The 1153433-nt window shown below is 44.3% G+C and overlaps 2 protein-coding genes and 2 pseudogenes across 4 annotated transcripts in view; 1 reads left to right on the top strand and 3 right to left on the bottom strand.

Annotated features, from left to right (window-relative positions):
• LOC147692460 (cyclin-dependent kinase-like 1) overlaps positions 1-133291 on the bottom strand; it is a 304602-nt gene extending 171311 nt beyond the window's left edge. Inside the window, exons 1-3 of one of the 2 annotated variants that reach the window (XM_086938671.1) lie at positions 132311-133291; positions 129208-129403; positions 90236-90357 (exon numbers count right to left, since the gene is read on the bottom strand). In XM_086938671.1, coding sequence (XP_086794797.1) covers positions 90236-90357; positions 129208-129375 — 290 coding nt within the window. In that variant the 5' untranslated portion in view covers positions 129376-129403; positions 132311-133291. The remainder of the gene's footprint in view (positions 1-90235; positions 90358-129207; positions 129404-132310) is intronic. The other variant, XM_086938672.1, reaches the window with a different exon arrangement.
• A 115754-nt stretch (positions 133292-249045) lies between these two features.
• LOC147692459 (mitogen-activated protein kinase kinase kinase kinase 5-like) lies at positions 249046-991581 on the bottom strand. 2 transcript variants are annotated; one of them, XM_086938659.1, is made up of 32 exons: positions 991419-991581; positions 685511-685568; positions 658600-658690; positions 650953-651017; positions 647077-647132; positions 646735-646782; positions 636963-637005; positions 609540-609612; positions 600451-600582; positions 590122-590184; positions 567627-567708; positions 559240-559359; positions 509822-509900; positions 479222-479280; positions 473517-473584; positions 458371-458421; positions 456623-456665; positions 456308-456461; positions 436435-436514; positions 426906-426947; positions 417993-418077; positions 412613-412689; positions 389455-389515; positions 385311-385416; positions 377075-377133; positions 365642-365745; positions 348539-348716; positions 341438-341506; positions 333167-333250; positions 307432-307502; positions 263468-263523; positions 249046-249627 (listed from the first exon to the last, which is right to left on the bottom strand). In XM_086938659.1, exons 1-32 carry the CDS (start codon positions 991524-991526, stop codon positions 249555-249557), a joined length of 2538 nt encoding a protein of 845 aa, XP_086794785.1. In that variant the 5' UTR covers positions 991527-991581; the 3' UTR covers positions 249046-249554. The 2 variants fall into 2 exon arrangements, with proteins under 2 accessions (XP_086794785.1, XP_086794784.1); XM_086938658.1 differs by having other exon boundaries at positions 249099-249627; positions 509822-509903.
• Positions 991582-1019342: 27761 nt separating this feature from the next.
• On the top strand, positions 1019343-1021428 carry LOC147692458 (28S ribosomal RNA; annotated as a pseudogene).
• A 3242-nt stretch (positions 1021429-1024670) lies between these two features.
• On the bottom strand, positions 1024671-1024823 carry LOC147692457 (5.8S ribosomal RNA; annotated as a pseudogene).
• Between the last annotated feature and the right edge of the window lie 128610 nt (positions 1024824-1153433).

Below are 1153433 nucleotides of genomic sequence, written 5' to 3'. Positions count from 1 at the left end.
CCAAGCTAAAATCTGTGTTTAGCGTAGTGTGCCGCCCGACTGGTATTTTGCTGTATCTGACACTGCATTCAGATATATGAAACAAAAAGTAACATTAGGGGGGCGTGGCTTGGACGACAAAGAAGATGGTTGTCTAGGTCCAGAGCTCCGCGACCCCTGAGGAAACAGACGTAAATAAAGGCAACCAAACACAAGGCGCGAACCTTGTAAAAGAAGTCGGCGAAGTATGAAGTGAAGGGCTGCACAGAACAGAAGCAACCAGCCCGCGAAGCGTACACTGAAGGCCAACACAGCCAAACAAACTTTTGGATCAACAGAGGCACGGGAGATAAGATGGCGGAAGGGCGTCGCTAAGGGAGAAGAAGCAGAGCCAAGCTGAGGGCAACTAAGCCCAGGCTCCAACGAACGAAGAGGCTCAAGCGGAATACAAGGCACAACAAGCACAACAAGTACACTCAGCGGAGAGGAAAACGACACTCCAACGAAGCGGAACAGAAACGAAGTATGAAGCGGAATGGAGTGAGGAGCGGGAAAAGAACTGAGAGACGCTGAAGCTTGGGAAACATCTCTTAAAGAGCGCTCCGCAACTACCTACCAGAGGAATACACCGCCAGCAGAGAAGGTGAGAATCGAGCGCGGCCAAACCGGAAGTGCCGAACGGAGGCAGCCATATCAGGAAGGTAGAAGACGGAAGGAGAAGGCGAGCTGAACCGGAAGCCAATGAGGGAGAAGACGGAAATGACGTGCATGATCCAGTGACCTGGAAGCTAAACAAGGCAGCGAGGACGGACCCGAAGAAGAAAGAGACAAGGCAATTGCGATACAGTCAATCGTATCGGCCTGCCCCCCCCCCCTCTGCCTGGTCACACGAGACGCGCGACCTGCCGCAGCCTAAGCCGCGAGACCCGCAGCAGCCTAAACCGCGCGATCCGCAGCAGCCTAAGCCGTGCGAGCGAGGAAGCGAACGAGCGAGCCCCGCCCTCCCCCCCCCCCGAAATCGAGCGCAAAGTGAGCGCAGGACCAAGCTGGTATAGTGCACCCGACCGGCAAGAAGGATTAAAAGGGCAGCAGCTAAAGGCGTCTAGGACAGCAGCAACACAGCAACGCGAAGCTGCTGTTGCAGAGGTAGCGCCTAGAGGGAGCGCAGAGAGAAATACAAACTACCGAGGCACCAGCAGGTGGGGGTACAAGAGGCAGTAGTGCCACGCAAACGGCAGCGCTGGGCGGCAAAACCCCTACAACACCGTGCCCACAGCCAGTAGAAGCTCAGCCAAGAAGAGAGACCCTAAAAGGGGGCACAACTGTCACAAGAGAGGAAGAGAGAGGAGGCTGATAGTACGGTGGGGCTATCTCCTTCGGCACTCGGCGTAAAAGGCAAGCGGGAGAGCGAGAGACTACACGGCCAGTGCAGCGGCAAGGCCAAAAAGGGTACAACATAACCACACCAGAAGCGAACGAGACAAGCAAGCGCTGGAGGGGGCAAGAGCAAAAAACAAAGACCAGGCTGATCAAGGTCCCGAGCCGTTTTTGTTACAACCCCGCAAACAAAGCATCAGAACCCACGCAGACCAAACAGCTAGCCGGGGAGAGGACAGCAGGCTCCCTCGGCACTCTCGGCAGCAGGAGCAGATCACATCTAAGGAAGACGGCCGAGGGAAAAAATACTAACGACCTGAAGAAGCCAAGGAAAGAGAACTTGGACTCGCCCGGGAAGCACAAAACAGAGAATGCAACACTAGAAACAGTGTTGAAAAGAATTAACGAAGTCAAGGACGTGGCGAGAGAAACCAAAAAGACAGTAGATAACATGCAACTAGAGCTGGCAGCGATTCGAGCAGACCAGCACAACACAAACACCAGACTGGAGAAAGCAGAGAACAGGATAAGTGCGGTGGAAGACGCAACTAACAAGAACATCAAAGCCACGGAGGGACATGCAAAGATGGCTAAGGCGATACAGAAGCAGCTGGCGGAGCAGGACGATAGAGCAAGAAGGGGGAACATCAGAATCTTAGGCGTCCCAGAAGGCCTAGAGGAGAAGGAGAAATCCTGCGCCGCAATGCTCGAGGACATGCTCCCTAAGCTCACCGGCCTGAACTTTGAGAGACAGTTTGAAGTCAATAAAGCATATAGAGTGCCAGCAGGAAAACCAGCTTCGGGTAAGCCGCCGAGAGCAATAATTTGCTCCCCACTAAGAGCGGAGCATACAGACGCGATCTTCGCCTTTGCAAGAAGAAATCAAAACCTCACCTGGACGAGCAACAAAATCGTGCTCACACAGGACTACTCGAAAACCACAGTAGAAGCCAGGAAAGGCTTTTTAGCCATGAGAGAAGCACTGCGGAAAAGGAACCTCACCTACTCCTTCACAGGACCGACCCGATTTAAGGTCACAGACAACTGGCGATCCATCACGTTCGAGGAGCCCGGAGAACTCAGGCGCTACCTGGCAGAACCACCGACCGAAGATATGGAGGCAAGCGGTCACAGCCAAAGCGCTCCGAAAAGAAGCGCATCACCGAGCGAAGAAGAAGGGAAAGCTGTTTGAGACAACCCCAGGAAGAAACAAACACAAGGAAACACAAGGAAATACCTCAACACCAAGAGACTAAGCCAATGAACATTACACCAACATCTACCTCAAGGCTACCTCAGAACTACCTCATAGCTTGAGTGAAGGAACTTTAATAAGACACTACCTCGAGCAGCGGAGGAAGGCAACGCAGCGAGAAGCAGCAGAGCTAAATAACAAGAAGATGAACATTTGCAGAGCGACAATCAATCTACCTCAGGGAGTTGCGGACAAAGGAACTTTGTTTGTCGCACACCCATTGTGCAAGTAAGGGGGGAGGGGGGAGGGAGGGGAGGGGGATAAAGGGGGGGGAGGGGGTGCGGGGTACACACACATGGGCTGACACTATCTTCTTTTCTTTTCCTATCTTTCTACACCCTTATTCTTCTTCAAGAGAGAGCAGGCAGGAGAACCATGTACAGAACTAAGACAAGTAGGAGGCCAACAGGGAAGCCAGCCAGGCAGGAACGAAAATGACACACAACACGAACCATAATCTCAAAACGGACATAAGAGTAGTATCAATGAAGAAATGAGTTACTTACCTGTAACTACAGTTATCCAGTATTGGTGTCTTTCATAGATTCACATGCCTGAATCATTCCCCGTCGTCGAGACGGGAGCCTCCGGTACATAGAAAAGTAATGTCCTATAGACATACATAGAGAAAAATAGGCCTACGGTCCTCCCCTTAGTAGCCTATCCTTGTCCTTATGTAAAAAGGACCAAACTCTTAAAGCCAGCCAATCAGCCAACACCTCCCTCTAGAACCTTCCTGTCAGGAGCCTCAGTCCCTCAGATTTTCGTACGCACCAAGCTAAGTAGGCGTAGCACTGATAGAGAGATAGGTAAGTCCTTCCAGGGGAGGCGGGAGGGTTGCATGTGAATCTATGAAAGACACCAATACTGGATAACTGTAGTTACAGGTAAGTAACTCATTTCTTATCCAGTATTATGGGTGTCTTTCATAGATTCACATGCCTGAATCAGAGTAGCAAGCAATGCAGAGTGCACATTTGTGATGGAACAGCATATAGAAGTCCTTAGATAAGACATCTTGCGAGCATGAACCATCACTAGAGCATGAACCATGACTAGGTATCCACAATAAACAACACTAAAGAAATGTGCATACCAGGGTAGGATGGAGGGACGGAGGAAGGCTCACCTTACCGAAATAGATGGCGTTACACCTTACCGAAATAGATGGCGTTACACCGTTTGTCCCACTGCTGCATCATTCATCAGCTCCGTATCCAGGCAGAATTGCCTAGTAAAGGTATGCGGCGACTTCCATGTTGTCGCCCTGTAAATGTCAATGAGAACCATAGAAGTGGACATAGCTCTCATGGTGAGCGCTCTCGCTTTGGAATGCAATGGCTGTCCAACTTGGTCATGACAGAAGCAATGGCTGCAGACATCCATCGGGAGATGCTCTGTTTGGCAAGCGGTAGACCCTTCCCAGGTCTGCTGTAAGTTCCTAATAGCTGGTTAGATTTCCTGAATGTTTTCGTGTTGTCACTGTAAAACTGTAAACATCGCTTGAGATCCAAGGAAAAAAACAGCGATCTCTCAGCTGCCCTGCTGTGGTTCGGAAAAAAGGAACGCACAACCACAGGATCATTTAGGTGGAAGTTCGACTGAACTTTTGAGATAAACCTAGGGGTGGATCTCAGAGGTACTCAGTCTCTATTAAACTGCAGAAAATGATCCTGGATACAAAACCGTCTGTAGCTCACTGACCCTCCTTGCGGACTTGAGCGCCAGGAGGGGTGTGGATTTTCCACGAGACATACTTTGGGTCAGCTCTATGTACTGGTTCAAACGGATGTTTTATGAGCTGGTTAAGAACCACATTGAGATGCCAGGAGGTTGCAACATCCTTACTGGCTGGAAAGAACTATATAATCGTTTTAGAACTTGCTTAATCAAACCGCTTGACCAGAGCGATGGACTCGTTGAAATTATTTCATAACGAGGTATTGCTGCTAAGTGTACTGTACTTGAGGAGTGGGCTAGGTCCGACTGTGCCGGATGTAATAGATAAGGCAATATTTGATCCGGTGACGTGGAGAAAGGCCAATTTCCGTGATCTGCACCCTAAACACAAAAGCGCTTCCATTTCAGGGAATGTGTTTAGGTGCTATCCGCCCCTGCTCTGGCAAGTATGACACAGTCTTGTGGAATATTCAGATGGTGGAACTCTGAACCCAGGGGCCAGGCGACTAACCTGAGAGACTTCAGATTCGGACGTTGAACTTGATTATAGTTCATTGTAAGCAGAGATAGGTACTGCCGCAGGTGGGCCGGCGGCTCCAGGGATAGACGGTGGAGCTCTGTGAACCAATGTTGCCTAGGCCAAATTGGGGCTATTAAAATCAGGATACAAGGCTCCACTAAAATTTACTTGAAGACCCTGGGAAGCATAGGGAATGGCGGAAAGGCCTAAGCAAAGACGTTGCGCCATGCGAATGGAGATGCATTCCCTAGAGACCCTGACTGGTGTTGCCAATTTGCGAAGTGTGGGCATTTGGCGCTCATTCTCGTCGCAAATAGATCAATTTGCGGCGTGCTTTATCTGGAGAAGATGTGGCCAATGATTTGTTGGACAAGCTCCCACTCGTGTGATGATGTTTTCTGGCTGCACAACACATTGGTGAGCCCATTGTCCTTCCCATATTTGGCAGGCAAGCTTGAAGGGCCAGGAAGACCGCCCATAGTTCAAGCAGATTTATATGTAGTTTCTTCTCCATAGGAGACCACCTTCCACATATCTGTAGCTCTTGCAGAAAAAACTCCAGAGCCTTCCAAAGAGACGCCTTTTGTGACGACATGAGGAACAGCTGGAAGTAGGAATGACGAGCCTTGAGACAGGTTTTGAGATGATATCCCCCATTGTAGGACTCCGGCCATGTGAGAATTCATTTTTTATGTGGTCGTCAGATGACCCTGTGCAGTGGACCCACTGCTTCTAGAGCGCCTCCTGTAGAGGTCTCATTCGTAGTTGACAGTGAGGGATCAGGAGGATACACGATCACTCTCTGGATGGGAAAACGTTTGCTGACCGTGTGTCCAGGAAACTTATGTAGTGAAAAGGTTTTAGGACTGATTTTTCTTGATTGAGGGTGAGATCCAAGCAATCGAAAGCTGAAAACAGGCGTTGGAAGACCTGGACACGTCTTCTAAGGATGAAGCCTTGACCAGCCAGTCATTCAGATGCTGAAAGACTTGGTGTCTGAGATATGCCGCCACCGGGGAACGGTATTTCTTGAAGGCTTGCGGTGCAGACTTGAGCCCAAAAAGGCAGAACGCGAAACTGCAAGTGCCTGCCCACTACTGCAAATCGTAAGCATTGTTAGCTATTCCTGTGAATTGGGACATGGAAGTAAGCGTCCTATGTGCAAGACCTCCTGTATTATCATGCGAAACGACTGCCTCTGTAGGATTTTGTTGATGGCTCTGAAGTCCAAGATTGGTCTCCACCGCTTATCATTTTTCTGGATCAAAAAGAAGCGGGAAGAAAACCCTTTTCCCTTATGAGGAGGTACGCTCGCTATAGCTCCTTTCTACAGCATAATCCAGATCTCTCGAAGAAGCAGCCGTATATTTTGATATCTCCGCTGTCCTTTCCTTGAAAGGACAACTTCTAAAAAGAGGAGTGCTTGTTTCGCTATTGTTGGCTCTGAGGGCATTGCAGGCCTTTATGGCCTGAAGAGCAGGAGGGCTCGAAGTGATAATTTCCTCTGTAGGAAGTCTTCTTCCTCCATATCTACTAAAGGACTGGTTCTTCTCCTGAAGAGTGACCAAAGCTCTCGCATTGTCTGCTTCGTTAACTTTTTGTGCCAAATAGTAACTGGCTATCATATGGCCTGTCCAAAAAACGTTGTTCGCACCTCAGGACGGAAAGGGCCCTCCTTGGATCCGCAAGACTGCTGCCCCAGCCAACTAGTGGAACCCTGTCATATCGATATTCCTCGCGCAGTCTATGGTTTGACGCCGATGATTCACCATCTAGCAGACTCCACTTTACTTTCTCCTCGGATAAATGTGGCAATTCCGATTGGTATGGGGCATGTGTGCCCACAATTGTTCATGATAGCGTCCCAAGGGCGCTAGAGCGTTCGCTGGGGAAAGCCTGTTCCCAATGTTGTCCACTCTTATTCCCTCCTTATCAGGAGGAGGCGACAACGGGGCCGAAGGATTCCCGGAGCTCTTCTGGGCCGCCTGCGTCACTACGGAGTCCGGCTTAGGATGTTCCTGTGACCTTACTGCCTTCTTGAAGGGTTCTTTGAAGACGAACCAGAAACAGGCTTCTTCCTGAGAGGTTATTGGATCTTAAAACGTTGAGCAGCTCTCTCTACCACCTTAGAAGAGAGTCCAGAATTGGCGGATTTCTACCTTCGTCCACGAGCCCTTCGACGAGATCGCCGCCATAGACTATGCCGTCGTAGACGAGCAGTCATAGATGAGGCCGTCTTAGACGACTCCATAGACGATCCGTCGTAGACAAGGCCGTCGACACCCTCGGAGACTAGCCTTTGTAGATGAGGCCATCGTATATGAGGCCATCATAGACGAGGCCATCATAGACGAGGCCATCATAGACGAGTCCATCGTAGACGAGGCCATCGTAGACGAGTCCATCGTAGACGAGTCCATCGTAGATGAGGCCATCGTAGACAAGTCCATCGTAGACAAGGCCATCGTAGCCTAGGCCATCGTAGACTAGGCCATCGTAGACTAGGCCATCGTAGACTATGCCCTCGTAGATTAGGCCATCGAAGACTAGGCCATCGTAGACTAGGCTCTTGTCGACGCTGTAGACAGGCTTCCGTAGCCAGGCCGTCATAGACGAGGTCGTCGGGGACTATGCCGTCGTAGACGAGCCATCGAAGATGAGCCTTCGTAGATGAGGCCATCGTAGACGAGGCCATCGTCGATACCGTAGACGGGCTGTCATAGACGAGCAGTCGACTCCATAGACGATCCGTCGTAGACAAGGCCGTCAATGCCGTCGTAGACTAGCCTTTGTAGATGAGGCCGTCATAGACGAGGCCGTCATGCCGTTAGAGACGAGGCCATCGTAGACAAGGCCATCCTAGACTAGGCCCCTGTCGATGCTGTAGACAGGCCGTCGTAGACGAGCAGTCATAGACGAGCAGTCGTCGTCGACGCTCTCGTCGTCGTCGACACTCTCGTCGGCGTCGACACTCGTTGACGTCGACACTCTCGTCGACGTCGACACCCTCGACGTCGACACCCTCGACGTCGACACTCTCGACGTCGACACTCTCGTCGTCGACACACTCGTCATCGACACACTCGTCGTCGACACTCTCGTCGGCGACACTCTCGTCGGCGACACTCTCGACGTCGACACTCTCGTCGACGTCGACACCCTCAACGTCGACACCCTCGACGTCGACACTCTCGTCGTCGACACTCTCGACGTCGACACTCTCGTCGTCGACACTCTCGACGTCGACACTCTCGACGTCGACACTCTCGTCGTCGACACTCTCGTCGTCGACACTCTCGTCGTCAACACTCTCGACGTCGACACTCTCGTCGTCGACGACGGTTTCGTCATAGACGCTCTCGTCGTCGACGCTCTCGTTGTCGACGCTCTCGTCGTCGACGCTCTCGTCGTCTTCGACGCTGTCGTCGACGTGCCATTGTAGACGAGCCATCGTAGACGAGGCCATCGTAGACGAGGCCAACGTCGACGTCGTAGACAGGCTGTCGTAGACGAGCCATCGTAGATGAAGCCTGTGAGAAGGTGGCCTGATATGCAGTGCTCACTATTCTAGTGAACACTATGTATCAGTCCAGCAACCCTTATTGATGATTGGTTGTAAGTCAACCTTATAGACCAGCTATCCTAGTAGCGTGGATACGAGCAGTCTAAGGCTAAAGACTCGAGAGGGCGTGTTAAGCCAGCTGTTATACCACACATATACCCCTTGAATACCCAGTGAAAGGACACCACACAAGTGTTATGAAAATAAACAAGATATTTATTATAAATCACAACAGCCCTGTACTCTTTATGAGGACAGGGTACTAAGCACAAAACAAAACTCTTACGAAAATACTTAAGTTAGCACAGTATATACAAATGCCCGAGGGGCACGGAAAACCATATACTCTGAAAGTGGAATGCGAAATTACTAGCAGGTAAGTACAGTACTAATAGGCTTAGGAATCGCTAGGACTTGACTATAGAATCTTCAGATTACTTCTAGGAGGCCTAGGGGACTCGGGTGCAGAGTGTGCACTCTCACGCGTGATGCGGGACAAAGTCTATGGTAGCTAGCAATGACAAAGTTAGTGTTCTCGGGCGAACCCGACCTGGTAGGAGGAAAACGAAAGTGGATTCTGACCCTTGGATAGTGAGGCTATGCTGGGGCACCGAAATGCCGAAGTTACCTAGCCCAGGGGCTGCAGCTGCATAGGTCTCAAAAGACGTCGGGAATCCTCGTAGACGGACCAGGAGCCTGGAAGAAAGAAGTTGCTGGCAGGCGACCAGTAAAGAAAGTTCGATGGATCCAAGCCTGGATCGAAGGAAGATGACACCTGAAAGCAGAGGGGACCAAGTTCGAGACTACTAGCCAGTAGTCAGGTGGCACCAGGAGGGCACCGGATGGTAGTCACCTCGACTAGGTGAGTGGGTGACGCTGTGCTCGCAGATCTCACGGACCAGGAGGCGTTGTCGGCGACCAGGATGGAGGAGCGAGCTGTCCCACGATGGATGAAGCTGTCGGCGTCGCTGGACCCAGGATTGGGCAACAAAGCCTTGGCAAATTCAAGCCCACGCGGTGGACTCAAAATGGCGTCTGGAGTGGACCAGGAGGGTCCGGGGTGCCTCTCTTGAAGAAGGAAGCAAGGGCCAGTCTGGAGCAACCAGACCAGCAGCAGTGATGTCGTCGGGCGTCGTGAAGAAGGCCACAAGCCAGCCGGCTAGTAGCCACACAGCGCGGTGAGCACGCAAAAGCAGAAGGGCCCCACGCAGATCGTGGAGATGCTGGAGGGCTGATCTTCGGTGCTGGAGCTGCTCAGGGTTGGGGCTTCTCGGACCCCAAAGCACTCACCAGTGGAGCACACGGTGGGCTTGTTGCAAAGAAGTCGTGCAGTCTTGGCGATCGTCGGTCCCTCGAGGTCTCGTCGCACTCACAGTTCTCAGCTTTGCTGTAGAGGTGAGTAGAGGTCAGAGGTGCCAGGGAAGCCGGGTCTCGTCGAGCTGGGTCGTCGGATTCGTGAAGAAGGACTTGCAGCAGACCGCAGTGTTCTTAGGATGGTGCCTGCGGATGCAGGGTGACTACTCCTTAGCCACAAGGGAGAATCTTGAAGAAGAAATCTTGATGTCCTTTCGCAGAAAATCGTGTCTTGATTCCAAAGATGATCTAATTTGAACAGGGGGCCCGCTCCTATCTTTATACTAAAAAAGGGGGCTGACCCGATGACTAGGTCCTGCCTATGGGTGGGACTTTCCCCAGGCCAGGGGCTGGTGTGCCCCTGGAACTGGTTCTGACCGGCCTATGCGTAGTGAGCACCGGGGTGCCACTCAGCAGTCACCTTCCTGTAAAGCCCTGCCTACCCAGGATACACAATACCATGTCTGGGACGGTGCTAGCACCGCCCCTGACAGGAAACCCTTTGTCCAGGCTCCCCTTGCTGGAAGGACTCCCAGCTGCAGGGGGTCAGACTCGTGTCTGTGGTGGCAGCATCCATTTTGTGGAGCTGAGGCTTCGTTTAACTTTAACCGGGATTCACAGTTACATACATGTCGTGTCCCTCTAGAAGGGTGGAATGCTAACCCCGTCGCCAGAATTAGCGAGGGGTTAATATTCCAATTCGTATGACACCTTACTAGACATGTTTTGATAAAGCCATACCAAAGATAGCATTTAACCGCGAGGATTATAATGCACTTAAGAGTATATGGTATGCGATATCATGGAACAGCTATTAGGACTTGGTTCCGCAAGCTGCAGACAGGCTCAGCTCATGCCAGAGCACCATCTCACACGATTCCAAGCACTCTGCCTTCAGGATTGTCAAGGCCTGCCATAGGAGTGACTGATAGGAATCTGTGTGTCCATTTTAGGGTTAGATATAGGTATACTATATCTACAGCAAAGGGTGCTTACACGACTTTGCCCCAGCTGTCATGCAGCCAGTTGTGTCAAATTTAGGAGGCCAGCCAGGGGTGGCATAATACATGCTTCAGCCCCTGGTAGGCCCTGGGTACACCTATGCCCTGAGTTACAGGGTCTGATAAGGTGGCCCAGTACCAATTGGAAATGTACCTAAGGTACATGGAATCCATTGTACAGAGAGAGCAGTAGGCCTGGGGTCCTGATTGGCAGGGTCCCAGGTCGACTATGTCAAAAACAAGCTAAAACACAGGGCAAAAAGTTGGGGGCAACCATAGTCAGGAGGTACCTTCCTACACAGCCATCGTAGACGAGGCCATCGCAGACGAAGAGGCTGTCACAGGCAATGCTGATGGTTTTGTCATCGACGATCCAGTTGACGATGTTGGCTTCTTAGTCTTCACCTTAGGAGGTATGGAAGACGCCTTTCTGAAAGATCCCATGACCAGTGGAGGTGATTTTGACGGCTCAGAAGTCGTCTTTTACCTGATTGTTTCTCCAAAAGCAAGTCCTTACTCTCCTTTTCCTCAGAGTGAGGAGATTTTCGAAGGACTGCGCCCCGAAGACCCATCTTTTTGAGGGCCTTCTCAGGAAGGTCCCCTGAGGAATGAGTCTGAGGAGATTCTCTTCTTTTTGAGGTATCCTAGACGTTGAGAGCAAAGCATCATAGCAGTAACTGGAGAAAATAAAAACCTCCTTTCTGGTCTGAACAATATTAAAAGTCTCTTTTCACGACCCCTCAAGAAATTACTTGAGAAATTGCCACATACCTTGCAGCCTTTGGCCTGTGAGTGTGAGGAACAGAGCAAAGCAACCTTCTGGAACAAGAAGCGCAGGCTTTAAAATACATTTCTTTCATTCATCTGTGAAGGTAATCCATAGTAGAAAGCAAAATTATTGTAATTAAGTGAAAAAACACAGAATCTGAGCAGAGCTCAGGGGAGACTCCCTTAGCACAACGTGCGGTAGAAAATCTGAGGGACTGAGGCTCCTGACAGGAAGGTTCTAGAGGGAGGTGTTGGCTGATTGGCTGGCTCTAAGAGTTTGGTCCTTTTTACATAAGGACAAGGATAGGCTACTAAGGGGAGGACCTTAGCCTTATTTTTCTCTATGTATGTCTATAGGACATTACTTTTCTATGTACCGGAGGCTCTCGTCTCGACGACGGGGAATGATTCAGGCATGTGAATCTATGAAAGACACCCATAATACTGGATAATGTGAAGGGCCTCAACCACCCAGTTAAGAGAAGGAAAGTCCTAGATCACCTGTTCAAACTAAAAAGTGATATTTATGTCCTGCAGGAGACCAGGCTAGCTGAAGAAGACATACACCGTCTAAAGGCGGGATGGATAGGTCACGTAATAGGGACGCCTGCAAGAAACAAAAAAAACGGAGTCATTACTATAGTTAGCAAAAAGTCAAAACTATCACCAGTCAAAACAAAAAGAGACGAAGAGGGGAAGTTACTAATCACTAGCTTGCTCAGGGGAGAGGAACCTATACATGTGGCAAACATCTATGGACCAAATACGGAGGACAAGGCATTCTGGGAACAGACAGGCAAGGAACTAGAAGCGCTGCCTTTGGGAGAACTGCTAATAGTAGCGGGCGACATGAACCAGGTACTGGACCCAGCCATAGACAGACACCCACAAAGACACAGCCTGAATATGCAGAGGGGCAACCCACTACAGGACCTCTGCGCTAGACTCAGACTAGCAGACCCGTGGAGGCTACAGAACCCAGATGAGAGGGAATATACTTTTTACTCAAACCCACACAACTCATACAGCAGGATCGACTATATACTGATATCAGACACCCACACACACCTTATAGAGCACACGGAGATAGGCCCAAGAGCGATCTCAGACCACTCTCACATCTGCCTGACTCTAACGGGCAGACACAACGAGCAACCCACACGAAGATGGAGGTTTGACGATGACCTCCTCAAAAACACCAGCAGCAGCACTGAAATAGAACTTGCACTCAAGGACTACCTATCAAACAATGACACAGCAGACATAGGAAGAGAGACACTATGGGATGCAATGAAAGCTACTGTAAGAGGGACCATAATGAACATTAAAGGAAGACAAAACAAAGAAAGGAACAAAAAGATAGTTGACCTAGAAAGCGAAATCAAAAGATTAGAAGCAGGCCACATAATCAATCTAGAGGACAGAAACACCCTCACAACACTAACAAAGAAAAAGTACGAGCTAAACAAGATCCTTAGTGAGAGGGCAGGAACGTGGGTTAACAAGTATAGAGCAATAAACCTATGCTCGGCCAACAGGGCAGGGAAGGCACTTGCGGCATACCTCAAAGGCAAGCAGAGGCAGCACACAATAGCAGCAGTCAAAGACAGCACGAACAAATCACATACATCGAACAAGGGAATACTGGACACTTTCAGAGACTTTTACGCAGAGCTATTCAAAAAAAACAAAATGCTAAAGGCAGATGGAGGAAAGGAGCTACTGGGAGGCGTCACAACTCCAACACTGTCAGAAGCACAGAAGGACATACTAGACTCAGAAATAACTGGAGATGAGATAGAGAGAGCAGTCAAAAGCCTGAAAGATAAAAAAGCCCCTGGGCCTGACGGTTTCACAGCCAAGTTCTACAAACACTACATCACAGCATTAAGGCCAACAATGACAGCAGTCTTTGTGAGCTGCATACATAAAGGCCGCATGACGCCGTCTATGGCGGAAGCCAACATCATAGTGATCCCCAAAGAAGGCAAGGACACACAACATCCGAAAAACTACAGACCAATCTCACTTATCAATGTAGACTGCAAGATATATGCCAAGATCCTTGCCACCAGGCTCAACACATACCTCCCATCCCTCATACACTGCGCACAAGTGGGATACCTGAAGAACAGGATGTCCCAAGGCAATACAAGATTGCTGTGCCACGTAATCAACCACGCGACCAAAAGCAACAACGCGGCAGTCATGATCGCCCTCGATGAGAAAAAGCTTTCGACAGAGAGTCATGGCCGTACTTAGACCAATGTATGCAAAAATTCGGACTGGGCCAACACTATAGGAAGATGGTAATGGCACTGTACAATGAACCCAAAGCCCGCGTGGTTGTGAATGGAGGCACATCGGAGCTACTAGATCTCAAAAGAGGAACGAGGCAGGGATGCCCGCTATCCCCGGGCCTCTTCCTACTAGCAATTGAACCCCTACTAAGCATGATCCGCTCAAACCCCGACATTAGAGGCATACCTATAGAGGGCGAATCCTTCAAATTAGCAGCGTATGCGGACGATGTCCTCATCGTAACAGTGGACCCTGATAGTTCCATTAAAGCACTAATGGAAACCATAGATCAGTTCGCGCAAGTGTCAGGATACAAACTTAACAAAGAGAAATCGGAATGCAAACCACTGAACATACACACCAACAAGACGGTGCTGGGGACCTCAGGTCTAACATGGCAGAAGAAGGCCATTAAGTACCTGGGCCTCCTGTTTGAGAGAGATTTGCGGACCACAGTAGACCAGAACGAACAAGCAATCTTACACAAAATAAGAGAGAAACTAGAGGGATGGTCGCCTAGATTTACTACATGGTGGGGAAGGGTTGAGACCATCAAAATGATGGTCACCCCTATGATCAACTACACGCTCAACATGCTACCACTAACCAACACACCTGACTTTCACAAGAAACTGGACAAACTATTAAACACATTCCTATGGAGAGGGAAGAAACCTAGAATCAGCCTTCAGAAACTCAGACTTCCCAAGGCTCTAGGAGGGCTGAACATAACGAACTTTAGAACCTTCCAAACAGCCTGCATGGCAGCACAGGGCCTACACTGGATAACACCAAAGAACGATTACACCCCGGCCTGGCTCTCCCTAGAGCGGAGACTACTAGGAGGAATGGAACCCGTAGCTCTACTCACAGCGACAAAACACCCTGCGATTAAGCAGAACGCAATCCTCAGGAACACAAGACTGGGCCTACTAAAATTAGACAAACTACTAGACATCAGCGTCAGACAAACTCAGCTAGAGTCGCTATGGCACAACCCCAGAATTAAGTACAGGAATAAAACACTGGATATGCACACTTGGTACAGGCAAGGCATAACAACGGTGAGCCAGCTACAGGAGACAGGGAATCAGACAACGTTTGACAAACTCAGACAACAATACAATTTCGACAACATAGAGCTCTATAATTTCCTTAAAATAAGAGTAGCACTAGCCAAAGCCAACATAAACTCGCTCACCCCATCAATAACACAATATGCTAACAGCCTGAACATCACAGGACACCAGGTAGTGCACATATACAGAGCCATGTCCCCCAAAACGTCCAAAATGAATAACAGAACTTTAAGCCAATGGGAAGAATCAGCAGGGAGAGAGCTAAGTGAGAAGGAAAGGGCAGATTTATGGTCCTCCACATCAAGGAGGAAGGTGACAACGACCCTTGATCAAACAAAATTCTGGCTAGTGCACAGGGCCTACTGGACCCCAGCACGGCTAGCCAACATGGGCCTCAGAGAGACCGACTCCTGCTGGAACTGCAACAGGCAGAAGGGGGACCTTGCTCACCTCCTCTTCCACTGCGCCAAAACAAAGAAGTTCTGGCACTCCATAATCACTCTAATCAATGACGTTACAGGGGCCACACTAACAATGGACTTCCACCACCTAATTCTGGGGTACAATGACCCCTCCATAACATCCGCAAGCGACCGAGACCTGATTGACCTCCTGCTCACAGCAGCGGTCAAAACGGTGTTGAATAACTGGAAGGACACAGCAAAGGCCACCTTCAAAGCCTGGCTCAACTGGGTCATTTTCCTAAGGGGAGCCGACACCATAATGTCCAACAGCCAAAGTGACTCAGGGAAAAAGAGCGAGATATGGCTGTCACTAGACAACTACTTGTCCTCTCACAAGCCACCCTAAACACCCTGGCAGACCAGGCAACACTACAAAACGTACACACGCACCCTACTCAACAACATAATGTGCCTACGTCTCTCTCTACTCACACACCTTCTTCTTTTGATCTTCTATCTCCTCACATCACCAGGGGGCCGGAAAGATAACCATACTGGTTGCAAAGGGACACGGGGAGAAACGGGGGGAAACTGGAACGTGCAAGAAAGAAGAGAAGAAGATGAAACAAACTGTAGAATGGACTGTCAAGAGCCAAACTAATTTAAGCCAATGTAGACAATGCTTGACAACCCCCCCCCCCCCCGGCGCTTTTTCTTTCTTTCTCCCCATGTGTTTCACCCAGTACCATGTAAATATGCTTTATTTTCAATAAAAAATTACTGAAATAAAAAAAAAAAAGTAACATTACACCTACAACAAGCCAGTACAATAGGCTAGGTCAATGGTTGTTAGTTGCATAAGATAAATAAGCAGCAACTACGGCTTTGTTGTATACAACATTGAAAATGCTTCAGTTCTGAAATGACGAGACTGAAAGAACTAAAACGAGTCTCTTTGAAGTTACATCAAAGGCAGTGAAGTGTGGTACTGCTTCAGAGTTAAGATTTGGTTTTCACCCTGAGAGTGAGGGCAAAAATGGAGAGCTTGATAGGGACCCGTCTCAGCACCTGCTTTTAAGAACTGTCGGTGCTGAGCTCCGACAGGACCCATCCCACGTAAAGCCCTGTGTTCATCCCATTCCGAAAAACTGAATGTTATTTTTCCTTTCCGGCTTGAAACGTTAGAACTGAGAGGTACATTTACTTTTGGGGTTTGGGGTTGGTGAATGGCTGGGAGAGGGTGAGACTGCTCTGTACAGAAACGCTTCTCCCATGGGGAGATTTTTTTGTGCACAAACGCCTGGTTACAGAGAGTGAGCCTATAAACGGGGCGAGATAAAAAAAAATCAAATAGAGACCAAACTAAAATGGATTATTTTGTTATGCTGATGAGTTTTCCACCAACATCAAAACATATGGGGCACTGTCAAAGAACAAGGGTATTAAACCACATATAGAACAATGCTCCCCTAGGAGTCATTCAATTATAAATTGATACATGGCCTAAATGATCCCATATGAAAGAGAAATCAACACAAATTATGTTTGATGCTCTGTATTTAAAGTATTATAAAAAAAGGAATCAAATGCCATTCAAACTTGATGTGAGTTATGCTGTTTGGTGACCATGCTCCAAAATCTATTTTGGTCAAACAACACAGAAAGTGAAAACACTGATACTTCAACATCACAACAGAATTAACTTCAAAGCACCAGAAACACCATTAGTGGAACATTTCAAACAACATGGCCACTCAATGAAGGACATCAAAATCAAATGGCAGATGGTGGTGAGTACTACTGGAACTTGAATGCAGATGGATTGAATGAGTGCAATCCATACGTTACGGAATAAATACACAGGACGAATGGGGGCAGTTCATCACTCACACAATGGTTTAAATGCCCTCCAGCACGGCATGCTTTATTCCAGGAGTCTATTTACAAACTGGTACTTGCTACACAGCTAATAACTATGTTTTATCTTTATGTGCATGAAATGAAGCATAGTCTATAACTCTGGTATCTTCACCTTCGTTGTCGGACATATAACTGTATGTACAGTATTTGGGTCTTTTTCTTCTCTTCTCACAATGTTTTGCCTATAACAGAGGATCTGCTGTTGTAGACAAGCGAGTATTTGAATTGGCCCCCTGTTTATTTCCCAGTCCTCTGTGGTAAAATTCAGCCCTCCCCTCCTTTTTTGTTAGGGTCATGATTGAGAACTGTCTAATCAGAAGAATAAACAATTGTAAATGCTTCCACTTGTCATCGATTCCTGTGAGGTATAAATTACAAAATTTTAGATACACAAATCACTTGGATGCGTTCTACTTTCCATATGTGCAGATATTACTCTTCTGATTACATGATGCTTTTCTTCTCTCTAGTACACATGCAGTCAAGTTTCTTGACCCACCCGCATTTTAGTTTACTGAGGCACAGACGCAGGGCTTCTTCTCATGTGACTCTCAGACTACTTCTAGTAGAGGTTCATGCTCTCAGTAAGACCCCCAGTGCTTAATTTGTAAAATATTAAGTGCCAGGGCTCTGACCAGGAGGCCACTGCAGCTTGGACCACCCATTGCCCCTGTCATCGCAGCCAAAACAACTATTAACCATCTCTCTTGCATGTAAATGTGACAGTTCAGATTATTCCAGGTCCCCACAGCTAAAGGAATGGCTTAGGAGGCAGGCATTGGTAATTTTTGAATGTATATTGTTTTCCTAAACAACTGTTATACTGCTCATCTCTAAATTACATGACCATCCCCACCTTATGGCAGACTACCCTAAGTTCGGTGTTGACAATTAGGTGCAGAGCACCGGAAACCAATTAAGCTTCGGCTCAAATTAAGCACTGGGTGTTGTCAGGAACTACTTACCGGCAAACTGCAGGTACATAATGCTTAGCTGTTCTTTTGTTTTTATGGTATACCAATAGGATTTTTGTCTTACACTCAAAGGTTTTCTGATTTTTCTTTGGCAGTGAGCTTGAAAGTATAGTCCCTGTTAAATTCAGGTTTGTTCTTACCTCTGCTTATGGTGATTTTTCACCACAACATCCAGGGCATGTTTTCACTTGTTGGCATGCAGTATTGCCCTTATGAAACTCAGGTTTGCTCTTGCCCTATCTCATGATGACTGCTTTAGCTAGATATATGGGCTGACATGCAGCCACACCATCTATTGTATTATCTCCTGTGCTGGCATGCACTTCATTACAACATGATACCCAGCCTTCAGTATCTGGACCATCGTACATACTTTTATATCGTGATTCCTGGTGTTTTTGGAATGGGTTTGTTGCATGAAAAATGCTCTAGTACCGTACAGTGCATGCATCCTTTATGATATTAGAGTTGCCATCTCTCTTTTCCTCGCCATGCTTAAATTGGATTTCCACTGCATAACTCGGACTGAGTGAGCGCCTACTTTATTTTCCACGTTCGTGCTCATTTAATATATATTCATTGAAAAAAACAAAGGTTACAGGGATGTTATAGTTAGGAAATAGAACAAAAATACCATAGAAATTCACTGAAAAAACAAAGATTTCAGGGACATTATAGTTAGGCTCAGATTTCACTCGTACAAAACCATTGAAATTCAGGAGTTATATTTACCTGAGCCAACTATAACTTATGCCCCCGCAATGCACTGCCAATGACCTCACATATTACATCACTCATGATATGGTCAGTGACTTCATTGATAACATGATTGTGTTTTCTAAACATTTACAAGTGTTTATATATTAAGCCACTACAAAGTTAAATTTGTAAACTTTGAGTACTACTGATGAGTGATACTATTTCTAACATATTATATAAGTGGGTTTGTGCGTGGCTTTATGGGTGTGTGAGTGGCTGTATGGGTGAATAAGTGGGTGTGCTATTAGTAGTATGAGTTAATAAATAGGAGTGTGAGTAGCTTTATAGGTGAGCGAGTGGCGGTATAGATGAATGAGTGGCTGCATGAGTGGCTGTATGGGTGAGTGAGTAGCTGTATGGGTGGGTGTATTATTGGGTGTATAGGTGACTGAGTGGCTATATGGATGTGTAACTGGGTGTCTAAGTGGCTATATGGGTGAGTAAGGGGCTGTGTGAGTCTGTATGGGTGAGTGAGTGGGTGTGTCAGTGGCTATATGGGTGAGTGTGAGAGTGGCTGTATGGGTGAGTGTGTACTTGTGTCAGTGACTGTAGTTCTGATACCTTTATTCCAGAACCGCGGTTATTTGCGAAATCGGCATGATTTTTAGAAAGTGTAGAAACATATATACACATATTGTAATTAATGTTTGTGGTCAGTAGTTTACTTATATAACATATAAAGTGAGATTTGTATATGTCATTTTGTGGTTCAACACTGTTTTATTCTATTTCCAGTTTTCACGAATACGTCGGTGTTCGTATCGACGTCGGCATACGCAAATATCAAATGACTATAGGAGAAAGGGATTTCGGTGTACAAGACACTTTTTATTATTTTAGAAAGGAGGTCCCCACCCAGTTTTCTTTTCTTTACAGTTCCAATGCGAAGATTTGAGGTGCACATTATAGCACCTGTTGTTTTCCAATATTGGAAAATCATTTTGCAGTTTTTGGCTTTCTTTTAAAAATATATATTGGCATCTCATGGCAGTGGAGAATAGAAGCCACACCCTGTGTAGGAGAATTTATCAGACGAGGAACACCCGGTGAAGTGTCAAACCATCAAGTGGGAATTTTTCACAATTCCGTCTGGGGAAAAGAAAACAGTTCCAAAGCACATGAAGTCCTCTGTGTGTGAAAAGACCCTCTTCAGGGGTACATCAAAGAACCATTCTTGTGACACAACAAGCATGCTGACCCACCTGAAGATCCACCATTCCAAGCTCTTGACCGGAGCCCAGAGGAAGGGCAGTGCAGCCGATGCATCAATGTCAGATGCGGCACCCATTGCACCTGGGGACCCTATACCTACTGAGATTGAGCAAAGTCTCCCTGAGAAGTCCTTGGAGCTGCTAAGAATAGAGATATTTTTTGGGGAAACAATCAGTTGCTGCAGTTCTGGAGGGCGCAAGACATCTTAGGTGTTAGTTTCTTTTTTCTTCTGAAACGACACTTGTCTCTCCGCAGTTTTTAGAAATTTCAGTTAACACCTTTCCAGTTGCCATATAATTTGTAAAATAAAACAAAACAAAATGTTTAAAACAATAATGTTCTGAAAAATCACCCCAAAAAAACCAAAGGTTCTCATTACGACCCCCTTTCTTGGTTTAAAAAGAGATAAAAACTGTATGTGTGTGTATGTATAAGAAAGACATTGAGTGTGTGACGCAGGAATCCGAGACACGACCCTTGACTGGACCTCCTCCTTCCTCTCCAGCAGAACCCAGAGAGTCCACCTCCCCCCGTTCCGATCCGAAGCCTCCGAGATCATCTGTGGCGTATCCCCCATGCATCCTCCCTCAGCCCGCCGCTGTTCAACGTCTACATGGCGCCTCTCACACGCATCGCCCGACAGCACGACCTCAACATAATCTCCTACGCCGACGACACGCAACTGATCCTCTCCCTCACCAAGGACCCCCTCAGCGCCAAATCCAATCTCCACCAGGGAATGAGGGCCATCGCCGTTTGGATGGAGCATAGCTGCCTCAAACTGAACACAGACAAGACGGAGATCCTCATCCTCGGCCCAACCCCTTAGCATGGGACGACTCCTGGTGGCCCTCATCATTGGGGACACCCCCGCACCCACCACCCACGCATGCAATCTGGGAGTCATCCTCGACTAGAAACTCACCATGACCAAACAAGTCAACGCTGTCTCCTCCACTTGTTTCAACACCCTCAGTATGCTCTGCAAGATCTACAGATGGATCCGACAGACACAAGGAAATCAGTCACCCAGGCCCTAGTCAGCAGAAGACTCGACTACGGAAACGCCTTCTACGCCCGAGCCCCGACCAAGCTCATCAACAGACTGCAAAGAATCCAGAATGCCTCTGCACGCCTGATGCTCGACGTCCCGCGCCGCGCCGCGACCACATCACCCCCCACCTGAGGAGCCTGCACTGGCTCCCTGTCGACAAAAGAATCTCCTTCAAGCTCCTGATCCACGCACACAAGGCACTCCACAAGACCGGCCCAGCCTATCTATACAGCCGACTTTCCTTCTACGTACCCAACAGGAAACTCAGCTCCGCAGACCTCTCCCTGTCTACTGGCCCACGCAACTGTAAAACCACAGCCGGAGGCAAATCCTTCTCCCACCGCACCGCCAAGACCTGGAACACCCTTCCCCACATCCTACAACAAACCGAAGACCTTCTAACCTTCAGGAGACAACTCAAGACCTGGCTGTTCGACCAGTAGCCACAGCACCCCTTCCTCCCCTCCCTTCAGTGCCTTGAATCCCTTGCAGGTATGTAGTGCGCTTTACAAATTATTTGATTGATTGATTGATTGTGTTAGTGAATGAGTTGGTGCATTAGTGAGTAACTGGATGTGTAAGTGTTTGAGTGAGTGGGTGGGTGGGTGAGTGAGTGGATGCATGAGTGGATGCATGGTTGATTGAGTGAGTGTGTGAGTGGGTGTATGAGTGTCTGAATGGGTATGTGAGTGGTTTTAGGGGTTTGTGGTGGAGTGGGTGTCTTTGTATAGGTAAGGGAGTGGGAGTGGCTGTAATGGTGAATTAGAGGAGGGTGCATGAGTGGGTGTATGGGTGCATGCATGTCTGTAAGGGTGAGTGATTGGGTGTGTAAGTGGTTAGATGGGAGAGTGACTGTGTGTGTTAGTGATTGTCTAGGTGACTGAGTGGATGTACAAGTGACTTTATGGGTGTGTGTCTGTATAGGTGAGTGAGTGAGTTTGTGAGTACCTATTCAGGTGAGTGAGTGCCTATGTCACTAGCTGCATGAGACAACTGTGTGTATCACTAGCTGTATTGATGACTGGCTTTGGTAGTAGGTGTAAAGGTGACTGAGTGGGATATGAGTGACTGTGTGGGTGAGTGAGTGGATGTGTTTGTAACTGTATGGGTGGGTGATTAGGTGTCCGTTGTTAAATGGGAAAGTAACTGGGTATGTTAGTGATTGCATATGTGTGTATCTGGATGTCTCAGTGGTAGTATCAGGCTGTCCCTTGATGTGTACCTTGACAAAGTAGGTTTGTTGAACTGCAGAGAAAGAAATAATGAGGTAGTTCTTTACTCCAATAGATGGTGGCCTTCATCTTTTTAAAAAGAAAAAGAACATAAATATAAGTTAAAATTACTTTCTACAAAATCCCACAATAAAGTTTTAATTTCTGTAATGGATAAGTTCATATTATAAACAAATGTCAGACTTGAACAGACTTCTTTTTATGCAGAAGTAACATTTCACAATATAGTAAAGCATTTCCTTTTCTCTATTTTTTACAGTTCTTGGCTTTTGTACTTGTACATAATGAATAATATTGTATAAAGATTCATCCTTGAACAGTGGGGAAAAACCATCATAAAGATTGTAGAAAAAAACTGTTCTAAATTCAGAAACTTCTGTTTTCTTCTTCTAAAAAAAATGTGGTGTTTTCTCTTTTTGTTAATCATTTGGAAATCAAATGGGATCTGGTGGCAGAGAGGATCAGCAGCCACACCCTGAAGAGCACAGTTCTTCAAAGAAGCAAACCTGGGCAAAGTGGCAATCAATTACATGGGAGTTTTTCACCATACCCTCTGGGCAAAACAAAGTGGTGGCAAGGCTGTGAAATGCTCTTTATATATCAAGACCTTTTCCCGGGGTACATCTTAGAAATATTTGTGTGGCACTCCGAGTATGCTGACACATCTAAAGACGTATAACTCCAACCATTGTTGAAAGAGAACATAAATATAAGTTAGCATTATACTTCCAAAATTCCAGAAAAAAACAGTACACATTGGTTATGCTGTAACAGTATATCCCATTATAGTAAAACATTTAATTTTCAAAGTTTCTGTTCTCAGCTTTAATACTTGTACACAATAAATGTTGTACCATATAAAGATTAATCCTTGAACAGTGGGAAAAAACTATTGCATAGATTGTAGAGAAAAAAAATTCCAATACAGCACAGTATATCACTACAAATAAGTGACACTATGCATTGCAATTACTACAATTATGTAATCAATTATTTTACCTACAGTTACTGAACTAACATAAAACATTTTTACAAATAACTTTTTATTATTATAACTGGTACACTACTACTAATACATATACAGCACGCTTGAATTTTGGAGATGCTGTTGAAAACATCACCCCAGCTAGGCTGAATGTCTTAAACACTGACAATCCATGTAGAAGAAATACCGTACACCACTGTTTTTTTAATCAGAAATCCTCCTTAGAATTTTGGTTGAAGACACAAGAGATAATTTGCATTCCGTCCATCCAGTTTCACTCTTTAAATAATATTGTGTCCAGATGTTACATTAAGTCCTTTGTGAATGACGATAGCCAAAGTAGTATAAGTGCTTCCAGAAACTGATATTTGTCCAACTTTGAAGTGTGAAATTTCAGTTTCCAATTTTGATCCACATGCTCTGCATCACTGTAGCATTAACATACAGTATTTTCCACTACTTTGTATATGCTATGTAGGCATAACATCTGATCTGCAATTTGGCCAGGTTATATATTGGTTAGCTTTTCTGATCAATCTATCAAAAGATACAGTTTTGGAATCTGGAAGTGGTAAGTAGAAAAATCTTTCAGAATGTATTTTAGTAGTAGACTTATAGGAGCAATCTTCACAGTCATGGATCCATGATTAATCCGTCCAAATAAGTCACCTACATGTATTTCGTCTTCTTCTAAAACTACAAGGATGACCATTATAAATTCCTGTGCAACTTGTTGACTGTTCTGAGTAAATAGTAATGATTCACTACACATATCTACTAGATCTCGAATGACTGAAGCTCAATGTTTTACAGTCCTATCACTTTGTAAACGTTGCAGCAAACCTCACTGTCTAGAACATAATCTCTTCTGCAGTTTCAGTTCAATTGCATGTATAAGATGTGGTAAACGAAAGAGTAAATTGAGAACATTAGACCAGCAGTTGTCACCAAAAGGGTTTGACAACAGGTAACCTCCAATATCTCCCTCATTCTCCTTGTTTTCTCTTCATAACACCTCCCTTGTTCTCCTTCTTTTCCTTTTTGCAGAAACATCAGACAATTCTTTTGTAAACTTCTGCTTTGAACAGATTATCTATTTTTCATAAATGAGATACTGTCCTAAATAAGAAGCGTAAACACTTCTTAACCAATTGTACTCTCGGACACATCCTTGCATCAGCACTAACTTTCCTGTCATCGAAATCAACCAAAAACAAATCAGACAATGTTCTAACTTGAGTTAGTTCTCCATATGACATGCCTTCTTTAAATACAGTACTACCAATATTAATAAAAGCTGCGTCTACACTTAAACTTTGAAATTCATTGATAGTTACAGCATACATTAGAGGGAGTGGGAACTGCTGCCACCGGGCATATAAGGCCTTTGCAAGCAAAAAATAAACAAACACATCGGCCAATCTGATTCACACAATCAATCTAATCAAATTTTAAGGCTACGTATTCAACCTAATCCCTATTTGGAAAATTAATTAAATCAATCACTTTACCCATTGCACCATTTACTAATCCTTCCTCAACAATTAAATTACGCCGCAAAATGTTGCATATGTGTAAACAATTTCTTATCCTGCAGTCCTGGCTACAGATTTTTTCAAATAATCCAATTTTGCTTGTAGTTTTCCAGTAAGTAGTACTGTCAGCTCCTGGTGTTTCATTTTGTCTACTGCTGTAATTTCCAAAATGTGTTTTTTCTCAATTTTTAGTAATTCTTTAGGAAAAATTGGGGCACTTCTGAACTGTAGGAATTAAACAGACAATGGATTTCCCTTCTTCAATGAAATTGAACATTAGCTGTGCTCCTGTTTTGTTAGAGGAAAATAGTTTGATTATAAGACGACTTTCTAAGGAACATTTCCCCTCCTTTTTCAGAACTTCTACTCTAACGTCTTTCAAAATATTTCCATATTCCATGTCAGATGCAATATGCATATTTTTAAGTCGTTCCTTGTATTGGAAGTTTAGCCAATGTTCACATTGCCAATATTTCCCAAAGAATTCAGTCTTGGAAGCAGGCTGTCCTTTGATGGGGGTAAGTTACAGTAGGTTACCAAAGACAGTTAAGGGGCATATCAACAAGGGCTGGCGATATAATTATCGCCGCTTTAGCGCCGGTTTCTGGGCCAAAAGTGGCGATAATTATATCATATTATTAACAAGGACACGCTATTGCGTGTTTCCTTGATTCAGCACCTGTTTAATTCACGCCCCGCTTTGCATCTCTAATGAGATGCAAAGTAGGCGTTCCCTGCAAAAACTAAGGGAAAATGATCGCTAACTGTCCTTCTCCGTATTTACAATACGTCCCCGGACACCCATAGCGATATAAAAAACAGCGCTAACCGCTGTTATCGCCGGTACTTTAAGTCTGCTACTACCCTATCTATGATATGGGAGGTGGATTCAGTGGCTGAATCCACATCTCCCTATCATCAAAATTTCTTCTATCGCTGTGGGAATATCGCTAGATTAACACCGATATTTCCGCATAACGGCGCTTTTGATGTATAATTTATAGCCCTGGAGAAGAGCGTTGTTGATAACGCATTATCCGGGCCATAAATTACAGCAATAGGCGGCGATAAATATAAAAGCGCTAAGCGCGCTTTGCGACATTTATCTCAGTCTGCTGCTGATATGCCCCTAAATGCTTTCCTTCAAACAGCATGTCATACTCGGTTTTTAAAATCTGTTGCATTCTCAAGTGTACAAAAGCAAGCATTTAGTTTGAGACCATAATCACCTCATTGATGATAAAAAGCTTAAGATTCATCAGTACTCTTGAGACTGCAAGACAAGCTTCACCGGATAACTTCTGGTATTCCAGTTTATTGTCATGTTCAACAGGTAGCATAAGTAGTTAATGTAAAGTAATTTCTTTAACATTGTGTGCAGCTAATCCAGTTTGTGCTGTTACTACACATGATAAATTGTATTCTGTAGTCCTCTGTAGGTAAGTCTTGGGAACTTAATTTAAAAGCTTTTCCCTGTGCCAGCTCGACCACTGATGTATAATAGTTTTGGCTTTAATGATGAGCATTTACATTCTTTCTTCTCATGAAGGAATCCATGATCTATTTTCCCTTTTAGCGCCATATACATTTCTTTCTGTTTGTCATTCAGTTGTCCAACTAACTGATGCAAATCAACACTTTCCTGTCTCGCTTGTTCCTTTGCACTTTCCACCTCCTTCATGGCTATTGCAGCTTCATTATCACTAACTGGTTGTCCAAAAGGATCTTGACTCACTGGTCTAGGACCTTGGGTGCTTTGTGAACCCTCCTCAGCTATCTCAGCACCAATTGTTTCTTCCTGTTCAATTTCATCATTTAACATTTCCATATAAATTAGAAAGACTGAACAGTGAATACTGTTTTTCACAGAATTGAAAGAATCTTCATAGTAGTCATAGTCTCCGAGTAATTCTAATTCAGCACGCCAAGGCTTGAAGAGTTGTAGAGGTGCTGAACAGAAAAACACTCATTTGTCTGGAGTCTGGCAACTAAGTTTTCTGTGGTTAATTATATTTCCTTTTGTGTTTCTCACCAAACAACCGTCACATCCAACTACTGCATATTTCCCTTCTTTTATGTGTTCTGCTACTGTGCTTCTATATCAGTAGTGTTGAAGTACTTTGTAAAGGCTATGTTTTCTAGATATGGACTCCTTCTTGGATAGGATGCGTCCAACATATTTAATTTCACAATGTTTGTACTTTCTGAGTCAAACTCTGCTCGGTACTGAATTTCTGGGAAAGATTTCAAGACTCTATTTTGCATGCTTGCTAATCCTAGACTTACCCATACAATTCCCCTTGACTTCCAGAACAAACTGGCCGAGATCAACTGATCACAGCATGCATAGGACCCTTTCTCTCTATGGGAAAGCACGTTTACAATTTCTTGGTGAGTAATTTCTGCCGAAATCTCCTCCCACATCTCCATCTCTGTCTACTCTGATCTTGTAATATATGAAAAGACATAATGAGCAACAGCGATGGTGTGGTCTGCAAAAAACTATATCCATATTAGCATTCCCCATTTTGAGAATCACAAGGTTATACTCATTAATATAATTGGAGGCCTCTGTTCTTCTGTGGTTGTATGTGTTTTTGGTGAATTTTGTGTTAGCGTATGTCGGACTTCAGATAAAAAGCTGTCAAAGTAAAGTAAAGAATAACTTTATTTCAGTTCCATGAACCATAAAAGTTGAACAAATAAAACCATTACAGTTTAAGAAATTTGTAACACCTTTGTAAAACATCACGGGAAATAAAATAAGAAAGAATTAATAAAATTCTGTGGTTTAAAATTTGAATACATAAAGTAAAAACGTTTAGGACCACTTAGTATTACACAGATTGTAAAAAAAGAAATATTCCAGCAGTGTAAATATGAGTAATGGGCAATTCCAACAATCGTATACAGTCTCTAAAGCTCGTAACGCTTTCTGATAGCCTAGTAACTTTAATATATTTGGATACCGCAGTGCAAATAATAGGAGTGGCCAAAGTATGCAGAAAGTTAAAACCATCAATTTATGTACAGGGGCGGATTTCCCTTAAAAGTGGTGCTAAAAACAAATTCCTCGCCTCTTTGTATAGGGGTCAAAATAAGATAAAGTGTGTAGTGCTCTGGTTTGCAGAATTATCACACGGGCAAGGAAAGAGCTTATCAGCCCACCCTATTTGACGTGGGAATGCCACTAGAAAGGGCAAAGCGCATTACCAAACATCTGGTTAAAAGAAATCTGATCTGTACATTGGTAGTATAGATGAGATAAAAATGCTCTGGGCCGGGAGGCAAACATAAGAGGCCCATCTCCTGGTGTTGTGAGTAACGCATATTGGCCCAAGCGTGATGTGCCTCTTTGATAATAGCTTTCGCATTTGTGGGGATACTTTCAGGGGGAATTTGTCTCTTACGAATCAGAGCCATGGGATGGTTAAGGTGTTGTCCAGATTGACACAATCTTTAATTACTTCCCTAGAGAACAATAATTCGTCAACCAGACACATTTTTCCCATAAGAGCAGAGGGATGCTACCTATGCGGTCCTCTATGAACTCTAACACCAGTTCTTGATGACAAAAGAGTGTAGGGGTGTTATTCTGGGTCATCAATAACCTTTTTATAAATGTGTTTTCTAAAACTTGTAGTTGGCGGCTTTTGTAGTGACCCCATAGCCCTGCCCCAAAAGTTGCCACAGACAAACATTTGGCCTCATAAAGGGTAACCAGATCACTCACAGGCTTGTGTCCTAATTTGCATGCAAAGTGAAATAGCCCCTTCATGGCCCACTTGTGTGTTGCACCCTTTCTGTAACGAGTGGTACCCAATTCATCTGGTTACTGAATAGGTTCCATAAGTAAGTGACATTATTCAACTTATCAATTCTTTTGCTTTTTACAGCAAAATGTATGTTTTTTGTCGATTTGGGGCCACACACCATGGTGTAGGATTTAATAAAATTGACTTTTAAGTCAAGTGACAACATAAAGTTGTTAAAAGCATTAAGCGATTCTTGGAGGCTATTTGCTATCACTGCCATTAAAACTGTGCCATCCGCATATGACAGTAGTAAGACAAGACAGGGTTATTACCAATTCGAGGAAAATCAATATCCTTATCTAATAAAAAAGTCTGTAGGCCGTTTGTGTAGATTAAAAAGAGAAAGGGGGCTAAAATGCACCCTTGCCGAACACCTTCTGTGGAGACAATTGGCTTGGTCTTTTCCCCTTGGGTGTCATATCTTATAACAACTGTGGTGTTAGCATGTAACCTGCGTAGAAGGAAATTGAGAGCCTCTTCTATGCCCATTCTATCCATCAGGTCCCACAATTTGTCCTGATTAACAGTGTCAAAGGCACTGGACAAGTCCATGAAGGCCAGGTGGATAGAGCCCTTCCTGGCCTTCATGTATTTGCCAATTATCAGAGACAGCTTGAGACATTGCTCAGTGGTATCCGACCCCCTCCTAAAGCCATATTGTGTTTTTGATAAGACCCCTGTGGTGGACGCCCAGGCCTCTAGTCGGGCAAGAAGGACCCTCCCCAATACCTTTACTGTGGCATCAATGAGAAAAATTGGTCTATAACATGTTGTGTCACTCTTATTGCCCTTTTTAATAATGGGAACCACAACGGCCTCTTTCCAGTTTACTGGCCCAGGCCGATGATTACTGCTTTGAAGACGTTTGGCAAAAGAGGTGCCCACAGGTTGGGATTCCATTTAAATAAATCAAGTGGGACCCCGTCAGGGACTGGGGCTTTCAAACAAATCCCCTTCGCTAAAGCCTCCGCAATAGTCTCCCCTACTTGCCTAAGTTGCTGGTTAATTATTGCAGTAAAGTGGGATTTCCAGGCATCCCATCACACCAATGATTCCATCTCTCCCACTTCTTCTGTGAATAGAGGGCAGTTATTGATGTCCAAAAAGCTTTTAGTATCATTGAGGGAGCTTGCTCTCTCCAGATCTTCCCATGCCAGTCGCCTTAGTTGTTCCTTTCTTTTCCCAATAACGATCTTATAAGTTTGCCTTGCACTTTTTATTAGGTTTCTGTTGTGAGGGGTATGCAACAAACTGTACATCCATATTAGCATTACACATTTTGAGAATCACAAGGTTATAGTCATTAATATACTTGGAGGTCTCTGTTCTTCTGCGGTTGTATGTGCTTTTGGTGATTTTTGTGTTAGTGTATGTCTGACTGCAGATAAAAAGCTGTTTACTCTTCCTTGGGAAATGACAGGTTGTGGCAATCCAAACCATCAACTTGAGTAAAACTTTCCTTTGCATCTGTATTTTCGTCAATAGTACTTGCCACATCTATATGTTTGAAAGCGCAGAACTTGGTGTCTCAGACTTTTTTCATTACTGTCTTTCGGAATGGCGCATGTCACATACTGTTCTATGAAAGAGTACAGACTCAGCCTCATCGCTTATCCTTACAGCATATGAATATGAGGAGCACGTCTTCTTGGTATTCTTTATACCAAAAGAAATCAGTTATTTCGCCAATAGGAGGATTTGTTTTGTTGCAGATGAAAGACAGCATGGCTTAAAACCTGTGGTTTAAATATCTACAAACATTAACAGTATCTAAAGAGCAAAGTTCTGCTGTTGTCTTCACATTGATGTCCTTTATGTTTGAGTTCCTTTCTCTCAAACATTCAAGCAGCTCATTCCCTGTGTACTCTGCACAACTCAGTGTCGCAAACCAAGTTGGTGCACCTAGGTTTCTCAACATACATTTCAGTTCTCCATGATGATAATACCAATACTCATTGGTCCTGCGTTAGCACACCATCAAATTAATTCAGTTGTAGTCCTTGCCATGAACTTAGTCAAAAAATTCCTTTGCAGAGATCTTTTGTACATTAATTCCTGTCTTCAGTATGTGGTTTACAGCATATGATAATCCAGACAAGTCACGCTCAAATAGAAGATGGAATATGTATGGAATACACTGGTGAAATCTAGGATCCTCTTAATATAATCTGGTAGACTGGTATTCAGCTGCTGGTATTTGTAACGAGCGCTCATTATAGTGGTCATCTGCTCCAGTGGGAAATAGTTGTGTAAAACAGCGAGCGTCGAAATTTCTCTCACACACTCTTGGGAGCTCCTTTTGCTTGTTTGATTTTAAAGGGATCAATAGCATCACCAATAACCTCTTTAGAATGCAGTGGATGGATGCTGTAGTGTTCATAAATTTCTTCGGATCTGGATCAATACACTTTTTCAATCTGTCTACTTAATAGTAATGTTTCATCCTCCATAAAATTTGCATATTGAACAACATCAACATCTACATTTTTAAAATAAATATTATATAATGTTGCTTTATTACTTTATTAACATTCCTTAACTCTTGCCAGATTGTTTTATTCTTGGTAGGCATATCATTTACTAGATTTGCAAGCAGTTCATCAATATCTCTCTCTACCCCTACAGTTTCAATATTCTATTTAAAATTTAAAGGTAAATAGACAACTCTTCCTTTAACACCTTCGACGCTCATGACGAGCTGAGCTCATCATGAGCGACGGCGCTCCGGTGCTCATGACGAGCTCAGCTAACTCTTATGTACTGCTCTGGCTGGCATTTTGTTATTCTCTAACGTATTATAACAATACTTAAATATTATTTGCTATGTGGACACATCAAAGCGTGCCTCTACAAATAAATTTACAGCAACATCTTGCCAATTATCTCTGTTCTCTTTTTAGTACAGAACAACATTGTGGGTTTGGCTTTTGTAGTGAGTGCGACAACAACAAATACAAACCCAGCTTGGCTTCTCTGAAGAAACTGTGTTAAACTTTGTTATCTCTTGTGTAAAGTTATCAATACAAATACCTGTGTCCTGTTATTCTGGACCAAATAAATGAAACTGAACATCTTCACAAACTTTTTCTACCTCTGCTACAGTGCCATGCAACCGAGTTCTATTAATCTTTCCTTAATTCAGGGCACATGTTTTAACATAGTAAAGTCTCCTTACTAAATGTCACATTCTAGAGTGATGAGCAGTAACATTCTTAAGTGGTGAAAAGTGCTTTAGCACACTTTTGTTGATATACATGTTAGTGAAAGTCCCTGTAAATTATTATACTGCCTTACTTTGTATGGATTTGATCCTTGCAGAATTGCAATTTCCGGATTTAGACCCCTGCATGGAAACTTGAATAGGAAAGTTCTCAATACATCAATTGAATCCTGAGAAACACTGCAAATACTACTACAATTCCATTTGTATACAAGAGCCTGTCTATGTTTTCCTTGTACCACTTCAGATATCACTTCCTCAACATTCCTAGGAATCATCATCACTTTTTCAATGGGCGTACCATCTATAACTTCATAACATTGACCAGTTGGTTCAACTGCATGCACTAACATTTTCTCTTGAAAGTAGCGTTCTTCATTAAAGAAAGAGCTAGGACTGGACTTATGCTTCCATTACCTTTGAAATTTTGCAGAAAGTCTTCTTTTGTTTTCTGCATCTCTTCACAGGCAACACTGTTTTATTCAGTATTCTCATTCTGCTCAGAACCAAAACAAATTGTTTTCTCTTCAGAGCAAATGCTTTATCAAATACAGCCTCAACACGTTCTTTTTGTTTGACTGCTTCTCTTCTCCTTTCACACTGCTCCATAGTTCATATGAGATTCTAAATTACCCTACTAAAAAACATTCTGATTCTTATTTCCTTAAACAGCGTTCTCTTCTTGTTAGACTAAATGCTTTCTTACACGGTTTATTACTCTTAATGTCTCTAAGTTGTTCTCCTTTCTTACCTGATCGGCGGGGTCTTGAATCCTAAAATGTCCATGGACTCGACAATTCTCACTCCGGTGCCTACTCGATTCACGGGTTCACACTCTGCGACTCTGGGCAATAGCTTGCTTAATCTCCACAATGGCCCCTCGCAGCGGGATGCCTGGCTTTCACCTTGCGGATACCCTGCCGGGGTTATCTCACAGGGGAATACCAAGACAGGTTCCCTAAGCAAGCGCTTAGAAACCGGTTGGTGATTTGCGCTATATAAATTCCTGTACATTTACATTTACATTTACATTGTTGCCGAAGGGGGACAGGAGATGTGCATGCAGACCCATACGGCATTAAGATGAATGTTCTCTGGGAAGAGGACAGGAGATGTGCACAGGTAGGGAGGACAACAGATATGCATGCGTACGGGTTGCAAGCACAACGCACACATGGCACGCTTTCGCTTTCCCTCCCTCCACTCGTCGCTTGTTCGTTTTTCAGTTACATTTTCTCAGTTGCATTTGTGTGCATGGTTTTCTGCCTCCATTCTTTACCTTGCTGTGTGTTTAGAGCGCGATCCGTCCCCTCCCGTTCTGCGTCCGGTCTGCAGCACTTCTTATGTCAAACAACTCTATCCCCCCGGGACCCTGCTGTCCCAACAAGCGGCTGCCTTTTTTTTTAGTAAATTGTTATTTATCCCATTTTCCTCCTCTCCCCATGTCTACCTTCGCCTGGATACCTGACTTGATGTCCCTGACAAACTGCTGCCTATTGCATTCCCGAGTGCTTTGGTCGTGATAACTTTAGCAAAATCAGCGATTTCTGGTCCTCCGCCCTTCCGATTCCGTGGCTGCCTTCTCTACCCATTTCAGTGCCCTCAGGTGGGTCTGTTCAGTTTTTCATCATAAATTTGGGTGTCGGTTTGTATCGATCTGCTAGCCTCCCATTTTGTGCTGATGTATATGGGCCGGTGAATTGGGGCCACCATCTTCAAGGCCTCGACGGGTTTCTTCCATCACTGTGGGTCACCAGTCTACGTGTTGGTGCTGGCAATCTTGTTCCAGTGCTTCAAGTTGACCCCGCACCCCCTCGAACACACAATCTCCCCTCTGAAAACAATGGTCACAGCAAGACACCCCTTTTAACCTTTGGTGATCCGCCATAGATAGCGAGTATGGCGACAGACAGTATGTTTTGTGTGACTTTTAACCGTGACTCTAAACTAACAAAAATACAGATTTTGCTTGTTCCGCTTTTATGGCGGACTTCTCCAGCTTCACCTAGCCCTAAACTATCAAACACATTGGAACTGGAATATGTGAACTGCAGTCTGCACGCATTTAGTTCTGTGCCTAGCAAAATAAACCAGTCGGGTGACTTTTTGTATTTGAATCCCTGTGATTGCCCCATTTTAACTTGTCCTAAAGGCATCGGAGCACTTTGCCTCAGTACCAGCTTACATTACACAAGGTCAGATTTTTTTAAGCCCAGGCAGAATACGTGATTTGCCCAGAATCACAGGATATTGAGCCTAAGAGACTAAATGGACTCGAACCTGTTCCCCCAGTTACAAAGTCAGCAGCTCATCAGTTAAGCTACATTACCTCCATGCTATTGCCGCTTGAGACTTCAGGGCACATGCACATGTCAGATTTTTGCAGAAGGCGCATCAACAATCTTTGAAGGTCGCTGGAATTGTAGCTTTTGACCTCCAAGCTGTACATATATATCTGCAAAAAGCACAATAACCCACCCAGCTCTTTAACCCTTTCCATGCTCATGACGAGCTCAGCTCGTCATGATGCACGGTTGAGCTGTACTGATGACGAGCTGAGCTCGTTATGATCAATGGACCTGACGAAAAGTCAGCATAGGTGGGGAAAACACCTAGCAGCCAAGGTGTTAACTATCTTCAGGAGCTTTTCTGATGATCCAGTGATGTCACAGTTCCCAGCCTTTTCACCAAAATTTCCCAAAAAAGAATAACGACTTTCTTTGCACTTCAGATAAAACTGGATCCGTGTTCTGCTTCCATCTAATAGAAGATGCACACATGACACTTCTCTTTATAGCACATCCCACATCCCTGGCGCCTTCTTCCAGTATTATTATTTGTTGCCATATCACTTGGAGCGCCTTCAACACGTAAATAAAAGGCATTGCCATTTACAATGCCAATAGCTCAAACTCTCACAACTGCGAGACCTATTGCATTGCAAATGCTTGTTTTAACCTTGGTTTTGTCACTTTCAGTTTTCCGCACACTACTTTAAGAAACGTTTTTATTTTCTTAACAGTAGCTCTTTTTTCTTTCACCACATTGTCTGCATTATGTCCCTTTTGTTTCTCTGTTGAAAGGAGATAGTATCCTTTCTTCTGTTTCTTTCTTGTTTATGTTTTTTTCGGCATTGTAACTCTCTGTACGTAGAAGTAGATGTCCAGAAAGAAAAAACAAAACAATACATTCGCTTTTCATACTAGACTATTAAATTATACATTTAAAGCATTTTAGTACTTTTTTAAACAGCTAAGTCACTATGTTATAACGACTTTAAGTCTTATACTTTTCATGTTTAAATCAGTGTGTATCTGCCTATCGCAGCGTATGCATCAGTGTGTGACTGGGTGTATCACGGTATACAACAGCGTGTGCCTAGTTGCATTACCGTATGGATCAGTGTGTGCCTTGGTGTGACAGTGTATGGATCAGTGTGTTTGTGTGTATGTTAGTGTATGCATAAGTGTGTTATTTGGTGTGTTAGTGTATGCATAAGCATGTCCCTGGATATATCAGTGTATCCATCACTATATGCTTAGGTATGTATGTCTATATGTCAGTGTCTGCCTGAGGATACTACTGTATGCATCAGAGTGTATCTGGGTGAGTCAGCATCTGCTTCACTGTGTCAGTATAGGAATCAGTGTATGCCTGGGTTTCTTACTGAATGGCTCAGTGTTTCAGTGTATGCATAAGTGTGTATCTGGGTGTGTCAATCTATGCATCAGTCTCTGCATTGGTGTGTAAGTGTATACATATGTGTGTGCCCGTCTGTCTTAGTAAATAGATGAGGATGTGCCTGTCAGTGTATGTAAGAATGTATGTCTGGGTGTAGTAGTGTATGCATGAATGTGTTCTTAGGTATGTTTGTGAATGTATAAGTGTGTATCTGGGTGTGTCAGTCTATGCATCACTGTACGTCCACCTATAAAGCACACATGCCTCAAACATAGACGTTTAAGGCCTGGCATGCAATTTTGAATGCGTACTCAACCTGGGACAAAACCTGCACACACAAGCTCTTCAGTGCCAGGTCCAACACATGTTTAAAGGACTACTTGTTTGCGTTAGTGATTAGGGGTATCAGTACATCAGTACATATCTAAATAAGTGTAGCATTCCCTCTCTGGGGTTGTCAATGGACGTGTGACAATGTCGCTATATGACTAGCTGTCTTAGTATCTCTATGACTATCCATATGTGTATTTTACTGGCTGTATGGATTGCTTACTGGCTATATTAGTGAGCTTTGGGGTATATAACTGTGAGTGCAACTGGCTCTGTTACTGTTGGACACATAAGACCTGTCCAAACATGTGACTGAATGTGTAAGTGTCTCTGTTTGCCTGGGTGGGCGAGTGCCTCAATGGCTTTGTAAATATGTACGTGAGTTGCAGTATGGGTGGGACACTGGATATTTTGCTGGGCATATGAGTTTGGAAGTGTGCATGCAACTCATTACAACTTCAAATTGAATGTCTTACCTTTTAAGCAAATAGAACCTGCCCTATGGCCTATGTGCACCCTACCTTAGGGGTGACTTATATGTAGCAGAAGGGACGTTCAAAGCTTGGCAAGGAGTTTTAAATGCTTACTCGACCTAGCAGTAAAACTGCACACACATGCTCTGCAGTAGCAGGCCCAAAACATGTTTAAATGGATTCTTGTCTGCATGGGTGATTGGGAGTAGCAGTACTTCAGTACATATCTAAATACGTGTACAAGTTCCTCTGTGTATGTGTCACTGGATGTGTAAGGGACTATCTCGCTATATGACTAGTTGTCTTAGTATCTCTAAGGGTCTCTATATGTGTATGTAACTGGCTATATGGATTGATTACTGGCTGTATTAGTGACAGTTGGAGTATATAACCGTGTGTGCAACTGGCTCTGTTACTGATGGATACATAAGTGTTGTATGGGTATGTGGCTGAATCTGCAGGTGCCTCTGTCTCTGTCTGACTGGGTCAGTGAGTGCCTCTATACTTTTGTGAATGTGTATATAAGTCGCAGTATGGGTGAGACACTGGATATTTAACTGTACTTAGGGGTCTCAAACTACACATGCGACTGACTGAGATTTTAAAGTGTATGTCTTACCTTCTAAGCACACAGCACTCTGCCCTATGACTTACCTGCCCTACCTAAGGAGTAACTAGTACAGAACATTAAAGCTTAGCAAGCAGTGTTTAATTACAATTTATGCAGTAAACCTACACACTCTACAATTCCAGGGCAACACATTATTAAAGGACTACTCACACACCTATTGTCAGATTCAGATACACACTAACACACTCACTTACACCCCAGAGACACTAACACACCCATTCATAAACCTACAAAAATAACACACCCACTCACAAATACCCACATATACTCTCAATACTTTTGCACATACCATACACACACTTTCATCAACCTCATTTACACATGTATCTTCTCAGTCATATTATTTGTTTTAAACAACATTTTAATTCACGTACCTATTAATTGAGTTGGTTGGTCACTCATTTTTTTTACGTTGTCAGTTGCACTGTACTCTCACGGAAAATCTGACACCAAAGCGTAAAAATAGTACCTTACTCTCATACAAAGCAACTATTAATGGCAAACTTTTCAACTTTGCTCTCTGTGATATTGTTGTAGGGAGCAAATAAAAATGTCAGTTTCATATTTGACTTTTCTTATTCTACTTTGCAATGGCCCAGTATTTCTTAACCCTTTCTTGCACTTCAGTTAAGAAGCGCAATCTGGAAGGGGTTTTAGGCGTATGAGTCGCAACCCTCAGCATGGACCCAGTGGAACTTGGCACGAAATTCACAAATATGTTCGGAAGTCCGAATACATATTTAGCTTAGTACTCTTAATACATTACAACTACACTACACTTCATATGAAACTACTGACTAGGAAAATAAACTTTAAAAAACATTTGATTAAACCAGTCTAACTTTAACTAATAAACTGCACTCTGTTTAATACCCTTCCCCCCACCGTCTATTGGCTGAATTTCCATAGCCACCCCTGTGGAAGACTCTCTTGAACCAATTAGTTACAGGTTCACAACACATTCTAGAAGGAGCATACTAGTTTCATAATGAACAGCAGCATGTGTGGTAGACTATTCAGCATTAAAAACATACAAGTTTGCATTATATTATTTTATTTTTATCAGAGCTAATCGCAGATCCTACTTATCCTTTAAAGACACTGCCTAATTTTATCATCCTGGTTCCCTGAAGTATGGGGGAAACATGGCGGCAGCAAGTTGAGCTGCGGTAGTGCTCCGAGTTCGGGCGCTCGCAGTGTTTTTCTATCTATCGTCTAAGGTTCGAGGTGCTAAGAGGGCGATAAGATAAGAGTAACACTCTTATTACCTGCCTTTTTTTGGGGGGGTTTCTCCACGAAGACGCCTTAGCGTGCTGGCTGCTTTGAATCACGGACCCTCGGCTCTTCAGGATCAGCGTTTGGTGTCCGGTGCATAGCGGCGGCTCCGCTCGGTCCCGCCCTTGTTTGTGGGGCAGTTTTCCATATCGTCGCTTGCAGCTCGATCCTCCATGTGTTTCGAGGAGGCTGCTCCTCCTTCAACAAGCTTGCTGCCGAGACAGCAGCAAGGTTTGCTGCATTGGGGTTTGGCCACCCTTGAGATCCGTAAGGGGAGGCGGATCCGGAGCCTTCCCCAGGTTACCCAAGGCTCCACTGAGGGTGCTGGAGACGCGAGTCACACGGAGCTTCAAGGGCAACAGACGGAGGAGGACTGCACTTCCAAGGTGAACGCCGAGCAGGGGGAAGAGCGCGACGTCCCGGTTTACTTAGTATCACAGAAAGCGGGCCCAGCAATACGAAGGAAAGGAAAACGAGGGGCTAAAGCGAAAGTTTATACCAAGCCACGAGAAGTATATACTGAGGGTGTTAGTGACCCCCCTTCGATAACTAAAAGTTTAAGGTTTGGCTCCACTGGAGGCATAAAGGGGAAGGGTTCTGTGCCTGCTCTGTGGGCTAAATCTCATACTGGGATACAAGTAGTGAATGAGGAGAGAGTTTCCCCATCAGCAATACCTAAGGGAGTAAATAGTTGGTCACAAGGTCTGAGTCATAGCTCCGCTGAAGTTGAAGGCAGAAACAAGAGCAAATCCTCCTCTTTTTTAAGCGCCGAAGTTAAAGCTAAGCGCTCAAAGGGGGTAAGTCAGTAAAGGTCACTAAAGCTGTTATCTTGGGCTCAAGCACAAGTGTAAAAATAACGCCTTCTTTAAGATCTTACTTTAAGGTGGTCCCACAAGTCCTTGATTTGGGTAAAGAGGTACCGGCGTCTCAGCTAATTTCTCCCCTTTTGCCTGCCCCAGTCCCGGCTCTTGTCCCTCTTTCTTTGATTGATTTAGAAGATAAAATATCTGGTCGGTGCAGTATGTCTTCTGACAACATGGCTTTGAATGTTACAAAGGAGTATGATAATGGAGTAGAAGCTGAAAGTAGGCCAGCGGACCAGGCTGACCAGGCTGACCTACAGCAACAGCCGTTGCAGGTTTCAGAGACTCAGGCTGACTTAGAGTTATCAGACTCGGGGGAGGCTCTACAAGATGTCATGGCTTCCTTGGCAATTGGCCCACAGGGAGAGTCTAGTTCTACTCTGGCAGAGATCTCATTGAAATCTATGTTTACATCTTTGTCTTTGGACATAAAAAAGGGGTTTGAGGTTTCTGCAGCCAATCAGTCAGAAATAAGGAACTTTTGCGAGTCCCTTGACAACAAAATTGATGGTCTCAACTCCACGACTACCGCCTTAGAGGAAACTGTGGCGGGACTCTCATTATATCTAGGCCAGGCCAAGGCGGATATTGTTAACCTTAAAAAAGAGGATCTTGCCCTTTCTGAGAGGATGGAGACGTTGGAGAACAATGCGAGGCGCAATAATCTTCGAATTCTTAACGTTCCTGAAGAGAGGTATGGCTCCGATATAAAGCAATACATTATCACGCTTTTAAGAGATTTGTTACATCTTGAACAGTCAGTGGAAAATCTGAGTTCGGATATCTAAAGAATCCATAGGGATCCTTTTAGGAAAATTCTGCAAAGATCAAAACCTAGGAAAATTCTAGTTAACTTCCACACTTACTCCCTTAAAGAGATGATCCTTAGTCAGGCCCTTAAACAGAAGTCTTTGAGTGGAAAGGGCTTCACTTTCCAAGTAAGGTCGGATCTTTCTAGGGCAACTCTGGATAAACAATGGGAGTTGGGGAGGAGACTAGACGCCTTCAGGCAGTTAGGTGCCTCTGCCCAGCTTAAGTTCCCAGCCGCATTAAAGATCATGTACAACAACAAAATGTACAACATTAGATCAATTCAAGCGGCAGACAAATTGTTGTTGGCTTGGGGTAATAAGGATGGTCCACCAAGTTAGGCAGGGATTTCCACTGACTTCTAGAAGGGTTTTTACTCCTCTCATTAAAAATGGTACCTGGGATGGTAGTTTCGGGATTATGCCTCAATTATATCTTTCCTAAATGAATTACTTATCTATCTTTCATTAAGAATTTAGGAAATTTAGAGAGAATAACATAGAAGAGTTGGGAGCAGGAGTAAGCAATATAAAAAGAAAAAACAATAAAGAAATATTAAAATAACAAGCATTTGCAATGCAATAGGTCTCGCATTAGGAAAGTTTGAGTAATGGGATTGTAAATGACAATTTTTTTTTAGGTGGAAAATTGCGAAATTGATAGCTTTGTCATTTACAATGCCAATAGTTATAACTTTCGCAAACGTGACACCTATGACATTTGTAATGCAATATGTGTTGTATTTACGTGACTTACATGTATTGATATTACAAATAACAATGGCTTTTAATTTTTTTTCAATAATTAATACTTAAATAAAGTTATTGTAATTTATAATGGCAATAGCTTAAAGTTTTGTAAATAACTTTTGTGAAGATTATGTTCAGTGTATTTTATTGTGATGAAAATCCAAGAACAGAAGTGAAATATTAACATCTTTTTGTTTTGTAATAAAGCTTGAAACACTGAGAGAACATATTTGAACTAGGTGTTGTTGAATGGTTGCACAGATTGATGCTGTGGTGATGCCGAGTGATGTTGTGATGGCGAATGAGTGATGCCGTGACGTTAAGTGATGCTGTGGTAGCACATAGTGATGTGGCGCCCCTGAGTGATGCTGTGGTGGTGCGGAGTGATGCTGTACGCTATGCTATGTTTTGTTTTGCTATCCTATGTTTTGTTTTGTTATGCTATGCTATGTTTTGCAATCCTATGCTTTGATTTGTTATGTTATGCTATGCTTTGTTTTGTTATGCTATGCTATGTTTTGTTGTGTTTTGTTATGCTATGCTATGCGTTGTTGTGTTTTGCAATGCTATGTTTGGATTTGTGATGCTATGGTTTTGTTTTGCTATCCTATGCTTTGTTTTGTTATGCTATGCTGGTGAGGGTGTGTGAGTGTGTTTGAGGGTGAGTGAGGGTGGGTGAGGGGGTGTGAGGGTGAGGGTGTGTTAGGATGAGGGTGTGTGAGGGTGAGAGGGTGTGAGGGTGAGGGGGTGTGAGTGAGGATGTGTGAGGGTGAGGGGGTGTAAGGGGGTGAGGGTGAGGGGGTCTGAGGGGGTGTGAGGGTGAGTGATGGTGTGTGAGGGTGAGGGGGTTAGGGGGGGTGAGGGTGAGAGGGGTGTGTGAGTGCGAGAGGGTGTGTGAGGGAAAGTGAGGTTGTGTGAGGGTGTGTGAAGGTGTGTGAGGGTGTGTGAGGGTGAGGGGGGGTGAGGGTGAGGGTGTGTGAGTGTGTGAGGGTGAGGGGGTGTGAGGGTGAGGGTGGGTGAGGGTGTGTGAGGGTGAGAGGGGGTGAGGGGGGGTGAGGGTGTGTGAGTGAGGGTGTGTGAGGGTGAGGGGGTGTGAGGGTGTGATGGGGTGATGGTGAGGCGGTGTGAGGATGTGGGGGTGTGTGAGGGTGTGAGGATGAGTGAGGGGGTGTGAGGGTGAGAGGGGGTGAGGGTGTGTGAGGGTGAGCGTGTGAGGGGGTGTGAGGGTGAGTGAGGGGGTGTGAGGTGTTGTGAGGGTGTGTGAGAGTGAGGGTGTGTGAGGGTGAAGGGGGTGAGGGTGTGTGAGGGTGTGTGAGGGTGTGAGGGTGAGAGGATGTGATGGTGAGAAATTGTGAATGTGTGTGAGGGTGAGAGGTGTGTGAGTGGCTGTGTGAGGGGGTGTGAGGGTGAGAGGGTGTGTGAGGTTGAGAGGGTGTGTGAGGTTGAGAGGGTGTGTGAGGGTGTGTGAAGGTGTGGGGGTGTGAGGATGAGGGTGCGGGGTGTGAGGGTGAGGGTGAGAGGGTGTGTGAGGGTGATAGGGTGTGAGAGGGCGAGTGAGGATGAGGGTGTGTGAGGGCGTGTGATGGTGAGGGTGTGAGGGTGAGGGGGTGAGGGTGAGGGTGTGTGAGGGTGAGGTGGTGAGGGTATGTGTGAGGGGCAGGGGGTGTGAGGGTGAGGGGGTGTGAGGGTGAGGGTGGGTGAGAGGGTGTGTGAGGGTGAGAGGGTGTGTGAGGGTGAAAGGGTGTGTGAGAGTGAGAGGGTGGGTGAGAGAATGAGTGAGGGTGAGATGGTGTGAGGGGGAGTGAGGGTGAGGTGGTGTGAGGGTGAGGGTGTGTGAGGGTGTGAGGGAGGGTGAGGGGAGGTGAGGGGATGTGAGGGTGAGGGGGTGTGAGGGTGAGAGGGGGTGAGAGGGTGTGTGAGGGTGAGGGTGTGTGAGGGTGATGGTGTGTGAGGATGAGGGGGTGTGAGGGTGATGGGGTGTGAGAGTTAGGGGGTGTGAGAGTGAGGGTGTGTGAGGATGAGGAGGTGTGTGAGGGTGAGGGGGTGAGGGGGTGTGAGGGTTGTGAGGGTGAGGGGGTGAGGGTGTGAGGGTGAGGGTGTGAGGGTGAGTGAGGGTGTGTGAGGGTGTGAGGGTGTGTGAGGGTAAGGAGATGTGAGGGTGAGGGTCCGAAGTAAATTGTGGCAGGGCAGACATCATAAGACCGAGAGAAGAGACTGCGTCGTGACTGCGTTGGTCAGTTTCAGAATCAGGAGGGGCAGAGTCAGCACAGTCTGCGAGGGATCAACGTGTCGAGAGGCAAAGCATAGCAGATGTAGCATTGCAGCTAGCAAGTCGAGTGTTTTCAACCTGAGTGTCCCTAGAGAGATGGCAACACAGCAACAGCATTTGAGGAGCAAGGCTACTGTAAACAAGCACGGTAGGCTTTAACTTTCGTCCAGAAAAAAACCCAAGAAAGGTGCAGAGTACGCCGAACAAATCACGGCTTTCCCGCGAAATGGATGCAAAAAAAACCAAGCTCTTGACATTGCTGTAACGGGGGCGGGGGAGCGCATTCCTTTGAAGTCTGATGCCAAGGCTCAGACAAATGGTGGTGTGCGATGTGCACGCGGGGGGCGGGGGAGCGGCAGCCTTTGAAGTCTAATGCAGAGGCACAGACAAATGGTGGTGTGTGATGTGGCTGGCTCTGTGCACGTGCATAGCTCACATGAACTGTACGTGATCCGCAGACTAAGTAGACTTTTCTTTTCCGCTTACTATAATCTCGCCTATTGATCCCTGCAGGTATAATAGGCGAGACCTAAAAAATATATAGGATTGTTACTAATCTATGTTGTCCCACAGCCTCTGTGTTCGTTAATAATGTGCATATCCTAACTGAGTTGACTGTTTGCTGAGGGATACTGCATATGCTAGAGAGTGAAGAGCACTAGCATTGGCAAGATGCAAAGAGACTGAATGTAATTTGTAAATTGTTGTTGAGGTAATGAAACCAATTTTTTTAAATTAAAGTGAAACCCTTTGCTGCTGGTAAGAAACTAGCTTCTTTTACCCACCTCTGTGGGGAGTTCACAATTCCTATAACTTGAGTCCTATGTCCTTATGAAGTATGGGACACTTATGGAGGTGTGTGTATCAGTCAGAAATACTACATGAATAGTGGTACCCATTTGGACCCCTTATACTTACTGCATAATGGAGCGAGCAGAGGTTGCCAGGTACTCCTTTTGTCAAAATAAGACGCCTCTGCTTGAGTGAAGTACACTAATCCCCGTTTAATTTGCTTTTGTTTCAATGATAATAATTGTCAACAATGTTCTAATCCAACAACAAACCACCTTGAACTGTCCTAATTAGTCGGCCCAGTGATTATTTTTGTCTCAATTTTTAAATGTGCCCTTTAACCCGAAGAAATGAGATCACAACCCACAAGAATTGTTGAAACAGCTCTGACCTGCTAACAAGATATTCAGCTTAAGATCCTAGGTCTGATGCTTATGCGTGAAAAACGTCCCTCAATATTTCAACCCAGCTTTGTGAATGTATCAACATTCTACAGTACTGGGACAGTAAGACTCAGTGTGATTAAACACAACCAGGTAAAAACAGAATCAGAGCGGACAGAGAAAATAAAGAATAATTTACAGGCACATCAGTTTTAGTTTGACAATGATAATTCATTCAACATGTTCAAGTAAGATCTGTACTCAAAGGGAGTCCTTCACCAAATAAAACACCCCAAGTGCAGTGTGTTTGAGAAAATAAAATCGATAACTCACTCCAATGTTAGAGGGCCAATCCCTCTAATTGCAACTTAAATCAGTTTGTCGTGCAAAAGCAATGTCTTTCTCCTTTTTCCTGTAAAATATATGAACTTATGGCTAAACAATTTAACTATTATCCCTCGAACATCAAGATGGCATAGGGTTAAATCATACCTTATGCTCGAACAACAAGACGCTGCTGGAGAATTAAATCGCTGAACCGTTCATATATGCTCTGTGTATGTAAAAAGAACATACTATAGTCTGTTGTCCCAATCAAGATTAAAAAATCGATATCTAAACCAAGCCTTAAGCGCTTACCTATTTAATGTTAATGCGGATATGTCTCCTGAAAACCTTCCTCCTCTGCTATGCTATACTGTAACCTGCCGGGTTGAAGAGATCAAATTACTATAAGTTGTTCACCAAAAACTCACTATGTTACAAAAGAATAAAACTCCCTATTTTTCTCACCTCAAGTTTACACCACATTCTCATAGAAAACACCCGAGCTGCTCCTCTCCAAACAATCGGTTGCCGAATAGCGTGAAACGCGTTCTATTTAACTTCCTGTTCTACCCAAACTAATAAGCCATCCTATTGGCGGTTCAAACGCTATTTTAACCAATCAATGCCCGACTTCCAGAAACCGCGTTCATTCTCCGTTCGTTGCTATGACACCCTGGTGACTCCAAACTACCTCTTGCAATAAAACTTTATGCGAGCTAACAAACCATGGTCAAACAGAGTGTTAATGTCAAATGCGCATCGATAAATGAAAACTAGAAACATTTGGAATTAATCAAAGTTCTTATACCATTCACGCAATTGCCCAACTGAGTTTAAGATACCGGAAGTCAGGCACTTTTGGCAGAGATGGGGGCGGGGCCTGCAATCCGGCAGGAAGTCCCGCCCGCCGCCGCCGAGGAAGAAGTGAAGCCGGCCGACTGATGGCCTCTCCGCAGCCCGGGGCTCCCATGAGTTGAGGAGAGTCCCGGGGCTGCCAACAGCAAAACAGCCAGAGTGTTGTGGGGCTCCCAGGTGCTGGAGGGAGCCTCGGAAGTGAAGTCCTGCCCCCTGGTGCCGCGACGAGATGAGACTGCCGCAGAGAGGAGCCCGATCCCCAACAACAGCCCGGTGAGTGCCCGACCAGCTCTGCAGAGGAGACACGGAACACGCCGAAAGAGCCCGGTGAGTGGAGGGGGGTGTACGCGCGTGTGTCTGTATGTGTTCGAATGTGTCTGTGTGTGTGCGCGTGGGTCTGCGTGTGTGTATGCAATGTGTGTGTGGCTGTGTATGTGCGCATGCGTGAGTGTGGAGTGTGTTTGCGCATGGGAATGAGGCACGAGAGGGGGCACGGCGCCGTGCGCACCCACGAGGTGAAATCTGCGCTCTGCGCTCGTACACCCTCTCGTGTCCACATTCCCAAATACGGGTAACATTAGTTGTCTTGCTGACAGCATTCATTGCTTTCGCATTGAATGCTAGGTCAGCTCGACCTAAAAAAGGGGGGAGGCTCCATACTCTAGTTTTAATCACAATGTAGCGGGTAAACCCTTTAAAAAAAACAAAAAAAACTGAGATTCTCTTAGATACCTTGGGCTCTCTTGTAATTCTCAGTATACTGTGAGCGCTCGGAGGGTGCACTATCTTCTGGACATGTTCCGGATAGATAGGGCAAGGGTTTCCCAGGGGGGAGGGGGGTTAGTGTGGGTCACGGGGTTAGTGGGTGGGCGTTGCAGGGGGGTAAAAATCAAAAAAATTCCTAATTTCTTTCCTGGTGGTACCTGATTTTTTCTTTTGTATCAAGGTGATCTTCGGCGTGGTTGTGTTAATCTTTTGTGGTTTTGTCTCAGTTGCGTACGGCATTAGTAGGGTGGTAGGAAAGAGGCAGCTCTTCTATGAATATCCTGCGGATTCTCTCCTGGAATATCAATGGCCTCCGCACCAGTCCCAGAAGGGACAAGATCCTGCAATATCTTCGTGACTGTGATGCGCAGGCCATTGTTCTCCAGGAGACACACTTGATAGAACTAGAGTTGCGTGATTTGGTAAAAAAGAATATATGGATTGATTTTCTTATTACCACAACGCAATCAATGAATAATAGAGGAGTTGCAATTTTGTTTAAAAAATCTTTAAAAGCCCGACTGGTATCCAAATTAACAGACCCAGGTGGTAGATAGGTCATTTCGACAGTTAGTATTGCGGGGCACAAATTACTATTGTAGGATACTACGGGACGAATGTGGACGATCCTTCTGCCTTGTAATCAGTTTTTTCTCCTTTGCTTTCTTTTCCAGAACCCACTATTTTTGCGGGCGATTGTAATATAGTTCTTGACCCCCTCTTGGACAAGTCACCACACAGTCGGGCTTTGACCCCTTCTAAAACCAGGTCTCTCTTTTTGGTCAATATGAAACAATATGGTTATTTAGATATCTGGACGATAATGTCTGGGCAACAGATGGGTGTTTCATTTCGAAACTATAAATATCAACATCAATCCAGGATTGTTTATATTTTGATCAGTCAGTCACTGAAAAGTGTGGTAAAAAATATCACTTACCTCCCCTCACATCTGTCAGACCACTCAGTGATATCAATGGCAATGACAGGCTTCCCCCAAGCAACTCCTAGAAGTTGGTCTTTTGACCGTTCACTGCTTTTAAGACAAGATGAGATCTCTTTTTTGGTAAAAGGAAAGCAAGTGTTTTATGAATCTTAACATTGGCACGGCCACTCCAGGTTCCTTATGGGACTCCTTTAAGGCCTTTCTTAGGGGCCAAATCACCAGCAGGGTCTCCCATATGAGGAAGATGTACAGAGAGGAGGTATTTTCAAGTGAGGCTCAAATAGGCAGGCTTCAAAGGGAAATCGACTTACAATCATCTGCCTTGCTACTTTATTGCAAGAGCTACAAAACAAACTGGCCCGAGCTAAGGGGGTTTTGGACTCTGTGCTGAAGGCACGTGTACTACAAAGGTGGGAAGCCAGCAAAATCGCCCATTTCCAATATGGTGAATGTGCAGGGAAACTCTTATCCTGGAAATCCAAGACCGATCAGGTCCGGAACAACATTTGCTCAATTACCCACGATAATGTGGTTTACTCTTCAGATGAAGATATTAGAACAATCTTCCGATCTTTTTTCCAAAGCATTTACAATGAGGATAAGTGCATTAACCAGGATTCTATTGGTGAGTGGCTGAATGAGATATCTTTGCCATCATTGACCTCCGATCAATCTGCGTCTTTAGATCAGGTGATTACACAGGATGAGGTCAAGAAAGCTATCTTGAGCAGTAAGTCCGGGAAGGCGGCGGCCCCTGCCGGCCTCCCAGCTGAGATTTATAGGCTTCTAGAGCAGGCGATTGTACCATTTTTGACCTCCTTATTTAATCAGATTCTTCAGGAAGGGATGTCACCTCCAATTTCTTGGGATAATCCGTCTTTAATTCTAAAACCTGGTAAATCAGCATCCTCTTGTGGGTCATATCGTCCAATTTCTGTATTAAATGCGGACTATAAAATCTTTGCTTCTACTTTGGCCAATAGGTTGGGCATGTTCGCAGGTGATATTTTACATCAAGACCAGAGGGGGTTTGTTAAAGGTCGACAACTCTTTGAGTTGAATTACGATCTAATAGGTGCGATTGATATTGCATCTTCTGCTGATTTGTCCCTGGCTGTTCTTACATTGGATGCCACCAAAGCCTTCAGCAGGGTGAACTGGTCATACCTGTCGGGTGTCTTGGGCAAGTTTAAAGTTGGAGCGGGATTTGGCCGAGCAGTCGGATTACTTTATCCAAATCCTTCAGCCTGTCTTCTGGTTAACGGATCACTGACTGACCCATTTAACATCACTAGGGGAACACGTCAGGGCTGCCCTCTCTCCCCCCTCCTGTTCGATCTATATATCGAACCCTTCGCCCAACGGCTGCGGGACGATACTAACATCAAGCCTTTTAGGTACGGGGTGGGAGAGAAGGGTCGCCCTGTACGCGGATGATATTCTGATCTTTACCTCAGAATAGAATACAGCGCTCCCTTCTGTTATTAAACTGGCCCTAGATTTCGGAGGAATCTCGGGATACGAGGTTAATGCCTCAAAAACTGAGATTATGACCTGGAACCATAATGATTTAGCTGCGGGGGTCTAGCCCAGCTCAAAAATGGGATACTTGGGTATAGAAATCGTCCAAGATGTTAACAAAATTGTCGAGACCAACTTCTCCGCTATAGCGAAAGAATGTCGGAGACTTATGAGTTCCTGGTCAACATTGCCATTGTCCATCTTGGGAAGGGTCAACCTTATAAAGATGACCATATTGCCGAAGATCACTTTTTTGTTTAACACTATCCCTCTTTATTTTGAACCGTCATTTTTAGTCAAATTACAGAGTGACATTAATTCATTTATCTGGGCCCAGCGTAATTCTAGAATTGCCTGGAAAAAACGGAGGCGCCGAAGAGAGAAGGGGGGGCTAGCAGCACCAGATCTTCAATTGTATGCATGGGCATTTCAACCCACCCACTCCTGCATGCTATTGAAAACACCCACCAACACTGGGATTGGTTGCATGTTAAATGTCATGCTTAGAGGGGCAAGGTTTGCACAGGATGGGTTTCTGTTTAAATTTGCAGACCCCACATTTAAAAAAAAACAAAAAACTGAAGGTTTTGCAGGGTATGGCTAGAACATGGACCAAGGTCAGGAGTTCCATAAAGCTAGGATACTTCTTAAGTAATGCTCCTTTGTGGGATCTACCTGGGGGCCCCAGTTGGCTCAAGGATAGCCTTGCTTTGCCTTTGAGAGAGGTCGGGTTGAAAGTTTGGGGTGATTTGTTTGTTGATGGAGTACTTTTACCAGGGGAATCATTGAGCATTAGAACAGGCCCTAATCTCTCGAGGTTTAAATATTTACAGATAGCAAGTTGGGCTCATGCGCAATCTACCATTAAGTCTAGATTCCCACTTGGGTGTGGTAATCATCTGGAGTCTCAACTTCTCGATAAAATCCCAGCTAAGAAGGAGATATCATTCTGGTACCACTCAATTTTGTAGGAGATCGACTGTGAATTCCAACTGCTCGATAAAATCTGGGGGAGCACTTTTCCAGACCTTGATGTGGGAAGTCTTTGGTTTAACTCTTTTCAGCTATTATGGGAAATAGTTAAACCAGCGTGGCTTCGAAGAAACCATCTTTTCTCCCTGCACAGGGCTTACTATTCGCCACAAAGGCTTTCAAAATTCTCCATAGATCAACCGATTGCCTGCGCGAAGGGTGGGGCAATAGCCGCCTCGGATTTACATATGTTTTACGAATGTCCTCTTTTATCTCAATTTTGGGACTCAATAAGCATTTCACTTTCAACCTCCCTGGGTTGACAAATTACAATAAATCCTATATTGGTAATTTTTGGAGTTATGGAGGGGGTTATGGGACTTCCCAAATACCTTCTCTTTTACTCTATTCTTCTGGCCAGGAGAGAAATTTGTAAAAAATGGAAGGACTCTATACCACCATCTCTTTCCGACTAGCAGACATCAATGTTGCAAATATCAAAACTCGATCTATTGAGATCAGAGAACCTAAACAAGAGAGCCTTTTGACACCTTTTGAAGTGGAACCAACTTTGAATCATGTTGGGTTTTTTTCCCTCGTTTGGTCCAATGATTATGCTGCCTTCGGGGTTTTTCTTTTTTTTTTCTTTATCTCTGCTGGCATACCCTGACCTGTTAGATTTCGATCTAGTGGCAGGTATACCTGTGCAGCAAAACAATGCCCTTATGGTTTCCGACTGTGGGTCCTGGAGATCGTAACTTCACTGACTAGGTGACATGGTTATAATACCGGCCTACCTATCCATCTATCTGAGGCAGTGTGACACTCTCTATTTGACTCTAACGGTATGACCAGGGTAGATAATGAGGACCAAAAAAAAATGTTATCATCCTGCATATTTGCACCATCCAATAAAATATGTGTTTTTTAAACCAGGTCCTGTCCTCCATTTTGACTGCCTTTCATTTTGAAAACTGTCTCATTCTGCTCCAACCTTCTCCTGTGTGCTACACTTCATGGACTTTAAAATGGTTAGAGTGCGGGTTGTGGGTCACAGCTTTATTTTTTGGGCTAGAGCGTGTGCTAGGAAGAATGGCATTGACAGGGTCTTAGGTTTGGCTAATGCAGACATTACCTGGACTGGGCATCAACTGCTGCCTTTGGGTGAAAGCATTGCAGATTATCAACAGCCTGACCTCACAATTGTACGCTGTGGCGGCACTGACCTAGGCACACTTACTGGAGTAGAACTGGAAATCCTAATAAAGGATATCTTTGCTAAATTAATGGTAGCTTGCCCTCAGACTGCCTTGGTGCAGAAATAGAAGTGATCAAAAGAATTCTGTCCACATACAGACAAAGCCAGGAAACAAGTCAATAAAACTGTTCTGCATTCCTCAGAGACCATAACATGGGCTAAATCTACAACAACAACTTAAGCTTTGACATAGATGGTATCTATAGAAATGATGGAGTTCATTTCACAGAGAAAGGCAGCAGGGTGTTTCTCAACAACTTGAAACACTGCATCCTGCTTTATTTGTAAAATTTTTTAAAACTTGTTTTTAATCACTGCTTCCGATGTATCCAGAACAAAGACATACATGTGCATTTTCAGAAACTATAGGATAATATACATCCAGCACTATTAACATCGTATCCTCTGGCTTTGCATGGACTCACTACTCGTGAGCCGAGTTACTCTTATTTGTAATAGCAGTACAATTTTGTTAACAATAGAACCAGTATCCTGAATGACATAGGAACAACAATGATCACAACAGGGAATCTAGTTCCACTCTCTAACCCAACCCCTACCCCCACGCCCTCCATCTCGTGGCAGTAACAGAGAGGTGGCGCATTACCTCTAACCTAAATGGAACACCATTGGTCCACCCATAGCTTGCTTAAACTTCATGCGTCGTGGTGTGAGAAGGTGCGGGTGATAGCATTGCCTCAGGGGGTGTCAGAGTGGGCCCATCGCTCAGCGAGCTATGTGTGCTCTCGTTCTCACCCTCATTCGTTGCTGTGGACACTTCGGTCAGCATTCACCCCCAGTCAAGGAGATCACTCTCTGCATTCTCATCCATCCGTACTGCTCTGAGGCCACATTCTTCGGCTACCCCCCACTCCCACAGGTCGTCCCTCCATTTGTTCCATGCAGGCAGTCCTGAGTCTATCCAATGGATCGCTATCTGTCGTTTAGCTAAAACCACTCCTAGTAGCGCAAACTTATAGCACATCCTAGTCCCTTTCTTGAGTGTCGGAGGCACCCCCAAAAGACAGTGGTTTATGGAAATATCAATACGCACCGCCGTAGCGGTGCAAACAGATAGCACCACCTGGAGCCAATACTGCCACATGCGCAGACAGTTCCATGCCATGTGCAAGAATGTGGCGGACATGCAGAAGACAACCCAGGTGTGAACCGTGCTCGCCGTTGCGGAGCCAAATATGTGCAGTGTAAATAATAGAACTGGATTAGCTTAACCCCTTCCCTGCTGGCCCGATTCCGCCCCCGTGCGGTAAACAAACGAACAGGGGCGGGTCATGACGAACCCCAGCCGTCATCAGCACACGAGCACCGTAGTGCATGACGGCTGGGGTTCGTCACCTGCATGGAAGGGGTTAAATCGTGTGTTACTTGTGGCTTCTGCTACCTGTGCCAGTGCTCTCCTCCACTCACCATCTGTCAACGGTCATCATCCCAACTCGCCCTGATCCTGTCTAAATTCGACCCCCGGGCCACCATTAATGTCGCATAGATGCGGGAGATGAGCCCACGACTAGACCCAGGGTCCAGCAATGCTACCAGCGTGCTGGACTCTCCGGGTTGATGAGGGAATGTTGTCCACATCTCCCGTATAGTGCTTGATATTTTGGCATACTGTAGTAATTGCCCTGCAGGCACCTTGAACCAGTTGTGCGCTTCTTGAAAGGTCATGTACTTGCTATTCTGATATAGGTCCCCCGCCATCTCACAACCCCCCTCTACCACTTAGAGAGATCCATGACCTCTTGGATATTCTGGAAACCCTTCAACCAATGCAGAGGTGACGTGCTAGCATACAGGGCCTATCTGATCACCAAGGTCACTGCCTGCTCCAAGACCTCTGTGACCCAGCGGATTATGTGTAGGCAGGTTTTAGGGACCCTAGAGCCCATCATTAGGAACTGCTGCAGTTGTATCCCTATCTTCCAGCTCCCCAGTAGGTCTGTCTCAATCTGCTTTATGTGTAGCTATCATCTACACACAATTTTTATTTATTTATTTATTTCGTGTTTTCTATAGCGCAAACATGACCCAGTGTAGGGTATCAGAGCGCTTTACAGTAGCGTTTCATCAGTCATTAATGTTTCACACTTCCATTTAGTATATAAACATATATACATTCAGTAATAAAATTGCCATGGCGCAGTTAAAAAACAGATCATCTTTGTAACATGAACCAGTGTGGGGAATCAGAGCTCTTTAAAATAGCGTTTCATCCTTCATACTGTTTTACACTTCAGTTTAGCATTTAGGCATATATACATTCATTAATAAAATTGGGCAGTTTATAGACAGCAGACCTCCAATATAGTCTTATGGAAGAAATGTGCTCATATAGTACGATTTTGCTTCCTTTTTGAAGTTTGCGATGGATGTAATTCTTCTGATGTTTGGTGGGAGTGCATTCCAAACTCTCGGTGCTGGTTTCATTGTGGCAGGTTTCATTGTGGTCAAGAGCCAGCAGTGAGTCATCTACGATGTGCAAAATTGCACTTTCTGTGCTATGGTTGGGACGGAAGCCTGATTGACAAACATTTAGCAGGTTGAACTCAGAAATGTGTAGACTTAATTGTTGTTGGACCCATTTTTCCAGAACTTTGGCTAACATGGGGATGTTAGTTACAGGTCTGAAATTGTTTGGAACAGAGGGGTTCCCTGAAGGTTTTTTAGCAAAGGAATGACTTGTCCTGTTTTAAGGCAGGCTGGGATTAGTCCTTGTGACAATGAGGTATTTATGATCTTTGTCCAAAATGGGATTAACAGGTGGTTTAAGGAGGACCAGCATTTTGCTGGTAGGGGATCATTATAGTGTTTGTTGGGTTTAGTGGTCGACATGATCTTTGAGATGTCTAATTCACTTTAGGTTTCTTTACTTCTTGTTGAGCCAGTTCTTCGTCCTCCGTATCCTTCCTACTTTCAATGCCTTCGGCTGCTTTTTTTAATTCCCTCTCCAAAGAGTCAGCTTTATCTGTAAAGAAGGTCGAGAAACCTTCACTATTTAGGCTATTATTGTTGATGGCTGGTGCTACTTTAGCCGATTTATTAGATTGTTCTTTAAGAAGATTAAAAAGTTTCCTCGGTCTATTTACTGCATTGTCCAGTTCTTTCCTGAAATTTCCAGTATAGGTCCTTGAAATCCTGTTTAGAGGGAAAGGGGGAACCCCCCGGGTTAGACCAAAGGTGATTGAGTCCCATCTCTTCCAGCACAAATTTTACTTCCCTTAGCCAGGGGTTTCGAGATGCGCCCCACAAGGACTTAACTTCGTCCAGTTCCTTGGCAAATAGGCTAAGCTCTGGTGTGGTCCAGAGCCGTCGCCACAGGGCCACCAGACGAAGCGGGCCAAATCATTGAAGGGTTTGCAACCCAAATCTAGCAACAATGGTTTGGTGGGTGTGGATTGAGGGAGACCCACCAAATTTCGCAGGAATTTGTTTTGTGCCTTAACAAGGAGAGACAAATCTTTATACCCCCACACATCAGCGCCATATAATATGGCTGTATTAATTTTTGCTTCGTAAATTTTTATCACCGGGGCAATACGTTTGGTCAGGGACTTCCTTTGCTCCTGTAATAAGCAGCCCGAGAGGCGAACAAACTTAAGATATAAAGCCTCGATCTGGGGTTTCCAGCTAAAGTGGTAGTCCAGGGTCACACCCAAGTACGTCATTGTGCCCACTTGTTCAATCAGGGCACCATTCAAGGTAATAGAGCTTTTAATTGGGCTTTTATTGCTAAAAACCATAACTTTGGTTTTATCTGTGTTGATCTGCAGATCATTAACCCTGCAAAACTCAGCGAACCTGTTGAGGGCTATTTGCAACCCCCCTCGTGTTTTAGAGAGAAGCAGGGTATCATCTGCAAAAATCAACATCGGGTATTTAGACCCACCCAAAGATGGTGCATCAGTCGGGGTATCAGAAAAGAACTTTACAACCTGATTGATAAACAAAGGAAATAAGGTGGGAGCCAACACACATCCCTGAAATAACACTCAATAATTGATTGTCCAGTCTGTACTTTGCTTTATAAAACTAAGAGTACATTTAATAAACACACACACTACTGAATACTATGCACCAATTTACAAATATACATAAGCTGTTTGAATTACTTTGTGACATTGCATAACATCTCCACCCCTCCTGCAGAGTGAGGTGGGGTCTAGTACCATCACTCCCATGTATGTACATCATCTTGCCCCTAATGCAGTTAGTTGAACATAAACTGGGGCAAGGGCCCTGCGCACTGGCACCATCCCAGCGGCGACCCACCCCATTATCTCAACAAGCATTTGAAATAGGTAACCCTGCCTTGGTGACACACAACCCTGACTGAGCATTTCCTACTGACCATGAAGTATACACCTCTACATCTTAAGGGCTAGCAGTCTGGGTTCTTCCCCTAAGCGCAGCAGCAAGAATACATATTTAAGCATCACTTTAGAATGACAGCACTAATCAAATTTGTGGATCATTAGAATGCATTGCAATTACAGCCCCTAAAGGCATCACAGATGAAATCACAGGATTACGCATATACAGCTAGACACCCTAGCAGGAATGTCTGGCAACATAACCCCACTTTGCTTATGACAGCACCTTACAAAGGAACTTCACATTACACAGGTGAACTTCAGTCTCTCTATAAGAAATAACTGTTAGTAAATGCATTTCGGTGCAATTACACCTCTTCACCTCCAGGAGATGCCCTTCTCCAGACATCCCCACCTCAGCCCTTCACTCCTTGATGCAATTCTCAACACTCCTCCAGCTATAAAACCAAAATTCCAGCCCAAGAGGAGTTAAAATGCTGGCTGAGCCCTTGAGGGGTTATTCCTTTCAAACCCCCAGAAAACTTAGGGGGGACAACCAGTTTCATGCTGGGGGAGACTGCGTTAATCCTGCAGCTCCCCCTGCGCCTTTCCAGCAAATGGGGGTGGTCCCTCTCCTCTGGGGCCAACAAAACGCCCAAAGCCATAGGTTTTTTCTTGCCTGGTAAGGCATTATGGGGCACTTCAGGCTCTTTTCCTTGCATAATAGATGAGCGGCTCTCCCGCTGTGCCAGGGAGAGCAGCGCTGGAGGGGCTGGGGACTTCGCCCCGTTCCTGGGACTCGGTGGGGGGCACGGTCCCACCCGGGCCCGAGGTGCTCTTCGTTTACTCTTGGGACCCCCATCTGCCTTCTTTGTTGGAGGGCAGCCTGGGGAGCCCACTCTCGGCTGCCCCTGCTGCTCCAAGCTCACCAGCACCCTTGCATGCTGCAGCGGGAGCCGGCCCTGCAGTTCTGGTCTGCCCAGCTCGGCTCCCACTGGCCTTGGGGGAGTGCAGCGGCACTCCCCCCTCCTCCTCTCACTGCTTCGAGGGGCCCGGCGATGGGGTCCCGGGCCCCCTCTCCCTCTTCACAGGGGGCGCAATGGCAACCCCCTGACTTCTCTTCTTCTTTGGGGCCCGTGGATGGGGTCCCAGGCCACTGGGCACATTTTCACGGGGGGCGCGACGGCGCTCCCCCGACTTCCATCTTCGCGGGGGTGCAACGGCACTTCCCCGCCTCCTTCCATACACGGGGCCCGGCGTTGAGATCCCAGGTCCCTCTCCCTACACCTCTTCACGGGGAGCGTGACGGCTCTTCCCGGCTTCATGTTCGGCGTGGCCAGGGTGGGCTCCTGGCACCCCGCGAGGGGCACATTCTTCATGGGGAGCGCAATGGCGCTCCCCGCCCTTACTTCTGTTGGGGGCAGCCCCCGGGACCTGACCTAATGTGCAGGACATCTAACCTGGGATTCTATTGGAATTCTATAACGCATATTAGCAAGCCCATTATTGCTGTTTTAGCGGCAGTATCCTGCCACTAAAACGGCGATAATTTTAACGAGGTTCTTGCTAATATGCCCCCATATCCTTATCACCGATATTTGTTCATTGCAATATTTGTGTGTCAATATTTCACATATTTCTCTCTCACAATATATTTAAATTGATATTTTGTCAAAACAACCTGTTGGCCGCATCAGAGCAGGAGGTAACGATAGACCTGCCATGCCTCGGGTTGGTAATACAAACAACCCTTGGCTTTAGTCACAATCCAGCCAACCAGGACTCAGTGGAATTGAGCACTTCTGCTTTAAAGGAATATTTATTTTTTAACTTTTAATTGGGGATTTACTTTGCGATTCTGCAAAACATTGCTCTTGGTAGGAAGTTCGATATCTGTGAGCAATCAACCTTCTGTGATGATTACTACCAAAAAAGGTTCCTTCTTTTCCTATACGTTTGTTTCCCTAGGTCATGCTGAACAAATATTTTCTTGTCATTTAGAACCTGGCATGCATCATACGTTCTGTTCTCTCCCAATGATTATTTGTAGTGCGGTTGCAAGTAAATTCTGATTTCCACAGATGGTAGCAGTGTTGAGCGACATTTTTTCCTTAGTCCATTTCAGCTGAGATGGGAAGTCGGCGAGTCTAAACCAGTTAATTTCCAAGGATCGTACCTTGAATGTTTCTGATTACACTGATTACAAGAGGGGCTAATAATGTGATAAGATAGTAGGATATCAAATAGTGTCGTTGTTTGCAGACGTAATTGCCTCTGGAACTGCTGGTAGGGAGGTGGTGCTGATTGGCAATTAGGTCTGCACTGTGCACAAAAATGACTATAACTTTAAAACAGAAACATAACTTATGCTTCACGAAACTGAAAGATGTAAAGTTAAGTTGCCATATCCGGAGATCTAAGGGGTTATGTCTAGTGCATCTATCTATCTATCTATCTATCTATCTATCTATCTATCTATCTATATATATATATATATATATATATATATATATATATATATATATATATATATATATATATATATATTCAAATCACCACAGGTAGCCCATTTGAAGCAGATCCACACGAAGTTAAAATAGGCACATTTCTATATTTTGCATCCATTTCACAGCTCGCTCCCAAGCTGCTCCAAGAACCACCTTCTTACATGAGAGCCTGACGCGTTTCAGGAATTAACCTTTCTTCAGAGGCAAGGTTCGAAGGTTCTGAGAAACAGTCTCTGGTCGTACACCTCTTCAAATACAAATCACCTGCCAAGTGGGCGTGGCTAATCTTGCACTGCATTCTGTGCCTTGTAGTGTACTAACCCTCTTCCCACAGTGGGGCTGCTTCTCTGACCTCACAATAACCACTATTGTTCCCCCAGTGGGGTGAAGGGCAGCGCTTGGAGCCTTCCGAGAGCGCTTTTTAGCTGCAAATTCGTGCCAAAGACAGCACCACCTGCAATGGCGCTGGTCTTTTCTTCGTTCCGTAGCAAACTTCTTGAGTGAAGCCCGTCTTGGACCCTGGTCACAGGTGGGGTCCGCCTCTCGACCGAGCAGCAGCCGAAAATATCCAAATCACCACAGGTAGCCCATTTGAAGCAGATCCACACGAAGTTAAAATAGGCACATTTCTTTATTTTGCATCCATTTCACAGCTCGCTCCCAAGCTGCTCTGAGAACCACCTTCTTACATGAGATATATATATACACACACACACATATTTTATGAAGATAAACACAAGATTACTTTACGATACAGGACATATGAATAATGACATTTGTGAGTATACAGAAGTGGCACTCCACTGCATATCCAGCATCGAAGGATGACATACTTTGATCAAAAACAACATCAACAACCGCATTGTACCAAGTGAGAACCTGCGTGTATTTTCAGGTCTACGTCACATGATAACATGTGCCCCTAATGCTGGTGTAGAGTAGCCCTGAATGGTGACAATATTAGCTATGTTCACCCGCTTCAGGCAGTGATAAGGGATCCCCTGTAGTGTGTGCCTCAAAGGGTATATGTCTTTATGTGGCCCACGGCACTAGATCTTAGTGTGTTTGTTGAGACAGACCCGGGTAGTTAACACCAGCCGTTCGAGTTCCATGACGTAGTCCAAGCCCCACTTCCAAGTTGATGGGCGAGGAGGATTTTCAGCTTTCCAATGTTGTGCAATGTCACTTTTGACTAGTGTCCAGCTCAGAAATAATATGTGCCTTTTGTAGATATTGCCCCCTATTTCATCTGTGCAATGCAGAAGTGTGAGCTTAGGGGGATCGTGGGATATCCCAATGTAATATGTCTGATAAACATTGTATAACCCCCGCCAAAATCTGTCCAGGGTGTGACAAGTGCAGACTATGTGCAGGAAGGTGCCCTCATCCACATGGCAGCGAAGACACAGGGGAGAGGCGATCAACCCTGCCCGCTATAATCTATGTTGAGTGTAGTACACTCTGTGTAGGTATTTAAATTGTATGTAACGGAGACGGGTGGGGATAGCAGCTCCTCACAGTGATTGGAGTGCTTTGGGACAATCGTCATGATCAATGGGCCCTATATCTGTGTTCCATCAGGCTTGTAAGGATGCTAGGGTGGGAGAGCTGTGTGTAACTAGTGTTTTGCAAATTTTAAAATTTCTATGCGCTCTGCAGGACCTGTGGTGCACTAAGGATGATTGAAGAATCTCCCTTGGGGTGAAGGAGTCACTCCCTTGCATTCGCAGGCACTTCAAGGCAACTGACCAGTCTGCAGCTCCTGAGCTCCTGCGGACTCTGAAGGTTCCAGCAACACAGCAGGTGGGTTATGAAGGTCCCTGAGGTCGATCTGCCCTCTCAGCAAGTTTGAGGCCAGTATCCCGCGTGAGGACAGCATAAACCAAGTGTGCATCGTGTTCAGTTGCAGTAGCATATACGTGTTGGTGATTCCTGAGCTTGTGCATCGGACTCCGTATAGCTCTGACCCTGAGCAGTATTTGCACCAAAGAACTCCAGCCTCCTTGCACCGAGTGATCCGTGGGCTGGTACTTTGCAATCTCGCTCGAGGTTCCCTCGCGACTCCTGGTCATTCGGCCTGTGGGTCCTCCTGGGGGTCATATTGATTTTTGTTGGGCTTTCTTGGTTGCTCCAGACGTGCCCTGATTCCCCATGGCTTGGTGAGTTCCCTGGACGTTGCTGGCCTATACTGTAACCTGCTTGACCTTCCTGCAATGGGTTGCTTTTGCCAAGGCTTGTTGGTGCTCCAGCCGGACACTGAACGTTCAGCACTCGACATCCTTCGTGGGACAGCTCGCATTTGGCTCTTGGTCGTTGTCAACGTCTCCTGGTCCTCGTGGCTGCAAAGTCAAGCATCCCTTGTTCGCACCTGAAGCAACTGACATTGGTGGGGATTCAGAAGTGTGGCTCACTGGTTAGAGGCGGCAGACCCTGAAGCAGAGGTCAGGCCCGGGACCAGGGTTCAATTCCCGACGCGGCAGGGTCTAGGATCAATGTCCGCGGACTCGATAATTCTCGCTTCGGCGCCTTCTCTAATCATGGGCCCCACGCTGCAACTCTGGACAATAGCTTGCTTAATCTCCACAACGGCCCCACCAGATGCCTGGCTCCGCCCCTCACAGGGAGAGCCAGGAAGGGTTCCACAGCCTAAGCGCCGAGATACCCTCATGGGTGATTCAGCACTATATAAATCAATAACTATAACTATAACTATATAAATCAATAACTATAACTATTCATCTACAGAGACACTGGTCACTCTGAAGTGACCCAGACTCTGTCTCCTCTGCTTTCAGGTTCCTTTCTTCCAGAATCCAGGCTTCTTTGAAGCCTTCCATACAGAGCAATGGTGGTTTCAGACGCCACTTCAGCCTTATGCACCCGGCTCCACTGGGATAGATAACTCTGGTACTTCGGTATCCACAGGTGGGGTGGCTCTCCAACCTCTTATGTTCTGAAGGGTTTCCTCGAAGTCCCCACAGAAGGGTCCTTAAACTTTAAAATTGCAACAGCGACTTCCCCATAGAATTGTACTGAGCCCGCAGTTGTGTTAGCACACTGCATCCGTCCTCCTGCGGGTCCCTATCTATTCACCTTGGGTGGTTCCTTGGGGTCCCGGCGATTCTACGTGCTCCAGACCTTGGCTTGACCCTAATCGAGGTTGTTATACCACTATTTTGGTATATGGTTTGGTCTCCTCCTGGAGCCCACGTGTATTGTGCTACTTACAACTGTTCTATTGATATTATATTGTGTGCTTGAGTTCTATCCTCGGGTAGAGGATACTAGAGTGTTATATTAATAAATACATATTTTATACTACTGTGTGGTTCTTCTTTCATTTAATCAATTCAAGAGGTGATGTTCCGATAAAACAAGCTGCTTTAGATTCCTTCAAGATTAAGCCTGAATGCTGCTCTCCACAGCTACCTCTAAAATAGCTTTCTAAAGGTCATATTTGACCTCATACATCATAAGGGTTGTTTGGACTGGTGAAAGATGCCCACTTTAATTAGTGGACAGCATATACCAGGCCAACTTCTCACACTGTCTCTATAGCACGACCAGCCGCCTCCGGGCATCACTCTCAACCAGTGCCAAGGCCTCACGCTCTGTCTTATAGATCAAGGCCTCGAGTCGTACGAGGGCCGCTCTCTTTTGGCGTCTGACTGATGTACAATGACCGATGTTGCACACCCGAATGGTGGCCTTCATGGCCTCCCATTGGGTGCAGATTTAGTATAGAGCGCAAAATATTCTACCAACGTAGTATGAAGATTTTTTTTTATAGGTGGGATTGTGTAGCTGCCAAGGCGACATACACCAGTGAAATACTGAGTGCCTGGGCCCGATGCGCAGCTCCATTTGGACTGGGGAATGATCCAATAAGCCTCTTATAAGAAATTCTACCGCCTCAACCCTGGAGGTGTGGGCCCTGGAGATGAAGATGTAGTCAAGCCTGGAGAAGGACCCGTGTACCGCAAAGAAATATGTGAAACTGGTGTCTATGAGATGAAAAGCCGCCAGGAGTCTAACCAACCCGGTGTCTGGATCAGGGGACCCAGTTGGGACTCTCTGTATGTGGCATGTGTCGGAGCGTTGCGACGTCTATCTAGGACGGGGTCTATTACGTTGTTCCAGTCACCTCCAGCCACCGACAGGACGTCCGGCAGTGAGCCCAATGTGTCAATGATGCACTCTGAAAATGCCTGAGTAAGGGGCGGGGAGAGTATATGCTACCTAACACCATGGGCTCACTCCAGAGCATGCCGTGGAGGATCACGTATCGACCGTGTATGACGGTCCAGGCACAGGTATGAGTGTATGAAATTCTGCGGTGGATTGCTATTGCAACTCCCTGTGACCCTCTGGTAACCCAGGAGTTATAGACATGAATAAACCCGTAGGCAAGGCAAGGGGCGTGGGTACCTAGTAAGTGGGTCTCTGGCAGGAGCAAGACATCTGCCCCCAATCGCTTAGCACATTTAAGAATAGCCCCCCTCTTGATCTTATCTAAGATGCCGGGCACATTCCAGGAGACTACCCTAAGTACACCGGGGGGAGCAGACTCAGTCAAAGGTAGAGACATCGTGTGAAGGGTATGAAGTGGACATGTATGAAACGCAGCATCCGCCAGAGAGCAGCATTGTGTAGATGTAGAAAACAACAAAAAAGCACTAATGAAAAGCGAACATTTCCCTCACCCCCGCCCTCTGCCCTCCCAATACCTCAAAGAAAACTGAAGTATCTGTCGTGGACTTCATTCTGAACCCACCCCAACTGGAGGTGGGGGCCGGTAAAGTCCAAACTGTATCCCCAAGGGTCCTGTCTTCAGTGAGAGTCAGGGGGTCCTATAACCCCTTAAGTGCTGCGTCGGTGCGTTGGCCGACGGCAGCACTACCTCCCCAGTGCTGCGCACGTCCATTGGACGTTCATTCAGCACTAGTTCGAATGGACAGCGCAGCACTGGGGAGGGAATTGCGCCGCAGCTAAGGTGTTAATGAGTCTGTGTCCAATGTAGTAGCCTATGGTATATATAGTAATGCAACTTGATGATGTTGAGTCATCAGTGATTTGTGTGAAATTCTGCTAGTTCCAAAACTGACGTCTCTCACGAGTCCAGCTGTTGAGTTCCACGTTTTTTGTCCCCACAGGAGCGAGAGTGCAGGAGGATCCTAACCTGTGCCGCTGTTTGTTCTTAGAAATGACGTTCTTCTGCTGGCGTAGGTCTCCAGTTGACGAATACGAATCACAGGCCGGAGGCGAGTGTGGTTTGATATACAGGCGCTCGTCTGTCCATTGGAACACTTCCTCGGGGGTATTAATGAACATTGTGCTATTCTTATAGGTGACTCGGAGTCGCGCCGGGAAAAGGAGCATGTAGGGTATTTGCAGGCCGCGGAGGCACGCCTTGGCAGCCGTGAAGGACTGCCTTTGTTGTTGTACAATTTTGGTATAGTCTGGAAAAACCATGATCTGATGGGATTAGTAGGTGATGGTCTTATGGGTCTGTGCTTGCCGTAGGATGGCATCCCGGTCATGATAGTTGAGGATCCGCGCTATGACGGGACGGGGTCGGGTCCGGGCGGTGGTCTGGCATTGAGTGCTTGGTGTGCGTGCTCTAGCATGAAGCAGGAGGATAGGGACCCATCTGGAAGCCCTGATTTAAGTCTAAGAATGCGTACGTGTCGAACTTTTCGCATCACTCAGGGAACCTCACGAAAAGCAAGTTGTTGTGCCGGGCTCTCCCCTCTGCATCTTCAACTCGAGTAGCCAGCCCATGTGTGAGGTTCTCCAGAGTGCAGACTTTACCCTGCAGCATCATGATTGCATCCTCGACCCCTGATATCCTGTTTTCCGCCTGCGTCACTCCCTCAACTGTGATGCGGAGATCCTGTCAGAGTAACAGGACATCTGCGCCCACCGCACCGATTTTGGCATCCAAGGTGTCCTTGCTTGTGTGATGGCAGCTAGGAGTGTGGTGTTATCTGGTTAAGTGGGAGTGGTATGGCCAGTGGCGAATTTGTCCAGGATGCCTTGTTTCGAGGCCCGGCCAGAGGACTGTTTCGCGGACATGATGGCTAGGCCCGCACAGCCCGGAGGAGCAATGAGGAAGTAACCACATAAGGCCTAGGGTGCCATGGGCCAGAGCCGGAAACTGAGAAAGTGCGCAGCGGGTGCGGAACCCACCCACAAGCCGCCTTCAGGACCTAGCCCCGCCGCTTCTGCAGGTGGTACTGCGACCCAACCACTAATGGGCGCCTCCCTGGTAGGGGTCGATGAAAGTCAAGGTGACCTTGGTTCCTCAACACAGGCACATCCCAACCACCACCGAGTATAAGTGTGTCTCAGAGTGCAGGGTGATGGGCCGGGTTCAGGACCGATAATAAGATGCACAGCCCGGAATAGTCCAAGCAGGTAATTGTTTGCGCCTAGTTAGGCTCCTGGGTGAGGCCCGCCGGGGATCGTACACATCCAAAGGTAGCCCATGGGTATGTGCATCCGCACGGACTGACCAGGCCCCATCTTTGCCACAAGTGGAGTTCCAGCAGCATTCCGAAGGTCTCCACAGGGACCGAGGACGCGGCATGCATTCAGCTGCAGGGCCTTCCTCGGCTATAATGGAGCAGGAAGCAACATCCCACGGCTTTGGGCGCTGGTGCCCTCATAGCACTGAGCTCCATGCCGACTCTAGCACCTGCTCGACGTCACAGGGACAATGAAGGTATTTAGGAGTCCTAAAGTTAGTACTCCTAACTTCTGTAAATACCAAAATGAGTAAGTGTCTTCTGTGAATACCAAAATGAGCAAGTGCCTTCTGTGAATACGAAAATGGTAGTAAGTTTAGGATTTTGTCTTAAGTTAGTTCTGTGAATCGGGCCCAGGGAGTTTAAGTGATTTGCCCAGAATCACAGAATGTTGAGCGTCCCTGCTGAGACTGGAACCTGGTTCCCCAACTTTGAGGTTGACCGCTTTAGCCATTAGGCCCCAACCTCTCCCCTTTTTGTTGTGGCTGAAGGTGGTGCGTACCATTACTCATTTTTGGGGACCAGGACTTAGTTTTCTACTTCAGACCTTGACCCAGAGAAGGAAAGTGACAAGCATTTGCAATGCAATAGGTCTCGCATTAGGAAAGTTTGAGCTATTGGTATTGTAAATGACAATTTTTTTCTTTATGTGTTGGTTTTGAAAATAGCGAAATGAATAGCTTTTTCATTTACAATGCCAATAGTTTTAACTTTTGCAAATGTGACACCTATAGCATTTGTAATGCAATATGTGTTGTATTTAAGTGATAGAGGCCTGAGTCATCCAGGCCTTTTCTGAGCCGAGATTTTCAGGAGCAAAATCAAATTGGAATTATATTTTCTAAGAAAAAAAGTCTTGTTAGTTTGCTTGTCGAAGACGGCTCTTCTCTATTACTAAGAAAACGCTTCTTATTATGCCTTTGACTTTCCCATGCTTCAAGTGGGGGTGCCAATGTTGAAACTGAAAGTTGATCCAGGTGGCACTGCATTTGGACTAAATTATTAGACATATTTTCCTTGTTAGTAACAGGATTCGCACTCCAGCCTTGCGGTCTGAAACAGTTTTGTTTTTATTGTTATTAAATGAGACAACATAAATGTGCTTGTCCCCTGGGTCCTTGTTAATAATCCCAAAGTTAGCTGGTGTGATCACTGGTGCCGCTGTGGCTGGGCAGGTAGCAGCCACTGTCTTTTTGTTCCACTTCGGTGTCACTCATAGTCGTTGAAATGTCACTTTATAATTACACTGCAATTATGAAAGTGTCACACACAGCAATCTGAAATATTGGCAGCTATAAGGGAGTTATTGCTGGCAGGGTAGTACTGACATTTCGGGGTCACCACTTCCCATGAACTCAAATGTTTAGGAAGTTCTGCCCGTGTTTCCTAGTCGAGCAAGAAGAGATAATGTTGCCAAAGGAGGGTGGGTTAATCACAGAGCGCTGGTCAGATGTAATAAATAATGCTTTACCAACACTTGTCGAAAACATCAGGTTGAACTTAAAAAAGACATTTTACTAGGGGAACACAATTTATATGTCAATTTAATTTAGTGTATGCTTACCATATTTAAAAGCGAAACATTTGTTCTTTAATCTCAGTAATAAACAGCAGTCTGATAAGGGCCTGTGTGGGCTCATTCTAGCTGTCTCTTGTCCTCATTGGAGACCCTCTGAGCAATAGGCCTCCAGGACCCATTTCTCCTTTTGGTTAATCAGACAAGAAGGGTTAAGTATAGGTCACCATGTGCTATTTACATTACAACACTTGCTCTCTAAGACTAACACTCCATTAAAGAAAGCATGTTGCATAAGCAGGATGTTGTGCCTCGGTAGATTAATGCATTTTCATCATGAATCTATGTTCGGCCTCAAGGTCATGTTTGAATTCCTGAGGGGTTGTCCTGCCCTTTCACCTTAAATGTGTATTGCCTACAATATGTTGCTATGTTTCTATCCATTGCTGGATACGATTATATGAATGTGTCAGTCCCCCTGACCCCACTTAAATCCCTGCTCCATTCCTTGTATTTCATTTGTTTCAAGGCCTCATGGTAGCTACACTCATAAACGTTTCAGTTTTGTAATCTTTCTTTTTGCCTGTCGCTTCTTATACTGTGGAGGCATTAGACACGTCTCCGATAATTTGTAGCCTAAACTGAATTTGAGCATTCAGTAACTCCGCCTGAAAATGAGCTCAGCTGCCTCGATCTGCTGCAGACAAGGAGGCGTTTTTTTTCAGAAGATAGCCAAAGAGCGGGGGATACACGAACTCCACGGAATATCCAAATATTATACAATGCTTGCCCTATTGTAGCAATTTGAGGTTGAAGGGTATGCCAATTCGTGTAATGTCTAGTTGTCAAAGAATGCAAGAGCTTATTCAGTGCACTTTCCGACAGGTGCGAGGCGCAGCCTAGAATATTACACAGGTGTGCTCAGTGGCCCCGGAGTCCTAATAATTACCTGTACTGCTTAACAGTCGGGACGTGCGGCGTGCCGGACGGGAAGCCTGGTAGTCGGTCTCCCAGATATGTTTCCAGAGCGCGTTGGTTGAACCTGTGTTGCTCCTGCACAGCTCCGCACTCCGTGTCTGGCATCATGACCAGCTACCTATCAGAACAGTAGAGCGAAGTCCAATGCTTCTTTAAAGCACCGTAGAACTAACAAGCACGCATGCGCATTTCACCCTCCAGTCCCAGAGCCGTAACCTAAGCAACAAGTAAGGACGCTACAGGAGCAGCATAAGACATTAAGCCAATACTACCACCACGAATTGACGGAAAAGTTTGATTTTTTTATGTCTACAGCAGTTCCAAGTATAACAGTTTTCCAAGTTAACGCCTCAAAAATTATATTAAGATCTAGGCGAGTGTTCGATATAGTTACAACGAGCATAAACGCACGTAGTAGGAGTCAAGGGAAAGCAGTTTCTACACAGATTGGTGGAGGCAGTGTTCAAAACAAGTGACGTCCAGGCGGGCGCACGCACTTCCGCGCTAGCGCAGAGTGTTCTTAGCCACGTCTAATGGCGTACAAGAGGCGAGGGACGGCACTGGAGTCCCTGACCGTCCCTTGCCGCGTCGCCCGCCGTAGCAGCACTGGAGCCCCTGGCCGCAACGCACCCGCCCGCCCATCCATTGGGAGCCGGGCAGAAGGAGCCCACAAGAAAAGAGCCTGGTGAGGTGAGGTGAGGTGAGGTGAGGGGGGGGGGAGGGGGAGCGTGTGTGTATGCAGTGTTTGTATGCAGTGTGTGTATGCAGTGTGCGCGTGTGTGTATGCGACGGCGGGGGTGGGTTCTCTATATGTATGGGTGCGTGCATGGGTGCTCGTGTGTGTGTGTGTCTCTGGGTATGCGCATGCGTGTTGGAGCTTCGGAGGCAGCCAGGAGATGGGCACGGCGCGTGCGCGCCCACGAGGTGCAATCTGTGCTCGTGCCCATCTCGTGTCTACTTTCCCAAATACGGGCAACATTAGTTGTCTTCGCTGACAGCTTTCAATGCTTTCGCATTGAAAGCTAGGTCAGCTCGACCTAAAAAGCAAAAAGTAAAGAAGGTAAGCAGAAAACAAAGAAAGGAAAACATCGACAAATTAAGAAAAATTGGATCAAAAAGAATCTACAAGAGTGATACAGAGGCAGGAACTGAAGAGTAGGGAAGTAATAGGCATGTGGGAATCAAGATTAGGCAGACTTGTATTCAGTAACCCAGAAGATTCAGCAGGAAGTTTGGGAACTTTGGGAACCTGAACTTATCGGTTTTAAAAATCTTAACATGCACAGTCCAACAGCACACTCTATTTTATTTATCTTTCTGACCTTTGAAGGGTATGATTCAAGGTGATGAGATTGATCAAAATGTTAAGATGTTGTTTCATGTCTCATTTGCCCATTTATCAGTTTATTTTGTTAACTGTGAGGATTGTGGTGTATAATATGATATGGTTATGCAACCTTACTGTATACTACACTCACGAAACAGTCTTGGGTCCAGTCAGCAAAACTTAGGAAAAGGAACTAGTATAAAGCATTTAGAAGCACCAAACAATGAAATAGGAATGTGAAGCAACATGAAAGAAATCCAACGCCAATTTAGGAAAATAGATTCTGATTTTATGAATTTTTAGACAAGATGAGCAAAATCCACCAGAGATCTAGATTTTCATGTAAAACATAAATAACAGCATTTTAGTACAAAGCACAAACAAACATTGGTAACCGTAAATTGTAGAAAGTGTTCAAAAGTTTGAAAGAGTTGTGTTCAGCTACGCAGGCCTGAGTGGGAGGGGGGCCAAATCCAACAGGGAGAAAGGCAAGGGTGCCTCTAAGCAGTACATGGACAGCTAGTTGGTCACCAAAGCAGCCTCAAGTCCAGTTCCACACTTTACAACAAGACTGCCATAGACGAGGGGGAGGAGCTTTGCGCGCATCCGAGATGGCCGCGTGAGCACAGGGCTCCCGAGACCCTCGTTGCCTTCCGCATATATCCTGATCGATATCCTGATTACGAAGACGGGTTATTGGAGATGAAGCTCAGCTGATAGATTAGCTGCTTTAAAAAATTGATTCGGAATTCGGGAACCGCTACTACGACAACCTGAACTTTTGAGGCCCACCCCATGGCGACGCCTGGGGCTCGAGTCGTTGAGACGCCCAGGCAGTAGTTGAAGAACAACGGCCCGCGGGGCTCTGCTCATTGCCTTGAAGTCAACTTTCGGTTTCGCTTTTGGGTCTTGGCCATATCCTATCCCAAGATTGATCTGGATGCCCGAGGTTTAGCCGAACTCTGTGATTCCACCGTGTGCCAACGGTCGCGAGTGTCTGTGTGCTGAGCTACAGCTGCTGGCGCCTGCTTTTGAAGACTCCGGTGGGTTGACAGCGAAGGGCCATTTTCACCAGGTCTCACAGGCCCCTCGGGGGCGCATTGCCCAACATGGCGGGCAGGCCCGACAACGAGAAGTGGAAAACCAAGACGCCTCTTCGAGGGGGGAACTATTCAAACGAACGTCATGGATCGATATGCCCATCCCAAGGGGTCCCCCGGTGGTACGAATAGGACTATGGAAGAGGCAGAGGAAGACCCGGCTGCGTCGATCGAGTTGACTCTACAGGATGTCATGGGTGCCATTGCTGGTATTAAGACCTCCATTGGCCAGCAATATGAGGCTCTCGCCCTTAAGCTCGACACCGTAGCCATTGACGTTAATTTGATTAGAGCGGACTTATCGAAGACTAATGAGAAGGTAAAATCCTTAGATCTAAATACCTCCAGCCTCACGACCGATGTGTCCGACTTACAGACGGAGGTCGGCAATCTGCGATCCTCCAATGATCTCATGGCTCGTCGACTTGAGGATTTTGAAAATAGGGCCTGACGCAATAATGTATGTATTATTGGGGTCCCTGAAAAATTGGAAAATCCCACTACAGATCTCCTAGTGGAGGACCTCATCCTAAATTACCTCGCCCCCAAAGGCCTAAGTACATTTTTTGCCGTGGAGCGTGCGCACCGAGTACAGGGTGGGAAGCCGAAGCTGGGTGCCCCCCCGAAGCCGATTATCGCCAGAATTTTCAACTTCAGAGATAGAGACGCTATCCTGCAGGCATCGTGGGTGGCGGCCCCGTGAAGTTTGAATACACAACGGTGAGCTTCTACCCGGACTTTACCCATTTCGTTCAGAGGCAAAGGATGGGGTTTCAGGGGGTCAAGCGACGGTTGAGAGACATGGGCTTGAAGTACGCAATGCTATTTCCAACCAGGCTCCGTGTCGAATATGAGGACCGGACGTTTTTCTTTGATCGTCCCGAGAGCGTGAGTGACTGGCTGGATACATTACCAATGCGGAGCGATCGAACGGAACACTCGGGTGGAGCAGAGGGTGGCGTGCCGGAGCAAGAATGACAATGTGGTTCCTGATTTCCGAACAATTAACTTACTATACAGCTCGGTTTGATGTCCCTCATACTTATGTGGTTTATTGTTGCATACCCGAGGGTGGCGGCGGAAGTGGGACTCTTTCCTCCTCTGGGTTTCTTTTTGTAGACTAGTTTAATGTTAGGGCGACAGGCACACTGCAAGTTGGGGATGCTTTTGAGTCTAATGCAGGGGTGCAGGGTGGGGGGTATTGTAACGGGTTCATGTTGGGGGGTGGAAGGGGGAGTTTGGGTGTGTTTCATTTTCTCTCAAGGCAACGTATTGTTTTTATTCTTGGATCTGGGTACTGTGTTCGCTACGGGGTGGATTCTGCATTCATTTCCGGGATGGGGGGTAGTGGGTTGAAACTATTGTGTTGGAATGTCAATGGGTTGGGGGATAGGATAAAGCGGGGAGTAGTGTTGCAACTGTTGAGCCGCCTCTCCCCTGACGTTGTGTTGTTGCAGGAGACGCACTTGATTGGAAACACTTGTCACGCCATGAATCAGCGAGGATATCGTCTTGCTGTACACTCTGGGTTCACTACTGGTTCTAGGGGCGTGGGCATCCTAGTCAAGAACTCTCTCCCCTTGGAAATAGACAACATGATCCTTGATGACAGGGGGCGCTACGCTGCTCTCACAGGGAGGTGGGAGGGGAGGACTATCTCGCTGATTTCTGTATATGTCCCGCCTGGTCTACAGACCTCGACTTTTGCTGATCTTGAGCATGTGGTACTCCGGTAGTGTAGATCGCTACCTCCCCAGAGACCTCACTAGGTCACAGTCTTGGTTAAGTGGGTTTTTGGAGACACTGGGTTTGGTAGACTGTTGGAGGTTGATGCATCCGGGACAAGTACAATACACCTTCCACTCTGGGGCCCACGGCAGTCTCTCTAGACTTGACTATGTTTTGATGCCGGCGGTGCAGGCCTCTTCTTTTAGGGAGATTAGACATCTGGCCCGGGGTTTTTCAGATCAATCCCCACTGTGGCTCCAGATCGGCGCTAGTATGGGTGCCGAGGGACGGGTTGCCCCGATCAATCCCTGGTATCTTCGCAACCCCAAAACCTGTGCTGAGTTGATTAAGTCCCTGGATCAGTACTTTGCTGAGAACGAGGGGTCCGTGTCCTCTTCTGTGTCACTGTGGGAGGCATTTAAGACGGTCATCCGAGGACAGGCATTATTGTTAATCGCTGGTGCCAAGAAAAGTAAAAATGAGGAGGTGGTCCGTTTAGAGACTGAAATAACTGAGCTAGAAAGGGATTTGGAACTGGGTGTGACTCATAACAAGCTTCATGCCCTCAGCCTCAAACTACTGGATTATAGGGCCCTGGTGACAGATGCCGCTAAAGTCATGAGTAGAGAGCAGCAGGGCAGACTGTATGATGTGGGAGATAAGGCTGGGAAACTGATTGCTTGGCTGAATAAAAAGGAGAGGGCGAGTCATGTGGTTCCTGTGATTGAGAAACTTGATGGAGTGTGTGTGACTGATCCGACTGAGATTGTCGAATGTTTCGCGGAAAATTTCCGAAATGTATATTCCCCAGTCTCCGATAGACCGGAGGAAGACTCCCACCTGTTGCTGCGTGACATTGCATTGCCCCGCCTGTCGGATTCAGATAGGGACCTAATGGACGCTGCATTCTCAGCTGTCGAGGTGGCCCTCGCTATTCGCTCTGTGCGCTCGGGCAAAGCTATGGGCCCTAATGGTCTTCCCATCGAACTCTACAAGTTGCGTCCTGACAAAATGGCGCCGTATCTCCGTGCTATGTTTCTAGAGTCGCAAGACATCGGCTCCCTTCCTCGTGATCAGCGTCTTGCTACCATTGTGGTGATTCATAAGGAAGGGAAACCGATGGATCGCTGTGCGTCCTACAGGCCCATTTCGCTCTTAAACGCCGAACCAAAGATTCTCGCTAAGTTGCTAGCAAACCGCCTGATAAAAGTAATTAGTGACTTGATTCATCCGGATCAGTCCGGTTTTATCCCGCACAGCAATACAGCACTTAACCTGAGGCGCTTGCACGGTGTTCTCGCGAGGGCGGCGTCACTGCGTGAGCCTGCCATTTTGGTTTTCTTGGACGCTACGATGCCTTTGATACGGTGGAGTGGCCGTACCTCTGGGCCACTCTTGCGAAATTTGGTTTTGGTCCTGGATTCATCGGCTGGGTGAAACTTTTGTATGAGGAGCCATTGGCACAGGTGGTGGTGAATGGTCGAGTGTCTAAGCCTTTTGTTCTTGGGAGGCGATGAAGGGTATTCAGTGGACCCCGGAATTTGAGGATCGCATATCGCACTATGCTGACGACATTTTGTTGTACCTCACGTCCCCTCGTAAGTCGTTGAATGTATTGTTTGATGTGCTCACCTCGTTTGGAAGGAACTCCGGCCTTGTGATCAATTGGACCAAGTCCTGTGTGTATGTGCTTTCGGGTGATACCCCCCATTTGCCGCGCGGTTGTCCCATCCAGGTGTCGCAGACGGGATTTAGGTACTTGGGGACTTTTATAACTTTAGATCCCGTGGCTCGTTATGATCGTAATTTGCTCCCTCCTCTTAAGAGGTTAAAATCTGAAGTTGTGGGCTGGCTCAGGCTACCGCTTTCACCACTTGGGCGCGCAGCTCTTTTTAAAATGATGTCCTTACCGGGATTTCTATATGCGCTCCAGAATACGTTTGATGTTATTCCGGCGAGTTATTTTCGGGAGGTGGAGAGTTTGCAGAGACGATTGATTTGGGACGGACGCTCGCGTATTGCCCTTGCCAAGCTCACGCTTCCCTGGTACGACGGAGGTATAGCACTTCCGGATATCAGGCGATATTATTGGGCCTCTCAGTTGGGAGCGATTAATCATGGAATGTATGGACCAGCCTCTAACCCTGTATTTGAGATGGATAAGTACTTGTTACTGGGTGGGGACTATAACAGGGCCCTTTATTCCAAGGAACTCTCGGGACCCACCAAGATAGCGGTACGAGTGTGGCATGATGCGAATGCGGCAACGGGATGGAGGGATCGACTGACCCGTGCGACTCCGCTTTATGCGTCTGAAAGACTGGGGTGCCTGTGGAAGACAAAAGGATTTGAAAAGTGGGATATGATTGGTATTAGTAGAGTGAGTGATCTATGGGTCAAGGGTACAATCAAGACCTTCGAGGCACAGAAGGTAGAATATGAGCTGAGTGATAGGGAATTCTTCTGTTATGCACATATTACCCACGCATTGAGTTCGGTTTTTCCTGAGGGTACTGACATCCCCGAATCCTCCCCATTAGAAGATCGGGTGCTTGACGGCCACGTGCCCGACAGCACTATTTCTTTGATATATAAGAAATTGATTAATAATCGAACGGACCAATTGGTGCGGCTCAGGGAGGTTTGGACCAGCGACGGTTTAGAGTTGGATGACGAGGATTGGCAGTCGGCGCTATTCTCGCCTAAGGAGGTCGCGATCCTGGCCCGTCTCCGACTCGTTCAACTTAAAATCCTACATCGGATATATGTCACTGGCCCGCGCTTGATTCATATGGGCTATTCAGTGGATGGTTGTGGACTGGTTGGAACCTTCCTCCTTATAATTTGGGAGTGTCCGGTGGTGGTGGCGTTCTGGAATCGTGTACATGCGGTGATGGTAAGAGTCACGGGGGTAGAATTATTGCCCGAAGCAAGGCGTTGCCTGTTGAATGTCTGGAAACCGAATGACTAGGACGTGGCACAGACGCAGTGGGCGACCCTTGGGAATATGATTGCTAAGAGAGACATCGCGCAGTTGTGGGGCTCCCAGCGGCCGCCCAAGGTTTTGGCATGGAAGGAGAACATGGACTGGTGTATGTTCAGGGAGAAGACGGTGTATGTGGCACGGGGTAGACCCAGGAAATGGAATGAAATTTGGAGCCAGTGGAACTCCTACCGTGGAAATGTATGCACGCCTCCATTTGTGGAGACCCCAGAGGTCGCCCTTTCCCCCTGACCGGCATTCCAAGTCTTGTGCAGCTTTTATGATCACTGATCTTGTTCCTCACTGGCCCCCCCCCTTTTGTTGCATCAATGATGTTTGTATTATATTGTACCGCAGTTTCCCTCCTCCTTGAACACATGTCCGAATGTATTGTCTTATTGCCTTGTGTATAAGTTATTTTTCTTTAATAAAATAAAAATTATAACAAAAAAAAAAAAAGACTGCCATAGACTTCAATGGAGTCGTGCTAATGATTGGGATGCAGGATGCTGAAAGATGCTCTGGGTGCTGTGCAGTCGATGGGGGTGTCTTTGTCATTATTCCTCAGTTGACAGGCCACAGGGGTTGGTTTCCCTGGAAGTTCTCTTTGAGCAAGTAGGTCAGTTGCAGCTGGGATACCGATCTCCGTACACAGTGGGCCCAAAGGTATCCATTGGTGAAGGCTGATGCCCCTCTTTGGTGACCAATCTGGACTCAGACAACATTCCCGGTTTGAGCAGACCCGGGTGCAACTTTTGGTTGTTGAGGATCGGTCTCCTGGGTTGCCCGGCGAAAGTCAGTTGAGATTAACAGAAAGTGGCTACTAACTTGCTGGAAGGGGCTACTTCAGCTTTGATGGTGCTGGTTCCACGAGGTCATACAAATGACCCATGGAGTCACTTCTTTGGTCTGGGGCTCCAGAGCAACTTTTCCATAAACAAATAACAAAAACCAGGAGTGGAGGGCCCAAGGGAAGTTTAGAGACCTGCACGGATAGTTTCCCCAAAACAACTCTTATCTAACACATAAGTATCCGCGGGTTTAACAGGCTTCACCGAAACTTCAAGGAACTAGGACACAGGCAAAAGAACTCTCAATCATTCATTGGGGAGAGTCCTTAAAAAAGGACGGAATCCCATCACCCACCAAGGTGGCATGGAGATAATGTGTTCCCTAGCCAATAAGCTATCATGATCCCTCCCACCTGCGACGACTTCCAGTTATGTCGGGCATCTTGCAATCCCAGGGTGCACTTTTCTGCCCACTCCCAAGATGTCTGAACCCTTCCTTGGATGTTAGAAGCTTGGAAGCCCACCCTAAAGGTGTGGCTCCCTGTGGGCCACACACCCACAGGAAAACTGGTTTGGGCAGTGGTCTCCCCTTTATGTTCCAGTCGCCAGCTTGTCTACCTAACCAAAGGGGCAACCCTTCAGGAGTGTGATCACCATCTGCCAACCAAAGGCCAATGTCCACACTGGCTTCAAGGGGGAGGTAACATCGCTCCCTGTGGCAGGTTCCTATTGTTCCCGAGTCTAGAAGTCATTCAATCTTCTACCCAAGAGGGCAGAAGGCTGTCTGGTGGCTAGCAATTGTGCGAGGCCACTGGACAAACTGGGCAACAGAGCTACACATTTCTAAAAGTTGCCTTTCCTTAAAAGTGACATTAAATTCGACTAGGGTTTAATGCTACGATTAATTTGATACCGTGAAGTATCCATTTTAATAGTTCCAATAAGAAGCTAGCTGGTCTGTGAGGTCAGCCAGTAACTCTGTTTTAGCCAATGTGGCTAATAACTTTTCCAGAGCAAAAACGACAATTTTGAAGTTTTGCTGTTAGGACATATTAAAAGTATGTCTTACTTAATAATATACAGCTTCCTACTTCAAGTCTCCATTGGCCTGCCCTAGGGGATACTTACAAATATTTCTGGGAGACATTTTGTACATTGTCACAGACAGGGTGGTGCAACCAATGCTGCAGCTCTGGGGTGAACATTCGGTCTCACATGCGGTGGGTACCATATACTAAGGACTTATAAGTAAGCTTATGCTAATTAGAGGTAATCAATTCAACACACATTTTGTAAGGTGTTAGAACACTGGCACTGAGGTCTGGTTAGTGGGCCTCAGTGGTCTCTCAGAGTCGAAAAACCAGCAGTATTAGTCCAAAACCTGAGAGTGATCATGCAAAAAGATGCATTTCCTTACATGAATGAAAAAACCAAGGTCAAGTGTACATTAGAAATGGTGAACCATGTGTATTTGAGAAATGGCTGAGCAGACTTGTGTTTTAATCCTGATTTCTCATTGACAATACTGTGCGAATCAGGCAAAGGTACTGCATTGTGTTGTAGCAATTGTGCAGCCCTTTCCTAACTCATGTTGAGGTCTCCAGGGGCATCTCATGAGTTTAAAGTGAAAAGTTATTACTTCTATGGTGTGTGGATGGGAGAAGGGTATTGGTTAAAGAGTCCTCTCTTAGCGAGGAGTTTTGGTGTCAAGTGTAAGGCAGACTGCACTGTAGAATTGCTATGACAGAATGTGTACAGTCATTCTAAGAGTGTGGTGGTGAGAGGAATGTAAGGCTGGATTCATGATCATACCCACCAATATATTTTAAGTGTGCAAAAATCCAATGGGCATCCTGGCGCTCAAACTACATTGTGTTGAAAGAGGTCGAATAGGTTAGTCAGAACAGAAATGCGTTAAGAAGTATTGCAAGCTGCATATACAAACGAGCCAGAGTTAAGGTCTGAGACGTGATGGCACTAAATATCATAGACACACTATCGAAAGGTAAGTAAGTATAGATCTATACCTAACTCTACATATACATACATACCATTGACAGCATATATTTCTTCAAGGTGAAAGGATGTGGAATCAGGAATAGTAAATCTATATGCATGTTCCTTTTGATATTTTGTCCCGCGATAATCTGTCCATAATATTAGTGTATTACGATATTCTAGCCTCGATATACCATAGTCAGTGCAAAGGTCTGAGGGTCACTTGGCTCCTGATTTTGGGAAAAGCCATGTCTTCTCTTTGTGCCTCAGTTCTCTATTCTGCCTCAACTGGGAATACTTGTAAACCATTATTAAGCGCTTTATAAAATCAAAACTGGGGCAAACTCTTAAAATTGAAAGCGGACAAAAACCCTTCATTTCATTGTGCTGCATTACACACACATACATACTCACTCGTTCAAGACCTACGTTGTTTTTACATTCGTAGACACTCTGGGGCAGATTTACAATAACTGGTGCATCCCTGCATATCAGCAGGGAAGCGCCAGTTATTGTGCATCACGGCTTCGCCACCATGGATGCGCCGCATTTACAATGCAGCGCACCAGGAGGCAAAAATGGACAGATGCATGACGCATCTGCTGTCGCAAAGGCGGTGCACTGCTGGTGTATCGTTGCAAGCGCGACGCCGCTCCAGCAAGGCTCTGGGATGCCCATCCTTACAATGCTGCATCAATCCATACGCCTGCTTCAAGCAGGCGCAGGGTTTTGAAGCAGCATGGCCTTAAAAGTGGCTGAGTGAAATCTTGTAGATTTCACTCAGCCACTTTTAGGAGGCGTTCCTGCGCCAGAACGCCCCCCCCCCCCTGCGCACGAACGCCTACATGTGGCGCAGGGCTTTACAATGTGACGCATCTCCCAGATGCGTCACGTTGTAAGTACCCCGCACCATGGCGCTGGATTTGCGCCGCCGCTGCGTCACAAAAGTGACAAAACGGCGGCGTAAAAGAGGCGCAAGGGGCTTGTAAATCTGCCCCTGCATGGTTACCTATGCTTTCCGCATGGCCAGTCAGCCGTGGAGGGCCATGGATTACCTTTGTGTTTGGTGTACTTGTTTTGATCCGGCTAATTACTACGCAGGTGTACCTGTTAGCACCCCGAACCACAGCAGGCCCTCCCTGCAGCAGCTCGATGTAAACAACTCAGGTAGTGCCCTGCCTTTCTATCTGCTGAACATGACTTTGCGCCCCCTGAAAACACTAAATATTCATGAAGGCGAAACGTGGCTGCTTTTGAAAGTGAAGGCCGCCCTGGTAACAAAGCACCGCCTGGGGATCCCAGCTCCTGCACAAAGGAAACCCGAGAAGGTCACTGCGTAGAAGCGTAATTATCCTGCTGGTCACAGATCCCCGCGTCTCATTTAGGGATTACAGAAAGTTTCCTAGACCCTCAGCACGTCACCTTCTTTGTGTTGTTTTCTTTCAACAACTCGCGCTGGAAACTGTGCGCTGTGTAAAGGACAGGCAGGGTTTTCGAGCCACTCTGCCCCTGCCCCCCTCTACTGCAGCCTCTCCTTTTTTCCAGTTTAGGGGGTCACTCTGCCAACGCCCCTCAATTTTCTGAAAACTGGAGTGTCTTCCCTGCAGACAAACCTAGTTGTTTAACAGCGAGCGCTTTGCATGACGGGGTTTTTAAACTGATACTCATGGAGATAAAAGCAAGACTACACGACCTTGAACGGAAAGTAAATATTGGCTAAAACACTCAGGACTGACTAAAAATCTGCGCTTCATTATTTCCACGCATGCCCTTTTTTGCAGCACCAACACCATTTTGCTCGGTATACCAGTGTGAATCACTTATAAGCGTATTTAGTGGATGAGAGATATGTGTTCCTCTGTCAAACACATGAGCAATCCAGTCATGTAGATGAGTGCTGCTCTGCTCCGTGGCAGACTCCACAACCCAGCTAGGCCTAAACAAAGGACTGGTATCTCAATGTTCATCGTTTGCACACATTAGCCCTGGCTGGGAAAGGTTCTGTTTCTGTCTGCCAAGTACCTGAGCCTTCTAAGCCTATGCGAGAATATATCACTTGTGCCAAGTCCACGGGTTATCCGGCCCCAGAGGATTAAAGGTCTGTAGCTGTCTCTCTTCAAAGCCCTCAGGCTTCAAGGACCAGGGCAGAGGTACAATGGTGCCAGTTAAAAAGAGAGAAGGGGGTACCTAGCAGTAGAGTTCAAGACACTGGGCCGAGCTATCCTAACCTAGAGAAAAGACTGCGACTTTACAAGGACCGCAAGAAACTCATGGAGGTGTCGCGTTCCAGGACCATGGGCTGCACGGTCCTGGAAGTAAAAGGATGGACGTTGCCATGCCGACCCTGAACTGTGTGTGTGGGGAACACTACTGGTATAAAAGTAGTGAGAGCTCCACTGGTCGGTGCAAACAGGGAATTGTCGTCTCAGCAACCGATCTGTTTACTCCACGAAACAAACACTTCCCTGTGCTTGTCTGCTGCTCAGGGATCTCAAATTACTAATAAAAATCCTCGAAAGACCCGGCCCAGGGGTAGGGCGTGTTAGGGATTAAGGACAAAACAATGACGAAATTCATCTACCAGTAAATAGAGTGTCTTGTCCTTCCCAATCAAGAACCTCCTCAATTATCGTGCGGTGCATGACGGTGAAAAATGTGCTGTCATCTTCCAGATCAGACTATGGCTTGGGAGCTGCTCCCCTCACACCCTTCAGAGAAATGCGAGACAGAGAGAAAGTGAGCAGCTACAACCATCTCAGGAGATGTCAGAGAAGACAGAGGTTAAATACTCATTGAGGTCCACCAATATCAAAAGAAAATACAAGAGAGAGAGAGGCTGGAGACCACAAGAGCCCCCCGCAACTCAAGAGACACCAGAGGAAAGAAAGGGTAGAAAACAACAGAGCCCTACCCATCGTTAGACATGCCGAAAGAAAAAGAGCCTGAAGACCACCAAAGCTGCAAACATACCACGAGACTTCAGAAGAAAGTGAGAAAGAACAGATTACACTAGAGATCCACAAATCCCAGTAAACATCAGAGGAAAGAAAGAAACACTACTGGCCGCCAGAGCCGTATCCATACCAGGGCACATCAGAAGAGAAAGAGCTAGGACCTCAACGTAGCCTTAACCATTGCAGGCGACATCAAAGGAAAGAGACGACTAGAGACCATCAGGTCCCCATCACTAATCCCAGCGAATATCAGAGGCAAGAAAGGGACACTAGAAACTGCCCGAGCCTCCTCCATCCCACCAGACAGAGGAAAGACAGAACAAAGAAAGACCACCAGATCCCCACTGATCCATTATTCCAGCGGTAAGAGAGAAACACTATAGACCACCAAAGCCCCACCCATCCCAGGAGATATCAGAGGAGAAAGAGAGAACGACTATAGACAACCGGAACCCCACCCATCGAAGGCATCATCAGAGGAAATAGAAAAAGACTAGAAATCACCAGAATCTCATCCTTCCCAGAAAATTTAGGTATAAAAAAGACAAAGACTAGAGACCACCAGAGCCCCATCCATCCCAGGAGTTGCCAAAGGAAAAGGAGCAAGGCTAGAGATCACAAGGATCCGTCATATCACAGGGGCAATATGGAAAAAAGAGATCAGAGACCACCTGAGCTCCATCCATCATGGGGAAACCACAGGAGAAAGAGACAAAGACTAGAGACAGTTAGAGTTCTACCCATTTCACGAGACAGAAGATTAAAAAAGAGGCTGACTAGAAACTATGAAGGCCCTGCCTACTGTAAGATACAGACGAAAGGGAGATCATATAGACTACCAAAGCCTCATCCATCCAATGAGATACATGAAAGAGTGATCCTAGAAAACACTAGAGCACCTTGCATTTGAAGCAACATCAGAGAAAGAAGACTAGGGACCAACAAACCATCCCATAAAATGTCAGCTGATCTTTCAGTGTTTTCACAGGGCTCCCAAATCTTTGATCCTGAGGGTGGACAGGGTGGCCATGTCGATCACCATGTTTCCTAGCCCTTTTTGCAACTTCCATAAACTTTGCAAAAACTTTGGCAAACACTCACAAACTTTTCTAACATTTTTCAAAATGTTTAACATTTTGCAAACTCTAAGGCAGTGCATAGGAGAGTCCAGAAGTAGGCAACATGATTGGAAATGTCAAGAACTTCTTTCTAGGTATCAACTTGGTGGATTTCTTATGTTCTGGACTTATCAACTGAATGGTACTGCAAAACACAAGTTGTGGATGCCACCGCTAGGCACCAATGTGAGGAAATTGGTTTATTTTATGTTGTGGTTGTGGGACCACACTGTGTAAAAAACTCACTATGTTTATTGGGTCCAGTCAGATTTGTTTGAAAAACCTCATCGCAACCCTGGGTAGCTGTGGCTTTGAGTCATCAGGCTTTGTCAAAGGAACAAGTGCAAAGGACTTAGAAGTACCAAAAAAGCTGAATAAGACAGAAACATGAAACAAGCCAAATCTGACACCAATTTATAAAAATAGGCCTTATTTTTATTACTTTTCAGACACCAAAATGAACAAAATCCACTAGAGAGTTCCAGGGATATAAATTATTCACCAAATAATAAATCACTGCTTTTGACTCGAAACACAAACAAGAATTGGTAACTACTGAAGTTAGCAGCTCACTTTGGAAACTGATTAAAACTTTTATAGAGTTGCGAGCAACCAACTCCAGCAGGGAGCATGTCACAGAGGCCAATGAAGCTTGGTAGGACAGTTACCTTGCATTCAATGCAGTCTTCAGTCCAGAGCCATGCTCTATGGGTGAACTGCCAAAGACTATAATGGAGTGGCTCTGATGCAAAGGATGCAAGATGCTGAAGGATGCTGATCTGGTGACAGGGTCTTCATGGGGTATCCTCTTCGTCCACAAACACAGTGAGGTGGCTTTGGCCGCAAGGGTCGATGTCCCTCGAAGTCCGGTTGAAATCCAACCAAAAACCAGTAGCCACAGGTCTACTGGTCTCCAGTTACAGGGAAACCAGTGGTTCCCTTTAACTGAAGAGAACTTCCGACTTGGGCAACCATACTGCAGTCTTATAATTCTCCCTGGTCCAGACTCAGGCGCAACTTTGAGCGTGAGGTCTCTGTCTCCCATGCTGCAGATTGAAGGCCAGCGGCAAAGTTCCTGGCTATCAACTCACCACGGCAGCCATCTTTAGCTATTGTCGGCCTGTAGCTGTAACAGGAAGTCAGCCAACTGACTCTTAGAGACACTTCTTCTATCTGAGCCGCACGCTCGACTTTTCCTCAAGCAAGGCACGATTGGTACAGTACTCTCTTTACTAGCCCAAGGAGCAGTGCAGTCTTGGTGCAGCCTCTCTTTGCTGAGTCCAGGGAAGAGCAGGGCAGTCTGTCTTCAGTCCACTCTTCAGTACAGATGTGATCTGAGGTTTGGATGCCGGGGGTGCCACTTATATGCCGAGTTAATTTCCTCTGGGGATGTGGCTACTACTAGTCAATGGGCTACCAGGCCCTCTCCCGCCTATAGACAACTTCCTGTGAAGTGTGGCATCGCGCTATCCCACAGTACACTTTTCTGTCTACTTGCAATGTGGCAGAACTCTTCTCTCTGTGTATTGAGCTCTGTAACCCACCGCATAAGCGTGGCTACTTGGAGGGCTGTATGCTCACAGACACATCGGTTTGTCAGCAGCTTCCCCTCTCTATCCTTGACACCAACCTGTCTACAGGAAAAAAAGAGCAGCCCTTCTTATGTGTGTCCACCATTTGTACTTCAAAGGCGACCTCCCCTTTGAAGCTTGCATTGTGGGCTCACACCCTGTTTGGCCTTCCTGCCAATGCGAAGTCACACCTCTCCCAACAGCGGCCCTTTGTGTTCATTCCTGAGAGTCATTCACACATCCTCCAGGAGGACAGTAAAACTTTGAAAACTAAGAAGCTACTTACTAAAGTTGCCACTTGAGCAAAAGTTACAGTAAACGTGACTTGAGCATCAAGTCGGGTTTAATGCAAAGATTTGTTTGATACTCTGAAGTACATTATTTAGTAGTCCCATTCAGAAGTTAGCACTGTTGAGTTGTCAGTGTGTAACTCTGTATTCGCCAATGAGTCTACTAGCTTTTTTAGAGTAAAACGACAGTGCAGGACTTTTACTGCCAGGACATATAAAGGTAAAAACTCCATGTCAAAACGTTTTAATATAATGCACTCTGTTTTTAGGGCTCAGTATGCCTGCATAGGGGTGAATTATAGATATTAAGAAGGAGGTTTGGGCTTTGCCATTACTTTAATTGGCAAAGTCAAATTAGCAGTTTAAAACTGCTCGGTGGGCCAGCGATGGAGGGCTGGGAGTTGTACTTTGCTCTGTCACACTCATGGCGGCACAATAAATGTGGCAGCCCATAAGAGACACCTTAACTTACACACCCAAAGTAAGTTAACTTATTATGGGGAAACCAATCAGACACATACAGTTTAAGGGCCAGAGCACTGGCACTGAGGTCTGATTAGCATGCTTCAGAGCATCTTCCGAGTGGAAAAACCAGCAGTATCAATCCAAAAACCTGGGGATGATTATGCAAAACGAGGCATTGCCTTACATTTACCTTCTGGCACACAATAGGAAACAGCAGAATCTACTATGCTAGGACCTTACAACAGAGCATCTACTGCAGGCAAATCCCAACAAAGCAATTTACTTGTGACATGGCAACAACAAAACCTCCTCCACTTTATTACTTAGGATTACAGTAGTGTCCAAAACATGTAATTTTAATGTGTACTTCTTTGCCTTGTAGGCTACTGTGGTGCAATCTTTTTTTAGCTTTAGTTTATTACACTGTAGTTGTGTTTTAATAGACCATTAAACCTCTGATGAGGTAATGAAGAACATTAACAGATGGGTTGTAAGCCATAGCGTAGGTTGTGCTTGGTTGTAAGGATGTTGGTTGTAGTGAGAGCTAGGTGGGGAGAGTATTGCTATGCGTGTGGATCAGAGTGGTGCTCTCATCCTGTTATCTGCTACATGTGATACTAACACTTTCTTTAAAATAACATCAGTATTGCCACATAAACAAGTATTCAATTTCAGCCTTGAGAAAGTCCTGAGCAGAGGACGAAACATGTTGGCTAGAAATTGTTATTCATCTGTTGGGAGATACACGTGAATTTTAGAATGACTATACAGAAGCTTAACCAACTAATGCTGTATCACTACTGATTTATCTTTAGAATACAAGTGAAGATATGAAAGTACGAACATATAGTTTGGACCAATTTATTATGGACTTATAAAGGTTATAGTTGCACAACCACAGCCATATTTATATATGCAAAAATCTCTCTAGAACAAAAATGAGCTCGGAGTCACAACCGCTCTGGATTCTGTAGAGACTGCCTTAAGGTAGCGTTAGGAACAGTAAGTTAAGCAGCAAGTGGGGATGTATGTCTTCCACTTTTACACAGTAGATATGCCATCAAGACAGATGTACGGTATTTGCTTCTCTAGACCAGCTTTCAGTCCAGGCCTAGCATTCTGAGATCTCTGCAATTTCGATGTGAGTGCTTGGATAGCCTAGTAAAAACAGCTTACATCACCCAGGATGAAGCTGCCTATGGCAGCTGCCACTCTGGCCCGATTATTACTTGGACAGAATGGTATCCCCCCCCCGTAGGTTACCGCTCTGCCCAATTCGAACTTTCCCTGTGTTCCAACACCCGGATTTTTATGGTGTGTGAATAACTAGTCCTGTTGTGCAAGCTTGAAAGCTAGGTGGTAAAATATCATGTAGTTCAGACTGCAAGCACTGCCTGCCCCTGGCCTACGTCCCATCATCTCATATGGCACAAGGGGAGCACAGATCACGTCCCTTCCCTTGCACCAGTTTCTCCTCTTCTGATGCCCTTACCACCCACTGCCACCCACCCCACACAGGTTCTACCCTGTGCTGATTTCTTGCTGAAAACAAAAAACAGTCTTTTTACTTCCGATTGGACAAACAATCCATTTCAAATGGTAATATGCTCCTCCCCATTGAGAGATTCACATCCTTCTTCAGATCGTTGCCTACATAATTTACTATAAAATATTTCCTTTACAGTCCTTCCCAAATGTTTTAGAACCACAACACAATTTGTAGAATAGCAAACTTGTATCACCCACCTAGATTTAGTGAACATGAGGTGGGTGATGTTTTTAATGTAATAACAGAAATTGTTTGCAAACGTCACAACCTTGACCACGCCCTTCAATATCGGACTGTAGCCAAGATCTTGATTTACCCATAAACGTGGCAGATGGTGAATTGTACTGGAGTCTGGGGCTGGAACACTTTTCCCTTTGGTCTGTGACATCCGTTCACTAAAATCACAAAGCTTCTGAAAAACCGTGGTGTTGATTCCAGTGATATTAGCAAATTTGAGAAACCCCTTCTTCAGCAGAGTATAGTATAGGGCCTCATAGCTATATATATATATAATTTGTATTACATCGTTACACTTATACAATGCCCACTATATCAATTCTTAAACTATGTAAACCTTGACCTAGTTCCGTGTAAATAATGGAAACAAATGAGAGTTTCTGTCTAGGATACATGAGGCTTGTTCGAGTGTTTTTATTCAAAATAATTATTGCAAATAACCCTATCCATCTATTGTACATTGTGTAAATATATGAATTTAGGATTTTTTCTTAAAAAATTACTTTTTTTAGAATTGTTCTGATGTGATATTTATGGACTTGCCTCCTTTTGCACATCAATACTGAAGCTATGGCATTAACTGTTTACATAGAATATGAATATGAAATGATTAAGTAACTTTGTTTGGGCTTTGAATACTGTGTAAATAGGGCACTGCGCCCTTCACTCTAATTTGGTGTATACCTCTTTAATTTAAACAGGATGTACTACCGATCATGTGATCACCTTTACTATTTATGTCACTTCCTTTCTTCTTTACATGACATGTGATCAAGCCTCGGCTGAGGTGAAACGCGTCATGGCGACTGGTGGGCTGTTATTCATCACGAATAAAGAGCACTGATAACGAGAGCACGGAGTCTGTGGCTTTACTCAATTTCCGTTTACAGCGTGAGCGTGAGCTGTGTTGATTCAGACTCATCGAATCATTATATTATAGAAGCATTGGAGAGCTTCAAATGAGCACCAGGTTACAATACACAAAGTCAGGTTCATTTTATTTAATGCAAACAAAAATAAGTCATTTGCCCAGAATCTGAGGATTTTTAGCCGATGCCGGTATTCAAATCTGGTTCTGAAAATCCAAAGTCAGCAGCTCTGGCTGTTAGGCCGCATTCATATTTCTCAGGTTATGGGTACAAGTCAAACACAAGTGGTATGTTTGTGTATGATACCTGTGTTAGACTTGGCATATTTTGGCGTATTTCCCCTGTCTTTTTGCTTTCTGACCTCCTGGTTTTGACTGTTTTTGCTGGTTTAGTGTCTCATGGCACTTTCTCACTGCTGTTCAGTGTTAAAATGCAAGTGCTCCCATAGTAAATTGTTACTATGGATTGGTGTTTCCATGATTGGCATATTTGATTCACTAGTCAGTCCCTAGTAAATTTCACTGAGTGTGCCAGGGCCTGTAAGTCAAATGCTACAAAGTGGGCCTGCAGCACTGATTGTGCCACCCACACGAGTAGCCCTGAAAAGGTAACTCAGATCTGCCACTGCAGTATCTGTGTGCAGTTTAGTACTGCCATGTCAAATTGGAAAGTGCACCCACTTGCCAGGCCCTACCCTTCCTTTTTCTTACATATTAGTCACCCCTAAGGTAGGCCCAAGGTACCCATGTGGGCAGGGTGCAGTGTATGTGAAAGGTAGGACATGCCCTGGCGTGTGTGGCATGTCCTGATAGTGAACTACTGCCAATTTTGTTTTTCACTATTGCAAGGCTGCCTGTTCCCATAGGACAGAGTTTGCTTATAACATTTTATAAACATAACTATCCCTGGGAACAAGGTAGGAAAATAAAGTTTAGTGTGCCTGAACTCAGAATTTAAAGATGCATCTTTTAGTAAAGGTGATTTTTACATTCTGTGTTTCAAAATACCACTCTCAGAAAGTAGGTATTTTCTTGCTTAGCTATCCAGTGTGCCCCCGCTGTTTGTGCATTTACTGTCTCACTTTGGGATGACAGGTGCTGGGGAGAAGCAGTGGCTCCAGAGAGTCTAGATGGGTCAGGGATTAGCTGAATAGGCCTGGCTGAATTTAGAGTAGGTGGGGGAGATTTCCTTTCACCTGAATGGGCCTGGTCTGCCTCTGACAATGCTGTCTCCACCTCCTGCCAGGAATCTGCACCAGGGAGGACAAGACTGGTTCTGGCTACGCACAGACTCACTCTTCCCTAAGAGAACAAAGGATTTTGGGCTATAAAAAGTGGGGCTCAAACCCCTAAACTTTAGAACTCTTTTGGAACCAAGAAGACTGCCAAGAAGAAGAGCTGGAGAAGCTGTGAGGAGAGACTACCACTTTGCTGTGTTGGCCTGCAGTGGCTGCTTCTGTCTTGGGCAGTGTAAGGACTGGACTGAACTTTCTGCAATTTCTTTTGTGAGTTTCTCTAAGAGTTTGAGATAGAGCTTGCCCCTTTTCAAGAAGTCTCAAGCACAGTAAATACATCAAGCTCTTCTGCCATCAGCACTGGTGACTGTGTGTATTGTGCTGCAAATTAAGAAAAAGCAACCCAACACCATCTACGACGCCGCTGCCGACTTCGTGTCCTGAAGGCACCACAGAGAGCACCACCGCAACGCCGCACCGCACCTACACTGGTCTCACTGACGATGCTACCTGACGCCGCCACTGAGCCGCTGCTTGCACACCGTCGCCTTGGTATCCCTGATGACGACGCTCCATGTCGACATGGACGCTGCTGCTTGCACCGTGGTTCGAGGGCACCGCTTGTAAGTTACATGATGCACCGTCCTCGTCCCGCACCGCAGCCTTGACCTACCAACGCCAGCGCTATCGACTCCAGTTTGTCAACCGACTACAGCACTTCAGCAATGACAATGCTGCTGCTTGCACCTCATCACTTCCCCAGCCCTGGTCTCACCAACGCCATTGGATGACCGTCACCAAGCCGCTGCCTGCACCGTGACCTGAGGGCACCGCTGCACTTCGCACCGCAGCCGACGCTCCCGACTTCAAACGTGAGTTCAATCTGCAACCCGTGTACCTTCAAGGGCCCGACGACTCCTTCACCACGTCCAGAACCGAAGCTTGCGGACGCCGGCCTTTTGTGGCTCATCGAGAGGTCTCCGACACCCTGCATTTCTAAAGGTACTTTTTTGCGGGTATTCCCGACACCGTAGCTGGCCAGTGATATATCGACATCAAGGAACTATATTCCTAGTCTATTTTGATAACTGAAGAATTATAAGTACTGTATTGTGGATTTTTATCGTTTTTGGTCTTGTCTTAAGTATATACAAATATTGGATATTTTTCTAAACTGGTGTAGTGTCCTTTTGTAGTGCTTTCACTGTGTTACTGTTAGTTATGAGCAAATGCTTTACAAGATAAGCCTGACTGCTCATGCCAAGCTACCAAAGGGGTCAGCATGGGTTATTTTAGGAGTGTAACTCCCTTATCCTGACTAGAACGAAGGGTCCCTACTTGGACAAAGGTGCAAACCCTAGTCACCTAGAGACCCCCACTTCTAACAATAACTTATAGTGAACACATTCTCTGTTGAAATGCCTTTACACTGTAAAAAACACAACAAATACTGGAAGGTTCATGTGGAGTCTTGCTTGGGAATACACCAAGGTTTTGTTTTAAATCGGGACTTTGGGACATTTTCAGCACCTTTGCACTGGTGCATAAACAGGATTAATCATTTTAAATAATACTGGAATATCGACTAAGACTTTCACAACCCACCAAAAACCATTGGCCCACAGTTTGAGAAAGGCTGGCCTGTAGAATATCACAGAGGGTTAAGTGAAGTATGCAGTGATCTTCAAGTCACAAGTTGGTACATACAAGGCAGACCTTGTCTTCTATCCTTTTTAGGCAAGTAACTTGAGTACCATTTAAGTGGTTAATAGTAACACCTTTAAGTTATCGCGCTTAGAAATAGCAGTAGTATAGTAGTGGTAGTATTTTCCTTCACCCGTATGCTAAATTCTAAGCACTGTAACCTGTAAGTTACAGTGCTTAGAAACAGCAGAAGTATGGTAAATGTAAATTGATACGTGTATAGCGCACTACTCACCCGCAAGGGTCTCAAGGCGCTTGTACGAATAACGCTGTGGAACCCATCCTGGCTTTCCCTGTGAGGCGTCCACTCCTGGGCACCCCCAAGGTGGAGGCCAGGCATCCTTAGCGTTGTGGGGGCCGTTGTGGAGATTAAGCAAGCTATTGCCCAGAGTTGCAGAGTGGGACTCCATGATTGGAATAGGCACCGAGGCGAGAATTATCAGGTCCGTGTAATTTTGAGCCTAAGACCCGCCGAGGCGGGGAATTGACCTCTGCATCAGCGTCTGCCGCTCTAATCATTGAGCCACACTTCTCCACACTTCTCTGGTATAAAACAATGTATAAAATAAATCATATTTTTAAAGGCATGTTGGCCTAACTTACATACACGTAATTTCAGAATATCATGTTTATTGCACAGTCTTACCATGTTTTCCCCTTACAGCTATACAGTTCCCTTCAACTAAATACTAAATAGTAACGCATGGAAATTAAAGTGCTTAGAAGCAGCAGAAGTGTAGCATGAAGCAATATATACAGCATAAGCTATTATTATTGAATGTCATGTTGGCCCAGCTGGCACAGAAATCATTCCAGAATGCCATATTTATAGCAGTATCTTACCATGAATCCCCCTTCCAGCGTTATTATTCCTGTCAACTAAATACTAAATAGTAGCGCCTGTAAGTTACAGCACAAGTGAAGCATAAAGCAATATTTTCTTTTAAAAAGCTATTATTAAATGTCCTGTTGGCTTACTTTGCACAGAAGTGATTTCAGAACGTTTTTATATCTGTTGCAGTCTTTTCCATGGAAAGTCATTAGGGGTCACCAGGGACCTCAGTTGCCACCCCTGGATTGCCCCTTGCACCCCAGGCATTTTATTAGCGACCCCTGGCCTCAGAGGTGGCAAAAATCAGTGCTTGAAACACAGCACAGCACATCCTTATGAATATGGGTTGGAGCTCCGTCTCCTTGTTCTCGGTCAATTTTTGTATTACACTATTAGTGAAGAGTATCACATTATTCAGTAGTAGTGTAATACAATTGGAGTACAATTAGCCTGAATTTGACCTTTCCTTGCAGCTAAGGTAAGTAAAAAAAAATGCTTATAAATGTATGTTGTTTGCGTGCTTGCAGGTGAGAGTGTGTTTATGAGAAAGTGTGTGTATACGTTTAATCATATGTGTGTGAGTCAAAGTATAGGCCAAAGGGCATGTGATGTCACTTCCGCCACCCCTGGCATGTTGGTGAATTGACGTCCATGGTCTTTTTACGTTTTCCTCTTCCACTCTTACTATTTCCTTCAACGATTGAACTTCACATCACTTTCCCCCTCACACTGCACCCCACTCACCCACGGGGGTTTCTGTCCAGCTCGTGCAGCACAGTGTGGTCGCAGTATTCAAAAACCAGGTGCAGGCGCCTCTTCTTCCTGAACACTTCCAGCAGGTTCACCAGGTTCATGTGCTTCAGTTGCTAAAGAAGGGGGGAGAAGGCGAAGAGCATGAACAGAACATGTAAGAATAGGGAACATTTAAGGGCTACCACAGGCGCAAACAACTAGAACATAAGAGCCCCACAAGAGACAACATAAGACCTGCAGTAAAAATGTTGGACCCAGACATGTCAACATTTAGAACGTGGTAAGAGGGAAATAATCAGACGCTACCGCTGCAGGTGAGAGCAGTGGGCCGGCTGGGGGGATTTTGAGAGACGACCACGAGGGAAAATTAAATAAATAATTTATTTTCCCTCGTGGCCGTCTCTCGAAACCCCCAACCGGCCCACTACTCTTACCTGCAGCGGCCGCGGCTGGCGATGGTGAAAATAATTCTGAGGTGATTTTCCCCATTGACTTCCATTGAAGAGGAGGCAATTTTAGGCGGGAGACACCGAAAATAAAGCCATTTTGGGCTTAAAAAAACGTTGAGTCTTATGCCTGAATCGGGCCGGCTGGCATGCATTGTCAAGCTTTAACTTATAGAACGTTTACATAAATTATCTCAGGTGCATGAAATGTCTTGTGTGTGGGGGGGGGGGGGGGAATCTTGTCCCATGGCTCCCTGTGCTGTATGAAGCTTACACAGCTGCTGCCTTTGCTGTAAGCAGCTTACACAGCTGCTGCCTTTGCTGTATGAAGCCTGCCCCGCTTCTACTTGTGCTGTAGGATGCTTGCCTCGCTTCCTTCCACCTGCGCTGTGTGAAGCTTGAACTGCTGCTGCCTTTGCTGAACGAAGCCTACCCCGCCTCAGCCTACGCTGTTCAAAACTGCCCCGCTGCTGCCTTAGCTGGACGAACCTTGCCCTGTGTTATTATGCATTGGGCACCACCAGCCCATAGGGATCCTTCTAACATTCTATGTTGCCAGAGTGACCAGTGCTTATTGTGAGGTCACAGAATTCTTGATTCACGTGAAGATGGGAGTAAGGAAGGGAGCATAGTATGCTGGCCAGGGTTCAAGACTTTGCCGTGAATTCGCATGACAGTCATCAGCACAGTCATAATTTTTGTGTTTGGTTTTTATGAATACTAGTTTTCTTTCTTGGTTTGTTATATTTTGAGGCAGTTTTAACTTCACTCTGCTGATCTTTTTATTTTGTTTCATTACAGTAGAAAGGGAATGTGTGTGTGTAAGCGCATGTAATAGAGTATCAAAGTTTGACACTACTAAATATTTTAATGTATTATTTTGTATTCTCTTTTGCTACATTACAGTATTGTGGGTTTCGTTTTCACATGATATTCATTTAAAGTGCTTTCGTTTGTTAAGAAAATATATGTTAGAATTAGGGCCTCCGGTTCTGAGGCATTTTTTTTTTACATTTACATCAATATTTAGCCATATATATATATTTTTAAATCATTTTATCTGTATTTCTCCATATTTATTTGAGGTTTGTGAAAAAATCACCCTGAATCTAGTATATTTCCAGATTTATTTAACCAACAAATTTACAATGATACTTGAAGACGACAGGTTTCAATATTCCCATTCATGATAAATCAATGCACTGGCATGAAAACACATTAGTGTCATCCTTGTACACTTCTACATCTGTCCATTAAGAAATCTTTCCTCTTTTTTGACTCCGTTACCTGTCAATCTGCACAGCAATTGACGAGTCCAAATTTGAAATCACTCAAAAAACACACACATTTCCGTTTTTATCCATATTTAAAAATAAAAACTGACTGGGAAGTAGAAAGTATTGTGTCTGTAAAAATCAGTAAAAACAGAAATATGTGGCCTTAGTTATAATTAATGCAAAAGAAACAATTAATGGACGGAACGTTGGACAATACAAACATTCACCCCCAGTCACAAGGATCTGGGTTTAATCCATCCTTCTTTTGCTCATCACACCACCCCAGTTTGGACCCAGCCATATGCAAATCAGTCTTGACCCAAAACGATGGTTTTAGGCCCAGAACTCTGTACTGGGGTGAATGTATGACATTGTTCTGCATTCTGTCCATCAATTGTTGTTTTTGCATTTGTCAGCCCGAGTGGGACGGGTATGCCCAGACATGGGTCCTGTGCTCTCTTTGCCACTGGAGTCAAGCTATCCTGGCTGATGAGGGCTAAAAGCCCGTAACTGGTCCTAGGATGCTTGTTTCCAGTGCAGGGAGGACCTGGCCTGGCAGTTCGGGATGGACTGTTCCTATTGGGAACAGGGTCAAGACTGATTTGCATATGGCTGGGTCCAAACTGGAATGGCATGGCGAGCAAAAAAACTATGGATTTAGGCCCAGATCTTTGTACTGGGGAGAATGTATGACATTGTTCTGCATTCTTTCCATCAATGGTTGTTTTGGCATTTGTCACCCTGAGTGGGAGGGGTATGCCCAGACGCGGGTGCAGTGCTCTCCATGCCACTGGAGTCAAGCTATCCTGGCTGATGAGGGATGAAAGCCCAAAATCAGTCCTAGGATGCTTATTTCCAGTCCAGGGAGGACCTGGCCTGGCAGTTCGGGCTGGACTGTTCCCACTGGACACAAAGTCGAGACTGATTTGCATATGGCTGGGTCCAAACTGGAAAGGCATGGTGAGCTAAAAAACTATGGATTTAGGCCCAGATCTTTGTACTGGGGCGAATGTATGACATTGTTGTGCATTCTGTCCATCAATTGTTGTTTTTGTATTAATTATAATTAAGGCTTCCAGTTTCCTGTTTTTAAGGATATTTACAGATAAAAAAAAATACAGACACAAAACAATATATTTTATGTCCTTATTTATTTTCAAAAGCAGAAAAGTGTGCTTCTTGTACAACTCCTTGTTGTCCTGGCTAATAGTCACCATGTGGATTTTAAAGCAGGATGTGATTCCCTTAAATACAGGCATATGGTAACACATATTTGTGTATAATGCTCATATTTACCTGTCGGTGTAGGGTTTTGTTATATTTGACTGGTTAATTTGCTGAAATGCAACAGTCATCAAAGAATGAGTACATGTTTATCAGCTAAATAAAGGTCAAAAATACAATTTTAAGGCTCCATTTATTCTCAAAACATAAAATAAATATGGATAAATACCAATAAAATGGCCAAAAAATATATGTGGATGAATACAGACAGAAACGTTAAAAACATGAATACCATAAAACTGGGAGCCCTAGTTATAATGCATAGGCCTTTAGTCTCTCACTGTTCTCCAAAGGGATCCATCCAACATTCTATGTGGCCTGAGTAACCAGTCGTTTGTGTAGTCAGACTTCTAAATTAAATTTTGGTCCAAGTTGCCACTACTGCTGCCTTTGCATTACGAATCTTGCACCGCTGCTCCTTCTGCTGTAAGAAGTTTGCACCGATGCTGCCTTTGCTGTACGAAACTTGCCGCACTTCACCTTGGGCTGTACGAAGCTTGCACTGCTGCCTGTGCTGTACAAAGATTGCATTGATGCTGCCTGCGCTGCACTTGTTTTGTTGAGACTGAATCTAGCAATGCTTCTGCTCTTTCTGTGCTGCTTCTGTTTATGTGTGGCAAGCTCACATTGGTGTTGCTTATGGTTTACCTGTCTGGCAGGCAGGAACAGCGGGAACATTTACTATTATTTCACACCATGTGCTGCATGAAAGGGTGAGAGCATAAATGCTCCATATTTACAAATATATGGAGCATTCCTGCTCTCTACTTGCGCTAGAACACTGTGTGCTGCCTAGTGCCATCGCAGGCACCCTAATATATAGCACAGGCAGCAGCGCAAGTGGGCAGCGTTGCTTTTGTGTGTGAAGGGGTACTTTCCTGCACAAAAACAATCCAAGGAGGCATTTTCCTCGGAATGCATCATGCATAGAAATGGGGAATAATGAGGTAAAATAGATTGTTCTCCTTGTTACACCATACTGTGGGAATTTTACGGATTTCATTCAATCCCAGCACCCCCTGCCATGACCGCCTTCTCCACAGATTCCTCAGTACCACCCTCTGCCAGTGTTGCTCTTCCATCCATAGCCCCTCTCTTACACGCCTTTCATGTGTTTTAAAGCAATGATAGACTGTATTTCTACCCAAATGAATCCTTTTGAGCAATGTTAGGAATAGATAACCTAACACTGGGGGAAAAACAAAAGGTCCTACCCATGCAATTTGCATACAGTTCTTTGGAGACTGTTCATAAATCACTTGGCTATATTAGAACTGTAGCGTATGGACTGCAAGTAACCAAAGGATCTGTGTGACAAATGCCGTAACCCACTAAGCTATCCACATAAAATACAGTTCTGTAATCTGCATGGTACACATCTATTCTCTGCTATTTTATATTGAGTCAAACTGCCACTAGACAAAACTCAGATATCTCAGCAGAAGGAACATTGGACTATCTTGAATTTGGTATTGTTGCCTGAAATCTGGTGGACACACTGGAAACTCTGCAGCAGGTACTTGTAAGCACATGTTATTTCTAAAACACAGCGCTCTCCAAGGTCAGCGACAGGTGCAGCTGCATCGGTCGCACCGCCTTAAAGCAGGCTTTCCAAGGAAGCACAAATATGCCCATGCTCCACCCATGAAATGTGCACTAGCTCGAGATGTAACGTAACACTGTGCAAACAGCTGCATTGCAACACATTTCCTTACAAAGACATGCAAGATGCCGCAAATCGCAACTTGCGTGGCTTTGTAAATCTGGATGAAGGAATTGTGCTGGCATCCATCACCTTGCGGGATGCAAGAGCAATGCGAATCCTTAATAATTCTGACCCCATTACTTTTTATGTTCACGTTGCGAGGGCGCAAGCACAACGCAACTCCTTAATAATTCTGTCCTCTATTACGTTTTTGCTCAGGTTGTGTCGTTTTGTAATGGAAGCTTGCGGTGCTACTGTATGAACTGATCGCTTCTGTGTGTCCAGAAAGTTTGTTCTGCTGCTGCCTGTGCTGTACCTGTTTCATGAACTAGAGAAACTTCCTGCCCTGAGCCTATCTGTGAGTTAACTGTCCTGAGTATCAGGGACACTTTCACCACACCTGCTACATATTTAATTAATGTACCTTTTCTGTTCATCTTCTGTGTGTGATGGAAGCTGGTGTTTCCTGCCTTTTCTGCGTGGGTGCAAGCATATGTGTGTTTGTAAGTAACTGAAGTGTGCACTTCACCGTTTATTTCCGTTATGAGCATGAGTGTCTGTCATCTGCCAAGGTTCTAATACTGTCATTAGCACTGGACAATCTATGCCTGGCTTCTCCAATGAGTAGCTACTGCTGGTTCTCCATCTACTGGTGAGTAGCTGGTCTGTGTGCAGCACAGCCTTCTAAATTAGCTGAATACATGTATACCAAAAATAAAGCATGAATTAACACATGCAACATGTGTATTTTCAGACTTCAGAAGCTGATGTCTGGATAAAAATGGTTACATTTTTAAACTTTACGTAAAGCTGATATTTTTGTTGCTAAATCTTGCGCCTTTAGCTAGGCTTATTATATATAGTATTGCCTTGGAGCCTGGTGCATTGCAGCTATGGCCGTGATTATCCATGCACAGGCATTCCACTTTGACAAAGCCTTTATTTACATTGCTGCTGGCAACCATGACCGATAAACCGAAGTGATACTGCTGGTAATCTTGAATAAGGTGGCCACTAATGTGATATTGTCTAATGTGGACACCAATAATATAAGTAGCTCAGGATGATTTTCATAGAACATAAGTAGCTCCTATTACACAAATGGTTGAAGACCCCTCATCTAAGCTTTTGAAAGTGTTACATTTGAATGTTGGTACCAGAGGTACTGAAGTTAGATTTACAATTAAACTTCAGTTCACTTCGGTAGGATCCCATGCAGAGGTGGAATGATCACTTGAGGTCAACCTTTGGTGCATGTTTGGGTTGAGGAGCAGGGGACACACTAACAGGAAGCATAGAGTTGTGGTGAGGCTCTGGCATTCTCTTTTCACAGAGTTCTCTGGTTGCTGCAGCTTGTTAAGTTTTTCACTAGCAAAGTTCCCAAATTTCGCTTTTTGCGAAGTGTGCAATGTTTTCGGTTATAAATTTGTGTTCGCAATTTTTTTTCTGCAGACTGTAAGAGATTTTGTATTGCGTTGCGAAATAATTTCCACTTTATTCACACCCAGCCAAGATGGGAAACATAGGCAGGGTTTTTCTCTACATGTTTACTTTTTGCTAAGTTTTCAATGCACAATGCAAAACCAAGGGAAACTGCATGCAGAATTTTTCCGGGTAAGTTTACCTTTTGTGACATACATTTTTGCAACTCACACAAAGTTCACATGAATGAGGCAAAATGTAAAATTTCCCAATCTTTCAGAACTGCAAATATTTCCATGGAATTTGTGGAAGTTTGCAAAAAACATTTTTGCCTTTGCAAAACCCTATCAGCTTTTATCATCCAGTTAATTTCTTCTACCACCTTAATCCATCAAGCTGTTTAATCTTTTTAAGATCTGGACTGGTGAGTCTCGCCAGTCTCATGTTTTCAAAAACAAAATTCATAGGAAATTTATAGATACATACATACAGGTGATTTTAGTCATCCCTCTTCATCCATTGGTCAGTTCAAATGTTATTCACATTTTGCTACCAGCCAACACACCATTCACTGTGAGGCAATGGGTCAGCCTACTTCAGCTATTGGCTCTCCTTACTCTGAGTGACAGCATTTTGCTAGTGCACATCGACCTTAAAACTAGTCCACTTCAGTGCCAAAGCTGGTGGGCCAATCCCACCTTTCATTTCACATTTTTGTAATTTATTTTTGTGATGGGCCATTTTTTTTAACGTATTTGTTTCACACATATGAACACCATCTTTAAATGTGTAATTTTTACTACTTTTAATTTTTTTATGGCAATTGCTTATGTTTTCAGAAAAAAATGAAAGCGTGCCACGGCCAAACCTATTGGTTTTGACAATGCTCTTTTTTGTGTCCATGGAACATAGGTTCCAGGACCCTGAGGCGCTCCAATAGTGCTGGTCGTTTACTGACAGCTTTTAGATGCGGGATGGGGGCTTGGGGACAAGAGATATGGCGGCGTCATAAGGCTGCCATTGATCTGGACCTGAGGCGTCCAGGAGCAAAGGCAACCAACAAACTTACCCTTAGCCCAAGCTAAGATCATTTTTGTGGTTTCAGAAAAACATCTCAGGACATATTTAATAAAAACATACATTCTTGGAGAATAAAAAACATCTTTGAGTGACAACATTAAATCTGTTCAAAAAATGTGATTATAAGAATTTACAAGAGTTTTGACCCCATACAGAGTCAGTTTGGCAGTGGGTCTGGAAGTAGGGTGTGGGGAAGCTTCAGCATCCCCGGATAAACTTGATAAAGTTTAGATGAAAAATTAACAAAACACAAGATTTTATTTATGAGACTTGCAGCACTTAGTGCGCGGTCATTTACAAAAATTCACTTGAGATGCAACTTTGTTTGGCGAAAACGTTATGTTTTTTAACATGGAGATCTGTGTTTACTAGTCCTTTCTCTGCTGCACATATAGGTTGCTTTAAACTGTGACACTTTTGCTGAGACACTGGTTAAAAGAAAATCACACAGTATTCCCGAGGTACACAACTCCCAGACTCCCCGGCAGCAAGATGGCAGCTGTGTGAGGAGCCGCGGAGCAGCAGCGCGGGCGAGGCCAGGTGCACTAACCCTCCTCGTTCCCCCCCCCCCCGTAGAAGCAGTGGCTTACCTGGCTGACCCCCGGGCTAAGAGAAGGAGAGCTGATGCTGATCGTTCCTTGGTGGTTCGGAGCGGCGAGCTTCCAGTAGAGGCGGTCGGTGAACACGGACGGGCTGCTGGTGTTCTGGGTCCGACGTCCGCGGCGTTGGGGGCGTGGTAGCAGCCGACCGAGGCAGGCAGCGCGAGCCGGCAGAGAAGCAGGCAGAATCTTTCGGCCGATTAACTCCTTTTGGCTGAAGGAGCACTTTGCCCCTAACGTGCTGGCAATGGCCCCGAAAATGACAGCTAATGTGAAGGTGATGAAACACCAATGCCGCCCAAGAAAGGTAAACAGACGACACAGCAACCCCGACAATCCCCTTCCAGTTCGGAGCTATTGATTCGCGGGGGAAAGAGCCAGAAGAATGCGGTAGTTGAGACGCCTCAACCCCTAGTCCAGGAACCAAAGGCGCAAAACCTCAAGGAGACTGGAGGGGCTGCAACTATCCTCCCCCTGGATAAGGTAGAAGGGCAGGAAGATGTATCATTGTCAATGGCTGCGTGGGCAGAGGAACAGGCTGAGGCAAGGGGGCAAGAGACAGCCACAGGTACCCCGGTGGTTACAGGTACAGATACTGATAAACAACTTGATGGGGGTTCAGTAGATAACGGGGGAATAACTGAGACTGTGTCATTTCCTGTTCACCTGTTGACTGATCAGCTGGAGGAGGCCGTGGGACAATGTTTGGTGACCGATGGGGGTATGGAAAAAGGGAAGGAGAAAGAAAGTGCGCTATGTTCCCCATTAGCTCAGCTCACCCTCACGGATGAAGGGGGTAAGGAGCAAGAGAGAGAAAAAGATAGCAGTGAGTGCTTCTTCTCGGTGACCGAGGATACAGAATGGTCAGATGAGAAGAGGAGCTCCCAGAATGGGAGCAACCTGGACTCGGATAGTGACAGTGACCTAGAACGGGACCCCCCCAGTACGGCCAAAAGACCCGGTGGCCATGGTGAGACCCGTGCGCATCAGATGCGGGATTTGACCTGGGATCACTCTTCAGCTACGCCCCTACAGGGAAACCCTAATACTGAGGCCCCATCATCGTACCCTCCACTGTTGGATGTCATATATCAGACCATCCTTACGCATAGAGAAGAAGCTAGGCAGGACACCCGGAAGTCACAGGCAGCAATGCGTAAGATGCAGGGGGCTGTTAGAAAACTCTCTAAGGCTTGTACCAATGTGGGGGATAGAGTCACTAATTTGGAGGAACGGATTGTGGCAACCGAAGCTAAAGCCGCAGCAGCATCTTCTAAGGTAGACTCCCAGTGCGCTCAGGTTGTTGACATCCAGTGGAAACTGGAAGATATGGAAAACCGGTTGAGGCGCAACAACCTCCGAGTTTTAGGAATTCCGGAAGGGGCAGAGGGCTCAGATATTAGGGCCTTCATGATCAACCTGTTTAAAAAAGCGTTCCCGGAACTATCTGAGTGGAACTGGGCTGCGGAAATGCAGAGAATTCATCGTACTCTATTTAGAGCTCGCCGGGGGACTGGAAGTGATGATAAACCCAGGGCAGTCTTAATATTTTTTGGCAACTTTGTTCTCCGGCAGATCATATCGGAAAAAGCTCGCCCGATTCTAAAAGATCTAATGAGGGGATTTTTTTCTTTGTGAGGCCAGACTTTTGTCATGCGACAGTGGAGAGGCGGTGGAGACTCCGCCAGCTGATTAAGCCCTTCCAGGACAAGCACACCCAGGCTTATTTAGTAAATCCAGTGCAACTTAAGATACTGAAAGATGGGAAGACCATATATTTTTCGTCAGAAGTTAAGGCAAAGGAGTTCCTGGACTCTTTGTGATTTAAATAGACTGACTGTTGGAGTATTAAGACTGCCAAGGTGTTTAAAATCCAGAATATTTTTTCTTTTTTGGTGTGTGGTGCACTATCTATCTGAACTGGTTGGTTCAACAGTGGGATTTTGCTTTGTCTGTTAGGGGGGGACGGGCTGGGGGGAGGTAAGATATGGTTCATATGACTGAGGGTTTAAGAAATAGCTTCGCCCTTGTCCCGCGCTTCTGCACACAACCATCATTAGCTCAGACCAAGGTCTGAGTGCTCCTAGCGGGAGGGGGAAGAGGGAGGGTTCCTCTGGGGGGCACTGGTGGTAAGGGTAAGGGGGGAAAAAAAGCAGAAAAAAATGAAAATTTGTGGTACAATGTTTTTTACAGCTTTGGGGTTTTTGGAAAATGGTACATTTGTTTTGGAAAAGGTTTTCTTTTATGATTATGATGTTCAGTTGAAAGTTAGGCTATACTTTAACAATAAGCATGGCAAATCTTAATGTCTATTCAATAAATATAGGGGGGCTAAACGATTGGACGAAGAGATCAAAATTGGCACAGTTTGTCAAGACCAAGTCCGTAGATATTTTGGGGCAGATTTATGAGTTCTGGCGCATCTCTGCAAATCAGCAGGGATGCGCCAGAACTGATGCGTCACGCAATTCCCTCCTTGCGGCACCACAGATGCACCGCATTTACAATGCGGCGCACCATGGTGCAAGGAAGGGCAGATGCGTGACGCATCTTGTGGTGTACGGGTGGCGCATTGCTGGAGTAGCGTCGCAAGTGCGACGCAACTCCTGCAATGTACAGAGGCCACCCATACATAACGTGGTGCGTCACTCCTTACGCCTGCTTCAAGCAGGCGTAAGGATTTGATGCAGCAGCCTCGTAAAACTGACTCCGTGAAATCTTGTAGATTTCACTGCGTCAGTTTTACGGGGCTTTCCCATGAGGGAACGCCCACCCTGCAATAGAACGCCCACATGAAACCTGACGCAGGTTTCATGTGGCGCAGGGCTTTACAACGTGACGCATCTGCCTAGATGTGTCACATTGTAAATAGGTCGCAGGGATGCGCCACGTTTCCGCGCCGTTGCGTCACGCAACGGCGGCGTAAACGTGGCGCAAGTCCATCATAAATCTGCCACATGGTGCCTTTAGGAAACCCATTTACCATGGGCGAAGAGGCAGCTGCTGAGGGTTGGAGGGTTCAATATTTTGGCTTGTTCTACCCAAACATCAACAGTAAGGGGAGTAGCAATTTTGGGGAAATCCTTTCTGGGGGAGGCAAAACGGGCTAAATCTGACGCACATGGTAGATGGGCTCTGGTGGAATTGGAGTGCGGCCTCACTATCTGTGGCATATATGGCTCAAATCAGGACGACCCAGAGGTGTTTGAAAATTTGGAAGAGGAACTGTCATCATGGCCGATTCCCATACTGGTCTGTGGTGATTTTAATATCTCCACGGATCTTTTTGAGGGAAGCTCATATGCTGGCAGAAAGCCAAGGGTATTCATGGCTCTCCATTCTATGATGTTGTCGCACAGTTTAGTTGATGTCTGGGGGGCAAAGGAGCCTAAAGATCCAGGCTATACATACATCTCCTGTCCCCACCAGAGGTATAGCAAATTGGACTATTTCCTAATATCATCTACAGAAATTAGTAAGATTAGTATTAGGAAACTTCCCAAGGTCCTTTCGGATCATAACCCGTTGGCAATTATATACAAAGGTTTGGGGCTAGTTAGGAATTGCAGGGTTTGGACATTCAATCGAAAGCTCCTGGCTGATGTACATTTTGTTGAACATATGCAGAAATGGGCCCGCAAATTCTTTGATGCCAATCGGTACAGCGCATCGAGGAATTCTGTGTGGGATTCATTTAAAGCAGTATTAAGGGGGGAGGTTATTAGTTACTCTGCTCAGTCCAGGAAAAAAGAACAAGCCACCAGGGTCAAGCTTTTGGGGGATCTAGGTAAGGCAGAAGAACAACACTGCCAGGATATAACCCAAGGAAGGGAAGGTAGAGAGAGCCAAATTAACATCTGCCTAATTAAAGCTGAATTACAAAAATACTTTGCAGAAAAGGCGGCAGCAGAATATTGGACATACAGGGGGAGGGTATATGAAACCGGGGAGCAGGCTGGTAAGGAATTAGCGCTAAGGATCAGGCAAGATTATACTAAGAGTATAATAACAAGCATTCACGAGAATGGACGTGATGTGGTGGAACCCCAGGGCATCCTCTCAGTTTTTGCTAATTTCTATGAAACCTTATATAAGGAGGAAATGTGTGGGACACGCACAACTGGCGGGTATCCGGATAATGGGCATAAACTGGGACCAGTAGAGAGAGAAAAATTGGAGCTGGATATAACGGGGGATGAGATCTGCGAGGCACTATCTGACCTGGCCGCTGGCAAGGCTGCTGGGCCAGATGGCATCCCTCTCGAGATGTATAAATGCCTCTCAGGAGAGCTGGGTCCAATACTGATGGACTTATTCAATGGCATCATAGGTATGGGTAAGATCCCGGAAACATGGAAAGATACTAACATCATTGTCTTCCATAAAAAAGGAAAGCCGAGGGAAAACCCAGGGTCATATAGGCCTATATCTTTGATTAATTCTGATAATAAGCTCTATGCCAAGATCCTGGCTATGCGGTTGGGGAGGGTTATTGGCGGACTCATCTCCCCAAGGCAGCACGGGTTTATCCCTGGTCGAGGAACGGCTGACCATGTCAGAAGAGCAATTTCACTGTTCGAGGCCAATGCTGTTGGGGGGAGAGGAGTCGCCATGATCATCCTTGACGCAGAAAAAGCGTTCGATCGTGTCAGGTGGGTATACCTATGGAATGTATTGATGGAGAGAGGGTTTGGCCCAAAAATCAGGAGGGCCATTAAAGCCTTGTATTGCGACCCAATGGCCTGAATACAGCTGATGGGCCAGAGTTCGGACACGATTGGGATAAGCAGGGGCACCCGCCAGGGCTGTCCCTGCTCACCCATCCTGTTTGCTCTGTATATCGACCCGCTGGTTAGGCAGATTCTCGAGAACGGGGGAATACAGCCGGCAGTAACCAATGGATTTACGAGCAAAATATTGGCATATGCCGATGACCTGGCAGTAATTACACCAAAGCCAGTTGAGGCTATGCAGATACTGGTAGAGATTGCTAGAGAGTTTGGTATGCATTCCGGGTATCGCCTGAATGAGTCGAAGACTCAGGTAATCTGTTCTAGGGAGATAGTTAAAGTCGATCAAAGATATGTCGACTCTGCCACTTATCTTGGGGTAGTAATTAATGCTGAAACAGGATCTATTATACAAGATAATTACCTCCCGCTTCTTAAGAAAATCGAATCGGATTTAAAGCGGATGGACTCATTCCACCTAACACTCATTGGGAGAGCCAACGTGTTAAAGATGACCATGCTACCTAAACTCCTCTATCTGTTTAGATGTATACCATATTTAATTGATGAAGGGATGTTAAAAAAGATCGAGTCTATCTTTAACAGTTTTCTATGGCAGTATGGTAAAACCAGGATGGCACTAAAATGTATGACGCTCCCTCAGGAACGCGGAGGCTTGGCAATTCCAAATATCAGATTTTACCACTGGGCTGGTTTATTAACTCAGATGTCTATATTATTCGAGCCAGCATCCAGAGGGAGATATACAAATGATCCTACCTCAGATCTATATATTTTGCCTTCAATATATGAGTTACTGATGGGAAAGGAGGCTGTGGGGGTTTTGTTGAGAAAAACCAGTCGTAGATTTTTTAAAAAATCCCGCTATAAGGCGGCGTTAAGCGCCTGGGATCTGTGGAAAAATCTGCAGAAACTGTGCCATATCCCTAAGATAAATCTATATACCCCGCTGTGGAACTCGGGGTATACACCAAATTTGAGTGTGGATGGGGCTTGGAAGTGCTGGGAGCAGTTGGGTATTCAGACTGTGGGCGATGTGATGTTGAATGGAAGCACTGCTAGCTTCAACTGGCTGCAAGAGAAGTATGGTCTCCCTAACGACCAAATCTTTAAGTACTTCCAGGTTTCACAAACACTTAAATCGGTTATTTCTGATATCTTGCCCGAGTCATATTGCCCTGTGTTGGGGTATTTGCTAGGAGGAGGAGATAGGATTAGCAGTATATATCAAGCCCTTATTGAAAAATCCCCCGATGATCTTGAGAAACATGAGGTTGCCTGGGCTGTTAGACTTCAAGATCCTGATACTGATCTCGATAAGGCCCTGAGCTTGGATAAGCAGGTACTTCGATCCTCAAATTTGAAGGTTCAGCATTTTAAAACACTTTTTAACCTGTATTATACACCATCTAAGCTACATGATTGGGGCATGAATAATCATGACTTATCTTCATTCATTGTAAAAGAAAAAACAAACATTTTGCAACAGTGCTAACACCGTATCTTAACGTAGCTAGACACAAGTAGTCAATTGTATAATAGGTGTCCCCTGACAAAGTATATTTGAGGATATACACAGGTTCGTTCAACAGATTCTAGCTACTGCCTTGGTACAGGGCCTGCATTAGCAGCAAGCTTTCATGGAACCACCCAGATCTAAAAGGGGTAGCTGTTACATGGGAACGCCAGCACCATACTCTTGTCAGTGGTGCAGAGAAAGAAGTCCAAACTGGAATTGTGGGTGTGTGGCACAAGGCACAATACCTCTGTGCCTCCTCTTTCACATGAGCAGATTTTTGTGCTTAACTTAGAGTGTGTGTGATTGTGTGTGTGTTACTGCTTGCCTATGTCTGTTCTCCGCATGTACCTGTAAGAGAAGCTTGCACTGCCACACTGTCCCTTTTCTCTGTATGTACCTTTTCAATGCGTGAAAGAAGCTTGCACTGCTGCAGTTCTTCTTCTGCTTCCTGAGTATTAGCTGCTGCGCAGTGGCGTAGCTAGGCCTTTTGCTGCCCATGGCGGCCCTGCTTTTGCCACCACGGTTGCCGAATTTAGGAGCGGGGGTGGTGCTGGCAATTCCTCTGTTACAGCCGCAAATAAAGAGCGGGGGCACCCCTAAAACTCGTGCCGCCTGGGGCGGACCGCCCTCCCTTGCTACGCCACTGCTGCTGTAAGGTTCTGCGTTTTGTGCGAGGCGAGCTTGCACTTCTCTCCATGCTGCACCTGTTCTGTATTTGTGAGACAAGCTTGTGCTGCTGATGTTTGAACGGCATGTGCTGTCTGTTAGTGAGAAAAGCTTGCACTGCTGTCGGTGCTGCACATTCTGGGCAAGGGCTGCTCACATTGCTCTGCATGTTGTGCCTGTTCTGTGTATGTGAGGGAAGCTTGCATCGCTGCTTTCTGGGGTGGATGTGTTCTGTCTGCAGTGAATGTTTTACCTATTCAGTATACATGATAGAAGCTTGCAGTACTACTGATGCTCTGCCTACTCACGGTACAAGACAGTATTAGAAGCACTGCCTAGGGAGAAAGAAGACAGTTGAGAAGGGAATAATAATGGGGGGCAGCAGTTGCTCAGTCATGGAAGCGGTAAGGTTGATGGAAGTGTTACAGTAGGTGAATAGCAGAGATTTAGGGCCCGATGTAGGTAAACGGGATTTTCCGATTTCAAAATACCGAGGCGGGCCGAATCGGTATTCTGAAATCGGAAAACGAGATGTAGGAAAAAAATACCGAATGAAAACCGATTCGGTCGGCATCGGTAATGAGATTCGGTACGTTCCGATTCAGCTCGGTCCGAATCGGAAATTACCGAATCGGCCAACAACGAATCGGAAAATACCGAATCGGCTACCACCGAATCGGATATTTCCGATTCGGCGAATACCGAATCGGTAAAAGCCGAATCGGTAAAAACCGAATCGGCAATCATAGACCCATGGCGAAAAAGCCCATAGGAATGCATTGCATGACCCGATTCGGCTTTTACCGAATCGGACAATACCGAATCGGATTTTACCGATTCGGATTTTACCGAATCGGTAAAAGCAGACTCGGCAATAGGCGATTCAGCCAATGAGGTGGCTCCCCTTCCCCCACCCAAACAGGGAGTGGCAACCCTGGCAGGTGCAGCCAATTAAGAAGTTACTAGAAGTTTCTGGAAAGCCTGCCTGAGCCCAACACACAGTTAGCAGCAGTGGGAGAAGGAGGTTGCAGACTGAGCAGGAGCAAGAGAATATGGCAGATCAGGCAGGAAGCCAGAAGTCCTCCCAAAAGAGGAAGCCCAAATTCACCACCACAGAACTACAGGTGCTGGTTGAGGAGGTGGTGAGGGTGCACCGCCAGCTCTTTGGCAAGCTGTCCCTCAACGTGCCAGACAGCACCAAGAGGAGATTGTGGGCAGACATCGCCCAGAAGGTCAATGCTGCTGGAGTCACCCCCAGGTCCATCGAGGAACTTAAGAAAAGGTTCTATGACCTCCGCAGCCTCACCAAGAGGAAGCTGGCCGACCTCCAAAGGCAGGCTGGACTCTCCGGAGGAGGCAAGAACCCGGCGCCACCCCTCACCGAGCTGGAGGAAATTGTCTCCAGCACCATCGAGAGGGAGAGCATCGTAGGGATCGGGACCCTGGACAGCACTGCGATGGCCACAGCTACAGGTAAGAAGCATGCGCATCATGACACACCCTACCAGACACCTCCCCATTAGACACAATGCATAGGCAAACACCAGCACTGTACTGTCACCAACATACAAGAGACAAGCATCATGGTACATGTAGTCAGCAGAAGTTAGCCAAATATGTCAGTGCAGAATCACAAGACAGGAAACAGTGTGACACGGTGTAAGGAGATGCAAGGACATGTGGAATGCCATAATTGTACTGACTGTAATACATCGGCACTCAGTTTACAAATGCTTCTTTGTACCTAGGGGCACCATCAGGCGGCACCACTGTGGCAGCAGAGGGAGCTTCGACATCACATACTGCAGTGGCAGGGCCGAGCACCAGCCAGCCTGGCCAGGAGGAGGAGGAAGAGGATGAGGAAGGAGACACCCCAGGGCTTGGAATGGAGGGAGTCCTGGTGATTGATTTCCAGGCAGTGCACTCCCCAGTACTGCCCAGCTCACCCCCCTTGCAATTTTCACCATACAACTCCCCAACAAGGCAGACCATTCCGCCGACAACAGCTCCTGCCACAACCGTGGCCTTGCCACCCGTCCTACCTGTCCTGGGAGCAGGGGCTCCGGGACCGGCCAGCACCACACCACCACCAGTGGCACCCCAGCCCACTCAGCAGGCCGGAGGCAGCAGTGCCAGACGCCGTGCCACCACCACCACCACCACCACCACCACTGCTGCACCAGCACGGGAGGGCAGTGTTTTCCTGGGCCTGGAGGGCCAGATGGTCAAAATCCAGCGCCAACAGGCCAGATCCACCATGGCCTGCCAACGCCAGCTCCTGCAGCACAACCTGCAGATGGGGGAGTTGGTGAAGGGGTTCCAGGCTGTTGTGGACAGCAACAAGGAGGTGGCAGCAGGGTTGGGCAGGCTGACCACTGCCATCACCCACTCCTCTGCCAGGCAGGAGGAGCATGAGGTTGCGCGCAGGAGGGATGCCCGGGTGCTCAACCGGGCCATGGCCCGCCTTGCAGCAGCGACGGCACAGCTGTGCCATCGTAGCTCAAATCAGGAGTCGGTGCAGAGTCAGCATACTGCTGAGCTGACCAGGGGGATGGCCAGGATCACCACGGCCATGGAGGCCATGTTAATATCAAACGCCGCCTCCAATCCTGCCCTGGACCTGGGTGATGCTGGTGACAGCAGCAGCCGCAGCAGCCCGGCCAGCGCTGCATCAGAGCCAAGGAGGAGCACCAGGCGATCCGCTGATGCTGCAGGCCATTCGGAGGGGGCCGAGGGACACCCCAGTGGGTCTGGAAAGCGGGCCAAAAAATAGGCTGGCAAGGGGGGATGATCATACCAGAACCCTGGACTTTATTTGTTTTGACAGACTCCATTTTTTGATGCACTTCAGTGATGTAACTGTGGTGCATCACTATTAAAAATTTTATTTTCCAAGCAACATTTAGCTGTCTTTGCATCTGTACTCAGTCAGAAATAGTTCTCAGTGATCTCCTCACGTCTGTATCTGCCATCACATGGCGTACACACCCCAGCTGGCTGTGTCAGTGGCACAGCTTCGTCGTCGTCATAGTCCTCGTAGTCAGACAACTCCACCTCAGTGCCCTTCTTGACCGCAAGGTTGTGTAACATTGCACATACAGCTATGATCTTGCAGCAGGTGATGGGGGTATACTGCCTTGCACCTCCACTCTTGTGCAGGCATCTGAATCTACTTTTCCAGATGCCAAAGGTCCGTTCAACAACATTCCTGGTGCGTATGTGGGCACGGTTATACCTCCTTTGGCTGGGTGTGGAGGGGTTGAGGTAGGGGGTGAGTATGAATGAGCGGAGGGCATATGCACTGTCGCCTGGAAGAGAAAGGGGTCACATTAGACACATGCATACATGTATTACACCTACCTACTATGTGTTATGGGGGTCTGATGATGTGGCTCACCTAGGAGGTATCCTTCTCCAAAATCGCCAGCCATCAGCCGTGCATATATGCCGCTCTGTTGGAATATATAGGAGTCATGGGTACTCCCTGGAAATTTTGCTACCAGGTCTGTGATGGTGCACTTGGCATTGCAGATCACCTGCACGTTGATGGTGTGTGTCGATTTCCGATTGCGGTATATGTATTCGGTGTCCGCTGGTGGGCAAATCGGAATATGCGTGCCATCTATGCAACCGATGACTTGGGGAAAGTGTGCCATCTGGTAGAAGTCCGCTTTGGTTTGTAGCAGTTCTGCGTGGGTTGCAGGGAATGAGATGTATTGGTCCATCCTGTCTATCATGGCGTCAAGGAATATGTGGAAGAACCTTGACAGGCTGCTCTGGCTCACCCCTCCTGCTGCTGCTACTCCACTTTGATAGCTGCCAGACGCTACCAGGTGTAGGCTGCATAGCACCTGGACGTGCGCAGGGATGGCGTGTGCCCTTGGGGTGTGGTGGTCCAAGTATGGCTTAAGGTCCCTGATGAGCTCAAGTATGGTGTCAGAGTCCAGCCTGTATCTCTGTAGGATCTCAGCCTCAGTGAGCATGAACAGGGTTATCCTCTGTCTGTAGACCTGTTCATTTCTTAGCCATTCCCTCAGTCCTTCCTGCTGTAGCCGTAGCCGCCTCGCAATGACATAGAAAGCTGCCATCCTGCAAGTTGCAATGCATTTTGGGACTGTTTATATGGGTTGGAGTTGGTTACCACCTGATTGCAATCCATGGTAAATACCGAGTGAATTCTACCGATTTTGAGCCGATTTCGGTGTTTCTGTGCCTCCCTACATCTCCCCAACTGTCGGAATCGGGGAATTTCCCGATCGGAGATTCATACGAATCGGCATGTTTTCCGATTCGGATCATGTCCGAATCGGTATTTTTTCCGAATCGGTACATGGACCGAATCGGTGATTTTCCGAATCGGTGTCACTAACGAATCGGTAGTAGGACCGATTCGGTGATTTTCCGATTCGGTGTCACTAACGAATCGGTAGTGGGACCGAATCGGTGATTTTCCGATTCGGTGTCACTAACGAATCGGTAGTGGGACCGAATCGGTGATTTTCCGATTCGGTGTCACTAACGATTCGGTACATGGACCGATTCGGTCTTTGTAACCGAATCGGTGTTTTTCCGAATCGTTACATATCCGATTTTCGGTATGTACGTATCGGATTCTTTCACATTCGGTACACATTCCGATTCGGTTTTCTATCCGATTCGTTCTGTTTTTGGTTCCCTACATCTCGATGGCTGTTTACCGATCGGTAAGGGCCAAAAATCGGTATTTTCGGCCGATACCGATCGGTAAAGCCCTACCTACATCGGGCCCTTAGTGTGAAGGCTGCTGATTGCCATCCATGAGGACAGCCAAGTTCAAAACCATGCGCACTGTAATGGTGCAATTGGTTTTGAACATACTCATGATTGTATGGTACAACATCACCGTGTTCACGAGGCATCACCCTCTGAAACGCCTTCGCACAGGTGCTGCACCTTGAAACCAATTCCAGTAAATTCCTTATGGTAGTGCTTTGAATGGGATGAAAAAGGTACAGGGACTCTAAAAGAGGCGTTGCTAAAGAAGTGGAATTACAAATCCTTCACAAGAGGTGTGTCCTGTGTAATTATGGACATGTCCTAAAACATATGAACTAGAAAACTGTGCTTGAAATAGTGTACCAGAACAGTGTTCATGTGCCTGTATGTTTATGGTCTGGCTCGACAGTGCAGCTGTCGCCAGACACTTATGTGCTCATCACCAGGAGAGGAGTTGTGGCTCCACCCACATGTTGGGAGTCAGGAGTGCATGTTTTATTTGGGCAGAAGTTCTGTGCTTTCACAAAAAAAGGGCACACTTTCACATAGCTGTGATCATGTTAAGTATCCAGCTGCCTGAGCTTGAACATTCATGGACACATACACATTGCAATGCTATTATTGTGTCTTAGATCACTAGATAATGTATGTTGTTTTTCTCTGGTAGCAGCACAGATGGGAAGAGGGGAGTCAATAACTACATGGATTTTTAAGTGTGGCTTGGCAGTGCAACTGTCATCTGCAGCTGTGGTCCGTGCAGGTAAGAGCAGAGGGGGGAGGGGTTTCGACAGACGATGAGGGAAAAATAATTGTTTATTTAATTTTCCCTGGTCATTGTCTGTCAAAATCTCCCCTCCACCTGTCCCCATCACCCCACCCCTCTTACCTGCAAGGGCCGCGGCTGGTCATATCATTCTACAGTTCTTAGCTTCCACACAAATAAATATCCATCCCCATGCAATTTATTTCTTATGCTAAAAATTGCCATGCAACATTCCTTTAAAGCCAGATCTATAGGCATTGGCTATGCTTGTTTTCTATGTGTGTGCATCCAAATACATCACACAGCAATAAAAAAGCAAACCTATTGGCTTTACCAACGCTTGCTAGCACCAATTGTTTTTCAGTATCTGATAAATGTATAAATGAGTAACAACTCCCATTCTTCCTTGTATATCCCTGTCCTCTGTAATCTCTCTTTCTAAATAGGGCGCTATGGATTGTTTGCTGCTCAGTGAGGCCATGGGTTCCACTGTCCAGTGTTAAGAGATCACTTGCCTGGTGGGGATCTCCCTGCTGTGAAGCGATCTAGTATAATCATACGGATTGGGAGTAAGGGTGCGGTCGGGGATGGCTGCAGCACCCCCAAAATAACCATGCTGGAGTTCAGAAGGTGAATGAAAAATACTGATGCATAAAGTTTTGTGGTTAACATCACAGTTGCTTGCGTTCATGGACAAAGGTCAACTGTAGGGCTATATCTTCTGACAAATTGCTGCTTATCCTTTTAACAATGTAACTGGTGTTTACTTTTCTTTCTCTGACTGCAAAGTAAGAGGATTTTAAAAGTGACCTAAGTGGCAAACTTGCTAGTCAACAGGGAATGTGAAAGGAAAGGCTAAAGTATGTAAAAAAAAATTCTAGCACACAACTAAATTTTAATGCCTGTAAACTGACTATACACATATTTCAAAATATGTCAGCAATTAGGGAAGAACAAATGAAGGCCATTATCTTGTAATTTTTATGGTAGCAGGTTTTATTAGGATCAAAACAAATCAAGAAACTTTACTTGGTGATGCGCAAATGACAATTATTCCCTGAAGCCCGATTTTCACACCGTATGATTTGTGCACTATATAGTTTTGTTAGTAAAACTGCATGTCTATGCAAATTCAGTGACCATTTCAACAGAAAATGGGCTGTCTGTAAAGGACAGCGCGCTACCTCACCAGTGTTCCAAAATGCACCACAGGCTGCATACCCCGCCCTTACCTCTCTTCTGCTGAAATGGGCGTGGTGCATTTGCCACACCTGTTTTTTTGAGTAACTCTTGGATTTTTCACAATCTCTACGACTTCAGTGATGTAACATTAATGGAGCACTCCCACTCTGAAAATTGTTCCAGCACCACTGGTTGAAGTAGCAACTCCCTTCGCAGCACCTTGGGTTTGCCAAGCGGGGATTTTGTTTAAAGCAACGTTCAGCAAACTTTTTTTAAAGAATAATACTCCCAAGGCACACATTTGTTTTCTCTAAACAAAAAATAAATGGCCCAATGTGCAGGTGTGTATCTCCCTGTGCATGGGAACAATTCTACATTTTGCATAGTGGACACAGGCAGGGAAAATGTGTTCCAGTTGCCCGCACTCAATAGTGCAGGACAACTATCTTTGGGACCTGGCTGCCCATTGGAAGAAAGGCTACCTGGTCAGAGGTTCACACAGGTGGAGTAACCAGGGCCTCCTGTAAACGTGCCACTTCCCCGACTCTAAATAGAGTGGCGAACTGCCAGTTTGCCAGGATGCATAGCCAATTTACAAGGGTTTTCTATCTCCTTCCAACTAAAAACGAGTCCCTTAGTCACTTAAACCATATCTGCCAACTCACACGGTGCCACAGTGAGACACACGATATCGGCACCCATCACACGGTCACCCAGTGAGGAGCCGATATCACATTGTGACAGGGAAAATGAGCTGAAAACCACTGTAAATAGTTGCTTTCCAGCTCTTTTTCAAGAGGCTTTGGACTGCCGAAGTCCATTAAGGGGTGTGAAAACACCCAGAACATCGGCAACAGCCTAAGCTAGCTCTTTTTTTTGGGCGGAGGGAGCTTGGGGACGGAGGAGGGTTCAAAAGTGCTTCATAGGTACTTCTCGGCACGCGGTCCCACACCTTCAAGGCCCCGCCCACTCCTCACACTGTGAGATTGTTCTTCAAGTTGGCCCATATGCTTAAAAACATTTTTCTTCACCGATCTCTTCCTGAAGTCCTTTCAATAGCTTGTCCTACATTTTTCATATCCTTCTTTTGCATCAGTTTCTTTTCACTCTTTCCTTTCTGAAACTACTCAATTTTCTCTCCAATTCACCATCCTAGTTTACACTCAAATATATATACAAATACTGCATTTTCTTTTCATTTGGTGCTGTCAATATTTCAACAGCTATGTAGCTCCTTGAAAACACTTTTGCATAGAGTTGTTTTTACAATTGGTACACAAGTGACTATCCAGCGAGGTTTGGCTAGGCATGTAGTATGAACCCCTATATGACAAAATGGCAGGCAATGTGAGAAACATGCACTACTGTCAGCCTGAACTCTGGAGCTCTTAATTATTCTACGTTGGGAACACCCATCCACACCCTAAATTCATCAAGACATGTAGAGGCAACTCAGTTTGAAACATGCACTTTACAAGATTTGTACGTTGCATGAAAAACAAAACTACAGAAACACATCTGTGAAGACAACAGTCCAAAGAAATAGGAACATAAATACAACGCAACATAAAATAAGTGTCAGATGTAACGACGATGTTACCACCGCCCTCCAAAAGTTCTTAGAACTTTCCATGGCATAATGTGAGTGCTACAGAAAGCAAGCACTGGCAAAGCCAATACTGGTGCAATGGCCATTCTATATTGCAAGCATATGCCACAAAAGTATAAAAAAAATAATAATAATAATTCCATCTAAAATGTTGACTGCATGTATGCAATACAAATTAGAATTTATATATATAAAAAACGATTTTATACAATTGTATTGTAAAAATTAGGGTTTTTCCTATCAGAAACTGAAAACAAGTATAAAATATTTTCTTAGTTTTAATGCACATGAAAAAGAAATTCTTACTGGTGCAGTGAAAATGTACATGTGACTTTGAATTACAGTTACCTAAAGACATATTTTAAACACAAGGGGATGACTAAAAAATAAATAGAGAAGGAATAGTAAAGAAGGGAAAGAAAAAAAGCATTGGCAAATTAAAGTACTGGTCCTTAATCCCTGGCACTGAAGTGCACTTCTTTTTAGGTGGATGTACACATGTGAGCATATGAAATGCCATCTCTCACAGTGCAGGAGAACAAATGCCTGAAGCGTGTTGACCCACTGCCCCATTGTGTGTGCTGTAGTGTGTTGTGGGCAGAGCAAAATGTGAAAAACAGCTGTAAAGACCAATGGAAGAAGAGGACTAACCCAAATACGCTCCACATAAAGACTCTGTCCTCACATGTTTGGGAGAGTTTGTTGGGAAAGTGGAGATGTGGCCTAAGGGCTAGAGCAGCTGACCTTGGAAATGAGGAACCAGGGACTTAGCTTCTGTTGGTCTAGCAGGTACAGTGGCAGAGGTCCCAGAATCCTGAGGGGCTCAGTGAACCCTGATGATTGCTTTATTTATCATGTTAAAGAGCAGCCAGGACGGCAAATTCCTTCCTTTGCCATATTGCCCATGACGCACTGGCTACTGTGGGTGACCCTATTCGAATCCCAAATCACTTAACTTCCCAGTGCCTAGAAATATGTGCAATGTCTGGTTTGCATGTTAAGTGCCTGGTTCTCATGTAAAGTGCTTTAATGCCCTTGGGAACCAAGTTCATGCTACATAAAACTGCAAAAATAAATAAATAAAGCTCCAGCAGGTGGGCCGCTCCCTCTCTGTGCGCTCCCTTCAGTCGCCTCTCTCTCTTCCCGCCACGGCCATAAAATTAACTGCCTGGAAACTGGCTGTAATTGCCCAGCTGCTGCAGTGAACGCTGTTTGCCAGGCCTTTGTGGGCAGGAGGGAGCAGAAGAGGAGAGAAGAGAAGAAATGAAAGGAAGACTGGGGAGAGAGGAGGGGTGGGGAGGGGTGAACTGTGAGAGGGGGAGAAACGGGCACCAAACGAGTGAGGAGCAGCGGAAGAGGAAGAAGCAAGAGGACAGAGAGAAAAGAGTGACAGCAGATGCAAGAATGAACGGCAGAAAAGGAGAGGGGCCGAAAGGAAGGGACGCGAAAATAAAAGGAGGAAAGCAAGAGAGAAGAAAGTGCAAGCGTACAGGTATAGGAGCTAAGATGAGAGAAAGATGTCGGAGATAAGAAAGGGCGAGAGCGCAGGTAAAGTAGACAGGGCGAGGTCAACTTTAAGGGAGAGCAGCAGGCTAGTGGAAGGAAAGAGGGCGGGAAGAAAGAGGACACGGGAGAGGACAGAAACATAACGTTTGGCAGAGGACGCAGGCATCAAATAAGCGAAAGCGTTATATGGCACGAGGGCCGTGGGGGAAAGAGACGGCAAGAGCCCATTGTGGGCACATCAGACAATATGGGCAGAACACGTTTCACTCGTGTGTGAGAACACAGTTTCACCTTGGTCATTCTTGCTGCGTCGTTGACTTCTTTAACCGAGCCTCTCACCAAAATAATTTTTTTCTGTGAAGGCGCTTGTATTTTTGGGCCTTAATAAATACCTATTCATCACTGCACACAACTCCATATATATAGACCCACTAATGCAAACACAGTTTAAAGGCTGCACATCCCTGAGCATACACCTGCACTTACACCCATAAACATCCCTTGCACACAAGCACATACGCTGATCCACACCTGCCAGTCACACAAGCTCACACCTGTTAGTGAGATACATAAACACCACCCGCAATGCATTCGGTTTTAGAGACAACACATTACTCAGGTGGTGGCTCAGCGAGTCAAGCGCTTGCTACTTAGGCCCACATGCATCATTGTCAATTGCATTCGCAAACGGTGCGATTCGCAATTTTCGGCCGTTTGCGAATGCAATTTACAAAATTGGGATGCATCATGTTTTTCGCAATTTTAGGAATCGCAATCATATTGCGATTTTTAAAATTGCGATTGCATTTAAGAAATCGCAATTTTAGATTTCTTAAATGCAATGCATGAACATTTTCAATTTGCGAATTCGCAAATAGGGAGAGGTAAATTACCAACAAGTTGACCTTCATGGTAATTTGCGAAAAGTTACAAAAATGCACAAAAGTGCATTTTTGAAAGTTTCAGTTTACACACACACATGCCCTTTGGGCATGTGTGTGTGAAAAATGCACTTAAAGTTATATTTCAGGGGTGCAGGGGGGGTCTTTGGACCCCCCCCTGCACTCTTGAAATTGCATTCTCAATTTGCGATTCGCAAATTGCGAATCACAAATTGAGAATGACTTCCCATTGATTCCTATCAATCAATCAAGACATTTATAGAGCGCACTACTTACCCGGAGGGTCTCAAGGCGCTTGGGGGAGGGGGGGGGGGGGGGGTGCTGCTACTGCTCGAACAGCCAGGTCTTGAGCTTCTTCCTGAAGGAGAGGTGGTCTTGGGTCAGGCGCAGGTCGGGAGGGAGGGAGTTCCAGGTCTTGGCGGCCAGGTAGGAGAAGGACCTTCCTCCTGTAGTCGTTCTTCGGATGCGGGGGACGGCGGCGAGGGCATGACTGGCTGATCGGAGGTGGCGTTTGGGAGCGTAGAAGTTGATGCGGTTGTTGAGGTAGCTCGGGCCTTGATCGTGTAGGGCTTTGTGTGCGTGGGTGAGGAGACGGAAGGTGATTCTTTTGTTGACGGGGAGCCAATGCAGGTCTCTCAGATGTCCGGAGATGTGGCTGTGTCGTGGGATGTCGAGGATGAGTCTGGCTGAGGTGTTCTGGATCCGCTGGAGTCTCTTCTGGAGCTTGGCGGTGGTTCCGGCGTAGAGGGCGTTGCCGTAGTCCGCTGTAGTCCAGTCGGCTGGTGACGAGGGCCTGGGTGACCGTCTTCCTGGTCTCGGTGGGGATCCACCGGAAGATCTTACGTAGCATGCGCAGGATGTTGAAACAGGACGAGGAGACGGCGTTGACTTGTCTGGTCATGGAGAGGGAGGAGTCCAGGATGAAGCCCAGGTTGCGTGCGTGGTCTGTCGGTTTGGGTGCGGTGCCCAGGGCGGGGGGCCACCAGGAGTCGTCCCAGGCGGAGGGCGAGGAGCCCAGGATGAGGACTTCCGTCTTGTCTGAGTTCAGTTTCAGGCGGCTGGTCGTCATCCACTCGGCTACGTCTTTCATCCCTTTGTGAAGGTTGGCTCTGGCGGCGGCGGGGTCGTTGGTCAGGGAGAGGATCAGCTGGGTGTCGTCGGCGTAGGAGATGATGTTGAGGTTGTGTTGGCGTGCGATGGCCGCGAGGGGGCTCATGTAGACGTTGAAGAGGGTGGGGCTCAGCGAGGATCCTTGAGGGACGCCGCAGATGACTTCGGTGGCCTCTGACTTGTACGGTGGTAGACGGACTCTCTGTGTTCTTCCGTCGAGGAAGGAGATGATCCATTCCAGTGCCCTCTCCTGGATTCCGACGTTGCTGAGGCGCTGCACTAGGGTGCAGTGGCAGACAGTGTCGAATGCCGCGGAGAGGTCTAGGAGGATGAGGGCCGCTGTTTCTCCGTTGTCCATCAGGGCTCGGATGTCATCGGTGGCAGCGATGAGGGCGGTCTCGGTGCTGTGGTTGGCTCGGAAGCCAGACTGTGAGGGGTTGTGGAATCCATTCGTCTCGAGGAAGGCGGCCAGCTGTTTGTTGACGGTCTTCTCGATGACTTTGGCTGGAAACGGGAGGAGCCAGATGGGGCGGTAATTCTTGAGTTCGGTGGGGTCCGCAGTTTGTTTCTTTGGTAGAGCGCTGAGTTTGGCGTGCTTCCAGCTCTCCGGGAAGGTGGCGGTGTCGAAGGAGGTGTTGATGATGTCCCGCAGGTGGGGTGCGATGACAGCGTCGGCCTTGTTGAAGACGTGGTGAGGGCAGGGGTCGGTCGGAGATCCGGAGTGGATGGAGTTCATCATGCGGACGGTGTCTTCGGTGCTGATCGGAGTCCAGGCACGGAGGGTGGTGGTGGGGGGCGTTGGTGCGGTCGTGGCGTGCGTCGGTTGAGTGCTGAAGCTGTTGTGTATGTCCGCGATCTTGTTGTGGAAGTAGGAGGCGAGGGAGTTGCAGAGGTCTTGCGATGGGGTGATGTCGTTGTTTCCGGCGTTGGGGTTGGAGAGCTCTTTCACGATGTTGAAGAGTTCCTTGCAGTTGTGTGCGTTGTTGTCCAGCCGGTCCTTGAATGCAGTTTTCTTGGTGGCGCGGATCAGTTGGTGGTGCTTCCGGGTGGCAAGCTTGAAGGTGGTCATGTTGTCCGGTGTTGGTTCCCTTCTCCAGACTTTCTCGAGGGCTCGGCAGTTCTTCTTGGAGCTCTTGAGTTCGTCGGTGAACCATGGGGCTTTCTTGCTGCCGGGTCTGCTGGGCGGGGTCCTCAGTGGGGCGAGTTCGTCCGCGCAGTTGCTGATCCACTTCGTGAGGTTGTCGGCAGCCTGGCTGGGGTTCGCTGAGCTGGCGGGAGGGTGCTGGCTCAGGGAATCGGCGAGCTGGTCGGCTGTGATCTTGTTCCAGCTTCTTCGGGCAACCTGTTGCTGGTGGTGGTGGATCGTCGTTCTTCTGAAGGTGAAGTGGACGCAGCTGTGGTCCGTCCAGTGGAGTCCTGTGGCGTGGCTGAAGGCGATGTCTTTGCTGGATGAGAAGACGGCGTCGAGTGTGTGTCCGGCGAGGTGGGTGGGGGTGGACACCAGCTGCTTGAGTCCGAGGTTGGCGAGGTTGTCGAGCAGGGTGATGGTGTTGCGGTCGTTGTTGTTCTCCAGGTGGAAGTTGATGTCCCCCAGGAGGATGTAGTCAGCAGAGGGGAGGGCATGCGGGCTGACGAAGTCGGCGATGTCCTCGCTGAATTGTGTGCGTGGTCTCGGGGGTCGGTAGATCAGGGTGCCTCTGAGGGTGGTCTTCGGGTCGGTGTGGATCTAGGCCCATAGGAATCAATGGGAAGAGATTCCTTAATTGCGATTCGCAAATTGTGAATCGCAATTAAGGAAATTTAAGAAATCGCTAAAAAAATGGCTATTTCTTAATGCATAGCCTTTTGCGATTTCTTAATTGCGATTTCTTAATTGCGATTCCTTAATTTTCGCAATTAAGAAATCGCAAACGGCAACAATGATGCATGTGGCCATTAATTCTGGTGCACCTGAAAGGTCACGAGTACAAACAACGCTTGAACAACTGATACTTCCGAAGGAGATACATTTAGTACTGTTACTCTAAGGACACCAACACCACCTGTTTTGTACAGCGATGAGAAAAGGCAAAACTGTTGTATTAAGCATTTTAGTAAAAAAGAGGTACTAAAACATACAACACATAACTCGGAGAATACAAATGTAACTTTAACTGCCACCGCAAGACATCACGGCCCAGATTTATCGAACTTCCACGCAATGCAATGCCATAAGACACCATGCTGGCTGCGTGAAAAGGAGAAGGCAGGATTGCGCCATATTTAACAATATATGGCGTATTCTTGTCCCCTCTTTGCACTGGCACACAATGTGCTGCCTTGCGCCAATGCACGCACCCCTGACTGGGGTGACCAGAATTTTATAGCCAAAAACCGGGACATTTCACAAAAATAGAAGAAGGACTACACTTTTACTTCAAGCGAGCGCACAGAATGTGAGCGCTCCTCCTCAGATAATTACAGAAAAGGCAGTAAGAACATACATAAAATGCAATTTTTAAACCCAGTAGCGTGTCTCTTTAATTAACTGCTTTCTTGAAACAACTACTAACTATCCCTACTTTGTAAAACATAAAAAAGCACCTCCTGACATTTTCAGTCAATGCTCTCTAAAATCCGTGGCATGAGCTAAATTTCCTGAAATCTGACGGGACAGCTGATGAGAACCTGGGACAGTCCTGGCAAATCCGGGACACCTGGGCACCCTACCCTTGCCCCATGGTGAATGGGTGCCTGCGTTGTAGGCAGGATTGTGTTTGTGTAGGGCAAGACTCCTTCCTGCACAAAAACAATCCTCTGAGACTTTTCCTCTTTCTACTTGTGTTACAGACTGCTCTTCCCATGGATCATCTCCCTGGCACAGAGTAACGCACAACAGCGACTTGCACTGTGTTCGGGTGCGGAACGCCCATTGGGCTAAAAGGGCTTCACCCCACCCCGTCATGTGTCTCAGCCTGGCTGCTGCAGCTCGGGCTGCTAGGGGCTTAGCTGGGCAGTGTCTGGAGTCCTATCTCCGGCACGCCCACGATTTTCACAGGTCTTTAACACCATTTGCACATTTACATACCTTTGTAAACTGGTTACTGAGGCTTTTCGTTTTTTACTGGTTCCAGTACCCCCTTGGCCCCCACTATGCCTATTCCTTTGCTGTAGTGTGAGGATGCATTTTATGAAAAGGAATATAAAGTAGGGTTGCCCAAAGAAAAATGCCAGCCATGTGTTGTTAAAAGAGCCTGCAAAGATCTCGTCTTGACTAAATAGGTTTTTAAATAAAAAAGTATTCAGTCATTTGTAAGGTGACTTTTCTATCTTTGTTCCCTTTAATTATCAGTCATGGATCATTCAGGCAGCCCTAGAACACAATTAAAAGTGCTTTTTATTTATATTTGCTGTTCAGTATGCACAGATAAGTGCTGAAAATAAAGTTTTAGGTGACTGTTTATTTTTGTACCATCTGGGACACCAAAATAATGAGCTGGTAACCCTAATCATAAGACTGGAAGTTTGTTGCAAGATCAGCACATTATTTATTTCCTCCACCCTCGATCCCTGATTAATGCCATAACAGCAATAGTTGAACTTGTATCTTAAACCCTACACCACAGTCAATAACATACTGAATTACTTCAAGTGTGATTTCAATGCAGGGTGCATTCCCAGACACACTCCTTATTCTTGCCCTCCACTTTCACGCTCACCCTGCACTCACAGCGATCGCAATGCACTCACACTGCACTTGCACTATTCACCCTGTACCTTACCGTGCAGTCATACGAGTAGACTACTCACCCTGCACTTCTGTGACACTTCACTCACCTGTCCCCCTCACTGCTCAATCTGCAATCTCACTCAAACAAGCCCATCACTTACAATGCATTTATTCATCCCACTCTTCACTTACATCTGCCCCAAACTTATATGGTCACCTCACTCACCCTGCAGTCACTCCTCTTACCCTACTCTCACACTGTTGCATCGCTCACCGTGCACTCATGTGGGCACTCCTGCCGCCCTGACAGCACAGAGGGTTAATGTGCCTGCTACAAAGAATGTGTATCTTGCAGATCAAAGGAATGAGTGAGCGTAAACTATGAGTAGCGCTATAAAAAAAATGAAATGTTGGTCAGAAAGGTGCTATAGAGAGATGAGGTGCATTGTTGGTGAGTAGTAGTGAGGGAATTTATGGAGAACGAGGAACTGGGGGAGGTGCACTCAAAAAAACTGTTTCACCATGTGCGACCAGTGCTAGAGCCAGCACAGGCTGAGAGTGCTAGCCCTCAGTGGCGGCTCCTTCGCTATGGTGGATGAGCATCGCCCCACTGCTTTCAAGCAATGGAAAGGAAATATAAAATGATAATAACGTTAAGTTATTATCATTTTAGGTTTCTTTTGCGGGCGGGCGGGGGCTCGGCTCAGGGTGCGGCTCAGGGTGCAGGGCAAGGAAGGAGTGGTATGCCCACTCCCAAGTGCAATGACTGTTTGTTCTGGCCTCTCGGGCCGCCCAAACAGTAATGCATACTCTCCCCTTCTCCATGCAGTCTGCATTCCAGCCTGGGTGAATAACATGCCCACCCCTACAGCCCCTAGCTGAGCGCCGTGTCAAGGTGCTCAGACCAATCACAATGCTGCATTGCAGCTTTGTGATTGGCTTAGAGGGGGGAGCCTGGCTGCCTGCTTCCTGTAATTGGAAAGCGGCCTGCGGAAAGGTACTTTTGAATTGTTTTCCTCGTGTGACCCCACCCGGCGTGATACCCCTGTGAACCCCCACCACCTGCCCCCGTAACCCCACCTGCGAGTCATACTAGCCATCCCCGTTAAAGCCCCCGAAGTTCGGGTCTAGTTGCGCCCCTGGCTGTGTTGCATTACTCCAGATTTACGAAGCACTGCAGGGACAAGCAATGTGGCCTTGTGTTGCTTGGTATATCTGACTTTAGGCTTGTGTTGCCATTCTGTTACCTTGCGTGATGCAAGGGCATCAGTACAATATAAATCTGGTCCCTCATTTGAAATAACAGTAAAAATCCAACTTCCTGCGGCTCCAGGCAACTGCAGTAAGACACTGCACAGCAGTGATGGGATCCCCCTGAGAGGACTATTACCGCAGTCCATGTTCTTGAAAGACACAGTTTTTCCTGGCAAGTAACTGGGACATTTTATGAAATCTAATAGCAGCAGAGCATGACAAAGGTGCAGCTGCAAAGGCTGTATATGCACAAATGGAATAGGGTACACTCACGACATGAAAAAGCCAGAAGTAATAAATTTCAATTTACCAACCTTTACAGGGACAGCAGGAGGCGACTTTTCCTTAAGGTCAACCTGGCAGGACAATGTGGCATTCTACACTGAGCCCGCAACGGGGCCTCCCCCAGTGACAGATGAAGACATTCAGTATTCACATGGGTCGAGGCCAAGTGGCATTAGAATTCACTTTCGATCTCTGTCCATTGGGGAACATACTGATATAGTCATGAAAATATTAGACCCGGGTAAAAGTTGTATTACAGTGGCATAATCATTCATAATTTCCAGCATTTTGCATTATGGTTTTCACACGAAATTCTTGATATCATACAGGGGCGGTAAGGCGGAGGAGCGTCGCTTCACTCACTAAATTGTCCCCTGAGATGGAAAAATGTGGTAATAAAGTTAATTTTATTTTTCAAAACCCCATCCTGAGCCGGGCGTCAGGATAGAGGGGTGGGTGGGGTGGGGGGGATTCTGCTGCTGTCAGTCAGGAAGCAGCCGAAAGCAGTGATGACAGAGTACTTTAAGTTTAAAGTGCCCAAGTCTCTTGGACTGGTCGTCTTGCGGCAGCCAGCCAGACATGCACATTTTAAACCTCTCTAACCCAGCTGTCTAGGACAGCTGGGTTAGAGACAGCATAGGGTTCCAGTGTCCTCGAGAGTGCCGAAGGAGACTGCTCCTACCAATCCTGGCACTTTTTTTTATGGTGCATGAGAGCAGTGCCAGGATTGGTTACTGCAGTTTCTTGGGTGCACCGATGGAGCCAGCCGGCCTGGAGAAGACCCGAACGAGGAGGATGTCATGCCAGGAAGGTAAGTGTCATTATTTTTATACTTATATATTTTTCTACCACTCACTCATCACCCTCTGGACATGCTAGCCACCACTGATATCATACCATTATACCCCTTCGAAAATCACCAGAGCACAGTGACTCTTAAAGTAGGAGCTGGGGAATACGTTCAGTTGATCTTGCTGGGTTTTCAGTGAGTTAAGAGCCATATATGGCAATGGATGAGTGCTCTATGCTGTATCACATTAAACAGTCGTATTTGCACAGGCGTAGTAGGCAGGGCAGAGGGGCCGAGTGGGGGTGATTTCAACAGACACCAATGAGGGAAAAGTATGTACTTATTTATTTATTTTTCCCTAAAGATCATCTGTCAAAATCCCCCCAAACCGGGCCCCACCGCTCTTACCTGCAAGGGTCGCGGCTGGTAGTAAGCATAAGCAGGGCCACTGGAATTATGTGATTGGGCGGCCGAGGTTTGCCGCATTTGCCACATAATCCATCATCTGCTGCATAATCTGCAGATTTTAACAAAAAAATTGTTTCTAGCTAAAAAAGGTTCAAAAGTTACTTAAACGAAGCACCATTAGTACCGAGCAGTGAACGGCCTTATGCAAAGGTTAACTGGTCACCTTTCTGTTGCTTATTGCTATATTTGGGTATTAAAGCAGTACTAATGAGGTGCAACTAATGCCCAAACAGTGCTAACAAGTGTAAATGGTACAAAATAATGAAATTCTACTTTTAAAAAATGTGCTGCATCACACCAAATATTTTGCCTGTCTTTCCACATAACTTACTTAACCCTGCCGCATAATTAGACCCTCTCCTGCCGCATAATTCCAGGGGCCCTGGGCATAAGTAAATAAAAATGTGCAGTTTATCGCAATCTGGCCCAACAGCTGGCCTTTCCTGCCTGCGGGAGGGCATACTGCTAGGCTTACTGTGAAAGTGGATTATAAAGATTGTCCCTTGCTGAGTCAGAGCTCTCTCATACATTGGCATATCCTTGCCAGGGAGGAACGCATGGTAATCCCTGTGCCAATGGCAGTTTAGGAAGGCGTTCATGTTCACCTACATATATGCGTGGGGGGGATTAGCTGTCTCCAACTTCTATGCGGGCCATTTGGAGTGAATTAAAGGAATGAGAATAAAATGTTACGGTGCTGAAGCTGGTGAATTGACTCTTGGGTGATCACTGGAGGCTGCTATGTAAGCCAGTAGGGCTTCTTTAGCTCCATGGCCAACTACTGAACACTTGTTTTACAGAGCTGGGAACTTGTCAGCTCAAAACAGATCTCGCGATTCCCTATAATGAGTACACAGATATGTAGGTGCAGGACTAGGTAGAGCGGAGCCCAACATCATACATAGTAGGATGCTATTCTCAACTTCCCTCCCCTTAACCATAAAGCCCCCAAAGGCTGGTGCTACATGAAATTCACTGTAGGCATCTACCTCTTGTGACATCACAAAGAATGGCCCTCAAAAATAGCCTTGTTGACACCTAATGCCCGATTCAGATGTCGGAAGGACTGGAACTGGCATCCTACTTCCTTGGCTGGAACCGATGACATGAGGTTGTTCGGTTCCAGCCAAGGAAGTAGGATGCGACTGAACCCTGTTTGGCCGCGTGACTATTATTGACAATGGGAGCATGCATTCTGAATGGAATGCATGCTCATTGCAGAAAGCAGAGGTGTAGTTCATCTCTACACCCTGTGGCAGGCACCTCAAGGTGCCTCCTATGCTGCCAGTCGGCGGCCTTGCACCCACAAGGGTCTTTGGGGGCCCCCTGCTGGGGGCCCCCAAAGACCGATTCCCAATGGCTTTCTATGTCGGAAAGGCTGTCATAGCAAGGCAGCGGGAAGCTGCCATCATAATCCCTCGGCCGGAAAGAGCCGGCCGAGGGATAACTGCAGGCTTTCTGAAAGGAGAACAGACTCGGAGGCCATTCGGAAAAACGATTTGAATTCCCTTCCGACCAAGCCCATTGAAAGGATTCTGAATGGGCAATTTCGATGCAGTTCGAACGGCTCCGACCAACAGTCAGAACCTTTCCCAACCGCATCGGAATCGGGCCCCTAGTGGGAAATCTCCTGAGTGTGCTCTGCAATTCTTTGAACAGTCATTTATTTTGTTTTTTTAAAGGTCTGCAAACCACCTTGAAGTAGTCCCAGAAGGTTTTGGATCATTGTCAAAGGAAATGGAGGGGAGGGGGGTATCTATTACTTATGAGTAAGGGCACTCAATAAACCAGCGAAGGATGGTGTTTACTTGCCTTGATTGGTGTTCTTTGAACCAAGGTGTGAAGTTTAATCCTTAGTAGATTCAGCTTTACTCTGGTGACCTGGAGTTAAGAGACTGTGACTAGTCATAGGGTCTGGCCATGCAGTGTAGACTATGTTAGGACTTCCCCTCTGAGTGATGTTTGGCTCTTTTCCAGGCAAGGACTAGTATTGTCGTATTGGAGCATGTGGCAAGAATCGCCCATGCCTCACCTGCTGTTCATGTTTGTGTCCTACGATCTAGACCCATGGTTCAGAAAATAGTACTCTGGATCCGCTGCATGGCAGCCGTTTAGAGAGTGACTTCAACATCTAGACCCAGGACAGAGTGTGGCTGACTCTGAGCCCCAGATATCAGCAGGATTATGACACCAACAAAGACCAAGGCAAATCCTGAAGTCAACAAATGAGATGTCAAAACTGTATACCCAGGACACTTACCCTGGTGCCACTCTGAGGACCAGTACACCAGTCGTAACAGGAGGCCCACCTTGCATTCAGGAGTCTAGTCTTGGTGCTCTCCTTCCTCTCACAACCAGCGCAAAGGCCTATCCTTGTACTGTCTTACACCGAATTGTACTGCTAAGACTACATCCCAGTCAAATACCAGAGTCTTCCAAAAAATCTTAGATACCAGTGCAAAAACCACCATAAGGTAAGATCATAGGTCATACACCAGAGTGTTACTTCACATTCTAGATCCTAGCACAGACATCAGTCCTGGGGCCAGAGCAGAAGCAAGGTACAGTCTTACCCCCACTCCTAAATACTGGCGTGGGCAGCTCTGGTAGCAACAAAGCACAAGTCATATACCAGAGTCTTACACCAAAACCTACATACACATGCAGACACCACCCTTGGGGCCAGAGAACAGGTCATTTACCATTCTTACACCAAAACCGGATACTGGTGCCAAGACCCTCCCTAGGATCACATCATGGGTCGTACATTACATCACTATACCACATCCTAGATACAGATGCAGATGCCAATCCTAGGAGACATAAACTAGTCATTCACCAAATCTTGAGACTGGTGCCGAGACCATTCCTAGGATCAGATCACGGGCCATACATCACATTACTATACTACATCCTCGATCCAGGTGTGGTTTGCTCGGATAGCACCAGAGCACAAGTCACACACAAGTGACTTACACCAAATCCTGGCCACTGGTGCATCCCGAACCACTGGGATCAGAGAAAATTTCATATACAAGTATTATACCATATCCTAAATACTGGCGTAAAGGTTCAGAGAACATGGCATATGCCAGTCTTACAACAAAACCTATATACTGCTGTGGATAGAACATGTCATATATCAGTCTTCCAACAAAACCTATATACTGCTGCGGATACCCCCCTTGGTTCATAGAACATGTCATATACCAGTCTTATAACAAAACCTATATACTGCTGTGGAGACTACCCCTAGGATCATAGAACATGTCATATACCAGTCTTACAACATAACCTATATACTGCTGCTGATACCACCCCCAGGATCAGAGAACATGTCATATAGTAGTCATACAACAAAACCTGCATACCGCAACAGATACCACCCCTAGGATCGAAGAACATGTCATATAACAGTCTTACAACAAAACCTATATACTGCTGTGGATACCAACCCCAGGATCGGAGAGCATGTCATATACCAGTAGTATACGAAATCTTAGCCACTGGTGCAGAGGCCACTCCTAAGGTCCAATCAGTGCTTGAAATGGAAATATATGAGGTCAGGTGCTCCTTTTCCCAGAGTGCCTGTTTGCTTCTTAGACGTGCTTAAACTCTCCCCTTAAAAGCACTGGAGCCAGAGGTTGAAGTGGGCGGGATCTGAAGGGCACGGCGTGCCCATACTCTTTTAATTAAAGAAAAATTGTTTTCCTACTTTTTGTGAAAAGCCAACCATCCATGGACGGTTAATTCCAAGAGTTGAAATGCTTAAGCTGAAACAAAAGGGAGTCTCCTGTGATGTGAAAACAAGGGAGGGGCAGACAGCTAAACAAGCCTTCTCGGCGGGGTGCCTGCTTGCGTGAAATAAATGTAAATATGCACAACTGATTAATCTACGAATGTAAAAGGTGCTTGGGAGCCGGTATTGCTTGCTTGATGGAGTCACTTGAAGCTTCCTGATAAAACAAATGTATTGTTATTGAATGTTATTGCAGGGGAGTTACCCGCTGGGCTGTGATGTGTGTATTTTTAACTCCTTAACCACAGCCGTTATTTTGCTGCAGTGCGGCGGTTCCGAGGAGTGGGCGGCAGCATCGGGTTGGTAACGGGGCATTCGGGCAATGCCCGAGGGGCCGGGGTCCAAGTTCCACCTGAGGGCTTCTTTTGAGCAGCCTGTGGGCCGATTAAGGCGGTGTCTCTGTTGTTCGACTATACCGCCAGCGGCCCAGTGGGTGTCTGAGTGGCCTTTCTGGGGGGAGATGGGCGCTCATTACCTCCCGTATAGCAGCAACAGGTAGATGTGTCATCCCTTTTCTCTCGCTGGGACTCCCATTAATGTAGGCATACTGAGCGGGGCGGGAGGGCTGAGCAGAAGTGGCCTCACTTGTTTTCCGGTGTCATTCACAAGTGTAAACTGATGCGTGCATTTCTCCCCCCACCCCCCCCTTTTTATGTAAAATTACACTGAAGCAGTGATATGAGGGACGGCATTATGCTAATGTGGGCCGATTTTTTTATGCATGCCCGGGCCGATTTCTAATCCCAATCCAACCCTGGTGGGCGGTGCCGTGTCGGCCGTTGGCACCGCCAGCGAGGTAGTGCTCGCGACGGCCGACGGGAGCACGGAAGGGGTTAAAGGAGCGTTCTAAAAACAATCACTCTGGGTATTACTAAAATCTACATTTTGGAATCACTTTTTATCTTAAACCTTTTCGCGCATTTTGTAGCAGCCCATCTTATACTGTGTACAATGCAAGTTCAAAATAATAACTTACATAATCACAGTGCTTTCTGTCACAGACTGGAACCACTAGCACTAAACATACACAAGTCCCACCCTGTCCTCCACTGCACCAATCAGGATTCAATTATGTGGCTCTCTGGTTCAGACACAAACGTCTGCAGTGCATTAGCTAACAGGTTTCATAATGTACGATAGTGCGTTTCCCGCTGATTATCTTAACTTATCTTATTTTTCATTTAAGCTGTGCCTTATTTTATATGTAGTTACCTGAAGGTGAAAGACGGAAAACGTTACATAATGTTTTATTTTTTTAGACATGCATTTGCCCACACCCCGCACTCATTCACCCCGCCCCCTTTGTGCACAGCATCATAATTCTCATAGTTTTAGGAATGCACTTCGATTGGAGCAGTGCTGAGAAGTGCCAGTGCTATCCCTTCCAAATTAAAGTGCAGGGACTGAGTACCTGATAGCCAGGGTTGGATTGGGATAAAAAAAAAAATCGGCCCAGGCACGCACAAAAAAATCGGCCCACATTTGCATAATGCCTTCCCTCAAATCACTGCTTTCAGCGTAATTTTACATAAAAAGGGGGGGGGGTAAAAAAAATGCACGCATCAGTTTACACTGGTGAAACACACCTTAAAACAAGTGAGGCCACTTCTGCTCAGGCCCCCTGCCCCGCTCAGTATGCCTACATTAATGGGAGGCTCAGTGAAAGAAAAGGGGTGACACCTCTACCTGTTGCTGCTATACAGGAGATAATGAGTACCCATCTCCCTCCAGAAAGGCCACTCAGACACCCACTGGGTCGCTGGCGTTATAGTCGAACAACAGAAACACCGCCCAAATCGGCCCCCAGGCTGCTCAAAAGCAGCCCTCAGCTGGAACTCGGACCCCGGCACCTCGGGCATTGCCCGAATGCCCCCGTTATCATTCTGACACTACTGATAGCACCTGCCCATTTAAAGCACTGGGTCAGATCACAGACCATAGAGCAAAGCCCTTACACCAGACCTAGCATCCGAAGCAGTCCTCTCGCCAAGGCCCACCCCAGCTGTTCACATTGATGTCCCCTCCCCCGCCCCCTCCCCCCCACCTCCCCCAGCCCCACCCACTTCCCGCCCCGGCCTCTACCTTCAGCATGCGGATCTCGCGCAGGGCGATCTTCCTAATCACGGGGTCGTCCTCCGACTCCACGAACTTCTTGATGGCCACGATCTGGCCGTTGTCCTTGTTGCGGCACTTGAAGACCACGCCGTAGGAGCCCTCTCCGATCTTCCCGAGGCGCTCGAACTTGTCCATGCCTCACTCCCTACAGCGGCAGGGGGACCTGAGGGACAGAGAGCACGGAGAGAGTGAAGGACGGAGGGAGCGAGAGGTGGCGGCCAGGGGGAGGGGAGGAAAGGAAGGCATGTGAGGGAAGGAGAGAAAGGGGAGCAAAGGAGAGCGGCCAATGGAACAGAGAGGAGAGGGAGAATGGAGCAAATGAGACAGGTAGAGACGAGAGACATAACTCTGGGTAAAGGAAAGAGAAGGGACAAAGGTAGAGAGAATGAAGCAAAGAGTAGAGACGGGGCGAAGGTATAGATGGCAGAAGATGGAGTAAAGGAGAGAGGAGGGGCAAAGGTAGAGGAGTGAGAGAGAGAAAGAGAGAGAGAAGAAAACTGGCTAGAGTTAGCTGGGAATAGGACCTGTGCAAAGGAGAAAGGGGTGGGTGAAAAGTAGTGAAACCAAGGACAAGGGGGCATTAGATAAAGGAGCAAGGGGAGGGGAAGAGATGGTGGCACGTGAAAGAGAGAATGTAGGGGGAGAGGGAGAACAATGGAAGAAAGGGGAAATAAAAGATAGAGAAGCACTGGAGATAGAAAAAGAAACGAAAATAGGAAGAAATGGAAGGTTGGGGCAATTGAGAGGAAGATCGATCATATAATAAATATAACAGGAAAGAGCAGGTGTCTATATATACAAAAAAGAAAGGAAGAAAGAAAGAAAGAATAAAGAACGAAAGAAAGAAAGAAAGAACATGGGTAGAGAGAGAGAAATGGAAAGAAAAGAAAACTGGGTAGAGGGGAATAGGACCTGTGTAGCGGAGAAAGGGGAGAGCAAGGAATAAGGAGAGGGAAAAGAGATTGAGGGAGAGGAGAGAGGGAATGTAGGGAGAGAGAGAGAGCAAGAGAAGAAAGGAGAAATAAAAAAAAGCCAGATGCACAGGAGAGAGGAAAAGAACCAAAAATATGAAGAAATGGAAATGTAAGGGCAATTGCGAGGGACAGCCATAATAGAATGCAAAGTAAGGAAGAGAGACTAAACAGGGAAAGAGCAGGAGAGAAAGAAATAAAGTAAGAAAGCAAACCTAAGTGGTGGAGAGATCTGAAGGTAATTATCAAGAGGGAGAGAAAAGAATGGAAACAAAATATATTTATTTATTTTGTAGCGCTCAAGTATAAAATAAATTGGCAAGGAATGAAGAAAGTCAAGGTAGAAGGTAGAATGGGCATGGGTAGGTTCTCCCGCTGAAGTTTTGCGATCAAATGCCCTAACCATGTCAACTCCATTCAGATAAGTGTTTAACTATATGTTTTTCAAGTGTTTCCTGATGGGAGAAACGAGAGCAGGCAGAAGAGGGAGAGAAGGAGAGCAGCGTGGGTGGGGGTTGCTGCACAAATTCTTAATGCTGGACATTTGTTATTTTTTTGCTGTGATTTCACTAATTCATTAACATTTTCATTCACTCGGCACAGTATCTGTACACAGCTCTGCACAGTTTGAGCATGGCAAACATTACTTGGTGCAGAACTCTAAACTGAAGTTTACTCAATGCTGGTGATTTACTCAGTGAGGTGGGAGATACTCTCTCACTGATTTCAACATTTTATACCAAAAGGGTGTTTAAAACATACTTCATGCCAAAAATATATTTTTTTCCATTTTAAACATTCATTTTAGGAAGATAAGCGTAGAAGGTTGTCAGGAAGATTTTGGACATTTGCCTTGAAGCGCCAAAAGGCCTATAAAACAGAATGTTGATGCACCATTATCCGGAGTACAACAACACCCCCAACGGAGATTTGGAAATGGGAGATTTCGAGCCAATCAGAGACTCTCATGTCTTCTGCAAAGCAGTGGAATCACACACATCACCTGGTGGATGCCTTCCATTATCATGTCCACTAGAGTAAAGGATAACCTTCCCCTGGTGAACTAATCGAGCATGGGGATTCTGCACTGGACTCATTTCAAGACATTCAACAATTTCTTGTGCTTAGCATAGTGTGCCGCTTGACTGGTATTTTGCTGTTTCTGTCATTGCATCCAGATTTATAATACTAGTATCATTACACCTGCAACAAGTCAGGTCTATTGACTTTGCCAATGATTGTTAGTTGCATAAGATAAATAGGAAGCAACAATTTCCTTTTCCCCCAGTGATCCTTTGCCTCCCACTCCCTCTTGTGAGCGTGGCTCATTGTTAGCGCTGGGATGCCTCCGGGTAACCATGCGCTTTATAAATCTGGTTACATTACATTACATTACAATGGCTTTGTTGTATATAATATTGAAAATGCTTCAGTTCTGAAATGACGAGGCTGAAAGAACTAAAACGAGTCTCATTGAAGTTACATCAAAGGCAGTGTAGGGTGGTACTGCTTCAAAGTGAATATTTTTTTTTCACCCGGAGGGTGAGGGCAAATATGGAAAAATGGAGAGCCTGATAGTGACCCGTCTCAGCACCTGCTTTTAAGAACTGACGGTGTTCAGCGCCGGCAGGACCCGGCCCACTTAAAGCCCTGCTTATACCCCCTTCTGCACTCCAGCCTCCAACTTCCTAGAGTTTTGGGGGTAGAATGGGTCTTCTAGAGGTTCTAATACAGTACAAATATATTTTCCTGTACTCAAGTTTCTCTTTACTTCACAATCAAACATTGATTGCACAGTGAAGCGAAACTGATTTATCTCACTCTTTCAAGGTCTCATCCTTTGTCCCATGGGCACTGTTTTCCCATCTTTCGCTTCCTCCTTTCTCCCCTGTTCTGCCTTTATCTTTCTTGCTCTGGGTCGAAGTCTGGTGATGAAAAATACGTCCCTGTCTCCAAAAGTGAGTGTTGGAACTCACCACCTGCCACTACTGGTACAAATGAAGCACTATACTCTGGACGCCCTCCTCATCCTCTCAGTGCCTGGTCTCCTAATCACTGAGGAATGGAGGTCACACATATTTTCATCTTGAAACTCTCACCTTGAACCTCTGATGTCCTGTCCCTTTCTCTGGATTTCCAGCTGGTACTTTATATTCCTCACCAAGCTTTCACTTCAGGCTCCTTTGCCTCTTTAGCGCTTGGGTTTCAGCCGGGCAGAGATCTTCCGCAGTGGACATTCAGCTCAGGTGCCCTGACCTTGGCGTCTTCAGACCTGGTTTTCAGTTAGGCAGAGATACTCCTGTCTCTGGTAGGGTCCTTGGGCTGCTCCAGCATGAAGCCCCAGGTGGAACATGTTTGTGCTTTCATCCCATAGGACCGACTTTGGCCTCAATGGTGAAGGATCTAGCTGGGTACAAATATATTTCTCGCTGGCGGGGATTGTAGCTGATCACAGATCTTACCTCGTGAGCTCAGTCCCTGGTTTCGTCCGTTCTAGGGGTCGAGGGTCAGACCCTCTCCTCTTTCAATTAGTCCTTGGATTCTTCTTGATTTATCAGGATGGGCACCGATCTGCCTCACTTTGCTTACTCTTGGCCACCTGACTCAATGGATTCCAGGATCACATGGACGACCCTTCTTCCCTCTTGTCCAGATCCCAGGGGTCTGCCTGACTCTGGCGTTACAGGTGGTCAGGGATCTTCCAAGGACTCCCCCAGCCCCTGCCCATGCTGTCCATGTGTTTTCTGCCTCAGCTTCCCTGTGGTGCCAGGGTGACAGTGGCAATGGTCTTTTATTTCGCTCCACTTTCGCCTAATGTCGGCTCTTCTGCAGCGGGGTCTTCTTAATGAACTGCTTCCTTTCTCAGTCACTTTCGCGCAAGTCTCTCTCCAGCTCCGTCGGGGGTGGCTCCCCTCCCTCTGCTCAGTGTCTGGCGCGTCCTCGGCTCCCACCTTCCCGACGCTGCTCGTGTAGTTCCACAGCCCGCCTCCGCAGCCCGGCGTCTGCAGGGCTCCCCTCTCCGGTGCCAGGATCTCTCATCTCGGCTTCCCTCGGCGGCTGAACTCCCTCCCTTTCTGGCCCCGCCCTGCTCTGTTTATCCCTACTCACACTTCTCCGTGCCCCGCCCCTCCTCGCTGCGCCTAATAAAACGGGTCCTCCCGTTCTGATGCTCTGACCCCCACCGCGGCCTTGAAGTCACCCCTTCGAGTGGAGGAGTCTCTCCCTTCTCGGAAGCCAGACCCCCCTCCCCACCCACCCCTGTTTTCTTCCTTCCCCTCTCGTCAATTGTTTGCGAGGGAGTTCACTCATAGGTCATGCCCTCTTTACGCTACTTTCCTATCCTTTCTGTACACAACCCAGTGCCCACTCTCTCTTCTACCTTCCAGTCAGGCCCTCCTCCCTGTCACTTTTTATCCTGCCCCCAAAGCCAGGCATCCCCTCTCTTACTCTCGTTATCTCTCTCGGCTGAACCTCTGTTTTACAACCTTACTCGTGTCCCTTTCAGATTACTCTATTTTGTTTTTGGTCTCGCCCTTCTCTCAACTTGTGTCTCATTTTTCCTTTCTCGTTCTTTTTTGCCTTTTATTTCCCCCTATTTAAACCGAGTCTATAATTTAACCCCCCTCTATTTTCTTTCTAGTTCCTCGTCCAATGTGTGTCTCTTTCTTGATTCATTCTTTCTTTTTAATTACCAACGTGTCTCCCTTCATCAATCTCATGCTTGCATTATCTTTTTGCACTTCTTATCGCTTCAGTCTCCTTCTCTTTCTTACTCCCCAATCTCTCGCTATTATTTCTCCATTCTTATCCGATCTCCCTTCTTTCAGACAACCGCCCTTGTTTCTTTTGATGTTTTAGGGTGTGCTTACCTTCAATGTCTTTTAACTATACATTGAATTGTTTATTTTATTTATTTTAGGGCTCTGTCCCGGTTTTCAGCTTGGAAAATATTCCTACGCTAATCTTTCTTACCCTATATAAATCTTCTGTCTACCTCTGTTTTACTCTCTCCTTTCACTCTTTTGTTTTCGGTTGCACCCAACATCGAACAAAGTTCACCAGAAGACTGACGTAGGATCACAAGACAGCCTCCTGTGTCTGCTTCATCAAGAGTATTGGGGGTTCCTTAATGAACAATAGTTACATTTACGTCGAGTTGCCCTACAGTGGTGGCCTTGGCAAGCAGACATACTCCTTGAACCAGCAAGAAAAAGCTTCGTTAGTTCAGGCCCCTCCAACAGCCCCCTTATCTCATCTCGGTTTGGTGTCAAGCATGGGCCGCGTCACCACGTTCAGTTCAGGTACTTGCCGAAATGTTCAGATCCCACTTTGTAAATCACATCTTCGGCGTAGCCAGGGTGGTCTACAGTATGGAAACAGGGCCTCATATCCGGGGACCTCTCCCATCATTGTTGTGTCCCTCAGCCATGTTCTGTGCCTCTCTCCATTCATTAATCTAATGCAGAGGAGCTACAGGGGTCAGGAGGAATTATTCATGGCCAAGACTTGATCTGTGGGCTGTGTGCCGAGATACCCAGACACTGTCACCAGGTCTAACCGCTCTTTGTTGATGTCAAGGAGCCCCTTAAGTCTAACAATGAGGTGTCCAAGAAACTTGGTACCTCCGGGCGACGACAGTTCTTGACAGTGATCTCCAGTCCCAAAATATCACGTTTTTAAGGATCCACGAGGTTCTAACACCAATTGAATGGCATCTAGGGGGTCCCATGGTCCAGTAGAGGGAGTCTTTTCTTGACCATGAAGGTAACTTCTAATGATATTGGACTTCAAAGTTTTTAGGAGGCCTGTATCCATAACCACTCAGTAGTAAAAATCCCTAATACACTAGGAACAGCTGAAAATATCAACCACAAATATCCAGTCCTGCACTATAGGCCCATTTTTGGTCCCTGGGAGCCCTAAACCGTAGGCTGTTTAAAATAGCCTAGAAGTAGACCATCCTGACTGACCAAACCTGGATCCATACTTTCAAGCCCCATATGTCCATCTTGAGATACCTATGAATGAATGAATGAATGAATGCAGGATTTATATAGCGCATGGCTGCCCGGGAGCGTCCCAGCGCTGGGATTGCATTAACAACTGAGGGGGGAAGCAGAGGAGGATAAGGGAAGGGTTATTGCGGGAAAAGGTGGGTCTTGAGTAGCTTCCGGAATTTCATGTGGTTAGGTTCGGCACGTAGCTGGGTTGGCAGGGCGTTCCATAAAGTTGCGGCTGTAACCGAGAAGCGACGCCCTCCAGTGCGGGCTTTTTTTGACTCTGTGGACAGTAGCCAGGTTACCTTGGGAGGAACGTAGGGACCTGTTGGGTTTATATGGAAAGAGCATGGTCTTCAGCATCGGGGGCCCTTGATTTTGCATGACTCTATGGGTGGTACATAAGGCCTTGAATTTGACCCTTTCACGGATCGGCAGCCAATGAAGTGCCTTTAGGGCAGGTTTGGCTGATGCTCTGCGGGAGGTACCTGTCAGAATCCTTGCAGCGGCATTTTGTGTTCTCTGAAGAACATTGATCGTGGATTCTGGGGCAGCCAAGAAGAGGGCGTTGCTATAGTCTAATCTTGATAAGATTAGACCTTGGATAAGCATTTTTTGAGATTGTGCGGGGAGTAGTGGGAGAATCTTCCTAGTTGAACGGAGTAAGCCCACACAGGTACCAGCTTTTTTTTGCCTGCGTTTTCAAAGAGAGGTCTTGTTCCAGCCAGAAGCCTAGACTTTTAAGTTCAGTCTTGGGTTGCGGGAGGGGTCCTAAGCATGATGGCCACATAGCGGTGGGGAGGAATGACCTTTGATGTCCCAGCAGCATGAGCTCGGTTTTAGAGCCATTAAGTTTAAGCCTAGAGTTAGACATCCAGGCATGGATTCCTTCTAGGCAGTCATGGAGGTTTTTGAGTTTGTCACCTTCTAGTGAAAATGACACAACCATTTGGGTGTCATCAGCGTATGTGACGGCTTTTATCCCAAAGGGAGTGACCACATCCTCCAAGGGGGACATGTATGTGTTAAAGAGTGTAGGGCTCAATGAAGAGCCCTGGGGAACCCCTCACTGGAGGGGGAAAAGATCCGATCGCACATTCCCTTCACAGACCTGAAAGGTTCTGTCCTTAAGGAAAGAGGAGTGCCAACAAATTGCCGTGTCCCTCACTCCCAGGCTAAATAGTTGCTGGATCAGGATCTTATGGTCCACCGTGTCAAATGCAGGGCTTAGATCCAGGAGGATCAGTAAAACCGATCCTCCTGAATCCAAGATGCATCTGGCTTCCTCGACCACTTTCAGAAGAGCTGTCTCGGTCCCCTGACCTGGACGGAAACCTGTTTGCGAAGGGCGAAGGAGATTGTTGGATTCAAGGAAAGCCGACAATTGCTGGTTGACCACCTTCTCTGCGATCTTACTTAAGCCTGGTAAGAGAGAGATTGGGCGAAGGTTGGACAGATCTGAAGGGTCATGGCCTGGTTTTTTCTGTAAAGCTTTGACTATTGCATGTTTCCAATTTGGGGGGACCACTCCTTAGCTAAGAGAAGCATTAATAAGGTTGGTGGCCAGGTGTGAGATGGTAGGTCCGACTTGTTGGAGGATACGAATGGGAGCTGGGTCATTAGGTGAGCCACTTTTCATGCCTGAGAGAGCTTTCAGAAAGTCTTCATTGGACAGCTGATTGAAACTATCCAGAGTCGGGCTGATAGTGGAGGGTAATAAGGCAGCAGGGAGGTTGTTATCAGCTTTAGGTGGGAGGGATTGCAGAATGTTAGTGATTTTGTTTTGGAAGAAGGATGCTACTTGGTTGCATCTAGCAACTGTGGGTTGCTGATTTGAGGGGGGATTGGGGATTTTAAGTAGCTCTTTGACTATTTTATAAGTCTCTCGAGAGGAGTTGGATGCAGCTTTAATTTTTTCTTCAAAGAAGGAAGCTTGGGCTGATTTTCGGGCTGATTTGTAGGTCCTCATTGATTTTTTGTATTCTTCCTTGATGAGGGGATCCCATTTTTTCCTCCATTTCCGCTCTTGAATTTTACAAATTTTTCTTAGGTTCCCGAGTTCTTGTGAATACCATGGGGATTTGAAGGTCTTACTTTTTTTCATTAGGTTTTTCTTGGGAGCGACTACATCCAGAGTGGAGGTGAGCCATCTAGTGAAGTTTTCATCTGCTTTTACAGGGTCAGGGTCTGCGGGAGGGGCGGAGAGTGTTAACTCCCGGGTCCAGCGCTCAAATGAGAGTCTGGACCATATTCTGTCATGTTCTCTGGAAAGCGATGTTTGGGGAGTGTTTAAAATGGTTTGCCAAGTAAATGGGATGAGGACGTGATCAGACCATGGAAGAGGGAGTGAGGGTAGGATTTCGATTTTAGACAGGTTGGCGAAGAGAGGGTCTAAAAGGTGCCCCTTGGTATGTGTTGCCTCTGAGTTTAGTAGGTGTAGGTCAAGTGCCTTTAGTTCTGATGTGAGATCCCCTGCGATTTTATCTGTGCTGTCCTCGAAATGGAGATTTAAATCTCCAAGCAAGATGAAATTGGAGGTCGAGGTGCAGGAGAAGATTGTGGACTCTAGTAATGAACCGACAAAATTTCCTAGACTGCCGGGTGGTCGGTATATAAGGGTACCCGAAAGGGATTTATTGGGGGTTATTTGGAGGGAGAAGTGGACGCTTTCGCAGTCCTCAATTCCTCCTTCTTGTAGCCTGCATTTGAAGGTGTTTCTGAATACAATCGCTAAACCACCTCCTTTTCCCTTCATTCTGTTCTGGTGCTGTATAAGGTAGCCATGGGGTAGCATGTTGACAATGTCAGCTTCAGAGTAAGACGTCAACCAAGTTTCCGTGAGGAAAAGTATGTCTAATTTTATGTCTTGGATCAGTACTTTGATCTCTAGTGAATGTTTGGAAGCATATCTACAGTTCAGCAGAGCCAGGCTAACAAGGTTGGGTGAGTGGCGATTGGTTATCCATAAAGACTCACCCTGAGGCGAGGGTGGAGGGGTGGGGGTTGAGGCGGCCGTGCAGAATTGTAGAAAATAGTCACGTGAATGTCTGATTCGGTGACTGTGAGAAATGGGCATAGTGGGTGGCCCTGTGCCCGGCCTGGCCCGGACGGGCCCAGACGGGCTTGCCTCTGGCGCGCCATCGGCGCCCCCGCTGCGCCCGCCCGCTGCCCGGACGGGAGGAGGACTCCATTTTATAGCGGGTGGGCCCAAGTCGCCCAGCCACTAGAGCGCTGTCCAGGCCCCGTTCCAAGATGGCGGCCGTGGATTCTTGCCTCAAGGGGGATTGTCTAAGGAGACCGGGAGCCTTGAGAATGGCTTCGTGACATGTACTTAAATCTACAGTGAAAGCGGCTCAGTGCGGTCGTCAGGGGCAGTTTACACAGAGTTACACTTCAAATACGATAAAAAGCAATTATGACGATTTTTTTAAAAAGCGCTATACTATTATAAAGTGCAGTGCATAAAAATAACAATTATTCTGTTACTGATGTTCTAACCTCCCGGCTTCCGCCTCAGGAGTATTTGCAATCAATCTGTGGGGGTACAGTGATAGGCTCTTTTATAGCGGGAGGGCCCAAGTCGCCCAGCCACTAGAGCGCTGTCCAGGCCCCGTTCCAAGATGGCGGCCGTGGATTCTTGCCTCATGGGGGATTGTCTAAGGAGACCGGGAGCCTTGAGAATGGCTTCGTGACATGTACTTAAATCTACAGTGAAAGCGGCTCAGTGCGGTCGTCAGGGGCAGTTTACACAGAGTTACACTTCAAACTATGTTGACGTTTTCAGCACAAAGGACAGCAATTAACTCTTCATGTATCCAAACTGTCAAAGGAAAGCATAAATTCGTTTTATCATATCAGAGCTGAACTTGAGGAAAGTCCATCAGGCAACTAACAAGCAGAATAGCAAACCAAACATTAGATACCCTTGTGCTATTTCTTTCTCATTTTTACTTTGATTTCCTGTAAGGTAATGATTAAAGAGATATTACTTTTTATTAACAACCTTTAGGCTTGAATCTATCTGTATTTGGTGTGTTTTATACTAAATTGTGTTAAAGCATACCCCATTATTTATGTACAGACTTCCTACAAGGCTCAAGGAGGCTTTGGGGATTGGCAGGTCACACAAACTAGCATTTCAGTTTGTGAAAAATATCACTTTATTGCAGAAGCAGGATAAAGTTAGCATTTTGCATTCTTGATCTTTCTACCCTTCACTCTAGTAATGTATGACCTTGAATTAACTGAAAATCCCTCCACCCTCTAAGTAACCCAACCCACTCTATTTGGCTCCAATGCTCCCCTCTCGTCTCCCCTGCTTTTCTTGCCAACTACCTTTAAATCTTCTGGCCATATCGGCCAATTCTGGCTGACATTTGTCCCTCTGCTCGGTCATTCCTTCATGAATTGAGATTTGCCAGACCCCCACTGAGACTACCATTCCCCCACTTGCTTTATGCACCACCATTCCTTTATGAATTGACACCTACCAACACTGTATATACACAAAACCAAGGAGTATCACATATTAGAAAAAACATATTTTCAAAAAAGTCCTTTGTAGACAAAGTTCATATAAAGAAAACTCTGTAAAGCAGGCTTTACTTCTTCTTCTCAATTTTTATTTGTTCTTTTTCACTTCACTTGTGATTGTTCAAAGATGCTTCAAAATCATAGATGTTTCAAATACAGCCACTTCAATTGATGATCACATGTATTATCTTACAGCCTACGCGTTTCGTCCTCACAGGGACATCATCAGGGCTAGAGTATATAAGGATTATTAATGAGGAATATCTTCCTTTAGAATCAAATTGTTGGAACGAATGCGGTAAAAAGAAGAGTCGACTCTTTACCAGGCGAGTCGTCGCAGGATACGGATGCGGGTGAAGCTGATCTTCACAGACGGAGAATTACAATTTTTGAAACCCTATCCTTACTAAGATTATTTTCAATACAAAGGGACTGAATTCACAGCGTTGGAGGAAGTTTGAATGATTACTGGACGCAATTAATCACATTCTACTAGTGCTGAAGACTTCTTTTTACCGCATTCGTTCCAACAATTTGAAAGTTTCCTTGAAGGACCGAACACGGAGGAGCAGGGAGGCCGATTTTAAACACGAAGGCGATAACAACATGACCAATTAACCAAAACAGCCGCACAAAAGTGAATATAAATTCGCGATTCCGAATTGATGAAGGAATCCCGAGCCCCCTCTATTGCTTATCCAATTCAAGAATAAATTCCGGTGGCTCCTCTGTGTTCTATCACCATATGCAGTGACCTTATCACAGGTACTACATGCCTATTAGGATCAGATGCAACACCAATTTCCAGTTTTTTTTAGAAGTCCTCTAAATTTAAAAAAAAAGAGAGAGAAACTTCGAAATATAAGATTATCAATGAAATGTCAAAGTGTCCTGATGAAGGTGTGAATATTACAAGCGAACACCGAAACGCCGCGTCGACCTTTTGCCTTTGGCCTTTTTAAGATTTGTTCATTATGTGGAATATTTATTTTACTGTATTTTAATTTAGATTGTAACCCTGAAGGGAGGTATTTTAATAAATTTTGTTTTTATATAACAAATTTTTGTCGATCTCATACACATTGGACATATAATAACGAAAAGTGCTCTAAATATTCTTTTGCCATTATACTAAAATTGATAATTTAGGATATCTTAGAGACCTGCCTGCCCCCGCATTGTTCTGCTTTAGTCAGCATTTCTGATTCCATTTAGGATTAACAAATCACAGGGCCTCCTATTTTGAATTACTCTTAAGCTTTTCTCAGTCTATTTCCCCTTACTTTTAAAATTCTGTACTTTGTTTACCTCCCTTTACTTTCAAAATTCGGTTCTCCAATTTTCTCCCCTATTTTTTGACTGCTTCTATTGCTCCTTTCTTTTTATGTTGCATTACTCTTATTCATCATTTATCTAGCTTTCTGTCCTTTTTTTGTTTCCCCAATTTTGTTACAATTTTATCTCTCATTTCTGATTAACTCGCTTACAATTTCTTTTTCTTTCTCCATTTTTCTCCATCTCTTTCTCTCCTTTCCAGTTCTCTTTCATTTTTAGGTCTCGCCTATCCCAATCCGCAAGGAATGGATAGGGGAGAATTTTAGTGGGCAAAATAGGTTCTCAAACCATCGGGCGGATTTTCAACAGTTCACGTGAACACAAGCACAAGCTTTTCCCTCGCTCCCGAGCCGCCTGCCTCCGAGAGCTTCACTTAAAAGTGCTCCGCTCCCCCGCCCACTGCTTCACACTTCACGGCCGCCAGGCCGTGTCTCCTATTTCTCCTTAAATTAGTTAGTTTCTTTTTAACCGACCACACACCTTTCTTTAGCTTTGCACAGTGCTGCACACCTGCACGCACTATGCTGCTTCACAGCCTGCCCCCGTGCTTCATACTTGCTCACACTTTTACATTAGTTTCTTTAAGTGACCGCGCGCCTTAGTTTTGCATGGCGTGGCACTCCTGCATGCAATATGCCCTGGTGAGCACAGCACGCCGTGCATTATTAACAAAACATGGTGACTGCACGGTTTTCTTTTGTTTTATTTGCAGCCAGTACAAGTCATCTGGCTTATCAACATACCCGTCCTATTTTCCAGACTCAAGTGCGGCGATCAATGATGGACGTCGCCACACTTTCTCTTTTAAAGACACTCCCTCCCTGCTTTACGGCCGACCGCTGCGCTTCATGCTTGGTAAAAGTTTGACATTACTTGCTTTATCTTTAAGCAACTGCAACCCTTAACTTTTAATCGCTAAAACAGTCTAAGTGCGAGACGCTGTGCTTTCTTTTTTATAAACACATCCTCCCTGCTTTACGGCCAGCGCTGCACTACATGCTTGGTGAGTGATTAAAGTGATATGCACTACACTGATCGGTATTACCTGCAGATTCAGCCGATACATGGGGAACAAGTTGCTGTAGCAACGTTATCACACACTGTCCCACATTTAATGTGCTCGCATGTGCCTTTGTTTTTTGTTTTGCATGGCGCGGCACTCATGCATGCTCTCTAGGGTATGGACGTTACTCCAGTCTCGCCCAGTCACCGCCTGTAGTCTTGCAACTGCAACCACTCCAAAAAGTGAGATCAGTGCTTACACAGCCATACCCATAAGCTCTACGCACCAGGGTCTTCTTGTTTTTTTGCTGCTGAAGGAAGCGAGCAACTGCTCCCTCACCGCAGAGCTTTAGGAGTGGGACATGGGGAAGATACTGCGCTCCTCAGCCAGTCCCATATGGGTTAGCTCATCTCCACTATACTCGGCTGCTCGAGCTTCCCCAGGCATCATCATAGCTCCTCATCCCGGCCACCGGCTGTCACTTGATATTTCCGCATTCGATGTCTGCAGGCTGGCTGCTATCCCCGTGCAACACACAGCCTGGTAGAGATGCCCTGCCTTCTAGATGTTGTGTGACGTGTTGTGGTAATTTGGTGATTAGGGTAACTTAAAGGTTTTTTACAGCGCTATGAGGGAGTTAAAAAAAAATCTATATGCATAAAGCACATTCTTCAAAGCACTCTGAGTGCGTGCGTTTGCTCCACATGTGTGACCAGCCAATGCGTGGGCCCCACAACTATCTGAATATGTAGCCACTGCATTATTACACTCTAGTAATTTTATGATCTTAGGTGATCTTAACATCCATTTGGATGACCCTACATGCAGCGTGAGCACAAACTTAATTTCGGATCTGGCAACCATGAACGTGGTATTACACAATCAGGGTCCAACACATAAAGGGGGCCATTTGTTGGACCCTATCTTTTCCAACTCGGCCCACATACAATGCCGTCCAGCACTCCCCATCCACTGGTCAGATCACTCACTGATCTGGTTTGACCTCTCCCTTAGGGACTTTCAGGTCCAGCCTACATTTTCCACAACCACTTTTAGGAGAGACTGGAAAAAGCTTGACGTAGTCGCCTTCAAGCAGCACCTCAATTCCCACCTGCCCAAGGAACAGAATAATAGGGACAATGTAGATGCAGTAGCTGCTAGTACTAACTTCTGGCTCACTGAAGCCATCAACAGCTGCCTGCCACCGTCCCACAAAAAAACAATTACTCACAAACCCCCAGCCCCTTGGTTCACTGACCAATTAAAAACTGATAAATCACACTGCAAAAAATTAGAGAGAGCATAGAGAAAGGACTACCCTCCCACTGCAGATCAGGCCTACAAAAAGGAATTGAAGCACTATCATTATTATTATTATTATTATTATTATTATTATATTTCTTATATAGCGCCAGAATCGACCCCCGAAGGGGTATCTCCGCGCTTGCCTTGGGAACCCGTCCTGGCTTTTCCCTGTGAGATAGCCCCTACAGGGCATCCCCAAGGTGAAAGCCAGGCATCCCGCCGCGGGGGGGCCGTTGTGGAGATTAAGCAAGCTTAATGCCCAGAGTTGCAGAGTGTGAACCCATGATTAGGTCAGGCACCGAAGCGAGAATTATCGAGTCCATGGACATTTGAGCTCAAGACCCTGCCGCGTCGGGAATTGAACCCTGGTCCCGGGTCTGACCTCTGCTTCAGGGTCTGCCTGCTCCAACCAGTGAGCCACACTTCTCACACTCATAAAGTGTGCCGTCAGGCCAGAACCACCTACGATGCTAAAACAATAAACGACGCTGTAAATAAATCAAAAGTGCTTTTCGGGCTAGTCAAGGACTCAGCAGGTTCTGGCACAGTGGCCGGACCTCCGCCCCTGGACAGTTCCCAGTGTGAGGAGCTGGCCCACTTTTCACCACTAAGATTGAGAAAATCTATCAAGACATATCTGAGCAAAATGAGGGTAAATGTCCCCAATCATCCACAACAGCCCTAACCCCACGAGCATGCAGCTTGTTTCATATGCCCTCCTGGACGAATGGCCAGACCTTAACTTATCCTCGATATCAGCACATCTGGCTAAGATTAAATCTGGCTCACCTAACGATCCTCTCCCTGTCTCTGTCCTCAAATATCTGGATGAGCCTCAGCTCGCCAGGATTTGCTCTACACTCAATGCCTCACTACATCTGGCCAGTGTTCCTGCGTGTTGGAAGCACGCCATGGTTTCTCCTCTGCTGAAGAAACCTATGGCGGATCCTAAAATCCCCGCTAACTTCAGGCCGATTTCATTACTTCCTATCTTTTCCAAAGTATTGGAAAGACACATCTACCAGCATATGGCCCTGTTCGTCTCCACCAACAATTTGTTGCATGACTCCCAGTCAGGGTTTCACCCAGGATTCTCCACAGAGACTACACTCTTGGGAGTCACCGAGAATCTTCGTCGTATGCTCGACAGAGGGGACACTGCCGCACTGATTCTATTAGACCTCAGCGCGGCCTTTGACACTATCTCCCACGCCAACCTACTTAGAGCACTGGGCTCCTTAGGTATTGGTGGCAAAGCCCTGAAATGGCTTGAATCTTTCTTGGCTGATAGGACTTTCCAAGTTTTCTCCCACTCCTCGACGTCTAAGGTCCATGCTTTCCCATTTGGAGTTCCCCAGGGCTCAATCCTCAGCCCTCTTCTTTTTAATTTATATGTTACTCCGCTAGCTCTCATTGCGAAGCGTGCTGGGCTCATGTTATTTACCTATGCGGACGATTCACAGATTGTCTTCTCCCTCTCTCAATCGGATCAGTCCCCCACTTCCCTCCTTCAGTCGGGGCTCAGCAAATAGCCAGTTGGATGAACCAAAATTTGGTGAAGCACAACGGGGGAAAACGGAGATCCATATCCTTGGGAATAGGCCTGATCTGTGGTGCTCCAAACACTGGCCGGCGGAAATGGGCTCCATGCCACCTGCATCTGCGCACGTTCGCAACCTGGGGGTGACCATAGATCAGGGCCTCACAATGCAGTCGCAAGCAATGAAAGTGACGGCCACCTGTTTTGCCATCCTGCGTTGGTTGAGGAAGGTACTGTGGATGTTGCTGACCGACACCCAGAGGTCTGTGGTCAATGCCTTGGTGACCTCCCGGTTGGACTACGGCAATGTACTCTACCTGGGGGCTACAAAAGCGGTTACCCGTCGCCTCCAAATGGTCCAAAATGCTGCGGCGCGCCTACTTTGCGGCTGCAAAAGGAATGAACCCATCACAGGTTATCTCAGAGAACTTCACTGGCTCTGTGTAGAGAGCCGTGTGAAGTTTAAAGCCCTTAACTATATGTACAAAATAAAAGCAGGCACGGCTCCAAGATATTTCAAATCCCTGGTGACGAAGTACTCTCCAACACGCACACTGAAGTCGTCCTCCCAAGAACTTTTCTGTGTACCTAAGGTCAGACTTGCTAGGATGGGCGGGAGGTCCTTTGCCGCTATGGGTTCTAGGCTCTGGAATTCCCTCCCGCTTGCCATTCGTGCGGAGAGCTGCTACGGCCGTTTTCGAAAAGCAGTTAAAACCTGGTTGTTCAACCAATAACCTATTACCCATGTATGTTGCTCCTGTCTCCATTAGCGCCGGGAAACCCTTCTTGGGTATCTGTCGCGCTCTATAAACTGAATAAATAAATAAATAAATAAATAAATGTGTATCCTATCTGGCAGCTAAAACCTGGAACTCACTTCCCACTCACCTTCGCCTGACTCAGAACCACCTAGCATTCAGAAAGCAACTTAAAACGTGGATATTCGACAAGTAATTCCCCACCCTTCTTCAAGCGCCTTGAGACCCTCTGGGTATGTAGCGCGCTATATAAATCTATTGACTTGACTTGACTAGCTGCCACTGCGCACTGTGCCATATCTGCCCGTCAGACCCTGTCCGTGTGCTTTGTGTATATGTCAGTTTTTTGTTGACTCTATAAGCGTGTTCTAGGTGTGCATCAAGTGCACTTATGTATTTTTGAGGGGCCAGAATCTGTGTATGTGCTCCTTATGCTTGCGCGTCTCAGTGCATTTTATTTGTGAGAGCGCATTGGAGTTCCCATTTTTAGGTCGAGACTATTAAATCCCGCAGGGATTAATAGCTTGACCTACTGCAAGGGAAACAAACTCTCTTGAACACTATGGAATCCATGCAGTTCACGTGAAATGCACGTGCACAGAAATCTGCTCCCCCACCAAGCAAGACAAGCCAAGAACATCAAAGCGACCGGCGCTTTGAGTCCATTTGCCACCAGCCACTTCACGCCTCCGCAGGTCATAAACAGGACCATCAGCTGCTTGCCCAGCCCCCTCACATCACTCGTGGCACATGCATTCCTTGATTGAGGACTTTTGTGAAGAAACACTGCCCCCAAGCGGTTACTGCTATAAATAAGCCTAATCCTCGTCTGTGTCCTTCATAGAACTTGTTCTTTATTATTGCCATCTTATCAATTGTGTGGAGCTTGTTCCTTCCTGCGTATTTTTTTTTTGCTTTGCATACAGGAGCGGGCTTGATGACTTTTGCACCGCATTTCTTCACCCACCGGGTGGCTGTGTGATCCTCTTTGTTATTTTAATTGTAAAACAAATGCAGCTGTTGCCTCCTTCACTCTCATGAGTGGGAGAATGGAGGCTTTCGCGCTAGAACTAATACGAAAGACACACAAAAACCTCTTTGAAGTGGGTGTACTTTTCTTTATCTTTTTGGAAGGTTCCCTTCTGTAAACCGGTCTGTAATTATTGGTGTTATATCGTCTGAGTGCGTATTTTATCCACATTTTTGAAAGCCAATAAACCTCGGATATATTTTGAAACGGAGCTGAATCTTTTCTGAGGAACCTCTGCAAAATCGTTTATATATACATTTTAACTCAAATGAATCACTCCGCATGCTGTCATCAGTATTATCTAGCGTGTTTTTTGATTTGCTCGATTATATACATTTTTCTGCTTTGCAGATTTGCTCTATTGACTCTCCTTCCACTTTTTCGATTTCACTCGTCTTTTTTTGCATTTTTATTGGCATGACGTTATTTCGGAAGGCGCCTGTACTGTCCTCGGTCTCCCAACACCCTCCCGCTTTGCAGCTTAACCCCCCCTTCCTGATCGCTGCTTCACCTTTCCTGGTTTTAGGCGATTGCTATGACACACCACGGCACTCTAGCAGCACAGTTGCCTTGCTGCATGATAACAAGGAGGCCGTGCACACTACTAAAAGGCCAGTGGTCTCTTACTAATTCTGACGTAATGAAAATGTATACTCTCATAACAGAATGTCAGGGTACCGCACCTCGGGGAATGTTATTGACTCCACTGACAATGTACATGTACGTTTTAACCGAATCTTAAAGAGCTTAGCTAGTGAATTAAAAGTTATATTAGCTTTAGCTTAAGGTTTGCAGTTATCAAAGTGAGTTTTAAAACATGAAGCCTCCATCGCAGGGGGACCGGCAATAAATTCTACATGCATTATCGTCCTTTTGTTTTTTTTTGTTTTTAAATCAATGGGCTAAAGTAATGTTTTGGAGTTTCTGTAGTGGCTTTAAACCCTAAATCACGTATCAGAATGTCCGACAGTGATATGTTAAATTTAAAACCATTGATGTGTTTGTACTTATTCTAAATTTGGCCCTTCTTCCCTAATATTCCCAGTGAAGCACAGCTTTTCTGAGTGCTTTAGCAATAAACACTGAAACGCTTTCGCTGGTGCACCCTGGAGATGCCTACAGCAGTCTGCGCATGCTCGAGTGACTTCAGCATGCAGGCACTCTACTTAAGTGTTCTCTAAAGAAGCTCCACATCACTCCTGAAATGCTTCAGACATCTCTTCGTTTGTTCGGATGTGAAACGTCCCCTGAGTCACAGAGGACTTTTGTCCCATTATAATGCCGCAGACTAGCGTGAAATGACTTGCAGTAAATCTAAAGTAAACTGGTCATTCAGGTATTCTTCTCTCTGTCAGAGTAGCTCAGTGGCTGCATGCATTAACAAAACTCAATTACTAGTCATGTGGCCAGGGCTTTAAGTGGGATGAAAAAACTGGGGGTCTCTCAAAGGGCGTGGCCAATGTAATTAGGGGTGTGGCTAAAAAACTCATGAGCTAAAATCTGTGCTCAGCATAGTGTACCGCCTGACTTGTATTTTGCTGTTTCTGTCATTGCATCCAGATATATGATACAACAAGTGCATTATAACGACAAGTCAGGACTATTGGCGTTGTCAGCTGCCTGTGTTTGTAATTTACTGAAAAGTTGCTTGGAGAGTATGTCTGGCTGCTCTATTGAGGTCTGCTCTCCACCCACAGCATCAGAAGAAGCAAGCTGCAGATTGGGGCCTGGCAAAAGAAGGTCAAACTGGGGACAAGTGATCGGCTTTACAGCGCACATGTACAACATAGTGGGCAAAAGCCATTGGTTGTTCAGTTAGTTCCAAAATGTTCCAAAATATCCGGGTCTGGCACAGCACCAAGGAGCTTCATTTCTCTACAGCAGCAAATCTTATTTATGGGTGTCTATTTTCAACGTAGAGTTGGAACTGACAATTTCACTCCCAGCGTTACCACACTACTGCAAGTGTACTACATAAAAATAAACCAAAATGTTAGACTAGTTTTTTGTGCCTTTCTGCCCTCTGCATCAACACATCATCACTCAGCGCTACCCCAGCATCACTCAGCACCACAACATTATCACTCAGCACCACCACAGCACCACTACCACATTATCACTCAGCACCACCACATTATCACTCAGCACCATCACAGCACCACTCAGAACCACCACATTTTCACTCAGCACCACCACATTAACACTCAGCACCACCATATTATCACTCAGCACCACCACAGCATCACTCAGCACCACCACAGCACCACTCAGCACCACCACAGCATCACTCAGCACCACCACAGCATCACTCAGCACCACCACAGACCCACTCAGCACCACCACAGCATCACTCAGCGCAACCACAGCACCACTCAGCGCAACCACAGCACCACTCAGCGCAACCACAGCACCACTCAGCGCAACCACAGCATCACTCAGCGCAACCACAGCATCACTCAACGTAACCACAGCATCACTCAGCGCAACCACAGCACCACTCAGCGCAACCACAGCACCACTCAGCGCAACCACAGCATCACTCAGCGCAACCACAGCATCACTTAGCACAACTACAGCATCACTCAGCGCAACCACAGCATCACTCAATGCAACCACAGCATCACTCAGCGCAACCACAGCATCACTCAGCTCAACCACAGCATCACTCAGCACAACCACAGCATCACTCAGCGCAACTACAGCATCACTCAGCGCAACCACAGCATCACTCAGCGCCACCACAGCATCACTGGTTCAAATATGTTCTCTCAATGTTTCAAGCTTTATTCCAAATGTCACAAAAAGATGTTAATATTTCACTTCTGTTCTTGGATTTTCGTCACAATAAAATACACTGAACATAATCTTCACAAAAGTTATTTACAAAAGTTTAAGCTATTGACATTATAAATTACAATCACTTTTATTTAAGTATTAATTATTTTAATAAATTAAAAACCATTGTTATTTGTAATATCAATGCATCTAAGTCATGTAAATACAAAACATGTTGCATTACAAATGCTATAGGTGTCACATTTGCGAAAGTTATAACTATTGGCATTGTAAATGGCAAAGCTATTAATTTAGCTATTTTCAAAAACAAAACATAAATAAAAAAATCGTCATTTACAAGACCAATAGCTCAAACTTTCCTAATGCGAGACCTATTGCATTGCAAATGCTTGTTCCAATTATTCTCTTTCTATTCTTACTATTTGCCATCTCTTTTCCTTTCTTACTCTGTCCCTCCTCTCGCTCTTTACTTTTCCTATTCCCCGTTGTCCTTTTCCGTAGTACTTTTCCTTCCCCAGTCTCATTCCCCTCTCTCACTGTTTCTAAACTTTGTTCTCATTGTCTGTTTTACTATCTCCCCTCATTCTCGTTCTCTTTCTTTTTTATTATTTTTCTCTCTCAGTCTCATTTCATTTTTGTTTTCCCTTCTCTTTGTCTCTCTTACTAGATTTGTCATATTTCCCACTTTTCACTTACCCCGTGTTTTGTAAGTAAACTGTTAATTCTTTCTTTTTAAGAAATGAAAAAATAAACAAATGCAGATATTTTGATTAAATAAACCCCTCTTAACAGAGTTCATATGTGTTAGATAGTTTAATAGTTTTAACAAACGAAACCATAAACAATTGCCATAAAAATGTCTTATGTTAGGCTCATCTCTCAATATATCCCCTTTTGTTTATTTGTTTGGTATATTTGTTTGAAGCTCATCATGCAGCTGGCACAAAGCACTTAAGGAGCTAAAATAGATTAATCTAAAATTGGAAGTAGATCCTAGGAAGCAAGGCAGCTGTCATGTCTAAATGGGATGCTGTTATTTGTAGTCATGTCGTTGAATAAGATGGAAAAGCCTCTGTTAAGAATAAGGTGGTCCATCATAAGCTGAGGTATGGCTAGGTAAAAGGACCAATCTTGGGCGTCTGACTGATTCAAGAGAAGACACAATTCTATAGAATGGTGGTGAGAGATAGGGATGATAAACGGTCATGAGCCATATGCAGAATAGAAGAAGCGCGCTTGGTATTTGTACACTGGCATTTCAGGAAGTCCTCTTCTAGCCTTTGGGTGGATGGAGGATATTTGATGGTGAGGATCCCTGAATGCTGAGGTTTCTGATATCAAAGTAATTGTATCTGGCAGATTTGGTGGGTAGAAGGACAGGGAGGCTGATCTAATGCAATTGTACGGCTAGTACTGTTGAAAGATCTTTTACAGGTTCAAAGGTGCGACAGTACAAGGCTTTGTCGACCCCGCCAAATTGTTTGATTTGCAGCACTTCTTTGATTGGGTGTCAATGTAGTGACATAAACTGAGCAATAGTATAATCTGTAATTTATAGTGCTTTTAGCCAGTAGGAATATGGTATGAAGCATTAACTAAAAACAAGTTGGCATTATCATTATTACTTTTACAATTTCTTAAGGTTAGATGGAATATGGCATTTCATCTGAGGTTCAGTATGAACCCAGATCACACCGTCTGATTCTTTGGCCTCTGGGAAAGAACCTATGTGGGACGGAGGTGACAACGATAAGAGGTGACAATGATAAGATGTCAAATCCTCTTAAAAAACACATGAGTAAATTTTTCAATTGAAAATAATATTATGGGTAATAACATGTGAAGGAGCCGTATTCCACATTCTAGACTTACTCTGGAACCCCTGGCCGATGGCTCTTTGTTGTCTGCTTGTAAGTGTGGAGGGGCGAAAAAATCATTAGCCTATTATACATTATCATTACAGTAACCCATGTCACTAAAGGAACACAGACTCCAGAGCCAAAGTTTAGTAAGTTTATTACAAAGCCAAGAAAAGTTAGACACACAAGCACCTCAAGACAAGGGTGTAAAAGTATATGGGTACTAATACTAAGCCCAATCTACAAGTACAATTTAGGTGGTGCAACATGCACAGGATGACCAATTCCAGAATCAGAATGCACAATATAACTGCTCTGATATCATTAGTCTGTCCCTACACTATCATGACATCCCTACTTTGCATTTCCCAGGCAAGTTCCAGAAAAGGTGCTTGCATGTGAAAGCTTCCTAAGAAGTACACTCACATTGAAATGGGTAAAGTAGCATAGAGCTATAGAGCTTGTTCTAAGATGTTCTCTCCTTTCAAGACACAGCAGAAGTCTCCTGGACTCTGTCCCTAACCCCAACACAAAAGTTGTAGGTCACACCCCTCAACACATCACAAAATCACCCCATCCAGCTAGATACCTCCTCGTAGGTAACTTTCCATGCAGCAGCGGTGCTCTCAGGCTCTTGCTTGATGACCTTGATTTCCAGGCCTTCTCCTCTGAGAAAGAACACCGTCCCACATTATTAGTATCACTTGCTCAAATGTATCATCTCCTCCCTAAGCCTAGCTCCTAAAATAAAAGTGTTATTCTAACTAACAAGGATGAATTTCTCCACCTTCAACAGAAACGTGAGAAAGACAAATTCCACATGCACATGAATTATAATAACAACCCTTAACATGAGAGCGAACAGGGAGAAATGCACGCTTAGGCCTACCAAATTCAGTCAACATAAGGATAATACATAGGCTTTAGGACGCACATGCATGTATAATTCATTACATTCGTCTTGTTTCATAAACACATTAATATTGAAAGAAGGATGCATTTTTACACGTCGGGGTTTCATATAAACATGAATAACTTTAACAATAGTCCTTCGTTTCCATGAAAGAATACTTTACACTTCACTCTGCACGTCATTACAGTACACTATCTAATGACCAAATGTTTACACAATAAAGGATTACATGTGGGTGCGAACTACTCATGATTATGATGAACTCCTACAAATGAAAGAGCAAAATCTCGCTCTATCACATGTTACAATTTAATATAAAAAATGCCGTGTTTGTCAGTAAACATAATAAACAGCAGAGCTGTGCTATAAACATACTTTTTATGTGAACTGTTAAGGGAGCACTCTGCTTCCAAACTGTCAATTATTTCTGCAAGATGTTGGAATCAACACATTAGTCCACTTTTTACGTCTCACCTACAGACAACTTTAGTTTCCTGTTGGAGAACTATTATTTCCAATACACTACATATACTTAGCTTTGGGCCATCTCCTTACTCATGACAATGGCTTTGTTGTCTATCACACTTTCCCGCTCAGTATTCATTGGCTTTCAACCCTATATTTGTGTTTGTACCGCCCAAGAGAATTTTTCAGGGTTTTCATTGGATGATGTATCCTCCCACTGCTGATGTCAGACCTTGCATTGCAGTGCATATGAGGGGCTATTTTATCTCCCCTCTATCGCTCTGCAATAAGACTTCTCCATTCCACTCTATTTACCCCTTTGAAACATCCTCACTCAGTGTCCGCTTGCCCCACCAGCTTCCTTAGGCCATTCATTCTTTGAGGGTTAGCCAACGTATTATCAGAAAGCAGCCATTTAAAATGTTTTTGAAATCATTTAATGATGGTCACCTATGAGAGCTCACATGTTTTAATGCATTTTGTTAAAACATTAGCAAAGTAAATTAAGAGATAGCTGCCAGTGATGTGCCCACCTACAACCACCATCTTCGCCCCGATTCTATCACATATGCAAGAGGGCTTTATACCCAAGGTAATCACTGTAGACCAAGTCTTCAAGTTAACACACATTTTTTGGAAGTACATAAGACTGGGAAAAGATCATAAATATGTGACTTTTGTCGCCCTGAGGGCTGCATCTGATCTGGTCCCTTGGACAAAGTTGTTGGAGTCTGTCCGATCCCTGGGAGTACTTGCAACTTTGTTTTTACATATCAATTAGGCTCCACAATGACAACTATGCTCAGGTCAGATGGGGATCGGACAGAGAGCTAACTGATTGTATATTGATTCGTAGAGGTGTCTGGCAGGAATGTGTGTTAGCTCCTATTCTCTTCTAATTTTTAATTATCACCTTGGCTGCTAGGGGGTTTTCCCGTCCTGTGCTGCCATTTTTTAAATCCCATTATTCGTCATAAGCACAGGGCAGGTACAACCTATGACGAGTTGACCTTGTCATGAGCATGGAAGGGGTTAACCTAACAAACTTATGAGCTGTACACTCGATTCACCCAAACTAAATGATGTACCAATTCCAGTTTTGATTTTTGCCAATGATACTGTTCTAATTTTGCAAACCCGAATGGGCCTCCAGAATTTGCTGGATGGGCGCCAAAATTTCTGTGATTCTAAGAGAATCAATATACCGTGGACTAATTGTATGGTGCTTAACTGGCATAATACATTTAGGGAAAGCTTGAAGCTGGGTGGTATCCCTTTCGATTTAGTTTCGGCATTTGATTATTTGGACATTAGAAATGACAACTGTTCATCTTGGAAACCTCACATTGAGAAGAACAAAGATATAATACAACATAGAAAAGCAGCAATTTTAAGCACCTATAGAGCATTTCTTACTATACCCTTATCTCCAGTTCTAGAGATTTACAAAGCAAAGTTTCAGTTAGCTACCCTGTATGATGCGGAGATTTGGGGATTTGAAAATGTGAATGTAGTAACCCTAAGAGAGAATAATTTTATCAGATAATTAATTAGTCAATTTATTTCAAAGTACCCCATTGTTCTTGTTTTTTTTTGGTGTGTCCCTAAGGAAAATTGAAAGTATTACTGCAATTAGATATACATTTTATTTGATAAGATTGTGGTCTACACCCAAACATGCCACCTACAGGACGGGCCTCCAGGAGATTCCGAGGCTGGATCTGGCGGGTTCTTTGCCCCAGGGCCGCCATGTGAGGGTTTGTCGGAGCACTTTAGGTTTTGAAGAACTGTGGGCCGATCCACCTTCTATACTTGTGGGCTCCCAAACAAGACTGCAAGAACAATATTGGGAATATAATGTGGGTCTCAGACTCAGCCAAAAGAACGCCATTAAGGATACATGTAGGAAGGTGGACACCTGACTATGGTTACCCCAGATTTTTTGCCTTGTGTTTAGCTGGTTTTCGACTTAGTTGGCCTGGTTCCCTGCTAATCAGGGCCCCAGGCTATCTGCTCTCTCCTTAAAATGGACTCCATGCACCCTAGGTGCATAACCAAATTGGTACTGGACAGCTTGTCAGCCCCTATATAGTGTACTATAGGTGCCAAGGGCATAGGTGCATCCAAGGCCTACCAGGGGCTGCAGCATATCTTTTTCCACCCCTGGCTGGTTCTTAAATTGACACAACTGGCTGATCACTCAGCTGGGGCAAGTTGGTGTAATCACCTCTTGCTTAGATATAGTATACCTATATCTAAACCTATATCTGGATAATATAAACCTATAAGTCACTCCTATGGCAGGCCTTATCAATCCTGGAGGCAGAGTGCTTGGTTTAACGTGAGATGGTGCTCAAGCATGAGCTGAGCCTGTCTGCAGCTGTCGGGAATAACTCCCTAAGTTGTTCCGGGATATTGCCATACCATATACTCTTAAGTGCATTATAATCCATTGCGGTTATGTGCTAACTTTGGTTTGGCTTTATCAAAACATGTTGTGTAAGGTGTCATACGATTTGGAATACTATCCCCTCGACAGTCCTGTCGACGGGATAGCATTCCACCCTTCTAGAGGGAGAAGACATGTTACTTTGCTAAAACGCGGTTGATTTCTAAAAGAGCCTCAGCATCACAAAATGGATGCTGCTGCCACCGACACGAGTCTGACCTCCTGCTGCTGACTGAAACTTGGCAGAGGAGGCCTGGACAAAGGGTTTCCTGTCGCAGGGAGGTGCTACACCTCCCCAGACAGGAGACAGTGGATTGGGGCAGGGTGGGTTGAATGAAACCAGACAGTGCCTGGGGAGCACAAGGCTTCCCCTTGCATAATCCAGTCAAACCTGTTCTGGGGCACACCAGCCCCAGTCCCAGCGCGACCCTGGGCAAAGGGAAAGGGGTGTAACCACCCCCTTCCTGGGTCCCACCCATAGGAGGGGCCTAGCAGGTAATCCAGCCCCCTAGATTGGTATAAGAATGGGAGCAGTGCCAACGCACTCAGATTATCCTGACTGAAACTTATGAAACGAAACTCTGGACCCTTCGATATCCTACTCGACGTAGAAGACTGAAGAATCTCCCTTGTGGTCAAGGAGTGACCACCCTGTGCAAACAGGCACCATCTAGCACCTCGACGTTTGCTTTGTTGCAGTTCCTGCCAGAACTCGAGCAACAGAGTTCAACAAGACCCAGCATGCCTGCTTTCTAACAGCCCGATCCACAGTCCCTGCAGAGCTGAGACCCGTGGAGGCAACCTGAAGCGCGGGGCCCGCCATCTTGGAAAGACCATGAGGCACTGACCGTGCAGCTCCCGAGGCACCCTCAAAGCTGTGCATTGGGGTTTGAGAAGCCTGAGCCACTCCTGCACTGAAGCTCACCCCTCTACACTCACAGAGTGCTGCGTGGGGCCCTTCTGCACTTTTTGGCTCAACGCGTTGGTCCAGTCACTTGCCCGTTAGCTTGTGGCCCCAGTACCGACAAACCTTTGAATTTGACTCACCAGTCCGGTTGCTCTGGACTGGCCCTCACTCCCCTGAAAAGGAGCACCCGCTCTGACCTTCCTGGTCCGAGTATTAAGCGATCTTTGGGTCCTGCATGGGTTGCGCTTGCCAAGGGTTGTTTGCTCGAATGCGGAAGCCGACACCGCCAACAGCGCGAGCCTTTGTGTGACAGCTGGTGATCCACTCCTGGACATTCTCGGTGCCCCAGAGTCCATGTGGCAGCGGAGAGAAGCTACTTGACATCGACCTGATTGCGCCCGACATTGCCTGGTTCCTTCCTGGTTCCACCCTGGTCACTGCTGAGTGACCCCGACTCTGTCCCCTCTGCTTTCAGATCATCTTTATCTTTGATCCACCCTTTGATCACACCGGACACTTCTCTTCACGACGCCTGCAGCATCTTCATCTTCAGGCACCATCAACCTGCGTGACGAAACCCGACACTACTTCGCACCTGTGCACCCGCTTCCTGTGGGTGAGGTAACTCAGAAACGCCGGTGTTCCTACACTGGTACACACCTCTAGTATATGTGTCTAAAGTTTCGTCCTTCTAGGTTAAGCGGAAGTCTCCTTTTGCAGTAACTTTATAACTTTTACGCACCATTGACTTTGCATTGGTGCATGCGTGTGCTTTAATCGCTGCACCCGAATCCCGCGGACTTTTCCCGACTTCAGCATTGCTAGTCCCGACTGCTCCCAGCAATTCCCTAGGCCCTAGGCCTAACCACTGTTCGATTGGTATCTCCTATACCATTTTTTAATATATGGTTTGCATGGCCCATGGGCCTCATCCATAATTGTGCAACTTTTATATGTTTAACTGTGCTTTTGTTTAAACGCTTGTGCCTCTGCACTCATAAAGAGTACAGAGGATTATTCTAGTAATAAATACATATATTTCTATAATATATAACTTGTGTGGTGTCCTTTCATTTGATATTACAGGATTGTGATCGGTAAAACAGCTTGCTTAACACGACCTCTTGAGTTAAGCCTTTAAGGCTGCTTAGTCCATGCTACCCTTAGGATAGCTTGTCTATAAGGTTGACTTACAACCATCACCATAAGGGATTGTTTGGACTGATACAAGGTGCCCCCAGAATTGGAGATATCATATATCAGGCCAACTTCTCACAATACATGTCATGAAAATTTGTGGATGTACATATATTGCCTTTTTTTAGCCTTATTTTGATGAGATTTCACTGGGCAAGGCAAAATCTCTTTTTATTAAGTTTAGCCATGTCACTTGGAATTAGGAGTTTTATGTACAAATGGGACAGAGGGGCCGATCCGAGCAATGCCTGTATTGTGTATAATGAAAGCACTGTAGAAATTGTGGGTTACGTTCTATTTTTTTGTTCTGCTTCTCATGAAGTGTGGAAGAAATGGATTCACCCTTTATGCCTCTCCTTGGGTATTAGGAATTACCTTCAGGCATTAAGAATATAACTTGTCGGATACTTCACTTTTGATTGTGTTTGGTGTGAGTACATTTTTATACTGTGTGTGTATCAAAAGAAGTAAATTAGGTATACATTTGTGAGGCACATGAAAACCTCGATGCAATGATTCTGATGGATTAGATATTATTTTTGGAATTTGATATATTCATAGTCATTGTGATGTCTCAGAATTGTTATAATGCATATTTTGTAGTTTTACTGTATTTTTAATGTGCTTAATGGGGTTTGCGCCTAATAAACATATTGATTGATTGATTGAACAACCATCTTTGAATGTAGTGTGTTAAATCTGTATCGAAATAAATCCAAAGGTGATGCCACTGCTATGCTCACATCCACGGTGACGATCTTTGAATGTGTTTTGTTAAAAACATTAACCAAATGCGGGGCATATTACCAACAACTAGCGATAATTATCGCTATGTTGGCTTAGCAGCAATATTTTTATCGCCGAGCTGCGGCGATTTTTATCGCTTAGGAACCTTGCTATTATCAAGGTTTATCTCCTAAGCGATAAAAATCGTCCGAAATGCATGAATATCGCTGAAAAGTCAGCGATATTCATGCATTACCGAGCTAATGCTCTTAGCCATGTTATCCACCTACCATTGGATAACATGGCTAAGAACTGCTCAGGGGCAGGTGTTAGCTTTTGGAGATATTCGCGCTTAGCGCGAATATCTCCAAAAGTTGCTATTAGGAGATAGCGATGTTAGCGACTGTTTCCAGTCACTAACATCTTGGCACGTCCACTTTGCATGTCATTAGTGATACATTTCACTGACATGCAAAGCGGGGCCCAAGATGGTCGCTATCTCCTACTAGCTGTCGCTAACTGGTGTTAGCGACAGCTAGGTAATAGGGAGATAATTTTATCTCCGCTTTCTTGGCTTTTAAAGCCAAAAAAGCGGAGATAAACCCCCTTGATAATATGCCCCTGCATTCGAAGATGGCTGCTGTGGGTGCAAGCCTATGTTCTTACATCTACAGAGACTGTCTTTGAACGCATTTTGTTAAAACATTAACAAAGTGCATGAAAAGATGGCCACAACAGAAGTGCGCACATCTTCAGTGATTGCCTTAGCCTATCTTGCGCAAGCAAGCATAGGCACACCCATTATGTTTGGCAGCCGAGACTTATTGGCTTTGCCAAAACTTCTGTAACTTTTTCCTGTAATTAGCATATGGAGGGCCTCTCTTGTTTCCCATAGGGTCTACGGTCATTGCGAGTGATACCCTTGTGCATTCTGTGCTGAAGGGGTGTCCCTTAGTTTGGATGAAATGCTAGTTTAGGAGGGGCATACAGCCATAAGACCTTATTTATAAAAGGACTTTTACGGAGATCTCATCTCCTACATTTGGGGAGTGGTGCGAAGCTATGCTCCAGTGGTGCAGCAACAGTCAGGTTCATCATCCATTGGAACATCTGTTTGGAACTTCTGCGACTGACAACAAAGGTCGCACCACCCAGTTTATGGCAGCATGCCATTTCTGCCTGAATTTTGTCGCTTTTTATGTGTGTTCTGAAAATGGATTCTTACAAAACATCGTCCTGCACGGCCGCTCCCCTCGCTCCCTGCTCCCAGCCCAGTGCAGCGTCCACAGCCCACAGCTGAATCTGGTTTTGCCTGTGACTCGCCTGCAGTCTGGTATCGTTGTTGTAACCCTCTCAATCAGCTCTGTGCATTTCCTAGAGGCAGCGCTTTATAACTCATTTGTGCACGTAGTTTTGGCAGCGCTTTTAACCTGCAGTGCATTCATTTTAGACAGGTTGTTTAAAAATCGTCAGCGCTCTTACCGGGACTCTCTGTGTGAGCACGCTGGTACCTATTAGCATTCGAAATTACCAGCCTTCGCATTGCGCCCTCCCGGTTTCACTTTCCAGCCCCCCCACCATCTTGTTGTTGTGCTTTGCCCCTGGCCCGCCTCCACGTCCACGCCTCCCAGCGGACCCTCCCACCCACGGATAGAGAGCTCACCTCCTCCCAGGACTGATTGTGTCCGCCTGGACATCGTCCTGCACGGCCGCTCCCCTCGCTCCCTGCTCCCAGCCCAGTGCAGCGTCCACAGCCCACAGCTGAATCTGGTTTTGCCTGTGACTCGCCTGCAGTCTGGTATCGTTGTTGTAACCCTCTCAATCAGCTCTGTGCATTTCCTAGAGGCAGCGCTTTATAACTCATTTGTGCACGTAGTTTTGGCAGCGCTTTTAACCTGCAGTGCATTCATTTTAGACAGGTTGTTTAAAAATCGTCAGCGCTCTTACCGGGACTCTCTGTGTGAGTACGCTGGTACCTATTAGCATTCGAAATTACCAGCCTTCGCATTGCGCCCTCCCGGTTTCACTTTCCAGCCCCCCCACCATCTTGTTGTTGTGCTTTGCCCCTGGCCCGCCTCCACGTCCACGCCTCCCAGCGGACCCTCCCACGCTCCGCCCCCCTCCACTCTCCATTTATGTCCAATGTCCCAACGTGCAGCGTCCACGCGCTACGGACACGCCGAAGGTGCGCCAAAGGTAAGCCCGTCTACGCCCGTCCGCGCCTGGACCGCGCCCAGCGCTAGACCCCCTGCCCCTCGCGCTGCCCAGCCCCCCGCATTACCTACGATGCCGCCATCCTCCTAGCCCTTAACCCCGGTCGCGCCCCCAACTGCGTCCAAGCCGCTCCTGGACATACCCACGGACCTTTCTCATGCTACTCCTGCAAATTCACCGGCACCCTCAACAACTCCGCTACGATCACACCACAGATTTCCAACCCCAACTACCTACAATGCATCTTGCTCAACACCCGATCGGTCCACAGACACGCCATTGACCTTTGGAATCTTCTTGACACCTTCTCTCCGGACATCGCCTTCTTAACAGAAACATGGATGAACGCCTCCTCCGCCCCGGACATCACCATTGCCATCCCAGAACATTATAAGATCATACGCAAGGACCGTACCGGCCACACAGGAGGAGGAATCGCTATCGTCCATAAGAAATCCATCCACATCTCAACTAGCTCTGACGTCAATCTCGCCAACTCTGAACACCTACACTTCCAGATCCACATCGACCCCAAGACCACACTCAGAGGCACCCTCCTCTACAGACCACCAGGACCCCGCGCAAAATTCAGTGATGACATCACGGACTTCATCACTCCACACGCGCTGCCCTCCAAAGATTACATCCTTTTGGGAGACCTCAACTTTCACCTTGAAAAGTACAACGACCGCAACACTACCGCCCTCTTGGACAACCTCGCCAACCTCGGACTTAAACAACTGGTCACTTCCCCCACCCACATCGCAGGTCACACACTCGACCCTATCTTCACCTCCAGCAATCATGTCTCCTTCAGCCACACTACGGATCTCCTCTGGACTGACCACAGCTGCGTTCACTTCACCTACAACAAGCCGAAACCCATCAACCACCCACAACCAACTCTGCAACGAAACTGGAACAAAATCACCATCGACCAGATCTCCTCATCGCTCCGTCTAAACACCCCAGCCCACTCTTCTAATGCAGACCAAGCCGCCACCAACTTCACCCTATGGCTATCCAACACCGCCGACACCTTAGCACCATTGAAAAAACGTCAAAGCAAACCTGGCAGCAAGAAGGCCTCATGGTTCAACGATGATCTTAAGAAGTCCAAGAAACTCTGCCGCTCCCTTGAAAAAGCCTGGAAAAAAGACCCAACCACCAGCACCAAGGACGCCTTCAAAAACGCCACCCGCACACACCACCAACTAATCCGAAAGGCCAAGAAAACAGCTTTCAAGGATCGACTAGACAACAACGCCCACAACAGCAAGGAACTTTTCAACATCGTCAAGGAATTTACCAATCCCTCGGCCAACTCCAACGACATCACCCCCTCTCAAGCCCTCTGCGACTCCCTGGCTTTATTCTTCCACAACAAAATTGCAGACATCCACAACAGCTTCGACAACAAACCCGGAGACCAACCCACCCAACCATATGATGAACATTCTCCCCCCTTGAACACCCTTAACGACTGGAACCCAATCTCCACTGAGGACACCATCCGCCTGATGAACTCCATCCACTCAGGATCCCCCACAGACCCATGCCCTCACCACATCTTCAACAAAGTAGACTCCGTCATAGCACCGCACCTCCGAGACGTCATCAACTGCTCCTTCAACTCCGCCACCTTCCCGGAAAGCTGGAAACACGCTGAACTCACCGCCCTTCTGAAAAAACCCACAGCGGACCCCACCGAACTCAAAAATTACCGCCCCATCTCGCTCCTTCCTTTCCCGGCCAAAGTCATCGAGAAAGCTGTCAACAACCAGCTCGCCGCCTTCCTCGAAGCCAACAAATCCCTCGACTCCTCACAGTCTGGCTTCCGAGCAAAACACAGCACTGAGACCGCCCTCATCGCAGCAACAGACGACATTCGAACTCTACTGGACAATGGAGACACAGTCGCCCTCATCCTCCTCGATCTCTCTGCAGCCTTCGACACAGTCTGCCACAACACCCTTTTACAACGCCTCAGAAACATCGGAATACAAGGAAAAGCACTTGAATGGATCACCTCGTTCCTCACCGGAAGAACCCAGAGAGTCCGCCTTCCACCATTCAAGTCCGAGGCCACTGAAGTCATCTGTGGCGTACCACAAGGATCCTCACTCAATCCCACCCTCTTCAACGTATACATGAGCCCCCTCGCGGCCATCGCCCGCCAACACAACCTCAACATCATCTCTTACGCGGATGACACTCAACTGATCCTTTCTCTCACCAATGACCCCAGCACCGCCAAAACTAACCTACATGAAGGAATGAAAGAAGTGGCCGAATGGATGAAACACAGCCGTCTGAAACTGAACTCAGATAAAACAGAAGTCCTCATCTTAGGTACATCCCCCTCTGCATGGGACGACTCTTGGTGGCCGGAAGCCCTTGGAAAAGCACCCATCCCGACAGACCACGCACGGAACCTAGGCGTTATCCTGGATTCCTCACTTTCAATGAACAGACAAGTCAACGCCGTCTCCTCATCCTGCTTCAACATTCTTCGAATGCTCAAAAAAACATTTCGCTGGATCCCCACCGAAACCAGAAAAACAGTCACCCATGCTCTGGTCACGAGCCGATTGGACTACGGAAACACCCTCTACGCAGGTACTACCGCTAAACTCCAGAAAAAACTCCAACGAATCCAAAACGCCTCAGCCAGGATCATATTAGACATCCCGCGTAACGAACACATCTCTGGTCACCTGAAAAACCTCCACTGGCTACCCGTCAATAAGAGGATCACTTTCCGACTTCTAACCCACGCACACAAATCACTCTACGATATCGGACCAGAATGCCTCAACTCACGACTGTCCTTCTACACCCCCTCCCGCCAACTACGTTCTTCCAGCCAAGCCCTCGCCACTGTACCTCGCATCAACAAGACCACCATGGGAGGTAGATCCTTCTCATACCTGGCAGCTAAAACCTGGAACTCACTCCCCACTTACCTTCGCCTTACCCAGAACCACCTAGCATTCAGAAAGCAACTTAAAACGTGGATATTTGACAAGTAATCCTCCTCCCCTACCTAAGCGCCTTGAGACCCTCTGGGTATGTAGTGCGCTATATAAATTCTTTGACTTGACTTGACTTGACTACTTTGGCCGCCTATATGCAGAACTCTCACAGATGACACTAGTCATTGTCATTGCTGCTGTGACATGGCAGATCTGGGGTACTGCTCTCTTTTCTCCTGAGGTCACTCCCCTCTTTCAGGCAGGAGTCATTTTGGGGAAAAGAATTACTGCAACAGTGGCCACGTTACATTTTGTAATTATACATACATGGGGTAAACCCATTAACCCTCAGAATTTGGCTTAAGTTATACATATCGTATAATGATTCTGTTGGGGAACAATTCGATACAATGAAGAATTACTAGAAAAGAGGCTAAAAGTAGTCCTCTTAGCACCCAAATAATGAGAAAAAAAATGAAAGAAAGAAAGGCACACAATGTTTAAGTGAGAAATCTATTATCATAATCAGAACATATTATATATCACATAAGGGTGGGTTGAGCTGTGGCGGGGCAGTGCTTGTGAAGGTGATGTGTTATAATATAGTCAAATATTAAATTGCAAGAAAACCACAAAAGCTTGCTGTTAATGCAAACTGAATGTCCACTGGCAAACAGTTAATTCAATAGTGTGCCCATTTGTAATCACAATAAATCAATCATTTGATCATGTAAGGATTGACGTTTCCACTGGTTGCCTATGATTTGTGTTTGGGTCTTCATCAGGAAAACCAAGGGTATACATCCTTACAAGTCTTGAGGGGTAAGTAGGGGTGAACTATGTTCCCTCGAAGGTGCACGCCTGAGTTGCTGCGCAGCTCTTCTTACTCCACCGCGAATTTCAGTTCCAGGAGCGTGCACACTTCTAATTCAGTTAGGAATGTATAAAACACTCTGCCAGAGTCTGTCGCCTTATCCCATTTAAGTGAGGGTTCGACCATCCTCTTCTCCCTCCCAAACAAGAGGGCAGAGTGTACTAAAGTGCATCATTAACAGGCATTCTCACTGAATACTTTGTAATCCTCCCCTGCAGAGAACCACTTTAGGGCAGATTTACAAGCTCCCTGTACTTTTTTGTGACATACTGGTGACGTATCTTACTGCTCCATGTTTACAAGGACAGGAAAAGCCACACAGGGTGGCTTTTCCTATCCTTGTAAATATGTCCCCTTTACATGCAGCCCTTTGCGTGAAAGGGGCGTTCCATGGGTGTTGCTGTGGGTGTTCCCACGCAACACCCATAGAACAAGACAAATTTCCAGATTTACGAGGAATTGTAAATCTGGAAATGCCGCAGTAAGCTACGCCACCGTAGCGAGGCGCAACAAGGAGAAATGTTTTCATTTTTCCTTGTTTTTTCCTCTTTCAATGTGTGCTGCATTGCGTAAAAGTGACGCAAGGGCTCATAAATGAGGCCCATGGAATCAAATCACAGCAAAAGAGGGTTGAGTCAGAGAGAGTAGGGTGGAAGGGGTGGAAGGTGAGAGAAGGAAAGGAAATGTTTTTGTGTTTGTTCTGCATTGTGTGCTTTCATCATGCTTACCTGGGTCTCCTTAGTTTAATTTATTCAGAAGGAGGTCCAAAGAGAATGAGTAAGAATTCATAATTTGGCTGCTTCTTGCAGTCGGCTGTTCAGCGTATCCAAAAACGCTCCGTCTCATATCACTTTTATCCCTCTCATACTCGTGTTCAGTCCAAAGCAAACCACAGTCTGCAATGGTAGAGGTAGAGATACTCACAGAAGACTGTCTGTTCGGGCTTCAGTGCTGGTGATAAATTTGAAGAGGTGGGCGAGCCAACAAATTAACAGGCAGGAAGGACCGAGCCAAGGGTCCGACTTGGATCTTAGAGTCCGTGCAAGAGCCTATTCCTGGAAATATTTGCTATGCAATTTCCGCAACAAACATTGTGTAAAATATGGTAAAGTCTTTTCAAAATTCAGTTATTTCTTTACCATGTGGAAGCTTCAACATTAATAAGGCACATTGTAGCACTGCACTAAGGGCCAGATGTAGGTAATTCATATTTACCGACTCTTAAATACCGAATTTTACCGATTCGGTATTTAAGAGTCGGTAAATATGAAGGGGGGAGATGTAGGTAATTCGAATTTCAGAATAACCGAATCGGTAGGATTCGGTATTTACCGATTCGGTAAATACCAAATCGGTATTGCCCATTTATTCCTATGGGCCATGAAGCCCATAGGAATCAATGGGCAATACCGAATCGGGATTTACCGAATCGGTAAATACCGAATCCTGCAAGGGTGCAGGGGGTGTCACTTTGACACCCTTTAGCACCCCAATTCCAGACTTGTGTGCCGTGTGGCACACAGACATGCCGTAAGGGCATGTCTGTGTGTCACATTGCACAGATGTGCATGCACACCTGAATTCGATATTTTACCACCCAATTGGATTAGGTGGTAAAAACCGATTCTTAAGGACCTGTGACACTCTTAGGAGTGTCACCTACATTTGGATTTACCGAATCGGTAAAATTACCGATTCGGTATTTTACAGAATCGGTAAATTTACTGAATCGGTAAATTTACCGATTCTGTAAAATGATGGCCCCTACATGCTGATTCCTAAATACCGGTCGGTAACGGACGAAATCGTCCGTTACCGACCGGTATTTACTCTCCTACATCTGGCCCCAAGTACTTAACAAAAGTGATAGTTTTGTACGAGTGGCAGTTTGAATTCACATATTCGAAAGTGCTTTTATACGCGGTAATGAAAAAAAATGAGTTTTGGTGAAATAAAGAATTTGCTTAGGATCACATAATTTAAGCAGGGAAGTCACGATTTCTCCAGTTTTTCTGGTTTCACTTTGTACAAAGCCAGGAAATGGGTCTCAATTTGTCTGTGCATGCTTATGTGTGTGGGTATTTCATGGTTAAAAGGCTGCACACTGTGCTGTTGTTCTTTGCCTTACACTAAAGCGCAAAGTTTTTAACGACTTACTGTATGCTATAATATCCTCTATTTGAACAAATTTTATAAAAAAGGTTCTTGCCGCGGGAGAATCCCATGCACCTTCCTTTTTCAGCCCTCGCTTGCTGCGTGCTGCGCTCACACATTATACTCTGGAATAAAATTTGCACCCTACCACATTTAAAATACACCAGCCGGCACTGCTTTCACATGTTGGTAAATGGAATATGAAACAGTTTGAATTAATTTTCAAATAAACCTTCATTGGAGTGAATACAACTAATTTTAGAAACTCACGCACCACACGCACATGCATAGTGAATTTTCACCAGTCTTCAGCGCACACAGCTTTGGCTACAGTGTACAGAAACCCTTCATTGCTGCACACAGAGGAATAAATTGGAGGGAGCATTGCTGCTGGTGACCTTTGCGTGTTAGGTCATCAGATAAATAGGATCAGGTAAGTACCCTCTATTTGGTCAGGGCCCAATGGAATGAGGTTTAACTGCTATGTAAGTATCCAAGTACATGGACCTCCACAATACTCTTGCAACCCTGAAATCACAAATGAAGAGCAGTAAGACTTGCAACATAATGTGCATAGATCACCAATACTTACCTCAAGACAAGACTTGGATACCACCTAGCCTGAGAACATCAGGCACTGGGCAGAGGACAGGTGTTGGCCAGGAGCGAAGGCGCAGGAGGGCAGGCCCTGAGCTCTACCCCGAGGGGGGTGGCGATAAGAACCATAGCTACTGGAAGCCAAATTAAATTGAGAGACCAGGTGCCTAACAACCAACAACCCTGGTGGCTAGAGCAACAAGAGCAAAATGAGATCCACCCACCCAGCCACATTTGGCCTAACGGTGACTGGGAAAACAAAAGAGGAAGTGTGTATCCCTGTGGAACTATATCCCCCTCCTGACATTCCAAGGACTCCCCGAGATGCTGAAGCCCCCAGGTAAAAATTTGCTTGGGGGGTGCATGCATGGCCTCGCCTGTACTCATTTTCTATATCCCTGGGAACTCCCATTCCCTTGGAAAAACGACCAACAGAAAAGAGTGGGTACTATTGTACTCCACCAGGTTACATCCCCGGGGGCCCCCCAGTTCCCTAGGACAGAAGGAGGAATAGGGAGCCCAATCGTACTCCTAGAGAATTTGCTCTGGCGGAATCCAGTCCCTATAGGTGCTGGAAGTATGTGTGTGTTTGTGGGGTGCTGCAGCACTCCCCAAATACCAAACTGGAGTTCAGAAGGTGAATGCACAATAAATGGCAGGATATTTGTTCTGAAAAATCGATGCCTATTCTTTTGTGATAGACATTGATGGTTACCTTTCTTTATCCCCAAAGTGAGAGGATTTTGTGACTTGAACAAAACTAGATTCTTGTTGGTGTACAGGGAGCAAAATGTAAATACCTATAAATAAACTATACAAATATGTCTAAAGGTATCAGCAGTTAGGGAAGCACAAATAAAGCAAATTTTTCGTAATTCTTAGCAATGATGTAAGCAAAGATTTTAATAGAATCAAAATAAATTAAGACACTTTGAGCCAGATGTACAACCATTCCCTTTTGCGAGTTGCAAATTGCGTCGAATTGCGACACGCAATTTGCGACTCTCAAAATTGAATGTATAACAGTGTCTCAGACACTGTTAGCAATTCCTAATGGGGTCGCTAACGGCACGCCTCATTAATATTCATGAGCCAGTCGTAATTTGCGACCCCATTGGGAATGGCTAGCACTTACAGTGATTGCGGCCTGCTGGGGTCAGCAGAACAACAAGTCTGGGACTGCTTTTTAAATAAAGCAGTTTAAAAAAAATAAAATGCAGCCCGTTTTCCTTAAAGGAAACCGGGATGTATTGAAAAAATAAAAATGAAACTTTTCAGTTTCATTTTTTGAGGGCAGGCAGTGGTCCCTTGGACCACTGCCTGCTCTTAAAAAATATTTTCACACATATTCACAAGGGGAAGGTTTACCACCTACTTGAAGTAGGTGGTAAACTGCGAGTATTTTGTGGCCGCAAATGCTGTTGCAAAACAATGGTACATTGCATTGACACTCGCTATCAGGAAGGGACACCCCTTCCTAATAGCGAGAGTCGCAAATGATATTTTGCGAGTCAGAGACTCGCAAAATAGCATTTGTACATGCCATGAACCTTTTTTACGGTCGAAAACGGACCGATCTCCCGAGTGCCACAGCAAAAAACGGTGGTACACCTCGCCCCAAATTTGGTGATGTGCAAATGATACATATGTGGTGAAATCCCATTTCCACAAATTATCATTTGTGTGTTATATAGTTTTATCAGTAAAACTGCGTGCCAGATAAAAGTCTATGGCAATTTCATTGTAAAATGTGCTGTCTGTAAATTACAGTGTGCTACCACTCCATGCTTTCGTAATATATTTGTGACACTATGCACAAGTGGTTACATACCACATACTTACCATCTCCTGCAGAATGTGCATGCCCAGTTACTTACCGATACATTTCATTACTCCGAGCCCATGTTTTCCTCATCACAGTCCTGACATAGGAGTTTATCTTCATTCATGCAGAACCTAATTACCAATCTAGACTTCCTTCCCAATCCAAGATGGCCAGCATCCATATAAGTACAAATACCTCACTTCCTGGGAAGGACGTCCTGTTTCTTTTTCCTGCAGCCAATTACCATCTTGGCTGCAGGTATATTGTACTCCTTTTGTTATTTCAAACCTGCTATAGTGGTTCATTTTTGCTTTTCATGGGCTTGCTCGTATGTGGGGCATGCAAGACCACAGGGGGTATCTGTGGCCTGCTGGGCAGCCCGTCAGGACCTCGAGGATGTTTTATATAGATTGTATTCATGTTTTAAATGTTTTTTTTTTAACTTCGAAATATTTCCCTGTTTTAATTTGCGGCTTTGAGGGCTTCCCAGGGGTGTGTGGCACTTGTTCGGCTGTCCAGTGCAATGTTTCTGAAATCGGCAGATGCTTGACTGCCTGATCTCAAAATGGCACCTCCGCTTTGCCTAGCCAGCACATCTTGCAGCTTCCACCTGTCCCTTGCAGGCGGGAAACACACGGCTTGGATGGCGTTGACATGGTTTCCAGGCTGCTTTTATGGAAGTTTGTTCCTGTGCCGGTCCAGTTACTCTTTGCATTTTCCTGGTGAATCAATAGAGTTTGGAGGCATTTCTTTGAGGTCCTGGTGTCCCCTTTCAGTTTGCTGACTGTAACCCCGATCTCCAGACCATTATTGCAGCTGCAGTAGAAGCCACGTTTCATGCCTGGGAGGGGAGCACCTCCTCCTACAGATGTATCTAGAATAGATCCTTCCATGGAGGGGTGTATCTAGAATAGATCCTTCCATGGAGGGGTGAGGATGACCCGAGGGGCCGTTTTGTGCAGGGCACAGATTTGGCCAAAATCATGCAGTATGTTTGGGGCAGTTTGGGCTTTGTTGTTTTAGATCAGGCACTAGGCAATGATGACTTTTTCTTGCAGTATCAGCAGGCTGAGCCTGAATCTTTTCCCTTGCACACTTCCATTTGCGTGTCCTTACAAATCAATATAAGGATGTTGAAAAAGCAGTAATTTCCTTGCTTCTTGTTGAAACGTTACCCCCTGGAGAAGTCTGGGGAGGAATTCCCAGCTTCTGTGAAAATTGATTACACCATGGCTGGGTTATCCACCCAAGGGGCTATGGTGTCAGATGATGCTTTACATCAGATGCTGTTGACAAGAAGGTGGAAGGGGCAGTGAAACAGGCATATGTGGCTTCAAACTTTGCAGTCCAGGCAAATGCCTACTCCAATTATGCCATTCAGTCCCTCCTTAAGGACTACCATTCCTTGGTAGACAAGGTGCTGGAGGGTGCAGTTCTCTTTGCACTCCTGGCATGACTGCTTCAGGTTTCGTCCAGTAGGAGGTCATCTGCAGTTGTTTTGGGACTTATGGTCCCAGACCATTCTAGATGTATAAGCTGTCCATGCAATCTCAGATGAATACAACATAAATTTAAGCAGCACTTCTCGCCATTTTTCGATACTCCTGCTCCTCGCTCCTTGGAGAAGTTGGCGGCACTACTCCAACGGATTCAGTTGCTGGTCCAGAAGGCTGCCATCATTCTGTTCAGATTTTCCATGGATATTATTATTATTCTCTACTTTTCCTTGTGCAAAATCTGTCAGAAGAGTTCCGCTCTGTGCTGGGCCTGAAGGGGGTCAATCAGTTTATCCTCATGTATCCTCCAAAATGGTTTCTCTCCAGCTGACTTTGCCACTCTTGAGGAAGGTGAGCTCCTGACTTCCATCGATCTCATGGATGCCTACCTACATGACACTGTGCATCCGCCTCAGCAGATGTTCCTCCGGTTCGCTGTCCAGGGCAGCCACTGTCAGTTCTGGGACCTGCACTATGGTCTGCCATCTGCACCGAGAATGTTCACCAAGCTGTTAGCTCTTTTGGTGGGTATTTTACATTAGGAAGGTGTCCTGCTTTTCCCATTTCTGGATGACTTGATGATTGCCTCTTGTTCTTTTCCAAAGGCCCAGTCAGAGGTTCTCAGGGTGACCACGCTGTTGCAGGAATGTGGCTTCTTTATCAACTGGAAAAAGTCCTAGGCCCAGCCATCCCAAGATATTCTCTTAATCGGGGCACGCTTCCGTATGGACATGGGGGAGACAGCGTTAACAAGGCTGTCAGTGCCACGCGCGTTGGTAACAACGCGTACGTTACATCGTCCGGGTTGTTACCACCCATGGCATTACATCGCAAGTTGTTTCAACGACTTGCGCTAGATGGCGTGCAACACCAGGGAATATGTTGGATTTTAAGTCCAACACATTCCCTGCTGTTGCGCTAACTGGAGTAGGAATAGTAATTTATACTATTCCTAAGTCCAGTGCGCCATCTAGTGCAAGTCATACAAACGACTTGCGTTGTAATGCCATACGTGGTAACTACGCGGACGATGTAACGTCCGCATTGCTATCTACTGTGATGCAATATGTGGTGTTGTAACGTCACATATTCAGACATGGGCGAGGTCTTGATGTCGGAAGATGGCTGTGTTTGTCTGCGCTCCCATTTGTCCTCATCCTTCTTTGTCCATCGGCTTCTGCAAGGACATGGCTTCGCAGTCAGGGGGAGATGTGTGCTCTACGTTGGCCCTGGATCCTTGGGGGAGGTTGGACCTGTATCCCCTTGTTCAGCATCTCCTGAGACATTGGTATGCATTATCCACGGTGTAGAGGACCCTGTGCAGGGGTTTTTCATCTGAGCTGGTGGTTTTCTTTGATTTCCCTTCTTGTTTTCATGACCGATGCCAGTGGGATAGGATGGGGTGCCACTTTGGGGGAATCCACGGCACAGGGGAGATGGAATCAGTTGGAAGCTCTGCCGTCTTTGAATTGGAAGCAGTTGGCTGCAGTCTTGAAGGCCTTTTTGTTTTCCATCACCTGTAGTTATGCACTGCGGTGTGTGTGCAGACAGACAATCAGATTGCCTGCTCCTATCTGAACAGGCTGGGCGGCAAGTGCCCCTCTCTGTTTCTCCTTTCCCGGAGGATTTGCATGTGGGCCAATTCCCATCTCCTGTCTCTCTTGGCTGTCTATCTTACGGGGAGGAATGCGCCTCCCAAAGCTGTGAATGGGTGATTTAAGTCCTCTGTGATGATGAGTCCAGTCTATTCTGGGTCATGTTAGTCACCTGTGGCTGGATTTGTTCACCACCGAGGAGAATGCCCTTCTTCCCCACTTTTGCAGTCTGGTTCTATCCTCGAGAGCATGGGCAATGGATGCTCGGACTTTTCCCTGGCCCAGGGGTCCCCTTTTATCTTCCCATTCCTCTACTCCCTCGAGTGGTTCATAAGGCGGTCCAGAAACAGGCAGAGATTTTGTTGGTTGCCCAAGTTTGGTAGAGGTGCCCTTGTTTCTGTTGTCTTCTCCACCTGTCAGTCAGGCCCCATTGAGTGTTACCAATACATCCATCCCTGCTGCTTCTGAGGCTTGTGGTTTGGCACTTGAAAGATAGTCCCTCTTTGATCACAGGCGTTCTTTGGATGTTGCAGTACTGATCCAGCAGTGCCGGCAGCCTTCTACCCTTAAGGCTTATGGCCGCCATTGGCGTAATTTTTCCATCTGGTGTCAGGAGAAGGGGTTGTCCTCTTCCTCCTGTGAGCATATGGCTGTGTTGGAGTTCCTTTGGGACGGTTTTCAGCTGGGTTGGCTGTCTCTACACTCCGTAGTCAGTGGGCAGCTGTTCGAGCTTTTCATGGGACTGTGCCCCTCTTGTGGCTCGCTTGCTGCGGAGTTACTTTCTTCGACATACAGCTGTTCACTCCCTGATGCCACTTTGAGATTTGCCTCTGGTTGTACATGATTTGCAGGATGCTCTAATTGAGCCTTTGGATTCGGCTAAAATCCAGTTTCTTTCAGCCAAGGTTGTTTGTTTGGTGGCCATTTCTTCTGGGAGATGGGTTTGGGAGGCTGGGGCACAATTGTCCTCCCCTCCCTTCCTTTGTTTTGTTTCCAGACAAGGTGGTGCTTCATCCTAGTCTGGCCATACTCCCTAAAGTGGTGACCTCTTTTTATTTGGATTCTGATACTCTTTTACCTGCATTTTTTCCGGCACCTGTGTCTGACAATGACAAGTGCGTGTTGCATTCTTTGGATATACATTGTGCGCTTTCTGTGTATTTGCAACACACTGCTGTGTTTCACATGTCTGATGCCTTGTTTGTCTCCCATGGTCTGGCGAAGAGGGTTTACAAGCCTTCTCTCTCTACCTTGTCCTATTGGATTAAGTTGGCCATTTCTCATTCCCATTCCTAGGCTGGCCAACCGGTCCTGGAGTGTTTCCTGGGAGGTCTACTAGGGGTATTTCTGCCTCCTGGGTGGCATTTGAGGGGGCTTCAATTTAGGACATTTATTTTGCTGCAACTTGGGCTTTGCTTCATACGTTTATGACCCTTTGCCATTTGTTGTTGGGTGGTGATGTGTCCTTTGACTTTGTTGCTGCTGTCTTGAATTGTGTGTGTCCTCCTGCAGTGTAATTGTTTTGGGTAATTTGCTTGGTTTGCTATGTTCATGGCATGTTTGTCATAATCAGTTTCTTGGCTTGGGTACGTACTCACATTAAGGACTGTGAGAGGAAGATCCCAAAGAGGTCATACCCGGTTACTTACTGGTAAATTTCATTACTCCGAGTCCATGCCTTCCTCGTCACAGTCCTAAGTTCCAGCCCACCTCTCCCTGTTGTTCAACTCTTTTATTTCGATGCTTAATTATTTCAGGATTTCCTTCCCCGGAAGTGAAGTATTTGTACTCATATGGATAGGGGGCCATCTCGGATTGGCGAGGAAGTCAAGTTTGCTAATTAGGATCTGCATGAATGGAGATGAACTCATTTGTAAGGACTGTGGGAGGCAGCCGGATAAGGAGGTAATGGCTCATTTGCTGTACTTGTTCTTTGTGTGACGCATTGATATTTCACAATCCCTGACTACTGAGATGTAACGTTAATAGCAGCACTCCCACTCTGAAAATTGTTCCATTACCACTGCCATGACCCAACTGCCATGACCCAGGAGCACTGTGGAGTGCTTCTCTTGTTCCTTGTGCCCATGTCTAGGGGAGGGAGAGCACACCGCCATCACCATCAACCCACATGGACAGAGGTGGATAAAAGAAAGTTGCAGCACCCCTACCATTATACAGTGAGCTGGGCTAGCCAATCAGGGAGCCAGCTGATCCTGCTGATTTGGGCTTCGATGTGGCCTGAGGAGAGAGGCACCAAATACAAGATATAGTGTGAGGAAGCTTTTGCATTCAAATTAAAAATAGAAAATGGGCATTACGTGTCACGATGTCACATGGTAAAGAAAATAAACTTTTTTTGAGTTCAAATAGAGTTTATTGATAGTCATAGAATGAACGTATACAGAGTAGGGATACAAAAAGAAAAATACACAACAAAATAAGTTGAATAGTTATTCAAAAGGGGATAACCTACAAAAGAAAAGAAACTTTTAAGCTGAAGTTGGTTCCTGCACTGCATAGTGGCACTATTTTGTATATATGGCGCACAGTGCCCAGAAGAGGAGGAAAATATGGTGTGAAAAGCACACCACTTACAGCCACCAAGGAGCACTGGTGACCCCATCCAAGGTCCTCATAACATTAGGTTGGAATTACTGCATACCCCAAGTCTCCCAGGTGCTTAAATAGTAACCCGGGGGACATAGTAGTGCTTATTAAGCACTACACACCTAGAAAGAGGAAAAAATGAGAAATAAACATATTTCTCCTTGTTATCCCTCAGCTGGGGAGACGTAACATTTTATTGATTCCATTTCCAGATCTACCATTTATAAATCTAGGAATGAGTCAATATCCATGGTTGTTGTAAGGGAACACCCACGCACTACCTATGGAACACCTCCCTGGGGCAGAGTAACGCAACACAGTGATTTGTGCTGCATTGGGTTTCTCTAGATTTATCAAGCCAAACAGGGCACGCAAGGTCACCTGCATAGGCCAGGTTTGCCGAGACTGGAGTGATGCTATGCTGCTTCTGAGCACTGTTAATGTTATACCCTGCATAAGCACTACAGGAGCAGTGCATCTGTTTCTATTTACTTTCTAAGCCTACTTCACACCCAAGGAAATAATGTCTAAAGTTAATCTTGTTACAAGGACATACGTGCTTTGTTTGGATCATGATGAAGTGTCACTCAAAGTGTCACAACTAATGTATTGAAATGTCATGCAATTTTGGAAAAGGTGATGGACAGAGTTTCTGAATGATGCAGAATACTCCTACCCAGTCAAGAGATCAGGGCTTGATCCATCACCGTTTTTTAGCTCACTGCACCATCCCAGCTTCAGAACCTGGCTATATGCAAATTAGTCTGTTCCTGTCCCAGTGCATGATGGGAACAGGGCAAACCAAACTACCAAGCCAATTCTTCTACTGGGAAGGAGACAAGCTACCGGGGACCGGTTTCTGGCATTTCAGCCTCGTCGGCCCGGCTTGCTTGAATCCTGATGGTGCAATGAGCTAGGGACTCACGTCTGAGTATACCCTCCCACACATAGTGTGGATAAAATCAATTTTGGAAAAGGTGATGGACAGAGTTTCTGAATGATGCAGAATACTCCTACCCAGTCAAGAGATCAGGGCTTGATCCATCACCGTTTTTTAGCTCACTGCACCATCCCAGCTTCAGAACCTGGCTATATGCAAATTAGTCTGTTCCTGTCCCAGTGCATGATGGGAACAGGGCAAACCAAACTACCAAGCCAATTCTTCTACTGGGAAGGAGACAAGCTACCGGGGACCGGTTTCTGGCATTTCAGCCTCGTCGGCCCGGCTTGCTTGAATCCTGATGGTGCAATGAGCTAGGGACTCACGTCTGAGTATACCCTCCCACACATAGTGTGGATAAAATCAATTTTGGAAAAGGTGATGGACAGAGTTTCTGAATGATGCAGAATACTCCTACCCAGTCAAGAGATCAGGGCTTGATCCATCACCGTTTTTTAGCTCACTGCACCATCCCAGCTTCAGAACCTGGCTATATGCAAATTAGTCTGTTCCTGTCCCAGTGCATGATGGGAACAGGGCAAACCAAACTACCAAGCCAATTCTTCTACTGGGAAGGAGACAAGCTACCGGGGACCGGTTTCTGGCATTTCAGCCTCGTCGGCCCGGCTTGCTTGAATCCTGATGGTGCAATGAGCTAGGGACTCACGTCAAGGCTGAAATGCCAGAAACCGGTCCCCGGTAGCTTGTCTCCTTCCCAGTAGAAGAATTGGCTTGGTAGTTTGGTTTGCCCTGTTCCCATCATGCACTGGGACAGGAACAGACTAATTTGCATATAGCCAGGTTCTGAAGCTGGGATGGTGCAGTGAGCTAAAAAACGGTGATGGATCAAGCCCTGATCTCTTGACTGGGTAGGAGTATTCTGCATCATTCAGAAACTCTGTCCATCACCTTTTTCCAAAATTGATTTTATCCACACTATGTGTGGGAGGGTATACTCAGACGTGAGTCCCTAGCTCATTGCACCATCAGGATTCAAGCAAGCCGGGCCGACGAGGCTGAAATGCCAGAAACCGGTCCCCGGTAGCTTGTCTCCTTCCCAGTAGAAGAATTGGCTTGGTAGTTTGGTTTGCCCTGTTCCCATCATGCACTAGGACAGGAACAGACTAATTTGCATATAGCCAGGTTCTGAAGCTGGGATGGTGCAGTGAGCTAAAAAACGGTGATGGATCAAGCCCTGATCTCTTGACTGGGTAGGAGTATTCTGCATCATTCAGAAACTCTGTCCATCACCTTTTTCCAAAATTGATTTTATCCACACTATGTGTGGGAGGGTATACTCAGACGTGAGTCCCTAGCTCATTGCACCATCAGGATTCAAGCAAGCCGGGCCGACGAGGCTGAAATGCCAGAAACCGGTCCCCGGTAGCTTGTCTCCTTCCCAGTAGAAGAATTGGCTTGGTAGTTTGGTTTGCCCTGTTCCCATCATGCACTGGGACAGGAACAGACTAATTTGCATATAGCCAGGTTCTGAAGCTGGGATGGTGCAGTGAGCTAAAAAACGGTGATGGATCAAGCCCTGATCTCTTGACTGGGTAGGAGTATTCTGCATCATTCAGAAACTCTGTCCATCACCTTTTTCCAAAATTGAAATGTCATGCAACCATGGAAATGTCACACATATGAAGACTGAAAACGTGGCAGGTAGGGACGTGTCAATTATTTGTAACTGCTACTACCTGTACACCCAAGGGACAGAGAAGCAGGGTGAGTTTCTGAATGTGAGGAGGGGACACACGCATGCCTCATTCCCCAAATATATAAATAGATGGAGATGTGCTGAAACCCAGGCCCTGGCCCACCTCAGGGAAATGTAGAGAGACATACATCAGGACGCTATGCGTATTTTGTGTTTCTTTGTGATTAAAGGTCAAATGTTTAAAGATGAATATCTCTGGTCCTCCTGGACCAATTTTCTCCACCCTAGGCCTGTGTTGCTCCTGCTGGTGATCCCTACCCATCAAGAGCCTCTAAAGAGGTGCATTCTGGAGGAATCTGGATTTTTCAGCTAGCAGCGCCAGCCATATCCTTTGCCTGGCTCCTGGTGCTCCTCTTGTTCCGGTTGGGGGCAACTTGTGGAGCTCTTCTGCTACAAGCGGGCAGAGCACCCAACTGCCCGTACACCGAAGCCCTGTGGTCTCCTGCTCATTTTACCTAGGTGGCAGTTGTCCTCTGGGGGCTTAAAGGGGTCAGCACCACTGGGACTGTAGATACCTATCCTAGTTCTGGAGGGCAGCTGGTGACAAAGTGTTTAGTACACCCTAGTAGATCATCACGTGTTTTCTCTTTCCAGCTGGGCATCCTTTGCACTATCATCGCCTCTCAGGTACAGGGTCCTTTCAACTGTCTCTCCCTTGTGAAGGGATTTTATAGTGCGGTAGAAAATTCTATTGGCCAAACCGAAGGAGCCACATAATCCCTACAACCCTTGCCCAACAATCCCGCTTTTTGCCTTTAAAAAGGACAAAAGCATAGCCAATCAGATAGTCCTAGCAGCGATGCCAATAAAACGAACACCGACAATACGTGACTTTGTTAATTTACCACCAATAAAAGGCCACCATAAATGCAGGACGGGTGCTTGCTGCGACTCAACAATAGAGGGTGATCTGTTCAGCCATAAAGGAGTTTTCTGGAAACATGAAAATTTCACAAATTGTAAATCAAAACATGTGATTTATGCTATCTCCTGCCCTTGCCAGAAAATCTACATTGGGAAAACAAGCCACGAAATACGCCACCGAATTTTCCAACACAAATCGCGTATCAGAAGAAATGTAAAAACGGCGCCACTTGTAAATCACTGGAACAGTAATGAACACACAGAACAAGAATTACGATAGACGATCATTTCAAAGGTGGATAAAGACGTACGAGGAGGAGACCTGGATGGAAAATTATCAAAAAGGGAAGCCATGCTTATTATTAAATTCAACACTGTGGTTGATGGGCTCAATGAGCTCTCAGAAATTTACCATCTCTAATTATGGCTCTTCACATAAATATTAATCTGAAAACATGGGACAGCAAAAACAGGTCTTTTGTCAATATATTTGAGTCTTTCTTTCAGCATTAGATTTCATATGGCCCCATATAATGTTGCACAAAAATATGGAGGATATTCGCTAACTATTAAGTGTTAAAAAAGCGTGGTTTACACCCCACAGCCGCGTCAACCACCTCTTCCGTTTTTACAAAACTTGAGAACTTGGGAGGGCTCTTAAAATCCGCGACTCGATCGCGCAACAACAACAATACACTCTAATTCCCATGAGCACTTGTACCATCAGGAATGCCAAATACCGCGATATGCTCGAAGTCTCGTGTACGAGTAACAGGAGAGACAAGAGACACGGAGGCCAACAAATGAGGATACTAGGTAAACGCGGACATTAGAACTTTAAGATAACGGGCGAGTCACGCGCAATAATTCTTGCGGAATACATGCGTAGGCATTTTTACAGCGACAATGCGACATTTACATTGGTTGGCACAATCATTCCATCCGACTGCCGCGATAAAGTTTACACCTTTTTAGACCACTACCCAAGTGGATGTAGATCAATAACACGATCGCCCTGAACAAATTAGTAGCATCACGCAACACCCCTGATTCCCAGCGCCCCCAGCCCCTAAAACCGTCAAAAATGCATTTTTTCCTTGCAAAACCAGCCACAAAAAAAACCACGATATTAACTAGATCCTTCTTTCTCAGCTTGCAGCTGGAGTTGGCAGCAATCAAAATTATGAAGTTCAATCTCATAAAGCACTAAGAAGGTACGAATCCTCCATTCAAGTGTTAAAATCATTTCCTTCCAATAAACTGCAACCCTTATCCCTGTTCATTGTTCCCAGAATTCATTTGACCTGGAAGCACCCACGTGCCTGAAGCCCCTCTTGGGGAGACCACACATGACTACTTCAAGTAAGATCAGTCTAGCCTTAGCAGCTATATACTTCATTTTGGTAAAACCCACAACCCCCCCCCCCCCCGTTTTTTTTTGTCCCTCTTAATCTATTCTTTCCAGCTTAAACTGTGTGAATGTAAACAGCGCTGAACTAGGATTTGCTAACCTTGAGGTAAGAAAGCCCAAGCTCCTGTCCTGAAGTGTGAGTGGGCACTTAAGGATGTATATATGTAAGATAGTAAGATGAGTTTCTCTTATGTTTTTCAGAAACATTTGAGGTCCTGAAGAGAGTTCCCTATAAAAGGAACTCGAAACGCGTCGACCAGTATCGGAATGGGCCAATCTCTTAAAAAAGTTTTTTAGTGACAAATGTAGAACTATTTTTGTACATGTAGATGGCCTAATGTTACATTTGGAACTGTGTGTGTTTTTTTCCCAATTTCTTTACTCACTTACATTTTTGAATTTCACTTTTTTTCATTTCTTCTCTTCTTTTCTTCTCCCCATTTCTCCAATAGGTTGTATGTCAGAGTTGTATGTCAGAGTTGTACATATGTGTATGAACGAACATGTGAAAGTGAGTCTTTAGTAAGGATAAGAACAAAAATGAAAGCCAAGTCCTTCTGTAAAAAGCTATAACTTAAATAGGGTTCTTCCCCTATGCTTTTCTCTCCTGTGCACTTAATGTCAGTTGTTTCAATGTTATGAAAATGGTTTGGTCAAAGTAATATGACTGATTTTTTGTCCGAAATAAATGATGTAATTTAAGACGAAAAGTTGTCTAGAAGGGCTTTTGGTTTTGGTTCTTCAATGAGCACTTATGGTATGAGTAAATTGCAGTAGTGGTAATTTGTAGTTGTTTCTTGTTATATGCGGCTTGGCCTTACTGCAAAAAAGCCAGACCTTACTTCTGTTCAAGCAACTCTCCTGCACAGCATTCTCGACAACCCTTCATGGATAGAAGTTTTCTCTGAAAAAACTTCTCTGAGGGCCTCAGCTCCACTCCTAGCTCATATCAGGGCCATATCTCTTCCCACAAAAAAATACAAAGGCAAGGCCCTCTTGTGTTTGCTCCAGAGGTCTGGGCTCCCTCCTATTTTAAGTGGGCCTGGGCTGAGGAAGCCTGAGGTGCAGTCTGACAAGAGTCAATCAATAATAATTTCTCCTTTAGTGTGGGGGGGCCTTTGTTTCCTCTGCTGGGGAGCAGAGTAATTAATGTTTCCCAGTATTTGGGACAAAAACCTGGAATCGATTAGGTGCTGAGCCAGAGAAATATGACAATGTCTGATGTTCTAAACAAAGTGGATTGTGTGTGTTGGGTACTGAAAATTCAAACTCAACGTGCATCTTCTACCCAAGTTTGACACCTTGCTGAACTGTGTAGGCCTCAGTACAGATTTTGCCTAAATGTTTAATGTAGTGAAAGCACTACAGACTGTTCAGTAAACCCTTTTGACCGATCAATGAGTGTGCACTAATATTATACGGTCTACCCCAGGTCAGCATCTATCCTTGCAGAGTCCCTTGTGTGCCAGGCTTCATATGCACAGTTACCTGGCTGTGCATGACAGTAGTCTAACACTCTTAGTCTAAAAACATGCGCACATACATGTGCACACGTGTTTTTATGTAACCAGTCCAGTCGCTCTTGTCCTAGCTGTACTGCAGCAGCCTTATATTAACAGGAAGACACTGAGAGGAAGCATGCCTAGCCCAATTACTATGAATTTACAGTGAGTGAGATTCTAGTAGAGAGACTCACCCACAGTAAAAGTTAAAAAAACAGGTAGTAATGGAAAAAATTACTGGTGGACTAAATGAGTGGAACCCATTTGCTACAATTTTTTTTTTGCAAAATCCAAATGTGTGCACTAATGGAGCTAGGATTTACAGGTAAGTAACTTGTTTGGATAAATCCTCTCATATAATAGCGTAATAAATTACTAATATTGTTTGTAATACTAATGTTACACAACATTTTACATATATTAGAGAAGGGGGGAAGCTTGCCTATGTGTCTACTAACATGTAACCCGAGTGCAACGAAGATGGCTGCTAAAAACGCAGGAAAACATACTACGCATGTGTCAACTGCATGACTTCTTAACGCTTGCTTGGAGGGAAAGCTTTGCTTCTGCACAGTAACATTAAATATGGCCGCTTAAGAACTCACATGCTAAGCATCTGCTCTGCCAAAACTAAACTGTGTTATGTATTAAGTGCTAATGCATAAATAGGTAATTTTATGAAATGGGATAAGAGTAGAGATAAGTGGTATACACTGAAATCATTTTATTTGAATCTAACATCTTGTCTTTTTGACTTCTCTGTTAGTTCGTAATTGTCCTAAAAGAGAGTTAAGGCCGATAATCACGTGGTCCTCACGCACAGGCGCAATAGAAACAACTCCGGAGTCATGATCTCAAGTCTTGGAACCCGATCATTGGGAAAAATTGGAAAATGATCATATGAATTACAGGAAGAATGAAATAAATTGGAATAAAATTTGAAAGTTGAGGACTACAATATTCTTGGGTGCATCATTCCATTTGCACTTTGACTAAAGACAAACGTCGAAGCAATGACAGAAGATATTATTGCTGTAGTAGCAAGGAACATTTTGCATATAGTAAAGCATGTCCTGCATTCAACAAAAATGCAGTAGTTGAGGCACTATGGGTCATTATGCTAAAGTATGCAAGAGGAAGAAATACAAAGTGAAGAGTGAAGGAGAAGATGAGTATTCCAAGCAGGACAGTGTGATGAATTTACAGGAGAAATTTGTTCTTAATATAGAGGAGAGAAATACTAAGAGTAAAACTGAATGCAACTTTTCAATTGGAGGCGTGAGGATAAAAATCATTCAGGATCACATTTTACCATTGTAAATTAAGATGTTTGGAAGAATATATTTTTAGAGAAAATTAACACGCAACTTTCATTGCTGGACATCAATCCTGAATGTTTTACTGAAGAAAGAATTGATATTTTGGGGGTTAGATGGCGACCACACCACTCTCCCCAATACAATGATGGTACAATTGTGGAAGATCATCTTTTTACGCAGGAGCTCAACCCACTTGGCTTTCTCCCACATGCCTACATAGACTCCTCAAAGAGAAAGTAACAAGTTGGATTTTTTTCTTGACTGAGGATCAGCGAAACTCATTACCATCTTGCTGCACACATAAAAACATGTACACTTAAGAACTCCCTTTAGGAATGGGAGTCTCTTGCCCCCAGCAACCGGGGCTGAGTTAACTTACTTCCTTGCAGCATTTAGCATGCTGCAAAGTCATACTTGCCCTCACACCATCTACAATTGTTTTTAATATAACATAGATTAAAGACAGGATGTTGTCACATTTTTAAGACTGTGGTATTAAAACAACTTCCATTTTGATAATGAGGACATCAAATTTTTATAAAGCTGCCTGTATTAAAACAGTAAGAAGATTAAAGCGATAGGGGAGAAGACAATGAGAGTTGGCCGTACACAGCCAAAGGCTGTGCGCAGCGGGGGTTGGCCACACATAAAGGTTGACGTCAGGGTCTGTCCAAAGGCCAGGTCCTACGGTCAACCCCCGCTGTGCATGGCTAAAGGCTATAATGTCTGTGATCTCAGTACAGAGGCTGCATATTATGAAAGGGAGCCCAACATGAGTCAACAAGTTTTAATGTCCGTGATCCCGCCAAAGCTGTGTACAAGGGGTACCATTTTGAATGTTTCGGATAAGAGACTTCAAGACCATTGACTAAAAAGCTCATGGAGCCCTCTTTGATCACTTTCTATAGTGTGTAGTCACTGCACTAATAGTGCAGACTATGAATCACGAATGCAGGTGTTAGTGTCTTTTAGGGTTGGGGAACCCTAAGAGGAGGTTTGTGGACCTTGTGAAATGGACACATTTTTTGAACTATGGGGGAGATGCTCTTTGAGGGACCCACCTCCTACTAAAGCCTCGTGTCAGGTAGTGGTCATCCTGCCCTTATATGTGGTCCTTTGTTTTTATTTCAGATTGTGTGGACTGAAGATTTTCTCCTGCAGCTAGTCACATCTTTCGGGCCCAAATTCTCAGTCTTAAGTTCTTGGACTCACAACGGACCACAAAAGAAAAAACTCCCTCACCCAATAGGTTTCTTTTTTATTTAATTTGCAGACCATCTGCAGACTAACACTACACATAGCCCAAACATTTTAATAATCTCAAACTCATCTCAAATTCGTTTTTAAATTTGAATTTCTTGAAAACAACTGAATGAATTTACAGCAAACCTAGGGAAGGCAGTTGCTTGAGTAAACTTCTATTTTCACATCAAGTTTGGTGTTTTCCATTCAGCATTTTTTTCTGAAACGGGCAGCAAAGCATCCAACGGGAGTTAAGTTAAGGGAGTTAGAGGAATGTTATTGCAAAGTTATTATGAAAACAAAAAAAACATTTTCTACAGAAACTTACCAAACCATAACTGCACACTCACTATCGACGACTGTAATACATATTGGGTTTACTACTATCTTAGTTTCAATCTCACCCTCCAACTTGTGATTTCTCAGAATTATTGAAAGTTCTGTAATCACTATTCTCATAGCTGTCCAGAGGGTTCCGTTTTTGGCCTGCTCCTAGTTTCCCTTTATTCATTCACTCTTTATTTTGATTTCAGAGTAGCCTTTGATGCTTCTCCAAATCCTAAAAAACATGATTTAATATTATAGCCCGCTGCTGAGTACTATAACTTATTTATTCACTTACGCCTATTACCCCTCCTGGGGTATAGGTCATTAACCAAGGCTCTCCAGCAACCTATCCACTGGGCTTTCAGTCTGACTTCAGGTGTACCCCATCTCCTTTCAGCAAGCCTCGAGGCCTCAGCTGCTGGTGTTTCTTGGTCTTCCTCTTTTCCTTTTCCCTTGTGGATTCCAGGCCAGGGTTTGCCTGTGGATGTTTGATGTGAGCTTGCAGAGGGTGAGATCCTTCCAGCCCCAGGTGCTTTTCATGATTTCTTCATGAGTAGGAATTTGGAATGTCTGCTACCATAGGCCATTGTTGAAATGGTGTGATGAAGATCTGGGCTTTGTTGGTAATGGTCACTGTTGTCCTCCAAGTTTCTGCTCCATACAGAAGGACCAATTTTACATCGGTGTGAAAAAGCCTGATCTTGGTTTGCAGTGTTAGGTCCTTGAAGCTCCAGATTTCTTTAGCTGAATGATGGCAGCTCCTGCTTTGCTGATTCTTGCTTTGACCTCGGTATCTGTACCACCATTCTTTTCTGTGACACTGCCCAGGTAGGTGAATGCCTCAACCTCTTCCAGTGCATCACCTGCAAGAGTGACTGCAGTTGTTCTGGTCATGTTAGCCTTCAGGATCTTGGTTTTTCCCTGTGAATGTTGATGCAAAGTTGTGCTGATGTGGATGTCACCTTGTCTGTCGTCTCTTGCATCTGCAGATGGGTATAGGAGAGTCAGGCCAGGTTGTCTGCAAAGTTAGGGTCGTCAAACGGTGTCCTAGGTGTCTACTGTATTCCATTCCTGCTCCTCGATGTGAATGTCTTCATGGTCCAGTCTATGGCTAGCAGGAAGAGAAAAGGTGACAGCAAACAATCATGACAGACTACGGTCCTCACGTGAAAGGTTTCCTTGATTTGGCCTCCAGGGACAACCTTGCAGGTCATTTCCTTGTAAGAGTACCTAGGGATTATTACAAGTTTATCTGGCACACCATAGTGACGGAGGAGTTTCCAAAGGGTCTCTCTGTCCAAGCTGTTGAATGCTTTCTCGTAATAGATGAAGTTGACATAGAAGGGGGTGTTCTATCCATTGACTGCTTAATGATGATGCACAGTGTTGCAATCTGGTCTGTACAAGATCTATCTTTGGGAAGCTAGCTTGCTGATCTTGCAACTGAGCTTCAACTTGCTCCTTCCTTCTGTTCAGGAGGACTCTGATGAGCACTTTGCCTGGGGTTGATAGAAGGGGTATCACTCTGTAGTTTGCGCAGTTATGCAGGCCACCTTTCTTGGGTATCTTCATGAGATATCCCTCCTCTCAGTCTGACAGCACCTTTTTCTCTTCCCAGATCCTTCCAAACATGGGATAGAGCATGTCTACTGATGTTTCAACGTCTGCCTTAAGTGTCTCTGCAGGAATATTGTCAGGTGCTGCTGCCTTCCCATTGCTCAGATGTTTGATTGCTTGTCGTATTCTTCTTTGGTTGGTCTGCTGCAGTGGATTGGCAAGTCCTTGTCAGCTGGTTGTATGACTGGTGGAGACAGCAACTTGGTGTGGTTCAGCAGTTATTCAAAGTGTTCCACCCATCTTCGTTGTCCGCCTTCATTACCCATGATGGTATTCCCAGCTATGTCTTTAACAGGTCTTTCTGGCTTGCTGTACCTGCCGGAGAGTTCCCGTGGTATGTTGTAGAGTTCTTTCAAGTTTCTATGGCTTGCTGCTTCTTGGGCTTCTGTGGCAAGACCATTGATGAATCTTCTGCTGCCTGCTCTTAAACTTCTCTTTGCTTCCTTGTTGTTTTTTGAGTATATTTGCCTTTGACTTTTGATTTTTCTGCTCTTATTCGGCTAGTGGTGACTGTAGCTTTCTTTTCCTTTATTTCTTTCAATAACAGTGAGTCTTGACAGAGATCCATTCTTTAAGCTGGTGTTTCGTAGTGGCCAGTACCTCCAGGCAGGTTAATGTCTCTGTTTCTTTGATCTTCTCCCACTGACTTTCTACTGGGTCTCTGTTGTCCTCAAGTTCTTGCAGGACTTGAAACTTTTTAATTAGGGTGACTGAGTATTCACCACATTTCTGTGCATCTTTGAGGAGGATGGTGTTGTATCGCTGGTGTTGGTTTGTTGGCTCCATCCATGCTTACTTCAGGTTCAGCTCTAGCCTGGCGATGAAAAGGTGATGGTCCAATGCCATGTCCGCTCCTCTCACCACCCTCATATCCTACAGGGACCTCTGGAACTTCTTGGCAGTGCAGACATGGTCAATCTGATTCTCTGTTGAATAGTCTGGTGACACCCACATTGCCATGTGTATTCTTTTGTGTGGGAATATACTACCGCCTATCACCAGACTGTTTAGGGCAAAGATATTTGTGAGCCTTTCACCATTGTTGTTCATGTCGCCATGGCCATGGTTACCCATGACTTCTTCATACCCAGTGTTCTCGCTCCCAATCTTGGCATTCAAGTCTCCCATCAGTGTGGTCATGTCTCTCTCAATGCATTTCTCTAGGGTGGACTGGAGTCTGTTGTAAAAAAAATATTTTCCTCTTCTTTCCTGTCATTTGTAGGTACATAGCACTAGATAACATTTATGTTGATCCTCTTTTTCTTTGTGAGGAGGTTGCTTTGATGATCCTGGGACCATTGGCTTCCTATCCAATCAAAGCTCTGTTGGCTGCTGGCGTTAGCTCAATACTCCTCCCTGAGTATGTGGGGCATTCTCTTCCTTGTGTCCAGAATACAGCAGTCTTTCTCCTGGAGCCAGTCTTTTCTGCCTGGACTGTATCCACCTGATCTCGTTGATGCCAAGCAGGACAAGGTTGTATTTTTCTTTTTCTGATGCCTCCTAGGCTGTCTTGCCTGTCTCGAACATAACCCTCACATTCCATGTACCTATGGTGACGGTCTTGGTCGAACGCAGGTGGATCGGTTTTGTGGCTTCCAGGGACTTCTGGCTTTCACCACAAGGTGTTATAGCTCACCGTGATGGAGATTCTTCTCTCCCCAAATCCGGAATGTCTTTAGGTCTTTTGGCTGATGTTTCTATACCTAGGATATTTTTACATGGTGGGGAAGCTAGCCCTATGCATAACCCTACTTCTTTCACAGCTGGGCTTGAGCCGGGCCATGGCGGAGTTGCTGAGGACTAAATGGGTTGTTCAAAGTCCCTGAAACCGAGTTATAGGATTGAGTTGCAGGTGAGGGCCTATAATGTGGGAGTGGGCCTTTAATAATCGGTATACCTCAAGGCAATTAGACCATTCCTCCCTCTGAGGACATAATGTTCTAAAATAAACAGAAAGAAACTGAAGGGCAGATGTTGGAGAAGAAGGCCTATACCAGCCATTATTGTCTCTGAATCACTCCATTGTTTTCAATGACGCTCTCATTATTGTGAAGTTCTAATGGTCTTCAAAGGAACAGTACTAAAATGGTTCAGATCCTATCTTTCTGACAGAATGTAATTCATCAAAACAAGATTTTTTTTTCTACCCCTTTCAAATGCCCAGTACAGAGTTCCAAGGGCTGCAGTCTAACCCTGCTGCCCTTCAGTTTGTATGTGGAATCACTAGGTGATATGAGAACAAAACACAAAACCTTCTTGTGCACAATATGCAGAATATATTCACCATTAATTAATCCTGCCTCATGGGCATCCATAACTGGATTACAAATCTGTAGCTATTAGTTTCAGTTTGAACACTGAATGTATCCTTCTCTCACTAAACAAAGGATGCAAACTTCCACACTTCCACTCAAGGGGAATCATGAACTCATGTGAATGAGTCTCACGCCAAAAAAGATTACAAACATCTACACATCAAACTACTTGTGAAAGAGATGGTCAAGAATTAGATTACATCTAAAACTTCTTCATTGCTTGTAACCTTTCTTCCCAAAACAAGAGCTCAAGTTGATCGTCCAAGCCCTGGTCATTTCATGTATACACTACCAAAATGATCTACAGACCTGACTGCCTAAATCTTGTCTTGTTCCCTCAAAGCATTTCTCCATTCTGCATATTGGTCTAAAAAACAAAAGTCTCTCAGCACATCACACCAGTCCTTTCATCTTTAGGTTAGCTTCACGTGGACCGTCACCCTGCCTTCTAAAACAGGGGGCATTAACGGCAAGGTGATTCACATGAACACAAGTGAATACCTGTCTCAAAAATCTCAGTTTTGACAGTAACTGAAGTTTAAGGAACAAAGCTCTGATCAAGATAGACACTCCTAAATTCAGAAAATCTACTATGAAACAGTTATTTTCAGAAATGGTACAAAAAACTGAACTACAGTACTGTCTCAATGGGTGGATAGCCCCATGCATCAAGTGGGGTGTACCCTGTATGGCATACTTTCCAACAATTCGGCCCGGGGAAATATGAGTGTGCTTCTGCTTTCCTGCTCTGACCATTGTACTGTCTTTTTTCAAACCCTTCACAGACAATCCTACCAGGTTCCTGTGCCCAGTCTTTCATGTACCTTTTCCTGCTCCTGCTATAGTGTTCAAGCAGACGAGCTCTCGCAACTGCTTACGAAATCTCGATCTAGTCTTTCTAACAAGGTCGACTCTGCAGCAGAGTGTTATTCACACTGGCTCGATGCCGCTACCACTTGTCAGGCTCCTATGAAAACAAGCATTAGAAATGCAATCGGGCTCGGATTTATTTGAGTTTGAGCTAATGGCATTGTAAATGCCAATGTCTTTTTGCCATGTGTTATGGAGTGTGTGCATGTGGTGTGTAGTGGAAGTATGTTGGTTGAATTGTAATTTTACCAATGGTGGCATGCTGTGCTTTATATGAATATGTTTAAAAGTAAAGTGTACCATACTGCGATTGCTTGGTGGAAAAGTGCACTGCCGGCTGGGGGTGTGTGTGCCTGGTGGAAGGGTGCACTGACGGCTGGTGGGTGTGTGCTTGGTAAAAGCGTGCACAGATCGATGATGGTTGTTGGTGTTTGTGCATGGTGAAAGCATTCATTGACGGCTGGGGGTGTGTTGTTGTGTGTGTTGTTTTCTGTGTGCTGGTGAGTGTGTGCTGGTGAGTCTGTGGGGGTGAGCCTGGGGAGTGAGTGTGGTGGTGACTGTGTTGTGTTGAGTGGTGACAAGTGTGTGGTGTTGAGAGACTGAGGTGTGTGGTTTGTGTGTGCGTTATGTGTGTGTGGTGTTTTCTGCACACTCACACACTGCCCCGTAACATTCACACACTGCTCACCCGCACACTCCCAATGTCACCCTGCATAGTCACACACTGTTTACCCTGCACACTCATTCTGCACACTCACACAATGTGCACCCTGACACACTGTCTCTGCAGTCACTCTGCACTCACTGTCACTCTGCACTCACTGTCACTCTGCACTCACTGTCACTCTGCACTCACTGTCACTCTGCACTCACTGTCACTCTGCACTCACTGTCACTCTGCACTCACCGCCACTCTGCACTCACCGCCACTCTGCACTCACCGCCACTCTGCACTCACCGCCACTCTGCACCGCCACTCTGCACCGCCACTCTGCACCGCCACTCTGCACCGCCACTCTGCACCGCCACTCTGTACTCTGCGCCGCCATTCTGCGCCGCCACTCTGCACCGCCACTCTGCACCGCCACTCTGCACTCTGCACCTCCGCACCGCCACTCTGCACCGCCACTCTGCACCGCCACTCTGCACCGCCACTCTGCACTCTGCGCCGCCATTCTGCGCCGCCACTCTGCGCCGCCACTCTGCGCCGCCACTCTGCACCGCCACTCTGCACCGCCACTCTGCACCGCCACTCTGCACCGCCACTCTGCACCGCCACTCTGCACCGCCACTCTGCACTCTGCACCGCCACTCTGCACCACCACTCTGCACTCTGCACCGCCGCACCGCCACTCTGCACTCTGCACCACTCTGCACCACCACTCTGCACCGCCACTCTGCACCTCTACTGCCACTCTGCACCGCCACTCTGCACCGCCACTCTGCACCGCCACTCTGCACCGCCACTCTGCACCGCCACTCTGCACTCTGCACCGCCACTCTGCACTCTGCACCGCCACTCTGCACCGCCACTCTGCACTCTGCACCGCCACTCTGCACCGCCACTCTGCACCGCCACTCTGCACCGCCACTCTGCACTCTGCACCTCCGCACCGCCACTCTGCACCGCCACTCTGCGCCGCCACTCTGCACTCTGCACCTCCGCACCGCCACTCTGCGCCGCCACTCTGCGCCGCCACTCTGCATCGGGTATTACTAGTAGCGGAGAGGAGAGAGTGCAACCAGCGATGGCAAGAAAATAGGAGGGGCGGGGGGAGAGTAGAAAAGAAGGGAGGAGGTGAGACGAACTAAGAAAGGAATGAATTGCACACTTAGGATGGCGAGTCTCTTTATACAAGCTGCAGCCAAAGTGCAAAAAAAGGTATGTCAAGGATTTACAACGAAGTGCAACATTAAAACACACACAATGTGTTCACAGCCTGTGTTTTTTGCAAAGTTCGGTCTTGGCCTCAATTACGAAACCAAAAAAAAACCAATACCCTTAGGTTTATCATTGATTCTGTGACCATGTACCAACAGGTCAATGACATCACCACATACTTTGTCACCTAAAATCTCATACGAGTAATCGATCTATCTGGTTCCACCCAATTAGAGCAGTTTTGGAGAAAATAAAAGTCCGCCTTCATATTCCAATCAATTACAGCAGTTAAAATGGTGACCTGGTGTAGACAAACAAACAGTTCTCCTTCCTCAGTCAGTCCTGCATCACTAACAATCACCAACAATAATCATTCTAGAATGCTGCTTTGTCTGATGATGTCAGCTTGCGCTTTGAGACATATTTTGACATCATTCACCGGATGGCCCCTTAAGGTACCGCCAAGCATGCCCCTTGTTGCAGCCAATCGCTGTGTGGATCACATCACACCTAAGTACCGTACCTTCACACCAATCACATTATGACTTAAATTACATCCACACCTGCCCACCTTCCCAATTGGTCATAGCACGTTAAAGAGCATTTTTTTCAATCATCTTGAGCACTTTCCGAGCCACCCGGGATTTGATTGAATTTCTAAAATAAATAAAATCATAGGGAATGTGGCATTGATTCAGCATTAAATAGACAGCACATAAGTGCCTCATTCACACCATTACTTTTAAGAGCGTGGACACATTAATATTCCTGCCGAGCTGTGAATTGGAAGCTGGCCCGACGCTTTTCGCAAGCTTTCAGAAGGTGCTTGCGCTCAATCTATGACTCACAGATCCGAACAAACTCTGCTCACGATGGACTGCCGAAATCAAAAGCATGACTCACAACAAACTCGGACAGGCTAGAAATATGAAAGCGTGAGATAAAAACTCCACAACCAAATGGACGTATGGCCACGAATTTCCACCGTATTCAAGCTTTTTGGACCAAAATGGGATACACGTAATATAATAATCTGCTGTAACGGACCAATCAATGTAGTCCGTGGAATGTAATGTAGCATGGACTTGAAAGAGGCGCGGTCAAATTTATTAGAACAGGAACAATATTGAGACTATGAAAGCAGTCTTACGCTTGAAGCCTGCAGACTAGGCACTGGCCACGCTGCACGAGTGAGCATATATATTTATTTGTATTCTGGTCTGAAGTATGGTGATGAGTGAGGCTGATGAAGCCCTTTCCCGGCCTGGCATGCAGCAGCTGCGCGCTGAGCGCTGCTGAATGGTGAACGCGCCCGGCCATCTGCATTCACTTACGGAGGCACCCTGACAGCTCCTAATTATAATTAATGTACTTCTTTGCGCGAGCACGAACGAAATATGCCCAAAATGGCGGAACAAAACTACATTTACCCTATCACTTCAAGCCTATTAAAACGACAGCACAAAGAACACGAATCACTGGCCAGATGACAGAACACGCAAAGGAATGTGTGGAATTTGTCTCGGCAAAAGCCCTAGGAGATACTTTTTTTTCTTCTTTAACATTAGTTCTCGAAACTCCTCCCACTTTACAGTGGGGAGGAGTCCGAGCCCTAAAAAGGAAGCCAAAGAGGCTTTGTACATCTGCCCCCTGGTTTTCTGAGGAGTCAAGGACCTTGAAACAGGTCTGTAGGAGGGAGGAAAGATGCTGAAGACTCAAATACTGTTTCTGTGAAAAAATCAAGTACAAAGCTTGTTTATCAAGTCACAAGGCCGCGATTCATAGGGCTAAATCTCTATATTTTACTAGAAAAATTGAGCCTGCAGCCAATTTGACCAAGGATCTACAGTAAACAAACTTACACCTGCCACTGTGCCCCTGCCTAAAGATTGTAGTCACTCTTTCTGTAATTCAGTAGCTGATGCCTTCCATCACAAGGCAGGATGTTTTCAATCAATTCTCTGCACTTTCCGCCTACTACAGAGATTATCAACTTACTCAAGACCTCTACTTGAGGCTTATCAGATGACACTTGTCCCTCCTCTGTAGGTCACTCAGCGGTTGAGATAATTTGGGCCATGCAGGCCAATATTTTCCAGTTGATGTGTCTATCAGGTTCCTTCCCCTCAGTCTGGAAGAAAGCTGTGGTACTGCCCCTCATTTAGAAACCGTCCCTGGCCCAGATGACAGACATCACTTGGAGCAGTATATAAAAAAAAAATATGAATTGCATAAAAGTACTTGTTTGACTGTGAAGTGCCTGGCAGCCATTGCAAGCTGCCAGGTTCACCATTAAAAACTTAAAATAAAGTTTTCTTTATTTTAAGTCCCAAGAGGGATGCTGGAACAATGGAACAGCTTGTGGCAGGAGCAGACTGGGTGAAACAATGTGGAACAGGCAGATGGCCAATGAGCAATGAGCAATGGGAAGAAATACTTCAAAATCAAAGCTATGGCGGGGAAAGAATGAATGGGGTCGGGGAGGAGGGACAAACCTGGAATGCATTTATTGAACGGGAGAAGCAGCAGACTAGCAAGAGAGCAAGTGGGTAATGGAAGGACCAGCATGGAGTGTGCAGGCTTGGGACTTGAGCGGGGGGAGCAGCACATGACAAAGAGCTAGAAAACACATGCACTCTCATGGGTTGCTTAAAAAAAGTGGTTCTGCAATTTTCAGCAGTGAAAGGGTGCAATTCAGTCAATCAAAACGATGGTAAAGAAGATATGCTCAAGGGAAGAGACAAAAAAAAGAAAAGGAAGAAAAGTCATCGAAAAAGAAGCAAGCAAATGAAAGTGACAAGAAAGTCAACTAATGGGAAGCAATGGGTGGGCTGTAAGCTCCCTACGATTGGTTTGGTATGGTCAACAAGAGGTCTTTTGCAAACAGACTACTAAATGCTGTAATACTAGCCATTACCTCAGGCTACTAATCAAAAGACATCTGTCTGTACTGCACCCCTCATAACAACACAACAACACTCCAAGCACACCTCACAAATTGTGACTGCACATTCCACCGAATGTGGAACTTCACCCATAAGTGCCCCACAACATAATACCACATCACAACAGAAAAGACACCAACCAAACCCTCTACTAATAATGCAAGCTATATCACCTCACTGAACCTCCTTGCAACACCCTTCTAAACTCTGCATAACAGGAATTTTTCTTTGACAACTACTTGTCAAAACATATTGACACAGCTATGTAGATCATCACTTCTCCTCCATTTCATGGCACACTAATGGCACATTGTTAGAAATGAGGGTCTTTAGTTGGCAATGGTATGCACCTTTGTCCAAGTAGGGACCCTTCTTCCTAGTTAGGGTAAGGGGGACACAACTCACAAGACATTCTACAGCACCATAGCAATACTCCACACTCGCGACTCCAAAAACCCTGTCGAAACCAACACTGAATCATAGGGATCATATGATATCACATCACATAACAACAAAATATATTACACTTCGATACATAACTCACCACTTACACCAATTACCTGCATCATGTGACTCTTGATTAGCCTGCTCAAAATATCCCAAAGCCATGGCATCAGACCATACAGATCTGGGAGAGAAGCCTAGAACAAGATACACCTGGAGTAAGCATGCCGAAGCACACCAGATTAATTAAATCAACACCTAACCTAATAACTAGTTGGCTGGTGATTCAGGGAGTTGGGCATCAATGTAAAAAGGAAACCATTAGGATAGGGGAACACAGGGACAGATGAACAGAAATACTTCCGAACAACGGCATCAGGCCAGAGACTGTAAGAGCACGTGGATATCAGACTAGAACGTCCTAGACTCAGTTGGTGAGGAGATAGCAGCCTGAGTACATGGTGAAATACACCAGCCGTTTGCATGGCCTCCGCTCAGTATAGTACCTTGTATCGATTTAGCAGTTACAGTTTACCCCTGCCCCTTTTTTTAAACTAATTTTAGTCCAAATCTATAGGTAAAGAAGTCCCCAGCAATATTGCCCCTGTAGCTCTCAAACACCTTAAGAAGGCTTTCACTCCGCCTAATTGGATTCAGGAAAAAGAGTACAGACTAGGTGTGTGGGGCAATGGTCAAACATTCCCATCCATCTCACACCACTCAGTGAAAGCCAATGACTGACAAGCAACATGTACACAGACCAAAAAAATGCAATATTACAGCTCATTGTGCGAGTAGCAAACCATAAGATACAGTTTTTCTCACACCGTTACTATTACATTTTTCCAGATTTTGTTCCCCGTTGCCCAAACCTCACATGCCGGTGCAGGGGTCACATGCCTTGTCTGCAATGGCCACTGATCTCACAATTTTGGACTAAAGTCATGCTGGAGATTTCGTAGATCCTAAGATGTTCCAGAACGGATCGTGTCAATTCAATTCCCGAAACTAGATACACCACAGGATAAATGTATTATGGCTGGATGGACGGAGGATCTAGCAAACTCCTGTGACATTGACAAACACTTTGAGGAACTGGTGCATCACAGGCAGTTACTGAATGAAAGTTGGGTTTCTACTTGTCAAGGCCAAATTATGACGATTTGTAATATTTACTTGCAAAAAATGCTTTTGGGCCATGGTTGTAACGGAGCATGTAGCACTGAGCTTTGCCTTACTGTTGTATGTATGATGTAAAAAGTACCTGACTATACATACAGTGGGCCTCATTTATGAGAAATGATGCATCGCTGCGTGAAAGCAGCAACGCGTCACTTCTCAGTGCGCACTCCTTGCGACATTCCTGGTGCGTCATATTTAATGTATGACGCATCATGTCGCAAGGAGTTACAGATACGTCAGTATTTCTGACGTATCTGTAATCGCAAAAGTGACGCATTGCTGGAGTGTGTCACAAAAGTGACCCAACTCCAGCAATGCGTCCTTTCACATGGGGCAAGCCCCATGTGAAAGTGCCTGCGTCAGTCTTACGCCTGTAGTGAGGCAGGCGCAAGATTTTGACGCAACGGCGTCCTAAAAGTGACGCAGTGAAATCTCATAGATTTCACTGCATCACTTTTACAACCCTTCCTTGCGTCAATACGCCCCCCTTGCATACATTATACCTTGCGCAGGTATAATGTGGTGCAGGGGTTTACAAAGTGACGCATCTACCTAGATGCGTCACTTTGTAAATATGGCGCAACAAGGCGCATTTTTTTATGCCACTGGTGCGTCACAAAAAGTGACGCACCAGCGGCGTAAAAGTGACGCACAGCCTCATAAATGAGGCCCAGTGTTTTTAATCCTTCTGACTATCCTCCACACAGACTTCTTTCAAGTCCCTCAAGCGGTCTAGCCATTCCTCATCTTCATCGCTCTAGCCCTCTATCTCATCCCTATTAAAGATCAGCTTTTCTAGGACCTCAGATGAGGGTTCTCTCTGAAGTCCTCTGTCCTACAACACACACAAAGGTGAAGGATCTCTGCTGTACAAATCCTCCTAATCCCCCTTCCTTGACAGCACCCCTCTAAGTAGAGATTTAAAGAAATAATCTGTCAAAGTTTTGCCAGGGGGAGGGAACTACAATGCGGAAACTGTACATTAAGCCTTAAGGGCGAGGGAGGGTTCCTGGCTTTGAACAAGTGAAACCTGTGGTATGTGGCTTTTGGGTTTTGCCTTGAGGACCATTGAGGCCCTGCGCTCAGACTCTACGTGAGCTAAAATGACAAGTAAGGCAGGATGATTGTACACAGTGGAACAACATTACTTTGGTGGCATGGGGACGAGCCTCGCGCCGGCGCCTGATGCCTAACAATGTCTTTTGAAAATCAGTGTCCGAGACTTTTGTGACAAGACAGACAGTCTAACACAGGGGCGTGGTTATCAATAGTATAGCGGGTGCAGTGGCACCAGGACCCAGGGAACCTTAGCTGCGCTCTGAACTCTGGTTATGGCTTTATTTTAATTTCTAGTCAGGGTGCAAGTGGGTTCTAGTTCCTTGCTTGCACTGGGGCCTGGGGTACCCTTGCTACGTCAGGGGTCCCACAGTTCCTTGCAGAAACATAAACTTGCATTTCTGATTTGTAGAGACTTGGTTAGTAAGGACACTAATAAAATCCCTTCTCTGTTGTGTCTGATTTAATTTGGGAGACTTAAGAAAAGCCCTGCTCAGCTTCAAGTCTTCTACAAGGAGCACAGAGCCTTAGGCTCAAAACCTGTTGCTATCGGTATTTTTTGAGATTTAAGAAGTTTAGCTCTGCATTGACAGGTGTAAAAAGCTCCATCAATAAAAAAAAGCTGTAGATGAATGCCCAGGGGCTCTTGGAAATGGAGTGGCAGATTTATCATTCTTTACACAGCACAACGTAGCAAGCCACCTTGCTGCGTGAAAGGGCAGGATTGCACCGTATTTACCATTATACGGTGCATTCCTGTCCTTTCCTAGTGTTGGCACTCTTTTGACTGTTGAACGCCAACGCAGGCACCCTTGTGTCATGGTGCAAGAGTGCCTGCATTGTAGGCAGGATTGTTTTTGTGAAGAATGGGACATCGCATAGCACAAAAACAATCCTGAGAGGCAGTTTCTTCCTTCTGTGCGTGCTGCAAAATGCAGTACATATAGAAAGAGGAAAAGAAATAAAGATATTTCTCCTTGTTACACCTCTCCTGGAGAGGCTTAGCATTTTGACGCATTCCCAGGTCTACCACTAACGGTACATCTGTGAATGTGGCAAAATCCATGGGTGGATGGGTGGGAACACCCAAGTTGCACCCAGGGAACACCTCCCTGCCACAGAGTAACATAAAGTAGCTGCCTTGCGTTACTCTAAATGTATCAAGCTACGCAAGGTGGCCTTGTTTGGTGTGATAAATCTCACCTGGGTTTTGCGCCGCCCCAAAACCTTGCAACATCTAACCCGTAAAGATTAATATATAAGTATGGTACACAGCAAAAGTAGTAAAGGTTGAAACAGGGGCACATTAGGCAGTTTAGGTTAAAAAGTAAACTAGGATGTTTTGTTCACAAACACTTACTTGAGCAGGGGTGGACTGAGTACCCAAAACAGCCCTGGCAAAAATGCTCAAACCCAGCCTGTGAGAAAGTGCCATCTTTCTTGCCTTGGTATGCCCCCACTTTGTTCTTAACTGCTGATGTGCTTTGTCTGAGTGTGCCCTGGGCACCTGCCAATCAGGTACCCAGGGCCTATTTTCCTTCCCTAAAACTGTGTTGCAACTAAAACCCAATTGGCATCCCAGGCCACCTATCAGCCCCTAGTAAATGTTACCCTAGGTACCCAGTCAATGGTGACCAGAGAAGACCCCTGAGGACTGCAGCACTTATTGTGCCACTATCAGGGGCCCTGCACTCTCACACCCACACACTGCTTTTGCAGGCTGAGTGTCTAAGTAACAGAACTAAAACAGAGAGTCGACATGGCACACATCCCTGTGTGCCATGCCCACATAACCCACTGCCCTGGCATACTTCAGTCACCCCTCTAGCTGGGTGCCCTATGCCAGAGGTGTGGGCACATGTGCATGAGCCCTGTGCCCCTACAGTACCCAGGGCCATTCCTGGGCACTGTAAGTGCAGTGGTGCCATTAAGAGTATATGGTGTGGGGAGGTTGTCATTACGAACTCCACAGCACCATATGGCTACACTGAAGACTGACAAGTTTGGTACCAAACTTCTCAGCACATTAAACCTGCACTGATGCCAGTGTGGGATTTAATGTAAAGTGCACCAGAGGGCATCTTAGAGATGCACTCTGAAAACCTAACCTACAATCCATGTCTGGGCTGAGTGGCTGCAGAGGCTGCCACACAGCAGACATGTTGCTGGACCCCAGGGTGGAGAGCCCCCTCTCTCCTGGATATTTAGGGGCTCCCTGAACCTTCCTTCCTCAGATCCCGATACCAGAAGAAGAAAGAAGATCAAGTAGAAGAAGACCCGCAGCGCAGCTGCTAACAATAGGACGACAACAACTGACTTGGCCCCAGCCCTACCGGCCTGTCGATCCTGGAACCTGCTCCTGCCTAAATCTCGGCGACTCTTGCGGACAGCAACCTTGGTACACCCGGAGGACCTGCCTGCCTTGACCCTCTTAAAGACTGGGACTCCCATCAGCAGAGGCTCTGCTGCAACAACCCCCCCGGGTGCCAGCCAGGAAGCTCTGGACCAGCCCACTCTGCACCCGCCGAGCCAGAGTGATCCAAGACCACAAGGACGTCCCCCCGGCAACTGGGACCTGAAGTTCAGTGCCCAAAGACCCTCCTCGATGAACCAGACAACGCCTGCAGGCTCAGAACCAGGGCCCCCCCCAACCGTGACCAGCTGAGGGTAACCCAAAGACACCCCTGCACCCGACGCCCTACAGCCCCCTGTGCCTCCCTTTGGAGTACCAACCTGTGCTCCAAGATCCCAACTTTCCTCTCAACGTGCTGGTCACCCCTGGAGAGTCTCCACCCCCAAGCCTGTAGCCTTTGTTCCCTTTTGACCTTTTCCGTTGGATAACATTGAGCGCCCGATGGCTCAAAAGCACCCTGCACCCAGCCGCCTGAGCACAGCTGGCTGTGCCACCTTTGTCCTATCCTGCTTCCCCCTTTGCCCTGAGCAAGTGACCAGGAGCCCAGCTCCCACAGCCACGTGGCCTGCTAGCCAGCAGCCACCAACCGGAGGCCCCCCGTCCCCCATTGGATAACATTGGGCCTAACTACCTCTGCACCCGGCCGCCCCTGTGCCGCTGAGGGTGAACCAACTGTACATACCTAACTCTGGGGGACCCCTGAGTCTATGCCCGGAACCACAACTTCACCAGTCAAGGACTCACCAGGAAACCGGTAACTCACTTACCTGCCATTGAATAACATTGACTGGTTTGACTCGAAAAATCTTATGTGTCTACTTTTGAAAACTTGAAATATTCCTATAAAATCTTCCAACTTCCGAATTCCGAAATATTCACCTGTGATCAGGTACTGTACCTTATAGCCCAGTGCTGAAACGCAAAAGTAATCCCTGGCGGGTTTACCAGTAACTTGTATTTTCTCCATAGGAATACATTGTCTGCTTTTTTATGAAATTTCTTCTGTCTACTTTTGAAAACTAGAAATGTTCTATTGAAAAACCTACCAAATACTGAAACGTAATTACTTACCTGTTTTGAGTTGAGACCCCAGTGCTGGCCCCAGGAGACTAGTACTGGATTACAAAGTAACGAGATCGTACTTTTACCTGCAACCTGAATTTTCTTCCATTGGATAACATTGCCAGATTTCTGTTGAAAAGTTTCGAAGTGTGAACTTTTAAAATAGCTTTTTATTCCTGAAAAATCACCTCAATACCTAAAACGTTTTTGCTAAACTGGTTTCAGCTAAAACCCCAGGACTGAACCTAGGAGCCAGTCCTGGGATTACCAAAGTAATCTACAAAGTAATCAACGGTGTTTATATAAGGAAATCCATTGAGCTCAATGCTAAATTGTGTGTAGAATTGTGTTGCCTACTGCAACCCCTGTACCTATTGTCTTTCTGAAGTTTATTGCCTTTCTGCAAAGTACTAATCTGAGGCCTCTCATATTGAGAGCAGTATATTTTTGATGCCTGTTGGTTCTAGAAATAAAATAACTATATATTTTGATATAAAAACAATTGGCCTGGAGTTCAGTCTTTGAGTGTGTGAAATGTTTTGCTGACTGAGTGTGTACAACAAATGCTTTACACTGTCCTCTGGTACTGCCTTACTGCTCGACCAAGCTACCACTTTAGAGACTAAGGTCACACCTGGCTTTAACTTCTGTTATACCTCTGGGGTTTGTGGACTCTATACACACTGTAGCTTATTCTGGTCCAGTATATATTGAGACAATTTCTCACACAGACCCTCTTGTTTGTTCTCCTTGTGCAATCTCTCTTTCCATCTATGCATTCACTCTCTCTCCGGCTCTCCCCTCTCTGCTTGCTTTCTCTTTAACTCTCCCCTCCCTCCTTATCCTTCTCTGTCTTCAGACCTTCCAGTGCCTGCTGCAGTTACCATCAGTGATCTGTGGGAAGTGAAAGAAGGTGCCAGGAGTGGCCCTGGGTTTTTAAACCCGACCTCCAAGGCCTCTACAGCCCACTGGGGAAATGCCCGGTGGAATAAAAGGCCTGTCCGTCCCTGTACGTGATTTACTACGTGACTTAGTTAACACACATTCAGGGCTTTAAGTGGGCCGGGTCTCAAGGGGTCTGAGCACCGGCAGTTTTTTTCAGGGGGCCTCGAAACGGGTCTCTATCGGGCTCTGTTTTGAGCCCTGACACAGGTAGACAGTGTTTTTTCCCGGACTGCAATGACCGCTGTTTGCTGTCACTGCAGTCCGGAAAAAAAGTGCCATGATAGAGACCCGTTTCGAGACAGCACCAGGCACATGGATGTGCGCTGCTCACACTGCTCACTTCTCAGTAGTAGAGAAGTTACCGCATGACGTCATGCCAGGGGAGCGTTGTGGGGGGGGGGGAAGGGAAATCCTTTAAGAGTCATTTTCTTTCTGGATTTCCCTTCTCTTTCTGAAACTCAGGAGCAGCAACATTGTGGTATGGTCATCATGGATTTAATTGCAAGCTTTGTCAATATTATATACAAGTCACAGTTGCAGCTTATTTATCTTCTGCAAGTAATAACCATTGACAAAGCCAATATTCCTTACTTATTGTAGGTATGATGTTACTTGTATCAAATATCTGTATGCAATGACGGAAACAGCACACTATGCTAAGCACAGATTTGTTGCATAAGTGATTTAAAGCCACGCCCCTAATTACATTGGCCACGCCCCTTTGAGAGACCCCCCAGTTTTTTCATCCCACTTAAAGCCCTGCACACATTTAAACCTCCCTTTCTAGCGACAGGAGCGTGTAAGGTGCGTTACCAACAATAATTATCGAAACTAGATAGAGGAGATAAAAGAGTGAACGCGGAAAAAATGCCACGTTGTAAAAGTTTCTTGAAAAGTCTGTGGCTCGTTTAGGGAAAATATTTTTGGAAACTCCTCTGATGCTTCTCTGCTGCGTGGTAGATGCAGAAAACAGTAAAGCAATTTACAACCTCTCACAACGTGAAGGTCTCAATGAAACAGCAACGACGCTCAGTTCTAGGGCAAGTCACCGCTTTGGACCACGTTAGCGAATGTGTAGGGACACCACATTGGTGATTTTGCTTTTGTAAATATTGATTCCATGAGATTCAGTAATTCTGGGATGTAGAATTATTGCAGTATCACCATTTTTGCTTCAAGGAACTTGGAGTAAGCGTGAAAATCTGTGTTTGCACACTATTTTCAAAGTTGATTTTTACCTATTTTGGTTTGTTTTCCTCACACACTTCTACTTTGTTTTTTGCTGCTGAAATGGGTATGTGGAAATGAAGACTCCAAAGTTGATGTGTTCTTGCGCAGCTTTGAATTCAGAATAGGAATTTGGGGACATATTTACAAGGGTTTTTAAAGCCAAAAAAGCGGAGATAAAACTATCGCCCTATTTACAAGAGGTTGCTAACATGCATTAGCGCATGTTAGCACCCTTTTACCCAACGCCTCCCTTTGTATCTCTAATGAGATGCAAAGTGGGCGTCACTGGGCAGTACAACCTTGTAAATATCGCTGATGTGCACATCGCAATATTTACAAGGCTGCCAACGCATTTTAGCAGATGTTAGTTTTGGGCGAAAACCGCTGATTTCGCCTAAAACTAACGCCTGCTAAAATGCAGACTTAGGCATACCTCATGTGGGGTGGATTGTGCTGCTATGACCACAGGGTCGTATCAGCAAGGCTATCGCCATTTTACAGAGAACATCGCTGGAAAACCAGCGATGTTCCCTGCGAAATGGCGATTTCCCCGCTATCGCTGGTAATTATATCACCCTGGGGAAACACGTTGTAAATAACGCGCTAACAGGGCGATATAATCCGTCGTTGTAAATATGCCCCTCGGAAACCACTCGTAATGAGGGTCTAAGTTGCCATTTAGAATACCACAAGTAGATGAGGCTGGTTGGCTTTACTACTCGACTTTAAGGGGCATATTTAGTAGAATATAATGCAGCACGACTCTGCAAGTCATCTTGCTGTGCCGAACTGCGTCATTAAGAAAGTGCGCGGATGCGTTATATTTACAGCAATGCGATGCATCCCTATGCTTTCCTCCCGCCAACGCAGGCACCTATGCACCATGGTGCAAGGGTGCCTGCACTGCAGAGATGATTGTTTTTGTGGTGAGACAACTTCCTGTGCAATAATTGATGGCATTTTCCTCCTTTTATTTGTGATGCAGAAGCACAAAAAGAAGGATAAATATTGGCATTTCTCCTCGTTGTACCACTTTAACGCCTCCCCCTGGGAGGCTTTAGAATCAAACTCATTCCCATGTTTACAAAAACTTGTAAATCTGGGAATGTGTCAGAATCCATGGGTGTTGTGTAGGAACACCCACAGCAACACCCATGGAAGGATGTATGAAATTACAACGCATGCTTTTACCACACATGCCTTTACAACGCGTTTTTTACAACAAAAACCTTTACAACGCATAGCGCTTTGGGGTGCTGGATAGTGAATAGTTTAATTTACTATTCCAACTCCAGTCCCCTTGGACACTAGGGAAGGTGTTGGATAGTAAATTAAGTGTATTCCCTATCCTAGAGCGCCCCCCCAGCGCAATGCGTTGTAATGGTTTGCGTTGTAAAAGTTGCGTTGTAAAGGCACTGCGTGGTAAAAGTTGCGTTGTAAAGGATGTTTCCCCCCATGGAATGCCCCTTTCATGCAGAGTAATGCATGAAAGGGAGCCATATTTACAAGCCCAGGAAAAGCCATGCAGGGTGGCTTTGTGTGGCCTTGTGAATATGGCTCAGCATTGTGCGCCATCTGAGCGTCAAAAAAGTGATGCTCCGGTGGCGCAATGGCCTTGTAAATATGCCTGTGAGTCTGTAGTCCTTATCAGTAACGAACATATTAATTCATTAGTATAAGTTTTAGTTGTTGTAATACTTTATTCGATAGCAAGGTATCATAAAAGTAAGTACATCATAAATTGAATTAAAATACAATTACATCATAAAAAGAATAACAATTACTAAAGAAATATTCAGATATAAATTTTGTTTAAAAAGGAGTTTTCTAAAAATTCATAGTTAGTAAAAACGACAAGAGCCCAGATGAGTATGTCACAGCAAAAAAGATGCTAGTTAGTAAAGTGCTAATTCGAACAGTTTTACAGATTTTAAACATCTACCCAATACTCAATCGCACCAGCTTGGATCGTATTTGCCATGCACTCCCCAGGAATTTTGCAACCCCGGCAATTATCATCATGGAGGTAGTGTCCGTTGTCAGGATGCGGAGGGCTACTGAGCACTGCCTTGTCCCCAAATCTCTACAAACTGGGCTTAGCCATCTTTTCCTTGCCCCCTTGTATGCCCTACAGGCAAACAAGAAGTGACCAAGCGTTTCAGTGGGATTAGGGCACCCCGGACATGCTGCTTGATGATGCTTAAAGTTTTTCCACCTGCTGGTGAAAATATTCAGGGGTAAGGTGCCATGCCTTATTTTAAGGAACAAAGATCTGTCTCTTGGTGAGGTGATAAAATCAAGGAATGGCTCCAGCCTCAGCATTGGCTTGTGTGACAGAAATTGGTCGGTTAGAGCGCCCCACTTTGGGTTTAGCGAGTCCCTTTCGTGGATCCTCTCCCAATACAGTTTTTTAACAGTGTCTTTTGGCGGGGGCTGCTGTGATAGCCATTCTTCTTTAAGTCCCAAGTTAATCACCAGGTCCCTTAAGTTTTTCAGCCAAGGAATCACCCCAAAGCCATTCAACTCAATACGTTCGTCCAGGACTGCAGCGTAGTGGCTAAGATCCGGCGTCCTTCTAAGACGGACCCAAAATAATAAAGGTCGGAGGCCGACAATGTCTTTGATTGAACGGCGTCCCAAGTCATGGAGTAACAGTTTGATAGGAGTGGAGACCGGGAGACCCACTAGCTCTCTCATAAATTTGTGCTCAGCTGTGGCTAAATCAGTAACTCTTTCAGACCCCCAAAGTTCGGAGCCATAGGTTGCCGCAGACAGTACCTTGCCCTCATACACTGCTAGGACAGGGCTAATGGGTTTGCTGGATGTCAGACGATGATCTCTGGCAATTGCTCCTGTCACCCTCTTAAAATTAAGCAACATCTTAGCAATATGAGGGTCCCACTTCATTTTGCAATTTATTCTGACCCCAAGGTAATCAAATGCATCAACCTCCTCCAATAAAGTACCATTCAGTGCAATGTGGATTTTCTTCGGTTTTTTATTTCTAGACAAAACCATCAATTTGGTTTTGGTGGTGTTGATTGTAAGGCCACGATCTTAACAAAAACCGCTAAACCTGTCTAGAAGTTTCTGGAGACCAGAGGGGGTTTTGGACATGAGGAGAGTGTCATCAGCAAAGAGGAGGGTAGGTGTTTTTTCCCCAGCCAGGGTGGGGGCATCCGCTGGGTCCTCCCTCAAATAGTCTGCCACCCCATTTATAAAGAGGGAGAACAAAGTCGGAGCCATCACACACCCCTGGCGGGCCCCCCTCTGCACAGGTATTCTCTCTGTCAGCTGACCTTCATTCCCCCATCTGATTCTCGCATATGTACCATCATGCAATCTTTTGATTAGTTCCCGGAGGAATCGTGGAAGGCCCATCTCGTGCAATACCTGCCACAATTTAACCCGGGGGACAAGATCAAAAGCGGTTTTAAGGTCAATGAAGGCCAGGTATAACGACCCTTTGCCAATAGAAACGGTCTTCCAATAGGTCGCTGTGAATCTAAATACTTGGTCCATTGTACCTATTTTTTGTCTAAAACCCGCTTGTAGGTGTGTTAAAATGTCCCCCTCTTCTAGCCAGGCCCCCATTCTGGAGATAAGAACCCTGCCAACCACCTTTTGGATGACATCAATTAGGCTTATTGGCCTGTAGTTGGCAGGGTCCTCTCGCGCCCCCTTCTTGTGAATTGCGACTACCTCCGCTCCCTTCCATGAATCTGGGAAGTCCTTTAACAATAAATTCATCACATGAAGGATAAGGTTGGCCCATAATGTGGGGTCATAAGTTTTAGTGTATACTGATCATGTTGATATTTATTTCGAGACAGATTATTTATCTCTGAAATGGAGGTAAACAGTTAAACACCGTCCAGGAATTGAGCTAAATTATAACTTGACTCACTGAGGTTAAATTTGGCAGTTGCTCAGAATGAATAAAAATTGTTCCTTGGCTTGCAACGATTTTATCTTTATGCTCACCTCCGAATTGGAACAGACTGTTCAGTCAAATAAATAACTGAAGGCTTGTGAGTCAAAAAGTATTTTTTATGAATTGGCAAGCGTCAAAATGGGAACAATCATGCTACTATCTGATCTGAAGAAATCCAGCATCCTGCTGTATTCAAAAGGATAATAATAAACAAAATTAGGGGCAGATTTACAAGCCCCTTGCACCGCTTTTACGCCACCGTTGCGTCACTTTTATGATGCAGTGGGGGCGCAAAAGATGCGCATTGGTGCGGGGTATTTACAACGTGACGCATCTCCCAGATGTGTCATGTTGTAAAGCTCTATGCCAGAAGAGGCGTACCATCGCAGGGGGAGGCGTTCCGGCACAGGAACGCCTCCCAAAAGTGGCTGAGTGAAATCTACAAGATTTCACCTAGTCACTTTTGGGCCCATGCTGCGTCAAAACCCTGCGCCTGCTTGAAGCAGGCGTAAGGATTGACGCAGCATTGTGCACATCGGGCCCCGCTGATCATTGCTGGAGCTGCGTCGCGCTTGCGACACAACTCCAGTACTGCACTGCTTTTATGGCACAGATGCGTGACACATCTGTGCCGATTTAGCCCCATGGTGCGCCGCATTGTAAATGCGGCGCATCAAGGGTGGCGGAGCTGCGGCGCACAATTACTGGCGCATCCCTGCTGATATGCAGGGATGCGCCAGTAATTGTAAATCTTCCCCTTAGATTTTAGTGACCCACTGCAATGGGCACCACAGTCATTGTAACAAATATAAGAGCCTAGAAAATGCGACCATTTTAGTATGGGTAAGTCAGAGTGGCATGGAACAATCCAATCTCTTGTGCCAGTCTGGCCAAGTTTCCCAGGTCAGTGAGTAAAGTGCTGCTCCAGTCCAGGTTTTTTTCCTTGAATGTTGTTACTTATAGTATAAGATTGTTTATTCCTTTATCACACAGGATTGCAAGTCCCAGATTTAAAAAAAAACCTGGACCGGATAAGCACTTTACTCATTGACCTGGGAAACTTGGTAGGTGCCCAGAGACCTGAGTCACCCACCGTACTTGCTCCATGAGTTGTATCTGCTGCCTGACCCCAAATATGTCTTTCTTTATGCTCATAGCCAGCAAACTACAACGTTCATAAATGGAGTAATTGTCTGGTCCAAGGATTCAGGTCTGCAGAGAGAGTCAAAAGCACAAAGCCTGGTGTCTGGGGTTCTGTAAATATCCATCGTTCGGCAAAAGTCTTCCTAAAAACACATTAAATGCTGCAGTCTTTTTTTGGTTATTTTAGTGATGTAATAGAAGGCTTGAGTGTATCTTGAAAGAATTTCTTCTCTCAGTGACTGATTCACGAATGTGCCCTTTGAAAATCCAGAAATCTACCCACTTAGGGGTTGATTACGATGGCGTTCGGAAACTTTTCCGACCGACTCAGTTACTATGAAAGCCTTTCTGAACCGGCATATTACCAACAACTAGCGATAATTATCACTATGTTGGTTTAGTGGTGATATTTTTATCGCCGAGCTGCGGCGATTTTTATCGCTTAGGAACCTTGCTATTATCAAGTTTTATCTCCTAAGCGATAAAAATCGGCCGAAATGCATGAATATCGCTGAAAAGTCAGCGATATTCATGCATTACCGAGCTAATGCTCTTAGCCATGTTATCCACCTACCATTAGATAACATGGCTAAGAACTGCTCAGGGGCAGGTGTTAGCTTTTAGAGATATTCGCGCTTAGCGCGAATATCTCCAAAAGCTGGTAATAGGAGATAGCGATGTTAGCGACTGTTTCCAGTTGCTAACATCTTGGCACGCCCACTTTGCATGTCATTAGTGATAAATATCACTGACATGCAAAGCGGGGCCCAAGATGGTCGCTATCTCCTTCTAGCTGTCGCTAACTGGTGTTAGTGACAGCTAGGTAATAGGGAGATAATTTTATCTCCGCTTTCTTGGCTTTTAAAGTAAAAAAAGCAGAGATAAACCCCCTTGATAATATGCCCCCGAGTTGGAAAGTCGGAAAAGTTTCCATCGATCTTAATCGTTAGTTCGGAAAAGTGTCTGAGTCGATCGGAAAGGTGGGCTCTGAATTGGATTCAGACGAATTGAGGGGCATATTATCAAGCCTGGGCGATACATTATTGCCCCTTTTATCAGCAGGAAACTGCCGATAAAGTGGCGATAATGGGCTTGATAATATGCTCTATGGAATTCCAATTGAGGCTCATGTTAGATGTCCTTCACATTTAACATGAGCTTCGATTGGAATTCCATAGAGCATATTATCAAGCCCATTATCGCCACTTTATCAGCAGTTTCCTGCCTATAAAAGCGGCGAAAATGTATCGCCCTTGCTTAATAATATGCCCCTGAATGCTGTTCGGTACCTTTCCGAACGTCATCGTTATCGACCCCTTAGGCATAAAGCTGTGCTTTGAGTAAATGAGTGACTTTTCAGGAATTCATCAAGAATTTCAAGAGTGCTCGTGGGAGCTGTGACTGTGTGGAATTACATTTTGTAACTTTTTATTGCTTCCCTGGGCAGCAAAATATATTTCCCCTTTGAGAAGCGCATTGTCCTACTCCCATCCTTAAAATGGATTTACTTCTGTCATTTTCAGGAGTAAATCTACAATTGTTTTAATGTGGTCCTACCTTCAAAAAGTTTGTGGATACCCACAACCTCTGCAATTGTGAATCATAACCAACTTGTTTTTGTTTTATGATGTTTTATAAAACAAATAAACCAAGACAATAAATGAGAATCTTCAAATAAAATACTGACGTAAACGAAAAAACAAAAAAAACTATATAAACGTGAAATCATTTATAATGAGAGAGTAAGTTGAACAGCTCTTACTGATTGGTTAAACACTATTGTGTACTCCTACAGTGCATAGCATAGCTTCAGTGATTGTTCAGTTCATGTTACAACCTGTGTATGACTTGTGCAAGGAGAGATTTGCAAAGAAGTAACTTCAATTTATGCTTTTGCTTTGTTGACTAATGCGAACCATGAGGACTGTGCAATTCGAAATCTGCTCCAGGCGAAACAGCTTTGTACTCTAATACCTGAGAGAGGATTAGTGTGGGTCGGGGTGGTGCACAGTATTTCCAAAATGAGGACCTACAATAGCCTGAGATATGGCTGTGTACTTTCCCTGATTTTTTTAACATGAAATGAAAGCAATTATAAAATGCTCTATAGACAGGGCTTCTCGAATAATGCAAATATGTGACTGCTGCAATTTCTACTTAATTTTGGTAATACTATACTTTCCCCATAATCTGCTGCATAATTTGCAGATGTCAACAAAAAATAGTTTCTAGTCCAGACCGACTAAAACCACAAAACATGGTGATAGGGAGTTACAGACCCCGTGCAAAGGTTAATTGGTCAACGTCCAGATGATTGCTGTTTTTTGGGTGTTAAACTTGTACTAATAAGGTGAAATCTTTGACAAGACAGTACTATATGTATATTAAAATTACAAAAAAACAAATTTATTCTGAAACAGACTGTCCTATATTATGCCTCATAATTTTATTTTCTTGCTTTTAATTCAGTCAGTTCTGCAGCCTCATTTGGTACTCTGTTGTGGCATGGTTCCAGCGGTCCTGTCCTCCTCTAGCACCTGGCAGCTTCACCAGGCAAGCTGAAATGGGCAAACTGTTTCCCCCTAAAATTGGCATATATGCTCTTTTCATTGCCTATGTGTGCCAGTAATCGGTTCCTCTGGAACCACACACCTGCTGGTCTTTTTTTTTACTGCGTTAAGTGACTAAAACACTAGCAGCTATCGGTTTATGAAATAAATGGAAAGGGGCGACCATTCGGTCCCCCCGAACGTATGGTGGAGTACCACGATCCCCCCGGGAAGCCATCTTGGGCGGGAGGCGAGCCTCGGCTGGTATGCCCGAAGCGGCGTAGCCGGGGCGCGCCTTTTTCCCGCCCTGGAGTGGGCTGGCCTAGACACTGACGCGGCCGGCCACGCCCTTGGGGCAGGCCGGGGCGGGTTTACGCCCGCCCTGAAGACGGATAAAAGGAGCAACAAGCCAAGAAAGCATCCTCTTGTTCCGGTGCTCTGAAGCTGCATCTCCTCGCTGCACGTGAGCTCGAGACGGAACGAAGAGCCAATTTTGAGCGTTGTAATCTTTCTTGTTTGTTTTACAGATACTCGGTTTGGAGAATGCCCAAGAAAGCGGGAAAGCGAATGACTACCGAACAGATGCTGCGTGTTCTTATGAAGGAGGTGACCGACCTAAAGAGGCGAATGGCGGATAAAGACGAGGAAGGGGGACCGAAACGTCCTTTGGCAGGAGCAGCTCCGGGAGGAAAAGGCAAGAGGCCCAGAAGGGGAGCAGCGGGGGGAGACATCCCGGTTCCCCGTACCCCACTCGAAAAACCAACTTCGGCGCCGGAAGAGGGGAATCCGATTCCCGTGGTGGTCACCCCCGTGTCCGGGGAGGATATGCCGCCCGAGCTGGCAGCACAATTAGCAGCGTGGTTGGGTAAAGGTAGCAAGGGCGCCACGGCTGACGACGCGCAGGTATTGATGAAGCAACTGCGTGAAACAAGGGAAGCGGCTGCGGCAGTAGAGAAGCCACCTGGAACAGGTCCAGTCGCAGATACAGCTTCCGGTTCAGGTAAGCGGCCATTGCCGATTGCAAGGGATGAGTCTGCACCCTCACGAAGGGAAAAGTTGGGTCAGCATGTCCCTCTGGCTATAAAAGAGAAGATATGGGCAGATGAGTATATAAACATCTTCTCGTTGCTTACCGATCATTATGAGATGGAGCATGTTAAGAGCCAGAAGGAGCTCATGCATCCGAGTGTTTGGCGCGCAAAGATGGCCGCCTTTAAGGTAAATGAAAACATTGGCACTTGGGGCAGAGCATGGGGGATTTTTACATCCATCATGGGTGAACGTAGGCCCGAATTGCTGTCCGAATTGCCGATTTATCAGTCACGGATCATGGGGTATTCTGTATCACACGAGGGCAATCAATGGTTCTGTTACGATAATATCTTCAGAAAAGCGAAAGAACATGATAAAAACTTAACTTGGGATTGTTATGATTCTGTGTCTTGGTCCAAAATGGAAGATACTGGTATGTTGAAGTTGCCATTGGTGGGGAGTAGCGTGGGTGAAACCTCCCGCCAATACGCTGGGACGCCCTTTCGATCGGGTACGAGTAACGACAACCACTCGAGGCCGATCGGCAACTCAGGTAAAAGGGGGATTTGTTGGAGCTTTAACAGGGGTAAATGTACGAGGCCCCAGGGGTCTTGCAAATTTAGGCACGAATGTGGTGGGTGTGGGCAAGCATCCCATCCTGAGTCCATGTGCAGAGCCAAAACGGGTGATAACGGGGGTAGAGGAGGCGCCAAACAGGTCTGATATAGTCCGAGGGGCGCCTTTACCTACTCCGATTGATACCATGGCAATGATTCCCTGGCTCAGCGAATACCCGGATCACGCTTCCGCTGGGGTGTTGCGGAACGGGTTTTCATATGGTTTCCGCATTCCAGTGGGGGAGTTTCAGGGTATAGCGAAATGTAAAAACCAAATATCGGTCTTGCAACATGCGACCGTGGTACAGGAAAAGATCGGGAAAGAGGTTACTCGAGTTCGAGTCGCCGGTCCATTTAATGTGCCACCAGTTGCTAACTTTGTTTGTTCCCCTTTAGGGGTGGTCCCCAAGAAGAACCCGGGTGAGTTTCGGCTGATACATAATCTATCAGCCCCACGTGGTCTTTCCGTAAACGATGCGATAGACCCGGAAGTGTGTTCGGTGCGGTACGCATCCTTCGATGAGGCCGTGGCCATATTGAATCGCCTGGGGCCCGGTGCGCTGATGGCAAAATCTGATATCGAGTCAGCGTTCCGGTTGCTCCCGGTACATCCAGACGACCAGCGTCTCCTTGGTTTCATGTTTCAGGGTCACTATTACATGGATCGGTGTATGCCGATGGGGTGCTCTATATCTTGTGCCTATTTTGAAAAGTTCAGTTGTTTCCTGCAATGGGTCTTCACAAAGAAGACGGGGTTTCAACATGTTATGCATTATCTCAATGACTTTTTGTTTCTGGGGGCAGCCGGGGACCCGGCATGTGGACAGGCTTTGACTGAATTTTGTGTTTTGATGAATCAGTTTGGCGTGCCATTAGCACCAGGTAAGACTGTGGGTCCCTCGACTTGCCTCGAGTTTCTGGGGATCGAGCTCGACTCTGATGAAGGTTGTTTTCGTTTACCAGGAGACAAAGTGTTAAGATTCAGGGCATGCCTGCAAACGTGTATAAGTGAGTCTAAGGTTAAGCTACATCAATTACAACAATTGGTGGGACAGTTGAATTTTGCCCTAAGAGTAATACCGATGGCCCGCCCCTTCTCCCGCTCGATCGCTCAAGCCATGGTCGGCCTGAAGGAGGGTCATCATCGCACGAGGCTCTCGGCTGAGGTTCGCCAGGACATGCGCATTTGGTTGGCATTTCTGGCGGAGTTCAATGGTCGAATTGTCTGGAATAAACCGGCGGTGTCCTCCGAAGAGCTGGGGCTGTGGACAGATTCGGCTGGGAGCATTGGTTTTGGGGCCATATTCGGCACACAATGGTCGGCTCAAAAATGGCCGTTATGGTGGCATGAGTGTGGGCTGACCAGTAACATTGCCTTTCTTGAACTTTTTCCCATTCTGGTGGCCCTGAAAACTTGGCCTGAGGGATTCAGAGATCACTCTGTGGTGTTTTGGTCCGATAACATGACCGTGGTTGAGTGTATCAATAGCCAGGCAGCACGATGCAAATGGATGCTGAGATTGCTCAAAGAAATTGTGTTATTGTGTTTGCAATTAAACGTGTTATTTAGGGCAAGACATGTGCCGGGGGTAATGAATCAAGCGGCTGATGCGCTTTCTCGTTTTCGTATGCAGGCCTTCTGGGGTTTTCTGCCCACAGCGGACCCGGTGGCGGCACCCTTTCCCGAAGCTCTCTGGTCTCTCGGTGCCCCGAACTACAGAACCTCGTGGGAGAGAGTTTAGCACCCCGGACAAGGAAGGCATATGAAGGGGCGTTCCGAGCCTATTGGGCCTTTTTGGGGACTGCTAGGGGAGAGCTTTGGGGGCAGGAAGAGCTAGTAGTAAAATTTCTGCTGTCTTTACATCAGGCAGGCAAATCAGTGGCTACGGCCCAGAGGCATCGGGCCGCCATTTCCTTCATGGCAAGGGCTCATGGGATCCAGGACCCGACTGCGTCTTTTGTGGTGCAAAAAGCGCTACGTGGGTGGCAACGCCTTGAGGGTCGCAGAGTAGATGAAAGGCGCCCGATAGGTTTGGATAGGTTGGCCCTGTTATTATCCATACTCCCTGCAACGTGTTCATCCCGGTATGAAACAGTGTTATTCCGAGCCGCTTTTACGCTGGCATTCCATGGGGCTATGCGGGTAAGCGAACTAGTGGCAAAGAACAAGCAGGATGTGATGGGGGGACTGTGCCGAGAGCACGTTCAGGTCAGAGGGGGGACAGTGACTGTCTCGTTCGTCAGGTCCAAGACCGATCAGGGTGCGATGGGTGACTGCATAATTATACAAGGGATTCCCGGGTCCTCCATGTGCCCGGTGAGTTGTGTAGAGGAGTATTTAGCACAAAGGGTGGCATCATGGGGGGGGACTTTGTTGAGACACGCTGACGCCACCCCACTGACGGGGTTTCAGTTTCAGCGGGTGCTTGCGATGTCGATTGCCGCTGCGGGCTTGAACCCGGGCGAGTTTGGGACCCATTCCTTTCGGATAGGGGCTGCTACAGAGGCTACAGCCAGGGGTCTGAATGTCGAACAAGTTAAACGTGTGGGGCGTTGGTCCTCCAACTGTTATAAAAGGTATGTGCGGTTGCACATGTTGTGAAGCTGTAATGATGTACTCACGCTTCTTGTTTTTGTTTGGTTTCAGTTGCGCAAGCCTACGAGGCGGGGCGGACTATGCAGTCGACCCAACACCGGGCCAGCGGTCAGACATCACCGGCTGTGAAAGAGGAGGTGTGGGTCGTGGGCCACTCATACGTGAGGCGTGCCGCGGACGTATTCAAAGCAGGTGACATGATTCACGTAGCTGGGGAATACGGGTACAGTGTGTCCTTCTACGGAAGGGGCGGACTCTGTATTGACCAGTTTCAATCATTTTTCGAGGGTTTGCTAGGGCGGACGAGGTCACCGCCGTCGATAGTCATAGTACATCTTGGGGGCAATGATTTGGTCACCACTGGTAGACGACTTCTTCTTGAGGCGATGCTTTCCACTGTAAGTTGGTTGGCGAGGAGAGTTCCAGGGTGCACGATTGCATGGTCCCATATGATCCCACGAAAAGTATGGCGGGGGGCTATTTCTGTTTCTGCTCTGAATCATTCGGTAAGAAAAATTAATAACAAAGTGAGTAGATTGTTCCGTTCCAATACACTGCATTCTATTTCGCATGGTTGTATTACTGGTGACAGTATGTATTTGGGGGATGGTGTTCACTTGTCCCGGGTGGGGAACGAGTTACTCATAGGAGACTTGGTAGCTTGGCTAAAGACTTTAAGACATGACCTTTAGGTAGGAGTTTTGTGGGGGGTCCGGATAGCCGGTCAACTATCCGGCCTGTGGCGGTAAGGTCATGATCGGTGAGCACTAATTGGAAGATCCCTATGAGTGGGCGTCACCCATTACGGATGGGAGCGCTCGAGGGAGGTGGCCATTGGCCCCTCAACGGGGAGGCGGTCCCTTCTAAGGATGGGCCGCCGAAAGGAAAGGAAAGGCGGTCAAGGCCCCTTCCTGGGTAGGAGGGGCTACAGCCCCCTCCTGGGGAATTTCCCGGGGCCAGGACATCTGCGACGGCAGATGTGGTAAGTTGTGTGGGGTTTGGGGAGGGGTCTACGCTACCTTCTAGATACCTCACACGAGTCCTCGGACGACCTTTAAGTGGTGTCGAGTTTATTGGGGCCCCCGTCAAGTCAAGGGAAATTGGTAGTTGCACTTGAGGTACACCTCTGTGCGGTCGCCCCTCACAAGTGAGGGGGATATTTCTGGTTTAGGGATCTTGACACCGGTTACGACCTTGCCGTTGGCCCTTAAACGTTAGGATGTACAATTTCAAATTGCAAGTTAATATTTTGTAGGATGTTAGTTCGGCTAGGAGAACCTTTGTATTAGAGAATATGTTAAGGTTAGCCAAACATCGCAATGTGGTAATGAAATTGTACATAAATATGAAACTGTTATTTTAATGTTTTAATTTTGTTTCATATTTTAATAAATACGGCCGGGAGGGTCACTCCCTCCCGTCTTCCAAAAGTTCAGAACTGTTTCCGGTTTCCCATCCTTGGGGATTGTGTTGAGAGGGGGTGGCGGGTATCTCAGCCATATGGAAAGGGGCGACCATTCGGTCCCCCCGAACGTATGGTGGAGTACCACGATCCCCCCGGGAAGCCATCTTGGGCGGGAGGCGAGCCTCGGCTGGTATGCCCGAAGCGGCGTAGCCGGGGCGCGCCTTTTTCCCGCCCTGGAGTGGGCTGGCCTAGACACTGACGCGGCCGGCCACGCCCTTGGGGCAGGCCGGGGCGGGTTTACGCCCGCCCTGAAGACGGATAAAAGGAGCAAAAAGCCAAGAAAGCATGCTCTTGTTCCGGTGCTCTGAAGCTGCATCTCCTCGCTGCACGTGAGCTCGAGACGGAACGAAGAGCCAATTTTGACCCACCCACCAGCCCCTGAGGACAGCAAGTGGTTTTGAATAAAGTTTTGATGTGGTAACTTTAGTTTTGTTTGTAGGTTGGGATTATTATCATGATAACTTTGAATTTGCAATAAAGAATGGTCGATTTGTGGTATGTTTTGTAAATAAAGTAATCCTGCTCTAGTGTTTGATCAGTAAGCATGCTTTAATAAAGTGGTTGTTGTTACTGTCTTTTAGGTAATTTAGTCATTTAGCTTAGAATTGTCGTATTTATTTTGGCCGGGCGGTAATGTAAAAGTTACTTACTTTTACTAGTAATGTAAAAGTTACTTACATTTGGTCTTTCTATTTCTAAGGATGAATTAACTCCATGCATATTCCTCACATTTATAATTTCCTACCAGACTGGTCAAAAAGAGCTTTCCCCCAGAAGTAGTCCTCCAAGGTATGATAGGACTCGGTGTGGTATAGCCGGTCAATGTATAGTATAGTATGTTATGCTATGGTATGGCTTGTCTTTGTATATCGTGGTATGGGATGGTCTGTCATTGTATAGCATAGCATAATATGCTATGGCCTGTCATGGTACAGAATATTATGGCATTGTATGGAACTTTATGGTATGGCCTGTCATTATATGGTATGGTATTGTATGGTATGGTTTTATCATTGTATAGTATTGTATGGCCTGTCATTGTATAGAATGGTATGGTGTGGGATAGTATGGTATACAAACAGGGGGAGGGGTTAAAAGCCACATGATGACAGGTGGGAAGGAGAGGGGGCAAAGGCATACAGATGGAAGGAGGGAGGGAGTGGGTAAAGGCAACATGGACATATGGACACATTCACTCTCTATGGTATGGCCTGTCATTGTATGATATGGTACGGTATGGTATGATTTGCCATTGCATGGTATGGTATGTAAGGTATGGTCTGTCAATCTATAGTATGGAGTGGTTTTGGATGGTATGGCCTGTGATTGTGTAGTAGAGGCTCAAGCAGGTTCGAGACAGAGGTCTAGCTCAAGCCAGAGGCCTTGCTCTGGCTCAGCTCATGGTCCACTCAGACCCTCAAGCCAAGCCTGGCCCCTCCCCCATGGTAAACATATCAAAAAGCAGTAACTCTTCTTCCCTTCCAGTCTTCAACTGTGCTTTTACTGTGCGCAAAGTGACCTGGGTTGTTTTATTACCCCAGCAGCAGACTGGAAGGCAGCATTCAAAGGTTAGTGGGGGAGGGGTGGAGTGAATGACAAAGAATCCACTTTTATGCAACTGCCAATGGGCTAATTAGGAAAGATGTCCAAACAACAGGAAGAGAGAGAAGGGTAAAGGGAACTCGTTCACCTTCCCAACCAATAACTAACATGACCAAAAAAGAATTAATTTGCTTCTTACTCTACTGTTGTTGGAAGGCCATGTTTCTCATAATCCTTAAGGCTGAGGTGGCCTTCGAACCCACAGCATGTTTTTAAAGAATGCTCTCTCATTAACCTAGTTGGAGACATGCTTCATCATTGGGTTCCTACCCTGATCGCCGAATGCTTCCAGGGTGTGCTACAACACCTGATTACAGCAGAGCTGTTTTTTGGAGGTTAGTGACAGTGCGTGTGATGATGAAAGGTGGTGTTAAAATTGGCCCAGGAACTCCTACCACAAATTGTGATTTTTAATATTGGAGGACCTGCTCAACTTTAAAAGCAGTGGTGAATATTTCTGGGATATTAGTTGATCCCGCTTATCCTCAATGTCGTCAACATGTTTCAGCCATCTGTCTTAATGCCTCTAAGGGTCAATGTGGCTTTGGTCAGATCCCAAAAAAACAAACATACTTGCTATGGCTTGCAGGATTATGGTTTGCACTTACAAACCTGGTCAATTGAGGAGATAATCACATCTTGCGATCAATCCTGTAAGAATAAAATTATGAGAAACAAACATTATTGTAATGTAGGTAGATCTATACAGGGGCCGGGAGAAGCTCTACTTATGGCACCCCCCTAAGTGACACTTTGCCACTGTATTTACAAGGTATTATTTATGTTGGTATTACATAGTCCTTGTATCAGAACGTTGGCTCAAAATCCCAGAAGTGATGTGCACATACAGACAATAACGTACATTATCTAGACACATAAGACACCAAATAGATGAACACATTTGTATTTTTTCTGTGAGCAGGACTGAGTTCTATAAACAGCAGATTGCACTTTGCACCTGAGCATGCATTATTGACAATTCATTTGCAGGCCGTACTGTGAGTATATGCAGAAGCAGTGTCAATATAAAAAACCTGTCTTTATGGTATTTTGCGGGTAAAGGCCACAAGGGCGGACGGAGAGAGGGCAACACAAACGGATATCATGTCAGTAATACAACTAAAACAATAAAAGTCAGAAAAATGCAAGTGACGTGCACTCTATATGGCATGTCCTGTCATTGTATAGCCTGTCATAGTATGGTATGTCATGTTGTTGTCTGGCCTGTATCTGTCCTTGTATACTATGATAAGGCATGGCATGGTATAATATGGTATTGTATGGTATGACATGGCATGGTGTGGTATGGTAATAGAGAAGGGGTCATAATCCACATGGTCGGAGGGTAGGAGGGGGGCAGGTAAAAGCCACACAGATGCAAGGTGGAGAGAAGGTAACATGAAGTAATATCATGTTTGTAATAAAACTAAGACAACAAAATTCCGAAAATTAAAAAAATGTAAGTGACATGTGCACTCTATATGGTATGGCCTGTCTTTGTATAGTATGGTATGGCCCATCATTGTATGGTATGGTGTGGTAAGCACTGTATTTGTTATTGCATAGTATGATAAGGAACGGTATGGTATGGTACGGCATGGCATGGTGTGGTATGGTTATGAAGATAGTGGTCAAAAGTCACAGGCACGGAAGGTGGGAGGGAGGCAAGTAAAGGCCACACAGATGGAAGATGGGAGGTAGGGTGCGGGTAAAGGCTACACTGACGGCTGGAGGGAGAGTGGGCAACAGGAAAGAATATCATGTTTGTAATAAAAATACAACAACAAAAATCAGAAAAATATAAAAATTTAAGTGACAAGCACGCTCTAAAAACAAACTTTATCCACCTTGTTGTAGCATGCTTGAAGCAGTAACAAAGATGGTGATATAGAGAGAGGTCTAATGCCACAGGAATGGAGGGTGGGAGGGAGGGTGCAAAGTATATACAGACGCCGAGATGGCAGGATGGGGGCCGCAAAGGCACACAGATAGAGGGTGGGAAGGAGGGACAAGGAATATGCAACATGGATTGATGGAGGAAGAGGAGTCAACAAGAAGGAATATCATGTCTACACTACAAGTAAAACCAGAAAAAGTCATAATAATGTAAGTGAACCATTCTGAAAATAAACTTTCTTAACTATGGTAATAAATAAATCCGTATTTTGTAATGCGCGAACTACTCACCCTTACGGCTCTCAAGGTGCTGGGGACCGTTGTGGAAATTAAGTGAGCTATTGCCCAGAGTCACAATGTGCTGAGCTAAGTTGCCGCCGGAGATCGAACCGTGAACCCTATGCTCCAAAGTCAGCTGCCCTGGCCGCTGCACCACATCTCTCCACCTCCCACACCTCTCCACCTGCTGATGCAGAATGTTTGAATCAGTAATACCGACTGAGAAACGTAGAGAGGGTTCAAAAGCCACAGGCATGGAGGTAGAAGGGAGGGGGGAAAGGCACCCGGACAAAAGGAAAGGGGGGGGGGCGGGGGCAAAGGCATAAGACAGAAGGTGGGAGGAAGGAAGCGGGGAAAGGCAACACAGAGAGAGGGAGAGAGCAACATGAAGGAATATCATTTACAAAGCAACCAAAGCAACAAACCTCAGAATAACGGAAGTGACATGCAGTTTAAATCAAACCTTCTTAACTATGGTGCAGTGTGTTTGAAACAGTTACAAAGATGGCGATATGGAGAGCGAGGTTAAAATCCACAGGGAAGGAAAGTAAAAGGGAGCGAGGCAAAGGCAACATGAATGTTATGAAGGAGGGAGGGCGAGACGGTGCAAAGACAGCACGAAAGGACATGCCTGCCACACAACAAAAACAAAAAAAATATAATGAATATATCCAGTCTGGAAATAACATTTCCCTGCCACTGTGAAGCTTTTTCGAAGTAGGAGAGGGAACGGAATGGAGAAAAGACAGCCTGCAAACAGATGCAGCATTATAGAGTTTTTCTTCACAGATGCAGTATAATGGGGTGCTTCATCCAAAAGAAAAAACACAAAGTAGCCATCAAATCTCGAACAGTGGAAGGACACTCAGTGGGAATGAAAGCAGAACTTTGGTCATGTGCCACGAGACTGACAAACACACAAAGAGGAAGTAAAACCAGCATGCGCTGACCAATTAAAGTCATGGAAATTGAGTAACAATGAAGTCCAAAACTGGTAAGCAATGGGTGGGCTCTAAGCCCCCTTTAAGCTAACAAAAATGTCTCACAAGTGACAGCGCATGCACAGTCTCAGGCAAAACCAAAGTTGTGGGGGCTGCCCACCCTGGCCTGGGGCCATGGCCCCTCCCCAAAAGGGAGCAATACAGTCTTTCCGCCTCGCAGAAAAGAACTGTTAATATGGATACCAATGCCTTTATTGATAAAAATGAACTATCGTCCTTATTAAAAGAATTGCCCATTCTGAACTCCACATCTACCTCGGCATGCAAGTATGTAGTCAGGCAGGTCCTGCGACCTAGGCTTGGAATTACTGATTAATAGGTCACAGGTGGGTGGGTGCATAGCTGGCAGGCAAACACTCGGGCAGGAAACTCTTGATCAATCCCACAGATAGGCACAGCGACATTACAATGGTCAGGGGACATTGCCCCAATAAAGTATACATGGCCCGAGGTGGTACGTGCGCTTCTAAAAACACCATAAAGTCAGATGCCACATGAGTTAGGAACACATAGCCAATTAGGACCTTGCACAAGTATTGATCACAAGCTCTCCATGCAAGACATCTGGATACATTCACCACTGACCATACTGTGTCCACACAAGGTCGAGACACACCTGTAGTAACCATCTGACCATTCATTTATGGCTCTAAGGCAGCAACCAACATTGCTCACCACATATGGTATACCAGAAACATTTCTTGGTGTAATTTTGTATATAAAAAGAGCACACACCCAATATAAATTGTGACAGTCCACACACCTAGCGCCTATAACTGTTTTCCCAGCTGAATTGTTTAATTAAACAAACTGTTTTTGTTTTGCTAAATCTTGTATTCAGGTTTTTAAGGAATTCTACTTTGAGCAACAGCAAAATGGTGGTTTGCCCCAAATCTGCTGTCCTGGCAGAATGAACGCTCACTAGACACTTGGGAAAGAGGAGTGGGGTGGACCTCTGTGGCAAAGGGCCATACCCCTCCCCCCAAAGGGAGCAATATAGTCTTTCTGCCTATAGTCTCTCTGCCTCCCTGGGAGGCAGTTTTTAGGATTTCCCCCAATTATATCCCAAACAGGGAGTTAGAAAGTCCACTAGATTCCCGGGATTTAATTCCCAGAAAAGTACACAAAAGGGTGAGGGCAGCCTACCCAGACATACAACCCAACCGGTATAGAGACAAAATATCGACTCCAAAATATCGACTGGACATAATATCGAGTTTAAAATATAGACTGGACAAAATATCGACTGGACATAATATCGACTACAAAAATATCGTTTTTCAGGTAAGTGAAGTAATATCGACTGTATAAAATATAGATAGCAAAAATATCGATTTTTTAATAATATATAATATTTTATAGTGTATTTTTATGTAATAATATGTGTGAATAGTGTGTATTAATGTTATTAAATATTTTATTACATGAATTTTGTTTTGATAATAATTGCGTAATGTAATTCTGTAGCGGGTTGTGGGTTTATAGGGGAATAGGGTGGGAAGTAATTTAATAATAATTAATTAATTAATATATGTTTGTTATTATTTTTAATTAATAATTAATTGATAATTAATTAATATTAATTAGTTAATTAATTAATATAATTTTGAATATATTTTGTATTAGTAAATAATTGTTAATTAATTAATTGTAATTAGTTAATTACATTAATTAGAGTACATTTTTTATATATATAATTTTGTGTTATTTTTAAGTAATTAATTTTGATAAAATAATATTAATTATTAAAATAATTACACCTAATGTTCTAATATATTTACTTTATTGTTATTGTTAATTAATAATTAATTGGTAATTAAATAATATTGATAAATTTTGGGTAAAGGAGCATTTTTAGGGTTCAGGGTCAGTTTTCAGGTCATGGGTAAAGGGGTATTTTTAGGGTTCAGGGTCAGTTTTCAGTTCATGGGTAAAGGGGTATTTTTAGGGTTCAGGGTCAGTTTTCAGGTCATGGGTAAAGGGGTATTTTTAGGGTTCAGGGTCAGTTTTCAGGTCATGGGTAAAGGGGTATTTTTAGGGTTTAGGGTCAGTTTTCAGGTCATGGGTAAAGGGGTATTTTTAGGGTTCAGGGTCAGTTTTCAGGTCATGGGTAAAGGGGTATTTTTAGGGTTCAGGGTCAGTTTTCAGGTCATGGGTAAAGGGGTATTTTTAGGGTTCAGGGTCAGTTTTCAGGTCATGGGTAAAGGGGTATTTTTAGGGTTCAGGGTCAGTTTTAGGTTTTTGGGTAAAGGGGTATTTTTAGGGTTCAGGGTCAGTTTTGGGTTTTTGGGTAAAGGGGTATTTTTAGGGTTCAGGGTCAACAAATAAGATTTTAAAAAATTATTTTTATTATTTTCATTTATTATTTTATTATTATAATTTAATTTAAGTCGTTTTAAGTATATTTTAGTAATTAAAATTTAATATTAATTTAATTTAACACTGTTTTTAATAAAGTCGATATTTTTTACATCTATATTTTTGTTAACGATATTTTGTACTCGATATTTTTGTACTTACCTGTTTGTAGATACAAACTCGATATTTTGACTGTCGATATTTTGTCCACGATATTTTGGCAAGTCGATATTTTGGCAGTCGATATTATTTCAGTGATCCAACCCAACCCAACGGTGCGATATAGTCGTTCTGCTCACACTTGGAGGTAGATTGCTGTATTGCATCCATTTTGCACACCCCATCCTCCAAGGGTTTCAAAATGCCCACTAGACACTAGGGCGACCATAAATAAAATTGTCGGGATTACAAGCAATCTTACCTGTAGGTTGCTTGTTTGTAGATTTCGCAGATATGTTATGGACCGACTTCCCTTTGCTCTAAGTAACACCCAGTGATGTATTTTAACACTAAGGTTATGAGGTAGAATTTAGGGAGGAGGGCCGAATCGGGGAAGCTACCTGTTCCTTGATTGTCGACCTGCGAGGTAATAAGGAAAGAATATTATAATATCAACTCCCAATTGTATTAATATCCTACACTAAGGTTTGTACAACTATTACTTAGTAAACACTCAAAGAGTACCCTACCTGCGATCTAAGAAATCTGGCATTGCGTCCGTGTTGAAGGTGATGATAGTCTTATTGGTGACCAAAGGAGAGTAGTCTTGTGATGGAGATTGTATTACCTACGTGAAGATTTAAACAGTTGAATAAGTTACTGATTTTTTCTGTACCCAATAATTATTATATTCAATGCCAAATATTTAGTACATTCTTACACCAGTGTCACTTACTCCTTTAACTCTCTTGATTTCTTTTCTTCACAACCTGTATCTTTCTTGAGAAATAATAAATAGGAACACACACACTAAAGAATATCAAAAATTAAGGTACTATAGTTCTCTGTAATGCGCTAGAATTTTCATCTGTTAAAGTCTTTATATCTATTCTCTTTCAGGTCCAAAATGATTGTTCTTGCAAAGTTTCAAATGACCGACTTTCAATTATGCTGAGTAAGTATCCTTAATTACTTGCTGCTTGCTTGCGGTGGGCGCTTGAATTAGATTTAGAAAAAATGTTCACTTAGCTTTCTATCTTTCTTTTGCAGCTTCGTGAAGAGCTTCTGCAGAATCCAGCTGACTCCAGCGGCGTTGACTCGACGATAGAATCCTTGACGCGAACCAGAAGATCAGGTGAGTCTCCAGGGTGCACGGTGGAAGGCAAAGCGTCTCCGTAACGTCGGGTGTGGCTATTTAAACCTGTGCCTCACCCGAATGGCCGCTGACGCATCGCGCACATTTCAATTACCTGCGTGTTGCGTTTACACTTTCATTTTGCCAGCAACATGTGTGAAGGACGTTCTTCTGCTTCTGTGATTGTTTGACAATGGACCCATGTGTTCTTTTCCAAAATACACTCCTAATTCATTACTAGAGCCATAGATCGATTAATCTTTTACCTTGGGTGATAAGAATTTGCATATGTTCAGAACTCAATGCAATATGCCAATAAGAATTGTGAACACTTACATGAACATTACATTTCACAAATCGGTGTGCAGGATGCACGGGACAGGGGTAGGTTTCAAGGTGGGAGAAGCTCTTTTAGGAGCACTTTACCACATTACTTGGTGCATGACAGTATTCCCCCCTCAAAATCCCCCATAAGACTTGGGGGACTGGTTTTGGTTCCTCTGGATATTTGAAGTGAAATTGTTTTACCAATTGTGGAGCATGCTGTAAATTAGCAAGAGGTTCACAAGAGCGTTCCTCTGGACAGTTGCCCTTTCAATTTACCAAATAAAATAATTTCCCACACATTCTTTTTGAATCTACAATTTTCTGTGCTTCGAACTCTTGAACCCCAACAGTATTTATTGCTGCGAGAGTTGGTTTTGACCTAATCATGGGGTTAAATGGTTTAATCAATGAAACATGAAAAATTGGATGGCATCGATACTTGTGAGGTAGAGTCAATTTAACACTGACTGGATTTATTATTTCTTCTATGACAAACGGCCCAATGAAACAGGGACATAATTTTTTTTTTAATTTTAATCTTAAGATGTTTTGTGGATAAGCACACCTTGTCTCCAATTGAGTATTTAGGTTGTGTTGATCTGTGTGATTCAGAAATACGTTTTTTTTTTTTTGCCTGTGCTAAATGTATTGAGCTTGTGTTTGGATATGAACTAACCTTTTTATATGTTCATCAATTGAAGGAATAATAAAAGGAGATGTAATTGGTCCGGGACTGTTTTTAGGATGAAAACCATGGGTACTAAAAAATGGAGATAGACTAGTAGAGGAGTTGTCCATGTTATTATAAGCGAACTCCAATATCCATAAAATCTCTGACCATTTCTAGTTTGTCATCCATTAATAAACATCGTAAAAACTGTTCTATGGGTTGATTGGTTCTTTCTGTAAGACATCTGTTTGAGGGTGATAGCTAGAAGAAGTATGGACATCCATGTTTAAAGTATTTCCTAAATGTTGCCAAAAATGAGAAATGAATTGGGGGCCTCTGTCTGAAATAACCACCAAGGGAATCCCATGTAATTGAATTACTTCCCTAGAAAATATTTGAGCTAGTTCTTTAGCTGAAGGTACCTTTTTTAATGGGACAAAATGAGCCATACGAGAAAAGTGGTCTACAATAGTCAAAATGGTGGTGAAACCATTATTTGTTCTAGGAAGCTAAACTATAAAATCTAAAGAGACTGTGTGCCAAGGCTGAGGTGGTATTGGAAGAGGGAGAAAAAGACCGCTAGGTGCTTGATGTTGTGATTCATTTTGAATACAGATAACACAAGTCTCAACATATTTTTGTACATCTAAGAACATAGATGGCCACCAAAATGTTCTTTTGATTGAATGGTAGCTTTTTGTTACACCAGGATGTGCAGACATAAGGGTATCATGATGTAATTGTATTACTTGAGTTTACAAAGATGATGTGGGTACAAAAATGTGTTCATTCATGTATAACAAGTCATCTTTATATTGTAATAAAGGATGTTTTTCTTGCCACTCTTGTATTTGTTTTTCCTCGTAATTCTTTTTTGATATTGTTAACAATATCAGTATTAATAGCTCCAATTTGAAAACAGTGTTCAGATAATATAGGTCGCACAGCATCAGGTAAAAAACATGTTTCGTCAGGAATTCCTATACGTGACAGAGCATCAGCCTTTTGATTTTCTTTTCCTGGACAAAAAGTAATTACAAAATTGTAATCATTAAAAAAGAGCGCCCAACGCAATTGTCGTGGAGTAAGAGCTTTAACAGAACGTAAACTCTGTACATTTCTACGGTCTGTGTAAATTGTCACAGGATGCCTAGCTCCTAACAAGTAATGATGCCATTCTTCAAACACAGATTTGATAGCTAATAATTCTCTATCTGCAATAGCATGATTTTGTTCTGTGGGGGTTAATTTTCTTGAATAATATGCTATTGGATGCATCTGACTGGTATCTTTATGTCTTTGAGACAAAATCCCCCCTATGGCAAATTGGGAAGCATCAGCTTCTACTATGAAGGGAATGGAAAGATCAGGATGCATTAAGATGGGAGCAAAAGTGCATTGAATTTTTTTTAAAAGGCCTCTTCTGCTTCTTCTGTCCATTCAAACTTGACATTTTTTCGTAAAAGTTTGGTAATTGGTGTTATTATCTGGGAAAATTTACAAATAAACCGCCGATAGATATTGGCGAATCCCAAAAACTTTGAATTTGTTTCACAGTGGATGGACTGGGCCAATCGAGCACTGCCTGAATCTTTTTTGGATCCATTTCTATTCCTTCAGGACTTAGGGCATAACCTAGGAATTCTACTTTTGTGGTATGAAAGGTACTTTTTTCTAATTTGCTGAATAGAGAGTTCTTTAGAAGCTGTTGAAGGATTGCTCTTACTTGTTTTACATGTTCCGTAGTGCTTTTTGAATAGATGAGAATATCATCAATTCAAACTACACAACAAACGTCTAGAAAATCTCTCAAAACCTCATTTATAAACAAGCATTTGCAATGCAATAGGTCTCGTATTAGGAAAGTTTGAGCTATTGGTATTGTAAATGACACATTTTTTATTTAGGTTTTGTTTTTGAAAATAGCGAAATTAATAGCTTTGTCATTTACCATGCCAATAGTTATAACTTTCGCAAATGTGACACCTATAGCATTTGTAATGCAATATGTGTTGTATTTACGTGATTTACATGTATTGATATTACAAATAACAATGGTTTATAATTTTTTTTAATAATTAATACTTAAATAAAAGTTATTGTAATTTATAATGGCAATAGCTTAAACTTTTGTAAAATGTCAAATATTAACATCTTTTTCTTACATTTGTAATAAAGCTTGAAACATTGAGATAACATATTTGAACCAGTTGTTGTTGAATGGTTGCACAGATTGATGCTGTGGTGGAGCTCAGTGATGTTGTGGTGCCACAGAGTGATGCTGAGGTGGTGCTGAGTGATGCTGTATGCTATGCTATGTTTTCTTTTGCTATCCTGTGTTTTGTTTTGATATGCTATGCTGTTTTGTTATGCTATGCTATGTTTTGTTATGCTATGCTATGCTATGTTTTGCTATGCTATGCTATGTTATGCTATGCTATGTTTTGTTATGCTATGCTATGCTTTGTTATGCTATGCTACGTTTTGCTCTGCTATGCTTTGTTATGCTATGCTATGTTTTGTTGTGTTTTATTATGCTATGCTTTGTTTTGCTATGCTATGATTTGTTATGCTATGCTATGTTTTGCTGTGTTTGGTATGCTATGCTGTGTTTTGCTATGCTATTATATGTTTTGTTATGTTTTGTTAAGCCATGCTATGTTTTGTTGGGTTTTGTTATGCTATGCTATGTTTTGTTGTGTTTTGCTAGGCTATGCTTTGTTATGAGATGTTTTGTTATGCTATGCTTTGTTATGCTATGCTTTGTTTTGGTATGCTATGTTTTGTTATGCTATGCTTTGTTATGCTATGTTTTGTTATGCTATGTTTTGTTATGCTATGCTAAGCTTTGTTTTGTTATGCTATGCTATGTTGTGTTTTGTTATGCTATGCTTTGTTGTGTTTTGTTATGCTATGCTATGTTTTGTTATGTATGCTATGGTTTGTTGTGTTTTGCTATGTTTTGTTATGCTATGCTTTGTTATGCTATGCTTTGTTATGCTATGCTTTGTTGTGTTTTGCTATGTTTTGTTTTGCAATGCTATGCTTTGTTATACTATTCTATGTTTTTTTTGCTATGCTTTGTTTTGTTATGCTATGTTTTGTTATGCTATGGTATGTTTTGTTATGTTTTGTTATGCTATGCTTTGTTATGCTATGCTATAATTTCCTATCCTATGCTTTGTTTTGTTATGCTATGCTATGTTTTGTTATGCTATGCTGGTGAGGGTGAGTGAGGGTGGGTGGGTGAGGGTGGGTGAGTGGGTGAGGGTGGGTGAGTGAGTGAGTAAGGGTGGGTGAGTGAGGGTGGGTGAGTGAGTGAGTGAGTGAGGGTGGGTGGGTGAGGGTGGGTGGGTGAGTGAGGGTGAGTGTGTTAGAGCGAGGGTGAGGGTGAGAGGGTGAGAGGGTTGTGAGGTTGTGTATTCTATGCTTTTTTTGTTATGCAATGCTATGTTTTGTTATGCTATGCTGATGAGGGTGTATGAGGGTGAGTGAGTAAGGGTGAGTGAGGGTGTGTGAGGGGGTGTGAAGGTGAGGGCGAGGGTGTGATGGTGTGTGAGGGTGAGAGGGTTGGGAGGGTGAGGGGGTGTGAGGCTGAGGGAGTGAGGGTGAGTGAGGGTGTGTGAGGGTGAGGGTGTGTGCGGGTGAGGGAGGGTGAGGGTGAGTGAGGGTGTGTGAGGGTGAGGGTATGTGCGGGTGAGGGGGTGTGAGGGTGAAGGGGTGTGAGGGTAAGGGTGTGTGAGGGTGTGAGAGGAGGTGTGAGGGTGAGGGTGTGAGGTTGAGTGAGGGTGCGTGAGGGTGTGAGTGAGGGTGTGTGATGGTGAGGAGGTGTGAGGGTGAGTGAGGGGGGTGAGGGTGTGTTAGGGTGGGTGAGGGTGTGTGAGGGTGAGAGGGTGTGAGGATGTGTGAGGGTGAGAGGGTGTGAGGATGTGTGAGGGTGAGAGGGTGAGTGAGGGTGAGTGAGGGTGTGTGAGGGTGAGTGAGGATGGGTGAGAGTGAGTGAGGGTGTGTGAGGGTGAGGGTGTGTGAAGGGTGAAGGTGAGTGAGGGTCCATACACATCTTTCTTGCTGTGATCAAGTCCTCTGCAGAGATTGTCATGAACAAGACAATATCCCTGCCTCACACTGAGGAGCATATGGGCCCACAGTCCTACCAGCTCTGATGACTAACAGTATAGAATGGGACTTCATTGTTTCACTAAGGACGCGGTTCTGGTGGTCTCCCAGAATTATGAGTCCAGAACCAGAAAGCAGAGAGCTAGAGGAGGCATCACAACTATATCTCACCTAATGGAGTAGGAAATTCATATAAAAGTCCCACAACTTCAGCTTTAAGGTCTGGGAACCCCCAGTCAGCAATACTTTTATGTCACACCTGAACTCCGGGGGTGAGATTTTTACCCCCTAAATGTGCAGAAGGTCCAGTACCCGGCGATGGCTCCCATTTTAATCAAGATGGAAGCTCGTGTGTGCCTTTCTTCTTGGTCCTCTTAAACGTCATTCACAGGGAGCATCCACCTCTGCAGTTATTACGCATTTTTAGGTGGAACAGTCATGCACCCTTCCCCACATCACTCTAGTTGAATGGCTGTTACAGAGAAACTAGGCTTTCTCTTTCTGACTCCTCATTTTCTCCGGAGAGCTAGCAGAAGGCCCTGCATCAATTCCCAGCACAGGAGCAAGCGCGTAGGCTCTGTGATTGGGCCTCGTCAAAGAATATCAACTGATGCATGTCCTTTTCTAGAAATGTTGTGGAATAAGGCCATCTGCTGTCCAGATGGACGCCTGCAATATGCAAGTAATGGCCGTTGGGGCCTATAGCACCAGGGTCGATGAATCATCCTCCACTTCAGACAAGGTCAATTTAGTCTCCCGTTTCTCTAATCAGGTCACCCCAGTTTCTTGGGATCCGAAGTTGGTTTGAGCCAGACTGACAGAAACCCCATGAGCCCATGAACGTCTTTGAATTTGAAGCACCTGCCTTAGGAGACGTCTTTCTCAGCTGCCGTAAGTAAGGCCAGTTGCGTTTGTGAGCTGCTTGCACCTGAACTCAACATCGTGGTACAGTGGTTGTGAGGACTCTTTCCAGTTTTGTCAGTAAGACGACGGGTAATTTTTAAATTATAAAGGAGATTTTTCACCTCCAACTTTTTTTTCTCCACCTCTTGGGCTTGTAAATGCTATACGACCAGGGCCTCTGTTGTCACTGCACAAATGACAGCTATCCCACTGCATTTGTTTTTACTTGGAAATTAGAAGTTCTCTGTGCTCTGAGCCACTCTGTAAACTTTTGGGGCAGTGAGGCTGGCCAAGCTGTGATGAAGACCACAAATGCGGTGCAGATAATATTGGTGCTAAATTGTACTTCTGGTCCAGAAGTAAGGTGGCTCGAGTAGCATCTTCCCAACATACACCGGCACAGGGTTACTTAGTGGGATACCCTATAAACTTTCTGTAAGTGCTATACTCTGGGGCTTCCAGCAGGGGGTATGCACATTTCAGCCAGAGGTTTTGCAGATCTGGACTGAACAAGGATTGGCTACTTTGTGGACACCATCAAGTGCAGTTGACTCACGCATTTCAGTGTAAGACATCCACTGCTTCCAGAGCACGAGGCATTCAAACCTCTAATGGTTCTGTGATGGTACCCAGAGGTGGATTACTGGAGCAAGCTCACAGACTAGGAGTAATAAAACGTTTATAATCAAAACTATATCATTTTATTTTTTTTGTTCAATTTAGGTGCCCGTTCCACCAGTTATAAATCCAAAGATAATATTTCCAAACTACCAGTAATGTCCCGTTGCAGCTAGTTTCGTCACTTTCATCTGCGTGCGACATTCAGGGCAGCGCGCTGATACGGATTCATTTGTTCAGCACAAAATATGCTTCAACTTTTGATGCTAAAGGAAGTGCAAAGTCCAACCTGCCCTGGTCCTTTCCACATTTGTGCGAGTTGCAGGTTTCTCTTTAGGTCTGCGTTTGACAACAGGGCAAGTACAGCCCTGGAGCTTGGAATTTCCAAACCACAAATCAGTATGGCGGGCGATGGAAGAGGCAAGTAATCATTCTGCTCAAGGTGAACTCCCTCTCAAGCAGCTTCAACATAATTTGTAAAGAGACCCAACCACTCCTGAGCTGTTAGGGACGTTTTAAGACAGACAAGGCAAAAAAACACCCCAGCCAGCATTAATACACACCACTGAATCGCTGCATTCTGGCCAAGGGAGCGAAAGCTAAATAAATAAAGCAAAAACATCTAGCCCCTGTGGGAGTCTGGTGGGGAAATACCTGGTGGCCTTCATGACCCTTCACCTGACCTGCCAATGACAGGCCACGTCTCACATTGGTCACTAAAGAGATGGCCTGGATGGAGGAGCCAAATGAAGGATGCAGAGCGCATGCGCGCCAGAGTCAGCATTTAAATGGCCTCCGTGACCGTCTTTGTTTCTGACCGCCCAGGAGGAGAGCAGAGGCATTCCACCTCAGTAGTCAGACACAATGCCTAACTTGTTAAGAGCTCACGCTGCCCAGGAAAAGCGCTCGCCTCAAAGAAAATGCATTCACTGTCAACAATCTGAACCGCAAGTGTGCATGTGGACCATTCTAGAGTGATCAACCAACAAAAATACTCATTGCCTTCCGTGATGAGTGGGAACTGGTCAGTGTGGGTCACATCTTTGAGCTTCACGGGGGAAGGTTCTGTGTACTTGACTGTATCTACAAACCACTTGGATGTTGGGACATAAACCTGCTGGGAAGACACCCCCAGACCCCGAAATAATGCTAAAACATCCCAGAGGGATCCAGTGTAAACATATTCCTGGATTCACATAGATGTTGGCGCTTCAAAGGTTATCTTCAAGGCGCAGCACCATCTGCTGCCACCTGATGTGACCTGCAGGTCAGAGTACAAAATAAGCTATTATTTACAGTGCTTAGAATAACACTGCTGTATTAAGCGCTATGCAAAGAGCAAACACGTTCAATCCACGTGGCACACACTGCGAGAACGAAGGTGCAGCCGAGAGAAACAACCCTAATTTGTTCAGGAGTGAAGGCGGCCTCGAAGCAGGCCCATCTGGGGCGCCCACAGATAGCCGAGCGGCCTTGAGTGGAAACATTGTGTGCCTCTCACAGCATACCTCTGGTACAACGCAGGCTTGTGTGATGAAAGAACCACGGGGATGTGCACAGTGGGAGCCCCTTGAGTTGAGTGCCAGCTAGAGGGCTGGGCACAGGGGTGTAACAATGGTGGCACTACAGTAGAGACAGCTATGAGGGTGAGAGCCAAAAGGCTCTGGATCCACACTTCCGATTAAAAATAAAAAAAACAAATAAATAATCTGAAGTGTGTAGAACAAGTAGGTGCTGGATCTGAAGGTCAAGAAGTAAACACCAGAGGGGCAGGAAAATGTAGGAGGGCAATGACCTTCAGAAAGGAAAGAGTTAAGTGAGGGGGGTTATGGACAGAGGGGACCCTCCCCACCAATGAAAACCAGCATTGGTGGCAAAAACAAATAGGTCTGGCCTCGGAAGCCTATTTTTATCTTAATTTTCACTCAAGCATATGCCACAGGCATTAAAAAGTATAAAAGTAATACAAGTGAAAATGTCACCAGCTAAATGTGACGTGCAAATATATGTTTGCAAAAAAAAATAAAAATAAGTAAAAATGACAGATCATAAATATAAATTAAAAAAACATGAATTGAAAGCAGAACTAAAAGCGGAGATTGGCCTTATCAGCTGTGGCACTTAAATATATATAAGAAAGGTGGCGATAGCACCTCGGGTATTATGGTTTTGTCAGGCTTTCCACTGAACAGATAATTTTTGTTTTGCTAATAACTTTGATACCGTAGAACAAATATGCACTGGACTTTCCATAAAGAGAAAACATTTATCTACTTAGTTCTTTTGAATTTTTCAGGCAAGTTTCGTTCAGAGCAGCCAAGCAGGGGCCAAAAACGGGGGGGTTTCCTGAACGTGAGTTTTTTTATTTTAAGTCTCATGTCAGCCTCTGCTCCTCGATACAGAAAAAGCAGCTTAACGGAATTAGAACCGGACATGAAAGTAAACATTTACTTAGTCAAAGCGCTATTTCTTGGTTTGTTGCAAATTCATTCAGTAGTCAGAGAAAATAGTGTTTAAAAAGTGTTCTGATCTGCGCATGGAAAACAAGGCAGCGCTGGGAGGGGGGCTGGGCACGAAGGAAGGAGAAATGTGAGTCACGGCGGCCGTGAAGTGTGAAGCAGATCCCTTTGAAGCTCTCGGAAGCAGGAGCAAATGGTAAGGGGAGGAGAAATGCTGCTGGGGTGAATGCCTGAGGCCAAATCCGGATCGTAAAAGTCAGCTTTGTGGATGGACGGCATTAGGTCTCTCTCTACGAGACCTAAAAACTAAAATGCTGCTGGAGCATTGCAGAGTCTGAAGGGCATGACTTGATATTCAAATAAACCGAATTTTGTACGAAATGCTATTTTCCATTTGTTGTCCTCCTGGACTCTTACCAGATGATATGCTCCACGCAGAACCAATTTGGTGTATATGGTAGCATCTTTCAATTGGTCTAACAATGTTGGAATGAGCGGAAGGGGGTATCTATTTTTAATCGTCACATTGTTTAAAGCGCGATAGTCAATACACATACATAAATCTCCCCCTTTCTTCGGAATAAAAAATAAAGGGGAAGATACAGGTGATTTGGAATGTCGAATGAACCCATTGGCCAAGTATTCATCAAGATATTCTCTCAAATGCTCGTTTTTTTTCTGTGAGAGCATATATTCTGCTATATAGTAAGGTAGCTCCTGGTATTAAGTCTATCCGACAATTAAAATCTCTGTGCGGAGGTAGTGTATTTTTATATAAAATACATCAATAAGATCTGAATATTCTACTGGGTCTCCTTCCAACATTAATACACTTTTAGAGTCTTTTGGAAAATCATATCCTTGAACTAAAAGTTCAGACACTTGATGTTGTAAACAAGTAGAGTGACAAAAATCAGTATTAAATAAGATTGTCTTTTGTACCCAATCGACTTTCAGATTATGCTTCGCAAGCCAAGGGCTGCCTACAATATGGCGAAAATGTGGAGCATCTATAATGTAAAATGTGATGTTTTCTTTATGTATAGTAGAACATGTCATAAGAAGATTTTCAGTATGGTATTGTATAAGTCCAGAAGATAGTTCCTTACCGTCAACTGCTCTAACTATTTCTGGATAAATGTTTGGGTTCAGTCTTTAAACCTAATTCCTGTAAAAATTGCGTGTCAATGAAGTTACCTGTGGCTCCTGAATCAATCAAAGCATCAACTGACCACATTTTTCCTTCTTTAGATTGTGACTGTAATGAGACTTTTATGCTAAGATGTTGGAATGTTATTTCATGAGTTATAGAGGCCAAACTAGATGATTCACCCGACAAATTGACCTCTTGTTTTGTCGAGCACATCAGTTTTCCGACAGTTGAATGAAACTTGCGTCAGTAGTTTTCCCTTTAGGTTTATTGGGACGGGTTGGACATTCTTTTCCGAAATGCCCTGCTTTACCACAGTAAAGGCATTGGTTTAATTTTCTTCTTTTTTCTTTCTCTTCCTTAGTGAGAGGCCCTTTGATTGTACCTATTTGCATTGGTTCTCCCAAGTCTAACTTTGTTGTAGGTTCCGATTTAAAACTAGTCCGAATGAAAACACCTTATGACCGAATTTCCCTTTTTCACCCTTACGTTCAGATAAACAGTGATTACGTTTTTCGACTAAATCAATGAATTCCTCAATATAAGCAGGGGGGTCTAAAATTTGTGTAATCATATCTTTTAATTCTTCTCTTAGACCTTTATAAAAAGAGAAACCTTCTTCTCTTCTGGCCATTCTGCTTCTATCACTAATCTGTTGAACTGAGAAATGTAATGTAATAAATCAGATGAACCTTGCTTCAAATGTAATAATTCATGATCTGCAGACTGTACAAATACATGTTTAGTGAATAGTTTTTTCATTGTATTTTTAAACTGTCTGAGATCATATAAAATTGGATTGTCTCGTTCAACAATTGGTACAGACCAAAGAGCTGCATCACCTCCTAAATATGATAATATAAAGGAAATTTTAGATGAGTCGTCAGGAAAGGCTGTAGGTTTAGCTATAAAGTGTAAATTACATTGGTTCAAAAAGATTGTGAATTTATTGCAATCCCCATAAAATCTTTCTGGTTGTGCCAAAGGAACTGTAACAGGAGTCACAACCTGAATTTGAGTGGGCGCAGTTGTAGAACTAGTGTGTAAAGTTTGTAATCCTGGCTAGAACGTCGGTGGTTTTAGCACTGGTTTTTCTGTGACCGAAAAACTCCAGGTGCTTGGACTTGGAACATTAGAACTTTGTATACTAGTTTGTAGGGCAGTAATATCCCTCCTAAGGGCTGCATTTTCAGATTTTATATCAGCCAAAATGCTCGATATGTCCTGTAAGGAAACTGGGGTTGTCTGATCCATGACTTCTGGGCGGAATTATATACGTGGGCTTTGCCTTCTGTCGGGATTACAAGCAATCTTACCTGTTTGTTGCTTGTTTGTAGATTTTGCAGAGACGTTATGGACCGACTTCCCTTTGCTCTAAGTAACACCCAGTGATGTATTTTAACACTAAGGTTATTAGGTAGAATTTAGGGAGGAGGGTCGGATCCGGGATGCTACCTGTTCCTTGATTGTCGACCTGCGAGGCAATAAGGAAAGAATATTATAATATCAACTGCCTATTTTATTAATATCCTACACTAAGGTTTGTACAACTATTACTTAGTAAACACTCAAAGAGTACCCTACCTGCGATCTAAGAAATCTAGCATCGCGTCCATGTTGTCGTTGTGAAGTGAAGGTGATGATAGTCTTCTTGGTGATCAAAGGAGAGTAGTCTTGTGAAGGAGATTGTATTATCTACATGAAGATTTAAACAGTTGAATAAGTTACTGATTTTTTCTGTACCCAGTAACTATTATATTCAATGCCGAATATTTAGTACATTCTTACACCAGTGTCACTTACTCCTTAACCCCTTCCATGCTCATGACGAGCTCAGCTCGTCATGCAGTACAGTGCTCCTGTGCTCATGACGAGCTGAGCTCGTCATGAACAATGGGAAATAGGAACATCCAGCACCGGGGGAAAATACCTTTAGCATTAAAGGTGTTAAACCCTCTTGATTTCTTTTCTTCACAACCTGTATCTTTCTTGAGAAATAATAAATAGGAACACACACTAAAGAGTATCAAAGATTAAGGTACTATAATTCTCCATAATGCGCTAGAATTTTCATCTGTGAAAGTCTTTATATCTTTTATCTTTCAGGTCCAAAATGATTGTTCTTGAAAAGTTTCAAAGGACCGACTTTGAATTATGGCAAGTAAGTATCCTTAATTACCTGCTGCTTGCTTGCAGTGGGCGCCTGAATTAGATTTAGAAAAAATGTTCACTTAGCTTTCTATCTTTCTTTTGCTGCTTTGTGAAGAGCTTCTGCAGAATCCAGCTGGCTCCAGCAGCGTTGACTTGACGATGGAATCCTTGACGGGGACCAGAAAATCAGGTGAGTCTCCAGGGTGCGGGCAGAAGGCAAAGCCTCTCCGTAATGTTGGGTGGGGCTATTTATACCTGTGCCACACCCGAACGGCCGCTGACGCATCGCGCACGTTTCAATTACCTGCGTGTTGCTTTACACTTTCATTTTGCCGGCAACATGATGTGCGAAGGACGTACTTCTGCTTCTGTGATTGTTTGACAACTAAACCATGTGTTCTTTTACAAAATACACTCCTAATTCAATCCTAGAGGCATAGATCGATGAATATTTTACCTTGGATAATGAGAATTTGCATATGTTCAGAACTCAATCCAATATGCCAATAAGAATTGTAAACACTTACATGAACATTACATTACACAACTCGGTGTGCAGGATGCATGGGACAGGTGTGGGTTTCAAGGTGGGAGAAGCTCTTTTAGGAGCACATTACCATGTTACTCGGTGGTGTAAAGGGCGTCATGACAAAAATAAAGGGGTGGCGGTGATAGGAGGTTTCCCTGATTCAGGGTTCGCTGGTAATCAGGGGATTGTGAATCCCACAAGACACCAGGGATTTTCACTGGGCCAAAAGGAAATGGGTGGGTTGTCACATCTTGGAATTAGGCCATACACCCAACAAAAAATTATAAACTCAATTTTTCTTCTCCTCTATGGGTCGGATAGAGGGTTTGCCCCCAGGGAGACAGAAAGCCCACTAAGTACCACAAATTACAAAATGGCACCAACACAAAAAAAACTGTGGTGACCCACCCAGTCATCAGGCCATAACCCCACCCCATAAGGGGCAATCAAGTCTTTCTACCTCATGGGGTGGGGGGGTAGATAGGTGGTTTTTCCCGATGAAGGAGGTTGCTTCTCATTTGCAGCCAGGAGGTTGGGGTGGGGGGGAACAATAGATTTTACATTTGACTCTTCGTTCACTCTCGGCTTGGACACAAAAAGCACCGTTCTTGATCTCTTGTATAACTTCTTTTTGCACCGTAGGCCACCAATTTTCTTTTGTACTATTACTTAAGTCTTGGTGATTCCTAAATGCCCCAGTCTTGGGGAATCATGAATCCATATAAACAAAAGGTCACTTCAAGGCCTTAACTTGAATAACAATTCTGTTATCATGAAATAAGAGATCCTGTTTTATCTTTCGCTTACGTGGGGCTTCTAGAAACTGTCCCTTACAGTAAACTTAATCTGTGGTTCTCGAATTTGAAACTGAAATTTTTCCTCACTAGGACTACCAGAGTGTACTGCCAAAACCGTGGGGGTAAACCTTCCTTACGTCCTTCTTCCACTGCTGGTGGAAGAGATAATGTATTCACTTTCAGATGCCTCTTTCCTGGACAATAGGAAATCTCATAGTGAAACCTGGTGTAAAACAGCGAACATCCACCATGCCCCAGATTCTTAAGATCAGTCCAGACCATTACTTTATACATCACTCCTTCTAAATAGTGGCACCATTTAATAAATGCCTCCTTGATGGCCAGCAAATACCTATCATAGATTGTGTAATTTTGCTTTGCGGCAGAAATCTTTCAAGAGAAGTATGCAATACAATGTCTTGGAGACAGAATGGCCAAAGTGGCATAAGCTGAAACTTCAGTCTGTACAATAAAAGTGAGTTCATTATTGGGATGCCTTAGTATGGGTGGGAATGTAAACAATGCCCTTAATTGCTGTAATGGTTCTAGATGTTAATACTAAATATTGAATATTACAATTAATGACACAAGTATTTCTCTTCCTGCGATTAAATCCTGCAATGGAAAACAGAAATAACAATAGCCCCATACATTTAGAAAAAACACAAAACACAGTACCCACAGATATGGATACTGCTGAACAAACAATTTAATATCTGTTTCAGCAAATATTCTCATTGATATGCTAAACACAATTGGACAAATATTGAAGGGGTTACTACCAAGTAGCGTGAAAGAGAAGTGATGAAATAAGTCCTCGTGTGAAAAAAGGACCAAGAGGGTCTGAGAAAGTAGTGGGAACACAACAATTCCTTCATATAATAACAATCTAAGGTAAAAAATCCTTAGCTTATGAAATGGACATGCCCCATGTCTGTCTTTCAAAACATAGCAATTAATCCTTGTTCTGCAGTGTCACAGCAAGAGTTCATCTGTGACCCTGGTTGGGGGAGGGGGGTACAAAGGGTGCAAGCCCAAAGGGGGATTATCATCGGTGTTTTGACCCAAATGCATGTAGGGTGAGTAATTCCTCAGCTGCGGGTCTTCATCAGGATGGGGAGGGGACCTGGGAAGTGACCAAACTATCAGTATCTAATACGTAAGCATTTGTCCACATAGTTTGCCCATATGGGTGGAGGGTACTGACCTACTTCATTGGAAATAAACACATCCAGCAATACGGTGGGCAACCTGTAAAAGAAGAATATATAGGGTTAAGCAGCTTAATCAATCAGGAAGTGGGTAATACACTGGAAAACCCTTCGAAAAATAGCACTCACCCGTTAATGGTGTGTCAATGTTTCAATTCAAATTGGTCCAACAGGCCGCACTGAATACGTCCGTCTATATGCAAAAATACTTTTCAATTCTGAAAAGAAAAGCACACTCAGATCAAAGATCCGGTCTCAACAATAACTACATAAAAAAAAACACACAGACTATAATGACCGTGAACCAAGGAGTACCACTCACCCACTACATATGTGGCGGCGAGAAACTCCGACAGACTTGAAATATTCCATGCGGTGTCCACATAACTATTCTGTGGAAACATAGCGAAATGAGCGCAGCGTCAGAATCGAAGAGCGCGACTCATGTGAAAAAGACACACATACTCACATACGCGACCTCGCGTCAACATACCTTTAACTCTAACCAGCATGAGCTGCCATCGGGGCTCCGTCTGCACAGACCACAAGGCAATGCCGTAGTTCCGCTGCTACATACCATATGCGGCACAACATGCACGCCGCCGCCGTTCATGCTACACTGAGCTAACGTGTCAAAACACCGTGGAGTAGCATCCACTATAAACAGACTCAGAAGAAGGGGATAATTATCTCCCTAATGCGGACACGAAATTAGATAGATTAGAATTTAAGGTTGAGACAGCGCTAGAATAGTAAAAATGCGAAAGGTAGAGACAGCGCTAGAATAATGACGGTTCAATTCCCTTACGTACAAAAATTCTTCAAAACATTTAAGTGAATCCACAGTGCATAACCACATTGATTACAAAACAAATGCGACATACATTGTGAGTTTAAAAAAACTTAACAAAAGGAGTGTATTTACATATTTACAGTGGGACACATCAGTTAAAACAGCAAAGCGGTGAAGCACTATAGGATGATCCAATGGGGTGTAAAATGTAAGGAAACCCAAATGTAACTCACAACATACGTGTGTTTATGAATACGCACAGTATAGCAAGTGTGCATTACATTGGAAGGTCAGCTTGTGATGACACATTTAACCATTGTAAAGTGTGGCCATTTGCTTAGTTATTTCTTCATGTTCGTTCAGCCCCCTATTCACAGTGTCAAAAATATCCATCCATTTGCATTCCCTGGTGTTAAGGATACTGGAGAAGTAGCCTCCCCATGCATTCATGGTTACCTTTTCTATAACCCACCATCTCAGGCTCTCCGGGGGTGACCAAACCTCTCAAAATGCTCCACCAATGGTGCCCCTGTACATTACAACGGATCCTACTACAATGTTGTAGGATCTGTGCTTTTACCTTCTGCACAGTTTGACCCACGTACATAGATCTGCATGGGCATGAAATGGCATAGATGTAACCGACCGAGTTGCAGTTGGTGTGCTGCTGCATAGTGTGTGTATAGTTATTGTATGTACATTGTTTTTGCTCTATGGTCATGGGGCTCGTTTTACACGAGCCGCACTTGTAGTGACCAAGTACTAGTGGAGTGTTTCAGAGAGTGGTTTGGTTGTCTTTTGATTTTTTTGGGAATAGTGATTGCACCACATAGTCCCTCACACTCCTTACTTTCCTGAACGCATGCATAGGCGGTTCAGGGGTGCCAATCTCATCCGCCACTAGATGCCAATGGTGATTGATCACCTTCTTGATGTCACTACTTCTGGTGTTAAAGGTAGTGACACAAGTCATTCTTTCTTTTTCATTGATTCTTTCCATTTTAGGTTCCAGAAGGAGCTCCCTGTGACAATACCAAGCTCTCATTCGTGCTTTTTTCAGCAGGCTGCGTGGGTACCCCCTGTCAATGAGGCGTTCCATCAACACAGCCGACTCCTCAAAGAAATCCACCTTCCGGCTGCAGTTCCTCCGCAACCTCAGGAATTGCCCAAATGGTAAGTTATCCCTGAGGTTGCGTGGATGATGGCTCGAATATCGTAGCATGGTGTTCCTTTTGCTAGGTTTTCTGTAAAGTGTGGTGTATAAACTGCCCTCCTCTTCTCTTATTGTAATATCCAGGAAATTAATTTTATTATTACTAAATTCTAGGGAGAACTGAATGTCCTCTAACCTGTTGTTCAGCCATATGTGGAAGTTTTTTAGATGTTCTTCATCTCCGTCCCATATCATTAAAACATCGTCAATATATCGACGCCATACTTTAATACAATCTCTGTGAGGGTTGTTCTGGTTCAAGACAAAATCATGTTCGTATGCGTTCATAAAGATTATGGTCAGATCCGGGGCAAAACTCGCCCCCATGGCCAAGCCCTTTGTCTGCACATAGTAGTCCCCCTAAAAATAGAAAAAGTTCTGTTTCATAGCGATTTCCAAGAGGTCTACTATGAACCTAGTTGGGACCTGACATGGTCCCCCTCCAATTGTGTTCAGAATATCAATGAGAATATTTGCTGAAACAGATATTAAATTGTTCAGTGCTATCCATATCTGTGGGTACTGTGTTTTGTGTGTTTTCTAAACGTATTGGGCTATTGTTCTTTCTGTTTTCCATTGCAGGATTTAATTGCATGAAGAGAAATACTTGTGTCATTAATTGTAATGTTCAATATTTAGTATTAACGTATAGGACCACTTTTGTCTATACCAATTGATACCTAGGTCCTTGGACTTTTTTCTGGGTCACCCCATTTATAATAATGGCTTAATTGCTGTAAGATTTCTTTTTTACATCCCCAGTGGAACTTGGCTCCTGCCTTTGCGAGGTGGGTGATGAGCAGTAACATCCTTAAGAAGTTAGGAATAAATTGTCTATAACAATTAGCAAACTCCACGATCCTTTGAGTCTCTTTAATACTGTTCAGCCCAGTCCAAGACATCATTAACCATAAAGGGACGTATATGAATGCCTTTTTCAGAGATAACAAAGCCCAAAAAACTGACCTGGGTCTTCTCAAATTCACATTTCTTAAATTTTCACAGAGTGAATGCTTCTTTTGTCCAAACAACACTTCCTTGACGTATCCTTGATTTTCTTCCGCATAATTAGAGAAAATCAAAATGTTGTAGAGACAAGTCACTACATATTGATACCGAATATCCCTGAAGATGTCATTTGCTAGTTGCTGGAATGTGGTGTAGGATTTTCATAGGCCCCAAGGCATCACCAACTACTCAGAATTGCGATACCCAGGTTTTAAAGGCATTCTTCCACTCATCGCCTTCTCTGATTCACCCCAGACGGTAAGCCAAGCGCAAATCCCGGCAGATCTGTTCCATTAAGACTGAAATCAAAAGTAAGGGAGGTCATTTAACTACAGTGATTCTGTTGAGTTCACAATAATCAATATAAGGTATGTAAGTCCCATTCAATGTAGGAATGATAAAGATTATGCCCCCTGCAAGAGAAGTTGAGTGTCTGATTAGCCCCTTCTCTTGGTTGTTGTCAAGATGTTCCTTAATACTTGAGGTTTGTTGATTGTGAAAGGATAAGTAATTCCTGAGGAATCACTGCCCCAGGATCCATACCAATGGGACAATCAGACTTACTACGGGGCGGCAGGGGGGTCAGCTTGAGCTTTATTAAAAACATTAGCAAAATCTTGATACACCCCTGGAATAACAGATAGCAATCAATCCTCCTGTTGCAATGCCATGTTAAGTTTTGTTGTTTCTGAAGACTTCCTCTCACAAAGCATTCTCCCTGGAAGTGTTTGCATGAGACTTCAATGATAGGTCTTCCAATAAATAATGAGATTATAGATTCGAAAACCTGATATATCCAGCATGGCGGGGTATGATGGGGCATCCATCAAATCAAGGATCAACTATTCTACATGCTCTTCAGAAATTACCGTTCAAATGGGTAGAGTGGTTTGTGAGAAATTACCAGAGGTTATATGTTCTCCATCTGTCCCTTGCATAAAGGCTGAGGAATTCTTGTTATGTATAGCTATTTCTGCCATCTTCAACCATACGCTTCACAGTCAATTAGAGCCAAAAGGGTACATGGCCTATTAGGTGTCGTAACTTCAACTGGTAAATAGTAATGTACACTGGAAGGTGCAAACTCTTTTGGCCCAGAAAGGCTGCCCTTGGTTTCCGAGTCAAGGACAAGCCCAGTAGTTTTCCTGCAAGCGGGGACAGCTTCGTACAAAATGCCCATTTAACACAATAGCACTAGAGTCCCTTTTTATGGTGGTAATTCTTCTCTTCTTTTGTTAAGGGTCATTTCATATTCTCTATTTTCTATGGTTCTTTTAATTTCCCCTCTGTTAATGGAGAAACTTTGGTTTTCTCTAGGAGCCTCCTTTCATTCTTCTGATGTTGTTGCCGGGCTAAAATCTAAAGCATTAATTCTATTAATGCTTTAGTCCTAGTGGGTCAGTTTACCACTGGTGACAAAGGGCATAATTTACAAGGCCAGTGTGTCACTTTTCTTGATGCAACAGCGGTGCAGTGTGCCTGCCCATATTTACAAGGCCACATAAAGTCACCCTGCGTGATTTTTTATGGCCTTGTAAATATGGGCCTCTTTCACGCATTACTCTGTGTGAAATGGGCATTCAATAGGTGTTTTTTTAGTTTTCCCATGCAACATCCATTGAACCTGATACATTTCCAGATTTACAAAGTTTTGTAATGCTGGGAATGCGTCAACATCCTATGCCTCCCCAGGGGAGGTGTAGGAGTGGTGAAACAAGGAGAAATACCTTTATTTCTCCTCATTTTATTCTCTTTCTTTGTGTGCTGCACTCTGCAGCATGCATTGAAAAAGGAAAATGCCAACAATGATTGTATTTATGCCAGAAAGTGTCCCTCGCTGCCCAAAAACAATCATCCCCGCAACACATGCACCCTTGCAACATTATTATTATTATTATTCTGAGTTTTATATAGCGCCTGGTTACCATTAGGCATCCCAGCGCTCACCAGAGAATGAAAACTACCAGAGTAATGCGGGGGTTAAGCAGGGAACAAAAAGGTTTTTAAAAGTTTGCGGAACCGAAGAAGACTAGCTTCCGAACGTAGATGTAGGGGAAGAGAGTTCCACAAGGTGGCCACATTTATCGAAAACCTTCTGCCACCAGTTCTTGCCTTCTTCACCCTCCCTACCTGCAGAAGATGTTGGTGGTCAGACCGGAGAGAGCGGGGGGCCTTATAGGGCTGAACCATCTCCCCCAGAATAGGTGGGCCTACCCCCTGCAGGACTTTATGAGCGATACAGAGTGACTTGAACTTCACCCTGTCCCTCACAGGGAGCCAATGCAGCGCCTTCAGCGCAGGGCGAGCAGACTGATGCCTGGGGAGACCCGTCAGGAGCCTGGCGGCCGCATTCTGCACTTGCTGCAGTTTGTTCATGGTAGATTCTGGAGCACCCAGGAACAACGCGTTGCTGAAGTCCAGCCGCGAGATGATAAGCCCCTGGATGAGAAGTCTCCTAGTGGCCGCTGGGAGCAGAGGTAGAATCTTCCGAGCCGAGCGGAGCAGGCCAAAACACACGCCAGCAGTCTTTTTAGCATGGGTTTTAAACGACAGGTCCTGCTCAAGCCAAACCCCCAGGCTCTTAATCTCCTGCTTGGGGGTGGGTACAGGTCCAAGGCAATCGGGCCAGCTGCTGGGGGACAAAGATGGAGAAGAGTTTCCCAGCAGCATCAGCTCCGTCTTGGAGCCGTTGAGCTTTAGTGCTGAGCTGCACATCCATGTGTAGATCTTCTCCAAACACGAGTGCAGCCGGTCAGGATGGTGAGCCGACTGGTAGAGGCCTACCACCAACTGAGTATCATCAGCATAACTGATGATTTTATTACCCAGCGGCAGTACCACACTCTCCAGGGGGGCCATGTAGACGTTGAATAAAGTAGGGCTCAATGAGGAGCCCTGTGGCACACCACACTGGAGAGGGATTGAAGATGATTTTTCATGGCCTTCCCACACCTCAAATGTACGTCCTTCCAAGAAGGACGCAAACCACTTGAGGGCGGAACCGGTGATCCCCACCCCCGCCAGCCGTTGGAGAAGCACCTGATGGTCCACGGTGTCGAAAGCAGCACTGAGGTCCAGGAGGATCACTGCCACTGATCCCCCCGAATCCAAAATGCTCCTAGCATTCTCCACAACCGCCAGCAGGGCGGTGTCGGTCCCCTGACCGGGACGGAAACCCGTTTGGGAATCGCCTAGGAGGGAGTTGGCCTCCAAGAAGTCCGACAGGCGGCTGTTCACCAACTTCTCAGCAACCTTACTAAGGCCCGGCAGCAGGGAGATAGGCCTAAAGTTGGCGAGGTCGGCGGGGTCCAAGTTAGGCTTCTTTAAAAGAGCCTTGACAACCGCCCCTTTCCAACTGGGGGGTACTACACCTTGAGCGAGGGACAAGTTTATAAGGTCCGTCACTGGGCCGCCGATGGTAGAGGCCACCTGTTTTAGGTATTTAATAGGTGCCGGGTCTTTCGGGGAGCCACTCTTCATGGTCCTCAAAATCGAGAGAACTTCCTCCATAGTGACAGGACCAAAAGAGGCCAGCTCCACTGATCGCTTCCTAAACTGAGGACTGGGTTGTCACCCGAGGAGGATACCTCACCTTGCCGGGGAAGGGAAGCCAATATGATGTCGATTTTTGTTTTAAAAAAGGAAGCCAGTTCTGTGCATTTTTTGCAACATGACGGTTGCGCTGGAGCATGGCAGCCATTGGGCGCCAGCGCAGGGGAAAGCACAGGGCTGCATCGTATTGATGTTCATACGACACATTCCTGTGCTTTATAAATGTTGTAGCTCGGCACAGGAAAATGGCTGCAGCGCTGCGTCATTTTTTGTAAATTAGGCCCTCAATGTCTTCCTAATCATCCCATAATCCATTTTAAAACGCGGCTGCAGCTGCTTCCTGGGTCCACCCAGTCTCTGCTTTCAATTGACTGGACTTGCTCACCTGGGAAATGACATTTCGAGTTCCCTGCTTCAACGTGAGCACATTAACATGCACAGACTACGATGTGTGTTTTCTGGAGAAAAACATATAGAAACTTGTTCAATAAAGTCTAAAAAATGTCTTAGTAATTGTCTAGCTCCATTAATTAAGGGTGTGGGCAGGCTACTCCATATTGCCTGGTGTTTTCTGCCTTTGCCATGGTGGAGTTTTCAAACATCCCTTCTAGATGGGTTCAGTACTGGCAGATTAATTCAGCAAGCTCACCCGTAAGTATTTTCTGAGAGGTGGAAGGGAGGAGTCACCTTCCAGATTCACCCAGAATGGGTAAGTCAGGGTATAGGGGTAAGGGAAAGTGAGAGAGTAGCACAACACGTCAGTGAGGACACGTCACAGGAGAATCCCTCTGCATGCCTGGAGTAGATGGCATAGTGATGAGTGATGCCAGGGTTGGGGCTGAAGGCCATGTAATGACAAGTGATACAATGGTAATCGGCGTAAATGGATATCACATATAAATGCATCGACAGAAAGGAAAAGCAACTGGCACTCTGAGCCCTTCAGAGGAGATAGCGACAAGGAACCCCAAAGACAACAGAAAACACCAGGAGGCCCAGAAAAACCAGGAGGACAGTCTGGCAAAGCAGCTGTGGTGATAGAACCAATTTGACCAATCAGTGGGAGGGGGGAATTCTATCAGAGGAAAAGAGGGAAGGCAAAAAGGAACCCGGGTAAACACGAACCGGGAAAGTACCCACAAAACACATGAGGAGGAAGCGCAATGCCTAGACAAACTAAGCGAAGCGGGAGCAATCTAACAAACTGGGTGATGACAAGCACCCTTGTGCTAGTTCAGTACCCTTATCCAGGACCCAAGAGGTGATGTGTTCCCTCGGCTGGCCCTGACCTGGAAGTGCCTGTTCATAACCCTTCTGTGTTTTTTTGTGAGCGAGTTACCAAGACCAGGGGCTCCAGAGTCTTCAGTCCTTCCCTGTGTTTTGTGTACCTCTCAGACAGAATCAAACAGACTTTCCCTTATGTCTCTTTCCCTGTGTGTCACTCAATGAGATCCGTACACCCTGGGATGGAAGGCATCCAATAGGCAAGTCTGTGAGTATACAATAGAAACAAGGCCGGCTTCAGGGCAGTGAGACTGGTGCGGCTGCACTGGGCCCCGACCTGTGGATGGGGGCGCCAACCTTAAGAAGGGTGCTGTATTTAGCAATAACTTATGATTGGAGGGGTAGGGGGCACTTTTGCCCGGTGGTAGTGAGTGAATCCGAGTAGGCGGTCATGGGGTGTTGGGGCGCTAAGAATGATTGTCGCACCGGACGCCACCAGCGCAAAGGCCGGCCCTGAATGGAAACCAGGGTCAACTTTTGGGAGGTGCAGACGCACTGGGTGCTGCACTGGAGGGGGGCACTGACCTCAGGGGGGGCGCTGTGTTTAATAATAACAGTATGATTTAAAAGCACCTGCAGGAGAGTTCCTTGTGTCTCCAGCTATTAGGCAGCAATAAAGATGTCATGATAACTATTGTGATTAATATTACTACTCGAGAGAGAGATGGGTTCTGTCTAGTGGCAGTTTTGACTTGTCAGAAAGTAGTGCAGAGGGTTAATATGCCTGCTGCAAAGAACAGATCTGTATTTTATGTGGATAGCTGAGTGGAATAGTAAAGTCAGCCTTTAACAGCACTTTAAAACACATGAAAAGTATTTGAGAGAGAGGATATGAAGAGGTGAGGAACACTTTTGCCAGGTGGTAGTGAGGGAATCCAAGCAAGAGGTCATATGGAGGGGGGTGCCAAGAAACGCTGTTGCACCGGGTGCCACCAGCACTAAATCCGGCCCTGATGGAAACATCGGTGTAGGTTCATGGCATACAGTGAAATCAGCAGCGTGGGTCCTTGGAATAGAATTAAATCAGAAGGCCAAGCCCTTGGCTGTAAATTGAAATTAGCAGTGTAGGTTCATTGCCATACAGTGAAATCCAGTAGCGTTACATGGATGTATGATGTTACAACGCATACTTTTACAACGGATACCTTTACAACGCATGTTTTACAAGGCAACATCCATTACAACGCATTCCATTACAACGCATGCCATTACAACGAATTTGTAAAAACTACCTTTACAACGCATTCCATTACAACGCAAACTACCTTAACAATGCATAACATTACAACGCATACCATTACATTGCATGTATGGTAAGTATTGGATAGTGTAGGGGTAAACATTACTCTTCTCACTCCAGGGGTTGCAACAGTAGGGTAAGTGTTGGATAGTGTATGGGTAAAAATTACTATTCTAACTCCAGGGGGTGCAACAGTAGGGTAAGTGTTGGATAGTGTAGGGGTAAAAATTACTATTCTAACTCCGGGGGGTGCAACAGTAGGGTAAGTTTTGGATAGTGTAAAGGTACTATGCGTTGTGATGGTATGCGTTGTAATGGTATGCTTTGTAATGACTGCGTTGTAATGACATGCGTTGTAATGGTATGCATTGTAGTGTCATGCGTTGTAATGGCATGAGTTGTAAAGGATCTTGCGTTGTAAAAGTTTCGTTGTAATGGTAGTGCGTTGTAAAAGTTGCGTTGTAAATGTTGTTTCCCGCGTTACATAAGCCCTCGCTGCCTCTGCGGTGTGGTGAGGCCCGTGTTGCAGGGGTCCCCTCAGCAAAACTGCTAGGTGGTGGCCAGGGGGGGGGCATCTGTTTACTTTGCAGGGGGGGCCCTCAAGTTGTGTTATGCAACTGGTGAAATCAACAGAATAGGTCCTTGCTATAAAGTGAAAGCAGTGGCAGTAGTAAAGACCTGTGACTATACAGGGGTAAAGGAAGGTGAGAAATGGGATCAGCAGAGTGGATACCTAAAATGGAATGGGATCAGCAGAGTGGTTACCTAAAATGGAATGGGATCAGCAGAGTGGTTACCTAAAATGGAATGGGATCAGCAGAGTGGTTACCTAAAATGGAATGGGATCAGCAGCACAGGCTCATGGGAATACAGAAAATTCAGCCCAGTAGGACAGTGGAAATAGCAGTATAGAACCTTGGAATGGAATAAAATCAGCAGGGCAGGCCAGCGGGTGTACATTAAGTTGGACAATATATATGTCCATGTTCATTCACTCGAATAAGTAGTGCAGTTCCTTCTCGTGCAGTGAAATCAGCAGGATAGGTCCCTGGCCATAAAGTGGAATCAATAATATAGGTCTGTGGGCATTTTGTGGATTAAGCAGGTTAGGTCCCTGGGTATGCAGTGGAGACACCAGTATAGATCCCTAGATATTCCATAGAATAACTATTGTAGGTCTCTGAGCATACAGTGAAATCTGCAGTGTAGGCCCATGTATATTAAATGGAATAGGCGGGTGGGTCCCTTGGCATTCGGTCGAATAATCAATTTAGGTTGCAGGATAAACACAGTAGAATGAGCGGTGTAGGTTCCTGAGCATACATTGGGATCAGCAGAGTAGGTCCTGGGGTATACAGCTGAATCAGCAGGGTAGGTTCCTGGGTAACAGTTAAATCAGCAGTGTAAATCCCTAGAATAGAATGGACTCATTTGGACAGTTCAGTGTGCATAAGCAAAATCAGCAGTGTAGGTAGGTCCTAGGGCATAGAGTGAAACTAGCAAAGTGGGACCTTGGGCAAGCAGTGGAATCAGCAATGTCGTTTGCTAGAAATATGATGATTCAGCAGGTTTGTCCGCTCATGGTGGAATTAGCAAAAACACGGTTGGATATTTTATTTTTAAATATTTTTTTAATTTATTTTTATTAGTTTTTTAATTTATTTCATAATTTGGTTAAGCCTCAACCAGGTAGCCTATCAGCCAGAATCTGCAAGTCAGGTACCAGATAAGGTAAGATCCTGGGTTTGTGACAAAATAAGGAGAGAGCATCCACGAGCATGTAACAAAATCAAAAAGGGCAGGTACAGCGTACATGGTTAAGTCAGCTTGGCAAGCCCATTACAGTGTGCCTGTAGTTATGTGGCAAAATCAGCATGGTATGTCCTTGTGTATGTGGAGAAATCAAAGCGCCAGGTCCAGGGTCACATAGTTGAATCAACAGAGAAAGTTCATGAGTATGTGGCAAAATCAACAAAGTGTGTCCTTGGGTATGTGGCGAAATCAGCGAGGAAGGTTCCTGGAAACGCAGCACAATGACCAGGACACGACTTAGATGGATGGATCATCACAACAGGTCCTCGGTAGGCATCAGTGAGGACAGTCCTTGGACAGAAAAACTCTCATTCTTGGATATACAGGTTACTGGATGAGGTGATGTCATCAACTGGTCTTGTCTCCAAGACTACTGGCTTACTGTAGTAAAAACAGAAAAGAAGAGAATGAGAGAAGGAAAGAGTGGGGCTGGCATCAGAGGGAAATAGAGTGGGTGTGAAAAGGGGAAGGAGGACGAAAGAGACAGAGTGAGTGCAAAGTTAATCAGTACAATTCATCACCCCCTTTCCTACACATTCTGTGGCTAGATGTTTTATTAAATGGATGGCCCTAGAGCCAGTGTACCGTCACATAAATGTGACTGGGCTCAAGCATGGACTGTCCATACCCACGCTCAAAGCCCAACCTACTTTCTTGGTATCCCTGCATCATCTCCTGTTTTGTCTATGTAGCACAATCATACACATAAGTAGGCATAAATGGGAGGGTTGTATGAAGGCTGGAGAGACTGAACAACTAAGAGAACAGATGTTCCTGCAATGACTGTTTTTAGGTCTCGCCTAGACGAAAGCAAAAGCGAAGCTTTTGCTGTCTATGCGAGACAACTTATGTTGCCGCTTTTCTGGGAATATTGTGGACATCAGACTGTGACGAGCCTGTCCTCCTGGAGATTGCAGCTCGTGAGCGCGCACGTTGCGTCACCCTGCCTGATATTCGCATTCACACAAAGGCTCCCGCACGCATGCGCACATACACACACTGCATACACACACACGCACCCCCTTTAACAGACACACGCGCACACCCCACCCCCACTCACCCCTCCTCCTCCGCAACACACTCACCTGTTCGGGCGGACCGGGACTCGATCAGGAGCCCGAGGGCTCCTCGGACAGTGGCTTCTCTCTCGTCTCGCGCCGCGATGGGGGCGGGACTCCCGGTTGGGGCCGCGCTGCGATTGGCCGGCTGCCCAACCGCTTCCGGGTCGCCGCAGGCAGCGCGGCGGCCCGGCGGGAACTTGATGAAACTCCCTGGGCTGCAGTGGTGAATAGAAATTCAGCTGCGTGGCAGTGTCTATGGTGGTTTTGCGACTCCGCAAAGAATAGACTGCTGTAGAGCGATCTGGAGGACCTGGGCGTCAGAGAGCCCACAGACTCTCCTTTTGGTACCAGGAAGGAACCGAGACTCTGCAACAGTGCAAATGCCGAAGTCTGGTCGGGCTGTAATTGCAGGTACGGGGCTACAACTGCTTTAGCAGTGATCACTCGGTGCAGGACTGCAGCTACGAAAGTTGTGGCTGCTTGCAGGCTGATCACAACTGCCTAAGTTGCGACCGGCCTCTGTAGTAATACAACTGCTGAAGATGTGACGGGCACGTGTAGGGGTGCATCAGCGGAATTTCTGGTTAGGCACGAGGGGTTGCACCAGCCAAGTATCTCCAGGTCCTGTTGACGGCTTAGTCGTGAGCCTATTGTCAGACCAGCGCTTTGGGACAATACTGTTAACTAGCTGGGACAGCGTTGAATCAAGAAGCGCCACAAATGAGCAGCACCGGCTCACTCAGCTGCAAAGTCCTGTTCTTCAGTGGGGCACACAAACCCACAGCGCCTTTCGCCGCTTTCTGCGTGGTATATTACGTTCAAATGTTACCCTTACATTGGGAACGCAAAGCTCGTAAAATTTCCAAGTCCAAGCGTAAGTAGCATAATTAGTCCAGTTTTCTACACTTGCATTCTGGACCTGAAGTTCGGAGTTTATCATGTGATTAATGACTACATATCAAGGAATGCAGAGAGAAACCTGGACTGACTGAGCTTCTCAAGCACGAACATAGGAAACATGGGAATAGGCGGGCACTCTCACTAGAATGAGCTTTCTATCTTTACTGTTCTATGCTGGGAATAGGAGGGCACTCTCACTAGAATGAGCTTTCTATCTTTACCGTTCTATGCTGGGACAGGCAATGCCCTCTTCAGACCTCTCAAGTTGACCCATGTTCACCTGCTCCAGTTTATTTTTTTGTTGTCTGGGGATTGTAGTCATGCATTTGTTCAAATTGAGATTTTATACTGCAAGCATTAGAAATATAATGGCAAGGGAAGAATGGAAGATTACATAATAGGTTATGATGGGTTACGGTAGTAGCAAACTTGGTATAACAAGCATTTGCAACGCAATAGGTCTCGCATTTGCGAGAGTTTGAGCTGTGTTAGCATTGTAAATGACAGTGCCTTTTATTTAGGTTTTAAAAAACAAAACTTAAATAAAAGGCATTGTCATTTACAATGCTAATAGCTCAAACTTGTATAAATGCGAGACCTATTGCATTGCAAATGCTTGTTACTCTTGGGCCCAAAGTCACTCATTTTTCATGCAATGCAGCGCTTCACCTAAATTTTCTGCTCTGCGTGGCAAAAGAGGGAAAACACAGTGCAGCACCATATCTACAAAGATTAGCCTGCTGGTGTCATCCCCTGTGCTGAAGCTCAAACAAGATTGCCTTGCACGATGCACAGCCAAGCACCATGATGCAGAGGTGAGTGTACGCGGTCTAGCATAGGGTCTGTATTGGCGGCATAGACTTCCATTAAAAATTCCCATGCTAGACAAACTCAGAAGGAACCCATGCATTGGATGTCTGCAGAGCACTGCAGAAGCTTGGTTTATTTATCTTTGTACATGGGGCTTTGTGTCAAAATGTTTGAGTGTTTACACAGATCTGCAACGTTAACGCTACCTTGAAGCATGTGCTGGCTTGTGTTGTGCAAGAAGAGATCAAAGCCACCGGCAGACGGAAAACAAGAGATTTGTTGCATCAATGTCAAAATATTACTGAATTATCTATATTCCGAATTGATGTGCTTAAAAAAAAACAGGAACACTGTGTTAAAGAATTGATTGCTACAACGAATCCAGAACGCCTCGGCACGACTGATCCTCGACGTCCCCCGGCGCAGCCACATCACACCCCACCTGAGAGGCCTACACTGGCTCCCCATCAACAAGAGGATCACCTTCAAACTCCTCATCCACGCACACAAAGCACTGCACAACACCGGACCACCATACCTCAATGACCGACTCAGCTTCCACACCCCCACCCGCAGCCTCCGCTCTGCCAACTGCACCCTCGCAACAGACCCTCGCATCCGGAAAACCACTACCGGCGGCAGATCCTTCTCCCACCTCGCCGCCAAGACCTGGAACTCTCACCCTACCAGCCTACGACAGACCCAGGACCTGCTGGCCTTCAGAAGACTTCTCAAGACCTGGCTCTTCGATCAAGCCCCAGCGCCTTGAGACCCTCACGGGTATGTAGCGCACTTTACAAATGCATTGATTGATTGATTGATTGATTGATTGTCACATGCAACTTCATGTATATTGTCTATATGTCTGGGTGAGATGAATGCACAAGGATAGGTGTGGTAAAAGATGTGCAGGATATGATGTGAATGTTTTAACTTCAAAGACAAAGTAATTGCACATGTAGATGAATTCAGGATGTAACTAAATGTCTTTCTGTGTTTTTAAACGTTGTTAGTTATCTATAAAAAAGATGATTTGACAGTACTCCAGACGTACATTGTTGTGGGCCCTTTTTTAAGTATGGAACGATAAACTGAGGATAACTGCTGCAACATCCAGAAGAACTTAAGCCCAAACCATTCTTCAGCTGAAATGAGCGAATTGTGCATCCGCAGTAGAGATGTCACTCGAAGCATCATTTTAAAGAATCAGTGAGGTGCAACCCAAATGCTTGTAAACCACATCATTAGCAGTGCACTTCTGGAATGGTGCTGCAGAGAATCCATCAGGCCCATATACCTTAGTCTGATTTTCTGTTAACACTTCCAGTAGTCTGCACTGTGGTGGACCAACCATATAGGAACCTCCTAGGCATGTAGGGAAGGACGTGAATGCCCTACGTGTCTCTAATCCCTGGATGCCATGAACATGAGAATGGCATCTTACTTAGTCTTTGTTCTCATAGTGCAAGTATCATTTCCATTCAGGGCTGCCACATTGTAATATGTATTTTCCCTGTACAGCCTATATACGTGTCTAGGCATTAAGGGCCCGATGTAGGTAATTCCGATTTACCTACTTTTAAATACCGAATTATACCGATTCGGTATTTAAGAGTAGGTAAATTGGAAGTAGGCAGATGTAGGTAATTTTTATTTTACAATTACTGATTCTGTAAGATTCGGTATTTACTGATTCGGTAAATACTGAATCAGTATTTCCCATTGATTCCTATGGACCTTGAAGCCCATAGGAATCAATGGGAAATACCGAATCGGTATTTACAGAATCTGTAAATACCGAATCCTGGCAGGGGGAACGGGGTGTCACTTTGACACCCTGTGGCACCCCAATTGCAGGCTTGTGTGCCATGTGGGACACATATATGCCCTAAGGGCATGTCTGTGTGTCACATGGCATAGGTGTACATGCACAGATGTGCATGTACACTGGAATTCGGTATTTTACCACCCAATAGGGGTGGTAAATACCGACTCCTAAAGGGCCTGTGGCACTCTTTGAAGTGCCAGCTACATCTGGATTTACCGAATCGGTAAATTTACCAATTCGGTAAATTTACCGAATCGATAAAAAATTGGCCCCCTACATTAGAAAACCCTAATACCGGTCGGTAACGGCCGAATTCAGCCGTTACCGACTGGTATTAGGGCTCCTACAGGGATACCTTCCTGCACATAAACAATCATTAATGGCACCTTCTTGTGTGCTGCAGAATACAGCACACATGGAAAGAGCAAAAATCAAGGAGAAAATAATTTCTCCTCATATCGCCATTCTAATGCCTGGTATTCCATGAAGTTAATTTTTGGCACTGCCTCAGCCTTGTAAATCTGGGGCAGCGCCAAAAAGCAATGGGTGTAGCGGTGGAACCCCCACAGCAACACCCATTGCATGCCCCTTTGCCACAGAGGATTGCATCAGAAAGGGGCATATTTACTAGGTGCTCTTAAGCCACATTAGTGACTTAGCGCCACATTAAGTGGCTTAGCGCCACCTTGTAAATATGAAAAAGGGTGCTGCACCACGAAGCATCAGTGGCGGTGAAGCCTTGTAAATATGCCCCCAAATCTTAGTCAGATCTCAAGTTCCTACTTTCCTTTATTTGAGAGGCTAGATAGAGAAATGTAGAGGATGATACCATTGAATCTTGATGTCATCCTAACCTAAGAATGGAATGTCCCACAATTAGATTGAAAGAATTAAACTAGATAAGGATGGAGCAGCTTAGGACTAGTTCTTTCACACACAGAAGAAAATGAACCTCTTATTGGCGAATCTTGAACACGTGGAACAATTTGCCTTCTCTTTAGGTTATAAAATCCCGAGTTTGATGACACAACAATGTTATTTCACCTGTTGCGTTTCATATATGTGCCCTGACTCTTCTACACAGTCGCTGGCCTTATCTTGTGAAGCCAGCAAGTTGGCAATGCATGCTCTGGCCACCTCAAAGAAGGGCACTAACACAGTAATGTGGAAGTGCTTATAGGAGGAACTTGCCTGCTAAGGTTGTCACTCTCTTGGAGACAAGGAAGAAATATTGCTGAGAGAATTTACCCTAATTAGAGGGATTGTCAGTGTGCTGGGGAAAGAAGACCTTTTGCCTCAATCAAGAGGTTACATGAGTTCCCTACAAGCTAAATTCGGGAGCTGCATTCTCCATAAGATTGCTGTTTCTTCTTTATTAGTTGATACTATACAACTTTGTACATTACTCCTACACATGTCTTGCAGAGAAAAGTCTCATGCATGCCCTCCTGTGTCATCAAGTGAACTGCAGTGCCAGAATATCAGAGGCCATAACATTTCTTTATTTCACTGCAAAACAACCCCATTTAGAGTTTAACAGAGAGTTAAAGTGCTGTAAATTATAGGTGCTCTCTTCACAGCACAGAGATCCCTGACAGGTAGACAATCTCCCACCAGGATGGGAGAGACCAAGGCCTTTGTCCTTCTGGAGTGGTGTGTCAGCCAGGGTCTAAATGACCCCCTAAAACGTAGTAGGCAAAATATGTTAACTAGGGTCTGTGTGCGAACAAGCAAGGGAGTATATTTACAAGGGAATAGCACCACCAGAACGGCACTTCTAGCGATGTTCTGGTGGTGCTATGGCCTTCTCCATATTTACAAAGAGGAGTTAAGCCACTTTTTGTCGCTTAACGCCGCCTTGTAAATACAGCCTCTTTACATCATCACTTTATATGAAAGGGGCGTGCAATGGGTGTTGCTGGGGGCGCTCCACTGCAGCAACCATTGCTTTTTGACGCTGCCCTAGATTCACAAGGATGTGTAAATCTGAGGCAGCGCCCAAAACTAATGCCATGCCATGGAAGGAGTTAGAATAATGAAACATGGAAAAATACTTTGATTTCTCCTCATTTTTCCTTTTTCTATCTGTGCTATATTCTGCAGCACACACAGAAAGAACAAAGCACCATCAGATGATGTCCCTTCCTGCCCATAAACAATCATTAAATAATGACGATTTGCTATTTCCTTGTGTGCTGCAATCTGCAGCACACATAGAAGTACAAATTACCATTGATTGTTTCTGTGCAGGAAGGGACACCTTCCTGCACGTAAAGCATCATTTACTGCAACACAGGCGCCCTTGCACTATGCTGCGAGGTTGCCTGCGTTGCCCCTATGCAGCTAATTTTAGCACCAGTGAAAGGGAAGACACAGGGGTGCGCAATATTCGCATACATAGGGTGCATCCCTGCGCTTTGGAAATGTCGGTGCGCTGCGCTGCTGCATTTAGTGCAGCGCCGCACTCTGGCATTTCCTTGTAGACGTGCCCCAAGGTTTTCAGCAGGAATAACAGTGATCATATTGCTCTGTTCACTCAAGAATCCGGTTTCACCTGAACAAATGCCACCAGTGTCCACAAGTTCCTGAGCCTAGGTCGGAATGTAGGTTTTAGCTGAGGAAGGGGGGGGGGAGACCACAACTTGACTCCACCATGGGTTCTGTCTTCTGATGCATGGCTGTTGGTACTTACACAGTCATTATCCAATCTACACATTGGTGATCTAGAATTTATGTCACAAGCGAAGGACTGGACACACCCCTTGATCAAAAACTTCCAGCAGCAGAGGAAATAGAATCCTTTTTAGGAATTCAGAAGTTTGACCTCTAAACAAGTAAAGAGAATGAACAATATTATCTGTTTTTTAGAAAAACCTAATAATTTGGAGAATCTTTACATTAGGGGGTCCATTAGGATGACGGCGGACTTAGTTTGCCCACCATCCCATCGGGGATAGGGACCACCCGCCATAAGGGTGGGGGTCCCGTGGGGGATATTATGATGCGCCCGCCACAGTGGCGGGTGAATCATGCATGTTTAACATTGTGGCGGGTGGTGCTCTCAGCACCGCCCGCCACAATGCTAAAAATGCTTTTGATGCATTTACATACACAAAGCGGCAGGCACCGCGCGGTACCTGACGCTTTGTGTATGCAAATGCAGAGGGGTACCAAAGGTACCCCCCATGTGCACCCCCACCTTGCCTTCACCTTGGGGGCCCGCAGGGGGCCCAAGGTGAAGGCGAGGCTGGCGGTGTCTGATAGACAACGCCAGCCATATGAACCTTTTCCGCCCCGGCCGCAAGGCGACCGGGTGGAAAAGCAGCGGACAGTGTTTCCGTCCGCCACGGTCCCCCCTGCCATTGTAATATGGCGGGGGAAATAGGTGGCGGGCGGTCACGGATGTCGGGCGGATCGCCACCGCCTGCATGGCGGTGGCGATCCGCCCGACATCCTAATGGGCGCCTAAGACTGATGAAAAAAAGATTTTAGCTACAGAAGGTGAAGCTCGGCATTATTTGGATTAGTCAACTCTTTGAGAATGAGATAGTAATCCCGGTCAAATACCTTTAGTGTGTTTATCATTTTTAGAGATGCAAAATTGCATTTGGCTTATAAAATCTGTCAGATGCTCTTGGCTAGGGAAAAGGAATTTACCATTGGAGGCTAAATACTTAATTCTAATCTTAATTCTAATCTAATCTGACCTCTTGCAACCCCTGGGGTCTAGTGAAGCCCTTTAGTTGTCATTACTAACACAACATTTAAAATAGTAGAATTAGATAGTTTGGGGCATATTTACAATAACTGGCGCATCCCTGCATATCAGCAGGGATGCGCCAGTTATTGTGCGCCACAGGTCCGCCATCATGGATGCGCCGTATTTACAATGCGGTTAGCCATGGGGCAAAAATGGCACAGATGCTGTAAAAGTGGCGCATTGCTGGAGTTGCGTCGCAAGCGTGAAGCAGCTCCAGCAATGCTCTGGGGGCCCTATCTAGTTAATGCTGCGTCAATCCTTACGCCTGCTTCAAGCAGGTACAGGGTTTTGATGCAGCATGGGCCTAAAAGTGACTTGGTGAAATCTTGTATATTTCACTCAGCCACTTTTAGGAGGCGTTCCTGCGCCGGAACGCCCCCCCCCCCCGCGCAGGAACGCCTACATGTGGCACAGGGCTTTACAACTAGACACATCTCCCAGATGTGTCACGTTGTAAGTACCCCGCACCATGTTGCAGGATTTGTGCCTGAGTTGCCAGCTTGTACATTAACTTAGTCGGGTCCTTATTTTGAGTGGTCCATTCTTTCGAATTCACCCATCAATGGGAGTTTCCAGCCAAATCAGAAATTCCAGGGGGGAGATTTACTAAGATTTTGTCCTGTGTTTGCGTCAGAATAGTGATGCCAATCAGTACAAAATCTTTTTTTTTCAATTTACTTTCCACCACTAAACTTGTTTCGTGCTGGAAATAACGGAAAAGTAATGCCATTGGAGCGTACGAAGGGTGGCGCATGGGCGTTCCCATGCAACCACCCATGGTTTCTCAGGCTAAACCCAATTTACAAAATAAAGTCAATTGGGTTTAGCGTGTGCAAACTGCTCCCTTTTCAAATAGGTGCAATGAAGGAAAAACGCTTTCATTTCTCCTTCCTTTTCCGACTTTGCATGTGTGCTGCACTTTACAGCACACATACAAAGTGGGTAAATGGTTAAAGTGAGTCTGTGCATTGCATTTTGTACTGGAAGGGTTCCTTCCAGTGAAAATCCTATTGTAATAAGGCTAAAACTCTTGCACCACGACGCCAAGGTTTCTCCGTGGCGCACCGCTGCTGATTTCAGTGCCGGCGCTAGTGAGAGGGGAGGAGAGTGCCTTATTTTAGTTATTTTAGTCCTTTCTCTTTTTCACGTAGCGCAGTGCAAAATTTGCGGCTGCTGCAGTGCGCTACCTGAAAAAAATAGTAAATCTGCCCCCAAGTTTCACCGGGAAACTGCGCCTCCCGTTTTCTTTACCCAGTGTTTTCATCTGTTAAAAGTTCAGTGCCTCTATGTGGTAAACCAGGATTCCTGCTGTTATTTCCCATTTACAAGTGCAAAACTTGTAATAGCCTGGTATTCCTATATTGCGGATGTACCAATACCCACAGTATCCATATTTCTCTAGGCGCTGAAACACCGACGCAGGAGTCTAGCATCCACTATATGTAGGGACTAAACACTTGCTGTAACACACTTCATTACTGCATATCAAATCCTTATGAAAATGTTAAACGTTTCACAATTAATTGTAATGCTAATTAGTTATTATCAAGTCTCATTGCTTATTTATAAAAGAAATGCTTCTTTAATCAATTAAATAAGAGTATATGAGCCTTATCTACTTATGTTGTATTTGTCCTCACTTGTGTGTGTTACCTCACACTTTTTCGAATTTTAAATACAAAATATAAAAAAATATATTTTTAAAAAAACAGATCATCCCCCTCCCCCCCATTTAGATGCTTTAGGAATTTAAAAATTCGTCAAATTTTGTATATTCTTGAAAAAGGAAAATAAAATACATTGAATTTTGAACATATGGTAGTCATGCTCCAATTTTTTCATATCATTGGGCATTAAACGTTTCTAGATTGATTGTGCAGTATTGGCAATTGTTTTGTTTATATCTATATGTGGCGCAGCCTTACTGCGCTTTGAGCCAACCCCTTTCGTTGTTACTTAATTAGTTTCAGACCGTGGGCCACCATTTGGCTCTGCAGTCAGAAAACCTTTACCAAGCATCCAACCACCACTGGAATAATGACTTAAGCATGTCGGTTCGTCCATTCCGTCTAGGTCAGGGCTTCTGACAGTATTTTTCATTTTTGTGACTACCATAAAGGGCATGGTGGTCACAAACCAGACACAAGAATCAATGACCACCACATGCTGGGAAAAGACTCTAAGTGTTTGAATAAATCTCCTGCTTTGGAGGAGTTTATTTTCATGAAATACAGTTTCATTTTGCTGTGGCATATAGGGGCCCTGCCATTTTCAATCTTGCAAAATAGGCACTGTACCCTTTCATTGATAGGGAATTCTTCTGCTTTTTAAGTAGTGGTCCACCATGGCCAAGCAAATAGAACGTTTTTTTGGGGGGATAGGTCTTCACCTGTAGGGGGGTCTAATTAGGGTCCCATGGATATGAGGAGCTGCTATGGAAAGGGAGGCTAATGCCCCTAAACAACCAGACAGACAGATGGTGAATTTGTGATCTAAATGCATAATCAGTGGCGGCTCCTCTGCAATGGCGGAGGAGCGTCATCCCCCTGCCTGGCGCAGAGCCAGCAAAGTAAAAATAACACGCTGCTGTAGCATTGTTTTATTTTTCGTTTGCCAGCTTGTTGATGGAGTGGTGGGCATGGGAGAGGGGGGGGGGGGGGTGGAGGAGTGCTTGTGCACTCCCTAGTCCCTAAGTGCTCATATGTGTTTGGCTGTCCGTCTCAGGCTGACCAAAACACACCTGTGCACTTAGGTTCCTCCAGCCTGGATGCATTCAGCAGCCAGGCTGGAGAAACCCCACAGACTCCCTGGGCTCAGCAGGGCTTCTTTTCCGCCCGCTCAGACCAATCCCTGCGCTGCTCGGCAGCAAAGGGATTGGCTGGGAGTCTGTCCTAGGGGCTGCTGGGACCCAGGAAATGGCCAGTAGGAGCAATGAGATGCTGGATGCGGCAGGTGGCAGGCAGCTCCAGGTACTTAAAAAAAATAGTATTAATCCCCCCCACACTGGTTCTCCCCTCTGCGCCCCCCCCCCCACCTGCCTCACCACCGTTTGTTAATGGAGGTCACCACTGTCCTTAACCCCTTCCATGCTGATGATGGCCACCGGCCGTCATGCATCACGGTGCTCGTGCGCTGATGACGGCTGGGGGCCGTCATGAACCCGCCCACTCAATAAAAGTGCTGCACAGGCGTAGGATCGCAGCCACGCCCAAGGGGTTAATCTGGGGAGGAAGAGTCCACCATGAACAGCTCTTTGAAGAACATGATACCCAAGGACAGACGGAACAGGAGCCATGTACCATGCCTGGTGAAGAGATTTTTATACAGTCGGGACTAAGATTCTGGATGGTTCCATGGGCTCAGTTTCCTGAGACTATTGTCTGGCCACCTCATGGCATGCCACGACCCACGGGGGCTGAGCTGTCCAGGAGACACAAAACTCAGAATCACAGCTGTCCTGAAGGTTCCTCTGGTGGATTCCAACGAAGGAGGGATGCCAACAAATATAATGTCTGACTCATCCTTCTTAAAGCATGGTGTATATACCATAGAGAGCAGAAGGGGAAAGTATGGAGTCATCTACAGCAGGCTAATGGTAAACGACATCGTCTGTAGTTATGGAGACCTGCCCGATGACAACATTTCCATGAGAGCGCACTAGGGAGACATAGAGCTTAATTTCCCTTTGGCTTCTTAGCAACAAATTTCTCAAACTCCTTAGGGATGTCAAGTCTAAAGATGGCTTTCCAGATGAGGAACTGATTCCACGAAGCCCTTCCCAAGAGAAAGGGGCATGCATGCACTGAAACTGTGAAAGGAAGTGACTGTAAGCCGGGCAATCAAGATGGTGCATAATCGATGCGCAGCCCGCTGCCCTAAAAACCAGGTCTACTCTCTGGCAGAAAAGACGCCCAGCAACAGCAGCGGAGAAGCCTACCTGCTAGTGCAGACTTACGCCAAAATGAAAGCAAAAAAATTATTTCTTTTAGCAGTGCAGCAGGTACGGTAGGGAGAGGACCCATGAAAGTCAATTCATCAAAATGCAGGGGGTAGCAGAAGAAATATCACACGCCCTTTGTCCTTCAGTTTCACTCACATCCACAGGTATAGATACACACACATTCACAAACACACACACGCTCTCTCACGAGAACCCACAGTCACCTGCCATATGTACACAATATACATTTAAACGCATTTTTTTTACTTACCTCAGCAGTCAGGGAAAGTCATATTCCAGCTAACTGTACTCCATTTTTTTTATTATACTAATTGTGAATGATTAAATATTAATCACTGTTAGTGTAATAAAAAAAAAAATGAAAGAAAGAGTGGAGACCCTACCAAAGTCCATGAGCATCAGCTGCCAATGTGTTCCTAGCACTGACTTTGCCACCTCTGAGGTCAGGGGTTGCAAAGGCAGTGCCAGGGGTCACAAGGGGCAAACCATGGGTTGCAACTGCAACCCCTGGCGACCTCTAAATGATGTCCACGAAAGGGCCTTCAAGCATGTGGAGGCAAAGCATGCAGTGAAGTAGGTCAGCATAACTTTTAGGCTGATTTTAGTCACTGCATAATTTGTAAAAAAAAAAAAGTGCAGGTGCCCAAGGTTGTCCTTAGGAGTGAACTGCTGGCACAAAGGTACCCAATACCAAGACTACTTAGCTTCATTGTCTTGGTCACCACACCATACCACCCTACACTTCCTGTGTCTTTATCTCACTATCACAGGTTGTTTTTATTATCCATACGTCCTCCTTTGTCACTGTTTTCCTCTCTTTCTTTCTCCCCTTTCTGCCTTTCTCCCTATTTCTGTGTCTCAAAGTCTGATAATGAAAAATAAGTCCAGGCCGCTAGAACAAGTGCTGCCAACCACCAGCCCAAATTAAGCACTGCTTTTTGTGCAATGGCAGAAACTTGGGGGTATATTTACTAGCATGTGTACAGGCGCTTGCATCAACAACATAATTGTGCGCTACACATGTGGCCCTTTTTTCGTTATTCCACGAAATGACTGCAATATGCTTCAGTACAGTAGTTATACACCCTCGTGACCCTAGAGCACGTAGGAAGGGGGGTAATAAGACTGCACGTTAAAGGAGTGATTAGAAGAGAGACAGCTGCAAGAGAAAATTGGAAGAAACAATGAGAAGGAGGAAAATAAAAGGAGAAAACATAAGAGCAAAATAAATGGAAAATAGAAGGAGAAAAAGAAAAAGAAACCTGGAGTTAGAGAAACAAGAAAGAAGAAGGGGGTGTGCTGGAGAGGAGTGACAGAAGATGAGACGGCATGGGTCGAAAGGATAAAAAGATGGAAAGGAAAAATGCATAACTTTAGGCTAATAATAGAAGGGGTAAGGCAGCAATGATAAGAAAAAATGGATAAATTATGAATATAGCAGAGACGTAATTAGAAAGGAGAGGGAAAAGAAGGACTTAGAAATGTAGGGGCATATTATCAAGAATGGCGTTAAAATTATTGCCGCTTTAGACGCAGGAAGCTGCCGCTAAAGTGGCGATAATGGCCTTGATAATATGCCCTCGTGAATTCCTATAGAAGCCCATGTTCTGGTGTGAACATGGGCTTCCATGGGAATTCACAAGGGCATATTATCAAGCCCATTATCACTGCCTTAGCCGCAGTTTCTTGCCGCTAAAGCGGTGAACATTTTAACGCTGTTCTTGATAATATGCCCCCCTATGTAACTTACTGGGAAGAAACACAATAGTAAATATTTAAACGGAAAAAAGAAGCTCACACTGCCATACACACTAATGTTAGCCAGATCAGTGGGAGGCCCACATAAAACACGAACTCGGACACGCCTTCCACCAAGAAAACTCAATACCAAATAGCATTACCTGTGAGAGCTCAGGAGGCGAATCTCACGCTTCTCATCCCGGACGTCTTCCGTCACCTGTAGAAAGGACAGTATCCATCATGAATGGGAATGAACAGTAACATGAAACAGCGTAGTTGATTGGGTGAGATCAGACAAGTAACATGGGGGCATATTAGCAAGAACCTGCGATATTTATCGCAAAACGAGCTTAGCACGTTTATTTTTATCTCTGGATATTTTAGCAGAGAAAACATGCCATTAGCAACGTTTATCTCCACTGTGATAAAATATCCAGTGATAACGGCGAAATGCCTGAATATCACTGGAAATCCAGCGATATTCACGCATTAACGCCATGAGGGACTTAGCCTGAAAATCCACCTCCAATTGGGGAGTACAGGTAAGTCAGGTTTTCAGCAGGTGTTAAATATTAGCGATAATCGCGCTTAGCGTGACTTTTTTTATCACTTCGCCTGCGTTGGTAATAGGGGGAAGTAGTGTTAGTGACTGTTTTAAGTCGCTTATAGTTGGGAACGCCTACCTTGCATGTCATTAGCGATAATTATCGCTGGCATGCAAGGCGACAGGAAAACCGGCCGCTATCGCCAGAATACTGTCACTAACGCCTGTTAGCGACAGCTTGCTGATAGGGCGATAAAGAAATCGCTGCTTTGGTGGCAAAAAGTGCTGCTAAAGCGGCGATAAAGCCCTTGCTAATATGCCCCACTGTCTCTACACAGAGCGATTTATTGCACCCAAAATGCCTGTTATCCTTATGAGGCATCCTGATGCCTCTTATGTCCTTGATCGTCCCAAAATTATAATTCTAAAATAATAAATGATGTGACTGAGATTAGAATTTATAATGTGGAAACCCGAAATCTTGAGTAGTTGTAAGACAAGTTGGAGGCTGGTTAAGAAACAGAATCGTTTTCCCACTAACATAGGGGCATATTATCAAGAACGGCATTAAAAATTATTGCCGGTTTAGCGGAAGAAAACTGCCGCTAAAACGGTGATAATGGGCTTGATAATATGCCCTTGAGAATTCCAATAGAAGTCCATGTTCTGGTGTGAACATGGGCTTCTATTGGAATTCTCCAGGGCATATTATCAAGCCCATTATCACTGCTTTAGCGGCAGTTTTCTGCCGCTAAACAGGCGATAATGTTAACGCTGTACTTGATAATATGCCCCTTAGTTGGTATTTTCCACTGTGTGAGTAAGACAGATTGCCCAACTCAATAAAGGCGTTTGGAAAGGCATCTGGCCAATTATCTGTTCTCCAGCTGTGACAAGCCCACCCCAAGGAACCATCCACATTTAATCGTTTGTCTGGACTCACTTTGAGTAGAACTGAAGCTTTCAACCAGTTTTTGTTACGGGTGAATCTAGTGTGACTAGCTCTTCGCTGACTCGATTCACTGACAATTACATTTGTTATGTTACCATACAGTGGCGTAGAATGGGGATGGGGGGGTCCACAGGGCAGGTTGCCGAGGGTGCAAAATTCTTAGGGGTGCACAATTTGAAAAGACAGTATTGCAGACCTAACCAGTAGACTGTTAGCACTTCCTGAGCTAATGGTCCACGGGTTAGAGGGCGCAATACTTTCTTTTAAAATGTTGTCCCGGGAGCTGGCAATCCACGCTACAACGCTGTTATTCTGCATCTGATTAGGGTACATCCCTGCATCTATTATATTGTATGGCAATTATATTGTATCCACTACATCTCAATGTATAGATAAGTATAATGGGTGAACATAATAGTTAAAAGGGTTAGGTAGAAGATATGGTGGAAAAATAATAATATATGCACCCTGACGACGCATTAGTAGTCAATGTAGTGGATGTGATATAATGGTAGATTGTATGTATTGACCTCGATTTAGGGACATAACACCATACCTGGCAACTCACACGGTGCCACAGATTGACGCATGATATTGACTTCCATCACACAGTCACCTTGTGAGGAGTCGATAACACACTGTGGCAGGGAAAACGAGCTGAAAAACACTATAAATAGTGGTTTTCTAGCTCGTTTTCGAGAGGCTTTGAACTACCAACGTCCATTAAGGGGTGTGAAAACTCCCCAGGACATCAACACCAGCCTCAGCAAGCCTTTTTTTGGGAGGAGAGGGTTTGGGGGCGGAGTGGGGTTCAAGAGTGCCTCGTAGGTAGTTCTCAGTAAGAGGCCCCCACTTCAAGGCCCACCCCCTCTTCACACTGTGAGATTGTTCTACAAGTTGGCAGGTATGTAAAACCCTTTTTGGTCCTTGTGGGCCGTGCTTATGATTATAGCCAGGTGTGTGTATACATAGCTTAGATGCAGTCCTAGCATTGACTGGGGACCAGTGTGTCCTGGCTACCTCAAAATGGCTCCATCCAACAGTCACACTGCGGCCGTGAAGCATCATGCATGTTCCATAGCCCTATCTGGAGCAAGCTTGGGTACCAATCCCGCTGTGAGATCAGTCACGTTCTGAGCACTCCTCAAGGGGGTTTACTGCAGAGAAAGCCAACTTTGGTGTAGGAAGGCCAGATCTAACGCAGATTTTCGGTATATCCATAGTAGATGTATTTCCATTGTATCAGCCTACACAGTAATTATCAATATTGTCAACTACATTGGACACCCCTGCTTTAGCAGCTAACATGCAGCTTGCAGAACAAACGTGCCCTTGGCCTGTGGGCTGAGCCGGCACAAGCCAAGTAAATACAGTGGGACGACTTAATTACAAAACCCTTGCTTTGCCGGTACGTCACTTTTTCGCATAATAAATTTGATGCACCGCCGGAAGAAGGGGCTTGTGTAAATAAGCTCTCAAAAGGGCGAGGACGATCCAAGGGGAGGGCATCTGATGTATCCATGAATGTAGTTTCTGTCACAGTGATAGTGTCTCAGGGCATCTGTGAGGCCTGTGAGTAGTGGCAGTGTAGTCATAACCCAAGAAGCATGTTTGACTCCTGTCCTGCAGGCAAGTTAGGGCTGTCCTAGCGTGGGATTTAGAGTGTCATTGCATCGTTTCCGCAAATAGCAGAATGTTCATCTGACTGAGCCATTGGGTGATCTGTCCTTTGACATTTGAAAGAGCGATGTTTCTGATTGTTGCATCCAGAAGTATCATCTGACATAAATATGGTGTCCTAAACAAAAATATCCTTCCGTTGCATGTAGATTTTGTATTATTAACTTCAATGGGGTGGCCTGTCTATGGACACATTTTAGGGTACTATGTCAATTGATAATATGGCAACCTTATTCTGGTGCTGCACCATTTGGGTGTGTCAGTGACTGTGAAGCAAGTCATCAGGTCAAGTGGTGGGGTGAATGATGATTGTGTACCAAGTCGAGAGTTAGTGTTTTGGATTGATAGAATTCTTTCATTTTATTTATTTATTTTTTATAGGTGTCATAGAGGGCGAGCTAGCTCACAAAAGGTCCCAAGAGTCTTTTGCGAAGAGGGGGAAAACATAGTATACATGGAAATAAACAACATCAGTTACACATGTTCAGAATACCTTAAGGTACTAGAGGGTTGTAAAATTCGTAAAATTAGCTCAAGCGCAATTAGGGGACATTTTTAAATAATTATGTATATTTACATGAAGTGCAAAGCCTGGTTTTTGGTACTATATTTTAGCATAAAAAGCATCTTGATGTCCATTTCGGACACCAGGGCACATTTTCAGATAAAAAACATAACACAAAAAGCACAACCGCCACAAAAAAAAGCCGCTTGCAGTCGTTCACGTTGTTCCCATGAGCTCACCCTAAATTTCAGCGACACATAATGACATGACAAGGCATAATAGCATAATTTCAGGAATTTTGTGTAAGAAGCAGAACAGTAAATTACTGAAATTAACAAGATTACACCTCTACAATAAACAATTTCCCTAGGGTCCAAAAGGTACAATACGACGAGAAAGATGCAGTATAACTACAAGAAGAATAGCCTCTGTAAGAACAGATTTTATAGTTTAAAGTGAGATTAGTGGTGTTGCAAGATGTAATATGTCAATAACGAAGATCCATTAAATGTAGGAGTAATATATAAATGAAAGTAGTTGATAAAATATGACAAAAGATATGGACAGTGAGTGGTAGTAGACTGCAACTGGTGAGAGTGGGAGAACACAGAGAAAGGCCCCTTAGATGTGGCTCCTTTAGGTGCGCAAAAAAAAAAAAAAAAAGGACGCTTAAAGACTAAAGATGTGGAGATAACTCTGGAGGAGAGAATGAGAGAATCAAGTGTACTGGGGTGAGAGAGTCATCATTCAGACATGAGCAGATATATAGTAGTCAGGGGGTTTCCGGGAGATGCCAGAGCACTGTGGATTCTGTTCTTTGCGGGTAAATGTTTGGATGCCAAGTATTCTTTGGTGAATCGTTTAGAGGAACTTTGGATGCAAATTGGAGGATTAAGTTACTGCAAACTATCTTTGTGAGAGTGGAGTGGCCACAATGGGTATCTTCTATAATGTGTGTCAGTAGTTTATGCTGGTAGGCTTGTAGGGTGTCAACTTGTGGATCATCTCAGCCGTTTTCTAATTTCTGAAAAACTTAGCATATCCAACTGTGAAGCCAAGGCAATGGAGAAAAGCATTCATGCATTGTAGCTCTCATTATGGGTGGCCCGATAATTCTGATCGGGTCAGTAATTGAAGTTGCTGGTCCCAAAAAATGTATTGGTTTTGTGGGAATGTGGCAGCTTCATTGAGTTTCATGCAGAGATTTCACTTACTGCAAGCAGGACTGGTCCAGGAAGAAATGTTAGGATATCAAATGCAGGAACTGGTTTGTTAAATTTGACACAGTGGGAGACCATGTCAAATGCTAGGAAGAGGTCCCGGAGCATGAGGACTGCTGTGTTTCCTCTGTCCAAAGTCATGCAGATGTCAATTAAACCAGTTTCTGTGGTGTGGTCTGAAACCAGATTGGTTGGTGTTGAGGAGTTGGTGGTCATTGAGGTATTTGGTGAGGCGTCTGTTGATGATTTTTTTAAAGACCTTGGCCAGGAATGGTAGTAGGGAGACCGGTCTGTAGCTGGCAAGAAAACAAGGGTCCATGGAGGGTTTGTTCAGTAATGGGAGGACAGTTGTGTTTTTCCAAGCAACCAGTAAGGTCATGCATGAGGTGGATGCATTTAGAATGGGCGTCAGCATGGTTTTGAAGGCTTGGAGTTCTCTGGAGTAGGCATGGTGGGGTTAGTGGTCCAATGGGGCCCATTAGTAGATGGACGTCATGGCTAGGGCAGTTTCTTCTGGAATGATGACCAGTAATGTGGTTGGCATTGGTTCTTTGGATAAGATTGGGAGGAGTTTGACAAGGTCTGTTAGGTTTGATTGGGGGTTGAAGTTGCTGTAAATGGCTGTGGTTTTGTTGCTGAAGAATTGAGAGAGATTGTTACAGAGGTCCAGTGAGGGGGTGATTAAGTTGGATCTGGTGAGGTGAAATCCTACCCAATGGTGCAGAATTCTTTGCTTCTTTTGGTGTTAGCATTGATGCAGTGTACCAGGGCAGCACATTTGGTGGTCTGGTTCATTTGGTGGCAGCGTCTCAAGACACATTTGAAAGTGCTCCTGTGTGCATTGCCCTGCCTCATTCTACAATTGCATTCCAGTTGTTTACAGTGATGTTTCAACAGCCTGAATTCCTCCAAGGACTGGGGTATAGTTCTTGTTGTATTGCTGTGCTTGAGGGGAAGCAGGGAGTCAGCGCAGGTAGTGATCCAACTGTTGGTATTTTTGATGGCTTTGAGGAAGCTGCTGCTGCGTTTGGGTCAGTGGGTGCAAAGACGCGTGTTCCAGTCCTTGTCAGTGATACAGCTCAATGGGCTGGGCTGGTGGAGGTGCATGGGAATTGGACTGCACAAGGATGCTGAACATGATGAGGGCATGATCTTTCGAAGAGACTGGTATGGGCTTGAAGTTAAAATTACTTAATTTTATACGACAGTTGCGGACCCCTGAGTAGGTCTTATGGACACCTAGGGGTACTTGGATCTCAGGTTAAGGACCCCTGGTTGAGGGTATTTGGAGGTTTACTAGATTTTGGAATGGAAGAGCAGCAAAATGAAATGATGAATTTTGATATCTATTTGAGGCAAAAGGCTAAGCATTCTAATCTAAAAGTTAAGGTACTATTACAGAGATTTCAATTCAGCATGAGAAAGCAGAAGTTGGGAGAAAGTGTAGAAGAATATGTAAAAGCATTATGCAATTGGCCACATACAAACTTAGGGTGATATAGGGTGAAAGGATATGAAACCATCTAATGTTGAGGCATTGCTTTGAATGGCCTAGGAATAAGGTTTCGATAAAAGTGCATGTCCTGGGAAAAAGTTAGGGAATTTTCAAGAGTATAGAGAGCATCCTTTGAGTTATGTACAGAAGATCAACAGATAGCTTTTCCCAGAATGAGTAGATTTGCAGTTGGTCGAACCCAAACGGTGGGCTATTCAAGTGTGATGAAGATTGTGAAAATGTACCCAGAAATTTAATATTACAGCATCCAATTTAGGACTTCCTCATTCCTCACTCCTCATCCTACTTCTTATCCCTATTTCTCATCCATCATCCCTACTTCTCATCCATCACCTCTAATTCTCATCCCTTTTTCTCAATCAATCAGTCAATCAATCAGAGATTTTTGAAGCGCACAACTCACCCGTGAGGATCTCAAGGCGAGGGGGAGGGGGTCCGAGCAGCTCCATAGGAGCCAGGTCTTGGGATCATTTCTGAGTTGGTGCAGTGTCAGACCTAGTCTGATGCGGAGGGGGAGTTTGTTCTAGGTCTTGGCTACGGTGTAGGAGAAGGATTGGCCACCCGTTATTTTTTCATCCTCGATCCTACTTCTCATTCCTACATCTCATCATTCATCCCTACTTATGATCCCTCACTTCTGCTTCTTATTCCTCCTTCTCATCCATCATCCATATTTCTCATCCCTCATTCTTGCTTCTCATCCCTACTTCTCATCTTCCATCCCTACTTCTCATCCATCACCTGTACTTCTCTTTCCTACTTCTCATCCATCAGCCCTACTTCCATCCCTCATCCTTGCTTCTCATGACAGTAGGATGAGAAGTTGAGTTGCGAAGTAGGAATTTTGGGTGAGAAACCGGGATGATGGATGCGAAGTAGGGATGATGGGTAAAAGGTTGGGATGAAAATTAGGGATGATGGATGAGAGTTGTGTTTTATAGATGAGAAGTAGGAATGAGAAGTAGGAATTATGGATAAGACATTGGGGTGGGAAGTAGAAGTGCTGGATGAGAAGTAGGAACTAGGAGTGAGGAATGAGGAATGAAGATGTCCTAAAATGGATGCTGTACATATTATGTCCTTTCATTAGGATATCTAGCCATGGCATGAGATAACTGGTGAAGGAGCGAAACCTAGGAGGGGCTTAGTGGATGGCACTTAAGTACTGTATCTCTTGAAGATAGTGATAACTTTAGTTCTTTCCTAAATACAATGAAGTAATAAGCACAATTTTTGATATGTTCCCCTACAGCTGGAAAATGAATGCACTGGCAAAGAAAGAAATATGCTACAAGGGGACGGATTTGTGCCAGGCAGAATTTGAGGACATTAGAAGGACAATATTGGTAGTGCACATGCTGATTATATTTGACTTTAGGACAAAATTAGAGTGACAATGGGTGCCAGTGATTTTGAAGTAGCAGTTGTTACGTCTAATGTTAATGGTTGGCAGAAGGAGTAAATGTGTTTGAATCAAGACTGTAAAGGGAGTGAAGATAGGGTGATCCGAAATTGGAAAGCAGGCCCTTGCTCCTTTTTCGATCTTAAGCAAATTGAATGTGGCACTCACATACACATTAGCAAATATGTGATGCGATTTCAAGTTAATGACTTTGATGGGGTGAATCTCCCAGGAATGTGAATCATTCATAGATTTGACTCTGAAGTCTATCATTAGCAGAAAGTGGAGAAGATGATGAAGTATAGTGTAACAAGCAAGAAGATATATTTTAAATGTGTGAAGTGATGTTAAGAAGGAATGAATATGAAGAGAGCAATGAAGGTAATACATTTTTTGGGAAAAGTGTTCGAGTTTGGTACTGGGAAATGGCCATAGATGAACCTATTAGGGAATGAGGCTATTTATTTATATTGTAGTTTTATATAGCGCAAACTTGACCCGAAGGAATCAGGTATCAGAGGGGCATATTATCAACGGCCAGCGATAATTATCGCTGGCCGTGCTTAGCGATAATTTTATTATCGCAGGCTATCTCTGGAATTTATCGGCCTGGTAGTGTGGTATTAACAACACGTTTCTCCAGGGCGATAAAAATTCCAGAGATAGCGAGGTTATCGCCGTTTTGTAGGGAACATCACTGGTTTTCCAGCAATTTCCCTGCAAAACGGCGATAACCTTGCTGAAACGACCCACAGGGTCGTATCATTATAATCCACCCAATGTTGGGGATAGGTAAGTCTGCATTTTAGCAGACGTTAGTTTTTGGAGAAACAGCTGTTTTCTCCAAAAACGTACGTGTGCTAAAATGCTGGGGCAGCCTTGTAAACATTGCGATGTGAACATCAGCGATATTTGCAAGGTTGTCCATCTGGGTTACGCCCAGTGACGCTCACTTTGCATCTCATTAGAGATGCAAAGGGAGGCGTTGGGAAAAAGGGTGCTAAAATGCGATTATGCATGTTAGCACCCTCTTGTAAATAGGGTGATAGTTTTATCTCCGCTTTTTGTTTTTTTTAAGCCAAATAAGCGGAGATTAATCCCTTGTAAATATGCACCAGAGTGCTTTACATGAGCACCAGTTGCGTTACACAAGGACACAAACGACATTCTGAGTTATCTTTAAGAGTGGGTAATTTCTGCAGGAGAGATGGGTTAATCCCCTTAGACCAGCGATTATTAACTTGTGGTCTGCTGACCCCTGGAGATCTCTGACGCCTATTTAAAGAGTTTGCTACTGTTATTAAAATTTAAAAAATACCAGCAGATTAACAAATATATGTAAATAACAAAACCAAAATTGAAAATCGAAAGTTTTAACATTCTGTGTATTTTAACACATTTTAAATTGGAAGCTAAAAATTAAGTTTGTGTCATCTTGATTTGCGGTAGCAGCGCTAGCACAGCAAACAGATTCTAATATGGACTATCGGTGGCCTCTAATGAAGCAACAATGGAATAGGTAGACAAAAAGAGCATGGATTAGGAACAAAAAAGATAAAATGCTATATTAGAGTGTAGCATATTGGCTTCGTATTTTAGAAATAAAACGAGATTTTGAAAAGCTCAATTTTTTCCCATCAAATTAAACATTTTGATTTTCACATAGTTTCATGTCAGAATTAAATGATTTCTATAATTTGTGCCTTTGTTTGATGTAAACGATTATCTGTAGAGTTATGAGTTTCAAATAATCGAAATAGGTTGGGGGTCTCTGGCTTACAGTAGTGATTTATTGGAGGTCCACGGAAGTCAAAAGGCTAAGAATCGCTGCAGAAGACACGATCAAGGAAAAGCTGCTACAGATTTTTCATGAACGGTACCAGAGTATGACAAAAATGAAATGTATTTGCATAATAATTGTTGGTGGTTGACCATGGCTGCGGGATAGCTAGAGTACTCAGAGAGTGTTTACCATATTTTCCGACCAAGAATTGTCTGAAAGATTTGATTAATTACTCCATACTGCATTCCAGTCTATTATTTTAGGCTGACACCGGTCTGGGGTTAGTTGTGTTCCCATGTGGAAGGGGCCTGGACTGTCAGATCACACTGGACTGTTTCTATTAGAGCAGGATGGTGACTGGTTTGCATATGGCTAGTTTGCCAACACTGATGGACTCGAATGTGCCCCCAAGAAAATACCATTGGCATAGATTAATTCAAGCATTCCATACATCACATTTTTATTTTCCTTGGCGCAATGCCCTAAGTGCGGTGAATGTGCCCGATGTGGGTGATGTGCTCACTGTGCCACAGGAATCAGTACTGTCAAATTAGCAATGTTTAGGCCCTGCGCAAGACTTAGTTTAAGGCCCACTGATTAGAACACTTTGGCATTTAATCAGCAATTCACACCCTTCCATTGCCCAAAAACATTAATACATTAAACTTTCAGAAATGGGAACAACAAAAAGAGCGGAAAGGTCAAGCTGACCCACATATGGTAGTCAAATAGTACCAAAAGAAAGCTTGAATAAGCATTGATGAAGCAATATCTTTTCGCAAATGATATAAAATAAGATTTCAAGTAGAATTCAGTGTCTAATTGGCCTTCTCCTCCTGGGAAAGGTGACTTGACAGGTGCTTAATGGACTAGAGCATACTAATGAAATTAATCTCATGCACAAACGATTAGAAATTGTAGCTATATTTGCCAGATATGCACAATCACACATATATCCTCCTCCACAACTGATATTCTCAGGTTTCAACAATGAGATTTAAAGCACTTTTGTGTGGATTTTCACCACAACCTCAGGTGAAATCTGATCAATTCATTTCAAAAAGAATTTACTGGGTTTGGAACAATCCATAAAAGCACATATGTAAAATACAAGACAATTAAAATAATTTTCTTATAAAAACGTTATCAATCGTACAATATATTCAGATGGATTGCCATACAATTAATAAATAAAGTGGCTTAAGTGCCCAACAAGGTTAAAATCAGACAATACAATTAATTTAAAAGAATAATGGAGAAAAACATTAGTGAAGAAGATAATATAAAAAGAAACGCCCATTGGATCTCCTCTAGTTCCCCACTACTCTCCTATGTTTAACCCTTCCCACGCTCATGACGAGCTCAGCTCGTCATGAGCCACGGTTCTTGTGTGCTCATGACGATCTGAGCTCGTCACGGCTGTTAGAACGCTCGCACGCTGGGATAATTCCCCTGCTGTGCTGAGGGTTCTATTGAAACGGGCGTGGCCGTCATGAGCACACGAGAACCGTGGCTCATGATGAGCTGAGCTCGTCATGAGCACCGGGGCGCTGTGCGAGCACCCCTCCCCCAAGCACAGCAGGCAAATCGGGCCAGCAGCGAAGGGGTTAACCACAGAGGCAATGAATCTATAAACAGCTTCGCATACGTCATCAGTTTGGGGCAACTGCAGATACTCCAGTGCCTGTTTACACTTCCTAATAATTAAATTCCTCAAGAGAGTCTCTGCTAGAAAGTTCTCTGTTCTTTATACAACTTACAAAAATAAAACATATGTGGTTGAGATTGGGACACTATTGAGTTACGTGGACACGGTATCAGGTCTTTCATATATATACACATTGGAGGGATAAGACACCAACTAAAGGTCGAAGCCAAACCTAAACCTTATCAAGTAAAATCTCTGCTGGCGTGGCACCTTAAGCAGGTATGGCTTAATACTAGGTGATGTGTAAAATGGGAGTTACATCTGCACCATCCTCTTTCTTAGTTCGCCCTCTAGTCTCTTTTCAGCTTTCGATCTTAAACATTCACTTTTAACAAGGGGTTTAGCCAATTGATCAATACACAATGGATTTTCGAACAGTTCCACCTTTTGATAGTTCGCAAATCTTCTTTTGCATGAACCTTTAATTTTATGGGCCCCTGATAGATTTATTATCAAAAACAATGGCCCAATCCGTGTTTGTTGGTTGTATCAATCAATCATATGCTCACAGTTTATCACTTTAGAAATTCAAATGAGGATTAAAGTTATTTACCTCCAAGATGATTAAATCATACAATGTTCATTCTACTGGGAAAACAACCACCTGTCACAACTCATTTATTTACAAAAGAAGGAGTTTTAATAGAATACTCCGAATACAGCGAAACATTTATTTATATACATTTTTACAATATTCACAGCGAACGGTAAAGGAAAGAGCTAGTGCTTCTATAAGGGTGCCAGAAAAAAGAAGAGAAAAATGGTGGTTTAAAGGAAAAGGGGTGTAAGCCTCAAATGAAACAGTGACATAAGATTAAATAAACTTAAGAGAAAGGCTGGTATTTATCCAGCGTATTAGGTACACAGGCCACTGTTGGTGTCAGTCCAATTATTTAGACAATCATACAGTCTTGACTGGCATGTATGATGTTCAAAGGGATAGTGGTCCTGATGGTTGCAAAAAAGGGGGCGTCGACGTTTCGACCCGTCTTGTGGTGCTAGGGTAACTGGGGACCTCGACCTGCGGGTCTTCCTCAGGACGTAAAAGGCCAAGCCTTTATACCGTAGCTAAAACGCTGTAAGCCCAAATTGCTTTGATGGGGGATTCACAATCCTCGTGTGTCTAGAAGGACGTGAAGGGAATGGCCACGGTCACACTCCCAAATATGTCGTAAGCTGGCAACAGTGAAGCGAAACAGTCGAAGGCTGTTCTCAAGCGTGAACTTGCTTGTAACTGTAGTAGTTCATGTTAGCGTGTCCCCGTGTGGAAGGAATACAGGAACGTCCTGGTGATTCTCTTAACTTTTTGATGGACGATTGTCCGCACGGGTAGGTAGAGATTCCAATGGTCAGTTTACAATATGCGAGCGAGAGGTTGTTGGGTAGGTCTCTTCTCGCCAGCCTCGGATCATGTGTGGTGTTACGCGCACATCGCCATGTCCGCACTGACCGTTGACCATAGATGTGTACGGGTTGTTGACACTGACTCGCCGGCTTCCGATTACACACTAGATTTAGGCAATTAGTGAACACTTTTTGTGTCAGTGCTGCTTCTGGCCTGGCCCAGAATTACACCACAGAATATTAGGTGCCAGCATTACTACGTCTCCCAGATACTCGGGTCTTAATTCCTCATGCACTATTATAGAAGGAACGCTACAGGGGAGTGACACGTCTTTGCAAAAACCTATTTTCACTAGTTTGCAGTTGAGAATAACCAGAGTGGTCCCCCAGACCCTAGCACCATAGGTGGCAATCGATATAGTTATGGCTTTGCATATTGAAATAGCAGCGTCTAACGGCATATATCCTGGCTTAGCAGCAAATTTAATTAGAGAAGCTGTAGCCTGTTCAAACTGCATTACACTCACACTCCTAAGGTGCTTCCAAGCAGGGGCGCAACTAGGTCTTTATTTCGGGGGGGGCTAACATGGCAAATGAAGGGGCGTGGCTAATGTTAATCAATGGGGCGGGGCTAAAATGGCAGATAATCAGGATCGATTAATGCTCAGGTCAAGCGGAGAAAACATGTGATGAATTCTGCATTTGAAACCGGACAACAATTAGAGCACACACTTGCTAGTCAAACAATGGGCATGGGATGCTCTATATTATTCTTTATGTTTTGCAGGTAACCTCCTCTAGCTCCAATAGCTCACACTTACAGTAATGCAAAACCTATTGCATTACAAATGCTTGTTTTAAAAAGGCATCAAAGTATAACATATCATATACAGTGATGAAAAACTATTGGGGGAATTGCTGTGAGCTCTACTTCATGCAAAGGATGTTCTTTGACTACAATGAGCATGTAGTCAAACAGCTTCACAAGCCAGAGGATGAATGCTGTAAGAAAAAAAGTATGTCTTGTTATGTAACATGGCACAGTTCCTTTTGCAAGTATGTGGTTCTCTCCCCTGGCAGAATGACACACTTTGGGCCCAATTATGATGTTGGTCGGAGTTACCTCCAACGGACAACATCGCGGATTTGGGACTGACAGACCTCCAGTTGGCAGTCCCGACCGCATAATTACGATGCGACCACAGCTTGTGGGGACTTCATTACTTGGTAGGCTCTTTCCCAGGATGTGGAGAGGGTTCAATAGTTGTGTAATGCAGAGCGTTTGCACTTCATTAGTGTGTTACATGCATAAATGTGCATATGTCGTTTGAGCCCAAGCCACATCCCTAGCCATATGCTTGCCACTTTCCTTTAATTTAAAAAAGAGCCAATCAGTGTTTCTGACAGATGGAACAGGGGGCGGCGGGATGTCGTTAATAATGGGAACAAGCCTATGGACTAAGGGGCAGACCTCTTTATTCATTTAAAAAGAACCAAACTCCAACTAATCAGCAGAATGCATTGATAAGCTTAGTCGTATTTGCAGGACTTCCAATAGACGGAGGAAGTCCAAAACGGCCACAGAGTTAGAGTTTGGTTCTTTTCAAATGATGGGAACAGGTAACATAAGTGGAAACGTTTACAGCCTAAGGGCTATGTTTAACATTAGACTTTATTGTAATGATACTGTGGGACTCCAAGCTCGACAATGGGGAAGGTTCAAACATGTGAATCCATGAAAGATCCAATACTGGAGAATTGTCCACACAGAGGCATCTGCATCTGGGACCAAAGGCAGAGATGGTACCCTGTATCAGGACAGTGATACCAATTGAGTCCGCTGTCCTGGGACCGAAGGATGATCTCAGGAGCTGCATGGTTGACTGTGAGAGTTGCACCAAGGAAAGTGGGAGTTACCAGGTGCTGTGACAGTTTATTGGGCCAAGGGGTGTCTCCCAGCCTTTCAAATTTGCATACAAAGCATCCAGGAAGAAATCTGTGAAGGATGACAGCATACAGCCAAATCCTGCAGCTGGATCAAGGAGAAACAGGGAGTGTTGAAGCAGCAGCTACTTGCTGTCTGAGGGTTAAGATGAATCTGGTTGGTCTGCCATGGAGTCCACTGCCCTTGAAGAAGGGATTGCTGTTGGTGACTGTGTCCTGATGCAACAGGCTGCAAATTCCAGATAAGACTCCTGCGAGGCAAATTATTGTGCAGTGTTGGTGTCTGCTCCTCAAGGAAGTGGACCAATGAAGTAGATTGTGCGGTCACGTACACTTTGGTGCATTGCTCCTCTAGTGTCAGGGCAACTTCTAAGCAGGACTGCAACTGAGTTTTCAGACATGGCAGTGCCTCCAAGTGCTTACGTTTTGTGCCTTCTGTACCTTGGTTGGGTACTGGGTGTGTCTGAGCACTGTGAGAGGCCTGCCTTCTGCACTGATTGCTGGCTTCCTGGGATGAACTCTTCTCACTAATCATTTGCCCAGGACAGAAGTTGGGTTAAACCACAGGGCAGAGGCTGGTCAGGAGAAGGGATTACGCTAGACTAGGATTGCAAGAGAGCCTGCATTTATGAGGAGCGAGGCTCAACTACCCGGCCTTCGGACCATGGAGCGCCAGACCACTGTGATCCCAAATACACACTCAGGGAGTGAGATGGACTCAATGAGGGATATGGAATCAGTAACTCAGTGCAGTGTGCCTGGGAGGTGCTCTTGGGAGGGACTGGCTCTATCTTTTAGTGCAGCACTTGCTTATTGCTGAAAGCATAAGAGGCATTGAAAGAGAACATGAGTCTACAAGCCACAAGTGAGAGCCTCAAGAAAAAGCTAGAAAGGATAGCGATTGTGGCCCTAACCTCCAGTATAGTAGAGTTTGTGGCCCCCACTGTTTTAGCTTCTAAACTGGAATGAAGGGGGCAATGGGAGAAAAGTCAAAAAAGAGGAGCAGCAGAAATGTATCTATACAGGGTTGTGATGTTGAAGAGAAATATTAGCAAGTGATATTTTGTGTGTGTGAGAATGAATCCATTTGGTTCCCTAATCCAATTGCCAACATTCCGCCTATTTAGAGACCTGGTGTTTCTCTCTCTCTCTCTCTTCTCCCCCTCTCGCCCTTCTCTCTCTCTCACCCTCTCTTTCTCTCTCTCTCTTTCACTTCCCTCCCTCTCCCCCCCCCACCTCCCTCCCAGATACCTGGACGTGCATCAAATTGATTTAGTGCATTGAAGCCACGTGGATGCTCCAGTACAGATACCAGTGTGCACTGCGACATGTGCACGCAAACATAACTCCACTGCCATCGCAGCCTGTAATTAGTTCCTGCGAAAGTCCCTATACTGACACATTGACACCCGAATACAACCTCTTCTTAACACAAACATTCATTTCCAAGCCTAATACCGCGCCCATGTCTATTTTCAACATACACAACAATGACATCACTACTGCTCAGCCACAGACCTCATTAGTCGTGTCGGCTTAAGCAGCACACCTCAGTGGAGCGTCAACTCTTTGCCCCTGACCTTCGGGCTATGCTTAAATTACTCTTGGATGAGACGTCTGTCCCCATTGCATCCACTAACCTGGGCCCCAGCAGCAGAGGAAGGCTGCTGGGTAAAGCACAACTCGCCGCTCGGACACTCTAATCAGATGACAAGAGGTGGGGGCAGGGGGTTCACTGAAACTGTTCAGAGGCTGGCTGGGCCTCTCAGAAAGCATCATGAAAATGACTTTCTCGGCTCCGATGCCTTCTTTCATCATTTCAGTGCGTGTCAAATTAGCCCGGGCTGGAGAAGACGACGGGGGTGGCTGAAGCCCGGTGAGCCCAATGGGTGTTGCGCGCCTGCTTCCAAGTACTCAAGCTGTCAAATGGGACCCCCAGATAGGTAAACGTGGATATACACTTGTAGTATCGTGATTGCCTGACCTCTGTCTGCGACAGGACAGGCAAGAGAGGAAGGGGCGTGGGGAAGAAGAGGAAGTGGGTTGAGAAGGAAGGGTAGTTGTGAGTAGGACACGAGAGAATAAAGGCGTGTCACCTACTACTCCCGGCTCCTGTGGTGAATTGGGGGGGCGCGACACTGGCGACGAGGGTGGGATTGAGTGCTGAAACCCACATTGCCCGAACCCCTGCCGTTTGTGAACGGCTCGAGCCCAGAGAGCCTGCAGCCTTTGTCGGCGCTGAGTGTTAGAAGCGCGAAAACAAAACGTGCTACACGTCGTGCCTGAATTTTGCCTTACAACACGGCAAGTGAGAAAAGCGAAGCTGCCTGTGTAATCGGAGAGCCACCCGGAGCGTCCCCATTTCGAAACGAAACGGCCGGAAGTGGAAAAAACGGCGCGAAAGCAGCACGGAGGCCTGAGAGCACCTGGCGACAGACTGTCAAGACCGGCAGCGCAAGGGTGAGTCCCAAAGACCTGCGGATCTAGTTCAAGGAACTGACAGGCAAGCCTGGCGATTGCAGAGACCAGAGAGAGATATTTAAGGCTGCAAGTGCAAGTTACAGGAGGTCACGTGTCCCGAGCGGCGGCCATCTTAAGGTCAGGCGCTGCCCATAGACTCAAATTAGAATTTTGGTATCGGCCGTTTTGGAGTCAGGCGTCACAAAAAGAACTTTATACAAACTGCCTAGTGGACACAGGAAAAGCTGAAATTACTGACTCAAATAATAGCAGCCAGCTGAGCAAACTTACAAGCAGAGATGTCGGTCACTAGCTCGACAGGAGCCACAGGAGGAGCACCAGCAGCCCCAGGCAACCCACCACTGCTAGCACCAGTCCCTCAAGCACTCATGGGGGTGCCTTACCTGCGACCCCCGGACCCTCTGGAACTAACGTCCAGCAACAGCATGGGACCTAAGTGGAAGAGCTGGGCCGAGGACTTTGAAGATTACATGACTGGGTCCCAGGTACAAGACCCCAAGCAGAAGTTAATAGCCCTGCGGAACTTGGTGGGGAAAGACATCGCGCAGATCATTAAGGAACTGCCTAACGCGGCCACCCCCTCATACGACGATGTCAAAGGAGCCCTTGACCGAAGATTCCTACACAAACGTAACTTGGACTATGAACGTTACACAATTAACTTAGCCACTCAAGAGAAAGAGGAGCGCATGTGTGACTTCATTGTGCGCATCAGACGACTAGCTCGCCATTGCGACTTCGACAACTTCAACACCGAGGATGCGCTGCGGCTCCGCATAATTGAAGGCTGCCACTCCGAGTCACTACGTCGGCGACTGCTGAAGAAGCATTACAACCTCGAAGAAATTGAAGAAATGACACGAATCAACGACCAGGCGGAAGATCACGCAAAGAAGATGGAGACTAATAAAACTGATAGAAAGGAGCAAGCATTCAGAATGCAAGTGCACAAGGAAAAGAAACACCGAATCAACCACCACAAAACGAGCAAGCCAACACACGTCACGTCCTCTCGGAGGCCGTCGTCACGACACGAATCGCGACACAACAAATCCAGCAAACCTGCACCCGCTGCTACAGATGCTGCCAGGATTACCCCCATTCAGGACAATGCCCAGCTATTGGTCAGAGATGCCACCGCTATGGCAGGGAAAACCATTTCGAAATTGTCTGTCAGACTCAACGCTCAGGGCGAAGATCATCCAGAACACAAACTACTACCCAGCATCACGCCCGAGCAGTGAAAGGGAGAGAGGAACGCTCCTCTAGTTCCTCCCGGTCGAGTGTCCGGTCTGTGAGCTCATATCAATCACGAAAGTCAACATCCACCGAGTCGTCATCACGCACACCCGTGTCACAAGACAGTGATGAATACATATGTATGGTATCAGACCCGGACCGACTGAAGAGATATCCGAAGCTGGACATCCGGATAGGAGAGCACCCGGCAAAGTTTGTTCTAGACTCGGGAGCCTCTCTAAACTACATTTGCGAACTGGAATACCAGTGTATGAAACCACGACCCAAGCTAGAACCGGCGGCCGTCAGGATATTCACATGGATGTCCGGGAAGCCATTACCATGCCTAGGCCGTTTCAGCACAACTTTGTCATACAAAGATCGGAAAATTCCAGCCTACATCCACGTTGTCGAAGGCCCAGATGTGGCTGACTGTTTGCTCAGCTTGCCGACAGCTGAAAGATTGAAGCTCGTGAAACTCCTCTATATGACTGAAGATGCCCCAGACATTGTTGCGGTTTCCAAATATTTTCAAAGGGCTTGGGAAGCTAAACCAATTCAAGGTGAAATTGCATATTGATGAGCGCGTGACTCCAATGGCGCAGCATCATAGGAAGGTACCGTTTCATCTACAGCAGGCTGTCGATGATGAACTCCAAGACCTGCTAAAGACTGACATCATTGAGCGCACTTCAGGACCAACTCCATGGGTGTCGCCCGTAGTGGTCGTACCAAAAAAGGGACAAGACAACAAAGTGCGCCTGTGTGTGGACATGCGTGCACCCAACGTGGCCATTGAGAGAGAACGCCACCCTGGACCACACATTAGCGATATGATTGCTCGCCTCAACGGAGCCACGGTATGCTCGAAACTCAACCTTAACAAGGGGTACCATCAGCTAGAGCTCCATGACAAATCACGCTACATCACCACATTTACAACTCATCAAGGACTTTTCTGTTACAAGCATTTGAACTTTGGCATCTCGTCTGCAGCTGAAAATTTTCAAGAAGCTATCAGACGTGTGATTCAAGGGATCCCCAACGCATTCAACTACAGTGACGATCTGTTAGAATTCGGAAAAGACCAGACCGAACATGACACAGCTTTAGACAGAGTATGTCACGCACTACTGAATGCGAACCTGACTTTGAATGCAGAAAAATGTGAGTTCCACAGGTCGACCCTGAAATTCTATGGCCACATTTTCTCCAAAGATGGCATGAAGCCAGATCCAGACAAAGTCTCTGCCCTTGAAGACACACCAACACCACGAGACGTCAGCGACCTCCGTTCCTTTCTCGGAATGGCAAGCTATTGTGCACAATATATCCAGGATTTCGCTACCATCAGCCACCCTCTCAGAGAACTCACTCATCAGGGTCAACCCTTTACATGGACAGATACTTGTGACCACTCCTTTCACAAAATCAAACACGCTGTTGGCTCTGCCATCAACTTAGCCTATTTTGACGTAAAGAAACTAACTGAAGTTACCGTTAACGCCAGTCCGGTGGGCCTTGGCGCCATCCTGGCACAATATCAGGAAGATTCAGAACAACGCCACATCATCGCCTATGCCAGTCGCAGTCTTACCAGCACTGAGAAACGATACTCTCAACCGGAGAAGGAGAGTCTAGCTGTGGTGTGGGCCTGCGAACACTTCCATCTTTTCGTTTACGGCAAACACTTTACCATCATCAAGGACCACCAAGCTCTCGTCACCATCTTTGGCAATCCCAAAGCCAAGATGCCCCCGCGCATTGAACGATGGGGATTGTGAGTACAGGACTACATATGCACTATCGTCCACAAGCCAGGGAAGTCGGAAAATCTAGCAGACTACATGTCCCGGCACCCCAAGCTGACTACCAGTGAGGAGCGCTCAATGGCTGAAGACTATATTCACTTTGTCATTGACACGGCGTGCCCGCCCACAGTTCCCCTGGCAGCAATCCGAGAAGCATCCGCCCAGGATCCAAACATTCAAAACGTCACAGATCGCATACGCAACAATTCATGGCGACATTTGAAAGACGTGTCTCAGGACTCTGGCCAGAAGTCCCAGGAATTGACCGCGTTCAATCACATTCACGAAGAACTATCTATCAGTGAGGACGGTTTGATCTTGCGAGGGGGGAGGATTGTCATTCCTCAAAGATTAAGGCAAGGAGTAATCAACCTCGCTCATGAAGGCCACAGAGGGATAAGTGCCACGAAAAAGGCTCTACGAGAACGTGTCTGGTTCCCGACGCTGGATCAGATGGGAGAGGCCACGCTCAAAGACTGTGTTTCATGTCAGCTGGTAAGCCGTGACGAACCACCAGCTCCCCTACACATGTCAGAACTACCAGAAGGAGTATGGCAGCAGGTTGCCGTTGATTTCTTCGGCCCTCTGAAATGAAGCCAATACATTGTCGTCATTATGGACGAATACTCCCGGTTTCCGTTTGCACACCTAATACCATCCACCAAAGCGACCGCAGTGATTCCAGTTCTCGATGAAACGTTTGCAGCATGGGGCATTCCACTGCGAGTTAAGTCGGACAATGGACCACCGTTCAATGGACACGAATTCGCAGAGTTCGCAAAACACCTTAATTTCAAACATCAAAAGATCACACCCTTATGGCCCTAAGCCAACGGCATGGTAGAACGCTTCATGGGGACTTTGAAGAAAGCAGTGCAACAAGCGGAACTGGCTCACCGGGACATCCAACAAGCCTTGAACGAAGTGCTGAGGGCATACCGCACCACGCCTCACAACATGACCAATCAATGTCCAGCCACTTTGATGCTAGGAAGAGTCCCTCGCACTCGACTGCCCACTCTGGACAGTGCACTCCAACCTCAAGCCACAAACATCGATCATGAGACATTGGTCAAAATAGACTATGACAGGAAACTACAAATGAAGACATACGCTGACCAGCGCAGACGCGCAAGAGACACTGACATCCAGGAAGGAGACTGGGTGATGGTCCGACGTGACCGAAGAACAAAAGCGGACAGCCGCTACCTTGCTCACCCTCTGAAGGTTAGCAGCCGGAAAGGAACTATGATCACAGCAGAAGCTGGTCATAAGCGGGTCACTCGAAATGTTTCACATTTCAAGAAATGTAACTCTCATGGGCGGAGTGAGAGTCAATACTGGAAGTCCACCACTGACTCGGAAGGCCTAAGTGGGAGCAGTGACCAAAACCACCCCAGTCCGGCAAGACAAGTTAACATTGTGCGCCGCCGAGCCAGAACACCGGAACAGGCTGACCGCCCCAGGCGTCAGACCAGAAGGCCAGCGCGCCTCATTGAAGAGATCTAAAGAGCAGTAAGACTTTGTACAAAAGCAGGAGATGTAGTATCGTGATTGCCTGACCCCTGTCTGCGACAGGACAGGCAAGAGAGGAAGGGGCGTGGGGAGGAAGAGGAAGTTGGTTGAGAAGGAAGGGCAGTTGTGAGTAGGACACGAGAGAATAAAGACGTGTCACCTACTACTCCCGGCTCCTGTGGTGAATTGGGGGGGTGCGACAACACTTAAGAGAAGTACCACCAAAATGAAAAGGAGTTAGCCTACTGGGAGGCGACCATATACTAAAGCAAAAGATTTTGCTTTATTCACAGAGAGACCCAATTCAGACCTAAAACCCATAACACTATCTAAACTCTTCTGAAGACTCCTCCCTCTTCTGGCCATGAGCGCACAGTCTTCAGCGTACATGAGTATGGGTAACTATTGGGACCCCATCCTAGGAGGATCGGCTGCAACCTCAATCAAAAAATCATCTAGGTCATTGATATAGAAACTAAAAAGGAAGGGGGACAGCACACTGCCTTGCCTGATCCCTTTTCTGATTTTTATATGTGGCGTACATTCCGTTTGGCCCTATACCTAATGCTGCCTTCTACATCCGCATGCATCTGGGAGAGTAGGTGAACAATTTTAGGATTGGCAGCTTTGTTTATTAACATGCTCCACAACTTCCCCCTTGAGACTTTATCAAAGGCGCGCCAATACAGACAACTCTCTTTGGCAACCACATATTCACTCATTACTAGATGTGGGTTCAAGCACTGGTCTACAGGCCCTAGGCCCTGTCCAAAGCTGTACTAGGCAGATGTTAAAATGCACTTCTCGCTTGCCCGGTTTTAGAGTTGATCCAACTAGACTCAAAACCTTGGCTGTGGAATCAATTAATGGTATTGGCGGATAGCAACGGGGATTTCTCCTGTCCCCCATTTTGAAAATTGGAACAATAGTAGCCGTGGACCAAGAATTAGGGGGATCACCAAGGCTCACACTCCGGGGCATGTTCACCAATATTGGGGCCCAATATGCCAAATTATCTTTAAAGAGGTCAATGGGGACCCCATCTGGTATCGCATGTGAAATCTGATAATTTTTCAGTACCTTGCCTTCTCTCTGCTTTCCTTTTTTATGTGTATAGGTCTCTGTCTAGAATGTGACCTCCGACTGTGCAGAATCGGAGGAATGGGTGGGTGATGGAAGAAGGGCAGCGAGGTCATGAGAACGACATAGTGAAAGACGAAGAAGAGGAAGAAAGAAACAGGTGAGATAGGGGAGGCATAACGTGAAGAGGCAAAGACAGGGTTGTCAGAAAGCAAGATATTGACAGGTGGAAAGAGGAAGATATATGTTCAGGGGTATAGATTCAGATGGGGTGTTTGGGGTGTTACACCCCCTGATAAATTTCTTGTATAGTAAATAGTTGGGTGCAAGTGCTTTCAGTCAGGTAAATGAATTGTCTGTCAGATTTCACCTGGGATTTTTACATGCCCGCACTGACAAAAACACACACACACATACACACTCTCTCTGTCTTTGTTTTGAAGGCCTTGAAAATGTTGATTAGTTTGAAAACAAATGTGTTTAAACCCCTCCCACGCTCATGACGAGCTCAGCTCGTCATGAGCCACGATTCTCGTGTGCTCATGACGAGCTGAGCTCGTCACGGCCGTTAGAACGCTCGCATGCTGGGATCATTCCCCTGCTGTGCTGAGGGTTCTATTGAAACAGGCGTGGCCGTGATGAGCTCAGCTCGTCATGAGCACACGAGAACCGCGGCTCATGATGAGCTAAGCTCGTCATGAGCACCGGGGCGCTGTGCGCGCCCCCCCTCCCCCCAGCACAGCAGGGGAATCGGGCCAGCAGCGAAGGGGTTAAGTGTGCCTAACAATCTTCCCTCCTCTCTTTATCCACTGCCCTTTAGGCCCGCCTTATGTCGTGCTTCTCATATAATGTGTTTTAGCAAGATATCCCAGCATGATTGTTGGGAAATCTGAAGCTCACACTCGCTAACCTTGTTTAACCCTTTCCTTGCTGCCGTCGGCCATTGACCGACGGCAGCACTACCTCCCCAGTGCTGCCGTCAGCCAATGGCCGACGTGGCCCCGCCCGCGCACAAAAACGCCTGCACCGCGGCGGAATTACCGCCGCGCTTAGCGGGTTAACAAGCTACGCACGCCCTTTGATATGTAGAGAAAGAGAGGTAGGCAGATAGTTAAGGTTTTTAAGTGTGGTGCAGTGATAGCAATGAGCAATGAGTTACAGTTGAGAAGAAAGAAATATAGTATGAGTGGGAGGGGGTGCACAGAGGGGTTATGTAAAGTGAGGGGTAAGGTAGAAAGGCAGGCGAGTTAGAGAGAAAGGCTGAGGCAGAACTGTAGAGGAAAACAGGTAAAGGTCTGTGGTGGTCTGTGGTGGTCTGAAAAGTATAGAGGGATGAAAGATAGAATGTGAATAATGAGGTCGCGAGACAGATATAATGAGAAGTGATGTATATAAAGACTGGTCAGGTAAGGAGGGCAGTGAGGTAGAGAGAAAAGTTGAGTGAGAGGAGTAACTGGGAGGAAGAGAGGTGAGTTGTAGAGAAAAAAGTGGTGAAGTGATAAGGAGGGATTAAGAGAGAGATTAAGTAGATGAAGAAGAGAGGCAGGTAGATGAGAATTGACATCAGAGCAGTGAGGTGCAGAGTGACGGGTGACAGAACGATAGGTGAGGCAAAGAAAGAGAGCTCGATGGTGGTAGACCCAGGTAGTACAGGAAGGTGTAGCAAGTGCCAGAGAGAAGGTTGGAGATTGAGTGACTGATGAAGTAAAACAAAATATGGAGAGAGATGAAGAAGGGAACATTGAGACAGAAAGAAAGAGGAGAAACAGAGGGAGAGGAAGGCAAAGGTGACAGAGAGAGGCGAGGTGAAGAGTAACTTAACGTGTGCTAGGAAGTGAAGTACAGAGAGTGGTGAAGAGGGGTGAGAAAAGGTAGGAAGAGAGATGACAGGGCCAGAAATAGATGATTGGAGAAAGACAGAAAGGTAGAGAGCAGGGAGATGGGTAGGGATAGACTAGAGTGGCAGAGAGGGGGCAAAATAATGATGGACTGGAATGTGCTCGAGCCGCTGCCAGTGTCTGAGATGAATTTAAGGATTCCACCCACCGCCTTTTTATTTTCCTCAAAGAGTCGAGGCATGTCCCTGATAGGAACTTTCTACTCAGGTGAGAGAAGGGACGTTTTACTCTTCACAACAGCTTCGAATGCGAGCTGCTGGTGAGCTCTGGCATTCTCGTTTGTTATTTAGTATCAACCATAAATGTTCTAAAGTGCTATGAACCAAGGGCTTGAAGTCGGCAAGCGGGCTCCATCTTGGCATTTCGTGTCGTTGGTACAGAAAGCCTAAATGAAATGTTAACGTTCTCTACTAAATGTGCGCAGCGCTTACTACATGCATGGAACGGGTCAAGGTAGGGAGTCATACAAACAGAGGGGGAAGGAGGGGGCTACATTCGAAAGGCCACATCATTTCCAGGTCGTTAACTTGTCTGGAGGCGCCCCTCCTCCCTCCCCTCCCTCAGTCGAGAGAGACCTTCATTCCCTGCCTAGCAACGCTGTCCCCGGGGGCCGGGCCCGGGCGGCAGCAGCCGGGACTCCCCCCCCCTGTCACGACAGGCTCAAGTTCAAGGCAAAGGAAGCGTCGCTTCCAACGTCACCACGGAGGGTTCGATGGCTGGAGTGCCGTGGCGGCCACGGACCTATCTCAGTGGATTAGGGGGTGAGATTCTGAGATTTTCTGCTAAGAATGAAATGCAGTACCAGCCCTACACAAATGGGTGCCTAGTGTGCCTCTTTAGAGTGCCTTGTAACCGGCCCTAACAGCTCTATTTATATTAATTTTTAATCCATCCTTATTTGTGACTATTTCAACAAGTAGCTCAGTTACAGGACTCGTTACCAGTTTTAGTCTCCTCCATTGTGCCTGTGATGACAATAATGTTGTCAATATGGCCCACAATATGTCTGAGAGAAATTAATCTATCAGAGCCACCATCCATAATGCCAGAGATCCCCACAATATGGTGGTAATGACTATCAATAGGATCATTGTGATCAAGCCACCATTATACCACTGAAGTCCCCTTCTAATCACAAATGCCCACATTAAAAAATACTGCGATTACCACTGAAGGGGATACATTATTTAGGTGGCGGGCCATATCACCCGAAAAATGACCACAATCTGCCAAGAATGTCATCTTTTGCAACAGGGACGGGTCCTACATTGTCACATTCTGCTAGGAACTTCCATCATTATGCCAAGCTGGGAGCCTGTATGCATAAACCGTCCACAATATCCTAAGGGCTGCCCTTTTGCACCCCTTAGAGATCCCATCACACCAGAGATTCACAAAATCCACACACCAATGATCACTACTCTGGTTTAGACTCTGCCCTGTGGTTGACACCCACTCTCAGCCAAAGTACAAACTGACTTTGTGGGCATATTCTTGCACCAAATTAATATTGTATGTATTAAGTGGCTGATTATGATGGCGGTGAACCTGCCACGACAGGCTGTTGGTGGCGGGTTCACAGGCATCGTGAGGCCATTTCCGCCCTCCATATTATTATGGCGGAAGTACAGTGGCGGTCGAAAACTCCGATCGCCATGCATTTGATGGGATCCTTGAGCCTGCTGATGCTGTGGAGGCCTCCCATTCCCTGAAACGGCGGCGGTGCCTGGTAGGGATTATGATGGTCCATCCCCTCCAGCCTTTCCACAGTGGAAAGGCTGGCGGGGATGGGCTTTGGGGGTCTGTAGCGAGCCCCCTTGCCCCGGGCACTTTGGTTTTTGGTTTGGGGGGTGCCTATGGTGCTCCCCTACATTTCCTTACACCATGTGGCAGGCACCGTATGGTGCCTGCCACGTAGTGCAAGGAAATGTAAACCGTGCCTTTTTTGCATTACGGCGGGTGCTGCAGCCAGCAGCACGTGCCGCAATACAAAGTGACTGTCTCGGTGGCAGTCACATTCTAATACCACCTGTGGGACCGCCACTTTGTAGGCGGGTGGTCCCACTCCCCGAAACGATTGCGGACGGACTGAAATCCATCTGCCATCGTAATCATCCCCTAAGTTACTAGCAAATACATCTAAAATCACTTTATTGTGTACATTCTATAGTCATAGAATTCTGTTTTTGCCATGGAAATTCCAAGGAAATGAAGTCTTCAAAGGGCTGTGTGATCTCGACAACAGGTAGGAAAACGCTGTAGAAGGCACGGATGTATGACGGTACAACGTGTGCTTTTACAACGCGTACCGTCACGACGCAGGATTTACAACGCAAGTCGTTACAACGACTTGCGTTGGGGGGCGCTGGATAGTAAATAGTTTAATTTACTATTCCAACTCCAGTCCCAGTGGATAGTAGGGAAGGTGTTGGATAGTAAATTAAACTATTCCCTATGCTAGAGCGCCCTCCAGCGAAAGTCGTTGTAACGACTTTCGTTGTCAAACTTGCGTGGTAATGGTACCGCGTTGTAAAACATTTGTTGTAAAGGATGTTCCCCAGAAATCCCACAATATAATACAATACATATGCATTAATGTGTTAAGTTTAAAACCCTTGAACAAAACATTTACTCAAATATATATGTCACACAACAATAACCATATATTGTTTGTCACAATATCATTAGCAAGAACATTATTTAACAGAAATATTGTGTCCTTAAGGAATGCGCCATATTTACCATAATACTGTGCATTGCTGCCTTTTCCCAGTGCTGGCTCACCATGGGCTGTCTAGCACCAACGCAGGCACTCCTGCACCATGGTGTAAGGGTGCCAGCGTTGTAGGCTGCCCTGCCAAGTAACAAACATCAGGCGTTAGACTAACGCGTATCAGTGTGGTGGTCCGCATCACCGCACTGAAATGAAAAGTCACGCATTATGGTGCCTCTCACAGCTGTCAAGCGGAGCACTTATAATGTATGCACTATGCTGAAAGCTATGAGAGCAGTGCGCGATGTTCCCCGGCATGCTTAGGGGCAGGCTGGGTTCATCTATGCTCGCACTAGTAACTGTGCTACAATGTAACACAACCTGACACTACAGCGGCATGATGACTGTGATGTCAGGAGTCGCTGTCAGTGCGCCCAATGGCTACTGTGGAGACAGTGTGTGAGTCTCTTACAGTTGTCAGACTTATTTTAATAGGTGAGTCGTCCTGCTGCCCTTGGCGTGAGTGAGCAGCCTACATTTTCAAGTGAATCAGCCAACAGCACTTTGCGATAGCTCCTTGGACCAGAACATTTATCATTAGCCTAGGAAGTATCCTTTAAAAACCTACTACTTGCTGCCACAAATTCCTCTATTACCCACAGCGATGACTTGACTGTCAGATAACCCTTTACACTCTCATTGGGTCACTCTCCTCAGTGTCATAAGGGGGCCCGCAAGGTAGAGGAAAGAGAATCTGCGTAGGCTGCGTCCTGGGTAGACCCCGCCTGGTGAGTGCACCGGGTGGGGGAAGCTAGACGTGCCAGGACAACCAGCCCCTGCGGGCACCCCGGAGACCCCCTGAAGCCCGCAACACGAAAAAAGAGGTGGGGAGACCAGTCATCAGCTCCCATCCTGAAGTAAGTAGGACATGCAACAAAAGTTGACACCACACTGCGGCGTTTGCACAACTCAGTCTGGGTAATGGCAACGCAGCTGAGCACGCCACTCTCACCACCGCAGCGGGCCAATATTATATTCTGAGCATGCATACTGGACTTGACCCCTGCTCCACCAGTGCTGGCGGTGGCTGAGTTGCCAGTGTGAGCCAGACTCACCCGGAACAAGCAGATAGCATTGGTTACCCCGCTGGAATCCAAGTCACTAAAGGTTGACAACGGAGGGGGCCCGCCTATTGTCATGATCCCGGTTCGCCTAAAAAATTAAACTAAAGAAGTAAGTGCCTGAGAGAGAGTCTCACTGAGCCAGTATATTAGCCTTAAGTAAATACTTGTTGTGCGGTCACCCAGCAAATATAATAAAGAATCAAATTTCCAGTCTGTATATAAATTTCACAGAATGCTGGGTTCCTGGCTGCATATTTTTCTGGTGCTTTGCAGCAGTTAACTTCATAGAGTTTTTCGTTGATCAAATGGGTGTAGTTTCTGATATTTACATATTTCCCTCATCTTCATTGCTTGATTTAGCTTACGAGAAAGTGTCACTCATAGTCATTGAAATGTCACTCATCATTACTCTGAAAGTATGAAAATGTCACACATAGCAATCTGAATCCTTGGCAGCAATGTGAGGCAGGATTGTTTTTTGTGCAGAAAAGGGGCACCTTCCTTCACAAAAACAATCCCTTGAGGCATTTTGTTCTTTCTATGTGTGCTGCATAATGCACACAAAACGAGGAGACATAAACACATTCAACTTGTTACGTCTCACCTGGGGAGGCGTAGCAGCTTTGGTGCATTCCCATGTCTACCACTTATGGCAAATCTGGGAATGCGCCAAATCCATGGAATTTGTATGGAAACAGCCACGCACCACCCATGGAACGCCTTCCGAGGGCAGAGTAACGCAACACAACGATTTACGCTGTGGTGTCTTACTCTAGATTTATTAAGCCACACAGCCTTGCATGGCATGATAAATCACATTTAAAGGTTGCGTTACGCATGCACCCCTTTGCGTGGTGTAAAAGCGATGCAACCCTGTCATAAATATGGCCCAACATGTATAATTAATACATTAATGTTAAACATGGAATTGCTTGTCCTTCTACCAGTCAGACTCTCCACTTTAGATGATTATTTGATGCCATGCTTACAGGTAAAGTCAATTATGTCTAATGTACAAGGTCGACAAAGATCTGATGTGTTTAAAGCCAAAATGTCAAGAATTGGCAATATAAAAATAAACAAGCATTGGCAAAGTCACAACTTTGGGTTATTTCACCAGAGGAAAAGATTTGTTTAATGATTGGCAAGTTTGTATCTGTGGACATTGCAGCAAAGAGGTACCCAAGACCTCCTGTGCAACTATGAGGGAAGAGGCTCTGCTTAAAACACTCTTGAATTTTAAGTATTGCGAGGCCGCATCAAGACTTTGCGGGAATCTGTAGCTGTCCGTTTCCTGCCAGAAAGAGCCAGGGTGATCTTTACCTTCACTCTATTCCTTTCTGTAATGTCCCTTCAAATGTGGCTGGACATTTCACTCATCCTTCTGCCAGGACAACACATTTCTAAGACTTGATCACTGAACCCTTGGCACCAGGAGACATCATTGCCTTGGGCACTGGGTGAGATCATTGTTCACTTTACCCTGACTTACACTTTTGATAATACTTTTGTAGATTCTTGACTACCAACTTGTGCTCAAGCACACTGAGTTGCCACGTATTGCACTAAGGACAACTTAAAACCTAGGTAAAGGCAGACGTATCATAGCCAAATTGATGTAAATTTTGTATGGCACCACACACTGACTGGAACTTCATAAGCAAAGCCCTTAGCAAGGATGTTAGATCTGAGAGTTTGCTTGGGTCATGCAGAACAATATATCACATTATACATCTATAATGTATAAATGCCTAGCTAGCAAGCACAGTAAGATTTGAGATACCTTACAATTAAAAGAGAAGTAAAACATTTTTTACTATCCTCTGAGTGGCCTATGACTGCACCATGGTTTAATTTGCACTTTTTTGTATCAAAACAGAGACGTTTTAAGGCATGGGCAAAATGAGCCATTTCTCAGGGCCCCCTCCTTTTAAGGGGCCCCTTGTAAAACTGTATTTTTCTCAGTTTCTTTCACTCTCCAATTTTGATTGATTCCTCTATCAGAACATCTCTCTCGCTTAAGTCTTCTTCTTCCTACTCTGTCTCTCTCTAACCAGTGTTGTTTTGAAGATTTTTGGGCACAGATCAAAACATATTTCGGCTGTTTTTTGTGTGAAAGTTTAAATATATTATTATTTGGCATCATGCAAGTTTGAATTATCAGAAAATGGCTATTACAATTCCAACTTGTTCTGAACAGGGGGCTCCAAAATATGTCTTGCCCATGGCCCCGAAAATCCTCATGATGACAGGGTGCCAAAATGTGATTTATGCTTCAAAGGGTGCTTTTCAGCAAAAGTGTCTCCTTGCTCCTATTGATGCTACACCAAGTATGACTTAACATCAAATAGTGATTTTGTACTTAAATTGATTTTTGCCCCTAAAAGTGTTTCCAAGGCCCTCTTGCTTTTGCACCAAATGTGATTTTGTACCTAAATGTGATTTGCGCTCCTACAAGTACTTTTACACTCATATTGATGTTGAGACCATAGTGATGTTGTATCTGATGTTTGCACTTAAATGTTTTTCTTCCTAATTGTGATGTGTTCCACCTAAATGCAATTTTGCATGTAGATATGTTGCCCTAATATTTCTTACTTTGCACAATGAGCAATTTTGTACCTAAATATGATTTTGCACAAATAATTGTGAAATATATTCCTAACCATTTCCAACACTCCTGGTGATGTTGCACCAAGTAGCATGTTGCACCTTAATGTACTGTCAGTCAAATACGAGGTCATCCCAATGCACATCTTTAACACCTGTGACATCTTACTGCTGCATTTCTCACTCCACCGAGTTATAACCGAGAGCTCCATATTGCTTCTGTTTTATAATAAATCAGGTGTTCATGGTCAATAGCTCTCACAATTTTCTCTTGATCTTATTACAGCAACCACATTTAAAAAGCAGAGCTCTATACATCGGATCATACTTCACGATGCAAGTAACAACACTGTAGTTATCCCATTCCTCCGGGTGTATTCAAAACTACCCACAAATAACAAACACTGAACACAGACAGCCAAGTTGGAAATAATCATTAGCAAATACCAAATTCTCAGACTCGGCCTCATGAAAACTGGCTTCCTCTTTTACTCTAAGGCACCCTACTGGAGTGTTAGACTATGATTTTGTTGCTTCTTGTGTTTGTATGGAACAATTCTCCATCTCATTGAACACAAAAAAACTTAAGGGGGAAAAAACCTGAGTGTGTCAAGTTTCCATAATCAGGAAATTCAGCTACACATCACCCTATGTGAAACAGGAAAGGCCAATAGCTAAATCTTGAACATCAATCTCTGTATCTTCACAACATTGCTAATACCTTGAAGGCCCGTAAAGCTTCTACAGTTGCTAGGGACTCTGACAATGATGCCTATCATCCCTACTCTGCTATGGAAAAACAGGGTTAAACCCAATAAAGTCAGTAAGGACCTGGGTAGCAATTAGAATGAAAGGAAGGGGTCCTAAGACTTAGAACAAAGAAATTACAAATTCATTCCATTTGTATTCAATTAATTCAAAAAAAGCAAAGCTATTGAATGCAAAAAGAGTTTAATTCAAAATTGCATATACATCCTATATAATAGATTGGAACTCATCATACAATTATTTGATATCAACAAGTTTATATACATATATGTGCCCACATTCACAACGGGGGGGGGGGTTGGGGTGAAGTGAGGGAAGTGTCGGGGATAGGATAGACGTGGTCTGAATCATTCAGTGACAAGTCTTATTCTAGATTTGAAGACAATGTACACGTGGTCCCTTAAAGTCAAGGCCACAGCTTGAGGCTCATAAAGAGTCCTAATTGTAACTAGCAAAACAGGCCTAACTCCGTTAGAGCCATAAATGTCTAAATTGGGACAGGAGTTGGTCGGTAGTTGTGTAATCGTCTACATTTCGACCCAAATAACGGTAGGAATCTTTTCCTTACAGGAGGGTCTTCATCAGGACAAAGAAGTTGTGGGTGGGCACCCTCCTAGGGGATAATTAGAAAAACGAATTAGAAACACACCCATCTTGTTCTGAATTCAAGGGAGGGTGGAGCACTTGTAAACAATTAAAAACCGTGTTGTCTTTCCGAGTCTGAATCCCACATTGTTTAGAATGAACAGTAAACTTGAGACTTGCGCTCACCTTTCGAGAGGGGCGAGAGGGGTTTGATCAACAGAGGAATAGATTCTCTTGGTCCGGATGTATATGCAATTTTGAATTAAACTCTTTTTGCATTCAATAGCTTTGCTTTTTTTGAATTAATTGAATACAAATGGAATGAATTTGTAATTTGTAATTTCTGTGTTCTAAGTCTTAGGACCCCTTCCTTTCATTCTATCATCTCTACTCTGACACCACTAGTTCACCCTCCTTCACTTCCCACATCTCCCCATTATCACCCTCATGCCTTCAGGGAATAAAACCAGACAGCAAAATGTCAGCATAAATCAAGATAGTTCAGCTCAGAATTTTAAACACAACCACTGCTACAGCCACAAACCGAAACACTACCAAGGATCAAGGCCCTAGTCCTGTTAGTAACTACCACCAGCCAACAACAAACATCCCTCTGTCAACAACGCTTCTTGTCCAGCCCAGAATCACCAAAACAACCACACACAAACTAAGGGGCTGAGTGCACCGCCCGCCACAACGGTAGGAATGCTGGATGCGCCCGCCACTGTGGGGGGCGCATCCTAATGCCACCATTGGGACCTCCGCCCTTATGGCGGGCGGTCCCTTCTTCCGATGGGATGGCGGGCGGACAAAGTCCGCCCATCATCCTAATGGGGGCCTAACTGTCAGCGGAAGGACCTGACCGCCCACAGACATGACTTACGCGGGAGGCATCAGTGGCGTGGTTGGGGGGGCAGGGGGCGGTCCACCCTGGGTGGCATAAGTTTTGGGGACAGCCACCTCCCCCGCTATTACCTGCCGTCTTGGCGCAGCAACAGCAGGACCCCCACTCCTCAATGTGGTTGCCCCCCGCTCTTCACTGCGGTGAGGCAGAAAACGCAAGTACCGACTCACCTCGTATTTCATAACAGGTACTTACTGTTGACCGAAGCACAAATCTCTTACTGCTCCCAAAAATGAACAATTACATCAAACTGAAGTTGTATCACCTGCAAAAGATGATGTAAAGTCTGCAAACCACACTCTCCACTTTTCTTGTACAGAATTCTCCTCCCAGGGACTGCTCTGATAACACCCCTGCTTCACCGCACGATATTCAACACACCTTCTCCTCACAAAACCAAGATGCACACCAATCCCAAAGCTTCAGACCATTCCACCACCTATGTTATCTCTAAAACACCCAACACTCCTGATTACTTTGTGATCACAGAACCTTTAACCCATCCTCTTACCCCAATCTCCAGAGCCAGGTGTCCCGTGATTTGTCTTTTATTCCCCAGGCTTGTGGTGCTGCTGTTTTGATTTCCTAAACTAGTGCCATCAGTAGCAACTGGTGTTGTGGCAGAGTGGTGGGGCAGGGGAATGTGGTTGGGGGACACAAAGAAAAAATACATTAAAAAAAACTTACCTGCAGCCGGCCGTATTGCGCTCTTCTGCTTTGCTCCTCCGTAGGCAGAGGCTCTCAGGCTCCACTGCGGCCAATCTTGGCATTGCTCTCATGTCACAAGAGCAGCTCTCTCCAGCAATGCAGCTCGAGATGGAGACAGCTTCAGGGCGCATGATGGTTTGGCAAGCCTGAGACGGACGGCCAAACCGTCATGTACACTGACAACAGTCCCCACCACTGCTCCTGCAGTATGTCATCCTCATGGCCCTGCCCCCAAATACTCTGCAGGAAAGGAAATTAAAACAATACTAAACCATGTTTATTACCGTTTCATTTTTTTCTTTCCTGCAGCTGGCGAGGGGTGGGGGAGTGTCTTTGCAAGCATCACTGCAAGCGTGGGGAATAAATAATTGGGTGTAGACATAGAAGCACAGAAAGAGGCAAGCTGCACAGAGACAGAGCCGAGGGGACGAACCAAGGGGCATATTATCAACGGGCAGCGATAATTATCACTGGCCGTGCTTAGCGATAATTATATTATGTAATGTAATGTAATGTATTTGAGCTTATATAGCGCACAGCTACCCGCAGTGGGTTTCCCGGCGCTTGCTTATGGAACCCGTCCTGGTATTCCCCTGTGAGATAACCCCGGCAGGGTATCCACAAGGTGAAAGCCAGGCATCCCGCCGCAAGGGGCCGCTGTGGAGATTAAGCAAGCTATTGCCCAGAGTCGCAGAGTGTGAACCCGTGAGTCGAGAAGGCACCGGAGCGAGAATTATCGAGTCCGTGTAATTTTTAGCCCAAGACCCGCCGAGGCGGGGAATTGAACCCTGGTCCAGGGCCGATCTCAGTTTCCGGGTCTGCCGCCTCTAACCCCTGAGCCACACTTCTCCACTCCACACTTCTCCATATTATCGCAGGCTATCTCTGGAATTTATCGCCCTGGTAGCCCGTTATTAACAATGCGTTTCTCCAAGGCGATACAAATTCCAGAAATAGCGAGGTTATCGCCGTTTTGCATGGAACATTGCTGGTTTTCCAGTGATGTTCCCTGCAAAACGGCGATAACCTTGTCCACCCCAATATTGGGGATAGGTAAGTCTGCATTTTAGAAGACGTTAGTTTCGGAGCAGTTTTCTCCAAAAACTAACGTGTGCCAAAATGCTGGGGCAGCCTTGTAAATATCGCGATGTGAACATCAGCGATATTTACAAGGTTGTCCATCGGGGTATGCCCAGTGACTCTCACTTTGCATCTCATTAGAGATGCAAAGGGAGGTGTAGGGAAAATGGGTGCTAACATGCGATTATGCATGTTAGCACCCTTTTATACATAGGGTGATAGTTTTATCTCTGCTTTTTTGGCTTTTTAAGCAAACAAAGCAGAGATAAAGCCCTTGTAAATATGCCCCAAAGAACTTAGGTGGAATAGACCATTAACAGGTGGGCAGAAGAAAGCGTGATCAAGTTAATCAACATAAAATGAGAGAATGGTATGCCAAAATCCTTCGGTAACCATCTGTTGAAATATAAACCTGATGCAGGAATACACCCCTCGCAAAAAACAATTTAATGGCCATGGACTCGAAGCTGTTGATGAATGCCCAAGTGGATAAACTAGCAAGATCAAGCTGTGCTACTTTAAAAACGCTGCGACAAATTTTCCCTCATTTGGGATTTCCACACAAGGTCCAAGCTACCATCTCCCTTGTTCTGTCCAAACTCGATTACGCCAATAGCCTCTACCATGGATCACCTTTAACGACCATGAAAAGACTACAACGGATTCAGAACTCGACTGCCAGACTACTCTTGCATATCAAACCGCGAGACCACATCTCCCCTGCCTTGAAAGCCCTGCATTGGTTACCGGTTGCCAGAGGATCCCCATTCAAGCTGCTTTGTATCACCCACAAAGCAATACATGGAATGGGACCGCTCTTCATCAGGAATAAAATCACCAAACACATTCAACAAAGGAACCTCCGCTCTAAAGGAGCATCTCGCTTCAAAATCCCACCATACACGAAAAAAAAACATGGGTGGCACATCCTTCTCTGTTCAAGCAGCCAAACTATGGAACTCTCTACCCCCCCAACATAAGGTCCATCAACAACCACCTTATCTGCAGAAAACTACTCAAGATTTGGCTCTTCCCCAAATAAGCACCATACGCAAACAGAAATTTACAGCATATCCCTCTGTATACAAGTATTTTATCTTCACTATAGATATGTACCTATCTTTGTGTATTACTTTGTATAAACATGTAAAATAATTATGTTGCTGAGAGAAAAATAATAATATTAAATAAATAAAAATCATCTTTGGTCTACATGTACATACGACCATTGTGCATCTATGTACCTTCCATGTACTTGGATCTGTGTGCCTGTTACTTTTCTCCTGAAAAATCCTATCCAATGCACTACCCTATTTCTTATCCTGTGCCTCTATCCATATCTTAAATCTACATATACTTACCTCCTTTATGTATCTATATACTTTCAATGTAATTATGGATCTATATATTGATCAATTTCTTCTAATTTAGCATTTCCAATGCACTACCCTAATTCTCAGCCTATACTTCGCTCAATATATCTTCTAGCCCAACCTTTCTGACTCATCTCAAACTTCTTCTACTACTCCTTCCAATGCACTACCCTATCTGACATCCTATACATCTATCAATATATCCTCTACATCCACTCTCTCATTTATCCCAAACCCCATACCACTACTATATTTATTTTATTTATTTTTGATTGCCAAAATAACCCTTTCTAGACTCTCTCCTACTCTACCCCTCCTTGCATCATCTGACACCTCTTTTACTTTACCGATCCCCTAAAACAAACCTTTCTAAACTCTTTCCTCTGAGTCCTCCCCTCCAAAACTCCTTTTTACTCATCCAAAAGCCTCCTCCTATTGCTAAGAGCTAAAAACAAACAAAAAAAAAAACATTTCACTCTTTTATCCCTCCACTATCCTTTTCAATCAAAATTAACAGACTAACATGTTCACTTCTCAAATTCCATATTAAACTATACTAATATACTACCCAAATAACTGAATAACATATCCACTACTCAAATTACTTCATATTTTTTTACTATACTAATTTTCAACAGTAATCCTTTATGGGTTCTGGAGTGGCGTGCTACTCGCCAGAAAAGCGATTAACATCCATCAGGGGTAACAAGTGCTATATGAATGCAAATCTTTCTTCCCCTTTTATCACTCAGCTATCCTTCTCACTCCAAGTAACTGACTAACATCCACCACTGAAATTACTTCATATTTCACCATATTAATTCACCACTAATCCTTTGTAGACTTCCTGAATAGCGTGCATCAACAAGCGCTATATAAATACAAACCTTTGTCCTCCTCTATCCTTCTGCTATCATTCCAAATCTAAATAACTGACTAACCTATCCACCACTTAAAATGTGCTTGCATGTTTCACTATACTAATTCAACACTAATCCTCTATGGGTCCCGGAGTAGCGTGCTACTCGCCGAAAAAGTGCTTCGACGCCTCGTCAGGAGTAGTAAGCGCTATATAAATGCATTTACAATACAATACAATACTTTGAGGAGAGGACGTGGCGTTATGTACGGAGCTGCCCACTTTGGAACAGGGAAGTTAAGTTCGAATCTCGGCGTCGGCTCAACATATTGTGATTTGGTGCATATCACTTAATCTCCCTGCGCCTAAAAAAAGATTCTGACTTTGAGTAACGTTACTGGTGCTCCTGTAAAGCGTTCCAAAGCCCATGGGCACAATTTGTGCTATATAAAACTGCCCCAAAAAAATACTAGCGGAGTCTCTCTGAAGAGTCCCTCGAAAACGAATACTTCAAGGTTTCTACAGACTGGACTTTGCTGCCACCTAATGGTTAAGCCTTCGTAAGAAAGGAACTTATATTGAAAATGTAGTGCGGTGTCCCTTCAGTGTCAAGGACGCCCGCTTACCAGTGGTGGCTGGTGACATTTCAAAGTGGTGAGGCGTAAAATGGATGTCATAGTGTAGCGCAGCGAGCGAGCGAAGCGAGCGAGCACGACCAACCCAAGGGGTGTTCGGGGGGGTTCTCCCCCGAGAAAAATATTGAAAAAAGAGTGCACAAATGGTGCATTTTCAAGCAAATTTGAGAAAGAATGAAGGTTAATAAAGCAATTGTGAAAGTGCAGTTATTACATTAATAAAGAGATTTCATATAACATAGATAGCTGCTTATTCAGTATAACCACAGAGCTTCATAACAGGCTTCGCGATACAATGCATTTATGAGTATTTCACAGATGTTTTTCATTTAACAACTAAACAGGTCGCAAACTAGCAGCAATTAAAAAACATATTATTCACTTTCTGTAGATGCTGAAAAGCAAATACAACAAAATGTAGTTGTGTCAACCAAACACATAGACTGTTAATCATTAAGAACCACAGGCCTAGGATCATATATAAAAAAGATTCATCCTGTGACATCAGTGTCAAGTTGTGCAGCCTACAGGCTTCTAAGTAACATACCATAATGTGTATTTGTAAAGCGCACGTTCACCCATAGGTCTCTTAGCACTGAATAACAGATGTTAATTGTTACCCAACTCAATGGCACTCATTTTATCATGGTGATATTACTCTTTCAGATGTTTAACTGGATGTATTTTTTCTTCTGACTTCTTAAAAAAAAAACTCTGGAAAAACAATCTGCTGTACTTTTTGGGGCACTTTTATATAGCACAGCCACAAACTCAACCCTGAAGCAATTTACGAGAAAGAAACCCTGGTTACATAACACAAGGGGACAATGTGAGTGCATCTACCATGGCCAGGCATTAGTGACCAATCCACATACAAGGATGAAGACAACAGGACACATATTATACCTATAACACACCCTCAACCATATAAACCAACATTGATCTTATTGTAGGGGTCTGTGGCCAAGATGGAAGCAAGAGCAGATGATCGGCGTGAACGTGTTTTCCTGCCCAGTGCCTGGAATTGGTACAGCTGTGCTGTGAGCTGTTCCATGTCGCATAAAAACAGTGCAGCAATAAAGCGGGAAGTGCTAACAAGAGGAATACAACACGCAAATATAAATACCACTGCCCTCTAAAAAACACAAAATGCCGCTTTTCTGTACCCCTCACACACTTGTGTATGCAAAAACAGAGCATCAGATTGGAACGAAAAATACCCCGGTAAGAATCCTTCTTCAGAAACCATGCCGTCGACAGCCGTGACCTCTGCGAGTTCTCCATATTTACCCGTAATTCATAATTAACAAGGACAACATTAGACCTGCCACTGGAGGGTTCCGGGCCTTATTTCATTCTAACTGGGCAGTGTTAATGCTGGAAGGGCTCCCAGTTCAGCGATTTTAACATTTCAGGAAATCTTGGCGTGGCAGATGGCCCTCCGCGCACTTTATACTCCGGGACGCTACAGTGCTCACACAGGCAAGCCCCAGATAATTATTCAGCTCTTGTTATTGCTGTAGCACCTGATCCCCGAGCAGCTGGAGCCCTCCGCAGGTTAGTACAACTGTCAGACGTCAAGGATTCGCTTCTGATACTAGTAGGGTTAATGCCTGGCAGAATTACTATATCTGGTTTGTACCTTTGTCTCACACCCCACTGACGATGGCCCGGCCGATGCGATGATGATGCCGATCGGACTCACAGACGAGAGACTACTCACTCAGTCACAGTGGGACGGGACGGCTCAAGGTGCCACGTGCCCTCTGCACTTCACAGGGCCCAGATCGATGAGATCAGGACTGTCGTCGCGTCGGAACTTGGTGCAGAGTGACTGACAGTACTGGTGGTGACTGTGAGGAGGAGGGAAGACTAGCAATGCCGAAATGACCCAATTACTGCATGGCTTAACAATAAAGCCATACAGTGATTGGGCATTGCTAGTGGACTCTGGGCGGGACATCCCACGCGGTGCCAAGTCAATCATGCCTGCAACTGAGTGCAGACTAGACTGGCAACCGTGGAACCGCCGCCCTACACTGCAATGATGTTGCAGCACTGCAGCCAATCCTGGCACTGCTATATTACAGAGAGAGGCTCTCTCTTAAAGACAGCAGCGCCAGGATTGGGGTGTGCTGAAAAAGTTGCCACCCATTTCTTAACATTGGGGTCTGTGTTTTGCGCCACGCCTCCCAGTTATCTCTATCTTCCTCATTAAAGTGCACTGTTGTGCATATGGGGGTTCTTGGTCGTGAAAGGCAGCGCCCGGTCAAACCAACCCGCCATGCGTACAGTGTGCTTGTGCCGCACAGTGCGCATGTGCGGGCCGCGGTATGAAGTGCGAAGTCTGTGTACATGAAAAGCAAGCCAAGCCGGTGTGACGTGACGCCGCCACGCGCTTTAAACATTTTGCGAGCATTATCTATTGACATAATTTATTTTGTGGCAGCGGCGGCTGTGGGGCAACGCCCCCACTGCCCCAATGGACAAGCCGCCACTGCTGCTTACAAAAGGTATGCCGAGTGTTCAGAAACTTTTTTTTTTCTTTTCGCGCGGTTTCTTTACCTGACTGACCTTTACGAAGGCTCTCAACCGGGTGTTGGATGGCTGTTTCGCGCCTTGAGACTTAACTCATTTCATCCAGTGACACCTATTATAGTGTCCACCCCGAAACCCATGTATTACCTGTTCAGACCTGACCACTATATGAATTGGAGAAAAATCGATTTGTAAAGAAAAAGTCTTTCCTGCATCAGTGCCGTGTTCATGTATAATGCTTACTGGCGTCCATCACTGAATATAAAACGCGTGGATCGTTTTACTCATAGACAGCTTCTAATTCAATACCTAAGAATTAGGTTTGTCCTCATGGTGACATCATATTGAAGTTCCTTTGATACTCATAAAATCATCTTGCCCTGAGGAAGCCCGATCTGGGCGAAACGCGTTGGCTGTCATCTCTGTCAAGATTATGTTTTAAGATTGAAATAAAAATTGAAGAATCACTTGAAGGATCATTACTCTCTCTTTTGTGTGAACATAGATAAACATTCTCCTGAAAATTACTTAATATATGTACTGCACTGTATATTGTTGCCTCTCTGTTCTTCGTTTGTATCTCAGAAACTTGTTCTACCACTGCTTATGCTGTACCTGATATGCATGTATGAGGAATTACTGCACATATGCGTCATGTCCTGAGTCTGCTGGTTCTAGAGCTGTTTCAACTACAACCGCATGTGCTCTATCTGGGAAGTAAACAGAAAGGTGGAACTGACGCTGATGCACCAGCGCTGTATGTTTTAATGGGAAGCTTGCATTTCAGCTGCCCATGTTGTACATGTGTTCTATCTGATGGAAGCTTGCTTTGGTATTATTGGATCTGAACAGATATGGGAGTGAGATCTTGTACCAACCACGCTGTACCTGTTATAAAAGTGTGATGTTAAAGACCACTGCTTGCATCATGGATACCACGGCTGAATATCAAGGAACCAATGCAGCATCTGTTCAGTGGAGCAATCAGTAAACTTACAGTGCTAAAATGTTACTGGTCGTGCATGAAGGAAGCTTCCATTGCCTCAGCAGGAGATTTGGTGGTTCTTTATTCAAGGAAGCTTGCATAGCGGCTGAGGTGTCTTGCAAGTATATGTTATATATGTGAGGAATGCTTTTTACTACCACCACTCATATTATCATCTGTTGTGTGTTTGAGGGACGATGACATTGCTATTGCCTGTGCAGTGCCTCTTCTATGTGAAGGAAGCTTGCAGTGCGGTTGCCAATGCAAGCCCATGTTTTTCGCGCGAGGGAAGCTTGCAATTCAATCTCCCATGATATATCGTGCTGGGGTGCGCGCTATATATGTTTTTTTGTGAGGGAAGTTTGCACTGCTTGTGCTCTTGCTTCTAGGAATGTGAGTGAAGCTGGAATGGAGTGGAAGAGAGCGGACTCAGACCAGAATTGCCACTTTTCATCACAAACAGAACCTTCTAGAGTGAATGACATTCAGAGATTTAAGTGGGATTAAAAAAGTGTGGGGGGTCTCTAAAAGGCGCGTGGCTTATGCAGTTATAGCTGCGGCTTAAACACATAGGCCTGTTTCTATCAAGGTTTTGTATCATACTTGCCCCTCGCAAGGGGCCGCAAAGGCGATGCAAAACCTAAGTGAGGTTTATGAAGCCGTGCAAGCCCACCTAGCATGGCTTGAAAAATCCAGAGTAACGCAAAGCAGTACAAATCGTTGCCTTGCGTGACTCTGCAGCAGGGAGACATTCCATGGGAGGAGCGTGGGTGTTCCTTTGCTTCCGCCCATGGATTTTGTCGCATTCCCAGTTTTACTATTAGTGGTAGACCTGGGGATGACTCAAAATGCTCTGCTGCCCCCCCAGGTGAGGCATAATGAGGAAAAATATCTTTATTTCTTCTTGTTGTTTCCTCTTTCTTCATGTGCTGCATACTGCAGCACACATAGAACGAGGAAAATGGAGCTCTGGATTGTTTTGTACAGGATGGTGTTCCTTCCTTTACAAAAAAAATCCTACATACAGCACAGGCACCCTTGCAACATGACACAAGGGAGCCTGCATTGACATTAGGCTGTCAAAAGTGCACCAGCGCTAGGAAAGGACATGAATGTGCCACATAAAGGTAAATATTGCACATTCTTGCCCTTTCCCTTTCACGTTGAGCTGCATTAAAGAATGATAATGCTGCCCACTACTCTAAATTTCTGTGATTCCCACAGTGTGTAAACCGACTGGTATTTTGGTGTGTCTCTGAGATTTATTTTATTGTATCAAGATATATAACACAACAACTAATGTATACACCTAACACCACCCAGGGCTATTGGCATTGTCAGTTGTTGTCTGTGTGCATTCTAGAGAGAAGTCAAGGATTGGATAACCGTGTATTCTGAACACTATACAAGAGTAGTATACTGCATGAAAAAAATACAAAAACACAACATCCTGGGAATAACTAACAATATAATGTAGTGCAACATTCAGTAAAACGTGAAATATAAACAGGACTTGGGCCCGATTTAGATCTTAGCGGTACTACCCTCGTCCCGCCGCTACATTGGTTCCAAATCCTTGGTCAAGCTGGCAGCAGTCTGTCCACTGTATTTAGATGTTGTGGCAATAGACAGGTTCCTGCTGCAGCTGCAGTCTTCTCTGCTGGCTACAGTACTCCATCGCCATTAGGCTGACAGGCTTGCCCCAAACCGATTTGGATGCTCCTGTTGTACTCGGAGGTCCTGGCGGCAGAGTCCTGATGGAGTGAGGTCATGGTGGTGTGGAGACAGGTAAGTACTAGTCATCATTATATCATTCCGCATATATGTTGTGATTTTGTCAATATGTCTATGTAGGAAATGTGGAATGCCCATTTTATTTTATATGTGACATTGCACACCAACAACATACACACACTGTTGAATGTACACCCACAAATTCTGGCGACATCGGAGTGGCTTAGCATTGTGATGAAGTAGTAGTAGGACAGGGAGGACCTGGACGATGGGGTACAAGATGGAAATAGAAGTGGGAACCCCAAAAAAGTTATGTTTTTACCTCTTTTCCTTCGATTCCCCCAATTCGGGTTTGGAGGTGTTCCCGACAAAGTTGCCTTAACAGAAAGGCACATAGTAATCAGCTCGGCAGTCTTTCTGACGGGACTCCGCCCGACAACCGATTTTGCTTAGAACTCCATAAACGCGGCAAAAAACATTCCTGGCAGAATTGGTGGGACTCAGGCAGTCTTTCATCCAGAGGCCCAACAACATCTAAATACCGCGAACGGACCGCCAAGTCGTTGAGCAGGAAGACACTCGAAAAGGCGATGGACCTGATCCACCAAATCTGAATCAGGAACTAAATTACTAACATGATTTACCTGAATATTTATAAAATGAACTGTTCAGAAATCATCAGTGTTTTCCCATTACAATAGAGAACATGAATAGAGGGCACAATATGGACCTGTTTCAATGTCCGTTCTAAAATACTACAGCATCCTAGACCTAGAGGGCCCTGGCTTACTTAAAGCCCTGATAACATTTCAGCTTCGCACACTTGAATCGCCTAAGTCAGGATTCTCTTCTGTCTTCTACAGGTTTCCAAACCAAGCCATACATACCTCTGTTGATGGGTACTCTCGGATTTGCCAGCCATGCTTCCAGTAGGCTTGAATGCTGTCGTTGGTATAAACTGCAAGAAACAAAATTCAAGTCAATTCTGATAGCCCTCATCAACATTATTTTGGGAACAACCTGGGTAGACGTCACTTATTTGTCTTGGTAATGTCATGTGTGAGTTATCACCCGGGCCATTGGAATTATGCAGTTGTGTGGTCATGGCGATTTTCGCATAATTATAGATTAGCCGCATTTAAAGATTTTGAGAATTAAAATGTTTTTGTTTCTAGCTCAAATGGTTTAAAAGTTGCTAAAATGCAGTGCACATGTGGCTGCACAATGGAAGGCCATTTGAAAAGATTTACTGGTTGCTTATTGCTATATTTGGGTGTTAACGTGGGGTGCAACCAATGCCCAGACAGTAATACTATCACAAAGTGTGCTGCTTAATTTGCCTTTTCTTGCTGCTTAATTTACTCAACCCTGCCGCATAACTTGGCCCTCCTCTGTCGCATAATTCCAGTGGCCCTGGCTATCACACTGCTCACATACGTGGTTTAGCGGAGTCCACTGAACATAATGCTAAACTACGTAGCTCAGTAGGCCCATTCTCTGTATGCCCGCCTGTCATTGATTTAATCACCGCATTCCCTGCATTGGTTCTGCATTCCCTAGTGCCCTCCTGGGCTTGGACACTGCAGGCAGGTTTGGCCAGTGGAGTACTACACAATGATGGGGGTCCCTTCAAGAGCAAGTTGGAGATGCGTCCCTAGAACTTTACCTACACTTGCTGCCACACAGAAACTCAAAGGCCAAGCCTAGGCTACCTGTAGGGGGCAGAATCCTTATAGCATAGGGTCTCAGGTAATGATCCTCTGCTTGGCTCTGATGGCTGGCACAGCAGTGGCGTAACACCGCGAGGGCCCTGAGGACCAGGGGGGCCCCTTTAGATAAAGCAATAGGTGGTGGGATGGGGGGGTCCTGTGGCGCAGTCATGATATGTGTGGCCCTGATGATAGGCAGAGTGTCTGCATCCTGGGCCTTACTTTTGGGAACACCTTCTAGGTTTACTCTATTATTCTTGGTGTAATCACAGCACAGCGTCGCTGTAGAAATAAGGGGTGGTAAACAGCACCAGCAAAGAGCACTGCTTTGCAGTTGGGGTGGGGGTTGAGGGAGGTGAAGAGACAGGCTGCACTTTTTTTGTGTGGGACATCAATAATTCTTGAGCAGTTCCTTTCGCTACATAAATGGACATTTTACTTGGCCTTTCGAGGAAATGAAGGTCACATATGGGAAAGGCTTATTCAGCAGGCAGTGCTTTGCATGCCAAGAGCAATCAATCGTAACAGAGTAAATGTAAGCAATAAGTTTGCAGTAAAATCAATGGTCGAAGTGGGGAGGGACTGAGGGGCACAACGTGCCCATACTTTTTTTAATTTAAGAAAAACTGTTCCCCTACTTCCTATGAAAAGGCAACTGTCCCTGGACAGTAAGGGGCATATTATCAAGAACGGCATTAAAAATTATCGCCACTTTAGCGGCCGAAAATTGCAGCTAAAGCGGCGATAATGGGCTTGATAATATGCCCTTGAGAAATGTTCTGGTGTGAACATGGGTTTCTATTGGAATTCTCCAGGGCATATTATCAAGCCCATTATCGCCGCTTTAGTGGCAGTTTTCTGCCGCTAAAGTTATCGCCGTTCTTGATAATATGCCCCTTAGTTCTGAGAGTTGAAAAGCTTCAGTTAAAGTGTAAGGCAGGAAGTCACCTGTGCTGTGAAAGGAAGGAGGGGCAGACAGCTAAACAAGCCTTCTTGCCTGGACACCTGCTTGCCTTGAAAGAAAAGTAAAGGGAGCTTGGAAGCTGGAATTGGCTTTATTGGATGGAATGATTTGATGCTTCCTGATAACAAAGATGCATTCTTTTTGAGTGGTATATGTGTGTTCTTTGGAAGAGCAGTTCTAAAAATAACTGCACTACGCCCAGTCTGGGTATTCATTCAAATCTATATTTTGGAAATCCTTTTTTATCTTAAACCTTTTTGTGGAATTTATAGCAGCATATCTTATACCGTGTGTAATGCAAGTTTAAAATAATGACTTACATATTCACAGTGCTTTATGTCACAGACTGGGACCTTGTTGCACTAAACCTACACAACTCACTATTCTGCACTGCATAAACCAGGGATACATTCTGTGGCTTTCTGGTTACAGGCACAGACCTAAGCAGTGCACTAACTAATAGAGGTTTCATAATGTATGATAGTGCATTTCCCACTGATTAACTTGACTTGCATTCATTTTTCATTTAAACTATGGTGAAAGACCAAAAAAAAACAACAAATGTATTTCTTTTCCCCGCCCCATGCTCACTCATGCCACTTCCATTTGTGCACAGAATCAGTGTTCCCATACATTGTTCAAGTACTTCGACCACTGGGTAAAACTTACAGTAGGAAACAGTGGTTGATGAGCTCCAGTAAAGAGAGAAGATTGGGAGAAAGCAGGAAAAGTGGTGACAGGGAGAGCAGTGATGTGTTATCATATGTTGCTCCTAGAGTCAAACACAGAACTTCTAGCAGCATGTAAAATTAGCAGAAAATTAAAAAAAACAAGGGGAATTGAGCCACAGGAACGTCACTTTTAAAGATGTTCCTGTGGCACAATGCCTTGCAGTATATGTGGCTTAATGCGGCTTTGTAAATATGCAGCCCTTACGTGCAGGTATCAGCGTGAAAGGGGCGTGCAATGGGTGTTGCTTTGGGTGTTCCACTGCAACACCCATTGTTTTTGATGCGGACTCAGATTTACAAGGAGGTGCAAATCTGTGTTAGCGCCAAAAACGAACACCTTGCAAGAGCAGGCGTTAGAATGGCATATGAGGAGAAATGCTTTTATTTGTTCTTGTTTTTTCTTTTTCCAAGTGTTCTATAGAATGCAGCACACATAGAAAGAGGAAAAAGCCATTAACGATTGTTTATGTGTAGGAAGGGGTCCTTTCCGGAACACACTTGCACCATAGTGCAAGGGGGCCTGCATTTCAGAGAAAGATTGTTTAGGGGTATAAAGGTGTCCCTTCCTGAAAATAAACAATCCATTATGGCTCTTTTTTACTTCTATGTGTGCTGCATTGTGCAGCACACAAAGAAGTAGCAAATCGTCATTATCCATTGATTGTATATGTGCAGAAAAGGACCCCTAGAAAAATTATAACTGTTCTAGCCAACTTCACCCATGCATACCAGGGTTGACATGGGCGAAATAATTACACTTTCAATATTCATGTAATTCTTGAATTTTGCCGTATGTAAAGTTAATGACATTTCTGGCAATTTCACAATATGTATTTTCACGTAATTTGTGCACACTGAAGACTTGGGAGCATATTATCAAGGGTGACGATAGTGAATTATCGCCGCTTTAGCATCCGTTTTCAGCCGCTAAGTAGCGATAATTCTATCACCCTATTAGCAAGCTGTCGCTAACAGCAGTTAGCGACAGCTTGTAGGCGATAGTGAGCAGTTTGGGGCCCGCTTTACATGTCAGCGATATTTATCGCTAATGACATGCAAAGTGGGCGTTCCCAACCTGTTAGCGACTGACAGCAGTCTCTAACATCGCTATCGCCTATTACCAACACAGGCGTAGCGTTGGAAATATTCACTTTAAGCGCGAATATCTCCAAAAACTAACGTCTGCTCAGACCAGTTCTTAGCCATGTTATCCAATGGCAGGTGGATAACATGACTAAGAGCATTTCGTCGCTAATGCGTGAATATCGCTGTATTCTCAGCGATATTCACGCCTTTCGCCGCTATCGCTGGAAAATGTATCGCTTTGGAGATAAACGTTGCTAATAGCACGTTATCTCAGCGATAAATTCCGGCGATGCGCAGCAATAAAAAAATCATCACTAAGCCTATTTAGCGATAAATATCACTAGTTGTTGGTAATATGCCCCTTGGGGGGTGCTGATGAGGTCTCACAGCAAGACGTTTTGTGCTTGAACCAGTCTTCTTGTATTTCTCGATGTTTTCTTTTACACAAAGTGGGTGCTTGAGTGAAAAAAGTCATTTGTGAGACCCGCAAACAATTCACATAAAAAGATTATTTTTACTTAATTTTACAACGTTTTTATGGAATATCACTTTTTTTTTCTTTTAACATAAAACAGGAAAACAAGATAACATCTTGTATACCCCCACTGAATCCTTTCTGTTCACGGAGTACCTCCTCTTTACTTAATTGAAAGCGACCGGCATGAAAATGTCTTGAGAATTATTTTCTGGTATAAGTTAATGTCAAGCCACAAGGTGGCGCTAATACCTAAAGATTGGAAATGTGGGCAGGAAAAGGGAACGAGAAGCGTCAGGATATAGAAGAGACAGGGCGAGTAAATTGTGGAGCTAGAGAGAGAGCGAGACCGAGAGAGAAAGAGAGAGAATGGGAGACAGAGGCAATGAAGTGTTACGTACTGAAAATGATCGGAGTAAATGTGCAAGGGAATGAAAACGTATACACTGAACAGGCCACAGGCAATTTTCATTTTGCAATTTTCCAATCTGCCACGAGGTGGCAGCATTTAGTAATGATTTAAAACAAGACTGCCCAATCATTGTGATTTATGCCCAGAATAGTGAAGAGCGCTTCAGTGGAAGGCAATACAATAGAGAGTGAGGGAGTGAGGGACTAAGAAAATGGAATGTGATGAACACGAGTGTTAGGGTGGAGAAGATGCTAGTGATGAACAAGGAATGAGGGTGACTAATAGGGTAAGTCTGGTTTTACCTGATGTGAAGGTTGAGCTCATCAGCATTTGTAGTTATGCCCTCTTTAGTTTCACCCTTGGGATGACAGTCAATCCTTTTGTAAAACAATAGATTATGGGGCTGTCCAAAAGCACACCATTACTGTATGTATGTCGGTAACATGAGGTCTCCGATAAAAGCTACTGCTCTCTGTAAGCGAGGCCTAAAAAAGGACCAGGAGACAGGCTCAAGCTCTCATGTGCCTTAGCCTTCCAAATGTGTGGGTGTTCAGTTATTTGTCATGGTACCTTAGAAGGCATGCCAGGTCTGCAAACAACAAGCAAAGACTAGAGACAAGGTTGGTCTCTTCCGTTTTAGGTCTGGCGTTAGCCTAGACCTTTATATTGTACTAAAAGTACAAGTTACTTACCTCCGGTAACGATGAATCTGGTAGAGGCGATTCTAGCCGCAGATTACTTAGGGTAGAATTATCCCCAAGCATGAGACTGGATCCGGAAATTTTTCTTTGCCACAGCATCACTGCGCCGGGGGCGGTACCACGTGATTCCATCCTGACGTTGTCCACTGGCGTGACGTCAGGGAGGTCACATTAGCCCCAGCCCCAGCGCGCCAACATCAGTTTTCTTCAGGGAACTTTTCCACGCCACAAAGCGGAGCAATCACAAACAAAAACTGTGAGAATATGAGAACAGTGTGCGAAGTAGCAGATAAACAGAAAGGAAAGATGCGAATGGAGGGAAACAGCCCATTCGGGGAAGTGTCAGGCGCTGTGGCACCGAATGTCATCGAAGGGAAGAGCAGAGCACAGCCACTAGAAAGCAACCCTGCAAGCAAATACAAAACTCTCCCTGGAGACAGAAAAACATGTGAAAACTGTGCAGCAGACGAAAGAAGCCTTCAACCACAGTCCATTAACAGTGAAGGACAAGGAGTCCAGAACAGAAGAGTAACAACAATGTACCCCAAGACAACACCATCAAGGAGAGTCGCGTCCCCTGAAAGGAGCTAAGGCTGAGGTCCAGCCAAGAGACCCCAACTCAGAGGACTGCACATGAGTCAGAAAATCCAAGCCAGGAAAAGGGTGAAGTATGAGAAGGCCCCACACTGGAAACACCAGGGTGTAGGGATGCAGGAGTCCCCATGAACCTATCAAGTAAGTACAAGAAAGGAAGGAGTGGATGCAAACCCACCGAAAACGCGTCCCGCTAGGGAGGAGTGAAAGAGGGCACTCGCAGAAGACAAAGCACCCAGAGGCAGGTGAGTGCGGAAGACCAAGCTAAGGGCCCTCGCAAAACGGGGAAGAAGGGCGGGTCGTGAAGGAATCTGCGGCTAGAATCGTCTCTACCAGAAACATCGTTACCAAAGGTAAGTAACTTGTACATCTGATAGAGACATCTGTCGCAGATTCCTTAACATAGAATAGATACCCTAGCTATACCCACGGGAAGGAGGGTCTGCAAGAGGACCCCACCAGCCTGGACATAACAAAGGGTCCCACAGGGGATGAGTCCGACCTCCCATTCCCTGCCAAAGTCATTGAGAAAGCCGTCAACAGCCAGCTCGCCGCCTTCCTCGAAACCAACAAATCCCTCGACTCCTCACAGTCCGGCTTCCGAGCCAAACACAGCACCGAGACCGCCCTCATCGCAGCAACAGACGACATTCGAACACTACTGGACAACGGAGACACAGTCGCCCTCATCCTACTTGACCTCTCCGCAGCCTTCGACACAGTCTGTTATAGCACCCTTATACAACGACTCAGCAACATCAGAATTCAAGGAAAAGCATTGGACTGGATCATCTCATTCCTCGCCGGAAGAACGCAGAGAGTCTGCCTTCCCCCTTTAGGTCAGAGGCCACCGAAGTCATCTGCGGCGTACCACAAGGATCTTCACTCAGCCCTACCCTCTTCAATGTATACATGAGCCCCCTCGCAACCATCGCGCGACAACACAACCTCAACATCATCTCCTACGCAGATGACACACAGCTGATCCTCTCCCTCACCAAAGACCCAAACACCGCCAAAACCAACCTACACGAAGGGATGAAAGAAGTAGCCGAGTGGATGAAGAACAGCTGTCTAAAACTGAACTCGGAGAAAACGGAAGTCCTCATCTTAGGTACATCCCCCTCCGCCTGGGATGACTCTTGGTGGCCACCGGCCCTGGGAAACGCACCCATACCGATGGACCACGCACGTAACCTGGGCTTCATCCTGGACTCCTCACTCTCGATGACCAGACAAGTCAACGCCGTATCATCATCATGCTTCAACATCCTACGCATGCTCAAAAAAACATTCCGTTGGATCCCCACCGAAACAAGAAAAACGGTCACCCACGCACTGGTCACAAGCCGGCTGGACTACGGAAATACCCTGTACGCCAGAACCACCGCCAAACTTCAGAAAAAACTCCAACTCATCCAAAACGCCTTAGCCAGACTCATATTAGACATTCCCCGCAAAGATCACATTTCTGGTCACCTGAAAGACCTTCACTGGCTCCCCGTCAACAAGAGGATAACGTTCCGTCTCCTCACCCACGCACACAAAGCCCTCTACGAACTTGGACCCGAATGCCTCAACACCCGCCTATCCTTTTACACCCCCACCCGCCAGCTGCGATTGTCCAATCAAGCCCTTGCCGCTGTTCCGCGCATCCACAAAGCCACCATGGGAGGAAGATCCTTCTCCTACTTAGCGGCCAAAACCTGGAATTCCCTCCCCATCCACCTCCGCCTTACACAAAACCACCTATCCTTCAGAAAACAACTAAAAACTTGGATATTCGATAAGTAAAATTCTCCCCCTTCCTCAAGCGCCTTGAGACCCTCTGGGTATGTAGTGCGCTATATAAGTGTTGACTTGACTTGACTTGACTTGACAGGGCGAGGAGCCCTGTCCCCCCAGGCAAGGGGAACCCCTACAGTCAGAACACCACCAATCCCAAGGGGGATGCAGGAAGAAGAAAGGAAGAAAAGAAGAGGAAGCCAGTTCACACTCCGCAGAGGAAACAGGGGCAAGGCAAGAGGAGGCCGAAGCACCCCACGCCCATATCAGACAACAAAAACTTCATCCAAGGCCAAGGCATGGAAAAGGAAGAATATCAACCTAGAGACACCAAGGAGACGAAGCAGAGAGAAGGCGAGCCCCCCACCGGGAACACACCCCGCGAAAAAGGCAGCTGAGACAACCACAGCCAGAATTCAATAGACCAGACAGAACAGCGGCAACAGCAATAAAGCAGGCAGAAGCAGGAAGATGTGGAACCAGAGCCATGACGCCAGGCCGCAGACCGGAGGTCAGACCAGGCTAACAGGGCAGCGACCCCAGTGAAGCATACCCCGGGCACCACCAAAGGCATTCCAACCCAACCAGAAGTACTTAAACACCAGGGAGAGCAGAGGCCTGAAAGTGACCACAACTCCCAAGCACAGAAAAAGCTATATAACAGCTACTGCTACCCCACATAGGGTATGTTAAGTCCCAAGACATGGGAACCCTCTTAGGAAGAAACTTCCGCAGCAGAGGACAACAGAAAGATCCGTGGGAAAAATCCACACAGAAGGCTTGTCAAGCATCCAAAGAGAAAAAACAGAAGGCCTAATCTCAGGGCAACCTGGTGTAGATAACCCAAAGCAAAAACACACAGTCAAGAAGGGCTGGCCAGTAGCCAACAGAGACACATTCCCAACAAAAGAGGACTCGCAGGCACATGAATCACACAGATCACACAACTGGGGCGACCCACCCCACTGAAGGAACAGCTCCCCAAAAACCAGATCAACTCACAGGTCACTGAGGGGGAGAAGAAGGAGGAGGAGGAGGAGGAGAAGGAGGAGGAGGAGGAGGAGAAGGAGGAGGATGAGGATGAGGAGGAGGAGGAGGAGGAGGAGGCCAAAGCCCTGCCAAGAACCTCCGGATGGCTGAGTCTGCCAGGGCATGGAACAAAAGAGTGCCATTGAACGGAAGATCCAACAGCCATTTACGAACATTTTCCAGGAACACACTGTCCCGAAGCCAAGCATGGCGGTAATGGGCAACCGAAGAAGACATGGCACGACCAAGCACCTCGGAGATGTCCAGAGTGGAGCGAAGAATAAACGCCACCAGCTCCCGGTCATCTAACGCATCGTGCTGAAAGTCAACACCAGCACCCTCCTGAGAAACCGCAGATCCAAGGGACTCCACCGAGTCCCACAAGCAAGAGGTGGCCCTAGCCAACACACATAAAGTGTTAAGGGCCCGCAGAGCTGCACTGGTCGAAGCGAACATATTGCGCCCCCAAGAGTCCAGCCAGCAGGCCTTTCCGTGATGGTGGAGACAACAGCGACGGCAGGGAGGGAAAGGCAGTCCACAAAAGGGGGCAATTGACAGAAAGAAAGAAACACCGGTCATGCAGTGCTGGAAGGTGCCAGTGCAGAAGGTGTTGGGGAACCGGATCCCCCGTGGAGGGGCGCCCCCAAGCCCCCATCAGAGAAGAACGGAGCAAACCCTCAAAGGGAAACAGCAGCTCCCTCCCACCAGAGCCCTGGTGAAGAACCTCCAGAAGATGATACATGGAGAAATGGCAGCCGGATCAACCATGCGCAAAATTCCCACAGCCGTGGTAATAGTGCGAGAGAAGGCCGCACCCGCCTCCGTAGGGCCCCGCAGTGGGGAAAGCAGCTCCTCTTTTGGCGACGGCTGGAAGCTAAGGCGGCCATCCCCTAAGCCAATCGGAGTGGGCAAGGGCCAGGTCCGGAAAGGAAAATGAGGCGCCGAGGAGTGGGGGACCTGTGGCTCCTCTGGCAAAAACCGCTGCCGCGACGACGACGAGCTGTCCTTTGATGACGTCAGGCAAAAAGGTACGACGCGGAGGCACATCTCCGGCGAGGACAACACCAGCAGGCGCCCAACCTCCAGGGAAGAGGGGGTGTCGGAAGATGAGTCCACGACCTGACGCCTGTCTGGTGCCGTAGATTCCGCAACATGGAGCAGGCATTTCGTTGTTGTCCAGCACCAAAGGAGACACCGGACAGGCCTCTGCCACATCACACAGAGCAGGAGACCGGGGCTGGGCCAGAGCCGAGGTGGCTATGAGACGACGCCTGAACGGTGCTGACTCGACCTCTGATGAGGTGGCCACCTGCGTGGAGGGATGAGAAGCACCCCAGGAGTGACAAGGAGTCACCCGCCAGCCTCGACCCATGAGGGGACGAGAGGGGCCCGCCGACCCCCATGGCGGCGCCAAGGCCGACTCAACCTCCGTTGAGGCAGCCACCTGCGCGGAGGGATGAGAGGGACCCGGGGAGTGACAAGTAGTCCCCTGTCAGCCTCGACCTTTGAGGGGACGCGAGGGGCCCTCTGACCCCGGTGGTGCCGCCAAGGCCGACTTGACCTCCGACGAGGCAGCCGCCTGCGTGAAGGGACGAGAGGGGCCTGGGGGGGGGACGAGGGGTTACCCGCCAGCCTTGACCCATGATGGGAAAAGGGGGGGTCTGCCGACTCCTGTGGTGCCGCTAGGGCCAGCAGCTGCCAACGCCGTAGCGGCATCACCTCGGCCTTAGACAGACACGCCGCCTGTCCAAATGGCCGAGAGGGGCTTGGGGATGCAGCCCGAGCCCCTGCAGGAGTTGCGGCGAAGTGGCGCGCCGTGGTCCGAAGGAGGGACCCCCAAAGGGCCGCACCCCAACCGCACCACATCCTCCGAGACTGGATCCGAACCAGTCAGTGTTGGGGCCGGAGCCGCCGGCGACACTCCAGAGGGCCCCACACAGTGCAAGGGATCCACCGACATCCCAGAAGGGGAAGGAGGAGGAGGAGAAGCCAGCGAGGCCTGCAAAGTCGCTGCATATGTCTCCATCTGGGCTCTCAATGCCCCCGCACCGGGAAACGGTGGATCATGGGGCGATACACGGTGCCGCATCACCTGCGGAGAGCCCACGACTCCAACAGGCCGGAAACCAGCCCTCGGGGACAAACTGCCACACTTACCGACAGGGGAGCAACGCTCTTGCGGCACAGGAGAGGGATGAGGACAATGACGATGTTGGCCGCTTTGAAAACCTTCCGCAGAAGCTGATTGAGGCCATGAAGCTGATCTGGACATGCGAACCGAGAGAAGTTTCATCCGGAGCTCCTGCCGCGACTTCGGCTTCAACCGTTGCCACGCCTCGCAATCAGTGGAGTTGTGATCTTCACCCAAGTACCACATGCAAATGAGGTGAGGGTCCGTTGCCAAAATCAGGCGTCCACAAGATGAGCAAGTCTTAAAGCTGGAAGGCATCCGTACACTGTTCCCACAAACACAATAGCTGAAAGGGAAAGGCCTAAACAGGCCCGGAGCATGAACCGGATCCGCGTTGCAAGGGGGAAAGGCAAAAACTGATGTCAGCGCGCCGGGGTGGGGCTTATGTGACCTCACTGATGTCACACCCGCGGATGACGTCAGGACGGAATCACGTGGTAACGCCCTCTGCGCGCAGAGATTCTGTGGCAAAGAAAATTTGCCAGATCCAGTCTCACGCCTGGGGATAATTCTACGTTAAGGAATCTGTGGCTAGTAGTCTCTATCAGATTTATATGTATAATATAATAACTTAGAGGGGCTTTTAGCCAACTCTTTTTATACATTGGCATGTTGTTGTGTCATTCACTTTTAGCTTCCACCCACTATAGCATTTAACATGAGACTATACATCTGCCTAAGTCACTGGTTAACTTCACTTTGATGAAGTGAATTTAGCTCTTTCACAATTTATTTTTTCAACATTTATACAGCGCACTGTTACCCGGGGGTGTCCTGGCGCTAAATGAAAACTCCATAAGGGTTTGAGCCGATGAGATTACTGTGTAAACAGCCACGTCTTAATACCTCTCCTGAAGGCCATAAGATCTGTAGTGTTCCTCAAGGCAAGAGGCAGGGCATTCCAAGCCTTAGCTGCCCCCAACACAAAGCTCCTACCACCCCACCAAGCTTTCTTTATGCGAGGGATAGTAACCAACCGCAGCCTTGCTGATCTTAATTGTCTAGGGGGGTTGTACCATTGAAAATACTCTTTCAGGCAGGCAGGCCCAAAACCTTGAAGGGCCTTAAAAACCAAACACAAGGCCTTAAAGGAGATCCGCTTCCGCATTGGCAACCAGTGTCATTTTGTGAGTTCTGGCGAGATAGACGCAAACTTTGGAATGCCTGTAAGAAGTCTGGCTGCTGCATTTTGCAACACCTGCATTTTATTGAGAGGCCCCTGTTGGGCATTCAGCAACAGGTTGTTGCAATAATCTAACCGGGACAAAACCAGGGTAGTAATAACTGGTTTCTTTCTGCTTTCGGGGAGGAAAGGGAGTATTTTCCGAATCATTTTAAGCAGGAAATGTATTGAAGATGCCAAGGCATTGACCTGGGGCCTAAAGGTAAGTTGATCATCTATTAGGACCCCCAGGTTCTTCACCTTGGCCACAGGAAGAGGGGGGACACCCATCTCTTCTGGCCACCATCGAGGACTCCAGAAATCATAATTTGAGCCAAACACAATGACTTCTGTTTTTGCTGTATTCAGTTTCAGGCAGTTTTCAGCCATCCACCTACCCACAGCCAGCATACATTCCTGAGATTGTAAGGCTACTCCATCTTCCCTCCCTGGTAGCACCAATACCACAATTTGTGTATCATCTGCATAGGAGGTTAGATTGAAGTCAAATGACCTGATGATCGGGCCAGTGAGGTAACATATATATTGAACAGAGTGGGGCTTAGGGAGGAGCCCTGTGGAGCACCACAGGGTAATACGAAAGATTTTGATACGTACTCACCCATTGCCACACACTGTTCTCTGTTGGTTAAGAAAGCGTTCAAGATGTCCCATGCTTTTCCTTGCACCCCACATTCCTTCAACCGGTCCATCAGGATCCCATGATGCACCGTATCGAAGGCCGCGGATAGGTCCAAAAGGACCAAAGCTGCTCTGCCCCCTAGGTCAAGTACTCCTCTAATCTCCTCAGTTGCTTTAATTAGGGCGGTCTCAGTACTGTGACCCGCTCTGAACCCATGTTGGGAGGGGTCCAGAGCGTGAGTAGTCCCTAAAAAAGAGCTGAGTTGTAAGTTCATCATTTTTTCAATTAGTTTGGCTGGAAGTGGGAGCCTTGAGATGGGGCGATAATTATTGGGGTCCATTATGTCCAAATTTGCCTTTTTCAGTAACGGAAGGACCGACACACGTTTCCAACATTTAGGAAATTGCCCAGTCACAAACATATTATTAAAAATAATTGTTAGTGCTATGGCATTAGGTACAGAAGCCATCTTGGCTACCGTTGCCGGACATGGGTCATAGGGGGACCCAGATTTCAACCCTAGCAGCAGTTTTTTAGTCTCTTCCATACTCATGGGTATAAACTGCTCTAGCCTGGGTCCACCTCGATCTCCCACTTCTGCCTTCTGTCTATGGGCCAGTGGGTTACTCTTATCTGCGCCTAGAAAGGCATTAAATATATTTTCTACTTTGGTCATGAAAAACTTGGCCAGGGCCTCACACAACTCCTGACTAGGTTGCAGACCTGCACTTTGGGGGATGCAAGACTAGAAAGTGTTCTGAACAATTCTCTTAAGGAATTGCTGGCCCGGTTAATACGGCTAGTAAAATACTCTTGTTTCGTCTGGACAATCAGTTTCTTATATTCAAGGAGGCTGCGTTTTAGGTTCCTCTTGTCAGTTTCCTTATGTAATGTGTCTTGTAAAGCGCACTGCTGCCCTGAGGAGTCGTGGCGCTGTAGACCGCTGGGGAACCCGTCCTGGCTATCCCTGTGAGATGGTCTCTACTGGGTATCTCCAAGGTGAAACCAGGCATCCCCGGCGAATGTGGGGGGCCGTTGTAGAGATGAGGCAAGCTAATGCCCAGAGTTGCCGAGTGTGATCCCTGGTTAGAGTAGGCACCGAAGCGAGAATTATCGAGTCCGCTGACCCTGGTCCACGACCCTGCCGCGTCAGGAATTGAACCCTGGTCCCGGGCCGTTCTCTGCTTCCGGGTCTGCCACCTCTAACCAGTGAGCCACACCACTCCACCCTTACGCCATTCCCGCTCCAGCCTTTTACATCCTATTTTCACCATTCTAAGGTCCTCGGTGAACCAGGGGGCCGAGGGGGCTGCTCTATGCATGCAACCTCTTTTTGATGGCACTAAAATATCAAACGCTTGCTCCACCCAGCTCGTATATGCCAGAGCAGCTTCCTCCACCTCTACGGGAAACTCCTCTTTAGAAGCCAATAGGAGCTCCTCCAACTCTGCCCCAACCAGCTTATTCCAGGCTCTACTGGTCTTTATTTCTTTGGGGCCAAGCTCTAAATTAGAGTGCTTCTTAACTGTTATGTCAAACCTCACTGTAGCATGGTCAGACCATGCAACTGGCCATGTTTCAACGGACACCAATGATGGAGGGTTAGAAAATATACCATCCAACATATGGCCCGCGCTATGGGTGGGTCCCACCACTAATTGTTTAAGGTCAGCTCCTTCCATCAAATCTAATAACGCCGTAGTCTCAGGGTCCCTAGCATCCTCTAAATGAAAATTAAAATCCCCTAACATGGTAAAGGCCTCCTCACACAGGCCTACTTCTAATATACTCCCCACCGAGGTGAGAAAAGCATTTTTTGCCTCTGGTGGTCTATACAATAGCGTTCCTTTAAAAGAGTGCTGGTTAAAAAGAGTAAAGTTAAAAGATAGGGCTTCACACGCCTCTATCAAAATGGGCTGGAAGATGGCCTTAATGGCACTATGGTATATAACCACACACACAAGGTAGTTCCCTTTAGTGCCAGTGTTTTTGTTTTAACTTCACAATTACATTAGTGTTGGATTTATGTTTAGAGCCTGAGGTTAAAGCAGGACTCTTCTACCAGCTATGAGCACAGGCCACATCCCACACTCTATCAGTTCCTGTCTCCTGCAAATGTTGTTGTAAATTCCTTTTGGCGTGACCTTTGTTTATCTGACTGCTGGTGATTCATAGCATAACAACTGTGGGGCATATTTACAAGACAATGGAGCAGCGCGGTGCCACAAGCAATTTTGTTGCGCCAAGTGGCATCAATGTCTAAGTGCAGGAATGTGCAGTATTTACAAGAATACAGCGCATTCCTGTACTCACCCCTGTGCAGGTGCACAAACAGCAGCCGTGCTCCAATGTAGGCACCATTGCATAGCAGGGATGATTGCACAATCCAGCACACATATAAAGAGCAAAAAAACAGGAGAAATAAAAGTATTTCTCTTTGTTGCGCCACCCATATGCCTGCCCTGGCAATCTACATCATTTTGTAAACTTTTTTTGTTCCATGCCAGAATTCCACCCACTAGGCCAGACTGGTCAAGTCAGAGGACAGTGAAAACAATACAAAATGATGAGAGGAGGATGAAGATGTTCATGTTACCTATAATTGAGGAAGTAAAAAGGTGGGAGCATCCCCCCAAAAGCAGACTAATGGCCTAATGGTCCTACTTGGTGCATCTGTGTTTGTCATGAACTGAAAGTACTTTCAGTCGATCTGACCATTACAAAGCTGGCAGTGACTAAAATAAAAATCTGTATGAATGGCAGCACATTGCCTCCTTCAATGGCTGGTGTGTTTTTCTCCAACATCAATCATAAACAACACACCATAGTATTTGTCATTAAGAACACTGGTGGCACAGTGCAGAGCTAGAATATCGATGTATGAATATCGATATACAGAAATATTGAGGTAAAAATATCGTGGGATAGAAATATTGATGGAAAAAATATCGTGGTCAAGAATATCGATTGTTAGGTAAGTAATATCGATTGCAATAATATCGAAGTGTTAAATATCGTTTACAAAAATATAGTTGTGAAAAATATGGATTTATTATTAATGTTATGTATTTTAGTATTTTGTATGAGAATTGTTTGTATTTTTAGTATATGTGTTAAAATTTTAGTAACTAATATTTTTTTTTAAATACAATTTAGCGTTTTTAGTTCCATAGAGGGTTGTGGGTTTATAGGGGAATAGGGTGGGAAGTAATTTAATTATATGAAATGTATTCAATAATTTATATTTATTCATAAGTGTATAATTTTGATGTTATAGAGTGAAATGTGTACGTTAATTTATTAATATTTGTTTGATAATTAGTTGTTAATTAATTTAAATTAATTAATTATTGATTAATTATGGTAATTGTTTAATTCATTTTAGGTGTGTGTTGTGGTGTTTATAGGTGTAAATGGTGAAAAGGGTGGAAAGTAATTGATTTTTTGATGAATTATTAATTATTTGTTAATTAATTTGCATTATTAAATTAGTAATTAGTAATTGTAATTGTGTAATTAATTGTAGGTGTGTGTTGTAGTTATTATAGTGTCAAACAATGTGCAATTAATGAATATTTATTACTTTTTATTAATAATATTTCTAAATTTCAATATTATGTTAATAATGGAAATAAAATGTAATAAAAATGTTGATTTTTTTTTATTCGTGTGGTATCCAGCACTTTCCCTACTGTTGCACTCACTGGAGTGGGAATAGTAATTTTTACCCTTCGCTATCCAACAATTTCCCTACTCTTGCACTCACTGGAGTGGGAATAATAATTTTTACCCCTCTGCTATCCAACATTTTCCCTGTTATTGTAATAATTGTGTTGCAAACTGTATGTTTTCTTTTTTAATAGTTTCATGTGTTAATTAATTGTGGAATGTTTTATTTTATTTTAAATTATTGATATATGTATATATTTTATTTTCATATCATTTAAAAAGTTTATAAATTAAATAAAGATAATAGTTATTAAAATATAGTTAAGTAAATATATGTATATGTACACATTTTTGTGTGTTTATATTTTTTAAATTAAGTTTATTTGTTATATTTATTTAAAATATATATTAAATGTAACTTTTTTTGTTAAAAATATTAATTTATTTATTTTATTTATTTCTTTATTTCGGCCAATTTTGGCCATAAAAGACACATATATACATTAAAAGCAAATAAAGCGTAAGAATATACATACAATACCATTTCAAGTCAGTGAATTTAAAAATATATCATATATCAAATCAGTAGATTTTAAGTTATTTTACAAAAAATGAATTTTACCACCTCAGTCCAGGACATATTACATTTTGACTACAAACTTTTAAAAAGACATGTGCAAAAATGCTATTCAGAGTACCTGACCATGTTTCCTGCGAGTAATGTAAACAGAATAGAGGAACCTGCTTATGCTAAATACAATAAACTGAGTTGTATTGCTTTTTATGATCCTATAAGCTGTAGAACAGGATCTGGTTCCTAAAAGGGTACACATGGGTTTTAGCCATTTCTTTCGAGCCTTCATGTAGGCACTACATATGAACAGCATATGAACCTCATTTTCCCTACAGGGGTTTTAACACATAGGGCAACACCCGCTTTGAATATTCAAATCTCCCTGTCTTTTCTGCGACCATCGTTCAGTATTATAGTTCAGCATTAGCATCCCATATCTGAACTTCAAAAAAAGGGATTTTGCAATAGGTGGCTCTATTTCATCCAAAAATGATTCGAAGCGAAATTCATCCTTAAAGGATAGAAAATCTTGAATTGCGGACCCAACTCTACTTCCATGTATGAGCTTATCGCTCATGTGAGACCAAAAGGCCCGCTTAACTACTAATTTAGAAGAGGCCGATAAATTATCAGGAGTCTCCCACATTGAGTACAGACCCAGGAGCGTAAACCATTTTTTGATATGTATAAGCCACTGGATAGAATTGAAGGAATCAAGGTTCATCAGTTCCTGTAGACCGTTTCTATACTCTACAAGTTCTGGGGTGGTCCATAGCCTAACCCAGAACATTAATGGTCTTAAAATGGCAAAATAATCTGTTCGTTTAAAGTTCAGGTCAAGCTGAAGGGGTATTAAAGGTGTACTATTTGGGACCCTTGCAATGGCTCGCATGAATTTGTTATCCAAGCCCTGGAAACTCTCTCTTGCCCAAGGTCCCCATATCTCGGCTCCATACAACACGGCAGATTGAATTTTAAATTTAAAAAGCTCTAAAACAGGGGTTACACTCTTGCTTGTGCTAGCGTTAAATCTGCGAATGATTGGCTTTGAGTTGTGGGCATATGATATCTTACTCTTCTCAATTTGGGCTTTCCAACTTAGCTTCGAGTCAAGTGCAACACCCAAATAAGAAAAGTTTTCCACAATTCCTAATTTCTGATTATTCAAGGTCAAGAACCCTCTATCAGGTTTGCTGGGATTTAATGCCATACATTTCGTTTTGTCTGCATTGATTTCCAGACCCTTTGTGATGCAGTATCGGCTAAAGGAGTTTAGGAGTGCCTGGAGTCCCTTCTTGGTCTGGGATATGAGAATGGTATCATCCGCGAAGAGCAACGCAGGCACCCTTTCTCCATTGAGCTGCGGGGAATCATTAATACAACCATTCAAAAAATCTGGAGCGTCATTAATAAATAGAGAAAACAAGGTAGGGGCCAAGACGCACCCTTGGCGAACCCCACGCTCAATAGGAATGTTACGCGTCAGCTCACCATTTGGATCCCACCTAATGTTTGCAAAATTTCCAACATGCAGCTCAACTATTTGTGATAGAAGACACCCTGGCAGGCCTGCTTCACTTAAGGTTTTCCAGAGCAAGCTGCGAGGCACAAGGTCGAATGCAGCTCTTAGATCGACAAAAGCTACGTACAAATGGCCTTTCCTAATATGCACATACTTCCAGATCAAACAACAGAATCGAAATATTTGGTCTATGGTGCTGGTCTTACTCCTAAACCCAGCTTGAAATTTAGAAATTATTTTAGAGTCCTCCAGCCAGTCATTGATCCGAAATAATAAGTGTTTGGCATATAGTTTTTGCAGGGTGTCCATAAGACTGATTGGTCTATAATTAGAGGGTATCAGTCTATTCCCCTTCTTGAAGATCAACACAACTTCCGCTGCACGCCAACTATCCGGAAAGCGACAATTTGTGGACAGAATATTAAACAGACGGTTCACATAGGGGGCCCATACCCCGATATCGTGCTTATACAGGTCCCCAGGTATTTTGTCAGGGCCTGGTGCTTTAGTGTTTTTTAGTTCATTAATCGCCCTTATTGTTTCCTCCAGTGTAAAATTAAGGGGTTCAATAGGAGGAGGAGACCATGAGATCTTATTGATATCGCCATCATATTGTTTGTAAAGGGATGTAAAATGGGTCACCCATGTCATTTCGTCCAGAAACATATCCTTCACAGCTCTACCTGCGTGACCCTCCTTTGCCACCAACCTCCAAAAGCCAACGTTGTCATTAGTCTTTGCAGCTGCTAGCATTTCAGCCCAAGTCGAGTCCTCCCATAGTTTTTTTGCTGTTTTTTGGGTACATTTATATTCCTCCCTTGCAAGTTTAACTTCATCTTGTGATTTGTTTTTGATAGCAAGTAATAGGTTTCTCTTAGCCATCCTACATGAGTGGTCGTACCATAGCTTTCCGTGACTTCCCACTCTTATGTTTTGTTGTTTTTTCTTTGGCATTTTTGACAAGTAGGTTTTTAGTTTACTAAAGAATGCATTGTGCAGTTTGACAAAGTGTTCAAAGTGTACAGATAGAAAGGGTTGTCAAACTATATGCTCAAATGTTTTTTCAAAAAGAGAGTACACCGATGCCAGAGCCTCGCCATCCGCCAAAATTTGCGGCCATTTTACTGCACGTCTATTGTTATTTACGTGTACATCCTCACACTTTTTTCCGTTGGTGTTCTCAGTTGGTGAGATAGCTGGGTTGGTGAGAATGTCACTAAACATTTGCACATCAATGTAAAGTTCCAGAGGATAGTGATCACTTTCCCCCCTACTTGCCACTTTTAGGTCAATCAGAAAATGCCAAATACTAAGTGAAGCAAGTATAAAGTCTAAATTGCTATTAGCTTTCACAAAGGTTGGGTGTTTTTTCAGGTCCGAGGGAAGTCGGCCGTTACATGCTCTAAGGCCATGATCTGCAGTGAGCCTTAGCAGTTGGCTGGCCAAGGTTGAATACTTAACAAATTTTGAGGTTTCAAGCTGGGGAATTTTATACACTTGGTCCTCATCCTCAAAAACATCATTGATGCCGGAAACAGGTTCAAAGTTGCAGTTCAAGTCACCTCCCAATATAACCGGAGTATCTCCAACAACATTTTTCAAAAAGAAATCCAGTGTTTCCAAAGTAGGTGAAACCTTAGAATGGCCAATTGGTCTATTATAGACATTAATGATGTAACATTCATTTCCATTTGGGGGTACAACCTTTAGAGCCAGAATGTCAGGAGTACCTGTGCCAATTAATTCAACCCTCATGACCAGAGTAATTTTAAGCCATATGATCAGACCCCCTGATGGTCTCCCTCCGTCAGACTGGACTGCCTCATTCCCATACGTTTTATATCCGACCCTGTGTGGTACTTCAATCGCCCAAGTTTCTTGTAGCAAACAGAAGTCACTGGTGTCAACATAGTCAGCCCATTCAGGATCCTTTAGATTTTTACTAACACCAGCGATATTCCATGATAGAATAAGCATACGTGGTGTTAGGCTCTGTTCATCAAGAACTGACATGGATACCGACTGGTGAAGTACACTACCCAGTTGTAAATCGGCATGTTCTTTCTCTGGCTCTTTAGCCATATCTCTAGCTACAGCATTGGTCCCCCCGTCCAGACAACCCATACCCAGACTGTAACGTACTTTATCAGCCGGTAGAGACAGTTTTGTATTCTGATAATTACACATACTACTACACTTTCTATCTACGACACCCCTACTCTCAGTGGTCGTGCGTGAGTCTGTTCTGGGACAAGATTTATCCTTACCAAGGGTGCAGTAGATGTCATACAGCTTGGGAATACAATCTGGCATAGTTCCAAGTCAGTCGACGGCATCTAAACAACTATACCTATTAAAGGTAGGGATACCAGACCACATGTTTCGATCAACCTGTCTAGCCAAATTAGGTGCGTAGCCGTGATACTGGTTGGCAGTATTCCAATTAGGCCCATATTGTATAGGCCTGGGTGCAGTATTCCAATTAGGCCCATATTGTATAGGCTTGGGTGGAGGGTAGAAATACGATAGGGGCCTAGCTTCAATTGGGTGTGTATCACCGTATGATTTCCATTTGCAAATCTGTTCGGCACTATGGGGTTCCTCAAAGGAAATGACTATACAGTCACCCGTAGTTGATTTGACCATGGGTCCCACCCACGGCACCCTACGAACCATAAGGATTTTGCTTTTCATGTGGTTCGGAATGGGTTTGTTTGAGTTTAGCCAATATATCACTTTGTTCTTCAGAGATTGGAAATTCTCTTCATATTGGCTTTCTAATTCAGGTACCCCTGTTAGAACGGCTACAAATGGGCTGGCATCAGGTGGCAAATCTATATACCCTCCTTTAAAGTTATTATACGCATGACCAGATTGATGATTTGGCTTGCTAGCAGTATTGGCAAAGGATCTATCAGACAGGGGTTTACTACTAGCAGGGATAACATGAGGGTGGGTAGGAGGATTAGGTAGGGGTTTCTGTGAAGCCAATACATTCGTGATAGGAGAATTAGTAATGGTATCATTTGGCATTTGGGACATTTTATTTTTGACACCACCTTTCTGCACAGATTTATTAGTGGTATTTAGAGATGATGAAGTTGAGGGCACTGGGTTTGATTTTTCAGTGATGTTGGTTGATAGTTTTATATTTATGTTTTTAACTGTTCCCTCTTTTTGCTGCTGTGAACTAGTTGAGTTTTTGTTCGAAGGTAACACAGGAGCAGTGGCTGGAGCTTGCTTGGGGGCTATGAATGCATCAGTACAATTAAGGCTTAGGCTAGATAGTGTGATAACACTTTTCTCAACCTCAAGCAACTGGTTCTCAATGCCAGTTAACCTGACTTCTAGCGGCCTAAGTAGTCTCTTAAGCGTCTCCCACACCAGTTTGAGAAACTCTTCCCTTCCCCCTTCTTGTTCTATCATACTCGAAGAGTCTCTCTGGCCCTCATGAATGGAGTGGTCAACCATTACAATCGAGTTTTGCTCAACTTTACTGTCATTACCACTCTCTGAAATTGAAGGTGCTTGGTCTGAGATGATGTTATCAGTAGTTACACTAGGCGTGTATGAGGCACCCCCTATAATGTTTTGGGTAAGGGCTACCTTTGCCTTTTTCCTAGCATATGCAGTTAAGTGTTTGCGTTTTCTCTTGTGTTTTAATGATACCTTAGCAGGCACATGGCCTTTGTTTGACTCTATTTCCACCAGTGCCTTTTGCTTCTCTCTATTTTTAACGACCTCGGTATTCCCTAACAGAGGATCCGAAGATGGTAAACTTTCGGATTCAACACTGACAGAGGGTCCAGTAGGTACGGGGTCATGATTGATAAGGGGGGTTGTTTCCTCTGCAATTGAGTGAACCTCGGCCAGGGTGATAATTGGCATGGGACCAGTCGTGCGCTCAGGAGTTTTTGAGGTAGCAATACTACCTAGAGAGGATTTTTTCTTTAGCGCTAGTTCGGTAGAGAGCCTCCTAGCAGACTCTAACTCTAGGGATACTCTGTGCTGGAGTTTGGTTATCTCGTTATCAATTGAGAGACTAGTCCTAGTGATAAAATCGTCTAGAGTGCCTGTTGCCTTTTTCGAGGTTTTAGTAGACTTACTCCTAGTTTTACGGACAGACATTTTGTGGGCTTTAAAAGAATTAAAACTAAGCAATGGACCCAACTAAATATCTCACATAAAAACCAAGAGGGATGGCCCGGTCCGGTCTTAATCGGTCTATAACGGCCTAAAACGGCCCTGTCTTTGCCCCGTCTTCGCCCGGGCTGCGTCCCGCGCTGCGGGAGTGGGATGTTATTATGTAGAAGGCGGAAAGGGCGGGGGGCGGGCCAGCAGGGAGAGCGGACCGGAAGCTCTCCGTCGGTCTTGCAGGGACTTCTGGCAAATGAAGTCCCCGCACGCTCGCAGCCCCGCAGGTTCCTCGCGCCCCTTACCGCCTTGCCGCCTGTGTCCTAAGTTGCTCCTCCAAGGTGCTGCCTCTACCAACGCCCACCAACGAAGCGGCACCCGCGGAGCGGGTGCGGCGAGAGGTGGGCTGGGAGACCGGTGCGCTGCTGGGCTGATGGGCTAGAGCGTAGATGAAGCCAGGAACCTCCGCTTGTAAAACTGAGTAAGTGTCCCACGGGATAGTAGGGCAGGAACACTTTTAACAGCCTGTAATGGGCGGGGGGCGGGCCAGCAGGGAGAGCGGACCGGAAGCTCTCCGTCGGTCTTGCAGGGACTTCTGGGAAATGAAGTCCCCGCACGCTCGCAGCCCCGCTGGTTCCTCGCGCCCCTTACCGCCTTGCCGCCTGTGTCCTAAGTTGCTCCTCCAAGGTGCTGTCTCTACCAACGCCCACCAACGAAGCGGCACCCGCGGAGCGGGTGCGGCGAGAGGTGGGCTGGGAGACCAGTGCGCTGCTGGGATGATGGGCTAGAGCGTAGATGAAGCCAGGAACCTCCGCTTGTAAAACTGAGTAAGTGTCCCAAAGGATAGTAGGGCAGGAACACTTTTAACAGCCTGTGATGGGCGGGGGGCGGGCCAGCAGGGAGAGCGGACCGGAAGCTCTCCGTCGGTCTTGCAGGGACTTCTGGGAAATGAAGTCCCCGCACGCTCGCAGCCCTGCTGGTTCCTCGCGCCCCTTACCGCCTTGCCGCCTGTGTCCTAAGTTGCTCCTCCAAGGTGCTGCCTCTACCAACGCCCACCAACGAAGCAGCACCCGCGGAGCGGGTGCCGCGAGAGGTGGGCTGGGAGACCGGTGCGCTGCTGGGCTGATGGGCTAGAGCGTAGATGAAGCCAGGAACCTCCGCTTGTAAAACTGAGTAAGTGTCCCACAGGATAGTAGGGCAGGAACACTTTTAACAGCCTGTGATGGGCGGGGGGCGGGCCAGCAGGGAGAGCGGACCGGAAGCTCTCCGTCGGTCTTGCAGGGACTTCTGGGAAATGAAGTCCCCGCACGCTCGCAGCCCCGCTGGTTCCTTGCGCCCCTTACCGCCTTGCCGCCTGTGTCCTAAGTTGCTCCTCCAAGGTGCTGCCTCTACCAACGGCCACCAACGAAGCGGCACCCGCGGAGCGGGTGCGGCGAGAGGTGGGCTGGGAGACCGGTGCGCTGCTGGGCTGATGGGCTAGAGCGTAGATGAAGCCAGGAACCTCCGCTTGTAAATATTAATATTATTTAATATATTTAGTTTAAGCTATATACATTTTTTAAGTTGAAATTTTTTACATCGATATTTTTTACTTCGATATTTTTGATTCAATATTATTGTACTTGCCTGTTTAAGTATGGGGAGTCGATATTTTTGTATTTGATATTTTTACATCGATATTTCTGTAAACTATATTTTTTACATCAATATTTAAACAGGGAACCGGTGGCACAATTCCCAACAAAATGTCTGCTGAGACACTGCAACTCATCATTTTGCTTTTGGTGTCCAGTCTGGTTCACTGGAAGATATGCTGGGTGACTTTAAAGACCTTTTGCAGGGCACTGGATACCTGAAAGGGAGTAGCATTAAGATGCACATTAACCCTCTAGTTCAAATGGAAGACTTGTGTCACAGAAACATTCCTTTCCTTATGCTGTCTGGTCCACGTAGAACCTTGAAAAGCTGAAGAGGGCTGTAATTCTTGAAATTGTACATGGAACCACTCCTTGGACCTCACCATAAGTCATTGCTCTAAAACTAAAGCGGAAGTAGGACATCAGTATCGGTGTGGACATGTGAATGTCCAACACAGCAGTCAAGAGATAGAGGCAAGTTACTCTCACCAGCTGCTTCTTGAAAAGTCCTGCAGATGATTCACCGCACTCTCTATTCCCAGGCTACTCATGTCACATATGTCTCCATTTCGGTATTGCCACCTCTGCTGACAAGTTTCGGAATTATGTATATGAGACATTTTCTAGGATGACTGGTGTGGTCAGCATCAGTGATGATACGTTAGTACATGCATCAAGCTCAAACAATGATGTGTGTTTGCGCAATGAGCTGTATTAAAGAGAATTTATGACAGTGTGGTGCCGATACTTCGCCGCACCAACTGAGAATTTCTGAAGTCAGACATTGAGTTTGTTAGGTAGTATTTATTGGTGGAGGGAGCAATGTCTGATCTGAAGAAAGTCATTATGTTAGATCTACCCAATATGTACCAGAAGTACAGGAATGGTCACATATTGGGGATATTTAATCATAACCTTATATCACTGACAAAGCCAAAGAGAGAACTGTTTAAGGCTGATGCTATGTGGGAATGATGGAAGATCAAATAGCTACACTTAAGAACAAGAAGATGCTCTGCAGTTGTTATGACCCCCAAATAGTTTCAGACCCTACAAAGAACATTAAGGTGGTTTTATGTGCCAGTCCAATAGGTGGGGCCATAGTAATTCCTTCCCCTGCAGTTATGCTATCATTGGTCTCCCCCATGGGTCAGGCCACTTTTGTAATAAAAGGACATAGAGGACTGACTCAAGTTCTAGATATATATAGCAGCCAAGGGCTATTTTTCAATGCATCTGGGGTGGCTTGTGCCATCTGAAAAAAGGCTGAACATAGGGCCTGAAGAAAATAAAGGAGAGATGAGAATAACGTGGCAAGGGTGGTGGTAGAAGGAGTCACCTGAGTTGGGGCACAGAATGAAGAGGTCATATGAGAGGAATTGGAAAGATGAAGAAGAGAGAGCAAGTGAGAAGGCTGGGAAGGAGCAGCCATAATGGAAGTTAAGAAGCTGAGGTAAATTAGAAGGAGAGAGAGAGGGAAATAATTAGTCAGAGTCGGTGTGGCCATAGAAGAAGGAGAAAGCAATGTGAATGGGAGAAAGTACGAAAGAGACCAGAGGAACATGAAAACAGAAGAAAATGTATCATTTTGGAATGTCACTCACCTACAGATTCCACGGCGAAACTGTACAGGAGTTTGGGAAACCCCCTCAACTGATGTCCCTGGAGGTTCACAAGCATGATTGTGTCTGTGAAACAAATAAAAGGGGTTCTGTTAATTTATTTGAATCAAGGAGAGCCTTATTTGTAACTGTCCCTCTCCTCTAGGCTAAATCTCTGCAGATGTATTGGAGTGGATGGGAAGAAATGTTCATTTACCTTTTAGAGTAAGTGTTGCTCTACTAGTTCATAGTTTTCCACATAGCAGTTTATGATAATATTTCCTTTTGATAGTAGGCCCAACCACTCTTTATTTATGTGTAAGGATTAGTGGAAGTGTCTATGGAGACCAGATATCTTGTAGGGGTGCAGCTGGGGCAGTGAGGAGCACAATAAGAGGTGTGGATGATTGGGTGTCTAAAGTGAAAATGTTCTAGTCTCTTAGTTGACTATTCTTTTTAGAACTGTTAAGTTTTCACTTGAACCATCCACCCTTTCTTCCCCACATAGTAATGTCATCTGGGAACCCAATGTCATCTGAGGGACTGTAGCTGTGACGGATCTTCTGCGTAGGAGGGACAGGAACTTTAGGAAACCAAAAACTGGACAGACCAGATCCAGGCTTGTTCAAGCTACAAGTGGGCAGGTTCTCCAGCTGCCTCCTATTTCTGAAGTATATGTGGAGCTTTGAAGATGAAAGAAGCATTGTTTACAACTGGAGGCCCTGGACTACTACACAAAAGTATGTGGTGCTTGGGGTGCCTAAATGTTCATCACAAACAGGAATCTGACTCAATACATGAAAAGGGGCACAGTTTGTGCTGTTTTTGATGGCAGGGGGCAAGCTCTAGCCCAGACCCGGTGCATGGATGCCAAGCAATGCTTTCCAGCGTAGCATCCAACGCCTGCCCAAGCCCATGGTGAAGGAGTGGCACTCTCACACCGGCTCACATGATCCTGTCTTTACCTCCCAGATTGCTTCGAATGTGTGGTGAATTGACCTCTAGGAACTGATTGGGAGGAAGGAGGTGCCATAGCCTAGAGTGAGTTCGGAAGACATCACTGGAGAGTAGTGCCTTTATTCAGGATCCTTACGAACTGATGGGCTGTATGAAAGTGTAGGAATGAATACTGAAAACATACACTCTGTTCAGGGGATTCAACTGTCAGGATGGCTGTGGTTTCCTTTCCACAGACCGATTTGAATGATTTCTCTCCATGTTACCAGAGAGATGGCTCTTATAAATCCCATTATCAGGGAAAGGTTAATAAAGACCAGAGTATTGCACTCAACCATCAGTACGTGAGTTTTTATCCTGAGTTATAAACTGAATTGCAGTGGTTAACTACGGAGACTTTCCGGTGAATTATCACATAAGATATTTTTTACACTTAGAGCCTCATGGGAGGGTGCGCCTTAGCGCGCGCACACCACCGGAAGACTTTTTTGTAGGTCCTGACGAATGCTGAGCAAATTGCAACCAAAGCAGCAGAAACATGTTGACCAATTTTTTATATTCAACAGGACTCCGGTTCCTTAACTCAGAACCTTGCGTAGTCCGTTCACATTGCTTTTAATCCAATGCAGGTTGGCCATTATTAAAGATTTTTGTAAAGGCTACAACCTCTGGATTTTTTAACACACTTGTACACTCATTTATAGTCACATTCTAATTTGGGCACTGTTACACTCACCACATCCCGCTCCGCTGTAACCAGGCGTTGTAGCACGCTGGGGGGACATTCGGTCACCCCAGCGGGGACCCAATGATGAAGCATGTCACCAACTAGTGGTGAGTGAGGGTCCTTCAGAAAGAAAGAATTTTCCCCTTCCCCTTACGATAGTCTTGGGTGATCATTGCACTCGGCAGGTGTCATCCTAAGAGGGGAGCTTGTTAGGTACTCACAGGGAAGATAGAGACACAATGCTTGGTACATGTACTTGTGGGAGTAATGACCACATTTACAGTACAGAGCAAATAAACAGACTTCACAATTTAATTTTAATTTTGGTAGCAGTTTTTAAAGATGGACACTGCAATTTCTGAAGTGGTAATGTTATCCTGTAAAGGAAAGACATACACTGCATAAAGGTACTTCACAATGACTTACGAGACCAGTTGAAAAGAAGCTGCAAGCTGGGACTGAGAGACCACTCAGGCTGAAACAACAATGGGGCTTAGGTCTCACGATGCTCGGGAGTGGGGACACCTTTTGTCCTCTTCTTCTCGGGCCAAGGCAGCTGGGTACAGAGGTGTTCTGACGCGTCAGGTTTTGGTCACCGGAGACATTCGTGGTAGAGGGGGACCTGCACAAAGAGGCTGCAGGCGGCTTCAGTGAGTCACCTGTGAGTAAACCCAAGGTGGGCTTTATCTCTGGAGTGTTGGCGGATCACACTGGCAGTGTTGGCCCACTTCAACTCAGGGTAGGAGGCACGGGCTCAGAGTTGGTTTCTGGAGTCAGTTTTGCGGTGGCCTGGAGTCCTCACAGTTCTTTTGGAGTGCCTGCAGGTTGCAGGGAAGCAGCTCCGCTACGCCACAGGAGTTCCTGGGTCTTTATAGAAGCAGGGAGTCCTCCCAGGCTTATGGAGGCACATCAGGCAGGATGAGACAACTTTAGCGTAATCTGCGGTGGGCTCCTTGAAGCTCCCTCCCTTGGAATGCTAATTTACCAGCCTCCCTGGAGGAGTATAAAAACCCTCCCTCTAGAGCAGCCATTGTTCATGACCCCTGAGCGTGGACTCTGACCCTTGAGATCCAGAAACTCATCTGTGGTGGCAGGCTGGACTGGACCAGACAGCCAGCACACTAGAGGGCTGGTAGGTTTCAGGGGGTACCACTAAGGTAACCTCTGGGTGCATGTATTAATAAATCCATCACTAAAATCAGTGTGGGTTTATTATTACCAGGTGTTCTCTACTAAACATCATAGGTTTCAGTGAAGCCATGATATAGCTGGGGAACTCATTTCGACTAGTGCCCTGTACATACCTTAAGCCGGCTTCCCTGCTCACTTATTATGTCTAGTAATAGAACTAGACATCATAGGAGCATATCTGCTCATGCACATAAGTCCTCACATAAAATATAATGGACCCTGCCTTAGGACTCAAAGGGCTGCTGTAGGGGTAACTTACATATATTAGATGCAGTGACTTTGGCATGGCGAACAGAAGAGTGTCATGTCATGTCATGTTTTCACTCATGGTTTGCACCATGTCACCAAAGCCTGCAATGGTCCTTAGCCGATTGTAGCACAATTAGAAAACACCTTATTTTGGGGAAGGAGTATTGGCATTGAGATCTGTTTAGCAGGCTTCAGTGCACTGTCAGAGTCAAATATCAGTATCTAGTAGCTTAAAAGGGAGGAAAAAGTAGGGGGATAAGTACAACTACAACAAAAGCCTAGTTTACTACACACCTCCCCTCTCCAGCCGACAGGCCAGGAGACTCAGTCACAACCTGGGAGAGTCTTCCTCGCTAGACGAGGAGGAGAGTAAGGGAACAGGCTGCATTGATGCAGGGCCTACTCGACCTCATATCCTTCTGTATAGGTCACTGCATCTGGGCAGCTAAGCTAGCCCAACAGTAACAGGACCCATTTTTAACTGCACTAGATCTGTTTGACTTTTCCTCCTTTCCTTGGGGATAGAGGTAGCTACTTCTGCTAACTCTATCTAAGCCAGGGCAACCCTTAGCTTACGCAAAGTGATTATCCACAACTAGAGTAACCTCACCATGACTAGCAGAGTCAGGGGGCCTAACTTGCTATTTGACATGGGGTCAGATCACCATGCCAAGGACAGTGCCGCCATAAAGGCTAAAACCCAGCATAGGCTGCTGACAACTGTCAGTACTCAGAACCCCACCTTTAGCTCTCCACTGACAGGTGGATGGGCTAACAAATAGGTTTCTTTGGGCTAAGGGGGTCTTGCTGCTGTTTTGGAGTGGGGGGCTTCCACTCTCTCGTCTGTCAGCTGCAGGGCCACATCCTTCTGCTGAACAGTTGCCTGCCTAGTCAGGACTTCTTGTGGGGCAGGTAGGGCTTCACCAGTGCCAACAGTGGACTCCTCTCCAGCAAGAGAAGGATCTGGAACTTTGGCTAAAAGTTGCCCTCCTTTCCTACACATTTTTCTCCTTCTCTTTCTTTGGGACTTACTAGTACTAACAGTAGGTCAGCACCACCAGAATCCTTGGGAGAGGACTGGCACTGGACCAATACCTGTTTTGGGCTCTGCCTACCCCCTGGAAGGTCATTTTCAAGTAGACAATGGGGAGGTCTGAACTGACTACCACACTGTTCCAACTAAGAGACCCGTCTATGTTTAGGGGCACTAAAGCCATAGGCCTAACAGTCACTGTGCCTGGGACAGCCCTTACTTTGGCAGTCTCTTCTTGTAACTACTGGGTTGAGGATATCAGCTTGCCATGCACAATGGTGTGACTGGCATAGGCACCCCTCAGGGCAGTGATTGGAATTCCATTTACCTCTATGGGATGGAAGTGCCTACTTCCCTCTGGAATTACCTACTCACCTTCTGGCCCAGTTTCCCAGTTAAAAGCTATAAGGATTTCCTCATCTGAGGAGTAATTCCCAAAGGCTACACTCACAACCCCAGTGCATATCTTTTTCTTGGGACAAGCTGAATCCCCTCTTACAATCAAAGCAGAGCCCACAGTCCATGAATTTTGTTTTAGCTAAAGATCCCCACTACTCTGTTTACCACTAGAGGTGGGGTGGGATGTACTATCCATCTTTTTATGGGCCTGAGTCTCTGAAGGTGTTTCCTTGGAGGACTTACCACCTACTTCCTTCTGTGGCCCTGCACCCCCATTCTTGGAATTTCCCCCTCATGCGTTTTGGGAATCCAACACTAGAGTGCTTAAAATCCCTATCACCTTATTTTCCAAACTCTTATAGTTGGGAATAATGGAGGAGGAAGGCTTCTAAAAAGTGCTAGGTCGTACTTGCCTCAGCTCTCTATTATCAGAACATGACGCTGCAAAACACTGGACATCTCTAACGACACGATCAGCAGGATAAATGCTTCAAGGGATGGATACAGGCACTATTATGAAGAGGTAGATATATTTAGCGAGAGGCTGACCTCACAAACTTAAGATATGAGACCCTTGGACACCTTATTTTTGTATATGTACTTGAATCACATACGTACTATAATAGAAATGTTTACTTGTTTATCTATGTTCCTGAGAATGTGGAAGTGCCTTATATTCTATGCTGACCCAGTTATTATATTGTTTAATATAGAAATACCAATAAAAAGAGTTACATAAAAAAGAATACAAAGTGGCTGTTTTCCATGATGGCACCCATTTTACCACCGATATGTGTACACATGTCCCTTAGAATCTGTTATCACCTTGCCAAGGATTTCAATTTTTATAGGCATGCATTTTGATAATTTCCAGTATGTATTTTTGTTATATCCAGTGCTTTGTTTTTCCTTAAAGATGTATTATTGATTATGCTTGGTTCTTAGGATTTTCAAATGATATATTTTAAATTTGAAATTTTCTCTGCCCCCACCCCAGGGGAAGGTCCCCACATGATCTGAAACCCATTGGGACAAGGGGAAATATGTTAAAAGAAAGCTCAAATTAACAAATTGAAAGACAGAATATTAAATAGTAAACGAATATGCACCCCAAATCCTGCCATTATGATGAATTTGAATTAAATAACGTGTCATTTTAACGAATCAAAGGAAGAATGTCATTTACATTGAATTGCAAATAGAAGAAAGTATGAGGTTCTCATTGACAAGAGATAAAAATGAAAAAATTATTTTACCTATTGAAGGTTGTCGATGAAGGAACTCTTAGAGAGAATAAAGTTTTAAGCTTGCATGAGAGTACATTTTATGTTTACTTTGTCGTATATAGGATACACTACAAACTAAATTGCTTCTCAGTGCTGATGCAGCAGGAAGCAAGTAGCAGGAGTCTTAGCACATCATTACTAACTGATCACAAGATAATATAAGCAAAGAATTACTAAGCAAGCAGCATAGAGCTCATAAGATTTAACAGTCAGATAACAAGAGCAGGGAGGGCGACTCTGAAAGGGGTAGGAATCAAAAGGTCAGATGGAGTGGAGAGGGTTGAGTTTTAAGGGCTGCTCCTAAGTGTATCAATGTTGGGGTTTGCACATTATTAGGGAGAGCTCATTCCTCAGTCATAGGGGAGAGTAATGGAGAAAAGGCTCCCTTCACAGGCTTTTCACTTGCTTTTATGGATGTTGAGAAGGCTTATTGAGAGCAGATAAGAGGGTATAAGATGCATGGTATCATGCATTTTGCTTTGTAGGCCTTTGAAGATGGTGACAATGAGACAGGCATAGTACTCTCAAGTGTAATATGATATTAAATGGTAAACAGTAGAATGTTTTAAGATTTGTTGTGACTGGTTGTATTTTCTACAGGCCGAAGATGAGAAGAGTCACTTTGCTTGATCTTCTCTGTATTCTGTGGATGTGGTTGTCAGGTAGGCTTGCATCAATGTATTGACATAGGCAATGTTTGTTGAAGACACATATGACGAAAGGACAGTTTTGGAGAGGAATACAAGGAATCATTGACCTTGAGCTAGTAGTGGGGCCAATTAGTGTCTGCTGCTATCTGTGTGGCGAACCGAAGCGAGCAATCAAGATTACTCTTCAGTTTCTAACCACATACTCTAGAAGAGGCGATTAGAGGGTAGAATCAGGACTAGAACTACAGTCCATCACACTAAGGCAGATCTGTACCATTCATGATTTCCTGTCTTTCAGGACTTCAGATACATATTTGATGCTGGAGTCTGTTACTTGGTTGTTGTCCATGTATTAATAGAAACCCCTGTGGTGTTATCTTTGAAGGTCCCTTGAATGTTTCATGGAAATGCCAAAGAGCGTTAGGGATAGTGAGATCCTTATAAGACTCTACAAGTAACTGGTTTGGTTTAGATTTATACTTTGACCAATCTAACACCAGGAACCAGCAGCGGACAGAGTGAGGCTATCTGCTAAAGCTTTGAGGTGGCATGTAATGTATGTTGTGATGTAATGTGTCAAATGCTGCCAAAAGGACAAGAGGTAACAACAAAGGGAAGGAGTCGTTCTTCTCTGGATCAAATATGCAATCTCAGAGTAGAGTGAAGGTTGCTTCAGTACCGTGGACCAAGCAGTATCACCAGGACTTGCATTACTTTAGGGCTCAGGTAGTCTAAGTGTGATGTAGCTGAACATATCAAAACATATATAATGCCCATGGGATCCAGGTGGTGTTTACTTAGCTGCACTCTTGTTTTAGGGTATAGGGTAAGCGGCTGTACAAGGAACAGTTTTGAAGTCTGCATTTGCCTTTCGGGTGTGGGCAGGAGGTTACATTTGTCTACACAGGTTGTTTCTGTAATGGAATGGGAGTGGGAGTTAAGGAAAGCCATTACAAGGTGAGTTTTTGAATGGGGGGGACACAGGATGTTTCTTTCATCAAAAGGGGATACAAATCTGGATTGTTAGTCTGTTGCACAAATAGGTCACAGTAAGCTGGGCTGAACTCCAGGGTGATATAACAAAAGTATGTATTTCTGAGAAATCCTTAGCTTATCCATAGGAATGAGGGCCAAGAAGAGAGGTCCTCAACAGGTAAAAGTACATGCAATACATGTTTAGCAATACCAAAATGTTAAAAAATAAGTAGGTTAAAATTCCTAAACCAATCTAGTTATAAAGAAAACGATCAAGCTAAAACGCATACCTACTTGGTTCATTAACTATGCAGTGTTCCGAAAATAAAAGTTAAACCTTTTTTCCCAGGACCTCAGTTGTAAACAGAAAAATACAGAAATCCAGAGAACAAATATTAACATTCAAGTTTCTACAAACATAACAATATTGTTATGCTCTTAAATGGTATCAGTCCTACTCTAATCCAGTCATAATAAGGTTGGTAACACTGACCAAGATAGCAGTATTTATGTAACTATATTGCTTTTTTATATAACTTAAATTATTGTTTAGGTGAACAAGTGTTATTTTAGTATGCATCCTTGATTTTCTTTGTTGGAGTGGAAGCCAAGAGTGGATGTTACTCCTAGTGATGCAGATGGACATAGCTTTAAAATGAGACATGTGTTGAACCCTAGATAGACTGGTACTCTGTATAACTCTTGTAGTCACATTCTCGCAAGCGTGTCAACATAGTGCAACAACGCAAAGTATGTGAACTGGGAAGGAGGACAAAATATTCTCGAAGAACGTTCTTTTTTACTTACGATCCATCAGAACCAGTACTGTGTCATTCTCCAACTGGGTCACTTGCACTGGAACTGACAAAGAACTTGCTTGAAAGAGAAAACAGGAAATTAGAATACATTTGTGATAGGCAACAAGAGGACACATGGGGGCATATGATCAAGAACGGCGTTAAGATTATTGCCGCTTTAGCGGCAGGAAACTGCCACTAAAGCGGCGATAATGGGCTTGATAATATGCCCTTGTAAATTCCCATGGAAGCCCATGTTCACACCAGAACATGGGCTTCTATGGGAATTCACAAGGGCATATTATCAAGCCCATTATCGCTGCGTTAGCTGCAGTTTCCTGCCGCTAAAGTGGCGATAATTTTAACACCGTTCTTGATAATATGCCCCATGATTCGATGCACACATGGTTGCCCACTTGCATCATGTGTTCATTCACAGATTTCTCATGAATGGAAAGGCCTGACAGGCACATAACTGCTGTACTACAGTTGTACAAGAAATACATTCATAAAACAACTTGTCGAAATCCAACACACTAAGATGTTTCCATATCTGGTGTCCTGCAGACACACGGATGCTTTGCTGAACCTTCCATTGGTGTCACTGAGGGCACAGGAACTTTCTAATGAGTTAAATATTTTGGGATCATAGGCCTCATTTAGGGTTTCCTGGGGCGGGAACTCCACCTTGAATTGTCAGAACGCCCTGTCCCACCAAACTTGTAGTTCAATGGCCTCATTCAGATGTGGGGGAACCATAGGGCTGCAGAGTGTGGTCATTTAACTGTGCCTACAGTGCATCCTCCTTGCCAGCTAATGCACTGAAGGCATAGAGATCCCCATCAACCTGAAGGGATCTCTAAATTTGGGCTAGAAAGCTAAATGTTGTAGGTGTACTGTGTTCTTTCAATCAGTGAGAGTGTCAGTTTGTTCTATCTTGGCCAACCCTTAAATCCCCCTAGTATATATATTCACATTTATTAACACAGCGTTAAAACTTGGCAAGAAGCTAATGATATAATGTATTACGGTTAGATCAAAATAACTATGTACAGTTTCATTTGAAATGTTAGGTTCAACTATTTAATGTCCATGAGATTCCTCAGAACATTGCCTCTTGTCACCAGTTTTATGCTTTTTTCCAATTTTGAAAGTCATTTTACTTGACATTTCTTGTTTGCACCCAGTTTAATAATTTTTTCTTTTTTTTCATGTTTTTCAACTCTTTTGGTCTGCAAGCCTGGAATTTTATCTATCAAGTCTGAACATCACAATAGTTACAATAGAGATAGTGGTTCCCTGGGAGGAAGCTCTGAGTCTTGGCTTCCTAGCTAAAATTATGTCCATAATAGTGAAAATTTAAAAACTGCTATTTACTTACTTTACATATATACACAACATAAACGGTATACCAAGTAGGTGCTCCAAAAACGGCACAATGATGGTGATTTGGGCATGAAGTGAACAGATGTGCGCAATTATACATATATATGTATTATTGTTGAAACATAAACTCAAGATTAAGGTAGATATTAATGATGCTGACTCATGTTCATCTTGGAAGGTCGAACATGAGGAAATAGGTAAAGCTGCAGAGTACATCTTTACCTACTGTTGCTCTTTGACTTTCCAAGATGATCAGAAGTCAGCATAATTTATACATATAATTTGGTTACTATCTAGGACCATTCTGCACACTACTAAGGTAGTAATATGTATTACACATGATGATTGTCACACACATCCCTTGGTTTTGTGAATATTTTATTTGAGAGGGACCAGTGAATTATTTTGTAAATTTGTTGCTTGCAGATTTGACAGTTTAGTGAAATACTTGTGCCAAGAGGCATTTCCTTGTGCATGTGACCCATGGTGAGAGGTAAGAATGGATTTGATGCACTACTAGAGAGCGTATTCTTCATTTGGACGGTCGCCATTGGGTAACTATTGTCATTTGATACTTCTAGGCAGCTGCCTGTATTGTACGGATGAAGACCCTTCTGAAAAGTATATGTCTAGGGGTCGAAACGTCGACACATATATATATGTTGACTTTCACAGATGTTTACTGTGCTAATTTAGGCTTGTACTCTAATCTTGAGTTGATGGGTCTGATTCACAAAGGTAAACTTACATTTTTGTATAAGTTTACGATTTTGTTGTATTCACAAATTTATTTTATGATTAGTATCTGTACAACTGCGGAGTATCCACACATAAAAATATAGGACTTTCCTATCTTTTTATGTGCTGAGACTCTTGAGCTGTAAAGATACCACTCCTAACAGGGTTAGCAATTCCTCAGAGGGAATCATTGTCCCTATTGTAACTTATGTACTCAGGTTCCTAGGAATATGAGTTGACCCTGTATTTTGTCTGATGAAAATCAAAATATGGCCAACTGAATTACAAATGTGTATATTTCTGAAATCAGTTATAAGTGTGGGCCCTCATGAGAAAAACCAAGCAACACTGCAAACCGAGTAAATATGAGAGGTGAGGGTCACACTGTGCTATATGACAAACACACTGCAAGTATAGTTGAGCTACAATAATAGCAGTCTTCTGAAGTACATGGAATATTGATAGAGCTTAGTTTAAAAAATCAGTTTGAGAAACGTGACCATAACGTGACCATAATGATAATCTGAGATTGACTGAGTCATGCCCATGGTCACGTATAACATAATCTAGCAGAGAATTAGAGAAAGCGAGTGGTGGTAAAGTTACTTTAATACTTGGTATTGATCTTTAAACAGAGTACATGAAATTGTTGTCAATGGCAATGTGCCTCTAATTATTAGGAGAAGGATTATAATGAAAATGCAACAAGACTTTGGAGGAGAGGAAAGTAGAGGGATTAAGGGATTAGGGATTTTGGTCCAGTTTTATATTACTTGTTTGCATACAAGTTTGAACGAGGTCTGATTTCTAAAATCTAGCTGGCAGTCTGGCTGTACAGTAACTTGTGGTCTGAAGGGTTAAATTAGTTTCAAGGGCATCACATTAGTAAATTTAAGGCGCTGTTGGTTCAACCTCCATAAACAAGATTCTTCCCTGGCATACTGGTTCTTCAAAATTGTTCACCCTTTCTTCTGAAAATGTTGTCACCCTTCCATACGGGGCAGTACATTATTGTTCCTATGTTCTACTCTCCTGGTTGGAGCAAAAGCATGCCCTTACCTTTCATATTGATGGAATTAAGGAGTCACATTGTGAACATCAGCTGTTAGTTGGTTTCACCAGCGCAAAAAGAGTAAAGCAGTCCCCCATTGAACCTTATCCCAATCAATTGTCTTCTTTTATCAAACTGTGTTATGCATTGGCCAGAATTTGAACCTCCTGAAGACTTATGACTCATTCCACTAGTGTGAAGGCTGAAACATTTGCTCTAGCGTGGGGTATTGCCAGTGTAAACATCTGCTATGTTGCCACTATCCTTACTTTCAACAGGTACTACTGTACTGATTCTCAGGTCCACAGGGCAGGTAATTTTACCAGGTCAGTGTTGTAGTACTTCTTGACTTAAAGTCTACTTCTCAGATGCACCTCTTTGTAGGGGGCACTGTTTTTTATCTATTCTCATGATTAGAAATTGTGTATAGAAGGATCCATCAGAGGAATACTTTGAATATTTAGGAAATGCTCACACTGGTGGACATTATATCTACTTGCAGTTTCCTCAATGCCACCCACCTCCCTGTTCTGTAGAGTGGATTTTTAGATATAATCAAGTTCCAAATTAGGGGGCATTGTTTTCATATTGATTCACAAGATGAGAATCTGAGACTAGAACTATCCTTCAGAAGAATATGTTGAATACTTAGGTAACGTTAGCACTGGTGAACTCTCTATCTACTTACAGGTTCTCCGATGCGGCCCACCTCCCTGCACTGTGGAGTGGATTTTTAGATATAATCGAGTTCGAAATTAGATTTGCTCACTGACAGTAATCGTGTCAATCTTATCAGTCATGTTCTGTGCTTGACAGCGTGCCAAAAATTGAGAAAAAAACCTTGACATCCAATGGAGGATTCAGGACATAAGGAACATACAGGTAAATAGAGCTTCCACCAGAAAAAGTTTTACTGAATATAACATATATATATATAGTTAGTGAGGTAACTATAACTCACGGCCCGCAATCCACTCCATACGACCTCACATATTACATCACTGATGACACGGTCAGTAACATTACTGAAGACATGGTCAGTGACATCACCGATGACATCTTGAAATTACATCACTGATGACATAATCCGGTGACTGGGACTGTTTTAAAAAAGTTACAAGTGTTAAATATATATACCAAGGGCTCTTGGTGAATCAGTGGGTATATGAGTGTTTATATGGATGATTCAGTAGGGGTGTGACTGACTGTATAAGTGAGTGGTGAGGTGTCTCAGTGAATGTATGGGTGAGTGACTGGTTGTGTGAATGTCTGAATCTATCAGTTGGTGTCTAAGTGGATGTATGGGTGTGTGAGTGAGTACGTGAGTTCCTATATGGGTATGAGATTATTTGTCTGAGTACGCCTATGGGTATCTGAGTGTTTGAGTGGGTCGTTGATGAGTAAGTAGGTGACTCAGTGGCTGTATAGGTTAGTAGGTGCCTGTGTGTGGGACTGTATAAGTGAGTGTGTGTGTGTATGGCTGTGTCGGTGAGTGAGTGCATGTCTCATTGGTATATGGGTGAGTAACTGGGTATGTGAAAGGAAGTGTAGGTGAGTGATGGGGTATATGATTGACTGGGTGAGTGAGTGAATGTGAGAATGGTTGTATGGGTGAGTGTGTGCTGGTGTCAGTGACTCTATAGGTGAGTAATTATGCGTTAGAATCTGTGGGCCCGATTCACAGAACTAACTTAAAACAAAATCCTAACCTTACTACCATTTTGGTATTCACAGAATGCACTTACTCATTTCGGTATTCACAGAAGCTAGTAGGACTCCTAAATGCCTTCTGTGAATACCGAAAGTCTTAAAGTTAGGATTTTTCTCAGTTTAGGAGTGGTAAAGTTAGGACTCCTAACATTAGGACTCCTAAATGTCTTCTGTGAATACCGAAAGTCTTAAAGTTAGGATTGTTCTCAGTTTAGGAGTAGTAAAGTTAGGACTCCTAAATTTAGGACTCCTAAAATCCAGTGTAAATTAAGCCCTGGGGAGTTAATGGTCCTCGGGGCTATGGGGGCCACTCGACCTCCGTATTTAATTAAAAAAACTTACCCAGGGAGGTGGTGGTCCCCAGGGCTGCATAGGGGGGCTGGAGCCTCCCAAGCATTTTCATTTTATTTAGCCATGGGGAGGTGGTGGTCTCCGGGAATACGTGGGCAGGGCCAGAGCATTTTTATTAAATTTAGCCCAGGGGAGGTGGCGGTCCCTGGTCCTGCGTGGGGAGGTCATAAGGGCCCCCCTTCATTTATTTCAATTGCCCCGGAGAGGTGTTAGTCCCAGGGGCTGCGGGGGGACCTTGTGGCCCCCCACATTACTGTCATATTTAGCCCTGTGTATGTGGCAGTCTCCAGTGCAGCGAGGGAGCTGCGAGGTTCCCCCGCTAATAATGATGTGGCTGCCCCAGGGAGGTGGGTGTCCCTGAGGCTTTGAAAAGCCCAAGGAGGGGGGCCCTGTGCGCCTCCCTGCCATATATACACATGCCCATGGGATCTGTCCCACCCAGTTGCTGATTTAAAAAATGCTTGGGGGACTGCTCTTCGTTTTTTTTTACATTTCAGTGGAAGTCACGGATCTAGTGCGAGAAAATTTAAAAACAAATGCTGTTTGTGCCCTAGGGGGTCCCTGTGGGACCCTCACTAAAGGCATAGGGAACCAGGGTGTTTCTACCCTTCCCCTTTTCTTTAAAAAAAAAGTTTTTCTTTTGACTTGATTCAACCCAGTCACAAGATGGCTGCCAACGCTTCCTGGTTTGAAGTGTTGGCAGCCAATCAGATCTCAAGCACAAGATCAGAGGGGTCACGGATCCTCTGCTGCTTCGGTTGTATATCTTAAGAATCTTTACATTTCTCAGCAGCTGCTGAACAATTTACACCATTTAACGGAAAGGACATTTTCTGGATCAAGAGCTACCTTTCTGCCAAATTTGGTGTAATTCCGTTCAGCAGTTAAGGCTGTAGCTGTGACTAAAGTTTCCTATGGAAATCAATAAGGAGAAAACAAGTTTTGGGACACTCCTTTTCTCACCCCCGCTTGAAGGTTCATCAAAAGACGTAAAAGTTATTGGCAAATGAAAAAACGCTCTTCTTATGGAAAATACATCCTAACTATAACTACCTACTGTCGATCGCCAATAGGTAATATATATATATATATATATATACATATGTATATATATATTTTTTTTTTACACTGACGAAGCCTGCAAAGGCGAAACGCGTCTGTAAGGGGTGAGGGGGGTTTGGTGTTATTAAATTCATGAAACGGATACCAGTGTGCCAGCCAATCTTTTTTCTGAAAACCGGTATTGGGAAACAGAAACGTGCAGTAATATATATATATATATATATATATATATATATATACTAACTGAGTGGGGGCTTGGAAGTGTGCGAGCTGAAATGGACCCAAACTACCAGCATGCAGTGAGAGGCACCGACCGGATCCTGCAGTCCGTTTTTTGTGGCCGCACAATAGCATCCAATAGGATCAAGACACTGGACTTTCAAAAGACCCTCACCAGTGAACCCTGTCACACTTAACTGGCACTGAAGAGGCAATCCAAGCCGAAACGCGTCTGCCAGAGGGACAGTGATGGCGACGGACCATTATCAGTAATATGCCCTGAAGGTGATAATAAAGCTTACCTGAAGTATCGTCAAGCATGTGTCAGCCCGTTTTGAACGGAAGCGGGATTGGTGGAATATATATATATATATATATATATATATATATATATATATATATATATATATATATATATATATATATATATATATATATATATATATATATATATATATATATATATATATATATATATATTGTACTTTGTACAAGCATGCAATAACATTTGTGCACCGACTACCATTTATGTCTCAGGCACAGCATGAACTACCACACTCAAAGATTCATGACCACAATCTAGTGTGCTCTTACCGTCTGGCCTGTCAGTGAACCATGATGTTAAGGAATTGAGGTTGATTGTTTCGAATTGGACCATTTGGTCGCCAGAGAGTCCTTTGCTGACCCCGATGCAAATGACTGGATATTCTTCACCGGGCATGATGAACATTTCAAACATTTGCAAGGTTCTGGGCAGAGGAAAGTCAAAGCACTAAAGAGAAAAGCAAACCACATCAACATTGACAACATAAAATAAAAGCAACAACAATTCTTCCTACAAAACTAAAAACTGGATTTTGCTCTCCACCCTGCTCACTGCTGTACTTTAGTTAATGACATTGTCAGAGTCTGATGAGAAAAGTATACTAAGGATAGGAGTGGTCTACAGCCATTCCTGAGATTTCAATCCAGAATAGCTTCTTTGGATGCGATATGGTTGGTATTTGAGCTCTCCTTATGGTGACTGTACAAACTCTATTAAGGTTACAAGAGGGGTGAAGCAGGGATACATTTTAGCATCTTTTCAATTTTTATTTTATATAAAGCTCTTGAGTCCTCTTTAGGTCAAGTTCAAGTTCAAGTTCAGGAATTTATATAGCGCACTACTCACCCAGAGGGTCTCAAGGTGCTTGGGGAGGGGGTTATTATTTATCGAATAGCCAGGTTTTAAGTTCTTTTCTGAAGGAGATATGGTTCTGTGTGAGGCGGAGGTGAGTGGGGAGTGAGTTCCAGGTCTTGGCCGCCAAGTAGGAGAAGGATCTACCTCCCATGGTGGATCTTTGGATACGTGGCACTGCGGCTAGGGCTTGATTGGAGGATCTTAGTTGGCGGGAGGGTGTGTAGAAGGACAGTCGGGTGTTGAGGCATTCGGGTCCGAGTTTGTAGAGTAAGCACCAGTACGCATGAGCAGTCTTCAAAACCTGTTGTATTCAATAAAACCACTTTTTTCCCTTCCTGCTGCTTACTATTGGCTCTTTCCTCCGTTGCTCTTCTTTCCTGCCTCGAAAGTCATTCACACAGCGATACATCACTTCCGGTCAAGGCTAAGGAGCACCGGCCAAGAATGGCCTCCTTACACTTAGGGGCTCATTACGATGTCAGGAGTAAAGCCTCTGCTCAACACTGAATCGGAATCGGGACCGACCGAATCGCGGTCTGCGGTACCGCCTGCCCGATTACGATACAACCAAACTGTTTGGTCGGATTCCCAGTGTTCCATATGGGCACCCCATTGTGCCAGCCACACAGTGCAGGGTTATATAGGGGGGTCCCTTGGGTACCCCCTCGGCTGCAGGAAGAAGGGGGTCCTTCTAGGGGTCCACAAAGTCACTTTCCAACAGCCGTATCATGTCGGAATGTTGTGAAGCATTTTAGAATCAAGGGTAATTTAAATATTCATGCCCTTATATAGGTACAATTCACATTGCCCTTATATAGGCATAGAAATCCTGCCCATATTTAGACATAACCCATTCAGTCCAAATACAGCCATGGCTACTTCCACTAGTTCCAAAAAGCCAGAAAAATATCTTGGAAAACTCGGCTTCAGCAGTCAGGGACATCCCCTTACTTGAATATTGATTTGTCCTAGAAATTATGTCGTTTTCAAAGAACTACCATTCCCTTGGGGTTCTTTAGTGACGTTATTATGTCCGACTTTACGTCAAACAAGGCACCTTCAAGGTATAAATAGGCCTACACTTGCCCTAGCAAATACACAGTGGTTCAGAGCAGCTAGAATATCTACTTGCCCGACGCAGCTCGCTACAGCAAGTGCCGAAGGAAGCCGACCCTCCAGCTGGTGCACTGACAGAGAGGCTGCCTTTCTCTCGCTGAGAATCCAGCTCCAGTGTTTCCAAGCTCCCCTCGCGGGGTGTTGGGAAATCGAGTCCCGAGTCAGAGATACCAGACCTCCTTCATTCTAAAACCAAGGTACGGAGCTGAGTAGACCCTAAGAGAAATCTTGGTTAGATTCTTGGCAAAGAAAATTAAACCTATGCTACACCTCACTTACTTCTTCCCTCATACTAGACTTAGGTTAGGTACATCGGAGTAGGCGTATTTTAGAAGCACCACTTGAGTACTTTTAGCCTTTGTTATTTCTGTATGTATTTTTCTATGGTCTAGGAACCATACAATGCTTCTAGAGTATTATTTTATAATACTCTTCTTACTGTATTGCATTATACTTTGCAACCAGTATTACGATTGTAGCAGTTCACTTTGCTTGCTTGAGAAAGAAGATTGTTCAATAAATCCTTTTATTGAAAAAGCCCATCTCTCTATTTCTCTGCTCTTCTGATGAAACAAAGCATACACGATTACTGAGTAAAATATCTATCTATTGTTTCCACGACTCTGAAGATCAGTTTTATTCTTGGGGAAACAAAGTTGTCATGTTTATGCGGTTGTCAGAAACTAATCCATTCTTGTGTATCCGAGAACGTTTCTAGTGACCTCTGAGCTAGCTGGCACTCACAATTAAGTCTAATATATTCAATAGAGACCTAGTCGACCTAAGTCAAATCTATAGGATATATTATTCCAATGCGCAGAGCCTATTGGCAATATAGGAACTACACTACATGGCGCCCAACGTTTGCTAAGGCACTAATTTAACGCTAGATACTAGAGTATCACAGAGACCCCTTTTTCCCGTAAAATACTCCAATAGACGTCTGGAGTGGGTAAAAGGATAAAATATCCGCCATTACTTAGTAGGATGCAAATCCTATGTATTAGTTTTTGGTTTGATTCAACGTTGAAGGATACAGTGTTCCAAAATATTGTGTACCTTATCTTGGTTTCCTTGAAACTTGCTCTGCAAACTTTCAGTCAACAAAATGGCGGATGAGGATAATCCCGGGCCAGTGGACCTGCAGCGTCTACAGCCCGACCGGGTTTAGACGTTACAGGTTTCCAACAAAATGACCCGGATGCTATAATCATCCCGGAAAACCTACGATAAACCATCACAATAAAGCTTATAACACATGGCCTATCTCCTAGAGGTGGTAGGGTAATTTTTGTCATAGAGGCACACGAATATCGGCAGACAGAGGTATTCTATTCATGGATTGTCTTCCCTCAAGCAAATCCAGTAACACATGAGTTCCACTTCTACAAAGGAGAGGAACCTCCAACGGAATACACTCCTTTCGAGGACATTGAAATTCCACTAACTTACCAAGAGCATCAGCTCTGGTTTAAAGGCGCCCTACAACATCAAAATCACATTACCAGGCTTGGTCCACTAGGTAGACCAGGAGCAACATGGCCGGTACTAGCCAGCTATACACCACATCCTGATATTGAAGAAATGTCAAGTGAAGAACTATTAGTTCAACTAAAACAACTAATAAAAATACATAGACAATTGGTTCAATATGTCATGCGGACTCTAACAGTCCAACCTCCTATAAGGATTCCACAACAAACCCCTCACCAGGGGAACACAAATTAAATTACACCACAGACTATACAATCAGTCATTGGTAAATTGCCCGCAAAAAGGGAACACATTTTATTCTGCATAGCTCAAAAAATTACTCAAATCAAGGGAGTATTTCCTGAAAGTACACCTCTTGAGAAACACAGAATTTTAACAATCTGTTTACCAATGGGGATCGCACCACATCTGGAGGACTGCGACACTTGGGGTACAGTCTTTGCTGCAATCTACACAAAAACACATGGTGTTCTGTCTATGGCGGTGATACCAGACGTTCTGAAACAGATTCAAAATGAATACGGGGCAGAGCCTGCTTTAAATCTGGGTATGAAATTATTGAAAGATTTCAAACAGGCCTCAGCTATAATATTAGTTAATATTAAAGGTGAAGCAGCATCCGTGGCGATCCACCAAAAAATAAGAGAAATTGATAAAACTGAGCACCCATATGAACTGGCCCAAATAATTGACAAATCCTATGAAGAACTAGGAAGAGATAGTTTGGGTGGGAAACCAGTAAACCCCAACTAATAGAAAATCCTGAAAAAGTCTTTATTAAAAACACTCTCACTACTCCTAAAAAGAAGTGGGAAAATACTAAACAAACTTCTAATGAGAAGCGTCCTCAGTCCCGAGGAAAGGAGCCCTCTGAAAAGAGGTATAACCTCAGGAATAGGGATCATTTGAGAAAAGCTGATAGATATCAAGATACTGATACACGTTCCTCTCGTACCTTTCAGACTTCCTCACAGAAATTGGAAAGAAGAGGACGGTCAGAACACAAGACGATCAACACGTCCCAAAAAATAAGAAAACTCAATTCACCAAAAAGAAGGTAGCAGGTCTAAAAATCAGACATGCTTAGGATCCTGAGGACACAACTCAAGAACGGGGAGTGGGCCCAGACAATGGTGGACAGCGCAGCAGAGGTCACCATAGCTCGCAAGATCTTGAAGGATCATCTGGAGACAGTGGACTTGAATGAGTACATTCAAGTTGAAACAGCTGATACCAGGGTTAGTGTACCCCATTAGTTATATGAAGTAACACTCTGGATGGCGGGGGTCATAATTTAATTTAATTTAATTTAAAAAGTATTTGTTGAGCGCAACGTTCACCATGCGGTTTCTTGGCGCTATGGAGGCAAACTTTAGCAGTGACACAAACAAGACTAGAGATGACAGGGAGGGGAAGGAATTACATTGGGAAAGCTTGGGTAAAAAGAAGAGTCTTGAGCTCTTTTCGGAAGGCAGGGTAGCGAGTAGCCAAACGTAAATGGTCAGGAAGGGAGTTCCAAAAGGAGGGTGCCAAAACAGAAAAATTGGATCCACCCCATTTCTTACGTCTGTATCTGGGGACTTGTAGAAGTGATTGGGTAGATGACCGCAACTCGCAAACAGGGGTGTATTCTTTGAGTAAAGAAGAAATGAAGGCCGGAGCAGTCCCTTGGCGTGCCTGGAAGACCATGCAGCCAGTCTTAAATAAGGTTCGCTCCTTTACAGGCAGCCAGTGCAGTGCTTTCAGCAGGGGGGTGGAATGATGGAAACAAGAAAGTCCGTGGATCAATCTGGCCGCCTGGTTTTGAACCAGCTGGAGCTTCTGGAGACTGTAAGCCGGGATGCCGTTGTAGAGGGCATTGGCGTAGTCCAGCCGGGAAACAACCAGGGCGGACATGATTAACCTGAGGGCAGAAGGAGAAAAGAAACGGGAGACAGAGCGGATGGTGCGGAGAACAAGAAAGCAAGAAGATACGACAGAACTGATTTGTGAGTGGAGGTTGAGATGGTTATTGAGTTTGATACCCAGGGTTTTAACTGAGGAAGAGGGTGTGGGAGGGTGTCCCAAAGAGGAGGGCCAGAAGAGGGAGTTCCAGGGACTGGATGAACCACCTGTAAGGACCAACTCTGTTTTATCAGGATTCAACTTCAGATGATTGTGGTTCATCCAGTCCCTGATAAAAATCATAATAGACTGAAAGTTAGAGATAGAATGAGGAGAAGAGGAAAGGTTGAAGATAAGCTGGAGGTCATCTGCGTAGTTAAACACAGTGACCTCCAGCTGTTGAAGGGCAAAAATCAAAGGATAGATATAGAGATTGAATAGGAGGGGAGAAAGGGAAGAGCCCTGAGGGACACCACAAGTGAGTTGGAGTTGAGTGGCCGAGAAATCCCCCAGCCGAACCGCCTGGGTACGGTCCCTCAGGAAGGACGCTAACCACACCAGGGCTGGGCCCTCGACCCCCGCCGCTCCGACACGGGACAGTAGGATGGTATGGTCAACCGTGCCGAAGGCGGCGGAGAGGTCGAGGAGCACCAAGGCCTGGTTGTTGTCATGGTCCATGCCCTCCCTGAGATGGTTCAGGACCGACACCACGACGGACTCGGTGGAGTGCCTAGGCCGAAAGCCCGCCTGGCTGGACGCAAGGCCACCATTTGCTTCCACATGGGCACTGAGGACTGATGTAACGTGTCGCTCTAGTACCTTGCCCAGATAGGGCAGGAGGGAAATGGGGCGGTAGTTGGCTGGGATAGAAGGGTCCAGCCCAGGCTTCTTAAGAATAGGGACCACGGTGGCAGATTTCAAGGCTGGAATTACTACACCCTGAGTAAGCATGAGCGAATTTTGCGGATCTCGCGTTCGCGAATTTTGCGGATTTGCGGATTCGCAATCCGCAAAATCCGCGAATTCCCGCGAATTTGCGGATTTTTTTTTTTTTTGTGTTCGCCCGTGTTTCTGCCAGTTCGCGAGGGTTTTGTACACTTTCGCAAATTGCGAACTTACCTGTCGGGTCGCAAGTTTCGCGAACTTGTTGTTTCTACGTGTCCAGCCTGTTTGGGACACTCTTCTTCATCACTGCCACTCTCTGTCACCACTGCCACTCTCTGACTACTCATGCCACCCTCTGGCCCACCCATGCCACCCTCTGTTTCATCACCACACCCTCTGGTTGTCCAGTGTACATTATTTTCGGCAAAGCAAAGCACACCTTCCCTGCCTCAAGTGACCTGAATTAATTTGGGGCTGATTCATGTGTCACAGAATATTTTTTTAGCTGGCACCTGCTTCCTTAGTGCGCCCTGATTAGTGATCTTTTGCACTTGCTAAGTGCTTTCATTGTTGCAAAATTAGTTACAACACCTGCTCTGCCCCAACTGACAATAATGAATTAGGGGCTGATTAATGGATTTTAACTTCCAGCCTGGCTCCTGCTTGTCTCCCTTAGCTGTAATTCAGGACCTTTGTGGCATATGTGTAACTATTCTGAGGTTCACAGCAGGGTCACATACTAGTTTCAACTGGCAACTGAACTCTGGAGGGGCCCCTCAGGAAGCACTCCAGGAAATGGCTACTAATGATGAGCCTGAACTTTTGAACCTGGTAAGTAGTTACTTTCAGTTTTGCTAAAATCGTATTTCTGCAATTTTGCACTTATTCGCGGGGCGCGAACTCACGCGAACAGTGCGAGCAGTGCGAGCAAAATCCGCTGCTCGCGGATTTGCGGATTTTGCGGGAAATTCGCAAATCTCGCGGATTGCGGATTTCCCGAAAATCCGCAAAATCCGCGAGCGGAACGGATTTTCCGCCCACGCCTAACCCTGAGCCAGCGAGCTGTTAAGAAGGGATAAAGGTGGTTTGGGGCAGACCGAGTAGATTTGTTGGAGGATATAGGCAGGGCAGGTATCCGCCGGGGAACCAGATTTTATTTTGGGGAGTGTTGCAAGGAATGCCTCCTCAGTGAGCGGAGGGAAGGAGGAAAGAAAGCAATGAACAGTCGGAGGAGTGGGCTCCACAAAAGCGTGGGAAGGAGGTGGAATGTTAGCTCTGATATTAACAATTTTTTCCAAAAAATAGATGTTCAATGAATCGCAGAGGGACTGGGAAGGGGGAGGTTTGGGGGAAGCTCTGTCTGAATACGCCAGGTCCTGGACAATGGAGAAGATCTCCCTGGACTTGTTCTCTGCTGCCAATATTTTCGCTGAGAAATGAGCTGTTAACTCGGAAAATAAGAGCACTCTTTTGGGAGAAGCTCTCTAAGTGTTATGACATTCTTCCAGCTGAAAAAGACTGGCCACCAAAATTTGTCAGGGAGTGCCCACATGGCGAAGACATATTATGCCAGCTTTCTCGAATCATATTCCAATTAATTTAAAATACACCTATGCCAGAAAATGGGCAGTAGCCCAGGCTCCAGTATTATATAAAAATCATGCAGGATGGGATGAGGATTCTCCTCACCATAAAATCCAGTTAAAAACTCAACCAACTGCACAGAGGCAGTATCCAGTTAAGCAAGAAGCTAAAAGACAGGTCAGGGAGATCTTAGATCAACTTGAATACCAAGGGGTGATTGAAACATGCACCTCGTCAATGAACAATCCTTTGTTTCTTGTCTCTAAACCAGACAATACATATCGTCTAGTTCTGGATTACAGACATTTAAACTCTTGTTGCAAAACCTTTGCAGTACAAAATGCACACAGTGCAGCACTGATGAATGACATTGTGCGCGAAAAATATAACACCACATTAGATATTTCTAACGGTTTCTTCTGTCAAAACATTGCACCTGAAAGCAGGAACTTGACCGTTTTCTCAATTATGGGGACACAGCCTCACTTCAGTCGTCTCCCCCAGGGATTCAAGAATAGTCTGGGGTTATTTTCAGCCAGAGTAACAGAGTTACTACAAACGTATGACGATGAGGCATTATCTTATGTCGATGACATCTATCTTATAGACGATGATTTGGACAGGCACTTGAACAGAGTGAATACAATTTTACTTGGATTCGCCTCTGAAGGGTACAAATTCAACTTTAAGGAATCGAGATTTGCCCACCTCAACGTCCTTTTTCTGGGATACAAGTTATCAAGTGAAGGCAAAAGCCTGGCAGCCAACTTTTTAGAAAAGTGTGCGCTGCTCCAACCTCCAAAAACGCTGAAAAACTTACAGTAAATTCTAGGTTTCTTGAATTTCAGAAGAACATACATTCTAAATCATGCAGAAAGGGTTAAACCTCTCTGCGAATTAATCAAACCTGATTTTAAAACAACAAATTGGACTCAAAAACACACAGAAATTTTGCGTTCAGTGCAAACAGACTTGTTAGCTACATCACATTTACAGACACGCGTAAACGTATGCAACCTTGTAATCAGAATAATCCCAGGAATATGCGGATTTACGTACACAACCTTTAATGAAGGAGAAAAAGTACCAATTGCTTACAAATCACACTTGTACACACAAGCTGAAATGAAATTCACTTCAACAGAAAAAATTCTGAGAGCGGTTCAAACTGCTGTAACAAAAGAGAGAGCCCTCGCACAGAGTAAACGCATAATGGTCGTTACTCCTGTACCTGCCCTAGAGGCGGTAACAAAAGCGAGCATTCCAAATGCAAAAGCTTTACATCCAAGATGGATACAATGGGTTAACTCTCTTGCTGCAACAGACGTTGAATACGTTTTTGACCCCTACTTGAAAACTCAAGAATTTTTATAATACGAACAAGAATGTCCTCTGCCAACTGAGATTCTGCCTCTGGAACAGTACGAATGTATAATATATACAGACGGATCAGCAGAACCCGCAATTGGGGGTAAACAAGCTTATAGTGCCGCATGCGCGATTGTTAAAGGTCGCTGGCGCGATGGTAAATTCCGACCTATGGTCACGAAAACACAATCTCTCAGAGACTGTACAGCTCAGCGAGCTGAACTACAGGCTTTCAAGATGGCGCTTGAAAATACCGATCGCGGATTCCCCACACTCATAGTGTGCGATTCGTATTACTGCATCCAGTCTTACAATGAATACTTGCAGAAATGGGTTCAAAACGGTTTCAAAGATGCGAAAGGTGGCACAATCAAGCATAAGTTGCTTTGGGAACAAGTAGTTCAATTACAGAAAGAACTACAAAAGACTCACGTGATCCATACACTGAGTCATCAGCGTGATGGCGTTCACGTTGCAGGAAATTCATTGGCTGATGAAGCCGCAAAGGCAGCTGTGCAAACGGCTTCCGTAGCTGCAATCACTCGTTCAAAAACAAAAATAGACAGCAAAATAATGCAGACTGTCGCCGCTTCCAATAAAGACAGCGGTAAAACGTTACCAAAAGGCCTTCCACTCAAATACTAATATATAACTGATGCAAATAATGTTCCTTTTGCTCAAATCCCTGGAGTGGGGGATAGAGTAATTCCAAACATGGAACACAGATTAGTAGCACATGAAGGGTTCGCCTCTGCACACACAGGTGTTTCCGCTACAGAGTCATTATTAAAAAAAGATACTGGCGGCCGCGCATGAGGAAACAGACCAGAAACTATGTTTTGGAATGTGAAATCTGCCAGAAAATGAAAGTTTCAACAGTGAAATGCCCAGCACAGACGCCCCTTTTAATTTCAGATAAACCATTAGTATGTGTTTACCTGGACCACTGTGGTCCCTTACAAAGGGATGGTAACTACAAATAAATCATGGTCGCAGTGGATTCATGCTCAAGATTCATTTGGATGTGGCCTCAGCGCTCGGCTGACGCCCGAACTGTTATAAAAGATTTGCGAGTCTTTATTGGCACATACGCAATCGGCACGCTACATTCTGACCAGGGTCCTGCGTTTAGCTCCAAAGCTTACAAGTAGGCCATGGCCAATATGGGCGTTGCATTGCGGTATTCGAGTCCATTCCATCCTGAGGGAAATTTGGTTGTAAAAAGAAAAAACCGTGACATAAAGCAATCTATAACAGCTAGGGTACTAGGCTCGGTTGACGGGTGGGTCAAACATCTAATAGATGTCCAACGTAGTCTTAACAACCTCCCAAGAAATTCTCTGGGTGATATCACTCCATGTGAAATGCTTTTGGTACCAGAATGCTTGTCCAGGACCTCGATCGTCTCACTTCTGTGGTGGAACAAAAACCCTTTGATATCAAAGACCGTTTGGCTGTTTTGCAGGACATAAATGAGAAAAGAAGAAGTCAAAGCAACACAATACAGAAGCCAACGACCACTGAAGGAGAACCACCCGTCCCAGCAAGGCCTGTCTGGATTCCAAAGATTGGGGATCTGGTCAGAGAAAAGATCATGGATAAGAAGGAATTTGGGCCTTCTTACAGAAAACCAGTACCTGTACCAGCAATCCACGGATCAAGAACAGTGTTACTGACCCCCCTTGCTGGAAGAAAAGAGAACAGGTTTGTATCCATCGACCTGGACAAACCACATCATGTGGCTGATAATAAGTAGTAGGCCCAGTGGACTACAAAGATGTAGCAGAAGACCAAATCTTGCTACTATCCAAGAGGTTCAGACTGAGAGACTGATATCATTTGAAGACTCTACACCACAGAACAAAGGACTAAGCAATAAAGCTATGAAACTTGTGCCTCTTGAAACCCAAATTACAGTTCGTCAAGACACTCCCGTCTACAATGATGTAGCATCAGACTACACTAATATGACAAAGGATCCGGTAGCTCCAGTGATTTCAAGTAATCCTGATGCAATTCCTACAATTGACAGAACTGCCTCTGGCTATTTCATTAGCTTTGATACGTTTTCTAAGGATCCCAGTGAGCCTAAACGACGCCAGCAAATAAAACTTTAAAGATCATGTAACAGAACTCTTTCAGCAACTTGAAAAAACTTATCTGGTTTCACTATGTGTTGAACGTAGGATTGTGCTTGGCGTCCTTTTTCTCCTACTTTGGCTAATCATGGTATTAACTTTGGGGATGCTGATAAATGGAAAATATAGTAAAATGGACACAGCAAGTAAGAACATCAATTTGCTCTTGAAGACACACAAATCATCTCATCGTGAACAAAGAGACTTGACATCAGTAAACATCACAGCTGTTCCTATACCTGGTGGTATAGCATGGGATAGATTTGAATATGACATTTATGGTCCGGCAGAGCTGCTGAAGATTCCACATCAATTTAAGGTTTCCTTGAGTGACTTTGTTTCACAAAGCAAGTTTTCTGACGATTGGGACTTTGAGACTGTTAATAATATGATTTCAGATTTAGAGATGTCTGCTAAATTTACAAAACATGAATACTTAGAAGGTTCATCAGATTATGCACAAATATATTGTTATAATCAGTATGGTTATTTGCAAAAAAGCAAACCCTAGAAATGTTTATACTTTCAATCAATGGGAACATTGTCCAACGCCACCAAAAGGTAGCTCAGAAACATTCTATGAAAAATTCCATACTTCTCAGGTTTTAATACCACAAATCCAGAACATTTTACTTTAGAAATGTTAATAAGACAGGAATGAAAAGTATGTTGACCAATACAAAGCAAATTTATTGAGCAGCCTTTTATGCCCAGCTTTTCTCGTTAGGTTTCGACTTCTGGAGTGACAACATAGAAACAAAAACTGTCTGGGGCTCAAAAGACTGGAAAGTGCAGGGAATAGAAGCTTTATTTGAAGCATGCATTATTCTATAATGTTTTGAAACAACACTTTCCAACAGACATCCTGCCTTGGCCTAGCCAAGTTTAACAAATCGTCTATACCTACACTTATGTCTGATAACAAAAACACTTCAGAAGGGGGAGTTGACGTAAAAACAATTTTTCTTAAAAACAGAACTGATACTGATTGGAAAAAAGGGTTAATCTGGCCCACAGACATGAATAACTGTCGAGATAGATTCCTGAACAATACATAAGGGTTTACAGTAACTAGGCCAGATCCAAGATCTGTCCAGAGACAACATCCAGGGATAGTAACAACATACAGTGTAGGAAAACTATGCCTTGAGTGGCTACAAAAATCTACACTCACAGAGGTTAAACAACACTTATCTTTACTTAAAGATGGCGTTGATTTAAGGGACTTCTTATCAGGTCCGGCAAAACAACGTCATAAACGTTTCCTATACGCAGGTATATCTGACATTTATAATGAAGCTTGGAAAGAGACACAGGCAGAGACTGCAGAAAGAATACGAATACGAGAATACGAGAAATTGATTGTATTCATTTAGAGAAAGCACTCTCTGTAGTTGATAATGGGTTAACGACCCTGTCATCCAGAATTTATTCTTTGGACAGCATATTATCCTCTGCATCTGACATAATGGAACAGGACTTGCTCATGCTTCAGCATGGACACAATTACGTTCTATAATGCTATTAGGTTAGACGCTGTAAAATCTTCGTTCTGGATATGTGCCATGGCGTCTAATCAACACCACGTCATTGTTTTCTGTATTTAACCTTACAGATAAACACATCACTTTGGCACAGAAAGGAGCAGACTATGCGGTGCTGAGCATTGAAAAATTGGAAAGATTACCATTAACTGTTTCAGAAAAGCCTGCAACAGAATGGATAATACACAGGATAATGATAATTGCCATGTATGAAAGGTTGGGTAAGGAGTACATATAGTCAACCTGGGAATTACCGTACACACACAGATGTTGGAATGGGGGAAAACAGGCGTTTCTTAGTGGTACACAATGCAAAAGTGCACTAAGTGGTACACTCTTATGCCAGGGTATTAATTTACATGAGGCCTGTGAAGGTTCTTGGAACAACTTATCCTGCCACCTGCAAGGTTCTCCAGCAGCACTGATAGATCCAATTTTTAGGCAGCTTTCTAACAGGAGCTATATAATGTTGAATGATCACAGCTGTTGGGGAATGATGCCAGGAATAGCCTATCTCGTAACTGTGTCAGCCAGGGTCACTTGTTGTATGCAAGTATTGTTTCCTAAAGTTAAGACAGACGGGGAGTCGCTGCTATGGCCTTCACTGAACATCTCTTCTATTCGAATTGATACTTTAAGAAGAATGAAAGACATTCTTTTACAAAAACCTGTGCCACTGACCTCGTCTAAAGAGACGTATGAACTGCAAGTTGCAAGGTCCTCTGCAGAGATACATGCCGTATTATCAACAAACTGCCCCATACATTTTGTAGAAAAGTTAGGTCGTGTCTTAAACATGTCTGATACCAGTGGTATTGTACATGTATTTAAGACAGTTGTTTCGGAACTGTTAGCACCTTTTGAAGCAGTCCTCGCATTTTTCCAAACTATTCTTGTTCCTTCTGCTCCGATATGGCAAGTCCGGTCAGCAGCGACACCCAGATTACCATCGAGAACTCTCTCCTGCAATGAAGTGTTGTGAGCGCATGATACAGACCCTGGGCCTGGCTCATCTAAGAGACCTGAATACCACGTGGTTCCTATCATTCCGACCAATCTGGCAATATTGCATCTTACCTGTTCTATGATGCCTGCTATGTGGAGAAGAATGCGTGTTGGATATCTGTCTTCAGCACTGCCAACGGATGTTGATACCCTGCTTGGTTCGGTAACAGACCTTGCATCGTTTTGTCCCCAGCGGTTAGCAATCCTGATGAGGGCATTCATTGAGATCTCACAAACGCAATCTGCTGACGGTGAGATACGTGGATCGACAGGCACACAGGTACCTCCTTCATCTCCATCTTCGACAAACATTGCTAATATGGCTATCGCTGACAGCGATGCTTCACATTTTTGTGCTATCGGTTCACTTAATGAAGTGGTCCAACTTTCACCTACTGTGGTAGACGATTTCTTTGCCAGCTTAGAAGATTTAATGTTTTCTCCTAACAACGAAAATGATTTTTGAAGTTAGCACGCAGCGTTTTACGGGACTCTGTATTCGACCTTCATTTTTCATAATAAAGCTTCCTACTTTAGAACTCTATTTTTCTCCGATTTGACTTTTTTTGGCACAAAGTAATCTGCTTAAAGTAGAACTATTCTTAGAGAACAAGAATTCTTTGAAACACTTCCAAGAGACAATATTTGACCTTGCCCACAACTCAAACAGTATATATTTTCTGTCATGGAATGGTCTCAACCTTTCTTCTGTATTTAAGAGCCATTTCATAAATGTTATTTCATGAGTGATTCTGATAAGCATTTTTTGTAGTCCTAGAAATCATGGCGTTTCAAAGAACTACGAGCACAGAAAGGCGTTTGGAAACCAACATCGTAATCCAGAGGATGGAAAATGACAGAGATACCCTAAGAGCCAGTCGGAACTGATTCAGAATGGCCACACGGTTTACGTTTCGACCTCGAACATCATACTAGGTCAGTCAGAATGTAAAGTGACTGAGTTGGTTGGAAGGGCTCCGACTAGTCGAGGAAATTCTGACTGTCAGGAGGAGGCTTTCCACCCAATATCGTAATCGACCCCTAAGTTTCTTCATCTCTTGTTTTACAGAAATTTGTTTTTTTACGTGGCTTTAGGTCCGTTGCTGCTTCTATCCTCTGACCCACATGGGCCAGGAGGGAGCAGTATGGGTCATCTCCTAGTCGGGCAAAAATTATAGTCTGGAGTAGCAAGCTACTTGTAAAACACTGTTAATTCCTGTATTGCGCAAGTGCACATTAATTTGCAATCATCTCGTTATTAATGTGGAATACGGCATAACAGTATAATATTTGAATACACGATTTTGCGTGAGCGGGTGGGTGAAGTGTATTGCTGAAAACATACCCGTTAGTTATCATAAGTAAAAATACATGGATAAAGATGTAAAAGCGTCGCTGTCTGAGCTGAGACAAAGTTACAACTCAGCTTTGCAGTCCTGCTTTTGTTTCAGTGTCATTAAATTCTCATCAGTGGAATAGAACATAGCTGACAACATATACAAGTCTTTCTTTTATGTTTGATTAAAATCTAGTTCATCTGGAGTTTGGGGTCGGCCATGCCCCAGATGGTGTTGACATGGAGATGGGATGGCAGTGGAAAGTGCAGTTTAAGCCCTGCACTCGCTTCGATTAGACCATGAGTTGGCTTTTCCACAATGAGAAGGTGGGGCGGCCCGCTGCTCCTGCTTACCAGCTTACAGTAGCAGCACCAGATAGAGTCTAGATCGCTTCTGATGTCCACTGTTGAAGCCGTGACCCGCAAATTCTGTAGCCTTCGGGTGGGGCGTGTGCATTGTTCTTAATTCCTTCCTTTACCAACCACACTGCTGCTTTTGCAGCAAATACTTTTTATGGGGCAATATTTGCCCAGGAAAATTCTAGCATGTTCCTTCCGACGGTTCTGTCCTGGTGCTCACACAAATTCCTACACACACACACATGCACACACACACACACATGCATGCACACACATGCACGCACACACCCACACACACATATGTATGTATGAATGTAATACATGTATGATCGAAACTTACTTGGTCCAGTAATTTCTTCTCTTTTGAATGAGTGATGATGATTTTTCTTCCAATAGTGTATTCGTAGTACTGTTGTGGACTAATTAAGTTAATATATCAAATATTTCCAATTGGTGTTTAGAACTTCTAATTGCCTTATGAGGTTTCTTCATTTAAATGAGACCCACGTGATGTTTTGTATTACTTGATTTACTGTGTTGGCATATAGGACATCATTCTTTTCAAAAGCGGCACCCATGTCAAAATTCTGGTATCTCACTGACCCCCACCTCCTCATAGCACACTCTAGGTAATACTGGGCATATGGGACACCTGTGACAAAATGCTGACACTGGCATACTGGAATAATTCTTGGCATAACAAGCACTCATGCCAAAGTTCTGGCAGTAGCATGTTGGAGGTAGATCTTGGCATTAGGGACGCCCATGGAAAAATGCCGTTGCCTCACTGACTCCACCTTATTCTGGCACACTACAGGTAGTGCTTGGCATATGGGCACCCTGGCAAAATGCTGGGCACTGGCATGCTCGAGGTATTTCTTGCAATTATGAAGGACAATAATAATTTATGAGGGTGGGCAGACATACATGACACAATACTGGGCCTATCATACAAGACATAGATTTTGACAAATGGGTCACTCATAGTTCTTGAAATAAGTGGACAGAAATGACATGTGGGGGCAAAAATGAACACTGGCCTTGACCCAATAGAGGTAACTTTTTACATTTGGAGGGCATTCTTTGCACGTTTTGAAAACAATGAGATCAACTCATGGGAGGCACCAGGTTTCATTGGCTTAATACACCAATGGATTTAGAACAAATTTGAGTGAAAGCTGCACTGTCAAATGCACTACTTGTCACATTTTTTCCAAGGTTTTCAATGGGGAGAACCACCCCAGAACCCCTCCTAGAATAAGTTGGGCTGGAATTTCAGGAGAAGTGTTATGTCGCACCAAGATCACCTGCCGCAACTGCAAACCCCCAAGTAAAAAAAATGAGTAAACCAGATCCAAGTCTTCTTCTCAAGTGCTGCTCGGTAATGAAAAATACAAATACTTGACCTACATACTACTTGCAACTAGAAACCTTTCTATAAAAAAATATCAAATTGACGCTGCTCAAAAGATTAAGATGACAACTACAACAATGCCAAATTCCACTCAACTGAATCGCTCTAATCAAAACAGTGTTACACGTGTTTGAGAATATCACTGACTATATTACTACAGATTCTAAAGGAAGCATTTTACTGGTAGTATAAGAAAACAATTTGATGAGGGGAAGCTCAGAATGCGATTATCAGCAAGTAAGTAAAATTAGAATAATGACATGAGCTCCATATCATCTGCTATCCCAAACCTGAATGGCGTCAGTTAGGGAGAGAGAGATGAAGGTAGACATAAAAGCTGGACTACACAACTCACCTTGGCTTCCATGACTACAGCAGGGCTTGCTTACCTTCACAAACATGAACTTCTGCATGGGCTCGTACCACTGGAGAAGGATGATGCTGGACTCCAAGGCCCCGCAAAGGTAGTGACAGCCTGTCTGGAGGTTTTGTGCTGTAGGAAGAACAAGAGAACCTTTGCAACTTAAATTTCAGCAACGAGAATAGTCCAGAAAAGTCTGGTGAACTCACCATTGTCAATCTATTTCCCCCCAGCCATCTAGTGTATATTCCGGAGCCTAAACAGACCATGAATTGGTCAATCTACTTGTTAAGTGTTCCAATTGGCCCCAGGTGAGACCTCATGAAACCTTACCTCAGGGTGAATGAACCAAAACAGTGAAATGACAAATAATGTCCTTCTGTGCTATGGATGTGCCTTCCAAATATAAAGCACTTCAATTTAGATGCTAAGAACATGGAGATCACATCCATGCTCCGATCATGAGGAGAAAGACTGGTCTGGGCATCAAGGCTTTGTTTAAATTTTAAGCGAGAAATTTATAGTGAGAAACCCCTAGAAAGAAAATCTATAAATGGGAAACCTAAAAATCGAGAAAACATTCAGGGAGCATTTATGCACCCGTTTTAACATCCCTAATATTTTTCTTTCTCCTTTAAAACATAAAACCTAACTGCTAATCCTTGCTGTAACTACAAGAATTTCCACCTACTCCTAAAAGTAAGAGCCCCTTAATCTTAATCCTACACCAACACTTACACTTAGTCCTAACACTTGTTCTAGGCTTCAAACTAACATCTAAGGTCTCGCTTAAGGGTTTCCCTCATACCATCCCTAATTCACAGTCTACCGCTAACCACTTACATAATCACGACCATTACATTTACACACACCCTTACCTTCATACTATATTTCTTCACTACTCCTAAACCTAAGTATAACCCTAATATTATCCCTGACCCTCTTCCACTAAAGGGAACACTAACCATAACTCAAGCCTGTGGTCTCACCTATTCCCAAATTCTTAGCCTACCCCAAGGCTTCTAGCCCTAATTCTAGCCTGCAAACTAACCTACACCTTAACCTTAGCTTAGAGACATTCCCTTTTCCTGTACCTAACGTCTCCCTTTCATCGACCTTAGTCGAATACTTTCCATTTTCAAACTTTTTTCAAAGTTTTTCCTTTATGTTTTTCTTGATTTTCATGTCTTTTGCTTTTTTTGTTTTTCACCTTTTTCTCAATTTTGACCTTAAAGGGGAGTGATTACGTTGACTCTATAGCTCGGATTATGGGACCCCCTCTTGAGTTTGGAGAGGCCTTATTTGAAAAAGGAGGCTAAGCCTTTCCCACAGTGCTGATTCAAAAAAAATCCTGCTAAGTGATTGTTGCAGGACTCAAAGCAAGAATCCCCGCCACTAAATACCTGGAAAATCAAGAGGGGAGTGCCCTCTAAAAGACACTGACTCCTCACAGCCCACACTTACCTTTTAGCTGACCTGAGTTGCTTTTCTACAACCTGCTTCACAAGGAGCCTAGACTGCCCCATGGATCCAACAGATTTTTTTTTCAAATGAGAAAAAAGAAACTGAGTGGGGAAGAAATATCTTGTGACAAAGGGGGAATTGCTCCCCTAGTCATGGACCATCAGTGACATTTCAGCTATCTTGAGTCTATGGCCGCGAAAAATAGTCTATAAACTTCTGACATCATAGGTGGCCATTTAAAATTAAAAAATAAAATTATGTTCTCCTAGCTATTCTTAAAAAAGGTGGATCATATGTATTACAACTTGTTTCTAGTGAGCCAGGTCTGCGGTCCCTCTCGCAAGACAACAGCCCGGGCCCACCTGTCAAGAAAATCTGCACTTCCTGTGATGTTCTCAGACATCCGAAGGACTATTTAACATTCTACAAATCATTCTGAGATAATGGTTTGATGCCAGTTGTCTTCATCTTGTCCAAGAGGAAACATTGCTATTTCCTTGACAACAAGTGGAAAAAAGCACCACATTGGGAGAAGTAGGAGTTCTGAGAGGGTGAAACAGAATCTCAATGCACATTTTCTAAGGGAATGACACAGTCAGGAGAGCTAAATCTGTGAAGGCCATCAAGAGCAACTGCACTGGAGGAGTAGGCAGATATGTAGTGGTTTGGTGAGGCAAAAGAATGGCATGAAGGAAGACGGGCTCAGATGTCTGGGATTTCTACATCGATCAATGTAACACACCATGATCAGTACACAATATGGGTCAAGTAGTTGGTCACTTACTGAACCATAATTGTTCTATTTTCAATGGTTTTTAGGTTTTGTTTTGTAACCATAACAGCGCTCTAACTGTATTTTGTATAGAGAATTTCAGACGTTTTTAAAGCAAACATTGTGGTGTCGTAAGTAACCTAAGCATAACTTCACTTTAATTTTTGATTTTTCTAGTGACTATATATATTTATTCCTTGGCAATAAAAAGAAATATGGACCAATAGACCAATAGTGCAACAGTACTAATAACCAGACATTCACACATTTATCACTGCAGTGCAATAGTCACATGTGAGTATACCACCATAGAAACCTGACATGCGAACCAGATGCATTCTACACGGTGTGAATTTTGTCCTGTATTTGTGACTCTTACTTTTGGGAAGCCTATTTAGATTTTGCAAATCCGGTTAAGAATATTTTTTAAAACCCTCCCAAGGGCCTAGCCCTTAGGGCCAACCTTTAGGCATTAGCCACACACCACTTACTGCACCCACTAATTCGGGTGCTGCTCCTCCACAGCTCGCACCGGGAGAGCGCCGTGACCAGGGTGACTGCTGCGGCCTGTGGCATAGAGTGAAGCCTCGGCCTCGATTTGTGGACTGCCCGACCCACCCTAGGTCACTGACGGGATCCGGAAGGGGCCTCAGCCCGGTGATACGGCGGACGCTTTACCGCGGCACTGGGACACACTGCGGGGGCCCCCCGCGCCATCGGTGGCCTCTTTGCCTCCTGCATCGGCCTTCTGGTCACCCGCTGGTCTCCCCCGCTACGGGACCCGCTGGCCTGCCGGGACTCTAGACCTACCACAGCACATCGCCACGCAGCTGCAGCGCCTGAGCCCCGGACCCCCCGCTGGTGTAGAGAACGGGTCCAGTGAGATGCGGGGCCCGCCATCGGCACTGCACACGCGAAGACAGGTCACGGCACAGCGCCCCGGGAGGCGAGGGGCGGCCCGGCATCAAAAAAGGTACTACAGGCGCCATTTTGCTTGCACCCCGGAGCGGGGTCCAGGACCTTGGGGAATCGATCTCGGCAGACGGCACACCCCAGTCATCGGCGCAGGCGGACATTAAACAGTGGGAGTACGCGAGGCTGTCCACTCCCAAGGACAGTGTCCGCTCGCATTGCAGTTATACCTGCGACCTCACGGATTGGAGCTGGAGACATCGGGCACACGTGGGGGGAAGAAGACTCGCGCTGTGGAGCCCTGACGCCACACTGCAAACCTAGCACCTACCGCGATCCTGGCCATTGAAGCTGTCCCTCCTCGTCGCCCTCTCTGGCCTGTGGACTCCCCCCTACACCTTGCACAGCCAAGTACTTGACGGCTATCAAGACCACCAACGGAACCCCACCCCGCCTTGTAACAACACCGAGACCCGCCGACCGCCGTCACCCCTGCACAAGCTGGCCTAGAACACTCCTGGCTGACCCGAGGGCTGCGCCGCAATCACCTGCATCCAGCGGAACCTGGGTACACCGCTTTCCAAGCCCGGCGCCCTTGCATGGACACTTGCGTTGGGGAGACCGGCGACCGCGGCTACTCCAGCGTCGCCCTGCTTACCAGGTCAATGGGTAAACACAGGGGCAGGAACCGGGACTTAGGCGCTCCGGCAGACATGCAGTCCACGGGCTCCGAAGACCCACTGTCCTCCTCGAACCCGGACATCATCCCGCCGACCGGAAAAGGATCTCAGGACGCCAAGTTGGACCTAATCCTCAACGAAATACGTGCCACACGCAAAGCGCTAGAATCACGCATAGACAGCATGGCGACCGGCCTATCCCTACTGCGGGCTGACCACAACAAGCTGGCGGAGCGAGTCTCGGAGCAGAAGATAGCACTAAATGACCTCATACCCCAACAGACGGAGCATTCCACGAAACTGGAGGCCGTGGAGAAGCAGCTTAAACAGCTATGGGGCAGGGTGGACGATGCAGAGGGACGTGCCCGCCGCAACAACGTCCGCATCCTGGGTATTCCGGAGCGAAGCGAGGGGAGGGACCCCACCCGATTCGTCGAAGACTGGCTGCGGACACTGGTGGGCCAGGACGACCTTACGGCCCTGTACAGCGTGGAGCGGGCGCACAGGATGCCATTGCGCCCCCCGCAACCGGGAGCGCCCCCTCGACCATTGATTGCACGCCTACTCCATTACAAAGATCGGGACACTGTCTTAAGAGCGGCAAGGGAGAAGGCACCTATACGCTTCGAAGACAAAAACATATCGGTGTACCCCGACTTCACGCCCATGGTGCAGAGAGCCCGGTCCACTTTCCTGGGGGTGAAGCGCAAACTCAGAGACAGAGACATGAAATATGCGCTGTTATTCCCGGCAAGACTCAAGATACTACACGGCAATAAATCCCACTTCTTCGACTCGCCGGAAGAGGCGGAAGAATGGATGGAAGTCACACTCACCCCTCCGGCCTCACAGGACCCATTCGCAGACGACCACAGTGGGGGTCACAGGCCTTCGCAGGGACAACGAGGCAATCCTTCCACTTCCGGACAGCACCCCACACGAGGCGCACAGATGAACACTCAACCGCCCGGGGACCAGACAGCGGGTCCCACTTCAACTTCAACATCACGGATGCGATTAACAGAGGAGGCGCTGGCCGCCCACGATGAGGGAGCAACCAGGGACGGGGGCACCGTCACCACCGACACCCACACTGAGGTTTCCGGGTCGGTGGACAGTCTACAGCTGTTCCCCAAGATCACGGCCCAGATGGCAGAGGAGTTCTGACTGTCGGCACGATTGATCCTCTCCAAGTGGTAACGTATAACCGGCCCCTCTTCCTCATACATGGTGGGTTGCAGAAGGGCTCACCCTATCCAGGGCTACCATGACAAAGCAGACCCTCAAGAGATAGTCATCGGAGGTCTGCTTCCCCCTTTTTGAACATGGAACACACTGACTTGTGCCCACGTTGGGCACCCTTGTTTGGCTCCCGAGCCCGTTGGCCTGGGAACCGTTTAGTTCGGGGGTTATCTGTTCACAAGGCACTCTCACCTGGCACCACGACGAACCTATCATGGTCGCTCACAAGCTCCGCTCTACCGACTCACACAGATGGCTATGGGACCTCTTAATGTATATCATTTGTGCACCTGGAATGTACGGGGACTGGGCTCGATACACAAACGCCACAGAATCCTGGCCCAACTTAACCGTAGAGGGACGCAGATAGCTTGTCTGCAAGAGACACATTTGAACAGTGCTGAGACTGTGAAGATACGCAAGAAATGGAGAGGACAGCTCTTTGCTACCTCCTATTCTGCGTTCTCTAGGGGGGCGGCAGTCTGGCTTCGCAACTCTGTCCCCTTCAAGGCATTAGAACAGAAGATTGATAAGGAGGGGCGTTATGTATTTGTGCGGGGTTTACTGGATGGGGATGCCATTGTGTTAGGATGTGTGTACTCCCCAAACACAGGCCAATCAGAATTCTTGCTTACACTGAATGGGATGCTGGCTGACTGGGCTGACCACCATTGGATCATTGGGGGGGATTTCAATGCTGTACTCGATCTTACACTGGATAGGTCACACCCCCCCCTGTTGGCCACTGAGAGCAGAAAACAGGCGGAAGCTCTAGCACGTTGGGCGGAGGGCTGGGACTTGGCAGACGCATGGCGCAGCACACACGCACAAGAGAGGGAATATACCTTTTTCTCCCTGCCCCACCGGCTCCACACGAGAATTGACCATGTCTTCTGCTCCCGCTCCCTGACGACCTCAATTGTACAGGCCCAACACATGGGGAAAACCCTGTCCGACCACAACCCCGTTGAACTCACCTGGCACTGGGGCAGGTTGACGCCCCCCATCCCGGCTTGGCGACTACCCCCTAACCTGCTTGAAGACACAGTTTTTAGATCGTCCCTTTCCGACACTATAGACACATACTTCACCACGAATGCGAACACTGCCAGCACCCGTCAGATCGAATGGGACGCATTTAAGGTCTGTCTCAGGGGGGAGGCGATGGCCGCTCGAGTAGGCAGAAAGAAAGAGGTCATCAATCAATTGAAGGAAGTAGAGGGTTCCCTAGCGTCCCTGGAGTGCGAGGCAGCGGGCACCAATGCACATTTCACCCCACTACAGGAGGCCCACATCAGACACGCAGAGCTTCTAGAAGACCTGAGGCTTCTGGATTACAGAGAACACACAAATAGGCAGCATACGCAGGCAGACCGAGCTGGTACCCTTCTGACCCGGATACTACGTGATTCCCCACCATGCCACCCAATCTTAGAAATTATGGACCAAGCAGGCAATCCAGCTACCACGCAAACAGGGATCAATACGGCATTCAGGGACTATTACACCACATTATATAGCCCCCCCCGCCCCAGTCGGAGTTCGCCTATGAGGCCTTTATGGGGGACCTGGACCTGCCCCAGCTTACCGACATGCAAAGCAAAGACCTACAGCGAAACATCTCACTGGCGGAAATCAGACAAGCGATACGAGCCCTCCCTAGGAACAAGGTCCCTGGGACCGACGGCCTCCCGGCCGAATTTTACACAACGTTCATAGATCTATTGGCCCCACGTTTACATACTCTCTATCTGGAAGCCTTACGATCTGCCTCCCTGCCGCAATCGTCCATGCAGGCATTGATCACATCTCTCTTAAAACCAGGTAAAGAAGGGCTCCAGCTGGCCGACTACAGACCCCTGTCCCTCCTAAACACTGACTCGAAGATCTTGAGTAAAGTGCTGGCGACGAGACTAATTCAATATATACCCCAGTTGGTCCATCCGGACCAATGTGGTTTTGTGCCGGGCCGGAGCACGGCCATGAATCTCAGACGCTTGGCCCAACTGATGTTAGGGAGCATGGAGGGTGCGGGTCTGGAGGGCTGCATCTCACTGGACCTGAGGCAGGCGTTCGACTCCCTTAGAAGGGACTACATGTTTGCCACACTCTTGAGATTCGGGATACCGCCCGAATTCGTTTCCTGGGTCAGGCTTCTGTACACTCTCCCTACAGCGAGAGTGCGCACTTCTAGACATATTTCGGGTCCTATAGCTATAGCAAGAGGTACCTGGCAGGGCTGCCCGCTCTCCCCTCTCCTGTTTATCCTTGCCCTCGAACCTTTGCTTTGCAGTCTCAGGGCGAAAGCCCCCCGCTATGGTATCCGGAGACATGGGACGGCACACATTGTGTCCGCCTATGCCGACGACATCATACTGTACCTTCGAGACATACGGGGAGACATGGGCCCTATACCCCAATTGTTTGAGGACTTCAGGGAGATCTCAGGCCTTACTATAAGTGAACCCAAGTCATATGGGTTCACTTTCAGAAGTACAGACTCTTCCACTCCCCTACCCTTCGCTCCACACGAATTCCAGATAGCGGGTACTACCTTCCGATATCTAGGGATGCACATCTACAGGGAAGCTGACATGATGATTGACGGCAACCTCGGCAGGACCATGAGAGCACTGAAATCGCAAGTTCAATTCTGGCTGACACTGCCCCTCTCTGTTGCTGGCAGAGTGGCCATCACCAAGATGGTAATGCTCCCTCGCCTAGTTTACCACTTCACCAACCTGCCATTCCTGATCCCAGCGGCGACGTTTCAGCATCTCGACACACTGCTCAAGGAACTTGTGTGGGGACACGGGCGCAGACGTATAGGCCTTGCTAAACTGCAGCTCCCCTCAGCTTCCGGTGGTATGGGCCTCCCAGACTTTAGGGCGTACAACTATGCGTGCCAACTACAATGGCTGGCCTACTGGGTGGCGGGCCGCAACCTTCACGAGCTCAACATGACAGAGAGGGAACATGAAAGAGGGGACATACACAAGTTGCTCCTACCCCATTCGGACATGCCGAGAAATGCCCCACCACTCCTCCGGCTGGCGGTGTCATACTGGCGGAAGGCAGTGAAATACACTTCCCCCACAACATCTTATGCCCCCACGATCCCGCTTCTGGGCATCCCACTGGGCTCGGGTACACTGACAACGAACAGGCTGACGCCGTGGCAGGACGCAGGGGTGACCCATGTGGGAGACCTGTTCGCGGAGGGGCGCCTACTGTCCTTTACAGACTTCAGGGCTGTGCATAGCGTCCCTAGAGGCTCATTCCTATTACACGCAGGCCTTCGGCACTATATAACACACACCTGGGCGCCTGAGGGACGGGAGCCAGCTACCAACCCCCTGATAACTATGCACTACCTCATGGGCACGGGCGGTCACCTAACCAAATGGCTCACTGCTAGCATAAAAGCGGGGAGGGCGGTCCCTCTAACAACACTCAGGTCAACGTGGGAAGGAGACATTGGCAGGCCACTGAGGGACAAAGAATGGGAACGCATCCTCCAGTTCCCCAAGAAGGTAGCCAGAAACCCCAAATACAAGTTTATTCAGCTGATGCTGCTGCATAGGGCCTACCTGACCCCACATCGCCTGCATATGATGTTCCCCGACGCGCGCAGCAACTGCCCCCGGTGCGACGCAGACGACGCATCACTAATACACATGCTCTGGCAATGCCCCAAGTTGGGTCATTACTGGGCCACCATAGCTGACTCGCTTGAAAGTGCCGGTACCCTGTCCCGTTCGCTCACCATAGAGCACACACTACTAGGGTTGGGACCGTCAACACGCACAAGGACCGTGGCGGCACGTTTCACAGACCTGGCCCTACTACTGGCGAAGAGAGCAATCACGATGAGGTGGAAGTCCCCCAGACCCCCTGACCCGGATTTATGGAAAGCAGAGGTGGTTAGATGGGGCAAGGCAGAGGGCGAGGCATTACAACGAGAAGAACACAGAGGTCTCAGGAAAACACTGATCTCCCTAGACTGGTACACGGTGCTGGGGACCTTTGATTTGAGACTGGGGGGGAGGAAGACGGGGGGACACGGATGACTCAATACAGGCGGGATGATGGGGTCCGGCCCCTTAGGACATTCATGATGTATGGTGCGCTGTGCTGGGGTGCGGGGAACCCCGTACCATTGATAATTCTATGGCAGCCGGCCTCTGTATGTGGGGAGAAAGGAGGAAAAGTCAGAAACACTATACTACACGGAGCATCAGGTGACCAGTATGTAAATGTCACATTTATTCGCATATGAGGGGAGTGCCGGGAGGGATTTTATCGGGTGGGGGAGGGAGTGGGTATGTTAGGGGATTGTTCAGTTGCTATGATTCCAGACGAAAATGGAAAAGCAAGGATACTACACGCTTGTGAATACTGAGCAGACACATGAATGTGACGTACTGATTATTACTATTCCCGAATATGTATGTAACTGCTCCAATTACTATGCTAATAAACAGATTTTCAAAAAAAAAAAAAAAAAGCGCACTTAGCGCTAGGATAATTATCGCCGGGTAGCATGGATTTTTATCACTGAGATAGCGTGCTATTAGCAATGCTTATCTCAGAAGTGATAAAAATCCTCGCGCTAACTGCCAAATGAGAGATTATCGCTGGAAAACCAACGATAATCTCTCGTAGTTTGGCGTTAGCTTGATGATAGAGGCTCACAAACTTAGCCATGATATCCACCTTCCATAGGATATCATGGCTAAGTCAGGAAAATACCAGGTGTAAAAAAAGCAGCGCTAATCGCGGTTAGTGCTGCTTTTTTTTTATCTCTAACAGGGTTAGCGATATCCTTAATAATAGGAGAAATGTCGCTTAACAACATTTCTCCTATTATTTTTCTCTGGAACGCCCCCTTTGCATCTCATTAGAGATGCAAGGGGAAGCGTAGAGAAAAAGGGTGCTAACATGCAAATTTGCGTGTTAGCACCCTGTTGCTGATAGGGAGATAATTTTTTCTCCACTTTCTTGGCTTTTAAAGCCAAAAAGCAGAGATAAATCCCTTGATAATATGCCCCCCAGTTTCCAGTTTTAACTGATTTCTACAAATACAGACAGAAAACAATGCATTTATTTTTGAAAGTGGATAATTGCAGAAATGTTGACTTCTTTTAAGTGACTCTCCATGCTGTATTTCATGAATTCCAAGCCAAGAGCTGAGCAGATAGACGGAATAAAGAGATACAAAACAGGATGAACTTTCCTTAAATAACAGTATATGTCAACATACATTTGTAGTATAAGGCTAATATTTACCTGTGGTTTCATCTTATGTTATATTTGGCTGCATAATTTGCTAAAATATGTCAGGCATGAAAGTATGCATACAGATTTATCAGTTAAATAAATATGTAAATATACAATTTGATAACATCATTTATTCACAAAAAAACTAAATAAATATGTATAAATACTACTGAGACAGGTATAAATACAGACTTAAATGTTTTTTAAAAAATACCATAAAACAGGGAGCTCTGATCATTGACCTTATTGGAATACCTATTTTCTGTTCTGACTCCATGCGTTCCTTGATGCTGTGGTAGGGAAATATAGCGGACTAAATCAAATTTAGCCACCCTTATAATTTTTTTAGAGGAATTGCTCGAAAGTACCTAAAATCACTACCGAGACCGGTCCTCATAGCGCATCGATCCTCACATAAAAGGCACTTGTCTGCTTCTGTCAGGGTTTACAAAACTCTGAGGACCGATCCTGTCCTTACAGTGTGGGTTAAACATGCTGGCACACACACAACACACCCACACTATTTGGTGTATCTCGTTATAATGTTTATTTGTTGGTCTTATTGCACCTTGAAGCTGTCAGTTGATGGTTTTCTGGTTCCCAACTGCCCCCCCTCTCAGTACAAGTTTACATATAAAACACAACTGTGTTGATATTTATTCAAACTACACAACGGTTTTGCATCTCATGGTGATTTTATGAAAAAATGTTGAGGCCTCCCTGCATCATCACAGGGGTGGGTGTAATAAGGCAGGGAAGAGACATAAAGAAGGAAATGGACAAGTGGAGCAAAGGAAAGAGAATAACTGCAAGAAAGATATATTATGAGTTGGGGAGTGGAAAAAATGAAGGAGAGGTGAGATCCTGGCAGGAGTGAAAAGAGGGTTTCTAGAAACATGAAGGAGAAAAGATGATGTGAACAAATAAATGAGTAGTAATGAAAAGACAAACAAAATAAATTTCATTTTGGTGCAGAGGGAAAAAAGTAGAGAAGAAGCAGAATGTGGAATTTAGAGAGGAGAACTTGTGGCAAAAACAAGACAGAGAACAAGAAGACACAGCATTAGAGGAGAAATCATGATTTTTAAAAAGTAGCCAAAGTTGACCTTACCTACGCTGCACCTCCTACAGCCCTTAGTGTCGGGGATCTTACTGGATATTTGATTTCTCCTGTAGAGACACAAATCTTTACATTCAGTCAAATCTACTGAATTCATGACAGTGTTTCACCAATGGCATTTGTCCCTACAGTCTCACAAGGTCCCGGAAAACTTCAACAAGAGATAAAGGGTCTATGGTAAAGAGCATCAGTGACGGTCAATATCCTGTCTGGGCTACTGTGTACATTTTTTGGAGTCCACTAGTTTAGGAGTAAGACGAAGTCGCAAGAGTCTGGGCGGGGGGAAATATTGGAATAATTATTTGTAAGCCGCACAAGGGCAAATGTAGGGATCCTCTAAAGGAGAGCGGTCCTTCTTTGACCATTGCAGATGAAGTCTGTGCGACATTATTCGGATCACCAAAGATTTTGTAAACACGTCCGATTTACAATATGAATTTATATGGGACTTGTTCCGAAGGTCTGAGCTTTTCCTGAAAATCCAGCATGAATTCTTGTTTTGTAAATGTAGCCCCTGTGCATAGCTTGAAAATCTGATGTCATTCCTGCCCTCAAAGACCAACATTGTACACCTCTGTTCTACCATTGCCGCAGTGGTAATAAGGGGCTACAATAGTCTTTTGGGCAGGCTTGGGCATCATACCGTGGGTGTGGTGTACTCAATTTCCCAGTAATTCCATATTTTTGAGGTAACTCTTCATTAACCAACTTGTGATCCTCAGGTATCACTCCTCCACCACTTCCTGGAATAACCAATATCTGCAGCCTATGGCAAAAATAACTACGGTGTGTTGAGAGATAAAAACTGGATAATTTCCAGCCCATTCATAATGGGCCCCTGTGAAATAGGATGACTACTGACTGTCTTTACATTTAATTCAGTACTGTGCACAATCAAGCTACATAAAAGAGATGAAAGGAAACATATAAACAAACAACATTCTGGTAAGACTATCATTTTTGGCTGCATAATCACACACAGTGGCGGCTCCTCCACTAAGGCAGAGGAGCATCGCCCCCACTGAACAAAAGGAAAATTACAATGATATTAACTATTGTTATTATTATTTTATTTTTCCTATATACTTCAGTGACTCTCGGGCAGGGGCAGGGCTGGGGGAGTAGGGAGAGGAGTGTTTTTCACTCCTGAAGTGTGCACAGCTGCTTGGCCGGCTGGTGGAGAAGTCATGAGCACTTTTCATCTTCCCCACCAGGCTGCATTACACAGCCTGGTGAGGAGCATGCAAACACTCTCAGTACCAATCTGAGTGCTGATCCACGGTGCTCCGACCAATAACAAGGTTGCATTGCAGCGCTGTGATTGGCTATGGAGAGGTTGGCAAGGCGGATGCTTGCTGCTGCTGGCTGGGATTGTAGGAAGATGTTGGAGAACGAAGGAGAGGCACCGGCCATTTCAGGTAAGTGTTTTTGTTGCTTTTTATTTTCCTTTGTTGTACTCCGCTGACCCACCACCCTGGTTCGGTAGTAGCCACTACTGATCACACATCTGATTTCTGCACACGTGATAGACAAAGGGTCGGATTAAAAACAGCATTTTCAGCCTTATACATGTTAGTGACCGAAAATGGCTGCCATTTACCTTGCTGGACATTTATAATAGGATGACCAACAGCTCCATGAAATTGCACAGGTATAAATCCTACACAGGTGGTGGGAAGTTGGTGTTACAAAGGGTGGTTAGCTACGTGAGTTTGTGAATGACCCCAACTGCTTTTGTTGGAGAATAGCAAAGGCTGGAGTGAATCCTTTTCCAGGATAAGTAAGAAAACAGAACACCCAAAAAATCTGGCAGGGTCTAGGAGAAGGGATTTATTTGCATGGACAATAATTTCCCCATAGAGAACCCCACACCCTTAAAACAACCTGTACACCTGTACATTGTGAACAAATACTTTTTCAATAGAAAATGCCTACACCTGAAAGTCACATTAATTTTCTAGAAGTAGGCCTGGAAACATTGTGTGACTGGCATAAATGTGCAGGCATACCCCCAGAAGCTGTTCTAAATTGCAAAACAAGTGTCAACATACATTCATTCAATCAGAGGTGTAAATCCCTGAATGTATTTTTACACTTTTTTTTAGAAGTAGGCCAAATGTTTTCAGTAGTCAATGAGTGTTGAGTTCCAGTTTATTGCTTTGTTAGTGTGTGAGGAAAGTGGTGTAATATATGATGCTATTGGGGGCCCTCGCTGTGTAATACAGGCACAATCCCATCTCTTGGGTTCAGCTAGGTTCGTTTGTTAAACCTTAGGTCAAACCTGGGTAGCAGTGGCTTGGAGCAGTCAGGCTTAAAGCAAGAAACAATTATAAAGCATTTAGAAGTTCTAAGACAATGAAATAAGAAAGTCACACAGCATGAAAGAAATCTGATACCAATTTACAAAAATAGATCTTATTTTTATAAAGTTTTAGACACCAAAACAAAAACAATCAACTTGAGGGTTCCGGAGATGAAGATTTTAAAGCAAAACGCAAATCACAGTAGGTAACTACCGTGGTTAGCGGAAATTTTGTAAAATGTTTGAAGAATTGTTTTTGGGTACTCCTGCTCACTTTGGTTGACCAAATCTATCAGGTGGCAAGTCAATGGAGTTGTAGGACAGTTATCTCGCCACCAAAGCACTCTCCAGTCCAGTGCCAGGCTCTAAGGGAGAACCACCATAGACTTCAAAGGAGTGGTCCTGAAGCAAGGAATAGATGATTCTGAAGATACTGTAGACTGCTGAGGATGCTGTTAGGTTAACACCACGGTCTTAGTGGGGCATCTTTGGCCACAGGGGTTGATGTCCTTTGAAGTCCTGGTGAGTCGAGCAAAAGTCCAGTTGTACTGAAATACATGTTCTCTGGTGACAACAAAATGAATGGTTCCCTTTGGCGTGGGCTAGTGTCCTCCATGGGCTACAAAACTGCACTCTGATGATCCAGCAGACTCGGGTGAGACTTCTGAGCATTGGCACTTGGTCTCTCATTCTGCACGTTGGCGGTCAGTGGTGATCAAGCGATTGTGACTACTAACTTGCCAAGGCAGGCTTCTTCAACTTTTGTGGCCCTGGTGTGTTGACAGGATGTCAGCCATCTGACTATTGGAGTTCACCTCTCCTGTTTGGTGCTTGAGAGAGACTTTTCCTTGAGTCAGGCACCACCAGTACATTTATCTCTTTCATAGCCCAAGGATAAGCAGGTGCAGTCCATTCTTTGTTGCAGCCTCTCTTGCCAAGTCCAGGGAACAGCAGGGCAGTCCTTATTCACTACTCTCTCCAGTCCAGACATGATCTGAGGTCCATGTGCCAGTGGTGCCATATTTATGCCCAGAAAGTGCCCTTGGGAGATGTGGCAGCTACTAGCTGTATAGACTACCAGTGTTGATGATGACTTCCTGTGAAGTGGGGCAACTACCTAGCCCAAAATGCAATACTCTGTCCACTACCAAGATGGCAGGACCCCACTCTTGGTTTGTGGAGTTAGGTAACTCACCTTAGAGGTGCGCCTACCTGAGGGCTACACGCCCATAAAAAAACGTTTTGGCAACCATTTTCCCCTCTGTGTTCTCAATGCCAATCTGTCTACCAGGACAAAAGAGTAGCCTTTCTAGTGTGTGTTCAGAACCTGCCCCTCAACAGTGGCTTTCCCTTTGAAGCCCGCCTTTTGGCTCACACTCTGTGTGGCTTCCTGGCAGGGAGAGGTATTCCAACAGCAGGATTCAATTGTTTCCTTTCATGGGAGTTGTTTACACCTCACCTCAGGAGGTCAGAAAGCTGTCATGTGGCCAGCATCTGCGAACGGCCCCTGGAAAATGTGGGCAACAGAGTGGAAACTTTTTAAAGACCCTTTTCACTTAAAAGTTACATTCAATTCTGCTTGGGCATGAAGTAGGGTTTAATTTAATAATTATTTTGATGCCTTGAAGTATCAACTTTAGTAGTCCTATTCAGCTGTTAGAACAGCTGAGTTGTCAGTGTATAACAGTGGTCTACTAGCCTTTCCACAGAAAAAACGACAATGTGGAGTTTTTGCTCTTAGGTCGTATAAAAATACATGTCCTACTTTTCAATATAGAGCACCCTGACCTAGAACTCAATAGGCGTGCTGTAGGGGTGACTTATATATATATATATATATATATATATATATATATATATATATATATATATATATATATATATAATAAAAAGGAAGGTCTGAACCTTGTCATTAATTTAAATGGTAAAGTTGAGTAAGCAGTTTGATACTGCCCTATTAACAGGGACGGACCGTAGCGGGCACCGGGCATTTCCCCGGTGTGCCGGAGGGGTGGGGGCCAGTGATGTGCATGTGGGGGCCATTTTTGTCAAAGGGGACTGGTTTTGCAGCAGTGTTGCTATATAGGCCCCCTGTAACAATAGCGGGTGCAATGCTTCTTGTTAGCACCCCTGCTCCCAGGGCCGGTCAAGCAGCCATCTGTCAGGTGTTTCTGTTCCCTTCCTACTAGACTACAGTGGCAGGCTGGGAGTCATGTTTTACTTTGTCACACTCAAGGTGGCCCAATAGGGGCTGCAGCTTCTACGGGACACTTTACCTTACGGGTCCTGGCTACCCCATGTGCAATACACAAAGGACTTATAAGCAAGTTAACATGCCAATTTGGTACAAGCCAATCCAAAATATATATTTAGGGTTAGAGCACAGGCACTGAGGTCTGAATGCACTCTAAAAGTCGGAAAACCAGCAGCACCAGTCCCAAACGTTTGGGGTGATCATGGAAAAAGAGGCATTTCCTTACAGTTTGCACATGAGTAGCCACTGTGGCATGATGTATGGTGAGGACTATATCCCGACATATAAATGTGCACACCAGAGGGAGTATGTGTGTTGAACATGTGCTGAGATTGTTTAGCTAGTTTTTTTTATTAGTTTTCAGTAGAACGCTGTCTGTGTGATGATTGTTAGTTGTTGACTTGTTTACCAATGAGCCTGCTAAGGCTGAAGATGATTTACCAGAACTGATACAGGTCAGCCCAAGAGACAGCAGAACTTAAAGTAGTGTGACATTTTGACACATGAGAGCCAAGAGCAGCACATAATTTCTTGAGTAAATTCAACATGCCAGACTTTTCCCAGTCCTCCTTCTGTAGCGTGGCTCACATATATTCTCCATATTAGATTCAACTCCTTAGGTTGATATCTTGTTCTCGAGGTGCACCTTGCCACACTTTTCTGTTAAAACATGAATGTCCTATATGTCCATGTGTGATAGGCACTGATGCTCTGTTGTCTGTACAGTAAGTTCCAGGGTCGTACATGAAGAACGTAATGCCACTGTTTTCCTTTCTTTCTGTGCTTTTTAGGAGACACTTCATTTTAGCTAGACAAAACCAAATGAGCTGCTCTGCACCTCTGCCAAAGTTTGATAAGGTCAGTCATTTACTATATAGACAGTTTTTGTGCTAAAGCTCTTTGAGAGGAGCATTTTCATGCTGGGAACTATCACGGAATCGCTGCAGACTGTGACTGAGATGCAGCCCTGCTGACCCTGACTTCTAACCTGCTAACCAAGAGAACCTGAGCATTGCGACCAGTTTCCTGACATCTGAGACCAAGATAGGGGGGGGGGTTAGGCTATTCCGATTGATCTGGCAGAATAATGCTACCCCTATGCTGTCTTTAGTATAGTGACAGATTCAGAGAGTAGTCAAACATTAACGACAATTAACTTAGCTGAATTGTTCATTTTTTCTACCATTCTAACAATGCTGATTTCAGTAACAAGTCTCATCTTTCTAATAATTGCAGCTTACGCTTTTTATTCAATAATATGATAATTTCAATAAATCTGTAAAAATGCCTTGTTGTATCTTCCTTGTATTTACCTGGGGTGTGCAAGAGTGACCAAACGAAAGGGTGGATCTGTTTCCAAGGAATCCTTGGAAATCAGAGTGTCATGTTCGATGTTGCCAACAACATCTGTTAATCTGGTTGGTTTAGGGATTAGATGCAGTAAGAGTTAGCCAAAACCCACCTGCACTCATTGATTGTATATATGGACAAAGTTCCTATACTGTCAGGTTTGTGTTAGTCCTGCTATATTTGTAGAAACCGTATAACACTTCTTCCTCAGGAAGAATAATACCCCAAGAAGGTGCCACTTGCCCCATGCCTGAAAGACTGATGACAGTTTCAGAATGCCAAAATAATATTCTTTATGCAATCTTGGTTTCCCTGTGTTGCCAGTTATGTTAAGTGATGAGGGACATAGTATCTGATAGACTATTTAAGAGGGACATGAATTGTGGCAACCCCATTGCACTGACGGACTTTAGCAATATACTTTTCAAGATCTAGTAAGTCTGAGTAACTGTAATATCCAGGTGCCAGTGAGTTAAAGGGATTTAAATTAGAAGTGGCAAGCAAGTGTTGAACCTGATTGGAATGTGTGAGAGGAAAATGCTTATGCAGGTGGCTCATGAGTACTACATGACCCGTTGGCCATCTGGTTCACGTCTACATTGTTATTTATCCAAGTGGGTAGCACATAAGTCTCGATATTCCAATTTACTTTGTGAGAGTCCAATGGACAGATTCCAAGAAGTAGGGGGTGTTTGGGGTTTTGGCAATTATTTTAACCAGTTCACTTTGAAAGATGTGTTCGAATTTAGTTTAGATGTTTTGGGGGTTTAATGGAGTGCTATACCTCTCATTCTAGGGAGTGAGGGAGAATGGGATATATTTCACCTTCTCTACAAAAAAGTTAGTTAGCTCTTCTCATCTCTCATTTGAAATGTTGCTCATTTTCTGATTTAGGAAGTGTGTATTGGATCACAATTTGAATGTACATTTTTAATATTTATTTGTTTTAGCTCTGAGATGAGTTAGGTTCTCAAAAGAGGGATTTTGATGTCAAATTCCTTCAAGGACCCTAGGTATTTTCCTGCATGCATTCATTCTTTTGAAAACCATTGTACGGATCTTCTAACTTTCTGTCTATTAAGTATTTTTTGGACAAATGGGTCCATGATTCGTGTATTGGAGTTAAGTCCATTGATCTTTTGCTATACAAGAATGTCTTGCAGCATCTGTGCCACTTCTGAGGAGAGCTTGGTGGAATCCATGTTCCTTAAATCCCTCAAAAAGTGTTTTGATCTTCTGGACTACTAAGTCATGATCATTTTGAGAAGTGGAGATAGAAAAGGAGGACGAGGTGGTCGGACCAGTTGTACTGAATTGGAATGTTGGTCTTGATCCTACTTTGTTTTGCTATAGGCAGGTCTGGGGTTGCACATTTTGCGTGGGTGGGAGTTGTGCACAGTTGATTTAGACTATTGTCATATAAAAATGCAGGTAGAATATATGTGGAGTATTCTCTTCTGTCACCCCATTCAGATTAAAGCTTCCAAGTAAGATTTTGCTGTTTAAATTGATGACGGTCTTAGCGATGAGTTCTATATATTGTTCCTTAAAGACTTTACTATCTTTAGAGGATGGTAGATGATATATAGCAAAACACGATCAGGGTCAGTCATTTCTACTGCTGTTGAGAGCCTTTGAAAGTTGGAGAACTGGTCATTGATCTGGAGTATCTCACATCTATTGCTGATCTGATGAATCACTGCTAACCTCAACAACTTTCTCTGTTTTAGTCAGGTGGATGATAGAGTATTCCAAAGGGCATGTACACCCACAACTGGTTGAAGTGATTAATTCAGCTAGGTCTCAGTGAAGAAGACAATATCTAGATTATTTGAAGTAGTTAAGTCTGCTGTTCCAATGCGTAGTTATGCAGCAGGCTTGTGAGGGTGCGGTCTGTGGTGTTACTGGAAGGGCTGGTTAGAGTTTTTATTTCAATCAAAATTAACTGAGTAATTTGTTTCATGGTGCTCGAAATAACAGGATTGGTGTGGAATTCTTGAGGGATGTTCTGGGGCTGATTAAAATTCTGGGATTAGGCTTTCAATGTACTTCTTGGAAAGATACTTTTACATGCTCTTACATCTTTGTTCCCAGTTGCTGCAAGGCCTATGTTCATAGCAGAGCACTCTATTGTGCTGTTTTGTTATATATGTGTGCAACTTCATAGATGTTTTCTTCTGAGGGGCAATCAGGGAGTTTTCATTTTCAGTAGTGCAATTAATTAGTGAAAGCGTTTCTCTAATTTTCTCTTATACCTAGCACATCCTGCTAGGTAGACAGAGTGGCTCATGCTATCATTAGAGGCTCAGTACGGTCTGTACCTGGGCAGTAGCCGATGTGTGGAGATGTGAACCATGGACCGGTGCTCCTTCTTCGCCTGCTCGTACAGGCCCAGGAGACTGTGAGAATGCAGCTGAGATGCCTTCCCTGTTAAAAACAGAGAGAACAATAGGAAAGGGTGAGGAGCATAATGCCTGACTAAACATTAGGAGATCATAGAGGCAAAAGACACTTTCTTCACAAAGAAAACTACTAAGGTATTTTGTGGTACCACAGTAACTTTTTGACTTAGCAGTCACAGGTTAGTCTTCCTGTGTATCTCTTCTGAACCAATTTCCTCCTCCCAGCTTATGTTCTTTATTTAGATTACATTTGCAAAATCCTGCCTAAGTTCCCTTGTTGGAGGCTTTGCCAGCCTCCTCATGTTCTTTTAGCAAGCTTTCTCTGGCATAGGCTCCTATGCTTTGTTACCTATGTGTTTTTACATCACTCTCCTCTGCAGCCCTTTGTCAGTGTTGTTTCGACGCTCCAAGCTCCAATATTTGTGCTACTTAAAGAAGCTTCATAGAAGGATACTACTTTCTGGTCACTAATCTTGATTCCACTGCTCTTTTTAAGGTCTTTCTCCATACTCTTACCTACAGTCTTCTGTGTCATCCAGTGCTTCCTTTGAGCTGGTGGTTGCTGAAGGGGGCCACCAGCACTCATTATGGGAACCAGCACTTTATTTTTCCTTATCGTGCATTTCCAGAGAACATGAGATATGATAAACACACAAAGGGGAAAGAAGGAGGAAGAGAAAGGCTGCAAAACCATAACAAAGGGTAAAAAACAGGATTCTACAGGAGTTAGGTAAAGGGAAGGGGTGTCTGATAGTGATTTATAGAAACATGACACAGATTAGAGACTCTATATATATATATATATATATATATATATATATATATATATATATATATATATATATATATATATATATATATATATAGGTCCTGTGCACATGTTTCAGAGTGGTAGGTTCCTATGTCAGAACCAAACAGTTAGGTAAAGTTCATTGAAAGAGCGTAATAAAAAGTCGAGATCCAGCGATGCATGAAGAGTGATTTATAGTTCAATCTTGATCAGTACATGTGAAAGTGAAACTATCCGACACGTGTTTTGTCACATCGTGTGAAGGATGTGATTCTTCAGGGCTTACGTTTTCTATGGTGCGATGGAGGGACACAAGTCCGGTGAGAATTCCAAACCGGCTGCGACGTGTGGGTGAAAAGGATCAAAACCGTGGAGAAATGCGATTCCCGTTGGGCCAGCAGGGGAAGACTAAGGACGGGTGTGTCCAAAGTATACGATCTAAGTAAAGTTTCTGGAGCAAGGTGTGCAGGTCTCTCGAAATCTTGGTGGTGGATCAGATTAGAGACTACGCGGTCTCATTATTCAGCCTGCAGACATTTCTTAGCGCTGACCGTGACTTCTGAGCAGAGCTTAAAACACTGGCGTTCATTCTTTTACAAATTAAGCAATGGTACCATCTCCATCTTTCTTTCATGCTGTGTACTCAACTCTTATCCCTCTCAAGAAGATCATGTCTTATGACCTTATCTTGTTTCTGTCTTGCACCACACCACTTTCTCTCCTCTTCTCTCCAGGATAAGTTTTTAATACTTAAATTGTGGATTAATAATTTTTTTATTATATTTTAGTTACAGTCTGCTAGGTTTGTAGGTGTCTAGGCTGAGAAGTTAATTAAGTAATAATTAATTAATTATCATCACTTAATTATATAATTGTTTTAAATATATAAATTATATGGAATAATTATTTTTAAGCTATATTTTAGGTGTGGGCTGATAGGTTTGTAGCAGCAAAGGGAGGGAGGTTTCTAATTAATTGAATAACAATTATTTATCAATTGCTAATTAATTATTTTATTGAATATTAATTATGCAAATTGAAAAATATTTTTATTACATATATCTTTTAAGTTAATTGATCATTTTCATATTAAGAGTTTCATTTTTGTTCTACATTTGTGGTGTTACTATGAATGTATGTGTTTGAAATGAAATACATTCTCTACTCCTATTTAGACTGCAGTAGGAACAGTAAAATTACCCTCTTTGTAATTCAACATTTTCCCTACTGATGCGCTGACTGGAGTGGGAATAGTAAATCTTACCGCTCCAAAATCCAACGCCTTCCCAATTGTTTCACAGACTGGTTTGGGAATAGTGAATTTCACCCCTCCAAAGTCCAACCCTTTTCCTACTTTTGCACAAATTGGAGTGGGAATAGTAAGTACATTTTACCCCTCCTAAGTCTAACACTTCCACTAGAGTTGCGCTGTTTGGTGTAGGAATAGCATATCATATCCCTCCAAAATCCAAAGTTTTCCCTACTGTTGCACAGACTGGAGTGGGAATAGTACATTTTTGATTAAATAGAATTATAGCATTATTTGTTTATATTTTACAATATTTGTTTCTATTTTTACATTTATTTTAAGGTTTACAGTATTTTTGTAAATTTTGTTAGATTTTTAAAAATTTTATGAATTCTGAACGAATTCAATGAATGTATGTTTAGTACAAATATATATATAGATGTATCTTTCCATATTATTAAATGTAACATAAAACAATTAATGTAGTGTAAAATAAATAGTTTTTTTATTAATTTTAGATTTTTCATAGTATTACATTTAAAATATAAATAAATAAATTTAATGTAAAGTATTTTTTTATTGATTATGTTCCATTATATGTATATATATATATATGTGTGTTTATATATTAACATATAATATTAAATAATATATATTTTTAATTTACATTATATTAAAATGTATCTATTAAAATATTCGGGGGCTGATTAGCATGGCCCCCGGGAATGCACAAAGTGACAGGCACCACACGGTGCCTGCCACGTTGTACATGCCAATGCAGGGGGATACCATAGGTACCCCCATGTGCACCCCCCAAAATACCTGGGGGCCTGCTACAGGCCCCCAATGTCAGGGACCGCATGCCTTTCCGTGGCAGCAATGCCGCCGCGAAAAGGCAAATGCCCACATGTATCCTAATATGGATGGCGATGTCTACCAGACACTGCCACCATATTAAAACCTTTTCCGCGCAGTCCACTCATCGACCGGGCTGAAAACCGGCGGACGGTCTTTCTGTACGACGGGGTACCCCCCGGTGGGGGGTAATTGGGTGGCGGATGGTGGAATATGGTGGGCAGATCACCACCGCCATGCGAGCGGTGGCGATCCACCTGCCATTGTATCCGACCCCTTAGTATTTACTACTTTAAACTCTATTTATGTTAAAAAATGCATGTTCTTTATTTTTGGATGATATTAGTATCAACAATATTTTTTCCTTATTTTTTTTGTACTTACCATTATAAATATAGGATCACAATAATGTGGTAAATTATATTTTTGACATGATATTTTTGTCAACTATATTGTTTATCATGATATTGTGTCAGTGATCCCTACACACGGTTCACCTGACTTCTCTTTTCTCAATAACACACCTTCGTCCGTCCTCATCTTTCAACTCTTACTTTCCACTTTTGCTTATTTAAACAGCGCTTTCATGTCTTCCTTTCACTGCTCCATGACCTAGTCTCATGACAGCAACAGGTATTATCCCCTACCTTTAGTAAACCTTCCCCACCCATCACTTTTTACTTACCTTTATCCTTTCCTGTTGAATCTCTTCTCCCCTTATGTCGCTTTTGTTTCTTTCCCATTTTGCTTTTCTTCCCAGGTTCATTTTTGTTCGCTTCTCATGTAGTCTCTCTTTCCCAATTTCTTCTCGCTTCTCCTCTTTACTCAAACTCCTCTCTCCTTTTTTCTATTTGCGCGGCACCTTTCCTTTCACTTTCCTTTGCATTGTCTTCCTGTCTTCTCTTACATTACTCTTTCTCCTTGCTAAGTTTTTTTTCCTTTCCTTGCTTCATTATATTATTCCTACCTCCTCGATCTCTTTCTCCTCTCTCCTTGTGAACTCTCCTCTTTGTCTCTCTTTGTTCTGTCAGTTCCACTCTTCACAATTCTAACACTCACAGTCTTGTCTCTCAGTGTTCCATTTATACAACTATATTCTTTCCTTTGTTTTTCCTTTTATTAGCTGTTCTTACTATTTCACATATTCTTACTCAATCTCTTTGTCTTACCTGAAATGGACATCAACATGTTGCTGATACAGTAAACCCAGGAGGTTTTGCCAGAATAGATCTATAATACAAACAAATACAGAAGGAACAACATGAATGGGTTGAGGTTGTGTGGTTGTTTCATAACATGCACTCCAATGCACACATAAGCCCAAATACTATCTAAGAAGGTCAGCGGTCTTTTTAGATCAATTCTCCAGTATCCTCAGAAAGCACTGAGGCTTCCTTCTGGTCTGAACCTGTCACCCCTCAAAAAGGTCTGAACTTGTCACCCCTCAAAAAGGTATAGAACCAAGTAACGTTAACCCTACCCAGGTGCAAAGTGATTTTGTACCAATATTTGCTTTGTAACAAAACAGTGCAAAAACAATATTTAAATTATCCATCTAGAGCAATAAAATTGTAGTTGCACCAGGTAGTTGATTAAAATAATATTTCTAGGGATCACTCAGGGCAAATATTGATGTATAATTGCACTTGCCCAGTGTAGCTTTACACAGTTTGGTCACTGACCAACAATGATTGCCTTACACAACCATGGTTGGTTGGACCTTCAACTACTTTAAACTTCCTGAAAGATTTCAGATATTTGGACAGGTGTGTTTGTAAAATACTATATACACAATGACTTCATAAACAGGTTGTCTGCTCAAGCAAACCTCCCAGGGGTCATGTGGGGTTTTAGACAGTTTTCAAGGCCTGAAATGAATAAGGAAATAATGTTTTGGCCTTTCATGCCACCTGCTGAAGACAGAATTAAGGGCCAGATTTATCCAAATTTTGTGTTGGTCTTGCACCACGCAAGGTAATGCAAAACCTAGATGATATTTATCAAGCCACCTAAAGCCACCTTGCCTGGCTTGGAAAGTCTGGAGTAACAGAAGGCAGCACAAGTCGCTGCCTTGCATTACTCTACCTGGTGGGGGTGTTACCTGGGTGGAGCATGGGTGTTCCCATGCATCCCCTAATGTTTTCTGATGCATGCTGAGACTTACCAACACTGATAGACCTGGGAATTAATCAGGATTTGATGCCATCTGAACAGAGGCACACCAAGGAGAAATATATTTATTTCTCCTCGTTGTGCACTGAATTATGCAGCACACTTAGAAAAAGGAATATGTCTCTAAAGATTGCGTTTGTGCAGAAACGTGTCCCTTACTGCACAAAAACTATCCTGCCGGTACTGCAGGCACCCTTGCTCCGAGGCTCAAGGGGTGCCTGTGTTGGCAGTAGGCTGCTAATTGTGTAGGCAGAGGCTAGAAGTGCACCAGATTTTGATAGATACAGTGCATTCCTGTCATCTCCCTCGAGAAATACTGCTCTGGCTTTTGGTGCTGTCTGCTGAAGAGAGAATTTAGGGGCATATTTACAAGGGAATGGTGAAGGGTGGCGTGAAGCAAACATTGTTAACGCCACGCTGTGCCATTCTGAAAATGATGAGATGCTTCGTATTCCCCTAGTGCTGCTGCTAAATCTAGCTGCCTAGTGCCAACGCTTGCAACCTTGCGTCACAGTGGAAGGGTATCTGCGTTGGGTGGAATGATTGTTTATGTGCAGGAAGGTGTCCCTTCCTGAACAAACAATCCAGAATGGCAAATTGTAGCTTCTATGAGTTCAGCCTTGTTCAGCACAAATAGAAGTTGCAAATCGTCATATTTAAAATTATTGTTTATGTGCAAGAAGGTACATCTTCCTGCACATGAATAATCATTCATACCGATTTGCTGTTTGTATGTGTGCTGCACAATGCAGTACACATAGAAACGGAAGGAGAAATTAGGCATGTCTCCTCTTTTCACCATCTTAAGACCAGGTTTTCCCTGGTCTTAATTTTGGCACTGCCTCTGAGAGAGCGCAAATTTGAATAGAAATTATGTATAGGGCATATTTACAAGCACATCATATAACGTAGGAATGAAATGTATATCGTAACGTGAAGTTGACGCTTATAGCATATAGATAACCGATATAATCCAAAGTAATATAGGAAATATAACTGTATTCACTTTAGAACATGTATTAGATTTAAAAGGCCCGTATACGTAGTGGGCTGATGTAGAAATGTATAGAAATGCTTACGAAATGTAGAACGTGCAAAGTAGAATCCATGTACGTGTGTAACTTTGAACGGAGAAATGGAGAAATGTAACGTGAAGAAATGCGTAGAATGTATAACACGATATAGCGAATGAGAATTTAAAGTTATACCCTATGTAGTTTGTATTCTATGATGATGCATTCACTTATATTCTATGTAAAGGATTTGTTAAATACGAATATATAAATGTGTGTTAAAGGTTACACTGTGAAGAAGGCTTTTTTAAGAATGTTAGAAAGGTTTAGGTCATTTGTGATTTTAACCTGACTGACCAAGGGTTCGCAGGAGTGTAGTCCGCTGCATGTAATTTAGTGGGCTCACAGGAGTCGTGAATAGCCTTGGTGTGAACATGAGAGCCAAGAAGTCTAGCACTTGTTAGATTTAAGGTGACAACGCTGGACGAGGTTTATGGCCTGAACGTGATAAGAAGCGCTTGGAATTTGAGACTTGTTTTTGAATGACCATTCACAGGACCTAGAAGGGTCAAAGAATTTCAGTTGTAAGTTAAAGTCTTGTTTAAGTTCATATGACTCTTGATTTGAAAGTGTCAGTTGAAGTCGCCAGTAAGAAGATGAAGATGACATCTAAAGAAGAAAGGTCAACTTAACGGATGGCGAAAAAGATGAAGAAATGGACGGAGCTGGAGGATGACATCAACGGGGAAAGTCCGTGGTGGGCGTCAAGGGGCGTTCCACCCACACTGCGATTGTGTATTTTAGGGACAGCACCCCGGGGATAAGATAGCAATTAGCTCAGAGCGTAAGAGAGCAGTAGGCCGAGGACCCTTAGAGAGCGGATGGGTAGGCAGCAAGGGTACTGCTTCTTAAACGTAAGTTACCTTTAGAGGCTAAGAGAGTTTGATCTTCTTCGGAAGTCAAACTGCTGACACCTTTTTAGGCTAGGAACTTGCGAAGTAGGGATGTCACATAGCATAGAGCAGGGACAGATTTAACTTGATACTTTTCTCTTTCTGTAGACGACGCAAAGGAACCACTTCACATCGAAACTTTAAATTGCTGATATTGAAATTGATATTGTATTCTTTTTGTATACGTTTTGAGATTTATCCTGAAAGGATTGTATATCGATATAAAAATTTGACTTTTATATAAAACTTTCAAAACTTTATTAGTTGTAAGTGGTTCTTCCGAGTGGCGTCAGTTTATGGGGTTTGTCTAACCTATGAGAGGGTTGTCTTTTACTCAATGACAGATACTAGCGGTCCAAAATAGATGAATGAGATAAGTAATTAATTGGATCATAAATTGATATCAAAATCTCATTCCCCGCAGTTGGTAGCAGAGGATGGTTATCTTCTTGAGGAAGACGACCTAGGCCAGGTTTAGTTTACCCCAAGGTCCCTAGTCATCGACGACCAGAAGAAGAATTGCAGCCGAAGACGGTGCTGACGGTGCGACGAGAGAAAAGCAGCAGAGTCGGTCGAGAGTGAGTATAAGGGTCATGCGTTGTAAGATTGCGGTGGTTTTTGTTGTTCCTGTGTTGTAATGTCAAGCGGAGTTGAATGCCTGTAGTGTGATTGAGGGAAGGTTGTGAGCGCGCGCAACCGGATGAAATCTTAAGCTCCAGGGAAGGACTTAAGTGGTTCGGGTGTATCGAACACCCAGAGTAATTTGTCTACCATTGAAAGGGGGTCATGAGGTACCATTAATTTCCCGACAGACCGATGATAGGGGGAGCGTAAGAGTGAGTGAATGAGTAACGGACGCTGGTCGTACGTTTACTGTGTGTAAGTAACCTATCAGTTGAGGCGATCGTCTGACCGTAAGAGGGAAGACGTTTCGTCAGTTGAGGTGACAATTACAGTTAGACTGTGGCCGTACAGTCAGAGAAAAGTGATCGCTTGGACGGAAGTAGTCATTTTTCAATGTATGAATGAAAACGCATGCGAAATCGTGAGACGAATTGAAGATCGAGGAGAACTGCTGCAAGAGGGAACGAGTGACGTCAGCATAGAACCGTGCTGAGATTGGTTAGTTTGTCAGACGTCAGTGGAGAGTCGCACTGAGATAGGCCGATTAGCAAGAGCCGCGTAGGGATTGGTTGTTGGTTGTCATTCGGGACGTAAACAAGGAAGAGTAAGAGGAAAATCGTAAAGTATCAAAAATGAAGTGTTTTAAGAGTTTAAGAGCACTCTTTAGGAGGAATAGAAGAAACTTATATGCTGGAGAGGAAGCTCCACCAGAAGGCACACCAGCTTATTATATGGCAGTGAATGTAGGCTTGCACTCGATATTATGGATTTCCGAGTGGAATAAGCTAACTGAAGGGAATAAGGAATTGACGTTTCCGAGATTCGGAACATTTAAGTTAGATGTGTTGAACGAACTAAAAGCAGTAATGCTTGCAACAAGACCTCTACCGAGGCCAACACAGTTCGAAGCACTTAGTGTATGGTTTAGAACAGCACACGAAAAGAGCGTAAAGAGGCGTCAAGAAAGAGTGAGAAGATCGGTAAAAGCAGTGCAGGATGCTAAATGGGACGATGAAGCCAAAAAATGGAGGGTACAAAAAATAGAAGCAGATAAACTATACCCGATGCTAGAAGTTACGGGAGAAAAGAAACCTCTAGAAGAAGATGAGGAAAGCGAGACAGAAGAGGACCTGATAGAGAGGCTATTAACGGATAGACCACCTCCGTACAGCGGAGGGGCCGCAAGTCCTATATTACCACAAGAGGACGGAGCTAGATGGGGGGAATATAAATCGATCCCAGTAACAGAGTGGGATGCCAGGAAAGAGGAGGAAATACCTCAATCTAGTTCCGAACAGAGAGTAGTGGGAAGATTCGTGGTCCAGAAAATGCCAGAAACGCAATATGCAAGATCGTACCAAATGCCAGATGCTCTACAAGTACCGGTTACCATAGGCCCTATTGTGTCAATCTACAACCCAGAAGGGGTCCAGCAGGAGGAACAGGCACGATGGGACAGGGAAAGAGCAGAGATGGAGAATAGGAATACCATGATGAATCCTCAGAGACAGAGATTAGCACCAATGAGTCGGAGTACTCTATTAGATGCAGCAACAGGTCCCTGGGTAGAACAAAGGGGGCAAAGAGGGCCAATGGACTTAAGAGGACCAAAACCGAAATCCCATAAGGAATTAAGGGAATACCTGAAAGAATGGGATACCGCCGAAGAGGCTCGGAATAAAAGCTTAGAAACAGGAGCAGAGTGGAGAGATCAGGATAATCGGATCCTCTCTCATTGTGGAGCTGGCGAAAGCAGCCCGGAGTGGGAGAGAGGGAGTCAGGAAAGCAGAGGAAATAATTGCCCTACTATTAGCGGCAATAGGCAAATGTGCGACGACAGGAGTACAGGGTGTGGCGAAGTGCCTCGCGTCACCTTTAGTGAAGGAGAACGAAGGACGCAGGAGTACCGAAATACTTTCAGGTGCACTCACCATACCCCGGGTGAAACGGTGCAACATTGGAATCACGGGAACATGGAGAGTCGTGAAGGGTCTCGCCATGCATCCGGTGATCATGAGCGAAGTCATGAGAATATAGGGAGTCGCGAAACGTCTCGCCATACTTCTGGTGATCAGGATCGAGATCGCGGGAGCATGGGGAGCCATGAAGGACCTTATCGGTTATTGAGCGACACCAGACAGCAAGCGAGTTACAGTGATTTAGAACATAACGGTGGATCCTATCTCATATCTGGAGAAACCGAGCCGAAAAGACGGAATGTAGGGATGGGGGATGGAGCAATGTTCCACCACACCCCGCGGGAAGATGGAAAGGCTTGGGATCTAGAGAGATGGGAACAAAGGGATGGAAAGAAAACTCCTCATAACTCACCTGTGTTTAGGCGTAGGGCGCACAGTGGAGGTGAGAGAGGTATGAGCGAACCACCTAGGACTGACATACTGAGAGCTGAAATAAAAGCAAGACGGATTGATGTAATGAGCCTAAAATCAGACTTAGATGAAATAATTGACGGCACAGTGGCAATAGAAAGATTAGAGTTGTACGCACCAGATGAAATATTGTTTTTATCAAAGGATGTTACTCGGAAAGCAAGGGCAGCTCATGAAAAACTATCTGAATTAGCGGAAAAGTATATGATAGACATGTCACGAACCAAAGCTTTACAGCCCAATCATAGGCTGAATTGCACAGATCTAGATCTGGATGAACGTAGAACGATTGGATTAAGAGTACACATACGGGAACTAGTCATGTGTATCAGAATATGGAGAGATCTGGATAGATGGGAGGAAAAATGGTCTAAGAGGGGATCTGTCAGAAGAAGTGCAATTGCGAAGTCCCAGGACACAGACCTAATGCGAATGGAAGCTTTCCCTTTGCGAGAAATCGCGAACGGAAACTACGTTCACGTACCCTGGAGTAGGGGGGATTTGGCGGCATTTACCAATTCCTTCCCAAAGCTCAGAGAGAATCCCGTTGAGTGGTACAAGCAGGTAGAGAGGTTCGTGAAGATCTCTAAGGTGTTATGGATCGATTTGAACACATTGTTCGATATCGTAGTACCCGGAGATTTGTGGACAGCATGCAAGCTTAGCATTGAATGGCCTACGTGTGAGCCTCCGAGAGATAACCGGACAAATGGTCCGTCAGATAGAGTCATGGAGAAATACGAAAGAGTAATAACATGGCTGAAAGAGAAGGTGCCAGTACAAGACATAGACTGGGTTAAGATAGATCGAACAACTCAAGAACCCAAAGAGACAGTTCACGAGTTCTATGAGAGGCTACTGAAAGCATTTAAACAATATAGTGGGTTAGACGTAATGGATCCTAAGGACATAGGACAGTTTGTGTCGAAGTTTGTTTTAGGATTGAGACCAGACATAAGCCTGATGATACAACAGCATCTGATCTGTTGGCAGAATAAACCTTTAGATGAAATTTTGAGGTATGCAAGGTACTGTAGCGACGAAATAGACTCAAAAGCAAAGAAACTCAAGGAAAAATTAATGCTGGTACAAATGCAAGCAGCTGGAAAGGGTGGACAGCGGCAACAGGGAATAGGAACGCAAGCAAAGAAACAGAATAATCAGAGCAGAGATGAGGAAGAAAGACCGAGACCGAGAATGGATATCGCGACACTGAAAAAGACAACGAGGTGTCATCAGTGTAACGAAGTGGGACATTGGAGACGCGAGTGTCCTTACAATGTTGAGACAGGGGAATTAGAACAAGAGGAGGAAGAGGTACAGAATAACGTGGTTAAGGGAGCCGCAGCCCCGAAGGGAAAATTTATCAAAGGGGGGACTCAGACTCCTCGAGCCCCGTTTCCTCAACCGCCTCGAATCACAAACGGAGGGAAAACCTATAGACAAATGCCATTGTTTGTAGGAGGAGAAGAATGCTATTACGTTGATCCTCTTACAGGGCAACGAATGAATAGGGAGGAGGATTGTACTCTAGGTGCAGCCCTGGAAGTAGATCAAAGAGGACCATACGTAGAGGCTGAAGTAGCTGGATGTCCTACAACCTTTTTGGTGGATACAGGGGCCACCCGATCCACGTTGAGATCAGCGGTAGTCCCAGGTCTGCCAATATCGGGAGAGACGATTCAGGTGGTAGGAGTCGCAAACAAGAGGATGACTAATCCTCTGACCGAACCAGTGTCAGTAAAAATAGGGAATTACAGTGACGAACATCAGTTTGTGATCTGTGATTCTAGCCCTGTGTGTTTGTTAGGAAGAGATCTATTGTGTAAACTGAATTGCACAATACATTGCACACCTGAAGGAGTAGAAGTGCAGACCAATGATGAGGATGCTGATTTTAAAATTGTAAACTCGCAAGAGTGCGTGGAACTATATCCTACCTTAACAGTGGAGGAACTTCCACAGGATTTGAGGGAGAAAGTGTCAGCTGAGGTGTGGGATTTTACTGGAGAAGAAATAGGACTGATTAAAGGAGTGGAACCAGTAAAGATCTTGGTAAGACCCAATGCTGAGTATCCAAGAACTCCACAATACAAGTTGACTCCAGAGACGATTGCAGGAATAAAGCCTGTGATCGAATCTATGATTAAACAGGGAATACTGAAGGAAATCGTGGGTAGTCCATGTAACTCCCCGATTATGGGTTTGCAGAAGCCTAGTGGAAAATACAGAATAGTGCAGGATCTTCGAAAGATTAATAACATAGTTGTCTCATGTTGTCCAGTGGTACCGAATCCATCAGTGATATTATTTCAGATACCGTTCCAAGCTGAATGGTTTACAGTGATAGATTTGTGCCAGGCTTTCTTTTCGATACCTTTAGGTGAAGAGAGCCAGTATCTTTTCGCTTTTAAGCTGGAAGATCGCGTCTTAACATGGTGTCGTATCCCTCAGGGGTATACAGAAAGCCCATCGATCTTTAACCAGCTATTAAAAAGAAATCTTGAAAGTCTAGTACTGCCTAAGAATTCGGTTCTAGTCCAGTACATAGACGACCTCCTAGTTGCGTCAGAAACTGAGGAAGCTTGCAGAGAAGACACCATAACCTTGTTAAATCACTTGGCCGAGAACGGACACAAGGTGTCTCCAAGCAAATTGCAATATTGCATGACTGAGGTGCAATACTTGGGCCATAGGATTGAAAAGGGAAAGCGGAAGGTGTCTCCAGACAGAATAGAGGCGATCATGAAAATGAACGCGCCTACAACACAAAGAGAAGTCAGGATGTTTCTAGGTATGGTCGGTTATTGTCGGCAGTGGATAGCCAATTTCTCACTGAAGGCAAAACCTTTGTTGCAACTGACGCATAAAGGAGTAAGTGATCCGGTACCATGGGACAAAGATTGTTTGATGGCGTTTTTGCAGCTGAGGGAGGACTTATGTCGTGCCCCGGCCTTAGGAATGCCTGATTACACAAAACCATTTTTGCTTTACTGCTGCGAAAGAGAGGGATGCGCGTTAGCAGTTTTAGCTCAGATCCACGGAGATGCGCGCAGGCCAGTGGCGTATTTCTCGGCTACATTAGATCCAGTAGCCGCAGCGTTGCCCGGATGTCTAAAATCCGTAGCTGCAACGGGTGTCAGCATTGAACGTTCTGAAAGCGTAGTCATGGGTCATCAGTTAGAGGTATACGTACCGCATTCTGTAGAATTGTTAATGACCAGGACTAAGACTCAGCATCTGACAAATAGCAGGCTCACACGCTACGAGCAAGTCATACTGGCTGCCGAGAATGTGACCCTAAAAAGATGCTCCGTCTTGAATCCTGCAACCTTGATGCCACTTCCAAATGCGATAGATGATGAAGTTTGTACAGACCATGATTGCCTTGATGTGACTGAACTATGCACCAAACCGAGACCCGATATTGTGGATGAACCATTGACTGACCCAGATGAAATTTTCTTTGTTGATGGTTCATGTGTAAGAGACAATATCGGTCAGCTGAGAGCAGCTTATGCAGTTTGCACAATTACGAGAGTAATAGAAGCCGCTTGCCTGGAAGGAGTACACTCCGCTCAGGTAGCTGAAATTGTTGCTTTGACTCGTGCTTGCTTAGCGGGCGACAAACTTCGAGTCACCATATACACCGATAGCCAGTATGGTTTCGGGGTAGTTCATGATTACGGGCAGTTATGGTCTCAAAGAGGTTACATGACCTCCTCGGGTTCTCCCATTAGGAATGGGGAATTCGTGAGACTTTTGTTAGAAGCATTGCAAGGCCCATCAGCTATTGCAGTGGTTAAATGTGCAGCGCATACAAAGAACGTTGACTTTGTGTCACTAGGTAACCGCTATGCGGATGAAGTAGCGCGTTACTGCGCAGAACAGGGATATTCTCACACTGATGCAAAAGTGGGGGGAATCCAAGAGAAAAATGAATTGACAATGTTGTTGGATACTGTAGATACATGGGATGAATTAAGAAGTGTTCAGGAGAATGCACCAGATGATGAGAAAAAGAGTTGGGAAACAGCGGGTTGTTCCAGAAGCGAGATGAATTTCTGGATCTCCGCCGATGGGAGAGCAGTCTTACCAAATGAACTTGTTAGTCCAATGGCAAGGAAATTGCATGGATCAGCACACATAGGTAGAGATGCTATGGTGAGAGTATTCAGACAAACGTGGTTTAATCCAAAGTTTAGAGTAGCGGCAGAAGCAGTGTGTCAGAGATGTACGATCTGTCAGCAACTAAATGTGGGCAAGAGAACACCAGTTACATTGAGTCATATTGGGAGGTCTGGGGGGCCTTTCAATAGAATGCAGCTTGATTTCATAGAAATGCCTAAATGCAATAGACTCAGATACGTTTTAGTGATTGTTTGTATATTTTCTAGATGGGTTGAGGCTTACCCTACACGTAGATGTGATACACTTACAGTAGCAAAATTGTTACTTAGAGAGTTAATACCGAGGTTTGGGGTGCCATCCTCTTTGGAATCGGACAGAGGAACTCATTTTAACAGCGAAATAGTGAAGATGCTATGTTCAGCTTTGAGTATCGATCAGAAACTTCATTGCAGCTATCGACCAGAAGCTTCAGGGATTGTAGAGCAAATCAACAGCACGATAAAGTCCAGACTTGCCAAAGTTTGTTCAGCAACATCCCTGAGTTGGCCAGACGCACTTCCAGTGGTTCTTATGAGCATACGTAGCACACCAGATAGAAAAACAGGTCTCTCTCCACATGAAGTGCTAATGGGGAGAGCCATGAGATTGCCATCGGTTCCGACTGCAGCTCTAGTGAACATCACAGACGATTTGATCTTGGACTACTGTAAGGGACTATCTGATGCCGTTAATTCTGTGTCCCTCCAGGTCCAGGCTGCAGAGGTTCCATCAGCACAAGATTTGTGCCATGACCTGAGTCCGGGAGACTGGGTCCTGGTGAAGAAGCATGTCAGAAAGAGCTGCTTAGACGTGCGCTGGAGAGGACCGTTTCAAGTCATACTTGTGACGAATACCGCAGTAAAGTGTGGAGGCCTGCCAAACTGGATACACGCCTCACACACCCGAAGAGTGCCAACACCTCTAGAAGAAACAGCTCCTCTCTCGGATGAGAATCCGGCGGAAAGCGGAGAAGCCATAGAGGGGGAAAGCCAAGCTGTGGAGGTGATCGAAGAGGCTGAGATTGAGACGGAACAGGTCGACGAAGGTCAGGACATTAGTGAGACCGAAGTCGCCTCAGGAGAAGAAAGTAATTGGGAGTCCGACACAGATATCGAACAAACTGAGAGTGACCAAGAGACAGGTCCAAGAACAAGGAGCAGAAGGACAAAGAGAGACGAAGCCAGTTGGCCGGAGAGAAGGAAAGGGCCAAGCTCGGAAGAAAAGCAAGAAAGAACTCTTGTCCCGATTGCTGAAGAATCGGATCAGGAAGAGGAAACTACAGACTCAGGAACTGAAAGTCCAAGGAGATCGAGAAGGGTACGTGTGCCCTGCAGAAGGTACGCCACCCCAGAGTGGACTTATCTAGCAGATGTCTTGGGGACAGAAATCTGGGAGAGTGAAGAAAGTGAAAGTAATCGATCACGATCCATTTGTGGCAGTAGAGATATGGATGTTGACGCCTGGACTCGAGACTGAGGGATTACTGACTTTCACACTTCCAATACCCCCATATTTGAGTCAAATTCAAGATCTAGTGCTAAATAGATTACAGTTTCCGACCTTTGGTCATCAAATTCCAGAGGAGGAAGAAAAAGTCATTCGTTTTGAATTATTAGAAATTGTTGTGAAAGCTGCAGGTGCGAGAATTATTGTTGATGCATAAAAGACTTTTGTATATAAGCTATAAAGAAGAAGATAACCTAGCGCCGAGTGGAAAGAAGAACAAAATTAGGGATTACATTTAAAGGACGGAGAAGGGTTAGGGTTGTCTGTTGCTAAAGAAGAAAAGACATTGTTGCGAAAAAGAGACTTTGTTGATAAAAAGCACTTTACTGAGAAAGCAAATAAAGCAAACAAAGACTGGAGAGAAAAACTTTTTCGCAAAAGAAGGAGCTACGCTGTTTTGATAACATGGAGAACGGAAACCCAAACCGAAAAGCTAGATGTATAATAGGTACACTAATAGCAGTAGTAATTTTTCTTATAATTACAGTAGTGACAATATCATACATAATAGGACATGAAAGCGATAAAGAAACAGCAGATGTACAGCCTGTAACGACTTTGAAACCTGCTCTTGTAGGGAAGAACGAGGAGAGCAATGTGATCCGTGAAAAGGCGTTACTAGCAGATGAAGCTCGTAGGTTACATGTAGACGAGTCACAAGGAAACTTTAGGTCAAATGCATATGCTAAACTATTGTACGAGTATATCGATGCCATGGAGGCCAAGGATTGCTACGTTTGTATGCAATTGCCGGCTTCTGTAGACGAAGGCATTAGATATCATCATCTCCCATTGACTTATGGGATAACATGTAGTTTACTGCTTAGTATATTTTATGGTAGGGAAGGATTTGAGTACTACTTTTCAAATTATGATTCGGTACTGCCTGAAGTTCCGAATTATAAACAAATGAATAAGTGGGACTATTACAAAAAGGAGGATAGATTAGCCAAATTCTTTCTTCCATGGGATACACTAGATACATCATATGCACGCAGAAATAATCTAACTTGCAAAGTGTCAGAGGTTGAGAAGAAGTTCATAGGACAAGTAGATGATAGATACAGAAGGCAGAAGATTCTGAAAATGTCAGGACAATGGAAAACGGATTGGACCGAAGAAGAAAAGGCACATAAAAAGAAAGGTAGCAATGGTCCAATAGCGTTGGATAGAACGCAAAAACGAAAGTTATGTTTAACTCGAAGCAAGACATATTACGAGAATGTATTTGTAGGTGAAGTAAATTGTGAACATGCTTTTAGATTAGAATACTATACGAAAGATTTTATGAAAGGAATGCAGGCTATTCCGAATGTGTATTTTGTATGCGGAAGGAATGCCTATGTAAAACTACCAGACAATTGGTATGGTTCGTGTTACTTGGCAATTGTCTTCCCCAAAATATATCATGCAAAGGATGTGGCGATAATAGAAGGAAAGGCTTCGAGGAGAGCGAAAAGGGAAGTAGGAGACGCAGAAGTAGTAGGAGATGTATTTGGAGCAATGTTTCCTATGTTAGGTTTAATACTTAACGATGTTAAGATCAGGAGACTAGCTACAGTTGTGGATAGATTATCTGCAAGTACTGCAAGATCATTAATGTTAGTAGAAGGCGAGATGCAGTCGATTAGAGCAATGGTTCTTCAGAACCGACTTGCTTTAGATGTACTGCTAGCAAAAGAAGGCGGAGTTTGTAAGGCTTTGAAGGTTCAGGAATGTTGTACTTATATTCCTGATAATTCAAAACCACTTGAGAAGGTCATACAGAACATTACACAAATTCATAAGGAGATCGAAGATTTATCGAAAATAAATGTTTGGGAAAAAGTTGGTCATGGAGTAGGAAAGGTTGGGAGTTGGTTTGCCAACCTTGGTAAAAGCATAGTATGGTACATAATAAAGCCTGTATTGATAGTATTAATTTGTATAATCACCTTGTTAGGTTTAGTAAAATTATATAAATGGTATAGGTCGAACCGGTTACAACGAACAATGAGAGAGCAAGAAAGGAGATTAGCTGCTTTACAAGATCAACAGTACAAAAGTTTAAGAGCTCTCGAAACGATGAAAAGAGGGAATATTGTAACTAGTTCTGTTTAGAGATGTTATTCAAATTGCATTTAGTGATGACTCCTAGAAGTCATCAAAGGGGGGACTGAGAGAGCGCAAATTTGAATAGAAATTATGTATAGGGCATATTTACAAGCACATCATATAACGTAGGAATGAAATGTATATCGTAACGTGAAGTTGACGCTTATAGCATATAGATAACCGATATAATCCAAAGTAATATAGGAAATATAACTGTATTCACTTTAGAACATGTATTAGATTTAAAAGGCCCGTATACGTAGTGGGCTGATGTAGAAATGTATAGAAATGCTTACGAAATGTAGAACGTGCAAAGTAGAATCCATGTACGTGTGTAACTTTGAACGGAGAAATGGAGAAATGTAACGTGAAGAAATGCGTAGAATGTATAACACGATATAGCGAATGAGAATTTAAAGTTATACCCTATGTAGTTTGTATTCTATGATGATGCATTCACTTATATTCTATGTAAAGGATTTGTTAAATACGAATATATAAATGTGTGTTAAAGGTTACACTGTGAAGAAGGCTTTTTTAAGAATGTTAGAAAGGTTTAGGTCATTTGTGATTTTAACCTGACTGACCAAGGGTTCGCAGGAGTGTAGTCCGCTGCATGTAATTTAGTGGGCTCACAGGAGTCGTGAATAGCCTTGGTGTGAACATGAGAGCCAAGAAGTCTAGCACTTGTTAGATTTAAGGTGACAACGCTGGACGAGGTTTATGGCCTGAACGTGATAAGAAGCGCTTGGAATTTGAGACTTGTTTTTGAATGACCATTCACAGGACCTAGAAGGGTCAAAGAATTTCAGTTGTAAGTTAAAGTCTTGTTTAAGTTCATATGACTCTTGATTTGAAAGTGTCAGTTGAAGTCGCCAGTAAGAAGATGAAGATGACATCTAAAGAAGAAAGGTCAACTTAACGGATGGCGAAAAAGATGAAGAAATGGACGGAGCTGGAGGATGACATCAACGGGGAAAGTCCGTGGTGGGCGTCAAGGGGCGTTCCACCCACACTGCGATTGTGTATTTTAGGGACAGCACCCCGGGGATAAGATAGCAATTAGCTCAGAGCGTAAGAGAGCAGTAGGCCGAGGACCCTTAGAGAGCGGATGGGTAGGCAGCAAGGGTACTGCTTCTTAAACTTAAGTTACCTTTAGAGGCTAAGAGAGTTTGATCTTCTTCGGAAGTCAAACTGCTGACACCTTTTTAGGGTAGGAACTTGCGAAGTAGGGATGTCACATAGCATAGAGCAGGGACAGATTTAACTTGATACTTTTCTCTTTCTGTAGACGACGCAAAGGAACCACTTCACATCGAAACTTTAAATTGCTGATATTGAAATTGATATTGTATTCTTTTTGTATACGTTTTGAGATTTATCCTGAAAGGATTGTATATCGATATAAAAATTTGACTTTTATATAAAACTTTCAAAACTTTATTAGTTGTAAGTGGTTCTTCCGAGTGGCGTCAGTTTATGGGGTTTGTCTAACCTATGAGAGGGTTGTCTTTTACTCAATGACAGATACTAGCGGTCCAAAATAGATGAATGAGATAAGTAATTAATTGGATCATAAATTGATATCAAAATCTCATTCCCCGCACCTCCTATTTACACCAAGGGTGCCCTTCCAGTACATACCACTTTGCTAGACTAACTCTTAAACTTTCCTACTTTGTATGTGTTCTTTACAGTGCATCACACATTCAAAGCTGGAAAAGATTAGAGAAATAAAAGCATTTCTCTTTTATGGCTCCAACAACAAAACAGCATATTTGTGTTATGGAAAATGATGTCTACTTTTTTTAGTAGATAGAGCTTTGCAACCAAAACCTTGGGTGGGTGCATGAGAATGTCCATGTACCACCCATGGAACACCTCCTTGACTATGCTTTGTATTGCTTTCAGATACCTTTCTAGCGCAAACGCTGCCTTGTACATAAGGCACCTTTTCATGCTATGTTTAGCGTGAAAGGGGCGTGCAGTGGGTGTTGTGGTGGGCGTTCCACCGCAACAACCACTGTATTTGATGCTGCCCCCTATGTACAAGGGTGGCGTACATAGGAGGCAGCGCCAAAATTACAACCAGGAAAACTCTGGTCTTAAGGTAGCAAAACAAGGAGAAATGCATTATTTCTCCTTGTTTTTGCTTTTTCTATGTATGCTGCCTCGTGCAGCACACACGGAAAACGCAAAATGCCATGGTTTGTTTATGTACAGAAAGGTGTCCCTTCCTGTACACAAACAAACGTTTTCTAAAATGCCATTTTGTAACTTACATGTGTGCTGCATGAAGCAGCACACATGAAAGTTACAAAATGGCATTTTAGGATTGTTTGTGTGCAGGAAAGGACAACTTCCTACACATAACCAATCCTCTCCTGCACACAGACACCCTTGCACTCTGGTGCAAGGGTGCCTGCGGTGGTGTTAAATTGTGAAAATGAGCGCCATCGCAGGGGGAAACGCAAGGCTGCACCACATTCTTGTAAATATGGGGCAGCCTTGCGTTTCCATAGTGGCAGAAGCGTTGTTAAGCCCTGGAGGCCAACGACACTTCGTCGTACATATGGCCCTCAGGATTTATAGAACAACAACTAATCAAGGTATGTAAGCACCATAATCTATTCTTATCAGATTTTATTATGCATAGGACATTGATTATAAAGGATGCTTTCAAATTTCTAATATGATAAGATAAATGGGGTAGAGATACAAATGAACTTTTGACTATTAAAAATCAAAGCTCTAGCTCATATAATAATCTATCCAACTGTTTTAGAGATTTCTGTCTCTTAATCACACCCTTAACGTCTATCAATATTCTCTACCATGTATGGATGTTTTCGAGTTTAAAAAGAAAATCTAAAACATCCTGGTAATAATAAAGCTTCTGATCTAAAAACAAGTGACACCAAACTTGTTTTCTAATATCTTTATCAAAAGTACAAAACAGGATAAAGTGAAATGATGATTGACTAGATCTCCCACAGGTGCATTTGGGTAATTTTTCTATCCATACTTTCAGTTTAGGGAAAGCTATCATATAGGGTAAGAGACCCATCAGCATTCTTGTTAAAAAAACTATACTACTAGTTGTTTTTTGGCGATCAGTTAGCCCTGTATTCCCATTTATATGGGGCCCAAATAGTATCTATTTACAGTTTGCTTGCTCTTCTCTCTATGGGCTCTTGCGACCTCTCTATTACCATTTTGATATATTACAAAACACTGCTTGGGGTCATCATACTGATATTAACACCAAGTTCTAACAAGACCTTGTTTATATATGCTAACCAAAGGATTGTTTTCCCAGTGGTCTAATTTCAAACAATCTTCTATTATGGTGCTTGTGAATTTAGTACCTCCTTTACTCCAGAAGCTATACCAACAGGTTACGGAATTTAGCTGCACTGTATCTTCTACATACAGAACGTCTAGTCCTCTGTGGGTCGTGACCTTCCCTATTCCACAAATCATAATAAACAGTTTTGTGATATTTAGTCTTAGGTCTCTCGCCTCCATGAAGATGATGTATTTTTCAGTCAGGTTTTGCAGTCCATTCACAGTCCTGGACAGCAAAACCGCGTCATCTGCATAGAGGAGGATGGGGTTGGACAAGTTCCTACTCCGGGAGTATTTGCTTTTAGACCTTGAATGGCACTGTCTACCCCATTTATATATATTGAGAAGAGAAATGGAGCAAGTACTATTCAGCATTAATCACTCTCAAGTCCCCGAGGATTAACCATTTTGTACTGTTTGTCTTTCTTCTTTGTAATAACTGGAATTTTATCAATTTTTTGTAAATGATTGTTCCAACCGGAAACTTTCCAACTTTAACTTTCTTCAACATCTTGCCCTTCCCTTTTTTCACTGTAATGCTGAAGATATTATTAGGAAAGACATATCTTGTTCAGAATAACATTCTGTTGTTTTTCTCTGTAAAGGGCAGTGCATATCCTCTATAACTAACAGTAAGCCTTTAAACAACATTCAATTGGACTTCTCAACTGTATTGATTCCATTGCAATGGAGGGAACTGTCTCAAAACCAAAGATCACACAGACTACTGGGAAAAAGGTTATGACATTATCAACATATAGGCCACCCCAACAATTAAATCACTCAAACACAAAATGCAGGCCCTTAGACAAAGAAGAAAGGTGTGCCAGGTCTTCAGGGCATGGGATGAAAGTGGTCTAAAATGCAAAAAGGGAAGACAGTACTGGTTTCCACTCATATTGCCAACATTACATCATATTATCAAGGCACCATGCTTTATCACCGTTGATGATTGGATGACAGCTAACCTCTTTGAACTCAACACAAACAAAAAACAGATAATCAGATGTGTAAACTGACGACCTGCACAAGAGATCCCCTTCTGATCTGCAGAGCTGTTGATCTAATTTTGGAACACCATATAGATTCTTTAGTATCAACCCCCCATGAATAAACTCAAAATCATTAGGCAGACATTCCTTTGCCTAGGTATTCTCAAAAGTGTTCAGTCTGAGATCACGTTTTCTCTTGCTTACATTAGGCCAACTGCTATAATTAAGAGCACCAAAATTCCTTTCTAAACATACTGTAATGGGTTCAAAATTCAGCTGCCATTCTGCTCCTACATCCTTAGCTATGGGATCCTATTCGCCTAGCCCTTCTGGCTCCCAGTTTCATGTGGGATCGCTTTTTTAGGCACTGGGCATAAATCTCCCAGCCAAGATGTCTTCAACTACATTTCAGAAACACCAACTTAGAAGCAGCGTCCATTTCAATACACTATTTCGAATTAAAGTTCGATTTTCAACAAATCCTGACTAGAAAGTCAGTTCTTCTCTATACAAGCCAGCAAACTGGAGAACTCTCTTCCCCTCCACATAAGAAATTACAGAATCGTCTTGCCTTCTGGAACGCCATAAAACATGCTTCAAGCCCCTGAGTAGCAATATCCTTGTAAGAGAACTCCAATCAACTCTGTAAAACTGCAACCTTATGCACAACATCCCACTTAAAGCAAACATAGCCAAGGAATAGCCAAAGATGACCAAGTCACCCTGACGCTTTTCACCATAAACCTTTGACTAGAAAGATTGTATTGTAATATATTGTATAGTATTTTAATTTTATTTATATAGTGCTTACTAGCCCATCTGAAGCACTGAAGCGCTTTTTGGCGAGTAGAGCGCTACTCCGGAACTCAAAATGGATTAGTGGTGGATTAGTGTAGAGAAATATAGTTGTAAATTCGAGCACTGGACATGTGAGTCTGTTAATTGGATGTATTAAGATAGAGCAGGGATGGAGGAAGGCGAAGTCTAGAAAGTGTTATTTTGGGAGATCATAGTAGTAAAAAGAGGTTTGAGATAAGCCAAAGAAGGAATAGAGGAGGGAAGAGTCTAGAAAGGGTTATTAGATAAAATCCTAGTTGCAAAAATTAGGTTTGGGGTGAGTCAAAGGAGGGATAGAGGGAAGCATCTAGAAACTGTTATTTGGGAGATCATAGTAATAAAAGGAGGTGAAAAATAAGTCAAAGGAGGGATAGAGGACGGAGGAGTCTAGAAAGAGTTATTGGGAGATCATAGTAGTACAATGATGTTTGGGAGGAGTCAGAAGGGAGGAAAAGGATTTATTGAGAGGTATAGGATGAGACAGAGCAGTTCACTGGACAAAGTTGGAGGTCTTTTTTTCTTTTTTCTATTGTAGGAGTAATGTAATAAATATGTTGATACAAACCTACATAGAAAGGTATACATGCATATGTAAAAGAATAAAGACATATAAAGTTGTATCATATAAAGTCATATATGTGCATATATATATATAAATATTTAGAAACTATCAGCCAGATTCATCAACGGAAATTCGGCTCGCAGAGGGCCAGATTCTGAGAATCTGGCCCTTTGCGAGCGCAATTTTTGCATTTGGGATTCATCATCCCAAATGCAAAAATCGCTATTATAGAATTCGTAAATTTGCGAGGAATTGCATTTAAGGAATCGCTATTTGAGATTCCTTAAATGCAATTCATGAAACATTTAAAAATTGCGAATTCGCTATTTTGGGCCGCTATTTACCGCGAAGTCAAACCTCGTGGTAAATAGCTGAAACCTAAAAAAATACACTTAAGTGCATTTTTCTAAGTTGTATGTTACACACACACATGTCCTTGGGACATGTGTGTGCGTAACACCAGCATCCAATATCATTTCAGGGGTGCAACAGGGTGTCCTTTGGACACCCCTGCATCCTTGAAATCGCAAACTCTACATGCGATTCACTAATAGCGATTCGCACATTGATATGTCTTCCCATTCATTCCTATGGGAATGAATGGGGAGTTATTCCTTATTTGCGATTAGCAATTAGCTAATCACAAATAAGGAAGCTGTAGAAATCGCAATAAATATTGCGATTTCTACATGAATCCCGTTTTGCGAGTCTGTAATAGCGATTCCTTAATAATCGCTATTACAGACTCGCAAAACATGCCGATGATGAATCTATGTGTAAGACTTTCAACTGCTGCTATATATAAAGCTTTTTTTAGTGTATTTGTATTCATTGTTTTTAAAAAATTGCAATGCATTTTTTAAGTTGTGTTCATTTATTTTTTATTTCCCCCATATTTCAATAGTGAAGCACTTATAGATACAGTTGTTATGATCATATTTACACATCGTGATATATAAAATAAAATGGTCAGTTGATACCAATGGATGTAATGCTCGTTTTATTAACTCTTCCACTGGGAGAGAACGTGGCCTAACGGATAGGGCGACTGACCTCGGAGCTGGAGAACCGGGTTTGAGTCTTTGCAAGGACGCTCAACATTCTGTGATTCTGGGCAAATCACATAATCTACCCCTGCCTAACAAAAAAAAGTGAATGTGTTCGTTTGTAACCTAACTGGTGTTCATTTAAAGTGCTTTGATACATCCGGGTCTAGTTTGCTCTATATAAAACTTCATAAAGAAAAAGGCAAGCAGGCTAGATCCTCTGTAGATTCAGTTACATCACTCTGGAGTGGTCACTCCCAATAGCTTGGAGAAACTATGCCAGCAATGGTTAGACCATTCAACACTGTCAGTGGTTAAATACCTCTTATCCCTCCTTTCAGATAATACAGATTAGAAGGATTTTCTGTTGAGTCCAAGATCTCCTCGATTTAAATGCTTTATGGATGCCAGTTACAATGAAATTTGGAAAATTCTCAACAAGAAGCTGCTGAACGTTTGAGACAAATTGAACAGGAAAATCTGAAAGTAGACTGGGCTGTTGTCGATAATGGGAGGACCAGATTGTCAAATGGTATTTATTCATTGAATAATATTGTTTCATGTGCATTGGATATCATACAAAATGACGTCTTTGCATGAACATGGCCACAATCAGTTCTGATTGATTTTACAATTGAGTTGGCCTTTGCAGCTTTTAAAATCGAGTAGAGTGACATGGAATAATTTTTATGCAACTGATTTGTTTGAAATTAGGAGAGGGGTGCACATTTTTTAAACTAAGCTTGATTTCTCCCTTTTCAGTACAGATGCTTACACAAGAACAAAAAGGCTTTTGTTAGTCTACAGGAGTGTGGAACATCGTTAGACCACTCCTCAGTCTGCCGAGAAATAACACTTCATGGAGTGTGTAATGCATCCATGGCTAATTTAGGGCCCGATGTAGGTAAATCCCATTTACCGATTTTGAAATACCGAATTTTACCGATTCGGTATTTCAAAATCGGTAAATGGGATGTAGGTCCCAACATCTGGATTCTTTTCCGAATCCTTAAAATTCGGTATTTACCGATTCGGTAAATACCGAATCGGTATTTGCTATTGAATCCTATGGGCCTTTGAAGCCCATAGGATTCAATTCAAATACCGAATCGGTATTCAACGATTCTGTAAATACCGATTTTGTCAAGGGTGCAGGGGGTGTCACTTTGACACCCTCTAGCACCCCCAAAACGGGCATGTGTGCAATGTGGCACACAGACATGCCCTAAGGGCACGTCTGTCTGTCACATGGCACATGTGTACATGCACAGATGTGCATGTACACAGGAATCGGTATTTTACCATGGATTTGTATTCCATGGTAAAATACCGATTCTGTAAGCCATTTGCCAATGTAAAATTGGCTACCCACATAGCATATTCGGTAATTTTACCGAATCGGTAAATATTACCGAATCGGTAATAATTATACCGATTCGTTAAATATTACCGAATCGGTAAATTTACCGATTCGGTAATATTAACGATTCGGTAAAATTACCGAATATGTGCACCTACATCTCCCTAGCCCTTTACCGATCGGAAACGGCCGAAAATCGGTATTTTCGGCCGTTTCCGATCGGTAAAGGGCTACCTACATCTGGCCCTTAGTGTGTTATTTGAAGGGCGTTCCTGTACAATTGATCAAGATTAGATTTTTGGTGCTTTCTGATGGGAGTTATTTAATTTTAAATGATCATAGATGTTGCCTTATGTAGTTACTGTTTCCAAGGTTGTGACTTGCTGTATGCGTATTTTATATCCTCCCACACATTCTACAGGGGAAGTTACTATGTTGTCCAAGGTCCCTGTGTCTTCAGTACACTTTTACCGATTACGCAGACTAAAAGCCTTACTTTTTCAAAGAGATGTGGCTTTAACAACTGGCCAAGAAGCTTTTGATCTCCAAGTACCACGTTCCTCTTCAGAAGAGCAATCGCTTTTACAAACTCAGGGGCATATTATCAAAACATATAGCGATATTTATAGCTAAATAGGGTAAGCGGCATTTTTTTATCACTGCGCATCACCGGATGTTATCGCTGAGATAACGTGCTATTAGCAACGTTTATCTCAAAAGCGATAACATTTCCGGCGATATCGGCGAAATCCATGAATATCGCTGAGAAATCAGCGATATTCACGCATTATCGCTAACAGGGTCTTAGCCATTATATCCACCTCCCATTGGATATAATGGCTTAGAACTGGTCTGAGCAAGCGTTAGTTTTTGATGATATTCGCGCTTAGCGCGAATATTCCCATCGCTACGCCTGTGTTGGTAATAGGCGATAGCTATGTTAGCGACTGCTTTCAGTCGCTAACAGGTTGGGTACGCCCACTTTGCATGTCATTAGCGATAAATATTGCTGACATGCAAAGCGGGCCCCAAATCGCACGCTATCGTCTACAAGCTGTCGCTAACTGCTGTCAATATTCTGACTTTGATATTCCCAGTACACACACTTGAAGGCATTTACTACTATTCTAGACATGAATATTTAAAGACTGAACTGCAGTGACTTCTTGATACCAGATTACCAATTAAGAACAATGTTTTGTTGATCCAGGAATGGAGAGCAGTTTTTGAGTGTGGTTGCCCAACTTGTCTATGCCTTACCATCTCTAACGTAGCTTGTTGCTCACTCCGATTCAAAGTAAAGATTCCTTCTTCTGACCCCAGGATTAGGTGGGTTTCTGCAGGAAAACAAACCATGTAAATTTGTAAATATTAGTGAAGCTTTTGTAATGTTATAGTGCTTTAGCTCATTGAACTTACTTGCGGTAAGCTATTCGTCGATGTGATTCTATATTTGTGATGAAGCAGCTTACTTTTCTGAATTAAAAATATCTGGCCAAATGAAGCCCAGTATGCTTTGAATCCCTAGTCATGTGGTCTCCTAATTGATATTTATTTATTTATTTAAATATTTGTATAATGCAGCTGGCATAGAAAAGGTTTGCATAGAACAAAACAATCAAACAGACTCAACTAGGAAACTAGGAGGCAATGAAGGCATAGACCCATGTATTATGAATAGCCTATCAGTTCAAACTTATTAACCCCTTAAGCGCTGCCGTCGGCCAATGGCCGACGGCAACGCTACCTTCCCAGTGCTGCCGTCGGCCATTGGCCGACGGCATTCCACCCGCGATCGGAAACGCCCGCACCGCGGCGGAATTACCGCCGCGGTTAACGGGTTAAGCTAATGTTGGTAGTTGTTATCTTATCCATATTTAGACAGTTTAGTCTTGTTGTGTGGTGGTTGTGTACAGTGGTTCATTTGTAAAAAAATAAGTGCTGTGGCTCTCATTAGGAGGCATCTTGCACCAGCCCATTTCTCCTGTTAGCGCCGCCTAAAATGGAAGCAACTACTACCCATGAAACTGGGGAGAGGATGTGGCGTAATGGCCAGAGCTACTGACTTCAGAGCTGAGGAACCAGGTTCAAGTCTCGGTTTAGGATGTGATTCTGGTGAATTCACTTAATCTCCCTGTGCCTACTATATATAAATGTGCCCTTAACTGGTACTCACAAAAAGCACTGGTGTTGATGATTAGGTGCCAGTGCTGAGCACCGGAAACCGCCATCACAAATTAAGCACTGGTTGTGTCAAAAGCATTTGAAAACAGCTGTTGAATTAAAAAAACAATGGTGCAGATTTAGCACAACTTTGCACTGCCACAGAGCGAAATAATATGACTCAAAGCGATCCAAAGTCTTGGTATGGTATTGTCTTTTCTGTGCATAAAATAGTCCTTCTGTAACGAAAATAGCGCTTTGTGTTACTGTGCTCTAATTCCATCAAGGGGTCATTCCATTGGTGGTGCTTGGGTGATTCAACACTACCACCCACGGTTTCTGACTCTAAGCCAGATCTACAAAGCTAGCTGGCTTTGCATAAAAAAATTAAGTCTCCTTGAGGCAGGTGCAAAGTTGGGAAATGTTTTAATTTCTCCTAACATTAGAGATTTGTTATCAGTCGGATATCTGGGGGTGTGCAACTTTGGTAAACAGTTAGGAACTAGCCGCTGTGGTGTAATGGTACCACAACTGCATTTAACTTTGATTTTCTGTTGCAACTTGCTGTGTGATGTCGCATATTCGCCTAGGTGAGATGAGTGAAGAAGGGAAGTCCTGTTAGAGTTACCTTATTGGTGAGCCCAATACCTCATTTAAGCCGTCTTTTGGAATTTTATGATTGCAAACATCTTGAGACATATAACCAAAAAGATCACTTTAATCAACTGGATTTTGTTCCTAATTTTCCGACATCAGAAATATCCCTAATTTGTTAACATGCATTTTCCCTTTTTTTGCTCCATGAGCCCCTCCCTCCATTCTGCTGAGTTGGTTATCTTACAAATCCCAAACTTTGCTCTGCTGTGCCTTTTGCTCTTGAATAAATGATAAAACAGAAGGCAGGAGGACTCTGTCTGCTAATATATTTAACTAATGATTTCCATTACTTTTTGTCATGGGGCCATTTACTCCAAAAACATTCAGGACAGATGTATTCTAACTTCCAAATAATTGAATGACTTCAAAACGTTTAAACAAGGAATTTCAAGGATTCCCCTCTCCATGGACATAACGAGAAAGGACTTAAAAAAAGGAGGTTCTGATGCTACTGGACACCATTAGAATATCCTCAGAGATCACTATTCCGACCGTTATGCATAACCAGATGATTTAACTACTTTTACTATTCAACCCTATTTAACCTTTGTACCAGGTGTCTTTGATAGATTTGTATTGACTAGATTCAGGCTGGGGGTTTTTCAGACTTGTTACCATACCTAAAATGAATGACTGGGCACAAGATCTTGTTATGTGCACTTGTGATAATCATTCAGCCCAGTCCACGATACATGTTGTACTTTTTTGTAATTTTTATCTTGATGCAAGGAAAGTTTATTTATTAACCATTCTGAAATCACTGGGGCTCCGGCAATGCCGACCAGCTTTCCTCGTATTACAACTCTTCTGAGAATCGACTCGTTTGCGAACGGGAAACTGACTTCATACATATGCCCCTAAATGAACCTCTGGCTAATCCCCTACTGAGAATATCTCTGATTTCGGGAGGAAATGCTATACCCGAATTATAATCCGTCATTTCAGTTTTCGGCACCATGCTATCCCTATGGCGGAGAACACCCCAGTGATAGAATCTGCCAAACTATAAATGTTTCCAAACACAGGTTGTACTACAGGGGTTTTACATTTTCAAAGCCAATGATCACCAATTGTTAGGCTTTACAAAACGCGATGTACTAATGGGACATTGTAATTAGCAAAAGTATCTAAAATGACAATCTGCAAATATTTTGGAAGCAGCAGGCAAAGTGGGACCCGATATGGTATTCACCGCCTGCAGTTCCATAGCACTGAATAGTTGCTGACTGCCAAGGACAGTCGGTAGCCATTCATAAGGTGGCCAATGCCGGGACAACTACAGGCATTGTGAGAAGTATGTAGTAGACCCATGGACCCATCTTTCATCCTTGATGTCAAGAACCCTGCCAAAGGGTCAAGACTGATTTGCATATGGCTGGGTCCGAACTGGGGTGGTGTAGTGAGCAAAAGAACAATGGACCTCATTTCTGAAAAGTGACGCATCGCTGCGTGAAAAAGCGATGCGTCACTTTCCACTGTGCCCTCCTTGCGACACCAATGATGCGTCATATTTAAAGTATGACGCATCATGGCGCAAGGAGTTACAGATACGTCAGTATTTCTGACATATCTGTGTGGCGCAAAAGTGACGCATTGCTGGAGTGTGTCACAAAAGTGACGCAACTCCAGCAATGTGTCCTTTCACATTGGGCAAGCCCCATGTGAAAGGGCCTGCACCAGTCATACGCCTGCTGTGAGGCAGGGGCAAGAATTTGACGCAACGGTGTCCTAAAAGTGATGCAGTGAAATCTCATAGATTTCACTGCGACACTTCTACAACCCTTCCTTGCGTCAATACGCCCCCCTTGCATACATTATACCTGGCGCAGGTGTAATGTGGTGCAGGGGTTTACAAAGTGACGTATCTACCTAGATGCGTCCCTTTGTAAATATGGCGCAACAAGGCGCATTTTGTACGCCACTGGTGCGTCACAAAAAGTGACGCACCAGCAGCGTAACAGTGACGCACAGCCTCATAAATGAGGCCCAATGGATTTAACCTAGATCTGTTGACTAGGGGTATATATTTGATTCATTCAGCAGTCCGTCCATCATTTGTTGCCGAAGATGGCATACTGCAGCACATTTGAATGCCCAGATTTACTAAGGCTTTGCTTCGGTGCTAGCATGATGTATTGTGACACAAAGTGATTCAAAGAAGTGCATTCCATTAACTTTACAACAGAAGGTGTCCTGCGCTGGAAAGGTGAACATTACACAACCCAAAAATGCTTTGAGCAGCTTTATATCAAGGGAGCTTTACTGGGGTCAGGGCAAACACTCATAGGGTTAGATGCCAAGCCACTTCTTCTAAGACAGGCAAACCTTGCTTTGTGTTAAAATCTAAAGCTTACTTGAAGCAGGAGTAAACAAGGGGAAATATGTTCACTTTTGCAAAAAACAGACACATTACATATTTGCTTTGGTGCACAGCATACATTCAATGGGAGTGAAACTACAGGAGAGATATGCCTCCAGCACAAATCCTATACAAGGCAACTCACCTCTGCACAGTGGTGCAAGTCTGAGCACCGCGCTAGCCAGCATTTTCAAGTGCTAGAGTAGGGGATGACACCAGCAGCAGGCTAATCTTTGTAGCTATGCTCTGTGTTTTCCCCATGTTCAACATTGCACAGCACACATGGCTGCTGTGTTGCATGAACATATAGTAAAACCTGGGCCCAAAATTGAATACAGATCCTTGTAGGCATTCATTAGACATTCAAATAAATTAAAGAAAATGATCCAGGCTCATACATTTTATTGATATGGCAGGAGTACTGCACTCATTGCAAAAAGCTCCTTGGTGCTGTGCTGGATTAGGCCATCTGTGCCCAAAAGACATGGGGGCATATTATCAACAAATAGCGATATTTATTGCTATGTAGGCTTAGCGGCAATTTTTTTATTGCCGCGCATCACTGGATTTTATCGTTGAGATAACGTGCTATTAGCAACGTTTATCTCAAAAGCGATTACATTCCTGGCGATAGCGTCAACATCCGTGAATATCGCTGAGAATACAGCGATATTCACGCATTATCGCTAACAGGGTCTTAGCCATTATATACACCTCCCATTGGATATAATGACTAAGAACTGGTCTGTGCAGGAGTTAGTTTTTGGAGATATTCGCGCTTAGCATGAATATTTCCAACGCTACGCCTGTGTTGGTAATAGACGATAGGGAGGTTAGCGACTGCTTTCAGTCGCTAACAGGTTGGGAACGCCCACTTTGCATGTTATTAGTGATAAATATCGCTGACATGCAAAGCGGGCCCCACTATCGCCTACAAGCTGTCGCTAACTCCTGTTAGCGACAGCTTGCTAATAGGGCGATAGAATTATCGCCGCTTAGCGGCCGAAAACAGCCGCTAAATAGGCGATAATTTCCAATCGCCACCCTTGATAATATGCCCCATGGTCTGGTGGCTGCACAGACGCCGTGCAAACACAGTGCTGTGTTGTGCCCCAGCCAGGCAGCAACATTGTCTCAAAAACTCTTGAAAATGTGTTGTGCCAAACACACAAACAGTCCTCAATTTATCTGATTATGGATATAAGGATATGGGAAGAAGATATGTAAAAATCGAAAAAAACATTGTTTGAATTAATCTTTATAGGAATTACTATTTTAGATGCAGAATGGCAAGGGCCATAACACCAGAATTGGAAAAGTGTCTTCCCAGAGGAGACTGAAAGAACGCATCCCCTGTTGACACGTTCATTACATTCTTTTTTAAATCGATTGAAGGTTATTAAGGAAAGACAAAGGAAAAAAGCAACACAAAAGAGGAATAAAGTAGAACAAATGAATTACCTTTGGTGCTGGGATGAGTCCATGAAGTACAGGAAGTAAGTTTTAATGGACAACCAATAAATATCTTCTTAAAAAGTGTACTGACCTGTGTGATTGAGAAAAGATCGTCAGGTCAGATGCTGTAAAAACACACATTGCCAAATGCAAGAAGTCTGTGGAAAACTTTATCTGAGGGATGTATGGGAGCCTGCCCCAATAATGACACCTGTTTGATCCATGTAAAGTTTCAAACAATATTTTCACTTCTGCAAGCCCCATTAAATAACACCTGGAAGCCAGGAGCCCCCGAGCCATTCCAACGTTTGGCACATAAAAATAATACACACAAAACATGCAAACATGTTACACGCTAATTAAATTCAAGAACACGTTCCTCTGCAATAGCATATTTAAATAGGTGTTTGATTACACACTGGCATAAGACTAAGCCTGGGCGGAGTTCGTGGAGTTACACGCAACTCCGTGAAGTGGCAAAAAGACTCCGTCGTGCTCTGCAGAGCTCCGCAAGCGGTGGAGTTACTTAGAAAAATGCCGTTTGCAGTGATTGCACAGTGCAGATGCTTGTCCCCACTGTGCAATCATCGTGAACTGCACCTTGCACATCTCAAGCGGTCCCTTCTTTCCCTTTTCTGCTGCTCAAGTAGATTTTTACTCAAGCGGCGGGTTTCTCACCGCGAACAAGCATTTTCTCATTGCGAGCGGTCGTGAGCATACGCGACCACTCGCAATGAGAAACCTGAGCACCCTGCATTGACAAATCCCACCGGGATGTTTATTTTCCACTCTCGTGGTCGCCAACTTGATGATGACCATTACGAACGAGGAAAAATCTTGCAGGGAGGTTGATTTTCCTTGCTCGCGGTCGCCAACTTGATGCTGACGATCGCGAACGAGGAAAAAAAGTCTGCCACGCTACGCGAAGAGGAGTTTTTTGGAACGCCGCAAGCTCCGGGTAACGCGGAGTGTGGGAAACTCTGCAAACTCCGCGAGCGGAGCGTAGTTCACCACCCAGGGTTATATAAGACCCAGCTCACATTCAAAAAAATCAACAGCTAATCATTTGAAATCAGAGGTATCAGCAGAAGTTGTGGGATGGCAGTAGCAAATGGATTGACTTTGGCCTCAGATAGTCACAGTAATTATAATTTTTTTTTTCACTAGTCCTCATTTATCCAAGTTATGCTTTGATTTCCAAGAGAGAGTGTATAAACCGAACCTTTAGGCAGATGTTATTCATCCCTGGTCCACCAGGGAGAGAAAGATTTTATCTCCGGGTCAACACTTTGGGCCCCATTAGTATGGTGCGCAGACTTTGTCTGCCCGTCATACCCTCGGGAGCCGTAACTGCCCGCTGAGGTTGTGGGGGTCCCGCACTCCCGATTTGCATGCGCCCGCCACACTGGCGGGTGCATTGGCCATCTGCAACATTGCGGCGTGCCCGCCACAATGCCACAGAGGCAGGTTGTGAGTTTCAATGCACAGTGTGACAGGCAACGCGCAGTGCCTGTCACGTTGTTCATTGAAAGGCAGGGGGATACCATAGGTACCCCCATGTGCACCCCCACCCCCCGGAGTCCCTGGGGGTCCGCAACGGGCTCACCAAGCAGACCCTGCATGCCTTTCAATGGCAGCAATGCCGCCATGGAAAGGCATGTTCAAGGCCTCATTGTAATATGGCTGGCGGTGTCTGTCAGACACCGCCACCATATTGAACCCTTTTCCGCCCGGTCGACATGTCGACCAGGCGGAAAAGCGGCAGACGGTCTTTCCGTTTGCAGCGGACCCCCCAGGCATTGCGATATGGCGGGGGGTCTTTTCTGCGGGGATGGTGGGCGGATTGTCCCCACCCAGCTGGTGGTGACTACCGCCGGCCCGGCGGGCGCAATCCACCCGCAATCCTAATGGGGCCCTTAGCCTCTTGGTTTAGGTTAACACCAAATCTTAGAGTTTTTCTTTGGATCAGTGCTTTTTATAATGGTCCAACCACCAAAGCAGCCTCCTTAGCATATCGATAATCATTGGACCATAAAAAAAGAAAAGAAAAAAACTGAAGACCACACTGGCGGGTGCATTGGCCATCTGCAACATTGCGGCGTGCCCGCCACAATGCCACAGAGGCAGGTTGTGAGTTTCAATGCACAATGTGACAGGCAACACGCAGTGCCTGTCACGTTGTTCATTGAAAGGCAGGGGGATACCATAGGTACCCCCATGTGCACCCCCACCCCCCGGAGTCCCTGGGGGCCCGCAACGGGCTCCCCAAGCAGACTCTGCATGCCTTTCAATGGCAGCAATGCCGCCACGGAAAGGCATGTTCAAGGCCTCATTGTAATATGGCTGGCGGTGTCTGTCAGACACCGCCACCATATTGAACCCTTTTCCGCCCGGTCGACATGTCGACCAGGCGGAAAAGCGGCAGACGGTCTTTCCGTTTGCAGCGGACCCCCCAGGCATTGCGATATGGCGGGGGGGTCTTTTCTGCGGGGATGGTGGGCGGATTGCCCCCACCCAGCTGGTGGTGACTACCGCCGGCCCGGCGGGCGCAATCCACCCGCAATCCTAATGGGGCCCTTAGCCTCTTGGTTTAGGTTAACACCAAATCTTAGAGTTTTTCTTTGGATCAGTGCTTTTTATAGTGGTCCAACCACCAAAGCAGCCTCCTTAGCATATCGATAATCATTGGACCATAAAAAAAGAAAAGAAAAAAACTGAAGACCAGGTATAGAGAAAAAGATGTTGATTATTAAGAAATAGGTAAGATAGCCAAAGATCCCAAGAAGACATTAGGAGAACCCACAGTGTAATATTGAGTGTATAGTGCTTACTAGTGTCTATTTGAAGTAAAGTTTTTCTCAATCCATTCATCCCAGATTTCCCAGTATTTTGTTTTCTTGACCAAATTGAACAGTGATTGCATAAAAGATAGATGTACATGCTGCCTAACAGGAAGTACCTGAGGAAGTACTTCAGTTCTGCTGAAGAGTACAAGTATACCGCTTTCCAATGCAATATGATATGGGGTCTGTAAATGCCTGCACGTGTATGCAGTAAATGGGAGAACATGCAGTCTAGAAGGGCCTTTTCAGCGGTCCCCTCTTTATATGTGCATTGATCACTGAGCAGTTACAGCACTGGATCTCTAAGGGGCATAATTACAACAGAAGTGAATGAATGAATAAATGATATAACTTATAAAGCGCACGAATACCCGGAGGCGTCTTGGTGCCAAACAGAGCAAAAAGGAGCAGACGCAAACTAAGTAATATCAGTAAAGATCATTGAATAAATAATCAGGTTTTGAGGCTCTTCCTAAAAACTGAGAGTGAAGGTGCTGTTTTTAGTTCAAGTGGCAGACAGTTCCAATGAAGAGCCGTAATTCTGAAAAAAACTTCTTCCTCCTCAGGTGGCGCCTCTGACGGAAGCAACCCCCAAGAGACTGGCTGAGCATGAATGGAATGTTCCGCCTGGAATATACTGCGTAAAATGTTTCTTGAGGTTGGCTGGGGCTTTTACATGTAGTGTTTTATTATGCTAAACAAAGAGCCTTGAAGGTAATGTGATGACAGACTGAGAGCCAATGCAATTGTCTAATGGAGGCCCTGACTGACTGAAATGTAGGAATTCCTAGGAGAAAGCATGCAGCCGCATTTTGATGGTCTGCAAGTTCTTATGTGGCCCTTTTGGCAGGCAGATGTAAAGACTGTGGGCCCGATTCACAGAACTAACATAAGACAAAATCCTAAATTTACTACTTTTGGTATTCACAGAAGTTAGGATTTTGTCTTAAGTTTGTCTTAAGGCAAACTTAAGACAGACTTAAGACAGACTTAAGTTGGGATTTTGTCTTAAGTTTGTCTTAAGTCTGTCTTAAGTCTGTCTTAAGCTTGTCTTAAGTCTGTCTTAAGTCTGTCTTAAGTTTGTTTTAAGACAAATTTAAGACAAAATCCTAACTTCTGTGAATACCAAAAGTAGTAAGTTTAGGATTTTTTCCTAAATTAGTTCTGTGAATCGGCCCTAGTTACAATAATCCAGATGCAATAGAACCAAGGCAATAACCACCACCTTCAAAAGATCAGCCGGAAGACATTTTTTTTTATTTTTTACAATTCTAAGCAAGTTGAAGGAGGAGGGAGTGATCACGTTGACTTGTTCTCTATAGTTTAGCTCCCTGTCCAACAAAAATCCCAGGTTTTGTACTTTGGATGCAGGCATAGGTGCAGTATCCAAGTCAGAGGGCCACCAGCTAGAAGACCAAAAGGCCGGATTATTGCCGAATTGAATAACCTCTGTTTTTCTACTAATTTGTCTGGATAAGGAATTCTTGCTATGGTTCAGTAAATGTTGGGGTCTAGATTGTTGAGAGTGGGTTTCTTTATAAGAGGAAGCACTGACGCTGCTTTCCAGGTGGTGGGGAAAATGCCAGTGTTAAACATGGTGGTAAAGGTAACGGAAAGATGACGTGCTATGCCTTCTGGGACCAGGGGACCAATCCTAGAGGGGCATGGGTCTTCGTGGATCCTGCTTTGATCTTTGGAATATGTTCAGCGATATCTACCACTGAGGAAACAATAAAGTGTCCAAAGCTAACTGGCTTAGGGCTTGGATTTGCGGATCTATTTAACAAGCAATTGCTAGTAAAATTGTTCAAAATATTCAAAACTTTTTCCTGGATTGTATTGGCTAGGGAGTTGCAGAAATCTTGATTGTTGATTGCTGTGTCAGATCCCACAGGGGTAGTCAGTTGTTTTATAGTCTGAAAAAGAGTTTTAGAACAATTGTTGGCTGAATTTATTTTTGGTGTGTAATATTTAGTTTTAGCAACCTGGATTGATTTTTTGTAACTACCTAGACAGGATTAATACTTATCTCTCTCCTCTCTGTTATACTCAGACCGCCATTTGCACTCTTATCTATGGCATTCCTGTTTGATTATTCTAGGAGAGTCATCAAACCAGGGCTGAGAGATCTTTCCATTATTCCTTTTCAAACCCTAACAAGAGCAACATCGTTAAGGTTGGAACTAATCGCATTATGATAGTCCTATGCCATCTGATCAGGACTAGTCTCCATGATGATACGTGATTGAGAAAGTCAAGCAGCAAGGTTGGAGATTCAGGTTTTATGCCATGCGAAATTCATCTGATGGGATTTCCGAGCCCTGGGGATAGAGATATTATGTATTTTTAAATTTCACATTACGGCATAATGATGTGTCCAGAATGATGGCAGAGTATGAATAAAATTAATGTTGGAGTTATTAGTAAAAATCCCATCCAGTAGATGGTCAGCGATATGAGTGGGCCCCTTCACTATCCTGCCAGAGTGTCTAAAAGATGTTCTGTTACAGTGTTGGAGCGATTTTTCAAAAGAAAGTTAAAGTCCCCCAAGATCGTAAAATCAGTTTTCAGTAGAAGTGTTTCCAATACTTGGCTGATGTTTTCTACAAACAATGCTTTTGTCCCAGGCAGGTGATAATAAACAGTCCATTGAGTGATTGGGTCTTTGAGACTTCAATATAAAAAATTACTGCTTCTATGCCTTTGATAATAACTGGTGAAGTGATGGAGTATGACTTTAGCCTTCTTGGCTTTCCGCTGCATTCCGCCACTTCTGAAACGCAGGGCTGTACCATGTTTTCAACTATACGATGCAGCTCTGTGTTTCCCCCTGTGCTGGCGCTAAATTCAGCTGCCTAGCCCAATGTAGACAACTTTGCACCATAGTGCAAGGATGTCTGCGTTGCAGGGGAAGATTTTTTGTGTGCAGGAATGTGTCCCTTCCTGAATATAAACAATCTTTAAATGGCGTTTTGTAACTTCTATATGTGCTGCTTCATGCAGCACACATAGAAGTTGCAAAACATAATTATTTTAATGATTGTTTATGTGCATCTTCCGGCACATAATGGCGTTTATAGGTTTCCATGTGTGCTTTACAACTATAGCATCGTGTGGCAGAACACTAATTTAAAGACAGCATATTTTCCATTGGCATGGAAACTACAATTCTGAAGACATTTAGTTTTACTGTTAAACTATACAAATGAAAATGTATGGAAAGTGGTTTCAGTGACTAAATATATCATTTGTGCATCAATAAGTAAAGTGCCTTGTTTTGTTTTGATCCTATGAAAATATTTGTTTCCATTACACTTCAGAATGTCAAAAGAACGTGCTTCATTTGTGCTCTCCTAACTGATGATATATTTTTGTGTGAACAAAAATTAACACCCTACAGAATTTTCTTTCAAACTCAGCAAGCTTGTCACATAGTTCACGTTACAAAATCTTCTCACGTTGACATCAAACAAAGAACAGTACACACAAATCTCCATGTTAAAAGACTAAGCAGCAATTGTCAGAATACAGAGCCTAACATTTATCCTTTGTGATAAGATACGAACAAAACTTAAGTGCATCTTCATTGCTCATCCACCTTCTGAACTCCACCATGGTTATTTTGGAGATGCTGCAGCACCCCCCGCACCCATTCTTCAAGTGCCTATGAATGTGTGTGTAGTATGTCTCTGAGCGAGGGAGTGAGTGAGTGAGTGAGTGAGCGGGTATATTGCTGGGTGCTGGAGTCCGGCTGTCCTAGATAGTGATCTTCCTTATGCAAATCGGGCATCCGCCTTTTGGACATCTCAGCATGCAGGTACAAATCTCCGGTCCTCCTCCCTGAAGCTTGTTGTGCCTCAGGGTGGCAGAGGCACTTTGAAGAGGCCAGTGGTCTGATTCACACTGGGCCTCTGCACTCATGAAGGAGGCCCCGCAGTCGTGGGGACGTCTGCTCACTCGGAGTGAAATCTCCACAATGAGAATTCTCTTTTTGGAGATTCCACCACAAGTGTGGAGACTCCGCTAAGAGTGCAGAGGCCCTTTTTGAATGAGGCCCTATGTTTCTTCTTCAAGGAAATAGCATATGTAAAAGAAAATTCATTCAGATCCAAGAACATTTATGAACTTACCTGAATACCACAGAAGTTTCTACACTTTGGTTAACATTGGCCATAGGTTTCATTGTTAACTGGGCCCAGAAGGTGCTAGGCTTCTAGTTTGCATCCCAATTCTTAGTGTACAATATCTTACGTACCTGTAAATGAAGACTTTTCTTTTCTAAAATAAATTACTGATTGAGAATTCAAATTAATAATTGTTATTTAATGTGCACATTTTGTATCCTTTTAAGAGTTACTGTACTTAAGTCATTTTTTACCTAGTAGGAGCCATCACTTCAGAGAGTTGGTTTCTGAGAAGCACACCATTAAAAGGTGTACTATGTAAGGATACTGAACTGATACCAGGGAAATGGGTAATACTATTGGCCCACTTAACAGCAGATTTGAACTATGAGTGCCAAATTCTCCAATATAGTGATTTCTGCTTTGCATGCTGCCTAACAGCTTACTAGGAGAGAACTTAACATATATGTATTCATTTAGTATGATCTTGAGGGGTTCTGCTGTATGTGTTAAAGGTTTTCTTGAATGTTTCTTCTGTTGTTGCCTGGCGCTCTATTATCCATGGTGTCACAGAAGTGTAATGAGCATGTGCACCACATTTTGTGCCCCTGGGCACTATAGAATTACAGAAGAGGTTGCAGGCACTTGTGCGACCCCTTCTGTAATACTGATAGGGTTGATGTGCATATAACACTAGTCCTAGCCTGATAGAATGTGCAAATGAGGGAATCACTTTGCCTCTGTACTTGTGCCATATAATGGACATGGCAAGGATTTCCCTTGGGAGGTGCACTGAAAGGACACCACAAAAAATGTGGCAAACTGTCAGTGTCCCTTCTGAGGGCAGCCCTCTAAAGATGTTAAAGGGGGTGCAATGAACCTCTCAGATATCCCCCTGCAGTTGGGCACAGTCACTCGCTGCACCCGCCTGCAGGTATATCTCTGACACCTTTTCAAAGTGCAGGTCACTTTCTGCCTGCACAGAGAAAGAAACACACAGCGACTTCTAAGCCGCTGCTCTCTTTTTAACTGAATGTGCTGCTCCCAGGGCTGTGTAGGGTTTGCTGCTGCCCTGGGTTTGGCACATTCGTTGTAGTAGGGTGCACTGTTTCTGTTTAAATCTGGTGAACCTGCTTAAAGGTTTGCCATGAAGCAAACAAGGACAACACTTGCTATAAATAAAGCTGCAACAGCCATGTTTCATCCCTGTATTTTTATCTAACAGGGGGAAGCTTACCATGCCTTTATTCTCCCACCTTCTTCCCTCTCACCCTACCCTACATAGAACCCTCTGCGTACATTTACCACCTGAACAGGCCAAGAAAAGTTATCTCTGACCCAGCAGCTTCTCAGTCTGCTTATCAGACTCTAAATGGGCCCCACAGTTTACAGGTCTCTTACTGCCCAGCACTAAATGCTCTAAAAAGCTAGGTGCTCTCCCTTATATGTCCAACTATTTATTCAGACCAAACACAGCATTGATCATGGTGGGACATGGGCTCACTCAAAACCGATCTGATCAGCCCAAACAAAATTACATAGGTCAAACATGGACAAGTGTCAACCCTATTTCTTGAGCATTCTCCCAGCAAAGAACATTTGTATATGTAACAAAACAGGTAATTTATCACTATTCATCACAACCACCACTAAAGTTATGAAATATGAAGCAGGAACATATACAGAAATGTAGAATGGATGATGAGCTCTCTTCAAGTAGTGCAACAAAGGAAGACATAAGGAGGTTATTTACTGTGATAATTCATGGGTGCTATCCTGGTGCAAAGTAGACCAAAGTATTAAGCTAATTTGCTAATCATTATATTACCCTTGTGGTGCCAAGCAGAATTGTGTAGTACAAACTCTTAGTACCTCTAGGCAGCAGCCCTTGCAACACAGACCTTACTCCTTGTCTGATTTTTGAGAAGCCCAATATATGGTGCAGCACTTACTCGTCTTTTGACTGTGGCCGGATGTTCGTGGCCCGCAGAAACCTAGAAAACGGTAGAGAAAGGTTGACAGTATTATGAAGTGAGAAAAGGGTATTGTAACAACATGGTGTCTGTGGGCATCACTCACTAGCTCAAAAGGTGACAGGAATAATTCCTGTGGTGGGATACACATTGTGACTCTCCATCCCACGGTAAGATCCTCTGACGTAACACAATGTGCAGCTGAAGTAAAACACAACTATGTAGCATTCACGAAAGTTCTATTTCTCGCCAATCTAAGGGGCTACAGACCTTTTGTCAAGTTCCACAAATGCTCAGTTGGTAAACCACCATTTTAGAAGGGGCTATGAAGGCGGTGGGAGGGGGTCATACAAGAACTGTTTAATTGAAACATAGAACACCACTGATCTCCCAGACCATCAGTTCTTCTGGGGAGGGGAGAGAGGGATACCAGGGTTAGCTTTAAGTATTTTTATTCATATCTGCATTAGACCCCATTGAGATCAATATCAAAAGTGTTCCCGGGATAACGGCTGAGCCCATCCTGGGTGTGTGAGGGTAAAAAAAAACATGGGAGGGTTGTTGGTTTAGAAAAGAAATTCAGTCATAGTGTGACCAGGTATGTGAGGTTATAGGATACCTTTGTGTGCTGAATAATGGAATAATAGCGCATTCAGCATTTTAAATCACATTTCACAAATGTAGTCTCTGAAAAAGAGAAAGTCCTGTTGTGTAGTTGTTGCAATAATCTAAAATGTTTAACACCTGCCGCAGACGCATCATTCCTTTGCAGCATAAAATACATTCATTACCCATCCGAATAATTGCATTATGTGCTCAGTGTGCCTAAATGGAACAAAGCATATCTTTTTTAACCATTGAAAGAGGAATGTTCCAGAATAATTATTAATCAATAGAACAAGCGCCAGAAGAAATAAAGAGGCACATGCATCAAAGAATTTTGCGCAAACGGTGCAATTCGCAAAAATGGTCCAATTGCGATCGCAAAATTATCTTTTGAGATGCATCAAAGGTCAAGGCCCTCGCAATTTGAGAATTCGCAATTAATTGCGAGTTCTCAAATTGCGATTGCATTTAAGGAATCGCATTTTACGATTCCTTAAATGCAATGCATGAAAGTTAAAAAATCTGCGATTTCGCAAATAGGGGGAGCAAATTACCATGAAGTTGAACTTCATGGTAATTTGCAAAAACTTAGAAAAATGCACTTTTGTGCATTTTTCAAAGTTTCATGTTGCGCACACAGATGCCCTTAGGGCATCTGTGTGCGCAACATATGTGCACATATCAATTTCATGGGTGCAACAGGGTGCCCTTTTGACACCCTTGAAATTGCATTCTCAATTTGCGATTCTCTAATTGAGAATCGCACATTGAGAATGTCTTCCCATTCATTCCTACGGGCCTCTAGGCCCATAGGAATGAATGGGGAGGTATTCCTTAATTGCGAGTCGCAATTTGCGAGTCGCAATTAAGGAATGTTTAGAAATCGCTGTTTTTTAAGCGATTTCTACATGCATAGGCTTTTGCGATTCCTTAATTGCGATTCCTTAAAAATCGCAATTAAGGAATCGCAAAAGCCAACATTGATGCATATGCCTGAAAATCCATTAAATATTCGGTGCCAAGATATATTGCGACTGTTAAAATTACTTTGCCAGTGAATATGTTCACTTGAATTCTTATGCCAGAAAACAGGTCAGTCAAAATTATTGTGCCTTTTGTGCCCTTCAATTTACATCAGAACAGGGTTCAACTGGTAACATTTAGCATTATTTCAATAATGCTAAATGAAGCAAAGTGTAAGATTATATATTTCACATAAATTCATAATCACAGGGATAGTAAGAACATCAGAACAGGCAGTGTCATAGTTTCAAAGTCATTAATCCGTCATACTCTGCATTTGTATCTGAAGTTCCTGTTAATCATAGTTTACATATACAAATGGCTTATGATCATATGTACACAGTAATAGGCCATTGTGAATGAATCTTGGTGGTAAACAAAACAACTGATATTTTAGACCTACTTCCCAATATCTTAATATGCATAAGCACTGTCAATTTGTCAATTTGCAAGAGGTCACAAAAACAAAATGGTGGCATCTTAAAGAAAGGAACCCTGTGGTAAAGTAAGCTCAGAATGTCACCCATGCCCAGGGAAAAAAACTACCAGAGAATCTATTTTCTGAAAGGGATGACAGGTCTGCCGTGAAGTCGGGGAGCTTTTTCAAATCTGATGACGGCGCATAGGCCTACTAAGGGCTACATGCTATTCTTAGCCTTTTGAGGGTGAATAGTGCAGCTCTGTCAGACTTCACAGTGTGAGCAATATAGATTTAATGGATATTTGGGGTTGAGTGAGGAATCCTCAAGACTTGACTTCTTGAGCTAGCGATAATGAGATACCATCAGTTTGCAGCTCAGTCAAACAAGAGGTGCTGGATATGGAGAGCAATTAATATGAGATAAGCAGAAACTATCATTTTTCTTGTCTGAATTCTAAAAAGCTAGAAAACATTCAACAGACAGGACTTTAGTGTGAGAATAACATTAATATAAGAGACTTTTATGTAGATTTAGAGTTCATCAGCTTATTGATACATTGATGCACAAGATTCTCAATGGCTTCAGGCAAAGATTAAACAGGGTTGGATTGAAGCTTGAACTTGAAGGGACCCACCTGAAACCTATTAATTCTCAGTAGATGATTTGCAGCCTAATGATCTGTTTACAATTATTTATAAATGAGGAAAAGCACTTTAAGACTGTCTCAATAAAGCCACTGCAGGTTTCAAGAACTTCTATAATAGTATCAAAAGCAGCTGAAAGATCAAGAAAGGAATGGAGAAAGGAATTCCCAGTTATCTAGTATTTGGTGGTTATCAGACGTACTTTTTATTTCTGTGTTACTGGTTTTGCAGAAATAAGATTGATAGCTATCAAGTAAGTGTGAGTTGGTCAGCAAAACCTTTTAAGATGGCTTTCCTATCCATGGAGGATTAGCAACCAATATGTGGTTGGTGAGTAAATGTGAGCCTGCTTGCAAATGTAATAATGATTCCGCCACTTTTAAAGATTGTGGGAAGATGCCTTCTTGCAATAAGGAGTTAATTATGCAACATAAAAAAAATACTGGATGTTCTGACAGGCAATTGGTAATTGCACTAGAAGGTCAATTTTATGATCATTTTCAGTTTTTTGTTTATGTAGGCAAGCTGTTCTTCAGAAATTGAGAGTTTGTTGTGTCTTTAGCAGAGGAAGAGAGATTTTTAGGAGTATGAGCCAGTTGTACAAAAGTATTTTGCAAACCCAAATCCAGCAATTGGCAAAATCATAGGCTTTACAACTGCAAAATACCTTTGTTCATTGTACAACATCCATTCAATGAGTTGGTTGAGTCCTTCTGTCTCTCTGTATGGCTTATGCCACCTTTCTTAATTGTAAATACAAGAGGTGCTCTTTCCTAGTTCTGACTCACAAAGGTAACATACCAATGATTTGTGAATGCAATTGTGTTTGCAAAGAGAATTATCGACCTCTGAGTAGCAGTGATAACTAATTTGCAAAAGGAAGCTGTTGCTGTGGGACAGCACCCTTTTACAAATCATTATTTATGGACTCAGGAGGAGCCAACAGTGATCCTCATGAATACTGCTTGCCCACCATGGCCTCCCATCCAGAAAATATATCTTTTTAAAGCAGCACCTATACATTTAGTGGACATGAGCTAAACTAAAAAATAATTTTATGCTGGGAATGAGAGTGCAGAGATGAGACTCGCTGCCACTTGCAAGACTCCATCTCTGCATTCAAAGCCATTGTCGAGGTTCTGCGTAATGAGTCCTGTCTCATTAATATTCATGAAGCAGAACATTTTCCAAATGTATATTTTTGCGATACAACTGATTAGTATATCAGGGAAATTACAAGATAGAGCCCTGTTTTCAAATGAGTTGGTGTCCAAGGTTGAACTTCTGATTTAAAAATAGGACTTCATACATCAGGCTATATTTTTTTTAATATATACTTTTTTTAGTGATGATTTTGGTGGTACAGATGTCTTGGAATTGGTAAGGAAATACCTCTTTTTGCATGATCACACCCACAGTTTTGGACTCATGCTGCTGGTCTTTCCACTCTGAGAGTACACTGAGCCCGGCTAACTAGACCTCCTTGTCAGTGCTCTGATCCTTAAAAGCATATTGTTTAATTGACTTATACTTAATTGGCATAAGTTAACTTACTCATAGGCCTCTAGTATATGGTGCTGGGGCTACCCATTGCCTGTAATTTAATATGTTCCTCATGGGCTGCAGCTCATATTGTGCCACTATGAGTGTGGCAATGTAAAACATGTCTCCCAGCCTGCCACTGGTCACTGGTAGAGAACTTTTAAACTGCTAACTCGTCTATGCCATTCAAACTAATGACAAAGTCCAGCCCCCTCTTTCTAATATATGTAAGTCTCCCCAAAGGAAGGCCTACCGAGCCCTGAGGAAGAGTGCTGGATGTTAAAAGATAGGACATGAAGTTTTGTGTGTCCTAGGAGTAAAAAACCCAAATTGGTGTTTTTACTATGGAAAGACTAGTAGCCCCATTAGCAAGTACAGATCACATGCTGACCACTCAGCTGTGCTAACTCCTGAATGGGACACCCACATTATGTACTTCAAGGTATCAAAAGAAACCTTACATTAAATCTGACTTGATGCCCAAGTCGAATTAAATGTAACTTTTGAGTAAAAGGCAACTTTAGAGGGTTGCCACTCTGTTGCTCAAGTTCTTCAGCGGCCAGTTACAGATGCTGCTCACAAGACAGCTTTCTACCCTCCTGGGGAGTGGTGTGAACGACTCCCAGTAAAGGACACAATAGCGGCAGGAAGCCACAAAGCGCATGAGCCCAAAAGATGAGGTTCAAATGGGGAGCCACCTTTGAAGGGCAAATGGTGGACACACACAAGAGGGGCTGCTCTTTTGTTCTGGTAGACAGGTTAGCATTGGAGGTAAACAGTGGCTAATCTGGTTTCCTGTGGGTGTTTAGCTTGCAGGTAGCCGCAGCTCTAGCAAGGGTTACCAAGCTCTGCACACTGAGAGAATGGTCCTGACATCTTGGGAATGAGTGGAATATTGCACTCTTGGATAGCCTGATGCCACACATTGCAGGAAGTCATCATCAGGTGGTATGGGACTTGGTTGCCAATTGGTTAGTAGTCATCACATCCCAGAGGGCAAGTTGTGGGCATAAAAGTGGCACACCTGCACACAGACCTCAGATCACGCTAGAGAAACACCTCTCTGCTGCTGCCTAGGAATGAGAGGCTACACCAAAGACTGCCCTCCACCTGCTGGTCTTTGAGTTAGCAAAGAGAGCACTGTGCCTGTGGTGCCCTGCATGAGGAAAGTCATTCTCGAGCTCCAGACAGAAGAGGTGAACTCCAAGAGTCCACTGGATGACTTTCTGTTACAGCTCCAGTGCTACAAAAGCTGAAGAAGCCCCTTTAGACAAGTTGGTAGTCACGTTTGCTTGTTTGCTGCTCACCAACAAAGCACAGCCCAGCACACCAAAACCTGACACTCAAAAGTTACACCCGTGTTTACTGGACCCAGAAGAACCATTGATGTGCAATTTGGTTGCCCAAGGTGGAGACTAACTGAAGTTAAAGGTTGAAGCTGGTTTCACTGTGACCATCGACCAGTAGCCAATTGTCAACTGTTTTTTGGCTGGACTTCACCTAGACGTCAAGAGATATCGACCTTTCTGGACAAAGTTTCCACACAGGTTTGTAGACTGAGGGGTGGCCCAAGGAAGACACTCATCGGCCAGATCATCAGCCTCAGCGGCCTGTATCCCTTGCATTAGGACCACTCCATTGATGCTTATAGTAATTCTCCTATGGAGCTTGGAACTGAACTGGAGACTTCATTGCCTGAAAGATAACTGTCTTGCTAAGTCTTATCCACTAACCACTATCCGTGGTAGTTACTATCGCTTGTTTGCATTATGAGTGAAAATCAATGATATACGATTTACTTAAAAACTCATATCTCCGAAACCGTCTGGTGGATTTTGTTAGTCTTGGGGTCTATAATGTCATAAAAATATTACCTATTTTTATAAAATGGTGTCAGACTTCCTAGGTGTTGTGTTTTTTTCTTATTCAATTGTTTTGTTACTTATAAATGCTTTGCACTAGTTCCTTTGTTATAGCCTGACTGCTCGAAGACACAGCTACCCAGGATTGAGCCTGACAAGCTGCGATCGCACAACAACACCATATTATAACCCATATTCTCTCACAGAATTCCATGGATTATGCTTTGATTTATATGGGTGCTGCTTTGATTTGAAGTACAAGGTTAATTTAAGATTCTGAAATAACCCTTGGTTTCACTATCATGTGGCGATACAACGTGGAAACCCCTGAGCGACGCCACACCAGGCACCATAAAGCCTCTTCGTATTTTTGAGAACTACCGAGATCACCCGACTGCAGCCCAATTCCACAGGGACCTTGGCGGGAATAGGACTTTACCATTTTAGAGATACTTACAAATACGGATCCACGTTACGAAGTCCTCAAGTATAGGATAGCGTTTTTTTAATGGATCCCAAAGAATACTGCGAAGTTAACTACATTTTACCTTAAAGCGCATAAGGCTCTACTCTTAGTTACCTGACAACCATCGCTTCACGCAAGCTACAACAGGTAGAACGAATTAGGAACTGACCATTTCTACCACAGCCAAATTAGTGGCAAGGGGTGAAAAATCTATTTGACCCCGCTTACATGACAGAAAAAGATTAAGGGCCAGATGTAGGTGGCCAAATACCGGTCAGTAACGGCCGATTTCGGCCATTACCGACCGGTATTTGGAGTTTTAGATGTAGGGGGCTTAAATTTTAGAGAATCGGTAAATTTACTGATTCAGTAAAATACCGAATCAGTAAATTTACCGATTCTGTAAATCTAGATGTAGGTGACACTGAAAACAGTGCCACAGGCCCTTAAGAATTAGTTATTTACCACAAAATAATATTTCATGGTAAATAACGAATTCCAGTGTACATGCACATCTGTGCATGTACACCTGTGCCATTTGGCACAAAATCATGCCCTAAGGACATGTATGTGTGTCACATGGCTCACAAGCCAGAATCAGGGGCGCAACAGGGTGTCAAAGTGACACTCTGTCCCCCTTGACAATTCGGTAATTTTACCGAATCGGTATTTACTGATTCGGTAATTGACATTGATTCCTATGGGCCTCAAGGCCCATAGGAATCAATGGCAACTACCGAATCAGTAAATACCGATTCGGTAATTACCGAATCATACCGATTCGGTAAAAATTACTGATTTTTTTCCTACATCTCATTTACTGAATCTAGAATACCGAATCGGTAAAATTCGGTATTCTAGAGTCGGTAAATGAGATTTACCTACATCGGGCCGTAAGTCTTGAAAAAGATGGTGTAATTTACTGTATCTATCGAAACGCGTCAACGCACTTTTCATGTACAATTCAGGATTCCAGCACTTTAGTTAAAATACAGATTAAATCCTTGTATAAAACTAAGTGAGATCACAGGAAATTGAATGTACAAACTGTATTGAACAAATCCCATGTCTTACATGTTTCTGTCTGTTTTTGTGATTATGCGGGTCATAATAGACTATGTATTAGCCTAATTTTAACTGCATTTTTGTGTATTTTTCAAGTGGTTTTTACTTTGTGTTGTATATTATACTGTGTTTTTAATATTATTCGCATAAACTTTTTCATTGAATAAAAGTACAAGCTTTTTAAAAGTTGGTCACTAATTAATTGTCTATAATTGTGTTGAATTGTGAAGTTAGATCAAGGGGATCAATCTTTCTTTGGTTCACTATCATGTAGTACAGGGAGTGGATACCTTGCAGTCACTGTTTCAGTTTTGTTAGGGCACCCAAGGCTGTGCTTCCAAGGAGTGCTATACATGACTCATAAAATATAAAAACTATTCTGACTTTAAACATTTGTACACCATCTGGGCCTGATAGTAGAGGGATGCTACACAATGAGTGCTCACAGTTGCAAGTATCCTCGCTGGACAGAACAAAGCAGGAGGCATACCTCCATTTCTCTATCATGCATTGGCATCCCATAAGTCACATAGCTACCGTGTTGGGGACCTGCTGATGCTAATATGATTTCACCTCTTCTCCTATGTCTTTCAAGGGACTGCATTTCCATGATTGGGACCTAAGGGCAAGAAGGTGGCAATGTTCAGATTTACACTCCCAGCAATACTGTGTTGATACTGCAGAAGTATTTCTATGAGTGGTGGGGCGTGGGGTATGCAATGCAGGTAGGGAACATGTCTATTTGTTGTGCCTGTTGGGTTATCCATGGGAAAACTGATCACTTGGGAATGAAGAAACCAAAATAAATGCCAAACATGTCAAGCCTGTGGAAGCGGTGCTGATCATCAGCCTGCGGTTGCCTGCAGGGGGCTTTGGCACTTATTTATGGAGACTGCCACTTATTTTTTCTGTATCTGATACTTACAGGGTGCGAGAGAGGTAGAAACTCATAGTTTGGAAAGACAGAGGAAGAAAAAGACACCAAAACGATTACAAAAAGCAGGAACCTGTAAGTGCGAGAAAAAGGGGCAGGGAGTATCTGGCGGTAGACTAAAAACTACTGGCATTTGTGGTCGGCACTCTGATGTTTAATTGCACCGACTGATGGCAATGACACAATTTCTTTCACAAATTAGGGGCCATATTTGTCAAGGGCTGCGTTGCTTTTGCTCTAAGCAATGGGATGCAAAAGCGATGCAACCCTTGAGACGTGATTTATCAAGCCAAGCAAGGCAACCTTGCGTGGCCCTGAGTGGCTTGATAAACCTGTGCCCCTTCTGGCACAAAACAATCCTGCTAACAACACAGGCACCCTTGAACCATGGTGCAAGGGTGCTTGCATTGGCGCTAGGCAGCACGTTGTCCACCAGCACTGGGAAAAGGCAGGAATGCACCGTACAATGTTAAATACAGCCTTTCCCTATCAAGCAGCGCAGTGCACCAAAAGGTAATCCCATTGCTATGAGAACTTTAAAAACCTGTGTGCCCAAGAGATCTGAAATCCATCCCGAATAGTACAGGCTATTTTAAGAATGTAAATGTATTGAAGATGCTGGGGACGGTGTATTATCTTATTTTCTGTCTGTCACCGTCAGGAAAAACCTGACGATGATGGGCAAGAATAATAATACTGGCGGCCATTTTAAATACACCTTAATAGTAAATTGCGTTGCCCAAACCTCCACTCTGATTTCCTCACTGGTCATAAATAGTAAAATCTGAGCAAAGGTAGCTATATTCATGCACTGAGATAAAAACCTATTATAAAACGTGCACGTAAGTCAGTCATTATAGGCCCTGCCACGCCTTTAACTCTGTAGAGGTACTTTATTAACTTTTGGGCTAGTGAGCACCGAAATAGAGTGATGGGAGCTTTACCGGTCTTGCTTTCTTCTCACTTTTAGGAGGTAGTAAAGGTGGTTGTTCCTCATTCAGTTGCCTCGCCCACAAGTTTGGATCTAAGGCACAAGGGATAGAAAGGAGAAAATTTAAGAAAAAACCTATCAATAAACGCATATTCTACATTCTCACACACTGTAAAATAATATTTGCGTTATTAGTTCAGTCTTTTTTGTTTGTAGTTATATTGGGTGAAATGTGACAGGCTGTTTTTTAGCTGCTTGCTTGAAATCTGTCACAAACACAAGACTCAAATGAGTATATTTAGAAACCCCTAACATCACAGGAATGTCACTTTTTATGACTTTCCTGTGGCAATAAACCCTTCAACTTATTTACAAGGTGGCATTGAGCTTAACGCCGCCTTGTAAATGAGGCCCTCTTTGATGCTTACACTTAGTATGAAAGGGGCGTGCAATGGGAGTTGCGGTAGCATTCCGCGGTATCCAACATTGATTTTTATGCTGCCCCCTATTTACAAGGGTGGCATAAATAGGAGGCAGTGCCAAAATTAAGACCAGGGAAAACCTGGTCTTAAAGCGAAAAGAGGAGAAATGTCTCTTTTGCTGTTTCTATGTGTGCTGCATTGTACAGCACACATAGAAACAGCAAATTGCCATGATTGAATATTCATGTGCAGGAAGGTGTCTCTTCCTGAACATAAACAATAATTTAAAAAATGACGATTTGCAACTCCTATGTGTGCTGCACAATGCAGCACACATAGAAGTTACAATTCACCATTCTGGATTGTTTATCTGCAGGAAGGGACACCTTCCTGCACATAAACAATCATTCTCCCCAACGCAGGCACTATGGTGCAAGACTGCCTGCACTAGCTCTAGCGAGGTAGATTTAGTGCCAACACTAGGGGAAACACAGCGGTGCGTCGTATTCTTGTAAATATGGCACATCCCTGTTTTCAGAATGGGTGAGTGTGGCATTAGCAATTTTCTTTTTATTTTATTTTTTAAAAAACCTTTATTGACAGTTATGATTATACAGTAACAAGCATACAACCGCCAGAGTCGGCTGTTACCATTATTGACAAGTGTATAGGATAAGTCAGTTACACAGCGCTTCAGCCGGCAACCAGCGGGTCCGGCGGCGATTGAGCAAACATGGCACATCAATGTATTTTTATTTACAGGAGAAAGAAGTTTTTTTTTTAATGTTTTATAAAAGAAAACAAACAAAACAGAGAGAAAAGAAAAATGTAAATAACTGTCGAGGCAAAACAGAAATTTTACACACATGTGATCCCTCCGTGAGGGGGAGAACCGCATCTAAAAGGATCTTATGTAGCAGCAGTTGAAGCTTAAAAGCTATAAGGAAAAGGGGGGGGGAAGGGGGAAGAGAGCAAGCAATCAGTGCATTAACGAAAATCAAGACCAGAAGGAACATCTGGCTAAGGGGATTGCAGCACCTCCGGTGGAGTCACAAAGGGGGGAGTACAGATCTCTCCGCGATACTGATTCCACTGGTTCCATATCCTCCCCCACTTTTCAGGTCTACCCCGAGCGACGTACACCGTTTTTTCTCGAAACATGCACCAGTCCATGTTTTTTGACCAGGCTGACAGGCTGGGTGCCCTCGAGGACCCCCACAGTTGTGCAATGTCACGTTTGGCGACCATCTTCCCTAAAGTGGCCCATTGTGTCTGAGCCACGTTGTAGTCGTTGGGTTCCCACACATTCAGAAGACACCTACGGACCTCAGGCAAGATCGAAACACCCGTTACTTCTTTCATGACATCATGCACACGGCTCCAAAAGTATACTACCTCGGGGCATTCCCACAGAATATGGAGGAAGGTACCCATCATTCCACACCCACGCTTACACAGTCCATCCACAGAGTATCCCATACGTAACAATCGGGGGCCTGTCACATACATGCAGTGTAAGATTTTTAGTTGCACCAGTCGCAGACAGGCCGGGATTGCCACCTCCTTCGTAGAGGATATCGCTGCCTGCCAATCCTCATCATCTAGTTCCAGTCCATCGCTGGTCCAGGCCTCATGCAGCTGTAGAAGAAGGTCTGTCCGGTCGTTTATCAGTTTCTTATATATGAGAGAGATAGTACTGTCCGGGACGTGACCGTCGAGCACTCTGTCTTCCAGGGGTGAGGATTCCGGAATGAGGGTGCCGGTCGGGAAGACCGAACCAATGGCGTGCCGGACCTGTAAGTACCGGAAGTATTCCCTATCGCTAAGTGTATATTCAATTTTTAGCTCATCAAAGGTCTTTATCCTATCTTTTATCCAAAGATCCCCTACCTTGCTAATACCGATGAGGTCCCATTTCTCAAAGCCCTTGGTGGTCCACAAATTGCCTAACTTCTCAGAGACATATAGTGGAGCCGCTCGAGTGACAGTGTCCGACCAGCCCATAGCTGCATTAGCACTATACCAGATCCGCACCGCCACCTTGGTGGGTCCCGTTAACGTCTTATCCGACCGCCTAGAATAGAGTGCCCTGTAATAATTCCCGCCCAGAAGTAACCATTTATCCATGGCAAAGGCCGGGTTAGACACCGGGCCATACAGTGCATGATTGACCGCGCTCAGTTGGGAGGCCCAGTAGTAACGCCTGATGTCAGGCAACGCTATACCTCCATCGTACCAAGGCAGTGTGAGCTTAGCCAGGGCAATCCGGGGTCGTCCGGTCCACAGCAACTTTCTCTGGAGGTTTTCGATCTCATGGAAATAGCTGGTGGGCACATGGTCAAGAGTGTTTTGGAGTGTGTACAAAAATCTAGACAGGGACATCATTTTAAAGAGAGCTGCCCTGCCCACCAGGGACAGTGGCAGCCTACACCAAGCTTTCACATCTGCTTTCAACCGAAGAAGCGGGTGGAGTAAGTTACGTTGATACCTAACGACGGGGTCACGCGAAATATATATACCCAAATACTTGAAGCCGGAGTGCGAAATTTGTATCGGGCAATTACGCAGCACAAGAGGTGAATCGTCAGTGAGCGAGTAGACACAGGACTTACTCCAGTTGATCACTAGACCAGAGTTCTTATCAAAGGAGTTGAGGACATCGAACAGTACCGCCAGAGATTTCCGAGGGGAAGTGAGATAAAGGAGAATGTCGTCCGCATACAATGATATGCGGTCTTCAAAGTCGGGGGCCCACCTGATACCCTTGAGTGATGTTTCCCACCGCAACCATGCGGCCAGGGGTTCCAAAGCCAAAGCAAAAAGCAGCGGGGACAGGGGGCACCCTTGTCACGTACCTCTCCCGAGAACAAAGGAAGCCGAGACCCTACCATTAACGACAACCTGAGCCAGGGGCTCCTCGTAAAGTAGCCTGACCCAGCTAATGAACACCAGCCCAAAGCCAAACTTCGTAAGGACCGCCCATAGATACGGCCATTCCACTGTATCAAAGGCCATAGTGGCGTCTAGAGAAACCAAAATGGCCGGCTCACGCAACGTCTCCGCCCTCGCCAGAACGCCATGCAGACGACGTAGGTTTAACGCAGTGTTGCGGGTTGGAATAAAGCCAGATTGATCAGGGTGTACCAGGTCCCCAATCACTTTAATCAATCGATTCGCTAACAATTTTGCCAGGATCTTAGGTTCGGCATTAAGGAGGGAAATGGGTGTATAGGAGGTACACAACTCACGGGGCTTCCCCTCTTTATGAATTACGGCGCTAGACGCCAATCTCTGGTCTCGGGGAAGCGAGCCCCTCTCCCTGGATTCCAAGAACATTGAGCGAAGATACGGCGCCATTTTGTTCGGGCACAACTTATACAGCTCGATGGGTATGCCATTCGGGCCCGTAGCTTTCCCCGAGCGAATGGAGCGAATAGCAAGCGCTACTTCATCGGTGGAAAATTCCGCCTCCATAAGCTCTCTATCAGAGTCGGACAAGCTAGGCAATGCGATATCCCTGAGCAAAAGATGCGAGTCCTCCTCCGGCCTATCAGAGACCGGCGCATACACCATTCGGAAATGACAGGCGAACTCCTCCACGATCTCCAGTGGATCTACCACACGCACACCATCCACACGTTCAACAACCGGTACCACTCGATTCAGTCTTTCTCTCTTGTCCAACCATGCAATCAATTTCCCTACCTTGTCACCCACATCATACAAACGGCCCTGTTACTCATGACTCATGGCTTTCGCAGCATTTGTCACCAAGGCTTTATAGTCAGACTGTTTCAAATTCAAAACATGCACCTTATCTCGCGTGACCCCGGATTCAAGATCGGCCTCTAGAGCAGTGATTTCAGATTCTATCTGCTCAACCTCCTCATTATGGCGTTTCTTTGAACCGGCAATCAGCGACAGTGTCTGGCCCGAATAACAGTTTTAAAAGCTTCCCACAAGGACACAGACGAGGACACCGATCCCACATTTTCGGCAAAGTAATGGTCGATAGCCTTAACAACCCCAGCCCTGGTTTCCAGAAGACGGAGATGCCAAGGATTGATCGGGGCGACCCGACCCCCGGCTCCCAGATGGAGATCTATAAGTAGCCATAGCGGGAAGTGATCCGAGATGCCTCTGGGCAAATGTCGGACCTCTCTCACCGATACGGCCTGCGCCGCAGGCATGAGGATGTAATCAAGCCTAGCAAGGCTCCCATGCACTCCAGAGTGGAAGGTGTATTGAGCCTGCCCGGGGTGAAGCATCCGCCAACAATCAACCATACCAAATGTATCCAAGAAGCCACCAAGACAGGACTGCGACTGCGTGAGAGCTCTGAGAGGGTTATGATCTTCCATGCCACTAACAACTGAGTTGAAATCACCCCCCACCACCAAGATCCCCTCGGGAAGCTCCAACACCAGTTTCTCCAGGTCGGCAAACGTGGTGGTCTGTAAACCCGGGGGAACGTATATTGAGAGGCTGGAGATCGCTTTCCCCTCCCACCTACCAATAATGGCCGCATACCGTCCCCTATCGTCCAGGACAGTATCATCAACTTCCAAGGGGAGGGAATTTCGGACCAGAACACCGGTCCCTCTGGATCCCGAGGTGAACCCTGAATGTGCAACCAACCTATAGCCCCTCCGATTCATAGCGTGAAACGTGTTCCCCACCAAGTGTGTTTCTTGCAATAATACAATATCAGGGGAGTGGCGTTTCAAGTATTGAAGTACTATCCCCCGTTTTATCTTGTCCCCCAAGCCATTGACATTCCAACTCAAAACTCTCAGCCCCCTATCCCCCATCCCATAAGTAGTGGCGGGGTCCCCCAAGCCCTGGGAAGGAAACACAGATCACAATGTGCAACAATGCGTAGCCTTTGAAACGATTCAAACAGAAAGAAGGAACCCACCCCTCCCCCAAAAAAGCCCCACACACACATCCCCCAAACCCTGCACCCCTGCGATAGTACAAAAAACCACCCCAATTTGCAGTGTGCCTGTCGCCCTACCCTAGAAAAACTAATGTACAAGAAGAAAAAGGAACACCCCAGGAGGAGGAAAAGTCCCAATCCCCCCGCCGCCTTAGGGTTTACATCGTGAAAGTGTCATTGACCCAAAAAGAAGACGAACCACCGCAACGCGGTATGGTAGTTGTTCATGCCGGTCTCCTCACTCCTCCTGGTCCTTCTGGCATCCCTCTGCGCCTCTGGATTGCTCTGTACTGTCCCGTTGCGTTGACAAAGTGTCCAACCAGTCACTAACCACCTCCGGCATATCAAAAAATAGCACATGTTCATTATGTTCGATCCGTAGTCGGGCCGGGAAGAGCATGGCATACTTCAGGCCCAGGTCTCTCAGTCTACGCTTCACCCCGGTAAATCCTAGTCTCTGTTTCTGCACCGATTGAGTAAAGTCGGGGTAGAAGCTGATGGATGCATTCTCAAATTTGGTGGGGCCGTTGGTCCTCGAGGCCTGTAAGATGGCCTCCCTGTCCTGAAGTTAAAGATCCTCGCAATTATGGGTCTTGGTGTGGCACCCTGTTTGCGTCTTCCACCCGGAACTCTATGGGCTCGCTCCACCGCAAAAAAGTTACTGAGGCCCTTAGGAGCGAGATGTTTTAGAATCAGATCTTCCACAAGGAGATCCATCGATTGATCGGCTGAAGTCTCCGGAACTCCGACGATGCGAACATTGTTGCGCCTTGCGCTGCTTTCAAAATCCTCGAGCCGGCGGGCACACTGGTCACTCGAGGTCCGTAAGGTCCGGACATCGGTCTGGAGATCGGACACGTCGGTGGTGAGACTGGCAGTTTTGATATCCAGCGACTTGACTCTCTCGTTGGTCTTGGCCAAGTCCGCCCTAATCAAACTGACATCAACAGCCACTGTGTCGATCTTGGCGGCCAAGGTTTCATATTGTTGGCCCATGGATGACTTCATGCTCGCAATGGTGCCCATTACATCTCGCAGAGTCAGCTCTTCCGTTTCAGGGGGCCACCACCAAGGTCCTCCAGAGTTTTACCAGCTCCGCTGGGGGAACCCTTGGGGCGCGTAAATCGGTCCATAATGGTGGATTGAGTGATGCCACCCCGAGACGTGTTCTTGGTCCTCCGTTTGTCGCTGTCAGGTTTGCCCGCCATGGTGAGCTGTGTGCCCCAAAGGGGCTTTTGGGACCTGGTGTGAATGGCTCCTCACGGAGAGAAACAGCGAAAAAAATCGAAATGCAGGGCGCCGGCGAGGATCAGTTAAGCAAGTTAGATCATGGACCGGCAAGATCAGAGGACAGTCGTCTTTCAGCAGACGTGAGCAGGAAAATCGAAACCGAAAGTAGACCCTGGGTAGCAATCTCCTTCCATCCGCCGTTGTTGTTCAACTACTCCCGGGGTGTTGCGGATGCTCGAGTCCCTGGTCTTCTCACGGTGTAGGCCTTCAGGCTTCAGGACGGAGTATTTCAGGTGTCCGGCGTCCGATTCAAATTTTGAAAAAGGCCATGTAGATCAGGAGAGTTACAGCTACAATAACCCTTCGTTAGAAACAGGATCTGTGACAGGATAGATGTAGGAGGCGGCGAGGGTTTCGGGAGCTCTCAGCTCACGCGACCATCTTGGATGCGCGCTAAGCTCCTCCTCTGGCATTAGCAATTTTTACTTAACCCCACGCTTCGTCATTCCCTTGTGAATATGTCCCAACGTTTCTTTAGAACAGTACTTTCCCCATACATAGTGCTTCCAGACACCCAGGATCAAACTTGGTTTCGTTTTGAGCATCAGTAGCCATAGTTACCGCATGGGTACCAGCTAAAGATTCAAACCTTCCTCCATATATTCTCAATAAGGACCCAACCAGGAGTTCTCACTCAATGACTGCACACCACATCACCCAACAAAGGTTCACAGGCCAGAAACATAGAGACAGGCCCTTGAGAGTCCAATTTCCTAAGTTGTGGAATGCATTGAACTGAAACCTGGCAGCTACAATAAACTCTGTGGGATTCAGAAAACAACCACAAACCTAACTTTTCAAACTTACAAAAAACTGATCACCACACAACAGTTGCGAATAAAAAACATTGGAAAATGGAGCATATTTACAAGTCCCTATCGCTACAAGAACGTCACTTTTTGCGACGTTCCTGTGGCGATAATCCCTTTGCCTTATTTTCAAGGCGGCGTTAAATCACTTAACGTGGCTTAACACTGCCTTGTAAATATGGTCCCCTTTCATGCTACACTGAGCATGCAAGTGGTGGGCAATGGGTGTTGCAGTGGGTGTTCTACCACAACACCCATTGATTTTGACACTGCCCCTTATTTACAAGGGTGGCGTAAATAGGAGGCAGCACCATAATTAAGACCAGGGAAAACCTGATCATAACATGGAGAAACCAGGAGAAATGGTTAATCGTTTTTGCTGTTTCTATGTGTGCTACATTGTGCAGCATGCATAGTAATAGCAAATCGTCATGCATGATTAAATATGTGCAGGAAGGTCTCCCTTCCTGCACATAAACAATCATTAAACAAATGGCGATGCCGCACACATAGGAGTTTCAAATCGGCATTATGGATTGTTTATATGCAGGAAGGGACCCCTTCCTGCATATAAACAATCATTCCCCCCAACGCAGACATCCTTGCACTATGGTGTAGTGGGGACCTGCGTTGGCGCTAGGCAGTTTGATTTATCGCCAGTGCTAGGAGAAACACAGGGGTGCACCTCATTCGTGTGAATACTGTGCATCCCCGTGTTTTCTGAATGGCAAAGCGTGGCGTTAGCAATTTTTGCTTAACTCCACGCTCCGCCATTCTGTTGCAAATATGTCCCTATCGTTTCACCCCCCAATTAGACATTAATGGTCCAGCAGCACAACCAAAATAAGCTTTAACTTCCAGACTTCAGCACTTTGAAGTTATTGAAAGTGGTCACATAGCACTGTACAAAACACCCAACAAATAAATAAATATGCATCTTAATAAAAAGCACCACTCTTCACCAAGCCAACAGGATTCAGACAACTACAGAGCCATCTCAAACATCCACTACTTGGCTAAACTATTCAAAGCTCAGCCAACTCCAAACTGCAACACTTTCTAATATCCAACAATCACTTAGGTCCTCATTATGAGTAGCCGGAGAAATGGATTTATATTTCTCCATCCTGAGAATTACCGATACTGGGGTGGGAGAAAACCAGCTTATTACAATTTGAAACCTCATGGTCCTGAGAAATTAATCGGGGAATTAGTAATTCCAGGCCCCATTTCCAAAACAATTTCACATTTTGGCTCAGAGTTTCAGTCACAGATTTTGGCTGCTTTCGGCAGCTGATAACTTTCCCTTGAAGTAAACATCTTACAATTTCGATGGGTCTAGTAATGGCTGTTATCTGACCCATCACATGTAGTCTGTTCCAGACTGAGCCCTGGTGGGTTTTAGACCCTAAAACATCCAAGAATCCTCCCTAATATCCATTAGGTACAGTCTCAAAAATAGGCGGAGAAGAAAGGAGTATTGATTCTCTCACAAACTTTCCAAAAGGTCAATGAGCGCACCCCATTTAACTACCATGAACAAATCAGAATTGCAAACAAATCCTAAAATTACCAAGTTCCATATAGACTTATATCAAAATACTGAAGACAAATATTCCCTTTTCTAGCCTTCCCATAAAGAGTTCTTGTAACATTAAGCATAGACAGGCTGGCCTTTACATAGGCCACCATCCTACCTATTGTGCAGTCTCTAATACGTAAAAATTCAACTCTGACACTTGCACTTAACATCAAAACAAGTGATCACATCACCCCTGCTCTTCATTTGTTACATTGGCTGCCCATAGCTCACGCAACTGCCTTCCGAGCATTGTGAATATCAATTAGGGACATCCATAAAATGAGCCCTAAAGTCTGACTATCAAGACTGGTTAGTTTTATTTTATTCTTTTGTTTGAAAGGTTTTATATGGCGATGGCTAGACCCGAAGGTATCAGAGCACTTTACATGAGTGTTAGACCAGAGTTGCAGGTTACATCATTACAAGATTACACAGTTTCAGAGCATAGTTACATAGTTACATGTTAGGTCGAGAAAAACAATAAGGACGTGTACGTAAGGTAAAGAGCAGGCATGGGGAGATTCAGGGGAGAGGGGTTAGGAGCAGGGGAAGAAGACAAAGATTGAAGGAGGGAAAGAGGCGGGGGAGGGGGAGAGACAGAGTATGAAAGAGGAGGGGAGGGTGATGGGGGCACACACCGGAGGACGAGTAAAAGCTGCATCCTAAGTCGGGTAAGCTGTGCTCCCAGGGGAAGTGGAATCATTCCCACATCTCCGTTGCATGAGTCTCCCTTGACGCAGTGGACTCTCTCAGAGGGGTCTCTGAGACTCCAAGGCCTAACTACTGGATCCTTCCCCAACAAGGGGAGAGGGAGTGCTTTGGCAAGGGGGGCCATACCATAACCTCAACTGTGAGTGGCTCCCGTGACGATGTGGACTCTCTCAGAGGGGTAACTGAGACTCCAGAGTATGAATATTGGATCTTTCCCCAACAAGGGGAGAAGGAGTGCTTAGACAAAGGGCATAAGGGACAGGGAGCTAGGCGGCGTAGATACATGTAATGTCGAGAAAAAAATAAATAAAGACATATACATAAAGAAAAAGCAGGCACAGGGAGAGATTCAGGGGAGAGGGGCTAGGAGCGGGGGCTGTTAGTTACAGCTTAAAGCACCAGTGTATGCTATACTGTGTTCTGTTATGCAGTAGAGCACACTATACCCTGGGGCGGGGGGTCCTGGCACCGAGCAGGTGTGTTTCTAGATAAGCTTAGGGCCATCTAGGATAGGTTGAACAGTCAGGTCTTCGGCTTCTTGCAGAATTCAACAAGTGAGGAGGAGGTTCTAATGTGTAGTGACAGGTTGTTGATCACTTTAGGACCGATGTAGGAGAAGGCTTGGCTGCTGGATCTGGATTCCCGTGTGCATGGGATGTGTGCAAGTAGTAGTCCAGAGTGGAGTTGTCTGGAAGTTGTTTTTTATACACATTTTATTGATTTTGTCATGTGGATATACATACAATTATAATACACATAGCATAGGCTGAAACATACAACCATGTAACTACAAAAACAAACACATTATTTTTCCCTGCTGCCTCCCCAGTGCCTCCCCACACACATATCCTTTCCTGTATGTCAGGTACTGCATCCCCAGATTCAATAGTGTCTCAGTGGTGTCTATCCTGGGGTAACCTGTGTATGTCCTGACTTCTTCCTGGATGGAGTCATTTTGTGACTGTGTCCGAGTAAGAGTGATCCCTCTATATGTTCTATGCCTGCCAAATCTTGCATTTTCTGGAAGGTTTGTTAAATCATCATTCACTCAGGCTACAACATTGCCAAGGAACATGCATTGGCACTATACCTTCACAGTGTAGGCTTTCCTCTGCCCTAAAACATTTTCACTATTGATGGAGATGCTGCTTTAGGAGGTAACCGAAAATGTTGCTCTGTCAACAACACAACTGTAGCTTCTGTATATAATTATCCCTTATATAATCCCTCTGGTGTTCTATTTTGTGTTTGGACACAGTAAGTTCTGTTGAGGGTCAGAGAGATGCCCGGCCGACTGGCAGGTGGAAGTTGAGGGTGACACTTAACAAATTTACGCTAACTGCTTAGTATCTATTTTTCAAGTGATGAAGATGCGGTTCCCCCAACTAGAAGCTATCTTGTGTGGTGGTACGCTCTAATTGATTCCAGAGTTGCAAAGGCTCTAACTATTTTGGTGTCTCTGCTGCTATCCATGGTTATCTTCGGCCCTGCTGACAGTCGCTGCTGTTATGACAAGGGAGTCCTTACCCTTAAACATGCTTCTGAAGTTGATCTGGTGCAAATTCTCTTGCTGGACAATTTTAGGGAAGGGTGCACAGCATTCATAAGAAGAAGCATGTCTTGTGAGCATTCCGCTTATGGTTTGCATGCCAGAAGTATAGCAAAAGTAAAAATTTGCAAAATCCAACTTGACCTGTATTACTTCGTAGATGCCTAACAAGTGCTAATGATTCTGATCCCCAACTAGAATATACTCAATATGCAATTTAATTTATCAAATTTAATTTATTCTTATATCTTGTATTTTAGCATACTCGTTAACAAGGTATGTTTATTAAATTACATTGAATATTAAGTATATTCTAGTTGGGGATCAGAACCATTATCAATTGTTAGCTATAGTTAGGTCTCAATAGACTCAATTGTTCAAGCAAAAGCTCCAGGCCCAGATGGAATCCCAGTCGATCTCTTTCTATATGATAGAGATAATTGGCCCAGCTACATTATGATACTCTCCAATGCCATAGCAGGAGGTGCCCTAATCCCAGACTTTTGGAATGAAGCAGAAGTGATCCCCATATACAAGAAAGGTAACAGGAACCTACCAGGCAACAATAGGCCCAGTAGCCTTATTTACTCCATACAAAAAGTGTTCTGCTGCGCCCTTTTGGCCAAGATCCAGGAATGGATAAGCAATAATAACATTTAAACCCCTTACCAAGCAGGTTTTAGGCAGAATACGGGGACAATAGACCAGGTGTTTTGCTTTCTTCTTTTATTTTGGAAGCCCATGGTCATTGGCAAGGGGAGCCTCTATGTAGCATTTATCGACTTGAATCCAGCCTGTTACCTCGTCCCAAGAAACAAACTGTGGCAAGCTCTAAAAAATATAGGGATGCCTAAGAAGATTTTATCTCTAGTTGTTCGCCTCCATGAGGCTAATTATGCCAAAGTGAGCTGGGGCGAGCAAGGCCGGCTCACAGACCCAATTCATGCTGACAGGGACGTACGCCAAGGGTGTGTACTGGCGCCAACACTCTCTTCATTCTTTATGAACAATGTAGTCCAGTTTCTATTTCAGACTCCAGCGGATGCACCCATGCTGGGGAGGGAAAACATTGTGACCCTTTTGTTTGCGGACGACACTTTGTTAGTATCAAAAACAACAGGGGGTCTCCAGTTGCTCTTAAACCAATTTAAAGTTTTTGGCGATATGCAAAGCTTAGAGATCAATACAACAAAAGTAAAGTTTATGACTATGAATCCTCACAAATTGTATGGAGGGAGACCAACTCTCAGCGGTGCCCCTCTCGAAAGGGTCAGCACCTTCGACTACCGCATAAAGAAATCTGAAGATATGACCTGGAAACCTCACATGACCAAGATGATCCTTAAACATAAGCAAATAGTTGGGGCTCTGGGGAAAGAACACTGCACATCATTTAGCAAACCTGTGGCAGCTGCCTCCTGAATTACGATTGCAAATAGTGAGCTCTGTCCTAAATGGGGCAAAGCTATAGGGTTTTAAAAAATGGACATCCTCTCCAAATCCGAGCACAAGTTTCTAAGGAGCTTGGTATTCCTACCTCAGATTACACCACTTCCCCCTCTCAGGCTGGATATGGCAGGAAATTCATCGCAGAAAAGGACAAATTACGCCTTTGTTATTCTGGAGGATAATCTGAACTACTCCCAAAGTAGTTTCTTATGCCAATACTCTTAAGGAAGTTAGGGGCACATGCATCAAGCCTTTCTCCATTTTCAAATAGGCTTATTAGCAGAATCAGCTCGAATGCTAATGGAAAAAGGCCTTTTCAAGGGCATGTACCTTTTGTCATTCACAATTTAGATAATCACAATTTTTTTGCGATTACCAAATTTGCGAATGCATTTAGGGAATCGCAATTTGTAAATCCCTATTTGCCGATGCATGTAGGAACAGCATTTTCTACCGCACTTCGCAGTTTGCGTAGTGCTACACGTAGCTCGCGTAGTGCGTAGTGCACTTCGCGTAGCTACGCGTAGTGCTACTACGCGAACTACGCCCAGGGTTATATGCATGCAGTTAAGAACCTGTATTTATGATGAAGCACAGTGAATCTTAAGATCGGATCCAAGACCTCTGTTTGCATGTTCAGTTGGAAATGTTCTGGGTCACATGTGGGGTATTAGGAGGAAAGAACAGAAGCGCTGATCTATTTGCCCAAACTATATTAACTGTGCAATTGCGTACAATGTTTTATCATTTTATCTCAGTAAATACATATGGAACAATTAGAAATTTATATTTGTAGATCATAGACGGCATAGCAAACTCTTTTTAGACCGACATATGGTCTTTCTTGAGGTTATTGATGACATTGGTCACATTTGCACATTAGGGAAGATGAGTATATAACATTGATTGCCACTTGGTACTAGCCCAATCCTCGACAATTGTTCCTGTATTATGTAAACAATAATATGTAATATGCACTCCTTATTTAAACAAGTTTGTGTCCTTTTTTCATTATTTAAAACCGGTGCTTACCCATATCTTGACTAGCCCCAGTCAAGTTAGTACAAAATGAACATAATTCACAGCAACCTGTGTTATGGGAAGCACTGTTCACTGACTCACTACACGGGATAGTTTTTTCTTTCGTCTTCGTACATTAATAGTCAAATTTCAACATATAAAATCTATCCCAAAACAAATTCATACGAATCTTCTATCCGCAGTATCAAAAATCAGACTGCAGATGTGACCATCATACAGAACAAACAAAGCAAAGTGTGAAAATAACATATGAATAACTCTCATCAAACCAATGGGTGTACTTCTTTTCTTCAGAATTGCTTTTATTCTTCTTAATTATCAGAAGAAGTGCCAATCAAAATTCTTCAATCAACTTTCCATCATTACACAAGTGAAGTCATATCCCAATGCATTTCGGTGTGCACCTTCATCGGGGGAATGTACTACAAATAACAAAAAATTCATCAAATCATAACCACAAGGTATATTACAATTTACAATCACAATTATGTTTGATTAAAGTATTACACAGAAACAAAAGATCTCATGATATTTAAAACACACTCTGTGCGTGATTGAACCTCATGCTCTCAAAAGTCCATCAAATATTCTTCATTAACCTTATAATCCAAATAAAAAACCGAGTGAGCAACCCCATGTGACCTACACCTCTTGCTAGGTGCCTGCATGCAAACCCAAACCATCAAAATAAACATAATCTGCCTTGTGTCTAAGAATACCATGTCCATGTCCGCTTACCTTCATAAACTACAATAGATGCGGCATTAATCAAAGTTCATATGCTTCTTTTCTGTAACAACATGTAAACCAAACACTGAACTTGCTGCTAAGGTAGGAGAATTGTTATGGCAAGATATATCTCAGCACGACTCCACTTACTTATATATATCTCTCTCCTGCTCCCCCTCTCAACACGATGCTACTTATACGCTGTTAATAGGTCTGTGCAATGAAGGTGAAAAACCTTCTCAACACGAAGCCACTTTATCGCTGTGAATCTGTGAAACGAAAGAGGAAAACCTCCTCAGTCTCCTCGTGTTTAACATACAGAAAGCCACAATTACTTTGTTAAACGGAGATTCTTTCCTACCTCGCTCGAACTTGGTAACAGCTTCTACACCCGTGTCTTGCTCTCCCGCTCTATCATTTGACCAGCTGATAGAGCGGGAGAGCAAGACACTGGTGTAGAAGCTGTTACCAAGTTCGAGGTTTTCCTCTTTCGTTTCACAGATTCACAGCGATAAAGTGGCTTCGTGTTGAGAAGGTTTTTCACCTTCATTGCACAGACCTATTAACAGCGTATAAGTAGCATCGTGTTGAGAGGGGGAGCAGGAGAGAGATATATATAAGTAAGTGGAGTCGTGCTGAGATATATCTTGCCATAACAATTCTCCTACCTTAGCAGCAAGTTCAGTGTTTGGTTTACATGTTGTTACAGAAAAGAAGCATATGAACTTTGATTAATGCCGCATCTATTGTAGTTTATGAAGGTAAGCGGACATGGACATGGTATTCTTAGACACAAGGCAGATTATGTTTATTTTGATGGTTTGGGTTTGCATGCAGGCACCTAGCAAGAGGTGTAGGTCACATGGGGTTGCTCACTCGGTTTTTTATTTGGATTATAAGGTTAATGAAGAATATTTGATGGACTTTTGAGAGCATGAGGTTCAATCACGCACAGAGTGTGTTTTAAATATCATGAGATCTTTTGTTTCTGTGTAATACTTTAATCAAACATAATTGTGATTGTAAATTGTAATATACCTTGTGGTTATGATTTGATGAATTTTTTGTTATTTGTAGTACATTCCCCTGATGAAGGTGCACACCGAAATGCATTGGGATATGACTTCACTTGTGTAATGATGGAAAGTTGATTGAAGAATTTTGATTGGCACTTCTTCTGATAATTAAGAAGAATAAAAGCAATTCTGAAGAAAAGAAGTACACCCATTGGTTTGATGAGAGTTATTCATATGTTATTTTCACACTTTGCTTTGTTTGTTCTGTATGATGGTCCCATCTGCAGTCTGATTTTTGATACTGCGGATAGAAGATTCGTATGAATTTGTTTTGGGATAGATTTTATATGTTGAAATTTGACTATTAATGTACGAAGACGAAAGAAAAAACTATCACGTGTAGTGAGTCAGTGAACAGTGCTTCCTGTATTATGTAAACCATGTAAAATTCCGAATTTTATTATCTCTTTTAAATTACTCACTAGGTACTGTATTGCACATTGCACTTTTATGGTAATTCGACCAAAATAAAGTTTTTAAGTATTAACCCCTTCACAGCGGGGCAAATTCCCCTGCTGTGCTGGGGGGCAGGGCGGGGGGCACGTACAGCGCCCCTGTGCTCATGACAATCTCAGCTCATCATGAGCCACGGTGGTCGTGTGCTAATGACGAGCTGAGCTCGTTATGACCACACCCATTTCTTTAGAACGCTCGCACAGCAGGGGAATTTGCCCAGTGTGTGAGCGTTCTAACGGTCATGACGAGGTCAGCTCGTCATGAGCACACGAGCACCGTGGCTCATGACGAGCTGAGCTCGTCATGAGACTCGAAGGTGTTAAGGGGATTATTACAATGGCAGTCGGATTTTCTCCGGCCGCCACCGTAGCGTAGATTCGGTCCAACCATGCGTGCGACGGTCCCGCTAATCCAATTATGATGGGCCGGCCACCGTGCAGTCGGATTCCGTATGGTTAACATTGCGGCGGACGGTGCTGGAAGCAGCACCGCCGCGTTGTGCATTTCCCTGCACTACGTGGCAGACACTACAGTGTGCCTGCCACTTGGTGCAGTGAAATGTAGGGGGGTACCATGGGTAGCCCCCAGTGCACCCACAACCCTAACACAAAAGGGGCCCACAACAGGCCCCAGAACCAATCTCCCCCAGCCTTTCAATGGCGGTTCAACCGCCATGGAAAGGCTGGCTTCCGCCGGCATCCTAAAATGGCGGACGATGCCTGCTAGGCACCGCCACCATTTTAGTGGTCTTACTCCGCCCAGCAGGCAATTGTAACGATTGCTACCGGCGGAAAAGTGGCGGACAGACTTTCCCACCACCGCAGTACCGACTGCCATCATAATGTGGCAGGGGTTTTTCATGGTATGATGGTGGAGCGGTCGCCACTGCCGGGCCAGAGGTGGTGATCGTTCAGCCATTGTAATGAGCCCCTAAGTTAGCCATATAGAAAGTGTAACACAGGTCAAGTGGGACTTTTCATATTTCTCGTTGGTGTTTTTTCCCCCTCATCCATACCTAGAAGTAAAATTATATTTGGTGATCTCACGCATGGTCAAACAAGCGATTGTGGTCTTGACCCCAGTCCTACCAGGCGGTCCTGGAAGTAGTCTCACTGATCTAGAGACACACCAGCCCGGCCCTGTGGATGACCAGATGAGAAAAATCAGATCACCAACAAGATTTTGATGGTAATCCATCTCTGGATCTTGGGTCTCACCTACTCTTGCTGGTGGTTACATGCGTTGGATTGTTAAACTTTATACAAAGACCATTCTGTTATTTAGCTATACATTTTGCAGACCTTATACAGTGTATGGTCCCTGAAACACATTTGTTTTCTGCTAGACACCCAGGTTTTTGTGTATTCATAGGTCATATATTTTGTACTATATTCTTTCTCATTACTATTACTTAGATAAAATTTTAATTTATGGATAGGTGATCACAATATATTTTATTCATTAGTAGATTTAATTGGGTGGGGGTTAATTCTTTCCCACAGTATCTTTGTTGTCTGTTAGCTGATTAAATGAATTCAATACTAACAGCTCATTTAGAGTTCGTTTGAGCTTGCAGAGCTCTCTGCCGACAAACAACTTTTCCCGACCTAATTTATAGTTGCGGGAATTGCTGGATTTGAGATTTTGCTGGATTTCTGACAGTGAACCTTAGCTGTCTCCACCAATGGAAGCTCTGGACCTGGCAGCCCACCTGCATCACGGCTGCAAGGGCACAGTGGTGATAACCCCGCTTTATTTAGGGTGGAACTTAAAAAGATTCTTGGATTACCACCACGGGTTTTCCTGCCTAGACGTCACAGGGAGAAAAAATAAAAAAATGTCCCTAATGCACAGGGAAAAACTCCTTGCCTTTCACCACTTTTGTGTTTTTTATTTTTGCAAAAACAAACTCAATCTTTGGGAGTTTGTTTCAGAAAGACAATTAATTCTGAGTGGGCTTAAACAAACACAGTGCCTGCCTTGCATTCATCTGTGCCTTCACTGCTTCCGCCGTACTGGAGAATGCAATGAAGGCACCAAGATCTCCAACAGCCAGACAGGGGTCTCGAAATATGGTGAGCAAAGCACCCCTGGGGATTTGAGGTAAAACCGGGTGCACTACCTGTCAGGGAGAAAATGATCCATTTAGGGCCAGATGTACGACCCTTATATTTTGTGACTTGCAAATTGTGTCTGTGACTCGCAAAATGCCATTTACAACAGTCTCTCAGACACTGTTAGTGATTGGGGTCGCAAATTGCCTGCCTCATTAATATTCATGAGGCAGGTGCTATTTATGACTCTATTAGGAATGGCCAGCACTCACAGGGAGGGATGACCTGTTGAGGTCAGCAGACCACCATGTCTGTGACTGCTTTTTTAATAAAGCAGTTCTTTTTTTTAAATGTAGCTCCTTTTCTATAAAGGAAAACAGGATGCATTTAGAAAAGAAAAATTAAACGTTTCTGTTGAATTTTTTAAGAGCAGGCAGTGGTCCCAGGGACCTCTGCCTGCCCTTAAAAAATATTTTCGCTCGCACACACTCACAAAGCGGAAGGTGTCCCCTGGGGATACCTTCCCGTTTCCAAGTGGTTTACCACCTACTTGAAGTAGTTTGTAAACTGCAAGTGTTTTGAGGCCGCAAATGCAGTCCCAAAACAATGTTACATTGCATTGTGACTTGCTATTAGGAAGAGAAGCCCCTTCCTAATAGCGAGAGTCGCAAACGCTATTTTGCGAGTCACTGATACACTAAATAGCCAGGACCCTTTTTTGCGGTCGGAAAAGGCCCGAGTTCCCATTTACAACCGCAAAAACCAGTCGTACATATGGCCCCAAGTGTTTACTCAGCAGGGCTTCACTGACTTTTTAAACAAATCCATTGTCGATTGAATTGATATTTTTACTAATGCAGTTAGTAAGTAATATTCACTATCTATAAAACCTTTAATAGGGTTTTTTAAGGCATAAAATTACCAAGATGTCCCTATAATTCCCAATTTTAAAACACATTGTATACATCATCTTGCCAAACTGAAGACTTTACTGCAACGTCCAATGTACTAATGGTCTGATCTGATGGGAATCAGGCTACATTGCTTTGGCTAGTCGGTTCTCGCCCTGTTGCACTGCCCCAGCTGCAAACTCACATTATAGAAGGATTGTATCATTCGTTAGGGCAAACCAGGTGAGCCAATCTGATTGTTCCTTACAGGCCCTCCTAAGTATCCTGTATTACCCGACTGAAGGTCCAGAATGTGGTTGGGGACACTAAATGGCCGGTCCGTCAAGGGTGAACTGATTGTAATGATCAGTTGTAGATAAAAGAAGTCACACAGAAGATTTCTAAAAAAATGTGCTGCATCCAAGGACTTCTACATACCTATTTATAGAAGACATACTCGCTTTAAGCCCAGTTGCTCCATACAAGATTCTTTGCACCCAGCTGTAACTGCATTTATTCCTCCTTGTTCATTATGGAACTTCACTGCTTTTGCTTTACTTTAATATCGGTTTGTTGCTCCAAGTACACTTATTGCCTCCTTCACAGATCTCTCTATTCGCTGCAGAGTGCATAGGCTACAATTGTATTTAATGCTGTCTCAACACACTCCCATTCAATTTCTGCTTCCTTCAAGCATTCTCCCCTCTTATAGTGCTCCTTTAATCCCTGCTGTCTGCTCTCCCTACTAAATTGCACTGAATGAACATCTCCCTGTCAACTGGCCATTGTACTTCCTGATTCCTGGGAACCATATCTCGAGATTCATGGTATCTTGCCTCACCAACAAGGTCTCTGGGCTCGTAGCTACCCTTCCACAGTTTCATCTTACCTGAGCTGGCAGACAGATGCAAACCCCGGGCGTTAACCTGCCTTGCGGACGCTCTTCCTGCTGCTGGACCGCTTGAACACCGTGTGAGGAAGACTGGCATTTTCAGGAGATCCTCCGTGCTGCCTAGCCCTGTTGACGTTGTCCTGCATTTGGGCTGGAACCACAGAAAGAGGCTTATATATCAGTGAAGTGGTATACTATGCCAAAATTTACTAGAACATTCTGTGGAAATTTATCAGAAGACAGTATAATTCTATGTGATGGCAAAAATATGCATGTCTGTTTGGACTTGAACATATAAAGGTGGAGACTCACCTTGGGTGGTAAAGGGGGAGGGATATCGATGGCTACCGTGCCACTGCAATAGGAGAAAGAAAGACGTCAGTCTCAAAATTAATTAAAGAAAGTGCTTACTAAACAATGATAGATATATATTCCTCTGTATATGGGTATTTGTTTTTGTGTACGTGTTCATTGCTTGCATGTTGGTGTACTTATGCATCTGTGTACTGGTTTCATGCCCCTTATCTATGTAGGCACTGAGGCAGATAACTTGTTCTGGTCTAGCAGATGAGCTGGACTATCTCTTGCAATGTGGGACAAGATTGATTTGCATAGGTTGGTCATTGTAATGGCATAGGGTGCAAAACACCCCAAAGGAATGGAAGTGGGGCAGCTCTCAGAGTTAATACCAGTGGCCTAGTTTATTTTAAACATTCCATTCATTACTTTTTATTTCTCACAAGAAGTCACTTAAGGGGAGTAAAGCATGTAAAGACATGAAATCCACAACTCAATGGACCTTAGCTACTAAAGCTGCCCTTCAGCAATGAAGCCCAATATGGTTGAAAAATTTACGGGGTTACTTGCATTCTTGTTTGGAAGAAACACGTCTTTACAGGTAAATTCAGCTGTCCCTTTTTGAAACAGGGAACAAGAGGGTGGCAACCGTCAATGATGGCAGATGCCAGAGGTAAGTAACCACATTAATAAAATGTAATCAAAAGGCAAATAATTGGACCAAAACAGCATATGGACAAAGGAATTAACTGAAAGAATTGATGTCTGGTAGAAGGTCTACTTAACCACACACATCTCTGAATGAAATGAGTGCAAAAGGAATGGTGGGATATTCCCCTGAATTGAATGGGCAGGAAGTGAGAGGCAAGCCATGCCAGTGTGTGCTACTGGTCGTAATCTCTTATAACTGAAATCTCTAATAAAAAAGCCAAAGCCAGGAGGTGGTGGGAGGTCCAAAAAACGAAAGTACTGCAATCCTTAGTATTTGTATCTATAAATGGAATGTTGGAAACGGGTCAAGGGACCAGGGTATACAAACACTGGTAAGGTCTTCACTACTCTCATATGTCAATATTGTGCCCATTTGAATGTGTCTAATCCTCAGATTACTGGGATGTATTTATCACGTTCACGTTGAGCATGAGATAATGGGTATCGGTATTGTCTGACTGATCCACGCCATTCCCAGCTATTTTAGAATTCTGAAATAGGAGCTAAGAAATATTTCTGGGAAAATAATAGAAAAAGTACTTTCAAATCAGGAATGTTATTCGAATAAAAATAAGATATTAGGTAGCCTGGGGATAGGACTGAATGGATCTGACATTTGAAGACTTGCACTACATCAATTTAGGAGCATATGGATCAGGTTTGCCATTCTTGCCAGTTTGTCTATTTTTTAATGATTACAGTCTAGCAGCATGGCAGATAAAGAGTGACGTATTGCACTAGCTTGGGTAAATGTGACAACAAAGGCATAGAACCTATGTCAGTATTTTCACCATTCCAGGCGAAATTGGAATTCGGTATCCCGGAGGACTCCTCTTACTCTGCAGAAGGCCTTTATGCAGTAATTTTGCATTGCCACTAGGTGGTGCTCTGGGGCTGCTGCCTTTTCCTGTCTTATGGAAGAGCAAGCCCGGCACAAAGCAAGCCTCACTTCACAGCTTAGGAAATAGGGTGAACGGAAGAATGGAATAAGATGAAAAAGGAAGAGAATAGAATCACTCTCCATGACTTGATATAGAAGAGTCAGGACTTACATCTCTACGTCGTCGTAGTCATCATCCACTTCACTGCTATCGCCCTCCTCCCTGTGAAGATTGAAAGACAAGCTGGAGAGATGCGATTTACTTTCGAAGCCAAAGTAGAACTGTAGAGTAAAAGGGAGCACATTAAACAAACTGAATCTATGCCAATCCCTGGGTGTGGGGCTTGAACTAGTGTTTGGTGGCAATGGAAAATGAATGAAAAAATTTGGCAAGTACATATCAGGAATTCACCGAGGGAAATTCCTCCACATTAGGGATAGTACAGCTGAGGGCATTTCGCTAGCGCATTCGCCTCTGAATGTATCCCTTCATCCATGAACGTTGATTCACTAAAATGTAAGGGGCAACGGAAGTGACATCAATCATTCGCCCTTTTACCCTGAATCTTCCCGGAAGTGATGTCACATGACCTACACCCTGATGTCCTTACAATTATCGACATAGCTAAAGCTTCATAATAACTGGGTAATAATATACCAACACAACACAGACAAATGTGTATTATACATCCCACCCATATTAGGGTGCGGACACGATATTCCATGGAGTTATTCTTTGTATGACAAAGAAAATGATATATTCGTCAGCAGAGAGAACATGCCACAAAACAGAAATGCCAGAAACCGGTCCCCGGTAGCTTGTCTCCTTTCTGGTAAAGAATTGGCTTGGTAGTTTAGTCTGCCCTGTTCCCATGATGCACTGGGCCAGGGACAGACTGATTTGCATATAGCCATGTTCTGAGCTGGGATGGGGCAGTGAGATAAATAACGGTGATGGATCAAGCCCTGATCTTTGGACTGGGTAAGAGTGGTCTGTTTAACTCAGACACTCTGTTCATCACCACCCCCTTTTTGTAAATCGTTTTTGGCCACTATAGGTGTGGCAGGGTATACTCAGACATGAGTCCCTTTCTCACTGCTCCATCAGGATTCAAGCAAGCCGGGCCGAAGAAGGCTGAAATGCCAGAAACCGGTCCCCGGTAGCTTGTCTCCTTTCTGGTAAAGAATTGGCTTGGTAGTTTAGTCTGCCCTGTTCCCATGATGCACTGGGCCAGGGACAGACTGATTTGCATATAGCCATGTTCTGAGCTGGGATGGGGCAGTGAGATAAATAACGGTGATGGATCAAGCCCTGATCTTTGGACTGGGTAAGAGTGGTCTGTTTAACTCAGACACTCTGTTCATCACCACCCCCTTTTTGTAAATCGTTTTTGGCCACTATAGGTGTGGCAGGGTATACTCAGACATGAGTCCCTTTCTCACTGCTCCATCAGGATTCAAGCAAGCCGGGCCGAAGAAGGCTGAAATGCCAGAAACCGGTCCCCGGTAGCTTGTCTCCTTTCTGGTAAAGAATTGGCTTGGTAGTTTAGTCTGCCCTGTTCCCATGATGCACTGGGCCAGGGACAGACTGATTTGCATATAGCCATGTTCTGAGCTGGGATGGGGCAGTGAGATAAATAACGGTGATGGATCAAGCCCTGATCTTTGGACTGGGTAAGAGTGGTCTGTTTAACTCAGACACTCTGTTCATCACCACCCCCTTTTTGTAAATAGTTTTTGGCCACTATAGGTGTGGCAGGGTATACTCAGACATGAGTCCCTTTCTCACTGCTCCATCAGGATTCAAGCAAGCCGGGCCGAAGAAGGCTGAAATGCCAGAAACCGGTCCCCGGTAGCTTGTCTCCTTTCTGGTAAAGAATTGGCTTGGTAGTTTAGTCTGCCCTGTTCCCATGATGCACTGGGCCAGGGACAGACTGATTTGCATATAGCCATGTTCTGAGCTGGGATGGGGCAGTGAGATAAATAACGGTGATGGATCAAGCCCTGATCTTTGGACTGGGTAAGAGTGGTCTGTTTAACTCAGACACTCTGTTCATCACCACCCCCTTTTTGCAAAACAGAGAACAGCACTGGGGACCTGTCTTATTTATACCACAATCGGTAATAATTTAGTAGTTCCTCTAGTGCATTTCATAAAACAACAGTATTAATATATCAGAAGCAGAGGAAAAAGGAGATTTTAAAAACAATAGTAGCTAAGCACACATGAATTAATATACTGAATATGAATGACCTTATTGGTTCAAATGATCCCTTATTAGCAAGGCACTATAAGTCGTCAGAAGCACAAATGTGAAGGTTTTAATCAAATGCATCATTTTTCATTTATTCAAATAATGAAACATAGCAAAAGCTTCTTTAAAAATGTGTCTCAGTAAAAGCTGCATAAAATAAAGAAAGATCATCAAGAAACTGTTTCTCTTCTGTTTTAACAGTGGAAGCAGGTAATCTTTGAAAGTGTTGGGGAGTAACACTTTCCGTGAATTGCAACAAGCAAAGCCCGACCTCTTCTAGGGAGGTAGCGGTAAATAAGGATATTCTCAGAGTACATTTTCGAAAAATGGGGTCAAATAGTATATTTTAAAGAACAATTTTCACATAAATGTGCTAGATAGCAAAAGGCTTTGAAAGGGCACTCATTAAATATTCATGAAGTCATTCCATTGGGTGCCAAGTCAATTAAACCTGACACCCCACATGAGATGACCCAATATTTTCCAAATTGTTCTAGGGGTGCCCAAATATATAAACACATTACTTCTAGTATGTCCGGGCTGCATTTTATTATGGTTGCCTCCCTCTCATATGCCAAAGTTGTCCTACCTTATGTCAGGAATTGCCTCCAAGGTGCTAGCACCAGCATTTTGCCACATGTGCCCCCTATTCCAACAATTTCCTCAAGGATGACAACACCAGCATTTTTCCATGGGTGCCCCATGTAAAGAAATATCTCCAGTATGCAATTTAACTGTAGATGTTCCATTTGCAATATTTATTCTAGTATTCCAGGGCCAGTATTTTGTCACAGGTGCCTACCAATCTAAGAATTGCCTCCAATATGTCAGGGTCTGCATTTTGCCATATGTGCCTCTATAAGCCAGTTTTACCTTTTGTTAAAAAGGGGCAACGGACGATTTCAAGCACAACACAACGTTCTCACGTGCACCCCCTTACTTTCTTTCACTCATACTCATCCTCACTCACACTCACTCAAACTTTTCCACCCATTCTTACTCTCACTCACTCAATTTCACTGATTTATTCACACTCACTCTCACTCACTCTTACTGACTCACCCATACTTTCTTACTCACCAACACTCACTTGTACTCACTTCTATTCTCAATCATTCCTTCTCACTTATTCTCACTCACATTGACTCACTCACTCTCTCTCACTTACATTCTCATTCACACTCCCTCAAATTCTCTAACACATTCATTCTTATTCGTTCAGATTCACTCACTTAAATCACTCGTTCATTCATTCTCACACTCTCCCTCTCACCCATACTCTCTACTGACAGTCAGTCTCGTTTTCACGTACTACTTATCACTTATTTATTTTCACACATATACACACTTACACAAACACACATACATGCTCACACACATTCTCACACAAACACTTTCTCACCCACAGGCATGTTCACAACATACATTTAAAAGCATGTTGTTTTATTTACCACAGCTGTCAGTGAAGGTCCTGCTACAGCTCTTGGTGCGCCATTTTTTATTGCACTAATAGTGAATAATTGTAAGAAATGTGGTTATTGTGCATGATATCAGATCTGTACAAGTAATAGGTCCACAATTGTCTTCTCCATGGGAACCAAGTACCCCATTGTAGCAATTGAATCTCTCAGGGTAGCAAAATATAGTTGTTCAGGCCTACTCAAGGAAGTTGGTGCGGTCTAATAATCGTCATTTTCTGGATGGCAATAAAAACACTCTATAAATCATTGTCCAGTCAGTGCTTTTTCTCTGAAAAAGGAAAAGTACATTTATTACCCACAGATTACTAAATAATATGCATTACTTTACAAATATGTACATAAGATAGGTAGAAATATCCTTTGGTGACACGCTGAAATCACAATCGTGGTTCATGATCCCCATAATCATAACATGCCCTTTCCCCCACCTATACCTGCAACAAGAGCTTACTTTATGCCACCCAAATGGAGCATGGATGGGTACTGCAGTGGCAGGCCCTCCTTAGTGTTCTTCCCGGGGAACGGGGTCCTGGGACCCTGCTTTTCACTTGCTGAGTCAAGTGACCAATTTCTTTTGCACAAGTTCCTGAGATATGAGCTCCTCAGGAGGCAATAAAACATGTGTGGAATGGGACTCCATACATGCCCCTCTCCCCCAGGAATATTTAAAACATTGTTGCATGAACCCCGTCACTTGCCACCCCAGGGTGACTTTAAGAAATTGCAGCGAGCCATTCAGCTCCATTTCCAAGCAGGACCCATGCGCTCGGTTTCTCTCACATGGTGTCAATGATCAAACCCTTTAAAGCTGCAAAAATAAGACCCCAATGAGCTGATTTAAACACTTGTATGCTTCTTTTGCTCCTGGTGGCATGCTTTAGCCACCTGGAGCAGTTTCAGTAGGTCTCCTGGCCTCAAAGGGGCACACTTTGTGGGTAGCTGGTTTCACTGGCTTCCTGTGCCAGCCTTCTCTGCTTTTCCCTCCACATACCCCAGGGCATCCTGGCTTTATTGCAAGGCATCTGGGAATCTGTGGTGTCCAAGTCTTCCCCCAACAGGTCTTCACAGGGCATAAATGGGCCAATGTCCATGGCCCTAGAGAGACCCATCTATTCCTGGGGGTCCTGCAGGCAAAGTCCTTAGTCCAGCATGGGCATCAGGTGGCTTGTCCCTCTAGATGTCCATGGTGTTGCTGCTGTTGCCATCCAGGTGCAGGGTCTTCCTCACTGTTTCGCCATGGGCAAGGGTTTTACATGTGGGTGGAAATTTCAAGTACCTGGCACCCCTGCCAAATCCTAGTATGCCAGATCATCTGCCACTCTTGTCCCAACCAACCTGCACTGCATTCTGGGACAGTCCAATGTGGCACCGTCATATTTTCTCTGTGCAGAGCTCCTCTGAGGGACTCTGATCACCCCATAGCTGACGTCACTGCCAGATACCTTCCCACCAAAACTTTAAAGTCAAGCCCCACCTTTGTTGGCTCCCAGTGCCTGGGCTCCCTCTTTTGTCCGTGTGTGCCTGGACTGTCCCAGCCCATGTGGACTGTGACATGCTAATTGTCAGATGCAGACTTTCCTCCCCACCCATTTCTTCTCAGGTACTGAGTCAATCACTGATAGCTGCTCCTTTTGTTTGTGGAGGCCTTTGTTCCCTCTGCTGGGGAGCGGAGTAATTAACTTGGTCCAGCAGGGGGGCAAAAGGCCTGGAATGTTGGGGATATTGTGGATCTTTGCGGGACTCCTAGTGAGACTAGGGATGGGTTACAGCGTGAGCTACCAGATACCTTCAGTCGCCTTCCTCTTCATCTGACCATGACCAGGTGTTATGTTCAGTTAGGCGTCAGAAATCCTGCACCGAAAAAAGCTTCACCCACTGGATCAAACTTTCTGTTTGCCTGGTGTCTATCAACTAATTGAACCAAAGCTGGAACTTCAGGTCCATAATCTTCACCTGTGCTGTCTGAAATGGATTCAGATTTGATGTGTGTATGTGGACTACTTTTCACAGGTCTTGCACTTATGATCATCATTGTTTCCTGACATTTGAGTGTTTGAGTTATAACTATTTTCCTCAATGAGATTTGCCAAGGATAATGATGCATTGCTTACTTGGTGAGCCATAGGTTCATAAAATTAAGCCCTTTCATCAATCCAGTGGATGTTTTCTTTGCTCCACCTTGGTGTCACACAACTCAGCCTTTCCAAACCAGAACCTCACCACTGATCAGGAGCTCTCATTATGTAACCTGTTTCTCAGGTGCAGTCGGTGTCACCCATCCTACTGCAGAGCCCCTTGTAGTGCAGTAACATTCCACATCTGGAGCCCAGAATCTCTTCATCCCTGCTTCTGCATTAGCAAGGGAATACTGCACTGCCTCACATCAACCTAAGGCCACTGCATTTTGTGGATTTTCCAAGGGCACTCTAGGTGTGGTTATTGTTATTGTCTTTCTTCAAATGATTAATAGTGCATACCGCACACTGCTGACTAAACTAAAGCTATATACAAATGTGTATAATATTGACTATGACACGCTTTCTCCCTAATTGGCACAGTAGCAAATCTTTGGTATTTGTATTTTATTGTCAGGAGTATTTATATGCTGGGGTTGGTATCTACTTTAATCTGCACATTTGTTTCTAGTTATTTGTTGTACACGCAGGAGAACTGGGTGTTTCTCCTGTCTTGAAGATCCCATGCCGAGAACTCAACCAGACCTGATGCTCTCTCTACAGGGAGTCTGTACCCATTGAATGGAGCAAACCCTCAAACCTAGGAACACCAGAGTGCAAGGAACCTAGTCCCTGAAGTGGCCAGGTTTAGTACCTTATTTCTTTCTATAAACCGATTCCCAAACACAAACTCAGAACACTTTCGGGATTCATTACATTTTGGTGCGTGGCCCACTAGCGCGCTGCATGCACAGAGATCCTAGCCTCTACCTTCACAGCAGTGGACCTGCAGTTTTTCAACTTCGCCTGCCGAGTGAGATGTCAATGCCAAAAGTGTATATACCATCAGTGCAGGAAACGTGAATGCCGCATGGACGCCATGTTTTTTCAAGTCCTCGAAATTCTGTTTTGGTTTTCACAAATATACTTCCAAAGTGCAGCTTGCTTGTGAAAAAGGGATGCATTTCAGAATATTGAGGCAGATAATATTGACGGCCCCTGTATCGACTCCACCATAAATATTGTCAAGGTATATATGTAGGGAAGGGAATATTTACTCCTTGTTAACTTTAACTATAAGTTGGCAGTCAATTTTGTGGAGTTATTATAAGTGCAGAACTATAATAAAACGTTGATATAGTGGTAGAATGCAGTGTTAATCAAAACATCAATGACCATATTGCACCGGGAGTTTTTTCATGTGTGTAGAGACAATTAGCGCTTCCTCTACTTTAAATAGGGGGGAGGACCGCAAGTCTGGCAAACTGCTAGAAACACCAATTCATTAAGCTTTTTTCTGTTTTGCCAAACTTAAAATGGCCCACTTACATTTCATCATACATCTCACCAATAGAGCGAATGGCATGCACCTGAGCTCCCATCACTTATAAGGCAAAGATAAAGTGGCAGGCATCCACGGTGTACACCTAGAATATCGAACCCACAATGACTGTGATACCGAATATCGAGGGCAAAATGTCAAAAACAAAGAACAACAGGTAAGTAAATCTAGCTTTTTTATACCTGCCTTCACATATATGTACCTACATTGTACATATATCCTCAATGTATGTAGACTTGGAGTTAGGAATAGTACATCTATACTTCCCTACACTTACCATTTGATAATTTGTCCCTTGATTTTCTTGTACCACAAAATTATTGGTGTTGATATTTAGTTGTACAATACGCATCCACAACACTTACATTTCTCCACCACTGGTGGAGACTGATTATGGCAGTGGTGGCGGTCTCATGGTATTCTGACATGGCCTGACCACCATGCTAGTAATCGGATGGTCGGACCACCTAGGAGGCAGTGGTCGGACTGCCACAGATGGTGCGACGGTCTCAGGACTACTGTACTCGTAATCAGCTGCTAGTCTTGTTCTCCTTTTGTAGTTCTCTCTGAGTTCATTTTGCATGGCATCTTTATTAATCCAGTTCCTATTGGTATACTTCTATGAAGTCAAATTTTAGATTTGCCAGATAAGACAAAGTGACTCTGTTGTCCATGACCCACAATAGGTTGGTGGGATTGTCACATACGATTACTCAGTTTCAATGTGTGAAAATGTGCTTTAGTATCCTTGATTTGACATTACCAATGCCAATTTCAATCTTGGGGTCCAAAGAGACCAGTACATAAAATATCTTCAGCACCTGAACAAAGGCTAATATTTACAATTGGAAATCCCTAATTCTGATGCACAGAATCGGAAATTGCAGATCATGGCGAATTTTCAAAATTTGTAGTTGTAGGTGTGGGAACATGGCCCAACCTAGGGAAGAGGAATATCATGCTTTAATTCTAACACAGCTGTAATTTTGTTGGTTCTCACATCCACTCCCAAAGGTGGTGATCCACTCCATCTGCGCAAGTCCATTTGCTGCTAAAAAGGAACTAGTAAAGCTGAAAACGTGATGTAAAATTCCCTTGCTAGCAGTTCATTTTCTGAGGCGTAGTAGAGGGAAATATATTTCCAGGTAGTAAAAAACTTAAATCCACTCGTTAATCCATTAGCAGTGACCTCCAAAAGGCAGTCATCAAAGAATAAGGCTAGAGCGTGAGGTGCACAATTGTAAATCTACAATGTCATAAGGTTTGCATTCGTTCTCCTGAGGACTGCACTCAAGAGTCATAAGGCTGAAAAATGGAGCCATTGTGGGAGAAAATATCAATAGAGTACCGACTTCTTCCTCAATTTATCTGAATTCAGCTCTTAATTGAGAGGGTTGTTTGGTCGCTGTTTTGGCTTTCTTCAATGAATTAATGTCTGTTTAGCCCACGAATGAGAATTTCTCTCTCTTACTAGTGCATGCATATATGCAAGGAGCCCAAGTCTTTTAGCCTGTCATTTGTCCTTAATGTCCAGCCGGAATCTTCATTTTTTTAAAAACCTTCAAGTTCACTGAGTTCTACTTACCTTTTTCTTATTTCACAATATGAGGGAAACAAAGGATTTAGGGGGTCATTTAGAGTTTGGTGAGGTGGGAGCTCATTCCATAAATCTCCGGGGCTTATTCTCAACCAAACATGCTGTTCTGCCACCTCATTTACATTTGAACCAACCAGTGAGTGACCCTCGACAATCTTTTGCAGCATCGGATTCACTGCAGGGCCGCCTTTGACGTGTCACACGGCCACATTCTGATGGGGACGGGGTGTTAAGACTCAGATCCTGCCACCATATCTGGAAGTTTGTCTTGGGGTGGGCAACGGTAGGGCTTCCTCCACTCCAGCAGCCTCGATGGAGAGTTTGCATACACAATGGAATTCCAAATTTAGCTATGATTACTACACACCCGGCTTGAAATTACTGCATAAACTCCCCCGACCAACCTGCCCCCGACCCCCCCCCCCCCCACCCCCCCATGATTTTTTCCAGGTGAATCCAGGAGGAATTTTTGCAGGAAAAAAAGCAATTCTTTCTATATTTTCATACAGCTGAAGTGTGGAGGCAAGGGGGGATTAATGCTTTATTCCACATATTAAGGTGTGGAACTCGGAATTATACTGCACAGGAAAATACCACATTCCAAGGTACCAGTATTAACTGTGGAGGGTAACATTACAAGAAATATTAGAGCAATTGTAATGAGGCGTATTGTGTGTCCGGTTCAGTACACATTTTGGCACTTAAATTAGTACTTATAAACTTTATTAATTTAGCTTATTTTGTAAATTGTAAATTGTAAATTTTGCCACATCACAGGTCTCAGATATTTAGAAGATAAGCACTAACAGTTCTTTCATTCACCACCAGGTTTTTGTCTTTTTTATTGCTTGTTTTGATATGGTTGTGGCAAAAATTTATTGTTGGTGGAGCTGCTGAGACCTCAAAAATGTACGAAAGATTTTTGTCAAAAAACAAAAATATTTTTGGGTTCCAAAAAGTGCATGTTGCCTTAGTAGTCCCTTGCACTGAAGGGAACTACTTTGTGTGTGGATGTGCTTCTTTTGAAAGAATAGAATGCTGCCACTCACAGTAAGATTAGCCAATTGCAGAAGTGGGCTGACACTGTACCCCAAACTGTATGCCGTAGTATTTGGAAAGAAAGGTGAAGGATACAATAAACAATCAATGGATCAGGAAGGGTGGCTGAAAGCTCCTACATTTAATTATTTTACATACAATTTTACTAAAGTCAAAGGTCTTTGCTAACTCCAGACCTTAACAACTAGAGATAGTAACTATTAAATGGCAGTCAGAGTAGAGGATACAAGCTATTTTGGTTCTCTCCTCAGGCCCAGGGCAAGTGCAATCTAGAACCTCGATATTGACTACTGTACTTTTGTTACTTGGGTGGATCATTTAAGAGATATCTTATTGTGGGTACCCTGGACGACTTTTTACGTTATTTGCATGGTAATGTACTCTACATAATTTTTGAAAATGTAATAAACTGCGTCGGTTAAACTTACACATTGCATGCATTAAATGTTTCACCCCATTCTATATTTTTTTTCTCTCTAAGCTATTATCTGGGCCTACCCAGATATGTTGCAATGAATAGAAATGTGCTTCTTTTTAGGTTTCGCAGAGAGACCTATTGCAGTCAAACCAGAAAGCTGAGTTCACGATACGGATTTGTAGAAGTGCACGTGCTCGTGAACGCGCTTCTATCCCCCTGCCTTGCTCTTCAAAGGCTCCCCTTACCATTTGCTCCTACCTCCCCGCCCACTGCTTCACACTTCACGGCCGTCAGGCCGTGACTCGCATTTCTGCCCAGCCCCCCTCCCAGCGCTGCATTGTTTTCATGGCCGGCCTCGGGCCGTGACTGGCATTTCTCCTTCCTTAGTGCCCAGCCCCCCTCCCAGCGCTGCCTTGTTATTCTTTTTACTCTTGCGTGCCTTCTTCCATCTCTCTCCTCCCATCATTCTTTCATTATCACCTACTGTTTTCTCTTTCCATATTTATTCTTGTTTACTCTCTCCGTTCTGTTTTTATCATGTTCCTTCTTCCACAGTCCTCGCCGTGAACACTGCTTCTTCCTGCCAAGATAGGACAGTAAATGGTTCCTTTTGAAGATGGGAGCACCTACCGGTGCCCCTTTTCATTCACGATTAAAAATGTATAATTATAATGATACAATTTACAACCATAGGGGAGTTCCAATAGCCAAACCAGACTGCTTGTATAAAAACTGAATTTACAAAGAAACTAGGCTGCTATGAAGAAATTTGCTTTATGCTCATGGACAAGCCACCTTTTTAGATGTCCGCTACGGATGACCATGGTTCATCTGCGTTTACCCTCGTAACTTTCAATGCACCCCCCCACCCCTTTCAATCGGCCGCCACGGGTGGCAAGCATAACAGAGATCTCGCCAGCACCTCCATAGCACTGCCTTTATTCATGGTGCAAACACAGCTGCCATCATTTCAGATCAATCAAACCCAGTTAGCCGGGATGCCTCTGAATCTCACTGAGTGCACCACCGTCCATGTTGTTTGCCTCTGTGCCTTCACTGTTTTACATCAAAAAAAGCACATAGCCTGGCGTGTCTCTGCAGTATGTGGATCTGGGCTGCGCCCTGCGTGTTGTCTTCAGGCACCAGTATCACTACCACCCCAGGTAACAGATTGACCCAGGCAGACACTGGTAGAGCGGACAGCACCTTTGTTTTAACATTGCCTGCCCTCGCCAACAGCAGACAAGTATAGTGCCTCCGTACACGACCCCTCGCAGTGCTCTCTGTACTGTGGGAGGGTAATCAAGCAGCACGTTGTGTTCCGGTAGCACCCTGCTGCTTCTGGAGTCCTGTGGACGGGCAACCCATCACCCTCTCAACAGGCTACAATCAAAAGTGCACAGCACCATTGAGCTCCGGTAAAGAGGTGAGCTGTGCTCTTGCAGGGGCTTGAGAAATCGTTCTTCTGAATAAGACAGTTCATTTTGTTTACAAATGTAAATGGCTGTCACTATTTTCCTGTAGAAAACACAAATATGCACACCCTCTTAATGTGCTAGTGTAGTAACGAGCAATTGAAGATGTATTGCATAGAATATTAAACTGATTTAAGTCTAGTTCAGTAAAATATCAGCCCACAAGTTTTTCCATTAAAATAGCTTCTGCCTGACTATGTTCACTCAATTAAAAACATTAATAAAGGGCAGCAATGAAAACCACTCAGAGATCAGCAACCTTTAGTTTGCACTTCCTGAACTCCATCTATTGTTAGAGCTACTACTGCAGAATCCTGCACTGCAGAAATCTTTGTGGGCTAGTTTCATTTCTGCAGCTACAATTCTTAATTAGCAAGTGTTCCTTTGGAACCGACAACTGGCACCACTGGGGACAAGGCAGACAGAGAAAGTCTTATGGGGGTACCCCCTCCCTTCTCCCTTAGCAGTGTGTGCATCCGCCTAATCCAGCTCTTTCCTCTCTGCTTGAAACAGACAGCAGGCGCCAGCGGGAAACAACAGAGACTGAGACATCCTGCTTGACGATGGGATTGTCAATTACGTGTTAACACTAAACCGACCCGAGGCGCCAGGAGAGCACAAGCTAGACAGACATCCGTCTTTATTGATGTCCTTAATGCACGCTTTACTCGGGACATTTTGAACCAGCAAAAACATGTACTTTTTAAAGGATACTGTCTTAAACAGTATTGTTAGTGTGGTCACATTTTATTATAAACATGGTGGAATACTTTCAGCCTTTCACTATATTGAAATTAAAGTCGGTCTTAAAGCACATTTAACAGTATTTCGTTTTTAAATATGGCATTTCAATTTAGCAACTTTAAACCATTCATGATTTAAAACATCACACACTGCAGTAGCTTATAATCTCTCTGCTTCTCTATCTCTTCCTTCTCTAATTCCTAGTTATACTGAAATAACTACTATTTTGGAGGCTCTCTCTCACCCCTTTATCTGCGTTGCTTTCAAAAACATACTTCCATTCCACGTCTTGCTGTCTCTGTATCATGCGCCACATTTTGAGATATGGTGACTTTTTAATTCTAATTTTCCGCTATCCTCTTTCAGTACATTATTTTTCACTCTACATTCTTCCTCACACACCACCACAGCATCACTCAGCACCACCACATTATCACTCAGCACCACCACATTATCACTCAGCACCACCACAGCACCACTCAGCACCACCACATTATCACTCAGCACCACCACAGCATCACTCAGCACCACCACATTATCTTTCAGCACCACCACAGCACCAGTCAGCACCACCACAACACCACTCAGCACCACCACAGCACCACTCAGCACCACCACAGCATCACTCAGCACCACCACAGCACCAGTCAGCACCACCACAGCACCACTCAGCACCACCACATTATCACTCAGCACCACCATATTATCACTCAGCACCACCACATTAACACTCAGCCTCACCACATTATCACTCAGCACCACCACAGCACCACTCAGCACCTCCACAGCATCACTCAGCACCACCCCAGCATCACTCAGCACCACCACATCATAACTCAGCAACACCACAGCATCACTCAGCACCACCACAGCACCACTCAGCACCACCACAGCACCACTCATCATCACCCATAGCACCACTCAGCACGACCCCAGCATCACTCATCACCACCCCAGCACCACTCGGCACCTCCCCAGCATCACTCAGCACCACCACAGCATAACTCAGCAACACCACAGTATCACTCAGCAAAACCACAGTACCACTCAGTGCCACCCCAGCACCACTCAGCGCCACCCCAGCATCACTCAGCACCCCCACAGCACCACTCAGCACCACCACATTACCACTCAGCACCACCACAGCACCACTCAGCACCACCACAGCATCACTCAGGACCACCACAGCACCACTTAACACCACCACAGCACCACTCAGTACCACCACATTATCACTCAGCACCACCATATTATCACTCAGCACCACCACATTATCACTCAGCACCACCACAGCACCACTCAGCACCAACACAGCACCACTCAGCACCACACCAGCATCACTCAGGACCACCACAGCACCACTTAAAACCACCACAGCACCACTCAGCACCACCACATTATCACTCATCACCACCATATTATCACTCAGCACCACCACATTATCACTCAGCACCACCACAGCACCACTCAGCACCACCACAGCACCACTCATCACCACCCCAGCATCACTCAGCACCACTCCAGCATCACTCAGCACCACCCCAGCACCACTCGGCACCACCCCAGCATCACTCAGCACCACTACAGCATAACTCAGCAACACCACAGCATCACTCAGCAACACCACAGTACCACTCAGTGCCACCCCAGCACCACTCAGCGCCACCCCAGCATCACTCAGCACCCCGACAGCACCACTCAGCACCACAACAGCACCACTCAGCACCACCACAGCATTACTCAACGCCACCCGAGCATCACTCAGCACCACCCCAGGACCACTCAGCACCACCGCAGCATCACCACATCATCACTCAGCGCTACCCCAGCACCGCTCAGCACCACCACAGCACCACTCAGCAGCACCACAGCACCACTCAGCACCACCACAGCATCACTCAGTGCCACCCCAGCATCACTCAGCACCACCACAGCACCACTCAGCACCACCACAGCATCACTCAGCACCAGCACAGCACCACTCAGCACCACAACAGCACCACTCAGCACCACCACAGCACCACTCAGCACCACCCCAGCATCACTCAGCACCACCACAGCACCACTTAGCCCCACCACAGCATCACTCCGCGCCACCCCAGCAACAATCTGTGCAACCATTCAACAACAACTGGTTCAAATATCTTCTTTCAATGTTTCAAGCTTTATTACAAATGTCACAAAAAGATGTTACTATTTCACTTCTGTTCTTGGATTTTCGTCACAATAAAATACACTGAACGTAATCTTCACAAAAGTTATTTACAAAAGTTTAAGTTATTGCCATTATAAATAACAATCACTTTTATTTAAGTATTAATTATTTATAAAAAAAGCCATTTTTATTTGTAATATCAATACATCTAAGTCACGTAAATACAAAACATGTTGCATTACAAATGCTATAGGTGTCACATTTGCGAAAGTTATAACTATTGACATTGTAAATGACAAAGCTATTAATTTAGCTATTTTCAAAACCAACACATAAATAAAAAAATTGTCATTTACAAGACCAATAGCTCAAACTTTCCTAATGCGAGACCTATTGCATTGCAAATGCTTGTTAATCATAGATGCTTTGTTTTATTTTGCAAACAATCTGTTTGGCATAAACTTGCCTCCTTTGCCTCCCTGAGTACAATGACCTAACAATGAACAGGTGAGGACCGTATTTCACATGTGGGGAGACTGGCAGGTGAGAGGGGAATTATCATCATGTTAGGCACCTCTCTCATCTTCTACATTTTCAACGTACAGGTGCAACTCATACCTGGATGTGTCTGTAGCTGTCGATGTTCTTTGAGACCTGGAGGCACGTCCAACATACAGGGGTCGGTCCTATAGCAAAAAGAGTCAAACTTTAGAATGAAGACAATCACACTGAGGTGTATGTTATGTTATGTAAAACAATTTGTACCGCGCACGTACACCGGAACGGTTTCTTGGCGCTCAAAACAGACATAGCAAACTGAGGCAGGGAGCATTACTCAAAGGCCAGCTTAAAAAGGTGAGTTTTCAGAGTTTTACGAAACAAATCATAAGTAGGGCAGTGACGAAAGGGCACAGGAAGGGAATTCCAAAAAGTGGGGCCAAGAAAAGAGAGACAGAGGCCACCGTGTTTTTTTCGGCGAATCGGTGGAATGCAAAGAAGATTATTAGCAGAGGATCGAAGGTTACGGGATGGGAGGTATCGCCTGAATTTGGAGGAAATGAACTCGGGGGCGTGTTTGTTGAGGGACTTGAACACGGTGCAACCAAGTTTGAAGGAGCACCGTTTGGCCACAGGGAGCCAGTGAAGGTTCTTCAGGAGAGGAGAGACATGCTGGTGTTTAGGTTGACGAAACACCAGGCGGGCCGCCTGATTCTGGATTAGCTGGAGTTTTTGAAGCTGGTAAGCGGGAATCCCCGCATACAAGATGTTAGAAAAGTCCACCCTGGAAATGACCAGGGCCAAGATGGTAAGAATGAGTGCCTCTCTGGTTAAGAATCTACAGATCTTGCGAATCCTGCGCAGCTGGAAAAAGCAGGATGATGTGACTGCAGAGATCTGAGATTTCATGGATAAATCCTCCGAGATGATCACTCCTAGACTTTTCACGGTACTGACTGGACGAGGGGGGGCGCCAAGGGAAGATGGCCAAAAGTTGTCATTCCAGGGGTTAGTGGAGCCGCCCACCAGAACGAGTTCCGTTTTGGACGGATTCAACTTAAGTTGGCTATGAGCCATCCAGTCAGAAATATGTAACATTGTAGTTTGGATGTTAAGACCGGAGGTGGGGGAAGTGTCCAGGGGAAAGATCAATTGCAGATCATCTGCATAATTGTAAATGGTGGCGGAGGAGTGACGAAGGGACGCCAAAAGTGGTTGCATGTATAAATTAAAGAGGAGCGGGGAGAGGGCTGAACCCTGGGGAACACCACAGGTGAGGGGAGAGAAAGGGGCAGAGAAAGTAGAAAGGTGGACAGCCTGGGAGCGGCCGTGTAAGAAAGAGCGAACCCACTCAAGGGCGGTCCCACGGATGCCGGCGTTATTGACACGGTCGATCAGGATGGTATGATCGACCGTGTCAAAAGCCGCCGATAGATCTAACAAGACAAGAGCCTGGGGGATGTTATTGTCGGCGCCGGTTCTAAGAGTGTCCATCACTGCAGCAATCACCATCTCTGTGGAATGTAGTGGGCGAAAGCCAGCCTGATGAGGGTCCAAGAAGGAAGAAGTTTCCATAAAGGAACTGAGGCACTTGGTTACGTATGTCTCCAAGATCTTTCCCAAAAAGGGGAGGAGAGAGATAGGTCGGTAGTTACTCATCTCAAGAGGGTCTGCGCTAGGCTTCTTCAGGATGGGTAACACAATGGCCTGCTTAAAAGCCTCAGGAACAACCCCTGATGTCAGCGAAGAGTTGAGAAGAGCCAGGGCAGGATCAGGGCAACGCCCAAAGATTTCTTTAAAGATGTGTGGAGGGCAGCAATCCCTAGGGGAGCCAGAGCTAACTTTGTGAAGGAGGCTATGAAATTCCGTGGTAGAAATAGGAGGGAAGGTGTGGAAGGTCTGAGCATTTTCGGGAGGGAGAGGGAAAGAGTTGGAGGAAGAAGGCGGGAGAATGTTATTTTTAATTGTAGAAATCTTGTCTAGAAAGAAAGAGTTGAGCTCATCGCACAAAGCCTGGGTGGGAGCAGGCGGGAGGGTGATACGGTCAGGGAGGGAGAGCTCATTGACAATAGAGAAGATGTCCTTAGCTTTTGAAGCCGACTCCAGGATCCTGCCTGAAAAGTAGGAGGTCTTGGCCTCTAAAATAGAAGATTTGTATTTATTTAATAGAGTGGTGAATTCAATCTTGAGTACGGGGTCGTACTTCTGGCGCCAGCGACGTTCAGCCTGGCGAAGGGCCAGCTTATCCGATTTGAGCTGGTCCGAGAACCAACGCTGGGCGTCGTGGGGGCGGGAGATTTTAATGGGCTTTGGAGGGGCTACAACATCGATAGCTGCCTTCAGCCAACACTCAAGAGTAGAAGCTTGGAGGGAAACAGATTCAGGAACAGAAGGGGTTGAAGCTGCCAGGAGCGAATGGAGAGTAGTCATGTTGGCATTCTTCCAATTACGGGCCATGGTGCCAGCGGGGCGCAGAGGACGGTGAAAGCTGGGCAGGTTGACCGAAAAGGAAACAAGATAATGGTCGGACCAGGTGCAGGGAGTGACCAGGGGGGGCGAAGAGTCAAGATTAGCCAACCAAACCTGGTCAAGTATGTGGCCCTTACAATGAGTGGGAGTAAAGATCAGCTGCTGATAATTCAGGCTGGTAAGAGTTTCTGTAAACAGTTCTGACAGTCGGCTCTCTTGGGGGTCAGAAGGCCAATAATTAAAATCACCCAAAATAAGAATTTTGGAGTGGTTAATAAGGAGCTGGGAAAAGAGTTCCCCAACTAAAGAAGCAAAGGAGGGCATATAAGTAGGAGGTCTGTACATGAGAACACAGACAAGGGAGGTGGAGGGTGAGCGAAGCAAAATGACAAGGGTTTGGGAGTGAGGGATAGGGGTGCAATCTAGCATGGAGAAGGCGTGTTCTTTGCGGATGATAGCAGCAACCCCGCCGCCAACTTGCCCTCCGGGGCGATTGACATGCAGGATGTAGTAGCCGTTGGGGAGAGCGGCGAGAATATCGGGAACAGAGTCTTCCGTCAGCCAAGTCTCTGACAGGAAGAGAATGTCTGCCTTAGTGTCATCTAGTAGGTGGAAAATCTCGAGTTGATGTCTCACCATAGAGCGCGTATTGAGGTAAAGAATCTTAAGGGTGGTGATAGTGGGAGTGGGGGAAAGGGATTCAGAGGGAGCGGGATCAGGCGGGGAAGGAAGCTCCGAGCAGGGGAAGATAGAAATACTGCAATCCTCAGCCCTCCTGACGGCCTCAGGGGGCAGCGGAACAGGGTGTTGTAGAGAGCATAGGTCCGCTGAAGAGTAGCGGAGTGTGGGGGCAGGGTGGAATGACGCTGGGCGCGACCCGGCGCGGACGGGCGCAGACGGGCGCAGACGGGCGCAGACGGGCGCAGACGGGCAGGACTTAGGCTTGACTTCGGCGCGACGTCGGCGCTCCCGCTGCGCTCGTCCGCTGCGCTTCCGCCATTCCGGCATTTTATGTGGGAGGGGCGTTTAACCACTAGCCCGCTGACCTGCACTGTGTAAGGCAGGGCGGAAGTGGGGAAATGAGGCGGGTCAACGGCGCTCTGCAAGCGACCCTCCGCACAAGCGGCACTCAGCCGAGGCGGACCGGGGTCTGGAGCGTGGAGAATCAGGTAGGCAGCACTCGCTGAGCGCGAGAATGGTACAGCACTGAGGCGAGATAGAATTACAAATACAATGTTAAAACACACGAAGCAAATGTAAAAAAAGCAGAGAGCCGCTTTAAAAGCTATTGATCAGCTTAGCACATTTAATAAAAATGAGGCGAGTCGTTGCACAGCCTGGGTCGCTGTGTCTATCAATGGAAACCCACAAAGCACAGGAATTTATATTAATTTTATAGGTGTAGTGCTCTTTAACATCAGGATGTAAGGCTCAAGTGAGCATCTCCAATGACCATCTGCTTGTGATACAACTGCATAAGCTGTGGAACATTTGTGTACCGCCTGAAACTAACTGGGTTCAAAGAGGACAGGGAGGGTGTACAGTGATAAGGACAGAGTAAAAAAGATGAGGATGAGCATTTAAGGTTATATGAAGACCTAAGGTACAATGGACTCAATGAATGACTAAACACTTACAGCACCGTGTGCCTGAAGGTCGGTCTTTTGGTGCTGATCTAAAATGCAACCTAAGCCAAACAAGATGGTCTTCAGATTTATACTGAGTGAAGTGGAGGTCCTAACAGAGGAACAACATTCCAAATGTTAGGGGATTGAACAGAGAAACCTCCACCACCCTTAGTAATAAGGACGTGTGGTGGCATTTTTAGGCATGACTAGTTAGAGCGGAGAAGGCTCCTTGCAGAACGATATGTGGTAATCTGGTAGTTAACGCATTCTTTAGTCAGATTGTGCATGCATTTATAGGTAGGAAAAGGCAGGCCAATTTAGGCAGAATTCTGTCAATGCAGGGTTCCTATTGTGGCTGAGGCATGATTGCGTCTTCCTAGGTAGGTGACAGCCCTACCAGCCTCATTTTGGACACCATGGAGTTTAAGAGTCTTTGGGACATATTTATAATTGTGTTCAGGCGCTCTTGTGCAAGGGCAACGCAACACTAAAATCAGATTTATCAAGCCATGCAAGGCCACCTTGCATGGCGCTACATGGCTTGAAAAATCTGGAGTAACGGAAGCAGCCCAAAGGTATGCTTTGCTTTACTCTGCCCCAGGGAGGTGTTCCATGGGTGAAGCGTAGGTGTTGAAACGCATCCACCAATGTGTTTCGGTGCTTTGCCAGATTTACAAACTCTAGTAAACCTGGGAATGCATCAGAATGCTACGCCTATCTAGCGGTTGCTCCTCTGCTAAGGCAGAGAGGCGCCACCCAACTTCTCTTTGAACAGTGCAAAAAGGAAAAATAAAATCATAATAACACAATGTTATTATCATTTTATTTTTCTGTACTGAGCCAGTTTTACAGGGCGGGCGTGGAGGGACTGGACTGTCATCACAGCCAGCAGGGGAGGGAGGAGTGGTTGGTGCACTTAAGTCCGCATGACGGTTTGGCCTGCTGTCTTGGTCCGGCAAAACAGTCATTCACACTTAGCATGTTCTCCACCTGGCTCTATTACACAGCCTGGGTGGAAAACATGCACAAGCTGCCATTCCCTGCCTGAGTAACAAACCAGTCCAATCACACCAATCACGGTGCTTCTGTCATGCTGGTGACGGCAGCATTATGATTGGCTAGAGGAGTCTGGGAGCCCGTGTGCTGCCGGGTGCCAGGAACAGTGGGAGGACAGCGGAGAGGCAGTTGCCGGCATTCAGCAGCTGTCATCTTTTTTTTCCCATAACACCACCTGCCTCCCAACACCGTTCCCTAGTAACCACCACTGCGCCTTCCCAGTGGACGCAGGAGAAGTAGCTTTATTTCTCCTAGTTGTTTCCTCTTTTTATGTGTGCTGCATTCTGCAGCTCACTTAGAAAGAGGAAAATGCCACGAGGATTACTTTTGGGCACAAAGGTGTCGCTTCCTGCAGAAAAACAATCCTGCCTGCAACACAGGCACCCTAGCACCATGGTGCAAGGGTGCATGTGCTAGCACAAGGCAGCACATTGTGTGCCACCAATAGACAGGAAAGCGCTGTATAACGGTAAATACGGCACATTCCTGCCTTTCCCTTACATGCACCACAGCAAGGCTTGCTGTGCTGCTTTGCGTGAAAGCATGACAAATCTGCCCCTCTGTTTGTAAGGAGAGCACAATGCATGGTTTTATGATTGGTGGAAAGGCCAGATGATGTATGGCATGATAAAGTGTACTTGAGAAAGTTAGCACGTTGGAAAATCACAGTACCTTTTCAAAATGGGAGTCTGTCTCCTGCATCAGCAGCTGCTCAAAGTGGAACTGATGTACTGCAACGACAAGGCATGGCATGCTTTAACATACAAGCAAAATGTATTACCATTATAAGCCATCAAAGGTCACAACAACTGGATGGCGTGGTTACAAAATATGCAAAATAGCATTGCCAGTCTTGCAGCATTATTCCTATCTCTACCTACACAACCAGAGTGAGTTTCAAATTCAATCAATAATGGCACAAAACTCAAAGACCTTATCCCAGATAACTACATCTCCTCGAGCTCACCAGAGCATGGTACACTGGTCCATTGGGACTTTGTGAACTATAACACAATCTACTGAAATTGGGAACTTAGTAGAACTAGTGAGGTGTTTGTTATATTCCTGGATTTCATCTCATGCAAATTACTGCCAATCCTACACTTCAACAGCTTACCAGAAAGCTGCATCACTAGTCCAACAGGTTTGTGCTCAAATATGAAAAAATAGTGCATCTAGTTCCCCATTATCCTCCTTGACTTGGAGAAGTACATGCATAATATTCAAAACCAAACTATCTTGATAAGAGTGTTAAATACCTTGGTAGGTGAGCCTAACAAACCAAGGATGGGAGCTAGAGATTCTATTGGCTTTGCCAGTTGATTGAAAGGTTCACTTCACTAACAAAAGCCAAAACATAAAGCAGAAGAATTGCATGCATTCTTAAACTTCTTATTATGATTTGAGAAAAAGGTTAGACGCTCTTAACTGGCAAATAACAAGCCTCATTGTAAATTCAGTAAAACTCCAAATCTATAGACAGGAAAATAATTGGGTTGTTGCTGACCCAGTGCAGCAACATATACACATTACAAATCCCAGTATATCAAGCCCTCCATTCTCCTGTCACTGCACTCTAAAAAACACACCTAGTCGGGATCAGGACTCCTTTAAATGGGATTGACAATAATGAAACATAAGGGGAAATTTACTAATATTTGGCACAACCCAACGCAGCAAGACAACGTGCTACACAGCATTGCATCAAATGGAGAGGGCTGAATTGTGCAATATCTGCTAATTTATGGCACATTCCTGCTCTCTTTTGGTGCTGTCTAACTTGTGGATACAAACACCTTAGTTACAGTGAGGATTGTTTTTTGTGCAAGAAGGAACAATCCTCTGAGACTTTTTTCTCTTTTTGTGTGTGCTGCAGAATGCAGCACATTAAGAAAGTGGAAAAAATGAAGTGAAATAAACATATTTCTTCTTGTTATGCCTCCCCTGGGAAGGTGTACCATTTTTATACAACCCCAGGCTTACTCGCGTTTGTAAAATCTAGAAATGCACATAAAAATATGGGTGAGTGCTTGGGAACACCATCGCTTTAACGACATAATGCCTTCCCAGGTCAGAGTAATGCAAACCAGTACCTTGCGCTGCCTTGTGTTACTTCAGGTTTACTATGCCAAGCATAATCACACAAGGTGGCTCTACGTTACATAGTAAATCTCACTTAAAGGCTTGCATTTCCCCTGATAAATTTGGCCCCTAGTCCTGATCGTTCACCCTAGGAATACCGTCACTCAAAGGAACATGAACACTAAATCCAGAGTAACATTATTCAAATCCTGTGCCTTCTTCCGCACCCAACTTTCAAAAAGTACTTCAAAAAAGAACTTTTAAATTGAGGAGTGCAAAATTCATGCAATTTACTTGAATCCAATTACATAAAATTTTGGAAATATTATTAAAATGATGCATAATTACACAAAATACAAATCTGGGCCTTAATGATATATATTTTAGTGTGATAAGAGCACCCTCTTTAGATTTTCAGATGAGGTACTGAATTCTAGCTCGTCTTCAGAAATTCTTCTGGCAAATTAGGTGGTGAGTTGGGGGCATGTTAAGGTCTACAGTAGTTGCTGGTAGATGAAGCTCAACATACCATAGCATGAGATATGTACTGGGATCTAAATCCTTGTTCTCCCTCAGTAGAGATTTGTCTTTGGGTATTTGGGCTTGTTTTGGGAACGTGCAATGAACCTTGGAAATAACTGTTACAGCTTTTGATTCAGGAATATCAAGAACTTTGTGTTATTTAACATAAGAAAGTGTTATTCTGGACTTGGTGCAGAGACAAAATATCGAACCAAAATCTCGATCTACAAAAATATCTAGTTAATAATGTAGTGGTTCAGAAATATCGACAGACAAATTCTTGTGGTCAAGAATATCGATTGTAGGTAAGTAATATTGATGTTAAAAATATTGAAGTGTAAAATATTGTATCCAAAAATATAGCTGTTAAAAATAACCAGTTTTTCTATTAATGTTATGTATTTTAGTATATATTTTATATGTATGTGATGTATGTGATGTATGTTTTTTGTATACAAATTGTTTGTATTTTTAATATGTGTTTAATTTTTGGTAGATATAAAAATAAATTAACTAGATTGTTGTGTTTTTAGTTCCAGAGCGGGTTGAGGGTTTATAGGGGAATAGGTTGGGAAGTAATTTAATTATATAAAATGAATTGATTATTTTTAGTAGTTATTCATGTTTTTTATTTGAATTTTGCGTTTTTAATTCTGTAGCGGGTTGTGGATTTATAGCGGAATAGGGTGGGAAGTAATTTAGCTATATTAAATGTATTGAATATTTTGTATTTATTAATATTTGTTTAATTGAGATGTCATAGTGTTAAATGGGTAAAGCAATGTATTATCAATTAAATATTAATTGGCTGTTATGTAATTTTAATAAGATAATTGGTAATTAATTATGGTAATTAAGTTTAGGTGTGTGTTGTGGTGTTTATTGGTGTAAAGGGTGGGAAGGGTAGGAAGTCATTTATGTTTAATTGATGAATCAATAATTAGTTGTTAATACATTTTAATTCATTAATTAGTAAATATTTATGGTAATTGTGTAACTACATTTAGGTGTGTGTTGTGGTGTTTATAGGGGTAAAGGATGGTAAGTAATTTATGTTTAATTAATTATTATAGAGTTGTTAATTAATATTTATTATTTCATATTTATTTTGTATAATTGTTTATTTTTTATGTGTTGTTTTTTCTTTTAAAGGGGTAAAAGGTGGGTATTAAATATATTTTAATTATTTACTTGTTAGTTGTTAATAGTAATAGTTTTTATTTTAAAGATAATATTTAATTGTATTTTATTATTTTATAGTTTAATTTAGGTGTGTGTTGTGGATATTATAGTGTTAAAGCATGTGCACTCAATAAATGTATATTATTCTTTTTTTATTAATAAGATGTTTTAATTGATTCATAATTATGTTAATTATGGAAATAAATGTCATAACAAATGTTGTAGGGTTTTGCTATTGGTGTGGTGTTATAGGGTAGAAAAGAAAAAAATACATTTATGTGTTAAATAATTTTTTTGTTTCTTAATATTTGCTACTTTTAAATCAATATTGTTTATAAATGTATTTATTAATTTATTTTATATATTATTTGTAGCTTTTTGTTATATGTAATTAATATTATAATATGTGTTCATTGTCTATGTTTAACATATTTAATATTATATATTTTTAAATTGTTTATTTATTTTTATGATTTTCTGAATTTTGTAATAATTGTAGTTTTTTGAATTGTTGAAGTGTTATTTTTGTTTCTCTGCTATCTAACACTTTCCCTAATGCTGCACTTACTGGAGTGGGAATAGTAGTTTTTACTTCCCCGCTATCCAGCACTTTCCCTACTGTTGCATTCACTGGAGTTAAAATAGTAATTTTTCCCCATCCGCTATCCAGCACTTTCCCTATTGTTGCACTTACTGGAGTGGGAATAGTAGTTTTACCCCTCTGCTAGCCAACACTTTCCCTATTGTTGCACTCACTGCAGTGGGAATAATACATTTTAACTCCTGCTATCCAATACTTATCCTACTGTTGCATTCAGTGGAGTGGGAATACTAAATTTGATTACTCTGCTATCCAACACTTACCCTACTTTTGCACTCACTGTAGTAGGAATAGTAATTTGTACCCCTCCGCAATCCAACACTTTCCCTACTGTTGCACTCTATGGAGAGGGAATAGTAATTTTTGCCCCCCCCCGCAATCCAAAATTTTCACTACTGTTGCACTCTTTAGAGTGGGAATAGTAATTTTTTCCCCTATGCTAGCCAACACTTTCCCTACTGTTACTATCACTGGAGTGGGAATAGTAATTTTTACCCCTCTGCTATCCAACACTTTCCCTGCAGTTGCATTCACCGGATTTGGAATAGTACATTTAATTATTCCGCTGTCCACCACTTTTCCTACTGTTACACGTATTGTATTGGGAAATGTAAGTTACATTTTTCTTTAATAGTTACATTTTTTAATTTATTATAGAATTTTTATTTTATTTTAAATTATTGATGTATATTTATATATATCTTATTTTTATATAATTTTAAAGTTTAACAATTAAATAAAGATAATAGTTACATTATTTTTAAGCAAATATATGTGTAAATTATTGTTTGTGTGTTTATATTTTTTTATTACATTTATTTGTTATATTTAGTTAAAATGTATATGAAATGTAATTTATTTTGTTAACTTGAATATTAATATTTATTATATTTCATATAAATTATTTTATTTTATATATATTTTTTAATTGATTTTCCCTAAATAGTTTTGATTCAATATTTTTGTACTTACCTGTTTAGGTATTGGAGTCGATATATTTGTAGTCGATATTTTTTTTCTCAATATTTCGATCATCAATGTTTGTTACATCCATATACTATCAGTGAACCTCTGGGCTTTGCCCTCTCTGTTGGTACAAACAGCGTTTTCATGTGTGAAATGAAAAAAAAATCTTTATCAAGGTAGAAATAAGAATTGTTGACTGACTTTATTCCTTGCAAGTCTCCTTCCCTGCAATACCCACCATAACTTCCCTTCCCCTGTTTGGGCACATCGATACGCTAGTGAAATATAAAACTCAGAGTTGGTGCTGCCCGAAGGAGGGCATCTTGAGGGCATCACCCCAAGAAACTGGGCCTGTCAATATCCCAAGTCACATGGTTTTCTTTAGAGTTTCATCCTCGCTGCCCACTTGTTCAACATTTATATGCAGTCATTGGGAGACATTCTAATGGATCATACCATAAAATACCACATAAATTAACACAAGTACTCTGATAACAGCAAGCTTTATTTTAGACTAAACAGACATATTTGTCACTTAAAAACTTCTAGAGACTAAGGGGGCCATTAGGATGACGTGCAGAATTTGTCCGCACGCCATCCTATCGGATAATGAGACCCCCCCGCCAAAAGGGCGGGGGTCCCGTGAGGGGTATTAGGATGCGCCCGCCACAGTGGTGGGTGCATCCTGCATTTTTAACTTTGTGGCGGGCGGTGCTCTCAGCACCGCCCGCCACAATGCTAAAAATGCATGTAGTGCCTCCCCCACCCCCCATCATCCTGGGGGCCCGCAACGGGCCCCCCAACTGAAAGACTGCATGCCTTACCGTGACGGCAACGCCGCTATGGAAAGACACCCTCCCACCTGCATCCTAATATGGATGGCGGTGTCTAGCAGACACCGCCACCATATAAACCCTTTTCCGCCCCGGTTGCAAGGCGACCGGGGCAGAAAAGCGGCAGACAGTGTTTCGGTCCACTGCGGTCCCCCCCCACCATAGTAATATGGCGGGGGAAATGGGTGGCGGGCAGGCAATGATGTCGGGCGGATCGCCACCGGCCGCATGGCGGTGGCGATCTGCCCGACATCCTAATGGGCCCCTAAGGTTGATTACCCCCTCTTAGAAGTAGGCTCCATCCCGATGAAACCATAAAAAAGATTAAGAGAGTTCAATATCAACTGAAGAAAGACAGAAAATGAAATAATTTATTCCAAAGTGAGATCTAAAGACAGTAGTCCAAACATTGGGTCCTAATTAGAAAAGACTATTGCAGCATCAGTTTAACTAGTTTATCTGAGTACATATGGGGACAGAGCGCACAAGGTGCACTTTTGAAACATCCTTTCACAATTAAATATATTTTAAATTTTGTACCAACATTTGGAGAGATCAACAGGTACAAATGATTTTCACTGACCAGTCAGTGTGAAGTCATTTTTACTTCAGTTTAATCAGGGTAAACCGCTTCTGTCAGGTACTCTTCAATATGATACCTGATCATGTATTGCATTTAAAACTTTTACAAAAAAGACAAAACTTTAGGCCACTCTTGTCAGTGAACACCTTGTATTTTGAAGAAATTGGTTTTAATAACATTCAGAACTATTAATGTACAACTACTATGCTAGTTAAAATTACAAAAACCCTACATAGTGATTTTCACAACTTTATTATATGGCTTATTGCTTCCTTCCTTTTATTTGTACTTACATTACATTATCTGAACCTGCTGGTTTGAAGTTTTTTTTGGGGGGGGGAAGCACAAAAACAAGCAAGATTGACACAGTACTGATAGAATAGGATAAAGTTACATAGTGCATAGCTCAAGTCGCAGCAAAAAGTATGGATGTAGAGCCAACTACTAAGAAAGTGTGATACCAGTGATAATATAAATCGCCCAGAATTATACATTACTAATGTGGTAAGTAAAATGTAATAGTGCCTGTTACCCTGCACACAATCAAAATGGCAAATGTCATATCAATAATCTAGATCCTTATTTGTGTCAATTTAAAAACAATGTCCTGACTTTTGAAAATGCTAATTCTGTTTTTTAATGTTTCGATTTTCCCACACCGCTAGCTCAGAAATTTTGCATGGAGATTACTTCAATTACACCTGATGTCTCCTGCATACAACTTATATAGGCATATAATTTAGTTCAATTATAAGGACTTTTTATATTACTTATATATTTCAGATCTGGTTATCATCTGATAGTGCCTGTTTAGGCAACACTGAACTAACATTACCCGGGACCGCAATATACAGGCCGCTCGAGAGACACCACATTTTCCAGTTTTAATGGCCCCTTGCACTTGATAGGTAAATTATTTGAAGTATACTGTCTATCCTCCCATTGCCATTACACCATGACAATATCTATAATCCTGTCCGTTTCATTTCATAGACAATTTTCATCATCAACGCTTGCCAGAGGACCTGCTTCATTGCCATATTCGTGCTTAAGTGACTCTTCCCCTTTTGGTAACTAGTGTCTACATAATATTATGCATTCCCCTTATCCACTTGGAGGGGCAAATTGTTGATCCAAGCACTGTAGACTCTAACCTTTGATATATCAACCAGGCAGAAAGATATCACTTATTCCATACTTTATGATATAACTGACTTGGCCAGGCAGCACGTTCCAAAATACCTATTCACTGTTCTCTCTTTTCTCCCTTCCTGTCTTACTAATGGTCTTTGGGTTCTTTACTATTTCACATAATTTTTAACTGACTTACAGTCCAACTATACTAACAGTCTACAGATACGAAGTAATAAATGCAACTTCCTCTTTAAATATTTCTTTAATTCTATACTTCTATTGAGGGACGCATTATTTATATATTTTGTTCATATCCACAGGCATCCTGACCCATTTTTTGTGGATTTTCCTGATGAAGGCACTGCTGTGCCGGAACACGCGTAGACACCAGACATTTTCTGGGTTGTAGCCAGTGTCTGTCTTTGGAATGATCCACAAATTATTCATAAGACTGATCTAGTTATTAGAATCAGGCTTTCTGCCACTTATGACGACATCACATGTCATAGAGATCTCACAGATCGAACATCATCAAAAATGAGAATTGGCTTTACATATGTGCATATAACCTGTCTGCTTTGATTGTACGATGTGATGCCAGAGTTAATGTTGCAATGGCTGTGGTGTGTCTGTGAACTATTTTATTCTTATTATTCATATTTATTGTCTTGTTTCAATAAAAGTCAATATTGTACTTGTTGAATATGTTTTTTGTCCCTCTAAGTGATAGTATTGCATTGCTGATACGTTTTAATGTTTGATTTGCCCTAGGAATTTGCATTTTTCATTTTTCCCTGCCTAGAGGAACTTCCTACCAGTAGCAGGGGGTCCTTTTTCTGTTTACATTCAATAATCCATATTTATACAGTACAAAGAAAATAAATAGTGTCATAGAACACATTAAAAAAAGGGACAGACATAAACATTTAACAGAGAATCAATATAAATAAAAATAGCAAGTATCATATTCATAATCCAGAATTGTACAGTACTAATGAGGTAAATGAAGGGTCATAATGCATATTTCACTTTTTATCAAGGGGAGCAAAATTCAAAATACCAAAAAATGTAATTATCTAGGCATCCAGTTCTCCTCCAAAGGGGACTGGCAGCACCATAGAGTAAGTTGCGATACAAAATGGCAAGAAACAATAATGGCCTTTATATGTTTGCCTCTAAATCATGCTCTAAACCTATTAGAGATCTGCTGATTTTATATATGGCCAAATCAATTTCAGCTGCTTACTATGGGGCAGGAGTCTGGGGGTGGGGGTGGTAGGATAGTGGAATGATACAAATATAAGAAAATATTGCCCAGATGCATCAAGCATTTTTGGAGTCGCAAACGGTGCGATTCCTTAAAATCGGCCGTTTGCGACTCCAAAAATGCTTTTTGATATGCATCATTAATTTTTGTTCAAATTCGCTAATTTTGCGAATTTCTTAAATGCGATTGCATTTAAGGAATCGCAATTGTGCGATTCCTTAAATGGAATGCATCATTGTTAAAAAATTAGCGAATTTTAAAATTGCAAGTGCGAATTACCACGAGTTTGAACCTCGTGGTAATTTGCAAAATTGTTTAAAAAAGCACAAAAATGCATTTTTTAAACTGTTAAGTTACAGACACACATGTCCTTAGGACATGTGTGTATGTAACTTACATGTAAAAGTGCATTTCATAGGTGCAGGGGGTGTCCTTTGGACCCCCCTCTCCACCCTTGAAATGCTTTGTTGAATTCCGATTTTCAAATTGCGAATTCGCAATTCCCATTCATTCCTATGGGCATTTCACCCCATAGGAATGAATGGGAATTGCGAATTCGCTATTTGAAACTCGCAATTTTATTGCGATTCGGTAAAAATTGCGATTTTTACCGAATCTCAATAAAATTGCGAAATAAATGATGCATTGCCATTTGCGATTCCTTATTTGCGATTCCTTATTTTTCGCAAATAAGGAATCGCAAATGACAACGTTGATGCATCTACCCATAAGTTCCTAAGAAGACTCCTAACAGTACCCCAACCCACATCATAAATTATCCGTTATGGTGAACTGTGAGTTGAGTTTACTTCAGATGTTTTTAAACCAAACCACTATTGTTATGGCATTCCGTTTGGTCAAAAGTAGAGACACACTTCACAAGATCTATTATCAAAGTATGGGTCTTGATCATTCAATTAAAATCCCTTGGCTGAAGCATATAAAGCACATCCTGGGAGGGCTTGGTCAGACAGAGGGGGCTCTTTGGGCCTACCCGGAGAATATCCTTACAATTTGTCATGAGGAAAGAGTCCAGTTAGATCATTCTAAAGCCTCTGTGGAAAGATACCTGGCAATTAATGTTCAGCCTGGATGTAAAAATCATCTTATGTTAATCCATAACACTTAGCACAGATTTCTGTTAACTCAATTTTGATTTCTTATTTTCGACCAAATGGTCTCTTTCCCAAGCAATGAAGAGTGGGGCCCTTTAAATAAAAATTGCCCCGATGATAATAGATTTGACTTATAATTTTGCACATTGCATTTTTTGTACATTTTATCACTCACTGAGAAATCAATATCTTTAACTGTCTTTTATGAACAAAAGAATATTTTAGTATCAGAGGCCTTTCAGTTTTTGTATGAGCTTAAGGATAGTCTAGTTTGTCAGTGGGTAGCCATGCTCCTTTCTAAGGTGCTGCGTATTAGGGACTCATTATTTAACATAGAACGTGATATACCTTAGACAATTAGACCACAGCGGCCCATGGAAGATGAACTCTGATTGCGCAATGTGTAATATGATTGTACAATATAATCTTTTATCTGCTTGAATCTTACTAGCTTAGTGTCAATATCCTGAACACAGCAGGCTTTGTTTTATAATTAATCAGGATTATGGTTGCTTTTAATATGGACATCCATTGTACATTTTTAACCTAGTAAATAATTCATTTTATTTGATATTTTACTCTTTTATGATAACATGGTATGAACCAAATAAAGAGGCTCATTAGGATGGCGGGCGGACATCAGTCCGCCGCCATTATACCTGGCATGGGACGAACCTGGCGGGCGCATCCTGTCCTTTTACCATTGTGGACGGTGCTGCTGGCTGCACCATCCGCAATGGTGAAAGTGTATGCACAGCATTTTTGTGCACCAGGTGGCAGGCACCACGTGGTGCCTGCCACTTGGTGCAGGAAACTGCAGGGGGGTACCATGGGTACCCCCAAAGTGCACCCCACCTGTACATCTCCCTGGGGGCCTGCAACGGGCCCCCAAAACCAATCCCCGCCAGCCTCTTCATGGCGGCATTGCCGCCATGGAAAGGCCTGTCCGCAAGCCACATCATAATATGGCTGGCGGCGCCTGCTAGGCACAGCCACCATAATACTGGCCCAGCTCTGCCCAGCCACCAATCGTAACGATCGCTGACCGGCGGAATCGCGGCGGACAGACTTTGCATCTACCGCGGTACCCACCACCATCGTAACGGTCTCCACTGCCGGCTCGGTGGTGGCGATCATTACGCCATCGTAATAAGCCCCAACGTGTATTGAATCGAATCGCATATGTCACTCCATGCATTGGAAAGAGCAAATATCATATCAATAATCCTGATTACTACAGTACTAATGAGAAAAATATAATTTCATAGTGCATACTACAAAACCACAAACAAAGACTTTTAGCAGCAAACCAGTAAATGCCAATATTAATAGGCAGACTATGCCAGCCCCCAAGCGAGACAATTGAATGGCACATTACGGGGGGAACATGACGGCCGGAATCTAACGGTCATCACAGAGCTCCTCCCACTATGTGTGACGCCCAAATCTCGCTAGCGGTTAGCGGCTTGCGGTGGTGGCGTTGACTGCTTCCAGCGTTTTCTTTGTTTCTTCATCTTTGAGGAAAACAAACTGCACGGCCGCCCCAGCGGTAGTTCTACTCGGCATCGGTGTCTCTGTCTGCATCTGCATTTCGGCATCGCTGGTGCGTGTCTGATAGCCTGCGGCAGACTGTTTGTCTTCTCTTTTGGCCGACGTGGAGCGGATAGTCTGCAGGGAAGTGGGTGGTGTGCTGACGGAGCCGGCGTGGTTCCTGGAGCTTGGCGCAGTAAGAGAGTGGTGGCGGAACCCTAGAAGACTGGTCCAGCGCCTAGGTGGACGGGAGGCATATTTCTGCAGAGGAGTGGTAAGGTTGACCCCCGGTAAGACGCCTGCAGTTGTGAAATATTTTCAATGTGGGGATCACGGTAAAGAGCCTTCCGATGTCGAAATTAGCCCCACTGACTCGGGGGGGGGGTAAGGTTCTCTGGGGCACAGGACCGGGGAGAGCTTGTAAACTGTAGGGCTACAGCAGAGACGGAAGTAGCTTTACAATTTGCCTTGTTTGACGCTGCTCAAGATTCTGGTTGCAAGGAGTGCGAGCCCTGCATGGAGAGGCGTGGTCATGACGTTGGTAGCCTGCACCCTAGTGTTCATCTAAGTAATTCGGGTTGTCCCTCGATAGGGCCTCTTTCTGAGGTGGGGGTTAGCCGTTACACACTGCACAACCGGGTTGCTAGCATAGCACCGGCTCCTCCTAAACCATCTATCTCCCCCCCCCCCCGTTATAGAAATTAAGGCTGGTGCAGATACCCCCCGGGAACAGGAAAGGGCAGGAAAAAAGCAAAGGGAGGTATATCTGTTGCACCAAGAGTTACTCCATCACTGAAGTCTTACTATAGGGTTCTCCCCTCAGCTACGTTGGATAGTGCAGACGATAAAGCTAATAGGATGGCCACAACTAGTACTGTTGCTGGTGCTATTACCCCGGCCACAGCTCTCTCTGTGGCTCCTGCAATTAGTACTTCTCTGCCCTCCCAGCCCTGCCAGTTTTCTCAGCCTTTTTTGTCCCCTCAGTCCGCTCAGCAAATAACTGTTCATTCATCAGTGGAACTTTCAAACAGTTTTTCTGTGTTAGAAAGCCAAGATACTGAGCAGGGCGAACCGAGGGATGCCGCAAGTACTTCTAGAGAAGAAGGGGTCCCTCTGACAAACGATGGGGAATCTACAGTTAAAACTCTACCGACAGTGTCTGTCCCGGGGACTTTGGCGGATATTTTGTTGGGGTTGAGGGAGGACATTGGGAGGAGATTTACAATATCGGATATAAATCAGGTTGCCATTCAGGCATCATGTGAGGCACTGGCCCAAAAGGTTGAGGAGGTTTCACAAAGGACAGACGCATTGGAAGCACCTAAGATCAAAGTAGCATTAAGTACCTCCTCAGTTGCCATTGAAAAACTGATACAGCAGAACCGGGAGATGAAGGACGACATCGAGAGGCTTGAAAACCACTTGAGGAAAAACAACTTAACATTTTTGAATGTCCCTGAAGATCTTGAAGGGAGTGACATTAAGGCATTCATGGTGGCGCTCCTTAAGACGACAATCTTGAAGGACTCTCCTTATGCGGATCTGTATCTATTAGGGGACATTCAGAGGGTCCATCGAGATCCATACAGGAGGAACCCAGGGAAGGAGCGCCCTAGGAAGATTTTGGTGACCTTCCTCACGCATGCTACTAAAGAAAGGATTTTGTCCTTGGCTTTAAAAACAGGCTCCATAAAGTCAACCTCCTTCTCCAGTCCCTTTGCCTTTACCATTCGCTTGGATGTTTCCCATATAACTGCTACAAAGCTGGGCAAGAGATTGGCAATTTTTAACTCCTTGGGGGCTCGGGCCCAGTCGAAATTTCCTGCATCACTCCGTGTAATGTGGAACAATCACATGTACAATATAAGTGCCATCTAAAACTAAGACTTTTTTGCTTAGTTCAATGAAACAATATGGGTATATAGACATCCGGAGAGTAAGGTCAGGACAGCAACAGGGTATCTCCTTTCGGAACTATAAGTACCATCATCAGTCTAGAATAGACTACATTTTAATCAGTCAGAGATTGGTAGATTCCGTTAAGAGCATTATTTATCTCCCTTTACATCTGCCCGACCATTCAACGGTTTTCATGGAACTTGTGGGGTCTACTAAGATCTCCCCCAGGAGTTGGTCATTCGACCGCTCTTTATTTTCACACCCAGATGATATCCAGTTTCTCAAAGCTGAGGTCCACAATTTTATGAGTGTGAACATTGGTTCGGCGACCAATGGAGTAGTGTGGGACTCCTTTAACACCTTGGCTGCTAGGCGTTTTCCCCCCCCCTGTGCTGAAAATTGCCATTTTGCTGGTGTCATGACGAGCTCAGCTCGTCATCAGCACAGCTCAACTGTGCATCATGACGAGCTGAGCTCGTCATGAGCATCGAAAGGGTTAAGGCTTATTTGAGGGGTCTTATCACTGGTAAGTTGTCATATCGTAGGAAACAGTATAAGGATGAAGTTGCTTCTATTGAAGCAGACATAGTAAAAGTACAACTCGATATAGACACCAATCTTTCTTCTCCTGACTTCGTGCCAAACTCGCTTCATAACCAACTTCTAGCTTTGAAAGGTCAACTGGGCTCGGTATTGAACCAAAGAATCCAGCAGAAATGGGAGGCTAGTAAGATAGCCCATTTTCAGTATGGCGAGGGGGCAGGGAAGCTATTGGCTTGGAAGACCAAAACTGATCTGGTTTGTAATAACATAGGGTCAATTACTGTGAACAACACTACATTTTCCTCAGATGATGACATCAGACGGGCCTTTAGAGCGTTTTTTCAAACAATCTATCATGAGGACAATAAAATCGATCCAGATTTGATTGACGGTTGGTTGAGTGGAAACTGACTCCCAGCACTCTCTGCGGAGCAGCGATTTTTTTTGGATACTGATATATCTGAGCAAGAGGTCAGGTTAGCCATTCAAAATCGTAAGAAGGAGAAGGCTGCAGGACCCGATGGGCTCCCAGCCGAAATCTATAGGGTTCTAGAACAAGAAACAGTGTCCTTTCTTACCATTTTGTTCAATCAAATTCTATTGGAGGGTCAGCCTCTCCTTGCATCTTGGGACAGTGCTTCAATTACCCTGATCCTGAAACCGGGGAAACCAGCCGCGGCCTGTGGGTATTATAGGCCAATTTCAATCTTAAATGTAGACTACAAAATATTCGCTACAGTTCTCGCAAAGCGGCTGGCCTCAGTGGCTCCTGATATCCTACTTCACGACCAGAAGGGGTTCGTGAAGGGGCGTCAATTATATGAGCTGACTTATGACCTGATAGGGGCCATCGACATGGCATCGGTCGAGGCTCTCCCTTTTGCTGCTCTGACGTTGGATGCAACCAAGGCCTTCGACAGGGTAAATTAGTTGTACCTGCCGGGGCCATGACCAAGTTCAACGTTGGTGAGGGATTCCGTCGGGCTGTCAGTCTTTTATATCAGCGCCCCACTGCCCGTGTTTTGGTAAATGGGGAATTATCGGACCCCTTCAACATCTCTAGGGGGACGCGGCAGGGCTGTCCACTCTCCCCTCTCCTATTCAATTTATATATCGAACCCTTTGCTCAACGGTTGAGAGAGGATATCAACATCAAATCCTTTATTTATAGGGGATGGGAGAGGAAAGTGGCCCTGTACGCGGATGACGTCCTCATTTTCACATCTGAGGTTCATACTGCACTCCCTGCAGTCTTAAAAGCAGCTTTGGAATTTGGGGGAGTCTTTGGGTACGAGATCAATGCCGCAAAAACCGTGATTATTGTATGGAACGATGATGAGAGAGACACTAGTATACAGTCTGGATCTAGCATGCGTTATCTGGGTCTTAACATTGTGAAAGACATTAAGCAAATTGCCGCAGCAAATTTTTCCGCTGTTGCAAAAGACTGTCGCAAACTTATGCAAGCATGGGCTCATCTTCCTCTATCTCTAATAGGGAGAACTAATTTGATTAAAATGTCGATTTTGCCTAAAATCTCTTTTTTATTTAATACCATCCCGTTACATTTTGATCCTTCTTTGATAGTAAAATTACAGGTTGAAATCACTTTATTTATTTGGAACAAGCATCTTCCAAGGATTGCTTGGAAGAAACTGAGACGACGCAGGGAGAAGGGTGGGCTGGCATCTCCAGACCTGCAAATGTATGCATGGGCGTTTCAATTGTCCCATGCGCGAATGCTTTTAAAGATGCCCTCTGACTTTGGGGTTGGGACCTTGTATTCGGCTCTGCTTAAAGGGGAAAGAATCAGTCAATCAGGTTTCTTGTTTAAGTTTGGAAATCTCACGTTTTTAAAAAAGATTAAATTGAAGACCTTGCAGGGGATGGCCAAAATTTGGTCGGAACTGACGAAAGCTATAAAGGTGGGGTACTTTGGCAGTAGGACACCTCTTTGGGGCCTCCCTGATAGGCCCAAGTGGTTGGGTGACTGTTTGGCTATTCCATTAAAAGATGCAGGGCTAGAAGTTTGGGGTGATCTTTTTTTGGAAGTTGATTTGCTCCCCTGGAACTATCGTAAAAATAAAATTGGCCCGAATTTCGCCAGATTCAAATATATGCAAATTGCCAGTTGGTCCCACTCATATATTTCGTCATCTTCTCGAGGGAACAAGTACCCACTTGGTGGCCACAGTCAACTAATATCCCACCTAATAGACAACCCACCTGCCAGGAAGGAGATCTCTTTATGGTATAATCTCATCCTGGAAGAAGTGGTTGGCGAGTTTCTGTTACCAGACTTATTATGGGGTTCCGTCTTTCTCAGTCATAACGTGCAAGATCTTTGGACTTCTTCGTGCAAGCTTTTATGGGAGATCATTAAGCCTGCATGGCTGTGTAGGAACCACCTTTATACCCTGCATAGAGCGTACTATTCCCCTCTCAAACCTTCAAAATTCTCTGAGGGAAACTCTGTAGCTTGTCCTAAGTGCGGTCTGGTAGCTGTCTCAGATGCCCATAAGTTCTTTGAATGTCCCCGTCTAATTCCATTTTGGGATGCAATAAGTAACACCCTTTCTGCATCATTGGGCTTTCAGCTAGTTCTCGAGCTCCCTCTAGTGATCTTTGGAATCCTGGATGGGGTCTAGAATCTGACAAAAAGTCTGTTGTTTTATTCCATCTTGCTGGCTAGAAGGGAGATCTGCAAAAAATGGAAAGATTCTCTATCTCCCTTGGTTAATGAATGGTATGCTTCAGTCTTGCATGTCTCCAAACTAGACCTGGCTAGGTCCGGCAGTCAAAGTAAAAGGGCATTCTGGCATTTGCTGATCTGGGAGCATTGAGATATCCGTTTTTTTTTCCCCGGTTCCGATGATTACGCTACTGTGGTTTAGGCCACTTGCAGAGCCTTTCTCCGGTTGTAAGCCCGGTTCCATCTGGCTGTAATTTCCACCTGGTTTTTATCTTTCATTGGTTTCTTGGTGTTTGTCTATGGAGGAGGTGCCATCGCTGAGGGATCTCGTTGACCACCTTATCGAATCCCTGCCAGTTGTATAAAACTGTGACAGCATGTTGCAACTCCACCTGCCACCTCACCTGAAATTACGGTGGTAAATGAGGACTAAAAGAAAAAAATATATATATATACGTCAGATGGAGAAAGCAGATAGCCTAATTGAAAAGATTAGGGAAGGCAGTAGGGGTGGAAGTGGGGAGGGGGCGCAAGCAGCAGGGCAGTAACGGTAGCTGATGTAGTTGATTAAAGAAATAGCAGGGCCGATAATTTTTTATATAGTCTGCAATACATGGCCACCCACCACCCGCAGCCATCACTTGTATAAGGTAATTTGCTTTGTATTATCCATGTACTATATCTGATCACACACAGAGGGGGGGGGGGATATCCGTGTAAGATCGTATGCTCAGGAAAGAAGGGAGGGTTCCCCAGGGAGGATGGGGGTTTTTGGGGTCACGGGGGGAGGGGAGGGAAGGGGGTCACGGGTGGGGTTGCAAGGGGAGAAAATAAAAAATGGAGTCCTCATTTCTCCTTAATCTTTATGAGTTTCTTGTTGAGCAGATGGGCGTTTGGGTGTTTAGTTAAGGTAAGAGAGGCGGAGGTCACTTAATGGCTTATAATAGGATAGTATTCATCTCTTGGAATGTTAATGGGCTTCGGTGTCCCCGGAGACGTAGGTTGATACTGAAGTATCTGGAACAATCTCCAGCCCAAGTTATTCTTCTTCAAGAGACCCACTTAAGCTTCAGTGAGAGTAAGGAAATATTCTGGAAACTCAGATGGGTAGGATCTTAATCAAGACCGGGACTGGTGGTTCAATGAAGTCAGTATCAACAGATCAGTCAGGAAGGTGGATTCTGGTGCAGGCTGATTTTGGTGGGAGGGAACAGGCAATAGTATCTTATTATGGCCCCAATATAGATGATCCCACCTGTATGCTCAGAGTTCAGGCCAAGCTGGTGGAGGTCACTTCCTCTGTAGTTATAGGGGGTGATTTTAACGTTCTCCTTGACCCCGCCAGGATCGATCCAATTATAGTCAGCATATTGCTGCTCCTCGATCCCATTGCGCCATGATCAATATGATCCATGAGCTAGGCCTAATAGATGCCTGGAAGGCTAAGTGGGGGGCGGTCCTGGGCTTTACTTATTTCAGTAAAAAATATGGGCATGCTTCAAGACTGGATTATATTCTAGTGGACAGGCCATGCTTGGAGACTATGGTTGACATTAATACACTCCCAAGCATCTTATCAGATCATGCCCCCATTTTGTTTACACTCTTGATTGGCAGATCTAGGGGTAATATAGCATCTAGATGGACCCTGAAAAGGGCAATGCTTCATAATCAGGGCATAGTCACCGTGGTCAGTACATCTATTGGTAATTATTATCATGATAACACCGGATCAACATCGCCTGAGTTCGTTTGGGATGCATTCAAGGCCCATACTCGAGGGCAGCTCCATAGCTTGACAAGCTCAAACAACAGGGAGGAGGCACTGAAATGTAAAAAACTGGAAGATAAGATCTCTTCTCTAGAGGTCGCCAGATTGAGCTCTCCGTCAGATTATTTGCCACAAGTACTCGATGACTTGGAACGCTTACGCTTAGAATATAGAGGGATGCTAGATCTAAAAGTTAAGGCGCAATGGGCTGTCCATGGTATGGAGAATTATGACTATGGCGAAAAAGCCGGAGCAATTTTAAGCCGTAAGATCAAAGCAGATCGGGCGGGAAATAATATAAACAGTCTAATTATAGACGATAAGGGAACTATCTCCTGTGATCAGGAGGATATGCGGAGCCATCTGCTCTCCCTGTTCTCTAAACTTTATGAGGAGGAGTCGTCTCCAAGTCCTGATAATACCCTAAAATGGTTGGAGAGCAAGGCCTTACCAAGCTTAACAGAAGAAGGCCGAGATATGCTGAATAGCCCCTTCACGGAGGAGGAAATTAGTTCCCAAATTAAGAAAATAAAGAGCAATAAAGAACAATAAAGCAGCAGGGACAGATGTTCTTCCTGGTGAGGTATTTAAACTTTTTCAGGAGGTCTTGGCTCCAAGGCTTTGCGAGCTGTTTAATTATGTTTACAGTTCAGAGGGTAGGGCTCCGCCATCATGGAAAGAGTCCATAATAGTACTTATCCTAAAACCGGGGAAGGACCCTCTTAACGCACATTCCTATAGGCCTATCTCCCTGCTAAACGCGGATTATAAGATCTTCACCAGCGTTTTGGCAGGGAGACTGTCTAAATTCTGACCAAAAGGGCTTTTTCCCTGGTAGGCATATCCAAGAGTTAACTCTGCAATTAATAGGCAGTAAGTATTGGCGCGGTCGGAGCCCTTGGCAATGGCTGCGTACGACGCTGCGAAGGCCTTCGACCGTGTCAACTGGGGCTTTCAATGGGAAGTGTTAAGAACTATGGGTTTTGGTACAACCTTTATTCAAACACTTAGAGGGTGCTATGAGGGCACCTCTGCTGCTATACTTTTAAATGGCCTCCTGACACCGCGTTTTAACATAAAAAGGGGAATTAGGCAGCGATGCCCTATCTCGCCCCTTTTGTTCGATCTCTATATTGAACCTCTGGCGCAGGCATTGAGGATGAACGATTCGATCACCCCCTTTAGAGTTAAGGATTACAGCTGTAAGTTGGCCCTGTACACTGATGATTTTCTGGTGTATACCAGCAATCCAGCAGAGGTGTTACCTAGAGTGGAGGATGCTCTGGCTGAGTTTGGCTTGTACTCTGGCTACTTGATTAACAACTCTAAAACTGAGGTAATGTGTTGGGGGGTCGATAACTGGGCGGGGGTCCGAAGCAGTCAGTTTAATTATCTGGGGATAACAATAACACAAGACCGTAATAGTATCACTCAGACTAACAAAAAGAAGGTGACTAAGGAGATTGATCATCTTTTTTCGAGATGGCAGAACCTACCCCTGACAATATACGGAAGCGTGAACTTGGTCAAGATGGTAATCTTGCCCAAGTTGACGTACCTGTTTAGTACTATACCTCTGGTATTTCCTGATAAAATTCTGGGGGAAATCCAGGGGAAAATAGGCAGTTTCATTTGAGCAAACAAAAACTCCAGGTTATCCTGGAAAAAGCTAAAAAGAAAACTGTCAAAAGGGGGTCTAGTGCTCCCGGATGTCCTCTGGAAAGCATTTTCTTTCCAGCAAAAAAATATTCGCTGCCTCCTCACTAGCCCGACGACTCCAACTGGGGGTGGATCTTGACTATAATGGTCGACCTTGAGGGGGGTGGTACTGGCTTTTTGTATAAGTTTGGTGCGCCAAAATTCTACAAAAAAGTACGTCTCAAGGTATTAAAACTAGCTCTTCTTGTCTGGAATAGAGTCAAAGGGAGATGGGGTATAAAATACTATTCCGACTTTGCCCCAATTTGGGAGTCCCCAGGTTTACCGCTATGCCTTAGGGATAGTTTATCTCTTCCCATTAGGAGAGCAGGGATTAAGGTATGGCCGGATCTAGTAACATCGGAGGGGGTTCTCCCTTGGGAGGTGCTGAGGTCAAAGATTGGGTACTCTTTCACCAGATTTAAATATATACAACTTTGTTCCTGGTTCTTGGCTGAGAAAGAGAATATTGGCGGCAATTGGGATATAGAGCATGTTCTCCAATCATCTGACCCCAGGAAAAAAGAAGTGGGATTTTGGTATAAAAATCTGCTCGATGCTGAGGAACTACAGTCCCCCCCCACTGCATCTAGTCTGGAATTCTTCTAGGCTGGAGGACGCCTCAGTTACTCTTTATGAGACATCCCTCCGAATTTTGTATAAGTTCATTAGGCCAGCCAGAAAACCATTTCTATGTCATCAATTGGCTTTACGATATGCCGAAAAAAATTGCAACGTTTGTGAGTCTGTCCCCGCTGTGCCCCAGATGTGGACTAGTTGAGGCGGATGATATTCACATATTTTATGATTGTCCTATCTTGGGTCTCTATTGGGATAATGTAGAGAGGGCTATGGAGGTTATGTTTATAGCTAAATTGAGCCTGAATATAGCTAGAGTATTGTTTGGTTTAGACGCTGATCTGTTAAGGGGGCTAATGGTGTCACAAGTGGCCTTGTTTTTTAGTTTGATTCTTATTGCCCGCAGAGAGATATGCAAATTATGGAAGGATGCTAGCCCGCCTCTGTATGTAAACTGGATGCATGCAGCATTGGGTATTGCACGCTTAGAATCTGGCATGGCACATAATGTAAAAGGCACGGTTTAGGAACCTTTGACAGTGTGGGGCAGAGAAATGAGGCTGGTCTAAAGCCTCGAAAGGTCCTATGATCACACCAAGCCTCGGACAAAGGGGCAGGCCGGGCCGGCTCCTGGTGAATGCAAGAACATCAGCCCTGGGCGCCCAGGATGGATTGGGGTATATGGGTAGATGCATCAACGTTGTCATTTGCGATTCCTTATTTGCGAAAAATAAGGAATCGCAAATAAGGAATCGCAAATGGCAATGCATCATTTATTTTGCAATTTTATTGAGATTCGGTAAAAATCGCAATTTTTACCGAATCGCAATAAAATTGCGAGTTTCAAATAGCGAATTCGCAATTCCCATTCATTCCTATTGGCTGAAATGCCCATAGGAATGAATGGGAATTGCAAATTCGCAATTTGAAAATCGGAATTCAACAAAGCATTTCAAGGGTGGAGAGGGGGGTCCAAAGGACCCCCCCCTGCACCCATGAAATGCACTTTTACATGTAAGTTACATACACACATGTCCTAAGGACATGTGTGTCTGTAACTTAATAGTTTAAAAAATGCATTTTTGTGCTTTTTTAAACAATTTTGCAAATTACCACGAGGTTCAAACTCGTGGTAATTTGCACTTGCAATTTTAAAATTCGCTAATTTTTTAACAATGATGCATTCCATTTAAGGAATCGCACAATTGCGATTCCTTAAATGCAATCGCATTTAAGAAATTCGCAAAATTAGCGAATTTGAACAAAAACTAATGATGCATATCAAAAAGCATTTTTGGAGTCGCAAACGGCCGATTTTAAGGAATCGCACCGTTTGCGACTCCAAAAATGCTTGATGCATCTGGGCATTAAAGTGTTCATTTGCAGATGCCAATGGTGAAATGAGGACCAAAAAAAAAGAATGGCTCATTACGGTGCTCCTCTGAACTGAGATACTAAAGTACTATTTTGCTATGGCTGCTCGAGCATATCGGGCCCCATAATCATGACTTATGACATTATCCAAATTTAAAACAGGGGAAAAACATACAGACCCTTAATAGAAATTGTGATAAAGCTGAATTAACCATTTTTTTATTCAAGGGAATATGGACAACCTTAAATTATCTCCAATTATGCTAAAAGTAGGTTGGGCCTGCCTTTTTAACTGAGCCACGATACTGCCAAGTGACAGTAAAGCACGTTAAACCACCAACCCGTTTTCCATATACCTCCTCAAATTTTCTGTTCTGAGCATTTTTCCAACCAATCCCAGTATGTTAAGACTTTCGTGTTCTCCAATATTGAAGAATCAAAAAGCGAGTAATCAAGAATGCAAAGGATACAAACTCCTGTCCCCACTTGCCGATACTGGTACTCTGACTCTGCTTGGAAACTCCAAAAAATACTACATATGCCTCCGGAAATAACTTAGCCTGAAGGCCAAGTCTGATGGCAGAAAGTTTTTCCCAGAATTGTCTCAGTTTGTGACAAGTATAAAAAAATGGAGCCAGATCCCAACCCCTCTCTGCTGGCAACAAAAACAATGATCCTCAACCAAGATTTTTAGTGATTTTTTGTAAAAAGGTAGTCACCTGTTGATGGGCCCCGTAATTGCGCAATAACCTATACCACGTTTCAACTCCTTGGAGATTAGACCTTAAAAGCGAGCACATAGCAGAATGGAAATCTTGACTAGCTTCCTGGCAGTTAATAATTATGAAATGCGTAATCTGCTGAAAACTAAAGAAGAAAATATTGGACTGATTACCACCACACACAAGAAGTTCTTGCCATACAATGCATTTATCCCTCAGAATAAAATGGCCAAGCTCCTTGAAGCCTCAAGAATTCCAAAACCTGATCTCAGAATGTGATATTGTCAATCCAACATAGTGACACTCCTGCAATGTGAGATAAGTATAACCCACTGCAATATGATTTATTGCATACATGGCTTTCAACTGACTTCCTTGTACCTAGTTTCCTTACGGAACTTTGATGTCTTAATAAAAACTAGCGTCTTGGTTTCTGCTTCCTGCATGATTTTTTCAAGAAAAAAATATCTACTATCCCTCTTTCCTCTAGCTATCTCGCCAAGATATCCAGCAAGGATGCCTCATAATATGTCTGCACATAAGGGAATGCCAACCCTCCCTGTAGAATATCGAATTGCAAAACCAAATATTTCCCCCTTGGGGCCTTCTTATTCCAGACAACATTTCTAAAAAGTGCATCCAAATCTTTAACCCCTTGCATGCGTCCGCGATTATGCGCCTGTGCGGCAAAATCGCGAGTGGGCAGGTTCATGACGGCGCCCAGCCGTCATCAGCACACGAGCACCGCGGTGCATGACGGACGGGGGCCGTCATCAGCATGCAAGGGGTTAAATAACTATTAGAAATATTGATGGGAACATTTGAAAGAAATCTAATTAAGGGTATTTTGATAAGTGCTGCACTACCGATCACATTCATGGGGAGTGACGCCCATCTTTCCAGTAGCCCCCGAATTTTCTTAATCACTGAAATGTAGTTCTGTGGAAATAGCTGAGAGTAGTTATTGGCCACATATATACCAAAATAGCATACTGGGCTTTGAGAGCAACCTTGCTGCTGCGAAGAAACGGGAAGATCACAAACCGGAGTATTAAACAGTTGCAGATCTGTTTTATTTTGATTCATTGTATACCCCCAATCCTCGTAAACTGCTCAATCTGATCCAGAACCCTCTGTACATTCACCTTATCAAGTTTCAAATAAAAAATGATTTCATCTGCAAACAACTTCAATTGAGGCATACCACAGTCCGCAGCACATATTGCTTCCTTATTCCGAATCCTTACAGCCAGAGGCTCAACGAAACATTTACGAAAAATTGGGAATAAACGGGTTCCTCTATTGATTGATGCTGTTACCCCGAGGTTGGAATTCACAAAAATCTTTTCTTGAGCCCCTAGATAAAAATTCTCCAGCCTTGAGATAAACTGGTTGGGTAAGCAAAACTGGAAAACAGCGCCTCCCAGTTAACCAGATCAAATGCTTTCTCTGTATCAATCCCCATTACTGCTCCACTGATCTGATTAAATGAGTAGTCTAATGCTTACATTAAGAACTCAGTGCTTGCAGCCATCAAAAAGGTTGTACACAAACCCACTCTGATCTATGTAAATTCAAGCCTGAGCAGCCAAAATAATATGCATAGCCCATATTTTCATCAATAGCTTATAATCAGCATTCAATTGACTAATGGGTCGATATAAAGTAACATTACTAGGGTTTTTATCTTTTTTTAAGGAGCTAACAATAGTTGATTCCTTAAAATTTGAGGGAACTTTGCCACCTTCCTTAATAAAATGAAATAGATAAGTTAGGAAACATGCAAGTTCACTTAAAAAGGCTTTATAAAACTCTGTCGGAAAACCATCACTGCCTTTCCGCTTGCCATTTTTGCAAGAGCTTCCTGAAACTCTGCCACTGTTATATTGGTGGTGATTTTATTGGCCACAGAATTCAACAGTTGAGGTAGCCTAATGGATTCAAAATACTGACATAAACTAGATTTCAAGGTTGAGTACTTGGTTTCATACAGGGTTCTATAAGGCTACAGAAAAACCAGGGACACTTCAGCCTCCTCAGTAAGTAATCTTTGTGTGTCTGGATTTGCAAACATTCTTACTATTGCAGCATTCTGCTTAAGCCGCGTACCAGGCCCAAACTTGCTTATCAGTTGTCATCATATTCGCTTTCCTGATATGCTTTAGAGCTTTTGATTTCTTCCATTATAAAAAAATCTCTCAAATTTTGCTTAGTCTTTTCAAGATAGTTCTCTAATATAGGCTGTGTACTCAGAGGCCTATTCTTGTTCTGAAGGGATTGATCTACTACGAATTGCAATTCCACTACTTGGTGTGTATGAAAGTTATCTTAGTGAGCTTTCTAAGCAATAATCTGCTCCTGAACTCTGACCTTTAAAGCTTCCCACACTGAAACTAAAGAGGTCGCATCCCTATTATCCCAAAAATAATTCAACAAATAATTTCCTCATTTCAAGAAGCCATTCTTGATTTGAGAGTAGGTATCAGTCCAGCTCCAGCTGCCACCTTGGCCTTTCCCTCCAATTCTACCATGAAAGAGACCAGCGAGTGGCCAGAGTAGGCATTTAGGGAAATATGCGAGCCCACCCTTTTAATTAATTGGGAAATATGAAAAAAAACAATGAGAAGCAGTATGAAAACGATGTGGAAAGCATTTATACAGTAAAATGCCTGAATGATCAGAACACCATTGATCAATTCATTAAAAATCTTGCTTCAAAGTATCAATCACTCTCTTAGTTAGGGACTTCAATTGCTGCTTGAATTTATTGGATGTATCCAATTCCAAATCCGGGAAAAAATGAAAATCCTCCCCGAAAAATTATCAGTCTCGCCGCCCCCATAGCGATGTTGTAAATCTGCAGTAACAGACGTACCTAATCAGTAACTGGGGCATAGTAGTTGACTAGATTTTGAGGGTTCACATTGGGGACTACTTTAAGCCATAGCCAGCTATCATGTGGATCCCTGATTGCTTCACTTACCAGCCAATCAACGCTCTTCCCCCCCAAAATAGCAAAACTCCTTACTGCATGCCCTGCCAAAGCAAAGTATACATAGGGATACTACTCCTGGATAAAAATATTGGGGAAATTATTCTTTAGATGGATCTCCTGTAAAAATAAAAACTCAGGAGAGAAAGAACGTCAATCACTTAATCAGCCACCCAAATTTATGCTTATTTGCAATGCCATTGACATTGCAAGAGAGGAACTTAACCTTGAGCCCCATTATAGATACCCTTTTCCTAGCTAATGCAGATTTCATGTCACTAACCCTATGTATTCCAAATCCTATTAAGATCGTGCTAATTTTAACTACAAGTGCTCCCTCCACCCCTGACTCCAACCCTTAAAAAAATCCACTCAAGTGACCCACAAAAAACGTCATTCCTGCAGGGGGTGTGGAATGCCCCTTGCAACTTCTACAGCTATAAGGGGTGCCATGGAGTTGCACTCAGATGCACACGTGATTTAAGCAGCCCCACCCTCACCAACCATAGACAATCAACACCATTGCACTGAAACAAAAACATTCATTATTGATTAGAGATCTTCTGAAGGAACTCCTGAGCCTCTACAAGATTAGTAAACAGACATATTTTCCCTTTTACCAACACCTTCAAAATAGACTGTTGCACTATGGAGGCTTGGGCACCCTGAGTCCTAAACAAGTCCAGCATTTTTACAAAGGCTTTACGACGATGAGCTGCTGACGCTAACATATCTGTGAGAATACAACAGTGAGGTATCTACAGGGGGAAAACATTTTTTTCTCAATTGCTTTAGCTAAGACACATTCCTCTACTTGGTAATCTGAGAAATTGACAAGGAAAGTGCATTGAAATTTCGAGCTGGGAAGATGTTGGGCTGGAGCACAATGAGCCCTTGTTTTGATTAGATCCCCCAGTGTTCAGGCATCACAAAGGTCCTGCTAATTTAACCCATTATTTGGGAACCTGTTGAACCTCGCGATGCTCTGGTACCCCCTACAATGCACAAGTTAGTATGTTGTGAGTGGTTTTTAAGCTCCTCAATCTTGGTTTCCAAAAATAACTTTTGTTTTCAGAGCTGGCTGACTTCTACGTGCATAGTAGTGACCTGATCTTCCAGTTCAGAAATGCTGAACTCGGCCTCCTTCTGTCTCTCTGGAATTTGAAACATAGGGCCTGATTACGACTCTGGTCGTACTCTTGTCAGACCGGCACCGTAGCGGAAGCAGGACCACCCCACTAGCAGGCGGCGGTCCCGCTGCCTGCATTATAAAGTGACAGCCTTCATGGCGTTATCAATGTGTATATTTAGTATTCCGGCTGGTGCTGCGAGCTGCAGCACACGCCGCATTACAAAATATACACATTTAAAACATCCCGCACTATGTGGCAGGCACCATGCGGTGCCTGCCACTTGCTGCAGGGATGTTTAGAGGGGCACTATAGGTGCCCACAGGCCCTGTAGCGGAGGGCCAGGGGGGAAAGGGGTCCTGCTAGGGGTCCCCAAAGTCACTTTCCGTCAGCCTTTTCATGGCAGGTGAACAGCCATGAAAGGGCAGGCGGAAAGTGACATTGTAATGCCTTTGGCGGTGCCTGACTAGGCACAGTCCTCATTGCAGGGAATGGCAGTCCGACTGCCAAACTGTCAGACGTGGCGGTCTTTCCCCTGGACACCTGAGCTCTGACTGACTGTATCCTAATGTGGCATTGGGACCAATGGCATGGATTGCGGTGGGACCCCCACTGATGGCCTGACAGTGGCAAAACCACCGCCATCATAATCAGGCCCATAGTTTCTTCAATTTTAGACAGTCTCTCATGCAAGGCTGCTATTTCGATTGCCTGTGAGACCATAAACTCCCATATCTAATCCAGAATAATGTTGAGCACGCTTTTGACATTGTGTTCGCTGCTACCTGGGAACCCCCTGTGCTCCTGTTGCTGATCCTATGGCTGTTGCCCCTGCTCCTCAAGGGGTCAGAGGGCCTCCACTGTCTAAGATAGTAGCTGGTCTTATATACCACTGTAAAGTACTGCACTAGGGGGTAGTTAAGCACGTGAAGCAACAAGCTCAAGCTTATCGTAGATTCAGGGGTCTGTACTACTGGTGAAGTGCCTGCAGCGATGAACTGAGATGAAGCAATGAGGACGGAAGCACCTGATTTCCCCTGTATAAACAAGGGGTCTTCTTTTTTTAATCTGATTCGAATCCGTCGCTATAGTTATCACCGCCTCATTTTTTCGAGCTCGAGATTCGATCTTTAAAGAAGAGTCTATTGAGCCTTCAGCATCTGGCTCTGATGTTCTGTTTCCAGCCCCTATCGCACTTACCTCCTGGATACTAAATGGATTCTCTTCTAAACCTGCAGAACTCGCTGGCATCTTAGACTCTATTCTCAACTGAAGATTGCTGTTCGCCTGGGCAGTCGCTAACTTTGCTTGCGCTGCATGTCTTTTTGCCCTCTGAGCCAAAGTTGGAGAAGAGCCCAAATATCTGGCTATATTCGCTATCTTAGAATGCTGCTTTCTCATATTTTTAAGGAGCTTTGTGCCATATTTGATCCAGAATGTATTTTTTCTTTCCCTATTGCTTCCAACTTAACTTTAGCCTCAGAAACTCCTCAACTCCATCGGATTCCAAGTCTGTCTCAGCTATTGCTCTAATGCACAACAAAGATGGGGGAATTGGGTGTGGTACACACTCATAGGTTTCACAACTCTGGCAAGCAATTAACAAAACCAGAGCAGCTGCTGCTTTTGCCACACATGCAGAAATGCCAGATCTGAGGCAAGATGCTAACCCACCCCGGCTCCTCGTGGCTAGCAGCACTCAACTCTGTTGACGTGGCAAAGCTGTTTCCAAATTGAAAGCACACAGAGCCCTGTCTTGCTGCTCACAGTAGACCGAGAAATCCTCAAGTGAACGAGCTCCTGTGGCTCTGAAGTTTCTTTGTTTGTGCATATAGCTGCTTCCCACTTTCTTTAGCCGAAATCGAGGAAGTCTCAGTGAGAGAGTTATTCAATCAGACACTAAGTTATGAAATCTGATAACCGATGTGTATATTACCTTCCTATTGTCAATTTAGTTGGATTGTTAATATTGTATCTCGCCTTTTTTTCTTTTTCTTTCATTTTTCATTCAAATCATGTATATTGTATTCTTATTATGCTTCATGAATTCTCAATTAAAAAAAAAGAGAGTTTTGCAGTAGCCTCCTGCTGCGGCTATGTCTGGACCTGGTCAGCAACAATGGCGGGAAATGGGGCAGATCATGTGTGCTAATGGCAGAGCATGTGAGTTAAGCCTGCCCATCCCCACCATTCCCCAGTGTCTCTTAAATATTACTCTTGTCATATCAAGATTACGATTATTTTATAAATGTGAGCAGTTCCTTTCCCTTCCATCTTTCTACATTTTCATCCATTGCCCTCCCTTATCTAATATTTTATTCCTACTTTGAGACACTCAACCTTTAATATCCCTTTTGAACAATTAAAAGGCTTATAGATAAATTTCATCTGGTATTTTGAAATGCTAGATTATTCACATGACTTTTTATATTTTGGTTCTGGTAACATTAATGTTTAGCAGAGTGGTATTGACATACAATGTAAAAGCAATAATAAGTGATGGGAAGTTTACATGATCATGACAGGGTAATGTGAAAAACAGATTTGCTCTACCCTTTATTTATTTAGGAAACCTTGCCTCTTTTCTTATATGCTCTCCACACCACTGGAGTCAAGCTATCCTGGCTGAAGACGGCTGATAGCCAGAAACCGGTCCTAGGATGCTTGATTCCGGTCCAGGAAAGACATGGCTTGGCAGTTCGGGCTGGACTGTTCCCATGAGGCACAGGGTCAAGGCTGATTTGCATATGGCCATGTCTGAACTGGGGTGGTGTGGAGTGCAAAAAAACTATGGATTTAGGCCCAAAACATGCTCTCCACACCACTGGAGTCAAGCTATCCTGGCTGAAGACGGCTGATAGCCAGAAACCGGTCCTAGGATGCTTAATTCCGGTCCAGGAACGACATGGCTTGGCAGCTCGGGCTGATCTGTTCCCATGAGGCACAGGGTCAAGGTTGATTTGCATATGGCCATGTCTGAACTGGGGTGGTGTGAAGTGCAAAAAAACGATGGATTTAGGCCCAGATCTCTGTACTGGGGTGAATGTATGACATTGTTCTGCATTCTGTCCATCAACTTTTGTTTTGCTCTTTTCTTATATATACAGATGTTTTGATTAGAGACAGTGCGGACTATATTTCCTTTTTGGAATATGCTGTAGAATACTAAGTCCCAGTTTAGAGGATCTTATTTAGGAATGATGAGTGTAAATAACAAGATGGCGGAGAGAAGAAAAAATCCTAATAGACCAAAATTCTCACCAGGACATGGTGTGTCAGCTTATTACTCCTCATGTACAAAGGTGGTAGTAGGTTAGCAATTAGACTAAAATGTGGGACTACCTAAAAGAACCAGCTATTGCAAGGACTTCATCTTAGTTCTTAGGGTTTAAATTTCATTGGAAGGCAAGGAGAGCAGGAAGATCAATGTTTAGAAAGAGTGTTAGGTATCAGTGAGAAAACTGCATCACTGAGAGCTACATACATAAATATAATAAATGACAAGCATGGCATTTAAACTGGAACTACAGGCCTGTTATCATCAAGAAAGTGAAATTGTCAGTTGGGATAATGATGATATGCTATTTGGTTCAGACTACCATAATTGTGGTATGCAGTGAAGGATGTGTACTCCAAGTAAATTCATAAAGTTGTTATGACCTAAGAGCACTGAATCACTGGGTAGTAAACAGATTAGTTATAGGGCCTTTACTGTGGTACTAATCTCGACATGATTACCAATCCAAGGAAAGGATCCTGTATTTGCGCAGCTTCAAAACAAGAGTATTTAGCTCTTTTTTGTGAGAGATAGGACACATTTTCAATTGAGGACCCTTTTGGGCTGGATAACTACAGTGCCTCTATGAGCCTTGAAAAGGTAGTAGAGACATACAAATCGGAGTATAGCTTCAGGCCGGTGTAAGAAGCAGCTTCTGTGAGCTGCATTTCAGTGGCACAAATTTTGACTTTCTGGGTTCTCCAGGTCACACCTCTCAGATCCTTGAAGCACGCCTGTGAAGTCAAAGCACGGGTGACCGAACATCAAGGGAATACATACAGTTGTTATCGGAACTTGTCCGTTCGGCTCTCGCATGGCGATAAGTGGACTGGATCTTGCGTGGTGCGACTGGAGAAGGCTGCTGTAAAAGAGAAAAGAAAAGACAAGTTTACTTGTAGTACAATGGTGACAATGGGACTTAGGTGAATTGAGTGCCCCCCACATTACCCAATATTAACTAAGGAAATAAGTATCACAGCGTGGCCAGCTTTAAGGCATAAAGCTGGCTTGATCACAAAGGGGCAAATTACCAACGAGTAGCGATATTTATCGCTAACTAGGCTTTGCAACGATTTTTTTATCGCTAAGCATTGCCGGAAATTATCGCTGAGATAACTTGCTATTAGCAACGTTTATCTTCAAAGCGATAATTTGTCCGGCGATAGCGTTAATATCGCTGAGAATACAGCGATATTCACGCATTAAGGACAAAATGCTCTTAGCCATGTTATCCACCTGTCATTGGATAACGTGGCTAAGAACTGGTCTGAGCAGGCGTTAGTTTTTGGCGATAGCGGGAATGTTTCCATCGCTACGCCCGCCTTGCTAATAGGCGATAGCGACGTTAGCAACTGCTTTCTGTCGCTAACAGTTTGGGTACGCCCACTTTGCATGTCATTAGCGATAAATATCGCTGACATGCAAAGCGGGCCCCAAAACACTCGCTATCGCCTAAAAGCTTGCTAATAGAGCGATAGAATTATTGCCGCTTAGCGGCCGAAAACGGCAGCTAAACCGGCGATAATTGCCTATCCCCCCCCTTGGTAATATGCCCCAAAGATCCTTCATACAATCCTATTCTCACTTTTCCTATCTGACATTTACATGTTAAAACATGGCCGCACACCTACGCTAGTCTGGATGCATACATCGCTTTCCATCATGTAAGTGATCCATAATTCATATGTACCAATTTTCAGTTTAGATTTTTATTGTATGATCATAAGATTGGGCTAATGCCAATAGAATTATCGCCGGTTTAGCGGCCGTTTTCGGCCGCTAAACCCATGTTCGCAGAGTGTACGGTGCGTACACCCTGCGATCGCAGGGGTACGATGCATTCACCCCATGATCGCAGGGGTACGCACCGTACCCCGCGATCATGGGGCGTACGGACTGTACGGTGTATATGTGATTGTGTGCTTTTCCGTACGAATCGCCCTTACCTGACGTGGACCGTACAAATCGCGTCCTCATACCCCGTTCCGGATCGTACTCATCGGGTCGTACGGCATGTGTACGAGTCGTACGGTTCACTGTTTCAGCCTTGCAATACGTACGGATCGCGACGATTCAGACGGATTGACGGAATACGGATCATACTAAGCGACTCGGACGGACGGGTACGATTCGTACGGAGAGGGCTCCGGATGCGAATTGTACGGATGTTTTTTCTCCCGAATCGGAATCGACCCCAATGTTAGATTTAGTATTTTTTTAAAGATTAATATACATCAATAATTTTCCTTATACTTTCTCATTAGGAGATCTTCGCCGCAGTGGCACAGTTCTCCATTTACATATAAAAAATTATGGCACTAGATTTACACTGTTAAACGTGGTGCAGGAGGCTCGACTTGGGGGTGAACACATATAGGTATTGTACTAAGAGTAACTTTACACTTGGAAATGGTGAAGAGTAAAAAAAATCTAATGTTAATACCAGGTGCAATAATAGATTTACACATGAGTAAATTTACACATGGCAATTTGCCTTTGTGAATAATCCCCAAAGTTTCAACTCTTTAGGTCTAACAGCAACTAAATGATAAGTATGGATGAAGTACATCCACTTGGAAGAGGGGAATAAAAAGAGTTGTTTTACTGCTCAAAACAAATTGGAAACATTGGCATTGTTACTGCATGGGCACATATTGCGTGGCCAAGGAAAAGCAGTGACCTCTCGAGGTAGGCTTCATCCTTCAGATGCCCTCATTGTTGGTCGGTTTGACAATCTAGTGATGGCAGAAGACATGCCAGTATGCTATTTAAAATGGAAAAGTGGCTAATTAGGTTTTCATCACATATGTAGTAGTTGCCCCAATTGGTAGGCTCAGTCTCAAATGTGTACATGCTTCTGATTGGTATCACCCTAAGTTCTCTGAGGCTGCTGCTCCTCCGAATCAGTTGTTTCCCCAGAGGGCTTGGATAACTCCTATCAACCACACAGTAACATGTAATTTTCAAGTTGGATCCGAGCAGATGATCAGCTAAGCTGGGCTGGTTGTAGTCAGGGGAAATTAGCAGTTTATGACTCACCATCAAGAAAGTGAGATAGGAGTAAGTCTCAAGCTCACGAAGCACAACATCAGATTACTTAGGAAGAGTAAATATACCAAATATGCTGAAAACCTGAAAATTAACACATACGATGCTGCATCTCAGAAAATGTGTCTTTTCCCTTTCTGATCTTGACCCAAAAGACCTATTAGAGATTTGTAGCTGACTTTCTGTATGTGGTTCAAGTCAAGTCAAGTCAAACATGCTTTATTTGACATAGTTATAAAAGCATTACAGATAAAAATGTATTATATAAAAATAGAATTAGAATTTACACGAAAATGTAAAAGAAGTTTTTAGAATTCAAATTCATTACAATATTATTTAAAAATCGTCATATTAAAATACATCAAGTATTCAGGTGGAAAGTGCATTATCAAGGGCCTATTCCTTTACATTTTTGTTTCTAATAATCCAGGCCCATCCTAAAAATTGGGCCTATATATATATTACAGGGCTTGGGTTTGTACAGATGATTCTGGCAGCCACAATTCCACTCCGAGTACCCAACAGTTTGGCCATGGGCCGCAGCCAGACTCTGCGCGGGGCAGAGTAAGCCGGACACACAAAGAGTAGATGACTAACTGTTTCTTTGGGATCTGGGCAAGATGGACAAGAGATGCTCCCACCATTAGACCATCTGGATGTGAAAGCTCTAACAGGTATACTACCAAGTCTCAGTTGGAAATACAGCTTTCTATCCAGTGGCTTCGTTATGTCGTCCCAGAATGTCTCGAAATGGGTCTCATCTTTGAACTCCATAAAGACCCCCGTTAGTGAAAGTGGGGGAATGGTCCTAAAGAGTTTGGAGAATATCATCTCCCAGTACAATTCCTTAATAGCCTTTTTCGAAGGAAATATAGCATTAGTTAGGTCTTCCCAGGTCTCCATCAGACCCAGCTCACTGAGAACCGCTCTAATTCCAGTGAGCCATTTTATCTGGTGGAAGACATCACTTTTAATAATGTCCAGAAGTCCCATGGCGAATATTTTCAGCTCCGGTGTTATCCATAATCGCCTCCAGTATAATACTGGACGGAGGTTTGCAATAATCTCGCTTGGTTTCATGCCAAGGTCCTGGAGAACCGGGCCCATAGGGGTACTATGGGGCAGCATGACAAGGTTACGTAGGAACCTGTTTTCAGAGACAGTTAGTTTACTTAGGTTCCTGTGTCCCCAGATCTCAACCCCGTAAAGTGCTGCACTCACAGCCTTTGCATTGTAGACCATGATTGCAGGGGCCATCGGTTTTGTCAGGGACCTGGCATGTTCGCGAGTCAGTGCCCCTGTGATTTGCCTGTGCTTGAGGGTGGCTAAATCAATCTGCTTGTTCCATCGAAGATCATGCTGGATGGTAACACCTAAATATGAGAACGATTTTACTTGCTCCAGGGGTAGGTTATTCATCAGTACCTTCCCTCTAAATGACTTGTGTTGGTTAAAAGACATGAATTTGGACTTTGAGACATTGATTTCCAGGCCGTGGTCAGTACAATATGTTTCGAAGATCCCAAGAGCTTTTTGCAAACCACTTGGGGTCTTGGAGACAATGAGACAGTCGTCGGCAAACATCAAAATTGGTATTTTGGTGCCAGCTAAGATTGGAGCATCAACGTTTGCCTCTATCAGGATCTTTGCCACATTATTAATGTAGAGGGAGAAGAGGGTAGGCGCTAACACGCAACCTTGGCGCACTCCTCTCTCTACCGGAAACTGATTTGTAACATGCCCAGGGGGGCCCCATCTTATCTGGGCATAATTATGCTCATGTAGTTTGATGATCAAAGAAAGAAGAGTTGGGGGCATGCCCATGTCATTCAGGACAAACCAAAGGTTTGGCCGCGGTACAAGATCAAAGGCTGCCCTCAGATCAATGAAGGCAGCATACAGGCTGTCTCCCCCCAGTTGGACAACCTTCCAGTAGAGCATGGCAAAGTGTAATACTTGATCGACTGTGCTTATGCAGGCTCTGAATCCTGCTTGGAGGTGGGACAAGATGTTCTTCTCACGCTCCCACTCGTGGACTTTGTTTAGTACCAGTCTACCGTAAATCTTCTGGATGGTATCAATTAGACTGATCGGGCGATAATTTCCTGTGAGCAATTTGTCGCCCTTTTTAAAAACAGGGATTAGTTCCGCCCCATTCCAGGATTCGGGTATTGGGGATCCACTGGCTATCATGTTTGTCAGTAATAGTATATAGTTCCCCCAGAGCTCTCTGTTGTTTAGGAAGATGTCTGCCGGGACACCATCTATGCCTGGCATCCTTCCAGGGATGATAGAGTCCAATGCATGTTGGATATCCATGGTAGTAAACAGATCTTCCGTACAGGGGGTATATACAATCCCTTCTCTCTGTTCTGAGGGTAATTCCAGCCCTTTGGCGTATTGGGGCCTAAAATGAGTTACCCAATCATCCTGGGCTACCCAATTTTGGGGTTTTTCTGGGCGGCCTTCGCAACCCCTTTTCAACAATTCCCAGAATCGCTTAGAATTCTTGAAAGAACTAGCCTCCTTAAGCTCCTCCCATTTTTTTACATCCCAGGCGCGTTTAGATTTTTGGATAATAGTTTTATACGCGCTCCTGGCTGTGCGAACACTGGCACTGGATCCATTTTTAATGGCCTGCCCTAGATCCAGCCATGCCTTTCTACATTCTTTATTATACCACCTCGGGGATTTGGCGGTCGTAATTTGGTTAGGGTTGTTTGATTTGACAAATAGACCTCTTATTTGTGAAAAGAAGGTTTCATGCACCTTGTTTGCATTCTCTCTCCCTGGGGTAAAAGGTTCAGGTTTGGTGCAGACACTCAATTCCATTGTAGCTTTCTGTAAATTATTTAAAATAAAGTCAATGTTTGACTGACTCTGGGCAACTTTGGCCCACTTCAGGTGGCGCATATCATTTGCCAGAAGGACGGCTTGGGAATTTCCTTTACTTGGGTCCTCTATTATCGCTGGGACTTCCCAGTAGGAAAAAGTCATGCATAGGGGGTTGTGGTCACTCTCAAGGAGGTCAACAACCATCATATCCTCCAGGTGGTGCCACAACTCAAGATGGACTAGTATATAATCGATTCTACTTTCTCTGTTGCCGCTCTTGAATGTGACAGCACCCACCCTATCTTTCGGGGTTCTGCCATCGGCCGCCCTTAGTCCTTTATTCAAACAGGTAGAGTTAATCTGGATCACCAGATCAGTGCACCTTTTCACTGGGTCCAATTCTAACTTTGGAACACCCCACTGGCTGTCTTGATCATCTACAAGGTATGAATCGCCACCCGATAAAGGTTCGAAATTCACGTGAAAATCTCCTGGAGCAATCAGACGTGAGTGTGCGGAGAATTTTTCGATGAGGCCATCAAGGACAGCGAGGGTATCAGACTTCCGCCCCCCTGTTCTCCTGGCATACACATTGTAGATGTCTAGAGTTTTGGCCCGATTAAGTGTAAGGGACAGAATCTGTATATCCTTGTGGTTAGAGGTGAGTTCCTTTACGATGATCCCCGAATCCTGCTTAACCCAAATAGTTAGTCCCCCAGAGGGTCGTCCTCTATCGCTTTTTACAGCGGCGACACTAACATTTCGAAACCCTGAAAAATGCTGTGGGTCAAGGAGCCACGTTTCTTGAAATATACAGATGGTAAACTGACTGACAAACAAGGCCCATTCTGGGCTTTGCACCTTGGCACTCAGCCCTGCAATGTTCCATGACATGATGGAGCCGAATGCGTCAAAATCTGTCACTAGGCTTACCTCAGGGTTCAGATTTATGGGACTACCCTCCCCATTGTGCACCCCTGGATCTGATATTACACGGAATTTCCCTGTGGGGGTGTCTTGTGATGCAGTTGTGATGATTATTGATGCGTCAGGACGGTATTTGGAGGTAGTATCATCTGACATTAGTCAGTCGTTACATTACAGGGATGACCCACCCACACCTACCCCCTGTGGTTGGATTCCCATTTCTTTTATCCACTGTTGGGGGGGTGAAAATCTAATTTGGATGGATGAGTGATCAGGGGAGCAGGACCTGAACTCTAATAGTATCAGGTTTTGTGCCACGTTTACATTTTTAAATGTGAGTTCAATACAGTCTGCTCCGTATCCTGGGTGCGAAAGCCTAGTGGCCCTAAGGATATCTTCCCTTATCACTGATCGGCATCCTCTGGTATGTCTGATCCAGTGGATAGCCTTGTTTGTCAGGGAATCTTTTGCTTCTGGGTCCTTGTCTGGGCTTAATTTTGGGACATTCACCATGTATACTTTAGATAAATCGGGGGGTGTGGGTCGAGGCAGGGAAGCACATCTGCCCGACCAGTTTTTAGGGGTATACCTAGTAGTATTGGGGATATTGATAGGCCTAGCGTTGAGTTTTGTGTACCCATTATGTTCTGCTCTATCGGGAGATTTAGATTTAGGTTTAGGAATTTTCACGGGCAAGGGCTTCCCTGACGCTTCTGTACCTTTACCTACTTTGCTGAGAGGCGTGTGTGCTTTGGTCTGAATGGTACCCCTAGGTTGCTGCAATGCTGGATGCAGAGCTATTACCTTTTGTTTCTCCACAATACCAGAGCTCAATTGTTCTTTATCAGGGTTACAAATGGGGAAAGTATTCACATTAGTGATTGCCTTGTGGATTTTAGATGTTAGGATGCCAACTTTATCTTGCAAACAATGAATAAAGCTACATAAATGGTTCACAAGGCTGCATAACTCGGTAATGTCGTTTCCAGATCCAGAGATGGGTATATACGAGTTTGCTTCCAACCCCTGACCTTGGTGATCGTCAGATGGAGTTAGTTCAATCAAAGGGTACCCATTCTCCTTATTGGAACAGTCAATATCAGTAAGAGGTGAGTACCTATTAGAGCACAATAAAATTGGATCAAGCAAACAGGGGGATGAATGTTCTGCCTCTATGTCTACTATGGTTGACCCATCGTTTGAAGCATCCCCCCTGTGCCTTCTTCGGTATTACAATTATTCTTTTTCTTCAAGAACATCCCAGGGACAACAGTTACACCCTGTTTGCTATTTTTCTGCAATAAGTCATTTGGATCATCCCCATTGGCTTCACTCACAATATTCTCTGGTGGTGGCTTAGATGTAAGAATAAGGCTACAGTCTTCTATGAGCTCTTCTATGCGTGACATTACACAGTTCTCTCCCGCATGTTTTGGTACTTTAGTGGCCTTTTTAGATTTTCTCCTTTTCACCCGGGTACTGGTACCGTCTGTAACACCCTCCATACATTTTCTCTTCCCCATTTTAGTATTTCGTGTTAGTACAGTACCTTATGGGATGGTGGGGCGATGCAGATGTATATGGCATGGCCCTGCCCTGCCTACTCCTGCCCCGGACGGCCACAGACGGCCCGTCCTTTGCCCTGGCTTCGCCCGGCGCGGGAAATGGTCGATGTTAAATAGTGGCGCAGAGGATGTGGACGGTCCCAAGCACAGGTGGTGACCCGCACGGACTCCTGGTCAGTGGGGTCCCGTGCAGCTTGGAATGTTGGCCCCACAGCGCTTGCAGCACAAGTTCTTTAACACTGGCCCCCCTCCTGGGGCTGCAGTCGGCTCTGGTGGCAGTAGGCTGACTCGGCGAAGCGGGACCCGCGCCAGCGGGTTCCGTGAGCTCCTTTCAGTTGGCGCAGAGGATGTGGGCGGTCCCAAGCACAGGTGGTGACCCGCACGGACTCCTGGTCAGTGGAGTCCCATGCAGCTTGGGATGTTGGCCCCACAGTGCTTGCAGCGCAAGTTCTTTAACGCGGACCCCCCTCCTGGGGCAGCAGTCGGCTCTGGTGGCAGTAGGCTGACTCGGCGAAGCGGGACCCGCCCCAGCGGGTTCCGCAAGCTCCTTTCAGTTGGCGCAGAGGATGTGGGCGGTCCCAAGCACAGGTGGTGACCCGCACGGACTCCTGGTCAGTGGAGTCCCGTGAAGCTTGGAATGTTGGCCCCACAGCGCTTGCAGCGCAAGTTCTTTAACGCGGACCCCCCTCCTGGGGCAGCAGTCGGCTCTGGTGGCAGTAGGCTGACTCGGCGAAATATATGTGGTTAAAATATATTAATTCCTGGCAATTTAGTCCTCTCAAACTAAAGGCTCATTCAAAGAAGCCTTTTAGCAGATTGGTGTAAGTACAGAATATTGCGTACTGAATACCAAGTTACAAGAATATTATGACCAAAAATATCGAGGGCGAAAGTTTCAACAGGTAAGTTTGCTGTTCTATATTTAACTCCACATATATCTACCGTGACAATATATATCTTGAAAGTACATAGATGTGGAGTTAAGAATAGTAATTGTATACACCCCTATATGCACCCACATCCTGCCCATTTTGATTATAATATTTTTGTACCTCAATTTTCAGGCACAATCTAGACTACAATCCAGCAGACTCAGCTACAAAAAATTTGAAGTGTCTATCAAAAGGTTGAGTACCAAAGAACAGGGTTTTCGTATTCAGGAAGAAATGGTGCTCTACCTATTGACGTCAGTGTGTGTAGAATTCAAACAAATTGGTATGGTGCTAACTGGGAAGGGGAAACCCTAATAACCTCTTAATTTGTGCAGGGAAACCCTACCACATGACATAGATCATCAATCCCGTGCACACATATAGTATTAAAAAAAGCAATGCAAATGTATTTAAACCAAAATAGAGCAACATTTAACGTAGATATCTTGGTATTTCTTTAATTAGTTGTTAACACAGCAACCAGCGACACGTGTTTCTTCAGAGAGACAGTGGTCTCTGACTCTTCGGGGCTGAACGGTCTGATTCAAGCTCAGTGTACTCCCTGGACCGGTGATAATTCCAACCCGGTAGAGGGCAATCAGTCGATATAGAAGGTACACTACCAGTGGTGGGCTGCTCATCAAATGTGTGTGAGGATGGCAATGAGAAGACACTCACATCCCTCACAGATGGATAAGCAGTATCGCACAATATTGTTAATAAATGTGTGAAGTCACACCAAGCAGAGCATGTCAAGTAGACACATATGGAAACCACGATTGACAGTTCAATCTGCAGTGCACAAATCAACATATAAATAGGGCAAGCAGGTATGTTGTGAAGGGGATAGTCATACAAAAGGAAATTAGCAGAGTTAGTACAAATATCTGCATAGGGTATGCGGTCACCGAGAAGGGAAGGCGGAAAGTGACGTGCATAAGATTTCTCTATGTCTCTGGTATCTGTAGGGCACTTGAATTCTACATTAGTTCAAAGTAGTTCGTCCTAAGTGGCAGAACTGAGGGTCAGTAGTAATGCATGAACACATAGCGTATGTGTTGTAAGAAACGGGATCCAATATTAAAAACAAGAACATCAAAAATAAGTACACACAAGGTGGCAATGTGCATTCAAGTAGACTTTTGTTATTAGGAGACTAATTTGCACCCCTGCATTGTTTGTAACTACAATGGGGACCCTGGTAACTCTTCACAACAGGTGCATCTTCAGCATACAAGTCAGGGGAAGATGCTAAATAACTTGATTTCTGAAGATAATTTTGTTAATATGTTGACTTGGCTGGAGTAGAGTACTGCTGAGTCAATACATAATTTTAAGGGTGGGGTCATAACATGACTATTGATTATATTTTTGCCTCAGCTTGTCTTTTTTCCTCTCTTATTAATTTCAAGGCAGTATGGGATGTCTGGCTTGATCATTACCTTCTTTTAGCTACTTTTCACTGGGACAACTTAAGTATTGCTACATCTTGTACAGACAATGAGTCACGTATAACCACAGATCAGGGTTGACGGATTAGTTGGGCTAAGGTTGTCCCTGCTGATTTCCTAAAGAGTTTGTTTGCAACCTTGATTTTCTTACATATCTAAAGTTGAATGTATCCTTGATCCTTCTCTAACATCTATAGCAGAGTGAAGCAGGCCCTCCCAAAGACGGGAATAGTACCTCCTCCTACTTGTTCTAAATGGTTTGACAAAAGTTGCTCAAAGCTCACAAAGACATGCTGGTGGCTTTGCATAATAATTTGCTGATATAGGAAGAAGTAAGGAAGGTCATGGCCCTGTATGACTTAGTTTGTAAAGAGTGGAAAAATGTTCTCAGAGGTGAGGCTTGGGAACATTTACTTGCTGTTTGTTCCTTAAAGGATAGGGCAGCTTTCTGGAAAGTGGTGAACCAGGCCCTATTTAACTCGGAGTGTCTGTCTACCCTGGCTTTGACCTTTGACAGTCCAGGAACAAGACTGGACTACCCTCTCTGAGACCATCTACAATCTACATCTACATCTACAATCATGAGGGGCTAACCTCTCTTCCTACAGGCCCTCAAGAGAAGGTGAAGCATAATTTCCATTAAGAGAAGGAGAATTCCTCAATTTTAGCTCTCCCTTCTGGGAAAGCCCCAAGCCTGAATTGGGTCCCGGGATTTATATAAAACCTGTATTGCTTTATGGGCCACCATAGTAACTTCGGATTTAAATGTCACAGCACGAGGTCCTATCCCACTGCCCTGGCAAGTCAGTGATTGTTTCAGTTTTAAAAAGGGAACAAAGTGGACCATGCATGTTACAGACCTATTTCCTTGATGGATGTTGAAGTATAAATCATTGGTCAGGTAGTGTTAAAGCGTTAAAAAGCTTGGGCAAATGAGCATAATATCCTGTTGGATATACAACATGGATTCAGATGAGGGCAGGGCACTATAGAGCAGAATCTTAATCTATACTTATTTTCTTAGTAAATATATCAGAGTAAAAAAAGGGGCTATTGACCCGGCCTTGGTGGACCTCAGCATAGCTTTTGACAAAGTACGCAGAGATAAGCTCTGGTCTGTTCTGGAGACAATGAGGGTGGAGTTGTCACTTGTAGTCTTTTTGCGCAAATTGCAGAAGAGGCTCTCAGCCTCTTTGAGGTACGGCCCGAACAGGGAGTGCACGCTGCACTTCAAGTTCAGAAGGGGAGTAAGACAGGGCTGTATTTTAGCCCCTTTTCTTTTTATTACTCATATCAATCGGTTATAGTCTTTCAATTGAGCAGTGTCAGGATGTCCCAATGTTTGGGGTTGACCAGTGCCTGCCCTGCAATATGAGGACGGCATAATTTTGACCGCACGCACTGCTAATGATCTGCAGCAACTGTTAGACTGTTTTATAAAATGTATAAATAGTTTGGATCTTAATACAAATTTCTTTAAATAACATACCATGGTGGTTGGATCCAAGAGTAGCAAATTTAGAAAAGTTATAATAAAAGGTCAGCATATTAGCAGAATTGCCAACTGTTGTTATATAGTCATTTTACAGGATTCCCAGCCTAATTGGCACCCTCCTATTAAAAATAACTCACTGTCTTTTAGAGGGGTAGCACATAGTGTAGGTGATTTTTCACTGCATTTGGGGCATAGTCATATCAGGTCTACCATTGACATATTCAAAGTGAAATGTATTCTCACCGATAGATACAGTTAGCTACAGTTCTGAGATTTGGGCATACACGTTCTGTACTTCTATACAGATCTCGGAAAATACATTTTTATGGTGCTTATTAAAGATCTCTCAATGTATCCCTTCAGAAATTTTTCATTAGAATGAGATATATTTAAGATTGTATTCGTGTTCATCCCCTGCTTCTGTTGTTCTCGGTTTGACTGAAAGAGGAACTCAAATTTAATAAACACATTTTAAGGAACTGCTTTACTTCTGGATCCCTTGGTTTCACTTTATTATGCATATGTTGAGAGACCTTGGCAGACCTAAACCTTTTTTGTACCTGGACCGTATTATTAAGGCTGATCTCTTGTGGGCCAAACATTTTTGGCCATTGTGAACACAGACATAGAAGCCCACACTCAGACTAAGCGCTCAATGACTCACTATTATATGGTCAAATCAATTAGTGACTTGCAATTTTATCTGACCCTAGATATATATTGTTACCATAGAAGACTTCTGACTTTAATTGTTTCCTCAGCATATGTTTGCTACTGATGTGTGGCATAAGCCTTCTGAGCTTCCTGTATGTACTTGTGACATGGTTTCTATTCCGGATACTTTTCACATTGTTTTTATTTGTTCTAGATTTAACACACTTAGGGGATATTCTCAAGAACGTGTGATATGCATTGCAAAATTAGCTTAACGCAACTCTTCACATCGCAGTCTATCACGGGAAATTAAAATTGAGGTAACGTGGTAGTCACAAGCCGGTGGTACCATGCGATAGGCTCCTGATAACGCATCAAAGGCCTGCGGCAAAGTCAATGCGACGCCGGAAAAATACGAAACACTAACGTAAAAAAAAGCTGCAATGAGGCCAAGCGCAAGACAAAAATCAGCGAAAACCAGCCACAAGCCTGCAATTTCTACACGTCATGCGGGACCGAGTGCAGAGGACAACCTGAACCCCACAAGCCCCACGGTGGACCAGCAGGAACCACTTGCTCGGGGACCGGCAAGGAGAAGAGAAAGAGGAAGACTGGGATTAATCTGTAGGAAGACTGGGTCATCTTCACTGAGGTGAGGTGATAGAACACTACCAACAACTGTTTGTAACCTCCACTGCCGCATTGGCAACACAAACGGAAATATGACATTCCATCGTCAGCAACGTGAATGCAGTCGGAGTATCGAGGAGGTCAATGAAGGAGGTCAAGAGGCGCTGGCATGAAGTGCACAGCCAAACCAAGGAGAAACTCGCTGCCAACAGGAAGGAAGCAAAGGTGACTGGAGTTGGGCTTCCCGCACCACAGGAGTAGCTGGATGAGCTGGAGGAAATGATGGCCACAGTCATCAGTGCGGAGATGGTGCAAGGAGTTGGTGGTCTGGACACAGCTCGATATGACTTGACCCACCAGCAACAGGGTGAGTATCAACCAGAGCCTGGGGGGACGGAGGGAGATGGGCACAATGGCACACATGCACAATCAGGCTCAGCACACTGCACCCCCACAATGAGTGTGGAACATGTCCCTGACACCCTTGGCACACTGCAGCACACATAGAAACACCAAGTAGGCCCCCGTCCACAATGTGCCCAAATGGGCCCCCTCCATATCACCAATACCACAACCTACCCATGCACATGTGCTGAATCCAGAAAAGTAGCGGCTCCGTGAGCCACACGGACTGTGCAAGTGACACTGTATGACAGATCGCATGGCTGCAGTCACAATACATGACATGGTGCACAAGATGACTTTGAGGTGGCTGATTGTGGACCACATCAGTAAAGGAGCAGGTTACACTGACACATCCACATGCCCATACAACCCTTGACGTCAAAAACACATCTGCAGACAAACAATGCACAAGATCACAAATGACCCAAGTCGCAAACATCCCAGCACCTGAAAAGCACACAAGTCAAAGGCACACCGACTTAAAGGGGACGCCAAATCAGAGCTGCAGGGCCGACTCACCAACAATGCAGCACACACACATAGCAATCACAGCACATCAACATTGACGACAATGTGGTACGAAGTGCAACACTTACATCACAGGACACAGGACACACATGGTGCAGCTCATGCGTAGACACTGGTCAATCACATCTGACATTGCATGACACTGTAAGATAATAATGTACGAGTACAACCTCACATCCGTCATGTATTCAAAATGTTGACGGTCTCCCATCAAATAGCCAGCTCCTCCAAAACAGTCACAATGTACATTGTCATGCAGTCTGTATGTAAACATGTACAATGCGTGAACATACATGGAACGCACTGTTAACCTGCATCTCCCTGTTACATTGCCTACGGGACAATCAATACCCCCTGCAGAGCAGCCCACACATCTCTACAGTGATGATGAAGAGGACACTCTGCACATTTGCCCAGACACCCTCCAACGGCTTGTGGACAGCCTCTGCACCCCATCCCCAGGAGCAGGGCAGCCCAGCTGCATCGCAGTGACCCCACACCCTGCACAGACCACACAGCAGAAAGCACACACCACCACGGCTGGCCCATAGGACCCCCACGACCAACACATGAAATTCCAACACTGTGTGTTAGCGTGCCAGTAGGAGTTGGCTGATCAGCTGCGTATGGGTTTTGACCTCATGGCAGCCAAACTCTATGCCATACGTGGGTGTCTGAGTCCCATCAGGGACCACGTACAGTCCCTAATGGACACCCTTTGTCCGCACCATGCTCACCGACAATCCTTGGCTAACCTCGCTGGGGCCATTACTCGGATACAAGAACTGTCTAGCCAGACAGGCTCCAGCGAAGACAGTACGTTGCAAGCTGGAAGTAGGGCTGCCACGGCTGAACACCAGCGACATGTAGCTGAGATCTTCCAGGCCTTGCAGATCCTCATCTTGCCATTGCTGCCACTGAGCCTGTCACGGATAACTGCTGCAGGAACTTTGACACACACATCTCCGCCCACTGATGTGTCAGTGGCCCACATTGATGCTGCCATAACACCACCACACACACCTGACACACCTGACAAAAAAGACGTCTCAGAGGAATAAGATGTGGAGGGTAATGACTGTGTGAGGAAGGAGGTAGTAGCATCAGTACCAGCCACATGGCCTGTCCCTACATGGTTCAGCCCTATGCATCATGCCCTGGAATAACACCTCCGACTGACCCCCAAAACACTCTGCGACATTCACCTGGACCCCGAAATGGACTGCCATACCAGCTCTTGTACCAATGACACAGCCATCCGGCTGTGGACTGAACTCTTCGTCTTCAGATTAACTTTACATTCCCCCAAGGACTCTGGTTGGCCCACCACTCGGCAACCATGTCATGTGGACTTGACCTGGCCATGTACCCCTCTGGTTCCGAGACTCCCCAGAATGTGAATAAAACATTTCAAATCACACAGATGTGTCATGTCTATGTTCACTCATGTGTACAAGTATGGATGAATGTAGGGACGTTGATTGCACTAAAAGGTACACCCTGGTAAATGTCATCAATGCGTATCTTTAAGCCTGACCCACATGGCCAATTAAATGAATGTGAAGGTGTGAACTAGCTGTGGCCTCATTGCACATGAACAGCAATCTTGCATTCCCCAATGTAGGGCCCACGTCCATGTATTATATAGGGCTGTGTGTGTAAATGTCAGAATCTGTAGCCTGCCTGAAGTAGTGTCCCCCATCGCATGAGGCTACAGAACATCTCTTCGCTTGACATACTCACACACATCAGTGTGGGCACAGCCTGTTTTAATGGATCATATTGATCCACATGGCAAGAAGTTGGACACCATACTCACATTGCTGAAGACAAGTAAGAGCACAGGTCTGCCAGCAAGTACCCAAACACAATGTGTGGCTCACAGAGGTGGAGCTGCCAATAGGGATTTACCACCTATGTACAATCTGTCCCTCCCTGTGTACGGACAATGCTCACTGAAGCACACGATTTGTCATACTAATCAACACTCATCACAGTTGTACACTGGTGAAGTTGCGTAGACTTTATTAGCATGTTTGTGTCAGTACAGGCAAGTGAGGGGCCACAACAACAGGCAGACAAATGCTTAAGACACTTACAGGCTGAATGGAAACATGTTGAGGTGCAGGAATGGGTTGGCAAAAATGAACACATATCCTTGCTGTTGACAACGGCTCAGCCCACCTTGCCTTTCTGGTCGAGTCATGTGATGTTTGGTGTTTGCTCATTGCCCTGTGTGAGGGAACACGACTCTCACCCATGGGATCTGCATTGAGCTGTACCACCGGAATGCACCAACTGTGTGCTCTGCTGACAGTGAGCAGGTGAAAGGGACCAACAAGGTCACATGTCGTGCTTCATTGCCATGTGTGTACTCTCCCTCCAGCAGTATGTCTGACTTAGGAACTTTGCCAGACGACGCTGTGCAGCTCCGCCCATGGGGCTGCAGCACCTTGCACAGATATGTGACAACACGCGTAGGTGCACGAAGATGCATTCTGAGTCCGAGCGAATGCAGACATGTCCACTGTTGCTCTGGCTTATGGGACCATTCCTCCACTATGCAACACAGTATTGGGACCTGTACTCTGGGTGTCAATCATTTGTGACTGCAGGAAGGTAGTTACTCGTCCATGAATGCGAGCGCTGCTTCATAGGCAATCAGTTTCAGAAGTATGTCGTTCTCGTATTTGAGGAACACGAGGGAGAGCCAATCCATTAACTGGTCTGGACAGATGTGCTCTGACCACGCAGTTTCACTAATCCGCAACACACAGCCCAATAGGGGAGCGCCTCGATGTGGTCACTGCATACGATGACTTGTGCAATCTCCCATCCACTGCTGCCGGCACAGACACCACATATTAAGGCATCCCATGCCCGGGTATCCCGGTTGCACTCCTGTTCGTGGGCCAACAGGGGGCGCACACACAAGGCATAATCCAGTTCAGCTACTGTTGTGTTGGATAGGCAGATCTCCATGGGCCACTCAAATGTGCATGATCGACAGTAGAACCATGGCTGGACACATGTGATGTACGCAAGCTGGAAACTCAGATGGTAAATGATTTGCAAAACTTCCCTTTTACAGAGCTCCCAACAGATGCAGCATTTGTGCACGATACAGTTCCAGGTGACTGGGGTTGTGCATGTGCCCGGGATTGCCTACCATTGCATTTGTTGGTCTTGTACCACCAACACTCCTCAGACCTGCAGCAGTTCTGTGGACGAAATGCCACAGCTCGGAGCAATGAGTCGTATTTGTGTTCAACGTTTGGACGTATGGGTTGTCTTTTTTACCGATGTGTTGGGGGCATGCCATGCAGGTGTAGCTCAAGCAGGGACAAGTGTGTGTGGGGTGTGGACACGTTGCTCTTTCATTAGCACAGTTAGTGGTGTGGGAGTCGCCAGAGTCTGGTATGGTATCTCAGTCAGGGGGTGCCGGGCACATTGGAGACCAAGGTCGGAGGTTCGGATGTCCTTCCGCCTTGTGTTTTGAGACAAAAGAGCTTTCATGCATAATTTTAGTCTGACTACTGCTTACATTTCTGAAATGTGATGTCGCCTTTGCTCTGAAATTGTTGAAAGGCCTTAGATTTTGGATGCACCACTGGCGAGACACATGCAACAGTTGGCATGTATGTGCCAAGGGCCCAATTGTCCATCCGCTCCGTGTTCAGTCTCTCTCTCTCTCTCTTTCTCTCTCTATCTCTGTCCTTTCATGAGTGCCTGACACACCTCCTTATCTGAGATATTGTCTTACAGGCTGTCACTTTCAGATTCTCCAGGGATGACCTGCCATGACTCGTCTAAACAGTTGTTTGGTGTGAATTTTGATTGTGATATTTTGCTTGGACTCTCAATGGTGAATGATTGATTCTGCTTTTTCTGTACTCACATGACCGTTAGTTGTGGTGATTCTGCGGCATCAGGTGAATGATTTTGTTCATGATTTCATGACGTTGATGTGCAATTTCTTGATCCGGGGGAGGTGGGGTGTGCCCAAGGTGGGGCGGGGGGATGTTGGGGGGGTATGGGGTGGGTGGCAGTGGGTGTTGTGGCCCTCTTGGGTGTCTGAGCCGCCTGATAGTTGGCTCCATGGCATCTGTTGTTCTTCAGGTGTGGCTCTGGGCTGGGCTCCCTTTTCTGGTGCAGATTGTAGTTCGACTTTGCACCAGGTCAGAGGAGGTGTTAAATTCCTGCTGCTAACATGCCTTATCGCATTTATTGTGTTCTTATTGCCGATCTGGCTGGTCTTTGAGAATGTTGAGGTGTGGTGTTTTTTGCTGCTTTTTGCTCAGGAACGCCTACTCTGCATCTCACTAGCGATAGTTGCCAGTGTCTTCTGTGGCGATGTTTTTTGAAGTGCAGAGTCTAAATATCGATTCCTAAATATCGACCTACAGTAATATCGAGTTGTAAATATCGAAGGTGAAGAATATCGAGGTCAAGAAAATTGTTGGACAGAATATCGACCCTGGGGTAAGTAATATCGATTTTTTTTATATTGATGTAAGTAATATCGAAGGTAGTAATATCGATATCAAATATATCGATGTTACTAATTTCGATGTTACTAATATCAATATTTGTTTGTTGTTATGTATTTTATTATGTATTTTATATGTATGTGTTATATGTTTTTTGTTAAGTATTTGATTTGTTTTCATTTAAATTATATGTGTACTATTTTTTATATATTAATAATGTTATTTTTAATTTAATTAAGATGTTTTAGTACTTGTGCAGGTTGTGGGTTTATATGGGAATAGGGTGGGAAGTAATTTAATTATAATTAAGTAATGATTTTTTTATTGGTATTGATAATTATTTTATTTTTAATTCTCAATTAATTGGTAATTAATTATTTTAATTGGTGATAAATTTCTTTTAATTGGTAATTAATGTTTGTAATTGGTAACTACATTTTTTAATTTGCAATACATTTTTTTAATTGGTAATTACTTTTTTTAACTGGTAATTTATATTTTAATTGTTAATTACTTTTTATGAATTCGAAATTATATTTTATTAATTGGTAATTATTTTTTCATGAAAAATATTTTTTTGATTTAAAAATAAATTTATCGTTTACTATTTTGTAATTGTTAATCAATTTTTAATTATTATTATGTTTTTTGTTTTGAAAAATATTTTAGTGTTCAATATTTATTATTTGGTAATTAATATTTAGTAATTAATGTTTATTGGTAATTATTGTTAATTTATTGTTAATTAATTATTCAATTGTAATTATGTTTTTAGTAATTATTAATGAGCATTTGCAAATGAGTAATTTAAAAATTAAATGATTAATTATTTTATTTACAACAATTATTTATAATTTTTTTATATTTAACTTCTTTGCTATCCAACGCTTTCCATACTGTTGCACTCCCCTGGAGTTGGAATAGTAATTTTTACCCCTACGCTATCCAACGATTTCCCTACAGTTGCACTCTCTGGAGTTGGAATAGTAATTTTTACCCCTACGCTATCCAACGCTTTCCCTACTGTTGCACTCTCTGGAGTTGGAATAGTAATTTTTACCCCTACGCTATCCAACACTTTCCCTACTGTTGCACTCTCTGGAGTGGGAATAGTAATTTTTACCCCTACGCTATCCAACGCTTTCCCTTCTGTTGCACTCTCTGGAGTGGGAATAGTTATATTTACCCCTACACTATCCAACGCTTTCCCTACTGTTGCACTATCTGGAGTTAGAATGGTAATTTTTACCCCTACGCTATCCAACGCTTTCCCTACTGTTGCACTCTCTGAAGTTGGAATATAAATTTTTACGCCTACGCTATCCAACGCTTTCTCTACTGTTGCACTTTTTGGAGTTGGAATAGTAATTTTTTCCCCTACGCTATCCAACGCTTTCCCTACTGTGGCACTCTCTGGAGTGGGAATAGTAATTTTTACCCCTACGCTATCCAACGATTTCCCTACTGTTGCACTCTCTAGAGTGGGAATAGTAATTTTTACCCCTATGCTATCCAACGCTTTCCCTACTGTTGCACCCTCTGGAGTGGGAATAGTAATTGTTACCCCACTCTATCCAACGCTTTCCCTACTGTTGCACCCTCTGGAGTGGGAATAGTAATTTTTACCCCTACGCTATCCAACGCTTTTCCTCCTGTTGCACCTCTGGAGTGGGAATAGTAATTTTTACCCCTACGCTATCCAACGCTTTCCCTACTGTTGCACTCTCTGGAGTGGGAATAGTAATTTTTACCCCTACGCTATCCAACGCTTTCCCTACTGTTGCACCCTCTGGAGTGGGAATAGTAATTTTTACCCCACGCTATCCAAAGCGTTCCCTACTGTTGCACCCTCTGGAGTGGGAATAGTAATTTTTACCCCTACGCTATCCATCGCTTTTCCTACTGTTGCACCCTCTGGAGTGGGAATAGTAATTTTTACCCCTACGCTATCCAACGCTTTCCCTACTGTTGCACTCTCTGGAGTGGGAATAGTAATTTTAACCCCTACGCTATCCAACCCTTTCCCTACTGTTGCATTCCCTGGAGTTGGAATAGTAATTTTTACCCCTACCCTATCCAATGGTTTCTATGCATTTGCGCTCTCTGGAGTGGGTATGGTAATTTTAAGTTTGATGCTATCCAACATTTTTATTACTGTATTTTTTTACTTATGAATTTTGAATAGTATTTTTATTTATGTAGCTATTTAAAAAAATTTGTATAATTTTAGATAATGTAGTATATAATTAATTTTAAAAATATTAAAAGTATATATATTTTTTAATTTATTAAACATAATTATTTACTTGGTATTTCTGTTTTTGTTTTATGTTTGTAAATGTATTTGTAATTTATAATATCTTTTATTAATTTTTAAATTATAAAAATAATTATTAAAACGTATTGTTAAGTACGTATATATTATATATTTTCTGTATATGTTTAATTAATGTATTATTATATATGTATTATTTATTAATTTTAAACATTATTAGATATTTTTAACTATGATTTTTTATTTATTAGTGTTATTTACTTTATTTTACATTTATATTTTTACAGAAAAAAAACAATATTTTTAACATCGATATTCATTAACTTCAATATATTTTTTCGATATTTTTCTACTTACCATGTTGTAGATAGGATGTCGATATTCTTGCATCGATATTTCTGTAGGTCGATATTTTCTAGGTTGATATTTTGTCAGTGATTTGTTTTTTGGAGAATGCTATTGCCGGAAAACTGGTGGAATCGGCTGTTTGCACCAGCTTGTGAATGGGGCTGTAAATTTATCGCGACTATGGCTGCACTGAAGTGACGACAACTTGGCGATAGCTCCTTGAGAATATGCCCAGAAGATGTAAATGTATCCACCCACTTTTGTTACAGAAGAACTTCAGACAAGTGTGTCCGCCTCTACTGTTTTTACACTTTCTATGTACTCCAAATGTATGTCTCTATTTAGCATGTTTTTTAACTGGTGTTTTAAATTCAAGTTTTTGAGATTTAATTATTTTATGTTTTGTGGTCTTAATTCCGCTGTATTCTTTACTCCATTATGAGATATATGTATGTATCTGTACTTTTATGATTTGCATTGTTCAAATCAAATAAAGTAATACTTGACTTGACTTCATATTTATGCCACTGTGGTGCTTTCAGCACCAACTATTGCAACCAGCCTCTAATTATGGATTAGGTCTTGGAAGGCAAGAAGTTCTTAGTAGATGTTAGGACTGACATTTCTTGGATACTAGCTTTATCATTTGCAGTTTGAGCACTTAGTGTAGACATTGCAGAAGACAGGGCAATGTTGCTCCCCTTCATATTCTAAAAGGTAAAGAAAGTCCTTTCTTTCTAATCATTCATTTGTACATTGTTTCACAACATAGGGGGGTCATTAGGATGGCGGGCGGACTTTTCCCGCCTGCCATCCTGACGGGGATTGGGACCGCCCGCCATAAGGGCAGGGGTCCCGGGGGTGGCATTAGGATATGCCCGCCACTGTGGCGGGCACATCCTGCATTCCTAGCATTGTGGCGGGCGGTGCTCTCAGCACCGCCCGCCACAATGCTAGAAATGCTTTTCAGCATTTGCATAAACAAAGCGGCAGGCACCGCGCGGTGCCTGCCGCGTTGTTTATGCAAATGAAGGGGGGTACCACAGGTACGCCCCCATGTACAATTCCCACCCCTCCTTCACTCTGGGGACCCCCAGAGTGAAGACCGCATGCCCGATGCCGCCACGGAAAGGCATCTACCATTGCCCAATGTAATATGGCTGGCGGTGTCTAAGAGACACCGCCACCATATTAAACATTTTCCGCCCCGGCCGCAAGGCGACCAGGGAAGAAAAGTGGCGGCCGGTGTTTGTCGCCGCTGCGGTCCCCCCCGCCATTGTAATATGGTGGGGGGAATGCAGGGAAGAATATACGGTGGATTGCCTCCGCCAGGCTGGCGGTGGCAATCCGCCCGACATCCTAATGGGCCCCATAGTGTGCTAAGTGTCCCTTTTCTGCTAGGACCTGGTGTTGGGGATCAGTTCTCTGAGAATTTGAGATCAGTAGCACCCTCCAGATCCATCTCCACCAAAAGCATACCTACTCTACTCCAGGTCTAACCCCCTTACTCCTTATATGAGACAGAGAGTGACCATACATCTTCACATGTCAATGGCAAGCCGTCATTTCTGATTTGTGAGTCTTGCAGCTAATTGGGAACAGGTCCTGCAAAGAGATGTGAGACTTTCCTCCAGGATGCCGTTGCATTTAAACTCCAGATTCATGGCATTTTGTCACTTGGAGGTTGCTGATCGAAGGGAATAGGATTCTTTTGGAGAAGAACAGAGTGGTCTTATGTTCTTTCTTGGTATAAGATGGTTACATCATAGGTCATTGGATCTCTTCATTGCTGGAATATTGATGAGATGTATGAGATTCAGTTGTTTGCTCGTACTCTATGTTGGCAATGGCACCTATCTGTGCATTCTGGAAGCCCTGGACTGGAATGTCTCACATGGAAGGTTATTAGCCACTGTACGGTTTTGAATATAGGTCTCCAATTGAATTCCTCACTTGCCACCTCCTGGGATCTACGTTTGGTAATCAAGGCTGTGAATGTTCTGTATATTGAGCTGATGGGATATGAATAGAATGAATACATATTATTGGCCTAGTATATACAATATAACCTTATAACTGCATGTTATCATTGTATTATTTGCATAGCATTATTATTGTAAGGAGTGATTCACTGTAGTGATGCCCAAACCTATTGGTAGGACCAAAACCATTTTGTTTTGTTTCTCTGTCTCCTAACATGATTTCCCAGAAACCACGTGACTAAGCTTTCTGCTTGAAACCACTATAGCAGACCTAGCTGTCTTCCTTACTCGATAGTTTGTAGCTGAGGGAAACCCAAGGTCACACCTGCCCTTCTTGTTGGATGCGCACATTCTAGCAGAGTCCGTTCCTGTCCTCCCCGAGCTACAGATAGAAAGGGAGGCACCTTACTGAGATGCCCCCGGAATAGCTTAAGCTCAGCTACTAGCAATCAATTGTGCCTTATATGGGTCTTCCTGTTGGCCCACTGACAAGTTGTATCTTTCCCAGTAAGGTGATATCATGCTATGTGTGAATCATATATATGCTTTACTGTGCTTGTGTGTAACCAGTCTCCTCTGCGCACCTCCGAGGGTCGTGTAGACTGAGGCTCCCCTGTCAGGGCCTGTATCTGCAGAATAAACGATTGAACCTTCTCCATTGCCGACTGACTTATTATTTATGAATACGATATATGGGCTATTGGTGAGTATAGTCCAGTAGTGTAATTTTTAGTTCCTTCAGTTGGCAACTCCGCCGGGACTCAGCGATAGGGTCGTCCCCTCCTGTAAACAGGAGTAGATGGGATAGGGAGGAGTTCTGGCCGAGTGGGTGGACGGAAAAAGAATCCTGATTTGAAACACCCGTTTGATGGTACAAAAGCAAGAAATTCCACTCTCGAGCCCAGTAACCCTCCCAGCTGCTGAAGACCCTACGCCGGAGTCCTACGGGCCTAACCCGAGAGAAAGGACAGACTGTGTTGGTCTGTCTAGGAGTCAGCAGTGGAGAACTCGCAATCGACCTGAGTGCACCAGGTGAGTGAATCTCTGATTGTATTCGGATATGAAACACTTGGAAGAAGTGTTTTCCTCGGTAGCGGTTAACTGCATTCTGAAGGTGGCCGGGGAAGCCGGACCACAAGGGAATCTGAGGGTCTGACGTTGCGGCGAAGGGGCTGCGCGTGTAGACGCCTCACGGACTTATTCGTTGAAAAATTGAGATTAAACCTGGTGCCTTAGTGGGGTACTGAGTTACTCGCTCGGCCGAATCCTCTTCGGGAAAGTCCTGGGAGCAACTGGGTAAGCTAGGGTTCCGGAGCTGTGTGCCCAGACGCCCGGCCCAACCAGAACAGGACCATGGGATGGCCTGTAAGAGGGTTCATGGTTCGCCTGCTAGGTGATCTCAGAACAGTCTAACGACTGTTCCTGTTGTTGTTGAATTTTGTTCGTCTGGAATTCTGTTGAATCGGTTCCCCGAACAGGAGTCGACGGGCTCTGTTCATTCTGAAGACATGTAATCTGTATAGTATTCAGTACTGAAGAGGGTTGTTGCCTTGTGACGCTTTACAGCACTTTATGTCAAGAACATAGAGGAATATGAGAGTGTGAATGGTGAAGAGGACGCGTCCGAATGTGAATGATTTTTGGAGTATATGAATAAAATTGTGTGAAAATTACAATGTCTTGTTTTAGTAAAATATGTTTTGGGTGCTGTTGTCGGCGAAATAAACGGCTGGAAGAAAGACAGCCTGCCCCTCCCAAGGGCAGCCCCAGTTTTGATATGTATATGAAACATGGTCTTACACCGATTTTGTTCAATACGATTTGGAATAAATATACGAAGGATAATTCTGATTTGCAATGGCCTCTAACGGGGTCATTTGATGAGAAAAAGATTAATTACATCCAAAGCAAACTGTTTATGAAAAAAAGCTGCCAGTCAATGTTTGACTCCTTGAACCTGTGGTTGAAGGAGGCAAAACGACGACGGATAAGAGAAGAGAAATTGGGAAAGCTTAAATCAGGACAGACAGTCACCCGGAAAGCTATAGCTTATGATAAAGGGAAGGTGGAAGAAAATATCGCACAAATGGATAGGCAGTTTCGCTTAAAAACTGATAAAAGTTATGTTGCCCGACCAGAGACAGGGGATGAAATTGAGGAATTATTGGAAGCTCCACCATCCCCTCCTTATGCCCCACAAGGATTGTACCCAGCCGTGCCTTTGTTACGAACGGGTCAGATAGGAGCAGCATCGGCCGCGGGAGCACCGACAACGGCTGCCACGGCCCCTGCTGATGGATCAGTACGAAGTGCATTACTTCCCCCTCCCACTCTCCGACCAACTACCTCACCTTTGATATCCCTACAGCCGGACGGCGCTGTCCCTTCCCCTTCACACCCGGTATTTCTCTCCCCTCCGACTCAAGTCGCTATAGATCCCCGATACAAGGCTTGTATAGATACCACACCCAAACGCCTTAGACTGGACTTGAGTGATCAGCGAGTCTACACTAGGTCGTCATTGGGTACGGAAGAAAGGAAAGCCATAGTGATTCAGGCATCCCAGTGGATGCGGAATGCCATTTTTACTTTGGAAGATATTTGGAGTACCATGAAAGACTTTGAACCAGTTGCGCAGCACTTGGCATTGGAGAATATGGCAATCCGATTGATATCACTATGGGAGCAGTGTTTCGAGGAAGGAATACCTCCTCAGATACTGCGCGATATCAGAGATCAAGCTTTTAAATTTCAATTACAAGCTGATGAAGTATATCAGAACGTAGCAACTCTGGTGCATTATCGTGAACGAATCACCGGAGGTGTGCTGATTGGGGAGCGCAGCACCCCATGAAAGAAGTACATTCCCTCTTTTATCCGGAATTGCCTGAATTAAGGGATGCCAGTGGTCAGGTAACTAGGGCTCGTGTGGACGCTAGGCTTCAGGAACAATGGGTTTATACCCCTTGGAAAAGAAGCGAGGTCCTTACTTTAAAAGCTCAGCTTCCCGACCCCGTAAAAATCCCACTGCTTATTAGAAGGAATTGACTGAGGCCGCCAATTCCGCTATCATGACAATGCCCGATATTGAGCTGTTCTTTGGCATTTTGATCCCGGTAGATATTTGGAGACAAATACATGACAAGGACCATGCCCCCGAGTTAGGAGGAACATGGGACCAATTGAAAACCTGGGACAAAGAACGAAAACCCGGAGAAAAACCTAGAGACGAGGTAATAGCAGTACCGGCTAAGATTATTACGTATATGCAAACTCTCCTCCCTCCTAGAAAAGTCGATTGGGACAAATTGACTGCCTGTAGACAGAAAAAGGATGAAAGCGTGTCAGATTTCTTTACCTGGTTTGAGAAAGTCTTTATAGATTTTAGTGGGCAAGACCTATCCACGGAAGGTGGGATACGGTTGTTTGTGAATAGATTTGTTACAAATTTGCTCCCTGAAGTTATGTCCCGTCTCCAGGCAGCCGAGAGCACGTGGACTACGGCTGCCCCGTCAGTGATTCTTAGTATGGCTCAATATTATGAACATCGAGAGAATGAAAGTAAAGAAAAGTCAGAAAAGAAAACAAAAGACTTGAAGACTAGGGTTCTTTTGCAGCAGGTTAGTAGGGGACACACCTCACAACGGGGAGGGCGTGGCTCATTCCAAAGGGGAGCAATGGCAGGAAGAGGTGGAGGGGGTCCCCCGAATATCGACATTAATCAATGTATTTATTGCAAGCAGGAAGGGCACTGGAAGACAGATTGCCCTCTCTGGCTGGTCAAGTACAGAGGTAATAGAGGACGGGGAAGGGGCCGAGGAAATATATAGACCGTAACAGTATGAGACGAGAAGAGATGCACCGTGAGGATTATCGAACAAATTATTTTGACAACCCCCAAGCCAGACAGTACTACAACGAGAATTACAGGGATGATGGGGACCACGGACAGGATTATGCATGAGATAGCCAAGGACAGTGCGGGCCATTTTACAGTACCAGTTGACCAGGAGGGACCTTAAGTTCAAGGGGAACTGTTGGGAACGTCGGGAACATTTCTAGTGGCTACTGGGGCAATGAATAGCTCAGTTGCCCATACACTGGTCCCAGGGGCTGCTCTGTCTGGCCAAAATAATGTATCAGTAGGATTTTCTGGCATCCCGGTAGTAAGCCCCGTTTCTAAGCCCCTGCCCTTCACTGTAGGTCCTATTTCTATACATTCACCTTTTTTGTTGACTTCCAATTGTGGAGAAAACCTTTTGGGTCTGGATATTCTGAAAAAGTTACATGCACGGATTTATTGTTCCCCGGACGGTGTCTATTTGACGTTACAAAAACCACCTCCTAGTGCAACCCAATATTTTGCCAAGAATTAAAACCTTCCCCCTGAATTTTCTACGATTCCTCAGACACTGTGGGCTACAGGAGATACCGATGTTGGGCTGTTAAGAATAGCTCCTGTGTCAATAACCTTGAAACCTAATGCCCAGCTGCCCCGCATTCCACAGTATAACATTTCACCAGAAGGTGAACAGGCCTTGCTGCACATTATTTGTGACCTCATTCACAAGGGGGTAGTTGAGGAAACAGCTGCTAATGTTTGCAACAGCCCGATTTTACCAATTTTGAAAAAGACACCAGTCGATGGTGCCCCGGATAACAAAAATACTTACCGTTTTGTGATTGACCTTCGAGAGGTCAACAAAATTGTGGTCCCGCAATATCCGGTAGTACCTGCTATAACTGCTATTTTGACAATGATTCCCCCTACAGTTCAGTATTTTTCAGTGATCGATTTAAAGAATGCCTTCTTTAGCATTCCAATTCACCCGGATAGCAGACATATCTTCGAATTCTCATTGGCTGGCCGAAGCTTCAGATTTACACGCGCTCCTCAAGGCTACACGGAAAGTCCTAGCATTTATAGTCAGGCTTTGAAAGCAGTCCTCGATGAATTAAGTTTGCCACCTGGGAACACGATCATCCAGTATGTAGATGATATACTGGTGGCCTCCGATACAGAGTAAGGCTGTAAGGAGGCCACGGTTCATTTGTTACAGCATTTGGCCAAGAAGGGGAATAAAGTGTATTTTTCTAAATTCCAGTATTGTCGACAGGAAGTGACCTACCTCGGCCACTTACTGTCGAAAGCGGGGAGACGATTGACTCCAAAGCGAATATCTGTAATAACTAACATGTCTGTCCCTCGTACTCAACGTAATGTTCGTGCTTTTCTTAACCTCTTACTGTCGCCAGTGGATTCCTAACTATTCACTCCTCTCTAAACCCTTGTTGCATTTGACAACCAAAGATGTGCATGAACCCTTACCCTGGACGGATGAATGTCAAGAAGCCTTTGATTTTTTAAAGTCTGCTCTTTGTTCTGCACCTGTCTTGGGTACTCAAGATTACCGAAAGCCTTTTTCACTTCATGTGCAAAAGGTGGACGGTTGTTCGCTTTCAGTGTTAACACCGGGTTTTGGAGGGAAGCAAAGACACTGTGCATTCTTTTCATCAGTCTTGGATAATGTTGCACGAGCCCTTCCGAGTTGCCTGAGGGCCACGGCTGCAGTAGCAGTGGCTATCCGGTAATCAGAGGGAATAGTTTTAAATACAGACCTCACAGTCATGGTACCGCATGCTGTGGATAACCTTTTGAACAGAACTAAGACCCAGCACCTTACGAGTGCTAGATTAACAGGGTACGAGCTGACCCTGTTTGCTCCTCATATTACTATTAAAAGATGTGCCACTCTGAACCCAGCCACATTGCTACCTCTTCCTTCAAATTATGAAAAGGACGATGTCCATGATTTTATATTTAGAACAGAAGAAGAAACAAAGGGACGTGTAGATCTTACTGACATCCCATTATCTGATCCTCAAGGGGAGCTGTATGTGGATGGCTCTTGCTTTAAGTTACCAGATGGCACTTGTTAGAAATGGGATCCCTGGCTGGCCAGGGCTTGCGCCAAAGTCTGTCAGAGACCACCACTCCTAAGTCAGGGCAAGGGAGTCACACACCAAGATAACCCCTGCTCACCCTCTAGCTAACATGACGCGAGCAGCCAAGCTAAACTTTGAGGCTATGTAGGTTAAGTGTTTCCGCGCGCACCCAGCAACAACACCCAAGGCCCACCACAAAGGAAACTCCACACAAGGTTATATAAAAATTGCCTTTGTATTATACCAAAACACATTAGATAAAAACGCACACTTTATACTCTGCCAACAGGCACGGGCAGAATTTACAGGGGATATGTACAAGACAGGGCCACATGGACCACTGTCAGGAATCAGCACTTTTAGGAATAGTAATTAGCACATAGAATACTTGTAGAACCAACTAGAAAATGTAGCAAACAACCAGTGATTACTGGTAAAGGGTAAGTACCTCCTACGCAACCCTAACCACTTTAGGAAAATATTGCTCAGGGAACCAAGACCTCACCAGCAACACCTGTACTAGGAGAAAAACAACCACCTAAGTATCACCAACATTTAGGGGTATAAGCATAGGAACAATACACATGATGCATTAACATTCAGCGGTGTAGGGAAAGAAAGCACATGATGCATCAAAACACATTCAGAGGTGTAAGCACAAGCAACTGCGCAAAACTCACATGAGCCACAACCTGTGGCAGTCGGTAGGCCCTCTGGCCTTGTTGGGGCTAGGCCGCCCTGTGTCCCAATGTCAGGGGCCTAAACGTGGCAGCTGCCCACGAAGTGCTGGGCAGCTGAATCCTCAATGGGGCCAACGCTGGAGCCTCGTGGGCTCAAGAACAGTGAAAAGCCCCTCTGAGCCTCGCAGGCTTGTAAACACAACTGTGGCACTGCTGAGCCTCTCTGGGCTCATGGACAAAGAACTGGCACTCGAGCCTCTCGGGGCTCTAAAGCAGAAATGCGCCTGGAACCTCTCTGGGCTCCCTCACAATTGCGCCAGTAGTTGGAGTCCCACTGGGGACTCTGAAACAAAAGAATGCCCCTCAGAGCCTCGCAAGCTCATAAATGGCAAGGTATTGCCCCCGGAGCCTATCTTAGGCTCGAACACCACTGGGGCCTCTCTCAGGCCAGACCCGCACACTGGAGGGGAGGGGCGGGCACAGGCAATGTGCCCCGACGCCCTCCTCCCTTCACTCGCTCTCCCGGTCCCACTCACCGGCTGACTGCGGCTGCTACTCTTCTCTTTTCTCGGGGCTCTCCCTTCCTCCGGAGCCTCGGGCAGGACAACGCAGGCTGCTTCCAGCTTATTCGCTCCTCCAATAGCAGCGCGGCACCGCCAGCCGAGCCCCTCCTGACGCAGCAGCTCCTGATCAATCGGAGTGCTGCTCACTGAGACGAGCCTCCGGCAGCCAACCAATGGCGGCGCGGCTCTTCCCGGAAGCCTCTCCCCGTAGTTCTTTGTCCTGGGCTGCGGCGGTGAAGACACGGGGCAATGCCGGGTGGGCACCGGCGTTAAGCAAATAATAAATTGAGGTGGGCACTCGATCGGGCACAAAAATAGCAGCAAGGTCCCTGGCGGGGTGGGCACCTGCCAGGGGACTTTAAAATCGGTAATCAGAGCGCTTCCAGCGCTAGCAGCAAGAATACAGCGCTCTTAAGCGTTAGGGGCAAAAGTAAAGCGCTCTCAGCGCTATGGGCAAAAGCAAAGCTCCAGCAAGGTCTGGAGGCAGGCAGGGGGGGCAAGGCTGGTCCCAGAGTCAGCTCACTGGGTCTCCAGGCAGGGAGACAATCCAAGTGGCGGTCCTCCTGGCCCCAGCAACAGCAGCAGCCCCCTCTGGCAGGATCCTGGAACAGAACCACCTTCATGGGGACACAGCCCCTTCTTATACTGTACAATCCTTTGTCTGTAGGTGCAGGGTGGGGGAAAAACCAGTCGCAGCTGGTTTTGGAGCACCCTTGATGGCTCAACCATCCCTTTCATTCACTAGGGAGGCTAGGGTCGCTAGACGCACCACAGGGGGCGGAGCCAGCATTGTGTGGGGAAAGCCCAGCCCCATTCAGGAACCAGGTGCTGCCCCCCCTCACATCACTCCTGCTGATCTCTCCACTCACTCCTGGGCAGACCCATCCAGACTTCCTGGAGCCAGGCTTGCCAGCCAGCTCCAGCCAATCACGCTCCAGCACCCTCACTGCACACACGCATCAATGTCTAGAAGTGGCACCTCCCCACTAGACACATACCCGCCACACATACCATTGCACAGCATTCACTCTCACGAGTTCGCACATACCAAACTCGAGCCTGCACTCCCCACACATCAGGAATTAACATGGACACACACATTCCCCATGCATTCCTAGGGGAGGGCAGGCCAACCTACTCCACGCACTCAGAGTGCGCACGCACTTTCCACTGGGACACAGTGAAAGTGCGCAGAAACCAAAAATCACTACCACCAATTCATATTCAACACGCAAAAAGTTGAGGGGTGAACCTGCCAGAAGGGCCAAGTCCAACACAACCCCCTTCCAGCCCAAACGCAGGGTAGACCAATCACCACCGTGATGGACTTCCCTGCTATAGGCGAAGGAACACGTACGCGGGCCCGCATCTGCAGGGACACCCTCCTGTTCTACGCCACGGTGAACCCCTGGGGTTCCTTCTAAAACTACTGTAGGGACTAACTGGGCTACCCCACTGGTACTCTCCAGCTGTCCTCGGCCAGGACCAGGCCCTAGGCCACCCAGGTGCCACTGGTTCCTGCCTACTCACAGAGTGGGGGGTAGTAACCCCTGGCACATAGTAGCCACTCTCCCCTCTTCCTGTCTGCAAGACAGGGTTAGACTGCCACTGGTTCTCCAGCCTAGGGTCTACAACCTCAGGCAGACCAGGAGTCTCAGGGAAGGCTCTCCTCCCCTTACCTCTTCTTCTAGGGTTCCTCCTCCTCCTGCGAGGGGTACCCTCAGAATGCCATTCTCCCAACCTAGGGTTTAACCCCTCAGGTTGCACCGGGGTCAGAGGTGGGCTCTCCCACCCTCTGCACCTCCTTCCAGAGTTCTGCACCCTCCCAACTGGAGAGGTACCCCTGGAAGAAGCACTGGCCAGGACACTGGTTACAGACGCCCCACCCTTCAGGTCAGGCCGATCCTGAACCTGGCCTACCACCCTTCGGTCTAAACCCCTAGGTGGGATAATTGCCTGGCACTCCAGGACTTCTGGGGACTCACACACCATCCCACTGAGGCTGACACATGACCCATGTGTCATGTGACTGTCTGTCTGGCGCAGATCTCCCGTCCCCTGTCCACCTGACAGTGCGTGAAGATCCCCCAGAACAGAAGTGGCACCACCCGGGTTCCCCCAAGAAGATCTAGCCCAACTGGCTAGTCCCTGGTCCTCTGGTGCATCCACTGGGAAACTCATCCACCAATCACTCCTTACTTCGGACTTCTGTGCCCTCCCTCCTGGAGTAGCACTGCCGGACACTGGAACCCCTGGAGCTCTAGTTACAGATGCTCCAGGTTCCCTAGACACTAGGAGATCCTCCTCAGGTGTTCTAACAGGACAGCCTAGGTCCCCAACCTGGTGTTCCCTCAAGAAACCACCCAGGCTCTGAGATAGGGCTTCGGGCATCTGGGGACTCTCAGCCACCCACTGACTCCTGCTCCACTGAGCCAGGTAGTCGGCCTCTCCACCCCTCTCACTATACTGGGACCTAGCTGGGCTACACTGAGCCTCCTCCACCACGCTGGGCTGGAAGATACCTATACCACTACTGTTGGACTCACTCTCCAATGACTCTACAGAACCTCTGGCACTCTCCCAGCGGTCTGCTTCCTTTGCAATGTCCCAAGGACTAACGTAGTCACCCCTCGCTAGGTGTTGGCGCAACTCTGGCACCAAACAGTTGAGCAGTCCATCAAAATCAGGTTCCCCTTGAACCTCTATCCAATCAATCAGTGCATCATGACAATCATCCACATAATCCTCCCCATCCTGGTGAGGTAGTCTCCTACTACCCCTGAACTTCAACCTGTACGTGTCCTCTCGGGAACAAGGTACTATTCTTTGGAGAAGGGGACTGGGACCTCCTGCACTGAACTCTCTATTGCTGCCACCACTGGACTCAACCCTCCCTGGGGAATCCAGAAAACTATAATTGCGGTCAGGGGATACCCTACCCTCTAGGGCTATCTACTCCCTGGCCAGGGCCCTCTCAGCTTCTGCAATCCTCTCCTGCACACCCAGCTGTGCTATCTCTCTGGCATGCTCTAAGCTGAGCTTCTCCATAGCCAGCTGGTGCTCCCTCTCTTCCCTCTTATCCAACCACTCATCTGGGGTCAGGGAAAGGGATGGGGTGCTGCATCTGACACTGGACCCAGCAAGGGACTCCCTATCTATGGGGTCCTCACTATCTGCTGGTGCCCATTCACTGTCATCCTCATCCTCCTCTTCAGACTCTTCAGGGCTCCCCTCAGACCCACCACCCTCATGGCGTGCGGCCCGGGCCCTATCTTTCTCACTATGCTCACGTTCCCAGTCATCCTTCTGCCATAGGATCAGGTTATCCCTAAGCTTGGACTGGGTGTCTGACTCATTCACTGTGATGTCTCTCACCTCACAAAACTGTACCAACTCATGCATACTGTACTTAAACAGACCACAGAGGTTAAAAGAAGATTCCATCTTGGCAGGATGCTCACAGACACGTACACTACAGGGGACTTAACTGTCAGAGCTGAAGCAAGAGTACACAGTTCAAAGTATTTCAGCAAGCTCCCTATCCCAGAGAACTCACACTCACTTGTCTAGTGCCACACACCATTCATTCACACACAACCCCCCCTCGGACTGGTAAGGCAATGCCTACCACCCCTGATTTCTCAACCTAACCACACGTGACACAGGTATCAAACTCTGGGCGCGGGGCGGGGAACAAATGCACTGGGCACTCTTTGGAAAAGAAATACTAGAACTTCAAAGAACAATAATCCCCAACATGTATTTATCTAAAATGCTTTGTAGTGCGGCCAGTTGCCACTGCAGTACAACGCAAACACAAGTCCAATCAGCACCGCTTGCCACCAGTGTTAGAAATGGGATCCCTGGCTGGCCAGGGCTTGCGCCAAAGTCAGTCAGAGACCACCACTCCTAAGTCAGGGCAAGGGAGTCACACACCAAAATACCCCCTGCTCACCCTCTAGGTAACGTGACGCGAGCAGCTAGGCTAAACTTGGAGGCTATGTTGGTTAAGTGTTTGCGCGCGCACCCAGCAACAACACCCAAGGCCCACCACAAAGGAAACTCCACACAAGTTTATATAAAAATAGCCTTTGTATTATACCAAAACACATTAGATAAAAACACACACTTTACACTGTGCCAACAGGCACGGCCGAATTTACAGGGGATATGTACAAGACAGGGCCACATGGACCACTGTCAGGAATCAGCACTTTTAGGAATAGTAATTAGCACATAGAATACTTGTAGAACCAACTAGAAAATGTAGCACACAACCAGTGATTACTGGTAAAGGGTAAGTACCTCCTACGCAACCCTAACCACTTTAGGAAAATATTGCGCAGGGAACCAAGACCTCACCAGCAATACCTGTACTAGGGGAAAAACAACCACCTAAGTATCACCAACATTTAGGGGTATAAGCATAGGAACATTACACATGATGCATTAACATTCAGCGGTGTAGGGAAAGAAAACACATGATGCATCAAAACACATTCAGAGGTGTAAGCAAGGAAAACACACGATGCATCAAAACACAGTCAGAGGTGTAAGCACAAGCAATTGCGCAAAACTCACAGGAGCAACAACCTGTGGCAGTCCCTAGGCCCTCTGGGCTTGTTGGGACTAGGCCGCCCTGTGTCCCAATGTCAGGGGCCTAAACGTGGCAGCTGCCCACAAAGTGCTGGGCAGCTGAATCATCAATGGGGCCAACGCTGGAGCCTCGTGGGCTCAAGAACAGTGAAAAGCCCCTCTGAGCCTCGCAGGCTTGTAAACACAACTGTGGCACTGCTGAGCCTCTCTGGGCTCATGGACAAAGAACTGGCACTCGAGCCTCTCTGGGCTCTAAAGCAGAAATGCGCCTGGAACCTCTCTGGGCTCCCTCACAATTGCGCCGGTCGTTGGAGTCCCACTGGGGACTCTGAAACAAAAGAATGCCCCTCAGAGCCTCGCGAGCTCATAAATGCCAAGGTATTGCCCCCGGAGCCTCTCTTAAGCTCGAACACCACTGGGGCCTCTCTCCGGCCAGGCCTGCACACTGGAGGGGAGGGGCGGGCACCGGCAATGTGCCCCGATGCCCTCCTCCCTTCACTCGCTCTCCCGGCCCCACTCACCGGCTGACAGCGGCTGCTACTCTTCTCTTTTCCCGGGGCTCTCCCTTCGCTCGGGAGCCTCAGGCAGGACAACGCAGGCTGCTTCCTGCTTCTTCGCTCCTCCAATAGCAGCGCGGCACCACCAGCCGAGCCCCTCCTGACGCGGCAGCTTCTGACCAATCGGAGCGCTGCTCACCCAGACGAGCCTCCAGCAGCCAACCAATGGTGGCGGGGCTCTTCCAGGAAGCCTCTCCCGGTAGTTCTTTGTCCTGGGCTGCGGCGGTGAAGACACGGGGCAATGCCGGGTGGGCACCGGCGTTAAGTAAATAATAAATCGGGGTGGGCACTCGATTGGGCACAAAAATAGCAGCAAGGTCCCTGGCGGGGTGGGCACCTGCCTGGGGACTTTAAAATCGGCAATCAGAGCGCTTCCAGCGCTAGAAGCAAGAATACAGCGCTCTTAAGCGCTAGGGGCAAAAGTAAAGCGCTCTCAGCGCTATGGGCAAAAGCAAAGCTCCAGCAAGGTCTGGAGGCAGGCAGGGGGGCAAGGCTGGGCCCAGAGCCAGCTCACTGGGTCTCCAGGCAGGGAGACAATCCAAGTGGCGGTCCTCCTGGCCCCAGCAACAGCAGCAGCCCCCTCTGGCAGGATCCTGGAACAGAACCACCTTCATGGGGACACAGCCCCTTCTTATACTGTACAATCCTTTGTCTGTAGGTGCAGGGTGGGGGAAAAACCAGTCGCAGCTCGTTTTGGATCACCCTTGATGGCTCAACCATCCCTTTCGTTCACTAGGGAGGCTAGGGTCGTTAGACGCACCACAGGGGGCGGAGCCAGCATTGTGTGGGGAAAGCCCAGCCCCATTCAGGAACCAGGTGCAGCCCTCCCTCACATCACTCCTGCTGATCTCTCCACTCACTCCTGGGCAGACCCATCCAGACTTCCTGGAGCCAGGCTTGCCAACCAGCTCCAGCCAATCACGCTCCATACCTGCCGCACATACCATTGCACAGCATTCACTCTCACGAGTTCGCACATACCAAACTCGAGCCTGCACTCCCCACACATCAGGAATTTACATGGACACACACATTCCCCATGCATTCCTAGGGGAGGGCAGGCCAACCTACTCCACGCACTCAGAGTGCGCATGCACTTTCCACTAGGACACAGTGAAAGTGCGCAGAAACCAAAAATCACTACCACCAATTCACATTCAACACGCAAAAAGTTGAGGGGCGAACCTGCCAGAAGGGCCAAGTCCAACAGCACTGCAACAGCTGCTTACGCAATCACAACATTAAAGACGGTGGTGGAGACCGCAAGGATCTCCCATCACTCAGCCCAGGCAGCTGAACTAATAGCTCTGTTAAGAGCATGTGAACTGAGTGAAGGGTTGAGGGTGAACATTTTTACGGACAGCCAGTACGCCTTTGGCGTTGCCCATAGTTTTGGGAGGCTGTGGCGGGAGAGGGGTTTCTTTACCACACATGGCCAGAAAATCCAACATGGTCCTTTAATTGACCGATTGTTATTTGCTTTGACATTACCAGAGAAAGTAGCTATTATTAAGTGCAGTGCCCATAAAAGGTTGATGATTCCACTGGAAAGGGAAACGCCTTTGCAGACGCAGTAGCGAAAGAAACAGCCCAGACTAAAATGAACCCTATGTTCCCTAGCACATCGGCCCGATGGGTAGCAGAAACATCCCTGTTTGACAATACTATTGAAAGTGTGAGAGAACTACAGAAGGAAGCCACAACAGATGAAGTACAGAAATGGGAGCAGGAAGTAGGAAAACTGGACAAGAATGATTGTTGGGAGAGGAGCCAAGATGGCGACCTGATCGGACGCGCAGCCTTCAGCTCCGCCGGCCCCGGAGTCCCGCACCATCATCCTGCTAACTTCGCTTACCAGCTTCTGTCCTGAAAGGTGCGGGAAACGGAGCTGTCGCCACCGGTGGTCCGCCGACCTCTCCATTCGCCCGGACTCGTCAGCTACTGGCCGATTTGCCCCGGCCCGGGCACCAGCTCGCACTGCAACGAGCCCAGACCCCACGCAACATCACAGCCGATCCGCTGCAGGGGTGGCGCGACTGGACGGCGCTTCCTCGCAGGAGCGCGGCCTCGGCGCTGCCTGCCGCTGGTGGAAGCTGTGCACGCTCCGGGCAGTGTGGTGACAGGGGGAAGTCGTGTCTCCCGGCGAGTCCTTTGTTCCCGGCCGCCATGTTTCTGCTCCGCTCTCCTCGTCCATCTGGCCGCTGATTGCAACCCCCACTGGACACTGCTTGCCACATTGCCTTGCTACGGGCCCGCAGGCACTTCCCCTGGACCAGGCGGTCTCTCGCATGTCCCGGGATGGCTCCGGTAGCAGCATCGCGCCCCGTGATTTCCCCCGTCCCCCACCTCCCATCACCTTGTTGGGGAAACGACAAGATGGCGATGCCGGCGGCTCGCCTTGCAGCGGAACCCTATGCAGACTCCCCACGAAACAGTGAGCATATCGATCCTGGGGGGGCCGGGGCACGTTCTCCCCATGAGCATGTGGACAAGAGGACACTTCAGCCTGACTTCACCCTTGGGGATGTGCTGGAGGCCCTGGGTGAGTTGATATCGGCGATGAAGGTCACTTCTACCGAACTGGGGGCACGGTTTGATGCTTGCGCCCCAACATGCAGGCAGGAGCGGGGACTTTGTTTCTCACAGGGCTCCAGACAGGAGCTGTCACAGCCAACTGCCACAACGTTTCCTCGAAGGGATACAGTGGAGGTAACAGTTGCTACATCTGTGGAGGGTGGCGGATTGTTGCCATTTTACAGCTCGGTCGTCGCTACAGTGTCTCCCCCTCGCTCCGAGCTTAACTTTGCACTACTGACTGCGACGCGGAAGAGTCGGCTGCCTGTGGACTGCCTTCCAGGTTTTTTCTCTGCATTATTGTCAAGACCTTGGAATGCTCTGCTTTGTGACTTTGTGGGCCCGGACACGCCAGTGGGAACTATTACCGAGGGACAACTGTATCCTGGGAGCGGACGCCATTCCTTCTTTGTCTGCGCACCGCCCCCCTCCTTAGGGCGGCCATTTTCCATCGTCTTCCCGGCCCGCACTGGACTATCACGTAGGAGGGGTGAGGGGCCGTGTCCCAAAACGGGCCAGGGCTAGGAGAATTTTTTTATGGTTAAATTGCCGGGCGGATGGGTGGAGACTTGGTGGATACTGATTTTGACCTGATTCTTACGGACTGTTCATTGACTCGCCCTGACTGATCTACTGTTATTGCTTTGCTTGTATTGTTGTTGGGGCGGGAATGTTTCTTAGGCCGGCGGAGTCTGCATGCACATATGACTGGCCCTCCTCCCGGTTTCGCTCTTGTAGGAGTCTAGGGATGGGTTTCTGTTCCTACTCCCCCTGTCAAAGGAAAAATTTTTTACTTTCACTTTCCCCTTTACTTTTCTTCTTCCTCCTTTCTCTTTTCTTGCTATATTTCGGGTTTTTTGGGGCGACAGACACTCTGCTAGGGGGGGGGGGGGCAGGCCATAGCCTCTGCATGTGTGTAGGGTGGGGGGTTACTTTATGATTCAAGGGTTTTTTTCTATGGTGCCTTTCTTTGTTCTTTTTATGTTTTTTCCTTTTTCTTTGGTCTGTGTTAGGCGTATTGGGGGATGGGTGGTGGCACAAATGTTTAGGGGGTGTTGAGATAATTTTTTTTGGTGACATGACTCGTTTGTGACCCTCCTCTGGTCGGGACTTGCATGTTATGCTTCGAACTGTTTGGTGCTGTTGTTACTCGGCGAGTCCCACCTGCATGGACCTCGTTCCTTTATTTTTATCTTTTATTAGCTTATGCTCGAAGTAATATGTCCTGATCTTAATAGCTGCGTAAAAAGTTTAAAATTAACCTACATTGCTCCTGTGCCTGGGTACTATGGTGCTTCTTGATCTATGCCTTACTTCTCACCTATTGCTCTGCTGCGTTACCCTGACATTATATTGCATGCACTAGTGCGTCATAAGAGTTCGTGGCCGGCCGGACGGTTGTAGGCCCGTATATGTACTGACTTTGTGCACAATAAAGGTTTTCAAAAAAAAAAAAAAAAAAAAAAAGAATGATTGTTGGATAGACCGATCTGAAAAACAGCAATGGTTACTGCCTAATGCACTAGTATATGCTGTAGTGACAATGGACCATGGTCCAGCCCACATAGGCGCGAAAGGTATTTGTGCTGTATTAGACTGGACAAGAATGATTGTTGGATAGACCGATCTGAAAAACAGCAATGGTTACTGCCTAATGCACTAGTATATGCTGTAGTGACAATGGACCATGGTCCAGCCCGCATAGGCGCGAAAGTTATTTGTGCTGTATTAGACCCAGTATGGAACAACCCAAACATTTCCAAAACTGCAGCCCATATAGTAAAATATTGTCCGGTGTGTCTACGCCACAATCCTAGAGGCAGGGAATCTGTTTTGAGTGGGAATTTTGCCCCACCATCCTTGCCCTTTGAAGTAATACAAATTGATTACATTCAGATGGAAAGGGTAAACAATTTAAAATATGTTTTGGTGGTGGTATGTGCCTTTAGCAAGTGGGTTGAAGCCTACCCTACTAAAGAAGCCACTGCAGTTGCAACTGCCAAAGCCCTGGTGAAGGAATATCTGCCTAGATATTGTTTGCCCCGTGGTCTGACAACGGGCCTCATTTTAATACTCAGCTAGTAAAGAACATTTGAAAAAGATTACAAATAAAACAGAAGTTCCATGCCGCCAGACACCCCCAGTCGGCTGGACTAGTTGAAAAATATAATGGTACTCTGAAATTAAAAATGGCTAAAATCTGTGAGACTACTGGGTTGAATTGGCCTGACGCACTCCCATTGGCCTTGTTGTCTCTAAGAACCACCCCTCATACTAGAACTGGATTATCACCTTACGAGGTGATTTTTGGAAGACCCGCCAATGTGTGGGGAGTCCCTAGACCCCGATCCTTTAGAGATATTGATTATCCTCTGATGACAGATTACTTGTATGCTTTGACTAAAGCTTTGTGTTCTATTTACCAACAGGTATCGGACACATTGCAACCACTACCGGAGGGTCCTGGACATCGATTGGAACCTGGCCAGTGGGTACTGGTGAAGAACTATCAACGGAAATCCAGTTTGGAGCGCAAATGGTCCGAGCCCTACCAGATCCTCCTGGCGACAAGAACGGCGGTGAAGGTGCATGGGAGGAAGCACTGGATACACGTCAGCCATCTGAAACGTCTACCGCTGCCCTTGCCGTTTGATCTACAAAACCTGGAAGGAATTCCGAGCCAGGAAGAAGAGCAGATTCAAAGCTTTGTGCCCTTTTCAGACGCCCAAGATGTAGGGCAACCGAGTGAGGTGTTGCCCACAAGTGAAAGCGAGACAGCTCAACCAGCAGAGGCTGTCATTCTTGAGGCTCCACAAGTTTTAAACGCCTCAGATGTCCGTGCAGCTGAATTGTTTTCTGACCAGGAGCAACCTGGCCGTTGTAAATACGACCTGCGGCCCCGAAAACAGCGCGGTACCCCAGCTTCCAATGGTAGGAGCTAGACAGAGACTTGAGTTGAGGAACATCGGATAGAATTACTGGGGTACTGAGCGAGACACTGGACTGAACTCGTTGAGAGCTTGGAACACTGTGCTAAATAGCACTGTTCAGAAAGAAAGACTGAGTTGAGGGCCGCGGTCGTACTACTGGAAATAAAGCTTGTTCTTTTTGATGAACGATAGGAGTCTACCTGTGAGGCTCTAACGGACACAGGGAGAAGATCCCTTAGGGGAAAGAAGAAACCCTCTGGTGGTGTGCGTGCTTTGTGGATACAAAGATTAGTTTTTGGACTTTTAGAGAGGATCCGAGTTAGAAAATTAGACTTATAGAGAGTATGTTTTCGTTTGCCCGATTTATCATGGAGGATGAGCGACCAATTGCCCCTCGGCAGTATATTGATAATACGCACTTGTTTTCCGGATAGACCACCAGAGTGAAGGTGGCATTCGTTGCTTTTATTGTTCTAATTACAGTAATTGTAATGTGTGTATTTGTGTATCTAGAATTTCAGCATCCTGCACAGAAACTGTTAGGGACTACCCCTGTCCCAGAAGAACACCTCTTTATTCCTTACACCCACACAAGGCTAGACACAGAGAAACTTATGCGAAAAATGCTTTTATTGAAATGTTACATCAGACCCAAGGCACCACCAACAAGACAAATTGTTGGGTCTGTGGGTTACTTCCGTCAGTAATGCATCAACATGACCTGTTCATCTCCTTGCCCCTATCCCATTTAGCTAGCTGTGAAGCCTGGTTTCAAATATTGTCATTAATGTATTCTCACTATATAGCTGATCCAAATATATATACTGAAAAAGATTATGAGGCCAGCCTGAAATATATAGAACGACACCAAGGATTTGATGCTGAGGGAGATGGAGGAGAGGGATCCTTGGACCCAAGTGCTTGTATGAATGTATACACTGAAAATGAAAATGCTACTTGGTTACAAGAGGAATTGCAGGATTTTGAACATTTGAATTTTCAGCATTTTAAGGAACGAAATGTTACTAATGATAAAGCTTTGCCAATTCCCATTATAAATAGTACTTCCCCCTTTTGCATACAGGGCCGGGGTCACGTTAGGGTAGGAAGCAGTAGATGTAATTACACATATGTTTTACATGCATTCAGTACTCCTCCTGTGATTACTCCCCCAAATGTATATTTTGTGTGCAGTGAAAACGCATATACTTGGCTTCCTCGGGGATGGGCAGGGCGATGTTACCTCTCATTTCTTTACCCCCCCAGTGTATATTGCCCCATCTGACTATCATAAGACCCATCAACTAGTTAGACGAGAAATAGAATCTAATCGAAGTTTTAGGAGTTTTGATACTGATAGTACTGATCAGACGGAGACCTCCTTGCAACAATTTGAAGATATTTCCAAAGGTCTGACTCGCTTTTGGGGACTGATTTTCAATAGCCGTAGTATTAGACGCCTGTCGAGGATAGTGGAAAATGTGGTTCAGACCACCACTGGGATCTTGACTAATATTACTGTTGAACTTCAGGCTACGAGGCTTGTTACGCTCAAGAACCAAATGGTTCTTGATGTCATCCTAGCAGATAGGGGCGGAGCCTGTCGCGTGATCGGCAGCTCTTGCTGTGTTTTTATTCCTGATTCGGCCCCTACCATACACCTTGCTATTCAGAAACTACACCGGTTAGCTAGTGAAGCACATGTCGACAATGGTACTTGGTCTCTTAGTGGATGGTTCTGGGGTCTCTTATCTTCCTGGGGTTGGAAGATATTCATGATTCTTGCTGGAGCTTTTGGAGTCATATTTACTTGCTGCTGTTCTTTCTGTGCTGCCAAAATACCGTCTGCCTTGACTGTTTCTCGACAGGCCAAGGTCGACAAACAGATGATTCAAAAGGAGGTCTCAGATCTAATGCAGATTGATGAGAGGGTGTTTGTAGAGTAGATTTAGTTATATTGGCTATAATAGGCCAAAAGGGCCGTCTGATGGGATACGAATTGAATGAATACATATTATTGGCCTAGTATATACAATATAACCTTATAACTGCATGTTATCATTGTATTATTTGCATAGTATTATTATTGTAAGGAGTGATTCACTGTAGTGCTGCTCAAACCTATTGGTAGGACCGAAACCATTTTGTTTTGTTTCTCTGTCTCCTAACATGGTTTCCCAGAAACCATGTGACTAGGCTTTCTGCTTGAAACCACTATAGCAGACCTAGCTGTCTTCCTTACTCTATAGTTTGTAGCTGAGGGAAACCCAAGGTCACACCTACCCTTCTTGTGGGATGCGCACATTCTAGCAGAGTCCGTTCCTGTCCTCCCCGAGCTACAGATAGAAAGGGAGGCACCTTACTGACCTGCCCCCGGAATAGCTTAAGCTCAGCTACTAGCAATCAATTGTGCCTTATATGGGTCTTCCTGTTGGCCCACTGACAAGTTGTATCTTTCCCAGTAAGGTGATATCATGCTATGTATAATTCGTATATATGCCATATTGTGCTTGTGTGTAACCAGTCTCCTCTGCGCACCTCCGAGGGTCCTGTAGACTGAGGCTCCCCTGTCAGGGCCTGTATCTGCAGAATAAACGATTGAACCTTTTCCACTTCCGACTGACTTATTATTTATAAATATGATAAATGGGCTATTGGTGAGTATAGTCCAGTAGTGTAATTTTTTGTTCCTTCAGAGCCCCTAGAATATATTTCCGCAAGCAAATGGCTTCTATATGGACAAAGTCGCCTTAGCCCTTAAACAAGGTTAGATAGGTGCCTCGGTAATTCACAAACGTTTACTTTAGAGTTTTTCCAGTCAATGAAATTATTGGGCAAGCTATACTGTTTTGACCTGAATTTACATCAGTAGTCTCTCGCAGTGAGCATTCAGCAACATATTTCTAAATCCAGATGCCTCCGCATTTCCTCAATGTCTTTTATTTATTCTGTACTAGTCCAATTAATATTGGGAAAAATACATCCTCTGTTAGCAAATGAATTCATCAGGCAATTTTCATTGCGTATGACTATGCAAGAGTGATATTAACTGCTACATTTAAAGGTCACATCATCCTTCACAGACTTCCAGGGGTGTCACCATGGGAAATGTATAATGTTGGTACCCTTTTTACTGAATATATACTAATATGGCTGTTCAAAAGTGATGTTGCCTGCTATACTTATAGGCCACTCACCTTTGATGACATCAATTTCAACAGACCTCCAGGGGTGTCATCATGAGACAAGTGTAATGTGGCTGTCTTTTTACCCTTCATAGGTTTATCTTGCATTATCGACTATCATTAGGATGGATTTACTATCTTCTGAATTCTGCTTAAGTGGGTTGTCACCAGTGTCTTATTCATGTCTATTGTATATTTGTAAATTAGATTTGTTGGTATAGGCTTTCAGAAGTATTGACCTGTGGGCGTGCGGTGATCCTATACCAAAGGTTAGATATCTGGCTGAATTGACACAGATTAGGCAATAGAAGGAAGATCTCAGGTGTCTACATGGGTTGTAGGATAGGAATGTGTCTAGCTACAGCATCTGAAATTAAAACTCTAATTTTCATGGTGTCAATAAAGGAACCTCAGAGGAAGGGTGATGTGGTCCTAACAGCTCACTCAAGATATGAATCAGAGCTGCATGATTCTGAACTGAATTGACAACTGTATTTCACCTCCTGAGGCGGAAGCCGGGAGGACTCTACCGCCGATCTCTGGCATTCTTTTAAACTCTAATTGTACTTTGCACTGTGTACCTTGCACACTTTTAAACTTTGCACTGTGTACCTTGCACGCTTTTTTAAAACTCAGAATCTTCGGCCTGACTAAATAGGTTAGAGAGATCTTCTGTTGCTCCCTTTGGAGCCCCCTATTTGTTTCCCCACTCCCTCCGCCCGCGGACCGCTCTCGGCTGAGTATTGACGCAGAGAGTCGGTATCCCTGGGTTTGGCGGCCATTTTGAGTGTGGGCCGGGCGGGTGACGCGCTCTAGTAGCGCTCATAAGGAGCCTGATTCACCGGCGTGAGTGTTAATTGACAACTGCATTTCACCTCCTGAGGCGGAAGTCGGGAGGACTCTACCGCCGATCTCTGGCATTCTTTTAAACTCTAATTGTACTTTGCACTGTGTACCTTGCACACTTTTAAACTTTGCACTGTGTACCTTGCACGCTTTTTTAAAACTCAGAATCTTCGGCCTGACTAAATAGGTTAGAGAGATCTTCTGTTGCTCCCTTTGGAGCCCCCTATTTGTTTCCCCACTCCCTCCGCCCGCGGACCGCTCTCGGCTGAGCATTGACGCCGAGAGTCGGTATCCCTGGGTTTGGCGGCCATATTGAGTGTGGGCCGGGCGGGTGACGTGCTCTAGTAGCGCTCATAAGGAGCCTGATTCACCGGCGTGAGTGTTAATTGACAACTGCATTTCACCTCCTGAGGCGGAAGCCGGGAGGACTCTACCGCCGATCTCTGGCATTCTTTTAAACTCTAATTGTACTTTGCACTGTGTACCTTGCACACTTTTAAACTTTGCACTGTGTACCTTGCACGCTTTTTTAAAACTCAGAATCTTCGGCCTTACTAAATAGGTTAGAGAGATCTTCTGTTGCTCCCTTTGGAGCCCCCTATTTGTTTCCCCACTCCCTCCGCCTGCGGACCGCTCTCGGCTGAGTATTGACGCCGAGAGTCGGTATCCCTGGGTTTGGCGGCCATATTGAGTGTGGGCCGGGAGGTGACGCGCTCTAGTAGCGCTCATAAAGGAAAGATCATGTCTCCACGCAGCGGACGGGTACAGCGGACGCGCCGGACCTGCGCCGGAGTTGTGCCAGAGTCCTGCCCGTCTATGCCCGTCAGTGCTCGACCGGGCCCAGGGACCAGGACTCCTGCTACACGGCTCCTATACTCTACCAGAGAACAACTGTCACTTGACTTAGGTGAGCAGCCTTTAAGCCACACGACATTGTCTATACTAAAGGAAACTAATATTTTACGATCTCCTTGCGGTAAGGTTCTGCCCTTTTTAAAACTAGCCAGCCTGAATACGAGGTCATTTCAGAAACATCACCTAGAAAGTTTTACCCTCCTACAGGATGAATCCATTGACATATTAACCCTTACTGAAACATGGCTAGGCGATAACTCCTCCCCCGATATTATAGCCGCCCTCCCAAGCAGTTACGATATGGTCTGGTACAACCGTCCTGACAATGCCCGAGGTGGTGGAGTGGCAATCATTTTTAAAAAACATTTAACAGCGGCTAAAATCCTAGCAGAAACAATAAACGCAGCTGACATTCTTGGTGTAAAATTCACCCTGAACAATTCGTGTCACACTGTCCTTACTGTTTATCGACCACCACACTGCACTTCAGTGTTTAATGAACTTTTTTCCCCTATTGTATCGGATATCTGTACACGATACAAAAAAGTCCTGGTGACAGGAGATTTTAATGTCCATTGGGATAGCACAGACAAAGATCCAATAACTCGCCAGCTACAGACCTCAATGTCTTCGCAGGGTCTAGAACAACTTGTGGAAGCCCCAACACGTATTAAGGGTCATACCCTTGATTTAATCTGGACTTCTGTCCCAGATGTAGCCCTCACGAGTATCGAACCCTGTATCTGGTCTGATCACCACCTACTTCGGTGTGATATTCCTCTGGACACCGTCTTGATCAAACCATCTTTCAAAACCAAAAAAGTGCGTCCTTGAAAAAAAATGGACTCAAAGACTTTAACAGACGTCCGCCCAAACATACCCAATTATTGCACCTCGATGGTGACCTAGACCAGGACTACAATTCTATAGTGGTAAGCCTTAAACAAGCTGTCGATCAGATAGCTCCAGAAAAGGTACAGAAAATAAAAGATGCCGGGAAAACGGCCCCTTGGTTTACCCCGGTCCTGAGGGATCATAAAAGAAAACTTTGCCATCTTGAGAGAGGTTGGAGGAAGACAAAAGATAGCCTAGACCGAGAACGCTATAAAACATCGCTGAATGTCTATAAAAAACGTATAATATCAGCAAAAGGGGACTACTTTGAAGCTCGCATAAGCAATGCAGCCAACGTACAGAAAGAGACTTTTAAAATTTTAAAAGAATTGAGCAAGAAAGAGGAAAAGGTGGAAATAACTATAGACTGTGATACCTTCCAAGGCTATTTCCTTGAGAAAGTAGCAACAATTTTGTCTGATATTAAGAAGAACAGTCTTAATACCCCCCCACACCTCAAATCTCCCCAGCTTCTCCACATTTTACCATCACTAAGTTTCCAGCAATAGATTCCGCAATTCTTGGTCAGCTCATGAACACAACTAAGTCAGGTTCTCCCGCAGACCCCTGTCCTCCCGGAATTTTCCGTCTGGCGCTTCCTGTGTTAGAAGATCATATCATCTGCCTCTTAAACAATTCGCTAGACACAGGCCTTTTACCAGCTAGCTTTAAGGAGGCCCGCGTTAAGCCCTTGATAAAAAAAACAGGGGCAGACCCGGCCTGCCTGAAAAACTATAGGCCAATATCCCAGCTGCCTTTTCTGTCCAAAATTTTGGAACAGCATGTGCTAAAATCCCTGTCTTCATTCCTGGAGTCACATCATCTTCTCCAGGAGCGTCAGGCAGGGTTCAGCGCACATCACATCACCGAGTTAGTGATGCTCTCGGTGCTGGACGAGCTTAGAGGCATGGCTGACAGTAAAAAACAGGTGTCCTGATAGTTTTAGATCTTTCAACGGCATTTGATACTGTCAGCCATGCCTTGCTTCTGGACAGACTGGCTGCATTTGGGATTGAAGACCTGGCCTTCCATTGGCTGAAGTCCTTTCTGTCAGGGAGGACCCAGAGAATTCAATTAGTGGATTGCATATCAGAAGTGGGTGTTCTTGAGTGTGGAGTCTCGCAAGGGTCGGCACTATCACCACTTCTTTTTAACCTCTATCTACAACCACTGATAGATTCCCTGGCAAACATGGGCTGCAGAGTCTTTAACTATGCTGACGACACCCAGCTGTTGCTGAGTATAGATAATACGACATCGGCTCAGACCAAGGCCCAGAATATACTCAGGTTTACGGTGAGCTGGATGACAGCAAATCTACTCAAGATAAACCCTGAAAAAACGGAGGTCCTGGTAGTATCAACCGCAAGCTCGCCATGGAGTGATTTGTTTTGGCCCAAAGAACTTGGTCTCACCCCAAAACCTTGCCCTAATGTAAAGAGCCTTGGGATAAAAATCGATCATGAGCTAACGATGGCTAGCCAAGTATCCTCTGTTGTTGGAACCTGTACCAATTTGATCAGGCAACTACGCAAGCTAGTTCCTATACTTTCCTTGAATATGCTCCGAACCATTGTTTCGACAACAATAGTCTCAAGGATTGATTACGGAAATGCACTATATCTAGGCCTGCCAAAAAACCTGATCAATCGCCTGCAGGTCGTCTTGAACGATGCAGCACAGCTATTCTTCAGATCACCCAGACAGACGCATGCCTCCCCTTTATTACATAAATTACATTGGCTCCCTGTGAAGCAGAGGGTGGAATTTAAAAGCCTATGTATCGCCCATAAGGCAATTTATGGGAACGAGCCTGCCTATATAAAAGAACGACTTAACATCTATAAGCCGACAAGGGTACTGAGATCTTCTAATTCCCAATTGTTGTCGTGCCCGCGTTTCAAAATGGCCACAAAGGGTGGTAAATCCTTTTCTGTCCAACTACCACAGATGTGGAATAAACTGCCGGAGCCGCTTCGCAGAGAAACCAATCTTTTCTCCTTTAGGAAATCTCTGAAAACGCTCTTATTTAGGGAAGCCTTCTGTTCTATTTAGGCCGGTGTTTGCTGGCATCTTTTTTTTCTGTCCATTTATCCATCTCTTATTGTATTTGTCATAAGCGCCTAGAGACCTGCCGGTGATTCGGCGCTATACAAAACCCAAATAACAATAACAATAACAATAACAAATGTATAAGTTCTTTGTTGGGAGTTCAGCATAGAAGGAAGTGTTGTAAACTGAACTCAAAGTGGGCATACAAAGCCCAAAGGGAAATTTGAGTGGCTGTGCCAGGATGGGGAGTTTATCTGGGGCTAGGTGGGGGGTGGTAGCAAGGGTTCTGAAGGTTGCATTTATTAGGATGCAAGGAAGAGGCCAGTGGTGAAAGGATGATGAAGTTCCAATTGTTGTGAACCCTCTGTATAGGTCCACATGGTGCATACAGATATTTTTGGAGAGAGGAATGGGTTGGTGAAGGTCTATGAACCCAAAGATTTGGATGTTAGTATTCTTGTTGAGTTTGATGAGCAGAATTTGAGCCTAGACAACTTTCAGACTATTGGCTATCCAATGCCATGTCCTCAATCTTTCTTATAGCTGGAGGTGGATCTGCAGTTGCCCATGTACAAATGGAGGCTGAGATTATGAGCTTCTCATGTCAGATAACTGTTTTAAATATATGTTGAAGAGGTGACCCTTTTGGCAGCCCAAGTTGACAGAGCTTGGTTCACAATAAAAAGGACCCACTTTGGCCTCTTAAGAACAGTTGGTCAGAGATAATTTATACCTGAGAAAGGTTGCTCCTTAAACATCAGTAGATACAGATAAGCAGAAGTGGGGACGATTAGAGGTACAAGTTTTAATCGCCTAAAGGTGAACACCATTCATTTCAACAATCAGCTTTTTCATGGTGGCATCATTACCATTTACTCTCCCTTTCTTTCTCTGTCTACAACTCATCACCTCAAACTCTTCCCACCATTACTTCAGTCATGTCCTTTCTACTCACATCTAGTTCCTCCTCCTCCTCTGTGTCAAGGTATCTTGAGTGCTTCTCTGGGTTTCGTAGTTTGTCCAGAAGTTCATGGGCCAGAGTTCGGCTTAGACCAGACTGGGCTACAAATTGGTGCTGTAAGAAAAAGCAGCAACGTAAAGAGAGAGCAGAAAAATATGGATGCTGAAGACCAAAAAGGATCACACCCAGCACGGGTGGGATATGTGCTACCATGAGTACCCACGCTAGACAATGTGAGAAGAGTGCAGACCAATGAGGCTCATGTTAGCCAAAGCAGTACACATGTAGTATAAGTAATGGATGTCATGGTGTGACTCGCCAAACACCATGGAGTATTCCCTAGACACAATTTTATCATGCTATACACAAAGCAGTGTAATGTGAAGTACCATCATTTTTCACAATCAACACCACCGGTGCAACCACCGGGGTGGAGGAGTGTGAACAATATGTTGTGACACCCTTGACCTGTGCAATTTGGTACCCTGAGCTTTTGTTCTCTGTCTCTAACATAGCAGAGAAACACAAAGGGGTGTATTAGGATGGTGGGCAGACTCCAGTCTGGCCTCCACCCTAGCGGTACTGGGACCCCCTTTATAAGCGTTTTGAGCATGAATATTTGCAGGTTACACAGATATCTGCAGAAGGTGCAATGGCCCCCTAAACTATCTCTAAAGGGTAATTGAAATATTTCAAATTGTCAATAACATACATTCAGCTAATTTAATAATAATTTGAGTTTCTCAGCATTCAGATCCCAAAGCACATAGTAAGCAAGGAGAAAGGAGTATTGTCCAATCTATGTTGATTTCTTAGCAATGAAAAACAATCAAATGGTACAAGTCAGGACAAAGGTACATTGTGAAAGTTCTATGAATTTCTCAATTCAGGGACAGTGATGCATGGTGAAGACCTTGGGACAGGCATGCTTTGTGGTAGAGGAGCATTTTGAGTAAAGTCTATTACCTAAGCCTGTGATTCTAGAGTGTCATGATAATCAGGCAGAGATGCTTTGTCAGAGATCTGCAGATGTCTCAATGCTGGGTTAGGAGTGCTTGGCACAGATCATGATAAGAAATGATATTGTAGGACCTGGATTTACCTAAACCATGGGCATACTAGTCCAACTGCAAAAAATGATAGCGTAGCACTGTAGGAGTGGTCCAGATGACTTAATGCAGAGATAAGCATTTACTGCAGGCCAGGTAAAGTTGCACCAAGAGAGAGGCACAGATGTCTTCGCATTTGTATATTCCCTGTTCCACTTGTCCATTTTATGGATTTGTCTGTTTTTTAGCACCAGGAAGGGTATTCAGACAAAAAATCAAAATAAAATATCGTCCTACCAAAATATTGTGTCCAAAATATATTGATATGGAAATATTGTCTGCAAGAATATCATTGTGAAGAATAGCGATTTTAAGGCAAGCAATATAGATTTTTAAAACATCTAAATCATTAATATTGTTTAAAAAATATAGTTGTTTATAATATTGTTTTTTAAAAAACAATTCTGTGTTTTAGTATATATGTTAAATGTATGTGATGTAATTTTATTGTATAATTATTGTTTATGTTTTTTCATATAGTTGTTGCATTTTTAGTAGTTATTAAATTGAATTACATTTTCCTTTGTGATTTTTAGGACTGTGGCAGGTTGCTGGTTTATAGGGGTACAGGGTGGAAAGTAATTTTATCATAATAAATTAATGTTTTGTGTTTATTCAATGTTATTTATTTAATTGATAATTAGCTATGTTAATTGTGCAATTAATTTTTTGTAATTTAAATTTTAGGTGCAGGTTGTGGGGTTTATAGGGTTACAGGGTGGGAAGTAATTTGATTTGAAAAAGAATAACTATTTGTTAATAAATATTATTTATTTAATTGATAATTAATTATGTCAATTGTGCACATATTTTTGTTTTTAATTTTATCTGCGGGCTATGTGATTTTTGCTAGTACAGGGTGGGAAGCAAATTAATTATAATTAATTAATATTTTTTTTGTTAAATAATAATGATTATTTAATTGATCATTAATTATGTTAATTGTCTAATTATTTGTTTTTAATTTCTAATTTTAGGTGTGGTTTGTAGGGTTATCTGGGGTACAGGGTGAGATGGAAATTAATTATAATTAATTAATATTTAGTACATAGTTAATACTAATTATTTAATTGATAATTAAATATGTTAATTGTGCAATTACATTTTTTTACTCTGATTTTAGGCATGGGTTGTGGATTTTGTAAGGGTAAGCAGTGGAAAGTAAATTAATATTAATTAAGAAATAATTAATTTTGCAATTGATTTACATTATTACATTCATAATTAATTATGTTAATTGTCTAATTCATTTTTTATTAAGTTCCATTTTAGGAGCATGTTGTGTGTTTTGTGGGTCCATGTTGTATATAGTAAATTAATTTTGTTTTTGCTGCCAATAAATCTTTCACAGCACAGCAAACTCCTGGTGTGTCGTTTACGTATTTTCCTGCAGGAAAACGTTTGGAGAGAGTAAATTAGTTATATTGACATAATAATCAATATTAAATCGTTTTTTGATAAATATTTATATTAATACTGTAAATTATTTGTTTTTTAAAGTTACATTTTAGGTGTGTGTTGTTGTGAGTTTTGACAGGATATAGGGTGGGAAGTAACTACAATTAAAATATGCAATACATTTTTTTGTTAAATAGTCTTTTAAATAAAATTATTTCTTTAAATTAAAAAAAAATTGTATTTCCTTTATGATAATGTTTGGAGTTATTTTTATACATATTTAACATTGTAATATGTATTACATTTATTTAAGTTTTAAAATAAAATATATTTGTATTTTAGCATACTTATAATTTTATTTGTTTACTATGTTTTTGAAATTATTTTATTGTGTTGAAGAGAATTTGTTTGTTTCTAATGTTGCACTAACTGGAGTGAGAATAGTACATTGAATCGATCCACAATCCAACATTTTCCCTACTATTGCACTCATTGGAGTATGAATAGTACATTTTACCACTTCGCAATCCAAAACTTTCCCTACTGTTGCCCTTATTGGAGTTGGAATAGTAAATGATGCCCCTCTGCAATCTGACACGTTGCCTATAGTAGCTCAGACTGAGTGGAAATAGTACATTTTCCCCCTCCGCAATCCAAAACTTTCCCTACTGTTCCACTGACTGGAGTGGGAAAAGTAAATGTTACCCCTCCATTCTCCAAAATTTTCCCTACTGATAAAGTTATTGGAATTAAAATGGTAAATTTTAGCCCTCTGCAATTTGACACTTTCCCTACTATTGCACTGAGTGGAGAGGGAATCGTACATTTTACCCCTCTGCAATCCAACACTTTCCCTACTGTTGCAGTAACTAGAGTGGGAATAGTAAATTTTAAAATTTTTACTACTGTTGCTTTACCTGAAGTGGGAGTAGTACATTATATACATTATTAGTAGAAAACGTTGCCTACTTTTATGTAAAGTGTAGTAGTAATAACATATGTATCAAATAGTAAATGTAAGAAATGTATGCTGTTTACAATCTTATTTTATGTTGTTTACTTTTTTATTTTATTTAAGTTTAACCCGTTTAGCGCGTCGAAAATTCCGCCCCAGTGCGGACGTTCGATCGCGCTAACGGGATTCGGACGTCCAACGGTCGTGCGCAGCACTAGCGAGGTAGTGCACGCGACGACCGTTGGACGTTCGAAGCACTGAAAGGGTTAATATGAAATATATTTGTTTTTTTACATATTTTATATTTTTATTTGTTTACTTTGTTTTTGAAATTATTTTATTGTGTTGAAGAGAATTTATTTGTTTCTAATGTTGCACTGACTGGAGTGTGCATAGTAAATTGTACCCTTTCACAATCCAACACTTTCCCTACTGTTGCACTCATTGGAGTAGGAATAGTAAATGTTACACCTCCGCAATCTAACACTTTCCCTACTGTCGCACTTATTGGAGTTGGAATAGTAAATTTTGTCTCTATGAAATCTGAAAGGCTCCCTGCTGTTGCTCAGACTGAGTGGGAAAAGTACATTTTGCCAGTGGTGGCTCGCCAAGGGAGTGCTGCGGGGTGGTGGGGTAGTGAAGCCCGAGTAGGTAAAACTTACTATTCCCACTCCAGCGAGTGCAACAGTAGGGAAAGTGTTGGATAGCGGGTCGTTAAAAATTACTGTTCCCACTCCAGTGAGTGCAACAGTAGGGACAGTGTTAGATAGCGGGGATGTAAAAGTTTATATTCCCACTCAAAGTAGTGTAACAGTAGGGAAAGTGTTGAATAGCGGAGGGGTAAAAATTACTATTCCCACTCCAGGAAGTGCAGCAGTAGGAAAAGTGTTGGATAGCGGGGGTAAAAATTACTATTCTCACTCCAGTAAGTGCAACAGTAGGGAAAGTGTTGGATAGCGGGTGGGGAAAGAATACTATTCCCACTCCAGCATGTGAAACAGTAGGAAAAGGGTTGGATAGGGGGGGAGGGTAAAAATTACTATTCCCACTCAAGCAAATGAAACAGTAGGGAAAGTGTTGGATAGCAGAATGGAATAATTTAGTATTCCCACTCCAGCAAGATAATTAACATTAATTAACAAATAATTATTATTAAACAACAATCAACTAATAACAATTAACAAGCAAATTAAAAACAATCAGTAATAAATTAGTTCACACAAATAACACTATACAATAATTTTCAATTAATATTATAGAAAAAAAATTAAACTTTTATTAAAATTAAATTACTTCCCACCCTACTCCCCTATCAATGCACAACTCTTAAAAAAGACACAATTAACATAATTATTAATGAATTAATCATTATTAATATCCAAATATTAAATAATAATAACCACATTTAATAATATAACATATTGAATATATAAATATTAATGATTTAAAAAACCATAAATCAATTAATTTTAAATAAATAACTTCTCACCCCACTCCCCTACATAAATAATAATTAATAACAATTATTCACTATTTAATCATAATTAAATTACTTCCCACCCTATGCCCCTATACACCCACAACCCGCCACGGAAATAAAACGCAAAATGTAATTAAAAAATAATTAATACCTTCTAAAAATTATTAATACATTTATTATAACTAAATTACTTCACACCCTATTCCCCTATAAACCCACAAACCGCTACAAAACTAAAACACAAAGGGGTCAATTCCAATTCGGGAAACTAATCCGTATGACGATTCAAATTTGTAGCCGTTTCTGTACGAATGGTCCAAATCCGTCCAAATCGTGTAGTATGATCCGTAGGAATAAAATGCGTCTGAATCTCTGCAAACCGTACGAATAGCAAGGGAAAAACCGTACGATATGGACCCTCAGGGTGAACCGTACGAATCGTAAACTTGCTGTACGACCCGACAAGTACGATCCGGACCGGGGACCGAGAACGAAATTCGTACGGAAAATGTTGTATGAGCAATTCGTACAGAGAGCTACACATTCACATACTCACCGTACCCCTGCAATCATGGGGGTACGCACCGTACCCCTATGCACCGTACCCCTATGCACTGTACCCCAATGCACCGTACCCCTACGCACCGTACCCCTAGGCACCGTACCCCAATGCACCATACCCCTATGCTCTGTACCCCTATGCACCGTACCCCTGCAATCATGGGGTGTACACGCGTACCCGGGGGGTCCGTTTCGCATGGGATTCGAGTCGAAATCTGTTTTTACGGATGTTTCAAACTCCCGTCGCAAAAGAGTCATACGGAGAGCTGTCGTAATGAAACATACTTGCTGGTTCGGAAAAAGCTGCTTCGATCCATACAGATGTCGCGTACTGCGTGTTCCAAATGCGATTTGTACGTATTTTTAAGTTATATTGTCTTTCGTACGATTGGTACGGAGATCTGCTTTGGGTTCGGATTGTACTTTATCGTACGTACGGGTACGTTGAAGGTGTACAATTCGTACGGGAAAAATGCTCCGTACGGCTATTCATATGGGATTTTACCGAATCCGAATCAACCCCAAAATGTTATTGAAAAATAAATCTTAACATAAAAAATATTAATACATTTATTATAATTAAATTACTTCCCACCCTATTCCCCTATAAACCCACAACCCGCTACAGAACTAAAAAGTAAAATGTTATTACATTTTATTTTATAACTTACATAAATTTAACACATATATTAAAGTACTAAAGCAATACTTACACAAAAATATAGAACACATACATTTAAATTAAATACTAACATACATAACACTAACTAACCAAAACAATATTTTAACATCGATATTTAAAAAAACAATATTACTTACCTTCGACTCGATATTCTTGTCGATGATATTCTCACCCCTCCTACCCCCCACTACTTTTCTCTCTCCGTTTCTCCTCTCCCAATGTATTGCCGATTGTTTGATGAAATGTGTAATTGTTTATCTTTTTATGTTATATTGTTGAACCACATTGTTCCACTTCCTTTCATCTCTCCTGTCCTCTCCTCCCGCATCCTCCCTCTATTTTATGTCTCTCCTTCTCTCCCCTTTCAACGTATTGAGACTGAACTATTTTGTCTGAGGCCCGATGGAGCTACATGGTTTAGCTATAGTCAGTCAGTCAGTCAATAGACTTTATTTCGATAAAACATATCTTTAATAGCGTTACATAGCACAACAAGTTAAAAATCAGAACATATAAAATGCATCCACAAGGTTAGATAAAAGAATACAAATGACATCAATAAATTACTTAAGAAGGTCTAATTACAATGACCATAATTAAACAATTTCATTAAGCCTTTTAGATCTGATCGACCAAGCCCAACTTGAAAATTTTGACATACCACACACGAACAAGGGCCGGGTGTCGAACGTCAAGATTCGCAGAGCGACTATGTGGTGTCTGGTGCCCAACTCTCTACACAGTGGTTTTAGCCACCTAGATCTCGGAGATTTATAAACGGGCATTCAAATAGGAAGTGGGCCACAGACTCGACCCTAGAAGCACAAAATAAACAAAAAGGTGAGGTTTGGGCTGGGATTTTCCAGCGGGCAGTCAATTCACCCACCTGGAGCGTACCTACCCTAAACTTAAAGTACAAAGCCCTATCTATAGATTTTGATATTATATCAAGGTAGGGTTCGAGGAGGGCCATGTCCTTAATCCTAAGGAATTCCCTGGTTGCTCTGCATTGTTTGGGGCCAATGCTACTCTTTTCCGATACCCAGTTCCAGTAGATATTCTTAAAGACAGCTTTAGGGGGGCAGATCTAGTAAGCCAAGCTTTCCCGAGCCCCAGGTGTTAAGCTGGATGGCCCGTTGGGACCACCTCTTTATGGGCGAAATTGATAAAGGTGGAATACCCCTCCTGGCGTCCTCATCTGAGATACCCAAGATGTCATCTGCCGCAAGGGGCTCAAAGGTACAATTTAGATCCCCGGCAACCATGACATACCTGTCAGCACTACAGTGGCTAAGTTTGTCTTCAAGCCCAGTTATAGTTGGAGATGGTAAGCCACCTTTGGTGCCCCTGGCATAAATGCTGAATATCTCCTATAGAGGAGATGGGCCGTGGATTCTCTCCTTGGTCGTCACCTACCCAGTTGGTCTTTAGACAGACTTCTTTTCGTCTCTCCTTATTGTCTCTTCCCTTATCCTCCCTTTCTCACCTCGCCTGCCCCCTCCACTACTTCTCTCTGTCCTTTTTCTCCCCCCCTAATTGTATTGCTTATTTTTTGATGTATTGTGCAATTTGTTGAACTTGTTCTGCTACATTGTTTATTCTCATGTAAAGCGCTCTGATACCTTCGGGTCTAGATAGCGCTATATAAAACTCTTTTAAATAATAAAAAAAACAACTGTCGATATTCTGGCATTACGATATTTTAACATCGATATTCTAGTAGGTTGATAATTTAAACACAATATTTTGACTGTTAACCATGCCACAAACAGGCACCACTAGAAGCAGTGCTAAATTTGTGCCGGCGGTTACAGGTGGTGGGCACGAGAACTTATTATTGGGGACAGGGGATATTTTTCATTATCAGATTTTGGAACATAGTAAGAGATAGAGAAAAGCAGATAAGGGAGAATGAAGGGGGAGAGGAAACAGTAGCACATCGCAAAAGCAGGGATGAAAGAGAACCAGCAACAGTGAGTTAGGGAGACAGGAAGTGAGAATCATGGAAGAAAGAGGTAGACAAGTGAATGAAGTCATGTATTCAGTATTCTGAAGCACCGGTTGTGGGCAACTAAAAACACATTGGTCTCCTGCACTTTTTTGTTTTACAAATGAAACACTATTGTTGGAATTTGTGTACCTTTCACTTGCAGAAAGTGAAGCCTTCCTCAGACCATACTCCAAGCCTCTACTTACATTCAGCATTTTAGCAGCACTGGGTCTCTTCTTTGCATTCTTTGTCAGCGTCACTTTAATAAAATTATGAAATGCAGTGGCCCTGCAGAGGACAAAGAGAGAACTGTCATTATTACAGCAGCATGCTGATTCACAAGAGACATTATTGAAAAAACAAGACTTCCTTTATCCAGTGGGCAAGAAATCACACATAAAAATATCCCTAAGTTATCTTAAATTGTATCTAAGGGCCTTATTATGAGTCTGGCGGTCCATGGACTTCCAGACTCGTGGAGTGTGGGGGTCCAGCCACTGCCGCACCAGCAGTCTGACCGCCGTATTATAAGTTTGGTGGACAGGTCACCATGTGACCACTAGGACCGCCAGAGAACTGCGTCCACTGGTGTTGGCGCAGCGGCCAGAGGCTCAGAATATACTGGTGGTTTTGCTGTGGCACCACAATGCATATTTTGAGTAGCCCAACTGCCAGCCTTACATGGTGGTCAGCACCGCCATTTAAAAGCTGGCAGCGGGGAAACAAAGAGGGCCCTAGAGGGCCACCCTTGCCCCATGCAGGTAGGTGCATGTAGGGGAGCACATGTTGTGCCCCCTGTGTGCCAGCACCCCCCATTCCAGCACAGCATGGACTTTACAGTCCATGGCGTGCAAAAATGCGCTGTGGTGGTCCAATGTCCAGGCAGTATAAAAGGCTCATTGAGCCTTTCTGCTGCACCTCCGTGTGACTATCACCCTGCCCCCCTGCCAGACAGCAATTTATTTTGTAAGAGCATTCAGGTTTGGTGGTGCAGGAGCAGGACGATGGTGAACCGCCCCAATCCCGCACCGCCAAACTTGTAATAAGGACCTAATGCTTTTATACAATTCTAATACGTAAACAGAAACCTTTACAAATATAGGACTAAGCAGTGCCTTCTCAAGCTATGCCACCAGAATATAGTTTCAAGAATATCAGTAAACCATAATGTCATGGGTAAAATATTGAGGACCAAATTTTGACAAGATAAGTTTATATAGGTAAGTATTGGTTTATATTGCTTAACTCTACATCAATGTATGTTGATGATATATATATATATATATATATATATATATATATATATATATATATATATATATATATATATATATATATATATTCACTGTAAAAACCATAGGTTTCACACCAGTTATAGTTAGGATTTAGCATTTAAAAAACCTATTGAATTCACTGAAAAAAACCATATGAGTGATGTCACTGACGATGTCATGAGTGATGTAATATGTGACGTCATCAGCAGTGTATTGCAGGCGCGCTTGTTATAGTGAGTCCAACTAACTATAACGTTGGAATTTCTATGGTTTTATGTCAGTAAAATTTCCAGCTAACTATAACTGGTGTGAAACCTATGGTACGTATCGCGTAGCCGCGTCCGCGTGATACGCACGGCGTAAGCGCACCCGGAAGCACTCGAGCGAATATGACCGCGCAACGTAAGCATCAGACGCGCTTACGCGATGCGCCCTGGGGCGCGCCTCCGGGCGCGCCCGGGGGCGCGTCCCGTAAGTGCGTCGGGTCATGTGACCTGAAAATAACACTTTTTATTGGTGCAGAACAGTTTTGGTTTCCAAATGATGAAAGCCCAGGTCATGTGACCTGAAAATAACACTTTTCATTGGTTCAGGACAGTTTTTTTTCCAAATGATGAAAGCCCACACCTTTTTTCCTTATTCTGACTTTGTCCTTTGACTGAGGAAGACCTGTTTGGAGATCTTTGAGTAATATTTTGTACTTTAAAATGACTACAATAGCAGCAGCAGCTGGAGCATCTGCACCACCACCACCACCAAGAGGACCACCACAACATCACATTGGTGGTCAAGAAGAAGAGGAGGAGGAGGAGGAGAAGGGGAGGAGCTGGCTGCCAGAAGACAATACCCCATACAGGCCAAAGCAGCACATTGTATGGGAGTTTTTTTCCATCCCAGAGGGAAAGAAGAAAGTGAATGCGCCAAAGGTGACTTGCCAAATCTGTGGCATTGAACTTTCAAGGGGGAACCCTAATAAGACATATTCATTTGGTAATAACACCATGATTCAACACATGCAGCGCAAGCATCCCAACAACTATGCTGCGGCAGAGGTGAGAGAACTGGCCAGCAACCCTCCCCAATCTTCACCCAGCACCTCCAAACAAAAGCAACCCACTCCATCGTGACCAGAAACAAGGGAGATGGTCCCAAACATTAAACAAAAGTTTGGGCAAAACAAGATCTCTTGTATTTTTTGTGGTAAGACCATCACCTATGGTGAGCAAAGCATAACGCTCATCAACCGTGCTGGTGACAACCACAAATGCCCCAAAAATCCATAACTTTTTCATGTTTTTTTTTTGCTCCAGTTGAGCCGTTTTCAATTCCCTGTTTTTTGTTTCTCCCCATAAAAATAACAAAAAAAATATAAAATAGTTCATAAAAGCCAAAAAATGTACAAAATGTTCAAAAAAACATTAAAAAAATATAAAACAACAAAAAGAAGAAAAAAACAGTTCTTTTTAGAACTACCTCCAATTTATAATTAAAATGCTACATTTTTTAAAAACTCTATCATTCTTTTTACCCCATTGTACACTCCCCGGTACGCTCCGCGGTGTGCGTACCGGGCGCTCCCCCCGCGCAAATCAAAAAAAATAAAACATTTTTGGTCCCGCGGGGCCCTTTTGTAGCCCCCACATCAAACCTAGGGGGTCAAGGGGGGTCTACTCTGCCCCCTTATGGTCATTTCCCCCTTTATTTTTGCCACCTCTTGTGTCTCGATCCTACCGAGACACAAGATGGTGGCTGCTCCGGACTGTTTGGAATGTTGACAGACACCCGAGAGCCAATCAGCTTTCCGCTCGCGAACTCGCGTAGGGCGCTGGTTAGCGCCCCGGTGCGCGTACCGGGGAGCACTTATAGATATATATATTTTTTTGAACCTAAATTACTCAAAATCCACTGGAGCACATATCTTGAGACATAGCAAAGGCACATCGGGCTACCAGTCCCTACAATTTTGCCAAGTTTGGTGGAAATCCATTCAGCCGTTCGGGCTAAAAGTGAGGTCGACCGCCCTATGGAAATTAACATGGGGAAAACATGTTTTGGGACCCCCATTTTTTCTCGGCCCCGGCTTGACAAATCCCCCCCAAACTTTCTGGGAAAGACCGGGGCGCCGCGAGGCAAATTTGAGGACATTTTCAGGCAGATTCCTCAACCGGCGCCAAAGTTATTCACAATAGAATGTTGAGATTTTCTATTGAAAATAATCCTAACTATAACTACCTACAGGCCGAAACGCTATGCTGTCCGTGTGTTGCAGAATAAATTAATTTACTCACGGAAATCCTGGGTCTCCTGTTTTCTGGCGGCGCTGCGGTGATATTGAGACTACGGCGCTGTTTCGTGAGAACTTGTGTGGATATATATATATATATATATCACGCTTCAAGGCTGCGCAGGCGAGCGTTTCTCCTTTCGCCACCGCCCGCGGTAGACAAGACACGGACCCAAATCTAGTGCATATTTTAGTTTATTGTCCCAAAAACCGTCAGAGACGCGTTTCACCGCTCGCGCGGCTTGTTCACTCGACAATAATTGTTCTTGTGAAAGGCAATTTAAAGTGACAGTGCTCATTTGTGAAATACCACGTGATATGGCAATGGACATAGAGAAAATACTGTCGTTTTCCTTATCATTGTTAAATACAAAACTCATATTGGCATCATGCTATATTGTCTATACATGTAAAATACATATTGCCAATGCATGCATCAACTTGACTTTTAAATAAACTCAGTGTTTGTTTGAATACATATAGAATACCATAAATTCATGGCATTTCTAAACTTTCTTAATATCGGTAAAATACCAAAATATCATGTATTTGGAAAACAGTTCCCATTCTTGGCATATCGTATTTAAAGTGCTTAATGTGAATAAAGGGCTTAAAATATTTTTGATAATTTTTCAACTTTTCTTAGCACGCGTTTCCAACTTATTGATAATTAATATGTACTTGTCTTGATAGTTTTTGTTTACTTGCACATAATATATCATCAGTTTCCTTAGATTGTGGCATATTCACATATATACGATCAAGGTACGTGGAAGCGGAGCGAAAAACTGTAAATCTATTCTCAACTAAATGCACCACCCTTCTTGATAAGTCGAGTCAAGTCGAGAGATATTTTATTCAGCCATTAAAAGCCATAAAAGCAAACATTTAGTAAGACATACAGGGCTAGATGAAGGTATTTGCAAATTACCGATTCTAAAATACAGAATTTTACCGATTCGGTATTTTAGAATCTGTAATTGCAATGTAGATAAAAATTCAGTAAAAAATACCAAATCGGTAAGATTCGGTATTTACCCAATCAGTATTTACTGATTTGGTATTTGCCATTGATTCCTATGGGCCTGGAGGCCCATAGGGATGAATGTCAATTACCGAATTGGTAATTACCGATTCAGTAAAATTCCGAAAAAGTCAAGGGTGGCAGGGTGTCACTTTGACACCCTGTTGCACCCCTGATTAGTGCTTGTGTGTCATGTGGCATACATACATGCCCTAAGGGCATGTATGTGTGCCACATGGCACAGGTGTAAATGCACATTTATGCATTTACATAGGAATTCCTTATGTACCATCAACTAATAGTTGGTGGTAAATAACGAATCCTTGAAGCCCTGTAGCACTGTTTACAGTGCTACCTACATGTCAAAATACAGATTCGGTAATTTTACCAAATCGGTAAATTTACCGATTCGGTAAAATTACCGAATGTGTATTTTGAGATGCCCTACATCTCAGTATCCAAATACCGGTTGGTAACGGCCGAAAATCGGTATTTTTGGCCATTACCGACCGGCATTTGGATACCTACATCTAGCCCACAGTAATTGAAAGACCCCACATGTACAATAAAAAAATCCAAATCATGTAGGTAAATAGGCTAAATCAACAGTACAAACAAGTAAAATTAAAAACTCATTATTAAAAGCCAGCACTAAACGTAATAATAAACATAAAATACAATGGGTAAAGTGCAAGAGTAATAAAACGTTAACTCGGTAACTAGACTAGGGTGTTGGCATAATGGTCACAGGGTGGCACATATAGTTCCCAGAACACAGTTAGAAGATACAGCCTGGCTACTGCAAAGACAACCTCTTCCTATATCTTGTGGCCCCTGTTAAAAAGCTGGTGGCCCCAAAACAAACCATGGGAAGAGAAAGCATTTGAAGAAATAGTAATGCAGGCCTTACTTGAGCAAATTGACAATTTCCGAGCAGCGAAAGTATAAACTTTTTGCATAGGGGGGTCATAAAATTCACAGAAAAAGATAAAATGTAGAGTATCCTGCTCAGAAAAATTGTCACAAGGGCAGGGCTTTAGTGCACCAGGATTCATGTAGCCTTTGGGAAAGGCTAATAACCAGGATACCAGATTCAATCGGAATCTGGTTAACACAAAGTGATGGTATGCTTTCTTGATATTTTTTCCTTGATATTTTTGCCCATGATATTGTTGTACAATGATATTCTTGAAACCATATTTTGACATACAACCTCAGGATATTTTCGTTCCCCAGGCTTGATTCATTATTTGAATCTTTTCACTAATTATTTTTGTGTGCATTATTCCAGGCTTGATTCCAGAGAATGCAAGGCTATGTGTTAGTTTTGTCTCTATTGTGAACCTTCTGGGGGCGCTCTAGCCAGATGCTTATATCGCTTATGTACAAAAAATGGCAATAAGATAGAGTAATGAACTGGGTATAAATAAAGGCAACGTGGTAAGTGCAAGTTCATTTCAATTTTTGCATTAAATCAAAATCAAGTATTCCAAGGTCAGCACATTCTTTAGACCCCACACTGACATTGTAGCATGACATTGTAGTGTACAGTGAGAGGGGCATATTAACAATGAAATGGTGGAGTGCGGCATTAGCCTTCCTGGCTTACCACTGCACTCCGCCTTTTCAAAAATGCAGGGCTGCACCATATTTACAAACATATGGTGCAGCCCTGCGTTTTCCCTGCGCTGGCGCTAAACGTAGCAACCTAGCACCAATGCAAGCACTCTTGCACCATTATGCCAGGGTGTCTGGGTTGAGGAGAAGATTGTTTATGTGTAGGAATGTCCCCCTTCCTTCAGATAAACAATCTTTTTCATGCCGTTTTATAATTTTTATGTGTGAGGCTTAACACATTACACATAGAAGTTGCAAAACAGCATTCTTTTAAAGTGATTGTTTATGTGCAGGAAGGAGGAATACATGGGTGAACACCCACCACAACATCTAATGCCCTCCCCTTTCCCGCTATATAAAGCGTGAAAGGGTGCCTTATTTACAAGGCAGTGTTAACCCCTTCGCCGCGGGGCTAATTCACCTGCGGTGCAGGGCGGAGGGACCGTGCGCATCCCCACAGTGCTTGTGACGAGCTCTGCTCGTCACGCTGCACGGTGCCGCTGTGCTCATGACGAGATCAGCACGTCATGACCACACCCATTTTTGTGGAACGCACAGCAGGGAAATTATCCCTGCGTGTGAGCGCCACGCAGGTCATGACGAACTCAGCTCATCATGAGCGCAGCGCAACCGTGCCTCATGACGAGCTGAGCTCGTCAAGAGCACAAAAGGGGTTAAGCCCCGTTGATTGGCTTAACGTTGCCTTGTAAATAAGGCGAGGCCCCTATTGCTATCACAACATTACTGAAAGTGACGTTGTAGTGGTGATAGGGGCTTGTAAAAATGCCCCCAGAGTGCTTTAGGGTGTCACCCAGCTTCGAGAAGAGATTTACGAAAGAATAGCCCTCATGATTGCCTTCGCTCCCACTGGTGTCCAGTTAACTGCCTACTCTCTGTCAATGTGCACTTTCTATTTTCTGCCTGTCCATCATTCTCTGGATCCCTTTCACTCTGACCTGCTTGCAGAGAACTCGATTTGCCCCTTCCTGCTTCCTATGTAGCTTTACTCCTTCCTCAATTCTCTCCCGATCAGTCTCCTACCCGTTTGCTTTTCCTCCATATCTGATGCTGTGGCCCTATCTGCGCTATTGATTATTTTTATATTTGTAGCATTAACCAGGTGCCAGAGCACACCAGATCGTGTGACATTATGCCAATAAGCGTACACATTAAATGGAAGGGAATGTGTTGAACAAAGCAGGGATTAGTTGACGATGCCATGTAACTTGAATATTTATATATTAGCGTGTCGATCATCGACCTGTAGATTCTGTGTGAACTCTGTTGGAAGTGGGCAAAAGAAGAGAAGCAGAAAGGAGGACAGATATAGAAGTCTGGAGCTAACATAAGGAATAGAAGCCACCTTCAGGCATCACCAGCTTGGGGAAGTAGGGTGTCCAAAATTGCAGCTAAGAGATGCGATTAAGGCTCTTTTTCCAGGAGGGAATGGAAGGTGCTATACAAGTTTGTGCGTATCACTGAAAATCCTTGCACTGTTCCTATAGGGTTGAACAAAAAAAACTGGAGACATTTCAGCACAAGAACAGATTCAACTCACCCACTGAGAAATCATTTCCAGATTCAAATAAGGGAGAAATTTCATAGCAAAAATAAGAAAAATAATTTATATCTATCGAGAACGCATGAAGAGGACAGGATGAACAGATGTCAAAGGATTCCCTAAGCATGATTAAAGGTACAGGGCCATATTAACAAGCAATAGCGATAATTATCGCTATTGCTTGGTTAGCGTGAAAAAATTAAAGCCGAGCTGCGGCGATTTTTATCGCAGATAAACCTTGGTATTACCAAGGTTTATCGCAAATGGGATAAAAATCGGCCGCAATGCATGAATATCGCTGAAAAGTCAGCGATATTCATGCATTAGCGAGCTAATGCTCTTAGCCATGTTATCCACCTCCCATTGGATAACATGGCTAAGAACTGCTCAGGGCAGGTGTTAGCTTTTGGAGATATTCGCGCTTAGCGCGAATATCTCCAAAAGCTGGTAATAGGAGATAGCGATGTTAGCGACTGTTTCCAGTCGCTAACATCTTGGCACGCCCACTTTGCATGTCATTAGTGATAAATATCACTGACATGCAAAGCGGGGCCCAAGATGGTCGCTATCTCCTACTAGCTGTCGCTAACTGGTGTTAGCGACAGCTAGGTAATAGGGAGATAGTTTTATCTCCGCTTTCTTGGCTTTTAAAGCCAAAAAAGCGGAGATAAACCCCCTTGATAATATGCCTCACATTTTTTTTATGAACAACAGCCAAACTGACTATCGTTGGGAACGAGATACTGGAAAAAGAAAATAATTTAGATGCATACCCTCTGGAAACATTAAATCTAATTGCAAGCAAAGAGAGTAGCAGTGTACAATATCACTGAAGCATCTTTTAATATACTGTTACTTCAGTATGTACAAGTGTAACCTATTGTAGCGCTTAGTGCCTAGAAATGTAAGGTGAGTTAATATCAGAAATGTAACCTGAACTTGTGCAGACAAATAAATATTGAAATAGGGCCTTCTTCGATTGGAAACGCATTATGTGTTGAAATGTTTTTTTTATGATAATAGGCAAATGTGGTTAAATCGAAAACGTGTTAATCTTTTAACAGGAAATATATATGAGTAAATAGAAAATTATATACAGAAATAGAGCTATGTATTTTCACGCCCTTGGACTTTAACAAAGATTTTTCTCTAACTTGGGCTGATCTTTGTTGCTGAAACCCGATTGGAATCATTGTCTACAGCTTTGGTGCAAGTGAATGCGATGTGCAGTGAATCTATTATGAAACTTTCTAGATGAGCGGTGCTTAACCTATGTGGAATATGCAGGATTTCTAATTGTTTTTTTAAGTTTGATTTAGGATACCAGCATATCTTTGAGTACACTATCACATTTTTAGAAGTTTAATGATCAATTTTTTTGATTAGCCATGGTGGATTAATTTACTGTAGTCAGTCATATCGAGTTTATTAATTTTATGGGGGAGCTTCAGTTTGTACTAACATGAAGGTAAGTCCTGCGAAATCTTTATGCATTTCCCAAGAAGTACTAGACACCATAAAGCATTAAACTCAGTTGGAGGACTGGCAATTTTAACTAACAGCTCTGTTGCCTTGGATTGGCCAATGGAGTCAGGAGCAGAGTAGAACATTGTAGCTGTCAAAAGCCGTAGCCCTAGTGGTGGACTTTTCTATGAGAAGTTAAAAATCAAGGGGCATATCAGTCAGTCAGTCGAATTTCTTTATTCGATTAATAAAAATCAAAAAAGGTGAACACATAATACATTTAAATCATTACTCGCACATCATCAAAGCCCAGCGTTAAAATTATCGCCGCTTTAGCGCCCGTTTCCTCAACGCCCAGCTTTGCATGGCTAATGAGATGCAAAGTGGGTGTAACACACAGAAATTACCAGGAAAATGTCGCTAAGCGACAGTACTCCTATTATCAATCTGCACGCTAACCTGTGCAGCAAGGATAAAAGTAGCGCTAACCTTGCTTATCGCAGGTTTCCTTACGCCTGCTTTTCATCTGACTAAGCCATAATAGCCTATGGGTGGTGGATTATAACCTTGACACCACCCTGCCCTATCTACAAGGTTTTGCCTATCGCTATATTTCCAGCGATGATCGCACATTTTGCCTCTATCGCTGGATTTTATATCGCATTGAAGATAGGTGTTGGTGATAACGCCCTATCTCTGCGATATTATCCAGCGATAGCCGGCGATAATTATACTTGCGCTAAGTGCACTGAGCGATAATTATTGTGGGGCCTTGTAGATATGTCCCTAAGTTAGTTCCAGTCCAAGTCTAACGAGTTCAACTGAGAATTCTGCTGATGTGACAAGTCAAGTTGAATGGCTGATCTATGAAGGTTGGGCTTGGGGTTCACATGGTTTGCAGGAAGGATTGTTTCTAGAAATGGGGTTACATAATCACAATACATTTTTAAATGAATGCCTGATTAGTATTTATTGGTAATACAATAGTGCATGTCAGGTATTTTAAGATTGCTCCAAGCCAGGAGCCTGACTCTGGTTGTATTGTCAAAATTCCTAATTTAATTTACAATGTACTATGGTGGTTTGCATACCCTTTTAAAGATTTTTAATGAAATCAAATAAAAGTATTATGTCTTGACTTGACTTGAATCTGATTAGCATCATAAGAATCTGACTACCCTTCTATTAAAATAATAATATTTTGAACAGTCAATACATTTTTGTTACATTAGATGCAGACCAAAAGTAAACTGCTGAAGAAACAAAACTGATTTTATTTTATTTAGTAGATTGGCGCGTTCTGTCTGAAATCAATGAGTTGGACAGTGCCTCACAAGTGTATCATAAATTGAAGCTTACACCAATGACAAATCAGTTCATTATGAACTCTGTAAAGGAGAGATGTTAAGGAACAGATAACTAGCCAGGAAAGAGAAATTGGAAAAAAGAGTAGAGGCCAGAACCGCGAGAGATTCTGGGCTTGGTTGTATGTTGATGTTTTCTGAATAAAAATTCAGACTATGATTATTACCATGGGCCTTTCAACAGTCATCCAGGCAGAATGTCATATTTCCAGAGGCAATTCCTGCCAGACTAATTAGTGATGGTCCCCTGTGTCGGGAAAAGAAGGCAATCAGATATATAGTATGTGGTGCATAGTATTAAAGTGAATGTCTTTAAGTAGAAATGGAATAACATATAGTTTTTTTACAAGAGTGTTTCAAGTATGTCATTTTTGTTGAATTTTTAGGATGAACTAAAATAATCCATTTACTCTTTATGAAGTTTCCTCCTTTATCCACAGCTTCAGCCTAACACTTTAGGATGGTTATTGGGGATGGCACTTTAATGAAGAGCTTTGGGTTTGATAGGAGAGTCTAAACATTTTTTTCCTAGGCTATCTGAATTCTAAATACAGTCAAACATTTAATGAATACTTCACACATCTCTCATCAACACACTTGGTATCAGAGGGGATCTGAGAAAGCCAGAGGGTACTGATTCCTCTGAAAAAAAACAATCCTAATCACACCAAAGTCCGCCTGGCTATACGTGAACAGGAGGAGAAGGATGATAGCGTCTGTGTACTGTATGAGGAAAAGATTGAGGGAGAATTTTCCTTCAGAACCTGACCTGAAGGTATTGGAGCGCTTTCCATGTGCACCAGTGACATCACACAAGGGCACAATCACCCTTGCCACACTTTTAGGACAAATGTACTGCGTTTCCGACGACTCTCGCATGGTGGTCTCCCCGCCAAGAAAAGGTACATATACCGGCACTGCCTCTATGGGTTCCCTGTGCCTCTCCTGCCGCAGCTGAGGGAGCTCTGATATCGGCTGTGGCAGCTGTCTGGAGGCGGTGTTTCTGCTCACATCCTAATAAGGCAGTTGGACTGCCAAGGAAGCAGGCAGTTGGACCACCAAAAAGCCACACCGGTTTACTTGCCGCTGAAGTCATAATCAGGCCCTTAGTAAATAAATTTTATGTAAATAGATTTGCATAGAGAATGGGACTGTTTTTATCGTATGTACTTTTATGAATTTTATGAAATTCGAATAAAGGTCTTTTGAATTGAATTGAATTGAATCGTTCTTATATAAACAATTGTAGATGGAAACAAAATTGAATTTTAAATGTGTGTTTAAAGTTCATGGTTTTCATTATTAGTAATATGTGTTTGCTGCTAAGTAATCATGGAAACTATTTACAGCAGCATGAGAACATTAGTTGTACTCTCATTCAGTTAAATGGGAGGCTGTTCGGAATCACCACAATGTTTACTGTTTGGGTGGTATTTTAGAGTATGTAAGAAAAATTAAAGCTTGGAAATCTGCTGTTTCAGTAGATAGAACTGGGACGCAAGATAAACATTTTTGCTAGATTTGATTTTTTGCAAGCTTGACTTCAATAACGGTTTCCTTGCGACTTCGGTCACTTTGATTGTTGCCTCTGTGGGTTAATGTGAAGGTTAATGTTGGGGATTGTCCTTAGGTGAGGAATTACAAGAGATTTTGTTTGATAAAATAAACCATGAACTAATTTTAATTAAATGTAGTTACTGTTATTTTTTTATTTTTTTTTTCTGTAATTTTTTATTTATTTTTTATTTTGTAGTTACTGTTATTTTTAATAGCTCAATACTATGTACAATTTAAAAACACCATTACTGTAGAAAAATCAAAGCTCGATTCTTCAGAAGGTTCTCCACTTCCTTCTGTCATATGCTGGTCATAGCAAATAATGTAGAAATGTACTCAAAATATTAAGTTAGGGGAGGGCAGAATTGATGCTTCCAAACTGGGACGGTTATGCTGTATTGCAACCACAAACATAAGACCTAATCATTTCATTGAGCTATAATGACCTAAGAGGCCTGAGGACTCAATAAACAGAAAGCAGGATAGAGATGCCTTATACGTCTTTAATGGAGTGGCATATCAATATTCAAAACCAGTGCAAATCCAGTGCTATTTTTTAATGGCATGCAAATGAATGTGCCAGATTCTGTACAGAAGGAGAACAATGAAGGCTTTTTCATCACCTACCTCGGAGACTCAGATACGACTTAATAATGCTTTGTAAAGAAAGTTAAGAATAGTGCACATGAGGATGATGAGGTGATAAAGTGACTGTTGATTTACTTGCCAAGAGGGAACCATCACTTTTTCTAATACAACTGTTGCTTCTTTCCTTCCTTTAGGGAACAATTTCAATTACACATATTAATGTGGCATGGGGGGGGGGGAGGGGGGCAGTGGCCCAACCTAAAAAGTGCCTACTGATCTTATCAAATTTGAGCATCATCCTGTAAGTTAGAGACTGGTCAAATTATACAAGTTGATAACATGATTTAGCATTGGGGAAAGGATTTCAGAAGAGTTTTTTTTGTTGCACCTCAATAATAGGTGATATTGAATTTCTTTTCAACATCTGATAGAACTGATTCACATCTTCATCTCTACATCTTTTTACGATAGTGCATTTTCAAAGAGATTATACATCAAGAAATGTTGACACTGTGTCCAAGCACTTATCGTAAAAACATGTTTTAAAGGCCAATCAAAATATAATTCTATTTTTTGTTTGATCCAACCTGAACAAGCCTGCCTTAGGCAAAAAGAGTAAGGTAAGATTAAAAATGAGGACGTTTAACGCACACTCTATTTTACATTTAAAATGCTTTCTTAGAATAGTTATGAGTAGTTCTTTGTTCCTGAGGAAAGCACAGAGGTTTAGGTCAACCTTCCTGTAGAATTATTTGCTCCAGAAAATTTGTAATATTCAATGTAAGTACACTATGAAAGTGGTAATCATCATTCTGCATGCATAGATTATTAACAGCAACTATGATTTTAAATCACTGCATCATTTATGCACTATACAGAACAGAATGCATTGACCTCAGTAAAGAATGACTGTAGGAAACCCTCGGGGTTTGCCATGTAAATAATAATACCATCTACATAAAAAGAATTTCATTTCAATTGATTTAATTACTTATATTTTCAGACTTGTTCTAATAATCACAAGGCAATGTTCCAATGTAAATATTAAGAGGAGAAATGAATGGTGGGATAGGACCATTTGCAAAAACACAGACTTTGGCATCTATGTAAAGAAGCTTGGCCAACATTGTGAATCCAGGGACAATACCAGACCAGCAAAGATCCTGTGTGTAAAGTCTCCAAGACAATGCGATCAAATGCCCTTTTAGCGATTCAGGTGAGTGTTGCACCTGGGTTTCCTGAAAGGAGCCTTTGAAATTCCATCACAAAAACACCTGCATTTTCCAATGAGAGAAATGTATATATATAATAAGAATAGTGTAGTCCACGTGAAGCAGTTGGGATATTTCATTTTCCAATCTCAAGGCAAGAATCTTTGCAAAACCTTTGCAGTCAGTATTAATATTTCAGTAAAACAGCAGTGTACCAGTGTAGTATTGGAAGCAGTGCCTAAATCATGCCTGACAGATTTGGGTCCTATTGTATGGTGGCATACTCTGCAGATCCCTGCACACCATGGATTTTGCTCCTCCACATCCAGTTGGGAAACTAGATGGAGGAGCTGTGTTGCATGATCCCACACCTCTGTATGCACATCAACTTCTCTGTTTGTTCTGGCCATGAGATAAAGTCAGCCGATAGAAGGCCTACAGACTGGAAATAAAGGGCATTCACAGCGCTGCTCTTGCACTGGACAGACATGTGAGTTGCAAAGGCACAAAATGTTCATCTGGGAAATTAGAGTCACAACATTAGTGGTTGTAAAAGTAAGGTCAATGTTAACATTAAAGTAATGATAAAGTAATGAGGCTTCTAAAGCCACAGCAGGAAGGAAAGTGGAAAAAGTGAAATTAGTGATTATGATATTTGGTTGCACATGTGTATGGAACTGTTCAAATCCTTGAAGATATAGGTTGAAACAGCCAACTCAATTCTTGTTTTCTTGTATATATATCAACAGACACCTCAAGATATTGAAATTGCGACAAATATAATTGACAGATATTTAGAAAGATATGCTGATAAAATTAAGACATTAGTGAATGTGGACTCTGTGAACCCTCCAAATGTGGAGTATTACATGTCAGGCAGCAATTACTTAATGGGCTGGAATGTGCCTGAGAGGCAGAACTTTTTTTATTGGAGGGGTAAAACCCCACACCGTTGTGTAGGACCAGACTGGTCTGTGACTGCGGGCATTACAATATATTGTAATCCATCGTTTGTTTTAATACAAAGTGGTCTAGGAGGAGAGTGGAAACTAGTCACTTTATTTTAATGCAAATGAGGAAAATGAAATTTGGCCCTCCAACACTATGATGCATTGCTTCCTAAATTCACTTAACTGCTCAACAAGACTAAGGGATTGTGAGACGTTGAGTTGTTAGTTGACTGGGAGGTGAACCATGGTCAAGCAACAGCCTCAATCCCTTGCAGAGTGAGTCACAAAAAGTCACTAAATTAACCTGTGCTTAATCCTGGGTAGCTTGGCACAAAAATCAGCCAGGCTAAACTTAGGAGCTATGCGTAAAGTATTTATGCTGTACATAAACAGTAATAAAGTGGAAACTCAAAACAAGAAAAATTGCACACCAATTTAGAAATATAGAGTAAATTGTCATAAACTATTTGACACCAAAAAAACTAATATCCAATCAGTAGAAACCGAGTTATGAAGTTGTAAAGTTTTTAGTGAAAACTAGGGCCTAAAAGATCAAATCGCAAACCGTGGACATCCACTCAAATGAGACTGGGTCAAAGTCGAAAAATATGGCCAACTGCAAAGGAGCACGGTTCGCATACAAGAGGTGGATTGGGACTGGTCAGTTATTACTTTTGGACTTAGAAGAAATGTTGAGAAAAAATTTCTGAAAAGGTAAAGTTCAGTGGGGCAAGGCTGCAGGCAATGTCCTAGGAGGGAGCGTCGTGGTCGGGGAGCCTTGAGTCAAAGCCATGGTGAAGAGTTCTATGTTCAGACTTGATCTCTTTTTTGGATGTTGAAAATCCCCAGTGGGATGAGGAAGAGTGCTGTAGCCAAAGATAGTTCCACAAGGTTGGATACCCCTTTGGCAAAGGTCAGCTAAACAGGATTTGCTGCTGCGGAGAAGGATGTAGCAGGAGAAACAGTGAATTCAATCTGACAGGCGATGCACCTTGGGTGGATGGGTAAGCAGGTTGGTCCTGGTCTACTCCTAGTTCTCAGAGCAGTTTTTGGCCAAAAATGTTTAAGACCTCAGCTTTGGAATTTGATCATCTGGGCACCTTTAGCACCACAACCAAGGGACCAAGACTGGAGGGACACATCTTTGGGGTTCAGGACTCACTCAGGTTGGATTCAGGTGCAGGTTCATGATGGTGGGAGCCTTTTGTGTCTCTGTGGCTTTGAGTAGGAGGCCAGCACACTAGCCCTTGGCTTAACTCTGGTAGTCCAGGGTTCAGGTGAATCTATATCTCAAGTATAATTACCATCTTAGGTTGGAATGTGGCAGGGCTTCATAGTAAGATTAGTTTACCTGAATGGTTAGATTTCGTGATTGGTTTCAACATTTTTTGTTTACTGGAAACATGGGCCGTGGAACCTACCTATCTGAATGGTTATAAAACATTTAATTTGTCAGCTGTTCCATCGAGACATGACAGACATAAGGGGGGCATTTGCATTTATGTGTCAAATGAATCTACTGTAAGTGTAAAATTCCCTAATATCTATTACCAAATTGCCTCTGACAAGCTTTTAGGCTCCACAAACTTGATCTTAGTAAATTTTTATAATAATGCTTGCAATTCTGTGATATTGTCTGTCATGGATCAACTAAATTCTAGAAGCTTTAACTACTAAGGGGAAAGGAAATATTATTTTGGTGTGGGGAGGGGATTTTAACATCAAACTGTGTAAAATAGCATCCAGCAAGATCTGTGGTTTCACTTCCCCATCAAATGATGATGTGACCCATTTTTTACACTTGGATTACGGTGAAAAACTTAATGAATTTATTTGCAAATTTAATCTGGATTACAGCAACGAATTTGGTAGCAGACCAGTTGTGGTTCCTTGCACTTATGATGGTGGCAGGGGCAAAAGTGTTATTGATTTTATACTTTTTCCTAACCGATACTCAGCTTTAGTCACTGATTTTACAATTCACAATATAGCAATGAGGGATCACTTCCCGCAGAGCCTAAGGCTTAACATTTGCTGCTTAAAAGATCAAGGGGTCTGTCACACTATGTCAGTTGAAAACATAGAATTGTTGCGAACCAATGTTTACACCCAAAGGTGCTCTATGATCGAACTGAATGGTTTCCTAGTGCAACTAGTTTACCAACAAAGAAGGGCCTTCAACGTATGTCTCGATGACTCAGCAGGTGCCTATATTATTATGGGTTCAGAAAAGGGGTGGTGATGGACAGAGTATCTGAATTAAGCAGAACACTCCTACCCAGTCAACAGATCAGGGCTTGATCCATTACCGTTTTTTAGCTCACTGCACCATCCCAGCTCAGAACCTGGCTACATGCAAATTAGTCTGTCCCTGGCCCAGTGCATCATGGGAACAGGGCAGACCAAACTACCAAGCCAATTCTTTTACTGGAAAGGAAACAAGCTTCCGGGGACCGGTTCCTGGCATTACAGCTGTCTTCGGCCCGGCTTGCTTGAATCCTGATGGTGCAGTGAGCAAGGGACTCACATCTGAGCATACCCTTCCACGCTTATGGTGGACAAAACGATTCAGAAAAGGGGGTGGTGATGGACAGAGTATCTGAATTAAGCAGAACACTCCTACCTAGTCAACAGATCCGGGGCTTGATCCATCACCATTTTTTAGCTCACTGCACCATCCCAGCTCGGAACAATGACGTTACAACGCGTTATTTTACAACGCAGACCGTTACATCGCAATTTTTACAACGCAGGATCCATTACAATGCATGCCTTTACAACGCATGTCATTACATAGCAGATACTATTACAACGCATGCCATAACAACGTAAGTATAGGTAAGTATATCTTTTTTAAAATAATGTAATTTAGTTAATTTAATTTAATTAATTTAATTATATTAATTTTAAAAAAGTAATTAATTTAATTTAATTTAATTATTGTAATTTAATTAATTTATAAATTGTAAATAATATAATTTAATTTATTATAATAAATTTAATTTAAATAATTTTAAAATAATAATTAATATAATTTAATTTAATTTAATTAATGTAATTTAATTAATTTATAAATTGTAAATAATATAATTTAATTTTATTAATTTAATTAATTTGAAAAATGTAATTAATTTAATTTAAGAAATGTAATTTAATTAATTTATTAATTGTAAATAATATAATTAATTTAATTTAATTTAATTAAATTAATTTAATTAATTTAATTTTTTTAAAGTCGTGTTTTTAAAAAAAGTGAACACTAAAAATACCCCTGTACCCCAAAAACCAAAACCCAGCCCTAAAACCTAAAAATACCCCTGTACCCCAAAAACCAAAACCCAGCCCTAAAACCTAAAAATACCCCTGTACCCCAAAAACCAAACCCAGCCCTAAAACCTAAAAATACCACTGTACCCCAAAAACCAAACCCAGCCCTAAAACCTAAAAATACCCCTGTACCCCAAAACCCAAACCCAGCCCTAAAACCTAAAAATACCCCTGTACCCCAAAAACCAAACCCAGCCCTAAAACCAAAAAATACCCCTGTACCCCAAAAACTAAACCCAGCCCTAAAACCTAAAAATACCCCTGTACCCCAAAAACCAAACCCAGCCCTAAAACCTAAAAATACCCCTGTACCCCAAAAACCAAACCCAGCCCTAAAACCTAAAAATACCCCTGTACCCCAAAAACCAAAACCCAGCCCTAAAACCTAAAAATACCCCTGTACCCCAAAAACCAAACCCAGCCCTAAAACCTAAAAATACCCCTGTACCCCAAAAACCAAACCCAGCTCTAAAACACTAAAAATACCCAAACACCCCAAAACATATACCTCAGTACCCCAAAAGATATACTCCTATACTCATACTTATTTTTTTAAATTACTTAAATTAATATATTTAATTTATTTTATTTAAATACATAAATTAATATCTTTATTTTTAATATTAATTAAATTAATTAATTAATGTAAAATAAAATATAAAATAAAATTATATACTTACCTATACTTACGTTGTAATGGCATGCGTTGTAATAGCATCTGCTATGTAATGACATGCGTTGTAAAGGCATGCATTGTAATGGATCCTGCGTTGTAAAAGTTGCGATGTAATGGTAGTGCGTTGTAAAAGTTGCGTTGTAACGGGTGTTTCCCTCTCAGCTCAGAACCTGGCTACATGCAAATTAGTCTGTCCCTGGCCCAGTGCATCATGGGAACAGGGCAGACCAAACTACCAAGCCAATTCTTTTACTGGAAAGGAAACAAGCTTCCGGAAGGGGCGCCCCTTAGGAAGACAGGACCCGTCTCTCCGCTGCCATATCCCAGGCATTAGCTGGTTTGAGACGGATGTACCCGCCCGTCTCTGAGTCCACAGTGACTCACTATCGCTGATTCTTTCAACCCAGACCCCAGACGCCAGGTCGGAAATATCACCGGCTATATTGACCATTACCCCATTTGTGCTTACAGCCCTGAAGTGTCACGGGCTCCTTGCCCGCTTGACGAAACACGTGTCGGCTGATCATTTGCTTTTGAAGTTACCTTTCGACAAAGGAAGGTCAAATACAATCCTTTGAAGAACAAAAAGACTTTCTATTGTGTCCACTTTGTTTAATTTACTACCTATTGTGTTCTTTTGATTAAGCATGATACATGTATACACCTCACTTAACGTGTGCACAGGATTCTTGTCAAAGTTGTCATGTTTATGCGGTTGTTAGAGTCTAATCCCTTCTTGTTCATTCAAGAAAGTTTCTAGTGACCTCTGAGTTAGCTGGCACACACAATTAAGTTTAATGTACTCGATAGAGACATACTGACCTCAGTCCCCTGTCAAATCTATAGTGTATATTATTCCAATGCGCAGAGCCTATTAGGGATATAGGAACTACACTACACTGCAAAGTGTGATGGTAACAGCACTATATCGGCAACGTCGGTGGAGACTTCATCCTCCACTTTGGTAAATGATTGGTCTGCCTTAATTTTTATCTGGAAGAGGTCACCCTGGCTAGAAGTTCAAGCATGGGAGGTAAAGCACCAGGGCCTGATGGGGTCCCTATTGATTTGTTTAAGGTGAAGGTGGAGCTTTGGAGCCCCCTCTTAACCCTAGTTTTTAGATCATGCCAGAGCGTAGGGGACCTTCTACATGGTCTGAGTCCCATATTGTACCAATTTTTAAAAATGGAGACCGCAACTGCCCTGCAAACTACAGATTTATCAGACTTTGACCTAGAGCACAAGAGAGACAGACAGAAGAGGTAAAAACAATGGATAAGAAGATAGAGAAAACAGTGACAGAGGGAGAAAGCCAGAATGCAAAAGAATCCTAAAGCATTAGGTAAAGATACTGGAAGATCAGGGTGTTGAAAGAAAAAGGCATAAAATGGAATTAAGACTATGCCGCCTTGGAAATCAGGAAATTGGCATTGGGCAGTGCCTCTGCATTTTCCAAATTAAAAACTGTCTACTATTTTAGGATCAATCAATCAATCATTGACACTTATAAAGCGCGCTACATACCCGTAGGGTCTCAAGGCGCTGGGGGGGGGGGGGGTGCCGCTACTGCTCGAACAGCCAGGTCTTTAGCTTCTTCCTGAAGGAGAGGTGGTCTTGGGTCAGGCGCAGGTCGGTCGGGAGGGAGTTCCAGGTCTTGGCGGCCAGGTAGGAGAAGGACCTTCCTCCTGTAGTCGCTCTTCGGATGCGGGGGACGGCGGCGAGGGCGTGGTTGGCTGATCGGAGGTGGCGTTTGGGAGCGTAGAAGTTGACTCGGCTGTTGAGGTAGCTCGGGCCTTGGTCGTGTAGGGCTTTGTGTGCGTGGGTGAGGAGGCGGAAGGTGATTCTTTTGTTGACGGGGAGCCAGTGAAGGTCTCTCAGATGTCCGGAGATGTGGCTGGTTCGTGGGATGTCGAGGATGAGTCTGGCTGAGGCGTTCTGGATCCGCTGGAGTCTCTTCTGGAGCTTGGCGGTGGTACCGGCGTAGAGGGCGTTGCCGTAGTCCAGTCGGCTGGTGACGAGGGCCTGGGTGACGGTCTTCCTGGTCTCGGTGGGGATCCACCAGAAGATCTTCCGTAGCATGCGTAGGATGTTGAAGCACGCCGAGGAGACGTTGTTGACTTGCCTGGTCATGGAGAGGGAGGAGTCCAGGATGAAGCCCAGGTTGCGTGCATGGTCTGTCGGTTTGGGTGCGGTGCCCAGGGCGGGAGGCCACCAGGAGTCGTCCCAGGCGGAGGGTGAGGAGCCCAGGATGAGGACCTCCGTCTTGTCCGAGTTCAGTTTCAGGCGGCTGGTCGTCATCCACTCGGCTACCTCTTTCATCCCTTCGTGCAGGTTGGCTCTGGCGGCGGCGGGGTCGTTGGTCAGGGAGAGGATCAGCTGGGTATCGTCGGCGTAGGAGATTATGCTGAGGTTGTGTTTGCGTACGATGGCCGCGAGGGGGCTCATGTAGACGTTGAAGAGGGTGGGGCTCAGAGATGATCCTTGGGGGACGCCGCAGATGACTTCGGAGGCCTCTGACTTGTACGGTGGTAGGCGGACTCTCTGTGTTCTTCCGTCGAGGAAGGAGATGATCCATTCCAGCGCCTTGTCCTGGATTCCGATGTTGCTGAGGCGCCGTACTAGGGTGCGGTGGCAGACCGTGTCGAATGCCGCGGAGAGGTCTAGGAGGATGAGGGCCGCTGTTTCTCCATTGTCCATCAGGGCTCGGATGTCATCGGTGGCGGCGATGAGGGCGGTCTCGGTGCTGTGGTTGGCTCGGAAGCCGGACTGTGAGGGGTCGAGGGATCCGTTCGTCTCGAGGAAGGCGGCCATCTGCTTGTTGACGGTCTTCTCGATGACTTTGGCTGGAAACGGGAGGAGCGAGATGGGGCGGTAATTCTTGAGGTCGGTGGGGTCCGCTGTTGGTTTCTTGAGTAGAGCGCTGAGTTCGGCGTGTTTCCAGCTCTCAGGGAAGATGGTGGTGTCGAAGGATGTGTTGATGATGTCTCGCAGGTGGGGTGCGATGACAGCGTCGGCCTTGTTGAAGACGTGGTGAGGGCAGGGGTCGGTCGGTGATCCGGAGTGGACGGAGTTCATCGTGCGGATGGTGTCTTCGGTGCTGATCGGGGTCCAGGCGTGGAGGGTGGCGGTGGGGGGTGGTTGTTCGGTCATGGTGTGCGTTGGTTGGTTGTTGAAGCTGTTGTGTATGTCCGCGATCTTGTTGTGGAAGTATGAAGCGAGGGAGTTGCAGAGGTCTTGCGATGGGGTGATGTCGTTGTTTCCTGCGCTGGGGTTGGAAAGCTCTTTCACGATGTTGAAGAGTTCCTTGCAGTTGTGTGCGTTGTTGTCCAACCGGTCCTTGAATGCTGTTTTCTTGGCGGCGCGGATCAGCTGGTGGTGTTTCCGGGTGGCAAGTTTGATGTATGTTTCCAGAGCCACAACATATCTGCAACTGGCCTCTTTCATAAAATGTGCATCCACTTTTAGGATCTGTAATTACTCGTTTTCATGCATTTGTCTGCCTACCAACTTGGGGAGCTAAGGCTCACTGAACTCCTTACTGTTGGAAGCTACATAAAACGATGGACAGGTTCCAAAGCAGAGAAGAAAAGAAAGCATTGAATGAACCATCGTATTACAGGAAACTAGGATTAGACACAGCTTTTGCAGGGATGTAGAACTGATTTGGAAGGTGTTTATTTGCCTTTGTAGGCACTGAAACTGACTTCACTAGTATCTCCAGTGTCACCCAGAGAAGATGGATGTCATTGTCTCTTTAGCAGAAATCTCCTCTCTGTCCCATGGCCCATGACACATCAGACTCACCACTTAGATTTATCTTTCAGCTTCGGAGGCTGGTAGCCACTCTTGGACATCAGGAAAAGAACCCTGGAGAAGGGAGAGGAGAGATTAAACAAAGCATGCAGAGTTTTAATTTTTTGAATTTAGATCATGTTTTCTTCTTTTTCAGTATTTACATATTAATCACCCAGTCTTGTCACTTTCTCATACAACCCTTTCAGTGAGAGCATGGCAATTGTTTGATGCAGACACATACTCTTACGTCCTTTCCCCCTGACAGAAGCTCTAGATTCCACCACAGCAGCCACGAAGATGAACTCTAAAGTCACACAACCAATGTAACCCATAAGTATTAAAATTAGGTTCAAAGTACTTATCTGTATTACGTAACAATGTATTAGGTTGTAAAAGAACTTGAGAAGATGGCTATTTGGCAGGGATGAGGCTCAGCAGTAGAGCTCTCTCTATCTGTGACCACTTAAACATCTGCTCTAATAAGTAATACCTGACAAGGTTTCTCCAAAAGCACAAAAAAAGATCTCCCCTTGCCAAATGCAAAGTCAATAAGATAGTTAAATTATGGTCATGATTGTATAACTCCCCGATGACCCTGGATGGTACTTCAGCGTGAAGACACTTAATGTACAGAGGTAGTGTTAGGCGGTTCCCACCCTGCCAGGCGCTGATGGGAGTACAACGCAGGGCAGCAAGCAACTTTCCTTGCTGCACTGTGTGAAATGTAAGAAAATCTGCCCACATACCTTAGAAGCTGAGCCTTCAGTGTCTACAGCCCTCCGAAGCAGCCAAGAAATCCAAATAACCGAGAACTATATTAGTATTGTGAGTGAAGCAACGAATCTGCATCACAACATATTGGATTTCCTAAATCTATTATTAGCATTAATGAATGAGGTGAAGGATAATTAGATAGCCGAATCCCTTCGTGAAACTCTTAGAGAATGAGAAATTACCAGAAGCCTGGGGTACCATATTACCGATTCCCCCGGTAATTACTCATTTCTCCTGGTTAGTTCTTCTTTTCATGTGTGCTGCATTGTGCAGCACTCATAGAAAGAGGAATATGACTCTATGACAGTATCCCTTTCTGCAAAAAAACAATCCTGCCTGTAAATGATGCAATGATGCCTGCATTGGTGCTAGGCCGTAAACTGTGCACTAGTGCAAGGTGAGAGCAAAATTGCTCCATATCTTTGTAAATAGGGGCATTTTTGTCCTCTTCTTTTCATGCAACGCAGTGCAGCAAGTTCCCCTGCTGTGCTGTGTTGCATGAATTAATAGTAAATGTGCCCCTCGGTTTCTAATCCTAAATAACCCTGAATTCCATCTGATTGTTGATAACTGTGTGGGGTCAGATTTACTGGGATAAAGTGGCTGCATTCAGCAAGAGGTGCATAGTGTTCTATGCCAAGAATCAGACAGAGTGGCACAAATTTACAGATAGGTATAGAAAGGGGGAACACATGGTTACACTGGATGGAAGCAAAGAGAAACAGGCAGTGTCAACATGAAAGTGCAGACATGCAGAGGCACATACACATAGAAGTATGCAGCAGAGACAAACTGGTTGCAAATATGAGCAAAGGGGCACAGGTCTGTCTGCAAAGAAAAGGGCACACTCAGAGAAAGGAACAATAAAAAGTCAAACTCAGGTATTACAAGAATAGTCTGTGCAATTGAGCATAAAGTCATGCAGATGAATACAAGACTATCCTTGGATTATGTAGTGGCTTAGTCTGTTACAAAATGTTAACATGAGAAGTATAATGACACCGTTGCCAAATTTAACTCGAACATGACAAATATGGGTGAATAAAATTGACAAATGATATCATTGATGAATCATAAACATCCTGCACATATATACTTTGTGCAATATCACTATAACAAACTATAATATTCATACTGAGGAATAACAAGGAGTTTACCAGGTTAGATGTATGCTAGAAGAGACAGTTACCTCTGTGTAGCACTGGAGAGTTAAGGCCCTATAGTAATCAGGGACACAGGTAAGCTGTGCAAATTCTTCTTTATTTAAACAACCTCATACTGCATGGTGAACCGGTATAAGCATAAGTAAGACATAGCATCATCTGACCACAACATTCAATACACCTACATAATGCCTAGAACATACCACCCATTCTAATTCTAAATTCTGCATTCATAATTACACTATGACAATACCAATACTACCCATCCGTTCCATTTAATAACCAAAACTACAGTCCATTATAACACAGTAGACAAGGAAAAATTACAACAATATGCTATACATAGATAGATACCCTATAATAAAAGTGCCCTAAACATTAAGGATAAATGATATACCATATGCCACAAACATAAACATAAACCTCTAAAATTCTAGTTTTTTTAAATATTTCTGCGAAATGTACTTGTCCTCATATTCTCTATATGACCACTCTGATTGTCATTGTTCACAGTATCATTTTCAAGACTACTCAACTCATTCTGCAGCTCACTCTAACCCTTCTCTCCTTTCACAAGACTGTCACTCTCTTCTTGCTTATCCTGATATGCAACTTATTCTTTTGCAATCTCTGATTCAAAATGTATCCACCAATATTTATCTCTCTACTCCCTTCCACTGTGATCACCTTTTCCCATACCATTTTCATTTTCATTGCACCTGCCCATTGCTAAGTGACTCATATGATAGATACTGCCATCATCCAACTCCACCGTATTGTTCATCACCTTCACAATTTGCTTGGGACTGCAGAATTTGCTTTTCCCCTTAGCAACTTTCTTAGCAGACAGACTTCACCCATTGACCAGCCACCAATTCTACATTATGTACACCATGCTTGGTATTGATATATACCTGATTATTCTCCTGGGCCACTAAAATACACCTTTTTAACTCTTCCGCAGCCCATGTTACTTTATTCCACCTTTTCATCCAAACAAGATTTTCCTTAGAATCTGGTACATGACCTCTCATTATTCCAAACTGACTTTCTCCTACAGTATCATGAACAGTCAGCCTATATGTCCATACCATCTTCCTTAACTCAATTTCCCAATCTTTCTTTCCTTGACTAGCTGGCTGCAATATACCCTTATTACCTCTATTCACTCTCTCCACAACCCTATTACGCAATGGATGATAGCCTGCTGCAAATGTATAGATAATACCAACAAACTCCAGGAAATTTTTAATTTTCTCAGACTTGAACTGAACACTATTGTATGTGAGCAAGGATGTCGTAAAACCCTATCTCAAAAATATATCCTCCAACATCTTGATTACAGCCCTGGTGTCCACTTTTTCAACATCTACTTCAAGCCATTCAGAAAGCCTATCCATCAACACTAAAATATATTTATACAAACTATCATTCACCATAACAGGTCCTATGATTCCCAGTGCAACATCCCCTCATGGTAGACTAGGACATCCTAGCGAACATAAAGAGGGATTGAGCATTTTCTGATATTTGTCAGTTCTCTCCTACGCCATGCAAATCTCACGAATCTCTCAGTTTCAGCATCTATTTTAGGCCGCCAATATAATGCTTTAATATTCCTTTTGGTATGTGTTATGACTCCATACTTCTAATGACTTAGTGACACAATTTTGCTTCTCATTTTACATGGCGGTATTACATTAATTTTTCCACTACAAACATGTCTTCCACTCCCAGCTCATCTCTGACTTCCCAATATACCTTCATCTGACTAATGAGCTCTGCCTTTGCAGAGTGTCTCCAAAATTCACAATTTTTTATTAAAAAACTTTCAAATATCGTCCTCATCATATGCCTTCATATAGTCCTCCTTTTGCATACCTTTGGTTTCATTGTTTGTAAAGATTCCTGCAACATACACATCATTGCAAGACTATCATCTACCTCCCCGAGAGACAGCAACAACATACTAAACCTCATAAAGAAAATCCTGTAGGCACATAGATAATTAATCTTGCAATCCATGCTGAAACTCTGGATAAGCCTTCAGTAGTTAACAGCTTTCTCAAAAGCTTATACTCTGATCTTACAATAAATTTCCTTCCCCACAAGAATTTGTGATAATGCTCCAGCGCCCATACACATGCTAAAGTTTCTCTTTCTATTACAGAGTACTTCTCGTCTGTGGGTGATAGGGATTGAGATGCAAAAGCTATAAGAACTTCACCACCATGATTGCATTTCTGGGTAAGCACACCCCCCAAACCTTTCCTACTAGCACCCGAGGTGACCAAAGTTTGTGTCAGAAAACAGATGCAACTCCAGCAATGTGTCATTTCGCATGAGCGAGCCATTCCTTACAGCTGTTTTGAAGTTGTAGAAGTGGTGCAGTGAAATCTCAAAGATTTCACTGCGCCACTTCTATGTGCCTTTTTACAGGGGAACGTCCACACTGCATACATTATACCTGATGCAGGTATAATGTAGACAGGACTTTACAAAGTGAACAATCTGCCTAGCTGCATCACTTTGTAAAAAGGGTGCAGTGTGATGCATTGATTACGCCACCGCTGCGTCACAGAAAAGTGGCGCAATGGCAGCGTAAGCCCTTCATAAATAAGGGACTTAATCTTTAAGAAGGATTTTTTAACATTGAACTGACCACTCATATCTGCTTTTGTTCTTTAACCACATGGCTGCTGCGGGGATTTTTGCCCTGTGCTGGAAAATCACTGATGCCATTTATTCATGACGAGCTCAGCTCGTCATCAGCACACGACACCCGTGGGTGATGACGAGCTGAGCTCGTCATCAGCAGCGAAAGGGTTAACAAAGCGCGAATCTCATGCACCTTCTCAGAAAATGTATAAACAAACTTAGAATAAAACTCTGCCAAACCTACAAATGAGCAAAGCTTTTCCCTGTTTTTTAGGTGACAGCACTGTATTGATGGCTTACACCAGTTTCTCCTTGGGTTTGATTCCTTTGTCTCTAATTTCATGCCCAAGACACGAACCTTTCCTCTCAGAAAATTTGCACTTGCTCATTTCAGCAGTTAACCCTTTTTTTCCGAGGATGTTCAACGCCTTTCTCAGGATTTCATCATGGCGCTGTCTGGTTTTTCCCATGATCAAAATATCACCTTGGAAAAATGTTACCTTCCGAACAATTGCATCCTGAGCCTTTGGAAACTGCGGCAAGGCCAAACAGCATGCGTTGAAATTGGTAGTAGCCAAACAGCATGCAAAACACAGTAAGGTGTTTAGTCCCAGGGTCCAAGTTTACCTAGTGATTTGTGACGGAAACATCCAATGTTGAGAACCATTTTGCTTCTTTGGTTAGGGACAACATTTCATCAATCTGTGACAAAGGAAATTGGTCCACAATCATGTTGCCATTAAGCGCCCTTAAATCAACTGACAAACATATCTTGCCGTTTGCACGTCTGGCTACTACCAATGAAGAAATCCATTCAGGCGCATCCACTGGTTCAGCAACGCAGGCTTCTATTAGTTTATCCAATTCCAATTTCACCTCTTCCCTGACAACGAATTACATATTGTGTGCCTTATGAATTTTTTGATAGCATCATGCTTTAGCCTGATTTGATACGCAAAACCCCTCAATTTACCAATTTTCCCACTGAACACTGATGGGAATTCTTCCAAAAATCACTTTCTGCTGTCTTCTCCCTCACAAGCCACTAGTACTTGTTCAGGACTGTTTGGATCTAAAATTATTTATATATATATATTTAATCTTTCCATCCCAGCATGGATGGAGTTGTACAATTTGCACAGAGCCTGTCTGTTTTTGAATATGAGCACCAACTGCCTCAGGCCAACTATACCAATTTTCTCTCCTGTATAGCTTTCAGAATTAACATCTGACTGTTCCAAATGGTCTCCAATTACTGCAATAAAATATTTCTGCTCAAACTTTCAACAATAATTGTGTACTTTGATCCAGAATCATCAGCCACTTGTAGCGATATACTATCAAATGAGACCCAACAAAGGGGTTTGTTATCCCAATCACCTGAAATTATCAGAACCACCGTCTTTTTGTAATCCAATTTGGAATTAGCATCATTCACATTCCCATCTGATGTACAATCTTCCGCATAACTCTCCTTCACACATGCTACTTTACTATTGTATTTCTTTTTCTCTTTATGCTTGCACACTCTTGCGAAATGTTGCACTAAACCACACTCCATGCATTTGGCTGATTTCGCTGGCCACTTATCGAATCTAGCAGAATGTGCACTGCAACCACAACCTTAGCATGCATAATTAATGTTCATTGTAAGAGCAGAACAATCGTTTTTCCATTTGTCCTTGTCCTTCTTCGAGTTGTGCTGTCCTGGATTTCATGTGTTTTTATTTCTACCATCCGTTATTTTATTAACTGTGTCACCCCCATCTTTTTTGTCGTGCACTAGGGTAACCTTTGCACATCTTTCAGATAGTTCATCCTTTTTCACAATTGCTATTATGTTCTTAGAGCTAGATTCCCCTTCAACCCACAGCCTATCCTGAATGGATTTGTTTTTTGCGTTCATGACAATTGAAACCTTTATGGCACCATCCATTTTTGAAATGCTTATGGGTGCTCATGTGCGCCAATGCTTATTGATATTTATGGAGCCGAGTTATTACAAAAAAACTAAATTTAAGGTTCTTCTCTCTGCTTTTTTGGTTTGGAGACAAATTAATAAAGCTTTACGGATAACCTCAAAATATAATTTTTATACACCTATCTGTTGCAATATTTCATTATCTGGTATTTCTCAAGATATCCCCACGCATCGACTCCGTCTGGGACAGATTCATTCAATTGGGCAACTGTACCAAAATGGGGTTCTAATGTCCTTTTCCGAACTTCAAGATATATTTGGCCTCTCCAGAAACAAATTTTTTAAATATTTACAAATTCGTAGTTTTCTGGAGAAAAAAAAATCTCTTATACAGTGACGCAATGGAGACTAATGATGTTTTGGAGAGCGGTAGGAGGGATAGTCGCATTGGTACAATCTATCAACTAATGGTTAACAGGTTGCATGATGACCTCGATCAACAAGCCCAGAAATGGGAAAGGAAACTGTGTATAGAAGGGATAGATCTGGCAAGGGCGTTCGAGATTAGCAATAAAACATTAATTAACAGCTCTCTCAAAAGTCAACATTACATGGCGTCTTTAGATCTTTACTATACACCTGCAAAACTGGCTAAATGGAAAGCTACGAAAGGCATCAATTGTAGTCGTTGCGGAACTTTAGCAGCAGACTCATGTCATATGTTTTTTAGCTGTTCTAAACTAATTGTATATATAAATAGGATAGAAAAGTTTTTGACTAATTTGCTTAATACTAATATCAAATTATGTCCATCTGTGATTATTTTTGGCTTATATTTTCCATCCGAGAGCTTATCTGCTGATCAAGAACATTTTCTTTTTATTGGAATGTCCATTTACCGTTTCTGTATTACCTCAAGATGGCTAGACGTTGATCCACCATCATTTGAGCAATGGTTGGCAAAGCTGTTAAATGTTTATAGAATGGATAAAGCAGTGTACAAATTGAAAGGACAGAGAAAGAAGATATTTGCTAGGAAACTATGGTCTCCTATTGATAATTGGATTTAATTCAATAACGACCACATCTGTAAAAAGAGATACTTTATGTTTTATATGTCTTATCGGTTTATCTTCTCTTCCTTTTCATTTATTTCTTACTTAGTTTTGTTATTAATGTATTAGCAATTATGCGAATGATTGTCATTGTCTAAAATGCTTTTTCTCATCCTTGTATTTTGTATGCCTCTGCCATTGAAAATAAAAAAAATTTTTTTTAAAAAAACATGACAATTTGACCCCTCACCAACGGGGAACATCCTTTACGACACGGATGTTACCCCGCAGTACCGTTACAACGCGTATTTTAGAACGCAAAAGGACAAGGAATAGTAGATTTACTATTCCAACACCTTCCCTACTGTACGTAGGCTGGTGTTGGAATAGTAAATTAAACTATTCCTAAGTCATCACCCCTACAGCCCAAGTCGTGGTAACGACTTGCGTTGCAAAATACGCGTTGTAACGGTACGCGTGGTAATACCACGCATCGAAACAACGTACATCCCTCACCAACTCATCATGCAGGTTCCCAAACCTACACGTAATCGCAAGTTTTTTTAGAAGAGGGTTCATAATCCTCAATAGATTCATGCTTTTCTTATCTCCTCTGGAAAAAAAACATGCCTCATTACAGCTACACAAACTGTGGGGAAGAATGCTAATCTAAGTCCAACAGCGCCAAGTTAAACACATTTAATTCCCCAGAGCTACCTTCTCAATTTTATAGTTGGTTATATGTTTGAAAACCTTCACGACTTAGACAGTACATTTAAATAATTTTTTCCTCTCGGAAAAAAAGTTCCACTGCAGTCTTTTAAATTGGCTATGTAGTTAAGGAAGTACTCTTTCCACTCATTCCATTGTATGGCATGCTCACCAGGAGATGGTAGAAATTCCTTGGGAGAGCTTAAGTGCGAAGCTGAACTTGCAACTGGGGGGCTTCAGTTGTAGACATACTATCACTATATTTCAATTACCAATTAATAGCATTACAACCCCAAAAAATCATGTATGGCCAAATTCAAACAGTCTTTATGATAACAACACAGCACTTGCTTGTTTACATAGAATGTTCCCTTGTGCCACGTTTGAAGTAGCTGCAGATGTGCCACAATATTTAATTAGCTAAATTGAGTGCAGATCACCGTAATCTAGAGACTGAATATAGGCGGAATAAATAGTAGTTGCTGATAAAATGGCACAATAATGAATTAAATGGTATACGGATCACCGCAATCCACAGACTGTGAAAAATAGGTGCCAGAAATAGTTAATGAGTGAAATAGTGTGCTGATCACCGCGATTGGCTGTATAAATTTACCTGGTGATGCCAACTTCAGTTAACTGGTTTGAGAATCACCATGATCCGCCATGTGAGATGTGCCTCTGGTTGCCATGCTGGGACATCCAGGAATGGAAGCAGATTGACACATAGAGCATTGTCACATAGAGCGAAGGCAAGTTACAATGCTTGCACACACCCTCGCGTGCTGGTAACGAAGCACGAGGCACAGCACGTGGAGCCACCAACTTTTGACTGAGCCCGCTTCACTTTTTTCTCCAGTTGAGCCCAAATACTCCTGATTGCAGCCACAACAGTTTGGTTAAGGACTTGTGTTGCCTCTGCAACACAAGTCCTTGATAAATCTTGCCCCGAGTTTTTAAGCAGGTATCATATACGTTCTGTGTGTTTGCCATTTGGTGAATACTTGCTCCCTGCCCTTAATTCTAACATACATAGAAAAACACAGAGGAGTGCATGAACACACTAACTACATAAAACCTAGGGCCTAAGAACAGAGGCAAGCATCCATAAGTGGACACAGATTTAAACACCAGTGTAGGAGGTAAAGGAAAAAAATGTGCCCAGGTTCGCCACGTGGGGAGGGCAAAAAGGACTCTTTGCCCCTTGCCCGCACTCTTTGGGGGCGCTGCATTCCTGTTATATATACATGTACATAATAGTTAACAAAACGTTTTCCTTCATGAGACAGGTAATGCAGAGCACCACTAAGTGGCACCAAATATTGGGCCCGATTCACAGAACTCACTTAAGACAAAATCCTAAACTTACTACTTTTTGTATTCACAGAAGTTAGGATTTTGTCTTAAATTTGTCTTAAGACAGACTTAAGACAGACTTAGGACAAAATCTTAACTTAAGTCTGTCTTAAGTCTGTCTTAAGACAAACTTAAGACAAAATCCTAACTTCTGTGAATACCAAAAGTAGTAAGTTTAGGATTTTGTTTTAAGTGAGTTCTGTGAATCGGGCCCACTGTGTTTTCAATTTTCCCAGCGTACTTGTTTTCTTAATTACAAGCTGCAGCTTAGATGGGAAGGCAAAAAGTGTCTCACAAAAGTTTTGGGCCTAGGACCATTATAAACTGAATGTTCATAGAGTGTTAATGGCTTGCCACCATTTTATACAAACACATGCAAGTTTTCTAGTGTTTTCAATTTTCCCAGCGTACTTGTTTTCATAATCACGAGCTGAAATGTAGATGGGAAGCCAAAAAGTGCCTCAACATTTTTTTTTTACCTCTTAAAGCTTCTGACATGGCATGCCTAAAGTATATATTCCCAGCCATCATTTTGCATTGGAAAAAAAACAAGTGTTGTACTATATCTATCGAATTTCAATTTACCTAAACCCCTTAGGTCACTGGTTGGACCGCCAAATACATTAGAGTGCCCAAAGACAGAGAAAAAAGACGATAAAAAGACAACCAGGCAGAAGAAGTGGCAAACAAGAAAAATTACCTGAGAGGGTGCAGGTCAAACAATGGTGGCTGCAGTTCTGCGAGTTCTATGGCTGTGATACCAACTGACCAAATGTCGCACAGTTCATTGTACCCTCCCTTCATCTCCACAGCAGCTACTTCCGGAGCCATCCTGGGGTAGGGTGAAAAGGTTAAAAATTGAGTCTTTTTTTGACACAGTATACATGCCTGCACCTAAACCACAACAAACCACACACACTTTTAAAAAAATAGACATATATGTATAAACGTAAACAGTCAGACAAAAACACTAATTTTATTACAGTCATGCACGCACAAATTGGGTACTATTCAGACATAGGTAAAGATACACACCCTTACGCACACAACATGACATACCCATTATACACGAGGACCGATCATTGACCGCGACTGAGTGTATATTTACTATTTTATGTCCACCTGTGGCTTGATAATGCAGTACCTTATACAGCAGATCAATGCAAATATAACTGTGTTTTTAGGGCCGTGTTTATGACCCTGTTTGAATCGCTCTAGCACCACGCAACATGGTGCAAGAGAGACGCAAACCTTAAATCAGATTTCTGAATCCATGGAAAACCTGCGTGGCTTTGAGTGGCTCTAAAAATGTTAAGTACTGCAACACAGTGCACATCGCTGCATTTCGCTACTCTGCCCTGGGTAGGCTTCCCATGAGTTTGGCGTGTGTGTTCCCATGCAACTCCCATGGTTTTTGATGCGTTCCCTGATTTACAACAACTTTTTAACCTGGGAATGTGCTAAAAAGATACGCCTCCCTAGGAGAGGCGTAAAGAGGAGAAATGTCTTTATTTCCTCTTGTTACGTACTTTCTCTATTTGTGCTGCTTTCTCCAGCACACATAGAAAGAGGAAAATGCCTCTCAGGATTGTTTTTGTAGAGGAAGGTGTCCCTTCTGGCACAAACAAATTCCTCCATGCAATGCAGGCAACCTTCAAGCATGGTGCAAAGGTGCCTGCGTTGGCACTAGGTGGTCCAATGTGCACCAGGGAAGGGGGAAAAGTTAGGAATGTGCTGTATTCCAACCCTTTCCGAGAGACGCAATGCAGCATAGCAGTGCAGAGTGCAAGGATTTAGATGGCTCAAGGTAAAATAGACCTTTTCCCACTAGAGCTTTTACATACACCAAAAAGACAACATTTGGGCCCTCTAGCAGTAATTGCCTTATATAATGGCCAAAATGCAATGGGTGTCTTCTGTCTTTGATGTGATTCTTAGGTCATCAAAATTGGAATTAACATGTCATTTCTTTCTAGGCTTTCATGTGAGAAGGTTTCAACTACTTGAAAACACAGATCGGAGACACTTTATCATACTTCTTCAACTCTGAGGTTTTTGATGAAGCAGTTGATACAGTTAGATAGCACAAAAAGTGATGGGTGGAATACTTGAATTGGTAATTACTCTGGGCCACATATGAATGCCTCATTTAATCCTATACCTGCTAATATAAGCAGGGACTAACTGCATCCAAATCAGTCCTCACATAAGATAGTCTTCACCACACTGCCAGGTCTAGTCCTTGTGTACAAGACCAGCATAATCATATTTATTCTAATCCCGTCCTAATGACATTGGCAAAAGTGTATATATTTGGGAGGTCAAGTGCATTATTCTTGCTCCAGATGTATCACATTGGAGAAAGTTTACATATTTGGAGTAGTTAGATTTACTGTTCTAACTACACACTTTGGGGAAAGTGTACAGATTGGGGCATGGGGGAGGGGCTAGGCAGATTTCCTATTCTACCCTGGATGAAAGTGTATTTATTTGGAGTGGGAGTGGGTTACATTTACTCTCCCTAACTCCTGCACACAAACATTGCAAACAGTGAATATATTTGATGAATTATTCTCACTGGAGTCCTACTAACATAGAGGGAAAGTATATATATATATATATATATATATATATATATATACATATATATATATATATATATATATATATATATATATATATATATATATATATATATATATATATATATATATATTTGGATGGAGGGTAGATTTACTATTCGTAATCCAAAACGACTAACCTTCCGGTGTTAAATTCACCATTCTCAATCCAATCGTGTAAACACTGGAAAGAGTGTATTTATCTGGAGTGGAAAAAGTTTAATATTGGGGAAAATGCATATATTTTGGGAGCTGAGGAGGAGGGTGATCAGATTTGCTTTTCTTACTTTATCTGTGCTAACAATGTGGAAAGTGAATAGACTGGGATAGGGTTCATGTTAACTTTTCTAAATCTTCAACATTAGGAAAGTGCATGTAGGTAGGGAATCTGATTTAATATTCCATCTCTAGTGCCAGAAAGATTTGAGAAAGTTTATTTTTCATGGGGTAGGCAGAGCAAATAACGATTCAATCTAAAACTTATCCGGATAACAGAGAGAAAAGACAAAAGTACAGATATTTGGAGAGAGAGGGGGTTCAGTCACTGTCAGCAAAAGTTTGTATGATTTAAAACATATTGCGTACACTTGATCAAATACACTAACTAAAATCCTAATTTCTCATAATTATGTAAAGCAAAATCAAGATATTGAAATGCATATTTTAATAATTATTTATGTATATTTTTGATTATTATTTATTCTTTAAAGAAATAATATGTCTGATATCCACTTTTTCATTCCGAAAACTCTAAAAGAATTGAAACCAAAAAAGTCAAATTGAAATCCGATTTTTATTTGTAATTAAATGAGAACTATTTTTTGTTTATAAAAGATACATTACCCTAAACCCTTAACTGCAATTATATGTATATTTAAACATCACCACAAAAGCAATATTTATAATTAAACATCATCACAAAAACAATACTAATTTTAAAATAAATAAACATAAATTAAATTCCCAAATAAGTATATCAATTTGTTCTAATTGTTTTCCCTAAAAATAATAAAATCGCCACCCATCCACTAACAACTGTGAAACCAGTTTACTTTTTTTTTTAGCTTTATTAAATGAAATTGAAGGAGCCCCAGCTTTTCATCAAATGTATACATTCTTCAAACTATTAAAGAGAAAAACCCTTTAAATTAATACATTATTGTAAAATACTTACTTGCATATTAAATTGCATACCATCAAAATAAAGCACCCAATTTCCCAATAAACCTCACAACTGTAAAAATGAAATCTTGTAAAAATAGTCAATATAAAATAATAATTTAAATACCACCCACCCAATACCCAATTCATCCAATCCAAAAATAAAAATATGAAGAAAAAAATCAAATTAAATAACATACGTTTTACATAAATGTATATACCAAAAGTACTAGAAAATATTCAAATACCATAATATATAAGTGTTGGAGAATGAGGCAATATCTGTGAAGCCTGCACAAATAAAATGACTACATTTGTCCTTTACTGAGACCCAAAAACCCAATGTTAGCGCCTGATTCACAGAGTGTAGCGTTGCAGAGCAGTCTGAGGCTTACTCAAGGGCGGTGGTATGGGCTAGTAATTGCCATTACAGGTGCGCAGCAATAACACTCAATAACTGATTGTCCAGTCTGTACTTTGCTTTATAAAAGTAAGAGTACATTTATTAAACACACACACTACTCAATCCAATGCACCAATTTACAAATATACTTAAGCTGTTGGAATTACTTTGTGACATTGTGTAACATCTCCACCCCGTCCTCCTGGGGGTGGGGTCTAGTACCACCACTCCCAGGTATGCACATCATCTTGCCCCCAAATGCAGTTAGTTGAACCTAACCTGGAGAGAGGGCCCTGCGAATTGGTATCATTCCAGTGGCGATCCACCCCGTTACCTCAACAGGCATTAAAAATAGGTACACCTGCCCTGGTGACACACAACCCTGACAGAGCATTTCCTACTGACCATGAAGTATACATCTCTACATCCTAAGGGCTAACAGTCTGGGTTATTCACCTAAGCACAGCAGTAAGAGCACATGTTTAGCATCACCTTAGAATGACAGTACTCATCACATTTGTTGGACATTAGAATGCGTTGCAATTACAGCCCCCAAAGGCATCACAGATGAAATCACAGGTTTAAGCATATACAGCCAGACACCCTAGCAGGAATGTCTGGCAACATAACCCCACTTTGATTATGACATCACACAGGTACTTCACATTACACATGTGAACTTCAGTCCCTTTAGAAGAAATAACATTAGTAAATGCACTAAGGGTGCAATTACACCTCTTCACCTCCAGGGGATGCCATTCTCTAGAAATCTCCACCTCAGTCCTTCATCCCTTGGTGCACTTCTCAATCCTCCTCCAGCTGTAGAACAAAAGTTTCAGCCCAAGAGGAGTTAAAATGCCAGCTGAGCCTTTGAGGGTTTATTATTGTCAAGTCCCCATGAGACTTAGGGCCATATGTAGGTAATCTCAATTTACCTATTCTTAAATACCGAATTTTACCGATTCTGTATTTAAGAATAGGTAAATGGGATGTAGATAATTATTCGGTAAATTTTACTGACTCAGCAGGATTCGGTAATAAGAATCGGTATTTACCGATTCCGTAATTCCCATTCATTTCTATGGGTGAATGGAAAGCCTTTCAGTATTACCGGTAACAGGGGGAACATTTTCAAGGGTGGCAGGGTGTCACATTGACACCCTATTGCACCCCTGAATAGTGCATGGGTGCACATGTGGCACACATACATGCCCTAAGGGCATGTATGTCTGCCACATCTCACTGTTGTAAAAGCAAAATAATTGCTTTTTCAAAGGTTTTTGATATTTACCACAAACTTGTAGTTGGTGGTAAATAACAAATCCTTAACTCAGGAATGCACTAACTTCAGTGCTCCCTACATTACGGATTTGGTAATTTACCGAATCGGTTTGTTAAGAATTCGGTAATTTACCGATTCCTTAAATTACTGATTCGGTAAAATACAGAATCCAGGAATCATGCCACCTACATCTCAAAAGCCAAATACCGGTCGGTAACGGACGAAATCCGGTAATTTCGCCCGTTACCGACCGGTATTGGGCGACCTACATCTGGCCCTTAGAGCGGGACTTCCATTTTTCATGCTGGGGGAGACTGCATTTCTCCTGCAGCTCCCCCTGCATCTTGTCACACACTTGGGGGTGACCCTGTTGTCCTGGGGGCACCACAAGCAGAGAAAAAGGCTTCTCCCCTGAAGGCCGGTCCAGGCCTGCAAGGCATTATGGGGCAATTCTGTAATTTCCCTGCATATTATAGTAGCGGCTCCCCCCCGCTGCTTCGGGGAGAGCCGCAATCATGCTGCTGCATCTTCCGCCCTTGATGGGGACCCGGTCCAGGTAAGGAACAGCGGCTCGGGGAGCTGGTCTGGCTGAACCTTGGGGGAGTGAAACAGCACTCCCCCTCCCCCACGGGACACAGCCGGACCCGGAGTTGGGATCCCTTGCCCCTCCCATAGGATTCTTCACAGGGAGTGTGATATCGCTCCTCAGCTTTGGCAACAGTCTTCGAGGCCCAGAGTTGTGCTCCTGGGCCCCCAGGCGCAGTCTTCATGGGGGAATGCGATGGCACCCCCCCGACTTCAGCCTTCACGCCGGGGGCCAGGGTAGGCTCGTGGCACCCGTTTGCCGGGATTCACAGGGAGCTCCACAGCTTAACTTCTGGGCCCGGGGATGGGGTCGTGGGCCCCTGGAGTCCTCTTTGTGGGGGCGCAATGGTGCTCCCCGCCTCCTCCTTTTTGCGGGGGCGTGACGGTGCTCCCCGCCCCCTCCTCTGCACACAGGGCCCGGAGTTGGGATTCCAGGCTCCTCCCTGCTGCACACCTTCACAGGGAGCGCAATGAACAGTGTGGGCTCCTGGCACCCCATGGGCGTACCTTCATGGGGTGCGTGATGGCACACCTCGACTGCACTTCTTTGGGGGGCAGCCCCTGGGACCTGACCCACCTGGGCGGCACTCTCTGAACCGCCGGCGGAGCCCCACGCGATTTGTCATCGGTTGGCCACAGGTCAAAGGTCGCCTACCTTCTGAGGGGCATATCCCAGCCCCAAGGGGTCCGATCTTCCTGCTTTTGGCCTTTTCTTGTTCCTGGTGGTGCTCCACAGCCACTGGGAGCACTCTCCTTCTCCCTCCTGGTCACACGGAGGGTGGATTCAGCAGGAAGCTTTCTTCAGTGGCTCCCTGCGCCAGCTTTTCGCCTGGCTTGCCTCCTGGGCCTCTCTTCTCCCTGTGCAGAGGCCACTGCTTCTGCACACTGGTCCTGGACTCTTCTCCTGGCACTGTTCAGTGTTCTGGGGCATTCAGGGGGTTTCTCCTTCCAACTGCCCATTGCGCCAGGTTCCAGCACAATCTGCCTTAGCAGACCACACCCCAGAGGGAACTCATCTTCCTGTGCGAGTTCTTTTTAAAGATTTGGGGAGGGGGCTGGCAGGAAGTCTCTGTTTGCCCTATCACACAGCAACACATCACTTCTCTGCCCCTGCTCCCTCCTTCCTGCCCAGGTCTCTGGGCTGGTTCAAGATGGCGTTGTCCAGGGTCTCCTGCCACATGGTCTCTGAAAGCCCCTTCCCCCCAGGGCTGCCTTCTATCTTGTGCAGCCTGGTGCCTGGCACCCAGTGACAGCTGTTGATGGATAAGCCTGTAGCTCCAACCAATCGTCTCTTTCCTTGGAGAGGAGGCCTTACCTCTTGGAAGAAAGGTCAGCAATCCAGCCTGCTGAGGTCAGCCCCCAGCCAGGCCATGGTTATGGCTGACTTAGAGAAATATGACATTTCTAGATGACCCAAAAGCAGTACAAATATGACTTTGGATTATGCAGAATACTTCTTCTCACACCCGTTACAGTGGACTTTAGTGCGTGTCTGGAATCTGTAGGCCTTAGGAAAGTTAATCTAGCCCATAGGCTCCACATCCCCATAGAGGAATAATGAAGTAAAAACACAGTAAAACAAACTAACTTTCCCTGGCATGTATCTTTCCAGTGTATAAAGCCTATTCCATGTCACCACCCAATTCTGCATAAGTCCTGCCTCTCCATTAACCTTGTATCTGCTTCTGGGGTGCGCATGTCAGGAATCTCCCCTGCGCAGCCCGTACATGTGTGCACACACATGTCTGCATGTGACCAGCCCGGTACCCCTTACTCCAGCTGCCAGGGGGACACCAGTAAAACCACATGCAGTCTCTTTCATCATGAGTTCACTTTGGGTAAGTCCCAACTTATGAGGCTCTTCCACAGTAAAAGCTCAACAATTAGGCGCTCAAAAAAAAGGAAAATCCGGGCGGCCCATAGTGCCAGAAGCACCTTCTAACAATAAGCATGATCTTAGATACTGTAATATTTTAGTATACTATATTTAAAACATTGATATTATTAAAAAAACATTAATCAAGGATTGACAAAGCCTATACCTGAAGGCCCTTGAAAGGTATGCTTTGCCAGTGTTTGCTGGCACTGGCATGTGGATGCATACATTAAAATGCATGCATGTGCATAGGCGCACATCCTAGAATGGGTTTTGTGTTAAAAAAGGAAACCTATTCCAAGGTAGCCACCAATGTGCATGCATGCATTGTGACGCATGCACACGTGTGCACCTGTGTCATGTCATATGTGACCATTTCAAATTACCATTCTAACATGGGGTAAGGTCACATCAGAATGGTGAAATAAAATATTATAGAAAATACAGCAAAAGGGCAAACAAGTTCCTCAGTAACATGCCCAGTGGGATTGGAAGGAGGATAAATAGTGGGTTGAGGAGCATCATAGATCAGGGGGAAAGAGCATGCTAGTGTGCTAATACAGAGGACATGCGGAGATAACAGGGAAACAGATGCACTCCCAAAAACAAATAATGAAATGACCTCCTCAGGTATGCCATTTAATTCAACTCATTCAATCATAATACAGGGCCTGATTATGATGCCGGTCGGACAGCGTGGGGGAAGCAGGACTGCCAGACTTGTAGTCAGCGATTCCGCTGTCCGTATTACAATGCGATCGGCTTTAAAGCTGTCACAATGTGTAGACTTTGTATTGCAGCATGTGCTTCGGGCTGCAGCACAAAATCTTACACATCTGACATATCCCTGCACTATGTGGCAGGCACACATGGTGCAAGGATATGTTGGCGGGCACCATAGGTGCCCCCAGGGTACATATAGGAGGGCAGAGGGGAAGAGGGACCAGCTATGGGCCCCTTAGTCACTTACCACCTGCCATTTCCTGGTGGGTTAACCACCATGAAATGGCGGCGGAAAGGGACATTGTAATCCCTATGGTGGTGCCTGAGGTCGGTCTCTCTGCCCACCCTCCATCTGCCTACCATCCTAATGTGGTGGGTGGTCCTGCAGGGTCCGATGGGGGTGAGACCTCCACCGACGGCCTGTCGGTGGCGGTCCACTACCATCGTAATGGGGCCCCTGGTCTGAGATCTCCACAGAGAAAAGATAGGAGTGGCAGATGTGTCCACACGTACGTTAGTGAGTTCTAGTACATAAGTAGTACTACTGCAGTACCATTTTATATACTAGAAATGGCAGTTTCTGAATCAGGCCCATACGTTTGTTGCAAGCAGAAGAAAGCATTTAAATCCAAGTAAGCAGATCAATTACTCTGTTTTTCGTAATGTGATGGCCCAGAAATAGCCCTAAACATCTGCGGTTTTGAAAGTATAACTGGCAAGTTTCTTATTTAAAGAAGTGTGCCATTTCTACGATCAGAGTGTGATTTTGTGTATGATTTGCGTGCGGAGACTAGGGAAAATGAAAACATGTATAGAGACAAGGAAGGTGTTCAGATACAGAGAAGCAGTGCTTGCAGGTACATGTACCCAGAAAGACACATCAAGAAGTCTGTAGGCACAGATACATGGAGATACACACATGTGCATATAAAGACACAAGAAGAAATAGAGGTGCGTGAACACACACACACACATCCACCCACACACATGTGCACACCCACATGCACATCCGGCTCTCTCTTTCTCTCACTTTAACTCTCTCTGTTGTTGCTCTCTATGGACACATGCCTTTATTTATCGGCACATAAGCATGCTAGCATAACGCCATGCCCACTCCCACTTTTTATGTCTGATTTACCAATATGGCGTCCCGATGAAAGACATTCTCCTGGCTAAGGTTGCAGTAATTTGCGCAGAGATTCCGAAATCAGCTGGTAGAAAGGATGAAAACATATGTATTGTTAAAAGACATTCAATAGTCTTCAGTAAAACAGTGAAGTTCAAAATAGTTTTTTCGGATTGTATTAAAAAACAAAACAACATAAAAACATTCTTCACCACAGCAAGCTGAATCGGTGGAAGCACTGTAGGCACAGAGATCAGACACAGGAAATTGTGATATCTAATGATAGTGTGCAGCCCTTCAAGCAATGATCTAGCCCCCAGATAAATGAGCTCCTACATGTTAACTATACCACACAAACGTTAGACACAGAGAAGACCTCATGAATTAAAAGCATTGCACATGCTCAAATGAATCGTCATGTTAACCATGAGCTCTGACCTACGACATACTACGTAGTTCAGTCAAGAATATGGCTACTTTGTCAGAAACCATCCAGGGTTTGACTTTGGACAGAAAACAAGACCAGGCAATAAAATAAAAGTGGCCCTATTAGTGAATTAGATACCTTAAAAATTGGCCCATGTCTGCAAATTCGGGCAGTTCTGAACTTGCAAAGAATCGCTGTATAAGAGTTTTGCAAGATATGGGAAACTGCATGGATTTGAGCTTGCTGCTGGCAATGTCTGTTTCATTATCAGGGAAATCAACAGTAACAAACCGCCCAGAAGACCCTAAAAAAGGACCACGAACAGGCAAAAAACTGGCCCACAAACTGACCTGTGAGGCTAGCCCATTGGGCACTGCCTGTTTGCCCTTTAGACCTATCTGACTTTGACATTTTCTTCAGCAGCCCTCAGCTTTTAGCGCTATCTACCTGTCTGTATCAAGCCGATTTTTCCTTGCAAAGAGTTAATGGAAAACAATTTACAAAAAAGATATCTTCACTAGTGATGATTTCACAGGCATAGTGAGCCCTTGGAAGGACCTAACAGAGCACAATAACCAGGTGCATTCAAAGTTTGTGTGTCTGTTTTTAGCCTTCTACAGAAGCTCCTTTAACTTGAAATGTTTTCTTCATCACACTAGCACCCTTTCAGCTCTCTAAAATCTCTGGGACTTCATCGATCATCACCTGTGAATGGCATTCACAATCAGAGCTTCACAAACATTCCTCATGACCTCCCTTTCAGGCTGGACATCTTTTCTTGTCCCTACGCTCTTATCTAGCATTTTTTTCCTGCTGCTCATTTGTTTTCAAAGATATGACTGAAGTCTATCAACTTTCTGTCATCTATTTGTTTTTCTATACACCGGGGAGGTGTTTTTTTCACTCCCTACTGTCTTGTGTTCCCTCTCTCTCTCTATCTGCTTTCTTTCCTTCTATTCTCTTCTTTCTCTTTATATTTACTAACCGTGGCTCATTTCTAACTCTTACTCATATTCTCATATCCCTGTTCATTCCTTCAGTTTGCCTTAGCTTTTACTTATTTGGTGTCAGGTTAATCATTGCAAAACATATTCTTGTCACTCCATTTTTTTAAGTATTTTTTACTTTTTCTATGGCGAATTTGCATGTTGTTTCCTGGAACATAAAAGGACTTTGAAATCCTGTTAAAAAACAGAGGGTTTTGTCACACCTCTCTAAGTTGAAATGCCAGATTGCTTTTCTACAGGAGTGACATCTTAAGGAAGGTGACATTGTATACGTGCAGGCATTGGGTGGGTTCTTTCTACAGCTCACTTGCGGTTAATAATAAGAATGGTGTTTTAATTTTAGTTTACAAATATCTGAATATTCAAGTAATCAATGAAACCAAAGAGATGCTGGGAGGTGGTTACTATTGAATGTAAAATTAAAATGATTCATTTTTCAATATGTAATGTTTTATGGCCCTATAGGTGTGGATCTACATTTTTGGGACCATTTTTCTACTCTCTAATACGATTGTCCTTACGACAACTTCATAGCAGGGGGATTGCAATCAATTAATGGACCCCTTTATAGACCGCATTTACCACATTAGAAATATCCCTAATAACATGCAAACATCTTTCCAGAGGACTAATTCCTCTAGAGGTTTAATTGATGCCTGGCAAACTTTTCACCTTGACATCCTGTGTGTGCCTCTCATTTCAGAATAGATTACTTATTTGTCACCGAGAATATTCTCCTATCGGTTTCAATTGTTGAAATTGGTTCCATTTTGATTTCCGACCATGCCCCTGTTATTTTAGACTTAGATACTTCTAATGACAATCCCCGGTCCAATGGAGATTCAACAATGTATTACTGCAAGACAAACAGTTTACTAACACATTTACAGATTTTACTAAACAATGTTTGGATGTCAATCTTAGATTCCCAGATGAATTTTATTTGGGATGCATATAAAGCGACTGCCAGAGGTTTTATCAAAGACTATGTTGCAGCAAAGAAAAATACATTGATTAATGATTCTTTGCAATTGCTTAAACAAATCAAAACATTGGAGCATGAATATTTTTCCTAAAAAAAACCAGATACTCTGCCTCAATTAATTCAAGCTAAATTAAAGTATAGCAAACAATCTTGTAAGGATGCATGTGGTACCTTACTTAAAATGAATGCAAACATATTTGGTGGTCACAATAAAGCAGGGAAAATGTTGGCTCACTCTTTGAAAATCAAAAAACAAAAATCTGGAGGGGCGTGGCTAGCAGCCAAGCATGGCGGCCGCTTAGTGTGAGAGCTCCCAAGGGCACTGCAGCCTTCCAGTAAATCCGTCTCACTTATCCGATACTACGCACGCCTGAAGCGGCGGCGTTCGAGTTCGGGGCCGAAGCGGTGTACCCGGTCCAAGTTGCAGAACAATCGGCACACCGGAGCCCGAGTTACGTCGTGTGGCGAGTGAGGGCCTACGACCAGCGGAGAAACACCGGTCTAGCGTACCATCGGGGCCCCGGCGGAAGTGCAGTGAGGCCGGCCGAGGGAAGTGACAACACCCCGGTACCTGCCGGGAACTTCGATCGAGCCTGGCGACCTTGGCGACATCCATCGGTGGCGAGCGGACTGCGGTACCCACCCAGCGGGACCTGGGCAACACAGTGGTTAGTGCACCCCAGCCTTATCCGCACGGAGCGGAGTCGGCGTCCAGCGGACCCCCCCCCCCCCCCCCCCACGGAAGCCTAGCGAGCTGCACAGCACTGCGGAGGACACTATCACACCCCACGTGTCAGCGGGGAAGTAGGGGGACGCCGTATTGCAGGACAGCAGCGCGGGAGTGCAGGAGGAGACCTCGGAAGCCACATTCACCCAGGCGCACCAGTGGCACCGGAGCAGAACCAGAGGCCCGCCACGCGGTGGCCTGACCAGTGTGCGGGGGGGCGGAAACCCAGGTCCGACGTCTACACTGGCCGAGGTGGTACCGAGAGGCAGACCGGCACGACAGAATAAGAGTGGGGTCGCAGAGGCCGCTTCGTCCCAGCAGTAGAATATCGGGGACGCCGAAGCACTTCATACCAGTGGCTCTACACATCCCACGCAGGCAGCCAGTAAGACTTGCTTAAACGACAGGGGGGTCGCTCTGTCCGCCTCCCGCTGCAGACTACTCCTTGGCTAATCTCTGTCTGCGGAACTCCCGAAACCACGCAGGTCGCGACGGCCTATAACTTAGCCCTGGTCCTCGCTAACCCCAACACCATGGCGGGTAAAGGCCTCAGGAGCGGATCCACGCAAGCTAAGCTGGACAAGTTCGCCTATGGTCACCAAGGACAGCAGCAGTCCACAGGAAGATCCTCCACAGGGCAGGCTCCAGACGCAGATAAAACACCGAAAATAACGTTGGAGGACATCATGAGAACGCTCTCGGAGGTGAAAACTACAGTGGGCGCCATCTCCTCGGAGGTCTCCCTTCTGCGAGCGGACTTTCACAAGATGGCGGAGAGGGTGTCGCAAGTGGAAGTGGTCACGAAGTCACTCGTGGAAGACACCTCGGAGCTACAAATGGCCATGGAAAGGATGCAGAAAGTTACCAAGCTCCTACATGACAAGCTGGACGACCAGGAAGGGCGTTCGCGACGCAATAACGTGCGTATCCTGGGGCTTCCGGAGACGGAAGGGAAAGGGGCCATGGACCTCTACATTGAAGATCTCATCAAGAACAAACTCCAGCCCAAAGGCCTGTCCCACTTCTTTTCGGTGGAGAGGGCGCACAGAGTCCCGGGGGGCCCCCCCAAGACGGGAGCAGCTCCAAGACCAGTACTGGCGCGGCTCTTTAATTTCAGAGATAGGGATGCAATATTGCAGGCGGCAAGGACTTCACCGCCAGTGCGGATTCAGAATGCATCCTTGGCGTTTTTCCCTGACTACACGGCAGAGGTGGCCAGGCGACGCAAATCCTTCACGGAGGTAAAGAAGGCGCTACGAGACAGAGAATTACCATACTCCATGATGTTCCCGGCAAAATTGCGGATAGTGGCCGAGGGGAAGACTTGGTTCTTTGACACGCCGGAGGTGGCTCAAGAATGGCTGGAGGGCTGGAGACCGGCAGGACAGCGACATCGCTCACAGCGGGACCGACCGCGACACAGTACAGACAGGACATCACCCAGCCAATCCTCCCAACCACCACGCCAAGGGAGCGGAAACGGCCTGGACTCGGACCTTGAGAGAGACCCGCTGGACTCCGGACAAGGGGCTCCGAGGTGACACTGGACTATACTGCTTTAGAGACTGTGAGGGCCGCGGCGCCGTGGCTCGGACGCGGCTGAGTAGGGTGGGCACAGGCAGTGCCCGGAGGGGACTCACCTACCCCACGAGCAAGTAAGATGTTGAGGGGAGGGTTAAAGCACTCTGCACAGTTGGGGAAGCGGGCGGGAGTTTGTCCGTGGAGCAGGGTAGCAGGGAGGGGGGATGGGATTGAAGTTTTCATGTTGAAATGTTTTCTTTTGTTTGTAGTCATCGCACCACACCTTCAAGGTTCTATCACCCGAGCACTTGCGTATCCCCTATGCAGCATAACACAGGTCGGCCCAAGGATCACGCCACAGCACACGTTGTGTGCAAAACTCCCTAGTCAGCCTTATGGCCAGGCCACTTAATCACACACCCGCAGGGGCCACCTCCACGACCAGGGGGGTCCCCCCACTACGCATATTGACATGGAATGTCCGGGGCCTGGGTGACAAAATCAAGAGAGGCCTGGTCCTCCAGGCCTTAAAACGCCAGAATCCTGATATGGTCCTCTTACAGGAAACCCACCTCACAGGGTCCACCTGCAAAGCCCTAGATAGACGAGGCTATACAATGGCGGTGCACGCAGACTTCACTACTGGATCCAGGGGAACAGGCATACTAGTGAGAAAGTCTTCCCCCTTCATGGTGACCCGCCGTGTGGCGGACGACCAGGGTCGCTTTGCCGCGGTTCATGGGCAGTGGGAAGGCAGAGCGCTAAATGTGGTCTCAGTATATATTCCCCCAGCCCTACACTCAGTGGCACTACCAGCACTGGGCAAATTCCTTCTTGATCTCCCCGATAGCAACACGATTTTAGGGGGGGACTTCAATGCTGTAATGGATCCACTTCATGACACCTTTCCCTCCAGAACCAGATCACGAGGCACGACGCCACTGTCGGACTTCGCGGAAGCCCTGGGCCTGGTTGACCTATGGCGAATGTTGCATGCTGAGACCACTCACTACACTTACTACTCGCCAGTACACAATAGCCTATCTCGCATAGACTACTTCATGGCACTGGGAGTGGGACTAGACACAATAGACAAAGTGGACACACTACCCAGGGGGATCTCAGATCACTCTCCAATGGTCCTGTCACTCACCACCGGGGGAACACGGAATGCTCGGCTCTACCCAATCTACCCCAATTTCCTAAAAGTCCCCAAGATTCGGAAAAAGCTCAAACTGGTGACGACACAGTATTTTGCTGAAAACACCGGCACGGTGGAGTCACCCTCCACCCTATGGGAGGCATACAAGACAGTCCTCAGGGGGGCGGCCATCGCTGCGATTACGGGACACAAACGGGACTCACGTAAGGAACTCATTGATCTGGAACTTGCACTCGACACAGCCAATAACGCTCATATGACGAACCCCTCCCCATCCACGACACACACCCTCATGGTCCGGCAGCAACAATACCTAGCACATCTCAAAACGACAGAGAAGGGATATATCGCAAACACTAGACATAGGATTTACGATGTGGGCGACAAAGCGGGTCGTATGCTGGCATGGCTAGATAAGAGAGGGAATGGAGCAAGAGGTATTCATAGGCTTGACACTGAAGATGGACGAACACTGAGGCGCCCAGCAGAAATAGTCTGCGAACTAGCGCGTCACTTCCAGGAAATATACACACCGGAAAGGAGGGTCACACGACACTTAGCGACGGCAACACTCACAGATATTGCTATCCCCACCATAGCGCAAGCGGATAGAGACACCCTAGAACTAGACCCGACGGAGGAGGAGATCCAGCTAGCGATCCAAGCGCTACAGTCCGGTAAAGCACTGGGCCCTAATGGGATACCGGTAGAATGGTACAAGTCCGTGGCTTCGGACATCAGTGCCCCGTTGTTGGCCATGTATTTAGAGAGCAGAGACAGGCTAGAGCTGCCGCTGGATCAACGCACGGCCACCATTGTAACAATACCCAAGCCCGGGAAACCCCTGACGGAGTGCACCTCATACCGTCCGATATCATTGTTGAACATAGAGGCCAAGATACTGGCTAAACTTTTAGCCGCCCGCTTGCTACCCCACCTCAGTACGTTAATCCACCCTGATCAGTCGGGCTTTATGCCCCACCGGAGCACTGCGTTGAATCTTAGAAGAGTCCACGGAGTGCTGGCGCGATCACACCTCCTCACGGAACCGGCGGTGATCCTCTCCTTAGACGCCAAAATGGCGTTCGATCTGGTAGAGTGGGAATACCTCTTCATGGTGCTGGAGCGCATGGGATTTGGGCCGAAATACATCTCATGGATAAGGTTGCTTTATGCGAAACCCGTCGCACAGGTGGTAGCCAATGGCCACACGTCACCGAGGTTCCCTTTAGGCAGGGGGACTAGACAGGGCTGCCCCCTGTCCCCCCTGCTTTTCGCTTTGGTACTCGAACCCCTGGCCATCCAGATCAGATCGACAACCCTGTTCGCGGGCATCAAATGGGAGGGGGGATGGGAGGACAAAATCTCACTGTATGCAGACGACATGCTTATCTACATGACCGCGCCGGAAACCGGCATCCCAGCCCTGCTAGACCTCTGTGACACACATGGGCGCGCGTCGGGCTACACCCTCAACTGGTCGAAATCCACCATATACACGTTGAGAGGCCCGGAGCCAAGACTGCAGGGAGACTGTCCACTGCTGGCGACGTCGACTTCCTTCAAATACTTAGGTATTATCATCACGAGCGGAGAGGCTGAATTCTTTGTTAACAACCTAAAACCACCCATAGATCGCCTGCGAGCAGATGTTAAACACTGGGCGGCCCTCCCTCTGACGTTACTGGGCAGGGCGGCATTGTACAAGATGATGGCCCTCCCGAGACTCCTTTACGTCCTGGAAAACACTCCACACCTAGTGCCACCGCGCTATTTCCAACAGATTGTTGCACTGGTGACTGTACTCCTCTGGAATACAGGCCCGGCGCGCATAGCATACGACAAGCTGGTAAAAAGCTGGTACGAGGGGGGTATAGCGCTCCCCAACATTCAGCTATATTACTGGGCAGCCCAACTCAAAATTATAAACTACTGGATCCACGCCCCCAAAGACGACCCGGCTTATCGGGCGGATTGGTCACAACTCGGGACTGACTGTATGCTGTCCGTGCTCTACAACAAGTCGCAGCTGAAAACCCTCATTGGTCCAACCAAACACACGGCGGCGCTGTGGCACTTGGCGCAGGCCCGTCTGGGGTGGGCAGGCCGAATTACTAAAATGACGCCCTTGTGGGACACGAAGGCGTTTGGGAATCTGAGAGGCTGCAAGGGGTTTGACCGATGGGACTCCATAGGTATCTCTACAGTAGGGGACCTCTGGGACAATGACTCAGTGATTCCATTCCCTCACCTGCAACAACAATACAACCTCGGACCTACGGAAACGTTTCGGTATGTACAGATTAGGCATGCGCTGCTACAGGCAGTCCCTGCTGGCACCACATTACCGGACTCCTCCCCATTGGAGGACAGACTGCTTACAGACTTCATGCTCCAAAGCGCCACCTCCCTTACCTATAAAAAACTGATAAACAATCTCAAAGACCCCACGCTAAAGCTTAAAGAAAAATGGGAAAGGGAACTAGGCGAGACAGACGAATTTGAATGGAATGAGGCGTTGGCCTCCCCGAGGGAGGTGGGAATCTCTAGTAAGCTACGACTGGTGCAACTCAAAATCCTCCACCGCATCTACTACACCAGGACACTGTTACACACAATACAGAGAGCGCAACACCCCTTCTGTCTGAGGGGCTGCGGGGAGGAGGGAACACTAATTCACACACTATGGGAATGCCCACAAATACGCGAATTCTGGAGGCAGGTGCTCCGATCCATCTCCCAGGCCCTTAAACTCTCCATCTTGCCTGAACCACGCAAATGCCTCCTAAATATCTGGGACCCCAACGATCTGGGCAGGTATGAGCTGATCTGGGCATCACTGGCACTGACGGTGGCAAAGCGGGATATAGCACAGAAATGGGGGGCGCCGGACTTCCCTACCTCCAGTAGGTGGGCTAAAAATATGGACATCCTAATGGTGACGGAGAGGGCGGTTTATGTACTCAGGGCAGCGCCCCGGAAGTGGAACAAGGTCTGGGCGGCGTGGAACGCATACAGAGGGGAAATCTGTGAGCCCCTACCTGAAGGAGAGGACCTAGACTCTGATGAGGAGGAGGAGTGAATGTAACATACAAGGTCAGTGGCCACAGGCACGGAACATTGTTGCACTAGCGACACGGACCTGGCCGTACAACGCGATGTAAGAGGTGGCGCAGGCTGCTAAAGGCTAAGGGTGGCGCAGAGGGGTTGCGATGACACATGGTTGGGGGGATACGTTGGGATGTTTGTTACTATAGTTTTCATAAAAAAGAGATGTAGCCATTACTGATGTTTGAGGGAAGGGTTGATTAGGGACCACAAACTACGTACTGTAAACCTGTAATTGAGATATATGCAAGGCCCAGGGAGCCACCAACGACTCAGTCATTGTTACGAAATCGTCGCTCATTACCTACTGATATGATACTTTTTGTGTACTGTAACGATTACTGACATGATGTATGCAACTAATTAACCATTATTCCTTCCTATCAATAAAGTTTAAAAAAAAAAAAAAAAAAAATCTAAAATTCATGTTATCACAGATAGCGATAGATTTAATCACACCACTGATACAAATGTTTTTAAATGCTTTACACAATACTACACTAACCTATATTCAGTAGAGTCTTCTCCTACCACTGAACAACTAGATAATTTTTTCCAATCCATCCCTAAGTTGACAGATCATACACTGGACCTCTCTGCATTGGATGCTGACATAACTGAGACGGAGCTCAGAAATACTGTCCTTCAACTTTACAAAGATAAATCTCCTGGTCCTGATGGTTTTTCTGTTCATTTTTATTCTCATGTTGCACCTCTCCTACTTCCAAAACTAGTTCTCCTAATTTCCCATTTTATCACTCAAGATTGCCCACAAGGAACCTTTTCACAAGCGATGCTTTGCCTGCTTCCCAAGAAAGGTAAAGACTTATCAAAGTGTGGGAATTACAGGCCCATATCTCTTATTAACACGGACTGCAAGATAGTAGCAAAGGCCCTTGCAATATGCATCAAGCATGTTATTCCAGATTTAATAGGCATTCATCAATCAGGATTTGTGAAAGCTCGTTTTATTTCTGATAACTCCCGAACCTTTCTCAACATCATCCATATGGCCTCTAAATCAGACATACCCTGTGTGGCTATAACTTTAGAAGCTGAAAAAGCTTTTGACCGCGTTAATTGGGATTTTATGTTTGGCGCTTTAAAATGGCATGGTTTTAGTCCCCCACGTTCATAGATATTCATCTTTTATACTCTCAGCCTTCCACCTCTATTTATGTTAATTGTAAACAGTCCTCATATTTCCCTCTTTTCCAAGGTAACAGACAAGGCTGTCCTTAATCCCCTCTTCTTTTTATTATATCCTTGGAACCCTTTCTAGACAAAAGCTGTAGATCATTGGCTTTTTCTGGATTCCAATATAACCATTTGGAGGTTAAACTCACTGCGTATGCAGATGATGTGTTACTATATGTGTCTGACTCATTAAATACGCTTCCTGCTTTTTTCCGTTTATTAAATGAAAACGCCTTGGTATCAGGATATAAACTTATTATAGAGAATTCAGAGGTATTGCCAATAAATAAGTAACGTTTCTCTGATATATTCAAGGATACAGGTTTTACCTGGACCTCAAAACATATCAAATGTTTAGGCATTCTATACTCTAACTCCATTAAAGTAACTATTCAAATTAATCTAGGAACAGGTCAGGTTAAAAATCTCCAGTATGTCCCTTGCTTGGACTCCTTTGTTTTTATCCTGGTTGGGAGAATAGCGATGATTAAAATGATGATGTTATCAATTATTACCTTATATTTGTACATGCTTTCTGTCAAGCTTCATTTGCTTTTTTTTTAAGTCTGTTAGTCGTTTACTTAAATTCTTCTTATGAAACAAACACAAATGAAGAATGTCTTCATTAAGGCTTGAACAAGCTAGGAATGATGATCGGGTTAATTTTCCTATCCCAGGAGATACCACTCTGCCTTGTCTCTCAAGCAAATTTGTACCTCTTCTTCAGTTCCTTCTCTAGACAAATGTACAGTATAGTGCCAATTAGAACAAGTTGTTATTGCTCCTTTTTCACTTATTGAAGTGGCCCATATCTCCTGAGCTCCTACGACTTTCTTTACTCCCTACTTCAACATTCTATCTCCGTGGATACACCTCTTGTCTTTAATCCTTATTCTCCATTAGAGAATTTTCTACAAACACCGATATGGTATCATAAACACATTAAATTGAACAATCAGGCCCTCTTTTGGAAGGAATGGATTGATAAAGAATAATATTATTTGACCATATAATTTCAAATGATTCTGTGTTAAACTTTAGGGACATTCAACTCAAATACAGTGGTTCACCCTCGTTTGAGGATCAATACAACCGTGTTAGGCCAACCATTATTCAGTTCCATTCGCAACCTTCTTCCTCATCAATCTTTCCATTGCCTTCCACTTCTCCCATAGATTTTTCCTCAAAGATGAAGGCATCTTATAGAGATAAGCTATTATGCCTTTCGCCTAAGAGCTGACCTAAATCTAAAATCAAACTATGGTGGTAATTGGATTTCAATCAAGAATTTTCTCAACATACTTGGGGTACAATTTGGGCTAAGATACAAGCTATATCCCTGTCTGCTGCCACTACTCAAACTTTATACTATTGTTATAATAGACTATACTACATACCCACACATTTACAACAATTTATCACTGATCAAATGTTGGTCTTGTGCACAAGACAATAGTGATTTTTTGCATATGATTTTTGTTCGTCCCCGAGTTCGGAGTTTCTGGTTACTTATTTGGGATAGGAATAATAACATATTATCTTCAGATATTGCATTCAACATTGGTCATCTCTTTTTGGGTTGTTCATCCCCTCTATGGCATTCTAAAAAGTTAACTGGGAAATGTATTGGTTTAATGATAGCACTCGCTTTACAAATTATCACATCTAACTGGAAAGACACCACAAAAATGTATTTTATGCTTGGTGAAATATATTATGTCATCATCACAGACTGGAAAGAGCCCATGCTACTAGATTACCTTTAACCCCTTCCACACTCATGACGAGCCCAGCTCGTCATGGAGCAGGGCGCTCGCACGCTGATGCCGAGCTGGGCTCGTCATGAATAAAGGAAAATAGCAATTCCCAGCACAGCAGGGGAAAACGCCTAGCAGCCATGGTGTTAATGATTAAAAGAGACCTGTTCTGGCTTCCTGTCACTTCATACCTATCTAGAAATGTTGCTCTGTCTAGACCTTTGTGCGCCGGTTTGGACCCTTTATGAGGTTTTTCACTGTTTTTGTTTGGTTGTTCAGATATTAAAGATGATTGCTAACTATGTTACTCTATCCTTGTACTTAATTTTATTTTTTTTTCTCCTTCCTTTCTCCTTCTTTTCTTCTTACTCATCTCTCTCTCATTCTTCTCTCATCTTCATTTTAAAAAGATTTAAAAAATGCTACAGTTCTATATTGTTGTTTTTTTACTCAAGGCATTATGGTTTCCTCTGGTTGTTTACACTAAACTGTTTAATTGTTTGGGTTATATTGTGTTTACATAATGCTTGAGGCAATGTATATAATTTCACTACTTTCTTCAAAAAAGCATTTTTCACAAAAAAAGCGCTTTACAAACATGACTTCAAGCAAAGGCAACTTTGCTCAGCGATTTCCCCTATGAACATTTTAGCAGATCAAACAAACTGATAACTATATGGAGAATTGACTGGTAAATGCTTGCTCAATCAGATTTTGGAGCAGGAAGGACTGAACTCTGCATGGTATACTCCGTTTTCAGATAAAACTCAGAATTGGAGATAAGTACTTCATACAATACCCTTTCAAATTCAATACCATTTTTATTGGGTTCAATAATTATTGCATCCAACCCTGGGGCCCTCCAAATCGAGGTGTAAGACATTATTGTTTTATAAATTCAGCGATGTTATTGCTGACAGTAAAATCATATTGTTGATGTGAAACCCAGAAAACATCAGCAAAGAAAAATAAAAAATAGAAAATATAGAGAAATTTAAAATTTTAAATAGGAAAAAGTATACTTTAATTGACATAACATCTGGGGAAACATCTTCAGGATGATCCTCCTGAAATGATGAAACCAAGTAACGAGAGCAATCGTCAAAGCTCTTGATATTCCCCAGATTTCAATAATCTGTTTATTACCATGCAGTTTGGTGTTATGGTACGGGATTAGGAAACTAATCTTATTAGGTCTGCTCCTGAAGCAATTGATAAATAGTTTTTTGGCTGCTGTCTCTATAATGATGTGTACTGCACACTCTAAATGCTGTTCATACCTGGGACAGAGGCTTTTCTAAATTGGACTTCAAGGAGAGGGAGTTGCCTGAGTGGCTCATTTGGAGTTCAAAACTCCCACCCACTGCAAAGATTGGCTGGTTACCCTTTGTTCCCCGTCCCCATACGGCACTATGTGATTTGATGTGGGACTTTGTGGTTGCTGGTGAGGTAATGTCATACCTGGGACTGTTGCTGCTCTTAAGGAGACCCCAAAGAGAGGATAGTGCTTGAGTGGGGCAATTGCAATTCAAATTTCTGACCTACCACCTGAATTGGACACCTGCCTTTCTGCTACAAATCCAAGGCTCATTGTATTTCCACATAGCTCCGACAGCAGAGGCGGAGACATTGAACTCTGTTAGTTTTAGGGCTCTCCATTTATTATATCAGAACATCATTTTTTTGTTTGTGGCACATATGGGTCTATTCACAAAGGTAACTAACACTTGTGAGTAATTTACACGTGTATTTTACTCTTACACTTTTGAGTAACTTTACTGCTTTTGGCTATTCAAAAAATCAGAGTGTAAAATTACTCAAAAGTGTAGACTTACATGTCTCCACCCCCTAAAACAGAGGGTGGAGCCATTTTTTTTAGTGTAAGTGACTACTGGAAAAAATAAAGAGTAGTTAGTCCATCACCACACTTGGTAGCTACTGATACTGCAACACACTCCAATAGAAAATAAGGTAGGGACTTAATATCAAATCCATTGAAAACAGTGTTAAATTGTTTGAAATAGTAAAAAATATAAATAAATATAATGTAATGGTAAAAAGAAACCTATTTATTATTTAATTATAAAATTGTTTCTTAACTTTTTTAAATTAAAAATGTTTACATATTTTAATTTTCTTACTTTAGGTAGGAATACTTTTTTTATTTTAACTTCAGAAAAACAGTTTATATTTAAGTTAACATATTTAAATTGATTAACGATTTTATTTAAAATCAAGTTAATAGTGCTATGCTATATCATTTTCCTTTTGTACTGCATTTAAAATTAATTTACATTAATATTTCAAATGAAATATCTTAACAATTTTTTTCCGTTAAATAAATCTGTTTACGTTTCTCTACACTTTACCTTGGGGGAAACACCCCAATCAGGGTGGAGTTCTCTTACAGGAGGGTTTTATAATACCAGTGTTTGACCATGTGTGGTGCTGAACTCATTCAGCTCTGAGCTGGAATAATTTACTAACATTTTGAGCCCCTTTTTGATTTTAGTAATTTTAGAAGGATAGTTTGTGAATAGCAGTGAGCTTGTTCTTCAGTGGGTGGGAGCATATCCCTCCCTAACCTTCCCTAAACCCCTCCTTATTTCCCCCTTACGCCCCCTCCTTTTAGTGTAAGTATGTCCCATTTTGCAGCCACAACCCTCTGTCCCCATGACATTTGCTACTAAAATGTGTCATTATGTGTGTGGAGACTCTGCAGTTGAGGTAGAGATCTCCGCACAGAAAACAGTGGGAGATTCGAAGGTGTATGAGCTGCACCTAGGTTTGTGGATAGCATTTGTGAGTGTATGTGTAACACTGCTGTAGTACTACAAAATGAAGTTTGTGACTATGCCCCGTAGACTCTGGGCTCTCAGAATCCCTCCTGCTTGTACCATATTCTTGAAGAATAAGTGAACATATCCGAGATGATGAAGTCTTTGTATGAGGTTCTATGTACAATACAAAAAGTGATCTGTTGTTGGCTCAAATCATATCTCAGATCTTTCAACATCTCTCTTGAAAACTCTTGTTGGCTCAAAAGAAAATAAACTATGAGATTGATGTGGAATTCCAGGATGATGTTGTTTGTTAGATTGAAGGTTGTTTGCCTTTGAGGAATGAAGATTGTCCCTCAATGGTGGTTTCTGTTATAAAGAATACTTTGGTGGCTTTGTTATGATGATGTAGATGAGTATTGGAAGCTACTATTAGAGGGAAAATGAAAAAGGAAATGTTAGACCAAATAAGTTGAACGGTGGTAACTGTGACACAGTTTATTCTCTGGGGAAAGTTTTTGCAGAAATCGGGGGTTGGAGCCCTCTGGTCTGGGGTAGGGAAAACATAACTGAAATAAATGCTGATCATGCAATGGTGGTCTACCCATTGTATTTATGCATTTAATAGCGTTAAAAAGGAAATCAAGCGAAAAAAGGGATGACTATATCAAAAGATATTCAGTCTAGTATAATAAATTTGAAAGAGTCCACTGGAAGAGGACAGGCAAGTTGCAGCTCAACTGTGCACACTTTAAATGAAGGTTTCATATGTGAACCAACTGTTATTACAGACTTGATTCTTGCAGCAGATGAATTTATGGATTGCAAATTAACAGTTTGAGAAAACATGGTCATCCGGATTTAAACAGCTAATATCCAGAATGTACCATCAGGAAAAATGTTTAATAGAAGTGCGTTGCAACAAACAAACCTGCCTAAAGACGTATATAACTGTCATTAGGTGGTTCTGGCCATCTGAGCCACCCAGATATTCAACTTTTCGAAGACCTGATTTTGGACCTTTTACTGTGTGAGGGCCTCATAAGTTGTGACTCACCCATGTTAAACTCATGATACAATATGGGTTCCACCGGTGTCCGCCTTGTGAAAGAAGCCCACTGCTCTGCAGCCAGGGTAAGGAGCACCGGACTGATTACATGCGGACACGTGTTCACACGTGTGTGCACCCATTTAGGGCTGTGTGGGAGGAGATCCCTGTTGTGTGCTGCCCAGGAGCTGGGTACAGAGAGAATGGTGTGGAATAAACTATGCAGAGTTGGGTGGTGACTTTGAATAAACCTTATAATGTGGGGAGACACATCTAAGGGATAGTCAGTGTGCTTTACTGTTTCACTGTAGGAACACTCAAAGAATCTCCTATGGAGACAGAGACCACAGGGGGTAGTTTCAGTTCCCTAATGCCTACAAACTCCATACTTGCACCAAAGTACACTGTACGTTGTGTGAAAAAGAACCATTCTGCTATCTTCAAAGCCATATCTGTACAGCTTATGGGTCATCCAGAAATATCATATTCCTCAGATTTAGCTCATTATCAGAGCCTGGCCAGGTGTGACCTGGCCAGGCTTAATTATTTACCTTCCTCCTCTAGCTATAGCATCAGAGACCTAGCCTTTCACTGCAAGCATTCCCAAGGGCAAAGGTCTTCTCTCCAAGAGGGAGAGATGGGGTGAAGCTGCAGGGCATCAATCAGCAGATGTCACCCTGTGCCAATCACCAGGCCTGCTCCAGACCATGAAGTCAGCCAGTGGGCGAAGGGGGCTTTTCAGAGACCATGTGGCATGATACCTCTGGAAGATGCCATCTTGAAGTATCCCAGAGGCCTGTGCAGGAAGGAGGGATCAGGGGCAGAGAGGTGATGTGTCGCAGCAGGATAGGGATGAAGTGCCTTCCTGCCACCCCCCTCCAATTTCTCTTAAAAGATCTTGTACAGGAAAAGGAGCTCTTGAAGGGGCGTGGTCTTGCTGAGGAAGACTGGTGCTGGAGACTGGCACCATGGGCAGGTGGAAGGAGGAACCAGTGGACTCTGGACTGCACCTTTGAGGGAGTCCAGGGCCAGTGATGCGTCAACTGGGCCTCTGCGCAGGGAGAAGAGAGTGACCAGAAGGAGAGCCAGGTGAAAGTCTGGTGCAGGGAGCCAGTGAAAACAGCTCCTTGCTGAGTGTGCCCTCCAGGAGGCCCGGAGGGGAGCGAAAAGTGCTCCAGGTGGTTAGGGCTGGCCACTAGGAGTGAAAAGAGGCCAAAGTGGTCGTACTCAGAACCACAGGGGATGAGATATGTCCCCCAGAATGTAGGCTACATTTCACTTTTCAAGTGAAACGATGAAGCGCCTGGGACTCCATCACCTGCCATTTTTGATATGCCCCCGGGGTGGGTCATGTCCCCGGGAAATCCCCCAGAAGATGGTGATATCGGGGAGTGCTGTCGCACCCCGTGAAGGTGCCTATGGGGCCCAGGTTCCCAAGCCTGGGCCCCTGCAAAGTAAAGTTGGGGAGCCCCATAGCGCCACCTGGGAATTGGCCCCAGGAGCCCAGGAGCCCACCCTGGGCACTGACCAGAAATGAAGGCGCCCTCAGGGGACCAGGATCCCTTCTCTGGGCTCAGCAGAAGAAGAAGTCAGGGAGAGCTGTTGTGGGTGGGAGCCCAGGACCTAATCCCTGGGCCCCAGGTGTTAGTGGAAGGGAGTGGAGAGTGACGTTACACTCCCCCCCCGCAGCAAGTGGAAGGAGTGGGGTGTGCCATCGCAGTTCCCCGATGCCCCACCTGGCTGACTGAAGAGTCCATGTCTGCCTGCAGGAGAGGGCAGACCAGAATGAAAGGCCGGCTCTCACAGCAGCATGTGAGGGTGCTGGCCAGGTAGGGAGCTGGCGAGAGCAGCCGAGGTGGGCTCCCCGAGCTACTCTCTGACTTAGATGGATGCCGGGTGCCTGGGTGGGTCCGGGCCCCGAGAAGACGTGATGCTGCGTGAGGCCACCAACGAAGGCTACGCAGCTCTCCCAAGAGCAGAGGGAGAGCCGCTGCTCACCTAGGCACTCTCTGGAGGAAGAGAGCCCCATAACGCCTTGCAGGGTCTGGCCAGCCTAAGTCTCTGGTGACTTAAGGAAAATAACCCCTCAATCGTTCATTTATGTTTTTAAGCCTTCCTTATGCTGAAACGTTTGTTCTTTCGCGAGGAGCTGATGGTTAGGATTACACTGGGATGTGTGAGGGGCTGGAGACATCCCCTAGGGGTGGAAAGGTGTAATTGCACAGGTGGTGCATTTATGTAATGGTTTTTCTTTTGGGCACTGGAGGTTCCATGCAAGGTGTAAGGTGATAAGTAGATTGGAAATATGTTTCCAGGCATCCTAGCCAGGGTGCCTGGTTGTAATTGCATAGCCATGTGATTATAAATGTGATGCCTTTTAGGGGCTGTGATTGACTTGCATTGTTCATGTTACCAGATATGATAAGTACTTGTCATTCCCAGTGATGCTTAGACATGTATTCTTGCTACTATATTAGTTGAACAACCAGACTGTCAGCCACTGTGATTTAAGTGTGTAGCAGGTGTTCCCATTATGAATGTTTGTTGAAATATTGGGATGGGCCACCACTGGGGTGGTGCCAGTGGGAAGGGCCCTCACTCCAGGGTATGGTCAACCCGTTGCATTTGGGGACAAGATGATGTTCATACATGTGAGTGGTGTTACTAGGGGTGGGAATGTTTACGTAATATTGAGAAGTATTTCCATCTGCTTATGAACATTTGTAAATTGATGCATAGTATTGAGTAGTGTGTGTGTGATAAATGTACTCCTCCTTTTTATATAGAAAAGTACAGGCTGGAGATTCAATTATTGAGTGTTATTTCTGCATACTGGTAAATGGTGAATACTAGCCCACACCACCTCCCTAGAGTAAGCCTTAGACTGCTCTGCAAAGCTATCCTCTGAGAGTCAAGCGCTACAATAGGGTGTTTGGTTCCCTGTGAAGAACAAATGTAGACCCATTATTTGTGCAGGCCTCATTTTCCAACAATAACTTTCGTGCTTCATAATTTGATTTTACATCGGATAACTTCAGAAATCACGCAATTCCATTTGTCAAAGCCAACACCAACTGGACCTAAAGAATTCAGTCAAATAAAAGTGTGCCAGTTTGGTCAATGACATGTCAGCCCTTGTCTAAAGAAATCATGGACAAGGCAAAACAGAATGTTGTAAAATAAGACCAATGTGCGAGAGTTGTGAATTAATTGGTCCTCCAGTGGTTGAGGGAGAAGCACCCAGAAAAACCATGGGTGTGGTTACCTGTGGTTTGAATGGTAGCAACTAAAATAAGAATGAATCACTATTCTTTAAGCCTACATATGCAACTTTTTGGAGTCCACTTGGTTTGGAGGGGCAGCTGTGCATGCATCAAGTAATCCTGTACTGTACAGCATACAGGCCACACTGATGAATAGTTGCTTACTAAAAAATTGGAAGATCACTGTTTTCAACTACGCCGATGATCTTCAGATCATCTTTCCTCTGGATTCCCCTAACGCCGTAACAGAATTCCAAGCAGTGATGCTCCACATACAGCACATACAGCAGTGGATAAATCACAATCAGCTTAAACTTAACCCTGGGAAAACGGAACTCATTTTGCCAGGAAACAGTGTGGCATACTGGGGCCCACACTTCTGGCCATCTGTACTAGGCCCCCCCCCCCCACACCTTCAGGCTCGGTGAAGAGCCTAGGGGTGGTCATTGACTCCAACCTCTCCTTTAAAGGACAAGTGGGGGCAGTGATCTCCTCTAGCATGTTTCAGCTGCGTAAAATTAGAAAGATCTCTCACCTGTTATCGCACGCGGCCCTTGTTTAAGTGGTGATCTCCTTGGTGCTATCTCACCTTGACTCTTCCAACTCCCTTTACCTAGGTTTACCCCAGTCCTTGCTTCACCGCCTCCAAATCGTCCAAAACCAGGTGGCAAGATTAATATACAAAACCCCTAGATGGCAATCGGCCAGGCCACTGCTGCGTAAACTGCATTGGTTGCCCATTGGAAAAAGAGCTGCTTTCAAGACAGGCTGCCTCATTTTTAAAACACTCCATTGCAATAGCCCTGAATTCATGAAGGGACTCATTGTAAAGCGCTGCCCGGCCCGCAATCTCCGTTCAGCCTACCTCCACTTACTTGTCACCCCCACCATCAAATTGAAGAAAATAGGCGATCGCAGTTACGCATACTTGGCACCCAGGCTTTGGAATTCCCTCTCATTGGCGATTAAGACCAGTAACAACCTACTGAGCTTTAGAAAGGGCCTAAAGACCTGTTTATTCTCTCAGTCCTGTTAACCTGCTTTGCCGCCCCTTCTTCATACATACCTAGCGCCAGGAAACTTATGGTGTCAGTGCACTTTACAAATTCATACTAACATAACATAACATAACTGAGCAACATTTGGTATTTAATATCGTAATCCACATAAAACTTCTCTTGAGAGTATTCTTGAAGTGGTATGGCCATACTCTTAAACAATGATTGTTGGACTTGGTCATTTTCCCAGGGTAATCTTCAAAAGTTTTGGCTTAACCCTCCTCTTTTCTCAACCCATTTTTGTTGGCTTGCAGGATTCTGCACACTTTGGATCACTGGCAGAATATCGAAGGCAACAATCTTGTGTAACTCAAATATTGCATCAAAAATATTGTTAAAAAAATATTGTGCCCCTATCCTTAGAATGGAAAGTACAAAAACATCGAAAAAATATATCATTTCACACTAATATTGGTAAAAAACATACAAAAATATCATTTCTTATTACATATAGTTTAAAGTAGTACATCTTAAATATTTTAATATATACCATTGATATAGTATTAATTAAATAAATCTCACTGATATTTAATAATATGTAAAAATATATAATATATACGTATGAAAACATACATATATATATATATGTTTATATAAATAGGCTATTTGGTCCATAATGGAGGTCATCGTGCTGTTGTACTGAGAAGTGAGTTCTGTTACTGAGAGATCACCCGTGTGGGAGGGGAAGAGGGAGTTTACCCTCTCCTCCAGGTCTACAAGTGGAATTTGACTTAGATTTCTCACCAAGCGCGAAGGGTCCGAGTGCAGGGTTGGTCTTGAGACTTCTGGTTTAGGTGGAACAGAATGATATGGTGCTCTGACCAGTCCACAGGCAAGGTGAGGTCGATGGAAACAGTATCTGCACAAGCGATAATGGCGTCTAGGGTGGATCCTTTGATGTGGGGATTCTCTGTGCAGTGTTGTGTAAGATCGAGGTAGCTAAGGAGATCATTTAAGGATTTGATTAGCGCAGTGTTTTCATCTTTCCAGTTTAAGTTGAGGTCGCCTAGAATTATGTTGTTAGAGTCCTGGAGTGAAGAGTGAGTTAATAGGTTGTAGAGATGTCCTCCAAAAGTGGCGGTGTTTCTCAGCGGGTGGTAGAGGAGATGACAAAGTAGTGATTTGTTGTCACTCATCTTAATGGTTGTAGAGAGACATTCGAAGGCGTTATATTTGAGGGCGTCAGTTTCTTTAATGGAAACGCTGTTCTTATGTATGATTGCTAAGCCTCCTTCCTTCTTTCTGTCATTGTGTATGATGGTGAAGCCTGGGGGGACAAGCATGTCCATGATTGGGGGAGAGGACTCGTTAAGCCAAGTTTCAGTAATGAACGTGATGTCAATGTTGTGTGTTAGGCTGGTCTCTGCCAATTCAATTGCATGTTTGGTGACCGATCTGCAGTTAATGAGCATGCAGTTGGTGTTGGGTCTCTCATTAACGGGATTCTTCATTATAGGAGCCCTAGGGATAATCGTGAGGAGGGCTGGCGGCCTTAAGGGTCTGGAGGGGGGGCAGTCTCTGCCCATACCCGTGATCACCTGAATCCTGGAGCTAGGGACAACATTAGTGGTTGTGTTGAATGTGGAGGAAAGATCCATTGCTTCCTTAGTGGACATGGTGGCTTTTGTTCTTTTGGGTCTCTGAGCCTGTGTAGGGAGGGGGGGGGGTTGTATTCCAGCTGAGCTGTTGGGTCTTGGGTCTTGAGTGGTTAGATTTGGTGGATGGGGGTGTCTGATGTGAATGATGAAGGGGATTTCTGAGTGCGGTGAGGTTACGTAATATTTCGAAAATGCCAAGAATTACAGTTTCTAGCTGGCTTTCGAGCAGGGCAAGTCGTTGGTTTGTCTTTACGTAGGGAAGGGAAGAGGAGTCTCGGGAGGGTGCTGCAGCTCATTTGTACCTGGGTCTCTGAGACTGGGCCGTGTTAGGGGACGTTGTAGAGCTAGGCTGTTTGATCTTGGGCGTGTTTGCGTAAGAGGTGTCAATGAATGAGGATGTCAGGTATGGGTGTGGACTGGGCTCTCCGGGTTTTTTGTTGTTGGAGTTGCCCCAATTATCTCTATGGAGAGTCCTGGATACTGAGGGTGTGCGGTCTCAGCGTGGTTCCCTCTGCCATTTCTTGTGTGGCAGTGAAGGGAGATAGCTAGGCGTCGAGGGAGGGGCTGTGTGATCGCAGGTTATCTGTTGAGAGTGGAGGATTGAGGAAGGCAGGGCAGAGTATTGGTCGTGGGGTTGTAGAGCCTCAACTGAGTCGGGGTTCTGAATAGATTTGGTGGGTGGGAGAGAATTTGGCACTGTTGGGGAAGTGTGGACAGAGTGTAGGGTGATGTTTGGAGAGGAGAGGCTGGCTTGCGTGTCAGGGGTCTTGTGGGGATGGAGGGATGTGGAGGGGGGCGGAGGGTGTTGTCCGGTATGAGGTTGCAGAGCCTCGTCTGAGATTGAGCTCTGGTTCAATAGGGAGGGTGGGAGAGTGTTGAGACCTTTCAAGAAAGGGTGGACGGGGTGACGGTTGGTTTCTGGAGGGGGCAGGGTGATTCGCATGGCAGATGTCTTGTGAGTGTCTTGTGCAATCCCAGGGAGAGGAGGGCTATCAGGGAATGCGAGACTGGGTGGGTGGGTGTTGAGAGAATGTGGTGGGGCATTGCGGAGCGTGGGGAAGAGGGAGTTGAACGCTTCTAGGTTGTCGTTATTGGCTTGGATCAAGACTGTGCCGTTAGTGTAGATGGTTGCAGAGGTGTTACCGCGGTGTTTGGGGCGGTTAGGTAGTGTGAACGTAAGTTTGTGGCTATGGGTGGTGTTGGTTATTTTGGATATGTGAAGGTGTGTTCTAAGGATGCTGTTCCAGTTAGAGGGTCTTAAGGTGTGGAAAATGAGGTCCATTTTTATCTGGCCTTTGGAAGAGCAATGGTATATGTCCGCGATTAGGATTTCAGGGTGTAGTCTAATTAGTCTATGTTTAAGGTTTCTTTTTGATTTGGGGGTGAGGTGGGGGGGGAAATGATGGAGAAGGAGTTCAGGCCATGTGGTTTCAGTCCTTTTGGTAAGGGGGGGCAGGATTCTGTGGGGGGTGCCATAATGACTCCAATCTGTAGGTCAGAGCGGATGTTCATGCAAGGGGTTAAGGGTATGACTAAGCACAGAGGTCAGCCCACCTTGTCAGCTTTATAACTCTTCTTAAGACAAAACCCAAGTTAAGCGTCCAGCCTCTCAAACAACTACTCTGCAGTGACTTTTTTCCCTTCCTTCCTCTCTTCTTCCCCTTCCTTTTACTTTCCCCTTTCTTTTTCTTCTATCCTCTTCTTCCTTCCTTACCTTTCTTATTCATTTATCCTCTTCTGTCTTCTTTTTTTTCCTTCTCTTCCTTTCCTTCTCTCCTCTTTTTCCTTTCTTTACTTTTTTCCCTCTTTTGGTTTAAGGAAAGCAGCCTCTCCACCTATTTTGCGGGCAAAAATTACAGTCTATTCAAACTTCTGCGCTCTTAGTGTGAGGATCGGTCGTTAGGTGCGAGTGGCCGCCATCTTGAGGACAGGCCGGTGTGCTGGTGCAGCGGGGTATTCTGTGCCTCCGGTTCCTAAAGGCAGCGTTACTGGGCAGATAATTCAGTGGCCTGTTAAAGGGAGAGGAAGAGTTCAGAGGCGGAGGTTACGGCAGCTTAGGGGGATATGAGCGAAAGGTGATTAGGTAATTTAGTACCGCCATCTTATGGTCAGGGTCGATGAAGTGACTTCTGTCTCTCTTGTTGCTGCGATCACGCAATTGAATAGGGATTAATTACTGCCTCTTACCGGTCCCGACGAGCGGACCCTTCCGCGTTAGGTTCCTCAAGTCCTCGCCATGGATCCATTCACCGGGGATTTTTGCGACCCGTATCGGTCCTGGAGTCTTCCGATTTCGTCAGTTGTCAATTGGGGGCTCCAGCCTTCTGGAGTCCGGTTACCTGGGTCCTGCTTATGCTTGTTGCCGTTCAGTCTTCTTTGGGTCCAAGTATGGCTGTGCTGGGTCTTCTGCTGCGGAGTCCACCTTGACTACCCGTTTTTCTTCGAGGCATGGGCAGCTTGTTTGCATAGGAGTTATACAGTGAAAATTCGAACTGTGCATTGTTCTTAGAAATAGCAGACTGGTGCTGTATTGAAAATTATTTGTGGATATCATGTTTCTGAGAACAACTATGTTCTTCTGTTATACATCGATCACGACATTGGCCGCAGAGGCTGGGGACGGAGAACGAGCTCCTGGAATCGGGGACCACCACTAAACGAGTTCCTCCCCAATACGATCCCCTCCGCTAGCTGCCTAACTTCAAGATTTTACAGTGGAAGGCAACTGCACCTTTTCAATACATGTGCTACTAAGGTTATTCACCATGTACACTTATTTATCCAATACCTTTTTTGTAAGAGGACTGATGCTTAGGTAATTGAAACAATTTCTTGTAAAACCACACACTAACCATATTGGGCAATCTAAAGCTCTGGTGTCCTATTTCTACGCTAACAACATATCCCGAAGAGGTCTTTTTCAGGGTAGAAGGGTATAGGCTAATATAATTTTTAACAAAAAGTTTCAGATTCTCATTGTGCCTCTTTTTTTATATAGTGTGGTCACATGTCTCCCTTCCCACGTGCTCTGTTTTGCTTGACTGGCCAACCTCAGTCCGCAGATTACAAACAGCTCCCCTGTCCTCGCAGTAATAGATCCGCTCCTCCCACACTGGTCTTCCTACTCAAACTGCCAGCCAGGGCCGCGATTACCCTGCAAAGAGGCTGTGTGGGTGGAAGGCAGTTCAGCCTAGCCAGACAGCTGGCAAGGGCTTTGGCGGAGATGGAGAGAGCTAGGGCTGGGTCCCATCATGTAAGGCCACCTGTGCTAAAGTGGAGCCCTGTTGGTTGGCTTTTCTTCCCGAGACTCCAGGAATTACCCGGTACCACATGCAAAAGACTAGGAAAGCAGGCTTGAGTTTTGGCGTCAGCTCAACATCCTTTTGATTCTAGGCAAATATTGCCTGAAAAAAAGGAATGAGTCCTTGTGTAGTGTAACTACAAGGACAGGGCCCTCAAACTCCTTGCTTCTTTTCCTCAGAGCAAGAGCAGTTTGTCTCCTTCCTTTTCGCTTCCCTGTGGGTTCCCACAGGGTTTTGCTTTAAGCCGAGCCCTTTTCAATTTATATTTTACCCCTCTAGCTCACTTAATAAAATCTAAAGGTTTCGAAGTGGTGTCTTATGCCGATGGCACCCAGCAATCCAGATGATAGCACCTCTCTTTTTCAAGACTGCATGCTTCATGTTGGAAACTGTCTGGCGAGTAACTGCCTTAAACTAAAGTCGGGTAAAAAGTAGGTTTTGTTGTTTGGCAGAACTACACCATTTCGGTCTCCCAACTGGTGGCCAGAGGACATGGGGGAGCTTCCTACCCCTGTTAACAAAGTTAAAAACCTTGGTGATTACTTCAATGACAAACCCTCCTTTGAAGGAAACGTAAACACCATCACATCCTCTTGTTTTTTCATGCTCAAAACTGATTTCTGCGCTCATTTTGTCAAAAATTGTAGTGCTCTTTTCTCTAATATTCAGAAAAGATATTTAAATAAATGATATAACATAATTTAATACTTGTATTCATTAAAATTAATTATAAATATAAAACATTAATTTATATTAAAAAATAATTTCCCACTCTTATACCCTACTAAGCCAACAACCTGCAACTAAATAAAAATGTACTAATTACATTTAAAACAATTGCATTAAAAAAACAAACCATACTATAAAAATACTAGTAAAACGTAATAATAGTATAGTAACTACAACACATTTTAAATGAATGAAGAACAATATTTCATACAACTATTTTAAAGCAAACAATAATATATATAGAATGACTTAAAAAGAATGACATTACATTCCTAAAAAACTATGTTTTAACTTCTATATTCTGTTACACAATATTTTGGAGTTGACAATATTTTTGACACAATATTCTTGTAACAGTATTTTTTCCTCAATGTTTTGGTAGAGTTGGCAAGACACCATGTTATTTGAATCTTTGCTCACTTTAAAAATACACATAGGGCCTGATTACGAGTTTGGTGGTCAATCAGACCGCCGAACCCGTGGTGGTGGTCTAGCCACCGACCCACTGTGACACAATCGAATGGCCACAGGACCGCTGCAACCAATGGGATCCATGATCCTGCCGTGGTGGTACAGCGGTCAGGCTGAGTAATATACTGGCAGTGCTGCTGCGGCATTGCCAAGCATATTACAAGTTGCCTTTTTGCCAGCCTTTCCATGACAGTGAGCCTGCCATGGAAAGGGGTGCAGCGAGGCAACTCCAGGGTCCCTTACATGGCTCCCTGCTGCCTCTGGGACTGGGAGTGCATGCAGGGGGTACATGGTGTGGCTCCTTGGTAGTGCACCTCCAAGTTCTTGCACGGGAAGAAATCCATGACATGGTGCATTTATTCCCATGCAGAAACGTGCTCTGGCGGTCCCTTGGCGGTGCCTTTCTAAGGCTCTCCTTTGAGCTAAGACCAGGTATTCCTGTTCCTAATTTTTTGCGCTGCCCCAGCCTTGTAAATATGGGGGAGCGTCAAAAAGTAATGGGTGTTATGGTTGAATGCCCACTGCAACACCAATTGTATGCCCCATTCATGCTAAGTGAAGCGTGAAAAGGGGCCTTATTTAAAAAGCGGCGATAAGCCACGTTAAGTGGCTTAAGGCTGCTTTGTATATGTACAAGGTGGCGTTAATCCACATTAAGTGGCTTAACGCCGCTTTGTAAATTAAGAGAAGGGGACATTGCCACCAGAACGTCCCTAAAAGTGATGTTCTGGTGGCGATATCCCCTTGTAAATATGCCCTGTAGTCAGTTATTGCATTTTGCAATCTATAGTTATTGAAAAGACAACTGAATCAGGGAGGACGGGGTGATGCGAGCACAGTTTCAGATTTACCTAGAGGTTTTAGCCCCTCTGGGACTGAATCGGTAAATCTAAACAATTATTTTGTTGCTGTGCTCTTAAAAATGCCATTGATACTTTGATTTTCACTCTATTTTTGAAGCATGAGCTTCATCTTTATGTATTTCGACCTTTGACACTTTGTTTTGTGAAATTTTGTAAACTCTATAAAAAAATCCAAATGGTTAGGTTGTTTACAACTTTTTAAAACATTTTCAAGGTTAACAAAAAATGGAAGACCCTATTGAAGTCAATAAAATAGCACATTTATAAACTATTATGAAAGACCCTCTTCTGATTAGGGCATATATCATTCTGGAGGCATTTGGGGATGATCCTTTGCAAATATGCACATAACTTCATTTCAGAAGTTCTCACATCAACTCACAGCAGTTTCAGCTCAAATGAAAGAAGCCAAAGGAAAGAGTACAAACTCACCTAACTTCACTTCTCCGTTGTCGTTGAGAAGTATGTTTGCCCCCTGGAAGAAGTACACAAACAGAGTGAAATGTAAGTATTCCTGTGATTCTTTCTTTCGAAGTGCTGGCAACCCCCTGGGTATCTGTAACAAGTGATGATGCTCCCGGGCAGGAAGAACCCCTGTTGTGCACTTGAGCGGATGGCTTTTAGGTATTTTTCCTTGACTTCTCAAATTCCCTCTCCCTCTCCACCTTGACCACATTCACACATATACACATACAAGAGCACACACATACACAAACGAAATACAAGGAACCACAGACACTTAGCAGGAAGTCTTGGGTAGTAGGATATGGAAGCAAGAACACCAGAATAAGAAGACAAGGCCATAAACACTGACACACAGAAGCTGCGATATGGAAACATGGACCATGATAGAGGGCTATGAGGACAAGAAAAAAGCTAGACACGGACACTGGAAGGCAAGGGCACTGGGACACAAACACAAGAATTTAGAGACATGGATACAATGCCACTGATAATTACATCATGGCGGTTGGGGTGATTACAAGACACTTCTTCTTTCCCCAGGATGCAATGGCCTATCTAGATACAGATCCTGACCGCATAAAATACTGAGTACCATTTTTAGGTCAGCAAATGCATGACATCCACCAAAATATATTGGAAACCCCATTCACCAAGCTCAGAATTCCTCGGCTCCATTTAGAAGAAGTTACCACAGAACCACTAGGTCACCATTATTTATTTTCCCTCCGCTGGGGTAAAATACAAGGCTAAGTGGTCCTTGGCAGGGAAAAGAAGCAATGACCCTGAAAAAGAAGGATAAAACTCTCTGCATGTCACAGACTTTGATTTTATGTTTGTGTTTTCCCCCTGAAATAAATGTATGCTTTGAGAAAGCAAAAAGGATGCTAATCAGGGGCAAAAATGCAAAACTGCATGGCAGCCAGTGACATTCTACTTGACCCTCAGGGCTTCTGCCCTCAGCTAGCTTCCGGCTTCTGGTGGCCACCCCAACAGACCATGTATGTAACCTCGGCATCATATTGGACTCATGGATCACTATGAATTGACAGATCAACACCGTCCTCCACATTCAACACCCTCCACATACCACGTAAAATATTCAAATTGATATCCTCCGACTCCAGGAAAATGGTCACCCACGCCCTCATCACCAGCAGACTCGACTATGGCAATGACCTCTATGCCGGAATCAACAAAAGACTCTTCTGCAAAACTCCAGACCGTCCAGCACGCCGCTACCAGACTAGTCCTCTGCATCTCATGGCACAACCACATCACCCAACACCTCTGCGACCTCCACTGGCTCTCAGTCGAAGAAAGAATAACTTTCAAGCTGTTCACGCATGCCTACAAGGCCCACCACAACATCAGCCACAATACCTCAACAATGCCTCTCCTTCCATACCCCTAAGAGAAACCTCCACTCAGCCGACCTTGCCCTAGCCACCATCCAACACTCTACAGGAACAGAATAGGTGGAAGGTCCTTCTCCTACCTCGCAGTCAAGACCTGGAAGGATCTCCCCCGTCACCTCTGGCAAAGCCAGAAACTGCACCAATTCAGGAAAGGCCTCAAGAACTGGCTCTTCGAATGACTCCCAACAAAGCTGCATACATCCACCCCTCAGCGCTTTGAGACCCTAACAGGTGAGTAGTGCACTTTACAAACTCCTGATTGATTGATTGATTGGTTGACAGCAAATGAAATGAAGGTAACAAAGAGAACCTGGCTAAGAAGGCAGTGATTACTAGGGTCCTGGCAGATGGGTTACTCCATCACAAAAAAGAGTAAGCAAAATGCCACTGTGAGGCTAACACGCTGTTAGAAAGGGTGCTGCTACACAAGGTTTGAAATATATAAGCACAGCACCGCTAATCTTGTTGGATACGACCTATGAAGACACCATTATTGTTTACAACTCTTCTCCTTAATTTTTACTGAGGAAGTTATTGGAAACTATTGATACGCTCAACATTTACTTGTGAAAACTATCTTATCTAGAGATTGAAAAGAACACACTTAAGAACATATTGGCCCTGAAGAAGTCCGTAAGGACGAAACGCTTTGGCTACCTCGTGTTTTTATGGCTAACTCGTGTTTTTATTAAGAAGAATCTTGATTAAAGAAGTTATACCACAACCTGCTCCTTCTGTTTTTGAGAATTTGTCTCTTTATATATTACTCTTACCAATAAATGGAGTGCCAGACCACTGTTTTCTAAATTATTAATTTGTGGATTGTTTCATAGGAGACGGAAGGGTATTGCGTCTCAGGTCCTGGGCACCTGAACCCATCACTATACCCAATTTAAGGGGATAGGTGCAGTCGCTTTTGCCCCATACCCTGTGTGTATTTGTTCATTACTCCATCAAAAACAGGACGGATATCCTGTTTGCTGTTTTTCGAGTTCCTTTATATGCAATGGAACGCAGTACGACGGATGGGATATCCGTTATGTTTGTGATGGAGTTACCCATCCCCCAAACTCATAATCATGCCCTAAGTATCAAGAGAGCGTGGACCAGGGCTTCTGACAGGCCTGTAAGAAGGGACGTGCAGGCTGAGCAGTCCCCATTACTTTCTGATGTGCTTTCTGAGGGCTTTGTGTGGTGTCATTTATTTATAGGTTTTAGCACACTGTTATTAACAATGAGGTAGCTAACATGGCCCTGTGTTAGAAGGTGCAGATTCTGGATATGTTCTGCTTCTAGCTCCCCTACAGAGCATCTTGTTTAAACTACGAAGGACTCCGGTTCAGTTTGTTTATCTCAGCCCCTCAACAGATTCCTACATGCCTGGACTCTGCTTTTTAGGAGCGCTTAGGTCTAATTACTCCCTATGTCTTAATACACTTGAGTGATAGAAAGATGGAAACCCTACACCCTGGTGTCCAAAAACAATACACATATTGCAGATAATACTGTGCTGATGAACATGAGAGAGGCGTTGACACCAAGAGTCTGTGTACATGGTAGCTCTTGAACTTAATAAATGGGTCTATTAAGCTATTATATTGATGATACAATTGTAAGCTCGTGGTAACCTCAGACTGGATAGTGCAGGAGATATCTTCTGCAATGGCAGAGCTCCAAATATCCGTGGCAGTGGCAAAGCTGTGGGTATCCCTGGCAGGGAAAGACATCATACAATAGCTCTCATACTTGCCCCTAAAGGTAGTGATAACCTTAGTTCAAATGATATCTCCCGTCACCAACTAAACAAATAACGATATTTAAACAGAGCCAGCTCTAGTTGCACAAAGTGTCCTGAGGAAGTACCTGTACTTGTTCTGAAAAATGATCAAGATGCATGGTGCACTTTTCTGTTTCCATTATTCATACAGTGTTATAAAAACAGGCCAGCTATCCATTAAAAATGATTAAGTGTTTCTTAAAGATGTTTTAGTAATTATGTATAGTTCACTCGATAAGAGTGGAAATTGCTGCATGTGTATGATGTTTAAAATTGTTGATCTCAGTTCAGATCAAAAACGATTTTTTTTATAAACTGAAACTGACAGACATCATAGTGATCACAGCACCTGCAGAGGCGTGGAAAATACAAAAAGACCTTAAACTGGAGAACAACTTCCTGCTCTAGAAATATACACGGCATGTGCTGATGGGAGTGCCAGGTGTTATGGGAGTGGCATTTTCTTCAGATGAACACTAAACCAGTATTATCGTGAGGCGATAATTCACGTTATGATGGTATTCATGTTTTCAGGACACAAGTCAAAGGGGCCCTTTAGGATGGCGGGCGGACTTGCGTCTCCCCACATCCTAGCGGTGCTGGGAACGGCCGCCAGTGGTGCGGCGGTCCCGAACCGGCGATAGGATGCCACCGTGGCATCCTCCATTCCCAGCATGTGAGCACCGCCAGCCACAATGCTGGGAATGCACTGTGTGCATTGTCATGCACAAGGTGACAGGTGCCGCGAGGTGCCTGCCACCATGTCAATGACAATGTAGGTACACCCTATGTGCACCCCCCATCCAGCAATACCCTGGGGGCCCGCAATGGGACCCCGTAAGAGAATTCCGCATGTTGCCGCCACGGTAAGGCATGTTTCCGCTCCCATGCTACTATGGATGGTGGTGTCTAGCAGACACCACCACCATATTAAACCCTTTTCCGCCCGTTTGACTTGTCCACCAGGCGGGAAAGCGGCTGACGGTCTTCCAGTCCACAGCGGTACCCCCCGCCATACTAATATGGCTGGGGTATATGGGGGGCGGGGATGGATGTCGGGCAGATCGCCACCGGCATGCGGACCGTGGCGATCCGCCCCACATTCTAATGGAACCCAAAAGACTGTATTGCATGGGCCATCAAAGTCTGTTATGGCTTCTAGAGAGTAGTTGTTGGCTCAGCAATAATATGGGAATATTGCAAAAAGCATGTCCTGCAATCAATGTGACAGAAATCAGAGACACAGAATGCCCGGTTACTTACCGGTAATACACATTACTCCGAGTCCTGGTCTCCCCGTCCCATTCCTGACAAATGAGCAGCTAGTCTGCTCCCCAGAAACCTAAAACCTAGCAGAGCTTTTCAGCACTTCCCCCAATATGGCGCCACCAATCCGGTGACGATAAAGGGGGAAGTGCGTCATAGAACATCCTGAGAATACCAAAGAAAACCAGAACAAAACAGACAATCACCCAAAGAAAACCCAAACCAGGGAGAGAGGGAAGGGCTCAGGAATGGGATGGGGAGACCAGGACTCGGAGTAATGTGTATTACCGGTCAGTAACCGGGCATTACCTCCTCGTCCTGTCTCCCCATCCCATTCCTGACAAGTGAGCCCATACCCAAGCACACGGTGATTGTGAGAAAAAAACAGACCAGAAAGTATGAGAAAAAACAGGCCCATTTTAATCAATAGAAAACAGTACAGACTATAAATCATGTACAGAAGACAGGACACAAGCCCCAAAGGCAGCAAAGGCTGCCATCCCCAACTGAAGACGGTAATGTGCAACAAAAGTATGGGGAGAAGCCCACGTGGCAGCATTGCAAACGTCTTTCAACGAGGCACCCATGAACATGGCCCAGGAGGACGACACGCTCCTAGCCGACCTACCCTGAATAGAAGAAGGCAGAGGACAGAGGGCAGAATCGTAAGCAGAAACCACAGCGCCCCATACCCAACGAGACAAGGAGGCCAAAGAAGGACGAAGCCCCAGCCCCGAGAGGCCATAGGTGACAAAAAGGGAATCAACTTTACGGAAACCAGCCGTACGCTCCAAGTAGATGCGGAGAGCCCACAGCACAACCAACGAATGGAGGAGCTCCTCCTCGGGAGAGGCAGGAGCCGGAAAAAACACAGGGAGAACAATATCCTCCTGATAGTGAAAAGAAGACACCACCTCAGGAAGAAAGAACTGACACGGACGGAGAATGACCGTATCAACGCAAAAGAGCAAGAAGGGGGGGGAAGCCATCAGGGCCCCAATCACACCAACCCTCCGCCCGGAAGCAATGGCCACCAGGAAAATAACCGTAGCAGAAAGTAATTTCAGGGCCAAGGAGTCCAAAGGCTCGAAGGGAGGACCCGTCAAAGCCCGGAGAACCAAGGGAAGATCCCAAGGAGGAACAGGAGAACAAGAGACAGGACGCTGAAGCAAGAAACTCCGCAGAAGGCGAGCCACCAACGGGGAGACAGAGGAAACAGAAGAACCCCGGAAAGCAAGAATGGCAGCCCACTGGGCCCGTAGGGAAGAAACCGCAAGCCCCAAGATGAAACCATTCCGCAAGAAGTCCAAAACCTTCACAGCCTCACAGGAGGCAGAAGAGATACCCCTCACAAGACACCAGGAGGAAAAATCCTTCCAGTGACGGACACACGACATCAAGGTGGAAGGACGCCAAGAAAGCTGGAGACAACGGGCAACCTCAACCTAGCAACCCAGACCCAGTAAACTCAACCACTCAAGCGCCAAAATCCCAGCCGGAGGCGACGCAGGGAGGCAACCCCCAGAAGAGGAGCCCGCAGCGGGGAGGGAGACAGGGGAAACCTCCCATGAGGGGAAACAGAAAAGGCCAGCAGAAGGGGGAGCCAAGACTGCCCAGACCATTCCGGAACCACCAGGAGAACCTCCGCTCGATCCCAACCAACTTTCCGGAGGACCAACGGAATAAAGGCAAACGGAGGGAAGGCAAACAGCAGACCCCTCGACCACGGAATCGAGAAAGCATCGGAAGCCCATGCCAACGGAGAGGCAACTATGCAGCAAAACCGAGGAAGAAGGGCGGACTCCTCATAGGCAAACAGAGCCAGCCAAGGAAGGCGGAACCGGAGGACAATCAGGCCGAACATATCCGGGGACAGACAAAGGGACACCGAGGAGGGGAACACCAAGCTCAAAAAAACACAGGCCCATACTCCTCCCCCGTAAGACAGACCGCCGTCAGAGACAAGAGAGTCGACTCGGCTCGGCCCAAAGGCCGAACTCCCGGGAAAGGAGAAACAGAGCACGACACATGCCCCCTTGGTGAATCACAAAAGAACGAACCACCTGATCGACTGTCTGCACAGAGACCGTCCGACCCCGAAGGAGAGGAACGAACCAAAGAGGAGCCAACCAAACCGCCCCAACTTCTTCCAGTCCGAGGACCGGAGGACTCCAAACAGGATCACCGACCCTGAGCCTCGGAGGCACCCAGAACGACACCCCACCCCAAAGCACAGGAATCCGTGGACAACACAACCACAGACTGAGGAGGAAGGAGATCGAACCCCCGGGAAAGAGAGAGAGGGGACAACCACCACCGGAGATCCGCCCGAATACCCGGAGAGACAGGGATGAGAGACTCGCAGATCAAGGAGGCAGGATCCCAGTGTGACAGGACGCAAAGTAACAGGGGGAACAGACGCAGCCCGGCCCGAGAAAGAAGACGCAAAGCGGACGCCATCTCCCCCTGACTCCGCAACCAGAGGCAGGCAGACACCCGGGAGATGGACAGAAGTCAGAAAAGGTGACGACACAAAGCCAACCGGCGCACCTGGGAGAAGAACACCAAGCCCAGGTCCATGTGGAAGAGAGCCCCCAGGAAACACAGGGACTGGGAGGGCACCAGGGAGGACACTTGGGGGTCGAGAAGGAACCCAAAGGAACCCAGCAGAAGACACACCCGCTCCACATCCGACAGATCTGGAGAAAAAGAAGGAGACAAAAACAACCAGTCAACCAGATAGGGAAACACCTGCAGCCCACAGGAATGAAGAACATCCACCAGAGGGGCCAAGAGCCGGGCGAAAACCCTGAGCGCCGAGGAAAGGCCGAACAGGAGCACTCGGAAAGGTAGCGAAGGACCCCCACAGCAAACGGAGAAAACCGCTGGACGGTCAGGACACGCATCCAGCAGAACCAGGGACGCCAGGCAGCCACAGAGAAGCACCAGAGGCAGGATGGACAGCAAAGCCACCAACACGAACGCAAGCCCGGGAAAGAAAGAACGAACCCCTCGAGACACAAACAGGGCGTAGAATAGGAAGTACCCATCACTGAGGCCAGGAAGAGGAACGAACAATAACCCTCGCCCCCACACCAGAAATGAACCACCACGACAGCCAACTATAACAACAGAAGGCACACACCCCCAAGCAAGGCCACCCCCGTAGAGGATGACGGGGCAGGGGCGTTCACAAAGAAGACGGGGGAGGGGGGGACCCCGAACCGAAAATCCATGGACACAGGCCGCAAGGACCAGGCAACCGGAACCGGCAACCACCGGGGCATGCAAAAAACAAAGGCGCAGCCGGGGTCCGACCATCCAAAAAAAACACCAGCAAAAAAAGAGCCGGGGCCCGGAACCCGCACCAGGGACCGGACCATGTAGATGGAAAAGGACACAGTCCGACCTCAAAGAGGCAGTGTAGGAATGTCCAACCACCCCCTTCACTCGCCGACAGCGGCAGAGGGAGGGCAAACCGGAGAAAACAGCTACAGCATGGGCAGGCAGTGAACCAGGCCCGCGAGGGAGGACACCACCAAAGGCACAAGACCTACCCCAGAGCAACAGCACCTCGGACCAAGAGGGGAATAAAACCCACAGCAACCGGCACACCCAGGCAGACCCCCAACCAGTCAAAACACAACTACAGAAGCATCAGGAGCGAAAACACCTGATAACATGCGTCGCAAGAAAGAGACACGTGGAGCACAAAAGACAGATGTAGCATCGCCACCAAACACAAAGGCAGCACCACATCGACCTCAGAGGGATGAAAGGCTGAGCGGACCCGCCGGGACCTGAACCCAAGACCATGAGGCCGAGAACACAGGCCGCAGCAGCGGATGCAACAGGCCACTGAGCCACCAGACCCAGCATCCACAAAGCAAGTGGCCCGAACCACTAGGCCACCGCGATGAAACTAAACGAAAACAGGCCACATCAGGGAGGCACGGCCGCAGTCCAGCGACCATGACGAACTCAGGTCGTAGCAGTGAATGAAGCACCAAGCGCACAGCGCGCCGCAAGTGCCCCACAAACACCCCTTACGGGCCCCACCACAGCAGCAGAAGGGGAAGGCCAAACCAGAGGGCCACCAGGCATCATGGCCGGAGAGCACACGCCCCACCAATGAGGAGGAGCAGGGCAGCCAAAGAAGGAGCCAACGAGGCACCCGACCACGCAAGCCAGGCGGTAAGGGGGCGGACGCACAAAAAAAGCGACCGGCCTCCCAACAAACACCAAGGGGAGGCAGCAAACCCAAGGACGCTCCGCGCCGCAGGGAAAGAACAGAAGGCCCCCGCTCGCTGAAGCAGGGCGAGAAGGGACCCCCGCGAGAGAAGCGGCCGCCAAAGCAGGCCGAGGACCAGAGGGCGAGGGGCAGGGAAAAGAAACAGGCACAAACGGCCGCTAAAAAAGGCCGAGAGAAGGCACAAAAAACAAACGCACAATTCCCAGCACCAACCCCAAGTTCAAGGGGAGGCAGCAAACCCAAGGACGCTCCGCGCCGCAGGGAAAGAACAGATGGCCCCCGCCCGCTAAAGCAGGGCGAGACGGGACCCCCGTGAGGGGAGCAGCCGCCAAAGCAGGCCGAGTACTAGAGGGCGAGGGGCAGGGAAAAGAAATAGGCACAAACGGCCGCTAAAGCAGGCCGCGAGAAGGCACAAAAGAAAAACGCACATTTCCCAGCACCAACCCCAAACACAAGGAAAAAAGCAGCCGCTACAGCAGGCTGCCAAAATAAACAAACTAAAAAATCAGAAGGGACACTTACCCGAACCGAAGCTCCGCTAGGCATGAAGCCAACTGACGAAGTCAGAAAAAAAAGAACAGGATGTTCTATGACGCACTTCCCCCTTTATCCTCACCGGATTGGTGGCGCCATATTGGGGGAAGTGCTGAAAAGCTCTGCTAGGTTTTAGGCTTCTGGGGAGCAGACTAGCTGCTCACTTGTCAGGAATGGGACAGGGAGACAGGACGAGGAGGTAATGTTGCCTAGTGAAGGATAGCATAATTGCCAGACTGTATTAGCTTTAGCCGACTGTCTGACAAAAAAAGATGTCCTCACAAGCCTAACAATCTTAAGAACCTCATTGGATAAAATAAAAACGTTTCCTGGACTTTTCCAAATAAATTCCTCTGATGTTACCTTAATCAGCCTACAGCTGAGTGATCTTGGTTCAATGCTGTATCTCTTTCCACGTCATTTCAGTACACTGGCAACATATTAGCTAGAAATTATACTGCAAGAGCATTTCCCCAGTTACCATTATTTCATTACCTTTATGTCTCTGTGAATCTTTCCTTGATTGTGGAGGTAGGCCAAGCCCTGAATTCACAACGGCATGGAGGTGAAAGACAAAGGAAAAATCATGTGAAAACAGGCATCTTGATTTCCAAAAGACATATTTTTAATAACAGTTTCTGCAGCCAGATCAAATATTATAAATCTTTAGAGAAGAAAACTTCTCAGTCAAACAATTTCAGTGGGCCAGTTAGTCTGATGAAAATCATGCCAGACGGCCAATGACAATCCTTGAGGCACAGGGAGCTAGGGAAATGGTGAGCACTCAGACAACCAAATAGCTTTTTATGGTTGTGAAATGGTGCCCTTCAGCCTCACCTGCAGCATTTCTCGGCAGACATAGGCAATCTGATGCTCAGACAGCGGTCCTGTCACTGTCAAAAGAAAAAGATGGCACATTAGTCGTCATTAGTATGGTCTTACTCCAGCCAGATCGTCGAAAATGTCAACCATTTCTGCTGTGCAATATCTCCTGGCCTTTACACTAACTGCAATCTGACCTTTACCCTGTAAAATGAATCCAATGTTGAACTATGTTTACACCCGCCAAGCTACAGCATAGTAAAACAGACAGTCTGAAACTGCCTTAAGAAGATGGTGCTATAAATGTGTATCTGATTAAACAAAATATATTTTCAGAAAATTAAATTTCAAGTCTCTCATGTTCGTGTCACAAAGTGGGGGTGGGATAATTATTTTTCAGTATGCGAATATTCGTGAATCAGAAAGAGTTATATTTCATGCTAATTCGTTTTCCATTCGGGTACATGTATGGTGTTGCCTTTGTGCGGCAGTAGACCTGTGCTTGTCTATAGGTCATCTGGTCTCATCTTGTCGGACCTAAGGTGGATGTGTAAGATGGTCACATTGGTTGCACAACTCCTAGCCAGGCAGCTACAATACCTGCCTGGCAGCTGAAGATGAGCGACTGGTCATCGGCAAGCTTATGTGTTAGCTAATGGGCTTTGATTGGTTGACAAGCTGCCTTGTGAGTGTTTTTGAGGTACTGCACAAATGGGATTTATTTAAACCTCATAAGATTTGGCACAATTTAGGGCCTTATGTATGAATCCCTGCGTCACATTTACGCCGCAGTTGCATCACTTTTTGTGATGCTGCGGCAGCGTACATAATGTGTCACGTTACGCCATATTTACAAAGTGATGCATCTAGGCAGATGCGTCACTTCGCAAACCCATAAGCTACATTATACATGCGTCAGGTATCATTTATGCAGGGTGGGAGATCCCCCTCATCAAAGCTTCGTAGAAGCGGCACATTGAAATCTATAGTGCCATGCACCCCTTTGCCACCCTCCCCACAAGGGCAGCCCTGCCTGGTTGCCGTGGCAGCCCGCCGCGGTCTGGCCTACAATTGTGCCCCATCCCGTACCTGTATTTGCTCCATATCCCCCCACCACTCCACACCTATCCCTTCTGTTTTCCCCAACACCCCTTGCCTTGTAACATAAGAGGGCAGGAGGCTTTGCTGATATATGACAATGTCCTGCAGACATTCTGGAGCTGGAAATTGTGCGAGGTATGAAAAGTCTTGATTTTGCTTGACTAAAGTGGAGTAAAAAACAAGCCATCCCTCTCAAGATTCTATTTGTGATGGCTTACAATAAGGCGATTTTTGTAAATTGTAGTTATTTTTTAAAAACTGTTATTTGACAATGAATGCTGTTGTACCACACTTTATTAGTAAGAGACAATTGATGTATTTCATTAAAACAAGTGTCCAACATAGGTCCCAGAGGACCAGATGCGTTTAAAATATTTAGGCTAGCTGCAAAACAAGTGAATGAGATCCATTTAGGTTTGTATATGGGCATTTATCCTATGTGAATATTCTGGAAATCTGAGATACATTAAAAACCTACTACACATCTATGTTTTAACACATTCTATTAATACGAAGAAAAACAATATATTTAACCAGTTCCACTGAGCCTGCCGATAAAAAATACATTAATTTAAAAAGTGACTTCCTGGGCCAGCAGGTCTCAATAGTTTAAAAAGAACACTTAGAGATGCCACCCAGGCCTGGCAACATTTTTGTAGGCCTATTTAAGTCATTATTTAAATCTCTCTATTTTCCACCATTGAACACTAGTCTCTCCAGTCGAAAGAAGATCTCAGCAAGAAGTATGTGCGCAGTGAGCACCTGGTGCCGCATTACAGTGAAGGCACATTTTCTTTGTTTGCTCTGGGTTCACCTTTTAAAAGGTGAGCCAGACGCAAACAATGACAATGTGCTGTATTACCATGAATGTGCTGCTCCCAAGGCAGCCGTGAACTCTCACTGCTCTGGGGGAGCGCATTCATGTGAAAAATGGAGTGGCTGCTTTGAAGACTCCTCCGTGTTTTCACAGTGTAGGCGGCAACCCGCCTGCACTTTTAAAGATGATTAGAGATCTCTTTGCAGTTGGGTGCAGTCAGTAACTGCACCCGACTGCAAGCAGTGGCGGCTCCTCAGCTATGATGGAAGGAGCGTTGTCCACTGCTTTAAAGCAGTGGCAAGTATAAACATAAAATGATAATAATTTAAAGTTATTATTATTTTATGTTTCTTGTCCTGCTGCTTTGTGGGAGGGCAGGTGGGCAGGGCTGCTTTGCTCTGGGAGCAGAGGAGGAGTGGCTTGCCCATTCCTAAGTGCGCAATGACTGTTTGCCCAGCCCTCTCGGTCCACCCAAACCAGTCATGCACACTTTCCCTGTTCTCCATGCAAGCTGCATTACAGCTTGCATGGCGAACATGCCCACCCCTTCAGCTCCTGGTTGTACACTGTGGTAAGGCCCTCAGACCAATCATAATGCTGCATTACAGCGCTGTGATTGGCTTAGGGGAGGGAGCCTAGGTGCCTGCTTCTTGGTCCTGGGGGGTGGTAGCGTATTTGACACACCGCCCGGGTCTCGTCGAGACCCGGTTCAGAGGGAGCGTGCAGGTTGACAATCGGGTGCCTGGTGTCGCAGGCGGTGTGCCAAATACGCTACCACCCCCCTCCCGAGGTCTACGTGGTGATATTCTCTCACCTCGCAAGTGCATTTTAATTTTTGTGGTCTCTAGAATCCAGAGACACTAAAGGGAACAAACCAAACATTTTTTTGTGTGGTCCCTCTCATTTGCACTTTTTTCAGACGACTTTTAACTTTCACGTCCCTTGGTAGGGTGGGCCTTAGCGTGTCCATACCGTCGGGGTATAATTCACTATAGGTCCTGAGGAATGCAAGGTAAAAAAAAAACAGCATTGGCAGAAACATGTTGACCATCACTTAATATTACTGGAAACAGACCATTCAACCTAGTTGAGCTAGGTTTCCAACACATTTTTAATATGACTTATTGATCATCCAATAAAACATTTTTTGATACAATTAAGGCATTTTTAAACTCACCACTTACACTTTCTTCAATCACTTAGATTGTCACCTAGCTCCCACATCTTCATATTACCCGCTCCGCAGTAAATCTGGCTTTGAAGCACACTGGGGTGGCACTCGGTCAATCCCAGTGGGGCCCAATGATGAAGCATGTCACCGACCAGGTCGGTGAGTGAGGGCTTTCTAGACACACCAAATAGGTGTTGTTTTCCTTTGTGCTTGAATACCCCCCTGTTCTCAAACTAGTAACACTCTTTTATTGTTGTTCACATTGTTAATATGCCCCACAGATTGTCAAAACAACGTTACTTGCAGTTGAAATATTCAAGTTTCAGATTAAAGTTCGTCAAAACAATGCCACTTGTAATCCCAATATAATTGCTGCGTGGGTAGTTAGTCTCACACCCACCAGTTATTCACACTAAGAATGTCAAAGGAATTCCGATTTTCTACTGACATCCAACAATTAGTGTCCATTAGCATTCAGGTCAAGTTATTAATTTATCTAATTTGATACTAGCAGAAGCAGTGCCAGAAAACCCGAGCTTGGTACAAAAAGACCCAACCACCACAACCCCCTAGTTGGCACAAACAGAGTCTTCTACTAACACAACATTCTAGCTTGGCCCAAAACGATTTATTCCTCACAACACAGCAGCTTGGTAAAAGAGGACCCCACCAACACAACATACGACCTTGGTAAAAAGTGAGTCCCCCACTAAAACATCCCTGCTTGGTACAAGGAGACCTATCTACCACAAGATCTCAGCTTCATACACACTAACCCGTCACCATAATATCCCAGTCTTACCATGATAAAGATCCTGAAGAGAGCCCCCTCCACAGTACTCCATGCAGATCCATAACTTGTTATACCTGTGATACAGACAGTATAAGAGTAATGCATAAAATGCTAGAGAGGAACTGATAAAAAGATGAAAAGAAAGGGATTATCAGCAAGAGAAAGACCTCTATGAAAAAGTTTAGAGAGCAAAAAGGAAAAAGTTCTCCGAGTTACACAGAGACTAGAAGGAGGCTCAAAGTACAGGTTTCATGAGTCAAAGAGAGACAGTCCTGGGATGGAAAACGTAAAGGGTAACAACAAGAAAATATGAGAGATACTGTCAGGACAGGTGTTACTAAAAAGAGAGAGGGTGAAAAGACAGATGATGCAAGCTATAGAGAGACCACAGATAAGGCATATGAGTGATGAAATGAAAACCAGTGTAAGTAAAAAAAGAAGGAAGTCTGACCCACAAGAGGATCAAGCAAACAAGGGGAAAGAAGGATTTAGAGCACCTTTTGAGGGTGCAGGCGTACTATCCAGGAGGGTTGTTTGCGAGTCCAAGGTAGAAGGACTTAGAAAGTCCAAACAAAAGGCCACTGACCACATGGAAGCTGGTTAAATGTCACCTCATGACAAAGAGAGACAAATAATTAGAGGTGAAAGTGGTCTTGTATGTCAAGTCAAGTCAATTTTATTGTATAAAATTATTAAAAATTATTACAAAGTATATTTTGATCATCATAGAACATAAAACACATGTGTAATGTTAACTATTAGAGACTGTTAGCCATCATGTATTTCAATTTGGTGCTATGATTCCCAGTTCAGCTTGCTGTAAGAGGGATTGGGCTTTCATCATGTATTTAACCCCCCTGCAGGCCAACATAGGAGATGATCCATCTAGCCATCGTATTACAGCTTGTCTAATTTATTAAAAATGTTCTTTAAAAGCCGTCTCCTCAAATCCTTAAGCACCGGGCAAACACATAGTAAATGAGTCAATGTTTCATTCTGATATCCACATAGACGACAATGAGGGTCAGTGTGACAATTTTTCCAGGAAGGTAACAAATCCTTTGAAAACTGTAAGCCTAGTCGATGTTTTATATATCTTTGTTTTAGGGAACTATTAAAGTGGCTTTCCAGATAGGTCTGTGGCTTTATCCCGGAATATGAATTTATCACAGTCCACCTGTGTCGTCGTTTTGCGGTACTTTTTTTATCTTCCAGATAGGATTCCCATTTGACCGCGTTGTTTGCTATTTTGTCAAAAGTATGTCTATCTGGCCTCGTGTCCCAAATTTCTTGAATTCCTATACAGTTCAGGGATTGGGACAAGAAACCTCCCCAACTGTTCGGCACGTGCAATTTCTGCTGGGTATCAATTTCTTTCCAGCACAGGTTGTCCATTGAGCCGTCCTCTGACAATCGTATTTTATGACAGAGTTTCACAAAGGTTCCCATACTGCGAAACTTCTGATTCAGAAGGCCGAATTCTAGACGAACCTGCGCCGGCGCTGACGATTTTGGGAGGTTTAGGACTGCCTTGTATACCTTTGTTTGTAAGCTGTTTAACAGCCCTGTTTCTTTGCCACACCAGGTGGCCAATGCGTATGACAAGGTGGGTAGGGTTTGTGCTTTTATCACTTTCAACAGGTGTGTATAATTTGGACAACTGAGTTTTTTTGTAGTTGCCGGTATGCGTAGATCAGGGAATGTGCTTTAGCTTTTAGATCGATTTTGTGTTCTTTGTTCGTTTGTCCTCGTCCCAACTTCAGACCTAGGTACTTGTAAGATGTTTCCTCCTTTATTGGGATACTATTTGCGTACCATTTAAATTTTGGTTTTTTTGGATCCACGATGCGGACCACTTTGGTTTTGTCTTTATTCAGTTCCAGACATTCGTGTTCCAAATAGGTTACCAAGTTGTTGATCGACCTTTGCAGGCCTATTGGCGTTTGGCTCAGAACGACTATGTCATCCGCATACTGCAGGAAGGGGATAGGAATTTTTGACAAATAGGGTGGATGACATTCCCCGACCTCCATGTGACTGACAATGTCTGCCATGTAAAGGTTGAATAAACTGGGGGCCAGTACACAGCCTTGTTTTAAGCCCTGGTGTGTTCTAATTTCGGCCGTTACGCTGCTACCGTCTCCCAATTTTACTCGAGCCCAGGTGTTACTATACAAGCCTATAATAGCCTCCAGAAGCTTCTTCGGGATGCCCCATGATCTTAATTTTTCCCATAGACGGGTTCTATTCACTCTGTCAAAGGCTGCTCGCAGGTCTATAAAGCAAGCATACAGTCTTGTCTTCCTTTTTTCAGCTTTTTCCTTCAGGAGAGCCAGGGTTATCAAGTTTGTTACTGTGCCGGTCCTTGGCCGAAAGCCAGTTTGGAACATGGGTATTATATTCGTGTCTTCCATCCAGTCTTGTAGAAGTGATAGTAAGCATGACCCATATAATTTTGCCTCAACATCCATCAGCGAAATCAGCCTATAGTTTCCTGGCTCATTATGGTCACCTTGTTTGAAAATGGGGTGAATTATACTCCCGTTCCAGGATCTTGGCAGTATATTCTGGTTGTAAATTGAATTAAAGAATGGTGTTAAATATTCTGCCCAGAATTCAGGCGAATGTTTGAAGATAGAGTTTGGAAGCCCGTTAGGACCCGCTGCACCCTCTTTTTTCAGATGGTTTATTATAGCTTTCAGCTGATCTGTTGTTACTAGGGTATCAGGCACGGTGTTTACTTGTATGGGGTGGCCAAACGTATAGCGAGGGCTAGGACTGTCCAAATACATAACACCCAAAGGGCTATGGGCTTGGTGTTACGACTGCAATGCTGAAAGAAGAGCTTAACACACACCACCCTGCCCTAGAAGGTGAGCCCACAGTCCAATGGCATCAGAAAGCATAGTGTTTGATAATCAGATCAGTATGAGATGATCAACAAACAGAAAGATTACTAGTGCACAGACAGAGGAGACTGTACACAAGGGGTAAACATATTTGGATGGAAAACTGAGCTTTACACCCGTTAACAGGGGCCTGGACTGGTGGGGTATTGGTTGGGTTGAATGAAGTTCAGTGCTAGACGGAGCTACGAATGAGAATAAGGTTTGGCCTTGGTGAGCAGCGTCAAGGAAAGTGAGTGTTAAAGTAGGGGGAGCATGCAGAATTAAGGGCCTGATGACCTTCTGCGAGAAGCATAGAGGTCAATCACTGACACCCAATGCAACCATCAATAGAAGCCAAATATGATGAGAAGATAAGAGAGTGACTGAAGGAGTTTCAAGATCATGGAAGAAACAAGCAATGGAGGAGACCCTCCAGCTGTCCCAAATGGAGCAAAAGTTGAGAGTGTGGATTTCCACAAGAGGCGACAGACAAGAGAATAGAAGCAAAAAGAACATCTATTTGCATTAAGAAATACCAGTACAGTAAGCAGAAGAACAAATGTACGAGAAAATGGGGCAGTAATGGAAAGCATGGCAAGATGACAATCGGAAAAGAGATGGCGGGGTTAAAATCATGGGGTTTATAATGCAGTCTGGTGCTCTTATGATGGTAAGCCTCACAATAAAGGAAGGACAAAAAGGAGTTCCTGCCCTTAAGGGGTTCCACAAACTATGGAAAGAAGAAAGAAAAAAGACGATCAAAAGAATAATATGTTTACGGGCAATTCGTCAGTTTGTTAATACTGCCTTCACCCACTGATGGTACCATGCTTCCTCATTGGGCCTCTTCAATCACCAGGGTGCAGACCAACGTTCATGGTGGAGCACAGTTTGTTTTTGACCATTTGCGTTCTGTCAAGGGATCCCTCAAATCAAAAAGAGTGATTAGAAATGTCCAAGTGGGTACCTTCCTAATCTTTATTAATGGCCCCACCTGGCAGCATTAAAATTAGAACAAATGCTGGTATACCAGAGTGGCTATGTCTCTAATACCCAGTTAACTATCAACATGTGTCGGCCTGTTCAAATGCCTATATAGGTCACGTGGCCTTCATCAGGATAGAGACCACTTTCCTTTGCTTCTTCCTAATTATTCTTTATATGGAAGAAAAATTATATTGCAATACTCACCCTTCATAGACACCCTCAGAGGCATACCCGAGTTTCAATGGAAAGTATCCTAACCCGGGAGCAGAGAAGGCACCTCTGCTTCCTCCGACTGCCCTTATGGGCTGGAACCCCTGTAGTCCTTCCTTAATTGTGAGGTTTAGTGTTTTCATTGGAGCGTGAAGGAAGGCTGAATCTCTAGTTCCCTATTTTTGTGTGTTGTGTGCTCTTATGATGGTGCCTTCCTTCTCTGATGGATGGTGTTGTCTTAGGTCTTGCCTCTTATGAAATTCAACCTCAACCATATTGGGCTTAGATTTATCTGTAACTAGGACAAGGACTTCTTTTAGCCTTGTATTTGTTGGGTGTAAGTCAGTGTGGCTGTGATTGTAGGTTGTGATACCGTCGATGTTTGGTATAGTTTTCTGGTTTGTTATCTATTCATCTATTCGTCTAGGTCTTACTGTTCTGTGTACTGAGGTTTAACATTGTGGGTTGTTATTTTCTATCCCTCCCCCTGATGCATGCATGATTCTGCTGAGTTTTGACAAGTTGTTGTTGTGTTGGCTAGGGCTCTCCACCGCCAGTAATGTGGCTTTGTGGTCAAACATATGGAGATCCTTATTAGTTTAAGGATTTAAAGAGGAAGAACTCAGATTTAAGTCATGAAACCTCAGTGTTAACTAGGGTCAAATCTATAGCTATAAAATGATATACCTTTTAGTCTGAATTATACAATGTTCTGGCATTGTTACATTTTAAATTTATTGGTGCATTAAAAATAAATCAAAATAACTCCAACTTCAATCTTGTCAAGATATTGATTAGGTAAGCAAATCAGCTCTCTCTAGATTCAACAGGATAATTATAACAAGCAATCTAAGATATTACATCTTATATAAGTCATTTCTATTAACTTCTATTCAACATTTCTTCTGCAATTAGGACTAATTTGACAATTGTTTTTGCACTTACGAAAACCACAGTACACAAAAAGAAGGCTTTGACAGTGCAAAAACCCCACTCATGGAGCAGCGTAATTTTGGTTCCACCCTTTTACGTGTTGACTAAGCCACATATATATTATACATGGCTTCATGTATTTGTGTGATTTAATATCAACGAAATGTGGTGCACTAAGCAGCTACAGAAGGTGCATTTATTGTGTAATCTTGACATGTATACGAGTGTGCATACAAATGATATCTTTACAGTAACATTGAATTGCAGTTCCCGAATATATCTACATCTGTGTGCTTTGAATAGTGTTGTTAACTCTTATATAATCATATATTCATTAGAATAGTACTCTGCATCTATATAGTAACTATATATGTATCCATAATCATGCATTCAAACGTGCATTGAAATGTTTGCCTCGTTAAATCGGCCAATGGCCCTAAGCATTTGGACTTTTTATGTTTAGCCTTGAACGGTGAGCTTGCTTGGGTTGCAATATTTTTCTCTCCACTGCAGGTGCATTTGCATCATTTCATGGTTAGAAAAAGACCCATTGTGCAAGAGAGATACCGAGGCTCGAAATATGTATCATTGGCAAGGAAGAGAAATGTTAATGAGCCATGGGAGGACCACTATCTATGCTGTATCTGAAGACCAAAGGAATGCAATGATGCCTCAATGTGTGGATCAGAAGAAAGGAGTTTAAGTGTAGTTGCCAAACCTTTACTGTGAGAAAGTGGATGAGTCATGGGACACGTGATATGAGATTCTCGAATGTTTTTTGTAGGTTTAATTGGTGATCACACTTTGGATTCTTAGATTCCTTTCTGAATACGAGGGGTACAGACCTCTATCCAATTTCCAGTTGTGTGGCTTTATGCTATACAATACTTTTGATTTGCGAATACTTCTACAGGAGCTCTCTAAAATGCTGACACCGTTCTGCCTTACTGGATCGATTTAGGGTTTCCCTGGTCTTACAAATCAGGTTAGGTTCAGCATGTAAATCTGGCTTTACTCATGCATAGTCAAGGGGAACATAAATCATATTCTGATAATCAGATACTATTTTTGATTTTCTGCATGCCATTATTGAATTTCTAGTTTGTTTCATGTTGTATAACACAATTTTGTCAGATGATTTGGTCTACCTGTAATAAGTCTGTATTTCCATAACGCATTAGTACTAGTGCACATCAGCTGGGCTGTGAATTTGTATTGAACCTACACTTAATCCAATCTACTAACTTTGAGTTCTCACTGTGTGGCCCAATGGGATACACTGTCATTTTGAAATTGTAGGTGATGCTAACTCCTTTTATTTCTCAGGCACCTAGATAGTTCAGTTGCAGGGAGAGATAGAAAAGGGGACTGAAAATTGTGCTTTAGCACTCACAATACCAACATCCACTCCGATGGAAAAAGTGGGATTTGGGATGAAAGGGGCATCCCCTCCCCTTCCTTGCAACTAACGAATATTTGCATGACATCTCTGCATCAGGTAATGTGTTTACAAACCATTTGATGAAATACTGAATTGGGAATAATATATTAGCAAAGCGGAGGCTGGCCACAACATCACGAATACTGGGAGTACTGGATACTCTGGGGGATGGAGTTGCTGGAGGATTATAAATGGGGCGCTGAAGGTCCCTTGAAAATGAGGAATTACTAGGAAAAATCAATGATTCAAGTCTGATTCCCACACTAGTATCTCCTTTTTCCCCAGAGTTTCGCCCAGAGATTCCAACTTTCAGCAGACAAAATACCCAGATGAACCTAAACAGAGCAGCTGCGTTTCTGCAAATCTCATAATTCCAATGGGGATGGTACCTGCCTTTAATAAAGAGGCTAACCACAATGAGGGCCTACATCCAAATCTTCTTTATCATAACCTCTCCTCTTCCTTCTGTGATTTCTGTATCTTCGACATAAAAAATGAACTCCTAAGTACCATATACGGGAATTTATCTGTGAACAGGCAAGTTCTGTTTGCTCAGTTTGGGAGGGTTTGGGGCTAAACTAATTTTTAGATTAAGGAAGAGAAATGCTATAGCCTGTACCCACAAACGTTGGTGCACCCTCATATTGTAAGAACTGTGACCAGCAATTAACAAGCATAGAAAGAGATCACCGAAAAAGAAACATTCATTACTGGCACAGAAGAGATAACGGATGGAAATAAAGCAATAGAAAGGGTATACAGAGAGAGAAACAGAGAGAGAAGAAAAACAATGAGTGAACTATTTTAACCAACCAGATGCCAGTGAGAAAGTGGGAGTCACTGCCAACCAAAGGCAGAAAAGATAAAGAGGCAAATGCAACCCATTCATTTTACCAGCAAAGAAAGTTCAGAGAATAAGGCACATTTCAGATATGCCAACGAAAATTGAGGATGTTTGCAGAGAAGAACCCCTGTGTTATGTGAAATGACTAAGAAGCTACTGAAATGCCCGATACAAACAATACTGGAATAAACCATGTGCTGTTGAAGAGTATGAGCGAAGAACTGTGCCTTCACCCAGTCCTAAAATGCACGATTTCATGCTTAACATCTTCAACCCACACAATATGGCCAACATACATCAGTAAGTCTGTAGTAAACATTAAATACCAGAAACACAATCTCGGGGTCTCTCACCTGATGTAGCTGCCATAGTAGGCCACTATATTGTGATGCGAGCAGCTCTTTACAATCTGAATCTCCTGCTGGATGATGGAGTAGTCATCCTCTGTGGGGGGAAACACAGAGCAGATGAGAGGCTGCGACTACAATTGCTGTGGGTAGAAAGACATCTAGGGCCAGAACACTGACTGCACTGGACATCTGCAAAGACAGGCCAGGGAACTGGATTTGCAAATACACGGTGAAGCGGTGAAGACATCTACAATTTACACAAGGAGATGTATTCATGTGTAAATCTACTACTGCACTTGAGTGTAAGTCTATACTTTTCTGCTAATCACCTGTTCGAGTCCAGATTTCAACCCGAGGGCAGACTACATATCTCCACCTCCTCAAGTCAGGAGGTGGATGCATGATAAAGCACATTACCTCATCAAATAAATCATTATTAATTTAGAAATATCATTTTTTTCATAAAATGTCAATAAAACCCATGGCGCGGCAGTTCTGCTCAGCATCACGTGACTCTGGGCAACAGCTAACTTAATCTCCCCAATGGCCTCCCGTGTCTGGAGACCCCTAGGGGAGATAAGTCTCACTTTACAAATCTAGAATTATTTTATATATATGTATTTCATACAAATGCCACTGTTGTGTTGCAGGACATCTTTCTGGCTTTTGCCTCTATGGCGAATATGGCCTTGACGTGAAAATTTGTATAACAAAAAAATCCACACGGGGAAAACTCTGAGCACTCTTCAGGTTTCAGAGCTGTAATTTATTCTGACCATGCAGACGCGTTTCAGCAATTGTGTTTTTCTCAATGCTGTTTCTCAAACAGAGTTTCAGTTGTCATATCTTTAAGCATTTCCTTCTATATTACCATTTGATAATAAAACGTGGCAAGAGAGAACGGACTGCTCATTCTCCATAGTTGGATCCAATTATACATCCGGTGTCACAACATGCATTGTGAAACATTCATTATTCCAGTAATTGTGCCTGCCACTCGTATCACTATTATAGTAATTATGTGTCTCTTGGTAGAAACGAGTCATACAGCGTATCAATACATTAATTACACTCTGTTGAGTGTCAGGTTGCAACCCTTCTCCTACCCTTTAGAGCAATGCAGGCTAGATTAAAAGATCTGAATACCTCGTTCCGCCACAAATATGATTGTGTTAGGGCACGTACCCTCTGGCGCTGGTTTAGTAACCACCCTCCATCACTTTTGTAATGACCCAACCTCATGTCGTAGGCACGCCTTTTCTTGCAGTCAGCAGTGATTCTGGCTGTCGTTTAGTTTAACACTTCACACAATGCTACTGTTGTGCTTCTCAACATCTTCAGGGCAAGTGCCTCCGTGGTGAATGTGGCCTTCATGTGAAAATGTTGTAACAAAAATTCCACACTTCTATATATATAAAAACGAATGTATGTCTGTCTGTTTGTCTTTTATGCATTACTACACCATTCATCCGATCAGCATGAAACTTTGAGAAGTTGTTGAGTAGACTCCCGCGAAGGTTTCTGGCAAAAAATAAAACATAATAAAAAACATAAATAAATTGCTAAAAGTTGTTGAGTACACTCCCGCGAAGGTTTCTGGCAAAAAAAACCCACATTTTTTAAATGTTAAATATCGGCCCCCCAGGGCCCTCATAATCTTTCCAATACTGAACGTTTACAGTTTCCGGTGCGACTCGCTTTTGCAACAAAGCACAAGGACAATCGCTGCAAGTGTGTGGACTGGATTTGGAGAATCCGTGCTTCTCACATGGACAACAGTATGTGGTCAGCTCACGCGTCGGAAAACCTTCTGATTTATTCGTGTGCGCAACGTTTACAGTTTCCGGTGCGACTCGCTTTTGCAATGACCATCAACAAAGCACAAGGACGATCGCTGCAAGTGTGTGGACTAGATTTGGAGAATCCGTGCTTCTCACATGACAACTGTATGTGGCCAGCTCACGCGTGGGAAAACCTTCTGATTTATTTGTGTACGACCCAGATGGAAAAACAAAAAAAACGGGTATCCACAAGCACTCGAATAAATAAACAGAAATAAAACAACACTTTAAAATGTTTTCCATAATAAAATGAATATGTTTCAATAAAAATGACACAATGTAAATTGAATGTTATCAAAACAAGTTTCCTTAAATTTCCTTTCTTCTGAGATCGCAGCAACGCGCTACGGGTAAGCTAGTATTTATATATAATTGTATTCATTCATATATTCACTGATAACATCAAATGATTCAAAATTTAAAGGAATATTATAGGTAGTTGAAAATGTCAGTTAAAACATACTTTTTTAAACAAAACCACTGAAATCCACCAGTTATAGTTATCTCAAGTAATTATAACTTGTGCCCTAAAGTAACTATAGTTCGTGCCCCCACCATGCACAGTGTTGTCATCAAGGATGTCATTTTAGATGTTGCATTCATGTTATTAATGGTGTCAAGGAACATGTCATGATTGATGCAATATGTGGGGTAATTAGCAGTGCATGATGATGGCCAGAGTTATAGTTACATTAGGGCACGAGTTATAGTTGCTTGAGATAACAATAATTGGTGAGTCTCAGTGATTTTGTTAGTTTAAAATAGTGTGTATCAACTGACATTGTCACCTAACTATGACGTCCCAATAACCTTTGTTTTTTTCAGGGAATTAATAAGGTTTTTTTAATGTGGGTAAGATTTTAATACAAATCCGAACTACAACATAACTTTTAACTTCTTTTTTTCAGTGAATATTCATGTTTTTTTTACGTAAAGTAAGATGTACATCACTGTGCAAGGCTTGGGTTGGGCACAGGGGCTGGCTGCAGGAGGAGCCCCAATGCCCCAAAAGTCACTGTTGGCTCCCTAGATAGCACCCATACTGGATGCCACTGGGAGATGGGCATTACTTTAAAGTGGATGCCCATCTGGGACACCCACAACATACCCATTTTGGGGTTTTGAAAGGGGTTTCCAAGGCTCTTACAGCCCCTGCAAGCTCCCCAGCCAACAGACAACTGGCAGGAGCTAGTTCCATTGCTTTCCTCCTCTTGGGCAGGAGCAGCTAATTTCTCTGCTCCCGCATGGTGGGAGCAAAATTACGTTACCCGCCCGGGGAGAGTGCTGGCATGGGTTTAGATATATATTCCATGCCCACACTGTCCCGGGTAGGGAATAAGACAGTATCCCAAGGGATGGAGTCCTTGGGACACTGTTTTGCTTGAGTGCCAGGTGATGGGGTTCCTGGGGCCTCGCTGAGACTTGTGGAGGGGAGAAGCATGCCACCCTCCCCAAAATGTTCAATTCAGCATCAGGGATGAGGTCCTCGGGTCCTAGAGAGGCTTGGGAAGAGAAGTCACATGCCTCTTGCCCATAATTAATGGATTAGCCCAGGGGGTGGGGTCCAAGGGGCCTTACAGAGGCTTGTTGAAGGGGTCACATGCACCCTCCTCCAAAAAACAAAACAAATTGGCAAACTCGACCATATAAGTGCGCGCAGCTGGAAAGCGCGACACTTTAAATCGTGAGTCTCCTGAGGCGGAAGCCGGGAGTGAGCCTGTAATTTTAAAAACTTTTCTGTGTGATACTTTGCTCTTTTAAATCACTCACCCCTTGCACTTGAACAGCGGATCTAGCGCTGCAACGAATCCTTCATTTCGCCATTACTGAGGGCGAGGCGCCACGTCGGACACGCCCACCTCAGCTGGCCACGCCCCCTTACTCGACCATATAAGTGCGCGCAGCTGGAAAGCGCGTCACTTTAAATCGTGAGTCTCCTGAGGCGGAAGCCGGGAGTGAGCCTGTAATTTTAAAAACTTTTCTGTGTGATACTTTGCTCTTTTAAATCACTCACCCCTTGCACTTAAACAGCGGATCTAGCGCTGCAACGAATTCTTCATTTCGCCATTACTGAGGGCGAGGCGCCACGTCGGACACGCCCACCTCAGCTGGCCACGCCCCCTTACTCGACCATATAAGTGCGCGCAGCTGGAAAGCGCGTCACTTTAAATCGTGAGTCTCCTGAGGCGGAAGCCGGGAGTGAGCCTGTAATTTTAAAAACTTTTCTGTGTGATACTTTGCTCTTTTAAATCACTCACCCCTTGCACTTGAACAGCGGATCTAGCGCTGCAACGAATCCTTCATTTCGCCATTACTGAGGGCGAGGCGCCACGTCGGGCACGCCCACCTCAGCTGGCCACACCCCCTTACTCGACCATATAAGTGCGCGCAGCTGGAAAGCGCGTCACTTTAAATCGTGAGTCTCCTGAGGCGGAAGCCGGGAGTGAGCCTGTAATTTAAAATCTTTTCTGTGTGATACTTTGCTCTTTTAAATCACTCACCCCTTGCACTTGAACAGCGGATCTAGCGCTGCAACGAATCCTTCATTTCGCCATTACTGAGGGCGAGGCGCCACGTCGGACACGCCCACCTCAGCTGGCCACGCCCCCTTACTCGACCATATAAGTGCGCGCAGCTGGAAAGCGCGTCACTTTAAATCGTGAGTCTCCTGAGGCGGAAGCCGGGAGTGAGCCTGTAATTTTAAAAACTTTTCTGTGTGATACTTTGCTCTTTTAAATCACTCACCCCTTGCACTTGAACAGCGGATCTAGCGCTGCAACGAATCCTTCATTTCGCCATTACTGAGGGCGAGGCGCCACGTCGGACACGCCCACCTCAGCTGGCCACGCCCCCTTACTCGACCATATAAGTGCGCGCAGCTGGAAAGCGCGTCACTTTAAATCGTGAGTCTCCTGAGGCGGAAGCCGGGAGTGAGCCTGTAATTTTAAAAACTTTTCTGTGTGATACTTTGCTCTTTTAAATTACTCACCCCTTGCACTTGAACAGCGGATCTAGCGCTGCAACGAATCCTTCATTTCGCCATTACTGAGGGCGAGGCGCCACGTCGGACACGCCCACCTCAGCTGGCCACGCCCCCTTACTCGACCATATAAGTGCGCGCAGCTGGAAAGCGCGTCACTTTAAATCGTGAGTCTCCTGAGGCGGAAGCCGGGAGTGAGCCTGTAATTTTAAAAACTTTTCTGTGTGATACTTTGCTCTTTTAAATCACTCACCCCTTGCACTTGAACAGCGGATCTAGCGCTGCAACGAATCCTTCATTTCGCCATTACTGAGGGCGAGGCGCCACGTCGGACACGCCCACCTCAGCTGGCCACGCCCCCTTACTCGACCATATAAGTGCGCGCAGCTGGAAAGCGCGTCACTTTAAATCGTGAGTCTCCTGAGGCGGAAGCCGGGAGTGAGCCTGTAATTTTAAAAACTTTTCTGTGTGATACTTTGGTCTTTTAAATCACTCACCCCTTGCACTTGAACAGCGGATCTAGCGCTGCAACGAATCCTTCATTTCGCCATTACTGAGGGCGAGGCGCCACGTCGGACACGCCCACCTCAGCTGGCCACGCCCCCTTACTCGACCATATAAGTGCGCGCAGCTGGAAAGCGCGCCACTTTAAATCGTGAGTCTCCTGAGGCGGAAGCCGGGAGTGAGCCTGTAATTTTAAAAACTTTTCTGTGTGATACTTTGCTCTTTTAAATCACTCACCCCTTGCACTTGAACAGCGGATCTAGCGCTGCAACGAATCCTTCATTTCGCCATTACTGAGGGCGAGGCGCCACGTCGGACACGCCCACCTCAGCTGGCCACGCCCCCTTACTCGACCATATAAGTGCGCGCAGCTGGAAAGCGCGTCACTTTAAATCGTGAGTCTCCTGAGGCGGAAGCCGGGAGTGAGCCTGTAATTTTAAAAACTTTTCTGTGTGATACTTTGCTCTTTTAAATCACTCACCCCTTGCACTTGAACAGCGGATCTAGCGCTGCAACGAATCCTTCATTTCGCCATTACTGAGGGCGAGGCGCCACGTCGGACACGCCCACCTCAGCTGGCCACGCCCCCTTACTCGACCATATAAGTGCGCGCAGCTGGAAAGCGCGCCACTTTAAATCGTGAGTCTCCTGAGGCGGAAGCCGGGAGTGAGCCTGTAATTTTAAAAACTTTTCTGTGTGATACTTTGCTCTTTTAAATCACTCACCCCTTGCACTTGAACAGCGGATCTAGCGCTGCAACGAATCCTTCATTTCGCCATTACTGAGGGCGAGGCGCCACGTCGGACACGCCCACCTCAGCTGGCCACGCCCCCTTACTCGACCATATAAGTGCGCGCAGCTGGAAAGCGCGTCACTTTAAATCGTGAGTCTCCTGAGGCGGAAGCCGGGAGTGAGCCTGTAATTTTAAAAACTTTTCTGTGTGATACTTTGCTCTTTTAAATCACTCACCCCTTGCACTTGAACAGCGGATCTAGCGCTGCAACGAATCCTTCATTTCGCCATTACTGAGGGCGAGGCGCCACGTCGGACACGCCCACCTCAGCTGGCCACGCCCCCTTACTCGACCATATAAGTGCGCGCAGCTGGAAAGCGCGTCACTTTAAATCGTGAGTCTCCTGAGGCGGAAGCCGGGAGTGAGCCTGTAATTTTAAAAACTTTTCTGTGTGATACTTTGCTCTTTTAAATCACTCACCCCTTGCACTTGAACAGCGGATCTAGCGCTGCAACAAATCCTTCATTTCGCCATTACTGAGGGCGAGGCGCCACGTCGGACACGCCCACCTCAGCTGGCCACGCCCCCTTACTCGACCATATAAGTGCGCGCAGCTGGAAAGCGCGTCACTTTAAATCGTGAGTCTCCTGAGGCGGAAGCCGGGAGTGAGCCTGTAATTTTAAAAACTTTTCTGTGTGATACTTTGCTCTTTTAAATCACTCACCCCTTGCACTTGAAAAGCGGATCTAGCGCTGCAACGAATCCTTCATTTCGCCATTACTGAGGGCGAGGCGCCACGTCGGACACGCCCACCTCAGCTGGCCACGCCCCCTTACTCGCCCATATAAGTGCGCGCAGCTGGAAAGCGCGTCACTTTAAATCGTGAGTCTCCTGAGGCGGAAGCCGGGAGTGAGCCTGTAATTTTAAAAACTTTTCTGTGTGATACTTTGCTCTTTTAAATCACTCACCCCTTGCACTTGAACAGCGGATCTAGCGCTGCAACGAATCCTTCATTTCGCCATTACTGAGGGCGAGGCGCCACGTCGGACACGCCCACCTCAGCTGGCCACGCCCCCTTACTCGACCATATAAGTGCGCGCAGCTGGAAAGCGCGTCACTTTAATCCTGAGTCTCCTGAGGCGGAAGCCGGGAGTGAGCCTGTAATTTAAAAAACTTTTCTGTGTGATACTTTGCTCTTTTAAATCACTCACCCCTTGCACTTGAACAGCGGATCTAGCGCTGCAACGAATCCTTCATTTCGCCATTACTGAGGGCGAGGCGCCACGTCGGACACGCCCACCTCAGCTGGCCACGCCCCCTTACTCGACCATATAAGTGCGCGCAGCTGGAAAGCGCGTCACTTTAAATCGTGAGTCTCCTGAGGCGGAAGCCGGGAGTGAGCCTGTAATTTTAAAAACTTTTCTGTGTGATACTTTGCTCTTTTAAATCACTCACCCCTTGCACTTGAACAGCGGATCTAGCGCTGCATAGAATCCTTCATTTCGCCATTACTGAGGGCGAGGCGCCACGTCGGACACGCCCACCTCAGCTGGCCACGCCCCCTTACTCGACCATATAAGTGCGCGCAGCTGGAAAGCGCGTCACTTTAAATCGTGAGTCTCCTGAGGCGGAAGCCGGAAGTGAGCCTGTAATTTTAAAAACTTTTCTGTGTGATACTTTGCTCTTTTAAATTACTCACCCCTTGCACTTGAACAGCGGATCTAGCGCTGCAACGAATCCTTCATTTCGCCATTACTGAGGGCGAGGCGCCATGTCGGACACCCCCACCTCAGCTGGCCACGCCCCCTTACTCGACCATATAAGTGCGCGCAGCTGGAAAGCGCGTCACTTTAAATCGTGAGTCTCCTGAGGCGGAAGCCGGGAGTGAGCCTGTAATTTTAAAAACTTTTCTGTGTGATACTTTGCTCTTTTAAATCACTCACCCCTTGCACTTGAACAGCGGATCTAGCGCTGCAACGAATCCTTCATTTCGCCATTACTGAGGGCGAGGCGCCACGTCGGACACGCCCACCTCAGCTGGCCACGCCCCCTTACTCGACCATATAAGTGCGCGCAGCTGGAAAGCGCGTCACTTTAAATCGTGAGTCTCCTGAGGCGGAAGCCGGGAGTGAGCCTGTAATTTTAAAAACTTTTCTGTGTGATACTTTGGTCTTTTAAATCACTCACCCCTTGCACTTGAACAGCGGATCTAGCGCTGCAACGAATCCTTCATTTCGCCATTACTGAGGGCGAGGCGCCACGTCGGACACGCCCACCTCAGCTGGCCACGCCCCCTTACTCGACCATATAAGTGCGCGCAGCTGGAAAGCGCGTCACTTTAAATCGTGAGTCTCCTGAGGCGGAAGCCGGGAGTGAGCCTGTAATTTTAAAAACTTTTCTGTGTGATACTTTGCTCTTTTAAATCACTCACCCCTTGCACTTGAACAGCGGATCTAGCGCTGCAACGAATCCTTCATTTCGCCATTACTGAGGGCGAGGCGCCACGTCGGACACGCCCACCTCAGCTGGCCACGCCCCCTTACTCGACCATATAAGTGCGCGCAGCTGGAAAGCGCGTCACTTTAAATCGTGAGTCTCCTGAGGCGGAAGCCGGGAGTGAGCCTGTAATTTTAAAAACTTTTCTGTGTGATACTTTGCTCTTTTAAATCACTCACCCCTTGCACTTGAACAGCGGATCTAGCGCTGCAACAAATCCTTCATTTCGCCATTACTGAGGGCGAGGCGCCACGTCGGACACGCCCACCTCAGCTGGCCACGCCCCCTTACTCGCCCATATAAGTGCGCGCAGCTGGAAAGCGCGTCACTTTAAATCGTGAGTCTCCTGAGGCGGAAGCCGGGAGTGAGCCTGTAATTTTAAAAACTTTTCTGTGTGATACTTTGCTCTTTTAAATCACTCACCCCTTGCACTTGAACAGCGGATCTAGCGCTGCAACGAATCCTTCATTTCGCCATTACTGAGGGCGAGGCGCCACGTCGGACACGCCCACCTCAGCTGGCCACGCCCCCTTACTCGACCATATAAGTGCGCGCAGCTGGAAAGCGCGTCACTTTAAATCGTGAGTCTCCTGAGGCGGAAGCCGGGAGTGAGCCTGTAATTTTAAAAACTTTTCTGTGTGATACTTTGCTCTTTTAAATCACTCACCCCTTGCACTTGAACAGCGGATCTAGCGCTGCAACGAATCCTTCATTTCGCCATTACTGAGGGCGAGGCGCCACGTCGGACACGCCCACCTCAGCTGGCCACGCCCCCTTACTCGACCATATAAGTGCGCGCAGCTGGAAAGCGCGTCACTTTAAATCGTGAGTCTCCTGAGGCGGAAGCCGGGAGTGAGCCTGTAATTTAAAAAACTTTTCTGTGTGATACTTTGCTCTTTTAAATCACTCACCCCTTGCACTTGAACAGCGGATCTAGCGCTGCAACGAATCCTTCATTTCGCCATTACTGAGGGCGAGGCGCCACGTCGGACACGCCCACCTCAGCTGGCCACGCCCCCTTACTCGACCATATAAGTGCGCGCAGCTGGAAAGCGCGTCACTTTAAATCGTGAGTCTCCTGAGGCGGAAGCCGGGAGTGAGCCTGTAATTTAAAAAACTTTTCTGTGTGATACTTTGCTCTTTTAAATCACTCACCCCTTGCACTTGAACAGCGGATCTAGCGCTGCAACGAATCCTTCATTTCGCCATTACTGAGGGCGAGGCGCCACGTCGGACACGCCCACCTCAGCTGGCCACGCCCCCTTACTCGACCATATAAGTGCGCGCAGCTGGAAAGCGCGTCACTTTAAATCGTGAGTCTCCTGAGGCGGAAGCCGGGAGTGAGCCTGTAATTTTAAAAACTTTTCTGTGTGATACTTTGCTCTTTTAAATCACTCACCCCTTGCACTTGAACAGCGGATCTAGCGCTGCAACGAATCCTTCATTTCGCCATTACTGAGGGCGAGGCGCCACGTCGGACACGCCCACCTCAGCTGGCCACGCCCCCTTACTCGACCATATAAGTGCGCGCAGCTGGAAAGCGCGTCACTTTAAATCGTGAGTCTCCTGAGGCGGAAGCCGGAAGTGAGCCTGTAATTTTAAAAACTTTTCTGTGTGATACTTTGCTCTTTTAAATTACTCACCCCTTGCACTTGAACAGCGGATCTAGCGCTGCAACGAATCCTTCATTTCGCCATTACTGAGGGCGAGGCGCCACGTCGGACACGCCCACCTCAGCTGGCCACGCCCCCTTACTCGACCATATAAGTGCGCGCAGCTGGAAAGCGCGTCACTTTAAATCGTGAGTCTCCTGAGGCGGAAGCCGGGAGTGAGCCTGTAATTTTAAAAACTTTTCTGTGTGATACTTTGCTCTTTTAAATCACTCACCCCTTGCACTTGAACAGCGGATCTAGCGCTGCAACGAATCCTTCATTTCGCCATTACTGAGGGCGAGGCGCCACGTCGGACACGCCCACCTCAGCTGGCCACGCCCCCTTACTCGACCATATAAGTGCGCGCAGCTGGAAAGCGCGTCACTTTAAATCGTGAGTCTCCTGAGGCGGAAGCCGGGAGTGAGCCTGTAATTTTAAAAACTTTTCTGTGTGATACTTTGGTCTTTTAAATCACTCACCCCTTGCACTTGAACAGCGGATCTAGCGCTGCAACGAATCCTTCATTTCGCCATTACTGAGGGCGAGGCGCCACGTCGGACACGCCCACCTCAGCTGGCCACGCCCCCTTACTCGACCATATAAGTGCGCGCAGCTGGAAAGCGCGTCACTTTAAATCGTGAGTCTCCTGAGGCGGAAGCCGGGAGTGAGCCTGTAATTTTAAAAACTTTTCTGTGTGATACTTTGCTCTTTTAAATCACTCACCCCTTGCACTTGAACAGCGGATCTAGCGCTGCAACGAATCCTTCATTTCGCCATTACTGAGGGCGAGGCGCCACGTCGGACACGCCCACCTCAGCTGGCCACGCCCCCTTACTCGACCATATAAGTGCGCGCAGCTGGAAAGCGCGTCACTTTAAATCGTGAGTCTCCTGAGGCGGAAGCCGGGAGTGAGCCTGTAATTTTAAAAACTTTTCTGTGTGATACTTTGCTCTTTTAAATCACTCACCCCTTGCACTTGAACAGCGGATCTAGCTCTGCAACGAATCCTTCATTTCGCCATTACTGAGGGCGAGGCGCCACGTCGGACACGCCCACCTCAGCTGGCCACGCCCCCTTACTCGACCATATAAGTGCGCGCAGCTGGAAAGCGCGTCACTTTAAATCGTGAGTCTCCTGAGGCGGAAGCCGGGAGTGAGCCTGTAATTTTAAAAACTTTTCTGTGTGATACTTTGCTCTTTTAAATCACTCACCCCTTGCACTTGAACAGCGGATCTAGCGCTGCAACAAATCCTTCATTTCGCCATTACTGAGGGCGAGGCGCCACGTCGGACACGCCCACCTCAGCTGGCCACGCCCCCTTACTCGCCCATATAAGTGCGCGCAGCTGGAAAGCGCGTCACTTTAAATCGTGACTCTCCTGAGGCGGAAGCCGGGAGTGAGCCTGTAATTTTAAAAACTTTTCTGTGTGATACTTTGCTCTTTTAAATCACTCACCCCTTGCACTTGAACAGCGGATCTAGCGCTGCAACGAATCCTTCATTTCGCCATTACTGAGGGCGAGGCGCCACGTCGGACACGCCCACCTCAGCTTGCCACGCCCCCTTACTCGACCATATAAGTGCGCGCAGCTGGAAAGCGCGTCACTTTAAATCGTGAGTCTCCTGAGGCGGAAGCCGGGAGTGAGCCTGTAATTTTAAAAACTTTTCTGTGTGATACTTTGCTCTTTTAAATCACTCACCCCTTGCACTTGAACAGCGGATCTAGCGCTGCAACGAATCCTTCATTTCGCCATTACTGAGGGCGAGGCGCCACGTCGGACACGCCCACCTCAGCTGGCCACGCCCCCTTACTCGACCATATAAGTGCGCGCAGCTGGAAAGCGCGTCACTTTAAATCGTGAGTCTCCTGAGGCGGAAGCCGGGAGTGAGCCTGTAATTTTAAAAACTTTTCTGTGTGATACTTTGCTCTTTTAAATCACTCACCCCTTGCACTTGAACAGCGGATCTAGCGCTGCAACGAATCCTTCATTTCGCCATTACTGAGGGCGAGGCGCCACGTCGGACACGCCCACCTCAGCTGGCCACACCCCCATGACGCCCTTTCCCACAGACATAAATTATGTGTCTCGCTAGGAAGCGCAGCGGACGGGCGCAGCGGGCGCGCCGTCAGCGCGCCGAAGGCGCGCCAAAGGCAAGCCCGTCCGAGCCTGGACCGGGCCCAGGGCCAGACCCCCTGCCTTTTCCACTGACTCTACCCGTACGTGTTGGACCAACACCCAACTACACCTACTAAACCCCTCTCCTTGCTCGGCTATCACCCGTTGCATCCCAAACCACTTAGAGTCTGCTCCTTTCCATTGCCCGCAATGCAACTTCACTCTCCCGTCCTACCAACCCTGTCTGCCTCCTCGTCCCCCACCGCAGCCTCCCTCTTCTAATTACCGGACCCTGAAAGCTGGCTTGATCAATTGCCGCTCTCTCCCCCGTCATGCTAATGACATCTGGATGTCTATCTCCTCAGACGAATGGGATATTCTATTCCTCACTGAGTCCTGGATCACTGACTCCTCCTCTCCGGATATCTATCTGGCCATCCCCCCAGGATACGATATAAAATGCATGAACCGGGCTGGTGGTAAATCTGGAGGCGGTCTAGCCGTCATCCTCAAATCCTATCTCCAGTTGACCTTTACCAAACTTACTAATATTGGTATAATTGAAGCCATGTACTTCTCTATATCTGACTCCGCGGCAGTTATACTGGCTGGCACATTAGTTTATAACCCCCCTACCGCCACCTCCCCTTCTCTCACTGCCCTCTCCCACCAACTGGCTGATCTATCCCTCAAACACCAATATTTTCTAGTCCTAGGTGATTTTAACCTTCACGTAGACAATCCTCTCTGCGTGAAGGCGAACAATCTGTTGGAAACTATGGAAAGCCTGAACCTCAAACAATTAGTCGCAGGTCCCACTCATGTGGCTGGTCACACCTTGGACCTCATATTCGCCAATTTCTCGAATATCACTGTCCTCCCACCCCTCCCCCTCACCTGGTCCGACCATTATCTCATCCCCTTTTCTCTTGCCCTCGGACGGAAAACTGCCCCCCTGGCCCCTAGGAAGGAGTTGGGAAGAAAGTGGCACAAGGTCACATGTGCCACCTTGGACCCGGTATTCCACTTCCAGACGGAGCACCTCTCCTCTGATATAGATGGAAATGTTTCTAGGCTACATGCTGCCCTTGTCAATGCTATTGACTCCATTGCTCCTCAGAAAATCATTACCTCCACTAGATCGCGACCCTCCGCCCCCTGGTTCTCTACCTCCCTCCGTGAGGAGAAAAGCAGATGCAAAGCACTCGAACGTAAGTGGAGACTAAACTACGACCCTGAAGCCAAACTTTCCTACAGATCTGCCCTGAAAACATTCCTCAAACAAAAAAAAATCGCTATGAAAGATCATTTTTCTTCTCAAATTACCAAGGCCAAAAACTCGTCTAAAACCCTCTTAACCATTGTTAAAGACTTCATTAATCCTCCGGCCAGGGCCACTCCGAACACTGCGAGTCAGGCTCTATGCGAGGGACTCTCAGACTACTTCCTTGAAAAAATAAACAAACTCTGTGTCTCCTTCCCTAAAGGGCTAGTCCCCCTGCCTACCCCCACTAGTCCCCCAGATTCTCCGTCCTTTCTCTCCTTCAATAAACTCAACCGGGATGATGCTATTAGGTTACTTACCCATTGCAAATCCGGCGCCCCCTCTGACCCTGTCCCTGCGAAACTCATGGGAGAACTGGCGCCTTCGCTAGCCTGCTCCTTTCTCTCCATCTGGAACGCCTCCCTCCACCATGGCCTCTTCCCTACCACTTGGAAGGAGGCCTTGGTGATTCCTATCCTAAAAAAAGTGGATGCAGATCCCACTGTTTTCGCCAACTACCGCCCCATCTCCCTTCTCCCCAAACCCGCAAAGGTCCTGGAAAAAGCCGTGCAGTTGCAACTCACGGAATATCTGGAAAACCACTCTCTACTGCACGAATCACAATCCGGATTTAGAGCTGGATTCAGCACTGAGACGGCATTGTTGGAAGTATCGGAAACTATTCGGGAATGCGTGGACAGGGGCGAGGAGGCCATGCTGGTCCTCCTCGACCTGTCCGCAGCTTTCGATACGGTCTCCCACCCCATCCTCCTTGACCGACTCAAACAGATAGGCATTGGCGGCACTGCTTTCAGCTGGATCGAGTCCTTCCTCTCGGGAAGAAGTCAGAGGGTACTGTTGCGGCCTTTCAAGTCGGAGGAAAAACCCCTGTCATGCGGTGTGCCACAGGGTTCCGCCCTCAGCCCCCTGTTCTTCAACGTCTATCTTGCCCCACTGGCCGACGTTGTGGAGTCCTACGGAGTCAGGGTGGTCTCCTATGCTGACGATACTCAGCTGGTGTTTTCCTTCAGAGACCACTCGGACTCCGCATTCACCAACTTCCGCCAGTGCCTCAACAACATCAGTGTCTGGATGACCGCTAACCACCTCAGACTGAATGCAGACAAAACGGAGGTACTGTTTTTCAATCAGAAAGCTCCCATCCCCTCCTCTTGGTGGTGGCCCACGGCACTTGATCCCGCTCCCTCTCCCGTTCACTCTGCTCGTAACCTGGGTTTCCAGTTTGACGACTCCCTCTCATGCAAAACTCAGGTCAATAAAGTGACCTCTGCCTGCTTCCTGAAGTTGCGCATGATCAAAAAAATTCTCCCCTATCTCCCTCTGGATTCCCGCCGTACAGTTACCCAAGCCCTCATCACGTCCCACCTGGACTATGCTAACAGCCTCTATGCTGGTGCCCCCCAGTATCTGTTAGACCGGCTGCAGATTGTCCAGAATGCGGCGGCCAGATTGATTGGTAATATTCCCTACCGCCAATCTGTATCCGCGTATCGTAAGGAACTCCACTGGCTACCAGTGGCTAGCCGTATCCAGTTCAAGATCCTTACCCTTACCTATCGAGCCGTCAACGACCTCGGACCCAACTACCTGAAAAAACGTGTCTCGATTTCCCGCTCCATCAGATCCTTGAGATCCAATGACCTCCGCCTCCTGATCTCCCCCCGTTTTAGATTATCTAGAATGGGTGGCAGAGGGTTCAGTGTCATTGCGGCAAAACTGTGGAACACTCTGCCAATCGAGCTGAGATTCTGTCCCTCCGAACCCATCTTCCGAGCCAAACTCAAAACCTGGCTCTTCTCCGGACTCTGATTTACCCTACTGTTTCTCCTTGCTCTATGCTCCTTCTTCTCCCCTGGAGGCTCAGGTTTTAGCGCCGGGACACCCCTTCGGGGGTAGCTGTGCGCTCTATAAACCACATAAATAATAATAAATAAATAATGTCGGGCCCTAGCCCACCCCAGTGGGATTATTTTGAAAAGGCAGGAGCTGCTTTTTTTCAACAGCCCAATGACTCCCCTGATCCACAGTAGCGCAAAACAAGAACGTTTTTAGCCCCTGTTTTCCAATATCCCTACCCTACTCCCCATATTCTTTATTTATTGTTTTTGCAATGCAAGGGACTGAGTACTTCATAAAATGGCTACCACCACACCTTTTTTGATGTGGTGGCAGCCAATCATATTTTATCATTAGATCTGTTGGATCCATGGAGTATCTGTGTCGCTATATGTACATACATTTTTAACCTTAATTTCTCAAAAACGACTAAACATAGTTACACCAAATTGGCGTGGCGAGCGAGAAATAGAGAAGAGAGAAGGGGAGTGGGGAAGAAAAGTGTCAATTGAGGTACTTTGGAAACTGTGACTCCCTCAGGAACAGAACAGACACATTTCAAGCACATCATTTAACCGGATGTGGGAATAGCAAGCTCTTATGTGGATGCTGGATCATTCTCTTTTAGAACAACTGTCTTCACATTTGCATGCAATATCACAAGTGCCTGGATAATCAGAATCAGAGACTAGAGACAAGGCTTTTGTGTGTCTTTGTAGTCAAATGTAGGATCATTTGAATTTCATTGAATTGAGTTAAATGTATAAAGTTCATTATTGCCCAAAAGGGCTTCCCTGGACTAGTGCAAACAGACTAGAGGAGGCACCATCAGAAACTAAAATAGGCAGTTCTTCACCTTCTTTCGCAAGAGCTCTAAAGAGGGTGCAGTTCCTACCCCGGTAGGAAGTGCATTCCATAGTTTTTATACTAAATATTAAATGGAACATCCCACTTATCTCACCAATTTCACCCAAGGGATGCCAGCAAGGCTCACGCTACATCAAGGTAGGAGATGATTAGGAACATAAGGGCTGACCAAACTATTTAGATATTTAGTGACATTTTGATTCATAACCTGCATTAAACTTGACCCAGTTCTCATTCGTCATCCAATGAAGCTTATGCAGATGGATTGAGACTGAGACATGCCAAGGAACAAGGCATAAGAGTCTGGCAGCAGCATTCTGCACAATTATTTTTTTTTATTGGCATTTTAAAGACATACAATGTCTAACATATGAGAAACATATAGACCGTTGCACAACAACATCCTGTATCCAATCTGTTACACATCTGAATTTTCTAGGAGTATACTACTACAACATGGCTATTATACATAATTAGTCCACTTGATGCGCTTGTAAATATGCAACTAGGAAGTTCCAGTAATCTTTGGGTTTCGAGCCTGATGGCAGCTCTTCTTCATATGTCTTCAAGGTATCTTTACAGTATGTCAGATCTGTTAACCACTGTTTAACCTTTGGGGCCTTTTTACTACCCCAGCAGAGCGATATTCGGCGTTTAGCTATTTACAGTGCTATTACACAAAATGTTCTCTTCGCTGCACGTATATTTGACACCAGTCCCAGCAAACAAGTACGTACAGAGCAGGCAACAACAGCACCCAACATGTCCCCCAATATCTGAGTCACTTCTACCCAGTAATGTGTCACTGCTGCGCATGACCATGCTAAATGCAAGAAGTCTGCATTGTCCGCTCTGCATCTCTGGCATCTAGACTCAGTCCTCAGCCCGTATCTACATAGTCTTACCGGGGTGTAATAGGTCTGGTGCAAATACTTGTAATGCAACATTCTTAAGTTTCCATTAGGTGTCAGCATGCCTGTTAGTGAACATGTGGTATACCATTCCTCCTCTGTCGGTGGTACATCTAAACACTCATTCCACCTCCCCAGCGCCTCGCATGCAGTATCTGCTAGTTCTTCCTGCAATTTAGTGTCAAGTTTAGACACCATGTGTTGAGCCTATCAACAAAGGGGGAACCGTAGTGGACTATTTTTAACGGGGTCCAGTGTACAAGTCCAACCAACTAGTAACACCTGACTTGAGGGCTGCAGATATTCTACTGTGAGCATTCCCAGTTTATATCTCCCCTCCCACCCTTTTAATCAAGGGAGCCAACCACGCTAATAAAGTGTATTGTGGACTGACTCACCTTTTTTAACGCACCTTCACCTCACGACTACACTTTTTCTCGCCCTCTCACACGCATGCACCATGTGGCTGGAACAAAAGATCTCCGATAAATAGCCCCTTCACGGGTGCCCTTCAGGTATTGCAGCGCCAGTCTGACGAGGAGCAGACCCCATATGATGAAGCATGACACCTAGCTCGCTGGGTGTGTGAGGGTTTTAGTTCCAAAAGGGATCCTTCCCCCTTTTCTTTCTTCTACGCTACACACTTACACTGTCCTTTACATTCCTACCGGGGAACTTTGTACCGTTTTTGTGTTACCATGTGTTGAGCGCCTGGAGTTGCGATAAGTAATTGTAGCATATCTAATTGTGGTGGTTCTGCTGGGTATGAGGGGTACAGCTTTTTATTCGCACATTGTAATCGATAGTAGGTAAACCCAAATAGCAATGTTTGATTACATATATATGATAGATCCTCAATCATCTTAAATATACCATTACAATATAGATCTCCCATTTTATCTATGCCCACCTGGTGCAATAGTTTAATTCCCACCTCTTCTTGGGTAACCGAAAGTTCCGGATGATTATGTAGCGGCAGAGATGGAGCATATAAGGGCAACTTGTTTCCTTGCGGCCTATTATTTGCCATGCTTTGTTCGTGGTGTCTATTGTGTTTATATCTTGGTTGTGTAACGGAGTTCTACTGTGCGTGATTATGGCGTCCAATGGAATTGGCGCCGCATCACCTTCCTCGATCGCGACATGCGTTATATAGGGAATTCTGTGATACCAGAAATGTGCATATTGTGCTTGTGCACATAAGTTATAAAGTAAAAAATCCGGTACCCTAAACCCCCCCTGCGAGTACGGCAATGTCATATTACTACAGCGTTCTAGTGTTGTGGGCTGTAGAGCGTGCTGGGATAAATCCTGATTGGTCTAGCAGAATCAGGCCAGTTAACAGAGGCTGGAGTCTAGTAGCTAATAATTTGGGTAAAATTGTTGTATCCACATTTATTAGGGATAGCGTTCTATACAATTCGCAATATTCCGGATCCTTGTTGGGTTTTAAAAGTGTGATCAACATAGCCTCTCTCAGTGTCATTCACTGTTTTTCATGCACATCCTCATATAATTCTACTAAGTGAGGCGCTAATTTATCCACAAATGTTTTATAGAATTCGCAGGTAAAGCCATCAGGGCTCGGTGCCTTACCATTGGGCAACGACTTTATGACTTCAATTACTTCCTCTACAGTAATTGGTAACGCCAAGTATTCTCTTTGTACGTCAGATAACCACGCCATGGTTACATCTGCCAGATATGCTAATATATCCTCTGTAGTTACGGAGTGCTGTGTAGTATATAGATTATAGTATGTGGTCATAAATTCCTGTAGTATTTCCTGTGTGTCATGTTTTAGGTTCCTGTCCACGTCTCTAATCGCTTTTACTAACTGGGGTGCATGTCCAGAACAGATTTTGTCGGCTAGCCCTTTGCCTGGTCTCCCACCCTTCCCATAAGATCTCGCAACCTGTCGCTTCATTATATATTTAAGCTCATCTTCTACATATGTCTGGTATTCTGTCAGGATAACTCTAATATCTCCTAATATCTTTGTAGAACCATATTCGAGTTCCAAAGCGCGCAGTTACTCTTCACGCAGTGATAGTTGCCTCCTTATATCTCTAAGGATACCTGCAACAGTACTTATACATGTACCTCTAATTGTGGCTTTAAATGCTTCCCACAAAAGCCCAGGATCCTCAGTGCTCGACTGGTTAAACTCAAAGTAGTCTGTTATCGCCTGACTAATCATGTCTGTGTATACTGTATCTAGCAGTGCTTTCGCATTAAACCTCCAACTGTACAGTGGCAGCGTATAATGTGGTTTTGCTATTTCGAGCATGACCGGATTGTGATCCGACAATGTCCTGGCCAAGTGCTTCACAGAGTTTTGCTCACAACATGGCATCATCAGAAACCAGCCAGTAGTCAATGCGCGACCAACTATTATTTGCCGCCGATACATGCGTGGCTTCTAATTTCCCCAGATGATGGGATCTCCAGATATCAGTAAGTTGTTTTACAGACATAATATCTTTTCATTTATACAATACTCGCTTATGTGGTTCTACCGATGTACCTGATCGGTCTGTGTCATCTTGTAATGCGATGTTAAAATCTCCTCCCCAGATTAGTGGAATGTTAGGTAAGTCTTATATTTTTCTCTCTAAAGCTCCATAGAAATCAGGATCATCAGTGGCTGGTCCATAATTATTAATTATAGCGATTTTTCGGCCTCTTAGTCTGCCCGTTATTATTACGTAGCGCCCCATTACATCAGAGTCAGTAGTATCTATATGAAATTGTATACCTTTTTTTACCAATATGGATGTATGACGTTAAAACGCATACTTTTACCACGCATACCATTACAACGCAATATTTACAACGCAGGACCCTTTACAACGCATACCTTTACAACGCATGACATTACATCGCAGATACTATTACAACGCATGCCATTACAACGTAAGTATAGGTAAGTATATTATTTTTAAATATTATTATATTATTTTTAAAAAAAATTGAATTAATAAATATTTAATTATTTTTATTTATTAAATACATTTTTTATTAATGGCATTGTAATTTTCAAATTATATATATATATATATATATATATATTTTTTTTTAAATAAATATTAAAATTACTCAAATAAATGTATTTAATTAAATGTAAGTATTTTTATAAAACTGAACCCTTAAAATACCCCTGTTCCCCAAAACCCAAACCCAGCCCTGAACCCTAAAAATACCCCTGTACCCCATAACCCAAACCCAGCCCTGAACCCTAAAAATACCCCTGTACCCCAAAACCCAAACCCAGCTCTGAACCCTAAAAATACCCCTGTACCCCAAAACCCAAACCCAGCCTTGAACCCTAAAAATACCCCTGTACCCCAAAACCCAAACCCAGCCCTGAACCCTAAAAATACCCCTGTACCCCATAACCCAAACCCAGCCCTGAACCCTAAAAATACCCCTGTACCCCAAAACCCAAACCCAGCCCTGAACCCTAAACTTACCCCTGTACCCCATAACCCAAACCCAGCCCTGAACCCTAAAAATACCCCTGTACCCCAAAACCCAAACCCAGCCCTGAACCCTAAAAATACCCCTGTACCCCAAAACCCAAACTCAGCCCTGAACCCTAAAATTACCCCTGTACCCCATAACCCAAACCCAGCCCTGAACCCTAAAAATACCCCTGTACCCCAAAACCCAAACCCAGCCCTGAACCCGAAAAATACCCCTGTACCCCAAAACCCAAACTATATATACAATTACTTTAATTAATTAATTTAATTTATTTTTAAAATTTTGGTAATTAAAAAAAAGGTAAAATAAAATGATATACTTACCTATACTTACGTTGTAATGGCATGCGTTGTAATAGTATCTGTGATGTAATGTCATGCGTTGTAAAGGTATGAGTTGTAAAGGATCCTGCGTTGTAATGGTATGCGTGGTAACAGTATGCGTGGTAAAAATCGCGTTGTAACAGTTACATACCTACCAATATGATTACTACCATAGCATAAGAGGAATATGACGACATATGTATTGATTCTGCCCACCGCCTTCCTATAGTGCTGGTACCTGTTGGTGTCAAATGTGTCTCCTGCAGGAGAGCAATATCTATCTGGTGTCGATCTAGATATGCAAAGACCTGCCGTATCTTTTTCGGATTGTTCAATCCCCTTACATTCCAAGTTAACAAAGTAAATTTTTTTCAATTGTAATAGTTCAGTAGTCATTCTCAAACAGTGTAATTATACATGATGGGACATGATGCTTATAGTACACTACGTTTGTAACACCCAGAGTAAATCTTTTGATGCAGTATTGCATAGTATGGGTGTGGAACACAGCGATGTCTCTCATGTGCATTGGTCTACAAAAACCTGCCAATCGCCCTCCCTCCACCCCCACCCACTTTAGCATCCCAACTATGCCAAAGACACGTTTCCCTAAGAATTGGTAACATAACTTAACTTTGAATGGGGTCCACCCGCCTTGGGGGTCCACCGAGGTCACACAACTCCATCCAACGTCATGGATGTGGCCAGATATACTACATAACTGCAGACATTACCCTGTTTCACAACCTAGATGTGTTTTAACAAATTAGTCATATTGTCTAGTGTAGGCATCTGATGTTCATCATAGAAATATCCTAAAACACACAGCAAAACGTTTGTAGTTCTCAGGAATGTTTAGCAAACAGTCACTGCATGGCAGCATATACTTATCCATCCTCGCAATGCAGCAGCCACCAACTTCATAGTCTGGAAGTTATAACTGTCCTCCTGTTACAATTACACTGCCGCTGTCATGAACTGTGGCAATAAGGTACAGAAGCCATGTATTTGATGCTTTCCCTGTAGTCTCTCGGTGTGCAAACGGCCAAAATCATGTAGCACACCAAGTAGTGAGCAAAGCTGGATGATTTCCACCAGGATAAACTTGCCGATATGGTCCTGTAGTAAACATTGAAGAACGCTTGTGGCCAACATAGTACCTCTCATGTACCTTACATAGCAACAGTGCTTTCCATTACAATCTGTGACGTAGGCCATTACTCCTTTGCAGCATTGACTTTCACTGTCCTGGACTCTCCCATGTTTATATATTTCTGACATTATACAGAGCATTACTCTGAATCCTGATGTCGCTCTTCTCTGAGTTGTTCCTTCCGCCTGGTGCTGAGTTTCTTAAGATAGTCCTGAGCTGCCTTCGGCGTTTGTAGAATTGTGGCTTGACCTTCATGGGCAATTCTCAGCCTGGCCGGGTACAGCATGGTGTATTCTATTGCCATGTTGCGCAACTTCTTTTTCATAGGGTTCTCGCCAGTTGGACTGCCATCGTGAAATCTGGGTAAAATTCTAAGTTGTTACCTTGATAGCCTATCTTCTGTTTTTCACGAGCCAACCGCAGTATTGCATCCCAATCTCTATAGTTGAGAACTCGAGCTATTATAGGTCGTGGAGTGGTGCCCGGTTTATGTCTCGGGGCCAGGGATCTGTGCGCCTGTTCGATTAGGAAAACTGGCAAGAGTTGTTCCGTGCCAAACACACTTTGGATAAGTTCTTCCACATACGTTTCCATTCTGCCCATGTTTGTGGACTCCGGAATTTCCGCTATTCTAATGTTATTTCTTCGAGAGCGCACTTCTAAATCTTCCGCCTTGCTCTTTATAGTGTCCAATATCTTTTCCATTTCTCTGCATTTCGTGGTCGTGCCATGTGATTCGTCTTCTACTGCAGATATGCGCGTTTCAGCCTCAACTAATCTCTCGCCATGTTTGTCCAGCTTCGCTGCCATATTATCGACCCTTAAGGTGATGGTGTCTAGCTTACCATTAATGTCTTGTAGACTTTATTGGATAGCTTGTAGTACCCCTTCCATGCCAGCACTTGGCCCCCGTCAGTGTCTGCTTCTGCGTCTGAGATAGTTGCCGAGTTTTTTGAATTTTTTTTGTTTCAAATGGCAATTTAGATTGCTGCTTGTCTGGTTTACCCATGTTGGCTTACAACTATGTTGGAGATATAGGGTGAAAATACCGTTCATTTACTGGACTTTTTTCGGAATGTAGCACAATTTTCTTACTGTGTAGTTTGCTGGCACTCTAGATCTGCACTCCGTCGTATTCCTACACGCCCTAATGGGTCACCAACGCACACTGTATGTCGGAGAATCACAGTGTCTGAGCTCCACAGATGGCGCTTTGGATATCACCTCATACATTATTTTAACATGGCAATGTACATGAACATACTGTTGTGCCCTATAATTCCAGCATGTTCTAATGGGAAGCACGGTTTTACATTGAATTCCCCCGCTGCGACGTGCACAACAGGTCCAAAGAACAGCGAACGCCAGGCGCTATGTTCGTGACCCAATCACCATCTATGCAGCACAAAAGTTGTCTCATTGCGGTTTAACTGCCAATTACAAAGCACACACTCGCACCATAGCTTGGCTTGATCATACAAGGGTCACCCAATATTTCGCCCGAAGCGTGCAGCCTCCACACTTGCCGCTTTATGAACAACAGCTATGCAGCCGCTGAGCGTTGTTACCTGAATACAGGCTCTACAATCTTCACATACCCGGCAATGACAGTGATACTGACTACGTCGGGCCCCCTTCACCCACAGGACTGAAGCGCTTTCTGTATGCCCACAAGTCTATTTTCCAGACGTTTTTTGTATCAAGCGGTCGTGGTGCATCCGGAAAATGCGCCATTCAGAGCTCAGCGGTTTCTTCTCGTTTGTTCGCCCGCCATTTTGAGCTCCGTGTAATTCGCCTCAAATGGCTATGTATACCACACATGCCCGTTCCCCAAGGTCTTAACCATGCAAGTCTTAACCAAACATATGCCTTTATCACGCATGCCTTTACAATGAAATATGCACAGTTAAGGCATGTATGGCAAAGACATATGCATGGTTAAGACTTATCAGGTAACCCCTGACCCCCGCCCTGAGACCTAAAACGACCTCCTTTCTCCTAAAAACCAACCTGCTCCCCGTACCCTGAAAAAATCCCTGCCCTCAGTCCTAAAAACGACCCCACCCTCCCCTTAGCCCTAAAAACTACCCTGCCCCCAGTCCTACAAACTATCCCAATCCCTGCACTTTGCCCTGAGACCTAAAACGGCCCTTTAAGCCCCGCCCAGAGACCTAAACCTACCCCCTCGTTTCTGAAAACCAACCCCCTCCCCGAACCTTAAAAACGTTTCTGCCTTTCAAGCCCTAAAAACTACCCCGCTCTCCCCTAAGCCCTACAAACTACCCCAAATCCCCTCAGCATTAAAAACGTCCCTGACCCCCCCAGCCCTGAAAACTACCCCGCAAACCCCCCAAAACCTGGCCCTATTCACCTCACCACGTCCTCTCTTGATGCTTCCTGCTTTTGCCCAGTAGCAGCTCAACCATGCATTGCCTTAACCATGCATATGCAATCCAGATTTACAAACATTTTTCTATGGTTGTGCCTCTTTTTTGGTGCTGCCATGATGCAAAATACTATTTGAGATTTACAAAGCCTTGCAAGGGCTGATTTGCATTGTCTTGCGTTGCTTTGTAAAGAAAAGTAACACAATGACAACGCAGCTCCTTACACTGCGTTGAGGAGGTGTTACATGGGTAGAGCATGGGTGTTCCCATGCATCCATCCATGCATTTTTATATGAAACCCAGATTTATTAAAGGCAGTAAACTTGGGTTTGTGCTGAAATAGTGCACCTTCCCGAAAGAGGCGTAACAAGGTGAAATAGCTTCATTCCTCTTCTTTACTTTCTCTTTCCATGGATACTGCATTCTGCAGCGTACATAGAAAGAGGAATAAGCCTCTAAGGACTGTTTCTGTGCAGGATAGTGTCCCTTCCTGCACGAAAATTATCCTGCTAGTTACGCAGGAACCCTTGCACCATGGCACATGAGTGCATGCGTTGGAGCTAGGCTGCCTAAAGTGCACTAGCTCAATGAGAGAGCAGAAGTGTGCCATATCTTAGTACATATTGTTTATTTCTGCTCCCTTGCTTTCATGCAAATCAGCACAGCAAGTTGCCATGCTGGATTGCGTTGCATGAAAGGTTAATAAAAATGGGGTAGATGTCTCTAATGTGCCAGTGTGTAATCTAGGTAGCCATGCAATGTCCACTTTTTTGCTTCCTGGAATGGTGGCATATGATCCCACTTACTGGTCATATGACAATACTTATTGACAATATAACAGTACCTATTGATTTTGTGCTAGCGTAGTAAGTCTCAAACTCTCGTGATGGCCAGTTCACTCTTTTGCACACTCATCTAAGCATCTATGCACTCAGTCACTCACCCATTTAGGTCCTCATGCACTTATAGAACTAACCATCTACATTCTCATTATGTCAAACACCTACTCACCAACTCACATGCTTCCTTCCTCCCTCCCTCATTGAGGGCATCATTGTTTAATATTTCTCCCTATGAGTTTTTACTCTTGCACAATGAATTTAAATGGGGAAGCCAGAGACGCAAATGACTATGAAGACAGAAGTATAGGCTGTTGAGTACAAAAGTGATATAAGAAGGAAAATTGGAAAGCAATTGAAGCACTGTTTAACCACACCAGTGATGTCATGTCATCAATGATGCTTAGTGATGTCATCTGATGTCATCAGTGAGGCCATTGATTATTTCATCTGTAAAGTAATTTATAAACCCATGACCACTGCATTGCAGTAGGGCGAATACAGACGAGTTGCTACATTGAACGGTGAATTTCTGGGGTGTGAGGTGAAGTATTTTGCAAGAAGTGAAAAACATCAGTGTGATGAACATTTGGTGTATCCATTCATTTCAAAAGGGAAATGCATGAATCTATTTGAGTAACACAGAGAAACCCATATTGAGAACAACATGAATCAGAGAAAGACATGGTGAAAGTGGCTATAATGGTACGCCTGGGATGGAACTAGAGGTGTGCAAAGTTCGTGTAATTAGCTGTTATGTAGCTAAACGTAATTTCGCAGGAAATACGCAAAACACACACAATGCTAAATCAGCATTTAGAAATCTATTTTAGTGCAGAATGCATTCTCTTATAGGTCTGGTAGCGAGGTGTCATTTCACATTAAGAATATTGTTCTAAAACATAGATGGTTCAAACAGTAGCCACTAATGTTCCGGTCAATCTCATTGTTCTCGCCCTCCCATGCTAAAACTTTGCCGTGAATTTAGTGTAAATTACAATTTAGGGAATTTCGCGTAACAAATCCACCGAATTACGCACCATTGTACCCGTACAATGGCAATTTTTTTCAAGGCCTAGATGGAATCCTGATTACCCGTGGGGGATGATGTCCTAAAGATACTCAACCATTCTCAGATTACAGACTTTATTAAAACAAATTGACAAGGCACAGACATGGATAAAGTAACATTCACTCATAGCGGTGGAGTGAGCAGAATGCACAAGATGAGGAAAACCGAGTAAATGATTGTATGAGAATATCGAGGACCAGTAAATGCAGATAGCCCCATTATAAATATTGATTAAATATCTGCCCAATTATTACATCAACTGTGTCTTGGGAGTTTATATTTTCTTTTTCGCTTGTTGTATGTTGCTTTAAGACCTATAGATGTATATTCATAAACATAAACTACCCCAGCGCTTACTCTACCCCTATTCACTTTTTCAGGCGAAGGCAGGCAAAAAGGCAGGCAAAAAATAGCATTGCATTTAAAGTCTCACCTGGTTCCATTTTCACAATCTTTATTGCAGCGAGTTCACCTGTTTCCTTGTTCTTTGCCTGTAAACATGAGTGAAAAAGATCAGATAACACTGTCGAGCATTGAGGATTATATAGGTACATCACATCAGACATTCTTCAAGTTTTTGAACGTACTTTAGCTTTAAGATATCTTAAATTCTTGCTAAATGACTTGTAGGTAGTTTTCCGCAAAAGATACAGACACTGGAAAAATATGGGCCAGATCTAAGAAGCACTGGTCATAAAATTAGTGGTCGCAAATGGCCGCCAGTATTTTTGTGAACTCTGTGTGCTATTTTGCGGACCGACCTTTGTACTAATAGGTTGGTTCCCAAAATATCGAGTCCTATTGGGTCGTAATTCGACCTACCTCATGAATATTAATGAGTTAGGTCGCAAATTGCCACCCACTATAAATCACTGCATTCACAAGGCTGGTGGCCTGCTGAGATCAGTCTAACCCTTTGTCTGTCATTGCTTTTAAATAAAGCAATTGTCTTTAAATACAACCCGTTTTCCTTAAGGGAAAACGGGGCGCTTTAAAACAGCAACATGAAAAGTTAACTGTTTAAAATGTTTTTGTCAGCATTCACAATGGGGAAGGGGTCCCTTTCTGTTTGTGATTGGGTTACCAGTAAATATTTGTAGTTTGTAAAATATTAGTGTTTTGTGACCGTGTTTTAGTCTCAAAACATTATTACATTTCATTCTGTTTGGCATTTGAAAGGGACACCCTAATAACACCCCTTCCGAATTCCGATTAGGTATTTGGTTGAAAACCCAAATTGTGATTCTGTGACATGTTACTGAATTGAAGTTTTTCAATTTGTACATACCAGATGGCCATTTTACTAGGGTGTATGAGAGAAATCTTGCTAAAAGATTTCGGGAGGTCCCCCCCCCCCACCCAAAGAGCAGCACCAGAATACAGTACCAGAACCCTGCCTGAGATGTATGACAGCTAACAGGTGTAGTGAACCCTATCTAGGATGCTAGGATGTGTTACAGTTATTCGTCGTTGAGCTGGTGAATTCAACTGAGAAGTGTCAGTGTCATCAACTAATAACAGGCATTGTAAACACTACCTGAGACATGTTACATGTTAATAAAGCTTGAGAACTACCCCTTTTGTGTATGACAGGTTAATATGCCTTAAACACCCCCCTCCCCCCACAGAGGTGAGTAACAGCTATCAGGTGCTGTCAGAGCTTTATAGAACCACCTGAAGTCAGTATGACAATTAAAATAAGTACCACCAAGCCATCCTCTAGCATGGCCAAGACAGGAAACATAAGAGTGGCAAAGAGACTATAAAACTCAGGGGCTATGCAATGGAAGCTGCAAATAATATTGCCAAATATACTGCTAAGCGGTAAAAAAACGAGCTTCAAGATACAGCACAAGACAAGAGCGCACAATGGGAAAATAGAGCACCACTGGCAAAGAACAGGGACGATCCAGAATCTTCCCCGGAGAACCATTCCACGTTACTGCACCCGGAATGTAACCTTTATCTGAAAGAGCAGGCAGAAATGGCCATATAAATGTCTGAGAGACACTATAGGCTCCTCCCCCGTAGGTCCATTCTGCCACACAGGAGTCACACACGGATTCGCCTAGAATCATGCCCCCAAAGCAGCATGTTCAAAAGAAGGTCACTAACTATTTTGCCTCCTCTGCTGCAAACCCTGAATGTACCGCAACTCATCTACAACACCCAGAAGAAGTGACAAGCAACAAAGTACCATGCACCTTAGCTTTCACTAAAGATGACCTCTTAAATAGCCACCAAACCTTCAAGGCTGACATTAAAGGAGAAATGATGAGAGCATGGACTTACAATGCTGAAATGTGAAGACCAAGAGAATGAGGGGGCTTGTCTGGATATCACACAAGATGGCTGCTGCTCAATAGAGCTCCGCTCTGTGCCGGAGAGAGAACGGGAAGAGTAAATACGCTTTCCCACCCTCCACGGTATGCAGACAAAATATCGATATTTAAATATCGATATACAATAATATCGAAGTTTAAATATCGAAGGGACATAATATAGAAGGTAAGTGATATCGATAGATTTAATATCGATATTAGTAATATCGAAGTGTTAAATATCGATGTTAGTAATATCGATGTTAAGGATTTCGATGTTACTAATATCGATTTTTATATTATTTTTGTGTATATTATTATGTATTTATAATGTTTTTCTTTTATTTTTATGTAATTTTGTATTTTAGTACTGTAGCGGGTTGTGGGTTTATAGGGGAATAGGGTGGGAAGTAATTTAACTATGTTAAATTAATTATTAATTAGTAGGAATTATAAATTAATTTTAATTAATTGGTAATTATTTTTAATTAATTGGTAATTAATTTTAAGTAATTGATTAATTGATAATTATGTTCTGTAGCGGGTTGTGGGTTTATAGGGGAAAAGGGTGAGAAGCAATTTAATTATGTTAAATTAATTATTAATTAGTTGGAATTATAAATTATTTTAAATAATTTGTAATTATTTTTAATTAATTGGTAACTAATTTTAATTAATTGATTAATTGATAATTATGTTCTGTAGCGGGTTGTGGGTTTATAGGGGAATAGGATGGGAAGTAATTTAATTATGTTAAATCAATTATTAATTTGTAGGAATTATAAATTAATTGTAATTAATTGATGATTATTTTTAATTAATCAGTAATTTATTTTAATAATTGATTAATTGATAATTATGTTCCGTAGCGGGTTGTGGGTTCATAGGGGAATAGGGTGGGAAGTAATTTAAATGTAATTAAGGGAAAAAATGTATTTAATTGTTTTGTTAATTTTATATTTGTTAATTAATTATTAATTGGTAATTAAATATTATTAAATGGTATTTTTAATAATTTTTGTATTTAAATATATTTTGCTAATCATGTTTTTAATAATTATGTATTGGTATTTGTAAATGGTTTATATTTATTTAATAGTTAATTTTTTTATTATTTAAAAAAATACATTTATTTATAAGTATGTTATTTTTATCCCTACGCTATCCAACACTTTCCCTACTGTTGCATTCTCTGGAGCTGGAATAGTAATTGTTACTCCTACGGTATCCAACACTTTCCCTACTGTTGCACTCTCTGGAGTTGGAATAATAATTGTTACCCCTACGCTATCCAACACTTTCCCTACTGTTGTACTCTCTGGAGTGGGAATAGTAATTGTTACCCCTACGCTATCCAACACTTTCCCTACTGTTGCACTCTCTGGAGTTGGAATAGTAATTTTTACCCCTTCGCTATCCAACACTTTCCCTACTGTTGCACTCTCTGGAGTGGGAATAGTAATTGTTATCCCTACGCTATCCAACACTTTCCCTACTGTTGCACTCTCTGGAGTGGGAATAGTAATTGTTACCCTTACGCTATCCAACACTTTTCCTACTGTTGCACTCTCTGGAGTTGGAATAGTAATTGTTACCCCTACGCTATACAACACTTTCCCTACTGTTGCACTCTCTGGAGTGGGAATAGTAATTGTTACCCCTACGCTATCCAACACATTCCCTACTGTTGCACTCTCTGGACTTGGAATAGTAATTTTTACCCCTATGCTATCCAACACTTTCCCTACTGTTGCACTCTCTGGAGTTGGAATAGTAATTTTTACCCCTATGCTATCCAACACTTTCCCTACTGTTGCACTCTCTGGAATGGGAATAGTAATTGTTACCCCTACGCTATCCAACACTTTCCCTACTGTTGCACTCTCTGGAGTTGGAATAGTAATTTTTACCCCTACGCTATCCAACACTTTCCCTACTGTTGCACTCTCTGGAGTTGGAATAGTAATTTTTACCCCTACGCTATCCAACACTTTCCCTAATGTTGCACTCTCTGGGGTGGGAATAGTAATTGTTACCCCTACGCTATCCAACACTTTTCCTACTGTTGCACTCTCTGGAGTGGGAATAGTAATTTGTACCCGTAGGCTATCCAAAATGTCAATAATTTTTTTTATTTGTTTTACATTTTTATTAATTGTTATTTATATTATTATTTGATGTACAGAAATTTATTTGTAAGTTATTATATTTTCATTTATTTATAAGTTATTAAAATAATTTATTAGAGGTATTATTAATGAAGTATATATTTATTATTATTAGTTTGTATTACATTATTTATTAATTTTATATATTATAATATACATTTAACTATGTTTATTAAATGTATAAGTATTATTTTGTTAATATTCCATGTTTTTTAACTAAAAAAACAATATTTTTTAAAAAACGATATTTTTGACATCTATATTATTTTGTTGATATTTTTGTACTTACCTTGTTAGAGATAGGATCTCGATATTAATGTAATCAATATTTTTGTTGCGATATTTTGTCATAGATTCCCCTCCTCTCAACTGCCTCTCTTCTGGGGCATTGACACCGTGCAGGGAGCCTATCGTTTGCACTTTTTGGTGCCATTTTCATATCTTTCTAGGCTTCTGTGTCAGCGCGCTACCCGGCAGCTGCATTTTCCGCTCTTGAGGTAAATTACCTTGCACGCTAAATGGATTCCTGGCTTTCTTTCTTGCATGGGGTCCTCAAGGGACTTAATTTATCTACTCATTTCTCTTCTCCATATGCAATGGTACTTATTCTGGGGCAATTTGTATCTTTATATCAATGGCCTCAAACAAAAGTTGCTGACCATATATTTGACTGCCTCATACAATGTTCTACAACTGCTGATAATGTGAGAGTCTACATCCATTTTGTTTATAGTATAAACTGCCACACAGAAGTCCTTTTACTGGTCCAATTCTTGTCACAATACCCTTGTTGTGGCTGTGTGGTTGAATCTCCCTTCATATTGGCTTCTTGGTTCTGTGTCTTTGTATGGGAAGATCCTGCAAAATTCAAGGAGGCAGAAAATCTCCCTCTCATTTTAAATCTGCAAATAATATACGTAGTTCTACACTTCAGACCGCAGCCATTACTGTCTTCTTATCAGTACTAATGAAGGACGGTTCAAGGGCTGGGAGTGAAGCTTGCCCTCCCCTAAGGCTCAAGTGCTGTCACAAAGAAGTTGCCTAATTCCACCTCTTTTAACCCCTTAAAAAGGATCTGGACTCCCCATTAATGTCTCCTCCTCCTCTGAGTTTGGATGATGGTATGAACAAAACCAGAGCCCTGAAACCATTCATAGCAGCATCAATGCCTCTCTGCCAGGAATTAAGGAAAAGGGTTCTTCCCTGACCAACGGATTACTATGCTTGAGCAACGGCTGAGAACCATGGAGGTTACTGCTGTTACGCAAATTGTTAAACACATCAAGCATCTTAAGGAAATGACAGAAGACTTGGAAAGAGGAACATACATATTAACCTTGGACTTTTTGGCATTCGAGAGGGCTAAAACATGATAACTTTTTGCAATCCTCAAATCCGACAATAGTCCAATTACCAACTCTGTTTCCACCACTATCCAGCAGGCACACCATCTTGGTCCTTAATCTTCACTGACCTCAACCTCACTTCCCAGAGGCATTATAATATATATTTTTTCAATTCAGGTCTTTTCATCAGCAAAAAGGAGGAAACATACAATGGTCTGGCTACAAGAGTTTTTCACACAAGATGTCTCTTCTTCAATAGCAGCTCAACGGAAGTAATTTCTGTCACTACGTCCACAACTCAGATCTATGAACATTATATATGGACTACTTCACCCTTGCATCTTTAAATTTACAATCAAAGGCAAATCATTTTCCTTTGAGGATTCTGCAGACTTGCAAACCTTCATCAACAAACACAGAGCCAAAAATATGGACTTAGAACTGCCTGTTACCACATGGTCTGTTATCGGGCTCAACTGTTAACTAAAGTTTTTTCTTTCCTCCACCACAGAGGTGTTCGTTTCAAAGTTCATTGCTTTCTTTTCCTCTATATTCATTAATAATTGAACTTTTGTTCTTTGTCATTTTGTTTTCTTTTCATAGATCTAGACCTAATGGATCCCTCACATAGTTTACCTCCTTTGTGTCATGTTGTTCGTCACCCGAATCGACCTTTCCGTTGTCCTCCTTAGGAAGTCTCTTGTACTGTTGGTAATCCCAGACGCTCTCTATGGTCATGTTTCCCATTGTGCAGGTTATTCCTTTCTCATTTGTGTTTTCTACTCTAATTTCTTATGTTCTATTTGCTTAGTTCTTCCCATCCTCTCATCGGGTTGACAACCCAACGATCTGCCCTAAGTGCTCCGCTGTCTCTACACCCCTTGGGTGTGTTTCTTATTCTACTGTTCCGCTAACATCTGTGGGTCTCAGTCCTAGTGATGCCATTTTTCTCTCATACAACCTATTAGAGCAAGTCTTCTTCCATTTTAATTTTCTTCCAGCTCCCTACTGTCATTATTCCCTTTCTTGGCTCTCTCCAGTCCCTTTCTTGCTTCTCGACTTTCTTTCTTTTCCTTCATTCATTGTCTTATGCTCCTTTCAAGAGTCACAATATGCTAACACCATTCCTTTCCTTTGCAACTGAGAACAGTAACATGTAATGTTAAAGAACTGAGACACCCAATAAATTGTCAGCAAGTGCCACATTTAGCCCGCATGAAATGTAAGATAGCTTTATTACAGAAGACACACATCACTGAGTTAGAGGTCACTAAATTGAAAAAAAACAATTGATTGGTGAAATATACTTCTCTCCTTTCATAGCTAATGAAAATGGTGTGATTATTCTCTGTCATAAATCGCTCAATATGTCACTACTCTTTCAATACCACAATTTAGAGGGCCATTGCATACTAGTTACACTTAAACTTAATGATACCACCCTCTCTGTGCTCAATATCTATGGTCTTACTCATTCTTACCCCAGTTTCTGGCATAATCTTTCTCAATCCCTATCTGACCATGCCACTGACAACCTTATGATGAGAGGAGATTGCTATCAAGTATTAGATCCATTCATGGATAGGAAATCTTCATCTGTATTCCTCATGCTTCCAACGAAGCCTTTACAACCATATCTCTCAAAACTCTCTTTCTGACTCCAGGAGACTCTTTAACCTGATTTGCATGACTATTCCCTTTATTCATCTACTCCTCAATCTCAATCCCACGTTAATTACATTTTTCTGAGTAAAACCTTATTACAACACATGACGAATTTGGAGATTGGATCAATCTTAATCTTAGATCATGCCCCTGTGTGTACAGATCTGGAAATGACTGCAGTCTGCCCTAATAAATCCCACTTGCGGTTTAACAATTCTTTGCTCTCTGACACATCTTTTCTCACATTTTACACAGCTGTTGGTAAGGATTATTTGTCGATTAACAACAATGGACAAACCCCCTTTCATTTTGTCTGGGATGTCTTTAAGGGCGCTTCGAAAGGTTTTATCATAAGATCTGTATCCATTAAAAAGAAAACAGTAGCAAAGAAATCTGCTTCCATTTTGGGGCACATAAAACACAATTATTGTACTTCTACAATAACAAATCAGATCTGGATGCTTTGTGTCTGCTAAAATTGAATTTAACATTTATCCCACAGAGCAGGCATTTGGCACACTTCTTAAAGTTAATGCTCGCTATTATGGTGGAAATAACAGTAATGGCTTTATTTGGACACACTATATTAAATGTAGAAGAGAACAATCTTCTGCTAAATCCATTATCAATGATTCAGGTGATAAATTATGGTTTGATACTGATATTGCTGCATGTCTTGCCACCTTTTATACAGCTTTATACACTCCAGAAACCACGCTTTCGGAGGAGCATCTCAACACTTACTTCTCCAAACTCAAACCCAAGACCACCTCCTCTTGATTTTTCTATCCTAGAACAGTCAATCACTATTGAGGAACTCTACTCCGCAATTAGGCATCTTCCTGAGGGCAATGATCGAGGCCCTGATGGTTTTACTGTCAAATTGTATCTTCAGTTTACCCAACTCCTTTTTCCTAAAATTTTTAAATTGCTACATCACTTCCCTCTTCTGAACATTTTGTTGTGTACTTTTTTGGAGGCCTTGATTTGTTTAATCCCTAAGAAGAATCATGATCTGGTGCAATACAAGAATTGTAGGCCTATTTATTTAATCAATACAGACTGTAACATTTTGCCAAAGCGCCGGCTGTATCATTACTTCCTTTTATGCCCGATTTAATTGGTCCAGAGCAATCTACTTTTATCTCTAACAGGAATGTGGTGGACACCTCCCACACCTTCATCAATATCAGCACGAAAGCTAAAAAAGTAAAGGGTTCTTTGGTAGCACTCTCTCTAGATGCAGAGAAAATATTCAATACTGTTAATTGGCAATTTGTAATGACAGCTTTACAATGGCATGACTTCGGCCCTCATTTTCTACAATTTATTTCATTATTGTATTCCTCCCTCAAATCCTTTGCTATAGTTAACAGTATATTATCCCCTTATTTCCCTCTCGCTAGAGGCGCTAGACAGGGCTGCCCCTTGTCTCTCCTACTTTTGATATTAGTTTTGGAACCATACCTTCATCAATTAAGGAATTCAGAGCACTTTCTAAGGTTTTGATTCCAAGTTGTTCATATTACATCTATCACATATGCAGATAACATCCTTTTATTTATGTCCCATACAGAACATTTTCTTCAGTTTTTTTGTACATCAACATAATCTATTCTCTGCATCTTTGGGTTACAAACTGAATATCTATAAGTCCGAAGTAATTCCATAAAATAAATATTGTATCAAACAACCCTTTATCGAGGCAGAATGTGCTTGGAATCCCACAAAAATTAAATCTTTGGAGTCTGGTGCAATAATACTCACAAATATATTCTTAACGTTAATTTAGATGTCCTTCTTAGCAAACTCCGACACCTTTCTGAAAATGGCCTCCATTTCAACTTTCCTGGTCAGGTTGCCTAGACACTATTAAAATGATGGTACTCCGATTGTTAACTTCTTTTTCATGATGTTACCTATCAAGATTGCCAAAGCATTTTTTACCTCTCTTGATAAAATACTCTCTAACTTTCTTTGGAAAGGTAAACCCTCTAGGAGTTCAATACAGAAATTAAAATCTCTTTGGATTTCTTGTGGAGTTAACTTTCTTGATTTTATTTCCTATCGTAGGTCTTTGGCATTAAACAAACCCAATGCTATTTGTCCCATTCTACCGATATTGGCATTACACAAATCCAACACTATTTGTCCCATTATACCGAGATTCCTCATAAATTATGGTTCACTCTAAAAAGAATCTTGACTTCCCTCTTTATTCACAAACATTCTGTTCATGCCTAACCATCCTAATTTAGGCTACCTGGTACTGTAACACATACTTGCACCTTATTGAAGCTATTCCTGGTATCCCCACCTATTCCCTCTAACAAGTACTTGAACACTCCTATTTGCAATATGCATGACTTAAGGAAAATAGGAAGACTTTTTGCTGGAAAGCATGGATGAACAAAGGTTTACTCCCTAGTTCACAGTTATTCCATTCAGGCTTTCTCATTCTTTCCATGTGTTATCCACCTCATACAATCTCCTGGTAACCATATGCACACAGTACGATGTGTCCACTTTGATACAAAATGCTTTCACTTCCTCTGATTCATCACTTACTAGCTCCCCACCTCATATGATTTCTCTTCATGTGCATTCCATAGCAGTGATTATTTATAATTATTTTCAAATGGCTACTTCAGAGACGTCTAAAACAAGCACTGGAACACTGTGGGAGTCAATTTATATGTTGTATGGGCTAGCTCTTTGTGGGACAGCATCTGGAGCAAAATACATTCCACTGTCAGTTTGATTCAAACTGTATATTTCTTTTCAAATAGATCATTTAAAACTCCTGCTAACTCTTCAGGGCCAAACCAATTCACCAAGAAACTTGTTGGTGATGTAGTTCGCTCCTGGGATGTTTTTTCTAGTCAAGTTCTTTCTAAGTTTTGGGGGCATATTAACAAGATGTGCGTTAACAAAAGCACATCGCACATTTCCATATTGGCGGCTATCGCCGGACTTAATCGCTGTGATAGCGCATAATTATCAATGCGCAACACGTAGGCGAAATTAAATCCGGCGATAGTCGGCAATAGGGAACATTAGCGCATGAAAACAAGCGCTGTTTTCACTCGCTAATGTGTGCCTTGATAATATGGGGGGGTGGATTCAGCTTTATGATCCACACCACCCATGTTATCAATGCCTAACACCTGATCAAAGCAGGTGTTGGGAGACCGGCGATAAACGAGTTTGTCGCAGATCTCCTTCTCCCAACACCTGCCTTGATAATAGGGCGTTAACACCTCCAACCACATTTTACATGGGGTTGGATGTGGGAACTCCCACCCTGCATCCCATTAGCATTATCTATCGTCCCCAGCGATAGATGACGTCAAGAATACGTCTCTAACTCAGGTTAGAGACGTATTGGGAATAGTGCCATGAATGAATGAATTGAATTACACATTTGTTACGCGCACAGCTACCCGTAGGCATCCCGGCGCCCTTTGCTCATAAAAATACAAATACGTTAGCGACTTTAAAAAGTCGCTAACGCATTTATCGCGGGCTTGGTAATATGCCCCTTGGTTTTTAGTTTGAAAAACAACTATTGCTGGTACTCAGGTCCATATACCTTCTCTTACGGTGCATTGTTCCTGGGCAGCATGCATGATATCTGGTCTACTAAAAGACAGCTTAGGAAATGTGTTGATCTTTTAATTTCAATAGCTATTTATGTTAATTTACAATGCTGGTTGAATTTAGTCTTTCATCATCATAGGGTAGACACATACAATATTAGTTCTGTACAATTATTTGCTAACGTAATATACTATGGCTATTACTTACTAACTATTTATCTCGTAAAGCTGTGCTCACAGCTTCTTCTCAATTCAGCTAATGTTGCTCTTATTTTTGTAACACTGTAAGCACGACCATGTATAAGTTTCAATGTATTTGATAAGTTTGAGGCATATGTTTATAACTTTCTAGCTCTTCTTTTTCTTTATTCACCTCACACCGTGATTCCTCACCTAAATGTTTCCCTTTTTTCCCTTTTCTTTTCTTTTCTTTCCTTTCCTCTTTCTTACTCTCCCTAGCCAAACATAATATATATCATAATGCAATACCATTTTCATTGCCATTTGTATGTTATGAGATTCCCATACTTTTTCAGGTTTGCTCAATCTTTCAAAATATTTCATATATGTTTGGGAATGTCGTATTATATTTACTCTTGCTTTTCAATAAAAAATATTTAACTTAAAAAATAGAAAGAGAGAACAGGTCTAGAAGTGACAACCTAAGATCATAACAAAATTGTCATCAAACATTTGAAAAGCAAGATGCATGCTCCCCTACTTTCCTGTAGATGTTGACAGGAGAAGATGAGACAACTTACTATCAGCCAAACCCTGCAACTCAGAGGAGGGCACACATATAAACTGCATTATGATGTGACCTAATAGCTAGATCGGTCGACCTCAAAGCTGGGGAACCGGGTTCAAGTCTCGGCAGGGATACTGAACATCCTATGAATCTGGACAAATCACTTAATCTTCCCATGCCTAACAAAATAAATGTGTCCGTCTGGTGCTCATGTAAAGCGCCCTGATATCTTCGGGTCAAGTTCGCCCCATATAAAATAAAAAAATAAAACATTTGCACTGAGGACTCAAGTGACTTCAGGGCTAGCAGTCCTTACAATGCTGCATAGCGACGTAACCTCATATAGTCCACTGTGCTCTTACCCCTTGTAAAGGGATAACAACTTGCATTGACCCTTTTTGTATCCTGTTTTACTAACAGGTGGTTGTCATTGTAGTTAATGTTTATTCATATTTAGTTGCAGAACTTTCAGGGGATAGAGAAAGAGAGCAACAAGAGAAATTTATTAAGGTCAGTGATAGATGCAGCCAAAACCAATTTTAGGGAAAGAAGATAACTGTCTGGCCACATATCAGCCTTATATACATCCTAAACAGACATGGAACCTATGCTGGTTTCACTAATCAACATAATAGCTCTTCTAAAACAATATAAACACTGTCCCCTACATAAGAACTATTCCCTAGCTTAACAGCTAAAGCAAGGTAACGTTATTCTTTCACTAATCACTAGGCCTCAAACCAGTCCAACACAAAGTAGATAAAGAGGGCAGGTATGTCATGGTCTTAGACTGTCTACAAGCTACTCCTATTGAGGAAATAGAAATTTTACGTGGCCAGTGTGTCCCCCACATGCACCCTATGTATGTACATATACCCCATGTATGTCCATGTCATCATGCACTTCCCTCCTCATGCCTGTAATAATAATGCCTCTGCATTTCCGTCCAATGTTAGCATGTCAGTTATCAGGCCCTCCATGAATGAAACGTTAATTCTGCACTGAGGCCTATGTTGCCAATGCACTTACTTGGTGCACGTTTAAAAATCGAGATGAAACTCGTTTTCGTAGCACAGCCGAGCCAGGACCTGAATTCAGGCTCCAAGCCTCCTGACACTCTGAAAACTGCAGTTTAGTTTAGCTATGTATCCCTGACCTCTCACTTACTTCCTGCTCAGCCGAGAGGTGCCCAGCCTGGCCTGCCAAGACAGTATTTTGCCTGCAGTTATCTGCCTGCTCTGCTCCACAGAAACACATTCCTGTCTAATGAAAGGGGTAAACATATTCCGCCTGCAGAAGATAGGGCCTAGCCTTTCTGTCTCCATCCAAGTGATTTACAGAACCCGAATCCATAGAAGGCCCATGGCCCCCACGCAATGCACGAAGAAATATAGGCACACACTAGCATTTAGTGATGAGCAGCCTTTGCCCCAGCGACCTTTAAGTCAGACAATACATCCTCCAAACACAAGATATCTGATAATGCCAGGGGTGCAGGTCGTCCTGACATCCAAGACTCCTCTACTAGCACGAAAGTCAGCTCCCCCCAGCTTTCCCCAGTTACACGTCAATTCCACGTCATGACCAGTTTGCGCGCATAAGTAGGGTAAAGGTTCCTGCTGACCATGCAGACCCCCTCCATGTATCCACCCACCTATGACACACCTATGACTCATTAAGTGAACACCCACGTATACGCCTTCTTACACGCCTCTTTTCACGCCCATGTGCTCTTATCTCTCTCTTTCACTTGCTCCACCTGGAGCGCTCCGCCTTCTCTATCCAAGTCAATGTATGTTTAACTATATATAATGTATTCTGTGAATAAAGATTCAGATGACGATCCTTCCTGATCCTTAGTGGTGATGGAACCCGATTCTCCCTTAACTCGAGTTACTGAATTAAAGCCCTTCTGAATCGGACACCACGGACTCTGCCTCTCATTATATGCATGATCCTTATTAATGTATAGAAATTCTGACAGGGTAATTAATTTATTTACCACATAAACTGGCGCCCGAATAGGGACCAGTCCCCTTCCCCACGCGCCGGCGATGTAGGTCCAGCCCCCTGCCCCCTTCTACAGCCGTGACGGACTTCAAGTGTACACGACAGCGGGATTTCCTGCCTACTCCCTCAGGCCCACGGAGGAGACGGAGACTGCGACCAGGCATCCACACGAGGCTGTGAGGATCGCGGACCATCCCAACCAGAGCCCAAGCCGAGAGAGCAAGGTCCGCGGTATCCCGAGGCCTACCTGTTCCGAGGCGCATGCGCAGCAGCAGCAGTAGCAGTCCGCAGTACCGAGTTTCCGAGGCCTTCAGTTCTGCTTCCCGGTGAGTACCGTTATTGGGAACGCATAGAGACGGGTTCATTTATTTGAGCCCGGTAAAGACGTGTCTGGGTACACAGATACGGTAAAGACGTGTCCATTTTGGTGGACGCGGTAAAGACGTGTCTCTTTACGAGACCGGTATGGTTGTACTGTTCTGCAGTACATAAAGTAAACAGTTTTTCAGGATCATGTTCTTTTTCTATGTACTAGTTAGGATGTATCTGTTTTTAATGTTTTAATGTTGTAGTGCGAATGGTTGTTTTCAGTCTATTCTTGTGTATATTGTGTCTTCGTTAGAGTTAAGTTCCAACATGCCACTGTTTTCGAAATTACGTCAGATAGGGACCAGGAAAGGGATACTCGAAGAGGCAGTTCCCGTCCCGCCTAGAGACACACCTGGTCACTTCATGTACCAGAAGCACGGGCTAGATGCCATACTGTTTTTAGACTTATGGGTAGATTACACGAAGGATCTGGAGGAGAAGTATAGATGGCCTGCCTCAGGAACATGGGATGCTGATTGCATTATGAGAGTAGAGGAAGCACTATGAAAAAAGAAAGCTAGACAGTCCCAGAAAGATGCCATTGAGTTATGGCGTAAAGAAGCGCATAGGAGAACAGAGAAAGAATTCCACAAAGCAGAGAGAAGTAAAGAAGCAGCAGAAAAAGCCCGAGAAAAAGAACTAAAGGAAGAGGGGGAACGGGTCAAGGTAGAACAAGCAGATAGAGAAAGAAATGCCCTTATTAAAGGCATGTATCCCGTCCTCGCTGAAGGACTAGCTAAAGTGACCCCGGAAGTACCCGGTAATTTGCCGCCACCACTGATCCCGACTAAAGTACGTAATCATAAACAGACAGCCGCAGAGGTCTTCCTTTCCTCCTATTTAGCGGAGCCTGCTCCGGATTATGTTAACGCAGATTTCCCTCCTCCTCCTGGCAACAATCCTTTTCTCCCTTTGCCCGCATCACAGGAACAGCTTACACAAGTGCAGACAATAAAAGACGATTTAGGACAAGGGGCAGTGGAAGGGGGGCCCACAACAACGCCGCAAACACCGCCACCAACACGAGCACTCCAAGAGCTGGCATTACAACGAACGCCGCAAATGACAGCATCACCCTATAAGCATAATGTAATGATTTCACATTGTATATACGATCCAGTACCAGGTGTGGGCCCAATGCTCATGTACTCATTACGATTAAGACGCGTTGCAGAGTATCTGATCACATTACCAGGCATGAAGGACAATTTAGACAGAATATACCACTTCATTAGAACGGGGGAGGGACCCGAGAGTATACATGAGGCCATGGCACAAAGAAAGGTTGAGGTTCAACGCGCAATTTTACGTTTTTTGATTAATTGTCTGATCAGGGAACAAGATCAGCCAGATAAAGGAGTAACTAGAGGTATGATGGATTGGAGTGACAACATAGCTGCCTGCAAACATGATACAATGACAAAGATAGAATGCATGTACAGGAAAATACGTAAAGAAATTCTAAACTTACACAGGAAAGAGTCTGACGAGAGAGAGGATTCAGCATCAGAGGATGCTGAGCCCGAGACAGAGGAAATGGATAAAATGAACTACGTAGGCAGAGCAAGACAGTTTGACAGGCCCAAGTGCCTCGACTACAGCAAACATGGACCTCCCATACCAGAAAGATATTCTCTCGAACACCTATTCCAAGCTACCGAGAATGCACTGAAAAGACGAGCAGGGGGCGGGGCGGTAGACCCCATACTATACACGAACAGGAACTAGCCCGGTCAGCCGTTCAATGGGTGACTAATTCTAACATATATAACAGTGACGTAGTGGCTCAGACCTTTTTGAGCCTTCCCCCGGAAGAACAGCGTTTGGCTGGTATTTACATGGTTCAACATCTGATCACGTTGTACGAGAGTCAACGTTCTGATCCCGGTCCCTTGTATAAATTACTGGATGATATACTTCTAGAGAGATGGATAGGCATAGGCACCGAATTAATGAATGTCATTTTAGACCAACGACATAAGTACTTGACTTTTCTGACCACGCACATGATTCCTGCCCCACACCACGACAGAAAGATCTTACACATAGAAAGACAGAACCCCCTACGAGAGGTACATCCCGTCAAAAATGCAAACAATGAGCTTCAACGAGTATATGTTTACACTCCCTTGACGAAAATAGAAATACTAGAAATGAAAAAGTTGCTGCCCTGCCATGATAAAGACCCAGGGGGATTCCACCGTGAATTAAAGGACATTCTCCGCATAGGGGATTACACATACGCTGACATCATTAAATTATTAAAAGTACTGTTACCAGCAGGCATTTATGAAAAGTTAAAAGAAAAAGAATGGGAGGTGGGAGAGAAAAAGATAAATTGGACAGAATTGGAAGATGAGGATAAAGGCCGGGACCCTGGTGTTGGTCTCGGGGACAAAGCCAAAGAACTACCTGAACTCTTGATACAGGTCCTGCCAAGATTATTGGTTACTAAAAAGGAAGATTGGGATGCTATTTCAGCCTGTAAACAGAAACAAGACGAAGACACCAGTGATTTTTATTCCAGATTCGAAAAATGTTTTACTATTAATAGTGGCCTTAAGCCAGGTAGTGAATCGTATCCACATCTTTTTGTGAGCAAATTAGTAGAGAATTCCTTACCCCCGATCAAGAATAGAGTACTGAAGGTTGAGAGTACCTGGCAAGCAAATAGTCCTTCCCAAATGTTGCAAATGTTACAATACCACCAGAACAGAATTAGAGAGGAACAGGAACATGAAAAGAGAAGCATGAAAGATACAAAAATGAAAGTGCTAGTTGCACCATCAGTACCAGCTGATGGCCATAAAAAGGGCACGGCACCTGTTAAAGGGAACTGTAATTATTGCAAGCAACCAGGTCACTATGTAAATGAATGTGCTGTCCTGAAACACAATATAGCTACAGGCAAGACAAAAGAAAGGCCTCATCCTCCCAGACAGACTAGCACCCCACAGAACACGCAAACGCCACAGAACACGCAACAGACAGTAGCGCTACCGCAACCCATAGCTGCCACACAACATGTCACGCAACAAATGTACCAGTACGCACAGTCAGACTATCCAGAATATCAACAGTATTCATGAAATAGCCTAGAGAGGGAGGTTGGCTTGCCCCTTATAGAAGTTCCTGTAGATCAAGAGGGTCCCTATGTACATAGTCGTGTATTGGGAAAAGACAGAAAATTTCTGATTGACACAGGGGCGAGCAGAACTACCATCAGTCACGACGAGGTTCCAGGGGCACCCCTCTCAGGCTCACAGAATATTTCCCTGGGATTTTCAGGAAAGCAAATTGTTAACGAAGTGTCAAAGCCAGTTTCCCTAGGAGTTGGTCCATTGTCCCGTACTACAGATTTGTTACTTACTAAGTCATGTCCAGAAAATTTGCTTGGTATAAATACATTGAAAGAACTAGGAGCAGTTATTTGTTGTTCTCCGGAAGGAGTGCGATTGTTTTTACGTGATTTTAAAGGACATTATGTGTTGAAAGATTTTGATCACAGACTCCAGAATGTACCACAGCATTTATGGGCACAAGGTCCGACTGATGTAGGTTACATGCACATCACGCCACACCGTGTCACTCTCAAGCCAGGAGTAGTACTGCCACGAATCCGACAATACAAGTTACCACCTGATGCCGTAGTAGCATTACTGAAAATTGTTGACGAACTCATTGCACAGGGAGTGGTAGTAGAAACTGAATCAAATGTATGTAATTCACCTGTCATCCCTATTCTTAAACAAACTGACCCTAATGCACCACCAGTCTACAGACTAGTGATTGATCTCCGAGAACTGAACAAATGTATAATACCCCAGTACCCAGTGGTCCCAGACATTTCTTCATTGCTGACTGCAATTGATTCCGAGGCGACGTTCTTTACTGTAATCGATCTGAAGAACGCCTTCTTCAGTGTCCCAATACATCCCGAGAGCAAATACCTCTTCGGATTCTGTTTAAATGGACGCAGTTTTAAATTTACGAGAGCTCCTCAAGGATTCACAGAAAGTCCTAGTATTTACAGTCAAGCATTGAAGAGACAGCTAGACAGTATTCACATGCCTGCCAACACCGCACTGCTCCAGTATGTCGACGATATCTTGATCACAGCACGAACAGAACGAGACTGTGAACGTGCATCACTGACAGTCTTATACTTTCTGGCAGACAAGGGGCACAAAGTGTCCCCTTCGAAGCTGCAATTCTGTGCACAGCAAGTGGTGTACCTTGGACACTTGCTGTCCAAGAGGGGTAGACAGCTGACACAAGACCGCATACAGTTAATTGCAAATCTTTCACAGCCCAAGACACAAAAGGAAGTACGGGCCTTCATTGGCCTCACTTCTTACTGCAGACAATGGATTCCCCAGTATGCATATCTAGCAAAGCCACTCATACAGTTAACAACACAGGAGGCAGCGTCTTCGACTGTCCTCCCTTGGACACAAGAACATACACTTGCATTTGAAGAATTGAAAAAAGCCCTATGTCAAGCACCAGTTTTAGCGACTCCTTGTTACAGCAAGCCTTTTACACTTTTTGTCACCGAACGAGAAGGTACAGCATTATCTGTCCTTACACAAGATCAAGCAGGAAAACACAAGCCTTCTGCTTATTTTTCTAGCACATTGGATCCAGTGGCCCAGGCTCTGCCTGCGTGCCTGAAATCAGTTGCAGCAACAGCCCTAGCAATAAGACAGAGTGATTCCATAGTGTTAGGACACCCCCTGACAGTACAGGTTCCACATTCAGTGGAAGTTCTCTTGAACAGGACTCAGACACAACACCTGACTGTAGCAAGACTGACAGGATATGAACTGACATTATTCCAGCCACACATAGAGATCAGACGATGCAGCACTTTAAACCCTGCTACACTCTTGCCCTCAAGCACAGCAGACACTGCACCACATGACTGTGTGGAAGTAGTAAACACAGTGACGAAGCCAAGACAAGACTTGACAGACATTGCATTGCCAGACCCAGACCTGACACTTTATGTGGATGGTTCATGCATGAGAACAAGCACAGGAGAGTTAGTGGCCGCATATGCAGTGACCACTGATACTGAAGTTATAGAGACACAACGAATTGACACATTGTCAGCACAAGCAGCAGAGCTCATCGCTCTGACACAAGCCTGCATACGAGCCAAGAACATGAAAGTAAACATATACACAGATTCACAGTATGCCTTCGGGGTCGTTCACGACTTCGGAGTTCTATGGCAGGAGAGAGGTTTCCTGACCTCTCATGGGGCCAAAATTCAGCATGGTCCCCTCATTCAGGCTCTGTTAGAAGCAATACACTTGCCTACAGTAATAGCCATCATGAAGTGCAAAGCACATACGAAAGTCACAGACACCATTTCCCAGGGTAACGACCTGGCAGATCGAACAGCTAAACTTACAGCCCAGACTCCAACGGACGCGACAAAAACAGAAGTACCACCACTGTCAAATTGCATGACAGTCAGGGATCCCTCACAAGATGTACTCGACATACAGACACATGCCACTCTAGACGAGATAAAGAAATGGACTGAACAAGGAGGGGTCCAGACTGACCAGGGTTGGATGACAAAAGGCAAAGCTACATGGTTTCTCCCTGACTCTATGAATCAAGTCATCATAAACACAGCACATAGTCCCGCACACTTAGGAGAAAAGGCTATGCTAGACAGTTTACAGAATATTTGGTTCAACAAGCACCTGCGTGCAGCAGCAAAACAGAAAGTGCGTACCTGCATGATCTGTTGCCAGTTCAATCCAGGCAAAGGCATTCCAGTAGAACAAGGTGGATTTCATCCTCCTGACCACCCTTTTGAAGTCCTCCAGATGGATTATATCCAGATGGACAGATGTCGAGGATACAAATATGTCCTAGTAGTTGTATGTGCACTATCTAGATGGACAGAAGCGTACCCAGTCCCAGATTACACTGCTGTGACCACTGCCAGGCAGTTAGTCCGAGAGTTCTTTCCACGGTACGGATTGCCCCGTGTCGTGTACTCAGATAACGGTCAGCCATTCTCCTCTGAATTAATGAAGCAAGTATCTCTTCTGTTAGGGTACCAGTGGAAGTTCCATTGTGTACGACACCCAGAGGCAGCAGGCCTTGTAGAGAGACACAATCAGACACTTAAGACAAAATTAGCAAAAGTCTGTGCAGAAAAAGGCGTGGATTGGATGGTAGCCTTGCCGGTTGCCCTCTTTTACATGCGTATGGTGGCCCATTCCAGAACAGGACTGTCCCCGTACGAGGTGGTTTTTGGTAGACCACCGAATATGTGGGGTACGCCTATGCCAAAAAGAATTACCGATGTTGACAGTAATATGCTGACAGATTACCTGGCTTCCTTGATGTCTGCACTCCTCTCTTGTCGTTCACAGGTTGCAGCCGCCTTCCCCGACAACACCGAAGTTAAGGAACACTCCATCGTTCCTGGAGATACAGTGTTGGTGCGGAATTTTGATCGTTCAAGTCCTCTCGAGCCCCGCTGGCGAGCACCGAAGTTAGTACTGCTTACAACGAGGACCGCCGTCAAGGTCGAGGGAAGGAAGGGCTGGATCCATGCCCAACACGTCAAAAGATTCCATGGACACGGAACTGTAATCAAAACTAAGGACTGCCCAGAAACCAGTGACTCAAAGCCCCCTTTGCTAGAAAAGACTCCGCAACAGGAGTATAGGTCAAAGTTACGGTCTAGTAAGTCAGACAGTTTAATTGTTTAAGTCCACCCTGTGGTGTATCGGTTAGACAGGTTCCTGACATGTATAAGATCGTAGACCAGAATAGTAGACAGAGAGATAAGAAAGAGAAATACTGCAAGACCTTACGCAGCAGATGTATAGTAACTCTGATCATTATGTTTCTTCTAAGTATATTGATTATATGTATTAGCTTGACGCTACATGTTTTCTTTCCTCCTCTTGGTTCACATATACATTCTTCCTTTAATGACACTGTAGAGCACACATTCAGTGATCTGCCACCCCATGAACTGTCATATCGACTAGTACTGCGCAACAATACTTTTATTCGCATGTTGCACCATTCTCATCAGACCAGCAATGTAACAAATTGCTGGGTATGTGGCCGACTCCCACCTTATCAGAAAACGAAGGGAGTTCTGCCCCTCTTTCCTTTCCCGTTCTCGCACAATGGTTCGTGCGGAGCATGGTTTGCTTTAATGTCATCACAAGACAGAAAGTTCACAGATTCCCAGAGTGAAGGGATTTGGGGAGATTTAAATAAAGTAATGAATGAGGCATGTTTTCCAGACGAAGATGGTCTTCCCCAGAGAAAAGGAACAGATCTAGAAAATGAAGTGTACGAACAAGGAAATGTTACCCTTAACTTTATGATTCTGAATGTCCAGTCCGAGACAAATACAAAGGCAGCTGACACAAGACCGCATACAGTTAATTGCAAATCTTTCACAGCCCAAGACACAAAAGGAAGTACGGGCCTTCATTGGCCTCACTTCTTACTGCAGACAATGGATTCCCCAGTATGCATATCTAGCAAAGCCACTCATACAGTTAACAACACAGGAGGCAGCGTCTTCGACTGTCCTCCCTTGGACACAAGAACATACACTTGCATTTGAAGAATTGAAAAAAGCCCTATGTCAAGGACCAGTTTTAGCGACTCCTTGTTACAGCAAGCCTTTTACACTTTTTGTCACCGAACGAGAAGGTACAGCATTATCTGTCCTTACACAAGATCAAGCAGGAAAACACAAGCCTTGTGCTTATTTTTCTAGCACATTGGATGCAGTGGCCCAGGCTCTGCCTGCGTGCCTGAAATCAGTTGCAGCAACAGCCCTAGCAATAAGACAGAGTGATTCCATAGTGTTAGGACACCCCCTGACAGTACAGGTTCCACATTCAGTGGAAGTTCTCTTGAACAGGACTCAGACACAACACCTGACTGTAGCAAGACTGACAGGATATGAACTGACATTATTCCAGCCACACATAGAGATCAGACGATGCAGCACTTTAAACCCTGCTACACTCTTGCCCTCAAGCACAGCAGACACTGCACCACATGACTGTGTGGAAGTAGTAAACACAGTGACGAAGCCAAGACAAGACTTGACAGACATTGCATTGCCAGACCCAGACCTGACACTTTATGTGGATGGTTCATACATGAGAACAAGCACAGGAGAGTTAGTGGCCGCATATGCAGTGACCACTGATACTGAAGTTATAGAGACACAACGAATTGACACATTGTCAGCACAAGCAGCAGAGCTCATCGCTCTGACACAAGCCTGCATACGAGCCAAGAACATGAAAGTAAACATATACACAGATTCACAGTATGCCTTCGGGGTCGTTCACGACTTCGGAGTTCTATGGCAGGAGAGAGGTTTCCTGACCTCTCATGGGGCCAAAATTCAGCATGGTCCCCTCATTCAGGCTCTGTTAGAAGCAATACACTTGCCTACAGTAATAGCCATCATGAAGTGCAAAGCACATACGAAAGTCACAGACACCATTTCCCAGGGTAACGACCTGGCAGATCGAACAGCTAAACTTACAGCCCAGACTCCAACGGACGCGACAAAAACAGAAGTACCACCACTGTCAAATTGCATGACAGTCAGGGATCCCTCACAAGATGTACTCGACATACAGACACATGCCACTCTAGACGAGATAAAGAAATGGACTGAACAAGGAGGGGTCCAGACTGACCAGGGTTGGATGACAAAAGGCAAAGCTACATGGTTTCTCCCTGACTCTATGATTCAAGTCATCATAAACACAGCACATAGTCCCGCACACTTAGGAGAAAAGGCTATGCTAGACAGTTTACAGAATATTTGGTTCAACAAGCACCTGCGTGCAGCAGCAAAACAGAAAGTGCGTACCTGCATGATCTGTTGCCAGTTCAATCCAGGCAAAGGCATTCCAGTAGAACAAGGTGGATTTCATCCTCCTGACCACCCTTTTGAAGTCCTCCAGATGGATTATATCCAGATGGACAGATGTCGAGGATACAAATATGTCCTAGTAGTTGTATGTGCACTATCTAGATGGACAGAAGCGTACCCAGTCCCAGATTACACTGCTGTGACCACTGCCAGGCAGTTAGTCCGAGAGTTCTTTCCACGGTACGGATTGCCCCGTGTCGTGTACTCAGATAACGGTCAGCCATTCTCCTCTGAATTAATGAAGCAAGTATCTCTTCTGTTAGGGTACCAGTGGAAGTTCCATTGTGTACGACACCCAGAGGCAGCAGGCCTTGTAGAGAGACACAATCAGACACTTAAGACAAAATTAGCAAAAGTCTGTGCAGAAAAAGGCGTGGATTGGATGGTAGCCTTGCCGGTTGCCCTCTTTTACATGCGTATGGTGGCCCATTCCAGAACAGGACTGTCCCCGTACGAGGTGGTTTTTGGTAGACCACCGAATATGTGGGGTACACCTATGCCAAAAAGAATTACCGATGTTGACAGTAATATGCTGACAGATTACCTGGCTTCCTTGATGTCTGCACTCCTCTCTTGTCGTTCACAGGTTGCAGCCGCCTTCCCCGACAACACCGAAGTTAAGGAACACTCCATCGTTCCTGGAGATACAGTGTTGGTGCGGAATTTTGATCGTTCAAGTCCTCTCGAGCCCCGCTGGCGAGCACCGAAGTTAGTACTGCTTACAACGAGGACCGCCGTCAAGGTCGAGGGAAGGAAGGGCTGGATCCATGCCCAACACGTCAAAAGATTCCATGGACACGGAACTGTAATCAAAACTAAGGACTGCCCAGAAACCAGTGACTCAAAGCCCCCTTTGCTAGAAAAGACTCCGCAACAGGAGTATAGGTCAAAGTTACGGTCTAGTAAGTCAGACAGTTTAATTGTTTAAGTCCACCCTGTGGTGTATCGGTTAGACAGGTTCCTGACATGTATAAGATCGTAGACCAGAATAGTAGACAGAGAGATAAGAAAGAGAAATACTGCAAGACCTTACGCAGCAGATGTATAGTAACTCTGATCATTATGTTTCTTCTAAGTATATCGATTATATGTATTAGCTTGACGCTACATGTTTTCTTTCCTCCTCTTGGTTCACATATACATTCTTCCTTTAATGACACTGTAGAGCACACATTCAGTGATCTGCCACCCCATGAACTGTCATATCGACTAGCACTGCGCAACAATACTTTTATTCGCATGTTGCACTATTCTCATCAGACCAGCAATGTAACAAATTGCTGGGTATGTGGCCGACTCCCACCTTATCAGAAAACGAAGGGAGTTCTGCCCCTCTTTCCTTTCCCGTTCTCGCACAATGGTTCGTGCGGAGCATGGTTTGCTTTAATGTCATCACAAGACAGAAAGTTCACAGATTCCCAGAGTGAAGGGATTTGGGGAGATTTAAATAAAGTAATGAATGAGGCATGTTTTCCAGACGAAGATGGTCTTCCCCAGAGAAAAGGAACAGATCTAGAAAATGAAGTGTACGAACAAGAAAATGTTACCCGTAACTTTATGATTCTGAATGTCCAGTCCGAGACAAATACAAAGGCGTTCATAACAGTCTTACCAGTAAAAGGTGAATTATGCGTTAGAAAGAAAGGCTCAGTGCATTTAGGACACAGTGATTGTAATATTGTGGTCGAGTTCAATGATAAAGGAAAGTCTACTTTCAAAGCTTCCCGCCATTCCTATTTTATTTGCGGTCAGACAGCCTATGTGCATCTGCCCTTAGACTGGGGTGGGACGTGTTATATAGCATTCCTACTACCCCCCGTTTTTCTAGCCCCATCCCATTATCATAGAGATTCCCGACTAGTACATGTCAGACACAAGAGGGAGACTGATTCCCCAGTTGTCGATCAGACTGAGACAGCTTTGGAGCAATATACAGATTTCAATAAAGGATTCTTTTTCTTCATAGGTCCCGTCCAAAACAGTAAATTAATACGCAGGTTAACAAGAACACTTGAAGCAGTAGTGAATGAGACTACTTCTGCTCTAGCTAACTTGACCGAGGAGCAGTCTGCTATGAGACTTGTTGTTCTTCAGAATCGCCTTGTTCTTGACGTCATCCTGGCAGATAGGGGCGGGGCTTGTAGAGTGATCGGCTCCAGTTGTTGTGTGTTTATTCCTAATAACGCGCCATCCGTATACGCAGCAATAACAAGACTCCATAAGATAGCCCACGAGATACACCAAAATCCAGGCACATGGACTTGGACCGGTTGGCTCTGGAGTGTAATATAAGCATGGGGATGGAAAGTATTGTCGTTCCTAGGAATAATACTACTAGTTATATTCAGTTGCTGTCTCTGTCTGCAATGTGGCCCAGCGATTTGCGGCTTGTGTGCCACTGCCTGTATTCCCCGTCCACGTATACAAAAGAAAAAAGACGAGCAAATGATGCTGTATGATCAGATATATGGTATCATGAATATAGATGTGTCCTGAAGGGCACAGTAGGGGACAAGGAGGGAATGAGGAAATAGAAATTTTACGTGGCCAGTGTGTCCCCCACATGCACCCTATGTATGTACATATACCCCATGTATGTCCATGTCATCATGCACTTCCCTCCTCATGCCTGTAATAATAATGCCTCTGCATTTCCGTCCAATGTTAGCATGTCAGTTATCAGGCCCTCCATGAATGAAACGTTAATTCTGCACTGAGGCCTATGTTGCCAATGCACTTACTTGGTGCACGTTTAAAAATCGAGATGAAACTCTTTTTCGTAGCACAGCCGAGCCAGGACCTGAATTCAGGCTCCAAGCCTCCTGACACTCTGAAAACTGCAGTTTAGTTTAGCTATGTATCCCTGACCTCTCACTTACTTCCTGCTCAGCCGAGAGGTGCCCCGCCTGGCCTGCCAAGACAGTATTTTGCCTGCAGTTATCTGCTCTGCTCCACAGAAACACATTCCTGTCTAATGAAAGGGGTAAACATTAGCCCTGGGCGGAGTTGGCGGAGTGGGGCTTCGCGGAGCTACGCGAAGTGGGCGAGAAACTACGCCCACCTCCGCACTCCGCGTAGCCCCACTCCGCAAAACCACTGGCCGCCAGCCCCGCCACCCGCCTCCCTCCCGCCCTCCCTAAATACTTTCAAATAAAGGAATGAAATAATTTAAAAAGCACTTACCTTGCCGCCGCTGCCCGCCGCGTCCCCGGGGCTCGCTATCTTCCGTCTTCTTTAGTAATGCGCATGCGCGGGCGGCCGGGCATGCGCATTTTCTCGTGAAAATGCGCATGCGCGGCCGCCCGCGCATGCGCATTACTGAAGAAGACGGAAGACGGAAGATAACGAGCCCCGGGGACGCGGCGGGCAGCGGCGGCAAGGTAAGTGCTTTTTAAATTATTGCATTCCTTTATTTGAAAGTATTTAGGGAGGGCGGGAGGGAGGCGGGTGGCGGCCAGCTACGCTCCGTCTGCGGAGCGTGCGTAGTGCCGCCTGGCTCCGCCAGCTCCGCAAAATGCGGAGTAGGCGGCACTACGCACACTCCGTGCACGGAGCGTACCTCTAGTAAACATATTCCGCCTGCAGAAGATAGGGCCTAGCCTTTCTGTCTCCATCCAAGTGATTTACAGAACCCGAATCCATAGAAGGCCCATGGCCCCCACACAATGCACGAAGAAATATAGGCACACACTAGCATTTAGTGATCAGCAGCCTTTGCCCCAGCGACCTTTAAGTCAGACAATACATCCTCCAAACACAAGATATCAGATAATGCCAGGGGTGCAGGTCGTCCTGACATCCAAGACTCCTCTACTAGCACGAAAGTCAGCTCCCCCCAGCTTTCCCCAGTTACACGTCAATTCCACGTCATGACCAGTTTGCGCGCATAAGTAGGGTAAAGGTTCCTGCTGACCATGCAGACCCCCTCCATGTATCCACCCACCTATGACACACCTATGACTCATTAAGTGAACACCCACGTGTACGCCTTCTTACACGCCTCTTTTCACGCCCATGTGCTCTTATCTCTCTCTTTCACTTGCTCCACCTGGAGCGCTCCGCCTTCTCTATCCAAGTCAATGTATGTTTAACTATATATAATGTATTCTGTGAATAAAGATTCAGATGACGATCCTTCCTGATCCTTAGTGGTGATGGAACCCGATTCTCCCTTAACTCGAGTTACTGAATTAAAGCCCATCTGAATCGGACACCACGGACTCTGCCTCTCATTATATGCATGATCCTTATTAATGTATTGAAATTCTGACAGGGTAATTAATTTATTTACCACACTATCATAATACACACAGTTTATACCCCAAACGCAGGTCAGGACCCCTTACTGACATCCTTTCTGATCACATTATGTGGCTTTGCTTCAGGGGACTTAGTTGTGACTGGAGATCTAAATTTAGTATGCCACCCCATCAAAGTCAAATGTACCTATGTATGTTTACTCACGTGTATTTTTACTACTACACCTATGTGTAACTCTGCACTTTTTTGCTATTCGTCATTTCCTGAGTGCAGATTTGCACCTTGGTGTAGACTTGCATGTCTCCACCACCAAAAATTGGAGGTGGAGCCTCCTACAACAGGATTTACAAATGTAAAGTTACAACTAGTAGCTTTGCACATGTAGGTATAGATCTCTTCCACTGTGAAGGAGATCGCCTATGGGAAAATAAAGGGGAAATCATTTGTGTCTATTTATCTTTAAAAAAAAGCTTATTTTAATAACGTATTTTATTGTCATTTTAGTAAACATTAAACATAAACAGCAGAACATACAGGAACATGCAAAAAATTTAGGATATTTCAGCTTCTTGAGGCTTTAGACGCAGTATACACAATACAGTAGGTTTTCTGTGGCTAGCTGTAGTTTACAAGATCCATTTCTCTCCCAATCCATCCTGATACATACAACGTTTTACATTTTTACCCACAGTACAGATGGGATTTTATAGATACATTATCATTTACATGTGGATACAACATCAGATTAGTTTACTTCTGTTATATTTTGTCTCAAAATATTTTCTAATCAAATTGCTTGCCTAATGTTTCCCTTCCCTTGTCATGGTTGTCTAGGGGGCCTAGTGTGACCTAGTTCTTTCAGTTTGATAAGATACAAATCCCATTCATCATCACATCTTTGCCTTTGTGTCAGACTTCTAGGTAGTGTGGCCAAAGCAGTAATCTCTGCATGTCACCATTTACATGCTTCCAAATATCACCTCTGAAGTGGTGGGGAGGCATCCGACTTCCAGAACATCACTATTTGCTGTTTGGCTATCACTATAGCTTGGTCTGCATGCCACTTTATGTCATTTGGACTGTGGCAGAAGACCCAGAAGAGATGCTTCTATGCTCATTAAAAACAAAAAAATACTTAAAAATATTTAAAAGTACTAAAAATGTATATATTTATGTGTCTGCATGTGTGTGTGTGTGTGTGTGTGTATTTCAATCTCAAAAAATGCAGCACTTGAAGAGTTCTTAGTAAGAATATTACTTTATTAATTACATGGTTGCATACAAAAAGCTAAAAAAACACCAATGCATCTCGACCTAAACAGGTCTTGATCCTGGCTAATTAGTCTCTTCTCTTCATATTCACATGTATATATTTCCCATCTGCCTCTACGTGGCCTCCAAGGAAATGTAGTCCATTTTCTCTAAAACTACAATGTTCAGTACAATTTTATGAATTCACTTTTATATTATTCTCCATTTTGTTCAAACTGGCGTTCCATTACCTCTTAGTCCCCCATTAGCTTTTGTAAATTGCCTTTTCCAACACTTAGTGTCTCAATTTTATCATTTATTTTTTGGGGATTGGTTCAATTCCATACTCACTCTCTGTCTGTTGCTCTTAGCATTCGCTTTGTGCAACTATCTTCATGTGGAAAATGTTAAAAGTTTGTGTAACTTATTCTATAATTGTGTTTTGTCTGTTGACATTTTTGTGAACTTATATTACTAACTTATTTTTACACTAATTGTCATCAATACTTTAAAAAATATTCTCTAAGAGAGAAATATTTTGCTCAAAATCCAAAGACCTCTGTAATTATAAACTCTCAGAGAGCAGATGCATTCTACCATTGTGTTTTCATCTGGTAATGTATGTCGACTCATTTGTTTGGCATTATAGAAGAGCATACATCTCCTCATTATTATTCAAACCATAGGTAGCTTTCATTTTCACACAAATAATATTTTTGAATTCCTTCTTTCTTAGTTTTCGTATTCTATCAACCTTTGTTTCTTGTTTGGAGACTGTGTCAATATCATAATATCTTATTGTATCCTTACCAAAGTGATGATGTTTAGAAAATGCTTTTCCATTGCATTAGTCATATCTTTGTTTTGCACAGCTCTGATGTGTTCTATGATCTTTTTCTTTAAGGTGCATGTTGTGCTGCCTACATGCTTTAATCAACTATCACATTCCATAATATAGCCCATAACAATTTTCTATTTTTTATTTATTTATAAAGTTTTATATAGCGCAAACAAGATCCGTAAGGATATCAGAGCGCTTTACAAAGGAAGGAAGGAAGGACATAAATCCAGTATCAATATTTTGTATCAAAGACATTAGATATGAACCGCATTAGAGCCAGTGACTGAACTTTGTATTGCACATTAAGCTGTAACATGCATCACGTTTGTCCTCTCCATGCTCCAGCTGTGACCAAGCACTGTTTTCATGCAGGGCTGGGTCTTAATATTCACGCCTGGCAACAGGCTTCAGAGCCGACCATTTAACCTGTAATATCTCTTTTCATTTCCCCACACAGGTTAACCCCTCCTCCCATGATGTACAGCCTAGACATCTAGGTGAAGGCCAGAGAGATTAAGGTTGTTTTAATCAGCACCGTGCATGCTTTAGTCTGCTAAGTCCATGAAGGGCCTAGATGCTAGGGCCAGAACCCTGCTCTTTTTTAACTACTGTACGAACTTCTTTGATCCACAAGCATCCTCGCCTCTCCTGCTCAACGGCATGAATGTGCTCTTTTTACAGGTTCATAGGATGTGCCCCCTCTCAAGTGTCCTTAACACCACAATGACTATTAGGTTGGTGCAGTACCACTCCTAAGTGGACCTCAAAACGTATACTACATGGCCGACTGCACAATCCCTCGGTCTATGAGCACAACCTGCATCCCCTGAATGTTCTCCTCAATCAGATTTTGACTTCTTGTATAATGGATATTCCCCTTTAAAATGCAATGGTCGGTTCCACCATATATTAACAGTGCAACCAGGGTTAAGCTTCTTTTAATTTTGAGTGGACTCCAAATAGTGTTCTTTTGTTTCCTAACTGCCTCCAAGTGCTAGGCCTCAGTCATAACTGGGTAGACTCCATAATCTCGATGGCTTAATTGTGTCTCTATGGTTTGGTCTTGTGGTGACACTAAGCAGACTCCATAAATTCTTCCGGGCTGCTTGCAAGTGCGCCCAGAGTTTGGAATTATGTTACGCCTGGATTCACATATAATCCTCGTATTGATAGTAACCTATATTTTCCGTGGATCACTATTTCTTGCCTCTTGGGCTTGGCCCCAGTAGTTAACTTCATACACAAGGAATCGGTTCTCCCCCTCCTTAGGCCTTCCTGGACTTACATTATAAATCTTCTGTCAATCATCACAATTAAACCCATCCCTGTAGATTGAACTTCCATAGCACTGGGTATTTATAAGCAATCGCAAAAAGCTTGAGTTGTCTGGAGGTTGACCAACCTGGCCCTTTTTATGGCTAATGGTCACCTGACATTGGAAATCCAAATCCGCACCCTCAGTTGTAGCTTGGACTTGAGTTCTTTCAAAGTGGGCTGAGGCAGAAAGTTTCGCATTGCATTGGGAGGAGGTCAAGGGCCTTTGGAATCGTCCCCTTACAGTACAATAGGCTATGCTTCTAGAACATACGCCCTTCTCGACACATGCTCACTATGCAAGCATTCCACCAAATTATGGGACCTCATCGCCACCCTCACATGACACCGTCTTCTTCACCGAGACCTGGCTCAATCCCACACCTGCCCCAGAAATTGCCACAGCGATCCCCGATGGATATAAAATCACTTACCAGGATCGCACCAACAAGCTGGGAGGAGAAACAGCCATCATCCACAAAGAGATGATTCAGGGCACCACCACAACTGACAACGCCACCACCCCCATGGAGCAGCTCAACTTCAAGCTCCACACAGACGACAAGACAACCAGAGGCCCCCTTGCATACTGACCCCCAAGCCTGCTCTCTAGCTTCTGCAACACCATCGCAGAATTCATTGTGCCCCTAGCCTTCGACTCCAAGGACTATATGTTCCTCAACTACCTATATTTCCACATTGATGACCCCAACGACAACAACATCAAACACCACGTGACAGTATGAGCAGCCTCGGCTTCACCAAATTCATCCATAACCCTACACACACTGCAGGACACACACTGGACCTTATTTTTACCTCCAGCAACTGCATCAAATGTAGTTTGGCAATTTATAAAGGCAATGGTTACACTGCCAGTGTCCCCCGCCCTAGTGGAGAATCTCTGTGGAGTTTGCAGGAAAGCTACCATAAGAAAGTATCCAGAAACATATGGTGGCACTCGAAGATCACAGTTCTAGTTTGAGGGTAGGAACAGCCATGTCTTTAATCCCTTGCGGAAAGTACTTTCGCAAGGTTTGGTTCTTAACATTACTGGCAGAATATTCCAGATCATGGCTGTGAGGTATCCAAATGAGTGTGCTCCCATCAAATGCAGCCAAACCACAGAATTCTCATGGACCAATCTCTCCATTGTCCACTTCACTACCTCCAGCCCCCGCACTTCTACTCCCAAGTCGAGTAGCGCCCCCACCGGAGGTGGAACAAAATCTCAAAATCCAGCTGGACAAATGTCCCCAACATCTCTACGATTACTAACCTTGAATAGGGAGTGAAGAACTTCAATTCCTGGTTCACCCATTGTGCCGACAGCATCATCCCCATCAAGAGCATTATCCGGAGAAAATCCTTCAAAAAGGCCAGCTGGTACACCCAAGACCTCAGAACAGCAAAACAAAACAGCAAATAGCTGTAGAGGAGATGATGCACCAGCAAGGACACCTACGACTGGGCTGCCTTTAAGACCTCCCTTAACCTCTACCATAGCCTGCTGAGGGCAACAAAGAAGGCAGCCCTAGCTGCATGCATTGAAACTAGCGCCAACAACACAAAGGAACCTTTCAACATCGTTAAGGAATTCTCCAACCCGGCTGCCAGCATAAACAACATTGCCGACTTCTTCCACGACAAATCACAACCATATATAAAGACTTCGAACCCCAACCCACACTTATGGTCTTCCTTGACAGATACCCCACCACCACAACCAACATGAACCACAAACTGACCACATGGTATCTCCTCTATACCCAGGATACTACCACGTCCATGAAATACATCCACTCTGGAGCTACCACAGACCCATGCTCGCACCACAATTTCAACCTTAGAAACCAAAGGATTTACCAGGAACTAACCACTCTGCTTAACACCTCCAACACCACCGCAACATTTCCCGACACCTGGAAACACAAGGAAGTCAGACCACTACTCAAAAATCCCTCTGCCAACCACAACAAGCTCAAAATTACTGGCTAAGGGTACAGGAAAGTATCAGAAAAAACAACTCATGACACACCTGGAGCAAAACCAGCTACTTGATGACTTGTGATCCAGCTTCCGAAGAAATCACAGCACCAAACCTGCCCGGATTGCGGCCACTGATGAGATCTGAACCTTCCTTGAGCGAGGATAAACAGCAGCTCTGATCCTCCTCGACCCTTCACCTTTAGGAAGCCTTCAACATCATATCCCACCACACTAATCAAAAGTTTCCACCACATCGGCATCCAATGGGAGGCGTTCAAATGGATCACCTCCTTTTTCACCGGAAGAACCCAGAGAATCCACCTGCCAACTTTAACCTCCGAACCCAAGGAGATCACCTGCCTTGTAGTTGTACCCCAGGGCTCATCCCTCTGCCTCACACTATTCAAAGCATATATGATCCCATTGGCCAACATCATCAGATCCCACGGTCTCAACATAATTTCGCAAGCAGACGACACCTAACTTATTCTCTCATTCACCGACGACCCCACCACTACCGGAACCAACTTCCACAAATGCCTGACCAGTGTTGCCACCTGGATGAAGAACAACTGCCTGCAACTGAACACAGACAAGATGGAAGTGATCTTCGGCAATAGCAGTAACACATGAAACAAATCCTGGTGGGCATCAGACCTAGGACCCCCACCCACCCTCTCCGACCAGTCAAAAAACCTCAGAATTATCATTTACAACAAGCTTACCATGAAATCACAGATCAACAGCATCTCCTCTGCCTGCTCCTTCAATCTGCACATGCTATGTAAGATCTTCAAGTGGCTACCCTACACATGAGACACACTGTGCTACAGGCCCCCATCAGTAGCCGACTGGACTACAGGAATGCCCTCTGCATAAGACTTGCTATACACCTCATACAGAGACTTCCTACCATACAGAACGCTGCAGCCAGACTCATCCTCAACCTTACCCGAAAAACACACATCACCCTCCCACCTCCTGCAACTCCACTGGCTCCCTATACAGAAGAGATGCCAATTCAAGCTGCTGACCCACGCACAAAAGGCTCTACACAACCAAGGACCCACCTAAATTAACCACCGTCTGAACTTCCACTAACCATTGAGAAGACTACGCTCAACCTACCTCACACTTGCCCACACTCCCCATATCTACCAAAGCAGTATTGGAAGAAGTCCTTCTCCCACATCACAACAAAGACCTGGAACAGCCTCCCCAAGCAACTCCGGACCATCACCTCACTTCCAGAATTCTGAATGGCCCTCAAGGCCTGGCTGTTCGAGTAAGCCTCTGGCACCTGCAAGTGCCTGGTGAGTGATTAGGCTAATTTTATAAATCTTGATTGGTTATTGATTGATTGAACACCTGAAAGCAGCAATGACAGGGCATGCCCTCCTTTTGAAAATTGCTTATAAGTCAGAAATAACTTGACTCTCCAATAGACTTGTCACAAAGCCACTTCTGGGATTCCAAGTCTTATCTCTATCTGCATGGTAACCTATTGTCCTTTTATCTCTACACACTTGCCAGTTCCTCCTTTTATCATGGCTCTCCCTTCTCCACACCAATTTGCTAGTCTCTTTCCACCCTTTCTCCCCTACCCTCTAATACTCTTCCCAGTTTTGCATGGTGGCAGAACATATTAGGGAGGAGTTCCTCAATGTTATGATTGCTATTCCAATGCAAGTTGTCTCTGGTTTGAAGCTGATATTCAATGGAAACAAATACGCTTGCTTTGCATTGTAGGCTATGTGCACTAAAGTTTCACAAGTATTACCAGAGACTGCTGCATTTGTAGCCAATAACATTGGCTAATGAAAAAACCCTGATGTCTAAAATGACATCCTTGATGACATTGTGCACTCTGGTTCTGTTCAATTTACCCTACAAACCAGTAAGCTCTATATGGAGTGGCTACTCTCCAGACTCCCAAGCCCCATTAGATGGCAAAGCCCTTACTATCCACAGTGTTTGTCATGTGCACAACTATTCACGGATACCTAAATAGGTAAATTACAAGATGGAGGACTAATTTCGGAACTAATCTTCTGTTTTCTCTTTATGTCTTTCTTTAAGCTCCTTACATATTTATGATCGCTGATCTGACCCTTATACATGGATGGACGTATGTAGGCCAAACAATTTACCACAATGATTTCTACTTGTGCACATACTTAATTGTAGCTATCAATCGTTGCTGGGGTTTACCACATTTGCATAAACAATGTCTACATGAGAAATTCTCACCTTAATTAGATGACTTCATATTTTAAATACGCAATTCTAACCCTTCCATATTCACCTTGCATTTCAATATAAAATATGATATGTCTATTACTTTGAAACATATTACAACTAAGGGCCTCATTTGGATGTTGGTTGGAAAGCCTCTGACCGCAGGTCGAAGGCTTTCCGACAGACATCCCTGGTTTGACTTCCGACCCCCTAATAACAATGTAAGCGGTCGGAAGTCAAACCGGACAGTCATCCTGGCTGGCTTCCGACTAGCTGGAAACTGCAAAATAATCCCTACAGATGGCGTTTCCACCATCGGGAATATGACGGTTTCAAATTGGCTTTTCATGTCGGGCTTTCTGGCATGAAATGCCTATCAGAAAACAACTTAGGGAGTCCCCAGCATGGCCTCCTTCCCCCTATGGCCTCAGGTTGGAGGCCGAGGGGCACCAATAGGGCGCCTGCAGCACAAGCTGCCATAGAAAAATGGGAGTGCCGTCGCATCATAATTCGGTGTTCTGAACTGCAGACCTAGGTTCGGTTGGTTCCCACACTGACACGGTGTGAGTCCGCCCAACATCGTACTTTGGGCCTGTATGTTATATCACATGCTTCTGCGTATAGTTCGCATTGCATGCAATTTTGATAATGTACCTTGTTCTCTGTTTTTTTTTTCTCTTTCTTTTCTCATATTCACCAATATGATTTGAAATATTAATTGTATTCTTCATAACATGGAAAATGGACAACTAAATTTGAGAATATTTGTAATTTCTTACATGTTTTTCAATTATGCGTTATCATGGATTTTTTTACAAATTTTCCTTGTGGTTTTCTTTTAATTAACCTAACAGCCTGGAAAAATACCCAGGTTTGCAAGTCGATAGGGGCGAAACACATGATGGCTGTGTCTTACAATTGTTTTGGTCACATTAAGAATCACTTTTGACCTTTGAAGTTTGATTTTGCAAAATAAACACCAGATGTCTATACTAAAAGGATTTTCCCAGTTTACTATGAATACATTCACTGGTCCTGGACATTTTTATATTAACGGATACCAACTCCCGCCAGATAGCCAAACCCCATTAGGTGATGAAACCCCTACTACACACAGCGTTCACCTTGTGCATAGCTCCCACAGACACCCAAGCCCCATTTGGGTGAAAAACTGTACCTCACTAAATACATTAAGAAGCATAGCAAACACACTCATTAGAAGATGTCATCAGTGATGTCATTAATTATGTAATTTGAAATGTCATCAGTAATGCCAACAAAGACATCATGAGTGATGTAAAATGTGAGATCACAATGGGGCTTGGTGGGGGTGCCTTACAGTTTAAATTTTAACTGACATTTTTGTCTACACTTATATATACTGGGGCAACATGCGAAACACAAACTCGACAAACTCGAAACTTTCTGAAACACAGAAAATAACATGCAATGGAAATAACTAACATATGCTACACGAGTACCCCAAACGATGGAATTATTGAGCCTGATCACTAGATTTTACTCGAGTCATCCTGCATAAACGAAGTCTACACAAAACAGCACACCAGTCAAAACATATCAATGACTCACTGCATCACCACCCTGTTACAGAATGCGCGTGCATGACATTGCTTTTATGCCACGTATACTGGGTATTTTGTCTATGTCAACTGTTCCATTTACACGCAGCTTGTATAGCGATGCTCTGAGTAATAGGGAAAGGGTGAAGTATTTCATTTCATTTAAATATTTCCACTGATACACCACAGACAGATGTCTGTCTTCGAAAACGCACTCACAAGTATTTTAAATGCATTTTTCCATTTACATGAATGAAATGTAATGACAATGACAATGATAATTTTAAATCACAAACTTTTCCATGTCCATCACCACCCCACCTGTTGCCACGGCAACTCACCTGGCCTCTTTGTGTGTCAACTGTACTGCTATAAAAATGCCAATTCACCTAGGTGAACTCAGATGTAGTGATCAAGGCGGACATCGATGATGAACACGCAACGCCATCCACAAGCAAAAGTTTGCAGACGTCATCTGGGGGCAGTGATCTCAAAAAACTGTTGGGGGAACTGGAAAAACTGCGGAAACAAGAAGTACCAAAATGGTGGGAATGCACCTCCCTGAAAAGATATTTAGAAGTTGGCAGAATCTCAAGGGGATTGAGAATCCTCGTCGAAACGACCTATGAAAACCCGGACCCGGCCATGCTCCAAGACTGGGCAGACAACTGGCAGAGTCCTCGCGCAACATATCACGCATATTAATCCAATATGCAACCACTGACAGAGATAAACTACTGCTAAGAATTAAATCCATAATGACAGAACTTGGGAAGTTATCAAATCAAGAGGAAATGAACAAAGCCTTGGCCGACATAAAAGTGAGAGTTCAAAAACATGAACATACGATCAAAGAATGAAAAGCCGAAAAATTCCAACAAGATAGAAACGACTATCAGCAATGGACAGGACTTTACCATGCCCCCCAGAACTAAGTGAATCTGAAATTAGTACCGGGGTGGAATCGGAGCCAGATGTGGGAGGAAATTCCAACCAACGCAGAAAAGTACCTACACCAGTGGATGAATTTGTTTTTTTTACGAGTAGAACTCCGCATGAGTCTCAGTCCGAGGACACCGAGGCAAGACCAAGCACAACACAAAGCAAACCCTCAAAAAGCAGAAGGAGGAAGAACCGACGGTGGGGCAGAAATGTCGCAAAGAACAAAGCCGACTTACAGAAGAAACAGACGGAGATAGAAAAGCAAACAGAGACATGCAACACAGTAATAAACCTAACCAACATGGCACTATCCAATGAAGAACAGCAGACATTATCCCTAGAACTTTCATTTTGTAAGGAAACCAATTTTATTTACACTGAAACAAGAATTGACTTGTACCATTTCACCCGCAAACTAAATCTCAAAAAAATACTTTGCCAATATGAAAGACAAATCCCTGGAAATAACAGAGGAATCAGGGGTAATACCCGACACCAACTCACTAAGTGTGGCAGACATGGATTTTCTCAGGGAGATGACAGAAATGGACAGAGAAAATGGGGCGCTGAGCAACATCCAAGCAGGCGCAATTTAGGACTTGTCCATCTATGCCTCAATCAAGACACCATTCAAACCGAAATCGGTATTCAACCCACCCATGCCAAGAGACAACATAGACATGTTTTCAGATAAGGTCATCCAAGACCTCAAACCTCTAGCACTTTCCAGCAGTGAGTCTTTCAACAAAGGTTCCCATGATCTCAAATCCAGGTACTCTAAGGTCATGGACAAAATCAAACTACGACCAGACATAGTGGTCCGTTGCGCAGACAAAGGTGGAAATGTGGTGCTGTGGCCACTTGAAATGTACAACAGGGAGGCCATGACCCACTCAAAGACAAAGAGTGCTACATCAGAACCAGCACTACCAACATAACCAACATCAAGGAGAGATACCACACATGTCTCTACAAATGGAGGGGCCAAGGCTTGATCACCAAACAAGAACTGGACTTTTTGAAAAAGGATTATCCAATCACCCCCCAGCTATACTTGATCCCAAAGGTGCATAAAGGCATCAGATGCCCACCAGGCAGACCTATAATCTCCGCCATTGGCAGCCTATTTGAAAATACCAGCAAATACATAGACTATTTTCTTCAAGCTTTTGTGAAAACATTGCCAGCATTCACACAGGACACTGGGGATTATTTCGGATTGTGTTTGGCATAATGAATTTGTTTTTGTTACACTAGATGTACAAAGCTTGTACACAAGCATCAGGCACAGAGATGGGCTCAATGCGCTAAAACATTACCTAGGCGCAAGTGACATCAAACTCCACCAACATACCATGATGCTTCTTCACATGTCTTAGTGGTGCTTAGAGAATAACACCTTCTCTTTCAACAAACTACTCTACAAACAGACACAGGGCACAGCCATGGGTACTTGCTTCGCCCCCAGCTATGCCAATTTGCAGATGGGCTGGTGGGAGGAGCAAGTACTCATGACAACATACCAGCACATAATGGACAACAACATAGTGATCTACAGACGCTACATTGATGATATTTTCATCGTCTGGCGGGGAACCGAACAGAGTGCTTTAGAATTTGCCAATATCATCAGTAACAGTACCCTAAATCTCAAATAAGCATGCACCACCAACAAGGAGAAAATAGTATTTCTGGATTTAGAACTTTACCATGACGATGAGAGAATACAAACACGCACTTTCAGGAAAGAAACAGCAGGAAATGCTATCCTGCACGCTCACAGCTTCCACCCAACCAGCCTAATTGAAAGTATTCCCTACGCAGAGTGTTTGAGAATGAAAAGGAATTGCAGCACAGACTGGGACTTGAAAACCAGTACCGACAGCCTCTTTGAGAGACTGAGGGCAAGAGGGTACCAAAACAAAACACTGGAGAAGGCTAGAAAGAAAAGTGAAGTACTGAACAGGGAAGATCTGCTGCACAAAAGTAAAAGCGATTGTCCAAAACCTATGACAGAAAGAACCACCACCACCCCCAGATTGATTAAAGGTTACAATAAATACCATGCCAATCTTCGAAAAATCCTGTACAGGCACTGGGCTCTAATCCGTAATGACCCCACTTTAGGCCCAACTTGTGTTAAACTACCACAACTCACATTTCGAAGGGCAAAGTCCATTAGACAGGAGTTGGTCAACAATGCACCAACCCAGGAAAAAGGGAACACCTGGCTGAAAGCACAGACAGATTTTTTCAAATACACCAAATGAAAGGCTTGTAGACATGGGTGCAACACAAAGACAGTAAACATGCCACTCAGAAAAACAAAGTTTGAAATAAGGGAGCACTACACGTGCAAAACAGACTTTGCCGTATATGTATTATGATGTACCTGCAATAAACTCTATGTGGGAAGCACAATTCACCCTGTACACATAAGAATCCTGCAACACCTCAGGGCCATTTCAAATGATGATCATTCCTATCCAGTGGCATGTCACATCAATACACATCACAATGGCAAGGCGGAAGATCTGTCATATTTTGTGATAGATAGTGTCAAACAGACAACAAACCCTACGGAGAATGGAATCCAAATATATAATCATGCTTGATTTCAAGATCCCGAAAGGTCACAATGCAGATGAAGCCTTAAGCGTACACCTCTGACATCTGCCTGCAACTCAAGGCACCTGAAGCACCTTCTCGCGCTCCACATAAGCCAACACCCATTCCTCTGAAACATCTAAATTCACCATCTGCTTGTATATATGCACTCAGCACTTCACACTGTACATAGAACACACACCCAACACACTTCACTAGCTACGAGCCAGGCAGTGCGTGATGAGTTCAGTAGATATCATTATAATTTTTCACTTATGCTCCCCCTTTCCCAAGCCGCCAAAATCCATTACTCACACACGCGCTACAGTTCGTGATATATACTTGGAAAGGTCGCCAACATATGCCCTGGGATCACGACATCTCTAGTCACACAATACAGCCCACCCCTACTGGCAAAAGGCCCACTGGGGCAACATGCAAAACACAAACTCGACAAACTCGTAACTTTCAGAAACACAGTAAATAACATGCAGTGGAAATAACTAGCGTATGCTACACGAGTACCCCAAACGATGGAATTATTGAGCCTGATCACTAGATTTTACTCGAGTCATCCTGCATATACGAAGTCTACACAAAACAGCACATCAGTCAAACATATCAATGACTCACCGCATCACCACACTGTTACAGAATGCTCACGCATGACATTGCTTTAATGTCACGTATACTGGGTATTTTGTGTATGTCAACTGTTCCATTTACACGCAGCTTGTATAGCGATGCCCTGAGTAATAGGGAAAGGGTGAAGAATTTAATTTCATTTAAATTTTTCCACTGATACAGTACAGACAGATGTATGTCTTTAAAAACGCACTCCCAAGTATTTTAAATGCATTTTTTCATTTACATGAATGAAATGTAATGACAATGACTTGCAATTTTAAATCACAAACTTTTCCATGTCCATAACCACCCCACCTGTTGCCAAGACCAACATTGATTAATAATTGAGTGCAACTGGTGGCAGCAAAAGTGAAAAATATCGGAATTAGACTCATGCATGTAACCGCACTTTGTGAACTTTAAAATAAGACTGCAATGTCCCCATAATACAAAGAGAAAAGGAAAACGAATTGCAAGTTTTAAACAGCCTAAGTATGTAATATGGGTTACAGTGCATTTTGGGAACTGAAGTATTTGAAGACTACATTGGAGACCGGTAGTCCTCAAAAAGGCAGGCGTAATCATGCAGGAAATGCCAAAATCCCGTGAAAGTTACCTGTGAACAAGGCTGCTGAATCAGCTGAAACGCGTCAGGTTTAAGACTTCTGCAAAGAGACTTTCTACTTGCTGGTACTCTGCGAGGATAACAAATAAATCAGTGTTTTTCCGACAGTCCAGTGTGTGGTGCATTACTTTCCAGAGTGCGGAGGAAATTACGTTGGATGCTTTGGGGATGCTCCGTACCCTTGCACCACCTGCCCTGTGTGGTTGAGGCACTTTACGGGGAAACTACGTTGGATATATATATATATATATATATATATATATATATTGTCTGAAGGAACTTCTGCGTGCAGGCTGCTGCTCAAAATAAATCTGCTGCCACACGACTGGTTCTCCAATGGCTCTTTCCAAAGTTGGGAACTGCAAATTTTGGATATATATAATATATATATATATATATATATATATATATATATATATATATATATATATATATATATATATATATATATATATATATATATATATATATATATATATATATATATATATATATATGTACTCCAAAGTGCTGCTCGAGCGATCCTCAGCCAAACAACGCTGATGTCATCGGTAGTAGCAGCCGCTACTCTTAATTTTCCACAACTTCCGAATCCCGCTGATTAGAAGGACACAGAGATGACACACCAGGAGATCTTTGCACAAACCCTTTATTGTGCACTCGTAGAATAAGGACTACGAGTGCACAATAAAGGGTTTGTGCAAAGATCTCCTGGTGTGTCATCTCTGTGTCCTTCTAATCAGCGGGATTTGGAAGTTGTGGTAAATATATATATATATATATATATATATATATATATATATATATATATATATATATATATATATATATATGTAATATATATATTTTCAGCTGAAAAAAACTTAGGTTTCAGGGACGTTATAGTTAGAAATTAGCATTTAACCCCTTCGCTGCTCATGAGGAGCTGAGCTCGTCATGAAGGCACGGTTGAGCTGTGCTTATGACGAGCTGAGCTCGTCATGAACAACGGGAAACAGTGGCCTGCAGCACAGGAGGGGAATTGCCTTAGCAGCGATGAGGTTAAAAAAACCTTAGAAATTCACTGAAAAAACACAGGTTTCAGGGACATTAAAGTTAGTTGGACATTTCACTCGTACAAAAGCAAAGAGATTTGGCTGTTATAGTTAGTTGAGCTAACTATAACTCATGCCCCCACAATGCACTGCTGATGAGATCACATATTGCATCATTAATGATATGGTCAGTGACATCACTGATGACATCATCCAGTGACTGCGTTTTTCTGTAAAGTTTAAATATGTTTTATATAGATATATATGCCAAGGTGTATTGAAGAATGAGTGGGTGTATAAGTGTCTGAATAGATCATTTAGTAGATGCGTGACTGACTGTATAAGTGAGTGATTAAACGTGTCGTACTGGATGCATGGTTTAGTGACTAAACTGTGTGAATGTCTGTATCAGTCTGTCAGTTGATGTGTAAGCAGCTGCATGGGTTGGTGGGTAGCTACACAAATGTCTATATGGATTATTGATTGGTTGTCTGAATATCTGTATGAGGGCCTGTGTATAGATGTGTGAGTGGTGATTCACTGGGTGTATGGGTTCAAGAGTGCATCTGTGAAGGGCTGTATGGGTGTGTATGGGTGTGTTGGTGAGTGAATTGATGTCTCAGTGGTACATGTGTGAGTAACTACATATGTAAAAGACAGTATATATGAGTGTTGGAGTATATAAATGACTATATGTTAGTGAGTGATTGTGAGAGTGGCTGTAGGGATGAGTGTGTGCTTGTATCAGTGATTGTATAAGAAAGTAAGTATGTGTTAGTATCTGTATGAATAAGCCAGGGTGTGTGTGCATAGCTGTATACTTGAGTAAATGGGAGTGAGATTGATTCTTTGTGTGACTGACTAAGTGTGTGAGTAACTCTATGGATGAGTGGCAGTGTGTGAGTGTCTGTATAGGTGTATGAGTGTGTATGTAGTATATGGTATTGGTGTGTCTATGGTTTCGAAAATGGTAGTCTGTATTTTAGAGTGGGTGTATTAAAGGTTATATCAGGGTATGGGGAGGTGCATCATATTATCACGTGGAGGATGTCATCAGTGAAGTCATTTGAGATGTCATCAGCAGTGCATTGTGGGGGGGGGGCAAGTTATTGTTAGCTCAACTAACTATAACGGCCAAATGTCTCTGGTTTTGTACGAGTGAAATGTCCAACTGACTATAACGCCCCTGAATCTTGTAGTTTTTTCAGTCAGTGAATTTCTAAGGTTTTTTAAATGCTTATTCCTAACTATAACATCCCTGAAACCTATGCTTTTTTCAGTGAATTTCAAAGGTTTTTTAAATGCTCATTTCTAACTATAACGTCCCTGAAACCTATGTTTTTTCAGTGAATTTCAAAGGTTTTTTAAATGCTACTTTTTAACTATGCCTACAGATGAAGGACATGTGTAGAAAGAGGAAGATAAGCGCAGAAAGAAGCAAGAGAAACGCAGAAAGAGGTAACAGAAGTCTAGAAAGATGAAAAAAGGTGCAGAAAGAAGCAAGATATATGCAGACAGAACCAACAGAGTTGGAGAAAGAGGCCTTGTTGCAAAGTCATCCTGTACCCCTAACTTTTTGGTGACTGATACTGGTGGTAACTGACTCTGACTATCCAGGCCCGGGACCGGTGCTATGCTGATAGACACTTAGAATACAGAAAAAACACCTCCATACACTAGAGTACACTATGGGTTGGAGTACCGCTGTGATTGACATGACCTCCACTGTAAGGTCCAAGTGCATAATCCGAAAGGGGAATTAAAACTACCTCTAATTTAGAGGTGCAGTAAGAGGCAAGAGAAGTGCAGAAAGAAACAAAAGAGGTGCCAAAACAGGCAAGAGAGGTGCAGAAAGAAGCAAGTGGAGTACAGAAAGAGGCAAGAGGGGTGCAGGAAGTGGCAACAGAGGTGCAGAAAGAGGCAGGAGGGGTACAGAAAGAAGGAAGAGAAGTGCAGAAAGAGGCAAGGGAATTGCTGAAAGAAGCAACAGAGGTGCAGAAAGAACCAACAGAGGTGCAAAAAGAGGCAAGAGGGGTGCAGAAAGAAGAAAAAGCAGTGCAGAAAGAACCAACAGAGGTGAAAAAAGAGGCAAGAGGGTTGCAGAAAAAGGTAGAAGAGGTGCACAAAGAGGCAAGAGAGGTGTAGAAAGAGGCAGGAGGGGTGCATAAATAAGAAAGAGTAATACAGAAAGAAGCAACAGTGGTGCTGAAAGAGTCATGAAGGGTGCAGAAAGAGCAAGAGAAGTACAGAAAGAACCAATAGTGGTACAGAAAGAAGCAAGAAAGGTACGGAAATAGGTAAGAAAGGTGCGGAAAGAGGGAACAGGGGTGCACAAAGAGGCAAGAGGGGTGCAGATAGAATGTAAATGTAAATGTACATGTATTTATATAGCGCAAATCACTGACCAAGGTCGGTATCTAAGCGCTTGCTTAGGGAACCCGTCCTGGTATTCCCCTGTGAGATAACCCCGGCAGGGTATCCACAAGGTGAAAGCCAGGCATCCTGTCGCGAGGGGCCGTTGTGGAGATTAAGCAAGCTATTGCCCAGAGTCGCAGAGTGTGAACCCGTGAGTCGAGAAGGCACCGGAGCGAGAATTATCGAGTCCGTGGAATTTTTTAGCCCAAGACCCGCCGAGGCGGGGAATTGAACCCTGGTCCAGGGCCGATCTCAGCTTCCGGGTCTGCCGCCTCTAACCCCTGAGCCACAAGCAAGTGATGTGTAGAATGAAGCAACAGAGGTGCATAAAGATGCAAGAGAGGTGCAGAAACAAGCAAAAGAAGTACAGAAAAGGCAAGAGAATGGCTGAAAGAAGCAACAGATGTGTGGAAAAAAGCAAGAGAAGTACAGAAAGAGGCAAGTGAGGTGCTGAAAGAGGCAAGAGAGGTGCAGAAAATGGCAAGAGAATAGTAGAAAGGGGCAGGAGGGATACAAAAAAGGGAAGAAGAGTGCAGAAAGAGGCAATAGAGATACAGAAAGAAGCAAGAGAAGTGCTGAAAGATGCAAGAAAGGTACAGAACGAACCAACAAAGGTACAGAAAGAAGCAAGAGAGGTACAGAAACAGTCAGGAATGGTGCAGAAAGAGGGAACGGGGTGCAGAAAGAGGCAAGAGAGGTACAGAAAGAGGCAAGAAAGGTTCAAAAAGAGGCAAGGGAAGTGCAGAAAAAGGCAAGAAAAATGCACAAAGAGGCAAGAGAGGAGCAGAAATAGGCAAGAGAGGTGTAGATAGAAGCAAGGGACGTGCAGAAAGAGGCAGGAGGGATGCAGAAAGAAGCAAGTGAGGTGCAGAAAGATGCAAGACAGGTGCAGAAACAAGCTGGAGAAGTGCAGAATGAGGCAGGAGGGATGCATAAAGAAGCAAGTGAGGTGCAGAAAGATGCAAGACAGGTGCAGAAAGAACCAGCAAAGGTACAGAAGAAGCAAGAGAAGTGCAGAAACTGGCAGCAAAAGTTCAGAAAGAGGGAACAGGGGTGCTGAAAGAGATAAGAGAGGTACAGAAAGAGAAAGGAGGGGTGCAAAAAGAGGCAAGAGGGGTGCAGAAAAATGCAAGTGAGGTTTAGAAAGAGGCCACAGAGGTGCATAACGATGCAAGAGAGGTACAGAAACAAGCAAAAGAAGTGTAGAAAGAGGTAAGAGGATTGCTGAAAGAAGCAACAGAGGTGTGGAAAGAAGCAAGAGAAGTGCAGGAAGAGGTGTGAGGTGCAGAAAGAGGAAAGAAAGGTGCAGAAAATGGCAAGAGATTAGCAGAAAGAGGCAAGAGGTATGCAAAAAGGGGAAGAAGGGTGCAGAAAGAGGCAAGAGAGGTGCAGAAAAAAGCAAGAGAAGTGCAGAAAGAGGCAAGAGAGGTACAGAAAGAGTCAAGAAAGGTCCAGAAAGAGGCAAGGGAAGTACAGAAACAGACAAGAGAAATGCACAAAGGGGCAAGAGAGGAGCAGAAATAGGCAAGAGAGGTGTAGATAAAAGCAAAGTAAGTGCAGAAAGAGGCAGGAGGGATGCAGAAAGAAGCAAGGGCCATATGTATCAACATACCCTTTTGCGATTCCTTAATAGCGATTTTTAAGGAATCGCAAAATGGTATGTATGAAGAAATTTGCTATTTTTAAGCGATTCCTTAAAATTCCTTAATTGCGATTATCAAATTGCTAATCGCAATTAAGGAATAATGACATGTGTGCGCATATGGCGCACATACATGCCCTAAGGGCATGTATGAGCGTCACATGACACCATTGGATTTTCAAAAAAATTCTTTTTTAAAAGAATTCGCAACTTACCACCAACTAGAAGTTGGTGGTAATTTAAGATTCCTTACGGGCATTTTGGATTTTTTTTTCCTTGATACATTGCATTTAAGGAATCACAAAATTTGCTATTCCTTAAATGCAATCGCAAAATAAGGAATGGCAAATTTTGCGTTTCCTTATTTTGCACCCAAATTGCTTGATATATACCATTTTGCGAAAATGGGTTTGCAAACGCTAAAATTCTGCGAATTTTGGCGTTTGCAAACCCATTTGGCCTTGATACATATGGCCAAAAGTGAGGTGCAGAAAGATGCAAGACAGATGCAGAAACAAGCTAGAGAAATGCAGAGAGAGGCAAGAAAATTGTTGAAAGAAGCAACAGATGTGTATAAAGAACCGATAGAAGTGCAAAAAGAGACAAGTGAGGTGCAGAAAGAAGCAAGAGCAATGCAGAATGAACCAACAGAGGTGCAAAAAGAGGCAAGAGAGGTACAGAAAGAAGGAAGAGAAGTGCAGAAAGAGGTGAGGGAATTGCTGATAGAAGCAACAGAGGTGAATAAAGAAGCAATAGAAGTGCCGAAACAGGCAGGTGAGGTGCAGAAAGAAGCAAGAGAAGTGCAGAAAGAAGCAACAGAGATGCTGAAAGAGGCGCGAAGGGTGCAGAAAGAGCAAGAGATGTGCAGAAAGAAACAACAGAGGTACAGAAAGATGCAACAGACATGTAGAAAGATGCACGCGAGGCGCAGAAATAAGATAAGTGTATAAAGAAGCAACAGAGATGTAGTAAGGGGGAAGTGGGCTGGAGAAGGAGACAAGAGGGATACAGAAAGAAACGAGAGGTGCAGGAAGAGGGTTACAGAAAGAAGGAAGAGTGGTATGAAAGAGGGATGAGGGTTGCAGAAAGAAGCAACGGAAATGCAGTAAGAGGCAAGAGGGGCACAGAAGGAAGCAAGTGAGAAAAGAGACAACAGAGGTGCAGTAAGATGCAAGAGAGGTGCAGAAACAAGCAAGAAATGTGCCGAAAGAGGCAAGAGAATTGCTGAAAGAAGCAACAAATATGTAGAAAGAACCATTAGAAAGCGCAGAAAGAGGCAAGTCAATTTCAGAAATAAGTAAGAGCAGTGCAGAAAGAACCAAGAGAGGTGCAAAAGGAGGCAAGAGGGGTGCAGAAAGAGGTAGGAGAGGTATACAAAAAGGCAAGAGAAGTATAGAAAGAGGCAGGAGAGGTGCAGAAAGAAGGAAGGAAGATAATTGCAGAAAGAGGCAAAAGAATTGCTGACAGAAGCAACAGAGGTGTATAAAGAAGCAACAGAAGTACAGAAAGAGCCAAGTGAGGTGCAGAAAGAAGCAAGAGCAGTGCAGAAAGAACCAGTAGAGGTTCAAAAAGAAGCAAGAGCGGTATAGAAAAAGGTAGAAGAGGTGCATAAAGAGGCAAGAGAGGTACAGAAAGAGGCAGGAGGGGTGCAGAAATAAGGAAGAGAAGAGAAGAAAGAAGCAACAGTGGTGCTGAAAGAGTCATGAAGGACGCAGAAAGAGCAAGAAAAGTACAGAAAGAACAAATAAAGGTACAGAAAGAAGCAAGAGAGGTGCCGAAGCAGGCAGGAAAGGCGAAGAAAGAGGGAACGGGTTGCAGAAAGAGGTACACGAGATGCAGAAAGGGAAAAGAGGGGTGCATAAAGAGGCAAGAGGGATGCAGATAGAAGCAAGTGATGTGTAGAAATAAGCAATAGAGGTGCCTAAAGGCACAAGAGAGGTGCAGAAACAAGCAAAATAAATGCAGATAAAGGCAAGAGAATGGTTAAAAGAAGCAGCAGAGTTGTGGAAAGAAGCAAGAAAAGTGCGGAAAAAGGCAAGTGAGGTGTTAAAAAAAAACAAGGCGAGGTGCAGGAAATGGCACAAGAGCAGCAGAAAGAGGCAAGAGGGATGCAAAAAAGGAAAGTAGGGTGCAGAAAGAAGGCATAGGGGTACAAAAAGAGGCAAGAGAGGTTCAGAAAGAGGCAAGGGAAGTGCAGAAATAGGAAACAGAAATTCACAAAGAGGCAAAGGAGGGTTGCAAAAAGAGGCAAGAAGGGTGCAGAAAGTAGCAAGTGAGGTTTAGAAAGAGGCAACAGAGGTGCTTAACGACACAAGAGATGTGCAGAAACAAGCAAAAGAAGTGCAGAAAGAGGCAAGAGAATTGCTGAAAGAAGCAACAGAGGTGTGAATAAAAGCAAGAGAAGTGCAGAAAGAGGCAGGAGGGGTGCAAAAAGAAGCAAGTGAGGTGCAGAAAGAGGCAATAGAGGAGCAGAAAGACGCAAGACAGGGGCAGGAACAAGCCAGAGAAGTGCAAAAGAGGCAAGAGAATTGCTGAAAGAAGCAACAGAGGTGTAGAAAGAACCAAGAGAAGTGCAGAAAGAGGCAAGTGATGTGCAGAAAGAAGCAAGAGCAGTGCAGATTGAAGCAACAGAAGTGCTGAAAGAGGTGTGAAGGGTACAGAAAGAGCAAGGGAAGTGCAGAAAGAACCAACAGAGGTACAGATAGACGCAACAGAGGTGCAGAAAGATGCAACAAGGTGCAGAAACAAGTAAAAGAAGTGCATAAACAAGCAACAGAGATGTAGTAAGGGGAAGTGGGGTGGGGAAGTGGGGTGGAAAAGTAGGCAAGAGGGATGAAGAAAGAAACAAGAGAGGTGCGGGAAGAAGGGTGCAGAAAGATGGAAGTGTGGTGTGAATCAGGCATGAGGGTTGCAGAAAGAAGCAACAGAAATGCAGAAAGAGGCAAGAGAGGCACAGAATGATGCAAGAGTGGTTTACACACCACCAGTACCAAGTTAATACCCACATTTAGCAATAATTAACAGGTGACCATTCTAGGTTTGCACAGGGGCTTCCACCACGTGGTAACACTTGTCGCTGTATTTTTGGTAATTTTTGAGCCGTTTAAGCTAGAAACAATGTTTTTTTTGTTCAAATGTGCAGATTATGCAGCAGATGGTGGATTATGTGGCAAATGCGGTAAATGTATAATTGTGCAAAAGTCGATGCAGCCAAACAGTCACATAATTCCAGGGACCCTGCTTATACCTCTGACTAGGTCCAGAAGTGCACCTCAGTGGTTCCTTCTTTTTTGTCTCATTGAGTTCATAGTTTAGCTTCTATGGAAACGAGGAAGACTAAACCTGAGGTTACAACTCCACAACACAGACTATTCTACCACACAATTGCTCTCCATAACACATAATTTCACTCTACATAATTCCCACACACTAAATACCACATACTTTGTATCCACATAATTTCACTGTACAACATACCACATAATTCCACTACACACAACCCACATGCATTCCACTGCAAGAAACATTATTAAAACACTTTTACATATACAAAACCAATAGTTCTAACTCTCTCAAATGTAAAACATATTACATTGCAAATGCTTCTTTAACTAGTAGTCGCGTTCGCAGAGTGGTGGAGAAAGGGTGCTGGACCTCTGACCAGTGCTCAGGAAATCCCCTGCGTAGGACTTACAGAAGATACTCAGGAGTAAAGTGGACTTAATCCCCCATGCCGTAGTCTGCCAGGAGGAGCGTTTGCAGAGGGGTGGAGAAAGTGGGCCTGGCCTCTGAAGACGTCTTAGCAATCCTACTGTGTGGGACTGACTGGAGGTAACAAGATGGGTAGTTGACCCCTATGGATGTCCTTGGGGCCAACTACCCCTCCTATTACCTCCAGTAAGTCCCAAACAGCAGGTTCGCTAAGTTCTCATAACAGGCCATTCCCCCTCTGCCCACGACTCTGCAAACGTGCTCCCCGACTGCTTTTGGATGGTGATTGAAGTCCCCTTCACTGCTGGCGGTGGGTAGGGGCCAACTAGCCTACCTCTTACCTCCAGTAAGCCCCACACAGTGGGATTGCTCAGAGGTGCACACAGGCCATGCCCCCTTTCTCAACCACTCTACAAACACGCCTCCTGGCATGCTCTTGGTTGTGGGATGAATTCCCCATTCCTCCTGAGGGTCCCTGGGGCCAACTAGCCCTCTTGTTACCTCCAGTAAGCCCCATACAGCTGGTTTGCTGAGAGTACTCAAAGGCCACGCATCCCTTTTTTACACCACTTTGCAAACGCGGCTCCTGGCGCACTGCTGCTTGGGGTGAAGTTCACTTTAGTCCTGAGGTCCTCAGAACACAAGAGGACCTCATCTCCCCACCAGCAATGCACCAAGAGGCGTGTTTGCTGAGTGGTGTAAAAAGGGGCATGGCCTCAGACCACCTCTCAGCAATCCCAATGTGGGAGGCTTACTGGAGGTACCTGGTGGGCTAGTTGGCCCAAAAGATACCCTCCAAATTCAAGGGGACTTAATCCCCAAACTTATAATGTGCCTGGAGCCGCGTTTGCAGAGTGATACCGGTCGGAGACGGGGCCTCCGAGGAGATGGGCTTTACTTTTTTGGGTTAGGAGGGGGCTTTGTGGCCCCCCTTATCTTAATATTTTGAGGGCCCTGGAAATCCAGTCCCCCAGGGCCTGACCCTTTTTTTAAAAAAAAAACAAGAAGGGGCACCCCTCCCAAGGCCGATTTCGGCCCCGGGGACCCCATCCCCCAGGGCATGGCCTCATTTTTTTCAATTATTAATACAGAAGGGGGTCCACATGGCTCCTCTTCTCTGGGCTACTATTGGCCCTGGGGATCTGGCCTTGTTTTTTTTCTATATACGGGAGGGAGGCAGCATGGCCCCCTTCCCCTGGCCACTTCGGGCCTCTGGGACCCCATCTCCCGGGGCCTGGCCAGCCTTTATTTTACATTTTAGAGGGGGGTCACCTGGCCCCCCTCCTAAGGCCAATTATGGCCCCGGGGACACCATCCCCCGGGTCAGCCTTCCATTTTGTTTTTTTTAAATTAAATTACATTAAATTAAAGGGGGAAGGGGTCGAGTGGCCCCCCTCCTGGGCCATTTCTGACCCCGGGCACCCCATCTCCTGGGGCAAGCCCTCAAGTTGGGGACTTTGGGGGAGCCCCAATGCCCCCACAGTCCAAGCCGGCTTCCAGCCTCCTGCGGGAACCGACATTGCTAGGGCAAGGGGAGCTGCTAACATGCAGCTCCTCATGCCCAAAAGCAATTGTGCTTTGCTTTGTTGAAGGTTTCCTGCTCTCCCTTTAATGAAACAAAGCAGTGTTTGCTGTGGCACGGCGGGAGCCGTGCTCCTGCCCTGCCGTAGCAAACTGCAATGTCTCATGGGTGGGCAACCCAGGACAGGGGCCCTGGCAGTCCCCAGGGCCATCTAGGGCTACAGGAGGGGGTGCCACCTGGCCCCCTTCTAACGTGCACGGTGCCCCGGGCAGGTGGTGGTCCCCGGGGGGTCCATAATGGACCCCAGCATTAACATAAAGTGTACCCTGGGGAGGTGGTAGTCCCCAGGGCAGTGTGGCGGGTGCAGGAGGCCCCACCACACCTTTGATTTAAAAAAAGCCCCAGGGAGGTGGCGGTCCCTGGGGGTGCGGGGGGCCACAATGCTCCCTGCACTTAATGAATAAAGCCCTGGGGAGGTAGCGGTCCCCGGGGCTGCGGGGGGCCGTGAGCCCCCGCATTTAAATAAGGATCACCCCGGGAAGGTGGCAGTCCCCGGGGTTCCAGGGGCCTGCAGGCCCCTGCGCCATTATTTAATATTGCCCCCAGGACATGACCCACCCGGGTCTTTAAGAAAACGAAATGCGGGAGACCGAACTTTGGTTTAAAAAAAAAAAATTCTCCCGGATTCGCGCACCCAGTGCGACTCTGGCCGGAAAAAAAATCTTTTTTGGGGCTTGGGGGTCCCTGTGGGACCCCCAAGCAGGCCTAGAGGGTCCGGGTGTTTCTACACTGTCCCCTTTTCTTCATTTGTAACTTTTTTTCCCTTTTTCTTGTGACTCAGTAGATGCCAACACATGGTTTGGAGTGTTGCCAGCCAATCAGGATTAAGCTCATGCTCGGGAGGATTCGCGGCTCCTCCTCGGTGCTCAGCTATATACATTTTCATTTGTTTAATTTCTCTGGAACTACTGAACGGATTTACACCATTTAAAAAAGGTAGCTTTCTGAACCAAGGGCTATCTTTTTGCCAAATTTGGTGTAATTCTGTTCAGCAGTTTGGGCTGTAGTCTGTTCCAGAAATTCCTATGGAAATCAACACGGGGAAAATGCGTTTTGGAACCCCTCTTTTTTCTTGGCGTCCACTTAAGGAATCACCCTGAAACTTTCAAGACAGGTGCTGTCCTGAGTAAACCATTAGTTTTGAAAATTTTGCATAGATTCTTCAAACGGCGCCAAATATATTGCCCAACGTATAAATGTTTTTGAATAGAAACAAGGTCCTAACTATAACTGTTACTGGCGACCGCCAGTAGGTAATATATATATATATATAAAACAGTGTGGTGATCACCACTGTGTAGTTAGGTCAGAATTTCCACCAGAGAGGCATCTTTTAGGGCAGTTTCATGAAACAGCAACATATTTTCCAAAATAAAGTTCATCTACTTTGGACAAAATTGACAGTTAAAGGTGAACTGTGCTTTATAAATATGTTTACTTACTTGAGGACCACTTAGGGTTGATGTTTTGTGCTGGGCTGTAGCAAGCAGGTAGCTGGAAGAGAGGTGTCTGACAAATGGCATTTTTGGCCATAGTACAAGCATCCACCGCTGTTGGTTTTAAGATGAGGTGGCTCTCTAAGACAAGTACAGCCGCACTAATATAAGATGGGGGGTCAGGCTATTGTGTGTTGGGATTGGGAATGGGTCCTGGTTCTTGAAGGAATAACAAGGATGGAAGAGATTTCATGAAAGAGTTTTTACAGTGATAGAGGAGTCCGTACACATTCATATATTGGCAGGGCCTATTCCACCCTGAAAAGAAAGGGACTTTGGGAAATGTTTATTTAAGAATGATGGGAGCGTCTCTGTCGGGCAGCCAGTGATTAGAGTTTGAGGCCTGGGCTAAATGGGGTAGTTGGATATAAAAGGGGATAACCAACATATTGGTGATTCGGCAGCTGAACCCTATAAGGGTTGCTAGCGGACTCTCATTACCTTTTGGTTTTACAGGCAATTACAACTTCGAGGAGCCAGAATTAGATGAGGGGGTTGTCCAGATCTGTGAGGGCAGAAGGAGTTCCATATAATAGCTGATGCTCCATATGTTCTGTATTTAGTTGAGGATTTCTTGGAGCCTTATCCTTGGCATTATCATGGAAATAACTATAGAGACTGCATAGGCTGCATAGCCTGCATTCTGCATCCTTCAACAATCCCATACAAACAAGTGTTTGTACATTTGTGTGTTAAAGCAGCTTGTAATTTTCATCTTGGCCTCTCATCGTCATTCTCACTAAGCATGATAACAAACCTATACAGTAACAATTGTGATTTTCTCGAAGAAAAAAGTATACCTAACCAAGGAATGTTGGGGAAAGCACTTTTGAGTTTCAGACTTAAGGCCTGACATAGACAATTTCCATTATTAAAAAGTGGTTACAAATTGTGCACCAACTTTTTGTTAATGGAAAATAACTTTGTGAACCAACCTATACAGTAATCATAGTGGGTCACAATCTGACCTACCTCATCAATGTTCATGAGGTAGGTAGTAAATTGCATGTCATCACGATTTGATCCCATCACAGGGATGGTGGCCTGCTGGAGTCATCAGACAACTATGTCAGTGATCGCATTTAAAAATAGATAACTTTTTTTTCAAAAGAACTCCTTTTTCCCTAAAGAAAAAGGGTCAGCATTTAAAACAAATAGTTGTTTTTACGTTTTTGTGAGAGTTGTAAGTGATCTACTGGACTACTGCTTACTCCCCAACAACTTTCTTTCACATTCACAAATGAAAAGGTTTCCCACAGAGACCCCCTTCCCTTTTGCGAATGCGTTGCCACCCCAACTCAGGAGTCCGCAACTTTTTAATGTTTTGTGACCGGATTTAGTTTGCAAAACATTGATATATACCATAGCAAAGTTCTATTTCAAAGAGGATTTAGAAAGGGGGTGGTGATGAACAGAGTGTCTGAGTTAAACAGACCACTCTTACCCAGTCCAAAGATCAGGGCTTGATCCATCACCGTTATTTATCTCACTGCCCCATCCCAGCTCAGAACCTGGCTATATGCAAATCAGTCTGTCCCTGGCCCAGTGCATCATGGGAACAGGGCAGACTAAACTACCAAGCCAATTCTTCACCAGAAAGGAGACAAGCTACCGGGGACCGGTTTCTGGCATTTCAGCCTTCTTCGGCCCGGCTTGCTTGAATCCTGATGGAGCAGTGAGAAAGGGACTCATGTCTGAGTATACCCTGCCACACCTATAGTGGCTAAAAACGATTTAGAAAGGGGGTGGTGATGAACAGAGTGTCTGAGTTAAACAGACCACTCTTACCCAGTCCAAAGATCAGGGCTTGATCCATCACCGTTATTTATCTCACTGCCCCATCCCAGCTCAGAACCTGGCTATATGCAAATCAGTCTGTCCCTGGCCCAGTGCATCATGGGAACAGGGCAGACTAAACTACCAAGCCAATTCTTCACCAGAAAGGAGACAAGCTACCGGGGACCGGTTTCTGGCATTTCAGCCTTCTTCGGCCCGGCTTGCTTGAATCCTGATGGAGCAGTGAGAAAGGGACTCATGTCTGAGTATACCCTGCCACACCTATAGTGGCTAAAAACGATTTAGAAAGGGGGTGGTGATGAAGCGTGGAAGGGTATACTCAGATGTGAGTCCCTTGCTCATTGCACCATCAGGATTCAAGCAAGCCGGGCCGAAGACGGCTGAAATGCCAGAAACCGGTCCCCGGTAGCTTGTTTCCTTCCCAGTGTAAGAATTGGCTTTTGTAGTTTGGTTTGCCCTGTTCCCATCATGCACTGGGACAGTAACAGACTAATTTGCATACAGCCAGGTTCTGAAACTGGGATGGTGCAGTGAGCTAAAAAACGGTGTTGGATCTAGCCCTGATCTCTTGACTGGGTGAGAGTATTCTGTTTAATTCAGAGACTCTGTCCCTCACCACCCCTTGTTGTAACTATTTCAAAGAGGCCCCTTAAACATGCACTTTCCAGTTAGCAATTCGGTATGCCTTTCTAAACCCTTTTTGCGATGTTGTAGCCTGTTAGAAAAACGATTTTGTGGTCACAAACCCTGTGATTTTCAAAATCGCAGGCTTTGTTGTGGTATCGGTCTAGTGTTCCAGATGACCGGAACCGGAAGGGGTGTAGCGGAAGTTGTGGGCGGCCATTTTATTCTGGCGCCAACCGCACAGAGTTAAGACGTGGTCCCGGCGCTCCGGGAAATAAATTACAGTTAACTTACCTAAGTCTCATGTCGTTGTTGAAATAACATCTTTACAATGGCAATGAGGCAAGGGATCTGACAAGAGAGCCCATGGTGCAAAGACGACGAAGACAGTGGGAAGGAAAACGGCAACCCGGAGCGCGGCAGTGGACAAGGGAGAGGCCCAAGAAGAAGCGATCAGGCCCTCACAAGTAACAACGTGGTTGAACACACAAGTAAGCTGAACCGCGAGTCGATCCCGAGCAGCACAACACAGCGGGAAAGGGGGCAGAGCGAGAGCACCAAGATAGCGACTCACCGTCCAGGGCACGAGGAGCCCCACTCCGCAGTAGCGTGAAACCCGGCGCACCAAGCTGGCGGCACTGCGAGAAAAAGAGGAAGGAACGAACGCTGTTGACGGAGCGGTCCGAGACGACCTACAAACGCCACAGCACACAGACGGTGCGATTGGAGGCGGCTCAGCCAGCGGCGAGCACAGTGAAGAAGACGCGGACGAGAGACAAGCTCCAGGCAGTCCGCCGGGCAGGCCAGTCCCGACGCAAGCAGGACCCAGAGGGAACGGCAAGATGGCGACACAGTCCTCCTCTATAACCCAATTGGTACCGTTTCTCCCAAAAAGGGGAGAACTCACGATGCCGTGGGAAGACTGGAAACGATATTTTCTCAATTACCTGGACGCGTTGGAAGAAGAGAATGGAGCAGCGCATGCAGGCCCCAGAAGGAGGAAGATCTTGCTACATAACTTAGGCCCAGAAGGACTCAGGGTATATGACACCATCGTCAAGAAAGCAAGAGATGCGACCGACACGGACGTGTTCAGCCACGCACTTGAAGACATTGACGCGCATTACAGACCCGTAGTGTGCGTAGCCATAGACAGGCACAACTTCTTCAAGAGGAAACAAGAGGGCGGAAAGACAATCGATGAGTACGTAGTGGCGTTGCAGAAATTGGCGCTAACCTGCAAATTCAGCGCGCTACATGATGATCTGATAAGAGACCAGATCATAATGCACACGTCCAGCACGCACGTGCAAGAAAAACTGTGGGTGAATGGAGACACCCCCCTGAAGGAAGTTTGGGCTCTGGTGAAGAAAGCGGAAATGTCTAAGCGATGCGCCCTAGCTGGTCGGAAGGACACCGGGGCGACGCAAGCGGTCTGTAGGATTGCGACGCAGAACAAGAATGAGAAGGCCAAGCTGAGAGAACCACAGAAAGGACAAGAACACAGACAGAGCACACGTCCAGGGAGCACGGCCAACAAGACAGGAAGAGGGGGACGGCCATGCTGTTACAGATGTGGAAGCTCGTCGCACTTGGGCAACGATAAAGTGTGTCCCGCGTTCAGGGCGAAATGTGCGTACTGCCACATATTCGGACATTATGAAAAAGTGTGCCGCAGGAGGTCGAAGGGAGCCACAGTCAAGTACATAGTCCAGGAGACCCAGGAAGATGAAGGAAACCTAACGGGGGAAGAGGAAATTGAGGAAGTCCTCTACATCGATGCCCAGATCTTGGACGTAGGGTGTGCAGAATCGGACAAACCCAGGCTCGACATGCATATAGGAGGAGTGCCCATCGAGATCATCGCCGACTCAGGCGCCCCCATCACCATTTTACTAAGACAGGTATGGGAAGAAAAGTTTGAACCGAGCATTAAGGAAGAGCTACGTCCCATGGACCTACGGCAGGTCACGTACACGGGACAGAAAATACGGATGTTAGGGTATTGCCCTCTACTATTTGAGTTCAGAGGATGCAAGGCAGAGTGCAAGCTATACGTCACGGAGAAAGGACCGTCGGTACTCAGCTGGAAAGATCAAGGAGCTCTAGGAATACTGCTGAACCCAGGAGGCGCGGCGCAGAGGATACCCCAAAGTGTTTGAAGGGCGGATTGGTGAACTGACCAAGTACACACACCTAATCAAGCTAAAGGAGGGAGCCAAACCGGTCATCCACAGAGTGAGAAACATCCCCTTCCGAAGCAGGGAGGCGGTGCAGGCAAAACTCAACAGACTGGAGAAATGCGAGGTGATACAGGCCATCGAGAGTGCGGAACCTCTCTCACCGTTGGTGGTAGCCCAAAGCCAAACAGGAAGGTGAGGCTGTGCGTTGACCTCAGGGAACTAAACAAAAATATCCTAATCGACAAGTTTCCCCTTCCTCGCATCAATGAAATGTTGGCCAAGACCAAGGGCGTAAAATGGTTCTCGACGGTGGACTTATCATCTGCCTACCACCAAATAAAACTCCAACCGTCGTGCAACCACCTCACATCATTCATCACACCCTTCGGGTGCTACAAATTCATCAGGATGCCCTTCGGGCTGGCATCAGCGGCCGCAGTATTCCAAAAGTTGATGCACAGACTTTTTCGTAAGGTGGTTGGTGTTCAGTTTTTCCAGGACAACATCCTGATCATGGGTAAGTCCAAACAAGAACACAACGAAAAGCTACACATCGTACTGCGAACACTACAAGAGAATGGATTGACAGCTGAGTGGTCCAAATGCAAACTCGGGGTACCATCAGTTACATACCTTGGCCATGAAGTCAGTGAACGAGGCATTGAACCCAAGAAATCCAACATGCAAGCGATATTGGACGCGCCAGCCCCAGGAAGAAAGGAGGACGTCAGGTCGTTCCTGGGAATGGCCGAATACTATAGTAAATTCATACCCCACTTTGCCACGAAGACACACTGTTTACGCCAACTGCTCAAAGAAAGGAATGGTTTCAAATGGACCAATGAGGAGCAGGAGGAGTTTGTCAAATTGAAAAAGGAAATGAGCGAAACAATTCCGCTTACTGGGTCTGACCCGGAGGCCGAATCAATCCTCACCACGGACGCAAGTGATCGAGGCCCATTTTAAGATTGCTCCTGGGGGTGGTTAAAGCTTTTCTTCCTGGCCCATGAGGTTGTGAAAATGTGTGACATTCTGCATCAGCAAAGTCCAATATTAACCTGTCCGAGGCCCACACATTGGGGTGATTGTCAGCCACAGAATGTTCTGTCTATGAAATAGGAGTCATCTTGCAACTTGAAACAAACTTATTATGTGCAGTAGGGGACAGGAAGATTAGGGTAAGAAAGGGGGCTTGGATGGGTAATGAGGTCAGCAGCTATCACCGTTTAATGCAGCCTGTTTTGCAAAGAAGGCCTACTCACAGCTTCCATATTGTTTAGCCCAAAATGTTGCTTCATTATATGATTTCTTTATATAACTTAATGTCGCCCAACATTTATCAAACACTTTCCCTTTTCCAATCTTACCTGTGTTTTTCACGCCATCCTTTTTTTTTTGACTCCTGAATTGAATGCATCTGTATTTATTGATGCTGTTTGCATCTGTTTTTAAGCAGTTTTTTGAGGCATTTGTAGAAGGTACACCCAAGCGATTTGGATAGGGAGGGACAGTAGTTGAGAGATAGTGCATGAGATAATCGTCTCTCATATAATCTTTAGTCTCATCCACATGCATAAAAGGATTCAGCGAATGAGACAAGTTGTCTTAGGCATCCTGTTAGCCCATGACCCCACGTTGTGCCTGTGAGGAGATATCGGTGCTGCATAGTGTGTCCCCTGTAAAGCCTAGGAGCAGTGCTTAATTTGTGAAAGAAAGAATGCTCATAATCCCGTGGTCGGTGCAATTGAATGTCAGCGCACTAAATACCAAGACTGGACCGTTTAAAATCACCTCATAAGTATTTAGTCAACTTCCAGACACTCCTACCCCACATATCTCACTCCTGCAGGTACTTGCTTTACTGCCTTTGTGAAGATGTTGCTATTTTTCTCTACCTCCGTCTTTCTGATCTGTAAAATTTTCCTTTCGTGCACTAGCTAAATAAATGATGCTGAAAAAATAACTTCCAGTCCCCAAAAATAAAAGCGCTGTGCCCCCCAACGGCAACCACCGGCTCGAATTAGGCACTTCCTAGAAGAGAAAATACAATATGAGAATCCCTAGGAAATAAATGGATTTGATTCTTTAGTGAGGTATACTATCTGTCATAGTCCCTAGTGCATTTCTCTGAAAAATGTAATTGCAATTTTACATCTTCAGGGAAATAATATGTCATATAAAAGAGAAATGGGACTGTAATACACATAAGTTATTCCCAAATTCTTTTTTATTGGCTTATAATTATGAACATACATCATAATGTGTTCTCCTCAATTTAATCATTTGTATGCTTCATCAGTGGTAGTAACCGCTATAAAATGCAATATTACAGAAATACATATTTAACACCACAGTAACAAAAAATAGTCCTTGTGTTTCCTCCTCCAGTAATGAGCTTAACAATTCGAACTTTAACTACTATTATAATGCTAAAAATTCCTTTACTCTGTTTAAGTAATTTGTCTTCTGTGTGGTGTCACTTCTTGTGATGTCATCTCCACTACTTAGGGGTCGCTTCTGATGTCGTTCGGAAGGGCTCTGAATCAGTTTTGGGTTTGCCGAATCCAGTCCGGAACTCTTGTTTCCGACCGAATCGTGCACACTTCCCAACAACCAATTCCTGGAAACCGTTAGGGCTGTCCAAATCGGTTCTGAAAGGCTTTTGGACAGGTTGCTCCTTTCGGAGCCAAATTGTACAGCGTTATGGACTTGGTTTCCGAGCGAGCGAGTGCAATGACCGATTTGGGCAGCCTTTCCGATTCAGTTTCTCCGGAACAAATAAACTGCGGAATCTGTCTTTGGGGGCCCATAGCTGGTCGCCTTCATCCGGGGCCTTCCAAATGGGGCCGGTGGGTGTCCCTAAGGGACCCCCTCTTTCCAACCATGCACAGTGTGGCAGGCACCATGAGGTGCCCGCCACAGGGTGAAAGGTCTTCCCCAGCCATCCCTTCCTTCAATGGGAGCCTGTGTTCTCGTACGGAAAACAGACTCCTATTGTCAATGGGAGTCCGGCCGATTCGTACCTGGAAGTATCTGGATACATCCAAATCATTTGGTCGAACTACCCCGAACACAGTCGTACGGTAGGCATTCCGGAACCGATTTGGTAGGAATGCTTTCCGAAGTACATCGGAATTGGCCCCTTATAGAATTTTGGTAAATGAACTTCAACGCCCTGGTCGCTGAGTTAATCCCTTTTAAAGAGCCCTTTACCTGAATGTAAAGTAAGTTGAGACAATACAATCACGGAGACCCTTAGCAACTTTAAATGAGATTGATAAGTGGATCTGGATTAAAAAATTGTTTGTTTTTTTCAAACAGAATTTTATCTGACTAGATTTGAAGTCTTACTGGGTATACTATAACATATTCTCTGCAATCTAAGGACCAAAGGTGTTTTGTATCGAATGAGGACGAATTTGAACTCGGGAAACATATTCTTTGTCCGAAGAAAGCACATGTGCTGTCAGAAGTGGGAGGGGGCCTTCATACTGCTGTGGTCATTGCCACTTGACCAGACCATTTCTAAAGTCACCCACTTGCAGGGTTTTAACCCTCTGCCTAGACACTATCTGTATATGTTCACAAATGTCTGCTAGGTAAAGGAAACAAACAGTGGCATAACAAACTTCAGGGGGACCCCATGCAAAGTACATTTGGGGGCCCCCTCAATGCTCTGGACCCAGTCCAGAGGTCTCAGAGGAGTGACCTGCCAGTGCTGGAAGTGGATCCCAGAGCTCGGCCCCCATACCGTAGGGGCTGTGGAGGTTTTTATTAACCACAGGAAACGGAAGGAGTTCCATGACAAATGCAAAAGTGAAGGCCTGATGCGTTTCCCCACTGACCGCTTCAAAAGTAGTTCTACCTTATCAAAAAATTCTCAAATCCAGAGGGGGTTCCAGGGAAGACTAAGTTTTCTCTTTTTTATTTAGTGCTTCATGCCTGTTGCCTATGCTTCTAAGCACGGTCCTGTCTAAAGTCGCATGGTAGGCAACAACAATGGACTGGGATGTAACTCTGAATAATAACCAGTGGCTAAGACTAATTCAAGCATCCCACCCATCACTTTTTGCATTTCTCAGCACAGCTAGTCCAGTCTTCCCGGCTACTGATTTATGACGCCCCCAGAGCGACCACGCAGCGGACGCGCGCAGCGGGAGCGCCGACTGAGCGCCGACGGTGCGCCAAAGGTAAGCCCGTCTGAGCCCGTCCGCGCCTGGACCGCGCCCAGTGCCAGGACCCCTGGCCCCCGCAGACCCCAGCCCACCCGCCAAACGTACGACGCCGCCACCCTCAACGCACTCAACGCTGGCCGAGTCCCGGGCTGCTACCGAGCCACCCCAAGACGCACCCACGGACCCTTCTGCTGCAACTCCTGCAAGTTCACCTGCATCCGGACCTGCACCACTCCAGCAGTGCCCAAGACCTCGACGAGCAACAGCAGCAGCCACCTGAGATGCATCCTGCTCAACACCCGCTTCGTCCACAGGCACGCCATCGAGATCTGGAACCTGCTCGACACCACAGCCCCAGACGTCGCCTTCTTCACGGAAACCTGGATGAACGCCTCCTCTGCGCCTGACATCGCCATCGCCATCCCAGACGGCTACAAGATCATCCGAAGGGACCGCATCAACCACACCGGAGGAGGCATCGCCATCATCCACAGGAACACCATCCGCATCACGACCAACACCGATGACACCCTCGCAACCGCCGAGCACCTGCACTTCCAAGTCCACATCAACCCCAAGACCACCCTCAGAGGCACCCTCATCTACGGACCCCCTGGACAACGCACACAATTCAGCGAAGACATCGCCGACTTCATCAGCCCACACGCCCTCTGCTCCGCTGACTACATCCTCCTAGGGGACCTCAACTTCCACCTGGAGAACAACAACGACCGCAACACCACCACCCTGCTGGACAACCTCGCCAACCTGGGACTCAAGCAACTGGTGACCACCCCCACCCACTACGCCGGACACACACTCGACCCCGTCTTCTCATCCAGCAAGGACATCGCCTTCAGCCACGCCACCGGACTCCACTGGACGGACCACAGCTGCGTCCACTTCAGCTTCGCAAGGACCACGATCCACCACCACCAGCAACAGGCTGCACGCAGGAACTGGAACAAGATCACAGCCGACCAGCTCGCGTCCTCCCTGAGCATGAACCCTCCCACCAGCACAACGAACCCCAGCCAGGCGGCCACCAACCTCACGAAGTGGATCAGCGACTGCGCAGACAAGCTCGCCCCCCTGAGGACCCCGCCCAGCAGACCCGGCAGCAAGAAAGCCCCATGGTTCACCGACGAACTCAAGAGTTCCAAGAAGAACTGCCGAGCCCTCGAGAGAACCTGGCGCAGAGACCCAACACCGGACAACATGACTGCCCTCAAGCTCGCCACCCGAAAACACCACCAACTGCATTCAAGGAACGACTGGACAACAACGCACACAACAGCAAAGAACTCTTCAACATCGTCAAAGAGCTCTCCAACCCCAACGCCGGAAACAACGACATCACCCCTTCGCAAGACCTCTGCAACTCCCTCGCCTCCTACTTCCACAACAAGATCGCGGACATACACAACAGCTTCAGCACTCAACCGACGAACACCACGACCGAACCACCGCCCCCCACCACCACCCTCCGCGCCTGGACTCCGATCAGCACCAAAGACACCGTCCGCACAATGAACTCCATCCACTCCAGATCTCCGACCGACCCCTGCCCTCACCACGTCTTCAACAAGGCCGACGCTATCATCGCACCCCACCTGCGGGACATCATCAACACCTCCTTCGACACCGCTACCTTCCCGGAGAGCTGGAAGCACGCCGAACTCAGCGCTCTACTCAAGAAGCCATCGGCTGACCCCACCGACCTCAAGAACTACCGCCCCATCTCGCTGCTCCCGTTTCCTGCAAAAGTCATCGAGAAGACCGTCAACAAGCAGCTGGCCGCCTTCCTCGAGACGAACGGATCCCTCGACCCCTCGCAGTCTGGCTTCCGGGCCAACCACAGCACCGAGACCGCCCTGATCGCAGTCACCGATGACATCCGAGCGCTGCTCGACAACGGAGAAACAGCGGCCCTCATCCTCCTCGACCTCTCCGCGGCCTTCGACACTGTCTGCCATCGTACCCTAGTACAACGCCTCAGCAACGTCGGAGTCCAGGAGAAGGTACTGGAGTGGATCATCTCCTTCCTCGCCGGAAGGACACAGAGAGTCCGCCTCCCCCCGTTCAGATCTGAAGCCACTGAAGTCATCTGCGGCGTCCCTCAAGGCTCCTCGCTCAGTCCAACCCTCTTCAACGTCTACATGAGCCCCCTCGCAGACATCGCACGCCAGCACAACCTCAACATCATCTCCTACGCCGACGACACCCAGCTGATCCTCTCCCTTACCAACGACCCCGCCACCGCCAGAGCCAACCTTCACGAAGGGATGAAAGAGGTAGCCGAATGGACGAAGAACAGCCGCCTGAAACTGAACTCAGATAAGACGGAAGTCCTCATCCTGGGATCCTCACCCGCCGCTTGGGATGACTCCTTGTGGCCCCCCGCCCTAGGCAGCGCACCCAAACCAACAGACCACGCACGCAACCTGGGCTTCATCCTGGACTCCACCCTCTCCATGACCAGACAAGTCAACGCCGTCTCCTCGTCGTGCTTCAACATCCTGCGCATGCTACGTAAGATCTTCCGGTGGATCCCCACCAAGACCAGGAAGACGGTCACCCAGGCCCTCGTCACCAGCCGTCTGGACTACGGCAACACTCTCTACGCCAGAACCACCGCCAAACTCCAGAAGAGACTCCAGCGGATCCAGAACGCCTCAGCACGACTCATCCTGGACATCCCCCGTCGCAGCCACATCTCCGGACACCTGAGAGATCTGCATTGGCTCCCGGTCAACAAGAGAATCACCTTCCGTCTCCTCACCCACGCACACAAAGCCCTACACAGCCAAGGCCCAGGATACCTCAACAGCCGCCTCAACTTCTACGCCCCCAAACGCCAGCTTCGTTCGACCAGCCACGCCCTCGCCGCCATCCCCCGCATCCGCAGAGCCACCACAGGGGGACGGTCCTTCTCCTACCTCGCCGCCAAGACATGGAACTCCCTCCCCACCCACCTCCGCCTGACCCAGGACCACCTCGCCTTCAGGAAGCAACTCAAGACCTGGTTGTTCGAGCAGTAGCAGATTCCCCCCCCCCCAGCGCCTTGAGACCCTCTGGGTAAGTAGTGCGCTATATAAATACGATGATTGATTGATTGATTCATGAAGGCACCCAGAAGCTGTGATAGTATGCCCTATATAAGTGGAAAGCTACAGCGAGAATCGAGGGTTTACTGAAGGATTTGAGGATCCTAGAATTCAGGGTTCGGGGACCCCGGGATTGAAGGATCATCTCCATTTTGTTATGGTCATTGGATCTTAGCTGGCAGCCACCTTGTGTATATGGAGGTAGAATAGATCTACATGTGCAGAGGGTACAGCATTGTTGGGGGATTAAGAAAAGTTCATCGAAGCATAGCTTTTACCCTGTCTCTATGGTGATATGTTTTCTGCAGCTGTTATTGTAAACCCTTGCTTTATTTTTTTGCCAATGGGTACAGCTGTAATGTTACCTCATTTGAATTTGCATATGTTTTGTCTTGATAATCAGATTCAGCACATTATAAAAGTGGAATGTAATATGTGAAATGCAGCCATTAGCTCATTAAAACCAAGTAATGTGAAAGGAATACTGTTTTTTTTTATGGCGCTTTAAGATGCAAGGTTAAGGCCTAGGGCATCCACAAATATTAGAAAAGTCGCTGCCTTAAATCTCCCTCTATGTGGCGCCAAATTATAAGAAAACAGACACAATCATTTTGTTAGGGATGGGTGGTACTTCCACAGCATAGCATTGTTTTGCACGGAGCACCGAACATTCCTATACTATTCCAGGTGAGCTAGACTGATCTGTGTATTAGAATATTTGAATGTTGGCAAAGAGCCAGTGGTTGTGGATGATAGCTCCTCAGAACGAGGGAGAGGTGGATTCTCCTCAGCTCCTTTATCTTTGTCAGTGCTGTCAAATGAAGAACAAGCATTGACAAAGCCAATAGGTCTTGGCAAACCAAGAGCTTTAGGCGTTGTCAATGTTAATGTCTATAGGCGTTGTCAATGCATTGTCAATGATAATGGGTCATCAGTGCAGCTATGCACACTCAGAGCCAGGTGAATCTGGCACTCCTCACGGCATTACCAGCAGAGCATGTAATGTGCCCTTGCACCTTTGGGGGCTGGAGCACTGAAAGCAGCGCATCAAACATGCACCGACATAGAGAAACAACATCTCCACAGCCGTTCTTCACTTACCAATGGCATCATATAACAACAATGTAGTAACAATTTTATTTACATTAGTTTGCATATTGTAAGAAATTGTTTTTTGTTAGTGTTGTCTCCCTGCATGCATTGAATAATGTATCTGCTCTCACTGGGTATATTTGTTTCCACTATATATTTCTTGTTCCATCATGTGAAAGAGATTAATAAAAGATATTTAAAGGAAATGTAAGTTGATAAATATAACATAGTCACTGTTGTTTCTTTTGAAGAGGCAGGACACATGAAATGTATTTAAGTTGATTTATTCAGATGAAAGGAACGAACCCCTGGAGCACCACGGCTCTCCACTGCAACTGCTCATAATCTGCTCTCTACATTCCAGAGCAGCAACAGAGAAAGCAGGTTGCTAGGGAGTAGCAAGCATTCCAAAGCATCATATGAAATACAAGCATTACATGTTAATTAAAAGGAAGAATATAACACATCTCCCCTCTTAAGAAATTTTCCAACTCAAACAAATTTAACATTAGGAACATACGTAATCCTCATATTTTTTAGGCATCACACGGATGTGTCCACAACCAGTAGTAACCCTAGGAGTTGATACATCATTTTGACAAGGAACAGCTTTACATGAGTCAGCATCTTGTTGGATATTAGAAGATACAGCAATATCAGTGTCAGAACATAGCAACACTTTTCTGGTGTTCCACCATTTACTATCTGATAGTTTCACGCTGTTCGCTTTAGCGAGAACTACTTTCTTGGGGGAGGACCATTTCGAACATCCTTTTTTAGCTTTGTCACCCATGAACATTCTTACAAACATTCCCTGCGTGAACAAACATTTGTATTTAACAATGTTCTTATTATGTCTATGACAGTAAGATTTTTGGTAATTGTCTTCTCTGTAATTTCTTTTTTTAAATCAACATTACGTTTTCCAGCTCTGTTCATTTCATCCAAGCTGGTACAGCTACCGAACACGGTACTCTGCCCTTGAGTAAAGAGAAAGGTGTCTCCTTTGTCACCGAATGAGGAGTGGTGCGATATGACCATAACATATACTTGACTTGTTGTTTCCAGCACTCCCCACTCATATAGGCTAGTTGGACACACTCAACTCAACTCTGTTAAAGCGTTCCACAAGGCCATTTCCCCTTGGATGGTAAACAGGTGTTCTAGTATGTTTGATACCCCACCTGACAAGAAATGTTTCAAACTCATCAGAAATAAATTGAGGTCCATTAACTGTGATGATCTCCGCAGGGCAACCCTTCCTTCTGAAGATATCCTCACAAAATAAAATAACATTAGTGGACTTGACTTCTCTAACTAAAGCTACTTCCAGCCACTTAGAGAAGTAAACTACCATGACTATAGCAAATCCTTCACATGCATTCAAGACGTCTAAGCCCAACGTTATTCAACGTTTACGTATCACCATTGGCCAAAATAATTAGGGACTTCGGCTTCGACACAGTGTCGTACGCCGACGACACTCAAATCCTCATAACCCTCGGCCCTGAGCCATCAGAGACAAGAGTGAGATTCAGGAATTGCATGTTAGATATACAGGGCTGGATGACCAATAATTTCCTGATGCTCAATGAAGGCAAATCCGAAATAATGCTTTTCGGTGCTGTCAAATCCATCTGGTCTCAAGAGTGGTGGCCACAGGAACTCGGACCCTGCCCTTCTCCGAAAAGTACTGTTCGGAATTTGGGCTTCATTCTAGACAACAAGCTGACCATGGCTCCCCACATAGACAAAGTAGTTCACACCTGCATAGGTCTTATGAGAAGCCTAAGGAAAATATTCAAATGGCTACCCCTGCTTTACCGTAAACCACTGATACAAGGCCTAATCACCAGCCGCCTTGATTATGGCAACGCACTTCTGGCTGATGCGAATGAAGGTACACTAACTAAACTGCAGACACTCCAAAATGCAGCAGCTAGGCTGACTCTCGACCTGCCCCCACGCACTCCCTCTGCCCCGTGCCTGAAGAAACTGCACTGGCTCCCAGTCAGAAAACGCATATGGTTCAAGATCTGTTGCCTAGTGCATAAATCAATAAATGGACAAGGCCCCAAATATCTAAAAAACAAACTTCAGGGATACTGCCCGGAAAGAACACTGCGCTCTTCAAACAAAAATCTCCTAAAAATACCAAGAGTTCGAACTGTCAGAAATGGAGATAGGAGTTTCTCGAAGGTTGGCCCTATGGCATGGAACTCCCTGCCTACGGCCTTAAGATCAAACCAGAATCATAAAATCTTCCGGAGAGAACTCAAAACATTACTATTCAAGGCAACGGCATAATACCCCTTCTTTTTTGCATCCCCCAAACCCTCTGTCAGCGCTATGAGACCGAATGGTGATATGTGCGCTTTATAAAAATAAATACATACATACATACATACATCAAAGGGTCCACAAAAATTGATGGCCAATTTATCCCACGGACCCTTAGGCATGGGTAATGGAACAATGGTGGGTTCCTGGGAAGAATGGGTTTTGTCACTGCATGCACACGCTATGCAGTTACAAACATATCTTCGATTTGAATGTCCATCAAGGGCCACCAAAAGTCCTCTCTAATTCTTCTTTTCATTGCAGACATTCCACCATGTCCCTCGTGCATGATTTTTAACACTCTTTCTCTCAGTAACACAGGTACAACCAACCTACACCCTCTCCTAAGTAAATTATCTATAACGTTCAATTCAGACCAAATTAATGTAAATGGTTCCAATTCTTTGTGTAAACGCCATCCTTGTTCGTAGCTTAGAACATTTTTGATTTTGCTTAACATGTCATCCTCAACAACTGCTTTCTTTCACTCCTCCTCACTGATGCCACTACACACATCTTTTATTTCTGCCACCATCCATTCATCATCCTCATCATCTTGTGCCATATCTAATGGTAATCTTGATACACAATCGGCATTTAAATTTCTTGCACCAGGGATATACTTAATCTCAAAGATATATTCTTGAAGACGATATAACCATTTGGCGATCCTGGGAGTGGCTTTTGTGGAGAACAGATCTTTTAAGGGTTTGTGGTCAGTGTGTAGTTGAAATTTAGTTCCCCACACAAATGTTCTAAAATATTGCACACCCCACCAGCATGCCAGAGCTCCCTTTTCAATGGTGGCATATGTCTGTTCTGCACCCCATAATGTGCGAGAAGCAAAAGCTACTACTTTTTTGTTTCCTTTGTGCACCTGAATGAGTACTGCACCAAGACCATGATTACTGGCATCGGTGGAGATAGTGGTCTGATCTTCAGGATCAAATGGTTTTAGTGTAACAGCGCTGGCAATGTCTTTTTTAATAGCTTAAAAATGTAGTTGACATGCTTCAGACCATTAAAATTTCGCACTTTTTAAAATCATTTTACTCAACTCATTGACTTTATCAGAAAAATGATGTACAAATTTGAAGTAATATTCTGCAAGACCAAGAAATGACCTGAGTTGGTCTTTATCACTTGGAGCAGGTGCTTTTTCTATGGCTTTGACTAAACTCCGTTTGGGTTTTACACCATTGCATGTTAAAAATTTTGTGGCCTAAATATTCAACTTCACTCACGCCAAATTTAAATTTTTCCAAGGCTATTGTGAGTCCAGCATCTAAATGTTTCTACAGTACCTCTTCCAAAATGTTGTCATGTTTGATTTTATCACTTCCCCACACTAAAACATTGTCTTTAAACACTAAAACATTCTTCAAACCTGCTAAAACAAATTGCATCACTCTTTGAAATAAGGCCGAAGCCGTCGCCAGACCAAAAGGCATGCGTACAAATTGGAAAGCACCCTCAGGAGTGATGAAGGATGTGAGTCTTGAATCTTCGTGCAATAATACCTTGTGGTATGCGTTGGATAAGTCCAATGTGGTGAAATGTGTACCTCCTTTCACAGTTGCTAACATTTCGCTGATGCGGGAAGAGGATGTCGATCTATCCAGATGTTGTCATTAAGGTCTCTCAAATCAATACACATTCTCATATTTCCATTGGGTTTTCTGGCCAAAACTATAGGATTTAACCTTTCAAATGCCTCAATAGGCTCAATTACCCCCTCGTTAGAAAGCTTATGCAATTTGTCTTTGAGTTGGTCTCTTAGTATAAATGGAATATTCCTTACTTTATGTACCTTGGGAACAGCATCCACCTTTAAGAAAATCCGATGTTTAAACTTTTCAAACATCCTAATTTTTTGCTAAACAAATCAGGAAATTTGGTAACCCACTCGGAAGTGTTACTCGGGATGTTAATAGCACTTGTTGTGGATGATTTGGGTTTCAACAACAAAAGGAAACTGGAGGTCTAGTAAGAAAATCTACACAGAACGATGATAAAAGCAGGACTTACACCAGATCATTTAACTGTCTGACTATCAGTGATAGTGAAAGAATGATGACGTAAATGCGACTTCATGTCAGAAGAAACCCTGAGGAGGGCAGAAAAGTAAGGATTCCCATCAAATGCCCTTAGTGGCCAGTGTCATCATTGGGAAAACCAAAGTAAACCCTGTCACCTCAGCTCTTCTGGCACCGAGACAAACGCTGGTAGACTAGGCGTGTTGAAGACAAGGATAGAAAATGCAGTGCAAGAAAGTGAAAGTGTAAGTGAATTAAAAAAGATACATCAGTGGTCCCAGATACCTTTATTGATGACCACTGGTGAACTTATTAAAAATATATATACAGTGTCGGTTTTGAATTAATCAACCGAAAATGGCCTACTAGTTTCAGCCGTGGCGGGTTAAAGAACCCCGGCTTTCTTCAGGACCTCGTTAGTATAGCTACTGCATAAAGTGCAATTTTGAAAAAAACAGTGATAACAAAACAGCAAAAAATCACAGTGTTAATACATGTGACCAATCACGATACCTCTGTACAGGATGGATGAATATTCATACCTATCCTGTGTGAGGTAACAAGCTTCACCTCACCTGGCTCTGACTTAGTTTTGAGGAAGAGGCATCGCCCTCTCCGTCGATACCTCGGGTTGTGTCATGAGGCAGGGGGAGGTTTTGGGTTTAACACGATATCAAGAGCCCTTTGTTCTTTCCAACCTAAAAGAGATCCACTCGTGTGTACAACGTCTAATTTAGCCATAGTTTTTCTCTGGCAGTTTTTCACCACAGTATCCTTCAGGAATAACATCAGTGGGTTGTAAATCATCTATTCTGCCTCCCAAACCTTCCCAAGTAGATTTGTCAATGATGGCAAATGAAGAACAAGAATCTGCCCAGACCTGCAAATCCTTGCCCCTAATTTTAATTATGCATTTGGGTGGGCGGTAGCTATCATGTTTTTCCACTTCACATTGAAGAACCTGATTGGATTCAATAACCATCACCTCTACGTTGTCATCATCACTGTCATATTGAACGTCTTCTTTATGGGACGAATCTGTTTGATTTACTAGGTTAACAGATTTGGGGATAATAGAAGCTGCAGGACTTTTGCATAATCTTGCAAAATGCCTGAATCTTCTACACTTGTATTATCTGCTTTTAGCAGCTGAAAAATGACTTGCATCTGCTGTGTGTTTGGGGCTACCACACCTGAAACAAAATGTGGACTTGAATTTCAGGCCTTCTTGTTTCTTTTCTGGAATAATTTTGTCATCGACTTTTTTAACAGACTTTTTTATGATATGTACTGTATCATCATGGCCAATTTTTTTGATTCTGAGTTAAGTTCTTTAACATATATGGAGGTGTTCTCCAACCTTTTAGCTACAGATAGACTTTTATCTAAAGAAGGATCTTTTAAACTCAGTAATTTTTCCTGATTCTTAAGATTCGACATTCTATTGATTAACTGATCTCTAATTAGATCATCCCTCATGTCGTTGAATTTACAAGTGATAGCCAACATCCTTAAATTTGCCACATACTGTTCAATAGTTTCCCGTGGTGACTGCACCCGTGAAAAAAATGATGTCTTTCTACTACAACACTAACTTTTTTTCCCAAATTTTCTTCTAAAGCTTTTAAAGCAATTTCATATACATCAATATTGCTGTCTCCCCCAGATTCGTTTTCTGCATTTACTTCGATGTTTGTAGTTTCCATCAAAGGTAACGTTTTAAGAACATTTCTGCCTTCTAATCCTAAAAATTGCTTAAGAATTGCTAGTTTTCTTTTTGAAACATAAACATCACCACCTACAGCTTCCAAGTATGTTTCAAAAGTCTCTTTTCAATGTTCCCACAACATACATGGTTGACCTGGACTTGCCAGGAAAAATGGTGGTGCAGGAATGACTTGAGATGAGATAGTTCAAATATAAGATAAGCATCAATAACCAAGGAACAGAAATGCACTGAGAAAATAAAAATAAAACGTAAATTGGAAGTTGCAATACAGTTACAGTACAAAAAGGAATGTCTCTGCAGATAAAGAATGCTTTTTTTTGTTTTAATAAGGTATAAAACAAATACCCAAGATGTGACTTTCCTCTTGAAGTAATGTTTTCCTGGGGTGTTTTTCCGCAAAACGATAAGAGAAAAGAAAAAGTGTGCGTGTCACTGATGCAGATAATAAACAAATCTTGTTTCAGAATGTGACATGCTCGAAATGGTGTGCGTATCACCGGACAACACAGATAATCGTGATGATGCAACTTGGCGTGTGAAGCTGGAAGGCGAACTGACAGAAACCGATGAGGGGCAAACTGCTAAGCGCATTAATGCTTGAGAGAAATAGATGAGGCGTCCTTTGAATGCGTTGAGTTTTCACGTAGATGTGCTACTCCTAAGATGGCAGCACGTAAATTGCACACGCAATGTGCGTGATGTGTGCACCATGAAGTGTGAGGAAGGTGAAAATGTCGGGACTAACAATGGCACAGACCTCGCAGGGCATGGGCACCACAGTGCACGGGCCTTTAGAACGCACAGGCTCACCAAGCATGGGCTGCTTCAACGCGCCAGCCTCACAACAGTTACAATTCAAAAGTAAGCTCTTTTCTTCATGAACGATTTTTGCGCAAATGCGTACATTCAAGTGGACTACTGTTAAGTGAACTTTCATTATTGTAAAAACAAAAAAGGTCCATTGATAAACGCAGGAGAGGACTTAATTGACAGTCTACATTGAAATATAACAAGTTCTGTCATTTTGTAGAAGCAGTCTAAGATAAAGAAGCAAGTTTTCTGTCTTCTCAATAAAATTAAGAGATACTGTAGATGTCACGATGGCAAGGTGGACACTGTGTGGCTTAGTGTCTGCACATGTCTAAAAATAAAGACAATCCAGGGGTCACTTACTATTTAGGAAAATGTTCCTTCTTCAGTAAGACGTAAAATCAGTTCAGCACATTGGTGTCCTTGTATTTTAGGGCAATCCCATCCTCTTCGCCAGTTTTGAAAAGTCAGGACACATGAAATGTATTTAAGTTGATTTATTCAGATGAAAGGAACGAACCCCTGGAGCACCAGCCGCTCTCCACTGCAACTGCTCATAATCTGCTCTCTACATTCCAGAGCAGCAACAGAGAGATCAGGTTGCTAGGGAGTAGCAAGCATTTCAAAGCATCATATGAAATACAAGCATTACTTGTTAATTAAAAGGAAAAATATAACAGTTTCCATGTGATGGTCAGCCTTTAATTTTATGTAAGTGACAATTGAAAATCAAGCGCACAGGCATGATAAAATAAAACGTCAAGGGGAGATGTAAATATAAACTCACACTTCTGTGCATTTCATAGAGGCTTTATGTGACTGCATGTCTGAAACGTGAAACCGATGTAAAGCCTTTTTTTAAGTGAGTATTTTGAAACTAAATCAGAATTAAAAGTAATGTTGCACTGGTAAATCATTGAATTTATTTGTACCCTGATTTTCTGGTGAAACATTTTTAATTGTGATTATGTCCCAAATACACACACTTAAATCATGGTTCTATCACTGCAATAGAAAGTTTATTTAGGTATGTATTGACTCATGAGATTAAAAGCCTTCGTTTAAACATATGTTTTGAAATTATATCAGATGCACTCAGAATTAAAAGTAATGTTGCACTGGCAAATCAAAATAAAAAATAAAAGCAGAATGTTGAAAGTATTTAACTTTAATTTGCCGGTGAGACATTGCATTTAATTATGAATGCGTGTGAATTACTTTTACAACATGTGCTTAAACAAAGGTTTTGTATTGCTTGATTTTGTTTGTAAACACTCACACAAATAAAGTCTCTAAATTGAAATGATAGAAGTGTGACTTAGCCACATTTTTTGAAAGTCAATCACAGGCATGCATAATTACAAGTATATCATACGGATGCTGGACCTGAGTGTTGACATACACCAATCATGTTGAATGTGTGTGAATTACATTTTCTACATGTGCTTAAACACAGGATTTGCAGAGCTTGATTTAGTTTGTAAACACACACCCAAATAAAGTCTTTAAATTGAAGTGATAGAAGAGTGATTTAGCTAGGTGTTTTGAAAGTCAATCACAGGCATGCAAAATAACATCATACTGATGCCGGACCTCAGTGTTGATGTACACCAATCATGTGTAAAATAGATAAGCAGGTGCCCTCAGAAAGCAGCAATGCACAGCAAATGTGACGAGATAAGAACAAGAACAAGAACAAGATATACAGAGCAGTGAGTGAAAACACAAGTTCTCATCTTAAGTGCTTTTTAACAAAGAAAAGAGTAGTTCCTGAAACACACCCTAAAATGGAAGCAGTAGAAGGATGGTGTAATTGGTCTCTGCTTTCGGGGAAGGCTATACACAGGAAGAGGCATGGCAAATGCATGCCATGGACAAATGGGGAGAAAGAATATGAGAGTGATGATGGAGAAAGCAAATGGGAAGCCTATATGTGGATTGAAGCTCACAAAGTATAAATAACATGTCTCTTCTAAACAGCTCATTCACTGTCTAGTCGAGACCTAAAAACTGTTTGACAAAGCCAAGGGAGAATAAGGATGAATTCTACCTTCTTTCACAGCTCGTGCTGTGCATTATAAGTATAGGAGCAGGATATTGTGGTAAACAATACTTTCACACAGTACTTTTTGTCAACAATATTCTTTACCAAATATTGTGTCAGTGCTCCAAGATAGAATAGTTGTTTATAAACCAAATCACAGATCACAAGATTGTACAATTCTATGCAGTTTGTCACATAATCATGTGAGCACAAAGAGAAAAATAGAAAAATTGTGCACAGTGTCCCAAGTGTACATGTGAAACCAAAAACATTAAATAGACAACATATATAAATTACATACAAATAGGTTTCTCATACAATAACAAGGAAAATGACCAACATGACCAACATATCGTGTGCCTAGTAGCGCACGATATGTCCACATCTTTGTTCTGGATGTATAGAAATTACGGACAGGACGATGCCTGAATCGGTAAATGTGCCCCTCAGTGGCGTTTCCGTTACCACGCGCTGTTGGTCTGATCACGGAGGTCTGCCTGCATTTCCGGGCGCCCGCTCTACATTTTAAGCCCACGCCCCTCACGTATTGACAACACCAAGCCCTAGGACAATTCGTGACCACTACAGTGTACCCGGCTGGGCTACCTGTAAGTCATTTACAACTTCTATCACACTTGGTGAGAATACAAGCAACTATTCAGATGTCCCCTACTGTCTTGTCCTGATGAGACCCACATTCCTAAGGGTCGAAACGCCGTCGACGCCATAAGGAAATGAACCAACAACTAGTGCCTACAATCATTTAGAGACACTATTATCCATTTACTATTAATATTTTGGTCATTTTCCTTTTTCCTTGTTATTGTATGAGAAACCTATTTGTATGTAATTTATATATGTTGTCTATTTAATGTTTTTGGTTTCACATGTACACTTGGGACACTGTGCACAATTTTTCTATTTTTCTCTTTGTGCTCACATGATTATGTGACAAACTGCATAGAATTGTACAATCTTGTGATCTGTGATTTGGTTTATAAACAGTTTTTGAGTACTCTCTCAAATTGACGGTGCGGCCTTTTTTGACATCCCTGCTAGCCTTTGTCTATTTGAATTGCTATTTAGCCATAGTTAAAAGATATATCTGTAGTACTAGTCCACGGGAGCCGTTGTTCTTTGATATAAATTCATGCCCTGGTTCCTATGTGAGTGGGGTTCTCCTTGTTCTTTTCTGAGGCCAAGATAGAATAGAGCAGCATGTAACAGCTGGATACAACAGACGAAATCAATGGACTTTAGAATCTATGCAGCAAAACAATTGTGCTGCTCATAATGAGCAGACAGAGTGGAATTTAAAAAAACGCAAATTAAACCAAGTGAGCCCAATAACAAAACAAAAAGTAAAAGCTGAGGATTTAAATAGCCCAAGCAATATTGCCTAATATTAAACAAAATCTGCATAATCTAAGAAAATCTAAACTGACATATGGAATCCTGCTGCTTCTTGTGCCAACGTAGTGACTTTTTGTTCAAACTAGTTATTTATCTGAAAGATTTCAATAGGAACCATTTATTTCCTAACAACCAGAACCTTTTATGTAATTTGTATATCATAAGGTATAGTCAGTGGTATATTTTAATGAAATTGTGTCAGAGAATTTACCAGCCATGTTAAGTGTAGGCCTGAGGGAAATTTAGATTACTCTAGTGTAATATACCTAATTTCAGTCTTTCAGCCTTTCTGAAATCAGAGAATCATGCTTTGAGGTTATATCTAGTTTATAAATCTCATAGGGGGAGTGATTCAATTTAGGAATGGAGAGGCTGGAATCTATAATAAATTTCAACAAAAGGGATACCTCTCCAACCAGCAATGGAAAATCTTTTAGTTACAGGAGTTCCTTGTATTAACTCTGAGTCTGTTCAATTAATGCACATTATCTCTTTATACACTTGTACGTTTTCGCATGCATTGAATTTAGGCATACACTTCAGATGGATTGTGTCAATATTTAATCATATGCCATATCATTTGGCTATATCAAACGTTTTCTATTTTTAAAAAGAGCAATAAAATAGCACATTGATGCTTTTATATGTCACAAAAAACAATTCATGCATTGTTGAAGACAAGACTTATACATAAAAGCATTAACAGGTTTATCTAATTAGTCACAATATCAACACACACAAAGGGAAAAATTAGATTTTACGAGAGTAATTGGACATTATAATCATGAGAGTGGAGAGGTGTGGCTCACTGGTTAGAGGAGGCAGACCTGGAAGCAGAGGTCAGCCCGGGACCAGGGTTCAATTCCCGGCTCGGTGGGGTCTTGAGTCCTAAAATGTCCATGGACTCGACAATTCTCGCTCCGGTGCCTACTCGATTCACGGGTTCACACTCTGCGACTCTGGGCAATAGCTTGCTTTATCTCCACAACGGCCCCACGCGGCGGGATGACTGGCTTTCACCTTGCGGATACCCTGCCGGGGTTATCTCACAGGGGAATACCAGGACGGGTTCCCTAAGCAAGCGCTTAGAAACCGCTCGGTGATTTGCGCTATATAAATTCCTGTACATTTACATATCACAAAAACATCAACTTGGACATTTATGGGAACACTAATGAGATAATGTCCTGAGTTTGGATCGTGCCCTGGGGAAACGGGAGCATCTCTGAGAAGGGATTACGAAAAATAGAGCCCTATCACAATGTTGGGCTCAGTTGCCTTCGACGGACACCGTCTCAGTTTGGGAACCTACTGACCATAGGTCGGCGGTTCTGAAGCCTGAATTACGATGCAGCCACACATGGTGTGGTCGCAAACTCCCATTTCTCTATGGGAGCTTGTGAAAATCCCTGCACCGTGTGGAACACACAGGAAAGGGATTTTCAGTGGGGCACCATAGGAACCCCCCAGGCCCACAACCGTAGACAGCGGAGGGATGAGGGGCCCTGCTAGACATCATAATCCCTACGGTAGAAATGCTGGCCGTAACGTATTATGATAAGACTGGCCAATGGGCTCCTTGAGCCCGTCGGAACCTAGTTGGATTGACCGGCTGGTTAACACTCCAACCGCGACATTGAAATTTGGCAGTCAGACTGTAAACCTACCATGCCCGTCAGTATGCCTCCGAGGAGTGGTTGGAGGCTGACCGACCAACATCGTAATGAAGCCCATAGTATTTTAATTCAATTTAGGGAAACTTCATTTATGGTATTGGGCAGGTGATATTTCACACACAGGAATGTAGCAAATGTTTCCCAATACTATAAACAAATGCTGTTAGCAATGCTGGCAATATATATATATATATAGTAGAGAACACCTGTAATTTATTAACAGAGTCCTGCCCTTGTGGGCGTGTGCTCCAGCCCTTTTAGTGGTAGGCTGCCTTGCCTTCTGGTCTTTGTAGTCTCTATTATGATAAAATCTGCAGTGGGTGCTTGCCGCTTATTCTTTGTATCGCTAACAAAACCCCAGTGGGTTTGATGAAAGGGGGATGTCGGGTGTACTGCTCATACTTTAAGTTTTGCACAATAGAGTTTCTCCGTCCCTTTAGCGAGCATCGAGTGCTTCCCGATGCACAGGATCCGCATTGACGCATTGGTTCGTCCTTGCGGTTAAGACACAGCTGCTAATATCAAACTGAAAGGTTGCCCTGAGTGAGGACGCCCTCATGGAGAAATACCTCTTGCAGTGAAGACAGCAGAGACATTTGCATACCACTTCCTCACACATGTCAGGTTTCAGGCTTTACGCATTTCAGATTTGCATCCTTGTTCACAAGCCACCCAGCAAGAAAGAACAGCAAACATGAGTAGAGAACACCTGTAATTTATTAACAGAGTCCTGCACTTGTGGGCGTGTGCTCCAGCCCTGTTGGGCGTAGGCTGCATTGCCTTCTGGTCTTTGTAGTCTCTACTATTATAAAATCCGTAGTATGTGTTTGCCGCTTCTTCTTTGTATCACTAATAAAATCCTCAGTGAGTTTGATGAAAAGGGGATGTCGGGTGTACTGCTCATACTTTAAGTCTTGCACGTTAGACTTTCTCTGTCCCTTTAGCGAGCATCGAGTGCTTCCCGATGCCCAGGATCCGCGTTAATGCAGCGGTTTGTCCTCGCTGCTAAGACACAGCCGCTAATATCAAACTGAAAGGTTGCCCTGAGTGAGGACGCCCTCACAGAGAAATACCTCTTGCCGTGAAGACAGCAGAGACATCCGCAAACCACTTCCTCACACCAGTCAGGTTTCAGACTGCAAGTACCACCATGCCTTGCAACATACGCCCACTGAGGCGGGGCTTGGAATAGTTATCAGGTGTTCCTCACTAACTGACTGCCATTTCCTTTACCATCGCCCGTGACCAAGAACACCAGTTGTTTGAAACGCGTTGGGCAGTGTATCCTTTGAAGGGGAAGACTGTTATTCTGTCGCACTGTGATCCTCAATTAAAGGCAGTCAAGACCTCCGTGGTGGCATCCTCATGTGGAGCAACCTTCTTGTTGGATTTTAGCAGCTTTCCTCGGCCGGGAAGATTCCCGCTGCAAGCCAAGCAGATCCTACGCCGAGTATCGCCTGGCGCATCGGAGCAGAGGGGCCGTTTTGAGAGACATTTACAAACAGTTCGACAAACTCACAGCGTCCTTCTCACCCACTGGGGCAAAACAATAAGGACAATATTGAAGATTGTGGCAGCACCCACTGGGGTTGTACAGTGAGTAACTACAAGTACCAGCATGCCTTGCAGCATACGCCCACTGAAGCGGGGCTTGGAATAGTTATCAGGTGTTCCTCACTAACTGACTGCCATTTCCTTTACCATCGCCCGTGACCAAGAACACCTGTTGTTTGAAAAGCGTTGGGCAGTGTATCGTTTGAAGGGGGAGACTGTTATTCTGTCGCACTGTGACCCTCAATTAAAGGCAGTCAAACTCTTTGTGGTGGCATCTTCATGTGGGGCAACCTTCTTGTTGGATTTTAGCGGCTTTGCTCGGCCGCGAAGATGCCCGCTGCAAGCCAAGCAGATCCTACGTCGAGTATCGCCTGGCGCATCGGAGCGGAGGGGCCGTTTTGAGAGACATTTACGAAGAATTCAACAAACTCATAGCGTCCTTCTCACCCACTGGGGCAAAACAATAAGGACAGTATTGAAGATTGTGGCAGCACCCACTGGGGTTGTACAGTGAGTAACTACAAGTACCACCATGCCTTGCAGCACACGCCTACTGAGGCGGGGCTTGGAATAGTTATCAGCTGCATCACTAATTGACTACCATTTCCTTTACCATCTCCCGTGACCAAGAACACCAGTTGTTTGAAACGCGTCCTTCTCAACCACTGGGGCAAAACAATAAGGACAATATTGAAGATTGTGGCAGCACCCACTGGGGTTGTACATTGAGTAACTACAAGTACCACCATGCCTTGCAGCATACACCCACTGTGATGGGGCTTGGAATAGTTATCAGGTGTTCCTCACTAACTGACTGCCATTTCCTTTACGATCACCCGTGACCAAGAACACCAGTTGTTTGAAACGCGTTGGGCAGTGTATCGTTTAAAGGGGGAGACTGTTATTCTGTGGCACTGTGATCCTCAATTAAAGGCAGTCAAACTCTCCGTGGTGGCATCTTCATGTGGGGCAACCTTCTTGTTGTATATGAACAAGCAACTGTGTGTTGTGAAACGCGTTGGTTGTAGCTATATATGCTGATACCTTGACAAATAAATTCGGAAGACTGGGAAGAAACCCTTTGTGAGTGCGAACTTTTTCTCTTCTTTGAAGGGATTTGTGCGAAATATATATATATATATCTATATATATATATATATATATATATATATATATATATATATATATATATATATATATATATATATTCTTCCGAAAGAGTTCTCGGCATCAATGGCACGAGTGGCAACACTTATTTGTTTTCGTTCCCGAGGGGAAAGCATACCGAGAGCCGCCAGTAACCTGCGAGGGAAAACAAACTGCTGGCAGTGTCAGTCCACTACTATATGGAGAGGCGTGGACACTGTGCCGTTGTCTCCGGTTGTGCCCATTTGCAGGATTCACGTGGCTGGAAGTAGGGGCAGGTAAGGCAGCAGAGCTGTGCTGTTATCCACCAGACCTTGAATCCAGCGAGTGGCGGTTATTAATTGTGAGCATTGATTTTCAAAGCCAGTTAACATCACCCGACCTAAAGGCAACAAACACACTGTATTGTGGGACATGCAGTTTTAAAAGTGCAAACGGAAGGGGCGGTGTTTCACATACAGAGGTCAGGTGGGTTCACCATATATAAGGAGAAGTGTGTCTTACCTTTTAAAATGCAACTTTACTTTGGCTCCTGAACTTTGGTATTCGAAAAAGGAATAGTTTTTCCGAAATGCGTCATACCATCAGAACATTAAAGCTGCCTTACAACGCTCCGCTGTGTCCCTTTCATCTTCATCTTTCCGGCATGGTGAAGGAGGTTTTGATATATATATATATATATATATATATATATATATATATATACATACATACATACATACATACATATATACATACATATATATATATATATCAGGAAATGCTTCAACCAGGGAAAGAAGAAGCGGAAGCCCAGAGGAGAACAGAAAAGGCAGCCTTTATTCACCTGGTCACAGAACTGATGGCGGCGAATGCATTTCGGCGTGTGCCTTCGTCAGCGCCCAGCATCAGCATATATATATTGTCGCTCCACGGTTGTCCACCTTTGAGTAGCACACGAGCAGCAGCTTGCTTTATGTGTAGGTGAGGACGGGGATCCGCTTGTAGATGCCGCTCCGTAATGGATCTGCCCGACGCGTTTCGAAGCTCCATATGCTTCTCTTCAGGGGCTTTAACGGAAGCGGTGTGCGCAACTGCTAACCCACATCTCCATTTTCCATATGACACACCCACCAATGGGAGGCTCAAATGAGACTGTGTATTACGGGAAGTGTGGTGTGGAAAGCACACAATAAAGTCCTGTATGGACCCCGCAAGTGGGCCCGTCCTCGATCCCGTGTACGGCTGCTGTTTCACTTCCGTGACCCCCAAGGATGACGGGGTGGTGCATACTCCGCGGCTGGACGGCCGCATATAAATTGTCGCTCCAAGGTTGTCCACCTTTGAGTAGCACACGAGCAGCAGCTTGATTTATTTGTAGGTGAGGTGATTGTGTGCTTTCCGCACCACACTTCCCATAATACACAGTCTCATTTGAGCCTCCCATCGGTGGGTGTGTCAAATGGAAAATAGAGAAGTGGGTTAGCGGTTGCGCACACCGCTTCCGCTAAAGCCCCTGAAGAGAAGCAGATGGAGCTTCGAAACGCGTCGGGCAGATCTATTACGGAGCGGCATCTACAAGCGGATCCCCGTCCTCACCTACACATAAATCAAGCTGCTGCTCGTGTGCTACTCAAAGGTGGACAACCTGGAGCGACAATATATATATATCTATATATATATATAGATATATATGTATAGATATATATATATATATATATATAGATATATATATATATATATATATATATATATATTTGTATATATTCCAGGGGAGCTCTCCGCGACCCTGGAAGGCCGCAATTAGATTCCACAACAAAAGCACCAGACTTGGAGAGCCACACACCTTGTTTGTTACTTTTATTCCTGCAAGGCAGCTCTGCTTCAAACCAAAAAAAGCCCTGAAATTCATCTGCCAAATTTTCAATCCTTATGCGTTTTGAGCGCCATGCGCCCTTGATCACAGGTGTTTAGCAAATGTGGAAAAGCAGAATACTGTCTCTCTACTCTTTGTAGTCCCGCCCAGTGGGCGTGTCCGCACATTTCATTCTGGTAAGTAGAGTTCCTGTAAAAGAAAAGTCTTTATTTGCTACGGCTGTTAATTCCACATTACACAGTTTAAAATGCCTCAATAGGTTTCCATTGCAATCCGAGGTTGGGGCAGGGCTGTTTTGCTCCTTACATGCAGAAAGCATCAAGGCTCCATATTGCGTTGTTCAGTAACTCGCTGGACACTGCTTCTTGCGCAGGGGAGCTCTCCGCGACCCTGGAAGGCCGCAATTAGATTCCACAACAAAAGCACCAGACTTGGAGAGCCACACACCTTGTTCGTTGGTTTTATTCCTGCAAGGCAGCTCTGCTTCAAACCAAGAAACGCCCTGAAATTCATCTGCCAAATTTTCAATCCTTATGCGTTTCGAGCAGCATGAGCCCTTGATCACAGGTGTTTGGCAAATGTGGAAAAGCAGAATACCGTCTCTCTACTCTTTGTAGTCCCACGCAGTGGGCGTGTCCGCACATTGCATTCTGGTAAGTAGAGTTCCTGTAAAAGAAAAGTCTTTATTTACTACGGCTGTTAATTCCACATTACACAGTTTAAAATGCCTCAATAGGTTTCCATTGCAATCCGAGGTTGGAGCAGGGCTGTTTTGCTCCTTACATGCAGAAAGCATCAAGGCTCCATATTACGTTGTTCAGTAACTCGCTGGACACTGCTTCTTGCGCAGGGGAGCTCTCCGCGACCCTGGAAGGCCGCAATTAGATTCCACAACAAAAGCACCAGACTTGGAGAGCCACACACCTTGTTCGTTGCTTTTATTCCTGCAAGGCAGCTCTGCTTCAAACCAAGAAACGCCCTGAAATTCATCTGCCATATTTTCAATCCTTACGCATTTCGAGCGCCATGCGCCCTTGATCATAGGTGTTTGGAAAATGTGGAAAAGCAGAATACTGTCTCTCTACTCTTTGTAGTCCCGCCCAGTGGGCGTGTCTGCACATTGCATTCTGGTAAGTAGAGTTCCTGTAAAAGAAAAGTCTTTATTTGCTACGGCTGTTAAATCCACATTACACAGTTTAAAATGCCTCAATAGGTTTCCATTGCAATCCGAGGTTGGAGCAGGGCTGTTTTGCTCCTTACATACAGAAAGCATCAAGGCTCCATATTGCGTTGTTCAGTAACTCGCTGGACACCGCTTCTTGCGCAGGGGAGGTCTCCGCGACCCTATAAGGGACCAAGACTGTCGAAATGCGCTCCTAAAAAAGTTACAAACCTGATCGAGTGGGCTCGTGGATTTCCTATCCTGGTATCATGATACTTGTTGAATATATATACTCCAGAGCTGGATTATGCACAATTTATTCTTGGCAAAACAATCAAACCAATGCGTTTCAGCCCTCCCACAGTTTTTCTCACGGTTAGTGACTCCTTTCTTTGTTACACTTTTTATATCCATGTTATCCTTAATAAGGCATTGTGGTAATTGTAGTGTTTCTATACTATCAAATACTTTATTCACACTATTTACAAAAAAAAGGATATGCGTTTTTGTAAGGTTTTTAAATCATGTTATTTGTAATTTCTATGATCAAACTATTTTAACATTTTACTATTCCGCGCAGCTTATATAAATATGCCAGATTGCATTTTGTGCATTTTAATCATTCCCAAGAATAAATTGTGCATAATCCAACTCTGGAGTGCTGCATTGTTTGTTGTTCAAAATTGAATTTAGGGTCAGGATCCAGCCTCAGAAGCGACCGGACCTCTGTGTCAAGCAAAAGTGAAGAGACAAGGAAATCACACCCAGGTAGAGCGCCGCAGGACGGGGTCGGAGGATGCAGTGAAAACGGGAGTCTCCCGAGGAGGTGAGTGACAATTGTCAACAAACGAGCAGTGGTCCGAAGTGGTCGTGTCTGTTTGGATAAGTGTGGCCAGGCACGTAAACGATACAGCTGGCAGCTAAACAGATGAGCGAGAGTAAGAAACACAAAGAAAAGTGATACAATTTCTACATAGTATTGCGTGAAACACCCAAATAGTGAGGCGCTGTCAGGAATAATATTAAAAATGGAGACACGCGCAGCCAAACGAGCCTCTAAAGCAGTTTCCTTGTTTGAACCTGGAGAGAGAACAGAGAGTGTGGAGGAGAACGCAGGGAATGCACAGAGTAATATCAACACCGCAGTAAGGCAGCAATTCAATCAAATGGAAAGGCTTTAAAAAAAAGAAGTTAGTAAGAGCTGGGAAATCATAGCTCTTGAAAATTATATTGAGGTGAAATGAGTTCCCAAAGGACTTCACATCTTCACCATGCCCACACATCCAGACACCAAAGTGGACCTATTAGAGAAATGGGTTGAGAATAGTTTACAGTGTTCACTGAACATGATGCACATACTAATAAAGCATGCCAAAATTGATGTCATCAAAAATACCAAAAAACTGGAAGATATATGGAAGAGATTATCAAGGGTCAAACAAACAAATAGGAGATCTCCAAGTTACGGAAAGAGATGGATATTAGGCTGGAAAAATACGAAATTTAAATCCAAGAACGTAAACAAAGAAAGTTCAAAAGAGACAAACAGGATTATTTATATGGCAGGATTCTAACATTTGCCAGACGGTTTGACACACTTAAAAGGAATTATCCGAATGCAACAATTAAAACCAGTAATTAAAAATACAAGTGAATCTGATATCAGTGAAGGGGAGACAGCCAGTGGTGCAAGTGTAACATCCTAAGTCACTTTTTTAGAGGAGATGCAACTGATGAATCTTGTCAAAACATTAATGAGAGGCAGGGGCAGCGGAAGAGGTATGAACCAAGGCCGAGGAAGAGGAGTAGGAAACACATCACAGGCACAAGAAAAACAAGACGGGCCAAGCGAAAGAAGAACATATCCGTTACGCAACCGAATGTAGGCAACATCAACCTCATTGTAAACCTTTCAAAGCATTTATTAACACAAGAAGCAACAACGTTATTGAATAAAGGCTTATCGTTGTGTCTTGAAAGCCACTACAACTACACACAGGTCAGGATCGATCTATAGAAGTACATACGATAGCTCAAATTGGCAAAGATACATGCTGACAAAGAAGGAATAAGACACGAGGAAGATACAGCTCAAGATTTAAATGAACCAGTGATCACGATAGACCAAATGTCTGACCTTAAAATCATGTTTGATTTATTCTACAATCTAAATGATGATGAGATGACAGAGGAACAAGTACTAGAATATTTAAACATTAAAACAGATAAAAGACTTGAAAGTGGATTGAAGAAGCAATCGAAATATTACCCTGCTCTGTCTCCTGGAAATAAAAGTGATCTATTCTTGGATGCAATAATTGAAGAACTAGACAAAATGCCTAAAGCAAGGAATTCAAACCAAAGAGAGAATTTAACCAACAAGGGATGGGAAACAATCAAAAAGCTAATTGAGAATAAAGAGATTACAATAAAGTTCGCTGATAAAGAGGGAATCATCGTACTGATGGACACAAAGGATTATGTCAAGGAGGGTCTTAGACAATTGAATGATACCACCAACCGTTGTAAAATCAAAAATAATCCCATAAACAAGATGGCAATAGATTTAAATTTACATCTACAGAAATGGCATTGTGAGAATCTCATCAGCGATGACGAATTGAGATTTTTCACCAAAGACTTCCCCTTAATCCCAATGATATATTTTTTACAAAAATACATAAGACACTTCAACATCCACCTGGGAGACCCATTGTCTCCTAGTGTGATTCACTTTATGAAAATCTATCACAATATGTGGACAAATTCCTTGCACCTGTTGCTCAGAGCATGAGCTCGTTCATAGGAGAAACAGGAGATTTCCTTAGTATCTTAACTGGTATAACCTGGAGCCATCAGTATCTTCTGGTAACAATAGACATACTGGCCTTATAGCATCTATTAGGCATATAATGGGTCTGGAGGCATGCAATTATTTCCTAAAACAACTGAATATCACAGAACTAAAACATACTCAAATGCTCCTGAAAATGATTGAGATATGTCTCATGAAGCACATTTTCTTTTTTAACAAAGAACTCTTTACGCAACAATGTGGCACATCGATGAGCATTTATTTTTCCCCAAATTATGTAAACATTGCAATGGGATGGTGGGAGAGAACAAAAGCATGGAGTACGGACAACCAGGATGAATTAGAATGAATCGGTCTGTGGGTCCGTTATATCAATGATTTGTTTTTAAGATGGAATGGCACAGAACAGGATTTTAATGAGTACTAACTGAAATGAAATACCAATCACATTGGCCTGTCATTCACGTGCACTACAAGTAAGAAGGAAATTGCCTTCCTAGATACTAAAGTTTTTAATGAAAATGATCAAATACACTCTACGCTGTTCAGGAAAAAGACTGCAACTAATAGCATCCTACACAAGACAAGTTTTCACCCGAAACCATTGATAGAAAGTATCCCCTATGGGGAATTCATGCGCATGAAACGGAATTGTTCTAAAAAGTAGGATGCGGAGGAAAAGATTCATGAAACTATGGACAGGCTCAGTATAAGACGGTACAGTGAAAGAACATTGAAGAAATGTAAGAGGAGAATTGATAAAAAACCGAGAGATGAAACATTGATTCCGAAAAGAAAAACAGAGGATAAGATCGAGCAGGGGGCACCTAGGTTTGTCACCACATATAGTTAAGAAAGTGGGAGAATTATCAACAAAATCAAGAAATATTAGCATAGACATAGGGAAAATCTTGGGGCCAAAATCTGTGGTTACATACAGGAAAACTAAATCCTATAAGGACATGCATACTTGTTAAAAGCCACTTTCAGGAAAGTCAACAGATGAACTGGCTGATAGTCCAGCAAATGGGCTTCAAGAAATGTAACCTATGTAAGGGATGCAAAATAGGAAAAATTTGTGGGAACAATCATGTCAGTTCAAAGACTTTATTCGGTTATAAAATAAAGATAACCATAAAAGTACATAAAACACATTTTAGCACTGTTTACACAAGATAAATACAGATAAAACATAGGCTCATTATCTTTAAAACATTATTGATTTTCCTGAATTAAAAACATTTCTAAGAAATACAGAGACAGATGCTACAGTAAATATATCTTCAAGTTTTCGAATTGCTAGAAAGGCGGGCAGCATTGTCTAAGATTCATATACTTTAAAACTGGCTTGATCCACCTTTCTCTTGGCACAGTATAAAATTTGCAAAAAAATAAAATATGGATATCCGACTGAGAAGAAATATCATCACAGGGGCATTTACTTATGCCGGCTGACCAGTCATTGTTATGAGGAAAACTCAGAGTTCTAAATTGGATCCCAAATCTAAAACGTACCAGCAGAAACCTTTCATGTTCCGTCAACCGCAGGGTTAAATATGGTTGAATAGCCTGCAAGATTAGGGTCAGTTGATGGGACATCACTGTTTTTTTTGACAGCTCAGTTTGGTCCCTTAAAGCCACAAGAAACTCAATACACAACCTTTTCAGTTCCTTTCTTGCGATCCTCACCAAAGACTCAGGGTCATCAAAGAATTCGGGATGCTTAATAAGGCCACAAAAACTATTAATATATTTCAGCCATTTCATTCCAAGTGCACCTTCCAATTTTAGGGCGTCCCCCAGTATAAGACGATTCAAGTGGCACTCGTTAGTAGTCCAGATCCTGTGCCACAGAAGAACTGGCTGGATCCTTATAATGTCCTCTATATATAACATGTCAAGTTCAGCGCGGCAGTTGTGGGTCGAAGTACTCTCAGGTGTGGTTAGGAGATATCTTAAGAAACTGTTCTCCGTCAGCTGTAAGCCAGTGACATTTGATATACCCCAAATTCCCGCACCATAGGTTGCTACTGCCACACAACTAGATTTGTAGATGCACAAAATTTCCTTGACTGGTTTCTTGCCCATTTTTTTACTAAAAAGTTTGAGGGCCATTATAGACTTGTTGAACAACATGTTTCTCCCCTTAACTGCAGTATTCAACTGGCCTGTACAATCGAACAAAATGCCTAGGTAGGGAAAAGTAGAGATATGGTCTAATGGGTTAGAATCAATAAACATAGTTTTCCTCCTCTGTTTTAGTTTAGGGCCACAGTTCATAGCATATGTTTTTGTGCAATTCACCTTCAGGTCCAAACTGGTCATGAAGGTGGAGAAGGAATTGATCATAGATTGCATAGCTACAGGGGTCCTTGCCATCAACACAGCATCATCGGCGTATATTAGTGCTGGTATACGACGTTGCGATGCCGTTGGCATGTCTACACAGTCTCTCAGCAAGGTGTCCTCTAGCTGGTTAATGTAGATTAAGAATAAAAACTGGGCAAGGACACAACCTTGTCTTACACTCCTTGCAATGTCAAACATACTAGTACACTCCCCATGTAAACCGTATCTAATTGTAGCCCTAGCCCCATTATACAGCTCCCTTAAAAAACAGATGATATTATCCTCTACTCCCAGTCGCGTCAAAATTGTCCTTAACTTACTGTGATTAACACAGTCAAAGGCGGAAGTCAAGTCCACAAAAGTTAAAAACAGCCTCCTGCCCTTTGCCTTAGTGTACTTTTCTAGCAAAATAAATAAATTAAGACCCTGATCCACTCTCCCAACACCTTCACTAAAACCATATTGCAAGTCACTGATGATATTATGCTCATCTGCCCAGGACTGCAGCCTATCTAGAATAACCCTTCCCACAATTTTAGCAGTAGAGTCAAGCAAGGATATGGGGCGATAGCACTTACAACTCGCCCTATCGCCCTTTTTAAAAATAGGTACTATAATTGATTCGTACCAAGTATTAGGGAGACCCTCAGTACAAGCTGCATTAAGATACCTTGTTAACAATGGTGCCCATAATGTTACGTTGTTTTTAAAAACGTCTACACCATCTGGTCCCGGAGCCTTACCCCCCTGGCTCGAGCTAATGCCCTTCGTCACCTCTTCCAAAGAAAAGGAGAGGTTTAGACCTTTAGTAATTGTGGGTACTTTTGGTATGTCCAGCTTAATTGGATCCCCCACATGGATCTACGGGATTGTAAAGGGACTCAAAATGACTCACCCAGTCATCCTCGGAGATAGCACTCTCAGCCCGAGCCTTTGAGTCATCCTTAAAGAATGGTGTATTAACTGCCCTCCAGAATGCTTTCATGTCCCTACCTTCAGAGGCTTCTACTAAATCCTCCCATGCGTCCTTCTTTATTTTAGCCCTCCTGTTCTTAATGGACAATTTATAAGATTTCCAGGGCTCCCTGATCAATATTGTGTCTTTATTATGCCCCTTCAGTGCCTGTTTCAGTTTGGAGTGTGCTTTAGAGCACTCTTGATCAAACCATCTCTTCTTTTTACTATTACTATGTTTTCCCTGGCTGATCCACATACTTTCTTTTATACATTTTATGATTGATGAGAAGTTGTTAAGTACTTCAATGTCCTTAGATGTCATATCCAGGCAGATGTTAAAACACGTATTGCAGGCCTTAATCAGATTGCAAAGAAACTCAGCGGGTACAATTTTGGACCACTTTAAAGCATATCCGTTCTGCCTCGAGACAATAATATCTCTTACTTGTAGCCTTGAAGTATTACCACCCATGACATTGGATTCCGCAATTTGCACCCTAATAGGAAAGTGGTCGCTTAGGGATATATCTAAAACACTATAGTTATCTACACTGCCACTAAAACACGTGGAGATCAAAACATAGTCGATAACAGACGAAAACCCTCTGCCACAAAAAGTTGCAGAGAACGAGACCTCTGGTTGGCATAATTTGTTGGCAAAATTTAGGTCGTTCATAAAGATAATCTCGTTCAAGGCATCGCCCTTTACATTGTGTACAAAGTGTGTTAAGGTAGTCTCCCTGTCCAGGGTTAAGCCACAGTTTGCTTTCCCAGATCCATTGCAGATTGTGCAGTTGAAATCACCCCCCCATATGACCGTAAACTCCTTCCTATGATTACAGATTATAGTGTTGATTTCAGAGTTTAACGTTTTAAACACCGTCACTAGTCCAACAGGGGGAACATTGTTGTATAGATTTATAATCAAAATGCAAGAACTATTATTCAAATGCAGGCCAACTATATGGTAAAAACAAGTATTTTTAAACACTTCAATACTTTTAATTGGAAACATATGTGCAGAGCCCTCCCTTGGCTCTGCCATGTAAAGAGCCTATGGCAGGGCTAAAAGCTGTTTTATAACCATTCAAATGGTGCGCATCTTTTTCCCACGTTTCTTGCAACTATATAATGTCTTGTCCTTCTACAATTTTTAACCAAAGGGGATTATCCAATTTAGCCCTTAATCCCACTATGTTCCAAAAAGTGAAAACCCACTTATCATTAGTCCTACCATGTATGGCACGTATTGAATTGGTGGGTTGTGCGAGATATTTATCAATTGTTCCATTACTCACATTATTGTTCATCATTTGCAAAGCTTCCACCCTGTCTATGTGTGTTTGTTCTATACTAGGCATGGTCCGTCCTTCCCTATCTTGTAATTCCGCTTTTTCTGTGCATGGCATTACTATGTTAGGGTCAGCATTTCCTACAGAGATATCAGGTGACTGATCCCTTACTAGTCAATCAACCCCCCCCCCCAAGCCTGACAGGGAGTCAAACCTGTTATAAGTGGGGACATTAAATAAATTGCCCATCTGTCGGTGGTCGTAGAAATTATGCGACATGAAACCTCCCTGCATAGTGGGTGCTCTAGGGGCATTAAATCGACTTCTGGTGTATGGGTACTTTCCTTCATATCGTGTAGTCTGCAGCCTCTGTATGCCAATAGCATAGAATGGGACTGGCGGGTAAAAATAGCTTAAATCTAGGGAGGAGATTCCGCCGGGATTATCATAATTTGGGAACCCACTAATAAATTGCGCAACTCTTGGGTCTCGAAAATGTACGATGATACAATCACCACTAATATCTTTAACATTGGGGCCCAACCAGTTCATCCTTCGAACATTGATGATCTCCCCACACAAATCAGGTCTAAGGGGTCTATTTCTCCCTAACCAGTACATGACCTTATTTTTCAGTTTGTGAGGAGTCTCATCCCTGATGTTCGTCCACTCTGGTACCCCTGTCAGCACAATCACATAGGGATAAGATTCCGGTGGAAGATCAACTCTTGTCCTATCACCTTTGCCTCTGGGTTCAACCGTTTTAATCTGTTGCAGGTGCTGTGTTATCTGTTGTTTTAGTAGTGCTTATGGCAATGCTGGCAGTTTTAGTTACTGTACCAATCTTTCCGTCCTGCACGGGGCACTTAGCTTTAATATTTCCACCATCTTGATTCAGGGAATTATTCCTATATTGCCCCAGTTTTAGGTTAACAGATGGCTTTTGTGTATTATTAGATACTACAAGTGGGTTCTTCACTATAGATTTTATATCCCCCAATTTATTCAGTGTAGCCGAATTTTCCCGGATAATTTTCTCCAATGTATCTAACTGTTCTCCAATCCTTCTAGTGCGTTCGACCAAGGGGAGAATTAGGGACTTAACTAGATGCTCAATGTTATCCAAAGAGCATAAGGTACTGCCTCCCTGAGTAGATTGACTTCCTGTTATATCAATAATAGGTGTAGAGGGATTTAAACTAGTGTCTTCTACCTGTTGTGGTTCTTTATTCCTGTACGTAACCCCCTTATCATGGCGCATGAAGAGGGAAGTTTTACTTTTCTTAGTACGTGAGCCTTTATGCTGTTTTCCACCACGCTTACGTTTTAAAGTAATAGCGTTCCCTTTTGGTAAAGCAGAATTAATATGGTCTAATGGCGGTACACTAGTAGTTAACAAAAGGCTTTGCCGCCGACCTGGCTCCACAGTTGGACAAGCCATGTAAGAATCTAGGCTTGGATCAATGCCGCTTATATCAAGTATAGTTGAGAGTTCACGCTGTTGCCATGGAATTTGAACATTTTGGGTCAGAATTTGGTCAGGGGACAGTACTGTAGCAATTTTCCCCAAAGAAGATTTCCTCATGAAAACAGGGTCGAGGGATAAACGCTGTTCACTTAGGGCTATTTACTTCTCCAGCGCGGTCACTGCCTTAGTAAAGAAAGCATCTATGGTGCCAACTAGACCACCTCCAGTGGCCACAATAGGAGTTTTAGATTTCGAAGCCATAATTTAGGTACCTATATATTGGATAGGGACAAGTAGCTACAAAGATGCTAACATGTGCGCAAATTAAAAAGAGCTATTAAACATATAAGTATAAAGTCTTACTGGGTACAGAAACATAAAAGGGGTGGCCCAGTCCAGTCTCAGCCAGTCTCTGACGGGCTCAGACAGGCCCGCCCTTGGCCCAAACTTCGCCCGGCGCACTCCCGCGCGCTCCCGTGCAGCGGTGGCCTGTGTCCAACAAATAGAGCGTGTGACGGGCTGTGGGCGTGTCGGGCAGGGAGCGCAGACCAGGTGTAAACGGTCAAGCAGGGACTCCTGGTAGAGCGAGTCCCTGCAGCGCTTCTCTGCCTGCCAGATGATATGCACAAACACACTGCTCCTCGAGTCTGCCCAGAAAGCTGGTCCCGGTAATTGCAGCGATGCGGGCAAGCAGTTGCTGATGGTCTCCTCCTCCGCTCTGGTCCTTCACTCGGCAGAAGGACGGCAAAAGTATCCCACTGTCAGGTAGACAGCGTAAGGTTTAAATGCTGCTGTGGGCGTGTCGGGCAGGGAGCGCAGACCAGGTGTAAACGGTCAAGCAGGGACTCCTGGGACAGCGAGTCCCTGCAGCGCTTCTCTGCCTGCCAGATGATATGCACAAACACACTGCTCCTCGAGTCTGCCCAGAAAGCTGGTCCCGGTAATTGCGGCGATGCGGCACCCTCGAAGCGGGTGCGGCAAGCAGTTGCTGATGGTCTCCTCCTCCGCTCTCGCCCCTCACTCGGCAGAAGGACGGCAAAAGTATCATGAAACCCAACAGGAATATGATTAACATTGATCAAAACATCACTTGTACATCTCGCTTTGCCATTTACATAACTGAATGCAATTGTGGAATGAAATACATTGGCAGCATGACCTGCATGCTTAAGAAGGGCATCCTTGAACATATCCGTGCAGTGAAGAATAGGGACATGGCGTATGCACCCGCAAAGCACATGCTGCAATGCCAGAATGGAGACTGGAGAGCAAAGAGTTACAATGGAATTCACATAATACCATCAGGGGAACGTGGAAGACATAGAGTTAAAAAGCTGCGCCAAATGGAGTCATGCTATATTATTAGACTTACAACAAGGACCCCCCAGAGGCATCAATAATGATGAGGAACTATATGTACTCCTTGAATGAAATTTTGAACTGCGTAGAAATTCAAATGAGGAATCATTCGGATGGACTGAAATATTTTTTGCACTATGAAATTGCGTTTCTCCTGTAGGGGTACTATACCCTGAATCAGAAACTAATATGATAAATTATTTGTAGACATTGTATGCAACACTTAGGGCTGACAACATCTGTTCCCCCTCATTAATTTAGTTTAGCAAGGAATGTACTAAACTATGGGTATACAGGTACTATACCAGTGATTGTCATGATTCAAATGCACAAAATGCAATCAGGCATATTTATATAAGCTGCACTGAATAGTATGGTGATAAAGGTTTAGAATTTAAAAAAAGTTTGATCACAGCAATTACAAATAACATGATGTCAAAACCTGACAAAAACGCATATCCTTTTTTTGTAAATAATGTGAATAAAGATTTGATTGTATACAAACACTAAAAATCCCACAATGCCTCATTAAGGCTAATGTGGGTATAAAAAGTGTAACAAAGAAAGGGCTCACTGACCATGAGAAAAGCAGTGGGACGGCTGAAAGACGTTGGTTTGAGTGTTTTGCCAAGAATAAATTGTGCATTATCCAGCTCTGGAGCGCCACATCCTTTGTTGTATTAAATTGAATTTAGGGCCAGGATATATATATATATATATATATATATATATATATATATATATATATATATATATATATATCCAAAAAACGAGAAGGTTTCCCTTGTAGAAATGCCAACACTGATGGTAAATAACTGCATTCTTTTATTCATGGTTGCAGGCACATCGTATTCTCCCCCAAAGCTGCCATATGCATTTCGGGCCATGCCCTTGTTCACTGGCGTTTTCACAGCATACACGGCAGCCATGCAGACTATAATCCATAAGCCCCGCCCTTTTGGGACTTCGTAATTTGAGTGTTTCTGGGTATGGAAGTCCGTTCATATTTCAAAGTGATTGCTGCTCAATGTCCGTGAAAATTCAAATTTTACTTCCCAAGTGGGTTACGAGGAGAATTATCCAAGGTGCTTGCATCTTTCACCAAAATGCCGAGTTTACCATCACCTTACAGGCACCCTGTAGTCCAAGTGCCAAGGTCTGCTATTGTGGTGGAGCAGTGGGGCGTCTCCGCGACAAGGCGCGCCGCAATTAATCCAAAAAACGAGAAGGTTGCCCTTATAGAAACGCCAACATTTGACTTTTCACGGACATTGAGCAGCAATCACTTTGAAATATGAACGGACTTCCATACCCAGAAACACTCAAATTACGAAGTCCCAAAAGGGCGGGGCTTATGGATTATAGTCTGCATGGCTGCCGTGTATGCTGTGAAAACGCCAGTGAACAAGGGCATGGCCCGAAATGCATATGGCAGCTTTGGGGGAGAATACGATGTGCCTGCAACCATGAATAAAAGAATGCAGTTATTTACCATCAGTGTTGGCGTTTCTACAAGGGCAACCTTCTCGTTTTTTGGATTAATTGCGGCGTGCCTCGTCGCGGAGACACCCCACTGCTCTACCACAATAGCAGACCGTGGCACTTGGACTACAGGGTGCCTGTAAGGCAGAGGTCTTCAAACTTTTGGATGCCGAGACCCCCTTGTCAACATTTTCTAACGTAAGGACCCCCTCCTGACAAAAATTTCTAAATCTCTAGGTTATGAGGAAGGTGAGGACCAAATTATGCAACAGGCTTGACTAAACTGTGTGAGTAGAAAATGTAAATAATGTTCTGTGATGCTGCGTATTTTGGGGTAGCATTGCTTTATTATTTAGAATTTTTTTAAACACAGTAATACTGAGGAAAGATTTCACCCCATCAGTACCAGTTTATAACCAAAATACAGCAATTAACATCTGAAAGATGTCTAGTCAACCTCTGTGAAGGGCCTCCCAATCCACAGGGATACGCGCTGCCACATTAGAAGCTCACCTGGCCATGGCCGGGAGCAGCAAGGTTGCATTCAAACCGTGGCGGTCTTGTGCAGAGCTAAGCAGTTTACCCATGCCCCTTTCCTCTCACCCCCTTCCTTCAATCCCTCTCTTCTCTTATTATTTATTTATTTATTTATTTTAAGGTTTTATAGAGCGCGAACATGACCCGTCAGAGTATCAGAGCGCTTTACAGATATAGTAGAGTAATACAGGGTCACCTTTTGGTAACAGTAGCTCACTACAAATGTAAATAATAGGCAGAAGCAGGGGATCCACTAGACCCGAACTTCGGGGGGGGGGGGTTAACACTCCCAGCCAGGGCTTGTCCGAGCACTGGTCGCACACGTTGCAACAGTCTTTCCACCTTCTCCATGAATTCCCTCACTACCACTCACCAACAATACACCTCATCTCTCTATAGCACCTGCCTGACAAACATTTCATTTTTTTATAGCGCTACTCATAGTTTACTCACACTCAGTTCTGTGATGTGCATGATACATCTTCTTTGTACCAGGCATTTTAACATTCTGCACTGTGTGGGTGGCAAGAGTGCCCATGTGACTGCACGGTGAGCAATGCAACAGTGTGAGAGTAGGGTAAAAGGAGTGACTGCAGGGTGAGTGAGGTGACCATATGAATTTAGATTCGGCTGTAAGTGCAGAGTGGGACGAATTAGTGCATGGTTAGTGATGGCCTTGTTTGAGTGAGCTACAGATTGAGCAGTAAGGGGGGACAGGTGAGTGGAGTGTCACATGAGTGCAGGGTGATAAGTGTGCTCGTGTAACTGCAGGGTGAGGTACAGAGTGAACAATGCAAGCGAATTTTTAGTGCAGAGTGATCACTGTGAGAGCAGGGTGAGCGGGTGAATGTTGTGAGTGCATGGTGATCAGTGTGAGTGCATGGTGATCAGTGTGAGTGCATGGTGATCAGTGTGAGTGCATGGTGATCAGTGTGAGTGCATGATGATCAGTGTGAGTGCATTGTGATCACTGTGAGTACATTGTGATCACTGTGAGTGCATGGTGTGAGTGCATGGTGTGAGTGCATGGTGTGAGTGCATGGTGTGAGTGCATGGTGATCAGTGTGAGTGCATGGTGATCAGTGTGAGTGCATTGTGATCAGTGTGAGTGCATTGTGATCAGTGTGAGTACATTGTGATCAGTGTGAGTGCATTGTGATCAGTGTGAGTGCATTGTGATCAGTGTGAGTGCATTGTGATCAGTGTGAGTGCATTGTGATCGCTGGGAGTGCAGGGAGAGTGTGAAAGTGAAGGCGAGACCGAGAAGTGAGTAGTCTGAAATCAGGGTGCATTCCCACAAACTTGAAGCGTAGGGTTTCGGATATAAGTTAAACTATTGCTATAATGGCATTAATCAGGGTTCGAGGGTGGAGGAAATAAATAATGTGTTGATCCTGCAACAAACTTCCAGTCTAATGATTAGGGTTACCAGCTCATTATTTTGATGGCCCAGAAATAAGCAGTCACCTACAGCTGTATTTTTTGCACTTATCTGTGAATACTTAGAACAGCAATTATAAATAGAAAGCACTTTTAATTGTGTTCTAGGGATGCCTCAATGATCCATGACTAATAATTAAAGAGAATAAAGACAGAAAAGTCACATAACTAATTAATACATACTTTTTTATTTATAACTCAATTTAGTGTCAAGAGCAGGTCTCTGCAGGATCTTTAAACAACACACAGCAGGCATGTTTCTTTTGGCAACCCAACTTTATATTTCTTTTCATTAAATGCATTCCCAAACTACAGCAGTAAGTGTAAAAATACAAATGTAAGGAATAGGCAGAGTGGGGGCCCAGGGGGTACTGGAACCATAAAAAAACTAAGCTTTGGTAAGCAGTTAACAAAGGCATGTAAATATGCTAATGGTCTTTAAAGACCTGTGAAAAACTCAGGCCAGAGATAAGACTCCAGACACTGCCCAGCCGAGGCCCCAGGAGCGCGAGCTGCACTGCAGCAGCCAGGGCTGAGACACAGGATGGGGGAGGAGGGGGCTGAAGCCCTGGAGGCCAGGGCAGAAGTGAAACTGTGAAGGCGCAACCCCCTTTGCATCGCTCCACGGCCCCCCTGGGGGTCGCGCCCCACAGTTTGAAGACCCCTGCTGTAAGGTGATGGTAAACTCGGCATTTTGGTGAAAGATGCAAGCACCTTGGATAATTCTCCTCGTAACCCTCTTGGGAAGTGAAATTTGAATTTTCACGGACATTGAGCAGCAATCACTTTGAAATATGAACGGACTTCCATACCCAGAAACACTCAAATTACGAAGTCCCAAAAGGGCGGGGCTTATGGATTATAGTCTGCATGGCTACCGTGTATGCTGTGAAAACGCCAGTGAACAAGGGCATGGCCCGAAATGCATATGGCAGCTTTGGGGGAGAATACGATGTGCCTGTAACCATGAATAAAAGAATGCAGTTATTTACCATCAGTGTTGGCGTTTCTACAAGGGCAACCTTCTCGTTTTTTGGATATATATATATATATATATATATATATATATATATATATATATATATATATATATATATATATACATATATATATATATATATATATATATATATATATATTCACTGAAAAAAACATAGGTTTCACACCAGTTATAGTGAGCTGGAAATTTTACTGACATAAAACCATTGAAATTCCCACGTTATAGTTAGTTGGACTCACTATAACTTGCACGCCTGCAATGCACTGCTGATGACGTCACATATTACATCACTCATGACATGGTCAGTGACATCACTCATGACATCACTGATGACACCATCCAGTGAATGTGTGTCTTTCTGAAAAATAAATATGTTTTATATATGTATATGTAAAGGTTGATGGACGAATAAATGTTTAACCCCTTGTATGCTCCATCATGAGCATCGGCTGAGCTGTACTCATGACGGAGCGGGTCCGTCATGGCCCTGCCGCCGTGCCTGCGCGGCGCTGATTTCGTGCCTGCGCGGCGCGTTCTATTAAGCGGGCGGGGCCATGACGGAACCGCTCCGTCATGAGCACAGCGCAACCGCGGGTCGTGACGGAGCGGCTCCGTCACGAGCATGCGAGCGCCGCTAGGGCCCCCCCTAGTGCTGCGGCGGAATTGCCGCCGCAGCGAAGGGGTTAAATAAGTGTTTAAATGGATGTTTATTTTCAATAAAATATTGATTGGTTAACTGGCTTATAAAGTGTATCTTAGTGAATACATATATAAGCGAGTAATTTTTAAATATTTAAATATATGTATCAGTGTTTCACTTTGTGTATAAGTGGCTGCATGGGTTGGTGACTGACTCAATGTTTGTATGTGTTTTGAAGACAGCATATGTGCAGGACTTTATGGGTGGATGAGTGTGTATATGTGTGTGTTAGTGAGTGAATGCCTGCCTCACTAGTGTCTTTATCAGTAACAACATATGTTTTAATCTAGTATATGTGAGTATTGATGTATATAAGTGAGTATATGTGAGAGTGAGAGATTGAAAGAGTTCCTGTTTAAATAAGTATGTGTTTCTATAAGTGATTGTTTAAGAGAGTAAGTATGTGTATGTTTCCTTAGAAGTAATGTGCTAGTGTGTGTATAGCTGTATATGCAAATAAATCGATGTTCAATAGTTTATTTGCATGTGTGAGTATGTGTGTGAGTAACTTTTGGATGACTCGGTGTGTAACAGGATGTATATGTGTATCACTATATATGATGAGTGAGTATATGTATGAGTGACTATATAGAACTGTTGCTGAATGAGAGGATGTGTATATAGATGGTGGAATAACTGAATTGGTTGTTGTAACTGGTATGGGTATCTCTATTTTTTTGAAAATGTTAGTTTGTATTTTTGAATATGTGTTTCAAGGGTTATATTACACTGAAAGGAGGTCTGTCAGTCTGTCACAAGGATGGTGTCATCAGTGATGTCATGAGTGATGTCACTGACCATGTCATGAGTGATGTAATATGTGACATCATCAGCAGTGCATTGCAGGTGCGCAAGTTATAGTGAGTCCAACTGACTATAACGTGGGAATTTCAATAGTTTTATGTCAGTAAAATTTCCAGCTAACTATAACTGGTGTGAAACCTATGGTTTTTTCAGTGAATTTAATAGGTTTTTTAAAGGCTAATTCCTAACTATAACTGGTGTGAAACCCATGGTTTTTTCAGTGAATTTCAAACGTTTTTTAAATGCTAATTCCTAACTATAACTGGTGTGAAACCTATGGTTTTTTCAGTGAATTTCGTAGGTTTTTTAAATGCTAATTTCTAACTATATATAGGGCCTAAAACCTATGTTTTTTAGTGAATTTCTAAGGTTTTTTAATAGAAAATGTCTATAGCTATGAAAGGTATTTTTTTTAAAATGAATCCTATATTGTATACTTATGTAATAATATTTTTTTATGTATATTCATATATTTTTATTTTTTTTTGCCCTGGAGCGCTCCCGGTGCGCGCACCTGTGAGCGCACCAGTAAGCGCAGTATTTCGGCGCACCCCGATTTTTAGGCATATATGTACCTCCTAAACTCCCCTCAGAAAACCAAGAGGGTCAGGGTGTGTCTACCGTGCCCCTTTTACCCATTCACAACGTTGTTTGTCCTCCATCTTGTGTCTCAATTCTACCGAAACACAAAATGGCGGACTCCCGTAGCGCTCCCGGTGCGCGTACCGGAGCGCGCACCGGTAAGCGCTCCCAAAAAAATGTGGGAAGTTAATTTACATAAAAACCACTGGAGACACTTTCATCAAATATAGAATAGGCCCTACTACATAGCAGCCCCTACCATTTTCCCAAATTTGGTGGTATTCCATTGAGCCATTTAGGCTGTAGCCCTGTCTAAATATCCTGAGGTAAATTACATGACAAAAACACATATGAAAGTGTTAGAATTTACAACCAATTAAAATGTTACTTACATTTTGTACTTTTATGTGCGGACATTTGATTGGTTATGTACATGAATATATATGAAAAATGAGAGGGAAACACAGCTATTTTGACTAATACTACCTGAGGTACATTTGAAAAGGATTTTCACTGAAAACTTCAACTGCTTAGAAAAAGGTAAGTTGTTAATTTGGAAGGGGAACTATGTTGTGGACTTTAAGTTAATTTGGGAAAACGTTTTCTGATAGTTATATACTGTCCCTCTGTAATAGTTATAGATTGAGATAGGCTTCTCTGTTATAGTTATGGATTGAGTTAGGCTTCTCCTCTGGTATAATTATGAATTTACTTAGGCTTCATCACATGCACTTTTTAATAGTTCTACTTCCTGCCTGAAACCATACACTGCTCAAAAATTACTTCACTGTTAAAAACTCAGAAGTACCTGTCTGAACTTAAACCCAAAAGTACCCTCACTCTACTGATATAGGTTTTTTTTATCCAATTTACAGAAAGAAAATGGAAGGAAAACAACAATCCAATGTTATTTCTTTCGAAGTAAAGGTTGAAAATCCAGAAGAAAAAAAAGATGACATGGATTTCATAGATGACTCTTTGGACCAACAATTAATAGACAGTTTGGAACAAATTGAATCATGCAATGATAATTATGAGGAAATTCCAGACAATATAATGTTGGAAGTTTTATTACATTTTGAAAAAGAATCAGAAGAATAAATTTATATTTAATAATCAAAATTGTTTGAGACATTATTCATTTTTATATGTAATTCATGAAGTAGTACCAAAATGATTATAATATAAAGTGAGACTTATAGTATACTGTGCAACTTTTTTGTGTTACATAGTAAGTTTGCTCATAGTTACTTCCTTTCTCCCACTATATTATCTCCAATGTGTATTTTACATCTCTTTTTCATCATTAGGGAGCAGGATAGACTACCCATGTTCCCTTAGGCCTTCTCAGGGAGTGCTTAAAGTATCTGTTTCTGCTTTCCTGACAGACTATGGTATGGATTCCATATACCACAATAACTTCTGTAACAACATGCAAGATATCTACAGAGGAGACATGTACATTAAATTTAAGTCTCTGCATTGGTACCTACATGTAGGTACTTAAATCAAAAAAAAAAAAACAACAAAAAGAACAATTTTTTTAAAAAAGCTACTTTTTTTTAAAACTCTGTCATTCTTTTTCCCCCATGGTACGCTACCCGGTACGTTCCCCCGCCCACATCAAACCTATGAGGTCAGGGGGGGTCTACTCTGCCCCCTTTTGGTCATTTCCCCCTTTGTTTTTGCCACCTCTTGTGTCTCGATCCTACCGAGACACAAGATGGCGGCTGCTCCGGACTGTTTGGAATGTTGACAGACACCCGAGAGCCAATCAGCTTTCCGCTCGCGAACTCGCGTAGCGCGCTAGTACGCGCCCCGGTGCGCGTACCGGGGCGCGCTTATAGATTTATATATTTTTTTTGTTACCTAAATTACTCAAAATCCACTGGAGCACATATCTTGAGACATAGAAAAGGCACATCGGGCTACCAGTCCCTACAATTTTGCCAAGTTTGGTGGAAATCCATTCAGCCGTTCGGGCTAAAAGTGAGGTCGACCGCCCTATTGAAATTAACATGGGGAAAACACGTTTTGGGACCCCCCTTTTTATCTCGGCCCCCGCTTGACGAATCCACCGGAGCGCCGCAAGGCAAATTTGAGGAAATTTTCAGGCAGATTCCTCAACCGGCGCCATAGTTACTCCCAATAGAATGTTGCGATTTCCCTATTCAGAATAATCCTAACTATAACTACCTACTGGCGACCGCCAGTAGGTAATATATATATATATATATATATATATATATATATATATATATATATATATATATATATATATATATATATATATATATATATGTGTGTGTATATATATATATATATATATATATATATATATATATATATATATATATATATTCAAGCAAAGTCCTGTGAGTTCGGCTCTCGATGCCGTGCTCCTCCCCCAGGTACAGATCTCTCGAACACCAATATCAGTGAAATAAAGTGTCTTTATTCTCTCCTCACCACCAGCATGACGCGTTTCGGCTGTATCACAACAGCCTTGATCACATGGCCTCAAATTACCAATGGGAGTGTTTAAGTACTGTGTTCATTAAGAATAACATCGGACATGTGGGTAATAGACATAGAAGAAACATATATACAAAGGTCACGATATTTACAGCGGTTAGACAGAAAAAATACTTCCGAGATAAAAATGCTATTTCAGATCTCTTAAAAATCATTAAATAACGATCTTGACAAAATACCTTTGTTACCAATAACAATATTTCTGTACAGTATAACAATGCAATAAAGTGCAAGTGCTCACGATTATCCTTATACTGGTAATCTATTCATTTCTAGACACCGAGTCTTTTTTTCAATGTATACAGAAATATAAATTGACATATAGTCTATGCTAACCGTTCTTTCAATCTATGTCTATAAACAACGAAAGCCACATATGTTCGATGTCACAAAAAGTGCAAAAGTGCTCAAAACAATGAAAAGTGCACAAATTTAGCGCAATATATACAAGTTTATAATAAATCGATAAATGTAGTCAATCAATAGGAATTGATCAAAATGACAAAACGTGCGCTAATATTTCATGTATATACACAGATGTAAACACAAAGCATAAGTGCTGTTGCGGGGAACCTTACTATAGCCATAGTGACTTTGTAATCCTTTAGTACGCTAAATTCATAACTAAGGTTACCAAGAAATCCGGTTCAAAGAAACGATACCAATATTTATCAAAAGTTGAATGAAAAAAGGCTTTAAATTTACACAATTGAGAGAAACCGTTTTCCTGAAACTAACATAACTGAGTACTGATTTTATGGGTAAGGGACACAACTCAAAGCATACAAATCTTGACCTTCATTCAGATGTTTAACGGATGCAGAACCCAAAGCTCTTAACACATGCCTCTCCATTGGATGTTACTGACGGTGGTATTTATGAAAGGCAAATTCCTAGAGAAAGACCTGCAAGTCTTCCCCCCTATTTAATGCATTAGGAATTCTTGTGTCTAGAAGTACAATGTATTTACTTTCTATCTGCCTTAAAAGTTTTTCCCGATCCCCACCCCGTGTATTCTTGGGCACAGAATCGATAACAAAGTATTTGAGATGATTCAAATTTTTGGCATGCTCTAGTTCAAAATGGCGGGCAACTGGGTATGTGACATCTGAATTTACAATTGCTCTCAGATGTTGCAGTATTCGATTGAAAACCTGCAATTTGGTGCTGCCTACATATTTCAGCCCGCGGGAGCATTCTAAAACATATACAGCTAAATCAGTACGGCATGTATATAGCTCCTTTATAGGTGTCGGAATGGGGTTGAATGGCGAACAAAATTCACTGAAAAAACCATAGGGTTTACAGACGATATATTGTTAGAAATTAGCATTTAAAAAACCTTAGAAATTCACTGAAAAAACCATAGGTTTCAAGAACGTTGTAGTTAGCTGTACATTTCACTCGCACAAAACCTTAGAAGTTCCACCCTTATAGTTAGTTCAGCTAACTATAACTTGCGCCCCCGCAATCCACTGCTCATTATGTCACTTTTTACATCATTCATGGCATGGTCAGTGACATCACTGATGACATAACTGATGACATCATCCAGTGACTGTGTGTTTCTGTAAAGTTTAAATATGTTGTATATATGTCAAGATGTATTGAATAATGAGTGGGTGTATAAGTGTCAGGATGTAGGATTTAGGAGGTGTGTGACTGATTGTATAATTGACTTATTAAACATGTCTTACTGAATGCATGGGTTGGTGACTAAACTGTGTGAATGTTTGTATCAGTCTGTCTGTTGTTGTGTAAGATGGTACATGGGTTGGTCAGTAGCTACATGAGTGTCTGTATGGGTTATTGATTCTTTGCCTGAGTATTTGTATGGGTGCCTGAGTGTGTGTGCGTGGGTGGGTTTGAGGTGTGTGACTGTGCATAGATGTGTGAGTAGTTGATTCACTGGGTGTATGGTTCAAGAGTGTATGTAGAAACAGCTCTATGAGTGGGTTAGTGTGTGTATAGGTGTGTTGGTGAGTGAATGGATGTTTCAGTGGTACATGTGAGTAACTACATATGCAAAAGGCAGTATATGTGAGTGATAGTGTATATAAGTAACTGTATGTGAGAGTGAGTGATTGTGAGAGTGGCTGTATAGACAAGTATGCACTTGTATCAGTGATTATATAAGAGAGTAAGTATGCATTACTATGTGTATGAATTAGTGAGGTGGTGTGTGTATAACTGTATAGGTGAGTAAATGGGAGTGTCATTGATTATTTACATGACTGACTAGGTGTCTGAGTAACTCCATGGATAAGTGGTGGTGTGTGAGTGTCTGAATAGGTGTATAAGTGTATATGATAGTGTTGTATTGATGAGCGACTGCATGTATAAGTGATTATATGAGTGAATGAGTGGATATGTGTATAGACCTAAGAATCAGTGAGTGCATATGTAGTAACTGTATTGGTGTCTTGATGGTTTTGAAACTGGTAGTCTGTATTTTACAGTGGGTGTATTAAAGGTTATATTAGAGTGTGAGGAGGTGCCTCAGATTTTCACGTGGATGATGTCATCTGTGATGTCATTTGAGATGTCATCAGTGATGTCATCAGTGATGTCACTGACCATGCCATGAACTAACTATAACAGTGGAATTTCTATGGTTTTGTACAAGTGAAATGTCCAGCTAACTATAACGTCCCTGAAACCTATGGTTTTTTCAGTGAATTTCTAAGGTTTTTTAAATGCTAATTTCTAACTATAATGTCTGTAAAACCTATGTTTTTGTCAGTGAATTTTAAAGGTTTTTTAAATGCTAATTTCTAACTACAATGTCCCTGAAACCTATATTGTTTTTCAGTAAATTTTAAAAAGACGTGCATACTTTTTGTAGTGAAAAACTAACTGTAACAGTAGTCTGTTATAAGTTATAATTTAACAATGTGTAAAACTTAATTAGCAGTAATTAACATATAAGTGTGGAAAAAGTGTGACGCAGCAGTTGCTATGATACCTGACTTCGAACAACAGCATTCACAGTTCGATTCCCGGCTCCAGCGGCACGTTAGCCCACTACTATGTCACTGTGGGCAACACCTTGCTTAATTATCCAGAAAACCCTGAGCACCAGCACACCTTTGCGGGGGTACATGTACGCTTTACAAATGCTGTTTTTTTTCCTATTTAAAACCATAGTGATTAGAAATATTAGCATATACTTTTTTTTCTTCTATTCTGAATAATATTTTTTTATTGTCTTCAATTTAGAATTATGGCAATTAATAGATGTTTTTAGTCATGAGAATGGAAATTACACGGTTTGCCGGGTACCAGTTCTTAAATTCTCCAACGTATGTACATATTAAGGACCTTATACCTGTTAGGATTGAAATTGGAATCTCTACCGTTTCAAATTTTGTAACTTCTCCCAATACATGCACAAATTAAACACTTAAAACGTGAGCATGTGTAAACTGTAAAACGTGACATCTAAATGGGTGGGGCCACATCTTCCTTCCATAGACTACTTAATTACCAAAAAGTATACAAACCACACCCGTTGTTCGATTAGTTTCATTTCTGTGAGTTATTTACCCGTGGCCATTCTATGATGCAGGTTCCCTTTTGCAGCGTTGGATTCTTGTTTTGCAGCAACAAAACATATTCCAAAGTTGTAAGTTGTTTTATTATGGCATAGTAGATATTTATAATACGTAGCTATTTGTGAATGTTTAAACATTTGTATTTAGAAAAGGTGTTATTGGTTGTTTTTGCCTTTTTTCTGTAATGTTAGCAGCTTGTTTTCAGAAACAGACAGAATACAACAAACATTGCTCCTTTTCTGGCTCATTTGAGCTCATATACTGTGACTTTCTATACTATATTATTGACACTGTACTTGACTTCAGAGGTGTTGGTGACCCATCAGCGCGGAGACTAAAGATTTATACGCAACGTCACCAGCTTCTGGTGGTTACTGTGTTTCCCCCTTGAGATCAAATACTGTCAATATGTATACTATAACATTAACAGTGAAGGTGATCTCAGAGGAGTTCATGACTTGTCGGCACGAAGAGTAAAGATTTACATGTAACGTCAGCACCTTCTGGTATCTAACTCTGTTTTCCCCTTTGGGATTATATAGTGTGAATATCTATATATTATAATATTAACAGTAATTATGATCTCAGAGGAGTTTATGAGCCGTCGGCGCGAAGACAAAACATTTTGAAGTTCCGGAGAAAAAAAGCATTGAACATATTCACCGCTGGAAAATATTTCGTTATTAATCTTGTTTTGTGTTTTTCACTTTATTTTCCTTTTCCTTTTTTGTGCGGCTTCGTGATACTCTCTATATTGTAGTAGAGTGTCATATTTGCACACAATAGGAATTGGAGATTTGTCGCCGCCAGGAGTGAACAATCTGAAATCCAGTATTTTATATATTACTACTTTCGTATATATTCTTAAAGGAGTACGTGATCTGTTAGCAGAGCAGTGAGCGACCTCTAAGCACTACGACAAAACTTTCCCGACATCTACAGAATAGAGATTGTAAAAAAATGTTTTATTTTGTGCTCCTTATTCTTCTTCTCCTGTGGAATACTATAAACTCACCCTGTACATTTTAATTCTGTGAAATTATAGTACTTCAGAGGGGTTGGAGATCTATCTCTGCAACAAATTAACAACATTTACTACAATTATTTCCGTTGGTAACTTAATACCTCACAGTTTGTAACACTGCTAATATTTTATAAAATAGTAGTCCCAAAAAAGAAAATTGTATACATAGTGCTTTATTTAATGTTTTGATGAAGCGTACATTTCTAGGTAATATGATGTCATTTGTGTTTAACTGTTTTTTACTTAATATTGTTGTTGTGACATGAGATGATGTAGTGCGGGAGTGTTTCTTGTAGCACTTCTTTTCTACTTCATCTAAAACTAACTGATGCCCTCTTATGTGAACAAGAATATGGGGCAACACTTTTACAAAGAATAGGCGACAAACAAAAGGAGGGTGTGGCCATGCTTAAGGGATATGTTATGAATTGCATTTTTATTTGTCACTCTTCTGATATATACAGCGACACTTTCCTAAGAAAGTATATTTGTGATTGCTTAATAAAAATTGTTTCAAACCTAGACTTAACTTTTTTGCAGCGAAACCACACCTACTATTTTGCTGCAAGGAAATAGCACTACCCGCGACAGAAGTAAGCACCGCACTATAACTCTACATTATAAGTAAACATTGCTCCAGAGAAGTAGCTTACTCAAAACCTTATTTAAATGAAGACCGCAATAGCCCGCTTTCTTTTTCAACCCCCTCCTCCATATTATAATATTTGCTCCAAAGATGTAGCACTCCCCGTCAGAAAAGTAAACACCACATTATAAGTAAATACTGCTCCTGTGAAGTATCCCACCCACTGACTTAATAAAAATAAGTCTGCAACACACTCTGTTATTTTCCTGACGTGATTTGTAGGCCCCACGCAAATTATGTAAATGGCCCTTAAAATATATAAAAAACAATTTTTACCTTCACAGTCCCTGTCCACCACCTTGTGACCACTGTACAGAGTTAATAGTGTTCCTATCCTACCCTCTACTACGTTTTTTTCCCAGTACTCCCTTGAAGTGCATCCCAAAATGGCTGACAACAGTGAACCGTTCCCACCCAATAAGAATCAAACTTATACTCAGAACATTTTAGTCAATAAAATGTCCATGGTCTTCTGCAGAAGGGGAAGGAAAGGCTGCCATCACGTCTACTTGTAATGCTTCACAGCCAATGAACATTAAGCTTGGGAAGGTCCTCCTTGGAACATGTTACCCAATGAGATGTCCCAGATACTCCGCGGAGGGGAAGGGAATGTCTGGCAACACTTCTACTTTCAATGGTTTACAGCCAATCAACATTAAGCTTGGGAAGGTACTTCTTGGAACACGTCAGCCAACCAGATGTCCCTTCTTCTCCGCGGCGGAGAAGGGAATGGATGGCAACACTTCTACTTTCAATGGTTCGCAGTCAATGAACATTAGGCTCTGGAAGGTCCTCCTTGGAAAATGTGAGCCAATCGGATGTCATTCCTACTCCGCGGAGGGAAAGGGAATGGCTGGAAACACTTCTACTTTCAATGGTTTGCAGCCAACGAACCTTAAGCTCATTGTTGGAACACCTCAGCCAATTAAACGTTAATTTTGTTCCACGCACAGGGAGAGAACACTCCCTCCCACATAATATTACATTTTCTCTATCTGTGATAAAAGTGAACACCGCATTATAAGTAAACATTACTCCGCATTATATTTAAGGAAGGCAGTAATACGGCGCATTATTGTTTTCCCAATATGATTTCCACAGGCTACTGAACATTGCCTTAATAGCGCACATAGTTGTTTTGCGGAAGTGATTTCCATGGCCTACACAAATTTTAACCTACCTGTGCTACCTACACACTGCTTGTTGCAATATGGCATATATATATATATATATATATATATATATATATATATATATATATATATATATGAGCAAGGACTTTATGTCCGAAACGCGTCTGATGGCTTGTACCATAATGGATTAAATTATCTTTGAAAACAGAAGACTGGCTTTTGGCGTTATTTTTGATGTCTGCAAACCTGTCAGTGCAACTAAGCACTAACAAGACGAGTTGGAGTTCTACATATATATATATATATATATATATATATATATATATATATATATATATATATATATATATATATATATATCCTACTGGCGGTCGCCAGTAGGTATATATAGTTAGGACCTAGTTACCATAGGAAATTCCGAACATTCTATTGGGAATAACTTTGGCGCCGATTGAGGGATCTGCCTGTAATTTCCCTTAAATTTGCCTCGCTGCGCTCCGCTCCTTCCCTTAAAGTTTCGGGGGGATTCGTCAAGCGGGGGCCGAGATAAAAAGGTAAGGATGGGTAAATGTAAATTGATACTTGTATAGCGCACTACTCACCCGCAAGGGTCTCAAGGCACTTGTACAAATACCTCTGTGGAACCAATCCTGGCTTTCCCTGTGAGGTGTCCACTCCTGGTCACCCCCAAGGTGGAGGCCAGGCATCCTTAGCGTTGTGGGGGCCGTTGTGGTGATTAAGCAAGCTATTGCCCAGAGTTGCAGAGTGGGATTCCATGATTGGAATAGGCACCGAGGCGAGAATTATCAGGTCCGTGGAATATTTTTGAGCTCAAGACCCACCGAGGCGGGGAATTGAACCCTGGTCCTGGGCTAGACCTCTGCATCAGGGTCTGCCGCTCTAAGCATTGAGCCACACTGCAGGTATGCAGTGGTGCCTTTTCTATATTTGGTGAAAATCCCTCCATTAGTAGTTGAGAAAATGAATTTGAGCAAATTATGTATCTATATGCGCTCAACATTCACCTTACTTATTCAAACATATACTAACACATACTTACTCTCTTATACAATCACTGATACAAGTACACAATGATCCATATAGCCACTCGCACATTCACTGGCTCTCATGTATAGTCATTTATATATGCCAACTCTCACATGCACTGTGTTTTACATATGTACTTACTTGCACATGTAGCACTGAGATATCCATTCACTCACCAACACACCCATGCACACAATCAACCGCCCACATAGCTGTTTCCACATGCACTCTTGAACTCATACACCTAGTGAATCAACTGCTCACACATCTATGCACAGAGTCACACACCTCCCAGCCACCCACAAACACACTCAGTCTCCCATTCAAAAACTTGGGCAACCAATCAATAACCCATATAGCCACTCATATAGCTACTGATCAACACATGCAGCAGCTTACACAACAACAGACATACTGATGCACACATTCAGGCAGTTTAGTCACTAACCCATGCAATTAGTAAGACACATTTAATCACTCACTCATACAGTCAGTCACGCACCTACTAAATCCTTCATCCAGACACTTATACATCCACTCATTCTTCAATTTGTAAAACATATTTAAACTTTACAGAAACACACAGTCACTGGATGATGTCATCAATGATGTTATCAGTGATGTCAAATGAGATGTCATCAGTGATGTCATCGGTGATGTCATTTGAGATGTCATCAGTGATGTCATCAGTGATGTCACTGACCATGTCATGAATGATGTAATATGTGACATCATCAGCAGTGGATTGCGGGTGCGCGAAATATAGTTAGTACAACTAACTATATAGGAGCAATTTCAATGTTTTTTTTAACCCCTTCAGCGTGGCGCAAATTTTCGCGCTGTGCTGAAGGTTCTAATGAGCCTATCGGCTCATGACGGAACGGTTCCGTCATGAGCACAGCTCAACCGACGCTCATGACGGAACCGTTCCGTCATGAGCATGGAAGGGGTTAAATGCTAATTCCTAACTATATAAGGCTTGAAACCTATGGTTTTTTAAGTGAATATATATATATGCAAACAAAGTGCCCGAAAGCTTTGAGAGGGCACACACAGCACTCACGCCCTCTGGCTTTCTGATGCAGCTCGCCTTCCTGCTCCATCAATTAGCATATCTTGTGCCGACGCGTTTCAAGGCTCCGGGCCTCTTCTTCATGGGCTGCTAATTAAATAACACATCACAGGCTCACCATCTGTTTCCGGCATTATTTATTTCTATTTTCGTCCTTTAGTAGGCTGTACTGAGTGCAATTAAAGTGACTGCATCCTGGGACTTGTAGTCTCTGACGTGAGCAAAATTATTTCCCTTAGTAGGTGCGATGCATATTTACAATTTCAAAGCTTTTCAAAGTCCTTAGTAGGGTTCTGGAACATTATTGACGGGCTCCTTCATGCATATGGAGTGCTGTGCTGCGCCGGATTTAAAGGTTCAAACCCACAGCTTCACTTAATAAAGGATGGTGCTCCTCTCCACGGCTGGGCTGCCGTGTGAATAGTTGTGCAAACAAAGTGCCCGAAAGCTTTGAGAGGGCACACACAGCACTCACGCCCTCTGGCTTTCTGATGCAGCTCGCCTTCCTGCTCCATCAATTAGCATATCTTGTGCCGACGCGTTTCAAGGCTCTGGGCCTCTTCTTCATGGGCTGCTAATTAAATAACACATCACAGGCTCACCATCTGTTTCCGGCATTATTTATTTCTATTTTCGTCCTTTAGTAGGCTGTTCTGGGGCCCACTGCGAGTGAAACAAATTGCTTTTAATAATGTGAAAGTGTGCGCAGGACCTACTGAAGGGGATACTATTTCTGAATGGGACCACATTTCCCAGCACGCAGGAATGAACACACTGAACGAGGCCCATTGGGGGCAGTACAAAAGAAAACAGCATGCAGTAAATCCGAATCCCCTGCGAGACTTTCATTCACAAGCGACCTTCGAAAAAGAGACGGAAAGCCTCGAAACGCGTCAGGTCCATGGAATGATGACCTAAGAATAATGCTGTAAGTTTTCTCTGTGAAAATAAAACCGGCTGGTTTTTCATTTGCTGAGAGTGCATCCCTAAGCTTTCGGGCATTTTGGTGGAACAATATATATATATATATATATATATATATATATATATATATATATATATATATATATATATATATATATATATATATATATATATATATATATATATATATATATATATATATATATATATATATATATATATATGTGAAAGAAGAGTACTTGCAGCGGTGCGGTTTAAGCAGGCGCAGACCTCCTCTCCATCAGTGAATTAGATGTTAGATGTACGAATCGTCAAAAAGCCATCACACTAGTCAAAGTGCCAGCAGTGCATATTTATTAAAGAGTGTGTCAGAGCAAGTGCCCTCCCTGACGCGTTTCGCTCCGCGGACGGAGCTTGGTCACATGACGCGTCAGGAGTAGGCAGTGCATTAAATGGTGATTAAAAGCCCAAGCGCCTAAAGAAACAGGACGCATGGGTAACACAACAAAGCAAACAAGCAGTAATGCAACAAAATATTCAGAATAAAAGCTCAAAATACTTGAAATGTTAAGCAAAGAGACACCGTTCCAGCATAGTGCTAGAATATGAAAAAAGGCCAGATGTAGCAAATGTAAACAATCATATACTGGTTAAATCCATTTCAGTGAAAAAAACGTTTACAATGACATCATCATCCGATGAATTGATGGAACATAACCCACAACATATGCATTCCTTGTTACCTTTTCTATAGATTCATAAAAAGGTATATCATGGAGAAAATTATATTGCAAGTGCAAGATGTGGGTATAAAACCATATATGCAGGCCTAAATAGAAAAAGTGTAAATCATCACCTTTTATAAACCTGTGTCTCAAAGTGCTTGAATGCTAAAGTGCAAGTGCTTAAAAAACTCATCATATTCAGATGTTAGATACATGGAATACATTTAGGCGATAGGAAACTCCTCTGAAAACCTACAGACGAAAATTATGATTACCACTGAATACCAGCAAGTACTTGTCAAGCATAAATGAACATGTCTTAGCAGATACAGTGAAAGGAAGGCACTAGGGAAATATTATATCAAATAATGGTTAAGAATATAAACACACATTACAGAAAGTGATGTAATTCATCAAAAGCATTTAAACCGTTGGGAGATCTAGTATCGAGCAATAGGATGAAAAATGCTTCTCTTTGACGCAACAGTTTTTCACGGTCACCACCCCTGCCCGGATTAGCTACAGAACACAATAGAGTATAATTCAGATCTTTCAATTTTTTATCGTGAACTGCTTTGAAGTGGCGAGCCACTGGATAGTTCATATCAGAGTTAACTATGGCTCGGATGTGTTGCAATATGCGTTGGTTAGCTTGCAACTTAGTGCTTCCAATGTAAGAGAGTGAACATGTGCAGGTAAGTTGATAAACTACAAAGTCACTGCGACATGTGAGATGTTCTTTTATTGGCATTGGTCTCTCATTGAAGGCTGATGTGTAATGTGTACCATTTACTGCAAAGGTACCTGCACGGCATGAAGTACACCTATAAAAACCCGGTTTGCTGAGCCAGGAAGTTTTAGGTGGGAGCTCAGGTTGTGTTCTATCTAAAGAGTCTTTCATAGATGGAGCCCTCCTAAAGGTGATAGCCGGCAATATAGGCAAAAATGGACCTAGAATCACATCAGTTAAGACTATTGGCCACTCTGATCTGATGATCTTGCTTAGCTTGGATATCTGGGAACAGTAGGTGGTGATAAAACGAATAGAGCCCGTAGTGGCGGAATCAGGGATGGTTTTAATTTTTGGAGTAAGAAGTTCCTCACGAGGACGAGCTAGGGCCTTAGTAAGAGCCCTATCTAAAATGGCTCGATTGTAGCCTCGCCTGAGGAATCTTTCCCTGGATTCCAACAAACACTGTTTAGTAGTGTCTGGACTACTACAAATACGTTTGATGCGAATGAATTCACCCAGAGGTATGCTATTGATGGTATGTGGGGGGTGGGCACTGCGGGCGTGCAAGATGGAATTGCCCGCAGTGCTTTTCCTGTGAAGTTTTGTCTGAATGGTGTTATGATCAATATATACCTGGACGTCTAGAAATTCTGCGGAGTTCGATGTAATGTTAGCAGTGAATTTTAAGTTCCTGTTGTTTGTATTGATGTCGTTAACAAACAGAGCTGCTTGTTCATGTGAGCCCTTCCAGACGATAAAAATATTGTCGATAAACCTCCAATAGTGGACGAGGTGTGGAAGCCAATGCCTATGGGTGACCCCCAGAACATGCCTCTCCCACCAGTCAACATGAAGACATGAATAGCTTGGGGAGAAGCATGAACCCATGGCCACTCCACGTTCCTGATGGTAAAAATCTTCTACGAGCCAAAAGGAACTGTAGTACAGAAATGGTATATCAATTGGAGAAAGAACTAATGTGCAACCGGTTTCGTGAACGAGGGTATAAAAACAAAACTATTGTACAAGCTTGCAATAGAGCTGATGCTACCATCAGAAATGAACTACTTAACCCTAATAAAATCAAAGAAGAAGATGACAAAGTAAGATTCATCACGACATATTCGGGTCAAGCACATGACATTAGAAAAATCTTCAATAAACACTGGAGTGTTCTTCTGACAGATGATCACCTGAAACCCTACCTCAATAATAACCCCCAAATCACTTTTAGAAAATGTAGATCGTTGAAAGATGATTTGAGCAAAAATATGGTTGTTAGCAAAATTGAACCCAAAGACAATCCTGGTTGTAAATGTTGCAGGTCATGCAAAGCTTGTCGCAACAGTGTGAATTGTAAAGAACTTACAGTCCCTACACTCAGGAAAAGTGTTCACGATTAACAAATCTCTTTCGTGTAACACAACGTACTGCGTCTACTTACTTATCTGCCCTTGTAACAGGTGGTACGTGGGGAGTACTATACTGAAAGCCAAAGAAAGGGTCTTACAACATCTAAGGGCGATAAAAAATCTTAACCTACAGTACCCTGTGGCTCGCCATTTTGCTAACAACCATTTCCAAAACGAAAATCAGCTGAGGATGGTGGTTATAGATAAGATTACGCTGGGTGCCCGTGGAGGTAATAAGAAACTAGCCCTAAGCAAGTTAGAGTCGCGTTACATTATTGATTTCGAAAGTATGACTCCGAATGGACTGAACCTGCATGAAGAATTAGCCGTACATCTTGCTGAATGATGACTTTAATGTACAGTATGAAATTTTGTTGTCTGCAACCCGATCTTGACAGGTCTGGTTTTTAACCCCCCTTTTTTAATATTCTTTTTTGTATAGGTACCTGATGAAATGATGTGACTGAGAATAAGGAGCTTATCACACTTGTTTAAGTATTACAAAAAATCTTTTCTGAAAAGTATGCGGCAATTTGAAATGATATAGATCAGCACCTGGATAATTGTTCCATATGATCATGGTGAAATAATTAATCGCCCACTTGGGCATGGACTCTGAGAGAACTATGAATTGAATTGAATTGGTATGATCATGGAAAACAGTGACTCTATTTGCCCACTTGGGCATGGACTTTGTAATAACTATGGTTCATTATCAGAGAAATCATGTGTACCATTGCGCAAGCCCACTTGGGCGCGTGGCCTAATACCCCGAACTCGCCCACTGGGGTGGAACGTCCTAGCGGAAATGTTTTTTTGCTTAAATCTTTTTTCGCTTAAATCTGTTTCCGTTAATATTTGGAATGGTATATTATATTATGACCGACAATACCAATGTAAATTCATATAATTTTAAGTCGTGTGACAAACCAACCATGGTCAGTTAACATGTATACCTGATTTAGGGTTTACTTCAGTGCTCGCTAAACTTTTCTATTTTGTTTACATTATTTTTGTAAATAATGGCAAAACACCAAGGATCGTTATATACATATGTTTGTTTGCTCCTTAAATATGTCCGCCATGTTGGTACTCACTATGGTTTACTTTGGGTGTTTGTCCGTTTTCTAGTCCACTGGAAAGAGTAAAAAGACAATTGTTTGGTGTTCACTTGTAAACTTGATCAAGCTGTAAAGCGAAATGCGTTGTTTTCCTGCCAGATTAAATCTTGCGTGCACAGCAACTTCCAGAGTGTTGGTGATGTTTATTCAGATGAATGAAGTACCTTTTTGGATATATATATATATATATATATATATATATATATATATATATATATATATATATATATATATATATATATATATATATATATATATATATATATATATATATATATATATATATATATATATATATATATATATATATAGTATCTTTGCCCTACCTCCAGAGGCCCAAGACAGTCACAGGCACCTCCTGGCAGGTCAGAATTCCCAGCAAGGAAGTTCAGGGGAGCTGGGGGGTGAAGTCTTTGTGTTCCCGGGACTTCAAAACAGGAGGCAAGCTCTACTCAAGCCCTTGGAGATCTTCTTCAAGCTGGGGGCACAGCACACACCAAAGTCCTTCTTTCCTTGGCAGAAACAGAGACTGTGGGCCAACCACAGACACACAGCAAAGGGGCAGTACTTCTCCTCAGTTTCTTCAGCTCTTCTCCTTGGCAAAGGTTCCTTTTGATTCCAGAAGTAGTCTAAAGTTCAGGGGTTTTAGGTCTACCCCAAAATGTCTTTGTTCTCTATGTGCAAGGGTCTCTGAGCCCAGTCCAAACTAGTTCTGTCCTCACTGGTGCAGTATGACCACAAGGGGTGGAGACTGAATTGTGCAAAGGAGACAGGCCCTAGTCAGGTGCAAAGAAATCTCCTCCCACTACTCTAAATTCGGTCAAGGTCTATTCTGCTCAGCTCTGAGTCATCCAGGAAGGGTCAGGCACACCTCAACCCCCCCCCCCAGAGACTGTCTACAGTGAATGTACATCCCCAGCCCCTGTCACTCCAAAACCAGACAGCCAATACACAAACAGGTAGAGGAGGCACACAGAATGGTTAAACAAGAAAATGCCTACTTTCTAAAAGTGGCATCTTCAAACACACAGTTTAAAAATCATCTTTACTAAAAATATGTGTTATTAAATTCTGAGTTCTCTATCTTGTTCCAATGGAAAGTTATATTTATTAGATGTTATAAATAAACTCTTATTCTGTCCTATGGGGCAAGATAGCCTTTCAAAAGTGAAAAACGAAATTGACAGTATTTCACTATCAGGACATGTCACACAGACCAGTACATGTCCTACCTTTCCCATACACTGCACCCTGCCCTGGGGGGGGGTATCTTGGGCCTACCACAGGGGTTCCTTACATGTAATAAAAAGGGAAGGTTAGGGCCTCGCAAGTGGGTGCACTTGACAAGTCGACATGGCAGTTAACAAACAGGCAGTGGCAGGCCTGAGTTACCTTTTCAGAGCCACTCATGTGGGTGGCACAATCCGTGCTGCAGGACCACTAGTAACTTTTGATTTACAGGTCCTGGCACACGTCAGTGCACTTTACTAGGGACTTACCAGTAAATAAAATATGCTAATCAGGGACAACCAATTGTAACAACAATTTACACAAGGGGCACTTGCACCGTGACACTGATCAGCAGTGGCAAAGTGCCCAAAGCATCTAAGCCAGCAAAAATGAAATCCAGCACAGCATCAAAAATACAGGAGGTAGAGGCAAAAAATTCAGGGGAAACCACACCAAAGATGCCAAGTATAACAGTGGTGAAATAATTATCAGATGCTATTAACATCTTGCCTACACCCCCTCTTTCATAAAGCCAATGTAATAAGTTATCTAGTTTTTTCATGCAAAACGTGGATAGTATTCACTTACAAATGGCTAAAGTATCTGTGAATACAGACTCCAACTCAAATACCTCTGATGTGCTTCTTGCAGATGCTAATCACACAGCAGCTAAGGCAGAGGGTGTGGTCTAAATAAGTGTATGGTCTTCTCTGGATCTTGCATCCATCCTGACTGCCTTACAATCTATCAAATCAGGTTCCGCGATGGATCATCTTCCTCCAGTGTAGCTCAGGCTATTGAATATGTCTGTCTTAACTCTGATTCTGGAGCTCCTTAATTTATCACTGAGTCCACCTTTCATGGTGTGATGGAACATCTAAGTAAACCTCTGGACACAAGAGGTACTGCTGCACTCATGTTGCTAGATTTGAGCGCTGCAGTCGACACAGTGTCTCTCTCTAACCTGGTTGGCAGACTAGAGTCTTTAGGCCTCAAAAGTTCTTCCTTGAAGTGACTTGTTTAGTTCCTAAAAGACCATACTTTTCAGGTCTTTTTGGCTAATGTGGTATTCAAGCCAGAAGCCCTGACTTCAGGTGTTCATAGGGTTGCATTTTGATCCCCTTGCTATTTAACAGATATATGTGCCCATTGGTGGACTTAATAGAGAGTTGCCGGCTAACCATTTTTTCAAACGCCAATGATACACAGATCATCTTTTCTTTATTATCTGCTCAGAACCATGACCTGTCCTTGTTGATCCTGGGCCTGATGAAAATTTCCACAAAAAAGACTCCAACTCAAATACCTCTGATGTGCTTCTAGCAGAGGCTAATCACGCAGCAGCTAAGGCAGAGGGTGTGGTCTAAATAAGTGCATGGACTTCCCTGGATCTTGCATCCATCCTGACTGCCTTACAATGTATCAAATCAGGTTCCCCAATGGATCATCTTCCTCCAGTGTAGCTCAGGATATTGAATATGTCTGTCTTAACTCTGATTCTGAAGCTCCTTAATTTATGACTTAATAGAGAGTTGCGAGCTAGCCATTTTTTCAAACGCCAATGATACACAGATTATCTTTTCTTTATTATCTGCTCAGAACCATGACCTGTCCTTGTTGATCCTGGGCCTGATGAAAATTTCCACATGGATGAATAAAATTACACTCTAGCTTAATGGTGACAAGACTGAAGTCATTGTCCTGGGTAACAACGTTTCTCTGTAGGGCCCAAGAGACTGGACGGAATCCTTAGGCACTCTGCCCACCCCATCTAGTAAGGTAAAAAGTATTGGCTTTCTTATTGACTATAAGCTTTCTATGAAACCACAGGTGACTAAGATTACTGCCACCTGTTTTTCAGTCCTTAAATGGCTGAAAAAGATTATTTGGTTGATTCCCCTAACGGTTCAAAGGACTGTAATTCAGGCTCTAGTCATATCCAGATTGGATTATGACAATGTGCTGTACCTGAGCGCCGATAAGACTTCAGTCCATCGCTTCCATATTGTCACAAATGCGGCTTCTAGACTGCTCTTTAATTTACCGAAATATGCTTCAGTCTCCCATTTGTTTCAGGAACTGCACTGGCTCAAGGTTTCCAAGCACACTGAGTTTAAAGCACTGTGTTGTATGTTTAAGCTTAAACATGGCTTGGCACCTCAATACATTCAGGAACTGGTAGTTCCTTGTCAGCCTACTCGATCCTTGAGATCCTCTAGTCAAGCTTTGTTTTCTGTACCAAGGTTCCGTCTAACCCGTATGAAGTGTCCCTCTTTTGCCTACTTTGGACCAAAATTGTCGAATTCTCTGCCTAACGATCTTAGAAATCGCAGTTCATTACTTATCTTTCTCAAAACTCTCAAGACTTGGCTATTTTAGATCTTTGTCCATGGACACCCTATCTACGTCGGTACGGTACCAGGACACCCCTCAGGGTAGCCGTGCGCGTACCAATTCGCTAAATAAATAAATAGACTACTTCTTTCTTCCTGATAAATATTACATCAGAATGCAAGTGTTTCCCAGCTCTATCCATCCTGTGTTTTTTCCCCATTACCTGTCAAATACCCGTCCAATGTGCAATGTGTTTAGTCTCTCCCTTGTGCAGCACAATCTCACGCATGTACTTCCACACCCACCTCCATGATACATGTTGCTGCCTTCCTCATGTGCTTCTTCCCTGCCCTCGTGTTGCTCTCTTCCTCATGCCCACCGCACAATCTCCATGGCTTCCCACTAACCTGCCCCCCCCCACCAACTCCTCCGTTACCCACCCCCACCCCCACAGTTCCTTTTTTAAGTATATATATTTTGGGGGAGAACTAAGCAACACACTGATTTTCGTTGCCCGCCCCAACCCCACAGACCCTTTTATAAACATACATATTTTTGGGAAAACCAGGCAATAGTCTGTGCCTGGTCTTCCACAAAAGCGCTCATGTGCATTTACAATTGTATTTATTTTTATTGATGGAAGTAAGTAGTGCATGTCATTTTAGACTGATCACTAAAAGTAAATGAAAATGGCACCTGCATCATGCTGTTGTGCACCTGCATGTGCTTACAGAATGCCTCGTCAGCATTTGGTATTTTGCCTTTTTTTGCCAATACTAAACAACATCGGCAAATTAATTACTTTTTCCAAAATTACCTCACTTTTGATTGACTAACCATTGGGGTTAAAATGAACTCTTGGTGCATCATAAGCAGTAACTTTGGGAGTAAAACTCACACATTTACGTGCAAAATCACATGTAACGATGACTTGTAGTTTCAAAAACACTTTAGTTGCAGAAACACCCTTGTTGCAAAATAAGCATGATTGTAGTATCACTTGTAAGCAAAAAATCACAATCGCCAAAAACATTGCTAAAGTCAGTAGGCCCCAAAGGCAAGGCCTATTGTACTTGTTATTATTCACCTTGAATGCTCAAAGAAAGTTGGGCTGTTTGGGCCGTGCTCATTTTTTGAGCAAAAAAATGGAAAGTCACTTAGATGAAGGGGAGCATTATGGGTAGAGCTTTGGAAGACCACCACGACCTCTGCAGAAGTACAGCTGCCGAATTCAGTGAAGGTTTGTGGTCCGAGGAATGAGACAGAGACCTTGCCTTTCAGCTCAGCTGCAACGTCGCCAAACGGAAACAGGCTTCATCTCTGAACCAGTGCTTACCGTCCCACCACCTGTTTATTAACTTGTCCTCTCAAAGAGTCAGTTTCATTCAACTTCCTCTTCGCATCTCTGAAGTCGGCTACTCAGTCAACGCCTCTTGGGACTGGCAGGGGGAGTAGACAGTAACAAATTGCCTGCCGCAGCCATTTCCTGACCAGATGCGGGGTCTGTTAACTGAAGTGTGTGCAGTTGTAGCTCACAGAAATGCAATCTGAATATTATCCTGTAAAAGACATGTAGCTCACAGAAATGCAATCTGAATATTATCCTGTAAAAGACAATGTACCCCCAGGAATTATTCGAGGACACAGCAAATCAAATATACTTATTTAGTATATCAGTACCATTCTTGAATCGTAGAAATATGAGGACTCCTAACTTAGGGGCCGATTATGATTGCGGTGAATCCGCATCCTCCGGGCCGGCGGAAGCCACCGTCGGCACGGAGGATGCGGATTCACTGCTGCGGTGTGTGTGAAGAACCCCCGCCAGATTAGGATGGCTGGGGGGTCATCGGCGGACGGGGAGACCGTCTGCCGCTTTTCCGCCGCGAGACCGCGGCGGAAAAGCTCTAATATGGTGGCGGTGTCTATCAGACACCGCAAGCCATATTAGGATTTGCCCTGTGACATGCCTTTCCGCGGCAGGCATTGCGTGGTGCCTACCGCTTTGTGCATGCAAATGCACTGCTTGCAGTTTTAACATTGCGGCGGGTGCTGCTTCAAGCAGCACCCGCCGCAATGTTATAAATACAGGATGTGACCGCTAGGGTGGCGGTCACATCCTAATTCGCACGGAGGGACCGCCGCTGCCCCTGCAGATGGTCCCTCCTACTCTGGGGTGGCGGACGGACGCAGGTCCCTCCGCCACCTTAGACTGTCAACTCATTATAATAATATAGGACTACTAGCGACTGCATGAAAAAAAAACGACTACAGGACTACTAACATATAGTGTGTCAAATTCAATATTTCACTGATTTATCAGTGTCTATAAATAATGGACCGCTGCACCTCGGAGTTTGATGGTACTTTTTGGAGAATAACCAAGAGAATAATATTAGAAACAAGTCAGTTTTCACATGCATGGGATAAAATGGACAAAGCATTTACTATGACTTACCTCTTTAAAAAAAATATTTCATCATTTTTCAACAGGTATTTTAGATGTTCTGGAATGATTGTTATGAATGACTGTAATTATCACAATTGTTCCCCAACAAAAAAAATAATATAAAAAGAGATTCCAAAAGTTACTTTCACCACATCAACAGATTTGCAGTCATAGTGAACTATTGTTATATGCCAAACCGAGCTATCAAAGGAATAGGCTGTGTTATGAAAGGGAATTAAGGTAATCTTGATGTGTTGGTCCACAGAACATAAAGTGATTCCAGAATGAAATTACTGGGTAGGGAAGTACAATGTATCAAATTTTGGATTGGATTTTAATAGGCTTTGCAGTGCCATATTTAGAACGCTGAGTCATATGATTTTCAATATTGTAAGAAAACGAGTTCACAATGAATATTTTCGAAATATATTTAGAACCATACACACAGGCACGGCCCCTGCAGGGCGTTCTACCGGGTGGTGACGTCAGGGGGTGATGGTCAGGGTGGATGGTCAGGGTGGGGGATTGTAAAATGCGGGATATGGACCATTACAGGTAAGTACTGAAAAAAAAAACGAATTTCGTTGCCCGCGCTGCATCACATTTGGCGATGCAGCGCGGGCAACGAAATTCGTTTCTTTTCTTTTCTTCGGTACTTACCTGTAATGGTCCATATCCCGCATTTTACGACCCCCCCTCCCTGACCCTCCCCCGCCTGACATCACCGCCCCGGTATAACGCCCTGCACGGGCCGTGCCTGTATACACATATATATGATTGTTAGCACAAAGGAGTATGTGTGATTTTTATGTCTTTGTGACATCATGATTCTGGAATCGCAGTGATGTTACACAAGCCATAATAAACACCATACTTACAAAACATTCTCCACTGTTTGAAATAGGTTCAAGTCTACAATCCGAAAAAACAGTCAACCAAGCTTCACTTATATGAATATTTAGATCATGCTTCTTCAGGACAAAGTTAAGTGAAATAAGATAAGTACAATTAACAGATTTTGTTGGAAGGGGTTTGGGCCAAAGGGGAGCAGCACAGCCCACAAACTCGCTTCTTCTATGAAAAAAGCTGCTTTATTGAAGACAGGTGCACATCACAGCAATAAAAACCTTAGGCTTTCGCCTTACAAGACAAAACCTCATTATACAATGATTCACCTACTTTCACCTACCTCCACCCCTAAAACTCCTGCCCCTTTACATATTTATCTTGCAACTGTGTAACTCTTACCTTGTTATTGAACTGTTGACCTTTAAATTCCTTAACACTTTAACCTACATCTATTAACATTTAAGAATCCTAAATCCTAATTATTATTTTTTTTTAAAAACCTTTATTATATCGTTCAGCAAAAAATTACAGAAGTAGCCCTACAACCACCGGGGTCGGTCACCACATATAGGCGATACGTATCAGAAGTTCCAATAACACAGCTCTTCAGCCGGCAACCCTGAGGTCCGGCAGCGGTAAGGGATATACGGTGCATTGAAACTAGTACAGATCGAAGGATATTCATAAGGTTTCATTTTACATTAACCCCCCCCCCAGAGACAAGATAAAGAAGAAGATACAGAATATCCGGAGCCACACATTCAATGGTATGAGAAAGGCGGGCAGGTGTAAGAAGGTAGTCGCGGACCAAGTTAAAGAAACAGTAAAGACGCAAGCGCTAGTAAGCTCAATGAGAGTGAAGAACAAAACAACCGATCTCCCATCGTAGCCGCCCCCCCAGACCCCGCCCACTCGTATATTTCAGGAAGAAACCGAAAGCACTGCTAACGGACACTGCAAGAAGAAAAATAAGGGGCCATAGAACAAAACAAAGGCAAAATAACAAACCCCCCACTCACCCCCCACGCTGCACCCCTGCAATGGCTACGGCCTACCCCACTAGCAGCGTGCCTGTCGCCCAGAAGAATACCCTAATAAGAGAGAGAAAGAAAGAAAAAGGGGCCATAGAACAAAACAAAGTCAAAATAACAAACCCCCCCCCACCCTGCACCCCTGCAATGGCTAATGCCTAACCCACTAGCAGCGTGCCTGTCGCCCAGAAACACCCCTAAAAGAGAAGAGAAGCGGAGGAGGAGAAATAAAAACACACTCCCGGACTCCCTTACCCCCCACCAGATGCGACCACCCCGAAACCCGGTCAAAATAGAATGCAGCGAAATATACAATCAATCCGGGGAAGTATGATACACACCACTCGACTCCCGTACATTATAGGTCACAATCCCAGCAGCAAAGTAAATTATTTTGCCGAACCCTAAAAACCCAAGTTAACCCTGGCCGGTACGATTCTTCACTAGAGCACTTATAACCCAGACCACAACAACAATGAGAGAAGCAGAGCTTACATAAAAGTTCAAGTCAGTACGAGCGAATCGAAGAAAGGATAAAAGTTCACGATATCCACAAAGCAAGCGAGGAAAAGCGTGGAAGGGTAATGAGACTCTCCGATAGCCACTGGTGACCTTGTTGAGGCACTCAAGGTTGTCCATAGTGATGTTTAGCGGGATATGGCTCAAACAGGGGAAGCTAACAATGTTCACGGGCGCGCGATCTGTCCTGTAGGGATCAGCAGCGCACACGAAATCCGGCTTCCGCACAGGGTCCTCAAAGTTGAGCATACAATGTTCCATGGGTCGTACAGCTGGTTGAGATGATGCCGAAAAGTCGCCGTCCGGTCTCCGGCAGAGATTGTCCACTGTTGCCGACAGTACCTGGTAGTTGGCGATGATCTGTGAGTGGAGCGCTCCAATGGCCGCCATTACGGCATGTAGCGGTGGTGTGCCTTCTGTCCCCTCCATCTCCTCTCGCGAAGCGACAGAGCAGGATATGAACCCTGGAGGTCAACTACTCCGGGGTAGCAGTCACAACCGGAGCAGACAACAGCAATGGGCGCCCTCACCTCACAATTTCTACACCTTCGTCGCTGGTCAGGGCTCCCTTCCGTCACCCCCGGGAGGCTTACGGTGTCTCCGGGCGTCGGATACAGGGCCACAGCAACCGAAGAGTCACGCTGCAGCGTCTGCGGTGTAGACAGGATACCAAATCGCCGTTAAAAACAAGTAAAGTGTGTCTCCGTTCGGGACCCCGGACGAAGCCCAAAGTCCACAGCCGATGTGTTCAACTCCAGCCCGGATGGGCTGGAAATCGAGGCCCTGGCTTCCACGCTGAGTTAGGCCGAGAATGAAACACGGCGTATCTTCGTCACCCGATGAGTTAAAAAGTTCGGGATTGCACCTTCAGAGTCAGTCACTCCTCGTGTACACGGGAGTCCGGTGTGAAAACAGGATAACTTGCAGGATATACGAGCTGCTGGCGGAGGTCGGCGGAGCCGGGAGCTTATGCGGGCATCTTGCTTGCTAGCGTCTGCGTTTTCCCTAAATCCTAACTTTTAATTTGTTGCTTTCCTCCAGGTGTAATTTTATTGCCACCCCTATTGTTCTGATTCACCTATGTTCACAACAATATTCTTAATCTAGAACCATGGCAACTGAAACTGCCAACTGCCTTGGACTTGCTCCAAGTGACAACCAATTCAAATAAACCCTCCCGGTGCACCTGTGTTCAATAAAAATTTAGGCAGTGGATACCAATGAAAGCATGTTTATTAAGGAAAAAAAGCCTGAGATTCTAGGGCCGGGAGGGCAGGAAAAAAACGTTCTACTTAGCAGTCACTCTGTAACCTACCAAAATGGTACCTATCTACCTAAAATGGCCGTATATATATTGTGCTGACACCCCAACAGTCTAAAGCCCAACTATAGCCCAATGAAGCCCAATGTAGCCCGGGCTGTCCCATTATCCCAATCTCCCAGGTAGGCACACCTCTCTTCGGTTGGCTGCCCCCCAAAGCCCATTGTTATTGCAATTAATTGAACAGTATCAGAGCCATGTCAGAGTCTTCTGATAGAGCGCCATGTTGTTTGAAAAATTGTAGGGGTGCATCATAATCGCTTGTAGTCCGCACCCGCATATTTAGAGAACTCTACTAAGGTTTGGTTTAGAAATGTAGGACTAATCGAGAGTGTTGCAATATATAGAATTATGCTCATACCATTTATTGATTCATGTAGTGCTTAATCAAGAGAATAATGTTTTAAGTAATTTAGGATTAATTTCTCTGTGTATGTAATGTGCCGCAAGATTAAACGTGCCATAATAAAGTTGCACGTGTTGCCGGTTTAATGAGAAATGTAATGTTTTAATATGAGAATAATGTCCGTTAACATAGAGTGTAATGTTAGGATTTATTAATGAAATACTTATGTTTGACGTATTAGAAATGCATTAAAAGAGTAAAGGCCTGAGAGAGAGGAAATGCTAGCAAAGCCCTAACTGTGATGGAAAAAAGCTTTGGGAAATAAACTTATGGTTGCAGTTGAATTTCGAATTGTAACTTGGGACATGCAGAGAGATCATTCTCATGCATTTCTTTTGCAGGTGCAAGGCCAAGTAGCTCGTTAGGTAGAATAAGTCATTGTTTAGAAGTTAGATTGGTAGGAGTGAAGACAAAAAGAATGTGCTGGCAGGTGCATTTGCAACATTTGGTGAAAAAGGTGCCTGGGATCCAAGGACACAGCAACGGTTTTTGGAAGAAGAAGGTTCAACACTGGAAAAGTACGAGGGGCTGTACCTGCTGAAAGAGAAGTGTCATGGGTGTTCTCATTGTTTTAGGGAATTTCTATTAGGGAAAGTGCCCGAGGGTAGAGAGTTAGTTCGGTCTTAGTGAAGCTAGGGTTAGGGTCAGTTGGGTTTAAACTGGGTCCTGTCTAAGACAGTCCAATTGGATGTGCAGTTAGACATGGGTCTTAGTTGGACTAGGCAGGAGAAATTAGAGAGCATCTTAGAACGAGGTCAGTAGTTTAGGCTACTTACCTGGAAAAAGTGAATGTGTTTCTTAGGGAGCCTTCACTGCTGACACCTTTTTTCGTCTTGCCTGGGAGGTATGTTAAGTAGGAATGTCACTTTAGAATTCGTGTAGGGACAGGTTAATCTTTTCTTTCCCATCGGAACAGATGCAGTCCAGTTTTCCAGTAGTCACGGTGATTGCGTATCTAATGCTTCTAGAATTAACTTTGCTTTTTATTTTGAGTCGTCTGAGACTCTTGTGTAGGATTATGTTTGTATTAGTGCCAGTTTTTTTCTTGAACCTCTCACTGAGGTGTTTGTATGTTCAGTTATTTTTGACTTTGTAATAATTTTTCTAATTGTATGTATGTATAGAGACTTTATTCGGTTATATTTCACACCATAAAAGTGCACATATATACAATGCAATTAAAAACATTATTCATACTATTACAATAATTCGTAGTCACATACAAAAATTATATTACACGTAGCCCATTGTCAATAAGATGATCCAAATACATGGTAAAGTGCAGACAGTAAGTACAACATCATTGGTCTAGGCAGTTCCTTGATTTGAGAGTTAATTTTAAAAACTCTTTAACCTGTAAAACACTATCACTATACAAAAGCTGTAAGTAAAAAAAGGCAGGTTTGATTTGGTTAAAATTAAGTTTCCTTAAGAGGGCAACAAGATAACGTTTGCAGGGATATTCATAAAACCTACATAAAAACATAAAATGCAGCATATCCTGAGGAGACTTCCCGTCGCAGCCACAGGGTGCTGTAACCTTATTAAAAATGTCTGACTTCGGTCGAATTAAAAGATAATGGAAGATGTCAAATCTAAACCTAGTCAACAAGAATTTCTCATGAGAGGTGAAATTACTCATTAGATATGGCTCCATGCTTTCACAGGTTTTTAACATCACATATTTCCTGATTCTTGGCTTCGTAAGCTCCTCACTTTCCCTTTGAGCCAGCTTGTCCTTATAAAAGGCTTGTTTGATTGCTAATATATCCCCTTTTACAATTCCGCTAGGATTTACAAACAAATTCAGGCGACCTAGCCTGGAAAAGCAAGTTTTCAGATATTTTAACCACGGGACACGCATGTGTTTGTCCTGAGATACAAGATCTCTTACTATCAAATGGGTAAGGGGTATGTCCTGATTTATCCAAAGTTTCAACCAACAAATCAGAGGCCTTAAGGAAAAAATATCACTTAGATACTGGATTCCCAATTCTTCGTGTACTGTCAGGTTGGGTGTACTGGTGCGGACACAAAGTAGACGTTTTAGGAAATTGTTTTCGACAACCTGCAACTGTTCTCCAGTTACATATCCCCAGAGTTCACTACCATATGCAGCTGTAGCAACAGATTTGGCATTGTAAAGCTTAATCATTGCGTTTGTTGGCTTCTTGCCCAGTTTTGTCGCAAAGTTAAAAACAGAAGCATTAGCCCTTGTCAGTTCACCTTTCTTTCTGACCAAGTGTGGACCCCAATTGAGCTTGGTATCAAACAGGACACCAAGATATGAGAATGTTTCTGTGACTGGTATTGGGACATCATTCAATTTAAAAATAAAATTCTTTTTGGGTTTATGGCCAACATGCATTATGTATGATTTGGAGTTGTTGACCAATAGATTTCGGTCAGACATAAAAGTATTAAAAGCATTTAAAAGAGCCTGGAGTCCCTTCTCCGTTCTTGAGATTAAAACCGCATCATCTGCGTATAAAAGAACTGGAATACCCCGCCTGCCAACTCTAGGGCAATACTCCTGTACATTCTGTAGATAATCATCTAAATCATTAATATACAAATTAAAAAGGAAGGGGGCAAGAATGCAACCCTGACGCACTCCCTTCTTTATGTCAAAATTAACAGTGGTGTCCCCGTTTACAGAATATCTGACATTAGCACTGGTATTACTGTGCATATCCACCAAAAAGTCGACTAACCCTGGATCCACACCTTTCTCCCTCATGGACCTCCACAGCCCCCCCCTGTTAACACAGTCGAAGGCTGAAGAGAGGTCCATGAAGGCAAGATGGACAGTTCCCCTCTGTACAGTGGTGTATTTGCTCAATACGAGGAAGAGGTTAAGGCACTGGGTTATGGTGGAGCGCCCCCCACAGAAACCATACTGAGAAATCGACATGGTGTTATTTGCGGTCGCCCAGCATGCTATTCTCTGTAGTAGGATTCTCCCCATAATTTTGACCATAGAGTCAATTAATGAGATTGTCCGGTAGCAATGAGGGCTGCCCTTATCTCCTTTTTTAAAAACGGGAACAATCGTTGATAGTCCCCATGAGGTAGGACAGCCCACTTTGGCAGATGCGTTAAATACTGCAGACAGGATGGGCGCCCAAAAGTGTGGGTCAGACTTATACAAATCCGGAGGGATCCCATCAGGCCCTGGGGCCTTTCTGGCAGTAAGTCCTTCAATAGCCACCTTAACTTTATCATTAGTGAACCTGATAGCACCTCCCCTAGCATCAGGTAATTTCTCAATTGTAACAGGCAACCCAGAAGAGTATAATTGTTTAAAGTGAAGTTCCCACTCTTCCCTAGTAATACAACAGTCCAGACCATTACCCGGGTCTTCTACCAGGAATGGTTTTTTGATTATTGTCCAAAATCTGGTACTGGATTTTAAGGTGGAGGGATCAAGTAACTCATTCCACGCTTCTACTCTTAGCGACTCCTTATGGGATTTATGAATAGGCTTATATTCTCTACGGCACAGTTTAACCTTTTCCTGCACTCTCGGAATAGCTGCCAGTGCCAGCCTAAGGTTACGAGCAGCTTTGGACCAATCATGATTGAACCATCTTGGCCCACATTTTTCCACACTCCTCTTTGCTGGAACCGACATCAGTTCTGACACCTTCTCCGACAGATTTTGATAAGCAGTGAGAACCTGACTTGGGTCTGCCTCCACCTGAGTGCAGTTCACGATATCCTCAGTACAGTGTCTATAATGTTTTTGTACAGTAAGTCTGGGGTCACCAGTGACTATTTAAGTCGCCGCCTCCCATCTGTGGTATCCAACCTCCCGGTCTTACATATCTGTCTTTCCTTAGTAAACCAAGGTCCCTTCAGACGAATTGTTAAAGGATTATGATCACTAAATTCGCTTGGTACAATATCAAACGAATCTAAGAAAGGCAGCAGTGTCGTTGACAACAGCATGTGATCAATAAAGGTACCCCTCCCATGCCCCTTAAAGGTGGGAGTGTCAAAACATTTCAATGGATCCCTAAGTGTCATGGCCAGGGAGAGGTCCAGGTTATCAAGGAGAGCATTGCATAGTTCCCCAGCCATTGTGTGTTCCAGGTGGAGTCCCTCCATGCGCTCACAACTTAAGTCATTTATGCATTTATGCAGAGGATCTCCACACAGGTGTACATTGAGATCCCCCACAATCATGAGGCTATGATTAAAATCCTTTAGAGAGGAAGTGACAAAAGCATGCAGGGCGGATACAGGGTTAGATACTGAGGTGACATTGACAGCATTATAAAAATTCACTAAACATACTTGGCAGTGATCCCCAGTTAAAACCAAACTCATCATACCAGGATCGTTTGCATCAATTCTACTGATTTTACAGGTAACAAGGATAGAAACAAAAATCACCAGTCCCCCCTTAGGTCTGCCTCTTAATGATTGTGTGGCCGGGACATAGAAGGCTTTATACCCTTCTAAAAAAAGGTCACAATCAACCAGCCATGTCTCTTGTAGGCAGATAACTTTAAATTGCTTAATGTGGTTGACCCAATTTATGTCTGCCATTTTTGCAGCCAACCCCGCAATGTTCCATGATATAATATTGCTTTCACAATTTTTATCCTGTGAGTTCGGAGTAGGTACCAATTCATCTGAGATTGAGTTGCCCTGACCCACAGGGGTCTCATGTCAGTCACACATGTCCAGGCCAGATAAAAGATCGTATCTGTTCTGTGTGTTGATATTAGCCCCAAAATTACGTTGGGCCACAAAATTGGGTCTATTGTGTGTTGGTAACGTTTCCGAATCCCCTCGGATTAACAATATTATACTGGAAGCGGGTGTCCATGACCTGGGTCTGAGTTTCAGCCACTGGACTAAACAACCTTTGTTGGTGGGGGTTATGGCGAAGATGAGCATAGAAGTACCCCAGAGGTCGGACACATATACTGCTCTCATTATATATCAATGAGGAAGCTCTTAAGAGAGCGGTGGCCACATGTTGGGGATGTTTGAAGTTCACAACAATGCAGTCTCCGCTTCCCATTTTTTTCGATGGGCCCACCCAGTTCACCCGTCTAACTGCCACTATCTGATCAGAATATGCAATTGGAAAGCCACAATTTTTATTAAGCCATGATACTGTTTTGTTTTTTAGTGAGGCATGAGACTCGTCAGGGTGAGGCAGGGTGAGTACCGCAGGGTGGGACATTTGTTAGGACTACCACAAATGGCGCACAGTCTGGAGGTAGGTTAAGATAGCGTTTACTCCTGTGCGGCCTGCTATCTGTTCCCTGTATTAAAGCAGGGTTAGATTTAATCTGTGGATCTATTATTACTTGGGGGGCTGGTGTAGTTGCTTTTGATAGTGCCCCACTCACAGTGGTAGGTACCGCCGTCGTATTAATGGAATTTGATTGAGTTTTTCCCTGCACCATCCCTGCCTGTCTACCTTCCCCAGAGTTGTCCCTTAATCCAGTAACTGCAGCCTGGTACGAAGATACCAGGCCACCAAGCCTGGATACCTCAGCTGTTAGAGTGTCTATCTTGGTGGTTAAAGGTCTGATAGCCTCCTCTACCTTAGATTCCAATTTGGACTCCAGGTTTTTTACGAGGGCCACCAGTTGTGCAATGTTAGCATTTAAGATATTCTCCTTGTTCTCCTTGTTTCCAGTAAACACAAAGGGGTTATTAAGTGGGACATTAACAATAGCAGAATCTCCAGTATTAGTTTTTTTCTTCTGTTTACCACCCCCTTTTATCTGTGTTCGCCTACAGTTGTGAACCGGCCTTATGGCAGGCGGAACTTCCTCCAAGTCCTCACTAGAAGTATCATGGTGTTCTAAATGGACCTCAACCCTGACCACAGTCGGTGTAACCGGGTTTTCTCTGGCAGCATCATTGACGCTGGCCTCTCCCTCAGCGACCATCGCTATCAGAGGCGGCGTCTCACCCAGTAATGTGGCAGGGGGCCCTTTCCCTAGAGATGCCCGACGTTCACTGTTAATTTGGGTGACTTTTTTTACCATGTAATTGTCAATGGCCCGAAGCAACTTTATCATTTTTAGCCTTAGACATCCTAAATAGAAACAATACGTGAATAAGTAGCAATGCGACTATACATAAATGTTAAAAAGGATTAAAAGATCAAAGTCTCACTTGTTACTTTAAAAGAGAGGGGTTGGTACAAATAAACCAGGGTCTCGGGCCCAGCCCAGTCTCTTCCGGCCTCTGAGGGCCACAGAGGGCCCGCCCTTGTCCCGGGCTTCTCCCGCGGGGCGAGGGACCAGGGAAGCCTTTAAGCGCCTCCTTGCGCCTTCAGTTCGTCGTCGTTGCTGGGGCTGCTGGGCTTTGTAGTTTAGCAACGGCCCGGCGGAGCCAAGCCCGGCCAGACCCAGAGCGGAGCTAAGTCCAGCTCGCAAATCATGGGGAGAACAGGAAGCACAGCGGAGCCAAGCCCGGCCGTCAGCAGCACTCCCAAACAGCTGCAGGTGGTTCCCCCTGGACTCAGCACCAGGGAAGCCTTTAAGCGCCTCCTTGCGCCTTCAGTTCGTCGTCAGCGGCGTCCTTGCCGCGCTGGGACTGCTGGGGTTTGTAGTTTAGCAACGGCCCGGCGGAGCCAAGCCCGGCCAGACCCAGAGCGGAGCTAAGCCCGGCTCGCAAATCACAGGGAGAACAGGAAACACAGCGGAGCCAAGCCCGGCCGTCAGCAGCACTCCCAAACAGCTGCAGGTGGTTCCTGGATACTAATCAGTAATCCAAAAAAATAAATAAATAAATAAATAATGTTTTAAAAAGAAGGAAAAATTGTGCAAGGGTTTTCAAAGCGCAGAGAGTTTTCACCAATCTCACCAACTTCACCAGTATGGATACTTTCACTTTCTCTTTCTATAGCGCTGTTCAGCTTCCACTGAGTAGAGCGAGTGGCATGTGGCATATACAAACGCTGAAGTATCCAAAAGAAGCTAACTTTCCTTCCTTTAAACAGAAACCCGTGACAGCGTTTTAACTCACACTGCACGTTTTAAACATAGTTTGATTACATAAGGGCTCGGTCGCCTCCAGCCTCTAAAAGTCTCAGAGTTTCAAAGTCTCTAAAAACTGCACAGCTGCTACACTATCCACGCTCCCCAGCTCACCTCGTTTTTGCCGAGATGAAAAATGAAATGTAGTGGTGTGCTCCACAAGGACATTAAGCAGCAGGATTACAAAAGCTGGTACTGCTGCATCCCTCTGCGTTTTTTTCCCCCTGTGTTAGAGTCGGAGATCAGAAAGGTAGCGAGGGCCGTAGAGGAAATCAAAGCAGGAGCCTCATAACGCCAGCAAAACGCTGACCACCGCCATCGTCGACCTCTAATTTTCCTTTGGAGTTAGTGGTCCTTAAGAATAAAATGTATTGATTTTGGGAATCTGTCAAACTATATTGAATTTAAAGAACTTCTTTCACACTTCCATGCAGACTTAAAAGACTGGTCGAGCTGGGGATTCCTCAGAGTGGTAAGGTAAAAATCAAGGTGGGAATCCCAGCGTCATCAGTTGGTAGCCAGAGGATGGTTAGTCTCTGGAATTAAGGGACTCTTAGAGTAGGATAAGAGTTTTACCAAGGCCCATAGAGTTCAGGTGATGATCGTTCAGTGGATTACCGGTGGAAGACGGCGTTTCATGGGAACTGACGGAGAGTGACGGTGCGGTGAAAAGCAGCATCTCGTGGGAGAGTGAGTATGAATAGGGTTTTGTGTTGTTAGATTGCGAATTTCGGTTGCGATGTTTGTGGTGTTCATGTTGTGATGTCTTGCGGAGTTGGAATGCCTGTTGTATGAAAGGAGATCAGGCTGTGAGCTCGCGCAGCCCAGGAAAAATCTTAAAGTGATACCAAAGGGGATGATGGACGGAGCGCTTGAGCAAATCAAACACTCACCCCCATTCAACTGATCTGGGTTAAATCCATCACCATTCTTTAGCTCACTCCACCACCCCAGTTCAGACATGGCCATATGCAAAACAGTCTGACCCTGCGCCTTATGGGAACAGTCCAGCCCGAACAGCCAAGTGTCTTCCCTGGACCGGAAACAAGCATCCTGGGACCGGTTTCGGGTTCATAATCCACATCAGCCAGGCTATCTTGAATCCAGTGGTAGAGTGAGCAAGGAACCCACGTCTGGGCATACTCTACCAACTTAGGGCGAACAAAGCGATACCAAAGGGGAAAAATCTTAGGCTCAAGGAGTAGCTTAAGTGGGTCAGATGTACGTACACCTAAAACGTAATTGTCGACAATTGTAGAGGGGATCGTGAGGTACCATCAATCGCCCGTTGGATAGAGATAGGGGGAATGCATGTGTGAGTGCACAGTAACTGACGCTGATCGTGGGTTGCTGAGTGTTTTAACCTATCAGTTGAGGTGATTGTCCGGTCGTTTCGTGGACAGACAGTTGGACGTACAGTCAGACTGTGGACGTACAGTCAGCGAAGTGATTGCTTGGTCGTAAGTGATCATTTCAGTGTATGCATTGGACGTATGCGTGAGAGAGAAGCGAATTGAAATGGAGGGGAACTGCTGCGAGTGGAAGAAAAGTGATGCCAGAAGGTGCCGTGCTGTGATAGGGCGGTTGGTGTGAAGCCGTGCTGAATTTGGTGGATTGTCGTCAGAAAGTAATTAAGTGCTGTGAACAGAGAAACACTGGTTTCATTATGAAATGCTTTAAAGTATTGCGAAAATTGTTCAAAAAGGAAGAAAATAAATTAGAGTCCCAGGGGGAAGAGGCTCTGCCCGAGAACACCCCAGCTCATTATATGGCCTCGAATGTGGGTTTGCACACTATACTGTGGCTCGAGAACTGGTGCAAAATGACTGACGGAAATGAGGAATTGACCTTTCCCAGAAATGGAACTTTTAGATTAGAGGTGTTATATCAATTGAAATTGATTATGGCTGCTTCGCGACCTTTGCCTAGACCAACACAGATTGAGGCACTGAATGCATGGATTAGGGTGGCACACGAGAGAAACAGGGACAGGAGACAGGAACGAGTGAAGAGGTCAGTCAGGGTGTTTCAAGATGCGAGATGGGACGCACTGGAAAAGAGATGGAGAGTACAGACGATTGAGGGGTATAAGTTGTATCCATTATTGGTCAAGTCAGGAGAGGCGCAGAAAAAGAAAGTTGAGGATGAAGACAGTAATATTGATGATAGCTTGTTAGAAAGGATGTTATCAGAGGGTTGCATGTCAATACAATGCGGGCTTTTACCCCGCGTGCCATTAGAACACGGGCTTTACAACGCAAGTCGTTACCACGACTTGCGCTGTACAGTGCTTAACTTAGCAATAGTAAGATTTACTATTCCAACACCAGCCTACGTACAGTAGGGAAGGTGTTGGAATAGTAAATCTACTATTCCTTAGCCTAGAGCACCCTCCAGCTCAAGTCGTGGTAACGACTTGCGTTGTAAAGCCCGCATTGTAATGGTAGTGCGGTGTAAAAACTGCATGGTAATGGATGTTCCCCTATCAGAGAGACCTCTTCCGTACAATCCGGAGTCAGAGGGAGTTAAACCAGCTCTGTTGGAAGGAACTAGGGAACCACAAGCTCCACTGAATTCTGAAGTAGTGGGAAAATTCTCAGTGGCGGAAATGCAGAATATAGAAAGTGTCACTTCCCAGAGGTTACCGGATGCTCTTAGGGAGCCGGTTACTATTGGTCCCATAGTGTCAGTGAACAACCCAGAGCAGGTGAGGAATGGAAGTCGAGCACAGACAGGAATGGAAGGAAGTGCTGGGTTTTGAGGGAACAGTGTAGTGAATGAGCTGGTACCATCACCGAGACCTGTAGAGTCGAGCACACCTTTGCCGGCTACCGCAGACTCATCAAGAGGGCCGATGGATCTGAGGGGACCAAGATCAAAATCCCAGGGAGAATTGAGGTCAAACCTGAGATCATGGGAGTTGGTTGAAGGGACTCCAGGTGATCGATCAAGAGAAGACTGGGATAATGGGAGTGCAGAGCGAAGAGTGGCTTCAAGGGACACCTTTTGAAGTGAACAGATGCACAGAGCTGGACAGTGACTGTAGAGAGTTGAGTGGTGCATCTACTCGAGGCGTCCTTAGAACAGCGATAAGGGCAAAGAGGTTAGATGTGATGTGATTGAAAGTAGAAGTGGACGAGATGGTTGAAGGGAACCTGCCTATAGAGAGAGTGGAACTCTGTGAGCCAGATGAGTCATTGTTTGTACCAAAGGATTCGACTCGTAAAGCCAGGTCGGCACATGGGAAATTGACTGAATTGGCAAACAAATACGATGTGGATTTGTCTAATATCAGAATTTTGATGACAAGAGAGTGATTGGACTGAAGACCCACATCAGAGTACTGATCATAAGGATACAAGCATGGAGTAGGCTTGACAAGTGGGAAGAAAGATGGTCCAAGAAATAGAGTTTCAAGAGAAATGCAGCAGAACTGCCTTCTCCGGGGGGCATATAAGGAATTGGAAAGTACCCTTTGCGTAGCTAGTGGGGGGTATGTGCATGTGCCTTGGAGTACAGGAGATTTGGCAGCATTCACAAATGACTTCCCAAAATTGAGAGAGAGTCCAGTTGAATGGTACAAGCAAGTTAAGAGATTTGTCAAGAATTTGAAGGTGGTGTGGATCGCTCCGAATACCCTGTTTGACATTGTAGTCCCGAGTGATTTGTGGGTATCTTGTAAGGCTGCAGTCAAGTGGCCCATATCTGAACAAGAGAGGGATGCTCTCACGAATGGCCCATCACCTCTTGTTATGAAAAAATATGAGCAGGTGATCACGTGGTTGAAAGCAAAGGTACCGCAACAGGACTTTGATTGGGTGAAAATAGATCGAACACTTCAGGAGCCAAAGGAGACAGTGCACGAGTACTATGAAAGGTTGTTGCAGGTTTTCAAACAGTACCGTGGATTGGATGTGATGGACCCTAGGGATATGGGACAGTTTGTGTCAAAGTTTGTCCTGGGATCGAGACCTGATATTTGTTTTATGGTCCAGCAACATTTAATTTGTTGGCAGAACAAGCCGCTGAACGAGATATTGAGATATGCCAGATACTGTAGTGATGAGATTGATTTGAAGCATAAGAAACTCAAAGATAAACTGATGCTGGTCCAGATTTAAGCTGGGGATAAGGGAGGCCAAGTTCAGTCAAGGGGAGGCACCCTGGGAAGGAAACAGAATGGTCAGGGTAAGCCAAAGGGAAGCATAGATTATTCAATGCCAAAGGGGGATTTGGCAACTCTGAAAAAGACCACTGAGTGCCATCAGTGTCATCAGATTGGACACTGGAAACCCGAGAGTCCCTTCAATCCTGCAAATCAGATACAGCAGGAGGAGGAAGTAGTGCAGGTACCTGAGCCCGAAGTGACAAAGACAGTATCAAGGCCAAAGTTGACTAAAGGGGGGACTTTGGCTCTGCGAGTACAGGTTCCCCTGCCTCCGAAGATCCGGACAGGGACTCGGACTTACAAGCAGATGCCTCTTTTTGATGATAGTGACGATTATTACCTAGACCCGTTGGCGTGACGGTGCCTGAGGGGGGGAGGAAGACTGCACACTTGGGGCAGTCTTGGAGGTAGACCAGAGGGGACCATTTGTGGAAGCTGATGTTGATGGTCTCCCTACCACCTTTTTGGTTGATACTGGTGCTACCCGTTCTACTGTAAGATCTGCTGTAGTCCCCAACCTACCCCTCTCGGGGCAGAGTATCCAAGTTGTAGGTGTTGCAAATACAAGAATAGCAAGCCCTTTGACAGAGCCGATTCTTGTGAAAATAGGAACGTTTCGAGTTCAACACCAGTTCGTGGTGTGCGATTCAAGTCCTGTGTGTTTATTAGGGAGGGATCTCCTGTGTAAACAAAATTGTACAATCTATTGTACCCCTAAAGGAGTGGAACTGCAAACCAATGATGATGCTGCTGCTTTTAAGGTCACAAATCAGCATTTGTGTATTGAAATGTACCCTGCTGAGACAGTGGAAGAGCTTCCACTAGATTTGAGAGACTCGGTCTCACCGGAAGTGTGGGACTTCAATGGTGAGGACATAGGTTTGATTAACCCTTCCGATGCTGATGACGAGCTCAGCTCGTCATGATGCACGGGTGAGCTTTGCTGATGACGAGCTGAGCTCGTCATGAACAATGGGAATAATCCAAAGTCAGCACAGGAGGGGAAAACACCTAGCAGCCCAGGTGTTAAAGGAGTTGAACCTGTCAAGATTCAGGTCAAGCAGAACGTTGACTTTCAGAGAACACCCCAGTACAATCTGACCCCAGATAATATTGCAGGGATAAAACCTGTGATTGAGTCCATGATCAAGCAAGGGATCCTGAAGGAAATAATGGGCAGTCCATGTAACTCGCCTATTATGGGGTTTCAGAAACCGAGTGGGAAGTTTAGGATTGTGCAGGATTTGCGCCGGGTGAACAACATAATTATTCCCTGCTGTCCAGTGGTATCATCTGTAATATTGTTTCAGATTCCATGTCGAGCAGAATGGTTTACTGTGATTGACCTTTGTCAGGCTTTCTTCTCAATTCCATTTCATGGGGAGAGCCAATTTTTGTTTGCATGTAAGTTGGAAAACCGTGTTTTAACATGATGTCGTATCCCACAGGGGTATTCAGAGAGTCCATCGATCTTTAATCAGATCCTGAAAAAGAATCTTGGGAGTCTTGTACTGCCGCAGAACTCTGTTCTCGTCCAGTACATAGACGACGTCCTTGTGGTGTCAGAGACCGAAAGTGCGTGTAGGGTTGACACCATTGCCTTACTGAATCATTTGGCAGAAAATGGACATAAAGTGTCGCCAAACAAGCTACAATACTGCCTGAATGAGGTGCAGTATTTGGGTCACCGGATAGAAAAAAGCAAGAGAAAGGTGTCACCAGACAGAATAGAGCCAATCATGGGAATGATGGCGTCTTCTACTCAGAGAGGAGTCAGGATGTTCTTGGGAATGTTTGGCTACTGTCATCAGTGGATTGCAAACTTTTCACTGAAAGCGAAGCCCTTGCAGAAACTGACACACAAGGATGTAAGTGATCCGGTACCATGGGACAACGACTGTATGAAGGCATTCTTAGAGTTGCGAGAGGACCTTTGTCGTGCTCCGGCAATGGGGATGCCTGACTACAACAAACCTTTTTCACCCTTTTGTTGTGGACGAGAAGGTTGTGCATTAGCAGTTTTAGTCCAGGATCATGGAGGTGTCCGTAGACCAGTTGCCTACTTTTCAGCTACTTCAGATCCAGTAGCTTCAGCATTGCTCAGATGTCTCAAACCCGTTGCTGTAATGGGTGTCAGCATTGAAAGGTGTGAGAGTATTGTCATGGGTCACCCTTTGATTGTACATGTTCCACATCATTCAGTTGAACTGTTGATGACCAGGACCAAGACACAGCACCTGACCAATAATAGGCTCACACGCTACGAGCAGGTTATAGTTGCTGCGGAGAATGTGACCCTCAAGAGGTGTTCTGTTTTGAATCCTGCCACATTGATGCCGTTGTCAAACACTCTTGATGAAGATTGTGCGGACCATGACTGTCTTGATGTGACTGAACTCTGCACCAAGCCGAGACCTGACATTGTTGATGAACCATTGCTTGACCCTGATGAGATTTTCTTTGTCGATGGTTCATGTTTAAGAGACAGAGTTGGTCATTTGAGAGCAGCCTTTGCTGTATGTACCATTACAGTAGTAGTCGAAGCTGCCTGCCTGGAAGGAGTATACTCTGCTCAGGTGGCTGCGATCATTGCTTTGACTCGTGCTTGCATAGCAGTAGACCAAATTCGCATTATCATTTACACAGATAGCCAGTACCGGTTTGGTGTGGTACATGACTTCGGACAGCTCTAGTCCCAGAGAGGTTACATGACATTGTCTGGTTCACCCATACGAAATGGGGAGTTTGCAAGGTTGCTTCTAGAGGCCTTGCAGCTTCCCGGGGAAATTGCAGTTGTAAAGTGCACGGCTCATGGAAAAGGAACAGATTTTGTGTCACTTGGAAACCACTATACGGATGAAGTTGCACGATTCTGTGCCAAACAAGGTTGTTCATTCACTGAGAAACATGTGGATGGGAGTCAGGAAAAAACCGAGCTCAACACGATGTTGGCCATGGCAGATACTTGGGATGAGCTCTAGTGCCTTCAGGAACAAGTTTCAGATCTGGAAAAGAATGTGTGGATCAATGCAGGCTGCGTGAAAGGAGATGTGGATATTTGGGTCTCAAGTGATGGAAGGGCTGTGTTGCCGGATGAATTGCTGAGCCCAATGGCTAGACAGATCCATGGTGTATTACACCTGGGAAGAGATGCTATGATGCGAGCATTCAGACAGACGTAGTACAATCCGCGATTTCATGCTGTGGCAGAAGCTGTGTGTCAGAGATGTGTCACCTGTCAAATAATGAATGCAGGAAAGAAAACTGTGGTCACAATGAGTCACATTGGGAGGTCTGGGGGGCCTTTCAACAGGATGCAATTGGACTTCATCGAGATGCCTAGGTGTAATGGGCTGAGATACATCTTGGTTGTGGTGTGTGTATTCTCAAGGTGGGTGGAGGCGTATCCTACACATAGATGTGATACACTCACAGTAGCAAAGCTGTTGTTGAGGGAATTTGTGCCTAGGTTTGGGATTCCGACTTCTTTGGAATCGGACAGAGGAGCGCATTTCCATAGCGAAATAATGAAGATGCTCTGTGAGGCATTGCAAATTGATAAAAGACTCCATTGTAGCTATCGCCCTGAGGCTTCTGGGATAATGGAGCAAGTCAATGGGACTCTGAAAGCCCGAATAGGAAAAGTGTATTCATCAACGTCTCTGAAGTGGCCTGATGCATTGCCGTTGGTGTTGATGAGTATGTGCAGTACCGCAGACAAGAGAACAGGTCTTTCACCACATGAGATACTGATGGGGAGGGCTATGAGGTTACCAGCAGTTCCATCAACAGACTTGCTTAGCATCACCGATGATCTGATCCTTGATTATTGCAAGGGACTAGCTAATGTCATCCGTTCTGTGTCCCATCAGGTGCAGGCTGCTGTGGTTCCGGCTACAAGCGATCTCTGTCATGACCTGAGTCCTGGGGATTGGGTGCTGGTTCGGAAGCACGTGAGAAAGAGGATCGGATAGGATAGGATGTATGTTTATAAAGCGCTCGAATGCCAAAGCGTCTTGGCGCTGAAGTAAGTATAAATGGTGCATCCAGCATTAAAGAAACTATGTTGAGGCAAACAGCCAGGTCTTCAGGTCTTTCCTGAAGGATTGTCTGCTTGACTGAAGTTGCACGTCTGTGGGCATTTTGTTCCAAAGCTTTGCTGCACAGTGAGAAAAGGTTCTACCACCCCATCTCACTCTCCTAATCCTATCAGTGTGGAGAAGACCCCGGTTACTGGATCTTAACTCACGTGCCGGAGAATAGAGCTTGAACATTTTCTGAATGTCGCTGGCTCCTCCTCCGTAGAGTGCTTTATGGACAAGGCATAACGCCTTGAATTCAACCCGTTGTTGCATGGGAAGTCAATGGAGTGCTCTAATGCCAGCAGAGGTTGGTTGTCCTCTAGGTATACCTAGCAGTAGCCTCGCAGCGGCATTCTGCAGTGACTGCAGCCTACCCATCTGGGTTTTATGAATCCCCAGCAGCAGGCCCATGCAGTAATCTAGTTTTGATAGTAGTAAAGCCACCACTACTGTCTTTCGCAATTCCAGGGCAATAAAAGGAAATATTTTTCTCAGCGCTTTTATTAAGAAAAAACAGGATGAGGTATGACTATTTACCTGAGCAGTGAAATTAAGCCGACTGTCAAAGATCACACCCAGGTTTCTGACTTTAGAGACAGGGCTTGGGCATTCTCCTGCAATGACTGGCCATCAGGAGTCATTCCACAGGGATCGCCCCTGGCCAAACTCAATAACCTCAGTCTTGTCAGTATTGATTTTTAGGAAGCTATGGTTCATCCAGGACATGATCTCAACCAAACACTCGTGAAACCTGATAGCTGTCTCTTCAGGCTGTTTGGCTATCGAGATTATAAATTGAGAATCATCTGCATATGACACCAGGGTAAAACCATGCTTCCTAACAAGACTGGCCAGGGGCATACCATAGACGTTGAACATTGTTGGTGACATTCCTGAGCCCTGCGGAACCCCACAAGGGAGATGAAAACTGTCAGACTGCATGCCCTCCCAGTGCAGGCACTGCTCCCTCCCCTCCAAGAATGACGATAGGAGGGCCAGAGCAGAGCCCTCAATCCCAACCTCCTGCAGCCCCTCAATTAGAACCGTATGGTTCATGGTGTCAAACGCCACTGACAGGTCTAATAATAATAGGGCTGCCTTACCCCCTCCATCCAGTATTTCACAAATCTCTTCAGCCGCTACTATCAAGGCAGATTCAGTGGAATGGTGTGCTCTAAAGCCATGTTGGGTTGAGTCTAGCAGCAAGTTAGAATCCAAATGGCTGGTTAATACCTTATTCATTGACTTCTCTAGTATTTTAGCTGATATAGGCAGACCAGCAATCGGACAGTAGTTCTTGGGCTCGGTGGGATCTAGGGTAGACTTTTTCAGGATGGGCCTAATCGCATCATCCTTCCAACAAGTTGGATAGCTGCCGGACTCCAGCACTTGATTTATTAAAGGGGTCAGTTCTTCACATATTCTACTAGCGGCCAAATGCATCATCGCGGCCGGACAGGGGTCTTTAGGTGAACCTGATTTTATGGAAAGGAGGAGTTTACAAACATCCTCCTTCGTAATTTCTGGGAACCTGCCAATCTGGCTTCTAATTTTTCTGCCTCCACTTGTGATAGATCTGGCTTGTCTGAACCTGCTCTTGTATTCAGGAGGTCATCATAAATTACTTGGACCTTCTTCTCGAAAAAATTAGCCAATTTGTTACACATATTTTGATCGGGTTGAAACGAGCTTGCCTGCTGAGATTTGGGAAGCAGAGTAACCGTTGTAAACAGTTCCTTAGTGGAATTGCCAGCTTCCTTGATCCTGGTTGTCTTTTTGCGGCAATGATTGCCAGTTGATACTGTTTGAGAGCAAGATTGTAAGTTACTTTCTTATCGCTACTGTAATCTTGCCTCCATAAACGCTCCGCTTTTCTACAGATTGTCTTTAGGTCCTTCAGCTCAGAGCTATACCAGGGAGATGAAGGCTTTAGTCTCCTAACTGTTGACCATCTTTCAGGTGCCACATGATTGGCTGCTGTCAGGAGCAATTCATTGAATCTGGATGCTGCCTCGTTATTGTCTTTATCCAATGGCAGTAGAACTTGACCCAGAGCTCTATCTAAGTCATCCACTTGAACCTTATTCCAACACCTGGTCTTTATCCTAACTGGTTTAGTTTGCCTTTGGTGAGTTGGCGATGCAACCCTGAGTTTAAAGTATACGCCTTATGGTCCGACCATGGGAGGGCTATCACTTTAGACAGACTAATCTCTGAACTATTAGAAAAAATGCCATCCAAAGTGTGGCCCGCCTGATGAGTAGGTTTCAAGACTAGCTGACTAAAGCCGAAGGCTGCCAGATTACCTAATAGTCTGCCTGTGTCTGGATTAATATTTAATTCCAGATGATAATTGAAATCACCAAGAATGATAAAAGGGAGGGAGTCAATATACGATTCCAAGTGTATCATTAATGTCTGTGAGAACAAGGCCTTAGGCCCAGGTGGGCGGTAGATTAGGAGACCCTGAAAATTAAAGAGATTGTTTACGTTTATGGTGAACATCAGTGCTTCAGCTGGTAAATCTGCAAGAGCTTCTACTCGCAGTTTTAGATGTTCCCGGTAGACTATCGCTATGCCCCCTCCTCTACATCCCTCCCTATCCTGGGAGGTGACTGCATAGCCCGTTGGTAGCACTATGTTCCAGTCTGGACCAGAGGCACCATCTGTCCAGGTCTCGGTCAGGAAAATAATGTCGGGCTTAGCACTTTGAATCAGATCTTCAATTATATATTTATGTCTCCCTAAGGACCGTACATTTATCAGAACACACTGCAGGTGCTGTTCATGGTCTTGCTTAAGACTTCCCAACTGATCTTGCTGAGCTGCTTGGATGTTCGCTGGAGAGGTCCATACCAAGTCATCTTGGTGACGAATACTGCAATGAAGTGTGGAGGTCTGCCGAACTGTGTGCATGCTTCACACACATGTCGAGTTTCAGCACCCTTGGAAGAAACAGCTCCTCTCCCTGATGAAAATCCAGCTAAAGTGGCAGGGCCACAGGAGGGGACAAGCCAAGCTGTGAGGGTGTCTGAAGAAGCCGGTTGCTCACTTGACCAAGCTGAGGAGGGTCATCACAGCAGCGAAGCTGAAACTGCCTCTGAAAGGGGAAATTGCTGTGAAAGTGGTTCAGAGTCAGACTCAGCTGAGAGAAGTTGTGAGCAGAGTGAACACAGAAAAAGCCAGACAACAAGCAGAGCAGAGGAGCAGAGGCCAGAGAGGCAGAGGCGCTTGAATTTGAGACTGGTCTCCGAGAGGGATCTTGCCCCTTTGTTTGAAGAGTCAAAGTCAGACGGAGGTGAGGGAGAGCAACCCTGTGGAGGTCTGAGGAGATCAAGGAGAAAGAGAGTGCCTTGTCCAAAGTATGCAGCTCTGGAGTGGACATACATCGTTACTTATGCCCGGAGTGCTGAGAGCGGGAAGGGTGAGGGCATTGACAGTGATCAATACCAGTCCTAACATCAAGCTGGATGTGTTGTTGTTGGTACCAGGACTTGAGATCGATGGTGTACTGACCATCACAGTCCCGAATCCCCCAATATTGAGCGGAATTCGCCATCTGATTCAGAGTAGACTGATCTTTCCTACTTTCGGTCCTGAAATTCCAGCTCATGAATCAATTGTTCTTTGTCTTCAACTTTTGGGATATGTGTTAGAAGCAGTTGGAACAATTCTTATTATGGACTAAGAGAGAATTTATTGTAAATAAATCAACTTTGGTAACCTAGGTCCGAGTGGAAGAAGAAGAAATTTGGGGACTTTCCACAGAGAACGGAGAAGGGTTAAGGTTGTCTTTTGCTTGCTGTAAATAAGGAACTGAAACAAAAAGGGGACTTCCAGCTTTCTGAGGTGTGGTTCGAATTGATTCACCAGTATCAGAAGGAAAAAAAAGGAGACTTTCAAAGCGTTTCTTGTGGAACAAAGAAGCTGAAAAATTTCTGAGACCATGGAGGCTGGAAACCCAAACCGTAAAGTTAGGTGCATAGAAGGCACACTTGTAGGAGGAGTGATACTCTTCATAATTTTGGTAGTTGTAGTCTCGTATTTAGCACTACATGAGCAGGCAGTGGATGTAGAGGGAACCCTTACACCTACTACTCCTAGGAAAGAAGAGGTCAAGGTAGGAAATGAAAGAGCTTTGATAGTAGAGGAGAGTCGTAGGTTACATGCAGATCTGTCCAGGGGTAATTTTTTGCTTAATGCGTATGCAAAGTTGCTGTATGAGTATATTGATGCGATGGATGCGAAAGATTGTTATGTGTGTATGCAGTTGCTAGCTTCAGTGGATGAGGGTATCAGATACCATCATCTTCCCTTGGCATATGGTATTTCATGTAGTTTGCTGCTTAGCATTTTTTATGGGCGAAATCATTTTGAGTATTTCTTTTCGAATTATTATAATTCTGAAGATAGACTAAGGACATATTTCATTCCGACTCAAGAGTTGAACACAGCTTATGCACATCACCATAATCTTATGTGCCTGTTGTCAGATACAGAGAAGAAATTTATAGATCAAGTGGAAGATGGATACAGGAAACAAAAGCAGTTGCGAGATTCAGGGCAAGGTGAGGTAGATTGGGCAGATGAGGAGAAGTTGCACAAATCGAAAGGAAGTTATGGTCCAATAGCTCTAGATGAGGTGCAAAAAGGGAAGTTGTGCATGAGTCGGCTACAGACGTACTGTGAGAATGCGTATGTGGGGCAGACGACCTGTGAACATACGTTTACCATGGAGTATTATTTAAAGGACCTTCAGCAAGGTATAGTGCAAGTAATTCCAACTGTGTATTTTGTGTGCGGGAAGAATGCCTATGTGCGATTGCCTGAGAAATGGTATGGTGCGTGCTATTTAGCTATAATCTTTCATGAGATTTACCACACGGTAGATTTTGAGCTAATAGAAGGAGGACAACATGCAAGAGTGAAGCGAGGTGCAGCAGCTGTGGTTGGAGATGTTTTTGGAGCAATGTTACCAACTTTGGGAGTGATCTTAAATGATGTGAAGATTAGAAGGTTGGCGACTGTTGTGGATGAGTTGTCAATGAATACCGCTAAGTCAATGGTGTCGGTGGAAGGAGAGATTTTATAGATGAGGACGATGGTCTTGTAAAATCATCTTGCTTTAGACGTCATTCTAGCAAAAGAGGGAGGAGTCGGTAAACTTTTGAAGGTCCAGGAGTGTTGTACTGATATACCAGATCAAGGGGGAGTGGACCACTTGTCCTGTGTCACCAGGGTCACCAATTGGGTGGTTGGTCTTTCTTATAAAAAAAACCTTATATACGGACACAGGCGTAGGGCGGTATATGTTGGTTCTCCGCCTATGTGTACCGTAACAGCATGATCATTGGGTCTTTTCTTTGTAGGTTTTGCTGTCCTCCACAAGGAGGAAGACCCACTGGTTTGACAGTAGTGGTCAGAGATAAAAAGGGTTGTGCAAGTGTTCAAGTCAGGGTGAGTTAAAATTCCTAATTCCAGTCTCTTGTGCTTTATTCTTGAGGCGTGAGGAATTGGAAATTAAAAGTGAGAGGTCGTGCGTATGTAGACTTAGTTACTGGTCTAATGCACTGGTGATAGTGATCATTAAGGTCAACATGTTTCAGCCTCTTGGAACCTCTAGAGGCTTTCGTCAGGACCGTTGGGATTAAGAGCCACTTTTGGTTCTTAAGTGTGTAAGGGGTGATGTTAATTTTTACTCACTAGCTTTTGATTTGTGGGTCAGATCTATCTGGTCTATACCTGGAGGAAAAAAGAAAAGAAAAAGGCAAAAAAGTGCAAGATATCTACATATTGCGTCATTGTAATTAGCAAATCTCTTTTTAGTAGGCTGTTACATTTTCCAGTTTTCCTATGAAATTCCATTAGGAATAGGGTACTTATAAGCGTTAATATTGTGTAATGCAGAGCTAGAGAGATGTGCATCAGGGCGAAGGTAGAGAACTTTTGGCACAGTTAGCTATTCTTATTTAACGTGCATTGTAATTGTGAACGCCCACCGTACCTGTGGTAAAGCAGGTCTGCACGTTATGTACAAGAGGTGGATGTCACATCAATGCGTGGGTGATGCTAAATGGACGTTGGATGTGAGCGCATCGGTATACGAAGATGTTTGGTTTAGAAAGCTATTCTTTTTTGGCGTGCACTGTGGTTGTAAATTAACCGCCGTACCAGCGGTAAAGCCGGTCAGCACGTTATTTTGATGTAACCTGAATGCGCGAGTGAGGCTGAAAAGCCGTACGCACGTTGGTAACGAATAGCGCTTTGTGGTGCTAGTAAATGAAGCGCTTATGCTTTAGAATGGTGAGCAGGAATTATGAGCATATATATCATCTTAATTTCAAAGAGTCATGCGGGTCTCATCATTGCATATTGAAAGTACTCATGTCAATTTGTTAGATCTATAGCGACTTACATTGAGGGAAAATATATGCATTAACTTGGATGGTCGCCAGTTCTGGGAGGTGGTGTAAGATTTATTGTTGCAAAAGTAAGTGCTTCTATTATGTTACCCACATGAATAGGTGCCCCGGTTGTTAATGCCGTCGTTTGCATCGTGGATACCTTGCGATCAAAAATGCAATTGTTACCTTAAAGATTTGTAGTGTGTACTACCATCGAGAATGCCACTCAGTCAGCAGGGCCTATTTCTGGTTGAAGAGACGATGAGGGAAAGGGTGTCGGTTAGTTGTTTTATACTCACGGTTACCCAATCCTCATTGTACGGCTGTCTCATTGGCTTACCGGCGTCCTTACAGAACGACTTGTTCTGACTCTGTATGTGGTTCTTGGAAGACGCGTTTACGTTTACCCGGCGTCTTTTCAGTAGTTTAAACAATTCAATGGACAATAGACTATCTCTCGTGATGATTGGCAGATTGGTTGGCATTGGTAATCTACAAAATCAGAGAAAAAACTACATAGTGTGTAGCTGCATTAATGTAATATATTAAATTCATGTTTAAAATGAAAAGGTAATGTTTTAGATTAAGATTGGAAGTGTAGCTGGTATATTGTCTTCCCAACTGATGAGTCAGTTCGGTGTTGCTGTGGTTAGCAGCAATAGATGTTTGTATAATCTTCACCTTTCGTTTCTGCAGTGATTCATGGTTCTGGTGTAACGCTATTAGCATTTTAGGTGTATAGCGATATTGTGTATGTGTCGTTGTAGTACATCATTTAGTCATTGGAGTGTGTTGGCTTATGAAATCTTGGTGATTAAAGTTGATTGTTACATTAGAAAGTCCATAGATTTTGGCAGCATGGTGTTTCGTGGGAATTTATGCTAATGTGTGCCATGGAATATTGTCATTTAACCCTTCCTTGTCAGTTTTCAGGCGATGCACCCATCGTTGTTCTTTTTCATAAAGAATACATTCTGCTTTGTAGTTCCTGATGGGTAGGGTCTCCAGTACCACCCAATTTAGGTCTCCTGGGAGATGATTTTGTTCAATGAAGTGTCTGCTCATTTTTGTTGTCGCTTTTTTACCGGTAATGTTGCTTCTGTGCTTAATGATTCGTTGTGTGTGTTTCGGCATGTCAAGCCTATATATCGCAGGTCGCAGGGGCAGGTAAACATGTACACTACATGTGTAGTGTTACAGTTTGTGTGAGTACGTAGTTCCCACTTCCAGTTTGGTTGAAATTGTAGATTTGTTGTCACTTTCGTCAGGTTACATATGGTGCATGTACCACAAGGATAATGTCCTGTTATGGGGTCCATATTCTACGTGGACATGATAGTGTTCTTCTTTGATGTCACATTCGGTTTTGTGTGCACTAGGATGTCTCTAATATTTCTGGTTCGTTTATTAGCAAACCTGGGTTTAGGCCATTTCAAAGTGTTTGAGGTAAGTATCCTCTGTTTTTTATTGATTATCTTCTTCACGTTATTCGATACAGTATTGTATGTAGTGACGCAGGTTAGCAGATCTTCAGGTTCCTCCCGCATTGTTGTCTGTAAGAGGTTTTCTCTGGGTTAGTTCCGTGCTCTTTTTTGACATTTCTTTATGGTTTTTATAGGATAGTTCAGTTTGACAAGTTTTCTTTCCAAATCTTTTTCTTGTGTTTTGTAGTCTCCCAGGTTGCTGTATGGTAGATTTTCCCTCAAAGGGCGGGGGTGAAAGCTGTCATACGTCAGAATGCTGTTTCGGGCTGTGGGTTTGTAAAAAGTTTTTGTTTGTAGGGTTCCTCCTCCTGTAAAGATTGTAATGTCAAGGAAGTCCAGTTTTTTGTTGTTAGCAGTTTATGTGAATTTAAGGCACTCATCTCTCGTGTTGATCCAGGTTACAAAATCATTGAGAGTTTCTAGGGTGTCATCCCAGATCACGTCATCAATGTAACGCCGCCAAAATTTAATTCCTCCTAGGAAAAGATTGGTTTGGGACTGTATGTGTTCTTGTTCGAATGCACTTACGTATAGACCAGCTACACCTGGAGCAAATGTGCTGCCCATAGATGTACCATGGCATTGTCCGAAGAGGGTTCCTTCAAATTCAAAGACATTTTCTGTGAGCGCTAGTTTACAACATTCTAGTACGAAATATCTGGGTGTTCTGTAGTTCCAAGTTTCACTGAAAAGGATGGTTTCTAACGTATCCAGTGTTTTTTGTTGAGGCAGACTGGTGTAGAGGCTCTCTACATCGAGCCCTACTAGGAGCATAGTTCCAATGGATGGACAACTATACGATGAAGGAACTTTGGACAAGGCAGGAGAAATTAAGGAGCTTCTTAGAACGAGCTCAGTAGTTTAGGCTACTTACCTGGAAAAAGTTAATGTGCTTCTTAGGGAGTCTTCACTGCTGACACCTTTTTTCCTCTTGCCTGGGAGGTATGTTAAGTAGGAATGTCACTTTAGAATTAGTGTAGGGACAGGTTAATCTTTTCTTTCCCAGCGGAACAGATGCAGTCCAGTTTTCCAGTAGCCACGGTGAATGCGTGTCTAATGCTTCTAGAATTAACTTTGCTTTTTATTTTGAGTCGTCTGAGACTCCTGCGTAGGATTATGTTTGTATTAGTGCCAGTTTATTTCTTGAACCTCTTACTGAGGTGTTTGTATGTTCAGTTATTTCTGGCTTTGTAATACATTTTCAAATTTTCCTTTGGAGTTAGTGGTCCTTTAAAATAAAATGTATTGATTTTGGGAATCTGTACAGTATATTGAATTTAGAGAACTTCCTTCACACTTCCATGCAGACTAAAGAGAACTACGCATGTAGGCCTGCACCCAAGCATTGTGAAACATGAAGTCCTGAACTAATTTATCCAAGTGCTTTAGATTTTTATGTATTATGTTACTGTGGTATAAGAATGTATTTGTTCTTATTTTTCTGTTTGGTTCTTTGTTTCTGAAGTCAAACAATTTCTGATCTCAGTATGTATAGTGACAGTGTCTCCTAATTCTAGCATGTAGTGATATCCAATATTCAGCCCTGTAAACTCTTCATATGCATTTTTATGGTATATTCATCTTTTGTGTACACTTGTGAGATGTGTCTTGGCACTTGCCACATATTAAAAAACGTACTGAAGCTAAACAACAGGTGCCATAATATTTGCTAACGTATATGCCGTTGTGTTTTATCTAGGACCCCGATCAATATTGTGACCTTATGCCCCTATACGGCTATAATCAATACATATCCCTATAATGGCATAAACGATCAGAGCCATATTTCAGTAACTCGTCTCTGCAGCTCATTAAAGTACATGACACAGCAGAAGCCACTTCCTTAGATTCCTAGATAACACTCCGAGTTCTTTCAACAGATAAAACCCCAGCAACCTGGGAAAACCCCGCTTGCTTTGTTTTGATTAGTAATAGAACTCTAACGAGCACTGTAAGAACGACCAGTTCTTAGTGACATCTTTATTGACGTCTTATGTCCAAAAACTTACGCCAAACAAGGCACCTTTCAGGTATAAATAATACCAACGTTGCCTTAAGCAAGCGCGATGGTGGTGGTGAATACAGGAGCAGAACAGCTGTCCCTTGCAGAGCCCAGCAGATGCGAGAAGCCCACGGACGCTGCCCCTCCTCCTCCTTGACGCGCTGAGAAAGACGCTGTCTTTTCTCCTGCCGAGAAAATCCAGCTCCGTCGTTTCCAGCCTACCCTCGCGGGTAACTGGAATATCGAGTCCTGAGAGGAGATACCAGACCTCCAACATTCTATTCCAGAGGTACGGTGTTGACTAAACCCTTAGAGAGAATTCTTGAAGCAAACCCTTGGCAAAACCAACTTAACTTAAACTGCTACTTACTTACTCCCTCCCAAGTATTAGGCTTAGGTCAGGTACACTGGGGTAGGCGTAGTTAGAAGCACCAGTTGAGGACGTTAGCCAAATGTATATATGAATGTATATATTTTATTCATTTTAACTATTGTATGGCTAAGAAATCATATCAATGCATTTACAGTATTATTTTGCAATACTCCTTTTACTGTACGCACTTTTTATAATAACAAGTCTTGCAATTGTGGCAATTCATTTCTCTTGCATGAGAAGAAAGACTGTTCAATAAATAATACCTTTTATTGAAAACGCCCGTCTCTCTATTCTCTGCATACTGGCGAAAGTAATCTGCACAACTGACTGAGTGAAATAGCTGTCTATTGTTTCACACGACTCTAGAGATTGACTCTTATTCTGAGGAGCAAAGTTGACATGTTAATGCGGTTGTTGGAAAACTGAATCCCTTCTTGTCTGAGCCAGGGAAGCTGATCACTTCCTATTCAGTCAAGAAAGTTTCCAGTGACCTCTGAGCTAGCTGGTACAAACCCAATTAAGTCTAACATAGTCAGTAGAGACCTAGAAGACCGCACTTCTACGTCTACACTGCTGTTTATGTTATTCCACTGCGCAGGGCCTATAGGGAAAATAGGAACTACACTACATGGCGCCCAACATTTGGTAAGGCGATAAAACTAACGCAAGACGTTAGAGTAACTCAGTCGTGCTTTTTCACACAGACCCTTTCTCCCGTAAATACTCCAATAGACGTCTGGAGTGGGTGAAAGGTTAAAATCCACCCGAACTTAGTAGTGTAGTGTAGTTCCTAGTTTCCCACTAGGCCCTGCGCATTGGAATAACATAAACAGTAGTATCGACGTGGAACTGCGGATATTCCAGGCCTCCACTGACTATGCTAAACTTAATTGGGTTGTGTTACCAACTAGCTCAGAGGTCACTGGAAACTTTCTTCTCTGCATAGGAAGTGATCAGCTTCCTTGGCACAGACAAGAAGGGATTCAGTTTTCCAACAACCGTGCAACATGACAACTTTGCTCCTCAGATCAAGAGTCGATCTCTAGGGTCGTGTGAAACAATAGACATGTATTTCACTCAGTCAGTCTAGTGCAGTTTACTTTCACAAAATGTAGAGAATAGAGAGACGGGCGTTTAGTCAATAAAGGGTTAACATTTATTGAACAGTCTTTCTTCTCGTACAAGAGAAATGTATTGCCACAATTGCAATAACTGTTATTATGAAAAGTACGTACAGTAAGATAAGTATTGCGAAATAGAACTGTAAAAGCATTGATATGGTTTCTTAGCCATACAATGGTTTAAAAGTAATAAAACATATATACAGTCATATATACATTAGGCTAACATACTCAACTGGTGCTTCTAACTAAGCCTACCCCAGTGTGCCTGACCTAAGCCTAACACGTGAGAAGGGGAGTAAGTAAGTAGCTTAAGTTAAGTTGGTTTTGCCAAGGTTTGTTGCAAGAATTCTCGTCTAAGGGTTTAGTCAACACCATACCTCTGAATAGAATGATGGAGGATTGGTATCTCCTTCAGGGGTCTCTCTCGATATCCCAGTCACCCGCGAGGGTAAACTGGAAGCGCCGGGACTGGATTTCTCTGCACGAGAAAGGCAGCGGCTTCTCTCAGCGCGTCGAGGAAGGAGGGGTGACAGCGTCCGCGGGCAGCTGGGCTGGATGTCTTCGCAGAGGACGGCTGCACGGCTCCTCAAGCGTACTGAACCATAGTTCGCGCTGTAGCGGCGATAATGGTAATCAGTAGCTTCACCACCACAGGATAGCAGGCTGCAGCGACAGAGTGCTAGTTTTTACCAACACGGGGTCATGCAGGCAGCTGGCATCAGCAACAGGTTCGCTCTCACATTGCTTAAGGCAACGTTGGTAATATTTATACCTGACAGGTGCCGGGTTTGACGCAAGTTTGCTGGACATAAGACGTCAATTAAAGATGTCACTAGGAAGTGACAGTTATCAGTTGCTCATTAGAGTTCCATTACTAATCAAAACATAGCAAGCGGGGATTTCCAGGTTTGCTAAGTTTTTATCTTGTTGAAGAACTCGGAGTGTTATCTAGGAATATCAGATAGTGACTGCTGCTCTGTCATTGCACTAATTGGTCGCAAAGGAAGTAGCAGAGAGTCATGCTGGAATGTGGCTCTGTTCGTGTGAGGCCAGAGATGACTTTTCAGAAAATCGCACTTGAACGGTTATGCCAATATAGGGAATAAATGGATTTATAGCCGAATAGGGGCATAAGGTCACAGTATCGATCAGGAACCTAGATAAGCACGCAACACCCACTCCACGTTTTCATGTCCATCAAAATTACTAAAACTAAGCAATAAGATGCATGTGTAACATTGCCCACCCCAAAATACATAAATGCATTCGAAATAGGCGTACTTGTAATACATGGAATTTAGGTACTGTACGTTTTTTTAAAGCATAGTAATCATTCAAAAAATTATTGCATATGAAATCAATGAACGATTATGCATAAAGAATTACACATGAAGTATCTCTGACAGAAGAAATGCGAGATAAATCATCACATAAAAATGCATAGTAATAACATGTGTGCTAGAGGCTGGTGTTATGTTGTTATGTCTCTAGATGTGCTTAGAAATAGAAGTGTGAAGCTTCTGTTCTCTAAGAATAGTTTTTACGTTAAGCAAAGAATTGTTCGTGCCAAAAAAGGTCAATATTAGAAAAAATTGTCCAATTCAAAGAAAATAGATTTCCAAAGCTCCTGGCAGTTTTTGTTGATCAAAACTGAAGGCCGAATTCAGAGTTCATGGGAACGCTGTGTGTCGGAAAGCTTCTCAAAAGTTATTGTTTCTCTATGGGTGAGAACATCGTATCAGACAGGCTCGCAAAGAATTGGTCTACAAAATCAGGTGATAGTTCAACCAAAGTAGATAGCGCTGTAACTTGGCAGGTGTGAGAATGATTGCTGTCATCGAAGGCAGGACCAGCAATGCTCACAGAACGTTGTACCTGGATGATGTTGCTTTTGTCACTCGCTCCACTGATACCACTTGGCTGTAGTACAGGAGTCTCCACGAATGCCGTCATCAGGATTGGTAGCCGCTGGGGACAACACAATGCGTGAGCCGTTATTGGACTTAGCAAAGTATCGACGTCCATTGGTACTGCTGATGGAAGTGAAAGACAGATGTCCAACACGCATTCCTCGCCGCAAAGCATACACCGTAGCACAGGTAAAATGCAATTTTGCCATATCGGTCTGAATGAAAGGAACCAGGTCATGTTTAGATCTCTTAGCCTGGCCAATCCGAGGACGTTAGTTATCCTGTCCCTGTAGCGCATTGCTAGGATTGTCTCTTCCATTCCCATGGGAGCTATGTCTGAGCCGAGGCTTGCCATAACGTAGCAGGATGGTCAAAAATAGAATCCCTGCGATGAGTCCCAAAAATAGTGGAATACCACCAAAAATGGAGTGCACGAAATTAGGAAAGATTCCCAAAATTGCCTGGAAGGGTGTTAGCAGTCCCATAAAGACTGTCTTAAATATGCCTGGGATGCTTGTTGCACTAGACATGTTAAGGAGTTGGCTGAACATTTCTACGAAATGCACGGGGCAATTTGTTGATAAAAGGTCATGGACTTCAGTAGCCGTCCTTGCGACTAGAAGATCATACGTCTCTTTAGATGACGTTATAGGCACTGTTGTCTGTAAAAGCACAGATTTCATTTTGCTTAATGTATCAATTCGTATAGAATAGAGATTCAGACGAGGCCAGAGGGGAGTCACTATGTCTGGAGGCCCGCTCGGAAACAATGCTTGCATACAACATTTGACCATGGACGTTACTTGTACTAGATAACTTTTCCCTGGCGCGAGGCCACAGCACCTGTGATCCGTTCTAAGAATGTAACTCCCGTTTGCGAGTTGCATAAAGAAGGGCTCTATCTGAGTTGCAGGTGTGACTAGCTGGTGGCATGAGAGGTTGTTTGAATTTCCATCACATGCTCCGTGTAAATTAATACCCTGACACAAAAGTATACCGCTTAGTGAGTGTTTACAGTTGTCACCACTAAGAAATACATTTTTGTCACTGTCACTATAGCAAGAATGAGTGTATGGTAATTTCCATTCGGATTTAACATATCCCTTACCCAATTGTTCATATTGGCCAGCAGGTATGTACTCAAGGCATTTATGAAATCGGAAAGTTGTTATCGGAATTGTGATAATTCCGTGTATTATCCATTCAATGACAGGGCCCTCTGACATTGTCAATGGTAATCTCTCGAGTTTCTCGATGCTCAAGATTGTATAGTCTGCTCCTTTCTGTGCCAAACTGATCTGTTTATCAGTAAGGTTAAAAATGGAAAATAATGACGTTGTGTTGATTAAACGCCAAGGCACATAGCCTGAACGAAGATTTTGCAGCGTCCAGCCTAATTCTATAATAGAGCGTAATTGAGATTGGCCATGTTGTAACATTAGCAAATCTCTGTCTATCACATCAAAGGCAGAGGATACAATATTGTCCAAAGAATATATTCTGGAAGACAGAGTCATTAACCCATTGTCTACCACAGAAAGTGATTTCTCCAAATTAATACGATCAATTTCTCGTATTTTTTCAGCAGTTTCAATTTGCTTTACTTTCCAAGCCTCGTTGTAAGCAGCATAGATACTGGTCGCTATGAAACGCTTTTGACGCTGTTTGCGTGGTCCAAGAATGAAATCGCGCAAATCAGCACCATCTTTTAATAAAGACAAGTGTTGCTTAATTTCAGCCAGTGTGGATGTGGTTAGCCGTTCTAGGCAGAGTTTCCCTACACTGTATGTTGTTATAATCCCTGGATGTTGTCTCTGGGAGTATCTAGGGTCTAATCTGGTCATTTGTAAACCCTGTGTTTTATTCAGGAACCTATCTTGACAGCTATTTGTGTCTGTAGGCCAGATTAACCACTTTTTCCAATCAGGATGTGTTCTGTTGAAATGTAAAATTTGTGACACGTCTAACTCAATATCAGCTGTTATATTTTCAGGTATTGGCTTTGGTATAGACGGTTTTTTAAGGTCTCTGTTCTTGGCTAGGCCAAGACAAGATGTCTGGTGTACAGTGTCATTTAAAAATAACATTTGTTCTGGTATCATGCAGGTTCTAAACAGTGCTTCTATGCCTTGCACCTGCCAATCTTTTGTACCCCAAATTGTTTTCGTTTCAATATTATTTTTCCAATAATCAAAACCAAATGTCATCATTTTGTCATAAAATGCTTCTGAATATATCAATTTAGAATTTGTCAGCATTGTTTTCATTCCTGTTTTATCTAACAGTTTGTAATAAAACGTTTCTGCATCACTGGTGTTAAACCCTGAGAAGTATTTGAATTTCTCAAAAAATGCTTTAGAACTGCTTTTAGGTGGTGTAGAACAATGTTCCCATTGATTATACATAAAAACATTTCTAGGCTGTGCAGATTTATGCAAGTAATGATCCCCATAGTGGGTATAACAGAATAACTGCTCATAACTAGATGAACCTTGTAAATAATCATGATCTGTGAATCTAGTTGACATTACTAAATCAGACATCATGTCATTAATACTGTTAAAGTCCCAATCATCAGAGAATGTACTTGGTGTCACAAAGTCACTTAAGGAAACCTTTAGTTGATGAGGATACTTCAGGATTTCGACCGGACCATAGATCTCATAGTCTGTTTTCTCCCATACTACCCCACCAGGTATTGGAATTGCTGTGACATTTACTGTTGATAGTTCTCTTTTCTTCACGTGGGATGATCTGTGTGGTTTCAGGACTAGGTTGATGTTCTGACTTGCTGTGTCCATTCAATTGTAATGAACTTCCCTAAAATTAAAACTAAAATTAGGCATAGTAGGAGTATGAATACCCCTGAGATGATCCAATGCTCAATCAACGGTGAATCCTGATATAGTTCTTTGATTTGTTGAAGGAGTCCTGTTGTATTTTCTTTAGAATACTTTTTTTGTTTCTGGCATCACTTCGGGGTCGTTAAAATCTTCAGAGAAGTTGTCGAAGTTGATGAAATAACCAGAGGCAGTTCTGTCAATTGATGGGATTGTTCTTTCAATCTGTCTCTCGGTAGCACTTTCTGATGCCACATTAGTGTAGACTGGTGTTGTTTCTTGACGAACTGTTTCAATCTGTGTTTCAAGAGGCACGAGTTCCATGGCATTATTGCATAGTCCTTCATTGTGCACCGCAGGCTGATCGAATGTGATTAGTCTTTCAGTTTGAACCTCTTGGATTGTTGCAAGTTTGGGTATTCTGTTGTTACTTGGGAGTCCACTGGGCCTACTGTTGATTATAGGCCACATGCTTGTGGTTTTACCAGGTCGATGGACACGACTCTGTTCTCCTTTTTACCAGCAAGGGGCGGTAGCACAACTGATCTTGTTCCGGTGACTGCTAAGACAGGTACTGCTTTTCTGTAAGAAGGCCCAAATTCCTTCTTAACCGCTGTCTTTTCTCTGACTAGATCCCCAATCTTTGGAATCCAGACAGGCCTTGCTGGGGCTGTTGCGGGTGGTGCCTCGTCAGTGGTATTTGGCTGTTGCTTTAACTTTATGTTGCTTAATGATTTTCTTGTTTCATTCAGTTCCTGTAAAACAGCCAAACGGTCTTTTACTTCAAACTGCTTTGTTTCTGCTTGTACCACTGACATCTGACTATCGAGGTCCTGAACGTTCATTCTAATTCCGAACAATAGTTCGTATGGGCTGAAACCTTTTAGAGAATTTCTTGGCATGTTGTTAAGACTAGTCTGGACACTTATTAAATGTTTGACCCACCCAGCGCCTGAACCTAATACCTTCGCTGTTATAGATTGCTTTATGTCCCGGTTTTTTCTTTCTATCACACTTGTGCGACGGACAAGAATACCACAACCCAATTCCCATGCTAGCCCTGGCCTCCTCATAAGCTCGAGAGCTGAAAGCAGGACCCTGGTCAGAATGGAACGTGGTAATTGCGTATATGCCGATAAAGACTCGCAAATCTTTTATAACCGTTCTAGCGTCAGCCGAGCGCTGGGGACCTCATTTTTTAAGTGCTTTTCGTCTTAACTGTTAATAGGACGCAGGATGGGGTGTAGGCAGCGTTACGCTCTTTCTGATGGGTAGCCGGTAGCAAGGTTCGCTACTGCGATCCCTATTGCAGTTTTCACAGTTGTTTGCATATATTTGGTGTTCTACACTCATTCCCGGCCACCAGAATACTGATTGTAATTCAGTCAGTGATTCCTTGATCTCTCTGTGCCTTAGACCCAAACCCATGTGTGCGTCTGCTATTAAAAATATTCTCCTGTTCGTGTTTGGAATTACTCTGTCCCCCACTCCAGGGATTCGAGCAAAAGGAACGGAGTTTGCATCGATTATGTATGCATAATTGAGTGGATAGTTTACGGGTAGTGCTGCACAGTCGCCTTTTACGGTCGTTTTTACTGCCAGCATGGTTTCCCCGTCTATGTACTTATCTGTACGCTTTTTTGTGGCTACGGAAGCCGGGTTAGTTGCTTCCGCGGTGGCTGTATTAGCCAATGAATTCCCTGCAACGTGAACGCCATCACGTTGAAGACTCTGTGCGTGAATCACGTGAGTCTTTTGTAGTTCTTTACTTAAAAGAGCTACCTCGTTCCAGAGCAATTTATGCTTTATTGTGGCACCTGTGTCATCTTTGTAGTCGTTTTCAATCCAACTCTGCAGTTTATTGTTGTAAGAGTTGACGCAAAAATGAGAATCGCACACTATAAGTGTCGGGAATTCACGTTCTGCATTTTCGAGCGCCATCTTTAAAGATCTGATTTCAGTTCTTTGAACCGAACAGTTTCTTACAGATTCAGTTTTTGTTACTTTCGGTCTGAATTTACCGCACAGCCAACGACCTTTAATGATCGCACATGCTGCATTGTAGGATTTACTCTCTACATTAAAATGCTGTACAAAGCTATCTGTATAGATTATACAGGCGTATTGTGGGAGAGGCAGAATCTCGATTGGCAGAGGATATTCTTCTTCATATTCTAAATCATTCAGTTCTTCAAATTGCGGGGCGAAATAGTATTTCACGTCCGCCGCTCCTAGAGAATCTATGTACTGTATCCATTTCGGATCCAGTGACACTGTAGGCAGGTTTACTGGGCTGAATAGCGCCTCGAAGGCGGATTCCGCTGTAAGGATATTAATCCGTTTGCCGTGTGCTAGTTCTCGTTCATTTGCTAATGCGATTTGCACTGCGTTCACAGTTCTTTCTGTGTGACTGAATGTTTTTTCTGCTTGTGTGTACAAGTGAGATTTAATTGAAATCGGTACCTTTTCTCCCTCATTAGAGGTTAGGTACGTGAATCCGCATCTTCCTGGGATGACTCGGATTACAAGATCGATCGTGTTGTCACGTGTATCTAATTTTGTTTTTGCTAACATGTCTGTTTGCAGTGATCTCAAAATTTCTGTGTGTTTTTGAGTCCAATTGATTTGTTTAAAATCAGGTTTTATTAGTTCGTAGAGAGGTTTAACCCTCTCTGCGTAATTTAGTATGTAAGTTCTTCCGAAATTCAGAAAACCTAGTATTGATTGTAAATTCTTCAGCGTTTTTGGAGCTTGGAGTACAGCGCACTTCTCTAAGAAGTTGTCAGCTAGGCTTTTCCCTTCACTTGATAATTCGTACCCTAAAAACAGTACTGTCAGATGGGCAATTCGGGACTTTTTAAAGTTGAATTTGTAACCCTCTGCTGCGAACCCAAGTATAATGGTGTTCACTCTTTTCAAGTGAGTATCCAAGTCGTCGTCTGTGAGATAAATATCATCTACGTAAGACAATGCTTCATCATCATAGATTTGTAGTAACTCTGTTACCCTAGCTGAGAATAGTCCTGGGCTGTTCTTGAACCCCTGTGGGAGTCGACAGAATTTTTTCTGTGACCCAAATGCGGAGAAAGCGGTCAAGTACCTGCTTTCTGGTGCAATGTTTTGACAAAAGAAACCATTAGAAATGTCTAATGTCGTTTTATATTTTTTCCTAACTATATTATTCATTAGGGCTGCACTATGCGAGTTTTGTACTGCAAAAGTTTTGCAACATGTATTAAGATGTCTGTAGTCCAAAACTAGACGATATGAATTGTCTGGCTTGGAGACAGGAAACAAAGGATTGTTCATTTGAGAGGTGCATGTTTCAATCACCCCCTGGTACTCAAGTTGATCTAAGATCTCCCTGACTTGTTTTTTAGCTTCTTGCTTTATGGGATACTGCCGTTGGGCAGTTGGTTCACTTTTTAGTTGGATTTTGTGAGGAGGTGAATCCTCATCCCATCCTACATGATTTTTATACAATGCAGGTGCCTGGGCTACTGCCCATTTCCTTGCATATGTGTATTTTTTATGAATCGGAATGTGATTCGAGAAGGCAGGCATAATCACTTCTTCGCCACGAGGGCACTCCCTGACAAACTCTGGGGGCCAATCTTTTTCAGCTAACAGAATATCATAGCCTTTTGAGAGCTTATCCCAAAATAGACCCTTCATTTTCCTAGTCTTATCACCCTCTATACGCAATGTTATTTCGTATATTTTATGGGGCTCGCTAAGTCTGGCGTCGGCAGTTTCAACCTGAATGAATTCATTCGTGTCCACTGTCTCCAGATGACTCATCAAGATCTTGCGCGCTATACTGATCTCTGCTGCACTGTCCAACATTGTCAATGCCCACTCCCTGTTTTTCAACTGTGTCCTCAGTATTCTCGGCATGGTTGATTACTCTAATACTGGCTACCTTCTTTTTCTGAAATTGAGATTTCTTATTTTGAGCAGTTTCCATGTCTTTGGACTTGGTGTGCTCTCCTGGGTCTGACCGTCCTCTTCTTTCCGAATTCTGTGGAAAAGATCGAGAGGGACGTGTATCAATACTTTGATATCTATCAGGTTTTTTTATATTATCCCTATTTCTAAGGTTATATCTTTTCTCAGAGGGCTCCCTCTGGGGAGACTGGCGTTCTCGAGTCGGAGTTCTTTCCCTCCGTCGAGGAGACCTTCCTCTGGACTGGAAAACTTTTTCCTTGGGAGTGGATTGTTTATTTCCATCCCAGCTCTTTTTAGGAGTATTTAAATTATTTTTAATAAATAATTTTTCAGGATTTTCGAGCAGTTGGGGCTTTACTGGTTTTCCACCCAAGCTGTCTCTACCTAATTCTTCATAGCATTTTTCTATGATTTTTGCAAGCTCAACAGGATCTTTTATATCTGTTTCCCTCAACTTCTGGCGAATCGCCACAGATGCTGCTTCTCCCTTTACGTTGGCTAATAATATAGCCGTGACCTGCTTGAAATCTTTCAGTAATTTCATACCTAGATTTAAAGCGGGCTCTGGACCGAATTCATTTTGAATCTGTTTTAGCACGTCTGGTATTACCGCCATAGACGGAACACCGTGTGTTTTTGTGTAAATGGAAGCAAAGACTGTACCCCAAGTGTCACAGTCTTCCACGTGTGGTGCGATTCCCATAGGAAGGCAGATGGCCAAGATTCTGTGTTTCTCAATAGGGGTAGTATCAGGAAATACTGCCTCTATTTGAGTGATTTTCTGGGCTAACCAGAAAGGAATTTGTTCCCGTTTTACGGGTGTTTTACCAAGACATGACTGTATGTTCTGTGGTGTAATTTTATTTGTGTTCCCCTGATGAGGGGTCAGCTGTGGTGTATTAACAGCTGGCTGGACTGTTGCAGTCCGCATTACATATTGGACTAATTGCCTATGTATTTTTATTAATGTGTTTAGCTGTGCTAACAGCTCTTCTCTAGACATTCTTGCAATGTCAGGATGTGGTGTGTAGCTGGCTAGAACCGGCCACGTGGCTCCTGGTCTACCTAGTGGACCGAGCCTGGTTATGTGATCATTGTGTTTTAGGGCGCCATTAAACCAGAGCAGGTGCTCTTGAAATTTAAGTGGAATTTCAACCTCCTCGAAAGGGGCGTACTCATCCGGAGGTTCCTCTATTTTGTAATAGTGAAACTCTTGTGTTATAGCGTTTACCGCTGGAAAGTTTATCCATGAATAGAATACCTCTGTCTGCCGATACTCGTGAGCCTCTATCACGAAAATTACTGTACCACCTTGAGGTGGCAGTCCGTTTTCTATAAGTTTTAAAGTTATAGATCTTCTTAACTGGACCGGGATGATAATAGCATCCGGGTCTGCCTGTAGGAGACTCGAGTCCTCCTCTATTAGTATGGAAGCCAGCCTAGCTGCTTCTTCAATGTCTGACATTTTGAAAATGTAGTTTTTGCAGAGTAGGTCTCCAAGGAGACAAAGATTAGATGCACAATATTTTGGAACACTGTATCCTTCAACGTTGAATAAACCAGAGCTTTACATAGGAATCTCTTCCTACTAAGGTCGGGCGGATTTTAACCTTTCACCCACTCCAGACGTCTATTGGAGTATTTACGGGAGAAAGGGGTCTGTGAAATATGCACGACTGAGTTACTCTATAAGTCTTGCGTTAGTTTATCGCCTTACCAAACGTTGGGCGCCATGTAGTGTAGTTCCTAGTTTCCCACTAGGCCCTGCGCATTGGAATAACATAAACAGTAGTATCGACGTGGAACTGCGGATATTCCAGGCCTCCACTGACTATGCTAAACTTAATTGGGTTGTGTTACCAACTAGCTCAGAGGTCACTGGAAACTTTCTTCTCTGCATAGGAAGTGATCAGCTTCCTTGGCACAGACAAGAAGGGATTCAGTTTTCCAACAACCGTGCAACATGACAACTTTGCTCCTCAGATCAAGAGTCGATCTCTAGGGTCGTGTGAAACAATAGACATGTATTTCACTCAGTCAGTCTAGTGCAGTTTACTTTCACAAAATGTAGAGAATAGAGAGACGGGCGTTTAGTCAATAAAGGGTTAACATTTATTGAACAGTCTTTCTTCTCGTACAAGAGAAATGTATTGCCACAATTGCAATAACTGTTATTATGAAAAGTACGTACAGTAAGATAAGTATTGCGAAATAGAACTGTAAAAGCATTGATATGGTTTCTTAGCCATACAATGGTTTAAAAGTAATAAAACATATATACAGTCATATATACATTAGGCTAACATACTCAACTGGTGCTTCTAACTAAGCCTACCCCAGTGTGCCTGACCTAAGCCTAACACGTGAGAAGGGGAGTAAGTAAGTAGCTTAAGTTAAGTTGGTTTTGCCAAGGTTTGTTGCAAGAATTCTCGTCTAAGGGTTTAGTCAACACCATACCTCTGAATAGAATGATGGAGGATTGGTATCTCCTTCAGGGGTCTCTCTCGATATCCCAGTCACCCGCGAGGGTAAACTGGAAGCGCCGGGACTGGATTTCTCTGCACGAGAAAGGCAGCGGCTTCTCTCAGCGCGTCGAGGAAGGAGGGGTGACAGCGTCCGCGGGCAGCTGGGCTGGATGTCTTCGCAGAGGACGGCTGCACGGCTCCTCAAGCGTACTGAACCATAGTTCGCGCTGTAGCGGCGATAATGGTAATCAGTAGCTTCACCACCACAGGATAGCAGGCTGCAGCGACAGAGTGCTAGTTTTTACCAACACGGGGTCATGCAGGCAGCTGGCATCAGCAACAGGTTCGCTCTCACATTGCTTAAGGCAACGTTGGTAATATTTATACCTGACAGGTGCCGGGTTTGACGCAAGTTTGCTGGACATAAGACGTCAATTAAAGATGTCACTAGGAAGTGACAGTTATCAGTTGCTCATTAGAGTTCCATTACTAATCAAAACATAGCAAGCGGGGATTTCCAGGTTTGCTAAGTTTTTATCTTGTTGAAGAACTCGGAGTGTTATCTAGGAATATCAGATAGTGACTGCTGCTCTGTCATTGCACTAATTGGTCGCAAAGGAAGTAGCAGAGAGTCATGCTGGAATGTGGCTCTGTTCGTGTGAGGCCAGAGATGACTTTTCAGAAAATCGCACTTGAACGGTTATGCCAATATAGGGAATAAATGGATTTATAGCCGAATAGGGGCATAAGGTCACAGTATCGATCAGGAACCTAGATAAGCACGCAACAGTAGGAAGAGATTCCTATGTAAAGCTCTGGTTTATTCAACGTTGAAGGATACAGAGTTCCAAAATATTGTGCACCTAATCTTTGTCTCCTTGGAGACCTGCTCTGCAAAACTTTCATTTATACAATGTCAGAAGAAGACAACGGAACCGCTGAAGCCGCAGTAAATGCAACTCAGCAGGGTCCCGATGTTACAGGAATTAATGAACCTGGTGCGATTATCATTCCGGTCAATGTAAGAAAAACTATAACGTTAAAACTTATGGAAAACGGACTGACCACACAAGGTGGCACCGTCGTCTTCGTGATAGAGGCACACGAATATCGGCGGACAGAGGTATTCTATTCTTGGATAAAATTTCCAGCGGCAAACGCTACAACACACGAGTTCCACTATTACAAAATAGAGGATCCACCGGATGAGTACGCTCCTTTTGAGGAGATTGAAATCCCATTAAAATACCAAGAGCATCTGCTCTGGTTTAAAGGCGCCCTAAAACACAATGATCATATTACCAGGCTAGGTCCACTAGGTAGACCAGGAGCAACGTGGCCGGTTCTAGCCAGCTACACACCACATCTGGACATTGCAAAAATGTCAAAAGAAGAACTTTTAGCACAGCTAAAAACATTAATTAAAATACATAGACAATTTGTCCAATATGTAATGCGGACTGCAACAGTCCAAACAGCTGTTAATGTTCCACAGCTGACCCCTCATCAGGGGAATACAAATAAAATTACTCCACAGAACATACAATCATGTCTTGGTAAAACACCCATAAAATGGGAACAAATTCCTTTCTGGTTAGCGCAGAAAATTACCCAAATAGAGGCAGTATTTACGAATACTACCCCTATTGAGAAACACAGAATTCTGACCATCTGCCTTCCAATGGGGGTCGCACCACATGTGGAGGACTGTGACACTTGAGGTACAGTTTTTGCTTCCATTTACACAAAAACACATGGTGTTCCGTCCATGGCGGTAATACCAGATGTGCTAAAACAGATTCAGAATGAATACGGTCCAGAACCTGCTTTAACTCTTGGTATGAAATTACTGAAAGACTTCAAGCAGGTCCTGGCTATATTACTAGCCAATATAAAAGGAGAAGCAGCATCTGTGGCGATCCGCCAGAAATTGAAGGAAACAGATATCACAGATCAACCAATTGAGCTTGCCAGAATGATAGAAAAATGCTATGAAGAATTAGGTAGAGATAGCTTGGGTAGGAAACCAGTAAAACCCCAACTACTCGAAAATCCTGAAAAATTATTTATTAAAAATAATTTAAACACTCCTAAAAAGAGCTGGGATGGAAATAAACAATCCACTCCCAAAGAAAAAGTTTTCCAGTCCAGAGGAAGGTCTCCTCGACGGAGGGAAAGAACTCCGACTCGAGAACACCAGTCTCCCCAGAGGGAGCACTCTGAGAAAAGATATAACCTTAGAAATAGGGATAACTTGAAGAAGCCTGATAGATATCAAAGTATTGATACACGTCCCTCTCGATCTTTTTTGCAGAAATCGGAAAGAAGAGGACGGTCAAACCCAGGAGAGCACACCAAGTCCAAAGACAAGGAACCTGCTCAAAGTAAAAAATTACAATTTCCAAGAAAGAAGGTAGCCAGTATTAGAGTAATCGAACATGCCGAGAATACTGAGGACACAGCTGAAAAACGGGGAGTGGGCACAGACAATGCTAGACAGTGCAGCAGAAATCACCATAGCTCGCAAGATCCTGATGAGTCATCTGGAGACAGTGGACACGAAAAAATACATTCAAGTAGAAACTGCCGACACCAGAGTTAGCGAACCTCATAAGATATACGAAATAACACTGCTTATAGAGGGTGATAAGACTAGGAAAATAAGGGGTCTATTTTGGGATAACCTCTCAAAAGGCTATGACATCCTGTTAGCTGAAAAAGATTGGCCCCCGGAGTTTGTCAGGGAGTGCCCTCATGGCGAAGAAATGATTATGCCTGCCTTCTCAAATCACATTCCAATTCACACTAAATATATATATGCGAGGAAATGGGCAGTAGCCCAGGCACCAGCATTATAAAAGAATCATGTAGGATGGGATGAGGACTCTCCTCCTCACAAAATCCAGTTAAAAAGTCAACCGACTGCACAAAGGCAGTATTCAATTAAGCAAGAAGCTAAAAAACAGGTCAAGGAGATTTTAGATCAACTTGAATACCAGGGGGTGATTGAAACATGCACCTCTCAAATGAACAATCCTTTGTTTCCTGTCTCCAAACCGGACGATTCTTATCGTCTAGTTTTGGACTACAGACACCTTAACTCATGTTGCAAAACATTTGCAGTACAAAATTCGCATAGTGCTGCACTAATGAATAACATAGTGCGCAAAAAATACAAAACGACATTAGACATATCTAATGGTTTCTTTTGTCAAAATATTGCACCAGAAAGCAGATACTTGACCGCTTTCTCAATAATGGGGTCACAGAAAAATTTCTGTAGGCTCCCACAGGGATTCAAGAACAGCCCAGGACTATTCTCAGCCGGAGTAACAGAGTTACTACAAATATATGATTATGAGGCATTATCTTATGTCGATGACATCTATCTAACAGACGACGACTTGGATACTCACTTGAAAAGGGTGAACACCATAATACTTGGGTTCGCTGCAGAGGGTTACAAATTCAACTTTAAAAAGTCAAGAATTGCCCATCTGACAGTCTTATTTTTAGGATACGAATTATCAAGTGAAGGGAAAAGCCTAGCGGACAACTTTTTAGAGAAGTGTGCTGTACTCCAAGCACCTAAAAAGCTGAAGAACTAGGCTTCCTGAATTTCGGAAGAACTTACATTCTAAATTATGCAGAGAGGGTTAAACCTCTCTACGAATTAATTAAACCTGATTTTAAACCAATCAACTAGACTCAAAAACACACAGAAATTTTGAGATCACTGCAAACAGACAAGTTAGCAAAAACAAAATTAGAAACACGTGACAATACATGCAACCTTGTAATCCGAGTCATCCCAGGAAGATGCGGATTTACGTACCTGACCTCTAATGAGGGAGAAACGGTACCAATAGCTTACAAATCTCACTTGTACACACAAGCAGAAAAAACATTCAGTCTCGCAGAAAATACTGTGAAAGCAGTGCAAACTGCAATAGCGAATAAACGAGAACTAGCACACGGCAAAAGGATCACTGTTCTCACAGCAGAATCCGCCTTCGAGGCACTATTCAGCCCAGTAAACCTGCCTACAGTGTCACTGGATCCGAAATGGATACAGTGGGAAAATTCTCTTTCTGCAGAAGACGTGAAATACTATTTCGCGCCGCACATGAAAAAACTGAATGATTTAGCTTATGACAAAGAATATCCTCTGCCAATTGAAATTCTTCCTCTCCAACAGTACTCCTGTATAATCTATACAGACAGATTTGTACAGCATTACAATGTAGAAAATAAATCCTACGATGCAGCCTGCGCGATTGTTAAAGGTCGCTGGCTCTGTGGTAAATTCAGACCGAAAATAACAAAAACTGAATCCCTGACAAAATGTTCGACTCAGCGAGCTGAAATTAGATCTTTATAGATGGCGCTTGAAAATGCAGAATGTGAATTCCCGACACTAATCGTGTGCGATTCGCATTTTTGCGTCCACTTTTACAATAATGAGTTGCAGAGCTGGGTTCAAAATGATTACAAAGATGACACAGGTGCCACAATCAAGCAGAATGAACTACAAAAGACTCACGTGATACACACTCTGAGTCATCAACGTGATGGCGTTCACGTTGCAGGGAATTCATTGGCTAATACAGCCATAGCGGAAGCAACTAAACCGGCTTCCGTAGCCACAAAAAAAGCGTTCAGAAAAATACATAGACAGGGAAACCATGCTGGCAGTAAAAGCGTCCTTATAAGGCGACTGTGCAGCACTACCCGTGAACTATCCACTCAATTATGCATACGTAATTGATGCAAACTCCGTTCCTTTTGCTCGAATCCCTGGAGTGGGGGATAGGGTAATTCCAAACACGAACCGGAGAATCTTATTAATAGCAGACGCACACATGGGTGAAGGTCCAAGGCACAAACAGATGAAGGAATCTCTGGCTGAATTACAATCAGTATACTGGTGGCCGGAGATGAGCCTGCACCACTATAAATATGTAAAGAACTGTCCGGACTGCGACAGAGATCGCAGCAGCGAGTCAAGAGGAATAATTCCATGGCCTGGTATGTAGGCAGGGTAATTCTGTCTATATGCAATCCAGCGTCCTATTAATTGTTTAAGACTACATTCACTTTAAAAATGTGGCCTCAGCGCTTGGCTGACACCAAAACTGTTATAAAAGATCTGCGAGTCTTTATCGGCACATACGCAATTGCCATGTTTCATTCTGACCAGGGTCCTGCTTTCAGCTCTCGAGCTTATAAGGAGGCCATGACCAGTATGGGCATTGGGTTGCGATTCTCTGGTCCATTTCACCCTGAGGGGAACAGTGTAGTGGAAAGAAAAAAACGAGACATAAAGCAATCTATAACAGGAGGTGCGTGGTTTGGCGCCGACCGGGATGGCCGTCTGAGCGTGCTGCTCCGCGCCAGGTCCCGTAATATATCCTGTTATTCCCACCTGCGGAGCCCCTGGAGGCACGAATTCACCTTCTGAGGTGAATTTCAATCCGTGCAGAGAGTCTGGCTGCCGACGGGGCTGCGGAGGACGAGCGGCGACCGAGATCGGAACACGGAGGTGCCCGGCCGTAGACAAAGGCAAGATGGTGGCGTGAGGCTCCGGAGCGCATCGGAGACGGAGGGCGCTGGCAGCTGTTGTCCTGGTGGCTGCCGAGAAGGGCGAGGGGTGCGGAGAACTCCCTGAGGACGCACTCGGTGCTGAGCGAGGGGTTGAGGACGCTGTCCCCCAGATCGCGGTGAGTGCGGCCCCCTCGCGGCTCCCCCCCCCCCCCCCTCCTTCCTCCCGCTCCCCGTCCTGGAGGCTGGTGCGGGACGGGTGGACCTGGGACTGTGGCACCTGCAGCGGACAGCGGGCGCGCAGTCAGAGTGCTGAACTGGGACGCCCCGGGGGGGGGGGCGCACAAGCGAGCGGACCCGGCCGCCTACGAAGCAGCTGTTGCAGGCGAGCGGCGGATTTTGGAGCCGCAGAGGCAGAGGGGCCGGGGCACGCACAGTTGGGGACCCCGACCATCGGAAGGTGTAGCACCGACGGTGAGCTCCTAGGAACGGAGGGCGCCATGCGCTCAGGTCGGGACAACGGGGGCTTGTTATTTTGGCGGGGACCGCCCGCCTGGACCACAGTGACAGCGGAGTTGCGGAGGTGGGGCACACGTGGAGCGAGGACCGAGGCTGTGCTGCTGGCCTGCTGCGGTGCTCTGGGCCGGATACCCGACACGATCGGCCCCCTGGGGGTGCCCACCTCCATGCCTGGGGGGACGCTGCTGGCCTGGGCGGCTGGATTTAGACGATGGCCCGGAGCCCTGAAGGTGGCTTAAAACTGTGTACTGCTGGTGACAGTCGGAGCCTGCAGGAGTGAAGAAGCAGAAACTACCTTTGCCGAGGTGTGGGGGGCCCTGGTGTACTTGGCCGCTGGTGTGACTGTCAGGAGTGCTGTGGACAGCGTGGCCATAGGCAGAGGTCCGGGAGGAGCATCTATTGTGCTCAAGATGGCTACTACGGGCGGGGTTCTCAACGCGCCGCCTGGGCAAGGCGATGCATCCACCTTAACTCAAAATGGCGGTGCCCGGGCCCCACAGGAAGACACTACGCCGGAACAGCGGCTGAACTTGCGTCTTGATGCTATCCTGGCTGCGATTACCACGACAAAGGAGACGCTGCACCAGGATATTGCGCAGGTTGCCACGGGGCTGGGCCTACTGAGAGCTGACCACGCCAAGCTCTCGGATAGGGTGAAGGAACATGAACAGTTACTCCTAGACCTGAAACCTGCTGTGGTGACGGCGGAACACAAACTGACGGACGTCATGGGCCGTTTGGCGATTCTGGAACGGCGGGCGGAGGACGCGGAAAGTCGTAACAGGAGGAGCAACGTGCGGGTGGTGGGCCTTCCGGAGAGGATCGAGAAAGACGACGCAGTGGCGTACATGGAGGACTGGCTCAAAACGGTCGTGGCGCCGGAGGGGCTTTCTCCTTTCTTCTCCCTGGAAAGAGCGCACAGGGTCCCGGCCAAGCCGCCCCTTGAGGGCCGACCTCCCCGACCGATGGTAGTGAAATTGCTGCATTACAAGGACCGTGACCTTTTGATACAGAGGGCGCGGACTCAGGGCCCCTTTCAAGTGGACAATAGCGTGGTCACGATCTTTCCGGATTATACACAAGAAGTGCAGAAGAACAGGGCGTCCTTTCTGTCAGTTAAAAAAGAGCTGAGGGAAGAGGGGATTCAGTACTCCTTACTTTTCCCTGCAAAACTGAGGGTTATCCTTGATGACAGGACACACTTCTTCCAAACTCCGGACGAGGCTTGGTCGTGGCTGGAGTTGTACCGTGCTGGGACGGACCGCACGGCTAAAAGCGGAAGGGAGAGACCGAAGCCGATCCGGATCAGGAAATCGCAGCGCATTCGCTCACGGAACAAACTCCAGAGGGCCATGCGGGAGGCCCAGATGGCGGATGACAGGAGAGGGGCTGTGGCTGCAACGGCAACCATTACAGGTTCACAGCAGGAGAGGACGTCGGAGGGGTCGGCCTCGGAGGAGGAGGGAGGGAAATCTGGAGGCGACGATTCGGAAACGGGGAGTGCCGGGGGACCGGTGGTTACCCCACAGACTTCGGATGGAGTGTTTAATGAGTGACGTTCCGAAGAATCCGGTAACTCCGGGGCACCTGTTGGGACTGACTCTCCGGTCTTTTGATTTGCTGTCAGGTATGGAGCGGGGAAAGCAGGGTGGGACTGGGGGCGCGGGGTGGGGGCTCTGCTGGCCCTGGTTCGGTGCTCTATCACCCCCTTGTGGCCCCTAAGGCCTTCTGTGGTAGCGACCACAGATTAGTGTGAGTGTGTGGTTTTGATGGTTTGGAACGGGGCTGAAGCTGGGTTATTAGGTCCTGTCCTGGGGAGTGGGGTTTGGGGTGTTTTGGGGGGAGATTGGAAGGGGGATGCAACTGCTGCAATGCGGGGTACAACTGTTTGATGGTGGAACTGCACAGAACTATCTACTACGGTGTCGTTACCTAATGTGAAATGTATTACATGGAATGTCCGCAGCATTCGGACGATGGTGAAACGCCACAAGGTGCATGCATACCTGGTGAGGCGGGGAGTGCAGATAGCAATGCTTCAAGAGACTCATTTAACTGAGAAAGAATGTGGAGCTTTGCGGAGGAGATGGCGGGGTCAGGTGTTTGGCACAACCTATTCAGCATTTGCCAGAGGGGCCCTAATCTGGGTGAGAGCAGGGACTCCGTTCGAAGCCACGTCACAGCGGGTTGATCCCGAGGGTAGATATGTGGCGGTGGAGGGGCGGCTTTACGGGAGGGAGGTGGTCCTGTGTAGTGTGTATGCCCCCAATTCTGATCAGGCCCGCTTTTTTGACGGCTTAACAAGTTCGCTGGCTCACCTTTTGGCTGGCCCGGTCTTCTTAGGGGGCGACTTTAACTCGATCACGGATGTAGTCCTGGATAGGTCGCACCCGCCGTTGGTCGACTCCCCAGTGCGCAGGCTGGCGGCTCATAGGAAGGATTGGCAGGAGAAGTGGGGATTGCTTGATGTGTGGAGGGTGCAGCATCCTGAGACAAGGGATTACTCCTACTTTTCTGCAATACACGACCTACATGTTAGATTAGACGCAGTGTTGTGTAGTGGCACTTTGGCAACGACGGTGACGCAGACTGAGTACCTGGCTAGGACCATATCGGATCATAACCCCTTATTGGTATCAGTGCAGTGGCAACGGGCTAGGTCAGCGGTCCCATCGTGGCGGCTTCGGCCGGAGGCGCTAGAGGATCTGGTGTTCAGTGACGTGGTGCAACAGGGCATTGACCGCTACTTTGCGGAGAACGAGGGCTCCGCAACGTCGCGATCGATAGAATGGGATGCGATGAAAGTGGTGGTGAGGGGCGTGTGCATGGGTAGGTTCTCGAATGCGCGGACGGCAGTTCTGAATGATTTAGCGAAAGCTGAAGTGGCGTTGCGAGACCTGGAACGTCGGAGGCCTGAACGGCCGGATCTGCAAGAGAGATTGGTGGAAGCTAAGGAAGTGGTGGCGACTGAGACTGAACGGCTGCGGTGTTATGACTATAAGTTGTATAGCATCAAGGTACATGAGGAACGGGATAAAGTGGGCGCGCTCCTTGCCAAGCTTGCGGATCCTGAGCCTAGGGGGTGCCCGATAATGAGTATAAGAGCAGAAGGAGGGGAGGTAGTCTATTCGCAATCAGCTGTGTTAACGTGCTTTCAGTCCTATTACACGGGACTGTATGAATGCCACCTGGAGGCGGGGAGGGATGAGATAGGTGAACACCTGGCCTTGCTCCCGCTGCCCATGCTGGATAGTGAAGATGCTAAGGAACTGGGAGGTCCCATAACGCTAGCGGAAGTGAGAGTGGCTATTAAACAGATGGCCCGGAATAAAACCCCAGGAGTGGACGGTTTGCCAATAGAGTTCTATGCCTAATTTATTGACATCCTAGCCCCGAAACTATTGGTGGTGTACTCGGAGGCCAGGCAACAGGGTTGCCTGCCTGAGTCAATGAGGGAGGCACTAGTGGTGCCACTGTTGAAGCCAGGCAAGGATGCGTTGAGTGTGACATCTTACAGGCCCTTATCGATGCTGACAGTGGACTATAAGATCTTGAGTCGAATCCTGGCCACCAGGTTGCTGCCGCACATGACGAAGCTAGTGCATAGGGACCAAGCGGGGTTTATCCCGACTAGGAATACCTCCATGAATGTACGACGGCTGGTCCGAATTTTGGATAGTGCCGGGTCTTCGGCTCTTGACTCTGTGGTGCTAGCGGTCGATGTCGAAAAGGCTTTTGATAGCCTTGAATGGCAGTATTTAGATGAGGTGCTGCTGAAGTTCGGAGCTGGGGAGGGATTCCGGAACTGGACGAGGGTCCTTTACACGTCGGCTAGGGCAAGGGTGCGCCTGGGCCCGCTGATATCTTCGGCCTACCCGGTTTGTAGGGGGACGAGACAGGGCTGCTCACTGTCCCCCCTGCTGTTCGCATTGGCGATGGAACCGCTGGCAGCGCAGGCGAGGATGGGTACAGTGTATGGAGGGATCACGCAAGGGCCGGAGTCGCATTATATCTCGTTATACGCTGATGACTTGCTGCTGTACTTAGCGGACGCTGAACGGTCTCTGGAGGGAGCGGTAGATATGCTGGTTGGATTCGGGCGGCTGTCGGGCCTTAAGGTGAACTGGACTAAGACCTGCATATTTCCATTGCGGGCAGGTATGCCCTGTCCCCCGTTAGCAAGGGAGGTAGTATGGGAGCCTTCTGGCTTCACATACCTTGGGGTGCGAATTTATCATGAGGCAGCTGACCTCCTGGAGGGGAACGTAGGGCGGTGCATGCGTGCGCTGAAGGGCTGCATGGCATTTTGGGCCTCTCTCCCTCTGTCGGTGCTGGGCCGAGTAGCACTGTTGAAGATGGTGGCGCTTCCCCGGCTGCTTTATTACTTTCGAACGCTGCCAGTATGGATTCCACAGCGGGTCTTTAAGGAACTGAAGATGTTGGTGACTGGCTTCCTTTGGGGCCAAGGTCGGCGGAGGGTGGCATTGGAAACTCTGATCAGGCCTAAGATTGAAGGGGGAATGGCAGTCCCCGATTTTGAGCTGTATTACCTAGCGGCGCAACTGCAGACCCTAACGCAGAATGTGGCTAGAGAATTCAGGGGTCCTGAGTGTGACTGTGGTACTGGTATTCCGAGGTACATCCTTTCTTATATAGTTATGCAACAGAAACTGGATTTGAGGGAGCTTACGGTGGAGGAAAGGACGCTTAGAATGTGCTGGCAACGGAGTCTGAAAAGAGCGAGGAAGGTCCGGCCGCATGCACCGGAGATACCGTTGGGAATGTTGACCGCGCTGCCGCATGGGGGTGACTGGTCCAGGCTTCTGGAATGGGAGGATTTGGGACTGCAGATGGTGGGGGACCTGTACATTGATGGAGCATTGGTTCCCAATCAAGTGCTTCAGGAGCAGTTTGGTTTGCCGGACGGTACCTTTCTATTGCACGCGGCGGTGGTGGCGGCGCTGCAAAAGCATTGGGGAGCAGGGCTTGCCGAGCCGGAAGTGACCATGGCACGCCAGTATGTGGTGATGGCTGCGGGCACGGTTAAAGCGGTGACGTGTCTCCACATGAGAATGCTGAACGAAGGGCTAGCTCCACTGCTGGCCTTGAAGTCGCGTTGGGAGGATAGCATAGGCAAGCCCATCCCGGACACGGTCTGGAGTCAGGTCCTGAGGCGGACGTGGAAGGGCACGAGGAACGCACGGTTTCAGCAGGTGCATTTCTTTATAATACATAGGGCGTACTTAACTCCGGAAAGGATAAAACGGTACTTCCAGGTGCATGACGCCGTGTGCCCACGATGCTTGGCGCCCGAGGTTGACTTGGATCACATGTTATGGGGGTGTCCGACACTGGGGGCGTACTGGCAGGAAGTGGGGGTGCTCTTGAATGCGGTAACGGATAGGGAGGTGGACTTTGATATGGCGGCATGTCTCCTGCTTTGGTTCCCGCATACTAAAAAGACGAGAATCACCAGTAAATGTATTGATTTGGGACTTATATTGGCACAAAGAGAGATAACCTGGCACTGGAAGTCTAGAGAAGGCCCTTCAGTGAGGAGGTGGATGAATGAGCTGTTGAAGTGGGCGGGCTGTGAAAGCATCATTAGAATGCGGCAGGCTACCAGGCTTGGCAAGGAGAGCTGTTTGGACATGGCGAGAGCTTGGGAGATGGTGGTGCAAGCGTTGCATGATTACATGGTGGGGGATGACGAGGAGGAGTGATGATCCATGTGGCTTCCATGCACTTTTAGCGATTGCGAACGACTCCTGGTAGATGGCGAACCTCTGAGATAGCACGGATTTGGACAGCCCGCATTAGCAGCAGCAGCAGTAGTTGGGGGGGGGGGGGCGTTTTGAGGAGGGTAGTTCGACTTAGCGGCCCGGAGTAGTACGGGAAGGATAGCATGTAGGTTGGACCCAGGGAACCGGGGCTCCCGGGACGGTAGGCAGGTATTATGACACTGATACTGGGGAGGCCCGGGAGGGGGACTCTGGAGCGACTTGACCGGAACGGTGTTGGGCGAGGTATGAGCGGTTGACAGGTTCTCCCTGAAAATTCTGAGTTCGCTTGTTGATGTAGGGGGGGGGAGTTTTAGGGGGGGTAAAAGCAGATACTATAAATGATGCTGATCGAATACCTGGGTAAGGAGTACGCGGAAGCATCTTACTGAGAAGGGTACCCTACGGCGCCGCCCAGCCTCCGGGATGTGGGCCGAATGGCTGTGTACGATATATCTGTAACTCTTAAGATTGTGATGCTGCAAGTGTACTGATTGGCGTAATATGTGGTCTTGTTTCTAATTCTGCAATAAAAATATATTTCAAAAAAAAAAAAAGCAATCTATAACAGCGAAGGTATTAGGTTCGGGTGATGGGTGGGACAAACATTTAATAAGTGTCCAACGTAGTCTAAATAATTTGCCAAGAAATTCTCAAAAAGGTTTCAGCCCGTACGAACTATTGTTCGGAACTAGAATGCATGTTCAGGATCTTGATAGTCAGGCTTCAGTGGTAAAAGATAAGAATAAAGACTTTGACATCAAAGATCGTTTGGCTGTTTTACAGGACTTGAATGAAACAAGAAAATCCTTAAGCAACATAAAAATAAAGCAACAGCCAACTACCACTGAAGACACACCACCAGTCCCAGCAAGAGCTGTCTGGATTCCAAAGATTGGGGATCTGGTCAGAGAAAAAATAGCGGTGAAGAAGGAATTTGGGCCTTCTAACAGAAAAGCAGTACCTGTCTTAGCAATCAACGGAACAAGATCAGTAGTACTACCGCCCCTTGCTGGTAAAAAGGAGAACAGAGTTGTATCAATCGACCTGGTAAAACCACAATCTTGTGGCCTATAATCAACAGTAGGCCAAGTGGACTCCCAAGAAATAACAGAATACCCAAATTTGCAACAATCCAAGAGGTTCAAACTGAAAGACTAATCACATTTGATAAACCTGCAGTGCTCAGAGAGGGACTAAGCAATAATGCCATGGAACTCGTGCCTCTTGAAACACAGATTGAAACAGTTCGTCATGAAACACCAGTCTACAATGATGTGGCATCAGAATGTGCTAATGAAAAGCAAATTGAGAAAACAATTCCAACAATTGACAGAACTGCCTCTGGTTACTTCATCAATTTCGATAACTTTTCTGAAGATCAAAGCGACCCTGAAGTGACACCAGAAACAAAGACTTTTAAAGAAAAAACAACAGAACTCTTTCATCAACTCAAGGAAACTTACCTTATTTCTCCATGGTTAGAGTTTTGGTTTGGGCTAGGTGTATTTTTCCTCCTGCTTTGGCTCATCATGATTCTTTGTTTGGGAACATTCTTGAGGGGAATACAGTTCAATGGACACAGCAAGTCAGAACATCAACTTAGTCCTGAAACCACACAAATCATCTCACGTCAAGAAAAGAGGACTATCATCAGTAAATGTCACAGCCATTCCAATACCCAGGTAGTGTGGGACAAGACTGACTATGAAGTATATGGCCCGGTCGAGATCTTGAAATATCCTCACCAGTTCAAGGTTTCATTAAGTCACTTTGTAAAACCAAGTACATTCTCTGATGATTGGGATTTTGAAAGTATAAATAATATGATGTTGGATTTAGTGTTGTCAGCAAGATTTCAAGAACATTATTATTTACAGGGTTCATCTAATTATGAACAGATGTACTGTTTCTCACATTACGCAGACCATTACTTACATAAATCTGCACAACCTAGAAATGTGTTTAAATATAACCAATGGGAACATTGTGCTACTCCACCTAAAAGTAGTTCAAAAACATTCTATGAGAAATTCCAATACTTCTCAGGGTTTAACACAAGTGATGCAGAAACGTTTTATTATAAACTGTTGGATAAAACAGGGATGAAAACAATGCTGACAAATACTAAATTGATATATTCAGAAGCATTTTATGAAAAAATGATGACATTTGGTTTTGATTTCTGGAAAAACAACATTGAAACAAAAACCATCTGGGGTACAAAAGAATGGCAGGTACAAGGTCTAGAAGCATTATTTCGAGCCTACATGATCCCAGAACAAATAATGTTCTTAAATGACACAATTCACCAAACAACCTGTCTTGGCCTAGCTAAGATTAAAGACCTTAACAAACCGTCTATTCCAAAGCCAACCACAGAGATTGAAATAGACGTATCAAAAATTTTACATCTAAACAGAACACATCCTGATTGGAAAAAGTGGTTAATCTGGCCTACTGACACGAATAACTGTCAAGATAGATTCCTGAACAAAACACAGGGGTTAAAAATGACCAGACCAGACCCTAAATACTCCCAGAGACAACATCCAGGGATAGTAACAACATGCAGAGTAGGGAAGCTGTGCCTTGAATGGCTAGAATCATCCAAACTGGCAGAAATATTCACTGGACAGTATTGTATCATCTGCCATCGATATAATAGATAAAGACTTGCTAATGTTACAACATGGCAAGTCACAAATACGTTCTATTGTACAACTGGGCTGGACGCTGCAAAATCTTCGTTCACGCTATGGGCCATGGCGTTTAATCAACACAACGTCATTGTTTTCCATCTTTAACCTTACTGATAAACAAATCAGTTTGGCACAGAAAGGAGCAGACTATACAATCCTGAGCATCGAAAAACTTGAGAGATTACCATTGACAATGTCAGAAAGACCTGTCATTGAATGGATAATACACAGGATTATCACAATTCCGATAACAACTTTCCGATTTAAAAATTGCCTTGAGTATATACCGACAGGCCAGTATGAACGATTGGGTAAAGGGTACATTAAGTCATCATGGAAATTACCATATACACACACATGCTACAGTGACAACAACAAAAATTTATTTCTTAGTGGTGAAAATTGCAAACATTCACTAAGCGGTATACTTTTGTGCCAGGGTATTAATTTACATGGGGCCTGTGAAGGAACTTCAAACAACCTTTCATGCCACCAACACGTCACACCTGCAACGCAGATAGAGCCCTTCTTTAGGCAGCTTTCTAACGGGAGTTACATTCTAATAACGGATCACAGCTGTTGTGGCTTGGTGCCAGGGAAAGCATATTTCGTAAGCGTGACTTCCATGGTCACTTGCTGTATGCAAGCATTGTTTCCAAACGGCCCTGGAGATTCCGAGACGCCGATTTGGCCTCCTTTGAATGTCTCTTCTATACGAATTGATACTTTAAGTAGAATGAAGTCTGTGCTTTTACAGACAACAGTGCCCATCACGTCATCAAAAGAGACGTATGATCTCCAAGTTGCAAGGACAGCTTCGAAGATACATGAACTTTTATCAACAAATTGCCCCGTGCATTTCACAGAAATGCTAAGCCAAATCCTAAATATGTCGGATGCCATTGGTATCTCAAACGTATTTAAGACAATTCTTTCCGGACTGTTAACACCATTCAAAGCAATTCTGGGAATTATTCCCAATTTTGTCCATTCAGTCTTTGGTGGCATACCACTAATTTTGGGACTTGTAGCAGGTATTTTATTTTTGACCCTCCTGCTCCGATATGGCAAGCCAAAACACAGGCATGACTCCGGCAAGGATGGAAGAAAGGATCCCAGGAGTACGCTACCGGGACCGCATAACTAGAGTCCTTGGATTGGCCCGGCTGAGAGATCTGAACGTGACCTGGTTTCTTTCATTCAGACCTATATGGCAGACCTGCATCTTACCTGTGCTTCGATGTATGCTATGTGGAGAAGAATGCGTGTTAGACACCTGTCTTGCACTACCATCAGCAGTACCAATGGATATCGATACTTTGCTAAGTCCTGTAAAAGCTCATGCATCGTGTTGTCCCCAGCGGCTACCAATCCCGATGACGGCATTCGTTGAGACTCCTGCGCTACAACTAGGTGGCGGCAGTGAAGCGGTACATAAAAGCAACATCACCCAGGTACGGCCTTCTGTGAGCATTGCTGATCCAGACATCGATGATAGCAATCATTCTCACACCTGCCAAGTTACAGCATTATCGAACTTGGTCGAACTGTCACCTGAATATGTAGACCTATTCTTTGAAAGCTTGTCTGATATGATGTTCTCCCCTGAACAGAAACAATGATTTTTTGGAAAGCATTCCGGCGCACAGCAGTCCCATGAACTCTGAATTCGGCCTTCAGTTTTGATCAACAAAAACTACTGAAAAGCGTTTGGAACTCTATTCCCCCGTTCACCATGAGAATTTTTTTTTTTTGGAATTGAACATTTTTCAAAATATTTACCTTTTACTGGCACAAATACTTTTGCTTAAAGTAGAACTATTCATAAAGAACAGAACTTCTATTTTTAGTGAATCTAGAGACAAAAACTTTACCTCGGCCTCTAGCACAATTTACAGCAATTGCATTTATATGTGATGAAATAGTCTCGCCCTTCTTTTCTGTATTAAGAGACATTTCATGTGTACTTTTTTCGCAAAATCGTTCAACTGATTATATATGCAATAATTTTTGAATGATTACTATGCTTAAAGACGTACAGTACCTATATTTTCATGTATTTCAAATACGCCATTTCAAATGCAATATGTATTTTGGGGTGGGTAGGAATACACGCGCATCTTATTGCTTTAGTTTTTAGTAATTTGATGGACATACATTCGTGGAGTGGGTGTTGTGTTTTATCTAGGACCCCGATCAATATTGTGACCTTATGCCCCTATACGGCTATAATCAATACATATCCCTATAATGGCATAAACGATCAGAGCCATATTTCAGTAACTCGTCTCTGCAGCTCATTAAAGTACATGACACAGCAGAAGCCACTTCCTTAGATTCCTAGATAACACTCCGAGTTCTTTCAACGGATAAAACCCCAGCAACCTGGGAAAACCCTGCTTGCTTTGTTTTGATTAGTAAGAGAACTCTAACGAGCACTGTAAGAACAACCAGTTCTTAGTGACATCTTTATTGACGTCTTATGTCCAAAAACTTACGTCAAACAAGGCACCTTTCAGGTATAAATAATACCAACGTTGCCTTAAGCAAGCGCGATGGTGGTGGTGAATACAGGAGCAGAACAGCTGTCCCTTGCAGAGCCCAGCAGATGCGAGAAGCCCACGGACGCTGCCCCTCCTCCTCCTTGACGCGCTGAGAAAGACGCTGTCTTTTCTCCTGCCGAGAAAATCCAGCTCCGGCATTTCCAGCCTACCCTCGCGGGTAACTGGAATATCGAGTCCTGAGAGGAGATACCAGACCTCCAACATTCTATTCCAGAGGTACGGTGTTGACTAAACCCTTAGAGAGAATTCTTGAAGCAAACTCTTGGCAAAACCAACTTAACTTAAACTGCTACTTACTTACTCCCTCCCAAGTATTAGGCTTAGGTCAGGTACACTGGGGTAGGTGTAGTTAGAAGCACCAGTTGAGGACGTTAGCCAAATGTATATATGAATGTATATATTTTATTCATTTTAACTATTGTATGGCTAAGAAATCATATCAATGCATTAACAGTTTTATTTTGCAATACTCCTTTTACTGTACGCACTTTTTATAATAACAAGTCTTGCAATTGTGGCAATTCATTTCTCTTGCATGAGAAGAAAGACTGTTCAATAAATAATACCTTTTATTGAAAACGCCCGTCTCTCTATTCTCTGCATACTGGCGAAAGTAATCTGCACAACTGACTGAGTGAAATAGCTGTCTATTGTTTCACACGACTCTAGAGATTGACTCTTATTCTCAGGAGCAAAGTTGACATGTTAATGCGGTTGTTGGAAAACTGAATCCCTTCTTGTCTGAGCCAGGGAAGCTGATCACTTCCTATTCAGTCAAGAAAGTTTCCAGTGACCTCTGAGCTAGCTGGTACAAACCCAATTAAGTCTAACATAGTCAGTAGAGACCTAGAAGACCGCACTTCTACGTCTACACTGCTGTTTATGTTATTCCAATGCGCAGGGCCTATAGGGAAAATAGGAACTACACTACAATGCAAAGCTCTGATCAAAGACAATGAGCTACAAATTGCTTACGGTCTAGAGCGAGTGGAATGTAATTTTAACAAATGTGTACGTTATAAAAGTGCAAGAATGCTAGAAAAACAGCTCCTTGGAAAAGATACAGAAAAGCATATATTTGTGTGGATGCTGTGCTTAGATGTCGAGTGGGTGCTAGGTGAATTTCAGGTGCAAGAGTGCTTTAATGTTTAAGTGAAAACAAAAACTAAAAAGTGCATACTGAGGGCTAGGAGTATCAAGAATACTAAGAAAGGATGAGTGAAGCTTGTGTAAGGTTAATATGGTGTTAAGACGTCAGAATAATAGGAGCAAAGAAGTATAAACACTTCGCAAATTATTTAGAGGTTTGCAATATTTAGACAGGCGCTCAAAAGGTGTTGCCGTCCTACCACCCACCTTTTGCTTCCACTGTCTCATTCAGAGGTCAGCAGACATAGGTTTTCCTGATGCGGGGATAAGCTGTCAGAGAAAAACCTCTTCATCAGACATCTTCCAGCTGGCATGGTGCCAGTAGGCTGCCCTACTTAGGGTCGACCTTCTGATGTCATGCCATTAGTTTTTTCATATCTGAAACCGCCATGCGCCACTGGGAACAAGCATTGGGAACACAATAGGTCTCGCATTAGTTTTAGTCAGAAATATTGGTATTGTAAATAGCCATGTCTTTTACTTATGTGTAAGTTGTTGGGAATAAAACAGCAATGACGACCTGATTGTCTATGACACAGTGGAAGCAAAATAACTGCTTGTCTTTGCCCTGATATTTAAATGGCCCTTCTTGTCATTTGATCACAGGAAGGTTTATGGGTATATATAACATTGGGTGGGGGGTTGCAGCAACAACAGACAGTGGGGGCCAGGACAAGGGAGGAGAGAGAGCAGAGAGGGAGACGGACTGCTAAAATGCTCGCTTGGAGAGTGATTGGCCAAAACTAAGCAAAACAAGCAGAGACTTAAAAGCAGTTCCGATTTTACAATGAAATTATTGTAATTGGCCAAAATACACAATGAAGTGTTTGTTCTACGCAGACACTGTAACTTGGAGTGTTATGTTGTACTAGGGAATGGTAGCATTTATGGTTGTTTTCTTGTGCCGTTCTGAGACCTATGCAGTACCAACAGATATGTTTAGTACTGCTTCGACCCGCCCCCAGCAAATCTGACTATGCTGCTGGGCATCTCTGCCAACAATGTTATAAGTTATAATATTTGTCGGAAAAGCAGTGTGACTGTGTGGTTGTAATTGGATGCAAAGTAAACAAAACATAAACACTTATTAATATGGCACTGAAGGAGGAAGGCTTCACATATTCCGAAACTAGCTTGTATTCAGCCCTCTCTAAATAACTTGCAATATATTAACCAACATGTTTTGTTTACTAATATTTGCATTACACAACATTTCTAGCATCTAGGATAGCTTGCCTATGTGCTTTTACTAACAGTAACTCGAATGCATTAAAATGGCCGCCTCAAACGCTGGAAACCTTCTGCGCATGCGTCGGTCACATCTACGTGGCAAGACGTACCTCTCTGCTTGGTGGGAAATCTTTGCTTCTTTGCACTAGTGCCAGAAATGGCTGCTTTAAATTTCACATGCTAATGCTTATGCTGCAGCTTGTACTAAACTTGTTCGTTCTGCTTAATCATTAACGCACAAGTTAAAATAAAGTAATGGGGCTAGAGTAGAGATAAGTGGTATACAGTGCATTCATTTATTTCTGTATTCTAGAATGTTTCTTTTTGATTTTGCTACTAGCTCGTACTTTGGGCCTGACCACTGACACATCTTCCATCTTGGATGATTCTGCACATGAGCACTCTGACGCTAAAATTGCTGAAGCATTGGCATTGAATATCTGCCAACACCTTTCTTATCCACAATGTGCCTGGGAACCTGATTATCTGACCTCTAGAAAGGAAGCTACCAAATACAATGTATTCAAAATGTGTACCCATATTGTTGGTTGGAATAAAGTCATGGGAAAGTAAATTGTGGGTGGGGATTCAATCAATATGATTCTAATTGAAATTACATCATCTTAGTATGGTGTGATGACCTCTCCTTGTCTTTCTACCCAATCACTGAATGGGAACACATAGATCTGCAACATTTAAGGGTGGTACATTGCCCTCGAAATGGTATAACTAAGGTAGGCTCAGATAGAGAAATTGTCTGACTTGTCCAAATAGCTGACCTGTCACTGACCTAATGCACTCAATAGGCGATCGAGAGCAGAGGTGCTGGTGGAGAACTCTGTCGGAAGAATCGATTACCCAATCGGGGTATTAATTGGCTTTCCTAGAGAGAGGGGTGTGACGCTGGCGTTGCACTTAGCGGAGGTCACCTGTCCTGATCTGCACCTGTCTTGTCCTGTGGGCACCTGATTAGTCAGGAGCCTGGTCCATATTTTGCCCCAGCCCGTGGCCAGGATTGGTCATTGTGCCATTCTAGGTATAAATAATCCATGTGGTATGTCCTTGTGCTATTTCCCTTTCTCACCCTTCCCAGGTACCAATGTCTACATGGGTCACTGTGATTTCTTACAAACTTTATGTCCTGACTGGTTATAATCTTGCTTGTAAAATTTATGGTCACAAGATTGTGGCACTTTTCATTTTGACTCAGAAAATCTCTCATAGATAAAGGTTTTAAACTTTCCCGAGTCTGTGGTTATTATAAGAAAGTAAATAGGTTTAAATATTGCCTGTTTATGCTAACTCCCTCTGATTCACAGGACTTATAGTAAGGTGACGAGGATTGGTAAGTCATGGTTTACAGATTTAAGTCCTAAACGGACCTCTGGGCAAACTGATTGGGTGATTAAATTAGTAAATTGGTTAGGCATTACTGCTAGTTCAAAGTGTGAATGTTATATGGGCCCAAGGTGAGTATGGTAAAACTGAGCTAGTTGGTCCCTGTGCGCTCTATCAGCACCCACAGTAAATAAACAATGGGAAAGGGCTGCTTATAATAGAGTATGTATTTTAGATATGGGGGATGCATTCAAATGCTGTTGTGCAGGTGTGGGTCATGGCAAGTAATGTGGGAGCTTTTTGCCTAATATTTTGTTTTCCTTTTCAATTTTTTTTAGAAAAAATGTAAAAGGTACAAGATAGGGATTGTCTAAAGAAAATAAAAATTCCATTTTAATTGCTCGTAAAAATGTGTTAAGATGTCAGAAAAATAGGAGCAAAGAAGTATAAACACTTCACAAATTATTTAGAGGTTTGCAATATTTAGACAGGTGCTCAAAAGGTGTTGCCGTCCTGCCACCCACCTTTGCTTCTACTGTCTCATTCATAGGTCAGCAGACATAGGTTTTCCTGATGCGGGGAAAAGCTGTCAGAGAAAATCCTCTTCATCAGACATCTTCCAGCTGGCAGATAGATGTCTTGATTTCCGAGGCAAGATGGCCGCCGTGAGGTTGTGGTGAGAAGTCGCTCCAGACCTCTCTCCCCGTGATACCCAGATGACTGCGGAATAAGGACGATATACCCCCCTTATGGAGCTGGCTGTTTGGCTGCAGGCGAGACTAACCAGAGTACGCTCAACATACCCAGCAACTAAAGTTAAAATCAGCTGGTTTTTGCTAAAGCTAACTGGGTGGAAGGCCGAGGTTCGGGTGCAGCTGGCGAGGATGCCGGCACGCTTATCTAAAGCGGAGAAGGACAAGGAGAAGACAAAAGCGTTACAGGATACTCCAACACTTCAGCAAGGAATGAGTGTCAGAAGCGTCCCGGCAAATATTAAAAAAAGCAACAACGATGTGGCCCCGGGACTGCAACAGCGTGGGCCTGGCGCTATTCGAAAAGTTATACCCCCGGCTCAAAAGGGGAAGAAAACGGAGACTCGTCTGAAACCAGACGCAGTGGCAGCGGAGAGGATCGATCGGCCTCGGCCTGGGCAGGACCCGGACCACCCCACTGCAGACACTCTAATAGATGTGAGGCAAGGTTCAAGTAAAGGAAAAGAAGCGGCTCTGATGCAGCCTACCTTGCTAGAAGCATTTACACCCAGATCGAGCTCCCAGCCGGACACGGAGCAGACCGCACACAGAAACGTCCTCGAGGACGCAACGGCAGACGCTCCCGGCGCGGAGTCAGCGGTTGCTAGGCAACCCCGAGATTTGGCCGCAGCACCCGCCAGTAGTTGCAGCGGTACCGGAGATGGAGGCAATGCAGGAAACACAGCACCTCAGGTAACGCAGGCTACATGCTCTAGCAACAGCGGGGTGAAGGAGGCCAAGGGGTCCAGAAATGACTTAGAAGCAGATTGGAGCGGGGGCCTTTTAGAGCCGGGTCAGCTGGGAGCGCAGATATGATGGAGGCGCTAATACAACTGGAGGCTGAAATGGGCAACAAGAATAAAGAAGGGAATAACGGGGCAGTAATCTTAGCCTCGCAGGGAAAAGTGCACCCCTAGCTGTCGATATAAGGACTCTGGAACCGGAGAAAAGAGAGGGAGCCTCACTGGAAGGAGAATGTTTTTGGTTTTGGTGGAGACACAGGATCACCCTCAGTAGGGGGGAAGAAGCTAGACTGGGACTACTCTGCAACGTCGCAGACCTACTTAGAGGAGAGTAACTCCCCGGCCCCTGGCAATACCCCTATTCCGGCGCAGTACCTGGCCCACTTTGACATGATTTGTACCACACTCAAGCAGATGCAAGGGGAAGCAAGGTCAGAAAGTCGAAGGGCTAGGCAAGCCACAAAAAAGATCCATAACACCCTCAGGAAGGTTAATAAACTCTATGAAGGTATCGCCGAGAGGGTGACTGAGGTGGTGGAGCGGACTGGGAAGCTAGAAGATGATGTTGTGGCATGGCAGGACTTCAAGCTGGAGCAGGAAAAACAGACAAACGATTTACAATGGAAGTTGGAGGATTTCGAAAACCGCCAGAGGCGGAATAACATTCGCATTTTGGGCGTGGCGGAAGGAGCAGAGGGGCAGGACATTATGCACTTTATGGTTAAATTGCTAAGAGGAGCCTTCCCAGAATCACAGTGGGAGTGGGAAAGGGAGATACAACGGGCTCACAGATTCCCTTTCACCATCAGAAAAGGCAGAGGCGGCGAGGGGCAGGCAGGACAACCTGCGCTGCCTAGAGCTATCTTGATATATGTCGGTAATTACCTACTCAGAGAGGAAATAATGGATAAGGCTAGACCCGACAGAAAAAGATCCTTTGAGGGAACCACCTTCTTTGCCAGGCCCGATTTTTGCCACGTAATGGTCGAGAGAAGGTGGAGACTTAGACAGCTCATTAAACCGTTCCAGGCCTTAGGCTCCGAGACGTTTCTCCTGTTCCCTGCAAGGCTAAAGGTAGTTACAAGGGGCAGAACAAACATCTTCCTGTCCGAGATTAAGGCCCAACAGTTCTTGGAGGAGATTAAGTCACAGAAAGGGGGTTGAGAAACACAGAGCTGTTAAATTGCAAGGATCCAAAACAAGCTGAAGTGGGAGTATGCACTGGTAGAGGAAGGTTCTATAACTTGGTATGTCGCTGTCTGGGCTATTACCGAGGGGGCAACAAGCACAGAATTGCGAAATGATTAAGATAAAGGCACAGAGGGGGGTATAGGATACACTGGGTGGAGGGGTGGAGGGGGCAGAGAGGAGCGATCTCCACAAGCTATAGCGGCTACACATAGGTCTCATTGACCTATTTGCCAGTAAAGGGGGTGAGGGGGGTGGGAGACTGAGGGGGGACAGGGTGGGATTAGGGGGTAAAAAGAGGGCTAAAAACATAAAAAACAGAGATGTAGGGTGTAAGAAGCAGCACAGGAAAGCACAGTCCAGCGCGCAGGGAGTTCAAATTTTACAGTACGCAGTAGACATAATTTGGTGGATACTCGATAAATATCAGGTATATTATCAAAGCAAAGCGTTCGCCCGGGTAAGGTATGCAGGGTTGGACAAAACCTACGATGTATTTTAATGAGTTGCAGAATTGCTACTATTAATATCTGCGGTCTGAACGATTCTGGTAAAAGACTAAGGGTTGCGGCACTACTTAGGACACTACAGCTGGATTTCGTTTGCCTCCAGGAAACACATGTTGAAGCCTCTAAGGGCTATCTTTTGGAGCACCTAGGGTTCGCCGTTCTGGCAAACTCTAAGCAAGGCACGAAGCACAGGGGGGTGGCAGTATTAGGGAGATCCACTGATGTAGAGGTGATAAAGAAAAAAGAGGATCAATGGGGTAGGTGGGTAATATTGGAAATAAGATTTAAGGGGGAAAAATGTACCATAGTTTCCGTGTATGGTTCCACAGAAGATGATCCTGAGATATTCCAATTTTTAGACATTGAGTTGGCACTGTGGCCTGAGCCAATTATATGTTGTGGGGACTTTAATGTTCACGATCCCAGTAGCTCATTCCTACAGACGGGGAGGGTATATGCAGGGAGAAAAAAGAGAACTCACAGGGCACTGACAGATATGGTGACAAATAACTCTCTAGTTGACCCATGGGTTAAGTTGAATCCAGGAATAGATGGTAGCACATTCTACTCGGCCCCCCATAAGCTACTTTTTTTTTTTTTTTTTTTGGGTAAGACATTTATTGCACATTGTCATAGAAATAGTACAGTCAATTTCGCCTACAACCTGAGAAGGCCGGCTGTGCAAAGTACGCAAGTGTAGATCATTGACTCATCCATACACAGCCCATCAGCCGACAACCATAGGTCCGGCGGCGCATGCTCGGTAGCAGTGTAGGCTATGTTTTCGACAGTGCATCCGCATGGTATATATGCCCGATCAGTCTTACATTTTCAGTATTTTCGACAAAAGCCCCCATAACCTAGGGGGGATGTTACAAACAACAAAGCAATAACCCCCTGTAAAACTCAAAGCACTGTGTCACAACATTCTCCCCCCCTCATTGCCCCGCCAAGTGTAGCCCATAGTAGCAATAAACCTTTAGCAGTTGAGCGCTCAGCACTCGTCATCATCAGGGGTCACTGACACCAGATATTGCTGGAAGGGTTCCCAAAAGTCTCTGGGGCGGGACCCCATAGGCAACTCTTCCTCATAGGTGACTAGGGTGTCTCTACAATAGGTCAAATCTTCTAGCCAGTTCTTCACTTTTGGTTTCCGCTTACTGTTCCAATGTAGGGATATTCTTCTCTTCGCCATCAATAGTGCAATTACACAAAGTTTACGTCGTCTCGCTCTCAAGTGCGGCACCAACCCCAGGAGACAGACTTTGGCAGTACACGGCAATTGGGCCCCCAACATAGTGTTGAGTGTCCGCATCACCTGATCCCAGTATTGTGCTACCGCATCGCAGTGCCATGCCAAGTGTATGAAATCTGCGTGTTCCTGCCCGCACCTAGTGCAGTTAGAGTTGTCCCTCAGACCATATCTGTGTAGACGTTCAGGTGTGTGGTACATGTGGTGCAAATATTTGTAATGAATCAGTCTAAGATTCCCGTTAGGTGTCAGCATCCCCGTTAGCATGCAGGAGGCCTCCCACTCCTCTTCCGTGAGGTCATCCCCTAGTGCTGCGTTCCATTTCTCCCTGGCTCTTGCAGTGTTACCTCCATTGCTAGATTGCGCGCTGCGGTACAGACGAGACACCAAGTGTGCCGCTGAGGGGGTGTTGATCACGAGTGACAGTGGTGCGAGTGCTTGTGGTTCTGCTGGGAAAGTCACAAAGTGTTCCTTCACCGCCCTCTGTAGTCTGTAGTAGTTGAAACTAAACAACAGAGTTGGATTCTGGATGTATGTCAGCTGGTTCAGCGGTACAAATTGCCCGTCTCTGTACAAATCCCCTAGGGTGTCTATGCCAGCGCGTTTAAGAAGATCCATCCCCACCTGTTCTTGCGTGACAGACAGTGCCGGATGGTGAGCCAATGGGAGTGTTGGTGCGTAGAGTGGTGTGCAACGTGCCTTCTTACTCAGTGTCCTCCATGCTTCTATCGTGGTGTTCACTGGGTTGATGTCATGATCGTGTAATCTGGGACGTTTGTGCGTTAATATACTCGTCAGTGGGATGGGATCAGCATCTCCGTGCTCTACAGCCACGTGCGTTAAAAAAGGAATCTTGTGAAACCAATAATGCGTGAATTGCGCCTGAGCGCACTGATAGTATAGGTAAATGTCTGGCACCTTGAAACCCCCTTTAGCGTATGGGAGTGTCAGAGTGTGCAAGTCCAATCTAGCCTGCTTCCCCGCCCAGATTAAGGAGAGCCTGAGAGATTTAATGTTACGGAACACCTCCGCCGGGGGCTTAATAGGTATATTATTAAAAAGATATAAGAATTTGGGCAGGAGCACCATCTTCACAATGGCAAGTCTGTCTGCCAGTGAGAGTGGCAGACCAATCCATCTCTTGACCTTATCCTCCAGTGCAGAGACGGTCCTCCCGTAGTTGGTGCGGATGACTAACTCTGGATCTCTGTGGAACCAGACGCCGAGATATTTCGTCGGCTCCTCCTGCCATTCCAGGGGGTAGTCCAGCGCTGTGGGCTGGGTGCCATCCGTCAGTGGGAGTATGAGGGACTTGCTCCAATTAATGTGGAGACCCGAGTATTGGCCGAATTTAATGTATTCCCGCATTAGTGGGTTGAGGTTTGACTCCGGGTTTTTCACATACAGGACCATGTCATCCGCGTACAAGGCTATGTGTATGGGCCGCGTAGGTAACTGAATGGCTGAATAATGGTGGTGCTGCCTTATTTTACACGCCAAGGGTTCCAGTATAAGGGCAAACAGCATAGGCGATAGAGGGCATCCTTGTCTGGTGCCACGCCCGATGCCTATCGGGGATGATAGATGTTTGTTTACCCGTATGCGGGCCGACAGTCCCGAGTACAGCATTGTGATCCAGCCAATGAATAATGGGGGGAACCCCATCCGGATTAGGACTGCGTGCAGGAACGGCCAGTCAATCGTATCGAATGCCTTTGCCGCGTCCAACAAGACAGCAACCGCTTTGATATTCGGGGCCAAGTAGTGCGTCAGCGCAAAAAGGGTGCGAGTGCTGTGCGTGGTCGACCGGTCTGGGATGAAACCTGCCTGGTCTGGTCTTATTAACATCGGCATTAGTGGCTTCAGTCGGTCCGCTAGAATGCTAGCTAGAATCTTAGTGTCTACGTTTATCAATGAGAGGGGGCGGTATGAGTCGCAGTGTTCTTCGTCTTTGCCAGGTTTCAGTATAGCGATGATCAACGCCTCTCTCATGGACGGTGGCAGAGTCTGGGCTTCATGTGCAGCCTCGTATAGATTCACTAAATGAGGTGCTAGCGTGACGGCATACGTTTTATAGAATTCTATGACGAAGCCATCCGGACCCGGTGCTTTGCCATTGGGGAGTCGTTTGATAGTATCTATGACTTCCTGTGTCGTGAGGGGCCTAGCTAAATATTCCCTGTGCCCGTCCGCCAGCCAGGCGATCTCCACGTCTGCCATGTATTCCATTATCTCCTCCCGCGGCACTTGAGCCCTGGCCTCATACAGAGCCCCATAGGTTTCCCTGAATTCGCCCATAATGGTCGGCATGTCATGTGCGCGTGTGCCGTGTTTGGTACGTATCGTTGCTATATGTTGTGGCGCCCTTCCTGAGCAAATCTTTTCTGCTAGGGCCCTGCCCGGCCTTCCCCCTTCCCCATATCTCCTGGCAGTTGTCCTTTTGAAGATATATTTGAGTTCGTCATCAGCAAACGTGTTGTATTCTAACAATATGGATTGAATGCCACTTAGTAGTGCCGTGTCCCCAGTGTTTGTGTATCGCTGTTCCAGGTCTCGGAGCATCTCCTCCCTCTTTTTAAGTTGGTGACGAATATCTTTCAATATGCCAGCGGACGTGTTAATGCATACGCCCCGTATTGTCGCTTTAAAAGCTTCCCACAGGAGGCACGGGTCCTCCGTGGTGGGGGCATTCAGTTCAAAGTAGTCGGTGATCGCTGTTTGGACTGTATCCACATAAAGTGGATCGCGCAAGGCCTGCGCGTTAAAACGCCAGGTGTAGGGCGGCGGGACATAGTGTGGGATCCGCAACCTTAGGAGCACAGGACTGTGATCCGACAGTGTTCTCGGGAGATGCGTTATCTGCTCCACCCATGTAAGGACGTCCTGAGTGGCTAGCCAAAAGTCTAATCTGGACCAGCTCTTATTGGCAGCGTTAATGTGCGTGGCCACCTGCTCCCCCGGGTGTAGTATCCTCCACAGGTCATTGACATGTAAATTAGACATTACGTCCAGTAGCATTTCCCTCGCCTTGGTATGTTGCTCAAGTGTGTGCGCTGCTCTGTCAAGCCCATCCCTGAGTGTGACGTTAAAATCCCCCCCCCAGACAACATTGCCCGCTTGTATATCAGCTACAGTGTGCCATAACCTTTCAAAAAATCCTGCATCATCCACATTCGGGCCATATACATTCACAAGAGCTAGTTTGTGGCGTCTCGCTTCGCCTACCACTATTACATAATGCCCCCCTGTGTCAGTGTACGTGTCTTTGATTTTGAAGTGAGTCCCTTTTTTGATCAAAAGACTGACGCCTCGGGAGTACGACGAGTAGTATGAGCCAGTGGTGGATTCTGCCCATTTGTTCCCCAGCCTGTATGTGGAAGTGGGTGCCATGTGTGTTTCTTGCAGAAAAGCCACATCTACCTTAAGTCTGTCAAAGTACGCAAACATTTGCCTTTTCTTTTTTGGGTTCCCCAGTCCCCTGACATTCCATGTGATGAAGTTGAGTGTGTCAAAGCGCGCCATTAGCACGCGGTCAGGTGAAATCGTGCGCCGCGTGATCTGTGTGGCCATCTATGAAACAGCGCATCCTTAACATTCGTAATAAAGGCAACAAAAGAGGTCGCAATGCTTCTCAGACACAGTGCAAACACATTAACTATATTCAGCTCCCCCAACCCCCCGCCTCCCACTTTAGCACCCAAACTTTGCCAAAGCCATTCCCCCCCGAACTTCAAAACTGCGATTAAACTGTTTGTGGGGAACACCCTCCTGGGGGTGCCGCCCGGAGCACACATCTCCATCCACATAGTGGATGTGGACGGGCGCGATTTGTACAGAATTACATCGTCAACATTTACCCCCTATCCCCCCACCCCATCCCCGATCTCCCGCAAGCATTTTATGACCAGCAATGTCCCTCCCGTCTCCCTCCAAAGTTCTAGAACACACGTAGGCAGTGCCATACACCCTCAAAGTCAGTGTCTCGGGGTTTCGCAGTAATGGCGCAGGTAGTACAGCCTGCTAGCTACTTGTCTTTAGTCAGTGGAGGCCCAAAGCTCATGTGCGGGTTCTGCATCAACGCTTCCCCATAGTACTCACTGCGTTACAGCCATGCACGACTCCCATCCAAAGTCCGTCAGCAGCGGTGACTTCAGTCTCGTGGCGTACCACGTGATGATTCACTCAAATCGTAGTGACCGTCGTCCGCCGCCAACATTGATGAAGCAATCCAAAGAGACGCACATTGAGCCATCGCGTTGTCAGTCGTTGTCTCTCATTCTGCCCGCATTCTCCTGATTTTTCCGACGTTTGGTGAGGGTCTTGACGTAATCCTTGCACCGTCGTGAGAACCACCGGCTTTCCATCCGTTAGGACTTTAAGTTTTGCTGGGTATAGCATCGCGTATCCAATGTCTAGCTCATGAAGTTTCTTCTTCACTGGAGCAAACTCCTTCCTAGCCTGCTCACCGCCATGGTGTGATCTGGGTAAAACTCCAGCGAGTTGCCCTGATGGGTAATGGCGCCCTTTTCCCTCGCCAGTCGAAGTATAGTGTCCCTGTCCCTGTAGTTGAGTACTCGGGCGATGATTATTCGAGGTGTAGCTCCTGGTTTCGGAGTGGGGGCCAGGGAACGATGTGCGCGTTCGATCAGGAAGACTTCAGAGAAGCTGCCAGCCCCGAAGATGTCCTTCAGCATGTTCTCCACGTACGTCTCCATCCTGCCCGTGTTGGTGGATTCCGGCAGGCCCGAGATGCGCACGTTGTTGCGGCGGGACCTCGCTTCCTGGTCTTCCACCTTCGCCTTCAGGGTTTCCAGGGTCTTCTCAAGGGCGCTGTGTGTTTTCGCGATGTCTTTGGAGTGATCTTCCACCGAGGAGATCCTCTGCTCCGCCTCCACCAGTCTCTCCTCGTGGTTTTCCAGCTTGTTTGACAGAGAGTCCACCCGTGCCATGACACTGTCCATTTTGCCATTCATGTCGTGCAGACTCTGCTGGATAGCCCTTAGTACTGCCTCCATGCCGGCGCCGTCCCCCAGTACCTGGTCTCCGTCAGCGTCTTGGGCAGCGCCCGTTTTCGTCGTTTGCTTCCTTGCCTCAAAGGGTAGTTTCGACTGCTGCTTGTCAGGCTTACCCATCGTACCCGGGGATTCAGCTGGGCTAGTGACTAGTGGGCTCGTTGGAGCTGCTGGCTTGGTCGTTGTCCGTGTGCGTCGCAACTGTGCTCCTATCGCCCCCTGCGCTGAAGGTCTACTCATTAGGCCATTCACTGAGCCTTGTACTGGTACAGGTTAGCCCAGTGCGCTGTGGAGGAGGGTCCTATGATAGTACATGCGTTGCGGGGTGTTTTCCGTGTCCCTGTATCTCCCTGTCCGTGTGGGGCGGTCCCGTGTGCGATGGCGGGTCTGGTTCGCGCCTTCAGGGTCGGCGCACAGCAGCGATGAGCAGCCTCGCACTTTCTCGCACTTCCCGGCGCACCTCTAGCCGCTTCTCATTCTTCTGCGCCTCAGCAGCCGCTCAGAGTGTCATTTCCGTGCCTGGTGTCACGCTGGTGCATTAATACTGGGAGCTGGCAGCGTCTGGTGCAGGGTCGCCGAGTTTGCGTTTCACTGCCGCCGCCATTTTGGCCGCCGTGGAACGCATATAACCCGCTGAAAGTTTTGCTTGAAGGACAGGCACATCGTACCTGATTGTCGCCGGTTCTTGCGCCCCACCGCTAGCGCGTTGGGAAGAGGTCTGCCCTGTGGTCGTCCGAGGGCGGCGTCGCCCGGGTTCAGCTGCGGTCATCACGGCTGTGCGCCGCCATTTTGATCAACTGGTCAGCATCGTGAGGAGTTTTGCCGATTTCTTCGGCGTGCGGTACTGCTCCCGGCTGGTGTCACCACAGTGCGGAGGCGAGACCATCAGCCGTCCATTCTGCCGTTTTGTGCGGGAATCGGGGCGGATTTAGGGCCAAGGGGTCCGAGGAAACGCGCCCGTCCGGCGGAGCCGACTTAGCAGTCAGCCATCCCGCAGTGCGCCCTCTAGCGCCCCCCGGCCCCCCATAAGCTGCTTGTTAGGCTGGATTACTTTCTGATATCAACCCCCTTGCTGACAGAGGCACAAATAGAAAAACAGCCTCGAATTGTTTCGGACCATAGCCCATTGATTTAAACTATTAGAATGGGCCACGCACGGCGAAAGGATACACAGTGGACATTTGATAGAGCCCTCTTGAAGGATGAAGCATATAGGGATTATATGATAGAATGGATTAGGGCTTATTGGGATATCAATAAAGGTATGGCTCCCTCGGGAGTGGTATGGGATGCTTTTAAGGCCGGGGTAAGGGGTGAGACAATGAGCTATGTGTTTTCAGCCCAGAAAAGGACACAACTTAAAATTAAGGAAGTTTATCAAAAGTTGATAAGGGTTGAGGAGGAACTGGCACAGGATTTGCGAGACAAGGCACCAATCGAAGAGCATCTGCTTAAAATTGTGGCTCTTAGGGCAGAAGCTGCAGAAAGTATTTAAAAAAAAGCAGCAGAGAACTATTTAACTAAGAGGGAAGCTGCTTACGAGCTAAGTGAGAAGGTGGGCCACTTATTAGCAGTGCGTACCAGACAGAGGCTAGCAGCATCAGACATTGTGGAGATTATGGATGGGAACGGGGTCATGGTCACTGAAACAACTAAAGTAAGGGAAGTGTTCAGGCAATTTTATAAAGAGCTATATACCGGGGGCAGGACAGGAACTTTAAGCGAGGTTGAAAGCTATCTTAGGGATATTACCCCTCCGGGTATATCTATGGAAGAAAAGGTTAGGTTGGACTCCCCCTTTAGCCTGGAGGAATTTCTTATGGCATTAAGCATGTTACCATCAGGTAAAGCAGCCGGCCCAGACCAACTCCCGGTGGAGTTTTACAAAGTGTTTCATCAAGTTATGGGAGTTGATATGTTTAATGTCATGTTGAAGGCGCAGAAGGGGGACATGATATCTGATTCATGGGGGGAAGCGGATATCATTGTCATCTTACAAAAAGGTAAAAATTCGACACTCCTAGGGTCATATAGGCCTATTACACTGATGAACGCAGATACTAAAGTGTACTCCAAGATATTAGCAAGAAGGCTGGCAGAGGTGATAGAGGGATTAGTAAGCCACACTCAGCATGGGTTTATTCCAGGCAAAAGTACTACGCAACACATTAGGCAGGTGGTCACAACCTTTGATGCGGCGGGTGTCCTGGGGGACCCTATCGCGGCACTCTTTTTGGATGCCGAGAAGGCGTTTGATAGGGTCTCCTGGGAATACCTGTGGCAAACGTTAAAGTAGAATGGAATGGGGAATAGCTTTATAACCGCGATGCAGACTCTGTATAAGAATCCGTCAGGAAGGATCAGAGTTAACAGAGGACAATCGTCAGCAGTTAGGATTGGGAGAGGGACTAGACAGGGCAGCCCATCTTCCCCACTGCTCTTCGCTCTTTATCTGGACCCATTGATAAGGAAATTGGAGGGCAACGCAAAGATTCCGCCAATAAGGCTGAATGGGTGTGAGGTAAAGACGCTGGCCTATGCTGACGACGTGGCCATCTTGACACCCACTCCCAGCATGGCCATAGGGGAAATTGAGTCCGAAGCACAAAGATTTGGGCAAATATCGGGGTACAGTTTAAATAGTTCAAAAACTCAAATAGTGTGTAACCATCATATTGTTTTTAATGATCAAAGAGTTGTGGACTCAGCGGTATATTTGGGGGTTGCAATCACAGCTGATTTAGACTCACTGGTACAGAATAATCTCGCGCCCCTGATGCTAAAGGTCAAGACGGATCTAGATCGAATGAATAACTTGCATTTGTCATTAGTGGGCTGCACCAATGTCATAAAAATGTTAATATTGCCAAAATTTTTGTATTTCTATAGAGCAATACCGTTATTTTTTGAGGCGAAATGGTTTAAAGATCTGGAAAGCATTCTGAATAGATTTATTTGGGCTCATGGCAAGACTCGTAGGGCGTATCGTTTTATGTCACTGCCTAGAGAAAGAGGAGGTTGGGGGGCACCTGATTTCAGATTATATTACTGGGCATCTGCACTGCAATATATGCGGGGGCTGATTGGAGGGGGCGGTTTGGACGTCAGAACAACAAATGATTCATCTAGGATATACTCTGTAGTGTTGGGACCAGAGGTTGAGAATTCTTTTCTTAAATGTACCGATTTCGCATATTATAAAAGAACCAGATTCAAGACAGTCCAAGCCGCAATTAAGATTTGGAATGCTGTGATGAAGAAAATTGGCCTGGGCTGGTACAATTGGTATACTAGGTTGTTTAAAAATGTCTCCTTTCCAATGCAGATATTTGGGGATACTACAATGGCGGGCTGGACGGAAAAGGGGATCGTTCAGATTGGGGATGTGAGGAGTACGGAGGGGGTGTTAAAATTTACAGATTTAATGAGCAGATTTGGATTAGACAGGATGGATTTTTTAAAATTTCTGCAGTTAAGAAGTTTTCTAGGAAATAAGCAGGGTGGGCTTGTTGGGTTCGGTAAGGTAGAAATATTGGAGAAAATAAGGTTAGGGGGGGACTGCTCTATTCAGAGCTTTTACGCAAGCCTGATAGCAGCAAAACCGGATGATATGGATAAGTATAGTGTTAAGTGGGCAGACAAGTTGGAAGGCGAGGTTAGTTGGTTTCAAGAGTCATTGGATCTAGGTCGCACTCTGCTCTGCTCAGCGCCGCTGCAGTCGCAGCAGTATAAAACCCTCTACTCGCTGTACTTTACTCCAGCAAAGATAGCAAAATGGGGGAGCAGCGTTGGTATTACATGCCCAAGATGTAGTTCCCCCGATGCAGATTTAATACATGTATTTGCTACATGTCCGCAATTACAAACAGTGATAAAAGAGATAGAGAAGTTTCTTGATGCCTCCCTGGATATCCAGATTACCTTAAAACGGGCAGAAATATTGTTAGGGATAGTCACAGATAGTAATATTACTCAGAGGGAGTTTATTTTTGTCGCTATGGCAGTTTATAGGCTCTGCATAGCCAGGGCCTGGCTTGATAAAACCCCCCCAGCAATGCAAGTCTGGCTGTCTAACCTTTTGTCAACTTACATTTTGGAAAAAAATATATATGCTCGGAAAGGTAGAAAAGGGAGGAGCTTGGGGTTAAGGATATGGGATCCTATTATGAGATGGAGAGAGGGCCTGGGGTTGAATGATTAGGTTAGGAGAGTTTCGGATGAATTTGCTGCATGTGTTGTAGAAATTTGAGATGATATCAGCTTACCGAACTCAGTAGGATGTTTTGATGAATTGTGTTTATGATGGAAATGATTTGATAAGTAATGTGCTGTAAGAAATTAATTGTACTATTGGAGAATGTGCGTCGCAATGTGCTAACTGTGCAATGGTGAAAATAAAAAATATATAAAAAAAAAAAAGACATCTTCCAGCTGGCATGGTGCCAGTAGGCTACCCTACTTAAGTCGACCTTCTGATGTCGGGCCATTCATTTTTTCATATCTGAAACCGCCATGCGCCACTGGGAAACAAGCATTGGAAACACAATAGGTCTCACATTAATTTGAGTCAGAAATATTGGTATTGCAAATGGCCATGTCTTTTACTTATGTGTAAGTTGTTGGTAATAAAACAGCAGTGATGACCTGATTGCCTATGACTCAGTGGAAGCAAAATAACTGCTTGTCTTTGCCCTGATATTTAAATGGCACTTCTTGTCATTTGATCACAGGAAGGTTTAGGGGTATATATAACATTGGGTGGGGGGTTGCAGCATCAACAGACAGTGGGGGCCAGGACAAGGGAGGAGGGAGAGCATTGGGAGATGAAATGCTAAAATGCTCTCTTGGAGAGTGATTGGTCAAAACTAAACAAAACAAGCAGAGACTTAAAAGCAGTTCCGATTTTACAATGAAATTATTGCAATTGGCCAAAATACACAATTAAGTGTTTGTTCCAGGCAGACACTGTAACTTGGAGTGTTATGTTGTACTAGGGGATGGCAGCATTTATAGTTGTTTTCTTGTGCCATCCTGAGGCCTATGAAGTACCAACAGATATGTTTAGTACTGCTTCGACCCGCCCCCAGCAAGTCTGACTATGCTGCTGGGCATCTCTGAAAACAATGTTACAAGTTATAATATTTGTCGGAAAGGCTGTGTGACTGTGTGGTTGTAATTGGATGCAAAGTAAACAAAACACAAACACTTAATAATATGGCACCCACAGTAAATAAACAATGGGGAAAGGGCTTCCCATAATAGAGTATGTATTTTAGAGATGGGGGGTGCACTTAAATGCTGTTTGCAAGGTGTGGGTCATGGCAAGTAATATGGGTACTTTTTGCCTAGTATTTTGTTTTTCTTTTCAAATTGTTTTTTTGAAAATGTAAAAGGTACAAGATAGGGATTGTCTAAAGAAAATAAAAATTCAATTTTAATTGCTCGTGAAAATGTGTTCAATAAAGTCTGTTGCTGTATGTTGTTGGTGTAGCCCATATCATTCCTGCCAAAACAAAACAAGGGGGAAAACACGGACCTCGGTACTTGAATGCACATCAAATGTGTCGGGATAAGAGCAAGATTTACAGGCCTGTAAACAACAGAGCTCGGTAAACCATGAGCACTGGCCTTGAGTGCTCCAGCTTAAAGTAAACAATAGTTCTCAGAAACTGTCTGAGTAACAAAACATGTAACATTGGCTATCGTTGAAAAAGGGTGGAGCTTAAAGCCCATATTGAGAATACAAAATGTCTTAAAGAAACAGCGCAAGCGCTGCCTAGGCGAGACTTAATAACACAATTAGGACTGAGAGAAGTTTACTTGAGCTTAACCAAAGGGAAACCCCAAAAATGGGTCTATGAGTATCACAGGTAATTTATGTTATGCTTACTCTGATGTTGAAATTTTAACTTGAGGAAGATATGGTTTAAGCAGAAAATATCTGGTGGAAGCTGGAGAACTGGATGTGTGCTGGGCCGTAAGCACTGTACTAAAAAGGTTCACTGCAAGACTTTAGAAATGGCAGGGACAATACCTTGAGCTGGTATCTTGCGTTCCTTTTGATTCAGAGGAAAAGTTAATGTACGATTTTCATGTAGAGTAACACCCAATATGTGACATGCACAAAATCCATAATTTTTTTCATACATGCAGAACAAATTACACATTGTGCCCAAATCCACAAACGTTTGGGTAAGTTCACACCTGTGTGCTTTTCACGGATACATTTTACTGGTAGTATCTTTATGACTGCAGAGTATGCACACCTAAAAGTTAGGACAGTCCTATATTTGTATGTTCAGAGACTCCACCGTTGTAAAGATAGTACTAGTAAAGTACCTTTTTACATAGAAAACAATTGTAAACTTACACAAAAGTGCATTCGAACGTTTTGTGCAAGGCACTTGTTGCTTATGGGGAAGTATAAGCTGCTTGCTGTTGTTCTTTCCCTTCCACTGCAGGTTTCCAACATTTATCTTCCACTGCCTCCTGACCTTGCCTGCAGGACCAGGGTTTCCTTCTACTGGCTCTCTGCAACACATCATCCACTTCTCCCTCTTGGACCTGCCACCTATTTCCATCTCTGTGTAAACCGTCCTCTCAAGGCTTCCAGGTCTGCTGTATAGACAAAACATGGAGAGGTTAATGATGGCTCCCACTGACAACTTCCCTTTTGGGGCTGTTATGGCTTGGGGTCAAAACTCTTATCCTCTGAGATACTCAGCCACCTAACCTAAGGGCACGTAGATCTAAGCTGCATTCATCTTCTCAGACCTACAATCTCCTCTCCGATCTAAAATAATCCATGGTATCCTTGTCCTCTGGCGGACGCTTTGGCTAACAACAGTGGGCTCTGTTGTTTCTTTAGGTTGGAATTATCATTGCTTCTGTGTGGAATTCCCTGACTGCTACTGTGGATACTGTGGTTTCTAGTGGGAAGTGGCACCACCACTCCTGGGTAGACCTATGACTCCACCATTGTGGGCTCTGTTGTTTTTTAAGCTCCGTGCCACTGCTGCTTCTGGGTTGATCTTGCATACCACCATTTTGTTTTTAATGGTCTACATTGCACAACAGTAACTACACTTTGGCTTGAGGAGGACTACATCAACCCCACTGGGGCTTCCAGGGTAGGTACAGTTCACAGACATTGTCTTCTTTGGGTGGACACCATTGGCTTACTAGAGTATAGTAACTCCTCAGAATCTGGGCAATCGCCATAGTCATTATTATTATTATTATTATTTAGTCACTTGTAGAGCGCGAACAGCTACCCCCAACGGGGGTGTCCCGGCGCTGACAGCGTGAGTAGTCCAAGAGGGTTAAGCGGGAAGTTCCAACCAGCTAGATCTGGGAGAAAAACCAGGGTTTAAGTTTCCTGCGAAAAGCAACCTCGGATGAAAGGAGTCTGAGTTCTACTGGAAGGGCATTACACAATCTGGAAGTGGCTACAGCAAATGCCCTGCCGCCTGTGCGAGATAGACGAAAACGTGGGCAGAACATCAGCCCAAGATGATTGGATCTAAGATCCCTTGTAGCTAAAGATCGCCTGATTCGGAGCCTTAGGTATGCCGGACCACGACCATTGAGGGCTCTGAACGCAAGGACCAAGGCCTTGAACTGGATACGGAATCTCACAGGTAGCCAGTGGAGTTTGGCCAGATGGGGTGAGATTGAGTGGCGGAATGGGATGTTGCAAATCAGCCGGGCCGCAGAATTCTGTACTAATTGCAGTTGATTAATGAGATATGCCGGGGCGCCAACATATAGACTGTTAGAATAGTCCAGATGGGATGTGATTAGGGCGTGTACTACTGTTCTACAGGAATCAAAAGGTAAAAAAGGAATGATTTTTTTGATCATTCGGAGTTTTCCGAAGCAAGCAGATGACACCTTATTAATTTGGGTCTTACAAGACAGTGCTGAGTCAAATTGAAAACCCAGGTTGCGGGCGGTTTGCACCGGCACAGGGGGGGGGATTGAGTTGAGGTGGCCACCAGATATTGGAAGGGATGGGCGATTTTTGGTTAAAAAATAGCACCTCAGTCTTGTCAGTATTCAATTTTAAATTGTTGGTAGACATCCATGAGGCGATGTTAACCAGACAATGGCGGAAGTCTGCCATGGAGCTGTCAGAGTGATCCCTAAAGGAAAACACAAGCTGAGTGTCGTCAGCATAGAAGATCACTCTGACGCCCCATGCCTCGACTAACTCCGATTCAGAAAAGGGGGTGGTGATGAACAGAGTGTCTGAATTAAGCAGACCACTCTTACCCAGTCCAAAGATCAGGGCTTGATCCATCACCGTTATTTATCTCCCTGCACCATCCCAGCTCAGAACCTGGCTATATGCAAATCAGTCTGTCCCTGGCCCAGTGCATCATGGGAACAGGGCAGACTAAACTACCAAGCCAATTCTTCACCAGAAAGGAGACAAGCTACCGGGGACCGGTTTCTGGCATTTCAGCCGTCTTCGGCCCGGCTTGCTTGAATCCTGATGGTGCAGTGAGAAAGGGCCTCATGTCTGAGTATACCCTGCCACACCTATAGTGGCCAAAAACGATTCAGAAAAGGGGGTGGTGATGAACAGAGTGTCTGAATTAAGCAGACCACTCTTACCCAGTCCAAAGATCAGGGCTTGATCCATCACCGTTATTTATCTCACTGCACCATCCCAGCTCAGAACCTGGCTATATGCAAATCAGTCTGTCCCTGGCCCAGTGCATCATGGGAACAGGGCAGACTAAACTACCAAGCCAATTCTTCACCAGAAAGGAGACAAGCTACCGGGGACCGGTTTCTGGCATTTCAGCCGTCTTCGGCCCGGCTTGCTTGAATCCTGATGGTGCAGTGAGAAAGGGACTCAGGTCCCCGGAAGCTTGTTTCCTTCCCAGTGTAAGAATTGGCTTGGTAGTTTGGTTTGCCCTGTTCCCATCATGCACTGGGACAGGAACAGACTAATTTGCATATAGCCAGGTTCTGAACTGGGATGGTGCAGGGAGCTAAAAAACGGTGTTGGATCTAGCCCTGATCTCTTGACTGGGTGAGAGTATTCTGCTTAATTCAGAAACTCTGTCCATCACCACCCCTTGTTGTTAAATATTTTGTCCACCCTAAGCGTGGAAGGGTATATTCAGATGTGAGTCCCTTGCTCATTGCACCATCAGAATTCAAGCAAGCCGGGCCGACGACGGCTGAAATGCCAGAAACCGGTCCCCGGAAGCTTGTTTCCTTCCCAGTGTAAGAATTGGCTTGGTAGTTTGGTTTGCCCTGTTCCCATCATGCACTGGGACAGGAACAGACTAATTTGCATACAGCCAGGTTCTGAACTGGGATGGTGCAGTGAGCTAAAAAACAGTGTTGGATCTAGCCCTGATCTCTTGACTGGGTGAGAGTATTCTGCTTAATTCAGAAACTCTGTCCATCACCACCCCTTGTTGTTAAATATTTTGTCCACCCTAAGCGCGGAAGGGTATACTCAGATGTGAGTCCCTTGCTCATTGCACCATCAGGATTCAAGCAAGCCGGGCCGACGACGGCTGAAATGCCAGAAACCGGTCCCCGGAAGCTTGTTTCCTTCCCAGTGTAAGAATTGGCTTGGTAGTTTGGTTTGCCCTGTTCCCATCATGCACTGGGACAGGAACAGACTAATTTGCATATAGCCAGGTTCTGAACTGGGATGGTGCAGTGAGCTAAAAAACGGTGTTGGATCTAGCCCTGATCTCTTGACTGGGTGAGAGTATTCTGCTTAATTCAGAAACTTTGTCCATCACCACCCCTTGTTGTTAAATATTTTGTCCACCCTAAGCGTGGAAGGGTATACTCAGATGTGAGTCCCTTGCTCATTGCACCATCAGGATTCAAGCAAGCCGGGCCGACGATGGCTGAAATGCCAGAAACCGGTCCCCGGAAGCTTGTTTCCTTCCCAGTGTAAGAATTGGCTTGGTAGTTTGGTTTGCCCTGTTCCCATCATGCACTGGGACAGGAACAGACTAATTTGCATATAGCAAGGTTCTGAACTGGGATGGTGCAGTGAGCTAAAAAACGGTGTTGGATCTAGCCCTGATCTCTTGACTGAGTGAGAGTATTCTGCTTAATTCAGAAATTCTGTCCATCACCACCCCTTGTTGTTAAATATTTTGTCCACCCTAAGCGTGGAAGGGTATACTCAGATGTGAGTCCCTTGCTCATTGCACCATCAGGATTCAAGCAAGCCGGGCCGACGACGGCTGAAATGCCAGAAACCGGTCCCCGGAAGCTTGTTTCCTTCCCAGTGTAAGAATTGGCTTGGTAGTTTGGTTTGCCCTGTTCCCATCATGCACTGGGACAGGAACAGACTAATTTGCATATAGCCAGGTTCTGAACAGGGATGGTGCAGTGAGCTAAAAAACGGTGTTGGATCTAGCCCTGATCTCTTGACTGGGTGAGAGTATTCTGCTTAATTCAGAAACTCTGTCCATCACCACCTCTTGTTGTTAAATACTAACTCCGCCAGAGGCCTCAGGTAAACATTAAATAAGAGAGGACTGAGGGCAGATCCCTGCGGAACCCCCCATCTCAAAGGTTTTTTGGATGAAACAAAGGGTCCGAGGGAGACCTGTTGAGATCTATTTGACAGAAAAGATTTCACCCAAGCCAGGGGAATTCCACCAACACCCACCTCCTGTAAGCGAATCAGTAGAGTGTCGTGCGAGATGGTATCAAATGCAGCGGATAGGTCGAGGAGGACCAACATGGCCTCCTCGCCCCTATCCACACACTCGCGGATAGATTCAGACACTTCCAGCAAAGCTGATTCAGTGCTAAAATCAGGCCTAAATCCTGACTGAGTGTCATGAAGGAGGTGATTGGTTTCTAGATATTCAGAGAGCTGCTCCTGAACCGCTTTCTCCAACACTTTCGCGGGTTTAGGGAGCAGTGAAATGGGGCGGTAGTTGTTGAAACATGATGGATCAGCACCAGTTTTTTTTAGAATGGGAATCAGTGGCGCCTGTTTCCATAGAGAGGGGAAAAAGCCAGACTCCATAGAAGAATTCCAAATATCTAGGAGGGGTTTAATCAGTAAAGGAGCTAAGCTGCTCAGGACATGAGCTGGGGCAGGATCCAAAGGAGAGCCAGATTTACATTTCAAGTACAGAGATAGAGCATGGTCTTCCGTCAGTGGCCTAAATGAAGTAAACACTTCCGCACAATTGATGGTCTGGGCTGGCGATACAGCGGAAGAGATAAGCTGGATGTTTTCTGTGATCTTGTTTATTTTCTCATAGAAAAAGTCAGAAAGACCTTCACTGAGTGCTTGGCTTGGGGTGATAGGGGAGGCCATTGCGGAGGGATTAGCAAAGTCCTTGGCAATATTAAAAAGGGCCTTAGTAGAGTTTTCTGCTCTTTGAATTTTATCTGCAAAGTACTGTTTCATAGTCAGACGTTTCAGTTTGTGGAAATCTTTTAACGCAGATCTGTAGCGGGCTTTGGCTGCTGGGTCATAGTCCCGGCGCCACCTTCGCTCTAGTTTCTTACAATTGCTTCTGTTTTCTCGCAGTGACTGAGTAAACCAAGGGGCCGAGGGTTTAGATCTTAAAGAAGAGAGGTTTCTCAGTCATAGATGTATTACTTGAGCCTTATTAATCATTCAAGTTTTTACTCACATCCACTCTATACCTAATTCCAAAATGTCTAGCTCAAAACATTCAGGAGTGTAACACATATTTTACCAGGTGTTTCTAACTAGGAAACTACCCATTAACACTTGGGTTCACTGGCAGGCCTCCTTGAGCAGCACCAGTCTACTTATACTGCACCAACACAAATGTGGGGATGTGACTGTTCTATTGCTATTTAGAAACTTTTCTCACCAGTGCCTGTTCCTGTTCTGTCTTGTAGACCAGCTTCAACTGTGCCACACAAACCAAAAAGCTTCTCCTCCACTGCTTTGCTGCCTTCATTGAAATACTGCAAGTTAGAAAACATCAACAATGCAGTCCCTTATCTGATCAAAACTCATGGAAGGTCAGGAGATGCTGTAAGACTAATAAAGTTCACCACCACTAAGAAATAACAACAAAATTAAAAAATAAAAAACAATTATGGCAGACTGACAGTGTCGTAGCCAGATTGTCATGGGCCCTAGTGCAAGGAAAGAAATGGCCTCCCTGTCTGCTGTTAAAACTGTAAAATACAGCAATAAACAGTGTTCAGTTGGCCTCTCAGGCCTCTCAGCCCTGGTGCCAAAGCAACTGCTGCACCTATGGAAGCTACACCCTGTCCACTAATCCTGCCCTGCCCTTTAGCCTACTTTTCCTCTCAGCAACAGACCAAACTAACATTACACACTTCACTTTCAACTTACTACCTTGGCCCACTCCTTACCATGAGCATAATGCATTCACACTATCCACCCCCTTCTTCTCCAGCCTATATTCACTCATCTAACACTGTCCCCCAATACCTGCTACACCCTCCCCCATCAACCATGTGCTTACACTTAAGGGGTTCAGCAACTGCTGAACCCCTAAATGCATCTTAGAACGCATACCTGCACTCCTAAAACTGCACACACCTTCCTCTCTGACTTTGCCCTACAGTGTTTATACTCATTACACAAATCTTACTCTATTGACCCTTCCACTCTTACTCTTACTCCCACCCACCAGTCACACACCAAACAGCAAATTAACCCCAACCCTTTTACATACCTGCATACATTAGCTCACTTCCACCCATCAAGCCATACAGTTTATTCAGCTATCCCAACCTCTACTCGTCATCGGGAAACATAATTTACCACAAAGTCTAAACCACGCACCACCTTTACAACATGGTCTGTACAACGACCCGACTTTAGCACTGCATTCCTTAACCATGGAAGTCTTTACAACTACATGTCATAGGGGAAGCAGCGCTGGACTTCGAAGTACAGCGCTATCCCTACTCTTGCGCAGACTGAAGTTGGAATAGTAATTTATACGTCTCCAGAGTCCAACACTTTCCCCTAAGGCAAAGTAGTTGTGCACTGTGAAGACCGAGTTGTAAAGCCATGCGTTGGAATGGCTTGCATAGTTCCGCCATACATCCCTCTTCATTTCTTAACCCTTCTTCATCCCACTAAACTTTCACATTTTTGTCTAGGAGCTGACATACTTCACTCACCCATCAATCTCTCAAATCTCCTTACTTTCATACTTCCTCTCCTGCAAAACTACTGAATGCCATATCAACGGACAAAAATAGTATGAACATCTGGAATCTCATAATTAATTAGATTCCTGGCATAGTATTTGTAACAGAAACCTGTCAAACTCATAATGAGCCATCACTTTTACACAAATTATTCCTGCTAGACATAAGATATTCTAATGCAATATCCCAGTGAGGGAGACTAGTCATTGTCTACAAAGCAACCCTTCAAACCAAATGTCTTGAGCTCCTGAATGTGAAATTTTCTTCATTTAATTCTCCCAATTACGAACCTCAAGTCACGCATTCTCCCTGATCTACAGACTACTATGGGATCCCAGCTTTCACTTATCTCTTCCTTAACTTCATTGAATATTTTACATTTAAACATGTTAACCTCTCCATACAGGGAGACTTCATCACTTGGTTTAACATGACAAACTCCTATCATGAATGATATTTTGTTTCAAATATTGAATCCATCACTTTCTACAAATATACTCTATGCCTCCCCTGAGCAGGACACACTCTTGAAGCAGTATTTGCTTTATTTAATGTAACCTTCGCAACTAGGGGTGCGATGAATATGCTGTAGGAGACAGCTCCCATTCTAATCTTCTGTTGGATTAACTTCCAACCAACCCATTTTGAATGAGTCGTTCAGAAATTAATCCAAACAGAATTCCAAATGGCTTACGACTGGCTTGGTGAGCCAATCTGCCATTCGGAAAGGGGCCTGTAATCCCAAAGGTGGCTCTGTCCGCCCGAAGGATTAAAATGGAAGATTCCTACAGCCTTTCTGTGCCGGCCTTTCCGACACAGAAAGGCTGTTTGAATCTGACTTTGGGGGGCAACCAGCAGGGCTCCCATGGATGCAAGAACTCCGGGTGGTGGCCTAGGAGGCACCTATGGTGCCCGCCTGTTTATCCCTGCACCCAGTGGCAGGCACCTTGAGGTGCCTGCCACCTGGTGCAGGGATGAACTGCATCTCAGCTCTTTACAGCATTGATTCGGGTTGGAATGCGTGCTCCCATTGTAAAGAATGGGGTTTGCGACCGAATGGTCACATCCTACTGGTTTGGGACCGCTGATAGGAGGTCCATCGGGCCCACTTCCAGAGCGATGTTGGAAAGATGGACATGGAAATCAACCCCTGAGTGTTATACTGTCACCTCGATCAATCATAATATAAATTCTGACAAATGCTTCACACTATTGCCAAAAAATATTTGCCCCTAACCTCCACACAACCATCAGGTCTTAGAAGAATCTAGATAGCTCTGCCCTATCTCTGCCTTAGGTACCAGCATGCCATTAACAGTAAAATATTTCAATTGCAGCCTGACAATTGTGTTTCATGATCTCATGGCACATAAATGACTCCTAGCCAATAAGATTCCCAGAAAACCAGGCTGGCTGACACCTGAGGTAAATTAAACAGATCTTTTGAAAAACTCTGGTTGAGAGCCTTTTTTTAATAATGAAAAGGTAAATCTCCAAAGTAAATGTAGCTTCTATAATGTAACTGTAAAGAAACCCAAACAAATAATACTACTCACATCACAACTCAGCAGCCTCACGCCCATCAAAGGAGCGCTACAATAGGTTTAATTAATTCTAGAAGACAGAGGGCACTGTCACGTAAGTAAATCACTGCCAGGAAATAGGTCATTCTTTAGCAAACTATTTCATGAAACAAGGAAATGACCTCTTATTTACTTTGTGGAGTTAATGATTAGCATCTTACCTCCAACGCTCTACACACAATTGAACCACAACCCACATCAAGGCCTGAAACTATCTTCAATAATCCTCCTACAGCGAAAAACACCTGAACTCATGTCCTCTATTAATCTCAACTGCTATAATTATGCTGATGACACACATCATCCTATAAACTTTAGTGGTTATTTTTCCTTCATACATATAGTATGGAGAAATTATGGCAATCAAATGGCCAATGGAGGTTTGCTAACCATCTCAATTCTAACAATGTCCGAAAAGAGTTTCTTGATTATGGCAAGTAGATGAATCATCTTTCTTTGGCCACAGGGCCTGTGGAATTAGGACATCAACCTTCTTACTCACCTGAAATAGAGAAATTAGGGGATGATTAAGGTGGCCAAACTATCGCTTATACCATACATAAATCCAAACAAATCTTCTCCATGATGAGATGTCTTCGATGAATTTTCACAGACCTAAGGAAGGCCCAAACTATAATTTAAGTATTTATCAGTTTCACAGAGTGCTCTCTTACTGTGAGGCATTAGAACAACATGTTTAGCTCTCTGAGCAATTTAGGGGATATAATCACTCTTCCATCAGAAATAGGTGTGCCTCTAACCAAGATGACTGTGTTCAAGGCTAACCCACTTATTGACAGTGTCTTCTTTCAAAATGTTTTGAACTAGACGCCCCTATTTCTTTGTCCGGATGGTCAAATTGTAGAAGTCAGTGCCTGTTCGAATAAGGACAATGGCCTCCAGTTCCAAAAGTCATTCAGTTTGTGACCCTTGTAAACACACGATGCAGCATATTATGATCTTTACAAAATGTTAGGTAGGTATGTGCAGTCATACTTACACTCTTACTTTACACAACAAATAATGGGTAAGGGATTTGGCGCGCCATCTTTGAAGCAGGCCTACGACCCTCATGCACCACAACCAATATCTCCTGGTCCTTGCCACATTCAATATCCTTCCAACCACAAATCCCCAAACAAGTGCGTTGGAACCAGTGAAATTTCGAGTTGGATGTGGCCTAATCAGGGGCATGAGGGACTATCAATACAAAACAATTGAATATCACACTGAGGAGTTTAATAAAAAGATCTTCAGAAGAAATAGCTAAGCTTCTGTGACTAGAACGTTCTAGTCGTACTAATAATGTCAAGGCCATTAGTTTATGTAGTGCATATACCTTTTCTAAGCACTTTAGATTGACACAGTAATTACCCACTGACATTGGTACTATTTTATCGACCTTGGAAAGATGAAAGATGGAGAAGCGGTCTATCGGAGATTAAAATGTGCCTTCATTTGAAGGCATTAAACTTCCCTACTCATTTCATTGGACACATCTGCTTTCCAAAAATCTTTAGAATAGATTTGTGCTATAAAAATGTTCTAAATCAGGACTTTAAAGATGTATGTACTTTCTTTCAGAAAGACTTTAGCTCACATCTGTTTACCTTCAGCAAAAATGTAAAAATAACTTTCTTCATGCCCCACATTTCCCTTTCATAATCACCTCTGCCAGCTGCCACTGATAATCAAATTCATAGAAGATGTTACTTTTCTTATGATGTTCTCTACCCTCTTCGGGATCCACAAATCTTTCTAGCTGCAGGTGCACTGACTAGATGGACTACTATCTAGTCTAGCTTGCACATATGAGAAAAATTAACGAAACACACAGAACATTCGTGCATGGATCAACGTGAACATTAAGAAAATGTATTTGCAAAATAGAGGGAGTTGTAGGCTACTTTAAACAAATAATAAAGATTTGTAGTGCCTTCTTTCTCCCTAGTAAACAAGAACAATTTCCCAACAGGTATCATGCAAAGGCAATTTCAACAATGTATGCAGTTTGCATTACAAGAATAAGGAACAAGGAGTCATTAAAGTATTTGAAAAAAGGCGGTATTATTCACCAATGGAAACAGAAAGAGGTCTTTCACATGGCAATACAGTTTTTTACTTCAGCACTTGCACCTTCACTACCACCTATTGTATATATCACTACGCACCAAGTGCCACTGGGTTGTCACATGATCTGTTCTGTACAGTGCTGTTCAAACTGTATTGCCATGTGAAAGACCTCTTTCTGTTTCCATTGGTGAATAATACCGCCTTTTTTCAAATACTTTAATGACTCCTTGTTCCTTATTCTTGTAATGCAAACTGCATACATTGTTGAAATTGCCTTTGCATGATACCTGTTGGGAAATTGTTCTTGTTTACACGATACACCCATCCCAACGTGGTTTATGGGTCCCCTTCTGTTGTTCTTATACACTCTTTCTCCCTAGAGCAGGGGTCTTCAAACTGTGGGGCGCGACCCCCAGGAGGGCCGTGGAGCGATGCAAATGGGGGTCGCGCCTTCACAGTGTCACTTCTGCCCTTACCTCCAGGGCTTCAGCCCCCCTCCTCCCCCATCCTGTGGCTCAGCCCGGGCTGCTGCAGTGCAGCTCGCGCTCCTGGGGCGGCTGGGCAGTGTCTGGAGTCTTATCTCCGGCCCGAGTTTTTCACAGGTCTTTAAAGACCATTAGCATATTTACATGCCTTTGTTACCTGATTACCAAAGCTTAGTTTTTTTATAATTTCAGGACCCCCTGGGCCCCCACTCTGCCTATTCCTTACATTTGTATTTTTACACTTACTGCTGTAGTATTTAATGAAAAGAAATATAAAGTTGGGTTGCCAAAAGAAACATGCCTGCTATGTGTTTAAAGATCCTGCAGGGATCTGCTCTTGACACTAAATTGAGGTATAAATAAAAAAGTATGTATTAATTAGTTATGTGACTTTTCTGTCTTTATTCTCTTTAATTATTAGTCATGGATCATTGAGGCATCCCTAGAACACAATTAAAAGTGCTTTCTATTTATATTTGCTGTTCTAAGTATTCACAGATAAGTGCAAAAAATACAGCTGTAGGGGACTGCGTATTTCTGGGCCATCAAAATAATGAGCTGGTAACCCTAATCATTAGACTGGAAGTTTGTTGCAGGATCAGCACATTATTTATTTCCTCCACCCTCGAACCCTGATTAATGCCATTATAGTAATAGTTTAACTTATATCTGAAACCCTACGCTTCAAGTTCCTGGGAATGCACCCTGCTTTCAAACTACCCACTTCTCATTCTCACCTTCACTTTCACGTTCACCCTGCACTCCCAGCAATCACAATCCACTCACACTGATCACCATGCACCTACAGGGATCACAATGCCCTCACACTGATCACAATGCACTCACACTGATCACCATGCACTCACACTGATCACCATGCACTCACACTGATCACCATGCACTCACACTGATCACCATGCACTCACAACATTCACCCGCTCACCCTGCTCTCACTCTGCACTAAAAATACGCTTGCATTGTTCACTCTGTACCTCACCCTGCAGTCACACAAGCACACTTCTCACCCTGCACTCATGTGACACTTCACTCACCTGTCCCCCCCCTTACTGCTCAATCTGTAGCTCACTCAAACAAGGCCATCACTAACCATGCACTAATTCGTCCCACTCTGCACTTACAGCCGAACCCAAATTCATATGGTCACCTCACTCACCCTGCAGTCACTCCTTTTACCATACTCTCACACTGTTGCATTGCTCACCGTGCAGTCACATGGGCACTCTTGTCACCCACACAGTGCAGAAGGTTAAAGTGCCTGGTACAAAGAAGATGTACCATGCACATCACAGAACTGAGTGTGAGTAAACTATGAGTAGCGCTATAAAAAAATGAAATGTTTGTCAGACAGGTGCTATAGAGAGATGGGGTGTATTGTTGGTGAGTGGTAATGAGGGAATTCATGAAGAAGGTGGAAAGACTGTTGCACCGTGGGCGACCAGTGCTTGGACAAGCCCTGGATGGGAGTGTTAACCCCCCTCCTGAAGTTCGGGTCTAGTGGATTCCCTGCGTCTGCCTATTATTTACATTTGTAGTGCGCTACTGTTACCAAAAGGTGTCCTGGGGCTAATAACCATCTGCCTGCAATGTGAGAGAGGGATACGGGGTTGGGAGAGGAGAGAAGAGAGGGATGGAAGGAAGGGGGTGAGAGGAAAGGGGCATGGGTAAACTGCTTAACTCTGCACAAGACCACCACGGTTTGAATGCACCCTTGCTGCTCCCGGCCATGGCCAGGTGAGCTTCTAATGTGGCAGCGCGTATTCCTGCGGATTGGAAGGACCTTCACAGAGGTTGACTAGACATCTTTCTGATGTTAATTGTTGTATTTTGGTTATAAACTGGTACTGATGGGGTGAAATCTTTCCTCAGTATTACTGTGTTTAGAAAAATTCTAAATAATAAAGCAATGCTACCCCAAAATACGCAGCATCACAACAATATTTACATTTTCTACTCACACAATTTAGTGAAGCCTGTCACATAATTTGGTCCTCACCTTCCTCATTACCTAGAGGTTTAGAAATGTTTGTCAGGAGCGAGTCCTTACGCTTGAAAATGTTGACAGGGGGGTCTCGGCATCCAAAAGTTTGAAGACCTCTGCCCTAGAGGGATAGACAAATTGCCAGCACATGCTACAAAATAAAACCTAGCGAAAGTAGCAAGTCTATCTGGTGGGAAAGTTTTGGAGGAAGTGAATTATAATTTGAAGAAAGTTTCTATACACTTCACTTCCCACAATTAATCAACTTATGGACGCAACGGAGAAGACACTCATCACCACAGCCCTCGGAAACATGTGATGTTCCGCAGGGTCAAATTGTCAGGATCTGATAAACAATCTCTCTACAAACCCAACATTTATGTGGCATTGAGAAGCCTCTGAGAGCCAAGCAACCTCCAGGCAATGAGAAATCGTTCTGTGCCAACTTCTTTCCATGTGGTGAAAGGTGCTTCTGAGCTAAATAATCTATTGTTGCTGTCAGATACTTAAGTTGTGCCTCTTTTAGACAGCATCTTGGATGCCCTTCCAGAAGCCATGTTTCATGTGTGGTGTTTCCATTGAGAATTGATTTTTAGACAGATAGACTTTGCTGACTTCTATTGTATGTGGCTGCAACTTCCTGGTGGCCTCGATGAAGGTATTAGACCTGGCTTTGGAATATATTTGACGAAAGCGTGGCCTAGAACTTAAGATGCTAACTTTAGACCGTGGAACAATAGGTGCTGATCCTGGCTTTAGCACCAGAAATTGTGTGATTTTGGCAAATCGATAAATGAAATGTAATGTACTTGTGTAATTCATCACTTGATGTACACAATCACTAATTGTCCCCCAACCCCTTTTGATGTACAGTGCTCTGCTGCTGCAAAACTAGGCGTGTCATAGAAGTACCAACACCTACATGCACAAAAAGGAGCACAATTTGCAAGGCTTATTTATTATCTATACAATAGTAGTGATCCTTCTGAATAGAAGTGAAAAAGTCACTGTCCAAATCATGAAGGGAGAAGATCCAGAAGTGACAAAAAGGCAGGTCATTTAATTTTTACATTATTTAAATAAAACATTTTCAATAAAATATATATATATATTAAAAATATACAATTACACGAACAGCGCCGGGACGCCACTTTGCTGCGGCAGCTGAGCGCTCTATAAATTTTATAACATAACATAACAACATAACACTGCACGTAAAATTAGGAGCAAAGAAAAAGTACATGTGCTTCCTAAATTAAACATACATAGAACAGTTTCCCATCAGCACTTCGTACACAAATTACATTTTCCAGAAATAACAGGCAATATGTGATTTTACATCAATAATTGTAGATTTGTCTTCTTCCAGCCCATTCAATAAAACTAGCCGCACAAAGAATTGTATCTGAGTGAATTGTGTATTCAGAGTTACAGTGACAGTTTTTTTGACACCACCTTAAAAGTTCAACCACAAGCGCTTTAACCTATATTTCCGGACAGAAAAAGAAAACAATGCATTTCTTCTTCCCCAAAATGCCAAGCTTACAAAAACTTACAAAATGTGACCTACAGGGCTGATTTGCCTTTTTTTGTTCTCACTGTTCAGCTCGTACTGAATATGTCGTGATATCTTGCTTCTCCATATTATCAAATATCACTATTCCTGCCCTGCTTGCCTTTAGTGCACCGGACTGTCTATGCTTTCTGTCTGTACTTAGCCCAGTTGGGTGGAATACGCCTTATAAAAGTCAATATATAAATAAATACAAATATCGGGGTCGTCTTTAACCTCTGAAAGCCTTTGAGATCTGCCCCAAGTCTTCTCCTTTAGATACTTCCGACAATCCACTACTGTTTTATAATAGAGGTTATCATGACACAATGTGGTTTTATAATTACGAATTTGGACCAGAACCATCATGGTATCTGTGTCCCAAAATCTATCCTTTATTAGAACATTGGAATGTTGGAGCTCCATTGAAAACAATGGAGTGCTCTGGGCTTATAATGGCTGGTATAAGCCTGGAGCTCCAACATTCCAATGTTTCTTTGTTCACTGCTCTGGCTGTGAACAAAGGCTTCAGGGAACATGAGGGGATTCCATTTCCCTCACGCTCCCAAAAGGCTTTGTTTTTTTTGTTAGAACATTCTGTCCTCTAGTGACAGAATGTTCTAATAGCCTTATAGCCCTTCGTAGATGGGCTATACCGCTATTAAAGTCCCTCTCCCTTGTTAAAGGCCCTCGCCTTCGGCTCGGGCCTTTAACGCTGGAGAGGGCCTTTAATAGCCAGTATAGCCCTCTACGGCGGGCTATAAGGCTATATTAAAGGTGGAGTGTGGCTGATAACGGTGCCACGGTTTTCCTGTACATCATTATGGTTTAAGTCTAACAGTCTGACATTTGCGAGAAACCCAAAGTACCTGAATTGCACTGTACATCAAAGTTGCCTGCATTGCCCCTCCTGAGAAATTGATGCAATATTCATCTAATTCTCACCTTTCCTTCTCAGAGGATTGACCAATATGAGTTTGCCGACACATGCCATCCTTCTCTTTTCCCATAAATTTAATGTTCTTGCACTTTCCTGAATCATGGCCAGCAATGAGGTAAAACATGGAAATGCCATAATTGTCGTGGCAGCCATTTTCCTTAAACAGGCATTAATTTTTTAAAATCATTTCTATAAGACATTAGGACGAAGAGCCCACAAAACACCAATGTTACAGTAAAAAAACACAAAATGGAAAGCTGAGAAATTAAAATACATCTGATAAAACAATGGTATAATCCAGCCCCCTGTGTCTTCAATTCTATGCATGTTTAAATTATTGTAAGCATTCACTTTATAGTGTGCTCTCCAAATTAAGTACTCCCTAACTACCCCCAAAAGATTCTGCTGTCTATAATTTGGCAGGCCATATTGAATGAGTAGAACACCTCATGCTTGAGATGCTCTTCCAAGAAAAAAAGCACGTTCTCTCAACAATGCTCAATTGGCACTTGAAACCAGGTCTCTGAAGTAATAAGCACTTAAAATAAATAAAAACAAATTACTAAATAAAATGGGAACCATTGCTTGACTTGTGTGAACTTGTGTCCAAACCTTGGGGCATATTACCAAGGCGGGCGATATGTGATTATCGCCGTTTTAGCGGCCGTTTTCGGCCGCTAAGCGGCGATAATTCTATCGCCCTATTAGCAAGCTGTCGCTAACAGCAGTTAGGGACAGCTTGTAAGCGATAGCGAGCGGTTTGGGGCCCGTTTTGCATGTCAGCGATATTTATCGCTAATGACATGCAAAGTGGGCGTACCCAACCTGTTAGCGACTGAAAGAAGTTGCTAACGTCGCTATCGCCTATTAGCAAGGCAGGCGTAGTGATGGAAATATTTGCGCTAAGCGCAAATATCTCCAAAAACTAATGCCTGCTCAGACCAGTTCTTAGCCATTATATCCAATGGGAGTTGGATATTATGACTAAATTCTCATTAGCGATAATGTGTGAATATCGCTGGATTACCAGCGACATTCATGCATTTCGCTGCTAACGCCGGATATTTTATCGCTTTACAGATGAACGTTGCTAATAGCACGTTATCTCTGCGATAATATCCGGCGATGCTTGGTGTTAAAAAAATACTCGCTAAGCCCATTTAGCGATAAATATCGCTAGTTGTTGGTAATATGCCCCCTTATTCGCGTCGGATTCTCAAGGTCTGCCTTTGCACTATTCTGAAAGAAAACTGTATTATTTATAGTAAAAAGTAAAATAAACACGGTGCTAAGCAGCATGCATAACTTTGGGCCTTATTAAGACTTTGGCGGTCTTCCTGTAGGACCACTGAGGTCCCAGGAAGACTGCGAATCTGTCGGTATTCCCACCCGCCCGATTTACAATCTTGTAGCTGAGCTAGAGGTGCGCTGCAGTGGCTAAGGATTACAGCTAGCAGTCATGCTGCCGCTGCCGTGGGACCGCTGCCACGTCGGGTGCACTATGTGGCATGCACCATGTCATGCATGTCACACAGTGCACGCACAATGGTGTAATTCTAGGGGGGCAAAACGTGTGCCCCCTCACACGCACCCCCATGTGCAGATTTGCCTGGGGGGGGCAATTTTGGCCCCTTCCTTGCCTTTCAGACACCCTTTTCATGGCGAGGTCCCCGCCATGAAATGGGCAGGGAAAATGCAGGTAGTAATCTGCTTGGCGGTGCCGGCACCAGCACTGGCAGCATTTTTAGCGCCTCTCACCACCGCAGCGGGATCCTGGATCCTAGCGGAGGCAGCGGTCTTGTGATGGTCCCACCGCCACCTAGGCCAGAGGGCCTGGCGCGATTGTGGAGGTCGGATTGCCATCCAAGGGTCCGGCGGTCCTAGGACTGCCGTACTCATAATTAGGCTCTTTACAATTTATTCCAGTGGGCTTAAAGGGGTTGACCCCAGGCCAAAAAGGAGGCCTGGGGTCACCAAGGAGCAAAACCTGCTTAATTGTATCTCTAGCAGCCAAGAAAACCAAAACCTCCAAAGAAGCCCTCTCCTCCTTGCCTCTGAGATGGTGGAACATGATACCGACGCACATCATACTGAACCCGAACCTCCTGCCATTCAGAAGGACTTAACGACTCAATTTTTTTAATGTTTTACCTCTCAGACTAGCTATCTATACTTCAGTATCCTTTGTTAGAATTTCCCTCGAATGATTGCTGCTGTTTGCTCTTCCTGCTATTAACCTATTAATTGGAACGTGATCCACAGCCCCTGTGGCTAGGCTCGCGCTATGTGAGTTTTACAAAACAAAAATAAAAAAATCAATAAACAAAAGACGGATTGTTTTGAGCCTGAATTACAAGTACCATGTGTATTGTATTGTATTATAGCATTTCCATAGTGCTTTTCTGTTTCTTGACGAGGCCCCAAAGTGCTTATACGTGGGTTGAGAAAGTAGCTATTCTGTTCTGCATGATTGAAAAAAGTGCTGGTCAAAGTGTAATACATGACGGACGTGCTTTGTTGTTGTGGTGACATGGTGTCGTACTGATGTGGTGTCATGAGGCAGTAACTTACACATGAAGTAGCATTTGACAGTAGTGTGAGGATATCTTGCTTGCCATGTATTCAAGACAATGACATTTGTAGCATGAGAGTCTTTCTAGCTTTTCTCAGCACCAGGTGGCTTTTGATAACTATTCCTGTGTTGGAGAAATAACATTTCAGATGTTTCTTTAGCATGCATTGTTCGACTGACTAGAGTCATTTGTCAGACCTGGAGGTCTTGCGGTCCCGTTTTAAGATCATCCCAGTATCATCGCATTGTTTTAGGAGGTAAACATGAAGGAATTGAGGAGGATGGAGGAAGTGGGGACAGGTATTCATTTAAGAGGAGGGCACTATTGTTGAGACCCAGGGACACCTACTTGGCAATTGAAAGGAGGAAAGCAGAGCAGAGCAAACGTCACAATTTGGGCTTTGTCTTTAAGTTAGGATTTTATCTATCTTAGGAACATACCCTGGATGACCTTGTCATTTATTCTTTGAGAAAGTAGTTGTAGACCTGACAGAGCTAAATGCTCGTGGTTGGACGAGTAGGAATACTCCAGTGACTCCTTTGGAATCATAGGAGTTTTTGAGGCCATTCAAGATTGAGGTTAAAGCTGAGCCTCTGCTTCTTCCTGGTATGAATCCTGCTTGTCTGAGAGAAGCTTTTTTTGGTTCGTTCATGCTTTGAGATTGGGGATAAAGCTGCATGTTTGATGAGTATAACTATGAGTGGTCCGTTCGATATTGGTCTGGCATTAGCCAGAGCCTGATAATTAAGCTCCTGTGTCTTTTGGATTGGCTTAACATAATATGGTTTTAGGTCATCCGAGAACTCTCAAATTGATATAATGAAGTTTATGATCAGTTTTGACAGTCAAACAGAAAATAATTCTAAGGGAATGTTTTGAAGATATTTGGAAGGCACAGGTCTGCTGGATTCACCTCAGATAGTGATACTTTTGATTGATTCATTTATTCCTCTGTTTGTTAGCAGGTTGAAGAAGCAGAGTTTGGGTTCTAGAGTGTTGGTCCCCTCTTTGGGTAGGTAATTAATGGAAGGCTGTTATTCCCTGCTTTTGAGAGGAAGTGTAGCTGGAGATTATCAGCTTTTTCAATTAATTCTTTTGCCAAGTTCCTGGATGTGTTTCATGCTTAGATGAATGACTGATGCACAGCAGAATTCAGAGATTATTTTGAAGTGATCTTTGGCTTGGCCTCTAACCTCTCAGATGTGATGGGAGTAGTGAGGTCTCTAGGACTTTCAGTTGGATCCTTGTAGATTCTATAATTGTCTGTAAAGATGTTGCTATTGTTGAGGATAGATAGGTTGCTCCAATATCTTTTAAGACATTTGGGTTCAGTTTGTCAAAGTTCTACCTCCAATTCGAACTAACCTGCCTTCTGATAGTGTGCCTGGAGAAGTGTTATTTTGAGAAGGAACAATGTGTCAAAAGCCTTTGTTAGAAATGGAGCCAGGTTTCGTATGAAAGAAACTTGCTCGGGTGCAATCCTCTCAATTAACGTATAATAATGTAATCAACTTGTTTGTAAATACTAATATTGCATTACATTCTATATACTGAATCTAGGGGAAGCTTGCATATGTGTATTACTAACCATTAACCCGAGTGACTTAAGATGGCTGCCGAAAACGCAGGAAATTTCTGCGCATGCATCTACTGCATCTACGTAGTATGACTTCCTTTGCTTTGGTGGGAAACCTTTGCAGTTGCGCAGTAGCTATTAAAATAGCTGCTTGAAACTCACATGTTAATGCACATGCTATGCTTAAACTAAACCTCACATGTTTTATTAAATTGCTAATGCGAAAAGATTAAATACATTAATGGGATTAGAGTAGGAATAAGTGGTATACAGTGCATTCACTTATTACCGTATTCTAACATGTCTTTCTTTGACTTTATTATTAGTTCCTATTTGGGCCTGGAGGTTGACTGAAATCCCTATCCCACCTGACTTTGGCGCACATGTGCACACCAACCCGTCCGGAACTATAATGAATCAGTTAAAACTCAGCCAAGGTTGCTTTAGCAAGAAGCGCTTGGGAACATCACCTCTCGACCCGAAGAGTGGAAGAAAGAAGACAAATTTTGTATACATTGTATTAGTCCTAATGTGAAATGCGGGAGGGGATAAAGCTTGGGAAAGTAAATTAAGGTGCAGGAATATTGAACAATGAACTAAAGAAAAGTATTACATTAGTATGGTGTGATGACTTCTCCCCATCTCCTTACCCAATCAGAAGTAGGGGTTTTCACAATATTTAAACATTGGAGGGTGGTACATACACGTTTAATAGTATAACTAAGGTAGGCTTAGTCAGTTAGAAGACACAGATCCGACACAGATGTCACGACCCATCACCAACGCAGATGACGGCGAATGCCACAGAGGTCAGAGATGCTGTCAGAGCACTCTGACAGAAAACTTGAGAGAGAGAGAGAGAGAGAGAGATAGAGACAGAAATTCTGCCAAAGAAGAATCCTATCATCTAGAAGGGAAACACAGAAGAATAACCTAGGAGGCACATCCAAAGAAAGGGGAAGAATCAAAGAGAGTAGTGCCAGAGAGGGGGTGCGATGCTGGCGTTGCATCTAGAAGAGGTCACCTATCCTGTCCTGAACCTGTCTTGATCTTTGGGCTCCTGACACACCCAGGGTCCCTATCCAACTCCGTGGCGAGGGGTTAGTCCTCACACCATTCTAGGTAAATATAATTCTGTGTAGTATGTCTTTGTACTGCTCTCTGTTTCTACCCTCTCCAGGTACTTTCATCATGAAGATTTAACCAAGTCAATTTATACTATTCTTGATTTACTTCGAAAGAATTGGTGTATGGCGTGTATTGGTATATGACTCACAAAATTATTGATTAGATAAAACTTTTAAAACACACTCAAGTCTATTGTCATTGAAGAAAAGTTTTGATGACATTCTACCTATCTACTAACAACCTGATCTATTGACCAGAGAAAATTAAGACCCAATGTGATATGGTTGGAAAGAATTGGTAAAGGTAAAATTCCTCACGCAGGAATAACAAAATTTGACTCCAGCAGTAAATACCAACTTATGTGTGAATGTTTTGGGCCCAGCTGAGTATGGTAGCTTATGAGTAACCAAAGTTGGTAAAACCCAGCCGGATCAATTTTTCTTGGTAGCAGAGTTATGGTTAGGTTTTAGTTAGTTAGGTAGAAAATTGTATATTGAATTATTGATTTATGTATTAACCAAAACCCGTATGTATTGTTTTATGTTGTCTGGAAATTCCAGGGAATATTGAATAGCGGGTGGTAAATGGAAGCCATACTGCAGTGAGGTTACTTGCCTTGATGAAGAAAAGTGTGAAAAGATATGGAGAACTTGAAGCACTAATGAGCATATTATCTAGCAGGGTGTTAAAAATTACCGCTGTTTTAGCGGCAGAAAACTGCAACTAAAGCAGCGATAATGGGCTTGATAAAATGGCCTTGTGTATTCCAATAGAAACCCATGTTCTGGTGTGAACATGGGCTTCTATGGGAATTCTCCAGGGCATATTCTCAAGCCCATTATCACCACTTTAGCAGCAGTTTTATGCCGCAAAAACAGCGTAGATTTTAATGCCCTGCTTGATAATATGCCCCTAAGTTAGGGATTATTTCTTGTATAAGAGTGAGAGTGACTGGTAGCAAAGGAGTTCGCTGGTGAAACTTTGGTCTTATATCACCTATAAAGGGTAATACTGAAGGAGTAGCAGGTTCTTTGATGCTTGAGTGAAGAGTAAGCGAAAGAGGTTTTACTCATAGTGCGTGAAGGGTAAGCGGAAAGTTTTATTCGCAGCAGAAGAAATTGACTTTTCTTTGAATTAGTAAATCAGACACAGTAGTGAATGTTTCTATGTTAGTAATTAATTAAATGTAAAATTATAAGAAATTAAGTTTTGCATTTCCTTGTAAAGGAGGGGTCAGTTGCGGATGCTGCACTGACGTCACTGAGAACCGCACTAGGATTGGTCGAGACAGCAGGCTTGTCGCTGATGCAAAATTGCAAAGGAGGGGTCGTAGTGAGGAGCGAAACTGACGTCACTGAAAAGCCGCGCAAGCATTGGCTAAGCGAATAAGCAAAACAGAAGTTGATTGGTCACCAGAATGAAAGACGCTCTAGTATTGGAGAAGTATTAGAGTAAAAGCGAACATCTAATTAGTCATCAAAATCGAAGTCCAGATAATAATAGACAGTGGGATTTGTTTGTGGAGACACGATCCGACTATAATAGGGACTCGTTCAGATAGAAGATTTATAGAATTTGCCCATAAACAGTATATTAAAGGAAATTCACATAAAATATACGGAGAAAAGAGAAAAATGTCATTTATGCAGAAAATTAAAAATTATTTTAAAAAAAATCTAACTAGGAAAGCAATACTTATCCCTCCCCCGAAAAAGCCTGCATCATAAATGATGATGGAGAGAGGCTATCATACCTGTGTATGGCTAGAAAATTGGATAGAATATACAAAGGATGATGGAGTATTAGCATTTCCTGAGCCGGAAGATTTAATGGGAGAATTTTATATAATTTACAAACTCGCTTGAATGAGTTAGAACCAAGACCCAGATTAACCCTGTACGAAGCTTTAGAAGAATGGGAAACTGAAGCATTTGAGCGTGATAGATCACAAAGTAACAGGACCCTGAGTAAATTTTATCCCAAATTTCCTCAAGAAACTCGAGATAGTCAGATGAAACAGTGGAGACAAGCCATAGTGGTGGAAGGATTATATCCTTTACTAAGAACAGAAGAACAGACAGGAAGTAAATTTACTGAGAAAACAAAACATTTAGTGAAAGGTAGTGGAGATTGAGAAGATGATTATTTTGAAAATATTTTAATGAAAAATCCACCACCTTACCAAGAAGAGTTAAATAGAATTACTCCTAGTGCCCCGATTCTGAAGACACCTTCAGTTCCGCAAGTTTTACATGAGACTACAATGGAAAGGGTACTTCAAGAAAGAGAAAAGGAAGCGATAAATATAAACTGAATTAATTCAGAAAATAACCCAGCTGAACACAAATCCTGAAGCACTAACAATACCCGTGATTATAGGTCTGTTGTTCCCTTATATGTGGGTAAGCAACATTGTCCTAAGACACCTGTATAGACTACACCGATCATACAACCCAGAAAAGAAAATATTATAATTGATGATCAAGCCAGTGAATGTGAATCGATAATTTCCTTAATGGATTTGCCAATAAGAGAGCAAATAAATGATTCACCCAGAAAAGTCACACCAAGTTGTTCGAAAGAAGTGAAAATTGAGACATCTACAGGAACGAGAAGTGCCACAATGGTAACCCCAAAAGAAATAGAAAGATGGACACGAGAAATAGATAGACCAAAACTCCAAACAAAGATATTAGATATATTCAAATTAAGAGTAGAATTGGAAGAGATGATAGCTGGGAATGTAGGAATGGATAGATTAAACACCTTTAGTGAGGAAGAGTTGCTATTTATATGCAGAAGCATCACGCGAAATACAAAACTATTTCATGAGAAATTGATGGATTTGGCCTCAGAAATGGGAATTGACATAGGGAAACCCAAAGTTTTGCAGAAACCATATAGAGCAGAATTTTCTGATAAGGATTTAGAAAACATGAACGTGTCAAGAAGGAAATTACAGATAAAAGAGTTGTTGACACTGTTGCAAAGATAGGGAGATTTAAGATAGATGGAAAACTAGGTGGACAAAGAAAAAGGAAGACGCACAGGTGAATTGAACAACATCTAAGTATTTAATGAAAGAAACAGAAAGGGTTGAAAGATTGTGTGAGGGAAGTTCCAGGAGGAGGTTATGTACATGTCCTGTGGACTCGACAGGATATTTTATCTTTTACCAATGATTTCCCAAAGCTGAAAGAAAAAAAAGTAGAATGGTACAGGCAAGTTGAAAGATTTGTAAAAGTTTCAAAAGTGTTGTTAAAGGACTTAGATGGTCTATTTGACATAGTTGTACCTGATGATTTGTGGACAGAATGTAAAATTACAGTAGATTGGCCCAATGATGAGTACCCAAGGGATGTAAAGACAGGAGCCCTGTCAGAAGACATAATGAAAAAATATCACCAAGTAATCACTTTCCTGAAAGGGAAGATTCCCCCAAAAGAAACTGATTGGATAAAAGTAGATAGAACAACCTAAGAAAAAGATGAATCAGTATAATGTCTTTTACATGTGTTCAAGCAGTACAGTGGGTTTGAAAATATTGGAGACAAAGACATGACACATTTTGTGTATCGGTTTGTGGCTGGGTTAAGGTTGGACATATCGCAAATGATTAAACAGCACATGTTATCCTGGCAAGCGAAGGCCATAGACAAAATCCTGAAGTATGCAAAGTACTGTGGAGAAGAAATCGATAACAGACTAAAGAATTTAGAAGAAAAAGTAATGTGGGCCCAAGTTAAATTAGCAGAACAGCAAGAACTCCAGCTAAATAATCAGGCAGGAAACCAAGGTAAAGGGCAAGGCCAAGGCGAAAATAGTGGGGGTAAACCAAGAGGGAGATTAAACAGAGAAGAGGAAAAGGAAAAGTTTCCCTATCACGGGTGCAGAAAATTGGGGCATTGAAAAACTAGTGTAAACCTATACAGACTAATAACACCCAACATCAAAATTTAAATCCACAGACGCAGAATGAGGTGTTAATGAGTCAACCGCAGCAGGTTGTAAATATACAGACTCAATTGCCACCTGCCCCTATGCCAAATTTTGTGAGTCAAGCCATGTACAGTGTGGACACCGGATTCCAGGAAGGAAGTGGTAAGAAAAATTTTGCAACACCACAGTTTCTTTTGCAGGATTCCTATTTCGACAATGAGATACAATGACGGTGCCTGAGAGGGGAGGAAGAGGAGTGCGTACTTGGTGCATCCATGCTGGTAGATCAGTCAGGTCCCTATATAAATGGTTGAAGGGAATGACATCACCTACTTGTTGGATACTGGTTTTCCCCCTTCTACTGTGAGAACAGCAGACATCCCAAACCTCCCCCTCTCGGGAGAAGCGATCCAAATATTGGGCGTTTCTAATAAACAAATTAGGATCCCAATTACAAAACCACTGGAGGTACGTATTGGTAATTTTAAAGAGATTCATAAGTTCATGGTGTGTGACTCAAGTCCTGTAAATTTATTAGGAAAGGGTTTATTGTGTAAAATGAATTGCACAATATTCTGCACACTGGATGGTGTTGCAATTCAGACCCCCGATGAAGACGGAGTTTACAAAATCATGTTAGCCAAGCAGGGAACAGAAGTAAATTAAATGTTTTCCATGATGACAGAAGACAAGCTGCCAGATGGCGTCAAAACTACTGTATATCCTGCAGTGTGGGATTTTACAGGAAAGAAGTAGGTTTAATGGAACATGTAGATCCAGTAAAATTAACTGTGAAAGAAGGTGCAGTTTATCCAAATACCCGACAATACAAAATGAGTCCGGAAATTAAAGCTGTGTTCCAGCAGAAATTGATCGATTGGTTGAGCAAGGCATTCTGAAAGAAATAATGAGTAGTCCTTGTAACTAACCCATAATTGGTATAAAGAGACCTAACGGGAAATATAGGGTGGTTCAAGATCTGAGGAAAATTAATAAGATTGCCATACCATGTAGGCCTAAAGTGCCAAATCCAGCAGTAATTTTATACCAGATATCATGGACAGCAGGATGGTTTACTGTAATTGATTTATGCCATGCCTTTTTCTCTATTCCATTGCATCTTGATAGTCAGTTTTTATTTTATTTTAAATTTGAGGAGTGTGTTTACGTTTGGAATCGTGTTCCTCAAGGGTACACTGAAAGTCCTTCAATCTTAACCAAATTTTAAAAAGACGTATTGAATCTCTGGTGTTACCCAGACAATCAGTTTTGGTGCAATATATTGACGACCATTTGGCGCATCGAAAACCCGAAGTGACTGTGTTACTGATTCCATTGCTTTGCTAAATCATTTGGCTAAATGTGGACATAAAGTGTCACCAGAGAAATTACAGTTTTGCAAAAATTCTGTCAAATATTTGGGACACCAAATATAACAAGGAGTTAGGAAAGTGACCACAGAAAGAATAAAAATAATAAGACAAATGTGATTACCACAAACTCAAATCGAAATAAGGATGTTTCTTGGAGTCGTAGGTTATTGCAGGCAGTGGATTGTGGGATTTTCCTTACTGGCCATACCCTTGATACAAATGACCAAGAAAGGAGCAAAAGATCCAGTAGAGTGGGATGATGAAAGTATGAAGGCTTTCCTAAAGTTAAGAGACTGTCTGTGTGAAGCCCCTGCCCTCGGCATGCCAGATTTCGAAAGACTTTGCATTAATCTGCTATGAGAGAAATAATTGTGCACTCTCAGTCCTAACCCAGAGACATGGCCTAATGCGACGACCTGTGGCATATTTTTCTGCTACTTTGGATCCTGTGGCATCTACTTTGCCAGGTTGACTAAAAGCTGTAGTTGCAACGTGCATGAGTCTGGAAAAAAGCAAATCAATTGTGATGGGATACCCTGTCAAAGTGTACGTCCAACATTCAGTTGGAATTCTGTTGACAAGTACACAAACTCAGTATCTTACTCCTAGTCGATTGACAAACTTTGAGCGAGTTATACTAGGGGCTGAAAATGTAACCATAGCCAGGTGTACATTCTTAAACCCAGCAACCTTGTTACCAGATCCATACCAGGAAGAGGTAAAAGATGAAGTCGAATATAAATGTCTCGACATTACTGAACTCAGTACCAAACCCTGATAGATGGCTCGTGTAGTGCCACGAAGAAGGAGGTTTGAGTGCTGCTTACGCTGTGTGTACATTGGCTGGAATAGTTGAGGCATCCTATTTACCAGGTGTTAAGTCTGCACAAGTAGCCAAATTGATAGCTTTAATTAAAGCTTGTAAAATTGAGAAAAATTGGAAAGTAACCATTTACACTTATAGTGTGGTTACAGGGTTATGCACGACTTTGGCCAGCTCTGGATGCAGAGGGATTTCATGACTTCTTCAGGATCCCCCATTAAAAATGGACATTTTGTAAAAGAACTGATTGAAGCAATTCAATTGCCAAAAGGAGTGGCAGTGGTCAAGTGTGCTGCTCACCAATCAGGAGATGACAGCCGGTAATCGATATGCTGACCAGGTTGCCCAACATTGTGCTAAATACAAAATAGCATTAAACAAGAAAATTGAAACATGTGGAATCAGCTACCAACTTATGCTACTTGGGGGTATAAGTACATGGGAAGAAGTAAAAGACCTACAAGATGAAGTAGACATGAAAGAAAAGGAAGAGTGGGAGGAAATAGGTTGTCAGAGAAGGGCTGAAGATAGTGTGTGGGTCTATTTAGATGGAAGACCTGTGATGCCAGACAGTATGCTTGCACCCATGGTTAGAATGTATCATGGAGACACCCACATAGGCAGAGATGCTATGATTAGATTTTTCAGACAAGTTTGGTTCAATGCAAGGTTCAGGAATGTCGCAGAGAGTCTTTGCTAGAAATGCTTAACATGTCAACAAATGAATCCAGACAGGAAAACAGTAGGCATGCATGGGAAGAATTGGAAAGGCAGAAACTCCATTTATAATACTTTAAATTGATTTTATCCAGTTACCTGCTTGTCGAGGATTGAAATATGTACTTGTCATAGTTTGTTTATTTTCAATGTGGATGGAAGCATACCTAACCAGACAAAATTACAGCTTGACAGTGGCCAAATTCCTATTAAGGGAACTCATTCCACGATTCGGTTTTACTGTAACTATGGAATCAGATAGAGAGTCTCATTTTAATAATGAAATAATTTGATTGATTTGCGAAGCATTTAAAATTGAACAATGTTGCACTTTGCATACCTCCCAGAGGCTTCTGGAGTGGTAGAACGATTGAATGGCACAATCAAGTCAAGACTGGAAAAGGTGTGTGCATCCACCCCACTGGAGTGGCCTGATGCTTTACCTCTTGTGCTGATGGGACTCAGAAGTATCCAAGATAAAAAAACTGGTTTGAGTCCCCATGAAATACTCATGGGAAGGGCAATAAGGCAGGCATGCATACCAGGACACAAACTGTTGAATAGAGTTGACTGACCAAGTGCGTTGTATCTCTCACCAGGTTGGGGTAGATACAGTTGCCAGGCAGCCGAACCAAGCTCATGATTTGAACCCCGGTGACTGGGTAGTTGTGAGGAATCACACTTGAGAATCGTGCCTAGCACCAAGGTGGGAAAAACCACATCAGGTTATTTTTGTTTACAACAACAGCTGTAAAATGTGCAGGCTTGCCTAATTGGATTCATGTAAGCCATAAAAAAAGAGTACCAGCACCTGATGAAGTAGATCCCCAACTAACTCGAGCAGTTGAGGCTGCTGACAGTTGTACAGCTGATGGATCACGAATAACAGATCCTGAAGTAGCTGATCAAGAACAACCTAGCACTAGTCAGGATGTCTGGATCCCAGTAGTGGGCATACCTGAAGTGATTGTGAGGACAAGAAGTCAAACTCAATTAGAGAGACAGGACGAGAGTGAGGACGAGTTAGGAATAGAAGAACATGCTAAGATAAGAGAAAATACAGTTCTAAAGGAATCTGAGCAGGACCAGATAAGGAAAGAACAATCTACCTAGACGGAAGAAAATAAAAGCCCCATCCATAAGTCTGAGGAGGGACAGATAGGTTTTAGAGAACACGCCCAGGCAGCAGAAATTCAAGATACGGAAAGACCTAAGCAGGATCAGTTAGGAGAAGAAGAACAGGTTTAGGAGAAAGAAGAAAAACAAATCAAAACGAATCCTGAACAGGGTCAGATTAGAGAAGAAGAATGCATCCAGGCAGAAGCTGCTGAGGTGATAAGCCCTGGACAAGGTCAGATAGAGAGGAATTCTGAAGACGGAAATAATAAAGTTGTGCCACGAATTAATGAAAATAAAAGAACTCTTGAAGAAGCTGGAAGCACAGTGCAAGCTAAAAGGGTCAGGAAAGGAGATAATTGGCCTAGCATTATTAAGAGACTGAAATATCGCCTTAAAACTATAAATGAAGAACCTGACCAAGTTCTAAAGAAGGGAGAAATCTTCTTAACGTAAAATGGCTGGCAAAAGAGCTGCTGGAAAACCAAAACGAAACTGTGTAAAGAAAGGATGTAGGATATGTATATGTAGCACATTTTTAGTCCTTTTTAAGATTTAAAGAACATAAGTTGTCTCTCATGTGACAATAAGAAATAAGGATGAAAATGTTACAGTTGGAAGAAATTGGAATAAAAATGATGAAAATGGTTTATTTTGGCATCAGAGTCATGCTTAATTTATGCTGTGTGTCCGGTTGGGGTGATACATTGCCACATTTCGACAGGTTCAATTATCTACGTGATTTAGGGCGGACCACGTTTTTCGGGCTTGCACGCAATCAAATTCAAAATGGAATAAGAGTCCAGGACAAAAAGAAAATAAAGGAGTGTACGCTGTCAAACCCCTCCTTTTTGCAATTATTACTATCTGCCCTGCGACGAGTTGCACCCATTAGTTACAGTGGAGAAGAAAATGGATTTGAGGTTGTCACAAGAGACACCAGCAAAATACCTTTTTCTCAAACAGTGTTCCTTTGAACTTTGCAGTTTTTAAACAAGGAGGATTGTATTTGAATTAATGACGGGTTCGATAATAAGCACGCCTGTGTGCGCACAATGATTTTGCATAATGTAAACATGAGATATAGGACTGTATATAATTAATGTTGTATGTCATCTTAGGGTGGGCGAGCAGTAAGGTTTGATGCATAGTGGGGGAGGAAGTGTTAATTATGCAGCTTGACAGACAAAGCACTGTCACATGTTACGTGGACACAAGCAGTGGATTTTGGGATATGTAGTAGATTTGGTTTTTGGCAAATATCACGAATGACGGATTTAGAAGAGTGGGGTCATTTTGATTGTAACAAGGTTACCAGGGTAAGATAAAGTGGAGGTTAGTATTGAGAAAAGACGTTGGCATTTTAAATGAATCACTCACGATGTTTGAAGTACATGGAAAGAAAGGTGACTGCTTAATGCAGCATGGAAGAGGGAGATATAGGGTTAATGGAGGTGGTTACAAATAGGAGGAGGGTGAATACAGAGCACAGGTGTTAAACGCACAGGTTTAGGAAAGCATGCAGTAAGTGGAGGCTTGTATTTCAATCGTGAAGCGTATATGGAAGCTGATTTAGTGTGAAATCTTTTTATTGTAAAAAAGGCTCTCACACAGTGCAGAAAATATCCAGCACATAAGGCATAAGCAATGGGTCTCAGACCAATGGCGGTAACATCAGAACAGAGCTTTCTAGGAGGCCCATATTGCCAAAAAGATTCCTGATATAGTCGGTAAAGCAGCTGGTTTAGAACCGTTATCGGAAGAGCCAGAAAAAGGAACAACCCCATCCCCATCCTCAACCCCCCCAAACCCGGACCACCCCCCGGCCTACCCACCCTCCACCCTCGTTCCAGGTCCAGTTCCCCACACCAATCACGCATCCAGTCTTTCAACGCTAATCAAGCATCGGGCTGTGACAGTCGCAGCAACCGCAGGTATCGGGGCATGTTACTTCCCTAAATTCCATGACCAACAGACACAAGAAGGGTTGCCACAGCTCCGCATACTTAGCCCCTTCCCCTGCTTTAACCAGGGACAGTTTTTCCATACCCAAGACGGACCAAAGCCGGCACAGCCAACCCTGAAAAGTAGGGACCTGTGAGGTGTGCCACAAGGCCAGAATGTTCTGGGTGGCGGAGCCCAGCGCTATTGCAATTAATCGGCCTCTGAGTGCTCTCAAGGGGAAAGTGATAGCATTGGGGAGCCCTAGAAGAACATAGGCCAGGAATCTTGGGACCTCTGTTTCGAAGTGAGCATCTATCTCATTGAGGCCTAACTTTCAGTAACCTTGAATGTGTGTGCAATCCCACAGGAGGTGTGTCAGTGTGCCTGTCTCGCCGCAGCCCCGCCAGCAGGACGCGTCCCTGGTGTGGTCCATCTTATGCAATCGTTCAAGCGTGTAATACCAGTACGTCACCAGCTTAGTGAAAGTGTCTGTCAGACCCATGTGATAGGCAGAGTGTCTGGCCCGATAGCAAATATCCTCCCACTCCTTATTACTCAGGCCCCTTCCCAGCTCCCTCTCCCAGCGTGACCTCCCCGCGTTATAGACACAGGAATATTGCTCCAGTAACATGCGATAGAGGTCTGAAATGAGTCGCTTATCCACCGTCCGTGTGATGAGCCAGTACTCGTACCGGCTGAGCTTCTGATCAGTCCCCTCTCGAACCTAGAGGTTGAGCGCCCAATGACGTACTTGTAAGTAGCGGAGGCGCTCCGTTTCTGGCAGACCATGGTCCCGACGTAAGCACTCAAAGGATGCCACTCAATCACTGGAGTATATATGGAACAAGAATCGACAACCTGCCGGACGCCACTGAGTGACAGGGGTGTCAATGGAGACGGAAAAGTCGTCAGGTCGTGCCGGACGCTAGTCTGATCCCACATCTCCAATGGTACTCTGGTGTTATAAGATGCATATAGGTTAGGAGGTCGGTGCTGTCTACGGAGGAAGGGGACTTCCTGTAGCGGGTGGCCCGCCACCGCCTGGTCCTGGAAAAGCCAGTGCCGCTCCGATTCCCACTTAGTCCATTCCACCAGGGTTCGAAGTTGCACTGCCTGGTAATACAGCATCAAGTCAGGTAGCCCCTGTCCCCCCTTCTCGGGAGGGAGCATTGTCAGCCGCAGCTTCATCCTAGGGCGCCTCCCGTTCCAAATAAACTGTGCGAGTTCTGACTGGGTTTGGCGAATCCAACCCTCGGGGGGTCGAAGCGGAACAGCCCAGAAGGTATACAGGACCTGCGGAAGAATGGTCATCTTTACCGCCGCCACCCGCCCCAGCCAGGAAAGCGGTAAATGCCGCCATCGCCCCAATTCTGTGCGTATGGTGTGGCAGAGGTTGGCATAGTTGATACGCACCTTATCCTGCAGAGTTGCTGCCAGCTGTAACCCCAGATAAGGGACCGCCTCCGATGAACAGCGGAAGGGAAAACACTCTCCCAGGGAGGAGCGAGTCTGGTGTTCCCTGCGAACGCGTTTAGAATCTCGACACTGGCTGGCAAAGACTCTCTTGGAGCAGCCAAAGAGAGGAGTACGTCGTCAGCATAAAAACTGATTGTATGGACGTATATTCCAAATTTGATCCCTTTAACTCTGGGGTCCGTCCGCAAGGTCTGCGCCAGTGGTTCCATGTATAGTGAAAAAAGTAGAGGGGAGAGTGGGCACCCCTGCTGGGTCCCGCGTTCTATGGGGAAACGGGGCGACGAGCACCCATTAACGTGCACCGTCGCAGTGGGGAAAGTATAACAATTCAGCACCCACGTGTGGAATTTGTCACCCAGGCCCACCTTTATCAGCACTTGTTCTAAATATGGCCAGTGGACCCGATCAAACGCCTTTTCGGCATCAATCGCCAGCATCATGTATTCACCGGGCAATCTCGTGGCCCTTTAATCAGGTGGAGCACTCTCTTAGTATTATCAGCAGTCTGTCGTTCAGGAATAAATCCTGCCTGGTCTGGATCGACCAGTCCTTGCATGAGCGGCGCTAACCGGGCCGCAAGGATGCTAGTGTAGAGTTTGAGATCCATGTTAAGGAGGGATATGGGCCAGTATGCTCCGCATTGCGTGCGGTCTTTCCCTGGTTTAGGGATAACCAAGATAGTGGTGTCCATCAGGTCACTCGGGATAGCACCGGGGTCTGAGAATGAGTTAAAAAGAGCGGTTAGCAGCTGCACCAGCTGGGAGCAGAAGGTTTTGTAAAACCTTGCAGTGAAGCCGTCCGGGCCCGGTGCCTTAGCCAATTTGAGGCGCGATATTGCTGATATCACCTCCTCCGAATGGATCGCTCCCTCTAATAAATCCGACTGTTCCGCTGACAGGGCTGGCAGATCGACAGATCGTAAGAAAGCTGCACTGTTCGCGGGATCAAGCCTGGCTCCGGCATATAACAAGGAGTAGGAATCACTAAAGGCGTTCGCTATATCCCTGTCTCCGGTCACTCTGCCTCCCTCCGGTGTGGTTATCTCTTGCACCGCGTGTCGCTGTTGCAGTTCTCTGAGCGCTCGTCCCAGCAGGCGCCCGCACCTGTCCTCGCCTGTGTAGTACATGTGACACACCCTCAGGGCCACGTATTCGGCCCGATCTTGGTCTAAAGCCGCCAGCTGTTGGCGCCCCAGGCGCAGCTGTCTCCAACCCTCGGCACCCCGGTTCGCTGATGAATCCTTTCCAATTCGCGAGTGCGTGCTGACAATTCCTCCCTCTTGCGCGCTCGTTCCACGTTTTCCGCCGTCAAAAGCGCTGTAAACTCGCCCTGTATAACCGCCTTAAGTGCCACCCATCGCGTAGCCAGTGAGGTGTTAGTGGGTTGATTGTGTACTAGATAATCTATTTTGGCCCCCTTGATTTTGTCTACGACGTCCTTCCGGTGGAGTAACTTGTCGCGCAATCTCCAGCAGCGCGGGGAGAGAGTAAGGGGTGGGAAGGAGAACACTACCGTAATCGGCGCATGATCTGAAAGCACCATTGCCCCTATATCTGTCTGAGACGCCAGCGCCGTGAGGGAAGTGGATGTCAATACATAGTCCAGTCGTGCATATGTCTTGTGAGCATTAGATTAGTACGTGTAGTCCCTGACTCCTGGATGAAAGATCCGCCAGAGATCAGTCATCCCCAACTCTTTCATCCTACAGTGCCCTCCCTCTGATAGGGTGCCTGACTGTGAGGAGCACTGCCCTGACCTATCCAAAAGGTTATCAAAGACTAAATTGAAATCGCCCCCCACTACAATGTGTCTATCGGGTGACATGGCCGTCTCTCTGAGCGCTTGGTGAAAAAACTTCTCCTGCCCCTCATTAGGTGCGTAGACAGAGCTGGCTGTGAAAGTGTCATCTCCCAGTGAGAACCTGTAGGAAAGCATCCGCCCTTTAATTTCAGCGCCCTTCTGTAGGACCTTACCCTTAAAGTGTTGGGACACCAATATGGCAACTCCTGCAGTCTTCGTGGGAGCAGAAGGGAAAAATTGCGTTGGAAAGTGCGAGATTTCAACCTAAGGCAATCTTTAGGCAACAGATGTGTCTCTTGGAGAAGGCAAATATCTGCTTTTGAGTTCTCTAGGAGCGACAAGACCTCCCTGCGCTTCACCGGGTTGTTAACACCTTGGCTGCTAGGCGTTTTCCCCTCTCATGCTGGATCCTTTGCTTTCCCATTGTTTCATGACGAGCTCAGCTCGTCATCAGCACAGCTCACCCGTGCATCATGACGAGCTGAGCTCGTCATCAGCATCGAAAGGGTTAAGGCCTCGCACATTCAAAGTGAGGAGGCGTAGTTCAGTCATCGGCTTAGGCAATCATCAACCCCCCAAGCTTTGCATCCTTATCCATCGCCCTGTCTACAGCCTGTCCCCCCCTGCCCCTGGCCATGCCTCCATCGCCTTCCTCTCCCAAGCACCGCTACCAGCCCCCTGCGGGGTCACCTCATCACACACATCCAACCACACTCGGACCTGGAACTCCCCCAACCTAGCAACGCTACCCCTGAAAACACGTATCAGCTCCTGCCCCCCAACTCCCATCCCCCACCCCGTACCCTCCCTAACCCCAACCGAGGAACCCCAATTGTTCAAAATAGTCCCGGACCAGTCACTACCTTGTTCAGGCCCATGGTAAAGTCAATAGAGGGAAACGTGGCACTGGCGACCCCAATGGCCCACACCCAGCCCCCGTCAGACCCGCAAGGTAGTAGAGCTTAAGAAGAGAAAGCCCCCCCTTTTGCGAGGAAGTGTATCAATCCGATGTTGCTGTGTCATTGGACACCTCTTGGATGGCCGCCGCCTGCTCATATGCCATCGTCGTAGGGTCCGATCTGAGTGACACCCTAGGTGACCATCTGCGCCGCATGCGTTGCCATCCATCCCCGAGGAACGTGGGGATCTCCCCTGTGAGGAACCTCCTGATTCTTCACTTCCTGTCGAATTCTCGGTCATGTCGATCCCTAACAAGGCACATGTGTCTCTCAATGACCGAAGCTGCTGTAAGGCGCCATTCCACTTGAAAACAAGTCGGAAGGGGTGACCCCAAGAATATGGGATCCCCTTGTCATGTAGGAACATAGTGGCAACTTTGAAGGCCTTCCTCTTCTGCAGGGTGATGGCTGAGAGGTCCTGATAGAGTGCCACTTGTTGCCCTTGGTAGCGGAGAGGCTGTTTCTGACGTGCCTCCTTCATTATGCGCTCCTTCAATGGAAAGTCAGGCAGGAACGCAAGGATATCCGGGGAAGGAGCGGGCGCTCTGCGTGCCAAGCCTACCCTATGCGCCCTATCAATGCGGATTATGAAGTCCTCACCTTCCCCAAGGATCTCCCTGAAAAGGCCCTGCAGATAAAATGTGACACTATCCCCTTCCGCCTTGGATGGCACACCACGGACTCTTATGTTGTTCCTTCGGGAACGATTTTCAAGGTCTTCCGCATGGGCCTGTAAATCCACCTGTTGTTCCTATAAGCGTAACACTTCCTGCTGTAAGTGTTTCACTTCCTCACTCCGTGTCTGGTCAGCATCTTCGACTGCGGCCACCCGTTCCCCCAATCCGTCCACATCCCGGTGGAGCTCACGATACTCGCCCGCCATATCCTGTTTCAAGGTTTGGAAAAACTCCCGCAAGGAGTTGAATCATCAGATTCATGCTTAATTTATGCTGTGCGTCCTGTTGGGTTGATACATCGCCCCATTTCCACAGGTTCAATTATCTATGTGGTTTAGGGCAGACCACGTTTTCCGGGCTTGCATGCAATCAAATTCAAAATGGAATAAGAGTACAGGACAAAAAGAAAATAAAGAAGGAGGGAAAGCTGACAAACCCCTCCTTTTTGCAATTAGTACTGACAATAGCCATCCCCTATTTAATGGTTATGAACAAACAGAACAGCACTAATACACGTGAAATAGTGGCTAACATTAAACAGGACAGAGTAGATGTAGAAGCACCAGATGAGTTAGATTTACATCACACTGTGAATAAAAATGAAACAGATCTAAATGTTTTTGCAAATCTGTTAATGCACTATGTAGAAACCATGGAAGATAGCGATTGTTATGTGTGAATGAAACTGCCAACATCAGTAGCAGAAGGGGTAACATATCATCATTTACCGTTGACATATGGTATTCCCTGATGTGTTTTAGCTAGTTTATTTTATTGAACTGGAAAGTTGCAGTATAATTATTCTAACATAGATGTGATTTTTTCCTAAGTTCCTCTGCGAAAAAGCATGAACCCAGTTCTTAGTAGTAGTAGATACTCACAATTTATGGGTGAATATTTTCTCACAATGAAAACAATAGATATAGATGAAGCACATAAGCATAATTTAACATGTAGGTTACATCAAGAAGAAAATATATTTTTGAATTTAGTTGAGAAAAAGAGACAGGATTTCCCAAGAAAGGCCTCTGAACTGAAACCTCAGATACCTAAATGGGCTGAGAAAGAAGAATTAATTGCAACTGGCAAGACTCATGCTATGTCCTTGGACCTTGAATAAAAAGGGAAAATCTGTCTCCAAAGGTTAAAAACAGAGTATAACCATATATTTATTGGTTCCAGTGAATGTGAACACAATTGCTTCGTAATTGGGGGATGGGGACTAAAAGGAGGAACAGATCCAGAATTTCCTGGAATGTATTATGTGTGTGGAGACAAAGCGTATTTTAAGCTGCCTGATCATTGGTACGGGAGCTGCTATTGCGGAATAGTATTCGCTGTAGTATATCATGTAAAAAGAATCACTGGAAGCAATGAAGATAATAACGGACTAACACCCAACAAAAGGGCTAGTTTTTTAGAAATAGTAGGTGATATATTTAGTGCATTGAAACCTTCAGTGGGAGTTAGTTTGAATTCACGAAAAATCTGTCAATTATCTACAGTACTTGATCAGTTATCAAATGACACTGCTGGAGGCTTTTTATTGATCAATACCAAATTGGTTGCGGTCAGATCTATGGTTTTGCAAAATCGACTTGCTCTTGATATATTATTGGCTAAAGAGGGCGGAGTCTGTAAAATGTTGAAAGTGCAACATTGTTGCACTTATATTCCAGACAAAAGTGTTGAAATTGGAGGCTATATCAAAAATATTACAAATTTGGAAGAGGATTTAAAACCACTGGAAGTTGACAGTGTATGGAAGAAAATAACAAATAGTATTTCCAAGATAGGTAGTTGGTTTTCTAACCTAGGTTAAAGTATTATAGGTCAAATAATAATGCCAAACACAGGAATAACCTTATTAGTTTTAGCAATAATGTTTTGGTGCAAATGTTGCAGGAAAAGAAAGTGGTATGAAGTGAACGAAAAGGGAAAGAAGAGAAAATATGACGATATTCAGCTTGAAGAGATAAAAGAAGATATTTACAAAAGAATGAAAGGTTTACAATATAAGAAAGAGATGGGAAGGAGTAAAAAAGTTGAAGAAATTGAAATGGAAAATTGCTAATAGTTGGCATCTGATTTAGTGATTGAAATTAGTGAAATGCCACCAGAGAGGGGATTGATGGGGCAAGGTTTTGTATGAAAGAAACTCAAATAACGTAACCAACATGTTTGTAAATACTAATATTGCATTACATTCTATATACTGAATATAGGGGAAGCTTGCCTATGTGTATTACTAACCATTTCCTGAGTGACTTAAGATGGCTGCCGAAAGCGCGGGAGATTTCTGCGCTTGCGTCTACTGCATCTACGTAGTATGACGTCCTTTGCTTTGGTGGGAAAACTTTGCAGTTGCGCAGTAGCTATTAAAATGGCCACATGAAACTCACATTTTAATGCACATGCTATGCTTAAACTAAACTTTTCATGTTTTATTAAATTGCTAATGCGAAAAGATAAAATAAGGTAATGGGATTAGAGTAGGAATAAGTGGTATACAGTGCATTCATTTATTTCCATATTCTAACATGTCTTTCTTTGACTTTATTATTAGTTCGTATTTGAGCCTGGAGGGAGACTGAAATCCCAATCCCACCTGACTTGGGCGCACATGCGCATATCAACCCGTCCGGAACTATAATAAATCAGTTGAAACTCAGCCAAGGTTGCTTTAGCAAGAAGCGCATGGGAACATCACCTCTCGACCCGAAGAGGGGAAGAAAGAAGTCAAATTTTGTATACATTGTATTAGTCCTAATGTGAAATGCGGGTGGGAATAAAGCTTGGGAAAGGAAATTAAGGGGCAGGAATATTGAGCAATGAACTAAAGAAAAGTATTACATTAGTATGGTGTGATGACCTCTCTCCATCTCCTTACCAAATCAGAAGTAGGGGTTTTCACAATATTGAAACATTGGAGGGTGGTACATACACATAGAATAGTATAACAAAAGTAGGCTTAGTCATTTAGAAGACACAGATCAGAAACAGACGTCACAACCCATCACCAATGCAGATGACGGCAAATGCCACAGAGGTCGGAGACGCTGTCAGAGCACTCTGACAGAAGACGAGAGATAGAGAAAGAGACAGAAATTCTGCCAAAGAAGAATCCGATCATCTAGAAGGGGAACATGGAAGAACAATCGAGGAGGCATATCCAAGGAAGGGGAAGAAGAGAAGAGAGTAGTGCCAGAGAGGGGGTGCAACGCTGACATTGCATCTAGAAGAGCTCACCTATCCTGTCCTAAACCTGTCCTGATCCTTGGGCTCCTGACAGACCCAGGGTCCCTATCCAACTCCGTGGCCAGGGGTTGGTCCTCACACCATTCTAGGTAAATATAATTCTATGTAGTACGTCCCTGTACTGCTCTCTGTGTCTACCCTCTCCAGGTACTGTTATCATGAAGATTTAACCAAGTCAATTTATCCTATTCTTGATTTACTTCTAAAGAAATTGGTGTATGACATTTGTTGGTATTTGACTCACAAAAGTATTGATTAGATACAACCTTTAAAACACTTTCGAGTCTGTGTTCATTGAAGAAAAGGTTTGATGACATTCTACCAACAACCTGATCTATTGACCAGAGGAAATTAAGACCCAAGGTGATATGGTTGGTAAGAATTGGTAAAGGTAAAATTCCTCTCACAGGAATAACAAAATTTGACTCCAGCTGTAATTACCGGCTTATGTGTGAATGTTTTGGGCCCAGGTGAGTATGGTAGCTTATGAGTAACCCAAGCTGGTAAACCCCGCTGGATCATTAGTCACAGATGGAACAGCTTTGCGGACAATGTTGGTCACCTCAGTATGTAGTGCAGAGTTTTGTTTGGAAGGAATTAGGGTTGAACTTCTTACAGGGTCTAGAAAATGTAATAGGACATACTGGGAGCAGAGTTGCAATGGAGAGGTTGAGATTGAAATAATGATGTAATAATCATTCCAGGTAGTAGAGTTGTTTCCTGTCACTAAGGTTAGTGGGCTTGGGACTAAGGTGGTATCCAAGTTATGTCCTGCCAAATAGATGGGCCCTGTTACTAGCTGAGAGAAATCAGGTGCTTCAAGATTAGTGACGGCTTGAGGACTGACATAGTGCTGGTCTGTCGAACAATGTGCTAATGTCTCCTAAGATACAGTGATTTGCATGGTCAATTGTAATGTTGGCTATTGAATCCTGGAGAGCATCTGCGACTAATGGTTTGTATGGAGATGAGCAATAGATGAGTAGAAGGAAGACAGAAGAAAGTCAAGGATGGTCAGCATCAAACAATAATTTTCATATCAAGAATGGGTCATCTTTAGAGGTGGTGGATCTTAAGGAGATTTAGTGCGCCACTGCTAGATCTAAATTGCTGTTCTTATTCTGGTGGTTTCTTAAGCAGCATAGGTACATCCTTCACGAAAGAGGCTCCAGGTCTGAGCTGCGATCTCCTAACAAGCCATAAACACGTATTCTGTTTTTGGTTGGTGATAATGTTTACTGACATGCATGATGGATGGTGTTGTCTCTGGCTGTTTAAATGTTAGTAATGACTGCTCTTGGCAGTATGCAGCGATCTGATGGTATTGGGGACGACTCTAAACTAAAAATGTCTGCAGATGGGTCCATTGCTTCCTCAAGCCATTGTGGAAATGAAGGATGTATTGTTTATGCTGCCTCTGATATGTTGTAAATAATAGAGAATTCATGTTGTTTTCAAGGGTCTGGTGCAAACACTATTATTTATAAGTGCAAATCCTCATCATTGATCCACAAAACATACATTTTCACTTTTAGGTGGATTTACTGTCACGTGAAACTCTGATTATACCGTGGAATTTGCGTCACAGGTTTACACCCACAGCCCAACTGGGCACATTCTAATTTAGACATGTGCGACAGTGTAGAATAACAAATTGGCAAGATGCCATAGTAATGAGTCGAGAACATCGATTACCTCAATACTATGAGGATATTTATGAAGATGTGAGAATGGGTTTATTATCCTTAACACCACATCTACATACCATGAAAACATATATAGAAAATTTGCATAGAGTTTAGAATAGTAAATCTAGTAAAAGTTGCTTTGCATGATTTTTATGTTTTACATTCAAAGGGTGTTTCTATGCAATTATGTAGTTGATGTTCTGATGGGTGGGGAACATGGGGTGTAACAACAAGTCACCAAATTTCCAACACAGTCAGGTTCCAATTGAATATTTTCAGTACGGTTGGAGAGTTGCTAGATGCTCTAATAATTTCTGTCTGGTGTCATGTGGTGTGACAGTAAGTTCCATTAGTATCACTAAATGGTTTATGTGTGGTTGTGGGAAGAGAGTGGGTGTATCCAATCAAACTGCTGATAATTTCTGTCTGGTGTCATGTGGTGTGACAGTCAGTTCTATTAGTATCATTAAATGGTTTATGTGTGGTTGTGTGAAGAGAGTGGGTGTATCCAATCAAACTGCTTTTTTCCACTGGATCTTGTGACCCGTGCTACATGACGAGGAGGAGATGAAGCTTAGGGGAAACGGCCTTAACAACTCGGGTTCAGTCATGTGTGCCGTTTCCCCGCAAGCTGAACCACGCTTGCCTTAACCACGCATATGCCATAACAACGCATATGCGTGGTTAAGGCAATGCGCTGTGTAGGTGCCAAGCAGATGGGCAGGAGAGGAAGACAGAAAGAGGAAGGATGATTGGGAATTGGGAGAGGATGAGGTGAGGTAAGTGTAGCTGGGGACGGGTCTTGGGCGGATGGGGGATGTTTGTTTTTCGGTGCAGCAGCAGGTTTTAGGAATCAGGAGGGGGTCGGGGTTGTTTGGGGTCGGTACTTAGAAGGTGTAGGGGACAATTTTTAGGGGTCAGAGCAGAGGGGGCTGTGGTCCGGGTAGTTTTAGGGCAGGGGGACAGTTTTTAGGGCTAAGGGTGGGACGGGAAAGGGGATGGGGGAAGGGGTAGGTTGGAGTGCTTTATAGATGTAGGGGACAGTTTTTAGGGCTTAGGGCAGGAAGTGCTGGGGTGGCTGTAGTTATTGGGGCATGGGTTTAATTTTTAGGGCATAGGGTATGGGGAAACGGGACAGTTTACAGGGCAGGGACAGTTTTATACCTCAGGGGGGCTGGCTCGGGCACATTAGGGATCTAGCAAACAGTTTTTAGGGTTTAGGGCAGGGGGCTGGGGTTGGGGTCGTTTTGGGGGTATTGGTTTAATTGTTAGGACTCAGGGCAGCGGTAAAAGTGACAGTTTACAGGGCAGGGGGCAGATGTATGATCTTTAGCACGCATGTTTCTTTACCCCTCATGTCTTTACCACCAAATGGCATGGTAAAAGGCATGTGTGGTAAAGACACTGTTGTGGTAGAGAATGCGTGGTACAAGGGTGGGGGGTCGGGGTAGTTTTTGGGCCGTGGGTTTCATTTTTAGGGCTCGGGGCAAGGGGAAAAGGGACAGTTTACAGGGCAGAAGGCAGGGGTATGATCTTTAGCATGCATGTCCCTATACACATAAAGTCTTTGCCAAGAAATTGCGTGATAAAGGCATGCGTGGTAAAGGCATGCGTGGTAAAGACCACATGGTACAGGCACGCATTGTATCATCATGCAACCATAGCTTAGCAGCTCGAGTTGGTGCCTTTGCAACCTGAGGAGCCATGTGCCAATCCGTTGGCATAAGACTCAACATGTGTGATTCTGTGCTAATTTCATAATCTCCCTGTGCCCTAAATTTGTGAAGAATGTGTTTGTGTAATCCCCTCTTGATGTTCAGTACTCTGTTACTTCACAGCTAGGTTTGTGTTATATAAATATTAACCCTTTCGATGCTGATGACGAGCTCAGCTCGTCATGATGCACGGGTGAGCTGTGCTGATGACGAGCTGAGCTCGTCATGAACAATGGGTAAACTCAAAGTTCAGCATAGGAGGGGAAAACACCTAGCAGCCAAGGTGTTAATACAATGTTGAGAGTATTGTGTCAAAATCCGGGCATGTCAATATTTTGGTATCAAGACTATGTGTGGTTACCACCTATGCCCATGCAAGTTACTCAGTACTTCTGTTCTACTCACCAAGAGGAAGCCTCAGGCAAAATTCTGGGACTGTGTGATGGTCTACAGATTTTGTAATACTATTTTTGCTAAAGACAATAACCTGAATGAAGAACATGTTTTTGCTGTATACCATGCTACCTGTACATCACACTATTGATGAACCCCTGTGGATACTGATAAAACTGGCCTGTTGATTGTATTTTTTGAGTCTGTTTAAGCTCTCTACATGTGAATTATAAGATTCTATGTGGGCGGGAAAGAGTTTGTTTTCAGTGGCAACTTCTCGCACTTTAACAGTTTTCACCAAATTGGTTCAGGACAATACAGGAGAGTATTGGGTATAGACAAGCCTGGTGCTTCATTGAGGCACCTGTAGTCAGCAAAATTATGGAGCCACCACAAGAGGTTAGAGGAAGGTGCAAGACTGCAACAAATGACCATGAACATGTCCTTTTTTTGCAAGAGGCGGGGGAGTGCCCAAACGGCAAGATGTCATTTTACCTGCGGATCAGTAAACCCTTGCACCAGAGTTGGGTAAATATTGCAGGCACAGTATAGAGACCATAGGCGTAGGTGAGTGATTCCATTATATTTTGATAACTAGCCTGCATTTCATGAGGGCTAATAGTCCTCCTTGAAATGTATACAAATTCTGTTTGTTAAATCAGATTTCTCCCCCATGCCTACTGGTCACCGGAGGTATAGACTTAAGGCAGCTTGGGCATTGCAAGCACATTTTAAGTGGAATGCTTACAAGTGTGTAATGTCCCCGCTTCCAGTGAGACCACATAATAAACTGTACCACCCATCTTCCTACCTCCCTCACTACTCCTGGGGAGCTATGACAGCTTTCTATTTGCCTTTGCTGCTGGGAGCCTTGGAGAGTAGCTCTGTGGGTGGGTGGGCAAACCTTGCGAGTTTTCAGGTCCATAGGTGATGTGCTGTTTGTTTTTCCTCTTAAATTTGGAACTTGTAGTCTTGTTTATTCCATTATAAAACAGGACTACATGACCAAGATTTAAAGAAAAAAACACATGATCTCAAGAAGCACAGTACACAGTGACCTGGTAAACTTAGTGTGAGGATGTCGGTGTATTATACGCTATGGTTATGCCACCCTACTGTGTAATACACTCACAAAAACTATCTTGGGTCCCGTCAGGCTAGTTTGCAAAACCTTTAGCTCAACCCTGGGTAGCAGTGGCTGAGAGAAGTAAGACTTTACCTAATGAACTAGTGTAATTCATTTAGAAGCACCAACAGTAAAACAAGAAAACCACACAACGCAAAAGAAATCTGACACCAATTTATAAAAATAGATTATATTTGTATGTACTTTTGGAGACCATGATAAGCAAAATCCACTGGAGTCACAACTGCAAACAAGCATTGTAATAGGAAAGTTTGGAAACTTTTGAAAAGTTTGAAAGAGTTGTGTTCAGCTACTCTGGCCCAACAAAGGCAGCCACATCTGGCAGGGGGCCACGAAGGAATATTTGGACAGTAGCCTGGTCACCAAAGCAGTCTCCAGACCAGTTCTAGTCTTTTGTACCATGACCACCATACACTTTAAAAGAGTAGTTCTGATGCTGAGGATGCAGGAGATGGTGGATGTTAAGGGTACTCTGGGTGCTGTGCAGTCGAAAGAGGATGTCCTTGTGGTTACTTTTCGATCCATGTGTCAGGTGGGGTGACTTTAGCCACAGGACTCGGGGTCCCTCCAAGTCCTCTTTGAGCCAGTAGAAGGCCAGCTGCTGCTGAACTTCCGGTCTCCGTTCACAGCGGGTTCAGCAGTATCCTTTGGTGGAAGCTCGTGTCCCTCTTGAGTGACTAACCTGGACTCAGACAACACTCCTGGGTCTGGCAGACTCAGGAGCAACTTTTGGCCATCAAGGATCAGTCTCCTGAGGTGCACTGAGGTGGTCAGTAGTGATTCTCCAGAAGTGGATACTGATTTGCCAAGTTGAGCTACATCAGCTTTGATGTCCTTGGAGCTGATTCCAAGGGTTCAGGCGAATGGCCCTTGGAGTATCTTTTTTGGACTGAGACTTGGGAGGGAATTTTCTACAAGCCAGGAGCAACAGACATAATTCTCTCTTTGATAGCCCAAGTGCAGCAGGTGCAATCCTGCAGACAGTGCAGCCTCTCTTTGCCAGGTCCAGGGGTCAGCAGGGCAGTCCTTTATCAATCCTTTCTCCAGTTCCATAATGATCTGAGGTTCAGGGTGCCTGGGGTGATATACTTACGCCGAGAAAGTAGCCTGGGGGGATGTTGCTGTCACTAGTCACTGGGCTACCAGGGTCCCTTCTGCATTGGAATCACTTCCGTCTATGTTGGCATCTAGCAATCCCAGAGTGCACTATTCTGCCCACTCCCATAATGTCTGAACCCTTCCTTGGATGTTAGGAGTTTGGTAGCCAACCCTTGAGGAATGACTACCTGTGGGCCACCTGCCCATGGGGAAAACAGTTTGGGCACTGGTCTCCCTTTCTGTTCCCGTTGCCAGCTTGCCTACCTGAACAAAGGGGCAACCCTTCAGAAGTGTGATCTCCATTTCCCCACCAAAGTCGGCTTCGCCTCTGAAGTTGAATTTTGGGCCAACCCCCTCATCCAGCAAGGGGGAGGTAAAACCTTCTTACAGGGCAAGCTACCATTGTCCCTAAGTCAGTAAGTGAGTTATCCACACTATTCCACAGGATGGTAGAAAGCTGGCTGGCGACCAGCAACCGTCTGATGCCACTTGAAAACTGGGATACAGAGTGGCAATTTTCTAAAAGTTGGCTTTCCTTAAAAGTGACATTCAATGTGGGCATCAAGTCTGGTTTAATGGCACAATTAAGTGGATATCTTGATGTACCTATTTTAGTAGTCCCATTCAGAAGTTAAACAGGCTCGGGTGTTATCCGGTAACTCTGTGTTAGTCAATGAGGCTACTAGTTTTTCCACAGAAAAAACAACAATTTGCAAGTGTTGCTGTTAAGACAGATTAAAAGCATATGTGCTACTTAATAATATATATCTCCCTGCCATTTACTCCATAGGCCTTCCTTGCGGTAGACTTCCATATGTTGTTAAGGGATGTGAGGGCTTTGCCATTGGTTTAAATGAGAAAGTCAAACTAGCAGTTTAAAACTGCTCTTCCAGGCTGCAGTGGCAGACTGCGAGCCATTTTGTACTTTGGGCCATACAGGGTGACACAACCAGTGCTGCAGCCCAGGGGGCACTCTGTCCTACATACCCTGGGTACCCTTGGTACCATACACTAGACTTAAAGTAAGTCAGCTTATGGAAATCTGGGGTACCCATTTCAACAAACACTTTGTACGGGGTTAGAACACTGGCATTGAGATGTGGTTAGCAGACCTCAGTGAACTCTGAGTCAAAAAGCCTGCAGCATCAGTCCAAAACATTGGGTTGATCATGCAAAAAGAGCATTGCCTTACACTTGGCATCTTTGGGTGAGGACTTTTCCCCCATACCTTAGCCAATGGTCATCAATCTAGAGTTTGCCAGCAGCCAAAGGCAGAGAACAAATAGGCTCCGAAGCAGGGCTTCGAACAACACCGTAACACTCAGCAAAGGCATCCTGATAGTGCATCTAGGGATGGAACACCTTTCCGTCTCCTTAGGCAGGTCAGACTTTTTCAATGCCAGCATCAAAAATGTCATGCCGAGCACATGTGTCAGCATCTGGTACCATCTACAGGGTTCAGCCATGTTATCTGCCAGGAGAAAAACATGATTGATTTGCTTCAAAATGTATAAATAGGGTTTGTACATGGCCTGGGGAATAATGTACCCTCTGACCCGCTCACCCTTCTGACAGACCCGCATTTCAGAGATAAGCTTATGACTAAAGAAACCCTCTATATTAGTGGCTTATATGTGAATGTGAAACAGAAACCCTATCCCAACAACATCAACATTTCTGCTCCTTTCTGTCAGAAGACATGAAAACAGTTACTTTGTTAGCAGCACCTAAATTCGTTCCTTGCCTGAAAGAACAGTATCAGTGAATCTAATGCATGGTACTCTCTAATAACTGCTTTTCGGTTCCTGTGTTGCAAAAGAAAGATTTTCTAAATTAGCCTTTGGCAAAAGGGCTGCTGTGTGTGCAAAAGCCTTGGGTTACCTATGAGAAGTTAAAGGGCATGGCCAAATTCTGCTGGTGACTATTCTGAACTGAGAAAATTCATGTCTCTTAAATTCTGACACACAGTTCAAGAACAAATAACCTGCCAGGATGTCCCACAGACTTCTATCCACCCAAATGGTGTGAATTGATACCACAAGTCTGTTGACCTTTATTTTAACTCACCCACACATGCTTAAACATGCACACTCTCTCTCAAATAAACACCTCTCACCTGCAAGCAAGCAAGCCCGCACACAACCTACATTTAAAAGCTTTTTTTACTTACCTCAGCTAACAGAGAAGGGCATATTCCAGCTAATTAAGCATCATTTTTATTACACTTATACCGAATAATGCAGTAGTGTTCACTATCAGTCTAATAACAAATTGACAGAATTCAAGTGATATTGTAATTGCATATGATACCAGTGCTTGGTTAGATAGTGTTATGTTAATGCCACCTTCATAATAAAATGCATGGCACAACTAAAAGGATTGCTATTTAAAATACATCATTAGCAACAAAGTCACATTAGTGAATTGTATTTTATTGCAGACATATGGCAGAAATATTTAGGCTGCTGCGTGTCTGTTTTCCTATTTATTTCTGTGCAATATGCTTGCAATACACACATATATATATATATATATATATATATATATATATATATATATATATATATATATATATATATATATATATATATATATATATACACACATATATATATATATATATATATATATATATATATATATATATATATATATATATATATATATATATATATATATATATATAGCCATCGCACCAGCCTGCTAAAGGCAGACTAATTGGCTTTGCCAATGTTTGTTTCACCCCTGAAACTACTGCAGTTCCAATTCATACTATTTTCTACTGCAAGGGTAACATATTTTCATATAAGCCACGATTATGTACCACTCACATGGAACTTTGTGGTTAGTCCTGCCTAACATAAATAACCATTATTTAGAGAACTGGGGGCGAGCCACAGTCTGCAAGCACAGGGCTTAAGACCAGGTGTTTTCATCATTTCGGACGATTGCGGGGGCGCCGATGGCTCCCTTTAAAGGTCAGACACCCTCAAAGTCTAGAGTTTGAGGTGCTAGCCGGATGTCAGCATTCTGATATGCAGCAAGTGTAAAATTTAGCAGAACAGTCTCTTGTGGTGCAGGGGCTAGAGAAGTGAGTCACACAGGAAACCCTGCCCCCCCCCACCCCTCCCAGCCCCCGCCTGAGATGGAACTGACTGCTAACCTCTTGCAGGGGTGTAACGCAAGCCCCTGCAGCTCATGCGGCGCAGCCCCCAAGCCAAACTCTTAAAGGGACCACATACCCTTCAGGAGGCCCCCATTCAGCCCAAGGTATGGGATAATTAGGGGCCCCTGATCGCATTCTACAGGGGGAGGGGGGCATAATTTTTGTGTTACTCCACTTACCTCTCATAAAGCATTCAGTCAGCACACAGCACTTGTCTGCGATAATACCATTCCTTTAAATTAAAGGGAGTCTGAGGTCACGGAGAACAAGGAACCCAATAGTCGTTACAACATTTGAGCCCAGAATTAAAAAAGTTTGCGATGGAGCATTTGCTATGCATAACAACATGAAGGATATCTCAAGTTTTGCGTACATTTGGGTGCAAAAGGTTTTCTGCATAGTAAAAGACCCCGCGAACATGGTGCAAAATAGATTATGCATTGGCAAATCCAATGGGTGTGGAAGTTGAAAGCTACTGTCTTTGCCAATGGTATGCAACATTGGCAAAAATAAAGGCTTTTTGCCAATGCTGTGGAGCATCAGCAATATGCCTGTTTGTTGGAGTTTGCAGGAGATGTGGCCCGATGGTCCAACTCCGCTGACTTTGGAACTGAGGAAGCAGGCTCAAGTCGTGGCGTCGACTCAACATTTGGTAGAGACTTAGGGGCACATTAGGATGGCGGGCGGACTTTGTCCGCCCGTCATCCCGACACAAAAAGGGCCCGCCCGCCAGAAGGGCGGGGGTTCCGTGGGGGACATTAGGATGCGCCCACCACAGTGGAGGGCGCATCCAGCATTCCTGACATTGTGGCAGGCGGTGCACTCAGCACCGCCTGCCACAATGCCAGGAAGGCATGTTGTGCACTTCCATGCATAACATGGCAGGTACCGCTAGGTGCCTGCCCTGTTGTGCATGGAACTGCTGGGGGTACGTAGGTACCCCACATTTGCATCCAAAGTCCCTGGCAGAAACCGCCTGCCATTCCATGGCGGCGTTGCCGCCACAAAAAGGCACATCCCCGCACACATGCTAATATGGATGGTGGTGTCTCCCAGACACCGCCACCATGTTAGCTGCTTTTCCGCCCGGTCGACTCTGCGACCGGGCGGAAAACCGGCGGATGGTCTTTACGTCCGCCGGGGTCCCCCCCCCGCTATGATAATCTGGCTGGGGGGGGGGGAATTACATGCGGTGGCGATCCGCCCGTTATCATAATGGGCCCCATAATCTCCCCATGACTAAAAAACAAGAATCTGACTTCTTATACAGAAATCTGGTAAAGCATTCCAGTGTCCTCAGCTTGGATTGGTGGTAATGTCTTATGTATTGGTTTCACCTTTGCACTGTGTTAAGTTGGCATGTGTTAGTTAGAGTTTTAAACGCCATTTTTCCTTTCCTGCTGCCTCTGCACACAACACATTTTGTTATTAATGCTTTTCGCCTAGTTAGGTATTTTGCTTTACATGAGAATAACATGTTTTCTTATAAATATCAGTCTTACTTGGTAAGCTATGTCTGTACAGTGAGTGCCGAGGCCTTCAAGGTTATCTCAACACAGCGCTTATTGTTTGGATTGATCAGCGCACAGAGTAGACATAATATGGATGCAGCTGTGGCCAACTTTGGTTTTAGGCGCGAATGATATTGCACTGTGCAAGGCAGGAGACACACACTTGACGAATATCCGTATGCAGAGTGTTGGTGTAGGAGATGATGTGATCCATTTCCACTGAACCTAAAGGTATGGGCCCGCCCTTCTAAACCCAAAGAGACCTTCTGTAGATATAATATAATATACTAGCTAGGGAGGGTAAACTGAGGTTCTATTTAGACCTGTTTCCTTTAGCATTTTAATATGCTGTCACCCTTTGTATTTTATGGAATAGTAACTATGCTTATAACCTTGATCTTTATAATATGTTTGCTTGTATTAGCTAAGATACTGCGTTTGAGAACACTGCATTAGAAATAAACATTTCAAACTTGCACGTGTCCTCATTGACTCCTTGTTCTGGATTGATATGTTAGTATAACGAAAGAGTGTTCATGTGTTCCACGTTACCTGAGGTGTTCTAAGTCCATGTTCTGGGTTGTCTAAATCATTGGGGTTTTGTTAGTACCAATGAGACACTGATTGCTAGTCTGGTAGGGGATTTTGGATACTAAGGTGAGTTTTGGCACACCCTAATTCACTGAGGTTCTAAGACTCTATGCACAGTTCTGTGTAGGAGCAGAATTCCTGCTACAGTACTGCACTGTGTCATTTAGGGCGGACATATGGGGGTTCAGGCCATGCTCTTTGATACAAAGAGCTGAAAATAAATTCTTTAGGCAGATATTAAGGTTACCCCAGAGTGTTCAGTCAAAAGATTGTGCATGAGGAGCTCGGTCGGGATTGGTTATACAGAGGATTTAATAAGATTACGCCCTATACTATTATGTTTTTTTTTATCTGGCTAAAAAGTGACCTAGATTTTAACATGAAAATTTTAACCACATCAATGCTAAGGGAATTTTCCCCCGGTGCTCATTTTTTTGAAATCCCATTGTTCATGACGAGCTCAGCTCGTCATGAGCACACGACCAGTGTACTGCATGACGAGCTGAGCTCGTCATGAGCAGCGAAGGGGTTAAGGGATTGCCTGGGAATGGACCATTGCCTACATATACTGTGACTGAGGTACATAAAGGCTATGTTCCAGGTGCAGGGCAAATCTGAATTGTATAGTGATGATCTCTAACACAGATGTTGCTTGGGCCAAGAGGGCCTTTGTGGCATAAAGGCAGGGGGGGAGGGGACAAAGATGCTCTGACGAAAAGTATGAGCTCTCATCATGGGATGGTGTTTCCTCCGAGTAACATAGAACTGAATCTCACTCTAGATATGCCTGTTCTGCATAGAAGGCTCCTAACATGCTTCTGGGTAAATAATTTTCCTCTACTTTTACGGGATTGGCATGCATCCTCTGACTTCCCGACCTGTTCATGCGACATGGGTGTTGCACAAGACACTGTACATAGGACCCTTTTTTGTCCCCGGTGGGCGAGTTTGCGACATAAGTATATTTGCCTCCTTTTCATGCCATTGAATTTTGAAGAAGCTAAGCCAGCATTACTATATTTACCGTTTTTAGAGAATGTTAATGTATGATTTTATGTCACATGTTTTTAGCAAGTGTGATTCATGCTAATTTATGAATTTAAATGTGATACTATGAAAGGTTTTTATTGTGTATTGCACTTTTAAGATTTGCTTTGTCAAATCAAAATTTCTTTATTCAGCTATTAAAAACTTAATACCCATGAAAGTACAGATAAAATCACAATCCAGAATAAACAATTTAGCAAGTACACACCTTCTCAAAAGTACAATATTAATGGTAGTTCATACACCTGTTATCATAAGTCCATATACAAATCATTATTTTCTTTTTCCGCTCTCCAATAAATAATTCATCAAAGTTCATACAACCATTAATTTGCGTATTTTAAGAGCACTTTTTAAAAATGAGGAAATAAATACGACAGTTAAAATATTATCCAATTGCTGTACAGCTAAAAAGGCAGGGCGACAACGATTAACACACATGATCTTCAGTAGGGGAATAACTAATCTGAGTCTAGAATCCATATAAAATTTACAAAAGAAAAGAATATGCATATCTGATTGCTCTGATACATCATCACAAGGGCATTTTGCCAGCTGTTTCGACCAATCATTCATTTTGGGGTAACTAAATAAGCGAAACAGTAAATTAAATCTAAGGCGTGTTAATAAAAACCGCTCATGTTCGCTCAGTGTCAGCTTTAGATATGGCTGCATTTTACTTGAGATCACCATTTGTTGATGAGCAGCCACAGTTATCTTTTCTAACTCTTTTAATGCTCTCCTGTCCTGGAGGAATACCATACACATTTTCTGCAAGGATTTCCTTGAAATGTTAAATAAAGATAATGGGTCATTAAAATGATATACCATTTCTAAATCCACAAAATATTGCTTCACATACTACAACCAGGAAATTTTGTCTTTCTTTTCCAGGCCTAACACATCATTCAAGATAAGGCGGTTTAGCCGGCACTCATCAGTTGTCCAAACTCTATGCCATAACAGTATTGGGGCTGTCTTAATAATATCTTCTAAATATGGCTCCCCAAGTTCTGTATGGCAAGCATACGTGGAGGCACTTTTAGGGGGAGCCAAAAGTAGTTTCATAAAAAGATTCTCATCCACCTGCAGCAATGTCACGTTGGCATACCCCCATAGACCCGCTCCATAGGTCACTATAGCTACGCAAGTAGTCCTATACACATTTAACCTTTCCTCCATGGGTTTTTTGGCCAATTTATGACTGAAATTTTTAAGAGCCGCTATGGATTTGCAAAATAACAGCTTTCTAGTCTTAATAGTAGTGTTCCAGTTTCCAGTATAGTCAAATAAAACTCCTAGATAGGAGAAAGTTGGGGTAAACTGAACTGGGGTCTGGCCAATAAGAACAGCTTTCTTGTTCTTAGTTGCGCCTGTACCGCAAGTCATAGTGAAAGTTTTTGCGCAATTTATCTTTAAATTTAAGCCGTTCATAAAGTCTGCAAAAGAGGAGACCAAGGCTTGCAGGGACCGTGGGTTTCGAGCCATTAAAACCGCATCGTCGGCATATAACAATGCAGGCACTGGTCTTTCCCTCACTATCGGCAAATCCCTACATTCCTTTATCAAAGTTTCCTCAAGGTTATTTATGTAAAGTGTGAAAAGGAATGGGGCCATCACACAGCCTTGTCGCACACCTCTAGAAATAGCAAAGGGTGCAGTACATTCCCCCCCATTCCAAATCTAACTCTTGCAGATGCGCCCTGATATAGTTCCCTTAAAAAATTAATAATTGCTGTGTCTACCCCCATCTTTTCCGTAACCATCCAGAGCTTACTGTGTGATATGCAATCAAATGCGGAGGTTAAATCTACAAAAGTTAAAAACAGACAACCCCCCTTAACCTTTGTGTACTTCTCTTTTAAGATATATAAGTTCAGACACTGCTCAATTGTCCCAAGCCCCTTCCTGAATTCATACTGCAGATCACTTATTATCCTGTTTTCTTCAGCCCATAGTTGTAGCCTATTTAAAATGACTCTACCAAAAACTTTAATGGTGGAGTCCAAGAGCGAAATCGGACGATAACATTGACAGCTGAGTCTGTCACCTTTTTTAAAAATAGGGACTATCAATGATTCCTGCCAAGATGAAAAAGAAGCATACTGGAACGTGAAGTTAAAGACCCTTACGAGAATCGGGGCCCATAGCTCAATGTTATTTTTATAGAGGTCCACCGGTACCCCATCAGGGCCAGGTGCTTTACCCCCCAAGCTTTGTCAAATCGAATAAAGTTAATTTGACTTGACTTGGCTTGATGCTATGTAAAAACTGCAAATGTCAAAATAAAAAAGTGTGCCATATAAAGTAAATGTAACTTGAAGAGCCAAATCTCACTTTTTTTCACTAAATGTAACAGGACTACAAAGTATTGCTTTTTGTGCGAGAAAAATAATTAATTCATAAGGTTGATAGATTTGTTTTAAGATTAAAAGCACTCACCGAAGGCTGATAGATGCCAGACACAGATCCTGGAACAATAACAAATGTCAAAGTGATAGGTAATTGTGGCCCAAGCTGTTCTCTTAGTGCCTTCTTATGCAGTAGGTTAAGGCACCAATCAAAGAGATCCTTGCCATAAATGTAATGGGGTAATAGGAGTTTGGAAAAAATCACTCCACCCTCCTTCCATTTATCTGCCTTTGTGGGGTTATTCAATTAATTCTCATCAGCTGGGTTAATAATACATTGGAGACGTGCTCAGGATTAGCTTTGTTTTTTTAAAAATACTTTTGCTGCCAGGTCTCCCCGTGCCAAGCACTTTTCTGGCTATTTGAGGTAGTTGCGCTTAGGCCCCCATAACATTTTGTCCACATAAGGTATCCGCGTCAAATTTGCATCCTTTTCTTCCAACAACCTACCCAGTGTTTGAGGATTCCCCTCGAGGGGACCGAGAAATTGAGCAAATAACAGCTACATTTTGGGAACAATTAGAAAAAAAGTGCTCTAGAACAAAACATCAGTTTTTTTCCCCTGCAAATGGTATCAACAAAGGCTTTGTGGTGCCTAAATTCACCATCTTCCCACCTTTCAGGACAGGCAGACTTTTGTTAGAAAACTATCATTTGTTACACAGTCTTGGCATTTTACTGGGACATAGACTTTTTTTCCTATTTTTGTGCTTTCATCTTCTTTCCTGTTAGTGGTAGAAATAGGTGTAAAAACATTAATGGCTCCTGGAATGCCATACATATCTGGAAAGTAGAGAAAATTCTATATTAAGCAAGGGATCATTTGTGTAGAACCTTCAAGATTTTTCTATAGAAACTAATAGTTGAAGTGAAAATAATATTGAAATTCTGTTGAAAACAACTGCCATTTGTGCCTACATTTTCACCTGACTTCTTCTAACTATGGTATTTTTTTAAGCAATTCTGTATGCAGGGATATATAGGGCTTGTAGGTTCACCAAGAACCTGAGGTAATCAGAGCCAAAATTTGAAGCTGCAGCTTGCAATGGTTTTTCATTGTGTACCAGGTATACAGCAATTAATCTGGTAAAATATAAAGAGTGAAAAATAGGCATCAAGGAAACTGATATATTGTTGAAATGGGAGCAAGAAATGGAGTTTAGAAACAGTGGTTATTTGTACATCTCTGAACTTATGGATCCCCATAATAGCATGTGTGGGCAGATCGGGGGCTAGAAATACTTTTGTTGCATTTTTTGGGGGGTGAGGGCATGGTCTTACCCCAGGCTGGGCAGAAAGACTGTCACTGTTTGGTTTGGGGTGGGGGGGGGGGGGGCATTGATATGCTCATTTTGGGCAGCCCCCACCTCGAGATCTTTCAAAGAAGAAAATCTTTGGGGCCTCCACCCCTACATAGTCTTAAAAAAATCCCTGGGAACTAGTGTGCTTCCTGCCCCCCCCCCCCCAGGGGAGCAGATTGGGGTCTAGTGCCCCCATTTGCCCCCCACGGGAGGGGAGTAACACCTCTTTTTATATAAGAAAATAATCCCTGGGGTCTAGTGGGCTTTCTGCCCCCCCCCACTGGGGCAGATCGGGGATAATAACTGTTGTCCCTATTTTATTTGAGGGTGGGAGCATTGGCATGCCCATTTTGGGCAGTCTCCACCCCTACATAGTCCAACAAAAGAAGCCTTGGGATATAGTGGGCATTCTGTCCCCCCGGAGAGGCAGATCAGGGGGTATTGCCTAAATCTGTCCCCGGGGGGCAGAAAGACTGATCTGATTAGATAATTTGGGGGGGGGGAGCCCTTGCCCAGGGGGCCGCTCCCCCTCTCTTGTGCCTAATGGAGTGGATCCCTGCTTGGGGATCACCCTCCTGTGGCAATCCCCAAGCAGTGATCCAGTAGAGAAGGATACCATTTGAAAGGGGAGACTCTCCCCTTTGCAATGATATCCTCCCATCCTCCTAGGTGCTCGAGGGCTGAGATAGCCCCAGGAGCACATAGGCAGTGAAACTGAAATGAGCCTATGGGCTCATTTCACTTTCCCTTTCAGTGAAATGACATTGGCACACCATGCGAGTTGATCATCCTTACACTAAAAAAAGGAATTTTGTGCGCCACAGCTAATGGTGTAACCGTTACTTCCTTGGCATGGAAGGGGTTAAATGTAGGCTATGTTTCAATAAAACCTATAAAACAAAATTAGACTTTGTATATTTTGAAAATGACAGTGGAATTTTAATCAAACACACAGAAAGCACACCCCTGTAAGAACACTGATGATCTGGTTCAAATGATAACCATTTGCTCATGCTGGGTTGGCAGGTCAAACAGACACAGGAAATTGTTACCATGTGCTGCTAGATAAGAGAGACCTGAGAGCTGATAGCAGCTCATCTGGGTGTGACTGGAGTTACAAATACATTAAATAAATGAAAAGGACTGGATGGGGTAGGCAGTGGAGAGATGGAGCAAGGAATGAGCAACATGAAGCACACGGGCATCAGTGGGAGGAGCAGCACAGGAAGAGAGAGCGAGAAAACACAAGTATTTTATTGAGTGCTTTCAAGAAAAGAAAAAAAGTTAGCCACCAAAAGCAGTGGAAGGATAACAGCCAGCCAATCAAAGAGATTGCAAAGAGGTTATGCTCCAGGTGAGAGACAAACCCAAGATGGACAACCTGGGAAAAGACAAGCCATTGAGGAAGCAGAAAGCAAAGGAAAGTGACAATAAAGCCAACTAACGGCAATGGGAGGGCAGTAGTCCGCTGTATGTTCTAGGTAAGTCCACCTCATGTCTTTTGCAACCAGATAGCTTGTACTGTCTGATTGGTTCAACTAAAAAAATGACAATAGAGCACGTAGAGTTAAACCCCTGACAATGTAGGCAAAGGGGGCATTAGGTGGCTAGATCTGCAAAAAACAAGCGTAGAAGCTGATGCATGGTTTAGGTTTGCATGGAATATTAGAAAGAACTGAAAATAGGAACAGATAATAGGCAAAAGTTTGTGATTTTTGAAAACATAATATGCCTTAAAATGGCATAGATTACTCAAATCACATGATTTACCTTTGGGCCGTTGTCAGTGTGAAGACGGTTATACCTGAGGATATCCCACGACTACAAAAGTCATGCATAAAACCGGTTGATAGTCTTTGTGCCGTGGTCACGGTTAACGTCATATGGCATTATTTGCATTTACATGGCAAAAGATATGAGGCACGACGGGTTGTCAATACGTTGTTGCGCAATGTTTGTTCATTCCCACAATGCAGCTGTTCTTTCACAGCATCGCACAAGTCTTATTAAATTTGCAGCTTCAACTTTCACTTCAGTGCAATCTTCCGTTCTGCACATATTACAGTAACACCAGCAGTGCAAGCTTCCTTCCCCCAGCATAGTGACAACAGAGGCTGCAGCAGTGAATGCCGCACTCAAGCACAGAAACCGGATAAGGAGCAGGAAGTGGCAGTGTTTGCTGTACTCTCACTCACAATGCACAGGTACATAACAGCCAAAGGTTGTTCACATTTCTCCTTCACCCAGAATGTGTTTAGCACTAAGCAGTCCAAACTTCTCTGTGCCTAGGGCTGGACTGGGAACCAAAAGCAGCCCTGGCACTGCTGCAAAACCACACCCCAGTAAAAACAAGCATTGGTATAGCCAATAGGCCTCGCCTTTGGGACCTTATAAGTGCTTAGCCATGCAACAGTTAATGTTGTTGCAGTAAGGATATTGTGCTGCATAACTAAAAACTTATAATGTCCCAAAGGCAAGACCTATTGGCCAATGGCTGAACAAAGTCCATTCTAAGTATCGGTTCTGTAAACAACATGTAATTCGACAAAATAACAGCTAATGTAGTCTGTAAACAAGACAAAAAATGCATTGTGAAATGAAGAGTTGTGAGCACACAAACTGAGCAAATTAGACCACTAAAGTATTGAAAAGAGACACATAGCACTTTACAAAACTCTTAACAAATAATGCCCCCCCACAAAAGAAAGATTTGTGATCATAGTATATTTTTAAAAGGCATTAAGTCAGATACATGCACATCACCCCTTATCCCACCACTGACCACAAAAGATTTTCTTATGAACTGGTCTTATCTTTTCTGTAAAATCTGAAGTTCTCCGCAACTTGAAATGCTACTTAAATGTACCCGCTGCTTGTTTGCTATATGCTAAATATGCTGCGTCATCAAATTGACCAGATAACCAAAATGTATCCGCACTTGTGGATGGGTCTTCACAGCACAAAACTGCTCCTGCAAACTGAAAAGATTCTGACAAGTGGGACTACAAGGGCAGCAGTAGAAAAGCACAAAGAAAAAACCACACAATGATAGGATTCTTATATTTAAAACATTTTTTAGAGCAGAGCATAAGAACTACAGCTGAATAGTTCCTTACGTGCAATAAAACAGAGGTACTTTCTACACTCCGAGCTACAAGCAGCCACGTCGCAAAAAACCTGTGCAAAGTTGTACAGTCTTCCACCAGTCACTTGGAATCTGAGATGTTTCAAAAAGTCAGGGAAGCCAAGGGAGCAGCCGGCCCACACATCAGCCAAAGGTCGGCCCCCCCAAACATCCGACAAATCTGCCAACACCCATTAAATTGCATGTCCTGACACACCTCCTTAGCAAATATGACAAGCTACATGATGCCCAATTTTTACAAAATGGCTTTAACTCTGGTTTCCGCATCCCGTCCTCTGCTACCCCCGCCAATGCTCCCCCGCGCAACGAAAACTCAGTCCAGCAGAACATGGAAGTGGCAGAACAAAAAATCATGAAAGAAGTGGCCCTGGGGAGGGTGGCGGGTCCATTCCAACAGCCACCGAAGCCTGACCTAGTGTGCTCACCCCTAGGTTTAGTACCTAAAAAAGAGGAAGGGAAGTTCCGTTTGATACACAATCTGTCAAGCCCCCCAGGTTTATCGGTCAATGACAAGCTTAACCCTGATCTATGCACTGTGCGTTATACGAAATTTGACGTAGCAATACAGAAGTTGCAGGCGCTGGGCAGGGGAGCCTTAATGGCTAAGTCGGACATTGAAGCAGCCTTTCGACTCTTGCCAGTGCATCCGGATGAAACCAGGCTCTTGGGTTTCACCTTCAGAGGGGAGTATTTCATGGACCTTTGCATGCCCATGGGTTGTTCAATCGCTTGTGCAGTGTTCGAGACATTCGCCAGGTTCTTGGAGTGGGCAGTCCAACAATTCTTAACAACAGTTTCATCATATGGGGTGGTGCATTACCTAGACGATTTTTTGTTTATGGGCCCCCAAGGATCGCAGTCCTGCAGGAAGGCCCTGCTGGGCTTCCAGCACCTCGCAAAAGCACTGGGCGTGCCGCTGTCCTCAGAAAAGACGGAGGGGCCAACTACGTGCTTAACATTCCTAGGTATCGAGATAGATACTAGAGATGGGGTATGTAGGCTTCTAGGTCAAAGGTGACTGCCTTCAAGGCAGCCATAGACTCCTGTTTGGGGTCAAGGAAGGTGACACTACACCAATTGCAAGTGCTTGTGGGTCAGTTGAACTTCGCATTAAGAGTGATACCGATGGGCAGGGCCTTCTCCAGGAGCATCGCAAAGGCAATGTCTGGGCTTCGTGCCAAACACCATTGCATTAGGTTGTTAGCAGAAGTAAGGAAGGACTTGTTCATTTGGAAAGACTTTTTGGAGAATTTTAATGGCTCTGTGATGTGGCAAATGCCAAGTAGTTCCAACGCCGAGTTAGAATTGTTCACGGATGCGGCGGGCAGTGTAGGATTCGGGGCAGTATTAGGTCAAAACTGGTGCATGCAGCACTGGCCAGAGGAATGGGCACGGCACGGTTTGACTAGGAATATCACTTTTCTGGAGCTGATTTCCATTCTTAACGAGTCCATGTTGTAACCAAATGATACACAGAATGCTCTTTGAGCGCTAAAAACTACAACTCCCATGAAGCCATTTGATGGTACATGACAACAACCCTGGCCAATACACACAAATATTGCGTAAAAAATCAAGAATCGGGCACCCGATGTGTATATGGGGCAGCCCCTGACTTATCGCCTCCCAAACATGTAATTACGACACATATCCGCACTGGATCGACTCGCGCAATTAACGGAGACTACACCTCCCATGAACACCGCGTCTACTCTATAACCGCGTCCGGGTCTTAACGGAACTGAATATGCCAGAGTATACGGCGTCTTCCGCCCGAGAGAGCGAGGAGCGAATGAAGGAGGATTGAGCATCTAGCTGCAGGTAAAACAACGAGGCTTCTGCTAAACGTCCCATTTTACGGCGCCTTTCAGAAGCGCTACTTATTCTTGCACTCACGTTGTCCGCTGGCAGGGTTGTTTTGATACATGTTCAGACCACGGGAAATCACCCGCCCATGGGAGTTATTGCTCTATCAAGAACACTGTTTTCTGTTTTTCGGTGGTCATGGTCCACATGAAAATCACACACTCGTTTGTCTTTTTTAGGAATTACCCACATATTGATTGAAAAGTTGGATTACTACTCGTTATCCTTCGATTAATTTTGACGTTTGGATCATCTACACAAGCAATTATGTAAGTTGCTTTTTAATTCCAATTCACTGTACATTGTAAACACAAATCACCCCCAGAAGTATTGCAATTTACTGAGGACGGCCCCTTCTTCTGTTTCAGATTTCATGACTCAAACACTGAACACACAGGTATGATGCAAGACCGTGCTGATCAGTATGTGAGTTGAGGGTTTCTCATGTGTGATTCTGACTGAGTGTCTGTTCATTTATGTTTTTCAGATTGTGTCTGTCGGTCCTGAAGAGAATCCCTGGCACAAAACAGGGATTCGAAACGCGTCGACCCCCCCTCCCTTCTCCGCTATTTCTGATTAATTCTGTTTTGCGACCAACAGTCCCTCAAAGTTGTACACATAAACATATGAAATTTAGTGTGTGGTCGTATATGCAAAAAGATATATCTATACAGGCATGTTTTCATTTGTATGTATAGGCCTATTATTGATTAGAGCAGAGATTCTGCAATAGGCCTTAGTTGAATTAGCTCGAATTGTATATAGAGGTTTTTCACCAGCCTCACCTTTCTTTATTTGTTGTCTAGTGTCTGAATGTTGTCCGATAAGTGTCTTTTGTTCATGTTGCACTTTTGGCATTGATACCTCGTTGGTGTGGTGTCTTTTGGATTGAAATAATTATTTGTTATAAGTGTTTCACATGTTGAACATTTGATGAGTTTTTGCTAACACCCATCCAAATTATTCGTTTGTTCAATTTGAATACTATTCTTTGTCCTAAAAAATAATTTTGAAAGAAAAAGAAAATAAAAAACATAAGTAATGAACCCAATGGAATAAAATATCTTTCATAAAAATCTCTGACTGAAATAGTGGTCTTTGGGTTGAGTAAACGTCTGCTCAACACCTTATAAAAATACAAATTATTGCACAGTACTGGCAATTCTTTTGTTCATTCCCAATCATTGTGGCTCTGCATTTGTGGGGGGATATGTTGGCAAATAAACACATTGTATTCTGGTCTGACAGCATTTCCGTTGTGATGGCGATCAATAATCAGAGAGCGACATGCTCATGGGTGTTGCGCCTATTGAAGGAATTGGTATTGCAATGTTTGCAGTGCAATGTATTTTTTACCGCTAGGCATGTACCAGGGGTAGACAACTTAGCGGCTGACGCCTTATCTCGTTTTAAGTTGGCAGAGTTCCGCGCACACTGTCCGCAAGCAGACAGAGTAATAACGAACTTCCCGGCTGGGCTATGGAAGCTTGGTGTCCCACAGCCCCTGAATTGATAACAGCGTCCCTGGCTCCCAAGACAAAGTATGAGAGGTCTTGGCAGTTATATCAGGATTACTTAAATGGGGCCGGGATTGTTGAGGACTATTCGCCAACGAGTGTAATGGAGTTCATAGTTAATCAGAAATCTAGCAGCAGGTTAGTAGCGATGATGAAAAGACAATTGTCAGCAATCGCATTCTATGCGTGTTTAAAGGGGGTGGCAGACCCGACTAAGGATCCGAGAGTGAGGAGAGCTGTGAAGGGCTGGGAACGTCTAGCTCCTGGGGTGAGAGACAACAGGAGACCCATTGATGTAAACAGGTTAGTGGCCATCCTGGAGATATTGCCCTAGATATGCTTTTCCCCTTACGAGACTCAATTATTCAGAGCAGCATAAGCATTAGCCTTCTTTGGGGCATTTAGGATTTCAGAACTGCTCCCTGCCTCTAAGGCGGATAGGGAAGGGGGATTACAGTGCGAAGATTTTATTATGTCAGACGGGATGCTGAGAGTCAGGGTCAGGAGGTCTAAGACAGACCCACTAGGTAAGGGAGCATGGTTCCAACTAGGAGCAGTGGCGGGAATGACCTATTGCCCGGTGAGACTGGTTAGGGAGTTTCTACAAATCAAGCAGCAGGGAAATGACAACAGAGTGCTCCTCCACAGCAACGGCTTGCCCCTCACCAGATTTCAGTTCATCAGGGTATGCAAGCTTGCCTTGATAAAGCTAGGCGTAGACTCAACCGATTTCTCTTCCCATTCATTCCGTATAGGGGTAGCCACGACAGCAGCAGGTTTGGGGCTCCCAGTGGAAACTATTAAGCGGCTAGGTCGCTGGAAGTCAGCGTGTTACGAGCGTTATGTCCGTCCTCAGCTAGTCTAACTCTCGCCGCCGGCCACCTCGGTCGTCTGCCGTCCCGTGTTGATTGTTTTTTCATCTCCAATTACCCTAGGTATTCCACCTCAGAGGCTCCAAATATGCTGGTGCGGCCATTCATTTATCCGCAGAGCGGGGTTGGCCTTCAAGAATTCACGCGAGGAAGGATGGCAGGAGGTGAATGGATTTTTCCACCATTGGGTGGGGATAGGTGGTCAACATCTAGGGGACGTGCCTAACAATCTGAGGGGGGCCATGGACGGAGGCATGCCCACTCCTGATCTATTAGTGTTACACTCAGGAGGTAACGACATGATCCCGGCGGGAAGGAGGGGCGTTAAAGAGTCTTTGTTTTCGGTGCTGGCGGCAGTCAGGAACAAAAACACAAAACAGAGCAGACCAAGTCAAGGGATGGTGTGTGACTATGCTAGTGATTGTGGAACAGTTGAATGCATGTGCGTGCAGATGCCATTGAGATACATAGGCTAAAACCAAACCCATCAGCCCAGCCATTTGCTGGAGTTAACGTCATGTGGGGGTTTTGTAGAACATTCAACACCACATCCGACTATGTCATGCCGGTGTAGGAATGAATGTCAGTACTATTGCCATGAAACTCATCTCGGAGTGGTATTGGTACAGTGCAGTGCTCCAGTGATAGTGATACATAAAATTGACTACTCAGACTCAGACATAGGTTCAAACAGAAGTCTATGTGTCAAGAATTAAAAACACGCCCAGTAGTTAGACTACCCTATGGCGCTGTGCAGGACGGTCGACATGTTTCAGCCAAATAGGGAGTTACCCTGGCTTTCTTCAGGACCTTAGATATATGATAGCTACTGCAACTACAAACTTTTTTTACAAAAAAATGTGTGTGTATAGTGAAAAATAACAGGATGTACTGAGAAAAAGTTACATTACTACCAGGAATTTGAACGATTATGAGTCCACTGGAGGGAAAGAAGCATGTCTTCTTCCCAGCTTTATGTGGGTGAAGACCTCACCTCACCCAGCAACCGCTCGGGAGTATGAGGCCCCGCTCTGTCCGTCGGTGCCCCGATTCTACGCCAAGCGGAAGGGGAGGGGCCCTCCAGTGGACTTATAATCGTTCAAGTTCCTGGTAGTAATGTAACTTTTTCTCAGTACATCCTGTTATTTTTCACTATACACAAAAAAATGTGTAAAAAAATGTTGTCGTTGCAGTAGCCATCATATATCTAAGGTCCTGAAGAAAGCCAGGATAACTCCCTATTTGGCTGAAACATGTCGACTGTCCTGCACAGCGCCATAGGGTAGTCTAACTACTGGGCGTGTTTTTAATTCTTGACACATAGACTTCTGTTTGAACCTATGTCTGAGTCTGAGTAGTCAATTTTATGTATCACTATCACTGGAGCACTGCACTGTACCAATACCACTCCGAGATGAGTTTCATGGCAATAGTACTGACATTCATTCCTACACCGGCATGACATAGTCGGATGTGGTGTTGAATGTTCTACAAAACCCCCACATGACGTTAACTCCAGCAAATGGCTGGGCTGATGGGTTTGGTTTTAGCCTATGTATCTCAATGGCATCTGCTCACACATGCATTCAACTGTTCCAAATCACTAGCATAGTCACACACCATCCCTTGACTTGGTCTGCTCTGTTTTGTGTTTTTGTACTTTGGTAACAGGGGAGCGAGCAGACAGGTCGTTAAAACTTTCCCCTTGACCCTCCACGCACATGTTTTTATTATTATTGGCAGTCAGGAACATGCTGCCTAATGCGATATTGCTATGGTCAGAGGTCATACCAAGACTAGTGTGGGCGCGGGGAGCGCCTCCGAAGGCAGTCAATCAGTCAGTGAAGAGGTTGAATCAATCAGTAGCGGAGATCCTACGGCAATCTCGCATCAGGACCATTAGGCACAAGCTGATACAAACCTCAAGGTTAGAACTGTATTCTGCGGACGGGGTGCATCTGTCCGAAGCAGGTAATGATTTGTTCATACAGACTGTCCTAGGAGCCATTACTGAAGCAGTTGAGTGTGGGGGGGGGGTCGAGTCCGCCAGTAAGCGCCTCGCCCTGTCCTCTGGGCAAGAGGTATGACAGGGACTCCTTTGGTCGGTGCCATTCTTTACCCCAGAACAGGTCTTGGAAATCATCAGGGGGTTCCGGGCTGGCGAGAGATTTGGGGCTGCCCTACTGGGGGCTCTGGATTCTCTAGCTCTACCCTGGAAGCCGTGGTCTGTCAAAAGTGATGGCAGATTATTTACCTGCGGCTCTGCTGACCGGAGGGCGGTCAGCTTAAGGAGAGCAGGCTATCTTGGTTGTGGCCTGCTGGCACAGCCCGAAAGGTAAAGCAAAATACCCCTTGGAGAGCGGGTTGTAAATATAATGACAACGTATATTTGATGGCTTGTTTGAATGCTGTGATGTTTTATAAGCAAAGTATTTTAAAGAATTTCTACAATAAATAAGAGAGGCCAATGGAGTAATTGGCCAGAAATGTAATCTAATAAAAATACACACTGTGAAGAACAAAAATTGACTCAAGTGCTTCTATGAGAGGGTGGAGTAATAGTTGGGGGAGGGAAGTGCCCTTTGTATGCTACCTATGAAGGACGCCACCCCACATAGGGGGCGTGGCACTGTTAGGGGCAGCAAAGGGCCTGGCGAGTGTAGGAATCCCTTCTGGGTCGCTTGACCCGGAAAGGGAATGACCCCACAAGCGGAAGTTAAGGAGACAAGCAAGGCTGACGACTCGGAAGTAAATAAGTGGCGTGAGGCTTGAAAAGCCAGCGCGCCAGTGGGCAACCCCTCTTTGGTCCACTTGCCTGCACGAGGTCGGAGCTTGCACGAGAAGCTACCCACCCAACCCATCCCTGAGGCTAAGGATTTAGGTCAGGCGGGGTCCTCTGAGCAAGAGGTATGACAGGGACTCCTTTGGTCGGTGCCATTCTTTACCCCAGAACAGGTCTTGGAAATCATCAGGGGGTTCCGGGCTGGCAAGAGATTTGGGGCTGCCCTGCTGGGGGCTCTGGATTCTCTAGCTCTACCCTGGAAGCCGTGGTCTGTCACAAGTGGTGGCAGATTATTTACCTGCGGCTCTGCTGACCGGAGGGCGGTAAGCTTAAGGAGAGAAGGCTATCTTGGTTGTGGCCTGCTGGCACAGCCCGAAAGGTAAAGCAAAAGACCCCTTGGAGAGCGGGTTGTAAATATAATGACAACGTATATTTGATGGCTTGTTTGAATGCTGTGATGTTTTATAAGCAAAGTATTTTAAAGAATTTCTACAATAAATAAGAGAGGCCAATGGAGTAATTGGCCAGAAATGTAATCTAATAAAAATTTACACTGTGATGACCAAAAATTGACTCAAGTGCTTCTATGAGAGGGTGGAGTGATAGTTGGGGGAGGGAAGTGCCCTTTGTATGCTACCTATTTCTACACTCCAAGCTACAAGCAGCTACGTCCCAAAAAACCTGTGCAAAGTTGTACAGTCTTCCACCAGTCACTTGGAATCTGGGATTGTTTAAATTTTAGCGTAAACATCGACAAAGCCATTAACCCGGTCTTTTTGTACGACCTCTGTGCATGTTGCCACAGCTGTCCTAGAAAAAAAATCCCATAATGTAGCATGGTCTTGGGATTCAATAGAAAATCTGAGGTTATTGCTCCTTTGAATAACAAATTGCATTAGTGGAGTTAAGCAGTCATTTTGAAGAACAGCGATACTGACTCGCAGTAGGGCCTGAAATGTTGTTGCTTGTTTACGAAAGCCTATTTGATTGCAATTCTTTACTGTGTAAACAAAACAAAAAATTAGAATGTAGCGTGAGGAATGCCAGGAATGAGAAGTGAGGTGGGAGGGAGAGAAAGGGAAAGAGTGAGAAAGAGAGAGAGGAGGAGAGAGAGAGAGCAAGAGAAGGGGAGAGAGATAGCGAGAGAGAGAAAGAGAAAGCGGGAGAGACAGAGAGAAAGAGATAGAAAGCCAGAGGAGAGAGAGAGCCCGGGAGTGCTGCGTGCATGCGCGCCCAGTCTGCTGTTTTTGGAAGCACTGCACTCGTGCTTGTGGCACGCCCCTGCGCTCTCCGCAAGCTGGATGCCGCCACAAGCACAAGTGTGTGCTTCCAAAAACAGCAGAGCAACGGCTAAAAGTATCCTATGCAGCGCATGCACACTGCGTAGGCAAGACCTAAAAAATGGCCCCCTCTATTGCAAAACTGGTCCCCACCCTTCCAGCCTCCCGGGGAAATGCCCAATGCCCACTAATGCCAGTCTGGCCCTGCATGTGCTTTTCTCATGGGCTTTTCCACGTTGTCCACAGGTGTGATCCAAGTCTTGTCCACGCTTTGCTTATGTGTTGCAAGGGTTCCGGAATTGTGTATTCTGATGGTTCCTTTCCTGTTGCACTGCTGGGGAAATGAGGAATCGAGAGGTATTGCTCCTATTTCAGGCCGCAGTACTCCTTTGTTCAAATGCAGCTGCAGCAGAGCAAAAACAGTATGGTACCAAAATTTCATTGTGCGAATACCATCTAATATAAAAATGGTGTCCTACATATTGTTTATACAAAATACGGCCCCTTTGAACTTAATAGTAGATAATTTACCTTCAATGGATTAATTGATATATTTGTATCTATAATAGGCCCCAACATTCTTAGGACTTATAGAGGCCTTGTCCCAAACTGCTTTTTGTAGTACATTTAGTAGTACTACAATAGTACTACAAAATGCTATTCACATACCTATGTGCAGTGGTCTCCTCCTTCACTCTACTTTCTTTCCTGTGATGAGATCTCCATCCCAGCTGCAGAAATCTCTGCACATGTAAGTATACATTTTAGTAGTAGATGTGAGAGGGACCGGATGGAGTGGATGGAAAATGGGAAATAATTTCGACTAAATGGGATGGGTGTAGGGAGGACTAATGGGGATTTGGGGATGGTTAGGGAGGGGTTATGGAGGGACATGTACACAGCCACAAAAGAGTAAGCCCATTAATAATTCCAAACTGCTCTTCTATATTTACTGCAGCCAAAAAGGACCCAAAACAGTTGTAAATGTACTCCATCTCAAAGCTGAAGTAATTCCAGCACCACACATGGACAACTACTGGTATTGCATCACATACCCATAGAAAATAAAGGAGGTAGGGACACGCATTAAACCTAATAGGAGCTATTGTTACAATAAATGCAATTAATTAAAGTATTTAAAAATATATACAAGTGTCCCAAAATTAAACATAATTATCATTTATTTTTAAAAAATATTTTATTAATTCCTTTTACAATAAAGCATACATTAGGACTGGGCGGCAAATTTTATTCCGCTCGCAGAATTTGGGTAATTTGGCGTTCTGCGGAGTACGCGAAATTGCCCAAAATTCTGTGTTCCGCGACTTCGTGACATTTTTTGCTTGTTCGCGTTCTCAAACTGCGTGTTTGCAAGATATTTCCCCCGAGCACGCAAACAGCAATTGTAAACAGGAAAAAAGCATCGCGAACAAGCAATTATGCGTGTTTGCAGAATTTCTGCGCGTTCGCTGAGTTTTTTACCGTTTTGCGGAGATTTGCGTAACGCTATTATGCAAATTCCACCCACCCCTAGCATACATGTAACATTAATATGTATTAAAAATAATAAAATTCCTTCCACTTCATTCTGTACGTCACTTCTAATGATTTTTAATGCATATTAAAAATATAGTTAGTTTCTTTTACTTGGGATTTTTTTAAATATATACATAAGCAAATTATTTTATTTTAATTTAATATTTTCAAAATAATTACATTTTCAATTTAAAGTTGTTATTTATGCTGAAACTTCTTTTATTGTTATACATAGAAAATAAATACAGGAATTTAATTACCATAAATATTTCATAGTAATTTTTTTTTCTAATGTTCTAAAATGTTTAATAAACTTTTTTCGTTTTTCCGATGCTTTACTATAGGGAGCTTGTCACCCAGTGGTGGAGATCTCTGCTGATGTGTGAAAAGTTAATAGTAGTTGCTTTATACTTGTAAATTTGAGTCCATCCCCTGAATTCAGGAGTGGAACACTCAAGTCTACTCTTTGCAGTAAATGTACAATAGTATATGTTGAATAGCCAAAAGTAGTAAATGTACCACAAAGTGTAAAAGTAATGTGTTGATTTACTGATGCATAAGCAAATTACCTCTTTAGTTCCTTATATGAAGAACTAACTCCAGAAATAAGCGGATTAAATTATGGCTAAAAGAAAAGCAGCTCCATGCTAATTCAGAAGAGCTAAGTTTGGCATTGTCTGAAATATCTGAACAAATCAAGAAATTGTAGAGAGGAAGAGCAGCAGGCCCAGATAGTATTCCTTGAATTTTAAAAGATGCTAGAGGAAACTGTACTCCCAATATGGAAACATATATTTAACTTGATTTATTTGAACAATGCAGAGATATTACATTCATGGAATGAAGCTACCACAGTACTAATATTATTCCCAATAAAGATCCTAAAAAATCAATTCACACAGGACCATTTTCCTTCGAAACAGTGACTGTAAGGTTTTTTTTCTGGTATCCTTTCCAAAAGACTTGTTAGAAATTGCTTTCAGTCTTACACATTAATATCAGAAACTATTCATCCAAGGCAAATACCTGTATTAATGATCCCGTTTGTTTACAGGATCCATTGATACAAATCCTTCGGCAACAAAAACACTTAATACAGCTCAAGCATTTAACCAAGTCAACTGGATACATCTATGGGAAGTCCTGGCATCATTTTAGCTAATTTCAGAATTCATAAACGCTTTGAAGGTCGTATATAGAGCTCCCAGACCCAAAATGTGGTATATGGAAATGTAACCATGAAGTTTAACATTATTAGAGGAAATGGACAGGGTTGCCCATTAATCCCTTTACTATTTGATATGTATATAGAACTCCTTATTCAGTTGATTAGATCTGAAAATAATGTTGTCCCCTTTATGTTTCAGGGATTTATAAATGAAATTGCCATATATGCTGACGATATAATTGTGTAACTAACAGATCCTGCTAGAACCATTCTATGTGTTGAGGAGTTAGCAAGGGAATTTGGTGAATTCTTAGGATGTAAGATAAAAGAATCTGAATCAGGAATCATACTCGGAACTTAAAATATGTGGAGAGAGAAGTCCGTAAAAAGGTAAGGCATTTGGGAGCCATTGTTCCACAGGACTTGAAGGAATACCAGTGAAAATCTAAACAAAGCTGTAAGGGACAGAGGGTTTGTAAGTGGAACAATCTTCCTTTAACAAATATGGTTGGGCACATTTAATCAAAATATTAATTTTACCTAAATTACCTTAGTTTTTTAATACTATTCCACTTAGGTTCGGTAAGGAAAGTATTTCCTGTGTTTAAGTCAAAGTTAGTAGCTTTATTTGGGCATCAAGGGAAGTAGGATTATCATGGGAAATCTCTGGACAACATCAAGCAAATATTGGGCATTCAATATTATAATGGCTTCTCAACATTTTGGAACTCTCTTGGCACACCATCCTGTATGGAAAGCAAGTTATGTCTTCCCTTAATGGAGGTGGGGAGAAGGAATTAGGGATAATTGTGTGAGGGCCCTCACCTAATATCTTGGAGTGTAATACCAGAAATGAGGGCACACATATGTTCAATTGGTGTTGTCGTAGACCACACGAAATGGCATACCCAAGACCCTTGGTAACATGAGGAGGAGCTCTAGGAAGTTCTTAAAAAAATAAATCTTCAAATGGCAGTAGGAGCTGGCCATGGCATAGGACACCAAATTAAAAGCAGCCTACAGTCCATAGGAAGGATACTTGCTTACGTCAGAGCTCGAAAACATATGGCAGTTATTGTTAAGCTTTCTTTGGTCCACTGTCAAATCTGCAGCGTTAAAGAAACAACATTTCAACACTCAACATAGGATGTACCCCACATAAATTGGTCAAATTTCCCAATGAAGAAATCCCCATATGCAAAAGATGTGTCAAGTTGGAAGCAAATGATTTATATTTGTTTAGGAGTTGCATGGGGCTCACCTGGTTTGCGAATAAAATAAGCAATATAATATCTGCAAATTTTCTATGGAAGGATTAAGGTAAGCCTCCAATTAATAATATTTGGGATTGGCAGAACGTTAAGCAGCTACCTACAATCTACACATAAACTTCTTTTCTGTCTGGTTCTCCCAGCAAAACTTGAATTCTATAAAGAACAAATTTCACCTAATCCCCCGTGGTGCCTGAATGGCTTAAGACAATTACTTACATATACTCGATGGACAGAAAATGTACTTCTAACAGATCAAATAGTGTTTGGCAATGCTATCCAACGTGGTGAGATAATAAATATGCCAATTTTTGAAGTTTGATGATTACACCTAGTAAATGGCTGCACAAGCCGGTATATTTCTGTCAGAAGCACCAGCAAAACCCAAATCTGGTGAGCAAGGATTAAATCACGTGGCATTATTAATACATTTGTTGGTGACGCTAGGGCTAAAATATTTATTTTTAAACAAACACGTTTTTATGATTAAAATATTGGCAAAGAAAATAGGTGCCATACCATCTCTTCCTACCACAAACCAACATATACCACAACCCAGCATTCTCTTAGTTCAGCCAATGAAATCACAAGAAACTTCTACCTGCATGCCCTGGGTAGTGATGGGACCAGCAAGCACCTATTTCCTACACCTCCTCTACAAAACCTTAATACCTAGTTGTACACACCTGGAACCTATGTTTGTAGGTTGTATCAGTCAGAAGAACTGTGTTCTCAACACCATGACATGGTTATATGGACAGTGATAGGCATTGTCAGAAGCTAGCCGAGCTAACTAAATACTTAACCTGTGGTGGTGGGTGAAACCTGTGACCTCGACACTCATTATTTAAGACTGAGACGTATTTTTCATGATGAGTATTAGACCCCGAGCAAGTGAAATGGAGAAAAGGGGTAATGGAAGTATCAAAGCCTGACTGTTCCAGACCGTATGAAAGGGTTCAACAATAAATTTAAACTAGTAGCCGCCCGTTTTAGAGCCCTAGTGTAGACCTAATGGTTTAAGGTGCTTTCTTAAACATTAATAAGTAGGCCACTGGTGTTGTCAAAATTGTGGTCACTGTACATTCAATTTACAGTTAGGCAAAAACATACACCCTGCACTCAGTTCAGGGGACACGATGTGCAAAGATGGAGTCCTGCCATGTCTTATATAAAAAACCAACAGTAGTTTCGACGAGGTCCATATATCTTCAAGCATTTTTTGAGCTATGTATTTCTCCTGACCAAACCACTGGATGACATACTGGTGTTGGGCCGCAAGGTAATAACTTTTCAATTCTGGAACTTGCAACCCCTAATTTTCTTAGGGTAATTGCAGTCTATCTATCTTCACCCTACTAGTTAGTGGTAACGTATGAAGATGTTTGAAATACATACGAGGTATAGATATCTAGCAATGGAAAACATCAAACATCATGGGAAGGGAATTATATTGAAGAAAACTATTCTACCTGTCAGTGACAGATGAAGTGCACACCAAAAAGAAAATGATCTGTGAATTGTATCAAAAACATTCTTTGTAACTAATGATACTAGAGTCATGGTGAGTCGAGTAACCTAGCACAGGAGCCATTCTCCTGATGTGTTGTGGAGTTTTTCTACCAAGCACAAGTCCACGTTGGTCATTGTGCACCAAGTATATCATGACTGCATTCAGACATAGTGCCAATACTGTCCTGAAAATCTTGTTGTCCGTATTCAACATAGTGACCAGTCTGTACAGTTTGCTGTCTGTAGGATCCATGCCCAACTTCAGCAGCATCACTATTAAGACTGCCTTCATTGTCTTTAACAGTATGCCCAGCTCTAGAGCTTCAGTATTACACTTAGGGGCTTATTGATGAGAGCCCTGCTTCACTTTTGCATCCTGTATAAAGTGGTACATGTGTGACGCAGGGCTGTGGATCAGATTAATGAAGTCACACAAAGTCACCCTGCACTGCTTTCAGTGGGCTCATAAATCATGAGTAAAGGGAACTAGCGCAAATCACTGTGTTGCCTTACTCTGCACACAGGAAGCTTTCCATGGGCATTGTGGTGGGTTTTCCAACACAACACCCATGGAATGTGATGCTGACCCAGATTGACAAAATCATGTAACCCTGGGGAAGTGCCAAATCCGTATGCCTCCTGAGTAGAGGCGTAACAAGGATATATAGATCTATTTATCTTATTTTTTTCCTCTTTCTATGTGTGCTGTATTCTGCAGCATATATAGAAAGAGGAAAACATGCCTCCATGGATTGTTTTTGTGCAGGAAGGTGCACCTTCCTGCACAAAAATAATCCTGCCTGCAACAAAGGCCCCTTGCACCATGGTGCAAAGGTGCCTACCTTGGCATTAGGCTGCCAAAACTGAGCCAGCGCAAGGGGAAAGGACAGGAATTCACTGTATTGCATATATACACAATGCATTCCTCCCCTTTCACTTTGGCGTAGGGCAGCACAGAAAGATGCCTTTCTGCGCTGCTCTTCACAAAAATACCATAAATCAGGGCCTTTGTTTCAAGTAGAAATGTTTCTCTGACTGGATTTCTGCCTCCAGGTTGATAGTTTATTCAGCTTTTAGGAACAAAATCTTGACATGAATAATTATTTAAGTCTACAAATCGTGTTAGGTATATGTGGATGACATGTTGTTGTTGCTTAAAGATGGGGACACTGAATTGGTACCCACCATTAGCTACCTCAAGATGTTTGACATGCTATTGCAACTGCACTTCAACTAGAAGAAGACCAGCACTTTCCCTATCGCCCTATCGACCGGTCCTTGGTGTGCCTCCCGCAGCATTGGCCTTTCGGGGGACTACATGAGTGTTAGACCTGGCACCATTGGTGTAGGTTTCCCCTGTATTTTTGCTGTTGCCTCCTGTTATTTCGATGTATGTTGGACTTTGTTTATGCTGGTCTCGATGCTTTGGGCACTTTGCCACTGCTGTTCAGTGCCAAAGTGTAAGTGCTCCCTTTGTAAATTGTTGTTATAGATTTGTGATTCCATGATTGGCTGATTTGATTTATAGTCTTTTCCTAGTACAGTTCACTATGGTTGTCCAGGGCCTGTAAATCAAATGGTGATACTGGGTGTACAGCACTGATTGTGCCACCCACATAAGCAGCCTGTAACTGTGACTCAGATCTGCCAATGCAGTATCTGTGTGGTCTAGTACTGCCATGTCGACTTGGCAAGTGCACCCACTTGCCAGGCCCTACCCTTCCTTTTTCTCACATGGTAGTCACCCCAAAGGTAAGCCCAAGGTACCCCTGTGGGCAGGGTGCAGAATATGTGAAAGGTAGGACATGCCCTGGTGTGTGTGACACATCCTTATAGTGAACTACTGACAAATTTGTGTTTCACTTTTGCAAGGCTACCTATTCCCATATGATAGAATGTAGAGTTTGCTTATAGCATATTATAAACATAACTACCCCTGGGAACAAGGTAGGAAAATACTTTTTTGTATGCCTGTACTCAGAATGCTAAAATGCATCTTTTAGTGAGGGTGATTTTTACATTCTGTGTTAGAAATTACACTTTTAGAAAGTAGATATTTTCTTGCTTAGCCATCCAGTGAGCCTCTACTATGATGTGTATTGATGTCTGGTTTTGGAGTGACAGGAGCTGAGGATGTGCTGTGGCTCCAGAGAGTCTGGATGAGTCAGGGCTGGGTTGAATGGATCTGTGCTGCATTTAGAATGGCGGGGGGATTTCCTTTCACCTGAATAAGCCTCGTCTTCCTTCCACAATGCTGTCTCCATTTCCTGTCAGGAGGTGCACCAAAGAGGACAGAACTGGTTTTGACCGAGCACAGGGCTTCTCTGCCAACAGAGAACAAAGGATTTGGCTGTATAAATATTGGGGCACAGACCTCAGAACTTTAGATCACTTTTGGGACTTTAAGAGGAAACTCTGCCAAGGAGAAGAGCTGGAGGAGTACTGTCCCTTTGCTGTGTGCTGCCAGGGTTGGCCTGCAAAAACTGTTTCTGCCAAGGAAGGAACTGTGTGCATCCTGTTTGAGAAAGTATCTCCAAGGGCTTGAAGTGGAGCTTGCCCCGTGTTCAAGAGATCTCAGGAACAGCAAAGACTTCATCATCCTTCTGGGCACCATCTCTGGTTCTGCTGGTTCCAGTCGCAACTGAAGAAAAGAGCAGCTGACTTCGTCACCGAGTCAATCACAGACTCTATGTACTGAAAGCACTGCAGAGAGCACCGCCTTACTTCGCAAAGCAACCCTGGTCTCACTGACTCCGTCAACGAGCTGCGTCTTGTGGGCACCGCACTCCGCACCGCTTCGCTACACGCTGCACAGATGTCACCAACTCTGTCGCTGCCTGACTCAAACATCAACCGGCTCCGTCGCCACACCATGACCTGCCAGCACCGTATCGAGCACCGTCTCACTCTGCAGCACAAGCTTTGGTCTCACCGACTCCGTTAACGAGCCGCTGCAATGCTTCCATCTCACATCTCAATCGAGACAGTTGCCCCGACTGACTCGCATCAGGCGTTGGCCGCAACAAGCAAGGTACTGTCTCTGAGTCTGTTGAGGCTTTAGCTGACCCGTACCGACGTGATTGGTTGGAATTGTTTGACTCTGTCTTGTTCAGTATCATGGTAGCCCCGAAAGGAGCTACTGAGTCGGAGGAACTGTGTTTTCATGTTATTCATGCAATTTAAAGGTTATTTTGCACAGTAACTATTTTTACAAGTGTTGTATGTTGAATTTTTTCTGTTTTTGGTCTTGTTGGTTGAGATAAAGTTTTGCTTACTTTTCTAAACTGGTGAGGTGTCCATTTGTAGTGTTTTCCCTGTATTATTGTATACATGCACAAATGCTTTACACATTGCCTCTGAGATAAGACTGTCTGCTCGTGCTAAGCTAACAAGGGGGTGAGCAGGGGTTATTTTAGAAGTGTATCCCCCTTACCTTGACTAGGAAGAAGGGTTCCTACTTGGAGAAAGGTACTTACCTCTGCCAACTAGAGACCCCCATTTCTAGCAGGAACATTGCATTTTTCACTATTTGGGGTGAGGATATAGCTTGACTCACTTCACCTCAGCAATGGTAACATCCAGTTTCATGTCGAGATATCAAAATTGGTTTTAAATTTATCTTAATGCGCCTCTGAAATTAAAATGTGGGGCTCCGCACTCGGAGGCAAGCCATGCTGGCCTGCTTCGCACCAGAGGACCCACAGCTGAACAGCGGTTTGGTGTTCCTGAGACTGGAGGAAAAAACAATGCCAGTTATGGAGGTACATTTATCTGGAAAAAACGGTAAAACCTAAAGCTCTCTTGAGGAAATAATTGGACTCACATCACACTTCCCCCCCACCAATTGGACACACAGTACAACAACACTACAAAACGCAACGGTAGCCCATGAAAACACAAAGACAATTTGCTCAAAAACCCAACCAGAACGAAAATTAACAACAAACTTATTTTAACAAAATGTATAACCTTCTACAAAATTTTAACGATGTGTCTTGATGCAATGATTTTAATTAACTATGCTAATAAAATAAAACTGAAACTGAAATTAAAATATTGCCACAGTCTCTCCTGCAGCTTCTACAGCACTCATGACCTCACTTGCTGACTTTTTATTGCTGGCTTTTTCCTGAATGTTTCTTTAACTCTTCTCTGATTTGATAGATTTAGTGTTTCACAATCACTCCAGGTAGAGGAACCTCTTTCCTTCTCTATGGCCTCATCTATAATTTTGATTTGTTTATTAAAAAATGTGATATGGACCTCAACAGAGATCAACAACATACCATGTGGTTATATAATAAAACAAATTAAACAATATTGTGGACCACCATATATAATTAGGGCTTTCGTTTTTATGGTATTTATATTTTTGTCATTTCTGTCTGTATTTATCCATATTTATTTTTTGCTAATTTTACCTGTATTATCCACATTTATATTTGGTTTTTTTTAAATGAAGCTGAAATGTATTTCAATGATATACACACACACTCAGATGATAAAATATGCAGTTATGAGAAAACATGCAAATTTTAGTACCAAGGTTGTGCAAATCTACCGCTGTTCTGTTTAAAGCTCTTCACTAAAATTCCTTAACTTTTTTATTCCCTTTGCCTGTCAATCTGCATATCTATTGGCCTAGAAGTCATGATTGACAGCATTTAGAATCACTCAAAAACAACCCAATTTTCGTTGTTATCCACATTTAAAACTACATTCAGACAGGAAAATAAATGTTTTTCTCTCTGTATTTATCTGTAAAAATCAGTAAAAACGCAATAAGGGAGCCTTATATATAATACAGGGTAACACAAGCTAATATAGTCAGTTAACACATGTTCTAAAATATTGGCATAAAACTCCTACAAAATCATGTAAACACCTTAAAATAATCTTGTTTATTCAGTAGATGAATGATTAACTCAATTATTTCATCGTGAATATTATTATTAAACTTAGAGAAGAATGGATTTAAGTTCCATATTTGAGAATCCCTAAAAGGTGGGCAAACATGTAGCACATGGAGCATACTTTGAGTTCCAGTCTGACAAAAATCACAAGTAGAGCATTTCAGAGATTAACGCCCCCATCTTTTAGTCAGAGACTTAAGGGGAAGGGTACCCATTTGAAGAATCATTATTAAGCACCGTGCATTAAGAGTAATTTGGTAAATGTAAATGTAGTTGAGCTTATATAGCACACAGCTACCCGCAGTGGGTTTCCTGGCGCTTGCTTAGGGAACCCGTCCTGGTATTCCCCTGTGAGATAACCCCAGCTGGGTATCCACAAGGTGAAAGCCAGGCATCCCGCCGCGAGGGGCCGTTGTGGAGATTAAGCAAGCTATTGCCCAGAGTCGCAGAGTGTGAACCTGTGAGTCGAGAAGGCACCGGAGAGAGAATTATCGAGTCCGTGGAATTTTTGAGCCCAAGACCCGCCGAGGCGGGGAATTGAACCCTGGTCCAGGGCCGATCTCAGATTCCGGGTCTGCCGCCTCTAAACCCTGAGCCACACTTCTCCACGAAGCAAAGTTATGGTTTAACCTGGCCAAACGAAATTCCAGGGATTAAGATTTTTCATTTTTTTAGATTATTACCACAATGATCCACATACTAGGAAAAAGTTACCTATGCAATCTGAGTTTTTAAAAATAATGGTGAATGCCAATTCACTATAGTAGTTAGTGTTACAAGTAGTTCCAAGTTACAACTGAAACTCTCAAGCACAAATTCTAAATATCTGGAAAAGGTAATTTGATCAACTAATAGCATAACTAGACCCTCAATGAGGAGGCCTCTTAAGGAATGCACCGGTGCATGCGGAAGCCTAAATCCAAAGCGAATTATGTTAGCCAGTACTTCAGCATAGATACTATAAAGTCCCGACTCTAAACTAAGCATTTGCACTGTTCTGGCAAAGCGTAAGACATAAAATTTCCTCAAAATGTCCCCTTTACATATGTTTAAAAAGCACCAGTTGGAAGTGAGCGTACATTGTAGGGTATGATTTAATATAGGCAACATTTTTAATTTTGTAAACTTGTAATATGTGATTAAAATGTCTTCTACAAATGGCTTTGTAAAGATTATGGAGAGCACACTGCTTTATTCCATAAATTAGAAAAATGCAACCTATGACCCAAATTAGCAATGAAGGGTCTGCCTAAATAAACATAGTTTCTCACAGTCTCTAGTTTTTAATGGCACAGGTCCAATTATATGGTAACCCTCTTCTCATTCCACTAAAAGCTAGAATCTTTGTTTTGGAAGTAACTATCTTTAAAAATGCTTTCCAAATAATTAAACTACTGGCTCAAATTTCTTTGAAGACCCAATAAAGTTATGTAAGGAAATGGGTTCTGCCTATGAAAACCTCCCAGATCTTTTGCTTTTTGACCACCTAACATGTGACCTTTTTACTTAGAGTGAGCCCCACAAACTGTGCCTCACCCGCAGTAAACTAATGGTAAATTGACTTCATGTGTTTACCAGCAGTCCCTGACTTTTAAGATAAGGCCTCTGCAACGCAGCAAGGGTAAGGGGCACACGTGTGAGGGCTGCACATGAGAGGCTCCTGTCATTCCCAGCCAGTAACTGCCCAAAGGTAGCCTGGTGAAGAGTGGACTTTGCAGTATTGGATATTGACCTGGGGTAGCCCTCATAATGTTAGTATACACTCATAAGGAGAGCCAGTGTGATTTACTGTCTTTTCTACAGTGAGACTCCATTATACATCTATGAGGAAGGCTACTTTAGAGTGCAGCTTCGCTGCCTTTTAGCCTACAGAGGCCATTGACATATGGAATTGGAGCGTAACCTGTGTGGGAAAATCAGTTCTGCAAGTTCCAAAAAGATATTTGTACAGCTTATGGGTCATCCAAGATTGTCATATTCCTCTGGCTCAGCTCAGGATCAGAGCCCAGGCCTCTTGCCACCCTGCTGTGCCAAGTTCATAACATTTCTCTCTAGCAGCAGGAACAAAGGCCTCCTCACACAAACAAAGCCATTAACAGTGCTTCACTCAGCTCCTGAGGAGGAAATGGGTGGGGTAAAATGATCTACATCAATAAATCAGCTGTCACATTGTACCAGGGATGGGCCTGCCACAAGAAGGGAGCCCAGCCCTCTGAAGCCAACACAGAAGGGGACTCCCTTTTAAGATTTGGTGGGAAAGGCTCTGGCAGTGATGGCAGAGAGGGAAGGAGCTGAGGGCCCCAAAGCAGATGTGACTAGTGACTCTTGGGTGACGCCATTTTGAAATTTACCTGCAGGCTGTGCAGGAAGGTTAGGGCAGAGAAGTGACGTGGTACCCCAGGATAGGCCAGAGGTGCCTCACTACTGGAACTTTCCACCCCCACTTCAAAGGTCTTGTGCAAGGGGGAGAGCTCTCTCTTGGTTATGATTTTCTGCTGGACACTGGACAAGGAAGAAGGAACTCCCTAATGTCATCTGGACTAAGGACCCTAACTTCAGCTGACCTCAGGACCACTGGGGCTCTCCCCAGGATCAGGGAAGCTGGTTCCCTTAACCCGCTAAGGACTAGTCGGAGGAATGTCTGGCCTTCTGCGCAAAGGAGGAGAGCAGCCCCAGAGGAAATCAGAGACAAAGGTTGGCGGAGGAATCCTGTGGGCCTAGCCCCCAGTAAAGCCTGCCACCTTGAAGGCCAGGAGCCCTGAGGAATGTGCTCCAGGGGGATACCACCAGGCTCACCACCAGGAGCAAAATGAGTCCAAAGGCGTTTAAAATGACCCAACAAGGACCGAGATATCAGCAGGAAAATTATTTTGATCTTTGACCACCGTGTGATCCCAAAGCACCCTTGTCAGCTGTTCCAACCCCCCGCCCCCGGTATGGGCCAAGGGTCTCTGCACAAAGGATCTTTTATTTTAAAGATAAATGCTGGAGGGGTCATGCATGAACCCCACTTCTCAGCACTAAGAGGGCCCTGGGATCCCAACACCAGGCAAGATTTTATCTAAAGGGGCCTGAGATCCCCAACTCTGGGCACAACAGCAGAGGAGGAAGGGGGAGTTCCACTGCACTATCCAATGTGTTGCAGGCCTATCCCGTTCCTTATGTCTGGGGGAGCGGGCAAACGCGGCAGCCACTGCACAAGGGTACACCCTGCCTGCAGGAGCAGGCAGAGATAGAGAGTAAAACGGCTCCTTCAGGTGCATGGAGGAGAGCGAGCTGCACGGGGAGCCGGCTGGGGCAGCCATGGGTCGGCTAACTGGACTGGCCCCAACAAAGGAGGCATGCGATGGTGCCCCAGTGGGACACGGAACCCTGCTCCAATATAAAAGAAAGAAGAAAAATTAACCCGTGCAGTGTGAGGCTGCGCAGCTTCACCAAAGCCAGTGGCCCTCCACAGCTCAGCAGGAGAGTCTCTAATAAAATATTCACTTTGCAAGAGGAGCACCCCATAATGCTCTGCAGAGCTTGAAAGTAACCTAATCTTTTCTGCCACTTGTGGAGGCCCCAGGACGGCTGGGCCACCACCAATCATTTAACAAGAATCTGGGGAGTTGTAGGAGCATCGTAGCTCCCCCCAAAGATGCTTTTAAAATGTACTGACCCTAAGTGTGTAGAATCTCCATAAGAAGGACCAACACAGGATTTTGCTCGTCATTTCAAGTACTCCTAAAGCTGGAACTCTACTGCTTCGAGTGTTGCGCTCTCAATGGACCAAGTCTATGGCTGCAGTCACTGTGGTCTGAAAGTGTGAAATAAAAGGTAGATGTACAGCACCCAACAGGACTGAAGTCTATGGTTACATGTTGTTTGATCATGATGTGATGCCCTCTAGAGACTGTTTATATAATTGCATTCCTAATGAATGAAAGCATGTAACAAGCACACAGGCACATGTGAATATCATTTGTAAATTCTTGATTGAAATAATTTATTTAAATAATTATGTAGACAGTGACTATTAATTGGGGATGGGCAGTAAACTCCAATCCTTGGATGGAGTTTGCAGAATTTGGCTACTCCGCACTCCACTTGGACCCGGAGTTCAGCAAAAACTCTGCCAACAGAGCTAAATTTACTGACGCACTCAGCCGTGGTCTTAGCAATCCCATTGTAGGGGACTTACTTGTGGTAACAATAGGGGCTCTTGGCCCCCAACAGCCCAAGCAGCCAAGGGGACTTTGTTCCACAACCAGTAGTGCACCCGGAGGCCCCTTTGCAGAGTGGTTGAGAAAGGGGACGGGCCTTCAACAATGTCTCAGCAATCCTGGTGTGGGGTACCTACTTGTGGCAACAATAGGGGTTCTTGGACTCCAAAGACCATCATAAGCCAAGTGGACTTCATTCCGCAACCATTAGGGCACCAGGAGGCCCCTTTGCAGAGTGGTTGAGAAAAGGGTCAGGGACTCCGACGGTGTCCCAGCAATCCCACTGTGAGGGACTAACTTGTGGCAACAATACAGGTTCTTGGCCCCCAATGACCCTCGGCAGCCAAGGGGTCTTCATCCCCAACCAGTAGTGTGCCCGGAGGCCCCTTTGCGGAGTGGTTGAGAAAGGGGGTGAGACCTCGGATGACGTCTCAGTAACCTCGCTGTCGGGGACTTATTTATCACTACAATAGGGGTTCTTGGCCCCCTACGACCCTCGGCAGCTAAGGGGACTTCATTAAAGGTGACCGAGCAATACTTTGCCCGTTCATGGAACTCTGCGGAATTTAGCTGAGTTTTTCAGCAACTCCGCAGAATTCCGCAGAGTTAAACTCTGCGAACTCCACCCAGGTCTACTATCGAAACACATGTGAAGTTTATTTGTAAATGTGCTATTGAAATGCTTTATTTAAGTAATAATGTTGACAGTGCCTACTGATCACAATGCATAGACATTTTAAATATTAATAAGTGGATTTACTCATGTTTATTATTGATTATTGTATCTACTCCTAAAATTATTGTTTCTGACCTGTGGTTTGATGATCTTTACCCCTTTAGGGGTCAGAGGAAATTACGCAAAGTCATCAAAAATATTTCCACCAGCCTTATGGATATTTGTAAATTACTGCTTAGTATTGAGTAGTGTTTTTAATAATTGTATTTTTCCTTCTTCCAAAGAAAAAGCACAGACTGGACAATTATTTATTGAATGTTATTATTACGTGCCAGCAAATAGTGATAACTAGCCTACACCACCTCCATTGTGTAGGCTTTGATCTGCTTTGCTCCTCTACCCTGAGCGAGTCTAGCGCTACAACAGGGTGTCAGGTTCCCAGTGGAGGGCAAATATGTATCATGTACTTGTGCAGGCCACACAACTACTGGCACGTTTCTTTGCAAGTAAAATAAGAGTGGTGCCTAAATGAATCCCTGTTTTAGGCCATTGTGTGTGGCAGTACATAGAGAAAGACCTTTGGTACCCCACATCAGAACTTTACACCATGTCAAAAAATGCAGAGAGATAATTAAGTGTAATAAACTATATGGGATAACAAACGACAACAATTTACACCATAGAGTAGAGTAGGCTTATTCACTCAGTTGAAAATAAAGACAAGCATCTGTACATTTTATTTGGCTTTTTTGGACCTGTGTCTCTAAAATGGTATGCAATACAGCAATATTGTTGGAAACAAGGCAGTGAGTCTAAAGCCTAAAGGATTCAAAGGATAATGTTTGCCTTGTTGGCCCTTGTCTCCAGATAATCTAAGACACTCCTCCTGAAAATCTTTCATAAGGCTTCAAGTAGGGTTATTGCAGATAATTAATATTTGTACTTCTCTTTTTATGGAGCCCACAAGTCAAAGGAAACTTTGGGGCATAATATCAAGGGGAGCGATAGAAAATGACCGCCGCTTTAGCGGCCGTTTTCGGCCGCTAAGCGGCTATATTTCTATCGCCCTATTAGCAAGCTATGGTTAGTTAGTTAGTGACAGTTTGTAGGCGATAGCAAGCGGTTTGAGGCCCACTTTGCCAGTCAGCGATATTTATCGCTAATGACATGCAAAGTGGGCGTACCCAACCTGTTAGCGACTGAAAGCAGTCGCTAACATCGCTATCGCCTAATACCAACACAGGCGTAGCGATGAAAATATTTGCGCTAAGCGTGAATATCTCCAAAAACTAACGCCTGCTCAGATCAGTTCTTAGCCATTATATCCAATGGGAGGTTGATATAATGGCTAAGACTCTGTTAGCGATAATGCGTAAATATCGCTGTATTCTCAGCGATATTCACGTATTTTGCCGCTATCGCCGGGAATTTTATCGCTTTTGAGATAAACGTTGCTAATAGCACGTTATCTCAGCGATAAAATCCAGTGATGCGCAGCGATAAAAAAATTGCCGCTAAGCCTACTTAGCAATAAATATCGCTATTTGTTGATAATATGGCCCTTTATTCGGCGCAATAACACTCCCTTTCCATGACTCAAGGATAGTGCTGGACTCAAAGAAATGTATATACAAGACCTCAAGGCTTTTATCTACAGTTCAGCCTTTCTTTTCAGTGCTATAATTGGAGTTTTGTCGGGTACTTCCATGACTGAAACTCTCGCTCTATTAATATAGGCAAGGATTCGATCACGAGTAAGAGGAGAGATGTAATTGTTCAATTTATGAAGAAAAACACAAATGTATTTCTACGCCTCAGCTACGAAGTAAATTTGTGTTCATCTTATACAAGTTAGAAATACAATCAACTCAAATCTGGATAAGAATCAGATTTGCGGAGAATTTTCTTTTAGACTTTCAATTTTGGGTTGCAATATGCCAAAATGATCAAGAATATTTTCTTTGCGGCTTGGCGAAGATTGTATCAATTTAAATCCAATTGTCCTTTCTTACGTGCCGTATCTGTTAATTTTTTTTTATGAGTGAACTTGTTATTTTTAAACAAGCAAAAGAAAATGATAGAAATTGTTCTCGAATACGTTTTTTTGAGTGCAACTGACAACTGAACCTCCACATCATCCTTTTCTAGTCTCTTGGGACACAAGTTGCATTTGCTTTTGTCGTTTAGGTGTTTGACTAGATCATTAATAAATAATTCATAAGTATGAATTTGGTCCCTGGTAAACACGTCATGTGAAACGATGCAACTAAGCCATTAAGAAGATTAGCATACAGCCATGCAGCAATCAATATTGCATAATGAGAAAACGATTGAACCAAAACAGTTTCCAAAGACCAATCCATTGATTTTAGGCGTCATTTCAAAAGCTATTTAAAGAAAGGTATGGTTGCTATATGTTTAGGGGCAAGTTTATGTCGGACTTGCGCCACGTTTAAGCCGCCGTTGCATCACGCAACAGCGGCGTAAACGTGGCGCATCCCTGCAACCCATTTACAACGTGACGCATCTAGGCAGATGCGTCACATTGTAAAGCCCTACGCCACATGTGGGCGTTCCGGCGCAGGGTGGGCGTTCCGGGTCAGGTGCGCCTCGCAAAAGTGCCTGCGTGAAATCTACAAGATTTCACGCAGGCACTTTTAGGCCAATGCTGAGTCAAAACCCTGCGCCTGCTTGAAGCAGGCGTAAGGCTTGATGCAGCATTGGACAGATAGGGCCCCCCAGAGCATTGCTGGAGCTGCGTCGCGCTTGCGACGCAACTCCAGCAATGCGCCGCCTTTATGGCACAGATGTGTCACGCATCTGTGCCGTTTTTGCCCCATGGTGCGCCGCATTCTAAATGCGGCGCACCATGGGTGGCGGAGCTGTGGCACACAATAACTGGCGCATCCTTTGGGATGCGCCAGTTATTGTAAATCTGCCCCATAGTACTTATGGTATAAATGGTACTTATGGTACCCACTGACTACCTGCCAGATTATGAGTTAAATCGTGGTGTGGCGGGCAGCGGTGCCTTTCCAAGGCTCCTATGGGAGCCTGAGAAAGGCAGCGCTGTGGGACCCGCACAGCTCGTTCCTGTATGGCATGGACTGAAAAGTCCATGCCATACTGGAACTGGGGGTGCATGCACACATGGAGGCACACATGCGCCACCTGCATGTACCAACATGCATGGTGCAAGGGGGGGGCCTGTAGGGCCTCCTATGTTTCCTGACCGACCGCAGATGCATGGAGTAAGAACCTCCATGCAACCGCTGCCAGTCAGGAAACTCGTAATATGCATGGCCATACTGCCAGAATATTGTGAGCCACTGGCAGCCGCCCCACCCCCAGGGAACGGGGTTCCCTGGTGGTTGCGGCAGTCAAATGCCAGTCCGACCCCCAAAGTTGTTATAAGCCACTGCTGCTCCATAATGAGTTTAGCGGTCCGCAGACTGCCAAACTCATGATTAGGCCCCAAGACTTGGGGATATTCCAGCTCTCCTCGAGTTCCTTGTTCCTCCTGGAGGCTTACAAATAGATATCTTGGTGATCAGGTCTCCTGCAATAATATAATAACCCAGGCGGTGTTCTCTCTGTCTATTTTCATCTTTTACGCTTAAATAAATTATTAAGCATTATGTTCATTTAGCAACTTAGAGGGATGTAAACATTACATAAAATGCTAGGCTAACACCACATACTTCATTAATCATTGCATATAATAATGCTATTGCCACCAGTTTATGAATGGCTGGTTGTAAATGTTTAACTAGTCCAAGCAAGCATATCTGTGGGGTGCATTCCACCAGCTCCATTGCCATGTCCATTAGGGCCTTTACAACCTGTTCCCGGAATTGCCAGACAGGCGCGCACTTTCAAGCCAGGTGCATGAAGTCTGCTTCCATTTGCCCCACATCGCACAGAATTTGCATCCAAACTTAACATGAGTATCATACATTTGCTGTAAATAATTCAAATGAAAAATGCACAAGTTACAGTTGGGCATGAGTATACCTGTTAGTGCACAACATAAACCCCAGTCTGCCAGGTGCAACGGTGTATCAAATATGGCATTCCACTTATCTAGGGTTGAGTTCTAGGCTACTGGCCTGTCTTTCTAGGAAGCCTTGTATATCCTAGTAATAAGGCTCCTGCGTGTAGTGCTGGTGATTAACGTTTGGAGTGCTCTTAGAGCGGGGGGGCTTTGCAGGGAATTAGGGAAACAACTGCCTCAGTGCTGCTCAAAGGAGGGAGTATGTGAAGGTCAATAGTGGGGGCTGATGCTGCATGTGCAAGATATCTGCTATGTCAACAAAATTTCCTCCAGGTTAAGCATCCCCCAGTGTCTTCAACCCTGCCTCACCCAGCATTGTAACTGCCCCAGCCTCATGTGTGACCAGAAGAAACAGCAGTGGAAACTCAGGTGCATATAAAGGGTACTTTTTCGCCTACTCACCAAGTGATCTCCAGGTCCTCATAGTGCAATAAATAGTGTTAATTTCCTCAAGCGCCAAATCCAATTGGCTGTGTGGCAAAATAGCTTTAAGTGGAACAGGATATGTGTTGTCACTTTCTATTTCCCTGATGTGGTGTGTAGGCATGAGGGTAGTACCAGTAGCAGGGCCGGTTCTAGGATTTGCGAGGCCCTGGGCTAAAAGGGAATGTGCGAGGCCCCTCTAATGTCGATAAGTGGCCCCTTGCAAGGAGACCATTCACAGACACTGTGGGAGGCCTATTGTCCAGCATTTTGTCGTCCCCCACAGTTTTAACTTTGAGCCCACAAGCATTTATCACACCTTCAGTCCGATAGGTGTGAGAATTGCTTGTGGGCTAAAAGTTAAAACTATGGGGGCGCCAAAATGATGGACAATGGCCTCCCACAGTGTCTGTGAATGGGTCTCCTTTCAATTGAAGGGAGCATCTCCCTCCCTTATGTATCCAGATACCATCCCTGACAGGCCAAGGGAGGGGGGGCCCCTCCATTTCAAAGAAAGGTGACACCTTTCTTTGAAATTGATCACCAGGGAAGCAACAGGACACATCACCAGTGCGTGTCCCCATGCTGGTGGGCTAAGTGCGAGGCCCTGGGCAGATGCCCACGCTGCCCATGCCTAGCGCCGGACCTGACCAGTAGTGTGCAAACTGTGCATGTGTGCACAAGAAACACAGGTGCAAGTCTGGTGCGCCAAAGACCCTCTGATCGTATGGGAGCATATCCTAACCGATCTTAGGCTGCTTCCCCGCTCATGCCAGAGTTATCATGTGGGACCTGAGTGTTTTAAAGCAGTTCTGGGTCAGAACAATTGTTATATCGATAAAGAGGTAAAGAAATCTGGGTATCACTACCATTTTCATAACCTCCACCCTGTCCGCTAATGAGAGAGGGGCATCCGGGACCATTGAGTCATCGGTTCCTGGGACGTTAAAATGGCTCTACCATAATTATATCAAATAACTGGCTCCATGTCTCTGTCTACCCAGATCCCTAAATATTTGATGGGGTCTGTGCTCCACCCCAGAGGAAAGTCTAGTGAGTGTGACTTAATATCTGGAGTCAAAGAGAAAATTACCTATTTCGACCAGTTAATGCTTAATCTTGAATAATGCTCAAACGTAATGTACTCCCGAATGACTGGTGTCAGATGTGTGGTAGGGTCATGGACATATAACACCATGTCTTGCGCGTATAGAGAAATGCTTAGAGGTCGCCGCTGAAAAAGCAGGGTGGAGGCTGCATGCTGCTGATGAATCACGGACACCAGCGCCTCCAAGTCCAGCACAATTAGTATCACTGACAAAGGGCACCCTGGTTGTGTGCCCCTGTATATATGCAGCTCCACAGATGGGTTACCATTGATCCGCACCAGTGCCACTGGGTTAGTGTATAAGAGGCATATCCACTATAACAATTGTATGGGGGACCCCTATGAGAAGCAGGACCCCAAAAATGTACGTCAACTCAACGGAATCAAAGGCTTTGGCAGCGTCCAGAAGGACCGCCACTGCCTGCATGGGGGGATCAAGCTGGTACAATAATGTGAATAGAGTACGTACGTTGTGCACTGTGGAGTGGGTGGGAATTTAAACGGACTACTCTGGCAAGATTAGATAAGTGAGCAGTGGTTGGAGCCTGGTGGCTAATATCTTAGACAGGACCTTGGCATCAGTATTTATCAATGATAGTGGTCTATAGGATTGACAACATTCGGGTGGCTTGTTAGGCTTTAACAGTGCAAAAATGAGAGCCTCTCTCAGGGAGGAGGGAACACCTGCTTAGTGTACGCCTCCTCGTATAATGCATGAGGATGTGGTGCCAGAATGTTGACAAATTCCTTATAAAATGTGCCAGTTAGGCTATCCGTGCCCAGGGATTTGCTATTAGGGAGCGATCGTATGGCGTCCTTGACCTCATCCACTGTAATGGGCTGTACCAGGTACTCCCTCTGAGCCATTGAGAGCCACACTAAGAGCATATCATCTAGGTATTCACCTGTTTCCGCCTCTGACTTGGCCAGCCCCATGCCGTGATAAATGCCAGTCGCTCCCTGCACTACCTTTGATTGCACTTCCTTTTTGTGCCTGACTTTGGCCCATTGCGGGGGGTCAACAGTCAACCCACTTGATTTACTGGTTTTTGGTCGGGTGTCTTTCTTTTTAGGTGCACATTGAGTCGTCTTCCATACATTTGCAGCACGTCCCCAACCACATATGTAATTCCAGTTTTTTTTTATTTCCAGTGAATAGCGCTTATACCTTTTGATATTTTCTCCCTGTTTAGGATTTGAGGTATCTGTCCAGTTTCTCATTAATGAGGTATTACCAAAAGGAGTGGTTGGGTTTCCCTTTCTTGCAGTCACCATATTGTGTATGTACCCTATGAAGTCTTTTCCACCTGACTCCATCACTGGCCAAGGTTGCAACCTTAGGCTAAAGCCCTCATGGTAGCTTAGCCATGCACATCCCCTCTGAACATCCTGCAAGCCTCATGGAACTTGTTCTCATATAAGGGAACTTCTCGAAGAATATGCATGGCAACAATCTAAAGGCATCAAGCCAGTTATCTACATTTCTCTCCTTCCTGCTCATATTTTTTGTTCTAGGCAAGTAAGTCCAGGTTCACCTGCTGCATTTCAAATAGTGTGAAAAAGAATTTAATTCTTTCATCATATTCTTTCTTTAACAAGCAGGGAGATAATGCTCATCTGAACTGTTGCTCTCGCCATCATTGGAGGTTCCCTGGGGGACTCTCTCATGTAACTACTCACTGCCTGGCTCATGTGCCATTGGCCAATGCTACCCCTTGCCCCACCCAAGTTTCTAATGTGCTACCTCCTTGCCATTGACTGGTCTTCCTTCCCTATAGAGGGAAATGCCCCACCTCTCTCTCTCCTGGCTGCACCCTTGATTGTTCTGAAAGCATGGTGCCTGTGGCTCTGTCAATGGCCAAAAAGCATGGCAAATGAAAAGTCTGAACAGCCTGATGTTTTGCCCCATCCCAATTGGAATTGGTCTTTGCGGCCCCGCCCATGGCCAATGACAATGGTTTGTACAGTGATATACTGATCCTATTGTTTAGTCCAACTCATTTATCGATAGTATTTGGTTGTGGTCAGTATTCTCTGGTTTCCCATTAGCCCTGTCATTACTGGTGTGCCCGTTGTTTGCATGTTTAGCAGCATCCAGCACCGTGACTGCTTGCCATGTGAGTTTGTTCCAAATAAGTTGATTATTATGTCCCCTGGTTATTCCTCCCCCAATGACCAACATGCTCAACCCCACTTGCTGTGCTTTGTTACAGACCAAGGCGTTGTAACTCGCATCCCTCCTTGTGAATCCAGCTGTGGGTGCGTGTAGGTATAATGTGCTCAGCTTGACTCTATCTAATTCCTGTATTCCCCACTCTCGCTGCGGCACCTGCTGCTGGGACGAGTGTTCCCCAGGGGACATTTGTCATTTGAGATGTCAAGAGTGATGTCATCAATGATGTCACTGAACATGGCATGTCAAGAGTGATGTACAATGTGAGGTCATAAGCACTGTGTTTCTGGGACAAAGGTAATAGTAAGCTCATTGAACCATAACTGGCAAATTTCACTGTTTTTTTTAAATTTAATACACCACAAAATGTGTGATATTTCTACCAAACTATAACATCCCTTTAAGCTTTAGGTTTTTCAAGTGAATTGTTTTTTTTTTAATTGTCAGGTATAGACTTTGCTCTTTACCTAACAATAATGCCACTTTAATCCTTTGTGTTTTAGTGAAATTCAAGATTTTTTTTAACGTTAAGTGAAAATATATTTTATAAGCATCTGGGTGTAAAAAATAAAAACAAGGATAATGCAAACACTGTCACTCCACTGTCATTCCACTGGCAGGCACCTATGTAATGATGTAAGTTCACATATATGTTTGTTTGTATAAGCTTTATTCGAGACAATTCTCATAAAAGCACATAAAATCAGAACAGTTACACAAAATACATAATACAGAGTAAAAATTCATTAAACACAGTGCAGCTCATACAACATTACAGATAAAACAATTTATACCAATACATAAAAGTTTATTAATTTATTAAAAGGAATCCCTAAATTACCTGCAATCCCTAAGGACCGTCGTCTTATCGCCCAAGCCCAACCCATGTATTTGGCGACACCCATGACTATCGAATCCTGATATGTTGTACATAGGATTCTTAGGGCCACGGAACTATCGCGTGTCCCCAAATTTTTGCATACCAGCGAGAGCCATTTCCTCCTTGGATTCACATAGGCTTCACATGAAAAGAGAAAATGGCCTAGGCTCTCCTCTGCATTTTCACAGGCAGGACATAGGCTATTAGTGGGTCTGTGCCAACCAGATGTCAATTTCTTAAGAGGGATAGATCCTGACCTTAACTGGAAAATGAGTTTCCTGTCCATTGGTACCGTGATGTTATCCCAATACTTTTCTAGGACAGGTAAAATTTTAGTCTCCAGGAAACGACCAGACATTGAATCTGCCCTGGTATCATTCAGCATCTTGCCTCCCACCCAATCCCAGTATTGCTCTTTGAGGGCTTCTTTGCTTGGGAAGGTTTCTCCCTCAGGGTTATTCCAAAGATTTGAAAACCCTAGATTTACCAACATGGTCTTCAGATGTTTTAACCATTTTATCTTATGGAAGGTATCTTCCTTGATTATCCACAAGAAGCCCTCCGCGTACTGTCTTATTTCTGGAGTCGTCCAAAGGCGCCTCCAGTAAAGAACTGGTCGCAATCGAGCTCTGTCGACGATCGTGCGTCTACCAAGCTCCATAAACAATGGGATCAGGGGGGTGCTCTGTGGAAGTCCAGTAATCCCGCGCATGAACTTGTTCTCGGAGGTCTGAAGAGCCATCAGACTATTCCAAGCCCATAGTTCAGCGCCATATAAGGTGGCACCCAAAACCTTCGCATCATACACTGCCAGTGCGGGTTTTATAGGTTTTGTTTTTGATTTACGGTGTTCCCCCCTTAAGGCACCTGATAGCTGCTGGTGCTTTAGGACTACTTTGTTCACATGATGCGTCCAGCCAGTCCCCCCCGCAATCTGCACTCCCAAATATGTAAATTCATTGACTATATCGAGCCTGCTGTTATTTAGGGTTATCTTAGGATAGCTTCTTCTTCCAGCAGAGAAGGCCATTAGTTTAGTTTTTCCTACGTTTACCTCTAGCCCGTGCTCCATGCAAAAAGCATCAAAAATGCTTAATGCACGCTGCAGCCCCATGGGAGTCTTGGACAAAATAAGAGTGTCGTCAGCGAACATCAGGATCGGAACCCTGGTGTCCGCCAACGAAGGGGCATCGACACTAGCCCTCAGCATTCTCTCGACTATCCCGTTAATAAATAACGAGAAAAGTAGAGGGGCCATAGAGCAGCCTTGCCTAACACCCCTTTCCACAGGGAAAATGATGTAAGTTCACATATATGTCATTGGGTGGGTGCATTTTCTTTGATTTCTTCCTTTACTGATCCAAGATGGCAGACCCACTTGAATCACAAAATAAAAAAAGAAATGTGTTTAGTTCCAAAATGCTTTCTGTACTGAGGAGCGACTCAGCAGAAAACAGGAGCTGCAAGGCCCGCCAAAAGAAAAATGTAATTTAAAAAATGTGATAAGTCAGCAAGAAGTGCGGGATCAACAAAGAAGCTGGTGGTGGAAGCAAAGGTGTGGGGAAGATAAACTAAAAATAAAACCTAGTGGGGAGGAGGGTTTTCGTAAAAATATGCAGTAGACATTAAAAGTGTCAAAGTAAGAAAAAGTAAAAAAGTGCCATGGTCTGAAAGTGGTGAGTATATGTAAAAGAAAAAGGTTTAAAATGTCCCGCAACCAACATAAAATGAAAAAATCAAATCAACAACTATGTTTGGCCTACTATCCTTGGCTCTGGAATGGCCTAAGTAGATGTATATACATATGGGCACAAGTAAAATGCTGTCACTCACAGCAAAAAGAGACAACTGCTGAAGGAGCAGGTCCAGTACTCTATGCTCTATATCGTTGTGGGTGGAAGCAAAATGTGAACGCTAGTGCTAACTAAAGAGACAAATCAATGACGAGGTCAGGACAAAAGCCACTGGATGAAAATGTATGTATTTTGATTATGATTTTTAAAAAAACATTAGGTTAGCAAAATAAATAATGCTGTCTAAGCCATACATAAGCTATCCTGTTTTAGGTTTAAACCTATTATAACTGATAAAACCCCACCGAAAGGAAAATAGCCCTCACCAGTGTAAACATATAAACACTAAAAAAACACCCTCACAACCACAAACTTAATGCATTCAAAGAAAGGAAAAGTGAGTAAAAAAAGGCATTTTTATTTCTTCTTGAAGGGGTCAATACAATGTAACTGTTATACAAGGCAGCAGCAAGAAAGACTGGGCTAACATTATTCTGCTTGAATTTGTTGTTTAGGGATGTCTCTAAAATATTGTTTCTTCTTCCTTTTGCTTTTTTTAGTTTTGTGGTCTTTGGTCTAAAGATGCAGTCACCACGTTTTAGGTCTTATTTTTTTTAATAATCAAATTGATTGAATTTAGGATGAACCACAAATTCACATTGGCATCAAAATCAAGCATAATATCACAATGTACATTTACATGAGAAACGACAGGGACTTGCGAATCAATGACCAGGGTAAAATCATACATAAGGCTATCCTGAATCTTAAAAGAAATGCCCCCCTCCCTCAGAACAACAGGTCGAACCATTTGCCCCATATCTTTTCGAAGAGTTCGGGGCAGCCCCAAGCTTCAGATAGGGGATCCACCTCAGTCCCGCACCAGTCCACTCCCTGTCTCCACTTCCACATAGTTAGGGGTTTGGCCTGGGACCATAGTGCCGCTATATCTCGCTACGCCACCGCCGCCGCTTTCCAAAGGAAGTACTTGTCGGCCCAAGAGCTGTCCAGGCCAACAAATTCACCTAGAATCAGGCGCAATGGGTCATGGGAACCGTCCACCACAGGGTCTGTGAGAGTTCCAGTTCCACACCCGCCCAGAACGGAGCAAGGATGGGCATTGCCAGACCATACGGTAGAAATCCGCTGGTGTGGGGTTGCAGCACGTGCAGGCCGGGGAAGGGCGCAGCTGGGCTTTGTATAAGCACGCTGGGGTGAGGTGTGCCCCATGTAAATAATAGAGTTGGACAAAACGCAGTTTGGATGAGGTCATCAGGGTCTTGGGGGTCATAAGGGCATCCTTCCAATCCGCATCCTCCAGGGGGCCCAACCAACCCTCCCAGCGAACTCGCAGCGCGTCTAGGGTAGCGGGAACATTGTTCACAAGGGAGCGAAAATCCGAGAGACCCCCACCTCTACTGAGATTCTCCATCATCACCTGGGCCTCGAGGGGACTAAACTCGGGAAAGCAGGTGGGGAACGGAAGGTGCATCCCCAAGGCATGCCTATGCTGTAAATATTTGTAGAATTGGGAAGAGTGGAGGGAATAGCGCTGCTGCAGGTCTGCAAAGGTTCTGATGTGGTCCCCCACCCAAACGTCCCCAAGAAGCGAGATGCATATGCGGGCCCACCAATGGAAGTCCATGAGGGAGGAGGTCTCTTTCAGCCAAATCCAAGAGACCCCCACCTCTACCGAGATTCTCCATCATCACCTGGGCCTCAAGGGGACTAAACTCGGGAAAGGAGGTGGGGAATGGAAGGTGCATTCCCAAGGCATGCCTAAGCTGTAAATATTTGTAGAATTGGGAAGAGTGGAGGGAATAGCACTGCTGCAGGTCTGCTAAGGTTCTGATATGGTCCCCCACCCAAACGTCCCCAAGAAGCAAGATCCCTATGTGGTCCCACTGATGGAAGTCCTGGAGGGAGGAGGTCTCTCTCAGCCAAGTGCCACACCACATGGGTGTCTCTCTGGTAAGTTTCCTATCCCACCTTGTGTGATGCAAAGCTGTGCGCCAAGCCAAGAGGACTGACATAGAGATGGGGGTAGGTCCTTTGGTATGGGAGTTCCATGCAAGTAGGCCTGAAGCCACTGGAAGTCCATCATCCGGAGCTCATTTTAGGTCTTATTTAATATTTTATAAACTTTAGAGAATCAGGAAATATAAAAATAATATTTGATATTTTGGCTACTTTTGATTCTTTCACTGATAGGTAAAATGGCTGGTTTCATAATAATCTTTCCCGATATATATACCATTGCATTTATCCACAGGCAGCGAATGGGAGAAACCCTTTGATACTTCAGACCCCTTTTCTAGCAAATCAGTATTTATAATAGGTGACTTGCCAAACACACCAGGCTTAAAACATTCAATGCGTGGTGTAGTGACAGGTATATGTGAAAAGATTGCTGTCACCAGCCATCTGGGATAGTGGTGAAAACATGACACCAGATGTTTGGAAAATATAGAACACAGTATCACTTGGAATGCTGTTTCAAGAAGTTCTTACCAAGTCCAACAAAGATTGAAGTGATAATGTTTGCATTTGCAGTAATTCAGCTACGTAGAAGAAAACATTGTGTGACGACCTGTCAAAATCGATACCTGAGCTAAAATGCTTCTCTGCAAGAGATTCTTGCTACTTGCAAGATAGTATGCTGAAAGTATCTTTACCAATCTTAAGAGTTAATGAAGAATGCTATTGACCTTGTAGTCTATTTTGGTGCACTGTTTCGTTATGCATGGGAACTAAAATGCTAATATTTCTCATTTTGTGCTTTGTGGGCCATCAAAGAAAGAGTCATCCCAACGGTGTCATTCCTAGAGGCCGTGATTGCTATATTGTCCATGTGGCAACCATGTGATTGCTATATTGTCCATGTGTCAATGTGACTTTTTGCTAAGTGATGATGCCAAAGACAAGAAATGTGAGGATTTTTTGTCGCATATTGATAGTGATGTGAAGAAAAGTACACTCTTCTGCATTCGTAAATTTTTATAGGAAAACATGACCGCTGTAGTGGACATAATCAAAACACTAGAGTCTGAAAACACCTTTGTCTACCAAGTGTTCAGCATAATTGGTGTAGATGTGAACATTTCATTGAGAGCAGGCTGAACAACACTCTTAGTGACTTTGGCATTGCAACATGTTCCATGTTAGAATTCTTTCCACTAGGTAAGCAAAGAAATGTTGAGGAGGAATTTTGGAAATTTAATTTTACAGTGCATGAGAAATGGTTGCAATGATGCATAGAAATGTCCCTTCTCCAACCATGGCATTGGAAGTCAATGAATCATCACTGAGGTACTCTGCACAAGCTCTAGATACCTTCCGTATACAGGATTTTTTCTCCAGACTTTGAAAAGTCCTGTTTCATTTTTGACTGCTTCAATAACTGATGGCATAAGCGCCCAGTTCAACTCATATGTTGCAGAACATGTCCCAGAGAATCGCAGTCTTCAGGTGCACCAGTATTAGCATAGAAAGCTATGTAAGGAGCCAGAGTTAGCAAATTGTGTACTGGCTGTTTTCCCGCTGCCCGTCTCAAGTGCCAATGCTGAGAGGGTCTTTTCACAGATAAACTAGTTACATTGGAAGGAAAGAGCGAGCTTGCATGACCCAAGACTCACTAAAGAAGTATTGTATGGCATATTACAATAAGTTTGATTTGTAAAAATGTATTTGGACCTCATATACCCTGTACACACACTGTCTATACACATGAACTATCAGTGCAGAAAGCGAGCAATAATAAAAGCAAAACATTCCATATACACTGGAAAAACACTGCTCCTTTTGTTTTTAATGGCACGGAAATGTGTAACCACTGATAACCACTGTTTGATTAAGGTATTGAAAACACTGAAAAAAAACACCAGAATTTACCAAAAATAGAAACTGAAAACATACCTAAGTGTCTTGTTTGCTTTACCACAGCTGCTTCAAGGTTGAGAGAGGTTCACAGTGTGGATGAAATTGTTAACATGATATAAGCACCCATTAACTCACTTTAACATTGAAAGAGCCTTCCACTTCCTACTATGAGTAAGTTACCATTTATGGAAAAGTTATGATTACCCTACCAATACCTTGATAGGCAGTCCAAAGGCGATAATTGCAGCATATTGCTGTGGCACATAGTTAAAAATGGAAAAGATATCAGACAGGAGTTAAAAGTGGAAAAGATATCAGTGAGCATTACTCTGTCGTTCTGCTTAGGATCACTTAGAGCTTCAGCTTTCGAGAGGCTGGCAGTGCTATCAAGGGAAGAAGATGTCTGTGCAAAGAGCCATGATGTCCTGTAGTAAGATACATAGCGCTGATTTGGGCAGTTAGCATTTTCGAAGTAGAAATTAAGGCTGTAAATCTAGACATGAGCAGTGCTTGTTTGAAGAGTTCTTGCTGTGAGGTCAGTTTCATTGCAGGTTAACTACAGTGGCTTCAAGTGATGTCTTCAGTTGGTTTACAAGGTAAAGAGATAGGGAATCCTCCAGGCTTATCAGCTGTTTACACAATAAAAAGGATCTTGCAGGGAGCTGCAATTGAGCTTTTGTGCCCTTTGGGTATTTCTGCAAGAGTGTGAAGGAAAAAACACAGCATATAGAGAAAGTAGTGAAAAAGCTGAATATCACATAGATGTATGCATAGAAAAAAGTTGCGGACTTGAGTGCAGCTAGTTACGAGCAAAGATGTGAAATGCAGAGCCTGTGATTAGTCATTCAGGTAATGAAAGAAAAAGTAACGTATCCTTTTATATTATGTGCTGCTCGAAGGTGAGCTGGGGTTTTTTTTCACACTCGGTGACATGAGAGATGTTCTGCATTGGCCAGTCAAGGAGTTTGATTTTGAGCTGGGTCGCGTTTTCATCGAGACTGGTTTACAACACAAAGAGTGAAGGGGTGCAGGGGGAGTGCAAGAGAGAGAAACAAAACACTTTGGCTATTTGTGGGGAGCACATAGAGAGAGAAGGAGTGAACTGAAAAATGCATGCAATCTCATGAAATGTTTAAAAAAAGGAAAAAAGTATTTTTTCTAAAAGTGAGCAGTGGTAGGGTAGAAGCCAGACAGTCAGAGAGCTGGTACAGAGGGTGTGCTCCAGAGGTGGAACAAACACAAGATGGACGGACTGGTTCTAACAATGAAAATGAATAGTGAGCATGCAAATAAGAGCAGGGAAATCTTAAGGATTTTGGGGACCCTGAGCCAAACGTATTTTGTGAGACCCTGTTTGGAACAGCATTGAAATTATGGTCCAATTTCAGGTCTTTTTGTGCCTTCGTTAACCAGGCTACTCACTGACAGTCACTGACAGTGCACAGGCACACTTGTCCAAATTTTTAAGTTGTAACATCTAATATTCAGGGATAATGACGTGTCTTCAATATTTTATTAAAGCAGCAACTCACTAGTATTTCTTTAAATAATCTCTGTGACACCCTCCCATTTCTCATACGTAAGGTCCTGTTTGGATCTAAAACAAACTTTTTTATGGCTGTTACATGAAACATAAACACAACATTCCTTGGCAAAATGTCTGTAATAGAATACTCACATTAAAAATAAATTAAAGGGAAACAGTATTTAAAACAATCTGTTTAAGAATCATTCAAGATCATCAGCGAAAAACTCTGCAGAACAGAGCTGGCTCTATCAGGGTGATGCAGAAAAAAAGAGAGAGTTTTCCCTACTAAACCCAGAAAGGACCGGGAAATATCGTAACAAAAAAAGGAATTCCTTTCTGTGTAGTGCAACTTAAAGCATTAATATAATTTGTAAACAATGACACCTTTTTGAATCAATTATATCCCCAACTAAACATATACTGCACATAAGTCAAATCATAACATTAGATGTATCCAAACAATTTTTATTTAAAAAATTTCATCAATGAACTTAATATAAACATTTTCTTACTATAAACATTTGACTCTGCAGAACAGAGCTGGCTCTATCAGGGTGATCCCTTAACCCTTTGCGTGTGTCGGACGGCCCCCGGCCGGCCGACATCATGGTGGGCGTGTGCGGAGGACGGCCAGGGGCCGTCTGAGCCACGCCCAGTGATAAATCACCAGCACTGCGGCGGAATTTCAGCCGTGGTCAACGGGTTAAAGGCTGGGGCCCTGGGCTAGAGCTCACTTTGCCGATGCCTTAAAACAATAAGAGTAAGAGTAAAGCTAACCAACGATAAGCAAGGGTGGGCTGCAAGCCCCTGTATGTTCTTGGAAAACCCAATATGTCTTTCACAAACAGACAACTTGCACTGTCTGGCAGAGTAAACTTAAAAAGCATAAGGAAAACATCAACACAAGGGAAAATTGCTTTCAGTTGACATAATTAACAAGGATAAATTGAAGACTTGAAGACTGCAGACATCATCAAGAGAGCAATATGTAGGCGCAGATATCAACGTCAAGAATAAAATTGAGGCCGAGTACATCAATGCAGGGGTAAAATACACTTTGATGATGTCTTCAACAACATCAAAATACCCACTGAAGATATCCATTCAAGCACAAAGTACAGTTTACTGACATCAACAACAAAGAAGAAAATGGAGACTCAATGTATAATCCCAAACTGAAACTGTGGGCAATAAAAGGAAGATTGATGAAATTATCAGCAAAGGAAAATGGTCATATGTTCCTCTCGGTAGATAGACTCCGTTGAGGCATCTTTTCTTAACAGAGGGTATTATCTATATCTAAGATACAACAAAACCTATGCCTTACTGGGATAGTGAAGCAGAGTGTTTAAATGTCTCTGTTCGATACCTGAGGGAGCGACTTCTCTGAAACGTAAGTGCAACCCTTTAAGGAAGCAAAGACCAATGAGCAATGTACTGTATTGTAATTGCATTATACAGAGCACCCTGACCCTGAAGAGGCAGTGAACCCCTTTGTAGATGGGTAGCATGCTACTCTGTGAGAGCGCCATGAATAGAAGGGTGTATGTAATGCAGCCTTTATGGTTAGTGTTGATGTAGTGCTTGAGGAATAGAGTTGGGTCCATTTCTTGATTTTATCCATGTGCTTATGCATGCATTTGAAGTGAAAATTTGTCATGGATCAGCTATTCAAGAATAAGGGATGCAGTCATGCAAGTGGTCTTGCAGGTGGTAAAGCTTTCAGTCATGCTGTTGTTCACGCAAGCATCACGTAAATGGACTGGTAGAGGAAGCCTGTCCCCTTAGTATATTCCAAAGGACCCATCATAATACCAAAATGTAAACTGGTGATATCACACCCTGGGCAAAATGTTAGTCTTGTGACCTCACTGACAAAAGAATAAGCCTGAATGATGAAATCTTCAACAAGATGAAAGTGTAGGTTGATGACACCAACAATTAAAAATATTGAAGATGTATTTTTAGGTCTGGTGTTAGCCAAGACCTTTTTACTAAAATTATGCATATATAATATATTTACTTTACTCTTCATCCAATGGTATTTTTTTGTGTCACTCACATATTCTTCGGCCCACTGAGGCATACAGCATGGGGCCAACCTACTTACGTCATTGCTAAACTGCACTCTGATTGGGGCACCTAGCTCTTTCACAAAGAGCACTTCCACTGAATGTAGCTTCCTTCAGTACCAGGGACTACGATCACAAAGTGTGCTTTGTGAGGCCCAAAAAGATTTTTTCCTTTTAACTAATGTTTATTTGTTATGTTGGCAGCGCCTAAAACATAATGTTTTACGTAAACCATGACAAATCAAAACAAGCATTAACGAAGCAAAAAGGTTGGTAGATGTGGAGTGCCACCCAGCCTCAACTGTACAATGTTGCAGTTGTTACGACTGGAGGGCCGCAGCATAATAAATGTGGGAGTGACTGCTCATAGCACTCCCAGCGAATCCATCCACATTTGTGTGAGTGTGCCTTTTCGTGCTGCTGACCTCGTGGCAGGCAAGAGGCCTATTAATGTCCCTCGGGCCCTGGGGGCACCACAACGAGGAATGATTTGCCTCCCATGCTGCTTGCACGACAACCTCCTGTGACAATGAAGCAGTGGTGCTGCGGTTCAAGCTACCACGCACATTGTGACCCTGGTCTCTGGGGTCACTGCACAGGCAGAAGCGCGTGTGGTCTGCTCGCTGCATCTCCCTTTCACCTCCTCCCATGCCCTGAGGTCCCAACAGAGAGTGCTCCATAAGGCAGAATGGGGAGTTTGTTTATTAACATCTTATAAACCTAACTACCCCTGGGAACAAGGTAGAACAATAAAGTTTAGTATGCCTGAACTCACAATCTAAAGATGCATCTTTTAGTGAAGGTGATTTTTACATTCTGTATTTGAAAAAACCACTTTTAGAAAGTAGGTATTTCCTTACTCAGCCATCCAGTGGGCCTCTACAGGGTCTATTGATTGACTGTTTGGGTTTTGGATGACAGGGGCTGGAGAGGAGCAGTGGCTTCAGAGAGTCTAGATAGATCAGGGAAGGGCTGAATAGACCTGGGCGGCATTCAGAGTAGGGGGATGAGATTTCCTTTCACCTGAATGGGCCTGATCTACCTCTGACAAAGCTGTTTCCACCTCCTGTCAGGCAGTTACTCCAGAGAGGACAAAACTGGCTCTGGCTGGGCACAGACACTCTCTGCCTGAGAGGACAAAGGATTTGGGGATATAAAAAGTGGGGGCCAAACCCCTGAAATTTAGAACTCTTTTGGACCAAGAATACTGCCAAGAAGAGGAGATGGGGAAGCTGTTAGGAGGAACTACCACTTTGCTCAGTGCTTTGCTGTGTTGACCTGCAGTGGCTGCTTCTGTCTTGGGCAGTGTAAGGTCTGGGCTGAACTTCTACAACTTCTTTCTTTGAATATTTCCAAGGGCTTGAGGTAGAGCTTTCCCCCTGTTCAAGAAGTCTCAGGAACAGCAAAGACTTCACGTTCTTCTGCCCTCAGCACTGGGGACTGTGTGTTTTGTGGTGCAACAGAAGAAAAAGCAACCTGATGCCGTCTACGGCGATTGTGCCAAATCCGTGCCCCGAAGGCATTGCACAGGGCACCGCCGCAATGCGACCCTGATCTCAACAATGACGACATCTGATGCCACCATCGAGCCGCTGCTCGCACCATGACCTGTGGGCACTACACTCAGCACCGCCTCGCTTCACGCCGGTGCCTTGGTATCCCCGAAGATGGCGCTTCACGCCGACATCGACGCTGCTGCTTGCACCATGGTTTGAGGGCACCGCTCATAAGTTACACGACGCACCGTCCTCATCCCGCACCACAGCCTTGGCCTACTGACGCCGGCACCATCGACTCCAGTTGGTCAGCCGAGGACAGCGCTTCAACAACAACGATGACACTGCTTGCACTGTGATCGGCCAGCACCGCAACGAGCACCGCATCACTTCACAACGTGACCCTGGTCTCACCGACAAAGCCATCTGACGCCACCATCGAGCCAATGCTCACACTGCAACTTGAGGGCATTGCACTCCGCACTGCTGCACTTTGCACTGCAGCACTTTGCACCGCAGCACCTGACACCCGCCAACACCAGCGCTCCTGACTTCAACCGTGAGGAGACAATCTGCAACGGGTGTAACTTCGAGGGCCCGATGACTCCTGCACTGACCTCCGGAACTGACGCCTGCAGACGCCTTGCTTTCAGAAGCTCAAGGAGAGGTCACCGAAGCCCTGCATTTCTAAAGGTACTGTTTTGCGGGTCTCCCAGACACTGTAGCTGGGCCGCTATCAGCCAGAACTGTTTGGATTTGTTTGTTTACAATGCTGTGATATCCCCGGATTGGGCTATCAACTTCAAGGAACTTTTTTTCAAGGTTATTTTGATAACTGAAGATTTCTCTGTACTGTATTGTGGATTTTTATCGTTTTTGGTCTTGTCTTAAGTATATAAAAATATTGGATATTTTTCTAAACTAGTGTGGTGTCCTTTTGTAGTGCTTACAATGTATTACTGTTGGTTATGTGCAAATGCTTTACACACTGCCTCTAAGATAAGCCTGACTGCTCATGCCAAGCTACCAAGGGGGTGAGCTGGGGTTATTTTAGGAGTGTAACTCCCTTATCCTGACCAGAAGGAAGGGTCCCTACTTGGACAAGGTGCAAACCTTTGCCATCTAGAGACCCCCATTTCTAACACTGGTGAAAAGGATGAGGGGACACAGGACCTTGGAGAGTGGTCATGCGGAATGTGTGCCCCAGATCTTTATCCCTCCAGTGGCAGTGGGCGTGCCATTGACCCAGAACTGTCTGGTGGTCATGAAGGACAGACACCCACGGTGAATGTTCTGCACACCCTTTGAGAGTGAAGTCTGGACCGTCGTAGCCGTCCAGGGGACGATGGTCACTGTGAGATGTGGGCAGTCTACTGTGACCCGGAACATATCATGGTTCAAGCGAATATCCACCCCAGTGGGGATAAAGGAAGGTGCCCAGACAAGCAAAGAAACAGCCCTGGCTGATGGACAGGGGTGGGCTGATTCTGAAGCGGCCGAGGTTGAACACTGCTGCCCTTGCGGCAGTGCCCAGGACCTGGGTGCCCCCGTGGTGGCGATCCCGGTGGATGCCTGGCAAACTGTTGATAGCAGCATGTGAGGTCGAAGCCAGAGGTATGGTCTTCGCCCCAACCCCCCCTCCTGAGAGAGTTGCTCCAGGACTATATGTTTACAGTAAGTTCATGTTGAGTTTTGTTTGCAAATAAAGGTTGGATGGGATTTAGAGTGCCACCCGACCTCTACTGTATAATGTTGCAGTTGGTACGACTGGAGGGCCAGGCGCGGACCAAAGGTATAAATAAATAATGGAGCGACTGCTCATGGCACTCCCAACGATACCATCTGCATTTGAATGTGCTTGTCTTATTGTGCTGCTGGGCCTCGTGGCCAGTGAGAGGCATACCTGTGTCCCCCAGGGCCCTGGGGGCACACTAGTATTCAACGACAGACCTACTGGCTTCTCCGGGGCTTGTTTGGTACTGCCCTGAAGAAAATGCTCACTGGTTTCTGCATTACAAAATAAATCATACTCCAACGGTATCACGTTTATCTATCGGTATGACAGTCGAGACATGCTGAACAGGGCTATGAACATAGGCAGGGAACCTGCAACGAGAAAGCCCATTTCCTCCCTCCATCGGCACCACCCTTCCTCCCCCACAACGTTGAGAGGAAATCTCATCAACGCTTCCGGAGTCAACCCCCGATAGACTGAACGGCCAAAGAGCTCCTGTCTCGCACTTTAGGAGGCGCGTGGTATTTATAGGCCTCTTGCTCACATGGTAAAGGTCAAACTCGTCGAAATAAAGCTTCGGAGAACTCATATCACTACTAAGACGTGGCCAAATCCCATCCACAAAAACGCACGGCTGCACCTCTCCTGTGACCTGCAAAAGCCAAAGTATAGTGTATTTCAATTACAGAAATAACACAGAGCCCCATATGTAGGCCTCGCTCTGATCTTCAGCGCCCCCTGCTTTTCCAGTAGTGGTACCGACCCTTCCCTCTCACACCCCGCTTCTGCCAGTAACTATCACATCACTCGGAACTGTCACCACAACCTGATACTTTTAAAACCGAGACCCGTACGGAGCTCTGTCGATGCACCTTGCATCTGAACAGCAGCGACCCCTGCTGTTTCAGTACAGGGACCACCACAAACATCTGTCGCATCAAGTTGCCTTACCTTTCCTACAGCATCATCTGATTTCCACTACAACTAACTACTCAACACAGCTGCCAGTGCACCCAGGGCTTTCAGTGGGATGAAAGAACTAGGGGGGTCTCTCAAAGGGGCGTGGCCGCTGTAATTAAGGGCGAATGCTTACAAATACCTACTCTAAAAATCTGTGCTTAGCATAGTGTCCTGCCCGTCTGGTATTTTGCTGTTTCTATCATTACATCTAGATACATACTACAACAAGTAGCATTACACATACAATAAGCCAGGACTATTGCCTTTGTCAATGGTTAGTTGCATAAGAAATTAGCAACCACTATGGCTTTGTGGTATAGTATTGAAATGAATGAAGGGTGGCACTTCTGCAGCGTTAACATGATTTTTTTCACCACGAGGGTGACTGCAAACATGAAGAGTCCGATTGAGAATTAGAACTGCCACGTACAGCCGAGTGCACCTCACTGGTGACCTTCAACCCCCTTCTCATCACCGTCTTTTGCACTGGTGTGTGTGACCGTCATCCACCACTGAGCATAACTCACAGCTCGGCCGATACTACTCTTTCCTGACGCTCACCCTCCTTACGATAAAAGGGATGCGTGGCGTACGCAGTGCAGAGGTTGAGTGTCTCCGCGCGCTCTGAAGTGACCTCCTCAGCACATCTTTATGCCATACATATAATAGACCCATACAAAACAATAAGATTCAAACAGTGTCTCTCCTGCACTCTTTTATGCATGGAGCTTGAGGTATCCCCTGATTACAGAGCTGAAGATGAACCTATTTGGGAATATGCTGCCTGCGGATGACTCATTTTGTTTGAATATGTTTTTTTTTTTTATATATATACATGGTGCTTCGCATGATGGCGTTCAAGGGAGCAAGTGTGACATTTCCTCTGCTGGGCCACGGTTCTGAATTTGGAGACTGGGTCTTTCTTTTCCGATTACAAATGATACACTTTTCAACACAGTTGAAAGGCGTGCTCTGCCTCAGGCAGAAACTGAAAACCGAGCGCATCGGCCTAACGTCAGCCATTGCTTTCTTATTGCAAAGAGGTTCAAAATGACCTTCGACAACTTCTAAAACCAGCTAAGAATGTTCTCAGCTCAGGAGTTTTGTCCCTTTGGTGCTGCGTCACACAGTACACTTCTCACTCTCCCGCTGTGCGCCCATAGTTACTTCTTAGGCTCGACGGAAGGTGAGCTCGTGCCGGTGTTTGGTTTTGGGGGTGGGTGGGGCGGACTCACCTTGTAAACCTCCCCGTAGGTGCCCCCTCCCACGCGCTGGAGCAGCTCGAAGTCTTCGTAGGGGTTCTTATTCGAAATGTCCAGCGGAGCTCGGCCTGCGGCGTCCATGGTTTGCTCCCCCTTTGGTACCCTCCGTCAGAACGAGTGAAACTGTAAAGCGCTCTGAGTGACTTCACATCTGCCAGATATCGAGGCCGACAAACCTCAAGCTGCTTCCTGTTCAGTATCAGACAGCTTCGGTGATGTGGGCGATCTCCACTCGGCTCACTGTGGGGCGGTACCTTATCGTCTACTCATTGCACATGACAAAGTACTGTAGAGGTGATGAGTGTGCAAAGAGGAACTGCTGATAATGAGCAGAGGTGTAGCTCATTGGGTATCACGAGCTTAGTGGGTGAAAATGATGTTCTAGAATGTGGCCTGATCGATCACCAGTGGCTAACTTTTTTTATTGAAGCCTTCCAGTTCCAGTTCCACCCATCACTGCGTGGCATCAGCCCTTAGTGCGTAGGGTGGGCCCATTCCGAGGTCCTGTGTTCACTGTGAACAGGACACAAGCTATACCTGACAGATGAGGCCTGAGAGGGGTAAAACTGGTCTGAGGCAGTGCTCCATCTGGAGAGGACCCGGCCTGACTTTTTGGGTTGCACTGTTTCTAATGAAGCAGGCCCAAGACTAATTTGAATATGTCTGGTCTCGGTCCAGAGTGGCAAAGTGTTGCTCTGACTGGCGTGTGAATAGTAAATGTTACCCCTCCGTAATTCAACATTTTCCCTTCTGTTTGCATGTTTGGAGTGGGAATAGTAAATGTAACTCCTCCGTAATCTAACACTTTCCCTGCTGTTAATGTAAGATAAGACAAAAGGCAGTGGACCATACTGATGCCACACATATAACTGATATCTCCTACACAATTGTTATGATCTAGCCTTTCAAAAAAGCACCAATGTGTGCACACACTGCCGGCACCCTCTGCCCAAAGAGTCCCAACCTTTATTAGGTGAAAACAAAAACACAGCAAGCAGCGGTGCACCACTCAGACATTTATCATACTAAGTTCAAATATATCAACAATAAATAGTCCGATGGCGTTGACATTCTTCTTTTTATTGCTGCATCATCAATATCCGCTTACGCGTGGCTGCAATTCCGCAGTGGAGCGGCGGTTTAGCGGAGTGGGCGGGCCGCGTCTGCCAACAGACGTGCGCGGCACTATGGAGGTAGTGCTCGCGACGGACGTTGGCAGACAGAAGTAGCAAAGGGGATATATAACACAAAAGGGGTTCAGCCAACGCGTTTTGGAATTAGCATGATAAAGTGGTGCGCCGCTGCTTGCTGTGTTTTTGTTTTAACTTTCCCTACTGTTGCACTCACTGGAGTGGAGATAGTAAATGTTATCCCTCCGCCATACAACACTTTCCCTACTGTTGTTATGTCCTGAGTGGGAATATTAAATGTCACCCCTCCGTAATCCAACACTTTCCCTACTGTTGTTATGTCTGGATTGGGAATAGTAACTTTAACCCCCTTCACAATCTAACACTTTCCCTTCTGTTGCTCTGACTGGAGTGGGAATGGTAAATTTTACCACTCCGCAATCCAACACTCACTCCCTACTGTTGCATTTAGTAGAGTGGGAATAGTAAATGTTACCCCTCCGTAATTTAACACTTTCTCTACTGTTGCACTGAGTGGAGTGGGAATAGTACATTTTACCTCTGTGCAATTCAACACTTTTCCTACTGTTGCATTTATTGTAGTGGGAGTAGTAATTTTTACTTTTCCTGATTTAAATTAACTTTTTCTGATTTGTAAATTGGAGTAGCTATACTATGGGGCCTATTACAATGTCAGTCGTAAGGCCTCCAACATCAGGCCAGAGACCTTACGTCCGACATCGTCGGTTTCAATTCCGACCGGCTGATTTTGATTCAGCCGGTTGGAATGGAAACCGTCCGGTCATTCCGGCTGGCTTCTGACGGGCTCCATCCGGAACCGGCCCGTAATCCAAATGGTCTGCGGTTTACGCTGTCTGGCTAACGCTGCACAGTTTCCGGCTGGGTTTGCATGCCGGTCTTCCCAACATGGAAACCCTTTTGTAAAGCGTATTTGGGGGCACCTAGCAGGGCCCCCTTTCCTTTGCCGCATCCGGTTGGTAACTGAGGAGGACCTATGGTGCCCCTGTTATTCCCTGAACCCTGTAGCAGGCACCATGAGGTGCCTGCCACAGGGAGCAGGGATTAACACCACCTCACATTTCCCTATGGGAGCATGTACTATGGGTGGTGTATGGCCGTAACTGATGCTCCCATAGGGAAATGTCGGAATGCAACTGCACCATCTGCGGTCGCATCATAATGAGGTAGTTGGGACTGCCGACCGGAGGTCTGTCAGTCCCGTTTCCAAAACGGTGTGCACCCGCCCGACGACATAATGGGTCCCTAAATGTTTTATTTGAGGAATTTTATAGTTTTGTTTGTATTAATTAAATGTATATTTTTATGTTTTTGTCCAGTTAAGACTTTAATACTTTTAATTAATAATGGTTTTATATGTGATGCATTTTTAGTAAATTTGCATTTTGCTATTGTTTATTTTTTATTTGTAGGTAAATGGTATTTTTTTAACTCTTTCATGTTATTAGGTGTAAATATATCATTTTTTCTTTATTTTTTGTTATATTGTTATCTTAAAAAACATATTAAACTATCAAATAAATTAAAATGATTAGTTAAAAAATATTTTAGATTTAAATATTTATATATATAATGTAGATATTAATATATGTGTGTTAAATATTTTCCATTAATTATTAAATAAATAAAATATATGCAGTTTCATTAAATAAGTGCTACTTTTAAATATATAAAATGTTTATTATTTATGTATATATATATATATATATATATATATATATATATATATATATATATATATATATATATATATATATATATATATGACCAAAGTCTCCTGCGCGTCGCAGCTCTTCCTCAGCGTGCGCGGGAACACAAAGCACGGACCAATTTTCACGGTGATGAAATTTTTATTCGCTAGTCAGTTTCACAACATTTCGGCACCCCAGTGCCTTGCTCACATGCCTTGCTATATTGCTTATATATATATAAGCAATACATTTGACAACTATATTAGTGGCATCAATATTTTTGCCATTTACATTATAAGTATAGAATGTCAATATAATTTGGTCTATATTTTTGTGGTCAATCATTTTGTAGGTTGATGCTACTGGCTTCGATATTCTGTCAGGGAACTGCCCTAAGGATGACAGGAATGCCTAGATGTGGGTCACATGCTGACTGTGCCACAAGACTTAAGCTATACCTAATTAAGGAGAACTGAATAGGTTGAAATTGGTCTGGAGATGGAGTGGACTGAGTTGGTATTTCGACTGTACTCTGTTCCTATTGGAGCAGGGCAAGACTTATTTGCATACGGCAGGTCTTTGTCCAGAGTGGCACAGAGGGTGAAAAACGGTGGTGGGGGACGGGCCTGCTGGCTGAGCAATTGGAAGTTGTTGAGATTAATTAAAGTATTCCATACATACAGGGCCAGCCTTTGCGCTGATAGCACCCTGGGTAGAACCAAGTTTGGCACGCCTTAATCCTCTACTTTCCATTCTGGTTGTAACCTGTAACTTAAGCTATAGAAAGAGCAAACCATTATCTCCATTAACTTAGCAAAGATGCATTTTATGTGGAGTGGTGTGGCTCACTGGTTAGAGGCGGTAGACCCGGGAGCAGAGGACAGCCCGGGACCAGGGTTCAATTCCTGACGCGGCAGGGTCGTGGACCAGGGTCAGCGGACTTGATAATTCTCACCTTGGTGTCTACTCTAACCAGGGATCACACTCGGTAACTCTGGGCATTAGTTTGCCTCATCTCCACAACGGCCCCCACATACGCCGGGGATGCCTGGTTTCACCTTGGTTTACCCAGTAGGGACCATCTCACAGGGAAAGCCAGGACGGGTTCCCCAGCGATCTACTGTGCAGAGATACTCCTTCGGGAGTCGATTCTAGCGCATTACAAACCCACAATTAAATAATCTTGGTACTTGTAGTCTTATATTTATGGCGTGGAGAAACACAACTGCAAGTAACAGAAAGCAAAGAGAAACTGGAGACATTTTATTTTCAACATTTTTATACAGTGTAAACTCTGCCTCTTTACATGAGCACCAGTTATATTACACATGGTCAGATTAATTTAAATATGGGTGATTTGCCCAGAATCATGAGGTCTTAAGCTGGGATGGGACAACTTTTTTCCCAGTTCCGATGCCCCCACGCCACATCCTCTCTCTTAATAAACATAATAAAATACCAGTAATTGAGTTACACAATAGTTTTGTGTTTGCATCAATGTGACCAGAAATATTTAAGATGTTTCACGTTTAGAAAACAATAATTTGAAGTTAGTTTTATAGAGGTTCGGCAGTTCCATCTGAGGCCTTCGTGCCCGGCTGTCTGCTGTCCTGTCCAACCTCTTCTGCCTCAGCTGTCTGTCGTCTCATCCCACATTTTCTTCCTTGCTGCTTCTACTAAGTAAAATTTGCCAGGGAGGGGAGGCTGGGGACTATTGAATTCAGGGCAGACTTTTGACACAAACTTCGCTACTCCGCCCACATTTTAGCCTAAAACACCCTCAGCTCAGCTTCTTCCTGCCAGGGCTAAACTGCAGATGAGGAGGGATAAAGGGTGTTAAGGACATGGATGGGGTGAGGATTTCTGTGCAGAGATCTCTGCCCAACTGCGAACTCTCTGCACTCCTATGTATCCCTTTTACTAGTAAATGTGGGTGGGCAGAGGGGAGAGCCGGAAAAATGGGAAATACCTAATACTAAAGGGAAGGAGTCAAGGAAGCAGCAAGCCAAGGTTATGGGATGGTCAAGGACCCACCCACAGAATAGTAAGTCCATTGCTATTCACAAACTGCAATTCTAAAGTTACTATAGCCAAAAAGGACACAAAATCATAAATGCACTCCAGCTCAGAGCTGAGTTAAGTCTAGCACCACACTTGGCAAAATCTTGGTACTGCAGCAACCATTGAAATCACGTTTAGCGGGGATTTCTGGCCCTAAGCGGCCTCCTCAGTTTTGAGGGGAGCACTGTTGGAAAGGGGAGGTTTCCCCTTTCCAGTAATACCTTTCTAAAAGAAATACCTGCTTGTAGATCATGGATGTGCCATTATTCACAAGCAGGATACCAATAGGCACCAGAGAATTCACTGGCCCTCCAGGGGTATTATGTTTTTGGGATCTTGCCCCCCCCCCTGGTATATTGGCAGACTACCCCTTGGGGGCTGTGAGAAATTGGGTTGTTGGCTGAAGAGGGTGTGAGCCCTTATCATGCAACATCCACAATACTTGTCAGGGTGAACCACAAAAAAGTCACTAAATTAACCTGTTCTTAACCCTCTGGTAGCATGGCACAAAAGCAGTGATGCTTAACTTAGAGGCAAGTTGTAAAGTACTTATGCAGCACAGAAACAGTAATAAAGTGAAAACACAACACAAGAAAAATCCCACACCAATTTAGAAAAATAGAGTACATTTTAATAAACTACATCAAAACAACAAAAAACCAATTAGTATGATCAGAGTTGCAAATTTTTAAAGACTGGATCAAAGTCAAAACGTATGGCCGACCTCAGTGGAATGTGGGTTGGATACACAAAGTGAAATGGGCCCAGTCTCAGCTTACTTTCGGACTTAGAAGAAACTTTGAAGAAGAATGCCTGAGAAGGTAAAGTTCAGTGGGACAAGGCAGCTGGCGGTGTCCGAGGAGGAGGCATTGGTGTTGAGGAGCTGCTGGAAGAAGCCACAGTAAAGATTCCTTTGTTTGGACTTAGTCTCTTTTTTGGAAGTCAAAAATCTCCAGCAGGATGAAACTGTAGGCTGTAGCCAGTGATGGCTACATGAGGCCTGATTCCACTTCAGAAAGGAGCCTCTGAGCAGGATTTTCTACTGCGGACAAGAACGTAGCAGAAGCTGCCGCAAAGTCAGGCTGACTGGCGATGCACCTCGGTCAGATTAAAATGCAAGTAGGTCCCGGTCTCCTCTCAGAACACTTTTTGTTAGAAAATATTTTAAGTCCCAAGTTTTGGATATGGGCTGTCTGGGCACCTTTAGCACCACTTTCAAGGGTCCCCTCCTGTTTGATATATACTCTGCACGGTTCCTCCGTGGGGATTAATTCATAGGTGGGTAAGATTTGTTCTATCCCCCACTAACTCCAATTCCTGGCTACTATCCCAGGAACTGGGTGGATACTTCCCTTCTTTCACAAGTATCTTCAACCTTCTCCCCATCACCAATTTCTCTCATCTCCCCACTAAAACCTTACCTCCTCAATATGGATGGGCAAGGACTCAGCTTCGGGGATGATGACGCAGCAGCCATTCATAGACTTCCGTCCATCTTGGGCATTGATACTAACACCTCGACAGCGAACAACTCTGCGGACTGGAAATCACTCTCTGACATGAAGAGAGAGTGGGTTAGAATTACCCTACACGGAGCACTCATGGCCGAGTACTTTAAAGCCAAAAAGCACCTAATGGCCTGATTGTTAAAAACTTCCCGAGAATATTCTGGGAAGATGGCCAATTCAAGATAGAATGGTCTCAAATTTCTTGGAAGTGCACACACGACCTCCTGATTCTCCTGGTAAATACGGCCAAACGACTGGCTGACGAACTTCTCAGCAAAATCCAGGCAGCAGAGAGCGCTCTTAAAAACACGGGACAAAACCCCGGATTCAAGACCAAACTAGCAGAGCTTAACAAGGAAATTTCCGAACATAAAGATTTCCTAATGAAACAAAAAGTCACCAAATTGCAGAAGGATATCGATCGCTTCTCCAAAGAGAAGGTCTATCCCTATCTTAAGGATGATTATGTTCCCCCAGGGACAGGATACCTCTCCGACTCAAGCACCACCTCATCTAGACGAGGCTCTAATAGTGAGAGCAATTCGAGCGGTGATGAGTGGCAACCAGGACTCCGTAAGGGGAACAGAGGGTCGAGACATGGTCAACCATTCTATCCACACGCCCCATATCAGGGACCGCCAATGTGGCAATTTCCACATTTTCAACATCCCATGACACCTTTTGTACCCCAATACCCGAAGATAGACAATTTTGAACTAAACTGTGAAATTCAGAAATTTTTCAGGAAGATCAGATTGAGATCTTTCTTTGACGGAAGACCACTCGAGACTCGAACTGACTCAGGCCTCCATAACCCCTCCACCTTCACGCCACACAGCGGGATGGTTCCAAATGAAATCCTGACGTTTGAGCAGGCTGTGCTAAAGGACATTGGAACCCTTAGACCTGCCCGGAGACATCAGAACCTATCCAAAGCAGAAATGCAGCTGTTGAACTCCCTGGCCAATGATGGAACCATCACTATTAAACAGGCAGATAAAGGTGGGGCAACAGTTATAATGGACACTACTGATTATGAAACAGAGTGTCTAAGGCAACCAGGGGATAGGCGATACTATACCCCAATTCCATCAAACCCAACCGAAAGACTGAAAACCACAATCACAGGAATTGTAGAGTCGGCTGAATGTCAGGAATAGATCTCGAAGAAAGAGGCTGAATTCCTTGTGAAAAAAGACACAAAAGTGCCCTACTTATACACTCTACCCAAAATTCACAAGGGGACCACCCCAGTACCTGGACGCCCAATCGTGTCAGGCATAGGTTCTGTGTTAGAGCCTCTTTCGCAATTTTGCGATCACTTCTTACAACCCCTAGTGAAAAGAATTCCGTCCTATGTCCAAGACACTAAGGACGTTCTCTGTCTCCTTGACAACCTGCAAGAAAACGTTCAAATTGACTTTTTGATAACCCTCGATGTGGAGGCCCTCTATACAAACATCCCACAGAGGACCACACTCGAGGTGATTGAGGGAATACTCAATACTGAAGAATGGACCTTGCCCACACCGCCCTTCTTTATTATGGAGTGTGCGAACCTTGCCCTGACAGAAAATTTCTTTGAGTTCAAAGGGCAACATTACCACCAAACCCAGGGAACTTCTATGGGTAGTACTTTTGCCCCCTCGGTGGCCTGCCTCTACATGGCTGACTTTGAGGAGAAACACATCAATGGACCAATGAACCCCTACCATTCTAACATTCAACTTTGGAGGCGGTTCATTGATGACATCCTTATACTCTGGAAAGGGCCTGAGGACCTCTATTTAGAGTTCTTCAACTGGTTGAATACCCTCAACAACTATCTTAACTTCACCATCACTGCCTCTAACTCCAAGATAGCATTTCTGGACTTGACCATCAGACTAGAGGGGGGTAAAATTTATACTACAATGTATCGGAAACCAACGGACCGGAACAGTCTACTCCTGTTCACGAGCCACCACCCTAGAGCTCTGAGACTGAACCTTCCCTTTGGCCAATTTCTGCGGGTTAGACGTAACTGTACCCACCTCACAGATTACAAAGATGAGTCCAAAATCCTATCACGCAATCTGAGAGAGAGAGGTTACCCAGCGAGGGAGGTCTATAAAGCACAAAAACGGGCACAGAATAACCACAGAGAGGCTCTCTTGGAATATAATGCTCCAACTTCCAATGACAAAGACCGTTTGACCTGTGTAACTACCTTCTCCCCGGTCTCTACTGAAATCAAGAAAATAATAAAGAGACACTGGCAGATCCTAAACACAGGAGAGCTTAACCTCGCGACCCCCAGGTTTGCATTTAAAAGGTCTAAAAATGTCAAAGACATTTTAGTGCACACAAGGCCTAAACAAGCGGAAACCCACAGACAAAACACACTCTGGCAACTTCCACCAGTGAAAGGGCACTCCCCCTGTGGTTCCTGTAGTGTATGCCCCTTTACCAGCATCACTAAGTCTATCCAACTAACTGAGACATTTCTATGGGAACTCCGATGCCACACTAATTGCAATACTCCAAACTGTATCTACCTGCTCAGATGCCCCTGTGATCTACAATACGTGGGCATGACCACTCGCCCTATCAAAATCCGCATCTTGGAGCACAGAAGCAACTTCCGTTGCAAAAAAACTAACACAAAGATGTGTAGGCACTTTGTAGACTTAAACCATACTGCGGACTCACTGAGATGGCTCGTCCTGGAGACACCAAGTAACAAATCTAAACAGAACCTATTCCAGAAGGAACAGAGGTGGATACATAGGCTATCCACAGACAAGCAGGGACTCAATGAAGACATTCCTTGGAGTGCACTATAATATTTACTATTACAACAGTAAAATACACCATCAACAGTCCACCCATATGGTCTTGTATGGCTCATTATATAGGATAAATTGACAACATATGTTAAGTAACTTTGAATTTATCTGGTTTTGGCTCCAATCCTGATAAAACATTGGTTTTCATTGAGAAATGGTCCCTTCCAAAATGGCCCCCATGGTAACACTGGATCCCACATGACCTTTAGGGAGGGTCTACTCTAACCACGCCCCCAACAAATCACTCAATTAGATTCCAACCCCAGGACCCAGTACCACCCGGATCCCGGTAGTGTTGGGTAGGCATACCAGACGCTGACCAAGGCAGCAAGAAGTAAGTGAATCCCCCTCCCTTTGCAACCCCCACGCTCGTCGAGACGCCACTGCTATCACCGTGCTTTAGCAACCAAGCGCGTAATGACTGCGACCTGTGAAATGCCATAATGCCCTGATCGGCGTGTGAGAGCGCCCGGCAACCCGCAACTTTTTTAACGCTGCAGTCTAACGAGGATTCTACCTCTTGATCCCCGTTCTCTCAATATCCACTCGCCAAGTACGCCTGATCGGCTTGTGAGAGCGACCGGCAATCCGCGACTTTTTTAACGCTGCACTCTAACGAGGATTCTACCTCTTGATCCCCGTTCTCTCAATGTCCACTCGCCGAGTACTTCTCTTGTTTCCCTGATAGGGACTTGTTAATCGCTAAGATGCACTGACCAGCGTACTAGAGCGCGCCCGACTACCAGCATTACAAATGAACAGCACCGCATGCGATCATTCAATGCAGCATAGTAACGAGGGCTTCACCTCTCCAACCCCGTTTTTTAAGTAATGCATACTCTCGAGGGACCTCTTGTTTCTACCCGCACTGTGGCACTCTCCCGAACGGGTATAATCAGATAACATCAATCTAATACGTGCAAACTCATGAGCTAATAAGCGGCCCGAGTATTCCCGATTTGACACTACTAATCCTACTAAGTGGTTTATGGGGCATTGAGATAGCCAAACGCGATGTGGGGAGAGAGGGGGAGCTATAATAATAAGCGAGCTTCCACACAGGGGCGATCAGTACATGAATGCAGAACCAAAGGGTCCATTAGAACCCATACCGCTCTTAACACAGATATTAAAAGAAAGGGATGCATAAGGTATCCTACCATAATATTAAGCAAGCTTCCACACAGGCACGATCAGTACATGAATGCAGCACCAAAGGGTCTACTAGAACCTATACCGCTCTTAACACAGATATTATAAGAAGGGGGTGCATAAGGTAAACTACCATATTACAGCAGTTGTAATGCTAACCCCAATCTTGTGTGCGTGTAAGACCGCACACCAAAATAACTATCCTATAGGTAACTGTGATAGTGAACCGTATGCAGCGATCTTATAGTGTTACTTGATTGCAGCTGACCATTATAATCCTCCCTCGCCCCTCCCAGCACCTAGAGGCGACTGTGTGATATGAAAATTAATGAAAGCAATACATATAGATTGCTGTTATGTTTGTTGTTTTCCCCCCCTCCCTTTTAGCCTTAAACCCCTATGGTTCTTTCCCCTTGATGTAAAACCTACCGGGTACTGTTGACACCTAGACACTTTGACCTTTAGGTGAGTAAACACGTTACCCTTGCTACAGGTTTTGGACGGGAGTTAACTTTACCTTTGGTTTTAATCTAGTAGTGTGGTGTTATGTAGCAGTGTGATATAGAGTCAATACATACTGGTCACCAATTTTTCACTGGTATGTCACTATCTTTATGTCACTGCACCCACCACAGCACTGCGTGTTCACGGTCACTATAAGGTTGTTGTCACTAAACCATGGTAATGATCTCTTTTGTCTCCCCAGGCAAGAGCTGTCCCATAAAGGTTGTACAACTATTTTAAACTGACACTAAACTAGGTCATGTCTTAATAGAGATAGATGTAACCATGAGGTCCTGAAGAATCGCAGCCAGTGTGCAAAGGCGAGAAACATGTTGACCTCACGATATGTATTGTAGTCCTGGATTGTGATGTGGAATCCTAGCTTCCAGCAATCATAGGCTGCCCACTGTTTTTACTTGTGGCAGGGGACCACCAGAATAAATTGATCTCCGGTACCTTGTGCCACTTTTTAACCCACGTATTTACACTATCCGTTCCTTTCTGGCCCCTCACCCGCACTTCACCCTCAGGCAGGTGGTAAAAAGATCTCCGCCAAAGAGCCCCTCTTTGAGGTGAGCCCGTTGGGCATTGCATCGCCTGCCCAACGAGGAGCATACGCCAATGATGAAGCATGACACTCGCAAGGGTGTGTGAGGCCATTATTACCAACATATTGGATACCCAGGGTAGCCCTCCGCTGAGCACTACCTTCCCCTTCCTGTGACCGCCCTTTACCTTTTCCTACCTTCTAGTCTTCAGGAACAGCCGAGTCTTTCTTTGCTTGACGTTGTCCAGGACTGTAGGGTCACCACTTGGAGGGCCAGGACTCACCTGGGTCGGTGTTCAAGATGGTTGGAGCCTTTTCGATCCCTGAGGCTCTGATCCGTAGGCAGGGCTCAAGCAGCTGGGCAGACCTGTGGGCGACTCAGAGCAGACCACAGGCAGCAGGCACTCCTCTGGACAAAACAAACTTGTGAATTTTTCACTACCAGGACATGGAAAACCTAAACAAACATGTTCAACTTTTTAATTACAGTGCACACTGTCCCATGGACTTTCTAGGTCCTACCTTATGGGTGCTTAATAGGAATTAAAAAAAATTGTTTTAGGCTTGGGAAAGGGGTTATTTTGAAAAGTCCATATGGCAGTTTAAAACCTCATTCAGGCTGCAATGGCAGGCTTGCAACATGTTTTAAGGGGCTACTTAAGTGGGTGGCACAATAAGTGCTGCAGGCCCTCTAATGAAAAGAACAAATGATGGAGCATTTAATTTACCAGCCCGGGACATGTGGTATACCACTTTACTTGGGACTTAATAGGTAAATTAAATATGCCAATCAGGTATAAGTCAGCACAGACGTGAGCACAAGCCTTTTGGCACTTGTTAGTAGTGGTGAAGTGCACACACATCTAAGGTCAACAAAAACAAATTTCAGATGGGGTGAAGGCAAAAGTTTTGGGGAAAGACCACCCTAAGACTGATATGTCTAAAAGGGGCATTAAAAAAATTGTTTTCCCGGGTAGCGTGACGGCAAAGGAAAACACAATGACTTCCACACATTCTGAGGGTCAGCCCTACCAAGTTAAGGGACTACCCCCTGGGGAAAATCATTTCTGCTTACTCCAGGCAATGTTTGTGGTAATATCAGAGAAATCAAAAGTAAAAAGTAGCCCACCAGGCCGTAAAACAGGCCCACAAACAGCCCATATGCTTATATGTCATACCAAAGACTTGGAGAAATGGATTGCACCAACATCCAGCTCTTCCCTGAGCTTAGTGTAAAAAGCATTAATATATTCTCTTTATGTCCTGTGAGCTGGTCATGTACATAGAGGAAAATGCCTCAAAGTGTACTTTTTATGCAGGAAGCGACTCCTTCCTGCACAAAAACGACCCTGACGATAACACAGACACCCTTGCACTATGGTTCAAGGGTGCCTACATTGGCGCAAGCAGTACACAGTGCACCAGCATACGGAGAGAGCAGAGCTGCACCATTTTTAGGATAATATGATGGAGTTCTGCTCTCTGCAGGTGACGCAGCACAGCAACTTTGCTCATTGCATTATGCCATACGTCTCATGAAGTATGTTGTACTTTTCTTATTTTCTACTTTGTTTCTCACACATATATCTCACAGACCCATATACACATCCACTTTTTTATAAGCATACTTCTGCCTTCTATGTAGACAGTGTGTTTCAGAAGGAATATTTTAGACAGGTTTGAAACAGACAACAGAGTGTAACGACCGGATTTTCAGACCAGATATCACCAGCTCACCAAGACACCACCAATCCAGCCGAAACGTAACCATCTCCCTCCCCAGAGCCTACTTACCAAAGTACCTAGGTACCTTCCTGGGGATGGGGAATTAGCAATATACAAGCTCATATCATCAAAAACACCACTAAATGTATAGGGATTACTAGAAATACTCACTGATTACTAAAGAATTCCATATTCTACACCACACTCATACCTTATAGTCTCGCGGTAACTTAGGCCCAGACTATGCTACCCTCCGCCTCATAGTGAAGGGGGCAGTTCCGATTACTTACCATTACACACTGACCACAATCAGTCCTCACACAAGCCACAATCCTGTGGGTATATACATTGACCACAATCAATGCTCTCATTAATGCCACTCTCTCTAGCAGCAATCTCACTACGCACCGCATCTTCCCGGTGCTCTCACTTCCGTCTCACAAGCCGCAATCCGGCGGGTATACACATTGATCACAATCAATGCTCTCACTAATGCCACTCAATCTCTGTCCTATGAATATCTTCAGCTCTCTCTCTCTCTCTGTTGGGAAGTTTCTCTATATATATCTAATATCTACTGGGAATGTAATATTATATTTTATGTGGTAGATAGACAGTTCAATCCTCTCACACAAGAATGGCCAAATTACAATATGATATAAGTGCTCCCTGCTCTCTTGCTCAGTTACCACTTACCCGGACGGGAAACGCATCCATCCACATAACAGCATCTGACTAGAAGAAAGGTTAACTTTGCCAAACAAATACCAGTTACACAATGGTTCACTAAGAACTGGGGTCCCTTTATTACACAATAGCAAATTATAACATCACAATAACTAGCAATCTAGATATAGCCTGAAGGGTAAAGGGAAATAGACACATACACAGATCTGCGGGGTCTCTTTATTAATAAGAAAGCTCAGATTACTAACACATCCACATATAGCTGACAGGAACTGTAGATAGCTGAAAAGGGAAATAATGGATTATAACAGGACTGCACACCGCTGAAAGAAAAGGGATTAATCAGTGCAACAATACAGTAGGGAATATAGCCTAGGAAATAAAGGAAAATTAATGATTAAGTGTAAAGCAAACTAGTTTAGTATACCTCACCCTATAAAAAAATGAATGTTTCTCTCTCTCTGGTGGAATCAGGGCTCTCTCCCTCTGTCACCACGGCTTCACTCCACTGGCTCCAACTGCTCCAAAAGCTCCAACTGGCAGCTCCAACTCTTCCATCTGACTGGCAACTGCTTCAATACATTCTGACAAACTGGCAGCTCCAGCTGACAGTACCAACTCCATTCCAAGATTCATCTGACCGCTTCAAGATCCATCTGACTGCTCTCTCCAGCTCCAAAAACCATCTGACTGCTCTGCCTCTCTGCACTTCGCTAATATGGAACGCTCTCTCCTCATGGAAATTTCCAACAGAAACTACCTCCCACCGAATTCCTGTGCCAGCTCCAAGGCTCTCCGCATAACTGCAGTGGCCATCTGCATGTTACGTCTGGACCCAAGAGACAAACACATTCTTTCGATAAAACCAGTCTCCGCTGGTTTTCCCCTAGCACACAACAGGCTTAACTATAAACATTACCTTTACCCTGCAGGCTCCTCAGTCAGCAGAGGCAGAAAGCAAAATGGAGTCTCTCTGGTTCTGGGCCTTGTAGGCCCGAAAAGGATGAAATAGACACATAACTCTATCAAGATACATACACAAACCCTACCAATAGGTAATATAAAGTCATAACTACAAGATCCACCCTCTACTATAGGTCTTCAGGCCTGAGAATAATGAAAGGACACATAATTATGTCAAAGCCAATAGGCAATAGATAGATTAGAGTCAGAAATAAGGGATCTATCATCATATAAAGCGGCTATCCTCTAGTTTATGCTTCTAGGTCTGAAAAGAGGCCTGAAAAGGACCAAAACAAGCTAAGAATAGGGATCTAGGATGGTAGCAAGCTAAAGTCACCATCACTCAGAAATAGAACCAAAAACCCTGTCACTACATTGCACCCTTGACTTTAATTGCTAACATCCGTAAACAACAACAAACAAATAAACAAACATCAACATAACCTGTCAACAAAATCAAAAACAAAAAGAATCCCTAAAATAAATGACAACTAAGAAAATACCACCTAATACTTGATGTAGGGCATGTAAATCTGACAACCAATTGAAAACAAATCAAAGCACCCTTGATCTAAATGTTAAAATATAACTAAGATTGATCTGATAACAACAGAAACTAACCAAAGCACCCTTGAACTAAATGTGCCTCAACTTCTAGTGATAACTCATGAAATCTATTGATGTGGGGAAATATCTATCAAACAAAAATAACAAAGGGCCTAAATGAGGCCTAACTACGTCGGTCAACTTAAGAAAGGATTTGGTAAAATCTGACAAATAAACATAGCAAAGGGTCCTCAAAGTCTGGGCAACCATTATTAATAGATCTAGGACATAACCTGACTAAAAGACACACCTCCCAGGATAACTTAAAGTCTAAGGTGACCACCCTTGGGACTAATCCCACTGTTCTAATTAAGAGTTCATGGATCAAAGTGGAAGTGTAATAATAGGGAAACAAGAACAACCCCATCTCTACAAAAATAGCTGATGTAGCAATATGCATATTAAGCAGGAAAATCAAAGAAAGTTATCTAAATGTGGTGCATATACTCTTCTACAAGATAAGCCAGACATAAATCGTCTTTCCAGAAATCCCTACAACCAAAATAGCTAAATCATAGACTTAAACTTGGAAAACTGAGTGATAGGAGACCATGCCAAAGGCAATAGTCAAAGGTCATTAGTCATCTAACTCAGGAAACAGTTTGCACCTAATCCCTCTGTATCAATCTGTGGAACACATGTGTGCACCATCATTCAGAACACTGCTTTCCCTTCATTGGCAAAACTGTTTAAAAAAAAAACAGCAAAACTATAAAGTAGGTGAGAGATAGACAAGTGCAAAGTCACTCTGTATCAATGATAAAATAGCATAGCATACTAAAATCAAAACATCATTTATCACAGGACATCAGATTACTAAAGCAGCTCACTAATTATACACTGCACCCTATGACTTTCAAACAGTATCATTTGCATATATCAAAAGGAATCATGGAACCAAAGGCCTAAACATTAATGTGGCACTGCATCTTTTAAACTGGAAAATCAAAACCATGAACAGGACTGGAAAATAAAATTAGCATTGGGGCCTGTATGTGGTAATAACAAAAGTGGAATGCCCATCTGAAATAGAAACATGGGAAAAATGAAAGACCCAAGAATGCAGGCCAAGGAATTACATTGCAGACTCCCTTTGTGGGAAACATTATCATAACCGAAATCACTTGCAAAAATTCAAAAAAAATGTTTTTAAAATAGAACTCTTGGCTTTGTCAAATTTTTTTTTTTAAAGAAATCCAGATATGTTATAGAGTTTTAACCTGACTGCTAGGGCAGCCAACTGTAGAATGTAATACTAATTTTAAAAGTTCAGTCAATATATTTAAGTGAAAAGTTCTCTTCTATAGGAAAGGGCAAAGCATATTCCTTGCATTTTTCTTCATAATACATCGTTGGTTTCTTCTTAGAAAAACAGTTCATTCGTGTAGGCCACGACCCTCCATCTTCATCTGTATTCTTTGCCAAGGAAGAATCCCATCCGATCTCGTCATCCATGGAACATCAGCACCCGTCTGCCATCAGCCGTCTGCATTGGCTCCAGGCTTGAGGATTATTCCATTCTTAAAAAAAAAAAAAACCTAAAATAAAAATAAAAACAAAAAAGACAAAAATAACGAACAGGGCGGGCGGGAAAAGGTGTCACTCACACACCCCCCCCCCCGACAGCAGATCCCAGCAACCTAAAACAAAAGACAAGTATCATCAATCTTGCAGAAGAAAAACTTCAATTCAAAAAACACATTTTTTTTTGTCCCTCTAAGAACCCTATGGTTTATAAAATCCTACTCTAAGTTTGGGAAAAGTTTAATAAAACTATTTGCATTATATTCTCTACATTTGTTTGGGCAAAATCAAATTTTTTCTTACACAGCCAGAAGGGCTGGGCAGCTAACTTCACTACTCTCTCACTCCTTGCTAGCATACCCCTCCCTTCAGAGATGTCCGCGTCCCAGGGCTGGCTCAGTTTCAACCATAACAAGCAGGAGACGGGCTGCTCTTCTGCGATCTAAAATTGAGTCTCTGCCAAATGCTGATCTCATTGCAGAAGCGAAGCTCCTGCCAATTATTCTGTTGACATTACTGAAAGGAAAACTATTCATCTACAAGCGTCCCATATCTCTAGCCAGGGAAGCTTTCTAGGCTGACTGTATTTATCTAACTCCAAGGGCCAAGCGCCTGCCAATTTTTCTGTTTACATTACTGAGGGGAAAACTATTCGTCTGCAAGCATCCCATATCCTCTAGTCGGGAAAGCTGTCTGGGCTAACTGTGAGGAAGAGCGGCTTGACCCCCCCCCCCCTTATATCAACATTACTCTGCGGAAAGAAAGGAATCATAGCCAAGAATAACAAACTGGGTGTCACTGCTCTCATAAGTCACCCCTCCCGCACAAAAAGCCACGGAGAAGAGAAAAAGCTTTGTGGAATGCATGCTAATCTCTCCAAGGTCAAAACCTAGCTGTGCACAGCCTGTGAAGCTTCTCGTTCGTAAATAAGCATTGTTAGCAGCTGAAAGGCAAAACGTTTAGCAGCATTGAAAATCACATGACACTTTTCATAATAACATGTGGGACACCATCAATTCAAACAAGGGAAAAAAAGTTACACATGTAAATTTGCACAGCATAACCAGGAATTCATAAATGTGCGCAAGCTTATCTGTTCTAATGATTAAAAGAGTCAGATTTATTTTTGCAGATAGCCCTTTTTTCCCATCTGAGTGGGAACATTTTAATCACATTTTTCTCTCTCACGCTGTTCTGCTTCATATCAGTGCAAAAATACAGAATCATTTACATTTGAACTTTAAACAAAAGGGGCAGCTTGCTTTAGGGGAATAATCAGTTATATTTTCTATATTTTCAAAATACACTACAGAGCATTTTTTAAAAGCACACGGTTGCATTTCACTTTTTTCAAGCACATTCTGCGTTGGGTCTGTTTTATTTCCACAACCGGTGATCACTTATCTAAAACACTGGCTTGCTTATCTCTCTGCACCGTCCATTCTCAGGTTAAAACTCTCTCCTAATGCTCATTTAAAACACCCATGTATGCCTCGCAGTCTGACTGGTTGATTTATAACACTCTGACCTCTGAATCAGACACATTTATCATGTTTTCAAAGGCAAATCCACACAGACTCGTGGACGCATATCAAAGAGTATGTTTAATGAACACTGATTTTTCCCGTGCAAGATGTTACCTTTCCACCAGCTACCTGTCAAAGTACATAGGTGAACCCTACAACTAATTGCAAAATAAACTAATATAAGGAAACACATAGCACTACACTAAGAAGGTAGTGTGTCATAGTCACCACTAATCAAAATAGAACAATTTATCCTGTCACTAATGTCCACCCTAGACTATGAACACTAACATCAAAATGAAAGAACTTAAACAAGACGTACTAAGGGCTAGAAAAAACTCCACCTAACACTCAGCATAAGAAATAGAAATGTGGCAACTAATTAAAAAGTCAAATCAAACCATCTTTAATCCAAACATTCACTGACTTTTAGTGTCAGCTCTTGTAACCATGCATATTAAACAGCATATTGAAATAAACACTGCCGTCTCAATTCAAGAAATTAACCCTTAGGCAGCTCAAACACAATTGTTCCCCGATGGCTGCAGACACATGGGGAATCCAAGAACTTATCTCTCCACGTTTTCACATAATACTTGTGCACATTTTCTAAACATTTTCTCTAATCACTTGAAAGAGATCCAGCTGTCTCCTGCCTAACGTAATGATAACATGCTATTGACAACCCATATTTACAAGGCGCTATTCACAAGGAACTCAACAAGCCATATTACACTGAATACATTTCACATCACAAGCAAATGCAGCAAGCCATTTAATAGGCAATTTACAAGCCTTTTTCATACACATATTTACAACTGCATCATCACCAAGATGTAATTGGCTCCATCATGTACTGTTACCATTCAAGCCTGTCAGTTCAAACACCAAGATGAAAAACATTTCTTCTACACTGCATAAGTCAGATGCCATGATGTACTGCAATCTCCTTACACTCCAACTGTTGAAGCCCATAAGTCAGGGACCACACCTCACCATGCAATTCATAGACTGTTCCCAGATGTCACATTTTAAAGGGTTTTAAGTCCATATACATGTCAGGGGCCACTCCCCATGCACTTTATTCAAAACGGATTAATTGACGCCAGATGTAACTGGCTATCAGGGCACTCCCCCGCAACCTATTCGAACTGTTCGTTGACGCCAGATGTAAATGGCTATTAGGGCACTCCCCCGCAACCTATTCGAACTGTTAGTTGACGCCAGATGTAACGACCGGATTTTCAGACCAGATATCACCAGCTCACCAAGACACCACCAATCCAGCCAAAACGTAACCATCTCCCTCCCCAGAGCCTACTTACCAAAGTACCTAGGTACCTTCTTGGGGATGGGGAATTAGCAATATACAAGCTCATATCATCAAAAACACCACAAATCTATAGGGATTACTATAAATACTCACTGATTACTAAGGAATATCATATTCTACACCACACTCATACCTTATAGTCTCGCAGTAACTTAGGCCCAGACTATCCTACCCTCCTACTCATAGTGAAGGGGGCAGTTCTGATTACTTACCATTACACACTGACCACAATCAGTGGTCACGCAAGGCACAATCCTGTGGGTATATACATTGACCACAATCAATGCTCTCATTAATGCCACTCTCTCTAGCAGCAATCTCACTACGCACCGTATCCTCCCGGTGCTCTCACTTCCGTCTCACAAGCCGCAATCCAGCGGGTATACACATTGATCACAATCAATGCTCTCACTAATGCCACTCAATCTGTGTCCTATGAATACCTTCAGCTCTCTCTCTCTGTTGGGAAGTTTCTCTATATATATCTAATATCTACTGGGAATGTAATATTATATTTTATGTGGTAGATAGACAGTTCAATCCTCTCACACAAGAATGGCCAAATTACAATATGCAAAGGTTATTCTCTGATATAAGTGCTCCCTGCTCCCTTGCTCAGTTACCACTTACCCGGACGGGAAACGCATCCGTCCACATAACAGCATCTGACTAGAAGAAAGGTTAACTTTGCCAAACAAATAACAGTTACACAATGGTTCACTAAGAACTGGGGTCCCTTTATTACACAATAGTAAATTATAACATCACAATAACTAGCAATCTAGATATAGCCTGAAGAGTAAAGGGAAATAGACACATACACAGATCTGTGGGTCTCTTTATTAACAAGAAAGCTCAGATGACTAACACATCCACATATAGCTGACAGGAACTGTAGATAGCTGAAAAGGGAAATAATGGATTATAACAGGACTGCACACCGCTGAAAGAAAAGGGATTAATCAGTGCAACAATACAGTAGGGAATATAGCCTAGGAAATAAAGGAAAATTAATGATTAAGTGTAAAGCAAACTAGTTTAGTATACCTCACCCTATAAAAAAATGAATGTTTCTCTCTCTCTGGTGGAATCAGGGCTCTCTCCCTCTGTCACCACGGCTTCACTCCACTGGCTCCAACTGCTCCAAAATGTCCAACTGGCAGCTCCAACTCTTCCATCTGACTGGCAACTGCTTCAATACATTCTGACAAACTGGCAGCTCCAGCTGACAGTTCCAACTCCATTCCAAGATTCATCTGACCGCTCCAAGATCCATCTGACTGCTCTCTCCAGCTCCAAAAACCATCTGACTGCTCTGCTTCTCTGCACTTCGCTAATATGGAATGCTCTCTCCTCATGGAAATTTCCAACAGAAACTACCTCCCACCGAATTCCTGTGCCAGCTCCAAGGCTCTCCGCTCAACTGCAGTGGCCATCTGCATGTTACGTCTGGACCCAAGAGACAAACACATTCTTTCGATAAGAACCAGTCTCCGCTGGTTGTCCCCTAGCACACAACAGGCTTAACTATAAACATTACCTTTACCCTGCAAGCTCCTCAGTCAGCAGAGGCAGAAAGCAAAATGGAGTCTCTCTGGTTCTGGGCCTTGTAGGCCTGAAAAGGATGAAATAGACACATAACTCTATCAAGATACATACACAAACCCTACCAATAGGTAATATAAAGTCAGAACTACAAGATCCACCCTCTACTATAGGTCTTCAGGCCTGAGAATAATGAAAGGACACATAATTATGTCAAAGCCAAAAGGCAATAGATAGATTAGAGTCAGAAATAAGGGATCTATCATCATATAAAGCGGCTATCCTCTAGTTTATGCTTCTAGGTCTGAAAAGAGGCCTGAAAAGGACCAAAACAAGCTAAGAATAGGGATCTAGGATGGTAGCAAGCTAAAGTCACCATCACTCAGAAATAGAACCAAAAACCCTGTCACTACATTGCACCCTTGACTTTAATTGCTAACATCCGTAAACAACAACAAACAAATAAACAAACATCAACATAACCTGTCAACAAAATCAAAAACAAAAAGAATCCCTAAAATAAATGACAACTAAGAAAATACCACCTAATACTTGATGTAGGGCATGTAAATCTGACAACCAATTGAAAACAAATCAAAGCACCCTTGATCTAAATGTTAAAATATAACTAAGATGGTGTCTAAGTGGAAGACTACTGCCCAGGCCCTAACATGACTACAGGAGAACAGCTCTGAGACAAGATAAGAAACTTAGACAGCATGCAAGAGAGAGCAAAATGGAGCAGAATCTCAAAGCAATGTTTCAGTTTGTGTATATACATCCACTGATTCATCTTGTAAGGATTCTGAGGAGCATGGTTGTGGCAGTCATGATGTCTGTTCGCAAGTTTAATCTGTGCAGCGGAGAATAGTTGAGTTCCTTGAGGAAATTGTGCACCAAGCAAATTTACGTGCTGAACGGTTGCTGAGGAAGCATGGCAACACTCTAGGACCTAGTAAGAAGGCACAGCAGTGGACTCCCACTTCACCTGGGGAGTTGAAGACATTTCTGTGCTTCACACTCAAAATGGGGATAGTGCACAAACCAAGCTTACAGTCCTACTGGTCTACTCACTCGATTTGGGTAACACCCAGCTTTGCACAGGTCAAGAGCAGAATTTTTTTTTTTAATTTGCAGTGTAGGCTGGCTGCAATTCCATGATAATTGCTGTGCTGCAATGCCCTGGGACCAATTTAGTTCATGTTTCTTTTCATTTGTAATGTTGAGAAGTTTGTTGAGGCACCAACTAACATGTATTGCCATATGTGTGTAGAGGTTTGCTTGTGTTGTGTTTGAATGCAAGCTGGTCGGTGACTGGGTGAGAGATGACTGGTTTGGTGATTCCCTCCTGAGGCACAAGAATGTGATGGACCCTTGAGTGGCGGCAGTATGTTGATATGAGTGTTTTGCAGTGTTGGATTGGGCCTGAGGCTGTTAGTATGTAAGTCATTGTGTTTGGTATATGAAAGTGACATGAAAGACCCATACTAGGCCTAGACATAATTAAAATGATGCCTACATTGGTGGTGCAAAGTATGCCATGCCACTGTCACTAGTGATGTTTTGTTCTGAAAATAATAAACAAAACATGTAATTTCCTTCACACAGCTCAGTGTTCAGACTTCCAACATGCCCTGGAAGTTCCAAGGGCGCATTTGAAACTTGAAGCCCAGTCAAGTCCTTCAGGGTGCCAGATACATTCTCTTGAATGTCCCCCTCTGTGACTGGGTGTGCATGAATTACAAGAATGAATAGGTAGTGCTAAGGTGGGCCAAGGGTTTCAGTGTGTCGTGTCGCAAAGTGACCAGGACTGGGAGCTGCAGGCCCAGGGAGTTTTCCCCTGGCTGCCCAGGATACGAATCTCTGACCGGGCCCTGGGTCAGAGTTTCAGCTGACCAAAGGGTTAGAGGCCCCCAGCCCTGGTCTCCCTTTTCCCACTAGCTATGTCACAAAGTGCCTGTGATGACGTCCCACAGGCACCAGTAGGTTTTGCCTGCTTTTCCAGGTTCAGAAGTTCTGACTGGGAACTGGGTCACCGGCCCAGCAGGCCTGTAGGTGGGGGCCCCCTTAGTTCCCTTCTGTGTTGCACCGTGGCACATCGTACCTCCAATGGGTCCCGCAGGCACAGAGAGGTCTCCCCTAATTATGTGAGTTCAGAAGCTCTAACCGGACCCAGGTTTAGAGCTCCGGCTGGCCCTGGGGTCGTCGTCCCTGACCCTGGGCTCCCTTCTCTGACTGTGTCCCAGATATTCTGAGACGGGTCTCCCCTGCTTGAGCAGATTTAGAAGCTCTGATTGGGCCCTGAGTCAGAGCTTCTGCTGCCCTGGGGATAGAAGCTCCCCTTCCAGGATACTGTTACCCAGCCCACTGGGTCTCAAAGTGGCCAGGACGGGATCCCGTAGGACCGGGGATGTCTTTCCTGTTTGGTTTCAGAAGCTCTGCCCGGTCCCAGTATCAGGGTTCCTGTTGATCATGGTGTGCAAGCTCCCAGCCTGGGCTCCCTTCTCTGGGCCCTGATTAAGAAGCTCTGACCACGCCCCTAGTCAGAGCTCTGACTGACCCAAGGGTGGAAGACCCCTGACTTGGGCTCTGTTCCCTAGCTTGCTGTGGCTCAAAGTGCACCAGATCAGGAATGCCGGCTAGGGAGGCTTCCCCTGCTTGTCTGGCATAAGAACTCTAATCCAGCCCGAGGTCAAAGCCATGGTGGGTCCTCAGGTGGGCGACATTGACCCTGGGCTCCGTTCCCTGGCCCACCATGTCTCAAGGTGTCCTGGACAATGACAGGCAGGCTCTAGAAGGTCTTCTCTGCGTAACCAGGATAAGAAGTTGTGACTGGGCCACAGGTTAGAATCCCGGCAGGCCCTGGGGTAGAAGGCCCTGGCCTGTTCTCCGTTCCCTGACCCTATGGACAGAAACCCACAGGGCTAGGGAGGCTTCCCTTGCTTTCCTGGTATAAGAACTCTGACTGGCCCACGGGTCAGAGCCCCAGAGGGCCCTAGGGCGGAAGACTAAATCACTTCCCTTTTTACAAACCTCTCTTGGCTACTACCAATTGGGATAGTTTAGTTAGGTCCTCGGAAATACCCCGCTGGGGTTAGCAATGGCTCTGGTGGAGCACCGAGAAGCTGATCAAACTTGACTATCTAGAGGAAGTAAAAGTCATAACAAAGTGGGGGGGGCACTAGAGGGCGCACAACCGTGATGGCCGCGCGTTATTGAGGCTCCCGCCAGACCGGGCAAAAAAATAAATGTAATCCCCATCCTGATGTGATATTGCAGCCCATCAAGAGCCTAAAAAGAGAGCGTAGAACACCAGGCACACCATGAAGTGATTTGCAGAGGGCAAACCCACTCTGGCACAGAGAACGTGACCAGGGAAGATCTGTGCGAGAGGAGGTGATGAGCGGCTGGTGCGGTGAGCTGACCGAGGACGCTGGGGCAGACCGAGGCTGACTGGGCCTGCCGGTAGAGGTTGAGGAGAGGCGACACCGGCCCACGTTACAGGCGCTACGAGGCTGCGCGCATAAGGAGAATATCAGCGGGGACATGAACACACAGCAGCCGCTACGATACGGCTGGTCTGTGTGCTGGAGTTAAGAAGCGGCACATGAGAGACTTCCATGGGCAGAGGCAAGATATAGACCATAATTCCTCGGCGGTGCGATATTTTTGGACGCCACCAAGGCGTTCGACTCTTTGGAGCGGGACTACTTGATGGGAACTCTGAAGTATATGGACATGCCGCCAATCTTCCTCAACTGGGTGCAGCTACAATTCCAACACCCACGAGCCACAGTATTGTTGAATGGGAACCGATCCACCAACTTCACCATTTCAAGAGGCACGAGTCACGGGTGCCCGTTATACCCAATTTTATTTGCACTCGCTATAGAATCTTTAGCAGCGAAATTGAGACAGCACCATATTCATAGGGCGTTAGTGTACCCGTCTCAGCAGCTACTAATTTCCCTGTACGCAGACGACATAACCCTTTACATAAAAAAAAACTAGGAAAACCTCGATCCAGTACTGAGAGAAATCACTAAATATGGGCTATCTCGGGAGTACAGATAAATTGGAACAAATCTGCCGTATTCCCTTTAACGAATAACACCCTCCGGTACCAATTAGATTACCCCCTGATCTGGGAGACAGAGAACTCTAAATAATTAAGGATCCATATTACCGGCGATAAAGACGAACTAATGCGAGCTAATTACGGAGTAGCCATAGATAAAGTGACAGATAATGTATCCAAATGGATAAAATTGCCTTTGTCGATGGCAGGCGGAATGTCCCTAATCTAAATGACAATACTACCGAAATTTTTATATTTATTTATTACCATACACTATTAACCAGGAAGGTTCTTCTTTAATACGCTTAGGACACAGTTAACAAGACTCATTTAGGGAAGGAAACAGGTGAGACTTAATCTAGCCACTTTGATGCTGCCTAACCACAGGGGTGGCTATGACGACCCCAATTATGAGCGGCTGAGGGCTTTAAGACCTGCTGAGGGCTTTAAGACCGAAAGTCTTAAAATTAGGATTTTTCTCAGTTTAAGAGTCCTAAAGTTAGGACCTCTAACTTTAGTACAACTAAACTGAGAAGAATCCTAATTTTAAGACTTTTGGTATTCACAGAAGGCATTTAGGAGTCCTGAAGTTAGGAGTCCTAACTTTACCACTACTAAATTGAAAAAAATCCTAATTTTAAGACTTTCAGTATTCACAGAAGGCATTTAGAAGTCCTAAAGTTAGGAGTTCTAACTTTACTACTCCTAAACTGAAAAAAATCCTAATTTTAAGACTTTCGGTATTCACAGAAGGCATTTAGGAGTCCTAAAGTTAGGATTCCTAACTTCTGTGAATACCGAAATGAGTAAGTGCCTTCTGTGAATACCAAAATGGTAGTAAGTTTAGGATTTTGTCTTAAGTTAGTTCTGTGAATCGGGCCCCTGGTGCTGATTTCATGCTATTAACCATCATGAGAAAAGTGCCAGGATTGGAGGGAGCAGCCTTTTCCACTGCTCCTGAGTGCACTGGAGGCCTGTACTTGCTCTCAACCACGCTGTCTAACACAGCTCGGTTAGAGAGGTTTAAAGTGTGGATGTCTGGCTGGCGTCGCAAGACATCTGGCTAAAGTGACATGTGCAGTTTAAACTTAAGTGCAGAGGTAGCCCACAACTCTTCCCTGCTGCTAGCCCTCAGCGGTCCTGCCCTGTTCTGACACTCAGTTCGGGAAGGTTTGATAAAAAATAAAATGGTACTAAATTAACTATATTACCATTTTATTTTTCATCTCTGGGCAGTGTCTGGGGGCATTTAGGTTAGTGGGGGCGATGCTCCTCTACCCTACTGGTGGAGCTGCCACTGGTGTAAACTGCTTTGATGGGTGGGAGGAGAAGCTGCACCCCTGCCGCTCAAGCTTCCACGCTTGTACCAGAGCGGGTGAGTTGCTTTGATCGTGTGGGCGAATCTGGATCTTTTCCTCTTGGTGTCTCCCACCAGGGTTAGGGGGCTACCATCCCAAAGGCATAGCTCAAAGCTACTGCCTAAGATGGAGACTCTTGACGTGCAGGGGTCAGGCCCTGGCTCCAACCAGCCCAGGGGGTAGTGGGTGGCTGATGTGCTGGTAGGACAAACCTCCCTCATTGCCAGCTACCTGGTGGCCTTGTCCCTTGCGGCCAGGCTGGAGTTTCAAGACTTTTGTGGCTCTTTATGGGGTGGGGGGGCACTGGTGGAGCTGCCTGCCTCCTATACTATTGGAGTCCCTTAATGGCCTGCCTTCCATGGTGGTATGGTAGGGCTTCCGGGCCTAGCTCCTTGCAAACTCTTTAAATAATGAATGCTTCCTTCTAGAGGCCAAGACTGACAGCGTGCTGTGCTGTCTCACTGCATGGGGACTGAATGGTGGTACTGACTTCCTCCTTCTCTCCTACACCCGCAGATGGGCAAACATTGCAAAAGTTGCCTGTGATTCTTGGCAGTGAATCACTTGTCTTGAGCGCTGATGAACAACACAGCTAGCTGCAAGAATTAGTGAGAACTGCAGGACAAATTGATCTTCAACACTTCAAATGCACCCCTGGGGTTATGCCTGTTTGAGGGTTGCTTGAACGTCAATCACCCTGGGGCTCTCCCAGGGCGCAGTAGGGGCTGTCTGATAGGGCCTTGCTCCCTTTCATTTCCCATGGTCTGACCACTTTGGTGAGGAGGGTGGGTACCAAGTCCACCCTGGGCCTGAAAACCCAGGAGGCCTGGCTGCTTGATGCATGTGGCTGTCTGTAGTGTCCCACAGCTGCCCACGTATTTCAGTTTGAGCAACCACTTCCATGGCTGGGGCTGGGAAGGTCCCCTCCCTACCTGCAAGTGCTGGTGCCCATGCTGTCCCATGGGCTTTGGTCTCCGATCTGGGAAAGTGTGTGCTGCAAAAGAGCTCCTCCCATTATACAGCTCAGGGAACTTGTCTGGCTTCACTACCCTTTGGCATCCAACTTCGATCTCAGATCAGATGTGATGAATTCCTGAATTAAACATATCACTGAGTGCAAGGAAAAGAAACAAAGTAGGATTCCTTCAGTAACGGTGAGTGAATAGAGACTAGCCCAGCACCAAATCCCTGCCTCGCAGTGGGTGCAGAAAATGTGGCTTACAGTGACCCGACTCCCTGGAGTCACTAAGGGGGCCCAAGTCCGTCTGATCCAGGCTCAGTCCGCGGATGGTATTAAGGCAGAAGAAGCCCTAGGTGTGCCAGGATCGGGTCTTCTTGGAGTTGGACTGCTGTTTCGGATGGTAAACTCCATCTAAGGCTAAATACAGTTGGAAGATCAATAGCCAAGTAGAACCCTATGGGAAAATGAAAAGAATTTTGAATAGAGACTTGAAGATTGCATAAAACCATCAAGAGGTAAATGGATGGGATCCATACAGTCCACCCAGAGTATTCAACAAGACAGGATGGTCATCTGCCTGGAAGGGTGCATTGTCCCTGTGGAACCACTGTCTGGGTGCATCTGGCCCTGCAGGATGCATTTCCTCTGTGGAGGTGCTCCGTGATTAGGTCTGGCTCAGCCTTACCGTAGCTTTGTCATGTCCCTGTGGCCAAGGGAGATTGGCCTCAGCACCCTTCCAGCAGCAACCAGCCTAGCCCCTCTTGGGGTGGGGAAGAGAGACGGGACCCCCTGTTCCTGATGTGACTGTCAACTAGGGCAGATTGTGTTGTGTCACTTGGTGGTGAGGCCTTCATCTGGCGCCAGAGCTCGGCTATGTCAGTTACCCACCTGAGCTGTCTTGGAACACGAACCCAGGAGACTAACATATGTGCGAGTCAGCAGGTTGATTGACACCCTGTGGCACAATGAATATGAGGACTGCTGCATGGTGGCTGAGGTGGGATCCCATTGTGGCCTGATGGTGGGTACGCCACCACCCCATCTCGTCTGCTCGTTCTGGAGGTAGAGCATGAGTGTGTATGATAGCATCCCCAAGATGGTGAACTGTGTCTGGGCAGGCTGAAGTCAAAGGACATGCTGGTGGAGGTCTGTAGAGATCAAGACATGCAAATTATTTGAAAAACCTGGGTATAGAGGCCAAAAGACTAATCGAACTCTGTAGTTCCTGGATCCCTCCTAAGATTACCTCAAGATAGCTGGCACAGAAAAACACAATCTCTGTCTAGTAAAGTGAATGATTAGAGGTCTTGGGGCTGAAATGATCTCAACCTACATCTCTAACTTTAAATTGGTAAAAAGCCCAGCTTGCAGGTGTGGAGCTGGGCATCAAATGACAGTGCCTAGTGGGTATCTTCTGGTAAGCAGAACTGGCTCTGTGGGATGAACCAAATGCCAGGTGAAGGTGCCCAGTGCCCATGCTCATCAGACCCTCGAAAGTGTGTTGGTTGATATAGACTGTAGGACAGTAGCCATGGAAGTTAGAATCCGCTAAGGAGCATGAAACAACTCACCTTCCAAATCAACTAGACCTGAAAATGGATGGTGTTGGGGCATTGTGTCCATACCTGGCCCTCCTCGGTGCTGGGAGCTATGGGTCTAAGCTGCAACGAGTAGGAGGGCCACTATGGTACGCACAGAAACCTGGGGCGAGGGCCAGGGCGGAGCCACTGCAGGTGCAGATCTTGGTGGTAGAAGCAAATATTCAAATGAGAACTTTGAAGGCCGAAGTGGAGAAGGATTCCATGACAGCAGCAGTTGAACATGGGTCAGTTAGTTCTGAGAGATTGGTGAGCACCATTTGGAAGGTACCGGCAATGTCCTCTCTAGCCCTCAGCTGATCAAAAGGAAGTTGGATTCTTCAGATACCTGAACCCAGAGTGGTAGAGATGGGTGCCCTTGCTGCATCCAGGACAGTAACAAAAAGTATCCTTGAGAAGCCAGCATGGGCCCCGGGGATATTTCACTTTTCTTTGTTGAAAGGCAGTGCACTCTAGAATGGGTTTGCCAGTATAGAGGAACCCAAGCCTTGGAAAGTGTGGCAATTAGGTTGCATTGGGTGAGCTCTCACTGGTTGTTGAAATTCTGGGGGAGACTGTGTAAATGTTGTGCTTGGCCGTACCCATATCACCATGTCTCTAAGGTGAACAGCCACTGGCATGTTGGGGCAATGTACTTAAGTGACATTGGCAAGTCATATCCATAACTTTGGGAAAAAGATTACCTCTAAAGACTGAGTCGGTTAAGCTTGGGTGCGAATCGGGGCTGGGCACATGCCATGGCTGGATAAGGTGTCATCCTCCGGGGTGGCGGTGACTGCACATGAGCCAGGCAATTCCTGTGAATTTCCCCAGTTGTGGTGGTTGTCTCTCCACATGCCTCTTGCCGGGGTGCTGGACCAGTCTGCTGTCACAGTTGGCATACCACAGCTGACTTAGAACTGGTGCAGGCCATAGGAATCTGACTGCTTATTTACAATTAAGCATCACAAAGGCCAAAGCTGCTGTTGGTGCAATGTGATGTTTGCCCTATGCCCGAATGTCAAAGTGAAGAAATTCAATGAAGCATGGGTAAATAGCAGGGGTGACTATGACTGTCTTAACTATGAATCTATTAACTATGACTCTGTTAACCTCTTCTCAGTCATAGTGGCCTTTACTTCCTGGTCTTTCCATTGGTAACTATCTCCATAGCACTATACTATTTCAGGAGAAGTCTATGGAGATAGGCCATACCAGGTATTATCATGACCACAAGTATGATAGTGAGAAATGGCAAAGCTAACCAGTTCCAGATGGGGTAGTTCTTAGAAAAGAAAAAAACACACTAAGATGTCCGAAGGGTGTTGCTTGTTGCTTTGCCACAAATCATTAACCTCCTTGCCGATTTTGTCAATTCTACACCTAGCTCTAACAACACAATGAAAAACAATGAATTGAATTAATTGTTCCACCTGATATTTCTCGTTCACCTTAGTGTTGCTTTTAGTATTAGTGGATGCTTGATGTATTTAGTAAATATGTTTCTTATTTTTCTTTTGTATCTTCTGCCTTTTATCTGAAATCTGTTTGCTCTTTTTATTATCTAAGTGCAGGACCAGTAGTACATTTATTTTCCATTCATTTTCATACAATTTTTCCTATTCGGTTAGCAGCAATATTTAATCTTTTGACCACAGTTTTGAAGGCATGCTGCTTGCTAGAGCCAAGAGTCTAGCATCATCTAGTGCTTTACGGTGTGCATCTCTTATATGCTATGATACTCCAATTTTTGTTTGCAAATCTCAACTCACAAAAGCTAGATAGAAATTTGTAGCACTCTTTTCTGGTTTCTATCTTTGCACTTGGCATTGTGACATTGAATCTTATGAACCTCAGCTTCTTTGTCACATTTTGAGCAATACAGCCTTAAGTAGAATCTTTGTTGTTTGATGGAGGCATTTTTTTTATTTCTTTAAAGGTTTACATTATGTCTCCCAAGGATCCATTGTATTTTTTGATGGTATATTTCCAGTAAGCGATTTTATTGGCAAAGTCACATTACTTTTTATTGTTTTTGTTAGTGACCTCATAAATATCTGGCAGGTTTTTGAATCTTAGTGTGTCTGTTACTCTTGCAATTGATGAAGCTACAAATCTGATGCTTTCACTGAGGTCGATAGTTTCCTAATTATCGAGTATGGAGAAGGAACAAAGTGACAAAGTGTGATTCAATTAATTGGAAAGATAGCATCTCCTTTTGCCATCTTAATGGAAGTTTTTGTAATGCAGGAAGTAACCCATCTGGAATTGGGATCATTATTAGCTTTGCCATTTCTCACTATTATTCTTATGGACATAATAAACACCTTGTTTGGCTTATCCCTGCAGATGTTGCCTCAAAGAGATTAGTGGTATAGAGATAGTTAGCAGTAGGACCATTTGGAGGTAAAGGCCACTATGAATGAGCAGAGGTTAAGAGTGTCGTAATTACTCCTGATCTTTACCAGAACTTCATTGAATTTTGTTACTTTGACATTCAGAGCAATGGAAATAATAACATCACATCAGCACCCGCCTTGGGCCTTTGCAATGCTTTGTTTTAATTAAACAGTTGGATTTCCCTGGCCTGCACAAGTTCTATTAGCTGCTAGATGCCGGATGCAAGGTTATCTACAAGGAGAGGCAACCACTGCAGCTGCCGTGATCCACAGGAAAGTCCTGGCTCACATCCAGACTTTCTGCAGCCCTGGAGGGCAAATCCTTATCCAGCTGCGGTGCAAAACCCAGCCTCACTGCGTACCCCTTTCTGACAGACCCAGATTTAGAGCCAATCTTTATTCTAAAGTTAAGTATCTGACTTCCCACTTCCCTTACCTACATCGTGCCAACATGTCAGAGGCTATTAACCTTAGATACCTGTTGCAGAAATAGGTACGGCCCGGTGTGAGATTTACACCATATCCCTCAGATTTTAAGGGCCAGTAAGAGTTCAGCAGTTGCTGCTGGCACCCAATGGTTTCCAAGGATTGGGCCCCTCTTACTCACCTTCAATGCTGGGGTCAACGCTAGCATAGCCCAGGCATATTCCGCATTCATTCAGGTCCTTTCACATGTTCATGCTCCACCTACCCGACAGAGTGGGAGAGATTATTAATGGGTTCATAGCCTCATTAACTCTTTCTTCAAAGTTATTTTCAACTTTCTCTTAAGGTACTTGTTAACTATCTGTCTCGCTACTGTCCGTAGGTAAACCTCAACTGGAAGGACTTGCATCCCCTTAGCATTTCCTGGGAGTTAGTCCTCCATATGCCACATTTCCCACACCCACCACCAGGCAGGGATTATGTGCTGGGCTCTTTCCAATTCACTTGCCATTACTGAGAAAATCCTGGTTAGCATCTTTTTTTAGCGGAATTATTTACTTAAAGTTGACAGGCCTCTATGTCTGAACTGAAGTTCTAGTTGAATATTGAAGCATGGGGGGAGCCAAACTAAATCCCTGACCTGCAGAAAGCAGTGAACCTCTTTCACACAGGAAGATTGTGGCAGCACACCCTTTTCTATATCTGAGACAAAATCCTGCAGGGTCCATCATGGAAACAAGCATCTGCACGTAGAAAGGGGGTCTTCCATCCCCAGCCACAAAAATGGGCGCTGAAGGCGTTGCACGTGGGCAGGCATAGGACACCACAGACAGCTATGTGCAGAATACATCCAGACCCCTGGGTTTTTCAGGCCCAGGGCAGGCAGGGCGCCCACCCACCCCACCAAGGTAGAGAATGCAAGGAGTGTGGAGGGAGCAAGGGGGGAGCCCAGCAACAAGCAATCAGGGGTCTGACCTTGGGGGGATGAAAGGAGAAGAGCCCCATGTGACAGCCCCAGCCATGTCCTGAAAGAGCCGCCGGGTGATTGATGTTGAACCGGCCCTCAGACAGGCATAGCCCCATGAGAAACCTGAGGCTACAAGGTGCTTTTGAAGTGTTGATGATCAATGCGCCTTCCAAATCACAACAATTCTCACAGCCAGCTGCATTCTTCATCGACACACAAGCCGAGTGATCCCCGCCAAGAGTCACAGGCAACCTTTGCAATGTTAGCCCATCTGCGGGTATAAGAGAGGCAGGAGGAAGTTGTGGTGTCCTCTTCAGTTTGGGTACTCACCAATGATTATGCCACACATGGAGCCTAGTATTACACATTTTTATTCCTCTGCCTGTAACAGTGAACTCCACATTCTAAACCTGAATTCACTTCACTACGCTTTAATACTTATGTCTCAGTTCTACAGAGTCCATCAGGAGCCACAAGGGTTCCGTTATTACAAACTCACACAATACTACATATTCATCTCTGTTAAATAAATATTTAAATTTTGTACAAATATATACACAATCATAGCGCTTCAAAGAGTCTTTGTGGTCCTCTGATTACATGTTTAGACTGTCTCTTCGGAAACTGAGGATAAGTAGTAGAAGTGTTCCTGAGAGGCGTTGGTGATGTAGAAACAGTAGCAGTCAGGGGTTCTTCACTTGTCCTCTCAGACCCAGTCTGTACATTGACATCAGTGCCTGACGACCTTTGAGCCACATGTTGGAAATGCGAGGAGTCTCTCGTAATGGACTTCCCAAGATGTTCGGCAGTCACCCTGTGTCCATTGTCGGTCACAACATGAACTGGTCCAGAATCGAAAGAAGCATCAGAATTTTGTTTTCTATGCTGATGAAAGAAGCACTCGCTCTCCACTAGTGAATGTAACATCTTTTGCATGTCAATGCTCGTCTGCATTGGCCTTCATTTTCCTCTTAAGATCCAAGTCATTCATGGTGGTTTCTTCATCAGTGTATGATCTTCTGTTGGTCCATTGAGGTAACTTGGTTATCATTGCTCTCTCGAACATAAAGTTTACAGGGCTTTCACCTGTGGTTGAGTGAGGGGCTGAATGGTAAGCTCAAAGAGTAGAATTTAAGAAAGTCTTAAATTCGAGCTTTTCTATACAGCGCGCAGGACAGATTTCTTAAGCATACTCATGAAATATTTGACAAGATAATTGGCGTGTGACCAAACTGGTGTGCTGTTCTGATGCTTCACATTAAGATGACTGAGAAAGTCTGAATTCTCGACTGTTGAAAGGTGGGCCATTGTCAGACTTTAAGATCGCAAGAACACCCCATGTAGTGAAAATGCTGTCTAATCTCCCAATGAGCAAACCCCCTAGGATATTGCGGCATAGATTTTCAAATTTAGCGGCACAAAAATTTAAATTTAGCAGCACAAAAATGTACATTTAGTGGCAGTATTGCGGCACTTTGTTTTACTTGTAAACATTCCTTTTCAGTATTACATCAATGGAAACTATTTTAGCAGAGTATTCCACTATCAAATAGGATTGTTTACATTGTCTGAGAGTATATGTTTGCTTTGCTATGTCACAGAGTCAATTTTTCTCATGTTACTGGCAGCCAATCAGAGAACCTGTGGGACTCTGACTTCCACAGGAGTGATATGGCCCAAGGGAAATAAAGATCCCAGGGCCAATCATAACTCTCTACTTCTAAATTGGTGTGCCTGCAAGAGTCTAAAACACTCTTGCAAGCCTAAATGCACCCCTGCTTGGTTCTGAAACAAGAAGAGAGGGGATGCGTTAGTGCCCAATGCTGCGCCCCTCTTCCTGCTGGGACACTAATACTGCCCCTCCCCCCGGTAGTACATAAGCACTACTTACCCAGCAGCCCTCCTGTACTAACAAGCCCAGATAGGAAGGCCGGCCATATGGGAGGGAGGGAGGGGCGCATGAATGGGACGAGGACAACGGGACCCGGAGTAATGAAGATTACCGGTAAGTAATAGAGCATTACCGCCAGGTCCCTAATGTCCCCGTCCCATTCATTACAAAGTGGAGAAATACCAAAACAGAAATCCGGCCTTCCGCACACACAAGCACACCCAGGAAACCACAACAAAAGCAGCAACCCAAGGGCGCACCGAGAAGGAGGAAAGGAAGACCGCAGGAAACAACCGGCCCGCAACCCAGCACAGGACAGCAGGGAAAGCAACGGAGACAAAGAAAAAGGCTAGGGCACCTAAAGTTAAAGGAGCCCGCCAACCCGATAAACCGGAAACCAGAACCGGGACCAGGACACAAAGGACCTGCCAAAACAACCCACCGGAGAAGGCCGCCAAGCCCAGAACCAGCAAAAAAGTCCACAGAACCCGGCAGACCCACAAGGAAACCGAGACATCACGGAAGAAAGCCAAAGAAGGAATGGCCAAAAGAGCACCACAAGCACCCAGGCCAAAAAGGAAGGAGAAAGCACTGGTCAGAAAACCGGCCAACCCCCAAAACCAAAGGACTCAACCCCAAGAGACCGGAGGTGGAAACCCGGCCGAGGAGGTCCAGGAAGCAACAAGAACCCAGGAGCCGAACAGGATCGAGAACCCATCTCGAAGGACAGGGAGGGGGAAAGAACCCCAAAAAAGGCCAACAAGACCGGAACAAACCCAAGAAACCAGGACGGTCACAGAGACAACGACCACAACCCCAGAAACACCCCAACCCCAAAGGGAGGGAACACAAGGCAGGAGGGGAGCACAGAGCAACCGGGAAACCCCAGCAGCCGCCCAACGAGCAGAGAGGGCAGCACAAAGAAGGCGCCCATACGACACAGGACCGCCCAGGAACTCCACACCCAGGCCAGATAAGCAGCAAGGGCAGGAGCAGCGGAAAAGAAAAGTAAAACAGAGCAACAACGCCAACAGAACCAGGAAGCCAGGACCAGAGCCAAGCAACCCGACCACACAGGCGGAACAGCAGGCCCAAGCAAACCACAGAAGAAGCCCACACAGCACCCAGGAAGCAGAGCACCCAGACCACAACCACAAGGCCCAAACTCAGAAACACCGGAGAGGAGCCAAGCAAAACTACACAGAAGGCCAAAGCGGAAGCAGAAAGAGAAAAGCAGAGGACTAAGCAGCAGGAAACCACAGACAACCCGCAGCCAGGAGGGAGGGACCTGCACATGTCAGAGCACCACAGAACTGCACCCCAACCAGAGAGGGAGGGGGCGGGGCACCCAAACAGCCCCACACCGGGAACAAAACCCGGGGAAGCAAGGGAGGAAGAAGGGAGCCAGGACCCAAAAACCAGATAAAAAAACAGGAGACGTCCGGCAACAAACTCCCAGAGCAGGCCGAAAGGCCAGCACAGCCCGAAAACCTAGGAGGCAGAGCCCGAGGCTCCACAGAACCAGCAAGAAGGCCGCAGAGCCGGAGCCACAGAACCCCACACAGGCCCACAACACTGGGGAAACAAGCCCGGGAAGAAAACCAACAGCAGGAGAAGGCCCAGAAGGAACCACCAGGAAGCGGCCCCAACTGCAGAACACCACGCCAGGACTCAAAGAGACCAGCAAGGAAGCCGAGCACAAAAGGGAGCTCAACATGCAGGAGCGACAAGCCGCAGCCGAAACCCCAGACCGGCACCCACCAAGGGAACCAGACGAGACCCGAACAACCCAGGGAGCAAACACCCCAACAGCAGACGGACCAGGAAGTCAACAGCACCCAGCAGCCCCAGAAGACCAGGCAGGGACCAACCGGCCTGACCAAGCACAACACCGAGCAGACAGCGGAGCACGGGGACAGCACACCAACCTGGAGAACAGGAGGCACGACAGGAACCAGAAGCAGCCAGGAGGCCCCAGCCAGGAACAAACCAGGCAGGCACCACGGCAGAAACAGGAGGGGCAGACAGGAAACACCAGAAGCAAGCCAAAGGCCATCCCAGAGGGAGCCAGTGCAGAAGCAGCCAGACCAAGCACACTGAAAGGCCCCCGGACAACACCAGAAGCCCCAGGCCGGAGCAAAGGGAAGCCCACACCAACAGGAAGACCCAGGCAGGCACCCAAACAGACACCAAGCAGGGAACAGACGAGAACAGGTGCAGGCAGGGCTGAATCAGAACAGCCGCACCCAAGGCAGCACAAATCACCCAAGCGCAGGCAGAGGGGACAGAGCACCCCATAGGGGCATGACACTAGCAAGCACCCAAGAGAGGAACCAGGCACAGCCCAAGGGACGGGAGGAACAGGACCAGGAACCAGGAGCCCCAAAGGGGACCAACCTTACAGAAGCCAGGAAGCGAAGAACCAGGACACCCAAGCGGAGCAGAGGCCACAACAGCCAGCCCGCAGCGGAGGAAAGGCCACAGAGGGAGAACAGCACGGCAGGCCAACCGGAACCAGGGGAGCCCACAGGACCCCACCCCCGCATCGGCCCGTGGAGCAGGAACACCGACCCACCACCAGGCGGGGCAGGGAGCCCGAAGCAGAGGAAGCAGAGGGGGAACAGAACGCACACCCAACAGGCCGTCGCCGAAGAAGAGAGGAACGCCATATAGCAGAGAGCAAGGTGCAAGCAAGCACGCAGGAAAACCCCAACAACACAGGGAACCTCAGGAGCAAGCAAAGGTAGAGCATGCGAAAAAAAGGAACCAGCCAACACAGAGGCGACAGCAACCTACGCCAACCTGAGGCAAGCCACAAACAGAAAGGGCGAACGCCCACAGAGTCGCCAAGAGCAGGGGCACTCCCAGAAGACGAGTACCAAAGGGAGAAGACCCACGGAACGCCCACCATTCGAGAACAGAAAGATCCGGGACGGGCCGGCGGCAAGGCCGTAAACCAGGAACAAGCCACACAGGATGCAAGCAGCGTGGACTCCAGAGACAGCAGCAGGACACCCCAAAAAGCAATAGGGGACGTAGCACAGCGCTGAACGCAAGCCCCCAACAAACCCCGGCACCCCAGGAGGCACCGACCCAGGGACAAAACACACGCCAGAAGGCACGCCTGTCACCACCCCAGGACCGGCACCAGCAGGCGAACAGAGGACCCACCAACACCGGACATCAGAATAGCAGTGGCCGGACTCGAACCCACGGTCCATGAGCGCCAGCGACACCAGAGGCACAAGAAGGACCATGAAGCCCAGTGCCTCGCAGCACCTAGGAGAAAAAAAGGGGGGCGAAAACAGCCAGAGCGGGGGCCAACAAAACAACAAGGCCACCACCGCAAATGTGACAAAAACACATACACATGCAGCAAAGGAACAAGACACCCCAGCGCCCCATGCCACATAAGCACGCCAAAAAACGGAAGGCATCCCAGGGTCGCAAAATCCTGAAAACCCTCCCCCCCCCCGGCCGAGCGCAAAAAGCCCAGGGCACATACAAACGCTACACAGGCCACCGGAGAAATGCCCTTGTGACAAAACAGCATCTGTCAGAAAAAAGGACGAGCGAGGCAAAGGCGAGGGCATATGAGGAGACCAGAAGGCTCAGCCACACTGAAGGGCAAGCTCACTGGAGTCTGGCACCTTAGACCACTCGGCCCGCCAAGGACACCGAACCGAGGGACCAGAAACTTAATGCAGCACACGCACAAACCCTCTGTAGTCTTCATTTATATCCACAGAACAGTGCAAAACACAAGCACATCAAAACAAAACTGACATGATCTGAGGCTAAAAACCCAGAACGACCATTGCAGACAGCTCGATCACACAGAGACTGGAACGGCGGAGAAGCAGCACACAGTCCAACATGTCGAGCCACCCCTAGACGTCCACTGACAGGAAAAATGCAATTTGGCGGGGCAAAGAGCAGTCAACAGAGGGCAGGGAACAGGAACAAAGGGACGTCCCACACACAGCGCCCACAACTCCACATGGACGGGAGAAAACACAACCCACGGATACCCCGGCACAAACCCCTGCGCAGGCAGCCATGCTCCGTAAGCTGTGCAAATCGAAAGAAAACGGGCAGGAGCCACCCACAGGCCGACAGCAGCACCAAAACAGCCCTCCAAGTGCGCAAGTCAGAATAAAAAAGATCTCGAAATCGGGACCGCCACTGGAGCGGGGGCCAACCCCAGGAACAAAGCCCCCACTCCACCGGCGTTCCAGAATCCAGCAGGAGTCCATCCAGCGAGGCACGGCTCCCCGGCCAGGCTCAGGAAGCCGAGCCCGTGACCCGTAAGCAACCGGTAACTCCAGCACCAGCCACAAAGGGCCGGGAGGTGCATGCAGCACACAGCAAAGCCGGGAACTCCTCAATTCCAACACCGACTCCAAACAGAGACTGACTCTCAGCAAGCCCGGCAGGCCAGGAGGCAGTCCAGGGAACCCCGCGCCCATACAGCCATGTATCCGGGCGGGGGGAAGAAGAGAAGCACTGCCACTCAAGCCCAGCAGGAGCAGCACCAGCACACCATCCATTCTGTCGACAGACAGAAAAATAGAACAGGAGGGCTGCTGGATAAGTACTGCTTATGTACTCCCGGGGGGAGGGGCAGTATTAGTGTCCTAGCATCTCCACTTTGTAAGGAATGGGACGGGGACATAAGGGGACCTGGGGGGAATTTACAGTTCAACTTTGACAATTTTAAACTTCTAGTATTTACTGTCACCGGTAAGAGGTCTAGAGTGAGGGTACCAAGACTGATGTGTAATAATGTCCTTCAGTTTTAGCATGTCGCTATCTTGACTTGTGGCAGTGACAATTTGTTGAAATGAAATAGCAGCTGGGGTGCTGGATTTTTTTTTTAAAGACCTTTATTGTACCGTTAAAACCATTCACAGCTTCTGGCCTACAACCCCTGGGGCCGGCCGCAACATTTTCTCCTGTGTGTATAACTGTCTGGATTACACAGCCCCTGTGCCGACAACCCAGGGGTACGGCGGCGTTATACAGTAGTATGTGTACATAACTTGCATTATGATCGCGGATTCATATAGGCCAGGTTTTTAAAACAGCAAACAGCATAACAAGAAGTTACCACATTCAGTCGTGATGCAGATATGTAAATAAATGCACAACCCCCATCCCCTCTAGCATTAGTAGAACGTCTGTTATAGGTGAGTCGACCCATTACTACTTGATCTGCTATTGCTACATTCCCTCACAGTTGGGTGCCTCTTTATCTCGATCCGTGTATGTTGGCCAATCCACCCTCCAACCCCACCCCCTCCCTCTCTTGCATCTGGTTATGCCCCAAGGTCCCCCCCCCGCCCCCGCTGGTTACCTCCTATTCTTCTTCCCCCTCTTCGTCTGATGTCAATGCGTCAGCCTCCTCCAGGGGTTCACAAATTTCCCCCTGAACACATTTCACGGGGTCCATATCTTATTCCATTTACGTGGACATACTCTATTGGTGTAAACTGCCCTCTCAGTTATCATAACCCTGTCCATGTTGGTGCACCATTGTGCCAATGTGGGGGTCTCTACTTCTCCCCATTTCTGTGCTATGTCGTGTTTTGCTATGATCATGCGGGTGCTGGATTTTTTAATGAAATGTATGTAGGCTACAGGTATCTTAGAATGGGTACCAATGCACTGTAGAGGCACTGGTGAGAAGTAGTCAGCAGGGTTATGTTTTTCTCCAGGACGATGCAGAATGAAGCTTTGGATCAAAGTGTGCCATTTCAGTAGTGTTCTCAATAGACTGTTTGATTTTCTGGATGCTTTGCTCGCATTCATGTGACCAGAAGAAAGAAACATTCTTTTTGTCAAGTCTCTTAATGGCGCACTGACAGTGGAAAAAACCAGAATGTATCTAGAGCAATAGCTGACCAAGCCAAGGAATGAACATAACGTGGAAACATCTTATGGAGGACTATCAGTTGACCACGCTTGCACCGTAGCTAGATCATGTGTCATGTGCCCAGCAGAAAAGATGTGGCCAAAGAATGTTAACTTTGTCCTATGGAACACACATTTCTCGGCATTCAAAGTTAAACTGGCATTAGCGAACAACTGACACACGTGCATGACAGCTTTATCATGTTGCTTCTGCGCAGCTCCGAAAACCTATATGGCATCACTATAATGGAAAGCATTTATGACAGGCTGTATGATGTGTCAAATGACATCTTGGAATAGCTTCACAGATGATGACAGACTAAACATAGTATTTAGTAATGGAACAGATCAGCATGTGTAGAAAAGGTTGGAATGTACCTGCAATTCTCATTGAGCTCCAACTGATGATATCCTTTATTCAGATCAAGGCCGGAGAATACCTGTGTACCATTCAATTATATTCCCCTGTCGGCAATGTGCGGACCTGGATGTCGTTCTCTTTTATTTGCCTTGTTCTCTTGATGCATATCCACGCAGATGCATACAGATCCTTCACTGTCATTTTTGGGTACAACCACTATGGGAGAAACCCATGGAGTTGGACCAGTGAAACGCTCAATGATATCATGTTTGAGTAAGAATGTAACTTCTTTTTCAACAGCTTCCTGGTGAAGGCAATTCTTCTGTGTCTTTGAGCAATAGGATGGACGTCCTACTTAATGTGTAATTGAACTTTCATAGTCTTGAGTTCTTCCAACCCATAAAAGAACAAAGGGAATTGGCTTACTTTTTTTGTGATGAGCATTCATGTTATAGTTCACGGATACCAGTCCCATATCAGTAGCTGTGCTGAAGCTGATTAGACAGGCACTTGATGCCATACCTTGAAGTATATCAACGGGTGCTTGTACTTTTGTTTTCTTATGCTTCATCAGTGCTACAAATGAACCTTGACTTATTAGTGACGTTGATGCAGCCCAAGTATACACTTTAGTTTTCCATTGGCTTAAATCAGGACAGTGGAGACAGTTCAATATATTTCTCCTCAAGCATAATATTTATTGACGCACCACTATCTATATGGAAGAGCATTGATCAGCAGTTGACTTTTAGTGTGATTTTCGGACAATGTTTAAATGACTTTGGTGCTTTGTCATGTCGACTTCTCTTGGATCCGTATTTTTCCTTCCAAGCACATATTTCTCTGAGGTAAACATCTACATGGCGCAATCATCTTCTTCATTTTCATTTAACATTGATATGGAAGCTTTAAACGTTTTGAGACTGTCTCTGGCCTGGCCATAAATCCGTCGAAATCCCTGGGCTTCGACTTCCGGGAAGGACAACGACCTTCTCATATACAGTTTGGTGCCTATGAGATCCAAATAGCACCAACCACATTTAAATACCTGGGCATTAATGTTTATCGAAGTCAGGAAGACCAGATTGAGGGTAATGTACGGAGGGCAATCAATGGTCTCCGAGGTAGTGTGAACTTTTAGACGTCCCTGCCCCTATCTGCCATGGGTAGAGTGGCGATTTCAAAGATGGTACTACTCCCCCGGATACTGTACTACTTTGTTAACCTACCGGTTCTACTCCCACAACAAATATTTGCCACACTGAATACATTATTGGTCACCCTAATATGGGGTACGGGAAGACGCTGAATAAGCCTAAAAAAACTACAGTTGAATACCAGACGGGGAGGCCTAGGTGTGCCAGACCTACGAGGTTATTATTACGCAAGCCAACTACAATGGCTGACACGCTGGGTGGCGGGTAGGAATCTATATGAGATCGCTTTTACACAGGACCGGCTAGCGCGCGAAGAACTACACTCCCTTCTGTTGCCCGCTGCCAAGATTCCCAGAGACTGCCACCCCCTGCTACTCACTGCTTTGCGGTGCTGGCGAAAGACATTGGCGTACACAGCAGGGACCACTCCCTATGCAGACAACATTCCCCTGTTGGGGCTCCCAACACCGCAGGGAAGTCTGACACAACGCACGTTGCAGCCCTGGACAGAGGCGGGAGTGGATAGAGTGGGTGACCTGTTTGGGGATGACACCCTGTTGGATCATGCCTCCTTCCCACAGTCCACAGGAGCCCCACCTCGAATGTACCTTCTACATGCCTCAGTGACTCATTATGTACGACGTACATGGGCTCCGCAACGCACCAAACCAGAACAACATGAACTGGTACATCTCCTCCACTATATGGGGACGGGGGGACACCTGGTACGATGGTTCTATGTGGGCATTAGGGAACACGCTGCTTTGCCCCTTAACACACTCAGGGATGCCTGGGCTATGGACACAGGGGAGGCCATGATGGACGGGGAATGGAAGATTATCCTAGAACACCACAGGAGAGTGTCCAGAAACGTCAAATTCAAATTCATACAGGCCATGATATTACACAGGGCATATCTCCCCCCCAAAGGCTCCACAGAATGTTCCCTGCCTCCCCCCACAACTGTCCCAGATGTCAAGCGGACGAGGCTGCCATCCTCCATATGTTGTGGACATGCCCGAGAATACGCAACTACTGGGTGACGATCAGACACACACTAAACGCTGTCACAGCCCTGCAAATCCCTGAGGGGGGCGCTACCCTGCCTGTTAGGACACAGGAAGAGACCCAAGACCCACAAAGCACAACTGAAGCTCTTGGACCTGGCCCTTTTGTTGGCCAGACCCCCGAGTGTAGAGATATGACCCTTTGACTTGTCAAAATGGGGCAGAGCGGAAACTGCGGCCCTGCGTAGGGAAGAGGGGAAAGGGCTCTGTAAATATCCCATAGCGCAAGAATGGGAACATATGTTGATAGAGATGGAGGGTATAGACCCAGAACTTTCACAGGGGGAAAACACATGATCGCACACACGGAATGCAGAACGATGGATTGGTCGAATGAAGATGTAAACGCAGAGTACACAGGTTAACCCAGCCAACTACTGATACATTTTCTGGACAGGATAAAGTCAATGTACCGAGAATTGCAGAGTGTACACAGGGGCACAGCTAGGAGACGGGGTGGTAGGAGGGAATGGGACGGGACAGAGTTAAATCGACCGGCGATATTATAATCTGAACGCAAAAGATAACTGCTATAATAGAATGTTGCACTGAAAGTTGCAAGACAAGACAGAAAAAGAATGCTTGTAAATTCGCCGACAGTTAATGTTTGGAAAAAGTGAAAAGACTGATAGAATGTAAATTGATTGAATGTAACATGTAATAACTGACAAAGTCATGAATAAAGAGATTAAAAAACATTGATATGGAAGAATGTTTTGCGAAGATTTTAATGTTGTTGAGCTTTGCTTGGTGTCAGTTTTCCTCAGCTGATATGGCTGCTTGGCCTTGTGGGCGTGCTTTGAATCTCGCTTCTGGATCATTCAGCCTGCCGTTTTGTCTTCACGCTGTGACACACTCACTTTTTCCTTCGCCTTGCAAACTGTTACAAAATGGTTCTCCTTTCCAAAGCCTTTGCAGATTTTCCCAGTGGTGGGACATTTGCCTTCATGTGGAGACGAAAATCCACACAAGAAGCGCAACTTCTTTTTCTGTGGAGAATTCTCTCTCCGTCCCTCAGCCTTGTGCTTTGGCTTACTTTTTGCATTCATGACTGATTCACTCTGGGCACTTCTGGCCTTCATTTCAGCAGCTTGACAATCAGCATGTTCTTCAGCTCTGGCAGCCATGAGAACTCATTTCAGACTAAGAGTTTCTCTCAGGATTCGTCGTCTGAACAAATCTGACAGGCATCCATCAATCACTCTGAGGTGTATAGCTTCCTCATCATTGAATCAATTGAACTTACACTGTTTGATGAGCGTATCCAGTCTCAACAAATTTGTCAATGGTTTATCCTGCTTTCTGTCATTCTTCATTGAAGATGTATCTTTCGGAATCTACGTTTGGCTTTGGATTGAACTTGCAATTCAAGGTTGCTTAAGTTTTATTTAACTGAATGTAATTTTGTCAGCTCACAGCATTTTCTTTATGGCTTCCTGTACACCTTCACCAGCAAGATTCCTAAGGTACTTGATAATCTTCTTGTTATCTGTTTCTTTAATCACAGCAAAGAACTCATCAAATGTTTCTATCCAGGCAGTCCATCTGTAAGAAGGTGCCCCCTTTGACATGGTTATCCCCCACTTTTTGACTGATATCCTATGCAACTTGGCCAAGAGTGTGCTGGGTTTCTATTATTCCTGCTTTTTCCTAAACTGTACCATTGTTCCACAATGGCACACCTTTAGAATCTTTGTAAGTCCATAGTAAGTGGCACCTCTGGTACCTAGGGCCTTGGAACTAAAGAGGGTCCCTAAGGGCTGCAGCACAAATTGTGCCACCCTAAGGGACTCCTCACCAAGCTCATACAAACTGCTATTGCAGCCTGTGTGTCTTGGTGCAGAGAAAACCAAAGAGTCGACCTGGCACACACCTCTGAGCGCAGTGCCAGCAAGACTAAACCCCTGACCGCCGCCAGGGATCAGCTCTTCCCCCGCAGCTCCGCCTGACTGACCCACAGCTTTAGTCCCACACAGGCATTGTTCGAGACCCCTACCTGCTGGGTGCCATGCTCCGTTTTTCTTTACTTCTGTACTTCTTTTTTACTTTAAAATGTATTGTGTCTTGTTATGCCTCCTGCCCACTACTTGTTCTCAGTGGCTTGTCCCCCTGCTCCCCCCTCAGCCATAACGCTGCCTTAGCGTTCGCCTTCCCGCCTCAACCCGCCCCGCTCCCACCTCCCAGCCGCACGCCCCTCCCCTACTTAAATGGCGACCGCTGTGTGGATCAGCTCCTACCTTACACTCCTAGTAAACACCCTTAATTGTGTATTTAGGTGCACCCTTGAACCAAAGAACTCAGATTCAATGGATCAACAGAAGACGAATGAAGAAGAGTCACTGCCTGGTAAGAACTGCAGCAGAACTTTGGACTTTGGCGTGAAACCCTGCCATCCTCAGCCCTCTCTTGACCGTTGTGGCACAGTGACTTGTCCTGCAAGTTGGAGGACTACCAAAGTCTCCCTTGGAGTAGAGGAGCTACTCCCCTGTCATCTGCAGGCACGACAAGCAGAGTCCTGTCGACCGCCTTGCAGCTACCTGGCCCAACCAATGCCGCAGAAGACCAGAAGAAGGTACTCGTGCTCTGAAAAGTCATACCTGTCTCCCCACCAAGTGTGAAAACAACAAGACTATCCAGAGCCATACATTACCGACCACCAGAGTATTGGATGCCCTGTACCAAGCCCCAACAGCCAGGGTCCAGTCCAGACCATCACACAGCGCCAGGACCAAGCAGCCATTGATGGACGCCAGCATCACTGAGACCCACTTCAAGAGTGGCCCAACTACCGTGGTTTCTTCTCTTTCAGCTGTGTATCCTTGCCCACGAGGTGCATTTTTGCACATCAGCCCAGCCAACCAAACCACTCTGAATTTGAGTCTTCCGGTCTGGGTCCAGATGAACCAGCTGTGTCCTTATACTCCCAGACCCCATTGCGACCTAAGCTCCCATTTGTGAGTCCCCATACTTGCTGCAAGTCCCGCTGTGAAGCCTCTTTACAGGTGGCTCCCCTTCACTGTAGAGCGCCAGGTAACAGCCTCACTGGTACCCAGCTTCAGGTAGAACCCGGGGGGTTCCTGAAGAACTCCTGGTAGTACTTTGAACCTTGGCCCACTACTATTCTGATTCCAGAAGGTGAACCCCTGAAACCGACTTTACCTACCTTTATGCATCTTTGACTTTTTCTCCCATAGGATTGCATTGTGCATACAAGCATACAGGTTTAAACACTTTACTTACCTGTGCATATTCGTATTGAAAACTGTACTTAAGTTGAAATTAAGTTATTGAGTTTCAAATATATATAAAAAAGAAGTGTTATTTTTCTAAATTAGTCTCAGATTTATTCTTTAAGTGTGTGTCTCATTTATTGCCTCTGTGAGTACAAAAAATGCTTGGAACTCCCCTCTGATAAGCCTAACTGCTTGCCAACACTACCACAAAAGAGAGGGTTAGTATTATGTACCTTAGCCTCCGTAAACCAGTTCTGTACCCGCTGGGTTCTCTACACAGTGTACATTTTAATACACTATCAGCCAGATTCATCAATCTCCCGTTTTGCGAGGCCCTAATAGCGAATTATAGCGATTCGCTATTAAGGACTCGCAAAACGGGATTCATGTAGGAATCGCAAAATTTATTGCGATTCCTACTGATTCCTTATTTGCGATTAGCAAATTGCTAATCGCAAATAAGGAAAAACTCCCCATTCATTCCTATGGGCCAAAAGGCCCATAGGAATGAATGGGGAGTATTCCTTATTTGCGATTAGCAATTTGCTAATCGCAAATAAGATTGCGATTTGAAGGGTGCCAGGGGTGTCCAAAGGACACCCTGTAGCACCCCTCAAATGCACATTTGAACAGGTGTTGCGCACACACATGTCCAGAGGACATGTGTGTGTGTAACATGCAAAAGTAAAAAATGCACAAAAGTGCTTTTTAATTGTTTTTCGCAATTTACCACGAAGTCAGATTTCGTGGTAAATTGCGACCAAATATTGCGAATTCGCAATTTCAATTAGGGTGATGAATTGCATTTAAGGAATCTCTATTAGAGATTCCTTAAATCCAATTCCTCGCAAATATGCAATTTCGCAAATAGCGATTTTTGCATTTGGGATGATGAATCCCGAATGCAAAAATCGCACTCGCAAATGGCCAGATTCTCAGAATCTGGCCATTTGCGAGCGCAATTCAGGTTGTTGAATATGGCTGTATATATAGAGCCAGCTTCCTACATTGGTGGGTCAGCAGTGGGGTCTATTACTTTGCGTTTGCTGATACCAATTGGTCAATAAATTACTACTTGCGTAAATCCAAAAATTGCCTTCAGTTAAAAGTGAATTTTTTCCAGTTGTTGAATTTTTACTAAATTTCTAAAACTAACTGTTAGGGCCTTTGCTAAGTCCCTGAAGTTTAAAACTGTTTAGGATTTAGAATTGTAAAACTTGAGTTAGGATTTTTTCTAGTTCCAAAAAGGTTCCAACGTTAGTGTGATAATGGATCTTGTACAGGATGTGGCTAAGAGCTCAACCTAACCCCTTATCTGCAGTTTACTTTTAAGCAGTTAAGGATCCTCTGCAAAGGATACAAAATAAAACCTGCTCAAACCCTACCACTGTAACGCGTCAGAAGATGTTGGCAGAGTATGTGCTGGCCCATCCTATGGATGAGGCCACTAACTCTGAGAACCAGGTTGGAGCGATTGAGGAAGATAACCTAAATATGCCGCAACTTGAAGGAAAGGATAGCATACTTTTACCTCAAAAAAGACCCAATGTGCCAAAGGCCACCTGCTTATAGTGAGGATGGCTCAGGTGGCTCAAGGTACATAGAAGGTTCCTCAGAGGAGGAAATCCTTCTAGAGAGTGGCCTGCAGAACAGTTCTGGAGGACAGGATACTGACCATCAAAAGGGAAAGGGTAGAGATGGGTTGAGGATCTATCAGTGGTCGCAGCAGCATAATTCCTAGGGATAGAGAGGAACCCTTTGACCCTAAATTCCCCAAAGGGATTGTTCCAATGTATACCGAAGGTGATGACATCACAAAATGGTTTTACAGAAGATGGCCGCCGTGAGGTTGTGGTGAGAAGTCGCTCCAGACCTCTCTCCCCAGGTCACCCTGATGGTCGCGGAATAAGGCAACATACCCCCTTATGGATTTGAAGATTTGGATGCAGTCAGGTCTGCTCAGGGCTCGCTCAAAATACCCTGCAGCTAAAGCACAATTCAGCCGGATATTGCTAAAACTATCCGAGTGGAAAGTAGAGCTTTGGGCACAACTGGTGAGAATGCCGGCACGTTTAACCAAGACAGACAAAGATAAAGAAAAGGAAAAAACAAAAATGCAACAGGACACCCCAGTAAACATGCAAGGGGCGAGTGGCAGAGGCGTCCAGGCAAGGGCAAAAAGGAGCAGCAATGATGCACCCCCGGGACTACAGCAGCGGGGACCTGGCACCATACGAAAAGTAATACCCCCGGTGCAAAAGGGGAAGAGAACAGAGAAAACAGATAAAGCAGAAAAAGCGGAGAAAACTGAGAAGGCGGAGGTGCGCACAAAACCAGATACAGCATCAGCAACAGAAAGAAGTGATCGTCTTCGGCCCGGGCAAGACTCGGATCACCCCATCAAAGACGCTGCTTCAAACACAAGACAAAGCTCAATCAAGGGAAGAGAAGCGGCACTACGGCAGCCTACCTTGATGGAATCATTCACCTCCAGGAGAAGCTCCCAGCCGGACACGGAGCTAACGACGAGCAGGAACGTCCTCGAGGACGCAACAGCAGACGCACCCGGCGCGGAGGCAGCGGTTACCAGGCAACCCCGAGTCTCGGCAGAAACTCGTATCAGTTGCAGCGGCGGCAGTGGAGGCGGAGGTAACGCTGAACCCACAGCCCCAGCATTCAAGGTAAATCAGAGCAACAACAGCGTAGTGAAGGAGGCTAAAGGGGCAAGCAATAACTCTTTAACTTCAGACACAGTCGGGGGACCATATAGTCTCGAGTCAGCGGGAAATGCAGACATGATGGAGGCGCTAATTCAGTTAGAAGCTGAGTTGAACAGCAGTAAAAAAGATAAAGAAATCAATAAGGAGTACAGCAAATCAAACATGGCGGGGAAAAGCGTCTCACTGACTGCTGATAGAAATTGGGGTCTGGAGAAAAAAGAGGGTGTCTCATTAGAAGGGGAATGTTTCTTCTCTGTAAACGAAGGAACTGATACTACCCAGTCAAGTGATGTCACGTCAGATGAGGGGGAGATAGAAGGAGAAACAAGCTCTGGATCAAGCTCATCAGTGAAAGAAACCATGCAGAAAAAGAGAAGGGTGAAGGGTAGAAGGCATGGAGGAGCATTAGAATCACCCTCAGCAGGACGGAAGAAGTTAGACTGGGACTACTCTGCAACATCTCAGACCTATTTAGAGGAAGGCAACTCACAGACCCAAGGCAATACCCCCATTTCAGCGCAGTACCAGGCCCCCTTTGACATGATATGCTCCACGCTCAAACAAATGCAAGGAGAAGCAAGGACTGAAAGTCGAAGGGCTAGACAAGCCACAAAAAAGATTCAGAATACCCTCAGGAAGGTTAACAAGCTGTATGAAGGTGTCGTTGAGAGAGTGACTGAGGTCGAGGAGAGAACTGGAAATCTAGAGGATGACGTCAGGAGGTGGCAAGACTTCAAACTGGAACAGGAAAAATTGTCGAGTGATCTGCAATGGAAGCTGGAGGATTTTGAGAACCGCCAGAGGCGGAATAATGTGCGCATTTTGGGAGTGGCGGAAGGAGCAGAGGGGGATGACATTATGCACTTTGTTGTTAACCTGCTCAGAGGAGCATTTCCCGAATCGCAGTGGGAGTGGGAAAGAGAGATACAACGAGCACACAGATTTCCCTTTACCATCAGAAACGGTCATGGGGGCGAGGGGCAGGCAGCTCTACATGCATTGCCTAGAGCCATCTTGATTTATGTCGGGAATTACCTGCTCAGGGAGGAAATAATGGACAAGGCTAGACCTGATAAGAAAAGAACCTTTGAAGGAGTCACCTTCTTCGCCAGGCCAGACTTCTGCCAGGTAACGGTGGAGAGAAGATGGAGACTTAGGCAGCTTATTAAACCATTCCAGGCCTTAGGCTCCGAGGCGTTTCTGTTATTTCCAGCAAGGTTAAAAGTGGTTACAAGGGGCAGAACAAATATCTTCCTGTCTGAGATTAAGGCCCAACAATTCTTGGAGGAGATTAAGTCACAGAAAGGGGGCTGAGAAATATAGAATTCCTAAAACCCAGGGATCTGGATGGAGTACGTGCGGGGGGTTAGCATGGCTAGAGGAAGATGCTAGGTCCTGATATACCGCTGTTTTGAAGGATGGTTAAGGGACAGCACACGCAAAATAGCGAAATACATAAGTGGAATACACAGAGAGGGGGTATACATTATTCAGGGTGATGGGTGAAGGGGGGGAGAGGAGCGATCCCCACAGGATACTGCGGCTACACATAGGTCTTATGGACCTATTTGCCTGTAAGGGGGGGAGGGGGGAGGGAACCAGAGGGGGGGTAGGGTGGGAGTAGGGGGAGAGGGGGGTAAAGAGAGGGTTAAAAATACAAAAAAAGTGTGAGAGAACGTAAGAAGCAGCACAAGAAAGTACAATTCAGAGCACATGGAATTCACATCTTTCGGTTTGTACTAGCCAGAAGGATGAGGATATACGATACATATCAGATTCAGTATGAGAGCAAAGTGTTAGACCAGGTATGGTACACAGAGTTGGACAAAACTTATGATATCTTTTAATGACTTGTAGGATTGCAACTATTAACATCTGTGGCCTCAATGACTCGGGTAAAAGATTGAGAGTGGCAGCACTGCTTAGGACTCTTAAGTTGGATTTGGTTTGCCTCCAAGAAACGCATGTTGAAGTTTCTAAGGGTTATCTTATGGACCAATTAGGGTTTTCTGTATTGGCAAATACTAAGCAGGGGACGAAGCATAGAGGGGTGGTGGTACTAGGAAGACCCACTGACGTAGAAGTAATAAGGAAATCAGAGGACCAATGGGGAAGGTGGGTAATATTGGAAATAAAATTCAAGGGAGAAAAATGCACCATAGTTTCTGTGTATGGCTCGACAGAGGATGAACCAGATCTTTTCCAATTTTTAGATGCAGAGTTGGCATTATGGCCCGAGCCAATTATATGCTGCGGAGACTTTAACCCCTTCCGTGCGGCCGCGATTTTTCCCGTGTGCGGCCGCCGGCCGAACACGGGCGGGCCATGACGAACCCCAGCCGTCATCAGCACACGAGCACTGTAGTGCATGACGGCTGGGGTTCGTCACCAGCATGGAAGGGGTTAATATTCACGATCCCAGTAGCTCATTTATACAAATGGGGTGTGTATATACAGGGAGGAAAAAGAGAACCCATAGGGCATTGTCAGATATGGTATCAAATAATTCCCTAGTGGATCCATGGGTTAAGCTGAACCCAGGTATTGACGGTAGCACATTCTATTCGGCCCCGCACAAAGTACTTGTTAGACTGGATTACTTCTTGATTTCATCTCCCTTGTTATCAGAGGCACAAATAGAAAAACAGACTCGAATTGTTTCAGATCATAGTCCTCTGATTTTAACCATTAGATTGGGCCAGGCACGACGGAAAGATATGCAGTGGACATTCGATAGAGCCCTGTTGAAGGATGAAGGTTACAGGACCTACATGACAGAATGGATTAGGGTCTACTGGGAAATTAATAAAGGTACGGCCCCTGTGGGAGTGGTGTGGGATGCTTTTAAGGCAGGGGTACGGGGAGAGACAATGAGTTATGTGTTTTCAGCACAGAAAAGGACACAACTTAAAATCAACCAAGTTTATCAAAAGCTGATAAGGGTGGAGGAGGAATTGGCGCAGGATTTAAAAAACAGGGCACCAATAGAAGAAAACCTGCTAAAAATAGTGGCTCTAAGGGCGGAGGCGACGGAAAGTATTTCAAAAAAAGCAGTAGAGAATTATTTAACTAAGAGGGAAGCCGCTTACGAGTTAAGCGAGAAGGTAGACCACTTACTAGCAGTACGCACCAAACAGAGGCTAGCAGCTAAGTATGGGCGAATTTTGCGAATCTCGCGTTCGCAAATTTTGCGGATTTGCGAACTCGCAATCCGCAAAATCCGCGAATTCCCGGATATATTTTTTTTTTGTGTTCGCAAGTGTTTCTGCCAGTTCGCGAGCATTTGCTAGTAGTTCGCAATTGCGAACTTACTTATCGTCTCGCAACGGTCGCGACTATGTTGTTTCTACGTCTGGTTCATTATCACAGCCTCCCAGCACTCTCTGTTTCACCACTGCCACCCTCTCTTTGACCCATGCCACCCTCTGTTGTATCAATGCCACCCTCTGTTACATCATCACTGTAGAAGATGGGGGGGAAAAGCAAGCACACCTGCCCTGCTTCAACTGACATGAATTAATTTGGGGTTAGTTTATTAACAACACTTGCCCTGCCCCAACTGACAATAATGAATTAGGGGCTAATTAATGTGTCACTGAATTTGAAGTTCCAGCCTGGCACCTGCTTGTCTGCTCCCTTAGCTGTAAATCAGGAGTCAGGACCTTTGTGGCATACAGTTAAGGTCATAGCAGGGTCACACAATTGTTGCAAGCAGGCAACCGAATTCTGGAGGGCCCCCTCAGGAAGCACAACAGGGAATCGTTACAAATCATGAGATTGACCTTTTGCACCTGCTCATTTGTTTTGCTTTTGCAAAATCGTTCTTCGGTAATTTCGCACTATTTGCGAGGATCAGCGTCATGCGAAACCGACCGCGGAAGCCGCCAATTCGTGCGAATGAGCTTTATATTTTTTTTGCAGCGTGTTATTTCGCGAGTTTTTTTGCAGTATTCGCGAGCCGCTTGCAGCGCAACACGCGAATTTACCCCAAGGTCGAGTACGGGCCCGGCCATTTTGTTTGCGTGACGTATTTCCGTTTCCGCCCGCTACGTATAATCTCGCGAGGTAAGCGCATTGCGAGTACAAGTTCGCACGAGATCGCGAGGAAAATTGCGTGCGAACTTACTTTCGCGCTCGTGAACAGGCGGCCATCTTGTTTTTCATTCATTTCCTGTGTCTGGGCATGGCGTTTATCCTCTTGCTATCTTTGCCATCCTTTGCTTGTTTTCAGTTTTTTTTCAAACGATTTTGCTTCTTATCTATCCCTCTCTTTTCCTAGCTGTATATTTTTGTCTTTTCTGCTATTTTTGTTTACTTTTAAACTACTTTTTAAACTCTTTTCTTTTCTTCTTCCCTATCCTATTCCTTCTTAATTTTCTACTTCCTACCTCACCTGCCCAGGCCATGGTGAAGCCAGGCGCCGTGAAGCTGCCCAGGCACTTGAGGGACGCAGCGGCGGCGGGGAGGAGGAGTCCTGGACCCCGTGCCAGGACAGCATGCGGGCGATTGAGGGGGGAGCAGGTGACCCGACGGGAGATCTTCAGCCCAGAGGAAGTGGGCGCGCTGGTCTACTTCGTCCAGCGCCGCCTGCCCAGGACCATCGCGGGAGGCGGCAGAATCGCCGCCGGCTACAACATCCGGGAGCGCCGGAAGCGGTGGGAGAAGGTGTGCTGGGCCATGTCCCAACTCTCCGGGGTCCAGCGCACCTACAGCCAGGTCACCCACCGCTGGACGGACGTCCTCGACAGGGAGCGCGACCTGCTGGACCAGCTCGGCTTGGAGATCCCCGGGCTTGGTGAGTAGTAGTAGCTATTTCATCACTCACTACTATGTTTTCTCCTGCTCTGTGTTGTTGTATTGCAAATATTTGTTTTTTACATGGAGCAAGCCAATAATGCTGCTGACGATTACATTGTAGTTAAATTATATTTCAAAATCTTCTGTGCATTTCAGGTGCACTGCTCTCCTTCTCAGTGGCATTGCTACTATGCTTATTTGTTTTCTATTTTGTGGTCTCGTTGGCCTGAGTAACAATTATGTATGAGTGTACTTTATAGAACTGCGTAATGCTAGACACTAGGGGGCAGATTACATTTACAAGCCCCTTGCGCCACGTTTACATTGCCTTGCGTGACGCAACAGCGGCGTAAACGTGGCGCATCCCTGCGAGTCATTTACAGCGTGATGCATCTAGGGAGATGCGTCACGTTATAAAGCCATGGGCCTGCGCCACAATAGGCGCGTTCCTAGTATTCAGGGTGGGCGGTCCTGCGGCTGTGCGCCTCACAAAAGTGCCAGCGTGAAATCTACAAGATTTAACGCAGGCACTTCTGCGACGCTGCTACGTCAATTCAATTCCTTATGCCTGCTTGAAGCAGGCGTAAGGACTGACACAGCATGTTAAGTATTGGGTGGCCCTGAGCATTACTGGAGTTGCATTGCGTTGGCGATGTGACTCCAGCGATGCGCCGCTCTTACGTGACGAGATGCGTCACGCAAGTGCCTACCCTTGCGCCAGGGCGCGCCGCATTGTAAATGAGGCGCATCTGCTTTGTCGCAAGGGTAGTTTTGCGTGACGCATTTGATCTGGCGCATCTCTGGAGATGCGCCAGAACGCGTAAGTAAGTATGCCCCTAAGGGGCAGAATTGCAATTACCGTCGCATCCCTGCAAAGTAGCAGGGATGCGCCAGTAATTGTGCGGCCCGCTACCACCACCAAACATGGTGCGCCGTATTTGCAATGCGGCGCACCATGGGCCCAAAACGTCACCGAAGCTTTACTGCTGGAGTTGCGTCGCAACGATGGCGCAGCTCCAGCAATGCTCTGGGGTACCCTATCTCCCCAATGCTGGGTCAAGCCGTACGTCTGCTTCAAGCAGGTGCAGGGTTTGTGTGACGCATCATTGTCCTAAAGGTGACTGATTGAAATTTTGTAGATTTCCCTCAGCCACTTTTAGGATGTGTTCCAGCGCAGGAATGCCCTCCCTTGTGCCGGAACGCCCCCTGATGGCGCAGGGCTTTATAACGGGATGCATCTCCCAAATGCGTCACGTTGTTATAATATTATACGCCGCACCATGGCGCCTCTTTTGTTTAGCTGATGCGTCACAAAAGTCACGCAAGAACGGAGCAAAAGAGCCGCAAGGGGCTTAAATCTGCCCCTTCCTTTGTACCCCTGACAATAAGAAAAATAGTGGCGGTGGATTGATAGTTTGACTATTTAAATGACTGGTTATGTAGCAGGCAACTGTTAGTGCTGTCACTGATCTGACTGAAATCACAATGGAGTTTGTCTGTCACTTTGCGTCTTGCCTGCGGACTGCTGCCTGCCAGTCCTAGGTGAACCTTTCAGTACTTTGTTTAGTGAGTTACGTGACTTTCGAAGTCGCAGGTCCGCAAATCAATGAAAACTAACCCTAATCAATATAATTTCGCGGAAATATTTTGTTATTGTTGTTTTGAAATGTTTGATTTGGTTGACATTGACAAGCAGCAATCATCCATGTTTTCTGTTCTTTCTTTCATGTTGTACGTCAGCTCCCCCCAGGGGCGAGGGGACACAGGAGCAGCAGGCGGCGGATGCTGTTGAACAGGGCCAGGATCGGGCAGGCGAGGGCTCCTTTGCTGGCCCCAGTAAGTTTTCATTTTAGACTACTACCTAATTTTTCCTAGCGATCCTAATTTGATTTTTTCAAAATCGTCTTTGATCTTCTTGTAGACTGTATCTAAATTCTTATCCTGCCTCTACTATGACTCCCTGTGGTATTACTAGATTATTCTTATTAGTCTGTCTGTGTAGCTAACTAAGATTGCACGGTTGGCGAAACTCCCATTCTAGTCAGCAATAGCTCTATCAACTTAGTGCAGTGCAGTCCTCTGGGATTGTCCATAATGTCTTTTGAAGTGTTCTATCTGCTTTGAAAATTCCCAACTATAAAATGTGAATGACCACCAAGAATAAGATACTACCTTTTGGTTTGGATAGGAGGACAATCCATACCACTACTGTTGAGGGGACAATTCTTCTGCAGAAACAACTATGGACAATAAATTGTGCATTGCTTATCAATTGTAATAGGTGCTGTTAGAGTTTCCACATACCTCTGTGATAACAGACTTTGAACCCCCAATGTCCTTACTGAGTGACTACATAGTGTGGCACAGTCATTTACCTCCCAAATTCATCCATGATTGATCCCCAATGATGATTATCCAACGTAGCTCAAGAGTACGGAGTCAGAGTCAAGAAGTGTCAGAGGCACGGACTCATGCTTGCAAAAATTGCAAAACCTTTCGCTCAGTCACTCTAGTCTGGACCAAAAAACACAGAGTCTATTTAAGTTTAAAAGCTTTATTAAAAGTAAACACATTCATTAAAATGAAGTCATAATAAAAAAACTAAACGTTTAACTGAGACTGGAAAAGTGGTTAGTGCTGACGATTAATTGAAGACATTTCTTGTGGTCGAGCCGAGCTCTCACCTTGTTTCAACTTGATCTTGTTGTTAGAAGTCCATCTTCTGTCTGTGTGGAGAAAAATGGTGCGTGTTAAAAAGCCAGCCTTCATCAGTTGTGCCAAAAAGTGCAGCAAGACAACACCCTTCCCTGGAAAAAGGGAAATGTTTTCTTTCTTTAGAGTACACAGTCACAAATTACATTGTTTTCACATCTCTTCAGTCCTAGACCAAATACTAGTGAGTGGTTTATTCTAACATTCTTAAATGTACTTTGTAGGTGGAACATCTGGTGGCGGTGCCAACGCGGAGGTGGTGGTGCTCGACACGGAGGCGGAGGGCAATTCCTCAGGGGAGGATGCGGCGGTTCCAGTGCCGGCTGTGAGAGTTCAGACAGTGGTGGTGGCGGGCAGAGGTAAGCTCTTATATATTCCTTACTTATTGAGATTGAAGACGTGGTTGGGAAGGAAAGAATATGAGATGCATGGCTGGGTGAATGATGAAGCAATGATTGGTGGAAGGACAACAGCCCGGGTGGGTGACACAGAAACTGTATGTGTCCATAATATACCTGGATCATGCTACTATCTGACTCTTAGATAGCATATGTGTATCTAGAGCAGGGGTACTCATAGTACGGCCCGCGGGCCGGTGGCGGCCCGGCAAGCCTTCCTTGGCGGTGCGCAGACCTTGCAGACAATCACTGCTCCCCCGGCCCCCACAGAGCAGAGGCTTTGTTGTATTTCACCTGTTAGCGCCCCTGCATCTCCACTCTGACAATCACTGCTCCCCCGGCCCCCACAGAGCAGAGTGGAGATGCAGGGCCACAAAGAGGTGAAATAGAACAAAGCCTCTGCTCTGTGGGGCCGGGCATGCAGTGATTGTCAGGGTGGAGATGCAGGGGCGCTACAACAAACAAAGCCTCAATAATATTTTAATGGTCTTTTAAAGACCTGTTAAGTACTTTGGTGTGGCTGTCTGTGTGTGCGCGTTGAGGAAGCTGTCTCAGCCCGGGCTGAAGGCTGACACAGACAGACACACACACAGTGAGATGACAAAGGGGGAGGGAGAGGGAGGGCAGGAGGGAGAGAGCTGTATGTAAATGCTGGGTCTGGTGGCTCAGTGGATGAAGGCATCTGCTGCAGGGACCTGTGTGCAACCTTATGGTCACAAGTTTTCGTTTTGCTTTAGCCCCGCCCCCTCTAACTCCGCCCCCACCAGTGCGGCCCTCGGCCACAAACTACACTGTAAATTTAGCCCCTGAGAGAAAGTTTGTGAGTACCCATGATCTAGAGAGAGTAGACGGTCAGTGGATGAACTAAGTGTAACTTTGAAGAGCATGTAACACAGCACCCGCACGTCCGTTCCAGTGTAGGAAAGGCAAGGAAAAGAAGTTGTAATTTTGTCCAAATACTACCATCAATAGTAGCAGTAGTTTGTATTGCAAGCACAGCATAGATCCGGTTATTACGGTGGCCACTCCCTGCCTCTCTTAATAAGTTTAGTAGTACTCAGTCATTCATGTGTGGATGTATCACTGGTCACTCAATAAAAAGCAAAGCACCTAAAGTCATCCCATATGTAAGCAAAAACATCCCATGTGAAGTGATAGATAATCAGATTATTTATCTTCTTCATTTTTCCATTTCTAGTACTCATTTGCACTGTAGGGTGAAAGTTAAATTAATTAAGCAGTAGCCCTTGTAACAGAGTATTCTCAGTGCCACCCGTAATAGAAAAGTAAGAGCTTCACCACCTGCATGTACTGGACCGGTACAGTAACGCAAGTCTAGGTCACTCATCATGGCGTGCGTCTCTTTTTCTCGGGTGCAAGTCCACTGCGCTGGCATTATGCCGACTTGCAGAAGATAACGTACCAATTTTCCTAAACAAGAGACAAGAAGAAGAATAAGACTGGTGTACTTTCATAGTCGACTCCAATGGAAGTCCATAGTGCTCGTAGAATTTGTTCCTTAAACTCCCACTAATGTTAGAGCAAGGATGAAGAAGTGGGAGGTTAGATAGATACTGGCCTCAATAGTTATGTAATGCGCTTGCAAGTTGCTAGTTGTACTGCAACACAAATTTCTGCTGAATGATTGAGTTAATCTTAAAGAGCATTGGTTACAGACTATGTCTTTCTTTCTTCATATAGATGCTCCTTCCAAACAAACAAGGAGGAAGGAGCTGGCTAGAGCGGCCCGGCAACGGAGGATCGCTGCCACTGTTGCAGAATATCGGCGGCTGGTGGCCCTGGAGGACGACGAAAGTGTGCAGTCGACCACAACAACAACGTCGTCTGCATCGGCCTCCGTGCCCCCACGGGCTGCCACCCAGCACAGTGCTCCAGCCAGACTGAGCCGGGCTGCCAAAGCCAAACGCCACCGCCGAGCAGCAAGGACAACAGCTGCCTCTCACAGCCATTGTAACTGCAAGGCACGCCTGCGCCGCAGTACCCTGAGGGTGTCCCGCCTTCAGCAGGAGCTCCACCACTTCCCAAACGTGTTGGAGGGGCTCCGCGTAGAGCACGCCTTGCTCCGCCAGGAGTATGATGCCCTGGCCCAAAAAGTAAACAGCATCCACCTATAGTGTCCCTTGCCCCTTTTTTAGAGACTTTTGGGGGGTGGGAATCGGGAGTTGGTTTTGGGACTTTTAAAGGACAACCGTTGGGGTTAGGGAGGGTCTTGCGGGAGATTATTTTGTTAGGGATATAAATATACTTTTTCAAACTTTATCTGAGCATACCTGTTTTTTACTGCTTGCCTGGTGGGTGGGGGTTTAACAGTAACTTTGTTTTCCTGAAAGTTTAGTTCCATTTTCTTCCTTTAAGTGTAAATGCCCAAATGTTTTCAACACTAAGTGCCTCTCACAGAGTAAGTGAAGTGAATTCAAGAGTCCTAGGACTTTAGTAGTACTACCGTCAGTCTCTCGTCTCTCCTAATACTCCATTGTACTCCCTCCCACCAAACGCTTATCTTACCTGTAATTTGTGTTTTAAAGTAGGGCTAGACCCAGGGCTGGCTCCAGGGGAAACAGCGAATAAGGTTGGCGATCCTGGGCGGATAAAATTTCCTCATAGCGGTGGTACTAGTGGTGTGACACAGTGGCAGTTGCATGCCTATGAAAAAAAAGAAAATGAAATATGGTTTGTCCTCCTGAGCAATACAACGGTACAATAGAGAATATAGCAGGTGACAGTACACTAGAACAGTGCCACACTGTAGCCTAACAAATGGTAAAGTATAACTACTAATTCGGTTGAAGTTCTTTGACATTAGCCATGGGTCTTTGTCAAGCAGAGTAAGAATATATCCTCGGGATTTCTTCACCAGCCTGTTGCTATCACCTTATCCTCCCCAGCAAGTGTGTGGATGTATTGCTGTACTTTAGTCACACATCAATCAAAACCACACAGCCCGGGGGAAGAGGGTTAGGGTTTGAAAAATGGATGGGTACGGGGGTTTTTGAGAAAGGTTTTGGGAGACAAGAAAAAATAGCACAGCATGGACAAACAATTGTGAACATAAACAAATCTTTGGGTACAAACCTATCCATCAATCTTTGAAAGTGCATGCACTACTGCATGCATGTCAGTGAAAAGTAAGTAGTACTTTCGACAACTGTGGAAGAAAGAATGCGACAGTACAGGGCGTGTGTGGAAATATTGATAACTATATTCAACATAAGGTCTCTGTTGCCAGATACCTGAGAGCCTTGCTGGTCACTATAAATCCATTCACAACACTCAATGGGGTTGGTCTGGAAGGTATAGTAGATAGAAAAGGAGAAATTGCTCTTTTTCTAGGTGTCCCCTCACTCACCAGGGTTGCCCCTTGGTGACATGCTTCATCATTGGGGCCATCCCAGTCCTCTACGGGCTGGGGCGTGCTGCGACTTGCGAATTACGTAGGAGCACTTACAAATGACTATGTGTGGTGCAGATGTGATAGTGGAGTGGACTAAGTGATGTGTTAAAGGATCAATTTAGAAGCAGAGAGGGATCCAAGAAATGCAGTCACAGTCCTAGAAAAACACAATGGATACTGTATCTGTATGTTGTTGTAGTTGTCCTGTTGAATTTGGTAAGTAAGTTGCATTCAGAAAAAAAATCCTCTTATTAGCGGCACTCCTCCATTGCAGCTGACGCTTCGTCCATCAATGTTGGTGACCAGAAGACACCCTGTCCACTCCCTGCCTGGCGGATGCTGAATTGCGGCTCGCTAATGTGAAGCCTGACTCCATCCTTTTTTCCCCATTGCACAGACTGAAACCCGGCCTGTAATTATTCAACGAAAAACAGGAAGTGATATAATATTACAACACCACTGATAAATAAATATAAGGTATGTAGGCTGTGGAGTGCAAAAACTCACACTTTTGATTTTCCTAGTAGACAGTACAATATTTTTGACAGTGCGTACTCTGTCTGAGTCACCTTTTGAAGGATAAATAAGTATGGGCAAATTAATGTAGCGGATCTTTCCCCTCAAGCTAGGTGTACTGTAAACTGTGTTTTAGAACAAAATTAGATCTTCCCAGCAGTGCTCCCACCCAGACCCTTACTAAAGCCAGTCGCAAAAATGTAGAAGACCCCCAATCAAATCGCAAAAAACGAGGCCTAGCAGAAAACTGGTGACAAAACGTACTTTGAAAGTAAAAGTAGGCCCAAATACCCCCTTACCCACCGTGGATTGCATTCAAACCACTTGCAAGCAACCAAGCAAAAGTATCCATAGCCAGCATCGCTCCAAGACTCGAAAACCCCCCCACCCAAACACATGCAATCGAAATACTGCTAACCCTAACGAACCCTAAGTTAAGAATAGTGGCAAAGGCTTTCTTTAACTATGCCAAATCCCCCCTTTCCCACCATGGATTTTCTTCAAATGACTTGCAACCAAAATTACACATTCTCACGAGTGCTCTAAGACCCCAGAACTCAGTTGCAAAAATGTAGAACACCCCGAAACACATGCAATCCTGCTGCTAGGGCTAACGAACCCTAAGTTACAAAAAGTGCCAAAAGGCTTTTCGGCGTGGATTTTGTCCCAACCACTTCCACCCGGTATTAGCACTTCCCAGGAATGGCCCAAGACCCGCAAACCCACCCGCCAAAAAGCATAACACCCCCAAACAGGCCAAAAGCAACATCTCCTACTTACAATATTTCTCGGCCTTCGGTCCAAACGCGCTGCGTAGCTAGGCCATAAGTCCGGTTTGCCACCACGGATTTCCTGAAAAGCAAATGCAATCAAGATTAGAGTGTCCCAGCAGTGCTTACGGACCTCGAAACTCACCCACAAACAGACGGAACCCCCTTAAGAGCACCTCAAAGGCAAGCAAGTCATCAAAAACACAAAAAAAATTACGCCTGGGATTTGGTCCAAACCACTTTTATCCGGTATTAGAGCTTCCCAGTAATGGCCCCAGAGCCGTCAACCCAGGAGAAAACGAGTAGAAGACCCCCAAACAGCCAAAGAGCAAAAGTACAAAAATGGGGACTTAGTCATTTTTTTCCAAATTTCCCAAATCACTCCGCGCGCGCTCTGCAGCTAGCCCCTAACTCCCCTCTGCCACCATGGATTTGCTTCAAACCTCTTGCAAAGTAAAGTATCCATAGCCAGCAGTGCGCCCAGACCCCGAAACCCACCCACAAACACCAGGAAGCCCCCCAAACAGGCCCCCGAAAATGCTACATTGAGCAAAATGTCAGAAATAGCAACAACAAAAATCGGCGTGGATTTTGTCCCAACCACTTCTACCCGGTATTAGACCTTCCCAGGAATGGCCCAAGACCCGCCAACCCACCCGCCAAAAAGCATAACACCCCCAAACAGGCCAAAAGCAACATCTCCTACTTACAATATTTCTCGGCCTTCGGTCCAAACGCGCTGCGTAGCTAGGCCATAAGTCCGGTTTGCCACCACGGATTTCCTGAAAAGCAAATGCAATCAAGATTAGAGTGTCCCAGCAGTGCTCACGGACCCCGAAACTCACCCACAAACAGACGGAACCCCCCCTAAGAGCACCTCAAAGGCAAGCAAGTCATCAAAAACTCAAAAAAAATTCCGCCTGGGATTTGGTCCAAACCACTTTTATCCGGTATTAGAGCTTCCCAGCAATGGCCCCAGAGCCGTCAACTCACCTGCAAAGAGGTAGAACAACACCCCCACAAGTGCTGAGTCTTTTTTCATTGGGCGTAAACCAGCCCTCTGCTTTGATGGAAATAGGAGTCTGGAGGAGGACGATAGAGGAGCATGTTCTTCTGAACTTGTGAACCTGAGGAATGCAGACTGCGGCACCTTCAAATCAATTAGCAAACAAGTGAAGACGTTCTGCTGATGGGCTTGTTTTTGTGATTATCTGATTAAAGTTTGAATTATATTAACTGTGCACAACAAAGAAAGACAGACACACAGGAATAAAAGTGAATAAGGACGAAAAAGAAAGTTAGTGATTCGTTGTCTCATTTTCAGGGCTCGGTATCACGGTCCGTGAATAAGAATAAGGCTTCGTCATCATACTCTGCGAATTCAGGCAGGGTGAGGTCAGTGTCACCTGACAGAGTAGAAATTCCCTCATCTATGTTGCTGTCGACCTCGTCTTCATCCGGCGCGCTTTCTCGTACTCTGAAATCTGGTGGTATGAGGTGCTGATTCATCTTGATCATTGTTAACCTCTCCACATTTTTGGGCGAGAGGCGGCTCCGTTTGGAAGTTACAATGCCACCAGCAGCACTGAAAACACGTTCAGAAGACACGCTTGCGAGTGGGCAAGACAAGTAGTTTAAAGCCAGGTTGGTGAGCTGTGGCCACAATTCTTTTTTCCCATGCCAATACGCCAATGGGTCAGCATTAACATAGACCTCTGTTGAGTCATTCAGATAGTCCTTGACCATCGAATCAAGGTTCTCCTCCAAGGTTCCTCCACTTTGCTCTTTGCTTAGCTGTTGCTGTGACCTTTTGAGAACCAAACCCAAGCCGAGCTAGCCAATCCTCTTCAGCCTCCAATGTTACTGTTGTGTCTGGTGGTGCAGATGATCCGGTTGCCGGCCTCTTTAACGGCTGAGAGGTCACTTGTGACGCAGCCACAGGTGCAGAAGAGGATTGTTGTGACTGGAGATGGCCTGCTGATGCTGATGTACTGCCTTCTCCTTCAATTTGCTGCCGTTCTCTTTCAAACCTCTTGGCTGAGGAGGCTATCCACTGTTTGTACTTTGTAACATCTTCATCAGCAAAAGGAAAGAATGCTTGGCCTGCCAGCGCCTTTTTGTAGCGTGGATCCAGAATAGTAGCACAAATGTAATGCTGGTTTGAGTGGATCATTTTAAGACGTTCATCACCTTGTAGGTGCTCTAATAATTTCTCAGCCAGAACAAAGGAGTCTTGGTTTTTTTCATCTTTTTCAAACACAGAACACACCTTCTTCAGTTGGTGCTCCAGCATGTACAACAATGGGATAGCTTTTCCCAAATTACAGTCCTCCTTGCTGACTACCCGCGCTGAAGAACTCAAAAGGACGAAGCATGCGTGTCAGGCTTTTAACTATGTTCCATTGCGCCGCACCCATCCTCAGGTCCTCCTTCTGAGCTGTACCCTGTGTTAAGAAATAGTGATCGAGTACCGTATACTGCTCATACAGACGCTCAAGCATGTAGAAGGTTGAGTTCCAACGTGTTACCACCTCCTGGATGAGTGCTTTCACTGGCATTTGACGTTCATATAGCAGGCTCCTCAGCTGCTTCCGGGCCTTAAAAGAATGGCTGAAATGGTTGCACATTTTTCGGCAGGTGTCCACTACTCTGTACGCTGCACTGTCTTTATTACCCAAGAATTTTTGGACAACCAGGTTCATACAGTGCGCCAAACACGGCACTCTGAAATAGTCACCCAGCTTCATGGCCTTAACTATATTGGCACCATTGTCCGTGGAAACATAACCAACCTGGCGTTTTTTTGGGGACAGACAGTTAAGGACCTTTGTGTTAAAGACATCCAAAATGTTTTCTGCTGTGTTACGTTTCTCCAAACCAAACATGGCTAGTGTTGCATGTTTCCGAGCAGCTTTAAAAACAATGTCCGGGTCAACACCTGTGTTTAGCTTTGCTTTAGCCCCTGAAAAAGAGACCCAGTGTGCAGTGATGCACATGTAATCAGCGCCTGCGCCACTGGTCCACATGTCTGTTGTCAGATGTATAGTGTGAACAGAACTCTTCTGCAAAGCTGCCCCAATCACCTTCAGAACATCTTCATGTAGTGCTGGAACCGCAACTCGGGCAAAATAGAACCGGCTAGGAACCTTCCATTTAGGGCAGAGCGCTGCCACTAATTCTAGAAAACCAACCCCTTCTACAAAAGAAAAAGGGAGAAGGTCCAGAGCTAGCATTTTAGCCAGCTTAGTGTTATACAGACGCGTCAGTGGGTGGTTGCGTTCATATTGCGCTTCTGTAAACAACATCTTTTTAATGTTGCCCTGGACCAAGCATTTACGGGATGATGATGATATCTTCGACCCAGTTACGCTCGCTAATGAACTTTTTCGCATTGGTGTTTCACTCTCTCCCACACTCTTAGTGTGGCTCACATGGGGTGTGCTGCTGACAGGGGTACTGGGTGTAAGTGAAGTGTTTGACACGTCTTCTTCGTCCTCGTCATCATCAGATGAAAAATCAACGTTTTCCCTACGTGCAATTCGGGCTTCCTTGATCACCTCTAGGTGCGCAAACCATTGGACAGCATGCGTTCTCCTAAGATGACCTCTCTGGCCTCCGGTGCCATAGTTGGTACCAAACTTACCACGACTAACTCGAAGCTTACAAATGCTACAAATGGCTATGTTTTCCTTTTTTGGGCAAACACTAAAGAAGTCCCAAACTGGAGACTTGAAATGTCTTTGGGGGCCGGAGGAGGCGGCGATACTGGTGGTGATGGTCCTACTGCTAATGCCAGATGAAGTGGAGGGTGTGGATTGCCGAACTTCAGTACGTTTTGCACTTTCACCACCACTAATTGAGGTCGAGGTGGATGGAGGTCCCTTCTTGCGAGGAAGAAATATGGAAGCGGTAGGTGTTGGTGTACTAGTTAACTCCAAATCCAATGATTGTTGTCTTTCCATTGCCTCCTCGTCGACATCATCATCACGCTCAGCAGCTTCTCGGGATAGGGTCAAAATGTCTCTTTGCTGCATGCCCGCTGGGGCTGCAGTGACCTTTATGATGACTGCCTCGTCATCGTGAGAGGCTTCATCAGCAGGAGTATCCGTCACTTCTTGTTGAGCCTCATCACACTCCATAGCTATGAGTTTTTCGACGACCTTCCTTTTACGCTTAGGTATCTTTGTCAGATCATGGTGTGGCTCACTCTCAGACTGCCGTGGTGGTTCCCAATCGTCATCCAGATCATCAGTAGGAGGTGGGCTTGAAGAAGATGTAGACACCCCCCTTGATCTTTTCCTTGCTAGGGATGTGGAAGACAATGAATGATCATCAGGAGGAGTGGCTTCCTCAAATGATACCTCGGTTTGATTGTCAATTTCCTGATGTGCCCCTACTTCGGGAGGAACAACTATTGTGGGCACTTGTGACCCTCCATGCACCTCTGCTTGCGCATCTCCTTGCGCTGCCTCTCCTTCCACATGTACTTGGGCTTGTACTACTTGCACATGTTGTTGTTGCGGCTGTGGTTGTTCAACACTTGTCAGATGAGTTACAACAACCTGTGTTGATTCAGGGACATTGCTGCTACTTTCTTGCGATGAGCCAACATCACTGGTCGATGGTGATTGAAGAAGTACACTGACTGCCTCTGAAGCACTCAAGGGCTTTGACTTAAGTTGGCGTGGTGGTGGAGGCACTGAGCCCAATGGTGCGGGGGTGCTGCTCCCAGCTTGGTCCCCAGCAGATCCCACTGCTGCTGCAGGCTTACTTTTTGTTTTACTCCCAAAAAACGCGGCGGCCGGCACACCAGCCTCCTTGGTAACTTGCTTCTTCTGCTCCTTACTAGCAACTTTCTTGCTAGAGGAGCTACGGAGAACTTTTTTTGGGGCCATCTTCTTCAGAGCAGGTCAGAACAGCAGGCCGCAGTTGCACGAGTTGCAGAGTTGTCTGAGGCCAGACATGACGTCGCGTGACGTTATGCTGCACACACACCGCTGCAGGACTTCTTCCTGGCACTGGTGGTTCTCTTGAGTGTTGTGCTCCTAAAAGCAATGGAAGACAGAGGAACATCAGTTCAGTTGTACACCCCAAAAAAAATCGAAAAAACCCAGAAAAATCAGCACAATCCCATGCCCTCCATGATGTTTAAGTTCAAGACACCCCTCAGAAAGACTAGGCCCATGCAAGACTCAATACCCCTGGTGAAAAGGCCACAAGTACAGCCCCAAAAAACGAAAATCACTGAAAAATCAGCACAATCCCATTCCATCCATGCCCTCCATGATGTTTCAATTCAATACACCCCACAGAAAGACTAGGTCCATGCAAGACTCACTACCCCTGGACATAAAGGTTGAAAAGTAGGCAAAATGGTTGCAGGCCTAACAACACTGCCTGCATTCAAAATGGCCACTTGCCTCCCAGCACATGGCCAGGGCCTGTAGCAGCACTCAAAATGGCCCCCACCCACATGGCCTGTCCCCATGAACACCCCCAAAAATCGAAAAACACAGAAAAATCAGCACAATCCCATTCCATCCATGCCCTCCATGATGTTTAAGTTCAAGACACCCCACAGAAAGACTAGGCCCATGCAAGACTCAATAACCCTGGTGAAAAGGCCACAAGTACAGCCCCAAAAAACGAAAATCACTGAAAAATCAGCACAATCCCATTCCATCCATGCCCTCCATGATGTTTCAATTCAAGACACCCCACAGAAAGACTAGGCCCATGCAAGACTCACTACCCCTGGGAATAAAGGTTGAAAAGTAGGCAATATGGTTGCAGGCCTAACAACACTGCCTGCATTCAAAATGGCCACTTGCCTCCCAGCACATGGCCAGGGCCTGTAGCAGCACTCAAAATGGCCCCCACCCACATGGCCTGTCCCCATGAACACCCCCAAAAATCGAAAAACACAGAAAAATCAGCACAATCCCATCCATCCATGCCCTCCATGATGTTTAAGTTCAAGACACCCCACAGAAAGACTAGGCCCATGCAAGACTCAATACCCCTGGTGAAAAGGCCACAAGTACAGCCCCAAAAAACGAAAATCACTGAAAAATCAGCACAATCCCATTCCATCCTTGCCCTCCATGATGTTTAAGTTCAAGACACCCCACAGAAAGACTAGGCCCATGCAAGACTCAATACCCCTGGTGAAAAGGCCACAAGTACAGCCCCAAAAAACGAAGATCACTGAAAAATCAGCACAATCCCATTCCATCCATGCCCTCCATGATGTTTCAATTCAAGACACCCCACATAAAGACTAGGCCCATGCAAGACTCACTACCCAGGGCATAAAGGTTGAAAAGTAGGCAAAATAGTTGCAGGCCTAACAACACTGCCTGCATTCAAAATGGCCACTTGCCTCCCAGCACATGGCCAGGGCCTGTAGCAGCACTCAAAATGGCCCCCATCCACATGGCCTGTCCCCATGAACACCCACAAAAATCGAAAAACACAGAAAAATCAGCACAATCCCATTCCATCCATGCCCTCCATGATGTTTAAGTTCAAGACACCCCACAGAAAGACTAGGCCCATGCAAGACTCAATACCCCTGGTGAAAAGGCCACAAGTACAGCCCCAAAAAACGAAAATCACAGAAAAATCAGCACAATCCCATTCCATCCATGCCCTCCATGATGTTTAAGTGCAAGACACCCCACAGAAAGACTAGGCCCATGCAAGACTCAATACCCCTGGTGAAAAGGCCACAAGTACAGCCCCAAAAAACGAAAATCACTGAAAAATCAGCACAATCCCATTCCATCGATGCCCTCCATGATGTTTCAATTCAAGACACCCCACAGAAAGACTAGGCCCATGCAAGACTCACTACCCCTGGGCATAAAGGTTGAAAAATAGGCAAAATGGTTGCAGGCCTAACAACACTGCTTGCATTCAAAATGGCCACTTGCCTCCCAGCACATGGCCAGGGCCTGTAGCAGCACTCCAAATGGCCCCCACCCACATGGCCTGTCCCCATGAACACCCCCAAAAATCGAAAAACACAGAAAAATCAGCACAATCCCATTCCCTCCATGCCCTCCATGATGTTTAAGTTCAAGACACCCCGCAGAAAGACTAGGCCCATGCAAAACTCAATACCCCTGGTGAAAAGGCCACAAGTACAGCCCCAAAAAACGAAAATCACTGAAAAATCAGCACAATCCCATTCCATCCATGCCCTCCATGATGTTTAAGTTCAAGACACCCCACAGAAAGACTAGGCCCATGCAAGACTCAATACCCCTGGTGAAAAGGCCACAAGTACAGCCCCAAAAAACGAAAATCACTGAAAAATCAGCACAATCCCATTCCATCCATGCCCTCCATGATGTTTCAATTCAAGACACCCCACAGAAAGACTAGGCCCATGCAAGACTCACTACCCCTGGGCATGAAGGTTGAAAAGTAGGCAAAATGGTTGCAGGCCTAACAACACTGCCTGCATTCAAAATGGCCACTTGCCTCCCAGCACATGGCCAGGGCCTGTAGCAGCACTCAAAATGGCCCCCACCCACATGGCCTGTCCCCATGAACACCCCCAAAAATCGAAAAACACAGAAAAATCAGCACAATCCCATTCCATCCATGCCCTCCATGATGTTTAAGTTCAAGACACCCCACAGAAAGACTAGGCCCTTGCAAGACTCAATACCCCTGGTGAAAAGGCCACAAGTACAGCCCCAAAAAACGAAAATCACTGAAAAATCAGCACAATCCCATTCCATCCATGCCCTCCATGATGTTTAAGTTCAAGACACCCCACAGAAAGACTAGGCCCATGCAAGACTCAATACCCCTGGTGAAAAGGCCACAAGTACAGCCCCAAAAAACGAAAATCACTGAAAAATCAGCACAATCCCATTCCATCCATGCCCTCCATGATGTTTAAATTCAAGACACCCCACAGAAAGACTCAGTCCACCCACCACTGAGTACCCCTGGGCAAAAGGCCCCAAAACAGCCCAAAAATCGAAAATTCCAAAATTGTAGTTGCAGCAACTGTAATGCCCCAAACAAACTTACTTGTGAAATTTCTAATCCAAAAGTGATCCAAAGAAAGTCAAAAAGGCCTCAAATCCAAATATCCAGCAGCATCCACAAAAAGTAATCCTTCCAGCTCCAGATCCAAATGAAAAGTGACCAGGAGATGGACAAAGCACTGGGAGGAGCCTGCTGGACAGGAACAGGAAGTTGGAGACTGTGGGGCACTTCCTTCCTCCCACCCCCCCGCAGCCTCCCCAAAATGGACTCCCCGCAAAACAAGTGCAGGCAAATGTCAACCTGAGGAGTTATTCAGAGACAAATCATCATTTCCAGAAGGTTTATGCTGCTTGCTGGTGGATTTCTTGTGCAGAATTGCAAATTTTATATTTTCGCGAGTGCGAGATTATTCCTGCGCGCCGCATCTACAAAGTCGCAATTGCGAATTCCCGCGATACGTGAACACGGCGTACTCGCGTTGACAAACTCTCGCTGGGCAAGGTGGCAAGCCGCGATGACGTAATCGCGCTCGCCAAATTCTCGCGGGATCCCGCAGCAAGATCCAAAATGGCGCAGCACTCGCAAAATATCGAGAAAAACAACTCGGCAAACGCTGAATGACGGTAAGTGAACGCCGCGCGCCGCAATAATTGTATCACCCAGAAAAAAAATCCGCTGCGTGCGAATTTAGCGGATTTTGCGGGAAATCCGCGAATCTTGCGGATTGCGAATTTCCCGAAAATCCGCAAAATCCGCGAGCGGAGCGGATTTTACGCCCATACATAGCAGCATCAGACATTGCGGAGATTATGAATGAGAATGGTATTATGGTTACTGAAACAACTGGAGTAAGAGAAGTATTTAAGCAGTTTTACGAAGAATTATATACTAGAGACAGTGTAGGAACAGCTAGTGAGGTGGAAAGCTATCTAAGCGACATTGTTCCACCGGGTTTATCTGAAGAAGAGAAAGATAGGTTGGACTCCCCTTTTACCTTGGAGGAATTTATCATGGCATTAAGCACACTACCCTCAGGTAAAGTAGCCGATAGTCACAGATAGTCACAGATACTAATGTTAATCAGAGGGAGTTCATCTTTGTCGCAATGGCAGTTTTTAGGCTTTGCATAGCCAGGGCTTGGCTGGACAAAAACCCCCCAGCAATGCAAGTTTGGCTGTCTAATCTCTTATCAACTTATAATTTGGAAAAACATATCTATGCCCGGAAAGGTAGGAAAGGGAGGAGATTGGGGTTAAAGATATGGGACCCCATTATAAGATGGAGAGAGGGTTTGGGATTGAGGGATTAGGTGAGGACAAGTGACATTGGGTGTATTAATTTGAGTAGATATATATATGATGCTCTGATGAATTTTTGTGTATGATGTAATACGTTATATGAATTTAATGTATCTTTGGAGAATATGCAATGAATTGTGCGAATTGTGCAATGGTGTAAATAAAAATATTTTTTTTAAAAATGGTTTACAGTGTTCAAGTGAGCTTGTACAGCAAGGAAGTCAACCAGACGTATTGAGGGTCTCTCCTTTGGGAACTGTTGTCTGGCAAGTGCAGAGATAGACTCCTGACACTGAGAGGAAAAGAAGTTGAGTCCTTTGACCATATGAAGTGTACCCTGATTAAGGGCTTTGAACTCACTACTGAGGAATATAGAATTAAGTTCAGGGGGACTCAGAAAACCATAAGTCAGTCCTGGTTTGATTTTGTAGACTTTTCAGTAAAGATACTAGGTGGTTGGTTAGACGGGAGCCAGGGGGATGACTATGATGGGCTGTTTAATTTGATTATGAAAGAAAGTCTGTTGAGTAACTATGTGAATGAAAGGTTGCACCAATACTTAGTAGCACTAGGTCCAATTTCTCCACAAGAATTGGGAAAAAAGGCGGACCACTGAGTCAAGACTAGGGTTACCAAAACTATTACTGGTGGCAGTGACCAAAAGAACGGGATTACTAAGCCTCACCAGGGGAAAGAAGGTAAACAACCTAAGGATAAAAGTAAAGAGTCTCCTAAAGGCCACCAACAACCTGCTAAGGAGAGTGGTTCCCAGAACTCTTCACAACCAAAAAGTGGGTACCAAGGTAAGAATTGGGATCCCTAAAAGGCATGGTGTCCCAACTTTCAGAAGACTGGATACCGAATTGGAGACTCTGACTGTTTCAAAAAGAATCTCCATACTACTACTCCAGTTAGCACTGAAATAGCAAGTCTCCAGATGGGATCCCTAGTGTGCCCTGAGCAAATCAGAGTGCTCTCTGAAGATACACTAGTCTCTTCGGGTAGGGTGGACTTTGCAACCTTAACTGTTTGGCCTACTAATATGGAAACATACAAGCAACAGCCCTTGATTAATGAGATCATGGTAGAAACCCTGAGAGATACAGGTGTCAGTGTCACCATGGTGACAGAGTAACTGGTTTCTCCAGAACAGTACCTGACTGGACAGACTTATCCAGTCTCCACGCTGGCAATGTCACTAAGATCCATTCCATGCTGATGGTGTCCTTAGAATGGGCTGGGATTACTGGACCAAAACAGGTAATGGTATCTTCTGCAATCGCGGTTGAATGTCAGTTAGGGAATGCTCTAGAATCCTCTGCTTGGGCTGAGGTCAAGCTTAGGCCCCCTGCAGCCATGCTGGGAAATACTGAATGGTGAGCTGAAAAACCCGGGCACAAAGCAAGGCCCAGGGTGAAAAAGAGGTGTGGGAGCCTGAAATAATGGACCAACCCTCCAGGAGAAAAGGTAAGAAGACTGGGAAACCAACAGCCACAAGCTCAGCTCCTCTCTCCCCAGTGAGAATTCCTTTTAGCCCCAGATGGAACTAAGCCCCAGGAACTTGGACCTTACACTTCATAGCTCCTAGGCCCAGGAGGGCCCTCTAGGGAACAGCTGAGCCAAGGAAAGAGGACCTGTCCTGCTCTTGAAAGCCCGAGACAGCAAGCTGCTGCACAGGAACAGGGAGATATCAATATCTCCTACAGGACTTATTGGGAGGAAGATCTCCTGTACACTGAGGCCAGAGCTCCCCAACCTGGTGTCACCAGGTGAGTGGTAGTGCCTCAGCAGTTCAGAGAGTTTCTCCTCACATTGGCACATGAGTTACCCATAGCTGGGCATCTTGGCCTGACCAAAACGTGGAGCAAACTTGTCAGCCACTTCTACTGGTCAAACATGTCCCATAAGGTGAAGCAGTGTTGCCAATCTTCTGCCACCTGCCAAGCCAGTGGCAAAGCAAGTGGCTACCCAAAGGCTCCCTTAATTCCACTTCCAGTGGTTGGGATACCCTTTGAAAGGTTTGGGAATTACATAGTCAGTCCCTTTGACCCACCAACAGCATCAGGAAAGCAATTTATGCTAGTGGTATTAGATCATGCTACCAGGTATCCTAAGGTAATTCCCTTTAGTTCTACCACTTCTCCTGTAGTGGCTAGGACCCTCATTGGTATCTTCTTCTTCTATCTTCTTCGATCTTCTTTACCAGAGTGGGCTTTCCTTAGGAAAGTCTGTAAAAAGATTTTGCATATGTAGCACAATTGTATTTGGGTATCAGAACCAACAGCACGAGTACAGCATTTGAGAAGAAATACAGGCCAAGTGGGAGCGTGTTCTATATTATTGGTTTTCTCCCCCCTTATCCTGGACCTCTAATTATTTATATGGGGGTTACCTTTGCTTTTGATGATGAGATGTCATTTTCCCATGTCTGATTTTCACTTACAGAGAGGTGTCACAGAAGGGAGTAGATTTTTCTCCTCCCTTTCAACTTCTGTTTGGCCATCCTGTGATAGGAACACCTTGTCTGGTTAAAGAAGGCTGGGAGAGACCTCTTAAAGAGCCTTTACAAGATATTGTGGACTGTGTGCTAGTCCTCCATTCCCAGATGGCTGAGTTCATGGACAAGGCAAGAAAAAACCGTGAGGCCAACTAAGAGCTTCAAAAACTCTGGTATGACCAAAAGGCTGCCCGGATAAAAGGTATGGGTTTTGGAGCCTGTGGCACCAAGGGCCCTCAAGGACAAATGGAGTGGTCCCTAACCTGTCCTTGAAAGAAGGGTGAGGCCGCCTAGTTGGTTGACCTTGGCACTAGCAGGAGCTTGAAAAGGGCCCTCCATGTTAACTGCCTTGACCTTTTCCACAACAGGGTTTAAGTGACTATGCTGATGGTCACTGACGAGGATCAGGAAGCAGAGAGTAAACTTCTCCCTGACCTCCTCTCCAGCAGCCCCAAAGATGGGTCAGTGGATGAAGTGGTCTATTTGGACACCCTCTCTGCCCAGCAGCAAGCTGACTACAGGTAAGTCCTGGAGCAGTATGCTGGGCTCTTCTCCTTAACCCCTGGTCAGACACACTGGTGTACCCATGATGTGGACACTGGAGACAGCTCGCCTGTCAAAAACAAAATCTATCAACAATCAGACCATGTTAAGGAGAACATCAAAGTTGAGGTCAGCAAGATGTTCGAGTTAGGGGTATTGAACCCTCTGGCAGCCCCTGGGCTAGCCCAGTGGTCTTAGTCCCCAAGCCGCACTCCAATCGAGGTCAACCAGAACTGGGAGGTTGCGTGGACCACAGTGGTCTCAGTGCTGTCACTAAGACAGATGCTCACTCCATACCCAGAGCTGACGAGTTGATCGACGAATAGGGAGCAGCGAACTTTATCAGAAACTTCAGTTTGACATCAGGACACAGGCAGATTGGCATGGTTCCAGGAGCAAGAGAAAAGACAGCATTTTCCACTCCAAATGGGCATCATCAGTTCACTATTATGCCCTTTGGCTTTAAGAATGCCCCTGCCACCTCCCAAATGTTGGTGAACCAAGTCCTTGCTGGGCTGGAAGCTTTTAGAGCAACATATCTCAATGGTATTTTGGTCAATAGGTGTCTTCTGACAGGATCACCTGATTTCCCTTGGCAAGGTTTTGCAGGCCCTGCAGACTGTATGCCCCGCTACCAACGCATCAATGTGCCAGATAGTGAAGGGAACGGTTGTATACTTGGGCCACCTTGTAGGTGGAGGCCAAGTACAACCCTTGCAACCTAGGGTGATATTTACAAAAAAAGGTCAGGGAGCAGTGTTACTCAGAAATTAGTAACGCCACGCTCCAACATTTTTTAAACATAGGGATGCACCATATTTACAATGGTGCACCCCTGCGTGTACCCTATTACTGGCACTAAAAAAGCTGCTTATCACCAGCCTAGGCAATCTTGCGCTATGTTGCGAGGGTGACTGAGCTTCAGGGGCGATTGTTAATGTGCAGAAAGGGACACCTTCCTGCACATAAACAATCATTCATGGCGACTTGCTCTATCCATGTGTGCTGCAGAATGCAGCACACATAGAAAGAGCAGAATACGAGGAGAAATAAAACCCTTCTCCTCATATTGCCTGCTTATGAGAAGGTACTTCCTGGTCTTATTTTTGGTGCTGCCTCATACCTTGTAAATATGGGGCAGCATCAAAGAGCAATGGGTGTTGTGGTGGAACACCCACAACAACACCCATTGTCTGCCTCTTTGCCGCAGCAGACCGCTGCGGTAAGGGGCATATTTACAAGGTGGTGTTAAGCCATGTTAAGTGACTTAACACTACATTGTAAATATTGGGTTGACAGCAACACCACCTGAGTTTTAGAAAAAGTATTCACTCTGGTGGAGTTAGGGGCTTGTAAATATGCCCCCAATGTCCACACCATTCAGGACTGGGAAGGTCCAACCACCCATACCCAAGTCAGGGTATTTCTTGGCTTGACTTGGTATCACAGGAGGTTTGTGAGGGGGTATTTCTCCATGGTGACTTGCCTCACAGAACTCACCTCCAAGAAAATGCCTCAAAAGGTAAACTGGACAATTAGTTGTCAAAAGGCTTTTGACACCCTGAAAGAAGCAATGTGCTAAGCACCCGTTCTTAAAGCTTCAGATTACTCTAGTCAGTTCATTGTGCAGACTGATACCTCTGAGCAAGGGATAGGAGTGGTCCTATCCTAAACCAACTGGATGGCCATGACCAGCCTGTTGCTTTTATAAGTAGAAGGTCAAACCTCCGGTAACAGCGTTGGAGTGCCATTGAGAGGGAAGCCTTTGGTAGGTTTTGGTCACTGAAGCAGCTGAGACCATACCTGTTTGGTTCTCACCTCCTTGTTCAAACCGACCACAGACCTCTCAGATGGCTCATGCAGATGAAAGGTGAATACCAAAACTTTTGAGGAGGTCCATCTCCCTACAGGTAATGGACTTTACAATAGAACACCGACCTGGGATGGACCATGCCAATGCAGATTGCCTTTCCAGGTTCTTCTACTAAGACTATGAACACTGTCTTGGAAAGGTTAATCTCATCCTCTTGTTTGGGGTGGTTGTGTAGGAAAGTGCGCCTTTTGACATGGATACTCCCCACTTTTGTCTGGTATCTGATACAACTTGACCAAGAGTGTGCTGGGTTCCGGCTAACCGGGTCCCGGGTACCACTGTTGTTTCCCTAAACAGTACCATTATTCCACAATTGGCACATCTTTGGGATCCTTGTAAGTCCCTAGTATGTAGTACCCTTGGTACCTAGGGCCTTGGAACTAAAGAGGGTCCCTAAGGGCTGCAGCACAAATTGTGCCACCCTAAGGGACTCCTCACAAAGTTCATGCAAATGTCAATTGCAGCCTGTATATCTTGGTGCAGAGAAAACCAAAGAGTCGACCTGGCACACACCTCTGTTTGCCATGCCAGTAAAACACGCATGTGGTACAGGTAAGTGATCCCACCCCTACAGCAGGCCTTACAGCCTGAGGGCAGGCCATGTGTGGGCATGTCTGCTGAGTGGATGCTTCCCTGTGATATCTAAGTTCACCCTTAGATATTAAGAGTGCTTAGGGAAACCATAACGAGCACATGGGCTGGACAACCGTCATTACATGTTCCCCAGCTACATGATGGCTTGACTGTACCCCAAGGTGTTTGGTACCAAACACCTTGCCTTAATAAACCTACACTGATGCCATTGCTGGATTCATTAAAAGATGCACCCAGAGAACACCTTAGAGGTGCCCCCTGAAAACTTATTGACTATTATTGTGTTGACTGACTGGTCTCGACCAGCCAGCTACCCTAGACAAGTTTCTTACCTCCTGAGATGAGAGCCTTCACTCTCAGAGGCTGGTAACAAAACCTGCTCTAGACGGAGGTGTTCACACCTTGTCCAAACAGGATGGGCATTCCAGGGCGAGAAGCTTCAAAGGCCCTGCTGCCTTTGATATGCGACTGTGGGCCTCTCCAGATAGTGGACGTTCTCACCTCCTGTCCTGACCCCACTTGTTGGTGGCAAGACAGGTGGGAAAATTAGTTAGATTAGGAGGTGTGCTTACACTCAGCCAGCACCGTCCATAGTGTGGGCCAGCTGATGTAAACCCAACTATACAGATTCCTACAAGTTGTTTTTGGAAGGAATTTTCCTTCTGAGGTCAGGGTTAGGCCCACTTCCCACAGGAAATGGTCATGTAGAGGGTGTAGATACCCCAAGATAGGTAGCCTATTGGCTACTACATGCTACTCCCAGTAAACACCCCTAACCTGAGAATTTGAGTGACACTCCTGAACCCAAGAACTCAGATTCGATGGAACATTAGAAGAATAGTCAATGCCTGGCGAGAACTGCAGCAGAACTTTGGACTTTGGTTAGAAACCCTGCCATCCTCAGCCCTCTCTCAACAATTGTGACAGAGTGACTTGTCCTGAGAGCTAGAGAATTACCAAAGCCCTGGGTAGCCTGCCAGCACTTCAACAAACACCAAACGTCTTCCTTGGAGCAGAGGAGCTACTCCCCAGCAGTCTGCAGGCACCCACAAGCAGACTACAGTCCATCACCTTGCTGCTCCCTGGCACGACTGACACAGCAGTCAAACAGGAGAAGGTACTCGTGCTCTGGAAGATCAGATCTGTCTCCCCACTGAGTCTGAAGACATGAGGACCAACCGGAGCTGTAAGTACCAACCTGAGGTACCGGATGCCCTGCACCAAACCCCAACAGGGAGGGTCCAGTTGACTCTCACTGCACACAGGACCAAGCAGCTTTTGAGGGACAACAGCATCACTGAGACCCTCTTCAAGAATGGCCCAGCTACCTTGGTTTCTCCTTTTCCAGCTGTTGTCCCTGACAGCGAGGTGCATCTTTGCGCATCAGCCCAGCCAACCAAACCACTCGGCATCCAAGCCTCCTGGCCCGGGTATTGACAAACTGACTTATGTCCCCGTGCTCCAAGACTCCTTTGCGACCTAAGCCCCCATTTGGGAGCCCTTGGACATTCCTGCAAGTCCCCTTGTGCATCCGCTTTCTAGGTGGCCACCCCTCCACCTTAGCGTGCCAGCTACCAGCCTCGCCAGCACCCTGCCCCCAGTAGAACCCAGGCGGTTCTCAAAGAACTGCTAATAGTACTTTGAACCTTTGCCCACTACTATTCTGATTCCAGAATGTGAACTCTTGAAATCGACTGTATCTACCTTTACACATCTTTGACTTTTCCTCCCACAGGATCTCAGTGTGCGTGAGCACTTCCCCTACCTGTGCATATTTTTATCGAAAATTGGACTGTACTTACCCTGAAACGACTTGAATTTGAAAGATATATAAAAAGAAGTGTTATTTTTCTAAATTGATCTTGGATTAATTATTTGAGTGTGTGTCCCATTTATTGCCTATGTGAGTTGAACAAATGTTTAGCACTACCCTCCGATAAGCCTAACTGCTTGCCCACACTACTACAAAAGAGAACTGGGGACCCACTGGATTCTCTGCTTAGTGTACTTTGTTTTAGTAGACTATATAGAGAGTAAGCTTCCTACACCACCTATTGTCAATGTTCAGCTTTTTGGCGGCATCGAATGGCGGTGGTGGTTTCAAGAAGGCAGCATCATTGTAAACATTTTGGAACTTACTGATGTGGATAGTAAAGATCTTTCTGACGCTGCTTGGTGATCTCGTTTATTCATAACATCTCTGAAGCCTTGCAACATGCTACCATCTGGATCATCTTTGATAATGAATGGAAGCGTGACCCCTTTCTCAGTCTCCATTGGAAAAGCACACTTTCACAATTCCGATCACAGCTTTCTGAACTTCGGAGAACTTTGGAGTTGTTCTGAGCCCTACTTGGCAGTTTTGGTGGGGTTTCGCATTGGGTGTGGCTGGCTCTGTAAGCACAACCCTGGGTGCGTCCTCTAGGGTCACTCGTCCAGCACTGTGGCAAGATGACTCTCTTTAATTAGTACTGATAAGCAAATGTCCGTTTCTTGTATCACTTTTTGTTCAGACGTCTCTTTGTACTGTCTGACACCTGTTTGATCTCTGCCTCACAGCGCTTCTGCTCGCAGCATTATCACTCCATATGATGTATGGCTTTAGGTTGCATAGTAGCACAGTATCTCTCTTTGTAGTCTTCCCAGTAGGTTTTTGACAAATGATGTGTATTTGTCTCAGTGAAGCTTTCATTATCTTCAAATCCTTTACATGGAACTGGGGCTGAGCTTTGACTCTACATACGGCAAGCATTGATTCTGCACTCCGACGGAGGCACAGGTGGCATGCATGAGCAGTTTGCTGGACTACCGCAAACTCTCTTGGAGAGCATTGATGATCTTTGGGTTACTTATCCCCTTTCTCGTCACCAGTTGTACCATCCTCCCCAGCAAGGGTAATTGCCAATGACTATATGACATGTGGAGCTTAGAATAACACATCTTTATTCCTCTGTGTGAAACAAAGAATTCCCCATTCTAAACCTGCAATCACTTCACTACACTCTAATGCTTTTGTTAAGGTTCTATGGTGTCCATCCGCAGCCCACAAGCATTCTGTCATTACAAACTCACACACCACTACAGAAGTCAGTGCGGGTGTTGGGAAACAGGCTTTTTGCAGGTTACCCCCCACCTTTTTCCCCAATTTGGACTACTAGCTTTTGACTCTGAGAGGGCACTTAAGCTTCCTAACCAGACCTCAGTGCCAGTGTTCTAACCCGTTGGCAAGTACTGACTTACTTGTAGGTCCCTAGTATATGGTACCTAGGGTACAAAGGGCTTGTAAGGCAGAGTGTCCACCCAAGGCTCCAGCAATGATTGTGCACCCTGTGTGTGACAAAGTACATAATGGCTCCCAGCCAGCCACTGCAGACTGGAAGAGCAGTGGTCATACTGCTATTTATAATTCAAACTAATGGCAATGCCACCACTTCTCTAGTCTTAACCATACATATAAGTCTCCCCTAAGGAAGACCTATGCAGTCCTAAGGCAGGGAGCAATATATTGTTAAGTTGGACATGTATATATATATAGGTTCTTTTGCACATGGTGTGTAAATAAACAATTTTGTTCAAATCTACCTGTTGCTGTGCCGTGACTTCTATCGCAAGGAGCAAGCTGAGAAGATTCTAAGGAATATATATATATATATATATATATATATATATATATATATATATATATATATATATATATATATATATATATATATGCAGTTCAAAGCGGCGTTCCAAGCGTGCACTCAGGTACAACAATGATCCACACTTGCACTGCAGGTCTGTAGGGTTTATTCACGCCATAAGCCCTACGTGACGCGTTTCGCACTCCATGAGTGTTTGTTCACACAATAGTACTCTGAAAATTTGCTGTTTTTACCGTGTGTTCACATGTAAACATCAACGACGGACTAACAAGCCTAAAATTGTCATTAAAGGCGCCATCTTAGAATAGGTCTGACATAGTGACAATGTATCAGATGTACAGATGTTCATATACAATCATATCTCACATTAATTGTCTGTCACAGTCTGTTGATGAAAGCAATAAATCAACGATTTGTACACAACCCAAATATTAGTTAAATCGAACACAATAAACATAATAAATAACGTAAAAGGACTGGCAAGGTACCGTGTATATGCGTCATGTTTACACGATGTGTACTGGCTGTGATAGTTGAGATTAAAACTATTGTAAGCCGGCATTACTTGTGGGTCACGTGTCATGCTCCTCCAATCGTGTACAAGAGCTGGTTGCTATAGTAGCACGTGATCGGCATATGGAAAACCTGGCGGTTCCCATGGTAGCGCAATGCGTCACAATAAACATTGGCAAAACGGCAAATAATAACGTATGCCTGTAAATGCCCCGTGTGCACCCTTAAGTAGAGCAAGCTCTCATGTGTGTCAGTTCCCTGGTTAGTGGGAGAGGGCAAAATAAAGTGAAAGCTATCACATGTTGTCAGGATTGCGCCCTGTATTGTTTCCCCTGGTTAGTGGGATAGGTATATATGTGAGTCACGGTGTAATGTTCTAGACAGTAAAATATACTGAAGATAGCCAGTGTACAAGTCGTTGTGTATAGTTATAAACATCCACACGATGTAAAGGGGGCAAATTCGAGTACTAAGTTAAAGAAGCCAAGAAAAACCCTTGTTCCAAATAACAAATAATAACTAAGTGCACTGTGATTCAATACAAAAGAAGACATACTTGAAGCGAAGAATGGAGAAGGCCAACATTGAAAGGACTAGGTTGCAGATGTCGCAAGCCTGAGACAGAGTCCCTCCCTTTCAACCTGTTGGAAAAAGCATATAAAAGCGGATATAATTGTACATTCTAAGTTGGATCAAACAACAATCATTCACCATGTAAATGTACATTGTATTCCTCATCGAGGTTGTGTCCTTTCGGAAAACGGGTGCAGAGACCTATAATATGTCTCGACTCTCGTTGTCTTAGTTTTAAAGCACGGTTGCCACCTCTTGTAGATAGGATCACCTGTTCAACAATATAGTATCTCAGAAGTTTAGCATTGGAAAAATGGTGACTCTCAAAGTGCCGAGCAATGGGGTACTGTTTGTCTTTGTTTGTTATGGCTCTAGTATGTTCCAGTATTCATTGTTTAGCCATTTTCGTGGTGCTGCCCACGTACTTAAGTTCACATGGACATACCAATACATAGACCACGAACATGGTAGTACAAGTTAAAAATTGTTTTATAGTTTCCATCTTGTTGATACTCGGGTTCCAGTATTCCTTGACCATCTGGCTGTTCGCACAGGCTTTGCAGTGACCGCAAGGGAAGAATCCAGGGAGATCAACCCCCCGTGGTGTGTTGTCGCTGATCAAGTTGTGCACCAAGAGATCACTCAGATTGCGACCCCTGCGGTACGTAATACTGGGTCTAGATGGGATAGTACTTCCTATTATGGGATCATTCTTTAGGATATCCCAATTTTTAGTGATACTTTTCTTCGTTTGTTTGTAGTTGCCATTGTAATTGAGGATGATGCGGGTGACATTGTCCTCCTCCATAGTCACATCATCTTTCCCTTGGTTAGTGAGTAGGTCCTTACGTTCTACAAGTTTCACTCTATCAATGGCTCGTTTGATAACCCATTTGGGGTATCCTCTGACTGTGAACCTTTGTACCATTGTTGCTTCCTCCCTCTCGTAGTCATCAATGGTGCTGCAGTTGCGTTTTGCCCTGAGTAGCTCCCCATAAGGGATGCTCCACTTCAGGGGTTCAGGATGGCTGCTCAGTGCGTGCAGTAAGGTGTTACCTGCTGTTGCTTTACGAAACAATACGGTTTTAAGTTTGTTATCCTGAACTTTCACCTTGGTGTCCAGATACTCAATCTCCATGTTACTAATATTGCTCGTAAGAGTGATATTGTTGTTGTTAGTATTAAGTTTGGAGATGAATTTGGTAGCCATGTCTTTACTGCCCTGCCAGATAAGAAAAATGTCATCTATGTATCTTAGCCACATAGTTACATTTTGAAACTCTTCTTGCAGATCTGGTCTGTGTCTGATGTCAGCCTCCCATGCGCCCATAAACAGATTGGCAAAGCTAGGGGCAAAACATGTGCCCATCGCTGTGCCATGCATTTGGACATAAATGTCGTCATTGAACAGGAAGAAGTTGTTAACTAGGCAATGCCTCATCATGTCCAAGATCATGGTAGTGTGTCCAAGATACTTGATGTTACGGGTTTTCAGGAATCTGGCCCATGCCTCAATCCCTTGCGTGTGTTCTATTGAGGTATATAATGAGCTAACATCAAGCGTTATGAGCAGTAGATTACTCTCCTACTTGACATCCTTGATTTTGTCCAGGAAGTCTTTGGTGTCACGTATATATGTGGGTAGGTTCCTGACATATTCCTGCAGAAAATGGTCCACATATCTGGAGATGTTTTCCAGAACACTTCCTCTGGACGAAATAATGGGTCTGCCTGGGGGATTGTGTTTACATTTGTGTACCTTTGGAAGCAAATATAGTATTGGGAGGATGGGATAGTCCCGTTTGAGATAGCAATATTCCTCCCACTCAATCCATCCTTTGTCCTTCCAATCTGACAGTTTGTCCCAGATTGTGGTGATACTCAGATTGTATTCCACTCTATTACTCTTTTTGTATGTTTTTTTATCTTTGAGTTGCCTCAGTGCTTCCCCTATATACATGTCTTTAAGCAGGATTACATTATTGCCACCCTTGTCCGCAGGGCGGATGACAATACTGTTGTCCTCTGCTAACTCCTTCATGGCTGATTTTTCTGCTGATGTTAGATTGTGTTTGAAACTTTTCATTTTCCTCGGCCAATTCTGGCTCCTATATTGCAGAAGTTCTTTGCCCACTATTTCTTGAAAAGTGTCAATATTGTCATGGTATAATTTGGAGGTGAAGGTGGATTGGGGTTTGAAGTTACTTCTGGTATTGCTATTGTGTTGTATCTCAAGTGCTTCTAAGATACGTTTGGCTTCCAGACTTATTTCATGCTCATCCATTTCATTGTTAATTTCGTCCAATGCCATTAGATTGTCTATATCCCCAATGATCAGATTGTCCTCCACCTCTCTAGGGTTACTTATGCATTCATTCCTGCTTCTAGCTGGTTTCAATGCATGCCACTTTTTTAAGTTTTAATTTGCGACAAAACTTGAATAAATCAATCTTGTCGTTCACATAATTCATGGGTACTGAAGGACAGAAGGAAAGACCTAAGCAAAGAGTACGTTTGTCTTTCATGTTAATGTCTCGTGAGGAAAGGTTAATAATAGAGCAATTTACCTGGTCTTCATCCATCATTAGTATTTCTTGTTTTGGCCCTTCTTGTTTCCCACTTGGCCTCGTGCTCTGTTTCCTCCTCTGTTTGTATTTCTTCCTCTTCTTGTCCCAGTACCTCTTGGCCTTCCTCTTACGGGGGATGGAGTTTGTTGGTTCTTGGCCTGAAGTCGTGCAGAAGCCCTGGTTGATTGTCGGCTCTGATTCATGAGCCGATACATCTCTAAAAAATTGGGTTTTGACTTCTGGGTTGTGCCCTCTGCGGCCATTCCACTGCAGGAGCTGGTGGTGCTGTTGGTGGAATCAGAGTTGTCTGTGAGGGATGTACTCGTATACTCGTCATCCTCATCAGCTTCCTCGTTTCCAGCTTCATTGTTACTATCTTTTTGCTGGATCGCATCGTATAGATGATCATACTTTTTGGCATGTGTCAGTATTCTCCCTGACTCATAGTCTCCACAGTCCCTGTGGAGCTTATATTGTTTTCTTCTTTTGATGTCATCTTCCAATGTCTTAAGTCTTATTTTCATCTCACTGATGTATTCAACAATGACTCCTTGATCATGATGTTTATTCAGCTCGTCTGCTATTTCCTCAATCTCCTTTTTGATTTTTATTCTGTCCGCCCAGGCATATTTCACAAGGATCTGCATCATGACTTTGGAACTCTGTGCAGAGTTTGCAGCCCAGTCATCCATCATTTGGGGATCTCGGGATTCATATGAGGGGGTGATGTAGATGCGTAAGCCTCTCAGTACCATATTCTTTTCTAGGTAGTCCTCCAACGAAGTGGCTTCCCACCATTTCGAGACCTCATGTTTATGGAGTTTCTCGTACTTCCTAAGTAGGTCCATAATCGGTTTGTTCGCTCTTACAGGTATTGTTGTGGATGCGCCTTTGCCTGGCGCCCTGGCGAACAACGAGAGTGCAGCTTCCCTTCTCTCTTTCTCTTCCTCCATTTTTGGAACCTGGGATTGAACCTTCAATCCCTTGACAGGCACAGCAGTGATAGTATGGAAATTGCACCACTCCGTGATACTGGGAGTTCCCCCTCGTCATCAACAGGATCAGGTATTTGTCCGTGAGTTCGCAGTGCCGCAACAATGGATGCCAGCCAAACCCTTGAGATTGCTGGCGGGACTGAGATCCTGTTGCCACGTCGGAAACCAGAGTCAGGACTCCAGGAGTTTCAAATCACTCTGTCCTTGGCTCGTACTACTTGCGTTGTGGATACAGCTCCAATGGTCTCGTTGTGGCTGTGATGGCTGCGTGGATACCCTCCGTACTATAAATCCAAAGATCACCTCTATGGGGTATCCCTCGTCAAATGGGGGTGGCGCTCTGCCGGTGGCTTTTATGAACTATTTTATATTTTTTTTGTTATTTTTATGGGGAGAAACAAAAAACAGGGAATTCAAAATGGCTCAACTGGAGCAAAAAAATAAATCAGGACAAAATTAGGATTTTTGGGGGCAATTGTGGTTGTCACCAGCAAGGAGGATGAGCTTTATGCTCTGTTCACCATAGAAGATGGTCTTACCACAAAAAATACATGTAATTCTGAATTCCCCAAACCGTGGTTGTATGCAAGGGATCGTCTCCCTTGTCTCTGGTCCCGATGGAGTGGGTTGCTTTCTTTTGGAGGTGGTGGTTGAAGATTGGGGAGGGTTACTGGCCAGTTCTCTCATCTCTGCAGCAGAATAGTTGTTCGGATTCTTGCGCTGCATGTGTCTAATCATGGTATTATTACCAGAAGAATATTTTTTGTTAGGGTTCCCCCTTGAAAGTTCCATGCCACAGATTAGGCAAGTCACTTTGGGCGCATTGACTTTCTTCTTGCCCTCTGGTATAGAAAAAACTCCCATACAATGTGCTGCTTTGGCTTGTATGGGGTATTGTCTTCTTGCAGCCACCTTCTCCCCTCCTCCTCCTCCTCTTCCTCCTCCTCCTCTTCATGACCACCAATGTAATGTTGTGGTGGTCCTCTTGGTGGTGGTGGGGGTGCAGATGCTCCAGCTGCTGCTGCTACTGTAGCCATTTTAAAGTACAAAATATTTCTCAAAGATGTTCAAACAGGTCTTCCTCAGTCAAAGGACAAAGTCAGAATAAGGAAAAAAGGTGGGGTCTTTCATCATTTGGAAAAAAAAACTGTCCTGAACCAATGAAAAGTGTTATTTTCAGGTCACATGACCCGGGCTTTCAACATTTGGAAACCAAAACTGTTCTGCACCAATAAAAAGTGTTATTTTCAGCTCACATGACCCGACGCGCTTACCCGACACGCCCCCGGGCGCGCCCGGAGTCGCGCCCTGGGTCGCGTCGCGTAAGCGCATCGGATGTTTACGTTGCGCGATCGTATTCGCTCGAGTGCTTCGGGGTGCGCTTACGCCGTGCGTATCACGCGGACGCGGCTACGCGATACATCACGATGATGTTTTCGTTCGCGGCAATAGCGCTAATGGGACGCTAACTGGTGCGCACCACGGGGCGCGCCGAAAAACTGCGCTTTCCGGTGCGCACACCGGGGCGCGCACCGGGAGCGCAACAAGGCAAAAAAAAATACATATATATTATTATATAAGTATACAATATAGGATTCATTATAAAAAATATTACATTCCAGAGGTTTGAGGCCCTATATATAGTTAGGAGTTAGCATTTAAAAAACCTATGAAATTCACTGAAAAAACCATAGGTTTCACACCAGTTATAGTTAGAAATTAGTATTTAAAAAACCTATTAAATTCACTGAAAAAACCATAGGTTTCACACCAGTTATAGTTAGGAATTAGCTTTTTAAAAAATTTTGAAATTCACTGAAAAAACCATAGGTTTCAGACCAGTTATAGTTAGGAATTAGCATTTAAAAAACCTATGAAATTCACTGAAAAAACCATAGGTTTCACACCAGTTATAGTTAGGAATTAGCATTTAAAAAACCTATTAAATTCACTGAAAAAAACATAGGTTTCACACCAGTTATAGTTAGCATGAAATTTTACCCGCATAAAACCATTGAAATTCCCCCATTATAGTTAGTTGGACTCACAATAACTTGCGCGTGCAATGCACTGCTGATGACGTCACATATTACATCACTCATGACATGGTCGGTGACATCACTCATGCATTAATGAATTGCGGCATTAAACCCTACTTGATGCCCAAGTCAAATTTCATGTCAAATTTCATGTCAAATTTCATGTCACTATTGAAGAAATGCAACTTTTAGAAAGTTACCACTTTGCAACCCATTTTCTCCAGTAAGCATTCTGCCATCCTGGGGAGTTGTGTGAACAACTCCCAGGCTTAGGAACAATAGCAACCTGCTGCAGGGCGAGGCGTTACCTCCCCTCTACAGAAAACCACCTACGGTGTTAGCCCAAAAGGCAAGCTTCAAAGGCGAAGCCATCTTTGGTAGACAAATAGCAATCACACTCCTGAAGGGCTGCCCTTTGTTTAGGAAGATAGGCTGGCAACAGGGGAGGAGCGGGTAGACCAGTGCCTGAAACCTGTTTTCCCGTGGGCATGTAGCCCGTATGTAGCCACACGTCTATGGTGGGCTACCAAGCTCCGAAAAGTGAAGGAAGGGTTCAGGCATCTTGAGATTAGGCAAAATAGTGCACTCTGGGATTTTTATATATCACACTTTGCCAGAAAGTCATCACCAAAAAGGAGGGGACCTGGTAGCCCATTGGCTAGTAACCACAACATCCTCCCACAGGTCACTTTCTGGGAATATATATGGCACCCCTGGCACCCTGAACCTCAGATCACATCTGAACTAGAACAAGGACTGAAGAAGGACTACCCTGCTGACCCATGTACTGCACGAAGAGAGGCTGCACCATCTGATGGACTGCACCTGCTGCACCTTGGTCTAATGAAGGGAGGACTATTTTTTGGCTCCTGGTTTGGGAAAAAGTCATGTCCCAGCCCCACACTGAAGCAGTGACTTCAAAGGGCAGATGGCTGACCCCCTGGAACCAGCTCCAGGGACAGAAAAGAGCTGAAGTGGCCCATACCGACAAGTCAGCAGCCACTTCTGGAGAATCCTCACTGACTCCCGCTGAGCACCCCAAAAGACCAATCCTTGATGACTAATAGTTACACTAAGTCAGCCGGACCCGCAAGTGAAGCCTGACTCCAGATTGGTTGCCCAAGATGGACACCAGCCTTCACCAAATGATACAGCTGGGACCCCTGTGTACAGAGACTGGTAGGCCAGCCGCAGCTGGAATTCTACTGGCTCAAAGAGGACTTCTAGAGACTCCAACCTCTGTGGCCAAAGTCAATCCACCTGGCCCGTGGACCAAGGAATAACCACAAAGACACCCCTATCAATCCCACAGCACCTGCAGCATCCTTGAGCATTTTAAACTCCTGCATCCTCAGCATCATGACCACTCCATTAAAGTCTATGGCGGTCGTGTTGTGAAGTTAGGAAATTAACTGGAAAACACTCTGTTGGTCATGTAATTGTCAAAATCTACGCCATTGGTCCCCCGGACCTTCTCCCTGTTGGGTTTGGTCACTCAAACTGGGCTTGAGTAGCCAAACCAACTTTTACAAACGTTTCAAAAGTTTGCAAACTTTAACTTGACCAATGCATGTTTGCTGTTGAATTAAAAGTTGATGAATGTTGAAAAATCAGTTTCACCGGAACCCAGAGTTCACTCATCATGGACCCTTAAGATTCATAAAAAATATAATCTATTTTTATAAAGTGGTGTTCTGTTTCTTTTGTGCTGTGTGGCTTTCTTATTTCATTGTGTAGTACTGTTAAATGCTCCACACTAAGTTATTCTATGCAAGCCTTGCTGCTCAAAGTCATAGCTATCCTTGGTTGAGCTTAAAGTTGTTCAAACAAGCCTCTCTGGACCCCAGACGGATTTTGCAAGTATATTCCATTCACTTTCCTTTATTTCCTAGGCTATATTCCCTACTGTATTGTTGCACTGATTAATCTCTTTTCTTTCAGCAGTGTGCAGTCCTGTTATAATTCATTATTTCCCTTTTCAGCTATCTACAGTTCCTGTCAGCTATATGTGGATGTGTTAGTAATAAAGCTTTCTTATTTGCCATTGTAATAAAGAGACCCCGCAGATCTATGTATTCCTTAGATGTGTCTATTTCCCTTTACTTTTCAGGCTATGTCTAGATTGCTAGTTATTGTGATGTTATAATTTGCTATTCTGTAATAAAGGGACCCCAGTTCTTAGTGAACCACTGTGAAAATGTTGTTATTATGATGAGACTAACTTTTCTTCGAGTCAGATGTTGTTATGTGGACGGATGTGTTTCCCGTCCGGGTAAGTGGTAACTGAGCAAGGGAGCAGGGAGCGCCTAAATCAGAGAATATCCTTTGCATACTGTGATTTGGCCATTCTTGTGTGAGAGGATTGAACTGTCTATCTATCACATAAAATATGATATTGTGCATGAGACATTCCCAGTAGATATTAGACATATAGAGAAACTTCCCAACAGAGAGAGAGAGTTGAAGGTATCAATAGGACAGTGATCGGTAGATGCATTAGAACTGCTCTCCACCATGAGGAAGAGAGTAGCATAGTCTGGGCCAGATTGCCCTGAGACTATAAGGTGAGATCATAGGATGTGACATGGAATTCCTTAGTAATCAGTGAGTATTCCTAGTAATCCTATAGATTTAGTGGTGTTTTTGATGATATGAGCTTGTATATTGCTAATTCCCCATCCCCAGGAAGGTACCTAGGTACTGTGGTAAGTAGGCTCTGGGGAGAGAGATGGGTACGTTTTGGCTGGATTGGTGGTGTCTTGGTGAGCTGGTGATATCTGGTCTGAAAATCCGGTCGTTACAGAGCCCCACCTTGCCACCATGGCAAGCAGGCAAGCAGGCAAGCAAGAGCCTCTCCCAGCCACAGAGGCAGCAGCTCCACGAGTGGCCGTCTAGGGCGGTACACAGACATAATATCGAAATTTAAATATCGATATGCAATTATATCGAAGTTTAAATATCGATGTAACACAATATCGAAGGTAAGTAATATTGACACTATTTAATATCGATATCAGTAATATCGAAGTTAAATATATCGATGTGTAGTAATATTGATGTAAATAATTTCGATGTTACTAATATCGATTTTCTAATAATTTGTTTGTATATTATAATGTATATAATATGTTTTTAAGTATTTATTTATGTAATTTAATTAAATTTAGCATTTTAGTTCAGTAGCGGGTTGTGGGTTTATAGGGTAATAGGGTGGGAAGTAATTTAATTATGTTAAAATAAGTATTAATTAGTAGGAATGAATAATTAATTTTAATTAATTGGTAATTAATTTTAAATAATTGGTATTAATTTTTAATTAATAGATTAATTGATAAATATGTTATGTAGCGGGTTGTGGGTTTATAGGGGAATAGGGTGGGAAGTAATTTAATTATGTTAAAATAAGTATTAATTAGTAGGAATGAATAATTAAATTTAATTAATTGATAATAAATTTTAATTATTTGGTAATAATTTTTAATTAATAGATTAATTGATAAATATGTTATGTAGCGGGTTGTGGGTTTATAGGGGAATAGGGTGGGAAGTAATTTAATTATGTTAAATTAAGTATTAATTAGTAGGAGTTATTAAATAATTTTAATTATTGGTCATTAATTTTAATTAATTGATTAATCAATAAATATTGATTATTGTTAAATATGTTCTGTAGTGGGTTGTGAGTTTATAGGGCAATAGGGTGGGAAGTAATTTAATTATGTTAAATTAAGTAATAATTTTTAGGAATTATTAAATAGTTTTTATTAATTGGTAATTATTTTTAATTAATTGGTAATTATTTATGTAATAGTTTATTTTTTGATTAATAAATGTTATTTTTTATTTATAAGTATGTTATTTTAACTCCTACGCTATCCAACACTTTCCCTACTGTTGCACTCTCTGGAGTGGGAATAGTAATTTTAACCCCTACGCTATCCAACACTTTTCCTACTGTTGCACTCTCTGGAGTGGGAATAGTAAATTTTACCCCTACGCTATCCAACACTTTCCCTACTGTTGCACTCTCTGGAGTGGGAATAGTAATGTTTACCCCTACGCTATCCAACACTTTCCCTACTGTTGCACTCTCTGGAGTGGGAATAGTAATTTTTACCCCTACGCTATCCAACACTTTCCCTACTGTTGCACTCTCTGGAGTGGGAATAGTAATTTTTACCCCTACGCTATCCAACACTTTCCCTACTGTTGCACTCTCTGGAGTGGGAATAGTAATTTTTACCCCTACGCTATCCAACACTTTCCCTACTGTTGCACTCTCTGGAGTGGGAATAGTAATCTTTATCCCTACGCTATCCAATACTTTCCCTACTGTTGCACTCTTTGGAGTGGGAATAGTAATTTTTACCCCTACGCTATCCAACACTTTCCCTACTGTTGCACTCTCTGGAGTTGGAATAGTAATTTTTACCCCTACGCTATCCAACACTTTCCATACTGTTGCACTGTCTGGAGTGGGAATAGTAATTTTTACCCCTACGCTATCCAACACCTTCCCTACTGTTGCACTCTTTGGAGTGGGAATAGTAATTTTTACCCCTACGCTATCCAACACTTTCCCTACTGTTGCACTCTCTGGAGTGGGAATAGTAATTTTTACCCTTACGCTATCCAACACTTTCCCTACCGTTGCACTCTCTGGAGTGGGAATAGTAATTTTTACCCCTACGCTATCCAACACTTTCCCTACTGTTGCACTCTCTGGAGTGGGAATAGTAATTTTTACCTCTACACTATCCAACACTTTCCCTACTGTTGCACTCTCTGGAGTTGGAATAGTAATTTTTACCCCTACGCTATCCAACACTTTCCATAGCGTTGCACTCTCTGGAGTGGGAATAGTAATTTTTACCCCTACACTATCCAACACTTTCCCTACTGTTGCACTCTTTGGAGTGGGAATACTAATTTTTACCCCTACGCTATCCACCACTTTCCCTACTGTTGCACTCTCTGGAGTGGGAATAGTAATTTTTACCCCTACGCTATCCAACACTTTCTCTACTGTTGCACTCTCTGGAGTGGGAATAGTATTTTTAACCCCTACGCTATCCAACACTTTCCCTACTGTTGTGCTCTCTGGAGTTGGAATAGTAATTTTTACTCATACGCTATCTATGTTTATAATTTTATTATTATTACTTTTATGTTGTTATTAATTGTTATTTATAAAATTAAATTATGTTTATAAAATAATTTCTATATATTTAATGTATGTATTTTTTTTGTAATTTTATGTTGTTATTAATTGTAATTTATATTACTATTTTATGTATATACATTTATATTTATATTATTATATTTTTATATATTTATAAGTTATTAAAATAATGAATTTAGAGTTATTATTAATGAAAAATATACTGTGTATTATATATTTATTAATAATTCTTTTTTTACATTAATTGTTAATATTTCATAATATATTATATTTTTAAACATGTTTATTACATTCATAATTATTATTTTGTTAATATAATATTTTTATTTAATTAAAATATAACGATATTGTACAAAAAACAATATTTTTTACATTCAATATTTTTTTTCCGATATTTTGGTACTTACCTTTTTAAAGATAGCATCCCGATATTTTGTCCCTCGATATTTGTGTTGCGATATTTTTGTATATCGATATTCTGTCTGTCGATAATTAGTCAGACATTCGTCTAGGGCGAGACCCGGACTAGCCTTTAAACTTCAGCTTGGCCACACACAACCAGGCTATTAGGTCCATGGCAATGAAGGAGTATTGCCGCATCTACACTTTATCCATATGCTACTCAATGGTGCTGGTGGGAGCCAGGGCTTGATCCCCACTCATTGAGAGTATTCAGCTTAGGCAGAAACCCCGAGCCATTCCAGAAGGCTGTGGTCCCTTTGCCATAGTAGCAAGTACAGAGGGGAGAGGAGCCAGGTTTTCTCATGCTGTCAAAGAAACAGAGCAACTCACCCGCTTATGGTACATACATGAAGGCACAAGCATCCTGGAGTGGCTTCTCTTCCCACCCCATGAAGCAGTTCATACTGGCTTTGAGGTTCATGGCATTCAGGCTGCCCTCCACAAAGAACAGGCCACTTCTCAGTCACTCAAAACCCGGGGAGGCCAGGTTCATGCATGAGAGGTCCCAGGTGGCAGGTCCTTTAGAGGATCTCAGCGAAGGAAGGCACTGCAAATTCAGTTACCCCCAGGTGCGTGCTGTGTGAGCATGGGCTCATCCATTCAGTGTGGCACATATGCCAATCGTGTGTGGCTATAAGCCACTTGTCCCTTTAAAAAATATATTGAACACTTTCCTGGGGGTGGGGGGTCACGTAACTAGTAAGCATGGAGGAGAATCATTTGTTTTTGGTTTAACCAGACAAATCACTACTCTAAGAATAGCCATACACCACCACCCACAGAATCGAGAAGAGCTATCAATCTGTCAGTCCTATCTGTGAGGTTTCCTAAGTTGAGTCAAATTAAGCTGCAGTCTCCACTACTGGTCCTTCCATCAATTTCTATACATTTTAGCTTTGCGACCATACTCCCCATGGAACCTAAAAACGTTGTTTTACCCGAAGCTGGTAAGCAAGTCACGAGAATAACGTGGCTGGATCTGTTACAGGAAACGGGCGTTTGGGGGTGCTGGGATCATGGTCGGACGCCTACCTTGGGTCTTATCACAGTACCTGTTAAAGATGTCTTCTCATGCTTCCTGACTTACTTTCGGGAAAACACTAATACCATGTGAATAAAGGAATTCTATCTTGAAATACAGTTTTTGAGAACCTCTACCGTGGAATTAGTGACCAGTTCGCAGTTTTAAACATATCTGCAGTGAACCATTTTAATTTCAAATCTTTACACGTAAAGTATGGCCCAAACTGGAAGTGTTAGGAGCTACTAGAATTTACTTTTCCAAACAAGCATATACATGATCTCAAAACCCACCTGTACAGGTCTTTAATTGAACTAGGGAGGTTTGGCCACCAAATACGGACCAAGTCCCATAGCCTCTTCGCCTGTAACGTGTACTTAGGGATCTACAGCTTTTTGAAAAGGAGCTGCCAATCGGACTACTTTCCCAGGCTCATACGCCTTCAATTTCGAGCATACTGTTTTCTAGCACCGACAAGGGACCCTCAGTAATCTGAGACTATAGAGCCACAATTGAAGCTTCCTGCCTGGCTCATCTGTCACTACTGCAAGCCTTGAGGAAGTCACGGTGGTGACGAAACGCGTGTTGGCTGTTTCTGTGCTACCAAGTCAAGTACTGAAACTTCAATTACATCAAAAGAAGTTGCGTTTTTACCAAATGCTAAGACTGCTTGAAATACATTTTAAGTGTCTTTGATTCAATAAATCACTGTACAAATCATCCGATTCTATTCTGTCTACTAAATCCCTGCTTTGGAAGTTTTCTCTCATCATAATATGTTGTTTTCTTTGCTAGTTAAAATCCATTCACTAATTGTACCTATATCATTTTGAGTGCCGGGGTTCAGTCTTTCATGTATTCTGAGCAAGCCATATCTTGACTTGTTCTAAACGATATTCAGGGTAGTGGGATATCTTACCCTGAGAGGCACCTATCGAAATTGTTTAAATGTGACATAGTGATAGCCATTATGTAACCATGTCTGAGAATACCTTTGTTTGAAGTGCGACATCATACCCACCACTACTGTGTGTGGTTGGTGGCTGGATCTCTAGTTGGGATCCTTTATGGTTGGAACAACGATGGTATCTGATCGTCTTTGCATTTCTGAATTTTGTTCTTGATTAATGAGAACATTCTTGGCAAACACTTTCACTTTGGTTCATCTTGTGCTGTTCCAAGAATTTCATCTCAAGCAAAGCAGACGCATGGCCCGGCCTCCCTCAAAATAAATGCTATAGAGCCCTTGGACACTCAATAAAGTGCATAAAAGGGGAGCCAAGAGGCAATGCTTCCGTCTGGAGAAGGGAGCCTAGGGCCCAGAGTTTCTGTCCTAGGACCAGTTAAAGCTCTGACCACGGGCCTGGTTAGAGCTTCAGAACTCAGACAAGCAGGGAGACCTGCCCATGCCTGAAGGACCCAGTCCCAGCAGATTGCGACACAGTGGGCCAGAGAAGGGAGTGCAGCGCTGGCGGCTTCCAACTCAGGGCCAGGTGGTATTCTGACCCAAGACCCTGTCAACGCTTCTGAGCGCAGGCAAGCGCGGGGAGACCTCCATAGTTTTTAGAGAGAAGAGAAAGTGAGAGGTGGGGTAAAGAGGTGGGTGTGGATTTAGTAATTAGTGAAGTATGCACCGAGATAGAAAGGTATATGCAAGGCCACTGAAATAATTCAATCATGCAGCGATTTTAGCACAAGTGTAGATTGTCCACATTAGTCACATAATACATCATCTGCCGCATAATCTGCAGATTGTAACAAAAAACCATTTGTTTCTACCTCAAACAGGTCAAAGGTAAGTAAAGACACAGCAACACTTATTGCCACACAGTGGAAGGTCATTTGCAAAGATTGACTGGTCACCTTTATATAGCGTATTGCTATATTTGGGTATTAAGCTGGTATTCATGAAGTGAAAGTAATGCCCAGACAGTGTTAACAAGTTAAAAATGACAAAATAATAAAGTAATACTATCACAAAATGTGGCACATAATGCCACATAATTTGGCTTTTCTAGTCGCATAATTTACCTATCCCTGCTGCCTAATGTGACCCTCCCCTGCTGCATACTTTGACCCTTCCCTGCCACATCATTCCAGTGGCCCTGGCTGTATGGTGAGAGAGTTATATAGAGAAAGATGTGCTAAGGAGTAAAAAGTTAGAACTAGAGGCAAGCTAAACCGAGGGAGGTAGACAGAAATAGGCAGAGTGATCAGATAGACAATGGAAGAGCGAAATATAAAGTAGTGTGGTGAGGGCAGGTTGAGATATAGGGTTAAAGAGTGCAAGGGGGTGCAACATAGGAATAGAACAATTAGAGATAGTTATTTTAATCGGTTCAGCATTTAATGATAGCGACAGGGCCCTGTTTTGTTGTCAAGACTTTGGGATGCAGGGGATAACTATTGAGGTGCATTAGCAGAGTTATTTGAACTACCAGTGCTGGACCACTAAGTGCCGGCATAGTTCAGTAATTGTGTGCATTGACAGAGTGCTGTGCCATACCTGTGCTTGATTTGCAGGGGTGCAGAACTTAGGTTCAGCAGCAGAACGGGTTGGATTTTAGTCCTGGAATGATACACTATGTTACTTGTCAGGGATGAGTTGCAGTGGAAGAACATTTTGTGAGGGCCCTAGCACTGGAACAGATAGGAATTCGGGTTTGACCCCTTCGCTGCTAGGCCTTTTCCCCCCTGTGCTAAGCTTTTTTTTTGCTATCTGGGGTAGTTTGTGCTTACGCCCCTGTACCTTTTTGACTACATAAGGTATCCACGCCAAATTTGAGTCCTTTTCTTTCAACATCAATGGGAATTCTAAACATTCCCAGGATTTGTGGATCCCCCTGGAGGGGACCCAGAAATTAGCGAAAATACAGCTACATTTGTTTTTTGGGGGTCAAATGGAAAAAAAACGTGTTTTTTTCCTGGAAATGGTATCTACAAAGAGTTTGTGGGGCTGAAATCACAATTTTCCGAGGTTTTAGGGACTGGCAGTCTTTTGTCAGAGAACCAACATTTTTTAAACAGTTTTGGCATTTTACTAGGACATAGCCTATTTTTTCTATTTTTTGTGCTTTCAACCATTTTTCAGTTAATGGTAGAATTGGGTATAAAAGCAATAATGGATTCTATAAAGCTATACATTTTAGAAAAGTAGACAACATTTTGAATTCATCAAAGGGTCATTTGTGTAGCTCTTATAAGGTTTCTTCATAGAAACTAACATTTGAATATAGGAAAAATTGATAATTAGTTGAAAAAAACAGCCAGTTGTGCCAATATTTTCACCTGTAACTTCTTCTAATTATGACAACTGTTTGAAAGCAATGTACCTCTACATTCACTAGACTTTTGTGGTTGTGGGGATATATAGGACTTGTAGATTCACCAAGAACCGGACAAACCCAAGGCCAATAATTGAGCAATGGTTTTTTATTATGTACTGGGTATATAGCAATTAATTTGGGAAAATATATACATGAAAAAATTGGTATGAAAGACACCTATGTATTTCTGAAGTTTGAACAAAATATAGAGTTTAGAAACGCACATTTCTAAAATTGTGTGCACCCATACTAGCATGAGAATTATAGAACATTTTTCAAAGTGACTTCTTTTCTACATATTGTCTTTCATTTGTAAGACAGAAATGCATTGAAAGTCAATAGTTATTAACAACTGCTCTACAATTCTGTGTGACACTAAGTCTCCTGATAAAAATGGTACCTCACTTGTGTGGGTAGGCCTAGAGCCTGTGACAGGAAACGTCTCAAAACGCAACATGGACGCACTTTCTTTTTACAGTGAAAACGGACCCTTTGTTTGCAAAGTGCCTAGTTGTAGATTTTGAAAATAGCTCTGCCGGCACCTAGGGAATTTTTGAAAACTAGACACCCCGCATTCCCCAAAGTCTTCTGAGAAGAATGGTACCTCACTTGTGTGAGTACGACTGGTGCCCATGACAGGAAACGGCCCAAAATGCAACGTGGACACACCACATTTTCACAGTGCAAATGGACCCTTTTTTGCAAAACTACCTGGTTTCGGGGGGGGGGGGGCACCTGTTTTTTGGCTTGCGTGGGTCCCGCAACATTTTCCTATCCAGAATCCCCTGCATACCTCAAATATTGATGTAAAAATCACTTTTTTCTCAAATTTCTGTTTGGGAAAGTTCTGGAACCCGGATGGATCCACACATTTCCTATCACCCAGTGTTCCCCCAGGTCTCCTGATAAAAATGGTACCTCACTTGCATGAGTGGGTCAAGTACCTGCGACAGGCAAGGGTCCAAAGCCTATTGAGGAGGCATCAAAATTACCTATCACAAAACAACCTGGTTTTGCAAGGGGGCTCCCATGAGTTTTTGGCCCGGGCTCTATAGGCATCTAGGGACACCTACCAAACCCACACATTTCTGAAAACTAAACACCTGGGGTAGTCCAGCATGGTATGGCTTGCGTGGGTCCCCCAACATTCCCTACTCAGAATCACCTGCAAACCTCAATTTTTGTGGAAAAAATATTTTTTTCTCACATTTCTGTGTGGGAAAGTTGTTGGCTCAATGGACTGACACAAATTTCCTACCACCTGGCGTTTTCCAACATCTCCCGATAAAAATGGTACTTCACTTGTGTGAGTAGGCATCGAGGCTGCAACAGGAAATGGGACAAATCGTACTGTGTAGACTTCAAAATTAAGTCTGAAAAAAGGATGGGAGCGACCCCACACCCAAGAGAAGGGGGACCACAGGTAAATAACAAGCAAATTTCTCCTGGGAACAAATTAACACTATACTGAGATCCGTAATAATAATTGATCTTCACTCAACCACGTTAATTTCCAACAACTATAGTGACACCAAAAGCAACACCAAGAAGAATCATCTAAGGCCCCTATAGTCAATTAGGTAGAACAATATTTAAAAAAAAATAATATGTAAAAGTAAACAAATTTTAATACACTCGGTGTAGTTTACACAGTAATAAAAGATCATTAACGAACAAATTTATACAAATGCAGTCAAAAAGTAATAATTAAAAAACACCTATGTGTTGACAATATAAAAAATATCCGATATAAGAGAACAAAAACAGTCTATAATCATAGGAACCTCATTGATTAGTTACTCCATGTACAATTCATTGTAGTAATATCTAATAGGTGTCCACAAATCATTTAATCTATTAGCCACCCTATCAAATTCTTGGATGTAACACCATATAGTACGTCGACGCGTTTCGATGGCCCTTTTGTGATTGTAAGCCACCTTCTTCAGGACAAGGTTTATAAGCTGTTCTCTTTCAATGAACAAAACACCCGGTAATCCTAATCAAAAAACATATAGGCAGTGTGTTATTATTTGTTAAAAAAAATTGAATGATTTGAGCATTGCGTGTTTATATCGAAGTTGATAGTGGGTTGACTGTGCTGAGTAGGGGGTGTCCCTGGAGCACAGTCAACCCACTATCAACTTCGATATAAACACGCAGTGCTCAAATCATTCAATTTTTTTGGTCATTTGTTCGCCTACTCATTAGGTTTGAAGCACGCCTTAAAGTCATCATGCAATATGAAGAGATTACTCATATGACTGAATCTAGAGCAGAAACATTTACATTTGATGCAGAAGCAAGTACACGCATATATTCTCTTATACAAGAAGACACTACCGAGTTCGCCACCAATAAAACTAAAGAACAACATGTCAAGCAGCTGCTATATTTAACAAGAAAAACAATTAACCAACGCCTTCATGCTAGTACCTTAATTAGGTACCATAAAGCACAGCGGATTCCAAGAGGACTCAGGATCCCTCTAAAACCGTCATTAAATAAAAACAGCAAACAATTCGTTGATAAATGGTATGCTATACTAAACAAGTGTAGTTTAGATTTAATTCTTTTGATAATTGAGGAACTTTCAAGAATTCTGGAAGAACTAAATACGGAAATCGTTGGAGTCAAAGATGAATTGAGTAAATTCATGAGCCCAGAAGAAATCACGAAAACATTAGAAGATATCAATCAGCAATTAACAAAACACACACAAGAAGTTAACGAGCGTAAAATAAGGAAATATCGTCGAGACACCCTCGATTATAAACTCGAGGAAGTATATTCATGGGCGGAAGTCTACGCTAAAAGAAGGCAAACCAAAGGGTATACTTCACAAACAGACACCTCCTCCACAGGTAGTGAGACGTCGGGACCAAGAGGACCTCAGAACATTGACACGCGAAGAGCTAAAGAGATCCCAACAACCTCAGCACAGACGCCTTTTTTTAGAGTCAGGCCCAGACATAAGGGAAGACCCAGGAGGGGTCACAAACATAGAAAAGAGAAAGATCCCCCGATAATGAAAGAAAAAACCAGGAGGAAGAAATAACAACTGCAGAGATGAATGACGATAATTTGGTCATTAATATATCACAAAAACTCCTCACCAAAAAAGAAATTACCATATTACAGAAAGGAACTTCCTTCATACCCACTACCAATACGGACACTCTTGAATTGGAAGTAAGTCTGTTTAAACTTACGCGCAAATTACGTCTCAGAAACTTCTTTGATAACATCATCACGGATGACATAAGAGAAGAACAAGATCAACTTATGGGACTCCGACCACAGAGTAACTACATGGCTCCAGTAAGCCACAAGGCCATAGACTTATTTGAAACTCTCTGTAAACAAGAAATCCAGTCTGCTAAGCCTCACAATAAGAAACACACCAACATATCATCCAGCGAATTGAATATCATCAGAAACATTAGTCTTGATGAATCAGTGATTTGTCAGAAAGCCGATAAGGGTGGAGCTTTAGTCATAATGGATCAGTCATATTATGAGTCACAAGTTATTGAACATTTGGGAGACACCAACCTTTATATGAAAATATCATACAATCCTACCAGAGAAATTCAAGACACCCTCTCACACATTCTGAAAAAAGCTATAGATAATGGCACCATCAGAGACGAAACCAAACAATACTTGACACAGATGGATCCACGGAGCCCGTCATTCTACATGACACCCAAAGTCCATAAAAACTTGCATAAACCACCATGTAGACCCATTGTGTCTACTTCTAAAAGCATTCATGAACCCATTGTAAAGTTTCTTGATAAGTATCTTCAACCCTTTGCAGTGGGAGCCTAGTCATATATCAAAGACACTACAGACTTTTTGAAAAAATTGGCAATGATTAACATCACCAAAGAACAACCTATAGTTATGGCTACCATTGATGTTAAAGCCTTGTATACGTCAATACCTCACCAATCAGGCATAGAGGCAGTCGAAAAAGCTCTACTTTGCAGTGATTATGAAGATACCATGAAAGTTTTTTTGATGGAACTCCTTCAGTTCACTCTGATGCACAGCTATTTTAAGTATGGAGAAGAATGGTATATCCAAAAAAGTGGAACATCCATGGGAAATCCGGCAGCCCCCACTTATGCGAATATCTTCATGAGGGACTATGAGGACACGAACATTCTTAGCCAAGAAACCTGGAAGCAACACATCAAACTTTATGTCCGATTCATTGACGACATCTTTATTGTTTGGGAAGGTGCCAAAGAGGTTCTATCATCTGAAATAGCCAAACTCAATTTGATTGACGAACGTATACAGTTCACTTGGGATATTCAAGAGAAAAATATCAATTTTCTGGATGTAAATGTCATCAGAGGAGATTCCACTTTTAACACGACCCTACACAGAAAGAATACAGACCTTAATAACTTACTCAGTTATGACAGCTTTCATCCCCCAGCCCTAAAGAGACATCTACCCTATTCCCAATTCATGAGGGTGAAACGAGTAGTCTCGGAACCAGAGAAAGCGGAGATACAAATGAATGAAATGTCCACACGATTCCAAAAGAGAGGTTACCCCTCATCAATCTTGGTTGAAGCAACTCAGAGGATTAAAAATGTGTCAAGAGAGACCCTATTAACTAACAAACCAGTGAACAAAGAGCAACGCATTACATGTGTGAGTAAATTTTCTACGTCAAGCCAATCCTTTAAAAACATCATTAAAAAACATTGGTCTATACTACGTGCAGAACCAGACTTCAAGGGAGCATTTGAGCAAGAACCATTGTTTGCACACACCAGATCCATGAATGTTGGACAACTTTTGAAATCTAGATCGAAGATCAGTCCGTTTGCCATATTCAAAGGAACACTGCCATGTATGAACTGTAATAACTGTGGCAACATCACGAAAGGCATTAAGTTATCTCCCCCTGAATTCAAAGATACCATCAACTTAAAAGTAAACGGCACATGCGACACCATGAACGTTATATATGTATTGAGTTGTCCATGTAATTTACATTATGTGGGTCACATGGAGCGCAAATAAAAAATTTGGCTCAATGAACATAAGAGCAACATCAGGACCAAAATGCTCATGTCTACTGTGGCCACACATTTCTTGGAAGCTAATCATGAGATCACTGAACTAAAGGCACGCATTCTTGAAGTTGTGGAAAAACATGAAGGTGTCAACAATAAAACACAACTTCTTAAGAGAGAAAACCACTGGATTTATCGCCTAAAGACTTTGAAGCCGGGGGGCCTCAATGAAAGAGTGGAATTTCTTTGTTACTTGTAAATTTTACAGATTTGTGTCTTCTACATCCCTGCATTGAAATTGTTGGTTATTTGTATTTTCATTTTAGTTCTGCTGCATCACAGCACACAAGTTCCATAATTCCTAGCGCACTGCGTAGGCTTAGACTCCACCCACCTATTTCCTTTTAACACCCTTCCGCCACTCCGTGCGAGTTCGAACGGAGCGTAGCGGATTTCATAGAGAGCGGCACTCTTTTTCATTGGTAAGCGCATACAGCGGGTAGCGCGTTATATCTTTGCTTGTCAATTGGGACGTGGTTCTAACTGTGAACTTGAATTATCATTAGCGGTTCTCTTACCCCAATCTTTAACACCGCCGTGTTCCCTACATAAGCTCGCTAGGGTCCACTAGTTATGTAAAGCACGCATTGCGTTGTTTAAACCGCATGTCAGTTATAAAATCTTATCCCTCCACCCTCCGCGTTACTTACACTCCTCCACTATCAGCACCGCATAGAGTAGCCTTACATGTGGGCAATTTGTGTTTTTTCCAACAAGCTTTATCACTAGAACCATGTGAATGTTATATATGCAGCTTAATGTTTTTGTACATAAATAGCCTTTTGTTTTGAACATGTTAGCAACTACTGTTTAATATTAATTTTTGGTGGACGTTCAGGACGTAGTACTAATTAACATTGTTTCAACCCACTGATCCCTTGATAAAGGCGCCGGAGCGCGCCGAAATGCATTGGGAGGCCATGGGAGGCCAGTGAAATGCTTAGTATATCGGAAATATCAGATTGTGAATCATATGATTATGACGCTTGATGTGAAGTAATATTATGGATTTCGTCATGCATTTTGGATTATCAATAAATTGAATCATCCTTATGGATATCTGAAAAACTGTTTCAAAAAATTCTTGCTGGCTACTCAGCATATACTTGTGCCCAGGGTTACAAGTTGATTAGGAACTTGTTCGTACCTGCTGTTATTATTTGTTAAGACATATCATATAAAAATTCAAAAACATACCCTAAGATCCCAAATTTAATAATCTAACCACCCACAATCATAGGGTAGAAAGCAGTATAGCACTTCTGTTTCTTATGTAAATGACATTATATCCCTCCATTTTCAAGAAAACTATGTTCATTTATAGCATAAATTAAAAAAAAAAAAAAAGGTGGGCCAGTAAGCTAAACGTCCTATTATCCCTCTTTCCACCTTGATATTGTAAAGCATAACTGTCCACAGGGTCCTTTTACCATCATTCATTAATTCCATATACATACACATACATGTCCTCTTTCAAGCCTATTTCTCATCATATTTCCTGGCCAACTCAGAAAAGACAATGAATCTACACACCTCGCGATATCTCTCAGGGCGATCAGGAAATAACTATTTCGCAATTTTAATATTTAATTGAGCGGGGCTCCATAGGGCTCGAAACTCTGCTGAATCTTGACACTATGGACAGAGAGATATACGGATCCTGTTATCTTTAGAGTTCGGATCCCCTTGTAACTTTTACTAAGATACATTATACAGCACCTACATTTTATAACCTACCGATCAGTGCAAGGTGATTGGTCCTTCTATTGAGAAGTATTAAAAGTAAGCGGGGCTCCTTAGGGCTCCAAATCGCTTCTTAAAACTGGTGCTATTGAGATGAAAATATAGGAATGAACAAACCCACCGTATTAATTTAATTAGATGTCTCCTTTGCATTTAGATTTTATGTATCTTGTATATTCCTCAGTCCTTCAAAAACCTACCAATAGCTTGGGGCATATGTATCCTTCCACGTGGTTTAGCCAATGTATAACAGAGACCCCCGTCTTCCCTTTTCGTGGTGGTAAAAACAGGTATTTCTTTATCTGTAGGGTGATGGAAGCACATATGTATAGGTGCTTAATTTACATCCCTCAGTGAGCTAAACCCACCTCATGTAAGCTACTTATTCTAGTAGTGAAACAATACTCACCAGAAATGCAGAAACTTTGCGGATAGGTGGGCTGCTCGTCTGTATCAATCCTCAATCCTCATCCACTTTTTACATATATGATGATAGAAGGGGTAGATCTAGAAATAATGCCAGGTTGGTACATGTAAGTTGCATTGGTCTACGAGATCGACGGTCATTAACCCCCTCGTCATTTTTTATGCCATCAGGTTAATGTGTAGACGTCTAGTCACCTGTTATCAACCGTCCGTCTATCTAAATTAGACCCCAAAAGTCTTCCGCTTATACCTATTTTGTTCTAAAAACTTCCCCTCTCGTATGCGCCTTCCCGCAGGTCAGCCCGTACATATACTTTTATACACAATAACCCGTATGTAATTAAAGTTTAGTGCCTGCTCGTACTCTTCCTAAATAAAAGAACAACTTAAATGGCCCGCCCGTATGGGGACGATGAATCGAGTAACCCATAGTGACTGGTTACCCAGAAAAAAGGAGTCCTCTAATTCCCCTCTCATGCGCCTAGAAGAGCCTACACAGTTCCAGTTCTCCTTACCTGCGAGTCGGGTGACAGCGCCCTTCCGACCGTCTTGTCCAAAGGCTAGTAAGCTGAGTCCATTGGCGGTGCGCTTTTTAAATCCCACATTTATACGCCACACCTGTGTGAAAGCGCGATAATCCACTACGTTGTATCCTTGCTTCATTATTCACATTCGAGTTAAAAGGGACATGTATCCATGTGAGGTGGGCCCATATCCTAGTAAATTTAAAAGGGTGATTTTTGCATTAAGGTTAAAGTTAAAAGGGCAATGCATCCACGGCAAGTGGGCCCAGGCATCGTAAGTTTAAATGGGCAATCGGCTCCTGTGATACCGTATCTATGGGAAAGCGCGCTCTCCTATTGCGTTATATCCCTCCTTCATTGCTCACGTTACAATTAATAGGGCAAACCATCCAATTAGAATGGGCCCCTGTCATCGTAGGTTAAATGGTGGCAGTTGGCTCCCCTGATAATCTAGGTGGCACCCTATAGTTGTTGTAAATCAACGGCGATTAGGTTAAGCATTAGCAGAAGACATGCTTCGTTTTGACCATTATCGTAACAAATGTGCCGACTCCACTTTAGTATTTGCAGCGGCCAATTTGTATGCCATACATTGCCATGTGCTCGTTATGTGCTTAGTCCTACCTTCTTGTTCACTGCGCCTGAAGTCTGCCCGGCAACAGGCTATTTTTAGTATTCCCCGCTTCCAGCATGTCCAGACATGCGCAGTAGGGTCAACGACCGTTACTAATTGGTTCCAGATAGGAATGTGTTTACCAGTTACCGAAGACTGTTAACTCCGCCCACCTATCGATTGTGCCTTCCAATATGTCATTGTATGGTCATGAAACTGCTCTTGTCTTTTGTACAGCCTTCTCTTGAGCCCCTTCATTGTGTATAAAAGGGGCCATGTGCTTTAGTTCGGTGTGCTACTCGATACAATACTGAAGGGTGTTGTGCTGTAGTACCACCTTTAAAGGTTTAATAAACTTTGCTTTTGTATTTTTCAGTTTCATTGCCAACTTCTTCCTAAGGTCTGAAGACTCTGTGCTGAGAAGGGCGAACCCTTGCACTAAGTAGGCCTAGCTGAGGTTTGCTTACAACAGATTGGTGCCCGACACGTGGAGCTCATCGGCGACTCGGATGCCCGAAGGAGTGGTCGTGACGGAGGATTGGAATCTCGGTACGGACGCGATTGCATGCCAGAAGAGACCCGAGTCTTGGTATCCAAGGCGTTTTTTCCTTTCTTTCCGATCTGACCATCCAGGTGGTGCCGGTCCTCGACTGAGATCTCTTCTGTTGGCTTTCCGTGCAGTGGCCGGTTGGTCGAATTTAGAACTTGGCAGTTGGAATCTGGACACCCTGTGATTGGAAAGAACCGTTGTACGGTACTTGCTGTGGGTTTTGGAAGCCTGGGAATGGCAAGGCAGTTTTAGGATACGCTTGCTGTGGCAATTTTGGAATGACTAGTCAATGATGTGTATGTGTATGTGTATGTGTCATATATGTGCTGCAACACTTATAGGCAGGATTTTGATTTGAACGGCACAACTAATTACAGATACCTTAAGTGCTACTTAGATTATAAAACTGTATATTCTGCACTATTTTTGGCATGCCTGTTTTTAGAGCACTTTGTAGATTGTGCTGCTTTTGTGGAAATAACCGGTTAAGTCTTGAGGAATCCCAGCTGACTCCCCCAGAGGGGACAACTCATAGAGAGATGTACCTTAAATATGGTCTTTCTTCTATAATTTACAGCACATTGTGGAGGAAATGCACGCGAAAGGATCCTGAGTTATGTTGGCCGAAGTATGGGTCGTTTGATATGCGGAAAATTGAGTATGTGGAACAGTGTATGTTTAAGCGAAAATCTAGACAAGATATGTATGAGAGTGTGCGAATGTGGGTGAAAGAAGTGCGTGAGCGGGAGAAACGTGAGCAAGCGCTGATTGAGAAAGAGGAACGCAAGAATGTGTATGAAAAAGCACAAGAACAAAGAAAGAAGGAGGCGAAAGAGTAGGAAGAGAGACAGGAGAAGGAGCGCAGATTACAGATATATGGCCAATATGCTGTTCGACAACCTCTTTATCCTGTCCTTAATAAACCGCAAGATGATTTTTCTTTGTTCGATCGTCCTCCGCTTCCGTATATTGTTCCGTCCGCTCCATCTGGTGAAGATCAGGATTCCGGGGCAGATACAATGAAACATGACACCCGCTCCATGATTCCGGTCGATCGTGCGGCTGAACTTAGAAAGATTGCTCGACAGTCACTTAAGGATACTGTTCCTGTTTCGGATATTTTAGGGACTTTTAAGGGATGGCAAGATAGAGAGCAGATATATTTTACTGAACATTTTACAGAAGAAGTTGTGAATATGTTTTGAAAAGTATCTGATGTTCTCGAACCTGATAATGTGGCAATCGATTGTAAGCAATTACGTAAAGGTCTTTTTACTCTTTCCCAGGTTACTGATACGATCAGGCGGCTGGTTAAACTACGAAATGAGGCGCTTCGGCTACGGGAGGAGAAACGGAATGCTAAAACAGATGAACGAGCGGGATTGGTCGACGGGAAACAATCATCTATTTTCGAAACAGATAAGACCGCGATAGTGCATGCAAAGCCTATGCGAGAGGCCGCGCCTTTATATGTTCCTCCTAAAGGAGCGGGTACCAGTGACGATAAATATTCTGTAGATGCAAAAGGGTATTTTATTTATAATTGGATATATACTCCCTGGAATAGAGCAGATGTTATGGCACTCAAAGCTGCATTGCCTGATCCGCGTAAAAATCCTGCAGCTTTTTATGAGGAAGTCGAGGGAGCTTCAAATTCTTGTACCATGACACTGGCTGACATTGATTTATTTTTCGGGCTCATATTGCCGCCCGATATGTGGAGATCCGTACATAAAATAGATGATAGCACAGCGTCTGGGGCGTTATGGAAGGAGATAGAGATGGAAGATGTGTACAGGGAACCAGCGAAAAAGCCATGTCAATTGATTTTAGATCTTCCCGGTGCAATATTAGCTAAATTGAAAACAATTATCCCCCCTAAAAAGATTGATTGGACTATTCTAGCATCTTGTAAACAAAAGGTAGATGAATCAGTTTCAGATTTCTTCACACGTTTTGAGGAAGCTTTTCATGATTTCAGTGGCCAGTCGCTAACGGACAATACGGGCCGCCACTTCTTTGTAGATAAGTGTGTTACGAATCTATTACCAGGAGTGGCGAGCCGCTTGAAAGCTAGCAAAAGCTCTTGGACCACCTCTTCTCTGGCATCCGTCCTGACGATGGTTCAATATTACGAGCGTCAGGAACTAGCAGCGAAGGGCCATGAGGATAAAAAGTCTAAAGAATTAAAAACAAAAGTTATGTTATCTCGGGTTTATGGCCCACCTCTTCGAGGTAAAGATTGAGGCGGACGAGGATTTTCTAATTCCTCTTATACTCGTTCCTCTTTGGCCATTGATCAATGCGCGTATTGTAGGAAATTTGGTCATTGGGCAGAAGAGTGTCCATTGTTGCGCTCCCAGCGCTATGTCCGTGGCCGACGACCCATGAGGAATCGCTCGGGGAACTCAGGACCTAGAGGTGCTATGAACAATCGTGCTAGGTTTGATTCTAATGTGCGGGTACAAAATGGGTTCAATACTTTTGATAGGCGCAACCAAAACCAGATATCTGATTATGTGCAGCCTGAGTCGCATGATTCTACTTATGCATAGGATTGTGTAGGATGGGGTAAGGAATCAGTTGAAGTTCCAGTAGATCAGAGGGGTCCTTATGTTACAGCACATGTTTTGGGTTCTACTGATCAGTTTCTGGTTGATACAGGAGCTACTCGTAGCGCTTTGTTTAAACAATTTGTTCCGAGGGCTCCCCTGTCTGGCTTAACGATTACATCGATAGGGTTCGATGTTCAATGAAACACCTTCCCTTAGCCCATTGTCACAACCACTTGCATTTCATGTTGACAAGTTTGCTGCTCCATGCCCGTTTTTGCTTTCCCCAAACACTCCAGATTATATTGTGGGTCTTGATATGCTCAAGTATTTCAGAGCCACAATAAGATGTTCCCCTGAAGGAGTGCGTGTGATTTTGAATGACAATTATTCAGTAACAGACAGAGTTTGTATTGTTCAAGAGGATATTGCATTAGCCTCCCTACCTAAAACTCTGTGGGCTACTTCAGATACCGATGTGGGACAGATGGTTATTCCACCAGTGCATATTAGTGTAAAGGAGGGAGCTGTGTTGCCATGCCTGCCTCAATATCGAATTTCACAGGAGGGTGAGGAAGCACTCATACGAATTGTACAGGATCTTATTGAAGTTGGAGTTGTTGAGGAAGTTCCCTTTAACATTTGTAACAGTCCGATCCTCCCAATGTTGAAGAAAGACACTGATACTAGGATCTACAGATTTATTATTGATTTACGGGCGGTCAACAAGATAGTGGTACCGCAATATCCAGTGGTTTCTGATATCACGCCACTTCTTACCCTAGTTCCACCTACTGCAACCACGTTCTCTGTTATAGACTTGAAGAACGCTTTCTTTTCAATCCCTATTCATCCTGATAGCCGATATTTGTTCGGTTTCACTTTGAATAATCGATCATATAGATTTTGCAGAGTTCCTCAAGGCTATACTGAGAGGCCTAGTATTTACAGCCAAGCATTGAAAATATAGCTTGATTCCTTTGTTCCACCCGAGGGTGTGGCGCTCATTCAGTATGTTGATGATATTTTGTTAGCAGCCGATATCCCTGAACAATGTGAGAAATGCACGCTGTCTTTGCTTTCTTTCCTTGCCTCACAGCACCATAAGGTATCAAGAAAGAAACTGCAGTATTGTAGACCAAAGGTAACCTACTTAGGTCACCTTTTGTCTAAGGAGGGGCGTGCACTCACATCAGATCGCATTCAAGCAATTCTAGATACCCCAGTACCTTCCACACAGAAAGAGGTTCGAGCATTTTTAGGTCTTACTTATTTTTGTAGGCAATGGATATTAGGATTTTCACATATTGTTAAACCCTTGTTAGCGCTTTTGACGAAAGATACTCCAACACCCCTTCCTTGGACAGATGAATGTGAGAATGCTTTTCGACAGTTACGACAAGCTCTTTGTTCAGCACCAGTGTTAGGTACTCCAGATTACACAAAGCTCTTTACAATGTACGTACACGAGAGGGATGGATGTGCATTGTCAGTTTTAGTACAGACACATGGTTATAAGCAACGCCCTTGTGTATATTTTTACGCAGTGCTTGATCCTGTTGTTAGAGCGTTGCCTGGTTGTTTTCGCTCAGTAGCAGCAACAGCTGTGTCAATACGCCAGAGTGAAGGGATGGTCTTATCACATAAGTTTTTGGTGCTGGTACCCCATGCTGTTGATGCTCTTTTGAATCAAACAAAGACGCAGCATTTGACTAGCGTTCGTCTGACAGGATATGAGCTGACGTTGTTAGCTCCTCACATTACATTAAAGAGATGTGCAACATTAAACCCAGCCACGTTGTTGCCATTTTCGGCGACTCAGCCTGAGGCGCAGGAAACACACGATTGTATTTTTCTAAGGAACAGACAAAGGGTCGTATTGATTTGCAAGATACGCCCCTTCCAGATGTGGATCGAAAACTGTGGGTTGATGGGTCTTGTCTGAAGTTACCGGATGGTACAACTTCAGCCGCATATGCAATTACTACGCTTCACATGAAAATAGAGACAGCTCGCATATCACAGAAGTCAGCTCAAGCAGCAGAACTAATAGCTGTGATGCGAGCATGTGAGCTTAGTACAGGATTGCGTGTGAATATTTATACAGATAGCCTCTACGCTTTTGGAGTGGCGCATGACTTTGGCCTGCTCTGGAAGGAAAGAGGCTTTCTGACATCACATGGGATGCACATAATGCACGGAGAACTAGTACATAATCTTTTGACTGCATTAACATATCCAAAGAAAGTAGCTATAGTGAAATACAGTGCGCATAAAAAGGTGACAGATAAGGTGGGACAAGGAAATGCTTTTGTAGATCGAGTGGCACGTGAGACTGCGATGCAGCCTGACACTACTTCTATGTATGTAGTGAAATCACAAGCTGAGCGGTGGCACGATGCTAGGAAGGAAGTACTAGAGATACAGAGGACCGCTTCTGACAAAGAACGAGAGCAATGGTCCATAGATAGAGAGTTGGATGATGAAGGTTGTTGGCGAAACAAGCAGGTGGATAGATGGAAGTTGCCTATAGCTTTTGTACAACCTATGGTTCAGATGGCGCATGGGCTAGCACATGTTGGAGCTTCAGCAATAGTGAAATTGCTTACACAAGTTTGAGAGCATCCAGAAATTTCTATGCACAGCTAAGAGAGTAGTACAGTCCTGTTTGATTTGCCTACAATTTAATCCTGGAAAAGGGACAAGAACTCCAGCAGGAGGATTTGCTACACCGACTGCACCTTTTGAGGTTTTGCAGATGGATTATATTCAGCTTGAACGCTGTAATAATTTGAAGTATGTCTTGGTGGTGGTATGTGCCTTCAGTAAATGGATTGAAGCGCACCCCACAAAAGACAATACTGCAATTACTACGGCGGGCAAAGGTGCTTTTGAAGGAATTCTTTCCTCGCTATGGTGTTTGCAGATTTTTGTGGAGCGACAACGGACCTTATTTTGTAGGGGACGTTATAAAGTATGTCCTGAAAGGATTAGGGATTAAACAGAAGTTTCATGCAGTAGTCCACCCACAATCAGCAGGTTTGGTGGAAAGATACAATGCTACTATGAAACTGAAATTAGCTAAGATACATGCTTCTACTTCTCTGAATTGGCCAGATGCGTTGTCACTGACATTGTTGTCAATCAGATCAGTGCCTCATTCACGAACAGGTCTCACACCTTATGAGATTCTGTTTGGCAGGCCAATGAATATCTGGGGAATTCCTAAACCGAGTTCTATGTATGATGTACCTTGTGTCTTAATGAATGACTATTTTGCACAATTAACTGATAACTTGGTTTCTATTCATCAACAGGTTCGAGAAGCACTTCCTGACAGATCCACAGGCGAGGGCCACAACCTCCGGCCTGGCGACTTCGTCCTTCTAAAGTCCTTTGAGAGGTCGAGCAGTTTGGAGCCAAGGTGGCGTGGGCCAGAGCAAGTGCTACTTGCTACAAGAACAGCAGTTCGAGTCACAAATCAGAGGAATTGTGTCCATGCTACCCATTGTCACTGAGTGCTCCCGACTTTGGTGGAGCCTGCTGTGTTGACCGACCCCCGAGAGGTTCTGACTGCAGAGAGAGGTCATGCTGTGACGCCTGACGGATCTGAGGAGTTCTTTCCAGACCAAACAGTCCCTGGAGCAACCAGATATAATTTGAGACCAAGAGAGAAATCTGCAGCATTATGAAAGTTGTCTGAGCATTCCCTGGGTCAGTGAAACGGATAGCCGATGTGGCAAGGGGGGGATCAGCCATGGATTAGAGTAGTGACACCCGTCTTGGCCCGTGGTGAAAATGAAAAAATCAACGGCTACCCAGGGGTAAGAGCTGTGACAACTACTTTAATTTCAGGAAGATTTGTTCTGTGTTATGACTAAAATGGAAAAGAAGAAGAAGACTTTTTGTGCTGTAGGGTTTGTTGTTGCTTTGGTAATTACGGCAACAATGTTTAACACACGAAACACAGGGGGTCTACTAGCTAAATTCTAAAGCTGTACTGTTGTTACCGAGTCCACAGGATCTCGGAGTGTATATGTCACATAGAGACAGCGTATTTCAGAAAAAAGAGAGAGGGGTGAACACTAAATGCATAGAATAGACCGGCACATCATGGGTTATTCGTACATGGCTGACTAATCCAAAGCATTTTTTAAAGGTTTCCCATCAAATTGACTCAATGATCAGTCCTATCATTTGGCCAAACCCAGGTGCATAATAGGCTGGTCCCCTGATCATTGGGACTTCAAGCACCGCACCTTATTGCTGTTTTAGGATTTGGCCAACCAAAATAAACAAACCGTCCATGATGACTGATCTTTTGATGGTAAAGTAAACAAGTGCAACAGAAAACTTAGTGACTTAAAATAGGATGGAATGTCCTCCTTCTAACAACTTTATTCTACGGACAAGACACGCCTCCTGTGGCATTCATCAGGGCCTCTGCTCTTATAATAGTTGCACTCCTAGTAGTGGAACAAAGAAAACACCACTACTAGGAGTGCAACTATTATAAGAGCAGAGGCCCTGATGAATGCCAAGGGATTAAATACCCGTCAGGCAGAAACATGTTGGCCCATTTCTAGACAGAGATTTGTTACTGTCTCTCTTGCACTGTTCTGGTTTTTAATTAGGAGGCGTGTCTTGTCCGTAGAATAAAGTTGTTAGAAGGAGGACATTCCATCCTATTTTAAGTCACTAAGTTTTCTGTTGCACTTGTTTACTTTACCATCAAAAGATCAGTCATCATGGACGGTTTGTTTATTTTGGTGGACCAAATCCTAAAACAGCAATAAGGTGCGGTGCTTGATGTCCCAATGATCAGGGGACCAGCCTATTATGCACCTGGGTTTGGCCAAATGATAGGACTGATCATTGAGTCAAATTGATGGGAAACCTTTTACTAATGGCTTTGGATTAGTCAGCCATGTACGAATAAACCATGATGTGCCGGTCTATTCTATGCATTTAGTGTTCACCCCTCTCTCTTTTTTCTGAAATACGCTGTCTCTATGTGATATATACACTCCGAGATCCTGTGGACTCGCTATCGACAGTGCAGCTTTAGAATTTAGCTGGTAGACCCCCTGTGTTTCGTGTGTTAAACATTAAGTAGGAGCTGGGGATAAAATCAGGTGTGGGTCTTTAAACTATATATCCCTTGGACCCTCTCTCTAACTGTTTAGTTGTTGTTAATTACGGCAACAATAACATGGTCTGTTGAGGAGACAACTCCTGCTCGTGAGTTGTTTGTTGTTACTACACCTACACCAGATGAGCATTATTTCTTTATGCTCCCATATCAAGAGTTGAAACATCGACAATGTTATCTCAATTATACCTTCATTCAAATGTTGCATTACACCCACATTGCTACAAATGCTACAAACTGGTGGATTTGTGGGATGATACCTGCACATCAAAAGAAAGGAGGTACACCGTTTATACCTCTCCCTTTTTCGCATAATGGCTCTTGCTGAGCCTGGTATACTTTGCTCTTTACGACCAGGAAGCCCACAGTGGGTAGACTGCTTTTCCGGTTAAATAAAGAGTGCCATCAGGACAAGGATGGGTATCCTCAAGCGAATGGAACTATATGGGAGTGGGAAGAATATCGACCGGACAATATTTCAACGCGATATATCTTCACCAACACAAGAGACTCATCTAATGCCGAACATTTTGTCATTTCTATTACTCAAACACAAGCAGAACTATGTGTACAGAGCATTGGACATATCCCTGTGGGGGTCAGTGAGTGTATCACTGTATTGAAAATAGATGGCTTAAATAATAGTACCTTTTTAGCTTCACACAACACTTATTTTGTGTGCGGAAATCGTGGATATTATCGACTGCCAGCCGGTTGGACCGGCATTTGTTATATGTAATTTTTATTGCCTCCTGTGTTTCTAGCACCTCCATTGTATCATTGAAATCTTAAACTGTTCAACAATATTACTGTAAATAGATACGAAAGGACTTTGACTACTGATGGCATTGATCAGACTGACACTAGTCTACAACAATATATAGATTTTAATTTAGGTTTGTTCTTTTTTGTAGGTGCTGCATTAAACAGCAGAAAAGTGCGACGATTGACTAGAGTAGTGGAAGCTGTCACAGATCAAACAGCTGTAGCTTTAGGAAACATCACTGAAGAATTGCAAATTGCTAGAATTGTAGCTTTGCAGAATAGAATGGTACTGGACGTCATGCTAGCAGATAGAGGTGGTGCCTGTCGTGTTATGGGTAGCAGCTGCTGTATGTTTATACCTGACCATACCCATCAGTATATAAAGCGATTAATAAACTTCATAAAAACGCTGCACACCTTCACACAGAAAATGGTACATGGACCTTTACAGGGTGGCTTTGGACTTTAATTTCTGCCTGGGGCTGGAAAGTATTAACAGCTCTGTGTATAATAATTGCAATAATTTTCACTTGCTGTGTATGTATTCAATGCAGCCCGATGATTTGTTCTATGTGTGTCACTGTTTGTATACCAACTAAAAGCAATATTGCAGAAGTCAAAATGCAGAATGATTTGAAAAAGGAGATAGCTAGTAGGATGGCCATTGATGTAAGAGATGAGTATCTGGCTTTTCCCAGGAAGTCGAATGTCTTCAGCTAATGCTGAAAGGGTCATCTGTTGTAAATCAACGGCGATTAGGTTAAGCATTAGCAGAAGACATGCTTCGTTTTGACCATTATCGTAACAAATGTGCCGACTCCATTTAGTATTTGCAACGGCCATTTTGTATGCCATACATTGCCATGTGCTCGTCATGTGCTTAGTCCTACCTTCTTGTTCACCGCGCCTGAAGTCTGCCCGGCAACAGGCTATTTATAGTATTCCCCGCTTCCAGCATGTCCAGACATGCGCAGTAGGGTCAACGACCGTTACTAATTGGTTCCAGATAGGAATGTGTTTACCAGTTACCGAAGACTGTTAACTCCGCCCACCTATCGATTGTACCTTCCAATATGTCCTTGTATGGTCATGAAACTGCTCTTGTGCTTTGTACTCCTTCTCTTGAGCCCCTTCATTGTGTATAAAAGGGGCCATGTGCTTTAGTTCGGTGTGCTACTCGATACAATACTGAAGGGTGTTGTGTGGACTGTAGTACCACCTTTAAGGTTTAATAAACTTTGCTTTTGTATTTTTCAGTTTCATTGCCAACTTCTTCCTAAGGTCTGAGGAGAGAAGGGTGAACCCTTACACTAAGTAGGCCTAGCTGAGGTTTGCTTACAACATAGTAGTGGCGCTATAGGCCATATGGGTGTGTACCTATCAGCTGGCTAGAATAATATACATCACGCAGCCTAAAGATTACATTTGCTAACAAAACTAAATAAAATATTGCAAATATATAAAATCTGATGTTTTCAGATATTACTATAAAAGGGGAAATTGTTATTTTAAATACTCCCTATTGGATTTCTCCAATAACAACACAATACCGATTGCCTATCTACACAATTCTAAAACAGAGTGTGTAATATATCTTTACAAGTAATGTTTTAACTAGCCTTCTTCAAATGCCAGCTATCCCTTCATTTACTGCGAGACCGATGGATCCCAAATGTACCCTATAGTCGGCGTGTGGCAGGTACACATATCAACCACTGGAATACCAAATGGAACCCAAAGAATTTTCACAGAAAAAGTAGGTCATGTATGCTTACTGGATTACCATGTTTTGGGCTCAGGGTTTTGGGCGCTAGGTCCCGAGTTATATCAATAAGAGAGCAGAGGGAAGGATGTTCAGTTCACAATAGTCATCCAATCCTCTCTCGTGTTAAGACCTTTCCTGGCGGTGTCCAAAATGCAAATGTACCACTGTTCGCGGTTCTTTCTTTTTATCGTGCTATCACCACCTCTTTTGTTCATATCTATACGTTTAATAATGAACCATTTAAAATCTGAAAATATATGACCCTTCTCTTTGAAATGGTCTACCAATGGGCAGTTAGGTTTTACATTTCTTATAGCAGATTTATGTTCTAGAAGGCGAATACGTATTTCCCTGCCTGTTTCGCCCACATAGGCCAGCATACATGGGCATACTATTAAGTATACCACATTTTTGGTTCTGCAATTATTCAAAGTTCTCGGTCTCAAAGTGTGGCCATTGTGTGTATATTCTTTACTTTGAATGCATTGCTCACACATAGAACAATTATTACAACTGTAATTCCGGGTGACTTTTTCCCCTCCTAGTGAGGTTTGGATTTGTTCGGGACCCTCCCTATATGTGTGGACCAGGTCACGTCTAAGGTTGTTGTTCTTCTTAAATGCAAAAAGTGTTTTTTCTAATTTCATTACATCATTATCATTTAAAATATTCCAAGAAGAATTGATCACACTTTTGATCTTGTTGCTTAACGTGGAATATTGACTTACAAACACGATCCTTTTATTTTCTTCTTTCTTTTTCGTCTGTCCCATATCCTTCTTGACGCGCATACTCTCCCTATTATAGAATCTGGCTCTCTTGAATGAGGTAGAAATGAGTTTTCTAGGGTACCCCCTGTCCTTCAGTTTTGTTTTCAGATCCTGAGCGTGTTTGTAAAAATCCTCCAAGTTGGTACAGTTTCTGCGTAACCGCAGGAACTGTCCAAAGGGGATATTGTCCCTTTGAGCTTTGGGGTGAAAGCTGGAGTAGTGCAATAGGGTGTTCTTGTCTGTCGGTTTGCAAAACAATTCTACTTCCATCCTTCCCCCAACGTCTTTGATTTTTAAGTCCAAAAAATGTACAAACTCCTTGCTGTATGATGATGTAAACCTAAGATTGGTGTCGTCTAGATTCAGCCAATCTAAAATTTCTTTTAAGTAGTCCTCAGTACCTTCCCATATGAAAAATATGTCATCAATGAATCTACATGGAGTAACTAATTAATGATGTGCCTATGACTATACACTGTTTTTGTTCTCTTATATCGGATATTTTTTATATTGTCAACACATAGGTGTTTTTTTAATTATTAATTTTTAACTGTATTTGTATAAATTTGTTTGTTAATGATCGTTTATTACTGCGTAAACTACACCAAGTGTATTAAAATTTATTTACTTTTACATATCAGTTGTTTTTTAATATTGTTCTACATAATTGACTATAGGGGCCTTAGATGATTCTTCTTGGTGTTGCTTTCGGTGACACTATAGTTGTTGTGAATGAATGTGGTTGAGTGAAGATCAATTATTATTATGGATCTCAGTACAGTGTTAATTTGTTCCCAGGAGAAATTTGCTTGTTATAGACTTCTAAATTACTTACAGAAAAACTACCCGGTTTTGGGGGGGCACCTGTTTTTTTGGCTCTGGGCTCACCGCCATCTAGGGAAATCTACCAAACCCACACATTTCTGAAAACTAGACACCCTGGGGAGTCCAATGAGGCATGGCTTGCGTGGATACCCCAACATTTGCCTACCCAGAATCCCCTGCAAACCTTACATTTAACTGATAAAACCACATTTTCCACATATTTTTGCGTGGAATCACCGTGCCGGCACAAATGTCCTACCTCACAGCTTTCTCCTTAGTGTCCTAAGTAAAATGCTACCTAGTGAGCTTTCTGCCGCCATGGTGAGAGGGGAAAGAAGGGGCTATTATCCCGAAATGCCCCTGACGGAGTAGAAAGACTGTAGCTATTCTTTTGGGGGGTCGGGGGAATTGGGATGCCCATTCTGGTCAACCCCCACCCCTGCATATAAAAATGCCAGCATAATCGCTGGCGCATAGTTGGCTTTTGGCCCCCCTGGGGAGCACATCAGGGGCTACAGCCCCCATCTGCCTCCTGGGGGGAGGCAGAAAGACTGTGGCATCTTTTTTGGGGTGTGTGGGGGCATTGACATGCCCAGTCTTGGCAGGCCCCACCCTGAACCTCGAGAAAAAAAATCCCTGGTGGCTAGTGGGCTTTTTGCTCCCCCAGGAGGTGCAGATAAGGTGATATTGCCCTATCTGCCTCCGGGGGGCCAAAAAGACAGTAGCATTTTTTTGGGGGTTGGGGCACTGCACACCCATTCAGGGCAGCCCCTACCCCTACTTATAAAAATAAATCTCTGGCGCTTAGTGGGCTTTCTACTGGGGGGCAGAAAGCCTTTTGTTTTCTTTGGGGGGTAGGGTGGGGTCATTTGTATACCCATTCTGGGCAGCCCCCAGGCCTATAAAAAAAATCCCTGGCATCTAGGGTGCTTTATGTCACCCCAGGGGGCGGCATAAAGGCTGTTTTTAATGGGGGTTGGGGCATTGGCATGCCCATATTGGGCAGCCCCACCCCTAATTATTATCAACAATGCAAAATCCCCGGTATTTAGTGGTCTTTCTGCCCCCCCCGGGGGGGCAGATTGGGAGCTACTTACCCCATATGCCCCCCAGGGGGGTAGAAAGACTGTCATTTTGCTGCAGGGCGGGTGGGGGCATTGAAATGCCCATATTGGCCAGCCCCAACCCATATTACACAGAAAAAAATCCCTGGTATCTAGTGGGCTTTCTGCCCTCCCAGGGGGGGCAGAAAGACTTGATATGGCCCAAACAAATGAGGGGAGCAAAGGCCCTTGCCCAAGGGGCCACTCCCCCCTTACTGTTGCCTAGTGGGCAGTTCCCTGCTTGGGGATTGCCTTCCTGGGGCGATCCCCAATCAGGGATCCACTAGGGAGGGGTACCATTGGAAAGGGGGGATTATCCCCTTTCCAACAATACCTCTCCTGGCTTTCTACATGCTCAGGGGTCTGAGATAGCCCCCTGAGCATGTAGAAAGCGAAACTGAAATGACCCTCTTGGCTCATTTCAGTTTCGGTTTCACTGAAAGGATGTCAGCGCGACATGCGTGTTGATCTTCATTTCAGGCAAACCATGCAGGCAGTCCCGGGAGCTGGAGCAGCTCTTCCCCAGTTCCCGAGGCTGTTGGGGGGTAAAGGGAACCCCTCTGGTGCCCGCACCAGAGGGATTCCCTGTGCCGTGTGCGGGGACGGGCGGGGGACGTCCTACGGACATGAGCACAGGTGCGTCCGACGGCCCTCAGACGTCCGACGCACAGAAGGGGTTAAAATGCAGGGAGGTCGGCATCTCTATGTTTGCTGGTATCACTACCAAAATAGCAAGGCATATAAAGATACAGGATTGAGGTAGATCAGCAGTCATAAGTGTGGGTCCTAGCCTACTTCATCAGAGCTGGAACAAGGTTACCAAAGAACATCTCACCGCCTCTCTCAGCACTACCATACCGCCAACATTTGCAGATGTTAATACCTCAGCACCAACTGCTCCAACACTCTGGCACCCCCCAAGGCACCTGGCAAGCAACACTCCCAGAAAAGCCAGCTGGTTCACTCCCCACCTCCACGGGTCCGGATGGACCTGTAGACGACTTGAGAAGAGATGAAGAAACAACAAAACCCTGGAAACCCTCTCAACCTTCGAAGCCGCAGCACACCATCTCCTCCTCAAAACCACAAAGAAAATGGTCCTCCAAGATAGAATCAATGCAAATACACACAACAGCAAAGAACTCTTCACCATCATCAACGTTTTTGCCAGGTCCAACAGCGAGACTTCAGACATCCCACCCACCCAAGACCTCTGCAACTGACTCAGCACCTTCTTCCATCGCAAGATCAGGCATATCTACGACAGCTTCAACACCCAAGACCCCCCCACCACACCCGTCACCACCGCACCCGACACCATCACACCCAACCACGCCACACCCCAACAGATCCTACTCAAATGGACCTTGCTCACCACAGATGACGCACTCAAGACCATGAAGAGCATCCAATCCATAGCCCCCTCAGTCCCACGCCCACACCACATCTTCCATAGAGCAGCCACCTCCATCACCGCCGATCTTTGCTGCACCATTAACTGCTCCATCGAGACCGCCACCTTCCCCGACAACTGGAAAAACACAAAGATCAAACCCCTGCTAAATAAAGCAATCCGCCGACCTGACAGACCTTAAAAACTTCAGTCTCTTCTACCTGCTCCCCTGCCTAGCCATGGTCATTGAGAATACCATCAATACCCAATTCTCCGAGTTCATTGAAGTAAACCACGTCCATGACAACTCCCAATCTGGCTACCGACGCAAACACAGCAATGGGACAGCACTCCTTGGTGACACCGATGACATCCCCTTTCTCCTCAACCGGGGTAATACCACACCACTCATCCTCTGGACCTCTCGCCTGCCTTTGACAGCCTCTCCATCTCACCCTAATCGCTAGACTTCACAAGGCTGGCATCTGCGGCAAGGCCCTCGACTGGATCCACTCCTTCCTTACCCATCAAACACAGTGAGTCAGACTACCTCTGTTCCTCTCAGAACCCGCAGAGATCAGCTGTGGAGTGCCCATGGCTCCTCCTTGAGCTCCACCCTCTTCAACGTCGACATAGCTCCTCTACCAGCCATCATCAGGAACCACTGATTTAACATTGTCTCCTACACCGACGACACCCAGCTAATCCTCACCCTCACTAATGAACCCATAGCCACCAGAAACAACTTCCACAGCGGGATGAAGGCCATTGCCACCTGGATGAAAGATAGTTGCCTCAAACTCAACTCAGACAAGACCGAGGTCCTCACCCTGGGACTCCCTCAGCCTGGGACGACTCCTGGTGGCCTGCTGCATTGCTAACCCCCCCAACCCCATGGACCACGCAAGAAACCTTGGCATCATACTGGACTCCTCGCTCACAATGAACCACCAAATCCTCATCATGCTTTCCACATGCACCGCCTTCTTCGAAAGTCATTCAGAGGATCCCCACCGAATCCAGAAAGACGGTGATCCATGCACTCATCAGCAGCAGGCTCGACGAAGGCAATACTCTCTATGCCGGTGTCACCCAGAAACTCCTCAGGAAACTACAGAACGTTCAAAATGCAGCAGTCAGGCAAGTCCTTAACATCCCACGCCACACCCACATCACCTTCAAGAACTTCACTGGCTCCAAGTCAACAAAAGAATCACTTTCAAGCTCCTTCCACATGCCTACAAAGCCCTCCGTGATGCAGGACCAGCACATCTGAACCACCGTTTCTCATTCCACATACCCACCAGACACCTCCCCTCTGCCCAACTAGCCCTGGCCACTGTCCCAAGGATCCACAAGACTAGACATGGAGGAAGATCCTTCTTCTACCTCACCTCCAAGACCTGGAACACCCTGCCTGTCCACCTCAGGCAATTCCCGTTGCTGACCCAATCCAGGAGGCATCTCAAGACCTGTCTTTTCGACAGAACCCCAGTGCCCACACGGATCAGCAGCCCCCCCTAAGAGCCTTGAGACCTTCAAAAGTGAGTAGCCGCACTATACAAACCCGTGACTGATTTATTGATGGCTCCCACTGACCAGACTGGATATTGGGCTGCCCACCATAATCTAAATGATATTGTAAGACTTTTGTTCATTGAAGGAAAATGCCTCTTTTTGCATGGTCACCCCAAAGGTTTTGAACTGATGCTGCTGGTTTTTCAACTGAGAGTGCACTGAGACCTGCTAATCAGACCTCCATGCCAGTCCCCTGAACCTTAAATGTGCATGAGTGATTGGCCTATACCCCTTTCGCTTAAGCTAACTTACCTCTAAGTCCCTAGCATGTAGTACCAGGGGTACCCAGGGCCTGTAAGTTAGGGTCTGCGGCACTTGTTATGCAACCCGGAGTGAGGCCAGGAAATGCGTGACTCCCAATTTACAACTTCAGACTGGAAGGGAAGTTTAAAACTGAGAAATCGACTTTTACATTTTAATTAATGGTAAAACACGAAATCCCTTTTTTTACTGTGTGTAAGTGACCCCTACAGCAGGCCTAATGAGTACTAATGCAGGGTGAAGCACAATAAAATTTGGAACATGTGTTTAACATTTTCTGGTGGTAAAAAATAGCAATTAGGATTTTTACTGGAAGAGAGACTGGTAGTCTATAGTTGACAAGCAAGATAATTAGTTTGTGTTTTGAAATGTAATGCGTTTTTTAAATCCAATGTGGTGTATAGTTGATCTATGAAAAACTGTCTAATTGTGATATACATTGCTCATGTTTTTAATGAAATTACAAACTGTTCTGAGGCGTTTTTTAACAAATTCACTTTATTGTCAATGTGATCTTAATAAACTGTGAAAACCTTTTTTTTAAAACAAATCTTGTTTATGAAGTATATGTGTTAGGTATTGGTATCAATATATGGGCTTACATTTAAGTTGTTTCTCACCAAGGGATACCTTGTCACTTCAATGTTTAGTAGTACCCTATCCCCCTTGGTGTGTTAAGGGGTCTCTCTCTCTTACTTACACATTACTTCCTGTTTGCATCACAGGGCCACAAAATCTAAAAGACCTGCTGATGTGAGCTGGTAGCCCAGATCAATGGATCATCGCTCCTTGGTCTGTTGGGCCTGGGAGAAATGTTGAAGTGCCGCTGTGTCATCCAGAAGAAGAATTATTGTCAAATGAAGGAAACCGCTGAGTTTGTTTTGACCAGTAGTTCTGTGGCAACAGAACCTTTGCTGGACCACACAGCTCTTCTAGGGACATCAACCTCTGTGGCCAATGTCGCTCCCTCAAGACCATGGATCGAGGAGTGGCCCATGAAAGACACCCTCGTATGCACTGCATCTTCAGCATCTTTGAGCATCTTCAGCATTCTGTATCCCTCGCATCAGTACCACTCCACCGAAGTCAATAACAAGGGACCACTGACACTGGAACTGGACTGGAGACTGCTTTTCTTGGTGCTGCAACTATTTATTTTAGACCTTGCTGGTCCTCTTAATGGGTTTCTTGCCAGAGTCGGTCGCCCAAAGTCCCTCTAAGTAACCACATTCCACTTTGACCAATGCTTTCTTGAAAAAGTTTCTAATTGTCAAATTTGTTGAATTTGTCAATGCTTGCTCAAGGTTAAGTGAAAAGTCTTGATTTATTGTTCCTTATAAAATGTATAACTTTGCATCCCTCTTGTGGATATATTTCATTTTGATGTCCACACATTCATTAAAAAACTATTTTTTTCCAAAATTGGTGTCAGATTTCTTGAGCGCCAAGTTTCTTTATTCTTCAATTGTTATGGTGCTGTTTAAATGTTTTATACTTGTTCCTTTGTTGCAGCCTGACTGCAATAGGCCACAACTATCCAGGACTGAGCTAAGGTTTAATAAATGAAACCGAGCTGGTCCTAGAAGAGTTGGTTGTGTAAACAAGGTGAGGTCTCACAACCACACCATATAATACAAACTATTTCTTCAAATTCACTATTAGGATCAATAGTTTAGTAAATGGGATATCTTTATAGTTATACAATTAAATTGTCATACCCCAAGATAGGGACAATCTGACTTCCTCAATGCAATATCAATATATACTTCTATGAATTTTAATATGGGTTAGTGGATGCCTATTTGTTTGAAAAGCGAAATCCTGGCAAGAGTTTTGCTTGTCTCGACTTCTCAGAATGTTCAGAGTTATGAAAACTTTGCAATTAGGTCTTATGTGTTTTGGTATTTGTGAGGCAGTACCATGGTATCAGGGGGATGTGTGGCTGCAGAGTCAGGTCACAGGCAGTTCCTGATCAATACTCCAGCTCCAACAAGCGAATGTCTGACATAATATTGACAGACAGAATATCGAAATACAAAAATATCGGCACAAAAATATCGACATCAAAAATATCGGAGTCATATCTTCATAAAGGTAAGTACAAAAATATCGAAAAAATAATATCGTAGTACAAAAATATCGAAATTAAAAATATCGTTTTTTTAAATGTATTAATAATAATGTAACAATAATTTTAAAATACATATAATTTTACAAATATTAAATAAAAATATTAAAACAAAATTAAAACTAATACATATACATTTAAAATAAATAAAACACTTAATAATTTAATGTAATTTTCTTTTTTTTAATTTCATTTAATTGATTTAATGTAAAAAAAAATTATTTTTACCCTGTACGCCTGTACCCCAAAAACCCAAAACTGACCCTGAACCCTAAAAATATCCCTGTACCCCAAAAACCCAAAACTGACCCTGAACCCTAAAAATATCCCTGTACCTCAAAAACCCAAAACTGACCCTGAACCCTAAAAATACCCCTTTACCCAAAAACTGAAAACTGACCCTGAACCCTAAAAATACACCTTTACCCAAAAACTGAAAACTGAACCTGAACCCTAAAAATACCCCTTTACCCAAGAACTGAAAACTGACCCTGAACCCTAAAAATACCCCTTTACCCAAAAACTGAAAACTGACCCTGAACCCTAAAAATACCCCTTTACCCAAAAACTGAAAACTGACCCTGAACCCTAAAAATACCCCTTTACCCAAGAACTGAAAACTGACCCTGAACGCTAAAAATACCCCTTTACCCAAAAACTCAAAACTGACCCTGAACCCTAAAAATACTCCTTTACCCAAAATTAATTAATATTATTTAATTACCAATTAATTATTAATTAACAATAACAATAAAGTAAATATATTAGCACATTAGCTGTAATTAATTTAATTTAATAATTAATATTATTTTTCCCAATTATTTAATTAAGAATAACAAAAAATTATATATAAAAAAACCTCTAATTAATGTAATTAACTAATTATTAATAAATAATTACCAACTAATTAATAATTAAAAATATGTACAAAATTATATAAATTAATTAACTAATTAATATAAATTAATTACCAATTAATTATTAATTAAAATATGTACAAACATATATTAATTAATTAATTATTATTAAATTACTTCCCACCCTATTCCCCTATAAACCCATAACCCGCTACAGAACATATTTATCAATTAATCAATTAATTAAAATTAATTAAAAATTAATTCTCAATTAATTAATTAATAATTCCTACTAATTAATAATTAATTTAACATCATTAAATGACTTCCCACCCTATTCCCCTATAAACCCACAACCCGCTACAGTAGTAAAAGACAATATTTAATTAAATTACATTAAAAATAAATAATAAAACATAATAAATACAATATAATATACACTAAATTTATTTAAAAATTGATATTAGTAACATCGAAGTTATTTATTTCGATATTATTGACATCGATATTTAAAACTTCGATATTACTGATATCATACTAATATCGATATTAAGACTGTCGATATTACTTACCTTCGATATTTTGTCCCATCGATATTTAAACTTCGATATAATTGTATATCGAAATTTAAAACTCGATATTTTGTCTGTGTACCCCAACAAGCAGGGTATGCTGGGATAAAGGGGAATAGAAGTGGGCAGTGTCCAGAGGTACATAAAGAGGCGGGTTACTTGTTTGGGCTGTTAACCCCTTGTCAGACCCTTCAGGATTTCACGATTTCGCGGCAAACCGCGAAATCGGCACTTTTGTAAAAAGTCTGCGATTTTTACAAAAGTGCCCATGTAATTGAACTGAAGGAATGCAGGAAAAAGGTTTATGAGGGGTCATTAGGGAGCAGAGGCGCAACTAGAGCCACATTTCGGGGAGGCTAAGGAAAAATTTCGGGGGGGAGGCTGAATCTTTAAGGAATAGGCAGAGTGGAGATGCAGGGGCACTTAGAAGGGGTGAAACAATGGAATGGAAGAGGAAGATGTTGCTACTTTATGAGTGGTTTCTTTGCAGGCAGGGAAGACTGTTATACTTGCTCAGCGTGTGAGTTGCTTTATGACCCGTGTGATCTCATGTAGTGCTCAATATGTGTGACCTTGTCTGTTGCAGTATTCTGCTGGGGCCGGAAACAGTGTCCCTACTCACCTTTGGGGAGTAATATCACTATGGACGATCAATGGCGGCTGGTGACATTTGAAAGTGGCGTAGCGTAGCACGCGTGCCCGAACACCCCCCCGCCCCTCATGGAGGATCCGCCACAAACCAGGTAGCACCTCCAGAAATACAAGTGTCCCTCTTCTCCTGAACATGTGCAGAGCCTTGTCACAACACCATAAAACTATTTTGCGCGATTAAGAGAGCTAAGAGCACCCAAACCCTCAGGACTTGAGACCTTCCTTGCTTTATAACATTTGCACCTCTCCCTCCCGCATAATATTTTAGCGAAGCCTTCCAAGCCCTCAGACTATCCTAAACTACATTGATTTTCCATTAATGGCATGTGTATTATTCATGAGGGAAACCTAATGTATCATAACCATAAGTGCATTTATCGTTTTTTTTTCGTTATTATGCTATTCGTTCGCCCTACCTGCAAACACGACTCAAGACGGTCCAAATGTCTGATCTCGGCTCTGAGAATGATCTAGAACACGCCTCGGGGGAGGGGAGGGGACTATGGCTTACAATTGGAAATATTTGAGCATCAAGACTCCTCTTAAATGTGGAATTTAAACGGATTAGTCACTGGACAATGTGGATAAATATGAGTGGCGACCAGCCTTGCGACCTGTCCTACCCTTCAGGTCCGCAGCCCTTTGCTTGCACTGGCCTCGTGCACTGCTCTGGACCAGCACTCACTGACTGTACAAAGATCTTCTTATGAGCTTAGAACTAACGGCACACAGAAAATCATTCTGGCCCCGTAGGAGTGACAAGTAAAATAGGACTGATGAAAAAAAAGGTAAAAGGGGACAGAATTAGAAAGGGATATAAAGGGAGAGAATTTAAGGATCAAGTAGTGGAAGACATATAGAAGCAGGTATAAATAAAATAAAAGTCAAACTTACCTTCTTCCCGCCTTCAAGTTCCGAGTCCGAGACTCCACCAGACCTCCGACTCCCGCCGACGCCGTCCTGTTCTTTTGAATTCTGTGCTCGTCACCAGTGCAGGAAGGCTGCAGGCAGCCTCCCTACCCTCCACCACAGCACAGCGCTGTGATTGGTTCGGCCGGCTGCCCCATCCACGTCATTTCTCTCTGTATGCTGCAGCATACAGAGAGCAGGGAGAGTGGGAGGGGTTACTCGAGGGCAGGGGGGAGCGGCTTGCCCACTGTTCTTAATACAGTTAATACTGTCAGTTTGGACAGTCTCTCAGGCTGCCCAAACAGACAGCATTAACAACAGTGGGGAAAGTCACTCCCCCCTGCCCTCGAGTAACCCCTCCCACTCTCTCAAGCAGGAACTTCTGCTTTCTCGCCGTGCGAGAAGGCAGAAACAAATGGTAGTTCTCTGCTATTTGTTTCTGCCTTCTCGCACGGCGAGAAAGCAGTGCGGCAAGCGCCCAAACGCCCCCATGGAGGATCCGCCACTGTGGATGATGTAATTGGAGAATGCATGTGCAGTTGATGCTGTAATATTCCTTGTTTGCATTCTTGTAGCCCTGACTTTTAGGCTGTCGTAAATTTGTCTACACTCAATGTATTTGCTTGCTGTATGTCATGCCAGTGAATTCCAAGTCATCATTCGCTGTACAGTTGATTTAATATTTAAATATTTTTTTTTAAAAACATTGTTTTGGTTAATCCACCTGCAAGGAGATCAAACCAGAGGCCAATCCATGGGCCCCAATACAAGCAGGAAAATGAATCACACCATATGGTTTGCAAATGAAAGATTGCCATGCTTCTCTGTAGAGGGCTGTTTACACACCTACCACCAGGTACACTGTGCCACTCTACCTGCTGCACTAATGCTGTTTCCCTGTCTAAAAGCGATAATGCAGATATCATAGGTGCACAACGTGCTTACAAGTCTCTCACACTGCCTCAGCCAGTGTGTTCCTGTGAATAATCATTACAGCGGTTTTGATAAAATGTGTGTGAATCATTTTGGCATGCTAGGCTGCAAGAGCCCTGCGGAACCCCGTAACGTAGATGACTACATGAGAAAGTCACAGCAGAGCACTAGCAACAGTCTTGCTGCTACCAATTAAAAACCATCTACGGGGATACATTGCATTGTCACATATGAGGACCTTCAAATTGTTCACGATGTGCGCTGAACAAAAACCTGTCTCGTGTTTGATTTTATAACATGTTGCTTCAGCTGCAATCAGAAGCAAGCCCACATATATGGTACACATGACAAACGACCTGCCACAGAGTAAGTTAACATCGGCTGCACATCCATGGGCAAGGGCGTATTTTGTTAAAGATTTTAATTAAAATTGCCCATTATGATAAAATCTGAAGAGGCAGATTGTTGAAATAGGTAGACAACCAGGCTGGACAGTTAATCAACTAATGACTCTCTGTTCTAGAGACGGGTTAATATAAACATTCCTAATTAAAACACACATGCTTTCTTGAACAAAGTTTTAAAAATCAACTGAGAAGCTTTTGACAAAGGAAACGGAAAGCTTTCGGTTTTTTACCTTAAAACTGTTTTGAAAAGTTACCAGGTCCCCCGCTTGCCCTGCCTTGTGAACAATGTTTACAAGTAGGGACTTCTAAGAATCAAAGCCCCAAAAGGTGGGAGCCGAGATTTAGCACAAAGAGAAAGAAAGAGAGAGAAAATGTGTGTGTGTGTGGGGGGGGGGGGGTGTATGTGTGTGTGTGTGTGGGTGTGTGGGTGTGTGTATGCATATATCATGCAGCTGTAAGTAGTGCAAACACAATCCGATCAAGGGACCAGGTACATGGAAACATAGAATCTAACAGTCTGTTAGGGGCATAATTGTCACTTGCTAATCTGGAGGTGATTCAGTTTGTGGCATGTGTGCCCTGAACTACTTGCATACAGTTGATGTAGGAATAAGGGGAACAGAGCTCATTCCGTCGTGCACACCTTTGTATTAATGCCCCCCCTCTTAGGGCCTTATATACACTTAGAGCAGATGAATATCCTACTTTTTGGGCCTGGCTGGGGATTTGAAGACTTTTATGGGGGCATAGCCTGGTCTACTGGGTAGGAATGTTTATAGAAATGGTGAGGTTTAGGGGTTTGAGATAATTTAGGGAGATGCGGAATAGTTGCAGGAGGTGGAGGAATTGGGTCACCAGAAGACATCGGGTGGACTTGGGACAGTGTGAGTGCTTTGAGTGGGGTCAGGTGGCGGAATGAGGTCATAGGTTGGAATGGAGGTACAAGGAGGAATAGGGGCAGGTGTGCTGGAAGCCCTTGTGTCAGAGGAGGTATTAGACCTCCCTATGTGGCAGACAGGGCAGAGAGCATATCTTCCAGGATGTTAACCAGTTCAGACAGTTGCTGAGTTAGATTTGCTTTAAAACACTTGGAAATTGTGGCTCATCATCCTGTGATTCTGGGCAAGTCACTTAATCTCCCTATGCCTATAAACAATGCATGTGTTTGTGTTGTAATTGTATAGTGTGCCTGGTGCACATGTGAAGCGCTTTAATACCTTTGGGTCAAGTTGGAGCTATAATTTAAAAAAAACTACAGAAGAATGCACTAGGAGGTTAAAACTAAAAACAAAGTCTTAACATAAGGAAAGACACATAGATACCCACTTACTTGCTGATTTGTACAGAGTGAAATCAGGAAATTTAGATAAAATTGTGGTTTCCATGCTGAAATTGTGTGATCTTAGGCAACTATTTAACTTCACTAAGGTAGGTTCTTGAATGCCATTTCCTATGGGATGCTACCAGGCCATCTTTGATGGGCTTCTCAGAACCTATACTAAAGCAAATGGAGGATTGCATTTCCAAGGGATAACAGCCTTCACCTGTGGGCTGCTTCCTCTGTTCTATATCCCAGGTTGCCTATTTCAAAGCGGAATACTCTGCTAAAACAGTTTCCATTGATATAAGGCTGAAAATGAATGATTAGGAGTAAAATAAAGTGCTGCAAAAATGCAGCTAAATTTCCTCATTTGTGCCGCTAAATTTCCATATTTGTGCCGCTAAATTTGCTAATCCATGTCGCTGTATCCTGGGGGGTCTGGGTCGTTCAACGTCATGGTGGGCGTGTGCGGAGGATGGCAGGGGGCCATCAAAACTCCGCCCTCTCAATAAAATGCCTGCGCAGCACCAAAATTCACGCAGCGCGAAACGGGTTAAAGAGGCTTGTTTAACAGCTATTGTAAACAAAGAATCTATCTTCAGAGGTATTTCACATCAGTCAATAAAACTGATTCCCAAAAATTCCAAGGTTAGCTGTAGTGATATCATGTGCCATTTCACGCCCCCATGACGTCACATGACCTTTCACCCCGATAGGCAATAAAGAAACGTTGTCATGTGGCACATGATTGTGTTACTGAAAGATATTTCGCAACACAAACAAGAGCAGCTTCAGCCTTTCACTGAAACACATTGAATGGATTTTTTAGAGGGTCAAGAAATAATTTGAAAAAACTTGCAAATCCAAATTGATGGAAAGGTTCTCTAAAGGAGGCGTCACTTGTAAGCATTTCATTTCTCCTTCTCGTATCTCTGTCGATCATGTAGATCCCTTATGATCCCTCATGTTGCACACCAGTGCATGGAAGTGAACCTGCTGGAAAAACATTTTTATCCTGAGAATTGATAACTAACGGGGTAGATATCTTTTGGAATAGAGTGACTGTATTAACGGCCTGGGATGTGTCTGTACACTGTGTCTTTTTCATAGTAACTGAGGATGGATGGGTAGAAGGGAAATTTTTTGTCGAATTCCTTGGCGCAATGTTTTATGTATGTCAAAGGCCTATTGTTACTCGGAGCTTCTTTTCTCCATTATCAAAAAAATGTTAACGGGGGCGTGGCTTGAACGCCGCACAAGATGGCGGCTTAACACCGGAGCTCCGCAAGTCGACCACCGGAGCCGGCGACTATCTCCATGTTCACTGCACCTTCGTGAACACAAATGCTGTTTTTGAACATCGGAATGTGAGCTGTACAAGAAGAACCGAGCAGTTCTTCTCTACTCCGTCGGAATGCGCATCTCCAGTAAGTGACGCTCTTCACCTCTCCGACGACCGCCATTTTCTGCACCTGCCGCGCGCTTCCTTCACAGCGAGCGCCGCTTCCATACCTCAGCATGTGCAACGCGGTTGCTGTTTACACGGACCACTTGCCTTGAAAACGCCCTTTTCTACTTCAATTCTTGCGGTCTATGCCTTCACTTGCTGGTTTTTGGGAAAATTCCTTTCAGCTTTTACTTGCCATTTCTCGTCGATATTTCCTCATGTCAGATGATGATTGTCTCCACATAACATGACGGCGCGCTACTCTGCATAACGCTCTTTGAGCATTTCTAGTTACATTCAGCGTCTTCTTGTCAAGGTCTCTGACAGGTGGTGATAATTTATTTTAACGGAACTCTTTTGGCTGTATTTGAGGAAAGGTTACGTGTCTATTCATTACTCAACTTATCTATTTGCTTGCAATTCATCATTTTTTCGTGCAACAAATACTCGCTCTTTTAGAGCTTTCCACTGTAAAAGGCACCTTTGCTTCCTATTTACAACGTTTTTCTCATACCATTTTGTGGTGACTTGTACTCACTTCCCCTACCATATATGGGGAAGCTTCGTACCCTCAAGCTTACAGCATCAAAAAACAAACCACAACTTTCCTCAGACTCTGACTCTACAACACCAAATATGGATGACTCCACTTCTCTCAAACCTAACGCTACTCACGGCGCAATTCCTAAAAATACTTCAACCAGTAATCTCTTACTACCCGGTTCAACGAAGCGTTTGAAAAAAGATCCTCCATCTCCAGGCTCTTCATCACAATCTTCTTCAATGGATCTTATTCTGGAAGAACTACGGGCACTTAAACCCTTCATGGCCGAAACCACTAAAACCTTACAATTTCTCCACGACAAGTGGTCTACGTTGGAATCAAGGGTTCTTTTGGTGGAACAATCGACAGAGACTCTTCATACCTCATGTGCAAAAATCTCGCTCTTGGAAAAAGATGTCTCTCTTCTGAAGCGACAGGCGGAGGAGTTGGAAAATCGCAACCGAAGAAACAATCTACGCCTTTATAATCTTCCGGAACATTCAGAGGGGTCTAATCCAACAGTCTTCTTTCAAACCTTTTTACCAAAACTCTTAGACCTTCCTGCTTCCACCTCTCTAAATATTCAACGTGCCCACAGGCTTGGCCCGAAAGTTTCTGACAAACCTCGCGGTGTCATCATGTTGTTCCTTCAATACACGGATCTCCTGCAAGTACTTTCTGCAGTAAAGGCTAAAAAACAAGTTATGTGGGAGGGCCGCAGGTTATACCTTTCTCAAGATGTTGCCAAGATCACAGCCGACCGTCGGAAACAATTCCTGGATTTGAGACCTCGTTTGAGAACCCTTGGCGCCAGATATGGGCTACTACATCCGTGCCTCTTCAAGGTCACCTACAAAGAAAGAACAACTACATTTGAAGATCCACTCGTCCTTGAAGAGTTCCTGCGTCGTCATGAAGCTGAAAGCATGGACACTGCAAGACCCGTCTGATCATTTGATCTGTTTTGTCTGTTTTTGCCATGTTTCCTCATTGTTTCTGATTCCTATGTCTGACTGACTACCCTCCATCTCTGCCTATCTCGTCCCCATCGTCATATATTCTCATGTTACTCCTTATTCCTTTATCATGTGTATTTTAATGTTTTCTTCTCCTTTTTTACCTCATTACAGATCCTTTTCCCGTGTTTCTTCATCCCGGTGTATCCGTATTTCCTCCCACTTCGTTCCTTCGCTGGTTCCTCAGGTGTTCGACGATGTGAGTCTTCGTTGTTGATGTCGTCCTCTTCTGGCGTCGTCATCCCTCAGTCCTTTCTTGATCTCTCTTCTGCTATGATATTACTTTTCTACACGCTTTGTTCTCTATTCTCTGCTGTTCTCTTTCTCTATCCCCTTATTCATAGCTTTCTCTTCTATCTCTTTTCTCCACTTTCTTTCCTCTTAACTCTCTATCTCTTCCACCTCTTGTTCCTTACATGCTTATTACTGTTATCTTTCTTTTCATATTCACTTTTCATTATATCTACTTTTACACCTTCCTATAGTCTCACCTTTTCTCTCTATCTCTCTTATACATCTGTTTTTACAATCTTACTACTTCTCTCAACCTTTCTTAAACTGCTTTTCTACTCCATTTTTTCTTTTCTCTTATATCATTCTCATGCTAATGTACATTCCGAGTAGTCACCTGGAATGTTAAGGGGTTAAATAACCCCATTAAACGTCAACGGGTTTTAACACATTTAACCAGACTTACGGCAGATGTAGCCCTCCTTCAAGAATCCCACCTTACAGATTTAGAGGCTACTAAACTTAAGCGATGTTGGGTGGGTCACGTTTTTTATTCACCTGCTATAGGTAAGAAAAATGGTACAGTTATACTTTGTCATAAAAAGTTAAATGTTTCAATTGTATCTCAAGAATGCGACGCTGATGGTCGTTGGGTAATTGTTAATCTCCTTATAGATAAAATACCTCTAGTTATTTTCAATGTTTATGCTCCTACTGGTGTTGATAAATTGTTCTGGCCTGCTATTTCGGACACACTTGTTACTCTCAATGACCAATACGTTATTCTTGGCGGTGACTGCAACCAAGTTTATGACCCCTTTATTGATAGAAATTCAAAAGTTAAATTTGTTCCTTCCAAAATGCATACCCAGTTTATCTCCTCTCTACAGAATAATGCATTAGTTGACATTTGGAGGCTTTGTAACCCAGACCTCAGAGAATACACTTTCTATTCCCCTACTCATCACTCCCAATCACGTATTGATTACCTTTTTCTCAGCAAACCATTAGCACAACTTGCCATTCATTCAGACATAGGCTCCATTCTAATTTCAGACCACGCTCCCGTTTTTGTGGACATTGACCTTATTCCCTACTCCCCTCATTCAGGCCGTTGGAGATTTAACAATTCTTTACTCCTTGATTCTAATTTTTGTACCCAATTTAAGAAATTTTCTAATGAATTTTTTACATTTAACCACCTTCCTGAATCTCCCTTTGTTATGATTTGGGACTCGTTTAAGGCAGCTGCACGAGGTTTTATTATTAATTTTGTTTCCCAGAAGAAAAAACAATCAATCTCTAAGTCAACTCAACTTTTAGATAAAATTAAGAAATTGGAATACGCTTACTATAATTCAAACTCTGAATCTTCTCTTCGTGAATTAATTTCAGCCAAATTTGATTTCAATAAATATACAACCAACGCCGCCTCAAACTCTCTTCTAAAATGCAACTCCCGCTACTACGGCGGACAGAACAAGATGGGCAAACTCCTGGCTAATTATCTTAAGATACGTAAAGAACGTACAAAAATTGACTCCTTACAAGGCCCAAATGGCGTTTCTTTCTTTAAAGATAAAGACATACTAGCTCAATTTGTTTCCTTTTACCAAAATCTTTACACTCCCGAATCCACTCCCGACCCTCATGACCTTCTTACATACTTTCAAAACATTCCTCCTCCAGAATCTTCTCATCTTGACCTTCATTCATTAGAATTGGACATTACCCCTTCGGAAATCTCTCATGAGATCTCTATTCTTCGTCGTGGTAAAGCACCAGGACCCGATGGTTTTACCATTGAGTTCTATAATCACTTCTCCTCCCTTCTTCTCCCGAAATTACATTTGCTATTCCAATCTTTTGCGACCTCTGGATCCTCTCAAGGTACTTTCCAAGAAGCATTGATTTGTTTAATACCTAAACCCGATAAAGATCACACCCTTTGTAAAAATTATCGTCCAATATCACTAGTAAACACTGATTATAAAATTTTTGCCAAAATTATAGCTCTCCGATTAGACCCCTTACTTCCAGATTTTATAGGCCCTGAACAGTCTGGATTCGTTAAGGGTCGCCTATCATCAGATAATTCTCGTGTCTTCTTTAATATTTTGAGTAAAGCTCCCTCCCTTTCTTCCCCCCTTGCTGCTATCTCCCTAGACGCTGAAAAAGCATTCGATAGAATAGGTTGGGACTTTATGTTCCGAGCTCTCCAATGGTTTGGTTTCCCCCCTAAATTCATATCTCTGATATCTTTACTCTATTCTAGCCCCCATGCTTCAATCTTTGCAAATGGTATGATTTCCGACTACTTTCCTCTCCGAAGAGGGGTACGTCAAGGATGCCCCCTATCCCCTCTTTTGTTTATTATAGCCGTAGAACCCTTTTTAACTAAGATTAGACTCGATGACACGATTACTGGTTTTCAATATGGTCCTCAAAAACAAGCTAAATTATCTGTTTACGCTGATGACATTTTATTTTATTGCTCAGACCCTCAAACAACTCTCCCTTCCTTCCTTCGTCAAGTTTCTTCTTTTTCCACCGTTTCAGGTTATCGTCTTAACACGGATAAATGTGAAATTTTACCTTTAAACCCCTTATGTCAAAAACATCTCTTTGACTCTTCTGGCTTTTCTTGGCAACCCACGAAGATTAAATATTTAGGTATCTGGTTTGCCCCCCGTATTCCGGACACTCTTAAATTTAATTTAGAGTCTCTCTCTAACAAAATCAATACATCAATAACTCGTTGGAATCCCCTATTCCTTTCTTGGTGGGGCCGATTAGACGCCATCAAAATGATGCTAGCACCCTTAGTCCTCTATTCTATCTCCATGATTCCCATCCATATTCCAGATCATTTCTTCAAATCGATAGACTCCCTTCTATTAAAATTTTTGTGGAAAGGCAAAAAATCTCGGATAGCTCTTTCTTCCCTGAAAAAAGATAAATCCCTTGGTGGTGTCAAGTTCCCCCACTTTAAATCATATCACAACGCATTTTCTCTAAAACAAGCTATGAGATGGCTCTCTTCGGATCTTCCTCGCATTCCCCCCTTATGGCTCACATTAGAATCTTTTCTACTTCATCCTTACGAATTTCAAGAAGTTCTATCCTTTACCTCTAAGTTGTCATCCTTATGTTCCCCCATCATCTCTCACTCTTGCTCTCTTCTACGTCCATATTTATTATCCACTTACCCTTCTGCCTTCTCCACCCACACCCAGCCTATCTGGCATAATAAATCCCTCAAAATCCGTAACCGTTCCTTCTATTGGAAATCCTGGCACTCCCTTGGTCTAAAATGGGTCTCACAGCTTCTCTCAGACAATCAACCTCTTTCTTTTCATGATTTACAAACACAATTCTCATTACCTTCCTCATCCCGTAAACAATATTTATCACTGCTTCCATCCCTTACACAATATCTTTCTTCGCTCCCGACCTCTAACTCCATCCCTACCACACATCTTTCGATTTCTAATAATATTGATCAATCTCTTTCTGCTTCATTTATTTATAAATCTCTACAGTTCTCTGCTGATCGTACAAAATCTAAGATTGAGTTGGCTTGGGAAAAAGATTTATCTCACACATGGTCCCTTATTTTATGGGACAAAATCTGGTCTAAGATTCATAGTACATCTAGAGCTGCAAATACCACACAAACCTTATTCTTTATTTATAATCGTATATTATTCACTCCATTACTCCTGTCATCCTTTTCCCCAGACATTTCATCTACTTGTTGGTCCTGCCCATCCCTTTCGGCTGATTTGAAACACATGCTATTTGAATGTCCTCCTATACTACGTTTCTGGCACTTAGTTTGGTCCCAATTACAGAAGATTTTCAATTTTACAGTTTCATTCTCCATTTCACACATTTTCTTAGGTTCCCTCTCTCCCATTTTTACAGACTCCCCTCACAACCACAAATTACTTGACCTTTGCATAGCTATCGCTTTCCACCATATTACATCACACTGGAAACAAGCTAATGATGTTTCTTTTACTGCCTGGTGGAACGCAGTCTGCTTTAATCACAGACTTGACACTAATTTTGTCTCTCCTATTTCCTTAGCAATCAAACGTGATCTCTTATGGCTTCCCCTCACTGACTATCTAACCAAAGTGGCTAGGCCTCCTCCGTCATTTCTGATACGTAACGTTGAAGTTTGTAAACCACCATGAATGCATTACCTTATTCGATTATTATGTTGTCTATTACAATTACTGTTTTACTATATTATATATATACTTTCATAATTTAAGATATTTTCTCTTCCCCCTATGTTCCTCATATTCATTACCTATTTTATATTTTATGCATAAGTTTTCCTTAACTAATTTTGATAATATGTAAGATTGGTTTAATGTTTCTCATAACTCTTGATTGTTTCTTCATTTTCTGTCTTTGTTTCTTTATATTCCAATAAACTTCAAACTTAAAAAAAAAAAAAAAATGTTAACAACGGTTTTTTTTTAAAGAAGCATTTTTCAAAATATTGTCTCCAAATCCGACTTACAAACAACAATGTAGCATTTGAACTTACATTGTGGTTTTGTTTTCTACGTAACTGTGCTGTGCTGAGTGGAAGTACAGTGTATCATTTTTGTAATTGATAAATACCTTAAATGCAAATGCACAGTTTACAAGTACAAGGTATACTTCCAGAATTTCGAGTTTGAAATATTCTGCCACAAAAATATCAGGGCCAGAATATTGACTACCAAAATATCACGAAGGTAAGTATATATAGGTAAGTATGGATTTAATATTCTTAACTCCACAGATATGTATCTGGATAAGATTGTTATCTTCTAGGTATGTAGATGTCACTCGCTGAAATAGAATCGAGAAAGGCAAATGACAATGGCGTGCATATGCACAAGGAAGGGGTGGATGATGTATGCTTGGACTGCTCTAGAAGATGAGCTGTGCAGGAATGATCATTGGGTCAGTCATTCAGATTTTCTAGAACACACAATTAAAGGTCCTAGGTCCTAGAAGCTTTTCTGGAACTTATATTTTAGTTCCTGAAGGTGCTACTGGCCTGTTGTTTTTTGTATGTTTGTTAATTGTAGCTACTTCTACTCCTAGATGTTATGGCTTTCATGCCTGGCATAGATAGGCAAAGTATGTAGCTGACTCTTAATGAGGCCCACCACCGTTTTATAGGAAGCCCAAAAAAAGGCCCAGCTTCTAGCTTTTTGGTCCCAAACATTCCCTTTCACACTCCACTGTGTGTGTTAGGTATGACTCACTGTGCCCAACCTGGATACACCGGGAGTTTAGGCAGGGGGGCAGGATGGTGGCCGGTTATCATTATTTATTCAGAAGTGCTGCAAGTGGGAGCAAGGTGCAGGTTCCCAGAACGGGCAGTGCAACTAGGCTCCACCGTAACCCCCCCCCCACACACACACACAACTTCTGGTGCCCAGTAGTCCAGTCCTGGCCCTGATAACAGTATCCTTGTACATTGCAGATGAAAACCTCCAACGTTGATGGGCTTGACTATGCATTCCATCCCACTGTGTGGGGATAGGAGGTATTAGGTTGTAACCTGAGCCCACATTATTTACATTACACCTGGCCTGGCTGGCTGGATGTTCTCTCTATAAATTACAAACAATCAAGGAACAGAGATAAGACTTGCTACAGTATAATTTTTGGACAATTGTTTTTTAGTCTCGTTTTCACACACATCCTCATGCAGTGGTGGTCAAAGTGCAATAAAAATGTATATGTGATGCTGCATGCAATGGGACAGGGTCAGTGAAAATGGGGGTGGAGTTCCAAGGTGTGGCAAAAAAAGCAAGTATTCTGTATGTTTTTTTGGTCTTTTACCGACAGGTAGCTACATATAAAATAACGTGCAGCTAAAATTAAAAATACATTCAAAATATGTTACGCAGTGGGACCTGCATTATAATACATCACATGTACTTGTTTATTGCATGTTGAATATGCTTTTATTTTTTTTATATTGTTAACCTTTATTCGATTATACAATATAATCATCAAAAAAAAAGATTAAAAACAGGTAAAGCCAAAATACAAAAATATCTATGTGATTCAATTCAATTCAATTCAATTCAATTCAATTCAATTCATTCATTCAATTCAATTTAATTCATAAAAACCACAATTTTTATAGATACTAGAAACGCTCCAACATACTGCTACCTTACAGCGCAACCATTTACATTACACTATTTAGTGTTTATAATCTAATTCCAATATAAGGTGCTTTTCAAAAAAGAGGAGACAGCCAGCATTACTGCATAATCAGGTAATAACATTAAGTAGAAATAAGCAGGCCGAAACGGTCGGATTCCCCTCGATTTTAAGACAGGAATTAAATACTTGCATCGTAAAAACTCATAACATTTACAAAATAGCACCAACTGCTCCAAAATCTACTGTGAGCAACAATCAAAGGGGAACATCTCGATTATATTTGGGTCAAGCTGTCCTGGTGAAAAACAAATAGATACCCTAATGGACCCCACCCGAAATCTAGTCAGAAGTGATTTTTCCCACAGGTGGGTAACAGTGTGGAGATAAGGTTCAGGGACCACCACAGTTTAGAGGGACAGAAGCAAACTAGCGGTCCCCCTTTTGATCACTTCCAAATCCCTAGGTTCCTTTAAATACTGTAAAAACTGATCCCCAATTACTCTTCTATCCCTCTTACTGAGGAGATACTGCTTATAAAACAGATCGGGGCACTCCAAGGTCCGAGCAACAGACTCAACATAACTCAGCCATGGATTTCTGAGACTGCAATCACACCCAAGGCAGTCTTTGATCACTTTCCTGGCAAATCCTTTGTGATTCCGGACCACACAGAGATTAAAATAGCACAGGAGCCAGCTTCACAGAATCCTCCACAAAGTCAAGGTCCAATTCCTCATGTTCTGTTGGGAGACAAACCTAGCAGCTGCCTACAAAAGCAATTCTCCTCTTGCTGTAAAACCTTACCATTACGATATTCTCAGATATCTGCACCACACAAAAGTACAGGTAGGCATTTCATTTTATATATCTGCAAGAGTGGTAGTATGAGTTTGTTACTAATCTGTTTGGAAAATCTAAAAAGTGCACTACAGGCTAAAGAAAAGCGGGAACACCTCTTTGATAAACATGTGATCCAGTTGTTCAAATAATCAAAGGTAACCCCCAAATAATGGAAATCAGGCACCCTAGTGACCTGATTACCCTTCATAACAATAGTTTTCATTTTAGAGTATTTCCTCCTGCATACCATGTAGTATGTTTTACTGCTATTCCAGCCATAAAGTTGACAAAAAGGTAAACAAGAGTGTTAAGCCTATTCGGGCCATCAGCTCTGCATCATCTGAAAAGAGTAAGGAAGGTACAGGAATTGAATTTACCTTTCCCATGTGAGGCTAAATAAGTTATCAGACCATTGATATAAAGGACAAAAAAGCAGTGGTGCCAGCACACATCCCTATCTAACCCGACGTGGAAGTGAAAAAGATTCAGAACATTCCCCACTCATGTCGTATCTACCTGTCACATTCAGATCTAAGTGCAGTGCCTTTAAAAAGTTGATCAATCGGGTAGGTAAGCCTACCACCAGCAAATTTGACCATAGCTTTGACCTATTTACCTGGTCAAAGGCGCTTCTCAGGTCCATAAACGCAAGGTAAATAGTCCCTTGCTTAGCAAATACATATTTGCCTATTATGAGATTGAGGTTCAGGCACTATTCCATAGTACCATTCCATCCTGAAACCCATAGTGGACTGGACAAAAAATATTATGTGATTGCACCCACAATTATACATGCTGTAATGTAATACAGCCCACCACATCCACTGCAGATGTAAGCAAAGAGATGGGTTTATAGCTTTTAGGATTGTGTCTATTTATCTTTTTAAAATACTATAACTTCTGCTTTCCAAGACAAAGAGAGACCAATCTGCACAACAGCATTCAGAACATTTGCTAGAATGGGGGTGTTAGAACTGGGGGTCTCTAGTTGGCAAGAGTATACACCTTTGACCAAATAGGGACCCTTGCTTCTAAGTCAGGGAAAGGGGATTACACTACTGGATAACCCCTGCTCACCCCCTTGGTAGCTTGGCACGAGCAATAATATACAATGAGACCCAATCCAACTGGCGAGCAAATCTATCAGTGACATATGGGGGGTCAAATATATCCCACTCCCCACTAATCTCTTATCCACATAATAATGAGATAATGCACTGTGCTCTGCCTTGTTAAAAATATCTGTTCTCCACAACAACAAAACAGAGCGAAGATCTCAGAGTGACCTCACTCTTAGTTGTTCACAACCGTCCACAACACACATTGGACATTACTCTAAATAGAGGAAAAAATGTGCGAGAAGCAAGTGACCCCTCACGGAAACACCACCAAGCGGGGTAACTGGTATGCAATTTCCAGACAGGCCCCTGTCTCATCATCGGTGGTCACTTGCTCCTCGGGAAAATAAAGGTGATAGAAAAGAAGACGTGTCCAAAACAAACAACATATAAAGTGCTGCAGTGAAGTGCAGAAAACTCTGCTAGTGACAAACACACACAAACAAAATGATAGAGTGCCTAAAACCACACACAACACACCATTCCCTTATCCACTTTTATTCGTAGGGTGGTGATTGCGTGCTATTGGGTATTAAAAAGGCTGGTAGCTAGTCATGCATACCATTACCTACAGTGCCGACATGTTTCACTGCTGTATAACGTAGAGCAGTTTCATCAGGGCTGCACTCAAGTGCTGCCACTTCACTCTTTTTGGACACTCAGCTCTATAACGTGCTGTGAATGGAGAACAGATACAAGGTTTAAAAACATGTAGACTTAGGCTGGCCAGAGGTATACTATGAAGGTATAAGCCAAGTGGTAGTGTGAGGAATATTTACCCAGGAGCAGCAAAGCATTGCATACCGGCCACTCCGTTATCAAACTGGGACCCTAAATACTCCAAACGTGAGTGTGCCCCTTGATTTGTAATAAAAAATTCTTATATCTGCAAAATGAAAGAAACAAATACAAAGTTGTAGTGTTCCTTATGCTGTTATGCCATGAAGCATCTCATGTATACTACACCTGTACTCGAGACTGAGCAACAAGTGTCATACATGCTTAGCGCTACTATTACAAACTGCATGAAAAGGGTTATTCAATCTAAAAGAGATACACCACTAGGGTGCTGGTTGTAAATACCCCTCACTCAGCGACCCACATGTCAACCATAACGCAGCCAGAGTGACCCACATCACAGTAATAGCGCAGCCAGAGCGAGCTTAGAGATACCAGTCACAATCGTGACCCACTTCAAACTGAACATGTAAGGCTACGCGGAGTCAGCGGGTTAAAGCATATAACATTTAGCCCATTGAGCGAAAAACGAAAGGGTACTTCCCTGGCACTTCGTTTAGAATGAAAGAGTACTTCCCTGGCGCTTCGATTACAATCCGTCTCACCGTGACAAACTGGGAAGACGCCTTTCCTCAGCCGTGTCGGACGCCCACACCAGGAGCACTCAAGACGGCAGCGCCGGTGCAGCCACGCCCATCGCGTCACGTCACGTGATCGCGACTCCTTGCGTGGCGGCCATCTTAGCCTAGTCAATAGGCTTCAAACACTACAGCAGGGTACACTGGCCCAGCCCTATCTAGGGGGTGAGGTGCTATACCACTGCAACATTGCACTGGCAAAAATACTGGGTATTGATACCAGGAGGGCAGGGACATAGTACCACAGAATGTCAGAACTTCCCCACATCAATAAAAAGTGAAACAGGACACACTGATTAGTTAATAAACAGATGAATGATATGCTAGGTATCGCACTGTCCCCCTAGACCATATCCTGTGCAATTCACCCCCATGGGCATATTGAAAACAGTGTAATAAGAACACCCGTAACTCCAGAGTAACACACAGTCAAGGAGTGCTGTGCTAGAAAGAAAATTATCATCAAGGGGCAACCAATATGGAGCGACTGGGTTCTGGGCACAGAAAAGACAAGTTTACACGGAACGAGCAGACAGGCTTATCTCATAGGCAGTGTGTTAAGCATTTGTGATTACACACAGTAATACAGTAAAAACACTACAGATGGACACCACACAGGTTTTTATAAAAATAAGTATTCTTTATATAGACTTAACACTAGACCACAAATGACAAAAATCCACAATACTGTACTCAAAATTGACTTAAAGATGGTAGAAGGGACTTAGTTCAAGTTGGTGATAAATGCGACACAGTTCTCACAAAAGTACCTGGATGCGTAATGCAAAACAAACTAAAGGCTTGCAGAGTGAGAGATGCCTCGGTTCCATGCTTCGCGGGAGATGAGGCGTCGCGCCTCAATGCTTGCGCAGAGTAGGGGACGCGTCTTGATCCTTACCGGAGCGGAGGTGATGCGTAGATTCTCGTCCTGCTGCCCGGTTGCGATGCACAAGATGGCGCCTCGATGCGATGCGGCAATCTGGTGCAATAAGATAAGATGGCGCCCATGATGCGACGATGCGAAGATGATGTGTACACGCCCTGGCAGCCTTGCGACGACTCTGTACTTTGGAGCCGCGACAGGCCCTGCGACACGCTTTTCTGATGATGCAACGGCGACCCTCTCAGTGGCGTCACACTTCTCCAGTGATGCGACAGCAGACAGCTGAGACGAAGACATGCTTCTGGGGAGATGTGGAGGCTCTGCGCTTCTCCGGCGATGCGACGACTACAACTGCGGCGGTGACACGCTTCTTCTCGTTGCGTTGCACTTCCAGCTCCCAGCGACACGCAGGCTTCTGCAGAAAGAATTCCCAGCACGGAAATTCAGAAGGGAGCTGGTGGTGAAGTCTTTTGTCCCTGAGACTTCAGCAGGAGGCAAGCACAAGTTCAAGCCCTTGGAGAAATATTCTGCAAGATGATGAAGTACACAGAAAGTTCCTTCTCCTCTCCTGGTCACTGAAGACACCACTGTAGGCCAACCCAGCAACACAGCACACTGGCAGGGGGCAGTCCACTCCTACAGCTTCCTTTGGTTCTTCTCCTTGGCAGAGGTTTGTCTTGTTGTTCCAGAAGTGATCTAAAGTTTTGGGGTCTGGGTCCCCATATTTATACTCAAATTCTCTTTGTTCTCTGAAGGCAGAGAGGTTAAAATGTAATTATTAAATTTCTAATTCTAATTTTTAATTTGTACTACATTTTTATTATTTGGATGTTGTGTTTGTGTGTGATTTCATCAAAAATACTTAATTTTTTTGAAATTCACTGTAAAATAAATTAAGATATTTCAAAATTATTTATTATTTAGAAAATTAATTTGGAATTAAAAATTAAGTATGTTCACTGTCCAGCACCTACCCTAATTAAATGTAGATTGGAGTTGGAATAGTAAATTAAATAGGTTCAGTGTCCAGCACCTACCCTAACTAAATGTACATTGGAGTTGGAATAGTACATTAATTATGTTTAGTGTCCAGCACCTACCTCAATTAAATGTAGATTGGAGTTGGAATAGTAAATTAAATAGGTTCAGTGTCCAGCACCTACCCTAATTAAATGCACTTTGGAGTTGGAATAGTAAATTTAATAGGTTCAATGTCCAGCTCCTACCCTAATTAAATGTAGATTGGAGTTGAAATAGTAAATTATTTTGGTTCAGTGTCCAGCACCTACCCTAATTAAATGTAGATTGGAGTTGGAATAGTAAATTAAATAGGTTCAGTGTCCAGCACCTACCATACTTAAATGTTAATTGGAGTTGGAATAGTAAATGAAATAGGTTCAGTGTCCAGCACCTACCCTAATTAAATGTAGATTGGAGTCTGAATAGTAAATGAAATAGGTTCAGTGTCCAGCACCTACCCTAATTAAATGTAGATTGGAGTTGGAATAGTAAATTAAATAGGTTCAGTGTCCAGCACCTACCCTAATTAAATATAGATTTGAGTTGGAATAGTAAATTAAATAGGTTCAGTGTCCAGCACCTACCCTAATTAAATGTAGATTGGAGTTGGATTAGAAAATTAAATAGGTTCAGTGTCCAGTACCTACCCTAACTAAATGTACATTGGAGTTGGAATAGTACATTAATTATGTATAGTGTCCAGAACCTACCTCAATTAAATGTAGATTGGAGTTGGAATAGTAAATTAAATAGGTTCAGTGTCCAGCACCTACCCTAATTAAATGTACTTTGGAGTTTGAATAGTAAATTAAATAGGTACAATGTCCAGCACCTACCCTAATTAAATGTAGATTGGAGTTGGAATAGTAAATTAAACAGGTTCAGTGTCCAGCACTTACCCTAATTGAATGTAGATTGGAGTTGGAATAGTAAATTATTTTGGTTCAGTGTCCAGCACCTACCCTAACTAAATGTAGATTGGAGTTGGAATAGTAAATGAAATAGGTTCAGTGTCCAGCACCTACCGTAATTAAATGTTAATTGGAGTTGGAATAGTAAATGAAATAGGTTCAGTGTCCAGCACCTACCCTAATTAAATGTAGATTGGAGTTGGAATAGTAAATGAAGTAGGTTCAGTGTCCAGCACCTACCCTAATTAAATTTTAATTGGAGTTGGAATAGTAAATGAAATAGGTTCAGTGTCCAGCACCTACCCTAATTAAATGTAGATTGGAGTTGGAATAGTAAATGAAGTAGGTTCAGTGTCCAGCACCTACCCTAATTAAATTTTAATTGGAGTTGGAATAGTAAATTAAATAGGTTCAGTGTCCAGCACCTACCCTAATTAAATGTAGATTGGAGTATGAATAGTAAATTAAATATGGTCAGTGTCCAGGAACTACCCTAATTAACTGTTAATTGGAGTTGGAATAGTAACTTAAATCGGTTCAGTGTCCAGCACCTACCCTAATTAAATGTAGATTGGAGTTGGAATAGTAAATTATTTTCGTTCAGTGTCCAGCACCAACCCTAATTAAATGTTAATTGGAGTTGGAATAGTAAATTAAATAGGTTCAGTGTCCAGCTCCTACCCTAATTAAATGTAGATTGGAGTTGGAATAGTAAATTACATAGGTTCAGTGTCCAGCACCTACCCTAATTAAATGTAGATTGGAGTTGGAATAGTAAATTATTTTGGTTCAGTGTCCAGCACCTACCCTAATTAAATGTTAATTTGAGTTGGAATAGTAAATTAAATAGGTTCAGTGTCCAGCACCTACCCTAATTAAATGTTAACGGGAGTTGGAATAGTAAATTAAATAGGTTCAGTGTCCAGCACCTACCCTAATTAAATGTAGATTGGAGTTGGAATAGTAAATTATTTTGGTTCATTGTCCAGCACCTACCCTAATTAAAGGTATATTGGAGTTGGAAAAGTAAATTAATTATGTTTAGTGTCCAGCACCTACCTCAATTAAATGTAGATTGGAGTTGGAATAGTAAATTAAATAGGTTCAGTGTCCAACACCTACCCTAATTAAATGTACATTGGAGTTGGAATAGTAAATTATTTTGGTTCAGTGTCCAACGCCTACCCTAATTAAATGTAGATTGGAGTTGGAATAGTAAATTAATTAGGTTCAGTGTCCAGCACCTACCCTAATTAAATGTAGATTGGAGTTGGTATAGTAAATTAAATAGGTTCAGTGTCCAGCACCTACCCTAATTAAATGTTAATTGGAGTTGGAATAGTAAATTAAATAGGTTCAGTGTCCAGCACCTACCCTAATTAAATGTAGATTGGAGTTGGAATAGTAAATTAATTGTGTTTAGTGTCTAGCACCTACCTCAATTAAATGTAGATTCAAGTGTGAATAGTAAATGTAAAAACATATTTTAGTATAGTTATTTAAATGTTTTAATATCTATATAAATAAAGGTTTAAAATAACAATTTTGTTATATATTGGTAGTAATAATTTTTTAATAGGTAGTAGACAAAAATTGCACAGTTTTCGGAGAAAAAAATTATTTAATTATTCATACAGTACATAAATCAAATAATGCATTTTTTATAAATGAATGTATACTATTTTAACAAATAAATATAAGTTATTTTTTACATTTTAAACAAAATATTTGGTTTTTGTATAGTTGTTGAGTAAAGTACATTTTCGGTACATAAAAACAATATAGTAAATGAAAATATATTTAACATTAGAATATATATAGTACATACAGTTGGAATTTTTTTTGTACATTTCAACATTTGTATTACTGTACATTTTATAACATTTTTAACATATAGATTTTGTGTCGAAATTATGTTATACATGTTGATATAGTTTTCAAGAACAAGATTGATATCATATAGTGTTTATATTATACAATATACATTTTCTTAACATTTTTTAACTCTAATTTCTGTTTCATTGTTTAAGTTTATTAATATTAATATTTCATTATTAATATTAATAATTGTTACATGTTTGTAATTTTTATTAACACAATACATAAAAAGTATACATTGTTTTTAGCATTTTTAACAGACATATGTTTTTTTAATATAATATTAAATATTATACTGTAATAATATTTATTTATATATTTACAATATATGAATATAATAATATATTTTTCAAAAAAGGATACATAAATTACATAAATTTGGAAAAATAATTTAATAAAGTTTAACTAAATTTTTCAATGTTAAATAATTTTTTGGGTCATTTATTTAACTATTTCTGTGGTGATATTATTATTTGGGTCTTTTATTTTGTAACCGCTCTTATTCTTTTTGGGTCATTTGGGAAGATTCAAGCTCGCTTTTGGAAGCTACTTCGCGTCTGAGAAGGCAAGAGTTCTATTCTTTATATTTTAACTATTTTAAGTATGTTTAGAAGGTAGTAGTTTGTTATTTAGGATTTGTAGACTTGTGTATTAGGATTTAGATAGTTTGTAGTTGGTTATTTACGTTTTTAGTTTTCTCTGCGTTTTCTCGATTTAGGGCCTTGTTGGAGTTATTGTGTTTGTGTGTATTTACTTACTTTTTGTGTTAAATATGTATGTAATGGTGAATAATAATGTATGTTTTTAAGTTTTTTGTGGGTGGGAATGTTTATTTTTCTATTCTAGGTTTTTGGATACAGCATTTTCGTTTTCTGAACTTTTCCGTTTTTTTTTAAAGGAAGTGTGTTTTAGTTGTTTCAACTAATATGTATTTTACACTTCCTTTATTTTTCAGGTTTCCTGGGGCGTTTCTTGTTATTTTATAACTTTTTTGGGTTTTTGATGGATTCTGGTTTTTCGAATTATTTGGATGTTCGATGGATTTGGCTCAGTTGTATTTTTGCATTTTATTGGGGTATTTTTTATATTCCTTTGGATTTATTACTACTTGGATTATTTTGGATCATTTGGATTTGCTATTTATGTTGCTGTTAAAGGTAAGTGATTTTACATTATTTTTTTGTGGGTTGGGAAATGTTTTATGTTTATACAGTTTTTGTTTAGTTAGATATTTATTTTGTCTATATATTTTTAGATATTTGAATGTATTAGACAAAATAAATATGTAATAGTTTTAAAGGAAATGTGTTTGTTTATATTTTAGGGAATGTTAGGATTATTTTTGGTTTATATGGTTTGTGTTGTTAGATTAGTGTTTTGGCAATCATTTTTAAGTATTCTAGTCCTCTTGTTGTAGGATAAAGTTGTACTTGTTGTTGTAAATATTGGTACATTTGGGCACTTTGTCTTGATAGTTTAGGTTTTAATTGCAAGACAGATTGCTCCATTCCTAATTCTTGAAAACTTTGTTCTTTTTGTATTGCCATTAGGAGTTTGTGTAGTAAAGGAGTTGTTCGGCCAGTTGAAGATATGAAGGCATTATGCCAACCCTCCACTGCGTTGTTTGTTTTGGCTTCTTGGTTTAGGGTTGGTAGATACACAATCCACCTAGCTATTTGGAATTTTCGTTGGCGTCTGTGGCCTGACCTGTGTAGGCTCCCCACACAGGTGTCCTCGAAATAATCGAGAAGTGGACCTAGTTTTTGTTCATTTTTTGTATAGAAAGGACTTTCTATTAAAAGGTTAGAGTGCTCAGCCACATCAGTGATTGGCACATATGCTAGGGCTATCAGGTGTTTTATTTGGTATGTAAATGTGATATTGGTTGCATATTCAACACTAAGGGGGTCATTAGGATGACGGGCGGACTTAGTCCGCCCGCCATCCTATCCAGACTAGGGACCACCCACCATAAGGGTGGGGGTCCCGTGGGTGGAATTAGGATGCGGCCGCCACAGTGGCGGCCACATCCGGCATTTATAACATTGTGCCGGCGGTGCTCTCTGCACCCTCCGCCACAATGCCATAAATGCATGTATGCATTTGCATACACAATGTGGCAGGCACCGCGCGGTGCCTTCCGCATTGTATATGCAAATGCAAGGGGGTACCACAGGTAACCCCCGTGTGCACCCCCCACCCCTCCCTTACTTTGGGGCCCCGCAGGAGGCCCCCCCAAGTGAAGACCGCATGCCTTTTCGTGGCGGCATCACCGCCACGGAAAGGCACCTTCCCAGGCCCATCGTAATATGGCGGGCGGTGTCTAATAGACACTGCCACCATAATATTCCTTTTCCGCCCCGGCCGCAATGCGACCGGGGCAGAAAAGCGGCGGACGGTCTTGCCGTCCGCCGAGGTCCTCCCCGCCATACTAATATGGCGCAGGGGAAAACGAGCGTGGATGTCGGGCGGATTGCCCCCACCAGGCTGGCGGTGGCTACCGCCAGCCTGGCAGGGACAATCCGCCCGACATCATAATGGGCCCCTAAGTGTTGATTTTTACAAATGTCTCCATAGACATTGGTTAAAGTGGAAGTAACATCCTTGTATGGATGTGTGAGGATATATTTAAAGGATGGCATTTATCATGGCTTGTTCAAAGTCTATTATTATTTTTAAGGGAAAGAAGTCTGTTGTTTCTTCTTTTATTTTGTTTAATATTTCTGTGTATGTTGAAGTTTGTTTGTTTGGTAACAAACAATAGATAAATGGTATGCAAGTATTATGGTATTGCCCATGTATGGTATATAATTGATAGAATGGTTTAGGGCGTATGGTAAATGTGCCATCCATCATCCATGTTTCGCTTTCTTTTAATTTTTTTATGTTGTTTATTGTAGAAAACATTATTATCCTTTTATCTTTATTGTTGTTATCGTAGAAGATAAAAGGTTCATCGTTATGAGTAATGGTATGGTCAGGTGGAAATATTTATGTAAACAAAAGAAGGAGTATCCCCTACGTCAGGTTTTTTTAGAAAAACTTACGGAGGGTGAGTTGTTTGGCAAAAAAAGGAAAAAATCAACCTTTTTGTTAGGAAACCCCTCACTCACCACCTAGTGGTGACTTGCTTCATCATCGGGGTCCACCCTGGTGACCTAGCGTCACCAGGATGTGCTTCGACACCTGTGTTACAGTGGAGCAGGTTGTGACTGTATGTGCAAAAAAAAGGTGTTAAAAATTGTCCTGGTTTAACTTAAAATCAATTTTATTATAAAGTAATCAGAACAATGTTAAAAATCACTGGCGAGATACTGCTTGGTGAGTTACGGCCAAGGTATCTCTATATGTGTCTGAGTGGCTTGGTCGACATGTTTCTACCATCAGGGCAGTAGCCCGGTATTCTTCAGGACCAAAAACAGGTGGATGGGAGGTGTGTGCCCCCTAAAAGGTACACCCTATCCTGATCCCCTGTAAACCAACTGGAAAAATGACCAGTGGTAGATGTGCTCTTTAAAAATAAAAAGAGCCGTCTGGTTGCAAAAAAGGGAAAGAGACTTGTTATAAGCCTCTAGATTACTTCAACGGGCAGGGGGTAGGTTCTTCTAACCGCCAAACCAAGTTAGTTTGCGGGAGAAATAAACGGCCATTCACCTACTCCTATCCTCCTCTGCTCGGCTAGTGAGGCTTATAACAAGTCTCTTTCCCTTTTTTGCAACCAGACGGCTCTTTTTATTTTTAAAGAGCACATCTACCACTGGTCATTTTTCCAGTTGGTTTACAGGGGATCAGGATAGGGTGTACCTTTTAGGGGGCACACACCTCCCATCCACCTGTTTTTGGTCCTGAAGAATACCGGGCTACTGCCCTGATGGTAGAAACATGTCGACCAAGCCACTCAGACACATATAGAGATACCTTGGCCGTAACTCACCAAGCAGTATCTCGCCATTGATTTTTAACATTGTTCTGATTACTTTATAATAAAATTGATTTTAAGTTAAACCAGGACAATTTTTAACACCTTTTTTTTGCACATACAGTCACAACCTGCTCCACTGTAACACAGGTGTCGAAGCACATCCTGGTGACGCTAGGTCACCAGGGTGGACCCCGATGATGAAGCAAGTCACCACTAGGTGGTGAGTGAGGGGTTTCCTAACAAAAAGGTTGATTTTTTCCTTTTTTTGCCAAACAACTCACCCTCCGTAAGTTTTTCTAAAAAAACCTGACGTAGGGGATACTCCTTCTTTTGTTTACATAAATATTCCTATCAGGGGAATAGGAGGTATCTCTTTTCACTTCCGAGTGACAATATCCCTTGCTCTCTCGTTTGATTTCAAACAGGTGGAAATATTACCTCTTCAAAAGTTTTAGGTGTTGGTATTGTTGGTCTTGTGGATTTTTTTGTTCTAGCTATGGTTCTTTTTATAGAAGCTATTGTTGGTAATTGAACTCTTGCTTCTCTAGGCACTCTAGGTAGTATTTCTTTAAGTATTACACTTGTTGGTAGTTCTGAGGTGCTGCTAATTTCCTTAATATTTTCTATAGTAGATCTAACCTCTATGTCTGAGATATTAGGTGGATGGTTGTGTTCAGTTGTATTAATTACACTTGTTTCTCTGGTTGTTGCACGCCCATAACATTTGTTTGAGTAATACTTAGTACATTTCCAGTTCACTTTAAGGTCTTTTTGTTTTTCCTGAGTATAAATATACCCCATATAGCATAACAAAAATGTTCCTTTCTGAGATGTAATAAATTTTGCATCTTCAGTCATAGTTCTTTTCTTAAATCTAGAAAGGATGTATTAAATATTATTGGAAAATGTATTTATAATATAGGAAAAAATTATAATATATGTACTTTTGTTAGGTACTTACCAATTATAATGTAGTTGACTTTCAATGTAGATGTTTTCTATTTTGCTTGGTGCTGTTCTGTATTTTAGTGTTCTGTGGAAAGAAAGTTAAGTATATTTTAGTGAATGTTTACATGTGTATTTTGGTTAAACATTTTGTAGGGTACTATATTTTATTAATAAAACGTTCTATTTATTGTATAAAAATTAAATACAGGTTTAAAAATATATATATTTTTTTTAGTTAAGTCAAATATTAACATTCTTGTGTTTTTAAGAGAAATAATAGTACATGTGCATTTCTTATATACTTACCAAGTGTTCTTTATTTGTTGTTGAATGTTGATTTTTTCTTGATATATTGCTGCTTTTCCTTTTTAAGTTGTCTGTGGAAAGAAATAAAAGTATGTTTAATATTTTGTTATTTATTTATATGTGAAGTTGGCTTTTTTTAAGGAAGCTTTTTAGATTTTCCTTCTTTTAAACATGTGTTTACATTTTTTAACACTTTTGAAAGTAAAATAGGAGTTTTTTAGATGCGTATAACATGTTTAGCATTTTATTTAGCTTTTTCCTTAGTGTTTAAAAAAAATTGAGTATACTTACATTTTCAGTTGGTTGTTTTAGTTTGTAGAAAATGTTCTTATTTTTCTTAATGTTGAATCTGTTGTGGAAATATGATAAGAATAAAAATATATTTATTTTTTTAAGTTCTGAATATGAATTGTAGGTTACATTTAATTTTACATTTTATCCAGAAACATTTGATTACTTATTTTGTTATCTGTAGTTTGTTTGTTATCAGATGATTCTTTAAGGTTGTCGAGAATTTTGCAGTGTTTCTTCAAGCTGAATATTTTCTGCTGGTGTTAGAGTATTGAGTTTAATTCTTTATATAGTGTGTCTTTAATTAGTCTTTGGATGTCATTGGTCAGATACATTTAAATGTGTTTCTATTGGTTAGTTTGAATTTTTTTAAGTTACTTAATTATGTTAGTTGTATGTGAAATTGTAATTTTGAGGTTTTGTTTCTTTTTATGTATTTTATGAATAGTTTGTAGGTGTTGTATAGCATATAAAAAGTATTATATTTATTTAAAAATGTTTTATATTTTAAATGTGTTTGTTTAAATTGTTTCATTTATGTCGTATTTTTTAATAATCATTTTAAGGAGATATATTTTTTAGTTGTGTTTGGTATATATATTAATAGTTATATGAGTGTTTTTTTAATAGTTTAAAGGTCTAGTGTGTTTAATAATAATTTTTTTTTAGTTTAGAGATGTCAATATTTAGGTTATGTCGATAATATTGATGTCTATATTTTTGGTTTCGATATTTTTGTAATGTGATATCTTAATTTTAAGACTGTCGATATTTTTAATTTCGATATGCGTGTGTACGATTTTTGTGGGATCAATGTTTTTGTTTTACGATATTGTATAATTGATGTTTTTGTTGTTTTATAAATAAATATAGGGTGTCGATTTAAATGTACTCAATATTTGAGACACGATATTTGTGTAATTCGATTTTTGTGTTTTCGATAATTTGTCAGTGATTCCTGGAGCACTTTGTTGACAAGACTCCTTCTTTCCTTTCACAGTGTAGGCCAGGGACATCAGATACACCACAGGAGGTGGAGCCAGCATTGTGGAGGGAAGGCACAGCCCTATTCAGGTCCCAGGTGCAACTCCTCCCACCCATATAGATGCAGATCTCTCTATTCAGCACTGTGCTGACTCGCCCTGTCTCCTGGAATCCCCCAGCCCCTGTCACTCAAATTCCAGACAAGGAATACACAACCTAGCAGAGGCAGGCTTGAATAGTTAGGCAGGAAAATACCTACTTTCTAAAAGTGGTATTTTCAAACACAGAATGTTAAAACCAACTTCACTAAAAGATGTATTTTATCAGTCTGAGTTCAGGCATACTGAACCCGAATTTCTACCATGTTCCCTGAGTCAGTTAGGATTATAAGATGTAATAATCAAACTGCCCATTCTGGCCTATGGGGCACAGTTAGCCTTGCAATAGTGAAAAACGAAAATAGCTGTAATTCACTATTAGGACAAGCCACACACACCAGGGCATGTCCTACCTTATCCTTACAATGCACCCTGCCATTGGGCCTACCATAGGGGTGTCTGAAATGAAGAAAAGGGAAGGTTTAGGGACTGGCAAGTGGGTTCACTTACCAAGTCGACATGGCAGTACTAGACTGCACATAGGCTCTGCAATAGCAGGCCTGAGACACACTTTACCAGCGGCTTCTGTGGGTGGCACAACCAGTGCTGCAAGTCCACCAGCAGCATTTGATCTACCAGCCCTGGACACACATGGTGCACTGTACTAGGGTCTGACAAGTAAATCAAATAACCCAATCATGGAGTCACTAATCAATACAATAATTTAACATAGGGAGCACTTGCATTGTGGCACTGAATAGAAGTGGCACAGTGCCCAAAGCATATAAACCAGCAAAACATAAAAAACAGAGGAGGCAATCAGAAAAAAAATGAAGGGAGACTCACGCCAATGGTACCAGGTCTAACACGTGTCCCCTCCAGCTGAAATGTGGGGAGAACTACCTTTCCCCTTGGGAGTTCTTATCACCAAGGCGGAAAAATCTGGACAGACCATCAGCATTGGAATGTTCTGTACCAGGGCGGTGTTCCACCGTAAAGTCTATCCCCTGTAGGGAAATGGACCACCTCAACAACTTTGGGTTTTTACTCCTCATCTGCATTAACCATCTGAGGGGCCTCTGGTCTGTCTGAACCTGGAAGTGAGTCCCAAACAGGTATGGTCTCAACTTCTTCAGTGCCTAGACCAAAGCAAATGCCTCACACTCAATTGCCCTCCACCTCTGTTCCCGTGGAAGTAACCGCCTACTGATGAAGACTACTGGTTAGTCTAGGCCCTCTTAATTAATCTGTGATAGAATAGCCCTGAAACCATGCTCTGAAGCGTCCATTTGAACAATGAATTCCCTTGAGAAGTTGGGCGCCTGAAGCACGGGTGCTGTGAACATGGCAGTCTTCAGGGCTTCAAAAGCCTTCTGACAAGTGTCAGTCCAGTTTACTTTCTTGGGCTTCTTCCTGGAAGTCAGCTTAGTCAAGGGTGCAACAATGTTTCCATGCCCCTTGACAAACCTCCTGTTGTACCCCGTGAGTCCTAAAAAGGCTCTCACCTGAGTATTTGGGGTTTCCCATGCCAGGATGATATCAATCTTGGGTTCTTGGGGCACCACCTGGCCGCTCCCTACCTGGTGCCCCAAGTACACCATGGAACCCTGCCTGATCTGGCACTTACTCGCCTTGATCGTGAGGCCTGCCTTGCATAGTGCCATCAACACTTCCCAGAGGTGGCACAGATGTTCTTCGCAACTGGCACTGAGCACTGCAGTGTCATCCAGGTAGGCGGCACTGAAATCTTCCAATCCAGCGAAAACCTGGTTGACCAACCTCTGAAAGGTGGCAGGGGCATTCTTCATCCCAAAGGGCATAACCCGGAATTGGTAGTGCCCATCTGGTGTGGAGAATGCTGACCTATGTTTGGCAAAAATACAATGTAAATAAGGGCCTCAGGGGAATTGATTAATGACTGAAACACCTCTGCTCCCCAATCACAGTCTAAACAACTAATGGGAGATGCTCAGTCAATTCTTAAGGAACAGAAAAATGCTGAATGCTGCTGAAATGTAGGGACCCAATTCAAATAGTTTGCCCACCACCTGGTTAGAATACAGAGTCCATCGGCCCACCCTTATTGGCGGAGATTCGTCATCTGGAGATCAAGGAGAACTAGATCTAGGACCACAGCCCTGAGCCACCTTGCCCTGCTGGGTACCTGTTCTCATGCTCCTAAAGACTCTTGCCAAGGTGGATGTTCAAACCATGTGAACTTGAGTGAAGTGCAGTGCTCAAGTGTGTGAAAAGTTAAAAATGGCTATTTGGACAAAAAATATGTTTATTAAAGATTGTCCAAGTGTCATATTTAAAATAACCTGATAGTGTGAGAAATATTGACTATCTCCTGGCTATGACTAATGCACATTTTAACTTTTCACACACTTGAGCACTGCACTTCACTCGAGTTCACATGGTTTGAACATTCACCTTGGCAAGAGTCTTTAGGAGCATGAGAACAGGTACCCAGCAGAGCAAGGTGGCTCAGGGCTGTGGTCCTAGATCTAGTTCTCCTTGAGCTCCAGATGACGAATCTCCGCCAATAAGGGTGGGCCGATGGACTCTGTATTCTAGCCAGGTGGTGGGCAAACTATTTGAATTGGGTCCCTACATTTCAGCAGCATTCAGCATTTTTCTGTTCCTTAAGAATTGACTGAGCATCTCCCATTAGTTGTTTTGACCTATGTTTGGTCCCATCAGTCAAGGCAATCTGCCAGTACCCAGACGTCAAATCAAACGTGCTGAGGTACCGTGGAGCCCTAACCGCTCAATGAGCTCATCAGCTCTGGGGATGGGGTGCGCCTCAGTCCTGGTGACTGAATTGAGTCCTCAGTAGTCCACAGAGAACCGGAGTTTGGGTGTGGCACCAGGCGCGGCAGCCTTTGGGACCAAAACCACTGGGCTGGCCCAAGGACTATTAGAGGACTCAATCACCCCTAAGGCAAACATCTTGGAGACTTCCTCCTTGATGTAAGCTCTGACCTTTTCAGTCACACTGTAAGCCTTGTGCTTCACTGGAGGACTGTCCCCAGTGTACACATCATGGACGCACCACTCTGTGATACCAGGAATCAAAGAAAACAAATCAGAGAATTACCCCAACAGTTGGCGACAATCTTGCTGCTGATCAGGAGTCAGTGTGGCAGTGGGGCTTTAGGCAGTTAACTTGCAGGACCTGCAAAGAGTTCCTAGGAGACCGCAAGTTCACCAAATAGGTGACATCACTCTTGCGCTCCACCACCTCAAATGGTCCGGTCCACCTGTACTGGAGAGCACAAGGCTCTACATGGGCCATGACCCAAACTTTCAGTCCAGGCTGAAGCTCAATTAGAGTGGCATTCTGAACGTACCACCGCTTCATGTCCTCCTGGCTGGCTTCCAGATTTGCCTGAGCGAGTTGTCTGAATCTCCGAGTCAGGTTCCTGAAGGCCAGCATGTAACTGTATACATCTGGAGGAGGTTTCCTGGGAGATTGCTCCCTGCCTTCCTTGACCAGGCTCAAAGGTCCTCTTACTGGGTGTCCATACAACAGTTCAAAAGGGCTGAACCCTAGGGACTTTTGTGGCACCTCGCGGTAAGCAAAAAGAAGGCATGGACAAGAGGATGTCCCACTTATGCCTCATAGGTTCCTCAAGACCCATAATCATGCCCTTAAGGGTCCGGTTAAATCTCTCAACCAGCCCATTACCTTGTGGGTGGTAAGGAGTGCTGAACATATAGGTAACACCACACTCCTTCCACAGAGACTTCATATAATTAGATATGAAGTTTGTACCTCGATCCAACGCCATCTCTCTGGGGAACCCCACACAGGAGAAAATCCCCATCAGTGCACGTCCCACCATGGGGTCTGTCACTGTCCTGAGCGGGATGGCTTCCGGGTACCGGGTAGCATGGTTCACCAAGACCAGGATAAACCTGTTGCCCATGGCTGTCTTGGGATACAGTGGCCCCACAATGTCAATGCCCACCCATTCAAAGAGGGTACTGACTACAGGGAAAGGTTGGAGAGGAGCCTTGTGCTTCCTTCCACTTTACCCACTTGCCTGGCAAGTTTGACAAGTCCTACAATGAGTATCTGAACTCTTCCACATCTGGGGTCAATACAAGTGGGTGACCAGCCTTTCAAAGATCTTGTCCTGCCCCAGATGTCCAGCTAAAGGTACATCATGAGCCAACCCCAGTAGGAAGACTCTGAAGCGCAGGGGTACCACCAGCACATGGGCTTACTCAGGCTCAGCAACCTTAGGCTCACCATACAGGAGGTTGTTCTCCCAGTAGATCCAATGTGATCCAGACTGATCACCTGCTGCCTGGTTTGAGGCCTGTTGCTGCAAACCCTCAAGAGAAGGGCACTTCCTCTGCTCTGCACAAAATTCCTCCCTGGAGGGCTCTCCTTCTTGCTGCCAATGGGTTAGCTCAGGTAAGTCCCCCCATTCAGCAATTTGCTCCTCTGTAGGTTCCAGGGCATCCCCCTCAAGGTCTGCCTCCTCCTGGACTGTGGGAACAATGGGGGCTGGTTTCTCGTGCCCCCTACCTCTTCTCTTTAAGGCAGGTTCTTGGGCCATACTTTCAGGCTCCGGGATCTCTTGAACACCCTTGGCTGCCATAGACCGAGTGGTCACATACGCGCACTCAGGCAGACCCAATATCTCTAAATGAGCCTTCTTCTCCACCTTAGCCCAAGGGGAGCTCTCCTAATCATTGCCCAACAGATAATCAACAGGCATGGCTGGCCTCACAGCTTCTTGAAGAGTACCAGAGACCCCCCACTCAAAGGGAACCTGAGCCACCTTGTAGTGTCTCTCCGTGTTGTCAGTGGCAACAACTGGGAAGAATGCATTGGGGACCACCTCCTCTTCAGACACCAAGTGGCACCTGACAGCTGTCACACTGGCTCCGGTGTCTCTAAGAGCCTCCACTCTATGGCCATTGATGGTCACCCACTGCTTGTATTTTTTTGTGTTATCAGGCAGTTGAGCTTTAGGGACCATCTCAAAGTCTCCTAAAGAGGCAAGGGACATTTCTGCGGGACCCCACCCACCTCGGGCACCGATCTCCTCCCCACCCAGGGCTACACTGACCATATGATGGGGTGGTGCACAGGGTGGCACATACTGACCCTTTTGGGAACACTGGGGATTATATCAACTGTGTCCCACTTGCTTACACTGAAAGAAAGTAGCAGGCCCCCTGTGAACAGGTTTACCAGTCGGGGCTCTGACCTTTTCTCAGCGGGAGACTGGGAACCCTTCCCTTGGTTCCCTTGGGAATTACTTTGGGGCTATTTCTGGAACTCCCTCTGTTTACCCTTGTCCCCCCACTCTTCTGTTCGGGACCCTGCCCACCTTTGGCGGAGTCTCCCACATGACCATTGTGGACCCGGGTACTGACCCAGAGGTCCGACTACTCAGCAAGCTTCCTAGGGTTAGTCAACTTGCTATCAATAAGGTGCTGGTGTAGCTCTGGAAACAGTTAGCAGACAAGTGCTCCCTTGCAATCAAATCATAGAGCGCTTCAAAAGTATCCACTTTGCTAACTTTCACCCAACCATCCAAAGCTCTCTGAACCTCTGGCTATAGAGTTCTGGGGTCAAACCATACCTTGTTATCAGGGCTTCCTTTATGTGGGCATAAGACATCCTATTCTCACTGGGTAGGTTTAACAAAGTATCCCTCCCCTCACTAACAAAGCGGCCCACAACCCCGCTCCCCAATCCTTCGCAGGAACCGGGTGGGCCAACATTGCTATTTCATAGGGTGCAAACCACTGCCCAATATCTTCAAGCTTATGGAAATCTTTGATGACATCCTTTGGGATAGCTACTCTGACTTCTGAAGGCACAGATGGTGCGCTGCCACTAGAGGGATTGATCTCTAAGCCCTTTGCCTTGATCTCTAACTCCCTCAACATTCTATCATGTTCCATTCTTATTCTCTCTCTCTCCAAGGACAATCTGCTATTCTCTAATTCCCTCTGACCCTCCATCTTAAGCTTAGCCATCTCCAGCTTGTGTGCCCTATTTCTCTCCCTGTCTTCCAGCTCTCTGGGGGCCAGGTCTTTGGAAGAGGTAATACTGCCAGGTGGGGACGGTACCCCTCCCCTGGCTGGAAACACTGGACCATCCAGTTGCCCATCTTCATCCCCAGCTGGCTCCACCACAAACTCATGGGCATTTTTTGCTTCTACCCTGGCCCTCAGCACCTTTTGGTAGTCATCCTTATTGGAAATGGCTGGTGTAGCAACTTTCCATTTCTTGCAGAGATGCTGGAGCTGTTTCAAAGTGTAGGTTTCCAACCTCTCTACCTCAAAATCTAGATCCATAGATGCAACAGATGCTGGTCTACTCATGGCAGTAAGAATTGGCAGTTCCCAGGAAAAATAACAGTCCAAGGAAAAACATTTTTTACCAAAGAAAAGTATGTGGTCGCGTTTAGTCTGCACTCACTAGTAGTGTACTCAAATTATTGTATATGAGTCACAAATGCAGGTCCAAATCCTCAACGCTGACCACCAGTGTTAGAACTGGGGGTCACTAGTTGGCAAGGGTATACACTTTTGACCAAATAGGGACCCTTGCTTCTAAGTCAGGGAAAGGGGATTACACTACTGGATAACCCCTGCTCATCCCCTTGGAAGCTTGGCATTAGCAGACAGGCTTATCTCAGAGGCAGTGTATTAAGCGTTTGTGAATACACACAGTAATACAGTGAAAAACACTGCAGATGGACACCACACAGGGTTTATAATAAGTATGGGCGAATTTTGCGGATTCGCGGTCCGTGAATTCGCGCGAAATGGCAAACATTTTTTTTTGCCATTTTCACAAATAATGTGACATGTGTGTCTGTAACTGTGCCACCGTGCCGACAGGCGCTGAGGTCCCTCAAGTGAGCTGGCCATCATAGTGAGGAAACGGCTGGAAAACGTTGCATACCCTAGTGTGTGTGTGGCGGGGCCAAACGGGCGGGGCTTCTATGCGAGTTCACATGCCCCTTGTTTATAAAGGGTCTGAGACCGATCAGAGCAGCAGATGAGAAGAAAGCAGCCTCCTGGTCACAGTAAGTACACGGGTATTGCGCTCGAGAAACTCGTGGATGCAAAGATCTCCATCAAGGATTACATCTAATTGTAGGCGACAGGGGGAGGAAGGGAACCTGGACCGTGCTCACTAGTTGTTTGGGCTGATTATAATGCGCCACTGAATTAGAGATTCAACTCGGGCACCTGCTTTTATCTGTAAGTGCTTCCTGTTGAGGTTTAATTTTTGTGACAGAAACATCGTGCCAGAATGAATCCTGCCTGCATATTTATCCACGATGATGCCACCGGTTGTACCATACCTCTACTCAACTGGAGTACTTTCTACTGGCTAATCAGTAAGTGCTACCTCGTTGGGTAAATGTATAGTGCTTTTCCTACACTACAGCTGCATAAAGGGCCAGAAGATTTGCCTCCAGTGGCCGTGTGTGCCTGTAACTTTGGTCCCTTGAGTGAGCTGGCCATCAAAAAAAAGAAAAAATCCGCCCGCGAGCGAATGTGCAAATTTTTCGGCAATTTCGCGAGATTCGCGGATCGCGAAATTGCCAAAAATTTGCAACTTTCACAAATGGATTTTGCGCCCATACTTAGTTTATAAAAATAAGTATTCTTTATATAGACTTAACACAAGACCACAAATGACAAAAATCCACAATACTGTACTCAAAATTGACTTAAAGATGGGAGACTCTGTACTTTGGAGCCGCGACAGGCCCTGCGACTCGCTTCTCCGATGTTGCGACGGCAACCCTCTTGGTGGCGTCACGATTCTCCAGTGACGTGACAGCAGACAGCTGCCATGAGGACACGCTTCTGGGGAGAT

This window comes from Lissotriton vulgaris, chromosome 9 (genome assembly GCF_964263255.1).
Source record: "Lissotriton vulgaris chromosome 9, aLisVul1.2, whole genome shotgun sequence".
Lineage (NCBI taxonomy): Eukaryota > Metazoa > Chordata > Amphibia > Caudata > Salamandridae > Lissotriton > Lissotriton vulgaris.
Note: the sequence above shows the minus strand (reverse complement) of the source record. Positions and strands in the feature narration are given on the sequence as shown.

Excerpts from the sequence above, each read along its gene's own strand:
- LOC147692459 (XM_086938658.1), bottom strand. The coding sequence starts at position 991,526 with ATGGACGCCGCAGGCCGAGCTCCGCTGGACATTTCGAATAAGAACCCC. Across the intron at positions 458,422-473,516 it reads ACAGCTACAGACACATCCAG|GGAGGAGGGCGATAGCAGTG; the intron begins GTATGAGTTGCA and ends CAATCTTCACAG. Across the intron at positions 348,717-365,641 it reads AGAAGTTCATGTTTGTGAAG|TGCTTTGACTTTCCTCTGCC; the intron begins GTAAGCAAGCCC and ends TTTTCTCTTTAG.